This window comes from Hermetia illucens, chromosome 1 (assembly GCF_905115235.1).
Source record: "Hermetia illucens chromosome 1, iHerIll2.2.curated.20191125, whole genome shotgun sequence".
NCBI classification, from domain to species: domain Eukaryota; kingdom Metazoa; phylum Arthropoda; class Insecta; order Diptera; family Stratiomyidae; genus Hermetia; species Hermetia illucens.
Window position 1 is genome coordinate 13,004,966 of NC_051849.1, and position 1,074,283 is coordinate 14,079,248.

Genomic DNA, 1,074,283 nt, shown 5'->3' on the forward strand with positions numbered 1-1,074,283 from the left:
AAACCACTCTAAGCCCGCAGAACATCGTCGGGGAAATGCTGAAATCGGAGGGAAACTGGGGTGCGGTGAACACCGCCATCAAACGAATACAAGAGGAACTGGCAAGGAGGACGCGAAGAACGGAATGCGTGGTCGCGTAAAGCGCAATCCACCCCGCGAAGTAATGCTTTGCGGCGGTCCCGCGGGGAAGGAAAAGGAGAAAGTGGGGGTGGTTTTAGTGGGTGAGAATCCCACACGCTGCAGCAACCTGGCGCGGCAGTGTCTTTCTAAGACTTCCACCTACATCCATAAAAAAAAAAAAAAAAAAGACCAGAGGCTTGGCCCCTGGAAAGCCACGCATCACTCTAGAGAAGAGAGAGAGATATATATATTGGCCGCAGGGAATTATATTCCGCGTCAGTCTATCCTGTAGTGCACTGCTTAATCCCATATTACCCATTATCGAATCCATGCTTTGGTCAGATTGACCCTAGGAAAGAAGGCGGATGAAATACCGCACATACCACTAAGCAACGGACGCAAAAAAATCACTTTGCAAGCCTTGTTGGTTTCCGAACTAGACCCTCCTGTACCGACTACATAAACACCCTCCACGTCATGATGCTCTCCATCGATTTCGGGAAGATTTTTGACAGCGTCGGCAGGAAATTTATCTGAAATTCTCTACACAGGAGGAACAATCCAGAGGAACTAATAGCTATTATCAGGACTATATTTGATGTTGAAAAATGGTACGAGCTGCATCGAGGCAAAATCGACGTGAAGGAGTTCAATAGACATTTCGACTGCATTTGCTACCTCCCTTATCGTTTCATGGAGCTTGACCAAATAGTTCTAGTTTTGGGGAAGGAGGCGAATAGAGCCGGAGTTAAAAATCAACAAAACCAAAGTTTTCAGCCTCACTGATCATGGTGCTCTTCCTATTCGCTTCCTCCCTCGACGATTACCTACCTTGACGTGGTGAGGGAGCTCAGTAAGGAAGATCCTCCAGGAAACGGGAGGTGACACCTGAAGCCAAGCGGTAATCAAAACCCCAGGCCAAGGTGTGACTACCGTGCCGAGGACTGAATGGTCACAGGGGTTAAGATGTGGCTGTAAACGGCGAATTCTGGGTACCGGGCGACCCCCAGTTTCAACTAGCCTTGTCTCGGCAAAAAGGGGCTCTGCCGAGATCGACTTACTTTCCCCGGAAAAATTGAGGTCATGGCAGCCAACTATGAAAAAACAAAAAAAACAAAAACACAAACCTACTAAGCAAACACAATTAAACTTCGATCGTGACGATCCAACCCCGAGTGAAGGGGCAACCCTGAGCTCATCGATGGAGAACCTGATTCTAGACTCAGATTCCCCACTTATTCAAGTGGGAACCAATTCAATTGGGACCCAGTCCTTAACGGATGAGCCGAAGCAGGCCCCTTCTGTCAACACTCCTGACCCCAGGCTCCAATCGGCGCCACCTGCTGAGGCTAAAGTCTTGCCCATGGGTAAGCACCTGTCCACGGACAGCAAACTGCCTTCGGGCAAACCGCCTTCGGGCAAACAGCCTCCGGGCAAACCGCCTTCGGGCAAACTGCCTCCGGGCAAACCGCCTTCGAGCAAACCGCCTCCGGGCAAACCGCCTTCGGACAAACCGCCTCCGGACAACGCACAACCAAAGAGCTGTGCCAAGGGAAAGGAGCGTTCGGGGCACCTGCGGCTAAGGGGAAACCGAAGCGGCAGCGGTCCTCGGACGATCCTAACTCTTCGACACAAAAGGCGGCAAAGAGGGCTCGGCCGGCAACGGCTAGGCCTTCATTTGCAGCCAAAGCTATCGAAGCCGATGGATGGGTCCTGTATGACGACTCTAATCCATCCGGCTACGATACTGAGCAGTGCGAACAGCTTAGAAGGAAACTCCTCCTAGCTGTAAGGACTGCGTCCGCGCAAGGCATTAAGCTTTGCTTTGAGTCGGTAGGTGTATACCGTAAAATGTTACGGCTGAACTTTGCCGACGAAGACACGAACGAGTGGCTCAGGCAGTACTGCTCCTCCCTTAACGATGTGTGGGAGGGTGCGCGACTAACCTTGAAAAGGTTCTCTGAGCTGCCATCGATCAAAAAGTGCTTTCTCTGGCTTCCAGAAGAAGAGCGAAATGGTGTCGGGGTTCTGGAACAACTTGGTGTACAGAACAACCTTAACACTTCCACCTGGTTGCTGCTAGGCAGCAAAACAGGAGAAAGAACCGATAGGCCGGGAACTTTTCTCACTATCGGCGTTCCCGAACCTGATGTTATGAAAGTTCGGGAAAAATCGGGTTGCCGGCTCTACTATGGGCTGGGGACCGTCACGTTACAAGTGTCGGCTCCTAAAACCATTGAAGGGGACATGCAGCCCCCGGCATCTACATCTGAAACATAAATGAGGTGCCACACCTCCCAAGTAAATTTGCAGCATTGTAAAGCGGCGACTGCACTTATCAGTCGTCGGATCAATAGCTGCAAGACATTTATATACCTCATACAAGAACCGTGGGTTGTTGGTGGGGCAGTCAGGGGCCTAAACTTCCAATATGCTGACCTATTGTATGCCAATGGAAGCAATCGACCCCGCACGTGCATGGTAGTCTCCAAAGACTTCCAGGCTAACCTGGTTAACGATCTATGTGATGGCGACACCACATCGGCTAAGCTAACCATAAAAAGTCAACAGGGAGATAAAGAGATACTATGGTGCTCTGCATACTTCCCCTATGACGCAGAAGACGTTCCCAGTGGAACATTCATCAGAGCTATCCAATATGCCAAAAGTAGAGGCATGGGGGTAATAGCAGGATGTGATGTCAACGCTCACCACATATGCTGGGGAAGTTCGAACATCAATGCAAGAGGATCGAGACTACTGGAGTATCTAGTAGGAACCGATTTGCAGATCCTAAATGTGGGTAATGAACCCACTTTCTTCAACGTGGTCAGGCGAGAGGTCATCGACATCACGGTGGCATCTCCTGACATCGCGACCCTGATCGGAGAGTGGAGAGTATCAAACGATATCACACTCTCGGATCACAGACGCATTGATTTCGTTATGGGCATGGATCTACCTCCACCCACTCCATTTCGGAATCCGAGGAAGACAGATTGGGTAATGTATCAAACAGAATTGAACGCCCGAGTCACGATCCCTGGGAGGCGCATCAAATCCATTGTTGGAATTGAGAAGACAACCCAGATGATCACAACTAGCATGAGAGAAGCTTTCGAAGAAAGCTGTCCACTCAGGATGCCAAAGAAGGGTAAAACACCATGGTGGAACTCGGATTTGGCAAAACAGAGGAGAACGACAAGGATGCTCCTTAATCGTGCTCTGAAGGGTGAATCAAGCACTAGCTGGAATCGCTATAAAGAGGCACAGAAGGCTCTAAAGAAGAGCATAAGATCGGCCAAACGATCATCTTGGAGACGCTTTTGCGAAGAGACTAACTCTCTTGAGGCAACCTCAAAACTGAAGCGGATTCTGGTCAAAGAACGTAGCCAGAAACTGGGTTACTTACGTTTACAGAATGGGAAGTACACAGAAAGCGATGAAGAAACGGCAAATCATTTGCTTGAAGTACACTTCCCAGGCAGCATCCAAAATCTAATCTCGGGGCCAACAGGTGCATACAGCCCTCAACCGAGAGATTGGAATCTGGCATGCAAAGTAGTATCACTGGAGCGAGTGAAATGGGCATTTAACTCGTTCCACAGATATAAGTCTGCAGGTCCGGATGGCATCATTCCCGCGCTAGTAATAGAAGGAATGGATGCCCTGGGTCGACACATTCGGAATATATATCGGGCATGCCTAGCACACGCTTATATTCCAATTAGATGGCGGGATGTGAAGGTGTTGTTCATTCCCAAACCAGGAAAACCCACCTACACAGACGCAAAAAGCTTTCGACCGATCAGCCTAACGTCCTTTCTGCTAAAAGGACTAGAAAGATTAGTAGATCGGTTCATAAGGGATACACACATTCCTAAATGGCCACTTCACCAGAGGCAACACGCCTACCAGAAAGGCAAATCCACGGAGACAGCACTCCATGAACTTACGGCAAAAATTGAAAAGGCGATGTCGGATAAAGAATACGCTTTAGGCGCATTCATGGACATCGAAGGTGCCTTCAATTATGCCTCATTTGCGACAATTTGTGATGCGGCAAGACAGCATGGAATCGAACCGCTGCTAATCAGTTGGATCCTTCACATGCTAGAGTGGAGGAAAATCCACATATCGGTCGGCAAGAAATCTATTGAAGCAGGATGTCTCAGGGGCTGCCCACAGGGAGGGGTTCTCTCTCCACTGTTATGGCTCTTGGTGATGGATACCCTGCTGTGGCTCCTGGAGGACAAAAAAGTCTTCGCGCAAGCATTTGCGGACGACCTAGCCGTAATAATTATCGGCAAGTTTGCGGACACAGTATGTGACCGCTTGAATGCAACTCTGCATGTAATCCACAGCTGGTGCCTCCGCAATGGACTTACGGTGAACGCTAGAAAGACTGGACTAGTTATGTTCACTAAGAACGTCAGGTGGGGCAGCTATACGCTACCCACCTTAGCAGGGGCGGAAATCCAGCTGGCACAAACAGTCAAGTACTTAGGAGTACATTTCGACTCCAAGTTAACGTGGAAGCATCATATCCAGGAACAATACCAGAAATCCTGCAGATTGCTCTGGTGCTGTAGGAATGCGATAGGTAAGACCTGGGGACTTTCACCTAAACGGATATATTGGATGTATACATCCATAATAAAACCCATTTTGATGTATGCATGTATCGTCTGGTGGCCAAGACTGAACTTTGCTAACAGCAGGAAGCTGCTAACGCAGATTCAGAGACTCGGTTGCCTAAGTATTACTGGAGCAATGAGTACTACGCCGACTGCGGCACTTGAAGCCATCCTAAATTTACCCCCCATCCACTTGGAGGTGAAACGGAAAGCAGCCAACGACGCATATAGGCTCGATACCATTGGGGCGTGGAAAGGCGGCCAATCCAACGGGCATGCGTCTATATGGAAATTCCTTGAAAAACATGCGGTAGCCCTGATGTCGACCGATCATATGGTTTCCAGATTCGTCTTTGAAAAGACATACACTGTCGTAATCACCGAAAGAGAAGAATGGTCGACAAGTCGCCATGAGTCTTTTCAGATTACAGACCTAATAATCTGCACCGACGGGTCAGTCACGGAGGATGGATCGGGTGCAGGCGTGTTCTCGGAGAATCCGATTATAGAACTGGCCCGACCCCTCGGCAAAATGACGACCATATTCCAGGCGGAGATATATGCCATTTCATTGGCAGCAGAAGAATGTCTGCGACAAAAATGGAGGGGTCGCACCATTCGAATCTGTTCCGACAGTCGGGCGGCATTATCAGCACTAGATGGCAACAACATATCAAGCCAGTTGGTGTGGAGTTGTCATCAGATGCTGCTGAAACTTGGCCGACTGAACGAAACATTCCTAATGTGGGTGCCGGAGCACTCTAACATCGCCGGTAATGAGGGGGCTGATAGACTGGCTCGCCGAGGGTCTGGATCCACAATGGTGGTCCCAGAACCAGCTCTTGGAATCCGACCATCTACTGTCAAGTCTACTCTGAAGGGTGAAATTGCAAGGATTCACGCAGCCGAGTGGAGAAATTTGGACTCTTGCCGGCAAGCGAAAATCCTTGTGAAGGAGCCTAAGGCCACTAGAGCGGCATTTTTGTTGTCCCTTAAGAAGTGGGACATGAAAACCCTAGTAGGGCTTTTGACGGGACACTGCCCCTTAAACTACCATATGGAAAAGATTGGGGTAGTGGTTTCGGCTGTGTGCAGCCAATGTGAGGAGGAGGAGGAGACAGCCCTGCACTTTTTATGCAGCTGCCCGGCATCCTCAGATCTCAGACGAAGACACCTTGACAAGGTTTTCTTCAATGAAGACTCTGCACACTCTCTGCCTCTGGAGAATCTTCTAAGATTCGCTAAAGCCTGCGAACACCGTAGGCAGGAAGCCATTGAATAGGCAACTTACGGGGATAGTACAATGGGCCTAATAATGGCCTGAGTGCTCGGAGCTGCGGCTCCCCCCATTTAACTAAACTAACTAACTAACAGCCAAAAAAGGTTGGTCTCCAGGAACCTATTCACCGCATTTTGCAGGCGAAATTTATGGTGAAGGTGTACCGGCAAATATTGAAGCTCCACCGAAGTGGTCAGTAGACAAGCGTTGCTGATCTTAGTCAGGCTTGGGATTAGGGGCTTACTTGATAGCCACATATTGTTCAAGTCAAGAATAGAAAACAGAATTATAATCATTTTATATGCGTTAATTGAAGTAATTTATTTCTAGGAGAAATCATCCATACATTGAGAGCTTACAGATAAGTTTACAAACACAAACTCGCCTCGTCACGTTCAATTCCGATTATGATACTTATTCCGAATAATAATATCCTTTCCATCAAACTCTATAGTCTCATAAGTATGTCGCCTATTAATCCGGCAAGTTGGTCCGCATTTTGGATTGCCGCAATTAGCACAGGCGAAGAAGCAACCAGGACACTTCTCATGCATGCAATCGCAAATATCCGTGGAATTGTAGTCCCGGAGTCGTCCTCGTTCGTCGTACATTGTACACTTCTGCGGTGGCGGCGGAGCAGAGGTTTTCCGTGATAGTTTTCTTCGTTCCCGTGTTGACTTTTCCGGATCGAAATCTCCGAGGAAGTTGTCGTAATCATCAATCATTTTCCGTAAGCGTAACTGCGACTTCATTTGCGCCTTCCGCGGACGTTCACGTAGCCCAATGCGCCGCCCAATTGAATTCTCAACATCACCGGATTGTGATGAATCGTCGTCTTCGTAGCCAGTGGACATTGTTTTGGGGATTTAGTTTGAACTTTTGGTTTTGTACAAAGTCGGCAAGGGTTTGTTTACGATGCAAGGAGAGGACGAGATATAAATGTCAAGGTTTGACAACTTGAAACAAGGAGACACTAGAATCCTTCAACAAACAATCGAAAAATTGAAATGTGAATAAAATCATGGAAATTATTCATATTTCGCAATCTGATTTGTCGATTTGTTATTGATGAGGAAAATGTAAAGCTCGCCTAATTTCTAAAGGATATGTTTGGCCGTGAACAAGTTATCATTGGATATTTTCTACAAATCAGAAGAATCCGCAACAGTTTGAGGGCGACTGTACTATGGTGATAGGCTTTGAAGATCCAGATAAGTTCGCGTAACCTCAATCCAAATTTTTGTAATGTCAGAGATCCGACGAGGGTCCGTGTTGTTGGCGTAAATTAAAATTACTGAATAGTGGACAGACACCGTGTTTAGAGTGCAGCAAGTAAGTTATTTATTGACAAAGTTGTTTATTCATGATAGCGAAGATGCCCGCCTTCCATTCAATGCCCAAATCTGACGTAATCTGGAAGTTGTTCCCAGAAATCGGGAGAGTTCGCAGTTTCCTGCTTTAAACCCAATTCATTCGTTCTTTATGTGTTAAAGTGCCATGAAAACATAGTTAACTTGTGGTTTTTCTAAATATCTCATACACAGACACAACCGAAGCGATGATTTCGCGTTTGCAATATTGCGTGCAGAGTTTACGCCGGAGACCGGTCCTGCAGATTTCGCGATGTTTATCGTCCTCGCGAGCCCGTCAGGATGCGGCCACCGCATCGCGACCAGCGGCAGCTACCGTCATCAACCAAGCAGAGTACAAGTACCAGCCCGGGAAGGTTTACTCTGACTTCACTTGCACGAGGGCTGAGTACGTGCCCGAGTTCAACCTCACGGCCTACGCCTTCACCCACAACAGGGTCGGCTCCCATTACCTCCACATCGACCGCAATGACAGCAACAACGTGTTCTCGGTTAACTTCAGGACGACACCATTCGATTCCACGGGTCTTCCGCACATCCTGGAGCATACCTCGCTCTGCGGGTCGGAGAAGTTTCCGGTGCGGGATCCTTTCTTCAAAATGCTCAACAGATCAGTGGCCACCTTCATGAACGCGATGACTGGCTCGGACTACACCCTCTACCCGTTCTCCAGCATGAACGAATCCGATTTCCGGAACTTACAAAGAATTTACCTGGATGCGGTTTTCAAACCAAACCTGTCGCGATTGGATTTCCTGCAAGAAGGCTGGCGGATAGAACACACGAATCTCAGAGATCGCAAGTCGCCCTTCACCATTAAGGGTGTTGTATACAACGAGATGAAGGGCGCGTTCTCCGAAAACTCCTCGCTATTCGGCCAACAACTGCTCAACAGCTTGCTCCCAGACCACACGTACGGCTTCGTATCCGGCGGAAATCCCCTGGAGATCCCCAAGCTGACGCACGAAGACCTGGTAGCATTCCACAGGAAATACTACCATCCAAGCAACGCCCGCTTCTACTCGTACGGAACATTCGATCTCGAAAAGTCCCTGGCCTACGTCAACGAGCAGTACCTAGCCCACTACGACAGGATCGATGTTTCCTATAGCAAAATCCCCAATCAGCAGCGTTGGTCGCAACCCCGCAACGTCCACATTTCTAGTCGCTACGATACCATGGGAGCGCCGTTCGATAAGCAGAACCAAATCGCGGTGGCATTCCTCCTGGCCGACATCACCGACATAAACGAAACGTTCACTCTGGACATGCTGAGCGCTCTTTTGCTCAACGGCCCCAACTCCTACTTCTACAAATCCATGATCGAACCGAACTTCTCCGGCGGCTACAACAGCACCACCGGATATGAGTCACAAATCAAGGACACAATATTCAATCTTGGACTGCAAAACATCCGCATGGAGGATTTCCCTCGATTCCAGGAGATATTCGAGAAGACAATCTCCGAAGTAATCGAGAAAGGCTTCGACAATGACCACATTGAAAGCATTTTGCACGAATACGAACTGAGCACTAAGCACCAAACACCGAAATTCGGCCTAAACCTGCTGCTCAGATTCACTCCCTTGTGGAATCATGACGGGGACGTTATAAACGCATTGAAGGTCGGCGATATCATTAAAAACTTCCGGGAAAATCTGGCCTGTGACAGCCAGTTTTTGCAGAAAAAGGTGGAGCGTTACTTCAAGAACAACCAGCATCGCCTGACCCTCACCATGTCGCCGGATGAAAAGTACGAGAAGAAGTTCAGCGATGCCGAGAAGAAACTTCTGGACGAAAAGGTGGCCAAAATGACGGACGAAGAAAAGAAAGCTGTTTACGAGGACGGTCTCGCCTTGGAAGAATCACAGAAGGCGCCACCAAACTCCGACGCTCTGCCGATCCTTTCCCTCGAAGATGTTAAGAATCCGCCAGAAAAGTACACTCTCCACACAGCTAAATCCGGTAAAACTCCAACCTTCGTTACAGAAGTGCCCACAAATCAGATCGCCTACTTGAAGAGCATTTTCGATGCGTCCCACTTGTCCAAAAAGGAAGTCCACTTGCTTCCACTGTTCTGCTACATCGTCGCCAGCATGGGTACAAAAACCTACGACTACCGAACCTTTGATAAAATTATCAAGGCAAAGACGTCAGGTATCAACTTCAAACTACATTTCGCGGAAGACATCAACGACGCTTCCAAGTACGACATCGGTGTCCTGATGAGCACCCACGCGCTCGACTACAACACCGAGAAAATGTTCGAACTAGTCCTTGAGCTTCTCACAAACTACAGAATGGATGACCCGGAAAGATTCAAAATGCTAGTGGAGAACTATCTGTCGAACCTGACGGTCGGAGTTGCAGCCAGTGGACATTTGTTTGCAATGCAAACCTGCGGGGGATTGGTAACGGAGTCGGCCGCGCTAAAATCCGAACTATCAAGCATGGAGCACATTTACATCATGAAGGATCTCATCGAAAGCGGAGCAATCTACGAGAACAGACCACAGCTATCGAAACTTGGGCACAAGCTCTTCGACGGCCAGACCATGAGGGCAGCTATCAACACAACCGACGAAATGATGCCTCGCGTAATGAAAAGCTACGAAGAATTCGTAAAAAAAATGCCAAAAACCCAGACAAAGACTGGACAACTGAAATCAGGTCTACTCGAGCCCAAATGCGCGCACTATATCATGAATATCCCCGTGAATTACTGTGCCAAATCGTTCCTAGCCGTCCCCTACACACATCCTGATCACTCGACTTTACGGCTCCTTGCAAAACTTCTCTCCGCAAAATACCTGCTTCCACTCGTCAGAGAGCAGAACGGAGCCTACGGAGCTGGGGCCACAATTGGCTTGGATGGCATTTTCAGCTTCTTCAGTTACCGCGACCCCAATTCCGGGAAAACTCTATCCGCTTTCGACGATACATACAATTGGCTAGTGCAAAACCAAAAAACACTAAACGAACAAACCCTGTTCGAAGCGAAACTAGGCGTCCTGCAACAACTCGATGCTCCTGTAGCGCCCGGGAACAAGGGAATCGACCATTTCCTCTACGGCTTGTCTCAGGAACAATTCGGAGAATATCGTCAACGAATGCTTGACGTTACGGTCCCGCAACTGAGGGAAGTGATCGAAAAGTACTTTAAGAACCCCCCTAAACACTACGGCAAATGTGTGTTAGGACCCGAGAACAAGGAATTGACGAAGAGAGAGGGTGAGACCTGGAGTGTCCACGGTCAGCAATAAGTATCACCCGCCGATTAGGAGAATTAAGAGACGAAATGTTGCCTAGACCTTTTGGTTACACTGAACTAATCAATACAATCCGGGGTACAACATTTCGCCTCTGATCCTCGCAATATCATTAGTGAAGAGACTCTGAGAAAATATATCTGTAAAATTGACTGATGTTTGTTAAGATTGTTGGATAATGCAACATATTATTGTATTTGTCATTAAATCGCTGGTTGATTAGTTTGTGAACTCATCGAGGAGAGAAAGAGAATCGTGTTAAGGTTCAGAATTATTGAGTACTTTTGTCTGCAAGGTTTTAAGCGTAGATGAAATCTGAGACTTTATGTCTTGTTTTGATGTTTAGCGAGCATTTAATTTCCGTATTTCGCTGTTTTGTTTATAGATACGTAGCACAAATTATTGTTTTTATTAAACTTATTGAAAAACAATTGAAATGTTCTCATTTTGTAATAGCCGCTGTACCAAATGCTAATGTTGGGAGGACGAAAACGGCCATCAAGACTGACTACCAATTGAAATGCCTCTTCGACGCGCCAAAATCGTCGCCGTCTAGACTTTCAGCTCATTTCAGGCCTTGGCCTTTGGAGTGTTCTTCCTCCTCGATCATCGATCGTGTTCTCAAATTTCGAAATCCGAGCAGTGATGCGCTGTCTTCGTCAACAGAATCTGCCCAGCACTCTCGGGATTCTCTCTCTGGTCTTCACCTTTCTGTTCTTATTCTTCTTTTGGACTGGAGATAAACACCAACAAAACCAAGGTACTCAGTCTGACGGGTCATTACACTCTCCCTATCAGAAACGTGGTTTCTGCCCACGCTGACTTTGAACTGGATGTTGCCCGACGCATTAACAGCGCTAGCTCCGCTTTCGCTGCCCTGTCTAAACGCAGTTATCTCAGCACCAAAATCAAGTTGAAATTGTCCTGTGCTAGTGTTCTTTCTGTTATAGCTTGCATACTTAAATTGCCACTAACGCATCAAGGAAATTTAGATCATTCATTAATTATGAAAACTCAATTACAAAACATGTCATTTTTATTTTTTAATTTCAATCCAGGAAAAACTTTATTCAACTCTTTTTCACCGATCACTCTCTACATTTTTTTACTTCCACGATTGCTCCGCCAGCCTCGTAACTTCCACCCCGCTACCCACAGGTAGGAAGGCCGCTCAGACGGGTGAGCTTTACTCCGTGGTGAATTGCATCATCCTCGTTCGGAGCAGATGAATCCTCGCTTATGAGCTTGCGCCTTCACATTACCCCACTCCCAACTGATACCGTGCTTCAACAACAAACCCGACCCCTGGCCCAACAATTTTAGCGGTGCAGAACAAATCTCACACGCCATGTATCCTTTCTTCCCGAAACCTCAGCCCCGGCTTTCTTGGACTTATCATTGGCATTAAGTCTAAAAAAGTGCTCCCCTCTGTTCAGCACTTCATATGGTGGCTGAAGGACTTCCGGGAAGCATCCACGCGAACCAAGACGTGTGTGTAGACATCCAGGTCCTTAGGGGTGTTAGCCCTTGTCGAAGAATGACGGGATTGCGGGGGGTGATTTTAACCTTCCCACGATATCCCGGTATTGAACACAGGATTGGTGGGGAGTTCCAAATTCTCCTCGTACATCAACTGGCGGGAAACCCTTCGCGATGGACTGTACGTAGGCCGAAAGGCAGGGCTTGCGACCACGAAGAGTCATCGTCAGTGTCCTATACCAGCGTTCCAGCATCCCATTAGATTGCGGATGGTACGCAGTCGTCCGGTGGCTTTTGAAACCCAGGAGTTTGCCCAACTCCGAGAACAGGGTAGACTCGAACTGCACTCTTTGGTCAGTAATGCCTTCGGCCGGAACTCCAAAGCGTGGGATCCATTCTGGACAAAGGGCCTCGGCGCGCGATTGTGCGGAAATGTCGGCCAGAAGTATTGCTTCACACCACCGCGTGAACCTTTCGATGATTGTGAGGCAATACTTAAAGCCATGATTAAGTTGTATGCGAGGGGTTGAGGAGTTGCTGGCAAACCATATATAGTGAAACTTCTATTTACCGGACACCCTCGGCGCACCGCATTTTGTACGTTATTCGGCGGAGTCCGTCAAATGGAGGTACCACATGTATGATGTAATAAAAATGAAGGAAGTCTTTTGCGTGACGTAGCCATTGTGTCGAGTTCTTGGATTTACTGTCAAGAAGTTGAAATTCGTTCAATCGGATTTCCCTAGATTCCTTCTTTATATTGCAGTCTGTTTACCAATAATGAAAGTAAACCTCAAACCTCAAGTAACGATGGTCTGAAGTCCGCCATCTACTTAATGGCGAATCGGACCAGTTGGAAAGCAACATGCTTTCATTCTTAAACAAAATTTTAGTTTAGCCTCGTCCGGCTTAGGCCTAAAAATTTTACAAAGCGGTTTTGTGAACACATGACGTCTTTTTGAATTAATATAAGGGAGCAAATACCGCCTTGTAACCACTTCCGTCACGATGCTCCCAGGGCAGGGGTGGGGCAGCATCTAATAAGCTGCCTCTGCCCTGGACGAAACCGCAAGTCATAAATTTTGCAACTTGGGTGCTTGCCCAAGGATGAGGGTTCCGTGAGCGGCAACCGTGAATGCATGTTGCTTTCCAACTGGTCCGGTCCGCCATTAAGTGAATGGGGGACTTAGGAATCCCTCGATTCTTAAACAAAATTTTCTTTTTGGCTATTCCGAAAGGAGATTTGCAGAAAAAGTGGATCGCCATCGTACAGTGGAATCATTTCAATGTAAGTTAACATTTTTTAGATTTTAACTCCAATCTTAATTAATAATATACGATTGTATTAGAATTTTGTGTCACTATTATTCAAATTCAAATCAAGTCACGAAAGAAGAAATACCGCAGAATATTCAACCCAAGCGAGTCCCGCTCAGTGCACATCCATTTAATCCAGGTAAAGATGTCAGAATTTGCTAAATAGTTTGTTGTCATTACTGCCGAAAAGTAAAGTCAATTGAAGGATTGTTCATTCACGTATCAATTTGCCACGTTCCTCGCTCGATGACGTCACATAAATTTTCTTTTCCGCCTTGTAAGAATTCAATTTTTAACCCATTATAATTAACAAATAAGCCCTCCGAATTGGTTTTTTCATCGGATGTGGTAATTGGAGAGATTCGAGACTAGTTCGGGTAAAAGAACATATACTCATTTTCCAACGCGGAGGGTCTATTGTCGTCCCTTATTAATGTGTGATCTATCCCCAGTGGATCAACGCTTTCAATGCTCTGTCATTAATGCAAATAGAAGGAGTGCGACGACCCGTCAGACTGAAAACCTTGGTTTTGGTAGTCAAACAAGAAGACAAGAAGCCAAGAAGCTCTCTTTTCAGATCCAAAGTCATTTGGTCAAGGTCTATGACTCGGTGAGAGAGCAAACAAATGGCACCAGGTGGTCGAAATGTTCGAAGAAAGATGTTATAGTCCATTGAACTCCTCCACGTCCTCTGGGAAAGGCAGGATGAAAAATATCACCGATGCGAAGAAGAAATAATATCGGTGACAAGCACAATTCTATAAGTACATATCTAATTGAGCTCTTGATATACTTCTGTTCCTAATTTCAGAAAAGCAGGAAAAGTTGCATGTATCTATCGGTGGGGGAACGAACATAGATCATCAGCGTAGTCAAGGTATTTGAGGGAAGACATCATGATCCGTTGAACTCCTCCACGTTCTCTGGACAAGGCAACATGAAGAACGTCATCGATAACAAAAAGAAACAATATCAGTGAAAAGATGAAACCCTGGCGGATTTCGCTTTGGACTTTAAATTCTTCTGAGAGAGATTTTACCTTGATGCAGCATGGGGCTTTCTGCACCATTATATGTCGCTCTGATTATACCCGCCAGATACACTCTCTGTTTAAGATGCCGAAAGCAATGTGTGTGGTCAATACAGGAGGATCCAAAGCGGAAACCAGCTTGCTCTATGTCGATCAGTATTATCTAAGCCACCATCTTTACAACAGCACCAATTGTCGCACTCGACTCCTAACGATTTTCCCCTTCTTCCACTATCTGTTCTCCTAAAGTAAACTACTCCATTTTTCGAAATTTCATCGTTACTGCCTCCTTTTAGACTTCGCATGCTTATTATATTATTCGCGATCCTTTTTCAGCAAACTTTCAAAAAATGTGTCTTTTTCCGACGCTTTTATCTCTTTCTCTCGCCCCAAGCGCTTAGAAATACCTCCATGAGATATAATATCCCGATGACCGAATATAGCTCTAAAGTTCCTACTCGTTAACGACAGGAATAAAGCTCATAACTTTTGGCGGCGCATTACGAAATCGAAAAAAAGACACAGAAAAAAAGCCTAGCATCTGGACACCATTAATAAGCCCTGTGTTATATGGACGGTGAAATAAATCACTCCATTTGAGTGGGATATTCTATGACAAGTATACGAAGCAAGCAAAAAAGGAAAGAGGTTTTGTGGGCTCGATATCCGCATTAGTAGTATTAGTTGTTTGAAAATCTCCCATTTCCTATGAAATAGATTTGTTTTTGGCCTTCATTGCCGCCATTTACTGCCGCAACCACTAATGAGTTCCTCGATGATATCAAATACAAAAGATCCTCTTTATAGAAGAAAACCGTAGATTTGACAGATCAATCTACCCATGAAATTTAAGCGTATACTGACCTCCTGCATAAACGCCTCCCCAAAATCGAGCTGAACCAATTCAGAGAAATCGGAAAAGCTCGCCTGGGCAAAAGAACCTAGCAAACCCCAATTTCCACCCGAAAAGGCGAATATCCTAGCAAATTCACCACTGCACATTCACAGCCAAGTTCAAAGCCGATGTCAGCGAATCAATTTCCCGGCTCTAATCACTCCCATAATTCTGCCGCACGCGGGCCTTACAGAGCCTGTTACCGATCAACTTAATCATCCCAGAGAACTGTCTAACCTTCATTTTATCACACCGAACTTCATTACGGCGTCAATCGCGACGTTTGAAAACAAGAAGTAGTTCTAATAAAATGTATTCCAATTATTCGTACCTCCCTCGATTATCAACCGCTGCCTCCTCAACGCCCATTTCCCTTCTAATTGCAAAGGTGCTCGTATATCTCCCATCATCGAGCGACTTCCGTATAACAATAAGGCCCCGCCTTCCGCTTCCTGAAATCGTAAACTTCCATTCGCACCTCTGTAAGCTCTGTAAGCTAAACCTTCCTAAATAAGGTCCGGTTCTAAAACAAGACAAGACAAAGTTCGTTCGGCTAACGAAATTTCTCTGTTCATGGCTTACCTTCCTAATACAAGTCCTGACTGTAATCCTTTGCACTTCCACAAGACGACGAAGCTCGCCTGAATCCCTGTTCGGATGAGCTTTACCGATAATTTATCCGTTAGAAATGATCCCTAAATTCCCAGAAATATGAAACAATTGCGTGCATAGAAGATCCTCCGCCAAAGCACCAATATCTGCGAAAACCAATCCAAATACATTTACAACGAAATCCTTTATGATTCCTGTTAAACTCCTCGCATTGACATTGTCCTTAGCCCCGTCAGGCCGTTGACTTCCCAGTCAAATGTCAGACACACGCCAACCCGTTTGTCGCTTAGGTCATGTTGATTGATAACGCCGAAGAGAACCTTCTTCGTACTCATCTATTCCTTCAACTTCTCTTATCCAAATAATATAAAAACCGCTTCTTCAATCCTCAAGATAGAGTGGTTCTCTAGACCGGTAACCATTCCAGTCCCAATTTTAAAACATTACCCAGCGTTAGCACCAGCCCCTAGCATCTAATCCGCAACTATGCCCTGAATGGATTTTATTCTTTCTTCCACTAACAATTCGATTAAGATATTAATCAGACTTTCCTTTCAAAATAAGAATATTTCTTTTCATTTATACCTTTAGTGGTAAGACACTCCTGATTTGTGCCGAAGTCCACAAATTTGATATCTGTAATAGCTATCTGGCGCTCCAACCATCGGTCCATCTGAGGTAGAGAGTCTGCCATGTCTTCTCTTCTACAAGAGGTATTATCCTTATAGACTTTCTGGGCTGGATCATCCTCTCGGGTTGTTCTTCTCATTATATTAATATGATTAGCGTAGGCCAGTTGACCATCGAGGTGTATTTGGCATCACTCTGCTTCTTCTTGTTCTTCAGCCTTTGTACCGTTCACAAGCGAGGTCGGCTCGTCGTGGTCGGTTTCGCCATTTGGTTCTATCAAAGGCTGACCTGGATGCAATCGCGAGGCTTTCAAGCCCCCGTTGTTTCGGCCGGCCTTTTCGTCGCTTACCATCGACTTCGGTGTTCAGACCAATTTTGGCAAGTGAATTCTCGTTAGCGGGAATTACCATCGAAGACGCCTCTCTCGCAATTTTTCCACGAGCGGTGCAATTCAACTGATCAAAACATGTCATGCCTCTAGTCCAACGCATCTACGTCTCCATTATCGCAAGACGTGTTCATTGTCTTTTATGGTCAGCCAACACTCAGAAACATAGATATCGACAGAACGGACGACATTACGGTAAATTTTAGATTTGAGATGTTCGTTGATATGTCAATCACAAAGAACACCAGTTGTGGAACGCCACCTCAACCAGGTTGCGTTAATACGTGAAGCAATTTCAAAACTCAGTTTTCCATTGGTTGATACCATTGACCCGAGATATTTAAATCGCTCAGTTCTGTGCAGGTCATTGTCGCTGACAGCGATTGTGCCTGTTTCATGGAGATCGGTCGTCAAAAATTCAGTTTTGTTTAGATTCAATCTGAGACCGTATTGCATGAGGCGATCGTTCCATTTTTGGACAAGTTGCGCGAGATCATTCATCTGATACTATCAGATGCTAGCAAAACATCATCTGCATAAAGCAGTGTATAGGGTGCTGGACGTTGGATATTCCGTGTGACAGTACCTTAGGAGCATTCTTGAACTTAAGGTGCCTTCAAATATGCCTCATTAGCGATGATTTGTGAAAGACAACATGGAATCGATCCGCTGTTAATCAGCTAGATATTTCACATGGTGGAGTGGAGAAAAATCCACGTTTTGGTCGGACAGAAGTCTAATAAAGCGGTTGGTATCCACAGGGAGGGGCTCTCTCTCTTCTTTTATGTCTCCTGGTAATGCACATTTTGCTATGGCTCACTGAGGTCACAAAAGTCTTCCCATTAGCCCTTGCGGATAATCTAGCCATAATAATTATCCGCAAGTTTGCTGACACAGTATGTGACCGCTTGAAAGCAACTCTGCATGTAATCCACAGTTGGTGCCTCCGTAACGGACTTGAAGTGTAAGCTCTGAAGACTGGACTAGTTATGTCAAACAAAAAAATGACGCAGTTATGTTCACTATCAAGGGCGGAAATCTTTAGAAAATATCTAGGAGAACATCTCGACTCCAAACTAACGTTGAAGCACCATATCCAGGAACAATACCAGAAATATTGCAAATTGCTCTGGTTCTGTAGGACTGCGACAGATAGGAACTGGAAACTTTCATCACAACGGATTCATTGGATAGATACATCCATAACAAAATCCATTTAGATGTATACATGCATCATCTGGTCGCCGAGACTGAACTTTTCTAACGGTTGGAAGGTGGTGGCGAAAATTGAAAGGCTCGGTTGCCTAAATATCACTAGAGCAATGAGTACTACGCCAACCGCGGTACTCGAAGCTAAATTACAAGTCTCACATGGTACCTTGGTATGTTTTTTGCATAAGGTTGCAGCAGTGTGGGGAATTGTACCCCGTAAGAACCACCACTCCACTCACATCCCCGCGGAACTACTTCGATAAAATATCACTTCACGATGAGGGCGCTGATCTATACTACTATGATTAAATCACGCATCCCTCATGCTTTTCGGGTTCGATCGATTTTCCGCATCGCGGTTAATATTTCATTTGCCGGACTATAATTTGTTTTCGACCTCGACCGATATTATGGATGGGATCGGATAACTTGTCAATGTCATTCAACCTCCCTCTTTCATCCGCGAATCTTGGACAATGGAACATAACATACCACGGGCCCACAGTACGAGGACTCGCCAGGGACTCCAGTGGTCTTTTGTTCCTACTATTGTTACTCTTTTCTGGTGGTATTTGGGAAGTCCATAATCAACTTGGCGTGCACTTCATTCGCTGAAATATCCACATCATAAAGAACAAGGAATCATATCATAAGCAAATTTGCAACTAGTTGTCAACATCTTTGCCCGACAGTTACCGGCGCCACTTGTACTAGGAAGAATGGTGATATTTAGTGATGTTTTGTAATGTGATATCACATTACAGGATTGGGGGCTGACTTGAACTTCGGAAATTAAAGCCATTCTGGTCACATGCCCGCAATTCTCATTCCCCGCCCGCTCCTTATGATAGTATAGTCGATTTCTGTTTTACAGCTGTTTTCGAGCTGTTCCCACCATAAAATGTAGGAAAATGAGACAATCATGTAATGAATCAAGTACTCACAAGTACAAGGTCATATTATCGACTATACGGTCGCCCCCTCCCACCTTCCACTATTGCACGCTCCAAACCTTTTTCCCCTATCGTACCTGTTACCGTCTGTCTTTTCACCAAATTGACCATTAAGGCCGCCCGCAATGATGATATAGTCATCAGTTGCCACATTACAGGTCTTTGCATCGAGAAGTTGCCAGAAGGCATTTTTCTCTACATAAGGTCGAAGTGTCTGTGGTACGTATTCGATGAAGAAGTGAATAATGCGCTGATATAATGGTGAGCTTCATCAGCCGGCCATCAATTCGTTCGATTTCTTTAATGGAATCACGGAAACCCTCAGTTATGGCCATGCCAACACCGTATTGAATGTGTGAATTACCAAAGCAGGGAATTCGGAATTTGGAAAAAAAGCAAGAAGAGTTGAACTGAAGATAAACACCAACAAAACCAAGGTCCTCAGTTTAACTGACCATCACACTCTTTCTATTATATTTGCATTAACGTACAGAACATCGAAGGCTGATAGCATTATTTCTGCTGACGGGGGCACCGAGCTTAACGAAACGGCAAATTCTGTAAAAATTAGGTATTTGCCAAACAAAAGATGGTTCGTGCACCAGAAAGAGTAAATTGCTCCTCGAAGTTAGTGACGTCTGGCATCAAATGAATGAAGGACTCAGAAGAACTTAATCTTCAAATCAAGAGGATTAAGTCTACTATTAACACCAGGTCCCAGAAAAACATATACATAAATGATCCAAGTCCATAAAAATACCACCGCGATATATATTGTATTAACACGATGAGTGAATGCAATTCCGATCGAGTAGACCATCTCAGCCGCGTGGGGTCCCTATTTTCTAAGGCCATAAATGTTACGGAATTCGGCAAGGTTACGGTTTTCAAAGCGGTCATCGTTATTAAAAAGTCTAGAACCACTCACAGAAAAACAAACTAGGTGTCTTCAAGGTTTCAAACTTATCCGTTAAAGCAAGTTTCGGTAGTGGATAATTCATAGAATTAGTAAGGTCGACATTGTGGTTTATGCGATGCAATGGACCCTATTGTAGGTCGACTAGTCGGTTGCCCTAGACATACGTGGCGCAGAACATTAAAGGGGGAGTGCAAGCTTCTCGGAAAATCGTGATGGCGCGGAAGTGTGGTTGACGCACTGCGCCTCATAGAGGAAACTATGGTAACTATATAATTGTTTGTAAATCTACCTGCATTAAATACCGCATATATCACGTTTACATGGAGATCGATAACCGTAGCATCGCTTTGCTGGAACCAACCGCAGGGACCTCACGGAGCAAGGCGGCTGATTGGCTGGTTTCCAGCCTGGAATCCACTGCCATCAAGCTGGGTGTAGCAGATATAGTACTCCTAACCCGAAACCCTCGACATCGGGGGATCCCGACAAGAAAGACGGTCACCGGAAACCGGCTAAGAAGCGAAGGTCCTGTGGTGTCCTGCTCAAGAGCCAGTACCAGAAAGCCAGCATATTTTCAGCAAGATTGCTAAGAGTAAGGAAGCCGGTACCGTCTACGAGCGGGATGAAAAAGACCTCGCTAAATACCGGACGATTGCTGAGGAATATAACATCAAACGCCAGACAGACGAGCAGAAGGCGAAACCCACAACCCTATGCCACCTATGCCAAGTCAAGCAGGATTTGGCCCACTTATAACAAAACCCGATCACGATAGCTCCTGTGCCAGACGCTTTGCCTTCTTGCTCTTATAATAGCAGTCACTGTCTTAAGAGTTTGTGGCATCAAAGCGGCGCACCGCAGCACTATTTCTGCTCCTCGGTGCGGCTACTGATACCTACCTACCAGTCAACGAAAATAATGTGGGAAAATTGACATTCTAATTCAAGAGAAGTTGGAGATGTATCTGCGTAATAGTGTGAACTAACCATTACATGTAATACATAGTGTGAATTAACAATTAAGTTTACTACAACTGTATTTAATATACATTCAACTGTCAAATAAACTTGATTCCACAACATACTGGCGACGAGGACGGTCGTGTTTTTCGTTTTTCCGAGCGCGAGTTAAATATGGACGCCACACAGTTTGCCGAATTTTTACGTGTGCAGGCGGAGCAACCTAAAAATTCTTGAAAATTTCGCTACCGTGACGGTTGGTAGAGAAAACATCTCTACAGAGGTAAAAAAACAAAACATCCTAAAAAACTTTAAATGTGAGAAATATGATGGCGTTACAACGGCTAGTGTTTTCGTAGATTATTTTGAAGCCCAGTGCCACATGAGGGGAATCGCGGATGATATAAGTTCGAAAAGAATTATTCGTATCATGTCTAAAGCCGGAAACCTATCGTGAACTAAAAACTGCATTTGCGGGCGCAAAGAAAAAATTTGAAAACCTGACTTACACGGAAATCGCGGAAAAATTCGTGAAGCTTTTTGAACGAAAAACCACGCGCTTCAAAGCTCTAACGAACTTTTGGAATTGTGTGAGGAAAAAAGATGAGTCATTCGAATCTTACGCGAACAGGCTAAAAGACATAAGTCGCGATTGTGGCTACGACGGCGACGGCGACATGCTAGAACGTCAATTACGTGATCGGTTTGCAACGGGTCTCAACCATCCCCGACTTGAAGTGGAATTGAAACAAAGGTGGCCAGAGCTAAAAACATTCGATGATATTGAAGGCATAGAAAACGAAGTGTCGTTCGCGGAAGTTTTCAAAATAGCGCTATCAAGAGAGTTGGCGGAAAAAGACATTGTAGAAAGTGAATGCGCGGAAGTGAAAAAGATAGTAAAACGTCGTGCGAAAATCGGTAAGCGGATCCGAATTTTGTCGGAAGAACAATGTTTAAGATGTGGTGCGCGTGAAAGACATTCAAAAGACAACTGCAAGGCGGCGAATCACAATTGTGAAGCGTGTGGCAAACGTGGACATTACGGGTCGTGCTGTATAAGAAAAGGCAGAGCTAAATTGATTGCGAGAGACAAAAAGAAACAACAGCGTATTTACAACGTAAAAAATAGTGATACATCTATTTCGAGTTGTGAGCAAGTTTTTAAAGTAATGAGTGCCATTGCTAAGAAAAGAAACATTGACGTTAAGATAAACGGTGTCACGTGTACGATGGACTGGGATCCGGGCGCGTCAGTTTCCATTATAAGTACAGATTTTTGGAAACAGATCGGATCACCAACGCTTAAAGGGAAGCCAAAACTACGGGCTTATGGCAATTTCGATTTACCTTGCCAAGGGGAAGCTACAGTGACAGTGACGCTGAACAAGCGAACGCGATCTTTGAAAGTAGTCGTGGTGGACAACGCGAATCCAATGTTATTTGGCTTAGAGTGGAATGAAGCCTTCAATTTGCCACTGCCCGAACCAGTGTACAACGTAGATCGTGTTAACAACCACGTGCAGCCGACAACGAAACCACTGCATCAGAAGTTAAATGACATATTGGAAGAGAACAAGCAGCTATTCGAAGAAGGACTGGGAAAAATAAATAACTACCAAGTTAAAATTCACGTAAAGGAAACAGCAACACCAATACATATTCCAGCCAGGCCAGTCCGATTCGGAATTCAAAAAAGCGTGGAATTCGAACTTGAAAGGTTACAGCAGCTTGGAATAATCTCACCTGTTGACCCCAACGAAACACCGATCGAATGGGCAATACCCACTGTCAACGTGGTTAAACGGAACGGAAATATACGTATTTGTGGTGATTTTCGTGTTACACTGAATCCAGCACTAGTAACAATACGACATCCAGTACCAACATTCGAAAACATCCGTCAGCAGTTTGCCAAGGGTGAGAAGTACACGAAATTAGATCTACGCGATGCCTATCTACAATTCGAGATTAGTCCAGAGTCAAGGAAATACCTAATCATATCCACACACAAAGGATATTTTCAGTATAACCGTATGACTCCTGGTATATCGAGTGCACCCGGAACATTTCAAAATTATATGGAAAATCTACTTGCTGGCATACCCAACGTTGCAATCTATTTCGACGACATAGGCATTACAGGTCCAGATGAAGATAGCCATCTAAGATCATTAAGAGAAGTTTTTAAACTTCTGCGTGAAGCTGGTTTTCGTATCGAAAAGAATAAATGTAGCTTTTTTCAAGACAGTATCGACTATTTGGGCCATCAATTCAACCGAAAAGGGAGCTATCCAGTGGAAGACAAGCTGATAGCAATAAAAAATGCAGCACTAACAAGAAGGAGTTACGATCCTTTCTGGGTTTGGTCAATTTTTACGAGAAATTCATACCCAACTTACATGGAGCATGTTCCGAACTACACGCATTAACTGGTACAAAGTCGCAATGGCGATGGTCAATAAAGGAACAGAAACAATTTGATAATGTTAAACATATGATAGCTAGCGCCCGTCATCTAACTCCTTACGATCTCACAAAACCGCTTTATTTGGCAACAGACGCATCCGATGTAGGCCTTGGTGCTGTTTTATATCATCAGGACGAGGCTAACAACGAGTTACCTATCGCCTACGCGTCACGAAAATTGAACGAAGCAGAACAAAAATACGCTACCATTGACAAGGAGGCATTAGCAATATTTTTCGCCGTGAAGAAATTTGATCCATATTTACGTGGGACAAAGTTTACATTAATTACGGATCACAAGCCGCTTCAACATCTGTTGGGAGACAAACGAAATTTGCAAAAAATCGTAAACAACCGTCTGACGAGATGGGCACTAATGTTAGGTGCATACAATTACGATATACAGTATCGTCAAGGCAAATAGAATATTCTAGCTGATTGCTTATCACGCTTACCAAACGCACATGAAGCAATTTCGGAGGAAGCGCAGAAGATTCATAAAATTTATGCGGTAATTCAAATACGGAAGCTTGATGATATTGTACTAACAGAACAGGAACTTAGGAAGCAGACGAAACATAACCTAATATTACGACGAGTAATTGAGTTAATTGAGCGTCACTGGCCAGACACGAAGTGTGTCAACAACGAGCTGAAACCATACTACGACAAACGGGAGGAACTATCATACGAAAACGGTATTTTGATGTGGCAAGGACGAATTATCGTGCCCGATAATCTTCAAGAAGTAACATTGAGGCATCTTCATAGAGGGCATCCAGGCATTGGCTCTATGCGTGCGTCAGCGAGGTACTATGTATGGTGGCCGAACATCGACAAGGACGTGGAACATACAGTGAAATCATGCATGGCATGTCAACGTCAACGCCCAAAACAATCTGAACTGCCAATCTACTTTTGGTCCCTGCCAGAGCATTGTTGGCAACGACTGCATGTGGACTTTGCAGGTCCCTTCGAAGAAAAAATGTGGATTGTGCTTGTTGATGCTTTATCAAAGTGGGTAGAAGCAGATGTACTTTATGCTGCCACCACAAGAACTTTGTGCAAATTCTTAGAGGAGAAGTTTATAACATTTGGTTATCCGGAAATTATCGTGTCGGATAATGGTAGTCAATTTACGTCAGAAGAGTTTCGAAATTATTGTCAAAGTCATGGAATAAAACATGTAACGTCTTCACCGTACCATCCGAAAACCAACGGACTAGCCGAACGATTCGTACGAACATTCAAGGAGCGCATGAAAGCCACTGAATATGATGGTTTATCACAACGTCAGCGCTTGCGCACATTTCTATTTACATATCGAAACACACCACACTCCTTTACAGGGAAGGCATCATCTGAATTTTTGCTAGGTCGACGCCTGCGAACTTTATTTGACAATCTGAAGCCTAATGTACGGCGAGAGATGCATTTTAAACATGTAAAACAAAATCTTCAAGCAGAGCAGTCTAACAGAGAGTTCCAACCAGCACAACCAGTATTCGTAAAGACAGACATCGAGAAAATGTGGGAACCAGCCAACATAGTCGAAAGAACAAATCGATATTCCTACCGTGTTCGAACAAAGGACGGTGTAGAAAGAAGACGACATGCAGATCATATCCGAGAACGGAGGGTAATACCACCATCAATCGACTTCCGGGATGTCTCAGATTTTAGGCGAAACAGTTTCCATTACCAATCTGCAAGCCCGACAGCAGATGATGAACAGGAACATCAGCAGTCTATGCAGCCCGTCGCATGAAAACGGAAACATGAGTGAACAAGGACAACACACCGAAGCACAACAAATTGAACATCCAGTACGGCGAAGCCAACGGCTAAGAAATCGACCCAAGAGACTAGTCGAAGAGATGTAAAATTACTGAAGGAAGGAGAAATGTAACAGTGTGAACTAACCATTACATGTAATACATAGTGTGAATTAACAATTAAGTTTACTACAACTGTACTTAATATACATTCAACTGTCAAATAAACTTGATTCCACAACAATCTGGAAGGCCAAGTATCGATTGCATTACCGTCGTACGAGACCTTTCATTACGTGCGACGTATGAAACCATTCATTACTTTTCCGAAATTTTGCCATTCTTTCCGATTTTTTCAGCCGTCTTCTCTCCATACCAAATTACCAACCCATTCTCTTCTCGGTTTATTTATGGAGATATCGAAGATGCATAAACCTCTTCCGACCCTTCAACTTACATACCAGCTTCCGACTGTCGCCCCCCACCTAACTAGCCAAGTATAGAGTGTATTAACACGAATAATTGACGAACTAATACTAAGGTATCCTATTTTCGAAAACTTGTCCAACAGGATGACTTTGCCTCCAGAGTTTTCTACTTACTCGGTCTACTTTCAAGAATGCTTCGATTTTTTGAATGACTACAAATGGATATTTTCTACATCCAATACTCAATATCTGAAAGAAGATGTCCTCGAGCAATTCCCTGATGAATGGCAAGAATACTTCATCACAGTGGAAAATGACGAACTCAACGCTTTTCCCGATGGACTGAATGATCAGGTAAGTTAGTAGGAGGGGAGGGTCCGCTTCTTCATGAACATTTATCTACTATTTTAATATTCTAGACTCTTCTGCCAAAATCATTGCAAGCATTTCAACAAAAGTTGCAGTTACTCAAGCCGCGAATATCCTCCCCACGCTGCACTGAAACCAAATTGATGAAAGGGATGAGTCCAAAGAAGTCTCACGAAATCATTCAATTAGCCAAACTGATTGAAGAAAAACTTAAAGACAAGGTCAACCTTCTCATTGATTTTGGAGCAGGTCTAGGGTATCTAAGTGAAATCCTATTTAGAAAAAGTAGCTTCAACATCTTAGGTTTGGAGTGTGATGCTGAGCGTGTTGTCCTTGCGAGAAAACGCCAAAAGGAGTACTATCCTGAGTCGACTTCTAAAGTAGTTTATGAAGAAATGAATATAAGGCCAGATTCCGGAGAGCAGATTGAATTTCTAAGCAAAGAACATTTTGCTGATACAGGACAACAAGACTGCGGCATTATTGGACTCCATGCCTGCGCTGATCTCTCCATAACAGCCATAAATTTATTCTTTGAATCGAAAACTATCCAGGGACTCGTCATAATGCCCTGCTGCTACCATAAATTAGAGTTATCGGAAGAGTCGGAAGCTGGTCGTATTTTTAAAAATTTTCCTCTCAGCAGATGCCTCTCAGAGATAGTGCTGAAATCGGAAAATAGTTTTCAAATTTTGAATCGTCCGTTTTTGAGGCTAGCCTGCCAGCAAACCGTGTCTCGCTGGAGATGTATGAAGGCGGAGAGCCATAGGGAACACGGGATAGATATGTTTCTTCGAGCAGCGGTTGAATGCTTGAAGCTGGATGATGTGATTATAACAAAGCGTAAAGGAAAAAGGTTACTCGAACCAAATATCAGCTTCGATTATATATCTTCAAATTACTTATTAAAATCGAAACTTACAAATCAATCCATTGATTGGTCTGAGGATCATCGTAGCACTATCGAAGGAATATTCAAAAAGTACCCAAATGGCTGGAAACTGAGTGAGGCACTAACTTGTCTTCAAACAGCATTTCAGGTAATTGAAAATTCCGAGACATAATAAACTTAATTCAATTAATAAACCTTGCATTACCCTTAAAGCCTAAAAAAAACTTCTTCCTCCTACATTAACAGGGACTTTGTGAGAATATCGTACTCCTGGATCGAGTTTGCTTCATCCAAGAACGCGCCCAACAAATGAACCTGGAAATTTGCATTGAAGTAAAGAAAATTCTTGACGACCAGCTCTCACCCAGATGTTTCGCATTTATAGCTGAAAAACGCAAATAACACAAAAAGATACCAAGTCAATAAAATATTTTAAAAGCAATTAATTATTTTTCATTTGGGTGTCGTCATTAAACACGTAATCCTCCTTACTGAAAAGAAACCAGCGAATATCCTGCTAATTAGCCATATCTGCCACATTGTCCTTTTATATGTGCACGTAGGAAAGGAGCATATGACATCACCTGCTTGAGTGACTGTAACTCCTTTATGGGAGCATTAAAGTCCGTTCCTAAGACGACTACAACGCATTTAATGAATGAGAACAGATAACTTCGGTGTTCTGTGTCAGATGCATTGGCTTTGTGTCCTGCCACTTCCAATCTGATTCGAATTTGAGTTATTTCCTGGGGTCTGGTTACCCTCAAGGTGTTTAGTGCAACATGATCTAGTCCTAGATAGGAATCAGGTATCAAGTCACATTTTGCTCCAAGTAGGGATAAGCCTTTCACAACTATTTATTGGAATTTATCATCAAGGAAGATACATTTGTTTATAAAAGATAATGAGGTTTTCAATTGCTCAACATTGCATCTTTTATGAAAATTTAGTTTTGTTTAGTGTTATTACAGTGCGAAGTGACGCGGAGAAACAGGAGCTGAAGGTAGAGCAGAAGACGAGAAGAACCTGCGTCCTAGGTAGTAGCCTCGAGAAAGCTACTGGTACACGTCGGGACACACTGGGAGTCCCCGGAGTCGTCGACAACTTCTTGTCGACGTCGATGGGGTGATGTGAGCCTAGCTCTGGCAAGGTGATAGTTATGGCGTTTATCAGCGCTTCGGGACCCTGGTCGGGTAGTGTGCATTGAACCGGTATTAGTAGACCGCGTTGCCCCGAGTGAGCGCTAATCCGTCCGTGAGTATCGGGGTCAGCTCATCGTAGGTCAGGCCTCAGGAAACTGAGGAAGGGGCTTTGTCCCCGGGGGTATACCCGTTCCTGACTATTGCGGCCCACTCCCTTCCACAGTCTGCGCTGGTACAAAACTTAAATGACGAACAAAAACAAAATAAACGAGAAGACAGTGGAAATGAAGAATGAGCTGGCTGCGTTTATACGCAGCACGAAAATGGGTGGCTCGCCCCAATGCCGAGCGAAGGACGCAGCAAGGGCTGAAATACTTGACGAGATATCTAGATGCGCAGACGGAAAGGAGAACCCATAAAGTTCGAAACTTCCAACGAAGACGAGAACCCAGACAGTAACACGCAACGCTATAGTTGCAGAAAGAGCCACAGTTGAAACTGGCAAAACTTACCAAATGGTTTCGAATATAAGTCGAGTGAGAGGGCTGTCAACTAATCTGGCGCAAGCTGAAGAGGAAAGGCTCATTAAGAAATGCGCGCTAGTTGTGAATTCCTGCACAAAAACGTCAGCAAAGGGTTGAAAAAGGGGTGAAAGCCGATTTAGCTGGAGGAGCTGCTGGACAAAATTTCATATTATAGGCGGACATTGAGAGTAAGAGAAAATCGACGGGAAGCTGAAACAACCGCGCTTGTCAATGAGAGCACTACGAGTGCCATACGGATCGGAGACAGCCCATTGCAGAACGAACTAGGAAAAAAACGAACCGAGGAAGGGGCATCTGAAGGAGACTTCACTCAGCTACCCACCAAGGCTCAAAAGAAGACGGCGATGTGGAACAAGAGACAGCAACCCACCGCCCCATCAGAAAAATCTCTGCCTAAAATTAAGACGGACACGAAGAATGGAGCACCAAAAGAAAAGGTGGAGAGACGAAGGAGGACTAGACCGCCAGCTCTGCTTATTAAACTGACGGAAGGCAAGTCTTTTGCGGAAGTCCTCAGTGAAATCCGTTACAAGATCAAACCCGAAGATAGCGAAGCAAAAGTGCCTTCCATTCGAAAAACGAAGGGTGGCAGAATCCTAGTCGAATTAGGCCTGAAGACAACAAATAAAGTTACGTTCTGTGAAGCAGTCAAAGGGCTTCTGTGAGAAAAAGCTTTGCTTTCCAGCCTGGAACCCACGTATTCTCTGAAAATCCGAGACCTTGACTGCCTCACAGAAAAGAACGAGGTAGAAGAGGCCATCAAACGCGAATGTCCGGAGATAACCAATGCCCGGATTGATATCACCTCTGCAAACTCCCGATGCCAAAAACTCACTGTGGTGGAAGTTGCTGAGCAATACGCCTGGAAGCTACTAAACAACGGGAAAATCTGAATTGGTTGTGGGGAAAGGGAAGGCACCCTCCTTAGGGTTCTTACCCAAGGCCAAGGGGACGACTTTGTATGGATTCGGTGTTCAGGGATAACGTTTTTTAGTGTCTATTTTACGCCGAATGAGACGATACCGGACACTATCTTAGGCACAGATGGGCACATCCTGGCCAAAGGTGACTTCAATGCGAGAGCATATATACAAACTGGTATTCCAACACCTACTGCTCGGCACATTCAATGCTTGCCTGAAAGAGGGTATTTTCCCTGTTCGTTGGAAGTTCGCGAGACTTGCGCTGATCATCAGAGGGAAAGGCGACCCCGAGTTGCCGTCTTCATACCGCCCACTTTGTATTATTGACACTGGTGGAAAATTGCTTGAAAAGCTCATCAGAAGTAGACTCGCTAAAGCGATACGCGGTGCCGGAGATTTATCTCCACGGCAGTTCGTTTTTAGAGCAGGGACACAGTTGACGCTGTCATGCAAGTCGTGGATGTCGTTCGACGAGCAGAGGCACATAGCCGCCGAACTCGTCGGTACTCGGTCGGTATTTTTCGTAATGCTTGACGTCAGAAATGCCTTTAATTCCGTAAGATGCAAAGACATTCTAGGCACACTAGACAATACTTTCCACGTGCCGAACTATCTCTTATGGATGTTGAGGGACTATATGTGGAATCGCTCCCTGCTCTATGAAACGCTAGACGGTCAGAGGAGGATGGATCCATCCTAGGGCCGAACCTCTATACCTATGATAATCTACTTACACTCGACATGCCAGAAGAGTCGCGCTTGGTCGGTTATGCAGATGAAGACGCGGCGCTTGTTGTTGGACACACTGTCGAACAGACGTAAAGCAGACTCGGCATATTGATGCGGCGGGTAAGAACATGGATGACTACTCATGGTATCAACCTTGCACTGGAAAAAAGCTAAGTAGTTATCCTGACTAAAAAGAGAATTCCGACCCTACGTCCCATATCGTTCAGCGAGTCGATAATCGAGTCAAAACCAGCGGTAAAGTAGCTCGGGCTGACTCTTGACTTCAAGATGAGCTATTTTCAGGAAAGCGAAAAGATGAGCTATTTCCAGCAGCGAACAAGGCTGCAGCTGGAGTTTCGGCACCAAGTAGGCTTATGTCAAATATTGGGGGTCCTACGTCTAGTAGGCGATGTCTTCTGATGTTTCCAACGCAGACTGTCCTGCTCTACGGCGCAGAGATATGGGCTGACGTTCTTGGCAAGGGGGTATATTGTAAGCGTCTCGCGCAAGTACTGAGACGGAGAGTTTTGCGGGTGGCGTCTGCGTACCGCACTGCCTCTGAATCGGCCGTGATGGTGATCGCGGGAGTGATCCCCGTTGCCCTTCTGGCTAAGGACTATCAAGCCATATACAAGTGCAAGGGAGAAGAGCCAAAAGAGGTGGATGCTCGGGAAGAATGGCAACTTATCCTAGACAAGTGACAACTCTCTTGGCAAAATGAAATTAAAGGCTGAATTGGAAGCATAATGGAACTGAGTATTTCCTTACCCAGATCTTAAGTAGGCATGGAGGTTTTCAGTCCTACCTCCGCAAGATTGAAAAGACACGATCTCCGGATTGTGTGTTTTGCAATGGGGTTGTGGACGAGCCCATCACACTTTTTTTTCTTATGGAAGGTGGAATGGGATTCATCAGCAGCTCTATTTAAACACAGGGGATCTCTCTCCAAACAACATCGTCCATGATGTGCTGAGGAATGCTGACAGCTGGGAGCCGTGTTTTCAATTACGTTTGGGTCCTTCTCGTTGCAAAGAAGGTAAAGCTCGACCGGTGGAGGAGCCGGATGACGGGGGGTTCCTTGAACTGACAGTTAGGTTTCTCCTCTCCCCTCCCGTTGGTGAAAGGAATTTCCTGATTAGGAGGCTCCGCAAAGCAGAAGAGCTCGGGGACTAGCCCAACAACAAACGATTCCAGACTAGCCCTCTGATGATGGGGAAATGTTTAGTTGATGGTCCGACGACTTACCGTTGCGGGAGTCCAACACCACCATTTACCAGCATCAGCATTCACCTACCCTATGCCCAAAATAAAAAAATCGTCAGGGAAGATAGAAGCAAATAGTCGCTCGACTGTGGGTAAATCTGCAATATATCAAATAAAACAGAGAGCGGGGGACACTACCTTGGGGTACTCCAATGCTTTTTGTAGCTCCTTTCTACCCGCTGCCAGAATTTTTTCGAGTTCTTTGAACACTTTGGACGGCCTGAAACTGCACATTGGGACTTCGGTGTTGCATACAGGACGGCTGATCTTAATACTTCATTGGAACAATGTAGAGCCTGGTCAAGTTCGATGTTTGATTTCAAGGATACATTTGATTTTAAATGCGGAGAAATATATTTCTGATACTTAAACCAATCATTTTTCTTTGTAGTCAGTTTGATAGGCTCGGTAGGGATTGGTTAGAGATTTGAAAAAGTTATGAGAACCGGCGAATGGTCTTGCGTTCCTCGCTTTGATCCGCATTTCCCTGGGTCCAGTCACTCTTCATTTATCCTGAGTAGAAAAGTTTGTCTGTTCACCTGCGGTTCCTCTTCCGTAATCATCACCCAATCGCCCATGGAGATCCTGGATTTTGAAGTCGCAAGGATTGGGCGAACTTGTCCTTATTCGTAAGGATCTTTGGTAACCAGATACAAGTAACTCATAGGACTATCATCATATGAGATAACCTTGGACTTAACGCCCACCCAGGCGTCGCAGATGTTAGTGACGCACGAACCGGAACCCACGGGCCAACTATGACTCAACTCATTCCTCATGTACTCCCTAGCAGTCTCGGAGATGTTCGATGACTACCTACAACAGTCTGGTTTCAACACTGATCTACACGCTAAGCCGCTCGAGGAATTACCATCCACCAGCGCCACTCGTAAGTGACTCCTGAAAACGTCGCTGAAGGACTTCACAGTGAGTACCTTCTTGACCGGCCGTTGCTATTTCACTTTTTGCGGAGCTTGCTTGGCAGATGATATGTCTTGGCAAGTTAGTTCAATCACTTTTGAACTAAGGACGGAGCCAGAGGATAGACGGGGAGGTATGGGCTGATGCCCTTGACAAGGAGGTGCATTGTAAGCGCCTTGCACAAGTGCAGAGGCGGGAAGCTTTACGAGTGGCGTCTGCTTATCGCACCGTCTCCGACTTCTAAGCAAGAAGGTTTTCAGTGTCACCTGCATAGGATTGGGAAGGCGCGGTCTCCTGATTGTGTGTTCTGCAATGGAATGGCGGACCACGCTGAACACACTTTTTCTCTTGCGAGAGGTAGGACGGCTTTCGTCAGCAGCTTTATGCAGACACAAGGGAGGTCTCTCCAGACAACATTCTCAGAGAGATGCTGAAGAGCGCTGGCAACTGGAATCGTATTGCGCATTATGTTCGGGCTCTTCTTATTGCGAAGAAGATTGAACTCGACCGGCGGAGGGATCGGACGGTAAGGGGTTCCCTGTACTGACAACTCCCTTCCTCCCCTCCCCTCCGGTTGGTGAAAGGAATTCCCTGACTTGAAAGCTCCCAAAGCCGAGAGAGCAGGAGGGCTAGCTCGAAGTAATGTGTCAAACGGTTCCAGGCTAGCTCTCTGACGATGGCGAGGTGTTTAGTTGGTAATCCGACAGCGTACTGTTGCGGGAGTCCTACACTCTGTGCGTAAACGCATTCACCTATCCTACTCCCAAAAAAAAATGCTGAGCCAGTGAAACAGAAGAAGCCTCGGAAAACCTTACGGAATCCTAGTGATAAGTGAGCAAATCGAATATGCCTTGAAATACTCTAGCTTGAATTTCATAATTTTATTTATTAAATAAGTACATTGCACATTATATTTGTAAATTATATTTTCACTTATTCTAAGTAAATATTGGAAATTTACAACACATACAATATATATTTGTCTTATTGTATACCAAAGTAAACTAAATAAGACAATTTAATATTTTAAAATCAACAATGCATCTTAACATGTTTTCAATCTTTAGAATATACTTTGAAGACATAAGAACAGTTATTGTATCTTTATCGAAGTCATAAAACAAAAATTACTTGAACAATTGACTGTTCCTCCTAAGGTTCAAAAACTAAAATACTTTTGCAGTGGAAATACAAATTAGGGATGAAAACGGGAAAAATCTATTGGGAAGATGCCTAATTACACTTACATATTGCAGCAGGACTGAGGCCATGCCCAGCCCACATAGCCCCAGTCCTTATAATCATTCACATTTATCTATAAGTTTGATGAGCAGTTTTAGAATGGATGTATCTGTTAAGTATGTAATATGTCGTTAATGATAGTATATATAAGTCATGAATCCTTGAAGCTTTGTGATTTGCTGATTTGGTATTGCTATTGCCGTAACCAAGAACAATCGGGAAGTATTCCTTTGAAATCTATTATAAAAAGTTTAGGATGTTGGGCATGCGGTTGTTCGGGAGCTTGGAGCATCTTTACTGGTCGTCGTTCGTCAAGCGTTGAATGTAGTTGTCGATGTCGTTCCTGTCATGAGAGACAGAAATTATTTTCAAAAGGATATAAATTATGAGGCTGCAAAACACACATTCCATTTGGCTGGTACCAAAATAGAATGGTTATCTGAACTAGTGCGGGGCACTTTCCAATTAGCTCGATTGTGTTACAGGACGGATGCCCGGATACATACGTCTCTCACTGCTTTTAACCAAAATGAACAGCTTCCTGTCTGTTGCATTGACATCGAATAATGCAGGGAAATCAATGTATTATTTTTCAAAGGAAACCGAGCTCTATGCACTTTGCCGACCGCATTTAATGGTCTCCGTCCTGCATAAACTCAGAGCTACGGAGGTGATACTTACACAGAATTACATCTGAAAAAATTCTTGAATCCGGTGTGAACACAGGACATTGTGAAGAATTTAGCATGGGTCGACGAGGTTAATACTGAATTCGAATCCTGCTGTTCTGCATCTGTTGCTGGTATGTATTCATTATTTCGTTTTCCGTAACGTGAGCCCAAAAAGAATCGGTCGTTTCGTGGTGCAACGTTGACACGTCCTGCTTTTGAGTTTCCATAGTAGGATCTGCCGTATCGACTTCCCACAAAGAACGATGCCCTTTTATTTCCAGTTGCTTCTGTTGGGAAGGGATGAAAACAGATTCAGGTCAGATAGGATGACGACAACAGAACAGAAATTCTTATTGCAAAATAATGATTAAATCTTTGAAATGCCTTTTTGAATCGAACTGTTACTGCAGGAATGGGATCACGCGATGACATTGCACATTTTCAAATTTTTACAGAATTCCCGGAGGTGACGATACAGGCTGTGCTATAGTGTGAAATGTACATCTTGGAGCGGATAATCCTTCACTACCGACTGGATGAATTCATAGCAATAATCTTCGAGTAATGATGGAATAATTGAAGATACATATGCGCCTCATTCGAGAATTCTATAGTAAGTCACGATTGCCGGAAATATCAATAAAAATGGAAACAAATTGCCACAATAAATCAACATCGATATAAAATTGCAATTATTTTGAAATTAAGCTGGACAAGTATTCAGGATGCCACAGATTGCAATAACTTGTCGTGTCGGGAATATGTAATAACGCCCAATATGGTATTCATATAATGCGTTCCGTAACTATAGCACCACCTCTAATTTGGCTCATTTACCCTTTTGTTATAATTTGGTCATAAACACCTCAGTGATTACCCTCACACCTCAAAGAATGCTTCATTATGAAAGGCTTGGAGTCAAGCAATGCACTGCAGAATAGACTGACGCAGAATATAGCTCCCTGGAGCCAACCTTTCTTTCTTTGAGGGTGAGCTGTCTTTCCCTTAGGGCGATGTGTGGCTTTCTAGGTGCCAAGCTTCGCGTCTTTTTGTTTTTTTTATGGATGGAGGTGGAAATCTTAGAAAGACGCTGCTGCGCCAGGTTGCAGCAGTGTGTGGGATTCACACCCGCTAAAACCACCCCCACTCTTCCGCCCCTCCCCGCGGGACCACCGTGAAGTATTACTTCGCGGGGGAGGCTCTGGTTCGCTATACCAGCTCGTCCATGTCACGTCTCCGTCGCGCCGCCTTCCGAGCTCGATCCAACTCCAGGAGTTTTGTCTGCACCACGGCTACTGCCTCCTTTACCGCCATCCAGTTTTCCTCCGACTTCAACATCTCTTCCACCAGGTTGAAGGGCTCGATGTCCGCCCCTAAGATGTTGTTCAACCTCCTTTTCTGCTGCAGAAATCTGGGACAATGGAACATAACGTGCTCCGGGTCCTCGAGTGTAGCACCGCATTCAGGACAGTTGGGAGACTCGTCCAACTCGAAGCGATGCAAGTACTTCCTATAGCCACCATGTCCTGTAAAGAACTGTGTCAGGTGGTAATTCAATTCTCCGTGCTTTCGGTTGACCCATTTCTCGATGCACGGTATCAATGTATGGGTCCACCTGCCCTTGTGGGAGTTATCCCATCGTTGTTGCCACTTGCCACACAACTCTCTCCTGATGGCTTTTCGGAAATCCGCATTCACCTCGGCTGGATTTGCCTTCCGTTTTTCGTAGAGCCAGTGTGCCTCGCTCGCTAGAAGATCTATAGGGATCATTCCTGCGATAACACACACTGCCTCCGTCGACGTCGTCCTAAATGCGCTGCACACCCTTAGCGCAATTGGCCGGTATGCCGAACCTATCTTCCTCCGGTTGACAGCGTGGTTCAACGCTCCCACCCAGACAGGGGCCGCGTATAGCAGGATCGACCTCACCACTCCCGGGATGAGTAGCCTGCGACTATACTTCGGCCCTCCCACGTTAGGCATCATCCTTGCAAGGGATGAGCTGGCATTTGCTGCCTTCTCTCGCGCATAATCCAAGTGTCCCTTGAAACTCAGCTTGGCATCGATCATCGCCCCCAGGTATTTGACAACCGATTTTGAGACGACCTCACGATTACCAACCTGGATGGTAACCGTGTTGTTCTTCCTACGGTTGGTAATGAGGACCGCCTCCGTCTTTTCGTCCGCCAGGTCCAGCTTGGCCATTCGTAACCATAACTTGATGGTATGAATGGCTTCATTTGCATAAAGCTCCACGTCCTCGGGATGCTTTGCAATTGCAACTACCGCCAAATCGTCCGCAAAACCAATCAGCGTTGTCTCCTCCGGCACGCGAAGGCCAAGCACTCCGTCGTACATTATGTTCCACAGCAGCGGTCCCAATACAGAACCTTGAGGCACACCTGCTGTCACAATGTACTCCTTCGGCCCGTCGTCCGTCTCGTACCAGAGAAGTCTGTCCGAAAAGTAACTCTCGATGAGCCGAGCCAAGTAGCTAGGAACACCCAGTTTGGCCAAAGCGCCCTTAATCCAGCCCCCCTTTGGCTGAGTTAAAAGCATTTTTGACGTCCAGCGTCACCAGAGCACAGCATTTGCCCATGGTCATTGCATTTCGAGCCAAATCCACGACCTTTGCTACTGCATCGACCGTAGAATGGGCTCGCCGAAACCCATATTGCCGCTCTGAAAGACCGCCCGCAAGCTCGATGAACGGGAGCAACCTGTTGTATATCACCCTCTCCAACACCTTCCCCATGGTGTCTAAGAGACAAATAGGGCGATATGAAGAGGGCACGCCGGGTGGTTTTCGGGGCTTCGGTAGCAAGACCAGCTTCTGCCTCTTCCACTGGGCGGGAAACACTCCTTCCGCCATGCACGATTCGAATGTGCTTGCGAACCACCTTGGTCTGGCCTTGACCGCCACCTTCAGAGCACTGTTCGGAATTCCGTCCAATCCCGGAGCCTTGCTGTCCCCAATACGTCTGCAGATTTCCCAAAGTTCCTCTTCGGTAACATCAGGGATAGAAAAGACGTCCTGCTGAGCTGCCAGTTGGGGTTCTCTTTTGTCCTGTTCCTGCTGCGGGAAAAGAGTTGCAATTATTTGCAACAAGAGCCGTGGGCATGTCACCTGAGGTGATTTTCGCCCGCGGATCTTCTTCATTACAACTTGGTAGGCTGTATCCCACGGATTCGTATTAGCCTCCATGCAGAGCTTCTGGTAGCATTCCCGCTTGCTTCTCCGAATGGCCTTCTTAAGGTTGCTTCGCAGATCCCTGTATTCCTCCTCACGCTCCTGGTGCTCCGGCCTTCCGCTTGTCCTGTGGGAAAGTCTCCTCGCTCGGAGACAAGAGGATCTCAAGGCAGCGATCTCCGTGTTCCACCAGTAGTTTGGCCTCTTGCCGTGGTGCAAACGTCGTCGTGGCATCGTAGCGTCGCATGCTTTGGTTACACACTGAGACAGCTGTGTTACCCTTTCCGCCGCTGTTCCATCCGGATCATGGGCTCCCTCCTATGCGGCCAGGAATGTCTCCTCGTCGAAAGCTCCGATAGACCAGCAAACCGCCTTAGCCTTTCCACCTCCAGAGCGTCGTTGACTGCTACCCCGGTTCCCAATGCAGAGGAAGATGGCCTGGTGGTCACTGTGGGTGTAGTGCTCACTCACTTGCCAAGCCATCCCCCTCACCAGTGAAGTGCTAACAAATGTCAGGTCAACGATCGAACCCGACCCTCTTCCTCGAAAGGTGGGCACGCATCCAACGTTGGCCAGCACGATGTCCAGCTCCGCAAATGACTCCAACAGAATTTGACCTCTGGTGTTCGTCGATCGGCTTCCCCACTCCAGGGCCCACGCGTTGAAATCGCCCACAATGATTTTAGGGCTGCGGTCTCTAGCATCCAACACCAGACTGGCTAACATCTCCTCATATTGTGCTAAGGTTGCACTAGGAGGAGCGTAGCAGCTGTAAATATGGACACCGTTGACCTTCGTCCTTATAAAACCGGCTGCCGGGGGGGGCCATGACTTCCTGAATGGCCTGTCTTCCGCACGCCCAGATTGCGGCGTTGCCAGACGCATCCACCGCCCAAGTCGCACCGCCGTAGTTTCTGTACGGCTCGCAAATAACCGCGACATCGACATTCGACTCTCGAATGGTTTGCGAGAGCAGGTCCTGAGCTGCCTCACAGTGATTGAGATTGATTTGTATCAATCTCATTTGCCTGTGCGGTTCAGCTCCCTCCTATATACCGGACATCTGCTGCTTCCCGCAATATGCCGGCCGTCCACGCCCTCTTTCCCACTACATAACATACACCGTGGATATCCGGTGCAATCTTTGATGAGGTGGCCCTCTTCCCCACACTTCCTGCAACTCCTCGACCTATCATGCTGGCTAGTGCATGCCGCCGCAAAATGGCCGAAATCGAGGCATCTGAAGCATCTCTTTAGAGAGATTTGCTCCCTGAGCCTGCACACGACCCAAACTGCTCTTACCTTGCCCGCGGTAATTAACTTAATAGCTGATTCCGCCGGCAAACTAATAATAGCGGTCTGTGTGCCACCATATGCCTTCTTCATCCTTCTTCATCCTTCATCCTTCTTCATCATTCCATTCCAAGGTTGAACTATTGCTTCAGCGCAGCACAGATGTCCTCCCGTGAGGTGACTTCATCTAGGTCCTTGCATTCAACCACTATCTCCTGTTTCCGAGCTCTTACCTCAGCTTCCTCTCCAAGTACACTTTCCACCTTCCCGCTTCGTGTCTACCAGCGCCGTTAGTGAGTGGTGATAGCCACACTCTGTACGCAGTGACCATACTATTAACAAAGCGCTACGAATCTAGACTGAGGAGTCGAAAAAGACCTCCCCAATCCAGGGTGTCATGCGTACCGTGCCCATTGGATAGTTTGCAGTCGGTTGTAACTGACTGTATTCGAACGAAACCTCACTGATACCTGGTCTAATCAGTGAGTAAGTTTGACCTTATTACCGTGCTACGAGGGGCTATGGCACGGCCGGCCACCAAAGAACTACAACCAAACAAGCGGGACCCCGTACTGCACACAAACTGGTTAACCAGGCGGGGGCACATCTCCGAAATACTGAGAGCCAGGTGATTACAGCCAAGAAGGGAGAAGTTGGGACGTCAAGCAGTAGACTCAAGGTCAACATTGGTATACTGCGAGGACAACAACCAACACACACCACTGCTCAAAAAGCAGAGACAAACAAAAGCACGTCTGAGATAAATATATCAGACGTGCTAAATGGTACCTGCGGTATCTAAAGGAAGGCCTGAAACCAGAAGAGGCCCTTAAGAAGGCTCAGGATAGACCTAAGCCATCTTTATCGGAGCCAAGAAAGGGGGGAGCAGTGGAGATTAGCCCGCATGAAGGAAATGCTCCCAAAAAATCCAAACCTGAATCCAAGAGAGGAGAAACCCCGGGCAGGTCAAGGGTGAAGCCAGAAATCGGGAAGTCCGCTAGTTATGCTGGTGCGCTCAATTGTCTGACGAGTCATACTTCTAAAAGTGTTTCCCCAGCAAATATTCGTGAGTAGCAGAAAATTATTGAAGACCTTGTCGTCAGACAGATGTACAAGGGATGGACTACGAAACTTGTGTTCACCGGGATACGCTTTCGACCAGGCCTTATACTGGTGGACTGCGCGACGGAGGACACTGCAGGATGGATTAGAACCATAGTTCCTAGATTGCCAGGCTGGGAATGGGTGGAACTGTCAACATTTGCTGGGGATAATATACCAGGAACCCACATGGTGACAGTTTTTCTGCCAAAAGCCGCAACAATAGAAACAGAAAACCTTATGGGCTTCCTAATCGCCCAGAATGAAGATCTCCATACCCGACTATGGAGAGTCTTCAGAAGCAAGGGGTAGAGCAAGGGTAAACTCCTCACGATCGGAGTAGATGACCGATCCCTGCAGGCAATCAAACGTCAGAGTTGCCATATCAACTACCGATTTGCCAACATACCCGGGCACGCGCACAGGGAAAAGCCGAGGAATGATACCTCGGAAGAGACTCCGAGTGAAAAACAACCAGGGAAGTAGACCTGCTGCCCAGTGAAGAGCAGAAGCTGGACGACCTAGACCTAGGACTTAGGGTGGACAGCGATGCGCAGAAAAGCGCCATTTCGGAGGAGGAGGGCGATACTCTGACAGTGGAGAAGAGCTCCAAGCAATAACGGAGCCAATGGCTAGCACTAAGATAGCCCAAATAAACCTCCACCATGCGAAAGCTGCATCTGCAGTAATTGCAAGGACAAGTTCCAAGGAGAACATTGGAATAGTGCTGGCTCAGGAGATCTGGGTGTACCGGGGGCAGATTCGCGGTCTGCAAGGAGGAAGTATGCAGGTAATTTGGGACTCCTCTTGTGAAAAACCAAGAGCTTGCATAATTCTTAAACGTAATTCAAAATACATATGTCTTTCAGAGTTCTTAACCGGGGACCTTGTGGCTATCAAAGTCTCATTGGAAGCCGGGAGGAGCACTCGAAAGGCAATCGTGGCATCGGAATACTTCCCAGGAGACGAAATCCGGGCTTCACCGGAACAAGTCGCAAAACTAACGAAGTATTGTGAGAAGAGGGCGTTACCACTTCTCCTCGGCTCCGATGCCAACGTGGTGGACGTTGGGTGAGGCAGCGACACCAATCGTAGAGGTGCAATAAGTTAGAAATATATAATTTAGGGGACACTCCAATATTTGTGACCAGCACTAGACAGGAGGTACTAGACATAACTCTAGGAAATACTCTAATGAACGGAATGGTCAGGAATTGGGGGGTATCGGATGAACCCTCTATGTCTGATCACAGGATAATCAGATTCGACATTGAGGGTAACTCCGAAATAGAAAGAATAATAAGGAATCCCACGAGAACGGATTGGGAATCCTACGCAACGCACTTGGGCAACAACATTGCCCACCTTCAAGGGGGCGGTGACATCAGGAGCGAGCTGGAACTAGAAACAGTAGTGAAAAACCTCAACGCAAGCGTCATTGACGCATATGAGGCCAACTGTCCGGCTAAGACAGTTAAGTCATCAAGGGATGTACCATGGTGGAACAGGAACATGACCAGAATGAGAACAGAGGTACGAGAACTCATCAATCGGGCAAAACAAATCGGGGACTGGCAAAGGTACAAAAATAGCAACGCGATAGGGAAGCGAAACGGAACAGCTTCAGGCAATTCTGTGAAGGGATCGAACAGATCACAGAAGCAACCAGGCTGTACGAGGCTGTAGCCAAAGACGGAGGAATATCCTCTGTCTATTTGAAGAAGGAAGATGGGACATTTACCGAGAATGAGGAGGACAGGGTACCCACCTGCTTCTCAGAACTCATTTCCCAGGATCCTACCCCACGGTGGCAGGTGACAACATTCTGCCTGACACCCCAACAACGAATAAAAGGGGAAGAAAGAAGAACTGGAAACTGCAAAAGAAGTATGCTCAGAAGCTAGGCTAAGGTGGGCAGTGAGAACTTTTAAACGACTGAAATCTCCCGGAGTAGATGGCAGTTTCCCAGCACTGATCTTAGAGCCTCTTTTGAGGGTGGTAAGGGGGAGCGGATGGATGACTACTCGCGGTTTCAACCTTGCGCTGGAAAAAACCGAAGTAGTCATCCTGACCAGAAGGAGAATCCCGACCTTGCGTGCCATATCGATCGGCGAGTTGACTACAGAGTCAAAACCAGTGATTAAATACCTTGGTTTAATGCTCGACTCGAAGATGAGCTTCTTCGAGCAAATCAAAGCAGCAGCGGACAGGGCTGCAGCAGGAGTCGCGGCCTTGAGTCGGCTAATGGCGAATGTCGGCGGCCCTATATCAACTAGGAGACGTCTCCTCATGGGAGCAACGCAGTCCGTCCTTCTCTATGGTGCGGAGGTACGGGCTGATGCCCTTGACAAGGAGGTGCATCGTAAATGCCTCGCTCAAGTGCAGAGGCGGGGAGCTTTGCGAGTGGCGTCTGCTTATCGCACGGTCTCCGAACCGGCTGTGATGGTGATTGCGGGAGTGATCCCCGTTGCCCTCTTTGCCAAGGAGCGCAAAGCTATCTACCGCCGTAAGATCGAAAACTTAAGAGAAGTGGTTGCCCGTGAAGAACGTCAACGCACCCTTAACGAGTGGCAACTTTCTTGGCAAAATGAGCCAAGGGGCAGGTGGACTGCGCGGCTCATCGACAAATTAGATCCATGGTTGAACAGAACGCACGGTGAGATTGATTACTTCATTGCCCAACTTCTAAGTGGGCATGGAGGTTTTCAGTCTTACCTGCACAGGGTTGGGAAGGCGCGATCTCCTTATTGTGTGTTCTGCAATAGAGTGGCCGATGACGCTGAACACACCTTTTTCTCTTGCGAGAGGTAGGACGGCCTCCGCCAGCAGCTTTATGCAGACACAGGGGAGCTCTCTCCAGATAACATTGTGCGAGAGATGCTGAAGAGCGCTGGCAGCTGGAATCGTATTGCGCATTATGTTCGGGCTCTTCTTACTACGAAGAAGATTGAACTCGACCGGCGGAGGGATCGGACGGTAAGGGGTTCCCTGAACTAACAACTCCCTTCCTCCCCTCCCCTCCCGTTGGTGAAGGGAATTCCCTGACTTGAAGGCTCCCAAAGCCGGGAGAGCGGGAGGGCTAGCCCGAAGTAATGTGTCAAACGGTTCCAGGCTAGTTCTCTGATGACAGGGAGGTGTTTAGTTGGTAGTCCGCCAGCGTGCTGCGGCGGGAGTCCAACACTCTGTGCGTAAACGCATTCACCTACCCTACTCCCACAAAAAAAAAAAAGGGGGGAGCATAGCACTAGGATACATACCAAGGGCATGGAGACGGGAAAAAGTAGCCTTTGTTCCGAAATTAGGTAAAAAGGATCCATTTCACCCTAAATCTTTCAGACCAATTTGCCTAACATCGTTCGTACTCAAAACGGTGGAGAAGGTCATAGACAACTATATTAGAAATAACGTTCTAAAGCGTAATCCCCTACATCACTGTCAACACGCTTACCGGGCAGGAAGGTCAACTGAAACTGCTCTGTATCAGCTGACAGATGTACTACGGGACGCCATAGAAACAAAAGAAATCGCACTGCGCGCGTTTTTGGATATCGAAGGAGCATTCGACAACACATCGCACACAGAGATACAGGATGCCCTGAGCCGCAAAGGAGTGGGAAACACCCTGGCACTCTGGATGGGCAAAATGCTAGAAAGCAGACAAATAGAGGTACAAACAAGTACAAATTCTATTATCATGAACACCACTCAAGGCTGTCCACAGGGTGGAGTACTATCGCCGCTGATGTGGAGTATGGTAGTAGATGAACTCCTGGACGTGTTAACAAATACTGGAATACAGCTCCAAGGCTACGCGGACGACAATGTTTTCATCTGTAGGGGCAAATATGAGGATACCCTATGGGATAGAATCCAAACTGGAGTAAGGATTACTAGTGTCTGGTGCAGGAAGCTGGGACTGCGGATCAACCCAGCCAAAACCACCATAGTATGCTGAATGGTCACTAGGAGGCGTAAGCTTGATCACCTGAGAGCCATAATATTACATGATATGGAAGTGAAACGAGAACCAGAGGTCAATTACGCTAGACCAAAAATTACTCTGGAAGGCACATGTCGGAAAGCCACGAGGGCTCTGATGAGTTGTAGATCCATAGCAGAAAAAAAATGGGGTTTGCAACCCGAAGATACTACTCTGGATATATACTGCAATAGTAAAGCCAATGATTACCTATGAAGCGGTAATCTGGGCAGAAAGAACCGAACTCAGCACACAAGTCAGGGAATTACATAAGCTCCAAAGGCTGGCTTGCGTGTGTACCATCGGGGCAATGAAGACAGGCCCAACAGCCCTTTCCATCTGCACATACAGATGCAGACAAGGAGGGCAATATTCAGGATGACCGGTAGTATCAGTGAGGCGGGGAGCTGCCTAAATCGAAGGAAGATTGATATTCTTTCTAGGCGGTATACGGAATTGTTGATTCCAAAGGATAACATGACAACGGGGTTTCACTTCGATAAGAAGATCGTTGGAGTAACAGGGCAAACTGGGAGAGCGTGAGACATACGGCTTAAACCAACAACTGATTACTTGGTACACTGACGGATCCCTCACACCAGAGAGAACGGGTGCCGGTGTCATTGGTCCAAGGAAAATGTACTTTGAGCCAATGGGCAGGTACACTAGCATATTCCAGGTGGAAATATACGCCATAGACAAATGTGCCTTCTTTAATCAGCAAAGAAACTACAGAGGGCAGAACATAGCTATTCTCACCGATAGCCAAGCAGCGATCAAGGCACTTAAGTCCAACCACGTGAACTCTAAATTGGAGTGGGAATGCCTTGAGAGACTGAATACACTCGGCTCGTCCAACAGGGTCTGGATACTTTCGGTTCTAGGCCATGTTGGGTTGAAAGGCAACGAATCAGCGGACGAACTAGATAAGGAGGGAACAGGTACGCCTTTATACGGACCAGAACCCTTCTGTGGAATCGAAAACGGTTTCATGGCTATGACTCTAAGAAACGAAGAGGAACGGTTGAGGGAACTATACTGGGCGGGTCTACCAGGGATGGAGCAGTCCAGGGTGCTTATTGGGGGATACGAACCCATGCATACAAGGATTGCTTAAACCTCACCAAAAAGAACCTCCGAATCATAATGGGAATTCTCACTGGTCATTGTTGGCTGAACTATCACCTAGGGAAGCTAGGGATATCTACGGACACTGCCTGCAGGTTTTGTGAGGAGTGTGCAAAGCAGGTGGAGGCATCTGGGAGAACACTTAATACCTGGTGCAAAGCTGAAAGATCTGGAAGTAGGGAACGTACTAAAGTTCCTGACGGTTGTGTGGAGTTGCCAAATCTCCCATCAGGCGCGTCCCTTCGTGCGGATAAGGGAATGCTCGGCGAATGTGTCATGGCCATGCACATGCACGCATCCGGAGATGTACGTGTATGGGCAAGTTTATGCGCAGGCCGGGTAGGTGGGAAGTAAACGCCCACCCCTGGATAAAAATTGGCTATGGGAAGGATACCCAGAAATAAAACCAAACATGGAGGAGCAGAAGAAGAATGAAGTTACGGTGCAGGGCTTCGGAAACCCAGTGCCGGCGGTTTTTGGGAGTAAGCAAGCGGGCTCCCGGCCGTCGATATCCAACGGCCGCAGTGCCTCAGTAGTGGGAACCTTGGCTACTGTGGCATCTAATATTACAAGCGTACGGGAGGAACTTGAACTGGCTCCAGTGATGGATCCGTTCAGAAGGAGCTCGATTTTTCGCAGATCACCTTCCACACGGGCACAAGCCCCCACGATCGCTACCCCCAGTGGGAAGCGTATAGCGGGAGTCTTCGATGAGGAAGAATCACTGACGCCGATTCACCCGAGCGATCTTTTGGGCAATGATCAGTCTGGAGCTGCCTTTACTGCCCTCGGTAAAAAGATCATGGAGCTGTGTGAGTTTATAAAGGAGCGCAGGAACATTCACCAAAATATAAGGGCCATGATAAGAGGCATCCGTTTGACGTACGGCAAGGCCCAGGATGAAAAGAAAAAAGGACTCAATTCCCAAAAAGGCGGAGTTTATGAAAAGTACGTCTGAAGCTACCAGTGAAAATACTGCAGTGGCTACCTCGAGAAAAGGGATCGAACCTTCAAAGGCGGATGCGGAAGCTTGGAGGAAGGTAGAACGGCGGAAAAGAAATTATCGGAGGAAGATTAGACCGGAGGTGATTTTCATTTCCAAACGAGGCGAAGGGTCATACGCCGACATTCTCAGGAAAGTGAAGGCAGACCCCGAACTCACCAATTTGGGAGACAACGTCAGCCGTATTAGACAATCGCAGAAGGGAGATCTTATGTTGGAACTTAAGAAATCCAAGGATGTAACCGCGGACAAATTCTTAAGCCAAATCGGGAAGACTTTAGGGCAGGAAGCCGACATAAGAGCTAGCAGGCCGGAGATCACTATAATCTGCAAAGATATAGATGAAATCACGACGAAGGAGGAGGTTCGCGAAGCTTTGGGGAAACAGTTCGATCTTGCCGGAATACAAGATTCAGTGGTGAAAACGCTAAGGAAAGCCTATGGGGGAACACAAACCGCCATCATCAGCCTACCAGTGGAGAACGCACTCAAACTGTTAGCAGCAGGGAGAGTGAGAATAGGCTGGGTTATGTGTCGCCTTAGGGAACAGGTAGCGTTAAAACGGTGCTTTAGATGCCTTGGCTTTGGTCACATTGCGAAGTCATGCACTAACCCAAATGACAGGTCAAAGCAATGCAAGAGATGCAGCAAGGACTGCGGAGTTGACCCAAATTGTCTACTGTGCAAAGGAAAGGAGGGTGTGGACCATCGGCACATTGCGGGCAGCAGCAGGTGCTCGGAATACAGGAGAGCCCTTAGCACAAATCGCAGATGAGGTTGATACAAATCAACCTCAACCACTGCGAGGCGGCGCAGGATCTACTCGCGCAAACTATCCGCGAGAAAAACATCGATGTGGCCATTCTAAGTGAACCATTCCGAAACCGCGGTGGTAGCGTTTGGGTCAAAGACCAAACGGGCTAAGCAGCGCTGTGGACTTGTGGAGAACAAGAGGACGTTGGCCGATCATAATAGGAGGCGATTTCAATGCGTGGGCTCTTGAATGAAGCAGCCGGGTAACTAATGTCAGGGGACGTGTTCTCCTCGAAACATTCGCGGAGCTGGACGTGGTACTGGCGAATGTTGGGTGTTCGTACACTTTCCGGGGAAGGGGCCTGGGGTCTATAGTGGACCTGACATACATGAGTGCCACTTTAGCCAGTAGAATCGCTTGGCATATCAGTGAGGACTATACTCACAGCGACCACCAGGCAATCTGCATAGAGATCAAGGGCGGATCGAGCTCGAAAAAGAGTTTTCGCAGAATGCCGGGTGGTATGCTTGGCTGGACAGTGAAAGCGTTCGAGGGGGACACGTTTTCCGCGGTGCTCAAATCCGTCATATCCCTGAATGGTACGGCTGGAGAGAAAGCCACCCAGATCACTCGATGGGTGACGGAAGCATGCGATGCTACTATGCTCAGAAGGCGATTGCTCCCCAGTAGGCAACCCAACTAATGGTGGAACAACGAAATCGCAAGTTTGCGAGCCGCATGTTTTCGGGCAAGGAGGCTTTGTCAGAGGCTCAGGGGAAAACCCGGTGGCGACGGTCGAGAGGAGGCACACAAGCAATTGCGTGGCCGCCTAAAGGAAGCCATTCGGAGGAGCAAAAAGAACTGCTTCAAACAGCTGTGCGACCATGCCGACATAAACCGTTGGGGCGAGGCTTACAGAGTGGTGATGAAAATGCTGCGGAAATCACCCCAGGTGACCTGTCCGCGTCTCCTGAAACAGATTGTTACCACTCTGTTCCCTCACCACGAAAATAGGGGAAGGCAAATTTTTGTTCAGCTAAATGACGGCATAATACCGCCTGTAACTGTGGAAGAGCTGCGGGAAATATGTGGTAGGTTCGGTGACAACAAGGCCCCAGGTTTGGATGGCATCCCCAACCGAGCTTTGAAACTGGCAGTGAAGACTAGGCCCGACCTTTTCTCCAACACCTTCGAGGCGTGCCTAAAAGAAGGAATATTCGCTGCCCAGTGGAAAAAGCAAAAGTTGGTGTTGCTTCCGAAGCCTGGCAAGCCACTTGGAAACCCAGCGTCGTACCGTCCTATCTGCCTGTTGGATACAATGGGGAAGATGATGGAGAGAGTCATCTACAACAGACTCCTGCCCATAGTCGAAACCAGCAATGGTTTGTCGGAACGCCAGTTTGGTTTCCGACGCGCCCACTCTACGGTGGACGCAATTGGCATGGTGGTAAACCTGGCAAAAGGTGCACTGATTTCTGGTGGCTGCTGTGCCGTGGTGGCGTTGCATGTCAAAAACGCATTCAACTCGGCCAACTGGAATAGAATTAAACGGGCGTTGGCTGACATAGGTGTCCCCGGATACTTAGCGAATTTGGTGGAAAACTACCTCTCAGAGAGGACTCTCTGGTACGGGACGGATGGGGGCCCCAAAGAGTTCATTGTCACAGCCGGGGTACCACAGCGATCGGTATTTGGTCCCCTGTTGTGGAATATCATGTATAATGGGGTGCTTGCTCTTCCCGTCCCAGAGGGGACTACGATTATCGCCTTTGCTGATGACCTAGCTGTGGTTGTTGCAGGTTTACGCAACAGATACAGTGAGAGCGGTAAAGTCCTGGCTAGAAAAGGCCGGGTTGACCTTGGCGGACGCGAAAACGGAAACGGTCTTAATAACGAAACGCAGGAAAAATAACACTGTAAAAGTGGAGGTCGGTGGACATACGGTCGTATCAAAGCCGGCTATCAAATACCTGGGGGTAATAATTGACACCAAATTTAGTTTTAAGGAACACTTAGAGTATGCATGCCAAAAGGCAGCCAGTGCCACCACGCCACTTGCAAAAATGTTGCCAAATATTGGTGGGCCGAAACATTGCCGGAGGTTGGTGCTAGCCGGAGTGGTGCGCTCCATCCTGCTCTACTCGTCGCCTGTGTGGGCAGAGGCGCTTGCAAACTCTCAGAGACGGAAGCAGGTGAACTTGGTTTACCGGCGGATGGCTTTGAGGGTTTGCAGTGCTTTTAGAACCACATCAGATGAGGCAGTATTGGTGGTGGCAGGCATGATCCCCGTTGACATTCTGGCCAAAGAAATGAGTGTCCTGTACAATGCAAGACATATGGAGGGGCATGCACAGCGTAGAAGTGCGGCAAGGTCAGAGTCGCTTGATCTCTGGCAACGCAGATGGGACGAGTCTGCGAAAGGTCGGTGGACGCACAGGCTCATTCCCAACATTAGGGTGTGGCTTGAGCGAAAACATGGGGAGACCAACTACCACATTACCCAGTTCCTCACCGGACACGGTGGTTGCTACAGGTAGTATCTGCATCGCTTTGGGTTGGATGATTTTCCGAACTGTCCCAGATGCGATGGCATACCGGAGGATCCAGAGCATGTGATTTTTCACTGCCCACGATTTGCGATGGAGAGAAGGAGCTTAAACCAGGTGCTGGGTAGGAGCGGGACCCCGGAGAGCTTGGTTACTGAGATGCTGGAGTCCGAGGAGAAGTGGCTTGCGGTTGGCTCCGCAATCATCCAAATGCAGGAGGAGTTGCTGAAGGAACAAAGAAGGAGGAAAGCTGCAAATAGGAGAAGGATGAGTGCCTAAGAGCAAACCTACCCCGCGAAGTAATACCTCAATGGTGTAGTTCCGCCGTTCGGGCGGCGGAACTGCGACGGACGTGCCTTTCTAAGATTTTCCACCTCCGTGTACGCACAAAAAAAAAAAATAGGCCTGCTTGAGATACTATGATCAATGGGTACACTATAACCAGTAAAAGGGGCACAATAGTTCTTTAAGGACTTTTCCTTGACAGAATAATAATAAGGAGCAGGCACCCTCAACGATGAAAACCACTATATAAGGGCAAATAAATCAATACTTCTAGTTTACACCTCCACTTCTGCGTTACTATTTATCTTTCCCATCAATTATAATACTGAGTCTTTAAATTTTTAATAAATAGTACAATAAACCATTTTCGACTATAAAAGCTTACCTTCTGGTTTCCTTTCCGCCATTTCTATTGAATCAGGAGGCTGTTCACTCGCAACTACAACCATCAAAACAGCCAGAAGAGCCAAAGGAAGAACAAACGACGCGCTTGCCATTTTCTTTTAAGTATGAATGAATACTACAACGGTTAGTAAATTTCAATCTGTAACGATACAAAAAAAAATACCTACGTTACTTCCTGAATGAATTTCAGCAGATCTGCAAAAAAGGATTCCATTCAAAGTATCATCAATGAATTCCATTCATTCATGTCCACGCATTGCAACGTGCATGGACCTATTTGAATCAATCACGTACTGAATGTTATGCACCATCAACTCCATGGGATGCATCCGAAAAAAATAGATTTATCTGTTAGGGTAATTCCCAAGGACATCATTGACCTTATTTAACTTTTTTTCTATTTTTAATTCAATAGTTATTGGTGGGACTTTTCGGGGGTTGAATGAATCAGGGCGAATGTGGTGTTTCATGTGTAAATATCAATTGAAGTGCTTTTGCCCTCATGTGGATTAATGGGGGTTAATTTGAAATATATATAGAAATTAAGGATAAATAAATCACTAAATAAAAGTAAATCATATTTTAATTACAAGAGAAAGCTGCTTGCTAATATCTTCTGCACCCGCGAATATACAAAGATACTCAAGTCCCTTGGGGACCAAACTTATCTTATGACCCCTTTCTTTTTTTTCCAAAGACCAAAAGTAAAAGTAGAATAATACGAGCATGAAATCGCTAATCACTTTATAAGGTAAAATCCCACACGAATAGAAAAGCCATAATTCTCATAATCACAATCTTTTCGCAGCAACTTTTCATGGGTTTCCACAAGAACTTTCTCTCTCTTCGAATTTTTGGAATTCCTCGGAGGCGAAGTTCGAGTTTAGATTTCAATTATACTTTCCATAGTCAGTTTATAGCTCGTGAAGGAAGTGATACTTTTACTTTTATTTCGCAGAATAAGATGTAACTTCGCTGGATAATAAAAGACAAAATTTAAGAAATGAAAACAACCTGAAAGGTGAGAGCAAAATTTGAATGTAAAATGGAAGAGTTAAATGAGTTTTAAGGCTTCTTTCCTTCCCGGTGTATTTTGAAAATCATAAGTACTCGGAGAAAGTGTAAATGCGCATGTGTTGAATGAAAGTCTGACGCAAGTTATAATCCCGTTATCTACTAATGGGATATATTTAAGTACTTTTGAATGAGCGATAAGTATGGAAATATGTTTTAAAAGAAGCTAATATGGAAAGTGAAAACAAGGATTTTCACGACGTGGGCTCGGACATTTAAGTATAATTTTTTCACAAAAAGTTGAATGAAATAACTTATTCGTGGATTCCCTTAATCTTACAAGATTTTTAGAATCAAATTTAATAAATCGCTGTTTATTTTCTACTCAAAATGGGAATTTATAAATTTAGCGCCCAATGTGGGTTCAGGAAGGAAAGTATTATACGAAAACTGTCAACTTGAGAAAAACTAGAAATCCGACTACGGCCGGCCCGTCCGCGGTCCAACAGCCCAAATCTATCCGCAAACGGAAGAGAAGGGCTAGGCAGAAGGGAACTGCAAGCAATAAGGATGGCGACTAGATGCTGAATACTCACAGCGACCACCAGGCAATCTGCATAGAGATCAAGGGCGGATCGAGCTCGAAAAAGAGTTTTCGCAGAATGCCGGGTGGTATGCTTGGCTGGACAGTGAAAGCTTTCGAGGGGGACACGTTTTCCGCGGTGCTCAAATCCGACATATCCCTGAATGGTACGGCTGGAGAGAAAGCCACCCAGATCACTCGATGGGTGACGGAAGCATGCGATGCTACTATGCCCAAAAGGCGATTGCTCCCCAGTAGGCAACCCAACTACTGGTGGAACAACGAAATCGCAAGTTTGCGAGCCGCATCTTTTCGGGCAAGGAGGCTTTGCCAGAGGCTCAGGGGAAAACCCGGTGGCGACGGTCGAGAGGAGGCACACAAGCAATTGCTTGGCCGCCTAAAGGAAGCCATTCGGAGGAGCAAAAAGAGCTGCTTCAAACAGCTGTGCGACCATGCCGACATAAACCCTTGGGGCGAGGCTTACAGAGTGGTGATGAAAAGGCTGCGGAAATCACCCCAGGTGACCTGTCCGCGCCGCCTTAAACAGATTGTTACCACTCTGTTCCCTCACCACGAAAATAGGGGAAGGCAAATTTTTGTCCAGCCAAATGACGGCATAATACCGCCTGTAACTGTGGAGGAGCTGCGGGAAATATGTGGTAGGTTCGGTGACAACAAGGCCCCAGGTTTGGATGGCATCCCCAACCGAGCTTTGAAACTGGCAGTGAAGACTAGGCCCGACCTTTTCGCCAACACCTTCGAGGCGTGGAATAGAATTAAAGGGGCGTTGGCTGACATAGGTGTCCCCGGATACTTAGCGAATTGGGTGGAAAACTACCTCTCAGAGAGGACTCTCTGGTACGGGACGGATGAGGGCCCCAAAGAGTACATTGTCACAGCCGAGGTACCACAGGGATCGGTACTTGGTCCCCTGTTGTGGAATATCATGTATAATGGGGTGCTTGCTCTTCCCGTCCCAGAGGGGACTACGATTGTCGGCTTTGGTGATGACCTAGCTGTGGTTGTTGCAGCAAAACACCCAGAAGATGTGGAGGTTTACGCAACAGAAACAGTGAGAGCGGTAAAGTCCTGGCTAGAAAAGGCCGGGCTGATCTTGGCGGACGCGAAAACGGAAGCGGCCTTAATAACGAAACGCAGCAAAAATAACACTGTAAAAGTGGAGGTCGGTGGACATACGGTCGTATCAAAGCCGGCTATCAAATACCTAATAATAATACCTAGTAATAATTGACAAATTGAGTTTTAGGGAGCACCTAGAGTATGCATGCCAAAAGGCAGCCAGTGCCACCACGGCACTTGCAAAAATGTTGCCAAATATTGGTGGGCCGAAACATTGCCGGAGGTTGGTGCTAGCCAGAGTGGTGCGCTCCATTCTGCTCTACTCGTCGCCTGTGTGGGCAGAGGCTCTTGCAAACTTTCAGAGACGGAAGCAGGTGAACTCGGTTTACCGGCGGATGGCTTTGAGGGTTTGCAGTGCTTTTAGAACCACATCAGATAAGGCAGTATTGGTGGTGGCAGGCATGATCCCGGTTGACATTCTGGCCAAAGAAATGAGTGTCGTGTACAATGCAAGACGTATGGAGGGGCATGCACAGCGTAGAAATGCGGCAAAGTCGCTTGATCTCTGGCAACGCAGATGGGACGAGTCTACGAAAGGTCGGTGGACGCACAGGCTCATTCCCAACATTAGGGTGTGGCTTGAAAAAAAAACATGGGGAGACCAACTACCACATTACCCATTTCCTCACGGGAAACGGTGGCTGCTACAGGCAGTATCTGCACCGCTTTAGGTTGGATGATTCTCCGAACTGTCCCAGATGCGATGGCATACCGGAGGATCCAAAGCATGGGATGTTCCACTGCCCACGATTTGCGATGGAGAGAAAGAGCTTAAACCAGGTGCTGGGCAGGAACGGGACCCCGGAGAGCTTGGTTACTGAGATGCTGGAGTCCGAGGAGAAGTGGCTTGCGGTTGGCTCCGCAATCATCCAAATGCAGGAGGAGTTGCTGAAGGTACAAAGAAGGGGGAAAGCTGCAAATAGGAGAAGGATGAGTACCTAAGAACAAACCTACCCCGCGAAGTAATACCTCAATGGTGGTCCCGCGGGGCTGGGGCTGGAGAGACCGGGGGTGGTTTTTAGTGGGTGTGAATCCCACACGCGCCCGCTGTAGTTCCGCCGTTCGGGCGGCGGACGTATCTTTCTAAGATTTTCCACCTCCGTGTACATACAAAAACACAAAAAAAAAAAAAAAGATGCTGAATCCTGCCTGTCAGAACCTTATCCTTCACCTTTACCAGGAGGAACGGAAGAAAGGGAAGCTGATCATGGACCCAAGCAGACCGGACACCGTCAACCTGGAACCACCCCAACCCCCCGGTAAAAAAAGGCACTGCGAAGGAAGATGAAGCACCTAAGGAATGAGGACATAAACGTGGCTGAACCACCAGGTGCGGTAATGTCCAGAGAAATCAGACTCAAGAAAGCGGAATTTTCGACGGAAGGTGTGGATAAACTGGTAACCCCGGTGAGACCTACACTGGATTCACCAGACTCTTCTGTCAGCGACAATGCGCCCAAGAAACGTGTGTGTAGTGGCCAACGCTTCATTGTGCTTCACACCACAGGCTACATCCACTTATCCCGCGGGGATTAGGAACGCATACCAGGAGATGACCAAATCAGCGAGAGAGATTTCAATGAAGCTGGTCCCTCCCATAGGAACACGGGCACGAAGGCGGGAAGGAAGAGGGCGTTCGTGGAAGCTGCAGTCTCAGTTCTGACTGCTGCCGTGCGAGTTTCCTCCAAGAATGACAGAATGTCAGAGGGACAGTTTACCATCCTACGGGAATGCCTGCGGAAAAAAATGCAGGAGCTCGGAACGAAGCCAAGATTTAACAGTCAAGGTTTTCGCGACAGGCTTCTCCATTTAGAGTGCACTGATGAGACTGCCTGAAAGTGGCTCCAGCAGGTAATCCCGGCTTTGAGTTCTGGCAATCGACCGGAGCATACTATTGTCAACACTGAACAGGGCCGAACATGTTGGATATTGGTTACCTGGCCCTCGAAGGAAGGCGGGGGACATCATCCACATGTTAGGTAAACAGAATCTGAGCATGAACTACGGGCACTGGAGGGTAAAATTCAGGAATGCCAGGAAGGACAAATCTACAAACGTAGAGGGTTTCAGCTCGGTATTTGAACTGGACCAAAAGCGTCTGAAAGTGCTCAGGGGACATGGTTCTCCATTTTTTCCTAGATAGATTGAAATCAAATCATCTGTAGAGCATCATCTTCATTTTGAGAGCGAAGAACAATAATGGTCTTCGACTCAAAGAATATAGAGCAAATTAGAGCTCCGCCCGAAGGATAGTGCACACAGAGACAGAACCTCCGTATAGGAGTTCGCACTCGTGAAGGGACTGTAGAGTGAATCCTACCTGCTAGTAACTTCCCCTATACCATTTACGGAACAGGCGAATGAAAGAAAAGCCAGCGACATGAACAGAACGGACTTGAAGTCAGTTCGAGTGATCGAATCTATGCAAACTGGACACTATAAACCAATGAAGGCCTTAAGTGAAAAACAGTCGAATGCTCTGCGGGATGAGACCTTTCATGGATGAGGACTTGAGAACTGAAGTAACCCCAAATGCGGCTTTTCTCAAAGAAATCGAACATGAGGGGATCGAGTCTCTGGCGGTACGTTGTGGGGGAAACTCTGTCACACGCGGACGCTTCTAACAGGTTTCCAATACATATTAGACTCAGTTTATGTCGAAAAACATAATGATTGATAAAATTAACCTGCAGCATGCCAGAGCCTCCTCCTATCTGTTGGCAGCAAGGCTGATAAAGCTGCAGGACTGACCCCCTGAACTTAGTAACGGCCATCGTACAATACCAGATTAATGGCGAGAGGAAAAACATCATAGTTGCCTCCGCTGATTTACCCTATGATTCTTTGTATCCTCCACTGACGCAAGAACTTGGGGATCTATTATACTAGCGTATGCGGAATCAAATGGTCTAGAACTCTTAATAGGTTGCGATGCTCGAATGCTTGACATATTTGATGGGGCAGTAGCAAATTCAATCTAAGAGGAGAGAAGCTATTTGATTTCATCACTTCAGTTGGTCTCATGACTGCAAACGTAGAATGCGCCCTTACGTTCGTGGGACCGAGAAGAAGTGAAGTAATTGACCTAATAATCTATACTTCAAAAGTGTTAGAGTTGATTACACACTGGCGGGTGCTAGACGAAGTCATACTCTCAGGTCAGCGGTACCTAGAATTTAATCTGACTATTGTTGGCGAATAGTCTGTAATACGAAAACGGAATCCTAGCAAAACGGATTGGACAAAGATCAATGAACTTCTTGGCAATAAATTACCGCTCCCTAGGCGACTAAGGACTCCTTTGGCGTTTGAAGATGAATTGGGAACTCTGAATTGCTCACTTTTAGAGTGCTGAAGAGGCTTATCCTATTTCCCGAAGCGAAAGCGGTAAAAGAGTTCCTTGGTGGAACCGGGAACTGCAAAACCTCAAAAAAATCAACCAGGCGACTTTTCAAAAATGCTTATAAAAGCGATAAGATAGAAGACTGGTTAAACTTCCGGAACTCACAGCGTGAATATAAGAGGGTCGTTAGGTGGTCGAAACGAGAATCCGTTAGAGCGTACAGTGAGGAACAGGAAGGCGAAAACGAGACTTCAAAGCTGTGCAGAATTCTTAAAACGGTTGAGTCGGCCAAATTGGGCTCTCTTAGGAAACCCGATGGTACTTTCACGAGTTCCAGATTGGAATTTCATCACTTCCGTTATTCTCATGACTGCAAATGTAGGGTGCATCCCTACGTTCGTGGGACCGAGAAGAAATGAAGTCATTCACCTAACAAGCTATACTTCAAAAGTGATTACACACTGGCGAGCGCTAGACGAATTCGCACTCACAAATCACTGATACCTAGAATTCAATCAGTTCCAGACTCTCCTTTGAACACTTCAAAGCACCTGACGTGGATAGCATCTATCCAGCAATGCTAAAGGAGGGTGTGAAGCGCTTAGAGCGATTGCTTTGCTTTGATTCTTGCTTTGAGCTGTGTGCCTACCTCTTAGCAGAAGGTTAAGGTAGCCTTCATACCGAAACCTGGGAAAGATGACATTCTTGCTGAAAGGTTTGCAGAAACTGGTGGAGCATCACATTCATGGAAACGCACTTAGGTCACATCCACTCAATGAAAACCAACATGCTTACCAGCGTGGAAAGTCCTGTGAGTCTGCTCTTCATTCTTTGGTTTCAAAGATAGGGGATGCAACTTTGAAGAGTGAGTACACGATATGAGTGTTCGTGAACATTGAAGGGGCGTTTGACTGTGCGCCTTTTCAAAAACTTTCTGATGCCGACAGGATGCATGGTGTTGATGATGTTTTAATGATAATGCTATGCTAACGCAGAAATTGCTGTGTTCTGAAGAGGGTGCCGATCGCTATCTAACAACGGAAGCGACGAAAGGCTGCCCCTAAGGAGGCGTGCTGTCGTCACTTCTGTGGAGTATGCTGATCGACTCATTACTACGCGAATTGCAAAATTTGGCAATACACGCTCAAAGTCATGGCAATGACGTGACTGTGCTTACTGTTGATCGGGATCTTGGAATGGTGTGTAGAAATATACAAGGTTCCGTTGATCTGATAGACAGTTAGTGCCTCAGGCAAGGACTTTCAATTAATCTAAATAAAACCACAATGGTATTATTCACAAAAAGGAGAAGGAGGCCACACTGCAAAGAACTGTGTGTCTGGGTATCACCGGTGCCATGAGCATGACATCTGGTGCAGCTATAAATGCATTACTCAATTTGCAGCCCCTGGATAAATTTATTCAAATCAATGGAATGAAAGCAGCTCATAGACAAACTCGATTAGATCTATGGGGAAACAACGGACGAAATATGTGCGATCCTAAGGGCGGCAAACTGGGAGATTAACGAGCGGGTGAAGGGCCTGTTATTTCCCTACCTACTTTCGAAGGTATTGGTCAGTTTTCTGGAAGTTTGTGTTATGGTCCATGTTCCACATCAGAAGCATATGCGTTATGTTTTGTTCGGCAGGACCGAGTAGAAGGGTCAGTTTGGGAACCGAATTTGGCGTTTTAGTTTCTCCACCGTAATTCCATCCTGCGTCAATTGAACTCCTAAGTTTATAAAATTGTCTACGTTTTCCAAGTCGTAGACCAACTTCATTTGCTATTTATAATATTTATATTCTTCGCATATGCATCGCGATTTGGAAGGACTTACAGAGCTTGAAACCTTCTTGATATTCATCAATCGTCTAATCGGTGTACAGTTCAATTCTCTTCTCTGGTATTTTTGGTTTCAGATGGGGAAAACCAAATTGTGGATAGCTTCCATGGTCCATGGACTGCCTGATTTAATGAGTTGCGGCGCCTTTTTCATTTTTGGACATTGGATGGCTGACTCTGTAGCCGCGCTCCTTATGGCACCCACGAACCTCGCGAAGTACACGGACGTGTTATGAGCACTTCCAAACGAAATGGATTTGAGGGCTTTGCGAGCGTTCAACTGTCAAAACGGAATTTTGAGGGGGTAATTATTTAGGAAGTACATTTGTATCTATTTTGTATGTCACGTAATCTAATGTTACGATTATCTCAACAATCTCGCTCTTTTAGGTATCGAAAAGAATTAATTCCTGGTTTCACATTTCCTCTCTATATTTTTGAAATAATGACCCACCAACGGACATGGGTTGTCGAGAGCGAAGTGCCAGCAAAAACTGACGTTTACGAATAATGCTCGCGGTTTGCCATAAACCTCAAAGGATACGCTTCGCGAGGCTCATAAGCGTTGTGAATTCCAAACGGAACCCGGTTTATTTCTTCCAATGTTGACAATAGAATGTTCCCATTATGACCTACGATAATTCTTGTAAATAAGACTCCCTTCTCACGCGTGTTTCACTTACACTTACAAAGAATAGTTTTGGATTTCTCCTTGTTCTTTTGTCTTAATGTTTTATTAACCCCTAGTCCGAGATATTCGTAATTTTCTCTGTTCGTCTTTCTGTTTTTCGTTCTATATGTTGCCTAGATGGCTCAGTTTTCTTGTCAAGCGCTTCCTGTCATGCATTATCATAACGATCGGAGGCGGTAGGATTCATTTTCGACTGCTTCTTCCCCTGTTGTTTTGGCAGCGCATTTAAGGTCATACCAGGTGTCATCTATATGCAAACTCGTGAAATTGAGGAGAATAGGACCTAATCGTTTTTCTGATTTCGCCTTGTATTCTTTCGCTTTTGAATCATTTTTAAGGGTTTGTGTAAACCCAAGACCTTATTAAAATCGGTTCAATGTCTGTCTGCCCGTCTGTCACACCCTATTTACTCAGGAAAGGCTGAACCGATTGTTTCAAAATTTGGTGAGAACGTACGTCCCTTTGCATGAAGCGGATGGCGCCATTTTGTATTGAATTCTAAGAGGCGCCTCCATACATGCGAAAGGAGGGAGTAATTTTTTTTCACAGAACATGGTCATGTGGGGTATCAGATGGAAGAGCTCAATGAGTACTTGTACTTTGTACTTCTTTGCTGTTATTGGGTGAAACCTAGGGGAGGTAGGGCAAAAAATATGTACCCCAAAAAGTAAAACAGGACTTGCCCACAGAACCTACCCAACCGAAAAATTAAAAAAAAAAATCACAGTGATGCAACTATATGAAATCTAGTCCTCAAAATACATCTTATTCCGATATCTAATCAATTATCAAATAAAGCTAATAATAGCATATTACAATATTTTGGAAGTTTACTGGAAAGTTTCTTTAAGTTCATCCCAGGAATACGAAATTTGGCATCAGCATAGACGAGAATACATATAGGACATAATCTTGAAAAGTTTGAAGGCAATCCGACTACTTTTAACAAAGTTATAAAAGGTCCTAGTTTCGCATTTCAGGTAAATTTATGGCATCCAAGACATGTGTGACGTGATCATCATATAAAGTGAATTTATAAGAACGGCGGGGTTTTAATTTTCCTTTTTTGACTTTTATTAGTTATTTGCAATAAACATGCCCGGTAGTAACCATACCGGCCATTTTTAATTTATGTCCGTAACATATATGTATTGGTATGCTTTTGTGCACGCAATAAAGTGGAAGTGCATGAATCACGAAATTGGAAAGAAAGCCTGACATCCCTACAACGATCAAAAGGGGAAGCAAGAAGAGCTGGCAACTAGCAAAAGAGGTACGCTCGAAAGGTAGGGTATGGTGAGCAGTGGTAACCACCAACTCACCCGGAGTAGATGGCATCTTCCCAGCACTAATCTAGAAAGACCTAGAAGTCACCTTAGAGTCTCTTTTAAGAATGATAAGGAGCCTTTGCTTTCTGAAAGGGCAGAAGTTAGAGAGTAGGCAATTAGAAGTACCGACATGCGCAAATTGATCACATGATAGCCATTAGGTGACATGGAGGTCCAACGAGGAATGGAGGTCAAACATTGGGGAAATACACTGGACCAACCATTTTCTGGAGCACGCATGTTGCAAACACTTTCCTGAAAGCTACAAGGGCTTTGATGACTTACAGGTCCTTAGCAGGGAAAAAATGGGGTTACACTCCAAAGATATTGATGGATATACACTGCCTATGATCACCTATGGGGCGATAATCTTGGCAGAAAGAACTGAACTCACCATAATAACCAAGGAGTTACACAAACTCCAAAGGCAAGCTTGCGTGTGCACCAGTGGGGCAATGAGGACATGCCCCACGGCATTCTTAGAGGTCCTTCTGGGATCATTTCCTCTCCATCTGCACATACAGGGCGATCTTCAGCCATTCTGAAGATGTGGTCGGTCCAGCTGAGCTTATTCGAGTACCCAATATGTTGAGTGGGGGTGAGTCGGGAATATTCAAACCATTGACAAGCATGGATTGGGAGGAACGGGAGCACATAGTTTATTTGAAAAGAGACAACATTGGGTTATAGAAGCATTGAACTGAACACGATTTGCGTTGCACCAACCAATAATAGATGGTATGTCCTCATTCAATGACTCAAAAATGCGCTCACGGTTGACACGCAATTTACTACGACGAGAATCAGCCAGCGAATCAAACGAATACTCGGAGTCAAGGGTGCTGTCATCAGCAAAGCTGTCGATTGGATTGAAGGCGTTACTTAAGAGGTCATTAACGAAAATGAGAAAAAGGATGGGTGACAAAACAGTACCTTGAGGTACCCCGGCATTTTGGGTATGAAGTTCTGATTCAACACCGGGGTGTTCAAGGAAGGTCATTAATTTAGAGTTGATAAGTCTTTCAAAAAGTTTTCACAGAATTGAAGTTAATGTTATTGGTCGGTAGTTAGAGGGATCACAAGTTTCTCCTCTTTCAGGTGGGGCTGTACATAAGCAATTTTCCAAGCCGATGGAAAGATACCCTGAGCGTAAGACAAATGGACAAGTTTGCGCAGACGTCTAGCTAGAGAAAAAGCGCCGCTTTTTAGGACTATGGGCGAAATACCATCAGGACCTGCAGATTTGGACACATCGAGCTTGCCTAGTAATGTAAAAACTTCACTTGTGCGAAAGTGCAAGAGTCCTTGACGAGAATCGCAAGTTTGTATGTTGGGATAACTTTGCCAAGATGATGGAAGGTTAGAGTTCCCAGAAAAAAATTCGACGAATAAATTAGCCTTCTCCGGTGATTCATTGAAAATTTCAATATTATTTATCGTTAGTTCAGTGTTTATGATCTAGAATGAAATAGTCGATAAACACACGAAGCAACACTTTACCTTGGTACTCGCCAATAAGTGACCGATAGTAAAATTGGTCTTTACTGCCGAGACGGGACAAATCAATTTTTTTCATGAAGCAAAGAAAACTTCTATCGATAGGACAATGTCTTATAAAGCCTCTTGTGTTTTATGCTGCCGCCTCCAACAACTCTCTGGCTTCCACTTTTTTCGGTCAACCAATTGCATCGATTGACGGAACACTGCTCAATAGGGTTTGGCTTGTGTTTTCAGCTCCGGGCTATACCAGATCATCATTTCGCTTTTGGTTAATTGCTTAAACAATATAATTTCCTCTTGTAACCAATTCGTCATCCCTCATCTGGTTCAAAATCCATTATTCCATATTTTGTCAATATTATCTCCCTATAAATTTATTATTGGTATCATGAAGTAGACCGAACTCTTTACAGATATGGTCCTTGTAAAAGCACGATCTTCGCCCTTTCTGATTGTTTATTGTAAATAAACAAACTTTTTGACTTGAAATTATTTAACATCGCACAATTGACAGTCAATTTTTTCTGGTTTATGTCAACACTTTTATATTTATTTATCTTTAGTCCAACTCCTTCCCCAGTTTTGTTCAACGTCACTATAATCTCTTTAGCGCTTGTTTTTGACCATAACATTATATTTATATCATCATCATCATCACCAACGGCGCAACAACCGGTATCCCGTCTAGGCCTGCCTTAATAAGGAACTCCAGACATCCCAGTTTTGCGCGAGGTCCACCAATTCGATATCTATAAAAAAGTTGTCTGGCGTCTCCGAGGAATGCATCATCCATCGGGTCGTTCTTCCTATGATGTCGATATCGTCAGCATAGGCCAGTTGGGTGGACTTAAAAAGGATCGTACTTCTTGCATTTACCTCAGCATCACGGATGACTTTCTCAAGGGCCAGGTTGAAGAGGAAACATGATAGGGCATCCTCTTGTTGTAGACCCTTGTTGATGTCGAATGATCTTGAAAGTGATATTTATATCATTACCATATAACCTTAGATAATCTGGTACAAGGCACCTCTGTTCGAGACACAAAAGCAAAAGGTTTGACTGTTTGGACGACAATCATAGGCCCCACAAGTCCAATCTCAGTAGCCAGGCGCTATACAGAGCATAGATGTGCTATTTGGCAACCCATGATACAATCCACTGATTTAGAGATATGGGGTCAGCACTGCCTACTGTATGCTAGTCCTGGTCAACATGTAGTACAAAAAAAAGGTAAGCATCTCTCAGTATCAGGTTTGTCCACACGGACAAGGTTTTCTTTAGACTACTATGTTCTTGATATATGTACTTGGTTCTTCCGAATAACAATGTCAATTACCTTCCTATATAATGGCATAGAGAGAACATTGAGGCGGAACAATCTCAACTTGACATCGATGTTCAGATAGTAATATTTCCGAAACAAGACTACTTACGAACTACGTACTATCGGAGTAAGTTCCTGACAATATGTTTTTTTGCTTCACTAGGGCTTTCTGAGAAGTTTGAGCTTCTCCTCCATTCTTCTGCAACTCAAGAACGACCCACTTATGGACTATACTGGAATAGTGGATTTTACTATTTGGCATGATACACAATACCTTTTCTAAATATGTGACCTATTCACTAACTCCGCCATGCTATTAACATAGTACGCTGGTCCCAACCCCAGGCAAAGGAGGAGGGTTTGAGGCAACCTACACTGCACTATCCTCAGTAAAACGAAAATAAAATGCTGAGATCAGGGAAAGAGATAAATAGAGTATAGTTGGAGTTATTCTACTATGCTAAATCCTACCTGATCTCTCTTGGTGACAGGCCCCGCGACAGGTCGACCAAGAAAATGCATACAATGTCGTTACAAACATGATGACCGGATTGAGTCACAAATCTCGGAGAAATGCTAAGGCGTCCACCTTAGTCGACGTGGCAGGGCGGGCCCCGGTCCTGTCGAGAAATGGGCAAGGGTTCTTGACGCAGGCATTAATATCTGCGCTCTGCAAGAAACCCGATGGCCTGGTGCCAAAAGCTGCGACGCTAAACGCGATTTGGTGAGAAGAATGAAGAAACGAGCTCACTCATACGATTGCCGACCCCTACGAATGTGGAAGAATCATGGAACCAAATGAAAGACACGATCCACAAAGCGGCCTCTGCAACCCTCGGGGTCACCAAGCCAGATACTTGGCTTTGGAATGATGATGTTGAAATGAAGGTCCGTGAAAAAAAACGCCTCTACCAAAAATTTCTCCACGATAAAACGCCTGCTAATTGGCAAATTTATAAGAATGCCAACCGTGAGGCAAAGAAAGTGGTCGCTGTCACCGGAGCGAACCATTTCAAAAATCTTTACGATAAACTGGACACTCGGGATGGCGAGAAAGATCTGTATCGACTTTCCAAAAGCCATAATGAACGTACACAGGATACCGAACACTTCTGTTGCGTTAATGACAAGAAGGGTACTTTGCTTACCAACCGTCGAGCCGCAACGGATAGATGGCGAGAATACTTCGAGCAGATTTCAAATGAAGAATTTGTTCATCCTTCACTTCCACAATCATTGCCGACATTTGGAGCAGTTCCACCTGAAGTTGAGGAGGCAAAAAAACAAATGAAATCGGGGAAAGCAACAGGACCTGACAACATCGCATCTGAGCTCTGGAAAGCGAAGAGCTGGGACCCAACACTGTGGCACAGTGAATTCTTTAACCGGGTTACTCAGGAAGGAAGAACACCATCTGACTGGCAAGAAAGTACCACTGTTCCAATATGGAAAAAGAAAGGTAGTCCAGCAGAATGTTCAAATTACCGCCTTATCCGGTTACTTTCCCATACCATGAAGATTTTTGAATGCATTCTTCACAACTGTCTTCCCGAAATCGTTGAAGTAAACGTGAATGAAACCGGATTTGTCAAGAACTGCGGAGCCACTAACACAGTACACGATGCGCGGTTACTCATGGAGAAACACCGTGAGAAACATCGCCCTCTTTACATTGCATTTCTGGATTTAGAGAAAGCGTTTGTTCGTGTACCATACGAACTCATCATCATCATCAGAAGAACTCGTGCGCTGGGTTCAATTGCTCTACCATGATCCGAAAAGTAAAGTTCGAAGTATGGCGGGTGTATAAAAACCGCTTCGTGTTTCTGTTAGTATTCATCAAGGAAGCGCACTTTCACCACTCCTCTTTGTTCTTGTTATGGACACCAGCGCCCTACACACTGCTTTATGCAGATTAAGTTTTCCTAGCATCTGATAGCAAAAATGATCTCGAGCAAGTTGTCCAAAAATGGAATGATCGCCTCATGCAACACGGTCTCAGATTGAATCTAATCAAAACTGAATTTTTGACGACCGATCCCCATGAAACAGGCACAATCACTGTCAGCGGCAGTGATCTGCCCAGAACTGAGCGATTTAAATACCTCGGATCAACGCTGTCAGCCAATGGAGAGCTGCGTTATGAAATTGCTTCACGCATTAACGCAACCTGGATGAAGTGGCGCTCCACAAATGGTGTTCTTTGTGATCGACGTATCAACGAACATCTAAAATCTAAAATTTACCGCAATGTCGTCCGTCCTGTCGCTCTCTATAGTTCTGAGTGCTGGCCGAATATAAAAGACAATGAACGGCGTCTTGCGGAGACGAAGATGTTGCGTTGGACTAGTGGCGTCACACGTTTAGATCACATCCGAAATGAGGATATCCGCTATCGTTACGGTGTTGCACCGATCGTGGAAAAGTTGCGAGAGAGGCGCCTTCGATGGTATGGTCACGCAATTCGTGCCAACGAGAATTCACTTGCCAAGATTAGTCTGAACATCGAAATCGATGGTAAACGACCAAAAGGCAGACCTAAACAACGGTGGCTTGATACGCTAGATGGGGATTTGAAAGCCTCGAGATTGCACCCAGATCAGGTATTCGATAGAGCCTAATGGCGAAGCCGATCACGACGAGCCGACCCCGCTTGTGAACGGGACAAAGGCTGAAGAAAAAGAAGAAGAAGAATATGTGACCTATTCACTGCCACTTCCGCTTTATAACGAACACCAGTCCAGGAAGCATTCATAAAAGTTGACAGATTTCCTAATGACCAATTTTCCCGTACTATTCCCAAGCTGTCCATTATTGGTAGGTGAGATACAATGAGAATTGTCCGTCGAAAATAAGATATGCAAATCTTTCCCCAAATGGCAATTATAACTCAAATTCATTGATAATCTTACAGATTCACACACATTCTTATTTATTCTGTCGGAACTTTATGTGAAGTGCTAGAAGCTCATTGAATTCTCCTAATTTATGTAGTGGAAATTTAAAAAAAAAAATGATGTTTTTTCACCGAGGAAAGAGTTCAATTCGAAATTATAAATTGGCAAATTGATTTGATTAAATGCATATGTGTACGTTAATACGGGTAACACAATTGCGTAGGAAGAGAAGTAAACTAATTAGTTCCATCAGAAGTTGGACGTCAGACAACACGACAACAACCTTCAATAATAAGCAAATAAACAGAATATTTCCCACATCATGTCCCCTATTATCCATACACCGAAACTTAACCGTGAAAATATCCCCTTTGTTTGAATTAGTATCTGCACACATATGTATCTGCGTTCATACCCACGTGAAACTGCGGATGTGAAATACGAGGAAGTATTTTACGGATCTTGTAATAGAAAATAGGGTAACCCGTTTGCGTCCTTCGCACATAGGTGCAGACATGTATCCTTTTGATTTCATTGTCATAGAAAGCCAATTTGGCTGAATCCTTTCCCTACTGCTTACCCACTTACATAGGATTAGCTCCAAAGGGTTGTCACCAAAAGAAATCCACAAAAAAACGTGTAGTGTGAGTTGTTTGCAAATAGCAGAAAATCACCGGATCTGTGACATAGGAACGTAACTTCTAGAAGAAGATATGTAGAAAAAGATGAAAAGTAGAACGAAGGGAAAGTGAATAGATGTATATGAAGAGGGAAGAATAAATTCTGATGTAGGAAATTTTCCAGCATAAGGATAATGTAGATAAATAATAATAACTTATACCATCCCCTTCCTCAGCCAAACGGGAACATCCTCACGATTTCCTGGTCACATAAATGCTTCCAACCACTTAATTGTCTTTGGCAAAGAAAAGGATTTCTTTCAGCATCAACCACTTTTATGTCCTCCACAAACGATTCATATCAAATTCCCGTTTACCCCCATAATGCCAGGACATTGTTTTTCGCATAAAAAACAATGGCTCCTCCTGTATCAACTCAAACCAACTTTCTATTATGTAAATCAAATAAATATTAACTCTACTCAAATTACTTTTCCCACTTGCATAGTTATTTCTGTCAGCAAATGATGGAGGATAAAACTATTGTCGCAGCTTTCCGTAAATCTAACCCCAAGATGTCCTTTTCTCCATCGTCTTTGTAGCCGCCAACAGCTTCGTTTTTCCGGAAGCCAGCAGCTATGCATCTTGAAAGGTGGAAAGCAGAAAACACATTGTTCTTCGGAGGTGGGTTATTCTGCACTTCATAATAGAAAAAGATTTGATGAAGGACTCGGTAAGGAGTAAATACGTTCACAAGTAAGGGTATAAAGAGAGCACTTACCGTTTTATCATATTTGAAAGAAATTCAATTTTTCTGGCAAGAGTCAATCAATTTATTCAGGGGGTAGAAAGGGTAAAACATGTATGTGACAGGGACAATACAGCAGCACTGACATAAGATACTCTTTCAACTTTTGTATAAACTATTTAATTAAACAGGTCAAAAGACGGAAGTACGGGCCTTCAGATAAGAAAGATCTCACGGATATCCTGTCTAAAAATGCTTTAATCCACGACTGTACATAGCTTGTAGCCCACCCCCAATCCCGCTCAGGGTGAAAATCATGGGAGCACGCTTGCTACTCCTTTATTTCAATAAAGTATTTATCTCATGCTCCCAAGGCAACTCCGGAACAAGAAGCATTATCTGCTTTCCTTCCCTCAATCGGTAGGCCTACATCACAGAATTGTGATGTTAAGTTTCTAGCCCACTTGAAATCTTGACGTTCCTAGGAATGCAAGCGGCCAACTCCTCAAAAAACTAAAAATCAAAATGATTCTTCCTACAGAAGGAGCAGGAAGAGAGAAGGATTCCCCCGGGGCCGAAGTTTTCAGGACAATCGTTCAACTTTCACCTCGGGCCCGTGTATCTCCGTATGACTCTACCCAGAGCATGCAAGTGTTTAGCGGAATGGCTTCGTCCGCTTTATGGGATGAGTGACGTTTTCTGAAGGATGAAACTCAAAATACGGAAGTGCGGGTCCTTGTCAGAAGGCATTTAAAAAAATTAGCTCCTAAAGGAGATATAGTACAGATAAACTCTTGGGGGAGTCAAGTATGTCTTTCCAACATTTCCAGAATCTGGTTACGAGGAAACTATCTCTGACCTGACCGTTGCATCAAAGATCTTAGGAAAAGAACTAACCATTTGATGCAGACGTCGGGCGACAAGGTTAATCTGAATAGAACAGTGATACTTCCGAACTTCGTAGTGAATAAATCCAAACAAATCTTCAATAAGGACCAAGAGGAACTTTTAAATATAGGCTTAAACTTGGCACTCCAACAAACAAGCCTGCCAAAGGAACAGGTCGCAATCGATAATGAGGCAAGCATTCAATTTGAAAGTAAGGAATTAAAAGAAACAACCCGTAATAATGTAGCTAGCATCCTTCCCTCGCATAGGGAACTAGGGATAGTGCGAAGACAAAGAAAAGTCTTGAAGGAACTAAGAGAAAAACTTGTATTTTATTTAAAAGCGAACAAAGGAAATGCGATCGTAATGGTGAAGGAGACGGACGACGACACGGCAATGTTCGAAAAACTTCAGACGGGAGAACACTTTGACCTGAAGAAAGATCCTTTGCCGGATTGCATTAAACGGATAGAAAAAGTATTAAAGGAATGTCGCCACATTATAGGGAATCTAGCCAAACTTCGGATGCCCAACCCCGTATTGCCACGAATAAAGGGTCTACCAAAGATCTACAAACCTAGCAACGAGTTCCGGGAAATTATAACAACCATAAACTCGCCCCAATATAAGCCTCATCAACGTTCACGCCCCTACAGAGGAGACTGCAGAGTCGGAGAAGGATACCTTCTACGAGGCAGTAGAACGAACCCTCGAAGCCTGTCCCAGATTTGATATCAAAATCATACTTGGGGATTTTAACAGCCAAGTAGGGAAGGAGCCCGTATTCAGGCGATACGTTGGCTCCCATAGCTTACACGAAAATACAAATGATAACGGACTGCGGACTATTCAATTAGCAGGGTCACATGAAATGGTTGTTGGAAGTACCTGGTTTGCGCGGAAAGCGGTCCACAAACATACGTGGGCCTCTCCAGACGGGACCACTTTCAACCAAATTGACCACGTGTTAATCGAACGCCGCCACCTCTCAGCCTTGATGAATGTCAGAACATATAGGGGGGCCAATATAAACTCGGATCACTATCTCGTTGGCATGGTGCTCCGAGCTCGAATAACAATACCACCTAGAATCCCCTCTGACAATCAGGTGAGAGTGAACACTGAAGCCATTCACAACACAACCCTCCGCGACACCAATAAGAGGGAAATGGATGCCGCAATAACCGCAGTCAACAGAGGACCTGGAGATGGAGCATCAACAAATGATCTTCAGAATCACCTGAAGAACGTTATCATGGGCCACAAATATACTTGGCCCCAGCCGCAAAAGGAGTCGGAACGGCTGTTTTGACGATGAATGTACGCTAGCAACGGAACGGAAGAATGCCGCACACCGAGTAATGTTGCATTCTCAAAGAACGCGGGCACGTGCAGAGACTTATCACGAACTCCGTCGAGTGGAGAAGCGACTTGACAGACGGAAAAAGGAAGCCTGGGAGATCCAACAAGTCTATGAACTAGAAAAGTACAGGGAGCAACCGCACCAGGCGCGCAAGTTTTACCAACAAGTCAGCAGGATGAAGCCTTGTACACCTCGATGCTCATCCTGCCGAGACAAAGAGGGAAATCTGATTTCCGACAGAATGGGCATATTAGAGCGATGGGTTGAGTACTTTGATGAGCTACTGAACAACCAGAACATCGGCGAATTGGAGGTCCCGCCAACTGAAGACGACGGACAAATACTGCCACCACCAAGTTTAGGAGAAACAGTCCGTGCAATTCATCGGCTAAAAAATCATAAGTCGCCAGGAGCCGATGGAATTACAGCCGAATTGGTTAAATATGGAGGCGACCAGTTACACCAAGTGGTTCATCAACTTGTGTGAATGAGTACCTGAGTCAAATCAGGGTAATAATCTCGGGCGAGCGCAATGCTGACCACATTGCCTCCTAGTGTACCGTTACGGTCTTGAATGAAGTGCTCTAACACACTTCAAGGCCCTGATCCAACATGGATTGTTGCGCCAAGGATTATTATTATTATGATAGCATAGCCAGGGTAAAACTATACACGGCCATGAGAGAATTCGGTATCCCGACGAAATTAATGAGACTGACTAGGCTGACCCTGACCAATGTGCGAGGCCAGATAAAAGCAGCAGGATTACTCTCAAGACCATTCGACATTAACAACGGTCTACGACAAGGGGATGCGCTATCATGCGTCCTCTTTAACCTGGCCCTCGAGAAAGTGATCCGTGATGCTGAGGTAAATGCAAGAGGTACGATCCTCTTCAAGTCCACCCAACTACTGGCCTATGCTGACGATATCGACATCATGAGAAGAACCACCCGAGATGTACAAACTGCCTTCATCCAGATCGAGCAGGTGGCGCGAGATCTTGGGCTGCACATCAATGAAGGCAAGACAAAATATGATATATGGTGGCAACGTCAGCACCGAAGACGAATCAACTAACAACATCAAACCGCACTGGTCAAACACAAACACGAACAAGAATAAGGATAGGAGAATACAACTTTGAGACCGTTGACAATTTCTCCTATCTAGGGTCGAAAATCACAACCGATAACAACTACGAAGATGAAATCCGCGCACGGTTGTTGTCAGCCAACAGAGCCTATTTCAGCTTACAAAGACTGTTCCGCTCGAAACGTCTCACCATAGGGTCAAAGCTTTTACTGTACAAGACTATGATCTTGCCAGTCCTCATGTATTCCTCGGAAACTTGAGTTCTTAGCAAGAAAAATTGCGAACTCTTGGCCGCGTTCGAGAGAAGAATCCTCCGAAGAATTTTTGGCCCCCTACATGAGGATAGACGATTCCGTAGCCTACACAATGACGAAATCTATGAGCGATACCATGACCGTCCGATTGTGGATAAAATCCGGCTCAATAGGTTACGGTGGGCAGGTCACTTAATCCGTATGGATGAAGATGATCCCACCCGGAAAGTCTATAAGGGCAATATCTATGGTAAAAAAGAAGACGAGGCAGACCCTGCCTAAGATGGAGCGATGGCGTAGGTCAGGACGCCAGACAGCTTTTAGGGATATCGACTTGGTGAACCTCGGCGCAAAACCGAGATGTCTGGAGTTCCTTATTAAGGCAGGCCTAGACCGGATACCGGTTATTGCGCTGTTGATGATGATGATTTAAAAAAATTACCCCCCAAACTAGGTATGCTGCCGTTAGACTTTCATGGGTGCCATGTATGTCCTCAACGTTAGTAACTTTCTAACATTACCACGATCTGGTTACGAGGAAACTGTCTCTGATATCTGCGTAAAAGTTGGTCCCAATCATGTAACTTAGAAAATTTTCAGTAGAATAGTCAGAGACTATTCACTGCCTCTCGAGGCAACTAGACGTCATTCGCCTTTGAGAGAGGAATGAGGATCCTCCAGAGAATCAGTAGTCACTTAAAAAAAAAAAGACATAATAGCAGTTTCGTCGAAAGAAACGGAGAACGGAGTAAGCTTTTGCGCCAAGGGCTGAGTCGGCTATCGAAGCGAAATCCAATGGTAACGAAAATGGTGGATGGATGAAAAAAGCAAAGGTGCGATTTTGACAGTAAGGGCAATTTGTCGTACGCGAAAATATTAAAAACGGAGAGCCAAGGAGTACAATAAGCACCTCAAATGTCTATTGTGCGGAGGTAGGGAACCCTAATGCCAATTGTACGGAGGAAAGGAAGGTAGGGATAACCGGCAGATTATTGCAGGTGGTAAATGTTCCAAACTTAGGAACTGGAATCGAAAAATAAAGTTTTTTCAAACAAACCTTAATTTTTGCATAGACGTTTAGGATCTACTTTAGCAGACTGCCTATGAATCTGAGATGGAAATCACTTTCATAAGTAAGCCCTACAGAAACCGTTATGCACAGGCCATAAAATGTGTAGGCGAAAGTAAATGGGGTATATGGGTACAACTGCTACACACGATCGATGCCGTTGATAACTACCTTCGCGAAGTGCCCAAACATGAGGCATTGAAAGCACCTCTTTAGTGAAGTTTGTTCTCTTAAAAATCATCTTTTATCTGAACAACAAGGTAAGCGACCTGCACTTCCAAGAATGAGGAGAATATCAGGTAGATCAGCGAAAACAATTGATGTACAAACATTTATGGATGTGTAGTTAGGGCATGGAGAGAGCCTTTCATATCACGGAGTACACTCATGCCAACATGATTCATCGACATTTTCACTTCTGTTTGGAGAAGTAGTCAACATTCGTATATTGTCCACAAGTGGTAAAACCCCATTGGATGTTATACGATCGGTACAGATCATGGTATTTCAGCTGCTCATCACCGTCAGCTGACATCCTTCAAAAAAAGGAGTATTCCACTTTCTCAGAGTAATACAGCTGCAACACTTCGTACTCATCCCCACTCCAAGCCATTTATAGGGCTCTCAGCTCCTTATGTTCATCAATTTCATTTACAATTCCGCAGTAAACCAAGTTTTGTAACGTCCTTTTGGGACGTGACCGATAACTTTAACAGCGTCACGGAAAAACGTTTTTCACTGATGAAATCGGATAGCGAAAATAGCCCCTGTAGAATTTGAGGGCCGGCACTATGTACTCCCGCGATCAAGCACAGTAGTAACAAGCACGTGAAGGTAAGCAACCATCAAATGATAATCCCTTTTCAGGCCAATGTCAAAACTACTTTTGTAGTTTAGCAGTACATTTAGCAGACAAATGGTCGTTACCGACCTGTAGTAAACCAGCCAATTTTATGATAGACCCCAGGCTTAGTGTGTTGCCAACAAAGCTAGAAACTACCACTCCAATACATGCCCACGGAATGTCTTGTCAGACCCCACCTTGACGTTAACATCATCCGTCACCATGACAATGTCACCTTTAAGAAACCTCTTCTGAACTGTGTGTAGCTACTCATAGAAAGCATCCTACTCTTCTACATGACATGTCCCCACGTATTCAAGGAGGGCGATCAGAACCGATTCTGCAAACGAATCATCTGAAATGACTCCTGCCACGAAGCTTCACCGGAAATTATCTAGTACCATGGTAACCGGGATGCACCTTTGAGCACATATGTTACAGAAGAATTTTTGGAGAGAATGCCGTCAGTCCGGTTTTATGGGGTTGGCCTCCTTGTGAGGGTTTCATAGTGCTTGTGCCTGTATCATGGGCTATGGTCCCCGTCGACTGAAGCGCGGAATTGCGCTAGACAAATCGGGCGCCGTATCCGTTAGTTGCGACAGAGGTATTCGATAGGGCTCGCATCCACTACTGGTACGAATGCATTCAGTATAAATGAGTACCGCTGTGCTAGTCATAGCGGGGTTCCGATAGTGGCCTCCAAATCGATCCATGTTTGAAGAGGACCTTAGGATTATGAATACACAGCAGGTATTCACGTTAAATTCCCAGGACCTTCTTGAGAGTTTTCCCCTATCTACGCCACAAGTATGAATAAAATTAACGCCCACCACTAATTGCCCCGTCGCTGAGACTGCTGTAGGTGAACTGCGGTGATACACGATCTACACCAGCAAATGTGCGAGCAAAGCATTGGTGTAGCCATGTTACAAGAACCGGGGCCCAGCTACATCTGGGGTTTGCCTGCAGACCTGCGGGTCTCCACTCCAAGGCGACTGTAGTCATTAACCCTCTAAATTGCGGTTGAATCTCACCAATAAGCGGGGCCTTTGGTGGTATTGCGGAAGGCTACAAGCGTCCTGGAGCAATATATTGCGTATTTGAAGAAGGTGGGCATGGACACAAATCCGGTTAGTGGCGCAGCAGGATTACTCAATAGGAATGTGAATATGAATGTTGATCACTCACTTACGCCAATTCGTTGGTTATTGCTCGAATTATGGAATTAGCCAACCGGTCGCCCCCACAGACTTTATGGATTTGTTAGTAGATAAGAGCGTTGAATTGGTGAATGAATGGATGTGCCACGAAGAATCTCACGTGGTTAACCAATGCTCTTCAGTAAGAGGATGAAAGTCCGTCGCTTGAGGAATGTGAAGTTAATCCCCCAATTTAGGTTCGCTTACAGTCGAGGTATATCGTATTCTAAAAAGGATTTAAGACAGTCAGACCCAGAAAGGGTCAACCAGAAATATAAAGGGAAGCAAAGTGATGACATTGTCAGCATTAAGGTGAATAGAGTGCCTACGCTGGCATGCCGTGATAGTGTTTGCCCCTTCCTGGGTCAACAATTTCCGAGATCCGAGTCTTCGGTATCTCTTAACGCAAGGGTTATGTGTTCCTAAAGCCGACAGAGAAGAATAAGAGGAATCTTCAGTCGTACAGGGCCACATCTATTCTCCGAACTCTAGCATGGTCTTGAAAACGGTTATGGTCCCGCGACTGGGAATGAAAACATCCCATCTGATGACGGTCAGGCAATATGGCTTCCAAACTGCAGGTCGACCGACGACGTATTAATGCATGTGAGAAGCATGATTGTCCATTATGTTATCAAATACATCCTTGTAATCCTTCTAGATTTCAAAGCCGTATTTGATTACCTAAGTTGGTCATCTGTATTGTCAAAACTTTGTCAGTGTGTCTGCCAGGAATTAGCTGTGTGGGAGAGGTACTTCCATAGTAGGAAAACATTCGTCCAAAGTATAAATGAACGTGTGTGGTTCAATGGGTAAGGGGGCTGGCCGCAGGGATTTATCGTAGGTCCACTTATATGGAACCTGATAATCGATGAATTGTTGGATGTGCTTCATTCGGTAATTGAATCCGTTGCTAATGCTTGTTGACTTGAGTTTGATCAGCGAGATATTGAGTACCTGCATATCATTAACGAGTGGTCTCTTAACTTCGTCGTCGTGGTCTCAACGGGAAAAAGCTTCGCGATTAAGTTGATCAGAGTGAATTTAAAATTTCGGAAGACACTGATCTTGGCGGACGCGAAAACGGAAGCGGTCTTGATAACGAAACGCAGGAAAAATAACACTGTAAAAGTGGAGGTCGGTGGACATACGGTCGTATCAAAGCCGGCTATCAAATACCTGGGGGTAATAATTGACAACAAATTGAGTTTTAGGGAGCACCTAGAGTATGCATGCCAAAAGGCAGCCAGTGCCACCACGCCACTTGCAAAAATGTTGCCAAATCTTGGCGGGCCGAAACATTGCCGGAGGTTGGTGCTAGCCGGAGTGGTGCGCTCCATCCTCCTCTACTCGTCGCCTGTGTGGGCAGAGGCGCTTGCAAACTCTCAGAGACGGAAGCAGGTGAACTCGGTTTACCGGCGGATGGTTGCTACAGGCAGTATCTGCACCGCTTTGGGTTGGATGATTCTCCGAACTGTCCCAGATGCGATGGCATACCGGAGGATCCAGAGCATGTGATGTTCCACTGCCCACGATTTGCGATGGAGAGAAGGAGCTTAAACCAGGTGCTGGGCAGGAGCGGGACCCCGGAGAGCTTGGTTACTGAGATGCTGGAGTCCGAGGAGAAGTGGCTTGCGGTTGGCTCCGCAATCATCCAAATGCCGGAGGAGTTGCTGAAGGAACAAAGAAGGAGGAAAGCTGCAAATAGGAGGAGGATGAGTGCCTAAGAGTAATACCTCAATGGTGGTCCCGCGAGTCTGGGGCTGGGGCTGGAGAGACGGGGGGTGGTTTTTAGTGGGTGTGAATCCCACACGCGCCCGCAGTAGTTCCGCCGTTCGGGCGGCGGAGCTGCGGCGGACGTGTCTTTCTAAGATTTTCCACCTCCGTGTACGCACAAAAAAAAAAAGATAAAACGAAAGTGGGAAGGGTGAGTCACATATGAGTACATAAAATGCGTGGCTGCCAAAGGACGTTCTTCCGTTAACTTCGGGCTAGAGATGGGATTTCTTCTGACGGCGGACGTGGCATCTTGAATGATTTACTCTTTTTGAGGAGTATGGAAAGTCTATAAGGGCAATATCTATGGTAGAAAAAGAAGACGAGGCAGACCCTGCCTAAGATGGAGCGATGGCGTGGGTCAGGACGCCAGACAGCTTTTAGGGATATCGAATTGGTGGACCTCGGCGCAAAACCGGGATGTCTGGAGTTTCTTATTAAGGCAGGCCTAGACCGGATACCGGTTGTTGCGCCGTTGATGATGATGATGATGATGATGATGAGGAGCATTGGCTTCGGTCAGCGTTGAGTCCTATGTGGGGCAGATCCACAGGACTGGTTTCATGTCTAGCGACATGGGGGTAGTAAACGATATTTATGCTTCGCCTTGCTAGTAGTAATACGATTCGAAGCGCTAATGCTTATGGACGTGCTGCCTTTCGGGAACGAAGGGGGTTCCTCGACACTACCTAATCTCCAGTATGATGGGGAAATAGCTATAGTGACCCCAGTTGGCAGCCACCTGTTCCGTATGTCTTCTGTTAGTGCTCTTTTGCCATGTCTTATTGTTGTATTGCACGCAGAGCGGTAGTTCACTGGTGGAAAAGTTTCGTTGATTGCTGAGCCTGCATTCACTGTAAGCCAGTACCGCGGTGCTATTATGGCGGAGTTCTAATTGTGATCTTCGGATCACTCTCTATTCGAAGAGGACCGTGGGATTTAACTAAAATAGCAGGTACTTACGTTAAACCCGCTGGATCTTCTTCTATATGGGAAATCTCCTTTCATGCGTAATGCCCCTTGACCTGGGCCGGGATTTTGCAGCCAAGATCCTATCAGAAACCGGATCCCAGGAAGAAAAAGCCCCTGGCAAGATACCCATTAATAATTGTGCAACACCCTATTTGCCTCTACTACCACTGATTTGACAAAGGGCAAAAGCACTGCGCCAACAAAGGAGGAAAGTATTCTTCAGGATCCTACCATGCCAGGATAGGCCCACATTGCCCAGTTTATATGATTTAATATTTTTCAGTCATCAAAAGGCTCTTCGCAGATACTATTTCGTACTTTTGTTATATGTAATTCCTCCCCTTGGATAAATAATTCTCTTACTCGAACAAAAGCTTTGCACCATCCTCAAAGTAAGGATAGTGTCGTTACCGAAATTCAACTCTTCCATTCCGCATTCCCTTCAAATATCTAAATTGTATCATATTCACACTCTTGCAGTCTATTTCAACTTAGCGTAAGTGATACCCCAAACTTTATTAAATTTCCCAGCCCCCATACTCCTCCATTATATACTCGAAATTAGTTTAGTCAACTAAACAAATAGTGGCTCTAATCAAGTTAATGTTACATGAAAGGTATTTTATGTTAAATGGAGGCAAAGGATATTCGATTGAGACTGAGGAAAGTCCCGAAATTTCGGTTTTTTAATGACTGACTTGGAGGCGCTTCTTATATTTGTAAACGTGAATATGTACTGTTGGTGGTAAATCAAAATAGCTTGTTCAGGCTCTAGACATCAGCGTACTTACGAGTAATTGATGGGTTAGAGGGCAACCATCATAATGTTTGCTAATACAGTAGAATCTATATATCCCAAAGGAAACAGCCCTCCTACTTTACTATGACGCCAACTCGTGGCAAAGGAACAGGTTTCCTGTTACCATTTTTAATGGTCTCGTGTAAAAGATGTATTTAGGGGTGGATATTTTCCGCTCTGCCAAGGAATGCATTCTAATCAGAAAGTGTGGTCGTTACTGATTTCAGGAAATGAGGTTAGTATTGTAGCTGCTTATTAAGGACTTTAATTTTCAGGGACCCAGCCACTGCTCAGATACTTGTCCTTTATCTGAACATATTGTGCTGGAATTCTCATTGAGATATTCTTCTGGATTAATCACTCGTTTGAACTATCTATCTTTAACTTTTTTAAATTTAAGTTCCCTCTCGGAGAACCCTTTGTCATGCGCAAATTCGGTAACACCATTATGAATAAGGAATTATCCTAATTTTCTTATCTTGTCTTGGAAATTCTTAAAAACATTGGAGTCCAGTCCACCATCTCGTAGATACTAATTGAAATAACGTCTTATGTGTAAATTTTCACGGTGCCCACTTATGCCTACAATGAAGTGAAGCGCAAACCTGAATGAAAAATCGACCCTTAAAAAATCGTACTCTCGGTGAATGGCTACCATGTTGACTACGGTACCGTACCGTGCTAAAAAGCGAGAGCAACCATAAATAATTACATCCTTTGGGAGCACACTCGAATATACAATGTACTCGGGTATTTAAGGGGATTAAGAGTCGAAAAAGGAGTGGTATATAAAATGATATTCGTGAAATAATCAACAGGTTGTAACAGGAGTTTTCCGACTATGTTTCACCAGTTGAATTACCATCATAAAGTCAATGGTGGAACACGTTTCGGTTTGGTTAATTTTTATAAGTTTTATTTCATGTGGCCCTGGACGGATAAACTTTCTGTAAACGATTTTTTATTGAAATGAATTCCATTTCAGAGAAATGACCTTCGTTAACAAATTGTCTGGGGGTCGGATTACAGTGCGTATGCCCCGTAGTACGGTTCTGTGAAGGTTTCGTTCCACTGGCATAAATATTACTAAGAATTATTTAATTATTTTCCGTGGTTATGTTCGTGTTCTTTTCCCAAATGTACAAGCGATGAATTAAGCAGGATGGAAATTGGAATTGTTAAAAGAAAAACTATTTGATACACGTGCGGTGTTCAGACATTGTCATCGTTTAGTTTTGATTTATTGTCTTGAACACTGGTATTTTGCCAGAACACTTGGAGTTATGGTTTTGTTTTACATCTGAATTTAGATGAATAAAGATGTATCCCCAACATCCTAAAACTATCTGCACCTATCTTGACTCGATAAGCTGTTGCAATAGGCTGAGACAATATGGAATCACACTCGTTGAAATCACCCCACTTACCTTCCTTTTCTCGGCAAAACTGTACCGAAGCATTATGGCCATGTTTTCTATTTTCCGCTTTTCATGCATCCACTTTTCCAAAGTCTACCTGAATCTCTACAGTTATCCAGTATGAGCCAACTTTCCGCAAATTTCGGCACCTCATGGATAATGTGTTGCTGGGATATGCTAACCATCAATTCGAATGCTAACCATATTACCTTTTTCTAGTGTGGGCTATCATATCACTTTTTCCAATACATTAAGCTTGACAATTGCCACGTTTTAACCATTTTCAACCAAGCCATTCGCAAAACTTATTATAGTTGACTCTTTCAGCACAGAGGGTGACCTTAGCACAGATCTTTGAGAAACTCCCGTAGTAATGGTGAGTTCTTTACATTCGTCATCGATAGTCTACCAAAGTGGCCGCTCCGAAGAGTCCAATTAGCTGTGGTGTGCCATTTCCATGGCAAAAACTCCTAAAACGATGACTGCTATCATGAGAACAGAAAGACAGAGTCCAGTCGAATCAGCTCTTCAAAGCCAACCCGTAGCATTCACGGACGGAAGCAGCTCTCCCATCCTGCAGCTAGAAATCTCTTTGAGGTCCCCAAAGAATGGTTTACCCAGTGTCCGTAACGTGACTAACTAGGTCCAGGCAATCGCAAAGGAAGTGTCTGAGGATTTCCCCTCTTCTCCGCAGCTTTGGCAAAACGAATTGTAGGGTATGCCGAGCCTGGCGGTGCCAAGGGTGAAAGTGGCTACTAATGAAAAAGTAAATGACGCCGTAGGGACTAAAAGCTCTGAAGGCCAAAAAGAGAAAAGGCCATCGAATTCCAGTTCGGAAAAAAGGGATACGAGAAGAGTCCGAGCTGCGGGAAAAAAGGGTGACAAACTCCTCAACCAAGCAAAAACGCAAGTGATCTCACTGGAGAGTATGAACGTGATCCGGAAGACAATAGTTGAGGAAAAAAGCTTCTCGAGAATTACGGGGTGGTAGTACGAAAAATTAAGGCTGCTACAATAAGTCGGTGTCAAGCGTCCGAGCAGATCGGACGTTTTCATTAAAGTGCTCCGCGAGTAAACCAGTTAGTGAACGAAGTGTTATTGTGTTGCGCAATGTCCAAGCGCCAGGTGGTCGACAGGTCACTGTCACCCCAGGGGATGGATCCTGAACCCAAAAGGGTTCACCCCTACGAAGATAGGGAAGGCGAAGCCCCATCTAGTCCCGAAGGCAGTCGGGAATCCGCCCCAGAAGAGAGCGAGTCGGACGTGGCTCGCGAGTCGGACATGGCTCACGAGTCGGACATGGCTCGCGGAACATCGGACGACGACGAGGACGAGGTCGCCGCTCTACGGAGGCAGGTCCAAGAACTGAGGACCTCCCTCAAGGAAATGACGAGTCGGTACGATCGGCTCGCCGCTCTGTTCAGTTCGTCACTCACGAAAAGCACCATAGCCCTCACCAACCCAACTCACCAAACGATCACGCCAACCACATCATGCCATGAGAACCGAGGAGAACGGTCCATGGCAGAAGTAAAAAATCCGACAATACAACAAATACCAGCCGCAGCAATAGAAACTACAAGCACCCCTCATCCAACTACCACACCAATCAATGTCGCCGAGGGCCCAGCCCGACAACTACATCAGCCATCCACCCACACACCGATAACAACCACCTCAACCGCACCACGAGCCGTTCAAGCAGCCAAACCTAAGACACAAGAGGTAAGTCAGGAAAAATTTCCGCCTTTAATCATACGCGCTGACCCCACAACTACAAAGAACACCCTCTCCACGATCCCCAACAACATAGCCCTAAAAAAGACATCAATTCACTCCACCCACGTCCTCGGCACTTCCCAGGCAGATTACGAATCTGCCAAAAATATACTGAAAGAAGGTAACCACCCCTTCTTCACATACACCCCATCCCATATGAAACCCGTCAACCTAGTCCTCCGGGGACTAGATTTTACTTACTCCCCCGAAGAAATCCTCAAGGAGCTACACCGCCTCGGCGTCTCCGAAGCTATCAGCGTTCGTCAATACGAAACTAGCTCCTCCCGACGAAACGCGAAACCCCTCCACCTCTTCCTGGTAAGCTTTGCCCCAAAATTCCAGCAATCATCCCTCACGAAAGCCAGGGCGATGTTTCACTGCATCGTCAAGTTCGAAGCGGTCCAGCTACACGGAATCACCCAATGCCGCAACTGCCAGCGCATTGGGCATGCAGCGTCCAATTGCAACCTGGCTTACCGTTGCGTTAAATGCAACACCCCCCACGGGCCACGACAATGCCCAAAGAAGCAGGAAGAAAATCCATCCTGCATCAACTGCGGAGCCAACACACATCCGGCTAGTTATCGCAACTGCCCGATGTTCGTGCAAGCTCGCGCCCGTCAAACACAACAATCAAAACAGAACCCCACTCCACCAACCAAACCCGGTCCCCAACCAAAACCCGCTCAGATCCCCACCCCACATAACCCTACTTCCCCACCGTTCTCATACGCCGCAATGGCTAGGAGCGCCTCGCACCCAGCACCTACATTTGACCTCTACTCCGAGATCCACTCGCTCTTCAACACCTCCACTAACCAACTAGCCGCTCAACTCACCTCATTCCTCCCCACATACAACTCCCTGTCCTCACCAATGGAGAAGAGACTCGCACTCCTCTCCTTCCTCTGCCAAGTGTCCCCTAGTAATGGCCACTAAAGTGGTATTACTAAACATAAATTCTGTGGTCAGTCGACAAAAGCGGCACGATCTGACCAACTTCCTATCCGTCCACAAACCCAATCTACTCCTTCTTACCGAATCCAAACTCCACCCAAGACACAGGCTACACATCCCCAACTACACCACCTTCCGATCCGACCGCATTGACCGCCAAGGCGGAGGCACAGCCATATTAGTGGCGAATCCCCTAGAAGCCCAACGGGTCTACATCCCAAACACTATTGCCCCATCCATAGAGCTAACTGTCGTGTCCATTGCCACACCCTCCTCCATCACATTCCTAGGTAGCCTCTACTGTCCCGACCAAACCCTTAATCCCGCTGACATCTCCAACCTAACACAACACCTCAAAGCCCTCCCAGCTACCCGAAACAAACGTTTCTCCCTTGTATTAGGGGGCGACCTAAATGCCAAACATAACACCTGGCATAACACAGCTACAAACGCCAATGGCAATAGGTTAGCCAACTGGTACGCACAACACTCCCACCCTCTACAGCTCACCCTCCTCCCCACCAATCAACCCACCTACCACAGGCGAAATACACACTCATTCATCGACTTCTTCCTGATAAGCAACCACCTGCTCGTCCTCCCCAGCACGCCTACCTCCCCCCAAGACCTTCCCACCATTCCTGGCTTGAGCGATCATGACGGAGTGGTTCTTCACTTCAATATCACTGATCGCCTCCCCAAATCCCAGCCTAAATTCCTTCCCAACTACGCTGCGACCAACTGGAAACGCCTGAACTATAACCTAGCCGACAAACTGTCAACTATCTGCCTCCCACCCAATCCGTCTCCTTCCGAAATCGACTCAGCCGTGGGAAAGTTCACGGAATTCACACAAAAAGCCTGTAGCGAAACCATTCCTCTCAGACCACTAAACTACCAGGGCCTAATCACCCTGCCTCCCCATGTCCTTGACCTCATCAAGCAAAAAGCCACCCTAAGACGCCAACTCCATCGACACAGATACGCTCCCCAGTTTAACTTCCTCAAATCACGTATCTACTCCCTGTCACACCTCATCCAATCCCATATCCAAACGCTATACGCTGACCACTACGCTGTGAAGCATGCGAACATCTCGCTTAATCAGTAAACATGCAATAAACTCCGTGGTACTTGTCCTCGACTAGCCAAACCCAGCACACCCAGCGTCCTCCCGCACAACACCTAAACCCAAAGCCCACGCCGACCTGATTGCTAACAGCTTCCTGGCCGCCCACCACACCACCCGACAATTGTCTGATCCCCCCACAGAAATCACTGTGCGCCAACACATCCACAACCTCACCACCACGCCATCTACCTATGACCAATTCCCGATCCTACCACCCGAACCTACAACACCTCACTGCTTGCCAATACAAGCCATCACATCCCAAATAGTTGAATCCATCATCCTCTCCCGAAATAATAAAAAATCAACCGGCCCCGATCACATCCCAATCATCATCCTAAAAAAATGCGCCAAAATCGTAAGCCCTTTCCTCGCTCAACTCTTCAATCTCTGCCTCCTATCTGCACACTTCCCCACTCCATGGAAAGAATCCCACATCGTCCCAATCCTAAAAAAGGACCAACCTTCAGCTTCCCCGGGCAGCTACCGCTCCATCTCCCTCCTCAACATGACATCGAAAATTTTCGAGCACGTCATCCACGATATCATGCTCCAGCACATCACGGATCACGCCATTATTCCCACATTCCAGTTTGCCAACAAACGTGGCCACGGCACCTCACATGCTCTCCTAGTCCTCAAGACTGAGATCCTCTCCCAGTTAAACAAGAACATCCCCACCACCGCTTGCCTCCTAGACATCCAGAAAGCCTTCGATGCGGTCTGGCACGAAGGCCTCACCTACAAACTCTCCCATACCTTCAAATTCCACCCTCAAATATGCAAACTTGTCCTAAATTACCTATCCGGCCGCCAATCCCTAGTCCGTATCCACGATACCCTATCCGACCCGTACAGTCCTCCTGCAGGCATCCCCCAAGGTTCAGTTCTGTCAGCAACACTATTCTCCCTATACACCGCCGATATACCGCTCCAACACCCCACCAACTCTCCACAAACGGTCAAAACCATCCAGTACGCGGACGACTTGATCCTTTACACCTCGTCCCGAAGCATACAATCCCCCCAAAACCGCATCAATACCACAATCTTAACCCTAAACAAATTCCTCCAATCTTGGAAACTCCTCCTCAACCCCAACAAATGCGAAGCCATCGTCTTCCGCGGTAGAGCCACCTTTACCCGCAAGATGCTAGCCGACACCCGCAACCTCACGATCAAAATCGGAACATCCACCATTCCCTCCGTCCAATCCACTAAATACCTGAGAATAACCATGAACTCCCGCCTGTCACCCGTGCCCCAGGTAAACTCCATCCTTTCAAAGACCCTAACAGGCCTAAAAACCCTATGGCCCATCCTTAAGAAAGACTCCGCTATCCTCCCCAAAGTAAAACTCTACTGCTATAAACAGCTAATCCGTCCCTTAATCACGTACGGATTCGTCGCATGGTGTGACGTATCCTCAGCTCAAATGGAGTGTCTCCGGGTACGTGAAAGAAGGTTCTTCCGCCTCGCCCTTTCCCAGTCCAATATCCACTCCAACCAAGCTGTCTATGACGAGGTAAAGTGCTCCCGCATAGACCAGATCCTCCTCACCTCACTAACCAAATTCCTCACCAAATGTCAAACCCACGAAAATAACCTCATCCAGTTTTACTCCAACATACACAGTCATAACGCTATTCCCTCATACCGCCACCATCCCCTCCCTTCAGACCTCCTAACCCTCTCCTCCCAAAATAGCAGTTATCGCAACGGTAAGATGATAATATTCAACCGCCCACACGATCGACATCGCACTGGCCTCGTTTACTCTACCGCCCAATAACACCACCTTCCCCTATATGCATCCTTCCTTCACCCTTTCACACAGTACAACTATCCCACCGAACAACATCAATTTAAGAGGGGTTTTTCCTGGCTTTCCCCTCTATAGCATTAAACATAGGATAAGTTAATATTACCATAAATTAAGTCTAGTATTAAGCAAAATGTTAATTTCTAGGTAAAGTTAAGCTGTTAGAGATAAGTCTAGTATTAATTTTAGTCATAAACTATTTGTAACCAAATCAAAGGAAATAAATCGAATGTGTTAACAAAAAAAGGCTGCTACAATCGTTCAGCGAAGCCTTTCTATAGATGTCAAAAATGGCATAATGGAGTGCAAGAATTTCTGGACCTTATTGCACACCAGCAGCACCGAAGAGGAGCTGAGGAAAAACCCATCACTAGCCCAATTTGCACAAAACACAGTCCCCTCACCCCACCAGAGGAGGAACAAACAATCGATAAAAGAGCGGGGATTAAAAATCGATAAAGGAGCGGGGATTAAAAAGTGTAAATCTTGTGAGAAAAATGCACTAAAAATTCCGCGAAGTGGTAACCAATCGGACCAAGCAGCGTCGAAAAAAATATGAAGTGGCTACACTGCGTCAAAAAAAAAGGGAAAGACAAACCACGGTCAGAGTCGAGGGTGATCCTTCGTGGAAGTTCTTCGAGAAATCCGCAACAATGCCAAATCAAAAGGAAATGTTAAATCTATTCGACGGACTTGAATCGGCGATATATTTGTCAAGCTCGACCCGAAGACTGATAAGAAGAGTAGGTTCCGAGAGATAGTCCACGGAATTCTAGGCACAATGGTTTCTAGCCTAGAACCCATGCCCACCCTTGATTGAATGGATCTGGATTGTCTCAATAACACATAAGAGTGTGGAGGAAGCGATAAAAAGGGATTACCCAGATGTGAACAACCTCAAGGTGGGAGTTACATCTGTCAACTCCAAACAACCAAAATTGGCCATCGTCCCCGTCCCTGAGAAGACAACGAGCCGACTTCTTCATTGTGGGAAAATTTAGATCAGGTGGATCAATTGCTGCCAAGTACAGGGTCTATGGACATTTAGCAGGGGCTTGCAAAAGGCAGGATAGAGGCATTATGTGTTATAAGTGTGGCAAACCCGGGCACAAAACGAAGACTTACGAGTCGGCATAATGCCGTGTCCTTAACCAGGATCGCCGTCTGCAGAAGTAAGGAGTGGCCCATACTCCCGGCCCCGGGTGGTCCTAGATTACAGAAAGAAAACAAGTCGGGAAACCGGAAACTGGACGCTTCAGGTATGAAACGTTTCGTGTATTTCTTTTACAAAAACATTTGAGTGGACATTTGTCAAATTAATACTTAGCCCGTAATATATGCATATATTATGTGAGAATATCCACTTTCGCGTGATACTGACATTCAAGGTCTGGAATTTGCTGTGAAGCGACAACTTTGACCTCCAAACTTGTAGGATTTCTCTCTATATTATAGCCTACACTGCTGCACAATTTCATAATTATAGGATGAACTTAAGGGAGATTTTACGGTTAATTACTAAAAATTATAGTAATGTACTATTATTAACTTTATTTGGACAGATATCGATATGGAAGGTATTTTGAAGCCTAGACACCATCTAGTGGCAGCTTCTTGATTTTTTTGAGATTTTTCAGTTTGATAGTTTCTGAGGATTGTCCGTGAAAGAAATGATCACTTTCGACTCCCCGCATTTCTCACCTTTCCAACAAATATTAAAACTAAGGCTGGCTTCGGAAATTACTATTCGAGACCTTTCATTTGATACCCGACATGGCTATATTTGGTGAAAAAAATGTACACCCCCCCCTTTTGCATGTACGGGGACCACCCATTACACTCTCTGCATGGGGGAGCGTTCACAGTTTCGACCTTTCCACCAAATTCAAAATGCGTGTGACAGACAACAGTAAACCGGCTCCCAAAAAGACACTCCGTTCCGGTAAGTTACCTGTCAACTGATGGACGGCTGAAATTGCAAGTCTATGAAGGAACTGCCTCAAACTTCGGCAGAATGCTCAGCGTCTAGGCGATCAAGATAAGGTGACCAAAATATAAGAGAGGAAAAATGAACTCTGCTACGAAATCAAGAGGAAGAAAGCTGCTGGCAGTAGGTAAGCAACGACGTTGACACGGAGCCATGAGAGCCATAACCTGATCACCAAAATACTCGGTGTTCATCGATTACCCTGCTCCATGGAAACAGTAAAGATGGAAGAAATTGTGGTGTCTTGTTTTCTGTGTACCCCATCCGAGCTGACCCTGTCAAGTACTGAGGATTCCCCACTCTTCCACTCCCCTCTTGTCCACGAAAGACAAAAAAACACCAGGGTCGAATGGTATTCTCAGCGAAGTACTAAAATTTTTTGGTAAATACAAGCCCAGGTTAGTCAAACCATCGTCTTGACGAACCCGTGATAGATACGAAGATGAGCTTCCTCGAACTGATTCTCAACGAAGCAGACAAGGCTGAGGCTACGATATTTGCGATTTGCCGGCTGATGATCAACATCGAAGGTCCCTTATCCAGAAGGCATCCGCTTATCCTACCGTAAATAGCAGTAATGGTGGCTACCGGACTTATTTCGATTGCTCTCCATGCCTGCTGGGTGGAAGTTTATACACCGCAGAATAGACGAGGGAAAATTAGGGTAAAAAAACCCGAATGGCGTATTACCCCCAAGGCATTTTTAAGGCGAAAAAAAGGAGATAGATAGGAGCGATGCTCTCTTAACTTCGGGGTTTTGCTTCGACATTGAAGAGGTCTAACCTGAAATAATGTGTCAAACGGCTCCGGATTTGAGTCCTAGATGCAAAAATTAATTGGAAGATTTCTCTATCAAACATGGCTAAGAGTTCGCTAATTTTTCTTATTGAGAACGGAAGTCCCCGTGGAATACATGAGAACTTTCCCGGGTCAAGTTAAAAGGGATGCATACTAAGTCGTCCCTTTGTTTTAGATCGTTGTTGATTGTGAGTGATCTCTGTTTATCTGGCCTCGGTCATTAATAGGGGATAGACTAATCAGTCTTATTAATTTGGTCGACGTCATCGAGTAGAAGTAGACTTAGAATCTCTCACATCCCATACAAAAAAAGTCCATGATTGGTTTCTGGAATAGGAGCACGCTCCTCGGCAATGGTAGCAAGGCTGCCCAAAATGCTCGCTTTCTCTAGCTCAAGCGAAAATTAGAAAGATATTAGCGAAGTAAGATGGAGGGACTCTGGGAAGCCAAGTGGTAGCAGATGCAAATTAGACTGTTTCTGCTGGGTCCTACAAGGCGTATTCTCTTCACCTCAGAGCCGATTTCTGACAGACAAGTTAAGGAGCATCACAATTATGTACCGCTCTGCACCAATGCCCTCAAACGGAGTAAAGTCGGGAGTGCATTAGTCGGATCGACGGCCGGACAAACAAAAAGTCATTATCACAGCGACATATAATGGAGCAAAATGTCACATGCTGCACCGAGGAAAATCTCAGTGGAATTTAAGGTCGAAACCTGAGTCCGCCGGTGTTATTCATGCTACCTTGTTCGGAGACCGTGGAGGAGTTCACTGGACTATGACATAATTCCTTTAACACCTCGACTACGCTCACAGACATCTCACAGCTCACGACGTTGCAAACTGGATCTGAGTTTGGAAAAGGAGGCAAGTAGAGTTGGACTGAAGATAAACACCAACAAAACCAACGTTCGTAGTTTGACGGTTTATTGACCCCTCCCTATCTGCATTAACGGGCGGATCATCGAATGCGTCGATCAATTTGTATCGGCCTCTTTCCAGAGATGGGGAAAACAGCGTTCTTCTAGACTTTTGTTGTGGATTATACACAGCGGGAGGGCCAGGTCCGACATTGGGGTCAAAACTACTAACCAAGGAAGGCGTAAGGAGAGGAATGACCAAAGATTCGAAGCAGGCTACAGTTAGAAGAGGCGTAGAGAGTGGAGTGGTCGCGGGAGAAAACACGGAAGAAAAGTGGGTGCAGAGAAGGTCGCAGAATTGTTGTGGAGAATTATCAGTGGAGTCAGCAAAACTGATAGAACAAGGGACAGATTGAGTGGAATAACGAGAAAAGAGAGTATGGGACCAAAAGGGTTTCAAGTTGCCGCGGGTGAAGGCGGTTTCGATGCTCAATAAGTACCTTTTATGCGCTTTTTTAACCATCGACCTCACAGTGGAATCCATAGCCTTAAAATGAACAAAGTCGGCGTCATTCTTAGAAGTTCGAAACTTCTTCCGCAGTGCATGATTCAAGCAAATGTAATTAAAGATCTCCGTTGTGAACCAAGTTGGGTACGAACGTAGGCAAGCAAGGGAGGAAGGGACATAACAGAAGAGGAGATAGGACAGGATATTGTAAAAGGTGCTTACAGTTTGATCACACGTTGAGTTGCTTCATATGTGAACCCAGTTGATAGAAGCTAAAGCTGAGTTGAGACCGTCAAGTTGGCTTTGCGAAAGCTAAACTTAGTAGTAGAGTTTGATGGAGGGTCAATTTCAAGTGGGGGTGGTGAGCGTCTGTTTCGGCATAATGGGATATGCAAGCAAATGAAGATAGGTGACGCTAGGGGAGGTTAAAAAGGAAGAGATCGAAAATGGAGCCCAAGGAGTTTTTGGAGTTATTGAAATTCAGGGCAGAGTAAGTGTTCATAAAGGCAGAAAGTAGAAGGGAAGTATGGGAGAGGTTGTTGGAAGGAATTGGAAAGCTAGAATGATTAGGGCAGAGGAGCATGGGGAGGTTAAAATCTCTGCAAAGGAAGAAAGGGAGGGAAAGGAATCTGACAGTAAGGAGTTCAGACAAACTGTCAAACAATTGTTCATACGGGTGAGAACAGCAAGCACAGGGAACGTATACACAAGATTCAATTAACGAGAGGAAGTTGGGCGGGGAGACACAAAGAGCAACACAGTCAAAATGAAAACCAGAGGAAGAGAAGACGCATTCAGCGAGGAGTGTATCTTTCATTGCAATTGGAACCCTGATGGAAACCGATCGGCTTACAATATGCAACCCGGTCCCAGTCACAGCGAATAGTGGAATACCCTTCGGGAAGTTTTGAGTTTAATAGGGCATCGTGCAGCTAACTTTCCGAGATACAAATGGCATGGTGTTACTGAACCAGTGAAGATAAATTTAAGGCTCCTAACTTGGTTCTTAAACACCTAACATTCTGATAAAACAGACGGACAGTAAACACGTATCCAGTTACATTGCTCGGCGAGTCAGGCGGATTGTCCCGAAATTTACCCACGAATTAGTGCACTTGTATGGCTTGATGAATATACCTTCAAGCCAGAAAGAAGGGTTGCCGAGGACGTCAAATTCGTGAGGATAAGTGACTTTGAAGTCCGATCGGTGTTGTTGACTTTTGTCAGTTTGACACAGGATAGAGAAGAAAGTAAACCAACTTTGCTCTTTATGTACTCCAGTACATCGTCCATAGAAGTTCCGAGCGCTAACCTGGAGATAAATAGCTATTTAGATGGGGATGCCACCTTTAGCCCAGGGCTGATGGTATGGGTGGATGAAGTACCAGAGTGTATAGCGGCGGCGGGAAGTGGAACTCTGTGGCGACGGGAAGGATGTCTGTGTTCTGATGAAAAAATGTTGAGGCTACACTCTTAGACACAGTACGAAAGCTAATTTTCAGAACATATAGGGGCATGGTAGCGGCTAGCTGGTGGCCAGTATTCGGTCTGTACAGGAAAGGCATGTTCCATGAGAAAATGTCCAAATTGTTACTCCGTTTTCATTTCCGGGTTCATCGTTGTAAAATCCATCCAACCCGAGGCTTCTTTTGTGGCTTGGTAACAAGTTATTTTCCGTGCAGGTTATCAGCCCTACCCAACCCTCAACCTGGAGGACCAGTTGGTATATTTTTTTCCAGTTTTAGGAGAGGGAGACTCGTTTTCATCCTTCTCAGTCTGCAGCTTTTCGGTAAGAAAGTACTCTCAACGTTCACCACGTGGAGGTGGGGATAGGGTTTGCTAGAATAGCTGTTGATGTTGGTTGAGCAGGCGTTTTATGCTCTATGCTATCATAAGTACCAATCCACTTTTTCGCCCAGGAACCGATACTACCATTTGACCTTGGTAGGAGGAGAATAAGTAGTAGATAAGTAGACAGTAAGGACAAATCTTCAGAATGGAAAAGAAGCATTTATGCAGAAAAAAAGCAGAATATCTTGGAAGTAAATAACATGATTCCATTGTTTTAGCAGAACATCACATACCAATATCATATAGAAGAACTAACTAAAATCATGATTTACTGGTGATATCATAATGCCGATACTAATTAATATGGTTCACACATAACCTCCACGGAATTACAAGTAAATTAAGATCAGATTAGATTAAGATTCGCAAGATACAAATAGAATTGTATTGATACCTGATTTGAATTTTGATCACGATAGTGTTAATAAATACTAAATGAACTCAACGTTCTCATATTAAACAATTATTCAAAGTTTTCAACATCAAAGGACAATAAACCGATACAATACTCTCTACCCAATGCATACGCTCTTCATGTCACAATATATTAGGATCTAATAACAAACGCAACCACTAAATACTCCACAAAGTCATGTGTAAAAGCGTCCCACAAATTGGCTTATCAAACCACTTAATAACAGGCGTGCAAACTGAAGGATTCGAACAGAAACCGTGCACCCAAATTTAATAATTGCGAGACTATCAGAAGGCTATAGTGCACAAATCCTTCAGAGAATATCCTTTGTCTTGTTATGCCAGGGTAACAACTCCAATATAACATTCTTCTTCATATGCTCCAAATACAAAGGAAAATTACCATAAAGTAAGTTCAAATGATTTTCTCCAAGGTCTCAAAAATAACACCTCACAACAACCTCCTTCTTGAAAATTTTTCCTAATCAACAAGTGACATTTTCCACCCTTTTTTCCGAATTTTTTCAACTCCCATCTTGCCTGTTATTAATTGTTATCCATGGAAGCAACCGATCTGATTGTCAAAACTGCCTTCCTGCTTGCAAATTAACCAATTTCAATAAATTTTTCATGTTCCCACGTCCTTTTGATTACCATCTTTTCTTACTTTCGTATTGTTCCAATACAGGTGCGAAAGCGTGTTTCGCTGAGAGTTTTAGAATATTCAAAGGTTCAAATAAAGTTTGTTGATTACAATTTCGTGAATGGGATTCGATTATAACTAAAATGAATTGAGCACTTGGGCCATTTGGAATGTTGTTCACGTCGGGGAGAGATTTCTTTAGCATTATCCGCTTCAAGATATCTTATTTGCGTAATATTTGAATAGTAAATTAAAATATTTGAATAATTAAAGATATGATGACCGTGAATTTACTTTATTCATTCTGTATAATTGATTTTTCTGTAATTTTGAGTCCAATAAATTCATGTTTAGGGTTAAAAAGTTTTTAGAGCAGCAAAAACAACTAAACTATAAAGAAAATATTTCATTGAAGACCTATATGGGATAAATATACAAATATATAGAAGTGGCCCAAATGCTGCAATAACAGTGTAGGTCTAGCATCCAGTCGTAAGTCCAACATCACTCTAGGATGACGTTATTAACTCATCCCACAAAGCGATGTATAGACGTGGGAATCTTCGCAAACAGTGACGACCTACACTGAAGCAATTCAGCAAGTATGTGACGAGCTGATACCTTCTCGGTCCCATAACTACCGCAACCTTATTTCTCTCCCTGACGATATCCTCGCAGATATCAAATACAAGCGTACCCTAAGGCGGAGGCTATTTAGGAATAGATACTCTCCGCAATCCTCTCCTCTCCGTAACGAAATCCTTTCCCTTGACAGGTCAATCCGCAACAGAATTTTAAGCCCCTACACCAACCACCTCCACAAACGCCTCTCCAACATCGAACTGAACCCTGATACCTTCAGGGAAATCAGAAAAACTTGCCCCCGTCTAGGCAAGCCCTCCCAGCAAACAACCATCCTCCCACAGAACATTTCAAACCCTGAAAAGGTGAACATCCTAGCCGATCACTTCCTTCAAGCGCACCATTGCGCCCTCCACATTCGCGATCAACACTTCGAAAGTGTTGTGAGCGAATCCATAGGAAAACTACAATCCACTCCAACTTTTTACCAACCCAGTCCCAACCTAACCCTATTCACTCAACCCCTTGTCCATCCCGATGAACATAATAATGTTTCTCCCATCCACTTTGTCAGCCCAAGTTCAGTGGAAGCTGCAATTGCAGCCTCCAAGAACAAAAAATCAGTGGGTCTCGACAAAATCCCTTCCATAGTTTGAAAAAAGTGCGCCCCCAACATTTCCACCACCCTCTCCTCGATCATCAACCACTGTATCCTTAACACTCACTTCCCCACCGAATGGAAAAATGCTCGCATAGTTCCCGTCCCAAAAAAGAACCTGAATCCACTCAATCCCGATAGCTACAGGCCTATCTCTATCCTATCTTCCTCAACCAAAATCTTCGAGCGGATTATCAAATAGACGAGCATTGCACTTCCAACAACACATTACCAGAATTCCAATTCCCCAACCGAACTAAACACTCGGTTGAGCACGCGTTACTTGTCCTCAAGACTGATATCCTCCTGGGTATCAATCGGAGGACACCCACCATAGCCTGTCTCCTTGACCTAAGGAATGCTTTCGACTCCGTATGGCAATACGGACTCACGTACAAGCTTTCCGAAATCCTCAATTTCCATCCGCACCTCTGTAAGCTAATACTTAGCTTTCTAGATGGGCGGAAAGCCTTAGTGAGCATCCAGCAGCATCTTTCCTCGTCATACACTTGCCCAGCCGGCATTCCCCAGGGTTCAGTCTTGTCTGCAACCCTTTTCTCGCTGTTCACCGCAGACATTCCCAAATCACCTCCACACCCGTGTCCCATCCAGATCCTCCAATAGGCGGATGACCTAATCATCTACACAACCACCAAAGACATCTCCCGTGGTGAAGCGCGTCTGAATGCTTATTTAGACGAACTTTACCACTATTTCACCCGTTGGAAACTATCCCTAAATCCCGACAAGTGTGAGACCATCGTCTTCCATGGAGACATGAGGATGACTCCGAAGATGTGGAGTGACACCAGATCACTATCACTCACAATCCACGACCAGCCCATTCCCACGGTTAAAGAAGTCACCTACCTCGGGGTGACAATGAACTCCCGCCTCTCTCACGTACCTCACATAACAAAGGCACTAGGCCGTGCAACTGCTGCCTTCCGGTCCCTGTATCCTATCCTAAATACAACATCCCGATTCCAAGAAAGGTTAAGCTGTTTTGCTATAAACAGCTTATCCGCCCACTCCTCATCTTCGGCTTCATTTTCTGGTCCGATTGCTCCCCATCCCAAATGGAGCGACTCCGCCTCAGAGAGCGCAGGATATTTCGCCACTGCGCCAACATCTTTAAGAATGAGGACCGCTCCAAGTACATTTCCAATCAGATCCTCTATGAATCCTGCCAAACCCCACGCATCGACGCCTTCCTTGCTCGTCTTGCCCTCAATTTCCTAGCCAAGTGCCAAGCCCATCCCAATCCTCTTGTAGCCAATGCCATGCAGATCGAGATCGTTGAAGATAACCTTCTCCGGACTCATCTGTTCCCTCAGATCCTTCTATCTCTCCAGTCCCAGAACCATCTGTTCGATTCCCTAGGTAGAGTAGTCTTCTACACAGGCAATTTCTCCGACTCCCAACTTTTTAAACCTTCCCATCATTAGCACCCCTCCCAGCTTTTAATTCCCATCCCCCTCCCGCACGCCTCCCATCCTACCCCAGTCCTGTTCCCTCCTAGTCCCATCCCGTTTTTATATATGCTCAACGAGTGGAGGTTTTTTCGACTTTTCCTCCAAAATGAAATGTCAATAGCTCTTGTGCACATAATCTTGTTAGTATTATAATAAGTTAGTTTAAGCTTTATGTCATACCTTAGATTAAGTTTAACTGTTAAGGTAGTCCCTAAGTTAGCTATAAGTTTATATCAATACTCCTAGAAAATAAAAAATTGTTGTTTTGCGAAAAAAAAAAATTGTTGTTTTGCGAACAGTGACGACCACTATATTGCCGTGAAAGTAGGAAAGTTACTGGGACTTTGGACATGATATATGCCCATGAGGCTAATTGTTTGGTATGTAAGATAACCCACCAATCCTCTTCGAATGGGAGTTGAATTTGGGACCACAAAAACACCACTCATGGCGAATGCAGACCGATGAATAAGTAAACTATCGAACACTTGCAATGTCCGCGGCACCGCGGCAAATGCAACATTTCATTCGTTTTTTTCCGATGACAAGCTGACGAGAACATGCAGTTGCTAACGCATAGTGTTTTCCTTTTTTCCCGTTTTAGCACCCCTTAGTTTCTCAAATACACTCCTTTCAATTTCCTAATTCCCCTGCTGACATTCGTTCATATAAAAAAAAATAATTTTTAAAATGATCATTCTCTTCTCTCTTTGTTTTATTCAAAAAACCCCACCAGCTTTTTGCTTCCTCCAAAACCCTGAAATCTACTTAAATATTTCCAAAATTTTTATATTCCAATGTGTGTCAAATTTTTCAATAATCTCAAAACAATCATTAACCTTTTTGTTGTTGCTTTCATATAAGCTCGCCCATGCTGCATATTATGAAATCTATTTTCAACGTTTGTTTCTGACTGGGAGGAAATGCATATGCATGCAAATGTTACTGTTAATTTTGTTTTTTTATAATGAGACCGGTCCGAGGCAGGATGGCTCCATATAAATTATGGAACAAAATCAAGGCAACTTTTGTTATTGATATAACTGACCAAAAATGTTGGGTTCAAGATCTGGACCGAAAAATTAGCGAGAGACCGGACAGCAGAGTGATGGTGAACTGAGTCTAACTTCTTGCCCGTTCCTTGCGGAGTTAGTTGTGAGTAGGAAGTTTTGAAAAGTGGAATCATAAGCAAAGTTTTGGACGTCTGTAGGTTCTGCAAAATATTCTCATATTCCGATGGGAAAAATGTTGAAGTGTTAACTGCAAAGATGTTCAAAGCCCGGAAAAATTGAAACCAGTTCGTATGCGTCTAAATCCTATTTGAGAGTTTCTATAAACCGCAATAAAATTTTCCGTACGTCATTTCTCAAAATTTTACGCTAACGAAATTCATTGAATACGAATAGAAGCATTTTTCGTCATTCAACCTTGTGTCTTCTTTCGTTTTTTTTTTTTTGTGTTTATACAAAACCTTATTAAAATCGGTTTACTGTCTGTCTGTCTGTTCGTCACACGCATTTTCCTCGGGGACGGTTATAGCGATTGGTACAAAATTTGGTACAAAGGTGGGAACTGTGAACGCCCACGCATATAGTGAGTTACATCCTGTTACGTCGAATTTAGGGGGGGTCCCCTTACATGCAAAAAGGGGGTGTAACATTTTTTTTCATCAAATATAGTCATGTGGGGTATCAAATTAAAGCTCTCGGTTAGTACTTTTCAAAGCCGATTTTAGTTTTGACATTTGTTGGAAAGATGGAGAGTGCGGGGGGTTGAAAGTGGGAAAGGGGTCCATTCTTAGAAATCACCAAACCGAAAAATCTGGTGGAAATCGCACTATTCCTAACAAAGTTATAATACGTCAAAATTGTTGCTTCTTTGAAAATTGAAAACTATGAATGTCAATATCACCCGAAAGTGGATACTCTCACATAATATATGTACATATATATTACGTGCTACGTACTAAGAAATACACAAAACCTTTCGTACCTGAAACGTCCAGCTTCCGGTTTCTTCTTTGACAATCGTGGAATATTTTGGGTGAATACGTTTCGCGGCAATCGGTGATCAGTTTGATGATATCTCGCGGCTTGGAAGGGAATTCGAGCATCAAAGGAAAGGAAGAAACCCAGTGTCGATTCCCCCATTTTACAATGAATTTTTTTATTATTTAATTATATAATTTTGAATCCAAATTTTAAAAATCAGTTTTTGGTTAAGTGATAATTGATACAGGAAGGAATGAAAATTTTCCAGGGGTACGGAAAGGTATTAGAGAGAGAGCTCTTAGGAAAAACATCTAACGACTTTTTAACTTTCGTTTTCGACCTTAATATTCTCAATATTCAATGCACTTATTTTTTCCCCTTATTTTATGTTCTCCTTAGTAAATATCGTTGCCATTTCCTTTATTTTTCTATTACTTACTTTTACTTCTTCCTTCTTATCTAGCTTTTTGAAATTTTGCTTAGTTATTAGTTTCGGTTTCCCTTCTCCATTTTCATTGGTTATCTAGTACTGTTGCTTTTGAATAATACTGACTGACAAATTCATTTAACCACTTTTTTCAATTTGAGAATTCCATCTCCCCTCCTCGTGCCTGGTTCATATCAAGACAGTATGGAGAGCTCAAAGGCCGCACCTCATGAACATCCGAGGTAAGAGAAGAATTGATTAAGTAGGTGCTCTGTCGTGGATCTTCTCTCGCGATCCCGGTACTCGGGTCCAGAGTTTTAGCGTTTGTTTGATTTTCAGGATCCGGTGCAGACCCAGATATCAGGGTAAGGACATGTGAAATTTTGCTAAATGATACTCGAGTCTGGCTAGCCAAGAGACAAGCATGCGGCAAATTTTTAGGTTGTTGGGATAGCTCTACTCTGTTGGTCGTCTCCGGCTGCATAGGATGACTATTTAACCATCAACTACTTCACGTAAGTCACTACACACCTCTACAACAGTTTAGAGATACAACTAACATCAAAGATACCGGTGAATGCTCGATGTTAAAATTAGTCGGATACCTTGTGCTCTGAGTCTGCTTATTATCTAAACCAGCTATAATCGAGTTCTTTTATTCACTTAATATTTGCAATATTTTTTAAGATGGAACTTTTAAAAATTTAGTCACTGAACTCTTCATTTTTCATAATAAATATTCGTTCGCACTTAATTTTGGTTGTTATTGCCGTTATGCTATCGCTGTCATTAGGGACAACCGGATGAGTATGCTAGTCATTAATTAGTCGGGTAAAAACACCTGCGATAACTTCGGTTTCAAAGCTTTGATCAAGTATGTGGATATATTGGGAAAGTGGTTATGGAAGTGGTTGTTATACAGGGAAAGGATCCTATCTCCCTCTATCAGGGCGTTGGCCACGGTTGTCATTATCAAAGATCCATAACCACTTGCCCAATATATCCACATACTTGATCAAAGCTTTGAAGCCGAAGTTAATGGATCGATCGCAGCAACATCATATTCAGGTTAAGCTGGTCTGTTCCATTCTATTTGATAAGGACAACTGTAGTCAATGATGCCAGGAACGGTTTCATGCAAGGGAAATCTATTCGGTTAGATATTGTCTTTTATTTGTAGTCAAGCCTCAAATTGATAGACCAGTAGCTTACCCCAAACTACAATTTTTATGAAGCGGGTAAGTTGCTCACGAAATATATATCTACACTGTAAAATAAAAATTGTAGTTTGGAGTAAGCTACTGGTCTATCAATTTTAACCTAATCAGGTTCGGATTTACACTGGTGTTGCTACTTATCAGGAAATTACCATTTTCTTGGTAGTAGCAGTTCCTTACGCTGTAGTAGGGAGTGCCGGGTTAAAATGGAAGTTTATGGGCCTTTTTTCTTGCCATAACTTTGAGGAATTTAAGGCACTTGTACTTATCGGAAAAAGATATAGCTTTTATTTTTTTGAAAATATACCAAAAATGTTGCACGTAAATATCAGCTAATTAGTAGAAACGGATGAAACTGGATTACATATCTAATAGCTTGTCAGCTATGGCGAATATTGTCAAAAAAAAATGTAAAAGACAGCTGTCTCGACCATCATTATTTTAGTAAACTTTATGAGATCGAGACAACGCCATCGATAAAAAGACAAGAAAGTATAATACTGGATATTGGTAGCATAACGAACTTTTCATAACCTGGGGAAAAGAGGTCACATTATTAAATGCATTTTTAAGATTTCCTATAAAAAGAAAACCTAATTAAAATTGATTTGATTGTCGAATGCCTGCCTCTCCCATTAGGTGTGTAACTAAGTTCTCGCTGTTTTTATTGTTTTTTTTAAAACGAAACCTTATTAAAATCAGTTTATTATCTGTCTGTCTGTCAGACGCATTTTTCTCGGAAACTGTTATAGCGATTGACACCAACTTTGATGGACAGATGGGAACTGTAAACATCATTCTACGTCGCTATTAAAGAGGGGAGGGGGGAGCTCACCAAATACAGTCGGGTATCAAATGAAAGGTCTTCATTAGTAATTTCCGAAGCCGGCCTTAGTTTTGACATTTTTCGAAAAGTGGGGAGTGCGGGGGTCGAAAGGGATCATTTCTTTCACGGACCCATCCTCAGCAACTACCCAAGCCAAAAATTTGATAAAATCAACAGGCTGCCATTACGATGAAAGTGTTCGTCTTTTGAGACTTTCCACAAATCGATGCAATATCTTTTCACACAGTGCTCGGATCAGTCACATCAATTAAGACCGATACCGTTCCCAGCTATGTTTGAGTTCGGTCTCAACCGTTCATAATAGATAACACCGAACACAGAGCATAACCCTCGCAGTGAGTATATTCGGCCGAACCGATGACGTAGAAGCATGACCCAACAATCCCCATGACTTTCTTTTCTTTGTGTTGCTGTAGTGAATTTTTCATCATCCATCAGGATGGGTTGAAGAAAATCCTTCTTTTTTTGCCATTAAAGCAGTTGTTCACGCCCAAATCCCTTGGCTTCAAATCATAAGGAATCTAAGTTCCTTGCTTTAAATAATTTCTAACGCTTATAATCGCTTGTAAATGGCTTGGCGGGTAACTCCTAATACCGAAGGGAGCTCTTCCTATGTTTGAGACGGATCCTCATTGAAAAATACCTCCAATTTTGCGCCTTTAAAAGTTGTAAGCCTTCCTTCACGTAAACGTAAACTTTTTGTAACTTTCGATGGGCTTCAGCCGCCGATTTCTTTGAATGAAATAAGAAAAGTAACATTTTCCGTAAATGACAATTATTTGACATAAAATCAGACATTTTCACACAACTAAAATTATGTGACGCCACAATGAAATCACTAACGTGTTGCAGCGATTTGTTTGTCATATGTCTTAGCTTAGTTCATAATGTTTTAGATATGTCAAAATCGACCACCACTTATAGCTGGAGTCATCTATTGGTAAACAACGGGAACTTAGTTGCGCACCTAATAGTAAACCTACTGTCGCAAAATTTGTCCCGAGAATGTGATTTATGACACATAAAGCAGGTAGTACGATATTGCGTTGAGTTTAAAAGGAGAAGGCTAGCAATTAACGCGAAATATGTTTCCCGAATATAGTTATGTGGAGTATGAAATGAAAAGACTCCATTCGTAACTGACCGAATCAGAATATGGTCATGTAGTGTATCAAATGAAAGGACTCAATTAATACTTTTCAAAATTAGAACGAATTAAACATGATATACAAAAATTAAATCTATCTGAAAGAGGATTTCCTATGGAATTCTATAAAAACCCCAAAAAAGAAAAGCGAAAGTGTCTCCATGGACCCCGCCTTTGATGTAAATTCACTTTATACATATGATGATAACGTCATACACGTCCTAGAATGCAATACATTTACATGAAGTGCAATAATTTTACTTCCAATAACTTTGTAAATAATAGTTGGATTGCGTTCCAGAATTCTGCCCTATATTATCAGCTACACTCTTGCCAAATTTTGTACTTCTAGAATGAACTTAAGGGGGGTTCTCGGGTTAATTTCTAAAACATATTAACATACTATTATTACCTTTATTTGTGCAGATATCGGAAAGGGATGTATTTTGGGGCCTAGATTTCGGTTGGTTAGGTTCTGAGAACGAGGCCTGTTTCACTTTTTGAGGCACACATTTTGACTCCTCATTCCCCTATGTTTCATCTAATATCAGAAATAAGATCAGTTTCAGATCAGAAAGAAATACGACATGTGTATGAATTATAATGAAGACAAAATCGCCTTGTAAAATTGAAGCCTACGCCGGCCGAGGCTAAATTTTAACGGAATTTATTTTAAGGCCTAGATTTCGTTCAATTACACCACTGTGATTTTTTCAGATTTTTCCGTTCGATAAGTTCTGAAAACGAGACATGTTACACTTTTTGGGGGTTATATTTTCAGCTCTCACTCCGCTACGTTTCGCTCGATATCTTATATGGGACCAGTTTTAAAAAACACTAAATGAGCCCTGATACCCCACACAATCACATTCTGCGAAGAAAATATTGAACCCCCTTTCGCGTGTATGGGGAGCCCCCTCCTAAACTCAACAGAAAATGGCGAATGTAAAGAGATTCGTAGACCCCACGTTCTCACCAAATTTGATGACAATCGGTCCAGCCGTTTCCGAATAAATCGGGTGTAACAGACAGACCGACAGACGGAATGAGCACCTCTTAAGCATCGACGCGTCACATGCTTTAGAGATGCTTTGTCTCACATGGAGAGCTCTATCCGTGGAGATGCCTGCTTCGCTAGACAGGTCTAACCACATCTCCATGAATGTTTGCTTATCCATCGCTTTTACAGACCATCCTGATGTACTTTTGGATTTCGGCTTCCGGGGTGCGGGTCTCCTGCTTTGTAACTTCGTCCTTAGTTCAAATGCGATTGCCTGGTGGTCGCTATACGTGAAGTCTCGCTAACTTTCCAGGACATGCAACGTGCCAGCGCAGGGCTGACAATAGTCAGATCTACAATGGAACCAGATCCCTCTTTCCGATAAGTGTTTTCATCACCTTCGTTGGCCAGAACTGTATCCAACTGAGCGAATTATTCTAATAAACAGCGCTCCCCTGCGTTAGTGTCTTTGCTGCATCACTCGATGGCCCACGCATTAAAGTCACCGACCTTTGGACGTCGTCACCTTGCGTCGTGAATAAGATCGTCCAACAAGTCTTCAAACTCAGACAGTGTGAGGCTCGGTGAGGTGTAGCAATTATATTGAGGTTTATTTGAATTAACCTCGTTTTTTCATTGCAATTAACGAATTCCTAAATTCCGCGCATTTGAAACTTCCAGAAATACGCCGGTTATTCCGTCCCTCCTTTCTATGACACGAAATGCATTTGGGGCCTCTATTGTAATTTCTCCCCACACCTTCGACATCGATCGAACCAATCACACACAACCCATTGAATCCGGAATTTCCCCATGGCCAACCACTTCTGCACTGACTCCACTGGCAGTCGCATTGTAGCCGTTTGAGTGCTGCCATAAGCTTTCCTTAGGCTCACGATAGATTCTTCGCTGAATTGCTCCAAATTGAATTCTTGTTTCAAAGCAGTGCAGATCTCTTCTCTGGATTTTACCTCATGGAAATCCTTGCACTGTATACTGAGTTTATAACTTCGTTACGAAAGCGGTCCCACGCTGAATTTTTTCAGCTCAAACATGAGACCCCCTTTCTGGGTCCTCCGGATTTTGCTGACATTTCCGCCTAGGACTTTTAGGTAGGAGTCAGATTTCACCTTTTTCAGTATTTCCGCATACGTTAAATTTCATTTGCTGGAGATTACAATTGCCTCCGAGCGAATTCGCACCTTTGATTTCTTGTTCCTTTTTTTGTTCACGACCTTAGTCCAACCACCGTTCTTATTTTTCTTCGGTTTCGCTTCGCTATCCAACATTCCTAGCTTGGACACTTTTGGCCCTTCTGAACTTTTAGTTCCGTTTGTTGGACTGGTCAAGACCCCTTTTTTCGTTTTTGGTGCCTGTTGATTCCCCAAAGTTTCCCCCTCTTGGTCTTACCCCTCTTTGTCTCCTCGCTAGAAGGCTCAATTATTGGAGGAATACTAAACTTGCCAGCCTTCGATTGATTTGCCACAGAGCCAGACGAACGGCTCAGAGGGCAATAAGTAAGATCGATCAAGGGCAAAAGGAGCATGCCTATAGAGAAGCCGCAAGAACCTCAACCTCACATCTAGCGGAGTAAGAGGGAATGTTTTAAGGAGCTCTGTTCGGAAGCAGACATAAATCCGTGGGGTAGCGCCTATAAAATCGTGACAGGGCGATTCAGAGGCCGATCATCTCCGCAGATCACGTGCTCTATGCTCTTGTTGAAAATAACAATAATAGTAATATTTCCCCAGCAAGAGGGGGGTACTGACACCTTCCAGACCGGATATATTCGCGGAGCTGGTCGAAACGTACATGGCCGAGGGTATCTTTCCTGCACTATGGAAGCGGCAAAAGCTGGTGCTGCTGCCTAAGGCTGGTATACCTCCAGAGGAACCGTCCACCAATAGACCCATATGTCTTCTAGACACTATGAGAAAATTAATAATTTATAATAAATTACTCCCAGTCGTCGAGAGCCAAAGGGGCCTTTCAGATAGGTGGTATGGGTTCCGTAAAGCCAGATCAACGATTGATGCCATCAAAGTGGTTACTGGCTTGGCCGAAAATGCAATTCACGGAAAGGGCTGTACCAGCAAATATTGTGTGGTGGTGACTCTGGATGTGAGAAAAGCATTAAACTCGGTCAATTGGAAATTTGTTCGAAAGTCTTTGGCGACGATTGTTGTTCCCACCTACCTAGCCCGTATTATCGATAGCTACTATCAGAGCGTCCGCTCGGTATAATATCTATGATGGACTCAAGGAGTACATTGTTTCCGCGGGTGTCCCACAGGGCTCTGTACTGGACCCACTACTGTAGAAAATCATTTATAATGATGTACTTAACCTTCCGGTGCCGGAGGAGGCCACGGTGGTGGATCGCAAAGCATCTCGAAGATGCTGAGTTGTACTCAAACGAAGCAATCAGTGTTTTTAAGGCATGTTTCGAAAGTGTTGGACTGACAATCGCGGAAGAAAAGATGGAAGTGGTCCTCATCACAAAGTGCCGCAAGAAAAATTACGCTTACATTAGAACCGGGACTCCTATCAGCACTTCCAAGCCGGCCATCAAATACTTGGGAGTAATGATCAATGTTAAACAGCACATGGGGCATACTTGCGAAAAAGCACTCACCACGAGTATGGCTCTGGCAAGAATGATGCCGAACGTAGGAGGACGATGGCATACTTGCAGGTTGCTCATAGCCAGGGTGGTGAGTTCTGTCTTGTTGTATGCAGTCCCCCAAAGCACATAAACAGAGTACGGTCTACAGAAGAACAGCCTTAAGGGTGTGTTCTTCTTTCGGGAATGCTGCCGATTGACATCCTGGCAACCGAGATGATGAACATTTATAAAACCAGGTTCATTGCAGGTGCAAAAATCCGAAAGGGGGAGATCCATAAGCAGATGGCAACAGCGATGGAACCAGTCAGAAAAGGGTCGTTGGATTTACAATTTGATCCCTTCTATCGGGGAGTGGGTGAAGAGAAAGCATGGGGAGATCAATTAGATGAAGTGAAGAAGGCGCAATTGCGAACCCCGGGAGTAGACGGAAGTAGACCTAGCTAAAGTAAACTAACTCTGCCCTGTAATGTAATACCTAAAGATGATTTCATGGGGTAGAGAGAGGAGTCGGAAGTGGTTTTAGTGGGTGAAAATCCCATACTGTGGCGTGCTCAGGCCAGAGCCTTTTGAAGATTTCCACCTTCTCAAAAAAAAAAAGACGGACAAATGAACAAACGGATAGACGGACAGACAGACATCGACTCGATTCTAACAAGATTTTGTTTCACACAAAACCTTAAAAAAATGCAACTGGTGTACCGCAGGGCAGTGTCTTGAGCCCAAGTTGTTTCTCCTGTATACCAATGATACACCTTGCTATGAAGAAGCCAAAATAACAAAATAGCGGAAGAAACAAAAATAAAGTTATTTTTTTGAGAATTGCGGGGTCCGTAAAGCCGTCATCGCCTAATATTTTTAAAGTTTGGGTGCAAAGCCCTAAACGAGGAGTCCGTAGACCAAAAAAGAGAGAGTAAGTTGCTCCCCATTTGGCCCGGACTGGCATGAAGTTGATGATGGCCAAGCCTTGGTCAATAATATGGGCGGACTTGCGCTCATTGTAATTCGTAGTCATGTTGCTTTCTGCGGATTATTTAAAGAAGCACTTAACATCAGCGAACCGCTTCAGCCACGCTGCTCCCAGGGCAGAGGTGAGAGGCAGTGTCTGACGATTTGCTCTTCCCTGATAAGAAACCATAAAGCCGTCATCGCCTAATAAAAATAAAGTTACAAACAGCTATCGTTGTCCATGAAGAATGGACCAAAAAATGGAAAATAAAAGTGAACGAAAGCCACTCAACATACATTAACTTCACAAATAAAAAAAAGAATCCACATTTGATGCTAAGCTCAGTTGGAAAAGACACATCCTAAGAAAGAAAGACGAGCTAAATGCCAGATACAGGCAGATATACTGGGTTTTGAACAGAAATTCCCAGCTGACCATCGACAACCAGTTGCTAAGTTATAAGCAGATCCTAAGGCCCATATGGACATACGGCACCCGGCTCTAGGGCTGTACCAAAGAATCAAACCTGAAGATCATATAAACGTTCCAAAATAAAGTGCTTGGAAGCATAGTGGACGTTCCTGGTCCATTTGTAATAAGTGTCTGCATAGGGACTTCACAGTACAGTTGGTTAGTGAAGTCATCAAAGACCAAGTAATGAGACAACTGAAAAGCTTAAGCCAAACGACTTGCCTAAAGATATAAGCTACTGAGAAACAGACAGTTCCTTAGCGAAGCCACTCAATGGTGGATCACAGGATCTTCTCCCAATGAAAACGAAACCTAAATATGCCACCTTTCTTTGCATGGGGAAATCTCAGTCATACCTTGGTAAGAGTTGGTTTTAGGGGGTAAAAACCCCAAACTCCCAAGGATCATGAACCCTGAGGTTACTCTTTTGAAGATTTCTACCTCTTAACAAAAAAAAAATTAAATTAAAATGCGTTTCAACCCGATATCAGGTGAATTTGAAGAAGTGTCGACAAGACTTCATGTCAAATTTTGACCCTTAATTTGTTAATCGCCAATGACCGAGGGCTTATAGGAGCTTTACTTTTCCGAAGTATGGACTAAGTAACACCCTCGGTGAGAAGATGCATTTCGTCCACAAAAGTACCAGCATCAATGAAATTATCTGTATATGAAATGTTCTGGAGTTTTGTGCTTGTCGGTCCTTGCACTTCTCCAAGTTTGCATAGAGCATGTATTCATCATACAACAAACTAGCAAAAGTTTAACAATTACCTCTAATAAAGATCCCAATATGCGTGTATGTATCTAGGGGTGAATGGTATATGTCAATGGTAATAGATACTTTTTAACTATCTCTGCGGTTTCACTCATTAAACAAATAGCAAAACTTCAAGTGAAGAAAAGATACAAGTAGATTTGTCTCCCACTCTGTGATGTAAGGACTCCATCGGTTGATTCTCATTTCACCCCTATAAAAATACCTCATCGCCCGCTGATTGTGTACCGACTTAATTGGATAATTGTATGCTTCCTTTTGATGCCGACATGTGCAAAGGAAATATTACTCCAACCCCATCCTCTCGCATAAACTACACAAATTGCTGCTCTTAACATCTAGCAAAATTGACGCTAATAATTAGATTCGGGTTAAGTGCAGGTGACTCTTCGAAATACTCATGGTTTGGAGACTTACAAATAGCCAAACAGTATTTTTATTAGAGAACAATAAAAGTAACATAATTTCCCAATCTTTAAATTAATTTAAAAACAATCTAAAAAGTGCTAACTGCCCCTTCGCAGATTGAAAACAAGCAACAATTAATCAAAAGGATAATTGGGCCAAACTTCAAATCATGTGACTTCACCGGTCATTAAATTAATTATGTAATTTGGCCGTTTTATTGACATTATCCATAGAAAAGTTCAAAATTGTATTTATCACATCAATACGCTGGCGTGAAAACACATTGGATCAATATGGAAATCTAATATGTCCTGATTAAAAAATTTAAACAGGAGTTGAGACCAGGCGTTCGGTTATTCTCAAAGGGAAATGATTTTCACTTTATGCTATCATTTTTCTTAGAACATATGAGTATTTATCTAGAATGAGGACAAACAAGAAAAGATACACATACGCAAGTATGAGTCAACTTTCCTGCTATATGAGTCCTACAGATTATCCGAATGCTCTCCATTGTGTAGCACGTTTTGTCGAAATTTCTAATCCAAAATCCCAGTAGGATTACTCTCGTATGTAATTGACCTTAGGATCGGCCAATTCCAATAAATTATTCCGCCAAAAGTTGTTGGCAACTTGCCAGCTATAAAATTACTTGTAAGAGTAATTTCGGCCTACCTAAGAGGGTGATAATTAAATGAAATGACTGCTGTGCAAATATTTTTCCTTTTAAGTGTCTATGAAAGTGGTCGTGGTATCGAACCATATGTCTCTTTCAGGAGCCTTTATAAATTTCAATTTGTATCCAAATTGTTATTTAGATGGCGGATATTTATGACCGGATTTGCTTTAAATTCGAACCAACAGGTTTGGTATTTTGGAAATTTTTTAACTGGAATAAAAATAGGCAATTATTGATAATACTGGTCTGCAATGAAAACCTCCTCCAAATAAAAGTTTTATGGGTCTGAAGGTTTTAATAAGTTGCATCTAAGAATATCTGTCTCCCACTTTTCAACAGATTTCAAGATTTTCTGTCTCGTTTTTGTTTCTTCTAACTTCGCCCGTCGAACGTGCTTCATCAGGAGAGACTACTGTTCACCCGCCGATAGGAGCACTTTCTAGATCCGTAGATCTTTCAGTAGCAGCTAACCTATCTGCAGCTCGCTATCTTTCCACCAGATTATTCATGCCTTCCGCCGCAGTGCACCAGACATCAGGCGCCTTCATTCCGAGCTCCTCCCCTACCTACTCGGGTGGCCCTCTGCTGCAAGTCGTATCACCGTATATATAGATACCAATACCAATTCGAAGACAAGCAGACAGTACCAGCCCAACAGTTTCGTCCACAGCTGCCACGGTGCCAGGATCAGGCGAACATTCCCGAAAAGAAGAAGTTTTTAAGTTCAAAGTTGTGCAGGCTGTGACCTCTGGTGCTTCGCTGATTCTTGTGGTTTCTCCTGGTGTGGCTCCACTTAGGGGGTGAGTTCCGCTTCGGCCGTGGTGCTGTTGGATTTTTCGTTCCGCTTATTGTGGCGCTCAGAAAGTTTTTCGCTGGGCTCCGTGTAAGTTCGCCTAATGTCATACGACAACCACGCTGCAGGCGTCTCCCGCACCTCCGCCGTGCTGATCCGGGTTTCACTGTTTTGGCAACGTAATCCAAAGGCCTGGTTCCGCCAGTTGGAGGCATAGTTCGCACTTGCCGGCATCACTACTGACGCTACGCGATTTATTCATGCGCTCGTCAACTTGGACGGAGAATCTATTGGGCCCGTCGCCGACGTGCGTGAAGAGTGCTCTTACTCAAAATTATTAGGTTTTTGCAAATGAAATGTCGGATTTTTCAATGAAGTGAAGTTAGTTATGATTTTAATGTTTAAAACTGCCGCAAGGTGACTCTGGTGGTATGGGATAATTGAGTATAAATAGTCGTTCGTTCGATCAAGGAGTCATTTCAGTTTCAATCGTCATTGAAGTTCCAAGTAAAACTCAAAGAAAAAAGCATGGAAGGGAGTCAAAAACGTCTACTTTTTCTATATGAATTTAAACTTGGTCACAACGCAGCGGAGGCAACCAGAAACATTTGCAGAGCATTTGGAGCTGACGCAGCAAACGAACGAACGACACAGCGGTGGTTCGAAAAATTCCGATCAGGCGACATGACCCTCCAAAGTGAACCTCGTGGACACCCAGGACCATCGATCGACAACGACGAGTTGCGTTTGATAGTGGAATCTGATCCCCGATCATCGATTCGTGACATTGCAGAAAAAATAGGCGTACACTATTCGACAGTATCTCGGCACTTACAACAGCTTGGAAAGGTGAAGAAGCTTGATAAGTGGATTCCGCATGAACTCAACGAGCAAAACATGGCGCTGCGAATGGAAATATCCAGTTCTCTACTCAACCGCAACAGGAACAATCCCTTTTTGCGCAGAATAGTGACATGCGATGAAAAGTGGATATTGTACGACAACCGTCGCAGATCAGCGCAATGGCTAGATGCCGATCAGCCTCCACAACACATGCCAAAACCGAGCCTTCACCCGAAGAAGGTAATGGTAACTGTTTGGTGGTCTGCATCTGGAATTATTCATTATTCGTTTTTGGAGCGTGGTGAAACAATTAATGCAGAGAAATATTGTGCCCAACTTGATGAAATGCACGAGAAATTACGTGTTCAGCGGCCTAGATTGGTCAACAGAGATGAAGTGATACTGCTCCATGATAACGCCCGACCTCATGTTTCCAGAATGACGGTCCAAAAATTAAATGAATTACGATATGAGACTCTTCCTCATCCACCATATCACCCGACCTCTCGCCAACCGACTACCACTTTTTTAAGCATTTGGATCGCTTTTTGGCGGGGAAACAATTCAGCAATGAAGTAGCTGTCAAAAGTGCCTTTGAAGAATTTCTTAGCTCTAGAAACCCAGACTTTTACGAAACTGGAATAAATGCCCTTGTATCTCGTTGGGAGAAGTGCATTGAAGCTGCTGGTTCTTATTTTGACTAATAAAATTAATTTTCATAAAAGTTATAGTTTTTTGAAATTTTACTCAAATATCCGACATTTCATTTGCAACAACCTAATAAAAGGCGCCCTTATCAAGCGACTGTTGATTCACTTACTGACGGAAATCACCTTAGGCGACCGATCCCCAAGCCAACTACTGCGTAAGACGAAGCAGTTTAACGGGGGCAAGGTCGGAGTGGAACTTCTAAACCCGGTGTAGTTGCGCCACCAGGTTATCTTGGACTGAGCGGACCCCGGGTCTTTGGAGGTGTTAGCAAATACCGCTGAAAAAATCCACGAGGTGCATGCACGCCCCGTGAGCAGTGAAGTATCGCGGGAGGCCACGGCCAAATTACAAAGCTTCAGCAGAACCCTCGTGATGGGAACTTTGCGTTCGGAAGGTAGATCCACCAACCTAAATAGGCGATAGAGCAGTCGCGCGTTATAGCCTTAACGAGTCCTGCAGTTTGCTGGTACCAACACATGCATTTTCGCTGAAGAAAGAAGTGTACCAGTCCATGTACGTTCACGGCACAAAAAAAAACTGCGACGGCTACCCAGAACGCAGCTCGACGCTGCCTAACCAGCTATGATCCTTCGAGGAAACGCATTGCCTAATCGACACACCCTCTCGGTCCTGACGGTTTCGCGGAATCACAAGTTGATCCCACCACAACCCAAACTAGCGACGGCAAACTCCTCAACCATACACACTTATGGCTACAAGCCAGTAAACGTAAGTCTAGGATTTCGCCAAACATTTTCATTGCGTTTTCATCATCATCGGGCAACAACCGGTATCCGGTCTAGGGCTGCCTTAATAAGGAACTCCAGACATCCCGGTTTCGCACCGAGGTCTTCCAATTCGATATCCCAAAAAGCTGTCTGTCTTCCTGAACTACGCCATCGCTCCATCTCAGGCAGGGTCTGCATCCCCTTGTTTTCCTATCATATATATTGCCCTTACTTTCCGGGCTGCATCATCCTCATCCATACTAATAAGGTGACCCGCCCAACGTAACCTGTTGAACCAAATTTTATCTACAACCTAACAATCGTGGAATCGCTCATAGATTTCGTCGTTATATAGGCTCGTCCATCCTCATGTTGGGGGCCAAAAGTTCTTCAGAGGATTCTTCTCTCGGATGTGGCCAAGAGTTTGCAATTCTTCTTGCAAAGAACTCAGGTCTCCGAGGCATACATAAGGACTGGCAAGATCATAGTCATGTACAGTAAGAGATTTGACCTTGTGGTGAGACGTTTCGAGCGAAACAGTTTCTGTAAGATAGATTTTGTTGGCAGCCAACAACCGTGCGCGGATTTCATCACCATAGCTGTTATCGGTTGTAATTTTCGACCCTAGATAGGAGAAATCTTCAACGGTCTCAAAGTTCTAGTCTCCTATCTTCATTGTTTTCGTTTCACCAGTGCAATTTGATCTTGTTCGTTCTTTGGTTTTTCGCGCTGATGTTGCCACCATGTACTTCAACTTACCTTCGTTAATGTGCAGCACAAGATCTCGCGCCACCTGCTCGATCTAGATGAAGGTAGACTGTACATCTCGGGTTGTTCTTCCCTTGATGTCAATATCATCAGCGTAGGCCAGTAGTTGAATGGAGGATGGAGGTGGAAAATCGTGCCTCTCGCATTTACATCGACATCGCGAATCACTTTCTCCAGGGCCAGGTTAAAGAGGACGTATGAAAGGCATCCCCTTGTCTTAGACTGTTGTTCAAGTCGAATGGTCTCGACAGTGATCCTGCTGCTTTTATCTGGCCTCCCACATTGGTCAGGGTCAACCTAGTCAGTCTGATCAATCTCATCAGAATACCGAATTCTCTCGTGACCGTGTACAGTTTTACCCTGGCTATGCTGTCATAGGCAGCCTTAAATCCGATGAAAAGATGGTGCAACTGATGTCCATATTCCAACAGTTTTTCTTTGCTGGTATGACTGGAGTGAAGCCTCTTTGATATGGGCCAATAATGTTCTGAGCGTATGGGGCTATCCGGCCTAACAATATAGGGAATAATATCTTGCTGGTTCTTCCAAGCTTCCTTTTTCCACCTGTGAAGTAGCTTGCCCGCGTTCTTTGAGAATGCAACATTACTCGGTATGCGGCATTCTTCTGTTCCGTTGCTAGCTTACATTAATCGTCAAACCAGCCGTTCCGACTCCTTTTGCGGCTGAGGCCAAGTATGTTTGTGGCTGTATCCATGATAACGTTCTTCAGGTGATTGTGAAGATCATTTATGGATGCTTCATCTCCGGGTCCTCTGTTGACTGCGGTTATTGCGACATCCATTTCCCTCTTATAGGTGTCGCGGAGGGTTGTGTTGTGGATGGTTTCAGTGTTAACTCTCACCTGATTGTCAAAGAGGATTCTGGGTGGTGTTGTTATTCGAGCTCGGAGCACCATGCTAAACAAGATATTCATCAAGGCCAAAAGGTGGAGGCGTTCAATCAGCACGTGGTCAATTAGGTTGAAAGTGGTCCCGTCTGGAGAGGCCCACGTATGTTTGTGAACCGCTTTCCACGCAAACCAGGTACTTCCAACAACCATTTCGTGCGATACTGCTTACTGAATAATGCGCAGTCCGTTATCATTGGTATCCCTATTTAAGCTATGAGAGCCGACGTATCGCCTGAATACGGGCTCCTTCCCTACGTCTTCTGATGAAGCTCTTAATTAGATCAGAAGTAAAGCTAATTTATTTCCGTCACCCCTTTCGTGCGTGAAACTGACGAAGGATAGCTCCTCCGGCCGTGAAATTGCATTCTTCAAGTCCACATGACTTCGATGCCGTCGCCCAACCCTCCTTTTGGCTGCAAGGAGTATTCATTAAGTCTAAGTTTAAATCTTTCTGCCCTGGCTTTCCAACACCATCTAATTTGTAATTTGAAACGGGGATGACAAGATGTCTCTGTCTGTCTCTCTCTGTCTTTCGCTGCGACAGAGATCGCGTAGCTTCAGGTAAGACAGCTAGTGAAGGTACCTTGATCGCGGTTAAGCCCCCCAGCGTGCCGAATCGATCTTTTCTTCATCATCTACCCCCTATGATTGTATCACGTTACATTATTTCCTTCCCAACGCCGTAAAACAGACTGGATGAACCTCTGGAAAGTCTGGGCAGCGTTGCACAAGCCGAAAGCCATCCTAGTGAACTCAAAGAGTCCGAAAGGTGTGCAAATAGCCGTCTTCGGGATTTGGTTGTACGCCCTGGCTAGATCCAAAGTCGTAAAAACACGGCAATTCGTTAATGACTGCGCGACATCATGGATGAGTGGTACGGGATGTCGGTCTGGAACTGTCTGCGCATTCAGACGCCTATAATCTCCGCATGTCCTCCATTCGCCGTTTGGCTTAGGGACCATATGAAGCGAAGAGGACCAACAACTGTTTGATAGTCTGCAAATACCCTGTTTCATCAAATTTTAAAACTCTCTCTAAGCAACAGCAACCTTCTTGGGTGAAAGAGGACGCACCTTCGAGAAGATTGGAGAGCCGGCTTGGAGAAACTACTTTCCGTTGTGATGTTGCGAAACTTTCGGAGGAGTGCGCGAATGCGATGATCGGCAACGTCCTTGAAAATTATCGACAGAATGTTATCTCGGCAGATAGAAATCTACCCTAACGTCCTTTTTTTTGTTTGCAAAACAAAATCTTACTAAAACCGGTATAATGTCTGTTTTTTTTTTTTGAGGAGGTGGAAATCTTCAAAATACACACCAGCGTGTGGGATTTTTACCCACTAAAACTACCCCCGACTCCCTTCCTCCCCTGCGGAACCACCATAAGGTATTACATCATGGGACGAAGTCAGCTCATTCTAGCTTAGTCACCTTTCTTCTATAGGCGGCGCACGTGAGCGCGCTTTTCTCCTCTCCTCTGCCTTTTGCAATTTGGTTTGGATAGATGCGATCATGGAGTTGACCGCATCCCAATTTTCTTGATGTACTGGCATTTTTGCCACCAGATTTTCTGGTACCAGCACCTCTCCTAGAGTCTCCTCTAGATTCCTCCTTTCTTCCACAAATCTCGGACAGTAGAAGAATACAAGCTCTGGGACTCCATCGCAATTTGGAGTCTCCAATTTAAACCTGTGCAGGTATTGGCGGTATCCTCCATGCTCCGTGAGAATTAATCTCACCCTGTCGTCTCTCCAACCACTCCTTGATGGCAGGAATGAGCCTATGAGTCCACCGACCCTTTCCCGAGCGTTCCCACCGCCTCCCTCCAAACTGGAGTCGCATAAAGCATGATTGAGGTCATCACCCTGACTATAAGCTACCTAGAGGTATGCCGTGGCCCTCCCACGTTCGGCATCATCCTCGCCAGGGCCATACTAGCAGTGGATGGTTTATCGCAAACATACTGCACGTGTTGCCTATAGCTGAGCTTCCTGTCTATCGTCACCTCCAAGTATTTGATGGTCGACTTGGAAGTGATGATATGATTCCCGATTCTAATACAGGCGTAATTTCTCTTCCGGCGCTTACTGATGAGGACCGCTCCTATTTTTTCCTCCCCAAGTGTCAGACCACAGCTCTTTAGCACTGCACTGCACTTTTAGCACTGTTTTCGGCCAAGCCAGTAATAAATTTGATGGCATCAATGGTTTATCTGGCTTTTGATCATCTTTGGACTTCGTCCCCTTGCGTTGAGAACAAGATTATCAAGCATTTCCTCGAATCCAGACAAACTTGGTGGGACGTAGCAGCTGTATACAGATACACCATTTATTTTCGCCCACACAAAGTCACTGGCTACCTAACTTGCAGTACATTGTATGGTCTGTCAACCGCAAGCCCATATCGCCGCTCCACCAGTCGAATGTATGACCCATATGCCACCGTGACGGTGTCTATAGGGTTCACTTATGATGGCAATTTCCATCTCAGATTCAGGTTTATTTGAATAAACCTTAGTTTTTCATTGCAGTGAGCGCCTTCGTAAATTTCGGACATTTTCCACCGAGTTATCACTTCTTTGGAAATTCAAGATTTTGAATGTTAATATCACCCGAAAGTGAATATTCTCACATAATATATGCATATATTACGTGTTACGCACTATGGGACAAATTCACACTCAAATGTTTTTATATAAGAAAGACACAAAACCTTTCATACCTCAAGCGACCAGCTTCCGGTTTCCCGACTTGTTTATATGTTGCGTATACATCTACACGATGAATTCTTCGACAGTCTTTCAGGAGTCCTTACTGTAACTTTCCCCTCTCTTCTCTTCATTGTCTGCGGTGACTTTAACCTCTCATCCGTCTCTCCCTTTATTCACTTTATGAACACTTGTGCGGCTCTTCAGTTCAACCGTACCACAAATCATCTAAATCGCACTCCCGACCTAGTCCTCTCCAACTTGCCAGAATGGCTCCTCTCTCAATCTTCTGTTGCTCGACCCTATGTTGCTCTTAATGCCCATCATCCTGCTCTTGAGTTCGAGGTACAACTGCCACGTCTCAACTCCCATACTATGCACAAGCCCTATAATCTCAACTTTCGTAAGGGTAACTTTGAGAGTTTGAATTTAGCTCTGGCATCAATCACCTGGACTCCCATTCTCTCACCATTAACCCTGCAACCAAACCCTCATCTCCTTTTATTCCATTCTCTCTGACCTCCTTCCTAGTTACGTTCCTTCCTGACCTAAATCCCTGAACTCCTACCCATTATGATTCACCAATGAAATCCATAAAAAACTTCGTCTGAAGCAAGCTGCGAGGAAAAAGTTTTTGTCCACCGGAATCCATGCAGACTCTGCGCATCAGCACTCTGCGATCTTCAGTTTAGTCGCTGTTTAGCTAAATCTAAGAAAGATTATCTGGACAGTGTTGAAATCGAATTGGCGCATGGTGACTTGAACATCTGTAAAACCCGCAATGCCTCCCAGTCCACTCTCACTTTCAACAAATTCTCTGGTTCAACTTCTACCTCTCCTCAGCTATCATGTGATTTACTTTGCAGTTACTTCTCCTCGGTGCATAACTCCTCTCCCTCTTCTTCCTATCTCCCCTTTCTGAGTGCAGCTTCCTCCGAATTTCCTGCCATTCCCCTCCTTTCTCCCCTTTTTGATGGAATACCTCATTGACAACCTTGATGCCAATGTCGGACCCGGCCCCGATGGTCTTCCCAACGTCTTCCTGATTAAAATATCTAAATTCATTTCTCTTCCTCTCTGCATTATTTTCAATAAGAGCCACGAAGAGTGTCATTTTCCCAACCTGTGGAAAGCAGCCCTTATTTTTCCCACACACCGGCCCCATGGTGGCCATACTTTTACTAAGAATTGCCGCCCTATTTCGCTCCTCTCATCCGCCGATCCACTGATAACAATTTTCTAGACTTCACCAACTTTGTGGCCAAATGCCTTAGCTCTCGGCAGGAATTTACACGGATTCCGTTAATCACGAAAAACTATTGTCAAACTGTTTTCCTCTGTTTTGTACCCAATGGATTGCGCTTCCCTGCAAGCAAATCTGGATACTTTAGTCCATTGGTGCACATCCCCATAATACTTGTTAACCCCCTCGTGAGAAGTATCCTTGAGTATTGTTCCGTGGCTTCGTCCCCCTTCTGTAATTGTGATTCTCTTTCCCATGAGAAGATACAGCGCAAATTCACTCGCTCGCTCTTGTTCAAAATGACCCGGATTGACTATCCCGCCCGCCTTATCGTCTCCTTTACCTCCAACAACGTAGAATCATCCTCGATCTTTGCAACCTCTTCACATTCTCTACCGGCCTAATCGACTGCTCTGCCTCTGCTGATATCGTTTTTCGTAATGCGTCATACAACACGCGGAACGCTGGCTTTTTCGATGTGCCCTTCGTGGAGCTCGAAGTCTTTTTTTTTGTCATTTAATAAATAAATAAACAAGAAAGTATCTGTACATAAAAAGCCGCTTCAAATTAATAGAAAGGGAGGAAAATATATCGTCCTAACGTTACTTTTACAGCGACGAGAGTACACAGCTTTTCAGACTGTGATTTCCTGGCGTTCAATACGTTGAAAAATTGCATAGTGGTAGCTTCTATTTTATATTTTAGTACGTACCCCCTAGATAGACGCACCCTCGTTGTCGATTCGACCAAATATACTTCAGCTCCCTCCAGGTCGCCCCGAAAAGCCTCCGCTCCTCCTCTACTGTTCTGCACCAAGTACTTCTAGGACGACAGACTTGTTACCCACTCTTGAATAGTAGATTCAATTGCATAATAAACAATGGAGTTGTCGCCCTTGTAACCCATCTACTGCCACTTCTGCCCTCTAATTACCACATCTACCGGTACCAGTCCGGTGCGTCGACTCTTTTCTTCGTTTGAGATTTTCTCAGACCACAGTACACCAATGACATACAGGGACAGATGTTTACAAAGCCTTAGAGCTTTCTAGTAACAGCGGTGGTCACTTTTCATATACTGCTCCCAAATAATAGCACAGAGAGAACATCGGCGCTCAACAACCTCAACTTTATGTCGGTGTTAAGATATCCGATAAGACTGTTCCGCTCGAAACGTCTCACCATAGGGTCAAAGCTCTTACTGTACAAGACTATGATCCAGCCAGTCCTCATGTATTCCTCGGAGACTTGGGTTCTTAGTAAAAAAAAAAACTGCGAACTCTTGGCCGCGTTCGAGAGAAAATTGTTGACCCCTTACATGAGATGGACGATTCCGTATCCTACATAACAACGAAGTCTATGAACAATATCACGGCGGTGGGCGGGTCACTTAATCCGTATGGATGAGAATGATCCAGCCCGAAAAGTCTATAAAGGCAATATTTATGGTAGAAAAAGAAGACGAGGCAGACTCTGAGATGGTGCGATCACGTAGGTCAGGACGCCAGACAGCTTATAGAGATATCGAATTGGTGGACCTCGGCGCAAAACCGGGGCGTCTGATGTTTCTTATAAAGGCAGGCCTAGACCGGATACCAATTGTTTCGCGCCGTCGTGTATGATGATGATAATTTTAGAGAAAAAACTAAGACCTATAAACACCGCAGGATTATATTTAGGTGAAACTAGGTCTTACATTAAAAATATGATTGGCGAATATGAAGGCGCTTGCAGAGCTGAGTGACATGCAACAGACCAACTATTTATTATTGACCTTTTATAGTCTTAAATGTTTAATTAATCTCTAGTTGCATATTGAATTTCTAATTTTAATTAATAAATAATGATCGATTAAATTGTACAAAGATACGGCGCTCTGTCCGCGGCAATGGTTCACTTAGATAACAAGAAATTGTATTATTATAAAGGAAATTATTCAATGTTCAAGAAAATGTACATTCAGAAACGGAAAGAAATGATCAAGGCGACCAGCTCAGTCGACGGTTAGCAACTAACTCCATTCAATTATTTATACAATTTTTTAAAATGTCAAATCAATTGGCAAGGTCTACTTCACATGACAGCTAACGTGTGAAGTAGTGCTACTCTTTTGAATCGTCCTCGTGGCGAGTTCGAATACGCCACGGCGAGCAGCGGTGGTGGCATTTGTCTGTCGCATGAACCACATTCGAAATAAATTTCGAATAAATAAATTTCGAATGTCGTTAACCCTGCTGCGCCACAGACAAAACATTAAAAAGGTTGGAAAAAAATGTTAACATCTACCAAAAAATTGGCAGGCTTATGATATAAAGCAGTCTAACCCGAAGACATAGCCGATGTCGAATTGTAAGGAATTGAAGGATGAGGTTATTGAACGGAGACAGTTGGAAGCAAATAGTGAAGGAAAAGAAAGCACGAAGTGGCTATCGGGCTGAGAAGAAGAATAATACCTTCGGCCAAAAAAGTTCACTGACTATACTTTAGATTTCCTGTTAATAAAAGAGGTAAAAATTGGCTGCTGAAAATGTGTTGAAACAGTTGCTCCACAACTTTAAATGGTTGACTGAAAAGAAGTCACACAGCCATGCCATTTATAACACCCAAATTTAAAGTAAACCATAAAGGTGAAAAGGATTTCTATTTCTATTGACTAAGAGGTGGTTAATCTCCTTCAAACCCCTCGCTCCAACTAAATTAAAAATGTAATTCAATAAAAATGACCGCTTTTTTGAAATAAGGATAATAAGGAATTCCGACTAACTAATACAATTAAATGGTCTGCCCACATATGTAGTAGCTCAAAAAAACTGAATGAATACTTTTGTACATAGTTCATGACAATATCAAATTTTTCGCTCCCTTCAGAATAGCGATTTAATTGTAACTTGATTAGATAAACTTTATGAATGCTACCCTTAGTTCTTGCAGTGATTCTTTACAATAAACGGAATTTTTCATTTCATTATAATTAAACTTCATTTGAAAATCGCAGAAAAATAGAGAAATAATATGAAAGAATTGATACTTCTTGCACTGAAAGCTAAAATTAGAATTTATCTAGTTTTCGTATTTAAGAGAAGCAAACAGATATGGAACGCTGCGTGGGATGTTTGCAACAAGACAAGCTGTTAATATTCTGTGCTAATTTTTCGAATTTGTAGCTTTTTTTTAATAAAGTACACTTTTCCCGACGCTTTCGTCCTACACCACTATAGTGTACAGGTTACATCGGAAGCATAATCGCAAAGACATCTAGATGACTTATATATGATAGTGAATTATACATATATGTCAGCGGAAAAAATCAGCCCGAAACATAGTCCTTTCTATTTATGAAAAGCCATTCAACTACTCAAACTTTTTATAAAGAATTTTTACGCCAGATACGGTTCAGAAAAAAATTATATCGTCCTGGACACTTCGCGTGCCCACTCAAAAAAATGCGAATACCATTTTTCCTCTGGAAGGAACTTAGTTTGTCGGCACTGCATTCGCCAACTAATATGAGCCCTAGAACAAAAGGCGGAGTCGTAATAATTGGAGCGTTCATCAAAAATTACGTTCAAAACGGGGCAAGGGCCCACAGCCGAAATTCATATTTTTTCCTTATAGGCCGCTGGGTTGAAAAAAGTCAATATCCTCTGGCTAGACCACTTAACTGCAGAAGAAACATTTTGAAAAAGGGTCGTAATTTCCAAGGAAAAGTGGGAAAAATTGTAAGGCTATGTTTTCCATGAACCATTGCTCTCAAGTATTTGATGACGCGCTTGGAGGTGATGATATGATTCCTAATTCTAATGCGAGCGCAATTTCTCTTCCAGCGCTCGGTGATGCGGAATACCAACCCAGTGGTAGCCAGCCAACCCTTCACAGTACCGATTGCTGTAGCTATCGCCAATAGTAGCGAGGTAGGTGGGAACAGAAATCGTCGCCAGGGACTTCTATATACGACCCCAATTGGCAGAATTGAATATATTTTTCACTTCCAGGGTTACTACCTCCAATATTTGCTGATACTACCCTTTCCATGAATTGCATTTTCGCCCAAGCCAGTAACCAATTTGATGGCATTAATGGTTGTTCTGGCTTTACGGAACCCATACTGTTGATCTGGCTTCTTGGCTCTCAACGACTGGGATCAACCTATTATAGATTACCTGCTCCAGCATTTTCCCATAGGGTCTAGAAGACATAGGAGTCTATAAGAGGATGGCTCACCTGGAGGTTTGTCCGCCTTATGCAGCAATACCAACTTCTGCCGGTTCCATGCTGTGGGGAATATCCCTTCAGACATACACGCTTCGAACAACCCAGTGAACATGTCCAGTCTAGGTTTCACGGCGAGCTAGAGGGCCCTATTCGGTATTCCGTCCAGGCCCGAAGTTTGTTGTCGCTACTGCAGATCTCCAACAGCTTGTATGTGGTTACTGCCGAAATTGCCGCTAAATCCAGAGCTATCTGAATGTTATCAGCACCCCTATCTTGCTGGGGAAATAACCCCTGGATGATTTTCAACAAGAGAGAAAAGTCTCTGAATCATCTCATCATAACTCTCTAGACGCTCCTCCACCGGTTTACATTCGCCTCAGAACAGAGCTCTTTGAAACATTCCCTTTTGCTCCGGTGGGTAGCGAACTTGAAATGCATGCTCGTTTTGCACCTGATCGATCCTACTTACCGCTCTCTGCGCCATTCTTCTGGTTCGGTGACAGGCTGATCGAAGACCGCGTGAACGGACGGATGCGTCACACGCCTTGGAGATGCATTGTCTGACATGAAGAACTTTTCCCGTGCGGGCCGCCAATCTTAGTAGATTGGTCCAGCCACACTTTCAAGAAGATCTGCTTATCCAACTGTTTTGCGGACCAGCCTGATTTACCCCTAGACTTTGGATATTCTCCTTAATCCGAAGATAATTGCCTGGTGATCGCTGTGGGTGTAGTCCTCGCTAACGTGCCAGGTCATACAATGCGTCAGTGCGGGGTTACCAAAGGTCAGGTCTACGAGTGTAGTAGACCCTTCTTACGTAAAGGTGCTTACATTGCCGTTGGGCAGAAAAATATTTAACTAGGCCAAAGTCTCTGGTAGACTTCGGCCCTTTGCGTTATTCGCTCTGCTTCCCTATTCCAGGGTCCACGCGTTAAAATCACCAGCAATCACCTTCAGATTTCGTCCTTTTTCGTGGTGAACAAAGTTGTCCAACATGTTTTCAAACTCCGACGATGTGAGACTGAGTGGGCTGCTGCAGCTGAACAAGTGCACGTCGCTTATTTTTGCCCACTCAATGCCGACTGCATAGTTCACTTACGATGGCAACTTCCATCCCAGACTCGTGGGTGGTCTGCTCAAATAAATTCTGAGCAACCCCGGAATGATTGAAGTTTATTTGAATGAAGTTCATTTTTTCACTGCAGTCAACGCCTTAGTAAATTCCAGGCTTTTGCTACTTCCGGCAATATGCCAGTCATCCCGTCCGTTTGTCACACCCGATATACTCGGAAACCGCTGAACCAGTTGTGACAAAATTTGGTGAGAAGGTGTGGTTCGTGAATCCCTTTACATATAGCAAGCGACGCTATTTTTATGTAGGGGGCTCCCCATACATGCGAAAAGGGGGTGTACATTTTTTTCACAGAATATAGTCATATGGGGTGTCAAATAAAAGGGCTTGATTACTACTTCTCGAGACTGATCTTATTTCTGATATTGAGAGAGTGAGAGGTCTGCGTCATGCTATCGGGATATTTTGGCCTGTGATAATAACTAATGAGGAACTCCGTCGGCAAAGGTAGGTAGTTGTGTTAACAAGAAGGCGGTATTAGCAGTGGATAGGTGATATATTGGGAAAGGTTGACAACTTCATTGTAGGTAACCATAGAACTACTTGGCGGCGAGTGCAAGCTTCTTGGCAAATCGTAGAGGCAGCCGAAGCACATGGTGAGTGGGGGTGATTTATGTGCTATGCTCCACATAGGGGGCTATGAAAACCATACTTGGGGAAGTTTCCAAAAATTTTCGAAAGTCTGACCAGTCACGTCCCCTTAAAACAATACTGTCAGAATGATAAGAAAAACGCCCCTGAGCAAGATCTGGTGGTTGTGATTCAGTTCCAACTCCACTCGAGTTAACCGAATTCTCACGAATCCGCATCTTCTGTCTTTTCCAGACATACGATAATACTGAAAAACTATCTGAAAAAGTTCCCTAGGACCCAATGAAAATAAAACCATAAGAATGGATGAAATTCCGAACAAGGCTCTGAAAGTGACAGTCAGAGTATTACCAAAAATGATTCGCCCGGGTTTTGATGGGATGCTTTGAGTCTTGCTCACGTGTGAAAATTCTAGAAACAAGTCCTCATCCCCAAATTGGGTAAACCCTTGCCCGGGTTTTCTTCATATAGACCAATATGCCTGCTGAACACCTTAGACAAATTACCCGAACATATAATATATAATAAATTATTTCCAATCCCAGAAAAGCAACCCAGCATTATGACTGACCTGGCTAAGGTCGCAATATATATATGGGTGCCAATCACCCCTTGGTGGAGTAAAGCGCATCAACCACACCTAACTGCCATCGCTTGCGGTTACCTGAAATGCACGTCAGTTCCCCCCACGACTTCCCGAGACGCTCGCACTCCCTCTCTACTGTTCTACAAAATATGGCCTTAGGGTCACAATGAAACAAGGCAAATGCGCTGCACTCCCGACATGTAGTACTGTCATTACAACATAAGAGAAAAGAACATACCTGTTTAACAAATATTGGTCGGCGCCTCGACGATCAATTGCATGAAACCACAAAGTCTAACGCCTCTCGGCGTCAGCTAGTTTAGTGAGAATTCATCACAGATAGGCAAAACAGAAACCAATTTTTTTTTTGAGTGTGATTTCGACTTAGGAACCCTCAACCCTCAAACAAAAATCTAGCTCCGGCCAAGCTTGGGCGAACTACAGTGGATTTACGGTAGTTATAATTTGCACTCATGTTATGTTTTGCGAATGAGGTGAGGTAGCGTCTGATGAGCTACTTCTGCTCCGGACGAATCCGTAAGCCGTCTTTTGTCCTAACAAACAAATTGGTAGTTGGCCATACAAAATTATCCCAAAGATTCCAAGATAGATTGGACGACGCGCTACGATATAACACGATTTATGAGTTAAAGTGGGGGCATCATATAGATTTGGTCACGGCAATTTACTATTCTGCCACAGGACCTGGCGATATCGTATCTGAGCTCTGGAAAGCAAAGAGCTGGGACTCAACATTGTGGCTCAGTGAATTCTTTAATCGGGCTATTCAGCACCACCAAGAAAGTACCACTGTTCCAATATGGAAAAAGAAAGGTAGTCCAACAAAATGTTCAAATTACCATCCGGTCCGGTTACTTTCCCATACCATCAAGATTTTTGAAGGCATTCTTGGCAACCGTATTCGCGAAATCGTTGGAATAACCATGAATCAAGCCGGATTTGACAAAAACTGCGGAACTACTGACACAATACACGCTGCGTGGTTACTCATGGAGAAACACCGTGAGAAGCATCGCCCTCTTTACATTGCATTTCTAGATCTAGAGAAAGCGTTTAACCGTGTGCCACACGAACTCATCTGGTATGCTGTAGACAACACTTAGTGCCAGAAGAACTCGTGCACTGAGTTCAATTGTTCTACCACGATCCGGAAGGTAAAGTTCGAAGTATGGCGGGTATATCTTCGTCTCCCTGTTGGTGTTCGTCAAGGAAGCGCCCTCTCACCACTCCTCTTTGTTCTTGTTATGGACACCGTCACATGGGATATCCAACGTCCAGCGCCCTACACACTGCTTTATGCAGATTATGTTTTCCCAGTATCTGATAGCAAAAATGATCTCGAGCAACTTGTCCAAAAATGGAATGATCGCCTCATGCAACACGGTCTCAGATTGAATCTAATCAAAACTGAATTTTTGACGACCGATCCCCATGAAACAGGCACAATCACTATCAACGGCAGTGATCTGCCCAGAACTGAGCAATTTAAATACCTCGGGTCAACGCTATCAGCCAATGAAGAACTGCGTTATGAAATTGTTTCACGCATTAACACAACCTGGATGAAGTGGCGTTCCACAACTGGTGTTCTTTGTGATCTGATACGTCTCAAATCTAAAATCGACCGCAATGTCATCCGTCTTGTCGCTCTCTATGGTTCTGTGTGTTGGCCGACTATAAAAGACAATTAACGGCGTCTTGCGGTAATGGATACGAAGATGTTAAGTTGGACCACGTTTTAATCACATCCAAAATGAGAATATCGGCGATCGTTATGGGGTTTCACCAATTGTGGAAAAGTTACGAGAGAATTCGTGCTAATGAGAATTCACTTGCCAAGATTGGTCTGAACATCGAAGTCGATGGTAAGCGACCAAAAGGCATACCGAAACAACAGTGGCTTGATACACTGGATGGGAATTTAAAAGCCTCGAGATTGCACCCAGATCAGGCATTCGATGGAGCCAAATGGCGAAACTGATCACGACGAGCCGACCCCGCTTGTAAATGGGGCAAAAGCTGAAGAAAAGAAGAAGATTCTATATTCCAGAGCGTTGACACTGAATTTTTGAAGGACGTAGACTGTTTTTTAGATTTAAGATGTTATCAATTTTTATTATTTTAAATTGACTCGATGATCGCCTCTAAAACTGACCCCCCTCCCCCTTGAGGTTCATATACTGATCTCCTCTACTGTCCTGGTATCTTTGATTATCTAAACTGAACAAATCAGTGCTTATCCATAAAGGGAGAAGCAATTTACATTTTTCATAGGTACTAATACCTTTCTGTCCATAGAATGGGATTTTTCAGACCATGGGCACTTATTTGCATATAAAAATGTAAAATAACAATTGAATAATTCCTCAAAGGAACAAAAAAAAAATTAAATTGCAAAGCCTAATTAGAATAATTTGGGGCTTAATTTCAGTATAATTTAGGGTTTTATTTCAATAGCACTTCACAAACAGCAAAGATACAAATTATACTTCAATATTCATTCAAATTTTTGGAAGAGGATATTCACTTAGAAACAAGAATTTTTATTGTTTTTTTAATTCATCCAATCCCCATTCCTGTAAAAATCTACAACATCCTATGTGAATTTCTCAAAAATTTGTTCAACCTTGAAACTAGCTCTCCACTGGTCGAATTAGATACTATTACGTAGCTTACAGGAAAAGACTTAAAATTCAACCAGAAATCATTCATTCAGTCGGAATAATACCCGTTCTGTGATTCCCTCAAATAAGGCAGTTGTATATCTTTATTTTGAACAAAGATACTTTCTACTCGTTACCTCAATAAATACAAGAATTTCTATAAATATTTAAGGAATTTCGGATGCCAAGAACAATTCTGTTGCTCTCGTGGACTGATATAACGCGTCGGTGGTTCCCTAATAGATTGGGGGTTACAATAAAACTTTTAAAGTTTCAAATATCACTTTCCCACGAACATTCATTGACTACTTAAAATAGACCTAAAACTACAATTATTCACCTGAAATTATTTCAATCTTCCTTGGGATTTTAGATTTGAAAGTAACTACTTTTCACACTCACTGGTTTTTTTTAGTTGCACTGTATCTCTGAACTATCACTTTTCCACTATCCGTAACTAGCACAGTTGAAGCTTATCTAACGACTATTCTCAGATGGGAACTGGTTAGATCCTCTGCGGACTATGTCAACTCCTTGTTGAGACTTTAACACCTATAGCGCACCGTTTGAACTGAACAAGTGGCTTTCAACTGTTGCTTATATAGAGGAACACTTCGAGCACTCCACATTGGACGCTGCAAGCTGGAGTCCTATCTCTAATAATGTATTTGCCGAGTTGTCGATGTATCTGTTCTCGTGTCCTGATATCCATAGTCAAATTGAAGGCACTCTTCAATACCACAACAATAAGCTGATGTCAACGCTAACTGATAGATACATTTACCTTTTCCCTAACCTGCCGTGGAATAAACTCCCACGCAACTCAACTCTTTGTCTTATGTGTACCCGCCATAAGGACGATGGTATTCCATCATTGACGCGATTCTACCCATGGCACAACAGAACATATTGCAATTGTTATTGTTTCGTAGTGAAATACTTTCGCGGTTGTACTGTCGCGATATCGTGGAAAGATATTTCCAGTTGCGCTATTTGAAACTTTTGCATGTGTTAGAGATTTTTGATTCCAGGGTCTGCGCAGAGAAACTTAACGGACACTCTTCACTTAATTGGAATTAGTTCAACGAGTATTTTGCTACTAGAAACACCCTCGACGCGTTACTTACCTCAAAAATGCTTTTCTCTGAAGTATCTACTGTCTCTTTAATGAGATAAAAACCGAATCCTAACACATCGTTCAATAAGTCCCGGGACTAACTATGAAAACAACATTTTATCCGCAAAATTCTTTATTATTCATCAACATAATCTCCTTCAAGGGTTATACAATCATTCCAACGCTTCTCTAACTTTTCAATGCCATGTTTGTAGAACGATTTGTCTTTTGACTCAAAATGAGCCTCAGTAGCAGCGATCACCTCCTCATTTGAGACAAATCTTTTTCCCTGGAGCATCTTTTTGAGATCCGCAAAGAGCCAGCAGTCGCTGGGGACCAGATCCGGCGAGTACGGAGGATGAGGAAGCAGTTGGAAGCCTAATTCGTTGAATTTGGTCATCGTTTTGATTGACTTGTGGCACGGTGCGGTGTCTTGATGAAAGATGACTTTCTTCTTCTTCATGTGTGGGCGTTTTTTTCGCTATTTCGGCCTTCAAACGATCCAATAACACCATGTAGTAGTCGCTATTGATGGTTTTTCCTTTTTCGAGGTAGTCAATGAAAATTATACCATTCGCATGCCAGATAACGGACGCCATCACTTTGCCGGCCGACTGTTGTGTTTTTGGACGCTTCGGGCGGCTTTTACCGGTCGTACCCCATTCAGCTGACTGCCGACTTGACTCCGGAGTGAAATGGTGAATCCATGTTTCGTCTACTGTCACATATCGACGCAAAAAATCGTGTTTATTGCGAGTAAACAGTGCCAAACAGCTCTCCGAATCATTGATACGTTGTTGCTTTTGTTCCATCGTGAGCAAACACGGCTGCCATTTGGAAAAAACCTTTTTCATAGCCAATTTTTGGTGCAAAATAGTAAATGCACTACCAGTTGATATGTTCACCATCTTAGCTATCTCGCGCACTTTCATTTTGCGGTCACCCATCACGATTTTCAATACTTGCTTGGTGTTTTCGGGAGTTACTCCCTCATTTGGCCGACCCGAACGTTCCGCATCATTTGTATCAGCACGACCGCGTTTCAAGTCAGCATACCACCGACAAATGGTTGTTTTCGACGGAGTTGAGTCCGGATAACGTTTTTCAAGCCATTGCTAGGCTTGAACAGTGTTTTTCCCCATTAGAAAACAATGTTTTATCAACACACGAAACTCGTTTTGGTCCATTTTTTCACGATTGCAAAGGTAGCGTCAGTTTAACCACTATAGCTTTCTTGGTTATGTTTCGAATTACATCAAATTTTGACACATCTTATCTGAAGGTTGGTACTTCTGAACCTTGGTATATAAATGGCATTATTAGCGCCATTTCTACGCTAGTCCCGGGACTTATTGAACGATGTGTTACACTCTAAAAAGCATGTATTTTTCGGTTATGGAAGCAGATCTGCATCGATTTGATGCTAAGGCCGATATTCTACAACGCATAATATACTTAGATCTGATATTCTGCTAAGAGATGCATCCCTCTCTAAAGCTCTTGTTCCTCTACAGCCCTTAAAACAGATTTTAATCCTTGCTTTCCCTAAGGATTTGCTGCTATTCATCGCGGTCGGGAAACAACTTTTCTAGGATTCTTCCATCATAAATCGTCTGGAATTCCTTGGATCGTCGATGTGTCTGACGTGAACGGTTCAGTCTTCAGAGCATGACTGGAAAGAGCTAGGACGTGGTTAATATGATTCGCATCCTACAAATTAATAAGCACTGGAGTGCAGCCACTCACGAGTTGCTAGCGCACTGCGGAGACCAAAGCTCATCACTGAGCATTACCGAAAAAAAAGACCCCAGCTTCATGGCACCCTGACATATCAGATACTGCTACCATCTGGGTTCGGGATGGCATCCTCCTTAAGGTTCTTGCCCAAAGCCGAGGGGACGACTTACTCTGAATCCGGTGTTTAGAAGTAACGTTTTTCAGGGTCTATCTAACACCGAATGTGACGATGCCGGGCAGAGGGGGAAGACCCTGGTCGGAGGTAGCTTCAATACCACGGCACTTGAATGGAGCATGCCTCCCCTAGACTCCAGAGGGAAACGAATTTTCGAAATGTGGCGAGAACACCGGGAAGCTTATTGAAACTCTTGGAACAGCTGGGACCGCCCTGGAGGTTACTTCTGGAGGGTAATGGCGCCGCAGCTGACACTGCCTTAACTTCAATTATGAACCTGATAACGACGGCCTGTGGAGCTTCCATGCTCAAGAGGGCATCGAGACGTAGCCAACCTGTTATGTATTGGTGGACGGCGGAAATTGCAAAACTCCGGAAGCAGTGTCACAGGCTTTGCCGCTTAACACAACGTCTAAACAACCGGGAGAAGGCATACACCATAATGACAGAGTGCAGATCAGCCAAAAGGAGACTCAACAGCGCAATAAACAGGAGCAAAGCTCGCTGCTGGCAGAATCTGGACGACGAGGTGAATGAAGACCCGGGGGGAGCTCGGTTATAAACTGATAGCCCAAATAGTCAGAGCTCTGTGGAAACCCTGCTCACTTAATCCCAAGTAAATGAATTGCATTGTACGGGCACTATTCCCTGCACACCTCGTACGGAATGATGACGTCGGCGCGGAGAGTGCCGAGGACTGCCCACTTTTCTCTATAAAAAGTTAGAACGGATAGTTTAGCTATGAAAAACAAAAAGGCGCCAAGATGCCGATTTTTATTCCATCAGAGGTATACAAATTGGTGTTTCAACATCGGCCAAACCTACTGCTGGACGCATTCAGCGCTTGCCTGGAGGAGGGTATTTTTCCTTCTTGTTGGAAGGTGTCGAAACTTACTCTGATCAGCAAAGGAAAAGCCCCCCCCCCACGGCAATTCGATTTTGGAGCTGGGAGATCCATAGTAGATGTGTATGTGGTGAGGGAGAAGCTATAGCTTCTGAGCACTCAGGCTGTGTTGGCCCATTGTACTCGCCACCCCCATCTAACGGAATACTCCGGATTCGTTAACGTATCGCAGGATTTCCGTTAGTGAATGGACGCTACCCGTTGCAACTGGAGGACATCGGCACCAAAGATCTGATGCCCAATGCGACCATAGGCATGCCCCGTGGATTGCGCTTCCGCATTACAGGAGGGATACGTATCATCTTCAGTAATTTCTATTCTGAACATATGCTCAGCTAGTGTAGAAGTAGCCATCCTGACTAAAAAGAGAATTCCTGCGTCCCATATCGTTCGGCGAGGCGATAATCGAGTCAAAACCGGGGGTAAAGTACCTTGGATTGACTCTTGACTCAAAGATAAGCTTTTTTAGCAAATGAAAGCAGCAACAAACAAAGCTGCAGCTGGAGTTCAGCATTAAATAGGCTAATGGCAAATATTGGGGGTCCTACGCCTAGCAGGCGGCGTCGCCTGATAAGTTCAACGCACCGTGTTTTGCTCTACGGCGCGAGGTATATCCTAAGCGTCTCGCACAAGTGTGGAGACGGGGATCTTTGCGGGTGGCGTCTACGTACCGCACTGTCTCTGAAACGGTCGTGAGGGTGATCGCGGGAGTGATCCCCGTTGCCCTTCTTGCTAAGAAACGCAAAGTCATACACAAGCGCAAGGGAAGTTATTGCTCGTGAAGAACAGCAATACCCACTAGCTGAGTGGCAACTCTCTTGACAAAATAGAACTAGAGGCAGGCGCAGCCCATCTGGCTGCGCAACTCATTGGCAACTTAGATACATGGCTGAATCGGAAGCATGATGAGACTGACTATTTCCTTACCCAGTTCTTAAGTAGGCACGGACATCACACCTTTCCTTCTTATTCTTTTTCTTATGGAAGTTGAGATAGGATTCGTTAGCAGCTCTATTTAAACACAAGGAATCTTTCTCTAGACTGCATTGTCGAGGAGATGCTGAGGAGAGCTGACAGGTGCAACCGTGTTGTCCATTACGTCCGGGTGCTTCTCGTTGCAAAGAAGATAAAACTCGAGCGGTGGAAGAGCCGGATGGCAGAGGGTTCCTTGAACTCACATTTCCGTTCCTCCTCTCCCCCTCCCAGTGGTGAAAGGAATACCCTGATTTAAAGGCTCCGCATAGCAGGAGAATTCGGATGCTAGCCCGAAGTAATGTGACAAACGGTTCCAGGCTACCACTTGGTTTCGGGCTAGCTCTGGGGAGGTGTGTATTGGAATTCAACAATCTGTGCGTGAATGCATTCACCTACTCCACCCCAAAAAATATTCACGAATGAACTCGTCCTTTGATGATATTCCCTGCTTTCGCCCAGACTTTTTTCGTTCTTCGTTTCTAGCTGTCATAACACAGAAGAGGCCGAGTGAGTCTTGAATATCGTAAATTCCATTTACCTATGCATCATATTCTCTTTCAAAATAGGCATAACCCACCTATAAATTCCTTCCACTTCATTATCGCTCATTATTAGTAACCCCAGGTAAACTAAACTGTTCAAAGTTGTGGCCATCCAATGATGTGTTTTGTCGTTTTCGCCTCCTAGATTGTATGATGGTTTTAGTCTTATCCTCGTTTATTCGCAGACCGACTGTCCTCGCTATCTCATTTGGTCTCATTATAGATTCTTTAACGTAGGATTTGAATCGCATCAGAATATACCTATCATCTGCATAGGCTACTATTTGAGAGGTTTAGTGGTGTAGGCTGCCTCTTACATCGTTCAGGGTTTTCCGCGCTACATACTTCAGGACAATTTAGGGGCCAGTCCATCGCCTTGTTCAAGAAAAGAATCTGGTTGAAAGTTTCGCATCGGTTGATATTGTACTTTTACGTGGACTGACGTATTCGACCAATTTTGACGAAACTCCAACCTTGACCACTATTCTGCACAATACCACACGATCAATATTGCTTGTTTGACATCCACGAAACATCATTATCAACGGCTCAACAATCGGTATCCGGTCGATGCTTGCCTTAATAAGGAACTCCTGAGACCCCGCTTTGGCGCCGAGGTCCACCAATTCGATATCCCTAAAAGGCAGGGTCTGCCTCTTCTTCCTTTTCTACCATAGATATTGCCCTTATAGACTTCCCGGACTAGATCATCCTCATCCATACGGATTAGGTGACCCCCCCCCCCACATCCAAGATGTCATGGTATCGCTCATAGATTTTGTCGTTATGTAAGCTTCGCAAACGTCCATCCTCATGTAGGGAGCCAAAAGTTCTTCGCAGGATTGTTCACTCGAACGCGGCAAAGATTTCGAACCCAAGTCTCCGAGGAATACATAAGGACTGACAAAATCATTGTCTTGCACAGTAAGAGCTTTGGCCGTATGGTGAGACGATTCGAATTTTTGTAGGTTGAAATAGGCTCTGTTGACAGCCTACAACCGTGCGCGGATTTCATCGTCATAGCTGTTATCGGTTGTAACTTTCGACCCCAGATAGGAGAAATTTTCAACCGTCTCAGAGTTCTAGTCTCCTATCTTCATTGTTTTCGTTTGATCAGTGCGATTCGATGTTGTTCGTTCTTTCGGCTTTGGTTTTGACGCTGACGTTGCCACCATGTACTTCGTCTTGCCTTCATTAATATGCAGCCCAAGATCTAACGCCGCTTGCTCTATCTGGATGAAGGTAGACTGTACATCTCGGGTTGTTCTTCCCATGATGTCAATATCGTCAGCGTAGGCCAATAGTTGGGTGTACCTCTCGCGTTTACCTCAGCATCACGAATCACTTTCTCCAGGGCCAGATTAAAGTGGACGCATGATAGACCGTTGTTCATGTCGAATGGTCTCGAGAGTGATCCTGTTACTCTTATCTAGCCTCGCACATTGGTCAGGTTCAGCCTAGCCAGTCTTATCAATTTCGTTGGGATACCGAATTCTCTCATAGTCGGGTACAGTTTTACCCTGGCTATGCTGTAATAGGCGGCTTTAAAGTCGATGAAAGATGGTGGAACTGATGGCCATATTCCAACAGTTTTTCCATCGCTTACTGCAGAAAGAATTGCCTGGAGTGATGCCTTTTTGGTATGGGCCAACGTTGTTTTGAGCGTATGGGGCTATCCGGCCTAGTAAGATAGCGGAGAATATCTTATAGAAAGTCAGTCCGTTATTATTTATATTTTAGTGTAAGCTATGGGAGCTGACGTATCTCCAGAATACGGGCTCCATCCCTACTTGACCATTGGAATCTCCAAGTATGATTTGGATATCATACTTGGGACAGAATTCGAGGGTCCGCTCAACTGCCTCGTAGAAGGTATTCTTCTCCGACTCTGCAGTCTCCTCTGTAGGGGCGTGAACGTTTACGAGGCTTATATTTCTAAACTTGCCTCGCAAACGCAGAGTGCATAGCCTTTCGCTTATATTTTCAAAGCCGATAACAACAAGTTTCATTTTTTGGCTGAGTAAGAAACCTATTCCGAGCACATGGTTTACTGGATGGCCGCTATAATATATGGTGTAGGGTCTCTTCTCCAGGAAACCGGTTCCTGTCCAACCCATCTCTTGCAACGCTGTTACGTCAGCCTTATATTGGGACAGGGTATCAGCTAGCTACTGAGCAGCGTTCGGTCTGTACAGGGAGTGCACGTTCCGTGAAAAAATGCGCAAATCGTGAATCCGTTGTCGTTGCCGGGTTCGTCGTTTTGAAATCCATCCTGTCCGAGACTCCTTCCGTGGCTTCGTAACATCGGCTTTCCGTGTAGGCTTGTCAGCCCTACCCAATCCCCAACCTGGAGGACCAATTGGTACAATTCTTAGATCTTTTCGCCTCCACGTTCAGTTTTAGCTCGCATGATGATGTGTGGGTAAGCTCGCACAAATCCCCCTGTTTGAGGAATTTTAGGATCCGGTGTGGACTCACGCATCGGTTAAAAGGACACGTGATTTTTTGCAGTATGATACGTGAGGATCGAAGCGCTCAAAGGATCCCCCAAATTTCCGGACCTGGCTAGCAAAGAGGCATGCAAGCACGTGCCGACGGAACACTTCGATGCGGCTTCAGTATTTTTTCTTTATCTTATCTTATCTTTTTATGTTTTTGGGATAGCTCTTCCTTTTTGGTCTTCTCCGTGTACCAAGGATAGTCGTTTTGCCATCGACTAATCCCTTTTGTCATCACAAACGCTTGAAAACCTAAAAGGGTATTTGAAAGGAGAAAAGAAGGACCAAGACCGATAAGAAACTCCAAAATGGATGGATAGATTCTGTTGAGGAAGACAGCGCATCACTGCTCGAATTTCAAAATTGTAGGATGCGGTCGATGGATCGAGATAATTGGAGGAAGGACCTCCTGAAGACCAAAGTTCGAAATAGGCTGTAGAGCCTGGATGACCACGATGATGCCCCCGTCCGTCTAAGCTTTGGCGACAATCTTGCAACTGTCGAGTGAGAACAATGCATCTTACGTGCAATGTCCGAGTATCTCACATCTTCGTTGGCCACTAGTAACTTTTGAAAATGTGATAATATGCTACTAATAATTTAAATTTATTCGGAAGAATGGATTTTTTGGGAAAATACCGGCATGAGGTGATTTTGAGGCGTACATTTCACATGTAAGTAGAGTTTCTCAGGTTTGTGGATTCTTAGTTTCTGAACACAATTCCTGCCTTAATAGAGTCTGAACCTTTGATCCTTTTTTCTTTCTTTCGGAAATGATGTTTTACAAAAAGTTTGAAGGCCTTTCATTTGATTAATACTCCAGGAATATATTTCCTAACCCATCCATCGCTAATACAATTTAGAACAGATACATTGCTCCACATACAGGGTGCGGCATCATAACTTCCTTTTTTAAAATGCACGCCACTCAGTTAGTTGATGTCATAGCGGAGCGCTAGTGGTCTCGTTCAAGAGGGGATACTGTAAAGTTTTGTCCCGACACGGTTCAGTCGCCATCATGCGTTGGAATAGCGAGGAGCGTGCCTTTGCCGTTGAGGTTTACTTTTCAAGCGGATGTTCGGTTATTGCAACACAGCGTGCATTTCGGAATCACTTTAATTTAGCCCCGTTGGCTCCCGTCCCAGACCGCAAATCAATTGTTACATGGGTCGCTACATTCAGACAAACTGCAAGTGCAACAAAAGGAAGAACTAGAGTCCCTCGGCCCGTTAGATCACCTGAGAACGTTGAAGCAGTGAGAGCGTCAATGTTGCGATCGCCACGGCGTTCTGCGCGCAAACACGCATCTGCCCTTGGACTATCCGATCGTTCTGTGAGAAGAATTCTTCGTGATGATCTTCATTTTCATCCCTATGAGATGGCGATAGTGCAGGAACTTTCAGAACGTGACTTCAATTCTCGGATGAACGCGTGTGAGCTTCTTCTTGATGTCGTTCCCGAGGGTGCTATTGTTTTTTTAGCGATGAAGCCCATTTTCATTTGTGTGGGTCGGTTAACAAACAAAACATTCGCTACTGGGCTGACACCAACCCTCGAGAATTGCATCAAAAGCCTTTGCATTCACCCAAAGTCACAGTGTGGTGTGCAATTTCCTCAGCTGGAATTATTGGTCCCTGGTTTTTTGAGGAAAATGAGGTTACAGTGACAGTGAATTCGGACCGGTATGTAAACATGCTACAGAATTTTTTTTCCCCCAGCTAGAAAATTTGGATTTGGGGAACACTTGGTTCCAACAAGACGGTGCAACAGCACACACTTCAAGAGCATCGATGGCTGTTTTGAGGGAACACTTTCCAGAGCGCCTTATCTCAATTAGAGGCGATTTGGAATGGCCGGCACGCTCTCCCGATCTGTCCCCTTGTGATTTTTTTCTATGGGGTTTTTTGAAATCCCGTGTTTATGTGAACCGTCCAAGAACCCTACAAGAAATAGTTATCGTTCCGATGCTTGTAGTTCTTCTAAATAAAAATAAAACTAGGTAGCTTGGTAGGTAACTACTTAAGTACTGAGGAAGAAAGTAAGTAGCTTTCGAAATACGTATTTACTAACTATTAAAATATATTGTAGTAGGAGCAAGCTACCTAGTTTTATTTTTATTTAACCCTACAAGATTTGAAGACCAACATCCAAGAAGAAATTGCCAACATAACACCTGCTATGCTAGCAAGAGTCATGACAAACGCCAGAAATCGGTGTGCGCAATGTATGGAGAATGGGGGACGTCACCTAACAGATTTGATCTTCAAAACAATGTAAATAAAAACTCTAGACATGTACCTGCATTATAAAAAATAAATAAATATTTTCCGATGCATACAATAGTTTTTATTGAGTTTTGAAAAATGGAAGTTTGCTGCCGCACCCTGTAGTATATCCTGCTCCTTTACCTGGGCTTGGAGCCAGCATGCTATGCTAATTGTATGGCGGAGTTATCGTGGGATTTTGTGTTACGATTTTTAAAAGCATGCGAAAAATTGAATTTGCAATATTTTCAAAAAATCCTAGTTCTCACGATAGTCATTCACCTTTTTGATTACAGATAAACCAGTCTGCCAAAAACGTGAGCGTCGTTTTTCTGCTTTTTTTATATGGGTGGCATTTCAGTGATGTAACTCGCCATCGATGCCTTATTTTTAAATAAAAGAATTTACACATATAAATTAAGATGTGGTAAATATATAGTAAAAATTTGAAATATCTGAATTTTTTCATTTCTCGACAAAAAAAAAACAAAACAACCTTTAAAAAATGGGCGTCACACTGGACAACCCCCTGAAGATAGGTATTCTATTATACAATGTACAATTGCTGGCTCCACTGCAGTTGATGGCGGCTCGGATCAATTGAAGAGCTTTCTCCCCCTTTTCTGGCTCTTGGACTCCTCTACGACGACTACGATTTCGTCCAGGGCAGAGGCCATCAAGAGAAGCCCTGGATCGGATCAATTCCAACAAGAAGTCATCATTTCAGCTTTGGTTGACCTGAACTTCCAAGCGGTTTTTTAAGGGGATTATGCCGCCTTTCTTCCGAGTGGTTCGGAAATCACAGTGTTAAACAGGTAACAGGTTGTATGTCAAGTGTATGCCGATCGCCAAATTGAAGCGCGAATGTACCGGTCCGAACGACGTTCGAATGGCTTGGCTAAAGAAACCGAAGGCTTATGGACTAGTTGTAGTAAATAAATGGTTAGTTAAGATTTGATGGTAAATAATTGAAATCTAATATTTAAATGCGTTTTTCTCGAAAGCGCATGTTGAAAATCGGATGCTACCATAGCCCAAAATCTACCCAACGAAATTCTATGAAATTTTACACGACTTATTCAGAACATATTTCTACGGTTCACAAACTCGGATAATTATGATTCATCGGGCCAATTTTTAAGGTCTTGCGTAAAACAAAACTTTAAAAAAATCGGTTTACTGCCTGTTTGTCTGTCTGTCCGGTTTTTTTTTCCGGAGGTGGAAATCTTCTAAAGACACTGATACACATGTTCCAGCGCCCTTAAGATCATTCTAGAATCACCAAATTGCAACAATGTACGCTATAAGATAGAGCACTTAGTAGAAGTTTGGTGGAAATCGCACTATTAATAACAAAGTTATAACAGGTGCCTTTACTTTTATAAAATAAATATACAAAATCTTTCATACTAGAAACATTCAGCTTTCGTTTTCGTTTAACAATGCACCAAAAATTTGCCCCTTCAATATTTTTTAATAATCCTGTGAATTGTGATATACTCCACACATTAAAATGCCATTTTTTTTTAATTTAGCAGAGCGCCCTCCAGCGTGGTATCCGAAAAACACATTTTTTTTGGAGGTAGGTGGACAAGTTGCTGCGTACTCTGAAAAAAAATGTTGTGTGCTCAAGATGTTAATAATTATATGGTGAAAAACTTGTATTTGTATCTATATTCAGTCCTTCACAAAAAAAGAAACCAAACAAGTCGGGAAACCGGAAGCTAGACGCTTCAGGTATGAAAGGTTTTGTGTATTTCATTAGCGTGTAGCACGTAAAATATGCATATATTATGTGAAAATTTACACTTTTAAGTGATATTGACATTCATAGTCTTGAATTTGCAGAGAAGCGACAGTTTTGATCTAGTATAACTTTGTTAGTAATGGTGTGATTTTCACCAAAGTTGGCAGAATCATGCTCTATGCTAAGTCTACATTGCTGCAAAATTTTGTGATTCTAGGGTGAACTTAAGGGGGGTTTTCCTGTCAATTACTAAAAATTATAGTAATGTACTATTATTAACTTTATTTGAACAGGTATCGGTATGAAGGGTATTTCGGAGCCTAGGCACCATATAGTGGCAGCCCCCTGATTTTTTTCAGATTTTTCGGTTTGGTAGTTTCTGAGAATGGGTTCTTTGAAAAAATAATCACTTTCAACCCACCGCACTCCCCACCTTTCCAACAAATGTCAGAACTAAGACCGGTTTCGAAAAGTACTAACCGAGACCTTTGATACCCCACATGACTACATTTGATGAAAAAAAATTTACACCCCCCTTTTGCATGTATGGGGACCCCCCTTAAATAGGACGTAAAAGGATGTAACCGACTATATGCGTGAGCGTTCACAGTTCCCACCTTTCTACCAAATTTGGTGCCAATCGCTACAACCGTCACCGAGAAAAATGCGTGTGACGGACAGACAGACAGAGAGACAGGCAGACAGATAGACGGATAAACAGACAGACAGACAGTAAACCGATTTTAATAAGGTTTTGTGTTTACACAAAACCTTAAAAATGGCCTTCACAAGGAATGACTTTCTTAAGTTGGATATAATTTGCATCCCAGACTTGTTCGTGAATTAATATAAGGAAGCAAACAATATCCTTGAACCAGTTCGCCACGCTGCTCCCAGAGCAGAGGTGAGACAGCGCATGATGAGTTGTCTCTGCCCTGGACGAAACCGAAGTCGTCTGTTTGTATCACTAAAATGTCTTAAATAAATTTCAGAAGTAAATTTTTTGTTGAAGATGCTGAGAGTCCTGTGTCCGCACCCACTGATAACGGACCGGACCACTTGGGAACCAACTTACTTCCTCTTTTGTAGTCCGCGGACTCCTCTTTTTTGAGTTAAACCCAAGTTTTCAAAATAGAACGAAAAAGCTCACTGACGGTTTCGTCAGTGTAGCGATTTCCATCTGTCATTACTTTCGGTCACGCTGCTCCCAGGGCAGAGGTGAAGCAGCGTCTGATGAGTTGCCTCTGCTCTGGACGAAACCGTGGGTCAGCTTTTTCATTCTGAATTCAGAAGGTTTCTGGAAAATTCAAAACATATATTGGTATCCGATTATTAAATTTATTTTGAAGAATAGATTTTATTGGGAAAATATCAGGATGGAATGATTTTAAGGCGTAGATTTTACATAGAGGTCTTATCCAGGAATAAGGTAGGACCCTTACTGTAAGTCTAAGTTGTTGATCTTCACTTCCTCCTTTCCTTTTAATACTCTTCATGTGATACTCCAGACAATATTTTGATATTCTCCCTTCCCCCACTACTTCTAATCACCGCATGTGTAGGATTTCAGTTCCCATACGCCTTTTACATAAAACGTTACATTATTTCACACATTTTTTTTTCTTTTTTTTTGGGAGTAGGGTAGGTGAATGCGTTTACGCACAGAGTGTTGGACTCCCGCAACAGCACGCTGGCGGACTACCAACTAAACACCTCCCTGTCATCAGAGAACTAGCCTGGAACCGTTTGACACATTACTTCGGGCTAGCCCTCTCGCTCTCCCGGCTTTGGGAGCCTTTAAGTTAGGGAATTCCTTTCACCAACGGGAGGGGAGGGGAGGAAGGAAGTTGTTGTTAGTTCAGGGAACCCCTTACCGTCCGATCCCTCTACCGGTCGAGTTCAATCTTCTTCGTAGTAAGAAGAGCCCGAACATAATGCGCAATACGATTCCAGCTGCCAGCGCTCTTCAGCATCTCTCTGACAATTTGTCTGGAGAGAGCTCCTCTATGACTGCATAAAGCTGCTGGCGGAGGCCGTCCCACCTCTCGCAAGAGAAAAAGGTGTGTTCAGCGTCATTCGTCACTCTATTGCAGAACACACAATCAGGAGATCGCGCCTTCCCAACCCTGTGCAGGTAAGACTGAAAACCTCCATGCCCACTTAGAAGTTGGGTAAGGAAGTAATCAATCTCGCTGTGCTTTCTGTTCAACCATGGGTCTAATTTGTCGATGAGCCGCGCAGTCCACTTGCATCTTGGCAGGGTGCGTTGACGTTCTTCACGGGCAACTACTTCTCTTAAGTTTTCGCCCTTACGACGATAGATAGCTTTGCGCTCCTTGGCAAGTGATCCCCGTTGGATCACTCCCGCGATCACCATCACAGCCGGTTCGGAGACGGTGCGATAAGCAGACGCCACTCGCAAAGCTCCCCGCCTCTGCACTTGAGCGAGGCGTTTACGATGCACCTCCTTGTCAAGGGCATCAGCCCATACCTCGCACCATAGAGAAGGACGGACTGCGTTGCTCCCATGAGGAGATGTCTCCTAGTTGATATAGGGCCGCCGACATTCGCCATTAGTCGACTCAAGGCCGCGACTCCTGCTGCAGCCCTGTCCGCTGCTGCTTTGCTTTGCTCAAAGAAGCTCATCTTCGAGTCGAGCATTAAACCAAGGTATTATATTTAATCGCTGGTTTTGACTCTATAGTCAACTCGCCGATCGATATGGGACGCAAAGTCGGGATTCTCCCTCTGGTCAGGATGACTACTTCGGTTTTTTCCAGCGCAAGGTTGAATCCGTGAGCAGTCATCCATCCGCTTACCCGTCGCATCAATATGCCAAGTCTGCTTTGCGCCTGTTCAACAGTGCGTCCGGCAACAAGTGCCGCAACGTCGTCTGCATAACCGACCAGGCGCGACTCTTCAGGAATATCGAGTCTCAACAGACTATCGTAAGAAGCGTTCCAGAGGTCCGGCCCTAGGATGGATCCCTGCGCTACTCCCGACGTGATTTCCATCCTCCTCTGGCCCTCTAGCGTCTCATAGAACAGGGAGCGGTCTTTCAGATAATCCCTCAATATCCGCGAGAGATAGCTTGGCACGTGAACGGAGTTCTCTAGTGTGCCTAGCATATCTGTCCATCTTACGGAATTGAAGGCATTTGTAATATCAAGCGTTATGAGGAGCACTATCCGTCGAGATCGGCGGCTGTGTGCCCCGGCTCGATTAAACGCGTCTACGACCTCCATAACAGCATCCACTGTAGATTTCCCTGTTCTAAACCCAAACTGCCTTGCGGATAAGTCCTCAGCAGCACGGATTGCTTCAGCGAGTCTACCCCTGATGAGCTTCTCGAGCACTTTTCCGGCCGTGTCAAGCATACACAGCGGCCGGTATGCAGAAGGGAGCCCCGGGTCTCCTTTACCCTTACTGATCAACGCGAGTCTGGCTACTTTCCAGCGACAAGGAAAAAGGCCCTCCTTCAAGCACGCGTTGAATACTTCCAGCAGCAATTCTGGCCGTTGGCAGAACACCAGTTTGTAAACTTCCGCTGGGATGCCATCAGGACCTGACGCCTTCCTGTTTTTCATAGTGAGAACCACTTCTTCGAGTTTTCCCATTGTGAAAAGGGGGCAATCCACGACGCTTTCCGCGCTATTTTTATTTCACACATTGCCTGAATAGTAAATGGCCTTTGTGTGTGCAATTCTATCTATGAAATTGAAAATATCTTTTCGATGCAGGCATGTTATAGAATAGTAAACTAACCAGCATTTCTGTTACTTTTTGTACTAAAGGACTTGACGTCTTTCTATTCTATTTACGCTCTCTCCCTTTGCCATTCATATTGGAACTAATCAAATTTTACAGCTTTTTAATGTAAGCCCAATGCTTTGTTTGGCTTTCATTTAAACGACGCCAACACTATCCTCCAACGATAGATTTACTCAGAAACGTATTAGGACAACTCGGTCTGTGGCTCTTCATATCTTGTGTCTTATAATGGTTAACTCTGACATTCTTGCACTAAACATTTAAGTGTGGAAAGCAAGAAAGCAAATCGCATATCTCAACATATGGTGAAGCAGCATTAACATATATAGATTTCGTCTTATCTACGGATGGAATTCCCGATTCGGATACGCATTTCTCATTGTAGTAACCCAGAACATGTCTCTATGTCGACTTGTTTTATTGATTAGATTAACAAAACGCCAACTAGCGTACTTGAAGTAATGCCAAAATAACCTTTATTCAATCTGATTATGAATGATTGCATGTATTAATAGATAGTTTTTTATTTATCGTAATTATGTCTAAATAATGACACTGATTTGGCGTGAGGATGGGGACAGTAGTTGTTGATAGGGGAAAGTGGTTAGATCTAAAAGAATTATGGGTGGGTTAATGTCCGACACTATATAGTCTATCTTAACATCAAATAATCACGAAGATAGCTTGATTTTGAAGCTCGTGCTTGACAACGGATGCCGAATTTTACCTAATACTAGCACTAAGTGCCAAGCATTTAGGCTCGGACGATCCTACCTACTTAAAAACTAAAGGGGCACTGGTGGTGGTGGCCGGTGGTAGGTCATTGGGAGAATCCGTCGAGTACTCAACATCGCAACATCGAGCACGTATGCAGAATGGTGTACTTCTGCATGGTTTGAACCAGACTGTGCGAAAGTCCCAGGACATCAAGGGAAGCCGTGGGGGATTTAGGTACAATAACTATAGCTGACAATATTATGGGAACTACAACCCGCTCGAGACGCCAAATTTCTTTGATTTCCCGAGCCAATAGCTCATAGTTCACCTTCTTCTCCACGTATTTCCGTTCAATGTTGCTATTATGGGGGATAGCAACATCAATAATATACGCGGAGCGACCCATCTTGTCAACTAACAGTACGTCAGGCTTGTTGTGTGCGGTATGGCGATCAGTCAGAACTTGCCGGTTCCAATACATGCTGTAAGCAGAACTATCAAGTACTGCTTGCGGCTCATATCGGTAAACCGGACATGTTCCCGTGATCAGCCCATGCTTATATGCAAGGTTTTGATGGATAACCTTACATACAGCATTATGCCTGGTGATGTATTGCACCGGTGCCATAACAGTACAGCCAGAAATGAGATGGTCCAACGTCTCTGACGCCGAACCACACATTCTGCACTGGTCGTTCTCCACCCGTTCTTTCATGATGAGTTTTTTATAAGCTCGGGTGGCGACCACGCCATCCTGAATGGCACACATGAACCCCTCCGTCTCAGCAAAGAGCTCCCCAGCACAAAGCCATCTGTTCGACAAATGCAAATCGACAAATGGCTGCCAAAGACAATTCACGTGTTTACCGTGCATTGCCTTCGACTTCTATTCATCGATCCGCTCTTGGTCCGACTTCACCCCACTCAGAGGATTGAAAGATCGATCCTTCAAGCTAAGTGGAGTCGGCCCACAGTCTGCCTTCCAGACAGCCGGATGCAAGGGACTCGCCTGCTCTTTGCTGTAAAAATAAGCGCGCAGCGAGTCGACTTGGCGATGATGTTGTGCCGCCACGTCAACCACACCCCTACCTCCGATGTCACGAGGCCGGTTCATCCGCTCCACGGCAGACTATGGGTGATGCATTCGGAATTTGGACATAGTTGTCCGTATCCGCCGCTGGACGTTTTCCAGATCGGCCTTCGTCCACGGCAATATTCCGAATGCATAAGCCAATGAAGGGATAGCGAATACATTCAACGCGCTTATTTTATTCTTCCCCGAGAGATGCGATTTCAGCACCAGCTTTACACGTCGCAGGAATTCGGATAGCAGAGCATCCTTCAGATCACTAACTCGAGCATGGGTTCCTTGCAGAATTCCTAGGTACGTGTAGAAGTCTGTCTGGGTCGTAGCTTCGATGTGGAGGTCACCAATGCTATGTCCGGCATGCGGCTCGTGATGACCTTTGCGGATGGCTTGGATTCGACACTTGTCTAATCCAAACTCCATCCCAATATCATGACTGAACATGTCTATTATTCACAACAGACTTCTCAGATGGTTGTCAGTACCAGCATACAGCTTGATGTCATCTAAGTACATCAAGTGTGTCAGTTCGCACTTAGCACGTAGGCCATACTTTATTGCAAAACCATGCCCTCTAGCATCATTCAGTAGCCATGAAAGGGGTTTCAGTGCCATACAAAACCAAAGGGGACTCAGCGAATCCCCCTGGAAAATGCCCCTTCGTATACGGATAGGCTCTGAGGTATTAGCACCCTCAGGTGTACGGACTGATAAGGTGGTATGCCACCCTTCCATGACTGTCGCCAAGAACTTTATTAGTTTCGAATCAATGCGATACAGATGTAGGATATCGAATAGCCAGGTATGCGGAACGCTGTCGAAAGCCTTAGCATAATCGATATAGCAACTGAAGAGGTTTCTTTGGCCTCTAGTTGCTTGTCCTACAACTACCGAGTCGATAATGAGTTGCTCTTTGCAACCCCTTGGCCCAACTGGGCAGCCCTTCTGCTTCTCGGACAGAATGTTGTTGGTCTCGAGGTGCGCATTGATCCTTCCACTAATAATGGACGTGATGAATTTGTAGAGGGTTGGTAAGCAAGTGATCGGTCTTGTGTCTGCGGGGTCCTGCACCGTGTCCTTCTTAGGGATAAGGTAGGTAATCCCCGCAGGTGGAAATACCTCTGGCCGACTCATGACCTCATTTATACTGCGTGCCAACCGACTGTGTACGCTTGTAAATTTCTTATACCAGAAATTCTGCACTCGATCTAGACCTGGGCCCCTCCAGTTCTCCGAGCTGTTTATGGCTCGTCGAACTTCCTCTTCGGTAACATCCGCAAAATTCATGCCAGGTGTATTGGCGTGACGGGTGCCTTCGGCGGTGATCCACTCAGCATGCTGGGCAGGTAACCCCCCAAAGTCCACCCCAATACTCTTTCGCTTTCGTCACCGAGAACTGTATTGTCTGGGCGCTCTGTTGGGATTCGTTGAGAGATCTGAAAAAGCTTCGCTTGTTTCTCGCGTATGTTGCATTCTGGACACGTCTGGATTAACTTTCGCCATACCGTCGTAACAGACTGCATATGACAGAAAGTTTCTGTTTTAGTGTGTCCAGAATTTCAACAAAGGGTGTCTCACAGGGGATGGCATAGTTCCGGTAAACCCTCTGCACTTTATTTCTCACCCGTCGTCAGGCACTGCCAGTGCTGATCTGAATCAGTCTAGCAATGTCCTGCCTTAGTGAGTCCCACCGACGTTCCAGACGAATTTTCCATGGTGGATCCTTTTATCACTCAAACCAATAACACGAAAGCGAATCTTCTGACCGTGCAATCTGATAGCCGCAACTGCACGACAATACACAAGTGATTGTAGTTGCAGCAGCGACATATCAGCACACAGTCGAGATGCAATCTCATCATTGATTTGAGATAGAATTCCCGGAGTTGCTGGAGATGCATAGAGCCTGGGAATGCCTGGTCTATGCAAAGGATCCATATCCGAGAATTCTATACACGCTCTTTGGAATTCGTCCCGAACCTCAGCGGAAACCTCAGCTGGACGGTGGAGAAGAGTGCTTCGGCGAGTACTGAAACTGTTACCTGCAGTGCGGCGTGGTGTTGTTGATGCCGCTGCCTCTGCCCCCATCGACTCTCGGTCACCAGTTTCCCCGATGACTTCAAGTCGAACACGCTCCCTGATGGTGGCCGGGATTGTGTCGCTGCGAGTAATGAAGCGGTACTGGTCTGCGACTCGCTGTACAGTCACGTGCGCGAATTGCGGGAAACGCTCGACGAATCTCTGGTGCAACAAGGGGCGGTAAGATGTTGTACCTGCCCCCGCCGTTATTTCGTAGTAGGAGCGGATGATGAAGAGCTTCATTTCTTCAGTCCATTTCATCCGCTTCCTACGCGAACCTGCTGAAGTGGTCGCCACAGATTGTGGCGAAACAGCTGCAGCAGGCGGAGCTGTGCTCCTGGTCGTCGTGGCGCCTAGACGTCGAACCGCCCCACGACTAGCGATTTCGATGGCGTGCTGTCCATTAGAGAGCCCGACCCAGTCACCAAGTCAGACGCCGGTTATCCGTACCGGACCTTAAATTTCTTCTTCTTCTCATTGGTGGCGGTGCATTTTATCCCTAGCTGCCAGGTGTTGAGATAGCTTCCTTAGTGAGTAATCTGCAAGACTGCAAAGTTCCTGCACTTTCCTCACCTACCCTCTGAGACGCTGCGGTGGCGTACAGCCATTCAGACTGAAGCTATCTATCCCTCCTCCTTTCACAACCGGGCTTGGGACCGGCTTCGGCGGAGTTATGATTGATAGTTCAATATTGAGAATTTCTTAATGAGAAATCCGCGTTCTGATTACACACAGGGTCCAACCCCATGAATATACTAATTTTCTTTGAAATGTGGTCCTAATATTTTCCTTTTAGCAACAAAATAACTAGCAACTGAAACATGTTAGATTTATTTCCAAAACCGATGCCTTTCCCCTAACTTCCTTGCCACTACCTCATTAATGAATCAATCGTTTATCTGCTTTTACATATTGGTCTTGGCGGCAACTTTCTGCTTCTCTGCCTAATGGTTTTATGACACAGAAAGGAAATGCAATGTTGGTTTCTATTGATAATGCCAAGCTAAAATCAAGTTTAACACAAAAATTTATTTTATTATGAAGTCGGTATATTTGGTGAATCCAAATAGCCAAAGTGCGCAAATTGTATGCAGGCTTAGAAACAGAGAGCAAACCTATCAACATCGATTGGGAGGGTATACTCGTACATTACCGAACTTTAGAGGCATGACTCAAATGAGGACATTTTTTTTTCTTCAGCCTTTGTCCCGTTCACATAGGCATTATTTCTCTATTTCAATGGAAGATATAATATTTATTGAAAATTTATAATTTTCTAAAAATTATTATCCCTCTTTCAACGTCTGCTATTGCAATAATAAATAAACATAACCCCCTAAGTGGATATTAGTTGGCAACAGATCAAGATGAACATTGCTAGATTTAATGCCCCCTTTAATCGTACATCTAAACCATCTAAGTTTGTTTTTTCTTCTTTCTCCCACCACCTTTGAACACTTCAGTCCCTTACGTGTCATTTAACACTTCTTCACGTATCCTTAACTGATGTGCGAACCTACTGAAACATTAACATGCGGACTAAACCTAAAAATTAAAAATGACAACTCGATATCGCACAGTATACACAGACTAGACAAGGTAATATCATCCGAACATGATGTCCGCCATATTTGAATTGGGTGGCGTCACTGGTTTGAAAATCGTTGCGAATTTTTTATTGAGAAGTGTTAAAATTTTAATTTTTCTATCAATCCTGTTTAAGACAATTTCTTATAAAAAATTGAAAATGGTGAAGTACGCGATAAATGGTTGTGATAGTTATCAAGACAAAACAAGAAGTACCTCGAGATTCTTTCGTTTCCCGAGGAATGGGACAATTTGCGAAGCGTGGAGAAAACTTTGTGAAAAGTGTAGGAAGATGGACTTTAAAAACGCTCTTGTGTATTCAAAATATTTTGTGCAAAACTATAAAGCAAGGCTCCAAGGCAAAGAATCTAAATAAAATAAAATATAATTGATTTTTTTCCTGAAACGTTTCTTCTTCAGTACCTGATCAACTAAGATATTAATTCCTACTTTACTCTATAAAATTAAATTTAACATCGGGATCTTATTATTGCTGCTAGACTACTTATTTAGAGATCGTGGAGACACTAATGGGGCCATTGCCACACTTGCCACCTCTCTCTCTCTCGATTGTACGTTGCCCGTGTCGTGGTTCAATCTGTTCCCTTCTGGTTCCCTTAGGATCGCCAAGTTCTCTTGCGCGTCCAACTTTGTCTCTCTTCAATCATGTGCCGTGCTATCATAACACTTTTAAAGAACGACGCTGTTCCAAGTCAGTATTTACGGCGCCAGGGTAATGAAATCGACTGATCGAAAAGAATTAACCTGATGAGATAAAAAGGTGATACAAGATGCTGTATCATCTTTTGAGACGTAAGATGTTATTCAATGTTATTTAAGATGGAGGCATAATTCATCAGACTAGACTTCTTCATCTTATGAGCAGCATGACTGAAAAGCAGTAGCTAGGTACTGCTTATATTTATTCGTCGTGTCTCCTTCTTGGACGAAACCGTCTAGTCTTTTTTCTTTCATTGGGTGTTTGCCCATGAACCGCATGTCCACGGATAAAAAGTGGCACAGCAAGTTGTTGTACATTTAATGCAGTCCACCATTAATTTGAAGGTGTGCTTATCACTCCTCAAATAAATTTATAAACAAATCCAAATTCAATTTCCGATAATTGTATTAAAGACAAGAAGAGATTGCGAGCTACCTTTCCACCAAATTTGGTGTCAGTCGCTACAACCGTTTCCGAGAAAAATGTGCATGACAGACAGATATTGATAAGGGACCCAGAACAATAAATCCTCACCTGAGGGAAACAGGTTGGTCATCAAAAATACTGACGATTTTTGGAGCTATTGCAATGGAACACCGAGTTTACTGGAACGGCCATAGAAAAAGCATCGTAACTATCCTGACAGATAAGTATACCGAGCATATGACGCTTCCATTCCAAGCCGTACACACTCTCGGAAACGCAACCCTAACTTCTGGTGGAACGCTGAAATAGCGAAGTATTGTACGGAATGCCTGAAGGCCAAGAAGGCGGTGTCAACGCTGAAGAAACACACCAGAGTATCAACAAATGTACCTCAAATGTAAACGGGCACGCAAAAAGTTGCCGCAGCCCCTGGCAATGATCGAATCCCTAACAAGGCACTGAAACTAGCAATGAAAATGACACCAAGCAGACTACCTAAAAGAAGGGTCCCTTCCAGCAGAGTAGTATTTTCCTTGTATTGATCCCGAAGACAGGTAAGCCGATAAGTGAACCAACATCCTACAGACCTATCTGTCTTCTGAATACAATAGGCAAGGTCCTCGAGAGGGTAAACTGTAACCGGCTAAATTCAATAATTGATAGTGGCGGTTATTTATCAAATATACTGTTTGGCTTCCAAGGCGAAGTTGGTGCTCTTTACAAATCGGCAGAAACAGAAAACTCTTAAAATTAACATGCGGACACAACCTGTTGTTCCAAGCAGACGAGAAATCATTTCGGCCATCAATGCACTCAAACGGAGCAAAGCTGCTGGGCTTGATGGTCTCCTTGCAGAGTTATTTATCGCTACACCTGCAGTTACTACAAGTCGATGACAAGATGGTGCAACTGATGGCCATATTCCAGCAGTTTTTCCATCACTTGCCTCAGCGAGAGAATCTGACTTGTTGCTAATTTGCATGGAGTGAAGCCTCTTTGGTATAGTGAGAAGTAGCTTTGTACTCATTTGGCCCTCTAGCGTCTAATAGGGCAGGCAGCGTTCTTTCGAATAATCCCTCAATATCCGCAAGAGATAGCTTGGCACGTGGAATGAGTTTTCTAATGTGCCTAGCAGCCTTTCTATCTTACGGAATTGAAAGCATTTCTGATATCAAGCGTTATGAGGAGCACTATCCGTCGAAATCGGCGGATGTGTGCCTCAATTCGAAGAACCGCATCTACGACCGCCATAATAGATGAAGATATGGATGTCTCTGTTCTAAACCCGAACTGCTCGCTTCAGCGAGCCTACTCCTGATAAGCTTCTCGAGCACATTCCCCGCCGTGGCAAGCATCCACAGCCTTCGATATGCAGACGGGAGCTCCGGTTCTCCTTTACTCTTACTTATCACAGTGAGTACGGCCATTTTCCAGCGACAAGAAAAAAGGCCTTCCTTCAAGCAAGCATTGAACGCCTCAAGCAGCAAGTCTGGCGGATAGCGGAACACCAGTTTGTAAATTCCCGCCGTGATGCCATCAGGACCTGGCGCCTTCTTGTTTTTCATAGTGAGAACCGCTTCTTCGAGCTCTCTCATTGTGAAAAGGGGCAATCCTCGGCGATTTCCGCACTATTAACATGAACCCGTACAAGATGTCTTGGGAATAATGCCCGTACAATGAGGTCCATCTAGTCAGTACTTGATATACAGGGCATCCGCAGAGTCCCGATTTTCCGGGTGACAAGCTTTTAGCCAAGTCCCCACGGGTCCTCAATAACCTCGTTGACAAGGTTCTGCCAGGCGCGAGCTTTGCTTTTATTTATAGCGCAGCGGAGTCTCTTTTTTGCAGATCTATACGGTACTATGTAGCATGCCTCCTCGTTGGCGTGTAAACGTTTTGCCAAACGATGAAGCTTATGATACTCCCTCTGTAGGTCGGCAATTTCTGCCGTCCACCAGTACCTCACATGCCGTCGTTATCAGGCTCATCACCGAAGTTACGACGGTGTAAGCTGCAACACTACCACCCCCCGGAGCGTCCTCCAACGCGGCTCTGCCTGCTCCAAGAACTTCGACGAACTTCCCGATATTGACTTTCACGACATTCCACAGGCTGGGGTAGCGTCGCGTTGGTGCTCGCCTGCAAATAGCGTTAACCACTTCGAACGTTAGGTAGTCAATAGTCAAAAAAACTAAACCAGCTCTAATGGTGACGTGAAGTGTCGGGGCGGGTTGATACGACCGAAGATTTCTTTACCAAAGGAGCTAAACAGCCACCCGGGTTGATAAGGAAAGGAACTAAATTGCAAAAACTTAACGCGCACGGAATAGACGGGGTAGGATCAACTCTGAGCCGACTCAGACATCTACGGGACGAGTTGCCCCATCTTCTTTGCTTCCTCATGGAGGGGAAGGGGCAGATGTTATGATGGCCCTGCGGCGGCCCACCCCGACCTAAACGTTCACCCGCTTCCAATATAATAAAGGGGACCCTAAACAATCTAGAGGACCGACACTCTCCGGAAGAGAGTTAGAGCAAAAACAACAAACGTTTTCCTCAGCTTTTGCCCATCCACACGCGGGATCAGTTTCGCCATTTGTTTCTATCAAATGCCTGATCTGGATGTAATCGGGAGTCTTTTTAATCCCAATCTAGCGTATCTGCCACTGTTGTTTGGCCGATCTTTTGGTCATAATTATGGATAATATAATAGCATAGCAATAACTGTTGATAGGAAGAGTCGCAGCAACTCTGGTACATACGCATCAACTGTGACCCCAGGTTAGGCGCAAACTCTGTTACAGCTGAGAGTCCGGCGTTGCATCACCTTGGCACCAACACGGTCACTAAGGCTGTCAACCAACGAAACTCCCATAACAATCTCAACGCCTTTTCAATTCTGAAAATATTCGGAGGAATTCCTGAAAGTTCAGCTGTATCTTCGCTTTTCGTGTTCTCAACGAAGATATTGTATAGGGTTTCCAGCATTTTCTGCCGTTATTCGTCGTAACTCCGTTAAGAAAGTTGAACGAATTTATTTATTATTCTTTTTCAAACTGAGAAAAAAAATCGTGTTTAGCGAAAACTAGTAATTTAGACTTTGCGGGGCAATCCGTTTTTCTATATATCCTTAATTTGAGATTTAACTTGTTTCTACAAATATTCATCAAATGTGTCATTTACACGTTTTAATTTTCTATAAATTTGATTGGAATTTTTGAACCAAGGAGAATTTAAATTTTCATTTTCACCTCAAATTGAGTTATTGCCTATACGCTACACATTTCTCACTAGGTGGCACGCCCTATTGTCAACTGACCAAAAGACTGAATTTGCTGAATAGAATTCAGCTGTCAAGTAGCCAATCGTAGAACATTCCGAAAGGTCGCAAATTCTTTCTGTCAAATATTTCTGTAATCTGTCATCCGTGTGTGGGATCTGAAGGCAAGTTAATCCTTAAATATTTAGGTAATCCTTGAGTTTGTCGCTTTTAAAAGTTGCTTTTATTACGTTGTGTTTGGATTGGATTCATTTTCATTGTTCATTTTACGCCTGACCGTTGTTGACTTTCACTTTTCAAGCCGGCATAAAATTCTAGCGGTCGAGAGTGCGAATTCCATTTTGAATTTCTTACTTTGGTGTGAATTGATTTTGGTGACATTTTGACAAAGTCGTAATAGTGATTTATTTCAATGTAATTTCAGATTAAAAAGCAAAATGCCAGAATTGACTGAACTTAAGCAAGACGCTGCCCCAAGCACAGCCACAGAGGCCGAAGCTCGCATCGAGGATGACGCCAGCGACGTTGAGTCAGAAGATGAGGACACCATCCCAGACTTGGAGGATGCCAGCAACACAGCCACACAATTGGGTGGCGGAGTGACTGGTCTGCCCATGGACATGGTGTCGAAGGCCAAACAGTCGCGTGGAGAGAAGAAAGCCCGGAAAATCATGCTCAAGCTGGGATTGAAACAGATCCAAGGAGTCAACAGAGTTACGATCCGCAAGTCAAAGAACATCCTGTTCGTGATCAACAACCCAGACGTGTACAAGAACCCACACAGCGATACGTACATTATCTTCGGCGAGGCCAAGATCGAGGACTTGTCGCAGCAAGCTCAACTTGCCGCCGCCGAGAAGCTGAAGGAGACCGCGCCTGGAGCATCAGACACCGCTGGCGCCACGACATTCGTCCCACCGATCGCCGAGGAAGACGAGGAGGAAGTGGACGAGACCGGCGTCGACGAGAAGGACATTGAGCTGGTGATCTCGCAAGCGAACACAACCCGCGCCAAGGCCATCCGCGCTCTCAAGAACAACAACAATGACATTGTCAATGCAATCATGGAGCTGACTATGCTGTAAGGTCGGAGGCGTGCCTGAAAGGGTGACTGCCATCGCCGGGCACCGTCTCCGAATTTAGATTGGCTCGTTAAAATAGTTTGGATATTTTAATCAATGAGTAACGGAATAGAATAACGTCTTTCGCGGAAGTAATTGCTAATTAAGCTTAATTATTAGGAGATATGGAGTACCACCCACTTGCAAGCGTGTTTATTCATTGTATTATCTCAAAAGTAAAATTGTTGATCGTGAGGAACCATTGATAGGGGAAATCCTGCATTTGGGACGCACGCTTGGTCATGCGTTAATGAAATTCATACATATTAATAAACAAATTATAAATAGAAACCTTGGAGTGAGTCTTTTCATTTGAAACGCGGGAAATATTGTGGTTTTGATAAGAAGTCGGTGTCTGGCTACCATACCGCATTGTAGATTTTTCCAGAACGAAGGTGACTGCTTCCATCAATGATATCGAATGCGATTAGTTAGGAAATACTCGTGGGATTCCATGAACCAATTAATAAGCGCTTTTTTGGTGCCTCTTGTAATTCATCGGAAAGGGTGGGTGGCCAGGTATCAGCGGCTGAGGAGTCCAGTTAACGTTGTAGTGCGCCGTTATGATGTCACAAACTTCTAAGACCGTGGCTGCTGTTATGAGAGCAAGGAGGCAGGGTCCACCCGGCTCAGATCTTCTCCCACGTTGCAGCTAGAGATTGCTCTAAGGTCCTCAAAGAATGGTTTACCTAGTGTCCGTAGCATAACTCTAGCTAGAGCTAGGCAATCGTAGTGCCTGGGGGTTCTCTCATCTCCGCAACTTCGATAATGCGAATTGTAGGATATGCCGAGTTTGACGACGTGGTCCTCTATGAACCAGTGCCTCGTGCAGACCGCCGTAATCTTGTATGCATTTGCACGCGTCTGGCAAAGGAGCTCTCGCGATCGGGTTTTGTCCTCCTTGGTTTGGTACAGAGGGTGAGTAGATTCCGCCTTTGGCAGTCACCAGCGAGACACCAACTGTACCCGCTGAACGACTGCCAAGAGTATAGCCTCGCCTGGTCAATCCATTAGCCCGCTCATTCCCCTCTATGTTCCTGTGACCGGGAACCCAGAGGAGGATCACCTTGAGCGTGCCACCCAGACTGTTTAGCGCGTTTCTGCACTGCCCCACCAGCCTGGAGCGTTTCGTCGCTTAGTACAAAGCCTTAATAGTCCCTTGGCTCCAGAATGGCTATGTTACGCTTGGGGCTCGAATCTCACTCCAGTAGTCAACCAAAAATATCGCCAGTACTACCACTTAGAATACATGAAACCTGGGAGACCATACGACTCAGATACACTGGGTATTCGAGAAAACCCCAACACTGACTCCACAGACCGTCTTTCATCCGTCATTGAAGAATACTGTGTTATAGCCATGCAACACGATGCCGGTCTTCCGCTCTGCCCTGAATGGAAAGTCCACAGCAAAGTTTTTCGTAAAGTTCTGCTTGCGTGTGGCATAGTCCGTGCGGAATGCCCAGATTTCCCGAGGTACTTCGTCTAGGATGTTCGCTGTCCAGCATCCGGACTCAAGTAGCCGGACGGCACTGCACGCTAAAACGTATTTAATGTGGAGGTCTAGAGGGAAGAGATGCAGGAGTACATTGAAAACATCTGTCGGGCAGGGCTGCATAGCCCCGGTAACACCTGCATACGCGGTTAAGTAAATCTTATTAAGCTTCATTCTATAGTACTTTTTGCTCAAAGCCGTACGTTAGGGTGTACATCTAGGAAACCATCCTCGGCCGCAGACCCCATTTTTTTCCAAAGGTTCTCTTGCAGCTATAGAAGGCTATACAGGCCTTCTTAACCCTCAGTTCTATGTTCAATCTCCAATTTAGTTTCGGAACAGGGACTAAACCCAAAAACCATTGAAGGAAAGAACCAACCTTTGTTCATTCAGCCGTGGTAGGTGGAATTCAGTACCCTTGTCTTGGTGGTGAATAGCATCGATTCCGTTTTTCTTGAGTTTAAGCCGAGTCAGAATACTCTGCTATTCAATATTCGTAAAATTTCGTCCATCACTATTAACCAGAGCACCGGAGAAATGGCGCCACCCTGGGGAGTGACTCTATTCACAACTATGGTCAAGTGGTTGCCACCCCGACTCGACTGGATTATCCTGGTACTTAGCATTGATATAATCCAATGCGTAAGGTACCCCTCCAATCCAATACTGGTCAAGGCTTCCTTGATTCCGTCGATACTAACGTTGTTGCGTTGTATATGCTCGCTCTATATACAAGAAGGCAACTAGGGTATACTGCTTGTACTGCAGTGACCACTCAACTGTGTCAATTAGCTCGTGGAGAGCGGTCTCTGCATATTTGCCTTTGAGGGGCTCATGCTGGGACTTAGAGAAAGGCGTTCTCTCCATAATCGTTATTAAGTGGATGTCCAGGGCGCGCTCTATGGTCTTTAACACTAAAGAGGTGAGGCTGATTGGTCGAAAGTCCTTCGCGGACTCATGGCCGCGCCTACTCGCTTTCGGTATGAAAACAACTCGTGCGCGTCTCCAAGACTGTAGTACGTATCCTAAAGAGATACAGCTCCGGTAAATCTCAACAAACCGCGGCACATCCCATTCCTGCTGCTACTGAAGCATGATTTGCATGATGCCAACTGGGCCCGAAGATTTATATGCGAAGAAGCTGTTTATAGTCCAGCCGATCTTATCCTCGATAATTTCCGATTTGTTAGTCTCGCACGGTTGGGGTGGTTGCAAATCCTCGAAACAAACCGTTGACTCACAGTCCTCTTTGTTGGCGGGAAATTGCGTCTGAACCAGCAGCTTCAAGGTTTCACAAAAAGATTCCGTCCAGGAGCCTTCTGATTTTTTAAAAAACGGTTGGCCCGGATTTGCTGGTGCTTTCGATGTTCTGACAATAGTCCAACCAAGACCGCCTCTTGGCGATCTTGATGGCCAACTTGTATTTCTTCAGGCAGTCGTTGTATGGCTGCCAATATTTATGCCTGTAACAGATGTTGAATATTTCCCTGATCAGCTTCCTGAAGCTGGTAGATCTTCATTCTTGCTGTATTTAAGGCAAGAAGATTAGCCAAGGCGCACTTCGGGTACTATATATTTATCTGCGTTACCCTCAGCATGATCTGTTTCATGGGGGATTCGTCAGTCCCCGTCGGACCGTCGATCCTCATTTCCTCCAACAGCTTGTTGGCGACGTCAGTTGGATCCAGGTTATCGTGCGGTTTTGCAGAGGGAAACACCTTCATCTTTGTGTTGCTGACTCTGAATTGCACTTTATAGCCTACATTTTCCAGTGCCTCCAGGCACTCTCCGTTTATACGCAGCAGAAAAAGGTTGGCTGTATGTCTAGGGTTTCTCCTCCTCCTTAATAACTATCTAGTCGTCCATGAGAATCTTGGAGATTTGAAGGTGCAGGGATTGGACGTACTTTTCCTTATCCGTGCGGATCTTCCGCAACTAAATGCGAGCGATAGGTCTCCTGGGAATCTCGTCGTAGAGGATTACTTTGAGCTTTACGCCCTTCCAGGCGTCGCTGATCTTGGCGAACCGAGAAAGTCCTGGGAGAATAGGCCCTCGCAAGCTGTAACGTGGAGCTCACGGACCACCTGAAAGGGAAAGGAGCAAGGGATGGATCCCGCGTGTTTGCCTTTGGCGTCCACCAGCGCCAGGCGTAAGTGGCTCCTGGCCACGTCCCTGAATTGTTTCGCAGTTCGTGACTTGTCAGCTGATTGTTGTTGCTCCAGAGGTTGCCTAGCATCCGAGCTCTTGCCCACTCTACCCCGCTTGTGCTCTTGTTCGACCTCGTCTTGAGATCGTTTGCGTTTCAGAGCGGTGGGCTTCGCCTTTTGCTCGTCTGCTAGGCGCTTGCTGCTATATTCCTCAACAATTGTCTGGTATTTAGTAAGGTCCTTTTCATCCCGCTCGTCGACAGTACCGGCCGCCTTATCCTTAGCAATCTTGCTGAGAATATGCATGGCCTTCTGGTATTGGCTTTTAAGCAGGATACCAGTGGGCCTTTGCTTCTTAGCCGGTTTCGGGTAACCGATCTTTACTTTTGATGAATCCCCCGACGTCAGCGGCTTCGGGTTAAGAGTATTATGTCTGTACTCGCTAAACCCAGCTTGACGGCAGTGGATTTCAGGCCGGAAACCACTAGTCTGCAGCCTTGCTCCGGGAGATCCCTGCGGCTAGATTGTATTGCTCTCGACGGCTACTGTCTTCTGTAGCTTATCCTCCTATGGTGCGCCTGGCATCCCACCTCTTCTTCTCTCGTCGGTTTATTTTGATTTTTGGTAAATGAGTCCATGGCTTGGTTTCACGAGTAGTCTGGGAACAATGTCTACCCTAGCTAGCCCGGCCACCAGGTCTTATTTCGAACTGAAGGTGCCTATGGAATTCAAAGTTTGCATACTAAAGACCAGGCAACCCTCGGCGTATGTTGTTCTATCTTGCCTTGGGATCATATTAGTACCTTCTCCAGTGCAGGGAGGACGATCCCCGAGCTGATGCTTCGGTTCATCCCCCCTCCCGATCCACTTGCCCTTAACACATGACCAGCAGGGAAACAGTTCCTCGTCAGTTGGGTGAGCCTACTCTGAGCCCGGCCCTACACACTCTTGGCCCGTCCGAGGACAGTTTCTAGTGGCCACCCCGAGGAGGTCGTGTCAGGACTTGCTGAATTATGCAACTTTAACCTAAAGCATAATCAGATCAGGCCACCCATCGAAGAGAACTTCCGCTGTTCGTTCTCGATGTTTTACCTAAACGGCTCCATTTGATCTTGATTAGGAAACTAATTCTTCTCCGGTTTGCTTCATTGCAAGGTAGTGCCCTCCGATTGAAAATTAACGCCGGAAAATCATTCAGGACATTATCTTTTAAAGTCCTCATTTAGGCGTGATCATTTCGTTCATTTTATTTTTTTTCATATATTCATTCGATTAATTTGCTCAACAGTTCCACAAATTCAAGATTGGTCGATATTGATGGTCATCACATTCACTTTTCATCTTTCTACATTCTTTCATCCCAACAACTTATTTTTCGTATCCAATCTAAATGAAAAGGAATAAAGATGACTTCCTAGTACATCCCCAAAAAAAATGTGGAAGGAAGGAGTTTTCCTTTCAACCTTGACAAAAACTTCCTTGACGAGTTGTGTCCCCTTAAAGTAAAGCCATATATGGTCAAATTTTGTTGTTCAACCCTGCTCTCGAAAAAAATGGGATGGAGATGGTATGCAGAAGAGAAAGTTCCTTCGTTTCTTTCCCCGGTGAAGAATTGTCGCAATCCTCCCTATCCCCATTGAAAAGTTATGAACCTTAAAATTAGAGCTGTTTCATTTTGAAACTGGGGTTGGGGCCAGAGGCAGTAGGAAAGGTACGAAAAGAAGCACCAGAAATTGAGAAACTTAACCGTGCAAGCGCACTAGCACCTAAGTGCAGCTCCACTCAAGTATCCTGTTAGCACACACTTGCACGCAACCTACATTCGTCAGGCTTGGGCGTGAGAATTCTTTGGGACCCTTCCGTCCCTCTTACATATATCGCTGACAAAACTTCAAACCCAAATCCTTTAATTTATTCTCACTCTGCGCTCAGCAACGATCACATCGGTGTCTTCTTAATAAGATTTTATTAAAAAAAGGTTGACTGACGGTTTCGTCCAGGGCAGAGGTGAGGCAGCGTCTGCCAGACGCCCTCAAAGCAACGTGATCAAAAGAGGCGACAGGTGGTAGTCGCTCCATTTATATATAATTGCAAACACGACATAAGTGCGAATTATGTTGAAGTGAAGTCCATCATATGTTCAGATCTAAACTAGGCCGAAGTGATTTTTTTTGTTGAGGATGCAGGGGGTCCTGAGTTCGCATCCACTTGTTGACAAACAACTTTCTTCTTCTCTTGTGGTCCACGGACCCCTCATTATGTGTTAAACAACCAAGATCGCTGAATGACGATCCGTGAGAACCCCCTGCCTCTTCAACAATAGAAATTCACTCCGGCCTAGTGTAGATCTGAACATAGTACGGATTTCACTTCAATATAATTTGCACTCATGTAGTGTTTCCAATTATATATAAACGGAGCGAGTACCACCTGTTGCCAATTTCGGTCATGCTGTTCCCAGGATAGATGCGTTGCCTCTGCCCTGGATGAAACCGTCAGTCAACCTTTTTTTAAAAACTTGGGCGTTTAACTCAAAAAGAGGGGTCAAACCCAATTAAAAAAGTAGAGATGAGTGGAATTTATAAGGCTAACTGCCCAGAATATGAAAAAGTGTTTATTGGTCAGACTAAAAGGCTAGTGACCACAAGAGGAACACATAAGAGAGTACACCAAATGACGAAGCGACGAATCTCGAAACATCAAGTCAATGGTAGCAAGGCATATGGTGGAAGAGGGACATACCCTAACGACGGACAACGTGGATATTATAAAGCGAGTGTGGAAAACACACCTTTTAGATGCAGCGGAAAGCATCTGTATCATCAAAGAAGGGAGGCAGGTAACCTTAAATCATGATGAAGGAAATTGCGCAACGAGCTTGTGAAAAAGGTATGCTGCAAGTAAAAAAAAATAGGGGAAAAAACGGAAAGGATAGGAAAAATGAAAAACAATTACAGAGTAATTGGTAGAGTTAAAAGTTAACGTATAAATTGGTTCAGTTTGATACAGATTAATTAATTAGGTACTAGCACTGATGAAGGAGGCACGTGGTCTCCGAAACAATTGTATGTGAAAGGGAAATAGAAAAAAATACAGAATAAGGAACAAAACAACAAGTACAAATACACTCGCAATTGTTACAGGGAGTTATAACGAGATTTCACTTCGATAAGAGGTTCGAAATTCACTGGAGTAACAAGGCAAACTGGGAGAGCGTATGTAATGTACTTGGAGCCAATGGGTAGGTGCAGTAGCATATTCCAGGCGAAAACAAACGCCATAGACAGATGTGCCTCCTTTAACCCCCAAAGGAACTACAGGGGGCAGGACATTGCTATCTCACCAACAGCCAAGCAGCGATCAAGACACTTGGGTCCAACTAGATGAACTCTAAACTGATATGGGAATGCCTTGAAAGATTGAATATGCTCGGCTCGTTCAATAAGGCCTGAATACTCTGGGTTTTACGCCATATTAGGTTGAAAGGTAATGAGGCAGCGGACGAACTAGCCAAGAAGGGAGCAGGAACATCTTTACACTGACCAGAACCCTTCTGTGGAATCGGAAACGGATTCATGGCTATGACAGTAAAAAAAGAAGAGAAACTTTTGAGGGAAGTATACTGGGCGGGTCTACCAGGTCTACCAGCAGTCCAGGAAGCTTATTGGGGGATACGAACGGAAGCGCACAAACGACTGCTTAAACCTCACCAAGAAGAACCTCCGAAACATAGTGGGAATTCTAACTGGTCATTGCTGGCTATCACTTCGGGAAGCTGGGGTGGTCTACGGACTCTACCTGCAGGTTCTGTGCGGAGTGTGGTGAAACCTCTATACACGTTCTGGGACAGTGTCTGGCACTTGTACAAAGTAGGTCGAGGCATCTGGGAGAACATTTAATACCAGATGCAAAGTTAAAAGTCCTGAAAGTAGGGAATATACTAAAACTCCTAACACTTATAGGCTTGCTTGGAGAACTGCATTATGAAATTGCTTCACGCATTAACCCAACCTGGATGAAGTGGCGTTCCACAACTGGTGTCAACAAATGTCTCAAATCTAAAATTTACCGCAATGTTGTCCGTCCAGTCGCTCTCTATGGTTCTGAGTGTAGGCCGACTATAAAATACAATGAACGTCTTGCGGAAGTGGAGACGAAGATGTTCCGTTGGACTAGCAGCGTGACACGTTTTGATCACATCCGAAATGAGGATATCTGCGATCTTTATGCGAGAGAGGCGTCTTCGATGGTATGGTCACGCAATTCGCGCTAACGAGCATTCACTTGCCAAGATTGATCTGAACATTGAAGTCAACGGTAAACGACCAAAAGGCATACCGAAACAACGGTGGCTTGATACGCTGGATGGTGATTTAAAAACTTCGAGATTGCATCTAGATCAGGCATTTGATAGAGCCAAATGACGAAACCGATCACGACGAGCCGACCCCGCTTGTTAATGACACAAAGGCTGAAGAAAAAGAAGAAGACTTATAGGCTTGCTTGAGATGCTATGATTACTAGGTGCACTCTAATCAGCAAAAGGGGCAGGCAATAGTTCTTTAAGGACGCGGTACGACTTCGCCTTAATAGAATAATAATAACAATTGGGAGATACAACGATTGTAGCGGTGATACAATTTGTCGATACCATTTTTATAAAAAGATTTGTCTTTAACCTCAAAATAGGCGATTACTTCTTCATCGGCACTAAATTTCTTTCCAGCTAGCATTCTCTTCAGGTCTGAGAATTGGAAAAAGCGACTACAGGTCAGATGTGGAGAATACAATGGATGCGGAAACAGTCGGAAGCCCAATTCATGCTTCATCCTTGCAGGTAATGTTACGCCCAGAGCTCTTGAGCCAGTACAATTTCAATGGTATTGTGCCCTTGCATTTACTACAGATGCAGCTTTTACATGGTGGATGTTAGTGCTGGACATACAGGTGCACTGCGATGTTGCCAAATTTGTAGTTGACGAAGCAATTATGGCTTTTAATTACCTCCAGGGATCGCTCAACTACCCCGATCGTGAGGAGTTTAATTTTGCCGGATGTGAAGATCTTTAATCTGGGTAATTGTGAGGCCTGCAAGATTCTTTATCTCTATCGCTGCGGTTTTGAGAAGGTAGACTGTCACCATATGTGACCCTGGCTTCTAGACACAGCTGCATGACAAAGTCTTCGATAGTTCCTTGTTCCTCAGGGGTATTTACTCCGGAAAATCCGCCAATAATAATTTGGTAAGCCGGAAAAGTTACAGTAGGTCGAAATTATCTATTTCGTGTGAATTCACTGTAGCATGTAACATAGAATGTCAGTGCCACATTAAGGTAAATAGTATTTGCTTTTTACAAACGAAATCGTCATGTTTTTCCTCCATACGACTCTTGCTGGGTGCCATGATCATTGAGCATACAGAGATGCAAGATAATTTCCTGTGAATGAATGGCCGCTATTCATGCCATAAAATTCTGTAATCCCAACAGCGGCTATGCACTCTGCGCTTGTGAGGCAAATTTAGAAATATAAGGCTCATTCACGTGGAGCAGACTGTAGAGTCGGAGAAGGATACGCTCTACGATGCAGTAGAACGAACCCTCGAAGCCCTCTCCAGATATGATATCAAAATCATACTTGGGGATTTTAACAGCCAATTAGGAACGGAGCCCGTATTCAGGCGATACGTTGGCTCCCATAGTTTACATAGCAATTCAATCAGCAGTGTCACATGATGTGGTTGTTGGAAGTACCTGGTTTGCGCGGAAAGCGGTACCACTTTCAACCAAATTGAACACCACCATCACCCGCAAAAAGGGTCGGAACGGCTGGTTTGACGATGAATGTAAGCTAGCAATGGAACGGAAGAGTGCTGCATACCGAGTAATGCTGCATTCTCAAAGGACGCGGGCACGCGCGGAGACTTATCACGAATTCCGGTGAGCGGAGAAATTACTTCACAGACGGAAAACAGAAGCCTGGGAGAACCAACAGATCTGCGAATTCGAAAAGTACAGGGAGCAACCGCACCAGGCATAGTAGGCGGAAGTTTTACCAACAAGTCAGCAGGATTAAGCCTTATACACTTCGATGCTCATCCTGCCGAGACAAAGAGGGAAATCTGATTTCCGACAGAATGGACATATTGGGGCGATGGGTTGAGTACTTTGATGAACTACTGAACAACCAGAACATCGACGAGTTGGAGGTCCCGCCAACTGAAGACGACGGACAAATGCTGCCACCACCAAGCATAGAGGAAACAGTCCGTGCAATTCATCGACTTAAAAATCATAAGTCGCCAGGAGCCGATGGATTTGCAGCCGAATTGGTTAAATATGGAGGCGACCAATTACACCAAGTGGTTCATCAACTTGTGTTCAAAGTATGGGGCGGCGAATCAATGCCTGACAACTGGCAACGAGGCATTATCTGTTCCATACATAAAAAGGGGGATATCACGCAGTGCAGCAATTATAGAGGTATCACGTTGCTAGTATCACCTATAAGATATTCTCTTGCTAGGCCGGATAGCCCCATTCGATTCCGCGGATTCGACACACGTAATAACCCCTTTAAGTCCAGCCAACTACTGGCTTATGCTGACGATATCGACATCATGGGAAGAACGACCCGAGACCTACAAACTGCCTTCATCCAGATCGAGCAGACGGCAGTTGGCGCGAGATCTTGGACAGCATATCAAGAGAAGAATCCTCCGAAGAATTTTTGGCCCCCTACGTGAGGATGGACGATTCCTTAGTCTAAATAACGACGGAATCTATGAGCGATACCATGACCGTCAGGTTGTGGATAAAATCCGGCCCAATAGGTTACGGTGGGTGGGTCACTTAATCCGTATGGATGAGGATGATCCAGCCCGGAAAGTCTATAAGGGCAATATCTATGGTAGAAAAAGAAGACGTGGTAGACCCTGCCTGAGATGAAGCGATGGCGTAGGTCAGGACGTCAGACAGCTTTTAGGCATATCGAATTGGTGGACACCGGCGCAAAACCGGGAGGTCTGGAGTTCCTTATTAAGACAGGCCTAGACCGGATACCGATTGTTGTGCCGATGATGATGATGATGATCCCAACAAAAAATTATTCAATTATTGTCAAAGGAATTGAATTATATTCCCATTCTTGAATGAATACAAAATCAAAACTTTATTTCACGTTAATAATTTTATTCGAGAAAAAATTCACATATAATACCTAATGTATAAGTACAACGTGTTATACAAAGTGAAAATCTGTGTTTTCCATTTGGCATCATAACTACATCACGTTTTCGAAGAGAGGAATATTTTCCTAACAATAGATAAGTCCCTTTACCGAATAGTAAACAGCATTATCAATATATCGCATACTTTTTCGCACATTAAAAAGTCATGATAGACAAAAAGAACATTTAGGACGAGTACACAACGTGTGAGAAACATTATTCAGGATATGAACTCGGAACAAGTTCTAAGTGGTATCACATTCAAGTGGTTGATTCAGTTTGATTTTGTAACATCTTCGCTTGGCCTCTTGCCGATAAGCTCATTTCGCATTGTTGTTGAACCCATGGCTCGCCGTCGGCTTGAACCGGGCATGATTGATGGAACTTTATCTGGAAGGAATTTTGCAAAATTTGGAAACTTGTCAGCACTGATGAAGGGAACAAGTGGTTCCCGAAATATCGGTATTTGCAAAAATAAATACCCACACCAACGAAAAAGAAACAAGTTTTTATTACTTCAAAAATTTGGTAGATTAGATTGGTTCTGATGAAGTCTTTAAGGGTTTTTTTTTTGGTAAATGTGTCTATTGTGTCTGCATGGATGAATTAAGTAAGCAAACCACAACTCAGTTCATGCTCACCTTGATTCGTTTCGCCTGCCCTATGCGTACTGGCTTCCCGATTCCCACCTGTAATTGTGCAATATGAAATGACGATACAATGCCGAACACCTCCATCTTTCCGTCCGAAATGCTGTGTTCAAACTGTTTATTTTCCTTATTGCTGAGTTCTACAGACCATGAAATTCAGTATTGTCGTGAAAATCACTTCAAAAACAAAAGTTACCGCAAAGTTTAACTCCGGCGCCCCACGAGTCGATATTCAGGAAAACAACTGATTGCAATTCGGGCAAATCAACCTTCTTGTTATCGAGGTACAGTTCAATGCGCTTCTCTAATCCTTCGCACTCGGGTTGCATGATTTGATGTGTTCCGAAGCAGAAGTAGAGGATCTGTTGATTGGAACTAATTTAACAAATGCGTCTAGTCGTCAACTTGAAAAACGGCACCTTATTGAAAAGGCGACTGCTCAGAACATAAAACCGGCTGTCCCGTGTCTTGTGGAAATTCAGTGTCACCTGCGCATCTACGCCTACACTGAAGTAGTTGTAAACGTAGACTGTGCGGAGTGAAGCTCGCTGGATTGGTAGACGATAGCGGACAGACTCGATTTCAAGGACCCAGCGATCCAAGTTGACTACTTTAGACGCTAGTATCTAAAAGCAAGGAAGGTGCAAGGTGTAACTACTCAACAAACAGACCCTTTTAATACAGACTTGATCCAAAATTTCCACCGGATTTATATGATCTGGGGACTCTGCCCCCCATCGCATGACTCTCGATAGATCGTTTCCCGTTCCAAGGGGCATAATTGAAATTTCTGGAATTGGTCGGATGTCCAGAGCGAAAATTGTGTTCAGTACCCATCCCACAGTACCGTCGCCTCCGGCCACCAAAATCCGGCATTGCTTTGGACTGATTTTCACCGCCCACTGCAAGGCTTCCTGTGGCCCTCGTGGACAAAGCTCCATTACTTGAAGTGGATGCAAATAGCCACGAAGATGCGAGACAACATCTGATGCGGTGTTACTTCCTGATTTTGTATTGGCTATGATTAAAAGTGGTTTCCAGTCTTCCCAGTCAGGTGGATTGATCCCGGTTAAATGCAGTTTTACGGCACGCCGGGTCCGCGCCGCTACAATACTTGTCGGTGGAATGATTAGTTCACGGTAACGACCATAGTTACACGGATCTGATGTTGCGTATTTCTTGAAGCAGTTCGTGTGCAGTGCCGTCTGGCACCAACAGCAGCGGTAGCCGAAGAGACCAGGGCTGGCGTGGTAGTCGATGTCCTCCTTGCACAAGCTGCACTCCATGTTCAGAGGTAAGTTTCCTAAATTTCCATTAGTTTACCCAACCCCTAAGACTAATAAATAATGTATACCTTTCACCCAATGATGGGATATTGATTTTCCATTTTTTAAGTACTTGTCCTTGCACTTTAGGTGACTGTCAGCCTTTTTGGTACAGTGCGGATGCGAGCACACACCACAGCTATCACACACGAGCCCAGTTGAAGCCACAACAAATATCTCACAGATCGAACAATACGCAGCCTTGAAACAATTCTCAATTAAAGAACAAATAAACAAGAAAACCAGTTGCATACCCTCCCAATGATTTTAACCGATTTCCAATTATGTCGCTTCCTCCCGGGTATCACGAGGACATCATCAATCATTATTGCTCGGCATACGAACCAGAGAACTACCAGAACGGTCAAGCCGCCCGCAATCAATTCAAAACTTCTTTCCGAGGACGACATAATGGAAAATTCGAAAATTTTAATGCCACCCACAAGTGAGTATCGCTTGGAATTTATCTGCCTCGCATGAAGTAAAGCTGGACTAAATGGCTCCCGCGGATTTTGCACTTTACGTTAACATTTCAGTTTGTCAGACGTGAAAATATGGCAGAAACATTACTTTAAACTGAAACAATTAAGCTCTCCGGTGGTCCGAGCAAGTACGTCACAGCAAATATAAACAAATACACAACAAATAAAAAAGAAATGTCTGACAATTTCTGGGTTAATTTATTGTTGCTATTAGTTATCATAAAATATAGCAGAGGCGCTGCGATAGGTTCAGTGATTCGATTCATGACAAGAGTTGTGTGGGCATTGCGTCCCGAGAGCTTAATAAAATTTAATTGAAGGTTTTAATTGAGTCGCGGTTTTATTGGTTCAATTAATCAGACGAGACGGGCAAAACAATAAGTTGTCTATCGTCTCAGACACTTTTAATTCAATATTTTTGACAGTTGTAACAATTCGGCAAGCAACGCACGTGCATCAGCAAGTGTCAAACTTTAAATGGTTTGATTCGTGAAGTGCAACTGGTTGACTTAAGCCCGGGGTGTAAAGTGCGTAAACAAAGCGAGAATTTATATAAATTAAAGGATGTCAGCGGGAGACAATAGTTTATTTAAGTCGCTTTCGTTGGTGCCATGGATTACAAAGCAAATTCAAAAGTTGGGTGAGTTGTCCTAGCGCACATGAATGGATTTTCTAAGATTAGGATAAGTAAAATTTACTTTAATAAACAATGGAATGATTGATAGCATAAAATTGTATAGTGCTATGTACAAACGGAGGCTTCCGATATAGTGGGGAAGGATGCCTTGCTTGCCGGCCGTAACGCTAATTGTGGGAGGTTTGTGGAGTTCCGCAGCTTCGACCGCCTCTTCATTGGTAGCTCATTGTTCGAGCACAGAGCCTGCCTTAAGGTCAGTTGGGTTTTAACTGACTGTAACCGCCAGAGCAATCAGATCGGCCACTTCGCGATCAGCAGTAGATTTAGAAGTTGTCCCCTGGATGTACGTAACAAAAAAGTCGTTGACATCGGCCACAAAAGGGATCACGTCCGCCACTTCTTGACAGTGGGAGAGCTATCTTGCTGATCAGACGGGATATACATTGAATAACCCGCCTGAGAATGTCGATGAGGATTGTGATGCCATCTAAAATGCATGCAGGTCGTTAGCCACGTCCTGAAGGGATGTCATCAGATCTGCTTGGCTGCGGAATTGTGGAAGCAGATTGATTGTCGGAGTGTGACGCGCTTGAACTCCTATGCCGTGCGAAATCCCGAGATGTTCGGGTTAGTGTGAGCCGTGACAAAAGAGAATTTGTTATTGCACTAATCAGGTTCTGCGGAAGATGTCGCAGAACGCATTGATTTCAGAACTGTATACCGCATCACGAAAGAATTTGTATTGTATTTGTTACAAACCTTTTGCTAGTCCTGTGAAGTGCTCTTTTCTACGGTGCCAGGCCACGTCCCAAACGAGCGTGATAAAATTTCTGACTACGGAATCGATGGGCCGAAGAGGCTCTGTTATCCGCTCGAGTTCCGATGACGTGTAAATTTTGAGAAAGTTCGGCGTAATGTGCGCGTGGCAAAAGAGAATTTATTACTGCGCTCGTCAGGGAAACGGAAGATCCTACAAATCGCAATTATTTCTGAAGTATATGCCGCATCACAAAAGAACTTGGTTGTGATCGTAAATCTTTCGATGGTCTTGTGACGGATGTTAACGGTCCACTCTACGATGACGAGTAACTGAAAAGATGGAAAGAACATTTCACCACCGTTCTTAACCGTACCACATTCGGTGAGGTTGCTCCTATAGTGGATGTAATCACTAATTATCGTTACATGCGGATACGGACCGTTGCTCCAAGCAGAAGAAAATCATTGCGGTCATTACCGCAAGACATCGTTCATTGTCTTTTATAGTCGGCTAGCACTCAGAACCATAACGGGCGACAGGACGGACACCTTGCGATAAATTTTAGACTTGACAAGTTCGTTGACACATCGATTGCAAAGAACAGCAGTTGTGGAAAGCCACTTCATCCAGGTTGCTTTAATGCGTGATGCAATTGACCCGAAATAGTTAAATCGTTTAGTTCTGGGCAGGCCACTGCCATTGACAGTGATAGTGCTTGATGTCATTTTTGTTATAAGACGCAGACATCATCTGCATAAAGCAGTGCATAGGGCGCTGGACTTTGGATGTCCCGTGTGACAGTATCCATAACAAGAGTACAGTTCCCTGGGCGACTAAGGACTCCTTTGGTGCTGGAAGATGAATTGAGAACTCTGAACTGCACACTTTTAGAGTGCTATGAAGAGGCTTGTCCTATTTCCCGAGGCCAAAGCGGTAAAACGGTTCCTTGGTGCAACCGAGAACTGCAAAAACTAAGGAAATCAACCAGGCGACTTCTAAGAAGACTGGTTAAATTTCAGGAACTCACAACGTGAATATAAGAGGCTCGTGAGGTGCTCGAAACGAGACTCCTTTAGAGCGTACTGTGAGGAACTGGAAGGCGAAAGGGAGACTTCAAGGCTGTGCAGAGTCCTCAAAAAGGATGAGTCGGCCAAGTTGGATTCTCTTAGAAAACCCGACGGTACTTTCACGAGCTCCAGACTGGACTCAGTACAGACCCTCCTGGAAGTACACTACCCGGGAGAACGGGTGAGAGAAGTGGTAGGGGGAGAGTTGACGGTTCTTGCACCCCTTCAACACGCAAGTATTGCAAGGGGAACTGGAACACTGCGAAAGCGGTTGTCACCCATGAAAAGGTGAGAGCTGCCATACTGTCCTTTGAACATTTCAAAGCACCTGGCATGGATGGCATCTATCCGGCAATGCTAAAGGAGGGTATGGAGCATTTAGAGCGACCTGTAAGAAATATTTTTCGAGGATGTCTTGCTCTGGGCTACGTGCCTTCTTCTTGGCAACAGGTTAAGGTAGTTTTCATACCGAAACCTGGGAAAGATGACTATTCTAATCCAAAGAACTTCAGACAAAGCAGCTTCAATTCATTCTTGCTGAAAGATTTGGAGAGACTGGTGGAGCGTCACATTCGTGGAAACGCACTTAGGTCACACCCACTTAGTGAAAACCAACATGCTTATCAACGTGGAAAGTCCTGTGAGTCTGCTCTTCATTCTTTGGTCACAAAGATAGAGGATGCAACTTTGAATGGTGAGTACGCGATGGGGATGTTCGTGGCGTGGACATTGAAGGGGCTTTTCACTGTGCGCCTTTTCAAAAACTTTGTGATGCCGCCAGAGCGCATGGTGTTGATGATGCTTTAATTTAAGTGGATCCATGCTATGCTAACGCAAAGATTGTTGTGCGCTGAGGTAGGGGTCGATCGCTACCTGACTACGGAAGCAACGAAGGGCTGCCCCCAAGGAGGTGTGCTTTCGCCGCTTCTGTGGAGTATGCTGATCGACTCACTGCTATGCGAACTGCAAAATTTGCCAATACACGCTCAAGCTTATGCTGATGACGTGGCTGTACTTGCTGTTGATCGGGATCTTGGAACGGTGTGTAGGAATATACAGCGTGCCGTTGATTTGATAGACAGCTGGTGCCTTAGACATAGTTTGTCAGTTAATCCAAATAAAACCACAATGGTTTTATTCACAAAAAGGAGAAAACTGGATGGACTTTGTCTCCCTGAGATGAGGGGTACTACCCTTCAACTCTCCGAAGAAGTGAAATATCTGGGGGTCACACTCTAAATAAAAAACTTCTTTGGAACAAACATGTAGAGGTAAAGATGAAACGAGCTCTCACAGCTTATGGGCTGTGCAGACGGACCTTTGCCACGACATGGGGACTCAGGCCTCATGTGGTAATGTGGATATACGTTGCCATCATTAGGCCGATGTTCGTATATGCATCCGTAGTGTGGTGGGTTAAGGTGAGACAAAAAGGTTTTCACCGTAAACTAGCCGCACTGCAAAGAACTGTTTGTCTGGGTATCACAGGTGCCATGAGCACGACATCCGGCGCAGCTCTGAATGCACTACTCAATTTGCAGCCACTGGATATATTTATTCAAAGCACTGCAATGAGAGCAGCTCATAGGCTAATTCGATTAGATCTATTGGAAAACAACGGAAGTGGGGGGCACAGAGCATTGGAAGAGTTACTGGAAGGACTGAATCCAGTTATTACAATGCCTTCCGATTGTCGTGTCCCCATACATCTGTTTGGTAGAAGATATGTAGTTACCCTGAAGCGTAGAGAGGACTGGGAAGACCCAGAGGAATGCGTGGCGGGATATACGGAAGCCTTCTACACCGATGGCTCAAAAACAGAAGAGGGTTCTGGAGCCGCAGTCTACCTCTCGAATAAAAACGAGAAGTGGGCTTTTCCTTTGGGACAATATGCAACGGTTTTTCAAGCCGAAGTTTATGCGATCCTAAGGGTGGCAAACTGGGTGATTGACGAGCGGTTGAAGGGCAGGCACATCGCAATCTGCAGTGACACTCAAGCTGCACTGAGGGCATTGAGCAGTCCTTTGATCACCTCGAAAATCGTTCAGCAATGCAGAAGCCGTTTGAACTCTATGTCTAGATTCAATACGGTGGAACTACTCTGGGTACCTGGTCACTGTAGCATAGAGGGAAATGAAATCTCGGACGCTTTAGCGAAAGAGGGGTCAATCTCCCCTATGCCGGGACCGGAGCCAGCAATTGGGGTATCAGTAGCTTTGGCTAAATCTGTTTTCAAAAACTGGGAGCAAGTTTCCCATAATGACAGGTGGCAGAGCCTAAATGCTGCTCGACACACCAAACTTTTCCTGCCAGAACCCAACATACGTACTGCAAAGTTTATCCTGTCGAAAAGCAGGAGGACTTGCAGGTGTATTGTGGGCATTCTGACAGGCCATAATTCACTAGCTGGGCATATGTTCAGAATAGGAATTACCGAAGATGATACGTGTCCCTCCTGTAATGAGGAAGCGGAATCCACGGAGCATTTCCTATGTGAATGCCCCGCCTATGGACGCATCAGGCATCAGATCTTTGGTGCCGATGTTCTCCAATTGCGACGGGTAGCATCACATCCACTAACGGAAATCCTGCGATACGTTAACGAATCCGAAATATTCCGTTAGACGGGGGTGGCGAGTACAATGGGCCAACACGGCCTGAGTGCTCAGAAGCTATAGCTTCTCCCCCACCATACACACACACACATCCATAACAAGAACAAAGAGGAATGGTAAGAGAGCGCTTCCTTGATGAACACCGACAGAAACACGAAGCAGTTTCGATACACTCGCCACACTTCGAACTTCACTTTTCGGATCATGGTAGAGCAATTGAACCCAGCGCGTTCTTCTGGTACTAGTTATCAAAGACCATACCAGATTAGTTCATGTGACACACGGCCAAACGCTTTCTTCAGATTCAGAAATGCAATGCGAAGAGGGTGTTGTTTCTCACGGTCTTCCCCATGAGCAACCGCGCAGCGTGTATTGCGTCAGAAGTTTCACAGTTTTTGTCAAACTCCGTTTGATTCACGATTTCGTGAATACGGTTGTGAAGAATGCGTTCAAAAATCTTCATAGTGTGGGAAAGTAACATCCTGCTAGATTGCCTTTCTTTTTAAGGTTTTGTTTGTAAAACAAAACCTTATTAAAATCGGTTTACTGTCTGTCTGTCTGTTCGTCTGTCTGTCTGTTTGTCTGTCCGTCACACGCATTTTTCTCAGAGACGGTTATAGCGATTGACACGAAATTTGGTAGAAAGGTGGGAACTGTGAACGCTCACGCATATAGTGAGTTACATCCTCTTACGACCAATTTAAGGGGGGGGTCCCCATACATGCAAAAGGGGGGTGTACATTTTTTTTTTCATCAAATATAGTCGTGTGGGGTATCAAATTAAAGGTCTCGGTTAGTACTTTTCGAAGCCGGTCTTAGTTTTGACTTTTGCTGAAAAGGTGGGGAGTGCGGTGGGTTGAAAGTGGTCATTTTTTTAACGAACCCATTCTCAGGAACTACCGAACCGAAAAATCTGGAAAAAATCAGGGGGCTGCCACTATATGGTGCCTAGGCTCCGAAATACCCTCGATATCGATACCTGTTCAAATAAAGTTAATAATAGTATATTACTATAATTTTTAGTAATTGACAGGAAAACCCCCCTTAAGTTCACCCTAGAATCACAAAATTTTGCAGCAATGTAGGCTACAGTATAGATCATGATCCTGCCAAATTTGGTAAAAATCGCACTATATTTGGTAAAAATCGCACTATACTAGTTATACTAGGTCAAATCTGCGCTCCTCTGCAAATTCTAGACTATGAATGTCAATATCACTTGAAAGTGGCTATTTTCACATAATATATGCATATTTTACGTGCTACATGCTAATGGGACAAATGCACACCCAAATTTCTTTATAAAAGAAATACACAAAACCTTTCATATCTGAAGCGTCTAGCTTCCGGTTTCCCGACTTGTTTTTTTTGGAATTGTGATATTTTCTTGTCAGTCAGATGGTATTCTATCTTCCTCCATAACCCGAAGGTGTTCATAAAATCGACTATACGCTCGTAACCTCATTGTGTGCTCCAAACTATTTTCACCCATGGCACTTGTTATCGTCTGCCTTTTCACCTACATGACTACTAAGATCGCCTGCAAGGATGATGTAGCCATTAGCAGGCACGTTGCAGGTCTTTGCATCGAAAAGTTGCCAGAAGGCATCTTTCTCGCCATCAGGTCGACCTATTAAAAATAATCAAAAGAAAGCTCGATCTCTACTCAAAGAATATAGTTAACAAATATCGAGTAGAATTTCAACGTGGAAAGTCAACGATTGATCGGATATTGTTAATGAAGTAGATACTAGAGAAGTGCTGAGAATATAACATTGAAATTTATCAAATTTCCGGTGACGTCAAACGTCGATCGCTGGGTACTATACAAAATATTGCCTGAATTTGAAGTTCCCGCGAAACCGATTAGACTCATCAAAATGACAATGGGTTAATCTAGTACTCCGGATTAAAGCAAGGCAATGGCGATGACGACGTAGTGAAGGAAATTAGCCTAAAAATAAATGAAAGGAAGATCAATAGCATAACATAAATTAAAAGAAAGACGCCATTCAGATGAATACTCAACGATTACAACTTCGTAAAGGTACAAGGTTGTGTACTTAGAAAAACTCTCACAAAGGACAACAACAAAATAGATAAAATCAAAAGGTGTTTCACGCATAAAAAATAAAAATGTACACAGAAAATAAAGTCAAAAATTTATAAGGTTTGATCTGTAGTCCTCTGTTAGAGCAGCGAGAAGTGGACGATGAACTAAAATCAATGCTTTTGAAAGTCCCCAGAATAATTTTAGACCCTGAAAAAGATGGGAGGACTTAGAGGACTTATAAATAAAAAATCATAAACATCGCAAAGTAAACTTTCTCCAGATTAACTTGACACACTACCGGGACTATAATGGTCTACAGGCGATACTAACCCTACCACTTTAGTTCTAGTACCCTTTTCATGTGGCTAAACAGGACTGTGCGACATACACACTTGGGGTCTTAAAGTTGATCAGTAAGGACACCCCGAATAAAACAAGCAACAAAATAGCCGAAGTAAATCAAGAATATAGTTACCACTAGCATTGGCAGTGCCTCCTAAACGGAGTTGCGGCACTGTTCTCCTTCAACTTAACTTTTAGATAGACGTTGTGTACCAACTCCAAATAAAAACAATCAAGAAGTTAGTAACTATTTCGAAATGGCAATATATCAATGAGGAGCTGTGTGGCCTTTATAGACTGCCGTGTTGGGCTGTGTCGGTGCAGATGGACCCGTTTCTTCAGTGTTTCTGAATGGAATGATATCGAGTTCGAAACCACAATTATCAAAAACAAGTGCCTTCTTGTGAATAACGCGAGAAGGCCATACCGCTGTATTTCACTTTGTCCAAGTTTCAATGCAACATGTTTAGTTTAATTCGCAGCGGTTACTTTGACCTTTGGTTCGCTTCAATTATGGATGCAATTTTAGAAAGCAAAATTTGTAAAATGCGAGCCTACATATGCACGTAAGGACGTATACATTGACTGCTACAGATTTTGCAACCAAGTATCGTACAAATTGGCCTTTAAGATCCTGTGGTCTATTGTGCTGTGAACTAGATCATGCATTTGGCTGGTGATATCTGATGGTTAAAGGATGCTACTGTACTTCACTAGCAGAAGGAAATAAGTCGCTCTCTAAATACTATATGCACATATGTATTTCAGGAGTGGTTTATTAGTAGGGCTAGCTTTCATCATAGCTTTAACCTAGACCAAAAATTTTCTAATATATTTTATAGTGTTACAAGATATCTTACCTAAAAAACATCAATTTTACGAGTATTCATTTCAACATTTCAGGACTCAAAGCACCCACTCCAATTCAACAAAACTGCATCCCCCAAATTCTTAGTGGACGAGATTGTATTGGCGCAGCGAAAACCGGTTCGGGGAAAACATTTGCATTTGCTCTTCCTATTTTACAGAAGTTAAGTGAGGAGCCCGTTAGCCACTTCGCTTTGATTCTCACTCCAACCCACGAGCTGGCTTACCAAATTTCGGAACAGTTTGAAGTTGCAGGTCGACCAATGGGAGTGCGAGTATGTGTTGTTGCAGGTGGTACAGATCAAATGATTGAAAGTCAAAAGCTTCAAAATCGTCCTCATATTGTTGTTGCAATGCCTGGCCGTTTAGCTGATCACTTGTCTGGATGTGATACATTTTCATTTGATAGTATGAAATTCTTGGTTGTTGATGAAGCGGACAGGTAGGGAATAAATGATTGTGTAATTAAGGAAGTAATTGGTTCTAAGTCGATCCGCAGGATGTTGAACGGAGATTTTGATGAGAGCTTGGCAATTATCGAAAAGTGTATACCAAAAGAAAGACAGAATTTGTTTTTCTCCGCAACGATGAAGGACTTTATCAAGGAGTCGAGTATATTCCCAATATCTGATAGTGTAAGTAAATTTCTATGGAAATTAGTGCAGGAATATCTCTTGCTAAACAATAATATGAAGAAAATGAGATCAACGAGTGGACTTTTACCCAACCAAGTTTTTGAGTCACATTTTTAACCCGTAGGTTTTCGAATGGTCTGAAGAATCCGAGGTAGCAACCGTCGAAACATTGGATCAGCGTTATATCTTGTGCGCCGATTACGATCGCGACATGGTCATGATGGAAGCTTTGCGAAAATACCGAGAAGAGAATGAGGATGCCAATATTATGATATTTACGAATACTAAAAAGTAAGTACTTTTTAAATATAACAATATTCATTTCAAATGTTCAATATAATTATAATTTAGATACTGCCAACTGCTTTCGATGACTCTAAACTCAATTGGATACGAAAATGTTTGTCTACATGGTTTTATGCGACAAAAAGAACGCGTCACTGCCTTGAATAAATTCAAATCAAATCATGTGAGAATCCTTATAGCAACTGATGTGGCTGCTCGTGGTCTAGATATTCCTAATGTCCAACTGGTCATCAATCATCGACTACCTAAAAGTTCCAAAGAATACATTCATCGGGTTGGTCGCACTGCTCGAGCTGGAAGGAAAGGTTTGGCGATATCCATATTCCGCTTTCCAAGAGATTTGGAATTCCTTGGGGAAATTGAAGCTGCCATTAACACGAAATTGACAGAACACAAAATCGATCGTGAGTTTTCGTTAATATGGGTTTGATGTTTGTTTTCTTAATCGCTCTTTTTATAGAACGAATGGTTGAAAGGATATTCATGCAAGTGAACGTTTCGCGACGTGAATCAGAAATACAATTGGACAATAAAGATTTCGATGAGCGAGCTCAAAATTACAGGAGAAAGAAATGGATTATGGACGGACTCGACCCCGATGAAATGGAGGCAAAGTAAGTATATTTTACTAGCAACTTCGCTTGAAACGGTTGGTAACTGGGGTAGGGAGCCCTCTTGTTGTACAATGAGAGTCCGGCTCGGCTGAGATTATGGACATTTGTATTTATTCTTCTATCGGACAATTATCCCGTGGGCAGTGTAGATAAAGACATGTATGTATGTTTTCTACATACAATTAACAACAAAAACAATACTCGGTTGGTTTCACAGAAATTAAAGTGTGAAACGATTGAAAAATATATTTCAAGGAGATAGAGGAATGGAAGTATGTGGAATAGGTTAGGCGCGAATGTGGCGTAGGGCTAGGTAGTGGCTAAAATAATGGGGGCCAAAACAGATTCACTATTTTTAAATGGCTAGTATTTGAAAACGAATAGGATTACAGTTCCTACGCCTAGGTAGCCGCAAAGATGGTATTGGAGCTGTGCGTTGATATTCCCTAGTCACGAAAATTCCCCGCGCATCCTGCGACACCCTGTGAGGAATCATTGAAGAGAATCTTGGGTAAACTGAATTTTATACGGGTATATGAGCCCCGGATTTTTTTTTTTTTTTTTTTTTGGGGTAGGGTAGGTGAATGCATTTACGCACACAGTCTTGGACTCCCGATTCGGTACGTCATCGGACTACCAACTAAACACCTCCCCATCGTCAGAGAGCTAGCCTGGAACCGTTTGTCCCGCCTTGCGGAGCCTTCAAATCAGGGAATTCCTTTCACCAACGGGAGGGGAGAGGAGGAAGGGAACTGTCAGTTCAAGGAACCCCCTGCCATCCGGCTCCTCCACCGGTCGAGTTCTATCTTCTTAGCAACGAGAACGGCCCGAACGTAATGGGCAACACGGTTCCAGCTATCAGCAGTCCTCAGCATCTCTTCCACAATGTTGTCTGGAGAGAGATCCCCTGTGTTTAAATAGAGTTGCTGACGAACCCCATCCCACCTTCCACAAGAAAAAAAAGTGTGGTGGGCATCGTCCACAACTCCATTGCAAAACACACAATCCGGAGAACGCGCCTTCCCAATCTTGTGCAGGTAAGACTGAAAATCTCCATGACCACTTAAAAATTGGGTAAGGAAATAGTCAGTCTCACCATACTTCCGATTCAGCCACGCACCTAAGTTGCCGATGAGCCGCGCAGTCCATCTGCCTCTAGTTTCATTTTGCCAAGAGAGCTGCCACTCGTCTAGAGTGTGTTGCCGTTCTTCCCGAGCAACCACCTCCCTTGGCTCATCTCCCTTGCGCTTGTATATGGCCTGACGCTCCCTAGCAAGAAGGGCAACGGGGATAACTCCCGCGATCACCATCACGGCCGGTTCAGAGACTGTGCGGTACGCAGACACCACCCGTAAAGGTCCCCGTCTCTGTACTTGCGCGAGGCGTCTACGATATACCTCCTTGTTAAGAGCGCCAGCCCATACCTCTGCGCCGTAGAGCAGGGCAGACTGCGTTGAGCTCATCAGGAGACGTCGCCTACTAGACGCAGGACCCCCAATGTTTGCCATTAGCCTACTTAACGCCGAAACTCCAGCCGCAGCCTTGTTCGCTGCTGCTTGGATTTGCTCAGAAAAGCACATCTTTGAGTCAAGAGTCAACCCGAGGTATTTTACCGCCGATTTTGACTCGTTTATCGACTCGCCGAACGATATGGGACGCAGGGTCGGAATTCTCTTCTTAGTCAGGATGACTACTTCGGTTTTTTCCAGTGCAAGGTTGAAACCATGAGTAGTCATCCATCCGTTTACCCGTCGCATCAATATGCCGAGTCTGCTTTGTGCCTGTTCGACAGTGCGTCCAGCAACAAGCGCTGCGACATCATCTGCGTAGCCAACCAGGCACGACTCTTCTGGCATGTCGAGTTTAAGCAGACTGTCATAGGTAGCGTTCCAGAGGTCCGGCCCTAGGATGGATCCCTGTGCTACCCCCGATGTGACTTCCATCCACCTTTGACCCTCTAGTGTCCATCTTACGGAATTGAAGGCGTTTCTGACGTCAAACGTTACGAGGAGCACCACCACGGCGTCCACGACCTGCATGACAGCATCAATTGTCGATCTCCCTGCCCTAAAACCAAACTGCCGGGGAGATAAATCTCCGGCAGCGCGTATCGCTTCAGCGAGTCTACTTCTGATGAGCTTTTCGAGCACTTTCTCAGCAGTATCAAGCATACATAGTGGGCGGTATGAAGACGGCAGTTCGGGATCGCCTTTCCCTTTAGGGATCAGCGCAAGCCTCGCAACTTTCCAACGAGCAGGGAAAATGCCCTCTTTCAGGCAAGCGTTGAATGCGCCGAGCAGTAGGTCTGACCGGTGTTGGAATACCAGTTTGTACACCTCTGCTGGAACACCATCGGGTCCTGGCGCCTTCATGTTTTTCATAGAGAGGACTGCCTGTTCCAACTCTTTTACAGAGAAAAGTGGACAGTCCTCTGCGCTCTCCGCGCCGACGTCACCATCCCATACGGGGTGTGCAGGGAAGAGTGCCCTCACAATGCGGTCCATCTGCTCGACCTTAAGTGAACAGGGGATAGCCGGATAGCTGAGTCGTTAGAGCACAACACTGTCGTACGGGAGGTCGCGGTTCAAATCTCACTATTGGCAGTGGAATTTGTATCGTGATTTAACGTCGGATACCAATCGACTCAGCTGTGAATATGTACCTGAGTCAAATCAGGGTAATAATCTCGGGCGAGCGCAATGCTGATCACATTACCTCCTACAGTGTTACTGTAGTGTACCGTTACGGTCTTGAAGTGCTCTAACCCATTGCAAGGCCCTGATCCAATATGGATTGCTGCGTCAACGATTATTATCATTGTTATATATGACCCCCGTATAAAATTCGGTTTACCCAAGGGTCGAACTCAGGTCATCAGCCAAAAAGACGAATTTTGTGGGAAAATTTTAGGTAAGATTGACGAAAAGAAAACCTGATAAATGGGGTACTACATTACTAAAACTACACGTCGCCCCGAAATCGCTTCTCAAATACGTCAATAATCTATTCCTGATCCTCCCCAGATCTCATACCATCAGAAATTACAGTTCGCTGTAACCACCAACTGGCATATTTAGACACTCCTGTAATACGGGTTAGAGAAACCATAAGGTTAAATTGGCAGCAGAAAGAAGCAATCCTTCCTTCCCAAGAGAGCGAATATGAATGCCGGTTACAATCTACTCAATAGTCCTCGGTGAGTGACGACAATATCAGTTTGGAATATAAAAGAGGAATGGTTCTCCGAAAAAAATATATTAAACGTCATATATCAAAGGCCCTAGCCAACGCGTGCGAAGGACCACAAGGAATGGAGTACACAATGGCTATTTTTCAACTAGTTATGTGCATGAGTTTCAGGAAGAGCGGGGATCCTACAAAACTCCGTAGACAAGCTACAGAACTCCAAATAACGTGGGAAGATGCTTTTCGAGACTGAAAGACCCAGAGTCAACCCTCAAACAAGTCAATGTGGTATGCAAGATACTGAGTTGATTCTAGACGATGTTGTATTTAGGAGGGGGAGGCCACAACAGATTGGATGAACTAATGATGTTGAAAACTTTGCAAATCAGTGGATTTCATGTATTACTATTATGTGTAGTGTATTACTAGTTCTATTAATGATCGTGCCTCCTTTCTACCATACCTCCATTTGCCTGACGTAACCTTTCCGTACATCAGCCCCCCAGAAAAATTAGGTGCCAGGTCCTGATGCCATTCTGGCAGAGGCATATAATCTCGCATTGGCTAGATCAACCAGATTACCTGAAGGAGGGCAGCTTTCCGTGCCGCTGAATGGCGGCAAAGGGAAAGGAGGCCCTGAGTTGCCGTCTGCTTACCGGCTGAGAATATGATTAACATGGCGGGGAAATTGTTCGGGAAGCTCATCAGGCGTAGACTCGCTAATTCGTGCTCCTGGGGACTTATCCCAAAGGCAGTTCGGTGTTAGAATAAGGAGATGAACAGTTAATGCTGTTATGGAGATCGTAAATGCAGTACAACTGAAGCACACAACCTCCAACCTCGGCGGGTAGTCCTCCTCGAATCACTTTTTGTCAGAAATGTCTTCCATTCGTAAGATGGGCATGCTAGGCACACTAGAAAATTCATTTCATGTGCCGAGCAATCTCTTGCGGATATTAAGGAATCGCTCTCTGCTATGTGAAGCGCTCGAGGACCAAGTGTCGGAATCACGCCGCAGCAAAAAGTGTTGATTAATCGGCACACAAACAAGGAGATATCACGAATCCTCCAGCGAACACGAATCCATGCTGCAGCACTGGCCTTGTTTCGGTTTCCTTGGACTTCACGTGTCGCCCGCTCGTTTCGTGTGGATTCTGCGCGATCGCAAAATGAGTGTTCTATTCAATTTCGCTTGGCTCAAATACACGGTTACTCACATGCTTTGCTCGCTTTACTTATAACGACTTAGTAGCGCACCCCTCGCATAACTCAATGCCAATTAGGTTCAATATCCGTCTGTTGAACCGGATATCGAAATGAAATCTCGCACGCCAGGCCGCTCGCCTTCGACTGTTATTTCATTCATTTACCTTATCATTATTGAAGTAAAATACGTCAGGCCGCAAGAGTCGCCGCTATCTATTATTCAATTCCGCTCGCTTGGCTTCTGAGGTGCGCATAAACTTATACGTTTCGAGTGAGCAAACAGCTGGGCTGTGAGTGCCCTAATTTGATCATCGGAACTTGGCGTACAAATTCCAATATGCATTGTGCGGAAAACACGATTATTCACCTGTTTTGTTCACTTGCCTTATAACGACTTAGTTGCGCGCTCCTAGCATACCCAACCCCAAGAAGGGTCAGTGTCCGTCCGTTGAACCGGATATTGAAATCGAATCCCGGAAATTAGGTCGCTTGCCGTCGACTGTTATTTCAGTCATTTACTATATCATCATTGAAATAAAACACGTCAGGCAAGAATCGAAGCTACTTCTTTCTTTTGACCGGATTCGTGGTCCAAGTTGTTTTTGTATCCGCTCTCTTTCGGGCCTTCTTCATCTCATTCTTCACTGTGTCTCGTTCTCGTTTTTTTAACCGTCCTCGTGGCTGGTCGCGCTCATAGTGTAGTAAAAAAAAAATACTACATACACTTGTTATCTATCGGGGCTCTGCGGAAATCCTACTCACTTAATGCCCAACACATTATTCCCTAAACATCTCGTCAGGTTGATGAAAACATCGTGGAAGTTGCCGATAACTTGAAACAACCACTTTTTTCCGTGAAAAATAAGAAGGCGTCAGGTCCTGATGATATTCGGGCAGAAGTATATAAACTGGTGTTCCACTATTGACCAGACTTACTGCTCGGTGCATTTAACGATTGCCTGAAGAAGGGCAGTTTTCATTGTCGCTGGCTGGATGGCGGCAAAGAGTAAGAGACCCTGAGCTGGCTTCGTTGACATGGTCAGGAAATTACTCGAAAAGCCCATCGGGAGTAGACTCGTTGAAGCCTCCAAAGGCAGTTCGGTGCTAGAGTAGGGAGATCCACGGTTGATGCTGTTATGGAGATCGTAGATGCAGCGGTGCTGAGGCACATAGCCCCTAATCTCGTCGGGTAGCTCTCCTCGTAACGCTTTATCAGAAATACCTTTAGTACCGTAAGATGGGCAGGTATGCTAGGCACACTAGAAAATAAATTTCACGTGCCAAGCAATGTCCCTGCTCTATGGAGCTCTAGAGCGCCAAGGAAGGATAGAAATCGTATCGATGGTAAATGACCAAAAGGCAGGCCTAAACAACCCACACTGTTGAATAGACGCAAAACAGACAGCGGACAGATTAATATGCCATGATGCAACGGGTACACGGATGGATGATTGAAATGAAAGTAGCACCGGACAAGGCTGCAGCTAGAATTTCAGTGTTAAGTTGTCTAACGACGTACATTGCAGGTCCCACATCTACATCTCCTTATGAGCCCAATGCAGTCCGTTCTGGTCTACGAAACAATGGTATGGGCTGATTCCCTTGTCAAGGAGGTGTATCGTAAGTGCCTTGCTCAAGTGCAGAGACGGAGTGCTTTATGGGACACGTATACCTATCGGATTGTCTTAAAACCAGCTGTGATGGTGATCGCGGGATTGATCCCCGTTGTCGTCCTTGCTAAGGGACGTAAAGCCATCTACAAGTGCAAGGGAGAAGATTCAAAAGAGATGGCTGCTCGTGAGGAACGACAGCGTCTACTCTAGATAGAGTTGTCAGAGAGATGCCGAGGAGCGTTTGCAGATGGAGTGGTGTTGTGCGTTTCGTTCGGGTTCTTTTAGTTAGTCCGGGCCGGATTGCAAAGGATTCCCTGAATTCTAAGGTTCAGGCTTCTGGTGTTAAGTTCATGATAAGAAAGTTGCATATTTAAAACTTTTTTTCTGCGCCCCCAGTGTATAATGGCGAAAAAACATTTTTTAAACTTTAGTGGTTCCTATTTCCACCAATGCTTCTTCGAAGAATTTTTCGCCATTTCGTTGATTTTGAGTAAAATTAAATTCGCAATTTCCGCTGATTCTACGAGGCAATATGCACTTTTCCTTTATTTTTTTGCAATTCTGACTTATGGTGGTGAAAATTTGAGCATCCGCTGTTTGGTTCCGGGGTGATGTTTTCAACTTTATAGAGGTTTTATCGACCCTAGATATAGGTTGACTTTTAGAGGCCCACCTTAGAGCACGCATTTTTCACCATTTCTCGAGTGCTGGTTTATCAATCGTGGATATTGTTGCACTTTCTGTATCTGGGGCACTTCCGATTCCAAACAGCAACTGACTGCTGAATCGTGGAAGCGGATCGATAGAGGGAAGGGGTGACGCGTTCAAATCCAATATCGAGCGAAATCCCGAAAAGTTCACCGTAAGGTTCGCGTGACAAGAGAGAATTTGCTATTGCGCTGGTCAGGGAAGCGAAAGATGCCGCAGAACGCGATGATTTCAGAGATTTATCCCGCATCACGAAAGAGCTTACATGTGGACGCAAGTCTTTCGATGGTCTTATGAAGGACGTCAACGGTCGACTTCTCATTCACGATTACGAGCAACTGAAGAGTGAGGTTTCTCGTCTTTTGGTTACTGAATCTATTTTAGTGCAGACCGCGAATATTTTTCTTAACTAAAAAAAGTGAAGCGATGGCGGCTTTACGGTTTCTTACCAGGACAGAGGCAAATCGTCAGACGCTGCCTCACCTTTGCCCTGGGAGCAGCGTGACCGTAGCGGCTCGCAGATGTTGCGTGCTCCCTTATATTCCTAAAACGAATATTCCAAAATATGCCTTTAATTCCAAATTGCACATTTTTTTAACTATTGCTGGCGATGGTGAAAAGTACTCTCCACATCTGCCCCACATATTCCCATCTCTTATTCCTGAGAATATATATTACAATGTGCGAATGTGTCTTTTCGCTTTAATTCCTATTATATATTCCTAATACATATTCCGTTTTCATTTTACAGATTCGAAAATCAACAAAAGCAGAAAGCAAAGGAACGGCGCAAGGAATTAAAACGTAGAATGGCTGAACGTGAAGCGCAAGAGCAAACAATGATGAACGATGAACGCTTCCAAACAGTTGATCCAAACAGCTTTATCAAGAAGAAAAAACCTAAAGTTGATAAGTTAAGTGAAAGCGACAATAAAAAAATCAACAAAAAAGAGTCGCACAAATCAATTAAAACTCACACTAGGCACGAAAAAAGCAAAACAAAAAATACATTTAAATTTAATCCCACAAAAAGAAAAGGGATCAATTGATGTTATGTCCATGAATTAATAATAAATCAATTTTTATGTTCTTAAAGTACTGTTTATTTTTTCTTCATGTTTATGATAATATCCTTCCAAGTCTTAATTTTTTTTTCGCGAAAAACACTTAACTGTGTAGTTTATGAATAAAAAATAATTTATCATACTTTTACAATCCTAGGAAATCCTAGGAAACATGAATATAAATGCTTCCTAAATCAGTTCGAAATATTGCAATAAAAATCTCAATCAAGCGCAATTGTCAATAAGGCATCTTCGGGGTGAACTTCAAATAAAACTTTTGCACCGTCGTTAAATTGATAAGCAATACTACCATCTATCACGAGACCTGGAAAGATAAGAAAAGAATTGAGAAATATTTTCTATTGGATAATTTTTATTATGGCTAGTTTACAAGAAAATTGGAAGCAGAAATGACTTAATTCATCCTTTAGAGTTGATTCATTTCGAAAGTTAAACTGAGTCTGAAATCTGAGTTTAGGAAGTAAGGGGGTCATTGGTCCAAGGAGCCAATGGGTAGGTACACTAGCATATTCCAGGCAAAAATCTACGCCATAGACAGATGTGCCTCCTTCAATCTCTAAAGGAATTACGGGGGCAGAACATTGCTATTCTCATCGAGCGATCAAGGCACTTAGGTCCAACCAGGTAAACTCTAAACTAGGATGGGAATGCCTTGAGAGATTGAATATGCTCGGTTCGTCCAACAAGTCCTGGATACTCTGGATTGAAAGGCAATGAAGCAGCGAACGAACTAGCCAAGAAGGGAGCAGGGACGCCTTTACCCGGGCCAGAACCCTTCTTTGGAATCGGTTTCAAGGCTATGACATTAAGAAATGAAGAGGAACGGTTGAGGGAACTACATAGTATAGCCATAAGTTCTGTCAGTCAATGCGTATAGCGAGAAATGTTAGGCTCCCGAAACTGGTATCACTGCGCACGAAGAGTACCTAACCATATTCCACTTCGGTCAGACTTTCAGGTTCCGAAGGTCAGTAGTGCGATGAAGTTCGGTAACTACGAAAGAAAAATCGCGATTATTGTGTTTATTTGTTAAAAGCTGCTCGATACCGCGAAACAGCTGATGTGGTTGACAGGCCGCGTGAGGGGCGTCCGCGCTCCGTACGTCGCCCGAATGTCGTGTATGTTGTACGTGAGCGTATTCGTCGCAATTCTCTCCGCAAGCAGCAACGAATGTCGGCGGAAATGGGTGCTTCAACTTGAAGTATGAGTCGTATTTTACGAAAGTCCTGGGGGGTTAACCGTGAGTACCTGCCGTGAAGGCTTAATCCCACGGTCCTCTTCGGACACGGATTGATTTTGGGACTACAATCAGAGCCCCGCCATGCAAGCACAGCGGTCCTGATTTATACTGAGTGCAGGCTCAGCATTCATACCAGTGGATGCGAGGCCTATCTAACACCTCTGCCGCAACTAAGGGGTACGGCGCCCGAGTTGTAAAACGCAACTCCACGCGTGAGCTCCGAGGAGCTCTGCCCGCGATGTAGGCATAACCACAACCACCATGAAACTCCCACTAGGGGGCCAACCGCAAATAACCGGGCCGAGAGCACATCCTCCAGGAATTCTCCTGGAGCATATGCCCTCAGAGGGCCATCCCGGTTCCCATGGTACCAGATAACCTCCGGTGAGGCTTCGTGGCAGAGCCACTTCAGATGAGTTCCTTGCAGACTCGGGTCTGATCGCCCTCCTCGAGTACGTGGGGACGGAACTCCCCAACGGGTTAACTGGAATCAGCCCGAGGCGGAGAACCGCAACGGAACCTTTAACCAGCTAACTACCGCTCTGCGTACAACACAACACAAAGGACATCACAAGACAACACTAACAACAAACACACAAAACTGGTGGCTGTCCACCACGGCCACTAGTCCATTCGCCCACCAACTGCAAGCGAAGCAGCGTCGGGGAGCTCCCTCCTTCTTCGGAAGGCAGCACTCGCGAATGCATTAGCGCGTTTAAGCGTCTCACTGCTAGCAAGGCACTGGCTAACATCGTAGATACCGTTCAATACGTGAACGCCCATGTCGTCTAGATTGCGGATGTCACTGTACGCTGGACAGACACAGAGAACATGTAACCAGTCCTCCGAGTCAGCCCCACACAAAACACAGCCCTGACTGGAGGCAAGGTTGCGCTTGAAGAGGAACTCATTCAAGCTACCATGCCCAGTCAGGAGGAAGCCCATCTCTAGCCCGAAGTCCACGACGGAACTTCCTCTGGCAGACACATTCCTAACGTACTTATACGTGACCCGACCTTTCCCACATTCGTTCCATCTAAGCTGCCACTTAGATGTTACACTCTCGTTCAACAACTTCTTGACCGCAAGCGGTCCTAACCCCTCTACCTGATTAGCAGCTACTAAATCTGTTTGCAGCAAAGGTACGCCCCTCCTGATCCTGTAGGCCGTGGCACGCCGGACTACCTCCAGATCAAGAGGAGGAACACCCAACAATACCTGCATGGCGTCGGTCGAGACCGTATGACACACAGGAAGACACGCTAACAAAGCCACTCGTTGACAAGCGTAGAGCAGCTGCCTACCCTTCACCGTCAGCGCCAGATCATACAACATAGGGGACCCATACGCAGAACATGCAAGGAAGAGCCCCACATAAATGGATCTAGCAGCTCTCCTGCTTAGACCCCACTCACGCCTCATCACTCGCCTCAACATTCCCACCATATTAGTCAAACGTAGCCTGAGCTAGCGCAGGTGCGCAACCAAGGACATGCGTTCCGCGATCGTGATTCCCAAGTAGGTCACTTTCTGCCGGATCTTTAAAGACCCTCCGATCAACTTGACACAAGGCGAACGACGTAGGATGCCTTTAAGCATCATCCCGACGGTCTTCTCCGTTGAGATCGCGATACCGACTTTAATGGACCACGCGTTAACGATGCGCATGTATTCGGCAGCCTGCTGCTCGAGCTCAAGGCGACTGCTCCCCACAACAAGAATGAGGAGATCATCCGCGTATGCAACACATTCAGCCACGGAAGAAAGCTCACCCAACAGTTCGTCCATCATCAGATTCCATATAAATGGACCTGCGATAGATCCCTGCGGGCAGCCGCGCTCAACATTCACCCACACACGGACGTTGACACCTTGGACGAATGCCTTTCTACCGTGGAAGTAGCTCTTCCACAGAGCCAATTCCCGGCAGCCACACTCACGAATTTTGGACAACACAGAGGACCAACTTAGGTAGTCAAATGCGCCTTTGAAATCAACAAATATTCCAAGGACGTATTTACGAGGACAACGGACAACAAAATTCTTAACATGCATCAAGGCGTCGTCGGTGGACCTACCAGTGCGGAAGCCATACTGCCTGTCAGACGCCAGATGGGATGATTTCACCGCCAGTCGCTGGACCATAATCCTCTCCAGGACCTTGCCAAGGGCCGGGAGAAGAGATATCGCCCTGTACGACCGAGGACTACTTTTATCCTTCTCCGGCGACTTCAGGAGCACAACCACCCTAGCAGTCTTCCAGAATGCAGGGAAATAGCCCTCCCGAAAGCAACACTCAAACAAACACTGGACATGAGATGGGATGGCCTGCCAGATGGCTGTGCACATCTCGCCTGTCATCCCATCCCAGCCAGGTGACTTCCGAGACCCGAGCCTCGCCATGCTCTCCTCGATCTCACAACTCGCCAGGGGAGGAATTTCTTCCCCTCCCTGAGCGTGACCGGCCGGAGACACCGAAGGCTCGGATCTCGGAAAAAGTTCACCTAGCAGAGCACAAACACTGTCACGCCAAGTCAGCATCGGTTCACCGTTCACCATGATGCCAGCTACGTCGTGACTACGCTTCCCTCTGCAAATCCGGTAGACCCTACCCCAAGGGTCATCAGAGTGCTCACCGACGAATCGCCTCCAGTCGTCTTCTTTCGACTCTCTTAACATCACCTTATAAGACGAGACACCTCGCCTATAGGCGAGCCTAAGCTGGTCAACATCAACAACAGAAACATCACTTAGACAACGCGCCCTTTGGAATCTCTTCCTCAGGCGACGGACCTCCCTCCGTTTATTACGAAGAGCATTCGTCCACCACGTGACCTGCTCCCGAGCCCTCCGTTCGGGCTTCGTCAGCATGTCATCATTAACACTACACATCCATTCATTCAACAATGCAACCTTCTCATCCACAGACAAAAGGACAAACTCAGAGAGGGGTGAGCGGCCGGCTAACTCCTCCATCCGAGCGACATACTCACCCCAGTTACACCCACGCGTATTCCAACGCGCCGGCATAAGGGGGGGATCAACACTCACGTTCGCATCCCTATTGACCAGCACGACCTCAATAGGAGTGTGATCACTAACATTGCATCCATCAAACAATCTCCAAGACTGGACAAACGCCTTTGCTGCAAAGTTTACACAAGTAAAATCAATATCACTGACGCCCCTGGAGCTTTCAAATGTAGAAACACTTGACGGGACATTCAGACAAAACAAATCGTGCTTGAGCAACACTTCAGACAATACTTCCCCCCTATGTATAGCACGGTGGCAAGATGTGCGCAAGGCAATCTTGCTGTGCCACATAGGGGAGACCGCATTCGCGTCTATTCCCAGGATGAATGGTGTTCCACGAATACGTGGAACCACCTCATCCAGGTACGCTATATACAGCTCCAGGTCGTCTGTAGGCGGACAGTACATACTCAAACAGTACCACCGTCCTAAAGGAGGCCCCGTGATTGAGACACATGCGCCCCACTCATTAGTGAGACTCTCAACACAGACACAATCTAGACGCGTATCATTAACGACAACGGCCGCCTTGGCCGACCCCCTAGCAGTGAACACCCGCATGTCGCCAGGTAAGCCTCTGACGCAGTCATTGACTGCCCAGGGTTCCTGCAACATAGCCACGCTAATACTATTCTCGCGCATATGCTGGCCGAGATCATACATCACGGCAGCCGCTCTGGCGCAGTTCAGCTGCAGCAGCTTGAGCGACATGGCGCTCAGTGACGCGCGTTGGCCCTAGCCACCCGTGCAGTGTATATCGGGCACGTCATCGACCGGAGCATATGTCCGGCCGGAAGTCCCCGGAACGCACAGTTTCTACAATGCACATCGTTACTGCACGAGGAGGCCATATGGCCGCTCTGCGAGCAACGAGCGCACACATGGTCCTTCGCCTTGCAGTCGGCAACTCTATGGTCGAACCCAAGGCAACGGAAACACGCTGGCAGCATATCGTGCGACCTCGCCCGATAGCTGAACCACTTCACATAGACCCGCTCAGCAGCGGTCAACCTATCAATGACAGCCGGAGTACCCTCCAGCACGACATTACTGACTCCCTCCGGACCCGCGCGAATCGGACGGCTGACAATCTTCACCTCCTTGCGGAATCGCTCCGCAGACATCTCCTCCACGAGATGATTCTCGTGGATCTGCTGCATCAGCTTATCAGCACTGATGCAGCAGTGTACGTCATATATTATGACCCTAGGTCCCAGTTTCTGGGTCACAGCCACCTCCAGGCCGTGTTCCGAGAACTTGGGATTTTCTACTACCTTCTTCCTCTCTTTTTCGGAGGGCACCCTAAGGGCCACTCCTCCAGATTTCAACGGGTTCACAATGTGAACCCACACTCCTAACGCAGGAGCCACCTCCCGCATTACTACTTGGGCCACCTCCTTCGGGGAAGCCTCCTTATTGCGACTCCTTACCACAACCGACCAGGTTTCCGCCGGCTTGGGTACTACTGGCAAACTACTCGCCGCAGCCGCCACCCTGGCACCAGCGGCAGCTGGCACCGTCACAGTCGGGACCGCCTGGCTGCCCTTTGCAGCCACGAGCCCCTCAACCTTACCATTCAATTTGGCGACTTGCTGCGCCATACGGCTCAATAGCCCGTTGTACTTCAGGATTACGTCATTGGTGACAGCACCAATGACCTCCCTCGACGCTCCGCTCTCAAGCAAAATGCTGACCAATCTGCCACCAATCTCACCGCACTCCGTCATTTCATCAGAGGGAGCCTTCACTTCATTTGCCTTGGAACGGTCGACCTTCTTCCTAGCCTCCGTTTTGGCCTTTGGGCCCACCTCACTACCTACGCTCATCTCGCCGTCAGACGAGAGAACACTATCCGAGGAAACAGAGCGCTCCACAACAACTTTCTTCTTTCGGCTCGCTTCGGCCAGCACTTTCTTCACAGCAGCCTGAAGGTCAATCTTCTTGACTGACGGCTGATCCTCCTCAGAATTACTCTCTATGCACTTACCTGACGGCTCCTTCCGAGCCCGCTCAGCCTCCGACGACGTCCCAGACCTCGCAGGATCAATTTCGCCCTTCTTCTTCCTCGGTGGCATTTTTTCCACTAGTAGGCTCACTTAATATATCGATGGGGGCACAATATACCGAAAACCGTAAAAAAAGAAAATTTTCGCGACGGCAACCCTAAAAAATTGTTGGGGCGGCAACACTTTTTTCCACTTTTTTTCTGAACAAAAATGGGCTGTTATGGCAACCCTGGCCAAAACAAAAAAAAATTGGGGCGGCAACCCCAACACTCCACTACACCAGAGTACCAAAAGGTCACAAAGTACCGTAAACGGTCTCCGCTAATTACCTTGTTTACGACTTGCGTCGTAAACAACACGCACTCGAGAAAACAAGGTACCGTAAGGGTCACTTAGTCACGCAAACAAATCACCGTAAAGGGACTAATTACTTTGTTTACGACTAAATGTCGTAAACAACTCGCAAAAACAAAGTACCGCAAGGGTCGCGCTAATTACCTTGTTTACGACAAATGTCGTAAACAACTCACAAAACACTGGGTATCACAATAATACAATCGAGTCACCGTAACTAAATTCGCAATTTCGATTTCCGCAGATTTCGAAACACGTCTTCACGCAACGAGAGCTTGTCGACGAGTGACAGTCGTATTTTACGAGAAGATTTCGGGTTCGGTGCGTACAGGCGGTGCGTTAGCCATATGTTAACGCTAAAACTGAAGGAAATACGGCGAACTCGGTGTGCTGCTCTCCTGCAACGCTTTCCCGGTAAAAAATATAGACCCACAAGATCTGCTCACCAATGACATTTAAGTATTTAACATTACTTATATTTATTATAATATTTAAGTTAACATTTATTATTAAATTAGTTATACATGTTATTTGACCTAATCTTAGTCGGCGGACTCAACTTCCGTTTTCCTATTTTTAATTCAAAAGACTTCAGTATTTATTCATATATTCGAACTTAATATTACAAATCAGAGACATTTACGAAAAACATAATTACTGCATTAGATTAATTTTTTTGTGTGTCTACTACGTTTTAGACAACAACTCATGGCACACTTTTCTGCGATCTTCCACTCCCGTGGCGTGCTACGCAAAGTGGATAGATCCGCGCCATCTATTCGCTCGCACTCGCAACATTCGAAATAAATTTCGAATGCTGCGAATCCTGCCGCGCCACATCACTCCGCCCCCAGATGAAACCTAGGGGTTTCGGCGACTGATCCCCGAACTTCGTTCGCCGTTAATCCACAAAGCGGACACGACGTTGCTTCGGGGCGCACGCGGGTTTCAGCCTGAACAAAGAGACCGCCTTTTTGTGACCACCGATCTCGAGCTGGAAGAAATGTTCTCCCCGCTCGAGAACGCGGTACGGGCCCTCATATGGAGGCTGCAGCGGCTTCCGGACGGCATCCGTCCTGATCAGCACGTGCGTGCAAGTGTCCAGCTCCTTGGGCGAACTGGCAGGTATGGACGAGTGTCGAGTGGGTGGTGGCGCCTTGATGCGTCGGAGATTGTCCCTCAGCAGACGCACCAACCCCGACTCCGTGAGACCCAATCTCTTGTTGAAGACCGGATCGCTTGGGAGTCTTGGGTTCTCCCCGTAAACCAGCTCCGCGGGGCTGGCAGCAAATTCCTCTCGGCGGGTTGTACGAAGGCCGAGTAGGACGAGAGGCAAGACTTGCGTCCAGGACGGGTCGTCGCGTGCCATAATGGCGGCTTTCAGCGTCCGGTGCCAACGTTCCAGCATCCCATTGGATTGTGGGTGGTTTGCCGTAGTCCGCTGGCGATTAAAACCAAGGAGTTTGCCTAACTCGGAGAAAAGGGTGGACTCAAATTGCATTCCCTGGTCAGTGATGATCACTGCAGGGACGCCAAAGCGAGGTATCCACTCTCGACAGAGGGCTTCAGCACATGAATGCGCCGTAATGTCTTTCAGAGGTATTGCCTCAGGCCACCGCGTGAACCTGTCGATGATTGTGAGGCAATACTTATAACCGTGCGAGTCTCGCAAAGGCCCTATTATGTCGAGGTGTATGGTGTGGAAACGCTTGGTAGTGCGGGGGAATGAGCCCACTTCTTTCCTTACATGCCTGGAGACTTTACACTTTTGGCATGCGATGCACTCTCTGGCCCAGGAATTGATATCCTTGTTCATGGAGGGCCAGAAGTATTTTCCGGTGACTAACCGGTTTGTTGTCCTGATGCCGGGGTGCGCCAAGTCGTGAACTGCGTGGAACACTTCCTTGCGAAATGTGGCCGGAATGTATGGCCGAGGTCCCTTTTCCGAGTCTTCGCAGCAGAGCGAGAGGTTTGAGCCGAAGATGGGCAACTCCCGAAATTTGTATTTGGGGTTGGACATGAGGCTCTGAAGTGCTGCGTCATCCACTTGCGCCTTGGCAATAGCCGAGAAATCGAGTGAGGCGGGGATGTTAACTTCGGAGACACGAGACAAAGCGTCAGCAACAATGTTGTCCTTCCCGGACACGTGCTGGATGTCTGACGTGAACTGGCTTATGAAGCTCAGGTGTCGAAGCTGACGAGGGGACGCTTTGTCGGGCTTCTGTTTCAAAGCGAACGTGAGAGGCTTATGGTCCGTGAACACTGTGAACAGCCTGCCTTCTAGGGAGAAACGGAAGTATTTGATGGACAGGTATGCGGCGAGCAGTTCGCGATCGTAGGTGCTGTAGTTCCGTTGAGCGGGATTCAACTGCTTCGAGAAGAAGCTCAACGGCTGCCAAACTTGGTCCACCTTTTGGTGAAGGGCAGCACCTACTGCGATGTCAGAGGCATCAACAAAAACGGCTAGGGGTGCATCTTGCAGAGGAAATGCCAAGAGTGTAGCGTCGGCCAGTTGTTGACGGGATTTGTCAAACGCGCAGATAGCCTCTTCAGACCACACGATCTCTCGTGTGTCCTTAGTTTTGGGGCCAGACAAGTACGCGTTCAAAATGGACTGGAGATGGGCGGCCTTGGGCAGGAAACGACGGTAGAAGTTTAGCATGCCCAAGAACCTCCTCAACTCCCTCACTGTCTTTGGACGCGGGAAGCTTGTTATCGCTTGCACCTTGTCTGGGTCGGGCTGTATTCCTTCAGGGGAAATGAAATGGCCGAGGAATCTCACCTGTTGTTGAAGGAATTTGCATTTCTCAACGTTTAGGACTAAATCGGCCTCAAGGAGACGTTGAAAAATGCACTCGAGATGGGCTAAGTGCTCAGACTCAGTGGAAGAAGCGACCAAAACATCATCCAAATATACGAAACAGAATTCGAGGTTTCGCAGGACTGAGTGAATGAACCTTTGAAAGGTTTGCGCCGCATTGCACAATCCGAAAGTCATTCGGGTGAACTCGAAGAGTCCAAAGGGTGTGCATATTGCCGTCTTTGGAATGTCTTCAGGAGCTACTGGGATTTGGTGATAAGCCTTGGTTAAGTCCAAGGTCGAAAAGATGCGGCAATTCGCGAGGTGATGCGCAAAGTCGTGGATGAGTGGAATTGGATATCGGTCAGGAACAGTCTGTGCATTTAGCCTTCTGTAATCCCCACATGGGCGCCATTCGCCGTTTGGCTTAGGGACCATATGCAGTGGGGAAGACCAACAGCTGTTTGAGGGCCTGCAGATACCCTGTTGAACGAGTTGTTCAAACTCTTTCCGTGCAATTGCCAGTTTCTGAGATGGTAGAGGACGCACCTTCGAGAAGATCGGGGAACCAGTAGTGATAATGTGGTGCTGCACATTGTGCTTCACTGGTTTGGAGAGACCACAGTTGGTAGTAATCTGGCTGAACTTTTGGAGAAGTGCCCGAACACGAGAGTCGGTAATGTCTTCTAAAAGAACGGAAAGATTATTGCCTGGGTGAGATACCATATGTCCCGACGAATTAAGGTTGGTCGTGGAATCTATAAGAGACTTGTTTTGCAAGTCCACCAACAATCCATAGTGACACAGGAAGTCTGCGCCTAGTATGGGGAAGCTGACATCCGCCAGGATGAAACGCCACGAAAACGTCCTACGCAAGCCAAGACTCACGTCCACTTGCCTATACCCGTACGTGTTTATGCGGGAGGAATTTGCTGCCGCAAGTTTGAGCGGTTGAGGGAAAAGTTGATGTTGCCGAGGTACGGGAAGAACCGAAACCTCCGCACCAGTATCGATGAGGTAGCTGCGCCCGCTGAGGGGGTCGAAAATAGTTAGGCGACGTGGCGCTGCGTTCTGGGTGGCCGCCGCCAAGACCCCCCGCGGACCTAGTTTTTTGCGGTAGGAGAGAATCTACACGGTAGCGTACATCTTGTCGCTTTATCCCCGAATCTGCGGTGGTACCAGCAAATCCCTTGGTCCGTGGACTGTCTTGACGACCTGCTACCTGATCGCCCTTTTCGAGTGGCAGACCGTGAGCGTGCTCGCGATCTGGCGCCCGAACGCTGAGCGTCCAACGTCGCCCGCATCTCGGCCATACTGGCTGTTAAAGCAGCAATCTCGCGCCTCAATTCACCCACCTCATCCGACGGTGGTTGAACGGCCGCCAAGGTTGGGCGTACGTACACCTCCTGGACCTGGTCGGCCGTCGCTGCCAGTTCCTCCAAGGAACCGGAGACGCAAGCGAGGATCGCCTGGGTGCCCTCCGGGAGCCGACGCAGCCAGAGCGACTTGATGAGGTCGTCGCCGATCTTGCTCCCACCCAATTGCCTCATTTCACGAAGCAATTGGCTGGGAGTTCGATCACCCAACGTTAAACCCGCCAGCAAGTGGTCTAATTTTGCCGACTCGCTTGCCGACAGGCGCCTGATCAACTCGCTCTTGAGCTGCACGTACGATGTCGACTTCACCACGTCGGACACCAGAAGTATGGACTCTTCGTCCAGGCCGACCACCGCGTAGTTGAAGCGGGTCGCGTCCGATGTGATGCCGGACATTTGGAATTGTGCTTCCAAATGCACGAACCACAGCTCGGGGTTCCGCCGCCAAAACGGAGGAACGCGTACGGCGAGGGCGGTCACTTGCGGGTCCGATGGGCCTGCCGCGTCTTTATTGTCAAAAGACATTTTTCTTACAGAGAAGTACGAGATTGAGATGTAAACGCGGTGAGTTTATACTGAAACGCGTTGAACTTTACACCGACACGGCAGGCCGCACCCACAAATGCACGCACGAAACGAGAAAAAAAAAAAATGATGAGTGAAGCGGACGCTCTCCAGCGCAGACCGAAAACACCACCAATGAAAATGGTGAACTCGCGATGCTAAACACCTCTTCGCCGTCTCTTGCAGCGATTTCAATCTTTTATTACTATTTTTTTTAAAACTTCTAATGTATTGAACAATAATAAATTACAATAATGCTTCGCTGCTGCGGCCTCTTTGGTGAAGACGGCGTTGATGTGAAGGCGGCGGCGGTGGTGGCGGCTTCTGCTGCAGCGATGGTGGCGGGGTCTTCGGTGTCTGCCTGATAGCGGTGATGCTGGTGTCGGTCAGCTGCGCTGATCTTGACGGCGAGGGCTGCAGTGACGGCGGCGGCTTCGACCTCTGCGGCGATGGTGGAGACGATTCCGGCGGCGGAAGTGGCTGCGGCAATGATGGTGGCTGGGGCTGCGTTGATGGCGTCTGTAGCGACAGCGGTGGCAGCTGCTGCGTCTGTGGCAGCACCGGTGACAGCTGCTGCGTCTGTGATGGCAGCGGTGGTGGTTGCGGCGACTGTGGACGGCAGCGGTGGCGGCGACGGGGACAGCCGTTTGCTGCTGTTGTTGATCGTTGTGACAATGATGACTAGTCCGGTGCGTGAAAGGTGTTGTGCAGGAGGGCGTGCGTACGGGAAGTCGCGTGAAAATCTACTTCTGGAGAGGGTCCGACGTGTGTCGCGCAGTACACTGTGTAGAGAAGGTTTTCTCGCGTTTTTTCTTGCCTCTGCTCCGACTCGGGATGTGGAGATGCGACACGTTTTCGTGATGTTTACAACGGCACTCCACACTCAACTGTAGATGCGAACGCGTGAAAATCACTTGCCGTACGGTCTACTGATGTTTTTGATAGATTTCTCGGTGTTTGGAAGTTCTATTTCTGCCGTGTTGCTCGGACGAATTTTGTCGTCAATAGAACTTCACCAATGGCGGCGATGGCGGATAATTTGTCGTTTTTTAAATATCGGGGTCACCAATTAAGTATTTAACATTACTTATATTTATTATAATATTTAAGTTAACATTTATTATTAAATTAGTTATACATGTTATTTGACCTAATCTTAGTCGGCGGACTCAACTTCCGTTTTCCTATTTTTAATTCAAAAGACTTCAATATTTATTCATATATTCGAACTTAATATTACAAATCAGAGACATTTACGAAAAACATAATTACTGCATTAGATTAATTTTTTTGTGTGTCTACTACGTTTTAGACAACAACTCATGGCACACTTTTCTGCGATCTTCCACTCCCGTGGCGTGCTACGCAAAGTGGATAGATCCGCGCCATCTATTCGCTCGCACTCGCAACATTCGAAATAAATTTCGAATGCTGCGAATCCTGCCGCGCCACAACATAATGAGAATTGCGAGAATTCAATCTTACTAATTTTGAATCGGGGAGCATCCTGCATAACTCATTTTGGCCGACTGATTCAAAAATCGGGTACGAGAATTCGGTTTAGCAAGTACTTCTCATACTAATTAGAGCGGGCAGGCTCTCACTATAAATTCGTCACAGAAGAAGAGCACAGAAAGAGCACCATAAGATCTGGCTGACTGCCAAGACATAGAAGCGGATCGAGGAGCACGTAGTTGCGGAGCAATTCAAGTGTTCTAGGAACGAAAATTAAAAAGTGACAAAAGTGACGGAAGTGTTAAGTGGAGTGCTCTGTAGAGCAATTAAACAAAGGAAGTATCGTTCTGTTAACAATATACAGTGGATCTCAATATTATTGAGACACCGTATATTAAAGTATAATTTACATGCGATTGTTTTTTTCTGTTTTCTTTTAGTGAACCGAATTCCTGACATCCACGCAGGACGGGCTTGGGGACAAAATGTCCGCCAAGAGGGCGAAGACAGGGGGCCCCTCTGACGAAGAGGGGGGCCCGAGCCCCGGAGACGAGAATCGAGCAAATCTGCTCGAGATAATAAAAATGCTGAAGGAGGAGATCGCGGAGCTCCGGGCAGAGCTCAGAGCAGAACGTGAAAAACGGCAGGAGAAGGAAAACCTACAAGCCGGACAGCCCATTGAAGTGGACGACATCGTGGGATGTGCGTCTGCTTTCGCCGGAGATGTCTCGGGAGAGCCGACCAACTTAGAAGCCAGCAACATCGTAGCCGGCAACATTGAAGCCAACAACGTTGGAGCCAACAAAACCGTAACGAGCAACATCACCGTTGCAACATCGGAGGACGAAGACCCATTCAACTTCGTCACAAGACGTAAGTCAAAAAGGAGTAAGGTTAGTGCCAAAAGTGTTAAGATTAGTGAAAGCACTCCCCAGGCAAATATTATCCTAACCCCCGCTCAGAAACCAAAGAAGCAGAAGATACCGGTGATTACCGGATATTCATTAAATGTTCCTGTTCTGCTAAAGTCCCTTAAGGCAAAAGGGATAAAGACAACGTTCAAGAACACGAGGGCGGATAAGACCCTCATTTTCGCCGAATCCATGGAGGATCACGGCAAAATCTTCGCTCTCATCAAAGAGCAAGGCTTAAACGCCACAACTAGCACCCCTCAATCCCTGAGGACGCAGTCCCTCATTATTCGAGGATTACATCGGGAAACCGATGCTATAGAAATTCTGGCGGAGCTCAAAGCTGAGCATCCGCAGCTCAAAGCTGAGCATCCGCAGCTCAAAATCCGGTCTGTAGCCAACTTCCTGACAAATCAGGACAAAGCTCTACATAAGGAGAATCCTTCTCTTCCAATGAAGTCTCAATCGGGACTTTTTATAGTGACCTTCGAGCCCTCTCAAGAGCTCAACGACGCCTTCAAGGTGAAATACATTCTACACCAGAAGGTTTCCTTAGAAAAAATAAGACCGTTGGGACAGATTCAATGTTTCAATTGTCAAAATTTTGGGCACGTTGCTCAAAATTGTACAATTGTACATCGCTGCGTTAAATGCACCACAAAACATCCGCGTGGCGACTGCCCACGCCCCTCAACGGAGGTGCCGCAATGCTGCAACTGCGGCAAAGTCGGACATCCCGTCAGCTTCCGCGGTTGCCCAGCATATAAAGATATGCTGGCCCGAAAAGAAGCTGCCAAAGTCCGCAAATCTAAAGAAGCACAGCAGACCAAACAGGCAGTAGCACAACTGTCGCAAAGTTTGGCCAAACCAGGCATATCTTACGCTGAAGCCATGAAACAATCACTGCCCCGCGTGGCTCCTGCACCTCCACCTCCAACAAAGTCTCTCCCAAACCAGCCGGCTGCATTCCGTGAATTGGTTGGAGCCCTCACCTCAGCCAGCACGAATGAACAACGGCAATTTGCTGCCATTAAACTTATTCTTAATTTATGGAGTTAAGTATCGTTACTTTTAACTCCGCGTCCCTTGTATCTCACGCCAAACGTGCCACTGCCCAGGTGTTGATCGACTCTCTGAAAGCAGACATTTATTGCGTTTCGGAGACCCATCTTAAAAGCAGGCATAACGTGAACTTCACCGGATATAATACCATCCGGGACGATAACAACACCGGCTCTGCCCTATTAATCAAAAAAGATTATGAATTCGAGGAAGTCGCCATAGACAACCTGCTAACCTGTTCCGCCGCGGCGGCTTTCATTAAAACGGCTGGCAATAAACGGATTCTCATTGTCTCCGTTTATATTAGGTGCCAATCTAGAAATGAGGAACTGGGCCATGACTTAAAAGTCTTGAGCGATCTCCAGTTGAAATCTAATTACCTCGTCTTTGGAGGCGACTTCAACTCCAGGCACACTCACTGGGGCGACACGGCCATTAACTGTAATGGGAAAACCCTGCTCAAATGGATCCACGACCCTTTCTCGCCTACCAATCTCGTGATGATCTTGCCGAATTCTCCGTCAAGGCCCAGTAGTCAATCTATATTAGACTACTTCCTTCTGTCTATGGAAATGAAGCAAAGCTTTCAGGTAATATCATGTGATACCTTACCAGGCATGTCCGACCATTTCGCGGTCAATCTCAAACTGTCCTCACCTTTTTCTCTGCAAAAGAGAGTAATGACCACAATTAGGTCTTTCGCCCACACTGACTGGGATAAATTCAGGGCTGAGTTAGCACCAAAACTCAACTTGAAAAAGCATTCAAATAATCGCAATCTGTCGGACAAAGAAACCGACGAGGCTATTAACTTGGCGTCTGACGTTATTGACACTGCTACACGCAGAAACTCTAGCTGATAAAAGTCGATGAGTTTGAATTCAATTCTCTTCCACATGGGATAATGCTCCACTTGAAAGTTAGGCAGGTTTGGAGGCGTAATCTTAAGCGCAAATTTTACGAGTACGGGAATAAAATAAATGCGGAATATAAAGCATTACTCTCCCGGATTAACTGTCTCAGTACGCTAATCCGTGGTATGGTGGCGACCTTCCGTAGCAAGGAATTGACCCGCAAACTTGCAGACATTAAGCCTGGAGCTAATATGTTCCAAAATATCAACAGGCTAACCGGGAAATACAAAGCCCGCAACTTTGTTCTAACCCAAAACAAAGTGCGAGTCTGCAGTGATGCTGAGAAAGCAAAAACACTTGGGGAATTCTTCGAGCGACAGCTCAACGCAACACCTCCGAGCAACAGAACGGCTCTCACTAAGACTGTTGATTCAACAGTCAGAGATTTCACTTCTAGGAACTGCTACAGAATCACGTCTTTTTCTGCCCAGAACCCTTCCAACAAGCCTACTGATTCGAGCAAATTTCTGAGTTTATCACAACTCACTGCTATTACCCATAACCTTAACGGTAAAAAGTCAGCAGGCCCAGATGGAATTACGAATTTTGTCTTAAAAAATCTTCCAGTAGCCTCCATTAAGTTCCTGCTTGCGGTTTTTAATAACTGCATTAATAATGGCTACTTCCCATCCACCTGGAAAATAGCCAAAATTATAGCCATTCGCGAAGGAGGTGTCTCTTGTGAACCTGGTAACTTCAGACCCGTTTCACTTCTATCTAACCTGGGAAAGCTTTTTGAGAGAGCATGGACCGTAGGGCTGGTCCAACACTGCAATCTTAACAACATTATTCCAGACCATCAGTTCGGTTTCCGTGCTAAACACGGAACACAGCACGCCCTGAGCTACCTCCACGATACTGTGGCCAGCAGACTTAACGTCAATAACAAACCCACGGTAGCTTGCGCTCTGGATTTAGAAAAGGCCTTTGATTCCGTCTGGATAAACGGGCTAATCTATAAACTGATCAAATACGAATTCCCAATCCCGACTATCAGACTTGCCATCAGTTTCTTCGAGGATAGACATTTTTACGTCAGTGTCGGAAATGAGATTTCCGATATCTTGCCGGTTACTTCTGGGGTGCCGCAGGGATCCATTTCTGGTCCTACTTTATACAATATTTTCATTGCTGATGTTCCCTCCCCTGAGGTCGGTACAGAGCTTATTCAGTATGCCGACGACACACTCGTCTACTCCTCTAATTTTCGCCCAGACAAGGCAGTTAGCGATATAGAGGATTACTTGGTTGACCTCTGCTACTACTACCAGAGCTGGGGTATTAAAATTAACTCAACCAAGACACAAGTCTGTATCTTCAGGAGGAAATCTACATACTCGGGATCTAGATCTATCCACAGGAAGGCTAAACGCCTGAAACTGGAAATCGGGAATACAATAGTAAGAGGGTCGAAATCGATCAAATATCTAGGAATCAATTTCAACGAATTCCTAAGATTTAACGACCATGTTAAACTCGCCATTGGAAAAGCAAATGGTGCATTGCGCAAGATCTACTTTCTTCTTCGCAAAAAAGTGGGTCTAAGCACCAAAACTAAGCTGATCCTATATAAGACTCTCATCAGGCCCATCATATGCTACGGAGCCCCTTCGTGGATCACTTGCTCTTCGAAAGCCATGGATAAATGCATGTCTTTCGAACGCCGTGTATTAAGACATTGCACTGGATTGTCTTACAATTGGAAGACTAAGAAGTGCGGCAGGAACGCCATAGTATACCGGCGAGCAAATATAGACCCCATTAGAGAATATATTCTCAACACTACGGAGCGGTTTTTCAATAAACTTGAAAACCATCCAAACCCAAAAATTAGAAGACTGCATGAGCAGGGCAAAACAATCCCACTAGCGACTTTCCTTAGGCCGTGCCAGATACTGAACCCTGACCTAAAATCAATAATCCTGTCCCTCTTCGATACACCTTGCCTGGTAGGAGTGCAAAGAGGCTAAGCACTATATGAATATTAAGTGCTATTGTATATAGTAGAATTAAGTATTTATGTAAGTAAATGTAAGTAGTAATAAGGTAGATGTAAGTAAGTAAAACAAAACCTTCTCGCGTCATTAGTGTGGACGCAGTTTTGAAAATAGGTTAAGTAATGTTTTAATTAAATACAAAGCCAAGGAACGTTGTAAATTACAGTTTGTTTTTACACAATAAAGTTAATTACAGAGAAGGTCGGGTAGGCCAAACAATGTATAGCCACCCATTGTAATAATTCTAAGCTAGCTAAGCTAATTCTAAGCTAATTTTAAGCAAAATGTATCAGATGTAAGACACTAATTAGAAATAAATAAAATGAAAAAATGAAAAAGGAGCACGTTGAACTGAAGGCTCTTACTTCCGCTGTGAGTGAAAACGCAACTTCCTGGTGGTCGTAAGTCTTTCAATGATCCTGTGAGAGACGTTAACGGTAGGATTTGTAATGACAAGTGGGAGTGCTATCCCAAAAACATAAAAGGATGGCGCAATTGACCGTGAAGATCCGCCCACAAATACTGAAGCTCCATCGAAGTGTTCCGTCGACATGTACTCTGTGCTAACCAGGCCCGGGAATGCGAGAAGTTCTTTGAGCACTTCGATTCCTCACGTGTCATTAACAACAACAAAATGCACGTGTCCTTTCCGATACGTGGGTCCGCATCAGATTCTGAAAAATAAACACAAAAGGATTCACGAGAGCCTATCGAATGACCAACACGCGAGCTAAACCTGGAAATAAAGGAAAAAATTAACGGCTCGACTGCGCGTAGAGTCGTAAAACTCCGAACCCGAGTGCCGCGAATGAAAGGGATGATCCACGACGGATCCCATCCTCGCTCAATAATCAGTAAAAAAATATAATTCGTAATAAGAAATAAAGGCCCCCTACCCCTTCAGAGCTTTCAAAAGATATGTTATTTTGTTTTGTTAATTAAGAATTCAACGTTTTTTGAATTAAACTTATCAATGTTCCTTAAAAGACAAACTCAACTAGATATTTCTTCTTTTTGAATTGATGTTTTCGATTTCTCCATATTCCTGGGCCAAAAAATATCCCGATTGTAGCTGTTTCATCAACAACCGCGATAGAATAATCAGCAAAATCCAGATCCAATACCATTCAACTCCGCTTATCGCAGTCCATTAATTTCTGAGTCCACTGACCCTTGCCTTGAACTTCAAATTCAAGCAGCAAACGCAGCTCATATTCTTCCATGACTGAGTTCATGCATTCTTGTTTTAACCCGAAGCAACCGTTGCGGAAAGCGACCGGTTGTAAGGTTTTTTTTAAAAGTAATTAAAATTGAGTAATGTAAATGGTAAATGTTGGAATTTTACAATTGAGAGGACTAATTGGGAAAGTAAGGAATGTTATCATCATCATCATCAACGGCGCAACAACCGGTATCCGGTCTAGGTCTGCCTTAATAAGGAACTCCAGACATCCCGGTTTTGCGCCGAGGTCCACCAATTCGATATCCCTAAAAGCTGTCTGGCGTCCTGACCCACGCCGTCGCTCCATCTTAGGCAGGGCCTGCCTCGTCTTCTTTTTCTACCATAGATATTGCCCTTATAGACTTTCCGGGTGGGATCATCCTCATCCATACGGATTAAGTGACCCGCCCACCGTAACCTATTGAGCCGGATTTTATCCACAACCGGACGGTCATGGTATCGCTCATAGATTTCGTCATTGTGTAGGCTACGGAATCGTCCATCCTCATGTAGGGGGCCAAAAATTCTTCGGAGGATTCTTCTCTCGAATGCAGCCAAGAGTTCGCAATTTTTCTTGCTAAGAACCCAAGTTTCCGAGGAATACATGAGGACTGGCAAGATCATAGTCTTGTACAGTAAGAGCTTTGACCCTATGGTGAGACGTTTCGAGCGGAACAGTCTTTGTAAGCTGAAATAGGCTCTGTTGGCTGACAACACCCGTGCGCGGATTTCATCATCGTAGCTGTTATCGGTTGTGATTTTCGACCCTAGATAGGAGAAATTGTCAACGGTCTCAAAGTTGTATTCTCCTATCCTTATTCTTCTTCGTGTTTGTGTTTGACCAGTGCGGTTTGATGTTGTTGGTTGATTCGTCTTCGGTGCTGACGTTGCCACCATATATTTTGTCTTGCCTTCATTGATGTGCAGCCCAAGATCTCGCGCCGCCTGCTCGATCTGGATGAAGGCAGTTTGTACATCTTGTGTCGTTCTTCCCATGATGTCGATATCGTCAGCATAGGCCAGTAGTTGGGTGGACTTGAAGAGGATCGTACCTCTTGCATTTACCTCGGCATCACGGATCACTTTCTCGAGGGCCAGGTTAAAGAGGACGCATGATAGCGCATCCCCTTGTCGTAGACCGTTGTTGATGTCGAATGGTCTTGAGAGTGATCCTGCTGCTTTTATCTGGCCTCGCACATTGGTCAGGGTCAGCCTAGTCAGTCTTATTCATTTCGTCGGGATACCGAATTCTCTCATGGCCGTGTTTTACCCTGGCTATGCTATCATAGGCGGCTTTAAAGTCGATGAACAGATGGTGCATGTTGTCCATATTCCAACAGTTTTTCCATCGCTTGGCGCAGAGAGAAAATCTGATCTGTTGCTGATTTGCCTGGAGTGAAGCCTCTTTGGTATGGGCCAATGATGTTCTGGGCGTATGGGGCTATCCGGCCTAGTAAGAAAGTGGAGAATATCTTATAGATGGTACTCAGCAACGTGATACCTCTATAATTGCTGCACTGTGTGATATCTCCCTTTTTATGTATGAGACAGATAATGCCTCGTTGCCGATCGTCAGGCATTGATTCGCTGTCCCATACCTTCAGCACAAGTTGATGAACCACTTGGTGTAACTGGTCGCCTCCATATTTAACCAATTCGGCTGTAATTCCATCGGCTCCTGGCGACTTGTGATTTTTTAGCCGATGAATTGCACGGACTGTTTCTCCTAAACTTGGTGGTGGCAGTATTTGTCCGTCGTCTTCAGTTGGCGAGACCTCCAACTCGCCGATGTTCTGGTTGTTCAGTAGTTCATCAAAGTACTCAACCCATCGCTCTAATATGCCCATTCTGTCGGAAATCAGATTTCCCTCTTTGTCTCGGCAGGATGAGCATCGAGGTGTATAAGGCTTCATCCTGCTGACTTGTTGGTAAAACTTCCGCGCCTGGTGCGGTTGTTCTCTGTACTTTTCGAGTTGACAAACTTTTTGGTTCCCCCAGGTTTCCTTCTTCCGTCTGTGAAGTCGCTTCTCCGCTCGACGCAATTCGTGATAAGTCTCTGCGCGTGCCCGCGTTCTTTGAAAATGCAACATTACTCGGTATGCAGCATTCTTCCGTTCCGTTGCTAGCTTACATTCATCGTCAAACCAGCCGTTCCGACTCCTTTTGCGGCTGGGGCCAAGTATGTTTGTGGCCGTATCCATGATAACGTTCTTCAGGTGATTGTGAAGATCATTTGTTGATGCTTCATCTCCAGGTCCTCTGTTGACTGCAGTTATTGCGGCATCCATTTCCCTCTTATAGGTGTCGTGGAGGGTTGTGTTGTGGATGGCTTCAGTATTCACTCTCACCTGATTGTCAGAGGGGATTCTAGGTGGTATTGTTATTCGAGCTCGGAGCACCATGCCAACGAGATAGTGATCCGAGTCTATATTGGCCCCCCTATATGTTCTGACATTCATCAAGGCTGAGAGGTGGCGGCGTTCGATCAACACGTGGTCAATTTGGATGAAAGTGGTCCCGTCTGGAGAGGCCCACGTATGTTTGTGGACCGCTTTCCGCGCAAACCAGGTACTTCCAACAACCATTTCGTGTGACCCTGCTAATTGAATAGTCCGCAGTCCGTTATCATTTGTTTTTTCGTGTAAGCTATGGGAGCCAACGTATCGCCTGAATACGGGCTCCTTCCCTACTTGGCTGTTAAAATCCCCAAGTATGATTTTGATATCATATCTGGGACAGGCTTCGAGGGTTCGTTCTACTGCCTCGTAGAAGGTATCCTTCTCCGACTCTGCAGTCTCCTCTGTAGGGGCGTGAACGTTTATGAGGCTTATATTTCTAAACTTGCCTCGCAAGCGCAGAGTGCATAGCCGATAACAGCAGGTTTCATTTTTTGGCTGACTAAGAAACCTACTCCGAGCACATGGTTTACTGGATGACCACTATAATATATGGTGTAGTGGCTCTTCTCCAGGAAACCGGTCCCTGTCCATCGCATCTCATGTAACGCTGTTATATCAGCCCTATATTGGGACAGGGTATCGGCTAGCTGCTGGTCAGCTTCATCTCTGTACAGGGAGCGCACGTTCCATGAGAAAATGCGCAAATCTTTATTCCGTGTTCGTTGCCGGGTCCGTTTTAAAATCCGTCCTGTCCGAGGCTCCTGTTGTGGCTTCGTAACGAGTTGTTTTCCGTGTAGGATTGTCAGCCCTACCCAACCTCCAACCTGGAGGACCAGTTGGTACAATTTGTCCCGTTTTTAGGCGCGGGAGACTCGCTTTCATCCTTCTCCGTCTGCAGCTTTTCGTTAAGAAAGAGCTCCCAGCGGTCACCACGTGGAGGTGGAGATAGGGTTTGGTAGTAGAGCTGTTGGTGTTGGTTCAGCAGGCATTTCCCAGGTTTTATGCTCCATCGTGGGTACCAATCCACGTTTCGCCCTGGGACCTATACTACCCTTTGACCAGGAATGTTATAATGGAGGAAAAAACAAACAAAAAATGAAGATAACATATTATTGAATGCACCCCTCTCGGATGGAAACTGAGAAACGCGGACATTACAGCTTCTAATTCATTATGACGTGGAACTAACGATGTAGAAGAAATATGTCACCATGATTCCGAAAGGTATAACAACCCGTGAAGTTACACCTTTTGTGGATGATATGGAGTAAGAAGAATATTATCTTTGCCATCAGCGCACTCAAGCCAAGTAATTTTAATGGTGCATAATACCACTCATTATGAGGAAAATGTTCCCTAGAATGGTCACTCTATCTCTTACCGTTAAGAGTTGTAGTGTTTTTCGTAGTTAGTATCAAAAAGCTTCACCAGCCCAACAAAATCAAATCTGGGATTAAATGATTTGGATAGTGGAAAATTGTGATTATGTTGAGTAGGTCAAGCTTTTTTTAACACTATTTAGCAGAAATGAGCCTACGTTCAACTAAAAAAATGAGCTTAAATTAAAACTCTTCACCAAATCTTTGAAGCCATTCCTTCCCCCAAACTACACTCCCAAACCCCCTGTAACAGTCACAGATGCAAAGTGTCATCGTAGCCTCATAATGTACAAAATGTACTCCAACAAGAGACATATCGGAAGAATTGTTCCGCGACATAGAATAGGGAGGATAAATTAACAAAACAGAAAAAAAACATTGTAAACGAGATGAGAATACAACATTGGGGATAGCCGAAGCCAACACCCGCAGCTGTGATTCCCGTTATTCAACAAAATGCTACAAGGCTTATCCGTCCCGAAATTATGACAAAATTCGCGCCGATCTAATCTCTGTTGTTTGAAGTCGGAAAATTGACGAGAGACGAAGTATTGGAGGCAATCAGGCACAGCCTCACGCACCTCTGTTTCCAACCGAATACTTGCTACCAACCAACAATCCTCCCCCCGACAACGAAGAAAACGCATCTCTTCAATCACTATGAGTGGAACTTAATTTATTTGCGGAAGGACTTTCACGGTTAATTATGCCAACTTTATTTTCTTTTTAGGTTTTTGGGTTAGCTCTCTCCTCTTGGGCCACTCAAGATGGTCTTTTGACCATCGGACCTTCTCAATAAATCATTATAGTCACAACAACCCTAATTACCTGCAAAAGACTTAGAGAGAGAAACACATTTAAACGGTTAGAGGCATAAATCGAGCAGCAGAAACTTTACAATAAAATTGTTCAGTCATTAATTGGAGAAGGGAGAAATAAAGATATAAAAATGGTCTCTATACAATTGCTTAAATCGATATATAAGATTTAAAAAAAAAAAATCATAAGTCGCCAGGAGCCGATGGAATTACAGCCGAATTGGTTAAATATGGAGGCGACCAGTTACACCAAGTGGTTCATCAACTTGTGCTCAAGGTATGGGACAGCGAATCAATGCCTGACGATTGGCAACGAGGCATAATCTGTCTCATACATAAAAAGGGAGATATCACACAGTGCAGCAATTATAGAGGTATCACGTTGCTGAGTACCATCTATAAGATATTCTCCACTATCTTGCTAGGCCGGATAGCCCCATACGCCCAGAACATCATTGGCCCATACCAAAGAGGCTTCACTCCAGGCAAATCAGCAACATATCAGATTTTCTCTCTGCGGCAAGCAATGGAAAAACTGTTGGAATATGGACAACAGTTGTACCATCTGTTCATCGACTTTAAAGCCCCCTATGATAGCATAGCCAGGGTAAAACTGTACTCGGCCATGGGAGAAATCGGTATCCCGACGAAATTAATAAGACTGACTAGGCTGACCCTGATCAATGTTCGAGGCCAGATAAAAGCAGTAGGATCACTCTCAAGACCATTCGACATCAACAACGATCTACGACAAGGGGATGCGCTATCATGCGTCCTCTTTAACCTGACCCTCGAGAAAGTGGTCCGTGATGCCGAGGTAAATGCAAGAGGTACGATCCTCTTCAAGTCCACCCAACTACTGGCCTATGCTGACGATATCGACATCATGGGAAGAACCACCCGAGACGTACAAACTGCCTTCATCCAGATCGAGCAGGCGGCGCGAGATCTTGGGCTGCATATCAATGAAGGCAAGACAAAATATATGGTGGCAACGTCAGCACCGAAGACGAATCAACCAACAACATCAAACCGCACTGGTCAAACACAAACACGAAGAAGAATAAGGATAGGAGAATACAACTTTGAGACCGTTGACAATTTCTCCTATCTAGGGTCGAAAATCACAACCGATAACAGCTACGATGATGAAATCCGCGCACGGTTGTTGTCAGCCAACAGAGCCTATTTCAGCTTACAAAGCCTGTTCCGCTCGAAACGTCTCACCATAGGGTCAAAGCTCTTACTGTACAAGACTATGATCTTGCCAGTCCTCATGTATTCCTCGGAAACTTGGGTTCTTAGCAAGAAAAATTGCGAACTCTTGGCCGCGTTCGAGAGAAGAATCCTCCGAAGAATTTTTGGCCCCCTACATGAGGATGGACGATTCCCTAGCCTACACAATGACGAAATCTATGAGCGATACCATGACCGTCCGGTTGTGGATAAAATCCGGCTCAATAGGTTACGGTGGGCGGGTCACTTAATCCGTATGGATGAGGATGATCCCACCCGGAAAGTCTATAAGGGCAATATCTATGGTAGAAAAAGAAGACGAGGCAGGCCCTGCCTAAGATGGAGCGACGGCGTGGGTCAGGACGCCAGACAGCTTTTAGGGATATTGAATTGGTGGACCTCGGCGCAAAACCGGGATGTCTGGAGTTCCTTATTAAGGCAGGCCTAGACCGGATACCGGTTGTTGCGCCGTTGATGATGATGATGATAAGATTTTTAATCTTTAAGGGGATCATCCTGCATGAAGGCCGTTTTTTTTTTTTGGCTTTCTTTAGAAATTTTTCGTGAAGAACTGGATAAAGATACAAATACGAATTTTTCACCATATATTTATTAATTTCTTGAGCGCGCATAGTAATTTTTCCAGCACGATCGCATAGTTGGTTATTGAAATACAGAGCAATTTATACACCCATCTCCAAAAAAAGGTGTTTTTCTGTTGCCACGCTAGAGGGCGCTGCGATCATCTTAAGGAAAAAAGTAAACGGCATTTTAACGAACAGACTTAACTACAGTCCGCAAACTAGGATTATTAAAAAATATTAAAAGCTTAATTTCTGGTGTCGTGTTGAACTTTTTTTTGTGAATTTTGGCGTTTTTTTAAGGCTTCTTTATTGAATAAAAAAAACAAGTCGGGAAACCGGAAGCTTGACGCTTCAGGTATAAAAGGTTTTGTGTTTCCCTATGTGAGGAGCATAACGTAGTTCTCCATTGGCTTATAGCATTGACCCGAGATATTTAAATCGCTCAGTTGTGGGCAGGTTACCACCATTGCCAGAACTCAGCGATTTAAATATCTGGAGGGGCAGATTACTGCCATTGAAAGAACTCAGCGATTTAAATATCTCGAGTCAATGCTACCAGCCAATGGAGAACTGCGTAATGAAATGTTTCAAGCATTAACGCCACCTGGATGAAGTGACATTCCGCAACTGGTGTTCTTTGTGATCGACGTATCAGCGCACGTCCCAAATCTAAAATTTACTGCAATGTCGTCCATCTGTCGCTCTCTATAGTTTGAGTGTTGACTATAAAGGACAATGAACGGCGTCTTGCGGCAATGGGGACGAAGATGTTGCATTGCACTGGTGGCGTGACACGTTTTGATTACGTCTGAAATGAGAATATCCGCGGTCGATATGGGTTTGCAACGATCGTGGAAAAACTGCAAGAGAGGCGTTTTCGATGGTGTGTTCACGTAATTCACGCTAACGAGAATTCAGCAACCAGTATTGGTCAGAACATCGAAGTCAATGGTAAGCAACCAAAAGGCCGGCCAAAACAATGGTCGCATGATACACTGGATGGGGATTTGAAGGTCTCGCGATTACCTCCTGATCAGGCATTTGATAAAATAAAATGACGAAACCGATCACGACGAGCCGACCCCGCTTGTGAACTAAAGGCTAAAGAAAAAGAAGAAGATGTGAGGAGCGGTGAGCCTGACAGTTCCGCGTCACATAGTTAAAAATTCTATTGGCATCTATTTTTTAGAAAGTAATTTAAATAAATCATTTGATGGAAAGCCCTGTATTGAAATAGTCAACCTCATACGCTTCACACTCTGAGTTTAATATTATTAGCAAATGCCAACAATTTAACCAACATCAAATATAAAAAAGGGCTAGGGAGAATTAGATTCTTCTTGAATGGAATTTTAATATTTCACTCGAATTTCAATTATTCTCGTTAATTATGACGTTAGCATCTTATTTGTATGGCTTAGGATGCTGTTAATTAGCACGAAATTGATAAGTTTGAACTGCCATAACTTTTCCAATAATAATTGGATTTTTATGAAACTTGGCATGTGTATGCACGAGGCTGTCCTCTATGTCGGTGCAAAATTTAGTACACTTTGGAGTAACTTAAGGGGAGTTTTTTAGTCAATTTCTAAAAGTTGATAATATACTATTAGTAAATTTTTGAGCAGATACCGGAATAGGACATCTCTCGAAGATTAGATTTCACATAAGTGTTTTACACAAAATCTTAAAAAGTGCTGCAGATAAGTCGATTCTTCATAAATGCGACTTTAATATTTCACGCGAATGTCAATTATTCCGGGTAATTATGACGTCAGCATCTGATTTGCATGGCTTTGGAAGCGGTAAAATCGCGCGAAATTGCTAAGTTTGAACTGCTATAACTTTGGCGTTAATTGCCAGATTTCGACGAAATTTTGCAAGTATACACAGAATATTGTCCTCTATGCTGGTACAAAATTCCAAAGTCCTAGAATGAATTTAAGGAGGGTTTTCAGTAAATTTCTAAAAAGTAGTAATATACTATTAGTAAGTTTATTTGAGCAGATACCGAGATGGGACATATTTTGAGGCCTAGATTTCATCTAGGCGCACCACCCTGATTTTTTCCGGATTTTTAGGTCGGGTAGTTTCCGAAAATGAGTCCTGTCTCACTTCAAGTGCGTACATTTTGACTCATTACTTACGCACTTTGCAATTTATGCCAAAACTAGTATCAGTTTCGGAAAGTACAAATCGAGACCTTTCATTTGATACCCTACACAACTATATCCGGTGAAAAAATTTTTGAATCCCCCCTTTGCATGTATGGGGAGCCCCCCTTTAAACTCCAGCTAAATTTATGCCACTCACTGTATGCGTGGGATTTCATAGTTCCCATCTGTCCACCTAATTTCGTTCGGATCGGTTTAGCCGTTTTGGAGAAAAATGCGTGTGACAGACAGACAGACAGACATTGAATCGATTTTAATAAGGTTTTGTTTTACACAAAACCTTAAAAATGCCACGTTGATGTGGTTTTTTTGTTTATAATTTATTATGTAATCAAAAGCAATAGTAATGAAATCTCACTTTTCTTTTGTCTTTTGCAAGTAAAAGATTGTTTAGCAGAGGTCGGCATTTCAACGCTGAACTGTCTTAATAACAGCTCTAAAATGAACCAACGAGAACCTTTGGCACATTATAAAGGTGTAAATAAACAAGTAGAAACCGAAATCTCTTGTTGAGTTAGACAGTTTTTCTAATGGAAATCTGTGTTTAGAAAAAATATAAACTAGATGTATTGATTAAGGGGTCTACGTAAAAAAATAAATTATTTTTTATACTCATCACCCTCGTAGTGTAATTTTTGAGAATAATTTTAATATAATAACAATAATTAATATAAGTATAAAGTAGCAGAGCGCAATGCTGACCACATTGCCTCCTACAGTGTTCTGTAGTGTACCGTTACGGTCTTGAATGAAGTGCTCTAACACACTTCAAGGCCCTGATCCAATATGGATTGTTGCGCCAACGATTATTATTATTATATTATAAAGTAGCTGGTCCCAAGTTCGGTTGGAAAAGGAGGAGGGACAGATGGCTTCAATCTGAATGGCTGTACGTAGATGAAGAAAGTGCAGGGACTTTGCAGTCTTGCAAATTACTCACTGAGGAAGCTATCACCATACCTAGCAGATAGGGATAAAATACAAATCCATTAGATGAGGAGAAAAAGATTCTAAGATCTAACATTCGGCACGGATAACCGGCGGGAGTCGCCTGACTAGGTGACTAGGTCGGGCTCTCGTAATGGACAGCACAGTATCGAAAGCGCTAATCGCGAAATAATGACGGGGGCAGGTACATCTTGCTGCCCTTTGTTGCACCAGAGATTCGTCGCGTTTCCCGCAATTTGCACACATGGCGAGTGACAGACCAATATCGCTTTATTACTCGTAGCGACACCCTCCCGTTAAAGTCTGTTCGAGAGGAATTCCAAAGAGCGTGTATAGAATTCTCGAAAATGGATCCTATGCATATGCCAGGTATTTCCAGGCTCTATGCAGCTTCGAGAACTCTATCTCAAATCAATGATGAGAATTCATCTCGGATGTGCTGATATGTCGCTACCGTAACTACCTACAATCGCTTGTGTATCGTGGTGCAGTTGCGGCTGCAGATTGCATGGTCAATAGATTCGCTTTCGCATTATTGATTGAGTGACCGAAGAGATCCACCATGGGAATCCAAAATGAAAATAAAAAAAAATACCCAAAATAAAAATAAAAAAATATCCTCCAAACTCCGCCGAAGCCGGTCCCAAGCCCGGTTGTGAAAGGAGAAGGGATGGATAGCTTCAGTCTGAATGGCTGTACGCCACCGCAGCGTCTCAGGGGATAGGTGAGGAAAATGCAGGAACTTTGCAGCCTTGCAGATCACTCACTAAGGAAGCTATCTCAACACCTGGCAGTTAGGGATAAAATGCACCACCAACAATGAGAGGAAGGAGAAATTTGAGGTCCGGTACGGATAACCGGCGGGAGTCGTCTGACTTGGTGACTGGGTCGGGCTCTCATAATGGACAGCACGGCGTCGAAACCGCTAGTCGTGAGGCGGTTCGACGTCTAGGCGCTACAGCTGTTTCGCCACAATCTGTGGCGACCACTTCAGCAGGTTCACGTAGGAAGCGGATGAAATGGACTGAAGAAATGAACCTCTTCATCATCCGCTCCTACTACGAAATAACGGCGGGGGCGGGTACAACATCTTACCGCCCCTTGTTGCACCAGGGATTCGTCGAGCGTTTCCCGCAATTCACGCACGTGACTGTGCAGCGAGTAGCAGACCAGTACCGCTTTATTACTCGCAGCGACACAATCCCGGCCACCATCAGGGAACGTGTTCGACTTGAAGTCATCGGGGAAACTGGTGACCGAGAGTCGATGGGGGCAGATGCGGCGGCATCAACAACACCACGCCGCACTGCAGGCAACAGGTTCAGTACTCGCCGATGCACTCTTCTCCACCGTCCAACTGAGGTTTCCGCTGAGGTTCAGGACGAATTCCAAAGAGCGTGTATAGAATTCTCGGATATGGATCCTTTGCATAGACCAGGTATTCCCAGGCTCTATGCATCTCCAGCAACTCCGGGAATTCTATCTCAAATCAATGATGAGATTGCATCTCGACTGTGTGCTGATATGTCGCTGCTGCAACTACAATCACTTGTGTATTGTGGTGCAGTTGCGGCTATCAGATTGCACGGTCAGAAGATTCGCTTTCGTGTTATTGGTTTGGGTGACAAAAGAGATCCACCATGGAAAATTCGTCCGGAACGTCAGCGGGACTCACTAAGGCAGGACATTGCTAGGCTGATTCAAATCAGCTCTGGCAGAGGATTTACCGGGACTGTGCCATCCTCAGTGAGACACCAGTAGTTGAAATTCTGGATACACTAAAGCAGAAATATTCTGTCAAATGCAGTTGGTTGAAATGCAACTTACGGGAGGAACCAGCGGAGTGTTTTTTCAAATCAGTCAACGAATCCCCCCGTCTCTGAGCATCCAAACAGTACACTTTTCGGTGACGGAAGCGAAACAATATTGGGGTAGACTTTGGGGGTTACCCGCCCACCATGCTGAGTGAATCATCGCCAAAGGCACCCACCATGCCCGTACGCCTGGCATGAATTTTGCGGATGTTACCGAAGCAGAAGTTCGACGACTCATAAACAGCTCGAAAAACTGGAGGGGCCTTGGTCTGGATCGCATATAAGTATAAGAAATTTATCAGTATACACAGTGCGTTGGTACATCGCATAAATCAGATCATTAGTCGGTCGGTGGAATTTCCAGCCTTCCTTACTGTGGGAATTACCTACCTTGTCCCTAAAAAGGACACGGTGTAGGACCCTGCGGACACAAGACCGATTATTTGCTTACCAACCCTCTACAAATTCATAACATCCATTGTTATTGGAAGGGTTAATGCGCACCTCAAGACCAACAACATTCTGTCCGAGGAGCAGAAAGGCTACCGAGTTAGATCAAGAGGTTGCAAAGAGCAACTCATTATCGGCTCCGTAGCTGTGGGACAAAAAACTAGAGGCCAAAGAAACCCCTTTAGTTGCTATATCGATTGTGGCAAGGCTTTCGATAGCGTCCCGCACACCTAGCTAATCGATTTCCTAAATCCGTATCGCATTGATCTGAAACTAATAAAATTTTTGGCGACAGTTATGGAAGGGGGGAACACCTCCTTATCAGTGCGTAAATCTGAGAGTGCTAATACCTCAGAACCCATCCGTATATGGAGGGGCATCTTCCAGGAGATTCGTTGAGTTCTCTTTGGTTTCGCATGGCACTGAACCCCCTTTCATGGCTATTAAACGATACTAGAAAGCATGGTTTTTCAATAAAGTATGGCCTACGTGCTAAGTGCGAACTGACACACTTAATGTACTTAGATGACTTCAAGCTGTATGCTGGTACTGATGACCATCTTAGAAGTCTGTTGCGAATAGTAGACATGTTCAGCTGTGATATTCGGATCGAATTTGGATTAGACAAGTGTCGAGTCCAAGCCATCTGCAAAGATCATCACGAGCCGCATACCGGACATAGCATTGGTGACCTCCGCTTCGAAGCTATGATCGAGACAGACTTCTACAAGTACCTAGGAACCCATGTTCGAGTTGGTGACCTGAAGGATGCTCTGCTGTCCGAATTCCTGCACAACATCATCGCCAAGTCGTCGACTCGCTGCGGGACAATTTTTAAAGCAAAGAGCAGGCGAGTCCCTTGCATGCGGCTGTCTGTAAGGCAGGTTGTGGACTGACTCCACTCCCCCCCCTTTTAATTCGACGTAAAAGGATGTAACTCACTATATGCGTGTGCGTTCACAGTTACCACCTTTCCACCAAATTTGGTGTCAATCGCTACAACCGTCTCCGAGAAAAATGTTTAAACCATATCCACTATAACGTGATCCCAACTGTTTCAAAATGAAAGCAGTCATCGATTTTTTGAAAATGACGTTCAAACGTCAATATACAATAGAAATTTTATTTTAAATAATTTCCTGTCTTCGAAACTCTTCTAGTTTATTTGCTATAATCAATATTTTTGTTACGGAAATTACGTTTTTCAATCACTTCAACTGCCGCTCGTATGGTTGGTTGATTGAAGTCGATGCGAAACGAAAAAGAATTTTCATAAAAATGTCGCCGATATCAACATGCTCAAGGAATTTCTCGAGTCCTCAAGAAAATATGTAAGTTATCTGCAATTTTAAGACTTTTGAGATAGAGACAGTGGCAGTTGAATAATGGTGTCTTATTTTTCTTCTTTGGTCATTTCAGAAGGCGCGTCTTAAAGAACTTCGAATACAGGCGTTAACACTTTGTGTTTATAATTTATTGATCACACATTTTATAACGCAACAGGAGGATCTTGTTTGGAGTTATGGGTTAGTTGGTGAGTAGATTTACGCTAACACCCTAGTGGAATAAGGAAAAATGCGGCGAGCAAAGCGTTGAAAACAAAGGACAATATATGAGACTGCGCATAGACGAGCAGTGATCATCCTTTGCTTGTTTTTGACCCTTGGCTCACCACTATCATCGTCATTTTGATCGCCTTCCACTATGTTTTCAGCCCTACGCCACTTCTGACTTAATTGATTATTACAGGAAGCACCTTTAGAGATCGGATCGGAATTCAAGCAACGTTTCCAATTATAACATCGAAATTTGGATTTACCTATGGCTTCATTAATTTAGTGCTCGGCGTATTGATGTCCTTCCCAGTTTTTATCACAGTAAGCCATTGTCCAAAAATTTGAAAGTGCTAATACATACACTCCTTTGAATATCTTAGACTCAGAAGTTGAGAAACTATATCCTCCCAGGACTTCTATGGAACATTTACTTTCTCACAACGCATTCAGTGAATATTATGGGGATTTGCTACGATATAATCACCCTCGCCCCTGGATTCTATACTTCATTCATGGTCACGACCGCTTCAATATTCCTAATAATATTTCACGCAATGCTGCTTCTCGACACTATCAGCTACTACGATTTGCTCAACATGAAAACTCCCCAAATGGAGGATGTAACACTCGAGGAGATCGAAGAGAGTTTCGAGTTTTCACAAAACCCTTGGCTGCTGATTGAAAATGAATACCTCATGCGAGGAATTAATATTTACAAGGACAACGCGTTTCTACCATCATCCCCTAAGGTTGATGATGAAAACATAGATTTCGACTCTCAAGCAAGTGGTGATTCTGATCGGAGTCCATTCTTTTAGCAATCGGTTCATTGATTTGCATGCGAGGATAATCGTCCAAGAATTCCATTATACGCGGAACACATATATTTTTATTGCTTTTTTACTCTTCAAGGAAATGTATTTTAAGGAAAGTTTTACAATTGTCAGATGATAATTATTCAAATCAACACACTTGAACATAATAAATTGAAATAAGAATTATTTTGTACTTACTTGCGTCAATGCAACGAGATTTTATGAAAATACTACGCACAAAACCTCTGGCTGGAAACTCCTTTGGAATGGGCCAAACACCACAACAGATTTGTTCACGAATTGAATAACAAAGTTCAGGAGCATCTGGAAGCATTTGAGATGTTCGCAATTGAGTAAAAACATGTCCTTAATTTTTATCTTTTACTTACCTGACGGGAAAACCAGCTTGGAATTATATTCATCAGCGATACTCTCCGCCTTTAAATCTTTCAAGTCAGCATGCTTCCTTACGATGGCCAAGAGATTGCTAACAGTGTTAGGGGTTAGTCGATTGATGCTGTGTGATCGTAAAGAAATTTATACTAAACATTTTGAATTTTGAAAATGCTGATTTGTTTGAAGGATTTTCAGATGTGAAGATGTGCAAAAGTTCGCAAAATCTTAAGGCGGAAGGCCCTCCAGAACTTTCAATTTTTGCATTTTTCTGCTTTAAAAATCCCTTTACAACCTAAAAAAATATATTTTCAATGTTTTAAGCTCAATAGTGTTTCCTGTTCACTCCTTGATGGAGTATAGGGCATCTACACAGTCAGATTGTGCATCACAGAATGCCATGTGCAAGTGATAAGCTCACAGTGGCAAGACAAACACAAGACGAACACAGAGATCCATGACGACTGGTATTTGAACCCAGAGCAGCGAAATTGGAAGACTGACGCTCCACCCCCTCAACCATCGCGCCATCGACCGTGCGTTTTACGGCCTATAATTTTTAATTTCTTACCCAAATAAGTTTTGTGCTGATCGGGACAGACCTAGAGCATGTCCGGACATGAGTTCTAATGACCTAACCATGGTCAAACTGAAACAGACGGGAGCGGAGAGCGTATATATCTCCTCGGTTTACATGGCTCACTATCGATAAATTCCACCATGGAGAACCACCAGGAGAACTACAATATTTGACGTCCACCATCGATGCAAACAATGTTGAGAGCCTGTGAAGCCAATACAAGACATACGCTTTAGGACAGTTTGGAAATCAACGAAAGTGGTGAATCCCTCTTTGATTTTATTACTAACATAACGCTTTTGGTGTGTAATAGGGGCAGTATAGCAACCTTTCATTCCCACAGCTCAGTGAACTGTGACGGTTAGGATGAGGTCCTTGATATCACCCCAATAACCGACAAACGAACTTTTAGGGTGGAACACTGGAGAGCATTTGACTAGAGATCCTTCTCAGATCATAGTTGCATACTTTTCAGTCTAGATCTCGCTGGAAATGTCTCTGACCCCTTCAGAGACCCCAGGAGAATCGACAAGAGAAAAGTTTGGTCAAATTGTCAAGAACAAACTCTTCGGAGTCGAAAGTCGGATCTGGAGGCAGCATTCAAAGCCCCAGGAAGCTGGACAGGGAGGTCTTCAACATTTGCTACAGGCAGAAATATTCGCAGCCATACAAGGATTGCCTGAAAAGGTATAAGTCGGTCATGAAGACTGCCAATAAGCGGTCCTAGTTGTCAGAACATTGAAAGCAGCGATGAATCTGTGAGATTCAGTAAAATTCTGACTGAGACTTTGCTTTCTTAAAAAATCGGAAGACTCCTGGCCGAAATCTGGGCTATAAACCGCTCCTCCACATATACATAAATCTTGCCTCAAAAAAAGCGTTGTGCCGAGGCATGTCGAGATTTACCGTAGTTGCATCTCTTTAGTGTATACTCTTGGAGACGTGCGCGCGGTTTTGATACCAAAAGCGGGCAGGCGCGAATCCGTGAAAGACTTTCAACCAATCAGCATTGCCTTTTTCGTGTTAAAGACCCTAGAGCACGTCCTGCATATCCACTTCAGGACGATTATGGAGAGAACGGCCTTCTACAAGTCTCAGCACGCCTACCTCAAAGGAAAATTTACAGAAACCGCTCGTTATGAGGTAATTATTACGGTTGAGCGGTCGTTACAATACAAGCAACATACTCTAGTTGCCTTTCTGTATAATGAGCGAGCATTGAACAACGTTAGAATCAACTCCATCGAGAAAGCTTAAACTAGGCAAATTCTTTGGATGGACACAGCTGTGGTTCGTCCCACCCTAGCGTATAGTGATAGGTGTTGAGCAATACAATAAAACGAAGCTTAATAGGTTTCAAGAGACCGCGTGTGAAAGTGCTACCGGGCTCTACAATTCTGCCCGGTGGATGCTTTCAATGTACTCCTACACCTCTTCTCTGCTCGGCATTCCCTACGGATTACGCCACAGGCAACACGAGCTTCACGATGAAGTTAGCTGAGACGTACGGCCTCCCAGGCTTCACCAGTGTATTCCAAGCGAAAGTGCTAGTAATACTGGAGGCCTGTCGACGGCTGGGATATAATCAGAGCATCAAGCATAACATAGACATTTTGACCGACAGCCAAGTGGCCATTAGGGCGCTGTACTCTATGGCAACGTCATCTAAGCTGGTTGGGCAGTGCGGGAACACGTTGTATCGTCTGTGCGGCACGCACAAAGTCACCTTTCTCTAAGTTCCCCGCCATAGGAATATATAGACGAATGAGCGGAGTAACGGATTGGCCAAGTCGGGTTCTGCTCTTAACAGTCCTTCAGTGGGCGCACTGTGTTCCACTGGCGATTGTCAAGGGTCAAATCTACTCGCAGTGCAGTCAGATGATGAAAGTTCATCGACTGTGCCAAGTCATGGAGACATCCATATGCGCACAATACCCGACGAGTACAAATTCATATAAGATTACGACGGTCTGTCCGAGGCCCTGACCTACAGGAGACCATGCCGCCCGAGTCGCCATACGCTAAAATTCGCATTACCAAAGCTGTGGAGAGAAGGCCTCGGGCAGTTCCTTTGCGATTGCCCAGATCTAACTGGGGCTAGGCTAGGGCACTAGGTGCAGAGTGGGAGAGCTGCTGTCCTTCGTGAATGCTACGGGCTGGCTCTGAAAATTTGAGCCGGCTGGATTCTGCTGCTGAAGATTTGACATGAAGATACTGATTTTATTATGACGAAGTTGAATGGAACTTCAGGAGCTCTTACACATTTCCAAAGAAGCTAATAAAAAAGCCACTAAACACTTAAAAACAAACTCACGTTCAAAATTCATTAAGCAATGGATCACGGCTAGATTAGTAAACGCGATAAGCTAGCGAAGCTCTCTAATAACAATCCAGAAGATGTTAATTAAAAACCAGTAATGTTAACAGGTCTCTTTAGGCTAAAAAAAACACAAGTATTATACCAACCTTATACATACATCTGTTAACCAGCCAGTCAAACTGTGAAGTATAACAGAATAGATTGCGTATGCCAAAAAATACAGCAGATCGAATATTTGGAATTATGAATGATACTGGTGAAAAGTTGAGAGATAGATAATGTTTTGATGTTTTGTGCTCTGCGAATTGGGGTTCAAGCATACACACAAAGGTCTCTCTGCTTGTCGTAAAAGGCGATTAAAGGAATAGAAATTTATGAGCTAGCAATCTGCAAATTTCAAAGCTTTATTATTACCGAAATATCAACAAAACCTAGGATAGGGGCTGATCTTACGGCCACGACCTTTGTCTATCAAAAACGGACTATGAAAGGTTTCTGGAATGTGCGCAGGCGCTTCAACAACGGTATCGACGGTCCCTAGAATGCTCGCTTTCTCCAGCTCGAGCGAGGATTCAAACAATATAAATTGGACATTCTGGGATTAAGCAGAGTAAAATAGTGGGACTCTGGAGAGTATTCCTCTCTCTTACCATACTGCTTTTGTAATCTGGGAAGCTCAGTGGTAGCAGACGCGAATCGGGGGATCGGATCGGGTTGTTTCTGACGACCACCGCAAAGCGAGGCTTGTTCACTTGGGAGCCAGTTTCCAGCAGACTTGTCGACAGATTGTATCGCAATTGTGTCGTGCTACGCACCAACGGAGACTTCCGATATAGTGGAGAAGGATGCTTCCTACAAACAATTACATGCAGTTCAAGGGAGTATTCCTAAAGGTGACATAGTGATTGTGATGGTGCTAAGGTGGACTATGACTTCCTCGGACATGTGATGGAGAAACACGGTCTTGGCGACCGTAACGAAAATGGGGGCAGGTTTGTGGATTTCCCCAGCTTTCAACATCTCATCATTGGTGGAATATTTTTCGAGCACATAGCTTGCCACAAGGTTATTTCGGTTTCAATTGACCAACATTACATCATGCAATGGAATCTACTCTTCAAAGATAGCCAACGAGTGGCTCGCCCCAAGAGTACTTGGCACAGAATAATAGAGGAGGAATTCGGTCATCTCGGGAACTTCTGAGAAGAGCCTTTCTTGTGAGGAAAATCAGATTTGTAAGAAATTGGTCTGCGCGGAAGTTTCGAACGGGTGAGAAGCTGGAGTGCACATGAGTAAGTGGAAAGAATGGACAATAATCGAAATTTTAACAGGTAACCTCAATTTCACATTTTAATCTGAAACTTTCGTGGTTGTTGCTGCTGCGGCGACCGCGACTGGCCGATGGATAGATGCGCGTTTCCCCTGTCCGGAGTATTATTTAGCTTGCGTTCTTCACACATGCGGAGACATCGATGGTAGTTCAACCATGAAATATTAATCTTGAGACTATGCAAGCGGTGGTTGCGGAAGAGTAAAATTATTTTGGAGCTTACCTGTGTGAGCCTTGATCGGCAATCGTGCAAGTTTAATGCGAAAGGAAGGATCGTGTCTTCTCAGCATCTTGATATTTGGATGCGCTCAGTGTTTTAAGTTGTGTTTAAGTTAGATCTGAACTAAAACTAATTGATCCTGGATTCCACCAACAGGCTATTTTCATTCTTAGCTTTACTTGTTTTTGTCGCAGCTCATACACTGCGATGAGAATCTGCCGTAAGTAGGAATTATATTCTATTGCTGATAGTTGATCAGTACCGGATTCCGCTTCCGGATTCCGTTGATTAAACAACCGTTTCTATCAGGAAAACAGCTGCATTCACAATATATCTAATCGCTGATTCCAGGGAATGTGTCCATTGCAAAAGGGAGAAGAGCTTCGGACTATATTTCACGGAATCTGATTGATATTTATTTTATTCTCTTATTTTATTATTTTATTTTCTTATTTTTTTGTTTTTATTTTTTCTCATTTTCATTGCCTTATTCTTATTTTTTCTGCACAGAATTTTTATCTTTTTCTCATGATGAATTATATATGGAAATAAATCCCAACTGATCCTTTTCCCTTACTCTTCCTTAACCCCGCAAGACTGCTAAACCAGGGACATCCTCCAGTATCATGGCCTATAGGTGACAAGTTTGCGTGGGAACCTCAAAGACCGCTCCTCACTATACATCTGAGGCAGGGGGAGACATTGACCGAGAATGTGATCTGTCGTGGATCTTCCTTTTCAATCGCGGCACTCGGGTCCGCGTGCGGCCGAGCTGTTTTTCAGGTTTTGTGTAAAACAAAACCTTATTAAAATTGATTCACTGTGTGTCTGTCTGTCACACGCACTTTTCTCCAAAACGACTGCAGTTTAAAAAGGAGTTCCCCATACATGTAAAGGGGGATGTAAAATTGTGAATTGCAAAGTGCACGAGTATCTGTATCTGTTGTAGGTTAAGCTCTTCACATTTGCTAATAACATTAAGCTCCAAGTGAAGTGTATAAGGGTGACTATTATCATTACAGTGCTTTCCATCACATGATTTATTTAAATTGCTTTCCAAAAAATAGAGGGAAATAGAATTTTTAAACATGTGACACGGAACTGTTATGCACTCATGGCTTCTAACATGTTCTTCTTTTTTTTTGAGCCATTGTCCCGTTCACAAGTGGGGTTGGCTCGTCGTGATCGGTTTCGCCATTTAGCTCTATCAAATGCCTGATCTGGATGTAATCGCGAGGTTTTTAAATCCCCATCTAGCGTATCAAGCTACCGTTGTTTCGACCGGTGTTTGAATCGTTTACCATCGACTTCGGTGTTCGGTGACCAATCTTGGCAAGTAAATTCTAGTTAGCGCGAATTACTTGACCATACCAGCGAAGACGCCTCTCTCGCAGTTTTTCCACAATTGTTTATTTTCCTATATCGATCGCGGATATCCTCATTTCGGATGTGATCAAAATGTCTCATGCCACTAGTGTAACGCAACATTTTCGTCTCCATTATCGCAAGAGGCCGTCCAGGTCTTTTATAGTCGGCCAACACTCAGAACTATAGACAGTGACAGGAAATTTGAGACGTTCGTTGATACGTCGATCACAAAGAACACCACCTCATCCAGATTGCGCTAATGCATGAAACAATTTCATTACGCAATCCTCCATTGGCGGATAGCATTGACCCGAGATATTTAAATTGCTTAGTTCTGGGCAGGTCACAGACGCTAACAGAACTGAGCGATTTAAATATTTCGAGTCAATGCTATCAGCCAATGGAGAACTGCGTTATGCTCCTCACATAGGGAAACACAAAACACTTTATACCTGAAGCGTCAGGCTTCCGGTTCCCCGACCTGTTTTTTTATTTTTTTCATTTCAAGGTTTAGCTCGCGTGTTTATTTAGATAGGTGCACGCGAATCTCCGTGTTTGTGTATTTTTGTATTTTTCAGGCTCCGATGCGGACCCATGTATCAAAAAAGACACGTGAATTTTGTGGAATGACACGTGAAGGATCAAAGTGCTCAAAGGACCCCCCCCCCCCCCTTAATTCCAAAGCCTGGCCTGGCGTGTCGACGGAGCACTTTAATGGAGCTTCAATATTTCACGGTCAATTTTGTCATCTTTTTAGGGTTTTAGGTTAGCTCTCCCCTCTTGGTCGTCTCCGGCCACTAAGGAAGGTCTTTTGATCATCAACAATCTAATTTGATCATCAAAACATGGCGATGATGCAGAAGACAGCAAATTTATTCATTTTGTTTTTTTTTTTCAATTTCAGCCAGAATTCCCTTGGAATTTTACAATCTTCCAGTTGTTTCGATTCAGATGATTTGATTGATAAAATAAAGTTTGCTTTTAAGTTTTCGTTGTCTGCTTTTGATTTCCATAAGTCTTGAAACTTTTCTGGTTTTGGTTCCGGCACATTTCAGCATACATAATCGTATGTCTCGCACAGCGTTAATCGCTGCCAAAATCGTTTATAAGTTTTTGTTCAAAACAATATCGTATTAAAATTGGTTTACGGTCTGTCTGTCTGTCACACATACTTTTCTCAGAAACGGTCACACCTATTGCTAGAAAGAATATTGGAACCGTGAATTGCTGCACGTTGAACTTAGGCTCAGGCCTTGGAAGTGTGTTAGAACACTTCATTCAAAATCGGAATGTTACACTACAGGATTACATTACCCTGTAGGAGGCAATGTGGTCAGCATTGCACTCGTCCGAGTTTGTTACCCTGATTTGACTCAAGTACTCATTCACAGCTGAGTCGACGGGTATCCGACGTCAAAGTCGCGATACAAATCCCACTGTCACCAGTGACATTTGAACCTCGACCTTCTATACGAAAGCCTAGCACTCTAACCGCTGAGCTATCTGGACATAGAAAGCGATATATGATGGCGTAAAATGGCACGTGCTGGATTGAGGTAAAATTTCTGAAGAATTTAAAATTCAAAGCGGAGTCCGACAAGGTTGCATTCTGTCGTCGATACTATTTCTTTTTATTATGGGTGGTGTTCGTAATGCTGGATTGTTCGGAAGACGTGGAGAACTTCAATGGACCATGACATCTTTCATGAAACACCTCGATCACGCTGATGATGTCTGCTCTCTCACCGAGTCATGGATCTTGGCCAAACGGCTCTGGATTTGAAAGCAGAGTTGGATTGAAGAAAAACACCAACAAAACCGAGTTACTCGGCCCGAGTGGTCATCGAACCCTTTATTTACGCATTAACGGGTAGAACATTGAGGGTATCAACCTATTGTCTATCTTGGTAGCGTTGCTTCTGCTGTTCTGTCTAAAATTTGAAAATGCCGATACCTTAACACCAAGATTAAGTTGAAGGTATTCCGCGCGATTGTTCTCTTCGTGCTGTCAAATGGGACCACATGGAAAGTGATCCCCATTGCTACTCAAAATTTCTAAGCCCTCGCTAATACCTATCCTCGTCGCGTCATCGGTGTAATCTGGCTTGAAAAAATCTCGAAGCATGACCTTAGTCGGCGTAACCGGTAGATATGTTGATTAAAATGCGGAAGTGGCGGTGGATAGGCCACACTTTAAGAAGGGACGATGGATGTGTTGCCACCATGCAATGGAACCCACTTTTCTAGAGTCGCCGAGCAGTGGGTCGGCTTAGAATCGTGTAGGCCTCTTGGGAAAACCTGGAGAAATCGCTTCCGGAGACATAACCCCCAAGTCTCAATCAGGGCTAGAAGAATCTGAAATTTGGATGCATCAACTGTCCAAGTCGTCTTTGTTCAGGGGTTCTGTTATCGTAATGCATAAATGCGCTTTTATTATTGATTTTCTAGTTTCATCGCAATTTCATACATGGTGGACTTCATCCCCTTCAATCGAAAGCTTATAACCTCGTGACGTATGTATATTTCTTAAATACGATTCACAAAATTTCTGGCACGTGGACCCATGACATCAAGTTCATGCACAAGTGACTTTTATTACAGCATTCATTTATTTATGTGATTGCTTTGATAACAAAAACATTATTACAGTGATGAACATGAGAAAAAAGCAAAGACATCAGATGAATGATGGTATCGCTCTTTATACCATTTCGCTTTAACGCCGCGGTTGTATTATCTATGCGCGCCAAATTATTTCAAATTCAATTTTATGCCTTACCAGTTTTTTTTTCCAGAGTATGACCATCGGTTGAGGATGATCGAACAGTGAGAAAGAAGATCTCTTTGACTTTGATTTATGAAACGAACTTTTTTTTAAAGGGTCCACACCCAACCATCCGAAATATTCCTGAAAATTTGTCCTATTTTGACTGACTATTCTACTCAGTTCATTTCCGGGGCTAATACCCATGACAAGCAGGAAAGCATCGAAAATGTTATCTTCGGAGAGATATGTGAGGGATGGGGCGTAAGCTTTCGACCACGTCTGATACTGTTAGATTGAGCGAAGGAGAACACGGTAAGCCAGGATAAAAGGAAGCGAACTATCGACATGTGTAGGGGTACTAATGGTGACAATCATTCTGTCCAAAGCCGTAACGATGGAGTGAGAAGAGCTTCTGAACTTTCCAATCGCCCAAAATGATGGTTTCCACACACGGTCCTCAAGAGTGAGCAGAAGTAAAGTCATGTGTGTAGGCAAATTCCTCACAATTGGAGTGGCCGACCAATCTCTGGAGGAGTAGATTGATTCTACTGGAACCCAGAACTTGGGCTACTTCTCAGGAGACGACATTCGAATCCGAAATATTCCTCAAAATTTGTCCGATTCTAGAGTGGACTAACGGACGAAGTACATGAATTAGAGAAACGACAATGTGAGTAATTTCGCGTGAAAATGTAAGGAAACCCTGTCCTATCTATTGGGATAAGTACAAAAATTAATTCAGAAACAATTTGTCTGTAAAATTGAAATGATAATGACGCCTGCCTCGTACTTTGACTCAATGATCCGATGATGAAACCAGTCGACTCCGACTAACATTCATGATTATAATTTCACATGGTTCATCATACTAATACCGCAAATGATAACGCACAACGCTCTATAAATAAAGTGGCATTTCACGTGATTCCTAAACTATCAAAAGTTAGATTAGCATGCGGCTCAGTGAGGGCTTGTTTCAATGGGCAAGAACCATGCACTGAATTGATTTCCACTGAGCCATGAAACTGCTACTTATATCAATCGTTGATAAGTGCTGATTGTGATACTGTACGAACACTTGCTAGTTTCACTTCAAGTTGTAATTTTCAACGCAGTACTGTTTTGTTGAAAACAACTTCAAGTACATTATGAAATGCGACGAAAAATACTTCGAATGCCTTCTACGCGTGGGGGACAATATTTGCAGATTTGCTATCTACTGTTTTTTAGTTAGCTGCAAAAGAAAGACATATTTTTGTTTCATTTTGAGACGTATGATTTGAAACAAAATAACACTAGTCACTGACAAGGCCATATTTTCTAATTTTGCTGTTTAAGTTGAATGAAATGAAATTCAACTGCGAAAAATCAAACGTAATCATCTTATCTTAGTAACTTAAGGTTACATCTTACGTGTGCAAATAAAAAAGGAAAGATAATTGTTCTCTATATTTGTAGATACGTTTATCTTATACAGTTTTTGATACTGTCGGCAAGATATCAACACCCAGGGGGGCTACTTTCACACACGATCTATCATTTAACTTTTTCAAACAATGTCAATTTGATGTCGGAGTACGACAAGAACGTTTAACTCCTTTGTTTGAATAAATAATTGATTACATTCATTAATGTGTTTACTCTGTTTAGATCATGATATTTTTACTGATGAGCCGAATGTAGCCGATAAGAGCAATTATGATAATCTGCCAGTTAATTCGAAGCGTGTGAGGTATTATTAACATTAGATTTGAAATTTAAGCTACGAGTCTTCTTTTTAAAATACATCTTATGAAATTATCCAATAAATTGCGTATTCTTTTTCTTCAGCCTTTGTCTCGTTCACAAGTGGGGTCGGCTCGTCGTGATCGGTTTCGCCATTTAGCTCTATCGAATGCCCGATCTAGGTGCAATCTTGCGGCTTTTATATCCCCATCTAATGTATCAAGCCACCGTTGTTTCGGCCGACCTTTTTGGTCGTTTACCATCGGCTTCGATGTTCAGACCAATCTTGGCAAGTGAATTCTCGTTAGCATGAATTGCGTGACCATATCATCGAAGACGCCTCTCTCTCAACCCCATAACGATCGCATATATCCTCATTTCTAATGTGATCAAACTGTGTCACGCCACTAGTCCAACATAACATCTTCGTCTCCATTACCGCAAGACGCCGTTCATTGTCTTTTATATTCGGCCAACACTCAGAACCATAAAGAGCGACAGGACAGACGACATTGCGGTAAATTTTAAACTTGAGACGTTCGTTGATACGATCATTCCATTTTTGGACAAGTGGCTCGAGATCCTTTTTGCTAGGAAAACATCATCTGCATAAATCAGTGTATAGGACGCTGGACGTTGGATATCCCGTGTGACGGTGTTCGTAACAAGAATAAAGAGGAGTGGTGAAAGGGCGCTTTCTTGATGAACATCAACAGAGACATGAAGCGGTTTTGATACACCCGCCATACTTCGAACTTTACTTTTCGGATCGTGGTAGAGCAATTGAACCCAGCGCACGAGTTCTTCTGGCACTAAGTGTTATCGTAAAGCATACCAGATGAGTTCGGTCAAACGCTTTCTCTAGATCCAGAAAGGCAATGTAAAGAGGGCGATGTTTCTCACGGTGTTTCTCCATGAATAACCGCGCAGCGTGTATTGCGTCAGTAGTTCTGCAGTTTTTGACAAATCCGGCTTGATTCACGGTTATTTCAACGATTTCGCGAATACGATTGTCAAGAATGCGTTCAAAAATCTTCAGGATATGGGACAGTAACCTGATCAGACGGTAATTTGAACATTCTGCTAGACTACCTTTCTTTTTTCCATATTGGAGCAGTAGTACTTCCTTGCCAGTCAGATGGTGTTCTTCCTTCCTGAATAACCCGATTAAAGAATTCACTGAGCCACAGTGTTGGGTCCCAGCTCTTCGCTTTCCAGAGCTTAGATGTGATGTCGTCAGGTCCTGTGACTTTCCCCAATTTCATTCGTTTTATTGCCTCCTCGACTTCTGTTGCGCTCACAGATGGAACTACTCCAAATGTCGATGATTGTGGAAGTGGGCGATGAGTTCGTTTCGGCTTTTAGCAAGTCGATACAGAACTCTCTCGCCATCCCGAGTGTCTGATTATCGTAAAAATGTTTGTTATGGTCCGCTCGGGTGACACCGACTGCTTTCTTTGCTTCCCGGTTGGCATTCTTATAAATTTTCCAATTGGCCGGTGTTTTATCGTCGAGAAATTTGTGGTAGAGGCGCTTCTTTTCACGGACCTTCATTTCAATATGATCTCGTGGTTCTGGTTATTTACTTTTAGTTGAAGTATTTAAAAAATACGAACTTGCATTGTTTTCATTTCGATGTTGTAGCACGATCTGTAAATAACTGTTTCCTACGCGACGTTCGACAGAAACATAACCAAACCGTCCATTGTCGACGCTTCGTTGCTTTCGGCCGGACCGTTGCGGCGGGTACAAGATAACGACCAATGCCGCTGCCGGGATTGGATGAATGTCGGCCGGACAGCTCCTGCGATCAGTTGAGTCCCGACTCGGGCTGGCGTGAATGCGAGCAGCAGTCGCGGGTGATTCAATTCGCCGAGGCGGAGGCTTGAACTTGAGATCCTTGGGCTACTGCTCATCTTTGCCACGGCTACTCCTGTCCCTGTTGCGTGGCTCTGCCAGCTGTTTTCTTCCCGTCAGATGTCCTGTGAGTTCTCAGTCCCGCAATTCGACAGTTAATTAACTTGACCGGCTGAGCAACGAGGAAGGGACAACGCAAATATCCGCCGGTGGCACTTTAAGAGCTCGGGCCGTAGGCGCAGCTTTTCCTCGCTCCAATTGGGCGAGTTCCTCGGGGTCACCACTTTGGAAAAAATGTACTTTACTCACTTCAATTGAACTCCGGCCACAACGCTGTCTCCGCTGCACAACAACTAATTCTTCTATTTTGCTTCGTTTGCAATTTGTCGATAACTTTCACAGCAACTTGTTTACCTTTGTACACAGCTCTTATTACTGCTCCATACGATCCATAGTGTTGCCGCAAATCTACACTAATCGGTGAGCCTGGCACTGGGAGGGTTTTAGCTTTGCTTGAAGATTAGGAACTGAATATGCTTTCCGAATACTTCGAAAACATCAAATTCACCAAGAAAGGTAATGAGCGAAAAGCGAAGCCAATTGAAAACAAGGCGAGTAAAATATTTTTCTTTTTTAGTTAAAATCCGTTACTCGCGACTGCGTGTACAATGTATGACGGTTAGAGCAGAAGAGACCGGTTAGTTTTCCATGCGGTCCCTCTATCTCCAACCAACAGAACCCTTTCACCGCTGGCTTTCCCCTCTCGTGGCGAGGTCTAAAAGGCCAGGGAGAGCGCCAGCGGCGTCATCTATCCGCTCGCATTAACAACATTTGTTGTTTGTTTGTTAGCCCTGCTGCGCCACAATTCCAAAGCCAAGTATTTCGGTTGATGGACCGCTTACCAGGCTTGGTGACCCCGAGGGTTGCAGAGGCCGCTTTGTGGATCGTATTTTTCATTTGGTTCCACGACTCTTCCACATTCGTAATGGTCGGTAATCGTGTGAGTGAGATCATTTCTTCTTTCTTCCCACCAAATCGCCACCATTTAATGCGCGGCGGGCCAGTGCGTTCCTCACGCTGTTTTAACGGTGGCTTAATTCGCAGAAGGACAATTAATGGCCAATTTTGAGGTGGTATGGTCTCATAGGGAATGGCTTTACAATCAGTGACGGTGGTAAAATGTCGGCGAATGTCGGAGAATATAGTCGATTTACGTTTTACTGTTCCCACTATAAAATGTAGGAAGATGAGACAATCGTTTGATGAACCATGTATTCATAACTACAAGGTCATGGGTGTCCGCAAAATCGATTATACGCTCGCCACCTTCATTGCGCGCTCCGAACCCCTTTCCCCCTTGGCACCTGTTACCATCTGCCTTTTCACCCACATGACCATTAAGGTCGCCGGCAATGATTTTATAGTCGTCAGCAGACACGTGACAAGTCTTTTCATCGAGAAGTTGCCAGAAGGCATCTTTCTCGGCATCAGGTCGACCTGTCTTTGGTGCGTACGCGATGAAGAAGTGAATAGTGCGATCAGCTGATATAATGGTGAGCTTCATCAGCCGATCATCAAATTGTTCGACTTCTTTAATGGCATCACGGAAACCCTCTGAGATGGCAATGCCAACACCATATTGAGTGTGTGGGCTACCAAAATAGAGAAGTTTATAGCCATTTTTACCGCGTTCACGTTCAATGTCGCAGCTTTTGGCACCAGATCATCGGGTTTCTTGCAGAGCGCAGATATCAATGCGCCTTTTCCGAAGGGTTCTTGCGAGTTCCTTGGTCTTTCCAGCTAGGGTACCAACATTTAGCGTGCAGACACGTATTTGTTTTGTTCAATAAATTGTGTAAATAGATATAATATTCTAAACTCAATATTACCTTGTATGCCACGATGTAGATCCTGTTCCCGTGCAAACACACAAACCTGAACACTTTGTCTTGTTCACTTGATCGGAGTCATTCAGCACGATTTGTAGATGAGAAACTCTTGCGGACAGGGTTTCTCCAATGAAAACCTAATTCAATGCAAAAACAGATCCTTGGAAATAAATTCATCATTTTGTAACAAACATACTTCATTGAGCGCCAGATATGGAAGCACCCTTTTCATCTTCGCACCATACTTCCGAGAGAGTTCCGCACTTAAAGCTTCCGGCACGGTAAGTTGCTGCTCCATACGTGAAGAAACGTTATGATTATGCAAATCCACTGATTCTGGCATATGCCCGTTGTTACCTAAAAGTGTTGTCCTTATACGAGTTCGGTGCATCCAACGAAATTCTCCCTGCATTGGGTTTAACAGTGAATTATTATGAAAAATGGATGTTAATGAGCATGTGTTGTACTTTCAAAATCCTTTTCACCGCATCATCTGGATCCTCAGAGTATTTCCTCGGCAACATTAAATGACCTTCCGATCTAGTCGGATCCGAGTTGAAGCCAATCACTGGGATCTTATGTTGAGTTCGACAAAACAAGGGACACGTTCGACCAGCAGTCAATAGAAATGTTCCATCCCCGCCCACTGGCACAAGGATATCTGCCCATTTGATAGTATCCTTGTCTAATGATGTTCTAAATTCATTTCTTGTTTTCATTATAATCGTTGTAACAGATGAATCGATGTGAAAAGCGTATGTAAGTTAAAAGTGCGCCTAGGTAGCAAGTTCTTAACAAAGTCATGATTATAAATGTCTACCTGTTTGCTACACGAACTTCAACTCCTGCATTCTGAAAACTCTTTGCGATTTTCTTTTCAAATTTCTTGTGTAAGTTATGGTAATGCATCATGATCTCAAAGTCTGAACCGCGATCTCGAATGTGCCGTTCAAGTTGTTCTTTCGACAGATTGGGATGCCGTTGCTGTTCATATTCATATCGGGATAATTTTGTAACAATTAGGACCTTCTGGATGCGTTTGCTTTCAGTTGGTTCTCCTCCTTGCGCTCCAAACTGTCGAAAGAATTTATCGCCTAATAAATAAAAATCAAATTTCCATGAAAAATGTCTACAGCTAAAAATATATTTTAAATTTATGAATTCTGAGAAAACAAATCTATTAAAGTGCAATCTAACAAATAATTTCTAATCTAGCAAAAACGAGCGACAACAAATATAAGCTTTCATTGATTGCAAAAACAAAAGTGATCTATAATTCAAGATAAGACTTGGACAGGTTTCCGTTGAAGTAATTTTATGAAATGGTTATTGTTTTATTGAAAACTATTTTGCACATACAAATCAAAAGAAATTTTAGCTGCCGAAGTAAGTGGCTGGAACCATGTGACACAGAACAGTCGAGGAGGAACGTATAGAGGGGTTCCATTGCCCGCAATAGAGTTGTAGCCCTTTCGAAATGCGAGGCTTATCTACCAACGCCATTTCAGCCTTCTCCTCGACACGTCCATGGGCATCTGGGCCCCATGTCGGCGAAGCGCTTTTCCGTTGCCCCAAACCAGAATACCCCAATGACCCAACCTAGATATGAATTGATGAACGCTTGGAGCTTCCAAGTAACAATGGTGGTCACTTTCCACTTTCCATGTCCCACTGTCATATAGAAGCACAGACAACATTGATGTGGAGAAGCCTCAACTTGACGTTGGCGTTGAGATAGTTGCATTTCCAAATATTGGACCAAAAAGGAAAGACGACTTTAGCCCTATTAATACATCGAATGATATCAAGTTCGGTACTCCTGTCGGCAGAAACAATATTACCTAGACAAACAGAGTTTTCGTTACTCTCAATGTTCCACCCATTAATGCGAACAGAACAGTACGACGGCCTGCCAAACTGAGAACCTTGATCTTACTGGTTTTTATCTTCAATCAGACTCTACTTGGCTTTTTCTCAGAATGCATAGTCATTTGTCCAAAGTTCATGACTCGAGAAGAGAGGCAGAAGTTATCATCTGCTTAGTTGCAATTTTTAAGCAAAGATGACGTCGTCCATTGAACGCCCTCCGTCTTCCGACCATGGCAGTATAAAGACGTCACCAATGGCAAAGAGAAAAAATATCGACAACCAGAAGCAACCCTGGCACACCCCTATATTGTGCCGTCACATGTCGCTACAATTATCAGTTCTTCCGGAATGCTTTTTCTGCATAGAATATTTCAGATACACTCTCTGCTCATGTTGCCGCAAGCCTTCTCAAAATCGAAGAGAAGCAAGTAGAGCAGGGATATAAACTCCGCACACTACTCCACAATGTTTCAAAAGGTGTTAATGTGGTCCGGATCTACTGCTAAAACTAGTCTGCTCTTTCGAGGTATTCATTGATATATTCCAGGATTAGTAAAGCTATTATTTATTTAACGGCAGGAAGCAAGCAAATTCTCCTCCAATTATCGCCGTCAAGGGATCTTCGACGAATCAATGGAAGTGACAACTTTAACAATGAGCAATCCGTTTGAGTACATTCAAAGGTTTTTTCGTTTCTGTTCGGAGGAACAGTCTGTACACAAAAAGTGGAAATTCAACGAATGTTATACGATCAAAAAAGGTAGTAAAGAAGCCTGCCATCAGCCTCCCTATCAGGGCCATTGAGACGCTTATGACAACCTGCAAGTTTTTTCCCAATGGTAGGATTTCTTTTGTCACAAACTGACTCTAATTTAGTAATTAACCGAACCCGGTCGCTTCCGTGAGTAAACCTGACCATACCGTAATGCTACAGTATATGACACGGTAGACTTCTTAATCTCCATGTTCGTGGCAAACGCAAAACAAAAACAACAACAAACAACAACAAACAAATGCAATATGTATTGATAAACCCTCCCCCAAAAAGGGAGAATCAAGTTCCAAATTGGCCTGCTGCGAGGACGACCACCAGCAAGAAGATTCACGATCAGAAAGTAGGGGCCAACAAGAGTACGTTAGAAATTAGCATAATAAATAGTATCTACGACGTTTGCAGGAAAGCCTAGAATCGGAAAAGGCTATCAAGAAGGCTTTAGATAGACCTCAACGGAATAATCAAAGAAGAGGGGAGGTTCCAATAGATCCAAACTTTAATCTAAGGAAGAAGCTTCGAGTAGGTCAGGGGCCAATGTTGGAGCTAGGGAGTCCTGGCATTAGCTATGCTGGTCAAGGGTATCTAACTGGCTATTCTACCCAGTTCATTTCCGGAGTTAACACTCGCTCATGAGCAGGAAATCATTGAAGACTTCATTGTCGGGTAGATCTATGAGGAATGTAATTCTAAGTTCGTGTTGAACCGCAAATGGTTTCAACGCCTGATACCGGTAAAATGCGCGTAGGAGGCCACGGCAAAATGGCTCAAGTTTGTAGTCCCAAAATTTCCGGGCTGAAAGGAAACAGAGCTGTCGACATGTGTTAACGATAATATTCAAAGGCATACATGTTCCACCTTCCCAAGAGAGATGGCACTCGAACCACAACGGACTGGTGAGGTACTGTGAGAGAAAGGCGCAGTAGCTTCTTCTCAGTTGCGATGCCAGGGGGGAAGCAGCGTCTATAACCGAAAAGGTGAATACCTTCTTGAATTCATCTTTAGTATTCGTTAGAAATATACAATGTAGAAAAAATGCCTGTGCTCATGACTACTAGCACCAGGTAAGAGGTTCCAGCCATTGCTCTAGGGAAGACGACGATATGGAACTGAAGACAATATTGGAAGACCTCAACAGAGTCTTTATTGATATGTATAAGACCAGATATCCTATTAACACATCCACTTCATCTTTAGCCTTTGTTCCGTTCAGAACGTGCCTGCTGACGATTACATAATCATTGTCGGCGACTTTAATGGTCATGTGGGTGAAAAGGCAGATGGTAACAGGTGCCATGGGGGAAAGGGGTTCGGAGCGCGCAATGAAGGTGGCGAGCGTATAATCGATTTTGCGGACACCCATGACCTTGTAGTTATGAATACATGGTTCATCAAACGATTGTCTCACCTTCCCACATTTTATAGTGGGAACAATAAAACGTAAATCGACTATATTCTCATAAGACGCCAACATTTTACCACTGTCACTGATTGCAAAGTCGTTCCCTATGAGACCATCGCACCTCAACATCGGCCGTTGATTGCCGTCCTGTGAATTAAGCCACCTTTAAAACAGCGTGAGGAACGCACTGGCCCGCCGCGCATTAAATGGTGGCGGTTTGGTGAGGAGAAAGAAGAAACGGTCTCACTCATACGATTGCCAACCATTACGAATGTGGAAGAATCATGGAACCAAATGAAAGACACGATCCACAAAGCGGCCTCTGCAACCCTCGAGGTCACCAAGCCGGGTAAGCGGTACATCAACCGAGATACTTGGCTTTGGAATGATGATGTTGAAATGAAGGTCCGTGAAAAGAAACGCCTCTACCACAAATTCCTCGACGATAAAACGCCTGCTAATTGGCAAATTTATAAGAATGCCAACCGGGAAGCAAAAAAAGCGGTCGCTGTCACCCGAGCGAACCATTTCAAAAATCTTTACGATAAACTGGACACTCGGGATGGCGAGAGAGATCTGTATCGACTTGCTAAAAGCCGTGATGAACGCACACAGGATATCGAACACTTCTGTTGTGTTAATGACAAGAACGGTACTTTGCTTACCAACCGTCGAGCCGCAACGGATAGATGGCGAGAATACTTCGAGCAGATTTCAACTGAAGAATTTGCTCATCCTCCACTTCCACAATCATTGCCGACATTTGGAGCAGTTCCACCAGTCAGCGCAACTGAAGTCGAGGAGGCAATAAAACAAATGAAATCGGAGAAAGCAACAGGACCTGACGACATCGCATCTGAGCTCTGGAAAGCGAAGAGCTGGGACCCAACACTGTGGCTCAGTGAATTCTTTAACCGGGTTATTCAGGAAGGAAGAACACCATCTGACTGGCAAGAAAGTACCACTGTTCCAATATGGAAAAAGAAAGGTAGCCCAGCAGAATGTTCAAATTACCGTCCGATCCGGTTACTTTCCCATACCATGAAGATTTTTGAACGCATTCTTGACAACCGTATTCGCGAAATCGTTGAAATAACCGTGAATCAAGCCGGATTTGTCAAGAACTGCGGAACTACTGACGCAATACACGCTGCGCGGTTACTCATGGAGAAACACCGTGAGAAGCATCGCCCTCTTTACATTGCATTTCTGGATCTAGAGAAAGCGTTTGACCGTGTACCACACGAACTCATCTGGTATGCTTTACGATAACACTTCGTGCCAGAAGAACTCGTGCGCTGGGTTCAATTGCTCTACCACGATCCGAAAAGTAAAGTTCGAAGTATGGCGGGTGTATCAAAACCGCTTCGTGTCTCTGTTGGAGTTCATCAAGGAAGTGCCCTCTCACCACTCCTCTTTGTCCTTGTTATGGACACCGTCACACGGGATATCCAACGTCCAGCGCCCTACACACTGCTTTATGCAGATGATGTTTTCCTAGCATCTGATAGCAAAAATCATCTCGAGCAACTTGTTCAAAAATGGAATGATCGCCTCATGCAACACGGTCTCAGATTGAATTCAAACAAAACTGAATTTTTGACGACCGATCCCCATGAAACAGACACAATCACTGTCAGCGGCAGTGATCTGCCCAGAACTGAGCGATTTAAATACCTCGGGTCAACGCTATCAGCCAATGGAGAGCTGTGTTATGAAATTGCTTCACGCATTAACGCAACCTGGATGAAGTGGCGTTCCACAACTGGTGTCCTTTGTGATCGACGTATCAACGAACGTCTCAAATCTAAAATTTACCGCAATGTCGTCCGTCCAGTCGCTCTCTATGGTTCTGAGTGTTGGCCGACCATAAAAGACAATGAACGGCGTCTCGCGGTAATGGAGACGAAGATGCTACGTTGGACTAGTGGCGTCACACGTTTAGATCACATCCGAAATGAGGATATCCGCGATCGTTATGGGGTTGCACCGATCGTGGAAAAGTTGCGAGAGAGGTGTCTTCGATGGTATGGTCACGCAATTCGTGCAAACGAGAATTCACTTGCCAAGATTGGTCTGAACATCGAAGTCGATGGTAAACGACCAAAAGGCAGACCTAAGCAACGGTGGCTTGATACGCTGGATGGGGATTTGAAAGCCTCGAGATTGCACCCAGATCAGGCATTCGATAGAGCCAAATGGCGAAGCCGATCACGACGAGCCGACCCCGCTTGTGAACGGGACAAAGACTGAAGAAAAAGAAGAAGAAGTTTACAAACAATTCCCTTTTATATGTAATGATCCCTAAGTAATTATTTGTTTCGTATTAAATTCATTTATTGCATAAATTGATATGCCAATATTGATCAAGTTGATGTCACACACATAAGATCATTGTCTTGTACCACAACAACCCTTTAATAGCAATAAACAAAGCAAACTATCTAATTATCTAAAGGGCCTAGATAATGCGCCTTATCGAAACACACCTCAGATCCACCTAATTGGGAAAATCCGGGCTATCCGACCTAGCAAGATAGCGGAAAATATCTTATAGATGCTACTCAGCAACATGGTATCTCTATAATTGCTGCACTGTGTGATATCTCCCTTTTTATGTATGGGGCAGATAATGTCTCTATGCCAGTTGACAGGCATTGATTCGCTGTCACACACCTTGAGTACTACCAGTTGACGAACCACTTGGTGTTTTTGATGGCAGCCCAATATTAATCGATATTCTGAACCGGGCGATTAAGTTTATCTACCGTCCGATCAGCGAGATAGCTCCTCCGATGTAGAGCGATAGCTGGGACATGCAAACGGTCGATGTTGAACTTAGAGGGTCGCAGCTCACCAACTCCGCAAGAAGTGGCAGACTCAACAGGCAAGCGAATGTGGATGAGCATAAGATGGTAATCCCTTTCGAAGCCGATGGCAGTGACTCTCTTGTTACTCACGTCCAGGACATAACTCCTAAATCTAAATTTACTGCTGATCACGAAGTTATCGATCTCATTGCTCCAATAGCATCGGTCAGTTGAGACCTTATGGCAGGCTCTCTACTCGCACAATGTGCCACCAATGACGAGGCGGTGAAAGTTGCAGAAATCCACGAACCTCCTACCATTACCAGTGGTCGCCAAGACCGTGTTTCTCCATCACCCGCCCGAGCAAGGTGTTGTCAAATTTCACCTTGGCATTCAGATCACCCATTAGGATCATAATGTCTCCTTTGGGAAGCCTCCCCTGAACTCCATGTCATGTTTGGTGTGTAGCATTGTACAATTGTTATCCTCCTTAAACTGGACCGGAATCTTGCAGTTAGAAGTCCCTCAGAAACTGGTTCACAGGTCAAGAGAGCGCATCTTGCGGTAGCCGCCAGAAGCAACCGGACATCAAATTCGCGTCTGCTATCACCTGGTCAGAATCATCATCAACGGCGTAACAACCGGTATCTGGTCTAGGCCTGCCTTAATAAGGAACTCCAGACATCCCGGTTTTGCGCCGAGGTCCACCAATTCGATATCCCTAAAAGCTGTCTGGCGTCCTGGTCTACGCCATCGCTCCATCTTAGGCAGGGTCTGCCTCGTCTTCTTTTTCTACCATAGATATTGCCCTTATAGACTTTCTGGGTGGGATCATCCTCATCCATACGGATTAAGTGACCCGCCCACCGTAACCTATTGAGCCGGATTTTATACACAACCGGACGGTCATGGTATTGCTCATAGATTTCGTCATTGTGTAGGCTACGGAATCGTCCATCCTCATGTCGGGGGCCAACAATTCTTCGGAGGATTCTTCTCTCGAACGCGGCCAAGAGTTCGCAATTTTTCTTGCTAAGAACCCAAGTTTCCGAGAAATACATGAGGACTGGCAAGATCATAGTCTTGTACAGTAAGAGCTTTGACCCTATGGTGAGAAGTTTCGAGCGGAACAGTCTTTGTAAGCTGAAATAGGCTCTGTTGGCTGACAACAACCGTGCGCGGATTTCATCATTGTAGCTGTTATCGGTTGTGATTTTCGACCCTAGATAGGAGAAATTGTCAACGGTCTCAAAGTTGTATTCTCCTATCCTTATTCTTCTTCGTGTTTGTGTTTGACCAGTGCGGTTTGATGTTGTTGGTTGATTCGTCTTCGGTGCTGACGTTGCCACCATATATTTTGTCTTGCCTTCATTGATGTGCAGCCCAAGATCTCGCGTCGCCTGCTTAATCTGGATGAAGGCAGTTTGTACGTCTCGGGTGGAAAAATCGATCCCTCAAGTTAAGTGCAGTCAGCCCACAGTCTTCCTTACAGACAGCCGCAAGCAAAGGACTCGCCTGTTCTTTGCTGTAAAAATAAGCGCGCAGCGACTCCACTTGGCGATGACGCTGTGTCGCCACGTCAACCACGCTCTACCTCCGATGTCACGAGGCCGGTTCATCCGCTCCACGGCAGAGTTTGGATAATGCATTCGGAATTTGGACATAGTTGTCCGTATTCGCCACTGGACCTTTTTAGATCGGTCTTCATACACGGCAATATCTCGAATGCATAAGCCAGTGAAGAGATAGAGAATACATTCAACGTGCTTATTTTATTCTTCCCCGAGAGGTGCGATGTGGAACAAATTGTCTGATATGGACACACTCATATGTCTGTCTGATGTCTGAGACAGACACGGACATTTGTCTGACGCAAGCACAGATGCTTGTCTGTTACAGAGGTTTGCCTGAAACGAATGAATATTTATTTGAAACAGAACAGGCACAGACATTTGTCTAATACGCGTACCCTGCCAGCAATATTCTCTCGTATTCGCCGTTCAAATGTACGAAATTCGATCATCCTAAAGATTTAAATAATTTAAATAACTCCAAAATAATGCTCCAAACCAATCCCAAAAGTAATTCGATTGGATCGGTGTCCCAGCCCCACAATAAATAACCCCCACCCACCTCAACTAAACTCAAAATCGGTCCACTAACTGAATGTATTATAATTACTTTCACCGCATTCTATTATTGTGAATCACGAAATTACAATTAGAATTGTAAGTTACAAAAACATTATGAAGTACACTGACCACCACCCTCATTGGCCCCTGTAAGAAGACCGAAACGTAATCAATATCAATTCAGAAATTTAACGCCTCTTATGTGATTACATATTCTATTTCCTCTAGCGATCCCTTACGACTGATGAGAGACATCGTTTACTCCACACCACCCAAAGAAGCCATCAGAATCACCAGAACGAGATAAGACAATCGCATCTGACAATCCAGGATTATGATTACGTGATTACATGATTACAATCATAATCACGAGAATTTGATTATGATTACAATCATGTAATCATGAAATTCGTAATCATAATCAAGTAATCATGATTATAATTTTGCCCAACTCTGTGCAAGAATAGGTTCCTTGCAGAATTCCTAGGAACTTGTGGAAGTCCGTTTCGGATCTTGGTTGTAGAAGTCGCCAATTCATGTTGACCTCTGCGGATGGTTTGAGTTCGAGATTTGTCTAAGCAAAATGCCATCCGAATATCACGGCTGAACGTCTCAACTATGCATAAATACAGGGTGCGGCAGCATAACTTCCTTTTTTAAAATGCGCGCCACTCAGTTAGTTGATGTCATAGCGGAGCGCTAGTGGTCTCGTTCAAGAAGGGATACTGTAAAGTTTTGTCCCGACATGGTTCAGTCGCCATCATGCGTTGGAATAGTGAGGAGCGTGCCTTTGCCGTTGAGGTTTACTTTTCAAGCGGATGTTCGGTTATTGCAACACAGCGTGCATTTCGGAATCGCATTAATTTAGCCCCTTTGGCTCCCGTCCCAGACCGCAAATCAATTGTTACATGGGTCACTACATTCAGACAAACTGCAAGTGCGACAAAAAGAAAAACTGGAGTCCCTCGGCCCGTTAGATCACCTGAGAACATTGAAGCAGTGAGAGCGTCAATGTTGCGATCGCCACGGCGTTCTGCGCGCAAACACGCATTTGCGCATCTGTTTTAAGGGAACACTTTCCAGAGCGCCTTATCTCAATTAGAGGCGATTTGGAATGGCCGGCACGCTCTCCCGATCTGTCCCCTTGTGATTTTTTTCTATGGGGTTTTTTCAAATCCCGTGTTTATGTGAACCGTCCAAGAACCCTACAAGATTTGAAGAAGAAATTGCCAACATAACACCTGCTATGCTAACAAGAGTAATGACAAACGCCAGAAATCGGTTTACGCAATGTACGGAGAATGGGGGACGTCACCTAACAGATTTGATCTTCAAAACAATGTAAATAAAAACTTTAGACATGTACCTACATTATAAAAAATAAATAAATATTTTCCGATGCATACAATAGTTTTTATTGAATTTTGAAAAAAGGAAGTTATGCTGCCGCACCCTGTATCTTGAGCATGCGTAATAATTTTTCCAGCCCGATAGCATAGTTCATTTTTAAGAAACAGAGCAATTTATACAGCCATCTCCAAAAAAGGTGTTTTTCTACTGCCACACTAGAGGGCGATGCGGTCATCTTAAAGAAAAAAAGTACACGGCATTTTAACGTGCAGACTTAACTACAGTCCGCAAAATAGGATTATTAAAAAATATTAAAAGCTAAATTTTTGGTGCCTTGTTAAACTTTTTTGTGAATTTTTGGTGGTTTTTCAAGGCTTTTTTAATGAATAAAAAAAACTAGCGAATGACTCGCAATTATCCTAGTTTGTGGACCGTAGAAGTATGTTCTGAATAAGTCGTGAAAATTTCAAAGAATTTCGTTGGATTGATTTTGGGCTATGGCGACAGCAGATTTTCAATATGCAGTTTCGAGAAAAACGCATTTATAAAGAATGTCATTTTTAATCATAAAATTCTAACTGATCATTAATCTGCTATATCTAGTTCATAAACCATAGGTTTCTTGAAGAAACACATGGACGGCCTTGGCTTCAATTCTTGTCCTTTTAGTGACATGTGACTTATTACGTATTTAACACTATAATTTTCGAATGGCTCCGAATATTAAAAAATACTTTGTCCATATGTTCTACACTATATCTAGATGCAATTGATGTCAAAAAAAAATCGGTTCCGCGGATCCGACACACGGAATGATCCCCTTAAGCTTACGGGGGAGCTCCCCGTACATGTGAATGGTGGTTGCAAAATTTTTTGCACAAAATGTGGCCATGTGGGGTATCAAATGGAAGCGCTCAATTAGTACTTTTCGAATCTCACCGATATCAGGTGAAACATAGGGGAGTGGGGGTCCAAAATATGACCCCCAAAAGTGTAACAGATCTCGTTCTCAAAACCTATCTAACCGAAAAATCTGAAAAAAAACCACAGTAATCCTTGAAATAACTATTAAAACTTCCTTACTCCTGCACGCACTTCCGGATGTTACATAATAACCTTGAACTCATATGCTGAAATAGAGGCCCTTCAGCAAAATGTAACCCACGGTAGAAATATTAGGACCATTAAAAAGAGGCAATTGAAAATAGGCTAGTTACGCTCAAGGTGGATTTTCATCCTTTGTTTATGACATCCACCAACAGCCAGCAATTTTAGTGATGGTCGAAAATCATGGCTACAAATGGTTCTGGAGAGAATGAGGATTTCCTCGATTGAAAGCTCTTAGCAAATGCGCTTGCTGCACACAAACCCTTAACAAGTCGGGAAACCGGAAGCTAGACGCTTCAGGTATGAAAGGTTTTGTGTATTTCTTTTATAAAGAGATTTGAGTGTGCATTTGTCCCATTAGCATGTAGCACGTAAAATATCCATATATTATGTGAAAATAGCCACTTTCAAGTAATATTGACATTCATAGTCTTGAATTTGCAGAGGAGCGACAGTTTTGACCTAGTATAACTTTGTTAGTAATAGTGCAATTTTAACCAAATTTGGCAGGATCATGCTCTATACTGTAGCCTACATGGCTGCTCTGTGATTGTAGGGTGAACTTAAGGGGGGTTTTCTTGTCAATTACTGAAAATTATAGTAATGTACTATTATTAACTTTATTTGAACAGCTATCGGTATGGAGGGTACCTCGGAGCCTACGGACCATTTAGTGGCAACCCCTTATTTTTTTCAGATTTTTCGGTTGAGCAGTTTCTGAGAATGGGTTCGTTAAAAAAATGACCAATTTCAACCCCCCGCACTCCCAACCTTTTCAATAAAAGTCAAAACTAAGATCGGCTTCGAAAAGTACTCACCGAGACATTTAATTTGATACCCCACATGACTATATTTGATAAAAAAAAATTTACACCCCCCTTTTGCATGTATGGAGACCCCCCCTTAAGTTCGTCGTAAAAGGATGTAACTCATTATATGCGTGAGCGTTCACAGTTCCCACCTTTCTACCACATTCGGTGTCAATCGCTATAACCGTCTCCGAGAAAAATGCGAGTGACGGACAGACAGACAGACAGACAGACATGTTGGAGGATTTCAGGGAAGAATCCATCGTGAGCCTAAGAAAGGCTTATGGCGGTACTCAAACGGCCACAATGCGACTGCCAGTGGAGTCAGCGCAGAAGTTGTTGGCCGTGGGGAAGGTTCGGATTAGATGAGTTGTTTGCCGACTAAGGGAACAGATCTCTTTAAAAAGGTGCTTCAAATGCCTAATGTTTGGACACTTCGCGAAGGCATGCACTAGCGGCATCGATCGGTCCGATCGATGTCGAAGATGTGGGGAAAAAGGACATATTGCCAAGGAGTGCAATAGAGACCCCAAATGCATTTTGTGCGAAGAAAAGGAGGGAAGAGATAACCGGCATATTGCCGGAAGTGGGAAATGCCCAGAATTTAGGAAGGCGTTAACTGCAGTGAAAAAATGAGGTTAATACAAATAAACCTTAATCATTGCAGGGTCGCACAAGATTTGCTTGCGCAGACCACTTACGAATCCGCAATGGAGATTGCTATCATTAGTGAACCGTACAGAAATCTTGACGGTGCTGTATGGGTCACAGATTCGACTGGTGGAGCGGCGATATGGGCGTGCGGTCGTCAAACCATACAATATAGCATGGGTCAGGCGGCTAGAGGCTTTGTGTGGGCAAAAATAAGCGGTATATTCATATATAGCTGTTACGCCCCACCGAGCCTCACACTGCCCGAGTTTGAAGAACTGTTAGACGATCTTATTTACGATGCAAAGGGACGGAGTCCAAGGGTGATAGCCGGTGACTTTAATGCGTGGGCTATCGAGTGGGGCAGCAAAGAGACTAACGCAAGGGGGCGGTGCTTATTAGAAGCATTCGCCCAGTTGGATGTGGTTCTGGCCAACGAAGGCGATATAAACACTTATCGGAAAGGGGGAACTGGGTCATTTGTAGATCTGACTTTTATCAGCCCTGCGTTAGCACGTGACATGTCCTGGCAAGTTAGTGAAGACTTCACGTACAGCGACCACCAGGCAATCACCTTTGAACTAAGGATGGAGCCACAAGGCAGGAGACCCGCACCCCGGAAGCCGAAATCCAGAGAAACACCAGGATGGTCTGCCAAAGCGATGGATGAGCAGGCATTCATGGAGGTGTGGCTAGACTTGCCTAGCAAAGCAGGCACCTCCACGGATAGAGCTCTCCATGTCACACAGAGCATCTCTAAAGCATGTGACGCGTCGATGCCTAGGAGATGTTCATTCCCCACTAGAAGACCCAATTATTGGTGGAATAGTGAACTTGCCAATCTTCGATCGATTTGCCACAGAGCCAGACGAACGGCTCAGAGGGCAATAGGTAGGATCGATCAGGGGCAAAAGGAGCATGCCTATAGGGAAGCTCGCAAGAACCTCAAGCTCGCCATCCAGCGGAGTAAGAGGGAATGTTTTAATGGGCTCTGTTTGGAAGCGGACATAAATCCGTGGGGTAGCGCCTATCAAATCGTGACAGGACGATTCAGAGGCCAATCGTCTCCGCAAATCACGTGCCCTATGCTCTTGTTGAAAATAATCCAGGGGTTATTTCCCCAGCAAGAGGGGGGTGCTGACACCTTCCAGCGCCCCCTGAATGTGACGCCGATTCCAGCAGTCACCAGGGACGAGCTGCTAGAGATCTGCAGTCGAATAGGCGACAGTAAAGCCCCGGGTCTTGACGGCATACCGAATAAGGCTCTCAAACTTGCCGTCAAAAGTAGACCGGATATGTTCGCGGAGCTGTTTGAAACGTGCATGTCGGAGGGTATTTTTCCTGCACCATGGAAACGGCAGAAGCTGGTACTGTTGCCTAAGGCTGGCAAACCTCCAGGTGAACCGTCCTCCTATAGACCCATATGTCTTCTAGACACTATGGGGAAAATGTTGGAGCGGGCCATTTATAATAGATTACTTCCAGTCGTCGAGAGCCAAGGGGGCCTTTCAGATAGGCAGTATGGGTTCCGGAAAGCCAGATCAACCATCGATGCCATCAAAATGGTTACTGGCTTGGCCGAAAATGCAATTCACGGAAGGGGTTGTACAAGCAAATATTGCGTGGTGGTGACCCTAGATGTGAGGAATGCATTTAACTCGGCCAATTGGAACCTTATACGAAAGTCTCTGGCGACGATTAGTATTCCCACCTACCTCGCCGCTATTATCGATAGCTACTTGAAAGAACGGACACTCTGGTATGATACCGATGACGGATCCAAAGAGTACGTTGTCTCCGCGGGTGTCCCCCAGGGCTCTGTACTGGGCCCACTACTGTGGAACATCATGTATAATGATGTGCTCAACCTTCCGGTTCCGGAGGAGGCTACGGTGGTGGGTTACGCCGATGATATAGCACTGGTTGTAGTTGCAAAGCATCTCGAGGATACTGAGTTGTACCCAAGCGAAGCAATCAGTGTTATTAAGGCTTGGTTAGAGAGTGCTGGACTGGCACTCGCGGAGGAAAAGACGGAAGCGGTCCTCATCACTAAGCGCCGCAAAAGAAATTACGCCTGCATTAGAATCGGGAATCGTATCATCACTTCCAAGCCGGCCATCAAATACTTGGGGGTGATGATAGACGGAGGACTTAATTTTAAGCAGCACATAGAGCATACTTGTAAACAAGCATCCACCACGAGTATTTCTCTGGCAAGGATGATGCCGAACGTAGGAGTACTTGCAGGCTGCTCATAGCCAGGGTGGTGAGCTCTATCATGCTGTATGCAGTCCCAGTTTGGGGAAAAGCACTGCAGGTTTTAGGCAATACACATAAACTGAGTGCGGTCTACAGAAGAACATCCCTAAGGGTGTGTTCCGCCTTCAGGACCGTCTCAGACGATGCAGCGTTCGTCATCTCGGGAATGATGCCGATTGACATCCTGGCAACCGAAATGATGAACATTTATAACACCAGGTCCATCTCTCCCTTATCTCAGGTGAAAAAAGCCGAAAGGGAGAGATCCATAAGCAGGTGGCAACAGCGATGGGACCAGTCAGAAAAGGGTCGTTGGACTTAGAGGTTGATCCCTTCCATCGGGGAGTGGCTGGAGAGAAAGCATGGGGAGATCAATTATAATCTCACCCAGTTTCTCACCGGCCATGGAGGATACCGTCAATACCTGTACAGGTTTAAATTGGACACCTCGCCTAATTGTCCAAACTGCGGGGTTCCAGAGGACCCGGCGCACGTTTTCTTCCAGTGTCCTAGGTTCGTGGAAGAAAGGAGGAACCTGGAGGAAACTCTAGGTGAAGTGCTATCACCGGAAAATTTTATCCGAAGAATGGCAGCCTGTCAGGAAGACTGGGATGCGATCAATTCCATGATCGCTGTAATCCAGGAAAAACTGCGAAAAACAGAAGAAGAGAGGAAGGCGCGATTACGAACCCCGCGGGTAGACGGAAGGAGACCTAGCTAAAGTAAGCTAACTCCGCCCCGTGATGTAATACCTAAAGGTGGTCCCACGGGGTAGGGGGGGAGTCGGGGGTGGTTTTAGTGGGTAAAAATCCCACACTCTGGCGTGCCCAGGCCAGAGTCTTTTGAAGATTTCCACCTCCTCAAAATAAAAAAAAAAGACAGACAGACAGACAGACAGACAGACGGACAGACAGACAGACAGTAAACCGATTTTAATAAGGTTTTGTGTTTACACAAAACCTTAAAAAGAGTAAAGGGAGGCTTTAGTTGCGGTTGCGATGGTGGGTTACTGGGAAAGTCCGCTAAGAAATGCTCACAATATCGTGCAGGTTAGAAGAATTGTACACTTCTGTTCGGACCGAACCAGATTGTAAGGACCTCAGCCAATAGTTTATAGTTCTAGTGGCTTTTCTCTTCGTATTCTCGTTCAATGTTACTATTGCGGGGGATATTAACACCAATTATATACGCGAAACAACCCGCGAAACAGAACATTTGGCTTTTTGTGTAGAATATGGCGATCAATTAAAACATGAAGGTCCGAATATATGCCGTAAGCAGAACTGTTGGAGAGATAAGTTTACATGATTAATCCATGCTTTTATGCAAAATTCTGATGATTCGCTTAACTCACAGCGTTATGCTTCTCTGCTTTTGCCTGGTGCCATCACAGTGCAACCAAAAATGAAATGATCGTTTCTAGCGATGAACCACATATTCTGCACTGTCGTTCTCCACCCGCTCTTTTCTTAAAAGTTTTCTGCAACAGAGATGGCGATTACACCGTCCTGGCACACTTAAATCCCATCGTTTCAATAAAGAGCTCCCCAGCACAAATTCTGTTTAACTGCCAAAGACAATTCATGTATTTACCGTGAAATGACTCCATTTCACTCAAAGGAAAGATCGACCCTTTAATTTAGATAGAGTCAGTCCAAAATCTGCCTTATAAACAGTCGCATGCCAGGCTCTCGCCTGCGCTTTAGTGTAAAAATAAGCGTATAGCAGGTAGACTTGGCGGTGTTTTGTGCCGCAGAATCCAAGCCCCTACCTCTGACAATATTCCGAACACACATGCCAATGAAAGGAGGGCGAACACATTCAATGTCCATAGAAATTCTAACAGCAAAGCATCCCTCAAATCGTTAACTCCATCATGAGTTCCTTGCAGAATTCCTTGGAATTTCTGGGAGTCCCTTTCGGTCGCAGCTGGGTTATAGAGGTCACCAATGCTATATCCAGTATGCGGTTCATATTGATCTCTGCTGGTGGTTTCAGTTCGAGATTTGTCTAAGCAAACTTGCTTCCGAATACCGCGGCTGAACATGCCAACTCTATACAAATTAGTTTCTAAGGCAGTCATCACTACAATCCTACAATTTGATGTCATCTAAGTAGATCAAGTGTGTCAGCTCACACTTAGCTTATAGGCCATATTCGATTGCAAAACCATGCTCTCTAGCATCACATGAGCGCCCTAAAGAACGTAGTGTGCCACTCTTTCGTGGCTGTTGCCAAAATCTTTATTAGTTTCGTATCAATGCAATTAGTCAGGTAAAGGGGTCAATGTGCATTTTCACATAATTTCCGTACAAATACCGTTTTAATTGCCCTTCTCAAGTACGTGGAGATAATTCAAAACGTAATGTTTTGACCTTTGGCTTATTTGAAATTTTGCGGAAATCTAAAGGCACGAGACGAGGTTTCATTCGAATCTTATCAACGTTCTCCACTGATATTCGTTTTAGCCCCATTCAGGAACGTGATTGAAACATTGATTAAACCCCAACCAACGAGTAAAGGTCAGTAACAAGAATTCAGATGAGAGCATCCCGATTCGAGCACTGCGCTGCCTCCTATTTACCAACAAAGTGGGCAAAACCCATTGGTAGCTGCATGCATAATAAACTTCTGCCATGCCGTGTCGCTCTTGAGCGAAAGGCCCCATTTCATTTTTTCTTGTCGCCGAACGCCACAACAGCGACTCAATGATGATACTCCTTATCGCCCAGCCAAGTGATACCGAGCGTATTCTTCAGTTCTGGAAAATTTCAGCACTTTTTGGCAGACGTGATAACAGTTTCTTACAACGCACAGTACAGTTACAAAAAATGATACCATTCAAATCAACGAAAAAGATTTAATCTCGACTAGTCGCGAATTTTTATCGCAAGTGGACGAGACAATTGTCGCAGGTTTTTCACTGTCCACACTTTTTTTTGTTGTTACACAAGAACTTTTAGGTACCTTTCACAGCGTTTAGTAGTTGTTTGGTTTTGAACATTAGAACCGCTCGCAAGTGTTATCTTTTAAGGATTATTATTTTGAGAAAGATCAAAACAAGCACTTCCGCGACAAGCTGGAGACAACATACCACCACCGGCTCGCGACAACAACTGACAGTTGACGTTTGGTATTTCTGTTGCCAGCGCTTTATTGCTGATAAGAAACGTCTCCGAGAAATAGGCAAGAGTTTAAGACGAGCCACATGTTCGCCGACGATGAAATGATGGGAGTTTGGCAAAGCAACCTAAAGTCGGCAGAAGGAGAGAATGATTCGTGGGTCTAGGTTTGAAGCTGCTCAAGAAATTTTGTTATTTCAAGATTATTATGGGCGAGCGCAATGCTTCCCACAGTGCACTGTGGTTTACCGTTACGGCATTGAGTGAAGTGCTCTAACACACTTCAATGCCCTAATCCAATATGGATTGTTACGCCAACGATTCAATCTTCCTTGTCGCCACAGAGGGACTTCGTCAAGCCTTATCAGAGGACTAAGCTTCGTGCAAATTTCCGGCCCGCCCGCCTGGCTCGCAGAACTTGAATGATTCCGGCAACTATACGCTATTTTATCAAAATGCAAGAGGTCTGAGGACCAAGTTGTCGGATTTCAAACTGTCTGCCTTAGCATTCCAACATTATGTCATCTGCATTTCTGAAACCTGGCTGACAGCATTTTAGATTTTGAGCTCCTCGAAGGTTACTCTGTCTTTCGTTGTGACAGAGACTGCACTGCGCTTGGCAAGACATCTGGCGGAGGAGCCCTAATAGCTGTTAAGTCCCCTCTCCGGGCCGAAATTATATTTTCCTCCTCCTCCTCCTCCTACGATTCTGTCACCATACGTGTCTTTCCGCCAAACATATGTCCGTTTAGGAGAAACAGTCCGTGCAATTCATCGGCTAAAAAATCATAAGTCGCCAGGAGCCGATAGAATTACAGCCGAATTGGTTAAATATGGAGGCGACCAGCTACACCAAATGGTTCATCAACTTGTGCTCAAGGTATGGGACAGCGAATCAATGCCTGACGATTGGCAACGAGGCATTATCTGTCTCATACATAAAAAGGGAGATATCACACAGTGCAGCAATTATAGAGCTATCACGTTCCTGAGTACCATCTATAAGATATTTTCCACTATCTTGCTAGGCGCGATAGCCCCATACGCCCAGAAAATCATTGGCCCATACCAAAGAGGCTTCACTCCAGGCAAATCAGCAACAGATCAGATTTGCTCTGTACGGCAAGCAATGGAAAAGCTGTTGAAATATGGACAACAGTTGTACCATCTGTTCATCGACTTTAAAGCCGCCTAGGATAGCATAGCTAAGGTAAAACTGTACACGGGCATGAGAGAATTCGGTATCCCGACGAAATTAATCAGACTGACTAGGCTGACCCTGACCAATGTGCGAGGCCAGATAAAAGCAGCAGGATCAGTCTCGAGACCATTCGACATCAACATCGGTCTACGACAAGGGGATGCCCTATCATGCGTCCTCTTTAACCTGGCCCTCGAGAAAGTGATCCGTGATGCTGAGGTAAATGCAAGGAAGAACCACCCGAGACGTACAAACTGCCTTCATCCAGATCGAGCAGGCAGTAATTGGCGCGAGATCTTGGGCTGCACATCAATGAAGGCAAGACAAAATACAGGGTGCGGCAGCATAACTTCCTTTTTTAAAATGCGCGCCACTCAGTTAGTTGATGTCATAGCGAAGCGCTAGTGGTCTCGTTCAAGAGGGGATACTGTAAAGTTTTGTCCCGACACGGTTCAGTCGCCATCATGCGTTGGAATAGTGAGGAGCGTGCCTTTGCCGTTGAGGTTTACTTTTCAAGCGGATGTTCGGTTATTGCAACACAGCGTGCATTTCGGAATCGCTTTAATTTAGCCTCGTTGGCTCCCGTCCCATACCGCAAATCAATTGTTACATGGGTCACTACATTCAGACAAACTGCAAGTGCGACAAAAGGAAGAACTGGAGTCCCTCGGCCCGTTAGATCACCTGAGAACATTGAAGCAGTGAGAGCGTCAATGTTGCGATCGCCACGGCGTTCTGCGCGCAAACACGCATCTGCCCTTGGACTATCCGATCGTTCTGTGAGAAGAATTCTTCGTGATAATCTTCATTTTCATCCCTATAAGATGGCGATAGTGGAGGAACTTTCAGAACGTGACTTCAATTCTCGGATGAACGCGTGTGAGCTTCTTCTTGATGTCGTTTCCGAGGGTGCTATTGTTTTTTTTAGCGATGAAGCCCATTTTCATTTGTGTGGGTCGGTTAACAAACAAAACATGCGCTACTGGGCTGACACCAACCCTCGAGAATTGCATCAAAAGCCTTTGCATTCACCCAAAGTCACAGTGTGGTGTGCAATTTCCTCAGCTGGAATTATTGATCCCTGGTTTTTTGAGGAAAATGAGGTTACAATGACAGTGAATTCGGACCGGTATGTAAACATGCTACAGAATTTTTTTTTCCCACGGCTAGAAAATTTGGATTTGGGGGACACTTGGTTCCAACAAGACGGTGCAACAGCACACACTTCAAGAGCATCGATGGCTGTTTTGAGGGAACACTTTCCAGAGCGCCTTATCTCAATTAGAGGCGATTTGGAATGGCCGGCACGCTCTCCCGATCTGTCCCCTTGTGATTTTTTTCTATGGGGCTTTTTGAAATCCCGTGTTTATGTGAACCGTCCAAGAACCCTACAAGATTTGAAGACCAACATCCAAGAAGAAATTGCCAACATAACCCCTGCTATGCTAACAAGAGTCATGACAAACGCCAGAAATCGGTTTACGCAATGTATGGAGAATGGGGGACGTCACCTAACAGATTTGATCTTCAAAACAATGCAAATAAAAACTTTAGATATGTACCTACATTATAAAAAATAAATAAATATTTTCCGATGCATACAATAGTTTTTATTGAGTTTTGAAAAAAGGAAGTTATGCTGCCGCAACCTGTACAATCCACAAACACGCTCCAGTTAAAGAACCTGGTCACTGCAAATACGAGTGCCTTTCCCCCTCAACCCTCCTCTTAGTCCGCGATAGAAACAGACTACTGCAGCGCAGAAAACGTTGATTTCACCGGTCACGGAACAGATGCAACGCTGACTACAGTCTCCTCTCCGAGATCATCAAAGTCCTGTCCAGCAAAATCAATGAAGCCATGCATCTCAATGCATCTTACAAGAAACTCCTTAAATCCCTCAAACCTGGCAAACAAGTTTTCTCAGTAATTAATCGATTGGCCGGAAGAAAAAATATACTAACTTCAACGAAACCCCGATAAAAATAGGTAACCTCCAATATCACTCCCCTGAGGAAAAAATATCCGCCTGCGTATAATATTTCAGCCACTTATTCAGAGTAAAATCGCCAGCGGACCCCATCTGGAACTCGGTGGGCGCCAATGCTGTCAGCGATAAAAGAGTGAGCTTAAAAGGATCTTACCTTTGCCCCTTTTCTCCCAGATGCCCGACTGATACAGTCAGAACAGGCCCGTTCGCTTCCTTCTTTACCTCCCTAGAAGAAGTCGAACTTGCAATCTCCCGGTGCAACAATAAAAAATCTTCGGGTCCCGATAGCATCCCTCATTTTGTTCTGCGGAAGTGTGTGCTCACCATCAGTGAACGTTTCGCCATCCTCTTCAACAACTGGCCTGAACAACGGCCACTTCCCGGCGTCTTGGAAAACAGCCTTCTCATACCTATCCCTAAGAAGGGGTGCTCGGGCAATCTCAAAGATATGAGGTCCATCTGTCTTCTTTCCAATATTGGAAAAATCTTCGAACGTATCCAACTAAGCCACCTCAATAGACACTACTCCGTCATCATTCCACTTAATCAATTCGGCTTCGAAAACCTCAGATCCACCGCGCAGGCAATCCTGTACCTGCAAGACCATATTCTCAACCAACTGGAAAACAGGTATTGCACCGTAACCTGCGCCTTAGACCTCGAAAAGGCGTTTGATTCAGTTTGGAAAGAGGGATTGCTCTACAAGCTAATCCAGTCCAATTGCCCCCTCCCCTTATTCAGAATCCTCGCAGACTTCATCTCCAACAGAACTTGCCACGTGCGTTTCGGTGGACTACGCTCCAGCGACTTCCCGGTAAACTCGGGAGTCCCTCAGGGATATATTCTAGGCCCCAATCTTTTTAACATCTTCCTCCACGATATTCCCCTCCTTCCCATTAACTTGTCCCCCACGACAAGGGAACTCAGGAAGCCCTTCTCCCGCCCTCTTCCTCCAACGCCAATGGTCCTCCCGCGTCAGGAGGGATCCTCTTCACTGATGACACCATCCTATATGCTAGTGGTCTCAGGTCCTCAATAGCCTCCCTCTCTCTCAATATCCTAACCAATAGGGGCATCGCTTATTTCAACCGGTGGGCCCTTACCGTTAATTCCCTTAAGTCTGAGGTTATTTGTTTCAGAAACCCCAGTGGGAAGTGCCACTGGCGCATAGTACAAGGAAGCAAAAACCTGCATTTACGCATTGCTAACCACACACTCAAGCCGAAATCAAAAATTAAATACCTGGGAATCTCCCTCAATAACAAACTGAAATCCAAGCCTCACGTCAGATCTGCTATTGCCAATGCCTCTAAGGCCTCAGCTGCCTTAAAAAACCTCCTCTCATCTCGGGCCCTGTTTCCTGTCACCAAAACCCTTTTATACAAAACTCTTATTCGTCCAATCCTGACCTTCGGTTTCCCAGCATAGGCTACCATGTCATCGAACGTAACAGAAGCCCTCCAACATTTTGAAAGGACGATACTCAGGAAATGCACGGCCAAATATAGAAGGCCAAACCTAAAATTTCACCAAAACTCTCTTCTGTACGACCTTTCCGGGGTTTGCCCCATAATTCCACACATGATCAAGTTGTCTCGCGTCAGACTGAAAAAGTGGCTGTCCCCCCCCTAACCCACTGATAAAAAATCTCGCTAAACGCAATGCATTGTTACGCGAGCAGAGGTACTACGTGTCAGGACTGACTCTTCTCTGGGACAATAACACTCCTCTCAACCATCACACCTCCCCTGCCTCCTTTTATCAAAGCTCCTCCCCGGACTTTCACAGAGGCTAAACGCGTAAGTCCCATGGAGCAGTCCAGGGTGCTTATTGGGGGAACGAACCCATGCGCACAAAGGATTATTTAAACCTCACCAAAAAGAACCTCCGAATCATAGTTGAAATTCTCACCGGGCACTGTCGCCTGAACTATCCCCCAGGGAAGCTAGGGATAACTATGGACACTGCCTGCAGGCTTTGTGAGGAGTGTGTCGAAACCTCTATACACGTCCTGGGACAGTTTCCGGCACTTGTGTAAAGTAGGTCAAGGTATCTGGGAGAACACTTAATACCAGATGCAAAGTTGGAAGATCTGGAAGTAGGGAACATACTAAAGTTCCTGACGGTTATAGGATCGCTTGACATACCAGGATCAACAAGTACACTATATCCAGTAAAAGGGCACAATAGTTCTTCAAGAACGCGGTGCGACTTTCCCTTAACTGAATAATAATAACATCTTCGTCTCCACTACCGCAAGACGCCATTCATTGTCTTTTATAGTCGGCCAACACTCAGAACCATAGAGCGCGACAGAACGGACGACATTGCGGGAAATTTCAGATTTGGGACGTTCGTTGATAAGTCACGATCACAAGGGATACCAGTTGTGGAACGCCACTTTATCCAGGTTGGGTTAATGCGTGAAGCAATTCCATAACGCAGCTCTCCATTGGACACAGTTCAGTTTAACGATCGAGGTTTTCATTTAGAATTTCATGAAGCCTTTGTGGCACTGAAGCCAATTTTGTTACGAAGATATGTGTAAAAAACAGCTATTGAATTGGGTCTACGTGCTTAAGCCATTGGGGAGGCCAATCTTGGCCTCTTACGGTAAGGGTCCAATTCGAACTCGAACAGAATACCAGTAGCAACTTTATGGGTGCCCTACGAGACTCCGCCGACTTCTCTAATAAATATAAAACATTCCACGTGATTTCCACTTTCATCAACTTCTTTTATTCACAAATCCATGCCTGCACAAATAAAAGTCGCATCGACGAGTGAAAATATAAAACATGTACCCTTAAAAAATGGAAAGTGCTTATTTCTTTGCGGCCTGTCCGACCTTGGCCTTCTTTGTACCGCGGACCTTCTTCATCCTGTTGCGACGTTCCTTACGTTGCTTGCGTGTCTGTTGTTTCTTCTCATAGAGACCGTGGCGGGCTAGACGATGTTTTGGTTCAAACTTCTTGGCGTAGTCCAATGTGTCGTAGACCAGAGCGAACCCGGTCGATCGGCCGCCACCAAAGTTTGTGCGGAAACCGAACACGAACACAACATCGGGGGTGACTTTGTACATGGCTGCAAGTTTCTCGCGGATTTCCTTCTTGTTTACAGAGGACAAGCCGGGGTGCAGGACATCGCAGACCATTTGTTTACGGCACAACAACCGGTTGGTCATGAATTTGCGGGTTCTGATAGTGGCTGTAGTCATTTTGCACCTGTAACAGAGAAAAAGGATATTAGGACTCGACTGGCCAAAATGTTTCCAAACTTTATTCCGCTCTTCAAAAACTCTGTTCATCCAATTGCCAAGTTACAAGCGTGCCTTGCTAATTTCTTATTACGAATCTCCACATATTTCAACAAATATCAAATCAAACAATAATTATTTCATAAATCCCGGGCACTATTGAAATGTCACATTACACATAACCTCCAAATTGGCATCACACGTGCAATAACGTGGAAATTTAGGACATCCTGGTTTTCGCGACATTTCCTTCATGAATAACTAAGAACTTGGCACTTGGTGAACAATTCAGAGTAAATATCACATCAAAAAGTCAGAAATTAAGCAAGAAATTCACCTTCAATTATCCACAAACACGTCGTCGGTGAACGAAGTTTATTCAAAAGGAAGATGGTTCCGTCAATTGCAAAGAGCTGCTGAATTTCGGCCACGAGTAGATATGTTGGCACCACTGATGTGAGATGCTGAATTTATGACGCAAAGTAGATTTGAAAAATATTTCTCGTGGAATTAAGAATTATTATTTAGGGCATTGCAGGAAGATTTTAGGAATATCGGCGTACATCTTGCAAAAAGTTTTTGTAGTAGAATTCCGGTATCTCGTATCCCGATTATTGGTATTTCCGGGCAATTCGTATAAATTTACTGAGAAAATCTGGATAAGTCGTAGAAACACCATGCATTAAGACCGCCCACGCATAATTCGTATCATTTTTACGTTAGAGGTCATTGAAAACGTCTTACAATTTATATTTATCGATTAAAGACCTTTCTGATTCTTACTTTAGTCGTGTAGAAAGGACAAAGGGCGGTTTCGTGGTAAACAGCGTAATAGCTACAGGGATGAAGGGAATTTTATCGATCTGTTGTTTGGTTTTCTTTCTTTTCTACAATTCAGTCTCGTTTTCGTAACAATTGCGACACGTCACTACATTTTCGAAAAAGCATTTATATTTAAGAGAAACAGCAAATCATAAATGCCGTGGCTTGTTGGTCTAAGGAGGTCCTCTACCGTCAAGCGTAAATTTCAGGACTATGTTTGCGAATTAATTGCAAAGCAACCTCTAAAGATAATCTAATGAATTTTCTTTTAATGTATTTGTACATGCTTTTACTCTTTAAAAATATTTTTGAAAAATACCCATCGTATTTCTTATGCCCTTAAAACGTTCCTAGCATAGTCCTTCGAAATGTCATTGGCGACTATCTGGCACCAAAATGATCATTTTATCGATCCAAAGTCATAAAAATTATATTTCTTAGTTGTGGTTGGCTACGTTTTTTCGAGCGGGATTTTTACTATTTTGAAATTTGGCAAAAATATGCATTATTTTATAAAAAAGTTGTAATTTGCACTTTATTTTCAAAAATTGGCTCGGAAAGTTATTGCGAGATGTTCGCTGAACAGCTAAAAAAAGTTGATTGAATTCGATAAATATTTCTGGTAGAAGTGATGCCACAATGTTAAAAAAACTCAACTTCAAAGAAAACGCGATTAAAAATAAAATATAGTATAAAACATGATTGTAGAAACTTACAACTAAGTCTGCAACGCCAGGGTCGTAAGGTCCTCCTTTCTCATTAAGAAAATGTTCTCGGTTGGTCGCATTTTCCTCTCTGTATTCCGAGCCAATTTTGCACTCTACGTCACTGACCCTAAGCTCGGAGCGGTCGATTCGTTTCTCGTCTGCCAAAGTACTCCCCGACACGTGACTTACAAAATAGACAAAAATCCTTCGTTGAAGATCATTACTGCTAAGTGGGTGGCGATTTCAAACCCCCGTTGTCCGAATGCAAATGTTTTGGAGCTAAAATTTGAAAGATTCGTTGCTGTTTTCAGTGTGTGCATCCAAGCATGTTTCTAATAAATTATCAGAAGACCAGATCCTCTTATGTCGATTTAATCAATTGTACAGTCTGAGATCGATGGAACTTCTACCACGCTGAAAAGTTGTGAAAGTCCCTTGGGTCTATGCCTGGCGCCATTTGATGAGCGGAGCGGTCGCAAGCCACTAAGCGCTCAAAAAGACCGCAGGTGTTCACATTACCCCTCCGAAATACCCATCAAGGAATGTGTTTTTCACGAAATCCACTTTATGATGTGTTTTTAACATCAGCCACTTTCAAAATATGCACCGGAAATCGATTTGTTGAGAACACGATGGTAGACGAGCTCTGAGATACAAAAAATAATAATAATCAATTAATTCATGCGAAATTGTTGTTCTGGGACTCTCACACAGTCTGGTTCAAACCATGCGGAAATATGCTATTCTGCGTACGTGCGCGATGCTGCGGGGAGTTCTCGAAGGATTTCCCATTATCCTACCACCGGTCATCATCGCCAGCGCCATTTATAATTTAAATAGTATGGTTGGCACTTAGTGCTAGTATTAGGTAAAACTCGGGATCTGCCGATATTATGACAACTCGGAAATAATATTAAGTATAATGTAATAAATATAATAAATAAATAAAATAATAATAATAATCGTTGGCACAACAATCCATATTGGATCAGGGCCTTGAAGTGTGTTAGAGCACTTCATTCAAGACCAAATAAATAAAAACTCCGCCGTAAACGGTTCCAAGCCCGGTTGTGAAAGGAGGAGGGATGGATAGCTTCAGTCTAAATGGCTACACGCCACCGCAGCGTCTGAGGGGGTAGGAGAGGAAAGTGTAGGAACTTTGCAGTCTTGCAGATTACTCACTGAAGAAGCTATCCCCACACCTGGCAGTTAGTTAGTGACGCACTACAGACAATAGCTTTAGTACTTGTCGAAGTGATCTTCTTCGTCGTCAGGCTAAGGCTCAGGAAGAATTCCAAAGAGTTTTAAAATGTGGGCCCTCTGCAACAGACCAGGTATTTCCAGGTTCTATACATCTTCAGCTACTCAGCTAATTTTATCCCAAATCGATGATGATATAAATAATAATGATAATCGTTGGTGCAACAATCCAATCGGATCAGGGCCTTGAAGTGTGTTAGAGCACTTCATTCAAGACCGTTACGGTACACAACAGGATTGTAGTACCCTTTAGGGGGCAATGTGGTCAGCATTGCGCTCCCCCGAAATTATTACACTGATTTGACTCAGGTACTCATTCACAGCCTGATATTCGACATCCAATCACGATACAAATTCTACTGCCATCAGTAAGATTTGAACCGCGACGTTTCGTATGACAGCCTTATGCTCTAACCACTCAACTATCTGGACGCGACAAATGGTTCATACAAATCAATTTCGATCATTGTGAAGCAACGCAAGACCTACTCTTAGAAACCGTATATGACAAACGAGTCAAACTGGCCATAATTTGCAAGCCTTATCGCAACAATAAGAGTGGTGCCTGGGCTACAGATGTAACCGGCAAGGCGGCATTATAATTCACATTTTTGCTTTCCTTTCCGCCTTTTTGTTGATAATCTTGATCCATTCAGTGTTTGTTTTTTCGTTGGGTTGCCCTACACTAGTCGACGATCGCACTTTGGCCATGTGTTTTCCCCCTTCTAAATGTCTAGTTCCGCTTTTCGGAATTGCCTGTGTTCCTTTCTGTCGCTTAGGAGACTGTTGATTCCCTAGGCGGTTCCCCTCCTTTTCTATTAATCTCTTATTTGCCGTAATTCGATAGCGGTAGAATTAGGCGCCACTAAATGATCTGCTAGCAGCTTTCGGTTTCTCCTTGGAATTTCTTTCATCCTCCTGCGATCTGTTATAGGGGACTCTCATCCCCTTACCACATTCTTTATGGCATGTTGTGCTTGTCCTTGATAAATTCGGACAAACTTCTTTCTCTGTGGAAATCAAGAAGAGATGGAGTTTCCGGAAGTTGGATTCGTCAAGGCACTAGCATTTACATATACAGTTGCTATGCTCCATCAGGCCAGGTAGGCTAGTTTCGGATGCAAAAAGTGTAAACTCCAAAATCATATTATAGCAGATCAACGCATGGGCTGTGGATTGGGGGAGTCAAACTACGAACATTACCTATTTTGCTCCAGGCTTTGCGGAGCTAGATTAGGTGCTAGCAAACACTGGAAATTTAGGGACTTTTCGAGGGACACACTCGGGCTGAACAGTCGATTTGACATATGTGAGCACCACATTGATGAAGAGAATGTTTTGGTTTATTAGCGCTCGCTCATAGCGATCACCAGACAATTTTTCTCCAGATCGAAAATGGGCCATTCAGTGACGTGCGTTCTCGAGGAGCTGGAAATCAGGGCTGGCCCGTGATGGGAATCCTGATGATGCGGCTTTAGAAAGGGTAGCACAAATGATGAGACACATAATGAGAGAATACGATGCTGCCATCCCGAGGCGGCGAATTCTCGTAAATGGGCGGTCAAACTATTGGTTGAACGAAGAAATCCTAGAATTGCGGGCTGGATGCTTTTGAGGAAGAAGGATCAGTAAACGATCTAAAGGAAGACCGCACTTTGACGAAAAACGGTAATACGCGAACTTTCGAGGTAGCCTTAAGCAGGCTATACAGACGACGGCAGACGAAAATCCCTGGGAAGCAGTGGGCAGAGATGTTATGAAGAAGATGAAAGGGGGAATCAAAACTAACCGGTCCGCATCTTCTTTTCGATATAGTAATGGCGCTTTTCTCCCCGCATAAAAAGGAATGCAAAAATATAAACAAGAGTTGGACAGAGAGCTGGGAGTGGATAAAAGGTTCATTGGCTGCTTCTAGTTATTAGTCTAAGCTCCTCGAAAATTACTTCACGGAATGGACATTTTGGTACGATATGGATGAGGGTGGGCGTCACGGCAGGAGTATTCAGGGCTCAGTGTAGGGTTCTATCCTGTGCCAGAGGAGGCTACGATAATCGGTTTCGGAATCGGTTGCAGAAGCGGTCTTGATTACCAACCGTAGGAAAAGGAATACGATTAGTTTTCACATTATCAGTTCAAAGCCGGTTATCAAATACCTGCTGGTGATGATTAACGCGATTATGATGATCAGTGTATCGTTAGCGCCGGTGATGTCTAACATTTTAGGTCAAAGATACAGCTGCATATTAATGGTGGTCGGAAGTAAGCAGCACCGGTCTGAGAGGAAGCATTACCAGGTGGGCTGAAAAGTTCATAGACTAACACACAGATAGCGCTACTAGTATTAAATACATATGAGCTTTAGTTAATCCTATCCTTCAAAAGATACATGTACAAATTTGATAGCTGTTGGATTAGCTTGCGGGGTAGAGCATTTTGAGTGAAGCAACGTTTGTTAGTTTGAAGAAAACGGATAAAAAGGAATTTCTTGAGTTAATAAAGCATTGCTTTTTGGCAAAAAAAATACTATTGAAGCTAAGGCTTGGCTTGATAAACATTATTCGGACTTTGCACCAGGAAAATCAAGCGTTGAGAAGTAATTTGCTTAGTTTAAAGGGGGCGATATGATCGCCGAGGGGTGGACACCACAAAGGGGCTGTTACCGACGAAAATAAAAAAAAACATCTAAAATAATTTTGGATGATCGCAAAGTGAAGTTGATCGAGATAGCTGAGGCTCTAAACATATCAAAGGAACATGGTAGACATATCATTCATGAATGTTTGGGTATGCGAAAACTTTGTTCAAAGTGGTTGCCGCGCGAGTTCACAATCGACCAATAACAACATTGTGTTGACAATTCTGAACAATATTTGAAGCTGTTCCTGCATAAACCCGAATTTATGCGTCGATATGTGACAATCGACAAACCAGAATCATCACGATCCGCATCTGAATAGACGGAATACACATGGTGAACCAACTCCAAAGTGTGTAAAGATGCAACAACTGGCTGGCAACACTGTGACATCAGCTTTTTGGGATCCTTGGTATAATATTCTTCAAGTATCTTGAGAGCTATTGGAGCATTTGAAGGATGGAATTGCAGAAACCGGCCCAATTTGAAGAAAAAGAAAGTTCTGTCCCATCAAGACAATTCACCGTGTCACAAATCAATGAAAACGATGGCAAAATTGCATAAATCGGGCTTCGAATTGTTTCCGCATCCACCTTATTCTCCAGATCTGCGATTTTTTTTCTATGTTAGCCTAAGAATTTTTCAGCCCACCTGGTAGCATGTGAAAGCAATCGGAGGATGGTAAACATGACTTGACGCTTAGTGGCGCTAACGTTGTGCAGCGCGTTTAGCGCCATCTAAGGTGAGGATCGCTGGGCCCACACTCTGATTTCCCGTATTGAGGAGTCGATTCTGTAACGCTGAACGGCGAGATAAACTACCACCTGACACAATTCCTGTCAGAACATGATGGTTGGATGATTTTTCCTTTTGCCTTGAATGTGGTTGCACACCTGAGGGGCCGGAAAATACTATGTTCTACTGTCCACCCTTTTGTTCACAGAGGAGCAGTCTAGCAGACTCTTTAAAAATCAGAATAAACCCTCAGAACATCGTCGAGAAAATGCCAAAATGGAGGCAAACTTGTGCGCGGTGAACTCAGCAATCAAAAGGATACAGGCGGAACTTGGAAATGCGGAGCGCGCAAAGAGCGAAAGGTTTGGTCGCGTAAGGCGCAGTCTTACCCGCGAAGTAATGCTTGTAGGCGTTTCCTTAATTCTTAAAAAGAACAGACAGGTGAAGATTGGCAGACAGATAAACCTATGATCCTTTATGGTCGCTCACTCTATGTCGAATTGATATCAAAAGTGGGACTACTTTCGAAAAATAGTATGCCTTTAATTTCATTTTATCTATTAAGGACACGTTCTGTTTTGAAAAGAATTGATTTTTATTAAAGTAGATTTCATTGTGGAAATCAGAATTTAAACGACGGATGTTTGCAATTCGTGAAAAAATCGCGAACACCATTGCAAGCGGCGGAATCTTCCCACTGTCCTTTTGGGCACTTTAAAATTGAATCCACCAGTGTACATTGCGCTATTATAGCAGGTATTGGCTCACATATATCCTCAGGCAAATAGACTTCAACTGGAGTTTCCATGTTTTCCTTAACTGAAATTTGAAAAAAACTTGATTTTTCCCTTCGTCCTTAAGATTAAATTTCGGAAAATCTACCGATATTAGAACATTTCTCCAGACCATTACTCAATATTGGAATAAACATGGCAGTATCCGTTTGGTTGAAGATGGTTTGAACATTCTCCTTGGCCTTGTCAAACACAAATTCATTGCTGGTCAAAACGCCACTCCGCCTGAAAATACACTCAGCAAGACACTAGCATGGATGAAATTGTATCTTCTTAAATAAGACGTTTCCTGCTGGTGCCTTACCAATGAAATTGGAGCAAGATTGGTTGGTTGTAAATGTGCTACAATTAAATCGATACATCCTGGCCCGAAACCGCTCAATAAAATCTGATGGTGGCAGCAATTGAAAATCAACTAAGGCATGAAAATAATTTATGAAATTTTACAATTAAAGATACGAGTATCTGCATAGTAGGAGCAATTTCCGGCGATATCCTAGATATTATATTTACCGAATGGGGAGGGATTTGAGAACAAGCAGCTGCCTCGGGGTTCGCATCGACTGTTTCCTAGCAACGAATGAAATGAGAATATGAGTAAACATTCGACGTGTAATATTTAACTATTATAATTTCCAGATCACACCATCGACACGATGTGATGAAAACACATTTCGACATGATTTATTGGCACTTACAATAAACCCGAGAACTGCAATTGTTACGAATAAAATCAACATTATTGATCTGATGCGCCAATATGGATGTCGACGATAATTTCCCGGAAAATTGGTACACGCTGAGTTTTATATGCCGTCCTCGTGTTATTGTAGGTTTGTATATGGTTTGTTATGGACCACCAACTTTCCACACAAAACGTGCATTGTGCATTGAATTTCGCTTAACCTGGACTTTTCACAATTTCCGGGGGATGTGTTTTCACAGGGGACGGGGGGAGCAGGCACGAGTGCCCGTTTCTCACTTCATTATTATAATCAGAATCATTTTGAACATATAAATGCTTCATATGTCAATCAAATATCGCATCTGATTATTAAAGCTATTATTTCGGTGCCTAAAAAAATTGTCGTTATGGTTTCATGGCCGTCTTTTTACAATTTGAACTTCATTCAGCGAAAAGTAAAAAAGTCTAGGTAAACATTAGATGGGCACGAGACAATTACGATGGCGTTAATATTAGAATTAGTGTCAAAGTTCTGGAATTGAATGCATATTAATGAACTTTATGGTAGGATTGATCTTGAACGAACCACATGCTTAAATATGATAAATGATAAACGGGAACCTAATTAAACCACCTAAAGGAGGGGTTGTTTTTTTTCCTAGTCAATTGTTATTCATTATTATTAAAGGCGCAGGGTCTGCCATGTTTTCTTTTTCTACCATAGATATTGGCCTTACAGACTTTCCGAGCTGGATCATCCTCACCGACCACAGTTTACGCACAGAGCACGCTGGCGGACTACCAACTAAACACCTCCCTGTCATCAGAGAACTAGCCTGGAACCGTTTGACATATTACTTCGGGCTAGCCCTCTCGTTCTCCCAGCTTTGGGAGCCTTCAAGTCAGGGAATTCCTTTCACCAACGGGAGGGGAGGGGAGGAAGGGAGTTGTTGTCAGTTCAGGGAACCCCTTACCGTCCGATCCTTTCACCGGTCGAGTTCAATCTTCTTCGCAATAAGAAGAGCCCGAACGCGCAATACGATTCCAGCTGCCATCTCTCTGACAATATTGTCTGGAGAGAGCTCCCCTGTGTCTGCACAAAGCTACTGTCGAAAGCCGTTCCACCTCTCGCAAGAGAAAAAGGTGTGTTCAGTGTCGTGCAGGTAAAACTAAAAACCACCATGCCCACTTGGAATTAGGGTAAGGAAGTAATCAATCTCACCGTGCGTTCGGTTCAACCACGGATTGATGGGGTCGATGAGCCGCGCAGTGAATCTGCCCCTTGGCTCATTTTGCCAAGAAAGTTGCCACTCGGTAAGGGTGCGTTCACGTTCATAACGGGCAACCACCTCTCTTAAGGTTTCGCCCGTGGCGGTAGATAGCTTTGCGCTCCTTGGCAAGGAGGGCAACGGGGATCCCTCCCGCGATCACCATCACAGCCGGTTCTGAGACGGTGTGATAAGCAGACGCATTCGCCCTGCCTCCTGCGACTCCTGCTGCAGCCCTGTCCGCGGCTGCTTTGATTTGCTCGAAGAAGCCCATCTTCGAGTCGAGCTTTAAACCAAGGTATTTAATCGCTGGTTTTGACTCTATAGTCAATTCGCCGATCGATGGGACGCAAGGTTCTCCTTCTGGTCAGGATGACTACTTCGGTTTTTTCCAGCGCAAGGTTGAAATCGTGAGCAGTCATCCATCCGCTTACCCGTCGCATCAATATGCCAAGTCTGCTTTGCGCCTGTTCAACAGGGCGTCCGGCAACAAGTGCCGCAACGTCGTCTGCACAACCGACCAGGCGCGACTCTTCGAGCATATCGAGTCTCAGCAGACTATCGTAGGAAGCGTTCCAGATGTCCGGCCCTAGGATGGATCCCTGCGCTACTCCCGACGTGATTTCCATCCTCTTCTGGCCCTCTAGCGTCTCATAGAACAGGGAGCGGTCTTTCAGATAATCCCTCAATATCCGCAGGAGATAGCTTGGCACGTGAAAGGAGTTCTCTAGTGTGCCTAGCATATCTGTCCATCTTACGGAATTGAAGGCATTTCTGACATCAAGCGTTATGAGGAGCATTGTCCGTCGAGATCGGCGGCTGTGTGCCCCGGCTCGATTAAACGCATCTACGACCTCCATAACAGCATCCACTGTAGATTTCCCTGTTCTAAACCCGAACTGCCTTGCGGATAAGTCCCCGGCAGCACGGATCGCTTCAGCGAGTCTACCCCTGATGAGCTTCTCGAGCACTTTTCCGGCCGTGGCAAGCATACACAGCGGTCGGTATGCAGACGGGAGCTCCGGGTCTCCTTTACCCTTACTGATCAACGCGAGTCTGGCCACTTCCCAGCGACAAAGAAAAATGCCCTCCTTCAAGCACGCGTTGAACGCTTCGAGCAGTAATTCTGGCCGTTGACGGAACACCAGTTTGCAAACTTCCGCCGGGATGCCATCAGGACCTGGCGCCTTCCTGTTTTTCATAATGAGAACCGCTTCTTCGAGTTCTTCCATTGTGAAAAGGGGGCAATCCACGACGCTTTCTGCGCTATTTACATCAACCCGTACATGGTGTCTGGGGAACAATGCCCACACAATGCGGTCCATCTGGTCGGTGCTCAGTATGCAGGGCTTCCGCGGAGCCCCGATTTTCCGAATGACAAGCTTATAGCCAAGTCCCCACGGGTCATCATTCACCTCATTAACAAGATTTTGCCAGCCGTGAGCTTTGCTTTTATTTATAGCGCTGCGGAGTCTCCTTTTTGCTAATCTATATTGTGCCTTTATGGCACATGCCTCCTCGTTGGCGTACAAACGTTGTACCAAACGGCGGAGCTTATGACACTCCCTTCCGTAGGTCGGCAATTTCTGCCGTCCATCAGTACATAGAAGGCTTGTCGCGCCTGGGGCCCTCTCCGGGGCATGGAAGCCTCACACGCCGGCGTTATCAGATTCATCACTGAATTTACGACGGTGTCAACTGCGACACCACCACCCCCCGGAGTGCCCCCCAACGCGGCCCTACCTGCTCCAAGAGCTTCGACGAACCTTCCGATGTTCACCCTCGCGACATTCCACACGCAGGGGGAACGTCGTGTTGGTGCACGCCGGCAAGTAGCGTCAAACACTTCGAACGCAATGTACCGATGATCACTTGCCGAGAAGTCTTCTAGGACTCGCCACCCGTCCATCGATGATGCCAGAGATTCCGACGCAAAAGTGATGTCAGGAATGCTTCCTTCACAACCTGGGCGCCGAAATGTTGGCGTGGATCCGGTGTTTAAAATTACGAGCCCGGTTCTCGCCGCCATTTCCAGAATCCGTTTCCCTCTGGAGTCTGATTGAGGCATGCCCCATTCAAGAGCCCTGGCATTAAAATCACCGCCAACCAGGATTCGTCCCTCCGTGCTCGAAACGGCGTCCTCCAGAACATCAAGCCGGCGCTGAAAGTCCGGAATCGACTCATTCGGCGTCAGGTAAACGCTAAAAAACGTTATCCCTAAACACCGGATCCAGACAAATCCGTCCCCCCGGCCTTCGGCAAGAACACGAAGTCGAACGTCGTCCTGAACCCAGATGGCAGCGGTGCCCCATAAGTCGAGATACCATGAGGATGGGTCCTTGTTTCGGTATTGCTCGCTAATCAGCACTAGATCAGCATTTACTTCCGCAGCGAACTGTGCTAGCAACTGGTGAGCGATTGCACTCTGGTGCATGTTAATTTGCAAAATGCGGATCATGGCGTTCGCACCCTAGCCCTCTCCAATTCCGCCCTGAAGATCGGACACCGTCCCGAGCCGGCAGTGTGTGCGACGCTTTCGCCAGACGCGCCACGATCCCTGCAGAGAACACAACTCTCGCTTTCCTTGCAAGTCTTCCCTTGATGACCCGCTGGGCCGCATCTCCGGCATGCTGTCCTCCTGTCCGGACCCTTGCAAGCTGCTGACGTGTGTCCATAGTCCAGACACCTGTAGCACTTGGTGGGGACTATCCGCATTCGAACCCTGCATACTACCCACCCGATTTTGATTCTCCCGCTGTTAAGGAGTTTCTTCGCATATTGCTCGGGGACTTCCACCACGGCTAGCTTTTGGCCTGGAGCATTTACAGAGGTAATACCTACCCGGGCATTGGTCACCTCTGGATATTCATGCTTTAGCGCCTCCTCTAATTCGGCCTTTTCTGTGAGGCAGTCAAGATCCCGTATTTCTAGAGAGCACATGGGTTCTAGGCTGGAAACAAGAGCCTTCTCCCCCAATAGCCCCTTGACCGCTTCGCAGAACGTGCTCTTGTTGGTCGTCTTTGGGCCCAGTTCGACGAGAACTCCACCACTCGTTTTTCGTATCGAAGACACCTCTGCTCCATTCTCCTCGGGTTTCATCCTGTAGCGGATTTGACTAAGGACTTCCGCAAATGTCTTGCCTTCCGTCGGCTTAATGAGCAGAGCCGACGGTGTAGTCCTTCTTCGTTTCCTCGTTTTTTCCGCTACTGGTTTTGGGTTGCCAGCCTCCTTGTTTTTGGACAGACGTGTCTCTGGCGACGGAGTCCGTTGTTTCTTTTTATCTTTTTTCGCCTTCTTTTTTTGGGCCTTGGAGACTACTTCGATAAAGTCTCCTTCAGGCACGTCGTCCTCTTTCCGCTTTTTTCCCAGTTCACTTTGCAGAGGGCTATCTGCGGTTCGTTTGATGCAAGCAGCATTCTCAGCGGGGAGTGTGACTGTTTCTGCTCTACAATGGTCTTCCGCTGCTCTCCACGTTCGTCTATAAAAGGAAATGCGGTCCAGTAGTTCCTCCAGTTCCATCAACCCGTTTTTGACACCTTTGCTAACGTTCCTCTGAAGGAACGTTGCCGACCGCATACGTTTCACCACTGCTGCGCACTTTCTGATGAGCCTTTCCTCTTCGGCTCTAGCGAGCACGGTCGAATGCACTTCGACTCGATTTGTGTCCAAATCCATCCGCTTAGCTGATCCCGGAATTCCCGGACGGATCAGCGCTCGCTCGGGGCAACGCAGTCTACTAACACCGGTTCAATGCACACTTCCCGACTAGGGTCCCGAAGGGGCTGGCTCCTGATACACGTCGCAACTACCACCTTGGCAGATCTACGCTCACATCACCCCGTCGACGCCGACGGAGAGTTGTCGACGGCTCCGGAGACCCCCAGTGTGTCCCGACGTGTACCGGTCATTTGCGGTTCGCTCTTCACCGAGAAGCTTTCTCGAGGCTACTACCTAGGAAGCAGGTATGCTGCCAGCTAGGGGGCAGAACTACTTACTCGGGCATCTCGGGGACGTCACACCCCGTATCGTAACCGACCCGTTCAAAGTCGCTAACGACCCCTGAGGGGTGATTTTCGACCTTAAATAGGAGAAATGATTAACGGCCTCATTTAACTAGTGCCATTTGATGCTGTTGCGTTTTTGATTTTTGGTGCTGAGATTGCAATCAAGTACTTCGTCCTTACCATCATTAATGTACAGTCCAAGATCTCGCGTTGCTTGCTCGATCTGAATGAAGGCAGTTTATACATCTTGGGTTTATCGCATTTATCTTAGCACCATGGTTCACTTTTTCTAGGGCTGGATCGTTGTTGATGTTGAATGGTCTCGAGAGTGATCCTGCTGTTCTAATTTGGCCTCACACATTGGTCAGGGTCAGCTTAGTGAGTTTCATCAAGTTGGTCGGTATACCGAATTTTCACATGGCCGTGTTCACTTTCGTTCACAAGTGGGGTCGGCTCGTCGAGATTGGTTTCACCATTTGGCTCTATCGAATGCCCGATCTGGGTGCAATCTCCAGGCTTTTAAATCTCCATCCAGCGTATCAAGCCACCGTTGTTTCGGCCTGCCTTTTGGTCACTTACTATCGATGTTCAGACCAATCCTCGCAAATGAATTCTTGTTAGTACGAATTGCGTGATCATACCATCGACGACGCCTCTCTCGCAATTTTTCCATGATCCGTGCAACCCGATAACGATCACGGATATCCTCATTTCGGATGTGATCAAAACGTGTCACGTCACTAGTCCAAAGCAACATCTTCGTCTCCATTACCGCACTGTGCCGTTCATTGTCTTTTATAGTTGGCCAACACTGAGAACCATTGAAGGCGGCAGGACGGACAACATTGCGGTAAATTTTAGATTTGAGACGTTCGTTGATACGTCGATCAGAATTAGCACCAGTTGTGGAACGCCATCTCACCCAGGTTGCGTTAATGCGTGAAGCAATTTCATAACGCAGTTCTCCATTGGCTGATAGCGTTCACTTGAAGTATTAAATTCCTCAGTTCTGGACAGGTCGCTGCCGCTGACAGTGATTGTGCCTGTTTCATGGAGATCGGTTGTCAACAATTCAGTTTTATTTAGATTCAATCTGAGACCGTGCTGCATGATGCGATTATTCCAATTTTGGACAAGTTGCTCCAGATCATTTTTGCTATTACATGCTAGGAAAACATCATTTGCCTAAAGCAGTGTGTAGGGCGTTGGATTTTGGATGTCCCGTGTGACGGTGTCCGTAACAAGAACAAAGAAGAGTGGTGAGAGGGCGCTTCCTTGATGAACACCAACAGGGACACGAAGCGGTTTTGATACACCCACCATACTTCGAACTTTACTTTCCGGATCGTGGTAGAGCAATTGAACCCTGCGTACGAGTTCTTCTGGTACTAGGTGTTGTCGTAGAGCATACCAGATGAGTTTGCGTGACACATGGTCAAATGCTTTCTCTAGATCCAGAAATGCAATGTAAAGAGGGCGATGTTTCTCCACGAGTAACGACGCAGCGTGTATTGCGTCAGTAGTTCCGCAATTCTTGACAAATCCGGCTTGATTCACTGTTATTTCAACGATTTCGCGAATATTGTTGTGAAGAATGCCTTCAAAAATCTTCTTCCTGATCGGACGGTAATTTGAACATTCTAAACATTCTGAAACTGGATACCGTCGGACAATTCACCTCTTCCGAACATCTCCTTTTAGAATATCCATAAAAGCTTTTGGCGGTTTTCTTTTCGTGGGGTTATTTGTGCAGTAAGGCACAAAACAATATTTCATCGTCCTCCTTGACATTTCAATTAATTTTGACAGTTTTATATTTTTTTGAGTAACTGCCAGTTGCCGGGTTACTGAATTTTCTTCTCGAGTTGTGACGCCACACAACATGGCGCGGGCTTTTTAGTCTGTTTGAATTTGTTTGAAATTTAAAATGCTGGTAATTTCAAACCGAGAGAGAGAATTTTGTTAGATTGCACTATAGAAGTGATTTCCGTCATGAAAATAAGGCGGGAAGTCCCTTCCTAGTTGTTTTTATTGTCTAACATCCCACACTGTATGAAATTGCCATCACAAAGCTTAGATTTGAACCCCATTGAACATCTTTAGGATCATCTGAGGAAAAAAATGCGTTTCACTATTATTAGCAGCAAAGAACAACTAAGAAATCGTCAGCTGGCAGAGTGGAATACAATGTTCTATGATTATACAGCAAAAATTAGTACAGTTCATCGGGGCGATTACGTGAAGTAATTAAAATGAAAGGATATGCGGCTAGATACTAGTTAAGATATCAAACCTAATGAAAATGTGCAATTCCTTTGAAGTAATAATTTGTTTTTGCAACTGTGTGATGACCTTATTATCATGCATTTGTACTCCTTTCGGAAAGTTCCAGGAATCATGAGACTCAAAAGCAGACAATAAACCTCTAAAAACGAATTCTTGCTGTTTTATATGTTGTACAGCATAACTTCCTTTTTTCAAAACTCAATAAAAACTATTGTATGCATCGGAAAATATTTATTTATTTTTTATAATGTAGGTACATGTCTAAAGTTTTTATTTACATTGTTTTGAAGATCAAATCTGTTAGATGACGTCCCCCATTCTCCATACATTGCGTGAACCGATTTCTGGCGTTTGTCATGACTCTTGTTAGCATAGCAGGTGTTATGTTGGCAATTTCTTCTTGGATGTTGGTCTTCAAATCTTGTAGGGTTCTTGGATGGTTCACATAAACACGGGATTTCAAAAAACCCCATAGAAAAAAATCACAAGGGGACAGATCGGGAGAGCGTGCCGGCGATTCCAAATCGCCTCTAATTAAGATAAGGCGCTCTGGAAAGTGTTCCCTCAAAACAGCCATCGATGCTCTTGAAGTGTGTGCTGTTGCACCGTCTTGTTGGAACCAAGTGTCCCCCAAATCCAAATTTTCTAACCGTGGGAAAAAAAAATTCTGTAGCATGTTTACATACCGGTCCGAATTCACTGTTACTGTAACCTCATTTTCCTCAAAAAACCAGGGACCAATAATTCCAGCTGAGGAAATTGCACACCACACTGTGACTTTGGGTGAATGCAAAGGCTTTTGATGCAATTCTCGAGGGTTGGTGTCAGCCCAGTAGCGCATGTTTTGTTTGTTAACCGACCCACACAAATGAAAATGGGCTTCATCGCTAAAAAAAACAATAGAACCCTCGGGAACGATATCAAGAAGAAGCTCACACGCGTTCATCCGAGAATTAAAGTCACGTTCTGAAAGTTCCTGCACTATCGCCATCTTATAGGGATGAAAATGAAGATCATCACGAAGAATTCTTCTCACAGAACGATCGGATAGTCCAAGGGCAGATGCGTGTTTGCGCGCAGAACGCCGTGGCGATCGCAACATTGACGCTCTCACTGCTTCAATGTTCTCAGGTGATCTAACGGCCGAGGGACTCCAGTTCTTCCTTTTGTCGCACTTGCAGTTTGTCTGAATGTAGTGACCCATGTAACAATTGATTTGCGGTCTGGGACGGGAGCCAACGAGGCTAAATTAAAGCGATTCCGAAATGCACACTGTGTTGCAATAACCGAATATCCGCTTGAAAAGTAAACCTCAACGGCAAAGGCACGCTTCTCACTATTCCAACGCATGATGGCGACTGAACCGTGTCGGGACAAAACTTTACAGTATCCCCTCTTGAACGAGGCCACTAGCGCTCCGCTATGACATCAACTAACTGACTGGCGCGCATTTTAAAAAAGGAAGTTATGCTGCCGCACCCTGTATTAGAATTAGTGTCAAAGTTCTGGAATTGACTGCATATTAATGAACTTTATGGTAGGATTGATCTTGAACGAACCACATGCTTAAATATGATAAATCATAAACAGCCAGGGTCTGCCATAACTTCTTTTTTCTACTATAGATATTGCCCTTATAGACGTTCCGAGCTGGATTTATGATTCTTAAGTCAACTCCCCGATATTCTGGTTCATCAAAATACTCAACCCATAACTCAAATATGCCCACATGGTCAGAAATCAGATTTCCGTCTTTGTCTTGACAGGGTGAGTATCAAATTGTGTATGGCTTCATCCTGTTGACTTGTTTGTAAAACTTACGCGTTTTGTGCGATTGCGATGGTTGAGTTCACAGACCTCTTGGTTCTCCCACACTTCCTTTTTCTATCTGTGACATCGCTTCTCCGCTCGACGACGTTTCTATAAGTTCTGACATTCATCGAAGTTGAAAGGTGCCAGCGTTCAATTAACACGCGATCAATTTCGTTGAAAGTTGTCCCGGCTGGAGAGGACGCCCACGTTAGTTTAGGTACCACTTTACGTGCAAACCGGGTATTCTAAAAACCATTTCGTGTGATACTACTCATTGAATAATTCGCATTCCGTTATCATTGGTGCTTTCGGGGGGTGGGCTCCGTTCGTACTTGGCTGGCAAAATCTTCAAGTTTAATTTTCATATTACAACTGAAGCAGGTTTTGAGTAGTAGAACGTGCCCTACCGCCTCGTACAAGGTGCCGTTCTCCGACTTTGCAGTCTCCTCTGTAGTTTTTGTTTTTCTTTTAGGTAGGAAGATAAAATGTAATTACGCACAAAGTCCCGGGTTCCTGTCTCACACAGACTACCGGCTAAAACACCCCCCTGGAGCGTCCAGGACTCTGACCCGGAACCGTTTGACACATTACCTCAGGTGAGGCCTATTCAGTATAGGAGCTAAATCCCGTAGATTCAGGGTGCCGCAGCTACCCTGGCATCCTTGCCTTGAGTGTGACGAGCCACTCTGCAGCATGGCCTCAATTGTGTTGTCCGGGGACCGAAGACAGAAAAAGGTTTGACAGACATCATCCATCATGTCCTTGCAATAAATACAGTCGGGCGAGCGTGATTTCCCGATTGTGTGCAGGTGAGATTGAAATAGCCGCTCATTTTCGTGACTATCATGATGCTGAGGTATTTCACGACCGGCTTCGACAAAACCATGGTTTCACCTACCTGAATATGAATGACTGTGGGAAACCTCTCTTTGGTCAGCACAACGACTTCAGTTTTCTCCAGAGCTAGGGAGAATCCATGCTCCGCCATCCATATGCTTACTCGCCGCATCACCATTCCCAGTGCGCGTTGAGCCTGTTCAACCGTGCGTGTGGTAACCAGCGCCGCAACATCGTCCGCTTATCGGCTATCGTATAAGCGTTTCGAATGTCCGGACCAAGGATAGATCCCTAAGCCGCCCTCGATGTTGCCTTCATTCGGCGCTGTTCTTTCTGGGTCTCGTAGAGTAGAGCACGGTCCTTTAAATAATCCCTCAACATCCATAATAGGTGCCTCAAGCATATCGCCCAACCTCGCAGAATTAAAGGCGCTTCTTACGTCGAGGGTCACGGGAGCACCACTTGCCGACAGTGGCGACTGTGTGCCTCAGCCAGTTTTCCCTCTTGGATCACCTTCTCAATGGCATCAATTGTGGATCGTCCCGCTCTAAAACTATATTGTGTTGATGGGCAGGGTCCCGTAGCACATATTACGTTAGTCATTCGTGGCCTCTGGGTCGTTTTTTCCCTTGCTTATCAGCACAAGTTTCCCAACCTGCCAGCGGGAGGGAAAAACACCAGCTGTCAAACATGCGTTGAACGCGTCGAGTAGCAAGTCCGGCATGTATTTACATACGAGTTTCCATTCTTCGCTGGGAATACCGTCCGGTCCTGGTGCTTTTTGTCCCTCAGGGACGGGATCGTCTCAACTAGTTCTTTTGCATCGAAGTGTGTGTATTCATTCCTCAGTACTCACTCCTTCATCGACGACGTCAGTTCAGATGGGGTGGACAGGAAAAAGGGCTTGTGCGATTTCTCGAGACCCCATGGCTCTTTGTTCACATCGTTGATTAGCTCCTGCCACTAGCGTGCCTTCTGCCTGTTGATTTCGTGGCGGAGTGCCTTTTTCCCACTCTTATAATCTGCGGCTCTAAGCGCCACCTGGTCTTGGCCTCCCGCGCGGGGCAATCCGCTGAAGTCTGAGGCAATTGCTTTGTAGGCTTGCGATTTCAGCCGACCACGGGCAATTTCCTGGGACGCAGTTTCCTTTTGGGAGCCGATGCATTACAAGCTGCCATAATAAGGTTCATTGTTATTTAAGACAATTTAAGACAATCAGTTCTGTCCTGGTGGCCATCTCCAAAATCTTTGTGGCTCAAGACTCTGGTTGAGACATGCCCCATTCGAGTGGTCTGACGATAAAGTCTTCTCCGACTAGAATTCTCCTTCCCGTATTTCTAACCTCCTCCTCCAAGGCGCAAGCCTATTCCAGAAAGCTTATAGAGATTCGTTCAGTGGGAAGTAAACGCTGAAAAACGTCTCTTCCGCACAACGAACCCAAGCCAAGCCATTCCAATGACCATGGGCCTGCACTCGCAAGTTAACCATGTCTCTCAACGAGATGGCAGCAGTGCCAGATATATCGGCGTACCGTGATGGTGAGCTCCTATCTTGGTACTGTTCGATGAGAAGCAATAAATCAACTTTTCTTTCTTGCACCGGGGTAGATGGTGCAGGTTGGGAACAGTTGCACTCCTATGCATGTTTGCTTGCACGATGTGAATCATTTTGCTTGACTTTTCGCTTTTTGTAACTCTTCTTTGAAGACCTGGCAACGTCCAAAAGCGGGAACTTGAGCCACAACTTCTTTTTGCAGACCGCAGTCCTTGTAAAGCACACAGCGCTTCGCCGAATCACAAGTCTTCACTCTGTGCCCGGGTTCGCCCCACTTGTAATACAAAGTGTTTCTACCCCATGCCTAGCACTTAAAGTAGCGGGTTGGAACTACCCTTCGGCTTATTCTGCAAATATCCGATCTTTATTTTCTCGCAATCGAGAAGTTGGCTCGCTGTCTTCTTAGGGTCAGTGACAATCTGGGTAATCCTTTTTTATCGTCTCCCCCCACCTCTTCCGTATTAGTGAGACAATCCAGATCTCCTATTTGAAGGATACACAGGGGTTCTAGGCTGGAAACCTAGGGTGCTCTAACCTGTCTCGCAGAACGTAAACTTCTTTTCCGTCTTCGCTCCAAACTCTACAAGTAGATCGTCAGTTCGAGTCCATTGGATAGATTTATCATTTACCCCAGCGTCTTCTGGTTTGGCGTTGTTGCGGACTTCTTGAAGAACTTCCGCGAAAGATCTCCCTTCCTTCGGCTTAATGAAAATGGCCTCTGACTATGGTTTGCCCTTCTCTTTTTCTTTGACGCTGATGTCGCCGACTTCGATTTTGCTACAGTGAAGCCACTGCTGTCGCAATTCAACTTAGATTGTTGTTGCTGAATTTTCTCCTGTTTCCGACGCTGCTTGATCTGATTGATTACCACCTCGTGGAAATCTTCCTGCTGCATCCTCGTCGGCGGATCCCTACTGTTTTCCCCTCGCTTCTTTTGGCGATTTTTTGTTCTCCCTCTAGCGGGCTGAGGGCATTGTGTTTCGCGCAACTAGAGGCTGCACTAGCGATGTGCTTTTTCCTTAGCTCCTCTTCGGCTGTCATCCAGAAATTTCGCTGGTGTCCAGTTCTTCCATCTTCATTGAGCCATTTTTGACATCCATGAAGATGTTTCGCTGGACGATGGTAGCAGTCTTCATTACCCGTGGGACTACCTTGTACTTCTTGACTACCTTCTCTTACTCTACTCTTGTCTTTCGGATGAGGTCCATCCTCTTCAGTGAGATGACTTTCATTTCCGCCTGATTGGAGGGTTCGTCATCCTTTTTTAAAAATTTCAATTGAAAAAAGCGGAATATTAAAATGGCAATGAGGAAGAAACCTCCTAGAAGAAATGGAAAAAAAAAACCAAATCACGGTTTTAAAAGAAACTGGACTTTCGAATTGTGCGTTCGAATTTGTCACCGAATTAATAGATAGAAGGAAATGATACCAACTTTCTTTAAATTGGGAAACAAATATGGTATTTCCACTTCAAATTTGCAGGAAACATAAAGAAACTCCGCCGACAAATCAACATTTTCAAGGAAAAAGCTGCTCAAAATTAGTTAATCGCGTCACAAATTGTGTCAAAATTGCGACTTTCAATTAGAAAGCATCGAGTGCAGTTGATTTTAATGCCGGATAGAAACATCAAATGAAGAAACCGGCAAAACCCTACCCTACATCTTCTCACAGAGCGGTCAGAATTATACAAAAAAAATGCGTGTGACGGACAGACAGACAGACAGACAGTGCCAAACAAACCTTTGGGTGAAGCTTCCTCCTACAGGCCGATATGCCTTCTAAATAATACTGGCAAACTATTCGAACGAGTAATCTATAACAGATTAATTCGAACTGCCGAAAAGGATGGCGGTCTCTCCGAAAATCAGTTCGGTTTTCGAAAGGGGAGATCTACAACGGATGCACTTGTCCTAGTAGCTAACACAGCTAAGACCGCACTTGACGAGGGCAAATGTTGTGCAGTGATTACACTTGATGTGAAGAACGCCTTCAATTCCGCTAGATGGAGCAAGATACTTGAGCCCCTAATTAACTTAGGCGTGGCGAAGTACCTGGTGCGTATGGTCGCCGACTTCCTAATCGATAGGACTCTGTGCTGCGAATCAGATAAAGGAATGAAATCCTACCAAACGACATGCGGAGTTCCACAAGGTTCTGTCCTAGGGCCACTCTTGTGGATTATTATGTATAACGGGGTACTGACCCTAGACCTTCCTACTGGTGTGGCCTCCATTGGTTTCGCGGACGATATTGGTGTGACGGTTGTTGCACGCCTTCTCGAGGAAGCCGAGCTCTATGCAAATGAAGCAGTCTATGAGATTAAATCTTGGTTAGAGAATGCTGGTCTACAGCTCGCAGAGCATAAGATGGAAGTAGTACTTATTACCAAGCGGAGAAAGTGCACTTCCATGAAGATCAAAGTTGGAACGCAAACAATTTATTCCAAGCCTGCACTTAAGTACTTAGGTGTAATGATTGACCAGAGGTTGAATTTCAGATTGCATGTGGAGGGTGCAGCAACCAAGGCATATAACATCGGAGCGCTGGTTGCGAGAATGCTACCAAATATAGGTGGCCCAAGGCCGAGCCGTCGACTCCTTATTTCAAGGGTGGTCAGTTCGATCCTACTGTATGCAGCCCCAGTATGGGCAGATGCACTGGAAAATATAATAAATAAGAAAAAGATTGGAGCTGCGTATCGCATAAGTGTACTCCGAACACGTTGCGCTTACAGAACAATTTCTAATGAAGCAGCTTGCGTGATAGCAGGAATGATCCCGATTGAGATTCTGGCGAAAGAAATACAACGACTTTACGATCGAACGTACCTCACCGGAGAATCTCCTGCCCGTCGGCGACAGTTCGCACGAGCTGAAACTGTCGCGGAATGGCAAGAGAAGTGGGACGAGTCAGAAAAAGGCCGTTGGACTCACAAAATCATATGGGATATCCGGAAATGGATCGAGCGACCTCACGGCGAAGTAGGTTTCGACCTAACTCAATTCTTGAGCGGACACGGAGGCTATCGAGCATATCTGTATCGATTTGGGCGTGATGATTCGTCCTATTTCCCACAGTGTGCAAACATTCCAGAGGACGCAGAACACGTCTTTTTTCATTGCCCCAGATTCGAAACCCAATGGGCTACATTAGAAGCTACAACCGGGGAGCACTTTACACCCGAAAATATCATGGAGCTTATGGTGAAAGCCAAGGGGATATGGACCGAAGTTGAAAAAGTGATTACAGCCATCGGAAAGAAGCTTAGGCAGGAGGAACACGAATGTTGACATGAGCGCAGAATAAATTCGGATCCAGCCCCGCGACGTAATACCAAATGGGAGTCCCGCGGGGAGAGTGGAAGGAGGTGGTTTTAGTGGGTAAGAGTCCCACATAACCGTGTGGCAGGAGCCTGCGGTAGCTTTTGAAGCTTTCCACCTTCCATCGGAAAAAAAAGACAGACAGACAGACGGATAGACAGACAGACAGTTTACACAAAAACATATGTCTTGGACGGAAAAGGGGCATAATATCATTACTTCAAACAAAAAATCCAGACGTATCAGCCGCACGTACATTGCTACTATTAGTAGGATCTGTGTGCAAATGAGCCATCAAGACTAAATTCTTATTACAGAAAACTGTAATTGTGTTTTATAACAAAGAAAATGAAGTCAGAAAAAGACAAAAAACCCAATACGGCATGTTAAGTCTGCAGTCGCAAAACATATAGTAGACAGCGGCCATAACATGTCATGGAACAATGTGGATATCATACAAAAAGTACATAAAGTCCACAAACTAGACGCCGGAGAAAGTTTAGAAATATTTAAACAACGTATCGTCAGGTTGTTGAACACCGATATGGGATTTTTTTCAGTTAGTTAATATTAATATTAATTGGTCTAACTGAGGGTATATAAGACTTAGAGTTAAGGGGGTCATCCCGTGTGAAAGCCGTTTTTTTTGGCCTTTTTTTGAAAAATTATTTTGAAGGACTGGATAAAGATAGAAACGTGATTTTTTCACCATATATTTACTGACAACTCTAGTATATGTGATAAATTTTTCAGCTTGATATCGTAGCTAGTTTTTGGAATACGTGTCAATTTATGCACCCATCTCCAAAAAAAGGTGTTTTTCTGCTGCCACGCTGGAGGGCGCTGTGTTCATCTGAAGATAAAAAACTAAACGGCATTTTAATGTGGATAATATTCTACGGTCCGCAAACTAGGATAATTAATATTAAAAGGTAAATTTTTGGTGGGCTTTTAAACTTAATTTTTTGGATTTTGGTGTTTTTTTACGGCTTTTTTTATGAATAAAAATAAAAACGACCCGTCCGATTGCAATTATCCTAGTTTGCGGACCGTAGAAATATGTATTAAAGAAGTCGTGAAAATTTCAAAGAATTTGGTTGAATAGATTTTGAGTTATGGTAGCAGCCGGTTTTCAAGATGCTGTTTCGAGGAAAACGCATTTGAAAATTTAAATGTCATTTAAAATTTTAATTCAGCATTAATCTGCTATACCTGGTCCATAGAGAGCACCCTCCAGTTTCTTCAAAAAAGTCTTGTAAGGCGGATTGTTGCTCTCTGGTTTCAATTCTGGCTCTTTAAGAGAGGTCAGTCGATCGTCGTTCGGACCCCCAAATTGGCGCTTCATTTAGGCGGTCGGCATAGACCTGACATATGTGACCAACTTGACATCCGATTGTCACTAGGATTTTGAGAATGCCATTCAATCCTTCGTTGAAAATAATTACAGCCAGAAAAGTGACTATTTCTACATCCTTGGCCCCAGAATGAGGGTGAAAGTCCTGATCAATGCGTTTAACGACTCGTTGTTATTCTGGGTATCGGCTCCTAAATATCTGTTCAAGAGATCATCTCGTGACAAATCTACGTAGATTGGTTTGATAACTGTTTGAACTTCTTCAGTCAAAGGTGCCTTCTCGTGGTGGAAACTATCCAGTTCTCCTTTAGCTTCCGCTTTGCGCCATTTACACCAACTGTCCTGGCCTGCTGGACAATTTTGATGCTGAGGATTTTCGTCTGTAGAACATTTATGGAAGAAAGTTGCCCGAATTTCTTGCTTCATTTCTTCTATCGAATTTGCGTGTCGACGAATAGCTAGCCCAAAAAATGGAGTGAGGTCGTTAATATCCTTATCAGTAAATTTTCCAGCCCCTTTTCCACCAATGCCTTTGTGATTCTTCTTTGCATTTCTAAGCCGCGTTCCCATTCTTTTCTCGACATGTCCTACGCATTCCTTTTTTACTACTACGTATATTTTATTATTTGCAGAAATTTGCAGAAATACCGGAGAAAACTCCAGCAAAATCCAATATAAAGTATACTAAACTTGTCGCAATTGGAACATCCATGTTCATGCTTGCTAAAAGTTTCTTTGCTGATGTTGATGCGTAGTCCTTATTCTTTTCTGATAAGTATCGATTCCCATGAAATACTCGTTTTTTAGTGCGAGCATGACGTTGAACGTTAAAGCGATCTCCCTTCGTACGATCCATTTAAAAAAATTACTGAACACACAAACAGCACAATGCTTACAACAAAATATAACTGAGTATAACTTGAACGCCTTTCAGTGCTCACTCTAGACTGGATTATCCTTTTTATTCTAGACAGCAAATAAGTTTAGACAATTGATTGGTTTTCCATCTTTTTATATTTATACCTGTGTTGGAATTTATAAGGCTCAGGTAAAAAACTAACAGGTAAAAAAAGATTCGATGCTATTTCTCATCGAGTACCCTAGCCGCGGCTGCAAACTCCTTACCTGTTTAACACTGTAATTTCTGAACCACTCGGAATATCGGAAAATCCCTTTGCCCACATATTCTCCACTATATATATACACTATATACAATTCATGCAAAAAAAAATCGATTTCTCCAACCCGATACACGGGATGACCCCCTTAAGTCTGCAGTCGTAAAACATATAGTAGACAGCGGCCATAACATGTCATGGGACAATGTGGATATCATACAAAAAATACATAAAGTCCAAAAACTAGACGCCGCAGAAAATCTAGAAATATTTAAACAAAGTACCGTCAGGTTGTTGAACACCGATATGGGTAATTTTTCAGTTAGTTAATTAAATATTAGTTAATTGGTCTAACTGGGGGTATATAAGACTTAGAGTTAAGTAAAACAAATCATTACACAATGAGCACTGAAGAAGGACACATGTTGTGTCCGAAACACGTGTTTGCTACCTCAAAATAAATAAAATTCTGTAATTAAATTGGAAACCTTTCCTTTTAATAGTTTTATTCGAAGTCAGAAAGATTTATTGGGATCTTGCACCATGTTGTAATTAGCTATTCAAAAGATAGATAATAGGAAAGAATTCATAATTCAGCAAGATGTAGTAAAAACGTCAAAAAAAATCTGTTTCCTTCAATACAATTTTTGGCTTAATCCAACCGAAAATGTATGAAGCATTTCAGCAGCAGCTTTTTTACGCAAATGGTCGGCAGTATTTAGCAGCAACGGACTTAAAAACAGCAATTTTGCAAGTCTGGTTAGATTTGAACATAAAGATACTTCGAAAGTTAATTAATTTACTATAGTACGATTTGCAAAAAAATGCACACCCGTATGGATATACATACACTAGGCAGAAAAAGTGTGCGTACACTCAGTAGTATGATACTTTTCCTTAGTAAAACAAAAAAATTAAGCTAATTTTTGTGGCGAATTTATTATCCAAACATTACAAATAGTTCCGTAGTTTTAGTGTATTTAATTCACTAAGTTATAAGTCTTACAAAAACCAGGTTATAAAGCCAAAAATTAAAAGAATCGCAATAATTCAGTAGAAAAAGTCTGCGTACAGTAAACAAATATTTAAAAAAAATTATATTTGAGTAAATATGAAAAGCAAATCAGTAGCTTGTAGGATACCCTTTTCTTTTTATGACCTCTTTTAATCTTTTCGGCATAGAAGATACAAGTTTAGATGTTTCTTCAACACTTATTTTATTCCATTCTTCTTGTAATACATTTTTCAGCATATCCTTTGAAGTTATATCGTATTGGCGAATTCTGCGTTCTAATAAATCCCACAGATGTTCTATGGGATTTAAATCTGGCGATTGTGGGGGTGTATGTAACTGTTTGGGAACATTATATAATAGCCACAGCTTATTAACCTCAGCCGTATGCTTAGGGTCGTTGTCATGCATAAAATAAAATTCGTCACCCAGGCGTAAATTTTCAGCACTTTGTTTTAAATTACGTTTTAAAATATTTAGGTAGTCATATTTGTCCATGGTAGACTCTATAAATTGCAGATTTCCTACGCCACCACTTGCCATACACCCCCAAATCATTATTCCGCCACCACCATGCTTTACCGTTGGCATCAAATTTTCTTTATTCAATGCTGTACATGCTTTTCTCCATACTATTTTTCTTCCTTTAATTCCAAAAATGCAGTATTTACTTTCATCTGAGAAAAGCACATTTTTCCAGAATTCATTTGATTGGTTTACGTACTTATTCGCAAATTTTATTCGTTTTCGCCTATTAGTTAATGAAATAAATGGTTTCTTACGTGCAACTCGCCCATGGTAACCAGCTCTCTTGAGTGTTTTCCGTGCAGTATCAGCACAAATTTTTTTGTTGAACTTAAGTTCAATATCTTTCGCGATTTGTGGTGCAGTTATTCGTGGATTCTTTTTCACCGAACCTATAATACTTCGCCTTTCCCTAATCGACAACTTCGATGGGCGACCAGATCGTGGCTTCGATGTTATTATTCCCGTCGATTTAAAGTTGTTAACTACCCTTTGAACAGATGAATGTCGCCTTCCTACTATCCTGGCTATTTCGCGGAAACTTTTTCCTTCTTCCCATAATTTTATTATAATTTTTCTTTCACTTACACAAATCTCTTTTCGCTTCAATTCCATAATAACAATTATACACACAAAATAACGAAAAAACGTCCTTATTTTTCACACTTCAAACACAGCCAAACCAATAACTCACAATCAATTTACTCCAAATGGCAAGGATTTATATTTCGGGGAATCACCTAATTATGTGGCTGTACGCAGACTTTTTCTACTGAACATTTGTGACTTTTCTTATTTCCCTTTTTTTATTTCAGTTTCCTTGAATTCTAATTTCGTAAAAGTGGCCTTATCAAAGCAACAAGACCACAAGCAATATGCAAACAATAAAATGTTTTTAAAAAACTAATTTATTCGTGTGTTTTACTAACGAATAATCAGGAACTGCTTAGTGTACGCACATTTTTTCTAGCGAGTGTATATGAATTTTTATATTAAAAAGTGAAAGAAATATTCTGCGCATTCTTCATATATGTATTTCAGCCAAGAAGGCTATGACTTCATAAATTGAACAAAAACGTCGACCGCATATCATGGAATATGCATATGGCGGCTGATATAGAGAGTTAAATTTATACTTTAATAAAAAAAATTCAAAAAAGCGAGCTCCCATCCGTGACAATGTCTCATGGACATTGCCGTGACCAGGATTCGAACCTGGGTTACTACGGCCACAACGTAGGGTCCTAACCACTAGACGATCACGGCTATTGGGAGTACATATTGCGGCCTTCAAGTGTTTTATATACAACCATGAGAGATACAATACAGAAAGCTGTAAACTATGAAGTAATATGGAAGCACACTCAATAAAAGCACCCATTCAGCCAAAGTTTCCGTAGTGAACTTTGAGCTTTCATTCGCTGAATTGTTTTGACTTTCAACTGTTTTACCGGAAAGTATGAATTGAGTTTCATGTATTTCTTTCATTGAATTTGGAAGAAATCATTTTCTTGGATAGTGGCCGAAGATTTGAAGTTGGAAGGTTAGTTGATTGAGGCAAAGGCTCATTGAAGAAGAAAGATGGATGAAACTCCTCCACACTCCTGGGATTGCAATATTATTGAGGATCTGCGAGATGATGAGATTACTTCGACGATAGACTTTGCGGAAGTTCCATTTCGAGCAAAAAAACCTTGATGCAACGTCTTCTCGAGGAATTTAAAATAATATCCATGACATAAATAGTGAAGGCTGTATCTGAAGCTAAAGATCTTCATACGAGGTATTAACTAGTCATTATTTGGGTTTTTGATATCAATATCATGATTTTTCAGTTCTGTTCGGATTTCAATTTTGCTTACAAAAATGGAGTTTCTTTTGTAATCGGCTCTTCATAACTTCGTTCATTTATTAATTTTCTTCATATTGTATCAAACAAAAAAATAAACACATGTACAACTCCTTTCACCTCTTTTCTCAACACTTGTGTATTTCTTACGACGGTGTCGGGATTTCAATTTTCCTAACCGTATGAGGAAAGTTGAATGTGGAAATATGTACAAATATACAAATTTCCATTAGCGAGAGAAAAATCATAGTTAAATTATGGAAGGAGCGAACAAGTTACAAGGAAATTGCAGGAGTCGTTGGAAGACAACCTTTATCCTTTCAGCGGGTTGTTAACAACTTCAAATCAACAGGTGAGTTCTGTTCGAAAGGCCGTTCTGGTCATCCATCAATGTTGTCCAGGAGAGAAAGCGCAGTATTTTAACAATTGTGAAAAAAAATCCTCATCAAACTGCAAGGGAGATGACAGTTGAAATCAAGCAAAAGTTGAATAAGCAAATTTGTCAGGATACCACCAGGAAAATACTTAAAAAGGCGAGTCGCGCGGCAAATACCTTTCATTTTTCCGATTAATCGAAAAAAGCGCCTTATCTTTGCTAAACAGTACGTACAGAACCGAAACTGTTTTGGAAAGATGTTTTGTTTTCAGAAGAAAACAAATATTACACTTTCGGAATAAAAAAGACGAAAAATAGTATGGAGGAAATCAGGGACAGCTTTCCAAAAAGAAAATTTATTTTCAAAAGTGGAGCACAGTGGTGGCGGAGTAATGATTTGGGGGTGTATGTTGGCTAACGGCGTGGGTGCCCTTGAGTTTATTGAGCCAACAATGGATAAACTAGCTTACCTTAATATTTTGAAGAATAATTTGAAGCGAAGGGGGGGATTATTATTTTCAACATGATAATGATCCCAAGCATAGAGCCTAAGCTGTGAGGTTTTGGGTAGTGTATAATGACTCAAAACAACTTCATACACCTGAACAACCTCCAGACCTTCATTCCATTGAACATTTATGGCACTCACTAGAGAGAAGGATTTGTCAACACAATATAATCAGCAAACAAATATTGAGAAATATTCTCAGAGATGATATAAGATATAATATAGATATAATTTTGCCTACCAATGCACCTCCTGACGAATTTGAAGAATCAGGAGTACCCCTTTTTCCACCAAATCTGCCTCCTTCAGGTGTTCTTCTAAACGTGTTTCCACGTCTCTTCTGGTTTGTCCGATGTACACTTTTCTGTAGTCTGCGCAGGAAATTTCGTATATTCCGGACTTGGCCATTTGATCGATTGGACCTTTGGTCGATCCTAGAAGGGCTTAGGGTTGATTGATCCTGCTGTCGAAGACGACGTCCAAATCATGTTTTCCCAGTTTTGGTTTCAACGAAAGGGAAATTTCGTTGAATTCCAAAGCTACTCTCTATCTGGGTTGTTGATCCGGAGTCAACTTGGTGAGTGCTTGCTGTTGAAGCGTCCTCTTTCATTTGCTGATCAAGGTGGTAATGGTTTGGTTTGTGTATTCGTTCAGTCTGGCGACTTCAAAAATATACTTATTCACTTTCACTCCCTCCGAAGAAATGGGAAGAGTTAGCATTTGGTAGATCACATTGTTAGAAGAGGTTGTACTGATGGTCGTGATTCGAAGTGCTGAGGATAACTCGGTTGGTGTCTGTCGGTTTCCTGTAGATTTCCAGGGCTAATTCCTTTTGCTTTCTGTTGTAATTGACCTTCCTTTGCCATAGCCAGGATGAACTTGACACTGGAATGCAGTTTATTGAGGAAGTCGAGCGTATTTTCTACATCTTTTTTTTTGGCTTCAGGGCTCTTTTCTGAGTACCTCGTTCAAAGAAGCGACCGCTCTAGTAGAGGACTGACTTCTTCAACAGCATGTGGAGCCACAGTAAGGTATGACAATATATGAAGTTAGTCGAAATGTGTATGGAAGAAAGCTACTTTACTTTTAGAGGCGAGTAAAAGAGTCGCGACGGGGAACCCCCTCTCCACGTTTAGCATGAAAATCTTCACCCATCTGGAAACGAGGTTAGCTTTGGTCGATCGAATGCCGAGATTTTCGAAGAGGTATGCAGACGACGGTGGTCAAAGGGTAGTATAGGTCCCAGGGCGAAATGTGGATTGGTACCCACGATGGAGCATAAAACCTGGGAAATGCCTGCTGAACCAACACCAACAGCTCTACTACCAAACCCTATCTCCACCTCCACGTGGTGACCGCTGGGAGCTCTTTCTTAACGAAAAGCGACAGACGGAGAAGGATGAAGGCGAGTCTCCCGCGCCTAAAAACGGGACAAATTGTACCAACTGGTCCTCCAGGTTGGGGGTTGGGTAGGGCTGACAACCCTACACGGAAAACAACTTGTTACGAAGCCACAGCAGGAGCCTCGGACAGGACGGATTTTAAAACGACGGACCCTGCAACCAACACGGAATAACGATTTGCGCATTTTCTCATGGAACGTGTGCTCCGTGTACAGACCGAATGTTGCTGAGCAGCTAGTCTATACCCTGTCCCCATATAAAGCTGATGTAACACCATTGCAAGCAATGCGATGGACAGGGTCCGGTTTCCTGGAGAAGAGCCACTACTCCATATATTATAGCGGCCATCCAGTAAACTATGTGCTCGAAGTAGGTTTCTTAGTCAGCCAAAAAATGAAACCTGCTGTTATCGCCTTTGAAAATATAAGCGAACGGCTATGCATTCTGCGCTTGCGAGGCAAATTTAGAAATATAAACATCATTAGCGTTCACGCCCCTATTGAGGAGACTGCAAAGTTGAAGAAGCCTGTCCTCTATGATAACAAAATAATTTTTTGTTGAGGATGTTGGGAGTCCTGAGTCCACTTGGTGACGGACCGGACCACTTGGGAAGCAGCTTAATTCCTCCTTTGTAGTCCTAGACCGGATACCGGTTGTTGCGCCGTTTGATGACGATGAACATTTTAATAACATTGTCAAGGGACGTCGCACTGCATCTTAAAAGAACTATTGCGGCCTTTTACCGGTTATAATATACTTATAAACTATAGTATGTCGTTTAAACACTTTACCGGCAGGATTTTTTTTTATGTTCCCTACTTCCAAGTATTTCAGCCTGGCATGTGGTACTAAGTATTTGCCCAACTGCTTCATTCTACGTTGTATAAGTGCTGGACATTGTTCCAGAATATATGTGGAGATTTCATATCATTTCATATAGATATCCCTAGCTTCCCCATGTGATCGTTTAGTCTGCAGTGACCAGTGAATGTTCCCACTATGATCCGAAGACTCTTCTTGGTGAGGCTTAAACAATCTTCCAAGCTTTTGGGTTCGCATCCCTCCATAAGGACCCTGGACTGTTCCATTCCTAGTAAGTTCGACCAGTACAGAATTCCATAATTTTAGATGCAGAGCAAAGGAGTAGTATGGGTCGGTAGCTTTGAGTTAAAGTGGCATTACCTTTTTTGTGTGAGGGGATGATACGTGTCTCCTTCCAACTGTCTGGGAAGACACCCTCAGATAAAATTTTGTTGAAAATTAGCGAAAAGGGAAGGAAACAATTCTGTTTATATTTCTTTAAAAAAATACATGTTAGGAAGACCGTCAGGACCACAGCCGCCATTAATATCTAAATTGTCGACAAGAAATTCGGCAATGGCCGGAGGCAGAAGAGGAATGGAAGAGGTCTAGGGTGGAAGAATATCGAATTTATGGAAAGAAGGGGTAGATGTAATAACTGATGAGAAGTAATTTCAAAGAAGTTAACATGGAGAATTAGGGGAGATTGAATCACAATCATCGAACTTTATGTTTGCCACGGGCGGCGCAGTCGAAGAGCGAGGAATTCTGGCATGAAACCAGAAGGGCTATAATTCACGTTATTCGAGCGAGCTTTCAATTTTCGGTAGATATTTTGAGTAAACTTTTCTAATCAAGGTTTTTCTGGCCGAACGTAAGACTTTAAAGTTGACATGATCAATTGCACTACTATACGACGAGGTTTTAACCGAGAGCGGTGTTTCACATTTAAGGTATCACAAATTTCTACTATAAACCAAACCAGGGGGGGGGGAGCAAAGTATGAAACCAGTTTCTCCAAAGTGTCATAAAATGCAGAGACAGCTTTGTTGCAAGATAATTTATGGAGATCGAGGAGGCGGTTATTATGGTTAGGATGGACGAACTGGGAGGCGACGCAGGAATTTAGGAATGCCACGAGAGCTAGAAACGAGGAAATGTTTGAGGAGGACGAGTGGACCGGCAGAAGTCGCGCATTCAATTGAGGAGAAATTGAAATCCCCATGGAGGATGAACGGCTGGTCATTTCTCGACGCCCGGACACCAACCGATGTCTTTTGGGCCCAGTTTATTCTCACGCTTGATGCCCTTTTGGACATTTGACGGTAATGAAATGGCAGATAGAGCCACACAGCAGAGACAGGAGTAGCCACGGTTTACTGCTGATGAGCTTGACGCTTGGCTGACCAAACCTTTAGCCAACTGCTGCAGGAAATGAAGCAGCTGGTTGGGGATAAGGTTGGTACTGAACTCTTTAAGTGTTTGTGGCTTCAGCGACTGCTGGAGGGAACTCAGGCTGAACTAACGTCTGTCAATGGCAGCCCTTTTGAGGTGTTGGCTGCGACAGATGACAAGATACGGGAAGTGCAAGCGCGCTCTGTGATCACCCAGGTATTTCGCGAGGCAGCCGAGATGGCGGAAATATGGTGCCAAATGGCCACACTCATAGCCAATATTGTCACTTTGACATCCTTTTGACGAAATGGGCGATCGGATAGTTGCGCGCCGCGGTCCGCATCGAACTCCGGCGCGTGCTGATATAATCGCAGATTCGTAGAGAAAGCTACTAAATGTACCTGTTGGTGTATGTTTAGTTTACCGCAACACAATAAAACACTATGTTCGCTTTGGGATGTGGCAACGTCTACCGGAAGTGCAGCATCAGGTTGTCTTACGGTTTACCACTCAACTAGGTAGGCTCAGGAGGCTCCGCTCTCCCTATGCACCGGATATATGTAGGTCTTCCAACAACTGTTGGTTATCTCCACTCCATCAGGTCCCGAAGCGTAACGGCGAATGATGACTTTGTGGCCAAATGATTCTATCTGAGAAAAACTGTCGTGTTTTCTCAACCTTGAATCGCATCAAGGCATACCACGAGTTTACACGGATGACTTTTGACATGTGTAATGTAGCCCAAATCTCCCAGAAATTCATCATTCTTGTACTACGAAACTTCATCTAGTGTTTCGTCTACTTGGATTATGTTTTCTTCGCCACGTCCATTGAGTCCTCGCATTTGGCACATCCCGAATGCAGTTTTCAACGATTCCTTGATCATGGCCTAGGTCTCAAAGTTGAAAAATGTATATTCGTCCAACCGCCGGCGAAATTTCTACCCCATCTCATTAACACTGAAAGTGTACAGCTCGACCCAGACAACGTACAAGCGTACAAATTCTAGCGGGGAGAAGAGTATTCTTGGCTTCTACGATGCCGTGTCTGATACGCTCCGTGCTGCATGGGGAACACCTGCTGCTGGATAGTATGAATACTCTCATAGTAAATGTATAGATGATTTTTTTTGTGTCTGACATGTTGGGTATTGGACACGATAGGTGCTGGATAATAGGAATACTTTCGTCTGTGCTGTGCGGTACACGCTTCGTGCTGGATACGCTAGCTGCTGGATCGTATGAATAGATGTTGAGACGGTAAAAGACCTCAGAAGCTTCCTAGGCCGCTTCCTGCCCAAAGCCGCTCACAACCGGGCTCCACTTAACGTATTCCTGCCTGGTTCTAAAACGGAGGACTCGCAGGAGATTGAAAAAACAGCTTGGGACATGGGAAATTTTTTCTTAGGGAGGTCCATTTGAGCTGATAGGAAATCACAGATCAACCATTTATTTATTGGAAAACGGGGTGAAAATGTTACCCCGTGGTGAGGACTTACAAGTATGAAAATGAAATCATTTCGTCCTGTCCTTTACGCTTTCAAATACAAAGTAAAAGTTCCACTTATGCTTTCACTGTCTCATATTGGAACATCAATGAATAAAGTTTTCAAATTTCCATGCTTGCTGGGAATCCAACTCAAAATAGTTTTATTTGAACTGACTTTTACGGGAACTTCTGGTATACTCCTTGTACAATAGTTATATTTAAAAACTTTCCGAGGATATTAGTCTTCTAAAGTCATCTTAAGACGATTCACCGCCATCTCCTGTGAATGGTCATTGAGTGTAATGAAATTCAAAATGAAATGAAACTTCCGCAAAAGTGCAATGTTCCAAAAATACTAAGGAACTTTCCCGTTGAAACCCAAACAATGTTTATTTAGACTACAATGTCCAAATAGGAGCTACAGCGGGAATACAGTGCTCTTTGGCGGAAGGGTTGGACTTTTGCATTCTCGGCTGGGTAAATAAAGTACTTCAAGTTGTTGCGAGAAAACGTTCTGTTCTTTTTATCTGTCTGGAGCTGTGGAAGCAGGTTAAGTTTAGCCTGGTTTTGTAACTTTCCTCAAACTTTCCTACTCGAATTAAAAAGTTGTTAAAGTCTGATGGAAATTTTTCATAATTACGTTGTTTTGAATAGAAATGGGATTATAATATGTTTTGCACTCCATTGTGTTGGATGAGCTAATTTTAATTTGCAACAAGTGCCTCTTCGGAAAAAAGTTCTCAAGAAAGACGAATTTCGTGGTTTTTAATCCTTAATGACTTAATTATGAGATAATTTCAGATATAAAACAATATTTACTTTTATTTCCCGCAAAGAATGAGTTACTAGGAAGTAAATAGTGGCAACACTTACATAGTTTCGAAATCGAAATTCATTAAATTCGACGTAGAATGATGTAACTCACTGTACGCGTGGGTGTTCACAGTTCCCATCTTTCCTTCAAATTTGGTATCAATCGCTATAACCGCTTCCGAGAAAAATGCGTGTGACAGACAGAGAAACGAATAGACCGATCCCCTGGGGAACCACCAGGGACCTAAGAGGAAATAAGCGCCCAGCTTCGGGTAAATGGTTAGTGCGTCGGGGGAGGTGGTCTCAGTACCGGTAATGCAGTCCGTGGTCTCACCACCGGCAATGCAGTCGGTGGTTCTTGCCCCTATGTGTCGCCACACATTCTCCATAGAGGGCCTCAATGCAATATTGTCCAGTAATGTCTTTCAGAGCTATAGTGTCAAGCCATCCCGTGAGCCTATCGATGATCGTTAGGCAATAACTTAAACCATGCGAGTCTCGCAAAGGACCAATGAAATCGAGGTAGATTGTATGGAATCGCTTGGTGGACCAAGGAAACATGCTTACCTATTTCATCACATACTTTGCTCTACAGACTATCCAGACCAAGAATTAATGACCCTGTTCATGGACGGCCAGAAATACTTTCCGGTGACTAACCGATTCGTTGTCCGAATACCTGGATGCCCTAGATCGTGAACGTCGTGAAACATTTCCTTACAGAAATCGGCCGGAATATATGGCTTTGGCCCCTTGTCTGAGATACCACAGTATGATCTCATGATCTCTGTAATACGTAAAAAGCGACAGGAACTGAGTTATATTTTCCAGACTCGTGTTGAATGTCGGTAGTGACCTGGTCGATGAAACTTAAGTGCCGTAGTTGACGAGAGAATGCTTTGTCGGGCTTTTGTTTCAAAGCAAAAGTGGCTCACGGAGCGGGATCACCGTGAACGGCCTGCCTCCAAGGGAATACCGGAAGTATTTAATTGTGGGGTACGCGGCTAATAACTCATGATCGTAAGTTCTGTAGTTTCGTTGAGCAGGCTTTAGTTGTTTGAAAAAGAGGTTAAACGGCTACCAGATTGGTGAGGAGATTGGTCAAAGGCAGTACCTGCGGCAATTTCTGAGGCATCGAGGAATAGGGTTAGGAGTGCATTTTGCTGAGGGAATGCCAGAAGTGTAGCATCCACCAACCGTTGCTTGGTGGTGGCAAACACCTGCCTAGCCTCTGGGAACCAAACAATCTGGCGGGAGTCTTCAGCCTTCGGCAAGAATCGACGGTAGTAACTTAACATGCCCAAGAACCTTCTCGGACCCTTAATGGTTTTCGGAAGCATGGAGCTCGAAATCGTTTGCCATTTAGACCATTTAGAAGCCTGTGTGTGTGTGTGTGGGGGAGAAGCTACAGCTTCTGAGCACTCAGGCCGTGTTAGCCCATTGTATTCGCCACCCCCGTCTAACGGAATATTCTGGATTCATTAACGTATCGCAGGATTTCCGTTAGTGGATGTGATGCTACCCGTCGCAATTGGAGAACATCGGCACCAAAGATCTGATGCTTGATGCGTCCATAGGCGGGGCATTCACATAAGAAATGCTCCGTGGCTTCCGCTTCCTCATTACAGGAGGGAAACGTATCATCTTCGGTAATTCCTATTCTGAACATATGCCCAGCTAGTGAATTATGGCCTGTCAGAATGCCCACAATACACCTTCAAGTCCTCCTGCTTTTCGACAGGATAAACTTTGCGGTACGTATGTTGGGTTCTGGCAGGAAAAGTTTGGTGTGTCGAGCAGCATTTAGGCTCTGCCACCTGTCATTATGGGAAACTTGTTCCCAGTTTTTGAAAACAGATTTAGCCAATGCTACTGATACCCCAATTGCTGGCTCCGGTCCCGGCATAGGGGAGATTGACCCCTCTTTCTCTAAAGCGTCCGAGATTTCATTTCCCTCTATGCCACAGTGACCAGGTACCCAGAGTAGTTCCACCGTATTGAATCTAGACATAGAGTTCAAACGGTTTCTGCATTCCTGAACGATTTTCGAGGTGATCAAAGGACTGCTCAATGCCCTCAGTGCAGCTTGACGGTCACTGCAGATTGCGATGCGCTTGCCCTTCAACTGCTCGTCAATCACCCAGTTTGCCACCCTTAGGATCGCCTAAACTTCGGCTTGAAAAACCGTTGCATATTGTCCCAAAGGAAAAGCCCACTTCTCATTTTTATTCGAGAGGTAGACTCCGGCTCCAGAACCCTCTTCTGTTTTTGAGCCATCGGTGTAGAAGACTTCCGTATATCCCGCCACGCATTCCTCTGGGTCTTCCCAGTCCTCTCTACGCTTCAGGGTAACTACATATCTTCTACCAAACAGATGTATGGGGACACGAGAATCGGAAGGCATTGTAAGAACTGGATTCAGTCCTCCCAGTAACTCTTCCAATGCTCTGTGCCCCCCACAACCGTTGTTTTCCCATAGATCTAATCGAATTAGCCTATGAGCTGCTCTCATTGCAGTGCTTTGAATAAATATATCCAGGGGCTGCAAATTGAGTAGTGCATTCAGAGCTGCGCCGGATGTCGTGCTCATGGCACCAGTGATACCCAGACAAACAGTTCTTTGCAGTGCAGCTAGTTTACGGTGAAAACCTTTTTGTCTCACCTTAACCCACCACACCACGGATGCGTATACGAACATCGGCCTAATGATGGCAACGTATATAAACATTACCAAATGAGGCCTGAGTCCCCATGTCGAGGCAAAGGTCCGTCTGCACAGCCCATAAGCTGTGAGAGCTCGTTTCATCTTTACCTCTACATGTTTGTTCCAAAGAAGTTTTTTATCTAGAGTGACCCCCAGATATTTCACTTCTTCGGAGAGTTGAAGGGTAGTACACCTCATCTCAGGGGGACAAAGTCCATCCAGTTTTCTCCTTTTTGTGAATAAAACCATTGTGGTTTTATTTAGATTAACTGACAAACCATGTCTAAGGCACCAGCAGTCTATCAAATCAACGGCACGCTGTATATTCCTACACACCGTTCCAAGATCCCGATTAACAGCAAGTACAGCCACGTCATCAGCATAAGCTTGAGCGTGTATTGGCAAATTTTGCAGTTCGCATAGCAGTGAGTCGATCAGCATACTCCACAGAAGCGGCGAAAGCACACCTCCTTGGGGGCAGCCCTTCGTTGCTTCCGTAGTCAGGTAGCGATCGACCTCTACCTCAGCGTACAACAATCTTTGCGTTAGCATAGCATGGATCCACTAAATTAAAGCATCATCAACACCATGCGCTCTGGCGGCATCACAAAGTTTTTGAAAAGGCGCACAGTCAAAAGCCCCTTCAATGTCCACGAACACCCCCATCGCGTACTCACCATTCAAAGTTGCATCCTCTATCTTTGTGACCAAAGAATGAAGAGCAGACTCACAGGACTTTCCACGTTGGTAAGCATGTTGGTTTTCACTAAGTGGGTGTGACCTAAGTGCGTTTCCACGAATGTGACGCTCCACCAGTCTCTCCAAACCTTTCAGCAAGAATGAAGTCAAGCTGATTTGTCTGAAGTTCTTTGGATTAGAATAGTCATCTTTCCCAGGTTTTGGTATGAAAACTACCTTAACCTGTTGCCAAGAAGAAGGCACGTAGCCCAGAGCAAGACATCCTCAAAAAATATTTCTTAGAGATCGCTCTAAATGCTCCATACCCTCCTTTAGCATTGCCGGATAGATGCCATCCATGTCAGGTGCTTTGAAATGTTCAAAGGACAGTATGGCAGCTCTCACTTTTTCATGGGTAACAATCGCTTTCGCAGTGTTCCAGTTCCCCTTGCAACACTTGCGTGTTGAAGGGGTTGCAAGAACCGTCAACTCTCCCCCTACCACTTCTCTCACCCGTTCTCCCGAGTGGTGTACATCCAGGAGGGTCTGTACTGAGTCCAGTCTGGAGCTCGTGAAAGTACCGTCGGGTTTTCTAAGAGAATCCAACTTGGCCGACTCATCCTTTTTGAGGACTCTGCACAGGTCCGAGCTTCTGCTGGTAATGGACGCATCTTAGAAAAGATAGGGAAACTAGTAGTGTTTATGTGGGGCTAAAAATCATGTTTAACGAGTTGAGAGAAACTACGCTCGGCAGTGGGTTCGCGGGTTGGCAATGTTTTCAAAAACGATGGAAAGAGTGCTGCGTAAGCAGGGTGAGATTCTTCCTGATGACCTTAGGAAGGTTGTGGGGCCAGTAAGGGGCTGTTGTAGATCCATAGTGGCACAAGGAATCCGCGCCTAAGATGAGAATGCTGATGTCCACCATAATGAGGCGCCAAGAAAATGCCCGCTAGTTTCAACGATGGCGGACCAAGAATTCAGCGCCTATAACGACTAGGTAGTTGCGCCGGTTAAAGAAGTCGTAAATTGTGAGGCAACGTGGTGCTGCTTTCGGGTAGCAGTCGCCAGAGCTCTCATCAATTTCAGTTTTGGTGAGAAATTGCAGGGGATACTACATGTCGTGACCGTTTCGCGAACCTACGATTGCCACCATCTGCTGCAGCTGAGCCTGGATGGCTTGATTTTGTCCGCAGTGGCGACTAAGGTGCTGCCGGACTTCTACACCAAAACGGTGGCCCCCATATTGCCTCTAAACTATCGGTAAGCATAGTAAGTGGAAGCGAATAACCCACAAAAGATCAACAACACGCAAGCATAACGAATGCAGAAAGGACGGGAGGAAAAGGAAAACAGTCCTGCGCTGAAAATGGGGAATTCGCGTTTTCGAATAAATCGAAAGCTAAATAAAACAAAGGGTAGTCAAAGGGTAGTATAGGTCCCAGGGCGAAACGTGGATTGGTACTCACGATGGAGCATAAAACCTGGGAAATGCCTGCTGAACCAACACCAACAGCTCTACTACCAAACCCTATCTCCATCTCCACGTGGTGACCGCTGGGAGCTCTTTCTTAACGAAAAGCTGCAGACGGAGAAGGATGAAGGCGAGTCTCCCGCGCCTAAAAACGGAACCAATTGTACCAACTGGTCCTCCAGGTTTGGGGGTTGGGTAGGGCTGACAACCCTACACGGAAAACAACTTGTTACGAAGCCACAACAGGAGCTTCGGACAGGACGGATTTTAAAACGACGGACCCGGCAACGACAACGGAATAACGATTTGCGCATTTTCTCATGGAACGTGCGCTCCCTGTACAAAGATGAAGCTGATGAGCAGCTAACCGATACATTATCCCAATATAGGGCTGATGTAACAGCGTTACAAGAGATGCGATGGACAGGGACCGGTTTCCTGGAGAAGAGCCACTACACCATATATTATAGCGGTCATCCAGTAAACCATGTGCTCGGAGTAGGTTTCTTAGTCAGCCAAAAAATGAAACCTGCTGTTATCGGCTTTGAAAACATAAGCGAACGGCTATGCACTCTGCGCTTGCGCGGCAAGTTTAGAAATATAAGCCTCATAAACGTTCACGCCCCTACAGAGGAGACTGCAGAGTCAGAGAAGGATACCTTCTACGAGGCAGTAGAACGAACCCTCGAAGCCTGTCCCAGATATCATATCAAAATCATACTTGGGGATTTTAACAGCCAAGTAGGGAAGGAGCCCGTATTCAGGCGATACGTTGGCTCCCATAGTTTACACGAAAAAACAAATGATAACGGACTGCGGACTATTCAATTAGCAGGGTCACACGAAATGGTTGTTGGAAGTACCTGGTTTGCGCGGAAAGCGGTTCACAAACATACGTGGGCCTCTCCAGACGGGACCACTTTCAACCAAATTGACCACATGTTGATCGAACGCCGCCACCTCTCAGCCTTGATGAATGTCAGAACATATAGGGGGGCCAATATAGACTCGGATCACTATCTCGTTGGCATGGTGCTCCGAGCCCGAATAATAATACCACCTAGAATCCCCTCTGACAATCAGGTGAGAGTGAACACTGAAGCCATCCACAACACAACCCTCCGCGACACCTATAAGAGGGAAATGGATGCCGCAATAACCGCAGTCAACAGAGGACCTGGAGATGAAGCATCAACAAATGATCTTCACAATCACCTGAAGAACGTTATCATGGATACAGCCACAAACATACTTGGCCCCAGCCGCAAAAGGAGTCGGAACGGCTGGTTTGACGATGAATGTAAGCTAGCAACGGAACGGAAGAATGCCGCATACCGAGTAATGTTGCATTCTCAAAGAACGCGGGCACGCGCAGGGACTTATCACGAACTCCGTCGAGCGGAGAAGCGACTTCACAAACCGAAAAAGGAAGCCTGTGAGAACCAACAAGTCTGTGAACTAGAAAGGTGCAGGGAGCAACCGCACCAGGCGCGGAAGTTTTACCAACAAGTCAGCAGAATGAAGCCTTATACACCTCGATGCTCATCCTGCCGAGACAAAGAGGCAAATCTGATTTCCGACAGAATGGGCATATTAGAGCGATGGGTTGAATACTTTGATGAGCTACTGAACAACCAGAACATCGGCGAGTTGGAAGTCCCGCCAACTGAAGACGACGGACAAATACTGCCACCACCAAGTTTAGGAGAAACAGTCCATGCAATTCATCGACTAAAAAATCATAAGTCGCCAGGAGCCGATGGAATTACAGCCGAATTGGTTAAATATGGAGGCGACCAGTTACACCAAGTGGATCATCAACTTGTGCTCAAGGTATGGGACAGCGAATCAATGCCTGACGATTGGCAACAAGGCATTATCTGTCTCATACATAAAAAGGGAGATATCACACAGTGCAGCAATTATAGAGGTATCACGTTGCTGAGTACCATCTATAAGATATTCTCCACTATCTTGCTAGTCCGGATAGGCCCATACGCCCAGAGCATCATTGGCCCATACCAACGAGGCTTCACTCTAGGCAAATCAGCAACAGATCAGATTTTCTCTCTGCGGCAAACGATGGAAAAACTGTTGGAATATGGACAACAGTTGCACCATCTGTTCATCGACTTTAAAGCCGCCTATGATAGCATCATCATCATCATCAACGGCGCAACAACCGGTATCCGGTCTAGGCCTGCCTTAATAAGGAACTCCAGACATCCCGGTTTTGCGCCGAGGTCCACCAATTCGATATCCCTAAAAGCTGTCTGGCGTCCTGGCCCACGCCATCGCTCCATCTTAGGCAGGGTCTGCCTCGTCTTCTTTTCCTACCATAGATATTGCCCTTATAGACTTTCCGGGTGGGATCATCTTCATCCATACGGATTAAGTGACCCGCCCACCGTAACCTATTGAGCCGGATTTTATCCACAACCGTCCGGTCATGGTATCGCTCATAGATTTCGTCATTGTGTAGGCTACGGAATCGTCCATCCTCATGTAGGGGGCCAAAAATTCTTCGGAGGATTCTTCTCTCGAACGCGGCCAAGAGTTCGCAATTTTTCTTGCTAAGAACCCAAGTTTCCGAGAAATACATGAGGACTGACAAGATCATAGTCTTGTACAGTAAGAGCTTTGACCCTATGGTGAGACGTTTCGAGCGGAACAGTCTTTGTAAGCTGAAGTAGGCTCTGTTGGCTGAAAACAACCGTGCGCGGATTTCCTCATCGTAGTTGTTATCGGTTGTGATTTTCGACCCTAGATAGGAGAAATTGTCAACGGTCTCAAAGTTGTATTCCCCTATCCTTATTCTTGTTCGTGCTTGTGTTTGACCAGTGCGGTTTGATGTTGTTGGTTGATTCGCCTTCGGTGCTGACGTTGCCACCATGTATTTTGTCTTGCCTTCATTGATGTGCAGCCCAAGATCTCGCGCCGCCTGCTCGATCTGGATGAAGGCAGTTTGAACGTCTCGGGTGGTTCTTCCCATGATGTCGATATCGTCAGCATAGGCCAGTAGTTGGGTGGACTTGAAGAGGATCGTACCTCTTGCATTCACCTCAGCATCACGGATCACCTTCTCGAGGGCCAGGTTAAAGAGGACGCATGATAGCGCATCCCCTTGTCGTAGACCGTTGTTGATGATAGCATAGCCAGGGTAAAACTGTACACGGCCAGGAGAGAATTCGGTATCCCGACGAAATTAATAAGACTGACTAGGCTGACCCTGACCAATGTGCGAGGTCAGATAAAAGCAGCAGGATCACTCTCAAGACCATTCGACATCAACAACGGTCTACGACAAGGGGATGCCCTATCATGCGTCCTCTTCAACCTGGCCCTCGAGAAAGTGATCCGTGATGCCGAGGTAAATGCAAGAGGTACGATCCTCTTCAAGTCCACCCAACTACTGGCCTATGCTGACGATATCGACATCATGGGAAGAATCACCCGAGACGGACAAACTGCCTTCATCCAGATCGAGCAGGCGGCGCGAGATCTTGGGCTGCACATCAATGAAGGCAAGACAAAATATATGGTGGCAACGTCAGCACCGAAGACGAATCAACCAACAACATCAAACCGCACTGGTCAAACACAAACACGAAGAAGAATAAGGATAGGAGAATACAACTTTGAGACCGTTGAAAATTTCCTCCTATCTAGGGCCGAAAATCACAACCGATAACAGCTACGATGATGAAATCCGCGCACGGTTGTTGTCAGCCAACAGAGCCCATTTCAGCTTAGAAAGACTGTTCCGCTCGAAACGTCTCACCATAGGGTCAAAGCTCTTACTGTACAAGACTATGATCTTGCCAGTCCTCATGTATTCTTAGCAAGAAAAATTGGAAAATCTTGGCCGCGTTCGAGAGAAGAATCCTCCGAAGAATTTTTGGCTTCCTACATGAAGATGGACGATTCCGTAGCCTACGTAGCGATGAAATCTATGAGCGATATCATGACCGTCCGGTTGTGGATAAAATCCGGCTCAATAGGTTACGGTGGGCGGGCCACTTAATCCGTATGGATGAGGATGACCCCACCCGGAAAGTGTATAAGGGCAATATCTATGTTAGAAAAAGAAGACGAGGCAGACTCTGCCTAAGATGGAGCGATGGCGTAGGTCAGGACGCCAGATAGCTTTTAGGGATATCGAATGGTGGACCTCGGCGCAAAACCGGGATGTCTGGAGTTCCTTATTAAGGCAGGCCTAGACCGGATACCGGTTGTTGCGCCGTTGATGATGATGATGATAAATAAAACCGTACCGAACATTTCAAAGGAAAAACTACATACGAAAAGATGGCAAATACTGGTTTAAGGACAACGATCAATTCCAACTACATTGCGATTATTAACTGGGTGTAGTTTTTAAATTTTCGTGAGGATTATATCTTGTTCTCCCGGAGTTTTTGAAGTGCCGGCATCCCCAACGATCCTCGGAACTTCAAGATTCTGAACAGTTTGGATTGGGGGTGGAGTAAAGCTCAACGACAATGAAGGTCGGTATTATTTTTAAGGTTTTATGTAAAACCAAACCTTATCCGTCGGTTTACTGGCTGTCTATCACACACAATGGAAATGGTTATACTGATTTACCTCAAACTTGGTGAGATGGTGAGAACTGCCCACGCATACAGTGAATGACATCGTTCTATCTGAAATTTAAGGGGGGTCTACATACATGTAAAAAGGGGTTTAACTTTTTTTTTTCACCAAATATAACCGTGTTTCAGTTCTGACATTTAATGCAGACAGGGGAGGGCGGTGGTTGAAAAGTGTCATTTCTTTCACGGACCCATAATAAGAAGAAAAATCTGTGTTTTTATATAGGAAATACACAAAATATTTTCATACCTGGAGCGTCCAGCTTCCGGTTTCCCAACTTGTAAATTGAAGCCAGACGACTCAATTTCCATTGTCATTTGGCTCGAATTATGTGCTTTTATGACATACGTACATATCCTTTGCAATTTGGTTTTCAATTATTTTCTAATATCTGAATATAGAATAAAAATGTTGAAATCAAATTGTTTGCTTCTTCTCCTCAATTCCTTTCTTCAGCTTTTGTAACTTTTGTATAGCTTTTCATAACTCTCTCCCAATTGCATTCAGTTGTCACTATTATCAAAGAATATCGAAAAGTTCTTGAAATCATCAATTGGGAATTATCCTGTCATGTAAGATATCATTTTATTGAATAAAAAGGATTATAGGCACTTGTGGTGTAATGAATTCCGGTTGACGTGAATGGACAGAAATCTTCGATGCTGGGTCCATTCTTCCATTCTATCTACAGCAGGATGTAGGAGTATCTCATGAGGACCAAGCAGGAATGTGAAGATAGACACAATCATTGTCACTTGCAAATCTTCATCTTCTTCATTATTCTCTGAGGAGATTATTGACTTATGAATGTAGTATTTGCCATGAGTGACACTTTCCGATTATTATGATTCAGGTGGTATTTGAAGTGGGTCAAGTTTAATAAAACATTGCTGTCTGCAATTTTGGAAATTTCAAGATAAGTTGGAATTATCAGTAGATGTGAGTAACATGTTATGAGGAATCTATTTTGTGATACCGTATTGGATAGAAATGGATGAGATGTATGGTGTGACGTTCCAATAGTCTCTGACCAGAAAGTAGCTTAAGATTCTCTTGTCATCGTTCCCAGCCTTGGTAAAAGGGCCCTTGGGAAAAACTTAAAAAAAAAGACGAAGATGATCCAATTGATATTGGTTTAGTTGATATCTTGGCCAGGATTTTCTACACTGAAGGGCTGGCCTAGTCCTTTTTAAGGTTTTGTGTAAGACAATCTCCTTGCATGCAGTGAATAATATATTTTCAGGTTAAGTTTAAGGGGGGGATCCTCATATATGCAAAAGGGGGTGTACATTTTTTTCACTGAATATAGTCATATGGGGTATCAATTAAAGGCTTCAATTAGTACTTTTTGAAGTTGGTATTAGTTTTGGCATTGGTTACAAAGGGGAGGAGTTACTTTACCCGTTCTCAGAAACTACCCAACCCAAATATCTCAAAATACTCTCCTACTTGTTATCGATTATGGGTATATTTTCTAGAGCCATCAACTTTTGCAGTATACTATACTATAGTGCATAATACTACCAATTTTGCTGGAAATCGTACTATCACTAGCAAAGTTACAACTGCTTGGCCTGCAACAATCCAGGAAGTTCCGGCCCTCTCGTTAGGTTACCGCTAACTACATTAGCGTAATAATACATGGGATTCTGGTGGCTGCTATGCGTGATAGTTCGCCCGCCGCTACATGTTAGCCTCTGGGTAAGTAGCAACGTTTGGTGAGAAACTGCTAGATGAAGTCCAGTTGTCGCAATTGCCTAGTGAAGCTTCCTCTGTTTTCGACCTGAATTCGTTTGTGGTCAACGGTTTTGATAATTAACTACCTGCCTTGTCCTTGAAGTATTTAATGGCGCTGTAAATTGCCTGCAGTTTACATTCATATATAATATACTGTATCTTGTTTGGGCTTTGCTAAATTTCATGGAAAAGTAAGTCTGCAACTCCCACTGTTTTCTACTGAATTGTTCTAACACGGCGCCTACCGCTGTGTATCACCAATATTGCATTCGAACCTTTGCGTCAAATTGTTATCCCAAGAATGTAACAGCTACGGCCCCGAAGACGCATTTGCTCACAATACCTGCGATTCAAAGTTCCGTAGGCGTTCCATCCCTCCACGCAGCTGCTGTTCATGTTCTTTTGACTATTCTGAGGTTATCAGAATGTCGTCGCGAAATAGCATTTTAATCCCTTAAGGACGGTCTTCATCTGGCACTGAATCTACACTACGTTAAGTCATCACCTTGGTCGTCTGTGAATTGCTCACTGTTGTGTTTCCATTTTTAAGTATCAAGCCTTTAACATTCTTATGGATACTTCTGGAACCCAGTATCTAGATTGTCTCCTGAAAGTACACAATTGCGTTTTGGCCTCACTCATTCTAATGCTCCAATAGTTGAAGTATTTGCAGAGAAGTACCAAATATTTCTCTATTGGTTGGAGGGCCTCCTTGGGGCGGAGGTTAGACGCGAGGATAAGGGCGTCGTTGGTGTATTCGATAAGGTCAGCGCCCATCTCAGGAATGGTACACATTGACATATTGACATAGAACCGCTTATCTTCTTAGAAGCTGATCGGAAGCAGGAAAATAAATCTAAAATTGTTTGGCTCGGAGGAGATGCCCTTCTTTCGGATCGCAACGATTTTTGTTACGTTGCCTTTTATGTGACAAGTTGCCGGTTATGAGGAGCTTTTTCAAGTTCAGATTAGACGCTAAGTTAGCCGTGAATTTGTCCCAATCTGTGTCAAAGAAGAATCTGCGTTAAGACTGCCTTTTGCAATTGAGAAGTCAAGAAAATTGGAGCTGAACTGTAAAATGTTCGGACTTTGTTGGTTTTCGCCCGACAGCAGGAAGTAGCTGCTGATAGGCTGATTACTCGGTCTTGTCGGTGTATCTGGCAAAACCATTTGATTATTGGAGAGTGAAAAAGGATCATGGATTCATTCTAGCGTGCCCAGATGGTTTAAGTGATTAGAGCGCTGGACTATCGTATGGAAAGGTTGCAGTTCAAATTTTTGGTAGTAGGGGAATTTGTTAGCATTATTGGTTGTCGGATACCAGCCGACTTAGCTTAGCACCTTAGTCAAGTCGGGGTAATAATCTCGGACAAGCGAAAAGCAGACCGCATTGTCTCCTATAATGTACTGTAGTGCACCTTTACGCTCTTGAATGAAGTGCTCTAACACACTTCAAGGCCTTGATCCAATATGGATTGTTGTGTCAACGATCATTATTATTATTATCCATTCTAACAGGATTTCTCTATTTATATTGACCGTCTTATCGCACCAGGAGGTATTTTGTCTTTAACTGGATATTGCCCTAGATTTCCAAGTCATGGCCAAGTTGCTCAGTTTTAGAATTATATTTCATGTAGGCTACCAACATCTTTCCACCATCGGTAGTTGTAACTATGGCTGCAGCGGAAGAAATTTGCAGGTTCTCGATGGCAACATTGCAGGTTCTCGATCCCGCATCCGCTAGCTAGCTACTGCGTATGTTGCTGGCAACATGAACTCTAGAAGTTCAAGGTCAGGTTAAGCGGGACCGGCTGATCGAGAGACAGCTGATGGGCAGAGGAGATATTTTTTGGCTGTTGGTGAATTAGTTCTAGATTTCGGACTTGCTAGAAGTGATTGTGGCTTGACAGTTGTGCTGTTCTTTGTGCCGACAAAACGAAGTGGAGCGAAATCTCGACCTTTTATTCACAGGTTTACATTTCGGGGCCGCTTTGGTTTTTGATTTCTATTTTGTAAACATCTCGTATTTTTTTTAGATAACTTCACGAAGAGATGAAAGATTGGTGGGATTCGGTGAATATTTTCCGGACGGATCGAAAGTGGAAAACGAACTCCAAATTTAGAAACGGTCGACTAGGCAATCGTAGTGACTTGCGATCGCTTGAAAAGTTATTGTTCCTCACTCGAGAGCATTCACTGTAAATCTAATGAAAATCTCAAAAGAAAACCCGGTGATAAAATTGAAAGGTGGTGTCCAGCAATATATAAGGAGGTAGGCAAAACAAGAAAATGAACAGGTCTCTCTGTTGTGAAGATGAAGAAGAGTTGATTTGCATATCAACCGATAAGTTTGTTTTGTTGAAAGTTTTCAAATAGATGGTCGGGTTTATTCTGTGAATCTGATTATAAACACAAATGGAACACCGTGTGAATGTCAAGAACTGAGAAGACCTAAAGTTAAGACATTGAACCTTGAATCTATTGGTTACCATTTATTGAATTTATCAGACAGACCCAGAAGTCGGCTGATTGTAGTATTTAAGACAACAAGCACTCATTTTTAGGAACACAAGAACGATAACACGCAAAGCTCTGGGTAAATCCGTAAGTTTTTAATTTTTCAAAATTTACGTTTTATCTACTTTTATTTATTATTTTATTTTGATTTATTTATTTCATTTATTTCCGAGTTATCACAATCTCGGCAGATGCCGGATTTTACCTAATACTAGCACTAAGTGCCAAGCATTTAGGCTCGGACGATCCTACCTACTTAAAAACTAAAGGGGCACTGGTGGTGGTGGCCGGTGGTAGGTCAGTGGGAGAATCCGTCGAGTACTCCCCGCAACATCGAGCACGTATGCAGAATGGTGTACTTCTGCATGGTTTGAACCAGACTGTGCGAAAGTCCCAGGACATCAAGGGAAGCCGTGAGGGATTTAGGTACAATACCTGTAGCTGACAATATTATGGGAACTACAACCACCCGCTCGAGACGCCAAATTTCTTTGATTTCCCGAGCCAATGGCTCATAGTTCACCTTCTTCTCCACGTATTTCCGTTCAATGTTGCTATTATGGGGGATAGCAACATCAATAATATACGCGGAGCGACCCGTCTTGTCAACTAGCAGTACGTCAGGCTTGTTGTGTGCGGTATGGCGATCAGTCAGAACTTGCCGGTCCCAATACATGCCGTAAGCAGAACTATCAAGTACTGCTTGCGGCTCATATCGGTAAACCGGACATGTTCCCGTGATCAGCCCATGCTTATATGCAAGGTTTTGATGGATAACCTTACATACAGCATTATGCCTGGTGATGTATTGCACCGGTGCCATAACAGTACAGCCAGAAATGAGATGGTCCAACGTCTCTAACGCCGAACCACACATTCTACACTGGTCGTTCTCCACCCGTTCTTTCATGATGAGTTTTTTATAAGCTCGGGTGGCGACCACGCCATCCTGAATGGCACACATGAACCCCTCCGTCTCAGCAAAGAGCTCCCCAGCACACAGCCATCTGTTCGACAGATGCAAATCGACAAATGGCTGCCAAAGACAATTCACGTGTTTACCGTGCATTGCCTTCGACTTCCATTCCTCGATCCGCTCCTGGTCCGACTTCACCCCACTCAGAGGATTGAAAGATCGATCCTTCAAGTTAAGTGGAGTTAGTCCACAGTCTGCCTTACAGACAGCCGCATGCAAGGGGCTCGCCTGCTCTTTACTGTAAAAATAAGCGCGCAGCGAGTCGACTTGGCGATGATGTTGTGCCGCTACGTCAACCACGCCCCTACCTCCGATGTCACGAGGCAGGTTCATCCGCTCCACGGCAGACTTTGGGTGATGCATTCGGAATTTGGACATAGTTGTCCGTATCCGCCGCTGGACGTTTTCCAGGTCGGTCTTCGTCCACGGCAATATTCCGAATGCATAAGCCAGTGAAGGGATAGCGAATACATTCAACGCGCTTATTTTATTCTTCCCCGAGAGATGCGATTTCAGCACCAGCTTTATACGTCGCAGGAATTCGGACAGCAAAGCTTCTTTCAGATCACCAACTCGAGCATGGGTTCCTTGCAGAATTCCTAGGTACTTGTAGAAGTCTGTCTCGGTCATAGCTTCGATGAGGAGGTCACCAATGCTATGTCCGGCATGCGGCTCGTGATGACCTTTGCGGATGGCTTGGATTCGACATTTGTCTAATCCAAACTCCATCCGAATATCACGGCTGAACATGTCTATTATTCGCAACAGACTTCTAAGATGGTCGTCAGTACCAGCATACAGCTTGATGTCATCTAGGTACATCAAGTGTGTCAGTTCGCACTTAGCACGTAGGCCATATTTTATTGCAAAACCATGCCCTCTAGCATCATTCAGTAGCCATGAAAGGGGGTTCAGTACCATACAAAACCAAAGGGGACTCAATGAATCCCCCTGGAAGATGTCCCTCCGTATACGGATGGGCTCTGAGGTATTAGCACCCTCAGATGTACGGACTGATAAGGTGGTATGCCACCCTTCCATGACTGTCGCCAAAAACTTTATTAGTTTCGGATCAATGCGGTACAGATGTAGGATGTCGATTAGCCAGGTATGCGGAACGCTATCAAAAGCCTTGGCATGATCGATATAGCAACTGAAGAGGTTTCTTTGGCCTCTACTTGCTTGTCCTACAACTACCGAGTCGATAATGAATTGCTCTTTGCAACCCCTTGACCCAACTCGGCAGCCCTTCTGCTCCTCGGACAGAATGTTGTTGGTCTCGAGGTGCGCATTGATCCTTCCACTAATAATGGACGTGATGAATTTGTAGAGGGCTGGTAAGCAAGTGATCGGTCTTGTGTCTGCGGGGTCCTGCACCGTGTCCTTCTTAGGGATAAGGTAGGTAATCCCCGCAGTGAGGAAAGGTGGAAATTCCTCCGGCCGACTCATGACCTCATTAATACTGCGTGCCAACCGACTGTGTACGCTGGTAAATTTCTTATACCAGAAATTCTGCACCCGATCCAGACCTGGGCCCCTCCAGTTCTTCGAGATGTTTATGGCTCGTCGAATTTCCTCTTCGGTAACATCCGCGAAATTCATGCCAGGTGTATTGGCATGGCGGGTGCCTTCGGCGGTGATCCACTCAGCATGCTCAGCATACTCAGCATGCTGGGCAGGTAACCCCCAAAGTCCACCCCAATACTCTTTCGCTTCCGTCACCGAGAACTGTATTGTCAGGGCGCTCTGTTGGGATTCGTTGAGAGATCTGAAAAAGCTCCGCTGGTTCCTCGCGTATGTTGCATTCTGGACACGTCTGGAATAACTTTCGCCATACCGTCGTAACCGACTGCATATGACAGAAAGTTTCTGTTTTAGTGTGTCCAGAATTTCAACTACGGGTGTCTCACAGGGGATGGCATAGTTCCGGTAAACCCTCTGCACTTTATTTCTCACCCGTCGGCTGGCATTGCCAGTGCTGATCTGAATCAGTCTAGCAATGTCCTACCTTAGTGAGTCCCGCCGACGTTCCAGACGAATTTTCCATGGTAGATCCCTTTTGTCACTCAAACCAATAACACGAAAGCGAATCTTCTGACCGTGCAATCTGATAGCCGCAACTGCACCACAATACACAAGTGATTGTAGTTGCAGCAGCGACATATCAGCACACAGTCGAGAAGCAATCTCATCATTGATTTGAGATAGAATTCTCGGAGTTGCTGGAGATGCATAGAGCTTGGGAATACCTGGTCTATGCAAAGGATCCATATCCGAGAATTCTATACACGCTCTTTGGAATTCGTCCCGAACTTCAGCGGAAACCTCAGCTGGACGGTGGAGAAGAGTGCTTCGGCGAGTACTGAACCTGTTGCCTGCAGTGCGGCGTGGTGTTGTTGAAGCCGCCGCCTCTGCCCCCATCGACTCTCGGTCACCAGTTTGCCCGATGACTTCAAGTCGAACACGTTCCCTGATGGCGGCCGGGATTGTGTCACTGCGAGTGATGAAGCGGTACTGGTCTGCGACTCGCTGCACAGTCACGTGCGCGAATTGCGGGAACGCTCGACGAATCTCTGGTGCAACAAGGGGCGGTAAGATGTTGTACCCGCCCCCGCCGTTATTTCGTAGTAGGAGCGGATGATGAAGAGGTTCATTTCTTCAGTCCATTTCATCCGCTTCCTACGCGAACCTGCTGAAGTGGTCGCCACAGATTGTGGCGAAACAGCTGCAGCAGGCGGAGCTGTGCTCCTGGTCGTCGTGGCGCCTAGACGTCGAACCGCCCCACGACTAGCGGTTTCGATGCCATGCTGTCCATTACGAGAGCCCGACCCAGTCACCAAGTCAGACGACTCCCGCCGGTTATCCGTACCGGACCTTAAATTTCTCCTTCTTCTCATTTTTTGGTGGTGCATTTTATCCCTAGCTGCCAGGTGTGTAGATAGCTTCCTTAGTGAGTAATCTGCAAGACTGCAAAGTTCCTGCACTTTCCTCACCTACCCCCTGAGACGCTGCGGTGGCGTACAGCCATTCAGACTGAAGCTATCTATCCCTCCTCCTTTCACAACCGGGCTTGGGACCGGCTTCGGCGGAGTCATTTATTATTTTTTTAATTTTTTATTACAATTTTTATTTTATTATTTTTATTTATGCATTATTTTAGTGCTTTGGGCACTTTACTGAATTATTTCATTGGAAAGTATCAAGTTATCGTTTCTGAATTAAAATATTTTTATTTGGCGACTCCCTTCGTATCTTTTCCTCTTTAGCGCCGCAAATCTTCCACATTTTAGGGACATCCTCCAGAATGATGGCCCGAGGATGTCAAGGGAAGGAAGGAGCCTCCGAGGTCGCATCTCAATTAATATCTGAGGCACGGGAAGCAAGGATTGAGATTGTGATCCGCCGTGGTGATCTTCTCCCTTCGACCGTGGCACCCGGGTCAGGAGATTTATGAAACCAAGCGCGTGATCGAGCTGTCGTTTTTTTATTTTCATTTTTCAGGTTTTAGCTCACGGTTTGGTTTAACTCGTTTGGCTTACGCGAATCCTTATGTTTGGGCGATTATTTTCAAGATCCGGTGCAGACCTACGCATAGACACGTGTAGACACGTGAATTTTGCATAATGGCACGTGAGGGAACGTAGCGCTCAAAGGAGCCCTCCACATTCTTGAGCCTGGCTAGCACAGAGGCGTGCAAGCACATGTCGACCGACCGCTCCGATGGAGCTTCATTATTTGCGGGCGAGCCTTCACCGTCAATTACGTCATTTTTTTTAGGTTTCTGGGGTGCACTTCTCTCTAGGTCATTTTGGCGACTCAGGATGGTCGTCTGGTTGGTTGCTTGGCGCTCGTTTGAATCGGAAGAGACTACCTAGTAGCTTGTGTGGTCAAATTCTGTGAAAGTTGAGCCACGGTTTGGCTGACTGAAGGTTTCTCAGTTGCCTTTTGCGTTTTAGCAGCTTACCGTCTAACTACAATTTCTTTGAGAAGCTAGACACCCGTAACACTACACTCCCTCCACTGGTTTCTTCTTTTCGAAGGTAATATTTGAATGAAGGATGTAGTTCGCCTTGAAGGCTTCATTTAGCTCGTGAATGGGCTCAAAAGGGCTATAGAAAGACCAGAATGAGATTTGATAAGAAGCGAAGGATTCTCTTTGTGGATTATCTTTTCTGATCACAAAATGTGCAACTCAGTGAACTGGTAGAAATGGGCATTCTGAGGTGAGTTCGGCCATGGTTTCCCTATAGAGACCGCGGATAATTATGGACATGGTTCTAAGGGATGGAGGGGTCCTTGTGGTGGCGTTAAGTCCTCGCTTTTTGTTTGAAGCCGTGGTCCCTCGTGGACTTCGCAAAAATAAAGCTTTTGTCACCTCTCGGGACTAACTTGCTTACGTCCTGACGCCGTCCATGCGTCAAGAACCCTTGCCCATTTTTCGACAGGACCGGGGCCCGTCCTGCCGCGTCGACTGAGGTGGACGCCCTAGCATTTCTCCGAGGCCTGTGACTTAATCTGATCATCATGTTTGTAACGACATTCTATGCATTTTCTTGGTCGACCTGTCGCGGGGCCTGTCACCAAGAGAGATCGGGTAGGATTTAGCATAGTAGAATACCTCCAACTATACTCTATTTATCTCTTTCCCTGATCTCAGCATTTTATTTTTGTTTTACTGAGGATAGTACAGAGTACGTTGCCTCAAACCCTCCTCCTTTACCTGGGCTTGGGACCAGCATACTATGTTAATAGCATGGCGGAGTTGCTGCAAGCTTGTCAATATTAGTCGTTAATGCTTGGGGATTATGAACTTTTAGTCGGTAATGAGTTGCTAAGTTGTAAGTACACGCATGGCCTCCGGTTTAATTATAGGTAAAGTTGCGTGAATGTTGGCGAACAAATGTCCTTTCAGCCGTGACGCTGCCAAAAAGTCATCCTCTCACTTCTTGTATGAGTGTTTATGAACGGCCTTCAGAACATCTACAGGGCAGGGCTTGATACATCTTGTAGGATACGAACCAAGGACTTGCGGGCCTCCACATGGGCAAGCCCATTTAATGGTTGCTCCTCCGAGCCGGACACCAGAGCACTGACTTAAAACAGGGGTCAGAAGCCAGGGCATGTATTTTGTATTTTTCGGGAGTTCAAATGATCTCTGACCGAACAAGTCCTCGTTATTTCCCTGCCTAAAAAGGTGATGCACGTGAGCAAGGGTGTGATTACTAACTTTAATGATCAAGGGTGTGACTCTGCTTTTCTTAAAGGATATAAATTGGGATTTGGCTGTGTTGATTGATAGGCCTGATCTATGGCATTCATCAATAAAGGGATTAACCTGTCGTTGCAGACATTTGGAGGTCGAACTCCAATTATTTCCGGTTGCCAAAATAGGAATCGCATATTGGAAAATTTCATTACTATCAGAACATTTATTGTGCAAAGATGCTGTATAAAAGTTGAGCAACATTGGACTTAAACCGTATCCTTGGGGGATGCAATTGTCAACGCTATCGAGGCCTAGTTAAAGGCATCGATTGGACATTATCCTTGACACCCATAGAATCATTTCAGCAGGAAAACGGAGACGTGACATTATGTCACACAGAGTCGCAAGATCCATCTTCTCCTAGGCATTTTTTAGACCCGACACCACTGCCAAAACCTGCTGACCCCTTTCCTTAGCTATCGAGGTGTGCAAGTGGACATCAATAATGCAAGCAGACGTAGATTTACCTGTTGAATAGGCGTAAAAGTTGGCTGGCAGGACTTTATATTCATCAATTAATTTATTGCTACGAACCTTGTCCATCGAATTTCATAGTTTGACAAGTCTGGGGAGTCTGTACTGCCCAGTTAGATAATCAAGATAATCAAGATAATCTTTGGAACTCAAGTCACATCAAGGCCTGTCACTAAGATCGTCACGAAATCCCTTCATGGATTTTCAAAAGGATATAACATCTTTTGCCTCAGATAAATCAGACCAAATTTTACGCCAACGCTTCCGCTTCGTGTTCGAAACCACCATTGACCACAGTCGTTTGGCCTCCTCAAAAAGGAGACAGTTTGTAGTGTTGGACCTAATCCTAAAACGCCTACAAGCAATTTATTTCCTTTTAAATTAGAACTTAAGGTCCCAGCAGCAACTGACTGACGCAACTGACGTATTATAGTTACATTGAGATGGGTTGAGTTGTTTCGAAAAGAAGTTCAACGGTTGCCAGGTTTGGTTCACTCGTTGGTGATGAGTGGCACTTACCGCTGTGTCTGAGGCATCGATGAACACGGCTAGGGGCGTATCTGGCCGATAAAATGCCAGCAGTTTTGCACCAAGAAGCTGTTGTTTGGCCGTTACAAACGCATGGATGGCCAGAATTGACCACGCAATTTCGTGGGAGTCTTTGGTTTTGGGCCCAGCGAAGTAAGCGTTAAGAATCGCATGGTGATTAGCAGCCCTTGGCAACAAACGACGATAGAAGTTTACCATGGCCAAGAACCACCGCAGATCCTTCACCGTGGTTGGCAGGGGAAGTTTTGTATCGCATCGCAGTGGACTGGAGTATCGGAAGGGAATTAGCTAAGCATTCAGACGGCTGTAATGTCCGCATGGCCTCCATTCGCCGTTTGGCTTAGGAACCAAATGAAGTGGAGAGCACTAATAGCTATTGGATCGTCTGTTTCGACGTTCTATTTCATTAAATCCTTGAACTTTGCAGCATCAAGCTTCTGGGGTGAAAGAGGACGCACCTTTGAGAAGATTGGAGAGCCGGTAGTGTTGATCTGGTGCTGCATATCGTGCCTAACCGGTTGGGAGGAACTACTTTCAGTAGTGATGTTACGACATTTTCGGAGAAGCGCACGAATGCGATGGTCGGCAACGTCCTCGAAAATAATTGAAAGAGTGTCGTTTGCGCAGGTGTAAATTTCCCCTGACGTCTGTAAAAAGGTTATGGGGTCTATTAAGGCCTGGTTCTCCACCAACAGCCCATAGTGACACATAGCTTATAGCCATAGGTGCGGATGCGAGAGGAGTCCGCGGCAGCCAATCATAGGTTCGGCGGCATTAATGTGTTCGGACGGGGTACCGGTAGAACCGACACCTCAGCGTACGTGTCGACCAGGAAGCAACGCCTCCTCAGAGGGCCGAAAATTGTAAGGCGACATGGGGTACGGTCACCTAGCGTCAGCTCATTCAGCAAGTAATTAAGCTTCACCTCCTCACTTACTGAAAGTCGCCGTATCAGCTGCTCTTTTAGACGGATGTGGGTGCAGTCCTCTAGCACGTCCGAAACTAAGCCGATGGTCTCCTTGTCGAGACCGATGAGGGCGTGGTTGAAACGCAAATTGTGTCTCCAATGGGGGGGGGGGGGGGGGGGGGTTGTTTTTTGTTGTTTTTCAACCGACAGAGAAAGTTGAACGGGTTTTTTTGGTGCTCTTCCTCGGCGACCTTAAGGCACTTTTCTCAGCTTCGGGTGTCCGCTTTGGTTTAATTGCCAGCCCCTCCCGTGTTGGACGGGATGTTGCTTGACGTGGCTCATGTAGTGGACCAGCGAGGTAACGCGTTACAAAGACGTCTAGTTTCGAATTTATTGCTCCGATCATTATGAAATTTGGTGAGAATATTCTTGAGACTTAAAGAGTATGTAATAATTTTTTTATCGATTTTCCCGGCCACCACAATTTTATTTAACCCTTTAATGAAAACTCCAAAAAAAACACATTCACCCAATAAAACTCAATTGTCATAGGACTCAATTTGCACTTCATTGTTTAATTAATTAACAAACTTTACAATGTTATGGGTACTGGCATTTTCAGAAAAATGAAATCGCATTCCAAAGTAAATCATCGTTTATGCCTTCGGTGGGGGTGGCATAGGGCAGGATTTAAAATATTGTTTGGCATTGTTGCACGCTTCATTGTTCTGCCACTTGGAATCTGGACAATTGATGAAGGCTTCGAGCATTGTGCAACTTGCAATGATATCCGCCATTGCATTGCAAGGGATTGGAGGCATGTTTGCTGGTGGTTTGGCTGATGCCATTCTTTCCTTAACTGGGAAAATATAAAATAATAAATAATACATAGTTTTTTTTTTCCGGACAATTATGAATCTACGCGTAATTAATATTCGCAATAAATTTGATTGAAGGGTGGGCATTAGGGGTGAAAAATATAGTGTGGTGGGTGGTATACGTATGTAGGGCAATATTGAAATCAACCTTTGGAAGAATACTTACTAATTTTATCACACTTGGTCAAAGCTTGTTCAAATGGTGCGACAAATTCAGGAATGGCTTTGAATTTTTCAGTTAGTATTGATTTGGCTTTGTCTAGTTGAATTTGTCCGTTTACTGAAAGACCAGTTTCGTTGAACATACACTCTCCAAAGCACTACAAATATAAATATTAAATCTAGAATTAGAACGTAATTGAATCATTAATTCCGTGGTAGACTAACCATTGCGACTGGACGAGGCATACCAGCAGTAGCGGCTGGAATTTTGCTCACGCATTTGGGTCCTAATTCCGCGAAGACTTGATTATTACAACATTGTTGAATATTCTGGAAAGAGAAATTTTATTATTTGAAAAACAAATAATATCATACATCCAACAGATTCTAAACTATCTTTTTCTGAAGAAGGATGTAGTTGGTTTTGAAAGCTTCACTTAGCTCTTGGAAGGGCTCAAAGTTGGCTATAAAAAGACCAGAATGAGATTTGATAGGAAGCGAGAGATTGTCCGCGTGGAGGGCCTTATCTTTCCTGAAGTTTGCAACCCAGCAAACTGGGAGAAATGGGCGTTCCGAGGTGAGTTTGGCCATAGTTTTCCTGTGGAGACCGCGGATAAGTATGGACATGGTTCTAAGGGATGGAGGGGTCCTTGCGATGGCGTTAAGCCTTCGCTTTTTTTCTGAAGCCGTGGTCCCTCGTGGACGTTTTTCTTAGAGTCGACTTTAGACCCTTTTCTTTAACCGACTTTAGCATCTCCGGGAGATTAAAATTATACGCAATGATTGAAAGAACTGTCTCCTTCCTGGACTTTAAGACGCTAGAAGGAGAGGAGCCACTGACACTTGGCCGCCAGGGAGAGGGGGGCTGTTCCCTTTTGCTCTTTTTCAGCCGTTGGAGAATTTGGACGGGTCTCCTTGGTGCTACTGCTCGAAGACAATTTCTTTGCTTCTACGTACCGCTGGTGGTGGAGGCTGGGCGCAATTAGGTTCTGCTGCGAATGTGGTGCTCTGCAAAAAGGAAGTTAAATTAGGACTGATAGCGGGAGATAACAGGAAGGTACTTACAACGAACACTCCAAAAATAAACACACTCAATTCTAATGGATGCATTTTGATTTCTGTGCAGTCCTAACTCACTATGAAACTCACAAATGTTACTGAATGACGAGCTTGTTAGGTATCTTCCTTTTATATCTATGAAAATTATCAAACAATTACTTTCCAATTACTTACTCAAATCTGACGAATATTTTGATATAAATTTCCCACTTTTGTATCATAATTTGGTCTGGATTTATTATAATTTAGTGGACACCTCTAAGCTAATGCTGACAATGTACTTTTTATATAAATAATGATTATCAGTCATTTGCAAATTGTTTCAATGTTAGTGGTATGAACTTACATGAGTAGTTTGAGGATTTTTTAGTTATCCACACGAGTTTTGTGAAAAAAAGACATTGAATTTCACGGTTCAGCGAGTCCTTAATGTAATATGGTGTCATGTTTTTACTGGAGGCGAAACGAAATATAGAATTTCGTGTAAATAAGTTTCTACTTATTTACACAAATCAGCATCCAATTATAATTAACTACTATTTTTGGCTGCAGTCTGGAAATCATCTACTTTTCGCTTTTTGTTAGAAGAAATATAGCAAAAGCTGGATCTATTATACAAGTTTCCATCCAAATGTGGCGTATCTTAAGTTTTAAAGGCATTTATAGCAATACAATTTAAAGACACCAGGATGATGTGTAGCTTGACTAAAGAAGAAGTATGTTTAGTTTACTGTGGGAGCCGCAGCTCCGAGCACTCAGGCTCTACTATCCCCGTAAATCGCTTATTCAATGGCTTCCCGCCTATTCCTTTAGCGAAACTGAGAACATTCTCCAGAGGCAGAGAGTGTACAGATTCTTCATTGAAGAAAACCTGGCTAAGGTGTCTTGGTCTGAGATCTGAGGAGGCCGGGCAGCTGCATAAAAAGTGCAGGACCCTCTCTTCCTTCTCCCCACACTGACTGCACACAACCGAAACCACTCCAATCTTTTCCATAGGGCAGTTTAAGGAGCAGTGTCCCGTTAAAAGCCCTACTAGGGTTTTCATGTTCCACTTCTTAAGGGACAACAAAAATGCCGCGCCAGTGATCCTAGGCTCTTTCACAAGGATTTTCGCCTGCCGGCAAGAGTCCAAATTTCTCCACTCGGCTGCGTGATTCCTTGCAATTTCACCTTTCAGAGTAGACTTGACAGTAGATGGTCGGATTCCAAGAGCTGTTTCTGTGGATCCAGACCCTCGGCGAGCCAGTCTGTCAGTCTCCTCATTACCAACAATGCTAGAGTGCCCCGGCACCCACATCAGGAATGTTTCGTTCAGTCGGCCAAGTTTCAGCAACACCTGATGACAATTCCCCACCAACTAGCTTGATATGTCGTTGCTGATATGCGTCCGACTGTCGGAACAGATTCGAATGGTGCGACGCCTCCATTTTTGTCGCAGACATTCTTCTCATCATCATCAACCGCGCAACAACCGGTCTCCGGTCTAGGCCTGCCTTAATAAGGAACTACAGATATCCCGGTTTTGCGCCGAGGTCCACTAATTCGACATCCCTAAAAGCTGTCTGGCGTCCTGACCCACGCCATCGCTCCATCTTAGGCAGGGTCTGCCTCGTCTTCTTTTTCTACCATATATATTGCCCTTATAGACTTTCCGGGTGGGATCATCCCCATCCATACGGATTAAGTGACCCGCCCACCGTAACCTATTGAGCCGGCTTTTATCCACAACCTGACGGTCATGGTATCGCTCATATATTTCGTCGTTATATAGGCTACGGAATCGTCCATCCTCATGTAGGGGCCAAAAATTCTTCTGCTGCCAATAAAATGGCATATATCTCCGCCTGCAATATGGTCGTCATTTTTTCGAGGGGTCGGGCCAGCTCTATAATCGGATTCCCCGAGAACACCCCTGCACCCGATCCGCCCTTAATGACTGACCCATCGGTCTGTAATCTGAAAAGACTCAAGACTCTTTCGGTGATTACGACAGTGTATGTCTTTTCAAAGGCGAGTCTGGAAACCATATAATCGGTCGGCATCAGGGCTACCGGATGTCTGTCAAGGAATTTCCAGGCGCATGACAGTGTTATTGGCCGCCTTTCCACGCCCCAATGGTATCGAGTCTAAATGCGTCATTGGCTGCTTTCCTTTTCACCTCCAAGTGAATGGGGGGTAGATTTGGGATAGCTTCAAGTGCCGCAGTCGGCGTAGTACTCATTGCTCCAGTAATACTTAGGTAACCAAGCCACTGAATCTGCGTTAGCAGCTTCCTGTTGTTAGCAAAATTCAGTCTCGGCCACCAGACGATGTATGCATAGATCGAACTGGACCTGCAGACTTGTATCTTAAATGCCCATTTTACTCGTTTCAGTGATACTGCTTGGCATGCCAGATTCCAGTCTCTGGGTTGAAGGTTGTATGCACCTGTTGGCCCCGAGATTAGATTTTGGATACTGCCTGGAAAGTGCACTTCAAGCAAATGGTTTGCCGTTTTTTCATCACTTTCTGTGTACCTCCCGTTCTGTAAACGTAAATAACCCAGTTTCCGGCTACGTTCTTTAACCAGAATCCGGTTCAGCTTTGAGGTTGCCTCAAGAGAGTTAGTCTCTTCGCAAAAGCATCTCCATAATGATCGTTTAGCCGATCTTATGCTCTTCTTTAGAGCCTTCTGTGCCTCTTTATAGCGGTTCCAGCTAGCGTCCGAATCACATTTCAGAGCACGATTGACGAGCATCCTTGTCGTCCTCCTCGGTTTTGCCAAATCCGAGTTCCACCACGGTGTTTTACCATTCCTTGGCATCTTGAGTGGACAGCTTTCTTTGAAAGCTTTTCTCATGCTAGTTGTGATCATCTGGGTTGTCTTCTTAATTCCAGCAATTGATTTGATGTGCTTTCCAAGGATCGTGATTCGGGCGCTCAATTCTATTTTATACATTACCCAATCTGTCTTCCGCAAATTCCGAAATGGAGTGGGTCGAGGTGGATCGATGCCCATTACGAAACCAATGCGTCTGTGATCTGAGAGTGTAACATCGTTTTTCAAGGTATGCCATCGTGATGTCGATGACCCCTCGCCTGACCACGTTGAAAAAAGTGAGTTCATTACCCAAATTAAGAATCCGCAGATCGGTTCCTACCAGATACTCCAGAAGTAGTCTCGGCCCTCTTGCATTGATGTTAGAACTTCCCCAGCATATGTGGTGAGCGTTAACATCACATCGTGCTGTTACTCCATCCTGGCATATTGGATAGCTCTGATGAATGTTCCACTGGGAGTGTCTTCTGCGTCATAGGGAAAATATGCAGAGCACCATAGTATCTCTTTATCTCCCTGTTGACTTTTTATGGTTAGTTTAGCCGATGTGGTGTCGCTATCACATAGGTCGTTAACCAAATAAGCTTGAAAATATTTTGAGACTACCATACAGGAGCGGGGTTGATCAAGAAGAAGTATACTATTATAGTGAAGGTTACCTTCTATCCACGGCTTAAATCAAGATTAACATTTTTATTGTCTATATTTTCCGGAGGTACAAATAGGTAGTCAAAAGATACTGGTACATATATTATCATTGTGAGGGATTTTAAATCATTGAAACCATCTCTTAAATGGCAAATCGTTTCGCCGCCGAATCATGGCAAGACATCATGTTGTTGTGTGGGAGAGCTCTGGCTGTCTTCCCCTTTTCCAATCACTTCCATTTGCAATCGCGTCTTTCTCGTCTCTTCTGCCTCTTTCAGTCTACATTGAATCAGCCTACCGTGTAGTCAATTTTGTTCCAGTTCTCGTGTCCCATCCCCACTTAGGCCCTCCCTCAGGGGTCGTCAGCGACCTTTAACGGTTCGTTTACGATATGGGGAGTGATGTCCCCGAGATGTACGAGTAAGTAGTTCTGACCACCTAGCTGGAAGTATACCTGAATCTTAAGTAGGCCTTGAGAAAGTCTCTCGGTGAAGAGCGAATCGTGAACGATCGGTACACGTTGGGACACACTGGGAGTTTCCGCAGCCGACGACAGCTTTCTGTCGACGTCGATGGGGTGATGTGAGCCTAGCTCTACCAAGATGGTAGTTGTGACATGTCCCAGGAACCAGCCCCTTTGGGATCCTGGTCGGGTGGTGTGCTTTGAATGGATGTTAGTAGATCGCGTTGCCGCGAGAGAGCGCTGATCCGTCCGTGAGTTCCAGGATCAGCTAAGCTTAGGTCAGGTCTCAGTGAACTGGGGTAGGGGATGTATGTCCGAGGGTACATCCGTTTCTGACTATTGCGGTCTGCTCCCTTGCACACGATGCGCTGGTCAAATTTTCATGGAGAATAAATTTAATTATACAAAAAACAATTTAGCGAAATAGCTGGAAGAAAGGAGGAGCTGACTGTGTTTGACACCGGGCCCCCAAATAAAGAGAAAGCCTTACCAAGTGGCGCGACTGTCGATAAGGGGATGGCAAGTTCAATACCCTGTAGTGTCCCCGTTAGAAAAAAAAGCCTAGTTAGAATCGCTATTCCTGAACAAGAGAATTCGAACACGAAACCAGTAGGAGTTTGGTCGACCGAAGAGGAAAGGATCATCAGGAAATGCTGTCGTCAACATTCCTCTACTGGAGCGTCAGCAAAGGCATCAAAAACACTGGAACTGAAGGAACTACTGTATCGCATTTCCTTCAACAGGCGAATGTGGAGAGCAGCGGAAGACGATTGGATAACAGAAATAAACGCACTTCCCGCTGGAGACTTTATCCAAGTAGTTTCTAGGGACTTTTTGGTGGGAAAAGACAGGAGAACAGCTTGCCGGAGATGCGGTCAGGTAGGTCATCAAGCGAAGACCTGCAATGAAAGTGAAAGTTACGTTCTCTGCAAGGATCGTGGCGCGTCTGCGGGTTCGGGATGGTGTCCAATCTTGAGGGCGGAGCAAAAAGAGGCTAGGGTGCGAATAGCATGATCCGCATTCTACAAATTAAGATGCACCGTAGTGCAACCGCTCACCAGCTGCTAGCTAATCAGCGAGCAACACCGGAACATGGACCCGCCTTTATGGCATCTCGACTTATCGGTTATCGCTGCCATCTGGGTTCGGGACGAAGTTCGACTTTGTGTTCTTTCCGAATGCCGAGAGAATGGGTTTGTCTGGATTTGGTGTTTAGGGATAACGTTTTTTAGCATTTACCAGATGCTGAATGAGACGATACCGGACTTTGGTGCCGGCTTGATGTCCTGGAGGACGCGATTCGGGCACGGAGGGGCGAATCTTGCTAGGTGGTCATTTTGATATTAGCTCCGTTGAATGGGGCATGCCTCAGTCAGACTCCAGAGGAGAACGGATCCTGGAAATGGCAGCGAGAACCGGGCTCGTAGTTTTAAACACCGGATCCACGCCAACGTTCCGCGGCCAGGCTGCGAAGGAAGCATCCCTGACATCACTATTGCATCGGAATCTCATGTCATAAGCTCTGCCATTTGTTGTAACGTTTACACGTCAGCGAGGAGGCATGCGCCATAAAGGGAGAGTATAGATCAGCAAAAATGAGACCCCGCAATGCGATGAAGTAAAGCTGGCGGCTGATAGAACCTAGTCAACGAGGTGAATGAGGACCCCCGGGGACTTGGCTATAACCTTGCCACTCGAAAAATTGGGGCTTGCGGAAGCCCTGCATACTAAGTACCGACCAAATAGACCGTATTGTGCAGACATTATTCCTCAGACATCCCGTATGCATTGATGTCAATAGCGCGAAAAGCGTCGAGGATTCTCCCCTTTTCACAATGAGAGAGCTCCAAGAAGCGGTTCACACCATGAAAAACAAGAAGGCGCCGGGTTCTCATGGTATTCCGGCGGAAATTTTTAAACTGGTATTCCGCCAACGGTCAGACTTGTTGCTCGAAGCGTTCAACGCTTGCTTGAAGGAGGACGTTTTTCCTTGTCGCTGTAAGGTAGCGAGATTCGCGTTGATCACCATGGGAAAAGAGGCGCGGATCTCTGGGACGCCTCCTACGATCGTTTACTGAGACTCGATATGCCAGAAGAGTCGCGCCTGGTCGGTTATGCCGATGACGTTGCGGCATTTGTTCTCGGACACACTGTTGAACAGGCGCAAAGCAGACCTGGCATATTGATGCGACGGGTATGCGGATGGATGACTACTCATGGTTTCAACTTTGCGCTGCAAAAACTGAAGTAGTCACCTTGAGCAGAAAGAGAATCCGAACCCTACCTCCCATATCGATCGGCGAGTTAACTATAGAGTCAAAACCTGCAGTTAAATACTTTGATTTAGTGCTCAATTCGAAGATGAGCTTCTTCGAGCAAATCAAAGTAGCAGGGCCCTTGAATCGGCTAATGGCGAATGTTGGGGGCCTTATATCTATTAGGACACGCATTCTGATGGGAGCGACGCAGTCCTTTCTGTTCTTTGGCACGGAGGTATGGGCTGATGCCCTTGACAAGGAGGTGCATCGTGTCTGCTTATCGCACTGTTTTACAACCGGCCGTGATGGTGATCGCGGGAGTGATCCCCGTTTCCCTCATTGCCAGAGAGCGCAAAGCTATCTACAGCTGCAAAGGCGGAAAATTAAGAGAAGTGATTGCCCGTGAAGAACGTCAACGCACCTTTACAGAGTGGCTGGAGTGCGCGTCTCATCGACAATTTAGATCTATGGCTGAACCGAACGCACTGTGAGGTTGATTAGTTCCTTACCCAAATTCTAAATGGGCATGGAGGTTTTCAGTCTTATCTGCACAAGATTGGGAAGGCACGATCTTCTGGTTGTGTTTAGCAATGGAGTGGTGGACGACGCTGAATACACTTTTTTCTTTTGTGAAAGGTGGGACGGCTTTCGTCAGTAGCTTTATGCAGACACAGGGCAGCTCTCTCCAGGCAACGTTGTCAGAAAGATGCTGAGGAGCGCTGGCAGTTGGAGTCGTGTTGCGCATTATGTTCGGGTTCTTCTTATTGCAAAGTAGATTGAGCTCGACCGGTAGAAGGACCGGAGGGCTAGGGATTTCCTGAACGAATAACTCCCTTCTTCTCCTCTCCAACCGTTGGTGAAAGGAATTTCCTGGCTTGACGGGAGATCGGGCTAATGATAAAGATCAGCCAAAAAGAGACTCCGCAGTGTAATAAACAGAAGCAAAACTCGCCTCTGGCAGTATCTGGTCGACGAGGTGAATGGGGACCCTTGGGGACTTGGTCCCAAACTGGTAACTCGCAAAATCGGGGCTCTGGGGAAACCCTGTTCACTTAAAGCCGAGCAGATGGACAGCATTGTACGGGCACTATTCCCTGCGCTTCCCGTATGGGCTGATGGCAACAGCGTGGGAGGCGCCGAGGACGATCCCAAATTTTGTTTATAAAAGAGTTGGAAGTGACAGTTTTCTCAATTAAAAACAAGAAAGCGCCCACACCTTATGATATTGCGGTAGAGGAATACAAACTGATGCTCCAACAATGGCCAGACCTAGTGCTCGGCGTTTACGACGCTAGCCTGAAAGGGGGCATTTTTCCTTCTCGATACAAGATGGCGAGGTTTGCGCTGATCAGTAAATAAAAGGCGACCCTGATCTACCGTTTGCATACCGATAACTTTATATGCTTGAAACAGCCAGGAAAGGTTCAAAGAGAAGTTGATACGCTGAAGCGATACGTGCCATGGAAGACGTATCCCAACATTATTTTGGTATTAGAGGAAGAAGATCCTGTCATGCAAGTCGTGGATGCCGTTCATCAAGTGGAGGTACACAGCCGCCGAGCTCGAGGGATGATGCTCCTCGTGACGCTTGGTGCCAGAAATGCCTTTAATTTCGTAAGAAAGAATGACATCTTAGGCACACTTGACAATATTTTCCATGTGCCAAGGTTCTGCTGAGATTCGAAATGCCCGAAGAGTCGCGCCGGGTCGGTTATGCGGACAACGTTGTAGCACTTACCGTAGGACGTACTGTTGAACAAGCGCAAAGGGTAAGCGGATAGGTGGTTTCAGCCTCGCGCTGGAAAGAAACTAAGTAATCAGAAAAAGAATCCCGACCCTGCATCCCATATCGATCGGCGAGTTAACTATAGAGTCAAAACCAATGGAATTCACGAAGGAGGGTCCTAGGGCCGGACCTCAAGAAAGTTTTCTATGATAGTCTACTTAGACTCGACATGCTACGCTTGTTGCCGGACGATTCTGTCGAATAGACGCAAAGCATATTGATGAGAGCGGTAAGGGGATGGATGCTGCTAGTTTCAACCTTGCACTGGAAAAAACCGAAGTAGTCATTCTGACTAAAGAGAGAATCACGACCCTTGCGTCTCATATCGATCGGCGAGTCGATAATCTAGTCAGAACCAACGGTTCAGCACCTTGGACTGACGCTAGACGCAGTGGCGGATAGAGAGGGGGGGGGTACTACCTCTAGCGGATGACGTCTTCTGATGAGTACAAGAGGATCTTTGTGGATGTTGTTTGCCTACAGCACTTTTTATGAACCAACCGTCATGGGGATCGAGGGTGTAATTTCCATTGCCCTCCTTGCTAAGGAGCGTAAAGCTATATACAAGTTTAAGGGAGAAGAGCCAAGAGAGGTGGATGCTGGTGACAAGTGAGTGGCATCTCTATTGGCAAAATGAGACAAGACGCAGATTGACTGCACGGTTCATTGGAGACTTAGGGGCGTGGCTGAACCGGAAGAGTGGTGAGACTGAACAAGATTGGGAAGGCACGATCTCTTTGATTTTGTGTTTCGCAGTGGGGTTGTGGGACGACGACCATCACACTTTTTTTTCTTATGGAAGGTGGGATGGGATTCGTCAACATAGGGGAATCCCCTCCAGACAACATTGTCGCGCATTACATTCGGGTTTTTCTCGTTGAGGAGAAGGTAGAGCTCGATTGGTGGAGGTGCCGGATGGCAGGGGTTGCTTAAACTGAAAGTTCCCTTCCTTCTTTTCCCTCCTAAAAATTCAACGAAAGAATTAGTATTTCGCACATATTACTCGCTCAGCGAGATGGTACCAAAGGAACGAAATTAAAGTTAATTCTTTAACATCAGTTTGACCTTTCCAAAATAATCTTCAATGATTCCGAATAGCGCGTAGTTAAATTGATATCCAATTAATTACATACCTAATACTCAGCTTGTTCAATTATATCGTATATTCACGCTCTAGGCTTGCAAATTTTGCTGCATTGTCCAATTTTACCATGAAATCGGTCACTACTGAACCGTGTTGGAATATTCCCTGTAATTAAGGTCAATTAATCAAAGAGGAACCACCTCCCATCTGTCCGGCAGATAAAAACCAAATCCAGGAAATCATTGATTCGCTTTATATTTCGGGGTTACTGGAATCTCCCCACAGATAATTAAAGGTTTCTGCCCTATTACCATTTATTGGAGATCCCTTTCGTCCACCGCATTCGTTTCTATTGCAAATACATATTTTTCGCTCAACGGATGTAGGTGCCGGGAAGGCAAGCAGGAGTTTTATTCTGATGAGCTTGTAAGTATCCTCGGAGTTCAAGCAGTTGTATCATACATAGATATATGCATAAGTATCTAGATGTGTTTTCACCTTAGTTGAGTTCCCTATACAAACTTACGTAATTACTTCATACGTTCAACTGTGGACTTTCAGGAGGTTGGAGTTCTTTTTGAAGGTGCTCTCTGGGTGGTGTTGGCCCCAGTTATGGTCTGCTCCTTTTCAGCGCTGTACAGTTTATCCAGGACGTAGGTAGTTGTGTATTATTGCACACCATATATAAGTGCGAATAGCAGTTACGTGCTGTATTACGTAATGGTTTGATGGTCATGGATTTAATGGCCAACATTACAAGATGTTATCGTTGCGTGTGACTAGACTTGCTGCTTACTCTCTTGTGTGGAAAAGCACTAAAAGACAATTGCGTACATGGCACTTGTTAAACTATATATTACTTGGGCATTTTTATAGGTAGTAACCAATAAAGGATACTTCTAAAGATAGGGAAATATTTGGAGAGCAAGACTTCATTTGAAATGATATTAACCGTTTCTTTTTCTCCCCCTGGGACACCACCTTGTCGTGGTGGGGGAGCCTCTTGTAGTTTATTACTACACTAAGGGTGTCCAAAAATATGAATATGGAAACGATGGATTTAAACTCTCCAAGTGGTAGGAGCAATCATGTCGCGGCCGAGGCGCGGATTTTGGAGGCCTCACCACATTCATATTCGCCTACAGATCAATCTGTAGAAGGCATGCTTTCCGACTCAGTGGAAAGTTTGCACTTGGTGCCTACGGCGAAGTTAGCCAAAAAGGAAAGTACGGAAACTCTCAAATTGCGAGAAACTGGAAATCCGACTACGGCCGGCTCGCCCGCGGTACTACAGCACAAATCTATCCACAAGCGGAAGAAGAAGGCCCGGCGGAAGGGAACTTCGGCCACTAAGGAGGGGGGACTACAGGCTGAATCCTGCCTGTCAGAACCTTCTCCTTCATCCTTACCGGGAAGAGCGGAAGAACGAGAAGCTTGTGACGTGGACGCTACTGATTTAACGCCGGTGTGTGGAAATGGATCCAAGCGGTCCGGACACCGTGAACCTGGAAAGGCCCTAAGCCGACCGCAGAAGAGAGCACTGCGAAGGAAGATGAAGCACCTTGGGAAAGAAGGACATGGACGTGGCTGTACCACTAGGCGCGGTAACGCCCAGAGAAATCGGACGCAAGGAAGCGGAATCTCCGGCGGAAGGTGGGGATAAACTGGAAACCCTGGTAAGATCCACACTGGACGCACCAGACTCTTCTGTCAGCGGTAATGTGTGCAAGAAGCGTAAGACCAACACATCTGCTGTGGCCAACGCTTTATTGTGCTCCGCACCAGGGCTTATATCCACGCGTCTCGCGGGGATTAGGACCGGTGTGCCCCCCGTATGGGGGCTCGCACTGAGGAAGGGACTACAGAGTGAATCCTACCTGCTAGTAGCTTCTCCTACACCTTCCAAGGAACAGGCGGAAGGAAGGCAAGCCAGAGACGTGAATGAAACTGACTTGATGCCAGTTCGAGTGATCGAATCTATGCAACCCGGGCACCAATTAAGGTGCTAAGTGGAAAACAGACGAATGCTCTGCGGGATGAGATGAGATCTTTCGTGGGTGAGAACATGGGAATTGCGGTACTTCCAAGTACGGCTTTCCTCAGAGAAATCAATCACGAGAGGATCGAGTCTCTGGCGGTACGGTGTGGGGGAAACCCCGCCATACGCGGACTGCAGCATACGCTTCTAACTGTTTACCATAAGACAATAGACTAAGTTTATGTCGAAAAACATAAAGATTGGTCAAATCAACCTGCAGCATGCCAAAGCTCCCTCCTACCTGTTGGCAGCGAGAATGACAAAGCTACAGGATTTCCCCTATATCTTTCTGGTGCAAGAACCGTGGGTTCGATTTAACAGAATTTGTGGCATTGGATCAGTAAAGGGGGCTAGGATCTTCTACGACGAAACATCCATAAGATCGAGAGCTTGCGTCCTGATGTCAAGACGGTTAGAGGCAACTATGCTGAGACAATATTGTTTCCAGGACTTAGCTACGGTCATCATACAATACCACATGAAAGGCGAGAGGAAAAACATCATAGTTGCCTCCGCTTATTTACCCTATGATTCTTTGTATCCTCCACCGACGCAAGAGCTTAGGGATCTGGTGGCGCATGCAGAATCAAGTGGTCTCGAGCTCTTAATAGGTTGAGATGCGAATGCTCAACATATTTGTTGGGGCAGTAGCAAATGCAATCCAAGAGGAGAGAAGCTATTTGATTTCATCACTTCAGCTGGTCTTACGACTGCAATCGTAGGGTGCACCCCTATGTTCATGGGACCGAGAAGAAGCGAAGTAATTGACCTAACAATCTGTACCCCAAAATTGTTAGAGTTGATTACAGACTGGCGAGTGCTAGACGAGGTCTCACTGTCAGATCATCGATATCTAGAATTCAATCTGACTATTGCGGGCGAACAGTCTGCAGTACAAAGACGGAACCCTAGGAAAACGGATTGGGCAAAGTTCAATGAACTTCTTGGCAATAAAGTACAGTTCCCTAGGCGACTAAGGACTCCTTTGGTGCTGGAAGATGAATTGAAAACTCTGAACTACACACTTTTAGAGTGTTATGAAGAGGCTTGTCTTATTTCGCGAGGCCAAAGCGGTAAAACGGTTCCTTGGTGGAACCGAGAACTGCAAAAACTCAGGAAGTCAACCAGGCGACTTCTAAATCGTGCTTGCAAAAGTAACAAGGACGAAGACTGGTTAAATTTCAGGAACTCACAACGTGAATATAAGAGGCTCGTGAGGTGCTCGAAACGAGACTCCTTTAGAGCGTACTGTGAGGAACTGGAAGGCGAAAGGGAGACTTCAAGACTGTGCAGAGTCCTCAAAAGGGATGAGTCGGCCAAGTTGGATTCTCTTAGAAAACCCGACGGTACTTTCACGAGCTCCAGACTGGACTCAGTATAGACCCTCCTGGAAGTGCACCACTTGGGAGAACGGGTGAGAGAAGTGGTAGGGGGAGAGTTGACGGTTCTTGCAACCCCTTCAACACGCAAGCGTTGCAAGGGGAACTGGAACACTGCGAAAGCGGTTGTCACCCATGAAAAGGTGAGAGCTGCCATACTGTCCTTTGAAGATTTCAAAGCACTTGGCATGGATGGCATCTATCCGGCAATGCTAAAGGAGGGTACGGAGCATTTAGAGCGACCTCTAAGAAATATTTTTCGAGGATGTCTTGCTCTGGGCTACGTGCCTTCTTCTTGGCAACAGGTTAAGGTAGTTTTCATACCGAAACCTGGGAAAGATGACTATTCTAATCCAAAGAACTTCAGACAGATCGGCTTGACTTCATTCTTGCTGAAAAGTTTGGAGAGACTGGTGGAGCGTCACATTCGTGGAAACGCACTTAGGTCACACCCACTTAGTGAAAACCAACATGCTTACCAACGTGGAAAGTCCTGTGAGTCTGCTCTTCATTCTTTGGTCACAAAGATAGAGGATGCAACTTTGAATGGTGAGTACGCGTTGGGGGTGTTCGTGGACATTGAAGGGGCTTTTGACTGTGCGCCTTTTCAAAAACTTTGTGATGCCGCCAGAGCGCATGGTGTTGATGATGCTTTAATTAAGTGGATCCATGCTATGCTAACGCAAAGATTGCTGTGCGCTGAGGTGGGTGTCGATCGCTACCTGACTACGGAAGCAACGAAGGGCTGCCCCCAAGGAGGTGTGCTTTCGCCGCTTCTGTGGAGTATGCTGATCGACTCACTGCTATGCGAACTGCAAAATTTGCCAATACACGCTCAAGCTTATGCTTATGAGGTGGCTTTACTTGCTGTTGATCGGGATCTTGGAACGGTGTGTAGGAATATACAGCGTGCCGTTGATTTGATAGACAGCTGGTGCCTTAGACATGGTTTGTCAGTTAATCCAAATAAAACCACAATGGCTTTATTCACAAAAAGGAGAAAACTGGATGGACTTTGTGGACTTTGAGGGGTACTACCCTTCAACTCTCCGAAGAAGTGAAATATCTGGTGGTCACTCTAGATAAAAAAATTCTTTGGAACAAACATGTAGAGGTAAAGATGAAACGAGCTCTCACAGCTTATGGGCTGTGCAGACGGACCTTTGCCTCGACATGGGGACTCAGGCCTCATGTGGTAATGTGGATATACGTTGCCATCATTAGGCTGATGTTCGTATATGCATCCGTAGTGTGGTGGGTTAAGGTGAGACAAAAAGGTTTTCACCGTAAACTAGCCGCACTGCAAAGACCTGTTTGTCTGGGATACACTGGTGCCATGAGCACGACATCCGGCGCAGCTCTGAATGCACTACTCAATTTGCAGTCCCTGGATATATTTATTCAAAGCACTGCAATGAGAGCAGCTCATAGGCTAATTCGATTAGATCTATGGGAAAACAACAGATGTGGGGGGCACAGAGCATTGGAAAAGTTACTGGGAGGACTGAATCCAGTTCTTACAATGCCTTCCGATTCTCGTGTCCCCATACATCTGTTTGGTAGAAGATATGTAGTTACCCTGAAGCGTAGAGAGGACTGGGAAGACCCAGAGGAATGCGTGGCGGGATATACGGAAGTCTTCTACACCGATGGCTCAAAAACAGAAGAGGATTCTGGAGCCGGAGTCTACTTCTCGAATAAAAACGAGAAGTGGGCTTTTCCTTTGGGACAATATGCAACGGTTTTTCAAGCCGAAGTTTATGCGATCCTAAGGGTGGCAAACTGGGTGATTGACGAGCGGTTGAAGGGCAGGCGCATCGCAATCTGCAGTGACAGTCAAGCTGCACTGAGGGCATTGAGCAGTCCTTTGATCACCTCGAAAATCGTTTAGGAATGCAGAAACCGTTTAAACTCTATGTCTAGATTCAATACGGTGCCAGCAATTGGGGTATCAGTAGCATTGGCTAAATTTGTTTTCAAAAACTGGGAACAAGTTTCCCATAACGACAGGTGGCAGAGCTTAAATGCTGCTCGACACACCAAACTTTTCCTGCCAGAACCCAACATACGTACCGCAAAGTTTATCCTGTCGAAAAGCAGGAGGACTTGCAGGTGTATTGTGGGCATTCTGACAGGCCATAATTCACTAGCTGGGCATATGTTCAGAATAGGAATTACCGAAGATGATACGTGTCCCTCCTGTAATGAGGAAGCGGAATCCACGGAGCATTTCCTATGTAAGTGCCCCGCCTATGGACGCATCAGGCATCAGATCTTTGGTGCCGATGTCCTCGAATTGCGACGGGTAGCATCACATCCACTAACGGAAATCCTGCGATACGTTAACGAATCCGGAATATTCCGTTAGACGGGGGAGGCGAGTACAATGGGCCAACACGGCCTGAGTGCTCAGAAGCTGTAGCTTCTCCCCCACCATACACACACACACACACACAACCGTTTCTTCACATTAAGGATAGCCATGCATATACTCGTATAATTACAATGTTAGCTTCGTTCGTTCTTAGTGGAGTGGAAATGAGATATATACCGGATCCTTTTCGCAGAAGCTCAAAACTTGGCAGGTCACCGCTGAGGGCAATATTACCCTTAGGCAGTCAGGATTCGTCGCGCGACTCGGCAATGGAACTTGGAGAATCCCCGCGGGAGACACAGATGACGCCTCCTCAATAAGTGAATCCCTTTCTCTTCAAGAAGAAGAAGAAGAAAAAGGCCGAAGAAAGCGGAGCCGAAGCATATGGATTTACACAGACCGCTATTTGGTGAAATCAGGGATTAAACTGATTAGGTTGGATTGTGTGCTGGCTTGAGGAGCAAGTATCTGTCAAGAGATGCTTCAGATGCCTCGATTTCAGTTACTTTGCAGCAGCATGTACTAGTGAGCACGATAGGTCGAGAAGGTGCAGGAAATGTGGAGAAGAGGGCCATCTTATCAAAGGCTGGACAGGAGACCCAAGATGCATGTTATGCAAAGGGAAAAAGGGAGTGGATGACCTTCACGTTGCAGATGGTGACAGGTGCCCAGCGTATAGGAGGGAGGCTAAATGAGGTTGATACAAATCAACCTCAACCATTCGCGAGCCAGCTCAAGACTTTCCTTGGCAAACCATTCGAGAGTCGAATATGGACCTGGCGGTAATACCTTACCGAAATTACGATAGTGCTACGTGGGTGAAAACTTCATCGGGAAATGTGCGATATGGGTATGTGGGCGGCAAGCCATTTCCAGGAGCCCGCTTTGTAAGGGAAAAAGTCAACAGCTGTTATGCTCCTCCAAGTGCAATATTAGTGCAATATGAGGAGATGCTAGACAGCTTGGTGTTAGACGCTATGGACCACTCGACATCAGAGGCCACAATCGAGTGAGCATCAAAAGCAGAAAAACCAGGATAGCTGGGTGGTCCACTGGAGCTTTCGAGGAAGAGACATTACTGGCGGCTTTAGAAGGGGGCTACGTTCCGAAGGGAACAGCCCTGGAAAAATTGAGTCAGTTATGTCAACGGGTAACTGAGGCATGCGACTCTAGAATGCCGCGACGCAAGTTTCATCACAGTAGAAAACCAAACTACTGGTGGAATCAAGAGGGAAGCCAGAACATCGGCAGTCAGAGAAGGAATACCGCGATTTTCGTAGTGGCCTTGAGAAGGCTATAAGGGAAAGTATCATAAATGGAATTACTAGAAGCAGTTGTGCCTTGATGCAAATACGAATCCATGGGGTGCTGCTTACATGATTGTAATGAACAACATTCGTGAACAATAATCACCCCAAGTGACGTGCCTGCGGCTATTGTTCAAAATAAGCGCAATTCTTTTCCCACAACAGGAAGAAAGTGGACCTCAACCAACGGTGCAACAGGACGTCTTCACAATCCAAGGGGTGGCCGAGGAGGAACTACGGGAGATCTGTGGGCAAATTGGGGATAATAAGAATTCCAAACAAAGCCCTGAAGTTGACAGCTCAAATCAGGCCTGCATGGTCCATGAGCACATTTGAATCGTGCATGGTGGAGGGAGTGTTTCCCGCTCAGGTAGAGGTTGGTTCTACTACTGAAGGTTCAAAAACCACCTAGCGCACCTTCTTCGTAATGCCTTATCTGTCTTTTAGCCACTATGGGGAAGATGCTGGAGAGCTTGGTACAAAACAGGCTGCTTCCGTTCGTCAAGCTAACGAGCAATCTATCGGCGTGGCAGTATGGAATGCCTTTAACTAGGCCAACTGCGTTTGGATTAAAGGTACCTTGGCTAAACTATTATAGGTGTCCCTAGTTACTTAGCTTGGATAATCGAGAGTTACCTTTCGAGGAAATTTCTTTCGTGCGAAATGGACGACGGGCCGAAGGAATATGTTGTAATAGCAGGTGTTCCCCAAGGCTTTGTGCTGGGGCCCTTGCTGTGGAAGATAAAATATGATGAAGTGCTTGGCAATATTGATTGGTTTTGCAGACGTTCTGACAGTAGTTACCATCAAAGCAATATGGTGAAATTGGACCTGACGGAAGATAAGACGGGGGCGGTCCTTATTACCAGTCGCAGGAGAAACAATACTGTCAAAATCCGGGTTAGTAATCAGGAGGTCGTTTCAAAATCGGAGTAATGATCGATGCCAAGTTGAGCTTCAAGGGGCACCTGGACTATGGGTGCGAAAAGGCAACAATAGCTAGCTCATCTCTAGCGAGGATGATGCCTAACATTGGAGGGCCAAAATCTAGTTGCCGACTGCTTATCGCAGGGGTGGTGAAACCCATCTTGCTATACGCGGCTCTGGTCTGGGCGTGTACACCTGATAACGCAGTCAACCAGGGAAGGGTAAGTTCGACATACCGGCTAATCACGTTGAGGGTGTGCAGTGCATATACAACGGTATCTGGTGAGGCAGTGTGTGTCATCGTGGAGATGATTCCCTTGGATCTTCAAGCGACTGAGTCGTACTACCTCTACCGGAGAAGGAGGATGAATCCGGTCGAAGTGACTGCGGGCTTCCGAAAGGGCACAGGAGATTGCAGCAACGGTGGGATAATTCCGAAAAAGGCCGCAAGACCCATACAGTGGTCCCGTGTATTGAGGGGTATATTGGGTCGAGCGCAAACATGAAGAATTGAATTACCACTTAACGCAAGTTCCTTACGAGACACGGTGGATATAGGAAATACTTGCATCGCTTCGGATTGGATGAGTCCCCAGACTGCCCCGAATACGCCGTTACAGCTGAGGACCCAGAGCACCCGTGAATGAAAGAGGGAGGTTAAACGACGCCCTCAACGCAGTTATTGGATGATTTCGTGAAGGAGATGCTGAAATCCACAGCAAATTGGAGTGTGATAAATGCAATAGTAACTGCGATAGAGGAAAAGCTGCAGGAACTGGAATGAGAACGGAAATCGTGGCGGACACGTGACTTAGTTGTGCTGATGTAAACCAAAGCCCTTTGTGGGCTGGCAACTTGGAAATTTCGAAACTTTACTGCTAACGAAACCCTAACAATGCCTCGGATAGGAACTGATCTCCCGTATGCCGCTCCCACTTGCCACACTTATGACAATGGTTTTGTACTCTGGAAAGCCAAGTGGAAGCAGACGCTGATTCGGTGTCAGGTTGTTTCTGATGGCTCTCCAGGTGAAGAGAGCGGACAGGATTCTGACTGTTTCGGTCCAGCTTAAGGAGAATCACCATTGTACAATGTGTTGCACCAAAAGCGACTTCCGATATATTGGATGATTTCTACGAGCAATTACACGCAGTTCAGCGGAAGCTCCCTAAAGGTGACATTGTGTTCGTGATAGGCTCCGACAACACCTTGCTCGGAGCACAGAGCCTCCCATAAGGTCGGTTGGGTTTCAACTGACCAACACCGTATGATTAATCAAACTGATCACTTTGCGATCAGCAGTGGATTTAGGAGTTGTCTCCTGTAAGTATGTAACAAGAGAGGCATTTTCATCGCCCTTGGAAGGAATCACAAACTGATGGTAGCTAACGTTCGCTTGCGCGTTGCGTCCAGCAGTGTTGGATATCTGTGACCCCTCAAGTTCACTATTGACCGTTTGTTTGATGCACTGTCGAGCTGCACAGTGCGAGAGCTATTTTGCTGGACGGACGCCGGCTCCACTGAGTAACTTGCTTGAGAATATCGAGGGCCGCCGTTAAAAATGCTCTTTTCTCGGGTACTACGCAGGTTATCTTCGTAAGATCTGGCTGGCTGCGAAATCGTGGAAGCGGATCGATGAATAGAAGAGATTGAAGTCTCTATTGACCCCTGCGAGTGAAGGCGGGGTGGTATGACGTTCTGACCCGAAGCGAAATAACAAGAAGTGTAGCGTATTGTGCGTCGTGACAAGAGGGAATTGGTATTGGGCTGGTCAGGGAAGCGGAAGATCCTACAGAACACAATGATTGCAGAAGTATATACCACATCACAAACGAACTTGCATGTGATAGCAAATCTTTCGATGGTCCTGTGATGACGATAACGGTAGACTCCTCATCCACGATGATGAACGTTTGGTCGTTGAGGTTGTTAACCACATTACATCCGGTGAAGTTGTTCCTTTTGCGGGTGAAGTCATTATAACATGTGGATACAAACTGTTCCTCCAAGTAGAAGAGAAATCATCCCAGCCATTTATGCATTCAAACGGAGAAAGGCCGTTTGACTCAATGGTCTTCCCGTAGAGTTATTTATCGCTGCACCTGAAGTGATCTGGACCTTCCCCTTGTAAGGAAAGGCCCGTGTGGAGAGTGACAATTCGCTCCCTGCCATCGCAAAGATCGCTAAACTAATCCTGCAACGCATCAAAGAACACCTCGAAAGCTTAATCAACCGAGAGCAGGCTGGTTTCGGTTTGGTCAAAGCCAGTTGCTTCGACGCCGCTCCTTGTTATGAGAGTTCATTCATTTTGATTACGCACGGCTTTTCACCAGCATAAAATTCGGGGTGTATTTTGACGTATAAGCATTTATGAAATAGATATGGGTGTGAAATTGTGACTGACTGTTCCATTCCTTGTAAGTTCGCCCAGTCAAGTTCCTTCAGTCGTTCCTCTTCGTTTCTTAGCCATGAACCCATTTTCGACTCCCACTGTCAATTTTAGTCTAGATTCCGAGTATACCTCTTTCGCTAGTTTCAACTCACTCCAGAAGGTTCCCATCGCATCAATTAATGTCGCTGTTCCCGGCTTTGGGAGTCTTCAAGACAGGGAATTCCTTTCACCAATGGAATGGGAGTGGAGGAAAGGAAGGAAGTTGTTAGTTCAAGGAACCTCTTGCCATCCGGGCCCGAACATCTCTCTGTTGTCTGCAGAGAGCTCTACTGTGTCTGAATAAAGCTGCTGACGAAAGTCGTTTCACCTTTTGCAAGAGAAAAAGGTGTATTCAACGGCGTCCCCCACTTCATTGTACAATCAGGACATCGCGCCTTCCCAATCTTGTGCAGATAAGACTGAAAACCCCCATGCTCACTTAGAAGTTGGGTAAGGAAGTAACCAATCTCACCACGCGTTCGGTTCAGCCACGGATCTAATTTATCGATGAGCCACATAGTCCAACTTCCTCTTGGCTCATTTTGCCAAGAGGGTAGTCACTTCATGAGGGTGCGTTGACGTACTTCACGGGCAACCACCTATTTTAAGTTTTCCCCCTTGCGGCGGTGGATAGCTTTACGCTCTTTAGCAATGAGAGGAACGAGGATCACTCCCGCGATCAACATCACGGCCGGTTCTGAGACAGTGCGATAAACAGACGCCACTCGCAAAGCTCTCCGTCTCTGTACTTGAGCAAGGCGTTTACCATGTACGTTCTTTCAAGGGCATCAGTTCATACTTCCTTCCATACATCTCCTAGTAGATATAAGGCCTCCAAAAGTCGTTATTAGCCGACTCAAGGCCAAGACTCCTGTTGCAGCGCTGTCCGTTGCTACTTTGATTTGCTCGAAGAAGTTCATCTTCGAGTCGAGCATTAAACCAAGATATATAACCGCAGAGGTCCGGCCTTAGGATAGATCCCTCTGCTACTCCTGACGTAATTTCCATACTCCCCTAGCCTTATAGCGTTTCATAGAGCAGGGCGGGGTCTTTCAGATAATCCTTTCTGATATCAAGCCTTATGCGGAGCACTATCCTTTGAGATCGGCGGATGTATGCCTTGGTTCATTGAACCGTGCAGCATCTCCCTGTTCTCAACCTGAACTGACTTGGGGATAAGTCCTTGGCAGCGCCGATCGCTTCAGCGAGTCTACTCTTGAGGAACTGTTCGAGCACTTTCAGGCGGCAACTCCGGACATCCATTTTCGTTTCCGACCAGCACGAGTCTCGCTACCTTCTAGCGACAGGGAAAAACGCCTTCCTTCAAATAAGCGTTAAACGCCACGAGCAGCAAGTCTGGCCGTTGGTGGAGCATCAGTTTGTGAACTTCCGCCGGGAGGTATCGCCCATCAGGACCTGGCATCTTCTTTTTTTTCATGGTGAGAACCGATTCTTCGAGCTCTCTCAGTGTAAAAAAGGGACAACCCTTGATGCTTTCCGCGCTATTGACATCAACCCGTACGGGATGTTTGAGGAATAATGCTCGTACAATGCAGTCCATCTGGTCGGAGCTTAGTATTCAGAGCTTCTGGGTGACAAGCTCATAGCCAAGTCCCCAAGCGTGTTCATTCACCCCGCTAACCAGGTTCTGCCAGCCCCGAGCTTCGCTTTTATTTATCGCACCGCGAAGTCTCCTTTTTGCCGATGTATAATAATAATAATAGTTGGCCCAATCATCCATATTGGATCAGGGTCTTGAAGTGTCCCATAGCACTTCATTCAAGCGGGTAATGGTACACTTTGGTACACTGTAAGAGGCAATTTGGTCAGGTTCATCACTGAGTTTACGACAGTGTAAGCTGCAACGCTACCACCCCCCGAAGCGACCTCCAGGGTAACTCTGCCTGTTCCAAGGGCTTCGCCGAACTTCCCAATGTTCACCCTCGCGTCATTCCACATGCGCCGGGTTGGTGCACGCTGGCAAGTAGCGTCAATCAAGCGGTGATCACTTACCAAGAAGTCTGCCAGGACTCACCACCAGCGAGAAATTCCGAAGTAATAGTAATGTCAAGGATGCTTCCTTTGCAGCCTGGCCACCGAAACATTGGTGTGGATCCGGTGTTTAAAATTACGAGGCCCGGTTCTTGCCGCCATTTCCAGGATTCGTTTTTCTCTGGAGTCTGGAGCAATTACCTCCTATCAGGATTCATCTCTCTGTGCCCGAAATGGCGTCCTCCAGAGTATCAAGCCAGGGCCGAAAGTCTGCCATTGCTTCATTCGGCGTCAGGTAAACACTGAATTCAGACAGAGCCATTCCTTCGGCCTTGTCACGAAGTCGAACGTCGTCTCGAACTCAGATGGCAGATGGACCCGATAAGTGGTGATGGCGTGGAGCCGGGTCCCTGTTTCGGTATTGCTCGCTGATTAGTACTAGATTAGTCTTTACCTGTGCCGCGAACTGCGCTAGCAACTGGTCAGCGGTTACATTCCGGTGCATGTTAATTGGTAGAATGCTGTTCATGGTATTCGAGCCCTAGCGCTTTATAGTTCCGCCTTAAATATTGGACACTGTCCAGAACCTGCAGTGTGTGCGACGCTTTGACCAGGCGCGCCACGATCCCTACAGAGAACGCAATTTTCGCTTTCATGGATATCTTCGCTTGGCGAGTTACCTGACCGCATCCCAGGCATGCTGTCCTCCTGTCGGATCCCTTGCAAGTTGCTAACGTGTGTCCGTAGTCCAGACACCCGTAGCACCTGATGGAGATTATCTGCATTTGTGCCCTGCATATTACCCATCAAGTTTTGATTTTCGCGTTGCTAAGGAGTTTGCTCGCATATTGCTCGGGGACTTCAACCACGGCAAGTTTTCGGCTTTGGGCATTTATAGAGGTGATACCTATCCGGGCATTGGTTACCTTTGAACATTCAGGCTTTATGGCCTCCTCCACTTCGACCTTTTCTGTGAGGCAGTTGAGGTTTCAGATTTTTAGAGAGCACATAGACTCAAGACTAGAAGCAAGAGCCTCCTCCCCCAAAAAACACTTTTTCACTTCGCGGTACGTACTCTTCCTGGTCGTCTTCGGGCGAGTTCGACAAGGACTGCGCCACCCTTCGTTTTCCGTATGGAAGACATTTCTGCTCCGTTCTCTTCAGGTTCCTGTAGCGGAATTTACTAACGACTTCCGCAAATGTCTTGTTTTCCATCGACTTATTGAGCACAGTCGACGGTACAGTCCTTCTTCGTTTCCTGGTCTTTTCTGCTACAGGCTTTAGGTCCTTGTCTTTGGACAGATAGGTCTCTGGCGGTGTACCCAGTTGTTTCCTTTTATCCTTCTTCGCCTTCTTTTTTTAGGCTCTGGAAACTACTTTGATATAGTCTGATTCAGGGAAGTTGACATCTTTCTGCTTTTTCCCCAGCTTGCTTTGCAGTGGACCATCTACGATCCATTTGGTGCTAGCAGTGTTCTTAGCGGGAAGTGTGACCGCATACGCTTTACCACTGCAGCGCAATTCCTGATGAGCGTTTTCTCTTCGGCTCTAGCTAGGACCGTCGACTGCCCTTGTTCTCGATTCGTATCCGAATCCACCTGCTAAGGACTAGTGATTCTGACTGGGCTTTTTTCCTGCGCCAAAACGCAGTTCGCTCTTCCGCCTTCCCTGTTATTTCGTCAATTTCTTTTTATATAATTAGATTTATTCTCCATGGAAATTTCACCTTCGCATCGTGTGCAAGGCAATGTGCCGTAATAGTCGGAAACGGGCCTGATCTACGATTAGCTGATACTGGAATGCACGGACGGATCAGTGCTTGCTCGGGGCAATGCTGTCTACTAACATCGGTTCAATGGACGCTACCCGGCCAGGGACCCGAAGGGGCTGGCTCCTGATACACGTACAACTACGGCCTCGGCAGAGCTAGGCTCACATCACTCCATCGGCGGTTCCGGGGACTCCCAGTGTGTCCCGACGTGTGCCGGTCATTCGCGGTTCGCTCTTCACCAAGAGGCTTTTTTAAGGCTACTACCAAGGATGCAGGTATATTGCCAGTTAGAAGGACAGAATTACTTACTCGAGCGCCTTGGGGAGGTCACTCGCCGTATCGCAAGTGACTCGATCAAGGTCGCAGACGATTCCTGAGGGTATACGAGTTTGGAGGTCATCTGTTTGGATCTAAGTGCTTTGATGGCCGCTAGCTCATCTGTCAGAATCGCAACGTTCAGCCCCTGTAGTTCCTTTGGAAGTTGAAGAAGGCACGTCTATTTATGCCATATACTTCCGCGTGGAATATATTAGTACCTAGTCATTGGCTCAAAGTACGTTTTCCCTGGACCAATAACCTCAGCGCTTGCTCCCTCTACTGTGGGGGGTTCTGTCAGTTGCTGGTTATAGTTTAAGCCGTAGGTCGTTGAATTTAACGTGAGAAGTTATAACAAAGAAGCTAACCCAACTATATAAATAGAACTAACACTGAGTAGAATTACTGCTTCATTTCTCGAAGCTTATTTTCAGCGAAAAGCAGGGCAAAAACTCATTGCTAACTTTATATACAAAAGGGATGATTCCATGATAGTTTAGTAGGTAGCAACGGATTGTAACAGGCTGTGATTCTGTTGAATAAATAACGATTGAGATGGATAATCCCAAGGAAACTTTCCAAGTAATTAAGTAGACAGAATGAGAATATTCCTAACAACCTTCACAGTGCAGCAAGTTGTACGGATCACTGGAATATACTCCAGTATCCAGTCAAGCACTTAAGACCAATAAACATTATTAAACAAGATATCCTCTTCCCGTTTGTAGCTGAGTGAACCGGATGAATGCATCTTTGCGTTCACTATGCACATAATTCTGTTTTACGTGGTTCACGTAGTACTCATAACTGAAACTGAATAAATTTCAAATACTTTTTATCTTTTCATTCCAGCCGTGCCAGGGTCAGAGCTTCTGTTCATCTTCTCTTGGTATAACTTCAGAATTTTATCGGAAAACGAAAAGATTTTCCTCGACGACCCATTTTCACATTATGCTAGGAGGAAACGATGAAGACGCAACGGAATGCAATACGTACAGACGATACTTGAAAGTCAACCAACCAAATTCAATATCCTTTTAGTTGGGAAAACATTTTATAACATTTCGCAAAGTAGATGGCGTTATATCGTTTCGTCCTTTCATTCATAGTTCAAAAACTATTTGGAGAAGGTACAAAATAGAAGCTTTTTAATGTACCATGAAACTATTATATCATGAGGCGGTTGTGTGTTTCTTGGAATATTTTGAATCTATTCGGGGTTGTTTAAAATGACCAAAGGGAATAATGCAGAACTTTGAGTGCATTGCAAGCGGACAGAAGGACTGCAAAATTAAAAATATTTAGTATTACTGGAGGTAATCGTAGGAGGGTCTAGGTTCTGAAAGTCTCAATCATAGTTATATTTTTGAAAAGGACTCTTGCTTGATATTTGTTGATAATTTGGGGTAGTGGCGGTCCAAACGTGCAGGACATAAAGTGGTATCGTTCTTAAAATGTGTTTGTCCGAAGGATCTAAATAAAGTTACGGTGATGACTCTATAATAAAATTAAACAAAACGCAACCCTTCACTGAAATCACCGAAGCTTTGTACCCATTAACCTTGGACGTTTCTAAAATGTCATTATGCTCCTGGTCGGATTATTGCTGGGAGGGCATTGGGTAGGAAGGCTTTCCATAGCATTGTCTGGTGCCATTTTGTGGCTGAAACAGTGGTTAGAGTCGTTTATGATGGTTCTCCATGAACGGGTTTGTCTGAAATACGCCCCCTTCTAGAGGACTTGGGTTATTCATACTACTGAGATCCAAGAAAGGGAGTTGTTTGTTCCCCTTTCCAACCATGGTGACCATACACCATATAATCCTTTTATATACTGCTTTCAGTCTTTCTAGAATCACTTGCAGTTCATTTTTTTGTTTGCTATTGTGAAAACATCATTTATGGTCGCGGTTACTTGAAATGTACTTTAGCTCCCTCCATGGCTTTCCGGGACGCTCGCGCTCGTCCTCTACTGTTCTGCGCCAAGGGCTCTTAGGGCGACCTACTATTTCACTGCATGGTATAGCCCGTAATGCAATTGTTACCCCTCCTCAATCTGTGACCTACTCACTGCCACTTCCGTCTTCCTATTACATCGCATACGAGTGCCTGCGCAAACCAAGTTTTTCGTTTGCGATAATATCAGGCCAGCGTACTCGGATGATACGACGGAGACAGGCATGGACGAAAGCTTGAAGCTTTTAAGGAACAGTGGAGTTCACTTTCTATGTGCTACTTCCATATAGCAACGCAGAAAGGTTACCAGCACAGAATAGTCTCAACTAGATCTTAGTGTTGAGATAACTGCATATCCAGATTTTGGACAGGGCAACGAAAGCGGAACTAACGCAGCTAATATGTCGGGCAACATGTAATTCCTTATAGCCTTCACCAGGAACCACGCTTCCTAGATGTTCCAATTGATTAATTAATGCAGACTGGGAAAGCGCGATGACCTGTCAGATGAGAACCCTGGTATTGCTGGTGTCTACTTTCAGTCAGTTCAGTCCGTGACTCGGTGAGAGAGCCAGCAGATGTCATCAGCGTAGTCGAGGTGTTTGAGGAAAGATGTCATGGTCCATTAAATTCCTCGACATCCTCTGTACAAGGCAACATGAAGAATGCCACCGATAGCAAGAAGAAACAACATCGGTGACAAGATGCGACCATGGCGAACTCAACTTGAACCTCGAAATTCTTTGGGATTTTACCCTGGTAGAGTACGTGATATTTTGCGCCATCATATGTTATTCTGACAACAGCCATTAGTTTTTCAGGAATCACCCTCCGGCGTAGAGCATTCCAGATATATTCTCTGTTCACGCTATCGAAAGCTTTCTAGAAATCGATGAAGAACAGGTGCAGCGAAGATTTAAATTCCGCCCACTAGTCCAAAATGATCAGTAGGGAGTTGCTGTGGCCAATGCAAGAAGATCGGGAGCGGAAACGAGCCAGCTCTCTGTCAATCAAGCCGTCGAGATTGCTTTAATGCGTTCCAGAGTTATTTTACTTATTATCTTTGCGACACCAAGTAGTTCATCAACTTGTGCTCAAGGTATGGGACAGCGAATCAATGCCTGACGATTGGCAACGAGGCATTATCTGTCTCAAACATAAAAAGGGAGATATCACACAGTGCAGCAATTATAGAGGTATCACGTTGCTGAGTACCATCTATAAGATATTCTCCACTATCTTGCTAGGCCGGATAGCCCCATACGCACAGAACATCATTGGCCCATACCAAAGAGGCTTCACTCCAGGCAAATCAGCAACAGATCAGATTTTCTCTCTGCGGCAAGCAATGGAAAAACTGTTGGAATATGGACAATAGTTGTACCATCTGTTCATCGACTTTAAAGCCCCCTATGATAGCATAGCCAGGGTAAAACTGTACACGGCCATGGGAGAATTCGGTATCCCGACGAAATTAATAAGACTGACTAGGCTGACCCTGACCAATGTGCGAGGCCAGATAAAAGCAGTAGGATCACTCTCAAGACCATTCGACATCAACAACGGTCTACGACAAGGGGATGCGCTATCATGCGTCCTCTTTAACCTGGCCCTCGAGAAAGTGATCCGTGATGCTGAGGTAAATGCAAGAGGTACGATCCTCTTTAAGTCCACCCAACTACTGGCCTATGCTGACGATATCGACATCATGGGAAGAACCACCCGAGACGTACAAACTGCCTTCATCCAGATCAAGCAGGCGATAATGGGCGCGAGATCTTGGACTGCACATCAATGAAGGCAAGACAAAATATATGGTGGCAACGTCAGCACCGAAGACGAATCAACCAACAACATCAAACCGCACTGGTCAAACCCAAACACGAAGAAGAATAAGGATAGGAGAATACAACTTTGAGACCGTTGACAATTTCTCCTATCTAGGGTCGAAAATCACAACCGATAACAACTACGATGATGAAATCCGCGCACGGTTGTTGTCAGCCAACAGAGCCTATTTCAGCTTACAAAGACTGTTCCGCTCGAAACGTCTCACCATAGGGTCAAAGCTCTTACTGTACAAGACTATGATCTTGCCAGTCCTCATGTATTCCTCGGAAACTTGGGTTCTTAGCAAGAAAAATTGCGAACTCTTGGCCGCGTTCGAGAGAAGAATCCTCCGAAGAATTTTTGGCCCCCTACATGAGGATGGACGATTCCGTAGCCTACACAATGACGAAATTTATGAGCGATACCATGACCGTCTGGTTGTGGATAAAATCCGGCTCAACAGGTTGCGGTGGGCGGGTCACTTAATCCGTATGGATAAGGTGATCCCACCCGGAAAGTCTATAAGGGCAATATCTCTGGTAGAAAAAGAAAACGAGGCAGACCCTGCCTAAGATGGAGCGATGGCGTAGGTCAGGACGCCAGACAGCTTTTAGGGATATCGAATTGGTGGACCTCGGCGCAAAACCGGGATGTTTGGAGTTCCTTATTAAGGCAGGCCTAGACCGAATACCGGTTGTTGCGCCGTTGATGATGATCTTTGCGACGGCAGGAAGCACGCAGATACCCCTCCAATTGTCATACTCAAAACGTGTGCCTTTTTTGGAATTTTAACTATCACCCCCTTCTTCTACTCTCTGTGAAAGGTCTTGGATTCATGCCAAAATTTCCGTACAAGTGGAAGTAGCAGATTTGCAGTAACTGCAGGTCCACCGATAAATAATTGCGGGGAGACCGTCAATCCCAGCGGCTTTTCTCCGTTTGAGTGTATTGATGGCCGGAATAATTTCCCTTCTGCTTGGAGGAACAGTCCGTATTCGCATGTTATGGTCACTAGCCATTTCATCCAGAAAAGTAGTTGAGGGGAGGTCCACAACCTCTGGAGCCTCTGTTTTACCCCTTATTTTTCAATTTATGTATAGTCAAATGTTTCGCGATGTTCGCGCAGAGACTTGTAGTGAAAACCTATTAAATTTCAGAATGGTAAGTAATTGCTCGGAATTTTGTTCCTTGGAGATGAGGTTACTAAGCTTTTTCTGACTGCTGGGTTCATGGAATGTCTAACAAGAGAAGTATTAAAGTCTCTTCCGAGATCAATCCGGTTAATTGATAACTCCAGACCGAGCTCATGTGAAACTTGTTGGGAAATTCGTTACTTAGCTGGAAGGGTAACTCGATAATTTTTCACCACTGCGAAGGATATGTTTATCCTGTTGGTTCATCGAAACCATTATTATTATTATTCTGTTAAGGGGAAGTCGTACTGCGTCCCTCAAAAAACTATTGTGTTCCTTTTACAGGTTATAGTGTAACTATTAACTATTGTATCTCAAGCAAGCCTATTACCGGACGGAATTGCGAACAGGGCTCTGAACGTGGCGGTCAAGGCCAGACCAAGGTGATTCGCAAGCACATTCGAATCGTGCATGGCGGAAGGAGTGTTTCCCGCCCAGTGGAAGAGGCAGAAGCTGGTCTTGTTACCGAAGCCCCGAAAACCACCTGGCGTGCCCTCTTCATATCGCCCTATTTATCTCTTAGACACCATGGGGAAGATGTTGGAGAGGGCGATATACAACAGGTTGCTCCCGTTCATCGAGCTTGCGGGTGGTCTTTTAGAGCGGCAATGTGGGTTTCGGCGAGCCCGTTCTACGGTCGATGCAGTAGCAAAGGTCGTGGAATTGGCTCGAAGTGCAATGGCCATGGGCAAATGCTGTGCTCTGGTGACGCTGGACGTCAAAAATGTTTTTAACTCAGCCAACTGGGGCTGGATTAAGGGCGCTTTGACCAAACTGGGTGTTCCTAGCTACTTGGCTCGGCTCATCGAGAGTTACTTTTCGGACAGACTTCTCTGGTACGAGACGGACGACGGGCCGAAGGAGTACATTGTGACAGCAGGTGTGCCTCAAGGTTCTGTATAGGGACCGCTGCTGTGAAACATAATGTACGACGGAGTGCTTGGCCTTCGCGTGCCGGAGGAGACAACGCTGATTGGTTTTGCGGACGACTTGGCGGTAGTTGCAATTGCAAAGCATCCCGAGGACGTGGAGCTTTATGCAAATGAAGCCATTCATACCATCAAGTCATGGTTACGAATGGCCAAGCTGAACCTGGCGGACGAAAAGACGGAGGCGGTCCTCATTGCCAACCGTAGGAAGAACAACACGGTTACCATCCAGGTTGGTAATCGTGAGGTCGTCTCAAAATCGGTTGTCAAATACCTGGGGGTGATGATCGATGCCAAGCTGAGTTTCAAGGGACACTTGGATTATGCGCGAGAGAAGGCAGCAAATGCAAGCTCATCCCTTGCAAGGATGATGCCTAACGTGGGAGGGCCGAAGTATAGTCGCAGGCTACTCATCGCGGGAGTGGTGAGGTCGATCTTGCTATACGCGGCCCCTGTCTGGGCGGGAGCGTTGAACCACCCTGTCAACCGGAGGAAGATATATTCGGCATACCGGCCAATTGCGCTAAGGGTGTGCAGCGCATTTAGGACGGCGTCGATGGAGGCAGTGTGTGTTATCGCAGGAATGATCCCTATAGATCTTCTAGCGAGCGAGGCACACTGGCTCTACGAAAAATGGAAGGCAAATCCAGCCGAGGTGAATACGGATTTCCGAAAAGCCATCAGGAGAGAGTTGTGTGGCAAGTGGCAACAACGATGGGATAACTCCGACAAGGGCAGGTGGACCCATACATTGATCCCGTGTATCGAGAAATGGGTCAACCAAAAGCACGGAGAATTGAATTACCACCTGACACAGTTCCTTACGGGACACGGTGGCTGTAGGAAGTACTTGCATCGCTTCGAATTGGACGAGTCTCCCAACTGTCCTGAATGCGGTGCTACACTCGAGGACCCGGAGCACGTTATGTTCCATTGTCCCAGATTTCTGCAGCAGAAAAGGAGGTTGAACAGCATGTTAGGGGCGGACATCGAGCCCTCCAACCTGGTGGAAGAGATGTTGAAGTCGGAGGAAAACTGGATGGCGGTAAATGAGGCAGTAGCCGTGGTGCAGACAAAACTCCTGGAGTTGGATCGAGCTCGGAAGGCGGCGCGACGGAGACGTGACATGGACGAGCTGGTATAGCGAACCAGAGCCTCCCCCGCGAAGTAATACTTCACGGTGGTCCCGCCGTGGGGAGGGGCGGAAGAGTGGGGGTGGTTTTAGTGGGTGTGAATCCCACACACTGCTGCAACCTGGCGCAGCAGCGTCTTTCTAAGATTTCCACCTCCATCCATAAAAAAAAAGCCTATTACCGTTAGGAATTTTAGTACATTCCCTACTTTTAAATCTTTCAACTTTACTACCTACGACCTACTTGGCACAAGTGCCGGACACTGACTGCGATGTGTATAGAGGTTTCATCGCACTCCGCAAAGAACCTGCAGGCAGTGTCCGTAGATATCCCTAGATTCCCTAGGTGATAATTTAGCTGGCAGTGATCGGAGAGAATTCTCACTATCATTCGGAGTTTGGTGAGGTTTAAACAGTTCTTTGTGCGCTTGGGCTCTTAACATGCACCCTTGACTGCTTCATTCCTTGTTGATCCGCCCAGTAAAGTTCCCTCAGCCGTTCATTTTCATTTTTTAATGTCGTCGGCGTCCTTGCTCCCTTTTTGGCTAGATCGTCCGCTGCATCATCGCCTTCCAAGCCAAGATGGCCTGGAACCCAAACTATCCACACTTTATTGAGCGAACCGAACACATTCAGTCTCTCAAGGCATTCCCATACCAGTTTAGAGTTGGTTGGTTGGACCTAAGTGCTTTGATCGGCGCTTGGCACTTTTTTGCACATCGCTGTCGAGTCTAAGCTGTAGAAGATCTAGTTCTAGGTCGTCCAGCTTCTGCTCTTCACTGGGCAGCAGGTCTTCTTCCCTGACCGATTCAGTTCTTTCCGCCTCTATGGCTTCTGGCAAGTTTTCCACCCGATGTGCCAGCCGAAGCGTTTTTCCTCAGCTATTCCCTGTGCACATGCATAGGTATGTTGCCAAATCCATAGTTGATATGGCAACTCCGACGATTGATTACATCCAGGGATTGGTCATCTATCCCGATCATAAGGAGTCTATCCCTGTCCTCCATTTTGCTTCTGAAGACTCTCCATAATCGCGTATGGAGGTCCTCATTCTGAGCGTATAGGAGGCCCATGAGATTTCCGTCTCTATTGTTGCGGCTTTCGGGAGAAACACTGTCACGATGTGTGCTCCTGGTATATCATCCCCAGCACATGTTGTTAGCTCTGCTCCTTCCCAGCCTGGAAATTTAGGAACTATGGTCCCAAGCCACTCTGTAGTGTTTTTCGTCGCACAGGCTATCAGTATGTGACCTGGTCGAAAGAGTATCCCGGTGCACGTAAGTTTCGCAGTCCATCCCTTGTACATCTGCCTGCGACCAGGTCTTCCATAGTTTCCTGCTCCTTACGAATGAGCCTTTGCTCGGAATACATCGAAACCATATGATGATTAGATCTCTCGTCCCTAGTGTTTGCCGGTATAACGACCGAAACATCCAACTACTATTTTCGTGTCAGAATTTTGTAAAATATTCTTGATTTTTTACCCCTAAGTAATTGGGAAATAGTCAGCCATGCAATAGAGCTCCAATGTTGCAATAACCATCATAATTAAGGAAGATGTGGCTTTGCCAGTGAGAGACATTTTGCCTTTTCGCGTCCTGCGAGGTTCCGAAAGAATCGCTCACGCCCTCTGATCCTCTTCTCAAGCTTACCGCCCTTTGGATTTTGAGCGGGTGTCACTTGTGTTGCCTGGGTGATGTTTGATTTCTTCGAGGCATTTTTTCGTCCTTGGTACTATTGTACACGAATGGCTCGGACCATGTTTTTGGTGACCTGGTGCACATTGTGTTTGTCCTCTACAATTTTTTCTCCGAGTAGGGTAAACGATGATTCGTCCATATTCTGACACTGTTCCTCTGCTTGGTTTTCCCACTGGGCACTTCCGTACTTACTAGCCTCCCGGGAGCTTCCCTGATTTCCTTTCTTCATCAACATTGATTTCGGAGGAGATGGCAGAATCGTCGAGTTTCTCCTAAATGGATCAGACACTCAGTCCTGCGACATGTTCTGAGCAGGTGTCGTCACCACACTATTGGCTAATGAATGACCAGTTTGTGGGGCATCTTTCCGTGCTTTTTGAAGAGGCGTTCTCGGAAGTGATGTACTTCTTTTAAATGTCTCGTTCTCCAGGCTACTTGTAGTATTCGATGCAACGGTGGCTAAGTAATCCAGCATCGAGGCCCTGCAGTCGAGGGATATCGACAGCCGGGAGCCTGCTTGCCCACTTCCAAAACCCGTTGGTACTGGGGTTCCAAGTCACTGCACAGTAAGTTTCTCTCCTTTCATCTTCCATATTGGTTTCTTGTTCTGGGTGTCCTTCCCATAGCCATTTTTGTGCACGGGTGGGCACACCCAACCTGCGCATAAACCTGCCCATGCACGCACACCTCTAAAGGCGTACATGTGCACATTCCTACACATCTACCGAACATTCCCTTATCCTCACGAAGGGACGCGCCTGATGGGAGATCTGTCTGTCTGTCTGTCTGCCTGTCAGTGTGTCACACCCGATTTACTCGGTAATGGCTAAACCGATTGTCACGAAATTTGGTGAGAACATGTGATCTGCGTGCCTCTTTTCATCCCCATACTTGCGAAAGGGGGGAGGGGGAGTGCACATTTTTTTTCACCAAATATGGTCATGTGGGATATCAAATAAAATGGCTGGAATAGCGCTTTGTAAAAGTGATTTTATTTCTGATATTGGGTAAAACATAGGGGAGATAGGGCCCAAAATGTGTGCTCCAAAAAATTAAACAGGTCTCGTTCTCAGAACCTATCCAACCGAAAAATCTGAAACTATCACACAATTTATTAATGTGGTAATAGACAATGTTTGCTTATTTAGGGTGAATACAATATTTATGTCGTTGATATGTAAGTACGTACATATGTGTATCTTAGAGTTTAGAAAAATATTGAGGAGTATTTTGTATTCTTAGCTACATATGTACGAATGGAAAACGTGCATAGTGAGTTGCTCACATAATTTGAACACAAAACATTTTACCTGAAGCGCCGAGCTTCCGTTATTCTGACTTGTTTAGTATTTGTATTCCATGACTGTGTCCTTATTTAGTCAAGATTTAAAATATTTTCTTCCTTTAATTATTTGTAAAATAAGATGTTAATACTGCCCTAAACTCCCCGTTTTTACTAATACTTGAAAAGTAAAATTTATAACATTGCTTTTGCTATCATTGAGCACAGTTGGGTGGACAGTTTTGACATTGCAAGCGAAATTATTTTCTCGGTGCGGTCGACCACGAGTAGTTGACAATCCTTTACTTGAATGTAATGTATCCAGCAAAAACTTGGAAATTGCTCTCGTAGACCTGTATAACCACAGAAATACTGCATGACTCTTTTATATAATTGACTATTTACCATAATAATTGTTCACCTTATTGCCCGCCCAGGCTTGGAGTACCTACTTATCTATACACATACATATATTGTTCTATCGAACAACTCATAAAAGGAAAGAAGCGAATTCGGTCAAGCATAAAATGCTTATCCTTTCTGCGTATTATCTTCCAGGACACAATTCCTTCACTATTATTTTCCCCATTGTTAAGTGTGTAAACAAAACCATGATTTAGTCTAGTCTCATGGAGTCGCTTCTTCACCACGCCATATATGTATGTTACGAGTGAGTATGTGCTTTTAAATGCAGAAACATGCAAATGAAATTTCGTCCTGCTCGCAAAATTTGAATAAATGCTCCTTGCAGAGTGTTTGTATCCATTCATTTTGTGCCAATTGAAACTATTGTGAAGCATTTTCAGGGCAGTTTATTTTGAATTATCTAGATTTGCGGATACGAGTAGTACGAGTAGTACAACATCAACAACTTCTTATGAGCAAATGTGTACAAAAATGTTGAATGGAGTTAAATTGCCTTATCACATTCAATCAATCAAGACAATGGTAAAGCTGGGAAGCTGGGAAGGGAACATGCATTTACTATTCCATGGAGGTTTGCTCAAATAGAAAAATCAGTGCGGAAAGTACGTGAAAACGTTTTTAGAGTGGAATGAATTTGCATTTATTCTTTTGTGTAGACAAAATCGATTATAGTCGTGTTCAAGCTGCGGGTTGAATAAATATATGCATATATATTGGGTTGGGGAACAAGAAATGGCGTATTAGTGATCGAAATTTGAGGGTTTATTTAACATACTTAGAATTATCCGATTTAAGTCAAATATGCCCCGTTTTATTCGCAAACTTGTTTCTATTTAGAAGGCAACTTCATTATCCGCCCCTTACAAAGCCCCCCCCCCCCACCCTTCTTATTTGCAAAAAACTCAGACAGCTAGTTTTCGCAAGCTTCTTTTGAGGCCAACTTAGTAGCACCAAGAGTGTTTTGCATGGACCAGAAGAGATGGTAATCACTTGGTACGTGGTCTGGACTATACATTGGGTGCGATGGGACATCCCATCCGAGCTTCCGTAGCTTCTGGCGGATCATCAAAGATGTATGGGGCCGAGCGTTGTCCTGGTGGGACACGACACCATTCCTATTGACCAATTCTGGCCGCTTCTGGCAAATCACCTACTTCAAACGGTCGAGTTGCTCACAGTAGAGGACCTAATTGGGGGTATGGCCATAGTTGAGCAGCTCATAGTGGATGAATGCCTTCCAATCCCACCAAACACACAGCAAAACCTGCCCGGCCGTCAATCCGGGCCGCGCTTCGGCCACGACCTTTTTCGCTTGAGGTTATCCTACGTGATCCACTTTTCATCACCAGTCACCTTCCGTTTCAAAAATGGGTCGAATTCGTTTCGTTTCAGCAGTGCATCGCAGGCGTTGATTCCGTCCAAAAGATTTTTTTGCGTCAACTCGTGTGGCACCCAAACATCCAGCTTTTTTGGAATCCAATCTTCTACAAATGGTTCCAAACGGTTTTATGGTCTATTCCCAGTTCCTGGCCAATCGAGCGAATGCTCACACGCCGGTTTACTTGGATGATTTCGACAATTTTATCGATTTCTACGAGGATTGGCTTACCAGTACGGGGTGTATCTTCGACATCCACTACACCAGAACGAAAACGATCGAACCAACGCTGTGCTGTGCGAATCGTTTTAGTATCGGGTCCATAAACTTCCCAATCTTTTCGGCCGCCTTCGTTGCAATTTACCTCTCAGGTAGTAAAAACGTAAAATATAACAAATTTCTTGCTCGGTGGACTCCATCTTTGACGCGCTATAACTTGAGACTGAAACGTACGATCACAACACTGTCAAAGAGACACTTGGAGCACAGATTGTCGTCTTTAAATCGCCGTATAGTATGACCCGATGCGATAAGTACAACACAAGGTATGTTTAAGTGTCGCCATCTGTTGACGAAATACGACATTTCTTTTTCCCCAACCTAATATATACTAACAAGTGCATATGACTAACATTATTGACTACGGAAAATTCTCTCTTAGTTGCTGCATATAGTTTTTCACTTTAAAAATGGTTTGAAAAAGTTAAGTTAAAAGAATGGTCATAATTCTGTTAAATTACCTAAATTAAATTGAATAAAGATGCTGAAAAATCGTTAAGCTTCTCAGAGAAAACAAGCTGTGGGTCTTATGTATAAAAGGTATAATCACGGTGGTGGCCTGGGGTAAAAATCATGCGGGTGCCTAAAATTGCATAGTTGATCCAATTTTGTAAAATTCTTCTATTCTCCCTTGGTGCAGCGGCTTCCGAGAATCGTCCACCCTAATAAGGAACTGCGGGCACGTCTCGAAGTCCCCGGGGTTGTCAACCTCCGACGTCGAATGTCTAGAATCCGGAGTCAGTCGCAGTTTCGAAACTTAAGCCCACTCTGATATCCAGTACAGGGTCGGCGGGGAAGTGCAGATTCTCCCCGTACACCTTCTCCATGGGGCTGGCTGTGAACTCCTCTCGTTGGGCTGCATGGAGGCCAAGGAGGACGAAAGGCAAAGACCGCGACCACAACGGATCGTTGCGAGCCATTAAGGCAGCCTTCAACGTTCGGTGGCAACGTTCCAGTATACCATTGGACTGTGGATGGTATGCAGTAGTCATATGTCGTTTGAAACGTAGCTCCGACAAAAAGTGTAGACTCAAATTGCAGTCCCTGATCCATGGTGATAACGGTTGGTACGCCAAAGCGCGGGATCCATTCTCGACAGGGGGCCTCGGAACAAGGTTGTGCCGTAATATCAGTCAGAGGTATTGCTTCAGGCCACCGCGTAAACCTTTTCATGATTGTGACTCAATATGACCAAGAGAATACACCCACTTCCTTTTTTACGTGCTTGTTGATCTTACACTTCTGGCACGCGATTGATGTCCAGAAATATTTTCCGGTGACTAACCGGTTCGTCGCCCTGATGCCCGGCTGCACAAGATCGTGTACTGCGTGGAATACTTCCTAAAAGACTAAAAGGTCTAGGTCCCCTGTCGAGGTCTCGCTGAATAAATACGAGTTTGAGCCAAAGACAGGAAACTCCCGGAACTTGAATTTGGAGTTTGTTTTAAGGGTCTGAAGCTCTGCGTCGTCCTTCTGCGCCTCGGCGATTGCCTTATAATGGACCGCGGCGGGGACTGTGACATCCTAGGTTCATGATAAAGTGACTGCAAAAACGTTGTCTTGTCCAAACACGTGTTGAATATCGGGGGTAAACTGGCTGATGAACCTCAGTTGTTGAAGTTGGCGGGGAGCTGCTTTGACGGGGTTTTGTTTAAGTGCGAATGTAAGGGCTTGTTTACCGTAAACACAGTGAACGGGTTGCCCTCAAGGCGGAAACAGAAGTAGTTAATGGAGAGGTATGCGGTGAGTAGATCACGGTCGAAGGTCGAAACGAGGTTAGAAGTTTACCATTCCTAAAAACCTTCGCAGATTCTTCCTCTTGGTCGGCAGGTGAAAGATTTTGATCAACCTTCAACGTAATCTAGGTGTGGTTGAATTCTGTCAGGGATGATCATGTCGTCAAGAAATTTCACCTGCTTTTGTAGGAATTTGCAGTTTTCAACGTTTAGAACGAGCCCAGCCTCAAGAAGACATTGAAAAACGCACTCGAGACAGTATAAATCCTCAAATTCGGAAGAAGAGGCAACCAAAACATCCACCATCTAGACAAAACAGAAGTTTAAGTTTCGTAGGACACAGTGGATGAATCTATGGAATGTGTGAGCTGCGTTGCACAAGCCAAAGCCATCCTGGTGAACTTGAAGAGTCCGAAAAGGTGTGCAAATAACCGTTTTCGCTTTATCTTCGGATTTCTGACGCTTCAGTTCTTCAACTATTATTGATCAAAATTTCATGAGTCCTTTAGCCGATAGGTAGGACCGCACCGCAACCTTAAAGGCAATACTAGGAAAATCACGGGAACCTAGCGGAAAGTACACGTGTAAAGTACTTTTCACGTCATCGCAGTTCGATTCCAATCTATCGCGGCGGATTTCCTAATCCAGAATTGTACGTTTTCAATACAAGTTCATAGATGATTAGTTATGCTCGATACCCAGAGCTGCCAGGAGCATTGTAGCAGTGTAAGAAGCTATGTCTTGACTCTCTGTACAGTGAATAGCGGGATAATACGACTTCTTTTTCTTTAGTTTTTGCCCCGTTCACAAGCGGGGTCGGTTCACAGTGATCGGTTACGCCATTTTGCTCTATCAGAGGCACAGAACCAGGTTCTCGAGAGGCTTTCAAATCCAGCGTTTCAAGCCTTCGTTGTTTCGGTTGGCTTTTTGGTCACTTACCATCGAGTTTCATGTTCAGACCAATCTTGAAAAATGAATTCTCCTTAGCGCGAATTACGTGGTCATACCAACGAAGACGCCTCTCTCGAAATTTTTCCACGGTCAGTACAACTCCATATCGATCGCGGATATCCTCATTTTGGATGTGATCAAATCGTGTCATGCCACTAGTTCAACGTAACATCTTTGTCTCCAATACCGCAAGACGTCGTTATTGTCTTTTATAGTCGGCCAACACTCAGAACCATAGAGAGCGACAGGACGGACGACATTGCGGTAAATTTTAGATTCACTTCACCTTGAAGTCTTTCAAGAAAGGCCGGACTATTTCGTCCAAGGCAAAGGCAACTCATCACACGCTCCCTCACTTCTTCCCTGGGAGCAGGGTGGCAGATTACTGAGTCTTATTCACGGTCATTATCTTTTGTAGTCGGACAGATAGATGGCGGTAGGACGGACGACATTGCGATAAATTTTAGATTTGACATGTTTGTTGATATTTCGATTACAAAGAACATCGGTTATGGAATGCTACTTCATCCAGGTTGCGCTACTGCGCTAAACAATTTCGTAACGCAGTTCTCCATTGGGCGATAGCATTGACCCAAGATATTTAAATCACTCAGTTTTGGGTAGGTCGGTGCCATTGGCACTGATTGTGTTTGTTTCATCGGGATCGGTCGACAAAAATTCAGGCAGTTCAATTCAGTTCAGAGCAACCGTGCTGGGTCCCAGCACTTTGCTTTTCAGAGCTTAGATGCGATGTCAAGTCCTGTGGCTTTCCCCGATTTGCGCTGACAGGTTAAACTGCTCCAAATGTCGGAAATGAGTGAAAATGGTAAGTGAACAAATTCTTCAGTTGAAATCTGCTCGAAAGAAATTCGCCATCTATCCGTTACGGCTTGTCGGTCGGTGAGAAAAGTACCGTTCTTGCAATTAACGCAATAAAAGTGTTCGATATCCTCCGTGCGTTTTTTTGTTAACACATTCGATTTATTTCCTTTGATTTAGTTACAAATAGCTTATGACTAAAATTAATACTAGACTTATCTCTAACAGCTTAGCTTTACCTAGAAATTAACATTTTGCTTAATACTAGACTTAATTTATGGTAATATTAACTTATCCTATGTTTGCTATGCTATAGAGGGGAAAGCCAGGAAAAACCCCTCTTAAATTGATGTTGTTCGGTGGGATAGTTGTACTGTGTGAAAGGGTGAAGGAAGGATGCATATAGGGGAAGGTGGTGTTATTGGACGGTAGAGTAAACGAGGCCAGTGCGATGTCGATCGTGTGGGCGGTTGAATATTATCATCTTACCGTTGCGATAACTGCTATTTTGGGAGGAAAGGGTTAGGAGGTCTGAAGGGAGGGGATGGTGGCGGTATGAGGGGATAGCGTTATGACTGTGTATGTTGGAGTAAAACTGGATGAGGTTATTCTCATGGGTTTGACATTTGGTGAGGAATTTGGTTAGTGAGGTTAGGAGGATCTGGTCTATGCGGGAGCACTTTACATCGTCATAGACAGCTTGGTTGGAGTGGATATTGGACTGGGAAAGGGCGAGGCGGAAGAACCTTCTTTCACGTACCCGGAGACGCTCCATTTGAGCTGAGGATACGTCACACCATGCGACGAATCCGTACGTGATTAAGGGACGGATTAGTTGTTTATAGCAGTAGAGTTTTACTTTGGGGAGGATAGCGGAGTCTTTCTTAAGGATGGGCCATAGGGTTTTTAGGCCTGTTAGAGTCTTTGAAAGGATGGAGTTTACCTGGGGCACGGGTGACAGGCGAGAGTTCATGGTTATTCCCAGGTATTTAGTGGCTTGGACGGAGGGAATGGTGGATGTTCCGATTTTGATCGTGAGGTTGCGGGTGTCGGCTAGCATCTTGCGGGTAAAGGTGGCTCTACCGCGGAAGACAATGGCTTCGCATTTACTGGGGTTGAGGAGGAGTTTCCAAGATTGGAGGAATTTGTTGAGGGTTAAGATTGTGGTATTGATGCGGTTTTGGGCGGATTGTATGTTTCGGGACGAGGTGTAAAGGATCAAGTCGTCCGTGTACTGGATGGTTTTGACCGTTTGTGGAGAGTTGGTGGGGTGTTGGAGCGGTATATCGGCGGTGTATAGGGAGAATAGTGTTGCTGACAGAACTGAGCCTTGGGGGATGCCTGCAGGAGGACTGTACGGGTCGGATAGGGTATCGTGGATACGGACTAGGGATTGGCGGTCGGATAGGTATTTTAGGACAAGTTTGCATATCTGAGGGTGGAATTTGAAGGTATGGGAGAGTTTGTAGGTGAGGCCTTCGTGCCAGACCGCATCGAAGGCTTTCTGGATGTCTAGGAGGCAAGCGGTGGTGGGGATGTTCTTGTTTAATTGGGAGAGGATCTCAGTCTTGAGGACTAGGAGAGCATGTGAAGTGCCGTGGCCACGTTTGTTGGCAAACTGGAAAGTGGGAATAATGGCGTGATCAGTGATGTGCTGGAGCATGATATCGTGGATGACGTGCTCGAAAATTTTCGATGTCACATTGAGGAGGGAGATGGGGCGGTAGCTGCCCGGGGAAGCTGAAGGTTGGTCCTTTTTTAGTATTGGGACGGTGTGGGATTCTTTCCATGGAGTGGGGAAGTGTGCAGATAGGAGGCATAGATTGAAGAGTTCAGCGAGGAAAGAGCTTACGGTGGTGGTGAGGTTGTGGATGTGTTGACGCACAGTGGTTTCTGGGGGGGGATCAGACAATTGTCGGGTGGTGTGGTGGGCGGCCAGGAAGCTGTTAGCAATCAGGTCGGCGTGGGCTTTGGGTGAGGTGTTGTGCGGGAGGACGCTGGCTGTGCTGGGTTTGGCTAGTCGAGGACAAGTACCACGGAGTTTACTGCATGTTTGCTGATTAAGCGAGATGTTCGCATGCTTCACAGCGTATAGCGTTTGGATATGGGATTGGATGAGGTGTGAAAGGGAGTAGATACGTGATTTGAGGAAGTTAAACTGGGGAGCGTATCTGTGTCGATGGAGTTGGCGTCTTAGGGTGGTTTTTTGCTTGATGAGGTCAAGGACATGGGGAGGCAGGGTGATTAGGCCCTGGTAGTTTACTGGTCTGAGAGGAATGGTTTCGCTACAGGCTTTTTGTGTGAATTCCGTGAACTTTTCCACGGCTGAGTCGATTTCGGTAGGAGACGGATTGGGTGGGAGGCAGATAGTTGACAGTTTGTCGGCTAGGTTATAGTTCAGGCGTTTCCAGTTGGTCGCAGCGTAGTTGGGAAGGAATTTAGGCTGGGATTTGGAGAGGCGATCAGTGATATTGAAGTGGAGAACCATTCCGGTTCCGGGGGCAATAGTGTTTGGGATGTAGACCCGTTGGGCTTCTAGGGGATTCGCCACTAATATGGCTGTGCCTCCGCCTTGGCGGTCAATGCGGTCGGATCGGAAGGTGGTGTAGTTGGGGATGTGTAGCTTGTGTCTTGGGTGGAGTTTGGATTCGGTAAGAAGGAGTAGATTAGGTTTGTGGACGGATAGGAAGTTGGTCAGATCGTGCCGCTTTTGTCGACTGACAACTGAATTTATGTTCAGTAATACCACTTTAGTGGACATTACTGGGGGACACTTGGCAGAGGAAGGAGAGGAGTGCGAGTCTCTTCTCCATTGGTGAGGACAGGGAGTTGTATGTGGGGAGGAATGAGGTGAGTTGAGAGGCTGGTTGGTTAGTGGAGGTGTTGAAGAGCGAGTGGATCTCGGAGTCGAGGTCAAATGTAGGTGCTGGGTGCGAGGCGCTCCTAGCCATTGCGGCGTATGAGAATGGTGGGGAAGTAGGGTTATGTGGGGTGGGGATCTGAGCGGATTTTGGTTGGGGACCGGGTTTGGTTGGTGGAATGGAGTTCTGTTTTGTGGGGCGGGATTGTTGTGTTTGACGGGCGCGAGCTTGCACGAACATCGAGCAGTTGCGATAACTAGCCGGATGGGTGTTGGCTCCGCAGTTGATGCAGGATGAATTTTCTTCTTGCTTCTTTGGGCATTGTCGTGGCCCGTGGGGGGTGTTGCATTTAACGCAACGGTAAGCCAGATTGCAAGGTATGGGACAGCGAATCAATGCCTGACGATTGGCAACGAGGCATAATCTGTCTCATACATAAAAAGGGAGATATCACACAGTGCAGCAATTATAGAGGTATCACGTTGCTGAGTACCATCTGTAAGATATTCTCCACTATCTTGCTAGGCCGGATAGCCCCATACGCACAGAACATCATTGGCCCATACCAAAGAGGCTTCATTCCAGGCAAATCAGCAACAGATTAGATTTTCTCTCTGCGGCAGGCGATGGAAAAACTGTTGGAATATGGACAACAGTTGCACCATCTGTTCATCGACTTTAAAGCCGCCTATGATAGCATAGCCAGGGTAAAACTGTACAGGGCCATGAGAGAATTCGGTATCCCGACGAAATTAATAAGACTGACTAGGCTGACCCTGACCAATGTGCGAGGCCAGATAAAAGCAGCAGGATCACTCTCACCCGAGATGTACAAACTGCCTTCATCCAGATCGAGCAGGCGGCGCGAAATCTTGGGCTGCACATCAATGAAGGCAAGACAAAATATATGGTGGCAACGTCAGCACCGAAGACGAATCAACCAACAACATCAAACCGCACTGGTCAAACACAAACACGAAGAAGAATAAGGATAGGAGAATACAACTTTGAGACCGTTGACAATTTCTCCTATCTAGGGTCGAAAATCACAACCGATAACAACTACGATGATGAAATCCGCGCACGGTTGTTGTCAGCCAACAGAGCCTACTTCAGCTTACAAAGACTGTTCCGCTCGAAACGTCTCACCATAGGGTTAAAGCTCTTACTGTACAAGACTATGATCTTGCCAGTCCTCATGTATTCCTCGGAAACTTGGGTTCTTAACAAGAAAAATTGCGAACTCTTGGCCGCGTTCGAGAGAAGAATCCTCCGAAGAATTTTTGGTCCCCTACATGAGGATGGACGATTCCGTAGCCTACACAATGACGAAATCTATGAGCGATACCATGACCGTCCGGTTGTGGATAAAATCCGGCTCAATAGGTTACGGTGGGCGGGTCACTTAATCCGTATGGATGAATATGATCCCACCCGGAAAGTCTATAAGGGCAATATCTATGGTAGAAAAAGAAGACGAGGCAGACCCTGCCTAAGATGGAGCCATGGCGTAGGCCAGGACGCCAGACAGCTTTTAGGGATATCGAATTGGTGGACCCCGGCGCAAAACCGGGATGTCTGGAGTTCCTTATTAAGGCAGGCCTAGACCGGATACCGGTTGTTGCGCCGTTGATGATGATGATGATGATGCCCAATGCGCTGGCAGTTGCGGCATTGGGTGATTTCGTGTAGCTGGACCGCTTCGAACTTGACGATGCAGTGAAACATCGCCCTGGCTTTCGTGAGGGATGATTGCTGGAATTTTGGGGCAAAGGTTACAAGGAAGAGGTGGAGGGGTTTCGCGTTTCGTCGGGAGGAACTAGTTTTGTATTGACGAACGCTGATGGCTTCGGAGACGCCGAGGCAGTGTAGCTCCTTGAGGATTTCTTCGGGGGAGTAAGTAAAGTCTAGTCCCCGGAGGACTAGGTTGACGGGTTTCATATGAGATGGGATGTATGTGAAGAAGGGGTGGTTACCTTCTTTCAGTATATTTTTGGCAGATTCGTAATCTGCCTGGGAAGTGGCGAGGACGTGGGTGGAGTGAATTGATGTCTTTGTTAGGGCTATGTTGTTAGGGATCGTGGAGAGGATTTTGGTGGTAATGTTGTTTGTAGTTGTGGGGTCAGCGCGTATGATTAAAGGCGGAAATTTTTCCTGACTTACCTCTTGTGTCTTAGGTTTGGCTGCTTGAACGGCTCGTGGTGTGGTTGAGGTGGTTGTTATCGGTGTGTGGGTGGATGGCTGTTGTAGCTGTCGGGCTGGACCTTCGGCGACATTGATTGGTGTGGTAGTTGGATGAGGGGTGCTTGTAGTTTCTATTGCTGCTGCTGGAATTTATTGTATTGTCGGATTTTTCACTTCTGCCATGGACCGTTCTCCTCGGTTCTCATGGCATGATGTGGTTGGCGTGATCGTTTGGTGAGTTGGGTTGGTGAGGGCTATGGTGCTTTTCGTCAGTGACGAACTGAACAGAGCGGCAAGCCGGCCGTACCGACTCGTCATTTCCTTGAGGGAGGTCCTCAGTTCTTGGACCTGCCTCCGTAGAGCGATCCTCCGTGCGTTCGTTTCGGGTTTTGGTAACCCGATACAGATTTTTCTCGCCATCCCGAGTGTCCAGTTTGTTGTAAAGATCGTTGTAAGGGACCGCTCGGGTGACATCGATCGCTTTCTTTGCTTTGCGGTTGGCGTTCTTATAAATTTGCCAAAAACATCGTATTCCAAAGCCAAGTATCTCGGTTGATGTACTGCTAACCCGGCTTGGTGACCCGGAGACTTGCAGATGCCGTTTTGTGGATCTTGTCTTTCATTTGGTTCCACGATTCTTTCACATTCGTAATGGTTGGTAATTGCGAAAGTGAGATCATTTCTTTTTTCTTCTCACGAAATCGCCACCATTTAGTGCGAGGCGGGCCAGTGCGTTCCTCATGCTGTTTTATCGGTGGCTTAATTCGTAGGACGGCAATTAATGGCCGCTGTTGAGGTGTGATGGTCTCATAGGGAACGACTTTGTAATCAGTGACGGTGGTAAAATGTCGGTGTCTTATTAGAATGTAATTGATTTGCGTTTTACTGTTCCCACTACATAATATAGGAAGATAAGACACTCGTTTGATGGACCATGTTTCCATAAGTACAAAGTCGTCATTGTGCGCTCCAAACCCCTTTCCCCATGGCACCTGTTGCCGTCTGCTTTTTCATCCACATGGCCATTAAAGTCGCTGGCAATGATGATATAGTCATCAGGAGGCATATTGCAGGTCTTTGCATCGAGAAGTTGCCAGAAGGCAGTCCGTTAGGTCACTCATTCCCTTCTATGTTAATCTGTTCTGCTGCCTCACCAGCCTGGCGGATGTCGCCGCTGAGACCTTAATGGCCGTTTGGCTGTCGGCCAGGACTGCAGAGCCCCGACAGCACCTGCACACACAATTCTTTGAATTGAGTTTGAATTCACTCATGCTTGAATGAAGATTTACTTTAATTTAAAAACATTTTATTTTTATTTACATTAATATTTACAACTCTTTCTTCAAATTCCAAAATGTCATTATTTACTTTTTATTTTGAATTATTTTTATTGAAAAATCATGGCCTACTCCGCCACGGAGAACACCGGTGGTGGCAATCGAATTAACAACATTCGAAATATAATAAATTTCGAATGCCGTTAACCCTGCTGTGCCACAAAGATATGTATTTTAAAATTGATTATTTGAAAGCTTCCGTAAAATAAATAGAAAATATTGTATTGCAAACAAAACCTAACTTCAATTATTGAACATTACTTGACTGATTGAATAATTAATAATCCAATGATACGGCAAATATTCTGAATTTAAATAATATACATCCTTTTAGTAAGTGCCCACAACCAGATCTAAAATTAAGCAGTTTTAGATTGGAGATGGATGTAAAAACAACTCATAATGATAATAGATGCTAGGGGATAAAACGTACAGTACGTTGGGCGTAAATTCTTGAAGCAACACAAAATTATATAAACGATGCAAAAAGGCTGATTATAGTACCAAAATGGAATTCCCCCATGTCCCCCAAAATTCACCTGGTGATGTTATATGGTGCAAAAGGGCTATATTCCTTGGGGGGTAGTAAATAAAGACATTTTCGTAAAATAACTGCAGGTCCCTCGCTTTGTTTGGCTGTGGGGTTGAGAAACACAAAACACTATCCAATCACAATTCAGAAGCAAAAAATTCAAGGAATTAAAATGCAAATTTTGAGGGGGTAAATTTTAAAGATGGGTAACATGTGAATAGTAGATGAGTAATAATGGAAAAGGTTTGGGGTTGTATTCATAAGTTTAGCAGAGGTGAATTAGCTATCATACAACTAAAGATTTCATTGTAAACAAAATCGTGATCATAGCCAGGATGACCAGACCTGCTATGCCATGCAATGGAGTTATCAGGCTTTTGTTAACGGCCACCTATACACTGCCACTATTGAACTAAATTCAACATATCTACCGATGCTTGGTGGGATTATGTTTCCATGCGCTACTTTTATATAACAGTGCAGGCAGAACTTTCGTGGGGAAAAACCTCAATTTAACTTTAGTGTCGAGATATTTGGATATTAAAATTTTAAACACAATCGCAAAGGCAGATCTAGCACTGTTAACGTATCCACCGATATCGACTTCGGCCTGTTTTGGAGTTGCGAATCAGTGTAGCGATAATATACCTACAACAAAACAAACGAGACTCCGTACCACACAAACCCACAAGAAGGAAGAAGTTGAGACGTCAAGTTGTACATCCAAGGCCAACATTGGTATGCTGCGAGGGCAACAACCAACAAAGAACACTGTTCAAATAGCAGGGAGAAGCAAAAGCTCGTCTGAGATCAATATATCCGACATTAGGAAGGAGACAGGTCTCAGTGAGGCGCTAAATGGTACCTGCATTATCTGAAAGAAAGCCTGAAACCAGAAGAAGCTCTTAAAAAGGCTCAGGATAGACCTAAGCCATCTTTATCGGAGTCAAAAAAGCGGAGAGCAGCGGAGATTAATCCGCGTGAGGGGAGTGCTTCCAAAAAACCCAAACCTGAACCCACGAGGGGAGGCAACCCGGCTAGGTCAGGGGTGAAGGCAAGAATCAGGAAGCCCGCCATTAGCTATGCTAGTGTGGCCTAGAGCATTCGGCTGGCCATACTGCCAAAAATGTTTCCCGAGGAAATACTTACTCGTGAGTAGCAGGAAACTATCGAAGATTTTGTTATCAGGCAGATGGGCAAAGGATGGACTGCGAAACTTGTGTTCATCGGGATACGCTTTCGACCATGTCATATACTGGTGGACTGCGCGACGGAAGATACTGTACAGTAGCTTAGGACCATAGTTTCTAAATTGTTGGACTGAGAAAGAGCAGAACTGTCAGCATGTGATGAGGATGATATATCAGGCGCACACATGGTGGCAGTGTTTCCCCCGAAAGCCGCAACTATAGAGACGGAAGATTTCATTAACCCCCTAATCGTTCAGAATGAGTATCTCCATACGCGATTATGGAGAGTTTTCAGAAAGAAGCTGGAGGGCAAGGGTAGACTCCTCACAATCGGGGTAGTTGACCGATCCCTGGAGGCAATCAATCGTCGGAGTTGCCATATCAGTTATCGATTTGGCAAAATACCTGTGCACGTGCACAGGGAAAAGCCTAGGAAGGACACTCCGGAAGAGACGCCAAGTGGAAAGTTTACCGAGGTGTCCGAAGAAATCTTGCAAGCCATAGAGGCGGAAAGATTGGATCAGTCAGGGAAGCGGACCTGCTGCTCAATGAAAACAGAAGTTCAACTAACTAGACCTAGGACTTCTAGGGCTTAGGATGGACATCAATGCGCAGGTAAGCGCCATGTCGGATGAGGAGGGTGATATTTCGACAGTGGAGAAGAGCTCCAAACAATAACGAAGCCAATGGCAGCACTAGGACCGGTGGAACAGGAACCTGGCCAGAATGAGAACAAAGGCGCGAAAACTCTTCAACCGGGCAAAACAAACCGAAGACTGCCGAGGTACAAAAATTCACTGACTGCGTATAGCAACGCGATCAGGGAAGCAAAACGGAACAGCTTCAGGGAATTTTGTACAGGAATCGAACAAACCATAGAAGCAACAAGGCTTTACAAAGCTGTAGCCAAAATAGTGGGTAAAAAGGATTCTTTTCACCCTAAATCTTTCAAACCAATTTGCCTAACATCGTTCGTACTCAAAGTGGTGATCATAGATAACTATATAAGAACTAACGTTCTAAAGCATAATCCCCTACATCACTGTCAACACGCTTCCCGGACAGGACGGTCAACTGAAACTGCTTTGTATCAGCTGACAGAGGTACTACGGGACGCCATAGAAACAAAAGAAATTGCACTGCATGCGTTTTTGTATATCGAAAGAGCATTCGTTAACACATCGCACAGGAGATGCTCTGATCAGCAAGGGAGTGGGAAACACCCTAGCTTTCTGGATGGGCAAAATGCTAGAGAATAGGCAAGTTCAATTTTCATGAATATTATTCGAGGTTTTCCACAGGGCGGGGTACTATCGTCGCTTATGTGGAATATGAAAGTGAACGAACTCCTGGAGGTGCTGACAAATACTGGAATATAGGTCCAAGGGTGCGTGGACGACATTGTTTTAATCGGCTTAAATCAGCGACTGATTACTTGGTGCATTGACGAATCCCTCACAGCAGAGAGAGGGTGTTTCTAAAGCGATCCATTGGTGGCCACTCAGCATGGAATGACTCTGCTCTCCTTGTCTCCCTGAAGCACTTAGGGTCCCTATGTTAATATACTGTGAAGGAGCGTACCCCTAATTTAATCCTCGAAATAATTTTATACAAATAGTTTCTTGGAGCCCCTTCCCCCTCTCATTACCTTTGAGATTCAGCAGTTCTAACGTAATGGTGCCAAGTTCATAGAAGTTTAGGCCGCCCGTTTGGTATCGAACCTTTTTAACACCGATAATCAGGAAAAATTGTGGCCTATAGTCCAGCGGTATTCAGTTAATCGTGTTGGCTTTCCATGGAGAACCGAGCTGTTCCTCAATCTACTATTCCCTCTTTGTTGTCCAGATTATTCAGGACGAGTTTAAACTTCTCAGGAAATCATGGGAAAGAATGAGAGCATATTGTGAAGATCGGTAGCAATAGCTTTTGAAGGTCCTTGCCATGTTATGTTATGCTCTCTAATGGGTATAAAATCATCATATGTTTCCATTGAGGCCCTTTCACAAATTTTAAAATTTTATAAACTAAATTCATTGGGAAAAGTTGGAGTGAATTAAGGATAATTAAAATTAAAAGATATAATTCTAAGTTTTAATCCATTTATCAGAGTACTTTATTCCTTCCAGTTTTCCAAGGAACGCAATTTCCCCTGTTCTTTTTTATATTCGGACTTTGCGGGGAACTTACGTAACAGCAAAAGAATGAAGGCATACATTTTATAATTGATTATTAAAAAGCTTCCGCAAAATAAATAGAAAATATTGTATTGCGGTTCTCCAGAAATTTATTCGCCATTAGGACTTTAACAACAAAATAAGGAATCCCGTGAGAGTGATTAAGGCCGTGTGAAATGAATGTTCGTCCTTATTTCTGCAGCACCCTTAACCTTAGCCCTATTCCACATCACATATAAAAAGGAAAATGAAAAATTATAGAAGAATAGGAAAACGTATACATAAACTAAGATAAAAAGCATCATTATGAAAAGTTATAGGAAAAGTTTTAATGGAATTTTTAATGAGATAAGGAGCTGCAGTGTAAATTCATCATCGCTTGAGAAAAGTGATTTACGAGCGTTTTGGCTGCATGGCTTTTTCTATACGCTATTGTTAATCTTGGGAGACGAGGATAGGCAAGGATTCTAGAGGAAGGATCACATCCTGTTGATGGAAGGGTATTGAAGGGTAGGAAGAAAAGGGCAGATGTCTGAACGGGTAAGAGGGTTAATTTTTTGTTACAGTTTAATCAAGTTTTCTGTATTTCGGTTAATCGCTGGGTGCAAAAGTATCACATTGGAAGATCCCGAGAAGGGTAAAATTATGTTAACATTAAATATCCTTTTTAAGCGACTTCAATTACTTTAAGTCACGTTCTTAGGTGGAAGTCATTTAGTCGAACTCGCTTTATTTGCAGTCGCCGCCGTAGCCCATGATGAATTTAGTTTAACGAAACAAGAGTCATATGGCCATAGAGGACTGTGGACTGTGTCGATTTTTTTTGGGAAACCCCTCATGGCCTGCATTCAGTTGTTCCTGGAGAATCTCTACCTCCTATGTATCGGAAGGACTGTACTATTGAAATGTTCTTCATTCTGGATCGGAATCTTACTGTCAATATTCTGTCTGATCTGAGAGGATATGAGAGCGCGCCTTGGGGATGCTGTTGACAACTATCCAAAAGCAGACTCACGCTTGACTCCACAGCTTGTTTAACAACAGAGTGCCCTGTTTGTAGTAATAGAACGAGTTGCGGACGCTTAGGCCTCGTATCTACTGGTATGAATACTGGCCCTGCACTCAATATAAACCAATACCATAGTGTTAGTTACGGCGAGGTTCTCCGTGTTTGCAGAGGACCTTGGGAGCCTAAATGGTAGGTACCCACGTTAAATCCGCTGGACCTTTATTTCCGTGGCAACACCTATATGGCATATATATAATTGATTTGATGGTTTACGTGAAAAGTTTGACAGATATTCGGGGAATAAAGTTGGGCTTGTAGCTGAGCCGTCGGAGAGGAACTCCATTAACCTTTAGGAACGGTTTGATATGAGAGAAATTCAGCGTTCAGCAAACTATGGCTAAATATTGTAGGTAAGAATGTACACATGAATGCACTTCTTAAACATTATGAGGATACCAGACCTACCAATCCCCACCCAACTAAGGAGTATGGCATCCATATTGAAACGCAACACTACGTTTGAGGTCCGAAGGTCTCTGTCCGCTTGGACGTAGCCCCAACACCCATGAAGCTCCCACTAAGGGTCAACCGCTATAACCGAGCTGAACGTAAATGAACCAGGAATTCTCCTGAGACTTGTGAATTCAGAGGCTACTCCGGTTCCCATGCTATCAATATGGCTTCTCCCTGGCAAGGTTTCGTGCCGTAAACTCACTTGTCCTGAAGGACAATCGATTTTGTCATTGGATATATTACATCATACGGTTTCCCAATTCTTTTTTGGTCATTTGCTCTCTCTGGTCTCTGCCAGACCGCTTTCCCCGTAGTTGCGGAAACCGTTTCGTTGGAGGACCCAAATTCAATTGAGTCAAAGCCGTTCCCCGCTGCAGTGTGTCGTCCCATCTGTTCTTTTTCTTGGCTCTCCCTGAATCAGTAGGAATATGTCGTGCGAGGAGCGCTTGTACGTCCGCCTGAGGAAGCAGCTAATTCGGTGCCTTTCAGTAAGCGCCCTGTGATCCCAGAGGTTTCCCGAAACACGACTCGTGACGTAAATTGGCTCAAGGCTATGGTGACGACACTGGCTGACACGATCACAAAGCTTGCCGCGAAGGTTGGTACTTTGCGTTCGGAAGGCAGATCTCGATCGCAACCACGGTCGAGGTCTGCTTTCCGAAATGAGTGTTTGGGTAGTCGCATGCCGGGACCCAAATCGTCCTCGACGATTTGCTGGTAACATCGTAAATATGGAACTTCAGCGACTAAATATATCACCGGATGCACGTTTAACGGAACAAAAAACTAGACCCCGCTAGGTACCTCGGCGACGGTTATCCGAAGCGCAGTATCGCCTTTAAATCTTCGACCCCCTAAGTAAACGTTGCTTCTTGGTCGACACGGGCGTTGAGGTGTCGGTTCTCAATGCAGTTCGTTCGAACACTCTGATCCCGCAAAATCTAAGACTATCGGGCGCGAACTCTTCTTCCATCTGCATCTGTGGTTATAGGCAAGAGGATGAGGGTCTCGGAATGCGCCGAACGTGATGTTGGGTTCTGGCGGTCATTAGTATACTTATATTAGGCGCAGAGCTCCGGTGGACTTGCAGAACAAGGCTTTGATAGACTTTGCAACCTCATTACAGACGTTAGGGAAAATTTCTACCTTGTCAAATGGACATTCTTTCGATAACTTTCGAACCTACCACTGCTTTCACGCACTACTCAGAAAGTATCGCAACATTACTACGGAAAGTAGTTTCTGCAAGCCGGTTAAGTACGATGTGCAGCACCACATCTCCAGCTCTCCAATCTTCTCAAAAGTGCGTTCACTTTCACCCCAGAAGCTTGATGTTGCGAAGAAAGAGTTTGAAGACTTTATGAAATAAGGTATCTACAGACCATCCAATAGCTATTGATTCTCTCCACTTTTTGGTCCCTAAGCCAAACGGTGAAGGGCGACCATGTGGAGATTATAGGCGTCTAAATGATCAGATAGTTTCAGACCGATATCCCATTCCACTCATCCATGATTTTGCGCACTTGCTTATGAACTGCTGTGTTTTTACGACTTTGGATCTAGGCAAGGGTTATCACCAAATCCCTGTCGCTCCCGAAGAAGGCTATCTGCACACCTTTCGGACTCTTCGAGTTCACCAGGGTGACATTCGGCTTGTGCAACGCTCCGCAGACTTTCCAGAGGGTCATCTACTCTGCCTTGCAAAACTTGAACTTTTGTTTCATTTATATGGATGGTGTTTTGGTCGCTTCCTTTTCAAAATCAGACCATCTCGATGTGCATTTTTCAACTTTTTCTTGAGACCGGACTTCTTCTGAATGTTGAAAAATGCAGATGCCTACGGAGGCAGGTAAAATTTTTCGACCACTTGACGGTATCCAACCTGACCCAGACAAGGTTTAGGCGATAAAGAGCTTTCTTCTACCAACCACGGTAAAGGACCTGCGATGGTTCTTGGGCATCTCAAACTTCTACCGTTGTTTCTTGCCCAATGCCGCTCATCACCAAGTGATACTGAACGCCTACTTGTCTGGGCTTAAAACTAAAGGCTCCTGCGAGGTTGCCCGATTTGCTGAGGCCATTTATGGGTATGAGACAATCAAACAGCAGCTTGTTGATGCAACGCTATGGGCATTTCCTCAGCCAGATTGACCCCTAGCTGTGTTTGTCGATGCCTCAGATGCAGTGGTAGTTGCCGTTCATCACCAAGGAGTGAAACAAATCTGGCAACCGTTGAACTTCTTTTCAAAACAGCTCAACGCAACTACAGCGCCTACGATCGTAAGCTACTCGCCGCGTACCTCGCTATAAAATACTTCCGATTTTCCCTTGAGGGCGGACCGTTCACCGTGTTCAGGGACCACAAGCGCTTAGATAAAAGCCCGGCGACACTTAAGTTGTATCAGCCAGTTTACTTCTGATATACAACACGTGTCTGGAAGAGACAATGTTGTTGCAGACGCTCTGACTCGGATCTCGGAGAACAAATCTCCTCCGCGGTCGATTATACGCCAATCGCCGAGGTACAAACAGACGACGCGGAGCTTCAGAGAATGAAGGTAAACTCTAAATACAAATTTAAGGAGTTTTCTATTTTCTCATTTACTTTGCGAGACCTCAGATAAGGGACGCAGGCGATTCATTTCGGCCGAGTTTGGCAGGAAACTATTTCAAGCAATACACGATCTTGCGCACCCAGGCACTTCAGGACGACGAACCGATTCATCATCATCAACGGCGCAACAACCGGTATCCGGTCTAGGTCTGCCTTAATAAGGAACTCCAGACATTTCGGTTTTGCGCCGAGGTCCTCCAATTCGATATCCCTAAAAGTTGGTCACTGAACCGGTTGGTCACCGAAAAATACTTCTGACCGTCCATGAACAAGGACGTAAACTCTTGGGCCAGACAGTCCATCGCGTGCCAGAAGTGCAAGATCAACAAGCACGTATGAAAGGAAGTATGCATGCATCTTAGGTCAACCAAGTGCTTCGACACCATCCATCTCGACACCATCGGTCCCTTTTAAGACGCGCACGGATTCAAGTATTGTCTCACAATCATCGACAGGTTTACACGGTTGTCTGGAGTGGGCCCTCCCTCGAGAGTAAATTTCGCGCTTTGGTGTTCCAGTCGTAATCATCACGGACGGGAATGCAATCCGAATCTACTCTTTTCGCGGAGTCAGGAAAGCTCCTTTGCTTCAAACCACATATCATTACTGTATACCACCAGCAGTCAAATGGTATGCTGGAACTTTGGCACTGGACGCTGAAGGCCGCCTTAATGGCTCACAACCATCTTCCTTGCCTTTCGTCCTACGTGTCTTTCGCACAGCTCAATCTGTGCCTCCCCGTCGACCCTGTACTGGACCTTAAAGCAGGGTTAACCAACTCAGGAATGCTGCGTCTGCCCAGGGACGCAATTTCGAAGATGCAACCAACTCGACCGTCCTAACACGCGGTAGGACGCATAGGTCAACACCCCCAGGGATGTTGAGGCGCCTATGAAGGTCCTTATTAGGGTGGACGCTTTTCGGAGGCCGTTGAAACCACCATACAAGTTCTGGAATGAGGCGAGCACTCGCTTAAAGTCAACGTCCGGGGCGGGCCCAAGTGGGTCATCTTGTCGAGGCTGGAGGCCTTCGACGACCCGGCGGCCGCTTCATAAAAGCGCCCACGTGTGTCAGATTTGCCCAGTGACCCTCATTGGTGGGATCATGTGGTCGGTTTGCTTCGCTGAACTCGAGCAGTTTTACCTGGGGGCGCAGTGATGCGGTGGAACATTGGAGGGGCGAACCTGAGCGATATTGTGGTTTCGGCTCTGCTGCTGCATTCAATGGCCGTAGAAACAGCTGACGGCCTGACATGGGACTGGGGTGACAAATGTTAAGAATAACATTTGTCATCATTGGAGTCCTGTCCGTTGACCAGCCACAGTCGGAAAGAAAAATAAAATTTCTTTTCAAAAGTTGATTTATATAATTAATTTTCTTTAATTACTAAAATAATAAATCGGTGATAAGTAGTGCTACCGTTTCGTAAATAAAGAGTATGTCGAGAAGTAAAAAGGCTTCTTTTAAATTAACGGGGAAAAATCTTTATAATTTATAGGAGTCACCGAAAACATTGTTATTTAAGGCATTCGGTGACATTTTCTGTTTTTTTTTATTTTAGCACCGCTTCATTAAATTTGTTTATTTTTTCACCATCGGCAGGCTTGGATTTCTATCGCAATTTTGGTGAACTAGATGGAGTCTCTTAAATCACCATCCAGCGTTTCAAGGCATCGTTGATTCGGTCGACCTTTTGGTTGTTTTTCATCGACTCTGGTCGTCAGACCAATCTTGACAAGTGAGTTCTCGTCAGCCCAAATTACATGTCCACCGAAGATGGCCTTTTTGTAATTTTTCCAGGATCGGTGAAACCTCATATATGTAGAGCGTGGATACATTCATTTCGGGTATGATCACGGCGTGTTATACTACTGGTCTAACGCAACATTTTCGTCTCCATTACCGCGAGGCGTCATTTATTGTCTTCTATAGTCGGTCAGAACTCAGATGATAAAATAATGAAAATATACCCTCAAAGGAACAGGTGCTATTGAGCAATACAAATTAAGATGCTAAGGAAGGGAGGAAATCGGATATTATGTGCATTTTTTTCTCTCGTTCAAGATTTTACATTTTTAGTCCCATTTCGTTGCTTCTTCTGAAGCAGCGGACTTAAGGCGGTCGAATTTAAAAACTTATGCGTGAAGGATCAAAGTGTCAAAGATCTTGTTAACTAAGACTCTTAGAGTTTTAGTCATTATTGGTAAAACACGTACTCATTACTAACATTTGTTGCTGCCGACTGGGGTCAACTGAAATTTTACCAAATTATGATAATTAACTTTTGTTCCTCCTTTCCTGAATTCATAGAGATTAAATATGAAAGGTTCAAAGGCAAGTTGTGGTCTAATTACTTTATCCCAACATTTTCAATCCGATTAAGTTAATAAACACTACATTAATGGGCAATTTCCCGTCTTATAAAACACAACATTAAAATCCAAAATTGCGGTGAAATTCAATTTCCATCTGAAACCTTGTTTTCATCTTAGAATGTGCATATTTTCCTGCTATTTATTTGCGAAAACATGATTCCTTGTCATAGAAGTGCCGCCCCATATGTCTTATCCAGGGAATATCATTCTCTATTTATAGACATGTTTTAGGTCCGTTACGCCAGGATACGACTGATATGTACGTATCTATCTATCTGCGTACAAATGAATGTATATTTCTGGAAGATATTTGCGCTTACGTTCGTAAGAACTTCTTCAAAGCAGCTAAGGAGCGATGTAGATATATAGACTGTTTATGGCGACTTTATTATTGTACAGGGACAAGGAATTCGCACAAGGAAAAAACGGAAGTTTATGATTGGAAAATATGCAGATAATTAAGATGCAGTTTTTATAGATTCAAGAGTTATGATTAGCAATTGTACTTTACAAATAGGAACTCTCTCAACTTTGTAATCTGAGATGAGTCTCCCAAGTTTATGGGGCTATAAATGGGTTTGTTTGCGTCTTAAATAATATGTGAGTGATTAATATGCTCCTTGCATATGACAGGATGATGTGGTTGCTTGATGGTAATAAATTATGGAAAAGCGACTCATTATGTAAATTGATTGAGCAGTTTACATAAATTATTGCTGGAAATTAATTCGTTTTACTATCCCTCATAAACGCCCTTCATTTATTCAGCGTTTAACGAGCAAATGAATGAATTTTTATTTAGGGATGGGAAGTCCTAAGTCCATTTGATGTCGGACTGGACCAAATAGAGAGCAACTTACCCCCACTCTTCATAGTCCGCGGACTTCTTCTTTAGGGTTTAATACCCAAAGTTGAAAAATCAAAAGAAGGACGAAGACGGCTACGGTTTCGACCCAGGGCAGAAGCAACTCATCAGACGCTGCATCAACTTTACCCTGGGAGCAGCGTGACCGAAACGGCTAGCAGGTGTTATATGCTCCCTTTTCTAATTCACGAGAGAGGTGAGTCATACTTTGATTTTATTATTACTTCGAACCTATCGGTGTGTAACAGGGGCAGTATACCAACTTTCCATTTCCCCTGCACGGAGAATTGTGACGGTTGAGAGAATGTCCTTGATATCACCCTAATAACCGACAATGGGATTCTTAGGGTGGAGGATTAGAGAGTGTCTGACCAGAGATCCTTCTCACATCACAGTTGGCAACTTTTCAGTCTAGATCTTGCCGCAAAGGTCTTGTAATGATTAAAGTGGAAAGGAAGATCAGGTCGATCATCCTGAGTGGCCGATAATGACCTAAAGGACAGAGCTATCCTAGAAATCTAAACAAATTGGCTAAGTTGATCGTGAAGGTCCGCCCACAAAGATTGAAGCGTGAGGGATCAAAGCGCCCAAAGGACCCCCCCACATTCCCGAGCTTGGCTAGCACACAGGCGTGCAAGAACGTGTCGACCGAGCACTTTGATGGAGTTTCAATCTTTGTGGGCGGACCTTCACGGTCAACTTAGCCAATGTGTTTAGATTTCTGGGATAGCTCTACCCTCTAGGTCGTTATCGGCCACTCAGTATGATCGACCTGATCTTCCTTTCCACTTTAATCATAACAGTCTCCAAACCCTTCAGAGACCTCAGGAGGATCAACTGGAGAAAGTTTGGTCAAGTAATTAAGAACAAACTCTCCGGTGCGCAAATTGGTAAGATTTGCATGACAGATGAACTGGAGTCAAAGGTCGGGGCTCTAGAAAAGGTATTCGATACTGCCTCCAAAATCTCATGCTCTAGGAAGTAAAGCAAAAAGACACTGCCATCGTGGTGGAATGCCTCAGGAAACTGACCAGAAAAATCTTCAAAATCTGCTACAGGCATAAATATTGGCAGTCATACAAGGACTGCCTGAAGAAGTACAAGTCGGCGATCAGGACCACCAAGAGGCGGTCTTGTTTGGACTATTGTCAGAACATCGAAAGCACCAGTAAATCCACGAGACTCGGTAAGATTCTGTTGAGATTTACCGAGGCGGCATCTCTTTAGGATACGCACCACAGTCCTGGAGATGCGCATGAGTGGTTTTCATACCGAAAGCGGGCAGGCGCGGTCATAAGTCCGCGAAGGACTTTCGACCGATTAGTTTGACCTATTTCGCGCTGAAGATCCTAGAACGCGTCTTGTACATCCACTTAATGATGATTATGGAGAGAACGGCTTTCTCTGAGTCCCAGCATAATCATGGCCTTGAAGTCTGTTAGAGCCCTTCATTCAAGATCGCAACGATACACTACAGTACACTGTAGGGGGCAATGTGGTCAGTATTGCGCTCGCCCGACATTATTACCCTGACTTCACTCAGGTACTCATTCACAGCTGAGTCGATTAGTATCCGACGTCAAATCACGATATAAATCTCACTGCCACCAGTGAGTGACAACTGATTCCCAGCATCATCATCATCAACAGCGCAACAACCGGTATCCGGTCTAGGCCTGCCTTAATAAGGATCTCCACCAATTCGATATCCCTAAAAGCTGTCTGGTGTCCTACGCCATCGCTCCATCTTAGGCAGGGTCTGCTTCGTCTTCTTTTTCTACCATAGATATTGCCCTTATACACTTTCCGGGTGGGATCATCCTCATCCATACGGATTAAGTGACCCGCCTACCGTAACTTATTGAGCCGGATTTTATCCACAACCAGACGGTCATGGTATCGCTCATCCATCCTCATGAAGGGGGCCAAAAATTCTTCGGAGGTTTCTTCTCTCGAACGCGGCCAAGAGTTCGCAATTTTTTTAGCTAAGAACCCAAGTTTCCGAGGAATACATAAGGACTGGCAAGATCATAGTCTCGTACAGTAAGAGCTTTGACCCTATGGTCAGACGTTTCGAGCGGAACAGTCTTTGTAAGCTGAAATAGGCTCTGTTGGCTGACAACAACCGTGCGCGGATTTCATCATCGTAGCTGTTATCGGTTGTGATTCCCAGCATGCCTACCTCAAAGGAAAATTCACAGAATCCGCCTTCCGCCTTAATTGGCACGGTTGAGCGGTCGCTGCAATACAAGCAGTATACCCTTCTTGGATATAGAGAGAGCTTTCAACAACGTTAGTTCAATGCCGTAAAGGAAGGCTTGACCAGTATTGGATTGGAGGCGTATCTTACGCATTAGATTACATCCAGGAGCTGGGAGGCAACCACTTGGTCAGAGCTGTGAATAGAGGCACGCCCCAGGGTGGCGCTATTTCTCCGCTGCTCTGCTTAATAGTAATGAATGAAATTTTACGAACTTTGGACAGCAGGGGGTGAAGGTGGAGGCGCCTGCCGACGACTTGGTGATATTAGTGTCAGGGATGTTTCGGTCCATTATGAGCGACATTATGGAAGGAGCAAAGCAAAGCAAAGCAAAGCTAAACTGGAGATGGCTGCAAGAGAACTTTTGCAAAGAAATGGGGTCTCCGGCCGAGTATGGTTCTCTGGGTGTACACCGAGCGAGATTCGAGTCCCAAGCGGAACATAGTTATTCTGACCGACAGGCAAGTGGCCATCAAGGCCTTGTACTCAGCGACGATATCTTTCAGGTTGGTGGGGTAGTGCAGAGAAGCGCTGAATAGTCTCGGCTCAAGGTTACCCTCCTCTGGGTTCCCGGGCATAGGAACATAGAGGCGAATGAGTGAACTGACGGATTGGCCAGGTGAGGCTCTGCTCTTGGCAGCATTGCGGTGCACACAGTCAGTCTTTCGCTGGCGGCTGTCAGGGGCGGAGTCTAGCCGCACGACCTAGCAGCCGCGGGCCTTAGATGGCGAAGGTTTACGAGCTGTGTCAAGTCAGGGAGAGTTTGGCCTGCTTATAACATAGTTCTAGCTAGAGTCAGTCTACGGACACTGGGTAAACCATTCTTTGGGGACTTCAAAGAGATTTCTAGCTGCAGGGTGGGAGAGCTGCTTCTCTTCGTGAATGCTATGGACTGGCTCCGAAGATCCGAGCCCGCTAGACTTTGCCTCCTTGCTCTCATAACAGCAGTCACGGTCATAGGAGACCGTGTACCACAGTTAATTGAGCTCCTCGGAGCGGCCACTGATACCTACCTACCCATAACACCTAATCGCTTTGGTCACGCTTCTCCCAGGGCAGAGGTGAGACAGCATCTGATGAGTTACCTCTGTCCTGGTACGAAACCCTAGTCGTTTCCATCGCTCTTTTGAAATGAATGAATGTTTGGCAAGTATATATTAAACCATTATGCTTTACCATTGTGTTAAGGATAGCTCCCTCTCTCCTTCATCAGTATTACCTAATTTCAATGATGTGCTCACAGCTTAACATCTTTCTTTTATCTTAAATTGGTCTATGGAATTAGTCAGTTGAAAGGCGAAAAATAGTACCCTTTTTTTGTTCATATACGGAGGTAGAAGATCTAAGGAAGGCAGGTCCGCTTCAGTTCAGTCAAGTGAACGTGAAAATTGGAATGAGCGAAAACCAACCCCGATCTCTCCAGCCCCAGCACTGCGGGGCCCACTATTTAGGTATTACTTCGCGTGGTGAGTTTGAATCTGCTCCCTTCTGGTTTCCTCCTTCTTTCTTACTTCAGCAACTCCTGCTGTATTTTTATGATAGCGGAGAAAACCACGTCGATTTTTTTTCGACCTCAGCATCTTCGCGACTATATATAATCTTCGCACTTATGCTCTTGCCCAGCAATTGGTCCAGATTTTTCCTCTCCATTGTGAACCTTGGGTAGTGAAACACCACATGGTCCTCTAGATCCTCCATTATGTCACCGCATCAAGGGCAATTCGGGGAATCATCTACCCCAAAGCGATGAAAATACTATAGGTAGCAACCACTGTATCGCGTGAAGAACTGGATTGGTCTCCTTATTTTTGCTCAAGCCATACTCTAACGTTAGGAATGAACCAGTGAGTTCAGTAAACTTTCATAGATTAGCCTTGGTACAGCACATTCATTTCTTTCGCCAGAATCATGTCCGCCACCGATACTGCTTATCTGATGTGCCTATAAAAGCGCTGCAAACCCTCAACCGGTAAGCTGAATTCACCTGCTTCCTTGTCTGAGAGTTGTAAACGAATGGAACGCACCCTGGTTAGAAGCAACAGTGTTTCGGCGGACCAACATTTTTGTAAGTGGCACAATGACACTAACTACCTTTTGATGTGCATATTCTAGGTGTTCCCTAAAGCTTAGTTTGGCATCAACCATGAACCCATGGCATTTGCCAACCGGCTTCGAGACAACGGTATGTCCACCGATTTGCACTTTCACAGTATTCTTCTTGTACGATTCTTTAAGACTGATCCGTCAAAGTTAGCCCGTTTCTTTCTAGCAGGTCTTTACCATGCTCACTGCCTCCGTCCCTTAGTCCTCCATATGTCCTGGCTGCTTTGCTGTAACAACAACAGCCAGATTATCCGTGAAAAATTTTGACCTCTTTTGGAATAGGTACATAACATTCCACAGCAGGGGAGCCAGAAAGGTGCGCTGCGGTATCCCTGCTGTGACGATGTGCCCTTTGGGGTCCTAATCCGACCCGTATCAGAGAGTCCTCTCCGAGAGGTAATTTTAAATTAGACTCGCTAAATATCTAGGAACGGTCAATCATAGTTCGGCACAGCAGCTACCGCAACTCAACGCATCTTTTGCTTGATTCACCGCCACGGTTATTGCACCCACCGTATAGCGGGTGCGCCGAAATCCATATTGGCGTTCCGACAAGCTATTGCCTCTTTCGACGATGTACAGCAGTTTGGTTTAGATGACTCTATCCATCCCCTTCCTAGAGCTTTGTTATTACCAATCCTACCCCATATTTCCGGCAGACCCTCTGGGGATATTGGGGGTATCACGCAATTTCTGAGTTGGACCACGGTTTCTACTGTTTTGATAGTGAGGAAACAGAGTGGCAGTAATCTTTTCCAAGTCACTTGAGATGATCTTCACAGCTTTTCTTCATCACCCTTTATGTCCCATTCAAAGGGTGTATATCGACATGGTCACAAAACGGTTTGAATTAGTTCTTTTTGCTCCTCGGAATGGGCTCTTTTAAGCGGCCCCTTTGTTATCTTTGTGCACCATTTAGATCGTCTCTACCGGGCTTTTCCCTAAGTCTTTAGTAAAACCTCTTTGTTAGGAAACAAAATATGATGGTATATGTTGGCGCGACAATCCACTTAGATCAACGTCTAGAAGGGTTTTAGAACACTTCATTCAAGATCTTAACATTACAGTACACTGTAGGAGGCTATTTGGTTAGCCTTGTGCTCGCCCGTGACCCTGATTTGATTGACGTACGTATTCACAGTGGAATCGAGTGTTATCTGGCTGCCAATCACAATGTAAATTCCTTTGTGACCAGCGAGATTTGAATCGCGACCTTCCACTACGAGAGCCTAGCGACCTAACCACTGAGTCATACGGACATATGCGGCTCGCGAAGCTGTGATTTCATTGTTCTGTCAGTGGTTCGGTTGCCCACTAGAGAACAGTCGACTTCTGGGCATAGTAGCATCGCATGCTTTCGTCACCCATGGGGTGATTTAAGTGATTTTTCCTCTGATCATAAAACCGAGGGATATATTGGATTTTACCGTCGCATCGTCCATCAAAGCAACCCACCCGGCACTCTACGAGAGCTCTTTTTCTTCTTTTTCTGATGCTGGTCCGTTTGGTCTGTGGCCCAAATACCATCACCGTTATTTCGACATGACTCATATGGTCATATGCATGTCTTTCTCGCGGATGGTGTACCAGAGTAGGTCCTACGTGGCTGGCAGTGGTTCAGGTTAATTTGTATAACCTCATTATTGGAAGCCTAAAGCCTGCTCTTTTTGGGACCGTAAAAAACGGCTATAATTATGTCCCAAATTGGTGAGTTCCAGGACAGCCTTCATTCTTCTGCCAGCATATCACCCTTTACCGCGTTCAGACATGATCTCTCTTCCTTCGATCTCCCCTTTTCTGAAGTGCCACCTTTCTTCAAGCTTACACGTTCTCCTTAAGAAATCCACTCTCTGTCTCCGTAATATTTGGGAGTCGAGGCCTTTCCCTTTCGGGGAATCCGTTTCTACTCTTTTGTGTGCGTCTAGCGCGTCACTTTTGTCGCCTGGCTCACTTTTTAGCTCAACACCTTCACTCCTCTTACAGCCTGGGCCTTATAGTAAACAAATCTTATACCTTTTATCATGCTCCTTATATTCTGATGAATATCCTGGCGTTTTTTGATGAGTTCGCTGAGCTGCATGATCCTGTTACCCAGTGCGATCAAGACTTGTAGTCAAGTGATGACAAGCCCTCCCCAATGGGGGTAGCGCTTTCAATCGCGGGCGCTTGTGCCCGTATGGGTGGGGACTTTTGAAAAATCGAGCTTCCTCTGAACGGATCCGTCGATAGAGTTAGTTAGTTCTATTTCCTCCAGTGCGCTTCTAATATTAGATGCCACGACAGCCAAAGCTTCCAGTATTTTCTGCCGACATTGGACAGCCCATTAGCCCATTAGCAAAAACCGCCGATATTGGGTTTCCGAAGTCCTGCACCGTAACTTTATTTCCCCTCTGTTCCTCCATGTTCAGTTTAATGTCTTGGTATCCTTCCCTTAGTCAATTTTCTATACAGGGGTGGTCGCCTCGTTTTTTTATTGGAGTTTTCCTTGTTCATAGTCTAATATTGATACACCAATTGACTACCAAAGAAGTGAGCGAATGTGTGTTGATGACTCCTCCCAAGGATTTGGACTCGAGTATTGATGTTCTGAAAGGTTGAAATTTGCTACTTTTACCCACCCTCAACCTCCTCAGTCATCAGAAAGGATATATCAACTCCAGTTTTTCCATCTATTCGGCACAGACTTTCACTTATTAAAAATAACCTTCGATCATCCTAACCTTGCCCCCTTGTCCATCACCATCTAGATATCGCTTTGTTCGTTCTTCATGATTTGAGCTCTTTGAGTGTTTCTTAGTTCTCGCCTCCTCCAGTAGCTTGTTCTGCACCTGCACATCTGCGGAGATATCTACAAGCCAGGTCTTCTTAGTTTTGAGTATTCCCTAACGATAATTTTAAGGCACCCATTTCCTTGCAGCACCTTGATCAACGGTTATTGATCAGTGAGTAAATAAATTTCGGTATGGCTCACAAACTGCTCTCATTGTCTGAAGAAGTCCGAATGAGTTGGCCCAAGATTCAAACTATGTTCCTGATCTGGAAAACGGGAACGCATCAACCGTTTGCGAGCAAATATCGCCGATTTGTAGAAGCTCAACCACTGCAATGCGTGAACCATACGTTATGTTTCAGAGGGAGCGACTGGCCACCCCCTTTTCTGCAGCCCAGACAGGGCGCCACTGAGCTTTTTCTCCTCCCTCGTCTGAAAGGAGCTATAAAATGACAAAGATTCGACTCCATAGAAGTCGACCTAGCCACTGCCACAAGGACTCTCATCAAATGTCCGCTTCTTTGGCTCAATGGTCCTGAACCAGTCTGTGCATTTGTGCCACTCAATGCAACGAAGGCTCCGCGGCAAACATATTGCCACACGAAAAAGAAGTTCAAATAGCTGAACTTTGCCAAGCCAATCCTCCTGCAGCATCTAAAAAACTCTTCCAAGCCATAAATCGTTATACTTGAAAACTAGGGCAGATTAATTAGTTCAACAGTTTGATTGGTGAAAATCTCTTATTTGAGTAAAAAGGTATTAAGTTCGGAAAGATTTATTTATATACCTTGGTGAAATAGCTGCGTGGGGCTGGCCGGCAAAAGCAGAAGAAATGGAGATGAGTATGTATGCGACCGCATCATCATGTCGCCTACATAATTCCGAAATTTGCTTGAAATATATAAATATAATAAATGAAAATAATGTGTAAAGTTCTTTTAGTTGGAATTCTTACGGGATCGCACAAATGTTCTTTCAAACTCCCGAAATTTTAGGCGTTTCTTCATAATGTCTTGAAAAGTGCACTTAGATTACCCTTAAGGCAGCCCCCGCTTAGAAGTCTGCATATTGTTGGTATTTAAGAATGCAGAGAATGAAATTGTTTTGAATTCTTGGAATTCAGATGGTTTTCGAGCAAAAGTTAAGGCTTCGAAATTAATGGGAGATCATATAATATTTTTTATGATGATAAAAATTTCTTAACTTTTCCATTCGCCGAATCGCCTCAGCATCAGAGGGAAGGATTCTAAGAAAATAAAATATTCCCTTCCATGTTTTCTGGCGTACACTTTATCAATTTACGTAGATGAATAGATACACAAGAAAGAAGCCAATGTTGATATTTAGAAATAACTTTTAGGTATAATTAAATGTCAAGGACCCTTTTTTGAGACGTTGAATTGAGAGGGTTATGGGGAACAATAATCATGATAGAATAACCTGTTTTCATCGCCAGAGGGATAATTTCAGAAAATTATGCTGGAGTTCTTATGTTAAAGGGAAATGGAATGGCTTCTGTGGAGAGTTCCCCTCATATGACGCGGCTCTGTTGGAACGCACAACTGGGACCTGCTGATCGTTGGACAGCGGAACAGCTGGACGAGAGAGTTGAGGTAGTAGAGATTTGGAATTTAGATGGAAGGTTAGTAGCAAGTGCGTCTCTCTGAGCGGGAACGAAAATTAGCACAACTGGGACCTGCTGATCGTTGGACAGCGGAACAGTCGGACCAGAGAGTTGAGGTAGTAGAGATTTGGACTTTAGATGGAAGGTTAGAAGCAAGTGCGTCTGTTAGATTTTGAAGATGGAAAAAAAGTGAAAATTGCGATGTGTGAGTAGTTATCAAATTATACAAGGAAGAACGCTCTTTTGAAAAGTATGTGCAGAAGGTGGAATTGGAAAAACTATCCAGACAGGGTGCGAGTCATCGTAGAAAGGGCCCCGAAAACGAGAATTGATTAGTTAGAGGAGACCCTCGTTTTCTTCGTAAATGGGATGATTCCTCCTATATCAGCGACATTGGGAACATTATACCAGGAACACCAGACGTGACGAGAACTTCAGTGTTCAGAGTAGTACCGGATCGAGAGAGTCCCAAAGAAAGTATTGAAAGGATAATGCAGTGCTAGCAAGCAAGGACGGTCAATATTCCCGTAAAATCGAAAGCTGTTAAAGAAGACGATGAAGTCCTCCGCATTTGTCATTCAATGCATTGCTAATCTCTGAAACGCCTCTAACTTCGCGCCTGCTCCATTTTTATTTTGTTCTCTATAATTTTGCTTTTATCTACATCGGTGAATGAAGTAACTTCGGCATGATTATTATAAAAGTGTACTTTATAATGGATTATATCAAGAGACTTCCTACTTGGGGATTTCCGGTTCCCCTACTCCTCTCTAGCCCCGCACTCATATAGATAAGGGACATCCTACACTATCGTGTCCTGAGAATGTCAAGATAGGGTGGGCCCTTTAGAGGCTGCGCCTGGCAATGCATCTGCGCCTCACAATCCATCTGAACCAGGGGAAACATTGATCGAGGATGTGATCTGTTGTGGATCCTCCTTTTCGATCGCGCCACTTGAGTCTGGAGTTTTATAGTTCCACGCGCGCGGTCGAACTGTCTTCGTTTTATTTTTTCATTTCCAGGTTTAGCTTGCGTATTGGTATTTTGTTAGGTGCACGCGAATCTCCGTGTTTGTGTTTATTTTTCAGGATCCGGTGGGGACCCACACACCAGGATAGACACGTAAATTTCTCGTGCCTGGTTAGCACAGGGATGTGCAAGTATGTGTCGATGGAGTTTTAATGCTTGCGGGCGGACCTTCATGGTCAATTTCTCCATTTTTTAGGTTTTTGGTAGGCAAGGGTCTTCGTCGATGAACTCGGGTTTGAGTCTTTAAGATCCAAGTTTCATTCTTTTTTTGCAATTTTTATTTTTATTTTTTTTGCTAGATGTTTCATAATTGGATAACAAGGTCCTTATTTTACAGAAGAAAGTTAGACGATCTCAGTGGACACCGTTTTGCCGAGACAAGCCTAGTTGGAACCTGGGGTCATCTGGCACTGCGAGGTAGTAGCTTTGAGGAAGTCTCTCAGTAAAAAACGAACCGGGAGTGACCAGTGCGGATCTGGAGACATTGAGAATCCTCAGAGCCGCCGACAGCTCTCTATCGTCAATGGGGTGATGTGAAACTAGCTCTGCCAAGGTGGTAGTTCTGGCGTGTATCAGGAACCGTGTGCATTGAACTGATATTACACTGCCTCGTATCCTTATACACCAGTTTCTGACTATTGCTCCCGCTCCCTTGCACACAATGCGCTGGTAGGATTTCCATGGGAATGCAAATAATAAAGTTGATAAAATTCATGAAGCAAATGCGGGCTGATGAAACTAGAAGAACTCTTGGATTGTATGTCCTTCTACAGGCACACATGGGCAGCAGAAATAACCGCACTTCATGTTGAGAACACCATAAGCGTCAAAAGGAATTGTAGACCGACAATCGCAAAATGCAAGTAGTCTCCAAACCTAGGAAAAAAGGCAAAGACGGGTAAAAGGAAACAGCATACTACACCATTAGAAAACCGTCTGCCCAAAGTCAAGGGAGATACGAATGGTATATCATTAAAAAAAAACGAGAAAATGAAGTAGGACTAGATTGCCGGTTCTGCTCGTTAAACCGACGTGAGGTAAGATTTTGCGGAAGTTCTCAGTGATATCCGCAGAAGTGTCTTCTATACAGAAAAGAAGGGTTGCGAAGTCCTTGTTGTATTAGGTCGGAAGATAACTAGCAAGAGTACGGTCTATGAGGCAGGCAAAGGGAAAGAAGCTTAGTTTAGAGCTTATGTACCCTTTTGAAATCCGAGATCGTGACTGCCTCACAGACAAGTTCAAAAAGAAGGAGGCCATAAAGTGGAAATAAGTAGAGGCAACCAAGGTGCAGATAGATATCACCTCTGCGAAATCTAGAGTTAAAAAGCTCGTTGTGGTGGAAGTTGCTGAGCAATATCCGTAGAAACTCCTTAACAGCTGGCAAATCAAAATTGGAAGGGCAGTATGTAGGGTACGAATGTGGATAGCCCCCATTAAGACTTACAGGTGTTTAAATTATAGACGCACGTCTGCTGCCTGTCGGGGATCTGGCAGGAGGGCAGCATGTCGTAAATGTGGTCAGAAACAACGAACACTTAATACGAAAGAAAGAGTTGAGTCTTATGCAGGCTAAACTGATCCGCATCCTACGAATTAACATGTACCATAGTGGAGCTACTTACGAGTGGTTGGCGCAGTTCGCTACTGAGGGTAAAAGCTGACCTAGTGTTAATTAGTAAACAGTATCGGAACAGGGATTTAGCTTCATTATGTCTGAGCTTACCTGGTAATGCTAGATTGGGGGTCTCGTCTGACCACGGGTTCCTGCACAAGGCCGAGGGGATGACTTTGAGTGGATTTGGAATTTAGGGTCATCCATTTTTAGCGTTTATCTAACTGAATGAGACAATACCGGATTTTTGGTGGTTGATGTTATTTGGCGATAGCTCGACGCTCTCCCTGTGCTTGTCTAGTTGTGTTGAAGCTCTTAGATCAGGCAGAGTCGCGTTGGTGAGCACTTCTAAGAGTGGTGGTGTTACAGTTGACACAATCGTAAATTCATTGACGAACCTTATAAAGGCAACCTTCAGACATGTCCCCTAGGGTAGGCAGCAGTTTTGACAAACTTTCTACGTAGTGACGGTGGATGAAATTGTCAACCTGTGGAATAGGTGTCATAATCTCTGCCCTTTTGAACAACGATTAAACGGAGAGGAGATATAGATCACAATGCAGAGTACAGATCACTCAGAGTACAGATGAGCAATGGTTCAATGGCTAAATGAGAACCATTGAGGGCTGGGTTATAAACATGTCACTTTGAAACTCGGGGCTCTGCGGAAATTCTGTCTACTTAACGCCAAATAGATGGACCGCATTGCTCGGGCATTATTCGCGAAACAACCCGTCCACGTTAACGGCAACAGCGCGGAAGACATCGAGGACTGTCCGCTTTTTACAAGTAAAGGGCTAAAAAATGCAGTTCTCTGCACTGTGAAAAATAAGAAGGCACCAGGTCCTGATAATATCTCAGCATATACTTTTGACTGGTGCTCCACCATCGGCCAGACCTGCTCCTCGGTACATTCAACGCTTACCTGACGGAGGACATTTCTCCTTGCCGCTAGAAAGTGGCGAGGCTCACACTCTGCATATCAACCGCTGTGTATGCTTGACATGCAGGGAAAGTGCAGTAGGTTCACCGAGCTGAGGCACGCAGCCACCGATGTCGATGGGTAGTGCTCTCCGCAACGTTTGATGACGGAAATGTCTTCAGCTTCGTAAGATGGACAGACGTATTTGGCAGACTAGAAAATTCATTTCACGTGCCGATATGCATATGCGGATATTGAGGGAGTACCTGAGAGACCACTCGGAGCTCTAAGAGTTACTTCTGCTCTACCCTCGAAGGTATGGGTTGATGCCCTTGGCAAGGAGTTCCATCATAAGTGCCTTCCCTACGTACAGAGACGGGGATTTTTGCGGATGACGTCTGCCTATTATATTGTCTCAAAACCGGCGGCATGATGGTGATAACGGAAGTCATTGGGAAGGCAAAATGCCCAGACTGTGTGTTCTGCAATGGAATAGTGGACGACGGCAACCGCACCTAGTTATCTTGTGGAGGATGGGATGGGATTCGTCAACAATTTTCTGCAAGCACCGGAAGCTCTTTCCGGGTATTTTTGTCAGTTGGGTGTTCACGTTTTTCTTGTTGCGAACCGGATGACAAGAGGTGCCTTGAACTAAGAATTTTCTTTCTGTCTCCCTCCCCGTCGGTAGAAAAAAAAATACCTGACTTGAAGGCTCCTTACGTTGGGAGAGAGGAGGGCTAGCCAGAAGTAATGTGTCAAACGGTTCTGGGCAAGTTCCCAGACGAAAGGGATGTATTTAGTTGATAGTCTAACGGTGAACCTTTGCGGGAGTCCACCACTACGTGCGTAAATACATTCACCTACATAACCAGAAAAAAGAAAGTGACACCCCTTTCGACCCGTTGCGACCTTCTAGCCAGAGAGAAAGACATCCATTCCCATGTGTGTGCTTAAAACTAGTTTCAGCACCACCCTGGGGAATTTGGGGGAGTTTCTTATCTTTCATGAGTAAGTGCTCTCCTCTCGATTTCGATAATGGCAATATTGCGTTTGTTACTCTTCATAACTGACATCGACCCGGTCAGTGCTTGCCCGATCTCATGATGGGCGTTGGCATCACAACCGAGGAGAAGTGGTAGCGTCTTTCTCTGGCAGAACTTCTCCCCTCTAGCCACGAATGCATCGCGAGCTTCTTTTTTGGACAACCACGAGATAAATGTGAGATACACGCTCTTGTTTTCCAGAAGAGGAATCCCAAATTATCTGAATAATTTCTCCTTGTGGACCACTAATCTACCGTCGGTACAGCCAGGGTTCTTGAACCAACACTATTCCATTGTTGTCCTTCTGAATTGTAACTATATAAAATGTAACTTTTGCATGGTCTGGTCTATCTTAGTGCGAGCATTGGCTCTATTAATACTTGGAGCAACATCTCTTCCCTCCGACATTGACAAGAGCTCCGTCTAGGTAGTTCAACTTCTCCTTCTGGATGGGCAGCAGGTCCCCCATATCCTTCGACTCCGCCATATCTTCCCTTGCGAAGTCTACTAGGAAAAGATGAGCTCCATATTTTATGTCTCATACATTTGCATGATGACAAAGTTTTCGATGATTTCCTGCCGCTCAACTAGTAAGTATTTGCTTCGGAAATAATTTCGGTGCCCTGGCTTCAACTTTCACCCCTCACCAACCCAAAATTGCCTCCCTCCTTCATATTTGGGTTTCTTGGGAGCCTTCCCTTTTTGGGGACTGCCTGCGTCTTCCTTCCCTCAGCAGTTGAAGATTTGGGCCTATCCCGAGCCTTGTTAAGGATCTTTTTTCGGTTCCAGGCGTTCTTTCGGAACGCATACGGTTTAGCACCTATGCCACTGAAGCCTTTCTCCTTTTCGGTGTTTGATATACTGACATTAGACGTATTTTTGCCCATCCCTGCCTTTTTAGACCTTAGTTGGATGCGGTCTTCGCAGGAGGTCAATGTTGAGCACAGCTCCAATGCCTGATTTTCCTACTTCTTCCTTCTTGGGCGTTGTCACCTAGTTGCCAGTATTGTGAAGATGTGCTTCCATCTGATCTCTAGTTTATGTTTGGTATGGGGTCCCGCTTGTTTATTATATATTTTTTTATTTAAGTTTCATTGCCTTGCCTTGTCGCCGTGGTGGAATGAAGATCTGTCCAGCCTTAGGAAACTGACCAGAAAGGTCTTCAATATCTGTTCCAGGTACAAATATTGGTTGTACAAGGGTACAAGGGTTCCCGGAATAGGTGCAAGTCCGCCATCAAGACTGCCAAGAAGGGGTCCCGGTTGAATTATTGTCAGAACTTTGAAACCGCCACCGACTCTGCGAGTTAGATTCTGGTCAAGGAACATAGGAGCTCATTCTATCTTAAAAAGTCGTCCTTTCTTAAAAGGCGGAAGGACGGACTCTTCTGGTGGAGCACCTACTTCCAACTTCCCCCTGGCGAGGTGGACTGCGAATCAGAGCCTTGCTTGAAGGTTAGCCCTAGTTGTGTGAGTATACAAAATCGGTAATAATCGAGGATCAAATTGACTCGGTTTCTCCGCATATAAAGTCCCAAGTGCAGATGGTGTGATACCAGTCATGCTACAAATGCAGGAAATTGTCGACATTTACCGGAGTTACCTCTCCTTGAAGTACGTACCTTATTCTTGGAGGCGTTTGTGCATAGTTTCCATACCAGCCAGGCGCGGCTATGAGTAGTTGAAGGACCTTTGACCAATCAGCCTCATCTCTTTCATAGTGAAGACCTTAGAGCACGTCCTGGGCACCCATTTGAGAACGAGAGAATGCCCTTTCCCAAGTCTCAACACGCCTACCCCAAAGGAAGCCTTACGCAAAATGAGACTCGAGGGATATGTTACGCATTGGATAATAACCATACTAAAGACTAGGATAATCTCGTTTGATGTGGGAACCAGCCAGTTGACCAGAGCTGTACGCAAAGGTTCGATATAAGGTGCCGCCATTTGTCTGGTGCTCTGGTTGACAGAGCGAGGTGAAGATAGTTGTCCATGTTGAGGACTTGGTGATGTTGGTGTCAGGGATGTTGATTATGATTGAAATCATGAAAGGAGTTTTGAGGAAGTGGTGTCTGTGGGTTGCGAAACGCCGATTCGGTGTAAATCCAACTAGAATGGAGCAAATGACAAGAGTACCCGAATTCTACCTTCTGCGGCTAAATTAACAAAAATTGGTATTCCCCCCCAATGCAAAGCATGCGAATGTGTTCTTGGATCCTAAGTTGAATTGAAGGTTGAACCTAAAACTGAATGTTAACAACGCCGGTAGAGTCTTTGCAAGAGGATCTTTGTAAGGAAATGGGGTCTTCGGCCGGGGATGCTTCCTTGTAAGTACAGAGCCGTGGTCTGTCCCATCACAAAGTACGGTGCTATTGTGTGGTCGGAAGCGTTGAGCAAAAGCTATAATAGAACAAAGATTAATAGGACTCAAAGGATCACGTGTGCAGGTACTGCCGTACTGTGCTGTCAGGCTGTGTGAACCCCGATGTTGAACAGCGAACAACCTAGACCAAGTACTTCTGAACTATGAGCGTTTCCTACGGACTACTCCACACATAGTCCGAGCTCCATGAAGAGCTTTGCTGTGGACTTTCCAATCAGGGCGAAGTGGAAGACCAAGGACGTGCTGCACAGTTATGCTTCAGTATTCTCCGTCGACCGATCAAAGATGGTCCGGTGAGTCGGTACGGAAATTTTCTTGGATATACACAACGTAGTCGAGTCATACGGTCTCCCTGGACTCACCGGCGTATTCCAAATGAAAGTATTGAGGATATTGACAGCCTGTGGATAGGACCATAGAGGGGAATGAGTGGGCTGACGGACTGACCAGGCGGGGATCCTTATCCGTTACCGCAAACTATACAATGGGCTCGGTTCCCATATTACACTGGATTGGAGGAGGTGTTTTTTGGCTCTAGTTTAGATCCGCAAAGTTGTGTTAATAGTGGGGCAATTTTGGCTGTGGGTATCGTCACACACTAAAGGTCTTGGTAGACGAGAGGTTCAGCTTCTGGAGCACCACAAAGTATCTTGTGTTTATTGGTAGATGTTCTTTGGAAAGTACTTTCAACTTGGAAGGAAGTCGAAGTTGTAATGTTGGCCACAGATTTGTGGTGAGCTAAAATTATAATGCCATTTTTTCCATCAGTCATTCAGGGGTAACTAGTATTGATATACATATATGTATACAAAATGATATTTCTCTATTTCCACTCCCAACGTAAAAGTTTGCTAGAATGTAGGACATGGTCATTCCTCTTTCTGAAGACCTGATCCGTCACCAGGACTACTGAAGTACTTTCTCTACGGTAAGAATAGTTTTCAATACATTCTCCCAACTCACAAGACAAAGTTTCGGACTTTTTTAAACAAACCAAGTACTGACTGCTGGTATTACTTCCACATATCACTTCCGAAAATATATCAAACCAAGTAGTTCTCCTTTATGTTTACTACTTCACCGGACTGATATCAATCTCGCAATAAACTAAAAGATGAGTCCTGGAGGTGAATTCAAGTTGAACAAGTCTTATAAAATCTGCGCGAAGATAAAGTCCACGGAGAAGACAGTAACCAGCAGTTGGAAAATAGGATTCGAGATATGAAAACGCATTTACGACTGTAAAAGAGGGATCGAACCGAGCAGGAAATCCTAACAGGATATGGATAAGAAAGTCTTCTTGTCGTTTTCGTTCAAGTCAAATATGAATTTGAGAAATTTACGAGTGCCAGAGGAATCACTTCCTGCGGGAAGTGGGGGTAAATTGGAGGTTACGAGTACTTCGTGTTTAGGAAGGGTGGAAAGTTGTGAAGGGATGCAGAGTTGCTATTCTGCGTCTCGTACTGGAGCTTGAAGAGGCTACCGATGTTGTTATACTCTAGCAATTTTTCCGTACATAACCCAGGATATATTTTTCTTTCACTTGACTGCAATTTCCCGGACAGTGAAAATGTACTTTGGAGCTTGGTGGCCTTGTGCTGCGAGTTGCGTTCCTCCTTATCTCATCAGTTTGTGATGTCCTTTCTACATCTCAAACACATAGTGGTGAAGATGTTGGTTTATACTTCTTTAGTAGTACTTTTCATGCTGGAACTGCTTTCTCCTTTTCCTGTCATCGTTCTTGGTGCTTTCGTGACATTACTTCATGCGGCAACCATTTATGGAGGAGCAACCATACATTCATACACACATACGAGGCCAGAAACTCTGCTTTGTCAACATCAGCAATTTATTTTCTTAAATGGAGATTTATAGTACAACTTGTGCGGTTTCATTGTTGATACGCGAAGCTGGAACTTGCTTGGGGACTCACTCAGGGATGGGTTCCATTTACACAATTGGAAGTGTAGTGTTATGTTAAGAAGGATATTACGATATTAATGGGTATTTTTGATGTCATTTGTATGATTTTTGCTCAGGCGAATGGGTGATATTTCAGTTAGTGGAGTCCTTTTGTTTTGGTAGTGTCTTTGGATCGGGACTTTACTGCAATAATCCTGGGGAGGAAAAATACTTTTGATTATTTATTGCTGCGTCGTGGTTAATGTAGAAGGATCGTAAACTATGAAGGACAATTGAATACCGGAGTTACTTCATTTTGTTGGACATGAAGGAAGTTACATTTCTGCAAATAAACTCCCGTTTTCTGCCCTACATATTAATGTTCGGCAGATTGGCAGTGTGGGTGGAGCAGTGGGCTCTAGGATAGACTGATGGGGAATATAGCTACCTAGGAACTAATCTATCTCTCTTTGAGTGTGATATGTGGATCTCCAGGAGCCGAGACAGTTAATGGGTAGTGGTAGCCACACTCTGTACGACGTGATCCTACTAAAGCGTTACACTATCTAGGCCGAGGATTCGAAAAACACCTCCCCTAATTCGGGGTGTCATGCGAATCGTGCCCATTGGATAGTTTGTAGTCGCAAGTAACTCACTGTATGCGAACGGAGCCACACTGACACCTGGTTGTGTTTGACCTTAGCGTACTACAGGGAGGGGAGCTATGTCACGGCGGACCAGGTGGAGGGAGAAGTTGCAGAATTAAACAGTGGAGCTATAGTTAAAATTGACCTACAATGAAGACCGCAACCAAAAAATACCAGAGCTCCAAAATCAGTACCAGTGAAGAGACGGACCTCAGTGGTCCAATTGTTAAATAGTGTCTGCGTTATCTCAAGGATGGCCTGAAACCAGAAGAGACTCTCTTGAATGACAGACTCAGACCTAGACGGAGCCAAGAAAACGGGGAGCGGCGGAGATTAGCCCAAAGGCGGGGAATACTCCCAAAAAACTCAAACCCGAACCCAAGAAAGGGAAACTCCTGGGAAGCTCAGAGGTGGAGTCAGGAACCAGGCGACTCGTCGTTAGCTACACTAGTGAGATAAAGGGCATTAAGATTATTGAAAACTTTGATGTCAGGCAGGTTTATGCTTTTCCACAAGTTATATACTGTTTGACTGAGGACACGGCGGATTGGCTTATTATCATATTGCTAGCCTGGAAAGGAGTAGAATTTTTGACATTTGCTGGAGATAATATACGAAGGGCATACATGATGACAGTTTATCTAGTGCGCTTGAGACGGAGTATTTTATGGGCTTTAATTGCTCAAAATAATGATCGCCATATGCGATTCTGGAGGCTCTTCAGAAAACAGAAGTAAGGCAGACTCCTCACGATCGGGGTGGATGATCGATCCCTGGAGGCAAAAAACGACAAAACTGCCTTATTAACTATAGATTTGGTAACATACCTGTATGTGTATGTGCACAGGGAGAAGCCAAGCAAAGATAGGTACTTCAGAAGAGACATCGGGTCAAAACCTACCAATCTCTTCGAAGGAGGTTAAATATTTGGGAATTACACTAGACCCAAAAACTACCCTGGAAGATGCATGTTGCAAACATATGTGGGAAAGTTACGAGGGTTCTGATGACTTGCAGATCCACAGTAGAAAAAAAAAATAGAGAAGTACTCCGAAGATGTTACTATGGATTTACACTACAATAGTAAGGCCAGTGATTTCCTATGGGGTGGTAATCCGGAAGAACTGAACTTAGCATAACAGCATAACACCCAGGGAGTTACATAAACTTCCAAGACAGTAGGTAAAGTGAGTTCTCGTTGTTTCTATCAATATTTCGGGAAGAACTTCTTCCCTTCTTCAGTGCCGGGTGTTTCAAAAACTACCTTGCGTATCTGGAACATGATTATCCATAATTGGAGGTGAGGAGATTTTCCTTTTTCTTCAGCTTTTTTTCCTGTTCACGAGATGGATCGGCTCGTCGTGATCGGTTTTGTCATTTTGTTTCATCAAAATCCTGCAATTACGAGGTTTTCAAATTCTCTTCTAGCGTATTAAGGCACCGTTGTTTCGACCGGTCTTTTGGTCGCTTACTATCGACTTCGATGTTCAGACCAATCTTGTTACATCCATAATTTGCAAGAAAAACCACAGGCCGTCTGTTGGCTATTATTCTCTTTTGGTGTTTAGGACTTAAAGATATTTGGCAATTGTATGTCATAGTTTGATGAAAATAAAAGATTGGTTTATCGAAAGGAGTCGCTGCTCCAAGCACCCAAGCCTTTTATTAGGTCCATCGTACTGTTCCATTAAAGCGCTCATTCAAGCGTCCGCAGGGTTTCGCCAATGTAAGAAAATTTTTCAGAGGCGAAGAGTGCGCAGATTCGAAGGTGTCTTCATTGGAATTCAATGGAGGCCTGGCAGCTGCATATGAAATGTAGGGCCCTCCCCTTCTTTACTCTATTTTGGCAACCTATGACCGAAACTTATTGTTTCCTTGTATAGTTAAAGGTTCTATCAGGGTTCTTATGTTCCCCTTCTTGGGGATCGATAAAAATACCACCTTAGAGGCCTCGGGTTCTTTCATAGGTCTTCGCCTGCCAAGAGGAATTCGAAATTTGAGTAGGCTTGAAAGTGGATGTCCTAACACCCAATTCTCTTCCCCCTTCGTTGTGAAGATAGCTGTTTGCTAAGGCAGACGGTTGACCATCTTATTGCAAGCGATATTAGAGTGACTTGGTCACAAAATCAGGAAAGTCGACCAAGTTTCACCAGCTCAATACTAACTAATTGTTCGTTTTGAGAATGATGGGGTCCTAAGTCCGCATCAATTTAATGCTGGACCGGACCTAATTAGCTTGATATAGTGCCGCTATTTAATGCTGATAGCGCTACTTGACTGTCGGAACAAATTCGAATGGGGCGAATCCGCCAAAAATTTCTACGGCCGTTTTTTTTTTAAAGAAGTCAAACCAATTCTGTGATTAGGGTTTCTGAAAATGCTCCTGAAGCCGATCCGTCTTTCAAGAGTGACCCGTCGGAGAAAATTAATTACTTTGTAATCCCAAAAGGCTCGGGGTCATTTATCAACCATTCTTCTCATTATCTTCTCGAATACAAATCTGGAAACCAAACGATCCGCAGATATCAGAGCCACCTGACCTTTGTAATTTGATCGTTACCGACAACGGTATCGAGGGGCAGGGATTTTTACGATATAAGCTGAGCATTTTGGGCCTTATCGAAGTAAGATTTTGGGACTCTGGAGGGTACTCTTCTACCTCTTGCCACTTGTCTCTTGCTTTGGTACTCTAGAAAACCAGGTGATAGTAGACGTGAATTAGGTGTCAAGTTGTTTCTGACGGGCTCCGTAAGGCGCGTTTTCAACCTGGAAGCTGGTTTCTGACAGTCTTCTAACTGCAAGATTCTGGTCCAGTTTAAGGAGTATAACAACGGTCTTAAGGCAGGCCTAGACCGGATACCGGTTGTTGCGCCGTTGATGATGATGATGAACAACTGTCTAATGAGAGAAGGATAATTTCTACGAGCCATTGTATGCAGTTCAGTGAAGGCTTCCTAAAGGTGGTATTGTGATCGTGGTGGGCGATGTGATGCCAAGTGGAGCACCTTATTCAGACATGTTATGGTAAAAAACACAGTCTTGGCGATCGTAATGATAATGGTGGGGGGTTTGTGGATTTCTGTAACTTCCACCGGCTTATCATTGGTGGCACATTGTACGAGCGCAGAGGCTGCTATAAGGTCAGTTGGGTTTCAACTGACCGACACTGTATGAGTAATCAGATCGACCACTTCGCGATCAGCAGTAGATTGAGAAATTGTCTCCTGGATGTACGTTTCAGAAGAGGCGCTGAGATCACCATCTGATGGCCACTTACGTTCACTTGCATTTTGGGTCCACCTCTCGTCGCAGGGTTGCAGAGCTGAGAGCCCTAAGTTCACCATCGACCGCTTGTATGACCAAGGAGATCACACAAGGTTAAGGTTTTGTGTAAAACAAAACCTTATTAAAATCGGTTTGCTGTCTGTCTGTCAGTTTGTCTGTCACACGCATTTTACTCGGAAACGGTTGTAGCGATTGACACGAAATTCGTTAGAAAGGTGAGAACTGTGAACGCTCACGCATACGGTATCTTTCTGGATCAAACTTAAGGGGGGGGGGGGGGGGGTTCCGTATATGCGAAAGGAGGTGGACATTTTTTTTCACCAAATATAGTCATGTGGGGTATCAAATGAAAGGATTCGGTTAGTACTTTCCGATGCCGGTTTTAGTTTTGACATCTGTTGAGAAGGTGGGGAGTGCAGGGGGGGAGGGGCGAAAGTGATCATTTCTATCACGGGCCCATTCTCAGAAACTATCCAAACGAAAAATCTGAAAAAAAATTAGGAGGATACCACTATATGGTGTCTAGACTCTGAAATACCTTTCATACCGATATCTATTCAAATAACAGAGAGTGTATCTGGAGCCCTCTATGCAGGAGGGTTAAGCCTCTGGAATGTTCCATTCCTAGTAGGTTCGTCCAATATAGTTCCCCAGCCGTTCCTCTTCATTTTAAAATGTCATATCTAGCAATCCGTTTGTGATTCCATAGAAGGGTTCTGGCTCGTGTAGAGGCGTCCTTACTCCCTTCCTTGGCCAGTCGTTCGCTGTCTCATTGCCTTTAAAGTCAACATGGCAATGCTCGTTTAACTCTCAATTGACATTATTTCGTACGCGAAAATTTAGTTTCTAGGTTGACAAATATCCGCTTCAACATCATGACCGGCTCGAGCCTATTCACAAAAGTGTCCCCACAATATTGGTTTATATTATTCTTGCGAGTTTTCAGAACTTCTAAGTTCGGTCGAGGTGTGGTCTCGTCTTTCACCTCTGTTTTACCAGATCTGAGTGCCAGCATAAAGTATTACACTTTTTCGTTTTATTGAGTGAACAGCTCTTTAAAAGCCTTCCTCATGCTAATCGTGGTTTAGCAATAGGTTTGATGCGTCTTCCAGAGATCCATGTCTACGACGGAAAACCAATGCGCCTGGGATCTGAGAAAAAATTTGATACCCACCATTCTCCAACAAGAGCGATCATGCCAGAGGACGCCACTAGGACATCAATGACTTCGCGCCTGACTGAATTGAACAAAGCGGATTCATCATTCAAGTGGAGGATCTGTAGTTTGGGTACTAGATATTCAAATACTCTTAACATACTACATAGCTCTTATGAGTGTTTTAGTAAGAATTTCGCCCTCGTCATGAGGGAAGTAAACAGAGCACTAAACAATCTCCTTATCTCCTTGTTGACCTTTTGTGATTAATTTAATCGTTTGATGCCTCCTTTACAGAGGTTGTTAACCAAGCCAACCGACCAGGTTTGACGAAAGAGGATGGAAAGGAGGGATTCCCTCGGGTCCGGAGTTTTTTCAGGGACCTGGAAAGGAAATTTCAAATAAAATATGAATAAAAGGAGGCCCGTGTGATGACCCCAGATCCGTAGAATTTTCTCCCTAGGTTCCGCTTTTCTGCATAATTTATTTATTTATTTCCCGACCTGGATCTATTCTCTGCGGCCCTACCATCCAGGAACCGAATCTAGATTAGCATGTCGGAAAATTAAGCCCCTAATGTCTCTTTCTATCGTTTCGGAAGTTGTCAAACCTTTGGGAGAACTTGAACGTCGCTACGCTGTTCTCTTAGAGCAATTCAAGAACCTTCTGCCCTTGATGCGTCTGCACCCCAGCACAACTACGAATTATTACCGGCTGTTTATCGTCGAAGACTTGCTATAGGTGGTGAGAGGAGATGTCTTTTGTGTGATCGATCTTCGCAAAGGCTTTTACTAAATCCCGATGGCAGAAAAGGATCACAACTTCATTAGACCTCTGCGAATTAACCTGGTCATACATAAAAATGTAGTACAGTTGCTCCAACGTCCCATTCTAGGCTTAAAAAGAAATTAACCAACTGGCCAGAAGCCGCCGGCTAGCATTTCAAGGACTGGACATAAATAAGCAGCCATGGGTTACCCCATTGACCATTGACAGTTTCTTGGGATTCTAGTAACGAATTCGCGGAATCGTTCTTTAAACTTGGAAGTCGTGCCTTTTAGTTTGGATGTAGGTGCCAGATAGACCTAGCATCCGCTGGTGGGCTTGCCCTCAGTATAAAACAGTTCCGCGAAGAGCACGGTGAACATTTCTGCGTTGTGTGCATTATAAGATGCAGTCGGCAAGGGTAGTCGTTAGAGGCGTAGTAGTTCGTCAAGCAAGAGGAAAGTTTGAAAAATGTACATAAATCGTGATATGCTGTTTTCAGGAGGGAAGGTTCAGAAAGCGGATTCGGGAGGGGTAGTCCACACGAGGAAAGTAGGGAACTAGGGAATAGGGAACGAGTAAATTTACCCAGCATCTTTTCAATGATAAGAGTAGAGTTTTGAAAAAAAAAACCAAGTCAGCATAGGTTCCAGAAGAGACGAACTTCTGTGGGAGAAGTTACTGGAGAGGAAAGGAAGCCAGGGAGTAGTTCAGCACGGAGAGGAGCTAAGTGTAGCGCAGTCTCTGTCACAACGAAAGACAGAGTAACTTTTGAGGAGTTCGGATTTTAAAATCTTATCACCCAACAAGTATTCAGTAATGCAGATGACGTTATGTTAGAATGCTAATGTAGGTAAATTGAAACACGATGGTCAATAGATCCCTTACACTGTGGCAAAAAGGCCTTAAATTGGGATTCATGTTCGGCGAAGTAGGGGACGGTCCGGACATTTTCTCGAAGCTTGGTGCTCTGATAATGCTTGGTGGAGACCCCTTGCGGTCGAAAGGAAGATTGGGCGATAACGTCGAAATTGTGAGGACCCAGCTTTCGCTAGTTTCACACACGAGAAAGGTGGCGGAGATGATTCAGCCTTGCTTCTGATGTAGGCCAGAATATCATCGGAAGTGGCGCAGTAAGACACGAGTAGTTGTTTTGGTGGTGAGGAAACGTTCAGCGTGGGACGCTGGAAGGATATGATAGAGGAATGCAGGCGACTGTAAGGCGCCAGAGGGGAGCGGTGTGTAGTGCAGTAGATGCCAAGTAGGGAACCTGTCCGTCCGATAGAAGGCAATTGTTAGGGATAGTTTATAGTTTAGATACAGTTGCACTTTAGAATCCGCAGGCCATGTCCAGGGCCGTAGAGAGAAGATCCGGGACCGAGGTGAAAATTTTGCGATAAAACTGAAACTGAGTGAGTGAGTTTCGAACTTGAGTCTTCGGTGCTACTGCTAGTGGTTCCGATTCGTTCTATGGGTTCGTGCTGTTTTTGGGAGTGCAATTATTTAAATATTCATATATTTCCTCCACTCCTACTGCAAATACTTCAAATCACCATAAAAATTAATATACCAATCCTCACAACTAATGATCGACTAATTAGCCATTATTCAACCTAAAGTAAATCCAAGAAAGAAGGGAAAACATAATCTGAAGAGAACTTGTTAATTTTCTCGATATTTCTCCAACACTCAAGAATATTCAGTCCAATTCCGGAAAGCTGTCCATCCATCAATTAACATTAAGTGAACTTTCAATATCCTTTCGGCCGTACGGCTTGACATCCATGTCGAAGTCAACGAATCACTTTATTTCACTTCCGAAATGACTAAGGCTTGGCTTCTTAAATACCGAACACCGACCAGTATCCTAGCGTGCCTAGGAGCCTTGCCTCAAAGGATCCTGTAGGCAATTCCATTAACGCATAATTATGCTGAGCATGTTCTTCATACAATTCACAACACGAAACTTCTCTCCTTCAGAAACTGGAAGCACTAAAAAGGAAAAAAAACTTTATCAAGTTCCGTGAAAGTTGGTGTCCTGAAATGCTGGAAGGGTGGATACATTTAAGAATTTGTTAGGTAATTTTGAATTACTATTTGATGATGAAAAAGACTTCCTAATTAATGCTGTTAGAAAGGGGCTTGTTTATCTGGAAGTCTATAGTATTTTGCCTTTTGTGTGGTCAAATTTGGGAAGGGACTTCTTTCATGGAAGACAGACATATTCATATCATATTTTTCGCCCCCAGTTTTTTGGTAATACATACTTTTATGGGGGTTGTTTATGTTTGGTACTTGTCTAACTCGGAGCAATGTTTGTTGTTTTCCTATAGACAAGGTTCTTATGGTGTCGGCTTCTTTTCATTACCATGCCCTGTTCGAAACAGTGTCAGGTAGTAATTTAATCTTTCGTCCTTTTACCGGGCCAAAGGCCCTTTTCGTAGCTATTTCGCCATTTCTGATACAATATCTTTCTAATGGACGTGCAGTTGACTGGTGTGCCGAGGCCACCTTCCTAGGGTTCACAGTGTTGCCCAAGGCTTCCACCTGGGTAGGAACTGCAAAACCTTGGCTCTTTTCACTGGCGCAAAGTACTCCAGGTACCAAACGAAGTATTTTGAAGGGTCTAGTAATCATTAACCCAGATATGCTGCATTTTCGTTCACCGAGTCCAGTTTGATAATTCGTAACTACTATATGATGGTCTGAATTATTCGTCTCCTACTTTTTCAACGCTGAAGAAGGTAGGGTGGTAGACACTATGAGTATAGTGCTTACTCTGCGTCTTGGTGTTCATGGGGTTCGACCATTATATTGCCTCTTCGAACCCTTTTACAGACAACCTAGCGTTTTCAGCAGTACTTCTGCAAGAACCCTAGGTCACATGACTGACAGTAAGTCTGGAGGCAGTTTGCCACTGTGAATCTAGCTCTCCTTAACTCATCACACAATCAACTTCGCAAAAGTGGTATTTGCAGCTGTTGAAGAGCTTGACCGATTATTAAGCCTATGCTTGCCTCTTTGAAAATGAATATGTTCGGCGGAAGGCTGGGGCAGGAGGCGACCCTTGCTGTATGTAGTTTGACTGTCCAATTCCGTTTTGCCTTCTCTTAATCGAAACTGCAGCATCTAGGACCTCCTAATGTATCATCGTCGTACTAAGATAACCATTGTAAGTATAAATTGTCAGTAGTGTAGGAGCTAGTTAAAGTTGATGGTCCTTAGTACGCCTTTCTGATTCCTTTAATTGCCGACTCTTGCACGTGAGATACGCTGGTGTCTCCACCTTACCTAGAACGTTTTTAGGGTAAGATGGAGACACCTAACCGAACCTAGTTCCGGTATTTTTTCGGCGTTGCCAACGATATTCTACGCTTGCAGTACCGCAATATTGCAAGTTAGTAGAATTAGTTCCATCGAGAGACTTCTTCAGCAGAAACTTGATCTTTCGTAGAGTTTCACTTTTATATACAAAAATCCCCACGGTTGAAATTGCTACACCAATGGGGACAACTAACTGCAAAGGAAGCATGCGGAAAGGAGGAAACTATCCCCCCCAACTTACCGAGCCACGTAAGATACGGTGACCAATTGGAAGCTGCTTTCACCGCTCTGGTTAACAAAATCCTGTTGTCCTGCGAATTTATCCAGGAACGCCGGAATATTTACCAGAATATGAGGACCATGATAGAAGGCATCAGGCTGGCCTACGGCAAGGGCTACGATGAAATAGAAGTGAAGGTGTCGGACGTAAAAGTGGGTGTTCAAAGCACGGTAGAGGAGAATCCCAGGAAGAGGTTGCATGAATGGCTGAATGAATCACCAGGGCAGTAAATATCCAAGAGGAAAAACGGAATCAACTTCAGACGAAGTAGAGGAGGCAAAGATGAAGTTGTCGGCAAAACTCACCTAGCCACGATTCTGGAGTGCAATTCACAAGGAGGAAGTGAAAGCCTGAAGAAAGGTGGCTTCTCGGAAAAGGAGAGGTCGGCCGATGATACGAACGGGAACTATCATCACCTCGAAATAAGGGTAGGGGCCATACGCTGACATTCGCAGGAGTGTAAAGGAAGACCCAGAACTGACCAATTTGCAAGATATTGTTAGCTGTTTTAGACGATCCAGGAAAGGGGACTTTATAGTAGACCTCAAGAAATCCAAGGACCTAACTGCGTACAAATTGGTGAGCCCGATTGGAAAGATCAGAAAGTGGGCAGGGACTATTAATGCATTGCCTTTGAAGTGGCTGACACAAACTCTCTGCGTGGTACACCCCAGCACTCTTTCTGTGCATGGAACAGGTGGGACCGCGCTGGGGGGTACCCCTGGGGGTGATGACCGTGCAGCTGATACTGTCGTAAATTCAGTTATGAACCTAATAACGACGGCCTGCGGAGCTTCCATGACCGTGGCAAACCTTCTATATATTGATTGATGGCAGAAATTGCAGAGCCCCGGAAGGAGTGTTACAAACTCCACCGCTTGACACAACGTCTAAACGACTGGAAGCAGACATGTACCATAATCAAAGAGTACATATCAGCCAAAAGGAGACTCCGCAGCGCAATAAACAGGAGCAAAGCTCGCTGGTGGCAGGATTTGGTCGACGAGCTGAATGGGGACTCATGAGGACTCGGTTACAAACTGGTAACCCGAAAAATTGGGACTCTGTGGAAACCCTGTTTAGTTAAGGCCGAGCAGATGGACTGTATTCTACAGGCACTATTCCCTGCGCACCCTGCACGAAATGACGATGGCAGCGCGGAGATCGCCGAGGACTGCCAACTTTTCTCTATAAAAGACTTGGAACAGGCTATGAAAAACAAAAAGGCGCCAGAATCCGATGGTATTCCAGAAGAGGTATACAAACTGGTGTGTTAACATCGGCTAGACCTACTGCTCGGCGCATTCAACGCTTGCCTGAAATACGGCATTTTCTCTTCTCGCTGAAAGGTGGCGAGGCTTGAGTTGATCAGCAAGGCCAAAGGCCGTCTTCATCTCGCCCACTTTGTATGCTTGACACTGCTGGAAAAATGCTGGAAAAGCATATCAGAAGTAGACCCGTTTAAGCGATACGCGCCGCCGGAGATTTATAACCACGGCAGTTCGATTTTAGTGCAGAGAAATTCCCTGTCATGCAAGTCGTGGATGCTGTTCATCGAGCAGAGCTACATAGCGGCCGAGCTCGACGGGTGTGTTCCTCGGAACCCTTGACGTTAAAAATGTCTTTAAGTCTGTAAGATGGAAAGACATTCTAGGCACACTAGACAATACTTTCCACGTGGCGAACTACCTCTACTTAGGGACTATCTGAGGATTCGCTCCCTGCTCTATGAAACGCTAAAGGGTCAGAGGAGAATGGAAGTCACGTCGGGGGTAGCGCAGGGTCCATCGTAAGGCCGGACCTCTGGAACGGTTCCTATGATGTCTACTTAAACTCGATATGCCAGAAGAGTCATGTCTGGTCGGTTATGCAGATGATGTCACTGCGCTTGTTGCTGGACACACTGTCGAACAGGCACAAACCAGACTTGGCATATTGATGCGACGGGTAAGCGGATGGTTACAACCTTGAACTGGAAAAAAACTGAAGTAGTCGTCATAGTGACCAAAAAGTGAATTCCAACCCTGCGTCCAATATCATTGGGTGAGTCGATGATCGAGCCAAAATCAACGGCAAAGTAGCTTGGAAGGACTCTTGACTCAAAGATGAGCGTTTTTGAGCAAATAAAAGCAGCATCGAACAAAGCTGTAGTTGGAGTTTCGGCCTTAGGCTAACAGCAAATATTAGTTTCGGCCTTAAGCAGGCTAACGGCAAATATTAGGGGTCCTACGTTTAGCAGGCGACGTCTCCTGATGAAGAAAGTTAACCTCAGACAACGGTTCAGCAGGACGTTTTCTTGAGCCTCGGCGTTACCAAGGAGGAACTACAGCCTCACTGGGTTATAGTTGCCAAGCACCCCGAGGACGTGAAGCTCTTTTCAAGTGAAACCAATCATGGTTATAAGTTGGCCCTGACGAACGAAAATACGGAGGCCGTCCTTATTATTAGTCACAGGGGAAGTAATACTGTCAAAATCCGGGATGACAATCACCAGACCGGTTCAAAATTCTAGAAGAGGGTGACTTTGGCATGCTGGCTAATCGTGCTGATGTTGTGTACCCACACAGGAAAGTATCAGATGGAGCAGTATGTGTCATCGCGTTAAGAAACTAACACACTTCTACAAACTTTCAGCGCCATGCATAAAAAATCCACTAGACTATCCTTATCGTTAAGGTGGTACTCAGATAGGTCAACTCGGTTATTAAGCCGTCTACCCCTTGGAAAGTGGCTATGCTCTGCGAAAGTCTCGAGTAGGGTAGGGTTCCTTGTCTTTGCAGTTCGTCTGACGTATTTTACGGGACAAGTGCTACGATTTTGAATTTCCCACGATTTTCTTAATCCAATACACCTGGCATATCCATGTATTATGCCATCATCGTGTTAGAACCAGCGAGCAAGTGTCGATGTATAGTGTTGTTTAGCCACTCAGATCGTTGACCTAGGCCCCGCTGCTATAGTTGCGTTAAGGCTCATAGATTATCGTCACCTTGAAGCTCGTGGTTTCTGAGAGTAGGTCATACCCTAACTAGCGATGAGACTGGGTATCTGGCCGTCAATATCCACTTTGTATTTCATCATCATCAACGGCCTGCCTTAATAAGGAACTCCAGGCATCCCGGTTTTTCGCCAAGGTCCACCAATTCGATATCCCTAAAAGCTCTCTGCCGTCCTGACCTACGCCATCACTCCATCTCAGGGTCTGTCTCGTCTTCTTTTTCTACCATAGATATTGCCCTTATAGACTTTCCGGGCTGGATGATCCTCATCCATACGGATTAAGTGACCCGCCCACCGTAACCTATTGAGCCGGATATTATCCACAACTTGACGGTAATGGTATTGCTTATAGATTTCGTCGTTATGGGGGCTACGGAATCGTCCATCCTGATGTAGCGGCCAAAAATTCTACGGAGGATTCTTCTATCGAACGCGGCCAAGAGTTCGCAATTTTTCATGCTAAGATCCCAGGTCCCCCCGAGGAATCCATGAGGACTGGCAAGATCATTGTCTTGTACAGTAAGAGCTTTGACCCTATGCTGAGACGTTTCGAGCGGAACAGTTTTTTTAAGCTGAAATAGGTTCTGTTGGCAGCCCACAATGGTGCCCGGATTTCATCGTCGTAACTGTTATCGGTTGTGATTTTTCACCCTAGATAGGAGATATCATGAACAGTTTCAAAACTGTAGTCTCTTACATTTATTCTTAAAAAGGATCGTACCCCTCGCATTCACCTCAGTATCACAGATCACCTTTTCCAGGGCCAGGTTAAAGAGGACGCATGATAGGGTATCTCCTTGTCTTAGGCCGTTGTTGATGTCGAATGGTCTCGAGATTGATCCTGGTTTTATCTGGCCTCGCACATTAGGCAGGGTCAGCCTAGTCAGCCTTATCAATTACGTCGGGACACCGAATTCTCTCATGATCGTGTACAGTTTTACCCTGGCTATCATAGGCAGCTTTAAAGTCGATGAACAGATGGTGCAACTGGTGTCCATATTCCAACAGTTTTTCCATCGCTTGCCGCAGAGAGAAAATCTGATCTGTTGCTGATTTGCCTGGAGTGAAGCCTCTTTGGTATGGATCAATGATGTTCTGGGCGTATGGACTTATCCGGCCTAGCCATATAGCGGAGAATATTTTATAGATGGTACTCAGCAACGTAATTGCTGCACTGTGTGATATCTGGCTTTTTATGTATGAGACAGATAATGCCTCGTTGCCAGTCGTCAGGCATTGATGCGCTGTCCCATACCTTGAGCACAAGTTGATGAACCACTTGGTGTAACTGGTCACCTCCATATTTAACTAATTCGGCTGTAATTCCATTGGCTCCTAAGGGCTTATGATTTTCTAGCCGGTGGATTGCTCGGACTGTTTCTTCTATACTTGGTGGTGGCAGTATTTGCCCGTCGTTTTCAGTTGGCGGGACCTCCAAGTCGCCGATATTCTAGTTATTTAGCAGTTCATCAAAATATTCAACCCATCGCTCCAATATACCCATTCTGTCGGAAATCAGATTTCCCTCTTTGTCTCGGCAGGATGAACATCGAAGTGTGTAAGGCTTCATCTTGCTGATTTGTTGGTAAAACTTGCGCGCCTGGTGCGGTTGCTCCTTGGATTTTCGAGTTCACACAGATGTTGGTTCTCCCAGGCTTCCTTTTTCCGTCTGTGAAGGCGCTTTTTTACGGCTGAGGCCAAGTATCTTTGTGGCCGTATCAATGATAATGTTCTTCAGGCGGTTGTGAAGATCTTTCGTTGATGTTTCATCTCCAGGACCTCTATTAGCTGCCGTTATTGCGGCATCCATTTCCCTCTTGTAGGTGTGGTGGAGGGCTGTGTTGCGGATAGCTTTAGTGTTAACTCTCGCTTGATTGTCAGAGGGGATTCTGGGTGGTGTTGCTGTTCGAGTTCGGAGTACCATGCCAATGAGATGGTGATCCGAGTCTATATTGGCTCCCCTATTGGCTGAGAGGTGGCCGTGTTCGATCAGCGCGGAGTCAATGTGGTTGAAAGTGGTCCCATCTGGAGAGGTCCACGTTTGTTTGAGGACCCCTTTCCATATAAATCAGGTACTTCCGACAACCATTTCATATGACACTGCTAATTGAATAACGCGCAGTCCGCGCATCCTTAAGTAAGCTATGGGAGCCAACATATCGCCTACTGCCTCGTAGAAGATATCCTTCTCCGACTCTGCAGTCTCCTCTGTAGGGGCGTGAACGTTATGATTTTTATATTTCTAACGATAACCGCAAGTTTTTTTTGCCTGACTAAGAAACCTACTCCGAGCCCATGGTTTTGCTGCATCTCGTTTTTGTTGTCAGGTTCGTCGTTGTGTTATCAGTCCAGTCCGAAGCTCCTGTTGTGGCTTCGTAATTTCCGTTTTCCGTGTAGGGTTGTCAGTTCTACTCGACATGCAACCTGGAGGACCAGTTGATACAATTTGCCCCGTTTTTAGGCGCGAGAGACTCGTCTTCGTTCTTCTCCGTCAACAGCTTTTCATTAAGAAAGATTTCTCAGCGATCATCACGTGGAGGTGGAGATAGGACTATTGGTGTTGGTTCAGCAGGAGTTTCCCAGATTTTATGCTCCATCGTGGCTACCAAACCACGTTTCGCACTGCGACCTATACTACCCTTTGACTACTTTGCAATGAATAGATTAAGGATTAAGGAGGGGCGATAATTGCTAGCTGCGCTATGCAGTGGAACCTATCCTCACACTTGGCGGAGAACAATAGAGGAAGGGTGCATAGTTTCCGGGAAGCCTTGGAAGAGTTGAACCGCATTTTAGTGGACCCTATACGATAGGGAGTAGATGTGGGTGACACAATATGTCCCACTAAGGAGTGAATCGCAACCATATATTTGTTTCCCCAGATCACCTTATCACTTCGATTCCAAAACTGTCTGTTTGGTCTACATGGTAGTGTAGTCTTCTATACCCGCAATTACTCCTCATTCAAATTCTCAAAACCGTCCCATCAATTGACTTCACCTTTGATTCTCATTCCCAGGCCTCTCCTGCAAGCAACCAATCCCACTCCTCCTTATTGTTTCTTCCCCCTTCCAACCAAATTTTGAAAAGTTTTTCAGCAAGTAGAGGTTTTTCAACTTTTCCTCCGAAATAATAGTTAAATGTTAAACAACAAATGGCACATACTTCTATTAGTAATTATTAACTGCTAATTAGGTCAGCTTTTAGGGATATCGAATTGGTGGACCTCGGCGCAAAACCGGGATGTCTGGAGTTCCTTATTAAGGCAGGCGTAGACCGGATACCGGTTGTTGCGCCGTTGATGATGATGAATTAGGTCAGAAAAGTGGCTGAAATAATTTTCATCCAATTACCGAAGTTAAGAGTTGTTGGAAACTGTTAGCACTTAGATGGGGGACCAAATGAGAATTTAATTTTTGAGTTCAATCTTTTTTAGTCAATTGTAAAAGATTCTGTTACCAGTTACTTTTAGGTTTTTATTGTATCGATTCTGATTGCAAACCGAAATATGTTTGCCAATTAAAGGTCCAATACCAAACGCAAGTGAGTGATACAAGCTGTTCTCGATATAGTTCTCTTCAAAACGAACTTGTCCTGTAAACGGTTGTTTTAGCCATTTACCAATGTCGTGCCCCAAACTTCTTTATGTAAGGAAGCCTCAAAACTTTTTATGCTTAAGGACCTTCCCTTCCGGTTTTGAACTTGTTCTATAAGTGTATGTCTTCCTTTATCTGTTCAGCCTTGGAGCACAGAAGGAAACTTAAAGTTTTTTTGCAACTCAGGGAAATTATAGTAAAAAGTACTCGGAAGTGTACACCCACATATACTTTTATCTGTTCATTACCCTAGACACAGTTCAAGTAGAATATCATAAAACTGCAATTATCCCGGCTTCCTTTTGCTTTAAGGCTCTTTTTTCGCATACATCCAACAACCGAAGCCTCCTTGTACATGGAAAGTATCTTCAGAATGGTGTTTCGTTTATGAGCTTCATTTGAATTCGTTCACATCCGACGATTAAGTGAACCACTTTATTAGGAACATTTCACAGCACATGGTCTCGTTTGCAATGTTCCCCATTTTTTACCTCATAGTCCTTAGTACTTTCTGGTTAGGTACATTGAGATGTTATCCAGGTCCTGGGTAGTATTTCGTAGCGAGTTCATTTTCCAATCTTATTTCAAATTCTAGTCAAATATTACCAAAGAAAAGAAGAGAAATATTTCTCTGGTGAACGATTGAATTTCTAACGAAAGCACACCTGGTAAAATGCCTACCTGTGCTATGGTCCTTTGGATCTCCTCGTCCTGGATGTGAAAGAAAATCTGAGAGGATATCAGCAAAAATTCTGGTGAATCGTTCTAATCAACGCAAAAGGAATTCTCGTTGCTTAACGTGCCGTACTTTTTTTTTGCCGTAAATGAATGGATCTACGGATGGGAAAAAGGATCAGGCAATAGCGCATAGATTCAAATTTCAACATGAATACTAAGCGTTCAGGATTATAGTCGACAAATTTTAATAAAGCAGCTGGTCGGATGGCGCTTCTTACGCAGCACAGGAGTTTATATGCGAAGCAATAAGGATCAGAGGAGAAATGAATGGAGGATGAGTTCTAGCTTAATGGGGATGGTAAAGAGTGTGTAAGGAAAATTGATGCTTACAGCTATTGTTTTTTATGGGGGCGTGTTATATGATATGATTACTCAAACTAACGGGGATGAGGCACAGCCACGGAAGTTATTTAAAGATATTACTTTTGGGTAATATATACGTACATCGTTGCAGAGAATTATGAAATGATTTGGAAAATGTATAGGGTTTAAGGCGGCAGAGAGATGGGAGAGTTCGTTCCTCGTTTCGCTGGAAGGACTGTGTCTCCTGTTTCTTGTATCTGTCCCCCAAGTTCAATCACTTCCACAATATTACTCGAAACTGGGTTTTGTTATCACAATGAAAAACCAGCCATGAATCTGTTTTGAAAACGGATTGCTAGCTCATATCAAAGTTGATGAGAACCATCGCGGTAAATCATGGGTTGGATAAGGTCTCGTAGGATACCTTTGGAGAAAAATCTTCTACTGCCAACTACTATATTAGATCCGGTACCAGTGGTTACTTGGAGTCAAATTGGCAAAGTTGTTGGATCGCAACGATCCTTGTTTATTTCCAAATCGACTTACACCTCCCAGTTGGTAGCCCTGGATGACCACTAGCCAGCCTGGTGTTGGAGTAACGTGACCGGCGATGACGAAGACAAACAAGCATGACATGGACTTATGATTTGAAAGCCGATTCGGAATAGGTTACCCGTGAACTAACGATGGTGGCATTCTGTTACCTTATTAGAAATACTTCTCGTGGAAATAGTTTTCATCAGCCACCATTAAGTTGGTCGTCTCAGGGTCATCACTCAACCGTCGTCAACGCTTCTTAACGGGTCTCTTACGATACGGGGAGTGGCGTCCCCGATTTGCCCGAGCAAGTAGTTCTGACCCCTAGCTGTCATAATATCTGCGTCCTAGGTCGTAACCTGGAGAAAGTTTCCCGTGAAGAGTGAACTGCTAATGATGTGAGGTGATGTGAGCCTAGCTCTGCCGAGGTCGTAGTTGTGGCGTGTATCAAGAACCACCCCTTTCGGGACCCCGCGTTGCCCCGAGCGAGCGCTGATCCGTCCGTGAGCTCCGGGATCAGCTTATCGTAGGTTACGCCACAGGGAACTGGTGTAGGGGCTTCGTACCCGAGGGCATACCCGTTCCTGACTAATCCGGCCCGCTCCCTTGCACATGATGCGCTGGTAAAAAAACTTAAATGGCGAACAAAAACAAAACAAACGAAGAGATAGTGGAAATGGAGGTTGAGCTGGCTGCGTTTATACATAGCACGAAAATGCGCAGCTCGCCCCAGCGCCCAGCGAAAGACGCAACAAGTGCTGAAATATCCGACCAGATATCGGGACGCGCAGAGAGAGAGAAGGACTCGCAAAGTGATGCGGCACCTGCAACGGAGACGGGTACCCAGGCAGTACCATACAGTGCTATAATTGCGGAAAAAGGCATAGTGGAAACTGCCGAAACTAACCAAATGGTTTCGAATATAAGCCGAGTGGGAGGGCTGTCGACTACTCTGGCACAAGTGAAAAGCAAAGGCTTATTATTATAAGAAATGTGTGGCAGTTGTGAAGCACATGCGATCTGCGACGTTCCTCTAGAAAAACGTCAGCAAAGAGGTGAAAAATGGATTAATGGAACTGGAGGAGCTCTTGAACAGGATTTCATATTATAGGCTGACATGGAGAATAAGAGAAAATCCGCAGGAAGCAGAAACAACCGCGCCTCCCGACGAGAACACTACGAGTACCAAACGGATCACTGACAGACCATTGCAGAGCGAACTGGTGAAAAACGAAAGGATGAAGGAACATCTGAACTAGACTTCACTCAGGTACTTTGCAGGGCTCAAAAGAAGAAGAGGAAGAGGACCAAGAGACAACAACACGTCGTACCATCAGAAAAACTCCTGCCTAAAATTAAGGTGGACACGAAGGACGGAGCACCAAAAAAAGGTAGGAGACGAAGGAAGACCAGACAGTCAGCTCTACTTATTAAGCCGACAGAAAGTAACACTTTTACGGAAATCCTCAGTGAAATCCGTCACAAGGTCAAACCCGAAGATAACGGAGCAGAAGTGTCTTCCATTCGTAAAACGAAGGGTGGTGGAATCCTAGTCGGGTCTAATTCGACTAAGATTCCATTACCTTAGCTGGCATAATAGACAATAAATAAAGTTACGTTCTGTGAAACAGTCAAGGGGCTTCTGGGAGAAAAAGATTTGCCTTACAGAAAAGCACGAGATAGAAGAGGCCATCAAACGCGAATATTCGGAGGTAACCAATGCCCGGATTGGTATCACCTCTGTGAACTCCCGAGGCCAAAAACTCGCTGTGATGGAAGTTGCCAAGCAATACGCGAGGAAGCCCCTAAGCAGCGGGAAAATAATAATTGGTTGGATAGTGTGTAGGATACGAATCCGGGCTGCCCCAACTAAATGTTACAAATGTTTGGATTATGGGCACACATCTGCAACCTGTCGGGGACCTGACATAGGGGTAACACGCCACAAATACGGTCAGGCAGGTCAAATAGCGAACACCTGCTATGGAAAGGAAAGTTGCGTCCTATGCAGGGACCGTGGCGCGACTGATGAGAACGTTCCGCACATTGTGGGTTCGGGGCGGTGTCCAGTCCTTAGAGCAGAATTGGAAAGAGCTAGGACGCATCCTACAAATCAATATGTATCGGAGTGCAACCGCTCACAAGTTGCTAGCGCAGTTCGCTGCGGAGACCAAAGCTAATTTAGTACTCATTATTGAGTAGTACCAAAACAAGGATCCAGTTTAATGGCACCCTGAAATATCAGGTACCACTGCCATATGGGTTGGGGAAGGCACCCTCGTTAGGGTTCTTACCCAAGCCCAAGGGAACGGCTTTCTCTGGATTCGATGTTCAGGGATAGTGTTTTTTAGTGTCTATTTTACGCCGAATGAGATGGTGCCGGACTTTCTACACAGACTTGATGCTTTGGAGGATAGGCGGATCCTGATCGGGGGTGACTTCAATGCCAGGGCACTTGAATGGAGCATGCCTCACACAAACTCCAGAGGGAAAGGAATTCTCGAAATGGCGGCGAGAGCAGAACTGGTAGTTCTAAACACAGGATCCACCCCAACGTTCCGACGTCCGGGCTGGGAGGGAAGCATTCCAGACGTAACCTTCGCGTCGGAATCATTGGTGACGCTGGTGGACGGCAAGTTCTAGAAGACCTCTCGACAAGCGACCATCAATACATTGCCGCCAAAGTGTTGGATACAAACTCTCGGTGTGCGCCACCCCGGCGCTCTTTCTGTGAATGGAACATTGCGAAAGTGAACACCGGATGGTTTGTCGCAACTCTTGGAACAGGTGGGCCGCGCAGGAGGGTACTCCTGGGGGCGGTGCGATTGCAGCCGATGCTGTCGTAAACTCACTTATGAACCTGATATCGACGGCTTGCGGAACTTCCATGCGCAGGAGGGCATCGAGACGTGGCAAACCTTCAATTTTTTGGTAGACAGTGGAAACCACAGAGCTCCGGAAGGGGTGTCATAGACTCCGCCGCTTAACACAACGTCTAAGTGACCGGGAGGAGGCATGTACTATAATGACGTAGTACAAAGCAGCCAAAAGGAGACTCCGCAGCCCAATAAACAAGAGCAAAATTTACTGTTGGCAGGATCTGGTCGACGAGGTGAATGAGGACTCGTGGGGACTCGGTTATAAACTGGTAACCCGAAAAATCGGGGCTCTGTGGAAACCCTGTTCACTTAAGGCTGAGCAGATGGACGCCCTGGTACGGGCGCTATTCCCTGCGCACCTCGTATGGGGTGATGACGGCGGCGCGGAGAGCGCTGACGTCGTCCCCTCCCCCTCCACCATCCTCTCTATAAAAAGCAAAAAGGCGCCAGGACCCGATGGTTTTCCAACATTGATTTTCATTGATTTTTGTCACGTTTTTCTTCAAATGGGGCCATTTTTCGATGATTTAATCCATCCGAATAGCTCAGTGGTTAGAGCACTGGGTTGTCATACGGAAGATCGCGATTCAAATCTCGCTGGTGGCACTTTTTTCTGTTAAGCACACATCTGAGAAGCAATGTTGGTAACGCTACTTTGAGAGCGGGGGTAACACCCGCCTCTAATGGGTTACTTCTACCGAGAAGTGTCGCAAAAATATCCGTTAAAACTTAATTACGTGCCTCTATCCGTTAAAACTTAATTACGTGCCTCTATGTTTGATGTTTATGCAGTTGGAAAGTTGATAAGTAATATGGAAATCCATGATTTTAGGTTTGTTTTGAGACAAAGATCAGATTAAACGTTCTACGGAATTTTTTCAAAAGTGTTTCCACCAGGCTGGAAAGATTCTTCCAGATGCATTTTCCTTGTAAAATTGAACCCAGGTATTTTATGTGCTTTATAGCCCAGAATATCATTGGCTCATCCGAAAGAGGTTTCACTCCCCATAAATCGACGATAGATTAGATTTTCTCTTTGCGGCATTCGATGGAAAAACTATTGAAATATGGGCATCATATTTTCATCAACTTTAAAGCCACCTATTCTAGCATAGCCAGGATAAGACTCTGCACTGCTGATATCCCGTCAAAAGTGATAGCATTGACTAAACTGACCTTGTAAAGTGTACAAGATCAGATAAAAGTAGTAGGATCACTCTCCAGACTTTTCACCACCAACAACGATCTAAGACAAGGGGATGCTCTATCGCCCATCTTTTTAAGGTTTTGTGAAAAGCAGGTTGGATCTGTACTTAATTGTTATTTGTGATGGCGATCCTGCCCCTCTCTTTCTTCCTTCTAAACTCCCCCTGGGGTAGCGTTCCGTGGATATTCTTTATTGCTCGTTACACCGCTCTCCATACCTCAATCGAACTCAACATATTTTCCAGTATGTTTTCCGCTGTTAAGTGGATTTTGGCTACCACTTCCATTGCCGTTCTGCATAATGCGATCCTTGGACAATAGGCATGCTCCGCATCCTTGGTTATGCACTCGCAAATCGGCCAGTTCGGAGAATCATTATGGCCAAATCGATAACCATCATGTCCGCCTAGAAACTGCCAAATCGTAGCCCACGTTCCCATGCCTCCATTTAGTCCAGCCTTTAACATTCGGTATCAACCTATGAATCCAGCATCCTTTCTTGCTGTCGTCCGTTCGATTCTGTTGATAGATCACTTACCGACTGTCGTCGAGCTGCGTTAGGTTCATCAGCTTCGCGAATCTGTAGGGCTTTAATAGTCAAGATATCGATAGGCATCACCCCAGCTATTATCCATTCTCCGTTGTCGGATATCATTCGATAAACGCAGCATGTGCGAAGGACACTAAGTCGATAAGCCACTATTCGGCTGAGTGGTTGGTAGGTATCAGTGGCTATGGTGCGCCGTTTTGATGCCGTAAACTTCTAAGACCGTGACTGCTGTTATGAGAGCAGTGAGGCAGAGTCCAGCCGGCTCACATCTTCAGAGCCAGTCCGTAGCATTCTCGAAGGAAAGCAACTTTCTCACCCCCCAGCTAGAAATCTTTCTAAGGTCCCCAAAAACTGATTTACCCAGTGCCCGTAGCCTAACGGGCAATCTCATGGGAAGTACCTGAGGGTTCCCCCACTTCTGCGCAGTTTCGGCAATGCGAATTGTAGGGTATGCCGAGACTGGCGGCATGGTCCCTATAGGCCAGTGCCCCGCGAAAACCGCTGTAATCCTGAATGCATTTGCACGCGTTTGGTACAGGAGCTCTTGTGATCGAGCTACGCTATAAGTGGGGCAAATCCTACTTGACTTGGCACAGGTGGTAAGCCTTCGCTGTCTAAGGCCCGCTACTGCTAAATGGTGCCAGTAGATTCCCCTTGACAGTGGTCAGCGAGACACCGACTGTGCCCCCTGAAGGACTACTGCTCAGCGCGTTTCTGCATTGCCCAACCTGTCTCGAGGATGCTGTCGTTGAGTACAAGGCCCTAATGGCCGCTTGGCTGTCATTCAGAATGGCTATATTACGGTTGGGGTTCGGATCATGCTTCAACCATCGATAGACTTCCCGTATCATCAGTACTTCCACATGGAATACACTGGCGAAACCTGAGAGACCACACGACTCGGATACTTTTGTGTATTTAAGAAAGCCCGCGCGCAGACAACACAGACCATCATCTCCTCCAACAGCTCGTTGGCGTCGTCGATTGGATCCAGGTCGTCGTCTGGTTTTGGAGAGTAGAACACTATTACCTTTGCGCTCCTGACCCCGAACCGTACTTTATAGTCGATCTTTTGAAGTGCCTCCAGACATTCTCGATTTATACGAGCAGAAAAGGACGACTGTTTTTCTGAGGTTCCTCTTCCCGCATGGGAGATAACTTCCGGAGAATGAGGAATTCTGCTGGCAGCCACGCATTTTACGTACCCATATGCGACCCGACTTTTCCCCCATTCGTTCCATCTAAGCTACCACTTAGATCTAATGCTGTCAGCTAATAAACTTCTGACCAAGCAAGCAGTTCTAACCCCTCAGCAGCCTCCGCCTGCTTAATCCTGTGCTAGACCAAGGGGAGGAATACCTATCAATACCTGCATGGCGTCGGTCGGCACGATACACTTAAACTGCCACTCGCTGACAAGCATAGAACAGTTTCCTGTCATGCACCTTTATCGTAAACTCATACAAAATGGGGTCCGTAGGTAGCACGTGAAAGGATGATTTCCATCTATATTGGTATAGCCACTTTTCCGCTTAAACCCCGTTCATGCCTCATCACACGCCTCAACATCCATATCAATTAGGTTAAATTAGTCCTAAGTTCGATTAGGTTCCACGGTTCTGATTCCCAAGAATGACACGTTCCCCCGGTATTTTAAATTAGCTACTTTGAACTTTACTAGAGGCGGACGATGTAGGTTACCCTTCAGCAACATCGCAACAGTTTTTTCCATTGAGAGTAGGAACCAGGCTTGATGACATCGTGTACTAACGATGCACATGCAGTCAGTAATCTGCTACTCGAGCCCAAGTCGGCTGTTCCCTGAAACAATAATGAGGAGATCGTCCACGAAAACAAGGCATTCATCCAGCGAACTAAACTTACTTATCCATCATCAAGTCCCTTATAAATGGACTTGCGATAGATCCCTGGGGGCAACCGCCCCCACATTCACCTGGGACGAAATCTTTTCTATCATGGAATTAACTGTTCCACAGAGCTACTTCCAAGCAACCACACTCACCAAGTTTTAACAATACAGGTGAGCAACTTAGGTAGTCAAATATGCCTTTGAAATCTATAAAGATTCCAAGGACGTATTTGTTTGCACAATAGACAATAAAGTTTTTCACATGTATTAAGGCGTCGTCGGTAGACCTGCCAGTTCGAAAACCCCACATCAGATGGAATATTTTTGCCCCCAGTCGATGGACCATAATCCTTCCCAGGCGGCGAGAAAAGATATGGCCGTGTACGACCGAGGATTACTCCTATCCTTTTCTGGGGACTTCAGAACTACAAACGCCCCACTCATCAGCGATACTTTCAAGACAGACACAATCTAGACGGGTATCATCTACAACAGAAGCTCTGTTCGAACCCCGCTCGCATGTCTGCATAGAAGCCCAGACAGCCCAGGGTTCCTGCATCATCGCAACGCTAATGCTATACTCACGCATGGCAATTTGTAGCGTTACTAACTGTCTTTGGACACTCTTTTCGGAACTTCTCGAACCACTTGTCACAGTGATATGGTTCTCATAAATCTGTTGCATAAGTTCATCTGTGCATAGTGCACCATAGACGATGACACAAAGGCCCAACTTCTGGGTCCCTGTAACCTCAAAACATGCTTGAAGAACTTCGAAGGGCACCAGAAAGGCCAAGGCAGTTTCGTTTTGGTGACAATTTAGCGAAGTAAGATGGTGGGAGTCTGGAGAGTACTCCTTAACCTCTTGCCACAATCAGCGTCTTGTTTGCCGTGACAAGAGAGGATTCGCATAACGTCGGTTAGACAGGCAGAATATGTTGCAGAACGCAATGTTTTCAAAAGTGTATACCGCATCAAGAGGTAACTTGCATGTGGTCGCAAAAATCTTGATATGGTCCTGTGAAGGATCTCAACGATCAACTTCTCGTGCACGATGACGAGCAACTGAAGTGGTGGAAAGAACACTTCACCACAGTTCTCAACAGTATCACATCCGGTGAAGTTCCTCCTCTTATGGAAAAAATGACTAGTGACCATAACAAGCGGATACGAACTCTTCTCTCTAAGAACTCCAAGCAGTAGAGGTTATTCTGTTGGAACTAGTAGCTACTATCAAAGCGACATATGATGGGGTGCCTCACCTGGGTAAAATCTTGAAGGATTTTAAGGTCCAAAGCAGAGTCTGCCCCGGTTGCAACCTTCCACCGTTATTATTTCTTCTTGTTATCGGTGACGTTCTTCATGCTGCCCTGCCAGCAAGACGTGCATGAGTTCAATGGACCATGACTTCTTTCCTCAAACACTTCGACTACGCTGATGACATCTATAATATTTACTATCTCACCGGGTTAGCCAAAAGGCTCTGGATTTGGAAAGAAAGATAAGTAGAGTTGGTTTAAAGATAAACACCAACAAAACCAGAGTTCTCAGTTTGAGGTCAGCCTTCGCTGCCACGACTAAAATTTGGAAATACAGTTATCTCAACACCAAGATTAAGTTGAGACTGTTCTGTGTTAGTGTTCTTTCTGTGTTGTTATATTGGAGTAACACATGGAAAGTGAACTTCACTTTTACTCAACCTGACACTATCTCAAATGGAGAACTTGGTCCGCGCACAGGTCTTGCACTCGTACGCACTATGATCGGAAATGGCAGTGGATAGGTCACACATTAAGGTGGGCCGATAATTGCATCGCTTCCTACGCAATGCGGTGGAATCCACTCTCCCAGGATGGCCAATGGCTGAGTCATACCAAAGGCACTTGGTGCAGGACAGTACAGGAGGAGTGCAAGCGTCTCAGGAAATCGTTGAAGGAACTGAGGGGCGTTTCAAGTAACCGCAAACGATGGCGCATAGGTGTGTCAACCCTACAACACTACACCCCACTATTTCGTAAATGGCTACCATCTATATTGTTAAGTACTTCTTTACGTAGACTTGTATCATTGGATTGCGTAGCACCAAACAAAAACCGGTTCTTTAATTTTTAAATAAACGTTTATTTTACACTAGATGGTACAACTATACTACCTAGTTAATTTCATAGTATAGCCTTAAGTTCTGTCAGTCGATGTGTATAACGAGAAATGTTAGGCCACTGAAACTGGTAACACTGCGCATGGTGAATACCTAACCATACCCCACTTCCGTCAGAATTTCAGCTTCACTGAAGTTCGGTAGCTACGAAAGGAGAATCTCGATTATTGCGTTGCACTGATGGGGGAAAACGCCGAAAAAGATTAATATGATAGTTTGTTAAAAAAAGCTGCCGGTAAAAGAAACAATCGTTTTTAGGACATTAGCTCGATACCGCAAGATAACTAATGTGGTTGACAGGCCTCGGGAAGGGGACCCGCCCTCCGTACGTCGCCCGAATGTCGTGCATGCTGAGCGGGAACGTGTTCGTCGCAATCCTCTCCGCAAGCAGAAACGAATGTCGGCGGAAATTCGCGCTTCAACTCGAAATATGAGTCGTATTTTACGAGAAGATCTCGGTCTCGGTGTGTACCGGCGATGCGTTAGCCATATGTTAACGCCAAAACTGAAGGAAATACGGCGAACTTGGTGTGTTGCTCTTCTGCAACGATTTCCCGGTAAAAAATATCACAAAATTCTATTTTCTCATGAAAAAGTTTTTGCCAACGAGGAAAAATTCAACCGACAAAATGATCGAATACATATAAACTAACAATTGTTATGAAGCCAAAGAAAATGCTCCGTGAGTCCAACGTCGACACCATCCGACTTCTGTCATGGTATGGTAGGGCGTCTCATATCACGGAGCAACTGATATTCATTTCTGCGAGGCTGGCGTCAAAACCAATGCAAGTGTGTACGAAAAGATGTTAGTGGACATCTCGAGAAATGCCGCTTCATACCGGGCGTGAAGCGATCGATGCATGACCTCACAGGCTTCGGGACTGTATAGCTGCTAACGGCGGCCATTTTGAATTATTTTTTTCCTTTGAAAGCTCTATGTTTCCCTTTTCTAATGGTGTACTTTTTGATTGATTTGGTTTATTACTTTGTGAGAAATAAAGATTTGCTTGACTGTCAGAACTTATGGCTATATTATGTAAAGAACAATTACTTCAACTCGAGGTGTATTTATGACGGAGGCGTTTAAGTCTTCTTTTGAAACTTGACTGACTCCGTGGGTACTAGAAAACTACTTTGCGCGCTTGAAAAAATCATCTTACTGGCATTAGAGAAGACGGACCAGTTTTGAAAGAGCTCTGTTCTGCAGTTATTGTCCTTTACAACACGGATGATTTCGGAGGTGCAGGTGCTCACTGAATCGGGTACAGTTTTATTGGTTGTGTATTACCGACTATTAAGTACCAGCAATGCTAATGGCGCAAGTACAAGGAATACTGATGGTAATTGGACCTTACCGCAATCCACCAAACCGCGACCACTGAAAGCACCATTTCGTCCTGTACTACTTAAGGAAATTCACTTCCACTTTCCATCTTTCTGTACCTGGAGAGAAGGTCCTTTACTGCAGTATATAGGTTTTATAAGTCTAATTCAGAATATTCTACACTAATTTCAGAGCTTTCCAAATTAATTTCATAATTTTCCATTCCAAATACAGAATTTTTTCAATGTTTTACTGTAAAGTTCTATACGGAAAAGTTGCGTCTTTTCAAGAGCACTTTTCTCTTTATACTCCATCGCACTGAGAATTACTAAAAATCGGCTCAGTTAAATTTAGATATAAATGCTTTATGGTTATATGAGACCTTTACTCACTAAAATCACCTATTTCTCCTTTGCTTACCCTGCGGGACTGCCATTTCGGTATTGCATTGCGGGGACAAACTGCCCTAGTATCGTTATTTGTAACTTTCCTCCGGGGCTCCTCCTTCCTCAGCAGATTGTGAATCGCCTTCATTAATTTTTTCACCCCTAGCATATGTTCCGCGATATTCTCGGGTGTCAGCCGTGGTCTGCGTCAATTTCCGCTTCCGCTTGGTGTGCGGCGAACCGCGGGCTGTTAAAAACAACATGCCCCGCATCCTCCGGAACCATCACGCATGTCTGGCAATTCGGGGAGTCGTCACGTCTGAAGCGATAAAGGTATGCACGATACCTCCTGTGTCCACTTAGAAATTGAGTTAGATGGTAACTAACCTCACCGTGCCTTCATTTGATCCATTTTGTGACACCTGGATTGATCCTGTGTGTCCAGCATCCTTTACGCGAATCATTCCATCTTTTTGCCATTCCAAAATAGATTCAATTCGTGCTAATTGCCGACGATAGGTATAGGACTCGTCGATTGCATATGATGGGTCATAGAGATGTCGACCCTCGTTCGCAAAGATGTCGGTGGGCACAACGCCTGCTATCACATAGGCTGCTTCGTCTGATGTTGTACGCTAAGCACACGATGTTCGCAATGTAGGCAACCGGTATGCAGCTGCGATTTTTCTACTATTTGCTTCCAACTTGAAAAACGGTGCCCAGACTGGCGTTGCATAAAGAAAGATGGAGCTGACAACTCTCGAGATAAGGAGCCGACGGCTTTGCCTAGGGCCACCTATATTTGGTAACATTCATGCCAACAATGTAGCCACCCCGGAAGCTTTGGTTGATGAATTTTCAAAATGGAAATTGAATTTCAGTCTTTGGTCAACCATGGCTCCAGGTATTTAAGCGTTGACTGTGACCGTATGATTCACCAATCCTGACCTTTATCGACGTTTACTTCTTTCATTTGGTGATCAAACTACCTTGGTGTTATGCTTTGCGAGCGTCAGACGAGCTTCCTCTAGTCAATATCTGATTTCAAAAATTGCCGCGTTTGTGAGTACTTCGATCTCATCAGTATCTTGTGCCGCGATAGTCACTCCGGTGTCGTCTGCGAAGCCAATGATTGTCACTCCTTTGGGTAGTTACAACTTTAAAATTCCGTCAGACATTATTATCCACGGGAGAGGACCGAGGGTTGATACTTGTGGAGCCCCGCAGATTGTTCTATACGTTTATACGTCTAACTTCCATGACTATATGCACCAGGTATTGAGAAGCACCCAGTTTGGTTAAGGCCCCAATTATTTTGCTAAATTTTGTCGTGTTGAAGGCATTCTTCACGTCGAGAGTAACTACCGCAGAAGATTTATTGGTCTCCATTGCTTTTTCCGAAATTTCTATCACCGCGCGGAACCGATTGACAGTAGATTTTGCCTTTCGGAATGCGAGCTGCCTGTCTGAGAGACCACCCTTCTTTTCGGTGATTGGTACAATCTTATTGAAGGTGACCCGTTCGGATAGTTTGCGGATGCCGTTTAGCAGGCATATAGGCCTATAAGACGAATGATCACCAAAGGTTCGTTTGCTTCAGGGTTAGCACAGGCTTCTGTTTCCTCCATTTTTCCGGGAAAATCCCATCTTTGAGGCAAGTTGTAAATGTTTCAGCGAACCACCTTGAAACTGTTTTGACGGCCACTATCAGTGCTTTATTCGGAATGCCGAATTTTGGCAATCTTCTTCGTGGTTTCCAGGACTTCTTCAGTGGTTCTATCTGGACAGTGGGTATTGTAATTTTTTTTCACAGAGTATGGTCATGTGGGGTATCAAATGAAAGGGCTCGATTAGTATTTTCCGAACCTGATCTTATTATATGATATTCTGATGAACCATAGGGGAGCAAGGGTTCAAAATATGTGCTCCAAAAAGTGAAACAAGGCTCGGTCTCAGAACCTATCCAACCGTTTGAACGTAATCTAACTATTATTAATAAAGTTATTGGAAGCCAAATTATTGCATTTCATGTAAATTTATTTCATTCTATGACATGCGTGACGTCATCATCATATGTGTAAAGTGAACTTATATGTAAGGCGGGGTCCAAGGAGACACTTTGGCTTTTCTTTTTCTGGTGTTTTTAGTTTTTAGAATATCAAATATCAATTACTGGAGGCAGGCGTGTGTGTGTATATGTATATGTTAATGAAATTTATAGGTAGTGTTCAATAAGATGGACGTGTGTGCATTTATACTTTCGTGCACAGAGTAAAGTGAAAATGCGTGAAGATGCGTTTGATCAATTTTGTGCACGGTATTTATGTCTGTAATATGTGTGTACATATGGATATTTTGTTTGCCAATATATGACGGAATATTTTGCACTCTTGTATGTATGTATGAATGGAAAAAGGTTCATAGAGAGTTGCTTACTTAAGATGAACACAAAACCTTTATACCTGAAGCGTCGAGATTCCGGTATTGCGATTTATTTTATTCTTTTTCATAAGCTGAGCTGATCGTCGGCCTATACTCGTTCTCCCCTCATATACACTTTTAAAATGCTGTCTATCTAGTTGTTCACAATGCCAGCAATAGCACAACAACAATTGGTATTAAAATGAATGTGAATAAAGATTTATTTTCGGAAAGTTGCGAATTAATGAATTTACTGAGAATAATAAATTGAAATGTTTCACAATTGATTGCTATTCTATGAGCAGGAGATATGTAATGAAGACACCTTCTTGGGGACAGCGGAGCTGGCTGAAGGTGATATGTGTATTTGTCGTGCGTAGTAAAACAAGGAAATGGTATTGACGATTCCTTCATTCAAACAAAACGCTGTTCATCCTTGCTATCCATTTGAGTATTAGCCTAGACTGATTCGCTAGAAACAAAAAGCAATCAGCATCTCTGTCGTTGAGCGCATCAAATCCTGCAAATGAATTCTAAACCATGAAACTCAGTAGGGAAATCTGTTCACTATCCCCACGACGCATATTTCCATTAGTTTTGAAGCAATTGCTGTTAAAACTAGACAACAAATATAATGGTTTCCCTATTTCCATTGGCAGGACCATAATAAATTTCGAGTCACGGTTTACTCAGGATATTTTTCAGGAGCAATTCCTGTATATCATCAGCACAACATGTGCATGAAATTGCATATAAATTATCAAGGGTAACGCACTGTAGCATGTATGCAGTGTTTTCAGAGATGATTTCCAATAGTTTTTTGAGGACATTCCATGGAAGGATATGTTCAGTTTAATTGCTACTCGTTTCGGAAGGGGGTGGTTGGGTTATAATGGTGATTGCCATAGAGCGTGGGAGAGCATATTTCTATGTTTCGGAATTATTCCAATTGTACTTGTTTCTAATGCATTTTCATTGGTCGACAGAGGAAGTTTTATGAATTCAGTGTAAACACAGAAGATAAATAAAAAGGATGGCTCTTGAATGTGGAGGTTGGATTTTTATCTTTTTTTACTATAGAAACTGCCTTACAATCGAGCTATAATTCAAAATATAACAACCTCAATTTCCTGCCTGTTACCGCACGCGTTAGTAGACACCTTCTCATACCAAATTATGTCATCAAACGGAGCAATCAACCTTTACAATGGCATCTCCCATATTCCCTATACTGCATGCATTTGCGTCAGACGCTAGACGTTACGCTTCAGCAGGCAAATGTGGTGTTCTTTGGAAAAAAGATACTAAAATACAGAACATTAAATTTCTCTTTAGAGACTTTCTTGAAAGCATTACTAATTTATTGACTCAGCCAGTCATTTGTGAAAAAATTCAGTGTTCATTGTCTTGGGAGAATCACCGAAGAAATGGTACTAATTACACGAGGCCAATTGCCATTAGAGACGTAGTGAAGCGTTAAATTTATCCAGGGCCGGTGGAACATGGCAATAAAAATAAAAGTCATTATTGCGGCTACAATAATGGCCTTTAAAGGGAGAAGCTTCTGAACGTTGTCCAGTTCAATATGTAGTATCTGCTTTGGTTCTTTCACAGGAGCTACTAGAAATGCGACCGGACGCAGGTCTGCCTATCAATAGACTCCTCACTTCATTAAACATTTGACGAAACCACGCCAATTACAACAGAAAAAATTGATATTGCAATTAACTTTGAAAGATGACGAATAATCGCTTGGAATGGACAGAGCCATAGACAGAAAATTCGGACCCGGGGTGAAAATTAGGTGGACCCTTGAAAAAATTCTGAACCTGATGAGAACCAATCCTTTTCTCAAGCCCAAGCTACCACCACCAAAAGTCAACTACATATCTCGTGCATTCGGCAGCATCCTTAATTTAGTGGGGGGAACTGTGGTTCCAAGCACTCAGGCCTTTTGTTAGGCCCATTGTTTTGACCCTAAAATCGCCTATTCAATGGCCTCCTGCCCGCGGCGTTCGCAGGTTTTTGCAAATCTGAGAACACTCAGACATATTTTCCCTCGAAGGAAGACGACTGGAGGCGATTCGTCGGTGAGCACTACGATGACCCTTGGGGTAGGGTCTACCGGATTGGCAGAGGAAAGCGAAGTCACGACATAGCTGGCATCGAACGGAGAACCGATGCTGACTTGACGTGACAGTGTTTGTGCTCTGCTAGGTGAACTATTTCCGAGATCCGAGCCTTCGGTGTCTCCGGACGGTAACGTTCAGGGAGGGGAAGAAATTCCTCCGCTGGCGAGTTGTGAGATCGGGGAGAGCACCTGGCTGGGATAGGATGACAGGCGAGATGTGCAAAACCATCTGGCAGGCCATCCCATCTCATTTCCAGTGTTTGTTTGAGTGTTGTTTTCGGGAGGGCTATTTCCCTGCATTCTGGAAGACTGCCAGGGTGGTTGTGCTCCTGAAGTCGGCAGAGAAGGATAAGAGTAATCCTCGGTCGTATAGGGCGATATCTCTGTCGTATAGGGCGATATCTCTGACGTTTGACAAGCTGTATGGCTTCCGTACTGGTAGGTCCACCGACGATGCCTTGATGCATGTTAATAACTTTGTTGTCCGTTGTCCTCGCAAGTACGTCTTTGGAATCTTTGTTGATTTCAAAGGCGCATTTGATAACCTAAGTTGGTCGTCTGTGTTGTCCAAAATTCGTGAGTCTAACTGCAGGAATTAGCTCAGTGGAAGAGCTACTTCCATCGTAGGAAAGCATTCATCCAAGGTGTCAGTGAGCGTGTGTGGGTGAATGTTGAGCGCGGCTGCCCGCAGGGATCTATCGCGGGTCCATTCATATGGAACCTGATGATGGACGAACTGTTGGATGAGCTTTCTTCCGTTGTTGAATGTTGTTGAGGGGAGCACTCGCCGTGAGCTCGAGCAGCACGCTGCCGAATAAATGCGCTTCGTTAACGCGTGGTCCCTTAAAGTCGGTGTCGCCATCTCAACGGATAAGACCGTTGTGATGATGTCGTCCGCCTTACGTCAAGTTGAACGGTGTGTCTTTACAGATCCGGCAGAAAGTGACCTACTTGGGAGTCACGATCGCGGAACGCATATCTTTGGTCGCGCACCTGCGCTCAGGCTGCGCCTTACTAATTTAGCGTGTATTATATGTTGAGGGGTGTTATGAGGTGTCAGTGGGGTCTACGCAGGGGAGCTGCAAGATCCATTTATGTGGGGCTCTTTCTTGCGTGTTCTACGTATGGGTCCCTTTTGTTGTGTGATTTGGCACTGACGGTCAGGGGCAGGCAGCTGCTCTACACTTGCTAGCGAGTGGCTTTTTGTTAGCGTGTCTTCCTGTGTGTTGTACGGTCTCGACCGATGCCATGCAGGTCTTACTGGGTGTTCCTCCTCTCGATCTGGAGGTAGTCCGGCGTGCCACGGCCTACAGGATCAGGAAGGGCGTACCTTTGCTGCAAACCGATTTAGTTAGTGTTAATCAGGTTGAAGGGCTAGGGTCGCTTGCGGTCGGAAAGGTGTTAGACGAGAGTGTAACATCTAAGTGGCAGCTTAGATGGGACGAATGTGGGAAAGGCCGGGTCACATATAAGGACGTCAGATATGTGTCTGCCAGACGAAGTTCCGTCGTGGACTTTGGGCTTGAGATGGGCTTCCTCCTGACGACGCATGGTAGCTTGAATGAGTTCGTCTTCAAGCGCAACCTCGCCTCCACTCAGGGCTGTGTTTTATGTGGGGCTGACTCGGAGGACTGGTTACATGTTCTCTGTGTCTGTCCAGCATACAGTGACATCCGCAATCTAGACGACATGGGCGTTCACGTATTGAACGGTATCTTCGATGTTAGCCAGTGCCTTGCTAGCAGTGGGACACTTAAATGCACTAATGCGTTCGCGAGTGCTGCCTTCTGACGAAGGAGGGAGCTCCTTGACGCTGCTTTGCTTGCGGCTGATGGGCGAATGGCCTAGTGGCCGCGGTGGTTAGCTACTAGTCTTGTGTGTTTGATGTTAGTGTTGTCTTGTGATGTCCTTTGTGTTTTATTGTATGCAGAGCGGTAGTTAGCTGGTGAAAGGTTCCGTTGCGGTTCTCCGCCTCGGGTTGATTCCAGTTAACCCGTTGGAGAGTTCCGTCCCCACATACTCGGAGGGCGATCAAACCCGAGTCTGCAAGGGACTCATCTGAAGTGGCTCTGCCACGAAACCTCACTGGAGGTTATCTGGTACCATGGGAACCGGGATGGCCCTCTGAGAGCATATGCTCCAGGAGAATTCCTGGAGGATGTGTTCTCGGTCCGGTTATTTGCGATTGGCCCTCTAGTGGGAGTTTCATGGTGGTTGTGGTTATGCCTACATTGCGGGCAGAGCTCCTCGGAGCTGGAGCGTGGAGTTGCGCTGTACAACTCGAGTGCGGTACCCCTCAGTTGCGGCAGAGGTGTTAGATAGGCCTCGCATCCACTGGTATGGATGCTGAGCCTGTACTCAGTATAAACCAGGACCGCTGTGTTGGATGGCGGGGCTCTGATTGTGGTCCCAAAATCAATCCGTGTCCGAAGAGGACCGTGGGATTATGCCTTCACGGCAAGTACTAACGTTAAACCCCCCCAGGACTCTCATCCCCTCTTTCCCGGATTATTTTTAAGTCTAGGAACCGTACCTCCCCTTCCTTTGCAGAATCTGGAGAATGAACTCGAGGATCGTGGGGCACTACCGAGAATCTAGATCAGATACGTGGATTATGTATTGGTAATTATTAAAAGGGAAGAACCAGGAACAATCCTCGAGAAACTCAACGGAGCACACAGGAACATCGGTTTCACCATGAAGAAAAGGAATGGGAGATGCTGTTCCTAAACTTAAAAATAATCCAGGACAGAGAGAATTTTGAATTCGACATCTACAGGAAACCGACCCAGATAGAATGAGCCATGAGAAACACCTCAAACCACGATTTCCACTATAAAATGGCGGCACACAACTTGGTGATTCACAGAATGATCACAACACCGCTCAATGAGAAGAGAAGAAACAAAGAAATGAACTATATCCTGGAAACAGCCAAGAAAAACGGATACAACAGGAACTTCATCGCAAATCAGATCAAAAAGAAACTGCGCCAGGCCTCAAGACAGCAACTTTCACCACTCTCCCAGGAGGTGAACACAGAACCTAAGCATTGGATAACATTAACCTACTCGAGTCGGACGCAGAACACCAAAAGGTGGCTACATAAACGTGGGTTCGGGTCACCTCGACCAGCACACGATACCTACTTAGGACCCGGTTACAATCAGTCAAGGATAAAACGAGTGTACCGAGAAAAGTGGCATTTGTAAGATTTCCTACCTAGACTGCGACAAGATTTACGTAGCGCAAACAAAACGTAGTCAAAAGGTAGTATATGTCCCAGGGTGAAACGTGCTGAACCAACACCAACACCAAAAGCTCTACTACCAAACTCTACCTCAACCTCCACGTGGCGACCGCTGGGAGCTCTTTCTTAACGAAAAGCAGCAGAGAAGGATGAAGGCGAGTCTCCCGCGCCTAAAAACGGGACAAATTGTACCAACTGGTCCTCCAGGCTGGGGGTTGGATAGGGCTGATAACCTTACACGGAAAACCGAAGTTACGAAGCCACGAAAGGTGCCTCGGACTGCATGGATAATACAACGACGAACCCGGCAATGACAAAGGAATAACGATTTGCGCATTTTCTCTTGGAACGTGCGTTCCCTGTACAGAGATGGAGCTGCCAAGCCGCTAGCCGATACCCAGTCCCAATATAAGGCTGATGTAACAGCGTCTTGCAACGTGGGATGGGCAGGGAACGGTTTCCTGGAGAAGAGTCGCTACATCATATACTATATCGGCCATTCAGTAAACCATGTGTTCGGAGTAGGTTTCTTAGTCAGCCAAAAAATGAAACCTGCTGTTATCGGCTTTGAAAATATAAGCGAAAGGCTATGCACTCTGTGTTTGGGAGCCAAATTTAGACACATAAGCCATTCACGCCCCTACAGAGGAGACTGCAGAGTCGGAGAAGGAGTTGAGCGGACCCTTGAAGCGTGTCCCAAGTATGATACCAAAATCATGCTTGGAGATTTCAACAGTCAAGTAGGGACGGAGCCCGTATTCGGGCGATACGTCGGCGCCCATAGCTTACATGGGGGATACCAATGATAACGAATCGCGGAATATTCAGTTAGTAGTATCGCCCGAGGTGGTTGTTGCCTCCTCGTTGGCGTGTAAACGTTGTGCCAAACGGCGGAGTTTATGATACTCTCTCAGGTCGGCAGTTTCTGTCGTCCACCAGTACATAGAAAGCTTGTCACGGCATGGTAACCTCACACGCTGTCGTTATCAGGTTCATCACTGAATTTACGACAGTGTCAGCTGTGACGCTACCACCCGCGGGAGTGTCCTCCAGCGCGGCTCTGCCTGCTCCAAGAGTTTCGACGAACTTCCCGATGTTCACCCTCGCGACATTCCACACGTAGGGGGAACGTCAAATTGATGCTTTCCGACAAGTAGCGTCAATCACTTCGAATGCCATGTACTGGTGATCACGTGCCAAGAAGTCTTCTAGGACTCGCCACCCATCCACCGATGGTGCCAGAGATTCCGATGCAAAAGTGATATCAGGAGTGGTTCCTTCATAGTCTGAGCGCCGAAACGATGGCGTGGATCCGGTGTTTAAAACTACGAGCCCGGCTCTAGCCGTCATTTCCAGAATCCCTTTCCCGCTGGAGTCTGGCTGAAGCATGCCCCATTCAATGACCCAAGGCCCGAAACGGCGTCCTCAAGAGCATCAAGACGGCGGCGAAAGTTCGGCATGGTCTCATTCGGCGTCAGGTATACGCTAAAAAACGTTATCCCTAAACAGCGAATCCAGACAAACCCATTCGCTCAGAATTCGGTAAGAACACGAAATCGAAGGTTGTCCCGAGCCCAGATGGTAGCGGTGCCCGATAAGTCGAGATGCTGTGAAGCCGCTGATTAGCACTAGATCAGCAACTACCTCTGCAGCGAACTGCACTAGCAACTGGTGAGCGGTTGCACTCCGGTGCATGTCAATTTGTAAAATGCAGATCATGCCATTCACGCCCTAGCCCTTTCCAGTTCCGCCCTAAAGATTGAACATCGTCCCGAGCCCGCAGTGTGTGCAACGTCCTCACCGGACGCGCCATGATCCCTTCAGAGAACGTAACTTTCGTGTCCATTGCAAGTTTTCGCTTGGCGACTCACTTGGCCGCATCTCCAGCATGCTGTCCTCCTGTCCGGTCCTTTGCAAGTTGCTGACATGTGTTCGCAGTTCACATACCTGTAGCACTTGGTGGGGACTATCGGCATTCCCATACTACCCATCCAATTTTCATTTTCCTGCTGCCAAGAGTTTCGTCGCATATTGCTCGGGGGCTTCCACCACGGCGAGTTTTTAGCCTCGAGCATTTACGGAGGTGATACCTATCCGGACATTCGTTACCCCTGGATATTCACGCTTCATGTCCTCCTCCCCTTCAACCTTTCCTGTGAGGCAGTCAAGATCCCGGATTTCTAGAGGGCACATAGTCTCTAGACTAGAAACAATAGGCTTCTCCCCCAATAAGCCCTTGACCGCTTCGCAAAACGTACTCTTGCTAGGCGTCTTCCGGCCTAGTTCGATGAGGACTCCGCCACTCCTCGCTTTCTGTATGGAAGACGCTTCCTCTTCGTTGCCTTCGGGTTTCATCCTGTAGCAGATTTCACTGAGGACTTCCGCAAAAGTCTTGCTTTCCGCCGGTTTAATGAGCAGAGCCGATGGGCTAGTCCTTCTTTGTTTCCTCGTCTTTTCTGATACTGGATTTTTGTTTGCAACCTTCTTGTCTTTGGACAGACGGGTCTCTGGTGCTCAAGTCAGTGTTTCATTTTATCCTTCCTAGCCTAATTTTTTTTGGGCCCTGCAAACTCTTCTTCAGCTTTTTCCCCAGTTCGCTTTGCAGTGAGCTATCGGCGGTTCGTTTGGCGCAAACGGCGCTCTCAGCGGGGAGTGTGGCTGTTTCTGCTTTCCAGTCGTCTCCCGCCGCTCTCCACGTCCGCTTGTAGAAGGAGATGCGATCCAATAGTTCCTCCAATTCCATCAGCCCGTTTTTGACACCTTGGCTGACAGTCCTCTGGAGGAACGTTGCTGACCACATACGCTTCACCACTGCCGTGCATTTCCTGATGAACCTTTCCTTTTTGGCTCTTGCTAGGACGGTCGACTGCACTTGGCCTCGGTTTGTGTCCGAATCCACCTGTTCAGGGCTAGGGATTCTGATTGGGCTTTTTCGGAACAGGAGTACTATAGGGTATTGGAGTTGCCATTCCTGCACTGTTAGCCGCGCCACTAAGTAAGACTTTCTCTTTATTTAGACGTCCCGATGTCACATCGAGTATGTTAGTCCTCGCTGTCTCTTTCGCTGATCGCTGCGTTGAACGCCGCATTTTTGTGCTCCACCCAAACGCACTCAGCTCTTCTTCCTTCCTTGCTATTTCGTTGATTTGTTTTGTTGATTTGGCTTTATTCTCCATGAAAGCGCATTGTGTGCAAAGAAGCGGGTCGGAATTGTCAGCAACAGGTGTACCCATGGGGACACCGCCCCTACCAAAGCTCCCTGAGGTCTGACCTACGCTTAGCTGATCCCGGAATTCACGCTCGAATCAGCGCTCGCTCGGGGCAACACGGTCTACTAACACCGGTTCAATGCGTACTACCCGGCTAGGGTCCCGAAGGGGCTGGATTCTGATACAGGTCACAATTACGACCTTGGCAGAGCTAAGCTCACATCATCTCATCGACGTCTCCGGCTCCAGGGACTCCCAGTGTGTCCCGGCGTGTATCGGTCGTTAGCAGTTCGCTCTTCACCGAGAAAATTTCTCGAGGCTACTACCTAGGACGCAAGTATTATTCCAGCTAGGGGGTAAGAACTACTTGCTCGGGACTTCGGGGACGCCGCTCCCCGTATCGTAAGGGACCCGTTAAGGATCGTTGACGACCCCTGAGAGCTTTACCTTACCTTTCCGTTGTAGGTCCTTATGTTGTTGAAGAAGCCAGTCCTCTACTAAAAAGGTCGCTTCTTTGACCGGTATACTCGGAAAAATAGCCTTGACGTCGAAAGATGCTAAGATGTCATCTTCTTCGATTTCCCCTGACCTTGACCGATCTACTCTCGAATTGTTTTTCCATATCCTGGAATTCTTTTACAAATCATTTGGTAATCTGTTGCTTGTTAACATTTCCCCTGAAACGATTTCCCTCAGCTCCTTGTCTGGTTATTGGATTTTGGGGAGTCCCATGATCCTAGGAAGTACTGAATTACAGTCTGTTGGTTCCCAAAAATAATAGTTGGTATTCCTTAACCACTCTGTTCACCTGTTTTATGAATTTTGGGACATTGGCAGAGTTGAATTGCATCAGCGCAGCAATATCCTGCCTTAGTAGGTCACGCCAACCAATAACGCGAAAGCGAATCTTCTGACCATGCAATCTGCCCGCCACAACTGGACCACAATACACAAGATTGTAGTTGCAGAAGTGACTATCAGCACGCAGCCGAGATGCAATCTCATCATTAATTGGAGATACAATTCTCGAAGTTGTCGGATATGCATAGAGCCTGGGAATTCCTGGTCTATGCAAAGGATAAATTTCCAAAAGTTAGATACACGCTCCTTGGAATTCGTCCCGAGTCTCAGCGGAAACCGCAGCTGAACGGTGGAGAAGAGTGCTTCGGTGAGTACTGAAACTGTTGCCTGCAGTGCGGCTTGGTCGACTCTCGAGCACCAGTTTCCGCGTTGACCTCAAATCGAAGACGCTCCCTAATAATGGCTAGGATTGTGTCGCTGCGAGTTAAAAAGGAATACTGGTCTGCGACTCGCTGCAGAGTCACGTGTGTGATGCCAGATAAAAGCAGCTGGATCACTCTCGACAACATCAACAACAGCCTAAGACAAGGGCATGTCCTATCATACCTACTCTTCAACCTGGCCCTGGAGAAAGTGATTCGCGATGAAGATGTAAATGCGAGAGGGACCATTCTCTTTAAGTCCACCAATTACTGGCCTATGATGACAGCGTAGGAGACGACCATTTTACCTTCATCCAGATCGAGCAGGCAGCGCGAGATCTCGGGCTGCACATTAATGAAGGCAAGACGAAGTACATGGTGGCAACGTCAGTGCCAAAAACCAGAGAACAAAAAACATCAAAAGGCACTGGCCAAACAAGAAGAATGGAGATAGGAAACTACAACTTTGAGACCATCGTCGAAAATCACAACCGATAACAGCTACGACGAAGAAATCCGCGCACGGTTGTTGGCAGCCAACAGAACTTATTTCGGCTTACAAAAACTGTTTCGCTCGAAACGTCTCACCATAGGGTTTGTTAGCTGTTACTGTACAAGACAATGATCTTGCCAGTCCTCATGTATTCTTAGCAAGAAAAATTGGAAAATCTTGGCCGCGGTCGAGAGAAGAATCCTCCAAAGAATTTTTGGCTCCCTACATGAGAATGGACGATTCCGTAGCCTACGTAGCGATGAAATCTATGAGCGATACCATGACCGTCACGGTTATGGATAAAATCTGGCCCAATAGGTTATTGTGGGCGAGTCACTTAATGCGTATGGATGAGGATGCCTATAAGGGCAATATTTATGGTAGAAAAAGAAGACGAGGCAGACCCTGCCTGAGATGGCACGAAGGCGTAGGCCAGGACGCCAGACATCTTTTTGATGGACCTCGGCGCAAAACCGGGATGTCTGGAGTTCTTTATTAAGGCAGGCCTAGACGTTGTTGCGCCTTTGATGATGATGATTGGTGTGACACGTTTTGATCACATCCGAAATGAGGATAACCGCGATCGATATGGGGTTGCACCAATCGTGGAGAAACTGCGAGAGAGGCGTCTTCGATGGTATGGTCGCGTAATTCGCGCTAACGAGAATCCACTTGCCAAGATTGGTCTCTGCTGAAGTCGATGGTAAACGACCAATTCCGGCCGAAACAACGGTGGCCTGAAACGTTGGATGGGAATTTAAAAGCCTCGAGATTGAATCCAGATCAGGCATTTGATAAAACCAAGTGGTGAAATCGATTACGATGAGCCGACCCGCTTGTCAACGGGACAAAGGCTGAAGAAAAAGAAGAAGATGGCATCTTGGTCACTGATATCAGGGACTGTTTTGAAGAAGGGAAAGGTGTTAGGTTACTGCTAATCAGGAAGTGGTCAAGGTAGCAATGGTAGTAGCCTTTGTTGAAGATTGGAAGGGCTGGGCTGAAATGAGCTAGGTTGATGGTGGGATGACGCGTTCTGGTTCGGGTGATGGGGTTGAGGCCTCCACCGATAATTAAGAACAACTGCTTTCCGGAAGGGGAGGGCTAAGAGGGGCAGAGGGACTTGATACGGATGAAGTCATATGTGTCTAGGGATTGGTTAGGACAGTAGACGAAGCGACGAAGACCGAGATTGATTGGGATTCGAAGGAAATGAGGGTGGCTTCAATTGGATGGACTGATGTATCTATTTGTGTGGCTAGGAATTTGTCGGAGATGAGGATGGCCGTTCCATCGTAGGTCCTGAGGGTTGGTCCGGGAGAGGTTGAAATGGAGAAAGGACGATGTGTATCTATAGTTCAACCTATAATAGTTTCACATAAGAGAACTACTATGTGGGGTTTGTACTCGCCAAGAAATAACTGAAACAATGGTGGTGGGTCGCTTGCGATTGACACTATCAGTGGTAAAGATGCACAGAACCTTTCCTTTTTTTTAATGGATGGGGGTGGAAATCTTAGAAAGACGCTGCTGCGCCAGGTTGCAGCAGTGTGTGGGATTCGCACCCACTAAAACCACCCCCACTCTTCCGCCCCTCTCCGCGGCGGGACCACCGTGAAGTATTACTTCGCGAGGGAGGCTCTGGTTCGCTATACCAGCTCGTCCATGTCACGTCTCCGTCGCGCCGCTTTCCGAGCTCGATCCAACTCCAGGAGTTTTGTCTGCACCACGGCTACTGCCTCATTTACCGCCATCCTGTTTTCCTCCGACTTCAACATCTCTTCCACCAGGTTCGAGGGCTCAATGTCCGCCCCTAAGATGCTGTTCAACCTCCTTTTCTGCTGCAGAAATCTGGGACAATGGAACATAACGTGCTCCGGGTCCTCGAGTGTAGCACCGCATTCAGGACAGTTGGGAGACTCGTCCAACTCGAAGCGATGCAAGTACTTCCTATAGCCACCGTGCCCGTAAGGAACTGTGTCAGGTGGTAATTCAATTCTCCGTGCTTTCGGTTGACCCATTTGTCGATACAAGGGATCAATGTATTGGTCCACCTGCCCTTGTCGGAGTTATCCCATCGTTGTTACCACTTGCCACACAACTCTCTCCTGATGGCTTTTCGGAAATCCGTATTCACCTCGGCTGGATTTGCCTTCCGTTTTTCGTAGAGCCAGTGTGCCTCGCTCGCTAGAATATCTATAGGAATCATTCCTGCGATAACACACACTGCCTCCGTTGACGCCGTCCTAAATGCGCTGCACACCCTTAGCGCAATTGGCCGGTATGCCGAATATATCTTCCTCCGGTTGACAGCGTGGTTCAACGCTCCCGCCCAGACAGGGGCCGCGTATAGCAGGATCGACCTCACCACTCCCGCGATGAGTAGCCTGCGACTATACTTCGGCCCTCCCACGTTAGGCATCATCCTTGCAAGGGATGAGCTGGCATTTGCTGCCTTCTCTCGCGCATAATCTAAGTGTCCCTTGAAACTCAGCTTGGCATCGATCATCAACCCAGGTATTTGACAACCGATTTTGAGACGACCTCACGATTACCAACCTGGATGGTAACCGTGTTGTTTTTCCTACGGTTGGTAATGAGGACCGCCTCCGTCTTTTCGTCAGCCAGGTCCAGCTTGGCCATTCGTAACCATGACTTGATGGTATGAATGGCTTCATTTGCATAAAGCTCCACGTCCTCGGGATGCTTTGCAATTGCAACTACCGCCAAGTCGTTCGCAAAACCAATCAGCGTTGTCTTCTCCGGCACGCGAAGGCCAAGCACTCCGTCGTACATTATGTTCCACAGCAGCGGTCCCTATACAGAACCTTGAGGCACACCTGCTGTCACAATGTACTCCTTCGGCCCGTCGTCCGTCTCGTACCAGAGAAGTCTGTCCGAAAAGTAACTCTCGATGAGCCGAGCCAAGTAGCTAGGAACACCCAATTTGGCCAAAGCACCCTTAATCCAGCCCCAGTTGGCTGAGTTAAAAGCATTTTTGACGTCCAGCGTCACCAGAGCACAGCATTTGCCCATGACCATTGAGTTTCGAGCCAATTCCACGACCTTTGCTACTGCATCGACCGTAGAACGGGCTCACCGAAACCCATATTTCCGCTCTGAAAGACCACCCGCAAGCTCGATGAACGGGAGCAGCCTGTTGTATATCACCCTCTCCAACATCTTCCCCATGGTGTCTAAGAGACAAATAGGGCGATATGAAGAGAGCACGCCGGGTGGTTTTCGGGGCTTCGGTAGCAAGACCAGCTTCTGTCTCTTCCACTGGGCGGGAAACACTCCTTCCGCCATGCATGATTCGAATGTGCTTGCAAACCACCTTGGTCTGGCCTTGACCGCCACCTTCAGAGCCCTGTTCGGAATTCCGTCCAATCCCGGAGCCTTACTGTCCCCAATACGTCTGCAGATTTCCCAAAGTTCGTCTTCGGTAACATCAGGGATCGAGAAGACGTCCTGCTGAGCTGCCAGTTGGGGTTCTCTTTCGTCCTGCTCCTGCTGCGGGAAAAGAGTTGTAATTATTGCAACAAGAGCCGTGGGCATGTCACCTGAGGTGATTTTCGCCCGCGGATCTTCTTCATTACAACTTGGTAGGCTGTACCCCACGGATTCGTATTAGCCTCCATGCAGAGCTTCTGGTAGCATTCCCGCTTGCTTCTCCGAATGGCCTTCTTAAGGTTGCTCCGCAGATCCCTGTATTCTTCCTCACGCTTCTGGTGCTCCGGCCTTCCCCTTGTCCTGTGGGAAAGTCTCCTCGCTCGGAGACAAGAGGATCTCAAGGCAGCGATCTCCGTGTTCCACCAGTAGTTTGGCCTCTTGCCGTGGTGCAAACGTCGTCGTGGCATCGTAGCGTCGCATGCTTCGGTTACACGCTGAGACAGCTGTGTGACCCTTTCCACCGCTGTTCCATCCGGATCATGGGCTCTCTCCAATGCGGCCAGGAATGTCTCCTCGTCGAAAGCTCCGATAGACCAGCCAACCGTCTTAGCTTTTCCACCTCCAGAGCGTCGTTGACTGCTTCCCCGGTTCCCAATGCGGAGAAAGATGGCCTGTGGTCACTGTGGGTGTAGTGCTCACTCACTTGCCAAGCCATCTCCCTCACCAGTGAAGTGCTAACAAATGTCAGGTCAACGATCGAACCCGACCCTCTTCCTCGAAAGGTGGGCACGCATCCAACATTGGCCAGCACGATGTCAAGCTCCGCAAATGACTCCAACAGAATTTGACCTCTGGTGTTCGTCGATCGGCTTCCCCACTCCAGGGCCCACGCGTTGAAATCGTCCGCAATGATTTTAGGGCTGCGGTCTCTAGCGTCCAACACCAGACTGTCTAACATCTCCTCATATTGTGCTAAGGTTGCACTTGGGGGAGCGTAGCAGCTGTAAATATGGACACCGTTGACCTTCGTCCTTATAAAACCGGCTGCCGGGGGGGCCATGACTTCCTGAATGGCCTGTCTTCCGCACACCCAGATTGCGGCGTTGCCAGACGCATCCACCGCCCAAGTCGCACCGCGGTAGTTTCTGTACGGCTCGCAAATAACCGCGACATCGACATTCGACTCTCGAATGGTTTGCTAGAGCAGGTCCTGAGCTGCCTCACAGTGATTGAGATTGAGTTGTATCAATCTCATTTGCCTGTGCGGTTCAGCTCCCTCCTATATACCGGACATCTGCTGCTTCCCGCAATATGCCGGCCGTCTACGCCCTCATTCCCACTACATAACATACACCGTGGATCTCCGGTGCAATCTTTGATGAGGTGGCCCTCTTCCCCAAACTTCCTGCAACTCCTCGACCTATCATGCTGGCTAGTGGATGCCGCCGCAAAATGGCCGAAATCGAGGCATCTGAAGCATCTCTTTAGAGATATTTGCTCCCTGAGCCTGCACACGACCCAACCTACTCTTACCTTGCCCGCGGTAATTAACTTAATAGCTGATTCCGCCGGCAAACTAATAATAGCGGTCTGTGTGCCACCATATGCCTTCTTCATCCTTTTTATGGCACTCTGGTCTATATCGCCAAGGTTGAACTGCTGCTTTAGCGCAGCACAGATGTCCTCCCGTGAGGTGACTTCATCTAGGTCCTTGCATTCAACCACTATCTCCTGTTTCCGAGCTCTTACCTCAGCTTCCTCTCCAAGTACACTTTCCACCTTCCCGCGGAAGTTATCGGCCGACCTGTCGGCGAATTTACTTAACTTCAGCATCAGATCCCCACTCTGTGTTCGCCTGATACGGCTCACACTATCCCTCAAATCCTTCAATTCCGGGTGTGACTTCACCTTTCGGAGGATGTCGGCATAGGACATATTTCCCTTCTTGGAAATAATTATTATTTTCGGGCGGACCTCCTTTTTGTCCTTTTTCCTCTTGTTGCTCACCTTAGTCCATTGTTCGGCCCTCCGGACTTTCGCGGGTACTTTCGCCGGCTCCGCCTTCTTTGGTGAAGAGGTTTTTTTCTTCTTCGGGACTTGCTGTGGTCCAAGGGGCTCGCTGGTACCGTCTCTAGCCCGTTTTCCTGTCTTGCCGCCTGCTTTATCACGGGGAGGCGTCACCTGCGTTTCCCTTGTGACCTTGCCAACTGACGCTTGGGAATTCTTTTCTTCGAGTGCCTTGATATAAGACAATTTAATGCCTCTTATCAAGGCTCGAATATTTTGGTGGATATTCCGCCTCTCCTTGATGAACTCGCACAGTTCATTTATTCGTTCCCCGAGTGTAACGAACGCCATTCCGGTATGTTCCCGTTTGCTTTCGCGCCTTGCGCCACAAGGAATGATCTCGATTAAGGGACTATTCGTATTTCTTTTAGAGTCCCGCGACGAATCTCGACAACCAAAAAGAACCATTGTTCTCGGTGGTGATCTCCCAAGCTTCGAACTCCTCCCAAAAGGATCCGGTGTGGACCTAATTTCCACTCCACCATTATCTCTTGTAGCATTAGATGCCACAGTAGCCAAGTTTCCCACTACTGAGGCACTGCGGTCGTTGGATATCGACGGCCGGGAGCCCGCTTGCTCACTCCCAAAAACCGCCCGCACTGGGTTTACGAAGCCCTGCACTGTAAAAAAACTACTTTTCTCCTCTTCCATATTTGGTTTAATTTCTGGGTGTCCTTCCCATAGCCTTCAACTTGATGGTGACCAATTTTGCCTCAATGAGTACTAGCGGTGTTATTGATACCCCCGCTTTTACTGCCATCGACTCTTAAAGATCCACTTCTGCGAAAACCTTACGTCATACACGCTCCCTGATTAAAGTGAAACATGCCGTCGCTGCGATTATATAGTTTTTGGGGCTCTATAGCGACGTTACTTTCTAATAACTATTCCTATTTTCCAATGCCCAGAAATTCAGTCATTCAAAGTATATAATGGTCCAACGAGGGAGATGTTTTCTCATTCAATCAGTAATTCAATTGCTAAGAAGACCCTCGGGATCAATTCAATTTTCCCTCCCTTATGAAGAGCTGAATTCAAAATTGCCATGGGCACACATTCGTCAACATCCCTCGAATAGGACCAACTTATTTGCAGGAAAATCGAGGAAGTATGATAATAACGAATCAAAGACCACTATTAAATCTTCAAAGCTCCAGTAAATTAATTCTCCCAATATTGTGTCAATTATGTTTCTTCGCCGTGCTAAGAGCAACTTATTTCAATTATACCCACCTTGCCTATTGCCTATTGCATCTATGTTACCTTGTCTTGCAGGATTCCATCTGAAATTATCATTCGATGGGAAAATATATAACAAAATTACGCCAGACTCCATTATAAGCTGATGAAGCGGATCCATTTATTTCTTCGCCTTCTTGTCTCCCAGGACCCTAGTCAGCATTGTCCTACACCAAGGCATATTCCTTATCCTGGCAATAAAACTTTCAAACTACTGCAGGAAGTATAGGTAATAATTCAATTCAGTCCAGGACATTACGGCCATCACCTTATAGTTGGTTATTGTCTTTCCTGTTGTTCCCGATGTTTCTTATTTATTCCCGGGCACAGGCAGGGGAGAGTGAGTAATTAAGGACCAAAAGGGACATTCCTGATAAAAGGTATGCGTATAAGTCCGTAGCTATGTGTCTTGGGCGTACATTGCAAGGGAATACGCAGTAAATATGGCAAAGAGGATGTCTATGTATCTTTCATCCTGCGAGGAATTCCTGGAATTTTCGTTGGTATGAAAGTAATGTTTAAATAATTTATTTATTACATCTAGTATCTTGCTGTTAATTGAAATTGGATCCTTGGCATTTGTCAAGTTATTTTATTGCATTACGCCCGGTCGAATTGGGTTTTTATCAGAAACTGTTTATTTATTCGATTAGGACGAGGACGAGGACGAGGACGAGAGGTAAGATGTCATTTGAAGACTCAGAACTTTCGAGATAAGACGAAGAAAACATTTCCAGGATTTCAAGAAATCCCGGAGAAATTCATTACATTTCAATTTCCATGTTTAGATGTGCGTATTTAAAATTGATGTGATTCCAAGAAGATAATAAATTCTAAGATATTCTGTGGGGAATATAATTTTTCAGCTGAGAGGACACAAGAATCAAATAATTTGAAATGAGCGTTACATTCCTAGTAAATAATGAAATTATTTCTAGGACGAAAAACCTTGATTGGAATAATTTTCTGCATGAGTCTTCTTTGCTTCCAACTTTATCTAAACTTTTTGTATGGGACTTGTGTTTTGAAGAAGTCCTTGAGTTTATCCTCCAAGCAACGTCGCTTTACATACATCCATGAACAATTCTTGACTACACTCTATTTACACTGTTTCTAACGAAATCATATCCCCCCAGGATTCCAAGTAAAACGTTCATAAAAGATTGTTTTCATTGATGCTACCACCATTGATTTTGTACTTAAACAGGATATACTTACAGCCAGCCAGGAGCAATGATGACTTCGTTAAACATTATTATTAATAAAGGGGTAGGGTCACGATTTTCAGGGCATCGTCTATTCTTCCGAAGGAAAATGGACAAACATTTGGGGAGGATTAAACTTTTCACGCTATCCTTTCGCACAGAAACGAAGACTTTAAAAGGAAAATCTCCTCTAATTCTATCTTGAGCAATACATTAGTTATTCAACAGGACATGTAAGAAGGAAGGCACGAGCGTGCTACGGGCGAAACGTTGAAACATTTGTAAAACATAAGGCACCACCATCCATCATCCCTTCGACCTCTGAAATCGAAGGAAGAATCCTACACATATACATCCCGTTCAATATCCTATATATGCGTCTATTAAATCCCCTCGATTCCTTTCGAAAAATAAGCGAGTTGAAAAAAGAACTGTGAGCTTATCTCTTTGGGAGCGAACAAAACCTTGAGGCTTGTTTGCTTATTCCAGATCTCAGACAAGAATACACACTCATTATTTGAAACGTCGTCCTTGAAGAGTATAAACACGGTGAATAGAACTTATTAAGGAGGGTCAAGTGCTTCGTACATATCTGATGTATGTAATTCGGATTAGAGGGTGACATACAAAGGAAAGCAATATGGAATTGTATGAGAAGTAAGATGGAAGCGCTGTTTTCAACAAAAAAAAAAAAAATTAAGGTCCCATTTGGAGCAAAATGTACATACCTTCGTGCATATTTTATGGGAAAGTTTTCAAAGGAATTAATCCGGATAATGTGGGATATTGTAATACAATCAAACAAAAGGAACGAATTCATTGTAAATGTAAGAAAATGCGGATTCTCGTCTTGTTTTGCATCCGCGGTTTTATAACATGAAAATCATTTTGTTTGTTTGTGTGTAGAACTACCAAAGAAATCTAAGAGATTGTGAACCTTACATCCTACATAATACTTGTACAATTATATATTTTTCAATATTAAAATATTATTCACCTTTCCTTCTGTATAATCAGCATTGCAATGCTATGCACTTTTCCATGCTAGCATGTAATCAAGTGCATTTCTAACTAGTGGATAGTAATGGTGGAACATTTTTTTATGTAGTGTTATCAAATTACGAATGCGCTCTACAATATTCCCATGCGACAGAAATAGCCTGAAATGTTTGTTGTTTTATGTGGGATTCCCAAAAAAAAACAATAATTTATTATATTTATTATATTTGTTTCGTATGTTCGGTTTATGGCCTGGTGTTAGGCGGGCGACTGGTGATGCAAACAACAAAATTAATGGGTTTGCTTTTGCCTGACAAGCACTTGACCGATGGGTAAGTCTTGGGAGTTTGAAGCGGACCTTTGGAATTATAATAATATTGTCAAGGAAAGTCGTACTGCGTCCTAAGAGAACTAGTGTGTTCCTTTACTAGCTATAATAAACGTGTAAACTATACTATATAGTTTGAACCTTTAATCGACAGAAGCTTTATTATGTTCCCTACTTCCGAATGTTTTAACCTGGGATCTGACTTGTGTGGAGCTGTCAAATCTCCCATTAGGTGCGTCCCTTCATGCAATAATTGAACGATTGGTGGCTGCGTTATGGGTATCACATAAATGCGTCAGGGGATGTGCGCGCATGAGCATGCTTATGCGTAAGCCGGGTAGGTGGGAAGTAAACATCCATCCGTGGGCACAAATTGGCTATGGGAAGGACATCCAGAAATCAATAATTTCGTTAAGGAGAGGCGGAATATCCACCAAAATATCAGGGTTCTAATATGTGATATTAAGTTGTCCTATATTAGGGCGGTGGAGGAGGAAAACGCTCAAGCCTTATGTCGCAAAGTCACGTAGGAGATGCAGGTGACGGCTCCCCAACATACGATTGGTGAAAACGCGGGTAAAGGGCATGGGGATGGAATAAGTGAATCCCTTGGTGCACTGAAGAAAGCTAAGCCAGTGAAAGTTTCGGGTAGTTTTCGATTACGGCACCGACTTTGATAAAAGGAGAAGAGTCTATAGTTTGTAAAGTTGGGAAAAAGAAGATTCGTCCGGAGATAATTGTTATTTTCTAGAAAGGAGATATATCCTACGCCTATATCCTTGGGAAAGTCAAAGCCGATCCGAAATTGATAGACCTGGGCGGCAGTGCGAGTCGCATCACGCCTCCGCAAAAGGGGGGATCTGATGCTAGAGCTAAACAATTCTAGAAGACAGTGGATAGTTTCCGCGGTCAGGTGAAAAAGTTGCTAGGTGAGCAAGCAAGCGAGTGCAAAGACTTAAACGAGGTCACATCATGAGAGGATCTGTGCTGCGCTAGAGAAACAATTCAACCTTAGCGCAATAGAAGAAAGTGCGATCAAAAGGATGAAGAAGGCATAAGGAGGTACACAGACCACTATTATTAGCTTACCGGTGGAATCAGGGATTAAACTGATTACCGCGGGCAATGTAAGAATAGGTTAGGTCGTGCACCAACTTAGGGAGCAAGTATCTCTCAAGAGATGTGGAGGTGTGGAGAAGAGGGCCACCAAAGACTGCAAAGGGAAACAGGGACTGCACAACCGGCACGTTGCAAATGGTGTCAAGTGCCCGGTATATCGGAGGAAACTGAATCGTAGGGCTAAATAAGGTTGATGCAAATCAATCATGTGGACGGCAAGCCATAGAAGAAACAATAGAATTCCCAGGAGCCGGCTTTGTACGAGTAAAAGTCAATGGCGTCCATACAGCTAATGCAACATTAGCGTAATATAGAGAGGTGCTACACGACTTGCTTTTGGACGTTAGACACTTTAGCCCCATCATTGCCGGCGATTTCAATGCATGGATCATAGGCTGAGGAAGTCGAGTAACAAAAGCCAAGTGCCAAATCCTGCTTGAAACCTTCGCGGAGCAGGATATCGTACCAGCCAATATTGGAAGAATGCCACCTTCCGAGGCAGAGTGGTAGGCTCAATTGTCGATCTGACGTACCTCAGTATCTCGTTGGCTAGAGGGATGGTTTGGCGAATTAGTGAACACTACACCCACAATGGCCACCAGGTCATCTTCCTCGAAATCAGAAACAAGAGAGGCGACAGTCGAGCGCGCAACAGAAGCGGAAAACCCAGGTTAGCTGGGTGGTCTACTGAAGCTTTCGAGGATGAGACATTTCTGGTGGCTTTAGATGGAGTTTGCGACCCGAACGGAACGGCCCTGGGAAAAGTGGGCCAGATATAACAACGGGTAACTGACAGGCGACACAAGTTTCATCACAGCAGGAACCAAAACTACTGGTGGAACCAAGAAATCTCGCTGTTGAGAGATGTTGAGAAAATCGACAGTCGGAGCAGGAATACCGCGATCTTCGAAGTAACCTTAAAAAGGCATACGGGAAAGTAAGCGAAATTGCTACAAGCAGTTATGCCTTGATGCAAATACGAACCCGTGGGGCGCTGCTTACAAGGTCGTAATGAACAAGATTCTTGGTAAAAAAATCACATCAAGTGATGTGCCGACGAGTTTTGTTCAAAATAATCGCAACAGAAAGAAAGTGGACCTTATCCAATGGTTCAGCAGGACGTCTTCTCAATCCCCGAGGTGACCGATTAGAAACTACTGGAGGCCCCGTGTTTGCACGGGATTCCCAACAAAGCTCTGAAATAGGCAGCCAAAATTAGGCCTGCATAGTTCATAAGTACGCTTGAGTCATCTATGGTGAAAGGAGTGTTTCCCGCTTAATGGAGAAAGCGGAGGTGGGTTCTACTACCCTGGCTATCCCTGGTGGCTAAGCTCGGATAATCAAGAGTTACCTCTCGGGGAGAATTCTTTAGTACTAAATGGATGATGGGTCGAAGGAATATGTTGCGACAGCAGGTGCTGTTGCGTGCTGCTGTGGAACATAATGCATCAAGGAGTGGTCGACCTTCGCGTGCCAAAGGAGGGAACATTGATTGGTTTTGCAGACGACCTGGCAGTGGTAGTAATTGCGAAACACCACCAGGAAGTGGAATGATTAGATACCTGGTGGTAATGATCGATGCCAAGTTGAGCTTCAAGGGGCACCTGGACTCTACGCGCGAAAAGGCAGCAAAGGCTAGCTCATCTCCAGCAAGGATGATGCCTAACATTAGAGGGCCAAAATTTAATCACTGGCTGCTGATCGCAGGGGTGGAAAAATCCATCATGCTATACGCGGCTTCGGTCTGGGTGTGAACCAGGGAAGAGTAAGTTCGGCGTGTGCAGTGCATATAGCTTTCGAAAAGTCACTAGGAAGGAGCTATACAGGAGGTGGCAGCAACGGTGGGATAATTCCGAAAAAGGCCGCTGGATCCATACACTGATCCCGTGTGTTGAGAGATGTCGAGCGCAAACTGAATTGCTACCTAATGCAATTCCTTACGGGACACGGTGGATACGGGAAGTACTTGCATCGCTTCTGACTGCCCCGAATGCACCGCTACACCCGAGGATCCGGAACATATTATGTTCCATTGTCCGAGATTCGCGAGTGAAAGAGGAAGGTTAAACGATGACTTCAACGCAGTTATTGGATCCTATAATTTCGTGGAGTCAGGCAGAATGTTGTCGCTTGCCGTCATAAGGGATAGGATCCCGGGAAATGAGTCCTGAGAAGCAGGTATACTCTGTCCTTCTTCTTCCTTCTGCAAACAGGAGATATTGCCCCGTGTTTGGCTTCAGCTTTGTAAAGCCTGGTTGCTTCTGTGATTTGTTCGATCTCTTCGTAGAATTTTCTAAAGCTGTTCCGTTTTGTCTCCTCGATCGCGTTGCTATACGCAGTCAGTGCATTTTTAAACCTCGGCCAGTCCCCGGTTTGTTTTGCCCGGTTCCACGATAGTACTTCCCTTGATGACTTAACTGTCTTAGTCGGACAGCTGGCCTCATATGCGTCAATGACGTCTGTGTTGAAGTTTTCCACCACTGTTTCTAGTTCCAATTTGCTCGTCTTGTCATCGCCCCCTTAAAGGTGAGCCATGTTGTTGCTCACGTGCATTTCATAGGAATCTCAATCTGCTCTCCTGGGATTCCTTATTATTCTTTTTATTTCGGAGTTGTCCTCAATGTCGAATTTGATTATTTTGTAATCAGACATAGAGGGCTCATCCGACATCCTTCAATTCCTGATCAGACCGATGATTAGAGTATTTCCTAGAGTTATGTCTAGTACCTCTTCTGCTGCTGGTCACGAATGTTGGAGTGTTATCTATGTTATATATTTTTAACTTATTGCTCAGAATAAATTCAAGGAGGTACCAACCTCTTCCAGTGGTGTCCCTGCTTCCCCAGATTACGTGATTCGCGCTGGCAACGCAGCCGAGGAGAAGTGGTAACACCCTCTTCTCACAGTACTTCACCAGTTTAGCGACTAGTTCCACTGGAACCCGGATGTTGCCTCCTGGGAAGTAGGCCGATGCCACCACTGCCTCTCGAATGCTCTCCCAGCTTCCAGTGAGACTTGGGTAGCCACAAGGTCCCTAGGCAGAAATTTTCAAAGACATATATATTTTAAAACACGTTTGGGAATTATGCAAGTTCTTGGTTTTTCACAAGAGGATTCCCGAATTATCTGCATGCTTCCTCCTTGCAGATTGCGAATCTGCTCCAGGTACATCCACACTCCTGAGCCAGCACTAGTCTGATGTTCCCCTGGGAACCTTGCAATTACAACAGATGCAGCATGGTGAAGGTTTATCTGGGCTATCTTAGCGTTGGTCATCGGCGTCGTTATTGTTTGAAGCTCTTCTCCACTGTCAGAGTATCGCCCTCCTCTTTCGACATTGCGCTTTCCTGCGTCTCGCTGTTCTTTCTAAACCCTAGAAATTCCAGGTCTAGGTCGTCCAACTTCTGCTCTTTACTGGGCGGAAGGTTTACTTCCCTGGCTGATCCAGTTCTTTCCGCCTCTATGGTTGTGTGCAGAGGTATGTTGCCAAATCGATGTTGATATGGCAATTCCGATGTTTGATTGCCTCCAGGGATCGGTCATCTACCCCGATCGTGCGGAGTCTACCCTTTCCCTCCACCTTGCTTCTGAAAACTCTCCATAATCGTGTATGGAGATCCTCATTCACTGTCACCATGTGTGCTCTTGGTATATCGTCCCCAGCACATGTTGACAGCTCTGCTCCTTCCCAGCCTGGCAATTTAGTAACTATGGTCCTAAGCCACTCTGTAGTGTCTTCCGTCGCGCAGTCCACCAGTATATGATCTGGTCGAAAGCGTATCCTGGTGAACATAAGTTTCGCAGTCCATCCCTTGTACATCTGCCGGACAACAAGGCTTTCGATAGTTTCCTGCTCCTCATGAGTGAGTATTTGCTCGGGAAACATTTTTGGCAGTATGGTCAGTCAAATGCCCATGACCGCACTAGTATAGCTAATGGCGGGCTTCCTGTTTTCTGGCTTCACCTCTGACCTGCCCGGGTTTTCTCCCCTCTTGGGTTCAGATTTGAATTTTTAGGAGCATTCCCTTCATCCGGGCTAATCTCCGCTGCTTTCTTGGCTCCGATAAAGATGGCTTAGATCTGTTCTGATCCTTCTGTTTGTTGCCCTCGCAATATACCAATGTTGGCCTTGGATCAATTGCTTGACGTCCCAACTTCTCCCTTCTTGGGTATAATCACCTGACCCTCAATATTTTGGAGATGTTCCTCCGCCTGGTTAACCAGTTTGTGTACGGTACGGGGTCCCGTCTGTTTGTTTGTGATTTTCTTTATTTTCTTTATTTTTGTAACATTACTCATTTGATTCTCACGAGTATGGGGGTTAGGAGGTCCGCCTTGCCATGGCGGTAAACTCAAACTTACTCACAGAGGCAACCAGGTATCAGTAAGGCTCCGTTCGAATACAGCCAGTTTCCCCCGACTGCAAGCACGGTTGGCATGACATCCAGGATTAAGGGAGGTGTTTTTCGACTCCTCAGTCTAGATCCGTAGCGTTTTGTTAATAGTAGGGTCACCTCGTACAGGGTGTGGTAGACGAGGGGCTTGGCCCCTGGAAAGCCACAGATTTTGTTAAAACGAATCCATTGCTTTTGAACCAGAATACAATACAATACAATATCTTCCGTTGTCGTCAGATGGGGGCCATCCCAGGTTCACAGTGTCCGGGATGCATGGATCTGTTTCCACATACCGAAATTAGACCAGTTGCGTCCATATCACCAGGCTCCCTTTCTCCTACTTTTCCTGGTTGAAACGGTGGTGATGGTTCTGACAGGCAAGCCTGTAATCCCTTCCCCTTTGCGGCTGAACTTTCCCTCTGTCGAGCCTTCCTCTCCCATTTTTTGGAAGAATTAGGCAATAGTGTCACCGACAGGCTGGCCGTAATCAGGTTTCTAGTTCCTCTCATTGAGGGAGATGCTGTACTATCCTTTCTGGCTGACTGCGCCGTACTCACCGGATATAGGTTTTCCACTGAAGTGGAAAGTCTGTCTTCCACAGATTTCTCCGTGAGGAATCTGGTGAAGCCTCAAAAATCTGTCCCTCGGCCACGATCTGATTTCCCAAAGTCTGTTACTTTTTGTCCCTTTCATATTCTGTATTAAATTTTCATTTAATTTAATTGTTTGTAATCCTTAAATGTGCATAAATATTTCCTCATGAAATTCATCACAAACTTCCCCATTCAAGGGTGAACACTGTAAACATATTTGCTTTGCAATTAATTCCTAAAGTACACACCGGAGATTGCAAACAATTAATAAACTTTTTAAACGGGAAGATTTCTCGTCCTCCGTCGCCGGCAATTGCTGTTGTCCTTTGAGCCTTGCAATTAATGCAAAGTTCACTTCCCCACCACGAATCATATCGTATGCCTTACAAAACACAATATCCTGAATATCATACAATATATCCTTACATCTGCATATATGTATGCATGTGCGCCTCTTAATTAACGGACAATTGTTGGAAGTCCTGACGGAAAAGTTTAATTCCATCTCTAACTCAATCCGACCATAAATCGTAGCCCCGACTTCCTGAAATCGTTCACCCGTTCGTTATTCCCCATTTTCTAGTACATTGGCATCCTTGTAGCCAGAGTCGCATAGTCCATCGGGATCATGGAAATTACATGTCGACGACGTCCATATGCAATTCTAGCAATTCAACAGGACTCTGCGGTATAATGGCTTTCATTAACAAATCCTATGGTATTTTTGCATAGCTGCAGCAACAGTAATCGAGATTTATGTGCAATACGTCCGCGCGCATCAGTGCGGTTCGAAGTTGTCGGGAACATGTCCTGGGATGTCTTGACTGTATCTGTATCGTGCTGTGTTTTCTTCGTATCCACAGTCCTGCCTGCGATGTTGAGGAAGCTGAAGGAAGCGCTATAGAATCAGAAATCCCGTGGTAGTCAACTATTCATATAACAGCTATTGTTGAGTGTGGCCTCCGCCGTCATACAGAATACATTTAGTTGACTTTAATGTCCTTTGATGACAAAAATCCCTTCCTATTGTACTCATACCTCGCAACGTTCATTCAGTTCCAGGATTTTTTTTCCACAGTGGTTGCGTTGTCTAGTAACCTACGTTTGACTCTAATGACATCAAAGCCAGTTGATTAGTCCTTCGAATTGTTGAAACGGAGGAATCAATTGTGCCGGCTGATGGCTGTGATAATGAACCTCCTTCGATTGTTGAGAAGTCATAGCCAGGACGACTATAAAAACATTAATGGGCTGTAATCCGATTTGTTTCACTAATTTGTGTTCGTTGAATATTTAGTCCAAGGACTCTTACATAGCTAATTGTTGGGCCAAAATATCTAAATAAAGAAATTTACCTTTGCATTGGAAGGATTGGAGCAACTCGACTAATTTAGGAAGGACTTTGAATGTCGTCCTTAGTGACTAGTCAATCAAGGTAATACCTAATCAATAACACTTAGCGTCTGCTCGCTTCATCTGTCTCTTGCTATTTGCTTTTTAATGAAGTTGGCAGTGCAAGCTTAGTTGAAATGGAGTCCTGACTAGCACTTTGTCCTGGCTCCTGACTCCCGGCTCTAATTACAAACTCTCAAACTCGTATATAAAGACATTGTACATTTAACTCCACTACATTTTCTGGCGGAGATACTGGCTCTCAACTGGAACCCAAAGGATGTGAGACCATAGAGGCTAAGAGTCCTGGCAGCCAAAAAGGAGACACGCCATCGAATTCGAGTTCCCTTTGTTGGGAAAAAAGGATGATGAACTCTCTAAGCAGACGGAAACACAAGTCATCTCACCGGAGAAGATGGACCTCATCCGAAAGGCAAGGTTAGAGGAATAAAGGTTACTTAAGAAGTACAGGGTGGTCTCGCGGAAAATGAAGGCTGCTACCATCGACCAGCGAAATATTCCTATTGATGTCAAAACTGGTATACCAGCGAAACTCCTGGAAGACAATCGACGAACAGCTGAAGAAAAAACACATCGCCAGCGCAGTCCCTAGCTGCACGAAACGTATTTCTCGCCGCCCGTCAGAGAGAGAACAAACAATCATCAAAACGAGACAAACAAGGACGCAGCAAGAGGAATTCCGTGAGGTTGTAGCCAAATGAACCAAGCAGTGCTGAAAAAAGGAGAAAATTCAACAACAACCTAAGTTCAATAGCGACGCCAATGACTCCACTGTAGCAAAGTTGAAGTCGACTACGACAAAAACTTCAGTACCAAAGAAGAAGAGAAGGAGCAAATTGCAGTCAGGTGCCAAGCTTATCAAGCCGGACGAAGGAAGATCCTTCCCGGCAGTTCGCAACATTGCCAAACCAGAAGACCCTGGGGTAGATGTTAAATTCACTTGTTGTATTTGGGTCGACGACTGAAAAGAAGAGTATGTTTTGTGAGACAGTCCAGAGCATTCTAGACCCGAAAGCAATGGTTTCCAGCCTAGAACTCATGTGCACCCCGGAAATAAGGCACCGGGATTGTCTCACTAATACAGAAGAGGTGAAGGAAGTGATAAAAAGGGATTACCCTGATGTGAGAAACCTTATGGGAGTTACGTCTGTAAACTTCAGTGGACAAAAATTGGCTAGTGTCACTCTTCCTGAGAAGACAGCTAGCCAACTTCTTCATTGCAGAAAAATCGGGGGATCATTTGCAGAGTAAGGCAAATGACACTTCCAATCGGAACATATAATAGGGGCTTGCAAATGAGAAAACTGAAGCACTTTGATGATGTTGATATTGTTCCTGTTCCCGGTTCCGGGCAATGCCAGGCCTTCAAAGAAGAGTTACAGAAAGCAGAAAACCCAGCACTATAACCCGCATCTTACAAGTAAACATGCATAAAAGCACAACTGTTCACGACCTGATGGGTAGATGGTGCAAGGAAGAAGAGCTCACTTGTTGCTTCTCAGTGGCCAATACTGAGATATGAGCTCATCATTGTGGTACGCCGATATATCTGACACTGCTACTATCTGGTGAGAGATACGGTTTACTTGCGAGTACGGGTCCATTCACAAGATTCTCGAGGTACACAGAACTTATTGTCCTTAATTTCGGTAACAGTATGACTTTCCGAAGCCCTGGTTGCGAGGGTACTGGCACTGACGTAACCATTGGTATGGAGTCCTTAGTGTCAGTGGTCCAATGATGGAAGGTACTGGGATATTTTCTGCGCAAAGTCGTGAATGAGTGGCATGGAGTAGTGGTCTGGAATGGTCTGAACGTTCAGACTTCTGTACCATCACATGGTCTCCATTCACTGTTAGGCTTTGGGATCATGTGTAATGGAGAAGACCAACAGCTATTTGATGGTCTGCAAATACCCTGCTTCAAAAAAATATCAAATTCTTTCTTAGCAACAACGAACTTCTAAGGTGGTAATGGACGCACCTTCGAGAAGATGAGATAGCCAATAGGGTAAATGTGGTGCTGTACATCATGCTTAGCTGACTGCGAGAGACTACTTTCGGTAGTTACGTTGCTGTATTTTTGAAGGAGTGCGCTAATGTGAGGTTCAGCTACTTCTTCAAAAATGATGGAAAGACTAACGGTTGAGCAGGTGGCAGGTTCTCCCCAAGACCTGAGCGAAGTTGCGGAGTCTATAAGAGACCTTTATACAGATCCACCAGCAATTCATAGTAGCCTAGGAAGGCTGCACCTAATATGGGACTACTGATGCACGCTACAACAAAACGCCTGGTAGCTGTTAGTGTGTATAGCAGAGGAGTTTGTCGCCGCTAGTTTGATCTGTTGCAGGATCTTGTGATTCCAAGATATTGGAAGGATCGAGACCTCGGGGCCTGTTCTAATTGGGTAATGGCGCTTGCTCAAAGGGTCGTAGATGGTTAGGCAGCGTGGGGCTACTTTCTGAGTAGCCGCCGCCAAAGTTCACAACGAGCCTAGTTTTTTGGTGCTATGAACGTCCATGGCTTGGTATACCTCTTTACCTTGCCGACAAAGATGCGGTGGTACCACCAAAGTGCAAAACTCGTTGAAGTCCTCGACGCTCGACTGCTCGATCGCCACTTCGGTTGGTAGAGAGCGGACGATTTCGGGACATACCTCCTACAAAGCTGCCACCATCCCCGCTAACTTAGAAATGTTAGCCGCGAGGATGGCCGCCGTCCGAATCTCGGTAATCTGGCGCGTGGCCTCTCGCGACACTTCATTGACCACGAGATGCATGCACTTCGTGGATATTTTCAGTGATGTTTGCTAAGACTACCAAAGAGCTGGAGCCCGCACAGGTCAAGATGGCTTGGGTGCTCTCCAGGAATCGCTGCACCACAGCGATTTCAGAAGCTCTACGCCGACAAACTGCTCCATCTCACACGTCAGTTGGCTCGGGGAGCTGTCGCATAAGGTAAGCTCCGTCAGCGAGTGATTTAGTTTTGCTGACTCACTTGCCGACAGTCGTTTGATGAGGGTACCCTTCAACTTCGTGTAGGAGCACCCCTCGAGCACGTCGGCGACGAGCCCAATTGACTCCTCGTCCAGGGCTTGATTAAATCGCGTGGCGGTGGTAGTGACGCCCGTGAGCGCGAACGGTGTCTCCAACAAGCGGAACCAGGGCTACGCCGCCAAAACATTAGAACCCGGACCGTCTTTGCTGCCACGGAGGGTGCAAAGATGTTGGAGACACCAGGAACGAATATTGGGATTGATGTTTTCCTCCCGGAAGATGAGTCTATTTTCGAAAATTCAATCGCATTCGAACGTGCAAATCTTAGAATTTCAGGTATTTCAGCTCATCATACTGTAGCATCATGTAGAAGGGGATGTTTTTGTAACTCAACATTTTTCGGCCCTTGTGCATCAAAACAAGGCTATCAGCGAGCTTTCCAAATTTCATAGGACCCCTGGAGCTCAACAACCGAAACGTTCTTCTGAACCTGAGTCGTAGCAGCCTTAACTTCCGCCATGTTGTCCTTTCATACCCCTTTTCATTCGGGAGAAGAAGGAAAATTTGATGGGAGCCACTTAAAGGCTAGAAGGAGACTGCAGCAACGCTCTAATCTTTTTTCTGATCAAAACCTCGTGAGCGACGAATGACGTGACGGAGAATGCAATTGCTAGTAATCTCAGGTCGGACTTGGCAGACGCGATCCTTCAAACGAGGAAGCGCCCCTACGTAGAAATTTCGCTAACAGCCTGCCTGCCAGGTAGCAGCACCTTATGGACCACACCCTTCGCATCGAAATGGATAACAAGTATACTTTGACGCATGATCTGCTCATACATACTTTTTTCGGCTTTGGAGCCTGATTGGCTTGCCACTCTGAAGTCAGATCCTTTGATTTCGGGTCATACTGGTAACAGCCCCTCTCGTCGTGAGTAATAACTCTCTCTAGCGGATTTGGTTCCTTTTTTCCAACCATTCCACAGCGACCACTTTTAGAATGCGCCTCGCAGTCAGGAGCTAGTATCCCCTCAGATACAAAATTCCTGTTCCAGTTCCCTAAGACCTAACCTGCGCTTAGCTGATTGCATAACTGGTAGACCATTCATCGGTATAGTATCGTGTATCGGTATCTTATTATTATTATTATTCTGTTACGGGAAAGTCGCACCGCGTCCTTGAAGAACTATTGTGCCCCTTTTACTGGTTATAGTGTACCTATTGATCATAGTATCTCAAGCAGGCCTGTAACCGTTAGGAACTTTAGTATGTTCCCCACTTCCAGATGTTTCAGCTTTGCATCTCGTATTAAGTGTTCTCCCAGATGTCTCGACCTACTTTGCACAAGTGTCGGACACTGTCCCAGGACGTGTATAGAGGTTTCGTCCTCCTCCTCACAAAACCTGCAGGCAGTGTCCGTAGATATCCCTAGCTTCCCTAGGTAATAGTTCAGCCGACAATGACCGGTGAGAATTCCCACTATGATTTGGAGGTTGTTTTCGGTGAGGTTCAAGCAATCCTTTGTACGCATGGGTTCGTATCCCCCAATAGGCACCCTAGACTGCTCCATCCCTGGTAGGCCCGCCCAGTATAGTTCCCTCAACTGTTTCTCTTCATTTCTTAGATTCATAGTCATGAAACCGTTTCCGATTCCACAGAACGGTTCTGGCCCGTGTAAAGGCGTCCCTGCTCCCTTCTTGGCTGGTTCATCCGCTGCCTCGTTGCCTTCCAACCCAGCATGGCCTGGAACCCAAAGTATCCAAACCTTGTTGGACGAGCCGAGTGTATTCAGTCTCTCAAGGCATTCCCATACCAGTTTAGAGTTCACCTGGTTGGACCTATGTGCCTTGATCGCTGCTTGGCTATCGGTGAGAATAGCTATGTTCTGCCTCCTGTAGTTCCTTTGCAGATTAAAGGAGGCACATTTGTCTATAGCGTATATTTCCGCCTGGAATATGCTAGTGTACCTGCCCATTGGCTCAAAGTACATTTTCCTTGGACCAATGACACCGGCACCCGCTCCCTCTGCTGTGAGGGATCCGTCAGTGTACCAAGTAATCAGTTGCTGGTTTAAGCCGTATGTCGCAGCCACGCTCTCCCAGTTTGTGTGTTTCAAACTTCTTATCGAAGTGAAACCTTGTTATCATGTTGTCCCTCGGTATCAGTATTCCGGGATACCGCCTAGAAAGGATATCAATCTTCCTTCGATTTAGGCAGCTCCCCGCCTCACTCATACTACCGGTCATCCTGAATATTGATCTCCTTGCCTGCATCTGTATGTGCAGATGGAGAGGGGTCAATCCCAGAAGGACCTCCAGGGATGCCGTTGGGCATGACCTTATTGCCCCACTGATACACACGCAAGCCAGCCTTTGAAGCTTACGTAATTCTCTGGCTTGTGTGCTGAGTTGGGTTCTTTCTGCCCAGATTACCGCTCCATAGGTAATCATCGGGCTGCAACCCCATTTTTTTCCTGTTATGGATCTGCAAGTCATCACAGTCCTCGTAGCTTTCCGACATGTTTTTCCAAGTTCTGTCTTCCAGAGTAATTGTTGGTCTAGCATAATTCCTAAATATTTGACCTCTGTTTCTTGTTTCACCTCCATATCATATAATGTTATGGCTTTCAGGTGATCCAGCTTACGCCTCCTAGTGAATGGTACTATGGTGGTTTTGGTTGGGTTGATCCGCAGTCCCACCTTCCTGCACCAGGCACTAGTAATCCTTAATCCAGTTTGGATTCTATCACATAGGGTATCTTCATATTTGCCCCTACAGATTAAAACAATGTCGTCCGCGTAGCCCTGGACTTGTATTCCAGTATTAGTTAACACGTCCAGGAGTTCATCCACTACCATACTCCACATCAGCGGCGATAGTACTCCACCCTGTGGACAGCCTTGGGTGGTGTTCATGATAATAGAATTTGTACCTGTTTGTACCTCTATTTGTCTGCTTTCTAGCATTTTGCCCATCCAGATTGCCAGGGTGTTTCCCACTCCTTTGCGGCTCAGGGCATTCTGTATCTCTGTGTGCGATGTATTGTCGAATGCTCCTTCGATATCCAAAAACGCGCACAGTGCAATTTCTTTTGTTTCTATGGCGTCCCGTAGTACCTCTGTCAGCTGATACAGAGCAGTTTCAGTTGACCGTCCTGCGCGGTAAGCGTGTTGATAGTGATGTAGGGGATTACGCTTTAGAACGTTAGTTCTAATATAGTTGTCTATGACCTTCTCCACCGTTTTGAGTACGAACGATGTTAGGCAGATTGGTCTGAAAGATTTAGGGCGAAAAGGATCCTTTTTACCCGCTTTCGGAATAAAGACCACTTTTGCCCGTCTCCATGCCCTTGGTATGTGACCCTGTGCTATACTCCCCCTTACCACCCTCAGAAGAGACTCTAAGATAATTCCTAGGCCTCTCTGGATAAGTGCTGGAAAATGCCATCTACTCCGGGAGATTTCATTGGTTTAAAAGTTCCCACTGCCCATCTTAGCCTAGCTTCTGAGCATACCTCTTTTGCTAGTTTCCAGCTCTCCTTCCTTCCCCTGGTATAATCGACATGGGAGAAGTGGACCTTATTACCCACCAGCGAAACTCCTGGGAGACTGTCAACGAACAGCTGAAGAAAAAACACATTGCCAGGGCAGCCCATAGTTGCACAAAGCGCAATTCTCACAGACCACCAGGGGGAGAACAAACAATCGTCAAAACAAGACCGACAAGGACACAGCAAAAGAAGAAGAAGACCCTGGGGTGGATGTTAGAATTACTTGTCGTATTCGGGTTGAAAACTGAGAAAAAGAGTACCTTCTGCGAGACAGTCCAAAGTACTCTAGGCACGAAAGAAGTGGTTTCCAGCCTAGAACTCATGTGTACCCCCGAAATAAGGCACCGGGATTGTCTCACTAATACAGAAGAGGTGAAGGAAGCGATAAAAAGAGATTACCTTGACGTGAGAAACCTTATGATAGTTATGTCTGTAAACTCCAATGGGCAAAAATTGAGGCAACTTCTTCACTGCAGAAAAATCGGGAGATCATTTGCAGGATTTCAAAGAAAAGTTACAGAAAACAAAAAAACCAGCACTATGACCCACATGTTCCATAAGAGCGCAACTGTTCACGACCTGATGCGCAAATGGTGCAAGAAAGAAGAGCTGACTTGGTGCTTCTCAGCGAGCATTACCGTCATAGGAGTTCGTCATCGTGGTATGCCGATATATCTGGCACTGCTGTCATCTGGGTGAGAGATACGGTTAACTTGTGAGAACGGGTCCATGTACCAAATTCTCGAGGCAAATCGTTTTCGGAGATGTCCATTAGAACTTATTGTCTTAAATATCAGTAGCACTCAGACATTCGGACGCCCTGGTTTCGAGCGCACTGTCCCTGTCATAAGCTTTGCTATGGAGTCCGTAGTGTCAGCGATCCAACGATGGGAGGTACTAGAACATTTCGCGAAAATTTGACTAAGCTCATTCAAGAGGGCTGAATGGGCGAAAAGACCCAGGCACGGACAGAAGAACTGTGACTGAAACGCTAGCACACTTAACAATGAGCCTTATCACGGAAACTCAGTCCCAGGAAAATACTTGTGTAGGTAGGTAAGTAGGTATCAGTGGCCACTCCTAAGAGCCCAATTAGCGCTGTGGTATGCCGTTTTAATGCCGCAAACACCTAAGACCGTGACTGCTGTTATGAGAGCAGGGAGACTGAGTCCAGCCGAGTCAGATCTTCAGAGCCAACCCGTAGTTTTCACGAAGGAAAGCAGCTCCCCCACCCTGCAGCTAGAAATCTCTCTGAGGTCCCCAATGAATGGGTTACCCACCATCCATAGCCTGACTTCAGCTAGAGCTGGGCGCAAATGGAGTGTCTGAAGGTTTCCTCCTCTTCTTCTCAGCTTCGGCAATTCGAATTGTACTGTGTATTATGGGCCAATACTCCTTGTGTGCATTTGGAGGCATCTGGCACAGGAGCTCTGAACTCTGCGGCTGCCAAGAAGTGCGAGTAGATTCCCGCCCCCCCCCCCCTCCCTGACAGTCGCCAGCGAGACACCGACTGTACCCGGCAAAGGGCTGCCAAGATCAGAGCCCCGCCTGGCCAATCCGTCAGCCTGTTCATTCCGCTCTATGTTCCTATGACCGGGAACCCAGAGGAGGGTGACCTTGAGAGTGCCACCCAAACTGTTCAGCGCGTTTCTGCACTACCCCACCAGTCTGGAGTATATCGCTTCAAGGCATCAATGGTCGCTTGGCTGTCGGTCAGAATGGCTATGTTAAGCATGGGACTTGAATCATATTACTCATCATCATACTGGAATACACTGGCGAAACCTGGAAGACCATACGAGCCAGATACACTGCGTGTATTCGAGAAAACCCCCGCGCGGACTCTACAGATCATCTTTGATCCGTCGATGAAGAACATTGTGTCACGCTGTCGGCCTTCTACCCTGCCCTGGTTGGAAAGTCTACAGCAAAGTTTCTCGTGAAGTTCAGCTTGCATATGGCATAACCCGTAGGGAATGCCCAGATTTTCCGAGGTACTTCGTGTAGGATATTACTATGGCCGTAGGGCTTTGCTGTCCAGGATCTGTACTCACGTAGTCTGACGGCACTGTACGCTACAACATATTTAATGTGGAGGTCTAGGGGGAGGAGATGCAGGAGTACATTGAGAGCATCTGTCGGGCAGGATTGCTGAGTCCCAGCATTACCTGCACACGCGGTTCTTTGAATACTATTAAGCTTTGTTCTATTGTATTTTTTGCTCAAAGGATTGGACGCAGCACATCCAGAGAACCATCCTTGGTCGGAAACCCCCTTTTTTGTGCCAAGGTTCTTAGGCAGACATAGAAAGCTATACAGACCTTCTTAATCGTCAGTTCTATGTTCAATCTCCAGTTAAGCTTTGGATCCTGGATTACCCCCATCTACTTTATATGGGAGAAAAGAACCAATTCTGGTTCATTCTGCCGCGGTAGGTTGAATTCAAATACTCATGTTTGGTTGGTTTACGCCGAGTTCGCATCTTGCGGCCCACAGGCACAGCTTTCGCAACGTTCCTTCCATCATGTCACTCATAATGGAAGGAAACATCCCTTTACGTCACCCTCACCCCGCTTCTGTCCAATATTCGCAAAATTTCGTCCATCACTATTAACCAGAGCACCGGATGGAGGCTGACCTCCTAGGTCCAACTGGATTATCCTGGTTCTTAGCATGGATATAATCCAACGTGTGAGATACACCTCCAATCCAACTCTGGTCAAGGCTTCTAGTGGAGGGCAGTTTCTGTGGATTTGCCTTTGAGGTAGTCATGCTGGGACTTAGAGAAAGGCGTTCTCTTCACAATCGCCCTTAACTGGATGTTTTTCATGGCCGCACCTGCTCACTTTCGGTATGAAAACCACTCGTGCGCGTCTCCAAGACAGTGGTACATATCTTAAAGAGATATAGCTCCGGTAAATCCCGACAAATCACGGTACAAGCTATCCTTCTGCTTCTGTAACATGAATGGCATTATACCATCTGAACCCGCAGATTTATTTGACAAGAAGTTGATTATAACCAAGCTCATCTTACCCTCCAAGCAAGGCTCTGACTCACAGTCCTCCTTACTGGCGGGAAAGTGCGTCTGAACCAGCAGCTCCAAGGCTCTAGTGAAACCTTGGAGATTCCATCCAGGAGCCCTCCGACTTTTTAAGAAAGGATGGGCTCCTATGTTCTTTGGACAGGATTTGCTGGTTCTGAGAATAGTCTGCCTCTGCGCGGTCTTGGTTTCCTACGTCTTCAGGCAGTCCTTGTATGGCTGCCAGCATTTATGCCTGAGTACATGTTGAAAATTTCCTTGGTCAGCATCCTGAGGCTGGGTATTTCATGCGATTAAGGAAGTGGTCCAAGCGGTGAAACTGGCTGAAGCTCACAATCGCCACTGTATGCGAATAGTGCTTCTTGTGACCCCAGACGTAAGAAATGCCTTCAATTCAGGCACTTGAAAGTCGTTTCCATACTCCAGGGTACCGATTGCAGATATTGGGAGACTGTTTAAGGGATCCATTATCTTTGAATTTGACCGTATAGCCGATCTCTCCAGGAATTTACTTAACGGTCTTATATAATAATAGCACAAGTTCCCCCCTTAAACTTAATCGAGTAATGCTACTCCCACAATCGCTACATTTCCACTATTTGGTGCTTTCGATACGCCGTCAAAACTAGAACTCATTTAGACCACCTCTACCAATTCCACCACACTAAGTACCGACCATATGGACCGTATTATACGGGCATTATTTCTCAGACATCCCGTGCCGGTTGATGTCAAAAACGCGGAAAACATCGAGGATTGTCCCCTTTTACAATGAGAGAGCTCGAAGAAGTGGTTCCCACCATGAACAACAAAAAGGCACCAGGTCCTGATGGTATCCCGGCGGAAGTTTACAAACTGGTATTCCACCAACGGCCAGACTTCCTACTTGGGGTGTTCAACGCTTGCTTAATGGAGGGTATTTCCCTTTGTCGCTGGAAGTTAGCGAGACTTGCGCTAATCGGAAAGGGAAAAGGAGATCCGGAACTGCCGTCTGCATACCGGCCGCTGTGTATGCTTGACACAGCCGGGAATGTGCTCGAAAAACTCATCAGGATTACACTCGTTGAAGCGATACGCGCTTTAGGGGACTTACCCCCAACGCAGTTCGAGTTCAGAACAGCGAGATCCACGGTGGATGTTGTTATGAAGGTCGTGGATGCGGTTCATCAAGCCGAGGCACACAGCCGCCAATCTTGGGGGATAGTGCTCCTTACAACGCTTTATATCAGAAATACCTTCAATTCCGTAAGATGGACAGATATGCTTGACACCTTAGAAAACTCATTCCACGTATCAAGATATCTCTTGCGGATGTTGAGAGATTATCTGAAAGACCACTCCCTGCTCTATGAGATGCTAGAGAGCCAGAAGAGGACGGAAATCAAGTCGGGAGTTGCACTGGGATCCATCTAGGGCCGGACCGGATAGTCTGCCGAGACTCGATATGCCCGAAGAGTCGCGGCTGGTCGGTTTTGGAAACGACGTTGCGGCATTTATTGCCGGACGCTTGTTGAACAGGTGCAAGGCAGAGTTGAACAGGTGCAAGGAAGACTTGGCTACTAGGAGACGTCTTCTTGTGGGAGCAAAGCAGTTGGTTCTGCTCTATGGCGCGGAGGTATGGACTGATGCCCTTGACAAGGAAGCGCATCATAAACACCTTGCTCAAGTGCAAAGATGGGAAGCTCCGTGATGCTGATTGGGAAAGTGATCCCTGTTGCCCTTCTTGTCAAGGAGCATAAAATTATCTACCGCCATAAGGGCGAAAACTTAAGAGAGGTGGTTGGTGGTGAAGAACGTCAACGCACCCTTACTGAGTGGCAACTGTCTTAGCGAAATGAGCCAAGGGGCAGATGGACTGCGCGGCTGAACCGAACACACGATGAGATTGATTACTTCCTTACCCAACTTCTAAGCGGATATGGAGGTTTTAAGTTTCAACTGCACAGGATTGGGAAGACGCGATCTCCTGATTGTGTGTTCTGCAATGGAGTGGCGGGCGATGGTGAACACACCTTTTTCTCTTGTGAAAGGTCGGACGGCTTTCGTGAACAGCTTTATGTAGACACAGGGGAGCTCCCTACAGACAACATTGTCAGAGAGATGCGCGTGTTGCGCATTGTGTTCGGGCTCTCCTTATTGCGAAAAAGATTGAACTCAACCAGCGGAGGGACCGGATGCAAGAGATTCCCTGAAGTAACAACTCCCTTCCTCCTTTGGCAGGAAAGAAGCGGGTCCTGGGTGCATGCCATCTAGAATCAATCAACATTTCAGGAATAGGTAGAAATATTGCATTTCTTCCAAAAAAACTAATAGTTGGAAGCTAGCTATTCAGTTTCCTGGCCTCATTATACACATTGTATTTTGACCTGAAGTGTTATCAAAAGGACAAGAATGTTACCAGAGAAGTAGATACCATCAGAGCCCACGCTACCATTATAGTGCCCAAGCGATATAAAACCATGCCCTTGAGCGAAAATATTAATTTTGAACAAACAATCATTACCCCCGAATTTTGATGAAGGTTTAAAATTTTTCCAGCCCCCGCCTGAAACGGGAAAGCCCACTCATCCCGAAATAACACACTTATATATTCCGTTGATTCCAATTTTTCACAAATCATTAACCTTTTCGAAATCTTCCCTTCGCCTCGGCCTATCAGCATTTTCAACATCTCAAAACTTCATGACATTCTTTTTAATTGTCCTTTTCAGCGACCATTCTCCGGCTCCAAATAACCACGATGCCCATTCCAACTTATTTAAAAGCCATTCATTTTTTCCCCATTGCTGTCATTCTGATAACCTTTCAACCGAACGAAATTGGACGCCGTCTATTTATTGTTTTTCCCGGTTCTGAAATGAAGAAGGGGTTTCCCTAGGATAGTCCTTTCTGATAAAATGAATAAACAAAAGGTGAAGTCGCTGAGTTCCATAAAAAGGACAATACCAGCATAGAACGTGATGAGTCCTGTGTACGAACGTATAGTTACTTTATACCTACCCGGCTCACAACTTCGCTGAAAAGCTTTCCAAGGGTTAGTTTCGTCCTATTTCAGTTGTCTTATTTCCTTTATCTAAGCATTTTTGGAGACAACACTTTATGCTGCGAAGATACAACAAAGTTTACCCCTTTGCGATGCATTGCTCATACCCCAGTATCCGCGCTCTATTTATGTGATCTTTCACTTCGAGAAGTTTTTATTACCGAAAAATATTTCCGAGACAGTAAAAAGGATACGAGCAAGAGCGTGATGGCTGGGTCCTTCCCGTCCGGCTCCCTACGTTTTGCGAAGAACATCTTGTCGTAAATCTTTTCCACCCTTTGGATAAAGAGGAAAGTTTGTGTAGTGGATTGAACGTGAAGACAGTTATGACAGTTTTGCTGTGAGTCCTTGCTGGGGAAGTGGATGCAACTCAGTGTATCAAGACGTTGAGTTTTTCAAATTTAGAAATTAATCGACATTTTATGTACATATATAAGCAATATACTGCGTTTGAAACACTTTGGATGGGAGTTCAGAGGGTAGTAGGTGTTATGCCAAAGATGACGGCTGTACTTTTATGGCTTCTTTGGAACTCTTAGTGTGAAAACTTTCAGATTTATAGACCGAAAAATTTTCGTTGATGATGTTACCTACTTTTCCTTATCCCATCCCCCCCCCTCGTCCCATCGGCGACATGGTGCTCAGTTCTTCTGATATTAAGGACAATATTTTTTCAGAAAGGACAAGATTGAATTAATTGTATTACCTCATGTGGACTTCACTATCTGAAACCACGATATACATATCTAGGTCATGCCAAAAAAACAGTTCAATTGGGAAATTTGTCCCCATTCCTTATTTATTGTCAATGTTTGACATAGATAAAGACGTCAATGAGATTTCAGCAACCGAATCTGGCGCCAATAAAAAATTAGCCCAACTAAATCTGCCTTGGTTACCACCTTGTCATGGTGGGGGTCCCTGTAGTAGTTGACTCCTACACTAAGGATGCTCGTAATATGAATATGGAAGCTTTAAATTTGAACTCTCTGAGTGGCTTTGCCAAATTCATGTCCCAACGAGAGGCTGGACAGAAATGTACGACCACTTTCACCTTGAGAGACACTGGAAATCGGATTACGGCCGGCCCTTCTGAGGTGCTAACACCTAAATCGATCCGTAAGCTCGAAAAGAGGAAGCTTTTGCCACTAAGGTGAGGGGGGGGGGGCACTACAGGTTGAATCCTGCCCGTCAGAACCTTCCCCTTTAGGAGTCACTGGCAAGCAGGAGGATGCCATAACATTCGCTACACTTACACAGCCTATGTAAAGGTCTGGCATGCAAGGGGGCAATTAAGGAGTCCTCCTTTGAAAGACCATCATTCTCAAATCCAAATTAAAATATGTACATAGATCCTTCCGAGTTTTTGACTGAAGAGTTCATGGCCGTCCAAGTTCTATTGGTAGTCGGCGGAGAGCTCATGAGGAAGTCATAACATTAGGCTGCTGCACAGGCGACGACACCCGTATTCCGCCAGAACAAAACATTAGATTACGCTAAAGCTCTTCTTCGACCTATTTGAAGAGGAAGGTACTACTACTACTCCTTTTCAACCTTTGAAACATACAAGAAATACAACATTTGTGATCAGCACTAACAAAGGGTTCCTAGACATAATTCTAAGGAATACTTTTATAAATCGCCAAGCAGGGGATCAGAGAGTAATTCGAATTGGCGTTGAGAGCTACTCAGGAATAGAGAGAACAGTAAGGAACTCTAAGAAATCTGCAATAGCATGGCTCATCTAGACGCGGATTCGTAACTATATACATAAACTGCTCTCCGAATTGGAGCTTGACGACAGGAAAAACCCGCAGCTTCTCAGACCGATGCGCACACCCGCAGGATCGGCTATCACCGACGACACACTACGAATGAAATGGCTGGACCTACTAGACTCTAACGTGAGTAGATTGCTGAGGGTGCTAAAGTCCTCTGGACAGCAGAAGAGCTCGTTTTTTTTCGGAACTTTCCGTCTCCGCCGTCAATACGGGTTGGCTGCACTTCTCTCCAACAGACGTCGACCCTGTGGCAAAGGCAGTTCTAGCGCTTCGGCTCAGCAAGGCCCAGTTGATCATTCTGAACAGGGAGTCGATTTTAAGCCAGGCGCAACTTCTGCCATCGACGAGTACCAGCGAGTACGTTCAAGATCGAGTGGACGTAGCCCACCAAGTATTCGCCCCAATTCTCCGACAGCTAACCGTTCTTAGATTCAGGCGGTGAAGGTAGGCGCTACTATTCCCGCAGAAAACTGCCTCCATTTATTCGAACGCAACAGTCCAATAAAAATCCTGATCTACTCAAGTTCCGTAGTTTTACTACTTCCTAAGATCGTCGTCAAGAGGAAGCAATCCAGCGGCAGAATCTTACTCTTCATGTTACCAATGCATCATCAATCGCCACGTTCGCAACAAACACGATGAGGTTGAATTCGGGCCTACGACGTCAGTACTCCTTTCAATTCTTCCCCAAACGTGGCCTTCTCGTAGACATTGAGGTAAAATGTTACATGATTCTTTGATTGGGTTTACCTCGTATGACAACGTGGAAACTACTCCGATTCACAGCTTCTCTATTATTTCATAGGTTGCTGCATCTTCAGGAACTGTCATTGCCCAGCTCCAGAGAAAACAGCCATCTCGATTCTAGACCTTCCAGTGAATCGCGTGATTCCCACAAGGAACCAGCGATCTAGGAGCGCACACGAAGGTTCGTCACACCCCATTTCAAAGCCCAAGAAACAATGTCGGGATTTACAGAAGTAAGGCATCATTCGACCATTGTGCATCCAGCCAATGAGCCAGTCCGTTCCTCCTTGTCTCAAAGGTAATTGGCACAAGACGAATCATCAGCGACTACGACTACGCTTGCTTGACCCCAAAATATTACCCGCTGCCATAGCTCAAGATTTTTTTTTTCGTGGTTGGTTTTCTCAAAGCCTTCTGCCGGATCCCGATCGGCGAAAAGGACATTCCGAAGAAGGCGATCACAACTCCATTCAGTCTTTTCGAGTTCAGCCGCTCATCAATGGGTTACCGAATCCACCCAGTCATTTCGACTAACTATGGACCATATCCTACGGGACTCCCTCTGTCCGTTTGTGCGGTGTTATTTAGAGGACATATTTGTGGCTTCAGACGACCACGCCCAATACTTGCGACATCTGCGACAGCTACCTTCCACGCTTTCTCTTGTGGAGCTATCAATTTAAAAAAATGCGTCCTAGGACGGAACGAAGTACAGTGCTCCGACCACAACATCTCTTCATATAGTATCAGACCCCTTTCATGAATGGTTCAAGCCATTGAGGTTTTTTTTTTAGACGAAAGACAGCCATCGAACTCCGTCAATTTTTACGGATGCTTATCGCATCTGAGGGCTGCTGGCGTGTTAGCTTCATTGAACAATTTTCACTAGGGACTCCCTGTCAAGGATTAAAAGTTACCGTTTTGAGAGTCCTTTTTCACTCGCTTTCGGAATAAAGACCACTTTTTCCCGCTTGGGTATATATCCCAAGGCTTACTGCCCTTAGAAAGGACTCTAAGATGATTTCTAAACCTCTCTGGGGTAGTGCTGGAAAAATTATAGCTACTCCGGACGGCAGTGGTTTAAAGGTTCCCACGGCTCACCCTACACTGGCTTCCAGGCATATCTTTTTTCCTAATTGCCCCTTTTATTCGTTGTTGGATGTCAGATAGATGGTTGTCTCATTCCAGCGTAGGGAAAATGAGTTCCGAAAAGCAGATGTGCCCTATCCTCCTCACTCTCGGTAAATTTCCCATCTTCCTTCTTCAGACAGATCAAATACATCCCTTGTCTTTGTGTATCGCTTTGTGTAGCTTGGATACTTCTGTGGTTTGTTCGATCACATCAGAGCATTCCCTGAATCTTTTTCGTTTTGCTTTCCTGATCGTGGTGCTATACGTTGTCAGTGCTCATTTGTACCTCTGCCAGTCTCCGGCTTGTTTCACCCCTTGAAGAATTTTTGGACGTCCGTTCTCATTCTGACTAAGTTCCTGTTCCACCGGGGTACGTCCCTTGATGACTTGACTGTCTCAACTCGGACAGCTGGTCTCATATGCGTCAAGAAGTCTCTGCTGAGGTCTTTCGCCTCTGTTTCCAGTCCCAGTTTGATCCTAATGTCTCCGCTTACCTGTAGATGAGCCATGTTGTCTATCAGGTGTCTTGTGTTGAAGTCCTGGAATTCCGTATTATTCTGTCTTGTTCAGAGTTGACCTCGATGACGTATCTAATTATTCTGTAATGTGACATAGAGCGCTCATCCGACACCGAATGTTAGAGTGTCCCTATGTTATATATTTCTAACTTATTATGATGTTTTCGAAAAGTGGTAGCACACTCCTCTCTCTATACTCCATTAGTCTAGCGACTGGCTCCGGCGGGTCCTGGATATCGGATGCCCCGATGATTGCCTTTTGAGTTATTTCCTCAGCTTCCAGTCAAATTTGGACAGCCACGAGGTCTCCGGTCAGGAAAGGTATATATACTTGAAATTACGTTTAAGAATGATGCAATCTCTTGGTTTTTCACAAGAGGAGTGCCAGCTTACCTGCATGCTTCCTCTATTCAGACCACGAATATGCCCCCGATACATACAGGGTTCTGAGCCAGCATTATTCCACTGTTATATTTGCAATTATTGCAGATTCATGGTAGGAGTTTGCCTGGGCTATCTTAGTGCTGGCTCTATTAGTATTTGCATCTCTTCTCTACTGTCGGGGTATCACTCACTTCCGGCGACATGGCACTTTCCTTCGAGTTGCTGTTCACCCCTGTTCACCCTAAGATCTAAATCTAGGTCGTCTAGCTTCTCGTCTTCACTAGGCAGTAGGTCTAGTTCCCTGTTTGATCCAATCCTTTCAGCAGTTATGTCGTTCGAGATTCCTTCGGGGACCTCGGTCGGCTTTCGACCCGATGTCTTCGCGGAAGTATCTATCCTCGGGTTTTGGGATTTTCCCTGTGCACCTGCACAGTTATGCTGCCAAATCTGTAGTTGATAGAGCTAAATGGCGAAACCGATCACGACGAGCCGACCCCGCTTCTGAATGGGACAAAGGCTGAAGAAAAAGAAGATATGACAATGTTGACGTTTGATTGCCTCTAGGGATTGGTCATCTACTCCAATCGTGGGGAGTTTACATTTGCCCTCCACCTTGCTTCTGAAGGTATAATCACATACAGAAATCCTCATTCTGAGCAGTGTCTCTAGCACTGCCGCTTTAGGAAGGAACTCCGTAAGGATGTGTGCTCCTGATATATCATCCCTCGCACAGGTTGTTAATTCTGCTTCTTATCAGCCTGGTAGTTAAGAGACTATACTCTAAAGCCATTCCGCGGTATCGTCCGTCGCGCAGTTCACGCTTTACAATCCTTCCCTTGCACATCCACTTGACAACAAGGTCTTCGATAGTTTCCTGCTCATCACCAGTGAGTATTTGCTCCGGAAACGTTTTTGACATTATTACCGCACTAGCATAATTAATGGCGGGTTTCTTGACTCCTGCCTTCATTCCCTGACCTACCCACTCTTGGGTTCAGGTTGGGGTTTTTTGGGACCATTCCTCTCATGTGAGCTTTCTGGGCTCCGATAATGGTGGCTTAGGTCTGTCCTGAGCCTTCTTAGGGGTCTCTCTGGTCTCAAGCTTTCCTTCAAATAACGCAGGTTCCATTTGGAACTTGCATCACTGAGGGCTCTTTCCCTCCTGAAGTCTGCTATACTGATCTCAGACACACTTTTGCTGGTCCCTGCTTGTTGAGTAGTGAGCTTTGTTGGTTATGGTCCTTGCAGTAGGTCAATGTTAATCTTGGCTCCACTCCTTGATGCCTCAATTTCCCCCCTTTTGGGTGTAATCACTCTCAGTGTTTCGGAGATTTACCTCCGCCAGGTGGACCAGTTTGTGTGCGGAATGGGGTCCCGCTTGTTTGTTGTTATTCGATTTCTTTGTGTCCTTGATTTGTTTAATCATTTGATTCCTGCGAGTATGGAGGTTAGGAGATCCGCCATGCCATGGACCCTCCGTAGCGCGGTACTCACTGAGGCGACCAGGCATCAGTGAAGCTCCGTTTGAATGGGTACGATTGGCATGACACCCTGGATTGGGAGAGGTGTTTTTTGACGGCCCAGTCTAGGTTCGAAACATTTTGTTAATAGAAGGGTTACCTCGTACAGGATATGGCAGTCATCACTCACAAACGGTAAAAAAGAGGCTTGGCGCAATAGCTCTTTAGTACGTAGTGCAACTTCCCTTGATAATAGGATTATTATTATTCAGTTTCTCCAGCTTACAGACTCCTTGCAAAAGTTCAAACTCCGATCAACTATAAGATTATCAACCTTTGCAATATTCAATCGATTAAAAACCTTTCCCAATCCATCTAAAAGTGCAGACGGCCCCTTTGACTTTATTTCAACCCTGGGACAATGCGTCACATCCCGTCATATTTTTCCCGAACGATATGAGTCAAGTGAATGTGCTCACTCGAGTGACATATTCTATATTTTATGATCCCTTCTTCGACTTGAATAAATGACTTTTCTGTACTTTTTAATTTCCTCGGGGGAAGATAAAAATTCAAAATGGATTGAGAAGGGAGACGAAAAGAAAATATAGGGATTAAGGGTATGGTGCTGGTGCTGTACAACACTCGAGGGTACATATCGTGCTCAGTGTTCAATACTCATCACGTTTGCTCTCGCTTTCTGAAGTGGAATATGTACGACTAAAAGGAACACATGTAGGTCTATGACGGTGCATCCAGGCCTAGACTACTCGAATCCTGTTTGCCCAGTCCCTCTTGAGAGAGTGCCACCGCCTAATAAACACTTCGCTTAGAGGCATAAACACAACAAACGAGCGATAGGGTGGCGAGGTGAAGGCTACATACCATATGCACTTGTTAGATCCTTTCAACATATAAGGTGTGCACATATTGATAAAAAAAATACATATTGAAAAATTTAGCAAGTTTGGGGAGAGTCTGCAAGGAGGTAATCGACGGGTGGTCGTCCTTGGAACAGGGGTGCGAGCTGCAATCCCTAATTCAACGGAAATTCGCAAATGTCCCTGAAACTCTAACCTTGCGGAGCTAATACACGAGTGCATTTCAAATTGCGGGACTTGATTAAGTAGATCTGTTCCATACGAGGGTATAATTTCCTTCGCACGTATCCATGTGCATACCACAGAATGGAGCTAATTACGCGCAAACATTTGAGCCCCTGCTCTGCTTGGAGGAGCGAGGGACTGAAATTAGCTAGAGTTCATGTGCTGAACTGAAAGCTATATGTATCTATATCGCACACCTTGTGCCTTCCCCAACCAGTTCCGACTTCCACCTGTCTAAAAGCCAAGAATAGGCTCTCCTCGATAGATAGTTAAACAGATACTACGTCACATATGAGTGGCTGGTGTTCATCATCTTAGACCCCAGTCGGCGGAGTCAGAGGAGCTCGCCCCCTGCCAGAACCGCGACAAAGTCATAGGAAGAAGATAATAAATGCTAATTTGCATATCTCAGCATTCCTTGAATCTAATTAAGCTGTAAATCACATTTTGAAGTGCCTCGTAATTATTTACTTGTCCCAGTACACCGTGATGCCTCTCGGGACCGAGCATGGAAAATGAGGAAACTAAATTTATCGCCGATAATAGCAAGCAAGAGTTTTGTAGGTCTCGACACGACCAAGGAGCGCCAGGGAGCAGGGGCTGGAGAGACTGGAGGGTCTGCAGGGTGTGCTAATTTAAAACAGTGTATGGAACCCTGCATACAACCACTCGTATGAAGGAGTCGAGTTTTCCTCTCCTTCATATCTCGATAAGATTGCAAATTTATGAGACATTTCCCGTAGTGATACGACCATGATGCCTTCTCTGTGATAAGTTCGGGATCAGTTTTCGCTTGGAGTGACGATGATTTGATGCAGTGTTAGGTGGTGCTGATAAAGCTGAATGGTTTCACCGCACATGGATCCATTCCAAGCACTCCAGCATATGGGAGTACGTCAGAACACCCCCGCAAGCGGGGATACTTTCCGCCGAATTTGCATAAGTACAAGTAGTTTAGGAAGCATATAGTGCAGAGAGAAATGCGAATGTGAAATTTCGTGGGTGGATAACCGCGCAAATCAAGATATTTATGCCCTGATCCCAGATAAAGACTCCGCCACGATATTTGATCTCTTTCTCATCGGAGGATTATAAAGTTCATTTGCTTGTTTATATGCTAATTTGCAGAATAAATGAATACTTGATAGTTGTATTGTGGGACATCGAAGCAGTTCAGGCGTGGTATCTCTTTGATTTTGGGTGAAAGCTATTGACTCGTTATTTCAGATTGATGACGATATTCGTAACACTTTGTCAGTTAGCTTTTCTGCATGAAAATAGACTGGATTCCTCAATTCGTTTCAGAAGATGTGGAGAATTGAGGACGTTTTTATGGATTAAGTTTCCAAGTTATTCATAGTACTGGCACCAATTAATTAACCACCCAAGGAGGTTGGTTAAACTCTAACATGACACCGCGAAGCATGGATAGCTTCACACGTTTAAAATGTGGAGATATTGACCCTGAATTAATCATTCAATTGCCAATGATTTGTTCCAGGATGCTTCAAATTGTTCCTTGAGGCATAGTGCACACTACAACTATGCAACATTGTGGTCGGGTCCTGGCATTGCTCTGTAGTGGCCTCTTGACATTGACAACATATTCTTTACCTTGTCCAGAGACAACCTGACGGGAGAAGGCACTTAGTAATATGCCAAAATTCTTTCGTTTTCTCCCGTCCTAACATTCCTTAGCCCCGCAAAACACCCATAATAGGGACATCCTCCAAAATAATGGCCTGAGGATGTCAAGGAAGGGTGGGAACTTCAGAGGCCTCCCTTTTGATCGCGGCACTCTGATCCAGAAATTTACGGCTCCACGTGCACAGTGTAATGAACTAAAATGGATAGGAGGAGAGAGGAAGATCCACGACCCGATTATTGCCTCTTCTGCCTCAGCTGGTGATTGAGGCGCGGTCCCTGAGGTTCCCACCCTTCCTTGACATTCTCAGACTATTTTGTCTTTCAGAGGATGCCCCTTGAAAAATTCCCCGAAAGGTTCGTGGTCTTTTTGTGTCCGACTCCGAATCCGCTTCCAGAGATCAATGTCTGACAAACGATCCCGGAATTGATCTCGGAGAGCGTCCCGCAGATCCGGTCATTAAGCGTCGGGGTTGCCTTGCCGATATTCCCAGTACCAGTCCGCCGCTTCTCCGGTAAACAAGGTGTAGGCGTATTCCAATAAAATAGAAAAATTCCCTTGCAGAGTCGAATGCAAGGATTCAACTCGTAAAAGGAACTTTTCTATTGATAGCGATTCCTCGGAGCCATCATATTTTAAGCCCCAAGAGTTCAAGATGTGCGATATTTTGTCCGGAAACATCACGCTGCATACCCGTCCCGATGTACTGGATGGGAGAGTTAACAGGGGCCTGAAACCAGAAGAGGCCCTTAGAAGGCTCAGGACAGACCTAAGCCATCTCTACCGGAGCCGAGAAAGCGCGGAGCAGCAGAGATCAGCCCGCATGAAGAGAATGCTCCCAAAAAACCCAGACCTGAACCCACGGGAGGAGAAAACCCGGGCAGGTCAGGAGTGAAGGCAGGACCCAGGAAGCCCGGCATTAGCTATGCTAGTGCGGTTAAGGGCATTCGACTGGCCATACTGCCAAAAAGGTTTCCCGAGCAAATACTCACTCGGGAGGAACAGGAAATCATTGAAGAACTTGTCGTCAAGCAGATGATCAAGGGTTGGACGTCGAAACTGGTGTTCACCGGGATACGCTTTCGACCAGGCCTTATACTGGTGGACTGCGCGACGGAAGGTACCGCAGAATGGGTTAGAACCATAATTCCTAGATTGCCAGGCTGGGAAGGGGTGGACCTGTCAACATGTGCTGGAGATGATATACCAGGAGCCCACATGGTGACAGTTTTTCTCCCAAAGGCCGCGGCAATAGTGACAGAAGACCTTATGAGACTCCTAATTGCTCAGAACGAAGATCTCCATACTCGACTATGGAGAGTCTTCAGAAGCAAGGTGGAGGGAAAGGGTAAACTCCTCACAATCGGGGTAGATGACCGATCCTTGGAGGCAATTAAACGTCGGAGTTGTCATATCAACTACCGATTTGGCAACATACCCGTGCATGTGCACAAGGAAAAGCCAAGGAAAGAGACCTCGGAGGAGGCATCGGGTGGAAAACTTACCGAGGTCCCTGAAAAAGTCGCGGAAGCCATAGAGGCGGAAAGAACGGGATCAACCAGGGAAATAGACCTGCTGCCCAGTGAAGAGCAGAAGCTGGACGACCTAGACCTAGGACTCCTAGGGCTCGGGGTGGACAGCGACGCGCAGGAAAGCGCCATGTCGGAGGAGGAGGGTGACACTCCGACAGTGGAGAAGAGCTCCAAACAATAACGGAGCCAATGGCCAGCACTAGGATAGCCCAGATAAACCTCCACCATGCGAGAGCTGCATCTGCAGTGATTGCAAGGGCAAATTCCATTGGAATAGTGTTGGCTCAGGAGCCCTGGGTGTACCGGGGGCAAATTCGCGGTCTGCAAGGAGGAGACATGCAGGTAATTTGGGACTCCTCTTGTGAAAAACCAAGAGCTTGCATAATTCTCAAACGTAATTTAAAATACATATGTCTTTTAGAGTTCTTAAACGGGGACCTTGTGGCTATCCAAGTCTCATCGGAAGCCGGGAGGAGCACTCGAGAGGTAGTTGTAGCATCGGGATACTTCCCAGGAGACGAGAGCCGGGCTCCACCGGAAAAAGTCGCAAAGCTGACGGAGTATTGCGAGGAGAGGGCGTTACCACTTCTTCTCGGCTGCGATGCCAACGCCCACCACGAAGTGTGGGGAAGCAGTGACACTAATCGTAGAGGTGAGTACCTTCTCGAATTTATTCTTAGTAATAAGTTAGAAATATACAACGTAGGGAACACTCCAACATTTGTGACCAGCACCAGACAAGAGGTACTACATATGACTCTAGGAAATACCCTAATGAATGGGATGGTCATGAATTGGAGGGTGTCGGATAAACCCTCAATGTCTGATCACAGGATAATCAGATTCGACATTGAGGGTAACTCCGAAATAAAAAGAATAATAAGGAATCCCAAGAGAACGGATTGGGAATCCTACACAATGCACCTGAGCAACAACATTGCCCACCATCAAGGGGGCGGTGACATCAGGAGCGAATTAGAATTAGAAACGGTGGTGGAAGACCTCAACACAATCGTCATTGACACATATGAGGCCAGCTGTCCGGCCAAGACAGTCAAGTCATCAAGGAATGTACCATGGTGGAACAGGAACTTGGCCAGAATGAGAACGGAGGTACGAAAACTCTTTAACCGGGCAAAACGAACCGGGGACTGGCGGAGGTATAAAAATGCACTGACTGCGTATAGCAACGCCATCAGGGAAGCGAAACGGAACAGCTTTAGGCAATTCTGTGAAGGGATTGAACAGATCACAGAAGCAACCAGGCTGTACAAGGCTGTAGCCAAAGACGGGGGAATATCCTCTGTCTGCTTGAAAAAGGAAGATGGGCCATTCACCGAGAATGCGGAGGACAGGGTACACCTGCTTCTCAGAACTCATTTCCCGGGGTCCTACCCCTCGGCGGCAGGCGACAATAATCTGCCTGACACCCCAACAACGAATAAAAGGGGAAGGAAAGAGAGCTGGAAACTAGCAAAAGAGGTATGCTCAGAAGCTAGGCTAAGATGGGCAGTGGGAACTTTTCAACCAATGAAATCTCCCGGAGCAGATGGCATTTTCCCAGCACTTATCCAGAGAGGCCTAGGAATTATCTTAGAGTCTCTTCTGAGGGTGGTAAGGGGGAGCATAGCACTGGGTTACATACCAAGGGCATGGAGACGGGCAAAAGTGGTCTTTATTCCGAAAGCGGGTAAAAAGGATCCTTTTCACCCTAAATCTTTCAGACCAATCTGCCTAACATCGTTCGTACTCAAAACGGTGGAGAAGGTCATAGACAACTATATTAGAACTAACGTTCTAAAGCGTAATCCCTTACATCACTGTCAACACGCTTACCGGGCAGGAAGGTCAACTGAAACTGCTCTGTATCAGTTGACAGAGGTACTACGGGACGCCATAGAAACAAAAGAAATTGCACTGTGCGCGTTTTTGGATAGATACAGATGCCCTGAGCCGCAAAGGAGTGGGAAACACCCTGGCACTCTGGATGGGCAAAATGCTAGAAAGCAGACAAATAGAGGTACAAACAGGAACAAATTCTATTATCATGAACACCACTCAAGGCTGTCCACATGGTGGAGTACTATCGCCGCTGATGTGGAGTATGGTAGTGGATGAACTCCTGGACGTGTTAACAAATACTGGAATACAGCTCCAAGGTTACGCGGACGACAATGTTTTCATCTGTAGGGGCAAATATGAGGATACCCTATGTGATAGAATCCAAATTGGATTAAGGGTTACTAGTGCGTGGTGCAGGAAGGTGGGACTGCGGATCAACCCAACCAAAACCACCATAGTACCATTCACTAGGAGGCGTAAGCTGGATCACCTGAAAGCCATAACATTACATGATATGGAGGTGAAACGAGAAACAGAGGTCAAATATTTGGGAATCACGCTAGACCAAAAACTACTCTGGAAGACACATGTCGGAAACACTTGTCGGAAAGCCACGAGGGCTCTGATGACTTGCAGATCCATAGCAGGAGAAAAATGGGGTTGCAGCCCGAAGATACTACTTTGGATATATACTGCAATAGTAAGACCAATGATTACCTATGGAGCGGTAATCTGGGCAGAAAGAACCCAACTCAGCACACAAGCCAGGGAATTACATAAGCTCCAAAGGCTGGCTTGCGTGTGTATCAGTGGGGCAATGAGGACATGCCCAACGGCATCCCTGGAGGTCCTTCTGGGATTAACCCCTCTCCATCTGCACATACAGATGCAGGCAAGGAGATCAATATTCAGGATGGCCGGTAGCATGAGTGAGGCGGGGAGCTGCCTAAATCGAAGGAACATTGATATCCTTTCTAGGCGGTATCCCGAATTACTGATACCGAGGGACAACATGACAACAAGGTTTCACTTCGATAAGAAGTTTGAAACACGTTGGAGTAACAAGGCAAACTGGGAGAGCGTGGCTGCGACATACGGCTTAAACCAGCAACTGATTACTTGGTACACTGACGGATCCCTCACAGCAGAGGGAGCGGGTGCCGGTGTCATTGGTCCAAGGAAAATGTACTTTGAGCCAATGGGCAGGTACACTAGCATATTCCAGGCGGAAATTTACCCCATAGACAAATGTGCCTCCTTTAATCTGCAAAGGAACTACAGGGGGCAGAACATAGCTATTCTCACCGATAGCCAAGCAGCGATCAAGGCACTTAGGTCCAACCAGGTGAACTCTCAACTCTGGTGAGAGACTGAATACACTCGGCTCGTCCAACAAGGTCCGGATACTTTGGGTTCCAGGCCACGCTGGGTTGGAATGCAACGAGGCAGCGGACGAACTAGCCAAGAAGGGAGCAGGGACGCCTTTACACGGGCCAGAACCCTTCTGTGGAATTCGAAACGGTTTCATGGCTATGAATCTAAGAAATGAAGAGGAACGGTTGAGGGAACTATACTGGGCGGGCCTACCAGGGATGGAGCAGTCCAGGGTGCTTATTGGGGGCTACGAACCTATACGCACAAAGGATTGCTTAAACCTCACTAAAAAGAACCTCCGAATCATAGTGGGAATTCTCACTGGTTATTGTCGGCTGAACTATCACCTAGGAAAGCTAGGGATATCTACGGACACTGCCTGCAGGTTTTGTGAGGAGGAGGACAAAACCTCTATACACGTCCTGGGACAGTGTCCGGCACTTGTGCAAAGTAGGTTGAGGCGTCTGGGAGAACAATTAATACCAGATGAAAAGCTGAAAGATCTGGAAGTAGGGAACATACTAAAGTTCCTAACGGTTGTAGGCCTGCTTGAGATACTGTGATCAATAGGTACACTATAACCAGTAAAAGGGGCACAATAGTTCTTCAAGGACGCGGTGCGACTTTCCCTTAACAGAATAATAATAATAACAGGGGTAGTGGCGACGAAAGAGAAACAGGTGGTGGGATTCGATCCATTCTCGGAGGAATCTTAAGCGTGGAAGAACCTCTTTAACGAACATACTCAGCCTCGACATCAATCGGACTTCTAGATATGACATCGACGGCAATTCCGGTCACACATCATATTGTCCTCTAGCTTGGGCCGCCGTCGCGAGTCCTTGTTGTTGTCTATTTTGTAATCCGGTGCAGACCCACGCATCGGTATAGACACGTTGATTTGGTATTAATGACACGTGAGGGATCAATGAGCTCAAAGGACCCCCACCACCCCCCCCCCCCCCCCATTTTCCCGAACCTGGCTAGCAAAGTGACGTGCAAGAATGTGTCGACCGAGCACTTTGATGGAGCTTCAATCTTTACAGGCGGACCTTCACGGTCAATTTCGCCAACTTTTTAGGTTTCTGGAATAGCTCTTCCCTCTAGGTCGTTTTCGGCCACTTAGGATGATCGTCTAAGTTCATTACAACAGTCGAGCGGTCTTTTTAAGGTGTAAAACAAAACCTTATTAAAATCGGTTTACTGTCTGTCACTTTTTTTTAAGGAGGTGGAAATCTACAAAAGACTCCGGCCAGAGTCCTGCGATGTTAACATTCTCCTCACCACATTTTCCGGCACCAACACTTCACCTCGCAACGAGGCATTATCTGTATCATACATAAAAAGGGAGATATCACACAGTGCAGCAATTATAGAGGTATCACGTTCCTGAGTACCATCTATAAGATATTCTCCACTATCTTGCCAAGCCGGATAGCCCCATACGCCCAGAACATCATTGGCCCATACCAAGGAGGCTTCACTCCAGGCAAATCAGGAACAGATCAGATTTTCTCTCTGCGGCAAGCGGTGGGAAAACTGTTGGTATATGGACAACAGTTGCACCATCTGTTCATCGACTTTAAAGCCGCCTATGATAGCATAGCCCGGGTAAAACTGTACACCGCCATGGGAGAATTCGGTATCCCGACGAAATCAAGAAGACTGATTAGGCTGACCTCCCCCTTGGACACCACCTTGTCGTGGTGGGGGAGCCTGTAGTAGTTTACTACTACACTAAGGGTGTCCAAAATATGAATACGGAAACGAAGGATTTAAACTCTCCAAGTGGTAAAAAGTCACACACTTCGAATCCACCCGCGACTATGAGCAATCATGTCGCGGCATACCCCCTATAGCTAAATCTGTAGAAGGCATGCTTTCTGACTCAGTGGAAAGCTTGCATTTAGTGCCTACGGCGAAGTTAGCCAGAAAGGGTAGTACGGTAACTATCAACTTGGGAGAAACTGGACATCCGACTACGTTCGACCCATCCGCGGTACTACAGCCCAAATCTACTCGCAAACGGAAGAGGAAGGCTCGGCAGAAGGGAACTTGGGCCACTAAGGAGGGGGGACTACAGGCTGAATCCTGTCTGTCAGAACCTTCTCCTTAATCTTTACCGGGAAGAGCGGAAGAAAGGGACGTGAACGCTGCTGGTTTAACGCCGATATGTGGTAATGGATCCATGAACCTGGAAAGGCCCCAAGCCGTCGGTAGAAGAGAGCAAGAGGAAGATGAAGCACCTTCGAAAAGAGGACATGGACGTGGTTGTACCTCTAAGTGCGGTAACGGGATAAACTGGAAAGCCCGGTGAAATCCACACTGGATGCACCAGACTCTTCTGTCAGCGGTAATGCGCGCAAGAAGCGTAAGACCAACACATCTGCTATGGTCCACACTTTATTGTGCTCCGCACAAGGGCTTACATCCACGCATCTCGCGGGGATTAGGACCGGTGTGCCGGGATGTGATCAAATCAGCAGGAGAGATCTCAATGAAGCTGGTCCCTCTCACAGGAATACGGACACGAAGGCGGGAAGGAAGAGGACGTATGCGTTAGCTGCAGCCTCTGCTCTGACTGCTGCCGTGGAAGCTTCCTCCAAGAATGGCAAAATGTCAGAGGCACAATTTACTATCCTCCGGGAATGCCCGTGGAAAAAAATGCTGAAGCCTGGAACGAAACCAAGATTTAACAATCAAGGTCTTCGTGATTGGCTTCTTTATTTGGAGTGCACTGACGGGGCTGCCAATCCCGGCTTTGAGTTCCGGCGGTCGGCCCAAGTTCACTATTGTGAACACTGAGCTACGTAGAACAAAACATGTCAGATGTTGGTTACCGGGCCCTCGAAAGGTGGCAGAGGACATCATCCGCATACTGGATGAACAGAACCCGGGCATGGACTTTGGGCATTGAAGGGTAAAGTTCATGAATACCAGGAAGGACAAATCTAGAAAAGTGGAGGGTTTCAACTTGGTATTCGAACTGGACCAAAAGGGTCTGAATGTGCTCAGGGGAAGTCACCGTATAGTTCTCCACTTTTTCCTAGATAGACTGAAATTCAGTCATATCAGGAAACTGTAGAGCATCATCTCCATTTTGAGAGCGAAGAACAATCTTCGGCTCACACAATATAGAGCAAATTGCAGAATCTTCGGTGCGCTCTCCTACAATGGAGCTGCGCGCCGAGGATAGTGCACACAGGAGCGGAACCCCCGAGACTGGTTAAATTTCAGGGACTCACAGCGTGAATATAAGAGGCTCGGTAGGTGTTCGAAACGAGACTCCTTTAGAGCATACTGTGAGGAACTGGAAGGCGAAAGAGAGACTTCAAGGCTGTGCAGAGTCCCTAAAAGGGATGAGTCGGCCAAGTTGAACTTTGTTAGAAAACCCGACGGTACTGTCACGAACTCCAGACTAGATTCAGTACAGACCCGCCTGGAAGTACACCATTCAGGAGAACGGGTGAGAGAAGTGACAGGGGAAGAGATGTCGGTTCTTGCAGCCCTTTTAACACGCAAGTGCTGCAAGGGGAACTCGAATACTGCGAAAGTAGTTGTTACCCATGAAAAGGTGACAGCTGGCATACTGTCCTTTGAACATTTCAAAGCACCTGGCGTAGATGGCATCTATCTGTGAGTCTGCTCTTCATTTTTTGGTCACAAAGATAGCGGATGCATTTTTTATGGTGAGTACGCGATGGGGGTGTTTGTGGACATTGAAGGGGATTTTGACTGTGCGCCTTTTCAAAAACTTTGTGATGCCGCCAGAGCGCATGGTGTTGATGATGCTTTAATTAAGTGGATCCATGCTATGCTAACGCAAAGATTAGTATGGGCTTAGGTGGGTATCGATCGCTATCTGACTGAAGAAGCAACGAAAGGCTGCCCCCAAGGAGGTATGCTTTTGCCACTTCTGTGGAGTCTATGGATTGACTCACTACTATGCGAACTGCAAAATTTGCCAATACACGTTCAAGCTTATGCTGATGACGTGGCTGTGCTTGCTGTCGATCGAGATGTTGGAACGGTTTGTAGAAATATACAACGTGCCGTTGATTTGATAATGGTTCAATGGTATTATTCACAAAAAGGAGGAAACTGGATGGACTTTGCCTCCCTGAGATGAGCGGTACAAACCTTCAACTCTCCGAAGAAGTGAAATATCTGGGAGTCACTCTAGATAAAAAACTTCTTTGGAAGCAACATGTAGAGGTAAAGATGAAATGAGCTCTCACAGCTTATGGGCTGTGCAGACGGACCTTTGCATCGGCATGGGGACTCAGACCTCATGTAGTAATGTGATGTGATGCGTCCATGTCTAGGAGATGCACATTCCCCAGTAGAGGGCCTGACTATTGGTAGAATGAATAGTGAACTTACCAGCCTCCGATCAGCTCCTCTAACAAGAGAGGGGCGTTGACACCTTTCAGAGATCGCTGAATGTTGTGGCAATTCTACCAGTAACCACTGGTGGAATACTGAACTGGCTAGCCTTCGATCAGCCTACCACCGAGCCAGAAAAGCGGCTCAGAGGGCGATAGGTAGAGTCGATCAAAGGAAGAAAGAGTGCGCCTATAAGGAAGCCCGCAAAACCCTCAAGCTCGCCAATCCAGGGAGCAAGGGGGAATGCTTTAAGGAGCTCTGTTCGGAAACGGACATAAACCCGTAGGGGAGCGCCTACCGAATCGTGATGGGGTGATTTAGAGGTCGTTCATCTCCGTAGATCACGTGCCTTTCACTGTTGTTAAAAATTATCCCGGGTTTATTCACCCAGCAAGAGGAAGGCACAGCTTTCAGTGACGGCAATTCCGTGGAGAGCTATAGTAGAATAGGGGATAATCAAGCGCCGGGTCTGGACAGAGTGCCGAATAAGGCCCTTAAGCTTGCTTTGAAATCCAGACCGCTCTTTCAGAGCGGCAATATGGGTTTCGGAGAGCCCGTTCTACGATCGATGCAGTAGCAAAGGTCGTGGAATTGGCTCGCAATGCAATGGCCATGCGCAAATGCTGTGCTGTGGTGACGCTGGACGTCAAAAATGCTTTTAACTCAGCCAACTGGGGCTGGATTAAGGACGCTTTGGCCAAACTGGCGGTTCCTAGCTACTTGGCTCGGATAAACGAGAGTTACCTTTCGGACAGACTTCTCTGGTACGAGACGGACGACGGGCCGAAGGAGTACATTGTGACAGCAGGTGTGCCTCAAGGTTCTGTATTGGGACCGCTGCTGTGGAACATAATGTACGACGGAGTGTTTGGCCTTCGCGTGCCAGAGGAGGCAACGCTGATTGGTTTTGCGGACGACCTGGCGGTAATTGCAATTGCAAAGCATCCCGAGGTCGTGGAGCTTTATGCAAATGAAGCCATTCATACCATCAAGTCATGGTTACGAATGGCCAAGCTGGACCTGGTGGACGAAAAGACGGAGGCGGTCCTCATTACCAACCGTAGGCAGATCAACACGGTTACCATCCAGGTTGGTAATCGTGACGTCGTCTCAAAATCGGTTGTCAAATACCTGGGGGTGATGATCGATGCCAAGCTGAGTTTTAAGGGACACTTGGAGTATGCGCGAGAGAAGGCAGCAAATGCTAGCTAATCCCTTGCAAGGATGATGCCTAACGTGGAAGTGCCGAATTATAGTCGCAGGCTACTCAACGCGGGAGTGGTGAGGTCGATCCTACTATACGCGGCCCCTGTCTGGGCGGGAGCGTTGAACCACGCTGTCAACCGGAGAAAGATAAGTTCGGCATACCAGCCAATTGTGCTAAGGGTATGCAGCGCATTTAGGACGGCGTCGACGGAGGCAGTGTGTGTCATCGCGGGAATGATCCCTATAAATCTTCTAGCGAGCGAGGCACACTGGCTCTACGAAAAACGAAAGGCAAATCCAGCCGAGGTGTATGCGGATTTCCGAAAAGCCATCAGGAGAGAATTGTGTGGCAAAAACGGTGGGATAACTCCGATAAGGGCCGGTGGACCCATACATTGATCCCGTGTATCGAGAAATGAGTCGATCGAAGGCGCAGAGAATTGAATCACCACCTGAAACAGTTCCTTACGGGACACATTGGCTATAGAAAGAAGAACTTGTTAGCACTGATGAAGGGAACAAGTGGTTCCCGAAATATCGGTATTTGCGAGAATAAATATCCACACCAACGAAAAAGAAACAACAAGTTTTTATTATTTCAGTTTATAGAAAGTACTTGCATCGCTTCGAGTTGGACGAGTCTCCCAACTGTCCTGAATGTGGTACTATACCCGAGAACCCGGAGCCCGTTATGTTCCATTGTCCGAGATTTCTGCAGCAGAAAAGGAGGTTGAACAGCATCTTGGGGGCGGACATCGAGCCCTCCAACTGGTGGAAGAGATGCTGAAGTCGGAGAAAAGCTGGATGGCCGTAAATGAGGCAGTAGCCGTGATGCAGACAAAACTCCTCAAGTTGGTTCGAGCTCGGAAGGCGGCGCGACGGAGACGCGAGATGGACGAGCTGGTATAGCGAACCAGAGTCTGCCCCGCGAAGTAATACTGTGGGGGTGGTTTTAGTGGGTGCGAATCCCACACACTGCTGCAACCTGGCGCAGCAGCGTCTTTCTAAGATTTCCATCTCTATCCATAAACAAAAAAAAAATCCAAACCGGACATGCTCGCCGAGTTGTTCGAAGGAAACGACAGAAGTTGGTGCTACTGCCTAAGGCTGGTTAACCCGCAGGTGAGCCAACCTCCTACAGACCTATTTATCTTTTGGACACTGTGAGGAAATCTAGAGGAGACTCTAGGAGAGGTGCTGGTACCTGAAAATCTGATACCGAAAATGGTAGTACATCAAGAGGATTGGCATGCGGTCAACTCCATGATCGCATCTATCCAGAACAAAATGTAAAAGGCAGAGGAGAGGAGGAAAGCGCGTCACATATGCCGCGTATAGAAGAAAGGCGACCCAGCTAAAAGTGAGCCGACTCCGCCCTGTAGTGTAATACCTTGTGGTGGTTCTGCGGAGCAGGGAGGGAGTCGAGGGTGGTTTAGTGGGTAAAAATTCCAGTCACTGGTGTGTCTGCCTCCTCAAAAGAAGAAGGACAGACGGACAGACAGACTACGACTCGATTCTAATAAGGTTTTCTTTCACACAAAACGTTATTGAGGACAGACCGGCAGACAGAATGCCGATTTTAATAAGATTTTGTTTTACATAAAACCTTTAAAAGGGGTGTTTCTTATCGGAAAGCACTTCAAAACCATTTATTCGCAAGGAATGCTCTCATCTTTGTTGGTGGTATATGCTTTAGGTTGCAAACAAATTTTTAAAGAAAAGAAGCAATAATCGAAAATTCTGGAGGGTCCTCCCCTCTTAATGTCGAGACTTCGTGTCTATTTGCATATTTGGTAGACCCTTTCCCAAATATTGCTATGTTCCCCAACGAAACGCCTCCAGTCTCCTTCTTTCGACTATCTCAACAACTCTTCATACGGCGAAACACCTTGCCTGTAGGCGAGCTTAAGTTGGTGAACATCAACATTGGAATTGACAATACTTTGACGACGCACCCATTGGAATCTTTTTCTCAGGCGACGGACTTCTTTCCTTTGCTAGGAAGAGCATTCAACATAGCATAATCAGGAAACACGAATTATTACTTTAATCATATTTTTTTGGAAGTTTTCGTTTAGATATGGCATTACCGGATACCCTTCCAACCCTCACTGTCATTGGCTTCCATTCCATTACTCACAATTGTCAAAATGACTTATTCCAGGCTTCCTTTTCCAACGAGAGCGTAAGAACCGGCTTCGATGTTTACACTCCGCTCTACGCATGCTTCCCATTGAATGCAATAAGAAAGCGTTTGACTGTGTATGTAGGTGAAATGTCAATTAAGCTGTGCATGTGCCCGAAGAGAGCACAATATTTTCTCTTCACCCATCGATTGCTTGGAAGACGTGTAATCAAGAGAAACACGAATTGAACGCTCTGGAAGGCACCTTCCAAGGGCATATCAGAAAAACAGCATCACGCCGAGACCGACTTGAGTTCAGTTTTTCAGTGGGAATTGAAGGAAAATGGCGTGTGCTGTCGGCTCGAGATTGTGCAATATTGACAGTTGTTAGTTGTGGGATTCGCGTTTAGGCTTATTGTTGTTGTTGCGCGGCGGAGTGTGCTTTTGTCAGAAATTGTTTGGTCGTCGGTCATTTCTTGGAATGTTGTCAATTTTTGGTTGTGGTTTTTCCGTGTTGTTTACAAAACAAAAGTGTTCTATGAAAAGATGATTGAAATGTCGGATTGCGGTGAGGTGAAATGCTAGAGAGTGTTCCCAGCAATCTGATTTTATCATTCGGGAAATAGTCCGCGGTTAGCTGGCGTCGCGGAAGACGGCGAAAAGTGTCGGTGGATGGGTGTGTTTACTTCTTGTCTCGAAGGCGCTAGCTTGGTCTCGGGTCGTCCTTGCAGTAGTTGTGCGTGAAGGAAACGTCTCAAGAGCAGTTCGGGTGAATATTGACGAAAATGCGTGGTTTCCGTGAGAATGCCGGCAGTTAATATTGGGCTGAAAAATCCTTGAGTGTTTCGTGAGATTCTGATTTCTTTGTGAAACCTTCGCCCTTTTAGGGTGTCCTGTGGTAACTCGTGTTTCCTCGTTCTGCTGTGGAAACTACAGTCAAGTGTTGTGGGGAAAATGGGAAGAGTTCGTCGGACCAGCCATAATAAAGGGAATGGAGTTGGTGTTGAAGGAGGCGCAATGAGGCGCCGGCGGTTGGTCAACCTCCTCGGGTTCCTGGAGTCAAATCGGACTCTACTTGTTTTTGGATTAGTGCTGGTAGCGGTCGCCTCGTTCACAACGTGCAAGGCCAGTCAAGGTACGTACATTAACCCCTTGCAGTAACTAGTCAAGTTCCAAATATTCTTAGCACCTCCTTGTCTCCGTCGTCCTCCGAAAAAACACATTAAACTGTTGTCGAAATGAATAAATTGCAAATCCAGTCAGACGAAACGAAAAACGAAAACTGTCGCTATTTTATGTGTGCATGTTCCCAACACCGGCGACGACGGATACTCGAGAGCTCGAAAAGTTGTCTGACAGGATATTTGCTCGCTCCTGGAGTCTCGTGTGTCAGCAGCAGATGTTTGTCGGTCTCGTGTTGGATGGTGGCAGCAAGGTGTTGGTCGTGTCGGGAAGGAATCAGAGTCGTGTGTATCTTTAAAGTTTCGTCTGCATCTTAAATTATGAATGCATTCCTCGGAGAAGTTGTAAGAACAACTTCTGGACTGGATTTGCGATTTCCAGTTGAACGCTTGTGTAATGGAATCATGTCCACGGTGGACTATTAAGGCAACTTGGTTGGGGAGGTGGTGAAAGTTTGAACACTGGTCCGAGCTGAAAGGGCTCCTTTTCCACTTTTTTATATGTCAATGACTTATCGTTACATTTTCAACGTCCTAGGCCAACATGGACTGATTACCAAAGAGAAGCTCCTCATCACCAATCCCCAACTGTTTAAATCGAAAGGCTTTCATCTTCCCACTGACCAGAGTCCATTAAATTCCCATTTATTATTAATGCGGCGACCACTTAATCAATCAACCTGGTCGGCATTGCATGGTATTCCCCTGTAACCAGTTTCCTTTGCTTAACATTCATCTGAGTGTCCACTAAAAGTCTTCAGAGTTTTTTTTTCTCTGGTAAACTATATCACGAGCTTCAAGTATTTCTGTTCTCCTGTGACAGTAAAGGCTGCAGGTGTGTTGACTTAAGGATGATGAAGAATAAACGCCGAGTCATCGCTAGACACCTGAGTTCTCCACGTGTAGAAGTAATTTTCGTGGTTCTTGGTAAGACATTTCAATCCTCGTGCAATGTCTCCCGCATAAATATAGAAGTTTTTTGGTTTATTAGCTAAAGAAATAAACTATTTCGCAGAACGTTTCGTCATACTTTTAACGAAGGACTGTAAACGTTGAGGACGCAGATACTCAGAGCAAAATACTTTCTAATTCCTTTTTAATGACTCGATTACTCAAAGGGCTCTTGGTGCATAGTATGTGGTGGTTTTTACCCAGCTATTGCTTCCCTTAGTTTGCAAGTCCTTGAGGTAACTAACTACATACTTGAATTGAACCTTCCCTTCCCTCCTGCGTCTTCCCTCTCTTTAGGATTACATTTCAGGAGCGTCTGCGTTTTTTTTTATGTAATTCTTTCCTGCCTTTTTTAGGGGCTAGGTCTCTCTGATTCATGCAAATTAGTGATAAATAGCTTTGTCATCATTCAGGTAGGGACGAAAACAGATCCAATTATCAAGTATTATGAAATGACAATTTTGGAAACAGATGGTGGACCAATGCAGTGACATTTACGCCATTTTGTTGGGCCATTAGCAAGTATCAAATGCGAATACGTGATAAGCTAAAAACGCGTTTGTCTTGTGTTAAATATGTCGAAATTTACACCAAAAAACAATAATTTGTGGACAATAATCAGAAATGGTGATTTTCACAAACGAAGCTACGCGGAAAAGTGTCAAAAAGGTACGAAGACATGCAATTTCAGACATTATTGGACGTAGATGATTCGCAAACACAAAACCAACCGGCACAATTATCAAGCGTAGGTGATTCGTAGCGTCAGTGCAGGTATTTCCAAGCCCCTACCAAAGATAGGAAAGAATTAGAAGATGGCAGATGGGTACAGCATGAGTTGAATGAGAGAGAAATGGAGAGGCGCATAAGCATCTGTCAAGTTTTCCTATTACCGGGAACCCAGAGGAGGGTGACTGTGAGCGTGCCGCCCAGACTGTTCAGCACGTTTCTGCACTGCCTTGCCAGCTTCCACATACCTGGTAAATGACACAGTTTTGTATTGGGTACTCTGTAGCGAAGGTTGCTCAGAGAATGTTGGGAATAGACAGATTCAAAAGTGTTGGATATATAGTTTTCGTTACGCGTGGCTTTCCCATCATCATGGAGATGACCAAAGTGGAGTTCCCGGTCGTCTTTGGATCGTTCTTTCCTAACGATTGTTGCTCTTGGCAAGTAGTCAACAGAGTAAACAATTTCAATTAAAAACGCTAACATTAAGAAAAAATGTTGACTTCTCATGAACAGGAATGTCGCCTTAAAACATTCGTGGCGGAGCAACCAACTTACTCTTTGAGTTGAGGCTTCAGAATACACGCAAAATCTTCCCTGCTTGTCGTAAGAGGCGACTAGAAGGGATAGAAATCGTAGGCCAGCAACATCTAAATTTTGAAATTTTATTCCTACCGAAACGTCAACAACACCTCGGATAGGGACTGATCTCACGGCTACGACCTGTGGCTATCGAAAACGGACAATGATTGGTTTCTGGAATGTGCGCACGTTCCTCGACAACGATAGCGATATAACCTGGACATGGGCCTAAGCGAAGTAAGATGGTGGAACGGAATGGATTGAAAGCTCTAATGACGCACTCGAATTCCAATTTCGAGCGAAATCGCGCGAAGTTCAGCGTAGTGTGCGTCGTGACAAGAGAGAATTTGCTACTGTGCTGATCAGGGAAGCGGAGGATGCCGCACAACGCTATGATTTCAGAAGTGTTCCTATACCGTAAAAGAAGGATGTTAAGTGCCGACTTATCATCGACAATGACGAACAACTTAAAAGGTATAAAGAACACTTCATCACGGTTCTTAATCGTATCACATCCGGTGAGGTTCCTCTCCTTGTAAATGAAATAGTTAGTCACCGTAACATGTCATTTCGGCCATCAATGCACTCAAACGGAGTAAAGTCGCTGGGAATGACGGTCTGCCCACAGGAGTTATCGCTGCAGATCTGCTGCTTTGCTCGTACATGAATCTTGGAAATCCGACAGCTTTCCCAGAGTTTTGAAAGAGGGGATGATCGATAAGATTGCAGAAAGAGCACTCGTTTTGAGTGTGACAATTGGAGAGGTGTTTACGTGCTTCTTGCAATTGCAAAGATAATAGCTAAAATAATCCTGGAACGCATCAAAAAACACCTTGAAAGCTTGATCGACAGAGAGTAAGTTGGTTTCTGTTCCGGATCGCCCTGCATTAACCACATCAATATCCTATGGATTATTTTGAAACAGTACGGGGAATTTAGATCTTCGCTGCACCTGGTCTTGATCGATTTCGAAAAAAGCCAACAAAACTAAGGTTCTCAGTCTGACGGGTCATCGCACTCTCCCTGTCTGCATTAGTGGACAGAGCATCAAAGGCGGCGATCCATTTCTATGTCTAGGAAATGTGGTTTCTGCCGATGGCTGCCCGACGCATTGACAGCGCTAGATCTGCTTTCGCTGCCCTGTCTAAAATCTGGAGATGCAGTTATCTCAGCACTAAGATCAAGTTGAGACTGTTCTGTGTTGCTATATGAATGTACTTTTACTCAAAAGTTCCAATCTTCCGCCTAATACCTGTCTACTTTGTATCATCGGAGTACGCTGACCGCTGGATAACAAACAAAGAACTTGTCGGCACCCAGGCTTGGCACTCATATGCGATGTGATAGGAAGACGGAAGTAGCAGTGGGTAAGTCGTACTTGAGGGAGGGGCGACAATTACATTACGGGCTACCAAATGCAGCGGAATCTACTCGCCCAAGATGGCCGACGATTGGGGCGCCCCAAGGGCACTTTGTACAGAACAGTACAGGATGAGTGCGAGCGCCTCGGGAAGTCGTGCGGGACCTGAAGGGCATTTCAGGTAACCGTGATCGATGGCATGTAGGTGTGGTTGGCACGTTATACTCCACCAAGCGGTGAATTGCAACCACATAATCCTGCGGATTACGTTGATACAATGGTCTTCCAACATTTAACGGAGATTTGTTTTTAAGGGAGTTCGAAGAGAGTTAGGTAAAAAGTCTAAGAAAATAAAAGGAAAATCATGACTCTAGAAGGGGTAAACTTCACGACCTCCGTAAAGAATCTTCAATTTCAGCTCTTAGAGTGGGCCTTTGTTTACCTGTGCATCGCGAAGCGTATGGGTTCACTTTGTCGGTCTTATCTGTTCAGCTGAATTGCTTAATTCCCTCGGGGCAGCTGGGCAATTTGGATGAATCGCGCTCGCGTACTCCAAATTTTATTCCTTTCGCCAACCACGTCTCTAAAATGTCTCGCCTAGAGGCATTTCGTTTTCTGGGATATACTACACTATGAGTCGTTTAAGCTGTTCAGGATAACGCAGGAATTGGAAGAATCTCTCGAGTGTTTACGGCTAAACTTCGAAATTATCGCCGATACTCGGCTGACGCGTGACCTTACTTGTTCCTAAAATCGGTGCCTCTTAGTATTCATATTTTATGACGAACTCTGGTTGTAATTTACTCCATTTAACTGGATGTCCGTGGAAACCCGTCCATTGCTTCATTTCCGCTCAATTCAAGTCCAGTAGACCTAACTTTTCGATCACTCTTACGATTCGTTGACGTTTTTGATTCGGTATCCCACCTTAAAATCTCATATTGAATTGGTTTATCCTTAAATTGTCAGATGATGGAGGATCCGTATAGGATGGATTTCTTCCCCGCTTCATCAGGAAGCTAACTCTTTGTGGGTTCAACGATCAGCATTATCTCGGCACCCTCGTGCTAATTAAGCCTTCTACTGGATGTATACCTCCTATCATATGAACACCCTTGTAGAAATCTTTACCGCCTCTTTAACCGCATACGATTTTCTGGATAATGTTCCAAGTAAAAAAGGTAGCCGTTTTCTCGAATTTTCCGACTCAACCCAACTTCTTCCGCAGCCGCAAAGTTTGTGGTCCTTATTTTTCTTTTTCCTTTCAAGGTGTTAGCCAGAGATGTGAGATGTGTCTTTCAATCGTCGCCTTATTCAGAACCTTCAGCATCTCCTTCACTTTGTCTTAATAATAATCATCGTTGGCACAACAGTCCATATTGGATCAGGGCCTTGAAGTGTATTAGAGCACTTTATTCGAGACCATTACGGTCCACTACAGTACACTGTAGGAGGCAATGTGGTCAGCATTGCGCTCGCCCGAGATTATTACCCTGATTTGACTCAGATACTCATTCACAGCTGAGTCGACTGGTATCCGACGTCAAATCACGATACAAATCCCACTGCCGCCAGTGAGATTTGAACCGCGACCTTCCGCACGACAGCCTAGTGCTCTAACCACTCAGCTATCCGGACACAAATAGTCACAGATAGTCCCTCAATATCCGTAAAAGATAGTTCGGCACGTGGAAATTATTATCTAGTGTACCTAGAATGTCTTTCCATCTTACGGAATTAATGGCGTTTCTGACGTCAAGCGTTACGAAAAGCACCACCCGTCGAGTTTGGCCACCATGCATGGCAGCATCTCTCTGCTCTAAAACCAAACTGCCGGGGAGATAAATCTCCGGCAGCGTGTATCGCTTCAGCGAGTCTACTTCTAATGAGCTTTTAGAGCACTTTTCCAACAGTGCGAAGCATACATAGTGGGCGGTATGAAGACGGCAACTCGGGGTCGCCTTTCCCTTTATGGATCAGCGCAAGCCTCGCCACCGTGTTGGAATACCAGTTTGTATACCTCTGCTGGAATACCATCGGGCCCTAGCGACTTCTTGTTTTTCGTAGAGGGGATTGCCTGTTCCAACTCTTTTATAGAGTAAAGTGGAAAGTCCTCTGCGCTCTCCGCGCTAACGTCATCATCCCATGCGGGATGTGCAGGGAATAATGCCCTTTCAATGCGGTCCATCTGCTCGGCTTTAAGTGAACAGGGTTTCCGCAGGGCTCCGATTTTTCAGGTTACCAGTTTGTAACCGAGTCTCCACGGGTTCCCATTCATTTTGTCGACCAGATCCTGCCAGCAGCGAGCTTTGCTCTTGTTTATTGCGCTGCGGTGGCTCCTTTTGGCTGATTTGTACTCCGTTACTATGGTACATGCCTCCTCCCGGTCGCTTAGACGCAGCGAAGCCTCTGACACTACTTCCGAAGTTCTGTGATTTCCACTGTCCACCAATACATAAAAGGTTTGCAACGTCTCGATGCCCTCCTGTGCATAGACGCTCCGCAGGCCGTCGTTATCAGGTTCATAACTGCATTCACGGCAGTATTGGCTGCAGCGCCACTGCCCCCAGGAGTACCCTCCAGTGCGGCCCCACCTGTTCCAAGAGTTTCGGCAAACCTCCTCACTTCACTTTCGCGAAGTTCCATGCACAGAAAGAGCATCGGGGTGGCGCACACCGAGACTTTGTGTTCACCACTTCGAAGTCAATGTATTGATGGTGGCTTGCCGAGAAGTCTATCAGAGCTCGTTACCCGTCCACCGGCGACACCAGTGATTCCGACGCGGAGATTACGTTTGGAATGCTTATATCGCAGCCCGTGGATCCTGTGTTTAGAACTACCTGTCTTGTTCTCGCGGCCATTTCCAAAACTCGTTTCCTTCTGAAGTCTGTGGGAGGCATTCCCCATTGAAGTGCCCTGGCATTGAAGTCATTCCCGACCAGGATCCGCCTATCTATGCCTAAGATAGCGTCCTCCAAAACATCAAGCGTGCGTCGAAAGTTCGGCTTCGTTTCATTCGGCGTAAAATAGACACTGAAAAACATTATCCCTGAACACCAAATCCAGACAAAGCCCTCGGGCTTGGGTAAGAACCCTAAGGAGGGTGCCGACCCGAACCCATATGGCAGCGGTACCTGATATGTCATGGTGTCATGAAACTGGGTCCTTGTTTTGGTACTGCTCACTGATGCGCAGTGTGCGCAACCTTCTCATCAGTCGCGCCACGGTCCCTGTAGGCTGGCCGCATTTATGGCGTGTTGCCCTTCTGTCAGGTCCCCGACAGGTTGCACATGTGTGCCCATAATTCAAACATCTGTAACATTTGTTCGGGGCGGCCCGGATTCGTATCCTACACACTACCCAACCAATTCTTATTTTCCCGTTGTTTAGAAGTTTCCTCGCGTATTGCTCGGTAACTACCACCACAGCGAGTTTTTGGCCTCGGGAGTTCGTAGAGGTGATACCAATTCGGGCAGTGGTTATCTCTGGAATTCGCGTCAAGGTCTCAGATTTCCAGAGAACATGTGGGCTCTAGGCTGGAAATCAAAGCTTGTTCTCCTAGAAACCTCTTGACTGCTTCACAGAACGTAACTTATTTATTGTCTTCGGGCCTAGTTCGACTAGGACTCCACCACCCTTCGTTTTACGAATGGAAGACGCTTCTGCTCCGTTGTCTTCAGGTTTAATCTTGTAACGGATTTCACTGAGGACTTCCGCAAAAGTCCTGCCTTCCGACGGCTTAATGAGTAGAGCTGGCGGTCTAGTCCTAATTTGTCTTACCACCTTTTCTTTTGGTGCTCCGTCTTTCGTGTCCGCCTTAATTTTAGGCGAAGATTTTTCTGATGGCGCGACGTCTTGTTGTCTCTTATTCCTCTTCGCCTTCTTCTTTTGAGCCCTGGAGAGTACCTGAGTGAAGTTTCCTTCAGATGTCCTTTCCTCCTTTCGTTTTTCCGCAGTTCGCTCTGTAATGTGCTGTGTGCGATCCATTTGGTACTTGTAGTGTTCTCATCGGGAAGCAAGGTTGTTCGTGCTTCCTGCGGATTTTCTCTTACTCTCCACGTCCGCCTATAATATAAAATCCTGTCCAGGAGCTCCTCCAGTTCCATTAGCCCGTTTTTCACCTCTTATCTGATGTTTTTCTGGAGGAACGTCGCAGATCGCATGCCCTGCGGCGTAACCTACGATTAGTTGATCGCGGAATTCACGGATGGATCAGCGCTCACTCGGGGCAACGCGGTCTACTAATACCGGTTCAATGCATACTACCCGACCAGAGTCCCGGAAGGGCTGGCTCCTGATACACGTCACAACTACCACCTTGGCAGAGCTAGGCTCACATCACCCCATCGACGTCGACAAGGAGTTGCCGACGGCTCCGGGGATTCCAAGTGTGTCTCGGAGTGTATCGGTCACCAGCAGTTCGCTATTCGCCGAGAAACTTTCTCGAGGCGACTACCTAACACGCAGGTATTATGCCAGCTAGGGGGTCAGAACTAGTTGCTCGGGCACCCCGGGGACGCCACTCCTCGTATCGTAAGCGACCTGTTAAGGGTCGTTGACGACCCCTGAGAGCTTGCACGGAACAGTGGCTTATAAGGGACCATGCGGCCAAACTCGGCATACCCTACAGTTCACATTGTCAAAGCTGCGTAGGGAAAGAGAGATCCTCAGGGACCTCCTTTGCAATTGCGGAGCTCTAGAATATAGACAGGCTTTGGTGATCTGGGGCGGATATATTCTGATTTGCTTACCCTTAGCCCTTCCCACAGCAGTTACGGTGTTAGAGACTTAGGTCTTATGACATCAAAACGGCAAATCACAGCGCTAATCATCGGAGCCTAATTATTATAGTTGTACAGAAGAGGTTTGTTAGTCAGAAGCGGAGCCTCGCAGGACCAAGTGAAACAACTCCCTCACTGTGTTATTTTCGACTTAATTTGATTGAAACTGACACTCAAACGACCACTTTTGACAGCCAGTTGTTAGATTTCGAAATTTAGCTCTAGCCAACAAGCAGTTCAATTTCAGGTTTGCGAATGGCAAACAGTGGTACTGAACGGTACTGAATAACTAGAATATCGGCGAGTTGGAGGTCCCGCCAACTGAAGACGACGGATAAATGCTAATACCATCAAGCATAGAAGTCCGTGAATTCATTGACTTAAAAATCATAAGTCGCCAGGAGCCGATGGAATTACAGCCGAATTGGTTAAATATGGAGGCAACCAATTACATTAAGCGATTCATCAACTTGTGCTCAAGGTGTCGGACAGCAGATCAATGCCTGACGACTGGCAACGAGGGATTATCTGTACCATAGATAAAAAGGGAGATATCACGCAGTGCAGCAATTATAGAGGTATCAAGTTGCTGAGTAACATCTATAAGATATACCCTATCTTGCCAGGCTGGATAGCCCCATACGTCCAGAACATCGTTGGCCCATACCAAAGAGGCTTCACTCCAGGCAAATCAGTAATAGATCAGAGTGTCTCAGTGCGGCAAGCGATGGAAAAACCGTTGGAATATGGCCATTAGTTGCACCATCCTTTCATCGACTTTTAAGCCGCCAGGGTAGAACTGTACACAGCCATGAGAGACTCCGGTATCCCGACGAAATTGATAAGACTGACTATGCTGACCCTAACCAATGATGAAAGCAACAAGATCATTCTCGAGACTTTTCAACATCCACAACGGTCTAAGACAATGCGATACCCTAGCATGCGTCCTTTTTAACCTGGCCCTGGAGAAAGTGATTGGCAATGCAGATGTAAATGCGAGAGGCATCATCTTCCTTAACTCGACCCAACTGCTGGCCTACGCTGACAATATCGACCTTATGCTAAGAACAACCCGAGATGTACAGTCTGGTTTCATCCAGATCGATCAGGCGGCGACAAAGAACCAACAACATTAAATCGGAGACCTGGGTTCTTAACAAAAAACAAGTCGGGAAACCGGAAGCTGGCCGCTTCAGGTATGAAAGGTTTTGGGTATTTTTTAGTACGTAGTACGTAATACATCCATATATTATGTGAGAGTATCCATTTTCGGGTGATATTGACATTCATAGTCTTCAATTTTCAAAGCAACAAATTTGAGGTATTATAACTTTGTTAGTAATAGTGCGATTTCCACCAAACTTGGTAAGATCATGCTCTATATTATAGTCTATATCACTGCAACATTTCATGGTACTAGGATAAACGTAAGGGGGGTTTCTAACCAATTACAAAAAATTGTAGTAATATACTATTATTAACTTTATTTAAACAGATATCGGCATGGAAGGTATTTCGGAGCCCAGGCACCATATAGCGGCAGCCTCCTGATTTTTTTCAGATTTTTCGGTTTGGTAGTTTCTGAGAATGGCCCCCTTAAAGAAGTGATCACTTTCAACCCCCCGCGCTCCCCACCCTTCCAACGAATGTCAAAACTAAGATCGGCTTGGAAAAGTACTAATCGAGACCTTTAATTTGATACCCCACATGACTATATTTGATGAAAAAAAATTTTACAGCCCCCTTTTGCATGTATGGGGACCCCCTCTTAAATTCGACCTAAAAGGATGTAATTCACTGTATGCGTGAGAGTTCACAGTTCCCACCTTTCTACCAAATTTGGTGTCAATCGCTATAACCGTCTCCGAGAAAAATGCGTGTGACGGACAGACAGACAGATAGACAAACCGATTTTAATAAGGTTTTGTGTTTACATAAAACCTTAAAAAGGCGACCTCTTGGCCGCGTTCGAGAGAAGAATCGTCTGAAGAATTTTTGGCCCCCTACGTCAGGACGAACGATTCTGTAGCTTACATAATAATCATGACCATCAGGTTGTGTATAAAATCCGGCTCAATAGTTTAGTGTTGGCGGGTCATTTAGTCCGTATGGATGAGGATCATCCAGCCCGGAAAGTCTATAAGGGCAATATCTATGGTAGGAGAAAAAGACGAGGTAGACCCTGCCTGAGATGGAACAATGGCGTAGGTCAGGACTCCAGAAAGCTTTTAGGGATATCGAATTGGTGGACTTCGGCGCAAAATCGGGATGTCTGGAGTTCCTTACTAAGGCAGGCCTAAACCGGATACCGGTTGTTGCAGCGTTGATGATGAGCAACTACTGGGTTTCCAAGATTGGAGGACGCGGTCACGTGATTGAGATAATTGGAGGACAACGATCCAGGTGGCCAGGGCCGGACGGTGTATTGCCACGATGACATATCGCCATATAATGCGGAAACATTGACGAAGCTCCCACGTTCACGTCATCACGATCGCTGTTCAGTAAAGTTTCATCGGTCTTACTGTTCGTAGGACGTCCGTAGAGGTCATCGTTTTCCGCTCTTTCTTTACCTTCTCGGAACAGCTTGTGCCATTCAAAAACACCAGATCTGCCCATGGCAGCATCACCGTAGGCCTCCTTAATCATGTTGTGAGTCTCTTTGGTCGCAACCTGCTCTCTTCAAGGATTGAGAGCTGATTGTAGATTTTTTTCCAGCGTCCCCTTTATCGATCCTGCCCGCAGACTGCCTCTCGTCCGCTCATTTCCTTGGGGAAAAACTACTTTCTGAACAAAACCTGTACTTCAAATCAAAAAGATGCATGACAAAAGTAAGATGATCTTCTCGGTGGATGTCAAATATGAACAATGATCAATCGACAAAGATGCCTGCTTTTGATTTTTTTTTTTGGGTTTTCGGAAAATATTAGGTTGTTGCAAATGAAATGCTCGTTTTGGTATTAAAATTTGAAAGGACTGTAAAGCTTACAAAAATTTATTTATTTAATCAAAACAGGTGCCAGTCGATTCAAAACACTTCTCCCAGCGAGATTCAAAAGCATTTATGCCAGTTTCGTAGAAGTCCAACTGTCGGGTGTTGATAAATTCGTCGAAGGCAATTTTGACAGCGTCTTCGTTCCTAAATTGTTTTTTCGCCGAAAAATGATCCAAATGCTTAAAAAAGTGCTAGTCGTTTGGCGAAAGGTCCGGTAAATATGGTGAACCGTTGAACCGTTTGAACCGTTGTTCTGGGTACTTGAGGTCGTGTTTTGGGAAGGAGTATCACACCATCTCTGTTGATCAATCTTGGTCGTTGAACACTCAATTTTTGGTGCATTTCCTCGAGCTGGGCACAGTATTTCTTTGTATTTATCGTTTCTCCAAGCGCCAAAAAAGAATAGTGGATAACTCCAGCTGTAGACCACCAAACAGTCACCATTACCTTCTTCGGATGGAGACTCGGTTTCGGCATATGCTTCGGTGTGTGGTGATCGGCGACGATTGTCGTATAATATCCACTTTTCATCACATGTCACTATTCTGTGCAAAAATGGGTTGCTTCTGTTTCGGGAGAGTAAAGAACTGCCAATTTCCATTCGAAGCGCCATGCTTTGCTCCGTAAGGTCATGCGGAACCCATTTGTCGAACTTTTTCACCTTTCCAAGTTATTGCAAGTGCCGGGAAACTGTCGAATAGTGTACGCCCAGTTTCTCTGCAATGTGTCTCACAGACTGACGTGTGTCGGATTTGACTAGCAAACGCAACTCGTCATTGTCAATCGATGGTCCTGGATGTCCTCACTTTGGCTCACTTTGAAGGTTTGCGTCGCCTGAATTTTTCGAACCACCGCCGTGTGGTTCGTTCGCTTACCGTATTAGCTCCAAATGCGCTGTTAATGTTCTTGATTGCCTCCGCTGCTTTATGATCGAGTTTGAACTCATACAGAAAAAGGATAAGTTCTTCGCTCTTTTCCATCTTTTTTCCTTTTTATTCACTGTTATCACAACGATGGTCAAAACTGAAATGATTCCTTGATTAAATGTAGGAGTATCTATACTTCATTATTCGACACCAACAGCGCCAACTGATGGGGGTTTGATACAGCAAAATCGCAACTAACTTCACTTGATTGCCAAATCGGCCATTTCATGTGCAACAGCCTAGTACTTAATTCAACGAAGCAAGGAGCTCAATGGAAATATGACAGAACGACCAGCTGCATGATCCGCTTGACAAATAACGGGCTGCAGAAACTTGAGCAGGTCAGTTAGGTCGGCAAAATGCTAGCAATAAAAATTCCTAAAAGGGTACTGAAGAAAGACCAGGCTCATTGTAATTTGATTGGAAAACGATGAGAGGATTCAATTGACGTAGATAGCATAGACGTTTGGAAGATGTCAAACTAGAGGCTACGTGCAGCTAATTGAGAAAGTTAAAAGCGGTTTATCAGAGAGGCTCGGGTTCGAATTGGTATATAGTGTCCTCGTAAGTAGGTTATATGTAGAAAGGGAAAAGACCTTCGTGACTTGATGAATCACAAGTGAAGCCCCGTGAAGCCAGTTGGGGCGTCTCTATCATCTTGTTTTTTTGGACTAACACTTTCCAATAAAAAATTCAGCTTTGTCAGATGGGAGACAGCGGTATAGTGTGAACTTGACACTGGACGCTTCCCCTCATTAGCAAAACAGTCATTCATCATTGAATGTTTCAAGAGTGACATCGCTGTTTATCCGAGTTCAGAATTCAATTTCTACATTTTTTGATTGTCAATTCGCCAGAAAACCCAGCAATCCTAAGAGTCTCCTTGTTGTAAGGAACACATAAATCTCTGGAAAATGGCATCATTCAACCACGAATGGCAACAACTAAAAACACTTGATCCAAAACAAATCACTCACAACTCCCGGCTCACACCAAACGAACATTTATAATCTTCAACCCTTCAAAAATGAACTCTTACATTGAACCCATTAAAATCCACCATTTATCATTGCAATCTTCCTCTCAATGCGTCCCAGTTAAATTGCTATCTGTTTACAAACAAAGCCTGACACTAATTAGTCTAGAAAATTTGCCTCAAGTCAGAAATCTTCCAAGACAGTTTCAGGAAAATTTATTTGAATTTTTCTTTTGATCTGACCATCGAGAAATCTGAATGGAAATGAAAAGCGCGGCAATGGGACTGAATATCTTGAGAAACTTTTTCCATTTCAATTGCGTTTTCGCAATTCCAATCCGATTACTTGGGAAAGTTTTTTTTGTTTCTTATCATCGAGCGACAGCAGCAGCATGAAATCTCGCCCCCACTGTGGTGGCGCGTATAATAAGCGTGAGCAGAAAGTAAGAATCTTTTGGGGCACACAGTTTGATAATTTTATACAGTAGATACTTTTAGAAGCTATTATCCACACTCAATGGCACTTTATACTTCGGAGCAGGAGGGATATTGCCAAGAGCCGACTTGGGAGCGATAAGGTGTGCAGTTGGGACGCGTGGGGAGCCATTGTGCGGACGAGATTGAAACGAAAGGTTCCTGGCGGAAAAGCAAATTTATATTCTGAAAGGAATTCTTTCAATGACATATTTATCCTCTGGTGACGTGCAATTTCGATTTTCATATACCCTTTTTCCGGAGCATGTTCGACTGTCAGGACCAGATTAATGGGAACTTTCACTTGTTCCGTGGCCTGACCAAACTCTGACCTTGCTTTGAGGCTCGTTGTTGATTACATCCTCCCACTCCCTTCTACCCCCAGCTTCGACCCTAACCTAGCCTGGCCAAACTCTGACCTCGCTTTGAGGCTCGTTGTTGTTTACATCCTCCTACTCCTTTTCACCCCCAGCTTCGAACCTAATAGGACTCAGACAGCCCCATTTAGATCGTATGAAATGTCAGGTGCACAATTTTATTTTCATCTTCAGCATAAAAGTCCATTAATTACCATTGGTCACTGACCAAACGCATGTCGCACATGGGCTTACCAAATTTACACAAATGTGCCTGTCAGTTTTTCAATGCGGAGTCAAAAGAGATGGCTCTAAAGCTGTCCCCACTGCATTAGAGGGCTCAGATTAGCCATCACTCTTCGAGATTCTTCACGACTCGCGTCGCATGACAGAATGATTCATGACCGCAATAATAAATCCCTAATGACAAGTGAATTGAAAAGTGCAAAGATTGCACGCATATTGCGTCCGTCTCCATTCATGAACGGCCCCTTTGAAGCCATCTGTCGGCCTCTGATGTTCGGCGTGCAACACAATTTGCTATTCTGCGGGAATACCATTTAGTGTTGCAATGATAGTGTGTCGGCTTTTGGCTCTTTCTGTTGCCAATAAAACTGCGGAAACCACCACACGACCCTACGGACCAAAGTCAAGGATGACGCTTTGTTTAACTTTCAATTTTACAGCACTCGTCCCCATTAGAAGGTTCCTCCTTCCCCTGACTTTTCGCCGTTCAGGCACTTTTCAATATGTCACAAAACAGCCCTCGGCCGGAGCTCAATGGCAGAAGACTGTGAAGTTCTTTTCCAACTTTTTTAAATGGCAATGAAAATGAAAATGTGTGGCAGACGATGATAAATTTTTCCTATGAATAAATTTCTCTGGTTTTTAACATTGTGTTTTAGAGCGCGCCTGTACCAATGAGTTTTTTATGTAGTCATTTTTGGGGGCCAGCCATCTCCTGTGAGTTTCAGGATGCCATACACATATGCGCACGAGGGGCTCTGAGGCAGGGGTGACTCTCGCGAGGGATGCGCTTTTTTAATGGAAAATGAGTTTTAGAGACCATAAATTATCTTAAGCTGTGATGGGTGGTGGTGTTTAATGTCGGATTTTGTAGGGAACGCGAAATGTATACAGAGAGGAGAGAATAATGGATTTGAAAACGTGCATTCGGAAACGACTTTGGGTATTGATTTAGGTCATGGGATGAAGATGTGGAGCTGAAATATTTTCGGAGGATTTCAGACCCTGCTCAAATAGCAATTAAGGTACTTAGCATGGGAGTATAAATCAGACTAGTGTCATGCCATACTTAAGCTGATTCCTGTGAACTATTTATGTGCAATGAATTGCAGGATTCCTGGGAAATGACTTTGAAACAAGCAATGCAACGTGGTTGTAAACTAGGTGATTGATTACTCCCTTATAATCTACTTCAAGGGCTTTGGTATAGTATCAAGGGAAAATAGGCGGCTCATTTTCTTGTTCATTGAGGAAGATCATTTTTTCGGCCCCAAAAAGTCGCTATCTCTACGTTTACAACTTAGCTCTCTTGATATGTAGACCGACTATTCCATGGATCCTCTCTTGATTTCTTTCCTAATTGCACGTAACTTTAGCACCGACCGCTCCTCATGCTGCAAAAGTTGACAGAATTACATACAATACTGGCCTCCTTCATTCGCGAAATCTAAAAAGAAACTTGTCAAAGACTGGCTCGCCAAGGTTCTGGATATACAATGGTGGGGCCAGAACCAGCTGTCAAGTTTACTCGGAAGGGGGAAATGCCAAGGATTCACGCAACCGAATGGTGAAATTTGAACTTCTGCCTTTGTGAATGAACCCGGGGCGGCTAATGCGGCTTTCTTGCTGTATCTCAAGAAGTGGGACGTGAAAACACTAACAGGGCTTTAAATGGGACACTGTCACATGTGAAAAAGTCGGATTAGTGGTCTCGGCCATATGCAGTCAATACGAGGAAGAGGAAGAGACAGCCCTGCACTTTGGAGGCAACTTTCCCGGCCTCCTCAGACTTGACAGATGAAGATACCTTGGTAAGGTTTTCTTCAACGAAGAGTCGGCGCATTCTCTGTCTCTGGGTAATCTTCTCAGATTTGTGAAAGCCTGCGAAAATCGTTGGCAGGAAGCGATCTCCGGGGAAAGTACAACGGGCCTAAAAAAAAACTCTGAGTGCTTGGAGCTGCGACTCCCCTCACTAAATTAAACTAACCAACAAGAAAGTGATAGAAAATGTCTGTCAAAACGTATTGAAAAATTATGACAACTTTGAAGACGGTATCTATTATAATATCATTTCAACTCATGTGAATGCAAAATTGAAAAATAAACTTAATGTTTAAATAGCTTTCGATGATTGGTGAGTGAGTGACGAGTTCTCCTGGCAAACTAGGAAGACAAGGTCGGGGGAAAGCTTGAAGCTAAGCGAAGATATAATAATCATGCCGAAAGTTGAGTGGTCACAGGGGTTAAGATATAGTCAAGTACGGTGATCTCTGAGAAACAGGATGACCCAAGTGACTCGACAAAAGAACCCTATCAAAATCGACTCAAGTTGTAGTAGCTAATTAGCTAGATAGCAGCGGCCTATCCGAGGAGCCCAATTTGCGCTGTGGTATGCCGTTTTGATGCCACAAACTCCCTAAGACCGTGCCTTCTGTGGTAAGAACAAGGCTACAGAGTACAGTCAGCTCAGATCTAAAGAGGCACTCACGAAGGAAAGCAGCTCCTTCACCCTGCAGCTAGAGATTTCTCTGAAGTCTTCAAAGAGTGGTTTACCTAGTGTCCGTGGTCTGGCTTTAGCTAGAGCTGGGCAACCGCAAAGGAAGTGCCTGATTGTTCCTCCCTCTAGCTTCGCAGTTTTGCCAATGGAGGGCATGCGGGGTCCGGAAACGTAAAGACCGCCGTAATTTGTACTGATTAAATGTGATTACAATGGCCAAAAGACCATCCTGAGTGACCGGAGACAACCAAGTGGTGAGAGGTATCTGAAAAACTTAAAAAGATGGTGAAATCGAGCTTGACGTTCCGCCTGCAAATATTGAAGCCCAAACGAAGTTCTCCGTACTTGCACGCCTTTGTGCTAGCCAGGCTTGGGAACGTGAGGGGAGTATCCTTTGAGCAGTTCGATTCCTCGCGTGGCGTTATACCAAAATTCACGTGTCCTTTCCGATGCGTGGGTCAGCACCGCATCCTGAACAATAAACAACAAGGGGATTCGCGCGAACCTACCGAAATAACATCACGTAAGCTAGCCTGGAATGAAAATAAAAAGATTACGACTTGACCGTTCGCGTGGAGCCGTAAAACTCAGGACCGAGTGCGCGATCGAAAGGGATGATCTACGACGGATCGCATCCTCGATCCCGGCACTCGGTCCAGAATTTAACGACTCCACCCGCATGGTCGAGCGGTGATTTTTTTTTATTTTCATTCCAGGTTAGATCGCGTAATCTTATTTTGGTAGGCTCGCGCGAATCCCCTTCTTGTTTACTTTTCCACATTCTCGAGCCTGGTTAGCACAGAGAATGCAATCACGACTGACCACTTCGATGGAGCTTCAAGATTTGCCGGCGGATCTGCATGGTTAATTTCGGCATCTTTTTAGGTTTTTGGGATCTCTCCCCCCGTTTGGTGGTCTCCGGCCATTTGGTGGTTAGATCATCACAAATCATATTTATGTTATTTTAAATTTTGTATGCATTCGTACTCGTCTGAATTTTGCCATAGGCGGCCCAAATCATCCTTGACTTAACCACCTGTACTAAGCCTTAGCCATCTGAGGTCCACAGCTGCTAAGTAGTGCGAGTAGATTTCATCTTTAATAGTTACCAGCAGGGCATCAACTGTGTCCACCAAAGGATTATAAACAGCAGAGTTACGCCTAGCCAATCCCTCAGCCCGCTCATTATCTTCTATGTTCCTATGGATTTGAGCGTGTTGCCCAGAATGTTCAAGGCCTTTCTGCATTACCCTACCAACTTAGAGAATGCCTTCGCTAAGTACAATGCCTTAATGACCGCTTCGCTGTTGATCAGAATGACGATGTTACGCTTGAGGCTCTGATGATGCCCCAGCCATCGACAGGCTTTTAGCATCGCCAGTACTTCCGCTTGGAATACACCCACGAATCCTGGCAGACCGTACGATTCGGATCCAGTGTGTACAACCGACAAAATTCTCGTACCGACTCCGTACACTATCTTTGTCTCTCGGTGAAGAATACTGTGTAACAGTTTCGCAACACGCCATCGGTCTCCCACTCCGTCCTAGTTGAAAAATCCCCAGCAAAGTTTCTCCTGAAATTCGGGTTACGTGTTATATTCAAAGTTTTCAAGGTATGTCGTCCAGGATGTTACTATGGTTGAAGGGTTTCGCTGTTCAACATCTCGAACTCCTGTAGTCTGATACCACCTACTACGCTAAAAGCGTATTTAATGTGGAGGTGTTTTTTTATGGGTAAAGGTGGAAATCTTAAAAAGCTGCTGCTTCGCCAGGTTGCAGCAGTATGTGGGATTCTCACCCACTAAAACCACCCCCAACTTCTCCGTCCATATCCCCGCGGGACCACCGAGGAGGGCTCTGGTCTACACCGGCACAACTAAGTCACGCGTTCGTCGCGCTTTCCGGGCTTGTTCGAGTTTCTGTATCGCAGTTACTGTCGCCCATGCCAAATTGCTGCGGGTCTCAGCATCTCCTCCACGAAATTATGGGGTCCGATAACTGCGTTAAGGTCATCCTTTAACCTCTCTCTTTAATTCGCGAATTTCGGACAGGGGAACATAACATGGTCCGGGTCCTCGAGTGTAGTGGCGCATTCAGGACAGTCTGGGGACTCATCCAATCCGAAGCAATGCAAGTACTTCCTGTATCCACCGTGTCCCGTAAAGAACTGTGTTAGGTGGCAATTCAATTCTCCATCTTTTCGCTGGACTCATCTCTCAATACACGGGACCAGTGTATAGGTCCAGCGGGCTTTTTCGGAATTATCCCACCGTTGCTCATATCCCCTGTTTTGGGAGCCCGCAGTCACTTCGGTCCGGTTCACCTTCCTTCTCCGGTAGAGGCAGTGTGCCTCATTTGCTAGAAGATCAAAGGGAGTCATCCCAGCGATAACATACACCAATCCTATATGCGCTCCACACCCTCAGCGCGATTGGCCGATATGCCGAACTTACCGTTCCCTGGTTCATTGTGTTATCCAGTGTGCACGGCCAGACAGGAGCCGCGTATAGCAGGATGGATTTCACTACCCCTGCGATAAAACGCCCGCGAATAGATTTTGACCCCCCAATATTAGGCTTCATCTTTGTTAGAGATGATCTAGTCCTTGCTGCCTTTCCGCGCAGGTGTGCCTTGAACCTAAGCTGCCACTCCTATAGACCACCCGTTAGCTCGACGAACGGATGCAGCCTGTGCCTTTTCTAGTGAGCGAGAAACTTTCTTTCGACCATGCAGGTTTCAAATGTACTTATGAACCATGCGGACCTGATTTTAGCGTTCGGAATTCAGTTCAATCCTGCAGCCTTATTGTCTCCAATTCGCCCACAAATCTCCCTTACTCCTCCTCGGTCACCGCGGGGATTGAGAAGACGTCTTGTTGAACCACTGGATGAAAACCACTATCTTCCTGTTGTGGGAAAAGAATCTTAACTTGGTGCTCATGGAAGAGGTGCCTGCCTAATCTACCTCGAGATTAAACTACAAAACCGCATTTTTTTGGTATTATTGCCAAGGTACATAGTGTTGCAAGAATATACTGATCTCCTAAGACTATAGAATCAGCCGAGACTTAGAATCCTATAGAATTCAAGTCCAGAAGATCTTCTCAAAGAGCATTTCCTAACAGTAAAGTATGGATTAGATGGTGCTCCATGGCAGGCGTCTGATCAATTGGATAAATAAAAGTGCGTTTTACTAGAATGTCCTTGTTTCTGAAGTAACGACCCTAGAAAAGACTCAAGAACAAATTGGTCGATCACAAAGACCTTGGCAAAGGCGAAATTTCCCTTGTCAAAATGGGCTTCAAATCGGAAGGGAACATCACCTCGGACATCATCATCAACGGCGCAACAACCGGTATCCGGTCTAGGTCTGCCTTAGGAACTCCAGACATTCCGGTTTTGTGCCGAGATGCACCAATTCGATATCCCTAAAAGCTGTCTGGCGTCCTGACCTACGCCATCGCTCCATCTCAGGCAGGGTCTGCCTCGTGTTTTTTTCTACCATAGATGTTGCCCTTATAGAGTTTCCGGGCAGAATCATCCTCATCCATACGGATTAAGTGACCCGCCCACCGTAACCTATTGAGCCGGATTTTATCCACAACCAGACGGTCGTGGTATCGCTCATAGATTTCGTCGTTATGTAGGCTACGGAATCGGAATCACCTTCACATCACGCCAGTTAATTGATATATGATATATATTCCGAATATGTAGATCCAAGGCATCCATTCCCTCTATTACTAGCGCAGGAATGATGACATCCGAACCTGTACACTTGTATCTATGAAACGAGTTAAATGCCCATTTTAGTCACTCCAGTGATACTACTTTGCATGCCAGATTCCATTCTCTCGGTTGAGGGCTGTATGTACCTGTCGATCCCGAGATTAGACATTGGATGCTGCCTGGGAAATGCACTTCAAGAAAATGGTTTGTCGTTTCTTCATCGCATTCTGTGTATCTTCGGTTCTGTAAACCTAAATAGCCCAGCTTCTGGCTACGTTCTTTAACAAGAATCCGCTTCAGTTTCGACGTTGCCTCAAAAGTGTTGGTTCTTCACAAAAGTGTTTCCATGATGATCGTTTAGCCTATCTTATGCTCTTCTTTACAACCTTCTGTGTAGCTAGTGCCTGAATCACACTCCAGAGCACGATTGAGGAGCATCCTTGTCGTTCTCGTCTGTTTTGTCAAATCCGAGTTTCACCATGGTGTCTTACTCTTCTTTGACGTTTTGAGTGGACAGCTTCCTTCGAAAGCTTCTCTCATACTAGTTGTGATCATCTGTCATCTGATCGTCTGTCATTTGAGAGTGAGATATCGTTTGATACTCTTCACTCTCCGGCCAGAGCCGCATTTTCAAGGGATGCAACCGTGATGTCGATGACCTCTTGCCTGACCACGCTGAAGAAAGTGGGTTCGTTACCCAAATTAAGGATCTCCAAATCGGTTCCTACTAGATACTCCAGTATTCTCGATTCTCTTGGATTGATGCTGGAATTTCCCCAGCATATGTGTTGAGCGTTGACATCATCATCCTGCTGTTACCCCCATGCCTTTACTTTTGGCATATTTGATAGTTCTGATGAATGTTCCACTGGCAACTTCTTCTGCGCCATAGGGGAAATATGCAGAGCACCATAGTATCTCTCTGTCTACTTGTTGACCTTTTATAGTTAGTTTAGCCGATGTGGTGTCGCCATCGCTGATAAGTGCAGTTGGTGCTTTACAATGCTGCAAATTGATTTGGGAAATATGGAACTTCATATACGTTTCAGATAAAGAAGCCGAGGGCTGCATTTTCCTTATAATGGTTTTAGGAGCCGATACTTGTAACGTGACGGTCCCTAGCCCGTAGTAGAGCTGGTAGCCCGTTTGTTCCTGAACCTTCTTAAAATCGGGACATCGGAACGCCGATAGCAAGAAATGTTCCCAGCCTATCGGTTTTCTTTCCTGTTTTGCTGCCTAGTAGCATCCAGGGGAACGTGTTAAGATTATTATGGACACCAAGTGGTTTCATAACCTCAGCACCTTAACGATCTTCTTCTGGAAGCCAGAGCAAGGACTTTTTGAAGGATGGCAGCTCAGGGACCCTTTCCAGGTTTAGTCGCGCACCCTCCCACATATTGTTGAGGGAGGAGCAGTACTGCCTGAGCCACTCGTTCGTGTCTTCCTTTGCAAAGTTTGGCCGTAATATTTTACGGTATACACCTATCGACTCAAAACGAAGTTTAATGCCTTACGAGGATGCAGTCCTTACAGCTAGGAGAAGTTTCCTCCTAAGCTGCAAGCACTGCTCATTATCGTACACGGATGGATTAGAGTCGTCATGCAAGACCCATCTTTGATAGTTTTGGCTGCAAATAAAGGCTTAGCCGTTACTGGTCGAGCCCTCTTTGCTGCCTTCGAAGAGCTGGGATGGCCCGAAGACCGCTGCAGATTCGGTTTCCCCTTAGATGCAGGTGCTTCGAACGTTCCTTTCCTTTCAACCTTGGCACAGCCCGTGGGTTGTGATTTGCCTGAAGGCGGTTTGCACGGAGGCGGTTTGCTGGAAGGCTGTTTGCTGTCCGTGGACAGGTGTTTACCCATGGGACTTTAGCCTCAGCAGGTGCCGCCGATTGGAGCCCGGGGTCCGGGGTCCTTCAGCTCATCCGTTAAGGACTGGGTCCCAATTAGATTGGTTCCCACTATAGTAAATGGAGAATCTACGTCTAGACTGAGGTTCCCCATCGATGAGCTTAGGGTTCCCCTTCACTCGGGGTTGGATCGTCACGATCGAGATTAAGAGGTTGTCATTTTCTCATAATTTGCTGCCATGGCCTCAGCTTTACCGGGGAAAGTAAATTGACCTCGGAAGAGCCCCTTTTTTGCGGAGACAAGGCTAGTTGAAACTTGGGGTCGTCTGGTACCCAGAGCTTATCGTTTACGGCTACAGCTTAACCCTTGTCACCATTCAGCCCTCGGCACGATAGTCACATCTTGGCCTGGGGTTTTGGTTACCGCTTGGCTTCAGATGTCACTTCTCGTTTCCTAGAGGATCTTCCTTACTGAGCGCCCTCACCATGACAAGGTAGACAATCGTGGAGGGAGGCGGTGCATTTAACTGTAGAGTTGAATCTTATTTAGGAGCACAGAGAAAAGTTCTTGACCATCTACGAGAGGCAAATCAAGGACGAATTTTGGTTCCCAACCTACCACGTCGGGAGGGGCAAGGTGCCTTAAAACTCGGCGTAAAATACCCACCGGTTATCGCCTATTTAAGGTGCAGTAATGATGGGGTTGCGCAGGGTCTAGAAGCAGTAAAGCATTAGCAGACAAATCTTAAAAAAGAAGCTGACTAGGATTTAGATTTATTTGTATCTTTTTGGTGTATATTTAGTCCCTTGATTTGTGAGTGCACAGAACTCCTTCTTCTTGGAAAAAGAGACCGAACAGCTGGCGCGTCGATGCAAATTGCCCTCCCCATTCCCGAAGATAGTTCTCAGGATGGTGTCGGTCGCGTGGGCAGAAAATCTGTCTTTGTATCTGTTTGAGCAACCGCACCCATTGGTCCAGATTGTGACTGCTAACATGTCTCTTCGTGGTTACTTACTTACATGGCTTTTTTCGTAAAGATTAAGGAGCTGAACCACGCTTCATGCAAATGAACAAACACGTCATCCCCCCAAAAAGGTTGAATGCGCTCATTCAGCACGTGCTGCTCTATTCTAATTATTTCAATATTTATATTGGGAAACACTTCCAGATTAGGTAAATATAGACGACGTTATCTAGAAAAAACATCATTAGACCATTAGGAAATTCCCTCGAAACCATGTGAAATCACTTTGCGGAAGAAATAGAACAAGAATCTTTGTAGCTATCATAGACTTGACGACAACGGACCACCCACGGCTAAGGCTAAGACCGGCAATATTGCGAATATTGAATCAGTGCTAACGTAATAGGAAGAAGTTGTTCGCATCTATGATATATTTGCAATATAAACAAGGGATGGATAATATCTAACCGCTCCCATAGTTTTATGCTTTGATAGTGTGCGACATTGGCGTATGTTTACTTTTATGTGCAACGAGTTCTGTTCATTTCGGGGTCTTCAGAGAGAAACCTTAGGCCTGGTTACGTGCGTGAGTTCCATTTCTATTAAACCCCGTAATGGCCTCCATGGCCTGATAGTAGCAAGGTGGATAATATATTGGGCTACAGGCAATGGAAACGTTAGAAAAGAGGTCTTATCGCTGACGCTAGAACCACATCATCATAGACAAGTCAAAAAATTAAGGCTGTAAAGACAGGGAAATGTAGATATAATTTATTGGATAAGTTGTGGGCATATTTCCCTCAACGTTTCCGTAGGAAAATTGTCAGCTGGGGTATAATCTCTTATTTGAATGTGGCAGCTCATCGCTCCACACTTGGCCGATATTCAGTTAACTTCGAACTGGCTTCCTCAACTGTTGAATCGATGCAAAAAGGCCACACTACATTGTTTCTTCACACGAACCAACGCTATCTTTTCAAAAAACCCCAAGTTTTTCTTTGTATTTTTTCACGAGTTGTACACTTCACATAACATGTTTATTGTATCACGTTATGCGTATTGTGAATTAACATGTGATTATTATAGTGTTATCAAGGCCGGGGTTGAATTAGAAGAAACTGATAACAACTGTCGAGTCTTTTTTTATTATTTACGTATTCGTAGTCATAGCAATTAATCTTTTTGGAAGTATTCTGAAATATGACGCAGATTTTCTGTTGGGACTTTAGATATTGGAATGTAAAAGGTCATCTTTTTTAAAATGTTATGTCAAACGTTACTTACTGTGTGTCTGCCGCTTTTCCGACCCGATCATGTCGTTAACTGCATTCCACTTTCATTGGAACACAGTATTTTCTCAATTATATTTTTCACTGCTACCAGAATTTGCCTTTCATCTTGCTTCGAGCTGAAGAAAGATCCATTTGCTTGCATATAGTGCATCTATCTAGCATCCTCTGGCATCTCCATTATCCATAACTCCTTTCTTCCTCCATAAATTGCTTTGGCGTGGGCACATATGCCCATGCTGACGCGTAAGCGAATGTATTTTTTGCCTAGCGGATCGGTACGGGCAATTGCGAAAAAATAAACAGCTGAATGCATACTGCAGCCTGGAATTATTTTTGTGTATTCAATGGAAAGCTTCGAACTTTTCTTCAAGTAAAGTATTTTTTTTAGTCTGACGGGCGACTTGAGGGAATCACGAAATTGAAGAGGAAAATAGTTTCGAGAATCAAGCGGGTCTGTTAGAACTCAAAAATGAGGGAGTTTCGCGGATAGAACATACCGCGGTAGCTAAGCTAACCGAGAAAATCGACTTTTCGCCGGTATTTTTGCGTTTTTAACACTTTTATTGGAGTGCCTTCATCGAGTTTTGGAAAAATCTTTTAGTTTTTTCCTTTCCTGAGGTTCATATAATGAAAATCAACATCAATTGTGTAATCAGCTTTCCAGGCAGAAGTTTTGAGGAAGAAGTCGGAAAATCGTGGATGTCAGATGCCTGTTTCGTGCTCTATCTATTTCCGTAGATGGGGGGTTTTTCGAAGCAGGGTCCAGGTTGGCTAACACTCAAAAGTTGGAAAAATTTAGTCGGCTGAGGTAACTCTGGTTCCTATCGATGATCTCTCGAGGACTGCGTCGTGGATCACGACGGTAGTATTTTGCTGGCAAGACAAAGTAGATTTTTTGCGACGGCTGTAGCGATTCCACCACTTGACTTGAACTAATTTTGCAGTGTGGCAGAAGGAACGCAGGATGGCAAAAACACGCCGGCACAAAGAAAAAAATCACTAATGCAACCACTATGACCACCTGAATACAAACAATAAGTTCTCATCGGCGCCTTGAACCCAATTTTGAATAGAATACCAATAGCGTGGAGCAGCTTTTGTTTCCCTGCTTGGATGAGTGCCGTAGGGCCCAAACTACGCATGGAATTGATTTGTTTGAAGTAAATAACATGTCTTCATTATTGAGTACGTTTGACAGCTCATCATCCAGCTAAACAAAGTAAACTCAATTTAGGAAAATATAGGAAATATGAAAATGAGCTCGTTGATCTAATTTCTTAAGTTGAGGACTTTTTCTTCCTAACCTTCAATATGTCCTGAAAAACTCACAACTCGCCGGATAACGCCAAGCTAGGTTGGGAACCTAAAAAGTTATGCCTCTTCTGAGACAGGTTTCAGGTTCCAATGCGGAAATATTTGATAATGTTGTGAGTGATGCTGATCTGTCTAAAAGGACCCTCCTTTGAACATTCCCCAGTCTGACTAGCACAGAGGCATGCAAGCACAAACGCGGGAAGGTTCATTGGTACTGCACTAAGTACGGGTGAAGCTTCACGATCAAATTCACCAGTTTCTTTACGGTTTTGGAGAAGCTCTGCTCTCTTAGTTGACTTCAGCCAACTAAGGTGGTTATTTAGCTATTTCTCAAATCCACTAAACCATTACAATCATCCTAGCAATAATGAGTGCTGCTTCGTTCGAGATGGTCCTGAGAAAATAATCAATTCTTAGATGGGTTCTTCTGAAAACCGCACCCACATTTTAGGAGCATTATATTCAAAATGCATTACAGCTTCTTAAATCCGAGCTCCGTAAAAGAGTATGGTGATGGCTATAAGTAGCGCGGTCATCATTGTTGTCAGTCCCATGCTACCAACGGATGTCTTACCACAAACATGTTGCAGATGCTGCTCTAAGCTAAATTGAGAACCTTATGGACATCATTGTTCGTGATATTCCGGGGTTATTTGTGTCGTACCAAAGCTTTCCCTTTTTTATAAAAAAGCGTTGGTAAGTGTAGTCAAATTCCCCGATATACTGATAATCGCCAATCGGTCCAATTGAATGAAGTGGACGGATACAGAGTTATCGCTGGCCAATATTTGCTAGCATTACCTTTTCTGTGTAGGCATTTTGATGACAACAGTGGTTGATCTGGTTCTTCGGAAGACAAATTGTCGGTCCAATAAGCCTCTCGTATTTGTCCTCGCCAAGAAAAGACTCCTGAGAATTCTCAAAAGTGAATTTAGGGAGATGCTTCACATTTGAATCTCTCCATTTCAACTGAGTAGACTCCTGCCTTTGAGTTAGCGCCTGCTTCCGCGGAAAGTTATCCTAAGCCCTTTTTTCAGTATTTAGGGGTCCTAAGTCCGCATGGAGAGCAACTTACTCCCACTTCTTTTGGTCCACAGATCCCTCGTTTTGAGTTTAGCATCGAAATGTTAAAAAATCAGGGATGAGTACGGCTTACGAGGGAACTCATCAGATGCTGTGAACCGCTTCGGTCACGCTGCTTCCAGGGCAGAGATGAGGCAGCGTCTGATGAGTTGACTCTGCCTTGGACGAAACTTGCCTGGACCAAAAGTCAGCTAATTCCTTATTCCATCAGCAGTTGCGGTTTCCGACATCTTTCTCATTTTTGGGTGTACATAATCACAGCTTATTGGTATGTTCCTCAAATCGAAAGTGATTGCTTGATGGTCACTTTAGGTGGATTGAGATTTGTAATCAACTACCGGGTATTGTGAGAATTCGGGAGTCCATAATTGTAGCAGAAGACTGGGATCCTCCGAACAGTCCTCGAACAAATGTCCAATCTGCCGACAATTCCAGCCGACAAATACTGAATCACACTTTTGAACCTCAGACAGAGGTTTTCCTGAGGTGCACCTTATGTCCACCTTCTCTCCAGATTTAGATGAATAACTGCAATTGGTTAGAGAGGTTGCTTGAGAGGCTTTCCTGTAAAATTTCACTCTGCTGCACTAACTTACGCAGCTCGCGAACCGTACTAGCTAGAAAATAGAGAACGACCATCCTGAGTGGCCAGAGACGACCTAGATGGAGAAGTTCTCACAATTAGGAGCATCCTTCAGCATAATAGCCTGAGGATGTCAAGGAAGAGAGAGAACCTCAGAGGCCACGGCTTAATAACCATCTGAGGCAGAAGGAACATGGATCGATACTGTTATCCGTCGTGGATCTCGCCTCCTTCATCGTGGCACTCGGGTCCGAAGATTTATGGCCGCACGCGCGGTCAACCCATCGTTTTTTTTATTTTTATTTTTCATGGTTTAGTTCGCGTTATAGTTTGACTCGTTTGGCTTACCCCTAAGTTTGTGCGATTATTTTCAAGATCTGGTGCGAACCCACGCGCTGGTATAGACACGTCAAGTTTGTATAATGACGCATGAGGGATTGCAGCGCTCAAAGGATCCCCTTCCCTCTCCTGAGCCTGGCTAACACAGAGGCATGCAAGCACATATCGACCGACCGATGGAGCTTCATTATTTGCGGGCGGACCTTCACGGTCAAGTTTGGCAACTTTTTAGGTTTTTGCAATAGGTCTTCCCTCTAGGTCGTCTTCGGAAACTCAGGATGGCTGTTTGACCGTCGAAATTCCCCACAGATCATTACGAGTTCAAAACCATATCGCGGGATAAGTTCTAATGAAATGCCTGTGCTCAAGAACGAACCCCTTCCCTCCTTTTTTGGCCCCCTTTCTCTTCTTTTTTGGCAATTTGAATTCAACTTTCCTCCATTCGGATTTGGATCTTGGTTTTATTGCTGGCGTTTGTCCCTTTCACAGAATGGGCGTAACGTAATTTTTTTCAAAAGTGGTGATTTTTACTTCCTGGGCACAGTTTTGCTTACCGTTGTTAACAGGTGCGTTATTAGGTGTCAGCTGTATCAACTGTCAGGTTGTTGGGGGTTGCAAATGAAAGCCATTTTTGTTTCTTCCCTTTAGGTGACGGTTTATTTAATAAGTACCCTAAGAACCCATACAATGGCCTCATGCCAATGTACAGGACTTCCACTAACCAAAACTACCTAAAACCTGCTCATCCGCATTCTCTATCCAACATTAAAATAGGGTTGGATGTCCTTAGATATCTCACTGTTTCTCAGCCCTTCTCTCTAGAAAAGCTGACAGCTGTATTGCTAAGGCACAAGCGTGCATCCGCCCTTGGTACGGATAATATCATTTATCAACATGTACGCTGGTTGGCATCGGAAACATTCTCTGCACTGCTACAGGGACTTAACCTCATCTGGTGCAGGTTAAGTCCTCCTGAGGACTGGTCTATTATCCGGGTGGTACCCATCCCAAAAGTACTTAAGGACCCAGAACTTTTGACCAGTTAGTAGTAGCAATAGGCGCTCTCATTAATGTGTTTGGCCAACTGCTTAACTGCATGATCAAGGTTCGTATCAATAATTTAATTGATGATTACTAAGTCCTGCCTGCTAACTGCTATGCCTATTCAGCAGGTAAATCTACATCTGCTTGCATCAATGATACCCCTTTACACATTTCGGTAGCAAAAAGTAAAGGTCAGCAGGTGTCGGCTGTGGTGCTGGATGCCTACGAGAAGGTCTATCTGGCGGCCCTGTCACTTTGATGATCTGACATAATGTCATATTCTTGCTTTCCTGCTGAAATTGTTTTATGAGTGTCCAATTGACGCCTACAACTAAGACTGGACAGCGTTCAAGTTGGAAATAGCATTCCCCAAGGATACGTTTTATGTTCAATGTTGTTTAATATCTATACAACATCCCTGCATAATAAATGTTCTGATAACATTGAAATTTTCCAATATGCGGACGATTTTCTCATTTTGGCCACTGGAAACGATTGGTTGTCGACTTCCAAATGTGTCTGTTGATGAATCCCAAGATTGGACCTATCAACATAGCCAAGTCCCATTCTATATCCTTCAAGAGAAGCAGGGTAACGCCCCTTCTCATTAAGGTAGGCAGTTTGATTAATTTTTCAATTGGTTTTTCTTGGGGTCTCACACCCCTTAAAGCCATCAATCTCTATAGATCTGTGGTAAGGCCTATTATCGAGTATGCTGCTACGTGTATATATTGAAAACAAACTCAACTCAATATCTGCTTGTATCCTGAGAAGACGCTCGAGGCTAACCAGGACCACCTCATTGCACCAGATCTTTGCTTTGCCCAACAATCCGCCTCTCCATTTCAGAATCCCCCTCCTGGTGGCCAAAGAATTTCTAAAATTAAAGGAAAGAAATCCCAAAACCTATCGTTTGGTGGTTCAGAACCCAGATGCTGAAAATGGCCTCTTCTCGGTCTCTATGGTTCTGAGTGTTGGCCGACTATAAAAGACAATGAACGGCGTCTTCCGGTAATGGGGATGAAGATGTTACATTGGACTAGTGGCGTGACACATTTTGATCACATCCGAAATGAGGGTATTCGCGATCGTTATGGGGTTGCACCGAAAGTGGAAAAGTTGCGAGAGAGGCGTCTTCGATGGTATGGTCAGGTAATTCGTGCTAACGAGAATTCACTTGCCAAGATTGGTCTGAACATCGAAGTCGACGGTGGTTTGATACGCTGGATGGGAATTTAAAAGCCTCGGGATTGCACCCAGATCAGGTATTCGATAGAGCCAAATGGCGAAACCGATCACGATGAGCCGACCCCGCTTGTGAACGAGACAAAGGCTGAAGAAAAAGAAGAAGCTATTTTCACAACCTCTAATAAAATTCAAGTTTTCCTGTCGAATGATTTAGGGGCCACCTGTGGCAGAGTCCAGGTGGCGGCTGCGTGTGGCAAGGCGGTCGAGAGTTTCAAATCAAGAGGTTTTCTGATCCTGGTGTCTCATGCTGTGTTCATGCCTAGTGGATCTGCCTGTGGGATAATTGGTCCGGATAAGGCAAAAGTTTTTCCTTGGATGTCAGTTCGGCTTTGGTTGCTGAACTTTTTGCTGTGAAAAAGTTCTATGGTGCCTGGCCCATGTTAACTTTCAACAAATCTGTTTGAGTCGAGATCATTGCAAGACCTTTTATATTTCTTTAAGGAGGCTAGAGTCAGGTTATACTACATATAGTTTCAAGTTTCTTCGCGGCATGGCATTTCCTATTATCCCCATTCTTTTTTCTTGCATTGATCTGTGATTCCCCTCGGCGTTCCAATGGTTCGCAATGGTTAGTAGAGTCGCAGAGAAGTACCTGATCCACACGGAGCCAGATACCCTTAAACTACCGAGGAGCCTTTACGTGTTCGTGCGTCAAGTTGCTACCGGCTAAGTCTAGGCTGGGAGTCTTTCGCATTGAGGATGCAGACAATCCTTTTGTTTCACTCGAAGGAATACTGAATCTTGGTTTTCTGGACCTCAACCAACATCGATTCTACAATGCATCCTGTTTTTGGACATAAACGGTAGTATATTTTTGGCAGCATAGGCTAAGTGCCTTCCATCAGTCTTGTTGGGGTACTTCGTGAGTGGTATCAGGCCCTGTTTGGACTGTTAGTCTGCCGGGAACATACAAGAAATAAGAACAACAAAAAAAATTGAAAAGCCGACCAACTCTTCTGTTACGGTACTCGACCGACAGATCCCTTGGAGCACGGAGTTAAGCGTTGTTGTCAATAGTTGTTACTGTGATGGGGGACCGCTTGAACATTTGGTTCCCAAATTTTCTTACATAAGAAAACCACAAAACCGAACTGAACCGCGACCATTTCCGACTTGCCTGTATATTTTTTAACACTATTTCGATTCATACGGGGATTGGTAATGCTAACGAAGAAGAGAGAAAAAGAGGAAGCATCAACGAAAGGAATCTCTATTTCGTAAAGGTACTAAAATTGTCACTTTCAAAAATAAATTATAAATAAGCCACCTTCAGTCAATTATCCTTCAGTATATCTACTTAGCTTCGATACTCTCAATTCTCAGAAAGGTGACTAATACCTTTCATATCGACTTATTTTGAAAATATCCTAATACAGACTTGGGTATATTACACATTAAGGAGGTATATAAATAGATGTATCATCTCCTTAAGGTTTCAAATTTCTTATATTCGTCCCTTTTCCGCCAATGAGTATTCACGCAAACATGCTGTCATCTCATAAACCCAGAAATCCACATAACATGAAATTGGCAGGTCGGTTGTGGTAATAATATCGTTGAAAACAGTAGTTCCTTTTATCCTTCGAAACTTGATCCTTAAAGTGCTATAATACCTGAGACGATGAGTATAAAGATATAATTTCAGCAGAAATCCCCCATTCATCCCGTCCACCCTTTTCTCCGCCTCTTAATTGCACGCTAAATAACGGATAGGAATTGTTAAATGACTATATTCGTTTGAACTACCCATTTTATATCCCTTTTGAAAGAGTTCAAATGGAAGAAAATCAAATGCTCAGCATCTTCTGGAATTGTGAATTCCTCAAGGATTTCTTGAGAGCATCGTTGGTAGGAAGCTATCTTGGTCCTTTAAATGGTCTTCGCTCTTTTTTTCTACTCTTTGTAATCTGAAATGAAAACAAGGACCCTCTTGTGGCTTCAGTGGTGGCAATGGCACTTTAAATGGCTCTGGCCTAGGATATTTTTTTTTTGGTCGTTGTATTCATTGAATATAGGTACGGCATAGCTATCCAATTATATCCTTACAATTCAAGTGAAAAACTACTTGAGTAGAGGCAAAGTGGTTTATTTAAATGAAATCAAAATGACGTGCTACTTACTCTCGTAAAAATCTACTTGAAATGGGCATTTTAACGGCCGGACGACGCTTGTGGTTAATGGTTTTTCGAAAAGAGATATCCTTCGAACGGGAAGAGATGGTAACGAAAGATTTAGATCCTTTGGATTTTATAGTTTGATGTGGTTTGTGGCGAAAAATTGTGGCTAACTTTGATATTTTTTTTTTGAAAATGTTCAGAAAGGTATTTTCAAAAATGTCCTGCCAGTTAATTATCCATTTGTATATTTATAGGAAATATCTTTTTTGTGGTCAATCACTCAAAGGACGTCGTTACAACATTGCATCATCACTAGTCTACCAAAAAGTGAAAGTATAAAGCCTGAAAATTACGCGGATTTTTTTCCAGCAAAGATTATCAGTAATTTTTTGTAAAGGACACCGACGACAACCTTAAGGATCATCAATAGACCTTTCTTTACAGAAATTATATCCTTAAACAGGGAAAGAAATGGAACTAGGAGTAGCAACGGCTGTCTTTATAGTTTTTTGATGTCACGTCCAGGGACTTCTTTTGTTAAGGAAGTCCTGAATCGCCTCATCAAAGTCCTGAATAGTCTCGGAAAATTTGAAACGAAGATATAAATTTTTATGACACATAGGATAAAGGAAAGTTCCTGAGTATGTTTTCTGTGGTAGAATAGACCAAATAGGAAGCGGTTTTTAGTGAGTAAGCAAGAGATGGAAATTACTTGGTGGCTTAGATGCAGGTTTTATCTGTCATCATTGTATGAAAGCCAGTTATACGCGTTTATTTGCATTTGGAAATGTTAATTTTACATCCTGGAAAATTATGATAGGATATATTAAGTACTTAGTGGGAGGTCGAAGCTTGGATAAAACCCATCTCAGGATCGAGTAGCTGAATATCCGCCGAATTGATTAACCAGATCAATAAGGATTTTGGACAAAGGGCATGATCATTGACTTGCCGTAAGGATTTAGCCGAAATACTACATCTCAAGGAGAATTGAAAGCCTTAACGAAGTAAGTACTCGGGCCTACCGTCCCTTTTCAAATGCATGATTCCCTAGTGCTACTACCAGAACGTTCAGTACCTTTGGGTCAGCAAGGACTTTTTCGATCTCAAAACAAAAGGAAAAGTCGACCAGAGCTTAAAAGAGTTGGCGAAGCAGAGTTTGCGATCGGTTTTTATTAAAATGCCATAGAGTAGAACAAGAAAATATACAAAGAAGTATTATAGTTCTAGATATAGAATCATCGTGAGTATCATTGCCCTCTCTACACTGCGTTCCTGACTCTCAAAAAGATGTTTGATTGTGTGCCACACAAACTTATCTGGTATGCACTGCATGAACACCTGCTATACTGCGATCTGAATAGTAGAGTTCGAATTTTTTTATAAGAGGAATCCCTCGCAATCCCTCCCCTCCTACTTCCTCCTTGTAGACCACGAATCTGCCCCCGATACACCCAGGGTTTTTCAGCCAGCACTACTCCAATGTTATCCTTAGGAATTGACCTTCCTGTTGCTGCAAATGCAGCTTCTGCCTGGTGGAAGTTTCCCTGGACTATCTCAGTTTTCGCCTTTGACTGCTTTAATGCTTTGAGCTCTTCTCCAATGTCGTCTTTGAGCCTTAACAGATGCAGGTCTGGGTGGTCTATATTCTCCTCTTCAATGGGCAGCAGATCCACTTCCTTTCTTGGTCCTGTCCTTTCAGGGTTTATGGCAAAATCTGCAATTGATAAGGTGTCGTTTAATTGCCTCCAGGGATCGGTCATTTACCCTGATCGTCAGGAGTTTGCCTCTCTTGTCCACTTTGTTTCTAAAGAGTCTCCGTAACCGCGCATGGAAATCTCTATTTTGTGCAATTAGGAGGGCCAGAAGTTCATCCGTTTCTAATGCTGCGCCTTTAGGAAGATACACTGTCACTGACACCTTAGGCATTATGGCCCCAAATTAGTCCTCCGTATTCTTCGTCGTGTAGTCCACAAGTATATGACCTGGTCGAAAGCGCAACAAGCATGTTTTGCACATTTGCCTGACGATAATCACCGAAAGGTGATTTCCTGCTCCTCACGGATGAGTATTTGCTCCGGAAATACTTTACTGCACTAGCATATCTACAGACGGGCTTTCTGGCTCCCAGCTTCATCCATGACCTATCCAGGATTCTTTTCTTCTTGTATTCGGATTTGAGTTTCTTGGAAGGATTCTCCTTCTGTGGACTGATCTCTGCTGCTCCCCTCTTCTTAGGTTTTCCCATTGGAGGCTTAGGTGTATGACGCATGCTACTTTTGATCTTGCACTTTCTCCGATAATTATCATAAAAGTCCTTGGTTGACGTGTGTATTTACATGACTTTGTTTCATACAACTGACGGCTTTCTAGGGTTTGCTTACGAATTATGTCTTTATGTACATTCATGACTTGTTAGTCAAGGTTTAAATTGGTTAGGTATGGACAGGCATGACGAGAGGGGAGTGGAAAAGGGGAATTCCCGCTGGGCCCGCAATTTTCTCGGAGGACTGAAGGAGAAATTTCAATGAAAACTAGGAGTAATGGAAGGGTCCGCATAATTTCCACTCCTGGCCCGAGTTTTCTCTCTACAGCCCTGGGTATGGGCAGTAGTCGGATTGCTGTAACTTTCTACTTTAATTTAGAAAAAAAACACACAGAACAAGTTACCCCAATACCGATCTCTGGACATTTCCTTGGCATTCAACCTTAAGTCAAATGTATTGATCCAAATTCCTACCTATGACCTGGTCAGCGATCTTCAGCTGACAGGTGACTTACGAAAATGGAGGACCTCTCGGTTTTGTGTGTCTTCCGCTTGACAAGTCAGATCAGTATACCTAACAGGAGAACACCCAGTAATCGGACCTTGATAATCCATCGTTTAGAATTGGGCAAACTGATGCTCATTGATGAACCCAATCGCCTGTGACATTACGTGGGATTTCTTTAAATTCGAAGGAAACCACTTCCAGGGTGCAAGCATCCCTTTCCAATAAGGTTATAGATTTCCGGATCTTTAGCTATGTGCCACTGCCAGTAAAGGATATTTCCTCCACCTGCCCTTTGAATAACACCCCTAATTTAGATGTGACAGGAACGGTATACATCCCTGTGACCCGTTCTTTTCGGGAACATAACTCCCGCAGCCTTTGAAGACCTCGCACCATTTTCAGGGTGCACAATGACTCAGTAAGTATTATCCTGGGATCATAGATTTAAGGATTTCTATTCCTTTATCTTCGAAGAAGAATTTATCCTTTTCAAGACCCACAAATAATATTTGGATAGGAACTGGTGTTCCAAGAGTTTGATAACTGCAATACCTTTAAATTTTGTCTGATTAGTAAGCAGAATTGTATAATCGATACTGGCCATATCATACGGGATCCGACGAAGTTTTAATCCGGTTCCCCTGTTTCTGGTAACATTATGCCCTTTGTAGGAGGAAGCCTTCGCAATTTTGGTGCTTCGCTGGAATCTCTATAAACAATCCTTTGGTTGCTGTCGAAAACTACAATCTCCGATTAAATCCTCCACTCGCCTTACTTCTCGATTAGCGTATTGATTTGCCCCTCAATTGATGGTACTCGAGATTTGTCATGCTTAATGTTGGTTAAAGCAGCAATTTTAGTCTCATGAGGCTTCTTATGCTAGTGGCAGCGTCTCGGTAACTCAAGTACCTTATTCCAAATGTTGTGGTCATCACTGTCAAATATTTCATACCCAGCTACAGAAAGCCCCTAGTTAGCGTCACTAGTCTTAATGGAGTTCTCCAAACCCGGTTAACTTACTAATATGTTGTCAGCTCTCTAATGGTGTCAACCACTTCCATATCAATTGACATCTTCATGTGCAATTATTTCGAATACCTTCCAAGGCAAGGAAATCGAGACACTCAATAATACAACTACATGCTCCAGCGATCATCGCTGTGCTTTGACCTTAGCCCGCGAAGAGACACGATTTGCATCTGTAATTCGACCCCTTATTTGTCGGGTTGCGTCTCCATCGGTAGGCCCTTTTCCAATTCCACGAGAAGACGAACTAGCTGATGCAAAGCCGACGGACGTTGTCCCTAGCGGATATTCTTAACCTTACTTAAAGGACTGCACTTTCAGAGTCCGGATACACTTCGAGTACTCACGCCATTTTTCAACCCAGCCGACTGTGGCAACTTCCCTTTATAATTGCCAAACCTTTTTGAGTTACTTGCCTTCCTGGCTTCTCCCATTCGTAGCATTTTTGTAAGTATCCTAAGTAATCATCTTCAAATTTAGCCCAGAAATGCCTTTACAGCTCCTAGATTTCTAGTCACCTTTTGCTGGCTACTGTCAGATCGTCACGAATACCGTCGCCCGTCGGGGCAAAAACACTCCTCTCCATTAGGGAATCGGCAGGAGTGAATGCCAGTAAGTCATGGCTGTTGTCCACCGAAGGATGCAACGGTCTGCTTTTCGATATTGCACCCCAACCACACTGAGCGGTATGAAAGCCTTCTCAGGATAGATTGGGCTTATAGGGAATTCGCCTAATGTATCGCTTCAGACTCTCTAAGGCGCTTCCAAATAAGCATCCCAAATAACTGGCCGTAGGGGGGCTTGTGTCTTCACATAATGTGTTTCCGACTCATCGGCTCTTCATATTCTAACTCTACCTGGTGCCACGCTTCTTGAAGCATTCTCGTTTTTCACATCAAATTCGAATCGTTGTCGAACCGAATGGTTCCAGGTTGGTCTCTTCAACAAGGCCACCAAAACCCATTTGTTGTCCATGCAAAATTCTAAATGGACCGCTTTAGTGGCCATGCAGACAAAGACGGCAACGTACACTTTCATTGATTTTGGTGGCCGCAGGTTTGATGCTTTCAGTTGAGATGGTTCACATAGATCAGTCCTTTTTCAAATATCGCTCCTGGGGTGCTCAGAGGTGGGAAGGAGGCAGACGAGGCAGCAACCTTGTCGGCTGAGTTAACAGCAAATGGCTAAAGAAGAGCCTCCAAGTTGAGGCACCGGGAACCGCCACATTCACCCCGACTTTTTGGTCGCGGATGTGCTAGGCGAATGCTCTGAGGTCTGGTAAGGTGATCAGCGAGTCAGCACGGGACTCACAAAGCCTGACCAGCAATTATCTGGTATCATGGGAATCGGGATGCCTCTGTGAGAGCATATGTTCAGGGGATGTGTTTTTGGTCAGGTTATTTACGTTTAGCCTCCTTGTGGAAGTTTCATAGTCGTCGCAGGCAGAGCTTCTTGTGGGCTCAGGTGTGGAGTTGTGCTCCACAACTCGGGTGCGACACTGCTTAGTTGTGGCGAAGGTGTTAGATAAGCCTCGCTTCTACTGCTATGAATGCTAACCTTGAACTCATGGTAAACCAGTACTGATTTGTCAGTCACCGCAGAGCTCTGATAATCAATCCGTGTGCAATGAGAGCCGCGAGGTTACGCCGACACTGCTGGTACTCACGTTAAACCACCAGAACTTTGTTCTTGTCATGAGCTTGTCAGTTCCGATGATAAAATCTAATGGAATGCTTTCCCCCACGCGTTAATCGTAGATAGCCAATGGTGCTTCTCAACTGGAATCCCTTTCTGTATCCTATCCAGTTATTTCCCGAAGAGTTAGGTCCGGTCATATCTGATTGACTTGCATTTAGGCCGTTTTACCTCATATACCGAACAGGGCTCCGCTTCCTCGTCTAGTGAAGCCATTGTATCTATAGCCATCTCGACCAAATGCTCCATTCCTTCCAGTTCGGGGGCGGGACCGTCATTTGAGGGCCCGTTCAACCATGTTCTACTAACTTTTGCGGATCGATACCCCTAGAAGCATAATTGAAAGGATTCAGCATAGGTTTTAAATGATGAATTTGCGCGGGTGACATATTTGCACATTTTCGTCACCCTTTCAGGCTTATTGTCGTTGGCCTTTTGACTGCGTACCCAGCATAAGGTTACCACGGAATCAGTATACATATACCATAAATTTTGTAGAGATCTAGGTGTTGCACGCATCTCTGCAGTGTTCTACCAAAAGTATTAAACTCTCCAGCTCTAGTTACGGAATAGTGTATTCTGGAGCACTCTGGTTTATTCGCGCCTTCAGGGACACAACCGTGCTCCGAGCTGCAATCAGTCGTCTGTCGAAACCTTTGACAATTTACCTTTGCCTATATAAATTAGTGCAGCGTATCCATTACACGTCGTATCAGAAAATCCTGTAAGTTCCATTTTTTCCTCATTGCTACTGTGCCCAGCCCAGCGAGGGATATGGACATCATTTAGGTACTGCAAGCAACAAATGATCTTCTCCGGTTGGTCCGGGACGAACCTGTGATAACGTGGACCGCCAAACATATCTGCTGGATCTCGATCCCCCAATTTTTTTTACTACAGGCAACAACCAACTGATTGATTCGTATATCCCAGCCATCAAACTGAACACCTTTCGTTTTATGTGGACATTTTTTCACAGTGTTTGATGCTGTAGCAAAAACAACCCTCTCTAGGCTCATAAAAGGACCTTAAGACTTTAATGCTCCCTTCTGATTTCTCAAGCTCTACGAATGACTCGATTCTCCTACTTCTGTCAATACCTTCCAGAACCTCAGATTCGACCGACGCCCATTTTGTGAGTAAAAACTTTGCCTCCTCAAAGAGTATAGTTAACCCCGTAGGCGACGGATCACAAGGAGTATTCCTTGATCCTTGAAACTCCTTCATAGCATTCTAAACCTGTTCTGGTCCTCCGGTCTTACCAGAATTTGCTTAAACTTTTTTTTATTGTCACTTGAAAACATAAATTCAAATTTTCTTATTCACTCATGAGACAAATTCATGCATCAATCTTAGGGATAGGGATAGGGACATAAGTCAAATGGTAATGGACCCGTGGAAGCTCCGCCTCCGTAAGAAGTAAAAAGCGTTGTTGATGGTTGTTTGTTTTTATATTCTATAAATATTTAGCCGATGAAGGTTTTTTAGTGGGTCTCCAACCCAAGGGACGCCTTTTGTTGGTGCAGTTCACCAGAAGATATTGATGAGCACTAGGTCTTCTATCCAAGGCAAAGGAGGTTATTGACCACTCTTCAAAGGGGTCATAAGGTCTGGCTGATTTCCGGGTCAAAGACGCGACTCGAGGAAGACAGGGAACTGAAAGTAGGGACTCCAAGTAGGGACGAACGTGGTGCACTTAAGCTGGGCAAAGTGGTGCACTTAAGTTGGGCAACGTTGCTGGGTTTGGCGGTTCCACCGCGGAGCTGCCCATCAGAACTCCTCTGTGCAGAGTTGCTTTTCCACTCATTCATAAATCATGGGAAAATATTTTCCAGTGTGTGGATGAAGGAGATGATCGACAAGATTCTGAAGAAAGGAACCCGTATTAAGTGCCACAATTTAAGAGGTATTTGCGTGCTACCTGCCGTCGCAAAGATAATTAAAATTATCCTAGAACGCATTAACGAGCCTCTCTCCCCAAGTGTTGCATCGAAGTAGCATTTCTCAGGAATTTAAAATTTAAAGCGGTTTCAACAAGGTTGTCTCCGATACTGTTGCTTCCTGTAATCGCTGCCTTGTCCAGAGGATGTGAAGGAGTTCAATGGACTATGACATCTTCCTTTAAAAGCCTGGACTACCATGATGACATCTGTCTGCCCTCTCATCGAAACATGGATCGTCAGCGTATTCTGGCCTAAAAGAATCTCGAACGGTGATCTGAATCGACATACGGGCCAGATACGGGTAGATGTGTTGATGAGAAAGCAGAAATGGCAGTGAATAGGTCACATTTTAATACGACGAATGCATTGCCTGCTGAGTATACCAAGCAAAGGAGCTCAGTTTCCAAGAGTAGCCGACGAGTGGATTACATGGATGACTCACGTGGCGCAGAACAATATAGGAGAAGCGTAGGGATTACTGGAAGACCTGGAGAGACGGAAAACGCATTTCATCGAACCAGGAACGATGACATGTAGAAATGGTGAACACATTGTGCTCTGTTTAGGAGCTACCGGCTACCATGTATAGAAGATTTTTGTGATTGTATAACCACCTCTGCTAATGAGAAATCTGACACTGATTTTGGGGTAAGACCGCTGGTGTACTGACAAGCTTATTATATTGAAAAGGGGGCTTCACCAGCCAGGTTCAAATAGGATTGGATCACAGGGAAAAATTTGGAAAGCGCTAATTCAGTTGTGAGATGAAGAAGACATCAATGTCATTTTCGCGGATTTCCTATCTTTATCCTTTCCCTACTGGTTAACCCTTTTTCGGCTCAAATATATGATCCACTTTGGGAATCCATTCCATTTTATAGACTCGTATCTCACGCTTTTCATGCGTATTCTCAAAACAGGTTGCATGGAGCACTGAAAGAAGCCACTTCCCTCCTTCGCAATGAGTTTCCATAATCACGAAACATAAATATTGATAACATTTGTCCTTAGACGCGAGGAAAAGCCATAGGTGAGGCATGAATGTCGGAAATTTTTCGTCTAAAAACATTGAAAGCGCTTTCCCACGTTCATCGGCCCCAGTGAAAAAAAAAGAAAATAGAAAATGTTCAAGGAAAAAATCATTCAAAGAAATTGTAAAAAGCAACGAGCGTTTCGTCGGTATCATCCACGTTCGACATCCATGTTAAATATTTATCAGGAAATTTTCCGTAATGTCATTTTTAAATTTTCCTCTTCCTTTTTGTTGGCTCTACACTTTCCTTTGGTCTTCAAGTTCTTTTTTTTGTTGACGAGGCGAGTTCGTATGATTCTGAAATTTGAATATTCTAACGAGATCGCGTTTAATATAAAAAACTTTCGATTAGTTGGTGTGGATGTAAGTTCTGAGTAAATTTCGCTGGAGGGGGTTGACTAAATGAGCAAAAACACTCTCAAAAGTCATACCCTAAATGTCAGAGATGTTTCTCTTTGCTTGAAACAAGTTCGGTTGAATGAAATTTAAGGAACTTTTTCGGGGTGAAGTCAATCGTGGTATCATCATGGCTTGTGTTGTTGATGGTTATCCTGGTAAACGCGTGTATCTTGGATTTTGTGCTAAAAATACTCCGTGAATGTCTTAAGGGTGAGAAAATGCAAATACTCTCGTGCGTCGCAATTAGTCCCAAACTGTCTTTGAAACGTAGGCCACCGAGAAAAACAGGGTAAAGTAATTGTCATGTGGGCGTACAGAGGAATCAAAGGGGATGAAGAGAGGATTTCTTTGACTAAAGTGGCATTGCAGAACCTTGCTTAAGTACTGAACTGAAAACTCATTGAAAACACAATAACCCACATAATTATGCAGAATTGGTTAAATGCTGAGTAATTGAAATACAGAAGGAAGCGGGGGGCGCTCAGAATACTTCATCCTACCAGACAAATCAAGAATAAAAAATTTGGAATCTCCTGACAAAGCCCTACATATACAATGTGTAGGTAGTGAAGGTGGTCAGGAATGGAGTAAGACGTTTCTGTTTGGAAAAAATCTCCCACTTCATCAATCTGGTGTTAACGTCTTTGATCGTAGCACTGGAAGGTTTGCGACAGTTTCCAAGCTCTTTTATAATGCAATAGAAGGTTTGAGGCATCTTCGGTTTCGCTGACCATTGCAGCAGTTAATTCATTCTCTTTTGTCATGGCGTACAGAATGCAGTTATTTGTCACAGGATTGGAGGTCAATTGCGTCATCTGATAGATTGCAGTCTCATTTGAAACCACCACCAAGCGTGAAACAGCCTGGCCCTACTTTGGCATTTCATCATATTTCTTCCTTTCTCTTTTGAGGACCATAGGGCATCGAGAAATTCTCGACCAGGTGCTATTACGTGGTCTAATTGTCGTCTTAAGTTCGTACCTTCTCAGCAGCATTATTCCGCCCCTCGTTGTTCTATCCCTCAACAATTTGCTTCCCTGTCAATTGGCAGTTGATTCTTACGGAAAGATCTGCTATCCTGGATTGCAGTCCTCATCGCCATACTACTTACCTCTAGTGGAAGCAATTGTTTGATAATAATAGCAAACTCTAAAACAAAGGTCAAAGGGTAGTATAGTTCTCAGGGCGGAACGTCAACACTGAGGGTAACAATATCCTTAGGCAGTCAAGATTCGTCGCAGGACTCGGAAAGGAATTTGGAGAGTTCCCGAAGGTGACGCCTCCTCAACATAAGGTAGGTAAGAACGCGGGCAAACGAAGTACGGATGGAATAAGTGAATCCCTTGGTGCCCAGCAAGCAGCCAAGAAGAAAAAGACTGATGAAAACTGAACCGAAAATTCCGGGCAGTTCTTCGATTGCGGCCTCAACTTTGACAAAAGGTAAAGAGAATACATTCCGCAAACTCGAAGAGTGGACAAAAGTGTAAAAAAAGAAGATTCGTCAGGAAATAATCATTATTTCCAACAAAGGAGATATGTCTTACGGCGATATCCTTCGGAAAGTCAAAGCCGATCCGGGATTCACACACCTGGGCGGCAGTGTGAGTCGTATCAGGCGTACGTAAAAGCAGGATCTGATGCTACAGCTAAACAAATCTAGCGAGAAGACAGTGGATAGTTTTCGCGGTCAGGTGGCAAAGGTGCTGGGTGAGCAAGCAGACATGAAGTGAAAGCTCGAAAGCAACATATAGTAATCGAGTGCAAAGACCGAGACGAGGCCACATCATGAGAGGATATCTTTGCTGCGATAAGGGGCAATTCAATCCCCGCGGAATAGAAGAAAGTGCGATCAAAACAATGAAGAAGGCATATGGAGATACACAGACCGCGATTCGGTTGAATCAGGGAATAAACTGATTACCGCGGGCAAGATAAGAATAGGTTGGGCTGTTTGGGAGGAGGAGGAGCAAGTATCTCTCAAGAGATGCTTCAGATGCCTCAATTTCAATCACTTTGCAGCAGCATGTACTAGTGAACACTATAGGTCGAGAAGGTGCAGGAAGTGTGGAGAAAAGGGCCGGGCCACGTTATCAGAGACTGCACGGTTGCAAAGGGAAAATGGTGGGACAACCGGCACATAGCAGATGGCGGCAGGTGCCCGCATCTAGGGGGAGCTGAATCGTAGGGTCGCAAACCACTCAAGAGTCGAATTACTCATCGGGAAACATGGCGCAACATAGGCACGTGGACGGCAACCCATTCAAGAAACCATGGCATTCCCAGAAGCCCGCTTTGTAAGGGCAAAATTCAATGGCGTTCATATCTATAGCTGTTATGCTCCTCCAAGTGCAATAATAGCGCAATATGAGGAAATGCTAGATAGCTTGGTGTTGGATGCACACCCACAGAGACCACCAGGCCATCTTTCTCGACATCAGGAATAGGGGAGACAACAGTCGAATGAGCAACAGAGGCTCAACAACCAAGGTAGCTGGGTGGTCCACTGAAGTTTTCGAGGAGAACACAATACTGGCCGCCTTAGAAGGATAACCTCCTCCCGGAGGGAACGGCGCTGGTAAAAGTGAGCCAGTTATGTCAACGGGTAACTGAGGCATGCAACTCTACAATGTCGCGACGCAAGTTCCACCACAATAGGAAACCAAACTACTGGTAGAACCAAGAAATTTCGCTGTTGAGAGCATCCTGTCTGCAAGCGAGAAGGCTTTGCCAAAGGACGAGAGGGAAGCCACAACATCGGCAGTCAGAGAAGGAGTACCGCGATTTTCAAAGTGCTAGAAGCAGTTGCGCTTTGAGGAAAAGGAAACCGTGGGGCGCTACTTACATGGTTGTAATGAACAAGATTCGCTGACAGGAAAAGGCAGAATTTGGTTGTATTACCGAAACCCCCAAAAACCACCAGGCACATCTTCTTTATATTGCCTCATCTGTCATTTAGACACTATGGGGAAGACATTGGAGAGGGTGGAAAAAACAGGCTGCTTCGTGCGTCGCCGAACCCGGCAACGAAAACAAATTGGAAGCTCAGTTTATTTAGGACCGTTACGAACTGAAAAAAATGGGAGTAAACTTCAAAAAATAAATACTCAAAAAAGTAAATTTTACTGTCAATCTGGGAAGTCGAAGGGATCAGAGAAAGGGTATGGTGTAGCAAAAAAGAAGAGGCGTGATGGACGAGGATAACGTCGATCTGGGGAATGTGGCAAAAATAGGATTTGAATGGAAATGTATTTGGAATCGCTTTTGTTCTTGTAGATTTAAGCCACTGGCGAAGGAACTGTCAATCTCTCAGGCAAAAGGCTTTACTATTTGGGACAGGGATTTATCGGACCAGAAGATGGAGCCAAAAGTAAGGAGGGGTCTGATAAGCTCTGTGCAACAGAACAACTTAATTCTGTGGGCGTTGAAGCGCTCCATTTTAGGCCGGGATGCAGGGATTCGCAGATGCCGTTTACAGAGTTCAGTGCTTTCGAAATGTGGGTTATGTGGAAAAACCAGGACTCCGTTGTCACCCTTAGGTACATGGACTTTGAGGGAAAAGACGGCAATGTCTCTTCTCATTTTCGTTATCTTCCTCATGTTGCGCGAAACGCAATTTTTCCACGCTTATTTGAATCAAGAGATAATCTTCAATGACAAAGTATCGGTAAAGGTTGTCAAAATAGGAATTGGTAAAGGTTGTCAAAATAGGAATTCAGACGAGCTTCCCCAAGGGGGTGTTTTTGGTGGACGTGTATGTAATGTATGTAATTTTGATGGGATTAGGGTTAAGACTTGGTTTAGGAAGGTAGCGGTAAACAAAGAACATAGGTTGGCTGGTATCTTGAGGAATGCCTGTGAAAAACAGGAGTGCGGACAAAAGATGTTTAACGTTGACTTGAGATTTTCGCCACATCTAGGAGCTAGATTTCAGAGGTGTGGATGCAATTTGAGGTTTTCAGAGAACTTACAAGCGGGTTTCTTAGGTCTAGGAGGCAAGCTATGGTTTGAGTCTTCTGGATAATACCGATAAAAGTTTTAAGGACAAGAAGCAGTGACTAGGTCGGTTGGGAAACTTGAAGTCGGAAAGTGTTCAATTGGAGTCACAGCACTCGTCGATTATGAGCCTTATTGTCCGGTTGAAAATTTTGCTGGAAGAAAAATGGATGGAAATGTAGTTATCGGGATTAGTAGGGTTTTAACTTTTTTTTTGGAGAGGGGAGTTATACTAGCACTCTTTAAATTTGTAGAGGAATTAGCGTTGAGAAGGCAATGTTTGTTAATTGAAGGAGGTGAGATTTTTCGGCGTGAATTTCTCTCGGTAGTCCGGGTGATCGAGGGGATGGGTGATGAAGCGTTTTGTGTACTGGATGCAGCAGAATGATGGAATAGATTGAAGTCAGCCAATTGATTCGCTGACTTTGGTTTCGAAAACTTACTCGCAGTTGTTCAGGGTGCAACAGTGAGCTTGGAAGAAGTGTATTCCCAATACATTCGTCTTTTTTGACAGGACGATGGTTTAGGGTTGGATTGCGGTTTTTGGGTTGTTTTGCCTAGGCGAGGACAAGTTTTGATGATTCATCAAGTTGTGCTCAAGGTGTGGGAGAGCGAATCAATGCCTGACGGCTGGCAAAGAAGCATTATCTGTCTCCTACATAAAAAGGGAGATATCACGCAGAGCAGCAATCATAGAAGTATCACGTTGCTGAGTACCATCTATAAGATATTCTTCGCCCCGCTCCGGATAGCCCTATACGCCCAGAACATCATTGGCCCATACCAAAGAGGCTTCACTCCAGGCAAATCACCAACAGATTAGATTTTCTCTCTGCGGCAAGCGATGGAAAAACTGTTGGAATAAGGACATCAGTTGTATTATCTACTTATCGACTTTAAGGGTAAAACTGTACACGGCCATGAGAGAATTTGGTATCCCGACGAAATTGATAAGACTGACTAGGCTCACTCTGACCAATGTGCGAGGTCATATAATAGCATCAGGATCACTCTCAAGACCATTCAACATCAACAATGGTCTACGACAAGGGGATGCCCTATCATGCGTCCTCTTTAATCTGGCCCTGGAGAAAGTGATCCGTGATGCTGAAGTAAATGCGAGACGTACGATCATCTTTAAGTCCATCCAACTACTGGCCTATGCTAACGATATCGACGTCATGAGAAGAACGAACCGAGACGTAGAAACTGCCTTCATCCAGATCGAGCAGGCGGCTTATGGCGCGAGATCTTGGGCTGCACATCAATGAAGGCAAGACAAAATATATAGTGGCAACGTCAGTACCAAAAACCAACCAGCCAATAACATCAAACCGCACTGGTCAAACGAAACAACAACTTTGAGACCATTGATAATTTCTCCTATCTAAAATCACAACTACGACGATGAAATTCGCTCACGGTTGTTGGCAACCAACAGAGCCTATTTCAGCTTAAAAAAACTGTTCCGCTCGAAACGTCTCACCATGGAGTCAAAGCTCTTTTAGTTTAGTTTAGTTTAGTTAAATGGGGGGAGCCGCAGCTCCGAGCACTCAGGCCATTATTAGGTCCATTGTACTATCCTCGTAAGTTGCCTATTCAATGTCTTCCCGCCTACGGTGTTCGCAGGCTTTAGCGAATCTGAGAACATTCTCAAGAGGCAGAGAGTGTGCAGATTCTTCATTGAAGAAAACCTTGCCAAGGTGTCTTCGTTTGAGATCTGAGGATGCCGGGCAGCTGCATAAAAAGTGCAGGGCAGTTTCCTCCTCCTCCTCACATTGGCTGCACACAGCCGAAACCACTACCCCAATCTTTTCCATATGGTAGTTTAAGGGGCAGTGTCCCGTCAAAAGCCCTACTAGGGTTTTCATGTCCCACTTCTTAAGGGACAACAAAAATGCCGCTCTAGTGGCCCTAGGCTGCTTCACAAGGATTTTCGCTTGCCGGCAAGAGTCCAAATTTCTCCACTCGGTTGCGTGAATCCTTGCAATTTCACCTTTCAGAGTAGACTTGACAGTAGATGGTCGGATTCCAAGAGCTGGTTCTGGCCCCACCATTGTGGATCCAGACCCTCGGCGAGCCAGTCTATCAGCCCCCTCATTACCGGCGATGTTAGAGTGCCCCGGCACCCACATCAGGAATGTTTCGTTCAGTCGGCCAAGTTTCAGCAGCACCTGATGACAACTCCACACCAACTGGCTTGATATGTTGTTGCCATCTAGTGCTGATAATGCCGCCCGACTGTCGGAACAGATTCGAATGGTGCGACCCCTCCATTTTTGTCGCAGACATTCTTCTGCTGCCAATGAAGTGGCATATATCTCCGCCTGGAGTATGGTCGTCATTTTTCCGAGGGGTCGGGCCAGTTCTATAATCGGATTCTCTGAGAACACGCCTGCACCCGATCCATCCTCCGTGACTGACCCGTCGGTGAAGATTATTAGGTCTGTAATCTGAAAAGACTCATGGCCATTTGTCGACCATTCTTCTCTTTCGGTGATTACGACAGTGTATGTCTTTTCAAAGACGAATCTGGAAACCATATGATCGGTCGGCATCAGGGCTACCGGATGTTTTTCAAGGAATTTCCATATAGACGCATGCCCGTTGGATTGGCCGCCTTTCCACGCCCCAATGGTATCGAGCCTATATGCGTCGTTGGCTGCTTTCCGTTTCACCTCCAAGTAGATGGGGGGTAAATTTAGGATGGCTTCAAGTGCCGCAGTCGGCGTAGTACTCATTGCTCCAGTAATACTTAGGCAACCAAGTCTCTGAATCTGCGTTAGCAGCTTCCTGCTGTTAGCAAAGTTCAGTCTTGGCCACCAGACGATGCATGCATACATCAAAATGGGTTTTATTATGGATGTACATCCAATATATCCGTTTAGGTGAAAGTCCCCAGGTCTTACCTATCGCATTCCTACAGCACCAGAGCAATCTGCAGGATTTCTGGTATTGTTCCTGGATATGATGCTTCCACGTTAACTTGGAGTCGAAATGTACTCCTAAGTACTTGACTGTTTGTGCCAGCTGGATTTCCGCCTCTGCTAAGGTGGGTAGCGTATAGCTGCCCCACCTGACGTTCTTAGTGAACATAACTAGTCCAGTCTTTCTAGCGTTCACCGTGAGTCCATTGCGGAGGCACCAGCTGTGGATTACATGCAGAGTTGCATTCAAGCGGTCACATACTGTGTCCGCAAACTTGCCGGTAATTATTACGGCTAGGTCGTCCGCAAATGCTTGCGCGAAGACTTTTTTGTCCTCCAGGAGCCACGGCAGGGTATCCATCACCAAGAGCCATAACAGTGGAGAGAGAACCCCTCCCTGTGGGCAGCCCCTGAGACATCCTGCTTCAATAGACTTCTGGCCGACCGATATGTGGATTTTTCTCCACTCTAGCATGTGAAGGATCCAACTGATTAACAGCGGTTCGATTCCATGCTGTCTTGCCGCATCACAAATTGCCGCAAATGAGGCATAATTGAAGGCACCTTCGATGTCCATGAATGCGCCTAAAGCGTATTCTTTATCGGACATCGCCTTTTCAATTTTTGCCATAAGTTCATGGAGTGCTGTCTCCGTGGATTTGCCTTTCTGGTAGGCGTGTTGCCTATGGTGAAGTGGCCATTTAGGAATGTGTGTATCCCTTATGAACCGATCTACTAATCTTTCTAGTCCTTTTAGCAGAAAGGACGTTAGGCTGATCGGTCGAAAGCTTTTTGCGTCTGTGTAGGTGGGTTTTCCTGGTTTGGGAATGAACAACACCTTCACATCCCGCCATTTAACTGGAATATAAGCATGTGCTAGGCATGCCCGATATATATTCCGAATGTGTCGACCCAGGGCATCCATTCCTTTTACTACTAGCGCAGGAATGATGCCATCCGGACCTGCAGACTTATATCTGTGGAACGAGTTAAATGCCCATTTCACTCGCTCCAGTGATACTACTTTGCATGCCAGATTCCAATCTCTCGGTTGAGGGCTGTATGCACCTGTTGGCCCCGAGATTAGATTTTGGATGCCGCCTGGGAAGTGTACTTCAAGCAAATGATTTGCCGTTTCTTCATCGCTTTCTGTGTACTTCCCATTCTGTAAACGTAAGTAACCCAGTTTCTGGCTACGTTCTTTGACCAGAATCCGCTTCAGCTTTGACGTTGCCTCAAGAGAGTTAGTCTCTTCGCAAAAGCGTCTCCAAGATGATCGTTTAGCCGATCTTATGCTCTTCTTTAGAGCCTTCTGTGCCTCTTTATAGCGATTCCAGCTTGTGCTTGATTCGCCCTTCAGAGCACGATTAAGGAGCATCCTTGTCGTTCTCCTCTGTTTTGCCAAATCCGAGTTCTACCATGGTGTTTTACCCTTCTTTGGCATCTTGAGTGGACAGCTTTCTTCGAAAGCTTCTCTCATGCTAGTTGTGATCATCTGGGTTGTCTTCTCAATTCCAGCAATGGATTTGATGCGCCTCCCAGGGATCGTGACTCGGGCGTTCAATTCTGTTTGATACATTACCCAATCTGTCTTCCTCGGATTCCGAAATGGAGTGGGTGGAGGTAGATCCATGCCCATAACGAAATCAATGCGTCTGTGATCCGAGAGTGTGATATCGTTTGATACTCTCCACTCTCCGATCAGAGCCGCGATGTCAGGAGATGCCACCGTGATGTCGATGACCTCTCGCCTGACCATGTTGAAGAAAGTGGGTTCATTACTCTTACTGAAGAAGACAATGATCTTGCCAGTCCTCATGTATTCCTCGGAGACTTGGGTTCTTAACAAGAAAAAGTGCGAACTCTTGGCTGCGTTCGACAGAAGAATCCTCCGATTCCGTAGCCTTCGTAACGACGAAATCTATGAGCGATACCACGACCGTCTGATGATGAGGATGAGGATGATCCAGCCCGGAAAGTCTATAAGGGCAATATCTATGGTAGAAAAAGGAAACGAGGCGAACCCTGCCTGAGATGGCGTAGGTCAGGACGCCAGACAGCTTTTAGGGACATTGAATTAGTGTACCTCGGCGCAAAACCGGCAGTTGGAGTTGCTAATTAAGGCAGGCATAGATCGGATACCGGTTGTTGCGCCGTTGATGATGATGATGATTCAGCTTACACGCCTCCAAAGCAAAAAAGGGCAAATAATCGGGAAACCTTCAATATTTCTTATAGAGAGAAAAGAAAGGAAAAAAAATTATTAGTTACAATGTGGGACCTGTGACAGGGCGCAGAATCGTCCTGAAAGATGACCTCTCTTAAATAGTGATATTGCTCTGCAAGGTCTCAGGTACTCCTCCAAAATTCGTTTATAGGCTGCACCATTGACTCTTCCATCAATTAATGAAAGTCCTTTTACACCATAAAACGAAAAGAAGCCCCAGATTATCCTGCTCAGCGGCTGGCGTACTGTGGTCTGGATACACTACCCACTGATTCGCTAACTTGACTTTCTCCATACGTGGTGGATTCCATCCGACCCAAAAATATTAATTTGGGAATCGTCGGAGAATATTACAATTCGCCACTGTTTCAGTGTCCAATTTTCTTGATACTTTGCCCATAAATAGCGTTTCTTCCGCGTTCTTCCATTGAAAAATATTTTTTTTGCGGGACGTCCGCCATGAATTCCGCTCTCTCTCTGAGCCTCCGACGAACCGTTGATGCATCAATTTCTGTCCCATTGGCGTCGTTGAGTTCTTTTTAATGTCCGATGAACTTTTGAACCTATCCCGCAGGCAGAATCTCCGCATCAGTCTGTCTTCGGCTGATGTAGTTTTTCTCGTTCTTCCAGGACCCTGTTTTCCGCCAGTAGATCAAGTCACTCAGAATTTTCTCAAAATGTCAGCTACAATGGACTGACTTAAGGCCACAACGACCGCTACTTTTTCATAGTTGACTGCCTTGACCTTTGTTTAACCGGGGAAAGTAAGTCGATGTTGGCAGAGCCCCTTTTTTCCAAGTGAAGGTTAGTTGAAACTGGGAGTCGTCTGGTACCCAGAGTTCACCGTTCACATCTTAACTCCTGTGACCTCGGCACAGTTGTCACACCTTGGCTTGGGGTTTTGATTACCGCTTTAGGTGTCACCTCTGGTTTCCCGCAGGATCATCGTTACTGAGCTCCCTGACCACGACAAGGGAGAATGAATATTAGATAATACAATGACTTAATTTTAGTCATCCATAACTCTATTTTTTTTTTAATTCTGTCAAAATCCTGGAGGTTCATGCACTTATTTTTAATTCTCCACCGAGATGAAATTCCTGTGGTAATACTCCCTGACGAGATGAGGCATCAATGCATTCTCCCTAGCAATGGTACTATCGAAACTGCATCGATCATCAATTTCGTGCATCTGTCCGCCATCAAAAAGTCATAAGGGAAAGCCAACTGCCATCTATCGTGACAGAACCCGTGCTTCATAATTCACACTTTAAAGATTAACATCAATAAATAGTTGGAAGACATTGATAGATGGAATTGCCTTCGATATTATTTAAATATATGATGCATTCACATGAGGCTGGTGTCAGACTACTCCTTCACGCCACACTCCTACTACCTCGTTCTCAATTAAAAGTCAGAATCATGAAAAGATACCACAATGGACGCATAATAGGGAACATGGCTTCAAAGTGAAGCAGCTGCATTTCCACGGTACGCGTACATGTCCAGAACGACGAGGGTTATTTCTGGCGACAAATTCTTGAAACCTATCTTTTTTGGGCATACATTATGCTTCCAGTCAGACCATATTTTTTCCAGTGCGGTTTAATGGGCTGTTGGTGGTGTTCAATTTGAAATTTGATCTATTGACATGGGAAATGAATGTCGTGGTTTTAATTAATTAACTCTTCCCTTGCCTTGACATTGGTTCACTTGGCTTCGGAGACGTTGTTGAAATTATCGATATGACTGCCTGGTATGCTGTTTTGAGTTCTGTGACAGTTAATTAAGTTGGACATATTTACTCGTTTGAAATGTGGTGAATCATTTTGAACTGTGGGATAAGGAGGGAGTTGTGTTTCGTTCATCGTATCTTGAGGTTAAATCAAATATAAATTACTGGATACGGAGCACTGATGGTACGAAGTGGTTGGTCTACGTAAGGATGGTGTTGCTTCGTAGCTTCCAAGGCAAAGTTTCAGTGCTGAGATTAGTTTGGGTATGTTCTGGTCGAGAAAGCTTCTGGGCAGGTTTAATGAAGTCCTCTGGGATGTCTCTTGCAAAAGATTCATTTTCTGCTCAAGGCACCTAAGTAAGTGTTCATGTTCTGTTTACCCTCGGCAAATGTTTGGTAGGTTTGGTAGTTTTAAGATTTGTTTTCCAACAAACGTGCTTAAGATTTCCTCGCAGGTGGAAGCAGGGAGAGATTTTGATGAGGGTTGGGTTTCTTTCATATTCTATAACTTAGCACCTGAATTATATGCATTTTCTGCTATTGTTGTCAGGCGATGCAACCCTTGCAGTTAGGTGATTTCATTCATTTAGTTTACCTAGAAAGAAGAAGAAAAAAGGGTCACCTGTGAACAGGAAGTACTAGGTTTCAATAAATAAGAGAACGTCCGATCTCTGGCTAGGTGAAGATCCAAGCGAGAGAGATTTCAAACGACGCTCCCCATTTACCCTCCTATTATTACCGCCGGAGAATAGTTTGTAAGTCTTCTTTAAGAGGGAGGTTCACTGACGGGTTAAATCTCCGCTTCAACGCCGGGGCACCTCATTCGACAGTGCTGGTCTTTTTCGGATGGGCTGCATGAGTTGGCGTTGTAGTGGCAGATTCCTTACTGGGCGTTGAAAGAACTGATGTCGACATGGAAATTGACGTCAAGAGATCTGCCTTTTCGAGGTATATTGGCTTGAGATTGTCGGTAGAGTAGGCGAATAGTAGCTGATCGTTGAAGTGCTAGCTTGGAGTTTGGTTCATCTCACGATCACTCACTTAGGCCTCAGAGACGGCTTTTGGAATGAATTAGAGGACATGGCGACAGCCTACGTGAAGATGTCAGCTACCTCGTGCGTTCCCTTGACGTACTAGAAGACTAACTGGTCCTGCAGAATGTAGTCTAATTGTCGCATTTGATTGGGCGAGCCCTTGTTCGTGGTCCTGTGTGGCGTGGATCAGTGGTCGATGTTTGATGAGAACCGTGAAGGAGCGGCTTCCCAGAAAGCGTTAAAAGTACTCTCGATCGTAAACGCTTCTTGAAGAAAGAAGTCAAAGAGTGCCTAGAGGAAATTTTTGTTAGCGGGGGGAGTCGATGGCGGTGTTTGATGTCCATCCTCAGGGCTAGAGTGGCGTTTGGCTACAAAAATGAGGTTATAGTCGTATCACCGAGCGTTGTCTTGCTGCTTTGGTCCCCTTAGCGGGATTTCTGGTCCTTCGCGGGTAGTCTTTTGAAAAGCTCATTCAATGCAACTAATATGCCGGAAGACATCGAAATGCAGCGATGATAGCAAATAAAGTGTGAGCTACGGAGGCATAGAGCAAGGTTGTCTCCAAGAATAGGAAGAAGAGGAGGAGGATGCAGCCAGAAGTGATCCTCATTTCCAAAAAGGGGAAACAACTTATGCGGAGATTCGTAAGCAAGTTAAGTCGGACCCAGAGCTTAGGGATCTAGGAAACAGCGTCAACCCAATTAGGCGGTCGCAGAAGGGAGACCTCATGCTGGAGCTATAGAAGTCGAATGAGAAAACAGCAGAGAAATTCGACTTTGGGCACATAGCCGCAGCATGCACCAGCGCCCACGATAGATCAAAGCAGTGCAAATTGACATATCGCCAAGGAGTGCACAGCTGACCCGAAATGCATGCTGTGCGAAGGAAAGGAGGACATCGACAACGGACATATTACTGGCAGTACCAGATGTCCCGTGTTCAGGAGAGCGCTAAATACAAGGTTTAAATAAGATTGATTCAAATCAATCTCAACAACTGTGAGGTGGCGCAAGACCGTCTCTCACAAACCATCCGAGAGAAGGAAGTTGACGTTACCATTAGTTGTGAACCCTATCGCAAGTATAGTGATGGTCTCTGGACCAGGGGCCAGACCGGTAAGACGTAACCTTCGCATCGGAATCACTGGTGTCGCTGGTGGACGGGTGGCGAGTTCTGGAAGACTTTTCGGCAAGTAACCACCAATACATTGCTTTCGAAGTGGTGGACACAAATTCTCGGTGTGCGCCACCCCAGCGATCTTTCTGTGTATGGAACGTCGCGAAAGTGAACACCGGGAAGTTTGTTGAAACTCTGGGAACAGGTGGGGCCACGCTGAAGGGTACTTCTGGCGGCGGTGGCGTCGCTGCTGACACTGTCGTAAATTCAGTTATGAACCTGATAACGACGGTCTGCGGAGCCTCCATGCCCAGGAAGCCATCGAGGCGCGGGAAACCTTCCATGTATTGGTGGACAGTGCAAATCGCAGAGCTCCGGAAGGAATGTCACAGGCTCCGCCGCTTAACACAACGTCTAGGCGACCGGGAGGAGGCATGTACCATAATGATGGAGTACAAATCAGCCAAAAGGAGACTCCGCAGCGCAATAAACAAGAGCAAAGCTCGCTGCTGGCAAGATCTGATCGACGAGGTGAATGGGGATCCGTGGGGACTCGGTTACAAACTTGTAACCCGAAAAATCGGGGCTCTGCGGAAACCCTGTTCACTTAAGGCCGAGCAGATGGACTGCATTGTGAGGGCACTCTTCCCTGCACACCCCGTATGGGATGGTGATGTCGGCGCGGAGAGCGCAGAGGACTGTCCACTTTTCTCTGTAAAAGAGTTGGAACAGGCAGTTCTCTCAATGAAAAACAAGAAGGCCCCAGGACCCGATGGTATTCCAGCAGAGGTGTACAAACTGGTATTCCAACACCGGCCAGACCTACTGCTCGGCGCATTCAACGCTTGCCTGAAAGAGGGCATTTTCCCTGCTCGTTGGAAAGTTGCGGGGCTTGCGCTGATCCCTAAAGGGACAGGCGATCCCGAATTGCCGTCTTCATACCGCCCACTATGTACGCTTGACACTGCTGGGAAAGTGCTCGAAAAGCTCATCAGAAGTAGGCTCGCTGAAGCGATACGCGCTGCCGGAGATTTATCTCCCCGGCAGTTTGGTTTTAGGGCAGGGAGATCGACAATTGATGTTGTCATGCAGGTCGTGGACGCCGTTCGACGAGCAGAGGCGCATAGCCGCCGAACTCGACGGGTGGTGCTCCTCGTAACGCTTGACGTCAGAAACGCCTTCAATTCCGTAAGATGGAAAGACATTCAAGGCACACTAGACAATACCTTCAACATGCCGAACTATCTCTTACGGATTTTGAGGGACTATCTGAGGAACCGCTCCCTGCTCTATAAAACACTAGAGGGTCAAAGGTGGATGGAGGTCACGTCGGGGGTAGCACAGGGATCCATCCTAGGGCCGGACCTCTGGAACGCTACCTATGATAGTCTGCTTAAACTCGACATGCCAGAAGAGTCGCGCCTGGTCGGCTACGCAGATGATGTCGCAGCGCTTGTTGCTGGACGCACTGTCGAGCAGGCGCAAAGCAGACTCGGCATATTGATGCGACGGGTAAGCGGATGGATGACTACTCATGGTTTCAACCTTGCACTGGAAAAAACCGAGGTAGTCATCCTGACTAAGAAGAGAATTCCGACCCTGCGTCCCATATCGTTCGGCGAGTCGATAATCGAGTCAAAATCAGCGGTAAGGTACCTCGGGTTGACTCTTGACTCAAAGATGAGCTTTTCTGAGCAAATCCAAGCAGCAGCGAACAAGGCTGCGGCTGGAGTTTCGGCGTTAAGTAGGCTAATGGCAAACATTGGAGGTCCTACGTCTAGTAGGCGACGTCTCCTGATGAGCTCAACGCAGTCTGCCCTGCTCTACGGCGCAGAGGTATGGGCTGGCGCTCTTAACAAGGAGGTATATCGTAGACGCCTCGCGCAAGTACAGAGACGGGGAGCTTTACGGGTGGCGTCTGCGTACCGCACAGTCTCTGAACCGGCCGTGATGGTGATCGCGGGAGTTATCCCCGTTGCCCTTCTTGCTAGGGAGCGTCAGGCCATATACAAGCGCAAGGGAGATGAGCGAAGTGAGGTGGTTGCTCGCGAAGAACGGCAACACACTCTAGACGAGTGGCAGCTCTCTTGGCAAAATGAAACTAGAGGCAGATGGACTGCGCGGCTCATCGGCAACTTAGGTGCGTGGCTGAATCGGAAGCATGATGAGACTGACTATTTCCTTACCCAATTTTTAAGTGGGCATGGAAGTTTTCAGTCTTACCTGCACAAGATTGGAAAGGCGCGTTCTCCGGATTGTGTGTTTTGCAATGGAGTTGTGGACGATGCCCACCACACTTTTTTTTCTTGTGGAAGGTGGGATGGGTTTCGTCAGCAGCTCTATTTAAACACAGGGGATCTCTCTCCAGACAACATTGTGGAAGAGATGCTGAGGACTGCTGACAGCTGGAATCGTGTCGCCCATTACGTTCGGGCCCTTCTCGTTGCTAAGAAGATAGAACTCGACCGGTGGAGGAGCCGGATGGCAGGGGGTTCCTTGAACTGACAGTTCCCTTCCTCCTCTCCCCTCCCGTTGGTGAAAGGAATTCCCTGACTTGAAGGCTCCGCAAGGCAGGAGAGTTCGGGGGCTGGCCCGAAGTAATGTGACAAACGGTTCCAGGCTAGCTCTCTGACGATGGGGAGGTGTTTAGTGGGTAGTCCGACGACGTACCGAATCGGGAGTCCAACACTGTGTGCGTAAATGCATTCACCTACCCTACCCAAAAAAAAAAAAGACCGGTAAAGCAACGATATGGGCGTGCGGCGGGCAGGCCATTCAGGAATGCAACGTCCGGAAGCTGGTTTCATCAGAATAAAGATGGGCGGGATTCATGTCCACAGGTGTTACGCTCCTTCTAGCGCAACACGTACGCAGTACGAGGAGATGCTGCACCATTTGGTGCTGGACGTCAGGAGTCATACCCCGACAATCATAGCGGGTGACTTCAATGTCTGGGGCTGTGAGTGGGGTAGTCGAAGGACAAACTTGCCAAATTGGATGTTGTGCTTGTCAATATTAGGAACTCATTTACGTTTAGAGGGAGCGGCCTGGGCTCTATCGTCGACCTCACGTTTATGATCACCGCATTGGCAAGGGGAACTACCTGGTATGTCAATGAGTATTACACCTACAGCGACTACCAGGCGATCGGGTCATGACGACCTGAATGGCACGGCGATCGATATGGCATCGAGAATCCCGCGATGTGTGACCGAGGCATACGACGCTGCTAAGCCCCAGAGGCGAGAGTTTACAAGCAAACAGCCAAACTATTGGTGGAATAATAAAATCGCGAAGCTAAGATCGGCATGCCATCCAGCAAGAACGCAGTTCCAGCGATCCAGAGGAAGACCTGATTACGAGGATTACGAGGAGCGCGAACGGGATTACAGAACGTGTGGCAGAATAAAGGAGGCAAAAGAGATTGCTTTAGGCGACTGTGTGTGGTTGCCCACATAAACTCTTGGGGCATGGATTACACGCTGGTTATGAAGAAATTGCAGAGGCAAAGGTCACCTCAGGTGACCTGTTCACGGCTTTTATAACAAATTGTAACCACCCTCTTTTTCACCATACGGCGAGCAGGTATCGACCGGAGGCCCAATTCGAAGTGGATGTAATACTCCGCATTACCGAGGAGGAACTTCGGGAGGTCCGCGGAAGGAGCGACGATGGCAAGGCTCCGGGTTTGGATAGCATCCCTTATAAAGCGCTGAAGATGGCGGCGGGGACCAGACCTGCTTGGTTCATAAATATCTTCAAGTCGTGTATGGCGGAAGGCGTATTTCCTTCACAAAGAAAAAGGCAAAGACTGGTGTTGTTGCCCAAACCCGGCAAGCCACCGAGGGACTCAGCATCCTATCGGCCTATCTCTTTGTTAGACACTATGGGGAAGATGTTCAAGTGCTGTGCCGTGATGACGGTGGATGCATTCAACTCCGCCAACCCGGGTCGCATTAAGGAGTCATTGGCCGTAATTAATGCATCTGGTTACTTGCCTGATCCAGAGCTGCCTGTCGAACAGAGCTCTCTGGTGCGAGACGAACGACGGACTCAATGAATACATCATTACAGTGGAGGTACTGCAAGGTTCGGTGTTGGGCCCTCTGCTCTGGAACGTGTTGTATAACGGGGTGCTCTTGCTTCCCATAGCAGAGGCCACGTTGGTCGGTTTTGCAGATGACCTGGCCATAGTGATCGTTGCAAAACTCCCGGAGAATGTGGAGGTTTACGCCACCGAGTCGATCATGACTGGACTAAGCCTGGCGGTGGAAAAAACGGAGGCAATCCTCATTACAAATTGCCAGAAAAGAAATACGATCTCTGCGGGTTGGAAGCCATACGATATTCTCAAAGCCGCGCCATCAAATACCTTGGCGTGACTCCCGACGCCAGGCCGAATTTCAAAGGGCATATATCGTACGCCTGTGAAAAAGCTGTAAAAGTCACCATGGCCCTTGTCAGGATGATGCTGAACGTAGGTGAACCAAAACAGTGTAGCAGGCTGCTGATAGCTAGGGTCCGGCGGTCCATTTTGCTGTACGCGTCGCCTGTGTGGGCGGAGGCTTCGGACAACGTACAGAACTGGAGGAAGATAAATTCTGCCTATCGTCGAGGATATGCAGTGTATTTCAAACTAGTTCGAATGATGCGGTGTTCGAAATCGCAGGGATGGTCCCTATTGGCCTATTAGCGAGAGAGATGCGATGCCTGTATGGACGGAGGCAGGCGAGTGCATCAGGAATGGAAGTAGATCACCGACGAACAACAAGAGAGGAGTCGCATAGACTCTGGCAACGTCGGTGGGACGAGTCGTCGAAGGGTCGGTCGACATACAAGCTTATTCGTGATACTAGGGAATGGCTTGACCGATGACACGGGAAGGTGAACTATCACCTTATGCGGTTTCTCACGGGACACGGTGGTTGCTGCCGAACGTATCTGCATCGTATCGGTGTGGATGATTCCCCGAATTGTTACAGATGTCGTGGGACCCCAGAGGACTCGGAGCATGTGCTTAATCCGGGAACTACTCAGGTTGGAGGCAAACTGGACCGCGGTCATCCACACAATTGTGCGGATACAAACCGAACTCCTGAGAGAAGCACGCGCAAGAAGAGCGTAAAGAAATAGGGAGGCTGTACCCTAAAGACTAAATGGAATTACTGAAGGAAGCAAAGAAGCAGAAGACTGCAGAGTTGGAAACATGAAGGCCTACGGAAGGCAAGCCGCGAAGTAATGTCTAAATCGTGGTCCCGTAGGGCAAGGGCAGGAGAGAGGTGGGGGTGTTTTTTTAGTGGGTGCGAATCCCACACTTCATCCAGGCCAAAGAGGGCTGAAATGGATGTCTTTCTAAGATTTTTTTTAACACCTTCGTGTTTTAAAAAAAGTTCCGTAGTTATCTGCTCCACGTACGCGAAGTTCATCTTAAGGATGAGAAGCCGATTTAAAAGTCCCTAGAACTGTGAATCACTGATTTAAAAATTATAAATGCAAATTCCACCTTTCCCTTTAATCTTCTTAGGTCTCTAAGCTCAAAGGATAAATAAAACTAATTTTCTGAAATTGATAAGCCAAACTGCACCCTGACTTATTTGCCTCATTATGTCTGGAAAAGTTATCACCGCAATTAAGCAAGCCACATTTTCTGAATTTCAGGTACGTACATCACAGGTCTTGCCACCCCGCAATCTACCCCCGTCCCGCTTCTTCCGGTGCTTGCTCCTTGAAAATTATTATCAGCAATAAGGTTGCCTTCTCCTTAGTAAGACGTTGGTATGCTTCCTTGAGTTGAGGCAAAGTGCTCTGTAGACATACATAGAGGCGCCTTCTTTTGTGTCCTCATATTTAACGCTTCCATTATGCGATATTGTCGAGGAACGTGTTTCCTTGTTTATTGTTAGTACTATATGAATTTATTAATGTTGCGTGAAAGGAATTTCTCCGGCTTCAATAAAATTCCGCCCTGAGTTATTGTGATTCTGAACCCAATTCTATAGGAAAGATAATTGTTTGAAAGTTTTTTGGAAGCGGAATTTCGGGCTTCAGAACGTGGGACTATGGCCGTCGTAGGTCGTGGAATTTTTACAAATAGAGCTAGCGGCGACCTAATGGAGGCCGACCTAATGGAATCTTGTATAAAAGATAATCTTTTTGCAATTCCACACCGCAAAAATATGACTGCCAGGCAGCAATGCAGTCAACTTAACAATAAATTGCTAATGGTTGCTGGTTGCATAATGGTCCCCGGTCATTTCCAATGAGGCAGCATTAATCAAATCAAGTTGGTTTTGTATGAATTCCACGTAAAATGGAAATCAATTATTTGCGGCGAATTAAACAAACTGCGATTGCAGCAATCAAAGAGATCGGAAATTTTTCATCAATTATACAAAACTCATGGCAGCAATCATTAAGTCCTGACTATATGATTCTAATTATAGTAAAACCGACATTCTGCTACTATGCCCGGTGGATATCTATTGAGTGATTTAAATTATTCCCTAACGAACGTATCTGAATGTTTGTCTGTTTGTTGGCGACCATGTGTCATATGATGCTGAAATCAATGAGAGTTAGATACAAGGAGTCGCGTACATGTAATTTCCTCAGATACTCGTTGGCTGCAACAAAAACAAAGATACAACCATCAATCGAATCTGGAAACGCATGACCAAGTCGGAGACGGAATAACTACCATCGTCGTGTAATGAAGACGCCAAGAAAAAGGCCATTGAAAGCAGAAATCAACGAAATGAAAATAAGACGGGAAAGGAAAGAAAAACAAACAAACAAACAGACAAACAGACGGCAAATGTTGTAATCATTAAAGCATCACCCTCACATTCTTAATTAGCAAGATGTTGCTGAGTTGCGTTGTCAGACGCGCTGTCATGTTAGATTTGGATCTATCTATGGTTGATATGTGCGTTAGATAGCGCAAAATGCTTGGTGAGAAAAGGGATATTTCGAGAGATTTGCTGGGAAGTGTTAGCACTGATGAAGAGTTATGAGCAGCATTTTAGGATACGGGCCGCAGATGGGCTGGTTTCGAGAATTTGATTTATATCTTTTTGAAGATTGGAAGTCAGTATTTTCAGGAAATATAAATATGTTAGCACCACATCATCATCATCATCAACGGCGCAACAACTGGTATTCGGTCTAAGCCTGCCTTAATAAGGAACTCCAGACATCCCGGTTTTACGCCGAGGTCCACATATCAAATATTTATATAATAAACTTTTGTAAAATTGTCAATTTAGTTTCCAAATTTGAGCCAGGACCTCATTCCAGTTTTTTGGACCTTCGTGTAAACTAGGATGCACATAGCAGGGAATATCAATCTATTATAACTTTCTTGAAAATAACACGGCTCCATTCAAACTTCTCAATATCACATACTATACAGCGCTCTAGGTTTCTGCATCTTAACATGAGTGTTCGCAAAGGATATTTCGACCGAGGACTATGAGATATGGAAGCCGAACACTGGATACCACTTCGAGAAGCTAGGCCGCTCTGGGCGCATTCGAGGAGAGTTAAGAATCGAGCTTTCCGATTCGAGAAATACTAAGGGATCGTCAGAAAATGAATGACATCCTGAGCCAGTCGAACCCAATGTGCAGGAAAGCCACGGAGGTAGAAACCACGACCCATTGCGACGTTCTGATAACGCATCTAAATTTTAAATGCAAGGAGCTCCCAGCCCCCAAAAGGAGAAGAAAAGGTCTACTAAGCAAGGTACTAACCCCGGTTTTTGGAGTCAACGAGGAGGTTTACAATGACATCGAGGACCTCCGCCAAGGACAACTTACCATGTTCCAGGAGATGACCCAGCAGAACGCTTACAACATTGCAGTATCTCATCGATTGAGAAAGTTCACCCATAAATTGAACATGGTCATAGAATCAGTGAACAAAACGAACAGCTGGTTTGCCAAAACGGATGTGGGGAATCTGAATGTTCAGATTGTATCCACGTACTTGACAGTCGTGGACTACTGGATATAGTCGAATCGTGTCCGCATTCTACGGCCACGGTGATTTATTGGGTCTCGTACGGGGTCGAGTAGCCAGTTTCCAGGTATTTTTGCATAATCGGCAAACACGAATACGATCTACCACACGTAACAGCCGACCCTCGGGCCATAGGAGCGGCCAGTATTTGGTGCCTCAACTCGACGTCAGTACGCTCGAAGTCGATTTCAATCAAGGCAACTACTTCGAACTTGACCAGTCCTCGCTTGTATCATATCTTCGGCAGGACAAAATTCACAGTAACAAAAAATATGGACGACATGCCAAACTGTGCGCTGGATGCAATCTATAAATGCCCAAATAAACCAAATTGTTACTTGCAGGAGGTCATAAACAACGGCACGATTTGGAAGGAGTTAATGGCGGCTAACAGCTGGTTGTATGTCACCAGCGGCTGTACAATATGTTCCATAAGTTGTACCGGGTAGAGGCACGAGGTGGCTCTGAATGACTTGGGTTAGTGTATACTAATGACGGCTGTACTATCCACGCGAACGGCATAATCCTGCGATCAACAGTGTCGGAAACAAGGAGGGTAGTGGAAGCCTTTATCAGATTAATTCACACTGTGAACTTGACAATAAGCCAGACGAATGTTACCGGGCTACGTTCTACTCCGATCTCCAAGATGGACGACCAGTTATTTAATTCACTTACCCCTGAGGTTAGATCTCCGACACCTACAGAGGAACGATGATGAGATTCCATTGGATAAGCATGGCAACAAATTTGGCGCTCAGTTCAACGTTCATCCTACTGGGCCTGGCGATTACTTGTCGAAATCGTATCCTCACCTGCTGTCGAATCCATTCAGGTTAGCCACCAAGGTCGGCGCCAGGTGGAGAGAAAATAAAAATCGATACGATCAAACACAAAGCTAACAAAATCGGAAAGTAAAAATAAAAAAATTTCACGCGGCATGACTCCACTTTTGCTCCAGCCACTTAAAAAATTCCTTCCCGCATCGCTCTCTTTTTCTTGTTTTTCCGGTGACTTTCATGGACAAAAACTTCTTTCCAAACAGAAGGCAAACTTGCTTTTACTTTCAAAGCTGCGTCTCCTTCTTCTTGACCTTCTTTTTCTTCAGTCTTTGTTCCATTCACAGGCGGGGTCGGCTCGTCGTGATCGGTTTCCCCATTTAGTTCTATCAAATGTCTGACCTGGATGCAATCGCGAGACTTTTAAATCCCCACCCAGCGTATCCAGCCACCGTTGTTTCGGCCTGCCTTTTGGTCGCTTACCATCGACTTCGATGTTTAGATCAATCTTGGCAAATGAATTCTCGTTGGCGCGAATTACGTGAGCATACCATAGAATACATCTCTCTCGCAGTTTTTCCACGATCGGTGCAACCCCATATCGATGGCGGATAGCCTCATTTCGGATATCAGTCCTAGGGGTTTTACGTGAGTACCTGTCATTGAGACTTAATCCCACGGTCTTCTTAAGACACGGATTGATTTTGTGACCACCATCAGCATTCGTACTGGTGGATGCAACACCTACCTAAATCTCTACTGAACTATGGAGTACGGCACTCGTGTTGAAACGCAACACCACGTTTCAGGCACGAAGATCTCTGCTCGCTTGAACGCAACTACAACCCCTATGAAACTTCCACTATCCCGATTCCCATGGTACCACTGCCACTTCAGATGAGTCCCTGTGCATACTTTCATCGCCCTTGGCCTTTGGAGCATTCGCCTATTGCGTGACGGCCGGCAAACCAATGTGGTACAGCGTCTCTCGGTGTCATCGCTATGAAGATTCTCCTCAGCTACTTGTTTTTTGTTCGGCCGACAGGGTTGCTGCCCCGTCTTCTTCACCGCCACCTCTGGGCACTAGTTGTGCTGACAGGTGGAACAGGTCCTAATATCGGCAATAATTGTGGAAGTCAAGGATGAACAAATCAGTTGAAATCTGTTCGAAATATTCTCGCCATTTATCCGTACCGTTCTTGCCATTAATGCAACAGAAATGTTCGAGATCTCTCTTGCCATCCTGAGTGTCCAGTTTATCGTAAAGATTCTAGGTATAGTCCTGCGGTGTTTCTAGCGAGCAAGTTCATGTAGATAATTGCACGATTTTTCTTTTTCACTAGTGTTTATATTAGCACGCATATGCCGATATTTCAGGAAAGCGAAAAAGAAAATTCGTCCACCTATCTACATAAACTTACTCGCTAGAAACACGGCAAAACTATACCTAGAAACCCTTTGACGAAGCGAAGCGCTGAAGGTCCTGGTTTATTGTGACTAGCGGACATATAAGCAGATACAGATTACATGAAACCGGCCCTCTGAGTCTGCGCCACATAACATACACCTCTGGTTGGAATATGGATTTCGCGAGAAGAAAAACTCATGCATGGTGCCATGCCCCCTTGATCTGGTCCACACTCGCTAGATAAGTTTTCAGCAAAGGCAAGCTCTCTTGATCTTGCAGGCTGTAGCACGCAGGACTACCTCTAGATCAAGAGGAGGAACACCCAACAAAACGTGCATGGCATCGGTCGAAACCGTGTGACATGATGATATTACTCGCCCATGCACCATCATCGCAAACTCATAAAACAGAGAGAATTCGTAAGTTGAATACTCCACAAAGAGTCCCACTTATATGGATGTTGCAACGCTCTTGCTTAGACCCCATTCACATCTCATATCACGTTTCAACATATACATTAATTTAATAGTTAGCGCATTGAGCTCAATCAGGTGTGGATACGAGCACATAGGTTCCGCGATTGTGACTCCCAAAAATGTCACTTTCAGCATTATCGCAATGTTTTTTCCTTTAATACCACGACACCGACTTTTTGAGACCATACATTATCGATGCACATATATTCAGTACCCCTCTGCTCGAGCTCAAGTCGATCCAACAGTTCATTCATCATCAGGTTCCAAATAAATAGACACGCTCGTTTACACCTTTCCTGCCAAAATCCAAGGATTTCTTTGCTAACCCAGTGGATAACAACGTTTTTAGCATGCATTAAGGCGTGTGTGTTTCCGACACCAGATGAGATGCTTTCATCTCCAAACTTCTCTAGCACCTTGCTAGAAGCCAGTAGAAGGGATAAGGTTCTGTATGTCCGAGAATTACTACGATTCTTATTTGGTGATTTCAGGAGCACAACAACCCTGGCAGTCTTCTAGAAAGCAGGGAAAATAGCCCTCCCGGAAGCAACACTGATACAGAAACTAGATATGAGATGGGATGGCTTTGCACAGTTCACCAGTCATTCCATTCTAGCCAGGTGACTTCCGAGACTTGAGCTTCACTATGCCTTGGCTTTGCACATCTTGTCAGTCATCCTGTCCCTGTCAGGTGACTGATCCTCCTTGTACACTCCTCAATCTCACAACATAATAGGGGATGAATTTCTCTCTCTTTCTCTCTCAGCGCGATCGCCAGGATACTTTATAGGCTCAGATCTCGAAAACAATTTACCCAGGAAGGTAAAAACACTATCATGCCATGTCAGTATAGGCCCTGCGTTCACCAGAATCCCGGCTATGCCGTCACTTCGTTTCACTTTGCATATCCGGTGTATATTTCCCCAAGCTCCATCATAACTTGTATAGCCCATCACCAGATGAGATGCTTTCACCGCCAGTCTATGGACCATAATCCTCTTCAAGAACTTGCCAAAAGCCGGGAGATGAGATATGGACCTGTACGACCGAGGATTGCTGCTATCCTTTTCTTGTGACTTCAGGAGTATAACAACCTTGGTGATCTTGCAGGAAGCAGGGAAATAGTCCTCCCGTAAAGAACACTGATATAGGGACTGGATATGAGATGGGATGGCACGCCAAACTTTGAAGATTTCACCATTCATCCTATCCCAGCCAGGTAACTTCCAAGATCTGAGCTTCATAATACCTTTGGCTTTGCACATCTTGGCAGTCATCTTGTCCCAGTCTAGTGACTTCTGACACCTAACCCTTCTCATACTCTCTTCGATCTCACAAACGACCTTTAATAGGAGGTAGCATTGCATCTATCCAATAAACTCCATAACTGGGCAAACGCCTTTCCTGTAACTTTTACACTGGTAACGTCAATGTCACACACGCTCCCGGTGTGTTTGATAAATGTTTCAAACAATACCTCTTCCCTACGACAAGGTGCGCGATGGGCAATTTTACTGTGCTATACAATGGAAACCGTATTCGCGTCCACACTTATGCTAAATGGTATTACAGAAGAAGACGCGAAACCAACTCACCCAGGTATGCGATGTACTACTCCAAATCGACGGTGGGTGGACAGTACATGCTTAGGCAAAACTATTGTCTCAGAAATCCTGTGATTGAAACACACCCTCCTACCAATTAGTCAGACTCTTAGTATAGACGCATTTACACGCATATTAGTAATGACGAATTCTCTAGAGGGAACATCCGTGTCTGCTAGCAAACCTCTGACACAGCCGTTGACTGTGCAGGGTTCCTACAACGTCAAGACGCTAATGCTGTGCTCGTGAAAGTGCTGGCCGAAATCGCGCATAACGGCAATTGCTCTAGCGCAGTTCAGCTACAGCAGTGCGAGCGATATATGCCTAGCCGAAAGTTCCTGGAAAGCAGTGCTACACGTTACTGTCATATGGCCACTCCACGATCAACGAACGTAGACACAGTCCTTAATGCCACAGTCAGCCACCCTTGATCGAACCTTAAACACCTAAAACATGCAGGGAGCAACTCATGCGACCAGGCCTTGTAGCTGAACTATTTGGCGTACACCGACCACAGCAGATATGCCTGGCATTGACAGCATTGCTGACCGCCTCTAAATCCGACCGTATTGGGGGGACTAACAACTTTCGCCTCTTTCTTAAACCGCTTGAAAGACATCTGGTTCGCGAAGTGGTTTGCATCAGGTTATTGGCACTAACGCAACAGGCTACGTCGTAGACGACAGCATAGGTACATTCTAAAATTTGCGCCACTGCCACCTCCAGTCTATGCTCATAGGACTTCGGATTCTCCGCTACTTCCTCCCTTTCCTTGTCGGAGGATACCCATAAGGCTAATCTTCCCACCTCTCTCATCATGCAGGATTAAGCGGGTTTACTCTGTGAAGCCTAACTACCAAGATCTCTCTACTGCCTCTAAGCGACTTCCTTGGGTGATGCCTCCTCATTACGGCTTCTTACCACGAGTGTGTACTCTAGAATGACTTACGAAGAGAAATGCTACGCCCTGGTGGCACCAAGAACGCATTTAGTTCTGCTGGAGAAACCGTGTCATTGAGGTACTCATTCCAGCACAGGCCTCAAACTAAATATTGAATATAATATTAGACTACTTTCGACAGTGAAAGCTGCTTTGCGATTCTGGTGAAGTGTCGATGACATACAAAATAAGGGCAGGTGTTCCACAGGGATTTCTTCTCAATTCTAGTGATGCACATATGATGGCTTCTTACGGCTGAATTCGCAGGTGATGTCATGCTGGTCATAATAACTCTTCAACCCAACGAAATTTATGCGGGTGAATTATCTGTTAAAATTATGTCTTGATTTGAAGACTTTGTGAAGTACTTGTGCGGATTTAGTTCGGGTGAATCGCCCGATTGTCCTACATGCGAAGGTGCCGAAGAAGATACGAAACACTTTGAACAGGAAAAGCAACGCAACGTAGCTAAATGTGAGCAGCTGGAGGGGGCAGTCCGGGGATCTAGCATAGTCAAAGTGACATTTCAAGAAGAGTAGGAGGAGGATCAGGCTCTAGAGGGTTTTTGGAAGATCTGAGTATGAAACTGTTCAGCTATCCTGCTAGGCCGTCTGCAACTAAGGTGAAAAGGCAGTCAAGTTGCTTCAAAGTGAAGATAAATGTATTTCGCAAAATGTTTTTCAACACGGAGTTTGCATGCTCTCTGCCCTTAGGAGTCGTTCTGAAAGCGAGGGATAAACACAAGCAACAAAGTGTCTGAATAGAGGTACCAAGGGTATCTAAAACGGGTTTCCTCAAACCTTTCCAACCCTACTAAACTCATTTATTTTGGATTCAGATATTGGTGGGTTTTTACGCTTCCGAAGTTACAGATGATAGTTACCAGAGTGGATCGAACTATCTTCAGTCAGTGTTTTCCCTGCGGTTTGCCTTCTCAATTTCTTTTTCTCTAACTAGAAGTGAGCAGTTGGTTTTGCCAATTATTTTTGACAGACCATATTTTGATCACACGTTTAGATTGGAAGAGCCAACCTGCCTGAGGCTACTGAACTCATTGAAATTTACCATTAATGAATGAAAAGCTCCTTAGCCACGCTTTGAAGTGAATATGCCATAAGAGCAACCACAACTGCCACGTGTAAAACTCAATTTTCGTCCTACCAAAAGCCTGATTTGATAAGGAAGACACTCCACGAATCCCATCGGTATTCATCTCTAAACTCACTCCATATAAATCTACTTACCCTGAACCTTTTACACAATATGTTTGAGCGACAGGTCAAGAGCTTACCCCAGATTATATGAAATTACCGATGCTCACTTCTCCCGTTAGCTTATTTCATCAAACATATTTGACACCTCTCGCTTCCTTTCTTTCCGTTCTCCTATCAAATTGTCATCTCTTGGTATTACCCACAAATTCACCGCATTCGTGAATGAATAAAATGGAAGAGTGTATATATTATCAACAGGAGAAATCTAACCAATAAAGTTTGTGTGATGCTTGCTACTATCCAAGATGACCCTTAGACCTGATTGATTTGACATGTACGCCCCTTTTTTTTCGGGTATAGAAAAACCTGCCTACACATAAGAAAAGTGGAAGCGAAGAGGATCCATCGAAATGGAAAAATGAAAATCAAATCTGAAACCTTCATCTCATATGAAAATCAAATAAGTTTGGTTGGTTAGTCCTTTGGTTGGGTACAGTAGACGTTGGGAAAAAGCATTCGGACAAATAAGCGAGCACTCAGAGGATTCATAGGCAACACTAAATCACCTTGGGAGACCCGGCATTTTATGCTGGTTTTATTTCAATCAAGTTGAAGTAATGTAGATGGTCCGGGCAAAATGAAAAGTTAAGGGGTGTTTTCCCAGCATAATGGGACTCACTCCGAGGACCTGTTCGCGACCTAGTTGGGAATCTACAGAGTGTTGCTTTTTTAGGCGCTCCATAACAAAAATATGGCTTTAAATCTCTCTCGTTACTGTTGCTTCTTGTCCTAGTTGCAAGTGACACATTGTGAGGACAAATGGAACACGTTAGGGTTTTTTCAAAGCATAGTAGGGAGTGTCAACTCTTAGCTCCAGAGATGTGTATGTTGCTGTCAATTCGCAAATTTACATAAATCGTCAAGTAGATACGAATCCCTAGCATTGATGCTTGATTTCTTTTGCTTGAATGAAATCCTGGCTAATTCAAATTGGAGTCGAGTCCTTGTTTTTTGGCATATCAACCTAGAAATCCATTCAGATTTGTTCTCATTCTCTGTGTTTCGCTTTTCCATTCATATTCCATTAGAGTTTGGAAAAGTTGTCGAAAGGGAATCGAAGCCATCTATCTATTCATGACATGTCTTTGGGTCACGTTCAAGAGAAAAAGGATCACGTTAGATTATAGATGATAAGTGGCATATTTGCTGGGACTCAGACTAATGCGTAGAAGTGAAGTAGTCGAAATTGGATGCTTTGGCACGATTGCTTCTGAGAAACATTCGAAATGTCTCATCAAATTATAAGGACGTGAATTAAAATAATTAGACTGTCTACGTGTCGGATTTTCTGCCTTTGGGAATTGGAAGGACATGTTCGGACTATTTCAGAAATATGAGCCCTTTGGGAGATACAAACATTAAACTATTCAGGGAACGAGGTGAATCACTACCTGCGCCACTCAGCCCTTACATCACTGCTCCTTTTATGCTCCCCTCAAGAAAAGGGATAACAATGACCAAAAACCAAACAATTCACTTCCGTCATCTGGACATTCTCACAATTCACCATCGAATAATCCTGTTCTCCGAGAGGATAATTAAATACTTGTCTATTCTAAGCCCAAGGATTATTCATTGTTAATTCATAATTATGGTTCCAGTCCTCGGCAAGGATTAATTTCTGATGCTCGTGCAAAAGCCACATCAGATTTCTCAATATACACTCAGAATCCTTGCCGAAAGCCGACTGAATTAGAGATATTAGAATAGGAATGACAAATACCAGAAACGGATACAAGACCAGATATATCCTTCTGAAGCTCCGATTCGAATGAGATGCAGAGAGAGGGCGCGAAATTGGAACCCATCACCAAGTCCAAATTGTAGTGCTTACATCGTCAATTCCCATAGACTCTATTGTCCCCGAGTGGGTCCTCGATCGTTCAGGCGAACAGGGCTTTTGTTTCGCTCACTTGTTCTATTCATTCCATTCCCAATGCCAGTAACAGAAAACCTAAAAGGACACTGATGAATAAACGAATTATTAAAGTAAGTCGTCCTTCATGTTCACTGTGACAGAGGACATCCTTTCGCTGCGTTATCACTTTGTTAGCATCTCGACTACTCGAGCGATGCTTCTTCGGATTGTGCACTCGTAAAGAGGGATGTGAATGAATGAGGCTTTTTGTTGGTAGTTATAGGATTGAAGGACGGTCGCTGACCACGACGATGATGTTGGCTATTTTTCCCTATCGCTTGGTGATGTTGGGGCGGCGTAAAGGACACAAGTTGATGGTTTTACATTCGGTTTTTTCCCAGTAGAGAAGACACTAATCCTTTGAATTGGTTAACCAGATATCTAAACAGCAAAACGAACTTCTTTGAATGATTACTTACACTCTAATAGTTGGAAGCTTGCCATGGAAAAGGCGCTTGGATTGTGGTGAAATGATGATGAAGATATTTTTCTTTTAAGTTAATAAGAAAATATTGATTGATTGAAACTTGAGCTTTAATTCAGCGCAAATTATTGGGGCGATCGAACGAGAGGAAATACAGGCCATCGTGTGTGGTTTGAGGGATCGAATTCGCCTGTCAACTGCTCCTTCGACGAAGCAGGTTAATTGGCAAACAGAAATGAAAAATTATTCTGCCTTCCTCTAGAGATCAGAACCTTATATACGCCTCCGGTCCAATCCTTTGCGGTGCACAATCACTTCTTCCTTATTGTGTGTCCTGTTTACTCCACTCCACTCGTTACATGGGATCAACAATCAATTTTCTTGTCCTTCCAAGTCTCTACTTTCCCTTAGACTAAGTTTCAGCTTCATTAACATTACACTTGATATAGTGCTAATGATAGGCCTGCGATAGCGAGACAAGCACAGAGACAAACACAAACATCCATGACACAACCAGGGATGGACGCCTAGGTTGAGATCGGGAAGTCAAATCCTTTGAGCCAAAAAGCTCTCTGTCCAAGGGTAAAGGTCGCGCCTGACCTCCATACTAAATGCATTCTTTTTTTTTTTAATGGATGGAGGTGGAAATCTTAGAAAGACGCTGCTGCGCCAGGTTGCAGCAGTGTGTGGGATTCACACCCACTAAAACCACCCCCACTCTTCCGCCGCTCCCCGCGGGACCACCGTGAAGTAGTAGCTGCAGAAATCTGGGACAATGGAACATAACGTGCTCCGGGTCCTCGAGTGTAGCACCGCATTCAGGACAGTTGGGAGACTCGTCCAACTCGAAGCGATGCAAGTACTTCCTATAGCCACCGTGTCCCGTAAGGAACTGTGTCAGGTGGTAATTCAATTCTCCGTGCTTTCGGTTGACCCATTTCTCGATACACGGGATCAATGTATGGGTCCACCGGTCCTTGTCGGAATTATCCCATCGTTGTCGCCACTTGCCACACAACACTCTCCTGATGGCTTTTCGGAAATCCGCATTCACCTCGGCTGGATTTGCCTTCCGTTTTTCGTAGAGCCAGTGTGCCTCGCTCGCTAGAAGATCTATAGGGATCATTCCTGCGATAACACAGACTGCCTCCGTCGACGCCGTCCTAAATGCGCTGCACACCCTTAGCGCAATTGGCCGGTATGCCGAACATATCTCCCTCCGGTTGACAGCGTGGTTCAACGCTCCCGCCCAGACAGGGGCCGCGTATAGCAGGATCGACCTCACCACTCCCGCGATGAGTAGCCTGCGACTATACTTCGGCTCTCCCACGTTAGGCATCATCCTTGCAAGGGATGAGCATTTGCTGCCTTCTCTCGCGCATAATCGAAGTGTCCCTTGAAACTCAGCTTGGCATCGATTATCACTCCCAGGTATTTGACAACCGATTTTGAGACGACCTCACGATTACCAACCTGGATGGTAACCGTGTTGTTCTTCCTACGGTTGGTAATGAGGACCGCCTCCGTCTTTTCGTCCGTCAGGTCCAGCTTGGCCATTCGTAACCATGACTTGATGTTATAAATGGCTTCATTTGCATCAAGCTCCACGTCCTCGGGATGCTTTGCAATTGCAACTACCGCCAAGTCATCCGCAAAACCAATCAGCGTTGTCTCCTCCGGCACGCGAAGGCCAAGCACTCCGTCGTACATTATGTTCCACAGCAACGGTCCCAGTACAGAACCTTGAGGCACACCTGCTGTCACAATGTACTTCTTCGGCCCGTCGTCCGTCTCGTACCAGAGAAGTTTGTCCGAAAAGTAACTCTCGATGAGCCGAGCCAAGTGGCTAGGAACACCCAGTTTGGCCAAAGCGCCCTTATTTCAGCCCCAGTTGGCTGAGTTAAAAGCATTTTTGACGTCCAGCGTCACCAGAACACAGCATTTGCCCATGGCCATTGCATTTCGAGCCAATTCCACGACCTTTGCTACTGCATCGACCGTAGAACGGGATCGCCGAAACCCATATTGCCGCTCCGAAAGACCACCCGCAAGCTCGATGAACGGGAGCAGCCTGTTGTATATCACCCTCTCCAACATCTTCCCCATGGTGTCTAAGAGACAAATAGGGCGATATGAAGAGGGCACGCCGGGTGGTCTTCGGGGCTTCGGTAGCAACACCAGCTTCTGCCTCTTCCACTGGGCGGGAAACACTCCTTCCGCCATGCACGATTCGAATGTGCTTGCGAACCACCTTGGTCTGGCCTTGACCGCCACCTTCAGAGCCCTGTTCGGAATTCCGTCCAATCCCGGAGCCTTGCTGTCCCCAATACGTCTGCAGATTTCCCAAAGTTCCTCTTCGGTAACATCAGGGATCGAGAAGACGTCCTGCTGAGCTGCCAGTTGGGGTTCTCTTTCGTCCTGCTCCTGATGCGGGAAAAGAGTTGTAATTATTTGCAACAAGAGCCGTGGGCATGTCACCTGAGGTGATTTTCGCCCGCGGATCTTCTTCATTACAACTTGGTAGGCTGTACCCCACGGATTCGTATTAGCCTCCATGCAGAGCTCCTGGTAGCATTCCCGCTTGCTTCTCCGAATGGCCTTCTTAAGGTTGCTTCGCAGATCCCTGTATTCCTCTTCACGCTCCTGGTGCTCCGGCCTTCCCATTGTCCTGTGGGAAAGTCTTCTCGCTCGGAGGCAAGAGGATCTCAAGGCAGCGATCTCCGTGTTCCAACAGTAGTTTGGCCTCTTGCCGTGGTGCAAACGTCGTCGTGGCATTGTAGCGTCGCATGCTTCGGTTACACGCTGAGACAGCTATGTGACCCTTTCCACCGCTGTTCCATCCGGATCATGGGCTCCCTCCAATGCGGCCAGGAATGTCTCCTCGTCGAAAGCTCCGATAGACCAGCCAACCGCCTTAGCCTTTCCACCTCCAGAGCGTCGTTGACTGCTTCCCCGGTTCCCAATGCGAGGAAGATGGCCTGGTGGTCACTGTGGGTGTAGTGCTCACTCACTTGCCAAGCCATCTCCCTCACCAGTGAAGTGCTAACAAATGTCAGGTCAACGATCGAACCCGACCCTCTTCCTCGAAAGGTGGGCACGCATCCAACATTGGCCAGCACGATGTCCAGCTCTGCAAATGACTCCAACAGAATTTGACCTCTGGTGTTCGTCGATCGGCTTCCCCACTCCAGGGCCCACGCGTTGAAATCGCCCGCAATGATTTTAGGGCTGCGGTCTCTTGCGGCCAACACAAGACTGTCTAACATCTCCTCATATTGTGCTAAGGTTACACTAGGAGGAGCGTAGCGGCTCTAAATATGGACACCGTTGACCTTCGTTCTTATAAAACCGGCTGCCGGGGGGCCATGACTTCCTGAATGGCCTGTCTTCCGCACGCCCAGATTGCGGCGTTGCCAGACGCATCCACCGCCCAAGTCGCACCGCCGTAGTTTCTGTACGGCTCGCAAATAACCGCGACATCGACATTCGACTCTCGAATGGTTTGCGAGAGCAAGTCCTGAGCTGCCTCACAGTGATTGAGATTGATTTGTATCAATCTCATTTGCCTGTGCGGTTCAGCTCCCTCCTATATACCGGACATCTGCTGCTTCCCGCAATATGCCGGCCGTCCACGCCCTCTTTCTCACTACATAACATACATCGTGGATCTCCGGTGCAATCTTTGATAAGGTGACCCTCTTCCCCACACTTCCTGCAACTCCTCGACCTATCATGCTGGCTAGTGCATGCCGCCGCAAAATGGCCGAAATCGAGGCATCTGAAGCATCTCTTTAGAGATATTTGCTCCCTGAGCCTGCACACGACCCAATCTACTCTTACCTTGCCCGCGGTAATTAACTTAATAGCTGATTCCGCCGGAAAACTAATAATAGCGGTCTGTGTGCCACCATATGCCTTCTTCATCCTTTTTATGGCACTCTGGTCTATATCGCCAAGGTTGAACTGCTGCTTTAGCGCAGCACAGATGTCCTCCCGTGAGGTGACTTCATCTAGGTCCTTGCATTCAACCACTATCTCGTGTTTCCGAGCTCTTACCTCAGCTTCCTCTCCAAGTACACTTTCCACCTTCCCGCGGAAGTTATCGGCCGACTTGTCGGCGGATTTACTTAACTCCAGCATCAGATCCCCTCTCTGTGTTCGTCTGATACGGCTCACACTATCCCCCAAATCCTTCAATTCCGGGTCTGACTTCACCTTTCGGAGGATGTCGGCATAGGACATATTTCCCTTCTTGGAAATAATTATTATTTCTGGGCGGAGCTTCTTTTTGTCCTTTTTCCTCTTGTTGTTCACCTTAGTCCATTGTTCGGACCTCCGGGCGTTGGTTTTTTCCACTTTTGTAGGTGTTGTGGCTGCAATCGTGAGATTACCGACTTTCGCGGGTACTTTCGCCGGCTCCGCCTTCTTTGGTGAAGGGGCTTTTTTCTTCTTCGGGACTTACTGTGGTCCAAGAGGCTCGCTGGTACCGTCTCTAACCCGTTTTCCAGTCTTCCCGCCTGCTTTATCACGGGGAGGCGTCACCTGCGTTTCCCTTGTGACCTTGCCAACTGACGCTTGGGAATTCTTTTTTTCGAGTGCCTCTTACTAAGGCTCGAATATTTTGGTGGATATTCCGCCTCTCCTTGATGAACTCGCACAGTTCATTTATTCGTTCCCCGAGTGTAACGAACGCCATTCCCTGATGGGAGATTTGGCAACTCCGCACAGGACACTAAATGCATTAAAAGGTTACTTGTGAATTATTGTAAATGGGGAGTGGGGTTGGCCTTTAGCTTTAGCTGATTATTCATGACTTCGTCCGGCATCTTTTCCTGGGCATATGGAGCTAATTGGCCATTGGTTCACTTTTTCCCTCTCAATACATCTTCTCATCTGATTTTCGGATCTCAAGCAACAAAGGATGGACCCTCGCGCTATTCCTTTCGTCATCACTAGTATGGGGTGGGTTTATTTCCCAGTCTTTAACTGAGAATTAATTGAAGTTTCTACTTCTGGATAAACATTTTCCATTTTCAACGTTTCGTCCACGAAGGGCCGGATCGAGGTACTCCAAGTTGACTATTACCAAATACGGGAGCCGAACTAGAAGCGCCAGTGCCTTGTCCAGTTCACAGCAGTTAATTCTTGGAACGTCTAAAACATATCCAATGGCGAAGACGAGCCACTGTTCACAGCTGGCGCTGAAATTGGCTAAACCGATCCAAGAGGAAGATGATTGTCCTGTCGATTGCTCGGTATGTGAAACAGTAGATATGCGGAGGGTAGCTGCTAATGCCACAATGATCGGAGGTTTGGCGACATGGATGCGGCCGGCGTAGTCCTGGGTACGTGTCTAGACACTCGCAAGACAAGCCTGTATACTGGCGTCCGAAAGGCCATGAAGTGCCATCATGCGACCAGAAGCCATAGCTAACCAACGTGGAATGCGCAATAGGTTCAGACCGTACATTCCATTGCGAGAAACAAACGGAATAGCTGGATTCCAGTCCAAGCCAGCGGCCCTGAGAGACTGATGGTTTTACCCCGAACGTTTTAGTTCGGTCGACGGACGTGACTATTCTTTATTCGAGACTCTGTTGACAAAACTGTCATTCTTGACATTTGTCACCCCAGTCTCTTGTCAGTCCATCAACTGTTTCTGCGGTCATTGAATGCAGCAGTAGAGACGAATTCTCCGATATGCCGCCACATCACTTCGTCCCCAGCTGAAACCGCGCGGGTTCACGGAAGCACACCGTCCGTGTGATGCCGCCAATGGGGGTCACCGGGCGAATCTGACGCTTCGTGGGCGCTTTTTCGAAGTGGCCGCTCGTCGAAAACCGTCAGCATCCACAAGGATACCCACTTGGGCCCGCCTCGGACGTCGAATTTGAACGATAGCTCGCCTCGTTCCAAAACTTTAAAAGGGGGCCCTCGTATGGTGATTGCAGTGGCTTCCGAGGAGCGTCCACCCTGATAAGGAGCTGGTCACACTTCTCGAGACCAATGAGTGTGTTGACCCCCAATGTCGCGTGTCTGGATGGTTGAAGTCGACCGCATCTTCGAAATCGTTTAACCCTACTCCGATATCCAGAACAGGATCGGCGGGAAAGCATAGATTCTCTCCCTAAACCATCTCCGCTGGGCTGGCCACGAACTCCTCTCGCTGGGCTGTGCGGAGGCCGAGGAGGATGAAAGACAAGGACCGCGACCACGGCAGACCATCGCGAGCCATTAGAGGTTCCAGCATGCCATTGGACTGTGGATGGTATGCAGTTGTCCTATGTCGTTTGAATGCAGGGAGCTTTCCCAACTCCGCGAAAAGAGTAGATTCGAATTGCATTCCCTAGTCCGTGATGATTACGGTTGGAACACCAAACCGCGGAACCCATCTTCGACAAAACGTCTCGTCACATGGTTGCGCCATAATGTTCGAAACGAGGATAATAGTTCATTGTTTCCAAAAATCTTTGAAGGTCCTTCACGATTTCAGGCCGCTTATAACTTTTGATCGCTTCTTCTACAGTGCTGCAAGGTTCACTTCACTAGTGCGAAATATATACTTTGTTACGTTGATGACTATGTCCAACTTTTCAAGTCACTCGACCAGAAATTGGAGGTGTTTCGTGGTGCAAATACCATCATTGTGAATTTGAACAGGCCGAATGGAGGGATTACAGTCATCCTGGGAATGTCCGATTTGTCAATCTGGTGACAGGCCCTTAGCGTGCCGAAAGATTGTCTTCCCAATCAGACAGATGGCGATGTCCTCAATGTGATATCAAATATCGGTCAGTCTTTGTGATGTTAAGTCGTCTGTTATCACCGCAAGTTGGAATGATACTTGCTGGTACTTCTGATGCTGATTCTTCCTGGAAATGACGGATACGTCTGCGCCAGTGTCAATTGAGAAGTTTTTAGGAAGTGGTCTCAACCGATTTGACATTCTTCGAATTAGTTTTGCTCTTGATCAGATTGCCATGAGCATTTATCGCAACACGAACACGCGTCGGATCCAAACACTTTGTGATGAAGAAGGCCCGAAGGCTAGTTTTTTCGTCCTGAGGTTTACCGGCGAGACTTTGAATTATATACATTGATCTACCGCGTTGGAGTTTGTCGTTGAGCGACCTCCGTGTATATGCTACTTCATAATCTATATATTTTCGAAAACAATGGTGAGGACGAAACGGCTGATATCCCACTAGGTTCACATGTCTGGAGGATCTGCTCCGCTATTTGCGACAGCTTAGTTGGATCCGTTGTGTCAGAAATGCTTACGATGACTTGCACATCGCTAGGGAGCTGCTGAAACCACAAAATCCGCGGTTTTTGAACGCATCATGAGAAGTATGTACAACAGTTGGGACGACTTCTGATTCTGAAGATGCAGACTGACTAGCAGCTCTCGATTTTCTGTGTCTTCACACAGCGAACGCGGCTACAACTCCCGCTTTAAACGCATCGTATTCTTCTTATGCGATGGGTGACTCGACGATGCCTGCGACCTGCGTAAAAATTTCTGGGTCCAGTTCGCTGACAACTTTCATCAAATCCACGATCGTCCTTCGTAATCCGGAACTTCGGAGTTGGGCTTTCAGCCTGCAATGCCGGTCTGCTTATCTAGAACGCTAGAATTTATTCTAGGGTAGTTTTACAAAAAGGCAATTTAAGTGATCCGCCGTGTCTCGTCAATTTCCTGTATAAAAGAGGCCAAAGCTGACGCCAGTTCAGTCCAAGTTGACAGTAGCGCCAATAGTGAACACAGCGGTAAACCTCTGAAAGTTGCTATAGATGCCAACCTGAACAAATATCCTGTTTTTCACTATTTAGACTGGTTTAAGTAAGTCTACCGACGAAGGCATTTTGGTGGCATGCCTTGCATTCGGGACTGGATTTTTCCTCTCTGGCATACGAAGGTATTTCTTTATCAAAAATCTTGACTGACGGTTTCGTCCAGGGCAGAGGCAACTTATCAGACGCTACCTCACCTCACACTGCCGGTCGGTCAAGTGGTCAAGTGGAAGCAATTTTTTTATATTATCTTTTGTGTATTTCCTCTCTCTCAACCCCTCTCATCTGTGTGAGGAATTTTTTGATGGACAACGAACTCCTTTAGTCCGTCCTCCGTGCCATAAAAGGGTCTTCCTTCTCTCAGATAGTTGTCGATGAATGCAACCAAATAATTGCCTCCATTATGGGAATGGACGATAAAAGGGTTCATTTTCTCTGTTCATTCCATCCGCTGTCTACGCGAATTTATTGAAGTGATCCGCGTAGATTGTGTTAAAATAGTTACAGCAGGCAGATTCGTGCTCCTGGGTTTCGTGGCTCTCGTAAAACCTGCCCCTCCTGTCCCTCCTGCCCATTCCGACATCAAATTAGACGTCTCCTGCTGGTTATCCGTACCGGACAATAAAATCTGCCTGAGTACCAGGTGTGGTGATAGCTTCCTCAGTATATAATCTGCAAGACCACAAAGTAGTGGCTCTTTTCTCTCCTACCTCCTCAGACGATGAAGCCATTTAGATTGAAGCCTTCTACCCTTTCTCCTTTGTCAACCTGCCTGCGGTGGGCTTCGTGTACATGCCAAGCGAGGGTATAAAAATGTGCTTTCTCCTATAATATGCATATAGGATTTCTATCAGAAAGGGGCTGGCAGTTTAACGTGAATATCTGCCGTGTTAGCACAATCTTCCAGTTCAATTCAGATATAGATGAATTTGGCGACCACAATCCCCAGGGTCCGTATTACTGGTTCATACTGTGTGTAGGCTTAGTGTTCATACCAATGAATGCAAACCCCATTTAACACCCTCAGCAATTAAGGGGTAGAAGGGTCCAAATTGTAGAACACAACTCCAGTCTTTGAGCCCACAAAGAACTATGCCCGCAACCACAAGAGACTGCAAATCGGTCGGACGGTTGGCAAACATGGTCTCAGAAGGCCATCCCACTTAAGATGAATTCCTTACATACTGGGGTCTGATCGCCCTCCTCGATTGGATAAGAATGATGCCAATCTAAATTTTGACGTTACTTTGAAAAGAAGGTATTGCACATTCAAAAATGTAGACTTAAGCACAGAACTCATCTTCTTTCTAGCATCTTTCAACGTCATTGCTCCGGTTCGTCATGAATGTTTGTGATCATCTTCGTGCTTGTAACGCTAGCCAGGGCTTACCACTTGTACATTACAAACCGAAGAACAGCACTTCCTCCATTTCCTTCAAATTGACTGGCTCCACTGCTAAATCCCCTCAACTATCTTTGAAATTTTGATCTGTTTGAAGTATTTTATCCACTTTTTTGAAGTTTCTGTGGTTTTTATTTATTAAGGCAATATACAGAAAAGTGAATTCCTAGTGTCCTCAGAGGGAGGAGCAAGTAAATGGCTTAACATGCGCTTAAAGCTAAGGAAGGAGACTGAGCCAAAACGACTCAAGCTGTAGAGCGTCGTAGGACCGGCATAGCCTCGGGATCAGGGAGTGAAAGTAAATGTGGAGCTCCCCGAAGGGCACGTCAAAAATATCCGCGCTACGTCTATTTCGAGAGACGATACGGAAAATAATATTGAAGTTGGCAAAGCAGTCTATCAGGCAATTACAGTGTTTGAAAAAGGCATACATATCAAGGAAGATGCGGCGTTGCTCCAGGGAAAGGATACTGAGGGTGCGGAGCCGTGACGGATACTCCACCCGGGGAAGATTAGTTTTGAAAGAGAGGGTTGGGATGAATTTGCCGTGTACAGCTTGAAGAGCGCGACTCACGGTTACGGAAGGGGGACTAGACTACATAGCATTATTAGCAATATTCAAGGATCTTCCTGGCAAAAGAGTTCAAATGTGTTAAGGAGGGCTGAATTGACGAAAAGTCGGAGGAAAAAATGCAGGATGAAACCAGACATTTTGGAAGCTCGATTGATGATGTCAATGAAATGAGAACTGAAACGAAGTTTGTCATCGAAGATTACACCCAGGACTTGAACGGAGGTCAGTAGTGAAAGACATTGTCCGCCAATAAAGTAGAGAAAGGATGTTTTTTTTTGGGGTAGGGTAGGTGAATGCATTTACGGACACAGTGTTCGACTCCCGATTCGATACGTCGTTGGACTACCAACTAAACACCTCCCCATCGTCAGAGAGCTAGCCTGGAACCGTTTGTCACATTACTTCGGGCCAGCCCCCGAACTCTCCCGCCTTGCGGAGCCTTCAAATCAGGGAATTCCTTTCACCAACGGGAGGGGAGAGGAGGAAGGGAACTGTCAGTTCAAGAAACCCCCTGCCATCCGGCTCCTCCACCGGTCGAGTTCTATCTTCTTAGCAATAAGAAGGGCCCGAACGTAATAGGCAACACGGTTCCAGCTGTCAGCAGTCCTCAGCATCTCTTCCACAATGTTGTCTGGAGAGAGATCCCCTGTGTTTAAATAGAGCTGCTGACGAACCCCATCCCACCTTCCACAGGAAAAAAAAGTGTGGTGGGCATCGTCCACAACTCCATTGCAAAACACACAATCCGGAGAACGCGCCTTTCCAATCTTGTGCAGGTAAGACTGAAAATTTCCACGCCCACTTAAAAATTGGGTAAGGAAATAGTCAGTCTCACCATGCTTCCGATTCAACCACGCACCTAGGTTGCCGATGAGCTGCGCAGTCCATCTGCCTCTAGTTTCATTTTGCCAAGAGAGCTGCCACTCGTTCTTCGTTAGCAACGAAGTTGGTAAAGACCAAAAGGCTTGAAGCAGTAGATCGGTTTTTCACGAAACCAGGCTGTTATTTCACAATAAGGTGACCGAAGTGTGCGGTCAGCCAGTCGCAGACGTATCTCTCGAGAATTTTTTAGAAAGACGAAAAGAGAAAGAAGAGAGATGGGGTGGTAGTTCACAGCTAATGAAGGATCAACGCTCTTGTGGATAGGAATGATAGATTCCCCTCTTCAAAGATGATGGAAGTTGCATTCTTCTAAACTTTTGATGAAAATAATATAGAGAGGGAGGGGAATGTGTTGTTTACAATTAACAATGAAGAAGTTAGGGAGCCCATCGGGACTAGTTCCCATATTGTTGTCAACATTACCAATAATGAACTCAATTAAGGAAGACACAAAGAGAGGAATGGCGAGAGATTCGGAGCAGTTTGGATCAAGAAGAGGGGTAGAGGGCGCAGTGGTTGAGGGTGTAAATACGGAAGAGAAGTAAGAATAAAGAAGGTCGGCAGTGGAATCAGTAAAGTTGATGTAAGAAGGGAAAGATTGGGTGTGGTTACGGGAATGGCGAGTGTGGGACCAAAACGGTTTCAAGTTACCATGCGTAAAGGCAACGTTGACGCTTAACAAGTATCTCTTATTCGCTATTTCAATTATCGACTTTGTAGTGGAGCGCATAGCCTTGAAATGGGTATGGTCAGTGTCATTGTTTGAAGCCCGAAACTTCTTCCGCAAAGCACGTTCCTGGCGGATCCTGGCAAGGATCTCCGTTGTGAACCAAGCTGGATAGGAACGAAGACAAGTAGGAGTAGAAGAGACGTAACAGGAGAAGGGATTGGACAGAATATTATAAAAGGTGCCAAGGGTTTGATCACACGTGGAGTTTGATAATATATGATCCCAGTTGATTGATGCTAGGATTGAATTTAGACCGTTAAAGTTGGCTTTCCAGAAATTGAATTCAACAGAATTACGTGCAGTTTTGGCGTGTGAGCGGGAGAGCTCAATTTAGCTGGCTGGTGGTGAGTGTCAATTTTAACGTAGGGGATGGGCGAGGAAATAGCAGTTCGACAGTATGACCCAAGAATTTTTTGGAGATGTTGAAATTCAGGGCAGAACAAGTGTTCATAAAGGAAGAGAGTAGAAAGGAAGAGTGGAAGAAGTTGTTGGAATCAATAGGAAGGCTAGGACGACTACGCCAATTGAGCATGGAGAGGTTAAAATTTCCGGAGAGGAAGACAGGAAGGAAAGGTAATTTGGCAGTAGGAGTTCCCACAAGCTGGCAAATAATTCTTCGTGCATGTAGGAAATGTTAGCACAGTAGATACAGGATAGAATAAATAGGCGGAAGTAAGGGGGGAGACATTTAGGGCGACACAATCATATGAAGCCCCAGAAGAGGAAAAGACGAGTTCTGTCACCTACATTAATGAGCAACCAATAAAGCTGAGATCTTTCCAAACATTTTCCCTTGAAATTTGAGAGCTTTTTTTTTCAGTCGATCCAAGGAAGTTACCCTTCTTGGTGTGTATTGAAAACCCAATGTGCTGTAGGATTTTTTTGGCTGAAGACATCTTCTCTTCGCCATAGGATTAGTAGTTCTCGAAAATGAATTAACTGTTATGAGCCTGTAAAATATCCAACGAATTTTACTTACAATATTTCTCTCTTTTTTCCAGGTAATATCAACTTGTGAATATTTGAGCCCTTTGAAGGACATAAAAGGATGAGTATAAAGGTTTTCATCAAATATCCTGGGATGCAAAATTCCATGGCTGCATTCATTTTCCGAGTGAAATTTCAAAAGCCTTTGAATCAACCATCGAAATTATTTCCAATTAGAGAAAACTTTTCAACATTTGATATGAAATACTACGCAGAGATTACTTGACTGAAATCTGTACAGGATATGAAAGCAAAACATGAATAAAACGCTACAAAACTAAACTTTCCGTCATCAGGACTCCATAATTTCACACCAATGTTCCAATTAAAACATTCACTTACAATAACTTCTCCTGCTCACTGTGAGTCCCGATTATTATCCTTTTGAATAAAAGTGAACTTACTACATAGTCCGGAAACCGCCCATGAATCCTGTGATTCCGGCATGCTAACAGGACAATATAGCCGCCCTGTACAGTGTTCCCATACAATTGTGCGTGCCATATAGCTGTGGCTTATCGGGCATGAGAAGCATCTGTCTGTCTGGCAGTTTCCTTGCTTGTCCGGTGCTGACTTTTTGTCCTGTTGTCTGCTCCCGTGCCATCGTCTACAATACCGGCTACAGTAAAAGTTCCGGTCATACGATGTTTGGTCTCGGGTTCCAAGTTAATTAATCCTGGAAAAAGTTTTTACGATTATTCAGATATGATCTGGCCCAGGGTGCATCCTCCCTCGGTATCACTTTCAGTGACTTTCTCTATGATATTTTGTTAAGGCCATACGGAATGAGGGACGTTTTGTAGCTCAACTTGGATGTAGCCTGCGGCTTGCTTAGCTTAGGAGCGACAATAGTCGTGATTCGTAGGTTTTAGGGTGCAAACCCCGATACCATCACTATATTTATATCCTGTTACTGTACGGCTTTGTGGGCTCAGGGCTTGTTTGGCTACGCTTTTTCAATGGATAACGAAGTGTTTTTTTCGCACACAATTTGCAGTGCTATTGAGCAGAAATTCATAATATTTCCAGGATTGTGATTGGTGTATGTGCTAGGGGATGTAGTTAAGGACTGCACAGTTGAATATAAACTGAAGGATTTATGGCTACTATAGGATAAAGCTCACCGGAGAGTTTCGTTAAATTCAATGTTGTTTTCTGTAGATAGTCACGGAGCGTCAGGCTGTAAGTCTATTTTATTTACAAGTTGTGGCTTTAACTGCGGACGGGGAGCAGATATTTTCCAGTTGAAGGGAAAAAGGAAGGACTATTGAAAAACGAATAAGGTTTTGTCTTTGATAGGCGATATACCAAGCCGGTCCCTAACAATAGAGTATATAGTGATCGAAGTCTCGAGCAACCCCACTGAACCGAAATAAAAGGCTATTTACTTCGAGATGTGAAAGGACATTAAAATCCTTGCTTACCTGCTTGATGTTCATATGTATACGTCTGCTCCCATGTTTCCGTGGTCTTCCGATTCTATCAGTAAGGGGGTAGTAGCCTTCTGCAGAGCTCCTGAATATATTTTGATTTCGGCTATCCTTTCTAAGCCATCCCAACCACTTATTCCCTTTATTATTCACCTTCGATTTCCTCTGTGAACAAGGTTGAGATTGAGGTGCTCAGAGCTGGCGGTGAGGAAGACGGGGCGGCAACCCTGTCGCCCAAACCAAAACCAAGTGGCCGAGGAGAACCTCCATAGTGGTGGCACCAGCAGACGCTGTACTCACTTTGGGTTGCCGACCGTGATGCATGCAGTAGGCGAATGCTCCAAAGGCCTAATCAGGGCGATCAGACCCGGGTCTAGACGGGGCCTCATTTGAAGTGGTAAATTGGTCACGAAACCTCACCAAGGGTATACTGGTAACATGGGAACCGAGATAGCCCCTGGACTCTCATACTTCTGGTGAACTCCCGTTGTATGTGAGTACAGCTCGGTTATTTGCGGTTGGTCCTCTAGTGGGAGCTTCATAGGTCTTGCATCCACCAGTATGAATGCTAAGCCATGCACTTGGTATAGACTGGTACCGTTGTTGCTTGTCTCAGCGGAGCTCTGATTGTGGTCACAAAATCAATCCGTGTCTTAAGAAGACCGTGGGATTAAGTCGTCCAGACAGGTGCTCACGTCAAACCCTCAAGGACTCACTGTCCAAAGATTGGAGGATCCTAAGTCCGTATCCACTTGATGTCAGACCAAGCCAATGGGAGAGCAACTTGTTCCCACGTGCTTTGATTCATGGATGCTCTTTTTTAAACTTAGCTCCCAAATGTTAAATAAGACGAAGATGGCCTACGGTTTGGTCCTGTATAGAGCCAACTCATCACATTAAAATCAATACCCTTGAATGTACAGAGGTTTATCAATTGTCGTCACTGACTCTGGATGAGCCTTTGTGATGAACAGACAAAAACGTACGTCTTTTGCGTTGGGTTGACTCTCTCTCTGCCCTTAAATGCACCAATAGAATATCGATGAAGTTGATACCACACTTTTTGAATGAAACGAGTAGGTCTCTTCCATAAACGGCGTCATGAGCTTTGATTTAGCACTCCTGCATCTTACACCGTTCTGCACGATGGATCTAATGTCTACCTTGGTCATGATAGGCCAAAACCTTTGGTCTGTTATAGCCAATTATGCCTACGGTCTGGTGTAAGGTTGCTTATGATAGAGATTATTTAACGTGATGTGTGTAAAAGAGGATGATTTGCTGCTTGGTATCATAAGTTAAGTTTGACGCTTAGAGGAGTTCGAATTTGTTAAAAATGGGCTGCAGACTACTCAATGGATTATTATTGCTTAATACTGTGGAGACTGTCGCTGTAATAAAATATGTCGCTGCGTAAATTTGCCTACAACGGAGTACTAGAGCGGCGCACATTCAAATCGCCGGGTCTGACGAGGAAAAGTTCGTTAGATCGTCGTTCCGGCAAGGCCACGGAGGAGAACCCCAGAACCATAAAGTGTGGTGATACCGCCATCGATTTTGGTAGTGTGCTCTTCTGTCGCAGCTTTCGCTTCGATTCTTTTATTATAGTTTCGCTTCTACGGCTGTTTTCGTGCATGCTTCACTATACACCACTCTAGTGATGGCTACTGAATAAAAGGACACAACAGGGCCCGCACAACCCGCGGCTTCCATTGCTATTCGCGTGTCACTTTGAGGCATTGTTTCGTCAGCTCGAAGCGCAATTTGCGGTGTGTGCCGCCACATCTGACGCCACGCGTTTCAACCATACCTGGGTCGGGCTAGACGAGGAATCGATTGGGCTGGTCTTCGATGTGTTGGAGCAGAGCTCATATGAAATATTAAAGGAGCATACGACGTCTATCAGTGAGTGAGACAACCAAGCTAACCCACTTGCTGACAAAACTCACGCTAGGCGACCGGAAACCCAGCCAGAGAATTAAAGCAGCTGGCTGAGGAGACGGTGGGACCAGCTCTGCACCAATCTTTGTGGTTGCAGGAGCTTCCAGAGGGCACGCGTGCCAATAACTACCCGAAGCGCAACATCACATCGCCTTTCCGTTTACGACCCCTTGAGCAAACACAACTATTTGATTGAAACAGGCGCTGAGGTTTCGGTTCTCCTTATATCCAAGTACCATCGACTAACGCCTCAGTCTTTGAAATTGACGGTTGGAAATTCATCGTCGATCCGCACATATGGCTACAGGCAAGTGGACCTTCCTTTGGAACTTCGGCGCACATATTCATTATAGCGGACATTAGCGCTCGCAATTTGGGCTCAGACTTCCTGTGCCACTAAGCTTTATAAGTGAATCTGCAATGCGGGACTCTCATTTATCCCACAATCAACCTTACATGATGAAGGATGATCTCCAACGTTTCCAACTCATGCATCTGATCACGTCTTCAAAAATATCGCAACATAGCTACCGAGTGTAACCTCTCCGAGCCAGCAAAGCATGATTTTCAGTACCATATCAACTTCACCGGCTCTCCTATCGTCTGTATCACTACAACTACAGACGCATGCTGTTGCGCGGATAGAGTTTGAAGAGCTCCTCAAGTATACCTTGCTTGAGGACCCTCAGATAGCTATTGGTCTTCGCCACTCTGCATGGTTCCTAAATCAAACTGTGAATGGGGACCTTGTGGCCACTCTAAACGCTCATACTATTCCGGACCGATGTCCCATACCGCGCACCCATGACTTAACGAATTCTCTCGCTGCTATCCGTATTTTTTCTACCTTAGATCTAGCCAAGGCCTGCCACCAAATATCCATAGCTCTTGAAGACATTCCGAAAACGGCAAACGGCTTCTTCTAGTTCAATAGGGTGACTTTTGGACTGTGAAATGCGGCGCAAACGTTTCAGAGCTTCATCCACTCTATTCTACGAAACCTAAACTTTTGTTTCGTTTACATGGATGACGTTCTGCTCACCTCCTCTTCAGGGTCTGTGCATATAGCGCACTTCGAGTGCATTTTTCAACGTCTCCCGGAGGCTGTTCTTGTTCTCAACGTCGAAAAGTGCAAATTCCTCCAACTAGAAGTGAAATTTCTCGGCCACAATATAACCCCTGATGGTATTCAATGGGACCCGGACAAAGTGCAAGCAATCGCCAGCTCCTCACTTCCCAAAACTCTTACGGATCCGAGAGCTTCTTGGGTATGTCAAACTTCTAAAGTCGTTTTCTACCCAGGGCCGCCCACCTTCAATCGAGCCTATCCAGGCTGAAAACTAAAGACACCCGACTGATTGAGTAGTTCACAACGGCTATCCAGGCATTGGATACGGACGCCACGCTTCTGGCATTTCCTCCCCTAGCCGCTGTTCTTCGCCAAAAGGTGAATCAAAGCTGGCAGCCCTTGAGCTTCTTTTCGAAACAGTTGGACCCCGCCCAACAGAACTACAGTACATATGATCGTGAGTTGTTAGCCGCGTATCTCGAAGGCAGGCCGTTCATCTGACGGAATAAGCCATCGAAGGATTTTCATTGCGCGCAGTTGCCATTGAAGGTGGGAATAGTCACATATGGTAAAATGACGCTTAGAGAGGCCCTTGGAGAGGGACCTATGCTAGGTTCTAGTTTTACACAACTTTCAAGGAGAAAGATTAAGACGTCCTGAATGCTTTTGGGTCACTGGAAAATGTTGCGATGACCTTCAAGCTCATAATATGATAAGGACGTAAAAGTTGAATTTTCAACCCCATCGCCAAAGAGGGTGGAGATTTTATGGAAGAGTGAGACCCCCCTCCTCTTCAACCTCGATGAAAACTGGTGGCGGTCACCACTTCTTAACAAGCTATGCAGCTTCCAGTTGGGGTTTTTTGATATCATGATGGTGGATTTTAGATTTTATGTTTTCCACCCGAAAGGAGAGCAGGATGTGGGATGAAGTGGAAGGCCTCTCTTTCTAGCCTCGAAGAAAAATTGTCGCAATGCCTTCCCCTCCTTTGAAAGTTATGGCGCCTCAACATGGGGCTATTTTGAGGTTAAATTGGTAGGGTTGGAGGTAGAAAAGTCGAAGATTATGGTAAAGGACCCATAGGCAGGCCGAAACAACGGTGGTATGATACGCTGGATGGTGAATTAAAAGCCTCGAGATTGTACTCAGACATTCGGTAGAGCCGAATGGTGAAACCAATCATGACGAGCCGACCCCGCTTGTGAACGGAACAAAAGCTGAATAAAAAGAAGGTTGACGGTAGAAAAGGTGCGACGAGAGAGAATGGTGATTCTCTTTCTTTAACCTCTATGAAAAATGGCTCCAGTCGTCTCGCCTTAAAAAGTTATGCACCTAAAAGGGGGGGGGGGGGGAGTGCTTAATTTTGATTTGCCAACCTTATCCCCGGAGGCGTAGAAAAGATATGCAGAAGAGAAGCGTTCTCCCGTTCTAGGCCCACCAAACGTTTATAGCGGTCCGCACACCCAGCAATAAACCTCATCACTTGAGGATAGTCCCTGCGTTGAAGCGCTATAACCTTTTAGTAGGTACGACCGCGGTATCTTTCACCGGGACTAACGAGAGGGGAGCTTTCTTTTCCTCCTACATAACCTTCTTGACTCTCTCTCCCCCGAAGTAGGCTTGCCAATCAAAATTTACCATGATGATATCAACATAATAGCCCGCCCTTTGAAGCTTTAAGAAGTGGAATGGAGTGACCGACGCAATTTCTTAAAGCGGTTGAAGGGGAACACCTTCCGCTTCTCTTTTCATACCCCTTCCTACTTCCTCCGAGGGCGGCGCTCAAAGTTAACCAGTACCGTTTTTATCTTAAAATATTTCCTCTTTGATACGTCAGAACCCGCCGATCAGACCCGTAAAGAGTTTCTAAAAGGAACATAAATCGAGAAAGATTCTACATTGTTGTAGTAAGAGGATTTCCTTAGATGGAAAATCGTGGCAACGAGTGGATTTACTTTGCACCTTTTCTAGGGCAGGATAATCACAGTTATGGAAGCTTAACCAGATCACGAAGTAGCAGTCGAGGATATTTATAACGAGGGAGTTGGAGAGAGTTAAATAGGGTTGTAAGGGGTCAAAATCTGAAGGAGAGCGCCGTATAATGCCTAGCAGTTTAACAATCCTATTGTGGAGTTCGAGGCAGTAGGTATTGAAACGGAGCTTATTATCGAAGGTGACTCCGCGGTTGTGATGTGATAATATCCCTCAAGAGAGCAAAAAAAGGAAGAGGGTGAGGATTTGAGCAGGTAGCACATCGAAGGAACACTTGCTAACGTTTATCGTTAACCCGTTAGCAGAGCCCAGTGAACTAGAATGTCTAGGTCTAATTGTAAGGAGACACAATCCATAGGCCCTCATAACCCCCACTTTCGTCAATGCGGGTGATGAGGGCCTGTTTTCACAGGCCCAGAAAATGTTTCTCTTCGAACCTCTTGTTAAACTTTGCACATTAGAGGAGAAAGGAGAGGGGCGCAGCTGATTGTCGCCGGGGCTGAGGTTCGAAATTTGCCTCACGAAAATTAAACTAGGCAGACTTGCGCACGACAGGCTAGTAGAGTCGAACGACTTGAGCATCAAATTCGAGAGCGGGAGCTGGTCGTCTGGAGCAATGTAAAACAGGCATAAGACTATTGAGAATAGCACAGGAACATTAGGGAAGTTAAGGTTAAGAGTGCGGTTTGAGTGATCTCTGGAAAGGTTATATTAGAGGACTACAGAAGTGTTCATGAAAGTGAATAAAGAAAAGCAAGGGTGGGAGGTGGTTTGGAAGGGATTGAAAGGCCACGGTACTAGGCCATCGGAACTAGGAATAATAGAGTCACCACACCAGATGAAAAGAAGAGGAAGAAACAATAAGGGTAGGACTTCTGATAACCTGTCAAAGGAATCTTCGTAGAAGAGATAGGGGCTGAGTTAACTAAACTGCGGGTATTCTGCATAGTTCTGACATTAAATGTGAAAACAGAATTTGTTTTTAGTGAAAAAAATGGAATCTGGTTTGCCGTGGACCGAATTCGGTACCTAACGCACGCTGGACAAGCGCGTTGAACCGGAGGAACGAAGAACTTTTCAACCAATATGGTTACAGAAGAGCTCGGGAGCATAAGTGTATGGAAAAGGAATTAGAAATATTTACTGGTCACAGAACTTTCTGAGACGTTTAGTAACACTTTAAAAAATTAAAAGGATAATTGACGGAGGTACTGTAAGCAAATAGTTAATAAAAATATTGTGGTGGGAACAAAATGGTTGAGTCTGACTAAGCAAATTAACCGAATAAACAAGAAGACGCGAAACTTGATTCTTTCATAAAAAAAACAATTTTAGGAGTCGTCGGTTGAGGAGTGTTCATCGGGATCCCTTTCCTTCCTCCTCCATAAGGTTCAATCCCCTCCGGGGGCGGATTGGAAGTTTAACCTTTACCGATATTAATTTCACCTACTCAACTACAGCATCTACATCTAAAGTATCCGCGTTTGGTATTCCAAACCCAGTATTCTGCCTTGACGTGCCTTCTAAGCACTGAAGTCATTGGACTATGTCGTCTCTGTATGTGGTATACTCATACTGGAAAGAAATATTTTTTCCCGAAGAACGGATGCCTTGGAAAGTACTGCGTAAAGCGAGAAGGTAATGTGATATCACACCACTTATATGGCAAAAGTAATATCGCATGATATCATATCACTAACATCAAATGTTAACACTTGGCAGCTGATGTTCCCAAATACTACTTATCACTAAAGTAATATTTGCTCTGCATTTATTACATTAATGGCGTAAAATGTAGGACAGGGTAGTAATAGGTATCAATGAAGGGTGTATCGGTCATGCAGCAAGCAAAAACAAAGAAAAATGTGCCTTATTCTATAGTAACGTTTTTTTTTCACATGCGAAGAGAAGCGAATCATGATCATTACGAATGAGCATCACTTAAAACTTACGAGCATATGCACTTTCCAATGCTTTGCTAAGTATTGCAAACGAATCTCTGTAGATGAAAGTTATGAGAGAAAAAATAATTTCTCTAAGGCAAAGGCATCTGAGAGAACCAGAAATCATAACACTAACAAATTCAAAGGGCAATACTCGGCATCGGCTCGACAGCCATCATTATCACATGTCCTGGGAAGAACGGTGATATTTGATGATGCTTTGTAATGTGATATCACATTGGCGCGGACATTACTAAACATTACTTCATTACATCACAAAAATAATATCATCATCGCTTTAGTGATACCATGGCGCTGAGTGATGTTGTAATGATAAGTGATTTTGTTATATTTGATGATGTTTGTATCGTACTTGGGGATGGTAATGTGATATAACACATTAAGGTGATAGCACTGTTGTGATATTTAACATATCACCTAGCCATCTTTAGGAGCAAGCTTTCCGAACTCTTTGTTTCTCGCCCTCAAAAATGCTTTCCAGACCATGAGTTGTTTTAGTTGCATCTTGAAATAATCTCTGGCCTTTGGAACTATTGGATCCTTCTGCAATTACTTAAGATGCGCAGAATCTCCTGGCCTCATCCACCTTGCATTTCCTTCATGGTTGACAAAGAGGACTTTCCTTGTGGTTTCATAAATGCTTGGTTGGGTTATTTAGAGTGTCCACTTGATGCTGTCTCTGATAGGATTTATCAAGAATACGTGGTGATGGTAATTTTTTTAACTGTCATAAACTGTATACTGTACGTTGTTGAACTTGCATATATATACAGAGTGTAGCCTTCCATCAAACCAGGACGTTACCACATCACCTCCTTGCTCAATTTGAACAAACCAGAACTATGCATCTGATATCCCCGATAGTAACTTCCAACTCCTTGAATCTTGATAATAATTCGATTACCCCATCCCCATCAAAGCAGAATCCAATCATCTGGCCACTAATCGAATAATTCAATAATAATCATTCCATTATGTCCATCTCTGGCCGTAAAATACTTAGTCTCCCAAGCAGTATCGGACGTGTGAAAATATGAGTGTGGGCTGCTGCAGCAGCGTCAATTTAATCGTACAAATAATCAGAACACACTTTTAACATTACAAAATCTCAGTTGCTTGTCCAGATGCTAAACAAATGGGACGACTACTGGCATTCGCTTGGCTTGGCCTCCTCAGTCACGAGCCCGAAGCAAGGAGACACTACTAACTGGCTCACTGCGGAATTTGCATACACAAGTCAAATCTGCGCGATAAGACGGCTAAAAACTCTTAAACTTAAATTGACATAGAGTCCAGATTGTGGAATTGAAAAACAACGCATAGATGTAGCAGTAACGCATTTTAGGGGAGATCGACCAATGAACGGCTCGTTTGGGGGTTGTGATGTTATTGCAGGGAAACTTGTTCCTACTTTGCCATGATTGGCCTCATGACAGCAATGACAGTTCAGGGATTGTGAAAAGGAAAAGGCATTGCATAGTTCTTTCAGTTAAACCGGCGCTTCGGGCCATGTCTACCACTCTCAATAGGTATTGATACCCTGTCGCAAGCACTCACTTCACAAAAACTCGACCCAGTCAGGTTGCGTGTTGTCACTGCCTCACCGAAACAGAGTGCCAACAAATTGGAATCTGATGTGTGAAATTGAGCGACTTTTGCATTTCAAGATCAGCTATTATTAGATTCGAAAATATAGGATCACTTAGCAATGAGACCGTACTTTTATCAGACGACATTAAAATAAGATTGCAATTACTGAAACGCAAAGGTGGACAGAAGTCAGAAAGTATGTAGATTGCAAAGTGGCCTCCTTACACTTAATAAGAACTCCAGTGAATGTGGCAATCTCATGTCTTGGTTGTTTTTATCTTGAGAGAAAACGACATTAACGCCTACATGATCACGATCAGTTTAATATGCAGCAATCTGGCGAAGTACTTTTGTGCGATCGGATCACTTGCATCGTTGCAGGGAATGCAGAAAAAGTGACGCCAAGCCAATCACATAGCAAGCAAGATCGCTACTTGGATAGACAGACGGATCTTGAGGTGCAACAGCTGCACAAGCGGATTTCTAATAGGAAATAGCAGAACTTGTAAATAATCCTCTTAAAGGGTCTGATCCAAGACGTTGCTCAGAGCTATATCTTGAAACTGTCTGCTCAGGAGTTGAGTGATCTTGCTGATCTTGGGAGATCTACACTCAGTTTCTCTTCCTAAATGCCTTGCATGGCCCTGGAAAGACTAGGAGAGCTAGAAAAACGTCAACCCCGTTCATCGCCAGAAGCAAAGATCATCACCAGATCAGCATTTATCATACTTGAAACAAATAGCGTAATTTTTTCCCAAACATCCATTGGATGGCATATTTTCGCTGGTATGCACACAACCAAGAGTTGAAGCAACTCAGTCTGCTGTATAGATCGTGAGCGATTACCAGACGCCTGAATGTCGATCAGCCGTGGTCGATGTCGAAGAGCCAGAACTGGTTATGTAAGTCAGTTGATATATTGCGAACGGTTGATCGGTTGACTTGGCGCGATCGCCACCCTGATTTGCCAATTTGAATTTATTGAAAACGACACAGAGGCAAATTTCAGCAACTCGGATCAACCAAGCTTACTGGGAACGATGAGATATACCTATAAGAGCTGTAGCGCCAAGCGATCTTCTTATTATTAATTATGCGATAAATGTCTGGGTTTGAGCCTAATGAATGGACGATCTGGTGAACCGAAATATATGCTTGCCAAGACGGCGTCACCGAGTTATTGTATATTAATCAGTTGCGAGTAATTGGAGTAGACGGAAGTGACTTGCGGAATGCATTAAATTAGATAAGACCATGCAATTTGCAGTGAAACGATTTTTTTCCATAATATGAATAATGAATGACTAGCAGAGTGTCGGGTGATTGATTCATGATGGCCACAAGTAATAGCTTGGATGACGGCCATCATTGCACACACTATATTCGCATGATAGGGCCACAATAAAAAGTTGGAATGGAGTTTATTTTTGCCTGTGCTTTGGTATCAAATGATGTATATAGGTATCCTGTGCCTGTATCATGGAGTCCAGTTGATGTTGTCGTGCGTCGGTTTGATGCCACGAACTCCTAAGATCGTGCTCGCAACCGGAAGGACAAGGGGAGTAGAATCTGGTCGTCTTAGATCTTCAGGGACAACCTATAGCATTTACGAAACAAAGAAGCTCCCCCATCTTACAACCAGGTCAACAGCTGTTTCTCTTCAGGTCAACAGTTGTTTATTCAGTGTCCACAGCCTGGCTCCAGCTAGAGATGAGGGTCTCTGACAATGCGAATTGTAAGATATGCCGAGTTTGGCGGCACAGTGCCCTATAGGCTAGGACCTTGTGCAAACCGCCGTAATCTTTTTGCGCATTTACACGCATCTGGCCCAAAAAGTCGCCCGATCGAGCAAATCCTCCTTGACCTGGGGCCACTGAGTACAAAATCATAATGGTAGCTTGGCTATTCTACTATCTATGCCCCAGCCATCAGCAGGCCTTCAGTATCACCAATATCGCCGCTGGGCATGCACTGGAGAATCCTGAAGACCGTGTAATTCGGATACATGTTCGTGTTCGAGAAAAGTCTTTTCCGGCCCCACAAACCATTTTGATCCATCAGCAAAGAATACGGAGTCATAACCTATCGCTGATCTTCCATTCGATTTGCGTATGAAGGAATCCTCCGAGTTCCCTAGGCTCTTCGTCGGTAAGGCATTGCTGTCCTACATCCAAACTCACAGCATTTGGCAGTACTGCGCGATATAGCTTATTAATATACATAAATCCTGAGACACAGTAAGCTCTCCCAATGGCTTGCATCCCTTTTTGCGAACTATTCGCCAACGAACAGGACGCAGTATCACCTCCTGTCATATTTGTGTACAAGGCCTGAACTGTCCTACTTCGACAGCTGTGTGAAAATTTAATAGGAAACGTTCAGCTGAACATTTTCTGCGGTTCTGCGGTTAGGATTATCTAGGAGTTTGCCGTGCAATTACTGAGAGAAACCCAGACATCGTGGGAGAAATATCACAAGTTGTTGCCGAAACCAATAAATAGAGCACTTGCTTCAAATGAAAGATAAGCGACAGGTCTGTATTGCTGAGATAGAGACTGTGGTTACCGCTATTAGAAGACAAAGCTTCTGTTAGTTGTTACGGTTACGGAATTATAAGAAGCAACTGTCCGACTTGTGGAACGGTGTTACTTTTCTTTTGTCTCCTCTTAGACAACTACTTTCCTGAGATATTTTGGACCAATGTGTAGATTAGATTAGCTGATGGTTCGCAGTAGATCTTCAGTCTAGAAGGAGACCTGATATCTTTTGCAGAGCATCAGATCGATTTAGATGATCACCCTTCTTTAGTCTTTAGGTATATCACCTTAAAGGATGACCCCTGCAAAGAAAACAGTTTTCTAAAGTGAATTAGACAAACTCCTTGATCGGGAGGCACTCTCAAAGTGCGAGAGTCCTTGGGGGTGCCAGTGATACTCGTTACAAAGAAGATGGCAGCGCGCACCTCTATGTGGATTACCAACATCTGCAAGTGTAACGTCTTACCCCGTTGTGATGTTCTTTACTTTGCGAATTAAACGCTCTACGTGACTACTAGGGGTTTGCAAGTTAGTCATCACCAAGTGAAGGTGAACGTTTCTGATTGGGATAGAACCACGTTCGTTACTCCATTTGAAACTTCTGGGTTCAGTGTCAGTTATTGACTATTTCGTTGAGCCTTAGATCCTCCAAGTCTTACCAAATAGCTGGCCCAAAACCTCAGAATGAAACCCTTGGAATCTACCTCGCATTGACACATGTGAAAACGGATGAAATCCTAGAGTCGCTTATAGGAGTAAGAAAAAGGTCACCCACATACGAAAACTGTTCTCTCTTGGGAAGAAACCGAGACTAAAGAGAGGCTGTAATAAGTCCAGGTAGCTACCAAACATACACCCGGTCTCACACCTCCTGCATGGCGGGGTACCCAGACGAAGTGGGGTCAATAGAGTGAGTGCATCGAAAGAGTGTGTCTTCCCTTGAAATTTGCATTTACTCGAACTATGTAGTATGTATGTTGCCTCGTGACGCCCGGCTGAGTAACAGCAAAATGCCTCTATTTCCTGATGAAAAGAAAACCTTTTTAAAGCGATTCACTGCCTGTCTGTCAGTATTTTTATGTTTGCCTGTCTGTTCGTCATTGTTGTTTGCTTGGGCAAAGGAAATCTTCAAAAGTTGCTCCAGCGTGTGGGATTTTTAACTACTAAGACCACCTTCTAACTTCTGTCGTCGAAATGGCTCTAGCCTTTCCCTTCATTCACAACCGCGGCTTTCTCGCCTCCTCTGCGTCTCTCAACCTGCGCTGAACCGGCCTCACCATGTGGTTAACTGCAGTTCTCCTGGCAAGCGAGCATTTTCAAATTATACTTTCCGGTGTGCATCGCGCGAACATTTGGCGTGATCCCTGCCAGGGCTGTTCTAACATTGGACGCCTTCTCCATCTTTCAGCTGCTTTTTTGTAGCAGTGATTCCTTCTAATGAATACTGTTACAGTCAATGATTAACAAAAGTCAGATTCACAACCGAACTGGACTCCCTTTTCTGGTAAGTGTTCGTCTTACCATCGTTAGCTAATATGATGTCTAACTGTGTAAAAGCCTCCAAAAGACGACGCCCTCTTGCATTCGTTCTTGAACTTGTCAGTTCTGTGGCCCATGCATTCAGTCACCAGCGATGAATTTTGGTCTAAATTCTTTTGCATCCAAGAACATTTGTTTCAACATGTTCTCGAAGTTAGTCAACGTCTGGGTTGGAGGAGCATAGAAACTACAGACCTATATGCTGGCTCGCATGGTTCCCGCATGCTCACAAAGCCGCCCCTGTTGTACTGTCTATCCATAGATTAATGTTAGGGTTCGCTAATAATAGCCAACTCCGATTCGTAGCTGGTCTGTTGCAGCAGGCCTTGAGCGAGCCTACAGTGTTTGCGGTTGATTTGGATAAACATCATTTTCCCCACTGCATTAGCGTCTTTTTCAATTCAGGACACTTTCCGCTTCTGGCATTATGCTACTCCGTCCAGACCTTCCTTTTCATCGCACAGCTTACATTTGGAATCCTTGTTATATTTCCACTTTTGCATGCCCTCTCCAAAGGTCCGTACAAGAGGTATTTGAAGCATCTCTTCAAAGAGATTTCCTTTCCCATCCAATTTTCGCTGTCAGAAATTGTTTTGCGATGCCGTGGCCAACTTGATTTGCACTTGCGCACGTGCAACTTACAACTTGTTCGCTCCGCCACAACACTCTACCTCCAGCGGAAACCAAAGAATGGTTTCTGCGAGGAACTAGACGCACAGCTCCCTCATCCCAGCTCCCGCAAGTCAAAATGGATGCGTCGGGCGCCTCCCTCCCTGGTTGCGTTTTTTTTTCTGGACGAAAAGCTTTAGTTAAATCAAAGAGACCCGTTTGATAATGCCCTCAAAGTCGGAGGACTACGAAGGGGGCTGGAGCATCCTCCGAGGAGCGTCCGTCCTAATTAGGACATGCGTACATTATTCGAGATCCCTGGGCACGTCAGCCATGGATTTCGCGTGGTTAGTGGGTGGAGGCGGCTTTAGCTTTGGCATAACGTCCTTGAGCAGGCGCAGCAGACCGGTAGCATTTAGTCCGGATCTGATGTCGAGAACAGGGTCGCTGAGGAGTCTCAGATTTTCCTCCTATGCCATCTCCACAGGACTTGCAGCAAATCTAAACCTGTGACCAAGAAGGGTTGTCTTGTGTCATTATAGCGGCCTTCAGCGTCACCTTTCGAGCATCGGGTGGTAAGCAGTTGCCCAGTAACGTTTAAAGCCGAGGGGTTTGCCAATTCTGACAAAAGGGAGGACTCAAACTTTGTCGTCTTGCAATTCTGGCATGCGATGCACTGTTTGGCTCTTGTCCTTGTTCATGGGCGGCCAGAAATACTTTCCGGTGACTAATCGATTCGTTGTGTCCATTCACCATTGGATTTAGGGACCATGTGGAATGGCAAATGGCGTTGGTACACGTTGTGCTTTTCTTTGATAAATTCCGACAGCTAAACTATTTTGACTCCCAGCAAAATGAAGGATGACTCTTTCAGGGCGAACGTCTGTTCTACAGCCTTTTTTCCTGAGTGATTTCCATACTCGTTTGCGGGCTTTTCGAAACTTTTACGGAACTCCTTCGGCTCAGGTCTCTTAGCATCTGGGATATTGTGGGTGATTTCATAATTGAGGTTCTCCTGAAAAGTGTCGGCTCTGGATTCTGAGGAGCTTCCTCTGACCCATTACGCTTGCATAATGACAATTAGAAGAATTGCCTTTCCATCTTCTTTATCAACCTCATCAAAATCACTGCATTACGAAGTTCGCTTTCCACTTCTTTGCATGTCTTATCATTTTTTATTAAAATCGATTCAACGTCTCTCTGTCTGTCTGTCTGTCACACCCGATTTACTCGGAAACGGCTGAACCGATTGTCATGAAATTTGGTGACAATATGTGGTCGGTGTGCTCCTGTACATGTAGCGAGTACCGCCATTTTGAACAGGGGCTCCCTACATATGTGAATGGAGGGTGCAACATTTTTTTTCACAGAAAGTGACCATGCGGGGTATCAAATGAAAGGGCTCAATTAGTACTTTCTGAAACTGGTCCTGTATTTAATATTGGGTAAAACGTATGTTTTTGTTAAGGATGAACACAGTATTTATGTCGTTGATATGTATGTACATGTGTGTATCTTGGAGTTTAAAAAAATATTGGGGAATAATTTGTATTCTTAGGTACGGACGGAAAACGTGCACAGCGAGTTGCCCACACAAGATGAACACAAAACATTTTACCTGAAGGGCCGAGCTTCCGTTATTTCGACTTGTTAAGATTTTGTGTAAAAGAAAACCTTATTAAAATGGATTCAATGTCTGTCTGTCCCCCCGTCTGTCTGTCTGTCACACCCGATTTACTCAACGGTTGATTTGATTGTCACGATATTTATTAAGAATATGCGGTGTGTTTGTCGCTTTACATGTAGCGAGTGGGGCTATCTTGTGTTGAGTTTGAAGGGGAGCTCCCCATACATGCCAAAGAGGAGTGTACATTTTTTTCCCACAGAATATGGTGATGCAAGATATCAAATGAAAGGACTCGATTAGTACTTTGCGGAACTGATCTTATTTTGGACATTCGGTGAAATATAGGAGAACGAGGGCCCACAATATTTTATTAGTCCCAAAAAGTGAAACAGGTCTCGTTCTCAGAACCTATCCCACCGAACAATTTGAAAAAATTTCGATGGTGTATCCATATGAAATCTAGGCCTCAATATATAGTACGTGCCATTCCGATCCTACTTAAATAAATTTAATATTTTAATAAAAGAAATATTTTGGAAATGTATCCGAAGACCCCATTAAGTTCATCCTAGAATTACAAAATAATGCATAATTTTGGAAAGTTTGACAAAATTCCAACTATTATTAGCAAAGAATGTTAAAATTGTGTACTTCACGTGAATTTATCACACTCTAAGACGTGTATGACGTCATTATCATGTAAAATGAACTCATATGAACGGAGGTGTTGGGGTTTGGAAAAACATATGTCATTGTTAATATTTTGGAATTTGGAAATGTCTTATATCAAGGAATATTTTGAATTGAAGGTATATGCGAATGGGAAAACGTGATCAAGAAATTTCTCACACAAGATGAACACGAAACCTTCATACCCGAAGCATCCAGGTTCCGGTATTCCGACTAGTTATATATGACTGAGCGTTAATCTAACACTCGATTGGCTATCTACTATCATCAGGACAAATATCGTTCATAAGCATACCTACCTACCTGGTACTATCATCAATCAATCATAACCTTCTTCATGGGACCTATTGGCTGGACTAGACTGTAGCAAACAAAGGATTGATTTATAGTATTAATTTTGGGGATTTCGAGGTAATATCAAAAAGCTTCTTATTGCAAAGTAGATATTCTGCTATTATGATCAAAGATTTTGTTGAATAACGAGGAACAAAACCTGAGAAAATGCTTCCTATGAATTCATGGAACATGTTGATTCCATTATTATTGCTACAGTAGGAGTCCGTTTACCTATCAAGTTCACCTCTAACCATGTCAAGAACATAACATTTCTTGGAAGATTTTCTAGCCTGAAAAGATTTCGATTTTGCATATAATATTCATATTCCTTACTACCTGCGTGAAAAAGCTTTAATTCCAAATAATGAGAAACAAACACATGCAATGCAATTAAATCCAGGAATAATGTGGTCATTATTCTAAGAAATCCAATGTGGCGATTTATCTTAATTACATGAAAATATGACCTCCAGTCTTAAGTCTAATTGATTGAGTACGAACGTATCTAAGTTCGATACTTATTAGCCCTGACCCCTGGCAAGATGCAATCACTTCTCTTGGCTAAAAATACCGTGGTAACATCATTGTCAAGGTAGTCATGCTTCGTAATTAACTATTATCGCTTTCTGCTCACGTTTCGTGATTAAAAGGAATCTGTGAAGACGGTCGCACTTTTTCGCCTCTTTGATCGGAAATCCATATCTGGAATCAGGTTAAGAGGCATAGCTCAGTACAGTGATACCTGCTAAATTTGGAATCTAATAGTTGTTGAGGGTATGTCAGGAATAATTAGTGTTCGATTTGAGAAGGAGGAACTGAAATTGTTTTGCTGATGGCGTCCAGGTTCCAGGAATAGGCATGTTTCTTTATTTTTACAACTGTCATTGATTGGTATTACGATAGAATTCTCATCATCAGCGATATTATTACCTGTGACTAATTCAAAATAAATAATTATGGAACTGAATGAAGGTTTAGCATAAAATGAACTATATATGTATAGCCCGATTCTCCCAAGTCGTTCCGAGAAGTTTGTATTTCCCTCTATCATGCACGGGGCACTGGCCCATAGGGGACCATGCCTCTAGGCTCGGCATACCCTACAACTCGCATTGCCGAAGCTGCGGAGAAATCCTCATGCACTTTCTCTGCGATTGCCCAGCTCTGGCTAGAGTAAGGCTGCGGACACTGGGTAAACCATTCTTTGGGGACCTCAGAGAGATTTCTAGCTACAGGGTCGGAGAGCTGCTTTCTTCCTTCGTGAATGCTACGGGCTGTCTCTGAAGATCCGAGCCGGCTGAACTTTGCTTCTCTGCTCCCATAACAACAGTCACGGTCTTAGGAGTTTGTGGCATCAAAAAGGCGCACCAAAGCGCTAATTGTGCTCCTCGGAGCGCCCACTGATACCTACCCTACCCTACCCCTCTATCATTCTGTTCTATATAATGCTAGGGCGACATTCTCGGATACGGGATTTCATTGCATATTATAGTCAGCAAATCGAAGCAAGGGAAACCAATGTATTGCCCTAAATTTAATTTTTGGAGGAACGTTTCATAACAAAAACCATTATGCACCCACTATAGTTCAGTTAAGTTGCTCGTGGACAATGTGATCGGAGGGCGGAAGTGGCAGTGGATAGGTCTCACATAAATGAGGGTCGACAATTGTACTGCTGGCTACACTATGCAGTGGAATCCACTCTCCCAAGAAGGCCGATAAGTGGGTCACCCCAAGAGCATTTGGTGCGGAACAGTAGAGGAGGAATGCGGGCATCTCGTGAAATTTTGAAAAGAAGGTAGAGGACCATCCTACCTTGTTTGTCGCGCAGGCGGTTATCAGTGTTGTTTAGAATGAGGTAAAAAAATTTCGATGCAACTAAACTCTTTCAAGGAACTCCACTGCTTATCTGGCCAAGATGGCGTCAATGCTCCCTGTGTGATATGCTCCATATACGATGTCAGTACCTTTGTTAAGGATTTGCCTTTCCCTGAAGGGGAGCATTCTTGGTTCATTGCCTTTATGATGTGCGAACTGTTGAATAAGTCTGAGTTGACTCCAAGGTAGATAATGAGGTTCACTGTGGGGATCGGAAAGATATGAATTTTCTGGCATAGGTTTTAAAGACTAAAATCCATATTTCGTTGTGGTCTCATTTTCATTTTTCCTCTAACCACAATTATTCGGTATTTTCCCAGATTTATTGTTAATTCCCACAAATATCGGTTCATCCAAATATGAATTCAAACGAGCTTCACTGCGTATTATGTCCTTCGGGGTAGTATCGGCAAATTGTAAGATATCAACTAGATTGAATCCACGAGTGGATTTAGAAATGCTCACTATAAATAGCAAAAACACTTGTACAGAAAAAATGGAACCTACTGGGATCCCAGCCGGCATGAGAGAGAAAAATCTTGCTTGGGATTAGAAGAGTATGTTCAACGGGATGACCTCGGTCGGTCGGTTAGCAAGCTGGAATAATGGGATGTGTGTTTCTCGATAACTCATTTGACAGTCCACTTGAAATCCTTCGGAATTGAATACCTTTACGACAACCAGCTTTATTAAGTTCCTTGTACGTATTGGGATTCAATTCAATTTGTGAAAAGTGGTTATTGATGTGGGTATTGTAGAGAGTGAGTGTTTGATTTTACTCACTTCTAAATAGCCTTCACCGTAGTTGGACTACCAACTAAACACCTCCTCGTCATCACAGAATTAGCGAAGAGAAAGAAGGTAATTGGTTAGTTTAATGAACCACATGCTACCCGATCCGTCCATAGGTCGAGGCCGCTTTTCTTCGTAAAAAAAGAACCTAAGTATAATGCCCACCACAGATCTGTTTGTTACCGCACTTCATTTTTTTCCCAAGCAATATTATAAGGAAGTAGTTGCCCTTCTTCTTTTCCTTCGGCCTTTGTCCCGTTCACAAGCGGGGCCGGCTCATCGTGATCGGCTTCGCCATTTGGCTCTATCGAATGTCTGATCTGAGTGCAATCTCGAGGCTTTCAAATCCTCATCTAGCGTATCAAGCCACCGTTGTTTAGATCTGCCTTTTGGTCGTTTACCATTGACTTCGATGTTCAGACCAATCTTGGTAAGTGAATTCTCGTTAGCACAAATTGCGTGACCATACCATCGAAGACGCCTCTCTCGCAACTTTTCCACGATTGGTGCAACCCCATAACGATCGCGGATATCCTCATTTCGGATGTGATCTAAACGTGGCACGCCACTAGTCCAACGTAGCATCTTCGTCTCCATTACCGCAAGACGCCGTTCATTGTCTTTTATAGTCGGCACTCAACAACACTCAGAACCATAGAGAGCGACTGGACGGACGACATTGTGGTAAAGAAGTAGTTGCCCTGTATTTCCCTATATTTGCTGACGAGTCCCATCCCTTCTTCCATAAGAAAAAAGGGTGATTAGCTATAGCCTAAAAGCTGAATATGTTTTTGGGCCAACCGCAAACGCAAGTTGCTGATTGGTCGGCTAATGCGCGCCTAACGTATCGACTTTTTCTCAGAACAGAAGACACACGGCAGGCGAAGAATTAACCCTTGGACGAAGTACTAAGCCATAATAGGAAAAGAGGTTGCTGTCAATTGATTAGCAGATGTCAGAGAAAACGGAAATGAATCTTTTAGATATAGTTGCCGTTTGCCCCTAAATGAAGCGTACTGCGTTAAACAAACATATAAGTCATCGTTGACGGTTTGTTAAAATGTACTTCAGGAATTCTCGAGAAGCTTGCACTTTTCCATTCTTCTGAGCTATGTTTCTGAGGCGAGCCATTCATTCGCCATCTTAGGTTAGGGGATTCCATTGAGTTGTTGCCGCTTTTAATGTGACCTACCCACTGTCATTTCTATGAATTATGCGCCGATCGTTGCCATCTCTAAACAGAGATCGAAAGATTGGCGACGCCTGTAACTTTTTTAGTGGTACAGTATACGGTTTTGAAGTCTTTTCGATTTGCAACAGCTTCTGTTTTCCTAACCAACGCATAAATAAATTTTCTTTTGTCACGATCTCGCCGAAATTTCGCACGGCCAGCGTATTCTATGCTGATTTTGCACGACACTCAATCCCTTACCTGAGACCTGAGTAACGCTCAAGAAAAGAGCATTTTTGAAGGCAGCTCAGTGTTCACCAATATTTTCAGGGCATATACTGTTCTGCTAGAAAAGTAGTTTTCCCTCTGGGTGGGCATTGAATATCGCAACATGGGTCAATTGATTGCTCGTACGTTGTCGGTTAGCTGTTTCAATTGACATTATGGCTAACTCTGTACTCGAAGAATCTGTCACCAATAACAAGGCAGTGGAAACTTGAAAAATCTAGAAACATTATCGTTTCAATCGCCAAGACTATCCCTCTGTATCACATGCCGGTATTGTCAGAGCGTACTTTGGCATTTCATTCACAGCTGAGTCAAGTGGTATCCGACATCCAGTCAAGATAATAATTATCTCTGCCACCAATGAGATTTGAACCGCGACCTTCCGCTACGACAGTCCAGCGCTCTATCCTAAAAATGACAGGGTTTGGTAAAATATTTTCAACAGAAAGATTTATTGCAACTTAGGGTTTTCTTTTCCTTTCAACGATCCTTAGAGTGCTCTGTTGTGCTGTGTTTGTTTGGTTCATTTCTAATGACATTATGGAGTTGGCGATAGTCAGAGACCTGAGAGACGACTAAGAGCTACCCCGAAAACCCAACAAGCTGGCGAAATTGATCGTGAAGGTCCGCTCACAAATCTTCGAGCTCCACCAAAGTGCTCCGTGGACACGGGCTTGTTTCCCTCCTTGCTAACCAGACTTGGGAATGGAGGGGAAGTCATTTGAATACTTCCATCTTTTATGTGTCATTTCATGCGTACCACACCGAAACCTGAAAAACTAACTGACATGGGACATCGCGCGTTCTTATCGGAACATAACATACAGAGTCAAGCTAGAAAAACAAAGAAAAAAATAGCAGCACAACCATGTGCGTAGAGCCGTATAGCTTTGGATCCGATAGCCACTATCGAGAGAGAAGATCCACGTCAGATTGCATCCTCAATCGATGTTTCTTCTGCCTCCGGTGTCCGTGAGGCGCGTCCTTTGGGGTTTACACCCTGCCGAGTCGGAACAATCGGATCGAGACCCTCACTTGCAAACCCTTGGGAACCATTCGCGGTTGTAGCAACACATTCGCCGTTGGATGGTATGCATTCAAGCAAAGTAACCCCGCGTATGTGGTCCGGGCAGTCTCCTCTAATCACCCGATGAAACCGAAAACACCGCGCGCAACTCTTCCAATCCTAATACAACTAACAAGTTTATCTTAACATTTTAAAATCCTTAGCCAGAAGTTCCTCGATACGATCAAAGTTACATATTTTGTTTACGTATGCCGCTACCTTACTGATGTCAGCTTTTGGGCCACCGCCTTTTTGTCTACACTAAAAATGTATTAATTCAATTTTCCAAAAAAATGGGCAGCACTTGCTGCTTATCTATCACATAAATAGCTCAAAAGCAAACAATATTTCGCCTTAACCAGAAATAAGCGTTAGTAGTGCCTTTCATAATATGCAACATAATTAAATCTATGTTCAAACAACAATAACAAAGGTGAATGAAAATATTATATTTTCTAGATGCTAGAATATCTTCTATATTTACCTTGAAATGTTTAAATGAAGTTTAGGGTTTTGTGGGAAGTTGGTGATAAAGGTGAATGTCAAAATGTACAATAAAAATTATAATTTTTGAATTATTATTTTAAAATGAGTGAATTTCGGGATTGCAAATACGAAATTGTAAAGAAGCAAATGGAGGTGTTGAAGGGAGTTAAGTAGGCGGAATGAAAATATGCTGAATACAAGGAAATGAATCCCCATCCGCTCATCACTGAACAAAGTGAGCTAAATGATACGGGTGCTGAGATCTCACGGACATTATACACAGTTTTGCCACTCTTCAAATGCGGGACACCAGAATAAACAAGTAATGGTTGTCCTGTTTCTCGCTGAGTTGTTCCAGCCTTTTTAGTTTTGTGATCAGTATCTTTTCTCGACATCGGTAGTATTTCATTTTTAAATATCTTTCCGGTGCAAGTTGATCGTGTCTTTCCGTAAGGCACAGGATTTTTTCTAAAATGATATGAGGAAGACTAAAGTGCCATGGGTTCTGATTGCGGTAACGTACTGCTCACGGGGTGGCCTAAAAATGTATACCGTCAAGCACCGCCCTAAAACTGTACTTGTTGTTGAACCATTTTGGTCAATATCCATTTTTTCAAACTGAGCTCCTAGAGTGCTCTATCTTCTTGGTTGCTAGTGACTAACTCGGGTTGATCGATTGGTCGTCTCCCAATCTACGAGTTGATTACATAGCCTTCTTCTTTTTTTTCTTCAGCCTTTGTCCGGCTCCCAAAAGGAGGTCGGCTCATCGTGATCGGTTTCGCCATTTGGCTTTAACAAAAGCCTGATCTGGATGCAATCGAGAGACTTCCAAATCCTCATCCAGCGGCCTTTTGGTCGCTTACCATCGACTTGCATGTTCAGAACAATCTTGGCAAGTGAATTCTCGTTAGCGCGAATTACGTAACCAAACCCTCGAAGACGCCTCTCTAGCAAATTTCCCACCATCGGTACAAATCCATATCGATCACGGATGTCCTCATTTCGGATGCTTATTACATATTGCTGGCATCTCATCTCACAGATGACATTAGATTTCTTATATGCGACCCTTGTTCGCAACGTATGTATCTGTCACAATTGACCTATGTAGATGGTTTTCACTTCGAGCGGGAAAGCACTTCTACGTCCTACACAGGTACTTCCTGTTTTAAGCTGGCCCAAATTCTGTTTTGGTTTTGAAGCGGATAAGTATCATCTTTAAAATCTTGCCAAAGTTCCTGTCCCTATTAAAGCCTGATTCATCTCGAAAATGAGGCAACCCAAATGTCACAGTTATCTTGAAATATAAACGTGTCAAACATTCTGACATTCATTTCCACTTATGCTCAATTTCAGAAATTCCTCCAAGCACTCAAAGGTCATCAACGAAACCTTCAAGAAGAATATATTCTATTCCATTCTCTCAAAAAAGATTCTAAACAACCCAAGTAAGTTTCCTGAAAATGAGAAACAACAACAACAATAGTTGTTTTCTTCAAACTAAGAATGAAACAACAAACGTTTTCGTAGTCTACGCCATGCACATTAGATATTCGTTGTTGCGTTCTATGTTTCCTGAATTTGAATAGTTCGTACATTCGTACGTCCTCTAACCGAGGGAAGGATGAAAAGTCAACTTTCTTGGCTATGAATTCGCAAATAAGGCTAACGAAAAAATGTAATTAAAACATAAAACCCAATGGTACATGGTTGAAACGAAAGAAAATGTGAATATGTATGCGCTACGTCGTCCTTATTCCCATCCCTTGGAAAAGTTTTTCTTTTATGCGATGTAAAACAAAGTCTCAACCCCTTATCCTGGCTTGTTTCTTATCCTTTTCAAAATGTGTTACACGCCGCCTTATAATCTCTTTCCGTCGCCTTCCTTACCAAGCGATTCTCCTGGTTCACCTCGTCCCCTGACATCCTCCCTTATGGATGAACATTTCCTAAGCTTCCTAACTTTATACGAGAGATAAATATACTCATTTCATTTTGGATAAGTTCTCCAACGAAAAAAGGATGTCGTTTTGATGTGAGCGAAGTGGAAGGGTGGCGTTTTGAATAAGAATAACGAAAGGAGTTTTCAAGACGCGACATTGTCAACGGACGTCGTCTGCGTCGTCACTTTTGTCATTGTCGATTTTGTTAAAATGTTAAAGAGGGAGACGAGGACACGAGAAGGAATTCAACATAAAAGCGAAAATGTAATTTGATTAAATTCTTTGTAGCCGTAAAGGAATAGTGACGAATTCTGAAAACTATTTTTATTTCCGAGGGCAGTTAACTGGAAAAGCTTCACAGAACTATGAAGAGAATTCGTCAGGAAATTGATGCTGACGAGACAAGTGCTGAAAAAGGATTGTTGCTAACACGATTGTAGTTTGGAAAGTAGTTGTGACGCTTAATGGTATTCAGGAAACATTGTTGAATGCTCGTAAATTTGTTTTCATTCCATTGTCACACTTGGGATAGCATCTAAACTTTATGGAGAGTATATTGGATTCTGCCCTCCTAACTTCAATACTAGATCTAATTTTAAAGGAAGAAGATACGAAGTATTTACGGAAGATACTCCTCTTAAGCTTTACTAGAAATTACGATTTCTTAAAAGTTATCATTATTCTGTTAAGGGGAAGTCGCACCGCTCCCTTAAAGAACTATTGTACCCATTTTACTGGTTACAATGTACCTACCTTAATCATAGTATCTCAAGCAAGCATATAACCGTCAGGAACTTTAGTATATTCCCTACTTCCAGATGTTTCAACTTTGCATCTGGTATTAACTGTCCCAGATGTCTCCACCTACTTTGCACAAGTGCTGGACACTGTCCCAGAACGTGTATAGAAGTTTCATCACACTCCACACAGAAGCTGTAGGCAGTGTCCGTAGATATCCCTAGCTTCCCTAGGTGACAGCTTAGCCGGCAGTGACCAGTGCGAAGTCCCACTATGATTCGGAGGTTCTTCTTGGTGAGGTTTAAGCAATCCTTTGTGTGCTTAGGTTCGTATCCCCCAATAAGCACCCTGAACTGCTCCATCCCTAGTAGGCCCGCCCAGTATAGTTGCCTCAACCGTTCCTCTGCAGTTTTTTAATGTCATAGCCATGAACCCGTTTCCGATTCTACAGGGTTCTGGCCCGTGTAAAAGCGTTCCTGCTCCCTTCTTGGCTAGTTCGTCCGATGACATATTCCCTTGCAACCTAATATGGCCTGGAACCCAGAGTATCCACACCTTGTTGGACGATTCGAGTGTATTTTGTCTCTCAAGGCATTCCCATACCAGTTTAGAGTTGATCTGGTTGGACTTAAGTGCCTTGACGGTGCTTGACTGTCGGTGAGAATAGCAATATTCTGCCGCTGTAGTTCCTTTGGAGATTAAAGGAGGCACATCTGTCTATGGCGTATATTTCCGCTTGGAATATGCTAGTGTGCCTACACATTGACTCCAAATACATTTTCTTTGGATCAATGACACCGGCATCAGCTCCCTCTGCTGTGAGGGATCCGTCAGTGTACCAAGTAATCAGTTGCTGGTTTAAGCCGTATGTCGCAGCCAAGCTCTCCTTGTTATTTCAACATGTTTCAAACTTCTTATCGAAGTGAAACCTCGTTGTCATGTTATCCCTTGGTATGAATAGTTCGGGATACCACCTGGAAGGAACATCAATCTTCCTTCGATTTAGGCAATTTGCCACCTCACTGATATTCCCGGCCATCTCGAATATTGCCCTTCTTGCCTGCATCTGTATGTGCAGATGGAGAGGGATTAATCTCAGAAAGACCTCCAGGGATTTCGTTGGGCATGCCCTAATTGCCCCACTGATGCACACGCAAACCAGTCTTTGGAGTTTTTGTAACTCCCTGGCTTGTGTACTGAGTTCAGTTTATTCTGCCCAGATTACCGCCCCATAGGTGTATATGTGTGGTGGGGGAGAAGCTACAACTTCTGAGCACTTAGGTCGTGTTGACCCATTGTATTCGCCACCCCCATTTCACGGAATATTCCGGATTCGTTACGTATCGCCGGGTTTCTGTTAGAGGATGTAATGGTAGCCGGCGCAACTGGAGAACATCGGTACCAAAGATCTAATGCCTGAGATGTCCATAGGCGGGGCATTCACATAGGAAATGCTCCGAGGATTTCGCTTCCTCATTAGAGAAGGAACACGTGTCATTTTCAGTAATTCCTATCCTGAACATATACCTAGCTAGTGGCTTATGGCGTGTCAGAATGCCCACAATGCTCCTGCAAGTCCTCCTGATAAAAAAGCTTCGACAGGATAAACTTTGCGGTACGCATGTTCGGTTCTGATAGGAAAAGTTTGGTGTGTCGCGCAGCATTTAGGTTCTGCCACCTGTCATAGTGGGAAGCTTGTTCGCGGTTTTTGAAGACAGACTTACCCAGTGTTACTGATACTCCAATAGCTGGTTCCGGTCCCGGCATGGGGGAGATTGACCACTCTTTCGCTAAAGCATCCGAGATTTCATTTCCCTCTACGCCACAGTGACCAGGTACCCAGAGTAGTTCCATTGTATTGAATCTAGGGATAGAAATCAAACGGTTTCTGCATTCCTGAATGATTTTCGAGGTGATCAAAGGACTACTCAACGCCCTTAACGCAGCTTTGCTATTACTACAGATTGCGATGCGCCTACCCATCAATCGCTCGTCATTCACCCAGTTTGCCGCCCTTAGGATCGCATAAACTTCGGCTTGAAGAACTGTTGCATATTGTCCCAAAGGAAAAGCCCACTTCTCGTTTTTATTCGAGAGGTTGACTCCGGCTCCAGAAGCCTGTTCTGTTTTTGAGTCATCGGTGTAGAAGACTTCCGTATATCCCCCACACATTTCTCTGGAACTTCCCAGTTCTTTCTAGCCATAGGTAATCATTGGCCTTATTATTCCAGTGTATATCCAAAGTACCCCATTTTCCTGCTATGGACCTACAAGTCATCATAGCCCTCGTAGCTTTCCCAAATGTGTTTCTAAGTTGTGTCTTCCCGAGTAATTTTTGGTCTAGCATAATTCCCAAATATTTAACCTAGGTTTCTCGTTTCACCCCCATTTCATGTAACCTTATGGCTCTCAGGTGACCAAGCTTACGTCCCCTGGTGAATAGTACGATGGTTTTGACTGGATTGATCCGCAGTCCCACCTTCCTGCAGCAGGCACTAGTCACCCTTGGACCAGTTTGGATTGTACCACATAAGGTATCCTCATATTTGCCCTTACAGAATAAAACAATGTCGTCCGCGTAACCCTGAACCTGTATTCCAGTATTTGTTAACAAGTCCAGGAATTCGTCCACTACCATACTCCACATAAGCGGCGATAGTACCCCGCCCTGTGGACAACCTTGAGTTGTATTCATAACAATAGATTTTGTACCTCGGTATTTCTATTTGCCTACTCTCTAGCATTTCGCCCATCCAGAAAGTCAGGGGGTTTGCCGCTCCCTTGCGGCTCAAGGCATCCTGTATCTCTGTGTGCGATGTGTTGTCGAATGCTCCTTCGATATCCAGAAACACACACAGTGCTATGGCATCCCGTAATACATCCGTCAGTTGATACAGAGCAGCTTCAATTGACCATCCTGCCCGGTAGGCGTGTGGACACTGATGAAGAGAATTACGCTTTAAAACATTACTTCTAATATAGTTGTCTATGATCTTTTCCATCGTTTGGAGTACAAACGCTGTTAGGTCTGAAAGATTTAGGGTTTAAAGGATCCTTTTTTACCCACTTTCGGAATAAAGACCACTTTTACCCATCTCCATATCCTTGGTATATATCTCAGGTCTATTCCGTCCCTTACCACTCTGAGAAGAGACTCTAAAATGATTTCTACGCCTCTCTGGATTAGTGCTGGGAAAATGCCGTCTACTCCGGGTGATTTCAGTGATTTAAAAGTTAACACTACCCACTTTACCCTAACTTCAGAGCATACCTCTTTTGCTAGTTTCCAGTTCTCGTTTCTTCCCCTTTTATTCGTTGTTGGGATGTCAGGCAGAATGTCGCCCCCTGCCGCCATGCGGTAGGACCCCGGGAAATGAGTTCTGAGAACCAGGTGTACTCTGTCCTCTTCATTCTCGCTAAATGTCCGATCTTCCACTTCTTCAAACAGACAGAGGAGATTGCCCCGTCTTTGGCTACAGCCTTGTAAAGCCTGGTTGCTTCTGTGATCTGTTCCGTTTTGCTTTACTGATCGCGTTACTATACGCAGTCAGTGCATTTTTGTGCTTCGGCCGCTCCTCAGTTTGTTTTGCCCGGTTGAAGAGTTTTCGTACCTCTGTTTTCATTCTGACCAGGTTCCTATTCCACCATGGTATTTCCCTTGCTTACTTAACTGTTTAAGACGCACAGCTGGCCTCATATGCGTCAAGGACAACTGTGTTGGGGTTTTCCACCACTGTTTCTAGTTCCAATTCGCTCCTGATGTCACCGCCTCCTTAAAGGTGGGACATGTTGTCAATCAGGTGCATTTTATAGGAATCCCAATCTGCTCTCCTGGGATTCTTTATTATTCTTCTTATTTCGAAATTGCATACAATATCGAACCTGATTATTCTGTGATCAGACGTAGAGGATTTATCCGATACCCTCCAATTCCTGGCCAGCCCGTTCATCGGAGTATTCCCTAGAGTTATATCTAGTACCTCTTGCCTATTTTTGGCTACGAATGTTGGAGTGTTCCCCATGTTCCCCATGTATCACTTATTGCCAAGAACAAATTCAAAAAGGTACTCACCTCCTCGATTGATGTCGCTGCTTTCCCAGACTTCGTGATGCGCGTTGGCTTCGCAGCCGAGGAGAAGTGGTAACACCCTCTTCCCACAGTACTTCACCAGTTGGAACCCGGTTGCCGTTTTCTGGGAAGTGTCCCGATGCCACGGCTGCCTCTTGAGTGCTCCTCAATTAGAAATTATGCAAGCTTTTGGTTTTCCACAAGAGGAGTCCCAAATTAGCTGTATGTTTCCTCCTTGCAGATCGTGAATCTGCCCCCGGTACACCCAGCGCTCCTAAGCCTTGCCCTTGCAATTACCGCAAATGCAGCTTTTGCATGGCGGAGATTTATCTGGGCTATCTTAGTGCTGGCCATTATCTCCGTTATTGTTTGGAACTCTTCTTCACTGTCGGAGTATCGCCATGCTCCTCCGACATGGCGCTTTCCTACGTGTCGCTGTGCACTCTGGGCCCTAGAAGTCCTGGGTCGAGTTTGCCCAAATTCTACTCTTCACTAGGCAGCAGGTCTACTTCCCTGGTTGATCCAGTCCTTTCTTCCTCTATGGCGTACGAGACTTCTTCGGGGACCTCGGTATGCTTTTCACCCGGTGTCTCCTCCAAGGTGTCTTTCCTCGGCCTTTCTCTGTGCACGTGCACAGGTATGTTGCCAAATCGATAGTTGATATGGCAACTCCAACGTTAAATTGCCTCCTGGGATGGGTCATCTACCCCGATCGTAAGGAGTCTGTCCTTGCCCTCCACCTTGTTTTTGAAGACTATCCATAATCCCGTATGGAGATCCTCATTTTGAGCGATTAGGAGGTCCATGAGATCTTCCGTCTCTATTGTTGCGGTTTTTGGAAGAGAAACTATCACATGTGTGCTTCTCGTATATTATCCCCAGCACATGTTGACAGTTCTGCTCCTTCCCAGCCTGGCAATTCAGAAACTATGGTTCTAAATCACTCTGCATTGTCCTCCGTCGTGAAGTCCATCAGTATAAAACCTGGTCGAAAGCGTATTCCGGTGAACACAAGTTTCATAATTCATCCCTTGGAGATCTGTTTGACGACAAGATCTTCGGTGGTTTCCTGCTCCTCGAATACCTTTGATCGCACTAGCATAGCTAATGGCGGGCTTCCTGCTTTCTGCCTTCACCCCTGATCTGCCGGGTTCTCTCCCCTCTTGGGCTAAGGTTTGGATTTTTTGTGAGCATTCCCTTAATGGGACCTAATCTCTGCTGATCCCCGCTTTCTTGGCTCCGATAAAGATAACTTAGGTCTATCCTGAGCCTTCTTAAAGGCCTCTTCTGGTTTCAGGCAGATACCACTTATCACTTGCGCCACTGAGACCTGTCTCCTTCCTGCTTTTTAAGCAGTGGTGTTGTCCTCGCAGTATACCAATATTAACCTTGGATCCACTACTTGACATCCCAACTTCTCCCTTCTTGGGTGTCATCACCTGGCGCTCAGTATTTCGGAGATGTGCCTCCGCCTAGTTAACCAGTTTGTGTGGGGTACGGGGTCCCGCTTGTTTGGCTGTAGTTTTTTTTATTTTAATACTGGTACTCATTTGATTCCCACGAGTATGGGGGTTAGGAGGTACGCCGTACCACAGCCCCCAGTAGAACGATAAGGTCTCACTTACTCACTGGGGCGGGTATAAGTGAAGCTTCGTTCGAATACAGTCAGGTACTCCCGACTGCATCCTATCCAAAGGGCACAGTTCGCATGACACCCTGGATTGGGGGAGGTGTTTTTCGACTCCCCAGTCCAGATCCGTAGCGTTTTGCTAAAAGTAGGATCACCTCGTACAGGGTGTGGGTATTATCACTCACTAACCGTTTTGGCAGACGAGAGGCTTGGCCCCTGGAAAGACGCACATTGCCCTAGAGGAGAGACAGCTCACCCTCAAAGAGAAATAGGTTGGCCTCAGGGAGCGTCACTCTATCCTGAAGTGCACTGCTTGGCCCCTTCTTAAGGGGTGCTTACCTTTCTAATGTGAGTCTTCATTATTGTTACTAAATTTGATACTCATCTAGATACTGCGGAAAGGTACCTAGATGCTCCATCTTTGCTATAATGAGGAGGAGATAGATAGATAGAAAGTGAAGACATTGTAATTATAGTTTTGGTGGCCGATTGTCTTCCCTGAACTTTCCTAACGCATTCCTTAGCCCCGAGAATGAACTGTTCAGCCATGTATAGACATAATCTCGTCGTGTCACTGTCAACCCGGTTCGCATTACAGGTAAATCACGGAACTACATGATCTTGATCGGACCATCTAATATATGACCCAGCGGGCTATTGTCGTGTGTTTTTAATAACAGAGTGGATCCATTTCACTGCTTCAACGGCTCGTCAATTTCACCTGGACGCGCTACCGAATGTACCCGCCATTCAACCAGTTCTCACAGCTCTTCAGCCATTTCAGAAGAGTAATACATTTAACGTTTTGTTTTCTTAAAAATAATACTCCAGAGATGTTAGCATGATGCTAGCGTACCTGACGAACGAGTATATATATACATATGGGCATAGGTGAGCAATGTTCCAAGTAGCAAGGTAGGCTATAACTCCGCATTCCACTGCTGAAGAGGTTCGAGCGTTCGTGTCTTGACAAAAGCGATAACATCAAATTATATGTGGCATTGGCGTGGATCGACAAGTAATGGTACAAATTGGTTGTATGGTGATCGCGCATTTCGTGCAAAATGTTGGTTCAAGCACGAATCAAGATTTTAAATGATGCTGAACGTGTTGCAGCGAAGTGATGCTGGAGACACGCTATCCAAGTGAGAATGCAATGTAGAACTCTTAGTAAGTTGGTTTGAAAGGTTCTTGGTTGGAAATCTGAGAATGACGTTGCAGCTCCGAGTGTTATAATAATAAGAGTAATCACATTCTGATGGTCAAGGAATTATTTTACTTTTGGTGATACGAGCGAGTTACAGATATAAATTCATCTTTGTGTTTTAATTGAGGCCACTTGTTCATTACAATGTTTACTTCGACATAAGCATTCCAGCTTCTAGGGTTACTGCATATACGTGCTTTCCTTCAGCCTACCATAAATCAGCCCTCCATTTGATTGTCATTCTGGAGACCGCTGCATAGCAAAACTTTGTTTCCTCATTTGTAGAGGTGTTTATCATCGCCAATCACATTGAATTATCATTATTTTCCAGGGAATGTTATGTCATATCACTTCTTGGAAAAAATGATATCACAAAGTAATATCACACTCGGTAGTCGAAATTACCAAATGTTACTTATCACTAGAGTGAGTGCACGGCCACGCCAAATAGGTGTCCATGAAGAATGAATAAACTTGTTATGCAAGAGAAAAAAAAATCAAAAGATCCCTTAATTAAAAGTTTGCCTATCACGTACAAAACCGAACTCATATTTTTACATCAAAGCCATCCGAGAGAGCAGATTTGTCATCGCTAGTCGTCGTGGACACTTGGCAATTGCCTCGGCTAGTTGTATATATTACGTAGACCAACTCCAAATCAATCAGTATCCGACATTCATTACTAAACGATAACATTTCAATTATTTTAAGCCAAGAATTTATATATCCACGCCCAGATATATCCGAACGTTTCCTTGCCCAAAGTCATGTGACATCACATTACAAAACATTACCTAACGCAGAAGTAATATCACCACCGCTTTGGTAATGCAGTGATGCTAGGTGATGTTGTAATGCGTGGTAATATTGAAGTTATAAGAACAACGAGGTTCACTTTTTTACTTTTACAACACTTCTTTATTATTTCCTTAAAACAATGGAAATGACAACTTCAAAATAACTTTTTTCATAACCCTTACACTATTTCTACCACAACTGTCGCTCGTTATTTTTTTATTAAAATCGTCTCTTGTTTCTTTTTGCATTTCATTTTTTTAATGTGACATCTGACATTTTTTTCTCCGTCGCCTACTCTGCTCTTCACTCTTGTAGCGAGGTCTGAACTGAGTGGAGAGCGCCGGTGACGTCATCTGTCCGCTGGTATTCGCAACATTCGAAATAAATTGCGAATGCCGCGAATCCTGCCGCGCCACAGTAACTTTTGGATTACATTCGGTGATGGTAGTGTGATATTACATTTTATGGTGATATCTCTTCTGTGATATTACATCATTTATCCATCTACTAGAGGTAGGCAGCCTATATATTGCCCAACGTAAAGCTCCCCCAATATAGACTTTTAGGTGATTGTTTTATTATTGTAGATGCAAGCAACTTAGAAAAATACCGTGAATCCCCAGATTTGCAGTGAATGCTTTGTAGCAAGTATTTGATGGCATCACCATCGGTGTCATACCAGAACTTCCATTCTTGTAAATAATTATCGACAATACAAGCAAGATATTCGGGAATATTAGTCTTCGTTAGGGATACTACTAAGTTCCAGTTGACCAAATAGAATGCATTTCTTGAATCTCGGGTCATCGTCATGTAATATTTGCTGGAATTAAACCGGCCAAACCTGCAACCAACTTGATGATATCAACGATTGATCTGGCTCTACGGAACCCATGCTGTCGATGACTGTCAACAACCAGGAGCAATCTCCTCCAATCCCCTTTCTGGGTTCTTTCTTTCTGCTCAGATCTTTCAGGTCGGGATCAGTTTTCACCTTTTTGAGTATCTTCTTCTTCTTTTTCTTCAGCCTTTGTCTGGTTCACAAGCGGGCTCGGCTCGTCGTGATCGGTTTCGCCATTTGGCTCTATCGAATGCCTGATCTGGGTGCAATCTCGAGGCTTTTAAATCCCCATCCAGCGTATCAAGCCACCGTTGTGTCGGCCTGCCTTTTGGTCGTTCACCATCGAGTTCGATATTCAGACCAGTCTTGGCAAGTGAATTCTCGTTTGCACGAATTGCGTGACCATACCACCGAAGACGCCTCTCTCGCAGTATTTCCACGATCGGTGGAACCACATATGGATCACGGATATGCTCATTTCGGAAGTGATCAAAACGTATCTTTGCGTACGATAATAATCACCTCTTGGCGAATCCGCACTTATGGCTTCTTCTTCGCTTTTTTGTTGGTGACCTTAATCTACCCATTGCTCTCGTTAGCCCCTCCCTTCCTGCTCCTTCTGAACTTTTAGTTCCGCTTTTCGGAACGGCCTGTGCGTATTTTTTTCTATTCTCAAGAGAATCTCCTACTTTTGCTGGTATTCTTTTTTTGCCGTAATTCCATGGCAGTGCGGTCTAACTTGGGTCGCCCGTGACACTGTTGAGACAGCAGGTTTCTGCCTTTTCGTAGACTTTCTTCCTTTCTCCTGCAATATATAATATTATAGAGGACTCTAATAACTTTTACCATATTCTTCGGACAGCTCAACTATTTTTGCACCAAGCAAGCATGTTCCGTTGTCTATGAACCCAGGGAAGGAGTAATTTCATACATTTGTTGACCTTCTACTTTACCATCTTTGGAATTGACGGAGATCTCAGAATTGATCTGGAATTGACGAGCCTCCCCTGAATAAGTTTTTTCTTGCTCGTGGATAATCTCTGCTGTTACGCCTCTTGACCAAAAGCAGTGGGTGTTTTATCGTTTTTGTCATTCAGCGATCTGTTTTCACCTCATCTTTCTCCGATTTTGTTACAGGTGTTTTCGGTAAAGTACTATAAACATTGTTTTCCAAATTGAAACTACTTCGAACATTACTCGCTATGGTGGCCAAGTTGTCTACCACCGAGGTGCTGGGGCCAAGGGATGTCGACGACCGAGACCTCGCTTGGTCACTCCTAAAGGCCGCCACTACTGGGGTTCCGAGCACCTGGGCCATAAGTTTACCCCTTCTCTCGTCATCCATGGTAGTTTTATGATCTGAGTACCCTTGTCATAGCCAGATCCAGTCACTAGAGATGAGCAAACACTTGACCATGCATGAACATATATTTGCACATCAATATATAGGTATGCCCTTATCCGCCTGATAAGGGGTCTGGTTACTCCTCACAGGAAAGACTTGGTTCCTGAAGATCTACAAATCAAACCCAGAGAGCTATATTCCACATAAGGCTACAGTCGATCACTTGATCCTTCAGTCGGTGCATGATTTAGTGTGCATTGCAAAGCCCAAACGGTATGGTCGCGAATTGATAGAGCGGTCTTCCTGGAACTGTGAAGGCCATCTTTGGAGTTTGCCAGAACATATCCTTTAGGTCTAGACTTACAATAAATTCAACCTTCGAGAGACGACACCTTTAACGGTGGCGTGTATGTGTGTATAAGGTGGGAGTGAGGCACTCAGGCCCTAGTGTTCCATTGTACACGATTCCCCGTCTACCGGGATATCTCAGATTCGTTTATGTATTGCAGAATGCCTGTTAGTGGATGTGATGCTATCCATTGCAGCTGGAGCCCACCAGCGCTAAAAATGTGATGTTCTATACGCCCGTAAGCGTAGAAAATGTTCTATGGATTCCGCTTTCTCATTACAAGGTGGACATGAATCATCTTGGAGAATCCCAATTATGGCCTGTCAGAATGCTCACAATACTCCTCCCTTTTCGACAGGATAAACTTTGCAGTATATGTGTTTGGTTCTTACAGGAAATGTTTGGTATCTTTAGCAGCATTAAGGCTCTAAGTTTGTTCCCAGTTTTTGATAGCACCATTCGCCAAAGCTACTGACACTTTAATTGCTGATTCCGGTCTGGTCATAGGGGAAATGGAACCCTCTCTTGTTAGGGCATTCGAAATTTAATTTCCCTTTGCCCACAATGACCAGGTACCCAGATAGTTCCATCGAATCTAGAAATATAGTTCAATCGGTTTCAGCATTCCTGAAAGATTTTTGTAGAGGTTCTCAATAGAAACAGCAGTAATTTTAGCCCCAGTAAGAGCTGTATCCAGTCGTATCTGGCGCAGACGTTGAGGTGTGCCCCAGTAGCGTCTTGACTTTGACCGCTTGATGCGAGATGTAAGGCGGCGGCAGCAGTACAAAATGAAGAGATTGCAATGTCTACGGTAACAACATTGAGCTCTAAATTTCTTATTCCTCCCTAACCCTCTCCGCGGAAGCGTCGGTCCTTCCATTTATTTAGGGTTCCACCCATTACGTTTAAAGCGGCAGTTGGCGAACGTTTAGGGTGGGGTGGGCCGTCGCAGGGTCACCATATCGTCTGGCCCCCTATGAAGAAGAAGAAGGAAGACGTGGGCCGCTCGTTGCGTAAAGCGATCAGAGCTGATCCTTCCCCGTCCATTGCTCGCCCGCTAGGTTTTTGTCAGTTGGTCCTCTCCCCTATTAGGCTGTTTGGCATTTAACCTCCTTTCGGATTGAAATCCTCGGTGGTATAACTCCACCTCGAGACTCCACGTCCCGACTAGAGTAGTTTACCCCGGGTGGATTTTGTTTTGTTGCCTGTTGTCAAAGCACGTGATTAAATACCTGTGTCCTGAAAGGAAGATAATATGTGAGATTCAAGAGCTCCATCCCGTCGAACTGCTAACATTCGGGTTAGCTCCAGCAAGTGCCGTCCAACATCATCATCAACGGCGCAACAACCGGTATCCGGTCTAGGCCTGCCTTCATAAGGAACCAATTCAATTTCCCTAAAAGATGTCTGGCGTCCTGACCTACGCCATCGTTCCATCTCAGGCAGGATCTGCCTCGTCTTCTTTTTCTACCATAGATATTGCCCTTATAGACTTTCCGGGTGGGATCATCCTCATCCATAAGGATTAAGTGACCCGCCCACCGTAGCCTATTGAGCCGGATTTTATCCACAACCTAGGCTACGGAATCGTCCATCCTCATGTAGGGTGCCAAACATTCTTCGAAGGATTCTTCTCTCGAACGCGGCCAAGAGTTCACAATTCTTCTTGCTAAGAACCCAAGTCTCCGAGGAATACATGAGGACTGGCAAGATCATTGTCTTGTACAGTAAGAGCTTTGACCCTATGATGAGACGTTTCGAGCGGAACAGTTTTTGTAAGCTGAAAAAGGCTCTGTTGGCTGACAACAACCGTGCGCAGATTTCCTCATCGTAGCTGTTATCGGTTGTGATTTTCGACCCTAGATAGGAGACATCAACGGTCTCAAAGTTGTATTCTCCTCTCCTTATTGTTCCTGTTTGACCAGTGTGGTTTGATGTTGTTGGTTGGTTGGTTTTCCATGCTGACGTTGCCACCATATACTTTGTCTTGCCTTCATTGATATGCAGCCCAAGATCTCACGCCGCCTGCTCGATCTGGGTGACGGCAGTTTGTACGTCTCGTGTGGTTCTTTCCATGATGTCGATGTCGTCAGCATAGGCCAGGAGTGGAGTGGAGTTAATGAGGATCGTATCTCTTGCATTTACCTCAGCATCACGGATCACTTTCTGAAGGGCCAGGTTAAAGAGGATGCATGATAGGGCATCCCCTTTTCGTAGACCGTTGTGTCCGGCATTGATTCGCTGTCCCATACCTTGAGCACAAGGTGATGAACCACTTGGTGTAACTGGTCGCCTCCTAGTTAAATATGGAGGCGACCAGTTACACCAAGTGGTTCATTCGGCTGTAATTTCATCGGCTCCTGGTGACTTATAATTTTTAAGCAGATGTGGCGCGGCAGGATCTGCAGCATTCGAAATTTATTTCGGATGTTGCGGATGCGGACGGGTAGATGGCGCGGAACTCTCCACTCACTCATTTTCGGAACGCACCAGGGGAGTGGAGAATTAGCGGTGGAAAAATGCCGTTGGTTGGGACAGTAAGGACCGCGGCGGCGTAAACATCACATTAAATTAAGTTAAATTTTTGTGTTTATTTTTGGAATACAAATATTACCAAATCTTATCTATCACGTTTTCAATCTCCAATTTGTTCAGGTGCTCCGTTCTAATGAATCATTACATTACTCTTTTCTGAGGGAATTATAAAACGCATTTGCTTGTTTTCTCCGGAAGCTGAACCAAAGATGAATTGCACGGACTATTTCCCCTATACTTGGTGACAGTATTTGTCCGTCGTCTTCAGTTGGCGGGATCTCCAACTCGCCGATGTTTTGGTTATTCAGTAGCTCATCAAAGTACTCAACCCATCGCTCCAATATGCCCATTCTGTCGGAAATCAGATTTCCCTCTTTGTCTCGGCAGGATGAACATCGTAGTGTATAAGGCTTCATCCTGCTGACTTGTTGGTAAAACTTGCGCGCCTGGTGCGGTTGCTCCCTGTACTTTTCGAATTCACAGACTTTTTGGTTCTCCCAGGCTTCCTTTTTCCGTCTGTGAAGTCGCCTCTCCGCTAGCCGGGGTTCGCGATAAGTCTCCGCACGTCCTTTGAGAATGCAACATTACTCGGTATGGAGCATTCTTCCGTTCCGTTGCTAGCTTACATTCATCGTCAAACTAGCCGTTCCGACTCCTTTTGCGGCTGGGGCCAAATATGTTTGTGGCCGTATCAATGATAACGTTCTTCAGGTGATTGTGAAGATCATTTGTTGATGCTTCATCTCCAGGACCTCTGTTCATTGCGGTTATTGTGGCATCCATTTCCCTCTTATAGGTGTCGCGGAGGGCTGTGTTGTGGATGGCTTCAGTATTCACTCTCACCTGATTGTCAGAGGGGATTGTAGGTGGTGTCGTAATTCGAGTTCGGAGCACCATGCCAACGAGATAGTGGTCCGAGTCTATATGTTCTGACATTCATCAAGGCTGAGAGGTGGCGGCGTTCGATCAACACGTGGTCAATTTGGTTGAAAGTGGTCCTGTCTGGAGAGGTCCACGTATGTTTGTGAACCGCTTTCCGCGAAAACCAGGTACTTCCAACAACCATTTTGTGCGATCCTGCTAGCTGGATAATGCGCAATCCGTTGTCATTGGTATCCCTATGTAAGCTATGGGAGCCAACGTATCGCCTGAATACTGGATCCGTCCCTACTTGACTTTTGAAATCTCCAAGTATGATTTTGATATCATACTTGGGACAGGCTTTGAGGGTCCGCTCAACTGCCTGGTAGAAGGTGTCCTTCTCCGACTCTGTCGTCTCCTCTGTAGGGGCGTGAACGTTTATGAGGCTTATATTTCTAAACTTGCCTCGCAAACGCAGAGTGCATAGCCTTTCGCTTATATTTTCAAAGCCGATAACAGCAGGTTTCATTTTTTGGCTGACTAAGAAACCTACTCCGAGCACATGGTTTACTGGATGACCGCTGTAATATATGGTGTAGTGGCTCTTCTCCAGGAAACCGGTCCCTGTCCATCGCATCTCTTGTAACGCTGTTATATCAGGCCTATATTGGGACAGGGTATCGGCTAGTTGCTCAGCAGCATTCGGTCTGTACAGGGAGCGCACGTTCCATGAGAAAATGCGCAAATCGTTAATCCGTTGTCGTTGCCGGGTTCGTCGTTGTAAAATCCATCCAGTCCGAGGCTCCTGTTGTGGCTTCGTTACAAGTTGTTTTCCATGTAGGGTTGTCAGCCCTACCCAACCCCCAATCTGGAGGACCAGTTGGTACATTTTGTCCCGTTTTTAGGCGCGGAAGACTCGCCTTCATCCTTCGGTCACCACGTGGATGTGGAGATAGGATTTGGTAGTAGAGCTGCTGGTGTTGTTTCAGCAGGCGTTTCCCAGGTTTTATGCTCCATCGTGGATACCAATCCATGTTTCGCCCTGGGACCTATACTACCCTTTGACCGCCACGTGCCGCCCAGTTCCATATATTGTCTCGCGCAGTCGGTGTTCACGACTGGAAAGCCTGTTAGGAAAGTTTGGTTGGTTGACAGCCTTGGTGACCATGTTGGTGCCAAGATGATGCCACGCTGGACTCTTGTCGTAGCATCTCTTCGACCTCTTCATAATTACCTGTGGCTTCCATATTCACTACACAAATTCCATTGCAAATCATGTGCCAAAAAACACACCCCCACTGGCGCTGCATACGTGATAAAAAACGCGTTCCATCCAAGAAAAGTCAGACGCCATTGCGTCTCACATGGGAATTTGCGTCGATATCATAAGCCAATATGACGGTAATCGCAGATTAATTATAACTGAAAATAGTAGAGGTCACCAGTCTTATCACTTTCCTGGAATCAGAAGGAAATTGCAAACAGTTTTATCGCATTGAATTGATTATGATATGTTCAAATCACAATTTCAATTCGAGCTTTGGGGGAATTCTCGAAGTTGTTGATCTGAAATGTTCTTGAAATGTATCTGATGATGTTGTATCTTTCTGAGTCGAATTAATGCACTATAAAATCTGCTTATCGCATCAGGATCATAGTTTCGTAATGGTTTTTAACACCCATTTTCTCATGTCATGTAACAACTATCAACTCCCAAAGTATCATAACATGGCCAGTACATGACAGTCATAGCAATCTGCAATTGAACAATTCAAGCTTTAGACAAATGGCTGCTGACATCCGTTAATGACATAAAACGATCTTAATCTTCTTTATCAGCAAATGAAATACTTCATTCGATAGTTTGTGGTTTTTTACTATGAGTGCTGAAGATATGTACAAGCAAAACATTTGAAACTTTAATCTCTCGACTTGTTACTATTTTACGCACAAAGTAGCTAAAGATAAGATTACGGAAGGTTCGATGCCTCGATAAACTCACCTGTAACGGTTATTTTCACTTCAATAACATCTCAAGTAGTTGAAAGCTGAAACGTACTAAAAAAAACTTTATAAGCTATCAAATGATAATGGTGTCGATTGGTATATCAACATCAAAGTGATCATATCTGGTAAATCATCTATTTTAGATTGCCATGTGTTGAGCTCGTAGAATGTGTTTTTTGTTTTATTTATAGCGGGAAGCGTTGCTCAGAGATAGTGGTCAAGTGATTGCTTCCACGAAGATTACTATCATTATAATGCGATTACTCAAGGAATGTTGGTTCGATCTCAATCCGTATCTACAAGCATTCTTCTTACATTCAGCAGAATACGAGTATTATCGCGATGAGAGAGTGAACTGGGTCAAGTATAACATGAAGCGATTAACGAACAAAGTAAATATGTACATATATGTATGTGGATAGGTGTGATGAGTTGCTCAACCTACGACCAGAACCGCTAATAAGTTGATTAAATGATATTCATCGAACTTTAGACGTCTTACGAAAGCAAAGAAAAATCTTTTTACTTCAAAGTATCAAATTGTTGCAGTGCACGAGCGCAAGTATGCGAAGGTAAAAGCTGATTAGGAATGCAATTGATGTTTTCCGTTTTAATTGTTGGAAATTGAGTTATTCAGATTCAAATCGTTTCCAAGCGCATGCCAGTACATATAACTAAAATATGTACATTTTTTAGACTTTGTATGAGACAGAACCTTATTAAAATCGGCTTATTGTCTGCCTGTCTGTCTGCACACGCACTTTTGCCGCCTAAATCAATTGAAACGAAATTTGGTGAACATATGGGAACTATAAAATCTCAGGCCTATAATGATTGGCAAACGTGCAAGCAGAAGGGGGGGGGGTGGTATTTTTTTTCTAAACGTATCAGTGTGGGATATCAAATAAAAGCTCTCTATTAGTACTTTCAGGAGCACATCTTAGTTTTAATATCCGCCGCGAATTCGTATTATCAAATAGATCCTCCCTCCCCTAAGGGGTTAAAATGTAAAAACAAAGTGAACTAACTTTCGGAAACTACCTAAATCTGAAAATATTAGGTTGTTACACATGAAATGGCCGATTTGGTACTAAAATTTGAAACGACGGTAAAGCTTACAAAAATTTATTTAATTAATCAAAATAGGTGCCAGTCGATTCGAAACACTTCTCCCAGCGAGATACAAGAGCATATATGCCAGTTTCGTAGAGGTCCAATTTTCAGGGGTTGATAAACTCGTCGAAGGCAATTTTGATGACCTCTTCATTTCTCAATTGTTATTCCGCCAAAAAATGATCCAAAGGTCCGGTAAATATGGTGGAGGAGGCAGAGTCTCATACTGCAATTCGTTCAGCTTTTGAACCGTTGTTCTGGATACTAAAGTCGTGCATTGTCACGAAGGAGTATCACACCATCTCTGCTGACCAATCTCGGCCGTTGAATACTCGATTTTTGGTTCATTTTATCGAGTTGGGCACAGTATTTCTGTGCATTTATCGTTTCTCCGGGTGCCAAAAAAGAATAGTGGATAACACCAGCTGTAGACCACCAAACAGTCGTCATTACCTTCTTTGGATGGAGACTCGGTTTCGGCATATGCTTCGATGGCTCACCAGCATCTAGCCATTGTGGTGATCAGCGACGATTGTCATATAATATCCACTTTTTATCACATGTCAGTATTCTGTGTAAAAAGGGATCGCTTCTGTTGCGGGAGAGTAAAGAACTGCAAATTTCATTTGAAGCGCCATGTTTGCTCCGTAAGGACTTGCGGAAACCATTTGTCGAGCTTTTTCACCTTTCGAAGTTGTTACAAGTGCCGGGAAACTGTCGAATGGTGTACGCCCAGTTTCTCTGCAATATCTCTCACAGACTGACGTGTGTCAGATTCGACCAGCAAACGCAGCTTGTCGTTATCAATCGATGGTCCTGTATGTCCACGTAGTTCACTTTGAAGGTTTACATCGCCTGACCGGAACCAATGCCGTGTGGTTCGTTCACTTACCATATCAGCTCCAAATGCGCTGTTAATGTTCCTGGTCGTCTCCGCTGCTTTATGACCGAGTTTGAACTCATACATTCTTTTTTCCTTTTTATTCACTGTTATTACAACGAGGGTTAAAACTGAAATGACTCCTTGAATAAATTTAGGAGTATTTATACTTCATTATCCGACGCCAACAGCGCCAACTGTTGGTGGTTTGATACAGCAAAAACGCAACTAACTTCACTTGATTGCCAAATCGGCCATTTCATATGCAACAACCTATACAAATCATGATGAGGCGCCTCTATGAAATCTACGCCTCGAAATACATCCCATTTCGATATTTACTCAAATAAATTTCTTTGTCTCCTGTTCACTCCTTTGTGGAGTATAGGGCATCCATTAAGTCTTCTTGTTCTCATTGCTCCTGTTACTCCATTCTCAGTGAGACTGCGCTTCAGTTTCATTATCATCAGTACCAGGACAAATACAAGGCGAACACAAACATCCATGACAATTGGGATTCGATTCCAGCGTAATCGATTGAGAAACTAGCACTCATTCCTTCCTTCAATCATCGTGTCGCAATGATAATGTATTGTCAATTTTTTTTAAATTGACCGCCTGAAACTGAAGGAGTCAGTTCAGCTTAAGTATACCAAATTTGTCAGCCACACAAATAACATCATCATCGTCGTCATTTTAAGGCAGTCAAGTTACGGAGAATATTGAAGATTCTGATGTAACACGGAACGAAAGTAACCATTTTCAATACCTTAGACTACACTCTCTGGAGGATTTCAGTGTTGGAGATGCGAGCAAATCCACAAAGTTGTCTACCATAAGTCTAGATTGGCTTCTTTACTACTTCATACATCACCACTTTGAATGCCAAGGAAAGCTTGGAAAATTTGTTGCCAGTCCATGAATTTCATGTTGGGCCAACCATCGCTCAACCACTATCATGTAAAATTAAAAGGGGTTGAGAAGATTATTTCCTTTCTTGGCCAATTTAGTACTTCCTGTCCTTTCCTCAGTGAGATTTAGGATGTCCGCACAGTTAGACTGTGCGGCAGTTTACTATCATCACACTTAACGCTGAGCAGATTGGCGTTATTCAATGTCAAATGGTGTCTTCGTTCTATTATATGTTTTGCAACCGTGAAATTTGTGCGTCAGTTGTTACCCCTTTTTGTTGGTTTAACCGCTTTTGTTATCCAGGTGTAGACTAGTCTTTTGATCTGTCCTATGTAAATCAAGCCACAGACTGAAGATCCTCTATGCACCCGTCTCTTTTTTTGGCCTTAACCTTAGTAAGTCGCGTTTACTGGTTGAGGTAATCCAGAATCCACGTTTATGCAGCCGTTTTCTGATATTATGTATCAAATCTGAATGGTTTAATGTCAACCATTTTCTCGGTTCTGTGTTTGCGGTTTAGAGGAACGTGGAAAATTATTACCTTGAAATCTGGCGTAGCTGCTTTTTGATCCATCTATTTTTCTTAGCTGTTTCGAGAATGTAATTCGTTTCCTCCACGTTGAGCGGCGTTGTGACCATGCTGAGGATCATGAAATTATATGCCGCCATCTTGTGATGAAAATCGTAGTTTGAGGGGTATGTCGAGGGTGAGGGGTTACTCACGTTTGGGGGTTGGTTTCTTGTAAATGACGAATTCAAAATGTTCCAGGACACGTATCTCCCTTTCTTTTTCGATTTCCGAGAATCGTTCCTGTTCCTTCCCCTTCCTAACCACTACACGTTTTCCTATTTTTAGGCCTAACTTTTTACTTCTTCCAGGAGCTGCTTCGCTATATGGGGTATTGGATCAGCGGATTCGTTGTTGGTATTATCTCACTGACCTCGTTACCTTCTTTATGAATGTTGGGGAAACATTTGATTCTAGGCAGAGAGGGTGGGACATTCTCAGTTCGGAGGCTCTTCTGATAATGAGTTTGCACTCTGCTAGATCTAGAGCCTTTTCCATTCTTTTAATGGGTCTAGAAAAGGGTCTTTCCTAATTATATGAAACTTACCTTCTTCTAACTTTTTCCGTACTGAGTTGTCCTATGCTTCTTTGTTCATAATGACTACCGACTTTCCCCCGAAAGCACTACCTTGGAGTATCACCGCTTTGAAGTTAAGTTTCCGTGAGGTGAAAGTTCTTTTGTTAAATAATAAATTTCCTGCCAGTCAGTGGCGACTCGAGAATTCTATGAATATTCTGTCTGATCCCATGCACATTTATTCGCTTTCTCTGCTGCTCTCTCTATCCATTCCGCTGAAACCAGCACGAATATTGTCCAAAATACTAAAAGTAGAATTACGTACAGGCACTGCAGTAACCCCGACAATACGTACGACGAACGGCAAAGAGGAGAAGTTCCGTTTCGAAAAAATTGGGCGTTCTGTTCTCTGGACGTACGAAGTCACAAAAAATCAGAAGGAAGTGCCGTGAATTTCCCTCGGAAAGTATGCAGGATAAAGCAGCAGACCTAGTACTGCCACGAGAAACCTGGACGATCGTAGAAAATTGCATTTGCGGTCCGGCGTTGTTTTATGCGCTGATTCTAGTTTAAAGTGCTGGTACTTCTTGGTGTTTGAAAAGGAAACTGGTTTGCGAGAGACGTGCATAATTACAGTGCATAACTGCACGTACGCAAGGAATCTGAAAAGCTACCAGTGACAAGAGGAACTACCGTAACACAGCAGACGGCCAAAACCTAGGAAAAGTTTTTGTTTTGTTGAGGATGCTTGGAGTTCTGAGTGCGCGTCCACTTGATGACGGACCGGAGCACTTGTGAAACAACTTACTTCCTCTCTTGTGGTCCACGAACTCCTCTTTTTGGATTAAACACCCAAGTTCAAAAAGAAAAGAAAAAATCTTGACTGACGGTTTCGTCCAGGGCAGAGGCAACTCATCAGACGCTACCTCACCTCTGCTCTCGGAGCAGCGCTCTTTTTGTTTTGTTTTTTTTTTTTGTTTTTATGAAGCGATTACCACCCGTCACCACTTTCGGTCACGCTGCTCTCAGGGCAGAAGTGAGGCAGCGTCTGATGAGTTGCTCCTGCCCTGGACGAAACCGTCAGTCTTTTCTAGGAAAAGTCGCCAGTAGCGAGCGGCCACGACGATAACGAGACAGAATTTGAGGAAAGCACGTTTTCTGTGGAAAATTTCCTGCAATTTCCCAGTGTGTGGGTTTGTGAGTGCATCTGGTGGTTTCATTGTCGACAGCAGAGGCGGACTACCACCTATCCGTCGTGCAACAACAATAGCTACCGCAATTGTCTCCTGTCAGTTATAAATCGCTGTAGTCTGTAGACAACGAATGAACAAGTCAGAACAGTCAACAGGGAACCGGTTCCGAGCTTGCTCAAAAGCGGACCTGAAACCTAATTTGGAGCTCGCGAATCGGACCCCGTGTTTGTCAATTGTCACTTCGCAGTCGAAATTTCCATGCAAATCCGCGTTGACAGAACGCCGGTCGAAAGACGGATGCTGACCAGAACCGAATTCACATTGGAGTCCCAGCTCAGTAGACAGAAACTAAATGCAAGCGCTCGTTGGAAATCAATCCTTCGAGGAAGATTTCCTTGTTCAAGTAGAATATGTTGATGATCATATGAAAACGTTTGAGCAGTTGTTAAAATGAAAAAAATAAATCGGGGGGTCGTTTTTAAGGTATTGTGTCAAACAAAACCTGATTAAAATTGATTCAATATCTATCTGTCCGTCGGTCTGTTACACTCAATTTACTCCGAAACGACTGCACCGCGATCATTTGAGGTGCTGTCCGCTACGGTCGATAAAGTCCATGAGGTGTACGCGCACTGCGTGTTCGCGGAAATGTCTAGGAATAAAAGGTGGCTTCACCTGCGGGCGCAGTCTTCAAGCTGACAGCGACTGTGAGTTCTTTGCGTTCGGGAGGTAGATCTCGATTACAGTCACGGTCAGGTTCGAGTAGTCGCACCCCCGGGCTCCCAACGGCCCCGACGAGTTGCTGGTATTACCGTAAATTCGGAGCTCAAACAAATAAATGTACCACATTCAATGCAGAAAACTAGGCTGGGTGCCTCGGCGGTGGCTACCCGAAGCGCAGTACCACGTCGCCTTACAATTTTCGACCCCTTGAGCAGAACAGCCCTACCGTGTAACTATGGGCAGCTGGTGGATCTGCAAAATTAAGCCTTGATAGACTTCGCTGCCTTTTTGATTGTTTTCGATGCATTGATGAGCAGCACCAAATGAACATTACCGGCTCCCCAATCTTCTCAAAGATGCTGATGTCTACTATCATATCAGAAACTAGCTATTAGAAAAAAGTTTTCGATGGTCTTTTGAAACAGGGTATAAGTAGACCCTCCAATAGCTGTTAGTCACCTCCATTTGACTCCTGAGCCAAATGGCGTCTGAATGCTCAGACTATTCCGACCGATACCTTATTCAACCCATCCATGACTTCGTGCATTTCTTGACGAACTGCCGCGTTTTCAGGATCTTCTATCTGGCCAGCGCGTATCACCAAATCCCTGTAGCTTCCGATGACATTCCGAAAACGGCTATCTTTCTTCGAGTTTACCAGGATGACATTTAGCTTGTGCAACGCTGCGCAGACATTTCAGAGATTCAAATCTCTGTCCTACGAAACTGTTTCGTCTACATGAACGTTTTGATCGCCTCTTCTTCCGAATCTGACCATTTTTCATCGTCTCCTTGATGTCGGGTTCGTTCTAAAGGTTCAAAACTGCAAATGCCTACAAATATAATAATAACCGTCGGCACAACAATCCAATTGGATCAGGGCCTTGAAGTGTATTAGAGTTCTTTATTCAAGACCGTAACGGTACCCTGCAGCATTATACTACCCTATAAGAGGCAATGTGGTCAGCATTGCGTTCGTTGGAGATTATTACCCTGATTTGACTCAGGTACTCATTCACAGATGAGTCGACTGGTATCCAAAATTCAGTCACGATAACAAATCCCTCTGCAACCAGTGAGATTTGAACCGCGACCTTCCGCATGACAGCTGTAGCTCAAACCATTCAGCTATCCGGACACATTTCTACAAATTCCTACAAAAGCAGGTGAAATTTTTCGGCCACATGATCACCTCTGACGAATTCAACCCGACTCAAAGAAGGTTGAAGCGATCAAGAACTTTTCCCTGCCAACCGCGACGAAGGATCTACGAAGGTTCTTGGGGACGTTAAACTTCTATCCTCGTTTTCTGCCCAAAGCCTAAAGTGACGTACAGGTACGGTGACACTAGTAATGTAGAATCAATCGGAGTACGATCTTTTTCTGGATGGTCCTACTTATGTATGAACACTTTCTGAAAGCATGCAAAAATGAAAGGCACATTGACACAACCACAAATCCATACCATGCCAAAAAAACCGAGGTTTTACATAATAGCTACTTTTTACTAGTGTCAAATATCCAAAACTCAAAAGTATGGTTAGTGGAACGGAAAAATTAACTTAAGGGGGTCGTCTAGTATCAATTCCATTTTTTAATGCGTTTTCTATGCATTATTTTTTTGGAAAACTATCCAAATCGATCAAATACTGAAGCTCCATCGAAGCACTCGGTCGACACGTGCTTCTACGCCTCTGTACTTGCCGATCTCTCACGTGTCTATACCAGTGCGTGGACTCGCACCGGATCTTGAAAGTAACTGCGAAAACATAGGGATTCGCGTAAGCCTACCGAGCTTAACCAAAACGCAAGCTAAGACCTAAAAAAAGAAAATAAAAAAACGACGGTTTGATTGCGCGCGGGGAGCCTTGAATCTCCGGAGCCGAGTGTCGCGATTGAGGGGGAGGGGGGAAGATCCACGACGGATCACAGTCTCGATCCCTGTTTTTCCTGCCCCAGATATCTATTGAGAGGCGGCCTCTGAGGTTCCCTACCTTTCTTGACACCCTCCGCCCATTATTCTAGAGAATGTCCGTAAAATGTGGGAGCTTTGCGGGGCTAAGGAGGAGGAGAGACGAAGGGAGTTCTCAAATCTAAAAAATGCAATTATATTTCATGACGTAGAAGTATATTTTCATGCAAAAAACGATAATTGGAAAGTAACAAAATAAAATAAATCAGTACAGTATCCAAGGAGAATTCAAGAAGAGAAAAATAATAAAATAGTTATCATTAACGGCGCAACAACCGGTCTCCGGTGTAGATAGCCCGGTTTTGCCCTGAGGTCCACCAATTCGATATCCCTAAAAGCTGTCTGGCGTCCTGACCTACGCCATCGCTCCATCTCAGGCAGGGTCTGCCTCGTCTTCTTTTTCTAACATAGATATTGCCCTTATAGAGTTTCCGGGCTGGATCAGCGTTATCCATACGGATTAAGTGACTCGCTTACCGCAGCCTGTTGAGCCGGATTTCATCCACAATCAGACGGTATTGCTCATAAAAATAATAAAGTACAAATAAACAATGAAATCCGCCGTAGCCGAATTCAAGCCCGGTTGTGAAAGGAGGAGGGACGGATAGCTTTAATCTGAATGGCTGTACACCACTGCACTGCTGTGTCAGGGGGTAGGAGAGGAAAGTACAGAAACTTTGCAGTCTTGCAGATTACCCGCTGAGGAAGCTATCATCACACCCGGCAGTTAGGTGCAAAACGCAAACCTAGAAATGAGGATAGGGAGAAATTTGAGGTCTGACTTGGTGACTGGGTCGAGTTCCAGTGATGGACAGCACGGCTCCGAAACCGCTGTTTCGTCACAATCTGTGGCGACCATTTTAGCAGGTTCGCGATGGCAGCGGATGAAGTGGGCTGAGGAAATGAACCTCTTCATCATCCGCTCCTACTACGAAATATAATAACAGCAGAGAAGGGTACAACATCTAACCACCCTCTGTTGCACCAAAGATTCCCCCAATTTGCGCACTTGACTGTGCAGCGGGTCGCAGACCAGTATCGCTTTATAACTCGCAGCGACACAATCCCGGCTATCATCAGGGAGCGTTTGTCTTAAGGTCGTTGCGGAAACTGTTGACCAAGATTCAATTGGGGCAGAGGCGGCAGCGTCAACAACATCACGCCGCACTGCACCCAACATTTTCAGTAGTCACCGGAGCACTCTTCCCCACCGTCCAGCAGAAGTCTCTCTGAGGTTCGGGACCAATTCCAAAAAGTGTGTATAGAATTCTCGAAAATGGATCCTTTGCATAGACCAAGTATTCCCAGGCTTTATGCATCTCCAGCAACTCCGAGAAATCTATCTCAAATCAATGATGAAATTGCATCTCGACTGTGTGCTGATATGTCGCTATTGCAGCTACTTATGTATTGATTTCCACCCTTCCTCATTACCTCATCCCTAGAAACGCATTGTGCAGGACCCCGCGGACGAAAGATTACTTGCTTACCAACCCTCTACAAATTCATAACGTCCACTATTAGTGAAAGGGTCAATGTGCACCTCGAGACCAACAACATTCTGTCCGAGAAGCAGAAGGGCTGTCGAGTTGGGTCAAGGGGTTGCAAAGAGCAACTTATTCTCGACTCGGTAGTTGTAGGTCAAGCAAGTAGCGGCCAAAGAAATCTCTTTAGTTACTGTATTGATTACGCCATGGCTTTTGACAGTGTCTCGCATACCTGGCGTCCTACGTCTGTATCGTATTGATTCAAAACTGATAAAGTTTTTGGCGACAGTCATGGAAGGGTGGCTCGCATGAGGATAGTAATACCTCAGAGCTTATCTGTAGACGGAGAGGCATCTTCAGGGGGATTCGGTGAGTCCCCTCTGGTTTTGCCTGGCACTGAATCCCCTTTCATGGCAACTGAATGATGCTAGAAAATATGGTTTTGCAATAAAATATGGCCTTACTTAGATAACATCAAGTTGCATGCTCGTACTGACGACCGCCTTAGAAGTCTGTTGCGAATAGTAGACATCTTCAGCCGTGATATTCGGAGGAAGTTTAGATTAGACAAGTGTCGAATCCAAGCCATTCGCTAAGGCCATCACCCGTATGCCAGACATAGCACTGGTGACCTCCACATCGAAGCTATGACCGAGACAGACCTAGGAATTCTGTAAAGAACCCATGCTCGAGTTGATTGTCTCAAGGATGCTTTGCTGTCCGAATTCCTGTAAAGGATAAATTTGGTATTTCGTAGGGGAGAATAAAGTAGGCGCATTTACTATATTCGCTATCCCTTCACTGGCTTATGCATACGGAATATTGCCGTGGATGAAGAACGACCAGGGGCAGATACGGACTACTATGTCCAAATTCCGAATAATAATAATAATTGGCCCAACAATCCAATTGGATGAGGGCCTTGAAGTGTTTTGGAACATTACATTCAAGACCGTAACGGTACACTATAGGATTATAGTACCTTATAGGAGACAATGTGGTCAGCATTGCGCTCACCCGAGATTATAACCCTGATTTTACTCATTCACAGCTCAGTCGACTGGTATCCAACGTCAAATCACGATACAAATCCTACTGCTACCCATCAGATTTGAACCACGACCTTCCATACGACAGCCTTGTACTCTAACCTCTCAGTTATCCGGAATGCATCATCCGAACTCTGCTGTGGAGCGGATGAACCTGCCTCGTGACATCGGAGGTAGGGAGGTGGTTGACATGACGACACAACATCATCGCCAAATCGACTCGCCATGCGCTTATTTTTATAGCAAAGAGCAAGCGAGTCCCTTGCATGCGGCTGTCTGTAAGGCTGACTGTGGGCTGACTCCACTCCTTGAAAGATCGATCTTTCAATCCTCTGAGTAGAGGGAAGTTGGACCAAGAGCGGATCGATGAATGGAAGTCGAAGGCAATGTATATTAAACACGTGAATTGTCTTGGCAGCCATTTGTCGAACAGATGGCCATGTGCTAGGGAGCTCTTTGCTAAGACGCAAGGATCCGTGTGTGCCATTCAAGACGGTCTGGTCGCCAATGGAGCTTATAAAAAAAACTCATAATGAAAGTGCGGTTGGAGAACGACCAGTGCAGAATGTGTGGTTCGCCGTTAGAGACGTTGGACCATTTCATTTCTGGCTACACTGTTTTGGCAATTGTGCAATACACCACTAGGCATAATGCTGTATGTAAAGTGACCCATCAAAACCTTGCATACAAGCATGGACTGATCAAGGGGACAGGTTTACCGATATGAGCTGGAAGCAGTACTTGATAGTTCTCCTCACAGCATGTATTGGGACTGGCAAGTTCTAACTGATCGCAACATTCCACCCAATAAGCCTGACGTGCTGTTAGTTGACAAAACGGGTCGTTCCGCATAGTGGGATAACTACACTCTATTTATCTCTTTCCCTGATCTCAGCATTTTATTTTTGTTTTACTGAGGATAGTACAGAATACGTTGCCTCAAATCCTCCTCCTTTACCAGGGCTTGGGACCAGCATACTATGTTAATAACATGGCGGAGTTATATTGTCAGCTACAGGTATTGTATCAAAATCCCTCACGGCTTCCCTTGATATCCTGGGACTCTCACACACTCTGGTTTAAACCACGCGGAAATATACCATTCTGGATACGTGCTCGATGTTGCGGTGAGTTCTCGACGGATTCTCCCATTAACGACGAATTTACAACCAATTCTTCCTTCTTTTCGCTAGCCTCTCCCTGACACTCCTAGAAATCAGAAAGCGTGACTTCACAAAAGATGACGACCTAACTACTCCTTAGCAATCCAAAATAAATATCTGCTTTTACAGAAATTTAGCGTTTTCGATTCGTCCGGAAAATGTTCCCCGAATCCCGCCAATCTTTCACCTTTTCGTTAGGTTATCTCTCAATAAAATCTCGCGATTTCGTTCCACTTCCTTCATTTGCAAGTGTGATTTCTTGCAGTCAGAAACCTCCTCCACGAACAGCACAGCTGTCAAATCACACACACTTTTAGCAAGTCCGAAATCTGAAATTTCTTCATCAACAGCCAGAAATGAACTCTCTGCCTATCAGCTGTCTCTTGATCAGCCGGTCTCACCAAATCTGAGCTTGAACTTCTACTTCTAGAGTTCATGTTGCCAGCAACATACGCAGTAGTGTTGCCGGATGCGGTAGATCATTCCCCTCTGTCACGATCAATGAGCAATATGCAGCGAAATTTAAGATATTATAATTACATACTATAGAATGCATTATCTGAACAAATTAATCCCGAAAAGGGTGAATGAAATCCCGCTCCTGTCTGGAAGCCACCTCCACTACAAATTGCATCTGCAGAATCTTGGGTATACCAAATTTTAGCGACGTGCGCTGACTGCCAGTCTCATCTAGGGTATTGGGGCGAACGCGAATGCTACACTGCAGCTATTATAGTTTTTCGAGACCGGTTCCCGAGGAAGGATAGCTGAGGCCAAACACAAAAAAGGCAGATGCCGCTGGCATTTGTTGGAATGCTTCGATGAAATTGCACGCATGTGTGGGCAGAACTGAACTGCCGCATGAAATATCTTTATAGCTGTTCAAGCAGAATGAACAAAAATAGCAGATGATGACCTCGTAAGAACGATAACGTCCAAGTAAACTTCTCCCAACTGATTTTCCGAAATCTGAAATTCGTCCCCATTCAAGATAAAAATCGAACAAATCGGCTGATTGAAAACCTTCGAAATATTTGAAACAATCATACAAGCACTCAATTAAAGATTAATTGAAAAGCTATTTGCCATATTATTGTCCTGAATGAGACGGAACATCATCCAGCGAGTTTTATTGACATTTAATTAAATACATATGTACGCACGCCTGGCACTAAACCTCGTCTCTTTACGATATTGTTTATACGCCATATTATATTGTAGTCTTCCCAGCAACAACAAAGACCATGATTACATTCGTTATTGCCGATATTGACAATGATGACAAAGATATGATGGAGGATACAGTCTATCGACGAAATATACTTATCGGCATCCGTACATAAATGCCTGTGTTTATCGTTTCATTGGATGATTGTCAAAGTAAATATTGGGAATATTGTGTGATTGCAAGAGATAAAACTTTGATATTCGATACATCTGCGTTCATGTGTAAAATGTCACTCACCCTGGAACAAACACAGTGAGTTCAGCAAACAAATCCGAGCTCTTAGATCTGTCCTACCCCCCTGCAGACGGCCCAATAGATGGTAATACGAAAGGTCCCTGACTGCGTACATATGATATTTACAGATAATCGCAAGGAATGCTATGCTCAGGTGTACCTAGTTGATTGTATTGCAAATTAGCGCTATCTGGAGTGAAATAAGAGAATGATATAAGTGTATCGAGTTCGTAGCCCCTCGGTATGTTGACGCTTTCACTCTCCCACGGCAATGATATCAGTAACATTACCAACTCACGTAGTCATTGGAATATCTTAAGTTTTACGTTCGATTGGATAAGCCTTTGATATTGAATTGCTTCTAAGCTTGACAGGCTACTTTCGGCTGGTATTGTATTCCCAGAAAATCTTCCATTGTGAAGCGAATATACAAATAGGATGGGCGAGATATTCTGCACCAAATCCAAAAGTCAGCTTCGAGTAGACCCAATCCCCTGGCATACTGTACGCATCAAGTTGCGCCTCCATACTTTTCATCTCTTCCGTCAATACCCTCGACATTTGCTTCAATAATGCATTTGATGAAAATTAATGATGAAAACCGCATCCAAAAAAACAGCGAAACAATCTATCTTCGACGGAACAGATGGTTCGCTACGCATAGATCACAACATTTTGAATATTTCCCTCCCAGACATGAATAAAGGCGGACTAAGAAAATAAATAAATCTCTACAGATCGCTGAGGAAGAAAAAAATCAATAGAAAGAAACATGATTCCTAGAGCAATTCCTCACTTTAATCTTTTTGACGAACTGTTGATAGGAACAGAGGGAAAGTGACGACTTTATTGATGATCTGATTATTTTCCATAAAATTTTTATACTGATTGTGATGAAAAGCGAAAGTTTGAGGAGAAAGGAGTGTTCTAACATCAAACATCTGGCGGACATTCGTGGGTGAGGAAAGGTTAGTGAACCTAAGGATTTTACATGTGTTCAAAGGTTAAAGAATAGTGCAAGGAGCGTGGTTTATTATTGAATTTCTGACAAGTAGAAGACCAGGAGCTCGATGCTTTAGGTATAAAAGATTTTTTGTATTTCTCCTATATTCGGGGGTAGAACTGTTCCATTTGTAAGTAGCTCTTAATGTACTATACTAGGTCTGATCAAAAAGTTCCAGGACTTTTCAAATTGCGCGAGTGTGTCCAACAAAACGATTTGTTCTGCGGGCTTAGGTTGATTTTCAAGGAGTCTTCCAGACTTCTCCTCTCTGAGAAAAATCGTGAACAGTGGAACATAATATGCTCCGGGCCCTCAGGTATGCAACGACATTCAGGACAAAAGGGAGAATCATCCAGCCTGAATTAGTGCATATACTTCCTGTAACCACTATGTCCTGACAGGAATTGCGTCAGATGGTAGTTAATCTCACCGTGTCATCGCTGGATGAAGAGTGCCTCAATACGGGGAATCAAAGCGTGGGTCCAGTGACCCCTTTGCGAGTCATCCCACCGTTGCTGCCACTCTTCCAGCGACTCTCGCCTTGCCGTCTTTCGATATTCTGCATCCTTCTTAAGAAGATTCATTTTCCTTTTCTCGGAAGACACAGAGGAATGCGTGGCGGGATATTCGGAAGTCTTCTACACCGATGGTTCAAAAACGGAAGAGGTTTCTGGAGCCGGAGTCTACCTCCTAAGGGCGGTGAACTGGATGATTGACGAGCGGTTGAAGGACAGGCGCATCGCAATCTGCAGTGACAGCCAAGCTACATTGAGGGCATTGAGTAGTCCTTTGATCACCTAGATAATCGTTCAGAAATGCAGAAACCGTTTGAACTCTATCTCTAGATTCAATACGGTGGAACCACTGTGGGTACCTGGTGACTGTGGCGTAGAGGGAAATGAAAACTCGGATGCTTTAGGGAAAGAGGGGTCAATCTCCCCTATGCCGGGACCGGAGCCAGCAATTGGAGTATCAGTAGCATTGGCTAAGTCTGTTTTCAAAAACTGGGAACAAGCTTCCCATAATAACAAGTGGCAGAGCCTAAATGGTGCTCGACACACCAAACTTTTCCTGCCAGAACCGAACATACCTACCGCAAAGTTTACCCTGTCGAAAAGCAGGAGAACCTACAGGTGTATTGTGGCCATTCTGACAGGCCATAATTCACTAGGTGGCCATATGTTCAGAATAGGAATTACTCAAGATGATACGTGTCCCTCCTGTAATGAGGAAGCGGAATCCCCGGAGCATTTCCTATGTGAATGCCCCGCCTATGGACGCATGAGGCATCAGATCTTTGGTGCCGAAGTTCTCCAATTGCGACGGGTAGCATCACATACACTAACGGAAATCCTGCGATACGTTAACGAATCCGGAATATTCCGTTAGACGGGGGTGGCGAGTAAAATGGGCCAACACGGCCTGAGTGCTCAGAAGCTGTAGCTTCTCCCCCACCATACACACACACACACACATAACCATATTCCTCTTCCTACGGTCGATAACCAAGACCACCTCCGCCGTTTTTTCCGCAAGGTCAAGCTAAACCATCTCCAGCCAAGCTTTTATGGCGCTAATGGTTTCGTTAGCGTACACTTCAACGATTATCGTGGCCTCCTTTAGCACGGGAAGGACAAAGACCCCATTGTACATGACGTTCCACAGGAGAGGACCCAAAATTGAGCCCTGTGGTACTCCTGCAGTGACGGTGTATTACTTAGATCCCTCATCCGTGTCGTACCAAAGTGTCCTCTCCGAAAGGTAACTGTCAAGGAGCCTAGTCAAATAACTAGGGACACCTGTTAACCAGTCAGCTTTTTATCCACTCCCAACTAGTAGAATTAAGCGCATTTTGATGTCCAACGTCACCATGGCACAGCGATTTTTAGACGACATCGCGTCTCGAGCCAGCTTCAAAACAACGTCTACGGCGTCCATCGTTGAGTGGGCTTGTCGAAATCCAAATTGTCGCTCCGATAGTCCATCCTTATATTCAATGATAGGGAGCAGTCTGTTGTAGATGACCCTCTCGAGCATCTTTCTTGCCGTGTTGATGAGCCAAATCGGTCGGTATGATGATGGGTGTCCTGGATGCTTATTCGGCTTCGGGAGCAAAACTAGTTTTTGCCTCTTCCACCGGTCGGGGAAAACTCCTTCTACCATGCATATTTCAAATATGCTGATAAACCAATCGAGTTTGGTCTTAACATAACAGCGAGTTTAAGAGCTCTATTGGGAACAGCATCCAGACCGGGTGCTTTGTTATCAGCAATTCTCCGGTAAAATTGCGAAAGTTCCTCCTCAGTTACCGCATGTATGGTGTAAACGTCCAATGCTTGCTTGTGTTGTTTGTTTTCCTCGTTATCCGGGGGGAAGAGCGCCATCACGATATTGAGCAGAAGATGCGGGCAGGTCAGTTGTGGTCTTCAGCCTAGCAGCGCGGCATGCTCTTGTTATACGTCTCATCATTTGTTCTACCTTTTCTGTAGCCGCACCACCGGGATTTTGGCCTCCCAATAGTATCTTTATGAATGCATCGTCTCCAAACTTTTTCACGGACCAGCCCTGGTTTTCAACTTCGCGGGAACGCACATCACCGCATGGCCCATATTCGATCTGGAGGAAAATTGCCTGGTGGTGGCTGTGAGTATAATGCTCACTGATAAACCATGCCATTCTCCTCGCCAATGTGGTATTCACATATGTCAGGTCGTTGAAGTGGAAACATTTCCCGTATTGGCAGCCACCAAGTCTAGCTCCGCGAAAGCCTCGAGTAGGATACGGCCCCTGGTGTTCGTAGTTCGACTGCCCCAATCCACGACCCACGCGTTATTATCTTGCGGTTTCGACTTCTTGCATCCGAGACTAGCATATCTAGCATTCCGTCGAATTCTGCTATCGTCGCGCTTGGTGGAGCGTAGCAGCTATATATGTAGATACCAGCTAGTTTTGCCCTGACGAATCCAACTTCTGGAAGCTTCATCACTTCTTGAATGACTTGATTTCCACACGTCCATATTGCTGCCTTCCCATTACATCTGCAGTCTAGGCACCGCTCTTATTATTGCGATAAGGCTCGCTGATTATGGCAGCTTCGATTCCCTTCTCATAAATGGTCTGCGAGAGAAAGTCTTGCGCTGTCTCGCACTGGTTGAGGTTGATTTATGTCAACCTTATTTCTTTACTGCATTCAAGGCTCTCTTAAACACTGGGCATCTGCTGCTGCCTGCAACGTGCCTACAGTCGACGCCCTTTTTCTCTTTGCAAAGCGTACATTCATGCTCAGCCTTGCACTCCCCGTACATGTAATCTTCTCTCCCACATTTTCTGCAACTTTTTGACCTGTCATAGTCACCGGTGTATTTCGCCGCTATGTGGCCTAATTCCAGACATCTAAAGCAGCGCTTGGGGGGCACCTGCTCCCTCAATCGGCAAACGACCCAACCTATTTTTACTTTACCAGCCGCCCGTAGTTTGAATGCTGGTTCACCTCGTAAGTTTATAATTGCCGTTGCCCTGATTGCAGAATGTGGGAAGCCAAGTGGTCCGAACTGCTTTTCTAAGGCGTCGCGTATTTCCTCCTCGGTCGTGATTTCATCAATGTATTTACATTGTATCACAATCCCCTGCTTTCCGGCACGTACTTGTGTTTCTTCTCCTAAGGACCTCTCTCTACCTTGCCGAGGAAATTTTCCACCGTTTTGCCCGGAGACTTCTTCAGCTCCAGCATCAGATCTCCTTTTTGGGAGCGTCTGATTCGGCTGACGTCTTCTCCAAGGTCCATCAGCTGAGGATCGGATTTGACCTTCGTGAGGGTATCGACATAAGTCATATCACCTATTTTGGAAATGATAATTAATTCGGGCCGTCTTTCCGCTAACCTTGGTCCTTTTTGGGGCTTTACCTCCATTGGGTCGATTGGAGCCGGCGCCGCAGTTTCCACAATTTTGGTAACTTTGTTTGCCTTCCCCTTTTTGTCTCTTCGCGTCCTGCGAGGATCCGAAAGAATCGTTCGCTCCCACTCTACTCCTCTTTTCAAGCTTACCGTCTTTTGGAATTGGAGGGGGCGTGTTGTCTGGGTGACGCTTGATTTCTTCGGGGCATGTTTTTCGTTCCTGGCACTATTGTACAGTCTCCAATGGCTTCCATCGTGGTTTCTTGTTCTGGGTGTCCTTCCCATAGACATTTTTGTCCACGGATGGGTGTTTTTCTCCCACCTACCCGACCCGCACGTAAACATGCCCATGTACGCATACCTCTAAATACGTACATGTGCATATTTTTGTGCTTTCCAAACGTCGTTTGACGATTCGAGAAATGTCAGAGGACATCTCATTTGGGTCATATCAGGAGATTTTTCCCCAAAAATTGGAGATAAGAAGGGTTGCAGCCAAGTTCATCTCACGACTGATGACAGAGGATCAAAAGGCGCATCGCCTGGAGGTTTGTCAAGAGCTCTTGGAAATAGCCAATGATAATGAGAACTACTCGAAAATCATCATTACATGTGGCGAGTCTTGGGTTTATGGTTACAACGTGGAAACCAAGGTGCAGTCGTCTCAATGGAAGTCGAAAAATGCACATAGACCAAAAAAAGCTCGATTCGAAGGATGTTATCCATCATAAATTCTTCCCACAAGGTGAGACAATCAATCGTTATCGAACCTTCAAACCTTGAGGACTTTACGCCAAAAGATTCGTCGGGAGATGTCAGAATTGTGGCCAAGAGGCGAGTGATTTTTCCACCACGACAACACGCCTTGTCACATCGCGCTCTTAATTCCCAAGATCTTCGCCAAAAAATCGATGCCAACCCTTCCCTATCCTCCCTAATCCCTAATTACTAAATATAATACATCACTGATCGTTATTGTCATGAACACGATCACATAGCCTCAACCTTTCAGCCCCTTGGACCTCGCTAAGTAACCAATATCGGAAAATGTTCGCATGACCGACCCAACGTTTTACTACCCAGTACAAATTGATCCCCTGATCGGTATTGGTCTCTGAAGATGTAAACTGTGATTAAGAGCCAACACCGTTGATAGGAAAGAGAAATCACTGAGCAAGCAGCTATTTGTACTTTGGGTACTCGAAAAAACTGATAACAAGAAGTGTGATTGCAATTGTACTCGTGCCAGACCTGTGCATTAAGTCAGCATATTCCGATAATACAACACAAACAGGGGTTGACGAGGGCTTGGAGCTATTGAGTAACAGTGGGATTCCCTTTCCATGTGCTAGCACAGAACTGACTCAACTGGAATTAGTGTTGTATTGCGCTCTCTTATGTCATCCTGATGATCGCTGTTAGTTTCTCCGGAATGCCCCTCCTGTCGTCCTATCGAAAGCTTTCTTAAAATCGATAATGAGCAAGGGAAGTAAAGGTTTAGACCCCGCGCACTGTTCTAAAATGATCCGTAGGGTGTTAATGTGGCTGCTGTCTGACGACCAAGCTTTCGAAATGTTCTTTAATGTGTTTCAGAATTAGCATAAATAGTCCTTCATTTGGCACACTCAAAACGGGGCCCCTCCCTTGGGATCTTAACGATCATCTCCTTCTACCACTCTCTGGGAAAGGTTTTGGATTACCAAAATTTCCGTACGAGTGGAAGTAGCATATCTGCAGTAACTGCAGTTGCAGCGACAAACAACGCTGCTGGAAGTCCCTCAAGTCCAACTGCTTTATTCTGTTTGAGTGCGTTGATGGTCGAAATGTTTTCTCTTCTGCTTGGGGAAATAGTCCGTATCCGCATGCTACGGTGACTAACGATTTGATCCATAAGAGGAGGAACCTCAGTAGGTGCGATACAGTTAAGAACCGTGGTGAAGTGTTTTTTCCACGTATCAACGAACGTCTCAAATCTAAAATTTACCGCAATGTTGTCCGTCCAGTCGCTCTCTATGGTTCTGAGTGTTGGCCGACCATAAAAGACAATGAACGCCGTCTTGCGGTAATGGAGACGAAGATGCTACGTTGGACTAGTGGCGTCACACGTTTAGATCACATCCGAAATGAGGTAATCCGCGATCGTTATGGGGTTACACCGATCGTGGAAAAGTTGCGAGAGAGGCGTCTTCGATGGTATGGTCACGCAATTCGTGTAAACGAGAATTCACTTGCAAAGATTGGTCTGAACATCGAAGTCGATGGTAGAGGACCAAAAGGCCGACCTAAGCAACGGTGGCTTGATACGCTGGATGGGGATTTGAAAGCCTCGAGATTGCACCCATATCAGGCATTCGATAGAGCCAAATGGCGAAGCCGATCACGACGAGCCGAACGGGACAAAGGCTGAAGAAAAAGAAAAAGAAGAAGAAGAAGATTGGATTCAACCCCGTGACGCCCGCCATCACTTATAGCGGTCAATAGAGCCTTGAATCCCTTCCGTTCATCGATCCACTTCCACGATTCCGCAGTCAGTCATTTAGCAGCCGACAAAAGAATATTTTTGAGGGCAGCCCAATGCTGAATCTGCCGTCTACACTGTCGAGTGACAGCTGGACCATACAAGAAGTCGATAGAGATTATATATTGTCTGCTATTTGTAGTCTAACGTAAAATTGATAGACCAGTAGTTTCCTCCAAACTAAGAGAGCTAGAAGTGGCGAACGCAATACGCAAGCGAACGTTAGTGACCAGCAAATGGTGATCTCTTTCGAGACAGATGTCAGCGCCTCTCTTGTTAGGCATATCCAGAAGACAATTCCTAAATCAACTACTGACCGCGAAGGAGTCGATCTGGTGCTCGAACTATTGGGCCTAAAAAATAAAATTTTCCACTACGACCTTACTTTTTGTTAAGTTGTTAGAGGATTTGAAATTTTGTATCTTAAAGTTATGGTTCGATTTGCTCGTCTTTTCATTCATGTGCCTGTGTTTCTTTCTGCAAACCTTGACGGTGATACGTCCTAATTCTACGTATTTGTCTTATTTAGTTCTTGTAAGTCCCGTCTGATATATTTCTCATCGATGACAGGCATGCACTTTCCGTCAAACGCATTGGTTCGTGTTCGATGGTTTTCTCTAAATTAGCCGCAATTGCGTCATCCGGCTGACTCCACCAGCTGGGATAGGTCTGCTAATTTGCTGTCCGACATCGATACCTTGGTTAGACAAAATGGTGCCATCAGTTAGCTAACCTCCCTTGAGTTGATCCCGAAAATCTAGTTGCCCTAAAGTATCCGTGGTTCTTCGAAGGGCTCTAGATGCAACTCGCAGTCAGCGGGTGTCGTTAAGAATGACGATTCGGCCGATGAAGTTGTTCGTTGAAATCAGGAGGGAATTTTAAAATGACAGCCGAATCGGGCTGAATTTGAACGGTTCCTATGTTTAACTGTTAAGAATTTCAGGCGCATTTAAAGTTGATAGTTTGATCAAAATCTGCTGAATTTCCTGGGAAGCGAACCAGGGCTTCTTCTAGATGCATTCAAGACCCAACGCAGACAACTTGTCCCTAGGATCTTGTCTGAAATTCAAAAAGGTAGAATTTTTCCTGTAGGTAGCCGGATGTTCAGACGACCACAATTAATGAGGCAGCAGTTAGTGTTCCTCCCCGGAGGACGCATGGCTCTATCGGGAAGACTCAAATCAAGGATAATGGCATCGTGATCACTGATGCCAGAAGTACTTTCCCAATAATGGGAACATATTTGGTTTAGGATTTATGCTTCTAATCTTCTTTGGTTGGATCACTTTCGTCCGGCATCTTAGAACCCTCAGACCGCCTGCGTCTGCCGTTAGATTTGACGCAGCTATATTTAAGATGGCAGTTCAGTGCGCAAGTGTGGCTCGCTGTAATTTTTTTCAGGTTTAGGAACATAAAGAAGTCACTGAGAGCTGATTCACCCACCTCAATCCACTGCATTGACAGTTTTTAGGTCCTAGGAGTATGTTAATGCATCCAGGTATTGTCAACAGTAATTAACTGTCGCAAAATTCAGGCGGATTTTTTTGGTACGGCTGGATACATTTGAGTGACGTGTGCATTCTGTGCATGCTTCTGTACGAAGTAAGTGTGGTCTAGGCTAGGAATGATAAGAGTTGCGCTCCAAAAAGGGACTATGAGCGAAAAATTTCACCTGGCTCTTCACGTAAAAGTTCTTGGTCGCTACGTAGTCCTCTTTACTCTTGAGAAGTATCTAATGATTTACCCAGGTAGTCCTTGATGACAGAATTGGAAATCAAGCTTTGCGTAGTCCTAAAATTTTCAGGCTGTTCAGCGAAAACTTTGATACTTCCTTGTTTCCTGCGATGTGGGTGTGGCTGCTGTTGCTTAGATGTTGCCGAGGGGCCGCTGTTTGCCGTCAGATTTAACTGGAGCTGTGGCACAGAGTATCTGCTTCTTCGGCACTGATGTCTGGTTTAGGGTTTGGTCTATATGTGTATTTGATGGTTACTTCCAGCGAGTCAATGGCCGCCTGCAAGCTTTGTTTAAGGCTGGTGAATCTATGTCGTTCTGGGCTGGCGCATTGTCGTGTCACAGAAACCAATCTTTGAATGCATAAAAATGCAAACGAATGAAGACAATCCTTTCGAAGAGCTGATCCATTACTCCCTTGTACAGAATTCTGTTTTAATTGTTTTACTCGACGGGACGAGTTCCTTATGATTGGGCATTGCTTTGAGGCAGTACGATTGGGTTCTCCAAATTCTGAAACAAAGCAGTGTGTAACTTGCATTATTCGCTGAGTTGTCCCATCTGTTCCGGGGTCCTTCAGGTGGTCATGATCTTCCGCCTGACCTTAAAATGACGCGGGAAAGTTTTTCTGATGTTCATATGGTCTACATGGCTTGCCAATCAGAATTTTCTATTGGAAATATTGATGGCGGCTTCTGGTTGCAAGGTTTTGTTGGGAAGTATGATTTCGTCTATTTTGTTTTTTTTTTCTTTTGTCTGAGTTGTCGATTGGTTTGAAGTTGTAACTGTTTAGTGTCGCGTTTTGCCTAATTAAGATGTTTTGGTCTTCTCTTTAATTATTTTTAAGGCAGGTTTCCTCGCCACTTCGTTAAGCTCCAAAAGTCAAATAGCGCCTCCTTCGCATTCTATCATGGCAGGATATTTGTATCATTCGCTTGGACCACCAGCTGGGGTGATTTTTATAATAGCGTACCATTTATAGGCACGTTACGGATGTTACGATCAAGGAGACAATTTGATGAGCAATCTTTTACTTGATAGCCAAAATTTCAACCGGAACCATACCAATTCTTTCATACGCTCAAGATTGAAATACGTCATTGGCTATGATTAGACAGTATTGTCTGGAACGTTAGATATTGTCTTCTCTTTGTAGTTAAGTTTAAAATTGATAGACCAGTAGCTTACTCCAAACTACAATTTTATTTTATTATGTATATATATTTCGGGAGCAACTTACTCCCTTCTTCAGTACAGAGCTACTAATATTGTCTGGACCACCAAGACCTTATATATTTCGACCTGTGTGAGTGGTGATCTAAGAGTAACATTTCAGAGACCTCTTTTTCCTCCCAATCCTTTTTCCATTATCGTAATCGACCTGGTATTTCGGATCCGATCCGAGGTTCAGTTCAGATTACCAAGGGAATAATACACTACACAGACAACTTGTTCACCCAGTAGCATCCTTCTTTTACTGTACAGGAAACTCTTCGTTTACTCTCTCTTGCCTGCTGTTGTTTTGTTTTTTGTCCGTTGGTTGCCAGCGTGGATATGAGGGTAGAATTTGATAGTGAGGCTTTAGGTTGTAAATCAGCTCAGGTATTTGTTGAAGATTGTCCACATACTACTTTCCTTTTGGCTCCAGAAATAGTTTTCGGGAGATTAGAAATGGAAAACTTGGCTCTACCTTCTGCATACCTTAACACCCTCTCCCATCCAGGGGTTGGGTTGAAAATTCAATATTTACCAAAGATAGATAAATTGTGATAATATTTTTTGGTATTCAGCGAGCTCATGTATTCTGAGTTAAGTTTATCAATAGCTTTGAATTGACTGTTTCAATGGTAAAAGGTATAATCTTGGAGAACAACTTTTTCTCAGAACGCGCCACTTTTGCGAAAGCAGATTTCTCATCCCCATCTTTACACCTGCTACAATTTCCTATTGCAATACTCAAACGTTCTATAACACAAACATACTTGCTTCCTCTATTGCTGATAACACTATTACGAAAAAAGACCCAAACGGAAGTCAATGAATTTCTCAATCAAGTATCTAAAAGTATTCCCGATAAAATACACATCATCACATCAAAAGCTGAACTCAAGATAAAAAATAAACAAAATACATCAATTCTCCTCTTTAAAATCTTTTTATCTAACGAGCAATCATTGCCACTGGTTTGATAAAAAATCTTTTTAGGTCTTCCACTCTTTTGCCTTTTCACATTTTTCTTTGTATCTGAGAAAACATTCTTTACTCTACCTTCCTCGCTTTCTTCGTGAGTTACCTACAGTTTAGATATCTTCTAAGATACACCTATACATATATGGAGATATGAGTTTTCATATGTAAGCCCTTCGAGCTTTAGATGAATTCTTTTTGAAAGATACCCGACATGATGAAAAATGTTACCGAGATTGCTACCGGATGACCCTAGATAAGTGATATACAATTGAGGTGAATAGAATGAGATAAATGTGGAAAAAATATGATAGACATTTATAGTATCTTTTTCCATGTAGGTCTGATTTCTTGGAGGTGTTGGAAGAGTCGAACTTTGCTAGTGGATATTATCCTCAAATTTGTGAGTTAATTCGAAAAGTTTCGTGTCTGGAAAGATATATCGTTGGTAGCAATTAGATCCAGCAATATTAAACAATTCTAAAGGGACACTGTGTCGAGTGTTAAACTTGAGATTGCGAAGAAAGTTTTGTATAAAGATTTAATGTATGTCGTGAAAGATACACTTTTTTAAGGTTTTGTGTAAAACAAAATTTTATTAAAATCGGTTTAGTGCCTGTCTGTCCGTGTGTCTGTTTTTTTTTGTTTATAGAAGTGGAAAGCATCGAAAGCCACAGTCTGGGACTTTAACCCACTAAAACCACTTCTCCTCACCCGTAAAGTCCTATCGGCTTACTCCTACGGTGAGAATTGTTCCCTCCCTACCGCGTTTTCGTAAGTGCTCTAACCTTCTAAGATCCTCCTAAATACAACTTATGGTGCCACTAACGGCATTCCACACTTCTTGGGATTCGAGCATTTGCGGAATGTAAGGGTCTTGTCAAGAGAACTTGAAGCTGCTCCCTCCCATTTGCAAACCTCTGACATACGAAGAGTATGTGCTCCGGGCCCGCGTATTCATTTATACACAAAGGACGGAAGGGAGAATCGTCATGTCCAAAACGATGTACATGCCTGCGGTATCCACCATGTCCAGTTAGAAATTGGGTCAAGGGATAGAGGACATTTCCATGGCTGCGCATAATCCAAAGTACCACGTCCCCTTGTGAGAATTATTCCAACGTTCCAGCCACGCCCTTATTGTACGCGCTCTTTCTTTTCGTCGTTGATCTTCGGCATTATGGTCACTATGTGCTTTCCAATTGTATAATGTTCGCATCTCCTCAGCCAAAATACCAATGAGTACCATTCCTACGTCTACGACAGCTGCTTCGTCTGACGTTGTTCGGAATGCGCTAGCGATTCTTAACGCACTCTGACGATATACTGATGATAATTTTCTCTTATACGCCTGAACATTAAGTGCTTAAGGCTGCATACAGTAACAGCCTCTCTCTGGTTAGCAACAGCCTCCTCGGTGGTTTGGGTCCTTCAATATTGGGCATCATGCCCAAATATTTATTCAAGGTCAATCGATGATCCAGGATAACGCCGAGGTATTTGATAAAAGGGTTGGACATACAGCCTCAGTTTTGTGTCCTGCCGAATCTAATCCATGTGATACCAACCAATCCTTGACTAGTCTAACCGATGTCTCACATGCCCAGATAACATCGTTCAGGTGTTTGTCTACTAAAACAATTGCGATGTCGTCTGCGTAGCCGTTAAGGGTAGCTTTTCGCGGAAGTTTGATGCGCAGCATATGGTCATAGATCACATTCCAGAGTAGTGGGCCCAGCACTGAACCTTGTAGCACCAGCGGGGTTATAAAACATTTAACTGGGCCTACTTCGGTGTCCTAGAGGAGCTTCCTATCCAAAAAATAATTCTTGATGATTAGATAAATATACGTGGGAACATTCAGCTAGTTTAAGGATCTTATGGTTCTGAGTGTTAGCCGACTATAAAAGACAATGAACGGCGTCTTGCGGCAATGGAGACGAAGATGTTGCGTTAGACTAGTGGCGTGACATGGTTTGATCACATTCGGAATGAGGATATTTATGATCGTTATGGGGTTGCACCGATCGTGGAAAAATTGCGAGAGAGGCGTCTTCGATGGTATGGTCATGTAATTCGTGCTAACGAGAACTCACTTGCCAAGATTGGTCTGAACATCGAAGTCGATGGTAAACGACCAAAAGACAGGCCGAAACAACGGTGACTTGACACGCTGGATGAGGATTTAAAAGCCTCGAGATTGCACCCAGATCAGGCATTCGATAGAGCTAAATGGCGAAACGGATCATGACGAGCCGACCCCGCTTGTGACGGGCTGAAGAAAAAGAAGAAAGAAGATTAGACGCTGACATTGCGCTAAGTTGGAAGCATTCTTCTCGTCAGGGGTGATGCAATTGCTTCCTCTACCAGATTGGCTACTGCGTTGATAGAATCCACCGTTCATCGACCGGCATGAAAACCGTATTTTTGTGTTGACATTCCTCCTGCTTTCTCTACAATTAGGAGCAGCCTGTTGCATATAATGCGCTCCAGCAACTTTCCCATATTGTCCAGCAAATAAACGGAATGATGCAACGATGGCTCTCCAGGTGATTTATCACTCTTTAGTAACAGGACCAGCATTTGCTTTTTCCTCTAAGTCGGGAAGGTGCCCTCTTCCAAGCAAATATTAAAAGTGGAAACGACTCACCCTGGTCTTGTTTTATTGCTGGCTTCAAAGCCACGTTCAGTATTCCGTCCAGCCCGAGTGGTTTTTTAGCCTCTATCTTTTCGCAGGCAATGGTAAGCTCATCCTCTGTTATACTTGGGATGTCCTTTGTGGGATGCTCTTTTTCGACCGCAATGGTGCATTTGCTTTGCTGTGGGAATAGAGTGGTCACTATTCTTCGCACTAAAACTGGGCACTTTATCTGCGGGCCCCTGCTTCCTTTCAACCATTAGCCATTACCGCCCCATAGGCTCCTCCCCACTGGTTGATGTCGGCCTCTTCACAAATTTCTTTAAAGGAATTCCGTTTGCTTTCCCGGATCGCCTTTCGGAGCTCTCTTCGACTAGTTTGGTTCCTCGCCTTTCTCTGTGCAAGTTCCTGCTTATCATTTGCGCGTTGGTAATTTCTTCTCGCTTGCAGTCGTCTGATTTCGTCTTTCCACCATGGTTTCGACAATCTGAGAGCGTTACTTCTGCGCCTTGGCATAGAAGCATCACAGACTGCGACCATGCTTCTGGCAATTTGCTTGGATTTTTTACTCGCTGTACCAGTTGGTATGGAAATATCCTTAAATATCTGAGTGAAGATTTTTGCGTCAAACATCTTTGAAATCCACTGCTTCGTCCGGCATGACTTTATGTCTTTCAGAAGCTCCATTTTCCTGTTCTCCACTGCACTAAACAGTATAGCTTGATCGTCGCTATGCATGTAGTTTTCACTAACTCGTCAGGTAATGTCCCTCATCAACGCACTGCTTACGAAGGTAATATCTACCACGGAACCTATCCTCCCTTTACGAAAGGTATAGGTACTTCCGATATTAGCAAGAACAATGTCCAGCGAAGAAAAAGCTTCCAACAATGTGAGCCCCCTGTTGTTAGAAACCTTGCTTCTCCACTCGTTACACCATGCGTTGAAGTCTCCCCCGATGACAATTGGGGATCCTACCCTTGCGTCTAATGCCAGTTCAGGTAACATTCGCTCCATCCACGCTTGTTGCACTTGGCGGAGTGTAGCAACTATAGACGTGAATATCGTCAATTTTAGCTCTTACGAACCCATTACCAGGCGTTCCACTTATTTCCTCGAACGGGTATCGTCCTGTCATCCAAAATGCGCACTTTCCACTTTTGTCGGTGGCTCATACCGTGTTATCTTTTCCTTTGTATGGTTCCCTAATAATCGCCATGTCCACATCGAGCTCTTGGACTGACTGGCTCAAACAATCGTGTGCGGCCTCACAATGGTTAAGATTTATCTGAATAAATCTCATTTACTCTTTGTTTTTGGTTCCTTCCTAGACGACGGGCATTTTCCGCTTCGCCCTTATCATCAAAATCTGCACCTTTACACAACATGCATTCAGAGTCTTTGTCACAATTTCGTCACACCGCCTGCATCGGTTAGACCTATCGTGCTTGCTTGTGCAATATCTGGCTATGTGACCGCACTCCATCCATTTAAAACACTTTGCGGGAGATGTTTTCTCCCGAATCCTACAGACAACCCTTCCGGTATTGACTTTGCCAGCTTCCAGCAACTTGTTTGCCCAAACGACTGACAAGCTAATAATTGTCGTTTGCGTGCCACCGTATGCTTTCCGCAAATTCTTTATTGCGTCTATATTGCCGTCTGGAATTTTAAATTGCCGCAGCAGTTCTTTCCATATGTCCTCCTTCGTCATGATCTGATCAAGGTCCCTACACACCACAGTTATCTCGGGGGATAACTGTCTCACCACAACTTCCTCACCTAAGGATCTACCAACCAAGTTCTGGTAGTTGAGCGTCCTTTCGTCCTGCGCCCAGAAGTAGTTCTCCCGTCTGCGCTTTCTTGATCCGTGTGACATTGTCTCCCAGACCGCTTAGCGTCGGATCTCCCTTGACCTTCCGCAGAATCTCAGGGCAAAAGAGGCGGGAGGGGGGGCGGAGCTTCCTTCTTTTCTTTCTTTTCCTGGGATTTCATTTCTGGAGTCGATTTGGGGTCCAAGCATTGCACTCCTTCCCTTACTGGTTCTTTGGATCCTCTGCTTTTCTTTGGTGTTGGGAGCTTTACACAAGTATCCTCCATTCTTTCTCTGCTCCTCTTTACGTCCTCTACAACTTTCCAAATTGTTTGAGTGGCTCGTTTTATCCTTTTGGTAGCAACGGGATCATCGCAGGAGTTTGTAACTGTCCTGTATTCGCGTCGAAACTAACTCACCCATGGCATTTTTTCAGGTGTCTTTAAGGTTTCCAACAACCACATTAATGTAGCGATGGACACTATGCTTCGGCTCGACGAATTCGTAAAGGGCGTTCAGGGTATTACTCATCTCCTTCAGTCAATTTTCCACAATGAGTACTTTTGCTAGGACTGCATTAATTCTGTCGTCGTTGGCATGCACTGCTTCTTCTTTGCTAGGCCCGATACAGCGTTTGCCACATTCAGTAAAAGGTTGTCCATCCGTTTTCACAGACCTAGGTGAAGAGCGTAGCATTTTACCACTTTGCTTAAAGGAATCCAGGTTCGTTACCGCAGTATCTACTTCGATGGTCCCATAGTCAACAAGAATGGCGTCAATATCCTCTTTTTCCTTCAATATTAATGGTATTTTGTTTCCTTCATCCATATTTTTGTACGCGTATTTGCCCCAAATTCAGGCACAGGGTCGCGTTAACGAACCACAGCCGTGATAGTTGCTAGCTTTTCGCCTCCCGCTACCCCTGTGCTCCATAGGAGATCCTTTTCATCCAGGCGTCCTTTTCCCTCTTTGAGTTGTCCATCTACCAAACAATAAACAGCCGCCGAAAGTTCCGTAGGCTTTCAGTAATAGTTCCCCCTGCACATCTGCTGAGTTAGCTGGACTAACTCGGGTGTTTGCCCTAGTATCGCTCATGGGGGGAAATACAGGTGGTTATTGTACCACCTTGACTCCGTAACTAATGCGTGGGTATGTATCTGGGACGACGTTGCTGCTAATCAGTCTTCACATACCAACTAATTTTGGTTTTCTGTTCTGGGTGTCCTTCCCATAACCATTTTTGCCCACAGGTGGACGATTTCTCCCCATACATGCAAAATGGGTGAACATTGTTTTTCCTACAAATGTAGTCATGTGGGGTATCAAACGAAAGGTCTCGGTTAGTACTTTTCGAAGCCAATCTTCATAAGCTGGACATTCTGGGCCTAAGCGAAAAAAATTGTAGGACTCTGGAGAGTACACCTCTACCTCTTGCCACACTAATGGCAATGTTCAAGGCACGCTCTCTTGACCTGAAAGCCGGTTTCTGATGGACTTCTAACTGCAAGCTTCCGGTCCAGGTTAAGCCGATCTTAATTTTGTCGTTTGTTGAAAAGGTGGGTAGTGCAAACGTGTCGAAATTGACCATTTTTTTCACAGACCCATTTTGAGAAACGACCCAACCTAAAAATCTGAAAAAAAAAATCGAGAAACGATCACTTTATGGTGTCTTGGCTCCGAAATAATCACCATATCGATATCTGTTAAAGTAAAATTAATAACAGCACAACAATATTATTATAGTTTTTAGTAATGACCTCCTCTCTTAGCAATGACCTCCTCTCATAGGCTATGGTATACAGCATGATCCTACCAAGTTTGGTGGAAATCGCACTATTACTAACAAAGTTATAGTAGGCCAAAGTTGTCGCTTCTGTGCAAATTCAAAACTTTGAATGTCAGTATCACGTAGAAGAGGATATTCTCACATAACATATAAATGTTTTTATAAAAGAAATACACAAAACCTTTCATACCTGAAGCGTCCACCATTTCATGCCGACAAAGTTCGCTATTGATAGAAATTCGTTTGTTCAAGTTTTCCAATAAAGTTTATTTTAATATTTTCTTCCAAACATATAAAATACAAAATCTGACTTTTCCATTTCTTTTTCAGGTAAGTTCTCAGTAAAGGATATTATCCGAGAAAAGTTCACATATCAAGGTTTGACCATGAAATCGTATATTTAGAAATTTAATTACATTCCAGGATTTCGAAGTCATGAGCCATATAATCCCTAAACGAAAGCAGAACGAACGTATCAACCACTGCATACTATAGCAGACCCTCCACTTGGTTTTAATTACATAAGGACGATTTTCACGCATGAAGAGTAACCCTAAAACAGTAGCCCCTCTAGGTTGAATGGCCATTCTTTCCATGGAACGAATAAAGGAAATTAATTCGTTATAGCACACTTGGGTGAAGTCAAAGATGTCCCCATACTTTCAGCTCAATAATTCCGTAGACGTCTGCAAGGATGGCAAACCTTCCGCTATTATTTAATAAAATATTTTGTTGTTAAGACTTGACAAGATTTCACAGTCAAAACCTCTTTATTGAAAAACCAATCAAATTCCATGCAAACTAAGTAAATTCAACTGAACTGCATTGAATAGCGTAAAAATGGTAAACCACCAATTGATGCAACTGAACCATGTTATTGGATGGCTTAATTGTGACATGGGATTGAATCGTCCTTAATTCTGCCGAATGTCCGTTCATGTATATGGGTGTGCATAATATAGGGGAGTGTGATGTATTTTGAAATTCATGGAATGGGACAATAAAAGAGTTTTCTTTAGAGTATGGAATATTGGTTACACTATATAGGCAGGCCTCACCTCCTTGAGAGACCTGAGCAGGTACATAGCCTTAAGGCTCACTATCCTCATAAGAGTCATGATTTCGATTATCTATTATGGGCGGTGTAGTTTCTCCTTACCGCTCCCTGATGCTTTGCCTCAACCATGAAATCTCATTTGAATATGCTGGATGGCCGGAAAGAAGGGTAGGACTCTTTTTTTTTTGAAATATTGTCAAACATTTTTTTTTGAAATATTGTCAAAAATGTTGTGTGCTGCTCTCCCCTTTCGTGGCATTCGATTATTTTTCGTCCAAAGCTATCGCAAAGTTTGAAGGTGTCGACCACGCTAATACGACCCCACTCGTTTTGTATTCGTTGAACTAATCGACTGGTAGCCTTGGAATAGGCGGATGAAATAGGGTATTATTTGAATGCATATATAACACACAAGAATAAGCAAGGCTATTATTTTTGTTTGATGCTCAATCCTAGCTTCCAATGCACTTAACGGCGGGCAAGTTAGAGAGCGACTATTTCGTGACTATCTCCGGTGAGGTTTTATCAAGGCAGAGCCGAGAGATTGTCTGAAGAGTTACTTAAGCCCTAAGCGATTCTATCAGCTGCAGAAGAAAGTGGAAACTGAAAATCAACTGAAGGAGCTGTAAATTCCTCATGATTAAGATATAAAGCTTAAGCTCACAGTAAGCAATATCACGATGCAGAAGAGTTTAACTAGCTGACTACTGTAACTGGTGACACCGGTATTAACGTAGACAATAATTTGAAACTATCTAAAAGTCATTTGGTGGATCCAAACCTACCTGAGGATTCTCGCATATAACATTAATGATGCAAGATAGAAATCCGGATCCCAACCTGGGAGTGCAAAAAAGTACGGCTGGACCTTGTACCACCTGAAAAAGGACAACTTTGAAAGATTTAAAGGTGAGTGCGAAGAAACAAAATAACATTTCGGGAAGTTGATATGGGACTGTAGAGAGGTTGAGAATCCATGCACTGTGGCGTCGCGTTTGATCATCATGAGGTTTATATCTGTGTTTTTCATACCCCTCGGTAGGTGGCAGCTCTTGATGGCCAGTCTATCGGACGTTAAAGAAGGAAATGAACATAGTTTCGATCCTGGACCTTCTCATGCGTGCCTTCTTGAGGCGACGTGACTCTGAAGAGTAATACTCTGCCTTTCTGCCTCTGAGACGTATTTCAAACTCTATGAGTTAAAGATAATAACTGAATTTAGAAAATTGAAATATTTAGACGAGTCCTCTGTAACGGAATATTCACATGTCCTTTCATTCGTTAGACGCGTTTCACGCACAGCTTCTTCTCTTCAAATAGCCTTGATTGCGATCCTCCTCGAACAACATAGCAATCTGAAAACTTGTGTCACTCCCAAAGACTAAAGAAGGTCTTCATTGCGAAGTTAAATTTTTTCAAACGATAGCATAAGACTGTTCCATGGATCGCTCCATTGAATCATCATCGATTCAAACACACGTTATAACTCTCCAAGGTCTTGGGGGCGACTGAATCCGGATGCATTCCGGTATTCCCAATCATTCCGCTTACTCCAGCAAATGACATTAGTACTTCGAAAATGCTCTTACTTTTGCTGGTTCAGGGATTAAAAAATAGACAATTAAATCAAGGACCCATTCTCAAAAACTACCCAATCAGAAAATCTGGAAAAAAATCATGATGATGCCTCTACATATCAGCTTAAAATATCCTTCATCCCGATGTCCGACAAATGTTCCTCATTCTATAGAACGACCGCGGAAGCCAGAGGAAGGCTTTGTCAAGAGTTCAATCAGTAACCACCGTGTTCCATCTTCAATGAACTCGAGTCGCCTTACTTGAAAAAAAAACCTTCCAAATATGAAAGAAGCTATCCCACTCTGGGTTGAGGTATCCATTCGGGCGATAGTGGCTGCCACTCGTCGATCAGTCAGTCATCCATGCTAAATGAAGTAGAGTAGCTGGTGTAATTGTCTAATGGGTTTTTGGGCCCGGATAACCCAGGATAAGATGCGGTCATTTGCTAAGCAAACGCCAGTGCCGGTAGTAATACCCAAGACGCGTCTGAGCGTAACTGATTCTTTCAATTTCGTGTCAAACATATTGAGGTCTGTTAAAAAACGCGGACTGTTTAAATTGCGCGGCTTCAGTTGATCTCAGTGGAATTCACTTAATGTCGCTATGTTTGTGCAAATCAGCTGATGATGATATAATTTTCCGGCTGCAGATATCCTTATTTTTTGAAAAGCATCACGGTTTTCAGAAAAATGTGATTTTTTCGTTTGTGGGATTTCATAATGAATGACTTGAAGGGGCAATGATGTCTCCAGGAGCCAAAAAAGCTTACCAAGATCGACCTAATGTCAAGGTGTTGCTGACAGCTTTATTTGAAGGTAAGGGCGTTTCCCACTATGAGTACTTTTTTCCAGGTTCGACAGTAAAGCAGATTTTTCAACATTCAAGTTGTAATGACTTAGTGGGTTGTGCAATGAGTAAAGACTATTTGCATTGACCAAGGTCAACTAAAAGAGAAAAACTGTCCCTAAAAACCTAAAAAATGGCGAAATGGGAATTCCACCCACGAATGCTGCTGCCCCATTGACGTATCTGGTCGATTAGTTTACGCACGTCTATGGTAATGTGGCGGGGGATTTCATCATCATCATTAACAGCGAAACCGGTATCCAGTCTAGGGCTGCCTTAATAAGGAACTCCAGACACCCCGGTTTTGCGCCGAGGTCCACCAATTCGATATCCCTAAAGACTGTCTGGCGTCCTGACCTACCCCATCGCTCCATCTCAGGCATGGTGTGCCTCGTCTTTTTTTTCTACCAGTCCTTCAGTCCCTCTTATATCATTTACAAAATTTCACGTGTCCTTTAGTGGATGCGTGGGACCCAACATACGAAGCGGAATATTGTGTAAAGTTGAGACACAACGGGCGCTAAGCTAAAATGACCAATAAAAGAAATACCAGCCTCATGCGCACGAGGAGTCGGAAAATATTGAGAATCATTTGATTTCGAAGGTAAGCAAAAATTTTCTCAACGCTTTAGGTGTCAGTTAACATCACACAGATGAGTGATTATCATTTCTATGCTATGCATGCTATATGATTCGTCCGAAATTATATTGATAATATTACATTAGTACCTCTCATAGCGCTCTTTGGTTCAATTCCGGAGTTTTCCGGTTCGGTTCGTGTTCCGCGACCCCACATAAAGTTAAGTTCCGAGTTCTACGACCACCGAGAAAATAGGTCAGCTTTCAACGTCAATTTGCCTCTTAGCTCTGCTTTTCGCTTGCGGACATCGTCCAAGAAACGTTCCTCGTCTGCAAAATATGATTTTCAATTTTCCAATTATTCCACAAAACAAACCTCCCCAACCGTATTGTAACTCCATTTCCGTCGCCACCCACCTTAACCTCCCACACACACAAACATTTCTAGACTTAAGGGACCATGAAGCGCTAACTTTTTCACTAGAATTCCGTTGCGTTGCGAATCGAATTTTCCGAGGAAAACCCGCAATAAAACTTAACTCTCTAGTTTTGTGCTTCCGACGCAGCTGACTTCCAAAAAGACATATTTTTTTTTCCTGAACACTTGCCAACAACCCAGAAGCCAAAACGCAATCATCACCGGTACTTTGCACAAGCAATCTTCAGACGTCCACAACCCCAGGCCACATTATCTATTGTGTTTGCAGGAATCTCACATGCATATTTTTTTAGCAATTGCATGCCACATACCGCTATGGAAAATGCATTTGGGAGTATGCAGCATGGGCATATATATAGCCGAGCGAAATCGTCGATATGCCACGAAACCACGGACACTACAGAGCATTAAGGTTTCCGACACCTGCTCGAGAAAGAACTCCTGAAGACAAGAAATGACAACATGGTCTGGTAGGTCTAAGAGAACTACGCACTTGACCTTCCTCCTTGTGACTTCCCACAAACTGAAAAGGCACTTCAAAGAAGATTTCAGACGGTTTCTGAGACTTCTGGAAAGGTAAAGAAGTGGAAACACTGTTGAGATAAATATGTCCGTCGAGGAGGAAATTGCTTTGAAGGGGACTCAGACAGGACATTTCTAAATTAAATAGATTTTGTTTTATGACGCAGGTGCGGGTATTTTACTCCCTCTAGAGAATATATTAAAATCATTTGTCTAGTTCCTATCCTAGGTTGGGGGTAGAGGGCTATTTGAGCATCTCTGCAGTGTTTGTTCCTTCAAGCCTATTTTCATGGTAAGTTTGTTGACCTACTAAAATGCGCCATGAAATTGAATCAAAAATCATAAAATGTCAGAAGACAATGCAGTGAAGCAAGAAATAGCTGGTTCCCGAAATGCAGTATCTGGAAACAAATACGAGTTTAGGCCAGAAACGGGAAGTAATTCCGCAATTTTTATTCAACTATAATCAACACGAATTTAAGCCTTATTTTTCGAATTTATTTGAAAGTATCCGTTGAATAATGAAGCCAAAAGGGTGGCGAAGAATGACAGAAAGAAAAAAAAATATTCAGGAGATTCACACTGAATCTTAAAACAAATAGGAGGACCCACCTCAAACCTAAAGTAAAGCTTTAATTCCCAACCCCAATTTTGATAAGTGACTCAGTCTAAGTTCCAACTCAGGTATCATAAAGACAGGACGTAGTATCCCCTTTAAGAACTCCGCCTTATCACAGAAATTTCGATAACAGTATTCCGCTTATTCAATCTATTTTCAAAAATCTGCTGTGTTTCTTATCTAAATGTCCTGGAATCTGGCTGGTCAGGCGAAAGTACAGAATAATAATGCATATCTCTCTGTAAGCATCTAGTCCAGGACATCAATTCTGAAGCTTCAACTTTGAAAATCCACTCCTGACCTAGTCAGATACTCGGACCAAAAGCAAGTTTCCAGGTGGCTTCCTTGATAAGGAAATAAGTTTCCAATTCTGATCCTAGCTCTGTATTTTCATTATTTCATCATTTCATCAAGTGATATAGTTTGATACTCTACTGACATTCATAGTTTAAGTGATAACCCTTCTATCCTTCGTAAGAGATAATCCTACCTCAGCAGAATTGACATCTTCCTTTGCAGCACGTGCTGGAAGCAGACGTCAGTGAATCTTGGATACATCTCTTTGGTCGTTTATCTGAAATCAACTATTTTCACAACAAAAGATTGGCAAACATTTCCAAAATTCACCTCTTTCCTCTACACTGTAGTTTATAACAGTGCACCATCAATCTGTATAATAGAATCCAGGATCATCGTTCGCACTATTGCCTGCAGGCAAGCACTTTGCGTGCACATTTCTGTCTGTAACGCACACAAGGATACGTTGCTACGATTTTCCGACGATTAATAGAGAAGAACCCCAGAAATGGATATTTTATTATATCCTATACGAATCTGCGATACATTTATGGAAGGTTTTATATTCTTGTTAAGGATAATCCCTGGAATATATTTCCCTATTTCATCCAATATCTGCACGAGTATATCACTGTACGGTTAGAAGTGTGTGTAGATGTGCTCATATCAGGAGCATCAGGAGCGGAACCCTAGACTGCTACTTGCAGACACACAGCCAGGAAGGGTATGCTTCAAATGCATAAGCTACACGTTATCCAAAGATTTAGGTGTCTGTTGAAAGTAAGCCTAGGAAACAAAACGTACTCGTTCCTAAATGGAAGCAAAGATTCCCTGATTCACGTTTCCAGACAGTTGGGTACTTTCATTGAAATTTTTATGATTCAATATTGGTGTAGCGGACATCAAAGTGAACCTGGCAAAGAGCGGAATCATTCGTTTTGGGGTTGAATCGGGTATGATTCGAATTAGGAATTCCAGTGCTCCTGATTTTTTCCACGTGATTCAAGTGATATCAAACAGAAGTAGCCAGAGCCTGTGAGGTATACATCAAGGGAGTGTATTTTTCAGGGTGAATTCCCTCATTCTCTGCAAAGCCAATTAGTGAACCCCTTGTTTCACGATGAAATAATTTTAGGAGTGACAGTTCCCGCAACCTAAATTCATTCTCACGCTCGACATAAATTCACATATCGAGGAGCTTAGAGTGCTACCTCGTTTCACCCTCACCCGCACTCGAAACCGTGTAAACCTTCCACCAGGACGAGAACGATACTTGCACTTAAGCCTGGGACTTTACATTTTCCTTCGAGTGTAATATTTCATATCAAGCGCAATCCAGTAAAAACAAACTTCCCAATACCCGGACTGTACTGACTGTTCCCAACATTGTCGTCCCTATTACTGGCAAAATATTCAATACATTCGTTCTTGCATTGCCATGTCCTGATTTTATCCGGAATGTATTCAGTGAGCACTTGGAAAACACTTCATCCCATCACAACAATTAATTAGCTCAAGTACGGTACGTAAATGAATGCAAAACGGAATACAAACTCTACAGAGTGTAGATGGTCCTGTGGAAATGGATGTGTGTTTGATATGGGTAGGTTGCATATGAAAAGATGCATAACGTATGAACTGTGTTTGGACCGTTTGCCAGGTTGGATGCAAAATGCACTCGATACCTTTTGAATATGTATGGCGGTGGCATTAGATGGAGGTGATGTATCCAGTTTTAAAAGCCACAACATGGTAACGAGTCTGCTACGATCTCAGCATGGAAATCACCTCGTCCGGGTCAACGATTGATAGGACGACTATGTTGCTTGTATTCAACTTCGTTTGTATTGACATATTTTCGAAACCACAGAAGAAGACTTCCTATATGTATGTCCCTCTGGTGAAAGATACGTTTGCTCTCTAAATCGCATTACTTCAGAGGTAGGATTTGGTTCAAAAAATTTGGATACATATGTATTAACTCCATTCTGGACTACTATATCCGATAGGCTATCGGCTAAAACACCTCCTTGAAGCGTCTAGGACTCCAAACCAAGATCGTTTGACACATTACCTCAGGCCAGGCCTATCAAGCACAGGGGCAAAATCCCGTGGATTCAGGAGGCCTCAGCTATCCTGACATCTCTCCTTCAGTGTAACGAACCTCTCGGCCGCACGTGTCCTCACTCTGCAGCATGGCCTCAATTATTGTCAATTTGCCTCTGTCGCTGCATTCAAAGGTGAAGACTTAATGAAACAGGGTATCTGCAGACCATCCCATAGATGTTGGTCCTCTTCACTTCATTTGATCCCTAATCCTAAGCGTTTCAGACTGCTCGAGGTCATCAGCATGACATGACTTTTCGCTTATGCACTGCTGCACAGACTTTCCAGAAGTTCATCCATTCTGTCTTGCGACACTTGAACTTTTATTTCGTCAACATCGACGATGTTTTGGTCGCTTCCTCTTCAGAACTGAGCACCTGGAACACCTTGAGTGCATTTTTCAACGTCTCCTTGAGGCCAGACTTGTCCTAAACGTTGAAAAATGCAGATTCCTCCAGAGGCAGGTAAAATGTTTCGGCCACTTGATAACCCCTGATAGTACCCAGATAAGGTTAAGACGATAAAGAGCTTTCCCCTACCAACCACGATAAAGGATCTGCGAAGGTTCGTCGTTTTTTTTGGCCAAGTCCGCTCATCACCAGGCGATCCGGAACGCCTACTTGTCTGGGCCCAAACCTAAAGACTCCCGCCAGGTTGCGTGGTCTGCTGAGACCGTCCATGCGTTTGAGTCAGTCAAACAACAGCTTGTTGATGCAACACTGCTGGCATTTCCTCAGCCAGAAGCACACCTAGCTGTGTTCGTCGATGTCTCAGATACAGCGGTAGGCGTTGCTCTTCACCAACCGGTGAATCAAATCTAGTATCCGTTGAGTTTATTTTCAAAACAGCTCAACCCAGCTCAACGCAACTACAGCGCCTACGATCGTGAGCTATTCGCCACGTTCCCCTCCATAAAATAGTTCCGTTTCTCCCTTGAGGGCATTCCGTTCACCGTGTTCACAGACCACCACCCCTTACGTTCGCGCTTAGACAAAAGCCTGACAAGGCGTCCCTTCGCCAACTTTGGCATTTGAATTATATCAGCCAGGTTACTTCTGATATCCAACCATGTAAAAGATAACGTCGCTGCAGACGCTTTGTCTTGAATTTCGGAGGTCACAGTCCCCGCCGCGGTTGATTATACGGCAATTACCGAAGCGCAAAAAGACGATCCAGAGCTTCCGAGCTCGAAGGCAAACTCCAAATACAAATTTAAGAAGTGTCCTATTTTCGCCTCAAACTCTTGTTTACTTTGCGAGACCTCAGATAAGGGACCCAGGCCATTCATTCCGGCCGATTTTCGTAGGAAAGTATTTCACGCAAAACACGATCTTGTGCATCCAGGCATCAGGACAACGAAGCGATTAGTCACCGAAAAATACTTTTGGCCGTCCATGAACAAGGGCGCAAACTCTTGGGCCAGACAGTGCATCGCGTGCCGGAAGTGCAAGGCCAACAAGCACGTACGAAAAGAAATAAGTGCATTCCCTAGGTGAACCAAGCGCTTCCACACCATCCACCGACATTATCGGTCGTTTTCGAGATTCGCACGGATTCAAGTCTCACAGTCATCGACAGGTTTACGCAGTGGCCCGAAGCAATACCTCTGTCCGACATTACGGCACCATTGCGCGTTGGTGTTCCAGCAATTCGAGTCTACTCTTTTCGCGGAGTTAGGAAGGCTCCTTGGCTTCAAACGACATAGGACCACTGCATATCATTCATAGTCCAATAGTATGCCAGAACGTTGGCACCGAACGCTGAAGGCTGCCTTAATGGCTCGCGACGGTCCATCATGGTTGTGGTCGCAGTTCTTACTTTTCGTCTTCCTCGACCTCCGTACAGCCCAACGAGAGGAATTCACGGCCAGCCCCGCGGAGATAGTATACGGGGAGAATCTGCACCTCTCCGCCGACCCTGTGCGGGATATCAGAGCAGGGTTAAGCGGCTCAGGAATGCTGCATCTGCTCAGGGGCGCCTTCTCGGAGATGCGGCCAACTCCGCCGTCTCGACACGGGACATCGGAGGTCAACATCCTGAGGGATCTTGAGACGTCTACGCAGGTCTTCATTAGGGTGGACGCTCCTAGGGGGCAAGAATATCATTTGTCATCACTCGAGTCCTGTTCGCCAATCAGCGAAAGTCATTAAAACGGAGGTTCAAACAGTAAAGTAACATAGACTTAATTTACAGAAACCTAGATAATCAAATCATGAATTGATTTATGAACATGTTACAATTACCAAAAAAAAACAAAGAAGGACTTACGGTTTCGTCCAGGGCAAAGGCAACTTTTCAGAAGCTGCCTCACCTCTGTCCGAACAGCGTGATGCTCTCCCCCCTCCCCTTCTATATAATCCAAGGCAAGATGGGAAAGCGATCGGAATAACTTCCGCGATCACCATTACAGCTGGCTCCGAGATGGTACGATAGTACTTGTACCTGCGCTAGGCGCTTACGGTACATTTCCTTACTGATAGCTTCGCCCCATCCTTCTGAACCGTAAAAGAGAACGGATTGAACTGCACTAGTTAACAACAACAGCGACATTGGGTATCAGTCGGCAAATCGGAATCGAAGAAGCTCATCTTCGTGTCTATCGTGATGCCGAGGTATTTCACCGCCGGCTTCGTACTGTGGGAACCCTCTCCTTGGTCAACACAACGAGCTAAGGCAAATCCATGCTCAACCACTAATGTGCTTACTCGCCCCATCACCATTGCCAGTGTGCGCTAGGTTTGCTCAAGCGTGCGTGCGATAACCAATGCCACAACATACCAGATGCGATTCATCAGGCATCTCGATTAGTAGAAGACTATCGTATAAGGCATTCCAAAGATCCAAACCAAGGATAAATCCCTGAGCCGCCCCGAATAGCCCCTCAACATCCGCAATAGGTAGCCTGGAGTGTGCAAACGATTCCCCAGCGCCTCAACCATGTCGCACCACCTCGCAGAATTGAAGGCGTTTCTTAAGTCCAATCAGTCAGTTTTACCACTTGAACGACCTTCTCAATGGCATCAATTGTGGATCGCCTCGCTCAAAAACCATATTATGGTGGTCAGTAGTCTCCTGCAGCAAGCTTGGTTAGTTAAGTTCTTAACCAGCTTCCTCGTTGTGTCCAACATACTGAACGGACGATACGCTGACGACGCTTAAGGTCGCCTTTGCCTTTGCTTGTCAGCACAATAATCGTAACATTCCAGCAGGAAGGAAAAATACCCGCTGTCAGACATGTGTTAAATACGTCGACTAGCCAACTCGGCTTGTAACTGGTATGTATGAGTTTCAACATTTCGCTGGAAATGCCATCCGGTCCTGGCGCTTTTTCGTCCTTAAAGGACAGGACCGCCTCCTCTAGTTCCTTTGCAGTGAAGAGTTAGTATTCCTTAGTGCTCACTTTTTCGACAGCATCAGCAGAAAGTGTCCGGATGGCTCAAGTGGTTAGAGCGCTGGGCTGTCATAGCGGAAGGTCGCGGTTCAAATCTCGCTGGGGGCAGAGGAATTTGTTATCGTGACTGGATGTCGGACACCAGTCGACTCAGTTGTGAATGAGTACCTGAGTCAAATCAGGGTAATAATCTCGGGCGAGCGCAATGCTGACCACATTGCCTCCCACAGTGTACTGTGGTGTACCGTTTCGGTCTTGAATGAAGTGCTCTAACACACTTCAAGGCCCTGATCCAATATGGATTGTTGCGCCAACGATTATTATTATTATTATCAGTTCGAATCGAATGGACAGGAAAAAGGGCCAGCAAGATTTCTTCTATCTCCGTTGCTTCTATAGAATAGAGTGATTGATGGGCACCGAGTTTTTTGGTAGCCAGCTTATACCCGAGGCCCGATGGCTCTCTGTTTACATCGTTGATTTGTTCCTTTGTAGGCTTCCAATTTCAGCCGTCCACAAGTATACAGGTAATTTTCCGGGACGAAAATTCTTTTTTGGAGCCGATACATTACAAGTTGCGGTGATAAGGCTCATTGCTGAATTGATTAGCAATTCAGCTGCTATCAGTCAGGGATAGTCCCCTCGCAACAAGAGCGTCGAAATCTCGGAGTGCCACTGGTATTTAGGACAATAAGTCCTGTCCTGGCAGTCATTTCTAGAATCTCTGTGCTTCGAGAATTTGATTGAGGCATACCCTATTCAAGAAGTCTCGCGTTAAAATCTCCTCCGACTAGAATTCACCCTTCCGTGCTTCTAATCTTGCCCTCCATAGCGGCGAGCCTATTCCGAAAACCTTGCATAGATTTGTTCGGTGTGAGTTAAACACTGAAAAATGTCACTTCCGAATAACGAACCCAAACGAAGCCGTCTCCTTGACCATGGGCCCGGATTCACAAGTTAATCGTATTTTTCACTCAGATGGCAACAGTGCCAGATATATCAGCATACCATGATGGTGAGCTCCTATCTCAATACTGTTCGCTGAGAAACAACTTTTCTTTTTTGCACTATCTGGCCCATGAGGGCGTGGGCAGTTGCATTCCTATGTATATGTGCTTGCAGGATGTAGATTATGGCGCTTGATTTTTCACGCCCAGAACCGGGAACATAAGCCATGTCTTCTTTCTGCTGACCGCGGTCCTTGCAAAGGACACATCACTTTGCTGATTCACAAGTCTTTGCTTTGTGTCCGGGTTCGCCACATTTGTAACACAAAGTGCTTCGGTCCTGTCATTTGTAAGACGCTGCCATATGTCCATATACCCAGCACTTAAAACAGCGGGTTGAAACAATTATTAACCTTATTCTGCAAATAATCCAGACGATCTTTATCTTCCCACAATGCCTCGTTGCCTTCTCAGGGACAGGGCAATGGCCAATTTTTGTCCTCTTAAGTTGACAGACGTAACTCCCACCTTAAAGTTATTCACATCCGATAATCCCTTTTTATCATCTCCTTCACCTCTTCCATATTAGTGAGATTTCTCATTTCAAGGATGCATCTGGGTTCTAGGCTGGAAACCACTCCCCACAATGCTCTGGACTGTCTCGCAGAACGTACTCTTCTCATCGGTCTTCAACCCAAGCTCAATAAGTATATCGCCTGTTGTAGTCCGCCGGATAGAATTGACATCTACTCCAGCGTTTTCTGGTTTGGCGTTCTTGCGGACTTCTCGAGGAACTTCCGCGAAAAATCTGCCTGGTCCGCTTGGTTACCAGCTCGCAGAATTCTTTTCGCTGCGTCCTCGTCGACAGACCCCAGATATTTTCTCTTCGATTATTTGTTCCCCCTATGGCGGGCTGAAGGGAACTCCGTTTTGTGGAACTAGGAACTGCACTAGCGATGCATTTTTTCCTCAGCTCCTTTTTGGTTGTCTTCCAGGTTTTTCAGTGTTGTGCAATAAGGTCCAGCAGTTCTTCCATGATGATTATTCCATTTTTGACATACATGGAGATGTTTCTGCTGGACGATGGTAGCAGCCTTCATTTTCCATAGGACCACCCCACACTTCTTGAGTAACCTCTCTTCTTCTACATTTATCTTTCAGATGAGGTCCATCCTCTCCGGAGAGATGACTTGCATTTCTGCCTGAGTGGGAAGTTCGCCACCCTTTTTTCGCGACGAAGGGATGGTAAGCAGCTGGCAGTTTGCCACCTTTTCTCGTGATCTCTTTTGCAAACTCGAATTCAATGACGTCTCTCCTTTTTGGCCAAGAGGGCTCTTAGCCACTTCGATATTACTCCCTTTTTCATTTCCAGTCGTCTTCATCATTGGGAGAGAGGCCCACTGCTCTCTACCATTTTAGGAGGTTGTAACTTCGCGCTTTTTCCAAAGGCATTTATAGTAAAATCTCCCATTTTAGCTACCAGAAACGATGAGCGTGGTGTATTGTTTTTTCTTCTCAAAATTTCGGCTATAGCCGGTTGTGTCGTCATGTTTGTTGTTGCTGTTGTTGTGATTGATGTTGCTGTCATTTTAATTTGCTGCAAGCCGCTATCTCTGCTAGAAAGAGCAGTCGCCGTAAATGACCCCGTGATTGTCTATGCGAATGAGGAGGTCACGCGTGGATTGACAGAAGTCCTTATGGGCGTTTGTGTTCAGAGCCAATATCAGGCGCTAGTCAGGAATCCATCTCAACTGAGTCTGCATTACCAACTTAATGGTGTCATAGCTTTGAACATATTTGGAGCCTTGCCAAGATTATTATCGGGGCGGGAGCGACTGTAACATTAACCTGAAATCGTTTCCACTAGATGTCACTCTCGTGTACTAAGGTAACAGAATGCCACAGCTGTCCGCTCAACTTATTCGCCCTTGTCGCCGCTCACATTAGTTCACCACCTGATTGACTAGCGATAATCCGGGGCTACCAACTGGAAGGTGTGAGTCAACTTGGTTTGGTAATAATAAGGATGATTGCCATCCAGCAACTTTGCATTGTCTGCCCGAACCTGTTTGGGTTCATAATAATACCATAGTTTAACAAGAAGGAACACTTATTGTATCAAATGCAGGACCTCTGAAACATTAAACGCCAATAAAAGTTTTAGGGATTAGGTAGGAAGTCCAACCGAACTACCTCCTTTTTTCTATAATCTCGATCGTAACTTCCAAATGCCATAAATGAGCAAAGTCAGTATAGGAACCACAACCTACAGACTTTCTTTTTCACAGAAACCTTTCATGTGATATCTATTTCAAATTTATTGCAGATAATAGATCTACCAAAACAAAGGCAAAATTGAAACGGGGCGAAATCCGGAACCTCGATGATTCAGGCAGGAAAGCTCTTGTTAACCTCTTGTGCCAGATATTTGGGTACACGATGGTTCCCTTTCGATACTATATATTTCGTAGTGGATATACGTTGAATATACTCAATATTTACTTCGATGTGGTGCTGTAAAAGGCAATTTTGGCCTAATATAACTTTATTAATAGTAGTAGGATTACCACCAAATTTTCCAGTATGATGCTTCATATTAAAACTTCTATTATTATCACTAACTTTGATTAGCTATCCCAAGGGAGAGTAGCTTGCGACCTAGATACCATGTTCATAAATCTCCATATTTTTTTTTTATATTTTTCGGTTGGTGGCCCTTAAAATAAATGAAATCTTTCGGATCCTTGCAATTCTACTAATGTTTTGCTTCGAAATGTACTAATCGGGACACGGTATGTGAGGCAGTTTACAGTTTTAACCTTTCCACGAAATTTTATGATAATGTAACCGTGTCTAAGAAAATAAGGTTTTGGTTTTGGCAGATGTATGGTGGGGCGCAATCTTTAAGGTTCCCACTTTGCCTAGGCATCCTCAGGCCACCATATTGGAGGATGTTCTTTATAAGGAGAGTTTTGCTGGGTTAGAAAGGAATAGAGGAATCTTCGCTTCGGATTCACACTCACTAAACGCTTATGCTTGCAGAACCACCTGTGTTACTTATCAGTAAAGACTCTAGTCCAAATTGATGCATTCACTTCACGTTGGATCACGCTTCCAGGACTCTATCAAGCTTGTCGTGCTTCTCTTGTATAGCGACTATTGTGATTTTTGCTACTATCCTAAAGCAAAATGCTGTTCGTTCAACCCCAGTTTACCAAATTGCCCCTTAGCACAATAAACGGGAGCAGCCAGTTATATATTAGCCTCTCTAGTATCTCTATATGAAGAAAACATGACGAATGCTTTTTAGACTAATTTCTAACGCTTCTGAACTATTTGCAACTCATCTTTTCAACCAACTTGAGAACTTTGTTTGGAACTCCCTTCAACATCTGTTTATCTTCAAAACGTCAACAGGTCCTCCAGGGAGCCTCCCCTTAAGTCTAATTTGTTACTCTAGTGCAAACGCAGTGGTGGCATTATAGCGTCACATGCCTTAGTTATATGCTGACACTGACACCTTTCCCCTTGCGTTTCCTTTGGATTTTGACGTGAGCTACATCAATAATCCCACTGGAATCATTGAAAAAGGTACTCACTCTTTGAGTTTGGACATAACCTTAGTCAACTTAAATGCTGCTTCCGTCGGCAAGCTAATAATAGCGATAGAGAGGAAGCGATAATCCGTCAGACGAAGACCCTTTTCTTCCGTCCAGCAGTACTTGCCTCTCTTTCCAAATCCAGAGTCCTTTGACCAAGGTCCATGACCCGGTGCGAGAGCAAACAGATCTCTTCAGCATAGTCGAAGTGTTTGAGGAAAGTGCGTTTTTGAAGGCAGCCCAGTGCTAATTGATATTCTCAGGTGGGTTGCTCGGTATATCTGCTGACAGATCAGCAAGATTGCTCTCCCACTGTCCGACAGCTGGATCATACGAGCGGTCGATGTTGAACTTCAGTGGTGGCAACTCGCCAACCCTGCGAGAAGTGACATGCAAACGAACGTAAGCGACCATCAGATCCAAGAGACAACTTCTAAATCTACCGCTGATGGCGAAATGAACGACCTTAATAGTCTATGGTGACGGCCAGTTAAAAGCCAATTGACTCGTCTACACTTGAACAATGTGCCACCAATGATGAGGCGGTGGAAGTTGCAGAAATCTACGAACATCCCACCATTACTGTTACGGTCGCCAAGACAGTGTTTCCTCATCACATGTCCGAGCAAAGTGTTGTCATATCCCACCTTGGCATTCAGATCATCCACCACGACCACAATGTCAAGTAGTTTCTGGGAGCATAGCGCGCAAACCAAATAAGCTTCAATGTGCAGGTAGGGAGGGGTTGGACAAAAAGAGAGTGTTTCTTTTCTGTTTGCAAGTCGCAGTGGTATTTCCTATACTGTTTGTTCTTGATACAAAAACGTTCTCTTTTTGAGTCTTCGTAATCTTTTGAGTGGAACGGCTCCTACAATTCCTTCATCTTGCTCCTACAATCTCCTTCTAACTCCTTGCGCCAAAAATGAGCGGCAATGCGAATAAAAATTCGAAAACTTTGGTGCGAACCCGATCACTGTTGATAACATTACCACGGATCAGGGTCAACGTCAACGATCGCTTCATACGCTGGATGGATTTGAGAGCCTCGCCATGTCACCCGGGTCAGCCCTTTGACCCAACAAAATGGGGCAAACGATCAGCCAACGTCTCTTCTGTGCGGGTCAAAGAAGAAGAAGGGTCAGGGTCAACATATAAATACTATTTCTTCATTTTTTTGTTATAGAGCACTTTATAAAGGTGTCAGGGAATGGGGATATTAGGGAAAATGTTGGACCTCCTACACGCGATAGCAGGCTATCCAAAGTAGCTCTTGAATTTATGGTATTTTCACTTCTCGACTTTTTCTCCGACGAAATTACGCATTCTGCAAACCCAGAACGTACAACCTACACACTCCGGCTAGCTTCAACGAATTCGTTTGTGGTAGGCTTCATGCAAATAACATGTTCTTTTCACACATTTCCAAATGAATAAAAGAAGTATCTTGAATTACTCGTCTAGAACAAATTCCTGGAAATTCTGGATAACATTTCATTTGACACAAGCAAAAATAGAATATAAATTTCCCGGAAAACGGCTCATCTTATTGCAGCTTTTCCAAGTACTTGTAATCGCTCCTCATCGTAAAAGAGTCTATAAATAGCGATTTTCGGCAATGTCAATTGATATTCCATGATCAATTCCTTCATTTTCACAAGATAGTCTTGGGAATTTCTTCGAATGTGTTCAAGGAATGGCAAGGCTCTGACATACGTCCACACTCCGTAATTGAAAATTCTCGTGATATTTTTGAATTTTTCTTCCAAATTCATGGAAAGGAAAATTGCAGTTTGCAATTCTAATACGCTCTAGAGTTTAAGTTCTGAACTCTGCATCGCAAACCGGCAAGTATCTTCTTTACTGGGAAAATCAACTCAGAGTTTAATAAATGTTCACATGAGTGCATACTCACATACTACATTGTGCATGCAACGCTACCTCTACTCCTTCCTTGTAAGTCGAAAACCAGGTTCACCACTTCAGACTGCCGACCAGGTTGGCAGCTTAGTCTCATTAGAGAACCTCAAGGTAGCCATGGTATTATAGTTTCACATCTGCCCAGGGCTAATTGGGTTCAGACATTGCATCCGAATGCACGCACACAAAGTCAATGGAAATTCGCAATATTGCAAATGCTCGAATGTGTCGAACTCTCAGATGAAATCAAGATGAAATCTGGCGAAGTTGTGTTGTTGGTCTGTCGCCTGACACTCTGCGAGATATCCAATACCCAAGGGGATTTCGTATGAGGCTACAATGCTACAACCTACGAGTATGCCTAATGGTCCAGCAAGACCCAGGAAAGCAGCAGCTGTACGAGTGCATCCATTGCATGAGTACGAGGCTGCCTAACGAAGAATGTGTTAACGCTAACAATTGTAGAGGAGATTTAAGGACATCAGGCTCGATGGCATTGTTTTTGGTTAACTGGGTGGCAAATGCGTACTATAATGCCTCGAGTGCAATTGAGGCCCATTTTGATGAAGACTATCGCCCTTAGCAATCAATTCCATTGAAAATAGGGTCCCTGGGTTGGCTCAGCCAAAGTAGTCAGCCCCCCTCTTTTTCATAGCACCTTTTCCATCGCCAGGTAATTGAAATTGGTAGGACGTGCATACACATATCGATGCAGAAATGAATCCTTTTGAAAAACGCTGAGACGATTTCCTCACACCCAACATTTTCCCGGCCCTACCCTCCTTAAAAACTTCACTTAATCCATCATCTGCGATGGACCTCAACACCGGGCGGTTCCCCGTTGACTATAAAACAAAAACCTTTTAGTGCGGCACAATGGCACCGTTGGCAAGAAGTGCATAATTACGAAATTTCGATTAAGATTGAAACGGTCCCAATGCTCGCCATAATGGCAGATACTTGTACACGCTATCGTACAAACGAATGCACTCCGTATCTTATTTTTCGACCCCTGAACTAATCGATTCCTGGATAGACCTTTTTAGACTTTGGTTTTGTAATTATCTTACAGTTCTCTGCAGAACACGTGCTGCCCCGAATTTCCCTAAGAAAAGCCTTATTGCATTCAAATGCATTCACCGTACGAGCGCAGCATGTAGCACGTCTTGATAATGACTTTCACGGGAAATTTGGAGCGTGTGTTACGCAAAACTTTCTCGTGAGGAAAATTATCTGAACCTGGATTTTATTCTACGTGTTTGTAGCGGTTCTTTGTCTAATCGACTATGAACGTTTATAATTGAGTCTGTTGTACTCGAAGTGTGTTCAGCACTTTCATGTTATCCAGAAGTTTGCAAGTATTTAGGAGTTAATTTGAACAAGGTCTGAAGGCATTGCATTTACAAAGTGAAAATAGTTTGGCAAGGATATATGAATACGTATATGAAGCTGTGTACTATATGCAGAGCTGAATAATGACTGACACGTGCAATTCAGCGTAAATTTAAAGGTTCAAATAGTGAGTTTCCCTGCTCAGCGGGGGTTTTAAGACAACCTTCTCAACCTCCATTAATCCCATTAAAATAATTGGCGATGGTTGGAAAAATCGATTTCAGAAAGATTCTTTCAAAAATTCTATGTGATGTATGTACGTATATTGGGAAGGACCAGTGCTTGAAAGTGCCGAATTTTTGTTTAAAGTTATGGAAAACGTTCTTACAAGGTTTTCCATCAAGTTATCCTTTAACATTACATCTTATCTTCCAAACACAGTGGCCCGTCAACAGGGAACTAACCGAGAACCATTTGACATATTACATCAGGGTAGCCTTCGATTCTCTCGCCTTAGGGACCCTTCAAATCAGGGAAATCCTTTTACCAAGGGAAGGGGGGAGGAGAAAGAAAATGGCAATTCGGTTCTTCCGAATCGATCGAACACAATCTTCTTCGCGAGATAAGAACTCGAATATAATATGAAATACGATTCCACCTATCGGCGTCCCTCAGTGCCTCTCTGACAATGTTTCCCCCCTCCTTTGTATCTGCCTAAAGCTGCTGACTAATCCCCACACCACCTTCCTGAAGAAAAAAAAAAATATAATCGATGTTGTCCGCTACCCCATTGCAGTACACACACTCAGAGAATTATTACTTCCCCATATTATGCAGGTAACACGGAAAACCTCCATGCCTGCTTAGAAGCTGGGTAAGGAAATAATCAATCTCACAATGCGTTCGGATCTGTCGCAGACCTAAATTGCCGATGAGCGGTGCTGACCATCTGCCTCTTGATTCAGTTTTCCTAGCGTGTTTGCAGTCCTTCAGTGTATGTTGCCTCCCTCCTCTGATTCCTCCGCTTGCAATGGGGGTCACTCCGGCGATCACCATCATAGCCACTTCTGAGATAGTACGGCAGTCAAAGGTCATCCGCAAAGTTCTCCATCTCTCTCCCTCTCTTCCTCGGTCAAATCCTTAAGACGTAAGTCCAAAAAGGAATATCTAACCAATATTGAAGGCTCACTGAAGCGCGAAAACCTCAAATTTTCTAGTCCCTCAAAAATAGGGACTAACGGTTTCGTCCAGGACAGACGCAACTCATCAGACGCTGCCTCACCTCTGCTCTGGGAGCGAAAGTGGCAAAACGTGAAAAACGCTCCTTTATATAGTCGCAAAAACAGGACAAGGGTGCGAATTAGTTCTAGGTTAAATCGCCAATAGTTTAAGATTAAGCTAGGATGAAGCTAGATTGTTGTTTGGGATAATGAGAGATCCTAAGTCAGTGGATGTCACTTGATGTTGGACCGGACCAAGTGAAGAGCAACTTAATCTCACGTTTTTTTGCCTAAGAATACCTCATTTCGGGCGTAGCACCCAAGCATTCAAAAAATGGGGACTAACGGTTTCGTCTAGAACAGAAGCAACTCATCAGACGCTGCCTCACCTTTGCTCTCCGAGCAGCGTGGCCGAAAGCTACAACAGGTATTCGCAAAAACAGGACAAGGGTGCGAATTATATCCAGGTTAAACCGCCAAAAATTTGAGCTTAAGCTAGGCTAAAGCTAGATTAGGTCCCGTCCAACATCAAGTCATCCACTTGATGTTGGACCTAGGATCTCTCATTATCCCAAATAATACTCTGGTCCCTAATTCATAACTCTCGCTGTTCTGCCCAGCTATCCCCTCCGTCCATTAAATTCTCTGGCTTCTCAGCTAATTCCCCCCAATTATCTTGTGATTTACTCAGCTGCCACTTTTCCTCAGTCTATGTTCCTCTCCTCCCTCCTTTTCCCTCCCGCTAGTGGATGTGCCTCGCATCGCCTACCATTCCCCTCCCTACTCCTCTCCTAGTCAAGTACCTCATTGGCAAAACTTAATGCCAATGTCGGCCCTGGCTACGACGGTTTCCCAAACCTCTTTTTTGCTTAAAACTAGTAAGCTCATCTCTCTTACCTCCATTTTCCTGTCCTGTGGAAACAGGCTCTCATCGTCCTCATTCACAAAAATTATGACGGTGCTTTTGCCGAGGATTACGGTCCCATTTCGTTCCTCTCCTCCTGTCCCAAAATCTTGGAAAGATATATCAGCGATTGGTTGTCCGCCCACTTTGACCATCACTTAGTGGAAGAGCAACACTGCTTTGTTAAGCGTAAGTCCGCTGCCTCCAACCTGCTCGACTTTACCTACTTTGTCGCAATAAATTTCTATAAGGCGCTTCCGATACACCCTCTTGCCAAAGGCATCAGCCCAAACCTCCCCGTAATAGACTGAAACGAACCGTGTTGCAATCACCAAAAGGCGAACTACTAGAGGTGGAAACCCCAATGTTTGCCAACTTAATGCCGAAATTTCAACTACGGCCGTGTCCACTGCTCCTCAGAAAAACTCATCCTCAAGTCAAGTGCCGATGCCATATATCTAACTGTTGGTTTTAGACCCTACGTGTTCCCGGAGGCTTAGGAATTCGTTCGACAAGACTTTAACTTTTGAAAATGCGCTTCCTACTATGCTTAACAGTGTAGCCTTAACATCTTCTCAGGAGTCTATGCACCAGGCCTCTCAATCTAAGTTCATTTCGTCTCCAATGCTTCCACTGGCTGTTCACCCCTGATCCAGCGGCCCCTATGCGACGAGTTACGGTCCACCGAGCCCCCGATCCTGCCTCGCTCCATCGCGCCTGCAATGGGACAATATCCGCAGCCTTCTCAGCGTGTCACAAATCGGAATACAGCCACGCTACTTTTTGACATCGTTCCTGTCGCCAAGAAACCTCCATTTCCTACCGCTTCCATGTATTCTGGCACTTCATTCACCCTTACCAGTGGCCCCAAGCTAAAGGTAGCGTGCCTACCTAAACAGCTAGCTCTCCAGTCTAGCGTTCGCAACTTCTACAGACGATGTTCTGAAGTTGGTTTGCTTTCTCCTCTGTCCTTCATCAAACTGACAAAAGACAGCAACACCGACCGGGTGATTGCATCTTTCAAGGTGACTTATCCACACGAATTTGACGACCTCGGCAACCCTTCTTTCTGGCCTGAAGGTGTATTCATCAAGCCACACAAGCGCCCCAATTCGCGGGTAAGTTTCAGGGCAACCCACCTGCCTTCCTGAGCTCTATAACTGGATCCATGTTTACTGTCCGTCTGTTTTCTCAGAACGTTAGGGGTTTAAGAACCAAGTTGGAGGCCTTCAACTTACCCGCGCTGGCCCAGCAACACAATGCCATTTGTATCTCGGAAACCTGACTGGACGCTGCTGTATTGAACTCCGAGCTCCCCGAAGGGTACTCCACTTTCTGCTGTGACAGGAACCGGGATGCATCTCGTAAGTCCACCGGCGGAGGGGTCGTAATTGCAATAAAAGATACACTCCCCGCCGAACTCGTCTTCTCCTCCTCTGGCTTTCCTTTTGACTGTGTTGCTCTTCGTGTCTCCCAGCCCAACTTACTCCCGTTCATTGTATCTTGTGTATATGTCCCCTGTACTTGCTCTTCTTACCTCTATGAAGAATTCTTTCACAGTTTGTCTGAAGTCCATACTGTCAGATTCCCTTCCCTCCCTTTTTTCCTTTGCGGAGATTTTAACCTCCCCATGCTCCACTGGCCTAATCATCCTAGCCTTCCAATTCCTTCCAACAACCTCTCCCATTCTTGCCTTCTAGTTTCACTTGCTCTGAAGTCCATGATTAAAAAAGCGTATAAAAGGTGCTTGTTGAGTGTCGATAACTTGAAACTATTTTGATCCCATACTCGTTATTCCCCCAATCCCACCCAATCTCTCCCTCCTATTAGTTTTGCTGACTCCGTTGCCAACTCCCCACAACAATCCTGTGACCTTCTCTGCTCCTACTTCTCTTCCGTGCCTTCACCCTCGACCACTCCACCCTATATGCATATTCGAACTGCAGACTGCTCCGAATCTCTGGCCATTCCTCTCCTGACGACTTCCTTAGTTGAGTTCCTCATTAGTATTCTTGACACCTATGTAAAACCTGGCACTGAAGGGCTTCCTAATCTCTTTTTCTCTTAACTGTAAAAAACACGTTTCCCTCCCCTGTGTATAATCTTCACAAAAGTCTAGAATAATGCTAATTTCTCCATCTCTGGAAGGAAACCCAGATCCTCAAGAGCGGAGACCGTTCTCTTGCTGTGAAATACCACATCCTCTCTCTTCTCTCCTTTTGCTCCCGAAACCTCGAGAGATACGTCAACGACTGGTTGACCGCGCACTTCGGTCACCTCATTGTAAAAGAATAGCATGGTTTCGTGAAACATAGATGTACGGCTTCAAACCGTTTTGTGTTTACCAATTTCGTTGTTAAATGCTTTAATTTTGTTGTTGACCATAATATTCTCCTCTCCAACTCTCTCTATTGAATTTCCGTCCCTCAATCATCTCCTGGTCCTCCTTCTATCTCTCATACCGTTCCCTGCAGAGTTTCTTATCATGATTGCTCATCTCGTTCTTTCTCTCCTTCGTCTGGCGTTCCCCAAGGCTCTATATTTGGCCCCCTACTCTTCCTGTTTTTTTATCAGTGACCTCCCTCCGGACTCACCTGCCTGTGTTTGCTTTACGCAGACAACCTTAATTTATTTGCCTCTGTTTCGTATATGCTGGACTGTAATCTCTTGCAGTCCGGCCTTGATATTCTGGTCGTTGGTATTCGGTTAAGAAGCTGACATTGAATTTCAGCAAATGCCAGTGGATGCGCTATTCGCTTAAATCCTCCCTAACATTATTTTTCTATTCTCTTAGTGGACAACCCCTTTCACTACTGATCTCTTTCCTCCAGAATCATCTCGCTGAACTTTGACAGGTAAAACTTGTGAATAATATGGACATAGCGGCCAAAATTTGTCGTCCTTAGAGATGGAAGTCAACATTGACGTTGAAGAAAACGAGCGCGCTATGAAGCATACCAAAAAAATGTCTGAAATGCACTTTCTGGAGCGTTAAAATCGCTTTACTACAACAGACCCAAATGAAATGGAAGAACTTGTAGATCTCCATGAAGAATTCGCTTCACGGAACAGGCAGACGCAACAGCATGTTTGCGCACAAGGCGGTGAGGTGATTAGGGTATGTCAGGTTAGCGAGGAGCTGTAGTGCCAAGCCCTCAGACCTTTTATTAAGAACATTATATCATACTGTCGCTTAACATCGCCTATTCAACAGCCTCCCGCGAGCTTTGAGGAATCTGGATCACATCGTAAGTGATCACCGTAAACCTATGTAACCTCACCCTTTAAAGGAAACTTGGCAGTGGATTTCCTGGTCTCGTTGGCGACCCAGTCTGCCAACATCCTCATTACTAATGGCGTTTGAGTGGCCTGGTATCCATATCTGGAATATATTGGCAACCCCACACCAACCGACTTGATAGGATTGTACGATCGCCAATGCTTACGCAAAGACCTTAGTGTCTTTCAGAATTCAAAGCTAGATCCAAAGCTCTCTGTAGGCAGCTCTTAAGACATCCTGCCCCAATAGAGTTTCGTCAGATAAATATGTGAATCTTTGTCCACTCCAGCATGTGAAGAATCCGACTGACTAATAGCAAATACATTCCATACAAGCTTGTCATGGCACAAGTTGGTTCAACCGAGACGTAGTGGGAAGTTCCTTATGAGGGAATTCCGCAGTTTCCGAGGTGGACGCCCTAGCATTTCTCTGAGGCTTGTGACTCAATCATCTTGTTTGTAACGACATTGTTTACATTTTCTTGGTCGGCCTGTGTCGCGGGAGAGAGATCAGGTAGGATTTAGCATACAGTGAAATAACTCCAACTATACTCTATTTATCTCTTTCCCTGATCTCAGCATTTTATTTTTGTTTTACTGAGGATAGTACAGAGTACGTGGCCTCAAATCCTCCTTTTTTATCTGGGCTTGGGACCTGCATACTGTGTTAATAGCACGGCGGAGTTATACTTCCTTAATTAACACTATCTGAAAGAAATTGAAGAAAACTAGTGCACAAGTAAGCATGACAAAAAGCGCCTCTAAAACATTTTCTGGAGCGTTAAAGCCGCTTTACTGCACCGCAATCAATTAAAACGGATGGAGTTGCAGTTCTTCAGGAAGAATTCGCTTGACGGAACGAGCAGACGGGATGATTAGGTTGCAGTTCCAAGCACTCACACCTGTTATTAGGACCATTGCCTAAAATTATCCATCCAACGGCTTCGCGCCTGTGACGTTCACAGGCTTTATTGATTCTGAGAACATGGGTGACCAGATTCTTCATTGAACATAACCTTCCCGAGGTATAGTGTTTTGAGGAGGCCGTGCAGCCGCATATGAAAAGTAAGGTTGTTTCCTCCTCTTCTCCATATTGATATATCGCGTTAAAAGTCCCACCAGGCTTTTCATATTTCCTTCTTAAGGAACAAAAAATAAACCACTCTACAGGCTTCGAAGTTTTTTACTAAGTTTTCCCGTAACGGCAAAAATTACATTTTCTTCATTTGGCTTCATCTCTCACCTCTTCACCCTTCAAAGCAAACTTGCCAGAGATGGCCTGACTGTTGGCGACCCAGTCTGACAGCCTCCTCATTATTACCTCCCAGCCATGCCCAGCTAGCCACTTCGGAAATATTTTGGTAACCCCACACGAAATGGTTTGGTATGATGTTAATAGTTTTGTGCTGGTAACGCTGCACAAATGTCGGTACCGATTCGACCGCGAATGTTTGCTCAAAGATTTAGTGTCCTCCAGAAGCCATAGCGAGTTGTCCTTTACCAAGAGTCTTAGCAAAGGAGTAGTCCCTCTCTGTAGGGAGTCCTTACGACTCTGATGACCTTTCTCCATTCCAACATGTGAGGAATCCGACTGACTAATGACAGATCGATTACATACTGGCTTGTACTATAGAACGTCTTACCATGTCCACGTCTTGAGGTGGCTTTGCAGCTCGTGTAATTTTTTACCCATGAAAAAAACGACTGTCGGTCGGGTATACAATCAGGAGCGTGACAATAAAATGGGGTTTGAACGCATGTTGCCCGGCGATGATTGAGGACCCTTAGGAAGTTACAAGTCAATAGCAAACGCACGCTTCACGTTTCTCCGTAGCAGCTCTAGTAACTAAACGAGGCAAAATGAGAACTTTACATCACATTCTGGAATTCGCGTATCCCCAGCAACCTCGGAGTAACCTTGTCTTCAGAGCGCTTAACTCAAATCATCAAAAACTTCTCCTTTACCTTGGATAAAAGCCTTACGAGTGTTATACTCATCGAATTTTCAGTTGCGAGACGTTTGTCAAATCACAGTAATGAATGCTCCATGAAAAAGGACAGTTCCTCGAAAGTTCCAGCTTCTTATTCATGTATGCATAGAAATTTAAGGATCCTCAACCCCGTTATCGACAAAAGTGAGTACACCCAGAATTCTCGTTAGTCTTAGATGCCTAAACGTTTCTGACTACAATTATAGCCAAGAAATTCAGTGGACGAATTCGTAGCCCCAGAGCCAATAGAGAAAATGTTTGCATTTATCGCTTCAACACAGTTCAAAAAACCTCCCTTATGTGGAGGATTTCTAGGCTTCCCTTTGCATTGCATAAATTCGCTGCAAATTCTGCCTATTTTGAGATTTCTCATTAAAAGCTTCTGCGCATTTTCATAAAGCTTGTGATACCGACGAAGCAGAATTGTTGCAAATTAGTGGAACCACTCGAAACGACGAACCAGGTTGGGAGCATGCGAACCACTTCTTCTCGTCCCCTGGGTTGAGGGAGCATGAGAACGTTCTCGAAAAGCGTTCTGCTCTTCGTCTAATATATTCAACAAACAGAGCAGCAATTAATGCTGAGTCTGCACATTAATGATGGCTGAACCATTTCCCAACCAACTTAATCATTGAAATTACGATAACATCCATAAATTTCACGCATTTTAGCTTTCTGACAATGCAGCGGAAAGAACCTCAGGTTCCTAACACTGCACTATTCACGCAACAATTGCAGACCGAGTACCAGTGTAAAATTGCATTAAACATCGGAATGCACTTTATCTGCAGCGCACATGAGTATCTATGGGAGATAATTACATCTGTATCCAATTCACATTAGTAACCTTTTTCACGGTCCCGTGAACTCATTCATCTAAACGCCGAGGCGAGTGCATGGCCTGATGGCATCCACCGTGAATGCAAACGTGTAAGTGTTAAGAGATGAGATGATGTTCAAAAATATTCAGATATTTTATCACCTGCTGACAGATGCGGATTATACGGATTTGATTTGCATAATGCACGCCATTAAATCTTTGGTTTATGCAAGGCCCGACTGCACGTTGCACATATCCTGGCGTGGAGCGTGAAGTGCATTCTGCAGCCTTTTGCTACCTACCTAGCACCATTTCATGGGTAATAGTTATTAACATGCCGAATTAATGTTTGATGCTTTTGTGGCCAGAATAATTGGTGAGAAGGAGGAAATGGTTTCCAGGATAGCAGGAGTAATTTTATTTTAATTTAACTGTTTAAACCTTTCATGGTTGCGTGATTTATTTCCTGACATTGTTGGGTGTTCCATGGTTTGTTGGTACGTTTGTTATTTCCATAGAGGTTAGGGCGTAAAGCGGTATTATATCTAGAAAGGATGTGCTTGGTTGGTTTCATTTTTAGAATATGAGTTGCACTTTTAAGAATCAAGCCAGCCTAAGCTCTCATTTGTATCCTTCATTCACTCAAAGGGATCATCCCGCTTGCAGGGTTTGAGAAATTGATTTTTGTTGCAGCTAATTGAATGGATACAGTGCCTGAGAGGTCTAAAGGACCATCCGGGTTGACCAGGGTCAACCACGGTACTAAGCTATCCCAAAACCTATCGAAAGTTCGGAAATTGACAGTAAAGGACCACTCGTATCTGAGTGCAAATCTGCTGAAGTGTTCTGCCGACATACGCCTGTCTCTTTCTGTGCTAGTCAGGCTCAGAAATATGAGGGGGGGGGGGGGGGGTTGTCCTTTTGATACTTCAATCCCACTGATATCATTCACAAAATTTTCATGGGGACTTGATCCGGTGCTTTGGCACTGCTCGAAATGGGACGTGAAGCTGAAAATGAAAACCAACCGTATGCTTAGGCGCAGCCTTTGTGGTCCCCGCCCTACCTTGGATGAACCATCGTTACGGATGGAGACATGGCTTATTGTCGCCTGTCCTGGAATATGAAAAGTGTTTTGCTAGCGCGTCGACTTCAATTTGGAAACGTTATCGTAACTCGTTAGCGAAGTCAGACATGTATACTTGCTCATTGTTGGACTGTGGTTGGCGCATGGAGGCGAAATGACTGATCCTACACCATCTCCGCAGTGCTTCTTCCTTACAAGCTATGCGAATGCTTAGTAGCACGACAGTTAGTGCTTCCGTCAGGCGTGTTGCTGCTTTAACCTGATGGCAAAAACGCTCCACCATTAGCTGCCGGACGGTATGCTGTAGTTCCGATGTGAGTTGCACCGGTCTCGCTGTCGTGTTCTTCAAACAGCCCCAATTCAAATTATCTTCATTGATCTGAGATGATCCGAAGTGGTATTCCGAATCTGGAGATTCATACATCGAGGAATGCTCTGGCAAATTAGGAGGATTGGTGCTACTAACGGCCAATGTGAAAAACGGTCTTACATGGTCAGGCAGTAACGTTGCCATCCACAATAAAGCATCATTTGAATCAAATGAATGTGAATCATGATGGCGCATTCTTTCGTTGTTCCAGCATTTTGATCTCTTTGTCAGTAGGATAGGATACTGCTAGCTTTGTGTTGCAACTCCATCAACATGCGATAATGCAGAAATATTAAATGAGCACATAACCCTGTGGATTTGCCTTCGTGCCGATAAGGGAACGCTTGATACGTTATGGGCATGCAAATGCACGCATCAAGCGATGTGCGTGCATGCGTATGCGCAGGCCGGATAGGTGAAAAGCAAACGCCGAACCGTGGATAAAACTTGGCTATGTGAAGGACACCCAGTCATCAAATCAAACATGGAGGACGAGAAAGGTAGCTTTTTTTTACGGTGCAGGGCTTCGAAAATCCAGTAGTTAGGCGGAATATCCAGCAAAATATCAGGGCTCTGATACGTGGCATTAAGTTGTCCTATATTAGGGCCGTAGGACAAGAAAACGCTCGAGCGTCATGTGGTACCCAACATAAGGTAGGTGAGAATCGGTGAATTCCTGGGTGCCCAACATGCGGCCAAGAAGGAAAAAGCCTCTTCGCCGAAGAAAGATGAGCCGCCACAAATTCTAGTAGTTCTTCAATTACAACCCCAACTTTGACCAAAGAGGAAGAGCCTGCAGCTCATAAACCCGAAGAATGAAGACAGGTGGGCGGCAAAAAGCATCAGAAGGAGAAAAAAAGGATTCGTCCGGAATTAATCATTATTTCCAAGAGAGGAGATATGACCTACGCCGATATTCTTCGGAAAGTCAAAGGCGGCAGTGTGGGTCGTATCAGGCGTACGCAAAAGGGGGATCTGATGCTGAAGCTAAATAAATCTAGCGAGAAGACAGTGGATAGTTTTCGCGGTTAAGTGGAAAAGGTACTAGGTGAGCAAGCAGACGTAAAAGCTCGAAAGCAACAGATATTATAGTAATCGAGTCAAAGATCTCTGTGCTGAGCTAAGGAAACAATTCAACATTAGCGGAATAGAAGATTATCAAAAGAATGAAGAAGGCATATCGGGGTACACAGACCGCTATCATTAGCTTGCCGGTGGAATAAGGGATTAAACTGATTACCGCGAGCAAGGTAACAATAGGTTGGCTCGTCTTAGGAAGCAAGTATCTCTCACGAGATGCTTCAGATGCCTCGATTTCTGTCACTTTTCAGCAGCATATACTATTGAGCACGATAGGTCGAGAAGGTGCAGGAAGTGTGGAGGAGCTGAATCGTAGGGCTAAATGAAGTTAATGCAAATCAATCTCAACTATTGCGAGGCAGCTCTAGACTTACTCTCGTAAACCATTCGAGAGTCGAATGTGGACAGCCCCAAAATCATTGCCGGTGATTTCAACGAATGGGCTTAGACTGAACAAGTCGAGTAACGAGCACCAAGACCCAAATCTTGCTTCAAACCTTCGCGAACATCGTACTAACCAACATTGAATACGTGCCCACCTTCCGAGACGGCGAGGAACCCGTGCGGCGCTGCTTACAGGGTTGTAATGAACAAGATTCGTGGACAAAAATCACTCCAAATGACTTGCCCGCGACTCTTGTTCAAAATAGTCGCAATTCTTTTCCCACAACAGGAAGGAAGTGGACCTCTTTTAATGGTTCAACAGGACGTCTTCTTAGTCCCCGGGATGACCGGGGAGGAACTACGGGGTCTGTGGATGAATTGGGGACAATAAGGCTTCGGGATTGGACGGGATTATGAACAAAGCGCTGGTAAATGCTGCGCGGTGGTGACGTCGCATGTCAGGAATGTCTTTAACTCGGCCAACAGGGGTTGAATTAAAGGGACCCTGGCTAAACTGGGTGTCACTGGTTACTTAGTTCGGATAAACGAGAGTTACCTTTCGGAGAGACTTCTTTGATACGAGACGGATGACGGGCCGAAGAATATTTTGTGACAGCAGGTGTTCCCCAAGGCTCCGTACTGGGGCCCCTATTGTGGAACATAATGTATGACGGAGTGCTCGGACTTTGCGTGCCAAAGGAGCCAACATTAATTGGTTTTGCAGACGACATGGCGGTGGTAGTATTTGTGAAAGACCACCAGGACGTGGAACTGTATGCAGTCGAAACCATTCATGCCATCAAAGCATGGCCCCAAATGGTGAACAACAAAGGCTAGCTCATCTGTAGCAAAGATGATGCCTAACATTGGAGGGCCAAAATCTAGTCGCCGGCTGCTTATCGCGAAATCCATCCTGCTATACGCGGCTCTTGTCTGGCCATGTGCAGGATAACACAGTGAACCAGGGAACGGTAAGTTCGGCATATCAGCCAATCGCGGATATGCAGTGTATATAGAACGGTATCAGGTGACAGTGTATGTCATCGCGGGGATGATTTAATAGCGAATGAGGCACACTGCCTCTATCGGAGAAGGAGGGTCAATCCGGCCGAAGGGACTGCGAGCTACCGTAAGTCCACTAGAAAGGAGCAGTACAGGAGATGTCAGCAACGGTAGGATAGTTCCGAAAAAGGCACTGGGCCCATACACTGATCCCGTGTCGGATTAGATGAGTCCTCCGACTGTCCCGAATGCGTTGCTAAACCTGAGGATCTGGAGCATGTTATATGCCACTCTCCGAGATTCGCGAATGAAAGAGGAAGGTTAAACGATGTCCTCCACGCATTTATCGGACCCCATAATTTCGAGGAGGAGATGTTGGGGTCGGCAGCAAATTGGAGTTCAATAAAGACAATAGTAACTCCGGTACAAGAAAAGCTACAGGAACTGGAACGAGCCCGGAAATCGCGTGACTTAGTTGTGCTGGTGTAAACCGGCGCCTTCCTCGCGAAGTAGTACTCCACGGTGGTCCCGCGGGGTTTGCACACTACTGCAACCTGGCGCAGCAGCGTCTTTTTAAGATTTTTACTTCCACCCATAGGACGGGTTCTGTGTAAATATGCATCAATGGTCGCAGTGACGTACAGCGATACCGTTTCAAGCATATCCTGCTCCAAGCAGGTATCTAATTTGCTTGCTATCAGTTTACTGAGTCCATCGTCTATGTTTGCGGCTATTTATTTGAAGAAGTTACAGAGAGTCATTTACCTATTTAAAATTGAAACAAATTCTTCCTGAAGTTCATTATGAAAAAGTTTTTCATCCAAAAAGGAATCTTCTTCCTCTTTATAATCAACCAAGACCTAGTTGAATTCCTGACTGAGTGTCTAGATTTTTTTTTTTTTTTTAAAACAAAGCTTGGTTTGAACTTACCTCGAGGGGGAAGTTCGTCTACGATTTAGTCTATGTATGCTTCACAGGGTGGGATAATTTCACTTGCTAAAGCACCTAGAGCACTTCGCATTGTGAAAATCACTGGATTTCGCGATTTCTAAGCTTAGGTTTTTTGCTCTTATGGTTGGTTGAGGCAAACGTGGCGGTGGTTGAGGTGGTAGAGCGCTTGCCTCTCAATCTCCAGTCCTTCACTCGTCATGCATGTTTGTGTTCTCTTACTTATCACTAACACATCATTAAGGACGATGATAATGAAACTGAAGCACAGGCTCCTCCTTCCCTACTCAACGAAAGAGTACTTAGCTCCAAGCGGAAGTACTGAAATGTCTGGGTAATCAAATTTTGTCAAGAAGTACACCTTCATCGTGGGGCCAGTGTAAGTTGTGCTTAACTGAACCCCTCCCCCGTCGGTGTCGTTAGAATTGGACAAAGTTTCATCTAATCAGCTTGACGCCCAATGTAGGCTCTATCGTTCGTTAGGTTTCACTCCGATAAACTTGAGGGACATATACTATAAGGTTCGTATATATAAATCTATCCTATCAGATTACAACACAGGCTCCAAATGCAAAATAAGGCCTTCACGCCGGAGGATACTCTTAAGTTGGATGCTAACTAGGGAGTCCACGATTCTCTTAGGACTAAGGCTTAATAGGTACTTTAACTGGAAAGGAGGGGTAGACATGAGAATAGGTGATATTTTCCTTTAACAAATTCAATAAAAGTTTCATTAAAGGCCTAAACCGTCTTAACTTTGGTTGGCATCCATCATTGTGTAAGATCTACTAAACTTCGTAATCCTGCGTAATTTATATCCCTGGAACTTATGTACATTCTACACAGATGCTGCTGATATAGGTTAAGAGGGGATTCTATGAATGGTGGAGCCGAGAAAAATAAGTTTTTATCAACCTGTATTGGCGGATTTCTTAGAACAGCCGACCTAGCCCAGCATATGGAGGGCCTGACCTCTGGAACGCTTCCTACGATAGTTTGCCTGGCTGATCGGCCTGATCGGTTATACAGACGACGTTGCGGCACTTGTTGCCGGACGCACTGTTGAACAGGTGCAAAACAGACTTGGCATATTGATACGACGGGTAAGCGGATGGATGACTACTTATGGTTTCAGCCTTGCGCTGGAAAAAATCTTAGAAGTCATCTTGACCAAAAAGAGAATCCCGACCATGCGTCCCATATCAATCGGCGAGTTGACTATAGAGTCAAAACCAGCTGTTAAATACCTTGGTTTAATGTTCGACTCGAAGATGAGATTCTTCGAGCAAATCAAAGCAGCAGCGGACAGGGCTGCAGCTGGAGTCGCGACCTTGAGTCGACTAATGGCGAATGTCGGGGGCCCTATATCAACTAGGAGACCTCTCCTTAATGGAGCAACGCAGTCGGTTCTGCTCTATGGTGCGGAGGTATGGGCTGATGCCCTTGACAGGGAGGTGCATCGTAAACGCCTTGCTCAAGTGCAGAGGCGGGGAGCTTTGCGAGTGGCGTCTGCTTATCGCACCCTGTAAGAACCGACTGTGATGGTGATCGCGGGAGTGATCCCCGTTGCCCTCCTTGTCAAGGGGCGTAAAGCTATCTACCGTCGTAAGGGCGAAAACTTAAGAGAGATGGTTGCCCGTGAAGAACGTCAACGCACCCTTACCGAGTGGCAACTTTCTTGGCAAAATGAACCAAGGGGAAGATGGACTGCGCGGCTCATCGACAAATTAGACCCGTGGTTGAACAGAACGCACGGTGAGATTGATTACTTCCTTACCCAACTTCTAAGTGGGCATGGAGGTTTTCAGTCTTACCTGCACAGGATCGGGAAGACGCGATCTCCTGATTGTGTGTTCTGCAATGGAGTGGTGGACGACGCTGAACACACTTTTTTCTCTTGGGAGAGGTGGGCCGGCTTTCATCAGCTTTAGGCGATATTGCTAACCATACATAGTTATGAAAAATAAATTTCACTTATAGAATTTTTCTTCCTTTTTCAGGTAATATCAACTTACGAATATTTGAATCCTTTGACATACATAAAAAGATAAGTATAAAGGTTTCATTAAATATTCTGGGCTCCGAAATTCCATAGCTGTAGATGTAGAATCTAGGATTCCAAGCTGACACCCTCGAAGTTCTTCAAGGCATGGATGATAGTGTTCATCTACTTTTGTTATACCCTGCGTCAGATTTGTAGAGCGCCTCAACATGAGTCTCTATTTCCCAAGCCCGGGACAAAAACTAATCGTTCGGTGCCATGTCAGAAATATGGGAGGAAGTTTAGATGAAAGTTGTATTGTAGAGAATGGAGTCGATAAAATTTATTGAAATGCTCCTGCAAACCCTTCTGAATAACCCATGTTTTTTCAAGTTTTGTATATCAGATACAATTTCGGGATAGTAACAAAATTATGACGAATCTACGATACCTGCGCGACTGCAATCCATATAACACCATAACACGGATATAAACCACAAAGAAATGTAAAAGAACATAAAGAAATGAAATGAATCTTAAACAAAGCTGGATCAAAACACTTGTCATACAGCAAGATCCTATTTACATAAAAACAAAAACGCTATAAAAGTCAAAAAACATTCATAAACGCCACCAACAACAACATAGTATTCTTAATAAATTCCGGAAAAGGTGATAAATTTCGGATTAGCGCGGATTTTCTTTGAATAGAATCTCAACAGATATTATTGCTCCTTTTATTTATTCTACATATAAATCAGCCTATTAGCATTTTCTGCCCAAAACACTCATATTTACTGAGATAGCGTGGATAAGTCTCACGGCAGATGGCCTTAATCGAGCCTAATTTAAAAACTAAACATTGTTGAATAGATATTCGGAGATTGTTGTTAAGACAACATTTAAAGGAGAATAAAGAGATATTATGCTAATTTAATTGCAAGTTATGGTGTTAAAACAAGACCATTTAAATTAAAGTTTCCAAATGTTAGTTCTGAAACGAAGCTTTCCATGGATGTGCACCAGAGGAACCGTGACGAGTGAATAGATGGATGGATTTATCTATTTCGTGTGTTTTATGCTAAATTACTAATGGGAGTTTGTGACGACAAGCAATAATTAGTCACAAGAAAGTAACTTTTCTATCGAACTTTTTGAAAAATTGACTTGAATTTTAATTTTTACGGAATTTCTCATGGATTTCGTTTTATAATTTCAAATGAGAGAAATAAGCGATAACTATCTAACCATTTAGATTACTTTAATTCGTTTAGTTGAATGAACGATATAGTAGTGTCGGGAAACAAATTATTTCGAATTTGTTAAATCGGGCTCTTTATGACGGGAATCTAGTTCGCCTACTTAGGAGTGGGGGGGGGGGTTCAGAGGTTCCTGTGGGAGCAATAAGTAAACCATGGAAACATTCAGACTCTACAATGTACTAGTCAAGGCAAGCAAAGTTGTCTACCTACAATGGAAAACCAGGTCAGAGTCCATTCTCCCAGCGCTTCTCCAAAGAGAGCTGCAGTTACGTTCGGGAGGTTTAATATGAGTCTGCGCCGTGTAGGCTCAACAACACGATCTTCTGACTATTGCGACCACAGTCAGAGCCCATTGTGGCAAGCTAGTTTATTTTGAGTGCAGGCTCGGCCCTCATAACTGACCTATCTAAAGTCTCTACCAAACTAAGTCTTTGTGCGCTATCTGGACGCAACCACAACTCCCATGAAACCCACAGTAAGGGGCTAACCGCAAATATCCGGATCGAGAACACATGCGCCAGGAATTATCCTGAGACATACGAAGGCTATCCCGGTGCCCATGGTATCAGACAACCTTTGGTAAAACTTCGTGACCAAAACCACTTCAGATAACTCCGCGTGCATACTCAGGTCCGATTGACCAAGGCCTTGATACATTCACTTACTGCATCACGACCAGTAAGTCAATGTGAATACAGTGTTTCCCGGTGCCACCACGTGGATGTTCCTTTGGCCACTTGGTGTTGATTCAGTCGACAAAATTGCTGCTCCGTCTACCTTCTTGGAACCTCAGAGCAGCCATAGAGATCTACAGACCATTCTAGGTCCCAAAGGGCAGTGATATATCAACTGAAACTGTCAGTGATATGTCAACTGGCAATAGAGGTATCAGAAAGCCCAGACAATCTGTAGGAGAGAATATGAGGCTATGCTTGTATATATACGATGGAATTCAACGTTTTTCTTACAGTCCAAAATTCGCTCCGTAAACACACTCTCCTTGAATCTGAACCGGACATTTTCTATTTGATTCAAATCTGGAGATTTGCCAAGCCAATATCTGTAACCATTCGCGAGGAGCTTGCAAATCGCTTCCTAATTTCTCAAAACGATGGGGTGTGAAACTCCATTCTGCACCAAAATTGCCTTCTTTTTTTCTATAAATTGAGAGACATTACGAAGGCGTTGTGTAAACAGTGGCAGGATATTTTCTCCAAGAGTATGCTCCCTTAAAGGACGCTTCCTCCTCGACAAAGTCTGGTCGACCTTTTCCGTGGCTACTCACTCCGCCAGCTGTCATGATTTCTACATCGAATTTCAACCACTGTATTGTGTGGAATACTCGCATGATCGTTCTCATTCAACAGAACAGGGGCGATTGGGTGTCGGATATAATCGTATCCACAACTCGTCCATAAACAGGGTATATACAAGTCGCACTCGACCATAGCCTTTATCGTCAGCCAAACCAAAGTTTTTGGCGCTTCTTACTGAAGCTCAGGCAATCACCAATGTTCTTTGCGTAAAGATAAGGTTGCACCCGCTATTTTTACGCCTATGGTTCCATTTGGTTGATCGAATAGACTGTTGTGCAGCTCGCCTCGACACTTCATTGTTCGCGTAACTACTTCTAGCTAAATGTCAGTTCCGACCTTTTTTGGCATTCTGTGAAAAGGGCCAATGGCCAATTACTTATATTCGTATCCTCCACATTTCATCCTTCTTGGAAAATCCATTTCTTCACGGTAGTCTTGTGCATCCCCAATATTTTAAACCACGTAGCCATGCATCTTTGAGTTTCTGTCTATCTTTGGGTTCGAGTATTCACCATTCCTGTCGTCCAGTTAAAAAATTTCATGTTTATATTGCCCGGCTTATCTCCCTCACTTGCAAGCAGAGTGAAAATCGACATTAATGACACCCCAGATTAAGATTACGGGGGCGACGGTGTGACAGATCGGCAACTCATAACAGAAAGAGCTGCAAGTTTTGTTGGTTCCACCGTATCTACGACACCCACGCACGTAACTGCAGACCTCCATGATCCTTCCTGATTCAGGGCAAGCAGGTCGGCGTTACCACAACTCCCACAGAAAATGACCTGCTTGTTTTTGACACAAATTCGCTCTTCAGATTTGTAATCGATTCCGACTTCATCGTCCTGACTCTCTCGAAGGTGGTTTTAAAGAGGAAGAAGAGGTAATCGCGTCGAGCCCTCACTATTACGACAACCAACTCCGCACCAATTGTCAGGTACGGTACTAACAACGTGTAACTCAATCTACCCTTACGTCGACCCCTCGATTGGACTTTTCAGTAGCCGACGACGGGCTGTTCATCGATCTCCGAAATCAGCAGCTGATCCGCGTCTTCATTAGCCTCATTCTGACATCACAGCGTCTCCTCTTCACCGCCGGCTAGGTTAACTCGCAACCTATGAACCTCATCATCAAATATCATAGAATTCTACAGTACTTCATGGTCCTTACGTGGTCAGCTGGTTAACAACCGAATTGCTTAATCCTCTGATCCACCATCACATGCTCACATCTGATCCGTCGATTTTCCAGCGCTCTCGAAAACTCGCTAACCTCCATACCACCGCAGCCAAAGAATAGTTTAAGCAGTTTCTAGCCTGGACTCTCATCCAGTGTGGGCGAGCCTCTGACACCTCCTCCTAAAGCAAAACGAAGCCTGCCACGCATCACGGCCGGCTACAGGCGATTCAACGCTTGTACAGTTTCAGATCACTACTCCTTTTCCATCGCCGAGGACCTGCTTCAAGAGCTAATAGAAGACATCTTTTCGGATGTACCATCATCGCCACATCGCCTTTTGAGAACTTTGAGTTTACCGGATCTATAGTGAAAATTTCTGCAGGGGAGCATGCGCCATATTATTCACAACATCCCTTTTGCCAGAGCTTGCTGTTGAGGTCTTTCGCAGCATCAAGCTGAACAATGTCATTGGTTCTTCAGAGCGAAGTTTCTCACACGAAGCACATCTTCAACCGCTAATAATAAATGACTTCTCCTTTACCTGTGATGTCTCAACGGGAACAGTCTGGTCCTGGTCATAATTCCATGCACCCGAGCGTCAGAACTATCACATGCCTTGCCTTCGTCAGACCCGGTAGACGCAGATATCTTAATTGATGAACGCATTTTTCCACGCTATAATAAAGGGCCTACACAATGACGAAATCTATGAGCGATACCATGACCGTCCGGTTGTGGATAAAATCCGGCTCAATAGGTTACGGTGGGCGGGTCACTTAATCCGTATGGATGAGGATGATCCCACCCGAAAAGTCTATAAGGGCAATATCTATGGTAGAAAAAGAAGACGAGGCAGACCCTGCCTAAGATGGAGCGATGGCGTGGGTCAGGACGCCAGACAGTTTTTAGGGATATCGAATTGGTGAACCTCGGCGCAAAACCGGGATGTCTGGAGTTATTAAGGCAGGCCTAGACCGTATACCGGTTGTTGCGCCGTTGATGATGATGATGATAATAAAGGGCTGCAATACTATGGACGGCCTGCTCAAGGGTTGCCAGATTTCGTTCACATTTCGGTGAAAGACAGCAGCTTCGTCGATGTTTGAGGCAACGATGAATATGGCTAGAGGTTCAACATGTTGAGGGAATGCCAAAAGTGTGGCTTCCACCAGCAGTTGCAACTGCCTGGGCAGCCTCTGGGGACCACGCATTCAGTCTGGAGTCATTGGTCCTCGGCCATATAAGCTATAGTTAAGAATCGATTAATGGTTGATGACTTGGGCATGAAACTACAATAGAAGTCTAAATTGCCCAAAAACCTTCTCAGGTCCTTAACTCAGAAGCGGGAAACTCAAAATCGCTGGCACTTGACTAGGTCTGGTTGAATGTCTCCAGCGGTAATAATTCCACAGAGCTGCGAGCTCCTGCAGGAAATATAGACCTGTAGTGTTGATGTCGTGCTGCATATTATGCTTAACAGGCTCAGAGAAACTATGTTCGGTAGTGGTGTTACGATAGTTTTGAAAAAGCGCGTGAATATGTGGGTCGACAACGTCTTCAAAACCGCGAATTGCAATTAGAGTTGACGGAATCATGCTGCCGGGTTTCTACGTCAAAACGGTGGCATCTGGATTGCCACGAACTTATTGAGCAACCTGTTTCCGTTCTATCCGAGTTGAACCCCCTAAGATAACGATACACGAGAGAAATGTGGGCTGGAAAGAGCGGAGAAAGAAGTGCAGGAAAAGAGTCCGGTGCCGTCTCCCCCTTTTATTATTTTTTACGAGTCGTCTCAATCTCGGCAGATGCTGGATTTTACCTAATACTAGCACTAAGTGCCAAGCATTCAGGCTCGGACGATCCTAACTATTTAAATTATAAAGGGGCGCGTGGTAAGTAAATGGGAGAATCCGCCGGAGAACCTAATGGTAGCAGGGTTGGACTCTTGCTAACATGTTCTTATGTTCTGGAGCCGGTTTCTGATAAGACCTTGACTGCTAGCAACTGGCTCGTCCTTCCCACTTTCCAATGAAAACTGTGCTTCAGTTTGTGTATGCACACGCACATAACCTATGGCAGCGAAACTAGCATAGAGATGAACATAAACATCCATGACGACCAGGATTTGAACCCTAAGCAACGAGTCAAGAAGCAGGCGCCCAGCTACCTTCACCATCGTGCTCTCATAACAAAAGGAAGGGAATAATTAGGAAGCACGCCTGACCAGAGAGAGGAAAGGGAATGATTCCCCTGGGACTGAAATATAAATTTCAAAGAAAAAAGGGATAATATGGGGGTCCACATAATTTTCACCCGTTTTTTCGCATAATTTTGACCTCGGCTCGGATTACCTCTCTACAGCGCTGTTAAGGAACCTTAAATTGTATATAAATGACGAGATGTAACCAACGATGATATGGGAGCTACAAAGGGCTCGTTTTACTTTTTCATCAAAGGAATCCTTCATGTTTTCGGTAGCATTACCATTCCATTTTTCTTATACCAAAATGTCGCCATAGTTTTTCACTAAATACTCCGAATTGACTGTTTCTCCTGTTGGAACCAGGATGGAACTCACTCCTACGATTGTCAATGCTTATTTTTTCCACCACATACCGTGTTGTGCCACATAGATTTCAAACGGTTCCACCACTCCACGTGTCCTTTAGCTGAAGGTTCAAAGCTTCAAAGCTTTACCTATTTATTTTTCGTCTCTAAGCAATCAACGAAATTCCTCTTATCACCTCAGCAGTAAATGAAAGTATGCAAGTGGTTGAATTCCCTCTGATATTTTCAGGATTTCATGCTCAAGTCCTATTTATATTCAGCAAACATTTCATTAACACATGAAAGAGTGTGCACCTTGGTATGACTTAAAAACATCCCCACCAACATTCCCTTTCGGGGGACGGCCTCAAAAGAGTTTTTTCAGGGATTTATTTTTTATATTCAATTCGCCTGAAATCAAATTATAAGAATTTCTGTTTTCCAAGTAAAAGGCTCCGAAACTGGACATACTAATCAGGGATTGGGATTTATTAGACTTGACTGAAAGGCGCAAGGACCTGAGAATGATTTTATTGTTGAAATTACTGGAAGATCCAGAGGAGAAGTACACGTGAAGCACTTGAGTCAGTATCCTTGAGACGTCAATAAAGGATTTTTTCGAATGAATTGCTTTTAATCAATTGCAGCACTTGGAGATCTAATCTAGCAGTTCAGATTGCGATCTGAAAGTTAATAGAATCTTATCGTAATTATCTGAGATGCAGGTTATAAGTTTTTCAAAAGACTTCTCTTCTTCTTTTCAGCTTAGCTCTCTTTTTTAAAATTTTGTGTAAAACAAAACCTTATTAAAATCGGTTTACTGTCTGTCTGTCTGCACGTCTTTTTTTCGGAGGTGAAAATCTTCCAAAGACACTGGTACACATGTTCCAGCGTGTGGGATTTTTACTCACTAAAACCACCTCTAACTCCTGTTTCCTTCCCCGCGGAACTACCTCAAAGTATTTCGTCGCGGGGTGAACATGGCTCTAACCTCTCCCTTCGTCCATCGATTGCATTCGCAACCAAGCCCTTCTCGCATCCTCTCTTAATCTGCACTGAATCCGGCCTACCATGTCGTTCACTGCATTCCAGCTGTCCTGGCATGCAAGCCTTTTTCCAATTAAACTTTCCGGTGCTAGTGTTCCTCCCAATGTCTGCTCTAGACTCTTCCTTTCCTCCGCGAATCTAGGACAATGGAAGAAATCATGCCCCGGGTCTTCCGGAATACCGTCGTAGCTGGGACAGTTGGGTGAGCTGTCCAGTTTAAACCTATAGAGGTACCGCCATATCCCGTGGAAAACTGCGTGAGAGCATAGTTTATCTCATCATGGGTTCTTTGCATCCACACCTTGATGTGGATCCATTGACCCTTTTTCGGCGTTTTTCATTTGCCGATCAAAAGAAGAATCGGGCCTATTATAGATACGTGCCATCTCATCGGACAAAATGTCGATCGGCATCATTCCGGTTACTGCATAGGCCGCTTTTTTCCGAGATAGGGCACTCTTAGGACAGTCTTTCTATACACCAGGCTCATCTTTTGAGTATTGTATGCGATATTCAATGCAGTACGTAAAGCAGTATAGAACTCATCACTCTGGCTATGGCATCATCCTTGCCAGGGTCATGCTAAGATTGAACACATTGGTGCAAACATTTTCTAAGTGCTACTTGAAATACGGCCTCGCATCTATTATCATTCCAAGGTATTTGATTGCTGGCTTTGAAGTGCTGATATGCTTCCCCATTCTGATACGGGTAGTGATTTCCCTACGCCACTCTGTGATAAGCACCGCCTCTGTTTTATCCTCCGCGAGTGCAAGACCTGCGTCTTCTTTTCGGCTCTTCTTTATAGGAGTTATTGCTTCTGATGAATACAATTCCACATCCACCAGATCTTTTGCCATAACAATCACCGCTAGTCACCGGTGTAACCCACTATTATGGCCTCGCTAGCAATTGGGGCATTGAGGACGTCATTATATATGATGTTCCACAATAGTCTCAGCACAGAACCCTGTGGAACACCCACGGGGACAATGTTTTCTTTGGTTCCATTGTCTGTGTTGTACAAGAACCTTCTATCTGTTAAGTAGCTGTCGACTATCACAGTTAAGTATCTTGGTACACCAATCGCCACCAATAACCTTATAAGGTTCCGATTGGCAGAGTTGAACGCTTTTTAAGCGTCAAGGCACAGCATAATACTTGCCAGTGCCATCCGTTCCGTGCATAGCATTTTCATCTAAACCAGTGACCAATTTGATCTGACCGTACGGAAGCCGAATTGTCGGTCTGATAAGCCTCCCAGACTTCCTACAGCCAGGAGCAATCTGTTGTAGATTATTTTCTCCAACATTTTCCTCATAATGTCAACTAGACATATAGGCCCTGCAGGAAGATAGTTCACCAGCAGGTTTAACAGGTTTAGGCAACAACACTAATCTTTGTTTTTTCCATGTCTCAGGAAAGATACCATCCACCAAACATGCTTCAAACAACTCTACGAATATGACTGGCCTCGACATAATGACCAGCTTAAGGGCTTTGTTTGATATGCCATCGAGGTCGAGCGCTTTGTTATCTGCCAGCCTATTGTAAATCTTCAGTACTCCTTCCTTCGTTACTGGGGTCATTACAGCCTCATCTAAAGATGTCTGTAGACTGTATCCACTTGGGTTCTCATTAGGGAACAAATCCTGAATAGTTTGGAGATCGGGACATATAATTTGTGAAACTGCCTGACCTCTAAATCTCCCCATCACAACCCTGTAGACGGTTCGTCATGGGTCTGTATCCGCCTCTGTGCGGATTTGCTTGTGGCAGTGCTTCTTACTTCGCTGTATAGCCAGCTTCAGGTTCCTTCGGGCTTCCTTGTTAGCTCACTGTTTCACCCCCTGGTCAATCCTATCCATTGCTCTCTGAGCCGCTCGTCTGGTCCGATGGCACGCCGACCGAGGATCTGACAATTCACTATTCCACCAGCAGTTGGGCTTTCCACTGAAGAAAGTATAACGTCTCGGTAGCGATGAGTCGCATGCCTTTGCGATACACTTCGTGATATCTAGCGCTCTTTCCGATGGTGTACCTTGTATAGTGTCCTGGTCCAACCATACATCTATGAAAGTTTGCTCGTCAATTGTTTTCGCTCTTCAGGTCAAAGATTATTGGCTGGTGATCACTATAGGTGTACTGTTCACTGATGTTCCAGGACTTATCGTAAACTAGTGAAGGAGTAACAAAAGTCAAATCCACAATCGAATCGGACTCCCCTTTCCGGTAAGTATTAACCTGACCATCGTTGGTTAATATGATATCTAACTAACTATTGAAATCACCGGCGATGATTTTGGGTTTCCGTCCTTTTGCATCCAGAATCAATCTGTCCAGCGTGTCCTCGAATTCGGCTAACGTCAGGCTTGGAGGAGCATAGGAGCTGTAGACGTATATGTTGTGTATTTTTGCCCATATGAACGCACTTGCGGACTGCCTCAAACATTCCTGTATGACTTGGTCCCAGCATGCCCACAAGACCACCCAACCTGTTGGAGGGGCTACCCATACATTATTGTTAGGGTTTCTGTAGGGTTCGCTTATTATAGCAACCTGCACCGCCGATTTATGGGTGGTCTGCGAGAGCAGATCTTGCGCGACCTTGATTGAGGTTGATCTGGACCAACCTCATTTTCTCGCTACACTTTTAGCGCCTTTTTGAACTCTCCCTCCCGCTCTCCTTTCCATCACACAACATGCATTTGTGATCCTCGTTACAATCTCGAGCAATGTGGCCTCTTTCACCACAACGTCTGCATCGGCTAGACTGATCAACCTCACTTGTGCACACTTCGCTAGATATCCGTCCGAGAGAAACTTGAAGCATCTCTTCATTGGGATTTGCTTGCATCTGATACGGACCTTTCCCATATCTAGCAACTTGCAGGCTGCTTCTGCTGGCAGCCGGATGGTCGCCGTCTGTGTATCTCCATACGCCTTTCTAAGGCTTACAATGAATGCCTTCTACAAGTCGTACAGTTTGAGCTGTAGGATCTTGCACTGTACAGCGAAGTTATGTCTTTGAACATGCACGGCAGCGCTTTCCCCAAGTAAATTTTTGACTTGGCTGCGGAAGCCTTCAGCTTTGCTCTCTTCGGACCTTTTCAGTTCAAATATGAGATCTCCTTTTTGGTTCCTCCGGATCCTGCTTATATTCCAAAGCCTCCTGTGACCCTTTTCCACCTTGGATATTGGGGGAGATCTCATAATCGTTCAGCTTCTCCTAAACGGATCCGGCTCTCGACACTGAGGAGTCTCCCCTAACTTTACGCTCGGATACGGTTGGTGTCATTGCAGCGGGGGACCTCTCAATTCTTAAACAAAATTAGTTGTCATTTGTTTTTGAAAGATCTATTATTTCTTCGCTGTATAAAGCATCGTCGCATCTCCTCCTTTCCTCAAACTTCATGTGAAAAAAGTTGTCTGACGGTTTCGTCCAGGGCAGAGGCAACTCATCAGACGCTGCCTCATCTCTGCCCTGGGAGCAGCGTGCCCAAACGTAACGACAGATGGCAATCGCTCCACTCATATATAATCGCAAACATGTAATGAGTACGAATTATATTGAAGTGAAATCCGTCATATGTTTAGACCTAAGCCAGGCCGAAGTGAATTTTTTGTTGAGGATGCTGGGAGTCCTGAGTCCGCACCCACTTGATAACAGACCGGACCATTTGGGAAGCAACTTACTAGCTCTTTGTGGTCCACGCACTACTGACACATTCAAACGCGCTGGAAGGTGTCAGTACTCCCTGTTGCTGGGTAAATAACCTTTGGATTATTTTCTTCTGAATCGTCCTGTGACGATTTTATCGGCGCTACCCCACGGATTTATGTTCGCTTCCGCACAGAGCTCCTTAAAACATTCCCTCTTTCTCCGCTGGATGACGGCCTTGAGGTTCGTGCGGGCTTCCCTATATGCATGCTCCGTTTTCCCTTGATCCTACCTATTATCCTCTGAGGCGTTCATCTGGCTCGGTGACAAATCGATCAAAAACTGGCAACTTCACTATTCTAGTGGGGAATGAGCACCTCCTCGACTTGAGGAAGCCGATCAGATCCGAGTCCGCAAGGGACTCACCGGCGGTTATCTGGTACCATGGGAACTGGTACGGCCCTCTGAGAGCATCTGCTCCAGGAGAATTCATGGATAATGTGTTCTCGGCCCGGTTATTTGCGGTTGGCCCCCTTGTGGGAGTTTCATGGTGGCTGTGGTTATGCCTACATCGCGGGCAAAGCTCTTCGGAGCTCAAGCGTGGAGTTACGCTGTACAACTCGTGCTGTACCCCTTAGTTGCGGCAGAGGTGTCTGATAGCCTTGCATCCACTGGTATGGATGGTGAGCCTACACTCAGTATAAACCAATATTGCTGCGCCAGTCATGGCGGGGCTCTGATTGTGGTGTCCAAATCAATCCGTGTCCAAAGAAGACCGTGGGATTATGCCTACACGGCAGGTACTAACGTTAAACCCCTTGGACTTTCATCTCCTAGAAATCGACGCGTCACATGCTTTAGATATGCTTTGCGTGGCATGGAGGTGCCTGCTTTGCTAGGCAGGGCTTTTGCAGACAATCCTGGTGTTATTCTGGATTTCGGCTCCCGAAGTGCGGGTCTTCTGCCCTGTGGCTCGGTCCTTAGTTTAAACGTGATTGCCTGGTGGTGACTGTGCGCCAGCGTAGGGCTGACCAAAATCAAATTTACAATTGAACCAGATCCCCCCTTCCGATAAGTGTTCAAATCACCTTCATTGGCTAGAACTACATCCAACAGGGCGAACGTTTCTAATAAGAACCGCCCCCTTGCGTTAGCCCGTTTGCTGCGTCTGCGGCTATCACTTTTGGACATCGTCCCCTTGCGTCGTGAACAAGATCATCTAACAGGTTTTCAAACCCAGATAATCTGAGGGGCGCAGCAGCTGTGTACGAATATACAGCTTATTTTTGTCAACCCACAAAACAACTAGCCGCCCGACTCATGCTTGGTGCCTGTTAATTCCCCGAAACTTCCCCTTTTTTGTCTCGCACTCTCTTACTCGATCAGATGCTTTGGTGACACTTGGGTCGCCTGTAACACTGTTGGGGCTGGAATATTCGGCTTTTCCTCAGGTTTTCTTTCTTCCTCCTGGGGTCTATTGTAAAGCACCCTGATGGCTTTCAACTTGTTCTTAATGGCTTGGTGCACGTTGTACTTGCCCTTGATGAATTCAGACAGCTCAAATATTTTAGCCCCAAGCTGCATAAAAGATAGTTCTTCTGGGTCTGGGCTCTGTTCTCGGTGAGTCTTGGCCTAATTACTCCTTTTGCTGACTTTTCACCTTTTTCAATTGCTAAACTCCCATGAGCTTTCTCTTTTGCCATCTTTGGCATTGGAGAAGATTGCAAAACTGATAAGCTTCTCCTGAATGGATCTACTTGATGTTGCTGGGGTACCTCTTGATCAAATCCGATGGGTGTCGAAATCGCCTTTTTTGGTCAGTTATCTCCTTTTAGCCCATCGTTCTTTGCGTTTGGAATCGATATTCTGGACAGAGCTGTGCTTCGTTTGAACACCTCCTTCTCCAAATCTAAAACACTTGCTGCTTTAAATGCCACGGTGGACAAGTTGTCCACCTCGGAGGGACTGCCGTCGGGGGATATCGACAGCCGGCAGCCCGATTAGTCACCCCTAAAAGCTACCGGTACTGGGGTTACGAGTCCCTGCACCGTAACTATACTCCTTCTCCATTCGCCCATGTTGGTTTTATTTCCTGGGTATCCTTCCCATAGCTATTTTGGTCTAGGCACCAGAGCTGAACAAACACTAGTCATGCACAGTCAAAAAAGAAAAGTGAATGAACACATATTTACACATCAATAGGTATGCCCCTATTCCCTACCTGGAGTCGCGCCTGATGGGAGATCTGGCAACTGCACACAGGTCTGTCTATCACACCCGATTTATTCGGAAACGACTGGACTGATTGCCACGAAAATTGGTGAGTGCGTGTGGTCTGCTGTTCCTTTTACATACAGCAAGTAGCGCCATTTTGTGTTAAGTTTAAGGGGGGCTCCCATACATGTGAATAGGGGGTGCAACATTTTTTTTCACAGGATGTGGCCATGTGGGGTATCAAAAGAAAGGGCAAAACTAGTACCTTTCGAAGCTGGTCCTATTTTTGATATTGGGTGAAATGTAGGGGAGTGAGGAGTCAAAATATGAAATTGATAGACCAGTAACTTACCCCAAATTACAATTTTTATTTTACAGTGTATATATTTCAGGAGTAACTTACCCGCTTCATCAGTACAAAACCACTGAAAACAAGTGCGACTATTTTGTTGTTGTATAGGTATGCCTATTATATTACTTGAGTTTCCTTCCCATCAATTTCTCAATAGTCTGAGGATTATACCCATTCTTAATAGCGGTGTCAATACCGTATTCTGAAAGAGGGTATGAGATCAGTCGGTGAATCATGCAATTATACGCAGCCATTTTTTGGGAAAATATGTAGTGTGAAGTTGCTGGTATCGTTCTCTGCGTTGCTGTAGGTTTACGGTATATCTCGAACATAAGCCCCATCCTTTTCTACCTCTAGTATAAACTCGATTTTATGATGAATCTAGTTTATAGAGGAGATGACCATGTCTATGTCGTCTTTTCTAACAATCGCAAATACGTCGTCTCCATACCTAAACCATACTTTAGGCATTATTCCCCTCGATTCAATTTCTTCTTCGATTGATGACATAAACCTTTCAGTGAGTAACGGCGACAGAGGGTTCCCCATCGCTACTCTCGCAGTAGTTTTGTAGAATCTATCCCGAAACGTAAAATAGTTTTCGTTCTTGCAGAGCCTGGAAAGTTTTGCATAGATACGAACTTTTCTTTTTCATTCTGGGCCAGATCCAAACTGGCTCAGCCATCTCTCGAGTTCGAAAATTGACTCTTTCACTGGCGTGTTGAGACTAAACGCCTGATAACGACTAGATTTAATGAACACATTAAGGAAGTGGTAAGTAGTGTTCGGAAACAGAAGTCGTGCATAAAATCATCAGGAGCAGCGCACATAGTCGAGGAAGCTCATACCATTCAACGCGAAAATCTTGAACTCTTGCGTCATACAGATCGAATGACAACCTTTTTGAAACAAGACGTGACGCGGTTATTAAACACAGATTCCGGTAATTGCCCCTCAAAATTAATAAGACTCGCCGCGGTAATAAACAGGTAGCTAGGTTAATAATTTCATGTTTTTTTTTAAAGCAATTTAGGTAATTAGTGTTTAAGTATAAATAGAACAGTAGAATCGCAATGGTTTTCAGTAGCTTTGTACTGATGAAGGGGGTAAGTTGCTCCCGAAATATATATGTATATACACTGTAAAATAAAAATTGTAGTTTGGAGTAAGCTACTGGTCTATCAATTTTAGGCTTAACTATAAATAGAAGACAATATCTAACCTCTTAGTCAAAATTTGACCCCCAAAAAATGTAACAGGTCCCGTTCTCAGAACCTATCCAATTGGTGTAACCCCATATCGATCGCGGATATCCTTATTTCGGATGTGATAAAGGCGTGTTAAGCCTCTAGTCCAACACATCATCTTCGTTTCCATTACCGCGAGGCGCCGTTCATTGCCTTTTGTAGTCGACCAACACTCAGAACCTTAAAGGGCAACAGGGCGGATAACACTACGCTAAATTTTTGGTTAGAGACGTTTGCTAATAATATTTTAGATTTGAACAAGGCTCACTCAAGGCGCACGCACAAGAACGGTCTAAACAATTATCTATCCGTGAAAAAGATTCCAATTTTTATAGATCTAAAAAAAAGTTGTGTTGTCAACATAGGCGGCGGCAATCATCTAAATGGAATTGTTTTCCATCATCATCATCATCAACGGCGCAACAACCGGTATTCGGTCTAGGCCTCCCTTAATAAGGAACTCCAGACATCCCGGTTTTGCGCCGAGGTCCACCAATTCGATATCCCTAAAAGCTGTCTGGCGTCCTGGCCCACGCCATCGCTCCATCTTAGGCAGGGTCTGCCTCGTCTTCTTTTTCTACCATAGATATTGCCCTTATAGACTCTCCGGGTGGGATCATCTTCATCCATACGGATTAAGTGACCCGCCCACCGTAACCTATTGAGCCGGATTTTATCCACAACCGGACGGTCATGGTATCGCTCATAGATTTCGTCATCGTGTAGGCTATGGAATCGTCCATCCTCATGTAGGGGGCCAAAAATTCTTCGGAGGATTCTTCTCTGGAACGCGGCCAAGAGTTTACAATTTTTCTTGCTAAGAACCCAAGTTTCCGAGGATTACATGAGGACTGGCAAGATCATAGTCTTGTACAGTAAGAGCTTTGACCCTATGGTAATACGTTTCGAGCGGAACAGTCTTTTGTAAGCTGAAATAGGCTCTGTTGGCTGACAACAACCGTGCGCGGATTTCATCATCGTAGCTGTTATCGGTTGTGATTTTCCATCCTAGATAGGAGAAATTATCAACGGTCTCAAAGTTGTATTCTCCTATCCTTATTCTCCTTCGTGTTTGTGTTTGACCAGTGCGGTTTGATATTGTTGGTTGATTTGTCTTCAGTGCTGACGTTGCCACCATATATTTTGTCTTGCCTTCATTGATGTGCAGCCCAAGATCTCGCACCGCCTGCTCGATCTGGATGAAGGCAGTTTGTATGTCTCGGGTGGTTCTACCCATGATGTCGATATCGTCAGCATAGGCCAGCAGTTGGGTGGACCTAAAGAGGATCGTACCTCTTGCATTTACATCAGCATCACGGATCACTTTCTCGAGAGCCAGGTTAAAGAAGACGCATGGTAGGGCATCCCCTTGTCGTAGACCGTTGTTGATGTCGATTGGTCTTGAGAGTGATCCTGCTGCTTTTATCTGGCCTCGTATATTGGTCAGGGTCAGCCTAGTCAGTCTTATTAGTTTCGTCGGGATATCGAATTCTCTCATGGCCGTGTACAGTTTTACCCTGGCTATGCTATCATAGGCGACTTTAAATTCGATGAATAGATGGTGCAACTGTTGTCCATATTCCAACAGTTTTTGCATCGCATGCCGCAGAGAGAAAATCTGATCTGTTGCTGATTTGCCTGGAGTGAAGCCTCTTTGGTATGGGCTAATGATGTTCTGGGCGTATGGGGCTATCCGGCCTAGCAAGATAGTGGAGGATATCTTATAGATGGTACTCAGCAACATGATACCTCTATAATTGCTGCACTGTGTGATATCTCCCTTTTTATGTATGAGACAGATAATGCCTCGTTGCCAATCGTCAGGCATTGATTCGCTGTCCCATACCTTGAACACAAGTTGATGAACCACTTGGTGTAACTGGTCGCCTCCATATTTAACCAATTCGGCTGTAATTCCATCGGCTCCTGGCGACTTATGATTTTCTAGCCGATGAATTGGACGGACTATTTCTCCTAAACTTGGTGGTGACAGTTTTTGTCCGTCGTCTTCAGCTGGCGGGATCTCCAACTCGCCGATGTTCTGGTTGTTCAGTAGCTCATCGAAGTACTCAACCCATCGCTCTAATATGCTCATTCTGTCGGAAATCAGATTTCCCTCTTTGTCTCGGCAGGATGAGCATCGAGGTATATAAGGCTTCATCCTGCTGACTTGTTGGTAAAACTTGCACGCCTGGTGCGGTTGCTCTCTGGACTTTTCTAGTTCACAGACATGTTGGTTCTCCCAGGCTTCCTTTTTCCGTCTATGAAGTCGCTTCTCCGCTCGACGGAGTTCGTGATAAGAATCTGCGCGTGCCCGCGTCCTTTGAGAATGCAACATTACTCGGTATGCGGCATTCTTCCGTTCCGTTGCTAGCTTACATTCATCGTCAAACCAGCCGTTCCGACCTCTTTTGCGGCTGGGGCCAAGTACGTTTGTGGCCGTATCAATGATAACGTTCTTCAGGTGATTATGAAGATTATTTGTTGATGCTTCATCTCCAGGTCCTCTGTTGACTGCGGTTATTGCGGCATCCATTTCCCTCTTATAGGTGTCGCGGAGGGTTGTGTTGTGGATGGCTTCAGTGTTCACTCTCACCTGATTGTCAGAGGGGATTCTAGGTTGTATTGTTATTCGAGCTCGGAGCACCATGCCAATGAGATAGTGATCCGAGTCTATATTGGGCCCCCTATATGTTCTGACATTCATCAAGGCTGAGAGGTGGCGGCGTTCAATGAACACGTGGTCAATTTGGTTGAAAGTGGTCGCGTCTGGAGAGGCCCACGTATGTTTGTGGACCGCTTTCCGCGCAAACCAGGTACTTTCAACAACCATTTCGTGTGACGCGTGAACACATATTTACACATCAATAAGTATGCCCCTATCCGCTGCCTGGGGTCACACCTGATGGAAAATCTGGCAACTCCACACAGGTCTATCTGTTTGTCTTTCTGTCACACCAAATTTATTCGGAAACGACTGTACTGATTGCCACGAAAATAGGTGAAAGCGTGTGGTCTGCCCTTTTCTTTACATACAGCAAGTGGCACCATTTTGTGTTAAGTTTAAGGGGGCTCCCACATATGTGAATGGAGGGTGCAACATTTTTTTCACAGGATGTGGCCATGTTGGGTATCAAATGAAAGGGCTCAACTATTACTGTCCGAAGCTGTTCTCATATTTGATATCGGGTGAAACATAGGGGAGTGAAGAATCAAAATATGACCCCCAAAAAGTGTAACAGGTCTCTTTCCAGAACTTATCCAATCGGTGTAACCCCATATCGATCGCGGATATCCTCATTTTGGATGCGATCAAAGCGTATTAAGCCACTAGTCCAACACATCATCTTCTTCTCCATTACCGCGAGGCGGCGTTCATTGCCTTTTGTAGTCGGTCAATACTTAGAACCTTAAAGGGCAACAGGGCGGATAACCCTACGGTAAATTTTTGGTTTGAGACGTTCGCTAATACTATTTTTGGTTTGAAAGGGGCACCCTCAAGATAAAATGAAAAGTTGTGTTGTCAACATAGGCTGTTGTCAATAACGCCTCGGCAATCATCTAAATGGAATTGTTTTCCATAAATAAAATGAAAGTGAAGTCAAGCAAAAAGAACTGGAAATTAATTGCATGAATTTTCATGACAATTTATCAGTGTTCCGAGCTATACACATAAAATGGAAATTCGGAATAGACCAACTAATGAAAATGATATTAGCACCGCACTCGGTACAGATTTGCCAATTATCTCTATTGAAAAACGTGGGAAATCCGAATAGCTGGACCATAAATCTGTATCAGCTTCTTAGCTAATGAACTGATAAAACAATCCAACCGAAAATCGTCATCCAATCGAGTGCAAAAAAAACATTTAATTACGGTAATCTGCATATTAATTGGCAATAATTCCATCGGGTCGCGAACTTATGAATTAAATTGATTCATTCGTGAATTTTTAATGGTTGGATTTGCAAATGTTATGATTTTTTTTTCATTTCCATGGAAATTTGGAAAGGTAGCTTGAAATTCAATATTTTTTTTTTATTGATTGGTGGAATAATTAATTCTTGTTTTGTTATGAAATATCTGAAAATTCTAGGTTTCTTGATCGCTAATCAATTTGATATAATCATATCAAATGCAATCAAATACATTTTCGGTTCGTTTTTCATTTCTTTTCTCGTAGCGGAAATTTATGCAAATGATAATCAGTCGTGGGATCCGAATCGATTCAAATGGTTGGCTATAAATAAATATTAGGTTGAAGAAAAGTTAGTGCCCCGTCTCGGCCACATGCTAATTCAAATGTCATTTCTTACCTCAAATTAACACGATTGCGCCGGAATTGTAATAAATTTAATATGAATTGCCGTTTAGGAACGAAACATAAATTTCTTTTCCGTTAGCGAAAGAGAGTGAAAAATCGGAGAAGGAAGTTAATGCTTTCTACCGGTGACCTGGCAATCTTAAGATTGTGCATCGAATGCATAGAATTACAATAAATATTCCTCACAAAGTAGCCCCGGCCATAATCAGTGCCGATAACCGCCTGTTGGGCCGGAACATTTGAATGGTTTCAAAAAAACATGATGCATAATTTTTTTTTGGTCATCAATTTTCCTTCCACCATTTCTTCGTTGGGCAATAAAAGTAAGAATGCCATTAACATATATAGGAGGTTACTTATTAACCACTAACCGGAAGGTGTGTCATTCTAACCACGATAGTCGCCCTGCAACGACACCACGACTGATTTTCGATCAAATCTTTCGGCTGAATGCATTCTATAATATTTCCTTTAGTCATAGATTTCGTGTGGGGAAGGAATTTCAAAAGGAATACTCCATTACATTAAAGTATTTTCAGGCATAGTATCCGAGCGTGACAAACAGCCTCATTTTAGTAATGGTTTTTAGGCTATAGTTTTCGATTTTATGGAAGTGTGAAGATATATTCGGTTCCGATAGATACTGAAGTCTTCTTCGTAAGTTATGGAAAATCTTTCGGTTTCTTATTGTTGAATTCAACAAAATATTACCTGGATCTGAACTGAAGCAGTAGAATTTAAGAATTTATCTAAAGCTTTCGTTATATTATTTTGCTTCAACCTTCCTCGTCCAGTGGTCTTGAATCCCAGGTGACGAATCTTTCCAAAGACAATCAATATTGCATGACCAGTCAAAAAAAAAACATGACCTCATATTTAAACTTGATCAGGTCATATATTATGGAATGCAGGCCTAACGTTTGTTTCTGGTTGAGACGATTGAAAATGCAATGCACCGAGACGGGCTGATCGATGGACAGCAGAACAGTTGGCCCGGGGAGTTGATGATGTGGAAATTTTCATTTTAGACGGAGAGATTAGTGGCGAGTATTTCTGCGATGTAATTTATGATGGAAAAGTGTACATTGTGACATATCTTTAGTAATCGTCTAAAGTATTTGTTTGTTTTGTAGCCTTATCAAACCAAAACTGTCTAAGAGCCACTGAATGAAAACCAAGTGCTAGGGCAGAGTCATCGCTAGCTTTAAAATCGAAATAGTGTTGGGAACAATGATTCCTCGTTGAGTGAGATTCCTCACTAGAGTAGGTTCATGGCAGGATAGAGGGGTGTCTTAATTGGTGGTCGTATTTCATGGTTATAGTGCAGCCTTTATGGGATTATTTTCGATGTGGGAGTGTGGAAGCGAATCCGAGTTCTAGCGATTGTCGTTGCTCGGTAATGGGCATATCTTTGTGATGGGTCACTTCACGATGTTTCCCCTAGTCTTTATTGTGACAATTCGGGCTAATCTGTCATTCTTTGGGTGGAGCGCCAGGATTCGACCTAAAGGCCAAACCGTGTATGCAAAGTTGTCTGTTTTGATGATTATTAAGTCGTTTAGTTTCAATGTCTGATCTGCCGTGAACCACTTAGCGCGTTATTGCAGCTGGGCGAGATACTCTAGGCCAAAATTGCTGCTTCAATTTCTGAACGAGTTGCCCTTTTCAGGTTACGTTGTCCTGCGTGTTGTCGTCAGGTAACTCAAAAAGGTTTTCACCTGTGAGAAAGTGTCCAAGTGTTAGCTCATCTAAGTCGTTTGGGTCCGTGATTATGGGTACCAGAGGTCTGGAGTTAAGGCAGGCTAGTAGCGTGTATATCTCCGCCACATTCAACAGATGATTTCCTACCACTTTTATTAAGTGCCGTTTTATGGGCTTCATGGCTGCTTCCCAGATCCCTCCAAAATGCAGGCTTCCTAGTGGGATGAATTTCCACTGGATGCTGTTAGCCGCTGCAGTCTCATGTGCCTCTCTAACCATTTGGTTCGCTGCCCCTTTCAGTAGCTTATCAGCTCCGACCAATTTAGTTCCGTTGTCACTGATCAACGTGCGACACATACCTCTTCGTGCACTTGTTCTGAGTCCAGGAATAGTGCTAGCCTAATGAGGCAACTTGACTTTGACAGTTGTCGATTGGTTTCAAGACTGCTGACTTCCATTGGGAATGCTTTTCGTTGACTCATTTGAAGGCAAATAATTTCCGATTCTCATAGTTCGTCAGATGTTAAGAATTTGCTATTGGATTTCCTCATCCATCTCCGGCAGTATGCGATGAAACGCATGAGTTTTGTGAAAGATGAGAATGTTTGAAAAATGTCCGTCTCATCCTTATTCTCAATCCTGACGAAACATTTGCTGCTAGATCGCTGTTCGATATTAGCTCCAGCATTGTCAGGTGTCTTATCTGTTGCCGTTCCACCACAATTGATTGTTGACCAGTGCTTGAGGGGATAACCCGCGGGAAGCAATGCCTGCGGGACTATTTACGTGTTTCCAACGCTTTGTGCCTGAGTTCGACTATATTTGGGTAACTCTATTTGCCACGAAGACCTTCCATCTCGCTGCTGGACTTCGAATCCATTGGAGCACAATTGCATAGTCAGTCCAATAATATGGTGTGCGTCGATCCCAATTGTGTCCCGTAAGCGTGTCCACCATCAGTTCGGTCAGTAAAGCTGCTCCACATAATTCGAGACGTGGTATCGACTGTGTTTTCAAGGGGGCGACTCTAGACTTTGATATGATTAGTCTGGCGAATGGCTTTACTCCCATTTCCTCTATTCTCAGGTACAGTACAGCAGCGTATGCATCCTTGGAAGTGTCGCAGAATCCATGAATCTGGATTGGCTTAATGATCGAATATTTGAGATGTCGGGGGATTGTGAGATTATCGAGCTCTGGTAAGTGTGCTCGGAATGTGCGCCATTTCACATATAGCTTGTGTGGAACGGGATCATTCCATTCAATTCCCAAAATCCATAGCTGCTGCATGATGATTTTGACGAATACAATGCATGGTTGTTACCAATCCACTGAATCAAATATTTTAGCGGCTTCGGAAAGGAGCTTTCTCTTTGTCAATGTCTCCTTAGTTGGAGATTTAAGCTGCACGTTGAATGAGAATGAGTCTCCGGCTGGAAGTCATCTCAATCCAAGGGTCCTGATATGATCATCCTCTTGAATGCTAAGGAGCGTCTTAGCTTCTCGGTCGATGTCGGGTAGGGATGATAACAGAGCGTCATGATTGGCAGCCCATTTCCGCAATTTGAAACCTCCCCTTTGTAGTACAGTTATCAAATCTTGTTGCAGGCCTCTAACACGTCCGATAGTGTCTCCTCCCGGGAGTAAGTCGTCCAAGTAAAAGTCATCGATAATGGTTTGATAAGCCTGAAGGTATTTCTATCATGTGGTCCAATCGTTGGTATTCCTCCATGAAGCCGACGTAATGCTTCACCCTTAGCTAACCTCTTCTCTAGCTGCGAGAACATTATGTCCGCCAATTTCTGGAAATCACGTAGATTCAATGCCGGTTTAACATCGACTTTAAATGGGAGACTCACTCTGTATCTCCCAGATTGTTCGTGTTTGGTCGTTCTTTGGTACCAACTAACAGCAGCCTTTTCTTCTGGTTGTAGCTACAAGTTCAATAGCTTCATGTATGGAATTAGAATGCACACGTAAGCATAATACATTGCATGCAAATCGTTCAGAGGAGGACATTGAAAGATTTTATTCAGTTGAAATGATTGAATTGAAATATTTTTTTTATTTGTCAGAATATTGGCAGATGCCGGATTTTACCTAATACTTGCACGAAATGCCAAGCATTTAGGCTCGGACGATCCTACCTACTTATAAAATAAAGGGGTGGCGGTGGTGGTGGCCGATGGAAGATTAGTGGGAGAATTCGTCGAGAACTCCCCGTAACATCGAGCACGTATGCAGAATGCTGTACTTCTGCATGGTTTGAACCACACTGTGTGAAAGCCCCAGGACCCCTCAAGGGAAGCCGTGAAGGATTTAGGTACAATATCTTTAGCTGACAATATTATGGGAACTACAACCACCCGCTCGAGATGCCATATTTCTTTGATTTCCCGAACCAGTGGCTCACAGTTGGCATTATGCCTGGTAGTGCCCCCGGTGCCATAACAGTGCAGCCAGAAATGAGATGGTCCAACGTCTCTAACGCCAAACCACACATTCTGCGCTGGTCGTTCTCCATCCGCTCTTTCATGATGAGTTTTTTATAAGTTCGGTTGGGGATCACGCCATTCTGAATTGCACACATGAACCCCTCTGTCTCAGCAAAGAGCTCCCCAGCACACAGTCATCTGTTCGACAAATGCAAATCGACAAATGGCTGCCAATTTGGCTGGCAATTTCCATTCATCGATCTGCTCTTGGTCCGACTTCACCCCACTCAGAGGATTGAAAGATCGATCCTTAAAGTTGAGTGGAGTCAGCCCACAGTATGCTTTACAGACAGCTGCATGCAAGGGACTCGCCTGCTCTTTGCTGTAAACATAAGCGCGCAGCGAGTCGACTTGGCGATGATGTTGTGCCACCACGTCAACCACGCCCCTACCTCCGATGTCACGAGGCAGATTCATCCGCTCCATGGCAGACTTTGGATGATGCATTCGGGATTTGGACATAGTTGTCCGGATCCGCCGCTGGACGTTTTCCAGATCGGTCTTCGTCCATGGCAATATTTCGAATGCATAAGCCAGTGAAGGGATAGCAAATACATACAGATTTACACGTCGCAGGAATTCGGACAACAGAGCATCCTTCAGATCACGAACTCCAGCATAGGCTCCTTGTAGAATTCCTAGGTATTTTTAGAAGCCTGTCTCGGTCATAGGTTGGATATAGAGGTCACTAATGCTATGTCCGGCATGCGGCTCGTGATGACCTTTGCGGATGGCTTGCATTCAACACTTGTATAATCCAAATTCCATCCGAATATTAGTGCTCAACATGTCTTCTATTCGCAACAGACTTCTAAGATGGTCGTCGGTAACAGCATACAGCTTGATGCCATCTAAGTACATCAAGTGTGTCAGTTCGCGCTTATCACGTAGGCCATACTTTATTGCAAAACCATGCCCTCTAGCATCATTTAGTAGCCATGAAAGGGGGTTCAGTATCATGCAGAACCAAAGGAGACTCAAACAATCCCCCTGGATATGCCGCTTCTTCGGTATATAGATAGGCTCTGAGGTTTTGGAACCGGCTACGGCGGAATTATTATTATTATTAATTATAGAAAATACTTCGATTTTTTATCGTTGAGTTCAATACCACTACTTGGGATAGAATTTGATAGTTAACTCTGAAGCTTTCCACCCGTGTCGAGGTTCTGAAAAATTAGCACCTTAACTTGTTTTTCAACAGCTCAAAATTTCTTGTTTCTTAGGATGTTTTGCCCTCAATCTTATCAGTTCAGTGACCGTGATACCCAGTTGGTCAATCGCAAAACTAATCACCGCTCATATCGAATGGGTTGTCGTGCAACTATATACATAGCTTGCTCGTTCTAACTCCGAAGTGATCAGTGGTGGCCTGAAGTGGTATGCCGAACCTTTGTCAAAGAACGCTCTAGCAACTGTGATGGCTTGCCACTTCCGGTCTACCATGGTTTTGTAGTAACATTGCTCGAACGTGCTCGAATCTAGATGATGGTGGCGCAAATGTCCGACTGGTGCAGTCACATGTCGAGTCACTTTTAATCGCTGACAATTATTGCATCACGCGTCCAATTCCTGCAATCGGTTTTAATGGATGGCTAAATATACCTCTGTCTTATCAGTTTAACAGTCCCTTTTGCTCGTGACAATGATGAGAGATTTGCGGCTCTCTTCAGCTTTCAACGTCTCATAATTGGTGATTCGAGCGCAAGGCCTGCCGCAGTTGGGTATCAACTAACCAGCAACGCATTCCTAATTAGATCGACCATATCACGGTCAGCAGTAGATTTAGGAATGTGCAATATAAGTCATTCGCTCACATCGGCCTGGAGCTCAATCATCACTTGAAGATGGCCTAGCATCGCTTGCGTATCGCAGGTATGAGGGGCTTCAACTTCCGAAACTCAACACAGTTTGCCAGCGAGACCCGTATGACGTTCGACTGTGTCAGTCGGACGACAAACATTTTGAACAGCTCACCTGAGAATATTGTTGAGTATTGGGTCGTCATCAAAAATCCTCTTCTCACCGGTGCACATGGGGTTATTCGTCGCATCCCAAAGGGGCACCATAAGATCCTGCATCTCTTGTTACATGGAAGCCGATCAAGGAGCGCAGAAAGTTGGTGGTTTTTATTGCGGCTGCGTATAGCCATGAATGTGTGTGCTCAAGCCAGGCAAGGGTGCTGGGCTTGACGATCTCCCCGGAGAACTGTTCATCGCAGCTCCAAGTATCTCTGCATAGCTGCTTCTTCCATTCATCTGTAAATCCTCGGAATCTGATATCTTCCCTAAAGAGCACAAGACATGATCGTTAAGATTCGGAAGAATGGAACTTGTCCTGAGTGCGACAATTGGAGAGATATTCGCATGGGTCTTGCCGTCGCAAAGATAGTAGCCAAAGTAGTTCTGGAATACATTAAGGAACACTTCGAAAGTTATAATCGATGGAGAGCAGGTTGCTGCATTGACGGTATCAACACTTTTCGCACCATTTTGGAAAAGTGCGCGGAGTTTAGATCTTCCTTTCACCGGCGCGTCGTCGATTTTAAAAAGGTTTTCAACAGACGGTGCTATGATTGAGGGGGTAGAGCGTCAGCCGCTTAATCTCCTTACTCTAGGTTTGAATTCCAATCGCCCTGGGTATCTGTGTTCGTCTTGTGTTTCTCTCGATGTTGTGAGCTTATCAATTGAACAGCATTAAATATGCTCAACTAAGGAGTGAACAGGAAACACTCCTTCGACAGTACGGGTAGGAAGTGTATCTGAAGTCCCCTATTTAGAAGGGACATTCCGGACTAATTAATAGCTATCATGGAGGCTACATATAATGACGCAAAATAGCACATGGAAAAAAAAACATGTGGAATTTGAGGTTCAAAGCGAAGTTTGGAAAGGTTGTATTCTATCGCCGATACTAATCCTTCTTGTTATCGATGACGTTCTCCATACTGCCTTCCCCGAAGGGCGTGCAGGACCATGACATTTCTTCTCAAACACTTCGATCACGGGGGTAATAATCATCTACTCGCAGCGGGTTATGGAACTTGGCCAAATTGCTCTGGGTTTGGTAAGAGAAGCAAGTAGAGTCAGATTGCGCTCAGACTGATCATTGCACTCTTCCTACCTTCATCAACAGGCAGAACATCGAAAATATCGATCAATTTCTCTATCTTGGTAATGTTGTACCTGCCAACGGTGTCATCGAGCTCGATTTTACACGACGCGTTAACATTCGGTTTTGCTATTCTATCTAAAATTTGGAAAAATAGAAATCAACATCAATATCAAGTTAAGGCTGTTACACGCCGATGTCCGTGTTGTCATATGGGGTAAGCACATGAAGTGTGACCACTATTGTTACTCAAAAGCCCAAGCCTTCGTTAATAGCTGTCTCTGTCATGTCATCAGTATACTCTGTCCTGATAAAATCTTGAATGATAATATAAGTTGACGTAAGGGCCAATTTCCGATAGATGGCAAAAATGGCAGTGGAAAGGTCTGCCGGAATTTCAAAGCCGAGACCCCAATAATAAGGGATTAGGTGCCAGACTGGAATTCTTCTCCAAACAATCTGAAAAGCCTTATACTATGGTACATGGAGATGGATAGATCTAAAACAGAAAATAACATAGAGCGGGACACATGGACGAATTGGAAGCACGGTATGTAAGTTCCTCCAAATCAACACATCACTGCATTTCATGTCAGAGAAAATCTACGACGAAAGTGCAGACATGCAAAAATCCACATTCTTTTCGGGAGACAGACAACTTTAAAAGCTACAGTATCACCGCAAATCAGATATAAATTGTAATGGGAATGCCAGTAAAACTTTAAGACCTTGAAATCTGAGATTGAAAGAATCTTGAAATGGAGGAAAAGTGGTTGCATTGGAGACCCTATATGCAATGTATTGGAGACCCTATATCCAATGAGGAAGGCGAGACCGCCTACCATATCCTACTAAGTTGTCCTGCACTTGTACGGTTGAGGTATATTACCACCGAAATAATAATCCTTGAAAAGGGGCTTGGCCAAGGTCACCTAGTTGAATATTTCGTGGATCTAGCAAATATGTTAAGATTTATAACTTTTTTAACCCATATATAGTAATAAGTCAACAGGATGCAATATGGGACCACAAAAGCCTAGACTGTCCCAGACTTGCGTGGTTGAGGTGTACTACTACCAAACCTCGAAAAAGGACTTGGCCAAGTGGACCTTGTTCAATATTTCGTGGATCTAGCAAATAGGGTAAGGCTACTAAGTAAACTTTTGTAAGTCATATAGTAAGTCAACGAGATCCAAAATAGGACCTCAAAACCCTGAATATTTATGCCCATTATCATAGGATCCTCCCAATATCAGCCAGCGCTGCAAGAAGTTGGGTAGTTGATAATGGCGCTCGGCTTAACATCGGGCGCATGAAGGACGCATTGGCCAAAATCGTGAACCAATAGGAAATAAACTTGGTATATTACGTTTGAGGCTCGAAAGTCTCTGTTCGTTTGAAGGTAGCCACAACCCCCATGAACCTCCCACTAGGGGGTCAACCGCAACCACCGAACTGAAATTCTCCTGAGACATGTGAACTCAAAGGCTATATCGGTTCCCATGATGCCAGTATACCCATGGTAAGGTTTCGTGACAAAATTCCACTTCAGATGAGTCCCCGTGCAGACTCTTGTTTGATCCCCCTAATTAGTCCTTTCGAGCATTCGCCTACTGCATCACGGTCAGCAAGCTAAAGTGAAAACAGCGTGTCCTGGTGTCGCCACTATGGAGGTTTCCCTCGACCACTTGGTTTTGGTTTTCTCGACAAGGTTGCTGCCCCGTCTTCCTCTCCTCATATCTGCAGATCGTAAATACCGGTCCTTCCTGTTTGGGAACTGCGATGACGGTGCAGGACAGGAAATTTTCTACGTCTATCATAGGGTGGCAAACACGATAATATATTACCTGTATTTTGGGTGCTCCTTCTCTTCATCTAGAATTAGTCCGGTATGCAACAGCCTACAAGATCAGGAGGGGCTTACCTTTGCTACAAACGGATCTAGTAGGTGGAGATCAAGTGGTGGGGTTAATACTGTTTGCAGCCAAAAGTTTATTAGATGAGAGTCTAACATTTAACTGCCAGCCTAGATGGAGGGGGAAGTGGGAAGGTCGGGTCATATATGAGTACTCAAAATGCCAGCCTGCCAGAGAAAGTCCCATCGTGGACTTCAGGCACGAGATGGGCTTCTTCCTGGTGGGGCTTCTTTTCTCTCGGAACTTTACCTCTAATCAGGATTGTGTTCTGTGTGAGGTAGATTCAGAGGACTGGTTTCATGTCCTCTGGGTCTGTCCAACGTACTGTGAAATCCGTAATCTAGACGTCTTGGGGTTTCGTATAGTGAACGGTATCTCTGATTTCAGCCAGTCCCGTACGTCATACGCGTAGGGTTTCTGCCGCCGACGGAGGGATACTTCGACGCTCCTTCATTTGTGGTATGATGGGTGAATGGCCATAGTGGTCATGATGGACAGCCAGCAGTTCCATGTGTCTTGTGTTACTGTTGTCTTATGTGTGGTCTTATACGCAGAGCGGTAGTTGACTGGTGCAAAGATTTTGTTGCGATTCTCCGCACCGGGCGGACTCCCGTAAAGCTGTTGGGAAGTGCCGACCCAATGTATCCGAGGAGAGCGATCAGACCCAAGTTTGCGAAGGATTCAACTGAAGTGGCTCTTGCTCTCTTGCTCTGAAAGCATATCATCTAGGAGAATCCCAGGAAGATGTGCTTTCGTCCCCTCTTTCGTGGTTGGTCCCCTTGCGGGAGCTTCATAGTCGGTTGTGCCCATATCGTGGGCAGAGCTCCTTGTGGAGTCTATCGTTGAGTTGCGCTGTACCCCTAATTACGGTGGAGGTGTTAGATAAGCCTCGCAAGAGCACCGTAGGATGATGCCAACCTGGTCCAGCTTCTGCTATTCAGGTTAAACCCCGTGGCCCTGCATATAGACCTTAGAGAAAGAAGCCCAAAGCTCGTACAAGGCAAAGGGCAAGCAATGCCAACTGACTTCAAAAATTACCTAAAGGAAAATAGCCAGTTTGCAATGATCCCTCTTGTTTGTTTTCGCATTCATGAGAGCTCGAATTTATGCGATAATATGGAAGTACCAGCCAACAACACTTCACTGGAATACTACTTAACCAATTCCTTTTCCTCCAACACTTAATCCCAATTCGTGCTTAATACGAGAAAGGAGCAACCTTTCACATTAAAATACGATGACCTTTCACGTGTTAACAAGGCTTCTTACGTTCTTTTGAAGTGTCCTTCGTAACTTCTCAGGAAAAGAAGGGCCGAAAAGAAATGCCCATTCCGACTCCTCAACTCTATCCAATTTCTTATTAGCATTTTCATTATCATCGCCCAGATACATATCCTAATCTTTATTCTGAAGAGTTCGTAATCTTTTCGGCCTCTTGTTTCGGGTGTTGCGTTAATTTTCACCTTCCCATATCCACAGTGCTGAGTGAGAGGGCTCAATTAACTTTCACGTTATCCAGCCAAATTGCTCTCGTCGGCCTTGTCAGGAAAATTTATTTCAGATACTAAATTCGGGCGAACTTTGGCATACGAGGCGGTAGCTATGAAGGGCGAGCGAGAACATTTTGGATTTCGTAACATAATATTAATTAAGAGCTACCGAGAAAAGTGGCTACACATTACCTACCTGTCTTTCGATTTGTTAGCATGCTGGGCATCTGCCTGTTCTGTCCAACAAGATATCTCTCCATGTGTGGACTTGAAGCTCTCAGCAGCACTCCCTGTTTTCCAGAAGCCCAAAAGATAAATAAATCGTTAATTGCATTCGTGGGGAAGAGCAAGCGAATTTGGCTCGTGGGGCAGTTTAAAGGTGGATCTACGCACGGCTCCCGGAGTTTCAGATGGAGCTTTCCATGATTATACGATAAATAACGAGTTTGTGGGCGCTCGAAACTGAGTAAGGATGGTGATTAGAACTTATCTCTGCCATCCCCCTTTGCCTCTCCCCCCCCCATTCGCTTCAAGCCGACCGGGCTGCTAAAAATTTGAAATTTCCTTGGGGCTCAAACTAACAAACCTACATGTTGTACGGACAGCACAATTTCCACGCGCCCTTAAGATACAACAAAGCAACATGGAATCTATGCTTGTTATCATCATGTTTCAAAGTCAAATAGCCACACGGAAATGGAGCTGCGGGGAAATTCCGGAAAATTTGTTACTGTTGAAGCCTGAGCTCGCAATGGAGAGCCAACAGCAGGCCCAGCAATTTTCCAAAGGCCAAGAGTGATGTAATTTTATTTATGATGAAAAAAACCAGGAGAAAGGGAGCAATTGAAGCGAGATTCGTGAAAAACGAGAAGTGAAAAAAGAAAATTGCTACATACTATCCCGTTGAGCTTTCAATAAATTTTACATCTTGCTGGAGATAATGTTACTCCGAAGGGTATTTTCGTGCTATTTCTTCCTCCCCGGCCATTGTGATGTGCTAGGTAAGTGCACGTTATAGAATGTAGATTTATCTAGTTCAGGCCATCAACCGAACATTCCATCCTAATGCGCGGATGGGGGATGTAATTATGCCCTTGTGTTGTTTATGACGCTAAATTGAAAAACGAAATTATCGTGCAAGGCCTTTTTTTATTGGGACGTTTGATAGCGCTACCCTAATTTTTCTGGTCCAGCTTCAGAGTCTAACGATCAATCATAGAAGCTTGGAAAATTTGGGGGAAAGAGAAAAATTAGCGTTAATTGATTTGATTAGAAACGAATTGAAACCAAAAAGAGACCATTTAGTTAGTGCGAAGAGCAGGGAAGATTTTCAATTTGCTAATTGGGTCCGAAATCAAAAAAATGGTAAGGACCCTCTCGAAGGGTTTGCATTTGGACATTAAATTCGTTTGGTTTTAATTACAGGATACTTTCCACAAATAAATGAATTTTCCACCCCGGATACAAACGCGAACCAGTATTTATAGAATACGCTTTGAACCAGGGAGCGCGGTGGAGCTGTAATAAACCCTTGGCCTTTTTTACCGCATTCTCCAAGTAGGCGGATATTCTGCATGAATGTTGCGAATTCTTCCGAAGTTGTAGAAGGAGAACTCATTGGAATAAAAGGCACGGAAAATCCACCCTATGCTATTGAATATATTATTAATCCACACTGCCGAGAGTAGCACAGAAAAGGTCCGCGGGTGGTCAACGGCATAGGAGTGCTTGCTGCAGATATCCTTTATTTTCAACGTGAGAACTTGGGATATTAAAGGATGTTAGGTCGCAGCGATATAAAGTTATTATTTCGATAAAATAGCAAAGAACAAGCTGAACGCTTCAGGTGTGAAAGGTTTTGTGTATTTCTTATGTAAGAATATTTGAGTTGTCCAAAATATAAGGGCCATGATAAGAGGCATCTGTTTGGCATAATGCAAAACGAACGAATAAGTGGCCCAGGCGACACAAGTAATGCCTATTTAAAACACGAAAGGGGAGAAACCGGGGAAGAGGGTGTGCGAAAAGTTGTACGAATCAACAGGCCAGCAAACACCGAAAAAAAGGGCTCAGCTCCCAAGAAAGCGAAGCACGTGAGATCGATGGCTGGAGTTGCCGGCGAAACTATTGCAGCCTCGATTTACGGAAAAAGGAGTAGATCTCCAAAAACGGGTGTGGAAGTATAGAGAAAGGTGGCATCACGAAGAGTCTATCGAGAGACGATCAGAAGAAGATAAGACCGGAGGTGATTGTCATTTCCAAACGAGGTGATGAGCCATATCCTGACATTTTCAGTAGAGTGAACTCGAACTTGGAAGGTAATGTCAGCCGCATTAGACGGTTTCAGAAAGGAGACCTTATTTTAGAGCTAAAAAACCGAGGATGTCGCCACGGACAGATTCTTAGGCCAAATTGGAAAGTCATTAGGCAGGAAACCGACATAAGGGCTTACAGGCCGGAGATCGCTATAATCTGCAAAGATATAGATGAGACCACAACGAAGGAGGACGTTCACAAATTCTTGGAGAAGCAGTTCAATCTTATCGGAATACAGGGGCCGCCGGAAACACTGAGGAAAGTCTACGGGGAACACAGACTGAGCTGTTAGCAACAAGGAGAGTAAGAATAGGCTGGGATATGTTTCGGGTTAGAGAGCAAGCGTCACTGAAGCGATGCTTTAGATGCACACTGCGGAGATATGCAGCAATCCAAATGTCAGATAGAAGCAATGCCGGTAATGCGGAGTGGAAGGACATATCAGCGAGGACTGCGGAGCTAACACAAATTGCTTACTGTGCAAAAAGAAGGAGGGTGTTTACCATCGGAACATTGCAGGTAGCAATAGGTGCCCGAAATATAGAGGAGCCCTTAACAAAAGGCGTAAATCAGGTCCGAATCTAGAGTTTGGTTATGCTCTGTGCATGACGTTCTGGCGATTATAAAAGAGGGAGACAAGCAAGCTACTGTGGCAAGTGGCACCCGAATATAAAGTTCACTATAGAAGAGGAATCAAACTGTGTCATTCCCTTCCTCGATATCAAAATACTAAAGAGGAATAACGGTGTCTTGCGGTAATGAAGCCGAAGATTTTGCGGTGGACTAGTGGCGTGACACGTTTTAATCACATCCGAAATGAGGATATCCGCGATCGTTATGGGGTTGCATCGATCGTGGAAAAATTGCGAGAGAAACGTCTTGGTATGGTCACGCAATTCGTGCTAACGAGAATTCACTTGCCAAGATTGGTCTAAACATCGAAGTCGATGGTAAACGACCAAAAGGCTTGATACGCTGGATGGGGATTTAAAAGCCTCGGGATTGCACCCAGATCAAATGACAAAACCGAACGAAGGTACGAAGCAACGAAATCGACTAACAACTTTGTTCGAACAAGAGGGGATGAAGATGGACACAAAACGAGCCAGCATAACATACTCAACCGAAATGTTCCAAACTTTCCGACGAATCTTAGCCAAAGAAGGCATCGAAGCAGTGGGATCAAGCAGGTTTCACACGCTCAACGCACAATTAGACAATGAAAAAGACCCGAAGAAGGAAAAAGGAAAAAATCGGCATCTACTAGATGTCTTCCGAAGATTGCCCTTCTACATTCGTAGGACAAACCAACCAAAGAACATTTAAAGGAAGCTGAACTAATAACACGCTTTGAGCGGCGCTCAAACCCAGTATTTACCTGGATGGCACGGCTAGAGAAAAAGTCATTCAATTCACTCTATGGGTGACGAAAGCATGCGGTGCTACTGTGCCCAGAAGGCGATTGCTCCCTAGTAAGCAACCCAACTACTGATGGCACAAGTTTGCGACCAGCATATTTCAGGAAAGGAGGCTATACCAGAGGCTCAGGGAGAAGCCTGGTAGCGACGAACGAGAGGAGACACACATGCAACTGCGTGGCCACTTAAAAGAAGCCATTCGGAGGAGGAAAAGGAAATGCTTCAAACAGCTGTGTGACCATGTCCATATGAACCCTTGGACGAGGCCTATAATGTGGGCATGAAAAGGCTACGGAGATCACCCCAGGTGACCTGTTCGCATCTCCTGAAAGAGATCGCCTGTTTCCCCACCACGAAAAAAACAGAAGGCAAACGATCGTTCAGTTCAATGAGGCTATAATACCTCCAGTAACTACGAAGAAGCTGGAGCGGGAAATATGTAGTAGAATCGGCAACAACAAGGCCCCAGATTTGGATAGTATCCTTAACGGAGCTTTGAAGCTGGTAGTGAAGACTAAGCCCGACCTTTCCGCCAACACTTTCGAGACGAAGCCCCAAATGAAGTAATTTTCCTTGTCAAATGGAAAAAGAAAAGGTTGGTATTTCTTTCCAAATCCAACAAACCACCTGTAGACCCAGCATCATATCATCCTATCTGCCCACTGGATACAATGGGGAAGGTTATTATTATCCATCGTCAAAAACAGCAACGATTTGTCGGAGCGCCAATTTGGTTTCCATCGTGATCATTCTAGGTTGGATGCAATACGCATCATCAGGAGCTTGGCGAAAGGCATACCGGTTTCTGATGGCTGGTATGTCGTGCTGGCACTGTATGTCAAAAACGTATTCCACTCCTCCAACTGAAGTATAATGAAAGGGGCGTTGACTGGCAGATGTTCCCGGGTATTTAGCAAATCTGGAGAAAAATTACCTCTCAAAGAGGATTCTCTGGTAGACGATGGATGAGGGCCGCAAAAGTTACATTGTCACAGTCGGGGTACCACCATCACGGTACTGGGTCCTCGTTTGTAAAATACCATATATAATGGGGTGTTTCCTCTTCCCGTTCCAGAAGAGACTACGATTGCCGGCTTTGTAGATGCTCTAGCTATGGTTGTTACAGGAAAGCAGGCAGAACATACGGAACTCTACGCGACAGAAACAATGAGAGCGGTAAAGTCCTGGCTAAAAAGAGCTGGGCTGACCGGAAGCAAGATCCACAGGAAAAAGAGCACTGTGAAAGTGGAAGTCGGTGGATATACTGCCGTGTTAAAACCGGCTATCAAATACCTGGGGATCATAATTGACACCAAACTTAGCTTTAGGAAACACCTATAGTATGCCAAAAAACAGCGAGTAGATCGTCCCGAAGTAGAGTAAGGTGGACACTCGAGGACTGCTTGGGAAACATTTTCTGATGACGGTTATAGGTTGGTTTCCGCGAACGCTGGCTTTAGTCTGATGTCTCTATCGATTTCGGTGGGTCGTCGGTGCCGGGTGGACTTCACGCATAACGTTGTGCAGATTGGTAAGGAACTCGTGGTGGCCCCTTGATTCATTGCTGGGAATGAGGAATTCCCCTGGGAATAACAGTTAAGTCCTTGGGTTTTAACGTAGGTACCTGTCGTGGAGACTTAATCCTACGGTCTTCTTAAGACACGGATTGATTTTGGGACCACAATCAGAGCCCCGCTGTGACAAGCAACAACGGTACCAGTCTATGCAAGTACATGGCTTAACATTCATACTGGTGGATGCAAGAGCTACCTAAATCTCTACTGAACTAAGGAGTACGGCACCCGTGTTGAAACGCAACACCACGCCGAGGCCCGAAGGTCTCTTCTCGGTTGAGCATCACCAACAACCCCCATGAAGCTACCACTAGGGGGCCAACCGCAAATAACCGAGCTGTACTCACATACAACAGGAGCTCACCCGAAGTATGGGAGTCCAGGGGCTATCCCGGTTCCCATGGTACCAGTATACCCCTGGTAAGGTTTCGTGACAATTGCCACTTCAGATGAGTCCCCGTGCAGACTCGGGTCTGATCGCCCTGATTAGGCCTTTGGCCGGCAAGCCAATGCGATACAGCGTCTCCTCGGCCACTTGGTTTTGGTTCAGCCGACAGGGTTGCCGCCCCGTCTTCCTCACCGCCACCTCTGACAACCATGTTGGAGGTCAAGAAATCCAAAATGTCACCGCGGACAGATTCTTAAGCCAAATCGGAAAGTCGTTAGGCCGGGAAGCCAACATAAGAGCTAGCAGGCCGGAGACCATTACAATCTGCAAAGATATAGATGAGACCACTACGAAAGTGGAGGTTCGCGAAGTCTTGGAAAAGCAATTCCATCTTATCGGACTATACGTTTCATGATTTTCGCTAAGATGGGAAAAGAGCAGTATCGTTCGAAGAGATAAAAACAAAGTTGGATGCTATTTATGGTGACACTTCGCCATCTATGACCACAGTTAGATATTGGTTCAGCGAATTTAACCTTGGACGAACATCCGTTTTGGATGAGAAACGACCAGGACGCCCGGCAGATGTGGTTACCGAGGAAATCATTCAAAAAGTCCATGACATGATTCTCCCTGGTCGATGAACGAAAGTGCGCGAAGTAGCAGAGGCCGCAGGTGTGTCGACCGGAACGGCAATTAATATTTTGTATGATTAGTTGGCGATAAAAAAATTGTCGGTCCGATGAGTGTCGCGATTGCTGACGGTGAACAACAAGCGGATATGGCTGTTAACTTCGAAGTAGTGTTTGGAGCAATTTAAGCGAGATCCAAAAAAGTTTTTGCTTTGAGTTGTCACCGTTGATGAAACCTGGATCCATCATTATTCACCTGAAACTAAGCAACAATCAAAACAAAGTATTTCTCGCGGTTTATCTGCTTCAAAGAAGGGGAAGACGGTCCCATCGGCCGGAAAGTTCATGGCGACGGGTTTTTGGGATGCGAATGGCGTCATCCTCAGTGATTTTTTAGGTAGGGGAAGAACGACCTCTGGACAATACTATAGTGAATTGTTGGACTGCTTCGATAAAAAATTAAAGGAGATACGGCACATTTGGCAAAATAAAGGTGCTGTTTCACGACCAACTCATTCATCTGAAGCTGTCGCTTCCAAACTGCATGAATTGCATTATGAATTGCTGCCATACCCGCCCTATTCACCCAATCTGGCTCCCTACGAATTCTTCTTCTTCCCCAACATGAAGACATGGCTCGCAGGAAAAAAATTCTGCTCAAGCGAGGAAGTCATCACCGAGGCAGAGGCGTATTTTGAAGAGTACGACAAATCCTACTTTTTGGAGGGGTTCAAAATGGCAGGAACGTTGGGAGAAGTGTATCGTTCTAAAAGAGTACTTATCGAACCGTCCTCGTACATCAGTCCAAATGTCCGGTCGATGCAGAAGATACGAAGTGGAAGCTCATGTCAACAAGGGCTGTGGTGCTGACCCAAATTGCTTATTGCGCAAAGGCAAGGAACGTGTTTACTATTGCCACATGGTAGGCAGCGGCAGGTGCCCAGAATATAGAAGGGCCCTTAACACGGCGATTGAAGTTGATATAACTTAACCTCATCCGCGAGTAAACCATCGATATGGCCTTAATTAATGAACCATATCGATATCAAGGTGGTGGCCTTTAGGTCAAAATCCAAACGAGCCAAACAGCGCTATGGGCTTGCGGAGGACAAGGACAACGATTGTGAGGGGATGTGCTCTCCTCAAATCATTCACGGAGCTAGACATCGTCGTACTCGCGAATGATTTGAGGATCTGTGGTCTATAGTGGACCTGACATACGTGAGTGTCGCTTTAGACAGTAGAGTTGCTTCGCAAGTCAGTGAGGACTATACTCACAGCAACCGCCAGGCAATCTGCCTGGAAATCAAGGACGATTCGAACTCGAAAAAAAGCTCTCGCAAAATGCCGGCTGGCTTGCTCGGATGGACGGTGAAATCTTATGAGGGGACACGTTTTCCGTGGTACTCAAACCCTACTTTTCCCTGGATGGAATGGCTAGAGAAAAAGTCATTCAAATTACTCGATGGGTTGCGAAACCATGCGATGCTACTGTGCCCAGTAGGCTATTGCTCCCTAGTAAGCAACCCAACTACTAATGGCATAACGAAATCCCCAGTTTACGAGCCGCATGCCTCCAGGAAAGGAGTCTTTCCCAAAGGCTCAGGGGGAAGCCCGGTAGCGACGTTCTAGAGGAGACAAGCTTAAAAGAAGCCATTCGGAGGAGTAAAAGGAAATGCTTCAAACAACTGTGTGACCATGCCGATAAGAACCCTTGTGACGAGCCTAGAGGGTGGTAATGGAAAAGATTGGTACCACTCTGTTTCGCCACCGCGACTATGACAGAAAGTAAATCGTTGTCCAGTTCAATAAGGTAATACTGCGGTAAACTGCGGAAAATATGTGGTAGAATCGACGACAAGGGGGTCCCTGGTTTAGATGGTATCCCTGACCGAGCTTTGAAGCTGGTAGTGAAGTCTAGGCCTAACCCTTTTCGCCAATACCTTCGAGGTTTACCCAAAGGAACTAAGTTTCCCTGTCAAGTGGAAAAAGCAAAGGTTGGTGTTTCTTTCCAAATCCACCCACCCACCTGTAGGCCCTGTATTATATCGCCCCATCTGCCTACTGGATACAGTGGGGAAGATTATGGCGAGTGATCTATAACAGACTTCTATCTATCGTCGAAAACAGCAATGCCTTATTGAAGCCCCAATTTGGTTTCCAGCGTGCCCACTGTACGGAGAACACAATAAGCTTGGCTGTTTCTGGTGGCCGGTATTGCCACTGAACTGACATAGGTTCTCCCTTATACTTAGCGCATCTGGTGGAAAAGCAGGGAGGGTATAAGACGGATGAAGAGTCCAAAGAGTACAATGTCACAACCGGGGTCTCACCGAGATCGGTACTGGGTCCCCTGTTGTGGAGTTTCATGTATAATGGAGGTTACTCTTCTCGTCCTAGAGAAGATTATGGTTATTGTAGATGATTTAGCTGTGGTTATTACTGCAAAGCACCCTGAGGATGTGGAGGACTACGCGGCAGCAACAATGAGAGCGGGCTAGAAAGGGGCGTTACGAAAACGGAGGCAGTGTTAATAATCAACTGCAGGAAAAGGAACACTGTGTAAGTGGAAGTCGGTGGATATACGCCCGTGTCAAAACCGGCTATCAAATAGCTGAAAATGATAATTGACACCAAACTGAGCCACCTAGGGTATGCATGCCAAAAGACAGCCAGCGTCACCCCGGTACTTGCAAAAATGTTGCCGAATATTGGCGAAGAGAAACACTGTCCGAGGTTGTTTCTAGCCGGAGTTATGTGATCCATCCTGATTTACTCGTCACCTGTATGGGCAGAGGCGCTTGCAAACTTTAAAGGATGGAAGCACTTGAATCTAGTTTACCTGCTGATGGTTTTGAGGATTTGTAGTGCTTTTAGAATCACAGCAAATGAGACAGGTGGTGGCGGGCATCCCTATTGACATTCTGGTAAAGGAAATGAGTTTGTTGCGCCATGCAAGACGTATGGGGGCTCACACTGAACGTAGAAATGCAGCAAGGTTAAAGTCGAATAACCTCTGGCAACGCAGATAGGACGAGTCTACGAAGCCTCAGGCTCATTTGCATTGCTGAAGTACGCGTGCTTGCATAGGCAATACGCTACGTCAATGGTCTCACGCGACTCGTTGACGTAATTCGAGCAGACCGTCTCGAGGTAGAGTAAGGTGGAAACTCGAAGAGTGCTTAGGAAACATTCTCCGATGATGGTTGCAGGTCGACTTCCGCTTCCGCGAACGCTGGCTTGAGTCTCTCGGAAGACATGTTAACTTGGCGTCCGGCGGGGTGATAACCCGACGTCCTGGTCCTAGAGCATCCGAAAAAGTTGGCTAGCGACTTGAACAAGGTCGACTCGAATTGAGCACCTTGGTCCTTTGTAATCGTACCAGGCGTTCCGTACCGTGCAATCCAGTTGTTGTAGAAGGTCCTTGCCACCGAGTCTGCAGTCTGGTCAGCCATTGGAGTCCCCACAGGCCATCTGGAGAACCGCTTGATTACAGTCAAGCAATACCTGGAACCTTGTGAAACAGTCAAGGGACCTACGCTGTATAGATGGACGTGAAAACGCTTGTCGGGTACCGAAAACGTTTGGAGCGGGTTCGTTTAGTGGTAAGAGATCTTCGAGCGCTGGTATGGTATATAAGCGCGGACCCAAATACCTTTTTCATTCCAGTCTAGTTTTGCCGTTCGGATGCGCCGGCAGATGGAAGACGTCGAATATCCTCCTGCGTAATAATCCGGGAACGACGTAGCGCAAACATCCACGAGACACATCGCAGACGATCCTCAAGTTAATGGTCCCGAGGAATCGTCGGGGGTTCCTGACGGTGGTCGGTTTCTTGAATTTGCGGATTGCATCTATCTAAGACGTAGATGGCGAGGAACGTTTTTCGCTAATAATATGCCCGAGATACTCTAGCTCGTTCACACCGAAAACGCCTTTGGAAAGTTTGATGATGATGTCAAACTTCGTAGGACGTTCAGAAATCAGGCGCAAGTGCTCCATGTGCTCTTGGTCCGACTCTGATGCAACCAATATGTCGTCCATATAGCAAAAGCAACAGTCCAGTCCTTGCAAGACCTCCTCCATTGAAAAGTCTGCCCGGCGTTGTGGAGACCGAAGTTCATTTCCGTAAACTCAAACAGATCGAACGGTTTAGTGACCGCCGTTTAGGAGACATCGCTTTAGGCGACGGGTATTTGATGGAAGACCTTTACAAGTCGATTTTGGAAAACACGTTTGCTAGTTCAGATATTTATCCGGGGTGATCGCGGTATTGGGGTGGCGGTGCCTACGCACGGGTGCCAGGAATCGCTTTTCCTTGGCACAAGGTGTAGGGAGCTTGTCTAGGGACTTTTCGAAGTTCGGCAGTAACCTTTGTTTATTATGAACTGGAACTCCTTTTTCGCAAGTTTCAATTTTACAGGGTTAAGTCTACGAGGGCGGTCTGATACGGGTAGGCTAGTGATCCAGTGTGGTGTACCGTGAGTAGGGGCAGCTATGCTTAACGCAGGGTTCGTAAGCGCTGGGAAATTCTTCAATAACGCCGAGTATGGGGAGTTCCTGCTGACAGTCGATACAGTCTGGTGGACATGTTGATTGACCTTAGCGAATGCGGAGACATGTGTGGCAGGGTCCGAGAGTTTCCAGTTTTCTATGTCAACGAGTAATCTAAAATGCTTGAGGAAATCGGCGCCTAGGATAGGGCATGACACGTTGGCGATGCAAATCTGCCATCGGGACGGACGCGTGAGGCCTAGCGAAATGGTGAGGATTTTAGTAGCGTAGATGCTGATGGGGTTTCCGTTGGTTGCGTCGAACGAGGACGTCTTCTGGGCATTATGTGCGAAAGAGGCTGAAACGGTGGAAAATCTGCCCCCGTGTATACTAGGAACTTCAGTCGCGACGTTGGGTCATAGACCTCCAGGCGATTCCTCGAGGAACCACTAGTTGTCGCCTATCCGGCTAGTGGTTCGATTCCACCGCGATGCCAAACCATCTGTGAAAATAGCAAACCTGGTTGCTAACCTCAATTTCACGCCGGGGGACACTTGCCGTGAGGAGCCGCCGGTGCTACAATTTGATGAGCTGCCCGGGCGAGATCGCGCGCTGATGCGACTTAGTTCCAACCACAGCTATTCAACCTGCTTCGTCAAGGAGTCGATCTCGGAACGGGTTGCAAGCTAGTGCCGTTCTGAATTCTGGATATGGCGTTCGGCATGGAGACGCTGGCGGCGCGATCTACGGTGATAGCTTACCTCTTCAGGTTATCTTGGTCGTTAGCGGGTATGATGGCGCGGACGTGGAGCGGGAGGCGCTGTAACCGCAGCGATTTCACCAGAGATAAGGGCACGGATCTCCCGGAGGTGCACTGCAGGCGCCGCAGGAATTGCAACTGCCGCTTATCGTCCAGCTCCAGATCGAAAAGTAGTTGGTGCGTCCTCTCGTACGAACCACAGATCTTGCTTCCTTTGTCAAAAGGGGGGTGATTTGAGCGTAATTGCATTTACATCAGCAAGAGCGGCATTGCCCTAGACGCACCGGAGGCCTGGCCTTTTTTGGCGTCGTAGAAATTGCTATTCGGGGTCCTTGAATGCAAATCGTCACTTTACGCGGGGTCACCAATGTGCTCTCGAGTCCTTAGGTACGGCATACGCCAATGATGGAAAACTCAGCACTTGAAAAAGTAACAACAACAGTTTTATTTAAGCGAAAAGGAATTTAACAAATTTAATGAATTGTAGGTTAGGTGTTCACCGGATTGCTGCTTCAGTTCCCCCGGTGGATACCCGCGACGTTGCCAACATCTCGTACCCTTGGTGGTGAGTGCGGCAACCTCCGGTCGACACAATATCGATTCACATACCAGCAGATGAGATGGCGAACATACACAAGGTCAACCTCTCCTTTATCGCAGACGAAGAACGCCGAAAGGGAGAGATATGTAAATAGACTTCAACAGCTTTGGGATCACTCGCATGGATGACAGGCTCATCCCTCCCATCAAGGAATGGCTGGAGAGAGGACAAGGTGAGATCAATTATGATATTACTCAGTTTTCCACGAGGCATCGAGGATATCGCCAGAACTTGTGCTGGCTTAAACTGGACATTTCGCCAGATTGTCCGAATTGTGAGAGAGTCCTAGAGGACCCGGAGCCCGTGCTCTGTGTCTGCTCTTCCACTATTCATTCACTATGCTAATGCTAGAAATTGTGGTAGAGGCAATGCTGGTACGTCAGGAGGATTTAGATACGTTCAACTCCATGATGGACTCCGCGTTTAGAAGAAAGGCGAGTAAGCTAGAGTGAGCTAATTCCGTCCCGTGATGTAATGCCTTATGGTGGTTCCACGAGGCAGGGGAGAGGAGTCGGGAGTGGTTTTTGGTGGGTAAAAAGCCTGGACACGCCAGGGCCAATATCGTTTGAAAATTTGCATCTCAGACAAAAAGGCAGACAGACAGACAGACAGACAGTTAATCGACTTTTATTGGGTTTTGCTTCATACGAAACCCTAAAAAACAAGGGCTCACATACAATTTTATGCTCTCCAAATGTCTGCCAGCTCAAAGTACACCCGGCAAACCTTTCTGTTAACAAAACGCGAAAACAGAATCGCAGGAGATAAAAAATAAATGATACCAGTTGTCATGGTGTAAGCCATACAATGGGATGAAATCCATGTATTTACTTCCATGAATCTTTCACAACCATTGTAAAAGGTGTACACAAAGCAGAACTTGAACCCTTGCCTGTGCTCCAAGCTCAGATATATCTTTTCAAAATATCTCCTTTGATTGTTGTAAAATGTTCCCCATAGAAATTCGCCAAGACATTTTCTATCCTTTTTAGCTATCATATCGCCTCCACATTGTATACGCATACATGGAGTCATCATGTGGGTATAGTATGATGTAAGAAACCCATTTAGACTTGACAGCCTATGAAAACCCACTGACTGCTACAAATCTTCGACCAAATGTCGATTCTCAACCAACAAAGACAAAGCGGAATGGTGGGCCCTCGTTGTGTGTAAGAGCATGATGAGGACATATTGAAATGAGTCCTACCTTTGGCAAGTTCAAAAGTAAGACTTTCTCACACAAAGTACGTGTGTGCTGATGTGGGAGCACTAGTTGGCCTTTAAGCAGATATCATGTGCGAGCGTGGCTTCCTAAAAACATCATTTCAGCAGGAGCACAAGGGGCTGGGGTCCCGGCCGGGAAAGGGATCTGAAACGGAGACAATTGGCTTTTAATGATGGAACTTGACTAGGGTACTTTGATAAAGGCATAATTTTCCAAGCTGTTAGGCCATTTGGTAGTATTGAACTTGGATAGTTGACGTATCTTTGGGGATGAAAGTTCACTTGCTTGGAAGATGTGTCCTTAGGGGTGAATAACCTGGAAAACTGCTCGGATATTGTAGTCCTTCATCCGCCTATTACTGGCAAGCACGGATCCGACCATCGTTTCCATAAAACTCAATCCTTCGTTGGTGTTCAGATGCTGAGCCTTTCGTATCTAAATAAACGTTCTGAATCCGATTTTGTATCTTTTGCGGGAAAACTAATCGAACATGAATACACATAGGAGTTCAAGTAGGACTTCAGGTCCCAACTGCATGGGAATCGGGTAGCGTGTTAATGAGCACTCGAATCGATATATTCGCGATGTGGTTTACGGTTACTGCATCACAGAAAACCTCTTAAAAAAACTTATATGGAAGAATCCATATCGCATATTCAAATGATGTGATAATGAGATCCATGTTTGAACCAAGATACGTGCACAGCAACTTTATGTAGAATGCCCATGCTTCGAATGGTGGTCGATACAATGAAAGACATTTTGAAAGACTGTACCGCCTGAGTAATTCCAATGAGCAACTGTTCACAAAACCCATATGAGAAAGTCATAGAAGTGGTTTTCTCGGTGTGCCAAGCATTCAAGCCACCAGCATTCTAAGATCGCTTTACTTAAAGTGCGTCTACGTATTCAAAAAAGTCCACCATTATTGCAACAAAACGCAAGAAACGTAACGTTAATCCCATCTCCCATGGAATTGCATCTCTTCTGGAATCATCATCATCATCATCAGCCTACAACACAACCCACAACCTCACTAATCATGCCACGGTCTCATGCTGTGATGAAGTACCACAGGAATCCCATAGTTGGCCCTTTCTTGTTTCGGTTTCTCATTTTCTTTTAACCGATTCGAACGTGTTCTTCTTTTCACACAGAACCCTCGTTATCGCGTTAAAATGGCGCGATCCATATTTGAGCGCACCATTTATGGCACATGGCAGCATACTGTGCATGCGCTAGCACTGATACAGTGGACGAGGCCATACCTGCATTAGTGGGTAATGCTGGTCTGATTCAAAAAAGGATATCGACCAGGCATCGAGCAGAAGTCTGTGCAGAAGAGATGGAAGAAATGAAGAAAAAAATGGCCAAAGTCGTCATTGCCATCAGAGTACATAGAAATGCTGACGATGATCATTACTGAGATAGCTGGCATTGTAACGACGATTGATTGGGTTTGAATGCGTATACTCGAGAATGAAATAGTTGGACAAAGCTTGTTATTGTTTGTGCATGAATCGAAGGAAAACGTAATGATGTTCGTTATGTTTTCTAAAGAAATGGAGAAATTTCTGGGCCTCCGTTCTTTATTTGGCCAAAATGATTGATGTCCTTTGTTCCCATCTTTCCATTAATAAAACAATTTCTCTGTCTCAGCTGGGACTGAAGTTTCTACCGAGTAGAAAGAAGGTACTCTGTATTCCATTCCAATTGTAACGCTTCTCGCTGGCTCGTCCTTTTTAACATATGGTTACTCTTCTCCCCTTGAATACCTCGACAGACCAAATCTATCCTTAACCTCCAACAAGCTCCATGTACCCATTAAAACAGATACTCTCAGCGCTTCATCCCCAGCCGAAACCAAGATGGCTTCAAAGGGGTGAAAAAGCAGTTTGGTAAACGCCTGTCAGTGAAAGGACTAAGCTACTCGTAAATCACTTACTAATAGAGCCAACTCTTGGTGACCGTCCACCAAGTTAACTGCTACGTGAGATGAAATAGTTAGGGATTGGCAAAGACGATACCGAACTGCTACAGCCTTTGTGGCTTCAGAAACTCCCGGAAGTCATCCTGGCATTTGCGGATTCATAGTAACTGGACACAGAGGTCAACGCGTGACCCGTGATTGGCGATGTTCCGCATAACACATCAAACCAGGTGAGCGCTAACAGCCACTGTTTCAATGTTACTAAGACGGCCGATACTTTGCATTCGGCAAGTAAGGCTAGGTTACGATCTAGACCTACCACCCGGAAAGGATAGTCATTTAGTAAACCGTCTGGACCCTCAAAAAGTGCGGGGAGCGCTGATACAACGAAAGTTCGCCGAAAATCGTTTTTTAATACGTTGTCGACCCACTTTTCCCGGGCAGTTCTTGAAAAATACCGCAACATCACTAACGAGCGGAGCCTCCCTGAGCTAGCACCACATTAATAATAATACTGGCTTCCCTATATATTGTATGCTGCGTTCGTTACCACCGCAGAAGCTCTTCTTAAGCAGGACATTTGCAGACCTTCAGATAGTTGTTGGTGTTCGTCACTACACAGGGTCCCTGAACCCAATGCCGAATTGCGACCTTGTGGGGATTACAAATGTGTAAATGTCCAGACGATTTAGGACCTCCATTCTTTTCATCCAACGTTTTGGGCACTCTATTTTAGATTATTTTCGCGATCTTGATCTTAACGAAGGCATAGTTCCAAATCCTTGTAGCTCCTGAAGGCATTCTAAAAACGATATGAACACCTTTCAGACTCTTTGAGTTCATTTGGATGAATTTTGAACTCTACAATATAGCGCAAACCATCGACTCTAGGCTACGAAACTTTTATTTCGTACATTTGGATAATGTTCTGGTCGAGTCCTCCCTGTGAATCAAGCATTTAGAGCAATTCGAATGCAGTGTAGTATCGAAGGTTGAGAAATGAGAAATTGTAATAACATAAAGTGATGGATCGATGACCAAAGGCCCTCCTGAGTGGCCAGAGAGGGCCAAGAGGGAAGAGTTATCATAGAAACCTAAAAAAAAGCGAAATTTACGGTGAAGGGTTTCCCGTAAATACTGAAGCTCCATCGAAGCGTTCCGTCAACAAGTACCTACCAAGGCAAGCAATTATGGTAATCAGGCTTGGGAATGTTGGGGGTCCTTTGACAAATTCGAGGGTAGCGAGGAAAGAATACGAATAAAGTTCGTGGACTCGTCTTTCTCTAAATTGTTCGCCTCTCTTACATATGTAACCTCTGCAAAACTCACGGGTAACCAAAATGCCATCCTAACCCCAAAAATTGTTTGCATCATCTGTGCAGGAAAGGCTTGCAGATCCAGAGGCTTCCAGGGGAAGAAAATCACCTATGAGGCTTTGGGGTAGAATGAAAGGATTTTAATAAAGTTTTGTTTTACACAAAACCTTAAAAACGACTAGCTCTTATGACATACTACCAAGGAAAGGACAGGAGACTCTATTCTACAAGATGAGATCGGAAATTGAGGCTTAAGAGCACTTCTGGGGACGGCGTATAATCTAAAACTTGAAAGATGGAGTCGGATGCACATGGGGCCTAGCCGGAAACAAAGTCCAGAAACTATTCTATCTCTACTGGAATAGGGTTTCTTCCATTTACTTCCACTTACTTAAACCAAATAAACCTTGGACCATGGACCTAAGAAATATAGGACCCCACGTTGGGCGCCATTTGTTATGACATAGTGGGATTGGTCGTCTCTGGTCGCTCAAAATGGTCTTCTAACCATCGACCAATCGCACTACGCCATTACCAGATTTCTCGCCCGCCTGGTAAACCCTGAAAGCATTCAACCGGATGCAACAATGATATGAGGAAAAAGGTAGGTGTGTTCCCTTGGTCCACCAAGCGCTTTCACATAACCCATCTGGATATAATCGGCTTTTGGAAAAACTCGCACGATTTCAAGTATTGTCTCACAATAATCGATTGGTTCACGGCATCGCCTGAGGGAATACCTCTGAAAGACATTTTTGCGCAATCTTGTGCCAAAGCCCTCTGTTGGGAGGGGATTCTACGCTTTGGTGGACCTCCAATCGTATTTATTATTTAATTCAGGCGGTCCCTTTTCTCGGAACTGCGCAAACTTCTCGGCTTCGAACGCCACTTGACGACGACGTACATACCATCCACAGTGCAATGGAATGTTTGAAAGATGGCACAGGCCTAGAATGGCCTAGGAGGGTCCTTCATGGTCGCAAGTTCCGCTATTTATCCTATTTGGCCTCCGGACAACCACTCATGAATAATTTGCTGCAAGCCTCATGCAGCTAGTATGCGTGGAGCAATGAGACGTGCCAGCGACAATCGAGAACCGGATTTAGGTCGAAATTTAACACCCCCGGGTTCTTGCGTCTGCTCAAGGACGCAGCACGGAAATTAAAGCCACCACCAACCATCATCATGTGAAAAACATGGCTGACGTGCGCCAACCCCCGCACGTTTCAATTTGGACGGAGGTCCAGTCAAGAAAGCCTGCCCGGTCCGACTAATGCTAATGAGGGAGGGAGGGAGTCAAGAGTTTGGCTCTTCGCTGAAAACCCTTTGACCATAGCTGGAGATGGAATACTGTTGAAGATGGTGCCATTTACGTAACGTACGCAGTCAATTTTGAATGCACTGGAAAAAACGCAGACGGGCTTGACCCCAAAATTTCATTATTTTGTTATTTTCTTCCAGTGAGTTGCTTCTCATTACGGTGGTTAGACTCATATTTTAGGATTGCCAAATAGTAGCTCGTACACCAATCCTTGAAATAGATGATACGGATGTGAGGAATTTATTCACTATGAGAACATTCTACGACGGAGTAGAGAGTAAAAAACTTAAAAGTAAATATTCTTCACAGTAATCTTGACCGAAGAATTAGATCCATAATGTTGATACCTCAATCGGAAAAAGGACCTTAACTCTGCATAATAATCACCTCCATAACCGCTTCTCCAATATCTAGCAAAACTCAAACTCATACAAGGAGCAAAAGCATATTTTTTCATGACTTGGCGAACCTGCTAGCCGTAATGACAACCTTCTACAAAACAAACATCCTTGTAAAACCATTTCTTGAAGGCCTTTAAGGTAACTTCCTCCGGTCCTGCCTTCAAACAAACAACTAAAGTAGACCTTTTCAGTCTGCTTTCTTCTCAAAAGAACTTACTGGTTCAATCCAGCAACTTAGCTTCGCTTAACACCAAATGTTCGCAATGCATATCAAAAATAGCGATATCAAAAAAGAAGGGAAAAGGAGGAAGAGGAGTGACTGAATTTCTTCTTGGTTAATCCCCCTTTCTTAAGAGTCCATGATGGACGAAGTTATCTGTCATCCAAAATCTCTAAATTCTGCAAAGGGCGTCTTCAAATCACTGCAACCCTCACTCCACTTTAAGAGGCTCAATCCACTACAAGTGAGTCATTTTTTGTTTCATTTTCTAAACTAAAACCTCATTTTATCAGATAAAGATGCACATCAGGGGAAGGAATATCAAAAAAAAGGCAGATCCACTACCACTGCATTTATTCAAAATCGGTAGTGGTACGAAGCTATAATTATGAAAGGGGAAGGGAGGAGAGCTCTTATGCCAGGCAAGATTACGGCAGCCTATATGGGGCACTGGCTTACAGGGGACCATGCCGCCAGACTCTTCATTTCCTGCAATTCACATTGCCGAAATTTCCGAGCAATGGGAGAAACTTTCAGACACTTCTTTTCCGGTTGCCCAACACTAGTTGGAACCAGGCTGAGAACACAAGGTAAATCATTCTTTGGAGACCCCAGGGAGATTCTAGGGTTGTTTTCATTGGTGAATACTGTGAGCTAGTTCTGAATATCTGAGTCGGCTGGAGTCTGCCTCCTTGTTCCTACCACAGGAGTCACGGTCGTAAGAATTTTCGACATCAAAACGGTACAGCGTAATGCTAATTAGTATCTCCCCAATCCGGTCAGTAATCAAGTGGATTTTGAGCTCAGAGCAGTCTCATTGCCAATACAAAAATTTAACAACAATCACTACTCTCACGATAGAATCTATTGCAGTCCGTTGCTCCCCCCAGAAAAAAAAGCGATGCTATCTCTCTCGGTCTATAGCGGTGGCATATGAAGTACACTACCGTCTAATAGGAACCATCTCTTTTCTCTCGCTCACTTGGCAAAGACAGGCCCACCTTCACCACAGAACAAAGCATCAGAGATACTTTCATCGAACAAACCTGACACGAATCACAACCATTTTCGACACACAATATCCGACCAGGTGCTTCCCAGCAATACGTGAATACATCCATGCCACGCATTTCCGAAACGTACCACTATAGAAAATGCATTTAATTGAACACAGCATGAGCATGTATATAGCCGGGTATAAAAATCAAAGAGTATTAAAATGATCAGTTATAAATCAAAATTTAAGATACATTAACGTTTTGGTGTAATATGAAGTCGGGATATGAATTAGGAATTTGAAGAGACGATAATGGGGGTGTGGCTACTACATAGGATAGGATAGAAAGGAGAAAATGGATTAAAACAAACGCAAATGGATATTACAATTCGACTGTTAACCCCGATCTTGACAGCCTTTCTGAGCTCTTTTTGCTAAAAACCAGTCAATATATCTACTACCCTCTCTGTACTATTTAAATAAAAAGGCTCGAAGACTCTCATTTTCCCACCCTGTGGAAAGCGGCCCTCATAATGTTTATATACAAAAGTTGTGATCATTTACTCGCCATTTCCACGCCTATTTACCTTCTCTCCTCCGATTTACCACGCTCTCTTCACGGATCTCTATTATTAGAAATACAGAACTTCCTTTTTAAAATGCGCGCCACTCAGTTAGTTGATGTTATAGTGGAGCGCTAGTGGTCTCGTGCAAGAGGGGATACTGTAAAGTTTTGTCCCGACACGGTTCAGTCGCCATCATGCCGTTAGAATAGTGAGGAGTGTGCCTTTGCCGTTGAGGTTTACTTTTCAAGCGGATGTTCGGTTATTGCAACACAGCGTGCATTTCGGAATCACTTTAATTTAGCCCCGTTGGCTCCCGTCCCAGACCGCAAATCAATTGTTACATGGGTCACTACATTCATACAAACTGCAAGTGCGACAAAAGGAAGAACTGGAGTCCCTCAGCCCGGTAGATCACCTGAGGACGTTGAAGCAGTGAGAGCGTCAATGTTGCGATCGCCACGGCGTTCTGCGCGCAAACACGCATCTGCCCTTGGACTATCCGATCGTTCTGTGAGAAGAATTCTTCGTGATGATCTTCATTTTCATCCCTATAAGATGGCGATAGTGCAGGAACTTTTAGAACGTGACTTCAATTCTCGGATGAACGCGTGTGAGCTTCTTCTTGATGTCGTTCCCGAGAGTGCTATTGTTTTTTTTTAGCGATGAAGCCCATTTTCATTTGTGTGGGTCGGTTAACAAACAAAACATGCGCTACTGGGCTGACACCAACCCTCGAGAATTGCATCAAAAGCCTTTGCATTCACCCAAAGTCACAGTGTGGTGTGCAATTTCCTCAGCTGGAATTATTGATCCCTGGTTTTTTGAGGAAAATGAGGTTACAGTGACAGTGAATTCGGACCGGTAAACATGCTACAGAATTTTTTTTCCCACGGCTAGAAAATTTGGATTTGAGGGACACTTGGTTCCAACAAGCCGGTGCAACAGCACACACTTCAAGAGCATCGATGGCTGTGTTGAGGGAACACTTTCCAGAGCGCCTTCTCTCAATTAGAGGCGATTTGAAATGGCCGGCACGCTCTCCCGATCTGTCCCCTTGTGATTTTTTTCTATGGGGTTTTTTGAAATCCCGTGTTTATGTGAACCGTCCAAGAACCCTACAAGATTTGAAGACCAACATCCAAGAAGAAATTGCCAACATAACACCTGCTATGCTAACAAGAGTCATGACAAACGCCAGAAATCGGTTTACGCAATGTATGGAGAATGGGGGACGTCATCTAACAGATTTGATCTTCAAAAAAATGTAGATAAAAACTTTAGACATGTACCTACATTATAAAAAATAAATAAATATTTTCCGATATATACAATAGTTTTTATTGAGTTTTGAAAAAAGGAAGTTATGCTGCCGCACCCTGTAGATGGTACTCAGCAACGTGATACCTCTACAATTGCTGCAATGTGTGATATCTCCCTTTTTATGTATGAGACAGATAATGACTCTTTGGCAATCGTCAGGCATTGATTCGCTGTCCCATACTTTGAGCACAAGTTGGTGAGCCACTTGGTGTAATTGGTCGCCTCCATATTTAATCAATTCGGCTGTAATTCCATTGGCTCCTGGCGGCTTATCGTTTTTGACCCCATAAATTGCACGCACTGTTTCTTCCATACTTGGTGGTGGCAGTATTTGTCCATCGTCTTCAGTTGGCGGGACCTCCAACTCGTCGATGTTCTGGTTGTTCAGTAGTTCATCAAAGTACTCAACCCATCGCTCCAATATGCCCATTCTATCGGAAATCAGATTTTCCTCTTTGTCTCGGCAAGATGAACATCGAGGTGTATAAGGCTTCATCCTGCTGACTTGTTGGTAAAACTTCCGCGCCTGGTGTGGTTGCTCCCTGTACTTTTCTAGTTCATAGACTTGCTGGTTCTCCCAGGCTTCCTTTTTCCGTCTGTGAAGTCGCTTCTCCGCTCGCCGGAGTTCGTGGTAAGTCTCCCCGCGTGCCCGCGTCCTTTGAGAATGCAGCATTACTCGGTATGCAGTATTCATTCGTTCCGTTGCCAGGCTACATTCATCGTCAAATCAGCCGTTCCGACTCCTTTTGCGGCTGGGGTCATATATCTTTCTAGCCGTATCAATGATAACGTACTTCAGGTGGTTGTAAAGATCATTTGTTGACGCTTCATCCCCAGAACCTCTGTTGACTGCGATTATTACGGCATCCATTTCGCCCCAGGTCTCATTTTTTGGCTGACTAAGAAACCTACTTCGAGCACATGGTTTACTGGATGACGCTATAATATATGGTGTAACGACTCTTCTCCAGGAAACCGGTCCCTGTCCGTCACATCTCTTACAAAGCTGTTATATCAGCCTTATATTGGCGCAGCTACTCAGAAGCATTCGGTCTGTATAGGGAGCGCACGTTCCATGACAAAATGCGGAAATCGTTAATCCGATGTCGTTGTCGGCTTCGTCGTTGTAAAATCCATCCTATCCGAGATTCCCTTCGTGGCTTCGTAACATCGGTTTTCCGTGTAAGATTGTCAGCCCTAGCTAACCCCAACCTGGAGGACCAGTTGGTACATTTTGTCCCGTTTTTAAGCGCGGGAGACTCCTCTTCATCCTTCTCCGTCCGCAGTTTTTCATGAAGAAAGAACTCCCAGCGATCATCATGTGGAGGTGGAGATAGGGTTTGATACTAGAGCTATTGGTATTGGTTCAGCAGGCGTTTCCCAGATTTTATGCTCCATCGTGGGTACCAACCCACGTTTCATCCTGGGATCCCTTGGATCGCCTAATCAACGATTCCCGAATTTTACTAGTTAGGAGGCGTTTGTAAAAGGGACGCTTCGGGAAAAGGATACGGTAAGGATATTTAGAATAGAAAACCCCCATAGCTTTCATATGTGAAAACTGGCTGGCAGTCGTTGCACTCCTGGTACACATTCACCCATCAATGGGTGACGCAAGCTGGTATGGTAATTATTGGCATCAGGTTGAAAATGGGTTTCTCCTTCGTTTGCATGTTCCAAACATCCCCAGTGATATGGCGATCGGGACCGAGCCGTGGTTGATCCTGCAAGTTATTAACTGCGGTTTAGACAAGTTATGATATCGTAAACTAGAGGAAACATCTCAACTAATGCAGCTTGTTAAGGGGATATGCATGCAGGACTTCCTCTGTAAGTCTACGGAATTTTTGACGGCTATCTACTGTTTGGTAAGAGGATTGCTCCAAATAGGAAAACCAAGATTAGTGGGGCACAACTTCCTATGGAGCTTAACTCACAGAACAGAAAAACCAAACAGAAAGCGTCAGTGATATTTTTTTCAAACAAATCTCGCACGCACATCCTATCTTCGGTCGATCAGTTGCTTCACAGCAGGGTCAGTCATGAAGGGCGGATCGGGCACAGGGGTGGTTTCGGGCAATCCGATTGTGGAACTGGCGCGACGACCATATTTCAGGCGGAGATATATGCCATTTCATTGGCAGCAGAAGAATGTCTGCGACAAAAATGGAGGGGTCGCACCATTCGACTCTGTTCCGACAGTCGGGCGACATTATCGGTACTAAACAGCAACGACATATCAAGCCAGTTGGTGTGGGGTTATCATCAAGTGCTTGGCCAACTGAATGAAACATTCCTGATGTGGGTGCCGGGGCAGTCTTACATCGCCGGTAATGAGGAGGCTAACAGACTGCCCCGCCGAGGGTCTGGATCCACAAACGTGGACTCAGAACCAGCTTTTGGAATCCGGCCATCCACTGTCAAGTCCCTACTCTGAAGGGTGAAATTGTCAGGATTTACGTAGCCGAGTGGAGAAATTTGAACTCTTGCCGGCAGGCGAGAATTCCTGTGAAAGAGCCTGGGGTCGTCAGAACGGCATTTTTGTTCCCCATTAAAAAGCGGGACATGAAAACTCTAGTAAGGCTTTCAACGGGACGCTGCTCCTTAAACTACCATGTGGAAAAGATTGGGGTGATGGTTTCGGCTATGTGCAGCCAATGCGAGGGGGAGGAGGAGACTGCCCTGCACTTTTTATGCAGCTGCCCGTCCTCCTTAGATCTTGGAGGAAGACACCTTGGCAAGATTTTCTTCAATGAAGAATCTGCCCAATCTCTGCCTCTGGAGAATGTTCTCAGATTCGCTAAAGCCTGCGAACGCCGTAGGCGGGAAGTCATTGAATAGGCGATTTACGGGGATAGTACAATGGGCCTAACAATGACCTGAGTGCTCGAAGCTGCGGCTCCCCCCAGTAAACTAAACTAACTAACTGCTTCACAGCAATACGTAAATACATGCGTGCCGCCTATTCCAGAAACGTATCGCTAAAAAAATGCATTTGAAAGCACACACCATGGGCATGTATATGACCGGGGAATGTAGGGAAGAGAACAACAAAAAAGGCTAATGATCATTTTTGATATTCGATATGTCTATAATTGAATAATAACATAAATTTTAGAGTGTCATTTTCCCAACCTATGGATTGAGGGTTCATAATCTTTATACACAAAAGTTGTGATCACATACTCGCCAAATAATTGCCCTCCTGTTTACCTTCTCTCCTATTTACCACGGTGACTGCATAGATTTCTAATAATACAGTTTAATAAATTGGATTTTAGTAAATAAATACGAATGATATGAGCATCACGAATTATTTCATTCAACCGCGAAAACCCTCCTGCACACATTCAGCATTAAACGGATTAATTTTCTCATTAGGATTTCATAAAGAAACACGTGGACAATAACTCCTCAGTACCAATTTGCTGCCAGGAAAAAATATCTGAAATGGTGCAATCTAAACCACTCCAGTGCAGCCATAGTGCAGTATGGAATAAGTAACCATTGCAATCTTTATATTCACATCTTGAACCGGTTCCAGTATGAAATAGGCATAGAGAAACATTATTGCGAGATACATCCACTGTTACTGTTCCCGTCGTCGCCATCATACGTCTTTTGAACTACAAAAAAGATAATTTGAGTCGATAAATTTTTCGAGAAATCAAGAGAGAAGAAGGCCGAAATGCAGCACAAGACGCGATGCAATAAGTAGAGTTCAAAGAAAAGTCATAACGTCTTTTCAACATCAACTTTTTTTTTAAGTGGCGGAACGTACGCGGACGATTCCGGTTCAGGAGGCAACCAGATACCATCATCAATGAGTAGGCAGCAACGTACCGAGTCTACTCTGCAGAAGCAATCCTCAGCCAATTTATGCAATCGAAAGATATTTTTCTTTCACAACTGCATATGTCGAGGTTTATTGACTGCTCCTCGTTGGAATAATTAGTGCGAACTGAATTTCCTATATTGCCTGCAAACGGGAAAGCTGGGTCTTGCCGGGGGGTACGTATCCACTTTCATCTTCAATAAGCCGATAATTGTCTGATGATTGATTTCGGGTCCCCTTAAGGGTTAATTTCCACTCTTCATCTCGCTCGTTTTCCACTCGCTGCTTCCACGTCAACAAGGTACTAATCGATTGTCAACCTCTCGGCGTTGTTGCATTGTTTGGCTTTTCACGGAATTTTCCTTTTTAACGGAATTGACGTGGAAAGAGCGTAACAAGTCGCCACTTGGATACTTACGAGTGTACTTTATGCATCCAGTGTGAAGCTGGAACGTGCTTTGTAAAGAAAAACTGGAACCTGCTTCTTGGTTGTATCAGTAATGCATAGTTTGGAGTGCACTTTTCTGGCTCCTGTTTTGTTTTGTGACATGAAAGAAATGTCTTTTGTTTCACTTCTCATAGAGTCTTCTATTACCAGGAGGGGTTGATTTATAGTAAAAAAAAAGATAGTAGAAAGTCTCTGAACTATCGCATGAGAATGCTACTTAGACGTTGTTCTACGGAAAGTGCTTCCTCGAGATTCCTGTGACGTTCCCTGTAAACATTGAATATCCCTGCAATGCCTATAGTGGCACCACGATGCATACCTTCTAAAACCACTCCCACCATTCCGTCGACAACCCCGCAACACCACCGTGAAGTACCATATTGCATATTGCGAAACGAGACTCCTTTAGAGCGTACTGTGAGGAACTGGAAAACGAAAGGGAGACTTCAAGGCTGTGCAGAGTCCTCAAAAAGGATGAGTCGACCAAATTGGATTCTCTTGGAAAACCCGACGGTACTTTCACGAGCTCCAGACTGGAATCAGTACAGACCCTCCTGGAAGTACACCACCCGGGAGAACGGGTGAGAGAAGTGGTAAGGGGAGAGTTGACGGTTCTTGCAACCCCTTAAACACGCAAGTGTTGCAAGGGGAACTAGAACACTGCGAAAGCGGTTGTTACCCATGAAAAGGTGAGAGCTGCCATACTGTCCTTTGAACATTTCAAAGTACCTGGCATGGATGGCATCCATCCGGCAATGCTAAAGGAGGGTATGGAGCATTTAGAGCGACCTCTAAGAAATATTTTTCGAGGATGTCTTGCTCTGGACTACGTGCCTTCTTCTTGGCAACAGGTTAAGGTAGTTTTCATACCGAAACCTGGGAAAGATGACTAATCCAAAGAACTTCAGACAAATCAGCTTGACTTCATTCTTGCTGAAAGGTTTGAAGAGACTGGTGGAGCGTCACATTCGTGGAAAAGCACTTAGGTCACACCCACTTAGTGAAAGCCAACATGCTTACCAACGTGGAAAGTCCTGTGAGTCTGCTCTTCATTCTTTGATCACAAAGATAGAGGATGCAACTTTGAATGGTGAGTACGCGATGGGGGTGTTCGTGGACATTGAAGGGGCTTTTGACTGTGCGCCTTTTCAAAAACTTTGTGATGCCGCCAGAGCGCATGGTGTTGATGATGCTTTAATTAAGTGGATCCATGCTATGCTAACGCAAAGATTGTTGTGCGCTGAGGTAGGGGTCGATTGCTACCTGACTACGGCAGCAACGAAGGGCTGCCCCCAAAAGAGGTGTGATTTCGCCGCTTCTGTGGAGTATGCTGATCGACTCATTGCTATGCGAACTGCAAAATTTGCGAATACACGCTCAAGCTTATGCTGATGACGTGGCTGTACTTGCTGTTGATCGGGATCTTGGAACGGTGTGTAGGAATATACAGCGTGCCGTTGATTTGATAGACAGCTGGTGCCTTAGACATGGTTTGTCAGTTAATCCAAATAAAACCACAATGGTTTTATTCACAAAAAGGAGAAAACTGGATGGACTTTGTCTCCCTGAGATGAGGGGTACTACCCTTCAACTCTCCGAAGAAGTGAAATATCTGGGGGTCACTCTAGATAAAAAACTTCTTTGGAACAAACATGTAGAGGTAAAGATGAAACGAGCTCTCACAGCGTATGGCCTGTGCAGACGGACCTTTGCCTCGACATGGGGACTCAGGCCTCATGTGGTAATGAGGATATACGTTGCCATCATTAGGGCGATGTTCGTATATGCATCCGTAGTGTGGTGGGTTAAGATGAGACAAAAAGGTTTTCACCGTAAACTAGCCGCACTGCGAAGAACTGTTTGTCTGGGTATCACTGGTGCCATGAGCACGACATCCGGCGGAGCCCTGAATGCACTACTCAATTTGCAGCCACTGGATATATTTATTCAAAGCACTGCAATGAGAGCAGCTCATAGGCTAATTCGATTAGATCTATGGGAAAACAACGGATGTGGGGGGCACAGAGCATTGGAAGAGTTACTGGGAGAACTGAATCCAGTTCTTACAATGCCTTCCGATTCTCGTGTCCCCATACATCTGTTTGGTAGAAGATATGTAGTTACCCTGAAGCGTAGAGAGGACTGGGAAGACCCAGAGGAATGCGTGGCGGGATATACGGAAGTCTTCTACACCGATGGCTCAAAAACAGAAGAAGGTTGTGGAGCCGGAGTCTACCTCTCGAATAAAAACGAGAAGTGGGCTTTTCCCTTGGGACAATATGCAACGGTTTTTCAAGCCGAAGTTTATGCGATCCTAAGGGTGGCAAACTGGGTGATTGACGAGCGGTTGAAGAGCAGGCGCATCGCAATCTGCAGTGACAGTCAAGCTGCACTGAGGGCATTGGGCAGTCCTTTGATCACCTCGAAAATCGTTCAGGAATGCAGAAACCGTTTGAACTCTATGTCTAGATTCAATACGGTGGAACTACTCTGGGTACCTGGTCACTATGGCATAGAGGGAAATGATATCTCGGACGCTTTAGCGAAACAGGGGTCAATCTCCCCTATACCGGGACCGGAGCCACCAATTGGGGTGTCAGTAGCATTGACTAAATCTGTTTTCAAAAACTGGGAACAAGTTTCCCATAATGACAGGTGGCAGAGCCTAAATGCTGCTCGACACACCAAACTTTGCCTGCCAAACCGCAAAGTTTATCCTGTCGAAAAGCAGGAGGACCTGCAGGTGTATTGAGGGCATTCTGACAGGCCATAATTCACTAGCTGGGCATATGTTCAGAATAGGAATTACCGAAGATGATACGTGTCCCGGAATCCACGGAGCATTTCCTATGTGAATGCCCCGCCTATGGACGCATCAGGCATCAGATCTTTGGTGCCGACGTTCTCCAATTGCGACGGGTAGCATTACATTCACTAACGGAAATCCTGCGATACGTTAACGAATCCGGAATATTCCGTTAGACGGGGGTGGCGAGTACAATGGGCTAACATGGCCTGAGTGCTCAGAAGCTGTAGCTTCTCCCCCACCATACACACACACACACACACCATATTGCTTCACAGGAACAACTCTGGTCTACGTCAACTCGTTTAGCTCATACAGCCGACGCGCTTTTCGAGCTCGTTCTAGTTTTTGGAGTTCATTTTGGATCGTAGCTACTGCAACGTTTACTACAATCATCGCTCCTGACCTAAGCATCTCCTCTACAAGGCTGGAGGGTTCGATGTCCGCGTTGACAGTTCCATTCAATTTTCTTTTCTCCATGCACGTGGAAAATTATGTGACCTGTCTGAAAATTTGTCCAATCCAAAGCAATGCAAATATTTCCTATAACTACCGTTTCTAGTTAAGAACTGTTTCAGGCAAGAGGTCAAATCTCCGTGCTTTTGGTGGACCCATTTCTTAACGACCGTTTTTGAACTACTCCCACCGTTCCTGCCAACTTCTATAGAGTTCCTTCCTAGTGGCTCTTCGGAATTCCGGGGACATACCGGACGAATTCGTGCTCCTTTTTTGGTATAGGTACTCATTCATTGGAGGATGACGCATCTGATGCTACCCTATACGCACTACAACCCCTCAGTCCAATTGCCTAACGCGACTTACCCTACTTCAATGCTCGCGAGACGCGTATAGCAAAATGGACTTCATCAAATCTGCGATCACTAACCGGCGATCATAATTTTGATCTGGGATATTAGATAATTTTCGAGACAAGAAGACTTGGTGATCACCAACCAGGTCTTTAATATAGTCGTTCTTCTCCTTGCGTCCGCCAGGTTAAGCATAACCATTCGCTTCCATATTCCTTCCACACCCTCGGGATGTTTCCCATCTACAACCACCGCCAAATTGTCTGCAAAACGTCTACCCCGCGGAAGCCAAACATGCCATCATACATGACGTTCTACTGCAAGGGCCCCAATATGCAACCTTGAGATACACCTGCTGTCGTAATGTACTCTTTCGACCCGTCGTCCACCTCGCGGGGTAACTCGCGATTCAACAAGCTAAGTAATGAGAGACACTTTAGGAACACAAGGAATGGTTGGTATATTATATGCTTCTTCCACTGAGCGGAAACCCTCCGTCCATTTGTTTGTGAAACGCTAGGTCCTGATCGTAGTAATCAATTTGAGAGTCTTTTTATGGTATCTCCAGTTGACGCGCAGTTCCCCTTCAGGGACTGAGAAAACATGTTGAACCATTCGATGGCGTCCGCTTTCGTCCTGCCGCCGTTCTGATTATTTTCAGGACGAGCTACAAGCACATCACTTCTAGTAATTTTTACCTTATATCCTGTTCAATACAGCCGGCTACACACTTCCACGAGTTCTTATGAACATCGAGGCATACCTGCCTGCAGCAATCGCGTTTGTTTCTTCCTATAGCTTTCCTTTAGGTTACTTCGGAGACGTTCCGGCTTCCCTTTTGCCTTTTGACAATCCCTTTGCTGGCAGCTTTGTTTCTACGATGTGACTTCGTCTAGGTTCTTACATTCGGTAGTTGTCTCTTGCTTTCTAGCCTTAACTTCAGCTTGCTCCTTAAGCACCGCAGAAAGTCTCCACAAGTTTCTCGCATGACCTATCGAATCCCAGCGTCAGCTTCCTTTTCTGTGTATATTTGATGCTTTTCATGCTTTTACTAAATCCATAAGTACCGGGTTCGCCTTTACCTTTCAAATGATATCAGCGACATACTCGTATCTCCCTTCTTGGTAATAGTTTTTTTTTCTCCTTTTTACAGCTAATCTTTAACCATTTTTGGTGTTATCCGGACTTATGCTCCTTTTTGCACCTCTTTGTACCGACTCCAGTCAACGGCTGAACCAGGCTTTAGAGCGCGTCTTGTCGTTCCCTTCGGTTTTGTCAATTCCGAGCTCCACAAAGTTGTTTTACCTTTCTTTGAAGTACAGTGGGCAGCGCTCTTCGCAAGATTTTCTCTTAATGGCTGTGATCATCTGGTTTTTTTTTTTAAATTTCAACAGTGGGTTTGTTGCGCCTTCCAGAGATCGTAACTCGAAAGTTCAGTTCTGTACGTCACCTAATCTATCTTTCTCAGATAGCGAAATCGAGTGGTTCGGGGTGGATCCATGTCCATTATGAAGTTAATGCATCTGTGTTGCGAAAGTCTGGCATCGTTTGATACCCTTCACTCTCCGTCAAGAGCCGCTATGTCAGACGATGCCACCGTGATGTCGCTGACCCCTCGGCTGGCCGAATTGGAGAACGCTGGTTCATTACCTAAGCTGAAGAGCTGGAATTCGGTCCCTACCAGATACTCTAACAGTCTCCATTCTCTAGCGTTAATGCTGTAACTTCCCCAGCATATATGGAGGGTTTTAACGTCACATCATGTTATTACCCCCATGACGTTACCTTTAATTTAATCAATGTTACACTGGGAATTTGGTTAAGTCGTAGAGGGAATAACCAGAATATCAAAGAATCTCGTTATCTTCCTGTTGACTTTCTGTGGTCAGTTTCGCCTCTGTGCTGTCACCATCACATACGGACGTCTTTTGGTCTGTGCAATACTGCGCAAATCTTTCAGAGGTTCACACTCTCTCTCTCTCTCTTACTTAACTTGTTTTGGCCACCTCTTTTTCAGAGTCCGAGCATTTGAAACATCTCGAACGCATTTTTCAAATTCTCCTTGAGGCCGGTCTTGTCCTAAATGTTGAAAAGTGCAAATTCCTTCAACAGCAGGTGCAGTTTTGTCTGGACCCAAGTCTAAAGACTTACGCATGATTGCGTGATCTACAGAAGCCGTCCAAGCTTTTGAGCTAGCCAAACGACAGGTGGCTGACGCTATAATGCTGTCATTTCCTCAAACAAATGCCTTCTACCCATATTCGTCTATGCCTCGGACATTACGGTAGTCCCTTCACCAAAAGGTGAACCAAATCTGGCAGCCGCTGAGCTTCTTTTCTAAGAAATTGAATACAGATCAACAGGACTATAACACCTACGATCTTGAGCTATTAGGCGTGTACAAGGCCTTCCTAGAAGACAGGCCGTTGACAGTGTTCACGGAACACAAGCCCCTTTTCTTCGCGTTCAAGCAAAAGACCGACGAAGCGTTCCCTCGTCAACTCCAGCATCGAACCTTCATAAGTCAGTTTGTTTCGGATATCCAACATGTGTCCAGATAAAGCAGTTGCAGATGCTTTGTCACGCGGTTCAGAGGTTAAGATCCCTACCACGGCCGATTTTTTCGGCAGAGGGATGAGGCAGCGCTTCAATGACAACTCCAAATCCGAATTTTGAGAGTTCCCCTTTTTGGCTCAACCTCCGAAATACTTTGCGAGACCTCTGAAAAGGGACCTAGACCATATATTATGGCCGCTTTTCGCAAAGAAGTATTCCATGCAGTACATGATCTTCCGCACTCAAGCATTCGTAGAACGAATCGGCTTGTCACTAGTATAGAATAAGGATGTTAACTTCTGGGCCTGACGGTACATCGCGCGTCAGAAGTCTAAAGTAAACAAGCACGTACAGAAAGAGATATGCTCATTTCCTCGCTCTACAAAGCGTTTTCACACGATCCACATTGACATTTTTGCCTTCTTGCGAGATTCATATGGATTCAAGAATTGCTTCACAATCATGGATAGGTTCACGCGGTGGTCTGAATCAATACCGACATCATAGCCGACATTTCCACACAATCGGGCGCCGAGGCCTTTTGTCGTGAAAGAATCCCACCCTTTGGAGTTCCCGCTGAAGTCATTACAGACCAGGGGATGCAGTCCGAGTCTACGCTGTTCTCGGAGTTGGGCAAACTCCTAGACTTCAAACGCCTCCGGACGACTGCGTACCACCCGCAATCCAATGGGATGCTGGAACGCTGGCATTGAACACTGACGGCCGCTAAAATGACACACGATCACACCTCGTTGTCGCAAGTCCTTCCTTTCATTTTATTTGGCCTACGTACAATCCAACATGAATAGTTTGCCGCCAGTTCTGCCGAGTTGGTATACGGGGGGATTTCAAGACTCCACAGCGATCCTGTATTCGATACCAAGTCGGCCCTTTCCACCATTGGGTTTTTGCGTTTGCCCCGGGACACCGTGGCAAGATTTAAATCACTCTCGCCATTCCGTCATTCTTCGACGAGAGCTAACACCCCCATGGACCTGGATGCCTGCACACACGTCTTGGTTCGCGTGGATGCTTCCCGGGTCTCTTGCAGCCCCCATATGAAGGCCCATATGAAGTGCTGAACGGCGGGGAGCACTTCTTTAGGCTTTACGTCGGCGGTAGGTCCAAGAAAGGCTCCGTATTCAGGTTAAAGCCTTTTGTCTCCGGAGTTAAGGTTCCGGGAGAAGGGGTGCACGGCGCGTGAGATTTGATCTGCGCCTCTAAAGTTGGCGAGCCAGGAGTCGAGTTTGTCGGTGATTAATTGCCCTCTCGGCATGGTAGTGACACCTTGGCCTAAGGTTTTGATTACCTGGCTTCAGGTAGGTAGGTATGAGTGGCCGCTCCGAGGAGCCCAATTAGCGTCGTGGTGCGCCGTTTTGATACCATAAACTCCTAAGACCGTGACTGCTGTTATGAGAGCAGGGAGGCAGAGTCTAGCCGACTCTGAGCTCTCCAAAGAATGGTTTACCCAGTGTCCATAGCCTGACTCCAGCTAGAGCTGAGCAATCGCAGAGAAAGTGCATGAGGGTTTCCCTTCCTTCTCCGCAGCTTCAGCAATGCGAATTGTAGGATATGTCGAGCCTGACGGCATGGTCCCCTATGGGCCAGTGCCCCGTACAGACCGCCGTCATCTTGAATGCTTTTGCACGCGTCTGGCACAGGAGCTCTCGTGATCGGGCTATGTTATAACTGGGCCAAATTCTCCTTGACTTGACACAGCTCGTAAGCCTTCGCCATCTAAGGCCCGCGGCTGCTAGATAATGTGAGTAGAGTCCGCCCCTAACAGGCGCCAGCGATACACCGACTGTATTCACCGAAGAGCTGCCAAGAGCAGAGCCTCGCCTGGCCAATTCGTCAGCCCGCTCATTCCCCTTTGTGTTCCTATGCCCGGGAACCCAGAGGAGGGTGGGGTTGAGCATGCCGCCCAGATGGTTCAGCGCATCTCTGCACTGTCCCACCAGCCTGGAAGATGTCGCCGCTGAGTAAAAGGCCTTGATGGCCGCTTGGCTGTCGGTCAGGATGGCTATGTTACGCTTAGGGCTCGAATCTCGCTCCAGCCATCGACAGACTTCCAATATTGCCAGTACTTCCGCTTGGAATACACTGACGAAACCTGGGAGAAAATACGACTTGGATACGCTGGGTGTATTCGAGAAAACCCCCCGGCCGGAGATCCCATTTCTTTGCAAAGGCTCTCTTGCAGGCATAGAAGGCTATACAGACCTCCTTAACTCTCAGTTCTATGTTCAATCACCAATTTTATTTTGGATCCAGGATTACACCCAGATACTTTACATTAGAGGAAGGAACCAATCTTTGTTCATTTAGTCGTGGTAGATGGAATTCAGGTATCCTTGTCTTGGTGGTGAATAGCATCAGTTCCGTTTTGGTTGAGTTTATGTGGAGTCCACATCTTGCGGCCCACACTTTTCGAAACATCCCTGACACTAATATCACCAAGTCGTCGGCATACGCCACTACCGTCACCCCGCTGATGTCCAATGTTCGTAAAATTTCATCCATTACTATTAACCAGAACACCGGGCAGATGGCGCCACCCTGGGTCGTGCCTCAGTTCACAGCTTTTGTCAAGTGGTTGCCTCCCAGATCCGGCTGGATTATCCTAATCGTACCAATTACCTCGTGGAGGGCGGTTTCTGTGGATTTTCCTTTGAGGTAGGCATGCTGGAACTTAGAGAAAGGCATTCTCTCCATAATCGTCCTTAAATTGATGTCCAGGACGTGCTCTTCAGGACGAAAGAGGTGGGTCGGATTGGTGGAAAGTCCTTCGCGGAATCATGACCCCGCCTGCCCGCTTTCGCTACAGGACTGTGGTACGTATCCTAACGAGATACAGCTCCGGTAAAACTCAACAAGCCATGGCCATCTGGGCCTGGACATTTATTTGCGGAGAAGCTGTTTATAGCCCAGCCGATCTTATCCCCGGTAATTACCGATTTGATAGTCTTGTACACCTGGGGTGGCCACAAACCCTCCAAACAAGGTTCTGACTCACAGTCTTCCTCGCTGGCGGGAAAGTGCGTTTGAACCAGCAGCTCCAAGGTTTGACTAGAAGATTCCGTTCAGGAGATTTCCGACTTTTTAAGAAAGGATATCTCTTATGTTCTTTGGACAGAATCTTACTGGTGCTTTCGATTTTCTCACAATGGTCCAACCAAGACCGCCTGTTGGCAGTCCTGATGGCCGGCTTGTACTTCTTCAGGCAGTCCTTGTATGGTTGCCAATATTTATGGCTGTAGCAGATGTTGAAGATTTCTCTGATCAGCTTCCTGAGGCTGGAGAGATCTTCATTTCGCCATGGTGGCAGTGTCTTTTTGCTGTTCTTACTTACTGGTTTCAGGTATTACTTCCGGTTTCCTGGAGGGTCTTCCTTACTGAGCTCCCTTACCACGACAAGGTGGATAGTCATCGAGTTAGTGCGCCTCTTCGGAACTCGTATGCTACTTCTACCGCCTCAAGACCCCGGAGCCGAAAATATAACAAGAATACGACCGTTTGCAGCTTGGTTCTTTGACAGACTTATACCCTTTTTCTTAAAAAAAAGAAGAAGCTTCTGCATTATAATTTTTTTTGCATTTTTTATTTTATTGGAAATTCCGACTACTATTCACTATTCAGTTTCTTTGCACCTGCATGTCTGTTCCCATCGTATACCCCGTGACGCCCAGGATGTCTCACTGCAATCAATAGTCTATAATTAAAACGGAAACAATCACCCAGTAGCCAGACAGGATAGCTCATCTTCACAAATTGTTACCATTTTCCGATACTTTACTATTTGCACAATTCCATATTGTTCAAACAATCCTCACAGGACATGAATTCATACCAATCGTCGCCATCATTTGAACATGATGGTATCCAATTTCTATAGGAGTTCTGCTGGTTATAAAGGCCCTCGATGTCGTTTTCATACCCATATACACCCGCTAAAGAACAACAATCATCCCCGATTCTCCCCAATTCATTGTACTTACCTCGTAGAGTCTACAATGTCCTCATTTTATAGCATGTCAGTTTGATAGTCGGTCGACTGGTGGCTGAGATCCCACATAAGTGTTAAGCCAAAACAAATGTTATTGTGTCCCTGAAACAATATGTCCTGAGAGACTCGTCTAATGTGTCATACCATCATATATACTTACCTAGGGTAAACAGCAGGAGACTAAGGTACCACCTATGTCAACTTAGGGGCCAGCATAGCGCGGTATGACACTGTGGTGATGATGTCGACATAACTTACTGGCTCCGTTGGGAATTGTGGGATGTTTGTCCCCAGATCCTGTATAAACTGGTAAATAGACAGTTCGCAAAATTCATCCTCTTGGATAATTCGATGCAATGGAAGTTCATCAGGATATTTACTTTGATTACATCATGTCAACGAAAGGTTGTGGAGTGGGCAACAATGAAGGTGGAGGTGGTGTTATGTACCCGGCTCATTGGGGTAGCTGCTCATTTCTCCCCATGCGTTGCAACCTGTTCCCCAAGGAGTAAGGAAGTATTGATGGTACCACCAGTCTGTCATGTGATGGGACATAATTTCTCCTAAGTTTTCATTCAACCCCCAACAAAATACCCACGAAAAACAACGTGAGCCCCTTCAGTGACCAAAATGGCTAAAACAACTTATCTTTTTGTAATATTTTTTGTCACTTTCACTAAGTACGTGAGGCCAATGTATGGCGGTAGTGTCATATGTGGTCTGAACGCTTAAGCTTGAAATTCGAGAGGTTGAATTCTAATCGCGTATACGAGCTGAGGGCTAAGTGCGAGCGTGCACATATGGAGATACTCTTCCAAAGATTCAAGCCCCACATACAGAGCACTCGAAGGTGAAGTGAACATGCATATATTTACTGACCGGTGTGAAAAGTGAAACCTTTCAAACGATAAAAACCCCAGACCACAGAAGAGAAGCCTTTATGTCTGCAATGTTTACATATTCTCGTTTCCTCTTACAATTTTTTTGTTGGGAATGCAATGAGTCTGGGTACGACTGTTTGCTCGGCCCGTCTAGGGTTCTGCTTCCCAATGTCTCTGAGTGTAACCTCCAAGTGGTTTCACCTTTGAAATATGATGCCGCCTTGGGCAGTGGCATGTGATAATGAAGTTTAGATGCAGCTGATTACGCTTGATGAGGTGATCCATGAATGCTCTCAATTATCCAAAGCCCAAATTAGATTCAATTAGAGATAAATTTATCTTTTAGTCGCTAAGCTTCATTCTCTCCATTGAAAATAATATTAAAGATTGAAGGAATTAAAATATTTTTTCAAATTTAATTTTCAGGTAAGGAAATACTACTTTCCAGAAGATATATGCGTTCGTAAGGATTTACGTATTGAAATTATTGGAAAAAACTGAAAGGAACCTAAGGGCAGGTATGTCAATGAAATTTTTATTTGAGTTTTCATGAAATGAATCCCTCGTTTTCCAAAAAGGTGAGAAATGATTGACCATACCTCAATAATTCCATCTCAATCGATACTTCTAATATAGAAAAAAAAATCAAGTTGGGATTTACAGATTTTAGATAAAATTGTCTTTCATTGTATTTTGCCTGAAGCGGCCTTCGGGGCCTCGGGTCCTCACCAGGACGTGAGCGGTGACTTCGATCTGCGCAAGGGTGTTGACCACTGGTTTTTTTGGAGGTAGGATAGGTGCATTTACGCACACAGTGTTGAACTCCCGGTTCGGTACGTCGTCGGACTACCAACTAAACACCTCCCCATCATCAGAGAGCTAGGATGGGACCGTTTGTCACATTACTTCGGGCTAGTCCCCGAACTCTCCCACCTTGCGGAGCCTTCAAATCAGAGAATTCCTTTTACCAATGGGAGGGGAGAAGAGGAAGGGAACTGTCAGTTCAAGGAACCCCCGGCCATCCGGCTTCTCCACCGATTGAACTCTTTCTTCTTAGCAACGAGAAGGATCCGATCGTAATGGGCAACACGGCTCGGCAATGTTATCTGGAGAGAGATCCCCTGTGTTTAAATAGGGCTGCTGACGAACCCCATTCCACCTTCCACAAGAAAAAAAGTGTGATGGACATCGTCCAGAACTCCATTGACAAACACACAATCCGGAGATCGCGCCTTTTCATTCTTGTGCAGATAAGACTGAAAACCTCTATGCCTACTTAAAAATTGAATAAGGAAATAGTCACTCTCACCATGCTTCCTATTCAGCCACGCACTTAAGTTGCCGATGAGCCGCGCAGTTCAGCTGCTTCTAGTTTCATTTTGCCAAGAGAGCTGCCACTCGTTTAGGGTGCGTTGCCGTTCTTCACGAGCAACCACCTCCCTTGGCTCATCTCCCTTGTGCTTGTATATGGCTTGACGCTCCTTAGCAAGAAGAGCGACGGGGATAACTCCTGCGATCACCATCACGGCCGGTTTAGAGACAGTGCGGTACGCTGACGCTACCCGCAAAGCTCCCCGTCTGTGTACTTGCGCGAGACGTTTACGATATACCTCCTTGCCAAGAACGTCAGCCAGTACCTCTGCACCGTTGAACAAGACAGACTGGGTTGAACTCATCAAGAAACTTCGCCCTCTATACGTAGGACCCCCAATATTTACAATTAGGCTACTTAACGCCGAAACTCCAGCTGCAGCCTTGTTCGCTGCTGCTTTGATTAGCTCAAGAAAGCTCATCTTTGAGTCAAAAGTCAACCCGAGGTCCTTTATCGCTGGTTTGGACTCGATTATCGACTCGCCGTACGTCAGGATGACTACTCCGGTTTTTTTCAGTACAAGGTTGAAACCATGAGCAGTCATCCATCCACATACCCGTCGCATCAATATACGGAGTCTGCTTTACGCCTGTTCAACAGTGCGTTCAGCAACAAGCACCGCGACATCATCTGCATAGCCGACCAGGCGCGACTCTTCTGGCATGTTGAGGCGGCCCTAGGATGGATTCCTGTGCTACCCCCGACGTGACCTCCATCCTTCTCTGACCCTCAAGTGTCTCATAGAACAGGGAGCGGTTCCTCAGACAGTCCCTCAATATCCGTAAGAAATAGTTTGGCGCGTGGAAAGTATTGTCGAGTGTGCCTAGAATGTCGTTCCATCTTACGGAGTTAAAGGCGTTTCTGATGAAAAGCGTTACGATTAGCACCACCCGTCGAGTTCGGCGGCTATGTGCCTCCACTCGTCGAACGGCGTCCACAACTTGCATGATAGTATCAATTGTGGATCTCCTTACTCTAAAACCAAACTGCCGGGGAGATAAATCTCCGGCGCGCGTATCGCTTCTGCGAGTCTACTTCTGATGATCTTTTCAACCAGTGTTAAACATACATAGTAGGCGGTATGAAGACAACAACGGTAAGTCGCATTTCCCTTTGTGGATCAGCGCAACCCTCGCCACTTTCCAACGAGCAGGGAAAGTGCCTTCTTACAGGCAAGCCTTGAATGCGCCGAGCAGTAGGTCTGGCCGGTGCTGGAATACCAGTTGGTATACCTCTTCTGGAATACCATCGGGTCCTAGTGCCTTCTTGCTTTTCATAGAGAGGACTGCCTGTTCTAACTCTTTTATAGAGAAATGTGGGCAGCCCTCTGTGGTCTCCGCGCCAACGTCATAATCCCATTCGGAGTGCGTAGGGAATAGTGCCCTTACAATACGGTCCATCAGTATAGGGTTTCCGCAGAGCCCCAATTTTTCGGATTACCAGTTGGTAACTGAGTCCCCACGGGTCCCCATTCACTTAGTCGGCCAGAACCTGTCAGCAGCGAGCTTTGCTCTTGTTTATTTCGTTGCGGAGTCTCCTTTTTGCTGATTTCTACTCCGTCATTATGGTACATGCCTCCTCCCGATCGCTTAAGTATTGTGTTAAGCTGCGGAGCCTGTGACACTCCTTCCGGAGCTCTGCGATTTCCACTGTTCACCAATACAAAGAAGGTTTGCCACGTCTCGATGCCCTTCTAGGCATGGAGGCTCCGCAGGCCGTCGTTATCAGGTTCATAACTGAATTTACGACAGTGCCGGCTGCAGTGCCACCACCCCCAGGAGTACCCTCCAGCGCGGCCCCACCTATTCCAAGAGTTTCGAAAAACCTCCCGGTGTTCACGTTCCATGCAGAGAAAGAGCGCCGGGATGGTGCACACCGAGAGTTTATGTGGACCACTTCGAAGGCAATGTATTGATGGTCGCTTGCCGAGAAGTCTTCCGGAACTTACCACCCGTCCACCGGTGATTCCGACGCGAAGGTTACGTCTGGGATGCCTCCCTCGCAGCCTGGGTGCCGGGACGTTGGTGTGGTTCCGGTGTTTAGAACTACCAGTCCTGTTCTCGCCGCCATTTCCAGAATTCGTTTCACTCTGAAGTCTGTGTGAGGCATGCCCCATCCGATTGCCCTAGCATTGAAGTCACCCCTAACCAGGATCCACCCATCTGTGCCTAAGATATCATCCTCCAAAGCATCAAGCCTGCGGCGAAAGCCCCGCATTGTCTTCGGCGTAAGATAGACACTAAAAAACGTTACCCCTGAACACCGAATCCAGACAGTTCCCTCGGCGTTGGGTAAGAACCCTAAGGAGGGTACCGTCCCGAACCCAGATGGCAGCAATACCTGATATGTCAGGGTGCCATGAAACTGGGTCGTTGTTTGGGTACTGTTCACTGATGAGTACTAAATCAGCTTTGGTCTCCGCAGTGAACTGCGCTAGCAACTTGTGAGCGGTTGCACTCCGGTGCATATTGATTGGTAAGTTGCGAATCATGTTGACCGCGTCCTAGCTGTTTCCAATTCTGCTTTGAAGACTGGACACCGCCCCGAACCCGCAGTGTGCGCAACGTTCTCATCAGTCGGTCTACGGTCACTACGTAGGACGCATTCATTGCAGGTGTTCGCTTTATGGCCTGCGTGACCGCATTTGCCGTGATACCAATCCGGGCATTGGTTACCGCCGGACATTCGCGTTTGGTAGCTTCTTCTACCTCGTTCTTTTCTGTGAGGCAGTCAAGATCTCGGATTTCCGGAGAATACGTGGGTTCCAGGCTGGAAACCAAAGCTTTTTCTCCCAGAAGCCCCTTGACTGCTTCACAGAACGTAACTGTATTTATTGTCTTCGGACCTAGTTCGATTAGGACTCCACTACCCTTCATTTTACGAATGGAAGACACTTCTGCTCTGTTATCTTGGGATTTAATCTTGTAACGAGCTGGCGCTCTAGTCCTCCTTCGTCTCCCCACTTTTTCTTTTGGCGTTCTGTCCTTCGTGTCCGCCTTAATTTTAAGGAGAGGTTTTTCTAGTAGCGCGACGTGTTGTTGTCTCTTGTTCCTTTCTGCCTTATTCTTTTGAGCCCTGGAGAGTACCTGAGTGAAGTCTCCTTCAAATGTCCCTTCCTCTTTTCGTTTTTTCCTCAGTTCGCTCTGCATTGGGCTGTCTGCGATCTGTTTGGTATTCGTAGGATTCTCGACGGTAGGCGCAGTTGTTTCTGCTTCCTGTGGATTTTTTCTTGCTCTCCATGTCCGCCTATAATATGCAATCCTGTTCAGGAGCTTCTCAAGTTTCATTATCGCGTTTTTCACCCTTTTGCTGAGGGTATTCTGGAGGAAAGTCGCAGATCGCATGCGTTTCATAACTGCCGAGCATTTCTTAATAAGCTTTTCCTCTTCAGCTTGCATCAGAGTAGTCGACAGCCCTCCCACTCATTTGAACCCATTTGGTTAGTTTCGACAGCTTCCACTGTGTCTCTTTCCGCGATTATAGCACTTTGTGGTATGGTCTAGGTTCCTGTGTGCCGCATCACTTTGCGAGTCCTTCTCTCCATCTGCGCGTCCCGATGTCTCGCCGGGTATTTCAGCCCTTTTTGAGTCCTTTGCTGTGCGCTGGGACGAGCTGCGCATTTTCGTGCTGCGAATAAACACACTATCACTATCTCCTCGTCTGATTTGTTTTTTGTTCGCCATTTAAATTGTTTTCCAGTGCAAGGGAGCGTCAGGGAATAGTCAGGAACGGGTATATTCTCGGGGACAAAGCCCCTACCCCAGTTCGCTGAGGCCTAGCCTACGATTAGCTGATCCCGGATCTCACGGACGAATCAGCTCTCGCTCGGGACAACGCGGTCTACTAATACCGGTTCAATGCACACTACCCGACCAGGGTGCCGAAGGGGCTGGCTCCTGAAACATGCCACAACTGCCACCTTGGCACATCACCCCATCGAAGTCGACAAGCAGTTGTCGGCAGCTCCGGGGACTTCCAGTTGTCCCGGTTACTACCTAAGACGCAGGTATTATGCCAGCTAGGGGGTCAGAACTACTTGCTCAGGCACCTCGGGGACGCCACTCCCCTTATCGTAAGCGACCCGTTAAGGATCGTTGACGACTCCTGAAGGCCACTGACTACTGGTTGCGTATGAGGACATGGCCAAGGCGGCTTCAACAGCAAACGCAACTCTTCAGTCTCTCCAGCATCGTCACTCTTGTCCAGGACCAGGTTGCCGGGGAGTCGTAGGTTCTCCCCGTACACCAGATCAGCAGGGTTGGCAGCAAACTCTTCGTAAGCGTTTGTACGAAAGCCAAGCAAAACGAAAAATCAAGCCTGCAGAGATCACCACGTGCCATAATAGCGGCCTTTAGCGTCCAATGCCAAAATTCCAGTACCGCATTGTATTGCGGATGGTATACAGTTGTCGGATGACGTTTGAAATCGAGGAGCTTTTTGAGCTCCGAGAAAAGAGCAGATTCGAACTGCATTCCCTGGACTATCACTATTACAGTTGGAACATCAAAGCACGAATTCCACTCTTGACAGTGGACCTAAGCACATGACTGTGCTGCCGGAATATGTGACTTAGGTGCAGGAATAATAGGCAACTCCTTGAGCGTGTATTTAGAGTCCAACTACAGACCCTTAAGGACTGCGTCATTCTTCTGCGCCACAGCGATTGCCAAAAAACCAAGTACGTCCGGGATGTTGATCTCTGAGATTCGTCACAAAGCGGCGACAAGTGAGTTATTTTTACAGAACCCAAGTGGAATATCCGAAGTAAACTGCCGAAGCTGGTAAGGGGATGCTTTGGGGGGTTTTGCCGTAAACCGAAAGTAAGAGGCTTATGGGGACACGGAAATACTTGGCACTGTAATTCCGTTGAGCGGGATTTAACTGTTTCAAGAAGAAACTCAACTTTAACTCAGTTTTAATTCACCTTCTGGTGAAGAACAGCACCTATTGCGTTGTCTGAGGCATCGACGAACACTACTAGAGGTGCATACTGTTGAGGGAATGCCAGAATTGTATTGTTGCTAGGTGGTCTCAAACGCTAGGGCGACTTCTGGAGAGCACACAAACTTCGGCGATTCCTTGATTTTAGTCCCAGACATATTTTATCCATGCTTTGAAAGGGAGGGACTGGTGGTGAGCGGCTTTGGGCATTAAATGGCAGTGAAAGTTTACCATGCCCAAGAGTCTTCTGAGGTCGTTTACCACCTTAGGCAGCAGAAAGCTGGCGATCACTTATATTGTCCGAGTTGGGTTGTACGCCGTTAGGAGTGATGAAATGGCCTAAAAATGTGACCTGCGGTCGGGGGAATTAACACCTTTCAAGCTTCGTAGTATGAAGTGAATGAAAGGCTAGCGCCATATTGCACAGGCTAAAAGACATTTGTATGAACTCGAAGAGTCCGAAAACTGCATAAATTGCTGTCTATAGAATATCTTCCGGAACAACAAGGATTTGGTGGAATGCCTTGTGCAGATCCAAAGTCAAGAAAACACGACAATTCGCTAAGTATCGACCCGGAATCATCTGAGCATTCAAGCGTCTGTAATTTCCACAAGGTCCATTCGCCATTAGGCGTCATTAGTGGAAATGACCAACACCTGCTGGAAGATCTATCATATATATGTAGATCCTGCTAGAGGTGGTGTTGAAACTATTTTTCAAGAAACCACGAACTTCTTGGGTGATAAAAACGCACCTACGATAAGATTGGAGGGCGATTCGTATTGATGTGATCCTGAACATCATCCTTAACTGGCTAAGAGTCTTACCTTCGATAGTAACCTTGCACAATTTTTGGAGAAGTGCGGGAATGCGTGGATCGACACATCCTCAAAAACAATTGAAATTGTGTTGTTCTGGCAGGTTCCCTGATCACCTAAGAGAGGTTGTGGAGTTTTTTTTAGCGACCTTTACTGCATGTCCACCAGCAGCCCCTAGCGACACAGGAGGTCTGCGCCCAATATTGGGACACTGATGTCCGCTAAAATGAAATATCAGGAAGAGTTCCTACGCAAGCCAAGACTCGCGTCTATTTGCCTGTAGCTGTAAGTTTTTATGGGCGAAGAGTTTGTTGGTGCTAATGTTAAGTGCTGTGGAATCAAATTATTCGACCTGGTGACTGGGAGCAAAAAAATCTCCGCGTCCGTTTCCAGAAAATTGCGCTTGCTAAGGGGGGTCGTAAACTGTTAGGCGAGGGAGTGCTACACTTCATGTAGATGTAGCCGCGTCCCCCAGCGATCTTAGCTTTTTGATCGCGCCATGGTAAACGTGCGCTGCCATTTGTCGCCGTATTTTTGCCATCTCAACGGTCTCGCGGGATACCTCCGCGATTAAGGGACGCGCGTGTATTTCATGTGTTTTGTTGCAGCCAACACCGCTAGGGAGCTACTGTGGTCATACACAATAGAAACTTTAGAAGCCCCGTGTCGAACTTACCCTCGCCCAACTGATTCATTTTCCTCTGTTAACAAGCGATTCCGTTTTGATGTCTCACTTACCAACAGGCGCTTGATTAGTTACTTCTTGAGTCGAGCGTAGAATCGATCGCCGAGAATGTCCGAAGCTAAGGCACTAAGCCCCACGAGCACATTGTCAAATCTGTCTCTGTCCAACAATACTAATCTCCCTTCCCCTATGCATAATTTTCCAAAATTTCAAAGAAGGACTCTTTCTTCATCCTTGGCCTTGGCAGACTTAATGCCAAAAAGGAGAATGCGAGGCCCCGTCAGACTGTGAACCTTGGTTTTGTTGGAGTATATCTTGAGTCTCTTTCCAAATCCAGAGTTATCTGGCCAGGATCCATGACCCGGTGAGAGAGCAAATAGATGTCAGCAGCGTAGTCGTGTCTTTGTCCATTGAACTCCTCCACGCCCTCCAGACAAATCAATAAGAAAAACGCTATCGATAATAAAAAGAAACAATATCGGTGGCAGGATGCAACCCCGGCGGACTTCGCTTTGAATCTCAAAATCCTTAAAGATTTTGCCTCGGTACAACACGTGATATTTTGCGCCATCATATGTCGCTCTGATAATAGAGACGTTCACATTATCGAAAGCTTTCTCGAAATCGACGAAGAGCAGATCCAGCGCAGATGTAAACTGATCCGTAGGGTGTTGATCTAGTCAATGCAGGAGGATCCCGAGCGGAAACCGGCCTGCTCTCTGTCGATCAAGCTTTCGAGATGTTCTTTGATGCATCCCACAATTATTTTAGCTATTATCTTTACAACGGCAGGGAGCACACAGATACCCCTCCAATTATCACACCTAAAACGGGGGCCTTTCTTTGCAATTTAAAAATCATCTCCTTCTTCCACTCTCTGGGAAATTTCTATCCCTTGTAGTCGCCTCTTACGACAAGGATGGAAGGCTTTGAGTATATTTTTAAGCTCCAACTCACATGTCACATTCATGATTTTCTTCACGATCAGCTCAGAAATAAACTTTTTTCCTTGGCCTTTGAGGGTTCTAGCGCATGACACTGGTAAGCGGTCATTTATATGTAGATGGTTCCCGTTCACTCATTTATGAAGTACTGGGCATCCACACAAAAATTTTGGATGCAGTCTTCTCATTATCGATTACGTTTTTCGTACTGCCTTGGCTTGAGGATGTGGAGCGGCTCAATGTATTATCTCGTCTTTCCTCAAACAGTTCGATTACGCTGAAGACATCTGCTCGCTCTCATACCGAGTCATGGCTCTGATTTTCGAAAAAGGAGGCGAGCAAATTCTGACTGAAAATAAACACTAACAAAACCATGGTCCTCAGTCTGGCTGGTTAGCGCAGTTGGTCTGACTGGTTATTTGTATCCACGCAGAACATCGAAGGAATTGAACAAGTCGAAGTTGTTCCATGCCGGAATAGTACATGAAAGGTTATCGCCACTATCACTCAAAAGTTCTAGAATTTTATTATTTTACGTCGGTGTAATGTCATCACGATATTCAGCCCTAGGACCCCTTTTGGACGTGCTAATCAGAGATCGGAATTGGCAGTGGGCAAGTCGTACATAAAGGAAGAGCGACAACTCGATCGAGGGTTATACAGTGCAATAGGATCAACTTTTCCAGAATTGCCGACGAGTGGGTCGCCCTGGAGTAACGTATCGCAAAATAGTAGTGGGGGAATGCAAGCTTCTTGGAAAATCGTGCGGACCTACGCATCGGTATAGACACGTTAATTTTGTACTAATGACACGTGAAGGATCAAAGCGCTCAAAGACCCTCTCACATTCCCGAGCCTGGCTATCACAGAGGCGTGCAAGGACCTGTCAACCGAGCACTTTGATGGAACTTCAGTCTTTACGGGCGGACCTTCACGGTCAATTTTGCCAACATTTAGATTCGGCCACTCAGGAGGATCGTTTGATCATCCTATTTTCCTCAATGCTCATTACAAAATAAACAATGCCTGTCTATTGGTGAAAATCTATATTGTCCTCTTCAAAGTTGTCCCCATCGACTGCAGCGCACTTATGCCAACGCTTGATCCAGTCCTCGAAACATTTTTGAAATTCCATATTAGGTATCTCATTATGGCCATCTTTGAAGTTTCCATGATCTCCTTTCGGCTATTGAAATGCGTTCCTCTGAGTGGTTTTTTAATTCGATTGAAAAGGACGAAATCACATGGAGCCAAATCAGGTAAATTCAGTTGGATGGTATTCGTGTTGTTTTTAGCCGAAAACTCGCGGATAATGATGGCATTGCGAGACGGTGCATTATCGTGGTGCAAGATCCACGAGTTGTTCGCCCACAAATGCTTGCGTTTTTGGCAGACTTATTCAGGCAAACGTTTCAATACACCCAAATAGTATTCCTTGTTGACAGTCTGACCTTGTGGCAAGAATTCGCTATGCACGACACCGTGGTAATCGATGAAAACCGTGAGCATCGCTTTGAAATGACGCGGTTTTTTCGGTCTCGGCTCTTCCATTCACTCACCTGATGCCTGAACTGCATGTCATACTCATAAACCCACGTCTCGCCTACAGCAATGATGCATTTGATGAATCTTGGGTCAGAATCAACCATGAAAATCATGTCTTTGGCGATGTGCACACGGTCCTTCTTTTGCATGAAATTTAAGTCTTTTGGCAACAACTTGGGTGCAACACGATGGAGATTCAAATCGTTAACCACAATGCTTTGAACGGATCCAAAAAAGATGCTCAAGTCCTCTGCGATCTCTCTGATGGTTAATTTGCCGTTTTGGCCAACAGTTCCTTCACTTTATCAATGTTTTCTTCGGATTTCGATGTCGATGGCCTGCCGCTGCGTTCATCATTGGCGCTGTTGTGCAGTCGAATCCATTTTCAAAATTCTCGAAAATCGTGAACAGTCTCAGAGACACATGTACTCAACTCGACATAACTTTCACAACTGATAATAAAATAAGGCCAAACTTTAGCGGCAATATAAGTGGCAGGTGAACAACACCCACACGTAAAAAGAAGAAGAGTCGAGTGCACTTCTACACTGTAAATAGGAAGAATGGAAATAGTCATACCCCGAAATCTTCTCACTCAAAAAATACTCGAAACCTTTTTTTACCTGAGGCGCCCAGTTTATTGTTCCTGGCTTGTTTATTTTGCTAGGGGTGAGCACTTCGGTTTACTAGCATTGGACCTTTTGTGGAATCCTAGCGACGGATCCGAGTCCTGTATCGAGTATTTTGGAATCAGTGGCAATTATGATGGACGCCTCTCTTTCTCTAGTGGAATGAGTTGAAAAATTGCTTGTATACAACTAGTATGATCTCATGGTAGGTCACAAAATTGGCGTTTATAATGAACTTAGGGGTTTCTCCACAGAACAGTAGCGTTGGACCACCCATAGGAGAACAAAAGGAAGAGTGGTGAACGATTAGCTTAAACCCTTCGTTCATATTGACAATACTACTTTCCACCCTCACTAAGAACTTGACCTTGGCTCAATTGTTATGAGCCTTTAAAGAAAGGGAGCTACTTCTTCAGAAAGAGGTTCCAGAGAGTTCAGCGAAGAATACTGAATAATTCAAAGTTTGTTTAGACTTTCTGTATTTCCTCAGGATTCAAAAAGCAATTTAGCGTTCCATTATGATGTTCAGGATTTATTTTGAAGAATATCCGAGAATTTTTCAATGAAGGAAAGCGACCCTTCGACATTCCTCTGAACACACAAATAGCAATACATTATGAATCAGTGCTACATTATAAATTGTCTCCTGTTTACTTAGTTGACTCCTTGCCACCCATGTTTGTTATTTAGTACTGCAGCCGATACTCGACGTGGAACAATTTGCAATTTCAGCATAGACGATGGGTACATAAGCGAATAGCAGGACTGCCACGGATGTCCACAATTGAAAACAAGGCGCAACCATGCTGAACACTACCACCAGTGACAACCTAGTACCAATGACAAAAGACAACAACGTCCAGGGCCAGCAGCACTAACAACAAAACAATTTCTCTTGTTTACTTACTTGATTTCTGTTGAAATTTCACCCAGTCCAAAAATGTCAACAACAATGGCAGAGTCGGATTGAATTCCATTATATTGGCATTAAAACATTTTGTGCGAGTGGAAAAATCGATTGACAATACAAAGAATCGGGAGAACGAGGGTGATAGGAAGAAATTTACCCCCTAAGTGTCCGGTTCTCCTATAACGCGCCGTGACCTGCGAAAATTACAGAGGCAACCCTTTGCTATTGTTAGCGTTCTTGGGTTTCGTCTGGGTGTCTGGATATTAAACAGGCAGCGCCTCCTAAATGTTTATACCATTGTACGGAGTTTACTTAACCGTCTTCTTAGCGCCATGCGTCCGTCAACAACGGAAAAAATGTATAAAACAGAAGTAATACTACCTGGGAAGGTATGTGTGGGTGGGGTGTCTTTTGAGGCCGTCGGGCAAGCTTCAGGTGTTACTTAGTCACACTTCCCCCTTGTTTTTCCTAGTGAGATGACTTTAGGTGGATGGAGACCAACGTTACGATCTTCATCCTTACTGAAGGAAGGACGGTTATAGATTTGGTAGTCAAGCTGAGAGGGATGGTGAAGAAACATTTCCCGTTTCCGTGGGGATATTCCGTATTCCATGTAATCAAAGACGCATCCGTAATGATGTTTTGAAAGCAAATCATTTCGGCATTAATTTGAGAACGATTTCTAGCATTCTTTTAGGAAATTATCAAATTAAAAAGCATTCACTTATCAGAGCTACGATTTCAGATTGCTCAGATTGACAGACCCCTCCCAGGGTTTACTTTAAAATAGGCCAATAAGGGAAGAATGCAAGTGAGTCAAGAAACACCAATCTAGTATGCAAACCAAGTTGGGGGCGAAATTACAAAATCATCATTTTCTTCTTCCTTAGCCTTTGTCCGGTTCAGAAGCGGGGCCAGCCCATCATGATTGGTTGCGCTATTTTGCTCAGAAAAATGCCTGATCTAGATGCAGTCGCAATGCTTTCAAATCCCCATCCACCGTATCGATCCACCGTTGTTTCGGCGGTCTTTTGGTCGTTTCCCATCGACTTCGATGTTTAGACCAATTTTGGCAAGTGAATTCTCATTAGCGCGAATTACATGACCACATAATCGAAGACGTCTCTCTCGCAATTTTTCCACGATCTGTGCAATCTCATGTCGCTCGCTGGTATCCTTATTTCGGATGTGATCAAAACGAGTCACGCCACTAGTCCAACGCAACATCTTCGACTCCATTACCGAGAGGTGCCGTTCATTGCCTTTTTTAGTCGGTCAACACTCAGAACTGGCCTCTTTGGGGGGCGGACGACACTGCGGTAAATTTTGGATGTGAGATGTTTATGGATACGTCGATCACAAAGAACACCAGTTGCGGAACACCATTTCATCCAGGTTGCACTAATGCGACAAGCAATTTGATAACGCAGTTCTTCCCGAGATATTGAAATCGGTCAGTTCTAGGCAGGTCCCTGGCACCGACAGTGATAGTGCCCGTTTACTGATGATCGATAGCGAAAAATTTTGTTTTATTCAGATTCAATCTGAGACCGCGTTGTAGAAGGGGACAAGTTATTCAAGATCAACTTTGCTAAGAGACGCTAGGAAAACATCATCTGTATAAAGCAGTGTATAGGGCGCTGGATGTTTGACGACTCGTGTGATAGTGGCGTTTCTTTGACGAACACCGACGGAGGTACCAAGCGGTTTTGATATGTCCGCCACACTTTATATTTTACTTCTGGTACTAAGTGTTGCCGCAGAGGATCCAGATGTGACTGCGTGGCACACGGTCAAACGCTTTCTCTAGATCCATAAATTGTATATAAATAGGGCTATGCTCCTCACGTCAGTAGTTCCGTAGTTCTTGACAAACTCGGCTTGATTCAGGATTATTCCAACGATTTTACGAATACAGTTGTCAAGAATGCATTCAAAAATCTTCATGGTATGGGAAAGTAACCAGATCGGACGGTAATTTGAACACTCTGCTGGGCTACCTTTCCTTTTCCATATTGGAACTGTGGTACTTTCTTGCTAGTGAGATGGTGTTCTACCTTCTTGAATAACCCGATTAAAGAATTCACTGAGCCATAGTGTTGGGTCCTAGCTTTTCGCTTTCCAGGGCTCAGATGTGATGTCGTCAGATCCTGTTATTTTTGCCGATTTCAATCGCTTGATCGCTTCCTCGACTTCTGTAGTACTAACAAGTAGATTTGGTCCAAAGTACTTGTGGAGACGGACCTTCATTTGGACATCAAGCCGAACCATTTCCCGGGATTGGGCCGCTCAGGTCGCTTTATGGATCCTATTTTTAGTATAAACCCACGTTTGATCCTTGTGATGAATGGTATTCGGGTTAATGAGATCATTTCTTCTCTTTTCTTATGAAATCGCCATCTTTTGACTTATAGCTTCAACGGTGACTTTATTTGCAACGCAGGAATTGCCGATGTTACGTTGCGATGGTATCATAGGGACGACTTTGCTGTCTGTGATGATGAGAAAGTAGGGGAACATAACGTTTTACTGTATAGGAAGATGAGGTAACCATTCAATAAACCATGTGTTGACAAGTACAAGGTCGTGAGTATCTGCAAAATCGGCAATACCCTCACCAGCTTTATTGCGTGTTCCAAACCCTTTACCCTTACGACACCTGTTTCCGATGATTCCGATTGTCTTTCGCCAACATAATATTAAAACCACCCGCAAATGCGTTACAAATCTCTGTGTCTGTCCTTTTTTTCGACATCGGCTCGACCCTGTCTCTAGTATGTTTGCGTTAATGGAGTTAATCCTCTCGTCAGCTGAGATAATGGTAAGCTTCATCAGGTGGTCAGCAAACCACTCGATTTCTTGAATAACACCACGAAACTCCCGAAAATGACAATGCTAAGACCATATCGAGTGCGTGGGCTACCAAAGTGTACATGTTTATTTTTAAAGGTTCCACCTTCTATGTCGCAACTCTTGGTGCACATCATTAAGTGCCTTAAAGAACGCAGATGCTATCATAAGTTCCTCCGTGTTAGGGGTAGAGGATATCAATATTCAGCGTGTAGACACGGATTTAGGTGGCTCGAACTAATTTCGGCGGAGGTAGATGGATCAGTATCTTTTCAAGGCTTGGTAAGGCACATAATCCTTTTTCTTGGAACAGCAGCCAGTGCGTTGTCTTGGTCGACCTATCACCAAAAGGGATGAGATAGGATTTACCATAGTGGAGTGATTCCAACTATCGTTTACTTAGCTCTTCCCCTCATTTTAGCATTTCACTTTGACTTTGGATTGTGCTAAGTATATTACCTCAAATCCTAAGCATCATGGCGGAGTTTCTCGAACTAGGTTACAGTTTTCAGAATTAGCAGTGCGGGCTAAATCTACTGACACCCGCGAAGTTGAGCCCGTCATGCAAAAAGCGTGACGAGAAGAACTAGTTTTACTGAGATACCAAACTGGGTCATAATTTCGTACAGTACGTTCCGATCGGTACTGTCATATCCTCGTTTGAAATTAGCGAATATTTGGTATACGTTGACGCTGAATTTCCAGCGTTTCTCGAGCACCTGTTTCACAGTGAAGGGCTGATGTATTGTTGAACGTCAATCTTTGAAGCGGCTTTGATAGTTTCCGATGACTTTCCCATATATGGCTTCAGTCTGTTTTCCACCATTTTGGTGAATGCTATCCTTGCTATTGTCGCATGCCAACTTGTTGTCTGTTCCGTGGACTGGGCAGATGCTGTTTTGCAATTCTGTAGGGGTTTCGTCCTTCTTCGGTATTTGCTGGATAGTCTTTTTCACGGAATTGTTGCCGGTTTTCAATAGCCCTGTGGGTTTTTCGTTTCAGGTCCTAGGGACGTTGTAGCGACGTTGGATAGAATCCTTTCTACAGTAAAAACATACGCCTGCGCTATTGGTTCACGCTGGAGTCTATCGATTTTGGGTTTTTTAATGGAGCTGACTTTGTACGAAATCAAAATGCATATGCGTTACTGGTGTCTCCGTGGCTTTTACTAGTTAGTGATCAGATTCGCTATTAACACCTGAATATATAAAAGCATCCAGAATCCTAGAGGGCAATTTTTGCTGGATCTGGTTGTAAGTTGGACCATCTGAAGATGTCCAGATTCTTATGTGAGAAGGCGTGGCGAAACGTTCGAGCCGTTGTTCAGTGTTTTTGTTAACCTCGTCCAGGCTGCGTCTTCCAATTGCTCCTTGGTGCATGTCCTCGTTTCAATTTTGGGCGTTAAAACCCCCGAGCAATATATTAACGTCATTGTAAGGTAGTGAATCTTACAAAGGTTCAAGGCGATTCAGACGACATCTTAATTTTTCCTTCAGCAGGATTATGCTGTTAAGTATTCATCATTTAGAAAACTACCCCGTATTGAACACAGCTTTTCGTTGATATGGGTTTGAAGTTTGCAACAGCTAATTTGACGGTTTTTTGGCAACGAATTGACACTTCAGACTTCCTCTCTTCAATAGATTTCCCATTAGCTATTGACTCCGTTATTGTTTGGAACTCTATTCGCTTATCGGAGCTATCACTCTCCTCCTCCGATATATCGCTTTCCTGCACATTGATGTCCACCCTAAACCCTAGAAGATGTAGACCGTCCAGCTTCTGCTCTTCAGTAGGCAGAAGGTCTACTTCCTTGATTGATCCAGTGCTTTCCGTCTCTATGGCCTTCGAGATTCCTTCAGGAACCTCGGTAAGTTTTCCACTCGATGTTTCCTCGAAAGTGTATTTCCTCGGCTTTTCTATATGCACGTGCACAGATATGTTGCCAAATCTATAGCTTATATGACAATTCCGACGTTTGATTGCCTCCAGGGATCGGTCATCAACCCGTCATCCTGAGGAGTCTACGCTTGCCCTCCACCTGGTTTTTGAAGACTCTCCATAATCGCGTAATCCTCATTCTGAGCGATTAGGAGGCCCATGAGATCTTCCTTCTCTATTGTTGCGGAGGAAAAACTGTCATCATGTGCGCTCCTAGTATATCATCCCCAGCACATGTCGACAGTTCTGCTCCTTCCCAGCCTGCAATGTAGGAACTATAGGCCTAACCCACTCTGCAGTTCGCCAGTATGTGACTTGGTCGACAGCGTATTCCGGGAACACAAGCTTCGATAGTTTTCTGCTCCTCACGAGTGAGTTTTTGCTCAGGAAACGTTTTTAGCAGTATGGCGAGTCGAATGCTCTTGACTGCACTAGCATAGCCAAGGGCGGACTTCTGCCTTCATCCCTAACCTACCCAAACTTTCTCCCTTCTTGGGTTCACGTTTGGATTTTTTGGAGGATTCCTTTCATACAGGCTGATCTTCGCTGCTACCCGCGTTCTTGCCTCCAATAAAGATAGCTTAGATCTGTCCTTATCCTTCTTAAGGGCCTTTTCTGGTTTCAGGCCTTCCTTCAGATAACTGAGGTACCATTTAGCACCTGCGCCACCGAGACGTGTCTCTTTCCTGGTGTCTGATATATTTATCTCAGACGTGCTTTTATTTGTTTTTGCTTTTTGAGCAGTGGTATTTGTTGGTCGTTGTCCTCGCATTATATCAGTGTTGACCTTGGATCTACTGCTTGACGTCCCAACTTCTCCCTTTTTGGGTGTAATCATCTGACTCTCAGTATATCGGAGATGTGCCTTCGCCTGGTTAACCATTTTGTTTGCGGTACCGGATCCGGCTTATTTGGTTGTAGTTTTCCTTGTTTTTATATATATACTCATTTGATTCCCATGAGCATGGGGGTCAAGAGGTCCGCAGTGTCATAGCCCCCCGTAACACGGTGAGGTCAACCTTACTCACTGAGGAGACCAGGTATGAGTGAGGCTCCATGCGAATACAGCCAGTTACCCTCGACTGCAAATTATCCAATGGGTACGGTTCGCATGGCACCTTGTATTGGGGGAAATATTTTTCGACTCTAGATCCGTAGCGTTTTGTTAATAGTAGAGTCACCTCGTACAGGGTCTGGCTATCACCACTCATTAGCGGTCTTGGTAGACGCTCGACTTGCCACAGAGCCAGACGAACGGCTCAGAGAGCAATAGGTAGGATCGATCAAGGGCAAAGCTCGCCATCCAGCGGAGTAAGAGGGAATGTTTCAAGGAGCTCTGTTTGGAACCGGAGATAAATCCGTAGGGTAGCGCCTATAAAGTCGTGAGAGGGCGATTCAGAGGCCGATCATCTCCGCAGATCACGTGCCCTATGCTCTTGTTGAAAATAATCCAGGGGTTATTTCCCCAGCAAGTCACTTTCCGGCGTCCCCTGAATGTGACGCCGATTCCACCAGTCACCAGGGACGAGCGGCTGGAGAGCTGCAGTCGAATAGGCGACAGTTAAGCCCCGGGTCTGGATGGCATACCAAATAAGGCCCTCAAACTTGCCGTCAAATGTAGACCGGATATGTTCGCGGAGCTGTTCGAAACGTGCATGTCCGAGGGTATCTTTCCAGCACCGTGGAAGCGGCAGAAGCTGGTGCTGCTGCCTAAGGCTGGCAAACCGCCAGGGGAACCGTCCTCATATAGGCCCATATGTCTTCTAGACACTATGGGGAAAATGTTCCAGCGGGTTATTTATAATAGACTGCTCCCAGTCGTCGAGAGCCAAGGGGGCCTTTCGGATAGGCAGTATGGGTTCCGTAAAGCCAGATCAACCATTGATGCCATCAAAATGATTACTGGCTTGGCCGAAAATGCAATTCACGGAAGGGGTTGTATCAGCAAATATTGTGTGGTGTGAGGTGGATGTGAGGAATGCATTCAACTCGGCCAATTGGAACCTTATACGAAAGTCTCTGGCGACGATTGGTGTTCCCACCTACCTCGCCGCTATTATAGATAGTTATTTGCATGAGCGAACATTGTGGTATGATACCGATGATGGACCCAAGGAGTACATTGTCTCCGCGGGTGTCCCACAGGACTCTGTACTGGACCTACTACTGTGGAACATCATGCACAATGATGTACTCAACCTTCCGGTTCCGGAGAAGGCCATAGTGGTGGGTTACGCTGATGATATAGCACTGGTTGTGGTCGCAAAGCATCTCGAGGATGCTGAGTTGTACTCAAACAAAGCAATCAGTGTTGTTAAGGCTTGCTTAGGGAGTGCTGGAATGGCACTCGCACTGGCACTGCAAAAGAAATTACGCCTGCATTAGAATCGGGAATCGTATCATCACTTCCAAGTCTGCCATCAAATACTTGGGGGTGATGATAGACGGAAAATTCAATTTTAAGCAACACATAGAGCATACTTGTAAAAAAACATAGGAGGAGCGGCATACTTGCAGGCTGCTCATAGTCAGAGTGATGAGTTCCATCATGCTGTATGTGGTCCCAGTTTGGGGAAACGCGCTGCAGGTGTTAGGCAATGCATATAAACTGAGTACGGTTTACAGAAGAACAGCCTTAAGGGTGTGTTCTGCCTTCAGGACAGTCTCAGACGATGCGTCGTTCGTCATCTCGGGAATGATGCCGATTGACATTCTGGCAACCGAAATGATGAACATTTATAACACCAGGTCCATCTCTCCCTTATCGCAGGTGAAAAAAGCCGAAAGAGAGAGATCCATAAGCAGATGGCTACAGCGATGGGACCAGTCAGAAAAGGGTCGTTGGACTTACAGGTTGATCCCTTCCATCAGGGAGTGGCTGGAGAGAAAGCATGGGGAGATCAATTATAATCTCACCCAGTTTCTCACCGGCCATGGAGGATACCGTCAATACCTGTACAAGTTTAAATTGGACGCCGGACCTAATTGTCCAAACTGCGACGGGGTCCCAGAGGACCCAGCGCACGTATTCTTCCAATGTCCTAGGTTCGTGGAAGAAAGAAGGAACCTAGAGGAAACTCTAGGTGAAGTGCTATCACCGGAAAATTTTGTCCGGAGAGTGGTAGCTGGCCAGGAAGACTGGGATGCGATCAATTCCATGATCGCAGTAATCCAGGAGAAACTGCAAAAAGCAGAAGAACTGAGGAAGGTGCGGTTGCGAACCCCGCGCGAAAACGGAAGCAGACCTAGCTAAAGTAAGCTAACTCCGCCCCGTGATGTAATACCTAAAGGTGGTTCCACGCAGTAGGAGGGGAGAAGGGGGGGGGGGGGGAGTCGGGGGTGGTTTTAGTGGATAAAAATCCCACACACTAGCGTGCCCAGGCCACAGTCTTTTGAAGATTTCCACCTCCCTAAAAAAAGACGAGAGGCTTGATCCGTGGGAAACCACATATTACACTAGAAGAGAGACAGCTCACTCTCAGAGAGAGATACGTTGACCCTTAGGAGCTATATCCCGCGTCAGTCTATCCTGCAGTGCACTGCTTGATCCCGGTACGGTGGATGGAATGAGACTAGATACGCGATACATTCCAGGGGTTTGCCAGTACTGTTACGAAATCAACTGCGTTTTTACCAAATTTGAGACTCACCCTTACTGAACTTTACTAAAATCACAATTGATATAGTTTTTAATTATAATCATGAATGAGGGTAGTGGAAATTGCGGTCTCTGCTTTTAATGTAAGTAGACGAAGTAGAGTCACAGAAAAGTTCCAAGTAGATCTGTCATCAATTGGAAACCATACAATTTATCATACTTATGAACGTAATTGAATAAGTTTACAAGGCTACCAACAATCTTGATGGTAGTTGATTGTTTCTGCTGAAGTTTACTGTCGGCTTTTTTGCAAAGCACTTAGACAATATTTTATAATAAATAAATGAGCATTGGAGCCGTAGAAAAAGCGAAACCACTACTGGAGTGCTGGTAATTGCATCATTGATGGAAACGTGATCATCGACATTGAAATGTTCAATCAAGATGTAGTTAAAATCTTTGAATGCGCACTATCTCCTTGCCAATCTGTTGGTATGTCCGTCTATCTGGACATTTAGATACAAAGTAATTGGTGAAGGTATATCCATCGATATTTCCAAAGCAATGAAACGGCCAAGTACTCGTATGCACAGTTACTGGTCGCATTGTTAATATTTGTTTTTAATAAGCGTATGATGTGGGGATATTTGCATATCTCACGATTAAGCCGGATATTTCGGTTTTTTTTTTCTGTTCGTTGTTTATGAACGTTTGTAACGACATAAATGAAACAAAGGCGGTATCAACATTTGCCCGAGCACTGTGAGTCAGCTACGCGATAAAATGCGCTAGATTCGTGTCTTGTTAGTTTAGCTACATTTGCAGATTGTTTAAGGCAAACAATGTATCGCCATTTATTGGTTTTTGTATACGCTAACATGCTTTCTGTAGAAATCCGGTAAATATTTATCAAAGTTATTCGCGAAAAGTCACATAATGGCGATGAGTTTGTTACAAAAGTGTCATACTTGCGTGATTATCTGCAAAACACATATTTACCTTCAGCCAGGTCATAATCCTAATGGTACTTGATAGGTTGGTATTATCATTCAAGTAGTTGATTTCTTATTCTGTTCGGGGTTTTCAATGTTTATTCAACATGTATACCTACTGCGGTAACAATTTTACCTTTGGAGTTAGCATACAGTAGTTAAAGCCATCAACATACAAGTGTTTCGTTGAGGACCATAGTATCTCCCATTTCTTTTTCTCCGAAATCCATCTTAACATATGCAGATACAGATTAACACGTGTCGCTGAAGTGCTAACTAAATTGATGAATTCATTTCTAATGCGTTTTTTTCCACTTTACTCAAGCTTAGTCTGCTTTTAATTAACCGTGACACTATCACGTGCCACTCTAGGAGCCAGTTATGAACTCTTGCTAGAAAATTGCATGAAGCGTTCTATTTCTCTGTCATGTGTCCAGTGCTGGAAATAATTAATTTAATCAAAATAACTTATATAATTTGAAGGAACTTTGACAAGCAATCTGACTAGATTTTCTAACTGGCAAGTTAGTTGAGTCCAATTAAGCTAGTGATGTCATTTTTAGATGGATGATTTTTCAAGATTTGATTGACTTGGGAAAGGTTTAGATTTAAAGCAAGTCAGGAATCGGAAATTGGGGTTTCTCGTCCCCTTATATAAAATTTTAAGGTATGCACTAATTTGGCGTGATATCGAATATATTTTATTATCATTTTACATCCTACCTTCATCTCGGATGTTTGTGACGAAGTAACTATTGACCATCTCTCGTTGCTGATGCGCCCTACGAAATTATGAATCTGTAAACATGACCCTATTGGACCCACTAGAACAGCGAAAAAATTCCCCCACTACGAATGTGAACGACCTTCAGATGGTGATCTCTTTCGAGACTAATGTTAGTGCTTCCATAATTTCGCACATTCAGGAGGCAATTCCTAAATCAATCAATCGAATTGCTCGGACTGTGTTAAGTTGAAACCCAACTGACCTTATGACAGGATATCTGCTTGAACAATGTACCACCAATAACGAGACGATGGAAGTTGCAGAAATCCACACACCTCTCTCCATTATCGTTAAGGTCCGTTTTTCCAACCACATGCCCGAGCAACCTGTTGTTAGAGCCCAACTTGGCATTCAGGCCCCTCATCACGATCACACCTTTCGGAAGCCTCTCCTGAACGTGTATTACCCTTCTCCACTATATAGGAGGTCTTCGTTGGTGCATAGCACTATACAATTGTGACGCTCCATAATCTGCACCAGAATCTTGCAGTCAAAAGTCTGTCAGAAACCGGTTCTCAAGTAGGTGTCGGGAACAACCCAACACCAGATTCATGTCTGCTACCACTCAGCCCAGAATTTCCAACAGAATAGTTGGAATTCTCGCTCGAGTTGCAGAGGAGCGTGCATACATTTCAGAGATCAATCGTTTTCGATATCCAAAGGTCGGAGCCGTGAGTTCAGTGCCTATTCGTGTCGTTGATGACGTTTCGGTAATAATGAAATTTCAAAATCTGCAGGTTGTCAGTCCAAAAATTTCTATTCCTTTCAGTCGCCTCTTACGACAAGCAGGGAAAACTTTGAGTATGTTCTTAAGCCTCAACTGACAGGACACAAGGAGGAAGCATTTCCATACATATAGATTTCCCAACCAAAGTTCGAAATGATACAGTTATCAACGGCATTCACCATGACTAGCAAAAAAACTCCAGAGTATAGTAATTGTCACCTCCATGGCGTGGCATCATCCCACGGCACATCGGAGGCGTGAACCTTGAACGCCATGGAGAATTCGCCATTGTCGTCGCATTGAACGGCCGTAGAAACAGCTCACGGCCTGACAGGAGACTGGAGTGACAAATATCAAGAATGATATTTGTCATGAAGAATGATATTTGTCATGAAAAACAAACACTCTAGTCTGGTCTGCCGGTCAACTTAGTTGAACTCTGGAGAAACGAAAAAGTAAACTAAATAACGATGAGTCGTGACCATTTAACTTTCGGAAAGTTTTCCAACGTAATATACATACGACATCCCGGTTTTGCGCCGAGATCCACCAATTCGATATGCCTAAAATCTGTCAGTTGGGATTTTCGACCCTTGTCCTAGTTGTAGTCTCCTATCTTTATTCTTCCCGTTTGACCAGTGCGGTTTGATGTTGTTGATTGGTTGGTTTTTGGTGCTGAAGTTGCCACCATATATTTTGTCTTGCCTTCATTGATGTTCAACCCCAGATCTTACGCCGCCTGCTCGATTTGGATGAAAGCAGACTCTATATCTCGGATCGTTCTCCCCATGATGTCGATATCGTTAGCATAGGCGAGTAGTTGGGTGGATTTAAAGAGGATTTTATTTGGCCTCGTACATTGGTCAGGGTCAGCCTAGTCAGTCTTATCAATTTCTTCGGGATACCGAATTCTCTCATGGCGTGTAAAATGTTACTATGCTGTCATAGGCGGCTTTAAAGTCGATTAAAAAATGGTGCAACTGGTGTCCATATTCCAACAGTTTTTCCATCGCTTGCCGCAGAGAGAAAATCTGATCTGTCTCTGATTTCCCTGGAGTGAGGACTCTTTAGTATGGGCCAATGATGTTCTGGGCGTATGGGGCTATCCGGCCTAGCAAGATGGCGGATAATATCTTATAGATGGTACTCAGCAACATGATACCTCTATAATTGCTGCACTGTGTGATATCTCCCTTTTTATGTATGAGGCAGATAATGCCTCTTTGCCAGTCGTCAAACATTGATTCGCTGTCCCACACCTTGAGCACAAGTTGATGAACCACTTAATGCAATTGGTCGCCTCCATATTTAACCAATTCGGCTGTAATTCTATCGGTTCCTGGCGACTTATGATTTTTAAACCGATGAATTGCACTGTTCCTTCTATACTTGGTGGTGGTAGTATTTGTCCGTCGTCTTCAGTTGGTGGGACCTCCAACTCGCCGATATTTTGGTTGTTCAGTAGCTCATCAAAGCACTCAACCCATCGCTCCAATATGCCCATTCTGTCGGATTCTGTTGACTTGTTGGTAAAACTTTCGCGCCTGGTGCGGTTGCTCCCTGTACTTTTCGAGTTCATACACCTGTTGGCTCTCCCAGACTTCCTTTTTCCGTCGCTTCTCTTCTCGACGGAGTTCGTGATAAGTCTCCGCGCAGCATTACTCGATATGCAGTATTCTTCTGTTTCGTTTCTAGCTTACATTCATCGTCAAACCAGCCGTCCCCCCTCGTTATTTCTTTGTCGTTGTCGGATTCGTCTTTGTGTTGTCCGTCCAGTCCGGGGCTCCTGTTGTGGCGTCGTAACTTCGGTTTTCCGTGTAGGATTTTCAGCCCTACCCAACCCCCAACCTGGGGGCCACTTGGTACAGTTTGCCCCGTTTTTAGGCGCGGGAGACTCGCCTTCATCCTTCCCTGTCTGCAGCTTTTCGTTAAGAAATTATCTTCTCATACAAAAAATAAATAAATGGAATTTTAGGGTATGCACTGGTAGGCACCTTAGGATCAAATCAATTAGTTTCATCAAATCATTTATCTATTACTCGAGAGGATACCATTACCATTCCGAGGTACTTCCTTTAATGCCACAAACTGCTAAGATTCTTGTGAGAACATGAGGTATTTACAGAAAATAGCAGCTTTTTGAGGTCCCATAAAACTAGCCAATTGCAATGGTAATGCCTAATGGTCCAGTCAGTCTGACAGCATGGTTCCCTATAGAGCAGTACCCGGCGCAAACCGAATGCCTCACAATCATCGATAGGTTCATGCGAAGGCCTGAATGGATACCTCTGAAAGACATTACTGTAGAACCATATGCAGAGGCCCTCTGTCAAGAATGGATTCCACACTTTGCTGTACCGACAATTATAATCACCGACCGGGTCATGCAGTTTGAGTCCTCACTTTTCTCAGAGTTGGGCGGGAGGACGTGCCTCTTTAAACGCCACCGGGCAATCGTGTACCAGCCGCAATCCAATGGCATGCTCGAAAGGTGGCACCGGATGCTGAGGGCCGCTATAATGCCCCAAGACGGCTTTTTTTGGTCGCAGGTCCTGCCACTCGTTCCGCCTCCGGACAGCCAATTGCGAAGAATTTGCAGCAAGCCCCAGGTCTCCTTAGCTCGACTGAAGTCTTTCGTCCAGCAAGAAAACTCGACCAGAGCGAGAGGCGCGCGAAACGTTCGTTTTGACTTGAGGCAGCCGAGTTGAGGGACTCCCCCTCCCGCACGATTAATTATTAATTTTAAAATACTATATGGATTTATTGTAATAATAAATTTTACCATAAAATGATTTAGACCGCAGGAACCGGCGTGAAGTTTTTTAAGTGCAAAGTTGGGAAGGCTGTGGATCCTAGCGTTCCGCTGGTTCTCCTGGTTCCTCTCTTGGTATTGACATTGGGGCTCGAGTGATTTCACTTCGGTCGTGGTGCTGTTGGATTTTTCGCTGCAGCCTCGTTTTCCGTTTGTTGTGGGGCTCGGAGGATTCTTTGCTTTCTCCTCGTAAATTCAAGTAACCTCGCTCAGTGTCATACGACAACAACGCTGCAGACGCCTCCGGCATCTCCGCACCGCCGTGGAAGAAGTGACGGTCCAGGTGCTACCGTTTTGGCGACGTAACCCGCAGGAGGTTCCGTCAATAAGAGGCGCAGTTTGCGTTCGCGGACATCATTACTAACGCTACGTGATTTAATCATGCATTCCTTGGCCTGGACGAGAAGTCGATTTGGCTCGCCATCAACTTACTCGAAGAGTGCTCTTACTCAAAGTTAAAGCAACTCCCGGAAAGTGCTCAAGCTATCTTCGTTTGTGCGGACTTCGGGTCTTTCGAGGTCTTAGCAAACACTACTGACAAGATCCACAACGTGCATGCATTTCCCGTGGTCAGTGAAGTGTCGCGGGAGACCACGGGCCAAATTACTCAAAGATGCGTCTACTACCACCCCAGAAGCTCGCTGTTACTAAGAAAGAATTCGACAGAGTTTTAAAGCAGGGTATTTGCAGACCCTCAAATAGCTGCTAGTCTTCTCCACTACACATGGTCCCAAAGCGCAACGGCGAATGGAGATCATGTGGCGATTACAGACGTCTGAATGCTCAGAGAATTCCAGACCACAATCCCATACCACTCATTCACGACTTTGCAAACACCTGCGCCGTGTTTAAACGACCTCAGACTTAGCCAATTCGTACCATCAAATCGCTGTAGCTCCAGAAGACATTCTAGAAACAGCAGTATACACACCCTTCACACTCTTCGAGTTAAAATGGATGCCTTTTGGTCTGTGCAATGCGAAGCAACGTTTTCAAAAGTTATTAACTCTGTTTTAATCGGTTCTTCCTCAGAGTCTTGTTCTTAACATTGAAAAATGCAAATTCCTTCATCAGCAGATGAAGTTTTTAGGTCCCACGATTTGCCTGAGGTAATACAACCGCATCCAGACAGGGTTCAAGCCATCGCAGACTTCCGACAACCTAAAACAGTCAGGGATCTGCGAAAGTTTTTGGACGTGTTAAACTTCTATCGTCGTTTCTTGTTCAAAGCCGCACAACATCAAGCGATTCTCAACACCTACTTGTCCTGGACCAAGACCAAAAACTCAGTCGTGATGTCGTGTGTGATAGCGTGACGACAACTGGCGAACGCTACACTCCTGGCGTTCGCTCAACCAAATGCACCCCTAGCCGTATTCGTCGATGCCTCAGACATTGCAGCGGGTGTTGCCCTTCACCAAAATTTGTTTCTTTACCAAGAAATTGAATACAGCTTAACAGAACTACAGCACCTACGATCTTGAGCTATTAGCCGGGTACATGGCAATCGAATACTTCCGACATTCCCTAGAAGGTAGGTCATTCACCGTGTTCACGGACCACAAGCCTCTTATTTTAGTTTTTAAGCAGAAGTTCGACGAAGCATCCCCTCGCCAATATCCAGCACGAGTCCGACAAGGATAATGTAGTTGCAGACGCTTTGTCATGCATTCCAGAGTTTAAAATCCCTGCCACGGTGAATTTTTCGTCAATCGCCAAGGCACAGCAGGATGACGTAGTGGTTCAAAGCCTCAGGGAAAACCCATAATACAAATTTCGAGGCTTTCCTCTTTTCGGCTTAACCCCGACATAGTCTACGAGACCTCTGAAAAGAGTCCTAGGCCATGTATTCAGACTACTTTTCGCAAGGAAGTATTGCAGGATCTATCGCTTCCAGGCGTTCGGACAACGAATGGGTTGGTCTCTAGCAAATATTTCTGGCCTGAGGGCCAGTTAACTCCTGATCCAGAAAGTATATCGCGTGCCAGAAGTGTAAAGTCACCAAGCATGTACAAAGCGAGGTAGACTCATTCCCTCGGTCTACCAAGCGTTTTCACACGATCCACATTGAAATCATTGGCCCCTTGCGAGACTCGTATGGCTTCAAGTATTGTCTGACAACCATCGATAGGTTCACGCGGTTACCTGAGGCAATGGTCGACATTTCCGCACAATCGTGCGCCGAGGCCCTTTGTCGAGAATGGATCCCACGCTTTGGAGTTCTGGAGTTCCAGTCAAAGTCATTACTGACCAGGAAATGCAGTTCGAGCCTACCCTTTTCTCGTAGTTCGGCGAACTCCTGAGCTTCAAAGGCCACCCAACGACTGCGTACCACCCGCAATCCAATGGGATGCTGGAACGCTGGCATAGGATGCTGAAAGCCGCTATTATGGCACACGATGACTCTTCGTGGTCGCAGGTCATGCATTCCGTTCTACTTGGCCTATGTATAGTCCATCGAGAAGAGTTTCCCGCCTCGTCATCCCGTCATTCTTCGACGAAGGCTAACGTCTCTAAGGACTTAGACGTTTGTACACACGTCTTGTTTCGCGTGGATGATTCCCAGAAGTCCCTCCAATCGCCATATGAGGGTCCATATGAAATGTTAAACAAAGGGAGCACTTCTTTAGGCTTGGCCTCCACGGCAGGCCCAAAACGTCTCCGTGTCCAGGCTAAAACCTTTTTTTCCCCGGCGCTGAGGTCGCAGGGAATAGAGGCACACGGTGCGTGGGGCATGGCTGGGGTTATATACACTCCAAGCAAGGTTCCGGCTCATAATCCTCCTCCCATCTGAACGGCTTCAAAGTCTCACCAGAAGATTCCGTCCAAGAGCCTTCTAAATTTTTAGCAAAGAATAGGGTAATATATCCGTTAGAAAAAAATTTACTGAGCCTCGCAGAATGGTTGATACTAGCTGCATACGAAGTGAAGGGCCGTCTCTTCTTTCTCCTCGCATTGGCTGCACATGGCCGAGATCACCGTTCGGATTTTCTCCATCTGGTAATTTAGGCCATACTAGAATTTTCATGTTCCATTTCTTAAGAGACAACAAAAATACCATTCTAGCGGCCTCGGGTTCCTTCACAAAGTTTTTCGCTTGCTGGCAGAAGTTCAAATTTTTCCATTCCATGTGTGAATCCTTGACATCTACCCCTTCAGAGTAGACTTGACAATAAATGGCCGGACGTCAAAAGCTGATTCTGGCCGCACCATTGTGGGTTCGCAACCTTGGCAAGCCAGTCTGTCAGCTTACTCATTACCAGCGTGGAAGCCGTGCCGCCCACATCAGGAATATTTCGTTCAGTTGGCCAAGTTTCAGCAGCACCTGATGACAACTTCACACCAACTGGCTTGGCATATCGTTACTGTTTAGTGCTGATAATGCTGCCCGGGCATCAGAGTCATCTGATCTTTGCCAAGAAAATTCCAGATTTACCTCCAAATGGATTGGGGGTAAATTCGTAATAGTTTCGAGTGCCACGGTCGGCGTACTACTCATTGCTTCAGTAATACTTAGGCGACCGAGCCTCTGAATCTGCGTCAGCAGTTTCCTGCTGTTAGCAGTTCAGTGTGGGCCACCAGACGATGCATGCATACATCAAAATGGGATGAGAATGAATCCGTTTTATGGAAAGTTCCCAGGTCTTACCTATCGCAATATTGCAGCACCAGAGCAATCTGCAGGATTTCTGGTATTGTTCCTGAATATGATACTTCCACGTTAACTTGGAGTCGAGATGTACTCCTAAATATTTGACTGTTTTTACTGGCTGGATTTCCAGCCCTGCTAAGGTGGGTACCATGTAGCATTCAGGCGGTCACATATTGTGCCTGCAAACTTGCCGATATTTATTACGGCTAGATCGTCCGCAAATGCTTGTGTGAAGACTTGTGTGCCCGCCAGGAGCCATAGCAAGGTGTCCATTACTAGGAGCCATAACAGAGGAGAGAAAACCCGTCCCTGTGAGCAACCCTTAAGACACCCTGATAAATAGATTTCTGTCCGACAAATATATGGATCTTTCTTCATCCGTGTTTTCGTCGCTTTCTCTGTACCTCCAGCTCTGTAAAAGTAGATAACCCAACTGCTGGCTACGTTCTTTGACAAGGATCCGCTTTAGCTTTGAGGGAGTTGGTCTCTTCGCAAAAGCGTTTCCTTGATGATTGTTTCGCCGACCTTATGCTCTTCCTTAGAGCTTTTTGAGCCTGTTTATACCGAATCCAGAGAGCGGCTGAATCAGGCTTTAGAACTCGGTTGAGGAACACTCTTGTTGTTCTCCTCTGTTTTGCCAAATCCGAGTTCCGCCACGGTGTTTCATCCCCTTCGAAAGCTTCCAGAGATTGTAACTCTGATGCTCAATTCTGTTCTGTATGTCGCCCAATCTGTCTTACGTGGATTACGAAATCAATGCGCCTGTGATCCAATAGCGTGATATCGTTTGATACCCTCCACTCTCCGAGAAAAGCCGCAATGTCAGGGGAAGCCACTGTGATCTCGGTGACTTCTTGCCTGATCACGTTGAAGAAACTGAGTTTATTATCCAAATTGAGGATCTGCAATTCAGTTCCTACCAAATACTCCAGTAATCTCGATCGTCTCGCGTGGATTTTGGAACTTCCCCAGCATATATTATGATATGTGGTGGGCGTTAACATCACATGCTGCTATTACCCCCATGCCGTTACTTGTGGCATATTGGTTAGCTTTGATGAATTTTCCACTGGGAACTTCGTCTATGTCGTAGGGAAAATAAGCAGAGCAGCATAGGATCTCCTTATCTCTCTGTTGGCCTTTTATGGTCAATTTGATCGTTGCAGTGTCGCCATCACATAGGTCGTTTATTAAGATAGCTTAGAGGTCTTTTGAAACCACCACGCAGGAGCGGGGTCTATTACTTGCAATACAGCATCTCGGAACCCCTAATTTCCCCACCAACAACCCATGGTTCTTGTATGAGAAATAGACATGTCTTGCAGCTATTGATGACTGATAAGTGCAGTCGCCGCTTTACAATGCTGCAAATTTATCTGAGAGATATGGCACCTCATCTACGGTTCAGATGAAGATTCCGAGCGCTGCACCTCCCCTAAAATGATTTTAGAAGCCGACACTTGTAATGTCAGGGTATCAATGCCGTAGTAGAGCCGGTATCCCGTTTGTTCCCGAACTTTCGTAATATTCAGTTCAGAAACGCCGATAGTGAGGAAAGTCTCCGGCTTATCGGCTCTTGCCCTTGCTTTGCTACCTAGTAGCATCCCGGTGGAGGTGTTGAGATTATTCGGGAGTCCAAGTTGTTCCAGAACCTCAGCACCATTAGGTCCTCTTCTGGAAAGAAAATACTTTCTAAACGATTGTAGCTCGGAAACCCTCTTCAGGACCAGTCCCGCACCCTTAAAAATACTTCGTTGAAGGAGGAGCAGTACGGTCTAAGCCACTCGTTTGTGCTTTCGTCGGCAAAGTTGGTCCGTAACATTTTACAGTATATCCAAACCGACTCATAGCTTAGTGTAATCCCTTGCAAGGATACAGTCCTTGCAGCTAGGAGGAGTTTGCTCCTAAGCTACTCATATTGCTCTGTATCGTAACCGGAAGAATTAGTGTCGTTATACAAGATCCATCCATCGACTTTGATAGCTCATGCTGGAAATTCTTTCTTCTTTGCCCGCATTTGAGTCGAACAGTTGGGATCGTCAGAAGACCGCTATTGCTTTGGTTTGTCCTTAGCCGCAAATGGGGCATTCTTTCCCTTCAATATTGGCACAACCAGGGGGGTTGGATTTTGCCCGGAGGCGGTCTGTCCGGGGTTTGTATACTCGGAGACGGTTTGCCTGAAAACGGTTTGCTCTGAGACGGTTTACCAAAGGCTTTTTGCTCGTAGGCATTGCTTTTCCCGGAAACAAATGCTTACCATAGGTAAGACTTTATCCTCAGTAGGTGGTGCCGATTGGATCTCGGGATCAGGAATGCTGTCAGAAGCGGACTGCTTTCGCTCGTCCGTTAAGAGCTGGGTCCCGATAGGGTTGGTTCCCACTTGAATAAGTGGCGCATCTGAGTCTAAACTCAGGTTTTCCATCGAAGAACTCACGGTTGCCCCTTCGCTCAGGCTTGGATCGACATGATCAAAGTGCTGTTGAATTCTTTTGTTTTTTAAGTTTTTAGTTTCTTCATAGTTGACTGTCATGAGCTTTATTTTACCGGGGAAAACAAGTCGATCTCGGCAGAGCTCCTTTTGCCGAGACAAGGCTAGTTGAAACTGGGGGTCGGCTGGTACCCAGAGTTCACCGATGATGGCCACATCTTAGCTCCGGTGACCATACAGCCCTCGGCACGGTAGTCACACCTTGGCTTGAGGTGTTGATTACCGCTTAGCTTCTGGTTTCCCAGAGGATTCTCCCCACGACAAGGTTGGTAATCGTCGAAGGAGGATTAGGATTAGTTTCAATATCAAAACTTTCCGATATTCAATCGTCTTACTTCGTATAAGTTATTATCTCCAAATCTTGGATGATATTCCAATTAGTTGGCAGTAGCTTTTCATTAAATGAGAATGAGATGAAGTTGTCCAACTAAGTTTCAAATACAGTCTACGCAGCCATGTCTATATTTCGTACGTCTATCATGTCAAAATATGAAACTTCGACCGGATCTCTTAGCAAACTCTGAGATACCAAGATGCGTACAAGATAGCGAAATGTAACTATATATAACCAACGTAAAGATAAACTTCTTATTAAATGTAAAACTCAACTTAGTCAAGCAGATTTGCTAATGATTCAATTTCACACTGTCTTGCTCCTTAACTATTTGCTGACATTCCCTTACGAACTTCAAAATTTCCCTTAAATTATTCACTTACACAAATTGCTCCTTCGCGCGCCGAACACAAACTTCAGCTCGTTTCACACCTCATTACAAAAAAGGACAACTTTTGCATGTACTCGTAAAGAAGGACTTTCTCTCGTCTATGTAAACTATAAATCGATCTGCCAAAGTTCCCGTCTTCCTCCCTTAAGGACATAAACTTGTCCGAAAGATTTTTGATTACTTTCCACGTCTTTCTTCCAGAGAAAAGTGAAACATTAGCATTCACCGTTTTTTTTACGCCTGGCATGAAGTTCAATTACAACATCAAACACAAGCAAGGACCAACAGGAGGGGGCCATGGATCCTTCCGAACGGTCGGAATTCATGGAATTGCAGAAATGATTTGAGCCTGGAATCGGTCGTCGCGACTCCTCCAATTGCTTTATTTTTCCGTTTCTCCCTTTTGAACAAACACAATTATCTGCATCATGTTTATGTCTGCTCCGGCTCCTGCTGATGACGGGGTAGTGGCGCACAGGCTGATGTTGTTATTTATGAGTTTTGAAATAAAAAGGATAGCCAGGAACTTAACAAACTTGCCAATGTTTACCCAAGTCTTTTGCGGTGCAAATGTTGAAACAGTTCAACGTTCTCTCCTGTGTAACTTTAAACTTTTAGGATGGAAACTGTATGGCAAACGCTACTGGGTAGATGGAGGGTATTGATGCGTCTGGAGAATGGTTGTGTGCTCCGGGGTATCGATTCTAGGACCAGGAGCTGTCTAGCGACTGAGCCAACCTAAACTGGGGATCATGGGTGTCTTTTGCCGAGCTAATTGTCTTCAAACCTACTTAACTGCAAGGAGTAGAAGCACTCATAAGTAAGGCCTGCGCCTATCCATATATTCTTTTTGTCCTGAAGGATAAGGGTCACAATTGACATGACCTGAATGGAATTTGTTAAGATTGCAACTTTTGGTCATTCCTAGCATGCATGGACAGTTCCCAACCCATCTCTTATCTCACATACCCATTTCTTCTTTATTGATCCCTAAGGCGAACTCTCCTTTCCGTTGTATGCCATTAATCAAAACAAACTGTGCGTATACAATTTCAAAGCCCACTTCACCTAAACAGCTCCTAGTGGATGCGTCCCGTGACTACAATCTGAAACGGCGCGTCGGCAGTATATACTCTTGGTATCTTAGGCATGGGTGTCACGACATTGGAGCCTCCGGGAACCTTTTCAATTATGGGTGACTTTCTCTGGAGCCGTGCTCCGCGTTATCCGTCTCACTTCCCATATTTCGGCTTCTTTTTACTTATTTAGTTTTTTTGTCCCTTCTCCACGTCTAATCCCATTCCATTTTATATATCGGTCTGTCCATACGTTATAAATTGTTTTGGAATCAATCCAACAATCATCCATCAATTGCGTCCCATCGCGACGACTATATGTCCTTAAATTGAACGAATTCCCGCACCTTCATTGAATGCCATTTTCCTTTTTCCACCGCTCTGAACATGGCAAGGAAATCTGCAAAATTGAGAGAATTATCGTCGTGTTCTTAAGGCTCATGTCCTACGATCATCAATCATTGAATAGATGAATCCTGTAGAACATTGTCATGACCAATTTCTTCGGATTTTTTTTTTATTTTGCGCTGTCTCTAGCCTCTTTCCCTCTGGTCCATTGTATTTTTTATGGATGATCTAATACGACAAACATTTTTGTCTGTCGATATTTGTTGTGACTAGGATTAGCCTGAGTGCTTAGACCCTGCTTAAGGATTCATAGTATTTGATTACGATTAATGGAGATTTTTCTTCTTTAGTCGTCAACTTTTTTCGTAGATGAAGAGGCATTTCCAGTGATTTCCTTGCTCCTGGCTATGATTGGAAAGTGTGTCCTTGTTGAATTGTTATCCTGTTGGGCGGTAGGAAAACAATGGATAAGCAATTAGATGAGATTGCTTCCAATAATTGTATTGATGGGGGGGGATTTATTTAATCCACGTTGTATGCATATATGCAAAAAGGTATTTTCAATTTAAATGGACGACTACATATTTTGATTTATTGGTTTTCTGCCGAACAAATTTCAGGAGCATCATCGCAGCTAGGAGACAGTAGCCGGCGGTGCCAGCCGTAGCACCTCTGTGCTGAAACCAATCGCAGGAATTTCCGGGAACAAGGCGGCAGACCAGCCAGCCTGGAATCCACTGCCGTAAAGTTGGATGTAGCGAGTACCAGATATGGTACTCCTAACCCGAAACCCTCGATATCAAGGGATCCCTCAAAAGTAAAGGCCGACAAGAACGTCGGTCACCGGAAGCCGACTAAGAAGCGAAGGTTTACTGGGTGTCCTCCTCAAGAGCTAGTACCAGAAGGACATGGATATTCTCAGCAAGATTGCTAAGAATAAGGATGATTGGGATGAAAAAGACTTCGCTAAATACCAGGCGATTGTTGAGGAATTCAACAGCAAAATCCTGGCAGACGAGCAGAAGGCGAAGCCTATCGCTTTAAAATGCAATCGATCTCAAGACGAGGTCAAGAAAGATCAGAAGCGGAGCAGAGTGGGCAAGAGCTCAGACGCTAAACAACATCTGAAGAAAAGTACCCAGTGACAGCCAGCTAACGAGCCACGAACTGCGAAACCCTCCCGAAGGCGAACATACGGGATCCATCCTCTGCTTTGATTCCTCTCAGGTGGTCTGTGGGTTTCACATTATAACTTGCAAGGACCAACTCTACAGGGGCTTTCTCATTTCGTGCGTCGCTACGACCATCATCGCCTGGGAGGGCGTAAGGGTCAATGTCATCCCCTACAACGAGATTCCCTGCAGGCCGGTCGCACGCATCTGGTTGCCGAAGATCCGCATGGATGAGGACAAGATCGTCCAATCCCTGCCCCTTCAAAACTCCAGAATTCCAATGGACCACTGAGTTGTTATCAAGGAGGAGAAAGCCCAGACAAACAGCCAACCTTTTCTACTCCATATAATCGGAGAGTACCGGGAGGCACTGGAAAAGGACGATTATAAAGTGCGGTTTGGAGTCAGAAACGCAAAGGTAAAAGCGTTCCGCTCTACAAAACGGGACGGCGACCTAGATCCAATCAACAGCGCCAACGAGCTGTTGGAGGCGATGAGGATCGACGGTCCGACGGGGAATGATGAGGGTAACGCAGATAAATCTGCAGCATTCGAAGTGCGACCTGGCTAATCTGCTTGTCTTCCTCTTAGAAGAAGACACCCACATCACACTAATACAGGAGCCTTGGGTAGGAGACGACCAAACCATCAAAGAGCTCCAAATCAAATATTTTAATTTATTCCACAGCAGAAAAGACGCTCATCAGGACACACCTTGAGCATGTATCCTCGCGGGGAAGAGTTTACACGCTTCTCTGTGTCCGGACCTGAGTTCCAGCGACCTAGTCGTGGTCAAACTGGAGCAGGCGGAGGCGTAGAACGTATATATTTCCTCGGCTTACATGACTCACGATTGATCAGCTCCGCCAGAAGAACTACAGCATTTGACCAACACCATAGCAACAAAGAAGGCCAACCTGTTGATAGGCTGCGACGCCATTACAACGCATACGCTTTGGGGCAGCTCGGAAATCAACGAGTGAGGTGAATCGTTCTTTGATTTTATTATTAATACGAATGTATCGATGTGTAACACGGGCAGTACACCAGCCTTCCATTTCGCAAGTTCGGAGAACTATTACGGTTAGGAGGGAGTCCTTGATATCACCATAATGGGATTCTTAAGGTGTAGAACTGGAGAGTGTCTGACCAGAGATCGTGCTCACATCATAGTTGGATACTTTTCAGTGTATATCTTGCGCAGAGGTCTCCAAACCCAGATACCCCAGGAGGACTGGCTAGAGGAAATTTGATCAAGTCATCAAAAACAAACTCCCCGGTGCATAAATTGACAAGATTGGCATGACAGACGCATTGGAGTATATCCTTGCTAAGTACCAGGATAATCCATTCGGATCTGGGAGGCAACCACCTGACCCGAGCTGTAAACAGGGGCACACCCCAGGGTGGCGCCATCTCTCCGGTGCTCTCGTTAATGGTGATGGACGAAATTTTACGAATATTGGACAGCAGCAGCCAGCCGTGCCAAGTCAAAGAGAATTTGGTCCGCTTATAACATATCCCGATCACGAGAACTGCTGGGCCAGACGCGTGCAAATGCATTCAAGACTACGGCGGTGTGCACGGGGCACTGGCCCATAGGGGACCATGCCGCCAGGCTCAGCATACCCTACAATTCGTATTGTCGAAGCTGCGGAGAAGGGGGGAAACCCTTATGCATTTTCTCTGGGACTGCCCAGCTCTAGCTAAAGTCAGGCTAGGGATACGGTGTAAACAATTCTTTGGGGACCTCAGAAAAATTTCTAGCTGCAGGGTGGGAAAGCTACTTTCCTTCGTGAATGCTACGGGCAGGCTCTGAAGATCCGAGCCGACTAGACTCCGCCTCCCTGCTCTCACGGTCTTAAGAATTTGTGGCATCAAAATGGCGCACCAGAGGGCTAATTGGGCTCCTCCAAGCGGCCGCTGATACCTAGCTACCAACCATGACGAAAATCGACCATGCAGATCCACTAGCACCAAAGTTCGAGTCCACGGAAGTGTCTGGTCAGCACGCGCCTCCACGCCTCTGTGTTAACAAGCCAAAAGCGCCCAGCATTTACAAAGAATAAGGAAGATAGGGCACATCTACTTTTCAAAATTCATATGGTCCTTCTCCACGGTGGAGGACTGTCACATTTTGTCTGACAGCTCAATAATAAACAGAGGGGAAAATTAAAATTGGGGAAAAGCGAGAGGTAGGTGAGATTGTGATCGTGATAAATAATCTGAATGGCAAGGTAGGCTCTAACAACACCCTCCTTCACATGCCCGAAGGGAAACACCGTCTTGGTGACGAGAGTCTCATGGATTTCTCCAGCTTCCACACCCTCGTCATTTGAGGCACGTTGTTCGAGCAGAGAACTTTCTATAAGATTAATTGTGTTTCAACTGACGGTGTTGATCAAATTTGGGAGTTGCCTTCTGAATGTGTGTAACAAAAGAAGCACTGACATCGGGCCTCGGAAGGAATCACCATCTAATAGGCCCTTGCCTTTGCTTGCATATTGCGTGCGGCGTTTCTCGCAGGATTGGAGAGCTCCAACCTGCCAAGTTCAACATCGATCGCTTATATGATCCTGCTGCCACTCTTCACTGGGAGGATTATCTTGCTGATCCGATGGTAGCAACCCGCCTGAGAATATTGATGAGTACTAGGAAACTATTGATGAGTACTAGGAAACCATCGCACTCTAGTTTGCTGTGGATCTCAGCATCTCCTCCACGAAATAATGGGGTCCAATAACTTCCTTGGGGACATCGTTTAACCTACCTTTTTCATTCGCGAATCTCGGACAGTGGAACATAACATGCTACGGGTCATCGGGTGTAGCGGCGCATTCACGACAGTCTGGGGACTCATCCAATCCGAAGCGATGCAAGTACATGAGTATCCAACGTGTCCCGTAAGGAACCGCGTTAGGTGGCAATTCAATTCTCCATGCTTGCTCTCGACCCGCCTCTTAATACACGGGATCAGTGTATGGGTTCAGCGGCCTTTTTCGGAATTATCCCACCGTTGCTGTTATCTCCTGTACAGCTCCTTAGTAGCTTTTAGGAAGCCCGCAGTCACTTCGGCCGGATTCTCCCTCCTTCTCCGGTAGAGACCCACTGTCTCCTCTCATTCGCTAAAATACCCAAGGGGATTATCCCCGCGATGACACACACTGGCTCACCTGATGCTCCTATATGCACTGCACACTCTCAGCGCGATTGGCCGGTATGCCGAACTTACCCTTCCCTGATTCACTGTGTTATCCAGTGCGCACGCCCAGACAGGAGCCGCGTATAGCAGCATGGATTTCACCACCCCTGCGATAAGCAGCCGGCGACTAGATTTTGGCCCTCCAATATTTAGCATCATCCTTCCTGGAAATAGACTAGCCTTTCCTGCCTTTTCGCGAGCATAGTCTAGGTGCCCCTTGAAGATGATCGATTTTGAAACGACTTCGTGATTACCAACCCGGATTTTGACAATGTAGTTTTTCCTGCGATTGGTAATAAGGACCACCTCCGTCTTATCTTCCGCCAGGTCCAAATTAACCATTTGGAGCCGTGCTTTGATGACATGAATGGTTTCACTTGCATACAGTCCCACGAACTGGTGCCATTGCCAGGTCGTCTGCAAAGCCAATCAATGTTGCCTCTCTAGGCACGCGAAGGCCGAGCATTCCGTCATACATTATGTTCCACAGCAGGGTCCTCAATACGGAGCCCTGGGGAACACCTGCTGTCACAACATATCCCTTCGGTCGGTCGTCCGTCTCGTACCAAAGAAGTCTCTTCGAGAGGCAACTCTCTATTATCCGAGCTAGGTAGCCAGGAGCACTCAGTTTAGCCAGGGTCCCTTAATCCAACCCCAGTTCGTCATCATCAACGGCGCCGCAATCAGTGTCCGGTCTAGGCCTGCCTTAATAAGGAACCCCAGACACCCCGGTCTTGTGCCGAGATCCACCAATTCGATATCCCTAAAAGCTGTCTGGTGTCTTGACCTATGCCGCTCCATCTCAGACAGGATCTACCTCGTCTTCTTTTTCTACCATACATATTGCCTTTATAGACTTTTCGGGCTAGATCATCCTTATCCATACGGATTAAGTGACCCGCCCACCGCAATCTGTTGAGCCAAATTTTATTCATACCCTGACGGTCGTGGTATCGCTCATAGATTTCGTCGTTATGTAGTCTACGGAATCGTCCATCCTCCATAAGAGGTCAAACATTTTTCGGAGGATTATTCTCCCGAACGCGGCCAAGAGTTTGCAATTTTTTTTTTCTAAGAACCCAGGTTTCCGAAAAATACATAAGGCAAGATCATAGTCTTGTACAGTGAGAGCTCTGACCCTATGGTGAGACGTTTTGAAAAGAACAGTTCAACCCCAGTTGGCTGACGTAAAGTCATCTTTGACATCCTGCGTTACCACCGCGCAGCACTTACCAGCGGCCGATACTTCCCAGGCCAGGTCCACGACCGCTGCAATGGCATCAACCGTGAACCGCACTCTTCCCATACTGCCGCTCCGATAGACCACCAACTCGACGAACGGAAGCAGCTTGTTGTATATGACTTTCTCCAACATCTTCCACATAGTGTCTAAAAGACAGATAGGGCGATATAAAGAGGGTGGTTTTTGGGTCTTCGGTAGTGCAACCAACCTCTACCTCTTCCACTGAGCGGGATACACTACTTCAACTATGCAGAATTCAAATATACTTATGAACCATGGGGGCCTGATTTTAGCAGCCAACTTCAGGACTTTGTTCGGAATCCCGTCCAATCCCGGAGCCTTACTGTCCCGAATTTGTCCGCAGATCTCCTCTCGGTCACCCCGGGGTTGTGAAGACGTCCTGTTGAGCCATTGGATGAGGTCCATTTTCTTCTTGTTCTGGGAAAAGGGTTGCGATTATTTTAGGAGTCGTAGGTTCGTCATATAGGGTGACTTTGTCCACAAATCTTGTTCATTACAGCTTTGTAAGCAGCGCCCCACGGGTTCGTGTTTGCTTCAAGGCACAGCTGCTGCTAGCAATTCCGCTTATTTTCTCGTATAGCTTTGCTAAGGCTACTTCAAAGATAGCGAACTCTTTCTCCGACCGCTGATGGTCCCTCTGGCAAAGCCTCCAGCTCGCAGACATGATGCCTCTCAACAAGGCGATTTCTTGGTAGTAATTTGGTTTCCTACTGTGATGGAACTTCCATCCTGGCATTGTATGTTAGAGTCGCGTGTCTCAGTTATCTGTTGACATAATTGGCTCATTTTTTTCAGCGCCGTTCCCTTCGGGTCGTAACTTCCTTCTGCTAAGACGATCCAATTTGAGGATGTGATCATTCAACCAAAGTCAGAACCCAAGGGCCAAGTTGGTCAGCTTATCCACTGAAGAAAACGAAGAAAAGAAGATTAAATTACTCAAAACGCCTTCTTTAAAAAATGTTATTCAAAATCATGCCAAGGACAGCGAATTCAGTCAAGACTGTACAGTGCCTGAATCCCCTAGCGACACCCTCTATAGGCCACGTTGGTACTCCAAAAAAGTCAGCCCAAGAGCCATCAATTCTGCACAATAACATTTGATTATCCCATTCTTCTGTCACTTGAAGAAACAAACTCACCCGACAAAATGTTAACATATACGAAATTCATGGAAATTACTTAGCATTTCCACCATCGGACCCCAAGGAGCCACACTCTTCATCTTATTAAAACAAACGCAAGAAAAGAATGCGACGAAGGAAAGTGAATGAGTTATACCGAGTACATATGTATATGTAACATTCCCATGAGTATCTGAAATCTTTCCTTTATTCTTCTGGTTTATTCCAAGCCCTTCTACTTTTCGGCGATAATTTATTGCCAGAGTCTAATAAAAATAATAACGACACCAATAAACTTTAATGATCAATTGATAGCTTTTCCGTCAGTTTCGGCTTCAGTTAAAGTGAAATGATTTTCTTTTTTCTGGTTCTCTTGGTTTCAGTCTACTTTTCAGCCAGTCCCATCTATTTTCCGTTGAGATTTATCTGGTGATGAAAAGTGTGGCCAAAAAGGAAACTATATTGCGGTTGAAAGTATGGATGACATACGGATTGGTTGGTTTTTCGGTGTTTTTGTTTTTGATATGAAATATGTTCATTTATTGTTCTGGTTCTGCTGATTTGAACGTAGATTCATTCGCAGTGTGGTCTGTGATGTTTTTTGAGGCAATATATCGGAAAGAGCACCACAAAATTGAGTTCAGCTTCATTATTCATAGCAAAAATGACGTCTTTCTTTATGTTATTGGAATGCAGGGTAACAGAAAAGTTATAATTTTGAGCCAATCCTACTTAAATTCGATTAACAAACAGAGGGGTCGTAAGTCCTCACCCGCTTGATGTCGGACCGGACCAAATGGAGAGCAACTTACTCCCACTTTTTTGGTCGACAGATCCCTTGTTTTGAAGTTAGCACCCAAGTATTTAAATATTAGGAGCGAAGGTGGCTTACGGTTTCGTCCAAGCAAAGATAACTCATCAGATGCTGCCTCACCTCTCCCCTGGAAGCAGCGTGACCGAAGCGGTCCACATCCTGGCCGAGCTTTGGTCGAACTATGACGGATTTATGCTGGTTATAATTCGTACTCCTTTTTAGGAATGAATAATAAGGAGCGTTAGCACTTGTGATGACAATCCGTTAATATGTTCCCCTATCGCTGGACTGAACATTAAATTTTTACGCTTGTCCTGGCTCAAATAATACTTTCCTTCGGGATTATTAGTCTAGATCCTCAGAATCCATTTTTCATGTTAAAATCTCCTCCTATAATGAAAGAATTGCGAAAAAGTTTAAATGAGTCGAGCGAAGTCGTCTTATTTTGAACTAGATCGAGCGGGAGGAGATTTTCATATTTGTGCTTAACAGTTGCATACCAATAGCTACATCCTACATTTCATCGTCTTCTCTTCTTTGTATCGTCTTCTTTCAGAAATGTTATAGATCCCCCTCTAGATTGTCCTCACATCCTAAATGTGCAGAGTGAACCGAGCAAAGCCACGAATTTTAACTGTTGGAAGCATCTCTGATAGCACTATTCGAAGTATCTCATCATCAGGAAGATACCCTTTTAAATTTCTCTTCATTCTTGGAGACAGGAGGTAGGTCTGCCTTATATGGTCAGTAGGGAACAACAAACCACCCTTGAGAGACCAAATAGTAGTTCGCTGCTGCGGAGCATTATCGTGATGAAGGAGTCAGTCACCTGATCGCCAGAGTCCAAGACGTCCAAATAAAATGGTGATTAACAGGGGGCCAGGCCAGTGGGAACAAATTAATAATGCATAATTTCATAAACGTAAAAAGCAGGCAATGGCCATCATCTTGAGATTCAACCTCACTGAGTTGTCCACTGGCTTGACGCTTACTTGGTTTCTAGGTCATCCCTGTAATATCAACTCTCATCTCCTGTAATGACTTTGGAACAAAAGGATGGGCCATAATTTCAACTCCTGGCCCTCAAAGCATCGATTAATTTATTTCTATCTTCAATAAGAGGGCGGGATCAACTTTAGCGGCAACATATCTCATTTGCATGAAAAGAAAAAGAAGGGGTCCCTATCAAAATCCACTGGGACGAGCTCCAACTCACGCCTGCCTCTGCCTGAAGAGACGATCTTCGTTTTGTTCGGGTTTCTGTCACCGTCTTCATCTTTTCAAGATAAAGAGGACGAGCATTGTCTTCAATACCCATCTTCCACGTTTAAAGCACCCAAACTATTTGAAAATTTATGTACGGCCAATCGCATCTCCTTGAAAGCCTATCAAAGGATTTGGTAAGCTTCCTTTGTTGATCTTTGCAGGTGGAACGAACAAGGTAGAAACTGACGCCGTATGGCCAATTGCTGCGTGAAGATCTCTGCTATCTCTTTTTAGCGGTGGAACTCAGTAGTACGTTTACGAATGACAGCGCGCTCTCAGTTCGTTTACTTTTGGGCCCCCTTTGTATGTTGACATCATTTGTATTGATCTAATCTATCGTGCTCACTTATGCAAGATCTGACAAGATTTTCATACTCCTGACATATAAAAGGATGGTAGAGGACACTTTCCCTTTCAGACAACCCATTCGGTCTTAACTTTGAGACCATTTCCTTCTCAAATACAATCGGGAAGCGAAGTGATTTCGGGCCAATTTTTGCATTTAGTACGTTTCTTATCATGTCACATCAATTTCTTGCATATATCTTGTTTGCCCTGCACTTCCCAGCTATTTCTTAGGTTAAGTTCCTAACCACCTGACGGTCTCGTCTCCTTCCTACTAGGTTCAGGTTGTTGAGCGTCCTTTTGTTCTGCATCTTTCAGAGCTCCAAGAGAACTTACTCTTTCTATGTTCTCCTAGTTCTTATGACATTGTCATATAGGCCATGTAATGCTGGGTTTCTCTTGACCTTCCGCAGAGTTTAATGACAAAGAAAAAACACTTTTGGCCATTATAACAATCGGATTCGAACGGGGTTTCTTTCATTTAATTTGTTTCATCGGTTTTTGTCTAACCATTCGTTTCCATTTCATCGGATTCCATTCCTTAACCCAATTTAAGAACCGGACTCCACATGGTCAACCAGTCGGCCTCAGGGGACAAGGGCTAGAAGAGAAAAAAATCAATTCCACAGGTTGCGTTTCTATTTGATGGAGCTGCCTCTTTAGAGCTTCTGTAGTTTACACCCACTATCGTTTTCCACTTTTGATCTATTTGAGTGGCTCGCTCCATGCTTATAATAACAATAGGTACCTTCGAAAAAGTTGACTGACGGCGTCCAGGACAGAGACAACGCATCAGGCACGGCTTCACCTCTGCCTTGGGAGCAGTGTGAGAAAAGAGGAAGTAAATTGCTTTCCAAGTGGTCCGGCCCGTCATCGCTCAGAACTCCCTATATCCGCAACAAAAAATAGGTACCTTCGAAGTCTGCATCAGCCCTGCAGACATTGTACATGAGACGTCAAGCTCAATTCACTTAAAGGCTTTTCGAGGTATGCCTTAAAGTTTCGAACCGGTACCTTTATAAAGCTTACTCGAGGAGCATGTTTGACTGTCCATCAGTCCGTCTGTCATACACAATGCTGAAAAGGCTAGATCTATTAAAATTTAAATGGTATGTCATTAAATATGAATGTTTGCAGTGAGTGGCACCATTCTATGTTTCTACTTTTTCTAGCCATATAGCCATGTGGGGTATCAAATAAGAGATTTCGGTTAATACTTGTCGAAGCAGGATGCTATAATATTCTGAAGTTTGACTGGAAACCGTAAATAATCTCATTCTGAAATTATAAAATAATATACACTATATCTGAGGCACGATTTTAGAAAATTTCCTGGAAATTCTATTATTATTAACGAGGTTATAATAGGTCAAAATTGTCTTGCTCATGTAGATTTATTATACGCTAAGTTATCATACTTTTCGATTCATGGTATGCTGGTTTTTGCTCGTCGGAGGAATCGGTGACAATTGGGCAATCGCTGATGCGTCGCATAACCCTATGTGGGCCGGTATAAAGCTGCTCTTGCCTTGCCTGGGCGAAGTCTTGCCTGACCGTTTCTGGGAGGTGTAGATCAGAAACCATTGCAATTGTTTTATACCTGCCAAAACAGCAAGAAGTTCTCGATCATAGGCGCTCTAATATCTCTCACTGTATGACAGTTTTCTAGAGGAGAAATCTAGTGGGTGGGCGGTTTTAGATGCGTCCGTTCTCATAGCTACAGCAGTTTTCGGTATCATGAACGTAGTTGATGGATACGTCGGGGAGTGCTCTTCCAGTCTAGGCAGGGCTTTTTATCAGCAGCCTTTAGAAGGCACTTCTCTCACTTTTCCACGATCGGTACAACTCCACATCGACCGCGGATGTCTTCATTTCGGATGTACTCAAAATGTGGAGTGGGGAACTACATACTACCCTTAAAGACCAAATAGTAATTCATTCATTACACCGGGGGCATGATAAAGAAATGAGTCACTTGATCGCGTTCTGTGCGTCCTCCGCAGATCTTCTCGTAGACGTCCTAAACCTTCCAAATCGAAGTGTTAGTAGTATTCTCGCCCATCGGAACGAATTCCCGATGCAAAACTCTACAGACATCAACAAAGACAATGATGGCCATCTTCAAATTCGACCTCGTTTGTCTCCCTTTTTTTGGTCTGGGAAAGTTGGGAGTCTTCCAATGGCTTGCGACTTGTTTGGCTTCTGGGTCACACCCTTAACATCAACTCTCATCCCCTGCATTCACTTTGGATAAAAAGTATTAACTCTCTAAGTCTTGAAAAAGTGATCTTAAGACCTGTCTGAAAGTTAATCAATTGCTTGGTTGATCCTGGCTTAGAAGGCGTGAAAAAAACATAGCAGACCTCTCATTTACAAATCCCTAGTTAAAATCAGCTGGTAAGAGCTCACGACTGTTTTTTCCAAAATTTCGTTGATGGTGAAACGTTTTTCTTTGTCGGATTTTTTTTCAACGTTTTCATCCATTCGAGATGATTAAGGAGGCGCAGAACGAGTGTGGTATTCAGCATTCATCACACCACGTTTAAATTACCCAAATCTTCTGTGTGGCTCAAAGCACCCCTGTTTGCATGCCGCCGTATACTTTTGACAAGTTCTTTATTGTGTCGATACTTTCGTCTGGAATGTGACTTCAATTTTCCCCATATGTCCTCCTCCTGCACTTCACCTTGCCTCTCCTTGACCTACTAGGTTCTGATCGGTCGTTCTGCATCTTCTGGAGCTTTTAGACCGCTTAACGCGGGATCTCATTTGATCGTACCTCAGCGTAAAAGAGGTCACCCTTGTTATCGGTAAGTATCGCATTCGGGAGGGGCTTCTTTCGTTTGTCTTGTTTCTTTGGCTTCACCGTTTTTCTTCGATTCCTGAACCGGGTTTGAGTTGCAGACTTTACCCTAGATAGTGATTTGAGAACCTCTAGACCCTGGGGGACAAAGACTAGAAAAGAATAAAAGCATTTGAGTTCCAAAAGTTGCCTACCAGGAAAACGTTGCCGCCTCTTGGAAGTTTTTGTTTTTTCCAGGGCTATGGTCCACCGCTTTCACTTGTTCATCATTGCGGTGGCGAATTGGTTACTGCGCAATGCAACTGGTCTAGATTTGGACGATGATCATTCACCGAATCGATTACCGCACTGATGCGATGAATGATCCTTCGCGGCCCCCGCTGCTTTTGCCTTGCCTGGGCGTGACCTTGTCTGAGCGTTGCTGGACAGTTTCGATCAGAGGTCGGTGGCTGCTGAAAACCAGGGAGGAGTCGATGGCGGGGTTAGATGTGACCGTTCTCAAGGCTAAAATGATTTTCGACGTCATGAAAGTGGTTGGTAGTTGTCTCGGTGAGTTTTATTTTACTGCTTCAGAATGCAGCTTCTAGTTAGGTGATCGAGACTACTCGGGACTTTTTATCGTTAGTCCTTAACTCGTTCAGTGAAGGAAATATGTCAGCAGCTCTTAGAATGCAGCAAAGATAGAATTTAATTAACCATTGTAATCGGCGGAGTTATCTAAAAGGATGTTTCTGCCTAGGAAGAATTTGACGGGGTTGATGCAGAGTTTCTCGAGAGACAGAGTAGTGAGAAACTATCGCGGATATCGGAGGTGTTGATGGTGATCGTCTGGTACGATGAATATATGGCGTTTAAGTAACACCACCAAAATGTGGCAGCGACTGGTATGCATTGCAAAAACTCACTGTCGACCAGCTAAACTCGAAGGGGTCGAATGGTATCATGATCGCCGGAAAGCCTTTCGTATCTAGTAAAATACCTTGCGGAGCTCAATAACAGAAAAGACTTTGCCTTTCGGCCCCTGCAGCAAGTTTTAGATGATAAATAGCGAGTAACAGCCTTGAGTTGTGCAAATGGTCAGACGCTTATAATCGTCGATAAATTGCCATGGTTTATCTCCCTTCGAGAAGGGGTGGAACCGACTGGCTCATTAGCCGTACGATGGTCGAAATAGTTCTTGCTTCTTTAGGTCGCGAAATTGTTTCTTGGTGGCTTCAAGGCAAAATTCAATATGCCCGCGTGAGCGTAGACCATGCAAGCCCAATTAACGAATGCTACAATTTCTTACTTTTAATGTCAGTGAGAAGGCCGTGTTGAAACAAAAAGTCAACGTCGATGATCGCCGGTTTAGCGTTATCGTATGCGTGTACTGAACCTAGCAACTGACGAGGCATTAGCTGCATGCAATCTACTAATGATACCACCACTAATATGTGTAGAATTGCCCGTGAGTTGTTGTGGCTGCTTAGTCGGCTGCATCTCTCAATCTCTAAAGTCCTGGTTGCTCCTGCTTGTTGGCGAAAACAGCAGCCTGGCTTTAGATCGACTGCCTGGTCAAAGAAGCCCAACTAGGTCATACTAGGTCGAAACACTGCGAATTCTTTTGCCGCAAAGTTGACCCGGAAACACTGTATTAACTTTGACCTGATGGTCGTGATGCAGTTTGCGGACGCTCCAAGGCTTTGGGCAATCCGATCCGAATTTGTATGGGGACTCATCTGAAGTGACTTCGGCCACGAACCCTCAGCAGAGGTTATTTGGTGCCATAAAAATCGTGGTAGCCCTCCGATTTCATATTTCTTAAGAGTATGCCAAGATCATGGATTTTCGGGCCTGTTACTTGCGGTTGGGTCTATAGTGGGAGTTGCATGGGAATCGCGGTTGCGTCAACATTACAGACACTAGACCTTTGGCCCTCAAACGTAGAGTTGCGCTTATAAGTCGGGTGCCATACTCCTTAGTTTGGTAGAGTTTTAGATATGTCTTGCATTCACTAGCATGAATATTGAACCATGCACAAGTTTTTAAAAAATGTTTTCGTCTTCTGTTAAGGAAATTAGTTTAGTTTAGGCAGGAGAACCACAGCTTCAAGCACTTAGGCCTTTCGTTAGGCCCATTGCACTAGTCAATAACCTCCCGCCTTCGGCGTCGCAGGCTTTCACAACTCTGAGAACATTCTCCAGAGCCAGAGAATGCGCAGACTCTTCGTTAAAGAAAACCCCGCCACCAAGCTAGCTTCGAGTGCACGGTCGGTGTAGTAATCATTGCTTCAGTAATACTTAGGCAACCGGACCTTTGAATATGCGCCAGCAACTTTGTACAGTTAGTAAAGTTCAGTCTCTGTCACCAAAGGATACATGCATATGGATATAGTGCTTCCACGTTAGCTTGGAGTCGACATGTACTCCTCAATATTTGACTGTTTGCATCAGCTAGATTCCCGCCTCTGCTAAGGTGGGTAACGTTCACCATGAACCTGTTACGGAGGCCCAACTGTGGGTTATACAGAGTTAGTTTCATTCAGGTGGTCACATATTGTGCCCGTAGAGTTGACGATAATTATTACGACTAGATTGTCAGCAAATGCTTGTACAAAGACCTCCAGAAGCGATAACAAGCTATCCATTACCAGGAGTTACGACGAGACAAAACCGCACGGAGGGATTGAGGTGAGTAACCCCTAAGACATCCTGCCTCAATAGACTTCTGTCCGACTCCACTCTAGCATATGAAGGATCTAACTTATTAACACCAGATCCAGGCTATCTTGCTGCGAACAATTCAAGGCGCCTTCGGTGTCCATGAATGTGCTTAAGCCTACTCTATTTTCTATTACCGGAGCAGGAATAATGCCATCCGCACCAGCATATCTATGAAACAAGTTAAATGTCCATTTCACTCGTTCCAGTGATACTACTTTGCATGACAGATTCTAATCTTTCGGTTCAGTCCTGTATTTCCCTGGCGGCCCAGAGATGATCATTTTGGATGCTACCTGGAAAATGCAGTTCAATCTCATGCTTTACCGTTTCTTCATCGCTTCCTCTCTACCTCTCGCTCTGCAAACAAAGATAACCTAGCTTCTGGCTACGTTCTCTGACAAAGATCTGCATCAGCCTTGAGGGAATTAGTCTTTTCGCAAATTGTCTCCATAATGATCACTTAGCCGCCCTTTTGCTCTTCTTTGAATCTCTCTGAATCAAATTTTTGGTTTCGGCTGCCGTTCTCCTCTGTTTTGCCAAATCTGAGTTCCTCCAATTTTTTTCCCTTTTTTTTGGCATCTTGAATGGACAGCTCTCTTCGAAAAGCTCCTCTTATGCTGGTTGTGATCATCTGGGTTGTTTTCTCAGTCCCAGCAATGGATGTGATATGTCTTTCAGGGATCGCAACTCGGGCATTCAGTGCTATTTTGTACGTCGCCCAATCTGTCTTGCGTGGTTTCCGAAGTGGAGCAGTTGGAGGTCGATCCATGCCCTGTACGCAATCAATGCGCCTGTGATCCGGGATCGTGATATTGTTTGATACTTTCCAGTCTCCGACAGAGCTGCAATGTCAGAGAATATCACTGTGATGTCGATGACCTTTTGCCTGACCACGTTGTAGAAAGTGAGTTCATTACCCAAATGGAGGAACTGTAGTTTGGTTCCTACTGGATACTCTCGTAGTCTCAATCCTATCGCATTGATATTGGAACTGCCATAACATATATGATGGGCGTTAACATCACATCCTGCTATTGTCCCCATGCTTTCACTTTTGGCATATTGGATAGCTCTGGTGAAGGTTCCACTGGGAACTTCGTCTACATCATAGGGGAAATAACCAGATCGCCAAAGAATCTTCTTATCTCCCTGCCTTATGGTCAGTTCGATCGTTGTGATGTCACCATCACATCACCACGACACAAAAGCATGGTCTACCACTCCAACAAGTCAACATGTCGGATAACCAAAAACTCATGGTTCCTGTATGAGGTATATACATGTCTTGCAGCTATTGATCTAACGACTGACAAGCCAAGGTGGAGACACAGACAGGCCTAGGAACACAAAGCATTCGACATCGCAGCCACAACCCACTGATCCAGGCGACTCGACCCCGCTACTCTCACTACTTCCGGAACGGAATACGATCCTCCTCCCCGCATGATGTCCTCATGCATGGGTAGCCCTATACTCACCGCTGATTTTAAGATAATATATTTGACTGATATCTTTTAACTTACGACTATCATATAAGTCCGATTTTAGTAAGGTTTTACTGCCACAAAATCTTAATAATATGGTCGTCATTCGTTCACCTGTGCTTACGTTTACAAAAAATTTACGTTACAAAAGTTTACGTAAATCTACCAAAATATATGGTGCAGAGAAACGGAAGCAGATATCTTTGGTTGGAGCTCGGTAGCACTCATCAAATATGCTAATTTTTACCTTAATTTGTATTAGTTTATAATACACCACTTTGTCATATGAACTGATCAAATCTAGATAGTAATCGAAAAGTCTTTCGAACTTTTTCTATAAAAAGATAGCTCCAAAACCACAGTTGCCATCTCATGCTATGCCATCATCAAACCATCTCTTGGAAGACACTTTTCAAGACTATTCTCTAATTTGATGATGGGCATTAAGGGCTCAGCATGACCCTGTACAATAAAACAGCGCCATAATTGTCTGTTTCTCCCAAGAGCTTGGCACACGACGAAACCCGTACCCAGGGACCAGTCAGCATCATCTGTAAATCTTTACTTTTGTACTTCTCCAACAATCATCATCTCGTGCTGATGGAAGAGGCTGACGGTGATGCAACGACGTGTGCGCCCAAACGGCAAGAAAGCCTTTTCAATTTATCAAAACCCTAAATCATGATGAAGTGAAAATGAAAAGATATTTTGAGGGAGTTTTATTGGAAAATTAATGATAATGATGAAATAGCATTTCTAATCGAATGTGCATTGAGCGCACATGGTGCGGCCACAAGATCTCGGGTTCCAATGACCTCTAACTTGGGGCACCCAAGTGAAAGATGATACAATCAAATAATGAGAAATTGAAAAGTTCACGTGAATTGGATAATTGCATGAAAATGTTAAGTATTGTGTGTTATAATGTTTGGAGCATTCAATTATGAAGAGTTTTAAGTTACAAGTTTGCTTTGTGGTTGATAGGTTACAGATACAAAATCTTTTTCCATAGATTCGAATAGGTTGCGCATAGAGAGATAAAAAAAACTTTTTTTTTTTGTTGTTAGTAATTCTGGACTCTTTGCTTCGTAATTGTCTGTAATTTCAATAAGAAACTAAAGTCAATAAAAGTAGATAGTGTTTAAGGGATTAAAGGCCCTGAAACACTCGATTTCGCGCTCGTTCATCGTCAAAACGTCATTATCTTTTGTCAAAGTGGCGGGCCAGCCGGGACCAGGACAATTTTGCTGAAAAAAGGATTTAATAGTAAGACTTCCGCAATCTGTGATTCATTTTATAATTAGCTAAAAAACCTGGAAATGAAATTTCATTTTGCACCCCATCGAAGTACTTACTACTTCCAACAGCGCTTAACCTCAGTAATAGGATGACCCCGACTTCGCCCGTTGAGCTTTTTCATGGATGGATTCTAAGAATGAAACCTATTTTTCATTACAATGAATACATTATAAGCCCTAACTCCTCTTCCCCTTAAACTTATCTTAAAATGACACCTTTCGCTAGATGGAGACAAACAGGTATGGGTCATCATATCTTGCTGCAACAAACCTCGCGTATAACTTGGCAAGGGTGGTCCAACTCTATTACACAAACATCCCCTTCCATTCTGTCGGAGATCTGCCCTTTGAAGATTTCAACGCAAGCAAGGCTGGAATCACAAATTCGTCTCAGAGAAGCCGGTGACGATTCAACTTTTCATTAACGGATTCCAAAGGAAAAATAAAGGAGATCCCTACCAAAAATTGGACCAATGTTGTGCTTGCAAAAACGGACAACTAGAGAGATTCAAGCTTAAGTTGGACTTTCTTCAAGAATTCAAGAAAGGTTCAGAGCTAAGCAGAGAGGAAAAGTTCAAGTAGAGCCAATTTGATGCGAATTGATCGAATACAGAAAAGGGGATTGTTGTTTCAACTGCCTGGAAAAAGAATGAGCACGACGATCTACAAAAGAACATCGAGGTATCCCATGGTGAGTATGTAACCGCCTGCATAAGTCGGTGAACAATACAAGAATCTCCAGCGAGAGGTTTACGGAATGGATGTAAACAGCAAGGCTATAGTGTGGGCCTCTCTCTCCTACAAAAATCGAACTTTACTTAGTGAGAGTTAAGATCAATGATCTATACATTTACGGCTTGTATACCGCCCCAAGCATAACAAAACATGAATAGTGTTAAAAGTTGGGCAGACTATCGACAGACATCAAACGGTACAGCCCCAAGTTATAGATGCTAACTTCAACGACTAGACAATGGAGTGGGTAAGCCGAAAGCAAATGGAAAGTGAGATTTTCGTCTGTCTAACCATTAGCTTCGTCAGTGCCGAAAATGTAAACACGATCAGGCATGAAGAGCTAGGCTCACTCGCTGGATAAACATGCCAACGAAGAGTAAAGGCATAGTTATCATCAAGTTCAGAAAAATAGGTCCCAGCCTGGAGAGACCAAAAATAGGTTGATCCTCAAAAACATATGATAAAGACACCTTTGTGTGTGTGTGACTGTTGATAATAAACAGGTACTCAACTTAGCGAAATAACACAATTACCCAAGTATGTTTTATTCTACGAGCCAGACGAAGGGTCGTTGATGGTACTCAACAGCCTGTTCTCGATCCTCTACTATAGAACAAAATTTATAATGCCGCCTTAGGGCTACCAGTGCCAGTGCCCAAACTAGCCGCTTTTATCGGCTTTGTAGATGATATCGGAATGGTTAAAACATTTTGTCACCATGGTTTGAAGATTTCTGACTTAAGTTTGCCACACTTAAAATTGAGAACGAACGGAAACAGAAAACTGTTGAAATTTGCATATTTCTAAGCTGGGGTTTAAACCACATTTAAAACTTATTGGACCGAAAACACCTACCATCAGTTCAACGTTATCGAAGATACTACGAAATACAGGCGGCCCAAAGTACAGCCATCGTGTCGACCTAATCCCATGGTCTTCTTAAGAAGCGGATTGATTGATTGACAATCAGAGCCCCACTGTGGTAAGGCCAACAGCACCAGTTTATACTGAGGCTCTACCGAAGTAACGAGTACGGCATCAGAGTTGTACAGCAGAACTCCATTCTTGAGACTGGAAAGGCTCTGTCCGCGATGTGGACGTAACCATAACCCCACTCCTACTAGGGGGTCAATCCCAAATAACCAAGCCGAGAACACATGCTCCAGGAATTCTCCAAAGACATATGAACTCGGAGGGTTATCCTATTTCTCATGGGGCTTTCTGGCTGAAGCCACTTAAAAGGAGTCCCTGTGTAGACTCGGGTTTGATCACCCAAGGCCATGCAACATTCGCTTACTGCATGACGATCGACAAGTCAATGCGAATACAGTTTTTCTGGTGCCACCAGGTGATATCCCTCCCTAGTTAATTTATGTTGATTCGATTGCTACCCCTTCTACCTACTTGCCATCTTAGAACACCGCAAAAGAAGAACAGACAAACCGACAGATATTGACTTCAAATCTGGCAAGTGTAACACAGGACGAAATCCGTGATCATGAATTTCGAGAGAAATAACTGCTGGAAAGAAATATATTGAATATTGTGTATTGTGGAATATATCAATGTAACCCGCCTCTCTTGTTACGCACATCCAGCAGACAACTCCTGAATCTACTGCTGATCACGAAGTGGTCGATCTGATTGCTCATATGGTGTCAGCTAATTGAAACCCAACTGACCTTATTCCAAGCTCTGTGCTCGAACATTGTGCCAACAATCATAAGGCCTTGGAAGCTGCAGAAATTCACAAACCTCCAAACATTATCGTTAATGTCGCCAAGACTGTGCTTCCCCATCAAATGTCCGACCAAAATGTTGTCGAAACCCACCTTGGCATTCACACCCATCACGATCACAATGTCACCTTTAGGAAGCATTCTCTGAACTGCTTTTAATTGATCCTAGAAAGCATTCTTCTTCTAAATTACCTTTTCACATCAAAGCTGGCCGAGGTAACAACTGATAGTTGTATCACCATTCGATAGTCGCTACGGCCGCTTATACTAGGATCTATTAGGTAGACCATCGCCATATAGCAGCCGAAACTTATTTTAATCCGTAACATTCTATAAATAAGAGGCAAGAATGTGTATTGCCATATGCGTATGCACCCGAAATCATTTTCTAGTCCAAAGCCAGTCCGAAATTAGTTCAAAACTCAGCCCGAAGCCAACCCGAAAACAGTCCAAAAGCCAACCCAACGACAACCTAAAGCAGGCCCAAAGCCACTCAAAAACAGCCCAAAAGCCTTTGAAAGTCACCCTAAAGCAAGCCCAAATCCAATCCGAAAATAGCCCAAAAACCAACCCGAAAACCGCCCGAAACCACCCTCAAACAAGCCCAAAGCCAACCGATAAACAACTCAAAACCAGCCCGAAACCGATCTAAAGCAAGCTCAAAGCCAACCCGAGAACGATCCAAAAGCCAACCCGAAGCCAACCTAAAGTAAACCCAACCCGAAAACAATTCAAAAACCGTTCCGAAACTAAACTAAAGCAAATACAAAGCCGGTCCGAAACCAGTCCAAAAGTCAGCCCAAAGCCAGCCCGTAGCCAACCAAGTAACCCCAAAGTCAACCCGATACTCAGCGTCACCTGCAACAACTGCTACTACGAAGAGCGCGAATATTAGGCAATGCTATATTACTGCATCACTTTTGTAATGAGATGATGTACCTAGTATCATGGGATTATGTTAGGTATTGGGATGATGGTAGGTAATGGGGTGATCCTTGGTAATGGGATGATGCTAGGTAATCTGATGATGCTTGGTAATGCGGTAATGCTTCGTGATCCGATAATGGTAGGTGATGTTGTAATGTTTGGATCGCGCTCGGTGATGCTAATATATTATCATACTTTAAGGTAATATCACTTTTGTAATGTTACATACATCACCTACCCATCTCTATGCATAGCTCTTTACAATTGTGATGTTCCTTAACCTGTACTGGAATTTTTCACTCAGAAGTCTGTCAAAAATCGGCTTCCAACCCAAGAGATCGCGCCTCGGGGTAACCGTCAAAAGCTGGCTTTCCAGAGTACAATCGCACATTGTCGCAAGAGTACCCTAAAGAGTCCCAGTATCGTGCTTCGCTCAGGCCCAGAAGGTCCAGCTAATATCATTGGAATCCCGACTCGAGTTGAAGAAAGCGAGCATTCTACGGATCTTCGTTACCGTTGTCGAGGAGCGTGTAGGGCATTCGAGAAACCAATCATAGTCCATTTTCGATAGGCAAAGTTCTTCGCCGTGAGGTCAGTCTCTATCTGAGGCGTTGTTGACATTTCGCTAGCCCACAAATTTCTATCCCTTTTAGTTGTCTTTTACGACAGGCAGGGAAGAGGTTGAGTGTATTTTTTAAGGCCTAACTCATAGGTTTTTACTTACTGTACTAAAACTCAAGATTGACAGACGCAATTTAGCAAATGATGTTGTCTATTTGTCTCTTTTTCGGCCTTGCACATATTTTTTAAGAAATTAGAAGCTTTCTGATGCCTTTGACGAAGTGCTTTTCGGACATTCCTTTAGCCGTTGACGCACAAAAGGTACTACCGCTTCGTTGTCGTCCAAACGCCGACCTCCAAGTGTTTTCTTGAGTGGTCCAAAAAGAGGAAAGTCACCGGGTGACAAATCTAGATTGTAAGTGCTGGTCACATAAGACTTCGGCCGTCCTGAAAAAGAACCATCTTTTCCATTGGTTTGGTCTTGTGCGAATTTCGCTGGATCAGACTCTCCGCAATAATTAATAATATTTATTTAGGGAAGATGCACTCCTTTCTAGGAAAAACTATTGCGCCCTTTACTTAATATGGTATATCTACTAACTATAGTGTGTCGTTCAAACCTATAACCGAAAGAAATTTTATTATGTTCCTTACTTCCATCTATTTTTAAGTATCCTCCCAGCTGCCTTAATCTACTCTGTACAAGTGCCGGACACTGTCACTCTACGCATTGGCCGTAGATATCCCCAGCTTCCCGAGGTGATAATTTAGCTTGCAGTGACCAGCGAGTATTCTCACTATGATCCAGTGGCTCTTCTTTGTAATCAGTACGTTTCCCTCAGCCATTCCTCTCCATCCATAAATCCATTTTCCATTAATAGAGGGGCTCTAGTCCTCCATATAGTGGCGTCTCTGCTCCTTTTCTAACCAGCTCGTCCGTTGCCTTATTCCTCCTAACCCACTTTGGACTAGAATCTAGAGTATCCAGAACTCATTGAACGAGCATGCTCAGTCTGTCAAGGGATTCCCAAACCAGTTTCGAATTCACATGCTTGGATCTAAGTGCTTTAATAGCCGCTTCATTATCGGTTGTAATAGCAATATTCTGCCTCCTATAGTTCCTTCCTAAGTTAAAAGAGGCACGTCTATCTATGACGTATATTTTCGCTTGGAATATAGATAGTAGTGTGCTTACCCATTGGTTCAAAGTGCGTTTTCCATGGACGAATGATCCCGGCTCCCGCGCCTTTTGCGGTGAAAGATTCGTCAATTGCTGGTTTAGGCCGTAAGTGTCTTCCACGCTCTCCTAGTCTGGCTTACTGTTTCAATGTGGTTCAAAAATGAAACCTCGTTGTCATGCTATCCCTTAGTATCAGTAAAAGTAATTCAATATCAATCTTTCTTTCATTTAGGCAGCCCCCCTCCTCGCTGATACTCCCAGACATTCCGAACATCGCCTTTCTTGCCTGTATCTACATGTGAAGGTGAAGAGAAGAAGAAGGGCCTGCAGAGATGCCATGGGGCGGGTGTATCAAAACCGCTTCGTATCTCTGTTGGTGTTCATCAAGGAAGCGCCCTCTCACCACTCCTCTTTGTCCTTGTTATGGACACACGGGATATCCAACGTCCTGCGCCCTACACTCTGCTTTATGCAAATGGTGTTTTCCTAGCGTCTGATCGCAAAAATGATCTCGAACAATTTGTCCAAAAATGGAATGATCGCCTCATGCAACACGGTCTCAGATTGAATTTAAACAAAACTGAATTTTTGACGACCGATCCCCATGAAACAGGCACAATCACTGTCAGTGGCAGTGATCTACCCAGAACTGAGCGATTTAAATATCTCGGGTCAACGCTATCAGCCAATGGAGAACTGCGTTATGAAATTTCTTCACGCATTAACGCAACCTGGATGAAGTGGCGTTCCACAACTGGTGTTCTTTGTAATTGACGTATCAACGAACGTGTTAAATCTAAAATTTACCGCAATGTCGTCCGTCCTGTCGCTCTCTATGGTTCTGAGTGTTGGCCAACTATAAAAGACAATGAACGGCGTCTTGCGGTAATGGAGACGAAGATGTTGCGTTGGACTAGTAGCGTCACACGTCTTGATCACGTCCGAAATGAGGATATCGGCGATCCTTATGGGGTTGCACAGATCGTGGAAAAGTTACGAGAGGAGTCTTCGATGGTATGGTCGCACAAATCGTGCTAACGAGAATTCACTTGCCAAGATTGGTCTAAACATCGAAGTCGATGGTAAACGACCAAAAGGCAAGCCAAAGCAACGGTGGCTTGATACGCTGGATGGAGATTTGAAAGCCTCGAGATTGCACCCAGATCAGGCATTCGATAGAGCCAAATGGCAAAACCCATCACGACGAACCGACCCCGCTTATGAAGGGACAAATGCTAAAAAAAAGAGGAAGAAAGATCATGACACCATTCGACTTCTTCGAGTTCATCTGGTCGTCAATGGGTCTTCGTTTGGAACCCAGTGGCTTAGCCTGTCTGCTGGAGCGGTGTTATTTGGAACAGCACTCACTGACGGAACTACTAACCAGGTTCATGATACCGAAAACTACAGTGGTCATGAGAATGAAAACAGGAAAAAGGCTGAAGAAAAAGAAGAAGAAGAGATGCCATGGGGCGTATCGTCATTGCCCACCGATACAAAGGCAACCCAGTCCTTGAAGTTTGTATAACTGTCTAGCTGTTGTGTTGAGTTCAGTTGTGTCTCTCAGAATGCGGTCCCATAAGAAATCATTGATCCTACTACTGCAGTGTATATTCAGTGGAGCATTTTCGGGGTGCATCCCCATTTTTGCCCTGCTATGGACTTCCAAGTCATCAAAGCCCTTATAGCTTTCCGACATGTATTTTCACCATGTGCCTTCCAGAGTAGTTTGCGATTCCCAAATATTCGACCTCTGTTACTTGTTTCACGTCTATGTCATGTAATCTAATGGCTTTCAGGGGATCAACGCTGTCCCTTCTAATGAGTGGTAGTATATTGGGCTGAATTGATGCGCAGTCCCGCCTTCCTGTCCCAAGTACTCGTGAGTTGTAGTTCAGTTTGGATTCAATCACATAGGATATCTTCACATTTGCCCCTATAAACTGAAGCAATGTCGTCAACATAACCCTGGACCTGTATTCCAGTATTTTTTAGCTTTCCTTGGTGGCCAACGACCATACTCGACAGTGGTAGTACTCCGCCCTGTGGACAACCTTGGGTCGTGTTCACAGCAATAGAATTTTTACCTGTCGGTACTTCTATTTGCCTATTCTCCAATATCATGCTTATCCAGAGGGCCAGTGTCCTTTCTGCTTCCTTGCGGATCAGGACATCTCGTTCGGTGCTTAAAAACACACTGTTTTAATTTCTATGGCATCCCTTAGTATATCCATTAGGTTATACAGGGCGGTTTCGGTTCATCGTCCTGAGCGGGTTCATATGAATGTAGAATATTAGGTATAGGCTGCTTCACCTTCTTCCAATCAAGCGGAAATGAAAGTCATCTCACTGAAGAGGATGGACCTCATCCGAAAGACAAGAGTAGAGGAAGAGAAGGTACTCAAGAAGTACAGGGTAGTCCCACGGGTAATGAAGACTGCTACCACCGTCCAGCGAAACATCTTCATGGATGTCAGAAATGGTATAATGGAGATGGAAAAACTGCTGTATCTTATTGCACATCAGCGAAACTCCTAGATAATAGCCGAAGAGGAGCTGAGGAAAAAGCCCATCGCTAGTGCAGCCTCTAGTTGCGCAACACGCAGTGCCCTCAACCCACCAGAGGAGGAACAATAAATCGCCAAAAGAAGCGAGGGGAAAACAGCGGGGATCTGCCGACCAGGATACAGCATGAAGATTTCCGCCAGGTGGCAATCAATCGGACCAAGCAGCGTCGAAAACAGGAGAAAATTTAGCAACAACAATCTAAGTTGAATTGCGACAGCAGTGGCTTCACTGTAGCAAAGTCGAAGTCGGCGACATCAGCGTCAAAGAAAAAGAGAAGGGCAAACCATGGTCAGAGGCCATTTTCATTAAGCCGAAGGAAGGGAGATCTTTCGCGGAAGTTCTTCAAGAAGTCCGCAACAACGCCAAACCAGAAGACGCTGGGGTAGGGGGAACTGACGATATACTTGTAGAGTTTGGAGCGAAGACGGAAAAGAAGTTTACCTTCTGCGAGACAGGTTAGAGCATCCTAGGTTTCCAGCCTAGAACCCATGTGTATCCTTCAAATAGGAGATCTGGATTGTCTCACTAATACGGAAAAGGGGGGGGGGGGGATAAAAAAGGATTACCCAGATTGTCACTGACCCTAAGAAGACAGCGAGCCAACTTTTCAATTGCGAAAAAATAAAGATCGGGTATTTGCAGAATAAGGCGAAAGGCAGTTCCAACCCGCTACTTTAAGTGCTAGGCATGGGGCAGAAACAATTTGTATTACAAGTGGGGCGAACCCGGGCACAGAGTGAAGACTTGTGATTCGGCGAAGCGCTGTGTGCTTTACAAGGACTGCGGTCTGCAAAAAGAAGTTGTGGCTCAAGTTCCCGCTTTTGGACGTTGCCAGGTCTTCAAGGAAGCAAGCAAACATGCATTGGAGTTCAACTGCTCACAACCTGTACCATCTACCCCGGTGCAAGAAAGAAGGGTTGATTTTTTGCTTCTCATCGAACAGTACCAAGATAGGAGCTCACCATCACGGTATGCCGATATATATGGCACTGCTGCCATCTGGTTGAGAGACATGGTTAACTTGCGAGTGCAGGCCCATCGTCATTGGAATGGCTTGGCTTGGATTCGTTGTGCGGAAGAGACGTTTTTCAGCGTTTACTTCACACTGAACGAATCTATATAAGCTTTCTGGAATAGGCTTGCGCCTTGGAGGAGGAGGTTAGAAATACGGGAAGGAGAATTCTAGTCGGAGAAGACTTTATCGTCAGACCACTCGAATGGGACATGTCTCAACCAGAATCTTGAGCCACAAAGATTTTGGAGATGGCCATCAGGACAGGACGGTAGCGCCCTAACATTCCATCGACTTGGTGGCTAGGGTAATATCCCTGCGGTAACTGTTGCTACTTAGTCCTTAGTGTCAACGGTCCAACGATAGAAGGTACTGGAAGATTTCACGACCGATGATCGTCATGAAGTGACAATGTTCTGCCGTGCAGCAAACACCTATCGTGTGAAACATTGGGAAAATCGACGTAGTAAAATTTGTCGAAGCTCTCTCAAGAGGAGTAAATCGGCGACAAGACGCAGGTGTAGATAGATAAATCGCTAGTGCATTCAACAATGAACTTTATTATGGCAGCTTGTAATGCATCGGCTCCCAAAAGGAAACTGCATCCCAGGAAATTGCCCGTGGTCGGCTGAAATCGCAAGCCTACAAAGCAATTGCCTCAGACTTCAACGGATTGCCCCGCGCGAGAGGCCAAGACCAGATGGCGCTTAGAGCCGCAGATTATAAGAGTGGGAAAAAGGCACTCCGCCACGAAATCTATAGGCAGAAGGCACGCTAGTGGCAGGAGCTAATCAACGATGTAAACAAAGAGCCATGGGGTCTCGAGAAATTGTACAAGCCCTTTTTTCCGGTCCACCCCATCTGAACTGACGCCGTCGATGAAGGAGTGAGTACTGAGGAATACACACACTTCGATGCAAAAGAACTAGTGGGGACGATCCCGTCCCTGAGGGGCAAAAAGCATCAGGACTGGACGGTATTCCCAGCGAAGAATGGAAACTCGTATGTTAATACATGCCGGACTTGCTACTCGACGCGTTCAACGCCTTTAATTCTGCGAGGTTGGGCGATATGCTTGAGGCACCTATTATGGATGTTGAGGGACTATTTAAAGGACCGTGCCCTACTCTATGAGACCCAGAAAGAAGAGCGCCGAATGAAGGCAACATCGAGGGAGGCTTAGGGATCTATCCTTGGTCCGGACATTCGAAACGCTTATACGATAGCCGATAAGCGGACGGTGTCGCGGCGCTGGTTACCACGGCTGAACAGGTTCAACGCACATTGGGAATGGTTATGCGGCGAGTAAGCATGTGGATGGCGGAGCATGGATTCTCTCTAGCTCTGGAGAAAACTGAAGTCGTTGTGCTGACCAAGGAGAGAGTTCCCACAGTCATTCATATTCAGGTTGGTGAAACCATGGTTTTGTCGAAGCCGGTCGTGAAATACCTCAGCATCATGATAGTCACGAAGATGATGACTGTATTTATTGTATGGACATGATTGATGATGTCTGCCACACCTTTTTCTGTGTTGGGTCCCCGGACACCATAATTGAGGCCATGATGTAGAGTGAAGACAGTGGAGCCGAGTGGCACGTTACCTCAAAGCGTCCTTAAGACGAAAAGGAGGGAGATGGATAGGAAAGAGGTTAGGGTAGCTGAGTCTCCCTGAAACTATGGGATTTTGCTCGTATACATAATAGGCCTGGCCCGAAGTGATGTATCAAACAGTTCGGCGTCAACGTCCTGAACGCTCCAGAGGGGTGTTTTAGCCTGTAGTCTGTCTGAGAGAGAAGTCCGGCACTTTGTGCATAAATGAATTTCACCTTCCTACTCAAAAGAAAAACAAAAAATACAGAAGGGACAGCAAAGTCGGAGAAGGGCACCTTGTGCGAGAGGTAGGGCTCGTTCTACTACTCAAAACCTGCTACAAAATTCTACTTGAAGATTTTACCAGCTAAGTACGGATGGAGCCCACCCCCCAAAAGCGCCAATGATAACGGACTGCGAATTATTCAATTAGTAGTATCACACGATATGGTTGTTAGGACGTACGTTTTTACGTTTGCACGTAAAGTGGTGCCTAAACTAACGCGGGCGTCCTCTTCCGCCGTTTTGAGTACACACGATGTTAGGCAAATTGGCCTGAAAGATTTGGGGTAAAAAGGATCTTTTGCTTCCTGCCATGTCCTTCGTATATATTTCAAAGCTATGCTGCCCTGCTATCACCCTTATGAGAGATCCCAAGTTGCCCAATACTCCGGCTGGTTTCAGTAGCAACAGGCGGAGTGTTGTTGTCTTCCGCCGTGCGGTAAGATCCCGGGAAATGAGTTGTGCGAAGCAGATATATCCTGCCTTTCTCATTCTAGGTGAAAGACCCATTTTCTTTTTCCAAACAGACAAAAGATCGTGTCCGAGGCTCCTTCCAAGGCTTCGTAACATCGGTTTTCCGTGTAGGGTTGTCCGCCCTGCCCAACCCCCAACCTGGAGGACCACTTGGTACATTTTTAGCCCCCTACATGGGGATGAACGATTCCATAGCCTACATAACGACGAAATCTGTGAGCGATACTGCGACCGTCTGGTTGTGGATAAAATCCGGCTCAACAGGTTACGGTGGGCAATATCTATGGTAGAAAAAGAAGACGAGGCAGACCCTGCCTCAGATGGAGCGATGGTGTAGGTGAGGACGCCAGACAGCTTTTAGGGATATCAAATTGGTGGATCTCGGCACAAAACCGGGATGTCTGAAGTTCCTTATTAACGCGAGCCAAGATCGGATACCGTTTGTTGCGTCGTTGATGATGATGATGAAACAGACAGAAGATATTGCCCTATCTTTGGCAGTTTGAATGCTTCTCTGATGGCGTTGCTATACGTTATCAGTGCATTTTTTAATCTCTCCCAGTCTCCGGTTTGTTCTGCAAGGTTGAAGAGTTTTCGGACCTCCATCCTGGCTAGGTTTCTGTTCCGCCAGGGTACATTCCTTGATGACGTGACTGTCTTAGGCGGACAGCTGGCCTCAAAGGCAGCAATAACGACGCTGCTGAGATCCTCTATCATTGTTTTCAACTTTATTTCGTTTCTGATGTTACCTGTTACACCGTGTATTCCCAAGGAAGTAGTAATTTGCTGGTATGCACCAGTATCAAGTTCTGCACTTGTTAGGATCGCTTAGTCGGATGACATATCGTAACTAATACTGATCAAATTTAGATTCGAAATAATTCTCTTTCGACTTCAATGTAGGCAACTGTTCCAATATTTCTGCTTTTCATATCGCCAAGTATGATCAGCTTTTTTGAGAAATTGAAGGGAGAGGTAAATGCTTATTTTCAATCCTTGGTGTCCTTTCTCTATTCCCGTTGGAAACTTACTTGGTTTTCTTAAAAAATGATGGTACCTTAAGGAGGGGCCCGGGTCCTTCGATATCATCATGGTAAAATTCAAGTTTTCAACCCCACCTCCGGATGAAAGGAAGTAAGGCAGGTATATTGGAGGAAGAGGAAGGTCCTCCTCTCTAACTTCTTTGAAATATTACTGTGGCCTTCCCCTTTAGAAAGTTATGGGGGCTTAAAGTGGGGTTATTGTAATAGCAACCGGTAGGGTTTGATATTCAACCTATAAAGCTTCTAGAGGACCCTCTCCAACTGTCTTCCCACCATTGCCTGACTTATTGAAAATTCCTTCACCAAAGAAGTCATAATTGCAATTGTCCACTTCTTTTGAAATTGTTAGAATTCAAGTGAATTCATTGGTATTTTCCCTAATTTATCGCTATCATTCCAAGAAAATCGCGCCATGTTTTCTTTAGTGCAGACTGTACTCAAATAAATAGGTTTGCTCCATTGCACTTGCCTCAATGAATCGATCAAACGAAACGGGCGACCGGATTACTGTCTGAAAGGAATAAAGTTTTTATGGAGCTTTTCCGATTCTTAATGGCAAAACGATAAAATGTCTATTAATTGTTGGAGCATATGCGGACATTCCGGGGAGTACCGAGAACTCAAAGTGAATTGATTATTGGAAGTGCTTCGGACTTGTTATGACTTACAATGTTTTGATATCAAATCTGTTATTTTTCTGGACTAGTTCAATTGTGTTTTGAAAGAGCCAACTGTACAGAATATTTTATTGGGTCAGTTGTTAGAAAAGGGCTGGGAGAATCAGAATAATCAAAATAATCAAAATATACATGACAGACGTTTTTCTTCAAGCCTCGCATAAACGTATTTGGAATTATATGGAAAATCAATCAAATTGAAGGATTGTCTTTGTTTGGGGATCAATAAAATCAAGTGGATTTTATTGATTTTGAATAAAATCTGGAAAGTATAAGTATTTTCTTGGAAACGCAAGATATAGCCTTTCGCAGTTCGTCTCCAGATCGAATTTTTAGATTAGTTGTGTGTGCAGTACAGAAACATATGCGTTGCATTTGTGTCAAAAATCAAGACCCTTCCCCAACTGGCTGCCCTCGAACCAGCCTAGCTTCCAGCATGATAGCAAAAGTGTATACGCATATATAGTGCCTACTACACCGGGCTTCCTGGGGGCTGACCCCATTGATCCAAAGGAGATGTTACCGAAGGAACCTCTTATAATTGTCAGGATTACTATAGCCGTCTCTTTGTTCCAAGTTTCAGAGCGCAAAAACTTCCATATCAGCTGATGGAGTCTCCTATCACAAAGTTTTCCTGATTTGGAAGAATTCTGACCGTGTTGCAGCGAGCAGCATAAGGAATGAAAGACGCAGGGTATCAGCATCTCCCTCATGTATCTGCCAATCTGTTTCTCTAGTATTTTGACAAGGAAGAAGATGTGACTTCGCTCGGTTTTGATCTCGCCCTAAATTTACTGCTTCCAAAACGTCGATTTTATTACCCAGTGTAATACGGGTTCTATACTTAGATTCCAACTACGAGGTTAGACAATTAAGTAATGAGACTGATTCCATAAAAACCATATATTTAAAAATTATCCTACAACTTTGCCATCCCCTTCAAAGTGGTCCCCTTGGGCAACTATACAGCGGTTCCAGCGCGTTTTCCACTCTTCATAACATTCCTGGAATGCTTCGACTGAGATGTCCTCGAGTACCCTCATCACGGCCGCTTGGAAGTCCCTAATTGACTCAAAATGGGTTCCTTTGAGCACCGATTTTGTTCTAGGGAACAAAAAAAAATCACAGGGTGACATATCGGGCGAATAAGGCGGCTATTGCAACACGGCGATCCCTTTAGAGGCTAAATACTGGAACATGCTGAGGACGGTGTGGCACAGCGCGTTGTCGTGATGAAGGATCCAGTTACGAACGATGTCTGGGCACACTCTGTTGACTTGTTTTCGCAATCTTTCGTGTACTTGGCGATAGTAGACTTGATTTACGGTTTGCCCCGGTGGAACATATTCTTTTTGGACGATTCCATGGCTATCAAAAAGGTAGTAATCATCGTTTTCACCTTCGACTTGCTCATGCGAGCTTTTTTTCGGGCGAGGGCGTGCGGAGACAACCATTGTGAGCTTTGACGTTTGGTTTCTGGGTCGTATTGGAAAAACCAGCTCTCATCGCCTGTAATAACTTGATCAAACAGCGTGGGATCGTTTTCCACTTGTTCCAAACAGTCTCCTGCGACGGTCATTCGATACTGCTTTTGTTCCTCAGAAAGGTTCTTTGGAACCATCTTCGCGCACAAGATTTTCATCCCGAAATCGCCTGTTAAAATTTATCTCATTGTTTCACGGTTCATACTCAGTTCGGAGGTCAACATTCGAATTGCTAAACGCCGATCTTTACGGATTAGGACGTGGACACACTGCGCATTCGCGTCAGTCCGCACCTCGACTGCTCTCCCACTCCACGCCTCGTCTTCCACGCTATCACGCCCCTCCTTAAACTCTTTACGCCATCGAAACACCTGAGCACGACTAACAGCACTATCACCATGCACTTTTACAGTTTTAGCGTACGTTTCCGAAGTTGTTTCGCCCAATCTGGCGCAAAATTTTATAGCGACGCGTTGCTCTAAATTTCCTTTCTCCATTTTCGTGACGAGCACCACCAACATACGTCTACTCAACACGACACATCAGGCGAACTAAACAAGCTAGAGCGATGGTGAGTATATCAATGGTGAGGAGAAGGATGCCGGGGAAGGGAATTTAAAGGTTGCAGGTTTACCACAAGCGCGGCAATAAAATCAGTCTCATTACTTAATTGTCTAACCTCGTAGGTAGGTTCCATCTGGACCAGGCGCCCATCCCTTATCGCCCATTTCACTTTATTGCTTGTAACGAACAAATTTGCGAGTTTCCAGTTGTCTTGATTCCTAGATAGATGATTTCGTATTAAGTTGTTGTCTCTGCTTCAGTGGCCCAACAGCACTAGATGGTTCTCTGGGCGTACAATCTTTTTGGGAATATTTGCAATTCTTTGCAAAATCTCCTCCATAAGTCCTTGACGTCCCTCGTCTCAATTGTCAAAGTTTTGTTTGAAGCACTTCCATTTTATGAATTTCTATTCGAATGTAGCTCATCAGTTATATGACATCATTGAAAGCGTTTCTAATATTGGAGAAGCTACGTTGCTTTGTTATTAAGATTAGTCCAGTGATCCTGTTATGCATTATTAGAGTATATCTTTTATTACCTTAATAAAGCTACTCACTCCTCCTATTATTTTTGGTGTAGCCGCAAGTTTCATGTTATGTATTTACAGGTTCTGCCCCTACCAGTAGTTGACCAAGTCCTTCAATTCCTTCGCACAGGATGCGACCTGCGGGCTATTCGAAAAATAGGCAATTGTCTAATTCCATTTAGTCCCTGGTGACCCTGTTGTTTTAGGGCGTGTTTTTACAAAGTCGCTGGAAATAAAATCGTTTAGTGGTAGTACGTGAACTTAAAATTGAGTGAACATGGCATGTGCTGAGTTTGCCAGACGATATGTCATATACCAATTTTGTTTTTACGTTCCCAAATCCGGCGATCATTTCATTCGCTAGTTCCTTGATTAGCAATATGCTGAGCATGTGATTGTCGCAATTTCAGCTTCACTATACTATCCAGTTTTTTGGATTATCTTCAGTATCTGCTGGTCGCTTGCGTATGTTTTTGGACCCTACCACCTTGTGGTTGCTCTAAGAGTAAGTAGAATGGTACACCGGAGGCGCGAAACTGAAACCTACCGTGAATTCGCCTCTGCCGCATTGACGGTCGTGGGAACAACTAACGGCCTGACAGGAGACCGAGGCGAAAAATGTCAAGATGACAAGAAACTCTCGACTAGACCGTCAGCGTGGCGAGAATCACATACCAGAGTTCATCGTGGGAAATGCAGAAGTGTAACGTTTAAAAGTAAATAAAGTCGAAAAAAACGGATTTTTATTTTTCATTGGTAGTACCATCCCACAGAAGCAATGCGCGTTATTGTGAACTGGAGTATATTTGCCCAAATAGCTCGTGAACTGAGACCTAAACAAAATTATCCTTTATACCGTTTTGCTTTATTCGGCACATACCTAATCTGGTTACTTCTCTAGCATCACAGCGCCTCAATGTAGGTTCGGCAGGTGTTATTGATTTATCGGGCTTTACTTCTGGGATATTCTCGCCCCTAACACGGTTTGAAAGGAGTGTTTAAGCGACAATGGTCTTCTTGCTCTACTATTCAGATAAGATTACAGCCACCCATCCGTTGCGTTGGAAGGAGGGGAGGGGGCGGTTTGGATTTCACCTCACCGTGAGCTGCGTGGAGGCTTGCCAGGAGTAGTTATGGTCTATAGGATATAGAAGATTACTCTACCATCGGGGTCGAAAAGGAGGTTTCGAGTGTGGAGAAATAGCAGGCTTTGAGGGAACAGATGAGTTCGTAGAAGATTCTCTTCCTCGAAAATAAGGGGATTGTGATGGGGTAGAGATTCCTTGGGGAATTTCAGGGCATGACGGACTAGGACGGCGTCGATGCGGGGCGTTTGACAGGAGTCGTAGAGGATGTGGTTGGAGATGTATTTTGAGCGGTCTTCAGTTTTGTAGGTATTGGAACAGTGGCGTAAGATTCTGCGTTTTCTGAGATGGAGTATTCGATTTGGGTAGGGGAACTGTCGGGCCAGAAAATGAACCCGAAAATGAGGAGGGGACGGATAAGCTGCTTGTAGCAAGCTTGACTTTCGAAGGTGTTGGGCTGCTGTATTTCAGGATTATGTAAAAGGATTTGAAGGCACCAGTTGCACGGCTTAGTGCCTTTGTGATTTGTGGGAGGTGGGATAAACGCTAATTAATAGTCATCCCTAGGTAGGTGTCTTCCTTTACAGTTGGGATTGTGGCGTTGTGGATTTTTAGGGATAGAGTTGATATGTCGCTCCTTATTTTCGGCATCATCTTTGCGTTACCACAGAATACAATAATCTTGCATTTCTGCGGATTCAGGGATAGTTTCTAGCGGATGTAGTAATTCAGGCGGGCTTCACCGGCCGGGATGTTTCTGGTGAAAGTAGTGACGCTCCATTTATATATAATCGCAAACGTAAGTTCAGACCTAAACCAGGCCGAAGTGAATTTTTTTGTTGTTGCTCTAACTGCTCTATACCCTCCTTTAGTATGATTGGGTGGATGCCATCCAGTGCTTTGAAAGGTTTGCAGAAACCGCCAATTATCTTCTTCCACTTCTGAGACCTGTTCTCCCGAGTGGTGTACTTAAAAAAAAGTCTGTATAGACTCAACTCTGGAGTACGTGAAAGTACTATGGGATTTTCTAAGAGAGTCGAACTTGGCCGACTCATTCTTATTAAGGACTCTGCACGGCCTGGAAGTTTCCCTTTCACCTCCCAGTTCCTCACAATATGCTCTAAAGGGGTCTCGTTTCGAACTTTTTACAAACCTGTTATATTGACGCTGTGGGTTCTGAAAGTTTAACCAGTCTTCATCCTTATTGCTTTTGCAAGCACGATTTAGAAGTGGTCTGATTGATTTTCTGAGTCGAAACCGTTTTACCACGTTGACCTCGCGAAATAGGGCAAGTCTTTTCAAAGCACTCTAATAGTGTGTGATTTAGAGTTTTCAATTGATCTTCTATCACCAAAGGAGTCCTTAGTCACCTAGGGAGCTCCACTTTGTCGCAAAAAAGTTCATCGAACTTTTTCCAGTCCGTTTTCCTAGGATTCCGTCTTTGTATTACAGACTATTCACCGACAATAGTCAGACTAAATTCTAAGCATCGCTGATCTGAGAGTGACACTTCATCTAGCACTCGCCAGTCTCTAATCAACTCTAGAAACTTTGAAGTGCAGATTGTAAGTTCCATTATTTCACTTCTTCTTGGCCCCACGAACATAGGGGCGCACCCCACGTTCGCGCTCATCAGACAAGCTGAAGTGATAAAATCGAACCGCTTGTTTCTCTTCTTTAAGATTGCATTTGCTACTGCCTCAACAAATATGCTGAGCGTTCGCATCACAACCTATTAAAAATTCAAGGCCATTTGATTCTGCATACACTACCAGATCCCTTAGTTCTTGCGTCGGCGGAGGACAAAAGAATCATAGGTTAAGTAGGCAGAGGTAACTATTACGTTTCTCCTCTTACCATTAATCTGGTATTGTAAGTTGACTGGAAAAAGGTCCTGGGAACGGAATTGTACCAGCGTGGTTGACTCTAATAAGTTTGACATCAGAACGCTGGGCTCGGTCGAAGATCTCTCTTCGAAGAAGATCCTAGTTCCCTTTACTGATCCAATACTACAAATTTTGTAAAAATGAACCCATGGCTCTTGAACCAGAAATCCATAAGGACAGTTTTGCAACTTTGCACGCCTTGCTGTCAATAGATAGGAAGAGGCTTTGGCATCTTGCAGGTTAATTTGACTAACTCTGATGTTCCTAGACATAAGTCCGCCGCTAATTGAAAAGTCTTCTGCATTCAGTGTAGATCTCACCGAGGTTACCAGATTGTTCTCATTTTCCGCCGAAAGTTCCGCTTTGTTGCGTCCGATTTCTGTGGATATCGCCACACATGTCCTCATTCCCAAGAAACTTCGCCTTCTTTCGCAGTGCCTTCCGTTGTCGTCGGCTGGGAGTCCTCCCAGATTCACGGTGTCCGGGCTGCAAGGAATTGTTTCCACATAACAGAGTTAGACCAGTTGCGTCCTTACCACCAGCTTCCCTTTCTTCCGCTTTTCTTAGTAGAGGCGGAGGAGAAGATTCTGACAGGCAAGCCTGTCTGTACTTTGCGGCTGAAGTTTCCTTCTGCCGAATGTTCCTCTCCCGTTCTTTGGAAGACTTAGGTAGTCAGGTTTCCAGTTCTTCTTATTAAGGGAGTTGCTGTACTATCCCTTCTGGCTGATTGCGCCGTAGACACCGAGTGTAGGTTTTAAACTGAAGTGGAGAGCCTGTCTTCCACAGATTTCTCCGGAGAACATGAATTTGGTGAGGCCTCCAAAATCCGTGCCTCGACCGCGACCTGATTTCCCAAAGTCACAAGAGGATTCGAAGTCTGTGACTTCTTATCATTTGGAGAGTTACACTCCTTTGCTTCCATCTTTATATGTTTGTGGAAACCCCTAGTGAAGTAGTAAACTACCACAGGCTGGACCACCACGGTGAGGTACTGTCCGAGGGGAAGATACTTTGCTTTCCAAAATGGCAACAATATTACTTCCTATAAATGTGGCTTAACTTTCTCCATTTGGAGAAACTATTTGATTAGTGTTTATCTGCAAACTGATAAATATTAAAATTATCGATTCAGTTGATAAACCCTAACAAGGTAACAATACCCAAATCTCGCCTAATCAATAAAAGATATAAAAATAAAATCTTTGGGCACAAAATAATGTAATCCTCATTCAATTTACAAGGGAATTTCTACAGGAGTTCATAGTGGGTGGCGGAAAGTTGATTTTACGGCACCAGGTCCACCAAAAATAGAGTCCTTGGCAACAATCCCAAAGTATATTTTGCTTCCAATGAGATGTTGCTGTGCATATGGGGGGGTCGGAAGAAATGAGATACTGGCATTGACTCAAATAGTCAATTCCGGCATGAGCTACTTCTAACGAGTTAATTTGATGACATTGTCAATAATGAAAAGAGGGAGTTGAATGTTAAAAGATAGATTTTTATAAAGCTTGAAGCCTGAATATATTCCAATTTGTAGTCAACTCTCAATCTAAGAATTTCTGGTGCAGTAGTTAATTAGAGTTGTTCTATTTATTTATTTAATTTAAGGGACAACTAGCAGAGTAAACTCCAGTTACTTTTTGTCCTCTGGACGAGGAGCAAGCAATAATCTTATCCTTTGCTTAAACCTACTTAAAGTAGAGAAGTTAAAAGAACCAAACTGCATTGCACAACCAGAAAGTCATCCGTGTGAACTCGAAGAGTCCAAAGGGTGTGCTGCACATTGTATTTCACAGGTTTAGACAGACTACATTCGGTAGTAGTCTGGCTGAATTTTTGGAGGAGTTCCCGAACACGAGAGTCAGTAATGTCCTCCAAAAGTACGGAAGATTGTTGTTGGGGTGAGATGAGATTCCGCCTGACGAATTAAGTTTAGTCGTGGGGTCTATAAGGGACCTGTTCTGCAAGTCCACCAGCAACCCATAATGACACAAGATGTCTGCGCCAAAAATGGGGAAGCTGACATCCGTCAGGATGAATCGCCACGGGAACGTCCTACGAGAGCCAAGACTCACGTCCACTTTCCTGTACCAGCAGGTGTTAATACGCGAGGAATTTGCCGTCGCAAGTTTCAAAGGCTGAGGGAATAGCTGATGGTGCCGGGGTATGGGAAGAATCAAAACTTCCGCACCAGTATCTACAAGATAACTGCGCCTGCTGAGAGGATCATAAGTTGTTAGGCGACGTGGTGCTGCGTTCTGGGTGGCCGTCGCCAGGACCATCGTGGACCTAGTTCTTTGAGATAGGCACGAATTTACACGGGATCGTACATCTGATAGCTTTTTCGCCGAATCTACGATGGTACCAACAAATGTTTGGGTCCGTAGGTTGTCCTGACGACCTAATCCCACTACCCAATCGCCCTTTTCAAGCAGTAGACCGCGAGCGAACTCGCGACCTGGCGCCCGAATGTTGAGCCATGCTGGCTACAAGAGCGGCCATCTCGGGCCTCAGCGCGCCTACTTCATCTGAAGGCTACTGAACAGCCGCTATCGTGGGACGCGCGCGCACCTCAGCCACAGCCGCCAGCGCCTCCAAAAAACCGGAGACGCAGGCGAGGATTGCCTGGGTGCTCTCCGGAAGACGTCGCAGCCAGAGCGACTTCATCAGGTCGTCGTCGATCTTACTCCCACCCAATTGCCTCATTTCGCGAAGCAATTGGCTGGGAGTTCAATAGTCCAACGTCAAACCTGCCAGCAAGTGATCCAGCTTAGCTGACTCTCTTACCGACAGGCGCTTGATCAGCTCTGTTTTCAATAAGCTGTAGGAGGACTTTACGATGTCCGCTACCTGGAGGATGAACTCTTCATCCAGGCCCACAATGGCGTAGTTGAATTTTGTCGCGTCCGCTGTGATTCCCGACATCTGGAATTGCACCTCCAGATGGACGAACCATATCTCCGGGTTCTTTCGCCAAAAAGGAGGGACGCGCACAGCGAGGGCGGTCACCTAAAGGTCTAATAAACTTGCCGCGTCTTTGTTGCCAATGAGGTACTCGACAAGGAGAGGGGCAAGAAGGGGAATGGTAGGCGATGCAGGGTAGGCTACATCCACCATCGGGAGGGAAACATAGACGGAGGAAAAGTGGCGGCAGAGTAAATCACAAGTTAGTTGGGGGGAGTTGGCTTAGGAGCCAGAGAATTAAATGGACGGGGGTTAATTGGGCAGAACAGCGGGAGTTGCGAATTTGGGACCAGAAAGATTTGAGGTTTTCGCGCTTTACTGAGTCTTCAACACTGGTCAAACATTCGTTTCTGGACTTACGTATTAAGGATTTGACCGAGGAACGTAGACATTTGGAAAAAACAAAGTCAGCATAGGTTCTGGAAGACAGGACCTTTTTCCTCGCGGTGTGTTTTAACGTAGTTTTTTTGTGGACTTCAATGGTGAACCAGACAGGGTAAGAGCTTAAGCACGTAACACAGAAGAAGATCAGATAAAATGGTATAGAAGGTGTTGAGTGCTTGGTCACAAGTAAATGGAGAGAGGAGGATAACCCATCTGATTGCCGCTAGGGCTAAGTTCAGACCTTAGAAGATCGCCTTACGAAGGTTGAACTTGGTAGGCTTGCGAGCGACAGGGGAGTGGAGTCGGGATATCTGAGCACCGAACTCAAGAGCAGGATGATGGGCGTCAGGGAAAGGCAATGCACAGGAAGGTTAGACAGGTCAAGAGTGCGATCTAAATGGTTTCTAGAAAGGTTGAAATATAGGGGACCACAGGTGTACATGAAAAGGGATAGAGGAAGGAAAGGGTGAGTGGAGTTATTAGAGAGGGAGGGAAGGCTCGGAGTAATGTGCCAGGAGAGCATGGGAAGATTAAACTCGCCACAGAGGATGAAAGGAAGTGAGGGAAACAAACCGATTGGAAAAAATGGCCAAAAATGCAAAATCGTCGGAGTCTCAAGGAAGATACCTTGTTCGAACCGGGAGACGACCCAGGTTCACGAAATGTATGAATTTTTACGCTACGAGGTCGGGAACACGAGATATGTTGGAAAATCTGGGGGTGGGGGGCCTGGCCGAAATTGAGGAAAATTTAAAATTTCCACGATACCCGGGTCGGAAAAATGGCCGAAAATGCAAAATCGTCGGATTCTCAAGGAAGATACCTCGTTCGAACCGGGAGACAACCCAGATTCACGAAATGCAAGAATTTCTACACTACGAGGTCGGGAACGCAAGATATGTTGGAAAATCTGGGAGCGGAGGGCCTGTCCGAAATCGGGGAAAATTCAAAATTTCCACGATACCCAGAAAAATGGCCAAAAATACAAAATCGTCGGATTCTCAAGGAAGATACCTCGTTCGAACCGGGAGACGGCCCAGATTCACGAAATGCAAGAACTTCTACGCTACGAGGTCGGGAACACGAGATACGTTGAAAGATCTGCTTGCGGAGGGCCTGGCCGAAATCGAGGAAAAGTGAAAATTTCCACGATACCCGGGTCGGAAAAATGACCAAAAATGCAAAATCGTCGGATTCTCAAGGAAAGTACCTCGTTCGAACCGGGAAACGACCCAGATTCAGGAAATGCAAGAATTTCGTCGCTACGACGTCGGGAACGTGAGATATGTTGGGAAATCTAGGGGTGAAGGGTCGGAAAAATGGCCAAAAATGCAAAATTGTCGGATTCTCAAGGAAGATACTTTGTTCGAACCGAGAGACGACCCAGATTCACAAAATGCTAGAATTTTTTACGCTACAAGGTCGGGAACGCGAGCTTAGTTAGAAAATCTGCGGTCGAAGAGTCGGAAAAATGGCGAAAAATGCACAATCGCCGGATTCTCAGGGAAAATATCTCGTTCGAACCGGGAGACGACCCAGATTCACGAAATGCAAGAATTTCAACGCTACGAGATTGGGAACGCGAGATATGTTGGCAAATCTGGGGGCGGAGGGCCTGGTCGAAATCGAGGAAAATTGAAAATTTCCACGATACCCGGCTCGGAAAAATGGCCAAAAATGGAAAATCGCCGGACTTTGAAGGAAGATACCCCGTTCGAACCGGGAGACGACCCAGATTCACGAAATGTATGAATTTCTACGCTACGAGGTCGGGAACACGAGATATGTTGGAAAATCTGGGAGTGGAGGGCCTGGCCGAAATCGAGGAAAATTGAAAATTTCCACGATACCCGGGTCGAAAAAAGGGCCAAAAAATGCAAAATTGCCGGATTCTCAAGGAAGGTACCTCGTTAGAACCGGGAGACGACCTAGATTCACGAAATGCGAAAATTTCTACGCTACGAGGTCGGGAACGCGAGATATGTTGAAAAATCTGGGGCCGGAGGGCCTGGCCGAAATCGAAGAAATTTCAAAATTTACACGATACCCGGGTCGGAAAAATGCAGAATCATCGGATTCTCAAGGAAGATACCCCGTTCGAACCGGGAGACGAACCACATTCATCAAATGCAAGAATTTTTACGCTACGAGGTCGGGAACGCGAAATATGTTGGGAAATCTGGGCGCGGAGGGCCGACCCGAAATCGAGGCAAATTTAAAATTTCCACCGTATCCGGGTCGGAAAAATGTCCAAAAATGCAAAATCGTCGGATTCTCAAGGAAGATACCTTGTTCAAACCGGAAGACGACCCAGATTCACGAAATGCAAGAATTTCTACGCTACGAGGCCGGGAACGCGAGATATATTGGAAAATCTAGGGGCGCAGGGTCGGAAAATTGGCCAAAAATGCAAAATCGTCGGTTTTTAAAGGAAGATACCTCATTCGAACCGAGGGACGACCCAGATTCACGAAATGCAAGAATTTCTACGCTACGAGTTCGGAAACACGAGGTATGTTGGAAACTCTGGGAGCTGAGGGCCTGGCCGAAATTGAGGAAAATTTACAATTTCCACGATACCCACGGAAAAATGGTCAGAAATGTAAAATCGTCGGATTCTCAAGGAAAATACCTCGTTCGAACCGGGAGACGACCCAGATTCGGGAAATGCAAGAATTGCTACGCTTCGAGGGGCATACGTTTGGTGGAATGACTTGTACGGTGACGGAACCATAGGTGGAGGAGGAGGAGGAAAAGATGGTTTCGGCACGAAGAGGGAACTTAACGGCTATTAGGACACCTCCGCCGATTGTCGTGCTAGTCTCAGCCGGTCAGTATCATCCTATACATAACTCCTATCTAACTTTTCCTACAAATCGCTGAGCAATCTTACAAAACATTCATAATCAATTTCCTTCAATTGAAATCCATTCGAATTGATTGTGTCCATTGCCTGCCGCAATCATAAAGTCTAAAATGTTAAATTCCTCATATCTCGGCTAATTAAGAGTACATTACAATTCATTAAAGTATTAATGGTTTGCTTGCTATCAATTGAAGCAGGGGTTCGAGAATAAAAGGCGAAAACAACTCGGCCCCGGCTGAAATAAAAACATTTGTGCATTAATTACACATCTGTGATAATTGCATCTCGCGCGTCTTACAAAATGCATAGAGATACAGATACAGATACATCTGGTGTGTTGTCCGGCAGTGCAGTACGGAGCGCCGTATAAAGTACACATTACGAAATCTGTTAATCCAATTAGCGATACACACAAACAGGAAAGGCAAAATGGAAAAAATTAAAAGGAAAAATGTGATATGGTGAAGGAAAAGCCTCTTACCAGCAACTTCATGTCTGAGTCGTGAAGCTGCAAGATTGTAACATTTTCAGTACCATAATTACGCAAAAGTTGAATCCAGAGGATGCAGACTGCCGTAGCTTTCTGGCCATTAAGGCAGACCGATCCGGTGGCGCTAAAACTGGGACAAGACAATAATCTTGGAAACGCACTACAAGTACCATTCGTCAGGCAGCTTGGCCTGCCATTAGCCAGTGTCTTAAGTGATTCAAACCATATGTTAGGCGGTTTTGTGGAAAAGGGAACTTGGTCCGGAGGTATTTTTGCTTCGTTGCTAATTGCTGTAACGACCAAGCTCCTCCAGGTTGGCTTGACGCAAACGTATCGCGTCTAATGCAGAAATTATTTATTGGAATATATTAGGATATTCTACGTATCAGTCCCCAGGCCGGGGCTCTTATTGCCACCTTTTCCATGCCTTATAAAACTGGATTATTGTCCACTCAGCGTTCCGTTGGCTTCAAAACTAATTTCACATGCATTAATTTATGATACTGTTAGTGAGACCAGAGTGGATAGTCAGTTTCGAGAGCCTTTTATGGGCAAAACGAGAAGCAATTAACCTATCATTATTTCATGTTACCGTGATCGATTATTACGGCAAAAGGGGAAAAGCTGAGCTTCGAATATATCTCCAGCATTCCTCGCTAGATTACCCATATCTGCAGAAGGCACGGTATCCAACTATTCACACAGCAAACCAATCATCACCTGGAGATTATCCAAATATGTCTTGACTAGTTCAGTCCGCCTGAATGCGAAACTGGTTGTCGAGGAAAATCCCTGTGGCCAGTAAAACATCAACTCTGAATGCAAAGATACATAGATACTCCTTGATGTTGCCTTCTTGATGAATTGTTCTTCAGAAAATTTATAATCATAATCGGTTAAATATGAAGTCTGCAGAACAGCTATGCGTATCATGCTACACTACTGATTGTGGAGTCGGGACATTGATTGATTGCAAATGGCATCACGATGCTGGAGTGGTTTATGTTGCCCCTAGATGTTGGGAGAAATCGGGACCTGACACAGAATGAATATCTATTTTCCATATTTCTGTTAGATGGATTGTCAACTATTATGAGAAGCAAATTCATAAACAATTTTCCCATTTGAGAGTGATTCTTTATGTTCCCTGTGTTCCTCATTTACTTGATACAATGGACTTCTGAATGCAATTAATTAAAATTTAAGTAATGAATGGAAAGAGAGTAGTAAGTAAAACTGAGCGAAAGGATGAACGGGCGAATAAATTTACACAAAAGAAGTTCATATTTGAACATTTTGCTGATTCAGGCTAAAAGCTAGAGTTGGAAGTCCGTTAAAGTATGCACTCGCAATTATGAAGACATAATCGTTTAACTAATTAAATATCAAGTCAAAGGAAAAATATTGACTCTTTTTCTATTTATTAGGTTGTTGCATACGAAATGGCCGTTTTGCCAATCAAATGAAGTTAGTTGCGATTTTGGTGTATCAAACCACCACCAGTTGGCGCTGTTGATGTTGAATATTGAAGTATAAATACTCCTACGTTTAATCAAGGAGTCATTTTACCCACGGAAACGGCGGTGTGCTAACACATCCGCAACCTAACTACCACACCATCCATATACACCCATTTCCCGATCCCCCCACCCCAACAGACACCACCAAACTGCCTACCAATACAAGCCGTCACACCCCAGACAGTAGAATCCATCATCCTCTCCCGAAGTAACAAAAAACCAGCCAGCCCTGACCACATCCTAAAAAAATGCGCAAATTCCCTATGCCCATTCCTCGCGCAACTCTTCAACCAATGCCTCATATCTGCATATTTTCCCTCTCCATGGAAAGAATCCTATATCGTTCCAATCCTAAAAAAGGAGCAGTCCTCAGCCTCCCCGAATAGCTATCGCCCCATTTATCCCTTCTCAACGTGACATCGAAAATTTTCGAGCACGTCATCCAGGACATCATGCTCCAACACATCACCGACCACGACATTATCCCCCCTTCCAGTTTGCCAACAAGTGTGGCCACGGCACCTCACACGCCCTCCCAGTTCTTAAAACCGACATTCTAACCCAGTTAAACAACAACATCCCCACCATCGCTGGCCTCCTTGATATCCAAAAAGCCTTCGACACAGTCTGGCACGAAGGCCTCACCTTCAAACTCTCCTACACTTTCAAATTCCATCCGCAACTATGCAAACTCATCATCAACTACCTGTCCGACCGTCAAGCCCGAGTACGTATCCACGATACCCTATCCGACCCATACAATCCTCCAGCAGGCATCCCCCAAGGCTCAGTACTGTCAGCAACCCTATTTTCCCTATACACCGCCGATATACCACTCCAACACCCCACTAACTCTCCCCTAACGATCAAAACCATCCAATACGCTGACGACTTGATTCTTTACATTTCGTTCCGAAACATACAATCCGCCCAAAACCGCATCAATACCACAATCCTAACCCTCAACAAATTCCTCCAATCCTGGAAACTCCTCCTTAACCCCAGCAAATGTGAAGCCATCGTCTTCCGCGGTAGAGCCACCTTTACCCGCAAGATGCTAGCCGACACCCGCAACCTCAAGATCAAAATCGGAACATCCACCATTCCCTCCGTCCACTCCACTAAATACCTGGGAATAACCCTCAATACCCGCCTATCACCCGTGCCCCAGGTAAATTCTATCATCTCAAAAATCCTAGCAGGACTAAAAACCTTATGACCCATCCTTAAGAAAGACTCCGCTATCTCCCCCAAAGTCAAACTCTATTGTTACAAGCAGCTGATCCGTCCCCTAATCACATATGGGTTCGCCTCATGGTGCGGCGTCTCCTCATCCCAAATGGAACGTCTACGAGTGCGTGAAAGGAGGTTCTTCCGCCTAGCCCTCTCTCAATCCTACCTCCACTCCAAACAAGCCGTCTATGACGAGATAAAGTGCTCCCGCATAGACTAATACCACTAACACCACTAATACCGCAATCATTGAAGCTCAAACCGCACGTATGGCTACAGGCAGGTAAACTTGAGCGTAGGCCTTCAACGAACGTTTTCTTGGCACTTCGTAATTGCGGACATCAGTATACCCATCTTAAGTGCAGGTTTCCTGTGCGACTATGGTTTGCTAATGGATATTCATAACAGGTCCTTCATTGACTCGACAACTTCCCTGAGGTCATCAAAAAAAATTTCATCCTGTCCACCCAGCACTCTTTCCATCGTTTTTAAAGACTCACGTATTCGTGCACTTCTTCGAAAATATCGAAACATCGCTACCGAGCGTAGTCTCTCTGAGCCCGTTAAGCACGATGTTCAGCACCACATCAACATTACTGGCTCCCTATTTCTCTCTATGGTGCATCCATTATCACCGCAGAAGCTCACAGTTGCGCGGAAAGACTTGAAAGAACTTCTTAAGCACCATATTTGCAGACCTTTAGACAGTTGTTGCTCTCCGCCACATCACATGGTCTTTAAACCCAATGGCAAATGGAGACCTTGTAGCGACTGCAAACGTCTGAATGCTCAGACCATTCCAGACCGCTATCTCATACCACTCATCCACGACTTTGCGCACCCTATCGCAAACTGCCGTATTTTCTCAACTTTGGAATTAGTGAAGGCATATCATCAAATCCCTGCAACTCCCGAAGACATTCCGGCTGCCCATCATCAATCAATCATTAACGCCTTCTTGTCTGGTCCAAAGACTCTCATCTGATTGTGTGGTTTCCAGAGGCTGTCCTCTGGAAACCACACAATCAATCGGCGTTTGAGACCACCAAGTAACAGCTGGCCCTACACTTCTGTAGCCGTATCCGTCGATGCGTCAGACATTTCCGTAGGTGCTGTTCTCCACCAAACAGCTCAATCCCGCTCAACTGAACTCCAGCACCTATCATTGTGAGTTACTCGGCACGTACCTCGCAAAAAAATACTTCCGGCATTCTTTTAAAGGTAGGCCGTTCACATTACTCACGGACCATAAGCCACTCACTTTCAAAGAAGAAGGACGCAGACGCAGAAGGACGACGCAATTTTTCAGAGCTTGAGGACTAATTCCAAATACACATTTAAGGAGTTTCCTATCTTCGGTTCAACATCCAGTATATTCTACATGATCTCAGACAAGGGACCAAGGCCATATATTCCGACCGATTTTCGAAAAGCAAGTATTATTATTATTTTGTTAAGGGAAAGTCGCACCGTGTCCTTGAAGAACTATTGTGCCCCTTTTACTGGTTATAGTGTACCTATTGATCTTTGTATTTCAAGCACGCCTACAACCGTTAGGAACTTTAGTATGGTCCCCACTTCCAGAAGTTTCAGCTTTGCATCTGGTATTAAGTGTTCTCCAAGATGTCTCGACCTACTTTGCACAAGTGCCGGACACTGTCCCAGGACGTGCATAGAGGTTTCGTCCTCCTCCTCACAGAACCTGCAGGCAATGTCCGTAGATATCCCTAGCTTCCCTAGGTGGTAGTTCAGCCGACAATGACCAGTGAGAATTCCCACTATGATTCGAAGATTCTTTTTGGTGAGGTTTAAGCAATCCTTTGTGCGCATGGGTTCGTATCCCCCAATAAGCACTGGACTGCTCCATCCCTGGTAGGCCCGCCCAATATAGTTCCCTCAACCGCTTCTCTTCGTTTCTTAGATTCATAGCTATGAAACCGTTTCCGATTCTACAGAAGGGTTCTGGCCCATGTAAAGACATGGCCTGGAACCCAAAGTATCCAGACCTTGTTGGACGAGCCGAGTGTATTCAGCCTCTCAAGGCATTCCCATACCAGTTTAGAGTTCACCTGGTTGGACCTAAGTGCCTTGATCGCTGCTTGGCTATCGGTGAGAATAGCTATGTTCTTCCCCCTGTAGTTCCTTTGCAGATTAAAGGAGGCACATATGTCTATGGCGTAAATTTCCGCCTGGAATATGCTAGTGTACCTGCCCATTGGCTCAAAGTACATTTTCCTTGGACCAATGACACCGGCACCCGCTCCCTCTGCTGTGAGGGATCCGTCACTGTCCCAAGCAATCAGTTGCTGGTTTAAGCCGCGCAGCCACGCTCTCCCAGTTTGCCTTGTTACTCCAACGTGTTTCAAACTTCTTATCGAAGTGAAACCTCGTTGTCATGTTGTCCCTCGGTATCAGTAATTCGGGATACCGCCTAGAAAGGATATCAATCTTCCTTCGATTTAGGCAGCTCCCCGCCTCACTCATGCTACCGGCCATCCTGAATATTGATCTCCTTGCCTGCATCTGTATGTGCAGACGGAGAGGGGTTAATCCCAGAAGGACCTCCAGGGATGCCGTTGGGCATGTCCTCATTGCCCCACTGATACACACGCAAGCCAGCCTTTGGAGCTTATGTAATTCCCTAGCTTGTGTGCTGAGTTGGGTTCTTTCTGCCCAGATTACCGCTCCATAGGTAATCATTGGTCTTACTATTGCAGTATATATCCAAAGTAGTATCTTCGGGCTGCAACCCCATTTTTTTCCTGCTATGGATCTGCAAGTCATCAGAGCCCTCGCGGCTTTCCGACAAGTGTTTCCAACATGTGTCTTCCAGAGTAATTTTTGGTCTACCGTGATTCCCAAATATTTGACCTCTGTTTCTCGTTTCACCCCCATATCAGGTAATGTTATGGCTCTCAGGTGATCAAGCTTACGCCTCCTAGTGAATGGTACTATGGTGGTTTTGGCTGGGTTGATTCGCAGTCCCACCTTCCTGCACCAGGCACTAGCAACCCTTAATCCAGTTTGGATTCTATTACATAGGGTATCCTCATATTTGTCTCTACAGATTAAAACAATGTCGTCTGCGTAACCCTGGACTTGTATTCCAGTATTTTTTAACACGTCCAGGAGTTCATCCACTACCATACTCCACATCAGCGGCGATAGTACCCCACCCTGTGGACAGCCTTGAGTGGTGTTCATGATAATAGAATTTGTACCTGTCGGTACCTCTATTTGCCTGCTTTCTAGCATTTTGCCCATCCAGAGTGCCAGGGTGTTTCCCACTCCTTTGCGGCTCAGGGCATCTCTGTATCTCTGTGTGCGATGTGCTCCTTCAATATCCAAAAACGCGGACAGTGCAATTTCTTTTGTTTCTATGGCATCCCGTAGTACCTCTGTCAGCGAAAGGATGAATGAGCGAATAAATTTACACAAAAGATACATAAAAGATGCTGATTCAGGCTAAAAGCTGGAGTTGGTAGTCCGTTTAAGTATCACTAATTGGTTTTATTTTAAAATAGAATATTACACTCTTTCTAGAATTTTTGATGGAAAAGATGCATCTATTCTAGCCATTGAAAAAGTTGTGGAAATCTTGGAAAATGACATGACATCGCTAAAGAACCGCTGCTGAAGCAGAGTGGAGATGAGAAATTTTTTGGGAGGAATCATATTTAACGCTGTACGACAGGTTCAGTAACGGAAAAATAAAAGCATCCATGACGATCTGAAATTTGAACCTTGGTTAGCGATATCGAGAGACAGATCTTTAACAAAGTGAAAAACAAAGGGTCATGAACAAGGAGTGATATGCGATGATGTCACACAACATCATAAGCGGTATTAACCGAAACAAGTCGGGAAACCGGAAGCTGAACGTTTCAGTTATGAAAGGTTTTGTATATTTCTTTTAAAAAGACATTTGAGTGTGAATTTGTCACATTAGTACGTTACACGTAATATACGCATATAGTATGTGGTAATATCCACTTTCGGGTGATATTGACATTCAAAATCTTGAATTTCCAAGGAAGTAACAACTTTGACCTAGTATAACTTTGTTAGTAATAGTACGATTTCCACCAAATTTTGTAGGATCAAGCTATATTGCTGCAAAATTTCGTGGTGCTAGAATGAACTTAAGGGGGGTTCTACAGCCAATTACTGAACATTATAATAATATACTATTATTAACTTTATTTGAAGGAATACCGGTATGGCAGGTATTTCAGAGCCTAGCAACCATATAGTGGCAGTCTCTTGATTATTTTCAGATTTTTCGGTTTGGTAGTTTCTGAGAATGGCCCCGTTAAGGGGGTCATCCCGTATGTCGGATCCGCGGAATCGAATTTTTTGGCCAGTTAAAGATTTATAGTTAAAGATCGCATTCTACTTTTTAAGGGGGTCATCCCGAAACTGCATGTTGTAAATCGGCTGCCACCATAGCTCAAAATCTGTTCAACAAAATTCTTTGAAATTTTCAGAACTAATTCAGAACATATTTCTACGGGCCGCTAACTAGGATGATTGCGATTCATTCAGTAGTTTTTTTTTATTTATTGAAGAAGCCGTGAAAAACCACCCAAATTCACAAAAAAAAGTTTAACAAGGCACCAAAAATTTAACTTTTAATATTTTTTAATAATCGTAGTTTGCGGACTGTGGTTAAGTCTGTACGTTAAAATGCCGTTTACTTCTTTTCTTTAAGATGAACGCATCTCCATTCATTGAGATATTGTCATACATACCACTTTAAGGTGATATTTTTCTATCAAAATGCTTCTTTTCTGATACATGATATTTTATGAAATAATCGAAGATGAGGATTGTGTTCTAATAACTTTACTCAGATGAGTTCGTACAAGTCTAACAAGTTCAGTGGCTTAAAAGTGTGTTGCATTTTGTCTAATTTTAGCAAGTTTTGCGTTTATAACTCCTAACATAATGAATCTATCCTTCTCCTCCAGGTGAAGTCACCCAATAGCCTGTCTTTGACGCAATTGCCGTCAAATATTACTTTGTGGTGTGGGTCAGCTTTGTAGCTGGCCACTTCTTCTCTACCTCTCTACGGGTGGTTGGTCGCTAACACCTGATATACTACGTTTTCCGCAGTTAGCTGTATGTTTTCCAGTTTTAAAATTTGGACCTTAATTGGACACCGCCGCCAATTGAACACACAAGTTCGGTCTTCCGCTATGCTAGTTTCAGGCCAGCTTTCTTCAATTTCCGCGGCCGAATATCCAAAAAAGTTTCGTGGTATTTTGCGATGTCATTGGAACTATTATATTGTACCTATCGTTGAGGTAAATGCGGATTAGCGTTGCGAAATAGTCGGGTACTCATAATTTGACCAGTACCATTTTTATCGTATTCCAATTTGCTTAACTAAAAGCGTTTTAAAGTCAGGACTGCAATATCTTTGGGAAGCTATAGTCTTAGCCAGTTCTACAGGCCTACTTAGCTGAAGCACACCTTACCAAAATCGTGTGGAAGATTAGACAGCCCTCTGTTAATTTCTACTGCACATGCAACACCGCCTCAGATTGAATCTGAATAAAACTGAATTTCTGATGACCGTTCCTCGCGAAACAGGCACACTCACTCTCAGCGGCTCCTGTCGCTCTCTATGGTTCTGAGTGTTGGCCGACTACAAAAGACAATGAACAGCGCCTTGCAGTAATGGAGACGAAAATGTTGTGTTGGACTAGTGTCGTGACACGTTTTGATCACATCCGAAATGAGGATATCCGCGATCGATATGGGGTTGCAGGCGTATTCGATGGTATGGTCATGTAATTCGCGCAAACGAGAATTCACTTGCCAATATTGGTCAGAACATCGAAGTCGATGGTAAGCGACCAAAAAGCCCACCGAAACAACGGTGGCTTGATACGCTGGATGAGGATTTAAAAACCTCGAGATTGCATCCAGATCAGGCATTTGATAGAACCAAATGGCGAAACCGATCACAATGAACCGACCCCGCTTGTGATTTGGACAAAGAATTACTCGTGCCAAGGTAGTTTGTTCTTGAATTCCTCACAAGACCTAATCTAGTAAACATCTTCACCACATGTGATCGTGTGACCAGGATCACTGGACGTTCTAGTACCCTTTATCCAAAGTTCCAGGGATTTGTGAGAAGTTATTAAAACTTGTTTCAATTGAGCTAGTGCGACTGGAAGATGAGATCAAACTGTTAATGGTCTGTTCAGTTTTAAGCTTGATAATGTGAAGCTTGTTTTCTGCTCTTATGTGAGATTTGAAGAGTCACCAGAGGTAAACCGATACTCTCTTAAGACATTGTTTCTAACTTGAGAAATTCCTTTAGAACTCTGAGTGATACTCCTCCCTGGTTGGAGTGCATTTTCTGTTTTTTACGTCCAGAGACACTTTCTGAAGTAAATTTTACTTCGTAATTTGTTTTGGAAGACTAGATTAATTGTCAAACAGGATTGATTGTCAAAAATCATCTAACGAAAAAAGCCAATCTTGATGCCTCTATATAAAATTTCGCCTTAACATAAATCTCATCCTGATATTTGTTCAGATAAATCTAATGATAACCAGGGCTGACGAGAGACAGGAAGGGAAAATGGTAATTTCTATCGTGCCGGGAGTTTTTTAAGGGACCGGAATATAAATCGTAATGAAAAAAGGAAATAACAGGGATGGGGTGCGTTTTTCTACCCCGTCCACTGATTTTCTCCCTACAGTCATGGTATTCCACCGTCGAAACCTATAAGATTTACACAGAATAGCTTTTTTTACTTCTGTAATTTTATTAAGGCGTATTTTAACTGGAAATATTTATGATTATTCTAAGATAAGCTTTGATCAAATTACCTACGTTATTTTTTCTGAAACTCCCGATAAAGATTGCTAGAAAAAAAGGATTCGGTTCTGGTTGGCAAGTTATCAGGAGTTCGTCTAACTTTTTAGCTAGTCCTTCATGTTTCCTAACCAGGGAAGAAGGCATTCATTGTCTTGCATGCATTAAGTATGCTGAGCAACAGATCCGATGAATTAATTGCAGCTCGACAGAATGAGGTGTGAGGTGGGGTGTTCTTGTCCTGCGGGAATCAGTGTTCGCCACTAGAGCACAGCAAAGAGCGGACAGTCTTCTACTTTTTCTTCTTCTTTGTTCTCATTTGCTAGAGGAGGATCGGCCGGAGAAATGGATTACCCCGATGTTATCCTATCCACTGAAGGATGTGGTGATAGCCACTAATAACCGTCTCAACCAATTTGTCGGCATACCTGTCTTCCAAGGGAACCGGACTCAGACTTGTCATATTTGAGGCCTTCTTTTTTTGAAGTATTTCCTAACAAGTTTCCACCTTTCTGTCCATCCCACAAAGTAATCGATGTTATTTTTCCAAGCACATGTGATCTAGGGAAAAAGTGATTCGGACTTCGATTAGCTCAATTTTATTCGATTTCTTAGTTCTTTTCTTTCGAAGAGTTACACGTTGTCTGTATTGGCAACAAATTGAGAAAATAAATTTTCACAAAGTACTCTTGAGACGAACTTTTCACTAGCAGAATCGTCCGCCATGAACAAAAATTGGTGATAATAATTTGGTATCAGGTTCGGACCAAAGGTTAGCCGTATTGGTGGAACTGGCTAAACCCGATTTTGGGTGATTTTTTCCTTTAGATGGTTCAGTGGTTGACAGTACAGGTGTGAAATAGGGGTTTCGCCGTAGGGGAGCAGCTCGCAGTAGATGATTCCATGCCAACCTCACCAAACACACAGCGAAATCTTGCTGGCCTTCCACCGTTTGGGTTGGGTCAGCACGATCCGACCAAGACGCCACAATCATCCTTCTTCCGAACCAAATGGTATGAACCCGTCCACGAACTGTTCGACGGACAGCAGTCGTCAGGAGATAATCGAATCGCACTTTCGCAGCTGCTAGTTTATCGGGTTTAAGTCGTCGACATGTTGGGCAATCGGTTGTCCAATTGTGATGATATGATCAGGACGAGGCGAAATATTCTGCTCTAGTATGCTCTGCACTGACGTTCCATTCAATGATAGACACGTTTGCAAAGTTGGCTCACTAGCAAAACCCTTTCGAACGCGCATTTGTTGTTGTTATTTTTCCGTCCTCCAACATCTCGACCAATTTCCTAATTTGCTCACCAAGCTTATGGAAATCGCTTCCTTCCGTGACTAAGTTCCCTTCCATATTCACGTTCAGTGGCGTTTGGGGTTCGCTGATGCTCCGTTGTGAGCTTGCGCTTAGTGATCTTGAAGTTTTAAAACTCCTTTCGAAGGGATTTTTATCGTTCGTCAATTTCAATTCGCCGTTTTTGTTTCAAAGCCTTTATCAATGTTCGGGTGTGTAGTCACTAAGTGATCTTATGGTTATCTATGCAAACAGGGAGACCATGCAAAAGTTGGCGGAAGTGCTTTTGGGGTCCTGCGGTCAGAGCCGCATAAGTACTAATCAGGTATAGTCCATCTGCATCTACACCACCAACCTAATGGTGACGAAACGTTGAGTGTTCTCTGAGGCCTGCCAGGGTCTTAATGGGACGGAAACGTTCACAACATTAGTCTGGATGTCATTTCGGTAAGATTTCACCTTACGTACACTGATAACTGAATGTTGAAAACGTCTGCCATAAGTCAATAATCCAAATCGTATTCCAATGCCGTGTGCCGTGCACATTGCGCTCCTTAGGTTTATTTTCAGAGTGACTTTCCCATAGCCTTTTATGCCTTCAGCTAGGTATAGCTTAAGGACCTTGTTGTCCAGCGCAAGGAACCCGCCGGCATCCTCTCTCGTTAGCTACAGGTGCATTGTCCGACAGTTACCACGTGGAGCTGAGAGTAGGATTTGGTAGCAGAGCTGTAAGTGGTAAATTATAGTGCATTTCCCAGCACATACTACCCTTGAACCATCTGCTTCGAACACTTGGTTGCTAGTATTCGCGAATTTTTGGTCCACGGACATGATAATCGCTTTTCGACAGTGTCACCCATCTATAGGGATGAAATTTCTAACCCTGTTAATTGTTAAGTAAATAAAACACTAGAACTAACCATAAATATCATATTATTTTTTAGTAATTCTAAGAGTCGACAATAATTATCGACACTTCTGTTCTGAACGGGGAATGCCGATTAAAGAGAAGGCAAGAAGCTCATATGGTAGTGAAAAACACTGCCGCTCTAGAAGCGTCATTGGTACAAACTCTACACAATTATCGAAACGCATAATTGACAACCTCGGCAATCCTACAGCGATATATATAAATCACTAAAACAATCAGGTAAAGGTGCCTCACCTCTGCCGTCCTACATTTTGTACATTGGTGGCCCAAAACACAGATTTCGTGAACCACAAACAGTTGGAGAAAGTTTCATCTCAAATGGTCCGGTCCTCCATGAAGTGGATTTCGTATTCAGGGCTCCGACAGTTCCAAACAACACTTTACATTTAATACATTATTCCCTTTTGGAAATCCTTTTGAAAGACCTTCTAGGATGGAGTCCTAGATGTAGAAAATTGCAGCGAAACATACAAGCTAGATATAATGTATGGCACTTCTTTCGAAAGTTTGGTGCAAATCATACTATTAATAACAAAATACTCCCAGCAGTCTAAGACATCGTCTACTGTCAATATTAAGGCGAATATGTCTCAAAGTTCACCTAAAGGTTTCGTTGCCCTATTAGCTTATTGAAATCGCTCTATTTTCCCAAGTGTTAAGTTTTGGGACGACAGGTTCCTCCTGCAATCCTGAAGAAACTGTAGACGTCCATCGATTTATGAATCAAATAATAACCCATCTTTCTTTTCCTTTCCCAAATTTTGTTCATAGTTTTGAGCATACCTACTATCGTCATGAGGGGCATCTTCAGAAAACTCAAATCCCTGATGACAACACGAAGTTTTTCCACAACATAACGTCAAAATCCAGCATGGCATATTCCAAACTGAATAATGAATGTGTGCCATTTGTATAAATTAAGCTCTTCTAATATTTCCCAGAAAGAAAAGTACTTCAACTATGGGAATTCCCACTTGTTTTCGGGGCTAAGGAGAGTCTCTATGAATGGTTTAAAAATAAGTTCAACTCTCCACTGTCTTGTATTCCACGAACTGAACTAAACCTAGCACAACGCAGTATGGCCAAATACAATCAATTTTAATTACTCTCTTCCCAAAATAATGTTCTTTTGGATTACTCTCAACGGGAAACGGAGTAATTACGAATTGATGTCCGGCATAATTAAGAACATTTGAATAACACCAGGCGGGGATGAGTTCATATCGTCCTTCCTGCACGCAATGCATGGAAACCCCCATTGACTTCTTATCTGTGCTTGTTTGGAGGTGCGCCATGGACGAAACAAAAATGTATTTTAACGGTGATAATTAACATTCGGGCTGGAGGATACCCTAAATATGAAAAAAATTAGCACCTCCCTACCCATTAGCCCACAAAGCGAACTATTGCTGGAGTAAATGCCACCTCTTTCTTCACCCCCTGACGTTCAGTACACACAAAACCCTAAACTCTCTCCTAAGTAATTTCCAAAGTACACATGTGTACGAATTCATTAGAAATTGTTAACAATTAATTACAGCTTATGGCGGAGCAACAAAACTCCAAAAACAGCAGAACAGAAGCACATTCGGCTGGAAGTTAATTGAAAAACTCATTTTTTATAATAAATTACTGGCGATAGTGGCGGAAAGCGCTTTTTCGGGAGTCGCATGTTGTTTCTGATAATTTCTATGGGAAGCCTGCAAGTTGGTGATAATTACAGAGTCGATAATGGATGGAGCGGGAAATATGGCCAGACATAGCTTGGTTAATAGAAGTGAGGAAAAGCCAGTGTTTAAAATGTTAAAAATTAATTAACTTATGCTCTCATCGCAACGTACTATCATTAACAACAGCCCGGCATAGTAGGCTGTTTGGTGCTGGGTACTTAGATTCCGGTTGGATGGATGGTTCCAATGAACCTCCGTGGAAAATGGAGGAATGTTAGTCATTATTTAACTGCGTCCGAGTGCAGGATTTATTGAGTTTTTAATGGAATGGTTAGCACGCTTGTCTAGTTAAATGAGTACAATTAGTTTTGTCAACAGTTACTGGTTGGAGCTGTAATGGAAGCGTGTTATCACATCCAGAGGGTTGACCCCAGATGCCGCTATTCACATTTTTGATTTATGTATTCGAATAAGTTTATACTTGGGAAAGTGTACAGTTATGAAGGATTTTTTTCATTTTCAAAATCATTTTTATGGTTTTTAAGGTTTTGTCTGCAAATCACCCCCGACTCCCTCTCTGCCCCACAGAACCACCCTAAGATATTACATCACGGGGCGGAGTCCGCTCATTCTAGCTTGATCCCGTTTCTTCTATACGTACCTTTCGCAATTTGTCTTCAATGGAAGCCGTCATGGAGTTGGCCGCATTCCAATTCTCTTGTTTTGTTAGCATTTTCGCCACCAGATTTTCTGGTACCAGCACCTCTCCTAGAGTCTCCTCTAGATTCCTCCTTTCTTTCACCAATCTCGGATAGTGAAAGAATATATGCTCTGGGTCCTCTGGGACTCCATCGCAATTTGGACAATCGGGTGAGGTCTCCAATCTTCTCCTCCCTCCATGCCCCGTGAGAAACTGGGTGAGATTACAATTAATCTCGCCGTGTTGTCTCTCCAACCACTCCTTGATGGCAGGAATGAGCCTGTGAGTCCACCGACCCTTTCCCGAGCGTTCCCACTGCTCTTGCCATCTATCTATGGATCTCTCCATCTCAGCGTTCTTCGTCTGCAATAAGGGAGAGATTGGCTTCGCATTGTATATATTCGCCATCACATCTGCCAAGATGTCAATCGGCATCATTCCAAAGATGACGAATGCTGCATCATCTGAGACAGTCCTGAAGGTAGAGCATACCCTCGGGGCTATTCTCCTGTATACTGCATTCAGTTTGCTAGTGTTAACTGACATCCGCAACGCCTCCTTCCAAACTGTGGTCGCATAGAGCATGATTGAGGTCACCACCCTGGCTATAAGCAACGTAGAGGTATGCCGTGGCCCTCCCACGTTCGGCATCATCCTCGTTAGGGCCACACTAGCAGTGGATGATTTATCGCAAACATACTGTACGTGTTGCTTATAGCTGAGTTTCCTGTCTATTACCTCCCCAAAGTATTTTATGGCCGGCTGGGAAGTGATGATATGATTCCCGATTCTAATACAGGCGTAATTTCTCATCTGGCGCTTAGTGATGAGGACCGCTTCCGTTTTTTCCTCCGCAAGCGTCAGACCAGAGCTCTCTAATCAGCATGTAACAGAACTGATTGCCTCGCTTGAGTATAACTCAGCATCTTCGAGATACTTTGCGACAACAACCAGCGCTATGTCGTCAGCGCAACCCACTACTGTGGCTTCCCCCGAAAGGGAAAGATTGAGTACATCGTTGTACATAATATTCCACAGTAGAGGGCCCACTACGGGACACCTGCGGAAACAACGTACTCCTGGGGTCCGTCATCGGTGTCATATCAGAGCCTCCTTTCTGTTAAGTAACTATCGACGATAGCAGCGAGATAGGCGGGAATACCAACCTTCGCTAGGGATTTGCGTATTAGATTCCAATTGGCCGAATTGAATACATTTTCCACGTCCAGGGTTACTACCACGCAATATTTGCTGTTACTACCCTTTCCGTGGATTGCAGCTTCGGCCAAGCCAGTAACCAATTTAATGGCATCAATGGTCGATCTGGCTTTACGGAACCCATACTGCTGATCTGAAAAGCCGCCTTGGGTCTCAACAACCGGGAGTAATCTATTATAGATAAGCCGCTCTAATATTTTCCCCAAGGTGTCCAAAAGACATATGGGTCGGTATGACGATGGTTCACCAGGCTTAGGCAGAAGTACCAACTTCTGTTGCTTCCTTTCCGCTGGAAATATTCCTTCGGACATGCACGCTTCGAACAACTCGGCGAACATGTCCGGCCTGGATTTCACGGCAAGCTTAAGAGACTTATTCGGTACTCCGTCCAGGCCCGGCCTTTTCCTTTTCCTTTTCTACCGCAGATCTCCAGCAGCTCGTCTCTGGTGACTGGCGGGATTGCCGTCACATTCAGAGGTGGTTGGAATGTGTCGGTGCTCTCCTCTTGCTGGGGGAATAACCCCTGGATGATTTTCAGCAAGAGGGTGGGGCACGTGATCTGCGGAGATGAACGGCCTCTGGAGCGTCCCATCACGATTCCATAAACTCTCCCCCACAAGTTTACGTATGCTTCTGAGCAGAGCTCCTCAAAGCATTTCCTATTACTTCGCTGGATGTCGAGCTGATGAACCGTGACCGTTTCTATATGGTTCGCTTATGATAGCAACTTCCATCTCAGATTCGAACGTGGTCTGCTCAAGTAAATCGTGAGTGACCCTGCACTGATTGAGGTTTATTTGAATAAACCTCATTTTCTCATCGCAGTGATCGCCTTCCTAAATTCCGGACATTTACCACTTCCGACAATATGCCGGTTATCCTGTCCCTGTTTTACTTCGCACAGAAGGCATTTGGGGTCCCTATTGCACTCTCTGGCAATGGTCCCCAAACATTAGGCATTTATAGAACTTCCTCAGTGAAATTTGTTCTCTTAAACGGCAGATAACCCATCCAATCCGAACCCTTCCGGCAGCGAACAACATCTGCGCTGCCTCCGCTGGTACTCGTATTGTGGTCGTTTGAGTGCCACCATAGGCTTTTCGTAAGCCCACAACAGACTCCTCTGTAAGTTCTTTCAACTTGAATTGCTCCTTCAGAACAGTACAAATTTCTCCTTTCGTTCGTCTTGGGCTTGGCAACGCTGATCGACTTTCCTAGATTCGCTGTATCCTTTCCTCCTTCTGAGCTGTTGGTGTTGGTTTTCAGAATGTCCTGTCTGCAGTTTTTTTTTCTTAGGCGCCTGCTGATTATTTAAAGGATCCCCTCTTTCTCACGTACTCGTTTATTTCGCCGTGATTCGATGGTAGTACGGTTAGGCGTCACTTGGGCCGCTTGTGATACTGTTGGCACAGCGGGGTTCGGCGTATCCTTATTTTTTTTTTCCTCCATCTGTGATCTATTATAAAGGACTCTAATAGCCCTCACCATATTCCTTATGGCTTGGTGCGCGTTGTGCTTGTCCTTGATAAAGTCGGATAGGTCAACTATTTTTGCCCCAAGCTTGGTGAAGGGTAATTCGTCCGGATCGGGACTCTGCTCCCTATAAGTCCTGGCAGGGTTACTCCTTTTACACGGTCCTTCACTTTTGGCGTTTATTAACCTTGCCTGTACTTTATACTTCATCGTCTTTGGCATTGGTGGAGATCTCAAAGTTGATGAGCTTCTTTTGAATGGATCCCTTCCTTGTTCATGGAGTACTTCCTGCTGTCGAGCATCTTGAACATATGCGGTGGGTGTTGTCACGGGTTTTGGTGTCCAAAAACCTGCCCTCAATTCATCTTTGTTTGGTCTTGTTATTGGTGTTCTCGGTACGGTAGTACTTCGCTTGAACACCTCCTTCCCCAGATCCAAATCAGTTGTAACATTATATGCCAAGGTGGCCAAGTTGTCCACCACCGAGACACTGCGGTCTAGGGATATCGACGACGGGAGCCCGCTTGCTCACTCCCAAAAGCCGCCGGTACTGGGGTTCCGAGCGCCTTCGCCGTAAGTTTCCCCCTTCTCCCGTCTTTCATGTTGGTTTAATGTCCTGGGTATCCTTCCCATGGCCACTTTGGTCCGCGCACTAGAGATAAGCAAACACTAGCCCATGCACAGTCAGAAAAGAAAAGTGCATGAACATATATTTACACATCAATAGGTATGCCCCTATCCGCCACCTGGGGTCGCGCCTGATGGGAGATCTAGCAACTCCTCACAGGTCTGTCTGTCTGTCACACACTTTTTTCAGAAACGGTTATACCGATTAACACGAAATTTGAGTGAGAAGGTGGGAACTGTGAACGCCCAGACATGCAGTTAGTGATATCCTTCTACGTTGAGATTTAGGGGGGGTCTCCATATATGTAAAAGGAGGGTGTAAACATTTTTTTCACGGAATGTAGTCATATGGGGTATCAAATCAAAGGTCTCGGTTAGTACTTTTCAAAGCCGGTCTCAGTTCTGAGATTTGTTAGAAAGGCGGGGAGTGGGAGGGATGGAAAGTGATGATTCCTTTAACGGACCCATTCTCAGAAACTACCCAACCGACAAATCAGAAAAAAATCCATGAAGCTGCCTCTATATGGTGCCCAGGCCTTAAAATGCTCTCCACTTGTTGATTTATGTATTCGAATAAATTTATTCTTGGGAAAGTGTACAGTTATGAAGGATTAGGGTCGAGCGTTTTGTTGAGCTCCAAATTGTGTCCCTTGGATGAGAAATTACACTTAACTCAAGATTGAATAGCTCCTCATTTCCCAGTGCCTTACAGGAATTCATTACAGAACACGAATTTCAAGGTATGACCCTTCACATCAAGTCGTTGAAAAGCCCCACAATTCAGTATAAAAACTTCCAATTTGGGGAATAATTCCCATGATTTATGGCCCTTCAAAGTTGAGCTCCTAGCAAGCATTTAGTTGGCAATTTTCATATAATTACCCCACATTCTTGCACATTCATTTATATATTCCCCCGAAAAAAAAAATCCCCATCAAGATTCTCTTTTCATTCCTTGATTCATCTTTTCATTCATTCTTGAAGCACCTTAAACGCCAGATATTTACGCCACTTCTCATTTCAAACAGAGCCCGCCTTTGAAAGAAACTACTGACTCTCTGACTGACTGCCTTGCAGGCTTGATTTCGTTTCCTTGCGACGTCTGACAAAAATCTACTAAATTTAACATCTCGCCATTTTTACGCAATATATGCCGAACAAAGCCAGCAACAACAACAATAGCTAAAAGTTACCAAGAGCAACAAGAGAAAAGCAGTAGGAGCCCGGCACCAGCAAACTGATCCCAAAGGCAAGGGCGTGTGTACACATATACTTTTTGTATATCAGACAGAAGCATCTTTTGAGCCTGCCAGCAACATGACATGCAATTATCTTGTATTTTGCCTCCCTCTTTTTTTGAAAATTCACTATCTATACAATTTTCTTGTCATCCGTGCAGATATTTATACAGAACCGTGCAAAGATACATGAAAATGATGTTGCCATCATACGTAGAGGAAAAATAAAATGGGAAAGCAATAATAAAAGTAGCACCAGCACAGCCACCAGAAAGACGTGCTCCTCTTCAGGAGCTGGAGCTTCCTAGAGGTGGCTAGAGTGTGACTTGCGAAAGCCCAGTGTTAAGAAGTCAGATGATAATAAATTGAATTTTAAATGATCCTTTCATGAGTGTTTTCTTTCTTGCGTCGAATAAAGAAATAGTGACAAGAAAATTTGTTTCCCAACACTATGTATGGGCCCCATTTTATATGAATAATACCACGACTAAACTGAGATGAAAAAGTGACTATTTAACAGCTCAATGCAGATGCCTTCGGCAGGTTGTGGTCCTGCAAGTGTCACTTGAAATGGGGGATGTATTCTATGGTATTCTTGTTTGTGTCTTCAAAAATGTTCACTCTGTTGGATAAAACATCGTATCTGGGTCTATCAGCTGAAATAATTGGTCTCCTTTTCACTACATCTAGTGTAACTGCGGAAGAGTCAGTCATTTTGGACATTCAGTATTGTACGGAGATAGGGTGGATAAATTTGCGTATCCAGCTCTTAATACCACTGCAAGAAGTAGCCTAACATAGTGTGGTGGAGGGGGTCGCCAGAACCCCTGTACTTTCTATTCAACAAACAAGACTTGCGGGCGCTCTGGTCACCGCTACCCGGAATACAGCACGATGTCGTCTCAAAATTCACGACCCCTTGAATCAGCGCCACCACCTTCTCGATACAAGCGCTGAAGTCTCCGTTCTTCCCATATCTCTGAATCATAATTTAACACCACAATCATTAAAACTCGCGGCAGCAAATTTCTCGTCGATCCCAACGTATGACTAAAGTCAGGTAGACATGAGTCTGAGAATTCGACGAGCGTTTACTTAGCGCTTTATTATCATGAATATCAGCACTTCGACCTTACATGCAAACTTCTTGTGCCACTACAGATTTCCAGTTGATCTATCCAGAAGGTTCCTCGATGACCCACAACTTTCCTTACATCATCAGTCTCATCCTGCTGCACGTCGACCGACGTATTTGCGCACTTCTTCAAAAATACCGCAATCACTACGGAGCGTAGTCTATCTAGGCCAGTTAAGCAGAATGTTCAGAACCACCATAACCACATAAACATTACTGTCCACCCTATCTTTTCGAAGATGAACCCATTGCCATTGCAGGAGCTCACAGAAAGAGCTCAAAAAAGTTCTCAAGCAGGACATTTTCCGACATTCAGACAGCGGTTGGCCTTCGCCGCTGTACATGGTCCCCAAATCCCATGACGATTGTGGTGATAATAGACGTCTGATTGCTCAGACGATTTCAGACCAATGCTCGATTCCACTCCTCCACAATTTTACACAATCGAACGCAAAGTACTGTATTTGATCAATCTTGGGACTTAGTCAAGGCCATCCAATCCCTGCAGCTTCCGCTTTCGGAAACAGTTAAAAATCTGAAAAAGTTCTTGAGCATGTAACACTTCTACCGTCGTCTCTTCCCAAAGCCACCCAACATCGGTCCATACTTAATGCCTGATTGTCTGGGCCGAAGACCAAAGACGTCCTTTGATTGCGTAGTCTCCAGCGGCTGTCCAAGCGTTTGAGACCACCAGGCAACAGCTGGTAGAATTAACAATTCTAGCATTCCCTCTAGCCGTGTTCCGATGTCTCAGACATTGCCGTAGGTGCTGCTCTTCACCAAAAAGTGAAACAAATCTGGCAGCCGTTGAACTTTTTTTCCAAGTAGCTTAACCCCGCTCAATGCTTACGATCGTGAGTTGTTAGCCACGCACCTCGCAATTAAATACTTCCATTATTCCCTTGAAGGCAGGAAGTTCACGGACCATAAGCCATTCACCTTTGCTTTCAAACAGAAGGTCCACAAAGCGTCTACCCGACACCTTCGTCACTTGAGTTTTAGCAAAAGATATCATCGTTATTAACGCTTTGCCACGCCTTTCAGAAGCCAAGATCCTCGTGACCGTTGATTTCCCCGCAATCACGGAGACGCAGAAGGATTAGGCACTTCCTCAAAGCCTTAAGACTAATTCCAAGTACACATTGAAGGAGTTTCCTATCTTCAGCTCAATGTCCAATATATACTGCGAAAGGTCAGATGAGCGGGACTAAGGCCATATGTTCCAGCAGATATCCGTAAGAAAGTATGTCAAACCGTTCACGATCCTGCACACCCAGGTAATTGGAATCAAATCGATTTGTCATCGCAAAGTATTTTCTGGCGTCAATGAACAAGAACATTAACTCTTAGGCCAGACAGTGCATCGCATGCCAGAAATGCAAAATTATAAAGCATGGGTAGGCGTATTTGCTCGGTTGATTAAGCGTTTCTGCACAATCTATCTTGATTTAATTGGCCATTTGCGAGACTCGCATGGTGTCAGTTATTGCCTCACAGCACACTCATGGGTTCACACGGTGGTCTAAGGCGATACCCCTGAAAAACATCTCTCTAAGAACTTGTGCTGGAGCCCTCTCTCGAGAGTGGATTGACAAGCTTTGCTGTGCCAGCAGTTATAATCATCAACCAGACAATGCAGTTTGAGTTCTCCCTTTTCTTGTAGTTGGCCAAGCTCCTTGACTTCAAAAGTCACCAGACAACCACGTACTACCCACGGTCCAATAGGATGCTTACTAGGTGAGACAGGACGCTGGAGGCTGCTCTAATGGCCAAAGATTTCCCTTCTTGGTTGCAAGTCCTGCCACTCGTTCTCCTGATCGCCAATTGCGAAGAATTTGCTGCAAATCAAATCGAGCTAGTGTACGGAGAAAACCTGGAACTCCTCAACAACCCTTGTCAGGCCTTAACACCGCTGGTTTCTTGCGTCTCCTGAAAGATGCAGCGCGAAAGCTGAACTCGCCACCATCTGCCAACCACGCGAAAAACGTAGCCAGCCTGCTCAGAGATCATCTCTTGCATGTATGTCCTAATTACTACCTTTCGAGGGCCCCTTCAAAGTCTTCGAGCGTGGCCCACACCATTTTATTCTGAGTGTCGGAAGCACGATCAATAGGGTTTCTCTGGCCCGGCTAAAGCCTTTTCTTCCAGAAAAAAGTGCAGCCAGGAAGCGAGCCGCAGGGTGCCCATTTCAACTTGTGGTAGCTAAGCTGAACTTCGTCCACTAAGGGGGGGAGGACTACAGGCTAAATCCTGTCTGTGAGAAACTTCTCCTTCACCCTTACCGGGAAGACCAAAAGAAAGGGAAGCTGGTGATATGGACGCTACTGGTTTAACGCCAGTACGTGGAAATGGATCCAACCGTCCCGAACACCGTGAACCTGGAAAGGCCTCAAACCGGCGGCAGTAGAGGACACTCTGAAGGAAGATGAACCACCTTAGGAATAAAGCATGGACCTGGCTGTACCACTAGGTGCGGCAACTTCCAGGGAAATCGGACGGAAGGAAGTGGAATTTTCGGCAAAGGTGGGGATAAACTGATAACCTCGGTGAGATCTACACCGGGCTCACCAGACTCTTCCGTCAGCGGTAATGCGCGCAAGAAGGGTAAGGTCAACACATCTGTTGTAGCCAACGCTTCATTGCGCTCCACACCAACGCTTATATCCACGCGTCCCAAATCAGCGAGAGAGATCTCAATAAAACTGATCCCTCCCAGAGGACGTATGCGCAAGCTGCAGCCTCTGTTCTGACTGCTGCCGTGGGAGTTTCTTCCAAGAATGCAAAATGTCAGAGGGATAATTTACCATCCTCCGAGAATGCCAGTGGAAAAAAATGCTGGAGGCTGGAACGAAGCCAAGATTTAACAATCAAGGTTTTCACGATGGGTTTCTCCACTTGAAGTGGACTGACGAGGCGGCCTTAAAATCGCTCCAGCAGGTAATCCCGGCTTTGAGTTCTGACGGACGACCCAAGTTCACTATTGTGAACACTAAGCTGTGCAGTACAGAGCATGTCGGATGTTGGTTGCCGGGACCCCGATTAGAGGCAGAGGACATCATCCGCATGCTGACTTTGGACACTGGCGGTTAAAGTTCATGAATGCCAGGAAGGACAAATCTACAAGCGTGGAGGGTTTCAATTTGGTATTCGAACTGGACCAACTGCGAAGTCACCATATGGTGCTCCACTTTTTCCTAGATAGATTGAAATTCTATCGTATCAGGGAACCGTAGAGCATCATCTCCATTTTGAGAGCGACGAACAATGATGGACTTCAACTCACACAATATAGAGCAAATTACAACATTTTCAGTGCGCTCTCCCAGAACGGAGCTGCACGCGGATGACAGCACATATAATGGTGGAACCCCCGTATGGGAGTTCGCACTGGTGAAGGGACAACAAAGTGAATCCTACCTGCTACTAACTTCTCCTACACTATTTACCGAAGAGGCGGAAGAAAGGGAAGTCAGAGACGTAAACGGAGCTGACTTGATGCCAGTTCGAGTGATCGAATCTATGCAAACCGGACACCGCAAACCAATCAAGGTGCTAAGTGGAAAACAGACGAATGCTCTGCGGGGTGAGATGAGATTTTCAATGGATGAGGACATGGGAACCGCTGTACCTACAAGAGCGGCTTTTCTCAGAGAAATCAAACACGAGGGGATCGAGTCACTGACGGTACGGTGTGGGGGAAACACCGTCATACGCAGACTGCGGCATACATTTATGTCGAAATGGTCAAATTAACCTGCAGCATGCCAAAGCCTCCTCCTATCTGTTGGCAGCGAGGCTGACAAAGCTGCAAGACTGCCCCTACACTTTTCTGGTGCAAGAGCCATGGGTTCCATTTAACAGAATCTGTGGCATTGGATCAATAAAAGGGGCTAGGACCTTCTACGATGAAAGATCGATAAGACCGAGAGCTTGTGTCCTTATGTCAAGACGATTAGAGGCAACCATGCTGAAACAATTCTCTTCCCAGGACTTAGTTACAGTCACCGTACAATATCAGGTTAATGGCGGAGGAAAAACAGAGTTGTCTCCGCTTATTTACGCTAGGATTCTTTGTATCCTCCATCGATTCAGAATCAAGAGGTCTCGAACTCTTAATAAGTTGCGATGCGAATGCTCAACATATTTGTTGGGGCAGTTACAAATTGAATCCAAGAGGAGAGAAGCTATTTGAATTTATCACTTCAGCTGGCCTCACGACTGCAAACATAGGGTGCGCCCTTACATTCGTGGGATCGAGAAGAAGCGAAGTAACAGCAATCTGTACCTCAAAAGTGTTAGAGTTGATTACACACTGGCGAGTGCTAGACGAAGTCTCATTGTCAGATCACCGATACCTAAAATTCAATCTAACTATTGCGGGCCAACAGTCTGCAGTACAAAGATGGAACCCTAGGAAAATGGACTGAACAAAATTCAGTGAACTTCTTGGCAATAAAGTACAGTTTCCTAGGCGGCTAAGGACTCCTTTGGCGCTGGAAGATGAATTCTAAACTCCGAACTGTACACTTTTAGAGTGCTATGAAGAGGTTTGTCCTATTTCCCGAGACCAAAGCGGTAAAACGGTTCCTTAGTAGAACTGAAGAAACTCAGGAAATCAACCAGGCGAATTCTGAACCGCGCTTGCAAAGGCAATAAGAACGGAGACTGGTTAAACTTCACAACCTGAATATTAGAGGCTCGTTAGGTGCTCGAAACGGGACTCCTTTAGAGCGTACTGTGACGAGTTGGAAGGCGAAAGCTAGACTTCAAGGCTGTACAGATTCCTTAAAAGGGATGAGTCGGCCAAGTTGGACTTTCTTATAAAACCCGAAGGTACTTTTACGAGCTCCAGACTTGAATCAGTATAGACTCTTCTGGAGGTTCAGCAGCAGGGAGAATGGATGAGAGAAGTTGTAGGGGGAAAATTGACGGTTCTTACAACGCCTTCAACACGCAAGTGCTGCAAGGAGAACTGGAATACTGCGAAAACAGTTGTTATCAATCAAAAGCTGACAGCTGCCATACTGTCCTTTGAACGTTTTAAAGCACACGGCATCCATGCCGTGTGCTTTGAAACCACCTATCCAGCAATGCTAAAGGAGGGTATGGAGAACTTAGAGCAACCTCTAACAAATATTTTTCGAAGTTGTCTTCCTCTGGGCTACGTGTCTTCCTCTTAGCAGAAATTTAAGGTACTCTTCATACCGAAACGTGGGAAAGATACTATTCTAATCCAAAGAACTTCAGACAGATCAGCATCACTTCATTCTTGCTGAAAGATTTGAAGAGACTGGTTGAGCGTCACATTCGTGAGAATGCACTTAGGTCGCCCTCACTTAATGAAAAACAACATGCTTACCAACGTGGAAAGTCCTGCGAGTCTGCTCTTAATTTTTTAGTTACAAAAATAGAGGATGCAACTCTGAAGGATGAGTACGCGATGAGGGTGCTCGTGGACATTGAAGGGGCGTTTGACTGTGCGCCTTTTCAAAAACTTTGTTATGTCGCCAGAGTGCATGGTGTTGATGATGCTCTAATTAAGTGGATCCATGCTATACTAACGCAGAGATTGCTTTGTGCTGAAGTGGGTGTCGATCGCTACCTAACAGCAGAAGCAACGAAAGGTTACCCCTAAGGAGCTGTGCTGTCGCCACTTTTGTGGAGTATGGTGATCTTAGTCTGATGGCACTGGACGCTACAACGTATTTAATGTGGAGGTCTAGGGAAGGAGAGCATCTACTTGGCAGGATTGCAGAGCCCCAGTAGCAAATGCTATTAAGCTTCGTTCTATTGTATTGTTTGCTCAAAGCCTATAAAATAGAGCGTAGGTTAGGATTGGATGCACCACAGCTATGTATATCCAGAGAACCATCCTCGGTCGGAGACCCCATTTTTTTACAAAGGTTCTCTTGCAGGCATAGAAGGCTCTACGGACCTTTTTAACTCTCAGTTCTATGTTCAATCTCTAATTTAATTTTAGATCCAGGATTACACCCAGATACTTTACATTGCAGGAAAGGACCAATCTTTGTTCATTCAGCCGTGGTAGGTGGAATTCAGGTATCTTTGCCTTGGTACTGAATAGCATCAGTTCATCTTTGGTTGAATTTATGCCGAGCCGCATATTGCGGCCCACAGGTACACCTTTCCCAACGCTCCTTGCATGATGTTACTCATAATGGACGGAAATATCTCTGACACTAATATCACCAAATCGCCAACATACGCCACTACCTTCACCTCCTTGCTGTCTAATATTCGTAAAAGTGCGTCCATCACTATTAACTAGAGCACCGGGGAGGTGGAGCCATCCTGGGGCGTGCTTCTGTAAACAGCTTTGGTGAAGCGGTTGCCTCTCAGATCCGACTGGATTATCCTGGTTCTTAGCATGGATATAATCCAATGCGTAAGAAACCCCTATAATCAATACTGGTCAAGGCTTTCTTGATGCCGTTGGTACTAACGATGTTGAAAGCTCTCTCTATACCCAAGAAGGCAGCAAGGGTATACTGATTGTACTGCAGCGGCCGCTCAGCCGTGCCAATTACCTCGTGGAGAGTGGTTTCTGTGGATTTTTCTTTGAGGTAGGCATGCTGGGACTAAGCACTCCATAATCGTCCTTAAGTGGATATCCAGGACGCGCTCTAGGGTCTTCACCTACGAAAAAAGTGAGGCTGATTGGTCGAAAGTCCTTCCAGCTTTCGGTATGAAAGCCACTCGTGCGCGTCTCCAAGATTACGACTACGTATCCTAAAGAGATACAGCTCCAGTAAATCTCAACAAGCTACTTCACAACCCTTTCTTGCTGCTTCTGTAGCATGGCTGGCATTATGCCATCTGTGCCCGGAGATTTATATGCGGAAAGGCGGTTTATAGCCCAGTCGATCTTATCCTCGGTAATTACCGATTTGATAATCTGGCACGATTGGGGTGGCCACAATCCCTCCAAGCAAGGCTCTGACTCACAATCCCCCTCGGTGGCGAGAAAGCGCGTGTGAACTAGCAGCTCCAAGATTTCACCAGAAGATTCCATCCAGGAGCCTTCTGCTTTTTTGCGTCCGATTTATCTGGATATCGCCACACTTGGTGGTGTAGCAACATCCAATTTATTCTCAAGAAACTTCGCCTTCTTTCGCAATGCCTTCCGTTGTCGTCATCTGGGAGTTCTCCCAGAGTCACGGTCTCAGGGCTGCATGGATCTGTTTTCACATACTGGCGTTAGACCAGTTGCGTCCACATCACCAGCTTCCCATTGTTCCGCTTTTCTGGTAGAGGCGGAGGAGAAGTTTTTGACAGAGAAGCCTGCAGGCCTTTTTCTTTTGCGGCTAAAGTTTCCTTCTGCCGAGTTTTACTCTCCCGTATTTTGGAAGAGTTAGCCAACAGTGTCACCGATAGACGGTCAAAGTCAGGATTCCAGTTCCTCTCATTGAGGGAGTTGCTGTACTATCCTTTCTAACTGACTACGCCGTAGACACCGGGTATAGGTTTTCCACTGAAGCGGAGAGCCTGTCTTCCGCTGATTACTCCGTGAGGGAATTTGAATTTGGTAAGGCCTCCAAAATTCGTGTCTCGGCCACGACCTGATTTCTAAAAGTCGCGGGTAGATTCGAAGTCTCTGACTTCTTATTACTTGGAGAGTTACAATCCTTTGTTTCCATCTTCATGTGTTTTTGGACACCCTTAGTGTAGTAGTAATCTACCATGGGCTCCCCATCACGACAAAGTGGTGTCCAAGGTGGAGGCGTAAACCCTATTACTTTGAATCAGGTTGGTCCATGCTTCCACGGTTCCTTTTTAAGGTGTTATCTGTTCATTGCCGTAGACGCCGTTGTTTCCGCAATTTTGATTGTCTTTTTGAGCTTTCCTGTTGCCGTCAGGGTGTCATTCACTTCCTCTCTACTTCTCTTTTCGAGTTTATTGCTCTTTTCGTTTCTTGGTAGGCACTATTATACGGCACCCTAATGTGCCATGTTTTCAGTCGGTCTGCTTGGTCTTCTATCCGTCCACTTCACTATTTATTAGTTTTCCAGGACCTCCCCTGACTGCCATCTTTCATCGATTTTTATATCGGGGCAGATCGCAAGATCATTGAACTCGAAGTAGATCCTTTGATATTCCTCGAATATTTTCTTGTTGTTTGTGTCCATACGATAGTCTTTCTGTCCAGAGGTGGGTATCCCCAACTGCTACACATGCAGTCAATAGAATCTTCGAACGTAGAGTTTAGAAAAGAGGGGTGCAAAATTTTCCGATTTATACTGTATTGTCCCAACTTATGTTCAAAAATTTTGAAACTGTCATGACTTTTCTCGACAACAGAGAAGAATTTCGCTTCAAACTTCTCTACGACAATTTTAACCGAATCCGACGGAATGGACGAGTTTATTGTTACACCTACTATCTGTAATCTATCTGTAAAACTCTGTTGCCAAGAAAAAGCAGTTCGGAAACTGGAAGTTGGGTGCTTCAAGTCGGAAAGGCTTTGGTGTTCCTTATGCAAGAATATTTGACTGCACCCCTGTTTGCATATCCTTAGTTGCAAAAAATTTAGATCAAAGATGCAATTACAGCCATATTTTGTTGAATATTGTAGGACTTTCACCAAACTTCCCAGTATTGTTGGCTATATGTGGGCCTATATTGGGACGAAATTTCGTAGTTCTATGACTTCAGCGAGGGTTACTATAGATTTTCAGATATAAGCATCGGAAGTACTTTGGCGACTTGATTCTGTACCTTGATTACTTCTAATATTTTGTGGAGAAATCAACGCATATACAAAGGAGTCTGTTCATATCTATTGCAGTATTTAGTGGATAGCAGCCATGACCCCATAAAAAACTTTCATTTTGCCCACTAACGCAGAAGGGGTCCAACTGTAATCAAGGTCACTACAGCTAACCGACTGCAAAGTATGACCTATCGAATTTCCGATGCTTGTCTTATATTACAGCGGATGTAGACAATTAACTCCAGGAGAGAGTAAAGAAATGTGGATGTGGATGAATGAAATCAAATCACCCGATAATGGCATTTCCGCCTAACTGAACACCCAACCAAATATTTTGCATAAGATTAAGTCCACACAAGAAAAAAGCTCTCCTCTTAAATTCACCTACTTTCAATCCTCGTGTGATCACTTCTGCATACCTGACCACTTTTAACCTGCGGTCGAGATTAAGAAATATCTTGAATCATGTATGGTTAAAGATCTTATGAAATTGAATCTTGCACGGGGTTCAGTTTGCTCGGAAACATACCTGTGTACCTGTGAATTCACAACAGTACCAGGGAAGCAAATATTTTTTTAATGACTCCAAGCTAACATTCTGGGAGATCTGCACATTTGATTGTTGTCTTGTGTACAATCTTTATGGGCTAAATATTATCATTCATTTGCATGGCGCCAAAAAATTTATTTATATTACCACGGAATGAATAGATAGACGGACAGTTGATTTGTGTGCTTCGCGGTTTAATTGAGGTTTACATATGGAAATGGTTTTGCTGTAGGAGTGACATACCAAATTGGATGCCAAGAATGTCAAAAAAAAAGATATGAAGACATTAAGATGCTATGCAAGTGAATTGGGCCGAAAATGATCCTCTTCTCATCGCAAGAGAGCCAAACATTTGATGCAGGTTTCTTTGGAAATTTCTCCTCAAATTCTATAAAAATGTTCAGTAAGCCCAGATAGATGTTTTCATTTCTACACCGAGGCACAGGGTTCGGAGCTTTGAGTTATTGTAACGAACAATCTTTGGGTGTGATTGACAAAAAGGGCAATAATGTGCAGAAATAGATAAGTCAGGAAAACCGATAACGAGGCGGACTTTAATAATTTAGGTCTGCCAGTATCTTAGTGTAACTCTAAGCAAGAGCCCGACGACGTGAGAGCTTTTGGTGATCAGAACTGAGTTTGTGCGGAAACTCATCTAGAGTGGCTTCGGCCACGAAGTCTCACCAGAACTTATCTGTTACCATGAGAACCAAGATAGCCCCTTGAACTCATATACCTCAGAAGAATTCCTGGGCATGAGTTCTCGTTGGCCCGCTAGTGTGGGTTTCATGTGGGTTCTGGTTACAACAACATCGCCGGCAGAACCCTGCGGGACTCAAACGTGGAGTTGCACTGTACACCTCGCGTGCCGTACTCCTTAGTTCGGTAGAGGCTTTAGGTAGCTCTTGTATCCCCCGGTATGAATGCTGAATCGGCACTTACTACAAACTTTGACTGGTCGTTAAGTCCGCATCTTCACCAAATACTTGTTGTTTTGCTGAAAACACGATTATGTATTTCTTCCCCATCTTCAGCCAGACCAGGAAAAGAAATTGGAACCAACGAAGTATTGGAGATGAGGAGGTTCAGAAGCATTTCCACTTTCCAAACAAATATATGTTTCCATTTGACATAGTTAATAGTAACACTCAAAAAATGGCTAGACCAGGAAAAGGAACATGAGTACATTGACATGGCGCCAAGGACTATGTCAACCTTCAGCGCTAAGAAAATTGTGCACCCTTAAACCCGTGTATAGCTCAAGATGGAACGAAATTCCGGAATCCACCAACTGAACAAAACAGTAGAAACACAAATTCTGCAGATAAATCTATGGATGCAATCAGGTTCAGAATAGGAAGACTAACCATGTCCGGAAGAAAGCTGCGTAGACCTGGGCGAATGAAGGAACTCAAACAGGATAAAAGCACAGGGTTTGACGGTTTCAGTTTTCGGTGAGCTGCTACGTCTGCTTTTTGAAAAATCTTAAAAACCTGAGATCTTTCCCGGGGTTGTGGAACAAATGGATGATCGTCAATATTCTGAAGGACACCTGATTTGATCCTCCTACCCTGCTACAACTGCACTTCATAGATCATTGTGGATCGGTTGCGGAGTCTTGACTTTCGCCTCATCTGCACTTCTCCGAGTTCGAGAAGGTTTTCCGTTTCGTAAACAGGGACGTTGCTTTCGGAGAAGCATGTCATAGCCCAAAATGTCAGGCGTGGAAATTGAAGTCCAAAATGGAGTCCGCCAGGGTTCTATTTCCGAAACTTTTTCTTCCTGTTCTCACTGCTACCTTGGTTGCAGGACGTTATCTTTGACCAAACACCGCGACTATGTTCATAATATCTGCTTGTTTTCACACCCACTAAGAACCGGTGTGAAGGTAAATGCCAACAAACGAAAGGTTCTTAGCCTACTGGGTCATCATACTCTTTCTATTTGCATCAGGGAGTAGAACAGTGAGGGCATCGAAGGTATCGTTGTTTCTACTGAAGGTGGCACCAAACTTGATGTTACTTGAAGTATTAATAACCTAAATTCGACTTAGCTCTGAAAATGCTACTATCTCAACACCAATATCAAGCTTATATTGTTCTGCGCCAATGTTCTTTTTGTACTACTATCTAGTAATGGAAAGTCGCCACCACTGCTATGCGATGCTCTAAACTGCTATCAAGTCATGTCTGCGCCGTGTCATCTTACTCTGATCTGAGCTGATGATAGTGAAGAACGGCCTACGTAGTAGATATCTTTGGACAGAGTAATCAGAAGGCAGAAATGGCAGTAGGGTGGTCACACGTTGAGAAAGGACAGTGGCTTCACTGCTGGCTATGGCATGAGATGGAACTCACTATTCCAGGATGGCCAATAAGTGAATCGGAATCAGAACTACATTTCGCAAGACAATGGAGAAAGAAAACAAGCTTTACAGAAAGTCGTGGAGAGAGCTGAAGCACGTTGCCAGAAGCCGGCAACAATAATTCCTCCAGATAGGAGAAGCAGTTTCCTTTCCAAGAAGAGAGACAGAGTCAAGGGAAGCAAGCTCTCGAGCGTTGCAATATGGCGAGGAGTGAAAGTATGTATCCAGCTCCGCAAAGAAGACATCGAAAGTGTAGTGGGCCGAAAATGCTTCGGATCCCTTTGACCCTATGGTGAGTTTTTGTAAGCTAAAATTGGCTGTGTTGGCTGCTTACACCTCTGCACGAATTTCATCGTCGTAGCTGTTATCAGTAGTGATTTTCAACGGGTTCAAAGTTGTAGTCTCCTAGCTTTCTTGTTTTTTGTTGACCAACCGACCGAACTTCGGCCAATCCGTTTTCCTAGGATTCCGTCTTTGTATTACAAAGGCTGCTCGCTTGTAATAGTTAGACTAATTTCTAAGTAACGGTGATCTGAGAGTGAGAGTTCATCTAGTACTTGCCAGTTTCTAATCAACTCTAACAACTTTGAAGTGCAGACTGTTAGGTCAACTTAGGGGCGCATCAGACCAGCTGAAGTGATAAAATCAAACAGCTTTTCTCCCCTAGGATTGCATTTGCTACTGTCTCAAAAAATATGCTGAGTGTCCGCATCGCAACCTATTAAAAGTTCAAAGCCACTTGATTCTGCATAAGCTACCAGGTCCCTTAGTTCTTGCATCGACAGAGTGCAGAGAGAATCTAGGGTAAGTAGGCAGAGGCAACTATAACGTTTCTCCTCTTACCATTAACCTGGTATTGTAAGTTGACCGCAACAAGGTCTTGTGAACAGAATTGTCTCAGCATGGTTACCTTTAACAGTTTTGACAAAACAACGTAAGCCCTCGGCCTCGAGGATCTTTCATCGAAGAAGACCCTAGTCCCCTTGACTTACCCAATACTTCAGATTCTGTTAAAATGAACCCATAGCTCTTGAACCAGAAATATATAAGGATCGTCCTGCAACTTTGCCAGTTTTGCCGCCAGTAGATAGGAAGAAGCTTTGGCATGCTACAGGTTGATTTGATTAACTCTTATGTTTGTAGCCATAAGTGCAGTCTAAAGTGAAAACCGCCGCTAACTGAAAAGTCTGCTGCGTTCAGTGTAGATCTCACCGGGGTTACCAGTTTGTCCTTACCTTCCACCGAAAGTTCCGCTTTCTTGCGTCCGATTTCTCTGGATATCGCCACCCTTGGCGGTGTAGCAACGTCCATGACCTCATTCCCAAGAAAGTTCACCTTCCTTCGCAGTGCCTTTCGTTTTCGTCGGCTAGAAGCCCTCCCAGGTTCACGGTGTCCGAGCTGGATGGATCTGTTCTCACATGCCGGCGTTTAGACCAGTTGCGTCCACATTACCAGCTTCCCTTTCTTCCGTTTTTCCGGGTACAGGCGGAGGAGAAGGTTCTGACCGGCAAGAGTGTAGTCCCTTCTCCTTTGCGCCTGAAGTTTTCTTCTGTCGAGCCTTCCTCCCCCGTATTTTAGAAGAGTTAGGTAACAGTCTCTCCTATCAGCCGGCCGTGGTCAGATTTCCAGTTTTTCTCATTAAGGGAGTTGCTGTACTATTCTTTTTGGCTGACCGCGCCCTAGACACCGGGTGTAGGTTTTCCAGTGAAGTGGAGAGCCTGTCTTCCACAGATTTCTCCGTAGGGGGACATGAATTCAGTGAGGCCTACAAAATCCGTGCCTCGGCCACGGATTGATTTCTCAGAGTCGCGGGTGGATTCGAAATCTGTGACTTCTTACCACTTGGAGAGTTACAATCCTTTGTTTCCACCTTCATGTGTTTTTGGGCACTCTTAGTGTAGTAGTAAACTACCACAAGCTCCCCCACCACGGCAAGGTGGTGTCCGAGGGGGCACTGACACATTTCAGAGATCTATAATGTCACGGCAATTCCTGTAGTAACCAAGGACGTTGAAGATCTGCAGCAGAATAGGTGATAACAAAGCTCCGGCTCTGGACGGTATGCCGAATAGAGCCTTTAAGCTCGCCGTAAAGTCCAGACCCGACATTTTCACTGAATTGTTCAAAACGTGCATGTCTGAGGGGATATTTGTAGGGACTAGGCAGAAGCTGCCACTGTTGCCTAAGGCTGGTAAACTTCCAAATTTGCGTGGTGGTGACCCTGGTCGTAAGGCATGCATTTAATTCGGCCAATTGGAACCCTATACGAAAGTGCTTGGCCCGATTTTTGTTCTCAGCTATTGTTGATAGCTACCTGCGAGAACGGACGCTCTGGTATGACAGAGATGATGGACTCAAGGAGTTCGCTCTCTCCGCTGGTGTCCCACAAGGCTCCGTACTGGGCCCACTACTATGGAACATCATGTACGATTCCGGAGGAGGAAAACGGTGATGGGCTATGTCGATGATATAGAGGATGCTGAGTAATACTCTTGCGAAGTAATCAGTGCTGGTAAGGGTTGATTAGAGAGCACTGGACTGGCATTTGCGGAGGAATAAATGGAAGGTGTCCTCATCACAAAACGCTGGAAGTGAAATAAGTTTTAAACAACACCTGCGATATGCTTGTGACAAGAGATCCACGGCGAGTATGGCCTTGGCGAGGATAATGTCGAACGTGGGAGGACCACGGTATATTTATAGGTAAGTTATTGCCTGGGTGGTGAGCTCGATCTTCCTTTATGCCACCCTTAGGTGGCATTTTGGATTTTATCCATATAATGCTCATAGACTGAGTTCGGTCTATAGGAAGACAGCCCCAAGGGTGTATTCTGCCTTCAGAACCGTCTCAGATAAGGCCGCATTCGTCATCTCCGAGATGGTGCCGACTGGCATCTTGGCAGATTAGAAGACGAGTATATACAATCTGAAGTCTTTAGTGGGTAAAAATATCACATTCTGGCGTGTCCGCATACAGACAGACAAAACCTTAAAAAGCCAACTGTGTAAATTCACGTAAATTTTTATTTGATTAGAAAATCTAAATTAACTCACATCGATGAGAAATGTACGTTCAATGACTTCAAATATCCAAATATACAACGATTACGAGCGAAGCCAACTAGGGGTCTCCCGGAAAATGTCTGGTATTTCCTCTTACAAGTTAATTCGTCCAGATCGGTGTGGGCAAATGCTCAGGTTCGGCTCATTTATGATTCAGAAACTGTTTTCAATTCAGTTTCTCGGGAATCTATGTTTGGAATTCTGTGAAAATCAACTGAACATGGAAAATAAATACAAAATTATGTTATTTAATCTGTTCACCTCGACTCAAACATCTTAAGTATACTAATTCGTAATCTTCTAATTGACCATGTATCTGACACTAAAAAATGCTTTGTCTTTTGAAGAAAAACCGCAATCCTGCTAATAAATTAGATGAGGAGGAAAAGCTATTTAAAGACAACAATTTAGGTTTGCTGGTATCCATCTAATCATGTTTGGAGCGCATAATAAGCGGATCAACCACAAAGAATGCGGCATTTAAACCTTTTGGACTAGTCCATGTGTGTATCTTCAGATTGTGCATCAATCTGAGGAGAACGCATGGTGCATGCAGCCTATCTGGGCTACAAGTTAGAAAATAGACAGCGACACGTCCGCATCCAAATGTTTTCCCCTAAAAAACACATAAAACATGTCTCATTAATCTTCTAATTGTTACCAACCCCAATAGCTTTTTCCGTGCACAAGAGAAATAAGATACGAGTGAACCTCCTCGTTGCATCGCATGTCGTAGATCTTTCACAAGGAGATGTGTGAATGTTTGTTGCGGTTGTCATCGGAATGTTCAAATAACACCTTTCTTCTTGAAGTAAACAACAGACAGACGAGCTGGGTGGCTTAGGCTGTCTCGTTTAGATACTTAAAGACAAGCATTACGACCCATTAGATACGATGTCTCGAAGAACAAATAGCTTGAACTTTATCGATTTGGATCGCGTCAAGGCATCCTCTTGTGAGGTGATCTTTGCAAAATACAGATCAGTGACTAGATCAGCTTTCAATCCCGAACAAAAGCGCTCAATCATATGTAGAATTTTACCACAATACAATTTAAACATTTTTAAGATTTAAGATTTATCTGCGCTTATAGCGACATTCAATAGAGAAAGCCCCTCATCGTCATCATCATCATCAACGGCGCAACAACCGGTATCCGGTCTAGGCCTGCCTTAATAAAGAACTCCAGAAATCCCGATTTTGCGCCGAGGTCCACCAATTCGATATCCCTAAAAGCTATTTGGCGTCCTGGCCTACGCCATCGCTCCATCTTAGGCAGGGTCTGCCTCGTCTTTTTTTTCTACCATGCATATTGCCCTTATAGACTTTCCGGGCTGGATCATCCTTATCCATACGGATTAAGTAACCCGCCCACCGTAACCTATTGAGCCGCATTTTCTCCACAACCGGACGGTCATGATATCGTTCATAGAGCGTCTGATCGCCTTAATTAAACCTTTTTTTGGGAGTAGGGTAGGTGAATGCGTTTACGCAAAGAGTGTTTGACTCCCGCAACAGCACGGGCTACCAACCAAACACCTACCTGTCACATTTCTCCCACCTTTCTGGTAATTTGTGAATACCACGCCAGTAGAATTGACTGTCTTTGGAGTTGAACTATTCAGTGAGCCATTTCCGCACATTTTCGGAGGAGTCGAAGTGCTTCTCAAAAAGTGCGAGGCCCAATGAGGCAAAGTGGTGGTGATCCGATGGGGCCAGGTCTGGTAAGTAAGCCGCAGGGTTAAGCACCTCCCACTTGAGTTTTTCCAGCGTGTCGCGAACAAATTTCGACTTATGCGATGGTGCATTGTCGTGGAGCAAAATCAACTTCTTCTCTCTTTCTCGATATTGTGGTCGGTTCTTCATTTGTTATTTGTAGCGAACGGCGTTCACAGTTTCACTAGGTTTCAGCAGTTCAAAGTAGATCACACCGCTCTGGTCCAACCACACACACAGTATGACTTTCCAACGATTTGGTCGTGCCGTCAATGTCGATGCTTCACCTGGACTCACCCACGATTTGTTGTGTTTAGGGTTCCCCGAGACAATCCACTTTTCGTCGCCCGTAACAATTCGATGGAGAAAAGACTTTCTTTTGTACCGTTGAAACAGCATTTCACACGTCACTTTTCGGTTCTCCATTTGTCTCTCGGTCAGTTCATGCGGCACCAACTTTCCACTCTTCTGAATTTTCGCTATGGCTCGTAGACGTTTCGAAATTGCTTGCTGTTGAACTCCCAACGTATCTGCAAGCTGTCGTTGCGTTTGCGTGCTGTTTTCATCCAATAATGCCTGCAATTCGGTGTTATCAAACGATTTTCGCTTGCCGGAGCGTGCGGCGTCGTTCAGGTCGAAATCTCCATTTTGGAATTGTCGGAACCACGTTTTACATGTTCGAAGTGTTATGACACGATCGCCATAAACTTCCACAAGTGCACAGTGGCTCTCGGACACTTTTTTTCCTTGATTGAACATGAAAAGCAATGCATGGCGCATATATTCGAAATTCGGTACGTACGCCGACGTATTTGACGCGCAATAAAAACTTGCTGGAGGAATTTTTTGGGGAAACGTCAACGCAGTTCAGACACTCGACAACAACTAAATAAAATGACAGGTATGTGTGACCAACAGCGACACAAAACATAATACGCCACCTATCGAAAAAACCCAGAAATTAATTAAGAGTACACCTGGTAAGTGAACCGCCCACCGCAACCTGTTGAGCCGGATTTGATCCACAACCAGACGGTCATGGTATCGCTCATAGATTTCGTCGTTATGTAGGCTGCGGAATCGTCCATCTTCATTTAGGGGGCAAAAATTCTTCGGAGGATTCTGTACAGTAAGAGCTTTGACCCTATGGTGAGACGTTTCGAGCGGAACAGTTTTTGTAAGCTGAAATAGGCTCTGTTGGCTGACAACAACCGTACGTGGATTTCAACATCGTAGCTGTTATCGGTTATGATTATCGACCCTAGCTAGGAGAAATTTTTGACGGTCTCAATGTAGTCTCCTCTCTTTATTCTTCCCGTTTGACCAGTGCGGTTTGATGTTGTTGTTTGGTTGGTTTTCGGTTCTGACGTTGCCACCATATAATTTGTCTTGCCTTCATTGATGTGCAGCCCAAGATCTCACGTCGCCTGCTCGATCTGGATGAAGGCAGTATGTACGTCTCGGGCGGTTCTTCCCATAATGTCGATATCGTCAGCATAGGCCAGTAGTTGGGTGGACTTAAAGAGGATCGTATCTCTTGCATTTACCTCAGCATCATGGATCACTTTTTCGAGGGCCAGCTTGCAGAGGACGCTTAATAGGGTATTCCCTTGTCGTAGACCGTTGTTGATGGTCTTGAGAGTGATCCTGCTGTTTTTATCTGGCCTCGCACATTGGTCAGGGTCAGCCTAGTCAGTCTTATCAATTTCGTCGGGATACTGAATTCTCTCTTGACCGTATACATTTTTTCCCTGGCTATGCTATCATAGGCGGCTTTAAAGTCGATGAATAGATGGTGCAACTGGTGTCCATATTTCAACAGTATGAGACAGATAATGCCTCGTTGCCAATCCTCAGGCATTGATTCGCTGTCCCGTACCTTAAGCACAAGTTTTTGGAGATAATATAATTTTTTATTAATTGCAACATTCGAAATAAATTTCAAATGCCGCGAATCCTGCCGCGCCACATCACTCCGCCCCCAGATGCAACCGAGGGGTTTCAGCGACCGAATCCGGAACTGTGTTCTCCATCAGTGAACGCGCCGTTGTTTAGGGGTGCACACGGGCTTCAGCCTGGACAGGGAGATCGCCTTTTTGTGTCCACCGATCTCGAGCTGGAATAAATGCTCTCTTCGCTCGAGAACGCGGTACGGGCCTTCATAAGGAGGCTGCAGCGGCTTTCGGACGGCATCCGTCCTGACCTGTCCAGTTGGGTGCACAGACAGGTGCGGACGAGTGTTGGGTGGGAGGAGTGACCTTGATGCGTCGAAGATTGTCTCCAAGCAGACGCACCAACCCCGACTCCGTGAGACCCGATCTCTTGTCGAAGACCGGATCACTTGGGAGTCTCGAGTTCTCCCCGTATACCAGCTCCGTGGGGCTGGCAGAAAATTCCTCTCGGCGGGTTGTACGTAGGCCGAGTAGGACGAGAGGCAAGACTTAGGTCCAGGACGGATCGTCGCGTGCCATAATGGCGGCTTTCAGGGTCCGACGCCAACGTGCTAGCATCCCATTGGATTGCGGGTGGTATGCAGTAGTCCGCTGGCGTTTAAACCCCAGGAGTTTGCCTAAATCCGAGAAAAAGGTGGACCCAAATTACGTTCCCTGGTCAGTAATGACCACTGCAGTGACGCCAAAGCTATTTATCCACTCTCGACAGAGGGCTTCGGGGCAAGATTGCGCCGTAATGTCTTTCAGAGGTATTGCCTCAGGCCACCGCATAAACCTGTCGATGATTGTGAGGCAATACTTGTAACCGTGCGAGTCTCGCAAAGTCCCTGCAATGTCGAGGTGTATGGCGTGGAACCGCTTGGTAGTGCGGGGGAATGAGCCCCCTTCTTTCCTTACATGCCTGGTAAATTTACACTTTTCGCATGCGATGCACTCTCTGGCCCAGGAGTTGACATCCTTGTTCATGGAGGGCCAGAAGTATTTATTGGTGACTAACCGATTTGTTGACCTGATGCCTGGATGCGCTAAGTCGTGAACCGCGTGGAACACTTCCATGCGAAAGGCAGCCGGAATGTATGGCCGAGCATTTGTCCGCTGGTATTCGCAACATTCGAAATAAATTTCGAATGCACATAAGTCCACCGGCGATGGGGTCTCAATAGCAATAAAAGAAACATCCCGCGCCAAGCATGTCTTCTCCTTCTGGAGATAGGATTTGGTAGTAGAGCTGCTGGTGTTGTTTCCCAGGTTTTATGCTCCATCGTGGGTACCAATCCACGTTTCGCCCTGCGACCTTTTTTTTTTATGGATGGAGGTGGAAATCTTAGAAAGACGCTGCTGCGCCAGGTTGCAACAGTGTGTGAGATTCGCACCCACTAAAACCACCCCCATTCTTCCGCCCCTCCCCGCGGGACCACCGTGAAGTATTACTTCGCGGGGGAGGCTCTGGTTCGCTATACCAGCTCGTCCATGTCAGGTCTCCGTCGCGCCGCCTTCCGAGCTCGATTCAACTCCAGGAGTTTTGTCTGCACCACGACTACTGCCTCATTTACCGCCATCCAGTTTTCCTCCCGCTTCAGCATCTCTTCCACCAGGTTGGAGGGCTCGATGTCCGCCCCTAAGATGCTGTTCAACCTCCTTTTCTGCTGCAGAAATCTGGGACAATGGAACATAACATGCTCCGGGTCCTCGGGTGTAGCACCGCATTCAGGACAGTTGGGAGACTCGTCCAACTCGAAGCGATGCAAGTACTTCCTATAGCCACCGTGTCCCGTAAGGAACTGTGCCAGGTGGTAATTCAATTCTCCGTGCTTTCGGTTGACCCATTTCTCGATACATGGGATCAATGTATGGGTCCACCGGCCCTTGTCGGAGTTATCCCATCGTTGTGGCCACTTGCCACAAAACTCTCTCCTGATGGCTTTTCGGAAATCCGCATTCAGCTCGGCTGGATTTGCCTTCCGTTTTTCGTAGAGCCAGTGTGCCTCGCCCGCTAGAAGATCTATAGGGATCATTCCTGCGATGACACACACTGCCTCCGTCGACGCCGTCCTAAATGCACTGCACACCTGGTATGCCGAACTTATCTTCCTCGGGTTGACAGCGTGGTTCAACGCTCCCGCCCAGATAGGGGCCGAGTATAGCAGGATCGACCTCACCACTCCCGCGATGAGAAGCCTGCGACTATACTCATCCTTGCAAGGGATGAGCTGGCATTTGCTGCCTTCTCTCGCGCATAATCCAAGTGTCCCTTGAAACTCAGCTTGGCATCGATCATCACCCCCAGGTATTTGACAACCGATTTTGAGACGAGCTCACGATTACCAACCCGGATGGTAACCGTGTTGTTCTTCCTACGGTTGGTAATGAGGACCACCTCCATCTTTTCGTCCAGTTTGGCCATTCGTAACCATGACTTGATGGTATGAATGAGTTCATTTGCATAAAGCTCCATGTCCTCGGGATGCTTTGCAATTGCAACTACCGCCAGGTCGTCCGCAAAACCAATCAGCGTTGTCTCCTCCGGCACGCGAAAGCCAAGCATTCCGTCGTACATTATGTTCCACAGCAGCGGTCCCAATACAGAACCTTGAGGCACACCTGCTGTCACAATGTACTCCTTCGGCCCGTCGTCCGTCTCGTACCAGAGAAGTCTGTCCGAAAAGTAACTCTCGATGAGCCGAGCCAAGTAGCTAGGAACACCCAGTTTGGCCAAAGCGCCCTTAATCCAGCCCCAGTTGGCTGAGTTAAAAGCATTTTTGACGTCCAGCGTTACCAGAGCACAGCATTTGCCCATGGCCATTGCATTTCGAGCCAATTCCACGACCTTTGCTACTGCATCGACCGTAGAACGGGCTCACCGAAACCCATATTGCCGCTCTGAAAGAGCACCCGCAAGCTCGATGAACAGGAGCAGCCTCTTGTATATCACCCTCTCCAACATTTTGCCCATGGTGTCTAAGAGACAAATAGGGCGATATGAAGAGGGCACGCCGGGTGGTCTTCAGGGCTTCGGTAGCAACACCGGCTTCTGCCTCTTCCACTGGTCGGGAAACACTCCTTCCGCCATGCGCGATTCGAATGTGCTTGCGAACCACCTTGGTCTGGTCTTGACCGCCACCTTCAGAGCCCTGTTCGGAATTCCGTCCAATCCCGGAGCCTTGCTGTCCCCAATACGTCTGCAGATTTCCCAAAGTTCCTCTTCGGTAACATCAAGGATCGAGAAGACGTCCTGCTGAGCTGCCAGTTAGGGTTCTCTTTCGTCCTGCTCCTGCTGCGGGAAAAGAGTTGTAATTGTTTGCAAGAAGAGCTGTGGGCATGTCACTTGAGGTGATTTTTGCCCGCGGATTTTCTTCATTACAACTTGGTAGGCTGTACCCCACGGATTCGTATTAGCTTCCATGCAGAGCTTCAGGTAGCATTCCCGCTTGCTTCTCTGAATGGCCTTCTTAGGGTTGCTTCGCAGATCCCTGTATTCCTCCTCACGCTCCTGGTGCTCCGGCCTTCCGCCCTGGGACCTATACTACCCTTTGACCACCAAATGGCTTGAACTTTATCGATTTGAATCGCTTCAAGGTATCCTCTTGAGGTATCTTTGCAAGATACGGTTCAGTGACTAGAACAATCAATCCAGATCAAAAGTTCTCGATCATATGTGGAAGTTTACCACACATAAAATTTTTAAAAATTTTTAAGATTTAAGATTTATCTGCGCTTACAGCGATATTCAATAGAGGAAGCCCCTCGCTGAGTTAATTAGATGCATTTGTTTATCCATTCGACATTGCCAGTCGATCGGATGCGCCAAGACTGCACCCAATCACTTATTTATTGTTCCAAAGTGCATAGGTCCCCCGAATGAATAATTCATTCACTAATAGATATCGATTGATATATGAAGCGGCTGCATCTTTCTCTATCAAGTCTCACTATCCCGCATCCTAAATAAATCAGATTTCAGTCTCTAATAATAAATCTCGGGAAGTGCGGCGTTTTTCCAGATATTTTTTCTAATTTCCACCGTCTGTAATGCATGTAATGTGTATGCCATTGAGGATGCCATCAAGTAAGGCCGCCACTACGTGGTTATAATCTATATAAGCGGATCAGGAGCTTTTCCGGTTATTGTTGTGACTGTACCAGCAATAGATATTACTGTCGATTCCAGATACTGTGCGTAGATACGATTGTATCTGTGGTTGCGTTGATGTAGCAATATTATAAATCAATAATTCCGATAGATGGAATTTGTGTCTCCTTGGATACCCGGAGCTATCTTTTATTGCATGTACAGAGCATTATATGTAGGACATTGTTGAGCAGAAAACTAATAAGTGCGAGGCTTCTGTTCTTCGTGCCCGCATTGTACTGTGACTGATTAGATTTATGGGAAACAAACGCAATAATCTGAACTGAAATATGATGTGGTGATGGGTTATCGCACTCTTTAGATATGGTTTCGATGATATGTGATACTATTTATTTGCTGTGAATTGTATCTTCTCATATATCATGACAATGTTTGATTAGTTTTCTGATTGCGTTTTTGTCTTTCTTTACAGGTGAGCAATCCCACATGTACTTGTTAATTGGATGACGGACGGTAAGGACAACTACCAATAGGTGATCATCAGATACAAATATTAATCAGGAAAAGTTCGATTAAATTCAATCAAAAATGGGATCCCGTGAGCTTGTTGAGTCAAGGTTGAGGTTAAAGGAACGTGCGAGGTATCTTTGACTAAGGATAACTCAAACGGCAGCGACCCTTTGGCTAGGCCGGCAATTTGCAGCCAAAGTTACCGAAGTCGATCAGCTTTGAGTCGGTATATGTGGATCGGCCAAAACCTTAACGGAAGCGCGAAGGAGTGGCTCAGGCAATACTGTTACTCCCTCAACAGTCGTTCAAAAATGCTTTCTCTTATTTCCAGAGAAGGAGCGTAATTATGCTGAGGTTCTAGAATAAATTATTGTCCAGAATAACCGCAACACCTCCAGCGATAGGCTGGGAACTTCCTTCACTATCGGCATTCCTGAACCGGATATTAAGAAGGATCGGGAGTAAACCGACTTGGGACCGTCACATTTCAAATGTCAGCTCCTAAGACTATTGAACGGCTGTGCAACCCCCGATGTGATGCCATATTTCCCAATTAAATTGCGAAAGCGGTCAGAGATGATAATCGAAAACATCCTTGACAAAGCATCGGAACTCAAGAAACGAAACCAACCATTCCAGCTGGGTCACCCCTATCACCTAAGCAAGCAGCGCTGAGGGTAATGCAAATAAAATGGCAGCACCTCGGTTTACTTAGTAGTTTCCGTTAGTAAGAAAGCAATCGACTTAACTCAGTCATGATATTCACGTTGACTGCAAAGCCTCGGAGAAAAGTTACGGCGTTCATTTTAGTCAACTCAGTAGGACGGGCTCTGATCTTCTCAAGAAATCAGCAATGGTTCCACCCCCTGCCGAGAAAGATAACTTTGACTCATGGCAACTACTTGACAAAAAAACCTGTAGCGGACCTCCCGTTGACTAATTCGTGTTCACCGATGATCTTAACGGTTATGTGGGTGAAAGGGCAGATAGATGATATAGGCGAAAAGGGTTTGGAGTACGAAATGAGGGTGACCAGCGTACATTCGATTTTGCGGACACTCAGACCATTTTATCACCGTTGCTGACGGCCCTTGATTGCTATCTTGCAAGTCAAGCCACCGAAGAATGACATGAAGAACGCACTAGCCTGCCGTGGTGGCGATTTCGTGAGAAAAGAGAAAAAGTGATTTCATTAACGCGATTGCCGACCATCACGAATGTCAAATGTCGAATCGTGGAATCAAGTTAAAAACACAATCCACAAAGCTACCTATGTAACCCTCGATGTCACCAAGCCTGGTAAGCAGTTCATTAACCGAGATACTTGGCTTTGGAATGACGATGACCAAATGAAAATTCGTGAGAAGAAACGCTTCAAATTTATAAGATTGCGAACCGGGAAGCAAAGAAAGCGGTCGTTGTCACCTGAGCCGAGCGATCCATTGCAAAGACTTCAACGATAAACTGGACACTCAGAACTACAGGACAGGAAATTGAGGAAGTAATCATGCGAATGAAATCGGGGAAAGGAACAGGACTTGATGACATCACAGCTGGGACTCAGTAGGTTCTTCTATCAGGTTATTGTGGACGGTCAGCTGACTGACAAGAAAACACGACCGTTCTAATATGGAAAAAGAAAGGCAGTCCAATGGAATATTCAAATCACCGTCAGAATCGTTTGCCATTCCATTTCATGAACATTTTTGAACGCATTTTTGACAAACGCATTCGAGATATCGTTGGAATAACAGTGAATCAAGCTAGGTTTGTCAATAACTGCAAAATTACTGACGCAATACACGCTGCGCGATTACCCATGGAGACATTCAAGAAAAGCGGCATCGTCTCTACATTGCATGTCTGAATCTAGAGAAGGGTTTCGACCGTGTGCCACACGAACGGATCTGCTATGATTTGAGATAACCCTTTGTGCCAGAGTAACTTGTCCGACTTACTGTGGTGCGAAGGTATATCAAAACCGCTTCATGTCTCTGTCAGTGTTCAACACGGAAGCGTTCTCTCACCACTCCTTCTTGTTGTGGACACTGTCACACGGGACAGCCAATGTTTAGCGTTGGGCAATGCTTTATGCAAATGAAGTTTGGTTAGCGTCTCATGGCAAAGCTGATCTAAAGCAACTTGCTTGAAAATTAGATGCAACCTGGTCTGAATCTGAACAAAACAGACTTTTTGACTACCTATCTCAATGAAGCAAATAGTATCACTTTTAGCGGGAATTACCTACCCAAAACTAAGCTATTTAAAAATCTTGCATCAATGGTAAACTGCGTTATGAAATTGTTTCACGCATTAGCGCAACTTAGATAAATTAGTGTTCCACAACAAGCACTCCTTATCATCGACGCATTAACGAACGTCTCAAATCAAAATTTACCGGAGTGTAATTCGCTTTATTGCCGTCTATGGGTCTGAGTGTTGACCAACTATAAGACATGAACGGTGCTTCGCGATCGACGTCGAGTGACACGTCTTGGATGGTATGGACAAGTAATTCGCGGTGACGAGAACTCACTTGCTAAGATTGGTCTAAATATTGAGGTTGATAAGAAATGGCCAAAATGCCGATTAAAGCGAAGACGGCTTGATACGGTGATTTGAAGATTTCGGCTCTATCCAGGTCAGGCTTTTGAGAGAGTAAAATGGCGAAATCGATCAAGACAAGCTGACCCCCCTAAAGAAGAAGAAGGAAGACATCAACTTCACCTTAATACAAGAAAAGGGTTCCAACGCGTACAGTACATATTCCTGTATGCTTGTCAGAAAGGGCTCACATATTTTTCTGCGTCCTTACCTAAGTTTTAACGATTTGATCGTGGCCAAACTGGACTGGGTAAGAGATATGTAAGCCTCCTCGATATCGGAATGTAACATACACAGTTCGCTAACTTTTTGCTTTCCATATTCAAGGAACTGCAATTTCACCTTACTTACTGACAGAGCGATTTTCAGGGACTAGATAGTGTCCATCTAGAAATATTTCTTGAATCATAGTTGGATACTCTTCAATTTAAGCCTGAAGCAAATGAGCCAGGGGTTATGCCGAGTCTGGCGGCAGGATCTTTCATAGACCAGTGCCCCATGTAAACCGCCTTAATTCTGCATGCGTTTACGCGCGTCCGATCCAAAAGCTCTAGTGATTAGGTTTAGTTCTAGGAGGGCCAGGTCTTCCTTGACTTAGCGCAGGCGGTAAACCTCCGCCATCTAGAGTTAGTGACTGTCAAATAGTGAGTAGTAGTAGAGTAGATTTCACTGTTCACAATCGACAGCGAGAGGCAGATGGGGTCAAGGACGGAGCTCCTCCTAGCCTGCTTATTCTTCTCTATGTTCTTATGACGGTGGCTTTCTGCATATTACCCAAGCTATTCCGCGCGTCTTTGTATTGCTCCACCCACTTGGAGGATTCCGCCACCGAGTATAAGGCTTTAATTGGCGTTTGGCTCTCGGAGAATGACTTTGGCATGCTTGGAGTTCGGATCGTCCACCAGTTATCGACAGGCCTCTAATGTCTGATGTACCTCTGCTTGGAGTACACTGGCATATCCTCATACTGTGCATATCCGATAATGCTTTCGCTCTGACTCAACACACCATCTTTGATTCGTCGGTAAAGAAGTTGGAAAATCCACCACACACGCTGTGCTTAGTATCATAGTAACCTAGATCCGATTATATTCCTTGCTCAGCGTTCGGACATTTACATATACAGAAACATCTTATAGCCCGGAAAATTTTATCCGCGGTGGCGATTCCATACTCTCAAACGATCCTTTCCAAGACTTATTTAGTTTGGGAAGCAATTTCAACTTCTGGTTGCTGAGCAGGGCCTCTTAAGCACGCCTCGAATGTGTTTAAAACCCGGTTAGGTATGCCGTCCAAACCTGAGTCCCCTGGGTCTCTGGTGAAACCTCCTTGCTCGGAACATGCGGCTCGCAAAATTGTTATTTTGTTGCCCCACCAGTAATTGGTCTGCCTACTAGAGAGCAGCCCCCTCCTGGGCATAGTTGCATCGGATGCTTCTGTCATCCATTGGGTTATTTGAGTCATTTTTTCTAGCCCTATCATCTGGGGATATATAGTGTTCCTCTCAAAAGCTTTCGTCGTTCACCTGGAAAATTCACCCGGCTTTCTGGGAGAGTTTTTTTCGACCTTAATTTGCCTTTGATTTCACTAAAAATTGCCGAGTGGTCACTGTGAGTGTAGTCCTCATTGACTTGCCAAGCAAATCTTCTGACTAAAGCGCTGCTCACGTATGTCAGGTCCACTATAGACTCCAGGTCTCCTGGACTCTTCTGAAACTATATGAGGTCCCAACATTCAACTCCACGAATGCTTCACGCGGGCACGTCCTCTCACATACGTTGTCCTGCTGGCCAATTTTAGAGCCCACCCATTAAAATCCTTTGCTATGGTTTTCGATTATCATTGCTGATAAGGCCTTCTACTTCGTATCTCCTGCATTGCTTCAACCTGTCATTTAAGTTGGTGCATGCCTTCGCAATTCGGGCTCAAGAATTTGTCTGCGGTTACATCTTTGGGACCGCATCATCTGGCTAACATTATCTCCCAAATTGGTGAATTCCCACTTAGTGTATCTAGAAAGTTGTGAGGCTCAACATTTCTATCACTACCTCGAGATAATCGGCGAGTGAGTCATCTCAGAACTTTGTGACGCAGAACAGTGAAGGAATTGTGAGATTATCTTGGGATGTCATGGGGGAGAGAAGATACATCTCGAGAGACGGACAACGATAGCCTTTAGATAATGTTGGTGCAGTATGCCTCACCTGAGGGTTTATGGCCAACATATATTATATCGGCTGTTAAATCCACTTGAGCACTACTTCCTTATTGTCCAGTATGTGGTATGTTTATGGGTGCCCATAAGGAAGACCTATTAAAATAGAATCTTCAATGAGCTCTCAACTAGTTTACTCCAATTACCATACCTTAAAACCATTCATTTCAACTGAAGTTGCCTCTAATTTAACAAAGTACTTACACTGTAACTGTTCAACTTTGCCTTTCCCACTTTTGTAGTTCATTATTTAGAAATGTTATTCATCCCAACCTCTTGTGCTATTTGGACTTACTGAGCAAAGGACATTTACTTACTTTGATGGAGAAATTCTCAGGAACGAGATTTATGTTGTTACCAAAGAATAAAATGTGGAGTTCCAGGAAGTGCAGCAAATAATTACTTGGTAGTGTGGACGTTTGATGAGAGTTTCTGTTTAAGGAACTTTCATGAATTTTGGTGAAAAGTGAGGAATAAAAAATACAATGAGGCGTCATTTCAAGGAAGAAACAACACCACAGCTGATTAAATTTAAGCGAAAATTCGACCGCCCGCGGTCTTCGCATTAAAAAATTATCGCACTTTCCAGGTGAAAAATGTACGAGAAAATTCAAAAATATCTGTTTCACTTCCGCACTAATTCCCTGAACATGTAGCAATTATTCCCTTGCACATATTCACAAATGTATATCATTATTATGTGCATATCCACCTTCAGGGATTTCCACATTCGCAGAAGATATTTTGTCCGTGCATTTCCCAGTATGAATATCCTGGTCCTGACTTTTTTATGCTCCTTTCTGCTGGAATTCCCACACATACAAGATTTCATTCCGGTTTCTTCAAGTTTTCCAGTCCATGCGTTATTAATGAAGGCTTTGCATTATACGTACACTTTCATATGTATGTTAGTCGGGTCTTACTACGTTTGTCCGGGACAAGATTCCTTCCGGCGGTGTACCGGCAGCTGAATAAGAGTATTCTCCATTATTTCCAAACAATGTTCACAATGTCAAAGTACAGAATAAAATTTCATTTTATTTTAAGTAGAACGAGGTAATGTACTCAAGGTGCACGTACCGAAGGTAGCCTTTCGTTCCGAAACGCCAAAAGAGCCAAGTGCTCTATTCTTAAAGCAGCTGGAACCGTGGAGGAAATAATTGTAGGTGGAAAAGAAGATTAGTAAGCAGATCACAATGGCAATGGAGTCAGAAAATGTTGCAGCCAAGTGAATAATTCTGCCTAATTAGCTGCTCGAAATGGTCTTTATGAGCGGCGAACATAAAATTTAAAGTTGTTGGAAGTTCATCGTTTGAATTGATAAACTTCTTTTGAGTTCATTCTAGCAATAAAGCGAACACTTGATTTAAAAATTAATGAAAAGCCGTTCTATAATCTAACAAAAAAATGGACTAAAAGTTGTGGGCACTTCTCCTTCTTTTCCACAATAATCAAAAGATACATTTATCGTTTACTTTCTTCTATCTTGCACTAAATTCGTTGTTTTAATTATCGCAATCCCTTTTATCATAATTACGTACAATTCTTCTCAAGTAGGACAAATTCCAAGGATGGCCTCTCTCTGGCCGGCAGAGGAGACTTAAGTGAGTGATTGAGACTGTTGACAAATGTCAAGAATGACATCCCAGTCTCATGTTTCTGCGGCCATTGAATGCAGCGGTGGAGGCAAATTCATAATTACACCTAGGTTCGCGCCTCCGATCAGTCCTCACTGATTTTTAAGGTTTTGTGTAAAACAAAACCATATTAAAATCGGTTTACTGTCTGTCTGTCTGTCTGCCTGTCCGTCATACGCATTTTTCTCGGAGAAAATTATAGCGATTGATACCAAATTTGGTAGAAAGGTGGGAACTGTGAACGCTCACGCATACAGTGAGTTACATCCTTTTACGTCGAATTTACGGGAGGGTCCCCATACATACCAAAAGGGGGTGTAAATTTTTTTTTCACAAATTCAAGACTATGAATGCTAATATTACCCAAAAGTGGATACTCTCACATAATCATCATCATCATCATCAACGGCGCAACAACCGGTATCCGGTCTAGGCCTACTTTAATAAGGAAGTCCAGACACCCCAGTTTTGCGTCGAGGTCCACCAATTCGATATTCCTAAAAGCTCTCACATAATATATGCATGTATTACGTGCTATGTACTAATAAATATATAAAGCCTTTTGTACCTGAAGCGTTTCCCGACTTGTTTTATATTTTTCTTGATATCGAAAAAACAATTTGTCCGATCTCATAGCCAATGGCAATTTCAAAACGTAGTAGTTATTCGTAGTTTATTTGGCCACAGCACTCCATCTCCAGCTGGAACTGGCAGGCTGCTCGGCCGCCGTCGACTGACGGACGTTAAAACGTATGCTACGTTCACGTTTCCTTCCAGTTCCCTCGTATCTCCTGGAAGAAAGGCTTCAGACTGTCCAAAGAAACCATTTTGGGCTTACCACCGGCGTTCAAACTGAACGCGTGCTCCTCACACTCTACAACCTTATAGAGACCCTTGGACAATGGCTGCAGCGGCCTCCGAGTGGCATCAGTCCTCACCAAAACATGGGTGCAGACTTCAAGCTCCCCAGGGGTGCGGACCCCTAGCTGCGCGCGACGAGATGGCGGAGGTGGTTCCAAATTGAGAACAGCCTCCCGTAGCAGGCGGAACCATCCGGTCTCTCGAAGCCCGTCTCTCTTGTGTGAGACCGGATCGCGACAACGTGGTCCAGGTCGATTCTCACCGTACGCCAGATCAGCAGGGCTGGCAGCAAACTTTTCGTAGACGGTTGCACGGAGGCCAAGCACAGCGAAAGGCAAGTTCTGCGACCAGGACCGCTAGTCACGCACCATAATGACTGCTTTTAGCGGCCGATGTCAACGTTCTAGCATCCCATTGGGCTGCGAATGATATGCGGTCGTCTGCTGACGTTTGAATCCAAGGAGCTTTCCGAGCTCTAAGAAAAGAGTGAATTGCATTCCCTTGTCTATGATGATTACGGTGGGAACACCGAAGCACGAAATCCACTCTTGACTGGGGCCCTCAGCATATGATTGTGTTATAATGTCCTTCAGAGGTATTTTCTCAGGCCACCGCGTAAACTGATCACCAATCACTGATCGTGAGGCAATCTCGCAAAGGGTCTACAATGTCGAGATGTATAGCGTAGAAGCCCTTTGTTGACTCAGGGAATACACCTAATTCCTTCTTAGCATGCCTAGTGGCCTAACACCTTTGGCATTCGATGCACTCTTTGACCCAAGAATTCAAGTCCTTGCTCGTGGATTTGCTGGAGACTAGCCAGTTTGCTGTACGAATGCCAGGGTGCGCAAGACGTGCACCGAGCGAAATACTTTCTTACGGAAAGCACCCAGCGAAACATTCCCCCAGGTCCCTTTTCGGAGATCTTTCAGTAGAGAAAAGGAATATAAGCCAAAGATGGGGAACTCCTTAAACTTGTATTTAGATATTAAATAATTAAGACTTGATTTTTTCTATTGGTTAGTGATATTTATTAAGCTTGCAAATACTGATATTTCTGGAACCACTTGTTCCCTTCATCAGTGCTAACAAGTATTTGGAATCCGACTGCAGGCTCTGAAGAACTGCGCCATCCTTCTAGCCCACAGCGATTAGTTAATGTGGGCTACGTTACAAAATGGCGGGAGGGGGGTACGCTTTTTCGGGTTTCTGCCTTAATAACGAAAAAAAGCTGGATTGAAAAATAATATGTTAGCTTTCGGGAAATGATAAAAAACCTGACGAAATTAACAGTGGTTGTCGAAATATCGACCTAATACTACCTAATACGAATATCCTAACCTAATACTGCTCTTTATATCTTAAGAAAACAGGCTAGCACTCAAGTTAAGCTAAATAAGGCACCCGCAGGTGAGTACTGGTCTAATCAGAGTGAGGTAGCAAACGATCTTAACATTTCGGCTAATATGTGGACCATAAAAGAGTCTTCGAAGAAACATGAATGCCTTGCGAGCGGGACTTTAAGGTGTCCGTTAAATTGGAAACATTCGTCAAAACTCACACCCAGATATCTAACGCACTTAGTATCAGTTTATGTCGAAAAACATAAAGAATGAACTTCTTGGCAATAAAGTACAGCTCCCTAGGCGACTAAGGATTCCTGCGGCGCTGGAAGATGAATTGAAAACTCTGAACTGCACACTTTTGGAGTGCTATGAAGAGGCGTGTCCTATTTCCCAAGACCAAATCGGTAAAACGGTTTCTTGGTGGAAAAAAAAAAACGACTTCTGAACCGTACTTGCACAGCAATAAAAACGAAGACTGGTTGAACTTCCGGAACGCACACCGTGAATATAAAAGGTTCGTTAGGTGTTCCAAATAAGACTCCTTTAAAGCATACTGTGAGGAATTGGAAGGCGAAAGAGAGACTTCACGGCTGTGCAGAGTCCTTAACAGTGATGTGTCGACCAAGTGGACTCTCTTAGAAAACCCGATGGTACTTTCACGAACTCCAGACTGAAATCAGTACAGACCCTCCTGGAAGTACACAATCCGTGAGAATGGGTGAGAGAAGTGGTAAGGGGAGAGTTGACGGTTTTTGCAACCCTTTCAACACGCAAGTGCTGCAAAGTGAACTGGAACACTGCGAAAGCGGTTGTTATCTATGAAAAGGTGAGAGCTGTCATACTGTCCTTTGAACATTTCAAAGCACCTGGCATGGATGGCATCTATCCAGTAATATTAAAGGAGGGTATGGGGCGATTGCTAAGAAATATTTTTTTTTGCAAGTCTTGCTTTGGACTATGTGCCTACCTCTTGGCAGAAGGTTAAGGTAGTCTTCATACCCAAGCCAGGGAAAGATGACTATTCTAATCCAAATAACATCAGACAGGATTTGTTTGACTTCATTCTTGTTGAGACTGGTTGAGAGTCAAATTCGTGGGAACGCACTTAGGTCGCACCCACTTAGTGAAAGCCAACATGCTTACCAGCGTGGAAAGTCCCTGAGAGTTGCTCTTCATTCTTTGATTTTATAGATAGAGGATGCAACTCTGAAGGGTGAGTACGCGATGTAGTTATTTGTGGTCGTTGAAAGGGCGTTTGATTGTCTGCCTTTTCAAAAACTTGATAATGCTGCCAGAGTACATGGTGGTGATAAAGCTTTAATTAAGTGGATTCATGCTATGCTGACGCAGAGATTGATGTGCGCTGAGGTAGGTGCCCCCAAGGAGGTGTGCTATCACTACTTCTGTGAAATATGCTGATCGACTCGCAACTATGAGAACTGCAAAATTTGCCAATACACGCTCAAGCTTATGCTGATGACGTGGCTGTGCTTGCTGATCTGATAGACATTTGGTGCCTCAGGGACGGTCCTTCAGTTAACCCAAATAAAATCACAAATTCACAAAAAGGAGAAAACTGGATGGACTTTGCCTTCCAGAGGCGAAGGGTAGAACCCTTCAACTCTCTGAAGAAGTGAAATATCTGGGAGTCACTCTAAATAAAAAGCTTCTTTGAAACAAACATGAAGAGGTAAAGTTGAAACCAGCTCTAACAGCTCGTGGGCTGTGCAGACGAACATAGGGACCTAGGCCTCATCTCTTAATGTGGATATACATTGCTATCACTAGGCCGATGCTCGCTTATGCATCTGCAGTGCGGTGGGTTAAGGTGAGACAAAAAGGTTTTCACCGTAAACTAGCCGCACTGCAAAGAACTATGTGTCTGGGTATTACCGGTTCCATGAGCACGACATCTGACGCAGCTCTAAATGCATTACTCATCTGGGAGTACAGAATCCAGTTCTTATAATGCCTTCCGATTTTCGGGTCCCCATTCATCTGGTAGAAGTTATGTTATCCTGAAACCTCAAAAGAACTGAGAAGTCCCAGAGGAATGCGTGGCGGGATATGCGGAAGTCTTCTACATCGATGGCTCAAAAACAGAACAAGACCCTGGAACCAGAGTCTACCTCTCGAATAAAAACGAGAAGTGTGCTTTTCCTTTGAGACAGTATGCAACGGTTTTTCGAGCCGAAGTATATGCGATCGCAAGGACGGTAAACTGGGTGATTGACGAGCGGTTGAAAGGCAGGCGCATAGCAATTTGCAGTGATAGCCAGACTGCATTGAGGGTATTGAGTAGTCCTTTGATCACCTCGAAAATCGTTCAGAAATGCAGGAACTCTATCTCTAGATTCAATAGGGTGATACTACTCTGGGTACCTGATCACTGTGATGTAGAGGGGAACTGAAACATCGGATGCTTTGGAAAAAGTTGGTTCAATCCATGCCCATGGAGTACCAGCAACCTTGACTAAGGCTGTGGTCAAAAACTGGGGGCAAGCTTCCCACAATGACAGGTGGCAAAGTCTAAATGCTTCTAGACTCACCAAACTTTTCCTGTCAGAACCAAACATGCGTACCGCAAAGTTTATGCTGTCGAAAAGCAGGAGGACAGGAGTTCACTAGTTGGACATATGTTCAGAATAGGAATTATTCAAGATGATACGTGTCCCTCTTGTAATGAGGAAGCGGAATCCTCGGAGAATTTGCTATGTGAATGCTCCGCCTATGGACGCATCGGGCATCAGATCTTCGGTGTCGATTTTCCTGCTGTGACGGGTAGCATCACATCCACTAGCGGAAATCCTGCGGGACGTTAACGAATCCGGGATATTCCGTTAGATAGGGGTGTGGAGTACAATGAGCCACCACGGCCTGAGTACTCAGAAGCCCTTTGGTTTGGTCCTAAGAGGCGATTTTGGTTCTAGTCTGGCAATCGAATCTCCAGTTTTTTTTTTTGTAGCTTACTAAGTGAATGAACGTACGAGGATGACGCTTCTTTAGTTGCCACGGCTGATCCGTCATGGTCCTAGTAAGGCCACTCATAGCTAACAGTGTACTGCGTTCAACTGGCATCACCACTGGTGGTTCGACCGGAATCTTTGACCTAACACTGTCAGCGGTAAGTATTTGATAAGCTTCATCGACAGATCTTTTCGAACTGGAAGATTTGGCTCTTTCTTCTTGTACTGCTCCTCTAGTCGACCCGCGTTTTATTAATGGACCCTTCAATTATCTTTCCGAAGAAATCTATCCAGTAATGGAGACTGCCGAAGCGTTCGATGGAAAATTCGGAGAGGGATGACGACATCCCTGGATTTTTTGAAGGGAACCAAACTCTTTGTCTGTTTCTGGATGAGTGCAACCTTGATTCAGGCAGTCTTGTTGCATCTCAATGCATCTCGTGTTGTCTGGTGTGACGAAGTCTACTCAAGGAGGAAGATGAGAGGAGGTTGAGTTTGTTTTGATTGAGCTTGCCTAAGTGTGATTGGGTATGGAAGAAAACCAAAAATGTTATTGCTATATTTTGGAGTTTCATCGGAATTATGGAAATGAAACAGATTTACTTCATTAAAAAGGCAACACCAGGAGGAATATCCATAACGCACATTTTATTCAAAACGGTGAAATGCCTTCAGATCGGAAGAACCCTCAAAAAATATGCACCGATAGTTAAACCTGGCATATTAACATGAACCTTCCCGCTGCTCAGTATGCTATGGAATGGAAAATACTTCCCAGCATTGATTTGACCCAGCACAAGCAACAGTGATATCGAAATCTAGAAGAAACATATCTGTGACTACGTGGAAAAACAACTGTGCATTACCAGCAAAATTTAAAGGACCACAGCTCGGATAGGGACTGACTTCACACCGAAGACCTTTGGTTATGTAAAATGGACTATGATTGATTTCTGGAATGTGCCCACGCTCCTCAGCAACGGTAGCGAGGGTTCCTAGAATGTTCGATTTCTCCGACCCAAGCGGGAATTCCAACCATATAAGCTGAACATGCTGGACCTAAATGAAACAAGATGGTGGAACTCTCTTGCCAAACTTATAGCGCAGTAGTAGACGCGAATCAGGTGCTGGGTTGCTTCTGATCGCTACCGTAGGAGTTTTGGCTGCATGGTTCCGGTCCCGACTTAGGAGCGTCATAATTGTACAGTGCTATGCACTAACGAAGACTTCCGATATAGTGAAGAAAGATGCTTTCTACGAGTAATTACACAGGATGCCCTTCGCTTCCGCAGTTGCCCTCTGTACCAGTCAGGAAACATTCAATTGCGTCATGGCCTTTTTCGCATTTTACAAATTGCAAGATCATTTGACACGAAACACCGAGAGGAACTTGACCTCAGTTTCCATCTCCTGGAGCTTTTTTAGGGTCTTCGGGTCTTTTCTTTATTTCGGGTGCTGCCCCGGTCGGATCATTTTTTAAGTTGTCAGTCTTACTTAAATTATTCTTGTCAGTCTATACATTCCTTACATTTTCTTTTTTTTTTTGAGGTTGTGTTTGCAAAACCAAACCTTATTGAAATCGGTTCAATGTCTGTCTGTCTTTTTATTTTTTACGGATGGAGGTGGAAATTTTACAAAGACACTGCCGGGCCAGGTTGCAGCAGCGTGTTGAATTTTCACCCACTAAAAGCACTCCCACTTTCTCCTTCTTCCTTCTCCGCGGAACCGAGCAAAGCATTACTTCGCGGGGTGGACTGCGGTTTAAGCAACCAAGCCTTCCGTTCTTCGCGTCCTCCTTGTGCGCTCCGCTCTTCCAAGTTCCTCCTGCATTCTTTTGATTGCGGAGTTTACCGCACACCAGTTTCCTTCCGACTTCAACATTTCTCCGACGATGTTCTGCGGGCTTAGGTTGGTTTTCAACGAGTCTTCCAGATTCTTCCTTTCTGAGAAAAATCGTGGAGAGTGGAACATAACATGCTCCGGGTCCTCAGGTGTGCAACCACATTCAGGACACAAGGGAGAATCATCCAGCCTGAATTGATGCAGATACTTCCTGTAACCACCATATCCTGACAGGAATCGCATCAGATGGTAGTTAATTTTGCTGTGTCGTCGCTGGATCCACTCTCCAATACGGGGAATCAAAATGTGGGTCCAGCGACCCCTCTGCGAGTCATCCCACCGTTTCTGCCACTTCTCCAGCGACTCTCGCCTTGCCGCCTTTCAGTATTCTGCATCCTTTTCAGGAGGATTCATTTTTCTTGTCTCATACATGCAGCGTGTCTCACTTGCCAGAATGCCTATGGGGATCATTCCCGCAATAACCCACGCTGCCTCGCCTGATATTGTTCTGAAGGCGCTGCACACTCTTAGCGCCACTCAGCGGTAAGTCATATTTACCCTCCTCCGATTACTCTGACACGCTTGTGTTTCCTCCCAAACTGGTGCCGCGTATAATAGTGTAGAGCAAACGACTCCGGCCACAAGTAATATGCGACTGTATCTTGGGCCCCTAATGTTAGGCATCATCCGCTCTAATGATACGCTGGTATTTGCCGCTTTCGCACAGGCATAGTCCAGATATCCCTTGAAATTGATTTTAGTGTCAATCATCACCCCTAGGTATTTGATAACCGGTTTCGAAGTGATGGCGTGACACCAACACGAATATTAACCGTATTCCTCTTCCTACGATTGGTAATCAAGACCGCCTCCGTCTTTTGTTCCGCAAAAATTGAAAATTGTTCCTCCTAAAGGCAGGCCGACTCCTCCGTGTCTGCGCATGTATCCGGAGAAGAATCTATTTTCTTCCTGCCTACCTTTGGAGACGGCAGGCGGGCCGCTTCAGCCGTTGCTCCGTAAGTTTACCGTTTTGCACCATTAATAATGGTATCTGAATTTTTAAATCGACCAGTGACTTCACTAGTTCGCCATTTCTCCTTTCATGGTTAAATATTCCTACTTTTGCTTTTCTAAGGACTGGGTTCTTTTCAATACGAACTCCACACCCTATCTGAGGGCCCTAGGCCTTACGTTGGACCGTCAAACAATTCAAAAACGAGAATTTTTGGAAACAGGAAAAATGCTGAAGTTATAGATTAAATGCAAATTTTTAAACTAAGGTTTTTGTATCTATTTATTTATTTTTAATTCTTTTTAAGGATTAAAAATTATTAAAATCGATTCAATGTCTGTCTGTCTGTCTGTCTGTCTGTCTGTCCGTCACACGCATTTTTCTCGGAGACGGTTGTAGCGATTGACACTAAATTTGGTAGAAAGGTGGGAACTGTGAACGCTTACGCATACAGTGAGTTACATCCTTTTACGTTGAATTTAAGGGGGGGTCCCCATACATGCAAAAGGGGGGTGTACATTTTTTTTTCAACAAAATATAGTCATGTGGAGTATCAAATGAAAGGTCTCAATTAGTACTTTTCGAAGCCGGTCCTAGTTTTGACATTTGTTGGAAAGGTGGGGAGTGCGGGGGGTTGAAAGTGCTCATTCCTTTAAGGGGACCATTCTCAGAAACTACCAAACCGAAAAATCTGAAAAAAATCAGGGGGCTGCCACTGTATGGTGCCTGGGCTCCGAAATACCTTCCATAGTGATATCTGTACAAATAAAGTTAATAACAGTATATTACCATAATTTTTAATAATTGACTGCAAAGCCCCCTTAAGTTCATGCTAGCATGACAAAATTTCACAATAATATAGAGTATAACATAGGGCATGATCTTACCAAGTTTTTTTGGAAATCGCACTATTACTAACAAAGTTATAATACGTCAAAGTTCTGGCTTCTTCGCAAATTCAAGACTATAAATGTCAATATGCGAAAGTGGATATTCTCACATAATATATAGATATATTACGTGCTACGTACTAAGAAATACACAAAACCTTTCGTACCTGAAGCGTCCAGCTTCCGGTTTCCCGGCTTGTTTATAATTAGATTGTTTTATTTAAATATTTAAATTGTTTTAGCATTTATTCAGCTGAAATTGAACTGAAATATTCGAAAAAAGTCCGTTCTCTTCAAATGTCAGCCTACTTTGCACTTGCTTATTTCAAGAAGAACTTCAAGATTCTGTACAGAAGTTCTAAAAAGATAATAGAGAATGAAGTAAAATGAGTAACTCTCTACCTCTGTGAAGCAATATCCAATTTTTAATAAATAGTTCAAACACAACAGAAATCTCTTTGAAATCTAAACTGGACTGAACGCCTTTTTAATACCTGCCATAGTGAAAGATATTTTCCGCGAAAACGCTTTCCATTGCGAGTTCCAATTTACTCTGAATATCTCCCTGACTTTTCCTATTCAACTCAACTTTTTTATCTTGATCTGTAAACTGCTTGCTCACGGCGAAGGCTGATATGCGCCTCTTTGATGTCATCCCTCAAAGGGAAATAACAGCGATGTGATGACAGAAAGACAAAAAGAGAAGACAAAACGAATTCCGTGGAAAGCCGGCTTTGACTTTTCAGGAGACCGAAAGACAATTTTTTCTCATTTCTTGTTTGCAGCCTGGCGAACAGATTAGCAGGGACTATTTATCTCAAGTTTCCAAGTTTCGATCCGTATCAGGATACAGCAAATAGGCCGCATTCATATATCTCCAAGGAAGCGGGCTTATGTAGGAGTTATCAAGCTTAGATAAGAAAGATAAATCCAATCCAAATTGAAATGGAATCTTCATATCCACTCAATGAAATGAGCATGTCCCTCTAAAAATATCTATTGTGACAATGGTAAGTTAACGGAGCTCTACTAGGTCCTCGAGTAGCATAACATGCGCTAAGGAAAGGAATCAATTTTTCGTAATATCGATTTAAGTGTAACTTCACCCCTGCTTGAGCATAAAGCAGAAATCGAGAAGCATTAGGCCAGACTAAGATACTTGTATCTTCCTCATGTCTTTCTGCATTCACTCAAAAAGAAAATACGAGAGCCACGGACGAGCTAGTTAAGCAATTCGAATTTGGACCGATCCGAATTGTAAATATTTGCCAGTCTATCATTTAAAAGATACATCAAAGAGGAACGGGATGAATAAGTAAGTAACAGAACATTTAACATGCATATACCAATTTGGCTCTCGTAGGAAACCATGGAGATGGAGTTAGTTTGTGCTTCATTATGGGGAGTTGTGCAGGTTGAAAGGATGACTCGTTAGGATGTATTTGATGGTCAATGAAAACCACTCAATTTAACGTGATATCCATGTAAAAGTGAAAATATTTCTCAAACATTTCTAGCGGCTGAATTTAATGATTTTTAGTCAAGATAGAAATGTGCCCTCAATAGACTAGATGATACGGTGGAGGGGGTGCATAATTTTCATCCTGGACCCGCATTTCCCCTATATAACATTTTTTTATTATAAATATTTCGAAATGCATTACTAACGCTTGTTTTTGGCTAAAGTGAAATATTGTTGGGGTTGATACCGGCTCGAGGAAGTTCGGACAAGTCATTGCTGGGCAGTTGAGTTGTATCGTTAATACGAAAAGTGAGTTTAATTTTCTAAAAATGTCATTTCGATCTGATTATCGTAGAAATAATCGGAAAGGAAGGTCTATCCCATTAGATTTTTCCGGCGGCGATAGCTGGTACCCAACGTGGGACAAAAAATGACGCACTACCTTATTACTTTTTTACCACATAAATCGCTCATAAAGGGAATCCGGTGAAGTGCAAACAATTTGGATTAACGGTGCAACTGTTCTACCCAGCACCGATTCAGCCGACCTATTTCGAACCGGCATCCACCCAGCAGCGTACAATATTTCACTTTCGCCAGAAACAAGCGTTAGTAATACAATTCGTAATATGCAGCATGATTAAATCTATGTACAATTAAAAATAAAAAAATAAGGTAAGATAACCTAAAAATATTTGAATGAATTTTAGGGTCTTATGGGAAGTTAAGAGGTGCTAGAATTTTATAAATAGAATGAAAAATAAGTGGGAATTTCTGAATGGGGAATAGGTAATTGAAAGGAGCGTAATGGAGGTGTTGAAGGGAGTTAAGTAGGATAAAATTCAATATACTACATGCATACAAGAAAATAAATTTCTCATCCGTCCGTGACAGGACAAAGAAAAGAAAATGATGCTGATGCCGAAAAGCCACGGACATTACATGTCTCTCCCTCTTTGAGTGGAACTGAGTGAAAACTTCGGGACAAAATCGAGAAGAACCATCTAGGGTAAGCGTCAAAACAGCCGGTCAGAGATCAGCGTTTTCCTCATTGGAGGCCACAACCTTTGGTTAGGGGCTTTTGACGTCTTGTACGTTTCACGATTATGAGTATTGTCCTTGATCTGTGGAACTATCTTAGGCCAAAAGAGTCACAACCACAGTCTATCCAAGGTTTTACCAATTCCTTGTCTCTCTCTCTCTCATGTGCACTTAAAGGATGATCGTGGGCACGAATGGTCATCTGAGTTGTCTGCTGCTCCAGAATCCAAAGCGGCCAAGCCTGTTGCTCTTGCAGCTTATTTACTGAAGCATAATGGGTTGGCTTGTACACCAATCGATCGCATACGCATCGAATTCTCCCTCATACACAATTAAACATTTTCCGCAAACAGGCAATGTTGTGAATTAAATTCCACGTCTATGGCGTACTCCTTTCTCTGCAAAGCACCTCCACTTCCGCTGGCAAAAAACATGTGAGATAGAGAATCTGGCATAAGATATGAGCCTTTGTTGTGTATGATGACAAATGAGAATCCCTGAAGCATCGATTCCCATCCGGGCAACTTACTGACTGGTTCATCAGTCCCTTGATTAAATCGTCGTCAATTACCACTTCGGAAGTTATGCCCTCTATATGCGCTGTAAATTTTGGCACTGCTTCCACCGCGGCCAAACATTCTTGATCTGTACCAGTGTAGTTTTGCTAAGTCTGTGTAAGTTTCTTCGACATACGCTTCATGTCCTTACTCTACTGTTGTTTACATCAATGCTGCTGGCGGAAGGTTTGTGGAAGTCGAGACTGTGCAACACCGAAGCCGAAGATAGGCTCGTTTTTAAAGCGTCGAACTGAAAAAAACTGTCGCTCCTTGGAAGCATTTCTGGTAACGGTGCAGTCACCAAAGCGTAATTTAACAAAAATTGCTGATACCACCCAAGCATTCCAGGTAACCATTGCCTTCGCTTCATGGTTTAAGGAGCATTGTAGAGCCCAAACAGCATGGTTACAAATTGGTAAATTGATCGCCCTGGAACTATAAAGGGCGTCCTATCCTTGGAAGCCTTCCTTCACATCCAGACTTGTAATAAATCTAGCCCTCGGGAGGCGGGTTGAAATCCCTTCGACGAGGGGTAAAGGACGAGCCTCCTTCGCAATGGCACTATTTACCTTCCGTGTATGCAAGAAAAACGCAAGAGTGACCGTGGAAGACCATGCGCTTTGCGATTCCTTGATAACTCCCGAAGCCAATTTTTTCATAGAGAAGCTTCTTGATAACGAGGGAGGCTGAAAAGTGCCTTTGCATGATCGATTTATTTTCACCGACATCGATGACATCCTTTGATTCGAAAGACGGGAAACTGCCAATGATAGCATCGAACCTTGTTCGCTGGTGTATCGTCAATACACAAGTATAAGTTGTACTGAAAAGAGTTATGTAAAAAAAAATATGTTGCATACAAGGACATGAATCTCTCACCAGCTTGTTGCGGATAATCTTATCCAGAAGGTAACCACCAATGCTGTCCTATCCAGTTTAAATTTAGGAAAGCTAATGGTGAACTATAGCATGAAAATGCAACCTAAAAGAAGAGGTGCTCCAAAACTGTCGTTTCATCAGACGCCTATGGTTTTTACTGTCTCTCTAGGAAGCCATCAAAGGCAATGTCTCGCGGAAATGATTTTCCCCTGGATCACTTGCATTAACTTGCTATGGTTACGTCCAAAATGAGGATATTTGTTCCGATGGTGTCGTCATACCATCCGCGTCGAAAGCTAGCTAAGATTGTCCTGCACAGTTGCGCCAATTAGAAGCGGCTCAAAGTCTAACCGAAATTGCGCTAGATAATAATTTAAGAGCCTCTGGACTGTACCTAGACCAAGCTTATGACCGAGAGAAATGGCCACCTCGATTCAAATAAGCTAGCTACACTCCACGGCACTTTCTCCCATTGCTCAAGAAATCTGAGAACTCTAAGAATGCTCAATGCTTACAGTAATTTAGTGAAGAATTGTCGACTTTTTTATTAATGGAGAGCTGAAATGCAAATTACCGGATTCCTGTCTCAAACATACTACTGGGTAAAACACCCCCTCCCCCCGCCCTGTGACTTCTTCAACACTTAACCAGAACCGTTTGTCAGATTAGCCCAGGCCAGGGTTATTCAGTGTAGAAGTATAACCCCGTGAATTGGGGAGCTTCAAATATGCTGCCATTTCTCCTATCCATCTCCCTAGTTTTCGCCTTTAGAATGCTTTCCTCCCTCTACAGCGTGTCCCCAATTGTGCCGTCCAGAGGTGTTTGATAATCTTCTGCCGAAAAGCGATGACGATGGAGCTGCAAGGTGTGGCAATCATCATCCACCACATCCTTGCAGCAAAAAAACTCGGACGACCGTCCTTGCAGTAAAAACATAGTCGAACGACCGTGATTTCTGGATTGTATGCAGGTAAAACTGGTGCTATTCATATCCACTGCGCAACTGCTTTAGGTTATAGTCAAACCCACCGTGCGTTCCTTTACAAGCGGCAGCTCCCTTATTTCGATAATCTTTTCTGGGATATGTAGACCTTCGCTCTGCAGCATGGACAGCGAGCGGAATGACTCCTGCTATCAGCATTATTGCTAGCTCCGAGAGTACAATAGCTGACGCAAATTGCAAAGCTCCTCGCCACTGTGCTTGTGCTAAACATTTGCGCTATATTTAATTACTGAGGGCGCCAGATTCAACTTTGCCTGCGATATTCCGAATCTGCTCGAAGAACCTCAATTTCATGTCTATCATAATCCTGAGGTATTTCAACAGCGACTGACTATAATTTCACCAACCTGAATAGATAGGACATCAGAGGGCCCCCCCCCCCCTCTTAATAAGTACGACCACTTCGGTTTTTTCCTAAGCTAGAGAAGCCGCTAAATTATCGACGTATCCAGCTAGATGCATACCAGGCATCTCAAATCGTAGCAGACTATCGCACGAGGAATCCCAAGGGTCGAACCCAGGATGGGTGCCTGAGTCGGCCCCGCAAAAGATAGGCTGAGATATTGAAATAATTTTCCAGCACCACCTCGATGCACTGAAAGTGTCTTTTACATTTGGCCTCACAAGGTCTACCACTTGTTGACAGTGGCAGCTTTGTGCCTCAACCAGGTCCTCCAGTCTCACTACTTTTTCAATTGCATCAATTGTGGATTGCCCCGCTCTAAAAACATATTGTTTTGATAATAACACGTATTGCGTCAGTCAGTCTTGGTTTGATGAGCTTCTCAATCAGTCACCCCGCTGCTGAGAGAATGATACGCGGAAGGCGCCTCGGGGTCGCCTTTGGTTTTGCTTTTCAGCACGACCCCTGCAATCTTCAAACAAGGGGAAAAGTAGTCGATGTCAAATATATGTTTAACGCGCTGAGTGACACTTGAATACAAATTTTAGCACTCCGTTGGGAATACCAGATGTTCTTCATGGATAAAATCACCTCTTGCAGTTCCTCTACAGTGAAAAGTGGGCATTCCTCAGAACTCCTCCCCTCATTGACAGTGTTAGCTCAGATGAGGTGTCAACACAATTCTGGGTATTCCGCTCTTATCGCTTCTTTCACCTTTTTTTTCGCGAGACAATCCAGATCCCTTGTTTCGAGAATTGGGGCGGGGGGTTGGGGTTCCAATCTCGAAACCACTGCTTTTAAACCTAGAATGCTCTGCTTAGCACCGCGTTGTGTACAACTACTTTTTCCTAAGCTTTTCTTCGGCCGTCTAGTAGGAGTTTTGCTGGTGTATAATAAGGTCCAGGACTTTCTCGATTTCCATTTTGCCTGTCCGGTTTTTTTAGGCCTCCTTTCTGCTACCTCTGAAGTTTTTTCTTCGCATGACAGAGGTCGCAATACATTATACTCCCTCCCTATATGCTCTGACATTCATAAAGGCTGCTAGATAGCAACGAATAGCACGTGGTCGATCAAAAGCGAGTTCCTTCTAGAGAGACCATAGGTTGTTTGTGGATTCTTTTTCGTGCAAACCAGTTACTCACAAAGAGCATATTGTGCGATGCTACTATTTGGATCATCCGTTATCATAAATATATTTATACGGCATGGCGGTGTATCGCCAGAATACGGGCTCCCTATCTATTTATCTGTTAAAATCTTCCGGTATGACTTTAATGTGGGTCAAGAAGACTAAGAAGGAGTAAATTAAGTGTCTAGGGGCACGGAATATCATTGTGTATTCATGGGGTATCGAACTGGTGGACCTCGGCACAAAACCGGAATGTCTGGAGTTCCTTATTAAGGTAGGCCTAGACCGGATACCGGTTGTTGCGCCGTTGATGATGAGGATGATTCGTGGGGTAGGGACGAGGTAGCTAACTGGCTTATGGCCCTTGTGGTTCATGCATTGGTGTATCGGTGTTTTGATGGCGCCTAGATGGTTTTCTTGTGTGTGTTTACCGATCTTATGTGACAGGCCATAAATAGCTGTAGAATGGCACATGCTCGCAGCCACGTGCTCGCAAACACGTGACCACACACCAGTGCACTGCATCATATACACCGCAATAACACCAGAACTAATGTGAGGAATTTCGCTCGCGCAGGTATCGTAGAAGGTCGAGCATGCGCAATGGTTTTTTTACACCACACAATTTCAAATAATGCCCCGGAAGACGAATCTCCTATGTGTAGTCTAGTCTTTTTGCCTGGGGTAGACAAGACAAAGGTTCGCTCCATTGCCCCGGCGAAGATATCCTTCTCCAAATCTGCAGTCTTCTCTAATGATGTTGATGTTTCGAAATTCATCTGGCAAGTGCAGAGTGCATAACCGTCAAAGTTCAAAGTCGATAATAACGATTTTAATTTTTTGGTTTCCTAGGAAACCTACTTTGATCAAATAGTTCACTTGGTGAGTAAAACTTAGTTTTTCTTCTTATGGAAAGCGGTTCCTATTCAGCACATTTCTCATCTGAAGTAGCTTTGGCCACGAAGCCTCACCGGAGGTTATCTGGTATCATAAGAATCGGGATGGCACTCTGAGAGCATATGCTTCAGGGGAATTCCTGGAGGATGTGTTATCGGCCCGATTTTTTGCGGTTGGCCCCCTAGTGGGAGTTTCATGGTGGTTGTGGTTATGCCTACATCGCGGGCAGAGCTTCTCGGAGCTCAAGCGTGGAGTTGCGCTGTACAACTTGGCTACCCGTTAGTTGCGGCAGAGGTGTTAGATAGGCCTTGCATCCACTGGTATGAATGTTTAGCCTGCACTCAGCATAAACCAGTACCGCTGTGCCAGTCATGGCGGGGCTCTGATTGTGGTCCCCTAATCAATCCGTGTCTGAAAAGAACCGTGGGATTATGCCTACACGGCAGGTACTCACGTTAAACCCCAGGACTTTCATATTCAAGGGCCCAAAGAAAATTCGCAAGTCGTTAATCCCATTTCATTGCGTAGTCCGTCTTTGTATTTCCAGTTCAGTTCTTGACTCTTTTCGTGACTTTTTATTGGTTATTTTTCCGGGTAGTGTCGTTAGTTATATTTCGACTGCCAACCAGGAGGATCAGTTTTCACAGTTTTTCCCGATTTTAGTCGCGAAACATACGCCTTCATCCTTTTTTATCTGCGAAAATCTAGATACGTCTGGTAATTACTTGAAAATTACTGAAAGTGTATTGATCTTTGACACAAATATTGTCATTGGACAGGTTCTAAAAAGCACGATAAAACGTATATCACGGCGGGAACTGTAAATGGAAGAATCTGGAGGTTCCAGGCCCTGGAGAGCACGGATGCTGCTAGTGAACTAGAAATCCGATTCTGTGGCAAATGGCAGGGTGTAGACGACAAGGCTTCGCTCGCGGCTGCAGTTGGCTCCAGGGAGGTGATTGGGATGAGCGAAACCTCATCAAGACCCCAAAAAATAGCCCCGTTTGACGTGTTTGCTGCAGTTCTGAAACGTCTGAGAATACCGTAAGAGGTTAAACATGTCTGAATTAGTGGACAACACTCCGGCCCATTTAGCCCTGAAGGTTCGTAAATTTTTGGTTGAACACTCGATCATTGTCCTATTCCATACGCAAAACAATGAAGTAATGAAATCTCTGGTCTTCGTCAATGAACGACAAAGAATAATATCATCCGAATTACTGCTGGAGTCCGACCCGGCTTACTAATTTGCGTAAATTAATGCACGAAGCTCATTTGACTGAATTTTTATCCATAGCCCAGTAAGGCTAATGCATTTTCCATTTATTGTTATTATTCTGTTAAGGGAAAGTCGCACGGCGTCCTTAAAGAACTTTTGCGCCCCTTTTACTGGTTATAGTGTACCTATTAATCATAGTATCTCAAGAAAGCCTATAACCGCCAGGAACTTTAGTATATTCCCTACTTCTAAATCTTTCAACTTTGCATCTGGTATTAAATATTCTCCCAGATGCATCGACCTAATTTACACAAGTGCCGGACACTGGCCCAGCACGTCTATAGAGGTTTAATCATCCTCCTCACAAAACCTGCAGGCAGTTTCCGTAGATATCTCTAGCTTCCCTAGGTAATAGTTTAGCCGACAGTGACCAGTGAGAATTCCCACTCTGAGGTTCTTTTTGGTAAGGTTTAAGCGATCCTTTCTGCACATGAGTTCGTATCCCCCAATAAACACCCTGGACTGCTCCATGCCTGGTAGGCCCATCCAATATAGTTCCCTCAACCGTTCCTCTTCATTTCTTAGTGTCATACCCATGAAACCGTTTCCGATTCCACAGAAGGGTTCTGGCCCGTGTAAAAGCGTCCATTCTCCCTTCTTGGCTAGCTCGTCCGCTGCCTCGTTGGCTCCCAACCCAGCTGGCCTGGAACTCAGAGTATCCAGACCTTGTTGGATGAGCCGAGTGTATTCAGTCTCTCAAGGCATTCCCATACCAGTTTAGAGTTCACCTGGTTGGACCTAAGTGCCTTGATCACTGCTTGGCTATCGGTGAGAATAGCTATGTTCTGCCCCCTGTAGTTCCTTTGGAGATCAAAGGAGGCACATCTGTCTATGGCGTATATTTCCGCCTGGAATATGCTAGTGTACCTGCCCATTGGCTCGAAGAACATTTTCCTTGAATCAATGACACCGGCACCCGGTCCCTCTGCTGTGAGGAATCCGTCAGTGTACCAAATAATCAGTTGTTGGTTTAAGCCGTATGTCGCAGCCACGCTCTCCCAGTTTGCCTTGTTATTCCAACGTGTTTCAAATTTGTTATAGGAGTGAAACCTCGTTGTCATATTATCCCTTGTTATCAGTAATTCTGGATACCGCCTAGAAAGAATATCAATCTTTCTTCGATTTAGGCAGCTCCCCGCCTCACTCATACTACCGACCATCCTGAATATTGATCTCCTTGCCTTCAGCTGTATGTGCAATTGGAGACGGGTTAATCCCAGAAGGATCTCCAGGGATGCCGTTGGGCATGTCCTCATTGCCCCATTGATACACACGAAAGCCAGCCTTTGGAGCTTATGTAATTCCCTGGCTTGTGTGCTCAGTTCGGTTCTTTCTGCCCAGATTACCGCTCCATAGGTAATCATTGGTCTTACTATTGCAGTATATATCCAAAGTAGTATCTTCGGGCTGCAACCCCATTTTTTTCCTGCTATGGATCTACAAGTCATCAGAGCCCTCGTGGCTTTCCGACAATTGTTTCCGACATGCGTCTTCCAGAGTAATTTTTGGTCTAGCGTAATTCCCAAATATTTGACCTCTGTTTGTCGTTTCAGCTCCATATCATGTAATGTTATGGCTCTCAGGTGATCCAGCTTACGCCTGCTAGTGAATGGTACTATGGTGGGTTTGGCTGGGTTGATCCGCACTTCCACCTTCCTGCACCAGGCACTAGTAACCCTTAATTCAGTTTGGATTCTACCATATAGGGTATCTTTATATTTGCCCCTACAGATTAAAATAATGTCGTCCGCGTAACCCTGGACTTGTATTCCAGTATTAGTTAACACGTCCAGGAGTTCATCCACTACCATACTCCACATCAGCGGCGATAGCACCCCACCCTGTGGACAGCCTTGAGTGGTGTTCATGATAATAGAATTTGTACCTGTTGGTGCCTCTATTTGCCTGCTTTCTAGCATTTTGCCCATCCAGAGTGCCAGGGTGTTTCCCACTCCTTTGCGGCTCAGGGCATCTTGTATCTCTGTGTGCGATGTGTTGTCGAATGCTCCTTCGATATCCAAAAACGCGCACAGTGCAATTTCTTTTGTTTCTATGGCATCCCGTAGCTGATACAGAGCAGTTTCAGTTGACCGTCTTGCCCAGTAAGCGTGTTGACAGTGATGTAAAGGATTACGCTTTAGAACGTTAGTTCTAGTATAGTTTTCTATGACCTTCTTCACCGTTTTGAGTACGAACGATGCTAAGCAAATTGGTCTGAAAGATTTGGGGTGAAAAGGATCCTTTTTACCCGCTTTCGGAATAAAGACCACTTTTGTCCGTCTCCATGCCCTTGGTATGTATCCCAGTGCTATGCTTGCCCTTACCACCCTCAGAAGAGACTCTAAGATAATTCCTAGGCCTCTCTGGATAAGTGCTGGGAAAATGCCATCTACTCCGGGAGATTTCATTGGTTGAAAAGTTCCCACTGCCCATCTTAGCCTAGCTTCTGAGCATACCTCTTTTGCTAGTTTCCAGTTTTTCTTCCTTCCCCTTTTATTCGTTGTTGGGGTGTCAGGCAGAATGTTGCAGCCTGCCACCATGGGGGAGGAACCCGGTAAATGAGTACTGGGAAGCAGGTGTACCCTGTCCTCCTCATTCTCGGTAAATGTCGTATCTTCCTTTTTCAAGCAGACAGGGGATATTCCTTCGTCTTTGGCTACAGCCTTGTACAGCTTGGTTGCTTCTGTGATCTGTTCGATCTCTTCACAGAATTCCCTGAAGCTGCTCCGTTTCGCTTCCCTGATCGCGTTGCTATGCAGTCAGCGCATTTTTATACCTCTGCCAGTCCCCGGTTTGATTTGCCCGGTTAAAGAGTTTTCGTGCCTCTGTTCTCATTCTGGCCAGGTTCTTGTTCCACCATGGTACATCCCTTGATGACTTGACTGTCTTGGCCGGACAGCTAACCTCATATGCGTCAATGACGATTGTGTTGTGTTTTCCACCACCGTTTCTAATTCCAGTTCGCTCCTGATGTCACCGCCCCCTTGAAGGTGGGCAATGTTGTAGCTCAAATGCGTTGCGTAGGATTCCCAATCCGTTCTCCTGGGATTCCTTATTATTCTTTCTATTTCGGAGTTACCCTCAATGTCGAATCTGATTATCCTGTGATCAGACATAGAGAGTTCATCCGACACCCTCCAATTCCTGACCATTCCGTTCATTAGGGTATTTCCAAGAGTTATATCTAGTACCTCTGGTCTGGTGCTGGTCACAAATATTGGAGTGTTCCCTACGTTGTATATTTCTAACTTATTGCTAAGAATAAATTCGAGAAGGTACTCACCTCTACGATTAGTGTCGCTGATTCCCCAGACTTCGTGGTGGGCGTTGGCATCGCAGCCGAGAAGAAGTGGTAACGCCCTCTCCTCGCAATACTCCGTCAGCTTTGCGACTTGTTCCGGTGGAGCCCGGCTCTCGTCTCCTGAGAAGTATCCCGATGCAACAACTGCCTCTCGAGTGCTCCTCCCGGCTTCCAATGAGACTTGGATAGCCACAAGGTCCCCGGTTAAGAACTCTGAAAGACATATGTATTTTAAATTACGTTTAAGAATTATGCAAGCTCTTGGTTTTTCACAAAAGGAGTCCCAAATTACCTGCATGCTTCCTCCTTGCAGACCGCGAATCTGCCCTCGGTACACCCAGGGCTCCTGAGCCAGCATTATTCCAATGTTCTCCTTGGAATTTGTCCTTGCAATCACTGCAGATGCAGCTCTTGCATGGTGGAGGTTTATCTGGGCTATCTTAGTGCTGGCCATTGGCTGCTGGCTCCCGTGGCGGGAGTATAAAGCAGTGTAAATGTGTTGAATGCCATACTGGTTCAAAAGGTCGTTGAAAGCCACGGATTTGAACTGCACCCCATTATCAGACGTGATCGACTCGGGGATTCCAAACACAGATTCTCTTCTCCAAATATTTAGTCAGCACGTTCGCGGTAAACCGTTTAATGGGCTCCACAAATGAAAACTTCGAGAGAGAATCGAGAACGACTATTGCTCCTATATTTTTGGCGGGAGATCTGGAGTATGGGCCGATCAAATCGATATACAAGCGTTGAAACACCCGATCGGAGATGACCGCTTTTCCCATTAGAGGCTAGAGCGTTTGGTTGGGAACTTTTGACGTCTTGCCCGTTTGACAATTGCGGATATAGTCCTTAACCTGGGAAACCATTTTAGGCCAACAAAACCACAACCGCAGTGACACCCCCTTCCCCCCCTCCCACTTCTCTCCAAAGCATCCACCACCGCTGGTGAATACATTCGAGATAAAGAATCCGGAATCAGACGTTGTGACCCCTCCCTGTGTTTGATGATGAACGAGATTCCTCGAAGCGTCAGTCTTTGCGGGCGGACCTTCACGATCAATTTCGCCAACTTGTTAGGTTTCTGGGATAGCTCTTCCGTCTGGGTCGTTCTCGGCCAACTAGGATGATCGTCGGTTCCTCCTATTTCCGTTAAGTTCATTGTACCATTCCAGGTTTGCCAAAGTAAAGTGGGTCTTCCTGATGAGACATGCAGTTAATTTGAGTGGTATTTCACCAAAGATGCATTAAGGGTTAATGCACTTTGGATTTGCATGCAATTAATATTTTTAGGGTCAAAGGCTCTTGCCAATTTATTTCCTTCACAATAGCTCAGCATCACAAAAACTAAACTCTGGAAATCAGCTCCACTGCTCTTTGACCAATTAGTCACAAATTGTGGGTACGTTGCAACATTTACCCTCTTTGCTCTTAAGAAGAAAAAAACTTGAATGGAGCCGCAAAATTGAAAGTTCCATTACAAGAAGTCAATGGCTCCAAGAATCACGTTTGGTAGTCCAGATACGTATGCAGCATTAGATAGAGTAAATCATAAGTTCCGCACAAGAAATAATTCTTTTTGTACTTGGTATGGTCCGATGGCGTTCAAAAGCGGCACCGAAAACAGTAACTCAGCAAGGGGCACCTGCGCCAGATGACCGGTCTGACACCAGCAATTCTAATGCAAGTCACATGTCGATTTAGTTTATGAAACTTGCGGGGCATACCTCCAGCATAAATAAGTTTCGTTATTGTTTTGCCCTTTTTCGTGCCTCATATTGAATGCTTACGAATTCGCCTAAAACAATTTTATATTCATTCTGGCATATGGTCTAGTTGGGTCACGTACTTTTCAAAATACCAAAGTATCTATCAAGCCAAAATTCGAAAAAGAACAGAAAAGATACAATCTGATTAAACTGGAAGTACCATTAAGAGTGGTTCAAGGTTTCAACCCTACATTAGGCTAAACCCTGCTTCTGTTTGTTTATTAGAAAATACGGAAACCAGGTGAGTCCCTGTAAATTGCAGATAAATCTAAAAATTCCTGGAAAGTAATTTTCTTCCTCCTTTTCCGACTTGTTTTCTTATCCAAGTTCATTAATAAAATCCCCACGATTCAGCAATGTTGCAATACCCGCATCATGCATAGTTACCGGGAAATTGGACAGGACGGACTAGAACAAGGCTCTTGAACTATCTTGGAAAGGAGACCTTAGTATCGATGAATCTATTATTCAGTCTTGACTATGCACACCATTGCATCTAGGGTCCGGCGTGCAACCCGAATCTCATCTTTCCTCTCCTCTAGATTGACTTAATTAGTGGCAATCAATTTAAAGACCAAAAGCTTGGAAATGCAGAGACAGTTTATTGCTGGCAATTTAAATTCGTCACACAGATAAATGATCCGGTCGCCATCATGTCGGTATGAGGGTAATACAATGCAGAGATGCGGAAATATTCTCCGATTGGAATTTAAATTATTGCCTTGTGTTGTCGTTAAGACGGTGTGAAATATCTTTAAATCTCCATTATTATTAGTACCGAACGGGAAAGACTGGACGATGGGAATTCTTGCAATGAAATTTTATCTTCAAAATATTAGCGGCGAGAGTCTGAAATCTGAACAGATATGAATTATGCAATTTTGGATAGATAGAATAACACAATCTTTTATGCATTTTTTAAGGTTTTGTGTAAACACAAAACCTTATTAAAATCGGTTTACTGTCTGTCTGTCCGTCTTTTTTTTTTTTGGTGGAAATCTTCAAAAGACACTGGCCTGGACACGCCAGCGTGTGGGATTCTTACCCACTAAAACCACCCCCGACTCCCTCCAAGCCCCGTGGAACCACCGTACGGTATTACATCACAGGGCGGAGTCAGCTCATCTTAGCTTCGTCCCCTTTCGTCTCTACGCGGCGTACGTAACCGCGCTTTTCTGATCTCCTCCGCCTTTCGCAGTTTGCTCTGGATAGATACGACCATGGAGTTGCTCGCATCCCAGTCCTCTCCTAGAGTCTCCTCTAGATTCTTCCTTTCCTCCAGAAACCTTGGACAGTGAAATAATACATGCTCTGGGTCCTCTGGGACTCCATCGCAATTTGGACAGTCGGGTGAGGTATCCAGTTTAAACCTGAAAAGATACTGGTGATATCCTCCATGCCCCGTGAGAAACTGAGTAAGATTATAAGTAATCTCACCGTGCCGTCTCTCCAACCACTCCTTGATGGCAGGGATGAGCCTGTGTGTCCACCGACCCTTTCCCGAGCGTTCCCAACGCTCTTGCCATCTATTTAGCGATCTCTCCCTTTCGGCGTTCTTCGTCTGCGATAAAGGAGAGATAGACTTCGCATTATATATATTCGTCATCTCATCTGCCAAGATGTCAATGGGCATCATTCCAGAAATGACGAATGCTGCATCATCTGAGACAGTCCTGAATGCCGAGCACACCCTTAGGGCTGTTCTTCTGTAGACTGACTTCAGTTAGTTAAATGTAACCTGCAGTGCCCTTCCCCAAACTGGAGCTGAATAGAGCAGGATCGAACTTACTACCCTAGCTATAAGCAACCTGGAAGCATGCCGTGGCCCTCCCACGTTCGGCATCATTCTTGCCAGGGCCACACTCGCAGTGGATGCTTTGTCATAGACATACTGCACATGTGCCTTATAGCTAAGCTTCCCGTCTATCATCACTCCCAAGTATTTGATCGCAGGCTTAGAAGTGATGATACGATTCCCAATTTGAATACGGGTTCTTTTACGACGCTTGGTGATAAGGACCGCTTCCGTTTTTTCCTCCGCAAGTGTCAGACCAGAACTCTCAAACCAACCCTTAACAGCACTGATCGCTTCGCATGAGTATGACTCAGCATCTTCGAGATACTTTGCGACAACAACAAGCGCTATATCATCGGCATAGCCCACCACCGTGGCTTCCTCCGGGAGGGGAAGATTAAGACCGTCGTTGTGCATGATGTTCCACAGCAGTGGGCCCAGTACGGAGCCCTGTGGGACACCCGCGGAGACAACGTACTCTTGGGGTCCGTCATCGGTGTCATACCAAAGCCTCCGTTCTTGTAAACAGCTGTTGATAATAGCTGCAAGATGAGCGGGAACACCAATCTTCGCCAGAGATTCCCGTATTAGGTTCCAATTGGCCAAATTGAATGCATTTCTCACATCCAGGGTCACCACTATGCAATATTTGCTAGTACTGCCCCTTCCGTGGATTGCATCTTCGGCCAAGCCAGTAACCATTTTGATGGCATCAATGGTTGATCTAGCTTTACGGAACCCATACTGCCGATCTGAGAGACCTCCCTGGCTCTCAATAACCGGGAGTAATCTATTATAGATGACTCGCTCTAGCATTTTGCCCACAGTGTCCAAAAGACAAATAGGTCTGTAAGAGGTTGGCTCACCTGGTGGTTTGCCAGCCTTAGGCAGTAGCACCAACTTCTGTCGTTTCCATGATGCAGGAAATATCCCCTCGGACATGCACGCTTCGAACAACTCAGCGAACATGTCCGGTCTGGATTTCACGGCAAGCTTAAGGGCCTTATTCGGTTTATTTGAATAAACCTCATTTTTTCATTGAAGTCAACGCCTTCCTAAATTCCGGGCATTTAACACTTCCGGCAATATGCCGGTAATCCCGTCCTTCACTTCCTTCGCATAATAAACATTTGGGGTCCCTATTGCACGCTTTGGCAATATGGCCTTTCTCCCCACACATTCTGCATCGATCGGACCGGCAATCGCAATGTGGCCGTCTGAGTATTGCCATAGGCTTTCCGCAAACTCACAATGGACTCTTCGGCAAGTTCCTCCAACTTGAACTGTTCCATCAAGGCAGTGCAAATTTCTCCTTTGGATGTCACTTCATCGAGATCCTTGCACTGTATATAGACCTCATGTTTTTGGGTCCGTACTGTGACATTCTCCCCAAGTGAGCTCTTAACTTGAGCTCGGAAGCCATCAGTTTTCCCCAAGCTGGTTTTTTCAGCTCAAACATGAGGTCACCCTTTTGGGTCCTTCGAATCTTGCTGACATTTCCACCTAGATCTTTTAGGTCGGGGTCAGCTTTGACCTTTTTCAGTATCTCCGCGTAAGACAAATTTCCATTGCTGGAGATTACAATCGCTTCTGGGCGAATTCGCACTTTTATCTTTTTCTTCGTCTTGTCCTTGATGAACTCAGACAGCTCCACTATTTTTGCACCAAGCTGTGTGAAGGGTAATTCCTCTGCTTCAGGGCTCTGCTCTCCATGATGATTCCTAATCAGATTACTACTTTTAAATACTCCTTCACATTTGGCATTCATTGACCTTCCCTCCGTTTTATCTTTTTTGATGTTTGGCATTGGCGGAGATCTCAAAGTTGACGAACTTCTTCTGTTTGGGTCCTTTTCCTGGTCCTGGAGTACCTCCTGTTGCTGCTCCTCTTGAATATGTGCGGTCGATGTTGTTGCTGTTTTTGTTGTCCAACGATCTGCTTTCAATTCACCCTTCTTCGGTTTTGTTACTGGTGTCCTTGGTAGAGTGGTACTTCGCCTGAACACTTCCTTTTCCAAATCTAAAACACTTGTAGCATTAGATGCCACGGTGGCCAAGTTGTCCACTACCGAGGCACTGCGGTCGAGGGATATCGGCCGGGAGCCCGCTTGCTCACTCTCAAAAGCCGCCAGTACTGGGGTTCCGAGCCCCTGCACCGTAACTTTACTCCTTCTCAATTTGTCCATCTTGTTTTTATTTTCTGGGTTTCCCTCCCGTAGCCATTTTGGTCCGCGCACCAGAGATGAGCAAACACTAGCCCATAAACAGTCACAAAAGAAAAGTGCATGAACACATATTTACACATCAATAGGCATGCCCCAATCCGCCAGCTGGGGTCGTGCCTGATGGGAGATCTGGCCACTCCTCACAGAAGTGCCTTGGGTCCACTATTGTAGAACATCATGTATGATGGAGTCTTCCCCCTGCATTTACCAGAAGGAGTAAAAGTAATAGGTTCCGTCGACGATATTGCTGTGGTTTTATTTGCAAAGCACATTCACGAAACTGGAAACTGCCCGACTAGCGCTCCCAGATCACGAAAGAGACATCGTATTGATAATAAGCCGGAGAACCTGGAATACTTCAAAGTTCAAGTTGGAAGCCTGATTATAAAAAGCAAGGAGGCTGTAAAATACTTTGGTGTGATGTTCGACAATAGACTCAAAATGCATTTAACTATATTTTTGCCAAATTGACAGGAAAGTTAACCCTCCAGGGGTGCGGATCGAAAGTTGCGAAGCGGTAGGGTTGCTTTGGCTTAAAATAGCCCCACTTAGAGGCCTATAACTTTCTAAGGGATGGAGAGAGGGCTGGTGAAGGTAATTGTTTCAACAAAATTAAACAAAGGGGACCTTCCGGTTGACTGCTATCAGTTTTCATCGGGGTTGTAGAAGGGGAGCATCCCCCCTTTTTCTATAGCATTCCCGCCGCCTCCGGAAATAGGGTTACAAATTAAACTGTTACCGAGCCATAAATCTTAACCATGCCCAAGCTGACTTAGTTTATTCATATTGGTAGGTACCCGATAATCACAAAACGAATAATAGGGTATGAACTTGCCTGTTTCGAATCCTACACCTTGCTAACATCCTTGTCAATTTGCGGCAAATAATCGCTTTCTGAAATAATTGCCGGGAATAGAACCAGCTCTCAATGCAAATTCAACTACCTACTTTCAAACTAAAACGCATTAGGGTCGGAAAAGAAACTCTAATCCACATTCTCAACAAGAGTAATATCAAATTACACATCTGATCGCCACTTAACATACTTCACACGATCAATTGAAAATTTCACGCTCTCTCCTTCACAATTTCGTCACGTTTATTGAAAATTTGATCGCTAAAATCACTACTCTCAGCTGACATCACGAGGAGAAATCCCCTACTTAAGTGCAGATCATTTGTAGACTAAATTACATTTCAATCACACTCGAAATCATATACTTAAAAATTTCATCCATCATCATGATCGCTGCCTTCTATACCGGCAACAACAGCATCACAGCATCACAAAAGTACCAACTTATTGATCGTGTTTTAAGTAAAATGCATGCCCTTGAGGTAGATAACGCCCGACCTAATCGTCGAGCACGTCCATCTCATCAAACTCTTTAATTGGGATTATCAATAAATCCGAAGAGGGTTCGCATCAGACAATTCCCACAGTGCATGCATTTAGATTTTTGGTACTGTGATGCTGTGAACGAGATCCGAGTGGAGATCGTGTTTCACATTATAAAGCAATAAAGCCGCACACTTGCATTGGCCCTTGAAGACTTTTCTTTTGAAGTCGCAGATAATGATAATAATCATGATTCGAGGAGGACCATTGAAGCGATTGGGTTGTAAAAGGGCGCGAGGTTCGTCAGAGGAACCAATGACCAGCACCTACTTGAGGAGAAGAGTTTTTCAGAAGACCCTTAATGACCCGTATAACCAACCTCTCAACTCCAATATACATTGATCGCAGAAAAGATAAGTGTTGAAGTAGTGAAATCCAGGAAGTACTTGTAATTTGTAACACAATTTTCCTTCTTGGACAGATCCCGGTGAAACCTACATCCATTGACCTCTATGCGACCACTGATTTCCATCACCCCCCGTTCGACAAATAGAAAAACCCCGGACAATATGAAAAGTCGTGACGTTACGATTGAAAAATCGGCTCCGTTCTCTATTCAAACTTCACGTGATACTTTTCACGCTAATTTTTCCACCAATTTTCTATTTAAACGAGTTGAGATCATTATCGATCGACATATACCCCAAAGTACTAAAATAGCCTTCCTGGCCTTTAAGAGCTATTGAATTCGAAATTGATTAGATTTTTGTGTGGCGTGTAATCCACCGCAGGCGTCTCGTTTATCTTGACTTCTTCTTTTTCGGACTAGAAAGAGACTTGACGTATTTCTTGAGTGTGTGGCTATGCCAGGCTGGTTAATGTTTGGTGACTTATTGAGTTATTTAGCCTTTATTCGGGTTTTTGATTGTATCATGGTAGTTGAGCTTAGTTCCATTTTGCGGAGACAATCAGGTACGCTTTACGCCAGAATTTGTTTTTGAATAATGGGTGACTATGCCCGAATTCAATTATGAGGCAAAATTAGGTTTCCTCCCTGATGAGGGGTCACCCGTTACCCAGACCAATGAAGCGATTAACTCGAGTTTGCCATGAAAATCGGCAATTATTGACCGTTCAAATTCCGCTGAAATCCCCATTATTATGCGCTTGCACAGAATTGTGCTATTCGAACTTGCTGTTTACATGTAAAAAATGTTATTCCTATCCTGTCAAAATTGTCATATAAGCGACCGAATTCCCAAACCATCAACCCTTGCCCACGGGCCAACAGCCTGATATTTTTCTGAAATCTCTTTATCTTCAACCGAAATTTCACTTCATCGAACAACCCGTTCAACCATAATGTAAAATAGGACAGTTGGTCGTTAACACTCTATCTGTCAATAGGATTCGTTGTCTCTTCCGCAGCCATATACGAGTATTTCTAGTCATCCGCGAAAAAGTAATCTCCCTGGGTCACAACCAACCACCGACTACTTATTGTCATCACTATCCATCCTGTTGCCCATAATGCCAGCAATAGCAGAATAATTAAATCATACGACATGAATGAAAATTACCTGACACCTGTCGTAAAAGTGTAATTTGTTCAATTCAGGAAGGACGCCGCCCAGTGGGAAAGCCACCCAAACGTTGGCAGGATTCAATGGACGAGGCCAGTAAACAGCTGCTGAAATTTTCCACCTGAAGGACGCGATGGAATGACGCTGCCCAGTGGGAAAGCCATCCAAACGTTGGGAGGACTCAATGGACGAGCCCAGTAAACAGCTGCTGAAATTTTCCAACTTGAGGACGCGATGGAAGGGCGCTGCCCAGTGGAAAAGCCACCCAAACAGTGGAAGGATTCAATGGGCGAGGCCAGTAAACAGCTGCTTAAATTTTCCAACTGGAGAACGCGATGGAACGATCGAGATGGCTGGAGGCCAAGGGCCGATTTGGTCTGTCGCGCCATTGAAAAAGAAGAGAACTCCCCTGAACCCGATCTGTCCTCAATAGCTGCCTTGTCGGTGAAAATTAGGAATCCCAAAGGACTCGTGGCCATTTATCGACCATTCTTTCCTCTCTAAGTGATTACGATGGAGTATGTCAAATCTGGAAATTACTAGTAGTCATCGAACTTATCTGATGTTTGTCAAGGGATTTCTAGAAAGAGGCATGGCCGTACGAATGATAGCCTTTCTACGCGCCAATAGTATCGAGACTATATACATTGTTAGCTATTTTTCTTTTCACCTCCAAATGGATGGGGTAGATTTGGGAGATTTTGGATAGTCTCAAATGACGCGGTCAGCGTAATATTCATTGGTCCAGTAATACTTAGACAGTCGAGTCTTTTAATTTTCGCCATCAGCTTCCGGCTGTTGGCAAAGTTCAGTCTTGGGCACCTAACGATGCATGTATACATAAAAACGGGCTTTGTCATGGATGTGTACATCATCTGAATCCGTTGTCTTAAAAATTGCCAGGTCTTGCCAATTGTAGGACTGCACCGGGGCAATCTGCAGCATCTCTGTTTGTAACACCCGAGTTTCCATCCCCGCTGAGATGGGTAACGTGTACCTGCTCTACCTATCGTCTCTAGTAAATATAACCAGTCCAGTTTTCCCATCATTCACCATGAATTCGTTACGGAGGCACCCAGTGTGGGTCAACTACAGATTTGACTCTTCCCAAAGGCGGCATTACGTCCCCTTCACTGGCCTTAGGGTCGACACTTTCAACGTAACGATACCAAGCCCATAATAGACCCGGTCGGTTGCTCCCAAACCTTCTTAATTTCTGGTTCAATAACGCCAATTGTAAGGAAAGTTTCTGGCGTTTCGGCGCTCTCTACTGCTCTGATACCTGGCAGCATCCGGATGGAGGTGTTAAGGTGATTACACCAAATTGTTCCAGAGCCTCAACGCCGTTACTCTCCTCATCTGAAAGCCAGATATCATCTTCCGTATTAGCCCAAACCTTCTTAATTTCTGGTTCAATAGCGCCAATTGTAAGGAAAGTTTCTGGCGTTTCGGCGCTCTCTACTGCTCTGACACCTGGCAGCATCCGGGTGGAGGTGTTAAGGTGATTACATTGATAGCTGCCTGCTGCCTTTTGGGCTTAGGAGTTGGGATCATCGAGGACCCTGGCACTTCGGCTTGCTCTTAGTCGTAGATGCCCTGGCGCTCCTTCCTCTCAACCTTGATACAACCTGGGTTTTCTGGTTTGTCCGAAAGTGGTTTGCCCAAAGGCGGGTTGCACGGAAGCGGTTTGCTTGGGAGCTGTTTTCTACTTAAAAACTCATACTTACCTGTGGGTAAGACTTTGGTCTCAACAGGTTGTGCCGACTGGAACCTGGTGTCAGGGATGTTGACAGAGGGGCCTTCGGCTGCTCCGTTAAGAATTAGGTCCCAATTGGATTGGTCCTTAATTGAACAATAGGAGAATATGATTTCACACTGAGTGTCTCCATCGATGAGGTCACTGAACTGCCTTGGGGATAAGTCCCCAGCGGCGTGGATCACTTCAGCAAATCTACTCCTGTTGAGCTTTTCGAGCACTTTCCAGGCCATGTCAAAGATACACGGCGGTCGGTATGTAGATGGCAGTTCCGGGTCTCCTTTTCCCTTGCTTATCAGCGCTCGCTACATTCTAACGACAGTTACATCTCTTTGGTTGTACGTGTCTCGAGGAGTTGATCCCACAGTCTTAAGACACGGTTTGATTTTGTGACCGCAATCAGAGCCCCGTTGAGACAAGCAACAACGGTACCAGTCTATACCGAGTGCATGGTTCAGCATTCATGCTGGTGGATGCAAGACCTACCTATATCTGTACCGAGCTAAGTACCGCACCCGTGTTGAAACGCAACACCACATTGGGGCCCGAAGGTCTCTGTTCGCTTGAATGCATCCATAACCCCCATGAAGCTCCCACTAGGAGGCCAACCACAACAAAACAGCTGAACGCACATACAATAGGAATTCTCCCGAAGTTTGTAAATTCAGGGACTACCTCGATTCCCATGGTCCCACCATACCCCTAGCGACCTACTGCCACTTCAGATGAGTCCCCGTGCAGACTCGGGTCTGACATCTGGTCTTGCGTATCGCGGTCGGCAAACCAATATGATGCAACGTTTCCCGGTACCACAGCTATGGAGGTTCCCCTCGGCCACTTCGTTTTGGTTCGGCCGACAGGGTTGCCTTTCTCACCGCCAGTTTGTAAACTTCGGTCGGGATACCATCAAGATCTGGCGCCTTCTTGTTTTTCATGGTGAGAACTGCTTTTTCGAGCTCTCTCATTGTGAAAACGGGCAATGCCCGACATTTTCTGCGCTATTGACATCAACCCGTACAGGATGTCTGGGGAATAATGCCGGTACAATGTGGTCCATTTAGTCGGTAGGATCTGCCAGCTGCGGGCTTTATTTTTATTTATCGCGCTACGAAGTCCCCTTTTATGCAGCCGCTCGCTGGCTAGTAAACGTTGGATCATACGGTGGAGATTATGACACTCCCTCCGTAGGTTGACAATTTGTGCCGTCCACCAATACATAGAAAGCTAGTCACGGTTTGGGCTCCTCCGGGGCATGGAAGCAAGATTCATCATTGAGTTTATGGCAGTGTCAGCTGGAACGCTAACCCCCCCCCCCCCCCCCCCCGCTACCCTTTATTTTCCGTATGGTAGACACTTCTGTTCCGTTGTCTTTGGATTTCATCCTGTACCGGGTTTCCCTAAGGACTTCCGCAAATATCTGGCCTACGGAAGGCCAGATATTTGCGGAAGTCCGTAGGCTTATTGGGCAGAGCCGACGGTTTAGTCCTTCTTCGTTTCCTTGTCTTTTCTGTCACGGACTTTTGGTTTGTAGCCTCCTTGTCTTTAGACAGATGAGTCTCTGGTGGCGTAGCCAATTGTTTCTCTTCGCCTTTTTTTTTCTGTGCACCCTGGAAACTACTTGGATAAAGTCTGCTTCAGTTCCGTCTTTCTCTGTCCGCTTTTTCCCCAGTTCGCTTTGCAAGGGGCTATCTGCGATCCGTTTGGAGTTAGCAGTGTTCTTAGCGGGAAGTGCAGCTGTTTTTGCTTTCCAAGCGTCTTCTCCTGCTCTTCACGTTCGCCTGTAGAAGGAGATGCGATCCAGTAGTTCCTCCAGTTCCATCAACCCCGTAAGCAAAGACGTCCTCTCTCTGGAGGAACCTTGCCGAGCGCATATGCTTCACCAATGCCGCGCATTTCTTGATGGGCCTTTATTTTTCGGCTCTAGCTAGGACGGTCGACTGCACTTCTACTCGGTTCGTGTCCGAATTGATCTGCTCAGGACTAGCGACTTTGGCTGGCCTTTTTTCCCGAACAGGGACACCACAGGATATTGGAGTTGATGTTTCCGCACCGTCAGTCTCGCCATTTGGTAAGGTATCCTTTTTATTTGGACGTCCCGGTGTCACAACGGGTATTTTAGCCCTCGCTGCCTCTTTCGCTAGTCGCTGCGGCGAGCAACAATTTGTTTATATAATTAAGTTTACTCTCCATGGAACTTTCACCGGCGCATCGTCTACAAGGAAGCGGGCCGCAGTAGTCAGAGACGGGTATACCTTCGGAGATGCAGCCGCTACCCCAGTTCCCTGGGGCCTGACGTAAGCTTAGCTGAGCCCGGAACTCACAGACAGGATCAGCGCTCGCTTGTGACAACTCGGTCTACTAACACCGGTTCAATGTATACTACCCAACCAGGGTTCCGAAGGGGCTGGTTCCTGATACACATCACAACTACTACCTTGGCAGTGTCGCGACGTGCACCGATCATTTGCGGTTCACTCTTGACCGAGAGGCTTTCTCAAGGCTACTACCTAGGACACAGGTATACTTCCAGCAAGGGGGTGAGAAGTACTACTCGGGCACCTCAGGGACGTCGCTCCTCGTATCGTAAGCGACCCGTGAAAACCTGCTTTTTCACCTACATCACCTACATCACCTGTATCTTGGGGGAGGGGGAGCTATTATATTTTCCAAATATTCCAATTGAATAAGATTTACATTTTATTATTCCCCAATTAAAACCATCTCAATCATGATCGTACCCTCAATACCTCAATAATGCCACAAACAACTACCACACGGAATGCACTATTCAATTGCAATAGCAACGTGCATTCTGCATATCAATGAAATGAATGCCAAGCAAAGTCAAAAGATCGATACAAGTATCTCGAAGTGAGAGATATTTAGTAAATCTAACCTTCATTGCTACCTATAACTCCCAACATCAGGAAGGAATTGCATTGTTGGTTGCCATTAAGATTCACGACTCCTCGAATATTGAACTTCAATTTGTTTCGGAGCAAAGTCTTCGGGGTGCATCCGTTACCGTTGTTTAGAGGCAACGAAGATTCGTAGAAAGAAAGTCACTTATCGATTTATTTTCAATTTTAATCGGATAGTGCAAACGGAGTCGGGTTTATGAATAAAATATAAACGTTTGTGGTGAAGAGATTCACGGAAATCTGTTCCTGGATGCGGACAAATAAAGGCCAAGATTTTTGCATCTTTTTACGGGTCAGATGGTCTGAAGCGAAATTTGGTCTCATAAGGAATAATTGAACTGTATCTGAGATATTTTCTGTACTCAGCAATCAAAGCTTGAAGATTCATTTGTTAGAAATTCTAGTCTAATTCGCCGTGGCTTCATAGATTCGCAAAGTCTGCAATGACTAATGCTCACTATCAACTCTACTAAGCTAGTGACTAGGGAGGCACATACTCGTACATGCAGGAAACTCTGAATAATACCAGAAACGTGCCACAATAAAGAAATTATCTTACATGATTATAAAATGAGATTTTCTTCAATTTGCCGCCATCGTGGACGTAGTCACCATCGCCATTCCAGCCATCTAAGACATTAACATTAGATTGGGCAATATTAAGGCCGCATGTCAGGCCTGATAACCAACGACAACAATGTCCGGTAATTGCTCATTTTCTAATTATTCAAAATAAGTATTAAGAAGAAAGCCAGCAAGAAGCCTGGCGGCGCTGCCTTTCGAACTTTGGACAATAGATTCATTCTTAATAAATTTGATTGATGCCGTCATTTAAAAAGATAATTTTCATATCCTTTCTTTTGAAACAACCCTGGCAGAGGTTTCCAGGCACATCTGAGCGGATAGATTCAGTCATAATTGGATCAATTAATATGCTAAAGAAATTATGAATTTTACAATCAAGAGTTAAATACAATGCCCGGCTAGAGTGCACAGAGAACAGATAATAGATGGAATGGCCATGATGGGGGTTGAAATTTACTCTTGTGACTGACTCTTCTGGGGTCTCCTGCGCTGAATTGCCCTTTGTTTGGAACTTTTGCTTGGCAGAATACAAATTCGTAATGGAAGGGATAGTTTTCGAAACACAATTGGTAATTGCGATTTCGGCTTCCTTCCTTTGTTTTTGTTTATTCAGTCTGGTCGTTGGGTCCCTTGGAATCATTTGAAATGAAGTTGAAATCAATATTCGGTAACGGGTACGATGCGGGAAAAGTTTATATTGAATGATTACCCGAGGACCGGAAACTGGGCTCCAGGTGGGGGGAGTTTTGTGGTTTTCCCTTGTAACAAACTTTTGAGAAACAGCTTGTGGTTATGCATGTAATCGACAATACGATATTATATGCAACTTTTTGGTATGCCCTTCACATGCACTCCAATCTACTCGTAAGGTTCTGCCATTGTTTGGAGCTTAGAGTGAGGTGAAAGGCGAAAATGCAATCGTGCCCATAATTGTTGAGCAGTTATATGAAATAGATAAGCCATTCTCCGCTTTCCACTCAATCACTATTCTTTTTAGCAAACTCTTCGAAATCGCTTACCCTCCTTCATATAACACCTTCAAAAACTATGACGATCTCATCAAGAACAAAGGAAACTCTTAGGATGCTACTTCTCCTCTGCTCTAAGAGTAGCGTGAGGCCAACGTGATCGAAGCGGCTTGCAAGTATTATACACTCCCTTTTAGAAATCGCAAAACACAACAAGGATGCGAACGTAAATCCGTCCACAGTTCGGACCAAAGCTTGGCCGGATCTAAACAATTTCGGTTATGCTGCTCCTAGGGCAGAGGTGAGGCAGCGTCTGATGAGTTGCCTCTGTCCTGGCACGAAACCGTAACCGTCTTCGTTCCTCTTTTAATTGTTTGGATAGACTTTTTCTTTGGGAATAAAGTATCTGAATGCGTTTACGCACAGAGTATTGGACTCCCGCAACAGCACGCGGTCGGACTACTAACTAAACACCTCCCTATCATCAGAGAACTAGCTTGGAGCTGTTTGACAAATTACTTCGGGCTAGCTCTCCCGCTCTCCCGGCTTTGGGAGCCTTCAAGTCAGGGAATTCCTTTCACCAACGAGAGGAGAGGGGAGGAAACAAAAAAGTGTGTTCATCGTCGTCCGCCACTCCATTGCAGAACACACAATTAGGAGATCGTGCCTTCCCGATCCTGTGCAGGTAAGACTGAAAACCTCCATACCCACTTAGAAGTTGGGTAAGGAAGTAGTCAATCTCACCGTGCATTCTGTTCAACCACGGGTCTAATTTGTCGATGAGCCGCGCAGCCCATCTGCCCCTAGACTCATTTTGCCAAGAAAGTTGACACTCGGTAAGGGTGCGTTGACGTTCTTCACGGGCAACCACCTGTCTTACGGCGGTAGATAGCTTTGTGCTCCTGGACGAGCAACGGGGATCACTCCCGCGATCACCATCACAGCCGGTTCGGAGACGGTGCGACAAGTAGACGCCACTCGCAAAGCTCCTCGCCTCTGCACTTGAGCAACGCGTTTACGATGCACCTCCTTGTCGAGAGCATCAGCCCATAGTTCCGCACCATAGAGCAGAACCGACTGCATTGCTCCCATAAGGAGCCGTCGCCTAGTTGATATAAGGCCCCCGACATTCGCCATTAGTCGACTCAAGGCAGCGGCTCCAGCTGCAACTCTGTCCGATGCTGCTTTGATTTGCTCGAAGAAGCTCATCTTTGAGTCGAGCATTAAACCAAGGTATTTCACCGCTGGTTTTGATTCTATAGTCAACTCGCCGATCAATATGGAACGCAGGGTCGGGATTCTCCTTCTGGTCAAGATGACTACTTCGGTTTTTTCCAGCACAAGGCTGAAACCGTGAGCAGTCATCCATCCGCTTACCCGTCGCATCAATACGTCAAGTCTGCTTTGCGCCTGTTCAACAGTGCGTCCGGCAACAAGTGCCGCAACGTCGTCTGCAAAACCGACCAGGCATATCGAGTCTCACTAGACTATCGTAGCCAGCGTTCCAGAGGTCCGGCCCTAGGATGGATCCCTGTGCTACTCCCGACGTTATTTCCATCCTCGTTTGGCTCTCTAGCGTCTCACAGAGCAGGTAGTGGTCTTTCAAATAATCTCTCAATATCCGCAAGAGATAGCTTGGCACGTGAAATGAGTTTTCTAGTGTCCATCTTACGAAATTGAAGGCATTTCTGACATCAAGCGTTATGAGGAGCACTATCCGTCGAGATCGGCGACTGTGTGCCTCCGCTCGATGAACCGCATCTACAACCTCCATAACAGCATCCACTGTAGACCTCCCTGTTCTGAATCCGAACTGCCTTGCAGATAAGTCCCCGGCAGTGCGGATCGCTTCAGCGAGTCTACTCCTGATGAACCTCCCGAGTACTTTTCCGGTCGTGTCAAGCTTACAGACGGGAGCTGCGGGTCTCCTTTACCCTTACTAATCAACGCGAGTCTGGTCACTTTCCAGCGACAAGAAAAAATGCCCTGCTTCAAGCAAGCGCTGAACACTTCAAGCAACAATTCTGTTCGTTGGCGGAACACCAGTTTGTAAACTTCCACCGGGATGCCATCAAGGCCTGGCGCCTTCTTTTTCACAGTGAGAACTGCTTCTTGTCTCATTGCGAAAAGGGGCAATCCTCGACGCTTTCCGCGCTATTTACATCAACCCGTACAGGATGTATGGGGAACAATGCCCGCACAATGCGGTCTATCTGATCGGTACTTAGTATACAGGGCTTCTGCAGAGCCCCGATTTTCCGGGTGACAAGCTTATAGCCAAGTCCCCATGGGTCCTCATTCACCTCGTTAACAAGGTTCTGTCAGCCGCGAGCTTTGCTGCGGAGTCACCTTTTTGCTGATCTATACTGTGCCTTGATGGCACATGCCTCCCCTCGTTGGCGTGCAAACGTTGTGCCAAACGGCGGTGCTTATGACACTCCCTCCGTAGGTCGGCAATTTCTGCCATCCACCAGTGCATAGAAGGCTTGTCGCGCCTGGGGCCCCTCCGGAGCATGGAAACCTCACACGCCGTCGTTATCAGATTCATCACTGAATTTACAACCGTGTCATAGCCTTGGTTGGAAAGTCCACAGCAAAGTTGCGTGTGGCATAGTCCGTGGGGAATGCCCAGATTTCCCGAGGTACCTCGTCTAGGATGTTGCTGTGACCGTAGGGCTTCGCTGCCCATCCAAACTCACGTAGTCTAACGGCATTGCGCGCTGCAACGTATTAAATGTGGAGGTCTAGGGGAGAAGATGCAGGAGTACATTCAGAACATCTGTCGGGCAGGGCTGCAGAGCCCCAGTATCACCTGCACACGCGGTTCTTCGAATCCTATTAAGCTTCGTTCTATTGTATTTCTTCTTCAAAGCCTGCCACCATACAGTAGAGCCGTACGTTAGGATTGGACGCACTACAGCGGTGTACATCCAGAGAACCATCCTCGGCCAGAGACCCAATTTCTTTGGAAAGGTTCTCTTGCAGGCACAGAAAGCTATACAGGCCTTCTTAACCCTCAGTTCAATCTGCAATTTAGCTTTGGATCCAGGATTACACCTAGATACTTTTCATTAGAGGAAAGGACCAATCTTTGTTCATTCAGCCATGGTAGGTGGAATTCATTTATCCTTGTCTCGGTGGTAAATAGCATTAGTTCCATTTTGGTTGGGTTGTGGTACGTATCCTAATGAGATGCAGCTCCGGTAAATCTCAACAAGCCACGGGACAACCCTTTGCTGCTGCTTCTGTAGCGTGACTGCCATCTGAGTCTGGAGATTTATTTATGGAGAGCTGTTTATAGAACAGCTGATCTTCTTTTTCTTCAGCCTTTGTCCCGTTCACAGGCGGGGTTGGCTCGTCGTGATCGGCTTCGCCATTTGGCTCTATCGAATGCCTGATCTTGGCAAGTGAATTCTCGTTTGCACGAATTGCGTGACCATACCATCGAAGACGCCTCTCTCGCAACTTTTCCACGATCGGTGCAACCCCATAACGATCGCGGATATCCTCATTTCGGATGTGATCTAAACATGTGACGCGACTAGTCCAACGTAGCATCTTCGTCTCCATTACCGCAAGACGCCGTTCATTGTCTTTTATGGTCGGCCGACACTCAGGACCATAGAGAGCGACTGGACATCCAGGTTGCGTTAATGCGTGAAGCAATTTCATAATGCAGTTCTCCATTGGCTGATAGCGTTGACCCGAGGTATTTAAATCGCTCAATTCTGGGCAGATCACTGCCGCTGACAGTGATTGTGCCTGTTTCATGGGGATCGGTCGTCAAAAATTCAGTTTTGTTTAAATTCAATCTGAGACCGTGTTGCATGAGGCGATCATTCCATTTTTGAACAAGTTGCTCGAGATCATTTTTGCTATCAGATGCTAGGAAAACATCATCTGCATAAAGCAGTGTGACAGAACAGCAGATCTTATCCTCTATAATTACCGATTTGACAGTCTCGCACAACTGGGGTGGCCACAAACCCTCCAAGCAAGGTTCTGACTCAATGTTCTCCTCGATGGCGGGAAAGAACGTTTGAAACAGCAGCTCCAAGGTTTCACTAGAAGATTCCGTCCAGGAGCTTTCCGACTTTTTAAGACAGGATGGGCCCGTATGTTCCTTGGACAGAATCTTACTGAGCCTCGCGGATTTACTGGTGCTTCCGATGTTCTGCCAATAGTCCAACCAAGACCGCCTTCTAGTGGTCCGGATGACCGACTTGTACTTCTTCAGGCAGCCCTTGTATGGCTGTCAATATTTATGCCTGTAGCAGATGATGAAGATTTCTCTGGTCAGCTTCCTGAGGCTGGAGAGATCTTCTTTCCACCACAGTGGCAGTGTCTTTTTGCTGTACCTAGTAGGGAAGGAAACTGTAAAAGTGGTATTGAATGCCTTCTCCACAGCCCCGACCTTTGACTCCAACTCCTCTGTCGTGCCAATCTTACCAATTTTCGCACCGGAGAGTTTGTTCTTAATTACCTGACCAAACTTTCTCCAGTCGATCCTCCTGGGGACTCTGAAGGGTTTGGAGATCTCTGCGGCGAGATCTAGACTGAAAAGCAGCTAAGTGTGATCCGAAAGGATCTCTGGTCAGACACTCTCCAGTTCTCCACATTAAGAATCCCATTGTCGGTTATTAGGGTGATATCAAGGACCTTCTCCCAATCGTCACAGTTCTCCGAGCTGGGGAAATTGAAGATTGGTGTACTGCCCCTGTTACACACCGATAGCTTTGAAATAATAATAAAATCAAAGAATGACTCACTTGCCTTGCATTGGCGTCGCAGCCTATCAACAGGTTGACCTTGTTTGTTGCTATGGTGTTCGTCAGGTGTTGTAGTTCTTCTGGCGGAGGTGATCGGTCGTGAGCCATGTAAGCCGAGGAAATATACACGTTCTCTGTCCCCGCCTGCTCCAGCTTGACCACGACTAGGTCGCTGGAACTTAGGTCCGGACACAGAAAAGCGTGTAGACTCTTCCTCGTGAGAATACATGCTCTAGGTCTGTCCTCATCAGCGTCTCCTGTGCTGTGGAATAAATTAAAATATTTGCTTTGGAGCCCTTTGATGGTTCGGTCGACCCAGGGCTCCTGTGTTAGTGCGATATCGATGTCTTCCTCTAGGAGGAAGACAAGCAGATTAGCCGAGGCGTACTTCGAGTGCTGCGGATTTATTTACGTTACCCTCAGCATGATCTTCTTGCATGGGGGGTTCGTCAATCTCCGTCGAATCGTCAATCGTCATCTCTTCCAACAGCTCTTTGGCGGCGTGGATTGGATCTAGGTCGTCGTCCGGTTTTGCAGAGCGGAAAACTTTTGCCTTTGCCGAACCGCACTTTATGGTCGACCTTTTCCGGTGCCTCCAGGCACTCTTCATTTCATTTATACGGACTAGAAAAGGTTGACTGTTTGTCTGGGGTTCCTTCTCCTTGATAACAAGCTAGTCGTCCATGGGAATTCTGGGGTTTTGAAGGCGCAGGAATTGGACGAGCTTGTCCTTATACATGTAGATCTTCGGCAACCAGATGCGAGCGACCGGTCTCCAAAGAATCTTTACACCCTTCCAGGCGTCGCTGATCTTAGCGACGCACGAACCGAGAAAGTCCCTAGAGAATTGGTCCTCGCAAGCTATAACGTGGAACCCACGGACCACCTGAGAGGAATCAAAGCAGGGGATGGATGCCGTCTGTTTGCCTTTGGTGTCCAAGAGATGCTCAGAGACCATTTCCGACAGCCTGGTCTCATCACTGGTCAACACCTCCGGTGCTAGTTTGCCGCTAGCAGAATTACTATCCACCAGCGCTACATGTAAGTGGCTCTTGGCCACGTCGCTGAAGGGTTTCGCAGTTCGTGGCTCGTCGGCTGACTTTTACTGCGCACTTTTTTCTTCGGATGTTGCTTACCGTCTGAGCTCTTGCCCATTCTGCTCCACTTGTGATCTTGCTCTACCTCAATTTGAGATCGATTGCATTTCAGAGGGATGGGTTTTGCCTTCTGCTCGTCTGCTATTGTATTCCTCAACAATTGTCTGGCATTTAGCAAGGTCTTTTCATCCTGCTCATTGACAATACCGGCCTACTTATTTTTAGCAATCTTGCTGATAAAATGCATAGCCTTTGGTACTGGCTCTTGAGTAGGACACCAGTGGACCTTTGCCTTTTAGTCGATTTCCGGCAACCGACGTTCTCGTCGGATTTATCTTTCAAGGGATCCCCCGACGACGAGGGTTTCGGGTTAAGATTACTATTTCTGGTTCTGGCTACACTCAGTTTGACAGCAGTGGATTCCAGGCTGGACGCCACTATTTCGTCTGCCGCCTCGCTTCGGGAGGTCCCTGCGGTTGGTTCCCGCACTGCGGTGCTACGACTGGTCTCGACGGCTACTGTCTCCTAGCTGGATGCCAGCAGCTCGTCCTCCGAAAATGCGCCTGGCATCACCCCTCTTCTTCTATCGTCGTTTTTTATGCTTTTAAAATTCGGTCCATGTCTTGGTCCCACGAGTAGTCCGGGAAAAATGTCCACCCTGGCTGGCCCGGCCACCAGGGTAGGAGGCTTATTTGAAACTGAAGGTTCCCAAGGAATTCAGAGTTCGCATACTAAAGACCAAGCTCCCCATTGGCCACGCAGCCATCGGCGCATGCTGTTCCACCTTGGCTTGGGGTCCTATTAGCACCTTCTCCAGTAGAGGGAGGGCAATCCCCGGGCTGTTGCTTCGGTCCATCCCCCCGAAAGATCTACTTGCTCCTAACACATGACCAGCAGACAAGCAGATCCTCGTCAGTTGGATGAGCCTACTCCCAGCCCGGCCCTACACACTCATGGTCCGTTCGAAGACGGTTCCCAGCGGCCACCACGAGGTTGTGTGTGTGAGGACTTGCCGAATTATGCAACTATAACCTGAAGGATAATCAGACCAGGCCGCATAGTTGCCTTTCAAGCAATAGCAGCATATTCTTTGGTATTTCTTCACAGGCTACATAAAGTTTCTCAAGGAGACAAATGTTCCTATCTGTAACGGAGGTCTTTCAGTGAATAGTATTTCACCCTTATAACGCCTTTAGTCCTGAACTGGGAACTCTCAATTAGAATCCTATTTTAACAAGACAAGATAAAGTGGACATAAGGGAGTGCTTGCATAGACTGTCATCAACCATCAATCAAACCGATTAAGTTTACGCCTGGATAAACTCCTTGAAGTTGCATTAATTCACTCCAATAACTTCCAGTATAGACAATAAATGTCATTTGAATCCCAGCCCATTAATCTATGCATTTGCTTGGTTTTGTAGCTAGAAGGCCTTCAGTGCACCTGATTCGGTTGCTATGAAACGTTTGTATCCAGCACTCAATTCCAAAAGTCCTAATTCCCTGAATTATCTCCAAACAATGTAATTCTCATTTTCTTCAGTGCAGGTATTAGAACTGCTATCGATTTTCAAGCTGACATTCCGTATAGGTTGTGATCATTTAGCCTCATTCAGGAACAATTTATCTCTCTGAACTCGTATTTATCTTCCATTATCCTGAAAATCAATACTTCCTTGGCACATCCTCTCACTTCCTATGGCCAAGAAGTCTTCACCTTAGATTGAGTGCAAATTGAACGTGAATGGTTGTGAATCAAATTCCTTCTGTCTCTAATTCCGTGAATTCATAGGAGCTGAAAATTAATTTTCTATTTCATTTTTCTTGCAGCACTTGAATTCACCATCGAGCCCCAAGACGTAGTCGTCCCGGAAGGTCATTCTGTACTATTGCAATGTGCCGGATCTGTGCAACCTGGTGCCCTGAAAGAAGGCAAAACAGCCCCCAACATTCGATGGAGAGGACCGGACGGACAGGAATTGGGTATTGTCGGTGACACCTTCAGGTATGTGGTCTTCAAAACATTTTATATTTTTATATATTAAAATAAATCTTTTCTTCCACAGAAACCAGCTCAAAAATGGTTCACTATACATTAGCTCGGTCGAGGAAAATCGAGGCCTAACCGGCTCCTATCAGTGTCTTCTTAATGTCGATGGAATCGGGACAATTGTTAGCCGCTCAGCAACCGTCTCAATAGCTAGACTGCCAGAAATCGATCAGGATTTCATGGAATTGTATCTTCTGCCCGGACAAACTGCCTATTTTCGATGCATGATTGCACCAATTCAAAGTGGTATCAAGCACCATGTTCAATGGCTAAAAGATGATGCTCCATTACATTTTGATACAATGCGAATGGTGATTTTACCCTCGGGTGCTCTGGAGATTGACGAAGTATCAAATTCCGATCGGGGAACGTATCAATGCAACGTGACATCGGGCACAATCTCGAGATTGAGCAGCAAAAAGAATTTAAATATAAAGAAAAGCCAAGGACAAAGTGAAAGTTTGGCTGCCCCACAATTCCAAATTGGTCCCTCACCGCAAACAGTGAAGGAAGGCGATACAGTCACATTTGAATGTGTTGCAAATGGAAATCCTAAACCGCAAATACGATGGCTACGAAAAGGCGAGGAAATAGATATGAAGTGAGTTTTTCCCTCGTTGACAGAGGATATTTTCCGATTCATAAAGCATTCGGATCACACTATTTGTTTGTTGTTCTTTGGTCATGAGATGAATAATATTCCAATTTCCTTCTCTTTACCAGTGACTTGGATTCACGCTTCTCCATCATTGGGACTGGATCTCTTCAAATATCCTCAGCTGAGGATACAGATTCCGATAATTACCAGTGTCGAGCAAGTAACTCAGTCGACTCATTGGATGCCCAGGCAACCCTTCAAGTTCAAGTTCCGCCCAAATTCATTCAGAGTCCTGTCGACAAAGTAGCTTACGAGAAAGAGGAGCTAGAATTGGGCTGTTCCATACGAGGCAAGCCTAAGCCAGTGATAAAATGGTTGAAAAATGGAGATGTAATTACGCCGAATGACTACATGCAAATTGTTGGAGGGTATGTCTGGTATCGGGAGTTTGTGGAAAGACACTCATTAATTAACGTTTGATTTTCGCAGACATAACTTAAGGATATTGGGTCTACTAAATTCGGATGCCGGCATGTTCCAATGTGTGGGATCAAACCCAGCGGGAAGTGTACAAGCTTCAGCAAGGCTGAAAATAATTGAGCCTGGTAAGATGGTTAACTAGTTTTTAGCACCCTTCCCTGTATCCTTTGGAGACGTTGAGATGTAACCTTTCGCCTCGTTCCTTTATGTTGTGTAGTATTTTGTATATTTTGTATATATCGTTTACTTTCATTGACGTATTTCAATCAAGTTAGAGAAAGAAGTGTAAAAGATGATGTATCTTAGAAGTTTCTTTTAATATCCTTAAGCATTACTCGTTACTTTTGTAAATATGTACATATGATTGTCTTGTTTTCAATATTCTTAATTCTTAATTGTTATTTTATTATATTTATTTACTTTATTTCTATTATTTTTCTCTCTTTTTTTCCGTTCTTTCCCACTTCCCCTCCTCAGTCCGTGAAACAAAACAGTCAAAAACGACTAAATCCTTATCAACCCGAAAACAAAATCCTCCCCCTGACGAGACTGTACGAACGAAATCATCATCTGAATCGAAAAAGCTCTCGAAAAGTGCATTAGATAGTTTGATACCTGACGAGCCAGGTAAAGGTGCTCGTCCTTCACTTAATTTTGGCCCGGAAGATTCCAACTATGAAGACGACATGGAGAACTATGACGACATGTTACCTTTGTATGACGATGACGAAACTGAACTTAGACTGCCAGGGAGATTTGACAGTGGACGAAGGATTATAACTCCACATACTGATGATACCAGCATTCAAGAGGCTGTATTTAATCCCTATCCCAAACATACAGATCAACATCATAAGCTGGATGACACCCACTTGGCGAAGGTACCTCTGCCGGGAGCACCAAGGGATTTAGAAGCGCAAATTGTAAAGCCACGATTTGTCGCATTAAGCTGGATGGAACCAATTAAAAATCCGGATGAAGTTGTATCGTATTCGGTTTACTACAAAATGCACACGAGTGATAGGTAAGTGAAATTGGAATTTAATTTGTTTGGCAACTGAGAAATTTATAAACAGTTTGAGCAAAAGGGTTGAAAGGGAGAACTTAACCTTAGCGCTCTAAGATTAAGGAATTTAGTTATTAATTTGAACTTAAATGGAAGTGGAGGTAGAAACTCTTAGTGAATAAGTAAATTAATAGTTTGAGGAAACATTCGCTTTGAAAAGATTCTTTAATAAAACCGAAAGCAAACCCTATTGACTCCTGTTGAAACCACTCTCAAAAGAAACAGTTTTCATACCTGCTATGTGCACACAGAACAACGAGAATTCATCGCATCGCAGGAGACGACCGTTCCTAAACTATTAGTCAAGCCATGCTATCCGCAACAGCTGCTTCGAACAACCCTGCAAAGTGGTTGGTTCATGGAGGATTGTGATACCACATAATCTTACATTGAGCCATATGTTCCTGGCACTCGGTTGCCAGGTCGTCTCAGGTCTCTCTAAGCATTTTTGGGGCCCTTACTAAATGTAAGTGTCCGGATAGCTGAGTGGTTAGAGCACAAGGCTGTTGTACGGAAGGTCGCTGTTCAAATCTCGCTGGCGGCAGTGGGATTTGTATCGTGATTTGATGTCGGATACCAGTCGACTCAGCTGTGAATGAGTACCTGAGTCAAATCAGGGTAATAATCTCGGGCGAGCGCAATGCTGACCACATTGCCTCCTACAGTCTACTGTAGTGTACCGTTACGGTCTTGAATGAAGTGCTCTAACACACTTCAAGGCCCTGATCCAATATGGATTGTTGTGCCAACGATTATTATTATTATTATTATATTACTAAATGTGTTTCATTATCCGCACGAATGGACGCGAGTTGCCCTGTCCTACTTATGAATTTCTGAAAGGCATTGAAAAATGAATTTGTGATAAACTGAATACAGAACCCTATATGTACCGACTTCTTCTTCTTCTTCTTTTTCTTGAACCTTTATCTCGTTCACAAGCCGGGTCGGATCGTCGTGATTAGTTATCCCATTTGGCTCTATCAAATGCCTGATTTGGGTACAATCTCGAGGCTTTTAAATCCTCATCCAGCCAATCAAGCCACCGATGTTTCGGCCTGCCTTTTGGTCGTTTACTATCGACTTCGATGTTCAGGCTAATCTTGGCAAGCGAATTCTCGTTAGCGCGAACTGCGTGACCACACCATCGAAGTCGCCTCTCTCGCAACTTTTCTACGATCGGCGTAACCCCATAACGAACGCGGATATCCTCATTTCGGATGTGATCAAAACATGTCACGCCACTAGTCCAACGCAACATCTTCGTCTCCATTATCGCAAGATGCCGTTCATTGTCTTTTATAGTCGGCCTACACTCAGAACCATAAAGAGCGACAAGACGGATGACATTGCGGTAAATTTTAGATTTAAGATTTTCGTTGATACGTCGATCACAAAGAACACGAGTTGTTGAACGCCACTTCATCCAGGTTGCGTTAATGCGTGAAACAATTTCATAACGCAGTTCTCCATTGGCTGATAGCGTTCAGCCGAGGTATTTAAATCGCTCAGTTCTGGGCAGATCACTTCCGCTGACAGTGATTGTGCCTGTTTCATGGGGATCGGCGCGTCGAAAATTCAGTTTTGTTTAGATTCAATCTGAGACAGTGTTGCATAAGGCGATCATTCTATTGCTCGAGATCATTTTTGCTATTAGATGCTAGGAAAACATCATCTTGCATAAGACAGTGTATAGGGCGCTGAACGTTGGATGTCCCGTGTGACAGTGTCCATAACATGACATGTTAAATACATATACATTACGGGATATGTGCAAGTGAAATAGTTCTGCACTCAAATATTCTGACATAAGAAACCTTTCATAGCTGAAGCGCCGAACTTCCGGTTTCCCGACTTGTTGAAAATCAGTTCACTGTCTGTCCGTCTGTCTATCTGTCTGTACCACACACTTTTCTCAGAAACGGCTACGCCTATTGACTTAAATTTTTTTAGGAACGTTGGAACTGCGAACCACCACACATGCGATGAATTACCTTGTTCCACGTTGAAGTTAAGGTAACACGTAAAAGAAGAATACACAATTTTTTTTCACCGATTATAGCCACTTGGGGTATCAAATGAAAGGTATCGATTAGCACTTTCGAAAGTAAGTACTAGTTTTGACACTAGTTGCAAAGCAGGAGAGGAGTAGTGCGGTCGTTCGAAAGGAGTCAATTATTTGAAGCACCAGTTGTCAGAAGCTACCAAACCGACAAATCTGAAAACAATTATAGTTATCCATTCACATAGTGTGTGCTGAAATAAAGTTAATAATAATGTATTATTATATTTTGAACATTTACCGCAAACCCCCTTTAAGTTTCTCCCAGATACGAGATATTGCAACAATAAAGTTTCTAATATGAAATAGCATACTGGAAAGTTTGGTGGCAATCATACCTTTGTTAACAAAATTATATATAGAAAATCAAATTTGACTCTTACCCTAAAATTACTGCGACCTCAAAGATAAAATGCCAGTACCAGATCGAATATCGGAATTCTATGTATATACACTACGAGCTATGTATAAATGGAACCATGGTTTATCCCAATATTCTTAAATAAAAGATCGATAAAATCTTTCATATCTGAAGCGCCAAAATGTAAGGGGTCTAATGAGGAAGTTGTCAAGTTTTAACTAGCCTTAGCTTCTCAACACCACGTCATCTGTGAAAGATTTCTCTGTCATTTGTTCCGACAAAGACTGCTGCACTAGGCAGGACAAACGACCTGAGCGCCCTGATAGCTGTTTTGTCTCTAATCCCTGCTGTGACCATATTTTCCTCCTCTTCTTTCCCCCAAGATTCTATCACCGTACGAATCATTTCACTGAATGCATGTCATTTCTGCAGCCTCAGACTTCCCTCCTATACGAAGGTTTCAGAAGGTTATCAGAAGTTCATACTCTCTTCTTTCATCCTCTATGTCAACTTTAATCTTCCTACGCTCCCCGCCCAGTAAATCCTCCCAACCTTCATGAGATTAAACCCCTGTGCTGCCCTCCAATTCCAGAAATCATTTAAGTCACATTATCGATCTTGTCCTCTCCAACTTTCCTGTATTCTGCTTTTCCTAATCCCCGCAGGCTCCCACTGACGTTGCTCCTGATACTTATCGTGCTCTCGAGTTAGATGTTCTAGTGATCCGACACTACTCTCCTGCCTGCGGAAACTACTAAGTTTAACTTTCATGAGACGAATTCGTCTTTGGTTTTTTTTTTTCAAAATTCTGCACTCTTTTATCAAATCTCTAATGTTAAGTGTAGAAAAGAAAGTTTGGCCAGAGTTGAAGTCTCACTGAAGTGCGGAAATCTCAAACCATTCTCGTCTCACGTTCGCAGTTCTCGAAATCCTACCCAGCTCTCTCCTCTTTTCATCAAATTTTTTGGCGCCTTTGTTAACTCTCTCCTCTACTATCTTTTGACTGTCTCACTGCTTTTTCTCAGTCTACATCTTATCTACCATTACTGGCTGCAGCCTGCTAAATTCGCAACTTCGACACTGATGTTGGCCCTAGTTATGATGCTCTTCGACCTTTCTTTTTGATTAAAACTAATAAGTCAATTTCCCTTCCTTTCTCCATACACCCCATTTTCAGCAAGAGATTCGAAGAGAACCATTTTCCTAGCCTATGAGAAGAGGCTCTCATCATCTCCATTCACAAAAATTGCGATCAGACTCTTGATGAAAATTATTGCCTTAATCGTCCTATTTCGCTCCCTACTCCTTTTCCTAAAATCTTGGGAATGTATGTCCGCCCAATTTGGCCATCTTCTAGTAATAGAGTAACACGTCGTTGTTTAGCGTTAATCCACTGTCTCAGGTTGCTCGACTTAATCAGCTTCATGACCAATTGTATAAATGCTCAGCAGGATACTAACTCGACATTGCAAATCGCAAGATACGTTTGTTATAGAGGTGTCGAAACCCAACACGTCGCTCCTTTCGCTTCGATGGTAACTCGAGTTACACCCAACTTTGTTCCCTTGTTGTGCGGAGAAAAAAGGATTTCAGAAAAGGAGGAGGAGAACCCAGGTGACAAACAGATGCTTAAAAACCCAAAAGACAAGGGAGGACACTAAAACTACGTTGGGAAAATATTCTCCAAAATGCCAGCAACATCAAGGGAGTCGATATCCAATCAAAAAGAGCGTGACGATTGGACTAAGGTTTAACCAAAAAAGGCTTAAGAAAAGAAGGCGAGAGTGAGGTTTCTCGAGGCAATGATCATTTCTAGCACTGGTAGTAGTCGTCTCACGCAGATGTGCTAAGAATAGTAAAGGGTGATCCCGATCATGAAGACTTGGAACAAAAATTAACGTTTTCTAGCTGAAAAAAATAAGCGATTCAAGAAGGAAGAGCGTGTCAAATTAATCAGCGAAAGCAACTGGCGACTAAACATTATTGAGGTGTGAAGCGAAAGAATGGAGACCGCTTCAAACAACCCCAATTTCCTCCTGAAAATTGATCAGAATTTATTTGCTGAGGAGGACAGGTGCGGCCAAAGTCTTTAAATGTGGCAGTAATACGCCCAGTAACACTAGGAAAAGTGCTTTAGATTTGCAGCAGACTGAAAGATGAAAGATGAAAGGTTCAATCATTCAGCTCCACCAATTAGAAGCTACTAAGGAGGTTTCTGGTAGTCAATGGTGTACCGAGTTACATAGCCACACTGTTCGATATCTATCTAACAGGAGGGAAGTTTTGGTTCAACACAATCGACTTACTCTGGGGGTTCATTATCTCCGCGGGTCTTTCATAGGGCTCTGTGCTAGGAATTTCATATACGCAAAACATATGGGGGATGTGGAGTTGAATTTGTAATGATGATGGTATTGTATTGGTAATGATGACGCAAAATGTTGAAGGCCCGCATAAGCTGCTTATAGTCACAGAAGTGAGCTCCATACTGCACTACGCGGCGCCAGTTTAAGGCTCTGCACTGCCTAATATAGGCAATGCTTAAACGATGTATCCGGCTTACAGGAGAACCGCCTTAAGAACGTGCTGTGTTTTCAAAATCGACGGACCACCCGGAATGATGTTGATTGACATTTTGGTCGATGAGATGACACACACTTATCCTTGGCCTAGTTCTTCCTTTACTCGGCACGTACAAAACACCAAATGAAGAAATCGTTGGGCATGTGACAACAACGATGGGAACGGATGAAAAAGGGTCAATGGAAACCCTGATTCTCAGCATCAAAGTCTGGAGAAGGCAAGTGAACTGGAATGCAGCTAGCCTCATGGTAGGGCAGATTCAGTACAGGGGACAATCGATCCGTGCTTTGCAAACGCAAAATTTTGGCTCCAGGGGAGACCATGAACGAGGGAAGATACTGTGACATCCTAAAAAAAATTGAAAATGGCGATTCAGAATAAAAGGTAAAGCGTGCTGACAACGAAAGTGTGTTTGCTGCGCGACAATTCAGAACGCAAAGGTGACACTGATAAACGAAATAAGTTTTTTTATGGAAGGAAGTCGAAATTTTAAAAAACGCTGCTGCGCCAGGTTGCAGCAGTATGTGACGTTCTCCCCAAATAAAACCATCCTGACCATTTCCCGGCGGGACATCACGCGAAGGGCTCTGGTCTACACCCGCACGATTTAATCACCCGTCCATCTGGCCTTCTGAGATTGATCCAGTTCCTCGAGCTTTTCTTTTATCACAGTTTTGTTGCGTTTACCGCGCTCTAATCTCCTTGTGACCACAGCATTTCCTCCACAATATTATGGGGTCCGATGACTAAATTGAGGGCGCCGTTTAACCTCCCGCTTTCATCCGCGAATCTTAGGCAATGGAACGTAACATGGTTCAGTTCCTTGGGTGTACCGGCACATTCGGGGTGATTGGGAGACTCGATCAATCCGAAGCAATGCTATTACTTCATGTAATGACTGTGTCCCGTAAGCTGCTGTGTTAGGTTGTAAATCAATAGTCTGTGTTTTCGCTCGACCCATCTCTGAATACACGGGATCAGTATATGAGTCCAGCTGTTTTCTTGAGAATTATCCCACCGTTGCTGCCATCTTTTGTACAGCTCCTTGGTGTCCGCCCTCCTTGTTTAGTAGAGACAGTGCGCGTCATATGCCGGAAGATGCAAGGGAGTCATTCCCGTAATGACACACACTACCTTCCCCGATAATGCCCCATACATAGTAGACACTCCAGTGCGATTGTGTGTTATGCGGAACCCACCCTTCTCTGGTTCACCGCATTGTCTAGTGCTGTTATCCAGACAACAGCCGCAAATGCCAAAATGGATTTCACCTCCCCTATGATAAGTAATTGTCTACTATATTTCGGCCGCTTCAATATCCTTGCTAGAGATGAACTAACCTTTGCTACCTGTTATCGTGCATAGTCCAAGTGCCCCTTGAAGCTAAACTTGTCATCGGTCAATGCCCCAAGGTATCTAGCGACTGCTTTTGATTTGACCTCGTGATTACAAACCCGAATTTTGACATAATTGTTTTCCCTGCGATTGGTAATAAGAACCACCTTCATTGTTTCGTTCACCAGGTCCAATTTAACTATTCGTCACCACGCTTTGACGGATGATTTCCATACTCTCGGAGTGCTTCGACACTACCGCGCCGGCGGGTCGTTTGCAAAACTAGTCAACGTTGCCTCATTTGGCACGCGAAGGCCAAGCATTTCGGCAGGGGCCCCAACCCGGACCCTTGAGGAATACCTCCGGTTATAACATATTCTTCTTCCGCCTCTCTCCGACAAGTAACTCTTGATTGTTCGGGCTAAGTAACCAGCAAACCCAAGTTTAGGCAAGGTGTCTTTAATCCAACTCCAGTTGGCCGAATCAAAGGCATTCCCGACATCTAGCCTCAATCACAACCCTTACCGACGGCGAACGCTTATCAAGCCAGATCTAAGACCATTGCTATCGCATCGACTGTAAAACAGGCTCGCCGAAACCCACAGACCACTCGCTAGCTCGGCGAATAGAAGCAGCCTGTTATATTTCACCTTCTCCAACAATGTCTCCATAGTATCTAAAAGAGAAATAAGGCGATGGGTGGTTTTTGGTTCTTCGGTAACAGAACCAACCTCTGAATCTTTCACTGAGCGGGAAACACTTCTTCTACCATGCATGATTAAAATGTGCTTCTGAATAATGTGGGGCTGATTTTAACAGTTAATTTTAGGACCTTTTTCGGAATTCCGTTCATTGACATGATGATCTCAACAGCAAGACATCCTGGTTCTACTAGTAGTTTGATGGAAATGCTATCGCGGCATTGTAGAGTCGCATTCCTCAGTTACCCCCCGCTGACATAGCTGACTCACCTTTTCAAACACCGTTCCCTTCGGGCTTTGTCGGTCATTCTAAAGACACCAGGAATGTCTCCTCCTTGGAAACTCAAGTGCACCTGTTGTCTGGGGTTTTCCACTTCTGTTGCGCATTTAATTCTCGTCTCCTGCGTTTCTAATGTCGAGAAAGATGGCCTGATACTCACTGTTGGTGTGGTGCTCACTCACCTCAGACCATGTCTCTCTCCAACGAGAGAGACAAGAGAGAATCAAATCGACGTTCAAACCTAAGCCTCTGCCTGGGCGGTTGTCCAACGTGGCTAGTACAATGTCCAGCTCCTCGGAGGTTTTAAGTAGGATAGGATGGGATGAGAAAAGAAAAGAATCACAACTTTCGGTAATTGCTGAAAAGTCCCTACTCCTAACCACCAGCCTCAAGACGATTTCAACCGATGTTTCCTCTCAATGAGTTACGATGTTATCAAAAGACCAATGGACGCATTTTATGAGGATAACATAAATTAATTAAATCATGTTTCTTATTGAAAATGAATTAACTGAAACTTCCATATGACACGCATGTCTACACTCTCAATTAGCCAACTTAAAAGATATTGCCCTCTAACATAGCCAGGAGCACTTCTTTCAGCCACCATCAATTAAATCAATGTAAACCCTGTAATTTAAAATTAATTACCGTCCAATTCAATTCAATAAAGTTTATGATACAAAACAACCAAGACCGGAGTGCTCGGTCCAGCTACAACTGGAAGTTGAGAGCCTTCATCCACCATCGTCCCATTCAGATTTCTACGCCATCATATCCACTTTGATTGGCTTTTGCCTCTTGAACTTCTCTCGACTTTGGGTTCGTCATTGGATTTAAACTTTAATCGAAACGGCAGAGTTCAAGATATAATGGAACAATACCCCAGAATGGAGTGCTTACTTGATGCTGTGCGTGGTCTACGTTTGCTAGTTCCCATGCCCCCGCATTTCCCATATTGCCATATTTGACGCTCGATCCGGCTCTAAAACAAACTCCAAGTCCTTCAACGGGTGTTCGGCATGTCCTAGGTCCTTTGCACGAACAATTGTTGTCTGTTGTTGGCTGGAGCCCGTTGGTGTTTTCACTCAACCGCAGATTGAACTGAAACACATAATTCAATCGCAATCCAATTAAAAATTCTCCACCATTCAATTCCAGCATTGACAGATTCTAATGGAAACTCTGGAGCCCTCTAAGCTCCAATCCAGGCACGAACTTTATCAATTTAAGTTTTTATTAATAATTCCATCCTCTGAAATGCAGAAATAACCGCTATTGAGTGCTGAGCTAAGAGTTATAGTTGGTTTATAATAGGATAACGCTTCTTGGATGGAGATTGGAAAATAGGAATCTAATCCGTAATCATAAACTAAAATTTGTTGCTTTAATTAAATTCCTTGGAAAATTCCAGGAATTTGATTCGTGGCCAAAAGTTCCTTGTTTTTAACTACTTCTATCTTTGACCAGTTGGGGAAAACTGTCCTGAAGGGTTCTTCATGCAGTTTTAGCTTAGTTTACTGGGAGAGCCGCAGCTCCAAGCACTCAGGTCACTGTAAGACCCAATGTACTATCCCCGTAAATCGCCTATTCAATGGCTTCCCACCTACGGCGTTCGCAGGCTTTAGCGAATTTGAGAACATTCTCCAGAGGTAGAGAGTGTGCAGGTTCTTCATTGAAGAAAAACTAACCTTGCCAAGGCGGCTTCGTCTGAGATCTGAGGAGGCCGGGCAGCTGCATAAAAAGTGCAGGGCCGACTCCTCCTCTTCCTCACCTTGGCTGCACATAGCCAAAACCACCACCCCAATCTTTTCGATATGGTAGTTTAAGGACCAGTGTCCCGCTAAAATCCCTACTAGGGTTTTCATGTCCCACTTCTTAAGGAACAACCAAAATGCCGCTCTAGTGACTCTAGCTCTTTCACAAGGATTTTCGCCTGCCGGCAAGAGTTCAAATTTCTCCACTCGGCTGTATGAATCCTTGCATTTTCACCCTTCAGAGTAGACTTGACAGTGGATGGCCGGACTCCAAAAGCTGGTTCTGGCCCCACCAGTATGGATCCAGACCCTCCGCGAGCCAATCCGTCAGCCTTCTCATTACCAGCGATGTTAGAGTGCCCCGGCATCCACATCAGGAATGTTTCCTGATGACAACTCTACGCCAAATGGCTTAATATTGGGTTGGGGAAAAAGAAATGTCGTATTTGTGATCGAAATTTGACACTTCATTGAACATACTTAGAATTATCCGATTTGAGTCAAATATGCGCGGTTTTGTTCGCAAACTCGCTGCCATTTAGAAGGCGACTTCATTATCTCCCCCTTATAAACCCCCCCCCCTCCTCCTGATTTGCAAAAAAAAACTCAGACAGCCACTTTTCCTAAGCCTCTTTTGAGGCCAACTTACTAGCGCCAAGAGCGTTTTGCATGGACCGGAAGCCGGCCAGGTCCGGACTATACGGTGGGTGCGATAGGACATCCCATCCGAGCTCCCGTAGCGTCTGGCGGGTTATCAAAGATGTGTGAAGCCGAGCGTTGTCCTGGTGGAACACAACACAATTCCTATTGACCATTTCTGGCCGCTTCTTGTCAATTGCCTGGTTCAAACGGCCGAGTTGCTCACAGTAGAGGACCGAATTGGGGGTCTGGCCATAGTTGAGCAGCTGATAGTGGATGATTCCCTTCCAATCCCACCAAACACACAGCGAAACCTTCCTGGCCGTCACTCCGGGCTTGGCGATGATTTGGGCCGGCTCGCCGCGCTTCGACCATGATCTTTTTCGCTTGAGGTTGTCGTACGTGATCCACTTTTCATCACCAGTCACCATCGGCTTCAAAAATGGGTCGAATTCTTTCCGTTTCAACAGTGCATCGCAGGCGTTGATTCGGTCCAAGAGATTTTTTGGCGTCAACTCAACTCAACCCGAACATCCAGCTTTTTTGGAATCCAATCTTCTGCAAAGGGTTCCAAACGGTTTTATGATCTATACCCAGTTCCTGGCCAAGCGAATGCTCACATGCCGGTCTACTTGGATAATTTCGACAATTTTATCGGTTTCTACAACGATTGAGCTACCAGTACGGGGTGTATCTTCGACATCCACTATACCAGAAGGAAATCGATCGAACCAACGCTGTGCTGTGCGAATCGTTACAGTATCAGGCCCATAAACTTCACAAATTTTTTCGCCCACCTTCGTTGCATTTTTACTTCTCAGGTAGTAAAAACGTAAAATATGAAGAATTTCTTGCTTGGTGGACTCCATTTTTGACGCGCTATAATTTGAGACTGAAAGGTACGATCATAAAACTGTCAAAGAGACACCTGTATCCCAGATTTTCGTCTTCAAATTGCTGTATAGTATGACCCGATGCGATACGTACAACACAAGATATGTTTAAATGTCGTCATCTATTGACAAAATACGACATTTCTTTTTGCCTAACCCAATATGTCGTTGCTGTTTAGTCCTGATAATGCCGCCTGACTGTCGCAACAGATTCGAATGGTGCGACTCCTCCATTTTTGTCGCAGACATTCTTCTGCTGCCAATGAAATGGCATAAATCTCCACCTGGAATATGGTCGTAATTTTTCCGAGGGGTCGGGCCAGTTCTATAATCGGATTCTCCGAGAACACACCTGCACCCGATCCATCCTCCGTGACTGACCCGTCGGTGAAGATTATTAGATCTGTAATCTGAAAAGACTCATGGCCACTTGTCGACCCTTCTTCTCTTTCGGTGATTACGACAGTGTATGTCTTTTCAAAGACGAATCTGGAAACCATATGATCGGTCGGCATCAGAGCTACCGGATATTTGTCAAGGAATTTCCAGATAGACGCATGACCGTGTGATTGGTCGCCTTTCTACGCTCCAATGGTATCGAGTCTATATGCGTCATTGGCTACTTTCCGTTTCACCTCCAAGTGAATGGGGGGGTAGATTTAAGATAGCTTCAAGTGCCGCAGTCGGCGTAGTACTCATTGCTTCAGTAATACTTAGGCAACCAACCCTCTGAATCTGTGTTAGCAACTTCCTGCTGTTAGCAAAGTTCAGTCTCGGCCACCAGACGATGCATGCATACATCAAAATGGGCTTTATTTTGGATGTATCCATCCAGTATATCCGTTTTGGTGAAAGTCCCTAGGTCTTACCTATCGCATTCTTACAACACCAGAGCAGTCTGCAGAATTTCTAATATTCTTCCTGGATATGGTGCTTCCACGTTAACTCGGAGTCGAAATGTACTCCTAAATACTTGACTGTTTGTGTCAGCTGGATTTCCGCCCCTGCTAAGGCAGGTAGCATATAGCAGCCCCACCTGACGTTCCTAGTGAACATAACTACTCCAGTCTTCCTGGGGTTCACCGTGAGTCCTTTGCGGAGGCACCAACTGTGGATTTCATGCGGGGTTGCATTCAAGCGGTCATATACTGTGTCCGGCTAGGTCGTCCACAATTGCTTGCGCGAAGAGTTTTTTGTTCTCCAGGAGCCAGAGCACGGTATTCATTACCAAGAGTCATAACAGCGGAGAGAAAACCCCTCCCTGTGGGCAGCCCCTAAGACATCCTGCTCCAATAGACTTCTGGCCGACCAATATGTGAATTTTTCTCCACTCTAGCATGTGAAGAATCCCGGATAGGACGATACGGACGTTGAACTGATCGGCTTTTGCGTCCGTGTAGATGGGTTTCCCAGGTATGGGAATAAATATTACCTTCGTGTTACGTCAGTTTGTTGAATTATAAGCGTGTGCTGGGCATGTACGATATACACTTCGCGTATGTAGACCCAAGCCATCCATTCCCTCTATTACTAGCGCAGGACTGATGCCATCCGGACCTGCATACCCCATTTCACTCGCTCCAGTGATACTACTTTGCAGTCTCTTGGTTGAGGGCTGTATGCACCTGTTGGCCCCGAGATTGGATTTTGAATGCTGCCTGGGAAATGCACTTCAAGCAAATGGTTTCCTGTTTCTTCATTGCTTCTGTGTACCTTCCGTTCTGTAAACGTAAATAACCTAGCTTCTGGCTACGTTCTTTAACAAGGATCCGCTTCAGCTTTGAGGTTGCCTCAAGAGAGTTAGTCTCTTCGCAAAAGCGTCTCCTGTGCCTCTTTCTAGCGATTCCAGCTAGCGCCTGAATCACACTTCAGAGCACGATTGAAGAGCATCTTTGTCGTTCTCCTCTGTTTTGCCAAATCCGAGTTCGACCATGGTGTTTTACCCGTCTTTGGCATCTTGCGTGGACAGCTTTCTTCGCAAGCTTCTCTCATGCTAGTTGTGATCATCTGCGTTGTCTTCTAAATTCCAGCAATGGATTTGATGCGCTTCCCAGGGATCGTGACTCGGGGGCTCAATTCTATTTTATACGTCCCCAATCTGTCTTCTGCAGATTCCGAAATAGAGTGGGTGGAGGTGGATCCATGCCCATTACGACCACGTTGGAACAAATGGATTCATTACCAAAATTAAGGATCTGCAAATCAGTTCCTACTAGATACTCCAGTAGTTTCGACCCTGTTTCATTGATGTTGTAACTTCCCCAGCATATGTGATGAACGTTGACATCACATCCTGCTATTACCTCTATGCATCTACTTTTGGCATATTGGATAGCTCTGATCTGCGGAACGTCTCCTGCGTCATAGGGGAAATATGCAGAGCATGTTGGCTTTTTATGGTTAGTTTGGCCGATGTGGTGTCGTCATCACATAGGTCGTTAACCAAATTAGCCTGGAAGTCTTGTGAGACTACCATGCAGGAGCGGGGTCGATCACTTCCATTGGCGTACAACAGGTCAGCATGTTGGAAGTTTAGGCCCCTGACTATCCCACCAACAACCCACGGTTATTGTATGAGGTATATAAATGTCTTGCAGCTATTGATCCGATGACTAATAAGTGCATGCTGCAAATTTATTTGGGAAATGTGGCACCTCGTCCACCCTTCAGATGAAGATGCCGAGGGCTGCGCGTCCGCTTCAATGGTTTTGGGGGCCGACACTAGCCCACAGTACAGCCGGCAGCCCGATTTTTCCCGAACCTTCTTAACATCGGGTTCGGGATAAAACTTCCCGAACTATCGGCTCTCTCTCCTATTTGGCTGCCTACCAACATCCAGGTGGAAGTGTTCAGGTTGTTCTGCACACCAAGTTGTTCCAGAACCCCAGCACCATTCCGCTCTTCTTCTGGCAGCTCAGAGATCCTTTTCAGGGTTAATCGCGCACCCTCCCACACATCGTTGAGGGAGGAGAAGTACTGCCTGAGCCACTCGTTCGTGTCTTCGTCGGTAAAATTTTGCCATAACATTTTACGATAAACACCTACCGACTCAAAGCAAAGCTTAATGCCTTGCGATGATGCAGTCCTTACAGCTAGGAGGAGTTTCCTCCTAAGCTGTTCGCACTGCTCAGTATCGTAACCGGATGGATTAGAGTCGTCATACAGGACCCATCCATCGGCTTCGATAGCCTTAGCTGAAAATGGAGGCCTTACCGTTGCCAGCCAAGCCCTCTTTGCTGCCTTTTGTGTCAATGAGTTAGGATCGTCCGAAGACCGCTGTCGTTTCGGTTTCCCCTTAACCGCAGGTGCCCCAAATGGTTCTTTCCACTCAACCTTGGCACAGCCCTTGGGTTGTGATTTGCCCAGAGGCGGTTTGTCCGAAAGCGGTTTACCCGAAGGAGGTTTGCCCGGAGGCGGTTTGCCCGAAAGCTGTTTGCTGTCCATAAACAGGTGTTTACCCATGGGCAAGACTTTAGTCTCAGCGGCCTGGGGTCTGAAGTGCTGACAGAAGGGGAGGACTGGGCCCCAATTAGATTGGTTCCCACCTGAGTAAGTGGAGAATCTGAGTCTAGATTCAGGTTCTCCATCGATGAGCTTAGGGCTGCCCCTTCACTCGGGGTTGAATCGTCACGATTGAGGTTGAATTGTATTTGTTTAAAAGGTTTTTTTATTTTTTTTGTTGTTTTTTAATAATTGGCTGCCATAGCCCCAGTATTATCGGGAAAGTAGGTCGATCTCAGCAGAGCTCGTTTTTGTCGAGACAAGGCTGGGGGTCGCCTGGTACCCAGAGTTCACCGTTTACATCTTAACCCCTGTAACCATTCAGCTCTCAGCACGGTAGTCACACCTTGGCTTGAGGTTTTGATTACCTTTTGACTTCAGGTGTCCCCTCCTGTTTCCTGGAGAACCCTCCTTACTGAGGTCCCTCACCACGACAAGGTAGGCAATCGTCGAGGAAGGATATTCATGCAACTTATCTTTCTTATTAAAAACGGAAAATCTGCAACAGCATCCAACCTCACTCCTACCAGTTTCAAACCAAAACATCCCCCATTCCATTTTCCTCAAATGGTGAGCAATTATCCTTTGAAAAATTCGACTGATAATCACCCAATAAATTATCATCATCGCTTTATTCCAATCAATCGTCAATCATCATCGAAAATCTTAACACTGTAAAGATACTTCCCGCAAATCACCTTTTATCATCGCATTTTTCTGATTTAGCTTTTTCAATCTCTCTTTGCTCAATAAAAGATTAAATTCTTTTCCGGGTACTTTAATTGTCTGGAAAAATAGATTCTGGTCTTGTCCGACCATCTCAATGTCGATAAATCCAATTGTGCAAAAGATCCTGTGAATCCTCACTTTTCTGCTTATATTCAGTCTTGCTGGGAAAGACAAACGAAACCAAGTCTAGATGCCATCGTGCTATCTCTGATTAAATTTGAACCGAGAGTGGAATCTCAAGAGGCATTCCGCCTGTGTTGCGAGGACAGAAAAGACAAGGAATTGGACTGAACTCGAGGAGTACGTGAACAAATTTCTGCAAGAATTAAGATATGAGTATTTAGCATGGAGGTAGGCAGAGAAAGAGAAGACGCGCCGACATGAATAAAATGAGGAACCATTTTAGAAAGTTGAATCTGAAAAGCTGGATTATTTTTAGAAAAAAATTCCAGACGTTGGGAGTCACAGGCTGACGATGAAGGAAGTCTTATATGGTACTTTCTGAGAGATATAAACACGCAAACTTAATTCTTCTACAACGTCTCCATTGCCCCTCTACTATCTCAAAATGAATATTTTCGCAGCTAGTCCTTAAAGGGTGGAAACTAGATACTTGGGCAGTTTACAGTTCAATACCAACTAACCGAAATTTGCATGATCCTATCCAAGTGTTGGACTCCCGCACTGATACGCCATCGGACTACGAACTAAACACCTCATCATCAGCGGGCTAGCCTGGAACCATTTATCACATTACTTCTGGCTAGCCCCGAGCCTTCAAATCAGGAAATTCCTTTCACCAGCGGGAGGGAAGAGGAAGGAGGGAACTGTTAGTTCAAGGAACTGCCATCCGGCCCCTTCACCGGTCGAAGGCTGAAATCGGCACAACGACAGCTAAAATGCATTTTCAATGAAGCACGATTGGGACCAACCTTCCATGAATTTACAACAGTGTTGTGCCAGGTGGAAGCATGTCTAAATTCAAGGCCGCTAGTGCTCCTCTCAAATAATCCCCACGATTTGGCAACTTTGACACCTGGTCATTTTTTGGTTCAGCGTCCATTGAAAGCCATACCAGAGGTCGACAGGACCCAACGCGACCTGTATGAACATTAGCAGCAGATCAAGGCGTTACATCAGCTTTTCTGGAAGAGATGGACTCAGAAGTACCTGCACCACTTGCAAACCCGAGCCAAATGGGACCAGGAGACTCCCAACTTGAAGCTCGGTCAGCTAGCTCTCATCAAGGAAAGAGAAATGCCGCGGCGAAATGGGCTTTGGCTCGCATCAGCACCAATCATCCTGGGAGCGATGGAAAAATAATAGCCGTCACAGTCCGATACCACGGATCACTGGAGAAGCAGGCTAGCATTGTGAATCTATGCCCGCTGCCACTTGGTCTACCCCACGAACCTGGGGTAGAGAATCCTGCTCCTCCATGTAAGAGTAATGACAGGGCCTCAACTGGAAAGCAAGTAACAGCAAAAAGAAGATACTCATTGCCGCCGCCGGCCCCGACCCCCGTGAGGCCAAAAAACTGGGACAACGTCGTACGTCTAGAAGTGGTAAAGCCGACCGAGGACTATGAGATATGGAAGCCGGACGCTGCATACCATGTCGGGAAGTCAGGACGCTCTCGGCTCATTCGAGGAGAACCAAGAATCGAGGTGCATTTTCCGATTTGAGAAATGATAAGGAATCGTCAAAATGACGTCCTGAGCTAGTCGAACGCAATATGCAGGAAAGCCACGCAAGTAGAAACCACAACCCATATTGGCGTGCTAATAAGGTATCTAAATTTTAAATGCAAGGATACTACCCGCCTGATCGATGAGTAGCTCGAACTCCCAACCTCCAAAAGAAGAAGGAGAATTCTACTAGGCAAAGTACCAACCACAGTCTTTGGAGTTAACGAGCAGGTTTACAATGACATCGAGAACCTCCGTCAAGGGCAACTTACCATGTTGCAGTCGATGACCCAGCAAAACGTTTTGGTAAACACGCGAATAGAAGCTTACAACACCGCAGTATCTCATCGATTGAGAGAGTCCACTCATAAATTGAACATGGTCATAGAATCAGTGAACAAAATGAGCAGCTGGTTTGCCAAAACGGATGTGGGCAATCTGAATGTGCAGATTGTATCCACGTACTTGGCAGTCGTGAACTACTTCGACGAGTTAGAGACAAAATATAGTCGAATCGTGTCTGCATTCTACTGTCACGGTGATTTATTGGGTCTCGTAGACAGACAGACAGAGATGCACTGACAGCCGCGATCACGGATGTCCTGACCAAGATTGGCCCGTTGTATGAAATCCAGAGAATTCTACAAGAACGAATGTCGTTACAAAAGGACGAGGAACAAATTCGAGTGTTCGGGTATTTTTGCATAATCGGCAAACACGAATACGATCTGCTACAAGTAAAACCCGTCCCTCGGGCCATAGGAGAGGGCCGGTATCTGGTGCCTCAATTTGTCGTCGGCACGCTCGCAGTCGACTTCAATCAAGTCGACTACTTCGAACTTGACCAGTCCTCGCTTGCAGACAAAATCTATGCAACGAGAAAACCCCGTAATGCGCAACACGGTTTCACCTGTCAACACTCCTCAGAATCCCGCCGACATTGTTGTCTTTAGAAAGATCCCCTGTGTTTGAATAAAGTTGTTGACGAATCCCATCCACTGAAAACCCTCCATGTCCACTCAGGAGCTGGGCAAGGAAATGGTCAGTATCACCACGCTTCCGATTCATCGACGCACTGAAGTTGCCAATGAGTCGCGCAGTGCATCTACCTTTTTGTCTCATTTTTCCAAGAAAGTTGCCACTCATTTAGCGCACGTTGCCGTTCTTCACGAGCAACCATCTCCTTCGGCTCTTCTTTCTTGCGCTTGTATATGGTTTTACGCTCCTTAGCTAGAACGGAAACGGGAATCACTCCCGTGATCATCATCACTGTTGGTCCAGAGATAGTGTATCTCTATACTTGCGCAAGGCGCTTATATCTTATATATACTTCCTTTCCAACAGTGTGAGCCCACACCACTATGTCGTAGAGCAGAACAGACTACGTTGAACTCATCAGAAGACATCGCCTGCTAGCGGGTAGGAGTCCTACGTTTTCTGTTAGTGGACTTAAGACCGAAACTCCAACTACAGCATTGTCCGCTGCTGGTTTGATTTGCTCAAAAAAATTCGTATTCGCTTATCCGTCGCATCAATATTTCAAGTTTGCTTCGCACCTGCTCGAGAGTACGTCCAGCAGCAAGTGCCACAGCATCATCTGTATAACCGATCACGCACGAAGCCTTCCAGAGGGACGGTCCCAGGATGGATCCCTGCGCTACCCCCTACGTGGCCTCTAGCATCTCATAGAGCAGGAAGCGGTTTCTCAGATAAACCCTTAATATCCATAAGAAGCAACTCGACACGTAGAAAGTACCGTCTAGTGTGCCTAGAGTGTCTTTCCGGCTAACGGATTTCTGACGTCAAGCGCTGAGTGGGGCACCACACGTAGAGCTCTGCGATTGTTTGCTTCTGCTCGATGAACGGCATCCACGACTTGCATGACATCATCGCCTGTGGATTTTCATGCTCTAAAACCGAACTGCCGTGGGAATAATCCTCCTGCAACACGTATCGCCTCAGCAAGTCTACTTCTAATAAACTTTTCGAGTCCTTTTCTGGCAGTGTCAGGCAAAACAAGTGGCTGGTATGAAGACGGCAGCTCAGGGTCGCATTTCCCGTTGCTGATCAGCGCAAGCTTCGTCATCTTCCAACGAGAATGGCTGATATTGGAGCACCAGTTTGTATATCTCTACCAGGATACTATCGGGTCTTGGCAACTTCTTGTTCCTCATAGAAAGGACTGTTTTTCCCAATTCTTTTATGGAGAAAAGTAGACAGATTAAGAAAAGAATTGGGTTTTTTTCCTTATTCTCTATTTTTTTTAATTTCTTTAGCATAAAATTGTTTCGGGAACCATGTGCCCCCTTCAGCAGTGCTAACATAGATCCCTTTGTCTCAGCAAGAAGCTCCCCAGCACGCAGCCATCTGTTCGACAATCACAGATTGACAAATGGCTGTCAAAGGCGTTGTCTTTGACTTCCATTCATCAATCCGTTCTTGGCCTGACTTCATCCTACTCAGAAGATTAAAAGATCGATCCTTCAAGTCAGCCAGAAATCTGCTTTACAAACAGTCGGATGCAAAGGACTAGCCTCCTCTTTGCTGTAAAAATGAGCATGTAGAAAGTCGACTTAGCGGTAATGTTGTATCACAATATCAACCACGCCCCTGTCCGATTCGCTCCATGCCAGAATTCGGATGGACATCGTAGACCGTATCCGCCGTTTGACGTTTTCCAGATCAGTCTCCATCCACGACAATATTCTGAATGCATACGCCAGTGAAGAGAACACATTCAATCCGCTTATTTTATTCCTTCAGATCACCAACTCGAGCATGGGTTCCTTGCCAAATTCCTAAGTGTTTGTAAAGGTCTATCTCGGCATGCAACTCATGATGACCTTTGCGAATGACTTGGATTCGGCACTTGTCTAATCCAAACTCCATCCGAATATCACGGCTTAATGTCTACTATTCGCAATAGACCCCTAAGGTCAGTACCAACATACAATTTGATGTCACTGTGGATCATCGGGCTCAGCCAGCGTTTTTCAGTAATCGGGACCAGCGTTCGACTCATCCGTTGCCGTGTGGATGGTAGGCGTGGTTCGGATACGAGCGATGCCTAGAAACTGGGCAAGACTGTTGAATAAGTTCGACTCGAATTGACGTCCTTGGTCCGTTATGATGCGGTGAGGTACACCGTATCTTGGCATTCTGTGGTCATCGAATTCTTTGGCAATAATTTCCGCTGAAGTTTCTTCGACTGGAATAGCTTTTCCCCAACGTGTGCATCTGTCGATCATGGTCAGACAGAACCTTTTCCCTCGGACATACGTAAAGGGCCTATGGTGTCGAAATGAACATGTTCGTAACGACCCGCTGGCGGAAAAGCTCCTCTAGATGTGAAGGTGTGCTTATGGATCTTCAATCATTGGCAAGCTCGCGTCCATTCTTCAATATTGTGATTCATGTTTGGTGAGAAGTAGCGTTGAGAAACAAGCTTTCGGGTAGCTCGGATGCCGAGATGGCTGAGCCCATGAAGGCTGCCGAAAATGCTTCTTCTGAAGTCGGCCGGCAGGTAGTGCCGTGGTTTTGAGGTTACTTCACACAGAATAGAGGTTCCCGTTTCGGGTATATCCATCTATTTGAATCGAAAGTTCGGATCAACCTATAAATCCCGTAAGGATGAATCGTCCCTCTGTGCGCTGGCTAGCCTAGTTGCATCTCCAGGCAGAGTTATTTCTTGCACCCTGGAGAGGGCATCGACGACTGTGTTGTTGGTTCGGCTCTGGTATCTTATGTCGGTGGTGAACTGGCTAATGTAGGTGAGTTGCCTAGTCCTCCTTGGTTAGGTATTTGTCTTCTGGTCAAAGCGAACACCAAAGGTTTGTGGTCTGTACGGACGGTAAATTGCTTGCATTCAACTGATTACTGAAAATGGCGTACGTCACTATAGATACTTGCCCTGAGTCCTTTGAATACCTTTGAATAGAACTCAAGCAGTTGCCAAGTTGGTAAAGTACAGTTCCCATACCGTGATCTGAGGCATCACAATCTAATGATATTTCTGCTTCTGGGTCTGGATGATCTAGTGGTGTAACCTTCTGAAGATCTGATTAGAATTTTTCGAATGCAGCTACTTCAGAGTCGATCCAGAGGATCGGATACTTATCTTTAACATGTGTAGAAATGCTTTGAGCCACTTCTGTGTAGTGGCTGCATGTGGAAGGCATCTTCCGTAAAAGTTCAGCATTTCGAGGAACCTTCGTAGCTACGTTAAAGTCCTGGGGCGTGTGTAGTTCTGGATAGCCTGTACTTTACTAAGTAGTGGTAACATGCCTTGTGTAGTTACCCTGTAGCCTAGGAAGTCAATTTCTGGCTGGCCAAGATCGCATTTCGCAGGGTTGAGGTTGATTCTGTGCTCTGAGAGTCCCTTGAAGACTATCCTGAGGTGCTGCTCGTACTTCAAATCGTCCTCTGAAGCAATAAGCATAATCGAGGAAGGGTAGATCGCTGAAAATAGAATCAATGAATCGTTGGAAAGTCTGTGCTGTATTCTGAAGACCAAGACACATTCGCGTGAATTCGAACAACTCAAATGGTGTTATAAGTGCTATTTTGGGTATTTCAGCAACTACTATTGGAATCTCAAAGTTAACTCGTTCCAGATCGACCTTCGAGAAAATATGTTTGCCGTGTAGTCCCACGTTGAAGTCCGCTATGTTAGACACACCATTTCTGTTAGGTGCATTGTGTGCGCTGAGCTGGTGGTAGTCGCTGCAGGGGTGAATAGTGCCATTCGCCTTTTTCACGATGTCCAGAAGTTTCGATCAAGGACTGTTGGATGGACAGCCGATTCCCTGGTCCATCATCTACTGGAATTCTTGTTTTGCTGCTTGATACTTTCCTGGTGGAAGTCTTCTAGTATTAGCGGCCATGGGCTGGCCTGTAGTTACTATGATGTGTTCCACAGCGTGCTTTGGTCGCGATATCTCGCGTTCCCGTCATCGTAGCTTGAAAAATCTTACATTTCCTGAATCTGGGCCACCTCCCCGTTCGAATGGCCCCCGCTAATCCGACGATTTTGATTTTTTCCCAATTTTTGCAAATTTTTACAACCCGGGGGTCGAGGAAATTTTCAATTCTCCTCGATTTCAGCCCGCCTCTCCGGCCTTTCATTTTCCGTGATATCTTGCGTTCCCGGCATCCTAGCGTGAAAAATCTTGCATTTCCTGAATCTAGGCCGCCTCCCCGTTCGAACTCAATATCGCCCGCGCCAATCCGATTATTTTGAATTTTTCCCGATTCTTGTCAGTTCAGGAAACTGGGTGAGAAAATGCTGGAAACGGTTGCCTTCTGGGACCGTTCATCGAGACCATGAGTAGATTGCTTTATGTCACTTTTCCTTTCGTAGTGAGGCCGGTTTTGCGATCGATCAGTTGTCCACTCTGAAGATCTACAAGAAGACAGTGGGTAATTAAAAAGTCGGCTCCTATGTTGGGACGCTCTATTTAAGCAATGACGAATTTCCACTGAAGAGGTCCCCTTAGGGTTAAGTCCAAAGCCTTGTTGTTTCTGCTGAAAGTCTTGATAGTGGTCCCGTTGGCTGTGTAGAGTTTAAGACTCTGGTTCCGCCATGGAGTTTTTAGGTAGAGCCAAAACTGAAACAGCTGCCCCGTCTTGATGAGGTATGTCTCGTTTGCCCGCTTATCGTTCATGTAGGCGTAATGGTGTGCCACCAGCGGTTTTCGAACGTTGCTGGTTAGAGTTTAATTTACACGCAGCGTGACATCTGAGTGCTTCTGTGTCAAATTTATGATGGTAGTAACAGTATCCATCGTACAATTTGAGGTTTGAGCTATTACGCACCCTCGCGTTGTTTCAATGCGGCGTTCCTGATCGTGAAAGTCTTGGTTAAGATTTTTTACTAAGTCGGAGACCTGTTGTAGTATCTCGAAGCCCCAGTTGACCATAAGCAGCTGGAATCGCATTTCGTCCTTCTTACTCGTGGAAGTGGCGGAAAGGCTTCTATCTAGTAAAACCAGAAAGTTGGGTCCAAAAAGGTGGAATGCGTGGGGTCGGGCCTACGCTTCCCAACTCTGTGGATGTCGGCTCTTGGCTACCGACAGTCTGAGGATTGTCTCCTGTTGACACATTAGCGTGGGTATCAGTCATCTCACTGCTCCAGGATACCTTTCTTATATGGCATCGACACGAGGTGTCCTATGCTACTTTCGCTCCCCCTTGCCAAGAATACTACAATTTCACTCACTCCTATAAACCGAACAATTTCTACTTACTTTAACTATTGAACTGCTCCAATGAAAAAGTGACAGTGACACTCCTGGGCAGAACTGGTCCTGATTCACCCCGATATCTTTTGTTTCGCTTTTAAGGTTTTGATTATATCCTTTATATGGGATTGTTTGCCTTATATACCTTTCGTAATTGCGAAACAGTTCATACCATTGCTTTTAGGAGTACATTTCGACTCCCAAGTTAACGTGGAAGCACTATATCCAGGAACAATATCAGAAATCCTGCAGATTGCTCTGGTGCTGTAGGAATGCGATATGGGGGGGGGGGTGCTTTCACCAAAACGGATACACTGGATGTATACATTCATAATAAAATCCATTTTGATGTATACATGCATCGTCTGGTGGTCAAGACTGAACTTTGATAACAGCAGGAAGCTGCTAACGCAAATTCAGAGACTTGATTGCCTAAGTATTACTGGAGCAATGAATACTACAGCGACTGCGGCACTTGAAGCTATCCTAAATTTACCCCCCATTCACTTGGAGGTGAAACGGAAAGCAGCCAACGACGCATATAAGCTCGATACCATTGGGGCGTCGAAAGCCGGCCAATCCAACGGTCATGCGTCTATCTGGAAATTCCTTGAAAAACACTGGATAATGTGGTTTCCAGATTCGACTTTGAAAGGACATACACTGTCGTAATGACCGAAAGAGAAGAATGGTCGACAAATGGCCATGAGTCTTTTCAGATTACAGACCTAATAATTTTCACCGACGGGTCAGTCATGGAGGATGGACCGGGCACAGGGGTGTTCTTGGAGAATCCGATTATAGAACTGGCCCAACCCCTCGGAAAAAAGACGACCATATTCCAGGCGGAGATATATGTCATTTCATTGGCAGCAGAAGAATGTCTGCGACAAAAATGGAGGGGTCATACCATTCGAATCTATTCCGACAGTCGGGCGGCATTATCAGCACTAAATGGCAACGACATATCAAGCCAGTTGGTGTGGAGTTGTCATCAGGTGCTGCTGAAACTTGGCCGAGTGAACGAAACATTTCTGATGTGGGTGCCGGGGCACTCTAACATCGGCGGTAATGAGGAGACTGACAGACTGGCTCGCCAAGGGTCTGGATCCACAATGGAGGGGCCAGAACCAGCTCTTGGAATTCGACCATCTACTGTCAAGTCTACTCTGAAGGGTGAAGTTGCAAGGATTCACGCAACCGAGTGGAGAAATTTGGACTCTTGCCGGCGAGCGAAAATCTTTGTGAAAATGCCTAGGGCCACTAGAGCGGCATTTTTGTTGTCCCTTAAGAAGTGGAACATGAAAAGCCTACTAGGGCTTTTAACGGGACACTGCTCCTTAAACTACCATATGGAAAAGATTGGGGTAGTGGTTTCGGCTATGTGCAGCCAATGTGGGGAGGAGGAGAAGACGGCCCTGCACTTTTTATGCAGCTGCCCGGCTTCCGCAGATCTCAGACGAAGACACCTTGGCAAGGTTTTCTTCAATGAAAAATCTGCCTCTGGAGAACGTTCTCAGAGTCGCTAAAGCCTGAGAACACCGTAGGCCGGAAGCCATTGAATAGGCAATTTACGGGGATATTACAATGGACCTAACAATAGCCTGAGTGCTCGGAGCTCCGGCTCCTCCCAGTAAACTAAATTAAGTCGGAGACCTGTTGCACTATCTCGAAATCCAAGTTGGCAATAACCGGTTAGAATCCCATTTCGGCCTTCTTATTCATGGAAGTGGCGAACAAGGATTTTATCTGGTAAAACCAGCAAGTTGGGTCCAAAAGGTGGAATGCGTAAGGTCAGGCCTACGCTCTCCAACTCTGTGGTTGTCGGATCTTGGCTACTGCCCCTCTGAAGATTGTCTGCTGTTGACACATTGGGCTTCGGTATCAGTCATCTCACTGCTCCAGGATACCTTCCTTATACGACATCGGCACGAGGTGTCGTATGCTGTTTCCACACCCCCTCGTCAAGAACACTACAATGCCGTCAATATACTACTCCAACGAGGATGCGACAGGGCTATATTCCTGGGCAAAATTAGTCCTGATTCCCCCGATATCTTTTGTTTCGCTTTGAAGGTTTATATATCCTTTATATGGGATTTTTTTGGCCTATATACCTTGCGTAACTGCGATATATTCTCTCTCTGAATTCTAATCAAAAGGTATCTTTCTTGTATAAGTTTTTATGTCGACGTTCAATAATTCCATAGAAAGAAAAAAATCAAAAGAACCGTCAATGGTGCTCCATATATCCCCAAGGACGCGATTTCCTTGGTCAGTACCGACATTTCCATTACTAAACACAATGGTTGAATAAGTTCCAACCACCCTGCATTATACGACAAAATAAACGAATAAAAAGATGAATAAACCCCAAGAAGTACTAGAAATCTTGGTAGACATGCTGAAGGATTCTCATCAAAGTCCTGATATGCATACGTAATGGATTAATTCCTGTAGCACGTCCTTTCCGTTCTGAAAGGATATGCGGTTGTAAGAAGCTTTTTTCTTTTGAATCCTTAGAAATAGAATTGATTGCTTATTTATAGAACGGTTTTTTGTTTTGATACAGAAATAAACAAATAATGGAACAATTTCTTAAATTTCAGGGAAAGGAAGATTACAACAAAATCACGGGACGATCAACAGGTCAATATTCAGAGTCTGCTTCCAGGCAAAATATATCAATTTCGTGTTGTTGGCAATAGCAACCATGGACCTGGGGAGTCATCTGAGGTGAGTATTTGATGGGTCAAACGTTCGCCGAATATCATTGTGTATCAAATATTTGAATATTAAGTCGGTCATTTATGTATCTATTTAAGTTACATATTTAAGGAAATGATAATAATCGGAATTTTTGGATGAAAATTGGAATGAGACAAAAAATCGCTTCCCTATTCTTCCTTTATTGAGACGTCTCTATGGAACGACATTTTTCCTATAAATGATGAGGGTTTTATCGAAAACAACTAAAATTCGTAAATTCATTATATTCGAACGACAGACATTTGTTTGTGTTCTTGAATCCTTTGAATCGCATCCACTAACCCGACCTGTATTCTTTATTTTCAGGTCCTCGAAGTGAGTACACAACCCGAGGAGAATATCGCCGGGCCACCGACAAACGTCGAAGGGCTCGCTCTAAGCCATAATAGCATCCTTGTAAAGTGGGATCCACCTCTTGTGACGAACGGTGTAATCACCAAGTACCGAATCTATTACGCTGAGGTAAATTTACTCTTTAGATTCCAAGCATGAGGAAGAATCGATTTGTTTACGGAGGTAATTGCTTTTACAGAACGATAGTGGCGATATGTACACGGATAGTACGAGTCCAAATCTGGAAGCTGAACTCACCGAGCTCCGTCCATTTACCGAGTATACAATTTCTGTGGTGCCATTCAACCAGAATGGAATGGGCGATCCTTCGAACGAAATCAAAATCAAAACATTCTCATCGACGCCATCGGAACCTCCAAGCAATGTAACATTGGAGGTGACTAGCTCAACGGTAAGTGTAATGGCGTTAATGCATCCCATGTGGATATTTCCTTGGAACAAGGATAGAATGGAGTGAAAACGTTTACTCAGCTTTTTTTACGTATTATTGGATAATCTGATGTGAATGACACTTTTAAGGTATTTTAAGATGGATAAAAGATTTAATTTCTTGCAGATTGACAAGTTAATGGAAATAGCATTGAAAAGAAGTCCTTTCTATTGACATCTATTATACGTATTTAAACCATTGAATTTCTTTATGAGATTTCAATTTCTAAGCAAACCCTATGAATTTTCATAATTTATCAGAGCTTACTTATGTACTTACTAATGTATTTGTACCAGGTCCGACAAGAGGGGGTGGAAAGGGAGAGTCGGCCCGGAGTTTGCTCGGAAGTTCGGAATAGAAATTTCAATAAAAAAAGAAATAATAGAGGGATCCGCATAATGTTTCCTTCAGTCCCAGTTTTTCCGCATAATTTTCACCCCAGGTCCAGAATTTTTCTCTGTGGCCCTGATTTTTATTTCGTCTCCGCCATAGTATGTGGCGTAGTCCCGTTAATAATTGATTGGACATTTTTCAACAGCTTCAATTTAGGATAATTATATATTGAAGTGATTTGCTTAGTGTCCGATCGTTTAGGCTTTGTTTCTAATGTACAAAATACTACAACGTAATTTCTCGACCCTGGCCCATGCTATCTACACATTTTTTCTATTTCTCGGGTAATTTATAGATACCATCCCGATAAAGTTGTTGATCTTTCGAGGGAAACCACTCATCAAGCCATTTTCGGACGTCTGCGTAAGAATCGAAGTGCTGCTCAGCGAGAGAGTGAACAATCGATGAAAACAAATGATAGTCGAATGGGGCCAAGTCTGGTGAATAAGCTGGGTGGGGCATTATCTCCCAGTTGAGCGTTTCTAAGTAGTTTCGAACTTTTTGCGATGTGTGCGACGGAGTATTATCATGGAGGAAAATCCGCTTTTCATGTCTTTGCTGATATTCCGGCCATTTTTCATTTAAAGCACGATGCAATTTTGTGAGTTGTTCATGATAACAGCGGGCATCAACAGTTTCACCAAGTTTCAACAGTTCATAGCAGAGAATACCCCGCTGATCCCAATACACGCACAGCATCGTCCTCCGTCCGAAGCGGTTTGGTCTTGCAAAAGATGTCGTTGGTTGGCCGGCATCAACCTACGATTTTTTTCATTTAGGATTCTCAAAATAAATCTACTTTTCGTCGCCAGTCACAATCCGATGCAAGAACATCTTTCTTTTGTGTCTGGCAGGCAAGATTTCGCATGTGTTTTGGCGCCGCTACATCTGCCTATCGTTCTATTCATGCGACACCCATTTTCCGATCTTTTGAATCTTACCCATTGCACGTAGACGTAGCTTATTGAGAAACACCTAATTGCTTGGCGAGCATTTTTTGCATTTGAGTATCACCCTCGTCCAAAAGCGGCTCCAATTCGTGGTCCTTAACTTTCCTGGGCCGATTTTCACGCTCAGATTGAAATCGTCATCTCTGGACCGGTGGAATCTTGTTGTTTCCAATAGAGCATTGTAGCCGTAGGCTTCCATAACAATTCGATGCGATTCAGCGGCTGATTTCTCCAAATTGAAGCAAAAAAGTAGAGCTCCCCGAAAATACCCTTTTCCAGGAACAAAACTAAAAATGAAATTGCTGATGATATGGACTGACAATTGTTGACAATGGTCGTACTATAAAAAAAATATGGCGTGCTCATAGCAGCTTGATACGCTCATTGTTGCCATCTGTGAGCAAACAGCGGATTTAAGCTGACTTCGAAGAACAATTTATACTGTCAACCATTTTTCTTCGAAGTCGTGCCCGGCTCGTTCATAATTGTCATGCAAGTTGCTCATTCTGCCAAAACATTCCATCTCCAGTTGAAACCAAAGAGGGTTTCAGCGTGGAACCCCTTAGCTCTACTGCCGCAAGTCAATTTAGAAACGATGACTGTTAACGCTGCAGCTGGACCTGCGATGGCGGTCAACGTGTGCAGGATGGCATTTGTGCTATTGTAGTTGTAGAGCACAGCAGGCGGCTTAGCTGTATCTTTCAGTGATACACACCACAGTAGATATACTATAGGCAGTACTCTTACAAAAATGACCCCACTTGCAAATGTGCTTGCAGAAGCTTATCTGTACACATCAGAGACGCTAAACAAGGAAAAGGCATAATCTTCGTCAAATCGTATTGGTAAGAGAGAGATCGGTGAGCTTTTGCTATTCTGGTACTACGGCGTGCTCACCCATATAGCAAAAAGTTGTTTCACGTATTCACTTATACATAAGCAAAAACTTGCCAATCTCACCAATACATTGGCAAGTCCGGGCGGTATGTCAAACACAGCTGATCGGGTTTTTGGTACATCTCGCTCATGCTCAAGGGCAAAACAATTTGAAATCGTGTGTACTCGCACTGATTTCCCCCCTTGAGGGGCAAGGGGGAGTGAGGTAGTTGTCTAGTATCTAACTGTGGTTTGGAGTTCCTTTCCTGCGTCAGTTTCGCTTGAAATTGTGTGGCATTGAGTGCGGGCGGTTGGAAAATTACTAGCATAGCGTCTCCTCTACGCCGAACGCAAAACGCTTCCCAAACTATACGTAATTTTCCAACCGCCTGCACTCAATGCCACACAATTTCAAGCGAAACTGACGCAGGAAAGGAACTCCAAACCATAAGTGGCCTTTTTGCGATACACATTTTCCACTCGACAAAGACAAGATTTTGTACTTTCACCACGCTCGGTGGCTAACTTTGCAAGTTTCCAGGCTATCAAATCCAAAAAATGCAGAGAAAACTGCACGAAACAATTAACTACAGAAAATCGTACGAGCTGCAATGTCTTTAGATAAATTCTCCTTAATTGAAAAGGAAAATCACGGAAAACTCCCCTTCGATGTGACTCCGTTGCCTAAAACTCACGTTCTCCTCCTGTTCTCTCCTGCTCATCAGCTGTTTCTCAATCAGCCGGTCCCGCAAAACTCAGCCTTGCACTTCGATAGTTCATGTTGTCAGCAACATACGCAGTAGCGTTGTCGGATGCGGCAGATCATTCATCTCTGCCACGATCAATTCGCCCGAATACATTCAATAATGTGCAATACGCGGCGAAATTTAAAGTTAATTACCTTGGACACTATAGAATACATTATTTGATCAAATTAATACCGAAAAAGGCGAATGAAAAACCGCTCCCTTCGCGAAGCTGCGGCCGTTACACATACATGATTCTCGACTTAAAACTATCAAAGCCATCTTCAAAATTAAAGGCAAAGTTTTCTCAACCATTTTGAAAAACAATTTTTACTGTCAACGTTTCTGCCAAAATACTCCATCTCCAGCTGAAACCAAAGCGGGGTTTAATCTGCGATGGCGGCCAATGTGTTCGGAATGCGCTCTTGTGGTTGTAGAGAGCAGCCACAAAGCTGTGTCAGCTTTGCTTCATTTTGCAGTGCAATCGGCTTGGCTGCTCCTTCAGTCTCTTGTAGAGGCAATCCTCGACCACGCTGGAGACAAGCTCAATTGTTTCCTCATCTAGCCCGACAAGTGCATAATTGACTCGTATGGCGTCCATTGTGACGCCGACTAAAGGGAATTGCACTCCTAGCTGGCGGAACCATGCTGCTGGATTCTCGTTGCTCTTGATTCGAATCCCAGTCGTCATGGGTGTCTGTCTTCGTCTTGTGTTTGTCTCACTGCTGTGAGATTATCACTTGCAGAGCGTTAAGTGTGATGATAACGAAACTGCAGCACAGTCTAACTTTGTGGATGGGATGTGGTCCACTAACGAATGAACAGGAAACACTACACAACCATGGCAGCTATTGAGCGACCTGTTTCCATTCTATTCGTGGACATGATAATGATGATTATTATTACTATTATTAAGACTCGCACGGATACAAGTATTGCCTAACAATCATTGACAGGCTTACGCGTTGGCCTGAAGTAATACCCTGACTGACATTACGACGGAATAATGTGTCGAGGCCCTCTGTCGAAAATAAATCCCGCACTTTGGTGTACCAGCCGTAATCATCACGGATCAGGGAATGCAGTTTGAGTATAATCTTTTCTCGAAGTTAGGCAAGCTCCTTGGTTTCAATCGTCACAGAACCACTGCAGACCATCCGCAGCCCAATGGTATGCTGAAACGTTGGCATCGGACACCGAGGCCGCCTTAATGGCTCACGACGTGGTGACAGTCATTGCCTTTCGCCCTCGTACAAATCACCAAGAGGAGTTCACGGCCAGCCCCGCAGAGATGGTGTACGGGGAGAATCTGCGACTCCCCTCTGACCCTGTTCTGGGTATCAGGGCAGGGTTAAGCGACTCTAGCATGATGCGTCTGCTCGGGGATACGGTTTCAAAACTGCGGCCGACTCCACTTTCACCACACATGACGACGGAGGCCGACAGCCCTAGGGACCTCGAGACATGCTCACAGGTCTTTATTAGGGTGGACGCTCCTCGGAGTCCGCTGCACCTACCATCGAGGGCCCCTTTAGAGTCCAGGAGCGATGGGAGCACTCCTTCAACCTCGACGTTGGGGGCGGGCCCAAATGGGTCTCCTAGTCGACGAGTGATATAGCGTCCGCGAAACTTTAGGTTCGCTCGGTAACCCTATTGGCTGGATCACGTCCAGTATATTTTAAAAAAGTCTATTGAATTGCTAAAAGCTGGCAGCTGGGTTGAATTTTCCCAAGTTACTCCAAAAATCTCTGGTCTGAACAATTTTCCTTTGGAATGCTAGCTGACTCACGAAAACGACGGCGATGACATCATGGTTGATGATTGCTGCTACTCCTGCTATTCTCATTGACCGATTTCCAAGTTAATTCGTGCTCGTTTCCTGATCAAACTCTGATCACATCCGGGTCGTCAATTTTTATTGCTGAACACACTTTTTTTGTCACTTTCCTTAACTTCTGTCTGATTTCGAAAAACAATTTTTAACGCCAAAAATTGTTTTTACGGTCTCGTTCACAATTGCGTGTGTGCGTCACGCACTATTAGCAGTGATAAAGGAGACACGTGGTCCCCGAAACAATTATATGTTAAAGGAAAATAAAAAAATTATAGAATAAGGAAAAATCCTAGTTCTTTTCTTGATATTATTTCTTCTTCTTATCAATGGTGTACCTCATGCTACCTTGTCCAGAGGACGCGAAGGAATTCAATAGACGATGGGATCTTTCCTCAAATACTTTGACTATGGCATCTGTTTACTCTTTTACCAAGTGATGGACCTTGATTAAATGGGTCTGAATTTGAAAAAAGCGGCAAGTAGAGTTGGATTGAAAATAAACACCAATAAAACCAAAGTTGACAGTCTGACGAATCACTAAACTCTTCCTATCTACAGAGCATCGCCGTCGATCAATTTGTATACCTAGGAAGCGTGGTTTCTGCTGACGGTGGGGAACAAGACGTTGCTCAACGCGTTAACAGCGCTAGATCCGCTTTCACTGCCCTGTCAAAAAAATGGAAATGCAGTTATCTCAGCACTAAGATCAAGTTGAGACTGTTCTGTGTTAGTGTTCTTTCTGTATTGCGATATGGGAGTAGTACATGGAAAGTGAACTACACTGTTACTCAAAAGCTCCAAGCGCGGCTTGTCATCGGAGTGCGCTGGCCTGACACTGTCTCAGACGAAGAATTTCGTCGACGCAAAGGCTTGGCATTCGTATGCGATGTAATGGCAGTGGGTAGGTCACATATTAAGAAGGGGTGACAATTGCATTGCGGGCTACGCCATGTAGTGGAACTCATTCTCCCAAGAAGGCCTTAGAGTGAGTTGCCACAAGGACACTTGGCGCAGAACAGTAGAGGACCAATGCAAGCTGCTGACGAAGAATATCAGTGACCGTAGTTCTTGGAGTTTCACGTTTTTCCTCATGAGAATTTCAATAACAGATGGCTGAAAGCCGTTCTTCACTCCGATGTCGATTATATACTCCTTTTCTTTCATAAATTTTACAGCACCGAGGGGTACGGTGAACAATCTGCGGATTATTGCTTGTGAGTGTGAATGAGAGTGGTTCGAATTTTGTAGAATCGTTGGCTATGTATGTCTAGGCTTTCTATAAATATCAGAAGGGGTCCCCTTCTCCCCTCTTATTATCATTAAATCTAGAAATGGGAGTTCTCCATTGTCTTCTATCCCCATTGTGAATCTTAACTTTCGATGTACCTTATTCAGAACCTCCAGCATCTCCTCCACTTTGTCTTTATGGACAATGGCGAAAATGTCATCTACATATGGTGTCCAGATTTTTAGGAGCAGGCTTGTGGAATCTCTCAGGGTTATCCATGAATATGTCACTCAAAAAGGAGGCATTGGGTTCCCCATTGCCACCCCTCTGATTCCCTTGTAGAATTTCCCTTTAAACGTCTGTGTCATGCATATTTCCGCATGAGAAACCCTGATTCCCTTTTCTACGCCAAGGATCTGGGATTTTGTTTAGATTTGGCATCATGGAGAATTTTATTGGGAAAGGAGATTAAACCGCGGTAATTAAAGATGCAGTTAAGGATCATCTTATCGAAGATATTTTATACGATTTTTGTGAAAGGATCGATGCACCAGCATGATCAATATCCAATATGGCGAAGTTGTTTTATAATTATCATAAACCACTATGCCTATATGCGTCAACTACACCTACGTGACTTCGCTGTTGGTTGCTGGCAATTTGCTTCAGATATCTCCAAGACTTTCTGAGAAGTTTTCACTCTTCCTCTACTGTTCTCCGCCACGTAACTATTAGGCGACCCCCTCCGGGGTAGTGTGTTTGATTACATGGTATGACCAGCAATGGAGTCTCAATATTTCAGAAAAAAGCATTCACTTCAGGTCGATCGAACTAGCCGGCGCATGTGATATTCTCTCTGAGACCCACTCTCAGCCTTCACAACCTTCCCCCCAGGGTTTTCACATATAATCTGAGTGATTTGATATACTGTCGCCTTTAGATAATGCGAGCAAGAACCCGTCGTCACCCTCAGAGTAATGAAATTCTGTTTCTGTTGGATTTAGATAGAAGTGTTTTTAAAGTGTCTCTCAAAGAAGAATCCTCATCGATTTTAAAAAAGATTGCACTGAACTCCGAAGATTTTTCGAATTACCTCCATCTATCCGAAATATTCCTACAAAATGCTCTAGCAATGTTCAACCACAAAATGACATACATTTCTTTCTTTCTCCACAGTCTATCACCGTCCATTGGGAGCCTCCACCTGAAGAAGAACGTAATGGCCAAATCACGGGATACAAAATTCGCTATAGAAAATTACGTGAATCACCACAAGTTAAAACCACACCGGCTAATGTTCGACATTTTGAGTTAAACAATCTGGATCGAATGTCTGAATACCAAGTGAAAATCGCTGCAATGACCGTAAATGGATCAGGACCATTTTCAGAATGGTTCCGTGTGCTAACCTATGAGAACGATTTGGATGAAACTCAAGTTCCTGGAAAACCAAGATGGATCACAGGTATTTCTCGTTATTTTTAAAAGTGCCAATAGTTGAGCTACATTTGAAATATTTTCTTATAGTTCGTGCAGGCGCTCAGAGTATAGCTCTTCATTGGGCTCCCCCGGCTCAGCAGGACATCAAGATTCGTAGCTACATTTTAGGCTGGGGCAAAGGAGTCCCTGATGACAATACACAAGAACTAAACGAGAATATAAGATATTTTGAACTGAAGAATCTTGAACCGAATACGGAGTATGTATTGTCATTACGAGCGAGAAATATAAAAGGTGATGGTCCGCCAATCTACGATAATGTGAAAACTCGCGATGAAGAACCCCTAGATGTCCCAGCTCCACTGCAAGTGCCGGTAGGCTTGCGGGCAATCACAATGTCACCGAATTCGATTGTAGTATATTGGACTGATATGACGTTGAGTAAGAGCCAACAAGTAACAGACAATCGACACTACACAGTTCGCTACGGTGTATCAGGTTCGAACCGATATCGTAATCATAATACGACAGACCTCAACACGATGATCGGTGATCTGAAGCCAAATACTCAGTACGAATTCGCTGTGAAAGTGGTAAAAGGACGTCGTGAGTCTGCATGGTCAATGTCCGTCCTGAATACCACTCTTCCAAACATCCCGCTATCCCCTCCGCGGAATTTTACAGTCCAATCCGATGGCACGAATCCTCAAAATGTGATTTTACAATGGCAACCACCAAAGCATAACATCGGTATGATCAACGGTTATGTGATATATTATACGACGGACCTAACGAAGCGTGATCGAGACTGGGATGATGAAAGTGTCGACGAAGGTGTCCATATGAAAATCATTGAAAATCTAAAGCCCTTCACAACTTATTACTTCAAAATTCAAGCGAAGAATTCGAAAGGCTATTCACCATTTTCGGCTATGGTTACTTATAAGACGGGGACGGCGGTACTGATGCAAGATTCTAGCATAATGGGAGGTGGTGTAAATAATCAAATGATAATAATTATTATTGCCGGAGCGACGGCAGTTACATTGATTATCGCAATTGTTATTATTCTTCTGTTGTGCAGGAGAAAAGTGCCCAGCACCCCTGATCATACTAAGAAAAGGTAAGTTTATTGTTGCTCCTAAAATCATGTCCAAACTAGATGTTCACCAAATTTATTCACTCCTTTTCGGTAGCTATCAAAAAAATAATGCCGGTATACCCAAGCCACCCGACCTATGGATTCACCATGATCAAATGGAGTTAAAAAATGTAGAAAAGGGCCACCATCATACAAACAGCACCCATGGTAAGATTAAGATAATGCATTCCCAAAGATTCAATGTCAGACACTTAAAAGCAAAATCAGTTTCAGCATGTAGCGATGGTGCTTCAAGTAGCGGAGCCATGACTCTACCACGATCTGTAGTGCACGAATACGATAGTGATCCCGCTTTACCGCATGTCACAAACTCCTTAGACAAACGATCTTATGTTCCTGGATATATGAGTAAGTGCAGCATTTTTATATTGCATTAAAATCAATCTTCAACTTACATAGGAATAAGTTATGATAACATTCCTTATTGTTCATTTCAGCCACATCTATGAATTCCACAATGGAACGACCGCAGTATCCACGAACGCAATACAATATGTCAAGTAGGTCACATATAAACGTCGATGCAGCACTGTCTCAACAGAGCCTGAATCAACCACAAAACAATTCTTTGGCACAGACGCCGGAAAATCCATACGCTTATGACTCAATGCCGTCAAATTATAGGTAAGTGGAATACAAATACAATGGATTGCGAAATGACCAAAATATTATCAAAGTTAGCGAAAGTCAAGAGGGTAGGACTATTCCAAAAATCATTCGCAATTTATGCAGCTCCACTGAACTGTTCGGTGGGCATGTGCGTTATTTCCTATGTGCTAGTCAGACGCGGGAATATGGAAGTCCTTCTGATCTCTTTCAATCCGATTCATGGAGGGGGGTAGCGAGTACAAAAAGGAATATTGCCCAACATTAAGCAAACACAGTGAACACAAAGCTAATAATGGAAGAAAAAAAAATCGAAATGGGTTCTGCGGGATCGGGTCCAATCACATCCTTAGCCGATGTCTCTCCTGCCTCCGATTTTTAGGAGGCGCAGCCTTTGGGGTTTGTACTCCTCAGGACATAATAATGGAGCACGCCCCTTAAAATTTCACATTAACTCACCACATGAGGCGCAGAGCTCGGTAAATAAGTGTCTGAACGGCACTTCAACTCCAAAATTCAGTACAGTGGCGAACGCTTCTGTTAAGGTGCTCCCCGTCGTGAAATAAAGGATAATATTGTATGATCAACAAGAAAAAGGGACGCCAGATTCCATCTTCTGAAATCGAATCAGGCAAACAATTAGGAATAGAAAAAACACAACACCAATCGATTGCCATGCACCGACGGAAAAGGAAGATGTACAATCAATCCATTGATTTGATGAACAATACATATATAAATTTCCGGCCCGTCCGCCTACCTCGCCGAACTTAAATGATTCCGACTACTTTACACTATTTTATCAAAATGTAAGGGATCTAAGGACCAAGCTGTCGGATTTCAAACTGTCTGCGCTAGCATTCCAACATCATGTCATCTGCATTTCCGAAACATGGCTGGATGAGAGAATTTTAGATTCCGAGCTCCTCATCTTTCGTTGTGACAGAGACTGCGCTGCGCTTCGCAAGACAGCCGGCGGAGGTGCCCTAATGGCTGTTAAGTCGTGCCGAAATCATCTTTTCCTCCTCCTCCTCCAACTACGATTCTGTCACCATACAAATCACTCCGCCAAACTTATGCCCCTTTATCATATCATGTGTATATTTTCCCTGCCTCAGCCCGCCTTCTCCGTACGAGGATTTCTTCGACAGATTATCAGAGGTCCTAATCGTTTTGTTTCCCTCAGTTCCTTTCATCCTCTGTGGCGACTTTAATCTTCCCATGCTCTCCTGGCCCATTACTCCTGGCCTTCCTTCCCTACCTAATAACTAGACCCACACTTCCCTTCCTCTATCCACTTTCATGTACAGTTGTGGCGCCCTCCAGTTTAACCTTTCTAGAAACCGCACTCTTGTCCTTGCCCTCTCTAACCTTCCTGTGCGTTGCCTTTTCCAATTCCTGCATGCCCCGGCACCCATCATCCTCCTCTCGAGTTCGATGCTCAGATATCCCGACTCCATTCTCCTGTCGCTCGCAAGCCTACCAAGTTCAACTTTCGTAAGGCGAACTTCGAAGGTCTGAACTCTGCCCTGGCGGCGATCAACTAGGTTCTCCTCCTTCTATATCATTTTATTTGATCTTTTTCCTTGCTACGTCCCTCCTCCCTAAGTGCTTACGCTCTTACCGTGTCTGGTTCACCACTGATGTCCACAAAAAACTTCCCGTGCCAAACCGTATGGATGAGGATGATCCAGCCCATAAAGTCTATAAGGGCAATATCTATGGTAGAAAAAGAAGACGAGACAGACTCTGCCTAAGATGGAGCGATGGCGTAGGTCAGGACGCCAGACAGCTTTTAGGGATATCGAATTGGTGGACCTTGGCGCAAAACCGGGATGTGTAGAGTTCTTTATTAAAGCAGGCCTAAACCGGATACCGGTTGTTGCGCCATTGATGATGATGTTGAAGACTCACTAAAGCGTGGAAACCTCAAACCTTTCTGATCCCACAATAGTTATCCTCTTCGTCTATTAAATTCTCTGGCTCCTCAGCACTTGTTTTATGACTTGCTTCTTAGCTTTCCAACCAATCCTGCCGCGTCTCTTTTGACGGTTGCACTTCCCGCTCCTTCCCTTCCTCTGGCGTCCCACAGGGATTTATTCTAGCCCTCCCCCCATCACTTGTCTCTGTTTGCTCTACGCCGACGAACTTAAGCTGTTTTCCGCTATATCGTCGCCACAAAGACTTCTGGAGAGGCATTCACCTATGGAACTCAAAGTCTGAGCACGAACACAATAAATGGTAAACCTACCTTCGTACACTATTAAAGAAAAGAAACTCTACTCTGCAGGTGGGAACTGTAAAAGTCATTTGAATCTTTCCTACAACTTTTTCTTGATTACATTTTTATTGGCGAAAATTCTGTTGATTAAATGTTTTAAGTGTCTGTCTCCTGTTCACTCCTTTCTGAAATATATTGTTACCTCTGCACTGAAGAAGTCACTCGAGTCTTCTCTGAGAAGAAGGGGAAAAAGTGGTGGAGAATTCTAAGTTCTCTGAACATGGGTTGGAGCTAGCAGTAACCCAAAAGTTTGGTTCAAAAGCCACCTATGATGTGGATTTTTGTATTAGCGCGGACGAACTAATGCAGCAGATTCATGAAAATCACTTGACAGAAAAAACGTCCTTCATGAAGTTTAGAAAGAGGTAAAAATAATCAGTCAGCCAATACCGTTTGGTCCTGAAGCGGTAAGAAATGTAGTCATTGAAGCCACGCCTGCGGCAATTGAGAGAGTTTGTTATGAAGTGTTCCAACTTCAAGGCTAGTTCAAATGAGCTGCGCCTGTATATGGGGAAGTGGGGGTCGTCCAGAGCCGTTGATAATCCGGGTCCGGGATGAAAATCATCCAGATCCCTCAATTACCTCTCTAACTTCGGCTATTTCGTTGTGTCTCTATTCCCCTCCAGGAAAATTCCGATCCTGGGGAGAATGACGTTCTTTGTTCCTCTCCTAAGCTCTGAGTAACCTTAAACTGTACTGCATACCTTCTCCGTTCGACATCATCCTCAGTTGCGAATACTAAGCTCCGCTAAAAACCTTCGGATTTGATTTAAGTTGGCCAAATTTGATGCATTCTTCACATCCGTACATTTTCAGCCAAAGTGTGCCAATATGAAAAGCTTCTGGACTATCTACTACCCAGCAGTCATTATTCGCTTTTGCACTCTCCCCATAGTTTTCGAAAGGTATACTAGACGAGGGCGATGGGTCGCCTGAAGGTTTACCAGATTAAGACACCAACGCAAGTTTTTGCCTCTCCCACAATGCTACGAAGATCTTATCTACAATGTATGCTCTGTACAACTTCTCAAACATGTCCAACCCTATTGCTACCACGGAGTTAAACGCTGTTTTAAGTTTTTCTTTGGTTCCCAATGCTTCGCTTCCCTATATCCCACTACAAATTTTTGCTAAGCCCATTGTACTATCCCCGGAGATCGCCTAGTCATCGTCCTCTCGTCGACGGATTTCGCAAGCTTTCAGGAATCTAAGAACATTCTCCAGATACAGAGAATGCATAGGCTCTTCGTTGAAGAAAATCTTACCGAGGTATTTTCGTCTGAGGTGGAAGGAAGCCGAGCAGCCGCATACAAAGTGCAGGGCCGTCTCTTTCTCCTCTTCGCATTGATTGCATATGGCCGAGCCTACCACTTCGATTTTTCCATATGGTAGTTTACTACTAGGGGTTTCATGTGCCACTTCTTAAGGGACAACAAAAATGCCGCTCTAGTGGCCCCGGGCTCCTTCACAAACATTTTCGCCTACCGACAGATGTTCAAATTTCTCCATTCGGCTGCGTAAATCCTTGCATTTCCCCTTTAAAAGTAGACTTGACAGTAGATGGCCGGATGCCAAAAGCTGGTTCTAGACTCAGAACTTTGACGAGCCAGTCTGTCAACTTCCTCATTACAAGCGATGTTTGAGTGCCCTGGTACTCACATCAGGAATGTTGCATTCAGTCAGCAAAGTTTCAGCCGTACCTGATGACAACTCTACGCTGTCTACCATAATTAACACAAACCTGTCTCTTCCTATCTTGTATGATTTGGTCAGAGGACACTCAGGTTGTGACTCCAATGCATTGCATTTGCGATCACTTTTTCAATCCTTAGCAATGTCCCTTTATCTCCACATATAAATATATACCTAACATTCTTAAAATCTTCATTTCGAACGCCGAGAAAATTCCGGCCCGGGGGTAAAACCCTCTCTGCCATCCTCTCGTTAGGCCTATACTTCTCAACCACGGGAGCTTTCCTTTTGTAGTTTTGCTCAAACATTTACTGTATAATGCATGCTATAAATTCCTTAGAGCCTCGTACCTGGGTGAGGAAATTACACATTTTTTTCGGTACATCTTTCTTCTTGGCCAGTGTGAAGGCGAGTCTAGTTTCTCTTATTCTCTCGGACCTGAGTAACCTAAAAGTATATCGCGTAGCTCCTCCGTTTGCCATCATCCTTGCCTGAAAATATGAGTCGTTGCTAAGAACCTTCCAATTTCTTGCAGTTGACTGAATTCGACGTATTCCTCACATGGAACTATGCACACATATGCCTCCTACAACAACACAAAAATGTCTCTTGAAATCGTACATGGTTTGGCCATCGGACGCTCAGGTTGAGGCTCCACCAGTTTAATCCATGATCCATATATCATTGGAAAGATTCTCATTTCTTGGTATTTGACGCTAGCTGCAATTTGACTATTCCTTCATATCACTTGCATTTGAGGTCAATCCCCTTTCTGGCACAACTTCTGCATTAAATAGACCAATCAATACTCTTTTGTACGTTTCGCGTTTCAAACTGAGAGTGAATAGGTTCCCCACTAACAAAGTATGTATCTAATTTTGTTAGGGTCTACCTTCCGAGTCCTTGAGAAAACTCCGAACCTTGGGGAATCATTCCCTTCTTAACTGCCTCTCGTCCGGCCTGGCATTTGCGTGTCTCAGTCGTGAGATCTTAGAGACGAAACTTTTGTCCACCTGCTGTGTGATTTTGAGCGTCATACCTGGGATGAGCAACCCTTCGTTTTCGCGGTACACTTTTCATCCTGGGCATGGACGCGAATGCAGCCTTCCCTATGCTACACGGCAAGATTGCCGAGTGCACACCTTACCGTGGTACTAAACGTAAAAAAAGTGTGTGATATCAGCGCTACATACGCCTTTGTTATGTTTGATTTGGGAAATTTTTGGATAGATGCAAGTGGCCACAAGGGTGGGGATAGGGGTATTGGTGTAAAGGTTGATCTCGCTTACGCCAATTTAATGGGGTACTTGTGGATGTGACTGAATGGAATATGTTGCTCCGCTGCCAACGGGAGGTGTTGAATAGGTAATTTTAGGGAACAATACAATAGAACTAACAACAGATTTGAAGCCTTGAAGATGCAGCTCCCCCCCTCAAGCTAAATTAACTAACTGGTCGTCTGCTCTCGTCTCTCTGAGTTTTTGCTTCCATCTAGAGATGAAAAAAAGGAACTTTTTAGTGAGTGAATATGCATCGTTCTTATTGATGATATGCCGAGGAACCCCGAAAGAACTGCTCCTAGAGGTCCGTGGACGAAAACCTTGGAAGTTTGATACTTCCCAACTGGTCCGGCTCCCCATCAACTGGATTGCGGCAAAATAGGCATCCAATGGTATGCACCGGGAGTCAGTACGAACTAGTACCGCTGTGCTATGTTTGTGGTCCCCAAGTCTCAATCCTTGTCGCGAGGAACTTAGGTTTACATATACTTACATGTCAGATACTCACGTCAAACCTCAGGACCTTCATTAAACAGATAACCAAACAAGTTTCTACCCTTTAGCAATGCCACACGCAAGCTGAATTTTACGAGAAACTTTGCTATGGACTTTCCAACCAGCGCAAAGTTGAAGACCGGCCGCTTGTTGCAAGGTTATGACTCAGTATTCTTTAGCGATGGATCAAAGATGGTCTGTGGAGTCGGCGCGGGGGTTTTCTCGAATGCACACAGGGTATCCGAGTCGTATGGTCTCCCAGGTTTCGCCAGTGTATTCCAAGAAGAAGTACCGGCGATATTGGACATCTGTCGATGGCTGGAGCGAGATTCGAGCCCCAAGCGTAACATAACCATTCTGACCGACAGCCAAGCGACCATCAAGACCTTGTACTCAGTGACGACATCTTCCAGGCTGGTGGGGCAGTGCAGAGACGCGCTGAATCGTCTAGGCGGCATCCTCCTCTGGGTTCCCGGACATAAGAATATAGAGGGGAATGAGTGGGCTGACAGACTGGCCAAGCGAGGCTCTGCTCTTGGCAGCCCTTCGGTGAACACAGTTGGTGTTTCACTGGCGGCTGTCAGGGGCGGAGTCTACTCGCACTACCTAGCAGCCGCGGGCCTTAGATGACGGAGGCTTACGAGCTGCGCCAAGTCAAGGAGAATTTAGCTCGCTTATAACATAGCCCGATCACGAGGGCTCCTTTGCCAGACGTGTGCAAATGCATTCAAGATTACGGCTATCTGCACGGGGCACTGGCCCATAGGGGACCACGCCGCCAGGCTCGACATACCCTACAATTCACATTACCGAAGCTGCGGGGAAGGAAGGGAAATCCTCCTGCACTTTCTCTGCGATTGCCCAGCTCTACCTAAAGTCAGGGTATGGGCACTGGGTAAACCATTCTTTGGGGACCTCAGAGAGATTTCTAGCTGCAGGGTGGGAGAGCTGCTTTCCTTCGTGAATGCTACGGGCTGGCTCTGAAGATCCAAGCCGGCTAGACTCTGCCTTCCTGCTCTCATAACAGCAGTCACGGTCTAAGGAGTTTGTAGCATCAAAACGGCGCACCACAGCGCTAAATGGGCTCCTCGGAGCGGCGACTGATACCTACCTACCTACCCTTTAGTATAGAAAAAAGCTGTGGAGCTATGCGACAAAGCCTCAAAGCATTTCACATAGAAACAATTTTCTGTTGCCTCCTCTTTCAACAAGCAAAAAGGAGCTACAATTTTAAATGAACTCTTTACATATGAATATATTTTCATTTTGAAAAATATAAAAGTAGATTAATACAGGTTACAATTTGGGAAACAGAACTTCGAATTCGATTGAATTCTCCATTCTCCAAACATGTACATAAACAACATAAAATTTTGAAAATGTTAATAACTGCTTTCTACTTCTCTTTCACACAAATCTCTTTTACTTTTTTCTTTTTTCTAACCATCGACCACTATTGTACAGTCTACACCTCACCTGAGGGAGCGCTATCTGAGGTTTTCGTTGTTAAATCTATTTTACTACGTTTCCTAAACTTTTTTGCTTTCAAGCTAGATCTACTCCTAGAACGATGTCTTTGACTGAATCGAGATGGTTTTGAGCCTAACCTCTTCAAACAGTACTGACGATGCTTCCGAGCCATAACAATATAAGGGAACTTCATTTGGTAACTCATGTTCCTCCAGAAGTGGCCCGCCTTCTTAGCTAAGGCAACTGCGTTAAGATTAAAGTGCTGTCTTCGCAGTTGCCGCAGATAATTGAAAAATGGATTCTTCGAGAGTGACTCCACGCGGTTTAGACCGGCAGTTTCAATGTTGATAGTGGGCTCATTCGAAGTGAAAGATGGTCTTCGAAAAGGACGTCTTCTTTTTGAACGTTTGGCATTAGGTCTTGGACGTCTTGGCTTTTTTAGGCTCGAAACGCTAGACGAACGTCTGTTAGAAATCGTTGATCTTGATTCGAACAGAATACAACTATCAACCGGCTGTAATCCTGTAGTCCTGCTTGTTCTGCTTGACCTACTACTTCTGCTACTCCTGCTGGTCCTGCTTGTCCGACTACTTCTGCTGGCAGATTTGCGCAATCTTAGTTTCTTTTTCGAGTAAGGTAAAGCAATGCTTTGCTCCGAGGTTTGGGGAACTATACTTTGCTCATTGTCTTGCTGATTTTCTGGTCCAGTGTTAACTGAGCAGTTGTTCCTTGGAATTTTGAAAGAGATATTTTTGGCATAACAGACTAATTTGTCAAAGAAATGAATAGGCGTATATATAAAAGCTTGAAAAAGTTTCCGAGGGCTAGATAAATATCCATGAATTGATTTTGACATTTTGATATAATAAATATACTATAATATATTGAAAGGTGGTGGCAGAGACGTCAGAGGTTGCTACCGCATTTTCTGTCTTGCTTTGTTCATTATTTCCGGAAATAGCAAAGTTTTAAGCAAAATGTCAGTGTGAAGTTACGAAATAATAAAATTTTAATACGAAGACGTCTGAAGTGTTCCCATAAATACATTTACGCACTGAGGTTTCGACTACCGTAACAGTAAACCGTTGAAGTACCAACCAAACACCTCCCCGGCATCAAAGGAATATCAGAGAGCGGCATAGAGTCGTTCGAAACATTGCTTCGGATTAACTGTCACGCTTTCCCTTTTTAAGAACCCTTCAAGTCAGCGATTTTCTTTCACCAACGGGTGGGAAGTGTAAGAATGAAATTTTTCAATTTATCCGGTCCCTCCACCGGGAGATTCCCATTTTTTCCTAAAAACAACCCGAACATAATTTGTGAGACGGTTGCGTTTGTTAGCGCTCCTAGCCATCTCTCTGACAATCTTGTGCAGATCGGGACTCTAAAATCTTGTGCAGGTAGTAATGAAATCCTTCATGTTCGCTCAGAAGCTGGGTAAGAAAATAATCAATCCGATGAGCCACCCAATCCATGTGCGTTGACTCGTTTTCCCAAGAGAGTTGCCAATCATTCAGTAAATGTTGCCGTTCTTCACCGACAACTACCTCTCTTACGCCCTCCTGCTGCGCTTATGAATGGTTTTGCGTTCCTTAACAAAGTGGACAATAGGAAACGCACCCGCGATCACCATCATAGCTGGAGCTGAGAGGTTAAGCACACCGTCCCTGTACTTCGCAGGGCGGTTACAATAAATCCCCTTACCAAGCCTATCAGTCCATACCTTCTGCGTTCCTTAACAAAAAGGACGATAACAATCACTCGCGCAATCACCATTATAACTGGTACTGAGAGGGTAGACACATCGTCCCTATACTTGCCCAGAACGCTTACGATAAACTTCCTTACCAAGACCATCAGCCCCGACCTCCTCACCGTAGAGTAGAACAGACCGCATCGCACTCATATGAAGACTAGGGGTAGAACCACCCCCGTTTACCATCAGCCTACTTCCGACTACTGCTTTAATTTTCTGGAGTAGGTCATCTTTTAGTGGAGCGTCAATCCAAGCTACTAAACCGTTGGTTTCGACTGTATAATCCCCTCGCCATCATGAACTGCATTCGCTTACTCGGTACGTCAATATACCTAGTCTGCTTGCGTCCAACAATACGTCCAGCAACAAGTGCCGCTTCGTCATCTGCACAGCCAACGAAACACAATTCTTCTAGCAAGTCGAGTCCTAGCAGCCTATAGTAGAAAGCATTCCAGAGACCCGGCGCTAGTATCTGGGCTGCTACTAACCTGATCTCCATTCTCCATTAGCCCGAAACAGATGCATAGAGAATGCTTCAATCCATGTATTCCGCATCAAGTAAACAGGGTTTTCCCAGAACCTCGATTCTTCTGGTGACCAAAATACAACCGAGTCCACATGCAACCCCGTCCCTTCGTTTGGTGTTATTCATCGCCTACCATTTTTTTGAGCTGAAATCTACTCTATAATTTTGATGAGTGCTTCCTTTCGGTCGTTAAGTGTTGTGCCAAACAAGAGCTTATGACACTCCTTCGACAGGTTGCAATTTCCAGCGTCCACCAATATATAGAAGACTTGTCACGGCTGGAAGCCCCGCGGGCTATCTTTATCAGGTTCTCAATTGAATTTACGAGAGCGACAGTTGGCATTAAAATCACCCCCAAAAAGGGTTCGCCCTTCCGTACCCAAGAGAGCGTCCCTCAGTATATAAAGCCTATGTCGAAAGTCTGGCATCGTCTCAGTCTAGAACATTGGCCTGTCTTCTATGGAAGGTGCGAAGTAATGAGATTCTCCTACCAGTTTTGAACAGCGTTCTTCTAGGACAAACAAATTATGAGAGCCCATTTACTCGATAACAGTAGTGTTCTTCCCTAGCCGCCAATTTTTACAGGTGCAATGCTCAAAGTATCAAAATTAAATGATTTTAAAAACAGCTATTTAGGTTCGTTATATACCCAGCACTCTTAAATTTATGTTAAGAGTTAATCATTAAATTTCAAGAATATATTTTTTTTTTCTTTTTCAGTAACGCTTCAGTGACATATGCCCCCGGCATGTCAGTGGAAGTACCTAAAAGAGGCCAAGGACACCCACTGAAAAGCTTCAGCGTACCAGGTCCGCCACCACCCAATATATCAACGCCAATAATAACGAATCCGAACAAACATAGCGGTAAGTACCCGGTTTATTTACAATTTCAATTATCTAAAAATTCAAGCTCATATGCGAACAACAAACCGAGTATACTCTTCAGGTGCTACTCGTCTGTGGTACTATGTGATAGGCATCAATTGACTTTCGTTTGGCCTTCAAGATGCATACGATACTTCAAGTTACAATACTTCCGGTTGGTTTAACGTGAGTACCCGTCGTTAGGCCTAACCCCACCGCCTTCTTAAGACACGGATTGATTTTTTTACCACAATCAGAGCCCCGTTGCGATAAACCCAACGGTACTGTTCATAATGAGTGCAGGCTGGTAGCTGGTGGATGCAAGACCTACCTAAAGTCTCTTTTGAACTAAGGAGCACGAAACCCGACTTATACAGCGCAATTTGACTCTTCAGGCCCGAATGTGTCCGTCCCCGGGATGGACGTAACCACGTAACCATGAAACTCCGACGTAACCATGAAACTCCGACTAGAGGTCCACCCGCAAATAACCGGGTCAAGAACACATGCCCTAGGAATTCTGTTGAGACAAATGAACTCGGAGGGATATCCCGATTCCCATGGTACCAGATGACTTCGGCAGAGGCTTATTGATCAAAGCTACTTCAAATGATTCGTCGTCCAGACTCGGGTCTGATCACCCAAGGTCTTGAAGCATTTGCCTACTGCATCACCACCAGCAAGTCTATGTGAATACAGCGTTTTCCGGTGCCAGTACGTAGAGGTGGACGGTAGCACCGAGCTCGATGTTAGTCAATAGAATTACATATATCACCCAAAATCTGGAAATTGAGATACTCAGACATCAGTTTTGGTCTAATCTTTTGCATACTCTGGTTAATCTGCCATAAACTTTTCAACCGACGATTGAGTTAGTAACGTAAGACTGGACTCTTGTGACCGATGATCAATCCATTCTGATGATTCCATTTCCTTCTTAAATTGGACGTCATATCGACTCCGATGTTTATGATTGTTTTCATTTTCAAGGATTCAATCCTGATTATTTTTTGTTGTAAAACTTTTCAGCAGACTTCAGGCTACCAGATTAGTATCTTATGCCCTCAATTCTGTGTCCAAAATATCCATTCCATCAAAATTTTCTATTAAGAAGGGTCCAAAAACACAGACCTTTGTAGAATGTATTACGGCGCATTGAAAAAATCTTTCTTCACGAACTTCACAAACTTCACGAATACGGAGAGCCAAAAGGATGTATCCGAAAAAAATGAAAACAACTTAGACCCTGTCGTGATCGATATTTCCTTAGTCTCACCATAATATAATACTTTTGCATCTGTTTCTCCGAGAGAAACATTTTAAGCTCTCTCTCAGCTTCCAATTCCACATAGTGTGCTCTAAAGGACTCTCATTTCGAGCTTCTTACAAGTCCTTTATATTCACACGCGGAGTTTTTGAAGTTTAACCAGTCTTCATTTTTATCGCTTTTGTATACGCGATTCAGCGGTCATCTGCTGCAGTTCTCGATTCCACCATGGGACTGTTTTACCAGTTACCTCGAATAAAAGGACAAATCTCCTCGAAGTTCTCTGAAAATATGCAATTCAGAGTTTCAAACTAATGTTCTGTTGCCAAAGGACGAGCCGAGTGTATTCAGTCTCTCAAGGCATTTCCATACCAGTTTAGAGTTCACCTGGTTGGATCTAAGTTCCTTGATCGTTGCTTGGCTATCGGTGGGAATAGCAATGTTCTGCCTCCTGTAGTTCCTTTGGAGATTAAAGGAGGCACATCTGTCTATGGCGTATATTTCCGCCTGGAATATGTTAGTGTACCTGCCCATTGGCTCAAAGTACATTTTCCTTGGACCAGTGTTTCAAACTTCTCATCGAAGTGAAACCTCGTTGAATTGTTATCCCTTGGTATCAGTAATTCGGGGTATCGCCTAGAAAGAATATCGATCTTCCTTCAATTTAGGCAGCTCCCCACCTCACTGATACTCCCGGCCATCCTGAATATTGCCCTCCTTGCCTGAATCTGTATGTGCAGATGGAGAGGGGTTAATCCCAGAAGGACCTCCAGGGATGCCGTTGGGCATGTCCTCATTGTCCCACTGGATGGTACATTGTCCCCTCTTACATTTAGGCAGCGTTAGAGGAAACTCCAGGAAACTCCCACGGTAGTGGTTAGGGACGAGGTTCATTTTTTATGGGTTTTCATGAAAGGGACCAGCTTCATTAAAACCTCTTTCGCTGATTTGAACACCACGAAAAACGTGGAAGTAGGCCGTGGTGTGTCGACTGGGGGCGTTTTCCAAGTCCACGCTATCCAGCCCGCATGGATCCATTTTCAAATACTGGTGTTTGGCCAGTTGTGCCACCAACTTCCCTTTCTTTAGCACTTCCTGGTAAGAGCGGAGAAGAACATTTCGATAGGCCGAATTTTTTCGGCAATCCCTCCTCCTTATTGGCTGAAGTTTTCGTCTGCTGAGCTTTACTCTTCCACTTTTTGGACGATTTAGGTATAATGTCGTGGCCGAAGTCGTTGCAATACTTTCCTACAACTACTGACTTTGCCCTAGACACTAACTGCAGAAAAGGTTCGTCCAGGGCAGAGGCAACTCATCAGACGCTGGCTCACCTCTGCCCTGGGAGCAGCGTGACTGACAGTGGCGACAGATGGTAATCGCTCTACTTATACATATATAATCGCAAACACGACATGAGTGTGAATTATATTGAAGTGAAATCCGTCATATGTGCACATCTAAACTAGGCCAAAGTGATTTTTTTTGTTGAGGATGCAGGGAGTCCTGAGCCCGCATCCACTTGATGACGGACCGAACCGCTTAGAAAGCAACTTACTTCCTCTTTTGTAGTTCACGGACCCCTCTTTTTGAGTTGATTGTTAGTTGGTTGAGGATTGATAAAGCTCTTCTACATTTATGTTTGGATATGTTGACACCTATGACCATAGCAACATCTCGTCCCTATTACCAAGAATACTTTGGGGGTACCCAATGAACTACTGTACATGTTGGCTGGACTTCAAGCGAAACTTCACTACAAGATTCTCAACGAAAGCCGAGTGTATTGCAATATCATAATATTGGATCAAAGTGGATTGTGAAGTTAGAGCCGACGATCTTTGGGTTCCAAGAAAGAGGAATGTAGCAGGAAATAAGCAAGCCGACAAGCTGATCAAAAGGAGTTCTATCCCTGCTCACGCTTGCGGGCGGAATCTGCGTCTCGCTGGATATACTGAGGAACATTAGTCGTCAGTTACAAACTCCAGATGACCCAAGCTGTGCGCAAAATCGAGGATGATTTGACTCTCCTGCGACAAAATTACTACAAAAATTATAGCATACTCTCTTGAAGCTGCAATGAGGAAAGCAAGATACTCATGTACTTTCTTTGCGATTAACTGCCTTTAGCTATAACCAATGGACAAATAAACTGTTCTGTGCCGACCTTAACGAAGTCTCCAGCCATAGAATTGGAGGATTGTTATCTTTCGTGAACTGCACGGACTGGCTCTAGGATTCGAAGCCCACCAGATTCTGCTGTTTCTCCCCTTATAACCCTGTTCTTGAGAGCTGTGTCATCAAAACGCCGGACCACAGGGATTGTTGGGTTGCGGTTGGGGGAATCACTACTTTTATCTACTTAACAGGTTGTATGTGTTATTTAAAAAACGAAAAAGATCATAACGTAGAGAAAGTAAGACACAATCTAAAAACAAGCATGAACCGCAATAGTGCCTTTTCTGAACATTTAACTTTGATGCACATTAGGCCATGACACTTGATGAGGCAGATTTTCACTGTGGGCAATATGGCGAATTATCACGCCCAAATCGATACAGATATGCTCGATAGCCTCCGTGTCCGCTCAAGAATTGAATTAGGTCGAAACCTACTTCGCCGTGAGGTCGTTCGATCCATTTCCGGATATCCCATATGATTTTGTGGGTCCAACGGCCTTTTTCTGACTCATCCCACTTCTCTTGTCATTCCGCGACAGTTTCAGCTCGTGCGAACTGTCATCGACGGGCAGGAGATTCTCCGGTGAGGTACGTTCGATCGTAAAGTCGTTGTATTTCTTTCGGCAGAATCTCAATCGGGATCATTCCTGCTATCACGCAAGCTACTTCATTGGAAGTTGTTCTGTAAGCGCAGTGCATCTGCCCATACTGGGGCTGCATACAGTAGGATCGAACTGACCACCCTTGAAATAAGGAGTCGACGGCTCGGCCTTGGGCCACCTATATTTGGTAGCATTCTCGCAACCAGCGCGCCGATGTTACATGCCTTGGTTGCTGCACCCTCCACATGCAATCTGAAATTCAACCTCTGGTCAATCATTACACCTAAGTACTTAAGTGCAGGCTTGGAATAAATTGTTTGCGTTCCAACTTTGATCTTCATGGAAGTGCACTTTCTCCGCTTGGAAATAAGTACTACTTCCGACTTATGCTCTGCGAGCTGTAGACCAGCATTCTCTAACCAGGATTTAATCTCATAGACTGCTTCATTTGCATAGAGCTCGGCTTCCTCGAGAAGGCGTGCAACAACCGTCACACCAATATCGTCCGCGAAACCGGCCTCCATTGGAGGCCTCCAGTAGGAAGGTCTAGGGTCAGTACCCCGTAGGGTCAGTACCAAGTAATTAGCTGGAAAATCCCCCTTAAGTTCATGTTAGCACCATGAAATTTCGCAGTAATATAGGGTATAACATACAGCATGATCTCACCAAGTTTGTCGCTTCCTTGCAAATTCAAGACTATGAATGTCAATATCATCCGAAAGTGGATATTCTCACATAATATATGGATATACAGGATGCGGCAGCATAACTTCCTTTTTTCAAAACTCAATAAAAACTATTGTATGCATCGGAAAATATTTATTTATTTTTTATAATGTAGGTACATGTCTAAAGTTTTTATTTACATTGTTTTGAAGATCAAATCTGTTAGGTGACGTCCCCCATTCCCCATACATTGCGTAAACCGATTTCTGGCGTTTGTCATGTCTTGCAATAACCGAACATTCGCTTGAAAAGTAAACCTCAACGGCAAAGGCACGCTCCTCACTATTCCAACGCATAATGGCGACTGAACCGTGTCGGGACAAAACTTTACAGTATCCCCTCTTGAACGAAACCACTAGCGCTCCACTATGACATCAACTAACTGAGTGGCGCGCATTTTAAAAAAGGAAGTTATGCTGCCGCACCCTGCATTACGTGCTACGTACTAAGAAATACACAAAACCTTTCGTACCTGAAGCGTCCAGCTTCCGGTTTCCCGACTTGTTTTTTATCAAAATAGATTCCTCAATTAAAACTAATTATTTTCATTTCTTTTTCTTTCAGTTCCTGCCGTAACAATACGTCCACAAAATGCATCGCCCTACAAAAAGGCGTCATTCTCAAGTCTAACCCCTACAAATCGTCTTCAGAGCGGTCCTTCCGTAGCCCACTCAAACGATGAAATCCAAAGGCTAGCTCCGAGTACTTCAACCGAGGAATTGAACCAGGAAATGGCCAATCTAGAAGGGCTTATGAAAGATTTGAGTGCAATAACTGCCAATGAATTCGAATGTTAACGTTGTTCTCCGCCGGGGGTAGTTTTTCGTATGAAATAAGTTTTTTTCTATATGTTCGATATACGATTGTTTCCGATAATGTACAGAGTGCGGAAAGTATGTAATGTGAACTGTGTGAATGTTTGATATCTATAAATGGTTAGATTTAGGTAGAATTATATTTTTTGATAATTTTATTTATTTCAAATTTAGTTTCTTAGTTTTTAGTTTGATAGAGCCGTACGTGGACTAGGATTATCGAATTTTATGAGACTTTTTAGAGTGGGGTTTTTTATTTTTTTATTGAAAAATTAACTAAATCGCACCTAAATAATTGGCTGACATTTAATTTAGTTTGATCGTAAACTGAGTTAAAACCTTTCGATGTATAATGTTGTTAGGATTTTTGCTGAATTGGGTTTCAGCTCCCGTGCTTTAGGTTTTAATAATTTTGGAAACCAACATATGTCGAGGAAGGAAATTATTGTTGAAATCGAGTTCGAGAGATGCATGAAAAGTTTCGTGATATTTTCGATTATCAAAATATTTTGTTTCCATTCTTTAGAATACAAAGAGGATGGGATACGGACAATTATGACCACAATTATTTACACAAAGCAAATCACAATGAAAAATTCGGATGAAATCAAATTAACTCCTTTGATTTTCATTGTGACCAAAATAAGTTTCATACAAGTGTTCTTTGATAAGTTCATTATTACTAAACAAAAGAAAAAATAAAATCTTGCCAGTCCTCATGTATTCCTCGGAGACTTGGGTTCTTAGCAAGAAGAATTGCGAACTCTTGGCCGCGTTCGAGAGAAGAATCCTCCGAAGAATTTTTGGCCTCCTACATGAGGATGGATGATTCCGTAGCCTACATAACGACCAAATCTATGAGCGATACCATGACCGTCCGGTTGTGGATAAAATCCGGCTCACTAGGTTACGGTGGGCGGGTCACTTAATCCGTATGGATGAGGAATTATCCAGCCCGGAAAGTCTATAAGGGCAATATTTATGGTAGAAAAAGAAGACAAGGCAGACCCTGCCTAAGATGGAGCGATGGCGTAGGTCAGGTCACCAGACAGCTTTTAGGGATATCGAATTTGTGGACGTCGGCGCAAAACCGGGATGTCTGGAGTTCCTTATGAAGGCAGGCTTAGACCGGATACCAGATGTTGCGCCATTGATGATGAAAATAAAATATTGCAGACTAAAGAAAAAAGAATTAAAAACGAAATGCGGGCACTTTTTTTTAGGAATCTGGGAGTCCTAAATTCGCAACAACTTAATGCCGGACCGGACCAAATGGAGAGCAACTTGCTCCCACTCTTTATGGTCCACGGACTCCTCTTTTTGAGTTTAACACCCAATGTTCAAAAAGTAAAAGAGCGACTCTCCATTTCGTCCGGACCAGTATCAAGTTGATGCGGACTTAGGACTCCCGAATTCCTAAAAAAAAAGTGCCTAGCTCCGGCTAAGCTTTGGCCTAAACTGTGGGCGGATTTATATTGAATATTGTCATGTCATGTTCAATATTGTGACACCCTTGTCGTGTTTTGCGAATTATAAAAGGGAGCGTATAACACCTGCGAGCCGCTTCGTTCACGCTGCTTCCAGGGAGAGGTGAGGCAGCGTCTGATGAATTGCCTCTGCCCTGGCACGAAACCGTCTTCGTCCTTCTTTTACGAATTGCGAGTAATTATTTGCATATCCACAAATACGACCAACGTTATTTGCACAATGGTAAATAGCACCTCGTCTTTCCATAAAATCTAGAAAAAAAGCAAATTGGTTGTTTATCTTCGTAAAAGGTTCCTTAGGACTATTACCCGTATCGATAAATATATTGTTACCTTTGACTTTACGTTTTCAGCTAGTGATTTTCCAATCTTTTGAAGCATTTTTGATTATGACAGATATTCAAGTCAGGGTTTTGTAGAGGTCATTTCAAGAATTTCTGTTCTTTTTCTATACACTGCAGCCCAATGGCGGCCCTTGGCCAACCGAAATCTTAGTTTTCACTCTTCTCCGCCGAGCAGCCACGTCCTCCAATTTCGAAAACTGAGCAGCATGCAATTTACGTTGTTCAGTAACTCCTCTCATCTGTTTTGGGGTAGGTTCCCTCATATACAAAAGGGGGGGTGTACATTTAGTTTTTCACCGAAAATATACTCTTTTGGGGTATCAAATGAAAGGTCTCGATTAGTACTTTCCAAAGCTTTTAGTTTTGAAATCAGTTGCAAAGTAGGAGGCAGAGGCTAGGAAGTGGGCCCTTAAATTAAATGATTCCTCTCATTTCAACTACCCAGCCAAAAAAAATGTGGCAATGCCCAGGTCCCCTCGGTGATTATATCCTCGGACAATGTGTGTCTTTTTTGATACATTCATCCTTTATGGCTTCTCGTAGAAAGTTAAATTTTATCATGACGTGATTCGTACTATCATTGAAGCTCCTTAATAACTCACCGCGCCTCGATTATCCCAATATATAAGGTTTTCTGAGAACTCAGAAACTTCGAGCTTATTTAGGAGTCCCTGCAAGTATATAGACTCCTTTGTTGCCTCAGCTCGGTTGTCATCATGCTTCTTGAATTTCGAGCTAATTGCGGCTCCTACTAGCTGCAATGCGTGCCCTATGTACAAACTAGAGCCTCCAAGATAATGGTCCTAGTCTGGGTCGACGTACTGAACAGTTTTGTCCGCCGATTCTTCGTATACACGGGCTCTTCGACGTCTCCTTCAAATCAGGAGTACTCGCTTTGGGACACCCCAGTGGTTCACATTCGGTTCCTCGTTTAATTGGTTCATCACAATTACACTATGCACGATGTCTAGCCTCGTCGTCACCGACAAATATATCTGACTAATCGCGGGTTTTTTGTCTCTTTTTTTCGGATCAGTTCTACCCTTTGGTGTCGATGTCGGACTCGTGGCGTGTTCTGCGGGTTAAAATTATGCAGCCCATATAGAATTTCTCTAGCAGTTCGTCAGCATATCTTTTGTAAGTTAAACTCGAGCAAGTCGTTAACGTACACTGCTACTAAGGGAATCTTCGTGTCAATCCTATATTGAATCAATCATGGCTACGTCTCGTCGCTCGTCCCGGATTATATATTCCCCTATGTATGCCTCTTCTAACACAGTTGGAGCTTTTCCATGTACAACTCTTTGTCGATAATAGCCGACCCCGCTTGTGAACGGAACAAAGGCTGAAGAAAAAGGAACTCCTTGTCGATTTCGTCTAGTAAATACGCCCTCGCTACTACATCCATTTGATGTATTTTCGGCTTCATTGGCGCCGACAGGGCTGCTAGTAGTCTGTCTGCTTCTAACTTGCCTGGGGAGCAAATGTTTTGTTGAAACCATATCCAGGTGTCTGTGAAAGACCGCCACGTTAGCCATACTGTTCATTATTACCTTAGAGCCAATTACCCTTATTGCATCAGGTCGTCTTACTATCTCCCATATTCCAGGTGTGAACATACTTTCACTACTTTAACACGACTCAACTTTAGCGATTCTATGCCTTGGATAGCTTCTTCAAGTTCCACGTTCTCTATTAATACCGATTCTTCGATAAACTTCATCTCCATGAGTACTTCTTTGACGAACTCTAGCGGGTTCTCAAGTTTACTCACGCCTCTTTTGTTTCGTGTACGCTTTTCGACGGACACTACAAATATATGGTAGGAAAAGAAGACGAGGCAGATCATGCCTGAAATGGAGCGATGGCATAGAACAGGACACTAGACAATGTTTAGGGATATCGGATTGGTAAACCTCGTCGCAAAACCGGGATGTCTGCAGTTCGTTATTAAGGCAGGCCTAGGCCGAATGCCAGTTGTTGCACCGTTGATGATGATAACTAACAATATATTAAGTAATCTTTTCGCACTTCGTTGATCATCATTTTCTCATTCGAATGGATTTTCCTGACCACCTTCTCCATTATGCGCATGCTCTTGCGACAGGTCTTCGCGACGTAACGTGATGCTCGATAAGCATACATATCAATATAGCGCGTCTCGTTAGAGGTCCCATTTGATGCTGCTCTCAAACATATTCGTACCTGGTTAGTCTGTCGGGATCTAGGTCATCTTCCGCCGGGCGCAAATATTCAAAATCTATGCTACGCCTCTTGTCTTTATTACGAATTTTCTCACAGAAGGTATGTCTCTTATCTCGACGAATATTCACGTGTTCTTTTCCCGAATTTGGTCGGTCTTATCCGTCATTGAAGATCTGACTAGTCTCCCTTCAACGGATTTATCACTGAACTTCTGTCGACCTAATCTGTCTAATAGGAATGCCTTAGCCCTAATTATTCATTCTTCGTTAGTCCAAGACAGTCCAGTCATATCGGCTAGTCGACGCCTACGCAGATCGACCAACAAGCCGGGATGCTTAAAAAAATCTACTCATAGAATAAGCTACTCCAGTTAGCGATGGAAGTTTCGTTTTATGCCGAGGTCGAGAGCTCGAGGTCGACCATATCTCTTCACCCGTAAATGTTGATATCATTATGTTGGTTATGCAAAGTCGACGTCCACGCACGGAATCAGCGACTCGTATGCTTCCGCATCTACTAACAACTGATACTTCAACCTCCTGTCAGTGACTATTAGGCGGGTTTACTGCCAAAGGACGACCCTGGTCACGTTAACTTCGGACAACCCGCGGTTCCGCGAGTAGGAGCTAGCATGTTTGCGTTGTCGCTCCCGTCCTGGGCACATTCAGGTTAGGTGACTAATCATTGCTGCACTCCACTGGTCGGTGACTTTCGCCAGTCTATTAGTCGGTTTTAATCACTTAGTAGGGGTTCGTAATCGATGGATCCTTGGTGATGGGGAAAATCAGTAGCAGATGCAGTAGTGGTATGTATATCACATAATTGAAGTTTGTTCATTCGCGCGTTGATTCCACGAATACTGAACACAGTACACAGTACACGACCTGTATTAACTAGACCCTGTCCGAGGGTCGGTCGAAACGTCTCACCATAGGGTCAAAGCTCTTACAGTACAAGGCAATGATCTTGCTAGCCCTCATGTATTCCTCGGAGACTTGGGTTCTTAGCAAGAAGAATTGCCAACTCTTGGCCGCGTTCGAGAGAAGAATCCTCCGAAGAATTTTTGGCCCCCTACATGAGGATGAACGATTCCGTAGCCTACATAACGACCAAATCTTAGAGCGATACCATGACCGTCTGGTTGTGGATAAAATCCGACTCAATAGGTAACGGTGGACGGGTCACTTCAGCCGTATGGATGAGGATGATCCCACCCGAAAAGTCTATAAGGGCAATATCTATGGTAGAAAAAAAGGGGAGGCCGAACCTGCCTGAGATGGAACGATAACGTAGGTCAGGACGCCAGATAGCTTTTAGGGATATCGAATTGGTGGACCTCGGCTCAAAACCGGGATGTCTGGAGTTCCTTAGTAAGGCAGGTTTAGACCGGATATCGGTTGTTGCGCCGTTGATGATGATGATGATGAGACGTGGTCAATTTGGTTGACAGTATATGCGTCCGGTGATTTCCAGATCTGTCTGTGAATGCGCCGATGCGATGCGATGTGGAGCTTACGACAAGATTTCTACTGCTGGCGAAGTCAATTAATCATTGATCGTTATGATTCCATTCCTCACGGAGGCTGTGCCCTCCAGTGGTTCCCTGATGCTAGATTTCGTTTCCAATTTCCGGGGCGTGTACGTTGATGAGCCGGAGGTTGAAAAAAACCAGTCCTGTTGTGAAGGACACAAAACCTTTCGTTAACAGGTTTGAAGGCGATGACGTGTAGCTTGTACACTATAATGCAACTCCAAACTTCTTGTGTGTGCGAATTCGTATCGCTTATTTCGCTACGATTCCAATTTTTTTTCCTTAACTGCAATCATGGACAATTTGTAAATCTCGAGCTGATGAAGGAGTGTCTTGGCGGGGCCTGTTTTGTTCAAGGAGCGGACATTCCAGGATCTGAAAAATAGTCTGTTAGTAGTTTGCTTTGTCATTCCAGGTTTCTTGAGATGGAGTAGTTTTTACATGGATGGGTTGTCGGCCCATCGCAAAAACCTATCCAGGGCAGACCTCGGTGAAAGCTGCTTCAGGTAGTTCGAAACGTGCTGAAGTTCACACAACTATGTTGCAGATCTGGCTACGTAGTTCATGACACCCTACTCACCTGAGACGCTTAGGTGTAACTCAGCCATTCAGCATAAAGGTATTCCTCCTTCCCCTCCTTTCTCAATCATGCTTTGATCCCTGGTGTGTCATTAACACAAAATCAACGTATCTATACCGATCGGTGGGTCTGCACCGGATTTCAAAATCGGACGCAAACAAAGAAATTCCCGACGGCCTAACGATGAAAGCCATAAGTCCCCGGACCCGAGTGCCGTGATCGAGAGGGAAGATCCGCGACGGATCACAGTCCTGAACATTGCTTTTTCTTCATCAGATATCTATTGAGGCGCGACCCATGAGGTTCCTTCCCATCCTTGCCATCCTGAGGCTATTGACCCAGGCTTTAATCACTTGGTAGGGATTCGCAATCGATGGAGAAAATCAGTAGCAGATGCAGCAGCGGTATGTGTATCACATAATCGAAGTTTGTTGATTCACGCGTGATTCCTCGAATGCTGAACGCAGTTTCGACCTGGGTAAACCAGACCCCGAATTCGGGTGGTTAAAGGCCAGAAACGTGCACCTTGTGGAAGTCCCGCGTGCCGAGGGCACCTGACCATTGATTTGTCCAAAAATCCCCCTGACACGCTCTCCCGTGTCTCGAAGTGACTGACGCAAATGCTTATTGTAGGGGCTCGCTGCCTCCTATTCGAGGGATATCTGCAACTACCGCCCGTAACTAACTTCATTTCATGTTTTAATATTTCTGTTGTTAACTAATTATGAATTACTCAAAGGACACCTGTATGGAGGTTCATTTCGTTACAATAAAAATTAAAGGAGCTTTTTTGGCTTCATCCCAGTTTTCATTGTGATTCGCTTTTTGTAAACAATTATGGCCATGACGGTGTGTATCTTATTTCATGACTAATAGTAAAGCAACATTTATTTTGGAATGAATGCAGTTAAATTCATGCATGCGCTTATTTGGTCCTAAAAAAAAGAAGATTTAACCACGGACGCCGAAGTAAATACAACTCCATGTAAATATAGTGAGTAATCCACACAAAAGCACACAAACTAAGCATAATTGATAAACTAAACAAATTTATTATGAACTTTATACAAATTACATTATAAGATAACGAGCAAAAATGCAAAAAAGAATATTTTTTAACGAATACTAATGCCATTTTTATATATGAAATATTATATTATTATGAAATATGAAAAGTAACATGGGAACGAATTCTGCATTTCAACGATTTGTACGATTTTACTGTACCTACTTATATATGTACGTTAATTTTTTGTCATGATCATAAAACGTAAATGAAGGACTGGCGGAAGTTTTGAGATCGCCGTCCTAGATTCCCCCTTAATGAAAATTTCCCAGAAATCGGGTTGTGTATGTTACGTTCATAGTCTACGTCAGATCAATCCATATGTGTTGTATCTTTTCTGTCTTGTTGTGATCAAAATTGTAGGTACACAATCTCAGTGCCATTATTTATGAACCACAAAGAGAACTTTGTACAGTAAATTTTAGGGTAATGCATGTTACTATGTATACGTTGACTTGTTTGTGTCATATATACCGAGAATATCTAATTTTGATCACCACACCTTCCACCTGATGTGGGACTGTATCTGCATCGTATATGACGCAAATAACAACCCATTTACTTTAATTTAGGTTTACACATTTTGTACCATACATTGTATAGTTTCATCCATGCGAATTCACGGGGTAATCAAGAACTTCACTAACTAGGCTAGGCGTACTTTTTTAGGAATCTTGCTGTGTTTTAAGTGGCATCCTAACTTCATCTACTTTTTCATAATAAAATATTTCTTCCTGCATAGAACACTTAATCACTGCACAATATTCTAATCACTTCCCTTCATTCTCATATGTACATCTAAACTGTATAAATATATTGTTTGCATTTAGTATTTGAGAGTAACTAATAGAATAATTTGGAATTTATGTAAAGTTCACCAGAATAAGGCCTGAATCCTGGCCTAATCGAAAGTCAATGCACAAAATCAGTTGAAGTAATAGCACCGAATATTGAACCATAAGAAACGAATTCAGTTAACAGCAAAAAGACAAACCTGAAACCGAATCCTTTTTGTGATGTTCTTTGTAATTTCTCAAGATACTTATAGCACACAAAAAGATTTGAAATTCGAATTGATCGAACTAGTTTTACGCTCAAAACAAGGAATTACAACTTCTTTCCAGAATATAAGACTATCATGACCTAAGCAGTTTTTATACATCTAATGCGATTATTTATTCAAACAAATTTTCTTTGGAAGGAACCCTTTTTTTACTACAAATATATATAAAAACGAATCTATATATATATATACAGATTAAATCTTTAATAGAAGTAAACTTAAACCTCTGACACAACATGAAATTGCACTGTACCGAAACGGCTACAAGTTATTCGATAAGTTGGACTAGGTAAGAATTACAAGAAATAAACGAGGAAATTAGTTTTAAGTATGCTGAAATTATGAATTGGATTTATGACAGCAAGAAATCGGATCGAATCGAAATTATTTAATTATGATGTAATTAAAATAAGTATGGAGAAAAAAGAAACGAAAAAAAATAAAGAATATCTTAATATTGAATAAAAAAAGGTTTATTCCTTGTTCTCGATTGTTTTCCAGGATAAGATTGTAATTAAAAATAATTAGACGGTTTTTGCTTGTCCAGATGGCTCGAGGGTTAGAGCACTGGGCTGTCGTAGTGAAAGGTTGCGGTTCAAATCTCACCGGTGGTAAATATGGTTATCGTGACTGGATGTCGGACACCAGTAGATTCAGCTGCGAAAGCTCAGTCAAATCAGGGTATTAATTTCGGACGAATGCAATGCTGAGCACAATGTCTTCTACAGTGTACTGTGTGGGAACGCGACAGCGATCGCCACGACATCTAAGAGCGAGGGAAGTCATGCCGATCCATACAAAGGATTATTTCAGACAGAAGACATATGGTCTCTTGCCATGACTATCGTGTCGAGTTTCCACTCCTCGCACAGCGTACGAAGCCGTCGGCGAATAAAGGTGTCCTAATCAAGCGCCAGTGTTTTAATTTGATGGGAATCCAAGTAGCCACAGTGGTGACCCCGATAGTTCGGCTTTTTTCACGCACCCAACGCCAACGTTTGACAATCAGACGGTGCGTCAGCGAGGTCCCCACATCCGGCAGCAGTGTATTTCGACAGCCAGCAATTAGATTTCCGAGTATCGATCCACGTGTTTCGACCCCGAAAAGCTGCATTTGACTGTCATCACAAAGCGCAAGGTACGTTTTTTAATTGTGTTTACACAAAACCTTATTAAAATCGGTTTACTGTCTGTCTGTCTGTCATTTTTTTTTTTTTTTTTTTTTTAGGAGGTGGAAATCTTTAAAAGACACTGGCCTGGACACGCCAGCGTGTGGGATTCTTATCCACTAAAACCACCCCCGACTCCCCCCAAGCCCCGTGGAACCACCATACGGTATTACATCACGGGGCGGAGTCAGCTGATTTTAGCTTGGTCCCCTTTCGTCTCTACGCGGCGTACGTAACCACGCCTTTCTGGTCTCCTCTGCCTTTCGCAGTTTGCTATGGATAGTTACGACCATGGAGTTGATCGCATCCCAGTCTTCCTGACATGCTAGCATTCTTCGCATCAGATTCTCTGGTACGAGCACCTCTCCTAGAGTCTCCTCTAGGTTCTTCCTTTCCTCCACAAACCTTGAGCAGTGAAAGAATACATGCTCTGGGTCTTCTGGGACTCCATCGCAGTTTGGACAATCGGGTATCTAGTTTTAAACCTAAACAGGTACTGGCGATATCCTCCATGCCCCGTAAGAAACTGAGTAAGATTATAATTAATCTCACCGTGCTATCTCTCCAACCACTCCTTGATGGCAGGGATGAGCCTGTGTGTCCACCGACCCTTTCCCGAGCGTTCCAAACGCTCTTGCCATCTATTTAGAGATCTCTCCCTTTCGGCGTTCTTCGTCTGCGATAAAGGAGAGATAGACTTCGCATTATATATATTCGTCATCTCGTCTGCCAAGATGTCAATGGGCATCATTCCAGAAATGACGAATGCTGCATTATCTGAGACAGTCCTGAATGCCGAGCACACTCTTAGGGCTGTTCTTCTGTAGACTGAACTCAGTTTGTTACAGTTAAATGTAACCTGCAATGCCTTTCCCCAAACTGGAGCTGCATCGAGCAGGATCGAACTCACTACCCTCGCTATAAGCAACCTGGAAGCATGCCGTGGCCCTCCCACGTTCGGCATCATTCTTGTCAGGGCCACACTCGCAGTGGATGCTTTGTCGTAGACATACTGCACATGTGCCTTATAGCTAAGCTTCCCGTCTATCATCACTCCCAAGTATTTGATCGCAGGCTTAGAAGTGATGATATGATTCCCAATTTGAGTACGGGCAAAATTTCTTTTACGGCGCTTGGTGATGAGGACCGCTTCCGTTTTTTCCTCCGCAAGTGTCAGACCAGAACCCTCTAGCCAACTCTTAACAGCACTGATCGCTTCGCATGAGTATAACTCAGCATCTTCGAGATGATTTGCGACAACAACCAGCGCTATATCATCGGCGTAGCCCACCACCGTGGCTTTCTCCGGAAGAGAAAGATTAAGAACATCGTTGTACATGATGTTCCACAGCAGTGGGCCCAGTACGGAGCCCTGTGGGACACCAGCGGAGACAAGGTACTCTTGGGGTCCGTCATCGGCGTCATACCAAAGCCTCCGTTCTTGTAAATAGCTGTTGACAATAGCTGCAAGATAAACGGGAATACCAATCTTTGCCAGAGATTCCTGTATTAGGCTCCAACTGGCCGAATTGAATGCATTTCTCACATCCAGGGTCACTACTATGCAATATTTGCTAGTACTGCCCTTTCCGTGGATTGCATTTTCGGCCAAGCCAGTAACCATTTGAAACCCAATTTAGGAACCCTTTAACGTCGCAAAATGGACGACCTCGCTCCCACACCCCAGCACATTCTCGAAATCCAAAAGTTGATCGTGACATCGCCATTTGCTTCTAACACCGTCGTTTCGGTGACGAGGCGCGAAAGCGCACAAAACCGTGCGCTTTTCCGGGAAACTAGTCACCTCGTCGTCGATAGGCGCGATTGGCGGCGGCGACGCACAAACCAATCGGTTAGTGATAAGGGACAAGAACGGAAGCCTACCTTTTCTCGTTGATACGGGAGCGGACGTATCCGTCATTCCACCAAACTGGGCGAAATAACGCCAACTACCCCAAACTTTTCGCCGCAAACGGTACAACAATTGATACTTATAGCGAGCGCCTACTCACGTTGAATTTGGGTCTGCGTCGAACATTTAGATGGGTGTTCCGAGACGCAAACGTGTCCAGACCAATCTTGGGCGCAGACTTTTTAAAACATTTTGGACTACTAGTGGACCTTCGTCGCAGGAGGCTAGTAGACTCCATATCAAAGTTGTCCATCGACGCCCAGATTTTTGGAGGCAATGCTAAAGTCATATTTACTTTGAACAGGATCAATAGATTCCACGCTATTTTTACATTGAGACTAAAAGACAGCCAATAGGCGAACGCCCGAGACGCTTGCCACCCAACAAGTTTAAGGCAGCGCGCATTGAATTCGAGTATATGATCGAGCAGGGGATCTGCCGACCGTCCAAGATCCTCTGGGTCAGTCCGCTATTAATAAAATAGAAAAAATATGGTTAGCGTCCATGCGGAAACTATCGCAGACTCAATGCGGTCACCGTTGTTGATAAGTATCCAATCCCTCACGTCCATGACATTGTGCAAGGGATCAATGGTAAAACAATATTCTCAAAATTAGATCTGGTACGGGCATTCCACCAGGTCCCGATCTCTGAGGAAGACATTCCCAAGACGGCAGTGATCTCCCCGTTTGGGCTATACGAATTTCACGCAGACATTTCAGCGGTTGTTGGATTCCGTATTACGCGGTTTCAAATTTTGCTTCAATTACCTTGATGACATCCTCGTCGCGTCAACATCGATGGAGGAGCATGAGCAACATCTTAGGACCATATGTGAACGTCTGGCTGATTCGCATTAATCCTGAAAAGTGCACATCCGGCGTTGATCAAATGGAGTCTCTTGGGCACATGCTCACGAAGGATGGTATCGACCCACTCAAGGCGAAAGTCCAAGCCAATCAAGAATTCCCGAGACCAAAGAAAGTCTTCTTCGAACTTTTCTAAGCGTCGTCAATTTCTACAGGCGATTCCTGCGTAACGCAACCAAGATCTTAGCCCCTTTGAACGTCTACCTATGTGGAAGCCAGCGGAATGACAAAACCCCGAACTCCGAATCTTCTCGAGCTTTTGAAGAGATCAAGCAAACCATCGCCGAAACGTCGTTGCTCGGGTATCCAGCCGACAATGCAAACCTTCGAATCTCAACTAATGCATCCGATCTAGCAGCAGGAGCTGTTTTGGAACAGTTCACCGATGGTGAATGGCGACCTCTCGCGTTCTTCTTGAAAAAATTCACCCCAGCGCAGTCGTGTTACAGCGCATACGATCGAGAGTTGTTGGCGGTCTATTTGGCAATAAAATTCTTTCGCTTCATGGTGGAAGGGTCGCAAATTCCATATACGCACCGATCACCAGGCATTGATATACGCGTTCAAACAGACATCGGAGCACGCGACACCCATACAGAACAGGCACTTACAATACATTTCTCAATTCACTACCGAGATAGCGTATGTTTCTGGCAACAGCGCTCCAGCTTAAACTCGTTTCACTCGACGGTAGTTCCAATTCAATCTACTACGACATCTCGCAGACGGAAATTTGGCCTTATGTACCAGCCAAACTTAGGACGACGATGTTCAACAATGCCAGCGAGTGTTCACAACGAGCCAACGCAGTTTCCACTTCAAACTGAACGTTTCAAGGAAGTACACATCGATATCGTTGGACCTTTACCGCCCTCGAATGGATCGCGTTACATTCTCTCGATGATGGACTGATATTCGTGAAGTAGGGCAGTTGGGTGGAGATAATGTCGGCTCCTCTGGTTGCAGTGGCTCCCGGGGTCATGCAGTCACGGTCGAAGTCTGCTTTCCGAAATGAGCATTCGGGTAGTCGCACGACGGCACCCTCATCGGTCCCGACGATTTGCTGGTACCACCGTAAATTCGGACTTCAAGCGATCAAATGTACCACCAGATGCAATTTTAATGCAACAAAAAACTAGGCTCGCTGACCGCCTCGACAACGGTTCCCTGAAGCGCAGTACCACGTCACCACGCAATATTTGACCCTCTGAGAAGGCCTGTTCTCCCCATACCCCGTCCAAACACATTAATATCGCAGAAATTGCGGCTGGCTGCCCCGAACTCCTCTCCCATCCCATCCTGCAGAATAAAGCTTTGATAGACCCCGCAACATTTTTAAAGTCGTCAGAAAAAATTTCCACCTACGCGAACGACACTCACTCCATTGTTTTCAGGAATATTGCCGACCATCGCATTCGTGCACTCCTCCGAAAATATTGCAAAGTCACTACTGAAAGTAGTTTCTCCCAGCCGGTTAAGCACGATGTGCAGCACCACATCAGCACTCCCGGCTCCCCGATCTTCTCAAAAGTGCGTCCCCTATCACCCCAGTTGAAAGGAAGGAGTTTGACAATCTTATGAAGCAGGGTATTTGCAGACCTTTCAATAGCTGTTGGTCATCTCCACTCCATTTGGTCCCTAAGCCAAACGGTGAAGGAGGCCTTCCGGAGATTATAGGCTTTTGAATGCTCAGACAATTCCCGACCGGTAGCCTATTCCACCCATCCATGGCTGCGCATTCACTGACAAAATGCCGTATTTTCACGACCTTGGATCTGGCCAAGATGTATCATCAAATCCCTTTTGCTGCCGAAGACATACCCAAAACGGCAATCTGCACTCCGCTGATGGACCTTTTCGACTCTTCGAGTACACCAGGATGACTTTTGACATGTGCAACGCTGTACAGACATTTCAGAAATTCATCCACCCTGTTTTACGAAACTTAAACTTTCGTTTCATTTACATGGACGATGTTTTGGTCGCGTCTTCTTCCAAATCTGAGCATTTGGACCGTCTCGAGTTCATTTTTCAATAGTTGCTTAAGGCTGAGCTCATTCTAAATGTTGAAAAAAGCCAATTTCTACAGAAGCAGGTGGAATTCCTCGGCTACATGATTACCGCTGATGAAATTCAACCAAACCCAAGCAAGGTTGACGAGATAAAACACTTTCCCCTACTAACCACGGAGAAGGATCTGCGAAGGTTCTTGGACATGTTAAACTTCTATCGTCGTTCCTTGCCCAAGGCCGCTCATCATCAAGCTATCCTTAACGCTTACTTGTCTGGGCCCAAAACCAAAAACTCCCGCGGGGTTAATTGGTCTAATGAGGCCGTCCAGGCTTTTGAAATGGTCATGTCCTCGGCCAGATGCACCCCTAGTTTTGTTCGCGCCTACGCCTACGATCATGAGCTACTCGCCGCACACCTATCAATTAAATACTTCTACTTCTCCCTTGCGGGCAAGCCGTTCACAGTGCTTATGGACCACAAGCCTCTTATTTTCGCGCGTAAACAAAAGTCCGACAAAGCGTCTCCTCGCCAACTTCGGCAACTGAGCTTCATCGGCCATTTTACTTCCAACATCCTACACGTGTCTGGAAAAGACAACGTGGTTGCAGACGCTTTGTCTCGAATCTCGGAGGTCACAGTCCCCGCCGCATTCGTCGAGGCACAGAAAGACGACACAGAGCTTCAGAGCCTGAAGGCAAACTGCAAATACAAGTTCAAAGAATTTCCTATCTCCTGCTCAAACTCCTATATACTCTGCGAGACCTCAGACAGGGGACCTAAGCCATTCATCCCGGCCAATTTTCGTAGTGAAATATTCCGTGCAATACACGCTTTTGTGCATCCAGGAATCAGGACGACATACCGGTTAATCACTGGAAAATACTTCTGGCCGTCTATGGGCAAGGGCGTAAACTATTGGGCCAGACAGTGCATCGCGTGCCAAAAGTGTAAAGTCAACAAGCACATAAGAAAGGAAGTAGGTATATTCCCTATGTCGATCAAGCACTTCTACACCATCCATGTGGACATCATCGGCCCTTTGCAAGACTCGCACGGATATAAGTAATTCCTCACAATCATCGACAGGTTTACGCGCAATACCTTTGACTGATATTACGACACAATCATGTGCCGAGGCCCTCTGTCGAGAGTGGTAGTATACTAGCCGTAATCATCACGAGCCAGGAAATGCAGTTTGAGTCTACTCTTTTTTCAGAGTTAGGCAAGCTCTTTGGCTTCGCAGGACTACTGCATACCATCCATAGCCCAATGGTATGCTGGAACGTTGACGCCGGACGCTGAAGGCCGCCTTAATGACTCGTGACTATCCGTCGTGGTCGCGGTCCTTGCCTTTCGTCCTCCGCGGCCCTCGCATAGCCTTGGAACCCCAGGAGGTTGACACTCCCAGGAACGTCAAGAGGTGCTCACAGGCCCTCGTTTGGGTGAACGCTCGCAGGAAGTCGCTGCAACCCCCATAAGAGGGCTCCTTTAAGTTCTGGAGCGAGGTGAGCACTCCTTCAAGCTCGACGTTCCTTGTCAAGATTGAAACCGTTCAATAAGCCGACGAATGCTTCAAAAAAGTGTCCGCGAAGCGTCAAGTTTGCCCAGTAGCCCCATCGGCGGATCACCTGGTCAGGTTGATCCGTGATTCTGTGCGGGTTCAGCGGATCACCTGGTCAGGTTGATCACAGGTTGAGCACAGACGAGCGCGTCGCTGCATATATCAACACTTCATTGTAAACGATGCATGGTGCAATGAAGGAGCCGATTGGAGCTCCAGCTGCTCGATCTCAAAACCTAGGTTACATCATGGATTACTATTGAAAGAAATCGAGTTCTCATCTGCACAACATGAAAAATAATCATCTAAGGTTTTTGCATCTTCAAGTCGGCATCTTAATTCCTATTCCATTTTTATTTACAAGAATTATAATAGAAATTGATGATGTCATCAATTTCTCGCCTCTTAGAGTTTCCCCCATGGATAAATCTTTCCAAGTCTAAACTTTTTCTATGTAGTCGATTGTAACGTATTTAACTTCATTTTAATTCGCATTAGCAGCAAGCTAAATTACACCAATTGTCTTTCGATCGTGGAAGAGCCACTTAATTCGGTTCAAATGCTATGTCGACTCATAAGAGGAAATTTGCGCTATACAACAGGCAGCAACCCCCCTAGTAACATTTTGCAACCTTACAATATCCAACGTAAATTTCTGTTGCTTGGTTAAATTGAAGGTAATTTTATTACTGCAATTAACCCACGCATATTCAGGTCCAAATTGCTCTGCGAAGCTGAACCTTCCCTTTAGTTTGCAACCCAATCCCCCAGCAAAGTTCTTTACTCTCAACGACCCATTATTCTATTGACAGTGACCCAATTGCATGCAGACGTGCATAACGATAAAATGATAAGGAAATATTAGGTCCTATTCCTGCTGCGCTAATGAGTGTCGCATTTAGCAAGTACACAAGCATACAATGAACTTGGGATCGGAACAACGCTCGGTAAAATGGGGGAGATGTTGAAGGTGATTGAATAATCTGAAACAAGGTAATTTCAATGTGCGGCATGTGTCTTGGTCATGGAAAAATGGAACCATCAGAACGGTAATTGGCAAGTCTGATGCTATGGTAGTCGGAACTTCCATTTCGAGCAGCCCTTGTCCTACCTCACAGTGACATCACATTTGTGGAGATATGTAGGGTAACAAAGAACTCCTGGCAAAAACTTTTTGTCCGCTGCTTTACCCTGCATATTGGCTTTAAATTTGCATCTCAAACATCGTAAATTTGATTATCTCCAGTTTCGCTTCGCAAAAACTTCATGAGTTAAATTAGCCTTCCGGACTGGATTGCGATCCTTGAAACAACTATGTACTGCATAAGCATAAGAGTTTTTCGGGTATATTGGGAGAGATCCACGTCTTCTGGTAGTCTAATGCAGTCCAGTGACTGAAACCTAACAAGTAGATAGTACATTATCTTCCCAAGTTGGAAACATACGGCAGGCATAATATTTCGAAAACAATCATTAACCTTTTTTATTCTTGTTTACACATAGATTTATTCAAGGTGCATATTACGAAATGTATTCCTAACACTTCTTTCTGACTAAAGCGAAATATTGCTCATGCAGATGCTGGGATCTAGCTGTACCGTCATTTGGGTAAAAAGTCGTTTGATGTGGACAGCTGAAGGTTGGTGCTTGAGCGAGTGTTCCTTATCCTTATCGGTACCGTTTTAGGAGAATATAGAGGATTTCAGGGGACTATGACATCTCACATCGGTTTGCTCTCTTATCGGGTCATGGACCGTGGTCCATTGGCTCGAAGTTGTGAAGAGAGGCAGGTAGGCAGGTAGAGACAAAGACCAAGGCCATCAAAACCAAAGTTCTCAGTCTGACGGGTCATAGTACTCTCTCTATCTGCATTAACGGGCAGAGCATCGACGGCTTGATGTTCAATTCTTAAATCTAGGAAGTGTAATTTCTGCTGACGGCTTTTCCAGGGACATTCACACATACAAAAGAGCGTATTTAATAATATACAACATTTTTACTTTTTCTCCCGTTTTAACACTCTTTATCTTTCCCCACATATCCCTTTAAATTTCCTAATTCCCATCCATTTATTTACATCCAACATTTAACAACTTTAATTTCACGCCCGGGGTCAGCAGAATCAGGAATTAGTGGGATCTTGACCAACTGAGGGCGTTGGACATGGATCAGCTGCAACCAGAAAGGAGATTTCTATTGTCTTTGGCAGAAGTTAATGAATTCTAGAAACTAAAAGGAACGCTAGTGAAATACTATATATATATTGCTTCCGTTAGAGTTTTTTTTAATATCACCTAATACTACCCTTAGAGCCAAACTCTGGAGGTGGTAGTCCCTGGTAGAATGGGAGAATCCGTCAAGAAATCCCCACAACATCGACCACGTATACAGAATAGTGTAGCTCTGCATGGTTTGAAGCAGACTGTGTAAGAGTCTCAGGACATCAAGGAAGACCGTGAGGGCTTATGTACAATACCTGTATCTAACAACATTATGGGAGCTACAACCACTTTCTCAAGACGCCAAATTTCCTTGTGGCGATCAGTTAGAACTTGCCGATCCCAATACATGCTGATAGTAGACCTATCAAGTACTGTTTGCGCCTCATATTGGGAAGTCAGGCATGTTCCCGTAAAACGTCTATTCAATGGCTTCCCGCCTACGATATTCGCAGGCTTTAGCGAATATGAAAACATTCTCCAGAGGCACAGAGTGTGCAGATTCTTCATTGAAGAAAACCTTGCCAAGGTGCCTTCATCTGAGATCAGAGGATACCGGCCAGCTTCATAAAAAGTGCAGGGCTGCCTACTCCTTCTCCTCAAATTGGCTGCACATAACCGAAACCACCACCCCAATATTTTTCATATGGTAATTTAAGGAGCAGTGTCCCATTAAAAGCCCTACTAGGGTTTTCATGTCCCACTTCTTAAGGGACAACCAAAATACCGCTCTAGTGGCTCTAGGCTTGTTCACAAGGATTTTCGCCCGCCGGCAAGAGTCCAAATTTCTTCACTCAGTTGCGTGAATCCTTGCAATTTCACCCTTCACAGTAGACTTGACAGTAGATGGTCGGATTCTAAGAGCTGGTTCTGGCCCCAACATTGTGGATCTGGACCCTCGGCAAGCCAGTCTGTTAACCTCCTCATTAGCAGCGATGTTAGAGTCTCCCGGCGCCCACATCAGGAATGTTTCGTTCAGTCGGCCAAGTTTCAGCAGCACCTGATGACAACTCAACACCAACTGGCTTGATATCGAGTCGGGCCAGTTCTATAATCGGATTCTCCGAGAGCACCCCTGTGTCCGATCCACTCTCCATGACTGACCCGTCGGTGAAGATTATTAAGTCTGTAATCTGAAAAGACTCATGGCCATTTGTCGACCATTCTTCTCTTTCGGTGATTACGACAGTGTATGTCTTTTCAAAGACGAATCTGGAAACCATATGATCGGTCGGCATGTCTCTAAGCTGAACCAAACATTCTGCACTGGTCCTTCTCCATCCGCTCTTTTATTATGAACTTTTTATAAGTTCGTTTGGTGACCATGCCGTCCTGAATGGCACACGTAAATCCCTCCATCTCAACAAAGAGTTCCCAGCATACAGCCATCTGTTCGACAAATGTAAGGTGACAAATGGCTGCCAAAGACAATTCACGTGTTTACCGTGCATTGCCTTCGAATTCCATTCATCGATCCGCTCTTGGTCTGACTTCACTTCACAGAGATGATTGACAAAATCGACTCCTGAAGCTAAAAATAGTAGTAGCTCACAATCTACTTTACAAACAGCCGCATGTAAGGGACTGGTAAGGTCTTTGCTGAAAAATAAGTGCGCAGCGAGTCCACTTGACGGTGATGTTGTCCCACCATGTCAACCACGCCCTTGTCTTCGATGTCACGAGGCAGGTTCATCAGCTCAAGGTTTGGATGATGCATTCGGAATTTGGACATAATAGGATACCGCAGGAAGTTGAGAGAGCGCTGGGCTGTCGTAGCAGAAGGTCGCGGTTCAAGTTTCAGTGGTGGCAGAGGGATTTGTTATCGTCGTTGGATGTCGAATACCAGTCGAATCAGCTGTGAATAAGTACCGAAGTCAAATCAGGGTAATAATCTATAGTCTACTGTAATGTACCGTTACGGTCTTCAATCTTTCTAACACACTTTATGATTGGATTCCACACTTCTCTAATCCAAATTCTATTCGATTATCACTGCTGAACATGTCTATCATTCGCAACAGACTTCTAAGGTGGTCGTCAGTACCACCATACAGCTTGATGCCAGCTAAGTGTGTCAGCTCGCACTTGGCACGTATTCCTATTTGATTGCAAAACCATACCCTCTAGCATCATTCAGTCGCCGCGAAAGAGGTTCAGTGCCATGCAAAACCAAAGGCGACTCAAAAATCCCCTGAAAGATGCCCCTTCGTATATAGATAGGCTCAGTGGTATTAGGCACCTTCAATGATATGATGACGTAATACGCGCTTGTGAACGGGACACAAGATGAAGAAAAAAAAGAAGAAGTATAAGTACCCTCAGATGTACCCACTGATAAGGTGGTATGCCATCCTTCCATGGCTTTCGCCAAAAAATTATTAATTTGGGATCAATGCGATACAGATATAGGACATTGATTAGTTAGGTGTGCAGAAAGCTGTCAAAAGCCTTGGCGTAGTCGATATAGGAACCAAGGAAATTTCTGTGTTGTCTAGTTGCTTGTCATACAACTACCGAGTCGATAATGAGGTGCGCTTTGCAACCCCTTGACCCAACTCGTCAGCCGTTCTGTTCCTAGGACAGAATGGTGTTGGTCTCGAGGTGCGCATTAACACTTCCATTATTAATGAAAGTTACCAACTTGCAAAGGGTTGTTAAGCAAGTAGTCGGTCTTCTGTCTGCGCGGTTTTGCACCGTGTCGTTCTTAGGGATAAGGTAGGAGGAAAGGTAGAAGTTCCTCCTGCCGACTAAAGATCTGAATAATGCTACGTGCCAACTGTGTATCCTGGTAAATTTTGTATACCAAAAATTCTGCACTCGATCTAGACCAGGACCCCTCCAGTTTTGGCGCTGCTCATGACTCTTCGAACCTCCTTTTCGGTAACATCCACAAAATTCATGCCAGGCGTATTGGCATGGCGGGTGCTTTCGGCGGTTATCCACTCAGCACGCTGGACGGGTAACCCCAAATTTCACTCCAATATTCTTTCGTTTCCGTCACCGAAAACTATACTGTCTGGACGCTTTGTTGGGATTCGGTGAGTGATCTGACAAAACTTTATTGGTTTCTCGCACATGTTGCATCCTAAACACGACACGCTATACCGTCACAACCGACTGATTACGGCAGAATGTTTCTGCTTTAATGTGTCCAAAATTTCAACTACGGATATCTCACTGGGGGTGGCATAATTCCTGTACACCCTCTGTAGTTTATTTTTCATCCGTTTGCTGGTATTGCCAGTGCTGATTTGAATCCACCTAGCAATATCTTGCCTTAATGAGTCCCGCCGACGTTCCAGATGAATTTTCCATGGTAGATCTCTTCCGTCACTTAAACAAATAAAGCGAAAGCGAATCTTCTGACCGTGCAATCTGACCTGATCTGATTATTGATTTGAGATAGAATTCTCGGAGTTGCTGGAGTTGCATAGAACGCGGGAATACCTGCTCTATACAAAGGATCCATTTCAGCGAGTACTAAAACTGCTGCGTGCAGTGCGGCGTGGTGTTTTTGGTGCCGTTGCCTCTGCCCCCATCGACTCTTGGTTACCAGTTTCAGCGATGACTTCAAGTCGAATACGCTCCCTGATGATGGCCGGGATTGTGTCACTGTGAATAGTAAAGCGATACTGGTCTGCGACTCGCTGTACAGTCACGTGCGCGAATTGCGGGAAACGCTCTACGAATCTCCGGTGCAACAAGAGGCGACAAGATGTTTTACTTACCCCACCGCTATTACGTAGTACGAGCTGATGATAAAGAGGTTCATTTCCTCGGTTCATTTCATCCGCTGCCTACTCGAACCTGTTGAAGTGATCACCACAGATTGTAGTGAAACAGTTGCAGCAGGCGGAACAATGCTCCTGGTCATGGTGGTACCTAGACATCAAAGCACCCCACAATTAACGGTTTCGACCCCGTGCTGTCCATTACGAGAGCCCGACTAATCACCAAGTTAGACAACTCCCACCGGTCAACCGTACCAGACCTCATATTTCTCCTTCTTTCATTGGATAGATTTGCATTTTATACAGAATTTCCAGGTGTGGTCATAGCTTCCTCAGTGAATAACCTGCAAGTCTATAAAATCCACCTATGGGATTGATTGCGCTCCTTGGCAGGCGATTAGGACACTTCATCAGGTAGCCGAGGACAACGCGCCCGATGAGGAGACAAAATGGGTAGTAAAAAACGCCTTCTGTATGGATGACTTGTTGTATGGGGCAACAAGCATTGGTGCTGCCAAGGAAATGATTAAAAAAATTTCGGTAACATTGGAGAAGGGGAAGATGTCCCTAACGAAGTGGACCAGTAACCATAGCGAAGTGTTGGAAAACATAGATAGATCGCGGCAAATTGATTCCTTTGTAGAATTGCAAAAGGCCGAGAGTGACTTAAAGATCCTGGGGTTGCACTACAATCCTCAAAAGGATTGCTTTCAGTATAGTATCAAGGTAAGAAAAATTACTATGTTCACTAAAAGAAACATCCTGAGTGTGAGTGCATCTCTGTTTGATCCCATTGGCTGGCTATTGCCCGTTATTATGAAGCTACGAATCGAAATTCAGAAGTTGTGGCAAGAAGGGTATGGCTGGGATGAAGAGATTTCAGGAGTTGCCCAAGAACAAATAGAAAAAGTGTTTGCTTCATTAGGAGATTTGAATCAGGTCCAAATCCCTAGGTGGATTGGGTACGGTAATGAGAGCCACGTAACTGAGTTAGTTGGTTTCAGTGATGCTTCGGGGGATGGATACGCTGCCGTTATTTATAGCAGAGTCAAGACACATCGGAGGTACGTCGTCCGTCTTATTGCATCAAGAGGGCGAGTTACCCCTCTGAAGGCCCGGGTTGATCAAGCCGAAGGGCTTTGTACCATTCCCAAGCTCGAATTGGAAAGCGTGGTATTATTAGTCGAATTATTAAGGGATGTCAAAAAAAGCTTAGGGGCAATTCCACTAAAGTGCTCAGCCTACACTGATTCTGAGATAGCCCTCGCTTGGATCCGGAGTCAGAAGGAAATTGAAAATAAGGCTGTAAAGCTTAGGGTTGCATCAATTAGAAAGGTTCTCGCTCCTTCCGAAATTCATTATGTACAGTCAAAGTTAAACCCGGCTGATTGTGCATCAAGAGGAATGCTCCCCCGGAAATTTGTAAACCATAGGCTATGGTTTGAGAGTCCTCCTTTTTTGCAAAGGGATCTACCTGTCACTCCCTTTGTGATAAAAAATTCAACAATAAGTTGCGTCTCTTTAGATTATGGGGAGTCGATGGGCTTTACCGATTTTAGTACCCGGTTCTCGTCGTTGACTAGACGATCAACACCGTTGCGTGGTGCTTGAGGTGGAGAAACAGGAAATCGGGCTTCCTTTCGGCCATGGAGTTAAAACAAGCAGAAGTCGCGGCGACTAAATGGCAGCAAATGGAGCTATTTGGAAAGCAAATTGCGAGGTTGGCACACGGGCTACCCGTGGAAAGACATCATTGGCTAAGTACTCTCGACCTCTTCTTGGAGGAAGGAAGTGGTCTTCTCAGGGTGGGAGGACGGTTGAGCAACGCTCCATTACCATTTGAGCAGCGGCACCCCATCATTTTAGGAAAATGTCATTTGGTGGATCTCCTCATTAGACAGGTTCATGAGGGCAAAGATCATTGTGGGATTGGAGTCACCATGACTATAATTCGAGAAATCTATTATATACCTGCCCTACAGCAAAGGGTTAAAAAATGGATAAGGACGTGTACCAAATGCATTCGTATGAAAGGTCTGACAGTTACCCCCAGGATGGCAGATCTCCCAGTAGAACGGACAGCAGCTGAATTTGTGTTTTAAAACGTTGGGACTGATCTCTGTGGCCCATTTCAAATCAAAAGTGGTCCATTGCGAAATTCAAAAACAATCAAAGTATACGTGGTTGTATTTGTGTGTATGGCAACCAAGGCTCTCCATCTTGAGATTTGTTCCGACCTCAGCACCAATGCCTCCACCTCTCCTCCTTTCACAACCAGGCTTGGGATCGGCTACGGTGGAGTTATTTTTATTCTTTACTTTTATTGCTTTTCTTAGGTTCTTTTTAAGGTTTTGTGTAAAACAAAACCTTATTAAAATCGGTTCACTGTCTCTTTGTCTACCACATGCACTTTTCTCGGAAACAGTTATAGCGATTGGTACCAAATTTAGTGAAACGATGGGAATTGTTAACGCTGACGCACATAGTGAATTACATTATTCTACGTCGAATTTAAGGGAGGTCCCCATACCAAAAGAGGGTGTAAATTTTTTTTTCAGCAAATATAATCATGTGGGGTATCACATGAAAGGTCTCGGTTAGTACTCTCCGAAGCCAGTAGTTTTGGCATTTGTTGAAAAGGTGCGGGGAGTCGAAAGTGATCATTTGTTTAACAGACCCATTCTCAGAAACTACCCAACCATAAAAACTGAAAAAATCAGAAGGTTCCTATTTGGTACCTAGGTTCCGAAATACCCTACGATATCTGTTCAAATAAAGTTAATAATAGTACATTGCTATAATTTTTTGAATTTGACTGTAAAAACCCCTTAAGTTCATTTTAGAATCATTTTCAGCAATGTAGGCTATAATACGTGCTAGCTATTAATGGGACCAAAGTCCACTGAAATATTTTTATAAAAGAAATACACAAAATCTTTCATACCTGAAACTTCCAGCTTCAAGTTTCCCGACTTGTTTTTTGAAGTTCTGTGTAAAACAAAACCTTCTTAAAATCGGTTTACTGTCTGTCTGTCTGTTCGTCCGTCTGTCTGTTCGTCACACCTTATATTTCAGAAACGGTTGCTCCTATTGATACAAAATTTGCAGTGAGTAACATAGTTACACGTTGAGTTTGAGGGGAGCTCCCTATACACGCAAAACGGGGGTTCACCGAGTATAGTCATCAAATAAATAAATAAGCATCAAATAAAAGGTCTCGATTAATACTTTCGGAAACCGATATTAGTTTTGAAATCGGTTGTAAATGGGAGGAGTGCGGGGAGCCGAAAGGGGTCAGTTGCTTACCATTACAGAATCGTCCGAAGAATTTTTGGCCCCCAACTTGAGGATAGAGAATCAGTAGTCTCTAAAACGATGAAATCTACGAGTGACACCACGATCGTCTGGTTGTGGATAGAATCCGACTCAATAGGTTGCGGTGGACAGGTTTCCTAATTCGTATGGGTGAGGATGATCCTAGCCGGAAAGTCTACAAGGGCAATATCTATGATAGAAAAGAAAATAAGGCAGACCCTGCTTTAGATAGAGCGATGGCGTAGACCACGGCGCCAGACAGCTTTTAGGTATATTGAATTGGTGAACCTCGGCGCGGAACCGGGATGTCTGAAGTTCCTGACTCAGACAGACCTAGATCCGGTCTAGGTTGTTGCACCGTTGATGATGATGAATAATAGAATATTGCCATATTTATTAAAAGTATGTGTACATTTTGCAAAAATTGACTGGGATCCCCCCTTAATTTTATCCCTGCATTAATATGGGCCAAACTATAGAGCATTATACTACCAAGTTTGGTGGAAATCGCACTATTATTAACAGATTTATGATACGTCAAATTTATCACTTTTATGAAAATGTCTTAGACTCTAAGACTTTGAACGTCAGTATCCTACTAAAGTGAATGGTTTAACGATCGAATTGGATAAACATTACAAATTGGATATAAATGGGACAAATGCCCACTTAAACATGGTGTTATGTATAAGAAATGCACAACAACTTTCATGCCTGAAGCGCCTAGGTTCCAGTTTCCCGAATTGTTTATATTTTTTTTCACACATTTTTTCCAGTTTACGCTTTAGTAAAATTTTCTTTTTCATTTTTCTTTTTTTTTTGTGTTTATGATTTTCTTTGGAAAAGCCTTGAATTATAATTAATATGAATTCAAACTAAATTCCTTCCCCTCCTCCTCTTTAACCTCCTCCTCCTCCAATATAGTGGCCTGAGGATACCAAGGCAGAGGGAATCTCATAGGACGCGCCTCACAGAACAGTTGAACCAGGGGAAACGTCGATTGAGGACGTGATCGGTCGTGGATCGTCCTTATCGATCGCGGCACCCTGGCCAGGAGTTTTATGACTCTACATGGGCAGTCGAGCCGTTATTTTTTTTTTGATTATTTTCGCATTCCAGTTTAGCTCGCATGTTTATTTATTTTTCGGGATCCGGCGCGGTACCATGCATCATTTTGTTTGTGAGGGATCAAAATGTTGAAAAGGCCCCCCTCGCCACATTCCCGAGCCTGGCTAGCAAAGAGGCCAGCAAGCGTGTCCACGGAGCACTTCGACGGAACTTCAGTATGTCGGGGTGGACCTCAACGGTCAATTACATCATTTTTTTCTCTCCTCAGCTTTTTGAATTAGCTCTCCCCTCTCTCGGCGTTCAGAATAGTCTTTTAACCATCGCCAATCTCAATTTCGCAGACTATTCTATGCGGGCATTCCTTCCATGTTAGCAACATGCGTGTAACACATGGAAAGTGACCTCCACTATCACTCAAAAGTTCCAAGCCTTTGTGAAGACCTGTTTGCTACATATCATCGGAATACACTGGCCTGATATTATTTCAAACAAAGAACCTGGTCAGCGCGCAAGCCTGGCACTCGTATGCACTGTGATCGGATGGCAAATATGGCAGTGTATAGGTCACATATTAAGAAGGGTGACAATTGCATTGCTGGCCACCCCATGTATTGCAATTCCTTCTGTCTAGATAACCACAAACGAGTCGCCCCAAAAGCACTTTGTGCAGAACAGTAGAGAAGGAATGCAGGGATCTCAGTGAATTGTGAGGGAAACTGAAGCAAATTTCACCCGAAGTTGTAGTTGACGCGCTCTGTGAGGACACAGGGGTGATTGGTAACCCTATATATAAAAGATAAAATTCCACCTCTTGGGAGATTTGAGTATCGTTTTTTGTGGAACTTTCGGGATGACATGGATGCAGTATACAAGTACCTTGGGTTATCCAAAAATGGAAACATTCCTATCAATAAACAATGAACCCTGCTTTAATCATCTACCAATTGATATGTTTTCAATGCTTTAATAAAGGGTTCAAATTGATAAAATTATGCTTTTCAAGCTTCACACACAACAGGCGGTTATAAGACCACGAATCTGTGACTGTCTCTATATCACTGAACTATAAATACGACCAAAACACTGTCTTCTTGTTGATATCAACGGAAATTGATTTAAACTATAAATTTCAATTTATTATGAACTTTCACGATGACATCGCTCAGCTTTCAGAGGAAAAGTGCGGCCTCGCATCATACGATGGGTGAAAAATCAGAATTATATGGGTATAGGAAAGAAGTTTCTTCGGGAGAAGAAATAGCATCTCAAGATTTAGTTCTCATATACCTCAACCAGGAAAACGACAATTAGGAAAGCCTTCCCTAACCAACCAAGTCTATACGAACACTCAGCCCCATTCAAACGTTTGGAAAATCGATTGCAGTTCTTATGCATATCTGCCTGCATATGCCATTACTCACTTTAAAAAGATTATGTCTGAGGGGCTGTCTCTTGACTGGGAAATCACCTCATGCAATCATTTCGCGCAATCCGCTGCAACTTAATTTACCCCCTGCTAATTACACGTCCTCTTCAGCGGCATTCTACTGCTCCTCTTATTTAAATCTACCAACCGTCGAGCCATCCATTGTAATTTTCAAATTGAATAAATGAACATGGGTGTTCCGCGAATGGTACATATTTCGATAGTTCAGTGCGTTTTCTAACGGCCTGCGATATGGTTGTGCATCCCGGAAAATTGTGAAAATTTCAATGGGAAACGGTGAAGTGATAAGCCAAGTGTAATATGAGTGGCAGGTGAAAAATCTGCGGTCGATAAAAAAAGAATTGAATTAGGTCAATTGTTGTAAGGAGATGCTGTGGGTGTTGTGGAAATAGTTGACGTAAAAGTTTTGCTGTTACAAGGATACCTTTTGTTATCAAAGTGCAAGTGGGACAATTTCACTATGAACTTCGAAACGATCCTGGAGGAAGTTGGATCATTTGGATTGTATCAAAAGTTGGTGATATGTGCGGTGATACTTCCAGCGAATCTGCCGTGCGCATTTCACGCCTACAGGTATCCTGAGAGAAGCAAATACATAGGCATCCTAAGAATCCACTATCTTCTCTGAATTCTGCTTAAAATTCGGATTTACGTCGAAATTCTTATATGAAGCTGAAGCTAGTGCTATTTTACTTCACGAGATGAAAATATCCCCGGATTGGTTATAAGAAAATACGGTTTTTGTTAAAAATCTATTCTATTTTTCAACATAGCTTCATTTACGTCTAATATATTCATTTCATCTGTTCCCTACATATTCAACCCTCTCATCTTCACCAAACATACCAAACTACCCCAAATTTCCTCCGAGTTTCACCTCGTTCTATATAATTAACTCAGGCGGTATCAATAATTTGTCTACCGATATATGCAAAGAAGAAACTCCTGAGGATTATGGTTAAACACCTTCATGCAGTTGTCCGAACCATTTAAACTTTATTATCTGCATCAGTGAACGCGCCAATCATTATGTGATGTCATATCACCAACATCACATGTTACACTCAACCGCCGATCACCATCGGGAGAAAAGTGTAATGTACCAAACGATACTTGAAGATGCTTATTGATGTTCTCTAATGTTTTATCACGTGGGCATGAACATTACAAACCAAGAGTAAGAACATCATACTTTGTGTGATATTGTGTTCCTAAGTGATGTTGGGTGATGTTGTGGTGATTGATGAAGTTTTGATATTAAATGATTTTGTGGTGCTAAGAGATGTGATATTTGGATCGCGCTCGGTAATGGCAATGTGATATTACACTTTAAGGTGATATCACTTTTTACCCATCTCTATTGGAAAATGTTTAATAGCCAGCTCGATGCTTTTGAAGATTTTTTTCTGTTTTGTTCTACTTTCCAAAGGCTTGTGCCCTTGAGACAGTTTAATTTTTTACCTACCTCAATTGACCCACGCGTGTGTCTTTCCTTTTGTCCAGCAGTAAACTGTTGTTGCGATTAACTACGAGCAGTTTTTCAGGACTAGGTTGATGAAGTGGAAGTCCGAAATAGAGTTCTTTCTATAGCGCTTTCAATCTTTCATTGACTTGATGGCTGGAATATTTAAGCGGAGGTTGGAAGCGCGTGGAAGCCTGAAGATGGAAGGAATTTTCATTTTTATTTGGGATGAATGTGTTCTGAGGACATTTTCAGCTCGAGGGGAAATAGGCGTTAAGCAAGCAATAGTTGAACAATGCTGACAGAAACGGGCTGATAGTTACAGAACATTTTTAAAGGATTATGGAAGTGATTTTGTCAAATCCTGTCGGTTTTTGCTCTTATTCAGTGAAGGAAGTTAATTGGTATATTAACTTCGGCTTCAACGTTTTGGTCAACCATCTAGAGTATGAAGTGGTGGGATTTTATGCTTTTCCTTTTTTGCCAGGGGCTTTGATTTGTCGAAGGATATCATTACTTCTGGCAGTTTTGCCAAGTCATGGGTATATTTGCCCAAGTTGCATATATCTGTTTAAGTTTAGCTCGATATTGGAGTGGCGGTTGTGAAGGAAATTAGTATTCTGTGAAGGGATCGAACAAACCACAGTAGCAACCTAGCTACAAAAAGCTCTAGCCAAACACGGCGCAGTATCTTCTGTCTGCCTGAAGAAGGAAGAAGATGGGACATTTACCGAGAAAATGAGGAGAACAGATCACACCTCCTTCTCAAAAAGCATTTCCCTGGGTCCTACCCTACGGCGGAAGACGACAACATTTTGCCAGACACCCCAAAAACAAATAAAAGGGGAAGAAAGGAACAGTGGAAACTAGCAAAAGAAGCTAGGGTACGATGGCCAATGGGAGCCTTTAGATCACCGAAGTTACCCGGAGCAGATGGCATCTTCCCAGCACTAATCCAGAGAGGCCTAGAAATCATGTTAGGGTCTCTTCTAAGGGTGGTTAGGGGCAGCATAACCCTGGGATATATACCAAGTGCATAGAGGCGGATAAAAGTGTCTTTATTCAGAAAGTAGGTAGAAAGCATCCTTTTCACTCTAAATCTTTCAGACCAATTTGCCTAATGTTCGCTTTCTCAAAACGCTGGCGAAGGTCATAAACAACCATATTGAAGCTGACCTTCTAAAGCGTACACGCCTACATCAAAGTCAACACACAATCTACGGACACTGCCTGCAGGACGGTCAACCGAAACTGCTCTGTACCAGCTGACGGATGTATTACGTGATGCCAGAGAAACAAAAAATAGCACTGTGTGCGTTTTTTGGATATCGAAGCAGCATTCAATAACGCATCACATACAGAGATACAAGATACTCTGACCTGCAAGGAAGTGGGAAACACCCGGAAACATTTGACGGAAAGTTACTAGCGCTCTGATGACTTGCAGGTTCATAGCAGGCCAAAATGGAGCTGTACCGCGAAGATATTACTTTGAATACACAGTGCAATAGTAAGGCCAACGATTACCTATGGGGCGCTAATCAGGGCAGAAAGAACCGAACTCAGCACACAAGCCAGGGAGTTACACAAACTCCAAAGACTGGCTTTCATGTTTATCAGTGGGGCAATGAGGACACGCCCAACGGCATCCCTGAAGGACCTTCTGGAATTAACGCCTCTCCATCAGCACATACAGATGCAAGCAAGGAGGGAGGAGGTGAAGCGAGTAGCTGCCTAAATCAATGGAAGAATGATATTCTCTCTAGGTGGTACCCCGAATTATTGATACCAAGGGATAACACGACAACGAGGCTTCACTTCGACAGAAGTTTGAAACACGTTGGGGTAACAAAGTAAACTGGGAGAATGTGGCTGAGACATATGGCTTATACCAGCAACTGATTACTTGGTACACTGACGAATCCCTCACAGCAGAGGGTGCGTGTGACAGGATCATTGGTCCAAGGAAAATGCACTTGGAGCGAATGTGTAAGCACATTAGCATATTCCGGGCGAAAATATATACCATAGACATATGTGCCTCCTTTAATTTCCAAAGTAACTACAGGGGGCAGAACATTGCTATTCTGACTAACAGGCAAACAGCGATCAAGGCACTAGGGCTAGGTGAACTCTAAACTAAACGCTCTAAAACTATATTGTGTTGGTGAGTAGTCTCCCCCAGCAAGTCAATCGTAGCTTGATGAGCTTCTCAAGCAGCATCCCCGCTATGCCCAACCTACTGAGTGGACAATACGCTGACGGGGCCTCGGGGTCGCCTTTGCCCGAACTTCCTTGCAATCTTCCAGCGAAAACAAAAAACACGCGTTGGCAAACATGCGTTGAATGCGCCGAGTAGCAAGTTCGACTTGAATTTACATACGAGTTCGAACACTTCACTGGGAATACCATCCAGTCCTGGTGCTTTTTTGTCACAACCGCCTCCTGTATTTCTTTTGCAATGAGGAATGGGCATTCCTCAATACTCATTCCTTCATCGACAGCCTCAGTTCGGATAGGGTGAATCGGAACCTCCGCAGCTTCCATAGAATAGGGAAACCGTTGGGCACCGAGTTTTTTGGTAACCAGCTGATACCCGAAGTGGCGTGACTCTCTGTTTACATCGTTGATTAGCTCCTGCCAAAAGCGTGCCTTCTATCTGTTGATTTCGCGGCGAAATTCCTTTTCCCGCTCTTACAGTCTGCGGATCTAACCGTTATCTTATCTTAGCCCCTTGCACGCTGAACAATCAACCAAACTCTGAGGCAATTCCTTCGTAGGTTTGCAATTTCAGCCGTCGGCCAGTGTACAGGTAATTTCCTGGGACGCAGTTTCCTTTTGGGAGCTGATGCATTACAAGCTGCGATGGTAAGACTCATTGTTGGACGAACTAGCGATTCAGTTGTAGCTCTTCTGTCTGCGCCTGGGTCTTGTTCGCTACTTTGCCCCCCTTGAGAAAGCTTCAACAAATTTTGCAACGTCGATTTTCCCGATGTTAGGTAGGTAGATGTTCACCGGAAGGCAGAACATTGGGAAGAGCCGTTTGTCATTTCAAAGGATATGTACTGATAATCACTGGTCGTCAAATCTTCCAGCATCCTCCATCGTTGGACCTCTTAAACTGAGCACCCCGTAGCAAAGGTTTCCTCATAACCAGAGCGTGTAAATGTCGGGGTGCTGCCGGTGTTTAGGACTATAAATCCTGCCCGGCTGGCGGCTTTCTCCAAAATTTGTGTGCCTAGAGAATCTGGTTGAGGCATAACCCATACGAAGGCTCTGGCCTTAAAATCTCACTGACTAGAAATCTCCCTTCCATGTTTCTAATCTCGTTCTCCAAGGCGGCGAGCCTAACCCGAAAAGCCTTCATTGATTCATTTGATGTGAGGTAAAGGATGAAAAATGTTGTTTCCGCACAGCGAACCCAAACGCACTCTCAAGTTAACCGTATCTCTCACCCAGATGGCAGCAGTGCCAGATATGTTGACATACCACGATCCCGCTGAGAAGCTACAAGTCAGCTCTTCTTTCTTACACTATCTGTCCCATCACGTCGTGACCAGTTGCACTCCTATGCATGTTTGCTTGCAGGATGTGGATGATGGGGCTTGGCTTTTCACTTTCTGTCACTCTTCGTTGAGGACTTAGCAACGCCCAGAACCGGAAACATGAGCCACATCTGCTTTTTGCAGACCTCGGTCCTGGCAAAGGACACAGCACTTTGCCGACTCGCAAGTCCTCGCTTTGTGCCTGGGCTCGCCACATTTTCAAAACGAAGTGCTTCTGTCCTGCATCTTACAAGCACCTGCTACAAGTCCGTATATCCAGCACTTAAAACAACGGGACTGCCCTTTGCCTTATTCTGCAAATAATCCACCCGATCTTTATTTTTCCGAAATGGAAAGGTTGGATCGCTGTCTTCTAAGGCACAGTGACAATGGCCATTTTTGCTCACATCTGGCAAACTCTTTTTATCTTTCATATTAATGAGACAATCCGAATGCCTTATTTTAGGGACGCACTTACGTTCAAAGCTGGAAGCCATTGCTTTCATGCCTGGAATGTTCTGGACTGTCTCGCAGGACGTACTCTTTTTATGGGCCTTCGACCCTATCACGCAAGTATATCGGACACATTTAACATCTACCCCAGCGTCTTCTGCTTTGACATTGTTGTCGACTTCTCGAAGAAGTTTCGCGAAAGATCCGACTTCATTCGGCTTGATGAGAATGGCCTATGATCGTGGTTTGCTCCTTTTCTTTTTATTTGGCGCTGATGTTGCTGTCGTAGTCGATTTCGACTTTACTACAATGGAGCCACTGCCATCGCTATTCAACCTAAGTTGTGGCTGCTGTGTTTTTCCTTTTTTTCCATACAGCTTAGTAAACTTGGTTACCACTTCGCAGCGTCCTTGTCGGCAGATCCACGCAGTTTTCCCCTCGCCTGCTTTTGACCCTTGTTTGTCTTCCCTCCGAGAACACTGCATTTTGTGCAACTAGGGGTTGCACTAGAGATGTGCTTTTTCCTCAGCTCCTCTTCGGCTATCTTCCAGGAGTTTCCACCAGTGCAATAAGGTCCAGCAGTTCTTCCATCGCCATTTTTGGCATCCATAGAAATGTTTCACAGGATGATGGTAGCCACTTTCATTTTACATAGGACCACTCAAAACTTCTTGACAAACCTTTCTTCCTCTATCTTTGTCTCTCATCTGAGCTCATCTGAAGTGGCTCTGCCACGAAGCCTCACCGGAGGTTATCTGGTACCATGGAAACCGGAATGGCCCTCTGAGAGCATATGCTCCAGGAGAAATCCTGGAGGATGTGCTCTTGGCCCGGTTAACTGCAGTTGGCCCCCTAGTGGGAGTTTCATGGTGGTTGTGGTTATGCCTACATCGCGGGCAGAGCTCCTCGGAGTTCAAGCGTGGAGTTGCGCTGTACAACCCGGGTGCCGTACCCGTTAGTTGCGGCAGAGGTGTTAGATAGGCCTCGCATCCACTGGTATGAATGCTGAGCCTGCACTCAGTATAAACCAGGACCGCTGTGCTTGCATGGCGGGGCTCTGATTGTAGTCCCAAAATCAATCCGTGTCCGAAAAGGACCGTGGGATTAAGCCTTCACGGCAGGTACTCACGTTAAACCCCCAGGACTTTCTACCTTTGTCTTTCCGATGGGAACCATCCTCTCCTCTCATCCACCAGATTGGAGGGTTCGTCACCCATTTTTCCTGACAAAACCTTGTCACGCAACTCGGAGTTTACCATCTTTTCTGTTCTATTCCCTTTATTTGAACCCTTTCCTTTTTCGAACTCGGATTCCTCTACAGTGTCACTCCGTTTTTCACTTTCAATTGCCTTCACCGTTGAGACAATTGGTCTTTCAACTTTTTCAGTAGTGACCATCGTAACTTCTTGGAAAAGTGTGTAGAATATCCCATTTTAGCTGCGAGAAGCAGTGAGCGTGGTGTATTGTTGCTCCTTCTAAAAATTTCGACTATTGCGGGTTGTGGCGACGTAATTATCTATCCCGAGACTATGTCGAGATCGGGGAGTGGAAATAGACTTCGAGCTCCGTGAAAAGCACACCGAAAAAGTCAGCATTACGTGTTTCGTATGACGCATTACGAAGAAGGATATCTACAGGGGCGGAGCAGTCCATTAGGCCAGTAGAAAGTTTGAAGAGGGTGCAAAGATTGAGGAAAATTCTACATTCTAGGAGGTAAGGGAGCCGAAATGTAAAGAGGCGGGCGGGATAGTCAACACGGGGGATGTTCATCTTAAAGAAGAGCGAGCGGGTGAATTTGCGCTGTATCTTCTCTGGGGCAAGACAATCACAATTACAGAAGGAGTATCAAATCACGGAACAATACTCAAGATACTTCTCACGACGGAGTTAAAAAGCATTATGGAGGATTGGACGGAGGTGAAATCAGTACAGAAACGCGGTATGAAACCTGACATTTTGAAAGCACGGTTGGTGATATCGAAGTAGTGGCTGTCAAAACGGATTTTTTCGTCGAAGGTTACGCCCAGCTCGAGGATAGAGTTCAGATAGGACAGAGAGCAACCACCAAGACAGTAGGAGAAAACGGTAGGAGAGGTTTTAAGCCAGTAACACATCGAGTGGCATTTGCTGACATTAAGAACCAACTTTTTAACTGTGCACCAATGGACTAAAGTATCCAGATTTGCCCCAGGAAAATGCAATCCATGGGGGACGAAACAGAGGAAAACAGCTCGAGGTCATCGACGTATAACAAGCAGGGACAAGTGATTAATAAAGAATAGAAATAAAAGAGGTCCTAGAATGGGTCCTTGTGGTACACCATAGGGGGGGGGAAAAAGAACTAGAAGTGCAACCATCAAAGGAAACGATGCAGGATCGGAAGGATAGGTAGAAGGCAAGCCATGTAATAAGTGATGGAGGAATATTGAGAGAGGCGAGTTTGGACAATAGTATCTCGTGGTTAACAGTATCGAAGGCCTTAGAAAAATCGGTGTAAATGACGTGGACTTCTTGCCGAGAGTTGAAGCATTTGGCCACAAAGTTGGTGAAGTCCAGAAGATTGGTAGCAGTGGATCGACGTTTGACGAAGCCGTGCTGTTCCTTAGATATAAGGTGGTCGAAATGGGTGATCAACCAGTCTTTGACGCACGTCTTGAAGATCTTAGAGCAGGATGAAAGGAGAGAAATAAGGTGGTAATTCTCAGCAAGGGTATGGTCACCGCCTGGGTATGGAAAAAATAACGGCTTCTTTCCGCAGGCTGGCACAGACAGACGAGGCTCTTATTGAAAATAATGCGGAATGGAAGCGAAAAGAAATTTGAATGTTTATTTAGGAAAAGGTTAGGAAGACCATCGGGGCCGGGTCCGACATTGGCATTGGCTGACAAGGTTGTTAGGAGGGGGGGGGGGGGGCGTGGTGGTCTTAGGAGATCCGGCGAAAGCTGTACTCAAAAAGGGGAGAGGGGAAGAAGGGGGACAGGAATTATGCACCGAGGAGAAGTAACTGCAAAGTATATCACAGGATAGCTGAGATAAGGTAGCAGTGGAGCCAGATAATTTGATGAAACTGGGAGGGAACTGGGAGGCATTGTGGACGTTACAGATGTGAGACCAGAAAGAATTCAAGTTACTACGCGCCAATTTGACTTCAACACTGTCCAGATAATCTTTCCTAGACTTAACTATCGCCGATTTAACTAAAGTTCGCAGAGCGCTGAAATGGTCATAGTCTGCACGACTTCCGGTGGATAAAAATTTTTTTCTCGCAGCTTGCTTCAGACGAAGTTTTTTATGGATGAACCATAATGGGTAGGAGCTCAGGGATTTGGGGGAGGAAGGAACGTAACTAGGAAGGAGGTCAGACAGAATGGAATAAAAGGAGAGGAGGGCTTGGTCGCTGATTAATGGTGAGAGAATGGGAGCTCAGTTGATTGACGCCAGAGCTAAGTTCAAACCCTCAAAATTGACCTTATGAAAGTTGAGCTTAGAGGGCTTGCGCATGGTATGGGAATTGAAGTGTGACAATTTTACCACGAACTCAAGAGCAGGACGGCGGGCATCAGGAGCAACATAGGAAAGAACAAGAAAAGATTGAGAATGGAGTCATTCAAACATATTGGCGAGGACTAAATCGAGAGTGCGATTTAGATGGTTTGTGGTGCGGTTGAACTAAAGAGTAGCACAGGTGTTCATGAAAGTGAATAAAGGGAGAGACAGATGAGAGGAACAAATTGGAAGTTGTGGCGGACCGGGAATGTTAGGTCAGGAGAGCAAAGGGAGATTAAACTCACCACATACAATGAAGGGAAGAGAGGGGAGAGTTACAGGAAGGACTTCCGAAAGGCTGTCGAAGAATTCATCATAGAGATAGAAGGGACTGAGGCAAGGGAAGTCTACGCAAGATATAATAAAAGGACCAGCGTTGATGGGGGGGGGGGGGGGGGATGTGGGGGCTGCTAACAGTCATTGCCAAATCATTCACTCCCTGAAAATATGCCTATCCAATACCTCATCCCTTCCTTTTAATTTCAGCCAACTCTTCATAGCAGCAAGTCCTTCCCATTGGTGCCGAATACCAGAATTGGAACCATGGGTTCACGATTACCCCGATCTAGTTCGAAACCTGAGTATACCATTCATCTACAAGGATAACACTTTCAAATTTGCTGAGTGTAAGATGTATGCCAGAAATTACACAGATTTAGTTCGTTTCCTAGAGTCCCGGTCACCTCAGGATTTACAACACCACGATGCAAAGGATTTTGGGTACCCAATAAACGCGCCTATTGTTGATTGCAAATACGGTTGGAAATATGACCACAGTATCTTTCCGAATACAGTAGTCACGGAGGTGAGTGATAAGAAAAAAAGTTTTCAACCATGTGATCTTAGTAATTTCAAATTTGATACTTTAGCTAATTTCAAGTAGTTAAATTTTTAGTGGGACTTGGTTTGCGATAACAATTTTTACGTGACATTGGCTCTGGTATTATTCGGTGTTGGAGGCCTATTGGGCAACTATATTTTTGGATATCTCCAGGATATGTGGGGCCGACGACCTTCTTTCTATGTTTACTTAATTATAGAGGTTATATCATGTGCATTGAGTGCTGTGGCATGGAACTTCCCAATTTGGCTCGGATTGCGATTCATTGTTGGTATTACGGTCCCAGCAATCCTGTCCAGTCCTTACGTTTTAGGTGAGGTTTAATAGTACTCAATAACAATCATGATAAGTTAGTTGAAATTTTACTTTTTTGGTTCTATTTCACAGCGATTGAGCTAGTTGGTCCGAATAAGAGAGTATTTTGCACAATTGTTTCCAACATCGCCTATTCTATCGGATTAGTGCTCCTAGCTGGAATCGTCTACGTTGTTAGAGACTGGAGATATTTGTCCTTAGCAGTCTCTTTGCCACTACTCATGCTGTTCTCCTGTTTCTTCATACTACCAGAATCACCAAGATGGTTAATAGCTGTTGGAAAATATAAACGGGCTACAAAAATCCTGAAAGTCATGGCCAGATTGAATGGACGACGAGTACCTTCCGATTATGAACATATTTTACGTCAAAAGCTATCGACTCCTGATCTCAATAAACCGGCAATTCACTCTGAAAGATCGTACGGTATTGCAGACCTCTTCCGTACCCCAAATTTACGTAAAAAGACCCTCATTGTAACTTTCATTTGGTTTGCGAACACCAGCGTTTATGTGGGCCTCAGCTACTATGCTCCTGCTTTAGGAGGCGACGAAATCTGGAATTTTTTCTTGGCTGGTGCCGTTGAACTACCAACATACATATTTCTGTGGCCAGGACTGCACTATTTTGGACGACGATGGATACTTTTTTATTCGATGCTCATTGGTGGACTCTCCTGTATATCCACTTTTCTTGTTCAGGACGATCAACTCATAATGCTGGCACTGTACTGCGTCGGAAAGATGGGAATATCATCAGCATTCGTTGTCTTACCACTGATGGCATCAGAATTGTATCCAACAGTTGTCAGGGGTCTAGGGATGAGTTTCAGTTCAGTCATAGCTATGATCGGTCCCATTGTTATACCAATTATCAACCACATGGTAAGTCTATATTCCTGGAACTAGGACCTCCAACTTTTTCAGATCTACTTCTTAAAACAATCTTAACATTTCAGGGTGAACATATGCTCGTTTTACCACTGATGATAATGGGTGGTGTCCTAACCTTGGGCGGTATCGCAAGCCTATTCCTGCCTGAGACCAAAGGAAGGCCTTTGCCACAAACTTTGGAGGATGGTGAAAGCGTTTTCGTAGGTATATGTTCGTGCTGTAAGCCGTTGGCAAAAACAACCTCGGTATCAACAATTGCAGTGGAAAAAGAAAATGAAATACAAAATAATGATGCCACTCGCAAAGCCATATGTAGTATATGCCAAGGGGAAATAAAAAATAGAACAATTTAGCGATTAAGTCAATTAATTGTTGTTTCATAAATGTCTGTACATAAATTGTATATATTTTAGTAAAGTTTGTTGACCGAATAAAGTGCAAAATTATTTTTATATACTCCACAAAACGAAAGATTTAAACGAGTAACCTGATCAATTATTAAATGAAATGATCGCCTTTTGTCCCAGAAGATCATCATTATCATCATCAACGGCGCAACACTCGGTATCCGGTCTAGGCCTGGCTTAATAAGGAACTCCAGACATCCCAGTTCCGAGGTCCACCAATTCGATATTCCTAAAAGTTGTCTGGTGTCCTGGCCTACGCCATCGTTCCATCTCAGGCAGGGTTTTCCTCGTCTTTTTTTCAACCATAGACATTGCCATTATAGACTTTCCGGGCTGGATCATCCTCATCCATACGGATTAAGTGACCTGCCCACTGTAACCTATTGAGCCGGATTTTATCCACAACATCACGGTCATGGTATCGCTCATAGATTTCGTCGTTATATAGGCTACGGAATCGTCCAACCTTATGTAGGGGGCCAAAAATTCTTCGAAGGATTCTTCTCTCGAACGCGGCCAAGAGTTCGCAATTATTCTTGATAAGAACCCAAGTTTCCCAGGAATACATGAGGACTGGCAAGATCATTGCCTTGTACAGTAAGAGCTTTGACCCTATGGTGAGACGTTTCGAGCGGAACAGTTTTTGTAAGCTGAAATAGGTCCTGTTGACAGCCAACAACCGTACGCGGATTTCAACATCGTAGCTGTTACCGGTTGTAATTTTCGACCCTAGATAGGAGAAGGTAGGTAGGCATCAGTGGCCGCTCCGAGGAGCTCAATTAGCGCTTTGGTGCGACGTTTTGATGCCACAAACTCCTAAGACCGTGACTATTGTTATAGGAACAGGGAAGCAGAGTCCAGCTGGCTCGGATCTTCAGAGCCAGCCCGTAGCATTCACGAAGGAAAGCAGCTCTCCGACCCTGCAGCTAGAAATCTCACTGAGGTCCCCAAAGAATGGTTTACCCAGTGTCCGCAGCCTGACTCGAGCCAGAGCTGAACAATCGCAGAGAAAGTGCATGAGGGTTTCCCTTCCTTCTCCGCAGCTTCGGCAATGCGAGTTGTAGGGTAAGCGGCGTGGTCCCCTATGGGCCAGTGCCCCGTGCAGACTGCCGTAATCTTGAATGCATTTGCACGCGTCTGGCACAGGAGCTCTCGTGATCGGGCTATGTTATAAGCGGGCCAAATTCTCCTTGATTTGGCACAGCTTGTAAGCTTTCTCCATCTCAGGCCCGCGGCTGCTAGGTAGTGCGAGTAGACTCGGCCCCCGACAGCCGCCAGCGGAACACCGACTGTATTCCCCGAGGGACTGCCAAGAGCAGAGCCTTGCCTGGCCAATCCGTCAGCCCGCTCATTTCCCTCTATGTTCCTATGCCCGGGAACCCAGAGGAGAGTGATCTTGAGCGTGCCGCCCAAATGGTTGAGCGCGTCTCTGCACTGCCCCACCAACCGGGAAGATGTAGTCGTTGAGTACAAGGCCTTGATAGCGTCTGTCAGAATGGCTATGTTACGCTTGGGGCTCGAATTACGCTCCAGCCATCGACAGACTTCCAATATCGCCAGTACTTCCGCCTGAAATACACTGGCGAAAGCTGGGAGACCATACAACTTGGATACACCGTGTGTACTCGAGAAAACCCCCGCGCCGACTCCATAGGCCATCTTTGATTCGTCCGTAAAGAACACCGTGTCATAGTCTTGCAACACGCCGCCGGTCTTCCACTTTGCCCTGGTTGGAAGGTCCACAGCAAAGTTTCTCGTGAAATTCAGCTTGCGTGTGACATAGTCCGTGGGGGATGCCCAGATTTCTCGAGGTATTTCATCTAGAATGTTGCTGTGGCTGTAGGACTTCGCTGCCCAACATTCGGACTCACGTAGTCTGACGGCACTGCACGCTGCAACATATTTAATGTGGAGTTCTAGGAGGAGGAGATGCAGGAGTACATTGAGAGCATCTGCCGGACAGGACTGCAGAGCCCCCGTAGCACCTGCACACGCGGTTCTTTGAATCCTATTAAGCTTCGTTCTATTGTATTTCTTCTTCAAAGCCTGCCACCATACAATAGAGCCGTACGTCAGGATCGGACGCACTACAGCGGTGTACATCCAGAGAACCATCCTCGCCCGGAGACCCCATTTCTTCGCAAAGGTTCTCTTACAGGCATAGAAGGCTATACAGGCCTTCTTAACCCTCAGTTCTATGTTCATTACAGTACATTAGAGGAAAGAACCAATCTTTGTTCATTCAGCCGTGGTAGATGGAATTCATGTATCCTTGGCTTGGTGGTGAATAGCATCAGTTGCGTTTTGGTTGGGTTTATGCTGAGTCCGCATCTTGGGGCCCACAGGCACACCTTTCGCAACGCTCCTTCCATGATGTCGCTCATAATGGACAGAAACATCCCTGATACTAATATCACCAAGTCGTCGGCATACACCACCACCTTCACCCCGCTGCTGTCCAATGTACGTAACATTTTGTCCATTACTATTAACCAGAGCACCGGTGAGATGGCACCACCCTGGGGCGTGCCTCTGTTCACAGCTCTGGTCAAGTGGTTGCCTCCCAGATCGGACTGGATTATCCTGGTACTCAGCATGGATATAATCCAATGCGTGAGATACCCCTCCAATCCAATACCGGTCAAGGCTTCCTTGATGGCGTTGGTACTGACGTTGTTGGAAGCTCCTTCTATATCCAAGAAGGCAGCAAGGGTATACTGCTTGTACTGCAGCGACCGCTCAACCGTGCCAATTACCTCGTGGAGGGCAGTTTCTGTGGATTTTCCTTTGAGGTAGGCATGCTGGGACTTAGAGAAAGGCGTTCTCTCCATAATCGTCCTTAAGTGAATGTCGTGTGAATGACGCGTTCTAGGGTCTTCAGCACGAAAGAGGTCAGGCAAATTGGCCGAAAGTCCTTCGCGGACTCATGACCACGCCTGCCCGCTTTCGGTATGAAAACGACCCGTGCGCGCCTCCAGGACTGCGGTACGTATCCTAAAGTATCTCGGTAAATCTCAACAAGCCACGGCACAACCCTTTCCTGCTGCTTCTGTAGCATGACTGGCATTATGCCATCTGGGTCTGGAGATTTGTATGCGGAGAACCTGTTTATAGCCCAGCCGATCCTATCCCCGGTAATTACCGATTTGATAGTCTCGCACAGCTGGGGTTACCGCAAACCCTCCACACGAGGTTCTGACTCACAGTCCTCCTCGCTAGAGGGAAAGTCCGTTTGCACCAGCAGCTCCAAGGTTTCGCTAGAAGATTCCGTCCAGGAGCCCTCCGACTTTTTAAGGAAGGATGGACTTTTATGTTCCTTGGACAGAATCTTACTGAACCTCGCGGATTCAATGTTCTGACAATAGTCTAGCCAAGACCGCCTCTTGGCGGTCCTGATGGCCGACTTGTACTTCTTTAGGCAGTCCTTGTATGGCTGCCAGTATTTTTGCCTGTAGCAGATGTTGAAGATTTCTCTGGTCAGCTTCCTGAGACTAGAGAGATCTTCGTTCCACCACGGTGGCAGGGTCTTTTTGCTGTACTTAGCAGGGCACGAGACTTTGAAGGTGGTATCAAATGCCTTCTCCAGAGCCCCGACCTTTGACTCCAGTTCGTCTGTCGTGCCAATCCTACCAATTTGCGCACCGGAGAGTTTGTTCTTAATTACCTGACTAAACTTTCTCCAGTAGATCCTCCTGGGGTCTCTAAAGGGCTTGGAGACCTCTGCGGCGAGATCTAGACTGAAGAGTATCCAACTGTGGTCAGAGAAGGATCTCTGGTCAGACACTCTCCAATCCTCCACCCCAAGAATCCCGTTGTCGGTTATTAAGGTGATATCAAGGACCTCCTACCAACCGTCACAATTCTCCGAGCAGGGGAAATGAAAGGTTGGTGTACTGCCCCTGTTACACACCGATAGATTTGAAGTAATAATAAAATCAAAGAATGACTCACCTCTTTCGTTGATTTCGGAGCTGCCCCAAAGCGTATGCCTTGCATTTGCGTCGCAGCCTATCAGCAGGTTGGCTTTCTTTGCTGTTATGGTGTTCGTCAGATGTTGTAGCTCTTCCGGCAGAGCTGATCGGTCGTGAGCATGTACGCCGAGGAAATATACACGTTCTCTGCCCCCACCTGCTCCAGCTTGACCACAACTAGGTCACTGGAACTCAGGTCCGGGCACAGGAAAGCGTGCAGACTCTTCCTCGCTCAAAGTTATAGTCTCCTATCTTTATTCTTCCCATTTGACCAGTGCGGTTTGATGTTGGTTGGTTGGTTTTTAGTGCTTACGTTGCCACCATATACTTTGTCTTCCCTTCATTGAGATGCAGCCCAAGATCTCGCGCCAATCGCCGCCTGCTCGATCTGGATGAAAGCAGTTTGTGTGTCTCGGGTTGTTCTTCCTATCATGTCGATATCGTCAGCATAGGCCAGTAGTCAGGTTAACTTAAGCGGATCGTACCCCTCGCATTTACCTCAGCATCACGGATCACTTTCTCCAGGGCCAGGTTAAAGAGGACGCATGACAGGGCATCCCTTTATCGTAGACCGTGGTTGATGTAGAATGGTCTTGAGAGTGATCCTGGTGCTTTTATCTGGCCTCGCACATTAGTCAGGGCCAGCCTAGTCAGTCTTATCAATTTCGAAGGAGTACCGAATTCTCTCATGGCCGTGTACAGTTTTACCCTGGCTATGCTCAGCAGCTTCAGCTCAGTATAGGGAGCACACGTTCCATGAGAAAATGCGCAAATAGTTATTCCTTTGTCGTTGCCGAGGTCGTCGTTGTGTAATCCGTCCAGTCCGAGGCTCCTGTTGTGGCTTCGTAACAAGTTGTTTTCCGTGGAGGGTCGTCAGCCCTACCCAACCCCCAACCTGAAGGACCAGTTGGTACAATTTGTCTCCTTTTTAGGTGTGAGAGACTCGCCTTCATCCTTCTCCGTCTGCAGCTTTTCGTTAAGAAAGAGCTCCCAGCGGTCACCACATAGAAGTGGAGATAGGGTTTGGTAGTAGAGCTGTTGGTTCAGCAGGTGTTTCCCAGGTTTTCCAATCCGCGTCTCGCCCTGGGACCTATACTACCCTTTGACCACCCTACACACCCACTACAGCCTATTTAATGTGGAAGTCAGGGTGCGGAAGTGAAGTAGATTGAGAGCCACCATAGTGGAACCGTACGTTAGGATGGGAAGTACCAGGACTGTGTACATCCAGAAAACCATCCTCGGCCAGAGACCTGATTTGCTTCCAAAGGTCCACTTGAAAGCGTGGAACCCTATAAAGACCTTCTTAATCTTAACTTTGCTCATCTAGCCGCGGGTGGAGGAATTCAGGTTGGATTAATGCCGCGTCCGCAGGCACACCTTTCCCAATGCTCTTTCCATGATTTCACTCAAAACGCAGTGAAACATCCTTGAATATCACAAAGTCGCCAGTATACGCCACCACCTTCATTCCGTTCCTGTCAAATATGGATAGAATTTCGTTCATCACTATCATTCAGAGCATGGATATTATCGAATGTGTAAGATAAGCCTCCAACCCAATGCTAATTAAGGCTTCCTTGATGGTACTAACGTTGTTGAATGCTCCCTCTATATACAGGTAGAGTATAATGTCTGTACTGTAGTAACCGCTCAACCTGCTGGGGGAAAGCGGTGTCACTGAATTTGCTTTTGAGGTAGGCGTAAGACTTCGAGAACAGTGTCCACGACGCGTTCCAAGGTCTCCAACACAAAAGAATTAATACTAATTGGTCGGAAGTCCTTTGCGGACTCATAGCCGCGCTTGTCCACTTTCTTGCGTGCTGCCAACACGACCGCCACTACGCCATCTGGACCTGGAGATTTATATGCGAGAAAGCTTTTTCTAGCCCAGCCGATTTCATACTCGGTAATTAAGGATTTGATAGTCTCGCATGACTGGGGGTGCATACCCTCCAAGTAAAGCTCTGCACTGCCCTCCTCATCGGCGGGGAGTGCATTTCAATCAAAGTTTCACCAGAAGATTCCGTTCAGGAGCCTTTCGACTTTTTAAGAAAGAGTCGGCTCCCATGTTCTTTGAACAGACTCTCGCAGATTCAGTCGTGCTTTCAATGTTCTGGTAATAGTCTAACCAGGACGCTTCTTGACAGTCTTAATGGCTAACTTGTACTTCTTCAGGCAGTTTTTGTATGGTTGCCAATATTTCTGCTTGTTGCAGATATTGAAGACCTCCCTAGTCAGCTTCCTAAAGCTAAACAGATCTTCATTCCAGCACGGTGACAATGTCTTCTTGCTGTATATAGCAAACAACAGGGCTTTCAATGCGGTTAAGGCAAATCGAACCACATCGTGTCGTCAAATATAAGCTTGACTTTCCAAAGCAATTAAGATGAAAAACTGTGCCATCAGATAAAAACACAATTCACCCCAGTGCACATACTTAAGAAGGCTTCTGGAGTAATATCTGACAAGAGCCCTAATGAAATCCTAGAAAGGTTTGCCACGGCAATGGAAACTAAGGGGGCAAAAAACATTACGACAGCGCGTCTGCCTTTCAATCTCGTTGCCTTATGTTCCAATCCTAGTCGTCATTGTTGTCTATGTTCACCTTGTGTTTGTCACGCTACTGTAACTCGTCACTTGCACAGCGTTAAGTGTGATGATAGTGAAACTGAAGCACAGTCTGACTGCGGCCCAAGAAAGAAGAGTTGATTTGTTGTTTCTCAGCGAACAGTATCGAGAGAGGAGCTCACCATCGTGGTATGCCGATGTATCTGGCACTGCTGCCATCTTAGTGAGAGACATGGTTAACTTGCGAGTGCAGGCCCATAGTCGAGGAGACGGCTTCTTTATGGAGAAGTAACATTTTTTAGGGTTTACCTCACACTGAACAAATCTATACAAGCTTTTCGGAATAGGCTCGCTGGCTGGAGGACGAGATTAGAAGCACGGAAGGGAGAATTGTAAGCCAGAGCCCTAGAATGGGGCGTGCCTCAACCAGACTTTACAGATGGGCGACAGGACAGGACTCATTGTCGTTAATTTCGGTAGTACTCCGACATCCCAACACCATGGATCTGAGGGCAATATTCTTGACGTAACTTTTGCTACCTTAATATCAACAGTCCAAGAAGTTTTCACGGCCAGTGATCATTAGTACATTTCTTTCGAAGAGGAAAACGGCTCTTCTAAATTTTCTGACGTCCGCAAACACCTACTGTTTAAATGCCCACTCTTCACTGCAAAAGAACTTTGGGAAGCAGTTCTACCCATGTAGGACAAAAAAGTACCAGAACCGGATGATATTTCCAATGAAGTGTTGAAACTCATATGTAAATACAAACCGGACTTGCTACTCGGTGCATTCAATGCCCCTTTGGCAGCAGGTGTATTTCTCTCCCGCTGGAAGGTTGCGAGACTTTTACTTTTTCTGATAAGCAAGGGCAATGTGCCGTCAACGTATTGCCCGCTCAGTATGTTGGACACAGCGGGAAAGCTGCTTGAGGAGCTCATCAAGTCGGGACTGACCGACACCTCACATATTGCAGGAGACTACTCACCAACACAATACGGTTTTAAAGTGGACCGATTCACAATTAATGACATTAAGGAGTTGGTCCAAGCGGTCAAACTGGCTGATGCACACCGTCGCCACTGTTGCGAGGTGATGCCCCTTGCTCGTACCCTCGTCGTAAGAAGCGCCTTCAATTCTGTGAGGTGGTGTGACATGCTGGAGTCTCTGGAGAATCGTTTTCATACTCCAGGCCACTTATTGCGGATATTGAGGTACTATTAAAAAAACCGTGCCCTACTCTACGAGACCCGAGAAAGACAGCGCCGAAAGAAGGTGACATCGAGGGCAGCTCAGTAATCTATCTATTTAGTCCGGGCCTTTGAAACGCCTTATACGATAGCCTTCTGCGACTCGAGATGCCTGATGAATCGCATCTGGTCAGATACGCGGACGATGTTGCTGTGGCGCAGCGGGGTTAACAGCATTCGAAATTTATTTCGAGTGTTGTTAATTTGACTGACGGATGCGACCACCGGTGTTCTCCGTGGCGGAGTAGGTGATTAAAACATTTTTTCATCCCTACTTTGCATGAATGGGGAGCGCCCCCTTTAAACTCCACGTAAATTTTTGTCACTTACTCTATGCGTGGGATTTCATAGTTCCAATATGTTCACCATTTCGTTCAGATCGGTTTAGCCGTTTTCAAAAAAGTACGTGTGACAGGCAGACAGACAAACAGTGTTTTACCTAAAACCTTAAAAAAGTAAAAAAAAATATTAATGCACCTGGGACCCACACATTTCCCTAATTAAACTTCCCGGTGCTACCGTCCCTTCTAATGTCTCCCCGAGATTCTTCCATTAATGAAACTAGGACACCTTCAATTGGTGTGTCGATGGCACCTAGATAGTTTTCTTGTTTTTCCCCACGCCCTTGTGGTAAACCATAAACAGCTGTGCAACGCCACATGCTTGTAACTATGTGCGTGCAACCACGTGGCCGCACGCGAATGCACCGCACCATATACACGACACTAGCACAAGACCTAGTGCGCGGAATTTTTCTACCGCATTTACCGTAGAAGGCCGAACATGCGCAATGATTTTTTCCCTCCATACAATTCCGAACAATGCGCTAGGAATGAATTTCCTATGTTTGGTCTTCTTGCTAGAACTGTACGCCATTAGCTTTGTCCGTCTTAAGCCAATGATAAACCAATTCAGATCAATTTAAATGAAATCAATTATTCCCTGGCATTACAAGTGTTTTCCAAAAATGATGTGTAATTTTTTACGCAAATATACCCAGACTTTAGGAAATGTAACAATATTAAATTATAATTTTACGGAAAGAATAAATGTTCGTTGTTAAAACCCTGATGGAAAATGACAGCCTTCTGATTTATTTAAAGCAAAAACAACAGAAAAATATACAAGAAATGTCATTCATTTTGACCATAAAAGTTAACTTTCAGAAAATCTATTAACTGCACCAATCAAGCTTAAAAGATACACAAAAATCAAAACAATATCCAGATATAAGCTGAGTGCTGCGAAAATATACTCTTCTGGGTTTGTTTTGTGTTTATGTTTGCCACCAATTATTAACTGAGTGTCATAAACTAGGTATGCTGAGAATATCAGAACCCCCACCGACGTATAAACAATAGTTGCAATTCTTGATCGTATGAATATCATGATAATCCCCGCAATGAAGAATATCACCAATGCAGCCAGCAATATGCCTCCGTATAATGTAAAATCGCAACAGGATTGCCACGCGAATAGAGTTAACGCCAGGCATACAGCAGCCGTTATTCCAATGGCCATTGCAACCTGAAATTTTTAAAGAAAATTAAAGCACTGAAAGCAAGTCAATGTGATAGAACAAGGACTGATTGGTAGGGCCGATACTAAGCGTCTCTTCCACCTCGCATCCAACTTTCAAGCTATCTCGATATATAACTAAGGTCGTGTCGAAGCGTGGTTACGTATTACTATCGGAACCATAAACATATAGTTTGGATGGGGAGTCCATACTCAATCTGAAGTTTCAAACAAAATCCCGGTCTACAGTAAAACAGGCTTCCTTCCACAGCAACACACCGGCCTACGAACATGACTCCAGAACAGAATATCAGAAATCCATTAGTTAAAGATAAGGACTTGCAAGGGTCACTGTCTGCTCTTAAAGAAGTGGTCAACAAAATAAATAAATATACTTATACAATCTGATGTTTTAGGAGTAAACTCTCTGAATAGTAAAAATCCTACTGCTTAGTGTCCACACTAAGAAGGCTGTAAACTAGAGATTCAACTGCCAGCGCATTGTTTGAAATTGTATAGTCGAGAAAAATCATTGCGCATCTAAGACCGCATTGGTAATTGTGGGAAAAAAATCCGCGAAGGTCTCGTGTTATTGCCGTATATGTGATCCAGTGCATTGGTGCGCGTCCACGTGGTTACGAGCTCATGCCTGCAGCACATGGGTGACGGGTCAGTTAGCTACCTCATTCCGCTCCCCTTTGCACCTTCTGTATACAGATGAATGACTTAAAGAGTATCCGGAAATTGGAAAAGTAAGAGAGAGAGAGAGAGAGGTAAAGATAAAAACTGTAGTCTAAATTATTTTTGGTAAGGTTGACTGAAGAGTGGCACGAATACCCATGAAAGTGTTCAAAGTATGGTCACCGTGGAAATAGTTATGAGGAAGTGACGGAAAGTCTGGAAGCATAAGACCAGATGAGTAAGAGAAATTAAAGCCACCACAAACAGTGAAAGGGGAGAAGGGAAAACTGCAGATAGGATTTCCGATAATCTATCGAATAATTCCTGGTACCGGTAAGAGAGAGAAGAAAGAAGATATATACAGAAAATAACAAATGGCCATGCATAGGTCCAGCCAAGTTTCAGAAATGCAGATGATATGGTGCTGATAAGCAGGGAAGCGAGATTGAAGCTTGATTGTTAGATCCCTCCTTTCGATAGAAACAGTTGTAGAGAAAAAATGTGGGCTCGAGATGAAAATTATTGATGATATCCTCCATGCACCGTGAGAAACTGGGTGAGATTATATTAATCTCACCGTGTCGTCTCTCCAACTACTCCTTGATGGCAGGAATAAGCCTGTAACCCACCACTGTACTCCTGGGGTCCGTTATCAGTGTCATACCAGAGCCTCCTTTCAGTCAAATAACTATCAACGATAGCAGCGACATAGGCGGAAATACCAACCTCCGCTAGGGATTTGCATATTAGATTCCAATTGACCGAATTGAATGTATTTTTCACGTCCAGGGTTACTACCACGCAATATTTGCTGGTACTACACTTTTCGTTGATTGCATCTTCGGCCAAGCCAGTAAGGCTTAAGCAGAAATACCAACTTCTGCCGCTTCCATGCCGCTGGAAATATTCCCTCGAATATGGATGCTTCGAACAATTCAGCAAACATGTCCGGCCTAGATTTCACAGCAAACTTAAGGGCCTTATTCGGTACTCCGTCCAGGCCGGGCACTTTATTGTCTCCTATTCTACCGCAGATCTCCAGCAGCTCGTCTCTGGTGACTAGCGGAATCGCCCGCACTCTCTGGGAATATGGACTTTCTTCCCACACCTTCTGAATCGATCCGATCGATCAATGCTGCTGGTGCATGCCTTCGCGAAGTACCCAAACATGAAGCATTTAAAGCACCTCTTTAGTGAAGTTTGTTCTCTTAAACGGCAAACAACCCATCCAATCCAAACCCTTCCAGCAGCGAAAAACATCTCCGCTACCTCCGCCGGCACTCGTATTCTGACCGATTGGCTCCTCGGCAAGTTCTTTAAACTTGAATTGCTCCTTCAGAGCAGTAAAAACTTCTCCTTTCGATGTCACTTCATCGAGATCTTCACATTGTATATAGATCTCATGCTTTTGGGCACGTACTGCGGCATTCTCCCCAAGTGGGTTTTTGACTTGAGTGCGAAAGTCATCAGTTTTGCCTACCCTGGATCTTTTCAGCTCGAACATTAGATCCCCTTTCTGAGTTCTTCGGATTCTGTTTACATTTCCGCTCAGATCTTTTAGGTCGCGATCAGCTTTGACCTTTTTGAGTATCTCCGCGTAGGACAAATTGCCCTTACTGGAGATAACAATCGCATTTGGACGAGTTCGCACTTTTGCTTTTCGTTTCGCTTTTTGTTGATAACTTTAGTCCATCCATCCTTTTCGTTCGTCTTGTGTCTCGCAACGCTGGTCGAGTTTCCTACATTCGCTGTACGCTTTCCTCCTTCTGAGCTGTTGGTGCTGGTTTTCAAAAAGTCCTGCCCGCCTCTTTTTCTCTTAGGTGCCTGTTGATTATTGAGAGGATACTCTTCTTTTTCACGTACCCGTTTATTTCGCCGTGATTCGATGGTAGTACGGTTAGGTGTCACTTGGGTCGCTTGTGACCCTGGTGGCACAACGGGGTTCGGCGTATCCTTATTATTCTTTTCTTCCATCTACGATCCATTATAGAGGACTCTAATGGCCCTACCCATATTCTTTATGGATTGGTGCACGTTGTGCTTGTCCTTGATAAACTCGGACAGCTCAACTATTTTTGCCCCAAGCTGGGTGAATTGAATTCGTTCGGATCGGGACTCTGCTCCCTATAAGCCCCGGTAGGGTTACTCCTTTTATACGCTTCTTCACTTTTGGCGTTTATTGACCTTGCCTGTACTTTATCCTTCATCGTCTTTGGCATTGGTGGAGACCTCAAAGTTGACGAGCTTCTTTTGAATGGACAGCTTTCCTTGTTCCTGGAGCACCTCCTGCTGTCGCGCATTTTGGACATATGCGGTGGGTGTTGTTGTCCAAAAATCTGCCTTCAGTTCATCTTTGTTGGTTTGTTTGTAACTGGTATTCTCGGTAACGTCATACTTCGCTTGAACACCTCCTTCTCCGGAACCAAATCACTTGTAACATTATATGCCAAGGTGGCCAAGTTGGCCACCACCGAGACACTGCGGTCGAGGGATATCGACAACCGGGAGCCCGCTTACTCACTCCCAAACACCGCCGGTATTGGGGTTCCGAGCCCCTGCACCATAAGTTTCCTCCTTCTCTGGTTTTCCATGGTGATTTTGGCCCACGCACCAGAGAGAAGCAAACACTAGCCCATGCACAGTCAGAAAAGAAAAGTGCATGAACACATATTTACACATCAATAGGTATGCCCCAATCCGCCAGCTGGGGTCGCGCCTGATGGGAGATCTGGCCACCACTCATAGAGTCTGTCTGTCTGTTACACGCACTTTTCTCAGAAACAGCGATACCGATTGACACGAAACTTGGTGAGAAGATAGAACCTGAGAACGCCCAGACATGCAGTTATTATTATTATTCTGTTAAGGGAAAGTCGCACCGCGTCCTTGAGAACTATTGTCCCCCTTTTACTGGTTATAGTGTACCTGTTAATCATAGTATCTCAAGCAGGCCTGTAACCGTTAGGAACTTTAGTATGTTCCCTACTTCCAGAAGTTTCAGCTTTACATCTGGTATTAAGTGTTCTCCCAGATGTATCGACCTACTTTGCACACTGTCCCAGGACGTGCATAGAGGTTTCGTCCTCCTCCTCACAGAACCTGCAGGCAGTGTCCGTAGATATCCCTAGCTTCCCTAGATGATAGTCCAGCCGACAATGACCAGTAAGAATTCCCACTATGATTCGGAGGTTCTTTTTAGTGAGGTTTAAGCAATCCTTTGTGCGCATGGGTTCGTATCCCCCAATAAGCACCCTGGACTGCTCCATCCCTGGTAGGCCCGCCCAATATAGTTCCCTCAACCGTTTCTCTTTGTTTCTTAGATTCATAGCCATGAAACCGTTTCTGATTCCACAGAAGGGTTCTGGCCCGTGTAAAGGCATCCCTGCTCCCTTCTTGGCTAGTTCATCCGCTGCCTCATTGCCTTCCAACCCAGCATGGCCTGGAACCCAAAGTATCCAGACCTTATTAGACGAGCCGAGTATATTCAGTCTCTCAAGGCATTCCCATACCAGTTTAGAGTTCACCTGGTTGGACCTAAATGCCTTGATCGCTGCTTGGCTATCGGTGAAGACATGCAGTTAGTGATATCCTTCTACGTGGAGATACATGTAAAAGGGGGGTGTAACATTTTTTTTCACCAAATGTAGTCATGTTGGGTATCAAATGAAAGGTCTCAATTAGCACTTTATTTCCGAGTTATCACAATCTCGGCAGATGCCGGATTTTACCTAATACTAGCACTAAGTGCCAAGCATTTAGGCTCGGACGATCCTACCTACTTAAAAACTAAAGGGGCACTGGTGGTGGTGGCCGGTGGTAGGTCAGTGGGAGAATCCGTCGAGTACTCCCCGCAACATCGAGCACGTATGCAGAATGGTGTACTTCTGCATGGTTTGAACCAGACTGTGCGAAAGTCCCAGGACATCAAGGGAAGCCGTGAGGGATTTAGGTACAATACCTGTAGCTGACAATATTATGGGAACTACAACCACCCGCTCGAGACGCCAAATTTCTTTGATTTCACGAGCCAACGGCTCATAGTTCACCTTCTTCTCCACGTATTTCCGTTCAATGTTGCTATTATGGGGGATAGCAACATCAATAATATACGCGGAGCGACCCGTCTTGTCAACTAACAGTACGTCAGGCTTGTTGTGTGCGGTATGGCGATCAGTCAGAACTTGCCGGTCCCAATACATGCTGTAAGCAGAACTATCAAGTACTGCTTGCGGCTCATATCGGTAAACCGGACATGTTCCCGTGATCAGCCCATGCTTATATGCAAGGTTTTGATGGATAACCTTACATACAGCATTATGCCTGGTGATGTATTGCACCGGTGCCATAACAGTACAGCCAGAAATGAGATGGTCCAACGTCTCTAACGCCGAACCACACATTCTGCACTGGTCGTTCTCCACCCGTTCTTTCATGATGAGCTTTTTATAAGCTCGGGTGGCGACCACGCCATCCTGAATGGCACACATGAACCCCTCCGTCTCAGCAAAGAGCTCCCCAGCACACAGCCACCTGTTCGACAGATGCAAATCGACAAATGGCTGCCAAAGACAATTCACGTGTTTACCGTGCATTGCCTTCGACTTCCATTCCTCGATCCGCTCCTGGTCCGACTTCACCCCACTCAGAGGATTGAAAGATCGATCCTTCAAGTTAAGTGGAGTCAGTCCACAGTCTGCCTTACAGACAGCCGCATGCAAGGGACTCGCTTGCTCTTTACTGTAAAAATAAGCGCGCAGCGAGTCGACTTGGCGATGATGTTGTGCCGCCACGTCAACCACGCCCCTACCTCCGATGTCACGAGGCAGGTTCATCCGCTCCACGGCAGACTTTGGGTGATGCATTCGGAATTTGGACATAGTTGTCCGTATCCGCCGCTGGACGTTTTCCAGCTCGGTCTTCGTCCACGGCAATATTCCGAATGCATAAGCCAGTGAAGGGATAGCGAATACATTCAACGCGCTTATTTTATTCTTCCCCGAGAGATGCGATTTCAGCACCAGCTTCACACGTCGCAGGAATTCGGACAGCAGAGCTTCTTTCAGATCACCAACTCGAGCATGGGTTCCTTGCAGAATTCCTAGGTACTTGTAGAAGTCTGTCTCGGTCATAGCTTCGATGTGGAGGTAACCAATGCTATGTCCGGCATGCGGCTCGTGATGACCTTTGCGAATGGCTTGGATTCGACATTTGTCTAATCCAAACTCCATCCGAATATCACGGCTAAACATGTCTATTATTCGCAACAGACTTCTAAGATGGTTGCCAGTACCAGCATACAGCTTCATGTCATCTAGGTACATCAAGTGTGTCAGTTCGCACTTAGCACGTAGGCCATATTTTATTGCAAAACCATGCCCTCTAGCATCATTCAGTAGCCATGAAAGGGGGTTCAGTGCCATACAAAACCAAAGAGGACTCAATGAATCCCCCTGGAAGATGCCCCTCCGAATACGGATGGGCTCTGAGGTATTAGCACCCTCAGATGTACGGACTGATAAGGTGGTATGCCACCCTTTCATGACTGTCGCCAAAAACTTTATTAGTTTCGGATCAATGCGATACAGATGTAGGATGTCGATTAGCCAGGTATGCGGAACGCTATCAAAAGCCTTGGCATAATCGATATAGCAACTGAAGAGGTTTCTTTGGCCTCTAGTTGCTTGTCCTACAACTACCGAGTCGATAATGAGTTGCTCTTTGCAACCCCTTGACCCAACTCGGCAGCCCTTCTGCTCCTCGGACAGAATGTTGTTGGTCTCGAGGTGCGCATTGATCCTTCCACTAATAATGGACGTGATGAATTTGTAGAGGGTTGGTAAGCAAGTGATCGGTCTTGTGTCTGCAGGGTCCTGCACCGTGTCCTTCTTAGGGATAAGGTAGGTAATTCCCGCAGTGAGGAAAGGTGGAAATTCCTCCGGCCGACTCATGACCTCATTTATACTGCGTGCCAACCGACTGTGTACGCTGGTAAATTTCTTATACCAGAAATTCTGCACCCGATCCAGACCTGGGCCCCTCCAGTTTTTCGAGATGTTTATAGCTCGTCGAACTTCCTCTTCGGTAACATCCGCGAAATTCATGCCAGGTGTATTGGCATGGCGGGTGCCTTCGGCGGTGATCCACTCAGCATGCTCAGCATGCTGGGCAGGTAACCCCCAAAGTCCACCCCAATACTCTTTCGCTTCCGTCACCGAGAACTGTATTGTCTGGGCGCTCTGTTGGGATTCGTTGAGAGATCTGAAAAAGCTCCGCTGGTTCCTCGCGTATGTTGCATTCTGGACACGTCTGGAATAACTTTCGCCATACCGTCGTAACCGACTGCATATGGCAGAAAGTTTCTGTTTTAGTGTGTCCAGAATTTCAACTACGGGTGTCTCACAGGGGATGGCATAGTTCCGGTAAACCCTCTGCACTTTATTTCTCACCCGTCGGCTGGCATTGCCAGTGCTCATCTGAATCAGTCTAGCAATGTCCTGCCTTAGTGAGTCCCGCCGACGTTCCAGACGAATTTTCCATGGTGGATCTCTTTTGTCAGTCAAACCAATAACGCGAAAGCGAATCTTCTGACCGTGCAATCTGATAGCCGCAACCGCGCCACAATACACAAGTGATTGTAGTTGCAGCAGCGACATATCAGCACACAGTCGAGACGCAATCTCATCATTGATTTGAGATAGAATTCCCGGAGTTGCTGGAGATGCATAGAGCCTGGGAATACCTGGTCCATGCAAAGGATCCATATCCGAGAATTCTATACACGCTCTTTGGAATTCGTCCCGAACTTCAGCGGAAACCTCAGCTGGACGGTGGAGAAGAGTGCTTCGGCGAGTACTGAACCTGTTGCCTGCAATGCGGCGTGGTGTTGTTGATGCCACCGCCTCTGCCCCCATCGACTCTCGGTCACCAGTTTCCCCGATGACCTCAAGTCGAACACGTTCCCTGATGGTGGCCGGGATTGTGTCGCTGCGAGTAATAAAGCGGTACTGGTCTGCGACTCGCTGCACAGTCACGTGCGCGAATTGCGGGAAACGCTCGACGAATCTCTGGTGCAACAAGGGGCGGTAAGATGTTGTACCTGCCCCCGCCGTTATTTCGTAGTAGGAGTGGATGATGAAGAGGTTCATTTCTTCAGTCCATTTCATCCGCTTCCTACGCGAACCTGCTGAAGTGGTCGCCCCAGATTGTGGCGAAACAGCTGCAGCAGGCGGAGCTGTGCTCCTGGTCGTCGTGGCGCCTAGACGTCGAACCGCCCCACGACTAGCGGTTTCGATGCCGTGCTGTCCATTACGAGAGCCCGACGCAGTCACCAAGTCAGACGACTCCCGCCGGTTATCCGTACCGGACCTTAAATTTCTCCTTCTTCTCATTTTTTGGTGGTGCATTTTATCCCTAGCTGCCAGGTGTGTAGATAGCTTCCTTAGTGAGTAATCTGCAAGACTGCAAAGTTCCTGCACTTTCCTCACCTACCCCCTGAGACGCTGCGGTGGCGTACAGCCATTCAGACTGAAGCTATCTATCCCTCCTCCTTTCACAACCGGGCTTGGGACCGGCTTCGGCGGAGTTGTACTTTATTATTATTATTATTTATTAGTTTTGACATTTCTTAGAAACGCGGGGAGTGGGAGGGGATTTTTTTAACGGACCCATTCTCAGATACTACCCAATCGAAAAATTTGAAAAAAATCACGAAGCTGCCTCTGTATGATGTCTAGGCTTCAAAATACTCTCCATATCGATATCTGCTCAAAATAAGTTAATAATAGTATATTACTATATTTTTGAGGAAATTGAGTAAAACCCCCCTTAAGTTTATCCCAGAGTTATAAAAGTTTGTAGTAGTACAGAATATAATATGAAGCATATATCCCCAAGTTTGATGAAAATTATACTAACAAAAACCTGATTCGAAAAGTACTAACCGAAACATACATACAATACATGGATACACTTGGTAAAAAAAATTGCATCACTATTTTACGTGTATGGAGACCACCCCTTAAATTCAACCTGGAATAATGTTATTCACCGCACGGCATTCATAATTTCACTCTTTCTACCAAATTTCGTATCAATAGGTGCAACCGTTTCTGAAAAAGTGCGTGTAACTGACAGACGGACAGACCGTGAACCAATTTTAATAAGGTTTTGTTAAAACCCTTAAAAATGAAATATTTTTAATTAGCAGAAAAAATATTGTGCCAACGCTACTATTATAATAGTTTAAACTAAACCATTACAAATCCTCAGATATCACACAGTGCAGCAATTATAGAGGTATCTCGTTGCTGAGTACCATCTATAAGATATTCTCCGCTATCTTGCTAGGCCGGATAGTCCCATCCCCATCAAAGAGGCATCACTCCAGGCAAATCAGCAACAGATCACATATTCTCTCTGCGACAAGCGATGGGAAAACTGTTGGAATATGGACATAAGTTGCAACACTTTTTAATCGACTTTAAAGCCGCTTATGATAGCATAGCCAGGGTAAAACTGTACACGGCCATGAGAGAATTCGGTATCCCGACGAAATTGATAACACTGACGAGGCTAACCCTGACCAACGCGCGAGGCCAGAAAAAAGCAGCAGGATCGCTCTCAAGACCATTCAACATCAACAACGGTCTACGACAAGGGGATACCCTATCATGTGTCCTCTTTACCCTGGTCTTCGAGAAAGTATTCCGTGATGCTGAGGTAAATGCAAGAAATACGATCCTCTTTAAGTCCATTCAACTACTGGTATATGCTGACGATATCGATATCATGGGAAGAACCACCCGAGACGTACAAACTGCCTTCATCCAGATCGAGCAGGCGGCGATTGGCGCGAGATCTTCGGCTGCACATCAATGAAGGCAATACAAAGTATATGGTGGCAACGTCAGCACCAAAAACCAACCAACCAACCACAAACCGCACTGATCAAACGGGAAGAATAAAGATAGGAGGCTACAGTTTTGAGATCGTTAATAATTTCTTCTATCTAGGGTCAAAAATCACAACCGATAACAGCTACAACGATGAAAGCCGCGCTCGGTTGTTGGCAGCTTACAAAAACTGTTCCACTCGAAACGTCTCACCATAGGGTCAAAGCTCTTACTGCACAAGACAATGATCTTGCCAGTCCTCGTGCATTCCTCAGAAACCTGGGTTCATAGCAAGAAGAATTGCGAACTCTTGGCCGCGTTCGAGAGAAGAAACCTCCGAAGAATTTTTGGCCCCCTACATGAGGATGGACGATTCCGTAGCCTACATAACGACGAAATCTATGAGTGATACCATGACCGTCCGGTTGTGGATAAAATCCGGCTCAATAGGTTACAGTGGGCGGGTCACTTAATCCATATGGATGAGGATGATCCAGCCCGGAAAGTCTATAAGGGCAATATCTAGAAAAAGAAGACGAGGCAGACCCTGCCTGAGATGGAGCGATCGCGTAGGTCAGGACGCCAGAGAGCTTTTAGGGATATCGAATTGGTGGACCTTGGCGCAAAACCGGGATGTCTCGAGTTCCTTATTAAGGCAGGCTTAGACCGGATACCGTCTGTTGCGCCGTTGATGATGATGAATCGCCAGAAGGTCGCAATTCGGCATTGGGTTCGGGGACCCTGTGTAGTGACGAACACCAACAACTGTCTGAAGGTCTGCAAATATCCTGCTTAAGAAAAGTTTCTGCGCTGGTAATGGACGCAGCATCCAATATATGGTTCAGAGAGGCTACGCTCGGTAGTGATGTTGCGATATTTTTGAAGAACTGCGCGAATAAGTTGGTCGGCAAAGTATTAAAAAACGATGGAAAGAATGTGAGCCATGCAGGCTGAGCTTCTTCTTGATCACCTAAGGGAGTTTGTGGGATCAACAAGGGATCTTTTGTGCAGATCAACTAGCAATCCGTAGTGGTGGTAATATTCGCTATAAAGCAGCCCCAAAAAACGTTGATGGAAGACCTAGACTCATACCTACTTGCCTATATCCTTAAGGGTGAATCGACGATCATATTAATGTTAAGACAACAGCCACTCTATCAGACCCACTAGCGACATTGGTGTTCTGCCTGCCAACCATTTTAGAGCTGAGCTTAGCACGGTGTCCTGTGAAAGATCAACAAACATTCGGGATACATATTTAATAGTTTTCAATATTTATTTTTTCCTTAAATCATTTTTACATTTGTTTTCGACTATCCTTCACAATCACGCTCCTGAATAGCCGCCACATTAAAATGAATTTGGTTTTCGTTTAAATTTTTGGTATCTTATCATCAATATTAACGTTAGAAAGTTCCATGAAATTTTTTGTTGCTTTTTCGATAGTATATTGGGATTTAGCGAATATATTTTATATTAATGCGCAACTGTACATTGTAAACATTGTATATATTGATTGAAAAAATATTGTAATATTCTCAAAGTGTTCGTTTTCCTTATACATGTAAATCAGCATTCACCTCCTCATATTTCAGTTACCGTATAAAACTAAAAAATATATTTTTTGTTTAATAATTACATATAAATATGAAATCTACCCGCTAACATCATAAGCAGCGTAAGGAAAGATAAGGACAATAGTTAATACTTATCAGATAACAAAACGAAAAATCATAGGTAATAATTCCAAAACAAAATAAACAAAACATCCTTAGCTTGAGGAATAATAATAGTAGAAAGAACGTTTCACAGGGTCTATTATTATCCTTGCCGCAATCACTTATGGTAGTAGTCAGAATATTACCACCATGTGAAGCTATTCAGTTACGTGAAGCGCCAAGAATGGATAGGATGTATATGAAGATGTTAATGACGTCCAAATATAAGTTGAGCGCGGCAAAAATATATTCCTCGGGACTTATCGAGTATTTGTGTTTGCCACCGATTATCAATTGCGTGTCGTAGATCAGATAGAACGAGAAGAGCAGTGCCCCTAGCGATGAGTAAACTAACGTCATTGTTTTTCCAGGAAGGAAAATTGCAACAATTCCGAAAATCATGAAAACGATCAATGCAACGAACAATACACCGCCCATTACTGTGAAATCCCATTTAGTTTGGAATGCGAACAGAGTCAGCCCCAAACAAACAGCCGCTGTTATCCCTATTGCGATTGAAACCTGAAATAGTTCATACAAAATATGTTTGGATCAAAATCGTTATTCTCTTGAAAAAGAGTCTGCTGTTTTAGAGGATTATTGTCAATCACAAGTTCATCAAAATGGCCAAGGATTCATTCATTCATTTCACATAATCAGAATACGAGAATAAAACTGCTTACCTCCTGAGCTCTATAGGTGGCGGCTGTAACTCCTAGCAAAAAGGACTCCGCCATCGTAAACAAAATAAGGAATATGATATTCGTGGGAGATTTCCTACGAACTTCTCCACAGCATGCCATCGCTATCAAAGTTACAATCATTACGGCCAACGCTACCCAAACCAGATAACTGTGCTGTCGAACCCATAATTGTGTAGGCATATGATACGAGAAAAGACATACTACGCCGAAGGTTATGAGCAATTGTATCTAAAAAAAGGAAAATTTATTTTAAACAAAAACGGATCTCCGATGGCATAATGGTCCTCATACTCACCATCAAGATTGAATACACTTTCCTGATGAAAGCCTTTCTTATACTTTCTTCAGAAAATCCGAAACCTTTGACATCTCCATCGTCCATCCCTTGTTCAGGATCATTGTAGGTTCCGCCATAACCCTGTTGAGGCATTGGTGCGAAGCCTGGCTGCGGGGGATACCCGCCCTGTGGTGGATAACCGCCTTGTGGGTAACCGCCCTGTGGGGGATATCCACCTTGTGGGTATCCTCCTTGTGGATAACCTCCTTGGGGATAACCTCCTGGTGGTGGATAACCGCCCTGTGGTGGATAGCCTTGATTTGGGAGATAACCGGGCTGTCCACCGTAGTATTGTTGATTTGGATCTGTACAAAATTTAGAATTTAAAATTTTTGCTCTATAACATTACACCATCACAAAAACAACACCAACAACCATGAAACGTAGTACAACTTTTATTTGTATTAGTGAATGGATTTTTACTACGTGAACTTTCAGTTTAACTATCCACCGTGGTATAGAATTATTAGCTAAATTAAAAGCATGCACTCATCACTAATTTGAGTTAAATTTTAAAGCAGTAATTGTGTGATAAAAGTACAAACTGATAAGCTTTAAACTCCTCCGTCAGTTGACAATTCCATCAAACTCAGTTGTTACAGAAGCTGATCTCCGATGACAAGCCTATGACATTAAGCCTAGCCTACTTTCTTATTCTAGCAAAAAGTCATAATGAAAAAGGCAGCGTAAATGGATGTTTTAACGCAACAGACAATAAGGAATTGCAAGCACATTTGTAAGGATATTCACCTTTGAACATTTCAAAAAAAAAATATAGATGCATTGGCGATATGCACCAATGCTGCTTCAGCCAAGTTTGCCTCCTTTTAAACTCAACTCGAGATCCCGAATTGGGAACATTTAGTTAAGTTATTAGAGCTGAGTTTCCGATCTAGGTCCACCTTGGCAACGAACTCCAAAAATCCCGGTTTTGCACCGAGTTCCATCAATTCGATATCTCTAAAAGCTATCTGGCATCCTGGCCTACGTCATCCCTTCATTTGAAGTGGGGTCTGTCACGACTTCTTCAATCACAACCAAAAACCTGTTGTTGTTTTTTTTTATGGTGATAAGGTTGCTATTCTGCCCATGACGGAGTATAGCCCGACAACCACAACTACACGTCATCATACCTGGTCAACTGAAATGCTCTTTAACTCCTTCCGAGACTTCCCGAGATGCCCACACTCCTCCTCTACTGTTCTGGGGCAATCCACTCGGCCTTCTTGAGAAAGTGGGTTTCACTGTATATCGTAGACAGCGATGGAATTGAACTCCTCCACACCCTCCGGACAAGGCAAGATAAAGAACGTTACTGATAACTAGAAGATATAATAACGATGACAAGATACATTAGGCCTTGTACAATGCATGTCATCTCTGCGCTAGCGGAAAAAACTCCTCTCCTTACAGGAGGCCTTTACTAGCAATCAAAAAGATTTCAATGCCAAAATGTTCAACCCCTCCTTTTATGCCCTCATCAGAGACATGTTTAAAGTTAGTACCTCCCGTGTAGGCATAAACCCACGGTCCTCTTCGGAGACGGTTTGATTTGGAGACCACAATCAGAGCCCCGGCCTGACTGGCACAGCGGTGCTGGCTTACACTGAATGCGGACTCAGCATTCATACCAGTGGATGTAAGACCTATCTAAGACCTCTGTTGTAACTAAGGGGTACGGCACCCGAGTTGTGCAGCGCAACTCCACGCTTGAGCACAAAGCTCTGCCCGCGATGTAGGCATAATCAGAACCACCATGAAACCGCACTGCGAAAAATCCGGGCCAAGAGCACATCCTTAAAGAATTCTCCCAGAGCACATGCTCTCAGAGGACCATCCCAACCCCCATGGTCCCTGATAGCCTCCGATGAGGTTTCGTGGCAAGAGCCACTTCAGATGAGTCCCTTGCACACTCGGGTCTGACCGCCCTCCTCGAGTACGTGGAGACGGCACTCCCGAACGGGTTCGCTGGAATTAACTCGAAGCGGAGAACCGGAACGAAATCTTTCCACTGTCACAAGGCAACAATAATACAGTCGCTATCCACCACGATCAATATGGCCATTCGCCCATCATACTGCAAGCGAAGCCACGTCGAGGAACTACCTCCTTCGTTGGAAGGCAGCCCGCGCGAATTTACTAGCGCATTGCAGTGTATCACTGCTAGCAAGACACTGACTAAAATCATAGATACCGTTCACCACGTGAACGCCGATGTCGCCTAGATTCCGGATGTCACAGTACGCTGGACAGACACAGAGGACATAGAACCACTCCTCTGAGTCTACCCCACACAGATCACAACCCTAACTGGAGACAAGGTTCCGCGAGAAGAGAAACTCATTCAAACTATCGTGCCCCGTCAGTAGGAAGCCCATGTCAGGCCCGAAATCCACGATGAAACTTTCTTTGACAGACACACTCTTAACGTACCCATATGTGACCCGACCTTTCCCACATTCGTTCCATCTGAGCGGCCATTTAGATGTTACACTCTCATCTAACAATCTTTGGACCTTAAGCGGTCCTAGATCCTCCACCTGATCCACACTTACTAAATCCGTTGGCAGCAGAGGTACGTCCCTCCTAATCCTGTAGGCCGTGGCACACCGGACTACCTACCAAATCAAGAGAAGGAACACTCAACAAAACCTGAATGGCGTCGGTCGAGACCGTACGACATAGAGGAAAACAAGCTAACAACAAGTAGCTTTGTAGCTGTGGCGCGGCAGGATTCGCAGCATTCGAAATTTATTTCGAATGCTGCGAATGCGAACAAATAGATGGCGCGGAACTTTCCACTTTGTAGAGCTCGCCACGAGAGTGGAGGACTAGCGAGGAAAGTGTGCCATGAATTAGGGGGCAGAAAGAAACACATGAAGGGAGATCGTTCTCTTCTGCCTCTAACGTTTGAATAGTCGGTTATCACGCGGTGCAGTTTTTAATTAATTTAAACTCATTCATTAAAATTAATAAAGTTTTAGTTTGTGCATAGACTGTATAGACATGTTTAAATAATTCTGATCAAGTATTTATGGTTGTTTTCGTATCCATTATTTTGGGTAATTTCAAAGCCAGCAATCTGCGCTCAATACAAAGTTAGCTAAATACCGATAAAGGGGATAAATTGCTCCCAAAATATATATTTAATTTGAAAACTAAAAATTGTAGTTTCGAGGAAGCTACCCTTGTCTATCAATTTTAAGCTAAAATCGCTTCCTGCCCTGGTCCGCCATTGCAAAGTCATACAACATAGCGGACCCGTATGTAGAACATGCAAGGAAAAGTCCCACATATATGAGTCTAGCAGCTCTCTTGCTTAGACCCCACTTACACCACATCACACGCCTCAACATACAACATACACACTCACCCACCAACAACTCGTCCATCTTCGGTATCTGTAGGCACCCGCGCTCCACAATCACACACACACGCTCGTTGACGTCTTGGACGAATGCTTTCCTACCATAGAAGTAGCTTTTCCACAGAGCTAATTCCTGGCAGCCACACTCACAAAGTTTCGACAACACTGCCGACCAACTTAGGTAATCAAATGCGCCTTTGAAATCTACAAAGATTCCAAGGACGCACTTGCTACGACAAGAGACAACAAAGTTCTTCACACCTATAAAGGCGTCGTTGGTAGGCCTGCCAGTATGGAAACTATACTGCCTGTCAGACATCAGATGGGATGTTTCTACCCCCAGTCGCTGGACCATAATCCTCTCTAGGACCTTGTCAAGGACCGGGAGAAGAGATATGGCCTGTAGGACCGAGGATTACTCTTATCCTTCTCTTCACGAGCACAACCACCCTGGCAGTCTTCCAGAATGCAGGGAAGTAACCCTCCCGCAAGCAACATTCAAACATTGCTTTGCACATCTCGCCAGTTATCTCATCCCAGCCAGGTGACTTCCAAAACCTAAGCCTCGCCATGCTCTCCTTGATCCCACAACACCTCCTTCAGCGCCACCGTCAGGAAACACCGAAGGCTCAGATCTCGGAAATAGTTCACACACCAATGAACAAACACAAAGTCAGCATAGATTCACCGTTCACCTTGCTCCGGGCTACGACGTTACTATGTGCCCCTCTACATATCCGATAGACCCTACCCTAGGGTCATTACTACGCTCACCGACGAGTCGCCTCCAGTTTCTTCTTCAGACTGCCTCAACAGATCTTTATAAGACGAAACACATCGCCTATAGGCGAGCCTAGACGGAGCGCCCTTTGGAATCTTTTCCTCAGGCGGCGGACTTCCCTCTACGCCCTCACCAGGAACAGTTACAGCACCTCCAACACACTAACCGCTGTACTCAACAAATTTTACTCTATCCTAAAAAACTCACATGGAGATGTAACCCACGTCTCGTTCAAGCACGTCTCCATATTACACTCCTATGAGGATAACGACTCCGACTCTTCCTCCAGAGCGAATCATGCCACATGTGCTGAAATCGAAGCTTAAAAATGACCATTGGCTTTACGACGCTGGCTACTGATGCCTTGATCGACGCCGTAAACGCCCGATACGCCCGCGGTTTTCTCAAAGGTACAACAACTCTACTCTATGCTCAGGGTAACCAAAACCTCTGTTATCTCGACTTAAGAAAACCATCCCAAACTCCTGTCGACCCACCCCTCATTAACAAAACCCCAGTTAATTAACTGGCTGCTCGAGCCGGCGATGAAATGACGAAAGCTCGTCTGAAATAAGTACTCACTCTCTGGGTTCCTGGGCATAGCGGAAATTCTTACAACGAAATGGCGGATGATGCTGCCAAGCGGGCAAGATCGATCGGCATCCTGACTCGCCCCCCCCCCCCTCCTCCCTCCTTATGCCGACGTCTGGCAATTAACACGTAACACCATTCATTCTGAATGGAACGAGGCTTTCAAACTCACTTCCTTAGGCAAAGATAAGTTTTTCTCTCGTGCCTTCCTTAACATTCCCATCAAGCCCTGAGTGACGTCAAGACTCTAAACAGAATAGTCGTAGCCCGTCTGGCCAAGATTGACGTGGCTTCCTTGCCAGTCTGTGATAGCTGCGGCGTGAACGAAACGAATGATTAGATTAATTTTCAATGCGAAAAGTTCTCTCGGCATAGGACCAACCTCGGTTGGATTAAGCTTTACCACTCGCTGCTTGATCTCCTCATAGCGAATGATAGATTGCTCTGGATAGACCTAGACAGTTTTATAAAAGAGGCTGGAATCAGACTCTAGCTTCGCCCTTCCTTCTCCTGCTCATGTTTTCCCTTCGCTCTTCATCTTTTCTGTTTAAACTAACTTTTGCATGCTATCTCATTTTTGTTACTAATATAACCACCAGAGTCGCACACCCCATGCCTTTATTGTATCTTGGAAGCGCCAGGAGAAAGTTCAACAGTGAGAGCCTTCACAGACTATTCATTTTCTAGCAAATATACAACTATTGAAACGAAAGAGAATGATCCTTAGAGGTTCTACTATCATCAAACACCGCCGAAATTTCTGATAGTGGCAAAAACATCTTTCGGGGAGATTAGTTTCCCGATCTCAAATGGATGTTTTAGCATGAGTAGTGTAAAGTTCATCTCCCTGATTCCATAACAACTGCAAAAGGTCACTAGATCTCATTCTGATGGTTTATAGGGTGTTCCATTTTGGAGGTCAGGGTCTACACTAAGCGTCACAAAACTTACGAGTTATCTGAGCAATCTTTCAACCAAAAATAGTCGCCACGGAGATCCGACCTTTCGTGCAAAACGACGCTAAGAGCTCTGCATCAAACCGAGGAAAACTGAAAAGAGGGACGGGCTACGGTTTCGTACCAGAGCGGAGACAACTCATCAGGCGCTGCCTCACCTTTGACCTGGGAGCAGCGTCATCGAAGCGGCTCGCAGGTGTTGTACGCTTCCTTTTAAAATTCGTAAAACACAACAAGAATACAAATTATACTCTGCGTAAATCCGCCCATAGTTCGGACCAAAGCTTGTGCGGAGCCAGACAATTTCTTTTTAAGGATTGAGCAGTTCTAAGTCCCTATGCATCCCCACCAACAGACATTAGAGTTTCTGAGAGAACTCTCTCTCTCTAATGTTACGCGAAGAAGGATATTGCAAGATTTATGCATGCTGGATACCACAGGGCCTCATTGTTGCCAAAAAAAGAACAGCGTCTCGAAACAGCATACCAGTTTCTCCCGGGCTCCAACCATTCCGAAACGCATTGTTACGTGCAACGACACTACTACTACGAACAAAAACGAGAAAAACAGCCGAAAAAAATTCGTCTTGAGAAATTAGCGACGAAGCTCATGTGTTGAGTTTTTTTTTTTGAGGTTGCCATGACATTATTCATGGTGAGTGCCTGCCACGAAAACGTATAGAAAACCACTGAAAATCGCTGTCGGACTATTATTTGTTCCCTACACTGAAAGATAAGCTTAGTGGAATGCGGTTTCAAAACGATGACGAACTCCAAAATGGTGTTATGCAATGGATGAAGAACTTGGGCGTAAAGGGACGGCATCTCTAAGCATGTACGAAGAATGTATTTCTGTAAATGGTCACTATGTCAAAAAATAGCATATTTTTTAGCCCATCTATAGTAATAAATTCGTGCACTTTAATACATTGTTGTATTTTTCGGAATTTCTTTCCAATGACTTACGAAACACTTCTCGTATATTCTTATAAAGCACAGCCATTTTCTCACCGTCACTGACAACAAAGCCATTTCCTATCGCACCACAACATCAGCCGTTGATTGCTGTCCTGCGGATCAAGTCTCCACCTGTTCAAGTCGGAAGAAGCAACAATATCTGACCATCTGACTGGCAAGAAAGCACGACAGTTCCAACATGGAGAAAGATAGTCCAACTGAATGTTCAAATTGCCACTTGATCCCGTTACTACGCCATACCATGAAGATTTTGGAATGCATTCTTCACAACCGCATTCACTACATCGTTTAAATTACGGTGAACAAAGCCGAACTTATCAAGAACTGCAGAACTGATGAAATACACGCTGCGCGGTTACCTATAGAGAAACACCGAGGGAAGCATAGCCCGGACTATATTGCGTTCCTGGATCCAGAAAAAGCGGTAAATGTGCTACACAAAAATCTATCTGGTCTGAATTGTGACAAATCGGAGTATTAGAGGAACTTCTTCAACAGAAATAAAGGCCCCAATGGAAGAGGGACTATCACTGACACTGTTAGCGACCAGCCCAGTCCCGATTAAAATAATCGGACCAATGCCATCAGCCAACGATGAACTGCATTTCAAACTGCTTCATGCATAAATTCAACTTGGATTAACTGGCGTTCCTCACCTGATGTTCTCCCTCAAATCCAAAATCTACCGCAGTTTTGCACACCGTCATGGTTCTGAATGCTTATCGACTATCCAAGACAATGAACGGCGCCTCGTTGTAATGGAGACGAAGCTTCTTCAATAGTATGGTCATGTAATCGGACTGAAGAGAACGCACTAGCTAAGATTGTGTTGAAAACGAAGTCAATGGGAAACGAGAAAAAGACCGATCGAAACAATCATGCTTTGATATATGCGAGATGGTGAAACGGTGGCACTCGTTTCTCTCGTGTGTCAATTGTCCTTGCGGATTGCTTTGCTTCGTTTCGTCCTAGGATATCCACGGACAGATTGCGGCAAATTCCGGTTGAATCACATGTTTGCCAGGCGGGATGAGGAGACCAGTGCACTTTTCTCTGACTGGCTCGAGGATTGCTCCTACAAAAATCTGAAAGATCAGACCATAAAACGGCCAAATCTAATCACTTGTTGACATTGCTAATGCTTGGTGTCTATAACTGAAGTCAATTGCTGCGCAAAATGAACAGCTCGGTGGTGAGTGATAAGACGACATTGAGGTGCTGAGGAGTCTTTGTTACTGCAGAGATTTCTGGGGAGCACACACTCCATTCTGGCATATGCGGATTCGGAGTACGGGTTGGCGAAGCGTCTCGCAAGACATCAAACTAGGTGACCTAGATAGAACAGACGGTAGCAGCGTTAACAGCTACCATTTCTAAATTGGCAGACAGCTGATGCTCTGCATTCTGAATCTATAAGGTCTACAAATAAGTTCTGTCGGTTTTCACAATAGATGGTGTAGTTTGTTTTTTATTCCATTGATCCACATTTCCAAACATTCATCGGAAAGCTACTGTCAATAGGCACAAACGTCAGTTTAAATTATTTAATTGAAGTGTAAACAACAATACTTTTTTCACCAACGAAAATGGCCAATTTTGTACCAAATAATGTGTTTTTGCCGGGAGTTCTACTTCATTATTTCAATATGAAGAAAAGAGCAACCGAAAGTCATCGCATTTTGGTGGAAGTTTATGGTGACCATGCTCTATCTGAACGAACGAGTCAGAGGTGGTTTGGATGGTTTAAAAGTGGAAATTTTGACTTGGAAGACGAAGAGCGCGCCGGACGGAAAACAATTTTTGAAGATGAAGAATTAGAGGCATTGCTCGACCAAGATCCATCGCAAACGGAAGAAAAACTTGGAAAAACACTTGGAGTCACTCAGCAAGCCATTTCCAACCGTTTAAAAGCAACGGGAATGATCCGAAAGGTCGGAAATTGGGTTCCGTATGAACTGAAGCCAAGAGACGTCGGACGCCGTTTTTTCACGTGCGAACAACTGCTCCAACGACAAGAAAGGAAGGGTTTTCTGCCTCGAATAGTTACTGGCGATGAAAAGTGGATCCATTACGATAATCCCAAGCGTCGGGCAACGTGGGGATACCCCGGCCATGCCTCATCATCGACGGCCAAAGCGAATATTCATGGTGAGAAGATCATGCTGTGTATATGGTGGGACCAGCTGGGTGTGGTATACTATGAGCTGCTAAAACCGAACGAAACAGTCACAGGCAAACTCTACCGACGTCAAATGATGCGTTTGAGCCGCGAACTCAAGAAAAAACGTCCGCAATACCAGCAAAGGCATGATAAAGTTATTTTGCAACATGACAAGCTCGTCCACATGTTGCACAGCCCGTTAAAACATATCTAGAAACGTTGAAATGGGAAGTCCTACCCCACCCGCTCCTTCTGATTACCATTTGTTCCGGTCAATGCAGCATGACTTGGCTGACCAGCACTTCTCCAATTACGACGAACTCAAAAAATGGCTCGATGAGTGGATAGCGGCCAAGCAGGCCAATTTTTGGCGCGATGGTATCTATGAATTGTCTGAAAGATGGAAGAAAGTTGTGGCTAGCGATGGGCAATACTTTGAACAATGAATGTATAACCAATTTTTCACAATAAAGCTTCAAATTTAAAGAAAAAACCGACAGAACTTATTTGTAGGCCTTATAGAACTAGATTATGATCTTGATTCGCCTCCGGAAAAAAACGATCGAGTAGTAACTATCATTTCTAAATTGGCAGAGGCGATCAAGTAGTAGGTCATCAGGAGTATACTGGCTCCATCGTAGATTCGCCGCCGAATGATCGCCTCATGCAACACGGTCTCAGATCGAATCTAAACAAAACTGAATTTTTGACGACCGATCCCCATGAAACAAGCACAATCACTGTCAGCGGCAGTGATCTGCCCAAAACTGAGCGATTTAAATACCTCGGGTCAACGCTATCAGCCAATGGAGAACTGCGTTATGAAATTGCTTCACGTATTAACACAACCTGGATGAAGTGGCGTTCCACAACTAGTGTTCTTTGTGATCGACGTATCAACAAACGTTTCAAATCTAAAATTTACCGCAATGTTGTCCGCCCAGTCGCTCTCTATGGTTCTGAGTATTGGCCAACTATAAAAGACAATGAACGGCGTCTTGCGGTAATGGAGACGAAGATGTTGCGTTTGACTAGCGGTGTGGCACGTTTTGATCACATCCGAAATGAGGATATCCGCGATCGTTATGGGATTGCATCGATCGTAGAAGAATTGCGAGAAAGGCGTCTTCGATGGTATGGTCACGTAATTCGCCCTAATGAGAATTCACTTGTCAAGATTGGACGGACGATTATTGAAAAATTAGGTCGCTAAAAGCAGTTGGCTTTTTAAATCGGAACCGTACTATGCGGATATGTTTTCCTGGTACGTTTATATGAAGCCTAATTTGAGTTTGCGTTTACGTTGCTAAAAACGGCTGGCCGTTGTAAATGAAGTCGTAATAAACGAATTCTACTGTATATAAAAAATCAATTTTAATAAAATTCTGGGTTGCCCAAAAAGCATTATATTTTTGCTTAGACTATTTTCAATTTTTATTAAGTTTCTAACTTCTAATAATCATATGCAGACAAAACAAATTGAGCGTTATCTTGTTCTTAACAACACCATTGTGTATTGTATTGCAAAAAATCGCTTCTCAGTATCATGAGCGGTTTCGAAAGAAAATCTTTGTGGTGTGTTACGTGAAAAAAGCATTCAATGACAACCAAACCAAGCATCTAACCATTTTATCGAGAACAAACGAATCCAAACTGAACCCTATATAATGAATCTTAATCATCGACGTTAAGTTTAGTACAAAACCATACGAAAATCTTAAAATAGAATACAAAACAGGCGAGAACAAATCCAAAGGAAACTTCTACCAGAAAATACCATAAGGCATGCTTATAAAATAAATGAGAACCAAATTCAAATCGTGCTAACCAAAAGTGTGACTACGTAAGAAAATATAGTGAAACCTTGATAATATACGGGCACACCTTGCCAAGCCATTCCTTATTCTTCCTTCTTTCTCAATCTGTTTTCTAAACAATCTCGACGATACTTTAGAAAATCTCTACTATATTCTGTTGTGTTTAGTATTATACAGGTGAAACCCGAGTTCACACAACTACTGATACGTGATTGTTATCTCTTTAGATATTGCTTTAATTTTTCAAATAAATTTTTCAGCTTTCGAAAAGTCGAAAAGTTAAACTGTAACAGAAAAGAAAAGCACATTTAATAAACAACAATTTTGCAATAACTCACCAGCCATAGCTTAAAGCAACTGTATATATGTACAATATTCAATCAAAATCTATAATTTAATTTGAATAATATTTTATTTCAATGTTCGCCTCCAACCGTCCTAGACAAGATAATTTCGTACCTGAAAGAAAGAGAAAAGATTTTATCAAATAGTTGAATGTGTGACTGAAAATAATACAGTGTAAATGTATAAGTTCTTTACTTTGCTTAACTGATATGATAAGATAGGACTTTAAACGGTCGAGCTGCGATTAAAGTAGCACACAATTGAAAGATTAAAAGGTTATTCTACACTGTTTATGTCAGCTGGGCGATAAAAAATGAATCAACGAGATAATAGAATTATTTCAGGGAAAGACCACGATTGAAAATCTTCTTTAGCATTTTTTTCCTTTCCAAATCAATGTCAACTGATTAAATCGCACATAATGAAGATGAGTAATGAAGTAAACAACTCTTTGGAAGAATCACAATTGACTCACTGGCCCTAAATACAAGAAAACTCTGAAATATTGAGACATTGTGTAGTACTTTTAAATGTATCACTCATCTGTTATCGGAGAAAGAAAGTCTACAATGTACACACCTGACGCATAACAAATGGTTTGCAAAATAGAAGTCTACCCCAGACGATTGTGTGAATAAGCAACAGACGAAACCTTTATGTAACAATTGCAACCACTGATAAAAGCATACATCTAATACATACCATTAAAAACTATAAGCAGTGGGGGATTGAGCATTGATCAAAAAAATAAATAGGTTGAACACATTGTAAAAGGATTAAAGGTTTCCTAAAACATGCGAAAAGTGGTAAACCAAAGCAAGGTGGGTCAGTAGTTCAGGGGTCTTATTTATCTTAGGTAACAATAACGTACAATAACTGATCAGTATCAAATTTTGCTCATCAAAGTAAGATTTTATAAAGAAAATCGAAACACTAAAATTACCCTTCCATAAAAACAGAAAAGTCCTGATAATTGACTTGTTTACATGCACAGACTCTAAAGGCCAGCGGCACATCCTACAAATCAATTGATGCTTTTCCTTTTGTATCTCTCACCAACAGCTCTACTACCAAGCCCTATCTCCACCTGGTGACCGCTGGGAGCTCTTTCTTAACGAAAAGCTGCAGACGGAAAAGGATGAAGGCGAGTCTCCCGCGCCTAAAAACGGGACTAATTGTACCAACTGGTCCTCCAGGTTGGGGGTTGGGTAGGGCTGACAACCCTACACGGAAAACAACTTGTTACGAAGCCACAACAGGAGCCTCGGACAGGACGGATTTTAAAACGACCGACCCGGTAACGACAACGGAATAACGATTTGCGCATTTTCTCATGGAACGTGCGCTCCCTGTACAGAGATGAAGCTGATGAGCAGCTAGCCGATACCCTGTCCCAATATAGGGCTGATATAACAGCGTTGCAAGAGATGCGATGGACAGGGACCGGTTTCCTGGAGAAGAGCCACTACACCATATATTATAGCGGTCATCCAGTAAACCATGTGCTCGGAGTAGGTTTCTTAGTCAGCCAAAAAATGAAACCTGTTGTTATCGGCTTTGAAAACATAAGCCAACGGCTATGCACTCTGCGCTTGCGAGGCAAGTTTAGAAATATAAGCCTCATAAACGTACACGCCCCTACAGAGGAGACTGCAGAGTCGGAGAAGGATACCTTCTACGAGGCAGTAGAACGAACCCTCGAAGCCTGTCCCAGATATGATAACAAAATCATACTTGGCGATTTTAACAACCAAGTAGGGGGAGCCAGTATTCAGGCGATACGTTGGCTCCCATAGCTTACACGAAAAAACAAATGATAACGGACTGCGGACTATTCAATTAGCAGGGTCACACGAAATGATTGTTGGAAGTACCTGGTTTGCGCGGAAAGCGGTCCACAAACATACGTGGGCCTCTCCAGACGGGACCACTTTCAACCAAATTGACCACGTGTTATTCGAACGCCGCCACCTCTCAGCCGGATAGCCCCATACGCCCAGAACATCATTGGCCCATACCAAAGAGGCTTCACTCCAGGCAAATCAGCAACAGATCAGATTTTCTCTGTGCGACAAGCGATGGAAAAACTGTTGGAATATGGACAACAGTTTCACCATCTGTTCATCGACTTTAAAGGCGCCTATGATAGCATAGCCAGGGTAAAACTGTACACGGCCATGAGAGAATTCGGTATCCCGACGAAATTAATAAGACTGACTAGGCTGACCCTGACCAATGTGCGAGGCCAGATAAAAGCATCAGGATCACTCTCAAGACCATTCGACATCAACAACGGTCTACGACAAGGGGATGCACTATCATGCGTCCTCTTTGACCTGGCCCTCGAGAAAGTGATCCGTGATGCTGAGGTAAATGCAAGAGGTACGATCCTCTTCAAGTTCACCCAACTACTATGCCTATGCTGACGATATTGACATCATGGGAAGAACGACCCGAGACGTACAAACTGCCTTCATCCAGATCGAGCAGGCGGTGCGAGATCTTGGGCTGCACATCAATGAAGGCAAAACAAAATATATGGTGGCAACGTCAGCACCGAATACGAATCAACCAACAACATCAAACCGTACTGGTCAAACACAAACACGAAGAAGAATAAGGATAGGAGAATACAACTTTGAGACCGTTGACAATTTCTCCTATCTAGAGTCGAAAGTCACAACCGATAACAGCTACGATGATGAAATCCGCGCACGGTTGTTGTCAGCCAACAGAGCCTATTTCAGCTTACAAAGACTGTTCCGCTCGAAACGTCTCACCATAGGGTCAAAGCTCTTACTGTACAAGACTATGATCTTGCCAGTCCTCATGTATTCCTCGGAAACTTGAGTTCTTAGCAAGAAAAATTGCGAACTCTTGGCCGCGTTCGAGAGAAGAATCCTCCGAAGAATTTTTGGCCCCCTACATGAGGATGGACGATTCCGTAGCCTACACAATGACGAAATCTATGAGCGATACCATGACCGTCCGGTTGTGGATAAAATCCGGCTCAATAGGTTACGGTGGGCGGGTCACTTAATCTGTATGGATGAGGATGATCCCACCCGGAAAGTCTATAAGGGCAATATCTACGGTAGAAAAAGAAAAAGAAGACGAGGCAGACCCTGCCTAAGATGGAGCGATGGCGTAGGTCAGGACGCCAGACAGCATTTAGGGATATCGAATTCGTGGACCTCGGCACAAAACCGGGATGTCTGGAGTTCCTTATTAAGGCAGGCCTAGACCGGATACCGGTTGTTGCGTCGTTGATGATGATGATCTCCCTTTACAAATCATACCAAACTGTCTAAAAGAAATAAACAATTATTTCGCATGACGTTCACTTTAAACAACGATTCAAAACTAAGTGGAGACGGAAGTGGACACCAGCGTTCCTTTTTTTCACGTCCAAATAATGGACAAGGATGGTAACAGTGAAATTTGACAACCACAAAATCACCCACACCCGACGAACCATCCCAATAACCTATAATCTCCAAACATTCCTGAAATCAAAAAATTGCCCCCTTCAACTCCAACTGATACCGAGGGCCGGCTGATAAGTTCACGGCCTAAGGTACTTAATGAAAGAAAAGGATGGTGTTATATTTTTTAGTTTTGAATGTAATCGCCCTCAAGTGAACACTTTTCACATCGCCAATATAATGACTTTATGCCACTGAAAAAATATTCCCTAGAATTCTCTTCAAAATGGTTTTCTACGTCCGCCTTCATTTCGCTGCCGTTGGAAAATGTTCGTCCTCGTAGCTCCTTCTTTTAATTGAAAAAAAGGAAGTCGCTGGGAGCCAGGTCCGGACTGTAGGATGAGTGGTCACGTTCTGTGAAACCCGTAACTTTTAGGGCAACTCTCGCAACCTGAGCGGTGTGAAGGGGCACGTTGTCTTACAGAAACAACACTCTCCACCCCCCCTTTTGTTACGTCTCTTCTTTACCACTGCCTCATGTGCCTGACCCCGTAAATTAGCGTAGTACTTGCCGTTCATTGTAGCCCCAGAAAATGGTAGCCATAATCTTCGACGCCGACTTTCCACTTTGGTGGCCTTTCTCCCTTTTTATTCACTAACTTTTGTTTGGACTCCGGATCATATCGACGAATCCAAGTTTCATCAACAGTCACAATATGGTTGCAAATTTCGTTCAAATTACTCTGATAAAATTTCAAAAAATCTTTACAACTCTCCAATCTTCGTTCCTTATCGAGCGGTGGAGCATTGGCGGTACCCAACATGCACCATTTTTTTCTTCACGTGCAAATTTTCATGCAAAATCTCTCCAAATTGTTCCTTGTTAATCCGCAGTTCTTCCATTATCTGCCACAAATTTAATTCTTCATTAAGCCCGTACTAATTCGACTTCTTTAACACTTTCTTCGTTGACTACTGTCACTGGGCGACCTGGGCGAGGGTGGTTTTCTCAGGACTTTCTGCCTTGTTGAAATAGTCGAGCCCATTTTAAAGGTTTTGCGTGAAACAAAACCTTATTAGAATTAGAATGTCTGTCCGTCTGTCTCTCTGTCTGTCACATCCGATTTATTCGGAAACGACTAGACCAATTGTCACGAAAATTGGTGAGAGCATGTCATCTGTTGTTTCCTTTACATACAGCAAGTGGCGCCATTTTGTATTAAGTTTAAGGGGGCTCCCCATACATGTGAATGGAGGCTGCAAATTTTTTTTTCATAAATGTGGGCTATCAAATGAAAGGGCTCAATTAGTACTTTTCGAAACTAGTTTCATATTTGATATCGGATGAAACATAGGGGAGTGGGAGCTCCCGGACTCGGAAGCAGATGAGCCAAAGGTACACATACATCCAAGAGGGCGCACAAGGCCATTGCGGGTATCAAACATACCAAATGTTTCGAAAATTTTAATACTTTTTGATCACAACGATGCGATACTTCTACACCAACTGTCCTAGAAATTCTGCAAAACAGAATGGGATAATTCTTCAATACATTGGAATAGGTCGTTTGGTTGTGGGGATAATCGAGCCCGGAAAGTCTCTAAGGACAACACTTATGATAGAAAACACCAAGCAGACCTTCCGTGATATGGAGCGACGACGCAAGCTACGATGACAGACAGCTGTTAGGTATATCGGAAAGGTTTTTGTGTCGCGGTTTCTTGGCAATATACCACCAGCTCTTCCAAAACGTGCTTGCACACTCCTCCGTCTTACCAGAGAGGGTACCAACGTTTAGCATACGGACACGAATTTGTATGGCTCAAATTAGTTTACTTACGCTCTGATCAGTCTTTGCACCAGGGTGAAAGGTCCTTGGACAGATGCTATAGAACACCACATAACATGGAAATCCTCCTTAAAACTGAAAAATTCACTCCCTATCCTCAACCAAAGAATTCACTCCCTATCCTCAACCAAAGCAATGTCGTAATAAGATACCGTGCAGACTGAAAGACAACGAAGATTGCGGGTAGGAAACAAAAACGGGATTAAAACTTCACTGACTGTTTTGAAAATGTAAAAATATTAGCCGTCGGAAGTCGTTATAAAAGAAAAGCCCATCCTGGAAGCTTTCAACATTTACCTAACCAATAACACCGTAAATGAAAAATAAGATATGGAGGACCTAAACAATAACTATTTTGGAATTCTAGACAGCATCACACGGACACTGCAGAACGTCTAAACTCGATTTACACTTATCACTAAATGGCAAAATTTATCATCATAATTGGTCGCTTATTTTATCAAAAGAAAAAAAACATGTCATAGGTCCATAGTAAACGCCAACCATTGTTATACCAAGTTTTTTTACATCTAACTTTTTTTGGACATAAGCTCAGACGATGAAATATTATAATTGTAACTACCAGCGCGCCTCTTATAATTAATGCAAACTATTGTATTTTCCATGTTTAAGCAGTCGATATCGCCTCATGTTCGTTAAGGAAGGAAATTAAACGAACGCTTTCAGATAACAAATGTTATTGCACTTATCAAGATTGGAACATATCAAGTGTGAAGGAGACATAATTTTCATAACCGACTTTACCATTAACTTAATCAGATTAAATAGTGTTTAGATTACGCATCATCAACAGCAGTAATATGGTAGAACTTTTCTGAAAATATTGTAGAAAATAGGGAAAACTCATATCAACGAAATATTTCGTTAAGGTATTGCTGATTTTCCATGACGATAAAGATATTTATCAGCCAAGATAATGAAGATATTCAGATCTCAGATGTATTTTACTTGCATTCGCTTTAATTTTCCTCAGATTTACTACTGTTAGGAACTTTGAAAGCACTTAATTTGTTGGACAGATATTTTATTATTTAGTCCTGCCCGAGCTAAATAGTACTGACTATTGTCCGCCAGCCAGGCCATACATGAGTGCACTCAGTGCAAATTCTAAACAGCTCAAGAGGACGTGGTCTATAGAAGACGCTACCACAACCTGGAGTCATCGAAATAGACGGTAATAGTAGCTATGACCCATTTTTTTCGTGGATATTGATTCGTACAGCTACCGACGATTGGTCTCACAGACTTTATTGTGGCCATCTTGAAAACAGTCCCTAATCGACCCTCTGACCTCCGATGAAATTATGCCTGGAAACTAACGTCATTCTTTTTTTTTCAGCTACGCCAATAACAAATAAATCCATCTACACCGTCCTGACTTCTTTATTTAAACATGCCTACATGCCCGACAAAAATTGGCGGAGTCGAACCCATTCTCACACAGCTCCGAAACCGATGCTTTAAGCAAACACATAAGGAAATTTAGAGTAATTCCAAACATTTTGTAAATCATCGCGACATTTTAATTTGGCAAATTTTTAAGATTTAAAGTGTATCCGTCACCGCAAGCGATAGTACGCGGTGGAGCTCGTTTGAATTCATATTTAGACGAGCTCTTCCGATACTTCACCGAATAGAAACTAACCTTCAACCCGCAAAAATGTCAACAAAAAATGAGGATGATATTCTTTTACTTCAGCCTTTGTCCCGTTCACAAGCGGGGTCGGCTCGTCGTGATCGGTTTCGCCATTTTATTTTATCAAGTGCCTGATCTGGACGCAATCGCTAGGCTTTTAAATCCCCATCCATCTATCCATCGACTTCGACATTCAGACCAATCTTGGCAAGTGAATTCTCTGCTCGAAGCCTCTCTCGCAGTTTACCCACGATCGATGTTACCCCATATCGATCGCGGATATCCCCATTTCGGATCTGATGAAAACGTATCACGCCACTAATCCAACGCAACATCTTCGTCTCCAACACCACGCCGAGGCCCGAAGGTCTCTTCTCGCTTGAGCATAACCACAACCCCTATGAAACTCCCACTAGGGGCCTACCGCAAATAACAGAGCTGTACTTACATACAACGGGAGTCCACCTGAAGTATGAGAGGCCAAGCGCTATCCCGGTTCCCATGGTACCAGTATACCCCTGGTAAGATTTCGTGGTCAATTACCACTTCAGATGAGTCCCCGTGCAGACTCGGGTCTGATCGCCCTGATTAAGCCTTTGGAGCATTCGCCTACTGCATCACGCCCGGTAAACCAAAGTGAGTACAGCGTCTCCCGGCCACCACTATGGAGGTTCTCCTCAGCCACTTGGTTTTGGTTTGGCCGACAGGGTTGCCGCCCCGTCTTCCTCACCGCCACCTCTGAGCACCAGTTGTGCTGGCAGTTAGAACTGCTGCAAATGTCGACAATGACTGTGGAAATAGAAGATGAGCAAATTCTTCAGTTGAAATCTGCTCGAAATATTCTCGCGAGCGTAAGCAAAGTACCGTTCTTGTCATCAACGCAACAGAAGTGTTCGATATCCTGTGCGCGTTCGTTTCGGCTTTTGGCAAGTCGATACAAATCTCTCTCGCCATCCTGAGTGTCCAATTTATCGTAAAGATTTTTGTAATGGACCGCTCAGGTGACAACGATGGCTTTCTTTGGTTCCCGGTTGGCATTCTTATAAATTTGCTATTTAGTGAGCATTTTATCGTTGAGAAACTTGTGGCAGAGACGTTTCTTTTCACGTATCTTCATCTCAACATCGTCATTCCAAACCCAAGTGTCTCGGTTGATGTACCGCTACATGGCTTTGTAACATCGAGAGTTGCAGAGGCCGCTTTGTGGATCGTGTCTTTCATTTAGTTCCACGATTCTTCCACGTTCGTAATGGTTGATAATCGCATAACAGATCATTTCTTCGCGGCGATCCAGTCCGTTCCTCACGCTGTTTTATCGGTGGCTTAATTCTTAAGACGGCAATCAACGGCTGATGTTGAGGTGTGATGGTCTCATAGGAAACGACTTTGCAATCAGGGACAATGGTAAAATGCAGGTGTCATGAGATACCAGGAAAAAATGCACTTTCGCCGTATCTCTATTTCAATAATCACTTTCAATTTCATCTTCCAAACCGATATCCCTCTTCATCAAATGAAGAGTTTCCTTGTTAAGGAAAGTTTTACCGGCATATTCAAAATCGGCAACCGTCTACGAAACCTTCACAGCATCGATTCCATTATAGCCTGATATACAATGAATTTCCTTGAACGGTGTCAGTCCCATCTTAATGCTTTAGTTGCCGAGTGAGGATCGAAACCAGCGAGGAAAATTCCTTTCCCTTGAACCAATTCCCACAGATTCTCCTTCCCTAAAAAAGTGACAAGTCTACACAGGTCGTTACTCCCATACTCATACGCTCCCTCAACCAAGCAAAACGGCTCACGCCATTCCTAGTCCACCTTTCCCATCTCCATTCCCCATTCCGACTAAATTTCTAAAATGTGCTAATATACTATTATTAACTTTATTTGTGCAAGTATCGGAATGGGATGTATTTTGAGGCCTAGATTCGCCACTGTGATTTTTTCAGATTTTTCGGTTGAATTGGTTCTGAAAACGAAACCTGTTTCACTTTTTGAGGGTCATATTTTGAGCCCTCACCCCGATATCATATAGGGGAATTTCAAAAAAATTTAGCCCTTTCATTTGATACTCTACATGGCCATATTCTTTGAAAAAAATGTTGCACCCTTCTTTCGCGTGTATGGGGGAACCCCCCCCCCCCCCCCCCCCTTAAACTCAACACAAAATGTCTATACGTAGAGGGATTCACAACCCGCACGTTCCCACCAAATTTCATGACAATCGGTTTAGCCTTTTCCGAATAAATTGGGTGTGACAGAAAGACGAACAGACAGACATCAAATCGATTCTAATAAGGTTCCGTATCAAACACAAAACCCCAAAAATGCCAGCGGTTCTTCTATCATTTGTGAGCAGACTGTACTTTGCAAACATCCCATTCAATAAATAAATCTTGCACATTATTAATTTATATTTGCGGCAGTTTCCATTGTAAACTTTGCTGTCTCATCTACAAACTGGAAAAATATTGATTTTCAGTGCTTGAATCCTTATTCTAAAAGTAGCTGACGATTTTTTAATTTTTTATTGGAAATCAATGAGACTTCATGTCATATTCACTTTCCATTATTAGAATTTCTTTTCAGGGGTGAGTATGAAGATTCCTCTATGTCCATTTGGATCGTTAAAGAAATTGTCTCATATGTGTAGATATGGTGGGTGGACAATGTGAAATGTGTCCCTTTTTTCATGAGTACTGTTGAAAATTATCTCCCCCTCTTTCACATGTAAACCTTCAACGCATTCCAACGGGTCGAATGTATCATTTTCCGCTCAATTTGTAAAAGTTCCAAAAAATTACAACACTTCAAACTTTTATGTTCATTGCGCAAGTAAAACTATGAAAACATTCAGTTCAGACGACATTTCTACCGAAGCGTGGTTGCATACATAAAATAAATGAGTTTTCAGTCGTAAAAGAATTTTCCTCATTGGACCTCATTGGATGACTAAAAATACTCGGGGAGCCCCAATGATACCAAGTGTTTTAAAACAGGAAAAAAAGAGCTATCAATGAAGCCGTACAATGAATCCGTACATAAGCATGTATTATTCCGCATTATTTTCCCCAATAATACTGCATCGCTTCCGCTAGTCGTGTTTACATGAGCGCCGCTATTGACTATCTTTGGTTTATTAGCAATAGATAGCCAGTAACAATGTTCCATGAAAAAGGAACTCAGTTGAGCTGGTGATAATCGAATGCACGAAATATCAATTACATGATAACAGGATTACCACAAATCGCTATTTGTTTTTTGTTGCTAAAAAGAAAAAAAAAACTATGTTTATATTGCTAAACAGAATAATGCATTTATGTTGGTTTCAAGTTGAGTGTACGCCCATGAATCACTGGGCGTCATATTGTTATCAATTTATACTTAAATACAAGAGTTCAAAATGTCTCAACTAAAATGCCGGCGAATAAACAGATAGTCGAGATTTGCATATTTGAGAATTACTACGAGGCCGCTGCTGTAACTGGAAATGCAAAGGACACGAACATTATCAGCTTTCCTGGAAATGTAAAATAAAGCCACAGCATATCCGGCACCAAATATCTGGATTTGTCGGAAATATTTTGGAAATACAGAAAAAAGAATCATTTAGAGGCAAATTTCATTCATTCAATATGAATGATGGTTGAAAATTATATGATAATCGGTTATTCCTAGTTCGCATAAAAATTCCCTCTGCACTCCCCACCTTTCCAACAAATATTAAAAAAAATATTGGCTCCGAAAACTGCTAATCGAGACCTTTCATTTGATACCCAACATGACTACATTCGATAAAAAAAAAATGTAACCTCCCTTTTGCATGTATTCCCCCCCTCAAACTGAACGTAGATAGAAGTAGCTGACTGCATGTGTGGGCGTTCACAATTCGCACCTTCCCACTATCATCACTTTCGTCTCAATTGGTATAGCCATTTCTGAGAAAAGTGGGTGTGAGCGACGGGCTTTGAACTGATTTTGTTTTACAAACAAAACCTTAAAAAGGAGTTAATATTTCGAAAGGAAGTCTTGAAACGTTGTAAATGGGTCGAAAAACTTTTTTGTCATGACTTGGAAACGAACTTCATCCTGATGCTGAAGAAATTGAAAGTGTCCAAGTCGGCGAGAAAGATTAGGGCACCCGTTTTCTGAGGCGGTGAAGGAATAATGATGGTGAAATATTTGGAAGACAGAACCAATATTACCGCCTCTTACTACGCAAACCGAATAAGAAGATTGCCAGAGAAACTGCGAGCTGGAGGGCTATTTCACCAAGACAAAGCTCCGTCCAACAAAGCCACGATTTCGACGGCTGCCATTCGAGAAATGAGATCCCACCTCTTTCCTCGACTCGAGACACCTCCAAGGCACAAAATTTGAGAACGGTAATGAAGTGACGGCCGCTGTTGAGTCATTTTTGAAGTGTCAAAATAAAGATTTGTTATGGGACCACGCGGAAAAATAAATTATTTAACTATTTAAATCAATGTGGTTTACATACATTATCATTACTTTTGGATTATCCCTCGTACAAAAATCTAATACATTTCCAGCACTTCGTTTCTTCGTCTGACTTGGTGACTGAATCGGGTTCTCATTATGAAAAGCACGGCATCGAAACTTGACATCGCTAGCTGTTTCGCCACAATCTCCAGCGACCATTTCAGCACGTTCGCGTAGACATATATCGCAAAACAAGCCTGATGTGCTGTTAGTTGACAAGACGTCGAGATGTGGCACCGGTGCCACCAGGCATAATGTTGTATGTAAGGTGATCCATCAAAACCTTGCATACAAGCATGGGGAACATGAAGACCCCAACGGCCGTCCCTTATCTCCGATAAATTCCCAATCACATGAATTCACCCACCTCCCAATGCTTTCAAATCAATTGAAACCATCCTAATCTCCTTCGAATCCCAATCAACCTCGGTCTTCGTCGCCTCTGTTTACCGTTCCAAACAATTCCTCGACACACACGACTTTCTCCGCATCAAGTCCCTCTGCGCTTCTCAAGATCACCCTCCCGGAAAACAATCGGTGGAGACCTCAACGCCAGACACCTATCCTGGTTCGACGCACGGTTGAATCAGAACGGGGATCAGTTCCACGGTTTCCCCACAACCTCCCATCCCACCGTCAACCTAGCCCATTTCAGCTCGGCCCTTCCAACTTTCAACAGAACACACTACCACTCCTACCTAGACCAGTTCCTAATTAGCAGTAACCTAACTATTATTCCCAACCCAAACACGTTTCCCTTCCTCGGAACAGTCCCCGACATCACCGACCATGATGCCATAATCCTAAACGTCAAACTCCCAGACAGTCGTTTGGTCCACTAGACCTTCAGTTCCCGACCTCCAGCGCGCAAACTGGAACTGGAACCTAGCCCTCAAAACTAAACTTCAACCTCTCCTACTCCCATCCAACAGTAAAGTTCCCAACGACCATTGACCAAACTGCCCGTCAATACACCGACAAGTATGTGACAAACTGGTCCCATCCCGTCCCTTAAACTACCGCAACCTCATTACCTTCCCCAATGTTATCCTAATAGACATCCAGTATAAAAAGACCGTCAGGCGGAGACTATTTAGCAGTAGATACTCCCCGCAATCTTCTCACCTCCTTTCCGAAATCCGCGAACTGGACATGTCCATCCGCGAAGAAATCCTAACCCCCTACACCCAATATCTCCAGAACCTCCTCTCCAACACGGAACTGAACCCTGGTACATACAGGGAACTCAGGAAAACCTGCCCGCGTTTAGGCAAATCTGTCTAACAAAACCCGATCCTACCCCAAAACACCCCCCCCCCCCTCCCCCAGAAAAGTTTAACGTCCTCGCTCACCACTTCCTCCAGGCATGCCACTACACCCTCCATTTCCGTGAACCACGTTTCGACAACCAGATAAGCGTTTACCTCCGTTTCAATTCGCCAACCGACCCAGACACTGGGTTGACCATGCCTCGTACTCAAATCAGACGTCTTCCTGGGCCTCAACCGGAACGCGCCGACCATAGCCTGTCTCCCTAGACAGAAGGCTTTCGACTCTATATGACAATACGGACTCGCTTCTTCTGCTTCTTTTTCTACAGCCTTTGTCCCGTTCACAAGCGGGGTCGACTCGTCGTGAACGGTTTCGCCATTTAGCTCTATCAAATGCCTAACCTGGATGCAATCTTTTCCTTTTAAATTCCCATACACCGTATCAAGCCACCACTTTTTGTCGTTTACCATCGACTTCGTTGTTCAGACCAATCATGGCACGATTGGTGTAACCCCATAGCGATCGCGGATATCCTCATTTCGGATGTGATCAAAACGTGTCACGCCACTAATCCAACGCAACATCTTCGTGTCCATTACAAAAACACCAGTTGTGGAACGCCAATTCATCCAGGTTGCGTTAATGCGTGAAGCAGTTTCGTAACGCAGTTTTCCATTGACTGGTAGCGTTGACCCGTGGTATTTAAATCGCTCAGTTCTGGGCAGATCACTGCCGCTGACAGTGATTGTGCCGGTTTCATGGGGATCGGTCGTCAAAAATTCAGTTTTGTTTAGATTCAATCTGAGACCGTGTTGCATGAGCCGATTATTCCACTTTTGGACAAGTTACTTGAGATCACTTTTGGTACTAGATGCTAGGAAAACATCATCTGCATAAAGCAGTGTGTAGGGCGTTTGACGTTGGATATCCCGTGTGACGGTGTCCATAACAAGAACAAAGAGGAGTGATTAGAGGGCGCTTCCTTGGTAAACACCAACAGAGACACGACGCGGTTTTGATACACCTACTATACTTTACTTTTCGAATCGTAGTAGAGCAATTGAACCAGCGCACGAGTTCTTATGGCACTAAGTGTTGTCGTAACCCATACCAGATGAGTTCGTGTGGCACACGGTCAAACGCTTTCTCTAAATCAAAAAATGCAATATAAAGAGGGCGATGCTTCTCACGGTGTTTCTCCATGAATAACCGCGCAGTGTGTATTTCGTCAGTAGTTCCGCAGTTTTTGACAAATCCAGTTTGATTCACAGTTATTTAAACAATTTCACGAATACGGTTGTCAAGAATGTGTGCAAAAATCTTCATGGTATGCGAAAGTAACCGGATCGGACGGTAATTTGAACATTCTGCTGAACTACCTTTCTTTTTCCATATTTAAACAGTGGCTCTTTCTTGCCAGTCAGATGGTGTTCTTCCTTTCTGAATAACCCGATTAAAGAATTCACTGAGCCACAGTGTTGGGTCCCAGCTTTCCGCTTTCCAGACTACAGAGGCGATGTCGTCAGATCCTGTGGCTTTCCCCGATTTTATTCGTTTTATTGCCTCCTCGACTTCAGTTGCGCTGACAGTCAGTCCTAGGCGTTTTACATGAGCACTTGTCATGGAGACTTAATCCCACGGTCTACTTAAGACACGGATTGATCTTGTCACCACAATCAAAGCCCCGCCGAAGCAAGCTACGACGGTACCAGTCTATACCAAGTGCATGGCTTAGCATTCATACTAGTGGATACAAGACCTACCTAAATCTCTACCGAACTAAGGAACGCAACACCACGTTGAGGCGCGAAGGTCTCTGTTCGCTTGAATGCAACCACAACCCCCATGAAGTTCCCATTAAACGGCCAACCGCAAACAACCGGGCTGTACGCACATACAACAGAAATTTTCCTGAAGTATGTGAGTCCAGGGGCTATCCCAGTTCCCATGGTACCAGTATACCCCTGATAAGGTTTCGTGACCAATTGCCACTTCAGATGAGTCCCCGTGCAGACTCGGGTTTGATCGCCCTGATTAGGCCTTTGGCGCATGCGCCTACTGCATCACGGCCGGCAAACCAAAGTGAGTACTGCGTCTCCCGGTGCCACCACTATGGAGGTTCTCCTCGACCAATTGGTTTTGGTTTGGCCGATAGGGTTGCCGCCCCATCTTCCTCACCGCTACCTCTGAGCACCAGTTGCGCTGACAAGTGGAACTGCTCCAAATATCGGCAATGATTGTGGAAGTGGAGGATGAGCAAATTCTTTAGTTCTGCTCGAAGTATTCTCGCCATCTATCCCTTGCGGTTCGACGGTTGGTAAGCAAAGTACCGTTCTTGTCATTAACACAGCAGAAGGGTTCGATACCCTGTGCGCGCTCGTTTCGGCTTCTGGCAAGTCGATACAGATCTCTCTCGCCATCCCGAGTGTCCACTTTATCGTAAAGATTTTTGTAATGGTCCGCTCGGGAGGCAGCGACCGCTTTCTTTGCTTCCCGGTTGGCATTCTTATAAATTTGCCAATTGGCCAGTGTTTTATCGTCGAGAAATCTTTGATAGAAGTGTTTCTTTTCACGGACCTTTATTTCAACATCGTCATTCCAAAGCCAAGTATCTCGGTTTATGTACCGCTTACTCGGCTTGGTGACCCCGAGGGCTGCGCAGAGGCCGCTTTGGGAATCGTGTCTTTCATTAGGTTCCATGATTCTTGCATATTCGTAATGGTTGGTAATCACATAAGTGAGATCATTTGTTCTCACGAAATCGCCACCATTTAATGCGCCACGAGCCAGTGCGTTTCTCACGCTGTTTTATCGGTGGCTTAATTCGCAGGACGGCAATCAACGGCCAAAGTTGAGGTGCGATGGTCTCATATGGAACGACTTTGCAACCATTGACAGTGATAAAATGTCCGCATCTAATAAGAATTGCGTTTTACTGTTCCCACTATAAAATGTAGGAAGATGAGACAAACGTTTGATGAACCACATATTCATAAGTACAAAGTCATGGGTATTCACAAAATCGATTATACTGTGCACGAACTAAGGTTAGCCGCACTCACTGTTTTGAGCAAAATAAACAATGTTGTGGACATGTTTATATTTTGTTTTGACTCGATTTACCGTTATGCACATTCTCTCGACACTTTGTGTGATTTCACCCACAGTTGTCATTTGTTATTCAAGCGAATCACCATGGGTCATGGAAAACCACTGACCGAAATGGAAAAGGCGAAAATTGCGACACTTAAGACTAAAAGAACATGTCAAACCGGAAAATTGCAAAAGAAATTAATCGGAATGAAAAAGTAGTTCGAAATTTTCTGGATGATCGTGAAAATTACGTGACAGGCTGGCCATCGACAATATCTCCAGAACAAAAGCGACACTTGATACGATCTGCAGCCAACAGCAACAAGTTTGCTCGTAATATCAAGTTGGAAAATAATTTACCCGTTGGTGTTTGACGTACCCAAAAGATTTTAAGTGGTTGCAGCTACTTGAAATACAAAAAAAAATGATGCGCAGGCCTATGTTAACTTCAAAGAATATTGAAGTCCGTAAGAAGTTCGCTCTAGATCACATTCATTGGACAAAAGAATGGCAGAATATTATTTTTCCGGACGAAAAAAAGTTCAATTTCGATGGCCCAGATGGTTTTGCCTATTATTGGCACGATTTACGCACTGAAGAAAAAATGTTCAGTAAGCGTCAAATTCGGCGGTGGCTTAGTAATGATATGGGGTGCTATTGGCCATTTAAAAAACATGCCTCTGTCATTCATTTCGACCGGAATGAGCGCTGTGCATTATCAGCAGATGATTGGCCCTGATTTACCAACGTGTGGCTTCGAATGTGCTGGTCTGAACTGGCAATTTCAGCAACACAAAGCACCAAATAACACATCGTTCAATAAGTCCCGGGACTAGCGTAGAAATGGCGCTAATAATGCCATTTATATACCAAGGTTCAGAAGTATGAACCTTCAGATAAGATGTGTCAAAATTTGATGTAATTCGAAACATAACCAAGAAAGCTATAGTGGTTAAAGTGACGCTACCTTTGCAATCGTGAATAAAATGGACCAAACCGAGTTTCGTGTGTTGATAAAACATTGTTTTCTAATGGGAAAAAACACTGTTCAAGTTCGGCAATGGCTTGAAAAACGTTATCCGGACTCTACTCCGTCGAAAACAAACATTTGTCGGTGGTATGCTGACTTGAAACGCGGTCGTGCTGATACAAATGATGCGGAACGTTCGGGTCGGCCAAATGAGGCAGTAACTCCCGAAAACACAAGCAAGTATTGAAAATCGTGATGGGTGACCGCAAAATGAAAGTGCACGAGATAGCTAAGATGGTGAACATATCAACTGGTAGTGCATTTACTATTTTGCACCAAAAATTGGCTATGAAAAAGATTTTTTCCAAATGGGTGCCGCGTTTGCTCACAATGGAACAAAAGCAACAACGTATCAATGATTCGGAGAGCTGTTTGGCACTGTTTACTCGCAATAAACAGGATTTTTTGCGTCGATATGTGACAGTGAATGAAACATGGATTCACCATTTCACTCCGGAGTCAAGTCGGCAGTCAGCTGAATGGCGTACGACCGATGAAAGCCGCCCGAAGCGTGCAAAAACACAACAGCCGGCCACCAAAGTGATGGCGTCCGTATTCTGGGATGCGAATGATATAATTTTCATTGACTACCTCGAAAAAGGAAAAACCATCAATAGCGACTACTACATAGTGTTATTGGATCGTTTGGAGGCCGAAATAGCGAAAAAACGCACACACATGAAGAAGAAGAAAGTCATCTTTCATCAAGACAACGCACCGTGCCACAAGTCAATCAAAACGATGACCTAATTCAACGAATTAGGCTTCCAACTGCTTCCTCATCCTTCGTGCTCGCCGGATCTGGCTCCCAGCGACTACTGGCTCTTTGCGGATCTCAAAAAGATGCTCCAGAGAAAAAAATTTGGCTCAAATGAGGAAGTGATCGCTGCTACTGAGGCTCATTTTGAGTCAAAAGACAAATCGTTCTACAAACATGGCATTGAAAAGTTAGAGAAGGTTTGGAATGATTGTATTACCCTTGAACGAGATTATGTTGATGAATAATAAAGAATTTTGCCGATAAAATGTTGTTTTCATAGTTAGTCCCGGGACTTATTGAACGATGTGTTACATATGGCCAGATCAACTTTGGCTTATTTTGAGCAACGTGGCATACGGCGTTTTGACAATTGGCCATCGAAGTCACCAGATATGAATATTTTCGAGAACGTATGGTCGAAAAGTTTATGAAAATGGCCCGCAATATAGCAATAAAGATAAACTCAAAGGACCTATCAAAGTGGCGTGGGCAAACATCCGTCATGACAAAATCCAATCACTGTATGACAGTCTCCCGCAGCGAATCATCGCTTTACATGATGCCAGAGGCAAATGGACCAGGTATTGATTGACAACCAATACGAAAATGTTTTTCATCCAAAACAGTAAGTGCGACTAACCTTAGTTCGTCATCATCATTACGCGCTTCGAACCCCTTTCCCCCATAGCACTTTATCGTCTGCCTTTTCATCCACATGACCATTAAGGTCGCCGGCAATGATGATGTAGTCGTCAACAGGCACGTGACAAGTTTTTTCATCGAGAAGTTGCCAGAAGGCATCTTTCTATAATAGATATCAGGTCGACCTGTGTGTGGTGCGTACGCGGTGAAAAGTGAATAGTACGATCAGCTGATATAATGGTGAGCTCCATCAGCCGATCATCAAATGGCATCACGGAAACCCTCTGAGATGGCAATGCCAACACCATATTGAGTATGTGAGCTACCAAAATAGAGAAGTTTGTAGCCATTTTTACTGCGTTCACGTCCAATATCGCAGCTTTTCGCGCCAGAACATCGGGTTTCTTGTAGAGCGCAGAAATCAATGTGCCTTTTCCGAAAGGCTCTTGCAAGTTCCTCGGTCTTTCCAGTTAGGGTGCCAACAATTAGTGTGCAGACACGTATTTATTTTGTTCGGACTAACTTGCGTACCTCCTGACGCCGTCCATGCGTCAAGAGCCATTGCTTAATTCTCGACAGGACCGGGGCCCGTCCTGCTTGGCTTATGACTCAATCCGATCATCTTGTTTCTAACGATATTGTATGCATTTTCTTGGTCGACCTGTCGAGGACCAAGAAAAGGTTAATAAAATGTTGCTTTCGCAAATGTGACAGCGTTCGTTCGTGAACGGAATAAAGAGAAAAGGGAGATGAAATTCTTTTGTAATGTACATAGTCGCGTTCGAGTGGTTACTGCATCATCAAGAAACCCCGTCATAAACTTGAAGATAAAACATTCAGATATTATTCAGAAGAAAAACAAATAGAACATATTTTCAATCGAAAATAACAAAGACATTTCTAACTGGGATTCCCCGAAAACATTCCGCAGAAGCTTGTCTGATGGAGAAAATGCGACGTTGCAGAATTTTGTTACCCGTATTAAAGCAAAATAGGGAATACAAAAAAATTGGTTGCTCCTCTTTTTGGCAAACTTAGCATAACTCTTCCCCATTCCTGCTCCTTTTACACGCTCCTGCTGTGGCTTCGCCAGCAGAAAAATCGAGAGATTACAATCGAAAGTAATTGCAAAATAAATCTATGATGTGTTGATTTTTTGCGACTATTGCTTTCACCAATCGTTAACCTTTCACCTGGTAAGCACCCCATTAACCAACAGCTAACGTACGCACGATACGAAACGCTACTGCAATTAGAATGGCTAACATAGAAGCGGGAAGTCGTTCTAATTCGAGACTTAAGGCATAAAATTTCGCCTCCACTTGTTTCCAGGAAGTGATTTAACAAATGCAGTGAGGGAATTTGGGCCAGAAGCTGAACTGTGCGTCATCCATTCTCCGAAGGTAACTTGTCACGATTCCATAATACCCTAGACATAGGGGAGCCTCTGGGGGAAGGCGACTAGTCTGGGGTGGGGTGGCAAAAACACATGACATCCCCGGCCCAGCGTCGACGCAACCCACATTTTGTATGTAAACATCTAAGCATTCCAGAACATACTCGAAAGACCTTTATGCGCTAATGTAATTATCGTGCAGCACCGTCATCGGTTATCTCGCATTTTACACTTTGTGCGGTTACCCGTGACCATTATAAACGAATCAGCGCGGAAATTACGACGTCGAACAAATAAACTTTGCGACGGCCCACTGATAACGTAGCCGGCCGTCTTCCCCCTGTCAAGAGGGCAAAAAATCGCCGAATTGCAGTTCTGACGGGAAATGAGTCGTCGAGAGGATCCCCCGATCTTCCAATCAGCACAAATCGCAATGTTTTCATATCTCCAGCTGGGAAAGTTTGCGTCGCTGAAAATATGAATCATCGCCTCGGATGCTCTTATGTATGGTCCGGAATGTTTTGAATTTCATCAGAGGTCGTCTTTTTCCCACACACATTTCGCATCACTTCGTACACGTATGGGTTGAGCAAAAATCGATTGGTGTTTTCCACAACACAAATACTACGTGAATCTGGTTGCTGCGAAAAACATTCGCCAGTCTACTTACCGTCAATTTACTCGCTTCAGACGAATTAAACGCGTGAACGGAACCGATTAACCAATGAATATTGTACACTCTCGATTTCAGACGATTAAAAACTGGGAATTCACTTTAAAAGTCACTTCACAGCAGAATTGCAAGGTTTTCATGCAATACAAGAAGAGCTGACGTCTCACTGCGGTCGGAATCTCAACTGACAGGGTGATGGATAATGCCAGGGAGCACGAAATCCAATTGGGAAACATAGTGCAGTGGAAAATATCGTATGTTTGCCGAAGCTTGACATGACACTTCCCGCAGTTTGAAAATAGGCGGAATCTTGAGTCAAGAGTCCGACATAAATGAATGCGAATTTAGAATATCTCAACCCTCAAAACCAAAAACAAAAAAATGTGGAAAGGACAAATTAATTCCCAACTCAAATAAAGTAATAGCTAAAACTATATAAAAATATGCCAATGGTAATTTCGAAATCACTGGACAAGCAACTGGAAACAACTCTAAGGAAAAAATGCGAAGTATTTTTTCCCAATTTCCTAAGTCTCTAGTTTTTGCAGGCATTTTCAGTTAAAAAAAAATGTCGCATAGAATTGAAACAACTCGAAGGCTAATATAGTTGGGACGTTGAAATAAATGCTACATCGTAGTTAAGAAGTCACTGTAAAATAAGAAAGTCAAACAGTAAAAACGGAATAAATTGAGTAGGATCTCCAAAGAACGGTCTAGACCTCGAGACTTCACGTCTTTAATAGAGTAGTTTACTCCGAGTGGGTTTTGTTTTGTTGACTCTTGAGTCAAGGAACGCCATTAAATCTCTGTGTCCTTTCAGGGAGATAATGTGTGAGAACCAAAAACCCCAGCTCATATCTCGCAGAACTGCTAGCCTTTGGATTAGCTCCATCCCATGCCGTCCGGTTCCATATATTATCCCGCGCAGTCGGTGTTCACGAGTGGTAAACGTGTTAGGGTAGTTCGGTTGGTTAACAGCCTTGGTGTCCATGTTGGTGACAAAGTGATGCACGCTGGATTCTTATCGTAACAGAGTGTGCGCCGAACGTGGGGCCCGAAAGGTGGCATTTCCGCTATCTTTTTGGGGTTTACACCCACTAGGCTTGGTAGTATTAGAGTTCGAGCTTCCTTCGTTTGAGAATACTCTGATGCCCATCCTTTTCTAAGTTAGAGCTCGACGCTCTTCAACGGATTCCTCTACATAGCCGGCTGAAACTATTGCCAAGGTGCCAGAGTGGAGGGTATAGAAGGAAGTAGAATTGACTTTGTCCATCCGGGAATTTAAGTTTCCCTTACCCGGATGACCGTGTAGGTAAGATAGTGTCCGTATGGGGCCTGGAGTTCTCGGGAGCCTCTGACTCGATGCCGATTGGCAGTTTCTTGGATCGGGTGGAAGATAACCTGGGAGGGCAGTTTCACTCCTTGCGTCGACATCTCCACTTGTTGTTAGCAGGACCTGCCCTAGAATAGTATTGACATTGTCGGCGGAGGGCTGGTCCTCTGCCCTGGAATCGACTGTGCGATGAACTGCTAGATCGGTTCGGTGAACCTGCCTCCGATGGAGATATCAGGAGGCCCATGGGCAGCCGATTCCAGGGAGCGGACGAGCCTTTCGGCGAGTTATCTCCAGGCCATTCTACAGCTGGAGGACCGCCTATCCACGCCCCTTGCAAACGACGAGTTGCTCGAAATGCTGCGAGCAGGGATGGGCATTCACACCGTAGCGCAGCTTCATCAAGCTGCTGGGAAGCTGGAGTTCCTGAATGGGGAGGACCGATGGGGGGAAGGTTTGGAACTTCTCGGAAACCGAACTCTTCACTCCATCCCTCCTCTCGTCCCTCCCTCAACCCCATTGTGAGTGAGATCTCCAACGATTCAGAACTTACCCCTTCGAACGTCGAAGAAGTGGACAACCAGCTGGAGGCTATTTTGGCAGCTCCTTTGTGCTGGAATTGTCATTAACCTTGCTGCCGATGGAACCTGTATCGCGCGGCCGATAGGGTATTTTGCTACGGGTGCGGCGTCCCTGACACATGTAAACTGACTGCACTGTGCATCAAAAATGGGCCCGGAGGGAAGCACCCTACCACCAGCGGCTTAACATCGTTCGCGTAACTGGCTGAGCAAGTCCTACATGAAAAATTAGTCCCCATCTGGAAATTACGCCTCACGTTAAATACAGCAAATGGAACTCCTTATCTCATGTTAACAAAGGTTTCTGCTATGATCACGTTCAGAGGATCTACAGCTGACCTGTAATCATGGATGATGCCCAGTCTTAGTCAAAATCTATTTTTGAGAGTTGATTTTGTTTGCGCTTTTAATTTAGCACCTGGCCTTAATCTCACAAACGGTATTCGGTCTTCGAAAGGTTCGTGAGCTTTGGAGACTATCGATGATACCTGTGGCCAGCGGCATGTTCTGTTGCCCGTGTAGGAGTTGTAATATTTGGGTTTCCGGGGGAGTTAACAAAGGGGTTAATTGAGCGACTTCATGACCACTCCCTGTGCTTGTGTTTGCTAAGACCTTACATCGTCTAAAAAGCGCGTACTTTTGGCCCCATATGGCTCAACAAGTGAAATTATATGTGAACAGTTGTACTACGTGCTAAACTACGAAGGCGCCCAATCAAACAGTTCGCCCTCCTATGGTTCTCACTCCACTCCCTGATAGGCCATTTCAAAAACTGTTCATCGATCTTGTCTATCCGTATCCACAAAGTATTATAATTCAGAAAACGTCGGAGCTGTCGGCATGCTTCATCACTTCACAAAATTCGTTGTCGTGGAGCCGATCCAGCGTTTGTGGTTGAAATTGTAGCCCGATTTCTAGTAGCTAGGATATTTAATGTCTTTGGAGCCCCCACAAAAAGAAGCCACAGGACCTGACAACATCGCAGTTGAACTATGGAACTGGAATTCAACACTATGGCTCAAAAAGTTCTTCAATCGGGTTATTAAGGAGGGTAGAACACCATCTGTCTGGACTCAACCGTTCTAATATAGAAAAAGAATGGCAGTCCAGTAGCATGTTCAAATTACTATCCCATACCATGAACATTTTTGGACGCATTCTTGACAGCCTATTCGCAACGTCGTTGAAATAATGTTGAAATATGGTAAACCATGACCAGCTTAGTGGTTAGAGCGCTAGGATGTTGCAGTGGAAGATCGCGGTTCAAATCTTATTAGTAGTAGAGGAATTTGTATCGCGGTTGGATGTCGGCTACCAGTCCACCCAGCTGTGAATGAGGGTAATCAGGGTAATAATCACGGACGAGCGCAATGCTGACCATATTGCCTCTTACAGAGTTCCGTAGTCCTATAATGTGCTGTTACGGTCTTGAATAACGTGCTCTAGTACGCTTCAAGGCCCACTTCAACGTGTATGTCTGAATGTAGATGGTGTTTTCATAGCGGCTTATAGCAAAGCTTATCTTGAACAACTTGCTCATAAAAGGAATGATTGCCTCTAGACGGAATCTGAATAAAATCTAATTTTCGACGACCGATCCTAATGAAACAGGCATCATCCCTACCAGTGGCAATGACCTACCCACAGCTGAGCGCTTTAAATATTTCGGATCAATGCTAGCAGCCAATAGTGAACTTCATTATAAAATTGCTTCATGCATCAGTGAAACTTAGATGAAGTGGCGTTTTTTGTGATCGACATATCAACGAACAACTAATATTAAAAATTTACCGCAGTGTTTTTCGCCTTGTTACCCTCTATGAGTCTAAGTACTGACCGACTATTAAAGGCAATGAATGGCGCCCCACCGTAATGGAAAGAAAGATGTTGCGTTGCATCAGTGGCGTAACACACCATGATCACATCCAAAATGAAGACATCCTCGATCGATATGGGATTACACCGATTATGGAAAAATAGCGAGAGAGGCATCTTCAATGGTATGGACTTGCCAAGATTGGTATGAATATCGAAGTCAACGATAGCTGGATTCGCTGAATAGTGATTTGAGAGCTTTACGACTTCATTCAGATCAGACTCTTGGCCAAGTGGAATGCCGAAATCGACCAAGACTGGCCGATCCCGGTTCCGAATCGAACAAAGACTGATGAAAACCAACAAGAAGACTAATGAAGAAACAGTCAGCCCTGCAAAAGAACGAAATTGTTTCAGTAGCCTATGCTGACTTCCAAAGGTAAGAAAGGCCTTTTGAAATATATAATGGAGTCACTTTAATTCAGCCAATAATTTCATCAGCTCCTTGATCTTAGACTTAACCTAACCGTGGTTTTATCTACAATTCATGACCAGCCCCGAGCCATCTAAGTTCATTCAATTAGTAGTTGATGCACTGCATCTAAATTTCTTATAACTATGACCGTTGGCAACGTACTCTAAACTCTATACCAGCGCTTTTTCTTTAAATCTTGATCAATAATTCAGTAAGTTTGAACTAAGCTTATCTTCAGACTAGAGTGAAGGATGCATTATTCATCAGGTGATACTACAGCCAAGATTTCTCTAATGTTTAGCTCATAAGGCACGTCGCATCCATGAATTATAACGATGAACAAAAGCACATTTTTCTCCCTAGTTAGGATCGAAATCAGTTCTAGAGAAAGAAGAAGTTAAAAATTAGGCATTCGACTGAGTGTAGAATTTTTATTTTTCTCGATCCTGAAAAAAAGAAATATCATTTGAATGGGATTCTATATGTCGCAATATTGTAATATAAGTTATTTTTTCTCCACATGACCTATAATTAATGACTACCAGTTCCGAAGATCTACTCAAATCCCCATTTTTTAAGCTCGTAATACTATAATAATAGATAGTAGTAATAATAGATTGAGCAGGCAGGGTCTCAATCTTCTTGCCCAAGAAATAGCCTGAAGACTAACTGTTATTGTATTACTCGCAGCGTCTAATTTGTATACCCCGATTGATACACGATCACATTCCGTTCTACCGAGAACCCCGATTTGTTACTTTTGTGTATAGTCCTCTTGGTCTCAGTATATTTCTCGGGTGATATCACTAATAGTTAAAAAAAAAGACACACCTAAAATCACTTCGTTAATATTATATCTTTTTGCCCTCCTTATCTTACCAATAGAAGGTCAAATTCCTTTATTCGATTGTTTGAATCCCGCTCTTTGAAGCAGACTGGATAGTGGATGGCATAACGTTAAAAACCAGATTTAGTCCTATAAATATGCAGTTGGACACTTGGGGAACCTATCTATCATCCTTTTCATTACAAGCGATGCTCAAACACCCCGGCAACTAAATCAGAAACGTTTCATCTAACCAACCCAGTTTAGGCATACCAAAATTGCATGACCACAGCCACAAACATTTCCTACCAGCCGACGTCTAGCAACCATTCATTTTCGGGCGGAGATATATTTTCTCAAAGATGAATCCTGAAATATATGATCCGAACGCCACTTGAGGCTTAGCTAAAGATTTTCAAATATCAGCACTTTAGTATGAATGTATCTTCATCTTTTTATTCAGCCCTTGTCCCGTCTACAAGCGGGGTCCGCTCATAGTGATCGGTTTCGCCATTTTATTTTATCAAGTGCCTGATCTGGGTTTTAGTATGAATGTATGCATCCAGTAAATCCGGCATGAATGAAGCCCCCAGGTTTTATTTGTTGAAACCCTACAGTACCAGCATAATCTGCAAAATTTCTAGCATTGTTCCATCATCTCTGTGGTGCTTCTACATTAATTTGAAAAAAAAAAATACAAAAAAAATTGATAATTTTGACTAGTTCTCATTGTCCGCCCTCCTCTTCCCCAAATTCCATCTTGGATTAAATAGATAGCGTGCAGTTCCCCTAGTGTTCACATACAAATATATGCTAAATATGCGCGGTATAGATCCCTAATAAGTAGGTTAGGGCACGCATGCTCTCCATTACTAGGCCAAAAATAATATCATCTGGGATTGCAGATTTGTATCTATGAAACGAGTTAAATACCCATCCAAAGAAAATTACCATTACTAAGCACTCTTGAAACTACATGTACTACAGTTGTAGCCTTGACTTTCAGTATTCTATTTCTGCCGACAAGAAATAAAGTGAATAATGTAAATACGACTTTAGTTATTCAACCACTTAGCATTTATCAGCTGATTTGGACGTTTCTGATGACGTCATGGGAAGCATGGAAACCATTCCCTGCACACCCCCTCCATTTTCAGTTTAGAATGAAATTGTATCTTCTGTCAATTGCATGAATCATGGAGGGGCATTCGCAAAATAAAACATTCTCATTTGTTTTTAAGGCATTGGACCAATAGCTTTGATGAGAATGGAGAATGAACTTGCCCCGTTTCTTCGAAGCGGCGTTTGCTTCACAATTTCACAAACTTTGAAATAAATGCTACAAGAGTCGATGGAGACGACATTTGTTCATGCACATGGTAAACACAAATTGTGTGTGGAGTTAACAAGTGCATCTTCTTGTTTTCCCGAAGTGTTGTTGCTTCTTAGATATTTTTCCTTCTCAAAGTCGAAAGAATTGGAAAACGATTTTTGATTTAGTGAGGTTCGTAATTGATTAAAATAGACAAAAAGTGCAATTTTCACAACCTGCTTCGTTTCATTTTGTGCATTTTTAACTGATTACTTTCTATCCCTTCCCAAATGTTTCGTTCTAATTGAAGTGCTAATAGGAAGACCAAGAAGACTATACAGGATATCCCGTTTATGATAGTACAAATTTTAATGGTAGATAGTACCACTTGTTTGAGGAAAATTGGTTCATAGAATGGGCGCTCTGTCTTTTACCATTGCAGTGTTATAACATGTTTCGTGAATATTGTCAAAAAGCTTGACTTCCCCAGAAAAATCACAATTTCCCACACCCTCAATAATTTAATCCCAGATTTGACACCATTTTTCCAATTGCGAAAATCGTCTTCACTTCGAAAATATAACTGTTTAAATTTGAAAGAAATTTCAAAATCGATTTTTTATAATTGGGGAAGTGGGAAATTGTGTTTTCATTAAGATCCATTACCATTAATCCGAAATGAATCTTTAAGGAAGTTCTGCCTTTAGTTACCGCTGAAAAGTGGGACGCCATAAACAGCTGTTTGATGTCCGTTATAGGACCTATACACTGTCAAATTGTGCAACGTTGTGTTGTGCAATTGCATTTTCCATACACTTAGTGAAATTTTGTTCGAACATTAGTTACAAACTGGAAAGGGTATGAATATGAATAACATGGCATTAAATGCTATTGCATCTATCTGTATTGCTCTCGCATGCGTCTCTTAGTCAGTTTAAGGATTATATTTATCTTCCTCCCTTATTCTTCAAAAATTGTTTGTGGATGGACCAAAATCCTTTTGGGTATTTTTCAACCTCATCCCCGGAGGTGGTGTGGAGTTAGTGGAGGGAGAGAACATTCGCGCTGGTGCGGGAGGGGGCAAGGGTGCGGTCCACCTCTAGCCCCGCTTGCACATTGGCACGATAATTACCCTACCAGCTTATTTATGATTTACTATGATGATGTCAAAATATCCCTTTACCCCCTCCTTTACCACTGCGGGAATAGGGCTCAAAATTAAACCCTATCGTTTAAAACGGGGTGTTGACCACCGCCGTCCTTTAGCGGACTTAGAAAAAGACACCCTTTCTCTCTCTTCTACACATCCTCCCCATTCTGTCCTCCTCACGAGATAGGCTTGAAAAATCAACTTGGCCATGATTCTATGAAAGGAACCCCAATTGGAGGGGTCATAACATTTCAGGGGTGATGTGCGCCACACGTTTTTATCAAATTTGAAGCGGAGGCACCACCTCATTTCTCCTCCATAAGCTTGACACACCCTCTAGAGATGGAGTTTAAAATTCAACTTCTACCAAAATTATAATTCAGCCGTCAGCCGCAGAAAAATATTGCGCAACGAAGCGCTATATGCCCATACACAACACAACGTGTTGCGCAAACGTCTCCATTGTGCTAAAGATTCCAAACATGTTTGTAATTCGTCAAACATTTGCGCAACACACCAAACACGCCCATGCATTGGCAAATTATTGCGCAACAGCCTGCGTTGCGCAATTTGTTTCATAGTGTATGGGCCCTATAATAAGAGCTGCTGCCGCGTGCTCGCAGCAAACGGCAGCCATGTGCTTGCACCCCGTGGGCGCACACAAATGCACTGCATCCCTTAGGCGCGGAATTTTTTTCGCGCAATCCCCATGGCGTTCGAAGATGTGCAATGATTTTCCGTCACCATAAAATTTCAAAGAATGTGCTGGGAATTGAATCTCCTATGTATAGTCTTCTTGAGGAAAACTATACAGGTGGTTGTATAATAGTTTCGCGAAAACGGAAATTGTTGCTAAAATGAACTTCCTAAGTACAGCGAAGTGATTCACGTCTTCTAGAGCGGCTACGGCTGAATTAAGTTGCAAGTGAAAATCTTGCGCGCTGAACTGGCAGCACCATTGCTATTCCCGTCCCAATGGCCTTCGCGCTCGGCGAAGAGGGCGAGACTGTAATTATTCTTGGGGACCTCGGTGCTGTGATCGTGTTGTCGTAGAGCCAATGGAACCAACTGAAGGTTGCAGGTTATAGCAGAGTTTGCGGGTCTGCAGCGGTTGAGATTATGGAACCTGCGAGGATGGGGCGTTTGCCCACTCGAGGTAAACAGGTTGCAGGTGGTCCGTAAAGAGGGTCGTTTTATCAGCTGGTTATATCGCTACTTCTTCATGGTATCGATGCGGTGGGAAACATATTGCATAAGGTAACTCCCCTACTCTTCGCAAAGAGAAAGCTTGATGAAATCCACGTGGATGTGATCGATGCGAGGGTCAGGGGTTTTGAAATTGCCAAACTCTATTGTGGCGATATATTTCTGATAGCATTCCTTGGCCCAGTGCGATTTAGAAAAAGGCAGGCAGAGTCGAACTGAAAATAAATACCAATAAAACCAAGGTCCAAGTCTGCTCGGTCACTCCAAGAATATTGAGTTGTCTATCTTTGCAGCCTGGTTTTTGCTGATGGTGGCACCAAACCAGCTGCCGCTCGATATATTAACAACGCTCCGCAATTTTGTCTAAAATTTCGAAATGCAGATGCTTCAACACTAACGGTAACTTGAGGTTATTCCGCACAAATGTTCCCTCTGTGCTACTTTATGGGAGTAACATATGGAAAGTGACTGTCACTATTACTCGGAAGCTTAAAGTCTTCGTTAATACCTGTCTCCGCCGCGTCGTCGGGATAATCTAGCTCCATACGGTCTCGAATAAAGAACCGCGTTGGCATGCAGGTGAACCGTTGGTAAACATATCACACTTTAAGAAAAGACAACAGTTCCATTCCTGACTGTGACATGCAGTAAAATAACAATATAGTGGTCCACTACTGCAAGTTGCTTGGAAAAACCTCGCAGAAGCTAAAGCACATTTCAGCAAACCGGCGGCGATGGCGCGTAGGGATACTAGGTTGTTCAATATGTTTTGCGGTTCGATAAGAAAAACCCAATTTTATGGTTTGAAAAACAACTTCTTTTTTCACGATTTTTTCCAGAAGCTGGCCTAAAAGGTTACAATAATATTCAGAATTTATTATTTTACCAGTTTGCAAGTAATCCCCAAACAAAATTCCTTTCGCATCCCAAAAAATTGATACTAACACCTTCTTGGCTGATTTCTGGACACGAACTCGTTTCGGAGCCGAAGAGCCAGGTTCACACCGCTCTTTACCTTCATGTTTTAATTCAGGATCATGGTGATAGACACAAGTCTCATCCATAGGGGTGAATCAACTCACAAAATCAACTTTATACTTTCGAAAACGTTCTAAATGTTGCTAAGAAAATCGCATTCGAATGTGTTTTTGTTCCATTGTTAGCTTTCTGAAACCCAATACATCAGTCAAAATAATTTTTACACTGGCCAATAAGATGCCTAGGGTTTCTACTAAACCTCTTTCAGTTACTCGGCGATTTTCCAATACGATATCCTGTATTTTCGCTACGAATGCTGATGTTGATGATGTTTTTGGACGTCCTTGATGTGGATCGTCTTCAAGGCTTGTACGACCACGTCGAAATTCAGCAACACATTTCTATACTCTACTAATTGAAGGCGTGCTTTTAAACCTAAAAATAAAAATTCAATCACTGCATCATACTTGATTTTTTCCAGTGTAAAAAAATACTACTAAATGGCTTGTAAACAAAGAATAATTGGCAGATTGAAATGAAACTTCACATACGTTGATAGGAAGAGTGTGCCAACATAACAAAAAAAATGTATGCTAGTAGCAACGTCTTCTCTTATCGAACCACAAAACTTATTGAACATCTTGGTACTTGAAACACTGTGCCCAATTTAGGGAATAATGGAAACTATAAATTGATGTCTATAAAATGCTTCTGTTGTAGGTTCAACACATTCGCATTCACATTCGTGAATGATTTTGTTTGATAGCACATATTAAGAATAAGATACAACCAATCCTCTCAAAAGTCACCCTTACTAACGGGAAGTGATATTGTACATTAGGGCCGAATTCCTTAATTCTTCTTCTTTCAACTAGGGATGTACTATCAGATTCTAATAATTCAAATTTGGAGTAATCAGAGAATACCATTCGTCTTCAACAGTCCACTTTCCAATCACATTATTTCTATGTGCCATCCAATCTTTTTCCGGGTAGATATCGTCAGCAACAATTTTTTCTGGTCTTCAAGCTGTAGAGCCTGCGTCGCTGAACCACGAACACTAAACGCAACCGGTTGGTTGTTCATTTCTCAGCGCATTTTTCAAAATAGTATGAAAGCAAAAGTCATTGCGCATTTTCGACCTTCTACGGTAAATGCGCGAGAAAAATGTTGCGCATTAGGTTTGGTGCTAGTGTAGTGTATGTTATGCAGCGCATTGGTGTGCCGCCACATGGTTGCGAGCACATGGCATATGACATTGCACAGTTATTTATGGCTTACCACATGGGATGGGGGAACACCCAAGAAAATCATCTAGCCGCCATCGACACACTAAAACATGAACCACGAGGGCCACCTCCTAGTTCGCTACCTTGTCCTTACTATACAAATACGCAATGATATTCCATGCCCCTTAGCAACTGATTTACTCCTCGTATATTTAGTCTTCTTGCGCTGAACCATTCTTATACCAGCTAATGTGATTCCTACTTCCTGTAATTTGAAGCAGTTACAAATCGATTTCGCTAGGATACTCGCAGTAAAAGCCGTTTGGACCAGTTTGTAGTTACCTAAACTTTTCTGATCCCTTTTTTTATCATCAGTAGCTCACTTTTTAAGATTTTGTGTCGATTAAAATCGGTTTTCTGTCTGTCCGTCTGTCACACGCACTTCTCTTAGAAACGTTACCCCTATTGGTATGAAATTTGAGAGAAGGTGGGAACTGTGAACTCCGACGCATGCAGCGAGCAACATCGTTTTATGTTGATTTTAAGGGAGAGTCCCCATACATGCGAAAAGGGGTTGTAATTTTTTTTGGTGCCGGTGGAATCTAAATTTGTTCAAAGGATACCAGTTAGGCAAACCCTTTAACCTTCTTCTCCTCTTTGAAAATCACACTATTGGTTTAGTAGAATTAACTTTTGTTTTTTTTTTCATATTCTTAGATGGCATCAGAAACTTCAGCAGTTGAAACAGGCATTTCTAAAGATTTCGCTGAAAAATTAACTCTGGACACAGATTCAACATTCTACATTCTCTCACGATGCACAAAGGGTTATTTATATGAATTCAATATCAATACAGAATCGTTTATCCAAAGTGCTAGTCGTCCTCCCTTAACCAGATGTGCAATAGCGAAGTACAATAACCTGATCTATGTGGTAGCTGGTCAGCGAGAAGAGAAACCAAGTGACGCTGCTCTAATCTACGATATAAACAAAAAATCCTGGACTGAACACAATATCCCCATTGGTAACTCGTTCCTTACAGTTTGCACCGTAGGCGACCAAATGTACCTGTTTGGAGGCATCGATAGTAGTGAAACCCCACAGAATACTTGCTTTCGTTACGATTTCGAAACAGATCGTTTAATGAAACTTGCAGACATGGAAAAATATAGAGGACAATGTGCTGTCGCTTATTACAGTAAATATTAGAACTTTTATCCCATACGCCCCATGCACTAATTTTTTTATTTTATTTTTTTTTTTATTTTTATTTTCAAATACACAACTAGATTCCTCTATATATGTGATGGGAGGATTTAGTTGTTGGTTTAACAATGCCGTAGAGCGCTATGATCCCAGAGAAGGCAAATGGTCAAGAGCAGGCGAAATTAATGGTGGAGGAGCATGTTCTTCAGCTTTAGTAAAGGATACTGTTCACGTCATAAATACCTACACTGGAAAATATTGTAGCTTCGATCCACGATCCTTACGTGGTGCTCCCGAAAAGTATTTAGGGTAAAAATTTGTCAACAATATTTTTTCTTCAAAAACAGTTGATCTCATTTTATTTTGCAGATTTGAAGGAAAGCAATGGCTTGCCTCCATGGATAATAAGCTATATTTACTTCATTTTGGAGGAATTAGTGTTTACGATGAAGCCGATGATAAGTGGGCAAACGTTCTAAACTATACATTTTATAAATGTCCAGCTTTTATATGTTGATTTTGAATATTTACTGATTTTTTGTTATGTTATTCTGAAATTCAGACCACAATAATTGTTTTTTTATAAAATTTATATTTATGCCAATAAAATTTACCTTATACAAAAATGTATTCAATTTTTATCATCATCAACGACGCAACAACCGGTATCCGGTCTAGGCTCGCTTCAATAAGGAATTTCAGACACCCCCTATTGAGCCCTAAAAACTGTCTGGCATCTTGGCTTACGCCGTCGCTCCATCTCAGGCAGGATCTGCCTCGTTTTCTTTTACTACCATTGATATTGCTCTATAGACTTTCCTGGCTAGATCATCCTTATCCATACGGATTAGGTGACCCGCCCACAGCAACCTATTGAGCTAAGAGATTTTATTCACAACCAGACGGCCATTGTAACGCGCATAGGTAGACTACGTAATCGTCCATCCTCATGTAGGTGGCCAAAAATTCTTCGGAGGATTCTTCTCTCGAACGCGCCCAAGAGTTCCCATTTTTTTGCTAAGAACCCAGGTCTTTGAGGAATACATGAGGACTGGCAAGATCATTGTTTTGTACAATAAGAGCTTTGACCCTATGATGAGTGGTGCGCGGATTTTCAACCCCAGATAGGAGAAATTTTCAACGATCTCAAAGTTATAGTCTTTTCCAGTTTTAGATGAAATATATTTTCATTGCATTTTAAATGCCATTATTTGTAGCTCACAGATAGTAGTACTTTATATTTCTTAGAATTTTGTTTCATCATCAACGACACAATAAACGAAGCCCCATCTAGGCCTGCCTTAATAAGGAGCTCTACTGGTTTTGCGTTAAGGTCGATATTTCTAACAGCTATTGGGAGTCCTGTACCTACACTGAGGCAGGGTTTGATACGTTTCCTTTTTCTATCGCAAATATATACTTTTCGAGCTGGATCATCCTCACAGATTCGAATTAAGTAATCCGCCTACCAAAATCTTTGAGCCGGATTTTATCCGCAACCAAACGATCGTGGTGTCATTCATAAATATCACCATTACATAACCTACGGAAGCATCCATTCTCCTGAAGGGGGTCAAACATTCTTCGGAGAATTGTCCTCGCCAAGCCTACCAAGAGTTCACAATTTTTCCTACTAAGAACTCAAGTGTCCGATCATCTGCCACTCCTCATCTCATCTTAACATGGCACCCAATAACGTGATTTCTGGTGCAGTCAACCCAATTATTACCACCCACACAAGAGCCTTACATACGCAGAAGCAGTCAGAAACCCCCATGCCAATAGCAGTAACATTAGCGTAATATAAGGAGATGCCACAGCTTCAAAATCATTGCTGGCGATTTCACCGCGTGGGCTTTAGACTTGGGAAGTCAAGTGACGAACACAAGGGGCCAAATCCTGCTTGAAATCTTTCCGAGGCAGAGGCCTATCAACCAGTATCTCGTTGGCGAGAGGGATAGTCTGGCGGATGAGTGAACTTTCTCGATATAAGGGACGGAAGGGGCGGAAAAACCAGGATAGCTGGGTGGTCCATTGGAGCTTTCAAGGAAGAGACATTCCTGCCGGCTTTAGAAGGAGGTTACGACACGAATTGAACGGCATTGGAAAAATGAGAAAGTTATGTCAACGGGTAACATGCGACTCTACAATGCCGCGACGGAAGTTCCACGACGATAGGAAACCAAACTACTGGTGGAACAAAGAAATCGCGCTGTTGAAGGCATCGTGTCTGCGACCGAGGGGGCTTTGTAAAAGGACCAGAGGGAAGCCAGAGCATCGGCAGTCGGAGAAGAAATGCCGCGATCTTTGAAGTAGCCTTAAGAAGTTTATACGGGAAAGTAAGTGGAATTGCTACAAGCAGTTGCACGTTGAGGCAAATACGAACTCGTGGGGCGCTGCTCAAAAGGTTGTAATGAACAAGATTCCTAAACGAAAATCACCCCAATTGATGTGCTCGTGACTCTTATTCAAAATAATCGCAATTATTTTCCCATAACAGGACGTCTTCACAATCCCAGGGGTTACCAAGGAGGAACTACGGGAGATGTGTGGACGAATTGGGGATAATAAGGCTCCGGAATAGGATGGGATTCGGAACAAAGCTCTGAAGATGGCAGCTAAAATTAAGCCGACATGTTTCATAAGTGTTTTTGAATCGTGTATGTTGGACGGAGTATTTCCCGCACAGTGGAAAAGGCAACCGAAACCCTAAAAAAACACCTGGAGTAGCTCTTCATATTGCCCTATCTGTCTTTTAGACACTATGGGAAAGATGTTGGAGAGGATGATATATAACAGGCTGCTTCCGTTCATCGAGCTAGCGGGTGGTCTATCGAAGCGGCAGTGCAAGTTTGGCAGAGTGTGGTCCACAGTCGATGTCATTGCAACGGCCGTAGACCTGGCCCGGGAGGCATCAGCCGCTGCTAAGTGATGCGTGGTGGTGACGCTGGATGTCATAAATGCCTTTAACTTAGCCAACGGCGTGTCCGGATAGCTGAGTGGTTAGAGCGCAAGGCTGCCGTACGGAAGGTCGCGGTTCAAATCCTACTGGTGGTAGTGGAATTTGTATCGTGATTTGACGTCGGGTACCAGTCGACTCAGCTGTGAATGAGTACCTGAGTCAAATCAGGGTAATAATCTTGGGCGAGCGCAATGCTGACCACATTGCCTCCGAGTATACCGTTACGGTCTTGAATGAAGTGCTCTAACACACTTCAAGGCCCTGATCCAACATGGATTGTTGCGCCAACGATTATTATTATTTCCGAGTTATCACAATCTCGGCAGATGCCGGATTTTACCTAATACTAGCACTAAGTGCCAAGCATTTAGGCTCGGACGATCCTACCTACTTAAAAACTAAAGGGGCACTGGTGGTGGTGGCCGGTGGTAGGTCAGTGGGAGAATCCGTCGAGTACCCCCCGCAACATCGAGCACGTATGCAGAATGGTGTACTTCTGCATGGTTTGAACCAGACTGTGCGAAAGTCCCAGGACATCAAGGGAAGCCGTGAGGGATTTAGGTACAATACCTGTAGCTGACAATATTATGGAAACTACAACCACCCGCTCGAGACGCCAAATTTCTTTGATTTCCCGAGCCAATGGCTCATAGTTCACCTTCTTCTCCACGTATTTCCGTTCAATGTTGCTATTATGGGGGATAGCAACATCAATAATATACGCGGAGCGACCCGTCTTGTCAACTAGCAGTACGTCAGGCTTGTTGTGTGCGGTATGGCGATCAGTCAGAACTTGCCGGTCCCAATACATGCTGCAAGCAGAACTATCAAGTACTGCTTGCGGCTCATATCGGTAAACCGGACATGTTCCCGTGATCAGCCCATACTTATATGCAAGGTTTTGATGGATAACCTTACATACAGCATTATGCCTGGTGATGTATTGCACCGGTGCCATAACAGTACAGCCAGAAATGAGATGGTCCAACGTCTCTAACGCCGAACCACACATTCTGCACTGGTCGTTCTCCACCCGTTCTTTCATGATGAGCTTTTTATAAGCTCGGGTGGCGACCACGCCATCCTGAATGGCACACATGAACCCCTCCGTCTCAGCAAAGAGCTCCCCAGCACACAGCCACCTGTTCGACAGATGCCAATCGACAAATGGCTGCCAAAGACAATTCACGTGTTTACCGTGCATTGCCTTCGACTTCCATTCCTCGATCCGCTCCTGGTCCGACTTCACCCCACTCAGAGGATTGAAAGATCGATCCTTCAAGTTAAGTGGAGTCAGTCCACAGTCTGCCTTACAGACAGCCGCATGCAAGGGGCTCGCCTGCTCTTTACTGTAAAAACAAGCGCGCAGCGAGTCGACTTGGCGATGATGTTGTGCCGCCACGTCAACCACGCCCCTACCTCCGTAATGTCAAAGTTATTGTTATTATTATTATTAACGGGGGTTGGCTTAAGGGCACCCTCGCTAAACTGGGTGTCCCTCGTTACTTAGCTCGGATAATCGAGAGTTACCTTTCGGAGAGATTTCTTTGATACGAGACGGACGACGGGTAGAAGAAATATCTTGTGATGGCAGGTGTTCCCTAAGGCTCAATACAGGAGCCGCTGCTTTGGAACATAATGTATGACGGAGCGTTCGGTCTTCGCATGCCAAAGGAGGCAAAATTGATTGGTTTTGCAGACTACCTGGCAGTGGTAGTAGTTGCTAAACGCCGCCAGGACGTGGAACTGTATGCAAGTGAAACCATTAATGTCATCAAAGCAAGAAGAAGATAAAACGAAGGCGGTCTTTATTACTACTCGCACAACACCGTCAAAATCGATTATTAGATACCTGGGGGTAATGATCGATGCCAAGTTAGGCTTCCAGAGGCCCCTGGACTATGCGCACGAAAAGGCAGCAAAGGCTAGCTCATCTGTAGCAAGGATTATGTCTAATATTGGAGGGCCAAAATCTAGTCGCCGTTTGTTTATCGCAGGGGACACGATGGATATAGGAAGTACTTGCATCGCTTTGGATTGGATGAGTTTCCAGACTGTCCCGAATCCGCCGCTACACGCGAGGATGCGGAGCATGTTATGTTCCACTGTCCGAGATTGGCGAATGAAAGAGGGAGGTCAAACAACGCCCTCAACGCAGTTATCGGACTACATAATTTTGTGGATAAACGCAACAATAATAGCGATACAGGAAAAGCTGCAGCAACTGGAACGAGCTCGTAGTTGTGCTGGTATAAACCAAAACCCTCCTCGCGAAGTAATACTTCACCGTGGTCCCGCGGAGATATCGGTGGAGAAGTGGGGGTGATTTTAGTTAATGAGAATCCCACACACTTCTGCAACCTGGCGCAGCAGCGTCTTATTAAGATTTCCATCTTCACTCATAAAATCAAATGAAACGCCTCGATTAGTACTAATATTAGTTTTGACATGGATTGTAAAGTGCGCGAGTAACGAGTCAAAATGTGCACACTTGGGACAGGACTCATTTTCCGAAACTACCCAACCCAAAAATCACATTGTTACGCTTATATGAAATCTAGGCCGCAAAATATGTCGCATTTCTATATCTGCTCAAATAAACGTACTAATAATATATTATCAACTTTTAGAAATTGGAAAAAAAAAAACCCTTAAGTTCATTCTAACCACGACTTGCACCAAAATTCGGCTACTAGTGTCAAAGTGATAGCAGTTCAAACTTTTCAATTTCGCGCAAATTTACTGCATAATAAAGGCACGACCTCATCCCGCGACGCGGTGGCAAACTGCACTGCTTGTAAAAAAAACATCTTTATATGGTTTTGTAGATATTAATACACATTTGAACAACACTGCCTGACGCGACATTCAGCCAGGCGACGCGACGCGGCTGAATTGCCTGACAGAGAATATTTGGCATCGTCGCGTGCCATTTCCATATATCAATTCAGTCAATTCAGTTGACTGCTACACAAGAAGACTATAGACAGGAGGTGAAACTTGTCAAAAAATAAGTCGGACAAAAAATGAATCATCCGGTTTGAGGTTGAGTCAAGATCGCAGAGTATTCTGCGCAAATGTTAATGTATTGTGTCGTGCTTCTATAGCATTCTGTGTATGCAAATCCATGTAACTAACCAACCAACTATAAACAACCAATGCTAACATACATAAATACAATACGAAATTGATTAAGTGTCATTTCAATATTATTCGGATCGCCGCTTTCTATGATTGGTTTCGGCACCAAGCTGGAAAATTTCTACATCAAACGTGGCCAGATGGACTAATACCAACACACAAATGGGAACCAATATCAATGATGTTGCGCAGAAAGCAATTGGGATCCTGACTAACAAGGCCCGCTCACCGGACCCTATATTTTTCGTCCCGCTAAACGTCAAGGCTTGGCTAGGCAGTTTCAGCTCTTGTGTAGCGTCTTCTTGCTGCTACGATTTTTCAGTTTTGGTTTATATCCACCTGTTAAAATGTCAAAGTATGTAGTTGTTTGTAGGTGGCTGCCGCGCTAGTGCAGTGTAGGCATGTCGCGTTGCTGCAGTTGTGCTGAATGTAGTGCCGCGTTGCGTAACGTAGATGGGGTCGTATCTTATGCAACAGCAGGCCCAGATGGAATTACGAATTTCGTCTTAAAAAATCTTCCAGTAGCCTCCATTAAGTTCCTGCTTGCGGTTTTTAATAACTGCATTAATAATGGCTACTTCCCATCTACCTGGAAAATAGCCAAAATTATAGCCATTCGGAAAGGAGGTGTCTCCTGTGAACCTAGAAACTTCAGACCCGTTTCACTTCTATCTAACCTGGGGAAGCTTTTTGAGAGAGCATGGACCATAGGGCTGGTCCAACACTGCCATCTTAACATTATTCCAAATCATCAGTTCGGTTTCCGTGCTAAACACGGAACGTAGCACGCCCTGAGCTACCTCCACGATACTGTGGCCAGCAGAGTTAACGTCAATAACAAACCCACGGTAGCTTGCGCTCTGCATTTAGAAAAGGCCTTTGATTCCGTCTGGATAAATGGGCTAATCTATAAACTGATCAAATACGAATTCCCAATCCCGACGATCAGACTTGTCATCAGTTTCTTCGAGGATAGACATTTTTACGTCAGTGTCGGAAATGAGATTTCCGATCTCTTGCCGGTTACTTCTGGAGTGCCGCAGGGATCCATTTCTGGTCCTACTTTATACAACATTTTCACTGTTGATGTCCCCTCCCCTGAGGTCGGTACAGAACTTATGCAGTATGCTGACGACACACGTGTCTACTCCTCTAATTTTCGCCCAGACAAGGCAGTTAGCGATATAGAGGATTACTTAGTTGACCTCTGCTACTACTACCAAAGCTGGGGTATCAAAATTAACTCAACCAAGGCACAAGTCTGTATCTTCAGGAGGAAATCTAGATACTGGGGATCTAGATCCATCCACAGGAAGGTTAAAGTGGGTCTAAGCACCAACTGATCCTATATAAGACTCTCATCAGGCCCATCATATGCTACGGATCCCCTTCGTGGATCACTTGCTCTTCGAAAGCCATGGATAAATTCATGTCTTTCAAACGCCGTGTATTAAGACATTGCACTGGATTGTCTTACAATTGGAAGACTAAGAAGTGCGGCAGGAACGCCATAGTATACCGGCGATCGAATATAGACCCCATTAGAGAATATATTCTCAACATTACGGAGCGGTTTTTCAATAAACTTGATAACCATCCAAACCCAAAAATTAGAAGACTGCATGAGCAGGGCAAAACAATCCCACTAGCGACTTTCCTTAGGCCGTGCCAGATACTGAATCCTGACCTAAACTCGATAATCCTGTCCCTCTTCGACACACCTTGCCTGGTAGGAGTGCAAAGAGGCTAAGTACTATATGAATATTAAGTGCTATTGTATATAGTAGAATTAAGTATTTATGTAAGTAGAAATAAGTAGTAGTAAAAAAGTAGTAATAAGGTAGGTGTAAGTAAGTAAAATAAAACCTTCTCGCGTCATTAGTGCGAACGCAGTTTTGAAAATAAATACAAAGCCAAGGAACGTTGTAAATTACAGTTTGTTTTTACACAATAAAGTTAATTACAGAGAAGGTCGGTTAGGCCAAACAATGTATAGCCACCCATTCTAATAATTCTAAGCTAGCTAAGCTAATTCTAAGCTACTCTTAAGCAAAATGTATCAGATGTAAGACACTAATTGGAAATAAATAAAATGAAAAAATGAAATCTTATGCAAATAAGATGCTGACGTCAGAATTAACGAGAATAATTGACATTCGAGTGAAATACTACAGCCCAGCCTTTTTGTATCTGTTGTAGGTTAACTCCTTCATATTTGTTAATACTATTGGATATTGAAGTCCTAGTGTGAAGCATTTTAGGTTGTCTGTTATCAATACAATATCTTCCGGCTTTTTAAGAAATCGAGGTCAATTAAATTTTTAACTATATACACGGAATGTCATGCACTCATCGTTCCTCACATAGCGAAGCACCAAACCTTTTATAACACATCGTTCAATAAGTCCCGGGACTAACTATGAAAACATTTTATCGGCAAAATTCTTTATTATTCATCAACATAATCTCCTTCAAGGGTTATACAATCATTCCAACGCTTCTCTAACTTTTCAATGCCATGTTTGTAGAACGATTTGTCTTTTGACTCAAAATGTGCCTCAGTGGCAGCGATCACCTCCTCATTTCAGCCAAATCTTTTTCCCTGGAGCATCTTTTTGAGATCCGCAAAGAGCCAGCAGTCGCTGGCCGGCGAGTACGGAGGATGAGGAAGCAGTTGGAAGCCTAATTCGTTGAATTTGGTCATCGTTTTGATTGACTTGTGGCACGGTGCGTTGTCTTGATGAAAGATGACTTTCTTCTTCTTCATGTGTGGGCGTTTTTTTCGCTATTTCGGCCTTCAAACGATCCAATAACACCATGTAGTAGTCGCTATTGATGGTTTTTCCTTTTTCGAGGTAGTCAATGAAAATTATACCATTCGCATCCCAGAATACGGACGCTATCACTTTGCCGGCCGACTGTTGTGTTTTTGGACGCTTCGGGAGGCTTTTACCGGTCGTACGCCATTTAGCTGACTGCCAACTTGACTCCGGAGTGAAATGGTGAATCCATGTTTCGTCCACTGTCACCTATCGACGCAAAAAATCCTGTTTATTGCGAGTAAACAGTGCCAAACAGCTCTCCGAATCATTGATACGTTGTTGCTTTTGTTCCATTGTGAGCAAACGCGGCAGCCATTTAGAAAAAACCTTTTTCATAGCCAATTTTTGGTGGAAAATAGTAAATGCACTACCAGTTGATATGTTCACCATCTTAGCTATCTCGCGCACTTTCATTTTGCGGTCACTCATCACGATTTTCAATACTTGCTTGGTGTTTTCGGGAGTTACTCCCTCATTTGGCCGACCCGAACGTTCCGCATCATTTGTATCAGCACGACCGCGTTTCATGTCGAAAACCACCGACAAATGG

The 1,074,283-nt window shown here is 44.7% G+C and overlaps 20 protein-coding genes and 1 non-coding gene across 30 annotated transcripts; 10 read left to right on the forward strand and 11 right to left on the reverse strand.

Annotated features, from left to right (window-relative positions):
• Nucleotides 1-6,342: 6,342 nt before the first annotated feature.
• On the reverse strand, nt 6,343-6,946 carry LOC119660084 (ARL14 effector protein). The gene has a single exon (XM_038068464.1). It carries the CDS (start codon nt 6,888-6,890, stop codon nt 6,432-6,434), a length of 459 nt encoding a protein of 152 aa, XP_037924392.1. The 5' UTR covers nt 6,891-6,946; the 3' UTR covers nt 6,343-6,431.
• A 289-nt stretch (nt 6,947-7,235) lies between these two features.
• Nucleotides 7,236-11,106, forward strand: LOC119654577 (presequence protease, mitochondrial). Its single transcript, XM_038060036.1, has 2 exons — nt 7,236-7,368; nt 7,581-11,106. Exon 2 carries the CDS (start codon nt 7,595-7,597, stop codon nt 10,667-10,669), a length of 3,075 nt encoding a protein of 1,024 aa, XP_037915964.1. The 5' UTR covers nt 7,236-7,368; nt 7,581-7,594; the 3' UTR covers nt 10,670-11,106.
• Nucleotides 11,107-21,746: 10,640 nt separating this feature from the next.
• Nucleotides 21,747-25,303, forward strand: LOC119646502 (uncharacterized protein K02A2.6-like). The gene is made up of 3 exons (XM_038046958.1): nt 21,747-23,249; nt 23,318-23,881; nt 23,960-25,303. Exons 1-3 carry the CDS (start codon nt 21,747-21,749, stop codon nt 25,301-25,303), a joined length of 3,411 nt encoding a protein of 1,136 aa, XP_037902886.1.
• Nucleotides 25,304-25,313: 10 nt separating this feature from the next.
• LOC119646513 (methyltransferase-like protein 25) lies at nt 25,314-27,441 on the forward strand. The gene is made up of 4 exons (XM_038046970.1): nt 25,314-25,414; nt 25,882-26,092; nt 26,158-27,147; nt 27,246-27,441. Exons 1-4 carry the CDS (start codon nt 25,314-25,316, stop codon nt 27,399-27,401), a joined length of 1,458 nt encoding a protein of 485 aa, XP_037902898.1. The 3' UTR covers nt 27,402-27,441.
• A 5,947-nt stretch (nt 27,442-33,388) lies between these two features.
• LOC119659110 (RYamide neuropeptides) lies at nt 33,389-125,320 on the reverse strand. Of its 2 annotated transcripts, none has more exons than XM_038067043.1 (4): nt 125,081-125,320; nt 50,100-50,258; nt 34,446-34,719; nt 33,389-34,107 (listed from the first exon to the last, which is right to left on the reverse strand). In XM_038067043.1, exons 2-4 carry the CDS (start codon nt 50,209-50,211, stop codon nt 34,059-34,061), a joined length of 435 nt encoding a protein of 144 aa, XP_037922971.1. In that variant the 5' UTR covers nt 50,212-50,258; nt 125,081-125,320; the 3' UTR covers nt 33,389-34,058. The 2 variants fall into 2 exon arrangements, with proteins under 2 accessions (XP_037922971.1, XP_037922964.1); XM_038067036.1 differs by having other exon boundaries at nt 34,446-34,722; nt 125,081-125,318.
• On the forward strand, nt 79,986-91,720 carry LOC119646520. Its single transcript, XM_038046980.1, has 2 exons — nt 79,986-80,555; nt 91,628-91,720. Exons 1-2 carry the CDS (start codon nt 79,986-79,988, stop codon nt 91,718-91,720), a joined length of 663 nt encoding a protein of 220 aa, XP_037902908.1.
• Nucleotides 125,321-150,388: 25,068 nt separating the features above from the next.
• LOC119661453 (nascent polypeptide-associated complex subunit alpha) lies at nt 150,389-151,773 on the forward strand. 3 transcript variants are annotated; one of them, XM_038070804.1, is made up of 2 exons: nt 150,389-150,531; nt 150,792-151,754. In XM_038070804.1, exon 2 carries the CDS (start codon nt 150,805-150,807, stop codon nt 151,450-151,452), a length of 648 nt encoding a protein of 215 aa, XP_037926732.1. In that variant the 5' UTR covers nt 150,389-150,531; nt 150,792-150,804; the 3' UTR covers nt 151,453-151,754. The 3 variants fall into 3 exon arrangements, with proteins under 3 accessions (XP_037926732.1, XP_037926733.1, XP_037926734.1); XM_038070805.1 differs by having other exon boundaries at nt 150,416-150,555; nt 150,792-151,773; XM_038070806.1 differs by lacking the exon at nt 150,389-150,531 and adding an exon at nt 150,614-150,725 and having other exon boundaries at nt 150,792-151,773.
• A 10,529-nt stretch (nt 151,774-162,302) lies between these two features.
• LOC119647141 (diacylglycerol kinase epsilon) lies at nt 162,303-165,031 on the reverse strand. The gene is made up of 7 exons (XM_038047934.1): nt 164,588-165,031; nt 164,363-164,534; nt 163,695-164,311; nt 163,428-163,634; nt 163,205-163,370; nt 163,000-163,148; nt 162,303-162,748 (listed from the first exon to the last, which is right to left on the reverse strand). Exons 1-7 carry the CDS (start codon nt 164,741-164,743, stop codon nt 162,620-162,622), a joined length of 1,596 nt encoding a protein of 531 aa, XP_037903862.1. The 5' UTR covers nt 164,744-165,031; the 3' UTR covers nt 162,303-162,619.
• LOC119646528 (probable ATP-dependent RNA helicase Dbp45A) lies at nt 164,745-182,523 on the forward strand. The gene is made up of 7 exons (XM_038046992.1): nt 164,745-164,778; nt 173,193-173,598; nt 173,656-173,791; nt 173,916-174,082; nt 174,143-174,501; nt 174,558-174,711; nt 182,176-182,523. Exons 1-7 carry the CDS (start codon nt 164,745-164,747, stop codon nt 182,471-182,473), a joined length of 1,554 nt encoding a protein of 517 aa, XP_037902920.1. The 3' UTR covers nt 182,474-182,523.
• On the reverse strand, nt 182,504-248,357 carry LOC119647142 (NAD kinase 2, mitochondrial). Of its 2 annotated transcripts, none has more exons than XM_038047936.1 (8): nt 248,197-248,357; nt 230,889-231,162; nt 230,536-230,764; nt 230,265-230,474; nt 230,069-230,205; nt 216,009-216,136; nt 215,818-215,943; nt 182,504-182,813 (listed from the first exon to the last, which is right to left on the reverse strand). In XM_038047936.1, the coding sequence occupies exons 1-8, from the start codon at nt 248,231-248,233 to the stop codon at nt 182,710-182,712; spliced, it is 1,245 nt and encodes a 414-aa protein (XP_037903864.1). In that variant the 5' UTR covers nt 248,234-248,357; the 3' UTR covers nt 182,504-182,709. The 2 variants fall into 2 exon arrangements, with proteins under 2 accessions (XP_037903864.1, XP_037903863.1); XM_038047935.1 differs by having other exon boundaries at nt 230,536-230,776; nt 248,197-248,356.
• On the forward strand, nt 214,322-215,681 carry LOC119647143. The gene is made up of 4 exons (XM_038047937.1): nt 214,322-214,579; nt 214,668-214,782; nt 214,998-215,125; nt 215,185-215,681. Exons 1-4 carry the CDS (start codon nt 214,544-214,546, stop codon nt 215,620-215,622), a joined length of 717 nt encoding a protein of 238 aa, XP_037903865.1. The 5' UTR covers nt 214,322-214,543; the 3' UTR covers nt 215,623-215,681.
• A 5,898-nt stretch (nt 248,358-254,255) lies between the features above and the next one.
• LOC119647144 (40S ribosomal protein S24) lies at nt 254,256-255,259 on the reverse strand. Its single transcript, XM_038047938.1, has 2 exons — nt 255,136-255,259; nt 254,256-254,766 (listed from the first exon to the last, which is right to left on the reverse strand). Exon 2 carries the CDS (start codon nt 254,757-254,759, stop codon nt 254,367-254,369), a length of 393 nt encoding a protein of 130 aa, XP_037903866.1. The 5' UTR covers nt 254,760-254,766; nt 255,136-255,259; the 3' UTR covers nt 254,256-254,366.
• Nucleotides 255,260-261,579: 6,320 nt separating this feature from the next.
• On the reverse strand, nt 261,580-262,626 carry LOC119646534. Its single transcript, XM_038047000.1, has 5 exons — nt 262,450-262,626; nt 262,265-262,321; nt 262,056-262,166; nt 261,840-261,999; nt 261,580-261,776 (listed from the first exon to the last, which is right to left on the reverse strand). The coding sequence occupies exons 1-5, from the start codon at nt 262,489-262,491 to the stop codon at nt 261,580-261,582; spliced, it is 567 nt and encodes a 188-aa protein (XP_037902928.1). The 5' UTR covers nt 262,492-262,626.
• A 20,097-nt stretch (nt 262,627-282,723) lies between these two features.
• Nucleotides 282,724-282,795, reverse strand: Trnah-gug. The gene has a single exon. It is a non-coding gene; the product is annotated as a tRNA-His (tRNA).
• Nucleotides 282,796-312,634: 29,839 nt separating this feature from the next.
• On the reverse strand, nt 312,635-314,252 carry LOC119646539. Its single transcript, XM_038047010.1, has 5 exons — nt 314,164-314,252; nt 314,056-314,106; nt 313,324-313,428; nt 313,103-313,256; nt 312,635-312,917 (listed from the first exon to the last, which is right to left on the reverse strand). The coding sequence occupies exons 1-5, from the start codon at nt 314,206-314,208 to the stop codon at nt 312,715-312,717; spliced, it is 558 nt and encodes a 185-aa protein (XP_037902938.1). The 5' UTR covers nt 314,209-314,252; the 3' UTR covers nt 312,635-312,714.
• A 166,071-nt stretch (nt 314,253-480,323) lies between these two features.
• LOC119661688 (neogenin) lies at nt 480,324-961,169 on the forward strand. Of its 2 annotated transcripts, none has more exons than XM_038071132.1 (16): nt 480,324-481,143; nt 906,842-907,016; nt 907,078-907,662; nt 907,785-908,087; nt 908,149-908,264; nt 908,617-909,163; nt 934,583-934,709; nt 935,049-935,204; nt 935,275-935,487; nt 942,730-943,018; nt 943,081-944,116; nt 944,190-944,302; nt 944,363-944,503; nt 944,593-944,779; nt 954,982-955,127; nt 960,464-961,169. In XM_038071132.1, exons 1-16 carry the CDS (start codon nt 480,963-480,965, stop codon nt 960,694-960,696), a joined length of 4,548 nt encoding a protein of 1,515 aa, XP_037927060.1. In that variant the 5' UTR covers nt 480,324-480,962; the 3' UTR covers nt 960,697-961,169. The 2 variants fall into 2 exon arrangements, with proteins under 2 accessions (XP_037927060.1, XP_037927061.1); XM_038071133.1 differs by having other exon boundaries at nt 908,983-909,163.
• On the reverse strand, nt 951,835-952,863 carry LOC119661689. Its single transcript, XM_038071134.1, has one exon. It carries the CDS (start codon nt 952,833-952,835, stop codon nt 951,975-951,977), a length of 861 nt encoding a protein of 286 aa, XP_037927062.1. The 5' UTR covers nt 952,836-952,863; the 3' UTR covers nt 951,835-951,974.
• A 27,225-nt stretch (nt 961,170-988,394) lies between the features above and the next one.
• Nucleotides 988,395-999,815, forward strand: LOC119647206 (beta-alanine transporter). The gene is made up of 5 exons (XM_038048028.1): nt 988,395-988,867; nt 997,787-998,105; nt 998,196-998,454; nt 998,529-999,340; nt 999,415-999,815. The coding sequence occupies exons 1-5, from the start codon at nt 988,755-988,757 to the stop codon at nt 999,700-999,702; spliced, it is 1,791 nt and encodes a 596-aa protein (XP_037903956.1). The 5' UTR covers nt 988,395-988,754; the 3' UTR covers nt 999,703-999,815.
• Nucleotides 999,816-1,008,622: 8,807 nt separating this feature from the next.
• LOC119646230 (protein lifeguard 1-like) lies at nt 1,008,623-1,009,072 on the reverse strand. Its single transcript, XM_038046620.1, has one exon. The coding sequence runs from the start codon at nt 1,009,068-1,009,070 to the stop codon at nt 1,008,705-1,008,707; it is 366 nt and encodes a 121-aa protein (XP_037902548.1). The 5' UTR covers nt 1,009,071-1,009,072; the 3' UTR covers nt 1,008,623-1,008,704.
• Nucleotides 1,009,073-1,019,894: 10,822 nt separating this feature from the next.
• On the reverse strand, nt 1,019,895-1,052,890 carry LOC119654628 (protein lifeguard 1-like). Of its 5 annotated transcripts, none has more exons than XM_038060103.1 (5): nt 1,052,695-1,052,890; nt 1,032,095-1,032,332; nt 1,021,357-1,021,703; nt 1,021,041-1,021,289; nt 1,019,895-1,020,879 (listed from the first exon to the last, which is right to left on the reverse strand). In XM_038060103.1, the coding sequence occupies exons 2-5, from the start codon at nt 1,032,126-1,032,128 to the stop codon at nt 1,020,520-1,020,522; spliced, it is 990 nt and encodes a 329-aa protein (XP_037916031.1). In that variant the 5' UTR covers nt 1,032,129-1,032,332; nt 1,052,695-1,052,890; the 3' UTR covers nt 1,019,895-1,020,519. The 5 variants fall into 5 exon arrangements, with proteins under 5 accessions (XP_037916031.1, XP_037916039.1, XP_037916056.1 ...); XM_038060111.1 differs by having other exon boundaries at nt 1,020,520-1,020,879; nt 1,032,116-1,032,332; XM_038060128.1 differs by lacking the exon at nt 1,032,095-1,032,332 and adding an exon at nt 1,032,387-1,032,435 and having other exon boundaries at nt 1,020,520-1,020,879.
• A 6,230-nt stretch (nt 1,052,891-1,059,120) lies between these two features.
• On the forward strand, nt 1,059,121-1,065,411 carry LOC119659102 (kelch-like protein 8). Its single transcript, XM_038067028.1, has 4 exons — nt 1,059,121-1,059,231; nt 1,064,320-1,064,800; nt 1,064,892-1,065,117; nt 1,065,178-1,065,411. The coding sequence occupies exons 2-4, from the start codon at nt 1,064,320-1,064,322 to the stop codon at nt 1,065,323-1,065,325; spliced, it is 855 nt and encodes a 284-aa protein (XP_037922956.1). The 5' UTR covers nt 1,059,121-1,059,231; the 3' UTR covers nt 1,065,326-1,065,411.
• The last annotated feature ends 8,872 nt before the right edge of the window (nt 1,065,412-1,074,283 follow it).

What these genes read in the sequence shown, in the direction of transcription:
- LOC119660084 (XM_038068464.1), bottom strand. Translation starts at nt 6,890, where the DNA reads ATGTCCACTGGCTACGAAGACGACGATTCATCACAATCCGGTGATGTT.
- LOC119654577 (XM_038060036.1), top strand. Translation starts at nt 7,595, where the DNA reads ATGATTTCGCGTTTGCAATATTGCGTGCAGAGTTTACGCCGGAGACCG.
- LOC119646502 (XM_038046958.1), top strand. Translation starts at nt 21,747, where the DNA reads ATGCTAGAACGTCAATTACGTGATCGGTTTGCAACGGGTCTCAACCAT. An exon ending in ATCTAAGATCATTAAGAGAA is followed by an intron (nt 23,250 to 23,317) that starts GTTTTTAAACTT and finishes TTTTCAAGACAG; the next exon opens with TATCGACTATTTGGGCCATC. An exon ending in AACGAAATTTGCAAAAAATC is followed by an intron (nt 23,882 to 23,959) that starts GTAAACAACCGT and finishes CAAGGCAAATAG; the next exon opens with AATATTCTAGCTGATTGCTT.
- LOC119646513 (XM_038046970.1), top strand. Translation starts at nt 25,314, where the DNA reads ATGAGTGAACAAGGACAACACACCGAAGCACAACAAATTGAACATCCA. An exon ending in CCGATGGACTGAATGATCAG is followed by an intron (nt 26,093 to 26,157) that starts GTAAGTTAGTAG and finishes TTAATATTCTAG; the next exon opens with ACTCTTCTGCCAAAATCATT. An exon ending in GTCTTCAAACAGCATTTCAG is followed by an intron (nt 27,148 to 27,245) that starts GTAATTGAAAAT and finishes CTACATTAACAG; the next exon opens with GGACTTTGTGAGAATATCGT.
- LOC119659110 (XM_038067036.1), bottom strand. Translation starts at nt 50,211, where the DNA reads ATGGCAAGCGCGTCGTTTGTTCTTCCTTTGGCTCTTCTGGCTGTTTTG. An exon ending in GGCGGAAAGGAAACCAGAAG is followed by an intron (nt 34,723 to 50,099) that starts GTAAGCTTTTAT and finishes CCTTCCCAACAG; the next exon opens with AAGCAACTGGAAATAAAAGG. An exon ending in TTTTTCAGATGTAATTCTGT is followed by an intron (nt 34,108 to 34,445) that starts GTAAGTATCACC and finishes CTCTCATGACAG; the next exon opens with GAACGACATCGACAACTACA.
- LOC119646520 (XM_038046980.1), top strand. Translation starts at nt 79,986, where the DNA reads ATGGATCCTGAACCCAAAAGGGTTCACCCCTACGAAGATAGGGAAGGC. An exon ending in CCAAACCTAAGACACAAGAG is followed by an intron (nt 80,556 to 91,627) that starts GTAAGTCAGGAA and finishes GTTCCAATACAG; the next exon opens with GTGCGAAAGCGTGTTTCGCT.
- LOC119661453 (XM_038070804.1), top strand. Translation starts at nt 150,805, where the DNA reads ATGCCAGAATTGACTGAACTTAAGCAAGACGCTGCCCCAAGCACAGCC.
- LOC119647141 (XM_038047934.1), bottom strand. Translation starts at nt 164,743, where the DNA reads ATGTCGTCCTCGGAAAGAAGTTTTGAATTGATTGCGGGCGGCTTGACC. An exon ending in CGCCGGAGTTAAACTTTGCG is followed by an intron (nt 163,149 to 163,204) that starts GTAACTTTTGTT and finishes CATGGTCTGTAG; the next exon opens with AACTCAGCAATAAGGAAAAT. An exon ending in GGCAGGCGAAACGAATCAAG is followed by an intron (nt 162,749 to 162,999) that starts GTGAGCATGAAC and finishes AATTCCTTCCAG; the next exon opens with ATAAAGTTCCATCAATCATG.
- LOC119646528 (XM_038046992.1), top strand. Translation starts at nt 164,745, where the DNA reads ATGGAAAATTCGAAAATTTTAATGCCACCCACAA. An exon ending in ATATTTACGAATACTAAAAA is followed by an intron (nt 174,083 to 174,142) that starts GTAAGTACTTTT and finishes ATTATAATTTAG; the next exon opens with ATACTGCCAACTGCTTTCGA. An exon ending in GACAGAACACAAAATCGATC is followed by an intron (nt 174,502 to 174,557) that starts GTGAGTTTTCGT and finishes CTCTTTTTATAG; the next exon opens with AACGAATGGTTGAAAGGATA.
- LOC119647143 (XM_038047937.1), top strand. Translation starts at nt 214,544, where the DNA reads ATGCTCAAGGAATTTCTCGAGTCCTCAAGAAAATAT. An exon ending in TCGAGTCCTCAAGAAAATAT is followed by an intron (nt 214,580 to 214,667) that starts GTAAGTTATCTG and finishes TGGTCATTTCAG; the next exon opens with AAGGCGCGTCTTAAAGAACT. An exon ending in CCTTCCCAGTTTTTATCACA is followed by an intron (nt 215,126 to 215,184) that starts GTAAGCCATTGT and finishes TGAATATCTTAG; the next exon opens with ACTCAGAAGTTGAGAAACTA.
- LOC119647142 (XM_038047935.1), bottom strand. Translation starts at nt 248,233, where the DNA reads ATGTTCAAAACCAAACAACTACTAAACGCTGTGAAAG. An exon ending in CGGTGAAAAGGATTTTGAAA is followed by an intron (nt 230,475 to 230,535) that starts GTACAACACATG and finishes AACCCAATGCAG; the next exon opens with GGAGAATTTCGTTGGATGCA. An exon ending in ATCTCGTTGCATTGACGCAA is followed by an intron (nt 182,814 to 215,817) that starts GTAAGTACAAAA and finishes TTATCTTTCCAG; the next exon opens with GTCTCGTGATAGATGGTAGT.
- LOC119647144 (XM_038047938.1), bottom strand. Translation starts at nt 254,759, where the DNA reads ATGACTACAGCCACTATCAGAACCCGCAAATTCATGACCAACCGGTTG.
- LOC119646534 (XM_038047000.1), bottom strand. Translation starts at nt 262,491, where the DNA reads ATGTTGATTTTATTCGTAACAATTGCAGTTCTCGGGTTTATT. An exon ending in TTGCAGTTCTCGGGTTTATT is followed by an intron (nt 262,322 to 262,449) that starts GTAAGTGCCAAT and finishes ATTCGTTGCTAG; the next exon opens with GAAACAGTCGATGCGAACCC. An exon ending in CTCAAATCCCTCCCCATTCG is followed by an intron (nt 262,167 to 262,264) that starts GTAAATATAATA and finishes TTCATGCCTTAG; the next exon opens with TTGATTTTCAATTGCTGCCA.
- LOC119646539 (XM_038047010.1), bottom strand. Translation starts at nt 314,208, where the DNA reads ATGCATCCATTAGAATTGAGTGTGTTTATTTTTGGAGTGTTCGTT. An exon ending in CCCAGCCTCCACCACCAGCG is followed by an intron (nt 313,429 to 314,055) that starts GTACGTAGAAGC and finishes TTCTCTTTCCAG; the next exon opens with AATATTCAACAATGTTGTAA. An exon ending in GACCAAGTGTGATAAAATTA is followed by an intron (nt 312,918 to 313,102) that starts GTAAGTATTCTT and finishes ATATTTTCCCAG; the next exon opens with TTAAGGAAAGAATGGCATCA.
- LOC119661688 (XM_038071132.1), top strand. Translation starts at nt 480,963, where the DNA reads ATGGGAAGAGTTCGTCGGACCAGCCATAATAAAGGGAATGGAGTTGGT. An exon ending in AAAATGCACACGAGTGATAG is followed by an intron (nt 909,164 to 934,582) that starts GTAAGTGAAATT and finishes CTTAAATTTCAG; the next exon opens with GGAAAGGAAGATTACAACAA. An exon ending in TTATGTTCCTGGATATATGA is followed by an intron (nt 944,504 to 944,592) that starts GTAAGTGCAGCA and finishes TGTTCATTTCAG; the next exon opens with CCACATCTATGAATTCCACA.
- LOC119661689 (XM_038071134.1), bottom strand. Translation starts at nt 952,835, where the DNA reads ATGTCAAAATCAATTCATGGATATTTATCTAGCCCTCGGAAACTTTTT.
- LOC119647206 (XM_038048028.1), top strand. Translation starts at nt 988,755, where the DNA reads ATGAACTTCGAAACGATCCTGGAGGAAGTTGGATCATTTGGATTGTAT. An exon ending in TGCGCATTTCACGCCTACAG is followed by an intron (nt 988,868 to 997,786) that starts GTATCCTGAGAG and finishes TTTTAATTTCAG; the next exon opens with CCAACTCTTCATAGCAGCAA. An exon ending in TACCAATTATCAACCACATG is followed by an intron (nt 999,341 to 999,414) that starts GTAAGTCTATAT and finishes TTAACATTTCAG; the next exon opens with GGTGAACATATGCTCGTTTT.
- LOC119646230 (XM_038046620.1), bottom strand. Translation starts at nt 1,009,070, where the DNA reads ATGGCCATTGGAATAACGGCTGCTGTATGCCTGGCGTTAACTCTATTC.
- LOC119654628 (XM_038060103.1), bottom strand. Translation starts at nt 1,032,128, where the DNA reads ATGGCTTGGCAAGGTGTGCCCGTATATTATCAAG. An exon ending in AAGTGTATTCAATCTTGATG is followed by an intron (nt 1,021,290 to 1,021,356) that starts GTGAGTATGAGG and finishes TCCTTTTTTTAG; the next exon opens with ATACAATTGCTCATAACCTT. An exon ending in CCACCTATAGAGCTCAGGAG is followed by an intron (nt 1,020,880 to 1,021,040) that starts GTAAGCAGTTTT and finishes GAACTATTTCAG; the next exon opens with GTTTCAATCGCAATAGGGAT.
- LOC119659102 (XM_038067028.1), top strand. Translation starts at nt 1,064,320, where the DNA reads ATGGCATCAGAAACTTCAGCAGTTGAAACAGGCATTTCTAAAGATTTC. An exon ending in ATGTGCTGTCGCTTATTACA is followed by an intron (nt 1,064,801 to 1,064,891) that starts GTAAATATTAGA and finishes ATACACAACTAG; the next exon opens with ATTCCTCTATATATGTGATG. An exon ending in GCTCCCGAAAAGTATTTAGG is followed by an intron (nt 1,065,118 to 1,065,177) that starts GTAAAAATTTGT and finishes TTTATTTTGCAG; the next exon opens with ATTTGAAGGAAAGCAATGGC.